The sequence below is a fragment of the Rousettus aegyptiacus genome, unplaced genomic scaffold, assembly GCF_014176215.1.
Source record: "Rousettus aegyptiacus isolate mRouAeg1 unplaced genomic scaffold, mRouAeg1.p scaffold_m13_p_8, whole genome shotgun sequence".
NCBI lineage: Eukaryota > Metazoa > Chordata > Mammalia > Chiroptera > Pteropodidae > Rousettus > Rousettus aegyptiacus.
Genome location: NW_023416311.1, coordinates 55,110,676 through 56,188,321, shown reverse-complemented (window position 1 = coordinate 56,188,321; position 1,077,646 = coordinate 55,110,676). Strand labels below are relative to the sequence as shown.

Here is a 1,077,646-nt window from a genome sequence, read left to right as displayed (position 1 = left end):
TGTGGTTCTTAGCTTTGACATTGAGATCTGCACGGCCACCAGAGATAATTATTTCAACCTTCAGGCCATCAGGCGTTCATTTTTGATCATGGATATGTAAGAGATGTTTTCTGCTTTCTAAGTCTTCCAAGTGGATATCAATAGAAGGGTAAAATAAGGAAAAGCAGTAAGCATTTGAAAAGAACTTGAACATTCTGCATTAGAGAAATGTGAATGGATCTATCGATTTTTATAAATATTTCAGTTAACCTAATAGCTGTTTACAAGTATTTTAATTGTCCAAATTTTATATTGGAATTAATTACGTCACTAGTACTCCATAAAAGTGTTTAAATATTTATACTAAATTTCATATTTTGCATATTTTAATGGAAATACAAAGATATTTGTAGTACAAATCTATTTAAAAAGAATAACTTTTAAAGTAAAATATGTATATCATACCAAAATGTGCTTTTATGCAAAACTGCAATCAGGAGCACACATCATTCATTAAAATATCTATTTAGTGACAAATCACTGAACAAAATAGTGTGTTGAATCTATAAAATATAGATGGATTACATTTCTCTCCCTATAAAATATGAAGGAAACACTAGTTCCCACAAAATCTGATGCAAAGATTAAACCACTCTGTTAAAACTAAATAACAATAAAAATTAAAATATGTAAATCGCTCTTAATTTTAATAGGATATAGCTTATTTAAAATTTTTAATAAATAATGAATAAATAGTATGGTTTTATATACATAATTGATACCAAGAAGAAAACCATAAAAGATCACAAAAAATAAGCAAATACAAATAGGATTCATCAATATCTCTCAATATTTTTTTGTGAAAGAAAAATGTTTAAAATATTTAAAGAATATGCCATATTATCAATACTATTCAATAAGAAATCTATGCCTAAGAAATTTACTTAAGTAGATGACCAGAGAAGACATAATTATAGTTACCCTAAAAATAAAAGACTGTCTTCGAATAAAGAAATACATTGTAATAACTCTCAAAATAGAAACAGAGAAGACACTACCATGTTAGCTGTATGCCAACAGTCTAATAATCATAATAATTTCAGAATAAGGTAACTCATTTTAAGAGAAAAGGAAATAAAATGTTAATAGTATTTCAATGAGTTTAAATTTTAACATTTATTCCAAATGTAAAGTCTCAACTGTTCTGGGTTCCCAATGCAAAATAAGTGAGCTCAACAGGTAATATCTTAGCAGGTTTCTGCAACTACTGTGACATATGCTTACTTTTTTCCACCTTAAATTGAACACTATAGTAAGTGATGAAACAGCTAACATCTTCCTCATGAAGTATAAACTTTCATATTCTACAGAATGCTAATTAAATAAAATTTCAAGAAGTGGTTAGAGCATCAGATCTTCGGTCTTCTATAACATGCATTACACTTTAAAGTCTTTTTCATCTTATTTCAAGTCCATAACACATATATGTTGGCATGTAAATGGTAGAATCATTTAGCGTGAAAAATTAAGCCATATCACTGGTGAAATCACTTTATTTTCTCCCAAATACCAATGGGCAGAAGTGTCCCTAATACTCTGAATCAAAAACAATAAAAGAAAAAGGTCTTGTCTTTATTAAACGCAAACTGTTCCTTTATGTTTGTGTGTGTGTGTGTGTGTGTGTATGTGATAAAGAGCCTCCCCAAAGGAAGCTCTTTCTTCTCAACATAAAGTACTTATTAATAAAAGTTATTTTGTTTGTATTAAAGTGTATTTCCTTAAGCTATTTATAGGTAAGATTCTGGTGTTTCTGAAGTGGAGGCATAACAAGACAAAATTTACAGAGTATAGCTTTTATTAGAGCAAAGGACTAAAATCAAAACAATTTATAGGAAGCCTGTGGTAGAAAATACAATTGTAGTTCTGATTTTCCTACTTTCTCTCTCTCTCTCTCTCTCTCTGTGTGTGTGTGTGTGTGTGTGTGTGTGTATAAAAGAAATGATATCCCCAATAATTTAGAAAAAGTGTCAAAAAGACTATAAAGAATCATTTGTCAAAGTACTTTTATTCTAAACAATTTATAATTGAAAATGCTATAGTTTAAAATTATAAAAATCCAAAGGATGGCAAACCAGGATAGAGGAAAATGAGAGTAATTACATATTATAATGGAATATTAGCTTCAAATTTTAGTCAAAAAGGTCACTAATTTTGTAGAGTACCTTTACTGAGGTACCACCAGATTCTCATGCCAAAAAGTATTTGGGGTAGAGACATATTCTTCCATGTTTCAGATTTGCTTACTGCCACTGAGAATTCAAAAATCTTAATTATAGAGTCAGAAAAAAGAAATATAGCCAAAATGTATATGGTATATTTTTGACTTAAGAAAGGTTCAATGGACACCAGGGATATTTACAATATCCATCCTTTTAAACTTGAGATTGTGAGAATGATATTTTTTCTCCATTCCTTAATCTTTTGCTGTACCATATTTCCAGATTAAAGTTAACCTGCAAGTCCAGAGTCATTCTAGAAGCCAGCGATTTTGGTATAATGCTGTGGAATCCATGTCTTCCAATGATGAATACCCATCTTGCCCTCTGGCCCCCGACAATTTCTTTTATCCTCAGAATAAGACAAATACTGGTATGTTCAAAATGAGACATATAATGGTTTGTTATTATCTGAATATATTCTTGTAGGTACTTCTTGTTTCTGTTATCATTTTTTATGCATCTTTATGATCCTTGTGGATTTTCTATCTTTTTTTTGTTTGTTTGCAGAGGTTATTTATTATAAATTTCTCAGAGTCAGGCCTTAAATAGCACTGTTTCCCTTACCTGTAGCATGGGCGACATACATTTATGGTATTCACCTATTCCTCATATGCACCTTCCTTTCCATATCCTCTTCTGTTTTATGTATCTTCCTTTTATTCCCTTTCATGCTCTCTTTTTTAGGGATCTACCTTATTCTTAGCTAATGGCAGCTCTTATTAGTGATAAACCTCCTTGGTAGGATGCAGAATGAAAAGGACCACTGATCTATGTACGGCAAGTAATAAAGCCCTGAATAAACCAATGCCTAAGGAAAAGATTCTCATTCGGTCATCTTCGAGTCAAAAAGGGAATGTACCTCAAGCACTTTCAACCACGCACATGCGCGTGCACGCGCGCACAGACACACACACGCAAATACTAGAAGCAACTGTATAGAAAGTCTAATATGTGGCTCAAGAATGAAAAATTATCAATAATAATAGCTAACACTTATTGAGTGCTTGCTGTAGGACAAGAACATTAAGCACTTTACATTCATTATCTCACTTAGCTGTTTCTAAAACTCTGCATGTGAAGCTATTGCTGGTATCCTTAGCTTATAGTTAACACAGCAAGTAAGTGGTACAACTGGGATCAGAATCCATTCTGACACTAGAGCTCACACTGTTAACCAATATGATATACTATATAATTGTTATTACTTTTAGCTTGTTATAAATGATTCTTATTTTTAATTATGATGATCTTTTGCTGCTTTTGAATTCTCAGGTGACAAACAAGATTTTCTATAGCATACATAGAATGATGGCACTTTCAGCATTTGTTCTGTAATGACCGTATGTCACCCCTAGGGGTCAGATATATTTTAAAAGGTGAAATGAGAATTATTTGGCATTCAATAGCTAAAAGAGTAATTCATATAGAAACAATAAATATTATTTATCTACAAATTCTGTCACATTGCTAAAATTGTCGGCCTAGCGCAAGTATAGATGCACGAAGTGTTTCAGGTGTTCTTTATCAAGGCTTCCAAGAAGACCCCTCAAATAAGAAAGACTCTTCTCCATAAAAGTTCTTTTTTGCTTTTGGTGATAAAACTCCCCTCTATATTCATGGGATAACAAAGCAGAAATCATTTAGGCTTCTGCAAAAAAATATTTTGCCTATTTTGTCTTAGTTTTCCTAGGCTGAATCTGCTGTTTCAGGCAGAACAAGTTCTTTTGCCATTGGTTTGCAATTAAAGAAAGAGGCAAAGGTGAAGAATATAAGTTGGGGGACAGAAGGTAAGAGGGCCCTGATCAACTTAAGAGATTTCTATAAAGTTACTTGAGATAACAGAATTATATATATATAAAATATATATATATATAAGTTTATATATATATATTTTTTTTTTCAGTTGAACTGTGATTACACAAACTGAAGTGAGTCCACATCACTGTGTGATTAGGATAGTTTGATTACATTATTGTTATTATGAGGTTTAATAGATAAGGTCAGTTAAATATCACATAGACTTAGCCAGTATTGATAGTTTTAATTTAAATGACAAGAGGATAATTCTTAACTTGTCCTTATTGGTGCCTTGAGGTACTTGAAAATAACAAAACTATTTTGGAAAAAAAGAGTAATTATTAGCATATTTTTCTATATTCAACAAATACTGTTTAGATATACTAATTGGCTCTAATAGAAAGAAGCCATTCAAGTGAGAACAGGAGTATTGACAAAAGCATAATGTCATTACTTTAATGAACGCTAGACAGTTGATGATATATATTTAGTGATTTTAAAAAAAACGATATGAATATCTCTTCATGGGATCCATAAATCAATTACTCAAGTAGTTCCTGATTAGCTACTAGGTGTGGGGCATTGTACTAAGCTTGAAAATCATATAATAAGAATTATTTTTCCAAAGAGTATTATTTTGAAAAAATGCTAGTCTGTCTTTTTTATTTGAACACAGCACTTTGCTCAGATAACATTCAATATAGTCATATGGAACAAATAAAAAGTAAATGATAAACTCCAAATTTAAAGATTAAAATGTAATATATACTCCCAAGGTAATATAAGTTAAATGACTAGTGGTTTTGAAGGTTACATCACTAATCGTGGTAAAATTAGGAGTGAAATAACTTTAAGTATTTTTTAATGAATACAAAGTTTATCAGCCCCAAGATTAAAATAAATTAGTGAAAACTGAGAAGAGAAATTGAGAAATAGTATATAAAATTAAGTTACGTCTTTAATAGTTGGTTTTAACTGTGAAACTCTGGGGCTTGGTGTCTTACTTTAGGAACAAATGTCACAATGGCAATGGAAGAATTAATCACATGACTGAAACTGCTCAGTACCCAAATGGTTTGAGAACTACTCTTGGCTTATCTCATATTCCACAATTTCTGGCATTTTCTCTGGATTAACTTCTATCTTCAAACTATAACTTTAGTAGCTCTGATTGCTTCCCTATTCCTCCACTAATCTTACGAAAGAGAAGTAGGCCATGCTCATTGAGAGGTAAAGGCATAATGACTGCTAGCTAAACTTTTAGAAATCTGCAGCCACATTTGAAAATACAGTTATTATTCCCTTTTGTTTAAGTTCTGAGTTTGTATTAATTGGAAATAAATTTTTTTTTAAATAGTATACGATCAAAAAGAAGAGATCTTGGAAACCTGAGATAATTGCAAAAATGAGTCTACTAGTAGAAAATGAGATAAGACAAAATATCCAACTTCTTAGAGGAAACCTGAGAATGCTTACATAGAGTAGAGGAGTGTGCATTTAGATAGCAAAATCAGTACGTGGCTGAAAATACGGTACCCCATGAAAATTAATACATGACCTAATAAAGCTAATAAACTCTACTAACAATCATTCTCTGGTTGTTAAGATGCCATCTATTACTATAAAGAAATATTGCATACTCATAAATTTCACTAGACTACCTCAAAAACTTTGGAAGATGCTTATAAAAAGTTTTAAATGGAGACAATTGTAGAGACGTTCAAAGGCACTATGAATAGAAACTTCTGAGTCCCTTTATTACATGTTTGAGCATAAATATGTAAAATATAAAAAATTAAGAGACAGTCAATGCACTGAGTTGTAAGATGAGTATGATAGGTTATCTGCAATTCTAACATTTGACATATAATCATGGATTAGCTTACAATGTCAGGTACATTTCTGAGAGCTGCATTTGCTTAATAGTTTTCAGAGAGCAGGAACTTTGAAAGTAAGAACAAGATTGAGATGGACATAAGAAAGGTGACAGTTCTTGAAAGTTAAATGATATTTGGAATAACAAAATATATGGAAATTTAACAAGATTAGTTAAGAGTGTTTTAACTTTTAATTTGTTAGCAACCTAAAACATACTTGTAAAAGCAGCTAATTTAGAATTATTTCATAGGAAAGAAAGAATGGCAATCTGCTGAACTTCAAGTGTATTAGATAGTAGATAAAATAGTAAATAAAAGCCACACATATATTATCATAACGACATATATTAGGAATTCAGAAATGCTAATTTTTTGGTTTATGGATATTACTAATTAATAAAAATGAATCTAAATAATCAAAATATTCCTATAAACCATATACATAATTACTATGATAAAAAAAGGCTACTCTAAATGTTATCTATTATTTTAATCCAAATAAAGTCAAACTAGTAACACCTGCCTAATTAAAAACTTTGCCTTTGTGAAGAAATATTTTAGTTATATACTTGTTATTTATCTGGGAATTAGAACAAAAATAATAATGAATAGTAAGTATGTAGATAATTTGTTCTACTCTATAAAGGGTAAATAAAGCATCCAGGGCTTGAGATAGGGTACAAAGAACGTTTCCATGGTTACATGCTTTCCCATATCAAATTAGAGCAGAATTTGTGTACAAGAGGTTTGTTGACAGCCTACATAGGCCATAAAAAGAATAGAAGGCTAGGAGTTTGAAATCTAAATATACTCTGCAAAGTCTGTTGAGAGAAAGTTGGGTGAAGAAAGCAGCATCAGGAGAGTAGCAGATTAGTTAAGAGTATCAGATGCCATTTTGTAAAAAGATCATTTTTCTTTCAACGCAGCTCGTGAAAGTCTCTTCAAATGTACAGTTAGTTACTCCTTTCTTCATTTCCATAAAGATACCTCAATCTGGTGTCCACCCAAGCTATTAAGAGCCATTATTTGGCATGCTGCTAGAAGCATCAGCTTCACCACCTGCCCAGTCTTGCAGATGTCACTCCACCATATTCGGTTTCAAACGTGGGGCCTTCAAAAGGACAGTTAAAGGGCTATGCCACACAAGTGCTGGCCAAGCAAGAGCTTTGTTGTACACCTGCCCCTATTATTCTTAAGGACCATTTAGTAAGAGTGAATTCTCTTTTTAGTACATGTTGGGAATTCCAGTTGGGCTAAACAGCATGTTATAAATTATAACATGGTTGGACGTATGGTTAAAGCACTACTCAGCAATTCTGCCATAGAGGGGTATTTTCACATATTTAAATTTTTCTTTATAACCAGCAAAAGTAGCTGGACATTGAATAATTTCCTATTTTATGAACTAGTCCCAAAAGAGTTGGGATATTTTACTTGTGTCTCCTGTATTTTTACTATATACAATTGGGGTGGAATATTTTTATAGGATTACTAAAGAAAACTTTTCTACTAAAACTGCTAAAATTACCCAAGATTCTCTTTTTAATATAACCACATAATATGGTCTTTAAAAATATTTAAAATACTTTAACAGTTTATAAGAACCAAAGTCATATACACATAAAAAACACATACACATACAGAATACCAGATAACATGTACTTTCAAAAGCAGAACTTGCTCAAATTAGCCAATTTCTCTTTTATGTATTCTTAAGTAAATATGGTGGCAATAACATTTCAGTTACTGGTTTTCTGCTGAAAGTTATACAGAAAGAATGAGAAGTCATTATGGTGTAGGGTATAAATGATTCAAAGGCGCATAATGTACAAATGAACAAATCGACTATTGACCATTAAACTGAAAATTCTGTACATCTGTGTATGTAAAGTCCAACCCACATAGCAGATTTTTAAAAGCAATGACTTGGTATGAGTTGTAACCTAAATTAGTACAACAGTTGATATGGTTGGTCCAATGCTTTCACCTTGACAAAGTGAAAGCAAAAAACAGTGAAGAACACTTAACCACTACCTTTGTCAAGCACAGTTCAGTTTTATAAGCTGTTGCTTTGTCCTGGTTGGCTGTTTTATGAGTGTTTCTAGATTGGATGGTTGAAAATTTGGGAACTAAAGGCAGAGATATTCTAACTTGTGGTAGAGAATAAAGTTTTTGTAAGGAAGGAAAGAAAAATCATGTAGGTGACAGCAGGAATACTGCACCACTGTGTAGACTAAAGGAAATAGCAGTTGCCACACATCATATTCATTCACATAAGGACTAATGGCTAATGATGACTGGTATGGTGTAGGTTATATCTTTGCATGAGGCACTAGGTAAGTAATAACTTATCTCCAAATACTCAAAAATTATTGCCTGAATGGGGAACAGATTATATCTATTTTTTAGTAAACATTTTTTATTGAAGTATGTAAGTATAGTTGGCATAGAATCTTATATTGGTTGTATTAGTTTCAGAAGTACGATATAGATATTCGATGTTTTTATACCTTACAATGTAATCACTACACTAATTCTAGTAATCACATGTCACTGTGCAAACTTATCACAATATTATTCACATAATCTCCTTCCTCTTTTCACACATTTCCCCAACCCCTCGCTTCTGGTAACCATCCCTTAGATCTCTGTTTCTATGAGTCTGTTTTTATTTGGTCTGTTTATAGATTTTACATATAAGTTAAACCATACAGTATTTGTCTTTCTCTGCCTGAATTCTTTCACTTAGCATTATACCCTCTAGATCCATCCATGTGGTTGCAAATGGGAAGATTTCATTCTTTTTTATCACTGTGTAATATTCCATTGTACGGCCCCCCACCCCCATGTTCTTTAGCCATTCATCTACCAATGGACACCCAGTTTGCTTCCATTATCTTAGCTATTGTAAATAATGTTGCAATGAACACAGGAGTGCATATATCTTTTTAAATTAGTGTCTTCATTTTTTTTGGATAAATACCCAGAAATTGAATTGCTATATCTTTCAATTAACAGTAGTTGTCCATACCAGATATCTCTTAAGGAGACCTGACTGGATTGGGGAAAAGCTTCCCCTTCTGTCCTAGTAAAAGGTTAAAGGTGTGATGTTCTCTATTGTGGAATGCAGTATTCATATTTTGTGTAATGTTTTAGATTTATTCCCTCCTAGTCATGTGGAAAACATAGTAGGGTTAAGAAATGGCCTAAAACTTATAAACTTTTAACACTTGAAAATGAGACTGCTTAAATAAAATCCTATCTGTTTATGTATAACTAGAAGCCTTAGATTATTTTTCTTGATTACGCCTTAAAAAATGCACATATAACTGAATAATTTTGGTGTATACATGAAACTAATATAATATTGTATATTGTACGTTAGCTATATATATAAAATAAAAATATTTTAAAAATACACAGATCATATGTATAGTGGACACATTTACAAATGCATTCTGCACTGCAGACATTTACAGAAATATTTAATTGACCAAGAAAAACCTATCCTAGCCTCCAAATTTATCTTTCTCCCAATCCCATTTAGAATGGGAGACCTGAAGTCACAAAATATAACAATTTTGTTTTAACCACATTCTAAAAAGTAAAGTTCAAAAATCTCTGAATGTCAAAAGGACAAACCTCATTTATGTGTGCAAATTACTATATCCCTGACAAAAGTTTTCAATGGAGTCAAAGACTTGATTAAGCGAGGCATGGGTTAGAACATAGGCTAAAATACACCAGGTAAGATAATAAAGAACTTAAAAAGACAAATCACTATTTGTCTCCTTAATTCTCACTCCACACTTAACTTCACGCTAGCTTGCACTTTTGTTCTGAAGTCTTTACCCAAACCCTGCCCCACTGACGGTCTCTGTCCAAACTCTATGTTCAAAATGTTCAAGTATTACATGATGGCTTAAATCGAACATTTAATTTGGGGTGAGAAGACATGGAGACTACAGTAGAAAGCCTCTTTACTCTTCAACTTTGTAAAGTTAAATATATTAGTGGCACTATAATTTAAGACAGATGTGGAAAATTTAGACAGGAATCAGAAGACAGTCATGAAAAATTACTTAAGAATTGACAAAGGGGACTGCTAAGCAGTTAAATAAATTGTTATGATTCCCAGCCCCCATTCATTCGAGCATAGTAGTGTGATTTATAGACACAAATTGGCAAATATCTATAATATTTCTTACATGCAAAGTCAGTTTCTTGTAATAAAAATTGGAAAAGTGGAAGATGACAATGTTAAAATCAGTAAGAATAAAGTGATTTCAGAAAATCTAAATATAATTTAAATGAAATGTCTTCAGGGTATATATATGTATGGTACCTAAATTTTAAAAGTAAGCCTACTTTAGTTAGCTGGACTATCAAATTAAGAATAATTAGATAAATCAAATATACTAATAATATTGAGCTCTTGCAGAGGTAGTTGTCTCTGTTTGCATAAAAGGGATACTCTTCTATTTCTATTCCTTCTTAACTCAGGTATTAAGTTACATTTTACATTTCAATCTCTTGGTCTAGTATCTAAAAATTAATACCACTACTTCTTTAAGATATCTTTTAAGTTACCCAAATTCCTTCTAGATTTCAATAGAATTACTGGTTATGCTCTACAAAGGTAAAATCTTCTGCAGATACCCTAAAAGTCTACATATTGATATACTTATTTTACCGATAAACTTTGGAATAAAAGAATATGGTACTTTTTAAAATGTTAAAGTTTTGCCAAATGCTGTATCCCTTGATGCTACCTGAGTCACTTGCATTAAAAAGGCCTTTTATAACACTGTTTATGATATTATCTATATTAAAAGAAATTAAACAGCCAACACAGGAATGGGCTGAAAAGGCAAGTCTTTTCTGTTTTATACTTCATGCTTTCCTCATTAAAGGACAGTTAGATATATATGTTCGTTACTAGAACCGAGAAAACACAGATTATAAAATCATAACTAAAACCAAATATTCAACTTGCCTTTCTACAAAAATTTTGCATGTCTGTTTCTTCTCTCATATTTTTGAACCACTAAATCATCAATAATTTTTTTTAATTATCAACATAAAGAGGAGACTATGAAATGGCTGAAAGAACATGAAGATTTGGTTTCTACTTTTGTCTTGGCCTTTTTTTATATACATATCTTTGTTAAAAATTAAATTTATTGAGGTGACATTGGTTAATAATTATATGTTTCAAGTATACAATTCAATAACACATCATCTGTATATTGCATTATTTGTTCACCACTCAAAGCCAAATCTCCTCTCCATCACCATATATTTGACTTCCTTTACCCTTATCTACCTCCTCATATCACCCTGAAAACACCCGATCTCGTCATCTTGGACTTTCACTAGAGATGATATTTTGGGTATATCCCTTAAAACACATTAGAAATGAGATAACTGAAAAGATAACCTAGTACCTTACTTTCTGCTAAGACTCAGCAAAATTTGCTAAATGAGGAAACAAAGCATTTTTAGTAAGCCAGGACTCTGAATACACACTAGGTATTTTCGGCAGGCAAGAGAAGGAGCCCTATGATTGCTATACCTATCCCTGCAAATACTTATGCTAAGCATTTTCTCCTGGCTGCCCTTGTTAACCATTAGTAAATACTGACATCCTATTACAAAAGATTTTATGCACTCACTATCTCTCTATTATATACAGGCACATGTGAATGCACAAGCACACACATGTGCAAGCACATCTCAGTGTAACCCCAAAGTCAAGTATGGTTTGGAACGCTACTGTGTGTATTGAAGGCAGAGAATCTGACCCTGTTGGTTGATTCTGGGAGTCAGCCAGAGAGTCAGAATGGTCCTCTGTAAGTTTCCCTGCTATGAAAGCACTCCTAATAAGAGATACTTCAGTGAATGATTAATTTTAATTCTGTAACGCATAATGTTTTATAAGCATAGAAATAAGATTCAAGAAACCTACACACTTAAAAATAAAGCCTTCAGGATAAATGAAGAAAAATTACATCATTTCAATCAATTATGCCCAAGGATTCTTATTTTTAGATGATAATGTTTATTTTCAGAGCACCATCCCCAAATATAATTCCCAAACTCTTTCAACTGTAGTAGTATAATGCCTTAAAAGACCATTATTTTTTTTCTAGACTATGGCATCTACTACACTGACAATGACATTTGGGATTTTTCGTTCACAAAGATGAAGTTTAGACTCTCACAATTTCAAAACTATGAAAGTGAATTATTTAATATTCTCTAGATAAAATAGACTGTTATTTACACCAGAATATTATTTGTAGTTTGAACATGTCTGGTCATTGTGAAAGTCAAAATTGTGTTAAATTGTTTTTAAGAAAAAAATTCCCTTTTCACCTTAAAGTAACATTAAAACCTGCTGATTGTGTTGGGGAAAGAAAGATTCAGTTTACATTTTCTTTTAATAATATAAGATTTTTTTTCAAATGCAGTGCTTAGGAAGAAATGTGTATCTTGTTAATTTTAAATGTGCACTGTAATATACTGTTTTAACATTTTATTTAAAATCTAAGTAAAATATTCTAAACACTTCTTTGATAGGATAAACTATAGAAAAATAGCAAAATTGAAAATATTGAAAAAAGGAAAAAAAGTTGACAGGTATTAATTTATCTTATTGGTAGACTGTCAATATTCTGTAAATACTATGTTTTGCCATCATCATATATTTGACATACTAGTTAAAATTCATCATTCATATTTACATGAACCAAATTTTAAAACTTATGTAGATTCTAGAAGAATCGTGTGTGCACAGTAAGCATTCAATAAATGTTCTGATGACTATAAATTAATGACTATAAATTAATGAGGAGATTAAGGATACTATCTAGATAGGGTACTTAGCCCAATTATGTTATTTTCAAAGTCATTTTCCAAATAAGACACAATAAACTAACGAAAAATTAGTAAATGACTTCAAATTATATTTTAAATGACACATATAAAATAGGTTGGTTCTATAAAAGGCATAAGAAATAAGCATTATTTCAAGAAAATTAAACATATTTGATAACCTAATGTCATTTGACAGGATAAGGTCATAATATAAAAGAATTTTGTACTTTACTGACCCTTGAAGTAAGTAAATTAAACCATTTTTCTAAGTATACTACTTGGAGTATAGTACTTGGAGGTATTTTCTAAAAAATACTAATACTATTTTTTTAACCTTATTAGATTTTATACTGTTAGAATTTATTGATGAAATTTTTTTAAAGTCAATTTTACAAGCAGTTCTAAAAGGGTTATTTCCTATTGAACATTAATAAGGTGAGGGCATATTACCTAATAAATCCCAATTTTAGATAGAGATTATTAAATCAAAAGTAGGAGATTTCTAATGAATGTGAGGTGTTATCTCACTTAAAAGAATCATCTTCAGACCTTATAGGGTTATTGTTCTAAAAAGTCAAATTCATTCCCATTTTTAAAATTTAAGAGCTACTGCATCAAAAATGAGAAAAAAAATTTTTTGGAGCTTATCTTCTAAGAATGCTATTTGAGCAAAACAAGTCATAAACTTCAAATTTAAGAATTTGAAATTTTATTCTGAAAAAGTGATAAAACAAAAGCCTTTTGAAAGATTTTATAGATAACTACTGATAGAGAAATTTCATATAACAAATGTTCTCCAAATTTTCAAACATTTTAATTATATAACACAACAATTGAATATTGTGAAAAATCATTAATGATATAGCACAGGAAATAATTTGCTATGAAAAATACTTAATGGGCATGCTGGTATGTTTCCTTTCCTAAGTGCCACTACAGTGAAGGATACCAGGTTGTGATTTCAAAAGATAAATAATGTGAAAGAAAGAGAGCATATAAAAGTTAACTTTTACATTAATAGCTGTATTAAATAAAGTTGGATTAAGATGTATTTTACATATATTTTTATACTTTTTTATTATGAATTATTTTTATATTATGAACAAACCAGAATTAACAAAGGTAAAAATGAATAATCATGAAAATAAAAAACATAAGTTCTTGAAGCCTCTAAAAAACAGTATTATATCTAAAGACTATTAAAATAATGTTTACTAAGATCAAGTTCTTGTGCTCCATCACAAATAAACCCTTTTACTTCCTTATGACCACCTCTGCCCCCTGCTGCCCATAAATTAGTTATCATCTAATCTAATATTTTAAAATAGACTGGTTAAGTAAAAACTATAGGAGGCGGAACACACACACAAATTTACTATTTACAAGAGTCTAAAATGAACCTAACATTAATATTTTCATCTTTTTCTATAGAATGAGAACAGTTGAAAATATAACAGGATCACTCTAATCAAATTAAAATGTAAAATCAAGAACAAAAACCAAGGTAATTCTTTTCTTACTGTGTAGTATATAACTATATATGGAACTTTTTTTTAGTCTTAAAAAAAAGCACTTAATATTTTTGCAGATGAAGATAATTATCTATGATTAACAAAATGACTAATTCCTAGCTATATAAATTTAACGTGATAAAAAAACTGTTCTAAAGAGAACAAGTATTAACTATATGAATTACAGAAAATCTGACTTATTTTTAAATATATTTAAAATTTTGTAACAACACTGACATAGCTGTTAGCAAATAGTTACATTTATTCTATAATTCACAATATATATCATTGATTTCATTCATTTAGTAAATATTTATCTCCAATGAGACTGAATGACAAAACAAAACAGTTTTACAGAAGATACACAGAGCAAAATCAAGCTGACGTAGACATGCTTATTACTTAAAAAGTTATTCTTTATTATCTATTCTGTGTTAAAGTATATTTCTGAGGGTAGTAATTATATAAGGATGTAATTCTTTATAAGCCTTCAAAAATGCAACTTGTACAAAATATGATAAAGGCCAAAATGTTAAAGAAAGTATATATGAATGCTTTTTAAAAGCTCAATAATATATGTTGTTTACAGTATGGTTCTAAAAATGTTTAAAAAATTACTTCAAAACCAATTAAGATGCTTTAAAATTAAACAGAAAGAGTATTTTCCTGAGTATATCACCTTAGTTAAAAATAAACATTCTTTTCCAGATTGTTTTAAAAGAGCAAAAAAATAAATAAAAATAAAAATAAAAAAAGAAAGAAAAAAAGAAAAAGCCACAAATGTTTTAATAACAAAGGATCTTAACAATACATCTTTAAGATCTTAACAATCCTACTTTAGTTTTTCACTAAACGTATCTGACCTGATCAGAAACAGAACATTATAAATACTGCTCAGATATAATGTAGTTGGTATTGTGACATATAAGCATCACAAAAGCTCTTCTTTTAATCAAGCAATCACAATCGTCAGAGCATATGCAAAGAATGAGACCTAAAATACAAGTTAACATTTTAAACTACAGGGAAAAAACGTATTATTTCATATGCTATGCACTCAAGAAGACATTTCTATTGCAATTTTCTTACTTCTATTGTGACAGGGGAAAAATTCTAATAGCTTCAGAATCACATGTATTCAGCTTTTTTTTTTTTAAAATCTATAAAACATAAAAACAGTTTAATGTTCATTTCCTACAAGAATTCACAGTCAGAAGACAGTCATCAAAATTTACTACATGTGAGATAAGTTATACTGACTGAGTCCTCTAGCTTCACATTTCCCTTGCATCTGCTTGTTTAACATTACTGTATATTGGAAGAGTGCATTTCTTTTTGTTATAGTGTTCTGTTTTACACCATTTAGAGCAATATTAAGTTCTCTGTAGGAATACAGAGAACTTTCCAATGCAGTCTGATAAGATTCAGAGTAGAATTTGCATTATGGAAATAAAGAATCTAGAAGCAATAATAAATTTTAGATCTTTTATAACTAATTTGAAGATAAAAAGACTCAGCATACTGTAAATTTCAATTTGACCTTCAGCTCTTCCTTTGTAGTAATATATCTGAATACATTGTTATAGGATTTCTTTAATCCATAGGCTTGAGATATTTGTATATATGTTATTGTGGTAACCTCATAGAATTAAGAAACTTAACTAGAAAAGATCTTCACAGAAGACTTCTTTGGAAGTCTTAAAGAACTACACTACATAGAATTACTGAATTAAGCAAAAAGATCATCCAAATGCTTACTGCATTCTGTAACATTTATGTCTATAAAACAGGCAAAACAGGTTGGCATAAGGAAAAGATTCACCTTTCTACAGTATGTGTTGTTTACTACGTCAGTCACACCACACACACACACACACACACACACACACACAATTTCACAGAACTCGCACGCTTAACAACAGAGTTTTAATCGGTATCTGAGATCTGAGTTATTGTATGTTACACTTCTCTTTCTTTGATCTTCCTCAGTACTCAGCTCACTGTTAACTGTCCTGGGTGGTCTCCCATCAGGGCTTAGTGACGGGTATCCCTCTCTATTGGCTGCATTCTAGGGATTCCTATCAGCTGTATTCTTACTTGCGTGTGACAACTTTATTAGCTCACTCAGATTGTGCTTCACACCATCTCCATAGCACATACACCCTTTCTCAAATAATCACGCTTTTGTAGTTGACTTAGAACAAATAATTATATGAACACTTCAGCTGTTATACTCAATAATAAAGTCGAAATGAAGAGAAATTTCACATTATGTATAAGTCAAAGCTTGGTTTTCATGTTCAGACTAAAAAAAATCAATTCCAGATTGATTTTTGTGTATATATCGTTATTGTCAGAGGATTAATTGATGAATTTTTCATTTGATGAGTCAGGTGAAATAAGCTCTGAGGCACTTAGTGAGCAGAATTCTAATTTACTCTGGTTCTTCAGGCTTTGCAATAAACTCATCAATTTTGATATTTTATCTTAATTTACTTGTATCCAAAATGTTCAAAATGAGGTTCCAAAGCAAAATAAAAGGTATTTAGTACTGTGAATATTTTTGAGCTCACATATTATATGATTAATGTAATGTGAATGTGAAAACAGATTTAAACCCTTTGAAGATATTAAACCTTTATCTGGCTCCATCTGTCCACTTTGACTTTTTATTACACTGTGATCTGAATCTCACTATATAGTTTGTTTCTGTCTATCTACTTATCTAAAAAAGTTCTGCATGGCAAATAAAATAACATTGCAAATATACTATATCTATAACCTACAAATGTGATACTAGTTTCATGAAGTTATGTTTTTATGAAACATAAAAATTATGGAAATGTAATTTGGGTTCTGAAAAAGACATATTGCCATGATAAGCAAAAATGCTAAAAATTCTAAATAAAATATTTCCAAAGAAAAATTAAACGTGTCTTATTGATCAAACACATTTTTCTAAAAAAATTAATTTAGAATTTCATCATATGCTTTCAAGTGTTTCCTAAAAATAAAGAGTAAAAAAGGATTATTTATACTTCTTAAACACAAACATAATATTTTACAAGGTAGCTGTGTTTTACAAAGGTAACCTGCCACACCTGTAAGATCTTTTATGCATGAATTTTTCATGTAAAGCAAGATAGTTTTAAAAAGAAAGCCTGAGTAAACACGCTAGCTTCGAATATGTATTCAAACTGGCATAAACAAGTATATCAAAGTTCTTTGAAAGATAACTTTCCTCTCCCTCTGGAATTTTCATTTGTACTATTTTTCTAATATTGTCTTTTCACCTTTATGATTTTGCCCGTATTTTCCTTTTTTGCTTTCAATTTTTTCTGATTCTAAGGCCTTGCCCTGTCTGAGGCTGGTGAAAGCTGATGAGGTTGACTGCTCTGATTCTCCACACTTCATCTTCCTAAAAAAAAAAAAAAGTCCTATATGTAGAACATCTATAGTCAAAAGGGCCAGCACAGCCTCCTTCTGAGTTTAAATTAATCAACAGGATTTTTGTTGGCCAGGAATAAAGTCAGTTATAATGCTCTTCGTCTCCCAGTGCTGTGAACTGTCTTCACAGAACTATCAGCATCAAGGATAGAGAGCAAGGGGTCATGTTCAACTAAGACTAATATAACCTCCTACTTCTCTGTTCTTGCAAGCTTCTCCTATTCTACCTCTATGACCTTGTCACTTTCCTTCATTACTTTGTCCTCCTCAGATACTAGAGCCAATAATGACAGCATCTGCACAGGAGAATAGCCTGAGTATGAGCCGAATGAAACTGATTCCAAGTAAGTTTTACTGACCTATTACCTACCTCTTTAGAAATGAATAAAAGAGAATGGATTATTTGAGCACTAATCTTGTGCCAGGTTCAGAAGTGTCTCTCAAAAGTCAGACTCATATAAGCTATAGCATGAAGACACGATAAAATTTCCAAACAACACAACTTTTCTATTTACCCCAAGTAATTTTATTTTGGTTAATTCATACAGTAATCTAAAATTTATGGTAGCCAGTTCAATATTAACTTCTATACTAAAGCCTAATATAAAAGAGAAATATTCCTTAAAATTATTACAGTGAATAAGCTATCATAACATTGAATGATATTACCCCCACTAAATGAGTACAAAACTAGTTAAATTAATAAGACACTAGAAAGTAGCTTGGTTTCAGAGTGTGGAACAAACACCAAACTACACCCTCAAGATCAGTCTGCATAAAATATCCTATTCTCTCTAAGCAAGAATACTCCTCCAGAAGATTCCCATTACAAGGCTGTCAATCTCACTACTTTAGACTACTCTTCCTCGTTGAGAGAGTAAGTAAAGGAAGCTAAAGTAGATAAAGTAGAATCTTATAGATGAGCTGCCTCTTACAAGCTGTCATAAAAGGTTTAACTAATGGTCAAGAAGGGTTTGGGAATCTGTGGATTTTACTTGTTAGTACCACTTAAATTTCTGTTACCATGGCTAACATAGAGCTATGTGAACTACCCAAGAAAATAAGGTTGTGGACGTGAATAGACAGACTGGAAATTAGATACTGAAGTTGCCCTTAAATCATAGTAATAATGATGCAAAGAAAATATTTTTAAGGTTTAACAACGCTGAAAGCATTACTAGGAATTTATATTTCTTATTAAGTTGTATGCAGTTGTACTCTGAAATACAACATTCAAAAGTTACCACCTCATTCAAAATAAATTGTTTTTGTGTTTGATTAAATAGTGAAAGTGAATATTGACTAAACTTGAAATTACTTGATTTGAAAATACATTTGAATGAACTGAGTAGAGTACTTAAATTATTAAATAATTAGAATAAGATACAATATATTATTGGAAATATGAAAGATAAATAACAAATCATAGTTCTTTTTATCTCTGTAATACTAATCGATTTATACCCAGATCATGAATGAAATGAATTTTGTAATTTCTACCTAAAGTGATTCAGATACAAACTCATTCATACAGGTGGCATTCTGAATAACTGAGGGTTAACCTTTTAACTCTACAATTTCATTTTAACTTGTGAAAATCTTTCTAAAATGTGAAACTTCCCTTAGTAAGTGAGATAATCTAACCCTATCTCAATGACTAGGGTCATCATTACTGAACATTAAATAATTAAACCATTATTTCTATGCTATAAATGTGAATGGCATGTGATACTGGATTAAGTATGGTGGACATCAAGGGCATCTTATGAAATTTGTTTTCTTGATATTCACTTCTTTCCCATAAGAGTAGAAAGTAGAAATGAAAGGAAGACTTCCTATAACATGACATGATTACTATTTTTATTTAATTATTTACTGAATTAGCAGCTCTCTCTTCAGATGGTCTCTTGCCTTCAATATCACTGTCTTTCATACTTTATCAATGACCATGAGCTTTCCAGATGCATTCAAAAGCACCCTTCATTTGTACTGGAAAACCAAGCAATCCTTCTCTTCAAGGTCCTGTTTACCTTCATAAGGTAATACTGCCATCTTGTGGACCTAAAAATATTCCTGGTAAAGAATATCAAAGGTAAGTTGCATTTTCCTAACTACAGGCATAAATAGGTATTACTTCTGAGTATAATGCAGTGTGGGATACTTAAGTATACCAGATAACCTAGATTTTTCTCTACACTGAACAAAGTCTTTTACATCATCATATAATTAATCTATTCATGATCAAATTCTTGGTTGAGCCAGGTAATCACAAAGATATATAGTCTAGTGGCTCCCAAACACAAGTTCGCAAAGCTCTGAAGAAGTTTTCATGGATATTAAGGGTCACAAAGAAATGAGAAAAATAATAATGTAATGATTTTCACATAAACCTATGAAATCTAAACATCTGAGAACTACTAATGTAAGCAATGAATTAGGTCCTGAAATCTTTATGATTTTATTACCTTTCTACTCTATCCCCTTAAACTCTCAATTAGTATGTACATACTAGGTTTGTCAAGTGGGGATTTTAAAGGAGAATGAAGATGATAATGAGGAAAGATGCTTCACAATGGGCTGCAGAATCATAATAGGATTTTATATTAGAAACATCCTAGAAGAGAGATGAGGAAGCCAGTATGATGAGAAAGAGGTCTACCATTGCCGGGTTATTTTTTGATACTCGCTTATAATACACGAGTCTCTTTGACAGTGTTCTCAATATATGCGGTGTTCCCAAGTACAGGAAGTGATGCTGGATATTTTATATACCACAGAGAAGTTTAAGTGTAAGTGTTACTGTAGGTAGTGTCACATACTATTAAAAATAATTTAATTCACTCTTACAAGTAAGAGTGTTAGAAATTATTATATGGATACTTTTCTTCTATCATTGTGAATTCTGAGAAAGTGTGATAGTATGTATGCATATAAGCATGAAAAACAGAAGCTAACTGTCAACCAGAAGATTTTTATCAGGGCAATGACTGAGATATAGAAACTAAGAATTACTATTTAACGCATTTTGGCATTTTATTTTATGCCAAATAAAAATCAAAGCTGCTGTCATCAAGTATACATTTACATTTAAAGAAAGTATAAAATGTATATTATGATGTATTAAAACGGTGACTAATATATTGTATTATCTATGTTCTAAGTTTTATAAGGGAATTTAAGTAGTATTTTCAACTGATGGTACTTATGCTTTAAAAAGAATATGACCTATTTCAAGGGTAGTGTGAAGCAAAAGTAGGAACACATTAGGTTAGCATTAAAAGTCATACTTTGTTCCATCAGTTTGCAATTTCAAGAGTCTGTCTGTTTTGGCTTCTTCTTGCTCTGAGCGTCAGACAGCTACAAATTATTAGTTTTTTCCCAGAGCACCCTACCTGCTATACTTTCCTGACCTCAGAAACAGCAAGCTGGAGGAAATATTCCACACAATGCATGTCTTGTATGGACTCAAAACTCTAAGCAGATCCTGAAGCAAAATTAATTCAAGGAATTCCATTACTATTTAAAATATTCAAGGCAAAGGTCTTGCAAGATATATATCGGTAGTAACAAGGACAAGTAGTAGCTATAAATAAAATTTTACAAAAAGAAAGTATGGACTGTTAAAACAAAAGAAAGGTAAAATCATAATCATTTGGACTACTCCATTTGTAGCTTAAGTGGAAACAGAATTAGAATTTACAAACGTATCCTTTTCCTTCTTGGGATCAACATTCAGGAAGTTCATTCTATTCATTCTTTCTCTTGAAATATTTACTGAATGCAGACTACTGGCCATGCATAGAGTTACTGGCGAGGGATAACTGATAAGCAAATATAGCCCTTGTCTTCATAGCAGAGAGAAAGACAAACAGATAATTTTAGCTGCGAAAACTGCACCACAGGAGAAATAAATATGTCAAAACAACATATAACTGGGATTAACTTAGGGAGCAGTGGAAGGAGGATGGGAAGATTTCCCTACAAAACTGATATGTAAACTGGGACCTTAAGTTTGGCCAGACTAAAGCACATAGAGATAGAGAGTAGAATGAAAAAGGCTGAGAATCACATAATTAGTGCACATAAGAGCAATGGAAAGCAATAGAAGAGTTTAAGATGGGAAGTGACATATCAAATATGTGTGTTCAAAGATCATTCTGGGCTGCTAAGTGGAGTTGCACTGAAAAGGAATGAGAGTCATTATACGACAAAGGTAGTTAGTAGTCCATGTAAGAGTAGCTGGGAGCTTTAATTGTGGTGTGATAGTAAAAATAGAAAGAAGATTAATTCAAGATACATTTAAGAAAGAAGTACAAGTGACAAAATTTGGTGACTGATTACATGTGGGAATAAGGAAATACAAGATGCCTAGGTTTTTGACATGGGCTGTGATGGAAATGTTGGTATCATTTACAGAGACAGAGAACATAGGGGAACAAGTTTGTAAGGGAGGGAGCAAAGAGCAATGTGTTGAACTCTGGGTCATATCAGTATAAAGACGCCAATGAGAGATCCAAGGAGTGATGTTGGCACTTGGATACATGGGTCAGAAGAATGGTTTGGGGTAGGGATTCGCATTTGGGAGCTTTAAATGAATCGACAGTAATTGAAGTCATGAAGTGGAAGACACTACCTAGAGAGAGAATGTGAGGTCAAAACAGGGTCTACAGCAAAATGTCAAAAATGTCCAATATTTAAAAAGCATACATAAAAGAAGCTAACAAAAGCGACTGAAGGATTAGCCAAAGTGACAATATGCTGTGAAGAATACCTTGTTGAAGGTTTTCTGGTGCCGTGTCCAAATATGTTTCATATGCTAAGGAAATGTCATTAGACACACTTCAGCATCAAAGAAACAATGAGCTTATCTATTTCTGAACTGTTATTTTGAATGGCTATAACAACGTGCTTAAGTTTGAAGTCAGCTCTATTATTATGAGTAACACACATTATCTCTTTTAATCTTCATTAATCACAACAAAATTATGACAAAGGTATTCATATCATCTCCATTTCCTAATATACTTCAGACAAGTTACATAACCTCCTCTCGGGCACAGTATTTAGTGTCAGCATTTGATTTTAGGCTTGTCCAACTCTAAATTTTACCCCTACTGACTTCTCCCATAATAATATTGCATGACATTCCTACAGCACATTATAGTTTGGCATATATCATCTCATTTAATCCTCTGAATAACTCTGTGAAGGGGCATTATCCTAATTTTAGAAATGAGAAAATGGATTCAGAAAGGTCAAGTTACTTATCACAATTCACATAGTTAGTAGGACATAAAGAGAAATGGGAAGCCAGATCATTTCACTTCAAGTACGATGCTTTTTCTAGTACTGCAGTGACTATTTTCTACAAAGACAAACAAATAAAAAAAAAACCCACTCCATGTTTTCTTGTTTCACTTACTCATTCACCAAATTTCAGTGATTGTGTATACTATGTATCATCACTGCAAAAAAAAAAAAAGTATCCTCATTGTTTTCAACATTAAAAAAAAAAAAATGATTCTTTCATCATCTCTTTTCTTATTTCATTTCCCTCCAGCAGCCCTAACTAAAACATGGCTGTTTCCCAAAGACTCAGCTCTCTGATGTCCTCCTTCTATATTCTCTCCTTAGGCACATTTATGGTTTTAACTTGTCCCTGTTTTTTAATGATTTCCAGTCAAGCTGGTTCCAACTTCACACCTGAGTACTACTTCCTTATGCTTAAATACTTATAATCTCCTTTTTAGATCCCTTTTCTCAAACCAAATCAATCAACGACTAAACTTATCAATGTATACCAAAACAATCATCTGCCTTTCCAATTTTTGTCACTGATAAAGCCAGTGTCCTGCTCTGTACCAAACTTCCAATGTAAAAAAATGTTAGAGTTGCAGGAAGGAAGCACAGTAGTAGGGGGAAATTGTGTGTACGTGTGAGAGTGGTGTCCATTTATCAGATGTGTGACACTGAGCAAGTTGTTTGACGTTATAGGATGAGGGGGTTAGACTAGATATTAAATTTCTTCCAAATTTAAAATTCTATGTTCTTTAGTTCTACTGCTTCTGATATGCAGTCACTAAGTACTAAAATGTTTTTGCTTTGCCACCTTCTCTGGATTCTTTCCTGATTCTCTAACACAGTGATTCTTAACTTTAGCTGTAAATTGCCATCACCTGGGGTGTTTGAACTACAGTTGACCCTTGAATCCTTGAGTCCTTCCCAGAGCACTTTAATTTCCATTAGGTGCCCTAAATTGCTGGAATTATAAACAGTGAGATAAATAAATATATCTGTCCTTTTTTCCTCCTTATTACTTGAAAGCAAGTGGGGGTGAGTAAAAAATCTTGCCTGTTTTAAATGCGATTTCTTTTTTTAGAAAGCCAAATTAAAGTTTCATTTAAATTTCTTTACTTAGGAAGCTTTTTGTCTAGACAAAAAGGAACAAGGCCTAAATAGATATATTCACAAATTGATGGTGAGCTTCTCAGAACATCTACATCTCCAAATATACATTTGCTTTTTTTTTCTTATTAAGATTTTCTGGAAGAAAAAAAAATGTAAATGTATATGACATGAACTATATTAAATCAAATAAAAGTTTAAAATTTCACAGGATTCTCTACTGTTTTTATTTAAAAAAATAAATAAACTACTATTATATAGTCTCCTTGAAGGGTTGTGCCTAGATCACTTTTGGATGCCAGATCTGGCACACTGTTTGCATAAATAGAGCAACCATAAAGACTAAGCACTGCCTCACTGCTAGTATGTCTTAAATGATTTACATGTATTATTTTACTTAACTTCATAATGAACCTGAGAGCTGGTACTAATGCTAGTACCAGCTTTAAATGAGGAAACTGAACTTCAGCAAGTTTGAGTAATTAAAAGTAAAAAAAATACATAGATCATAATCTATACACATATGAATATATACATTAAAATCTATATAACTTTAGGAAAAAAGTTGGAAGGATATCCATCAAATTGTTACTCAAGATTACCTCTGGCATGGGATAGGAATGGGAGCAGATTTCATTTCTTATTTTTTTAATTGCAAGGGACTGTAGATACACACACACATACACACACACACACACGTGTGTGTGTTTATTTTACCTTTAGAGTTTTTCAGCAATGTTATGAATATTTTAAAAAAAGGAAATAAAGAACATGGTCACTGTGAACGTATATATAGACATCCTTTAAGTGAAACATGAGTGTTAATGAAGTTTATTATATGCAATATGTATCCATAAGGAAACATACAAGAGCTTATGTACCAATGTTAGTAAAAGGGAGAGAAAAAAAAAAAGCGGAAAGTTTTGAACAATGAAAGGCCATCCAATTTGTGTTTTCTTAGGAAGTTTATTCATATAGGAATAGGTATGACTATTTGAAGGCACAGAAAGTAGATAGAATATTATTTGGATGGACTGAGTGTGAGGTGAGGTCTTCACAGACCCTTAATTACTCTACTTATAGGTACACAATAAAATTTTAACATGTTTTCATAGATCAAATCAAAAAATACTAACAAATCGTTGGTGGGGGGGGGATGAAAAAACAAACACAGGGGCATGAAGAACGGGAGGGAAGAAACAAAAAAAAAGGTTAAGTAAATGGCCCCATTTTACCCAAAAACTTACTGATAAATCCAAGATTTGATGCCCAAGTTCTATAACTATTAAATGCCACTGCCTTCTCGGACTCCCTTAGGAAATGTATACTTACTAGGTAACCAGAGAAATGAATGTGAATCTTCCAGTGAAGTTTGGTATGTGGGTTATTTAGACTGCTTGGAGAGAACTGCAGAGAAAGTGCCAATTTGTAATCCATTGAAAAAGCTTCTAATATCATCAAGAGAGTTGAGGAATCTCATAACCCACCAGTTGGTTTATTTGCCAATACATATATTCCCAACAATTGTTTTCAGGAAGACAGAAGAAGATACTGAGGAAGAAAACCAAGAGATAAGGAAATAATAGGTAAGAGTAAGTATACCCATAAAACACTGAAGTGTTAAAAGTCTTGTTTTGTGGCTCTACCCAGAGGGTTTATCTTGGGGGTGGGGAGGAGGAGGGTTGCAGGGAAGAAACATGTAACTCATAAACAGGTTGGGCACGCAACATTGTGAAAGTATTAAATCATAGGGACTTCTAAGATGACCTCTGCTTTTCACCAGCACACTGTAGCTCACTGAAAGGAATCGTGTCACCTTCACACATGCACAGTCTATTCCATGCCTTCAAGGAGTGTACAATGAATGTAGACATTGAGTGCTGTCAAGTGTAAAAGACTGAATGTTTCTCCTGAATGTTTACCACTAGATGAGGATGATCAATCTTACATTAGTATAACTGAAAGAATTTCCAAGGTGTTCAAAAAGTATAGCTATTTAAAGAAAAAAATGCTTAGAAGCTTAATTCTTAATGCTTAAATCCCATTTCCCCCACGGAATGATTAATTTTAGACTGCTATAAATTATGATTAATTCTATTTGTACCTATTAGTTATAAGAATGATGACTAAAAGATATTGGATCACAGAAAATACATGTTAAGATTGTGATATAATTGCCACTTCTTCCTTAATAAGTCATATACACACAGTACTGTACTAGACTGTGATGGTAAAAAAAACTGTCTTTAAAGACCCTAGAGAATGAAAAATTTTCAATTTTATTTAAAGAATCCAAGTTGAAGTTGTAGTAAACGGTATATGTCAAAACGAACCATTATATTGGGTGGACAATGCCTAGTACATGAGTCTTAAACACAATGTGTTGACACTCCCCATGACATGCTAAGACATATTAGTTTAGGGTTCCTAGGTTCAGACAGATGAAGTGGCTACCCTAAGTCACACAGCTAGTTAAGGGGTACGTGTGACATAACAAAGATAACTACAAAATCTGTGATACTCCTCCCATTGAGATGTGTGGTCTTAGACCCCTCTTCTTGAATCTGGGCTGACCTATGACTCCTTTGTCCAACAGAGTATGATGAAAGCAGAACTATACCAGTTCCAGGCCTAACTTTTAAGAGGACTGGCAGTTTCTACATCTTTCCTACGTGAGCCCTCACATATGAAGTCTGACTACCAGAGGTTGCTATGCCACAAGTTATTAAAATACCAGTATTATAAAGTACCAATGTCCTAACTATTAAACTATTTCACACTTAAAGCATGTCTAACTTTCATGACAGTCCAGCAGAAAGAAAAGCTCCATGAAAGCTGAGATTTTGGTCTATTAACTAATATATCCCCATTATCTAAAACAGTGCTTCATATATACATCTGATATGTTCAATAAATATGTCAAGTGAATGAATAAGTATTCTACAAATAAGTATTAGAAAAGAGGCTCAATCTATCCTTTACCACTTAAGATGATAAATATTATCTCCAATGTAGTTAGTGGAAAAGTAATCTCAAGTTAAGACAAAGTAAATTTTGAAGAGCCCTAATCTTGTTTCACTAATGAAGGGGCTTTCACTATTAAAGAGCAGCTTTTCTGATTTCCCAAGTATTATATTGGGTGGACAATGCCTAGTACAAAATGACTTTTGTCTTTTCTATTATAGAATCGGTTTTATGATTATCTGAGTGAAGACATCAATATTCTCAAAAAGCGCAGCTTATACTATTAAGTTTCAGATCATAGCACAAAAATATAGAGTGCCATACATTGAAGATATCTTCCACTTGCCATGCCTGAATAGTCCATGGAGACAATGTTTTTCCAGCTTCACATAAGCAATTTCCAATGCTTAAGTATCATTTTAATACGCCTTATACACTAGCAAATATGGCATATTTTAACTTCCATTCTGAAGAAAATAAAGAGTGTTTTCTTTTGCTCTCATTCTTGTGCATTTATCTAGGTGATTCATGTAGCAAAACCCTCTTCTGCAAAAATTCACTGTGGATTGATGGTTCACTCCAGATGGGCTGTGGTGGATGTGATAAAATGCAAATGTGAGTTTCTTCGATGCTAATTCGTCAAGGAAGTCAATCCTAAGGCAGGATGTGTGGACCAAAAGAGGATATTAACAACATGTACTTTGAATGAAGATGTTTTTTAAGTACTAACAAGCTTTTGGTGCAGGTGAACTCTATTAGCTCAGGTGAGCATGTGACAGGCAAGGGGAGAAACTGTACAAGAGAATAAATGTAAAAGGTAAGATGTGAAGATAACGGTGAGGTTGAGGTGAGAACAAACTTATATCAAGGGATCTGAGCAAAACAACATAAGCAAAAGTAGAGGAAGAAAATAATGCAGGAGATTCAGCTATGTTGGAAAGTAGATCATTGAAAGGAAAAGGCTCGTCCTACAACAAGAGAGCCTGAAAAAGAATCTACTTCTCAAAAAAAAAAAAAAAAAAAAGAATTCAGCATGTGTTGGCAGCAAGTAAAAGTATATGGAGGTAGAAAAGTGAAAGAGATAGAAAAGAGAGAGTAAGAAATGAATATGTTCCTAAAGCATATTTTAAAATTTGTATTTTTAAAGCATCCCTAGTGAATTAGGAGAACTTGGAAAAGGGTGGCAGGGGAGTCAGCTTTGGAGTGATATCTGGATTTTAGACCTCAGGTCCACTGTTAGGGGGCACTCTTAGCCCTCACTCACTGGTCTCCACATGGATTAATAATTCTTGCCTTGCTCCTCCCTCTAGCTCATTCTTCCCTGGTGTATAGGTGGTGACCTATGTGACTGGTGAACTTCTGTTTGTGAGCTTCTTCCCACCTGGACAGCAAGTTGTTCACAGAAAGCCACATCATCACTGCTGCTCAGTGCCATAGGTTTCACGTGGCAAGGCCTGCAGGTAAGTCTGCAGAATTCAGGGAAGAAATATCAGCTAACCCATTTGGCTAGTAGATCTAATCTATACCCAACCTATTACTTATCAGTTATAAAAAGATGATACATTGATCTCTATCATCTGACTCTTTTGTTTTCTCAATGGGTTCTAAATTTGGGTGGAGAAAAGAAAGCTCCATCCCAATTTCAGAGGTGTTAAAATATAAAGAAAACATGCATCTTAGACTTGACCAAACACAGTAATATGATACCTTAGTATTACGATTTGCTAATTTTTGTGAATGTATATATAGACATAAGAAAGAGAGAAGAGGGAGAGAAAAGAGAAAGAAAAAACAGAGAGGGTGATAGATTATTAATATTCAACTATCAATTATCCAAATAAGAGCTTATCTACAAAAATACTTAAATTTTAAGTAGATATAGAGGCTCTACTTGGGTTTCAATTCTAAAATTGACATTACCAAACTCTTTATTTTTTTCCTAATGGAATACAACATTTAGTCCAGCAGGAACTGGAAGATTTATCCACTCAGGCTTAGGGACTAGGGTAATACGTTTTATAAACACTCTTGATTATTTTTCTATAACTCTGGAAGAACTGCTGAGATTGGTTTTTTGCATCAATCTCATTGTAATGCTATTTATCCAAAATATGAAATGGGAAAAATAAAATAATTGTTTAAGGAGGAAGAACAGAGGTGATTTTAGAGTTCGATTTTCACACTGAGACTTAATGAACTAATGAGTTTGATTGAAGTGTTTGTTATGAGTCTCCTGAATGTCTGATGGACCCACATTAACTTTAAATTCAAATTCACCCATAGGCAAATATAAATGAGATTTAGATGTTTATTCCTACTATTTACTCTCACCTTCCTTAAAATATGGTGGCCTAAGAATTTTCCCAATAACAAGATATTGGATCTTACACTATTTCTGTGTAAAGTACTTTTCTTCAAAGCACAATGCATATTACAAATAAAATATAGTGATACGAACACAAGTATTATGGGTTTCTTTATTATCTAAATATGGTCAAAGAGATCTAAATGAACAGATCATAACAGATTTTTTAAAACATATTTTTCAAACTTTTAGAAGATAAGTTAATTAAATGTTAATCTACTCTGCAATTGATAAATGGACATATAGGACACAATAACTACATATTTAGAATAGTATTTTATAAAACTTCCTAGTATAGATAAGGTAGCTTTGTTTTAATAAAAATTGCAGTACCAACAAAAAATATTGATGGGATACATGAAAAAATACCAAGGCATGTACTATGTTAGAGAAAAAATAATACTCTTATTCCACTCTCCTCATACCTATTTTCTGTGTTGAAACAGGCAGTTTATAAACTCCTCAATGTAGAACAAAGTCAACTGGTAGTCCTTAAATTCTATTAAAAAAAAAATTTGTTTGGTAGTAGCTTTTTTGCATCACTCTCCAAATTAAAAAACAAATAAGTGGAGAAATGCTTAATTGTAATGGATTCCTACATTAAAATTAATACTTTTCTACCATTAGATACAGATTCAGAATTGTTTCTAATAATGCTACAACTCCCAAACACTGTAAAATAATTTTGTTCTTTTCATATCAATGCATTTTCATTTTCACTAGAACTAATTACCTTTAAATAAATGATTCAGAGATGTCAAAAGCGACTCTCAGGGAATGTTTCAAGAGGTCCCAGTTTCCTGAATTATAGTCTAGAACATCTGCTTAGCAATCTGGCAAGTAGTATGAAGCCAAAACAGAGCATCTCATATATAGTAGTTGTATCTGACCTCAAGTATGTGACAGCTGGCTATTTGCCTATAACCTTTATACTGTAAAAATATAAAATTCTGTATGCAAGAGAGACTAGTAAAAACAAGAGTGCCAACACCAGAAGTATAGAGTGTAAAAGGAAAACAAGTTGCTTTAGGAAAGTAGAATTGTTGGCTTCTTCATGCCAAAGGAATTAAAAAATACTGTTAAAAGAACTTAGAAAGGAAATTTAAAGCAACTAAAAACTTGATTTTTTTCTTACAGCCCAGAAAAACAAAACTAAACAAATGTAAAAAGTAAAACCTGTTATAAAACTGGAGAAAATAAAATTAAAACTTATATTGGACTGTCCCATAAATGAAGTGCTTAAGATACAAATAGAGAAGCATTCTAGGATAGAATCGAAAAGAAATGAGTTTATCAACTACATAAGTACAAATTAATTCTCTTCAAAATGGAAGACAAAAGTTATAAGCCACTTGACATATACTCTTAAACCAGGCATAAACATATCAGCTGGAGGGTGTCCATAAGTGGACTGGTGAGTGTTGCAAGTAAACAATATCACACTGTTAAAGACACCAGTAGTCTCAACCCGATCTTCCCTAATCAGCAGCGTTATGACACTTAATTGACCAGACAGGATATGACACTCAGGTTCATTCCAGTCTAGATTCAAATTGATCTTGAGATTTTTAACTAGTTCCAGATTTAGAGGTCTAGAAACATATTAATATTTTATGAGATCTAATCTTATATGAGATCATGGCTGACCCCTAATTATTAATAACATATATATATATCTTATACATCCTCTTAATGAAAAGGGAATTTTCATGAAATTCAAAATTATTTCAAAGGTGATTGTAAATATACTTAATAATATGTAGATTTTATGAGAGCCTGTATTGGATAGTTGAAATAAGGATAATGGAAATAATTGATAAGATATGAAACATATGAAGGTTATACCTGAGGCAATGGTGGAAGCCTTATACAACAATGTCCTACTTATCAAGCAGTCAGATTGCAGTACCCTCAATCATCCAATACTGCTGAAGCCAGAAAAGAATATCCAGTGATGTTTACACTAATCTTCAAGTCTTGGATGTGAAAGGTATACCAGTAGGTAAAAACTACTCTTACTGAAATCGTACCTCAAACAATTAAAGAATGACTTACCTGTGAGAAGAATATTAATAAATCACAAAAGGCAGAGATTAGAAAGGTAGTTTTCAGAGAGAAGGAAAAGCAAGAGCAGAGGTAACATAATAAGTACACAGAATAAATGTTGGCAAACACATACACAATATCAATGGCTACTTCATTATATTTTCATTTGAAATATGATGCTCCTTAAATAATATTTATTTATAATTCCTTAAATTAAATTAGTACGTCTGTTGAGTAATAAAAAATGAATTGACTTTATTTCAGTATATTTGCCATGCTTAAACATGGTGTACTAAAGGCACGTCTAGAAGTAATGAAAGGCAAATTCAAATTATTGCTCTAACAATATGAAAGCAAGTTGAAAACTCATTTTTTAAGCCCTCAAACATTTTAAATCCTTCTAATTGAAATCTCTTTTATAACATTTCTAAATGGGTATTTCCCTTCTTAAGAAAAAATTTTCCCCATTAAAACTCTTCTAAATGGGTATTTAAAACATTTCTAAATGGGTATTTCCCTTCTTAAGAAAAAATTTTCCCCATTAAAACTCTGTGATCGCTAGAATACATGGTGAGAGATAATGGAGTCCAATGAAAAACCTGAAAAGCTTTATAAAACTTTTTACAAAATTAGCTTTACTTTCCCTCTTCTTGAAATCTAAAGTAAAGGAGCAAAGCTCAGGTAAGAGATAAGAATAACTCAAGAAAATAAAACTGTCCTATCATCAACAAATATATTTTATTCTCAGAAAACATATAGATGTAGTTATTAATAGTTATTTATCGATGATAAAAAGATTTATAAATGATAATAAATTAATCTTATATGGCAGTAATAAAAAAAAAGTATACTTGTTGAGTATGACCACTGCCCAATGGTAAAATATGATCACTGTATATTGCATGCTATAAAACAAAGATTGCCACTTTGGACCATAATTATATTTTCCTTTCTTTTAATCTCCTTCATAATCATAATTCTGCTTTTAGAGAAGAAGTTAAAATACCTAGTATTGATTATATTTTGATCAAAACTACATAGAACAAATGTTCAGCAATTATTTTATTTGCTCTTAATCCCAAACGTCAATTCAGGAATAGTCTTAGTAACTCAATTCATTAAACAAACAAACAAACAAACAAATAAAGATTTAATATAAGGCACAGTGAATTTAAATTAGTGGTAAAAGGTAAATTAGTAATTTTCCATATAATTATGAGTCCTTTTTCTAGTCTCTGCCTATGAGGATTTCTTTAAATTCTTTTCATATGTAAGTAGTTCTTAAATATATGATTTTAGTACTTGTAGTTTTTACCTCCTGGTGTTAACTTTTACCATTTAAGACTTGAAGCATGAGATACCAGTGTAACATAATTAGATATAATTTTCTGGATAAGCAAAGACTCAGAAACTGAAATCAAGGTTGAGAATTTCTACAAAGGATAGCCTAAAAATAAATTCATTTCATTTTCAAAAATCATGTCTATATTTCTAAATAACTCATGACAGCAAATCTTGAATGACTTCATGAATCTGTAGCTTTACAAAAATCAACAAATTGCTCTATTTTTCAATCTGTGTTTTCTTCACATGGCTAAAATGAATGAGGTTCTCAGGAAGCAAAAGCGTTTATTTCATCTGAGTTAAACTACATTGCCAAGACAAAATCAACTACACCTTCCGAAACAGGATACTAAACTAAGAAATTACTTTACTAATGCTGGTATTATACGCAATAAGATATTAAGCTAAGGAAGTACCTTTACTAATACTAACGAATGAATAACTTTCCTACCGAAGCTTCTAGGATCATCACAGCATCTTTGTCAAATATATGTCACTCAATGAATAAAGGGTTTAGGTCAAGTTTTCTCTAATTTTTTATAAAAATTCTTTTTGTTTTTATAACCGCATATAAAAAAGATTTCCATACTCATTATTCAAATTGGAGACTTATAAATATAAAATCTGGCTTTTATATACTTTAAAACTGTAACAAAGGCATCTAAGTATGCTTTATTTTATAAATGGAGAAAAAGATGCCTAACTAGTTAAATAACTTTTCTAAGGTATAGAGCAAATTAGTAAGAAAAGTAAGCCAAAGCTAAATTACAATTTATTTCCCGACACCATTTCAGAACAAGCAATAGGAGACATCAGAAGGATGGCAAAAATGAACAAAAGGACTAAAGCTACTCTTTTTAAATAACTTACATCAAAAAAAAAAAAACAAAACAAATGCAATGAGAAATAGCAAATAAGATAATCCTTATCCCAATAGGAATGTATGTATTCCTTCTTACAGACAGGTTATTGCCTGCTTCCTAACTCCCGCTTTACAGTTCACTCACTACTCTTCTTCCCAACTTCCTTTTTCTCCCCAATCCTCAGGGCTGACCTTCCAACGATCTAACTTATGCCTTTCTAATTCTATATAACCAGAGGATATCTTTTGGACTTACTAAATACTGTCTACTCCATACCAAGTCTTCTAATTCAAAGTCTCCTCCTACAAGGCATTTACTTATATATATCCAGACATGGGTGAGCCTATTTATTGCCTGAAATTTTTGAACTGAGACATATATATTGAATGCTAAGCTGCTGAAGATGTTTATGTGCCAGGTGCTTCATTAGTTATGCATTTTCAATTAGTAGCAATACTTTAGAGTAACAACCTCCTCTCTCCATTCCCCAAGAAGTAAATGGTCTCTTAATGAATACATTAATACAAAAGAATTTAGTATTGACAAGATCTCTGTAATATATCTTTTGCAAAAAAAACCCATTTGTTTTTGTAATTAAAATTTTTAACACTAGAAGAAAAATAAAAGGGTAGATTAAATATTTTTGAGAAATAAAACCATTTTTCCCTATATTTTGATTTCTTAAAGTGGGACATACTTGTCAGAAGAAAAATTATAAAAATAGAAATAAAGAATCAATTTAAAACCTAGGAAGACTAATTCAGATTAGTCTAGTATACTGCCTTTGTTTAAAAAAATGAGGAAAACTTATTTTCATTAAAAAATATATATCTTCCCTAAACTTTCTTTAATGCAAATTTCAAAAGTTAAATGTAGCAGTTAGTGCTTTGGGAGAGAAAAGCATGAAAATATTGTAGAATATTTTAAATACTGAAGTGAACATATTAAATATCCATATATATTATTTCTTTCTATAGCATTATAAAATGGTAGTAGAGATATTTTACCCAACCAAATACAGTGTTTTTTCAGTCTCAGTGTAGGTTTTATAAGACCATGTCAATTGCAGTTCATAATTTTTTCCGTAATTACCTAATGAACTCCTTGCTTAGTGGCCTTTCAACAAATATATTTAGAGAAAAGAATATATGAAAGTAATGCAAGTTAAATCACAGTATAAATTAATGTACATATTAGGATATATTTTAATGTTATAATTAGTTATGCTTTTTATTGTAATTTTATAAAATGGGACTTAGAATCATCACTAAATTAATTCTACAAATCATCTGCATGACCAAGCATACCTATCATTGCAACAGAGTCATATGATGGAGAGTCGGAAAGTGGTGTCACAGGCATTATGACAAACAAATGACTTGGGACAAGTATGGTGGCATATGCACCTCGAAAACAACATGTCTAAAATTAGATTATCAATTTCCTCAATGTTAAAAATTCACTCCTCTTCAGTACTCAACTCAGTTAATGATAATACCATCACTTCTATTACACAAATCAGAAACCCAAGTGTTATATTTGATTCTTTCACTTTCCACATGAAATCAATCGGCATAATATCTCTTGTACCTCTCCAGTTCTACACATGCCCACTGGTTTCTCAGTTCAGTCTACCATTTTTGCTTACATGCATATTTCAGCAGTATCTTACTGGTCACCCACAGAATCTGTTCTTCAGGCTGTGCCAGAATTATCTTTCTAAAACACAAATTTGCCCTTGTCATTTCCTTATTTAGAAACCACTGATTGTTGTTCCATAACCCTTAAGATAATTTATAAATACATAAGAGAACCTATCAGGCCCTGATGATCATGATCTCTGTAGCCTTAGTCTTATACTCTCCCTCTGACACCAAACTGTACATTCACGTTTTATTTAATTAATCCCTCTATCTGGAATACCTTTTCCCACCTCCAAGTGCCTCCTCACACTTGAGGATTTTCTGTAAATATCACCTGCTCGGAGAAGCATTGAAAGATGGCATTAAGAGGTAACTTCAATGTGCTCACCTATGGTGCCCTGTGCTTATAGTTTTGGGTATATATCACACTGTACTGATTTGCCTATCTCCCTCATTAAACCACAATGCCTTGAGGGCAGGTACTATGTTTTCTTTATGAATGTACCTCCCTAAACTTAGATGCTTGGCCTTCAATAAATACTTGATGGATATATTAAGAGATGGATAAAAGGGTGGATTTCACAGAGTAAGAAGGTTAGAACAAAATTTTTGCCATTAAGAACTCTTGAGTTTACAAAAAAAAAAAATTCAGAAAGTTTATGTTTCTACTTTCTAGGTGCAATTTACTCCTGGAGAATGAAATAACAACCCTATCTACAACCTCCAAGGTCATGCTAAAGCCAACTTAATCCCATGTCTGCAGGGCCCTAGAATAGCTGATAATATGGATCCAGATAAATCATTGCCAATACAATTAGATACACAGAAGAGACTTGTCCTATTGTTACAGAAATAGGATATAGAGTGGCAGGATTTGCAGAATAAAAGGAACAAACTAAGCCACAACAAAACAAAAAACTAATTACCATCCCATCTCTACGTTTATCATTATTAATATTAATTAAATACTTATCACTTGACAGCCATTATAATAAGAACTTGTATACATTATGTTTGTATTTAAAAACAGAGGAACTGAAATCACACACTATTATTTTTAATAGATCTAACAAAAAGAATGGTGCTTGCCAATAAGCCATCACCTTTCTCTCTTTCATTAATGAAAATTAATTTATCCTTCCATCCATATAAAGTTTTAAAAATCAGCCTTAGGCACAGTGGTAAGTGGTTTTCATACATTTTGTCATTTAATTTTCAGAATAACCTTCTGAGTTTATATTATTATTATGATCATTTTACAGATTAGAAAACCAACAGATTAGAAAACCAAGACTAAACAGTCGAAAACACTTGACCAAATCACACAACTATTAAGTCACTAAAACTTGTGACTAGAAATGTTGAAAAGGAGAATAGTTTAGGAAAGCCAAGACTGGTAACTAGGAATGTTTGGCCCCAAAGCCTATGTTTTTATATACTAAACTGCACTGCCAGACAATGATGAAAATGAATGGCCCCTGTCCTAAATGAGCTCACAGGTTAGCTGGAAACAAGCACATCATAAAATATGACAAAATAAGATGGCTATTATAATTCAAGTTGTTATAAGGTGCAGTGTGGTGCATATTTCTAAACAAAGTATTAGGATATAGTAATTAGCTGTAGTATTTAGGAGGTGTAACTGTACTATTCCCAAACATGAAGAAAGTAACAAATTTGAGTTGTAGAAACTCAAGATGAGACAATGGTGTGGCTTTCTTCTAAATGCTCCTTTAAAATAATTCTAATGTTAAAATTATTTATCATAAAACAATTCAAATGTATTTAAATATAAGGAAAAAAAGGCCTATGTAAGGGGCAATATTAGAATTAATGAGAGTTCTCAGGGATTAAAAAGAAAAAAGGAATTAAGACTACATATACAAACAACTATTTATTATTATATAATTTCTTTTTGAAAGCAATCTTAACTCTCACTACTTATGGTATTTATACAGATTTGTGCATCATGAAGCATACAATATACCAAGTTAACACCATTTATGTCAATTTTTCTCTCATAAAATTGTTTCTGTAGTACGCTGCAACAAAATGCTTAAGCAAAATGATTCATCTGAAAAATAACAATAAAATTTCTTAATAGACAAATTCTAATAGCTAAATCTCCTCTCTTGCTAAATGAACTAATTTATTTAATTTAGTCATCAAAAAATATAAACACTATACTAGTTTTTCATTTTCAAGATTAAATTTTGTAATTTATTTACACCAAAATAATAAAAAGAGGAGCCTTAAGAAATCACTGAGTCAGTATTTTTAATTGTTTACAGTACTGACTATCTCAAAATACCACCTTTTTTAAAAACTGATTCATAGCTTTAAACTTGTAAATGTATTGTTGTAAATGCTTCCTACGCAACCCAATTTTTTCTTTAAAGTAGACACTGCAAATTGCCTTGGATGGGCGACAATGGAAAAGCAACACTATTTATTAATTTTGTATAAGTTATCCTCCACCCCTGAGATTCCTTGGAGCTGAAGAGTATGTCTGAATTTCACCATACAGCGCCACAGGCAGAAAGTGAGAGAAACTAAATAAATGCATCCTGAAGGGATAAAAAATGCCTGCAGCAGCAAATGACCTACTACATACCTCTGTATATAGGCTTTGATGTTCTAATTTGTTAATTTCTGGGGAAAAAAGACAATTACTAATAGTATAAGTTTGTTCTGAAAGAATTATTTAATTTTAAGTTTTTGATGGCAAACACACTGTTCAAAAGGGCAAGACATTTTCAAACCATTATAATGCTAAGTAAATGTGCATGAAAAGGTTAATGAAAAGACATTTTCTTACTATCAGAAAATATAAACTAAGCAGTACATTAAACTTCCCTTAAGAAAATTTTTAAAAAATTTAAAAAGAGTCTTGGCATTTGTTTCTCTGGATAAATAGTCTCTTAAATATGTTTACAAGCAATTTATTTTAAGAAAGATAATTTTATTCAAATATGCAGTTCATGATATGAATAAGCAAGTACTCCTTTCCCAACAGAATTGACAAGTCTTTCAAATAATGGCTTTTTTAAAAAAAATCAACACTACTGGATTAGCAATTTGGAATTTTAACATACGCAGATATTTGTAAGTGTGTTTTTGTATATGATATAAATGTAAATATGTTTTAAAACATATCTATTTTAATAAATTGATCCTTATTAAAATGACTTATTATTTATCATCCCATGTTCAAGGTGCACCATATCAGAAATACACATATAACTTCAAATCCTAAAATGTATCCTTAATTTTTAACCAAGTTTCTAATCTCTACATGTAACCATAAAGATAACAATTTAATAGAATTGTTTTAAGTACACATAAAGATAACAACTTAATAAAATTCTTTTACAAGCTTCCGTCACACCATTAAGTATGAGAAAACTGTAAAAATTATTTAAAAAGTAATGGTCTTCTTTATCAAAAGAAAAAGCAAAGTTGAATTGCTTGCTTAACAGTATTTTCCCTAATTTTAAAAATAAGTTTCTTTGGGAGACACATTATTTAACATTCTCAATGTGCTACTCAGAAATAAAAGTCTGAAGAAGAGCTTCTTACAAATGTTAATTTTCTCCAGTGATGTTAAGAGAATATTTAATTCTGTAGTTTTGATTTATAAAATAATGAATTGTGAAATAACTTATTTTCATTCAGAATTTAAATTATAGCATGTGTGTTCATTATAATTTAAACTAGGTAAAATACAGTAGTTTGCTATGCCATTTCTATATGGCATTCCTAACTTAAATTGGCTTAAACTTTATGATCTTATTAAAGCATTTGAATGACCTTGAAACGATATTAGTATTTTTAAAATTGCATAATGTATACCTAATACAATACTACTTAGTCACTTAAACTAATGTGCAAGAACAATACTTTCATAAACAAATTGCCTTGTGTTCTTTTCAGTAAACATTATTACTTGTGTTTTTTATTTTTTTATGAATAATACTTAGTCTTCTTCCACAGACTTCAAGCTTTACAAGGCATAATCATCCCTGTACTGTATCCATTTCATAAAAAAAGGTATCTTTTCCTTTTCAATAAGGATTATAAACACAAAGCAACAATATAGACCTTAACATTTTTCACATCTGAATACATATTTGAGTATGGGGTAACTGATTATATTTATATTTGAAGTAAACTAATAAGAGTTTATTTATTTTAAATAGGAAAGTATGCCAAGGTACTCCATCTAATTCTTAAAACATGTCACTACAAATTTTTAGTAGTAATTATTTTATGTCCATAAAAACAAAAGATTATGCATTCTATTTTAAAAAGAGTTAAAATACTTGCCTGTTACTATTCAAAATTACTGTTGAAATTCAGTCTTAATTTAAGGAAGTTTTATTGCAAATAAAAAAAATAAGTAATTAATAGATATGTCTTTTTCATATTAAATCTTTAACTCACAAGTAGACATTAATTAGAATTTCTAATATCACATATTGAAATAGGCAATTTATCTAAGAAATAATATGTTATGTCCTTTTTTTTTTTTAACATCATGTAAACAGTTGAATAAAATCATCACCAAATAACATCGGAAACATGAAATACTACTGCACAACCCCCCCTGGAAACGAATATTATTTATATTTACATAGTTTAGTAACTGTGTAAATATAATGCATTTATGTAACTCTTGGTCACTTAAACTAATGTGCAAAGCCATACTTTCATAAACAAATTGCCTACCTTCCCTAATTTACTGTCTCAATGATTTCAAGTAAAAGTTTATACCATTTCCTACTATTAAAGGCTGACACTCTCCACTTTAGTTCTTCTCGAATTAAAGTAACTTAAGGGGATAAATTGATAAATACTGGGAGTAATTAAGTTTTCAAAATTATGTTCAAGATAAAAGTATAAAGAAATCAAATGTACAATAAAAAATGCAAAGCTCAGCTATCTTTAATCTTTTCTTGTTAAATAGCGTACTTAAGAATTGTCAACTAATTATTCTGTTTTATTGATGACAATTTTCTCTAGGGAAGTCATTTTAAAAGTTTAACCTCAGAGCAGGTCATGGGTTCTCCAATCTCTAAAAGTGGCCAGAGCATTGATTATAACTGCAGGAGGTATTACCTTCTACCCAGAGAATCTCACCCTGCAGAATCTCACACTCTCTCACTCCCCAAACAGCTTTGATTCAGCAATTCAAACTGCTTCAGCTGATATTAAAGGAAGGACCACAGAAAAGGGATCAGCAGTTAAAACGAAATAAAAAGAGTAAGGGGGAATAGAGATCGTGGATATATCAGCACAAAGCTCAACGAGTAAAGCAGATTTGACAAACACAGTAACTCAAAAAAGAACAACATAACAGAAATTAAACAAGATTTTTATGTTTGCTTTCTATGCATTTAAACTCATCTCAACCTCCATTGAAATTCTGATCATACACAAACCCCAAGGCTTTTGGCATACTTTCAAAATACTTTCAAAATCCACACCCTCTCTTTCTCTAAGTCTCCAGAGTCACTTCTTAGGTAGGCAAAAAAGAAAAAATAATAATAATAAAAGAAGAAGAAGAAATACATGTAATTGAGAAATACAAAGACCAAATTATAGCCAATACTTTTCCATGTAAAAATGGTGCCTAATTGTTTTAAAATCCAGTATTTTTTCCCTTGCACTTACTGAAAAGGCCTATCTCTACTTTAAAAGTTATTTTAAGTCAGATACATATATATATATATATATACACACATATATATATGCATATATATATATGCAGAGAAATAGATATTAGATATAAGAGGTCTGGTAATATTTTTCTTGGAATGATATCAGGATATCAAAGTGTTCTATGCTGTTTATAGCTAGCTCTCCACATGACTACAGAGGTATATACTTAATTAGTTAATTAGTTCAAGTACTAGAGAACAATCTAGATGCAAACAGCTATCAGAATGGCTTAATCACATGTATCTCAGAAACAGTGACCAAAATTCCAGAAGGTAACTGGATTTTCAAAACTGAATGTAGTTTCCCCCCCCCCCCAATTCAGTCCTGACAGGGCCAGAAGTTAATGATATATCTGCCATTGATACAATGAGCAGACCTGTCTTCTGTCAAGAGTTGAAATCATAAAGGAATAAGCTGTCGTTAACAGCCTCTCTCCAAACACTAGAGCTGTCATTTCATTATTTTCTTTTGCTGGCTTGGGGGCTGGTGTGGCCTTGTATATATTGTCAGTTTTGTAGTGTGCTAAGCTTTTAACCTTTTTCAGAATTCTTGACTTGAACAATCTTTTATGAAGTCTATAATGTACCAGCTTATATTTTTTTATTAATTTATAGTTTCTCATTGTTAACAAGATAAAGAAACAACCATCTCAATGGGAAAATATATTTATAAGCAACAAAAAAACAAATGATCCAATCAAAAAATGGGCAGAGGACCTGAACAGACACTTTTCCCAAGAAGACATACAAATGGCCAACAAATATATGAAAAGATGCTATTAGGGAAATGCAAATCAAAACCACAATGAGATATCATCTCACGCCTGTTAGAATAGCTATAGTCAACAGGACAAGTAATAACAAATGTTGGAGAGGATGTGGAGAAAAAGGAACCCTCATACACTACTAGTGGGACTGCAAATTGGTATAGCCACTATGAAAAGCATATGGAGGTTCCTCAAAAAACTAATAATTGATCTACCATATAATCTAGCAATCCCTCTATTGGGTAATTGCCCTAAAGACTTTAAAACCCATATCCAAAAAGATATTTGCACACTGGTGTTCATAGACGCATTATTCACAGAGGCCAGGACACGGAAACAACTGAAGTGTCCTATGATAGATGACTGGCTAAAGAAACCGTGGTACATATATACAATGGAATATTACTCAGCCATAAGAAGAGATGAAATACTTTCACTTGCAACGACATGGCTGGGCCTAGAGATATCAAGCTAAGTGAAATAAGCCAGACTGAAAAAGTAGAAAATCACATCATATCACTTATATGTGGGATATAAACCTAAAAGCAACAAGCAAACAGGACAAACAGAGACTCATGGACATGGACTATAGACTAGTGGTTACTAGTGAAGTGGAGGAGGACGGGGTAGGTAGATGGGGTAAATGGGGTCAAATATATGGGGGTAGAGGAAGGGTGAAGTGGGTAAAGGGGATCAAATATAATAGCTAAAGAAAACTGGACTTTGGGTAGTAATCACACAATAGATTATATAGATGTCAAATTATAATGTACATCTGAAAATTATATAATCGTATTAACTAATGTTACTCCAATAAACTTAATAAAAATAAATTACGGTTTATCTCAAAGTTGACTTCTAAAATTTTAAATTAGTGCTCTTGGTTTTAACTTATAGTTTAGTAGTCCATATTTCAAATAGGAAAAAATTAGCGTTTATTTAAAAAAAGTGTGAAACATAAATTTTAGTGATCTAAATTCTGCTAGTCTTTAATAGGTAAAATCAATAATTATTTAAAGTTGCTTGCATTTTTATAATCAAACATTTAAACTCTTTTAGAAATGGTTAAGTGAATAACTACAATATTACTATAGTGTATTTCAGAAATATTCTTAAATTTTTTTAAAATTAAAATGGTGAAAGTAGCATCTATTCCAAGAAAAACAAAATAGAGAGAAAATAAAGACAAAAATTGATTGGATAGAAAAGTCGACAATGAAAAGTAGAAGAAACCTATCTTGCATGAACTTCTAGAAATAATATATATCCATGTAAGTATGCAGTTGTATGTGTATGCATATATAAGTGACAAACGATGCCATTGTTTTTTCATCTGATAACTCAGACATCATTCCATATGACCGAACACAAATATATACACACATAACTGGTCCTTCTTAATAACTACATGATCTTCCATTACATAAATATTCCTTTACTTGCTCAAAGAGTCCCCTACTGGTAAATACTTAGGTAGTTAAAAGTTTTTGTATTATTACTAACTGCTGCGATGAGCATCCTTATATGTATACTTTGTGTACTGCTATAAAGTAAATTCCTTCAAATAGAATTTAAGGTCAAAGTTTAATGTGCATATTTAATTTTTAAAGATATAACTGCCATCTAAAAAGATTGCTTCAATTTATATTTCCATCAATATCTGAACTTGGTATTATCATACAGTTTATTACCAATTTATCTGCCAATCTTGCATGTTGAAAACAGTACCTTATTTTAATAAGTGTTGCTTTAATTCCACAAACATTTTGAATGACTATTTTAAAAAGTATGAAAGCCTCCGTCATTTGAATAAATGTATATTTAAAATGTCCAAGCAATTTTTATGTGAGGTCCCGGAGACCTTAAACATGTATCTCCTGCCAAACTATATTCATTTACACTATGTAAATATTAAATAATTTTTCATAAGCTACTAGATGGCTTTGCTACTGTTAAAAATAAAAACTACACTCTATATTGATATAGTACTTATTACTATCTACTAGCCATCAATAACCCATGACAATCCTCTTAAAATTTTCACGTCACCAACTTTGTCAAATAATTGTGTTGAAATAGCAAGATTTTGCAGTATTTAGTTGGAAGACCTTGAATTGAAGGCTGTAGTTAACAAAGTATTACTAAAAAATGATTGCTCAAATTACTAAAAAAAAAAAAAAAATCATACTCTATTTTAGATAACCAGCTATAATGGCTCCAGGTATATTTGTAGGAAAAAATTCCTAATACTGTAATCAATTAGCTTTACTAATGTGTCTGTCAAAAAGGGGGAAATATCATTATATAAGTTTCAGGTGTACGACTTCATGATACATCAACTATATATTCGTTACCGTAATAAATTTAATTAAAAAAAAAATAGGGAAAACTCCAAAATGGAGTAAAAAGGAATCCTAAAGTCAACAGCCAGAATAGAAAAGTTAAGCTACAGCTTATTAAAAGGGAAACAAATGATTTAAAAACTAAAAATCTCTAAATCAACTCTTTCGAAGTATACAATTCATGTACGAGTCAAGCAACAGTTTATGTAGCCTTTAATTTAGTTCCCTTATAAACATAATGATATCTGAAAAAAAATCCTAAAATATTCTAGTGTGATAAATATTGCTACATAAGGATGTCAACTCCTGAGGTTTACAAAAAGGATTTTGCTATATCGAAAATTTGTGTTGTTTTTTAAAAAATATGTACTGCAAACTGTCATAGGGACAACCAGATAAAAATATATAATTAAAATGCTACACTGAATTCTTTAGATTACTGCTGTTCTTTCCAAAAATCACATTAAAATATTAATTAAAAAAATATGGTGGTATTAACCCTTCAGGACAAAATAAATGGGAGGGGAGAAAACAGAGGATACAGATGTCATTAATTTTTTGGAAGACTGTAAGCTGATGTAACAGACTTGGTATTAAAGTAGAAATTCAAACTTAAGTGCCCCTGGAGTACAATAATGACTAAATACCAGCCAACTCATCTACAGAAATTCAAGAAAATTCAGACATTGGGGTTCCAGTTATCTTAGAAAATAGGGGTAGCCCTGAGGCGAAAAACAGAGGAACTAGCTGTAAGTTCACATAAGTTACAGTTACCTCATCTCCTTCAAAACTAACAAACCCAAAATCCAAAAACTAAAAACCAAAAAACAGGTCACAACCTTACATTGTGTCACCAGCTCTGAAAGACATTAGAGGTTTTTCCTTTAGAGGAACACACCCAGAAAAAGACTAGAAAGACATCAGACCAAAAAGGAGAAGAAAGAGACATGAAGCTCACATCAGGTGTACTATGTAGAAGTCTACAAAGTGAATAAAAGGGTTCCATACCAAAATATTATAGAAGAACCTGAAAATTTCTATAAAAGGGCTAAAAAGGAGGTAACTTCCAAAAACTAGAGCAAAAACAGATGGAAAAGAAAGTATAGAAAACTAGATAGATAATACTATGTAGAGGCTCAATCCAGTACTTCAAAACCACATGATGATAATTCTAGAAAAAGGAAGATTAAAATGATCAAGAAACAACACAAAATTTTTATCTCAGAATTGAGGATTATGAGTGTAGAGTACAGATCAAAAGAAATCACCAAGTGCCCAACACTGATTAAAAAAAAAAAAACCCACCTAAACATAGGAAATTTTGTTAAAAACAATATGATTTATTTCTTAACACCAGTGAGAAGGAAAAGACATTCCCTAGAAGAGAACAAAAGGATTCAAAATCAGAATGGTACTGGACTTTTCAATTAAGCCACTGGAAGCTAGATGACAATGGAAACAAAGCCTTCAATTTCAGAATGAAGATGATTTTTGACATGGAATTCTATGTCTAGTTTAATCATTAAAATAAAGTGAACAAGTAGAATAAAAGCACTTTTTAGAAATATCAGGTTTTAAAATTTTATCTTGCATTTACTCTTTGATGGCTCCAGCAAAATGATGGAATATATCCAAAAGCAGGGGTCCTTAGATGCAGAAAATAGGAGGTCAAACATAAGAGAAAATCTAAGGGAAGTTCCAGGATGAGAGACAGGTAACAGGCTTAGCAAGTGACCAGCCAAGACTGGAACAAAATACTATAGAGTGCCAAAGGGGAGTTTTCCGGAAGAACATGAAACTGTACGATTATCTGATAAATCTGACCATTTGAAAAATTACTGAGAGGCCAATTAAGATCTGAATAAACAATGATAAAAGATAATAGAAAAAAAAAATCTAAGAACTTACTCATTCCATAAAAACAAAACTTGTAGCAAAAATGAAAAGCAACCACAGTACCTACTTGACCGAGCCATAAGCGATATGAAAGTAGTATCAATATTATAAAGCTTGATTGATATTTAATCCAAAACTGAAAGTGATTGATAAATCAAAAGACATTATAATTTTAAATATGGATATAGAGAATACAAGTAATATTAAAAGTATTAAGAGTGATTATATCTAGGGAACAGAACAAGTAAGGAAGGATTAAGAAAAGATAATCCTTATTCTGATATATGCCTTTTGATTTTACTTGACTAATTTTTCTCAGTTTTTCTGTGCTACATTCTGTATGCTGTATTCCTTAACACTAGCTTTCAACTTACTAATTCTCTCTTCAACTATGTCTGATAGCTGTATAACCTGATTCTTCTTTGTGATGAACCTTTTCTTCATAAAATTTTTTGTTTCTGACTATAAATTCACCTTCATTAGTGATTTACCTTGGGTTGTAAAGTGCTTTTATTGGTAGTTTTATGTTTGCTCCCACCTGGTGCCCCAGGAGTTCCATCAGTACAGAACCCATTTTTACATGAATTCATGTTGCTTAAGATTCCCATACTAAGCAAATTCAAACTGCAAATCCAAACCCACCTTTGGGTTAGGGTGTGTGGCTTCTATTTCCCAAGGGAGACTGTTTATTTACCTCCACCTGGCACCTCTGTCAAACCTCCTCCTTTCACCTCTGGGCCATGAACAGATCCTGCCCCTCCCCTCACCCCCTTCCCCCCTCCAAGAACTAAAAGGGCAGAAACTTCCAGGGCCTTACCTATATCAAAAGGCCTCAGCTTTATCTCCTGCCGCTTAGGCTCAAAGCTGTAATGTAGACCCTGTGTAGCCTACGGCTTATATTTCATAAGCTATCCCGTTCAAGTTGCCACACCACTCAGGGACTTATTGTGGTTTGAAGTTCTCTCTTATAGCCTGTCATTTAAAAATTTCTATCTTTTGAACATAATGAGGCATTTAATGCTTTAGTTGTTGCAATGTTTTATCCCTTATTTTTATGTGTATTTAGTGGGAGAAAGAAGTGAATGTTAATTAGCCCAGTCCACCATGTTATAGAATCCAAACTGTATAAATTAGATTGATAAAAATAACATTAATTTTTACAACCTAGATATAATATTGTAAAAATTATACTCAAAACAAGTAATATGGAATTAGGCAATTCTGTTGAATAATCCAGCTATGAGAAATTAGAAAAAATGTAGGCTCATTAATCGGACTTCTCAAAAAATTATTATAATTAGTCATTTTAAGTCATGTTGGATAGAAATTGCTTATATAGTATTTTGAAAGTATTCTTCATTATTTAAACTTCTACTTTCACTGATTTTATTATAAAACATTTTCTAGAACTTCTCACTCTCTGTTTTACTAATAAGCATACCTGCCTTCAAGATCTACCTTATCCATTATACCTACAGCCTGAGAAGTACAAATAAACCCTCAACTAGTCTAAAGAGTGTTACCTACATTCGTGGTCCTAGTGTAGTGCCCAAATTAGTAGCATAAACATCACCCGGGATATTTTCAGAAATGGAAATTCTCAGGCCCCAATCAGATCTTAATCAAAATCTGTAACTGAGATATGGTAATTTGTATTTCAAGTCTTCCAGATGATTCTGATCCAGAGTAAAATTTGACTTTATAGACCAACGGCTCCCAAATTGCTCTCCCTAAAACTTTTTGGCAGTACATCTCCATCAGTCAAAGCAGAAGAGGAAAGAATCAGTGAGGTGGCCAGGGTACAAAATTTAAGGAGGAACTCACTCTCAGGGTCCTACAAGTACTGCATAACCCTGAGAGTGATGGACTCCTTAAATTTGGCACCATTCATCCACCCCTGTAATTATAATTAAGTGACTTAATTTATGTGTCACCTACTTCCCTTGATCATTTTATAGAGACCAACTGAGATGCCTAAAAAGATAAATATGGGAAATGATCAAAGCAGAAACAAGTATGAGCAACTCTCAAACTGTAAAATCAGACACTGCATAATTTGTACTTGGCTATATGCTATACCATTTCTTACTCTAAGCAATATATTATGCAGTGAAGATTGTTAAATACTCAAAATATTAGCTATGGCAACCTCAGAAGAACTGTGGAAATTTATCTGATACGTACTATTCTCCAACGTAAAATTTTCATACTTTTTTTTTTATAATATAATTCTTTAGTATCTAAAATACAAAGATTAGAGTACCTGCAATTTTCAAATGGTGACCTATGGAGCCCCAGGGCTCAGGGAATAAATCTCAGAAGCTATTGAGGAGGTGGTTCCAATACCCACCCCAAATTCAACCAAAGCGGCTCCACAGATCTAAACATATATCATTTTTACAAAAACAGTCCACTTAGAGGCAGGGCTCTACTGTTTAAAAAAAAAAAGTTATAATCTTACGATGATATAAATCCAATTTTAGGACTTTTAATCTTATACTAAAAATATGAAAGAAATATAGCAGAAATGTTTATTTACAATACTGTGTAGAGATGATACTGTCTGACCTGAAAAATATCAGAATTTACTTCAGTTTTCATGTGAAAATTGACAGACCATGAAAAACATAGTAGTGGCTCCCAGCCTTTTGTAAACTATGGAAACCTTTCTTTAAATACAAATAGAGCTAATCTGATTAAAAAGTAAGGATGAGACAGCTTCTTTCTAACTATTAGTCTTCCTAAAATACCATCCTTCTTCAAACCATCCCTGCGCCTACAATGCAAATACAGAGCGGCCCTTGAAGAACTATCAGAGAAACACTACAAAATGGTAAAACCAAAGTAAGAAAATGACTTTATCTGGACTAAAAGGAAATATCTGTTTTAAATGTTCATCATGTAAAAAGTTACCACAATAAAGGTCATATTCGGTCGTAATAAAATAAAGAGAATGAAGTATATAAACTAAAAATTTCAAAGTACACAGCATGGTAACAACTAAATACGCTAAACACTAATGTATTCAGAAATCAGTTGCTTCCCTCTGTCCCCCCTCTGTCCCCCTACCACAAGGAATCATGAGTGAGAAAAGCAGAAAAAAAGTCAAGGCAATAAAATGTTATCACCAAAACACTATTCCTACTTTAAAGAACAAGATAACTAACTATTCTAATGTTACTTACAAACTTCCTCTCTCCTGTTTGGGCTATTAGGATAGTCTAAAGATGTTTGGTATGGCTTCCCATATATTCTTTTACCTCAAAAAACCTTATACGACAATATAATATTCAAGAATGGAAAAGGCTTAATTGATCTAGTAGCATGGACGATATAATTACATAAAGTATTTCACCAATCACTCAAAGGTAAAACATCTGATTTTCTTTACTAAATTATATTTTAAATATTCATTGTGATCACATTTCACATATAATTTTAAAATACACTCACGGGATCTATCCTAACCACAAACTGTGTCAAAAAGTTCATTTCACTATTGATATTCTGAAATATGAAACCATTTAAATAGTATTTATGTGAGTTATTTAAATCTAAACCTCAATTTATTTTAAGTTCTACTTAAAAAACCCACACTATTAAAGTTTATAACCAATCAAAAGTAATGCCTTTGTGTTCTTTGCATATCCGTGAAAACTGAAAACACAATTAACCTAAGAAATTCTATTTGCACTATTTTAAGGGTCTCAAAATCTATTAACAAAAATATTCTTTAGGAGTTTGGGTTGACCTTAATACAGTTAACCCTTGAACAACAGGCATATTTGAACTGTATGAGTCCACTTATACATGGATTTTTTTTAAAAAAAACATACAGTACTGTAGAGTATCTTTAGCTTATGATCTTCTTAATGACATTTTCTTTTCTCTGGCTTACTTGTAAGAATACAGTATATAAAACATATAAAAATGTGTTAATAAACCGATTATGTTATAGGTAAGGTTCTGGTCAACAGCAGACTAATAGTAGTTAATGTTTTTGGGAGCCAAAAGTTACATGTGGATTTTTGACTATGTGGGGCTCAGTACTTGTAACCCCTGCATTGTTTAAAGGCTAATTCTTTTAACATTCCAGAGTTAGCAGAATAGGGAACATATTACCTTTGATCACTGAGACCATCAGTGTATTAAAGAATTCCTTTCCAATTTCAATTACAAAAATGTAATAATATAGCTCTTATAAAGTATACATGAATTCATATATTCTTGAATACCATTACAATATTATGTTATACAAGATGCCACTTTATTTTTTTTTCTGAAGAAAAATTCTACTCACATGTGAAAGAAACCCACAGTTTGCAAAATTTGGCTATATGCTACAGAACTTGAGGATAAGACAGTAAAAATAAAAGTAGCCAAAACATGTAGATATAAAATGCTGAGTTACAAAAACAATTTCACTATTATAGGAAAGAAAACCTTGAAGACAATTTTAAAAAGACAATTTCTAAAAAGCTGGAATTCGAATAAGAATAAACTAATTCAGTATTATTGCAATTTATCATTTTGTATGAATATGTCTTAGGCTTAAGACATTTTATTTCTGCCTCTCAAATTTTTTAAAGAAAGAACAAAAAAAATTACTCTTCTGTTAAAGAATTAGAGATTAATTTAAAGATGTAAACTTCCTTTAGTTCCTAACTTCAATAAATTAGCTAGGGAAAGATTTACAAGAATTACAATATATTTTCCAGAAGCATTTCAATAATATTTATATAATAGTTTAAGTGCTATTTCATGTAATAATCACAAAATTTTAGAATCAAAAATATTCATTTCAAAGACATTATCTAAATTTTTGTACACTTAAGAAAATCATTTTGTTTTTTGTTGTAACTGCAAAATAATGCAGAATAAACTTTCATTACAAATAAATAATAACGATTTAAAGATAAGATCATGTTTAGGATATACTTTTGTAGAGACATCTCAAAATAATTTATCACACATAATGAAACAGCTATAAAATGTCAAAAATGAAATAAAGGAAATTGCACTTACATCCATAGCTCTCTTAATAAATGGTATCTGTGTGCCACTGTCCAGGTCTTCATTTATAATAAGCCTTCTAGCCCACTGACCTGCCCTGACAACACCACTACCATGAATTAAAACCATCAGTTTCTGTGGATTTGTCAAAGCATCCTCACTCATAAAGATAAAACTCTTTGGTTCACTCTCAGTGGCATCTACCTGTAATTAAAAAAAAAATTATAATAATAAATAAATGTTTTCTTATCAGGCATATACATAAATGAGAAAACAACTAATGGTTACTATAAATTATAAAATGGCTATAACAGAATTATAGAATTAAAAAAACTTTAAAATAAATTTAAAACATTCATTAGAGATTAACAATTACATGTATATTGGATAAGCAAAAAAAAATGACAGTAATTTAAATATAAATATATAAAAAGGAATATTAGAAGCATATGTCTCCCTATAATTATTGTTGTATATTTAGTATTATAGTATCTTATATATAAGAATAATTAATGTTTTAAATGATTCCTATTGTCTAGATACTATGCACAATATTTTTTAAACATTATCTCAATTAATCACAATCTTATTAGGTGGCACTATTATTATACTCCTTTATAGATAAAGAAATTGAGACCTAGAGAGTTTAAATAACCTTTCCAAGGTCACACAGCTATTAAGTTTATAATTCTATAAAGGAAGTATATTGCACCTAAAATACAAAACAGAAGAACCTTACTGGAGGATATGCCTATTGGAAAATCATATACTATTAAGCTTTTAAAACGTGGGAGAGAGAACCACTTAAAAATTTAAACACCTACTATTTTATGTAAATGGACTTTAAAATTTCATTCAGAGTATGAACATAAGATTATATAACAATTATTTTAAGAAGAAATATTATTTTTGTACTCTGATAGCCTTATTTTATGTACTGGTTAACTATAGTTTGAAAAGCAAATATTTCTATTCATCTTGATTGTACTTAATATTTAGGTTTAAGCTAGGTGAAGGATGGTTTAGATATGAAAGACTCAAAAGACCTTTAGGAAGGGATAATTATCCAACTTTTTATTACATTTGGCATGGCACCCACTGAGTGGTATTTAGCATCAACAGTGGCAAAGAACTAGGAATGGAAGCATTTGTACAGCCATGTCAGAGACAGAAGCTAAAGTCTTCATGGCCTGTAAAAGAGACGTCCTCTAACAGAGAGGGTCAGTCCACATGCCGTGGTTCTTCACTTCCTCAATAGTATATTCATACAATTATCAAAATAAAAAATACACAAAAACTCTGGATACCAAAAAATGCCCTGGATTCTAAATATTCCGAGTCACTACTCCTGGGAAGAGGAAAAAATTAAAATTCCTCTACTTCTAAAACAATCAGATTGGTGTCAGTAATAGATACTTAACCATTTGTGTAGACAGAGCACAGGGGACAATTATTTTAGCACAAATAACATGGCCAAAGGACTTAAGAAACAAACACCACCTTCTCAGTGAAGTCTCCCTAATCACTCCATTTAAATACCTCCCCAAAAATTCCTTATTCTCGTTCTCTGTTTTATTTTCCTCCACATCACGTCACAATCTAACATACTGTATGCTTTACTTTATATATTTGTTTGTAGATCTGTTTATTAACCATCTGTTCCTCCACTAGAAGGTCTGGTTAGGAAGACATGAACTTTTTGTATCTAGCTACATTCTCAATGCCTAAAAGAGACTGATACATTGTAGCTAGGCACTCTGTAAATAAAAAAAATAACAAACGTTTGGAATAAAAGAATTTATCAAGTATCACCAGTGAATTCCCTTAAATAAAAGGCATTTAACTAAATAATGCCTCCCTTAATTGGTTATAATATTTGTCTAGTTCGGAAAGCATATATATACTCAATATTAAACTAATGTATGATTATAAAGAATTTTAAAAGAACTGCACAATGCTAAGAATTATAATGAAGTAACTCTATCTTTATCATTAGTAATTAAGAATGCAGGAAGAGAGATATAAAGTGTAACAAAATCACATTAGCTTCAAATGCATGAGATGTCCAGAGTAAACAAATCACAATGATGACAGTGGGTACAACTGAAGTCACAAGGAAGAGAAGTGGATGAGAGATGGAAAACCAAATCTACATAATTCCCTTTTACCTAAGAACATTATATGAAAATAGAGGAATCACTCTGTTAAAGTGGCTTAAAAAAAAAAATATTGCAATAAAAAAAAGAAAAAAATTACAAAGCAAAGATGTCAGTATATAATAAAAAAGGCCACAGAGATTTTTAGTCATTAATTTACCAAAGAAGCACAAATGAAAGGGCGTCTCAAAGTCAGTGAAGCCTTAATGGAACCTGGCATGGCTATGGAAATGCACATCTGTTTACCTTAATGTAAAAACTTGTAGCTCTAGACTTTCCAGCAGAGGCTCCTGTTACTAAGGAACTCAAGTCAATTTTTTAAGCAATGGAATGTTGGTATTTGAAGTTTCACAGTAATCACTTTAAAAATAGAAGAGTACTTATTTTCATAAGGTAAAACTGTGTTTTTTATATTATAATGTTGTTCAAAGTTTTTTAAAGCGCTACAAACTAACATAGCCATGAATAAATGAAGTTTTACTTGAACATCCAGAAAAGTTGATTTAAAAAATATAAGAACATAAGAAAATTTAAAAAAAAAAAAAAGCGCAACGAAACTGATCAATGTAACAGTAATAATGATTAAGGAGTGAGAGTAATATTTGAACTGGTTATTAGCTAATATTTATTTTAATTTAACACAGAACTCTGATTTTGAAGCTGGTTACTATAACTTTTTATAAACTCAGTGCTAATTTTCAATAGTAAAATATCTATATAAATAAAGTAAATTTTCATTAACTTAAGTTTGAAAACAGCTGTTCCAAGGCCATTTATCCTCAAATAATAGTAATCCATTAAGTAGAGCTTTCATTAAAGAATACATACAATATAGGCCACTCCAGTGTACCACATGACTTTACTGACAAATCAACTTCAAAGACCAACTGGTCAGGGAAACTCCACCAAACAATTTTTAGCAGTTAACAATTTCTTTGGAGATGCTCATGAACCCACCAATTGTGATGTATATTTAAAAATGATTGAATAAACTGAAAGAAAATTTGTAGTAAAGTTATTAGTTCATGTATCTAGTATTTTCTACAAGTGTGACATACTACAATTAAGAATATTTTGTACCTATACATGTGAAATGGTGAGTAAACATGAGACATGATCAAGATCTTTATTATTAAATCACAGCCTTCCATAAAGTGCTATTATTTAAAAAAGAAACAAGTTTTTCTTTCCTTATTAAATAGATCAGCTATAAAACTAAACCTTAGCTCATCATAAGAAAACAACATTTGGTGGTATTCCTTTAGTAAAAAGAACTGTACCAAAAAAAAAAACAACAAAATAAACAAACAAGCAAGCAAACAAATAAACAAACAAACAAAAAAAAACACTCTCAATGCTGGCATCTACTGGGATCAAAAAGACCTCAAGAGAAAACTATAAGTTATAAAAGAAAAATTTCACAACTACATGAAATAGGTGATGATAATTTAAGGAGAGATTAATTTTCTAAAAGAAAAACTTTTTGTTTCTTTTTAGTTTACACAATCAGGGAATCTTTATTAAGCAAAATGCACATAACACTTATTATAGGTGTCACATAATGTAAAACCTTTATGCATATTAGCTTTATAGTCTAAACTTAAGAGGAAAATAATCAGATCAAAAAAACGAAGTCCTTCTAAATCTAATCTCAGGCTTTCTTTAGAAAGAATGTTAGTAAAACTTAATTATATAACACAATCTTTATGGCCCATTATCTTGTGATTTGTTCTGGAAATCTAGGGAATGGAAATGAGTTTAAAAGTTCCATGAAACTAGAAGTGTTATAGACTTAAAAAATTCAAAATTAATTGTGTTGTAACAATGAATTAATCTAGGGCTTTTTAAATTTCATTCTTCAAAAACTTGGAAAGAAGTAAAATTAACAAATGAGGAAGACTGGAGAAAGTGACAAAATTCTACATTGACTTTCCAGAAGACCAATTCCAGTAAACAGTTTTAGTAGAGTAATACACTAGACTTAAAATGAAAACAAAAACAAACAGTTTGAATCCCAAAAGGTCTTGTATATTCACACTCAAAAAGATTCTAAAATCTTGGTTTTCACGTATTTCTAAAGAAAGGAAGTTTCCAAATAAACAAAGGTTGGCCTAACTATTATATAGAATCATGTTTTATTCACTAGTACGTCACAAGCCCTTGGAGCAGTGCTTGGCACACTTAAATAAATATTTGTCGAATGAATGAATGAATAAATCATTAATAATGTGACCTGCACCTCAGAATATCTATACAAAATTAACATAAAATAGATTTCTTTTTTTAAAAATTGAACTATGGAATTAATGTTAGGATGAGTGGTATAAAGAAATCCTCAAACCCTACAATTCATAGTAAAGTAACGTACAATTTTAAAATCTGATGTAAAATTTCATGTAAACAAAATGATCTATATGTAAAGTTTTGTGCCTTAAATAAATAACTTACTAAGCCTTTCAGATTCATATATATCATAAAATCAGAGAGCTATCAGAGACAGAAAGATCATATAATCTAGTCTCACCATCACTCACATATAAGATTTCTATTTCTGCATTTGAAAGCCTAAATTTCATGTTTTACTTTAAAAACTAAAAAGCTTTTTTTTGAGAATTTGAGTCTGAGAACAAATTTCAAACTCTTTCCCTCTGAAATGGCAACATCTGCAAAATTTAAAAAACGTGTTCTGCCAAAATGGGAGGGAGCAGCGTTATAAAACAGGAAACACAGGCAATGACTCTCAGAATGTTTAGAGGAAATAACACAGAAATAAAACATATAATAGAAAAATCAAGAAATAAAGAGACAATGAATGTCTAATGCAACAAAAAGTTCATTTGTTTACTTCAAATAAATAAGTAAAAATCAACTATACCAATGAAATGAGAAAGAGTAGAGAAAAGGGTAGTCCTTTTAATTGTGTTATCATTTTTAAAAAAGACTGGAAATTAGTCTTTCTTTTCTTTACACTAGAGAGTATTACTTTTAAGAACTCTTGTGCACACAGTAAGATTAGATATTCTGACAGGCATTTAATATTATCTTTATCAATATCAAAATACTAGGACCTTAACATTAAAACTTATCACAGTTAACCTAAAACAAAAGTTTTCTTTGAAAATATTTTATTGAGAAACATAAACATTAAAAAAATTTATACTTACTGGAATAGAGATTTTTTTCAAATTACAATCCTTTTCCAGGAGTTCGTAAACATATTTTGTGATAATCTAGGTAGGAAAGAAATAACACATTAAGATCCAGTGTTATCCATTATCAAAATTCACATAAATTATTATAACTTATTGCTGTAAATTAGTATCTCTTTATCTTGGGATTTTTTAAGCTAAATTAAGGGACTCTTTACTTATAATGGTTTACTTCCTGTTACTGTGTGAATAACCACATGCCTTAATACTAAGGATTAGGACAAGTTAATAAAACTCAAAAACAAGGTCTTTTAATTTTTCAAAGCGATACTCTGTAAGCATATTTTCCTTTTTCAGTATTTTTAGAATTTGTTTCCCCTATAATTTCACTATAGATATTATATGCAATGGAGTACTTTCATGACTCTGAATTCTAACACCTCTTCTGTATTCACTAAATAAAGGAGGAAAAAGTCAGAGGTATTCTTAACAAAAAAGGAAAACTGGTCCAGCAAAGTCAGGCACCAGTTAGTATTAGTTTGTGGTAGGCAGAAACATGACTCCCCAAAGATGTCCACATCCTAACTCCTGGAATCTGTTAATATTACATGGTAAAGGGACTTTGCAGATATGATTAATGTTAAGAATCTGAGATGGGGAGATTATCCTGGAATATGGGTGGGCCCAAGATAATTACATAAATCCTTAAAAGTGGAAGATTATGGAAGAACAATGTGTCAGAAAGGTGCAAAGTGAGAAGGTCTTGACTGGCCGATGCTAGTTTTGAAGGTGGAAGAAAGAGAACCAAGGATCTGAGGAAAAAGGCCTGATTCGGGGCCTGGAGCACAGAAAATGCAAGGTAAATATGAAAAAAAATTTTTTTGTATGCCAAAAAATAAGAAAATACTAAAAGAGTGATGAATAAATGTTAAAAGAACATAAAACTAAATCTGGGACAGTTTAAGCATCAAAATAATAACTTCAATGGATTATAATCAATAAAATTCATTAAAATAAGAATCCAAGAGTCCATAATGACATAAATTAAGTAAAAATGAAAGAGGAAAGGAAGTTCTTTCTTATATCAGAATGCCAGCTAATGAATATAGAAGAAATGATGGAGTTAGAAAATCATCAATAGAAGCTAAAATTAATAGGTGGGAGTTTCCTAAAGAACATAGTCTCAAGTATCTTCCCTGAAATTACTGATTAACTACAAAGAGAGAAGTTGAGGATCATTCAACAACTGTCCTATGCTCCTCAAAAAATGTGAATGTCAAGAAATGTGAATGAAAGAAAGACTAGGGAATAATGGTTCCAGACTAAAGGAGAATAAAGAGACATGACAACTAAATGTAACATATGAAACCTGAATTTAATCCTGGACCTGAGGAATATCAGCTATTAAGTACATTACATGACAATCAGCAAAATTTAAACATGGCTTGTAGACTGGTAATAGTCAATATAAAATTTCATGATTCTGAATTGTACTGTAGTTATGAAGAGAATGATCTTAGGAAATATATACCAATGTATCAGTGGTAAAAGAGCATAATGTTCTAATTTTACCTTCGAATGGTTTAGGGAAAAATTATATCAGTAATGTATATGATTCCTTGTAATTATGCAACATTCAGTGTAAAATTATATACATTTTATAAAGTTATTTTAAAATTTCCCATACTGTACATATTCTTAGTTCAGGTGGTATTGACACTGTGTTTATTTCCACAGTATATTAATGGAAATGTAGCAGATAACAAACAACATGTGGTTTAATTAAAACATTAATTTCTTTAAATGTTACAAGAAGACCACAGCTATTCTTGGGGATAATTTTCATCCATTACTGCTTGTCAAAACCAAAGACTCACTGGAATGAGTTCTGTATAGTTTGCCATGTTTGTGCCTACGTTCGTCCTCCACCTAAAATTCTTTTAACTTCCCCCATTTTTCTCCAATTTCTCAAAAATCAATTCAAATGCTATTTCCTATCTGAAGTTTTCATTGATCCTGCCAATGACTTTGTGCCTTTCTTATGACACTTAGCATTCCACCATGATGACCTCACATTCTCATTTGCCTACTGAACCTACATCCTACTTTATTGTAGCATCAACCACATTGTAGATGAACAATACATGAATGATGAATGAAAAAGAATTGGTAGCATTTGTGAACATATGGTATTTCAGTTTATAAAAAACTATAAATAATACATTTAAAAATATTCAAAATAAATTTTTGTATTGAAAATAAATTCACAAGTTTAAACATGAAACAACATAACACAATATACAACGAGAAGTCTTACTCCCACCGCTGTCCTCCACTGTGTGGCCCTTCACTCTTCTCCGTATTGGTAATCTTACTATTTAGTTTCTTACACACCCTTCCAGTGTTTCTTAGGGCTGATATAAGCAAATAAAAATCTATTATTTCTCTCTTTCTTAAAAAAGACAGTATACTCCACATGCTGTTGTTGCACAATGTATTTTTATCATCAGATTCTCTTTCTTATAACAGACTAAATATACTGTTACCTTATCATCTTAAAATTGATACTGATGATCTACTGTCATAGTAACAAAGAGCTCTTTATTCTTTTTTATTAGTCATAGCATTCCACTGTGTGGATGTACCATAGTTTAATAAATTTTAAAAAATATTTAATGTTCTCCAAAAATATTCACTAAGAAAAACATATATAACCTTAAGCACTGTTTATTAAATCCTATGTAAATTAAATTTATGCAAAATTATTACCATGGGACTTAGAATCATGTAAAATAAAGATTCACCCTGTAAGTTAGCTAATTATTTAAAAAAGAATAAGACATTTCCCTCTGAATGTCCCATTTATCAAAATTCTACATTCTGTCCTAGTTCCCTCCAAGAAGGGATGGAGGAAGGGTAGGTAGGAGAGGAGGGTGAGACAGATGAAGGGAGGAACACAGGGAAAGACAGAAGAAAAAAATATAAAATTTCTTAATAATTAAGGTTTAATATTATTCAATGTCGGTTTGGCTAAGCCTAAAAGGGGTCCTCTAGCATCTTACATAAAGAAACTGTGCTGTGAATGGCAATGAGTTGTCTAATTAGAACCAAAGAAGATTTACACTGGGTGTATGTCCTCTTAAGTCAGAACTACAACTTAAATTTTACTGAAATCTTCTCCATCTCATCCCTATTTTTCTCCTTAAAACCTTTTATACTTCAGTCATAGTGGGAACATTATAACCTTTTAAAGTCTTTTGAAGTAAGTGCTTTTTCAGCGTATCTTTGAAATAAAATTCATTTCTCCAACTTTCCATTAGCATTCCCTGGAGTGCTAGTCTATATCCCCAGCTGTCCTTCATTTATATAAGTTTCAGATCACTTGCTCTCACATTTTCCTTTTACCTACTTTAAAGAAGAGTCCTTATTTTAAGCCATCCTTTATTCCCAATAACCAGATTCTTAAACAGCTTAAGAGAGATACAAGACTGTAAATGTATCCAACTAACTACAGATATCTCCTCGTACTGACTTCACAGGCACCTCAAATTCAATATGTTCCAACTGGATTAATCTACATATGTCCAAACTTATTTCTCCTCCAGTGTGTTTTCATCTGCTCCATAAACGGCACTATGGTCAACCAAATTTCTCAAGCCACAAGCCTAAATGTCATGATTCCTCTTACATATGTCCTTTACAATCAATCAAGTCCCTCAAGCTAATATTGGAAATCTCCACATCTCTCTATTTCCACTATCACCATTCTAGTCCATTCTAATCTATCAACAGGTATTATTTCTTCTTTGGATTGCTTCTGTAGCCTCCTTCTGCTATATCTGTGGCAGATCTTCCTTTGGATCAGTATCTCCTGATGGCAGACATATACTCCTCTAAAAATACAAATCTAATAGCTTCCCAGTGCTATAAGGCCTCAATCCTTAAATTCAGCAAGGCCTTACCAGATCTGGCCTCTGCCTACTTCTCAAATTTCATCCCATACCACTCTTTCTTCATTATCTGTATTGTGCAGCCATACTGACTTTCCTTTAAATTTTCACATGTATCAGGATCTTTTTCATCTCAGAGCCTTTGCAAATGATCTTGCATTGCCTGGAATGCTCATCTCATTCTTTACTTATCCACTCTTAACATCTTCTTTGCCTGGCATCCAGCCTATCCTCAAGACATAGTTAAGAATTCTGTATTCCTCCTTGCTGACACTTGGATTACTAATGTCTTTCCCAAGGTCTATCTTTGCTGCTAGAATTTAAGCTTTTGGAAGAGAAGCAACTATATATCTATTTGTCTTGGGCTGACTGTCTAAGGCCTAATTCATGTAATGGCAACAAAATTTTTTTAAAATAAACAACAGTAATAATAAGAGCAAACAGAATAGCACTCATACTGACATAAGTCCCTTTAATAAATCTTTAATTTTTGTAATAACCCTATAAAGTAGGAAACCAAAGCATTTGAAAGGTTAGATGATCCACCCATGGTCACACAGCTAAATAAGCCACAGAGTCTGAATTCAAACCTAGGCAATCCCCCTCCCTGGGAGTCCAGAATATATTTTCTGAACTCATGTGATATATTCATTTTCCACGTTACGAAGTCCATAAATAAAAATGTCAAAGGAGAGAGGAATGTAAAACTGAAATTAAAGGGTTATTATTAATCTAATACCAGCAGGCAAGAACAGAAACAAAAGAGAATGTTCAAGGTAGGTAAAGTAAAGAGTCATTTTAATTGCTTAAGCTAGGCTTTTTTTTTTTTTTTTTTTTTTAATTTTTTAGGCGAGGGAACCCTTGGTTGACCTCACAGATTGCAAGAACCTTGTCAGTTTATAAGCCCTTATTTTTTACTTTTTATGCCTGCAGCACCTGGTCTTCCTAGATGGTCTCCCAAGTACTAACCAAGCCTGACCCTGCTTAGCTTCTGAGATCAGATGAGATTGGGCTTATTTAGGGTAGCATGGCCAAAGACTAAACTAGGCATTCTTAATTTGCTCATAGTGATGAAGTCAATAGACTGTTCTTAGAATGTTTTTTTTAAAAAAAAAACATTAATAAAATATATAAGATTACAAAGGAAACCAATTACACTGGAGTCAAGTTGTCCAATATTTTTTAAAAACCAAATATGTGATATATCGTAATGTGTGCCCTTCCTTATTAATGTATTTTAGGTATATCCAGAACTATTATATCATATAAAAACATCACTGATTTCTACCTGTGACAAAGTCAAAAGACTACTAATGCTACTATTTTTTATGCCTACATTTATAATTAAAAGAGATTCAGGTTATCAGTTAGTAAAAATAAAGATGTAATTATTATCCCATTGGGGTTCACAGACCCTGTACCTAAATCCTATGCCCCTGGATTAAGAAATACCAGGCCTAAGCAGCATCACCTGGAACCTGCAGAGCCTTTCTATATCCTGCCCTGGCCCAAAAGAAAAAAACAGTCTGACCAGGATCTTTTCTAAGATGTACACTATAAAAAGCACTACTTTGATTAATTTCCTGGCTATATAAATTTATATGACTTTAGTTTTAATATTGGGTATACACAGATAATTTGGAATGAAACACTAGAGTCCAATTTTTCATGTTTATAATATCAATATCTGTGTTTCAAAACCAAGAAGAATGAAGATCCCATGATTACTGAACTCCGGCACTCATCACAACACCATCACTGTGTTGGACATCTGAGTAAAGAATTTCACTAATTTTTCATGATCTTTTCCTCTTCTCACTCTGTTAAAGTAAACATTTATAAAAATTATCTCAAAGGCAAACACATGTTTGAATGACTCTGTATTGAATTTTATTAACATACTCAAGGAAACACATTATAGTGCACACATCTAAGGTAGACAAATACGAGAAAATAAAAGGTTTAATAATAGATATTAGTAAATGAGAAAAAGAAACAAGCTATAAATTAGACATCATACATGCAAATATTAAATTTCCTATAAATGATTTACTCTAAGGAAAAACACTTACATAGAGAGTGAGTACACTGATAAACTCTAGCCTTTGCTATGCCATCTGAATTTGTGAAACAGATAATATCAACGACTGTATTACAGATTAACACTTTGTCTCTATCTTCTTTCAAATCAAGGTAAGGACTATTACCTACAGTGATGGCAGGAAAAAAAGATGCTATATTCGTCACTCTCTTTTTACCTTTCCACATGGAGAGTTTTATCAATTTAACAAGAAAGTCTTTCTTGAGCTAGAAAAGAAGACAATTTTATTGAACATAATAGTGTGGATTCTACTGGGAAGCACTACTATGATTGGCTATCTTATTAAGTCAAGAATTACTCTTTCATAGCCACTCCCACTGAGGGAGAGGAAGAGAAGTTTCCTCCAATTCTCTTGTTTCCACTACATTATAAGCAAAAAAAAAAAAAAAAAAAGAAAAAAAGAAAGAAAAAAAAGAAACGAATTGTTGTATTTTTAGCTTCCAGCTATCCAGAGTGGAATTACAGTCATGCACTGCTTAATGATGGGGATATGTTCTGAGAAATGTATCATTAGGTGATTTCATTGTTATGTGAAAATCATAGAGTATACTTACATACACAAACCTAAGTGGTATAGCTTACTACATACCTAGGCTACATGATATAGCCTGCTGCTCTTAGGCTGTAAGCCTGTACAACATGCTACTGTACACAACCACACAAGATTAAATCAAGAACAAGAAAAAAAGGTGTAATCAAGAGACAAGGTAAACACGAGAAGTGTGAGGCTGCTGCTGGCATAACATAGCATGTTTTACAGTACATTTTTTTCAATAACTCAAAAGAGTACACTCAACACTAATGATAATAAGTATAGTGTAGTAAATACATAAATCAGTAACATAGTTATTTGTCATTGTTATCAAGTATTATGTACTGTATACAATTGTATGTGCTATACTTTCGTATGGCGGGCAGTGCAGTAGGTTTGTTTACACCACCATCACCATGAACACAAGAGCAATGTGTTCTGCTATGAGCTTATGGACAGAGAAGACATTACTAGATGATAGGAATTTTCAGCCTCATTGTAACCTTATAGGACCATTGTCATATATGCAATCTATTGCTGACCAAAATGTTGTTTTGTGGCACATGACTATACTAGTATTTAGATTTGCCTTCTTCCTATAAACAAATAGACAATGTATAAAATATATTAAACTGTTTTCAGAGAGTAGAAAAAAGATAATATAGATCTGTGATCCTTAAGAGAAGTAACAAAGAAAATGAACTCCATAATCACCTGGGCTTTCTACCTACAGGCAATTTCTGGACTGTGGCCATGGAGGAGGAACCCAAGCAGAAACCAGTGGCCTCAATGAGTTGAGGAGAAAGAGACTGGTGTTCAGGAAAACGGAGGCAACTGGCAATTGCGGGGCACAATACCAAAGATAAGGGAGTTATGCGGAAAAAGAGCTCTGTGAATTCTACTTAGGAGTTCCTTTAAAAGTCTTTAATTAAGTTGTATGTTCAGGAAGAAACTTTCCAGAGGCAAGACTAAGAAAACTACTGAGACAAAAAAAAGAAAAAGAAAAAAAATACCGGAAGGTTTAAAGGTGAACAATTCCAAGAGCTTATACAGGGTTCAGAGATATTCAAGCTCAAATCAGTCAGAAAGGCTTCACTGAATAATCAGAGTATTCAACCCCTGACAAAAATCATGCCTCCGAAAAGAGGTAAACTATTCCTAAAACAATAGCTACTATCTAGATCTATCTTAGCAAAGCTTTAAAACAAATCACAAATCTACAAATGATCAAGCTGTTCCACAGTAAACTTAACTGCTGCCAAAACAAGTTCATCATTGTTTAAAGGGAGGCAATGATATTCAGACACTCACCAATATAATATTTGTAATGTCCACTATCCAGTACAAATTACTATAGACATTCATACAAACAGGAAAATGTGATCCATAATGAGAAATCGTGAGTAAAAACAGATGTAGAAATGATAGAGATAAAACTAGGAGATAAGTGCATTAAGCCAACTATTATAAAAATGTTCAAGGATATAAAGGAAAATATAAATACAATAAAAGAAACGAATTTAAAACAACCCAAAATGGAACTACTCAGAACTGAAAAACACAATATCTGAAATAAGAAATTCAGTGGATAGGTTTAATATCAGATTAAACACTGCAGAAGAATAGATCAGAGAAAGGGAAGATAAAGCAACAAAAGCTATCCGAAATGAAAGAGAAAAAAATTGAAAAAATGAACAGTGCCTCAGTGACCTGTGTGACAATGACATACATGTACAGGAAGTGAGGAGGGGAAGAAAAATATTTGAAAAAATGATAGATAATTTCTAGATTTGAAAAACTATAAATCCACATGTCCAAGAAGCTCAATAAAGAAGATAAATATGAAAAGAAGAAACTCAAAGTACATTCATAATCAAATGGCAGGAAACCAGTGACAAAGAGAAAGTCTCAAAAGCAGCCAGAGGAAACAACATATGCACAGAATGGATCAAAGAAAAAAAAAATACCACTAATTTATCATGAAAAATACTACAAACCAGAAAAAATGAGGAAACATCTTTAAAGTAATCCAAGAAAAAAAAAAAAATATCCCATACCTGAAATTCTACATACACTGAAAATATCCATCAAAAAATGAAGGTAAAACAAAGACCTTTCCAGACAAACAAAAGCCAAAAAAAATTAATTGTTAACAGACTGGTACTAGAAATATTATGCAGTGTTCTTTATGCTAAAGTAAATTATTCCAGATGGAAATCCTGGTTTAGGGAGAAATGGAACTACAATGTTATAAGGCTTTAATGTTGTATGTGAAATGGCATAATTTTACTGAAGATAAACTGTGATAAGTTTAAGATGCATATTGTAAACCTGATAGCAACCATCAGTAAAAAGTAAAACAAAAAGGTCTAGTTAATAAGCCCAAAGAGGATGTAAATTGTATTACTAACAAATATACAATATATTCAGTTAGATTTATTACTTTTAGCTAACGTTTTTCTTATGAGTGAATGGATAAACTTCTATGGAAGACTGTAATACACACTGTTTGCTTGTTTCTTTTTGCACAAACATTAATTATAAGGTTCTCCATGTACAAAAATTAAATTAAAGGACCTCAGAATACAGGCATTATAGAAATTCAATAAACACTATTATGCCAAAAAACAGAATAGTTTCCTTAGATAAAATAGATGTTTACAACTTAAAGGATGATTTTTATCAAGCCAATCTGACAATATCAAAAGAAAGGGAATCACCAAATTTTAAATTAAGATTCAGAGCTATAAATCTTTTTCCGGTATATGAGACTATAACGATTCATTTCTAAAACGACTTAAGGCATTTAAAAAATGGATTTCATTCTAGAAAACACCTAACCGGAGAAAAATTGTTTCTACTTCTACTATCCATATAAAAACAAAAACACCTTTCCAAAGGTCCCCACACAATTTCGAAAGGTAAACTCTAAAGACATGTATATATTAGAGTTTAATGAATATGTGCTAGAGATTAGTTGTCATTAAAGTACGAAACTTCTTAAACTGAAAAAATATCTTACTATCTTGCCTTGATGAAAGCAAGCAAACAAAAAAATTACCTTAAATATATAATACACAACTTCAGTGATATCTGAAAGCTATTCTATTATATAAAATATTTTGCTTTGGCGAGCCTCACCAGCTGGTAGCGTTTGCCCAGAGAGACAGCTGTTTTTCAGTTTCCTTATCTCAGCACGTTTCCAACTGTCAGTTCTAACTTATGCAATCCCACAGTGACAGAATACTTTAAGAAAAATGGCTCATTAACTGTAAATCTACGAAGTCCACTCTCTTCAGTGAATTCAAATTAAATCCACAGACTTGCCAGCTCATAACAGAATTCCCCACACATTTTTTGTTGTTGTTCTTTTGCATAGCAGACTTAAAGTAAAATATTCACGCCATCTACTATAAAATCTTTTGCTCAATCCTATAAATGCAATGACATAAAAATGTTAGTGGAAGTCTATCTTCAAAAAGTATGAATTACAAAGCTATTTTAATAAGAACTTCCAAATTCTTTCACAATGCAAGTGGCTTGCCATTTTGCAGAGAGACTAGTTTTGATAACAAAGTTCAAATTTAAAATGTACGATAAGTTCTTAGAAAATTCCCAGTAAGAATTTAAGAAGAGAATGACCATACAGGCCTATCTATATTAATCAGATGAGATAATGCATATTTTAAAAGCTTTAAAAAAAGAAAACCAGTTTTTAAGTATATTTTTACTACTGATACTAGTAAATCACCTTTATAAATTATTTCAAAAGGATTAAAGCAAAATAATAAGCATGGGCCACCTGAGGCAGGGTGCATATTGAATATATGTACACCAAGAGTGCATCGCTGGGTGATAATCACAGTAGTTCAAGAAATTGGAAACCTTGTACATTGCTGGTGGGAATGTAAAATAGTACAGCTACTATGGAAAAACTGTATGAAGGTTCCTAAAAAAGTTAAAAATAGAATTACCATATAAGCCTGCAGCCCTATCCTGGGTACATATCCAAAAGAACGAAAATTCGGATCTCAAAGAGATACCTGCACACCCATATTCAGTGTAGCATTACCACAATAGCCAAGACATGGAAAGAACCCAAATGTCCATCACTGGATAAATAGCTAAAGAAAATGTGGTACATACATACGATGGAATATTACTAAGCCTTTAAAAGGAGGAAATTCTGCCATATGTAACAACATGTATGAAAATGGAGGATATTATACTAAGTGAAATAAGCCAGTCACAAAAGGAGAAATACTGATGATTCTATTTATATGAAGTATCTAGAACAGTGAAACTCAGAGAAACAGAGTAAAATGGTAGTTGTCAGGGGCTGGGGGAGGGGGAAATGGGAAGTTGCTATTCAATGGGTACATAGTTTCGGTTATGTAAGATAAATTTAGTTCTAGAGATCTGCTAAACAACATAGTGCCTATGGTTAATGATACTGTATTGTGCACTTAAAAGTTTTTCAAAAGGGGAGATAGCGCCATAGTGTAGTGGTTAGCACGTCTGCTTTACCTGCATGAAGGTCCTGGGTTTGTGCCCCAGGTGGAGCCACGAGGAAAGGGTAACATCCATAGGTCAGGGGTGGAAATGGAAAAAAAAGTTTGTCAAGAGGGTAGAGATCATGTTAAGTGTGTGTATATGTATGTGTGTATATATATAATTTCATAGCCCTGTCCCATATCATTACAAACATGAAAGATTTGTTGGGACTAAAAGAAACTTCTGGAGAAGTTGGGTATGTAGTGATTTGAAGACAATGTCACAGAAGCTATGGTCCCTTCTTCATTTTCTTCCAAATGCTTTTTCCCAAATAGATACATAGTGCTTTAAGAATTATTAAATATGTGGAGAATAAGTCTATTCTCTGCCAATTACAAGGATATTTTTTGACTAAGACTGTTAGCCAACATCACTTTTGACACTATTCAGAAACTATCACTAATTCGAAAAGATGTGAAAGTTTAAATCTAGTAACATATTACCTATATCCTTATATCTATATCTACCTACCTAAATGTACATATACAAACATGCATACATGAATATACTGTCTAGGTATTAAATAAGTTTCTGTCCTCAGAAACAATAAATGAACAACGGTTTCCCCACAGATATACACTATTTTTAAAATGACATAGTAAATATAGACAGATATCTTTATAAAAAAAGTAGAACAATGAGCAGCAACCTTTTTAAACTTAGAAGAAGTGCATTGTTTACGGACTAAAGCTTGTATGAAAATGAAGACAGCTAGAATGTTTAACTGGTTCTAAAATTTATGGGATTGCTTTGTGCTACTGAGGTGCCTCAAATAAATTCTCACTAGTTCAAAAATCCAAGTCAGAATTCTTGCACTGGTCCCTATAATGTCTCAAATAAAGATCATTCTGCATTCAGAGATCTACTTCAACTGTTCTATAAGCATTGACTTCCAATGTTATATATATTATGACCTTAAAAAGAAAATGTTTTCCTAAAATTAACTTTTTCTGTTTAACCTCTCTTTTTTATTCAAGCAAATGATGCCTTGAAAAGGTTCCTCACTTACAAACACGTAAATTTGTTATTATTTTTAAAGAAATAGTTATACTCTGAGATATTTAGTAATATCCTGTTTGAAAGCACACAAAATATTCATAACCCTCTACATAAAACCTTCTATCCTGATTATGGCGATAAATATAGCATTACTCAATGTGAAGCCTAATTCTTGCTCTCTGTCAGATAGTTTACTCAATCGACAAATGTTTCTTGAGAAGCTGCTATGTGCCAGTCATTGATCCAGGCACTGGGGGAATAAAGAATAAGACAGGTATCTACTCTCAGAAAAGATAAGAAAAAGTAAACAAATAAATAGGATAACTATTACTTCACAAACTATACAATTCCTGACTTATTCTTTCATTTCTAGTTTCTGTGTGCTAGGTAGACTGCCAGATGTTTTCACTTCCCAGCTGAGAATATGCTATCTTTTTCTTTAATATCGCTACCAAATAGATATTACTAAACAGAAGTTGTTTGAGCAACTTGTTGTCAGGGTTCAAAACATGTCTAGCTCACCAAAATTAGGATTTAGCAAACAATTTTTTTATCTGATACACTGGTTGTGTCCTTTAGTTGATTTTAACATTGGCATAGCATGAAGACAATTGTTCCAGGAGCTAAGTACAGATGAACCCTGAATATGTTTTTTAAGAACCTCAGTATAGCTTCAACTAGTTATTTGGTATTCAACAAGATATTTTAGTACTCTAAGCAAAGATAAAAAGTATGCACAATCTTTTCACATAATATAATCTACATATTTCTTAGCAATCAAAACCCACATTTAATCCTAGGTTTGGAAAACCTAATGCCTGTAAATGTTTTCACAAACTGGTCTTCCTTCCTTCAAGTTACAGCTGCTCTATCTTCTAGAAAAAGTTACTCCTGTAAAAGTAGTTCAATATCCTTGAAATATATGATTTTCTAATTCAAAATTTGAGACCCTCATGCAGTCAGTTAACCTCTGCCTAAGGCTATTTCACTTGTAAAAATGAACAAACATAACTCTCTTCTCTGGAAAATATTTTAAAATCAACTTATATTGTCAATGACTTAAAATAGTTTTTGTTGAGGTATTCCATAAAATTTTGAATAGTGTTATTTGACCTCAAATACTCACTCTGAATAAATTAAGTTCCATAATTGTTTCTAAAATCAATATCACATTACGAAATAATCAGAATCCCTCTGTTCCGTTCAAACAGTTCACAAACACCCAAAAAGAGATACCCAGTGGTATATGTGTCTATACACATACAACACATATGAATATGGATGTGTGTGGATGCATAAGTGCATCCCCAAAGGAAAAAGTTCAAGGAACAATTTGTGCAGTCTCTTCTTTAAAAATCAGAAAAAAAAAAAAAAGAATCCACAAAACTGACAAATTCATGAAGAGGAATAAAATAAAGAGTGTAATGAGAAGTCCCATCTGCCTATGACATAATAGCCAAGCATGAGTTTTTAGAATCTTTTCCCTTTAACTAATTTAACAAAATGTTCTTAAAACCTAGAGAGTATTGAGATAGGGATGTGATGGCGGCAGGGGAGGGGGTATCAATTAGCATATATTTTGGAAGTCAAATATAGTTTATCTTTATTGGTAATAGTAGAATTTACCCTAATTTTCATTTCTAATATTTCTAAAATCCTAATCAATGTTGAGGAAAGGAAGAAATAAATAAAAAGATATATGAACTTAGAACAAATCCATCCTTCTTCTGGCTCATGTAAGATATATTTGTAAAATATTTGCATGTAAAAACAAACTGCATATATTGCAAACTACATTTCATGCAAAATATACTTTGCATTAAATACCTACCTGAAAAGATTTTTCTTCCAGAGCACAGAAAGATAAAGATTTAGTACAAAAGGACATTGGCTCAGAACAACATACCAGATGAACATAAAAGGTTAATTTTAATAATCAAATTCATAATTCATCTAATCTAGGAAATGCCAAGAAGAGTTTAAAGAGATATTCCATTTAACATGAACTAATGCACCAACTGTCAGTAACAGTGAAGATGACTAAATGATTCTGAAATACAATATGCTTGTGTTTAATGACATCAATAGACATGTAGGAAATTTACAATAGATTATTTGCCCAGTTACTGTAATGCTTGTAAAACCATTACTAGGCTACAAATTCTAGTCTACTTTTAGAACTGCTCATGATCCAAGAAAAGAAAAAAAAAAAATAACATAAAACATATTATTCTTTTCTTAGACAGGTAGATTTCAGTGAAAATACAATTTTAAGAATGTTATGCTTTTGTTTCTGGCACAGAAAAACATCTCTAAGCATTATTCATATTATTTCTCTCCCCTAAAGTTAACATACTTTAATGCCATATGGGCACAAATTTACTTCTGTTCATTTAAACTTGCAATTAAACTTTATAACATAGAAAACTGCTAAAGTAAAATAATCCCATTCCACTGAAAGGCTTTTTTTTTTTTTTTTTTTTTCTAAAATAACATGGGTGATGTGCCAAATGGCTGGGGTGGTAGCTCATTATACCTTCAGAAAGAATCCAAGTTTTAGGCTTATCTTGCATTCTCACACGTAGCAGCAAACCTTGGAGTGCTATCAAGGGTTAGAAAGGGCAGATCAAATGTTTGAATTGAGTGAATCCATTCACAGGGCATTGGTTGTTTACTAATCTAATGAGCAATGGAGTAGTAATCTATTGATCAATGCATTTTATTGTAACTTTATTAAATAACAGAGTCCCTTATATCAAAAATATTCAAACCATTTCACAGAAAGAAGCCCTTGTGCTGCCCAGAAAATGTTCCTATTTTCTTTTATCTATGTCAACTCTTTTAAAACCATGAAATTCCATTTTGTGACTAAACTGAAAGAAATTACTTGTAAAATTCTGATGTATAAGGGAATCGGAAAGCTAATATACTTTAAAAGAAGTAAGCACCCAGACCTGGTCCAGCATATCATTAATCCTAAATATATGTTCATAAAGTGGGTACACAAGAAGATAAGGAATCCCCAATTATAGTAGGAAGTCCAAAGAAAGATTTCTAAGGAATCAGGCAGAAATGGGGGTGGGAGAAGCAGACCTGGACATATAAAATAACATTCTCCACTGTTTCTTTAGTATCAACAATGGTAAATTTTTTACTCCATACTTGTTTGAATACTGTTTTTATGGCACTTAAATTATTTTATGTTAATAACTGTACACAAATTCCAGCTGCCGGCACCATGACAAATAAGCCAAAAAAATAGATCGAATTCAAAAGCAAAAATAAATACTTCTTTTTCAAATTGAAATGTGGTCATTAATTCAATTACATTAATCAACTTGATATAAAGCGTCCACAAAAAATCTATAGCTAACATTATATTTAATGGTAAAAGACTAACTTCTTTCTTCCTAAGACTGGGAACAAAGCAAAGATTTGCGCTTTCAACATCTTATTAAACTCAGTACTGAAAGTTTTGGCTGGTGCAATAACACAAGATAGGAAATTAAAGATACACAAATCGGAAAGGTAGAAATAAAACTGTCCCTATTTGCTGACAACATGTTTGTTTACAAAGAAAATCCCGAAGAATCTAGCAAGAAAAAGTAAAATTCTAGTACAAATAAGTGAGTGCAGCAAGGAACACAAGATACAAGATAAACTTACAAAAATCAATCGTGCTTATATGTATAGCATATGAAAATACAAATGCTAAAATAAAATATATTGTACCATTTACAACCACTCAAACAAATGAAATACTCAGGTGTAAAATTAACAAAATGTGTACAAAACTTGTATGCTGAAAAGTATAAAAAACTGATGAAAGAAATCAAAAATATAAAGAAAGGCAAGACATACTGTGATCATGTAAGACTCAATATAATAAAGATGTTGATTTTCCACCAATTGGTAAGTAGGTAAATGCGATTTCTACTTAAGTCCAAGCAAGATTTTTTTTAGATAGAGACAAGATTATTTGTAAATATATATGAAGAGGTAAATGAACTAGAGCAGATAAAATAACTTTGAAAAAGAAAAATAAAGTGGGAATGATCAGTTTACCCAATTTCAAGGTTTATATAGCTACAGCATCCAAATAATGTGGTACTGGCAGAATGACAGACATACAGATCAATGCAACAGAATAGAAAACTCAAAAGTAGACATACAGATATATGTCGATGTAAATTTTGAGAAAGGTGCAAAAGTAGTTCAATAGAAGAACGATAGTCTTTTCAACAAATGGTGTTGGAGTAACTGAATATCTCTAGGCAAAAAAAATGAACCTCAACCTAAGTCTCACACCTTATACAAAACTTAATTCAAAATCTGAAGTGTAAAACTATAAAATTTTTAGAAAAAAAAAAAACCATGGAAGAAAATACTCAGGATGTAGGACTAGGCAGAGTCCTTAGATTTTACATCAAAAACATGATTCATAAAAAGAAAAAAAAAAAAAGATAAGCTAGACCTGTTGAAAGGATGAAAAGACAAGCTATGGGGCTGAGACTATCCAATTAATTCTCATCATTCATGGAAGTTATGTTCTATAATTTGTCCATGAATAGTGAATTAGGTAAAATTAAAATACAGATTCCTGCAAGCCTTTGGTAACAACATTATCATCAACAGATTAATATATAAACTTGTTTTATGTGTTTCTGTTTATAGTCACGTTACTTACATATTGATTCATTACCAATGAACTCATGCCCAATAGCACTATAACTCATGCCTGCACAAAGCCCACCGAACACAGGTATTTTCTCTATAAGGCATATCACAGCACAAAAATACAAAAAAAAAAAAAACAACAAAAAAAAACATGTCACAAATAATTTGTGAAATGGACACTTGTTTACATTACAAAAGTTAAAACAAAAAGGCAGAGTATCATCTTGTTTAACCCCAGCTGGAAATGTGCATGTTGGGTGACTTAAAATTTTCGCCACTCTGTGCATGTCTTAATGTAGTTCTTAATTAATTATCTTCTGGTATATGATCTATGTATAAAGGTAGTACCGATTCCAACTTCAATTAACCAATTTAGCTCACAATGTGCTCTTCCTGCTGCTAGTATTAAGAATAAAACTAAATATATAATTCATTTCTTGGCACTTTTTAAAAGGTCTTTTGATAACATTTTAGCAATATGTAATTTTCTGTACAAGTTCAGAGAATAAACTCATTTTAACAAGGTTGTGAAAACTTGCATGTTGAGAATAAACTAATTTGATTTCTAGAAAGAAATGTCAGGATCACGTATTGACTATTATGCACCCACAATTAATTTGTCTTTAGAAATTCTTAATCCCAAGAAACATGACTCTTTCAGAGAATATTGGCAAATACTTATGTTCACATTCAAAAAGTTTGTCTATCCTCAAATTATCTAGAATATTAATAAAGAATACTATTTTGATAGAGGTTGCATTAAATCTATAGATTGTTTTGGGTAGTAGGACATTTTAACAGTTAATTCTTCCCAGTCATGAGAATAGTACATGCTTCCATTTTTTTATATCTTTTTCAACTTCTTTCTTCAGTGTCTTATGATTTTCAGAGTACAGGTCTTTCATCTCCGTGGTTAAGTTTATTCTAGGTTTTTTTTTTTTTAATGCAGTTGTAAATGGAATTATTTTCTTAATTTCTCTTTATGATAGTTCGCTTTGATATATAAAAATGCAATCAATTTGGCAAGGATGAGGAGAAAAGAGAACACTTGTGCATTGGTAGGGTTGTAAATTGCTGCAGCCACTATGGAAAAGTTTGGAGGTTCCTCAAAAAATTAAAATTAGAACTACTTCATGATGCAGCAATTCCAGTTCTACTTATCGGAAGACATCCAAAACACTAATTCTAAAAAATATATGCACTCCTATATTCATTGCATCATTATTTACAATAGCCAAGATATGGAAGCAACCTAAGGGCCCATCAACAAACAATTGGATAAAGAAGATGTGGTACATATATACAATAGAAAATTACTCATCCATAAAAAAGAATGAAATCTTATTATTTGCAACAACCTGAATGGACCTAGAGGGCATCATGCTAAGTGAAATAAGTCAGACAGAGAAAGACAAATACCATAAGATTTCACTTACATGTGCAATCTAAAGAACAAAATAAACAAATAAAACGGAAACCGAGTCATAGATACAGAGAACAAACTGATGGTTGCCAGATGGGAGTGGGCGTTGGGGAGCTAGGTGAAAAAGGTGAAGGGATTAAAAAGTACAAATTGGTAGTTACAAAATAGTCACCGGGATGTAAAGTACAGAATAGAGAACATAGTCAATAATATAGTAATAATTAAGTATAGTGCCAGGTGAGTACTAGATTTATTAGGGGATCACTTTATAAATTATATACGTGTCTAATCAGTATGCTGTATGTCTGAAAGTAAAATAATATTGAGTGTCAACTGTATTTGAAAAATAAAATATAAAATAAAAAAACAAAAAGGAAATTATTTAGAATAAAGCATTTATATAGAAAACAATGTAATATCAACAAGTATAGTTCAAAAGGAGCATCCTTAAAAAAAAAACCCAGCTTGCACCTGCTTTCAATAAATGGACCAATATGTTGATAATCTACTATCACTGTCATTATTTCTTTTCTATGTTGCTACTCAGAATTCCATAATTCCTAAGAAGTATGGATAACAAGACCCTGAGAACCCAAAATTCAAACTATTTCACTCTGATCTAAACCTCTAATATAAACTTTTAAAAGGAGCTAATCATTATATATTCAATAACCCTGATGCATAATAAAACCAATTAATACAAAATCATTCCACAAATCACCTCCCTTGATCTAGCTAAAATGCAATATTTAAAAAAAGATTTTAAGAAAATCAAGACAAATAAGCAAACATTCCATAGCTTATTTATATTAAAAAAAAATTAATACATTATTTTCTCATATTGAAACTAAAGCCATGTTAAAGAAAGGATTAAAATTGACATTAACATAACTGCAATTTCTTCAGTGTCACCTTACAAATGTTTGGTAAAATTCACCGCTGATTCCATCTGAGTCTATAGTTTACATTGAGAAAGGATTTTGAACAATTTCTGAGTGAAATAAAACAAGAATAGTTTAATAAAAATAGTAAAAATAACCTATTTAGGTTATCTATTTCTTTAGTGAGATTTTACAGTTAGTTTTTCAAGGACTTTGTCTATTTCATCTAAGTTGTTGAATTTATTGGTATAAAGTTATTCATAATGTTCCCTTAATATCCTTTAAACGTCTATACAATATGCAGTAATGTCCCCATTCTTTTACGGCTAAAATTTTCAATTTCTGTCTTACGGCTTACGGTTTATCAAATTTCCTGATATCATTAAAGAATAAGCTTTTTATTTCATTGACTTTTTTCTTTATTGTCTTTCTGTTTTTTATTTAATTCTTTTCTGCTCTTTAATATTTCTTTCTTCAACTTACTTCAGATTTAATTTGCTCTTCTTTATGTAGTAGTTTCTTAAAGTAGAAGTTTAGGTCACCAGTCTTAAACCTTTGTACTTTTCTAATAATATATATCTAATGCTATAAATGTTCCTGTAAGCACTGTCTTAGCTGCACCCCACTAGTATGCTGTATTTCCATTTTCAATAAACTAAATATATTTTCTAAGTCTCCTGGTAATATCTTTTTTGACTCATGGGTTATTCAGAATTGTACTGTTTAGTCTTAAACAATAAAATTGGAATTATTCAGAGAGCTCTCTGTCAGTGAAAACATGTTGTGCATGATCAGAGAATTTTTTCTGACTTGAATCCTTTTAAGTTTGTTGACATTTGCATTATGGTAAGAATATGGTCTATTTTGGTAAATGTTCTGAGTGCACTTGAAAATAAGGTGTGGTCTTAGGTTGTTGAATAAAATGTTAAAAATATCAATTCAATGTTAGGTAACAGTTTTGTTCAAATTTCTATATCCTGATTTTTCATCTACTTTTCTATGAATTATTGAGGATGCTCAAATCTTACCTATAAATGAATTTATTTACTTCTTTCAGTTCTACTAGTTTGTGCTCTGCGTATTTTGAATGTCTGTTATTAGGTGGGTAAACATTTAAGATCTTGATATCCTCTTAGTGAATTAATCCATTTATCATGATTAAATTACTTTTTTAGCCCTAGTAATATTCCTTGCTCTGGAATAACTTGTCTTATATGAATATAGTTTTTCAGCTTCCATTTGATTAGTGCTACCATATCATTTTTCCATGCTTCTATTTTTATGCCTTGTGTCTTTATATTTAAAGTGGGTTTTTACAGAGAACATACAGATATGCCTTTCTTTTATATCCAGTATAATAATCTCTGCCTTTTTAGAGCATTTACATTTAAAATGATTGTCGATACTTTTTAAAGATTCTTGCTACTTCTTTCATGTCTTCCTTGTTCCATTTTTGCGCTTTTCCAGATTTCTTTCATAACTGATTTTTAATGTTATTTCATTTATCTCCTCTATTAGTTTATTAGCTGAACCTCATTATGTTCTATTTTTATGAAGCAGGTCCAAAGATTACTATATATATTTTTGATGTATCAGAGTCTACATATTATACTGCTTCCCTATAGTAGGAGAAATTTATAATACTTCCATGTCTCCTTTCCTAGCCTTTCTACTATTGTCATATATTTTATTTGCATATATGCTTTAAATTCTACAATGCATTATGATTATTTTTGTTTAAAGTCAATTATCTTTTGTCATCAGCTTTATTAAAATATAATTCCAAACCACAAAATTTATCCTTTAAACTGTACAATTCAATGGTTCTTAGTATATTCAAAGAATTGTGAAACCATCACTACTATCTAAGTTTAGAACATTTCTATCTTCCCTCTAAAAGAAACAACTACTCATCAGCAGTTACTGCGTACTCTCCCATACACCTAATGCTTGCCAATGACTAATCTACTATAAGTTTCTATATATTTGCCTGGTCTGGAGATTTCATACATTGGAATTCATTCAGAATATGGTTTCTTTCACTTGCATAATGTTCTCAAGGTTCGAACATATTCTAGAAGTATCTGTACTTTATTATTTTTTATTGCCAAATAATATTTCATTGTATGCCACACTTAATTTACCCATTTATCAGTTGATCGATATTTGAGTAGTTTCCACTTTTTGGCTATTCTGAATAAGATTGCTATAATCATTTGTAAGCAAATTTTTGTATGAACATATGTTTTCAACTCTGATATACACTTAGGCCTAGAATTACTGGGTCACTGAGTAACTCTATAGTCATATGGTTTAACATATCGAGGAACTGCTGAACTATTTTTCAAGGTGGCTTCACCATTTTACAACACATGAGAGATTTGATTTCTCTGACATGCTCAGCAACATTTATCTTTCTGTTTTATCATAACCATGTCAGTTGGTATTAAGTGAGATCTGGTGGTTTTCAAATACATTTTCCTAATGATCAATGATGTTGAACAACTTTTCACGTGCTTACTATTTGTATACCTTCTATTCAGAAATGTTTATTCAATCTCTTGCCCATTTTAATTGTATCAATCATATTTTTAAAAGATTTTTTTTATACAAAAAAAAACATATTTACCCATATATTTAACACTTTCCATACTCATCATTCTTTTGTGTAGGTCTGAATTTCCATTTGGCATCATTTTTCCTTTTGCCAGAGGACTTCTTTAATACTACATAAATAATTGTCTAATAGTGATGCTATTTATTTGTTTGTTTATTTGTTTATTTATTTTTGCTTTTATATGCCTGAAAAATTATTTATTTTGTCTTCCGTTTCAAACAATATTTTTGCTAGTCATAAAAATCAGGGTTGACGTCTTTCTTTTGGAACTTCAAAGTTATCGCTCTACTATCTTCTGCCCTGTATTGTTTCTGATGAGAAGCCTGCTTTCATTTGTATTTTTATTCCTCTAAATATAAGGTGTCTTTTCCCTCAGCCTGCTTTTAAGAATTTCTCTTTATCACTAGCTCTTAGCAATTTTATTATGTTGTGCCTCTGTGTGATTTTCTTCCTATTTTCTCTTCACTGTACTGTTTAGGTCAGAGTTCATAATTTTTATCACATTTGGAAAATTTTCAGTCATTATTTCTTCCAGTATTTTTTCAGTCACTCATCTCCTCTCCAATTACAAACACATAAGTCCCCCTGATATTGTCCCATAGCTCTGTTCATTTTTTCTGTCATTTTTTTTTTTGGTTTTTTATTTCATTTTGGGTAGTTTCCATTGCTATGCTTTAAGTTCACTTATCTTTATGCAGTATCACATCTCCTAATAATCCCATCCAATGTATTTTTCAAATGAGATATTATTCATGTCATCTCTAAAAGCTCAGTTTGAATCTTTACATTATCGTCTATTTCCCTGTCAAGCTCACTTATTTCTCTATCTTCTTGAACTATGCAGTATATAATAGCCATTATAATGTTTTTGTCTACTAATTCTAGCCTATGTATCATTGTGGATTTGTTTCTACTGATTCATTTATTTCCTGGTTACAGGTCATATCTTCTTATTTTTGTGCATGCCTGGTAATTGTGACTGAATGTCAAACACTGTGAAATTTTGTTGGTTACTAGATTTTAATGTATTCCTTGAAATATTCTGAGGCTTTATTCTGGGATTGTGGGACACAGTTATTACTTTAATACAGTTTGGTCCTTATGAGAACGTTCTTAAGCTTTATTGAAGTGATTCCTGAATAGCCTTTAGTCTAGAGTTAATTTGATTCCAGTACTAACACAATACTCTTTATGGAATACACAATATACTGTGTTAGGAGATCATTTCATTCTGGCTGGTGGAAACATAAAACTATTTCCTAGCCTAAGGAAAGCTTCAGAGATTATTCTGCCTGTTCCTTTTTAGTGGTTTGTTCCCTGTTTTTCGATTATTAAAACGTGCATTTTAGTAAATTTAGTAGGTTATTCACATGAAGGCACTGATCAATGCTCAGCCAAAAACTCAAGATAAGTGTACTATAGAGTTCCAATACATTTTCTCTTTTTCCTCATGAGTAGCAATCTCCTCTCTGGTTTACTGTCCCACAAATTTGAGCAAATCCTAGCCAGGTTGGCCTAACAAACCCTGAACATTGTCTTACAAACTCAGTGATACTTCAAACTATGGTTGGGTATCCTCTCCCTGTGCTATAGCCTGGAGCCTCTCCACAGGCATTGAGCTGCTGTACGATGTCTTAAAATTATTTTTTCATTATTTTCTCTGGCTTTTTATTTACTTAAGGCAAAGAAAAAATTCATGTCCTGTTAGTCCATATTTTGGCTTGGAGTGGATGTCCTATATACTTCTATGAATATAACTATTCATTCACTTACTAATCTTCTGTTATAGAACCAAGGCCTTTTCTTTGTGTATTATACTAGTGCCTGGAATTCTGGAATGATTCTCTTTCTTATACATGTCATTATGCACCATTCTTGATTTCTAGTTTAGTTTCTTTAAAGTGGATTGAGCACATTTAAAATGTTTAAGAACTCTTGCAGAGAATCTGTTTCTTTCTGGTTTAGTTTTGGAAGGTTGTATATTCTAAAAATGTATCAATTTCTTCTAGATTGTCACAAAGTAGAAAGCGAAGAATTCTTTGGATTTAAACTCTACACACTTGCATGTCTACACACACACACACACACAATATCTTAGTTATTAAAATCATATCTAATTTGACAGTAACTTATTTCAGTACCTGCCTTTATCCTATCTTTCCAAATTATTCAATTTTGTTTTCATAAAAATAACAATTATTTTTTGTTTTTATTGGTTTACAAAATTATAATAAGAAGCAAAACAAAAATAAATAAGTTTGAGAATAAATTCAGCTTGAGGAAAGAGGCATAGACTACTAGAGAGTGCTCTATGTGAATCAGTTAGTTAATAAGCTAGTAAGAAACCAGTTAGTTAGAAGTTTATTAACAGAGCTTCTACTATACAGTCAAGTTGTATCAGATAACAATATCTAAGGACTATAGGCTTTTATTAACTACTTTAGAGAACAATCTGTTCATCAAAAAGAGTCTCTCTCATAAAATGGCAATTACTTAGAAGAGCAAAGAACTCAAAAAGGAGAGTGTGCCAGAGTCCCACCACCTTTCTCAATATGTAAAAATAAAAAAAAAATTAAAAAGGGAATTTTGAAGAAGACAAAGGATACAATTTGTGTGACAGAAAGAAGAGCAGATCCCGTGAAAGAAACCGCACAGACAATGTCTCAAGACAACAATAAACAATGTTCGCAGTATGGCAAACAGACTAACAGCAGAGGGCGTATCAATGTAGGCATTTGTATCAATAAATCAATTATTTCCAAATCAGAAAATGCAGCGTATTATCTGTATAACTTTAAAATAACAAATCAGCTGGTTTTCTTAGAGGACCCTTAAAAATCAGAATCTTAAATCAAAGTATAGATGCTATAATCCCTAAATTATCCTTTAATAAACTATAAACTAATTTGCTAAAATTACTTTGAAGAGAAAAAGAGTGATGACCTTCCTAAATGCTCAACTTAATTCATAGAGAGTATTTACTATGTTCTAAAAACTGATTTAGAGCATTATGAGAAATGGTTTGACCTAAATATTTTTATAAATATAATCTAACTATTAAAATAAAAATTGTGTATTATATTCTCATAATACATCTAAGATACTTAGAAATTCCTCCCAAATATACTGTTGGATCGAACTTTCCCGTACGATATTGTAAAGCAGTATGAAAGAACTATGAATATAGAATCTAATAATAACACACTAAATGTTCTTAGGCAAGTCATTTATCTTGTTCTTGTTCTATTTAGTCCTATCTAAAATCTGTACAGGAAACTCTAAAAGCCATGCAGCATAGGTTAAATTCTGAATATAAAATAAATGAAGTATGATCAGTTCATCAGAATGTCACAAGAGAAAGCGGTACTTCCCTAAGGCTACAGGTAATTATTTTTTGAATATGGTACCTTCGGAGTTCACAAATTTGAGTGTTTCTAAGGCTGTTCCATTGCCCATTCAGTGTTTAAGCAGAGAATCTTTTCCGAATCTTCAGTTTAAACTTTTCTTCCCTTAGCTTCAGGCAACTGCTGCCTTCCCACAATCTTCACAGAATAAAATTATTCCCTTCTTTCATTTAGAGTGTTACCTTGAAGGGATCTATAAACATGATTAAGTTCTCTGGAGTCTTCTCTATTCCAGTCTATATAAACGTAGGAACACATTATACCTTACTTTTCAGTTTCACAATCTTTGGATTTCACGGATAATTTTCTCTGTTAGATTTGTACACCCTGTGCAGACTTTAAAAAAGTAGATTTATTACTACTGTAATGCCAAACCCTAGCATCTTACACAACAAATATACATCTCAAGTCACAACAGAAAAAAAGTCCTTAAAATCCCATAACAATACTGAAAAAAATTTTTATCATATTGTCATTTCATTCAATAGTCAATCAAAAAATACTGAGTGCTGGTCCTGTGTTGGGCACCAGAAATAATGTTGTAAACAAAATGAACAGAGATTCTGACCTCATTTAGCTTACAGTTTTGAAAGAAGCATGTAAGAGAGTTAGACATTAAACCGAAGACAAAACAAATTGAGTTATGACAGTAAATGTCGCAATCTCTGAGAATCTAACCTAATCCTGCATCAAAAAAAGTCTTAGTAGTAGTAATACTTAAGTTATTACCTGATGACAAATAGCAGCTAAACAGATGAGGAGGAAGAAGTGTTTCATGCAAAGGAGAGGTCATATCAAGGCTGTGAGAAAATAAATTTCAAATAACTCGCAAAGTTCATAAATGGCTTGAGCATAGAGTATGACAGAGAAAAATAAAAGCTACAAAGGTCAGCTTTGCCATATAGGCTATATGAAGTAGGCTGAACTTATCCTAAAGTCATTGAGAAATGGATGATACAAATAAAACGGTGCTGTTCTAGAACACTAAAGTGAAGCCTACTAGTGAACAAGCCCCACTGATATATGAGGAGCTCCTTCAAGTTTTCTATCATAATTTTCTTCTTTTTCTCCAATATTTAATTGTGAAACTTTTCAAATATACAGAAAGTTGTAAAATAGTACAATAAACACTGTTACATCTTCCACCTTGCTGTATTTCACATACATCACCTACGAATAAGGATATTTTCCTACATACCCATAATATCATTATCAAACCTTAAAAAATTAAGAATTCCTCCTCAACTGTTCATAAAAAGTGTAGGGTTTTTGTTATATTATTTTTTGAACCATAATCCCACCAATATCCACGCACTGAATTTGATGCTATGTCTCCTTGCCTATTTTCATATATGACAGTCTCCCCTGCCTCTAATACATAGATCTTTTTAACATTTTAATGTCATTCACTTTTGATAAGACCAGGTCAATTGTCTTTCACATGTCCCCTAATCTGGATTCATTTAATTATGTCCTTTTGGTTTCATCTACTTTTTCCTCTATTCCTTGTATTTTGTGAAAATTGGAAGATACATGTAAAGGTCTGAATAGAGTCAGATTCAACATATATAACTATATTCAGTTAATGCTGTGTACTTCAAATTACATCACATCAGAAGACACATGATGTCAGGTTGTTCTACTACTACTGATACTAACTTTGTTTACTTAGATATAAGTGCTGACAGCTACATCTCTTATTTAAGGTACATATTTTCCCCTTTATGATTACAAAAAAAAAAAAATATGTGAGTTAACACTTTGGTACTATATAAATATATTGTGCAAATATTCCCAAATCCTTTCACTTAATACAATTAGCATCCTTTGATGATCCTCATCTAAATTATTTCATGAAGTGGTTATTAGTTTTCTATTACTAATGTAACGAATTACCACAAACTTAATAGCTTTAAGCAATACACTTTAGCATCTCACAATTTCGGGATTACTGAGTTGGTTCCACTGTTTTCTCTGCCTCAAGTTTTACAAGGCCAAAATTAAGATGTCAGCAGACTGGACTTTTATCAGGAGACTCTGGAAAGAGTCCACTTCCAAGTTCATTCAGAGTGTTGGAAAAATCCAGTCCATTGAGGTTGTAGGACTGAGATCCACATTTCCTTGCTGGCTATTAGTCCAGGGACGCCCTTAGCTCCCTCAGGCCTCTCTCTGGTTCCTGAATGTGGGCCCTGTATCTCAAGAGCCAGTAATGGTGTGTTGAATCCTCCTGCCTGGAATCTTTGGCTTTCCTCCTGCTGTATCTCTCTTCCTCTTTTGGGGAATCTCTGTGACTGATTCCTCAGCCTTTCTCTTTTGCTTTTAATGGTTCATGTAATGGCATTGGTCCGCCCACATAATCCAGGATAATCCAGGATAATCCCTATTTTAAGGTCAGTTGATTAGTAAACTTAATTACATCTGCAAAATCCCTTCACAAGGTCACCCAAATTAGCATTTAATTTAACAAGCAGGAAATGGGAATCTTGGGACATATTTAGAATTATGCCCACTACAGGTGGCAAAAAGGTGATTGTTAAAATTCTATCAAATTTTTACTTATACTAGCCAGTATACTTTAGCAAAGAGCATTCCTTCCTCACCAGCAAATGAATTATAGTTTCTCATAAAAAGGCTGGCTATTCATTCTTTTCCTTTGATTACCAATTTTCAGATAATTTTTCATCTGATGATGTCAACTAATATTTTCAAAATATTATGAAATCATGTCTTTTTATTTAATGTTTTATAATCACTAGAACCCTAAATCTGTTATCTCAATTTTGGCTAAAAGAAGCCCTTCCAAGTTGGTTCCTCTGTCTTTTTCATACATTTCCATTAGATTGTTTGCTTTCTATCAAAACATGATAAACTAGGCTCATCTTATATTTTCCTAGTCCCAGATCTGGAATTGGTTTTTTTCTCCAAAGAGCTGGCTCCTTTTACTAGGCAATGCACTTAGGAATCAAGATCCTACCAGTAAGTGTACTCATTGCTACTAGAGAATTACTATTTCCAGGCCTTTCCATTGGTAGGAAATGTATTTTTAAAACCTAACACCATTTGTAACAACATAGAGGGATCTTGACTAATCATGTTAAGTAAAATAAGTCAAAATAAAAAATTTGAGAATCATATGATTTCTCACATATGTGGGATATAAAACTGAAAGCAACAGACGAACAAGACGAACAAAGGAAAATTCATAGATAGAGACAACAGTTTAGTGGTTACCAGAGGGAAAGTGGGTACGAAGGGAAGTAGATAACGGTAAATAGGGTCAAATATATGGTGATGGAAGAATATTTGACTTAGGATGGTGACTACACAATGCAATATACACATGATGTATTACTGAATTGTACATTTGAAACCTTTATCATTTTGTTGACCAATGTGACCCCAATAAATCTAATTAAAAAATGAGTTTGTAATAATATTCCAAAATTTATGTCACTCTACAGGGGTTTTCCTATTTTGATGTTAAATTTTGTATCTCTTTTTCCTACTCCTGAATATTATAGTTTACAATTATATTTACTTTTTTAATATTTAATATTATAAAATAGTATCAAAATTATACTAATATCACTATTTACAATAAAACCACTGAGTTAATTTTAACATTTCATTAGCCATTCTTCTTATGTTTAGGAGAAATCCAGCAAAGACAGTAAAAAGTACTAAATCCAAAAAACATCTGAAATAATTCTTTTTTCCATTTGGTTTTGTTACAAACTAGATATATGTTTAGGCTCATGAACTTCAGCTTCTTTTCAGTTTATGTATGCTTTCCCTGCCTCACATATTAAAATATATATATATGGTTTAAAAATCAAAACTAAACAAAAAAGTATTAGAGATTTCTCGATGTCATCCCTTCATCTCATTTCTCTACACACCCAAAGATAAACATTAGTTTTGAGCTTATCTTTCCAATTTTTTCCAAAAAATGAACAAACAGCAAATATATATATTTCTTTCCCCTTTCTCACACAAAAGGGAAAACGCATCTATAATTTTGTAAGTATTGGCAATTTTCCCTCTAAAGGGATTATACTATTTAACATTCCCACCAGCAACATATGAGAGGTTCTCTCTCTCTACAGCTTCATCTACTAAGTATGCTGTCAAGTTTATAGATTTTTGTCAACCTGACAGGTGAGAAATGTTATTTCAGAACAGTCTTCATTAACATGTCTCTTATTATGAGTGAGGTTTAAACATTTTTTTCTATGTTTAAAGACTATTTGCATTTTTTCCCTGACTGCTTATTCATGTCTATTGCCCATTGGTGGGTTTTGTTTTTGTTTTTGTTGTTTTTATTTTGCCTTTTTCTTTTCAAAGTTTTAGAAGAGCTAGTAGTCTTTGGCAGCATCCTTGCTATCTAATATGACAAAATATTCCAGGCTCATGTCATTCGTTTCTTGTCACAGACTGGAATCCAACATTTCTCTAAAGAATTCAGGTTGCTTCAACAGGAAGTAGTGTTTCAAAACCACAATCATTCATACTGGGTTGGTATTTCAAAACTATAATCAGTGCTATTGGATTGAAAGGTCTAATTTCATTTTTTCTTTTTTGCATTTGGATCTCTGACCAATTTGGAGTTCATTCTGATGTACATACATTGTGATGTATAGTCAAATTTTATATTATGCATTATTATCTACCCATTATTTAAAGTCCCTTTTCCTCCAATGATTTATGATTACAGATAACATAAACTATATTTCCATGTGTATTTGAACTTTTAACGTGTTTCTGAACTTTGTATTCTGTTCGATTGGTCTGTGTGTCTATTTGTATGTCGATGTCATATTGATTTTAAGAGGCTTACGGTTTTTCTCGTTTGGGTTTTCTCATTATTTCAATGACTATTTCTTCAATTCTAAGATTTCTAATGACTAATACTATTCTGGATACGGTACCTCACTTGTAGGAATGGATACTAGAGAAAGATGGAAGGCAAGGAGAATGCTGACCAACTCTGTGCCAATGGTCATTTCTTTTTGTTTCCACCATAAAAAGGTAAATTTCATGATAGTAGTGATAAACAGACAAAAAGACAGAAATACTATGAATTAAACTTTCATAGTATTAATAATAAAGGTAAATTATAAAACTTCAACAGTGCCATTCTATTTTCATTCCATGCTTTTAACATTTTCTTGGCACATTAAAGAATATAAAATACCACATGTATACATCTTACTTATTCCTCACAACAGTACAGGTAATTTTATCCATATTTCATACTAGAGGATCAGAAAAGTCTCTCTCTCTCAAGTCACACAAACAGTGCCTGAGCCAGAACTAGATCCAGATCTCCTGATGGCCAGCCCTTTGTTTCTGTCACAATATAAGATGTGTGAATCTCACATAACATGAAGATATTACATACAAATAATCATATTATATTTAAATATTTGAATATTAAAACAAACATGATTTATATTATTGTTCCTTACTTTAACTTGCTCCTATTTCAAATACCTGAATATAGCCACTGGGAAAAAACTTCAAGACATCACTGGCCTATATTTTTTAATAAATCTCACCCTTTAAAATATAATGCTTTCAGTAATTTTCTATTTTACAAGACATATTACTGATCCAGATTCCTCATCAAGGTCCAGGGAAAAAATTATGCCCTTAATTCTTTTTTTGTTAAGTGTGGTTCTATCCATGAAGAGTGAAGCTTGTAAGACTACCTAATCACTGCTATTCTCTTATTAAGCACATTGAAAATTTATTAATTCTTAAAGAGATAATCAAGGTAAATATTTAAGGAAATGCTAAGACCCAAATCAGGCAAGAAAATCAAATCTCTCTTTCATTAGAATTTCTGTTCGATTATAAAATTTCCATTTAATAGTAATTCAGTATTGACATGAAAGAGTTGAGAAAATTTTATAAGTTACATGCTAAAATTTTACCATTCTATCACTATGTAACATTGGCGGCAACCTACACAGCTAGAGGGTTAATATACCCGAGAGGGAGCGACGGAAGGATGGAGAAAAACACAGAAACAGGATATACAAAAGCCGGGGCCAGGTGGGACACTGCACTCTGCTCAGATACAGTGACCCTGAGGCAAGCTCAGCATGTTTATTACATACTCTTGAAGGTCAAGGAGGGGGTGGGAATTTCCTTCTCAGGACCTGAAACTTGCTGGCAACAATAATTTTCCAAGGCCTGTCTGTACTGGGTTATCTATGTTAAACTACAAGCAGCTGTCTGTTCACTGTTTTGCTTCTCTTTCCTTGGCAGATTATAACACAGTCAAGCATGGTTTTGCCAATGTTTCGGCCATGGGTCAAGCTCAGATCTGGCTCTCTACATAACATAATAGCTTTTCTAGTCTTTCTTACTTAGTCTACTAGAAACATTATTCCCTAGCATTTGATTCATATAAATATATGACTTCTATTTTGAAAATTACCCTTTCATACCATTTTCCCACCCTCTTAATGGAGTCTTATTCTTCCAATAAGAGAGATACTTCTTTCTAAATTTAGAGAAATTATACAAACTTATTAAAGGCTGTACGTTTTTATCAAGCTATATGTAGAGCGTATACACACACACACATACTAGCAAAAACAGTTGTTGGACTATAAAGACATAACAGTGAAAGTAAAGAATATTCTTTTGTGTAGTTATGACACTGCATTCTAAAAACAAACTGACATCTCAGTTTATTTTACTTACACAATAAGTTTAATTTACATAGAAATGATAGATAATTTCAGGAGCAAGTCTTAAAAACAATTTCTGCTGAATGACTGCTGTAATAATCTCCTTAAGAGAGAAATAAACATAAACTAAAACAAGAGTTGTAAAACAGATATAGTAGCTCTCAGCTGAAGACAAAACTCAATATTTAGTAGGAAAACACTATAAAAATAGAAAGGGTTTTGTTTTAAATTGCTGGCTACCATCAAAATCTGTTCTCTTAAAATTTCAATCCTAAACCATTTATTAAGGCAGATGCCCAGGCAATATACTAAAATATGCACTATCTTCGGAATTCTGCCCTATCCACCAAAGAAGAGGTGGTTTTTCAGTGCTTTAATGTCCAGGGCATAGTGATATGCTTTCCACAGTTTCTCATTTAATAGAACTAGAGATCTTATTAGTAATACAAAGTACTAAATTATTTGCAAGAGTTAAATACAAAGGTTTATTTGTTTTCTAGGAACTGTGAACACTTACGTAAGAAGTTACATTTTCTTAGTTATAGTGACATAAATCAGAGTTTGACTATGAAGGTTAAAAATTTTCCAATAGAATGTGCCACAAATATATTTTTAACAAGCAAATTTAATCAGCAAAGCTTTAATAGTCTAAAATTTGTAAAACTTAAAAAGGATTTAGAATAAAACAATAAAATTTTTTTAGCTTTAGTAACTGGATAATAATCACTAACACATCGTTTTCCTTTCTTCCAATAAAAAATTACATGTCTTTATATATAAATTCCTAACATTAAGAAATTCCCTAAAATTCATGAATCCAGAATTTATACTAAACAATGTATATATTTGTATGACACTCATTTATTATTCAACAAATATCATGAGGACACAGAAAGTTTCCTCAAATTTCTCAAAGACATGAATTAAAAAAAAATATTATGAGTTAAGTACCTTAAGAAAAATAAACCAAACTCACACCTTTAGTTTACTTAACATCATTTTCTTTTTTTTATTCCATTTACTTATTTTTTCCTTACTTTAATATATTTACTTTCTCATTATATTTACTGAGATGACATTGGTTAATAAAATTATATAGGTTTCGAGTGTACAACTCAATAATATGTCATATGCATATTACATTATGTGTTCATGATACCAAGTTAAATTTCCTTCCATTACCATATATTTTTAATTTAATTTTTAATCTTACTAATTGGTATTCATCTTTAAATCACCTTAAACCATTTTTGGAAGAAAACAGGATAGGAGGGAAAGATAACAGGAATAAAGGAAATTGAGAACAGAGGAAGATTGTAGCAGAGGAGATGAGGGAAGGCTTCCTAAAGGAGGAGACGTCTGAGCCAAAACCTGAAGGCAGGTAGAGGCAGTGGTATCATGAATGGGAAGAAAGGATATTTCAAAGAGAGAAAAGAGTGTAGAAGTACAATGTGTGAATGAAAAATAGTAAGTTGGTTAAATCTAACTTGAAACTTGAAGGCATAGCTCAGACATAGAAATTAGGAATATAAAAAGACAGGTCCACATACGCATTAAATCCCACTATAATGAACCATAAACAAATTCAACACAGTGAAAATTGTATCATTATCATATATAAACAGAACGTATACATCTCACTCCTAAAATTTAGGAAATGAAATTCAATTAATAATTAACCTTCAGCAGTGAAATTAGCAATGAAAACAAGTATTTTAAAAAAGACATGAGATTTAAGAGGGTATACAACAAATGCTATAACAACTCGACTTTCCTCTCCAACCCTTGGGTCTTCTGTTCTGCTAAGTTTTATGCTAGAAAAGTAAGTTTACTATTGATCAATATGCTGGGAGAATAAAACGAATTGGTATTTGAAACTCAGGGATCCATTGATCTAAATTTGAAAAAACACTGAATCGAAAGTTAAATCCTGAGATTTTGTGTGATCACTTGGGGCCAATGGGATAATGAATACAAATGTGAATGCAGGCACAAAAGGTGGGAACCTTGATAATGCAAAATATTTTCTCTATATATATAAAATCATGAAAGTGAAAATTCAAAATATTTTGATTATCATGGACTATGGTCCACCAAAAATAAATCTGTGACCCTCCCTTATATCCAGAAACTAGGTAGGAGATCCCAGGGGAAAAGTGTCACCCATACATGGGATTATCGAATAAGAAACACTAGATTTTTATATAGATGTTGGAGGATACAGATTGAGAGTGAAAAAGATGCAGATGCCAAAAAGAATAAGGTATATTTGGAGAACACCTATCCAAGCTAACAAGCGTACATGGCTTATGGAAAATAGTAAATATAAGCCTCATTAAAACAAACAAACAAATAATGCCATATAGTATGGATATTCTATAATTAAAATATTACCAGTGTGCAGCATGTAATTACTGAATTCAAGTAGAAATGGGTGAACTTTTTTTTATGTGCAGAAATTTTCAGTGCATTAAATATACTTAAGTTACAAATGCTGCAAAACGACGTCAAGAAATGTGATGGGTCTAAGATTTTACCCTGCTTATAAGCTAACAAGTTAGCCTGCTACATTTTCATGAATGCTGCCAGAAGACACTAAACTCCTGGGTCAGAGCCAAAAAACTTTAGCATTACTCAGTATAGCGGGCAGCATGAACTTCATGTTTTCATCTGTTCCTCTTGACCTTCAAATCCCAAATGGGCAAAGTGGACAGGCCAAGGATAGAGAGTGAGCAGAGTGACACTGTTTTACAGCTGAAGAACCTCAGACTTACAAAACACAATCTTATAAGGGAGTTGCTAGCAAACCTGTCCACTTTTTCCCACCAGTGCAGGAAGGGAAGAGTGTTATTTTTAGCACCTTGGACAGCAAGCATATCTGCCCTTTGCCCTGAAGGAAGACACAATCTCTGTCTTCCAAAGTGGTTTTCTATGCAAAAATCCTAGAAAAGATAGTCCGGAAAAAAAGCTTTCAATAGCTTTGCTCAGAGATATGCAAAAACTCAAAAAAATTATGAAGACTTGTCTCACAGCAAACACAAACTGTTTCATATATTCTTTATGCTATTGTTTAACCAAGTAATCCATTTTAATTATTTCACTAAAGGGCCAAAAAGGCACAGAGAAATGTCAGAGGTTCCTTAGAAAGGTAAAATAGCTGTCAGGTTATCACACTAAACAAATGTATCCATATACACTTTACTAAAAATACTTAACAGGACACAGAATGAGTAAAACTTCAGGCTTTAACAAAATATTCACCTGAATGACATATGACATTTTCAAAGGCTCCTACCAGTGGTATCATGTGAAATATCCAATGATTACAAAGCCTAATACTTTATCAAGTCAAAGGTAAATGAGTTATACCCAATTTGTTAGCCAAATATCAATTTTCTTCATTTAAATATGAACCTTCAAAATTTTATTAAGAAATAATAAGTATACAAAGTGATGATTCGATCTACATATCAATGTAGAATGATAATCAAAATCAATATAATTAACATATTCATCTCACAAAGTTAACAAGGGTAAATTTTTTTTTTTTTTTTTAAGATAAACACCTAAAAGAATACTTATTCTTCATGGCACGGCAGACGAGTCATTCTCTTGAAACATTAAAAAAAGTTTAATTAAAATTTGCATAAATTTGTTTTACAATGACTCACTACAAAATATTAAGGCATGGGAAAAATATGTTTGTTTAACGACATAAACTTTTAAATTGAAATATATTTCTAAAATAACCATTAAAAATAAACCAAAAAAAAGCGAAATCTTTTTAAAACACCTTTTGTAGAAAGAGTGCATGAACTGCTTCAACTTCAAAACTTCTATTTGGATCATTTAAAATTGGAACAGGCAAGGCTGAAGTTGTATATATATGACCATACCTCTCCTAGGGCTTCGTATCTTTTCTGGTTCCATCTGTGCAAGTCTTCCCGGTAGTTAAAAACAAATGGCTCCCCAGTTTTTATGTGTCTTAACTGTCCCTCTAGAAGATAAACAAACAATATTGCTATGGTTCAGAGTATATTACATAATAATATGGAAAGTACAACTAATAATATCTGATAAAAATTTAAAAGAACTTTCTCTAAAGAGTTTCATTTTTTTAATAATTTTTTCTTCAAATATCAGTATGATTCATGTACAAATACTATAAAAGAATGACCCCAAGTACTAAAACGCTATGCTTTTCGATCTTCATTTTGTAACCTAAAGTAAATGAACAGTAATTGAGACTACAATATATAAGGATGTTTGCTAGCCACAGCCAGGAACATGATCCCAGTTCTTAAGCATAGAGGCTACCCGAGGAATAAAAGCATAAGTATTAAAAAGTTAAGCAACTTTTCAGGAAGTTAAACAAGAATGAAGTTAGTCAACAATCTAAATACTGCCACAGGCAATTCATGTAGACAATAAAGTCTAAAATGAGTTTTGAAAAATGAAGGATCCCTAGAGGCTAGAACAGGTTCAAAAGGTTTCAGTGAGATTTCTCAAGTAGGCCTTGAAATATGGGTAGAATTTGAAACAGAAATTAGAGAGAGGCAGTCAGCTAACGCAGGCTTGGAATCTCAAGTCAGATTCACTTAATTCAGAGATTTTACTGTTAAGAACTTTACTAATAATCTCAAGAGTGCAAGTAATCCAGAGGCACAGATAAAACATGGGGAGGCCTGGGACAACCCAGGAATTTCTTCCCAGGTCCCTTCCTTCCATTGGATGGCACTCTCTGTTCCAGAGTAGGTGAGGTCTCATTTAATTCTGATAATTAAAATATAAAGAAATTTAAAAAACCAAATATTACTACTCATATATATTTTGGCATAAGACATGCTTTTAAAAAAGCGTGAAAATTAATATTAGAAAAGAGATCAAAGTTTCTAATATCTACTATTTAACTTCATTTAATATTCTAGTATAACTGATATTGTAAAGGGATATCCACTAACAGTGATGACAGATTACCAAATTAATTGATGTAGAACAACAAATAGGAAGCTACAACTCAAACACTATCTAGCCTGTAACAACATTACCCTTCAAGTACAACAGTGCGTTCTTAATCCAATGAATCATAATTCATTGTTCCAGAAACATTCTGGCAGTCTATGGTATGTTCTTCCAAATGCCAAGTGCAAATTTTATTTTATTCAGAACTTAATTAATAAATTTTAAAATAAAGATGTTGTCTGAAAAAAATCATAGAAAATTAAGTATTGTCCTTTAAAATAGCCACAAATAATCACTGCCAGTCATTTCATTTTAAATAACATGTGAAACAGTAGCATATTTCTATATAATTTAATTGAGAATTCCAACTGGGTACCAGGGAGTTGAAAGCTCAAGGCTGAAATACATAAGCTGAATCTAATGCATGTCCATTGGTTTCAATGACTTGACAACTATGGCGAATAATGTGGTTCTTCTAATTAAGTGAAGAATTTCACCATGAAAGGATAAGACATTATTTCTCAAAATAAAAGTAACAATTAATATCTGACCTATGATTCTATTAGCATCGTTAAATACTTATTGCACATAGTATAAACCACTTACTTTCATTAAAAGCATATTCAAATCCTTCCAGGGTATCAGGAAAATCAAGAGGTGGTTCATCTTTTTTCATTAGTTCATCTAAATCTATCCTTGATAATAAATCTAAAAAAAAAAAAAAAAAAGAAGAAACTTACTTATATTAATTTTCAGTTAATAAAGATTATATTTTAAGTTATTTTAAGTATTCTTTTGTTCTACTAAATAACTTTCTGTGTTGTCTGATATTACTATTAAACTTTTAAGTTCTCAGAGTGCTATATTATAATGAAGTACATCGACATAGCATAAGCACTTTCGAAATAATAATTCTCAAAATAATCACAACTCAGATAGTGTGGACCACTACAGTAATTTATTAACTTCTTCCTTTCAAAATATATAGCTATTAATTTATAGTTTATTAATTTCCTATAGTTTTAAAAGTTTCAAATATGACTTTTAAAAGGTCACTAAATTTTACATATAAATGAAACTATTGTTTATGGATAAAGAAACGTAAATCTAAATAGTGGCAATAAAGCATATTATTCCATTTTTAGGGGGAAATCACAATACTAAAATAAAACATGCTAACTAAAGAAAACTGGTTAACACAAGCAGTTTTTATCTTCATATCATTTTATTCTATATGATCGAAAACATTGTCAACAGGTTTTTTAAATAAACATTTTATTTTGGAATCATTTTGATTTACAGAAAAGGTGTAACAATACAGATAATGTCTGTATAACCTGTACCCAGATTCTCCTATCATTACCATCTTATGTTACCATGGCATATTTGTCAAAATGAAACCAATGTTAGTACATTACTACTACCTAAGCCTAGATAATATTCATCAGCTTTTCTATTAATGTCCATTTTCTGTCCCAGGATTCCATTCAGGATACCACACTGTATATAGTTAGCATGTCTCCTCAGTCTTTTTTTTTTTTTTACGGTTTTCAGTCTTTGCTTCTTTTCCATGATCATGACTGTTTTGAGGAGTATCAATGATGTATTTTGTAGAATGACCCTCAGTTTAAATTTGACATTTTTTTCTTGCGATTACACTAGGGTTACAAGTTTTTTCAAAGAATACCACAGAAGTAAACTGCCCTTTTCATCATATCATATCAAGGGGAACATGATATCCACAGGACATCACTGGGGATGTTAACCTTCATCAGTTGGTGAGATAGTGTTTGCCATTCTTCGTCACGATGAAATTACTATTTTTTCTTTTCCATAATCTATTCCTTGGAAGTGACTAAGTCTAGCCCACACTCAAAAAGGGCAGGCTGGATTCATGCTCTATCTCCTAGAGTAGAAAACATCTACAAATATTATTTGTAATTCTTTTGTATGGAAAACTGCATAAATTTACACATTTATGCAATCACTTATTTATATCAGTATGGACTCATGGATATTTATTGTATATTTTGGGTTACAATCCAATTCTACATCATTTACTTTATTCCTAAAATTGTTACAATGTTGGCCATCGTAAGCTCTTTTCAGCTGGCTTTTGTATCCCTTTGAGGTGCTCTCATCTATTTGCTTTTGAGCATTTCTTTAGAACTTTCTCCTACAAGAAACTTGAGGCTTATCTTGTATTTTCCCTGCCCCAGCCCTAGAATCAGTCTGTCAGCAATCATTTAATGATATCTTTTGGCTCATATTATGGGATGAGGCAAAAATTCTTGCTATATGCTATCATAGAGCCATACTGAAACTCAGAAAAATAAAAAGATAAACTTCGAATTTGTTTAGTTCCAAAAAGATGTATTTTTTAAAAAAGTTTAAGTTTTGAGATTTTTCATTCTAACTCAAGTTCCTGAAGAGAAAAAGCTCCTAGGATATGTAATAAAGCAAACCAGTTCATTTTCTACAAAAGAAATCTCAGAAGTAACACTTTATTTCTGTCTCTCACAGAGATATAACAAATCCATCTGTATGGTTCATCAAAATCTGTTAGAGAAAAAGTAAGCCTATCTACTACTTCCAGTGTCTAGTCTCTCCCTATAAGACACAAAAATAAGCCATCAAAAAACTTATTTAAAAAATCAGTGTTTGGTACTCTTCAAACCGCTCTCAAATAAACCTCGACTAGCACAAAATGTATATCATCTTCAACATGCAACATTAAAAGTTTGCAAATTCTCTAGTAAAATGGAAATATCAGATAATATACACACTGGGCTAGAAAAGGGGGATACATGCTGACAAATTTCTAATTCATTAGAAAAGTTCTACATAGCATGCAAATCTTTACAAAACAGAGTAAAATAAATTTTTTAATATCAAAAATTGGCTTGGCGTGGCTAGAAGATTCTCACTTTGCTTCTTCCAATGGATTGAGGTTCTGGGGCAAAATTGGATTCCTTTACTTCACAGTCATCGTCCATAGTTCAAAACTTAGAAACTTTTATACAGACGCATAGAAACCATCCAATATATAAACAGATGTATTATGCCTAATAGTCATTTTCTCTATCAGCTCAGATCATAAAATGCCACCTAATATATCTGTATGTCATTTTAAAGATTTCACATACTTTACCTCATCACAACCCTGTAAAATAGTACCATGTATTATCATCTTCACTCTCTTTCAGACAAGGGAGATGAGCTCGAAGAGGTAAAATGGCTTGCCCTTAAATTGTACCTTAATGGTGAAGTGCAATTAGTAAAATAATGTATTTCCCAATACCTAACTCGGTGCTCTTTCAAAATTACCATACTTATTCTATGTGTCATATCAACCCTAAAATATTCTGCCCCTTCTGTTCATTACCTTATAAAGAATAAACAGTTATGAATACAGAAATATGCTTTTGCTTTGATCAAAATGTTATTTTGAATGATAAGATGAACAATAAATAGGCGTTCCTCAAACTTCTGTCAACTAGAAAAGCAGACATATTTTTTTATTTCATTAGCATCAAGAAAACATGTGGAAAGGAATTGTCAGAATATTTTTCTGCTTTGTAAAAGGAAAGCAATACTGTACAGCTGCACTTTACACAGAGACTGGGTTCCAAAGCAACTGAATAAAGGTAAAAATCTAGTATAATAAAATATTTCCATTGAAAATCCCTTAAATCACCTATAAAATACAGTACAATTAAACCCACATAACCTACACTAGAATTCTAAACTTCAAATAAGCATATACAATAACTAGATAGAAACACTACTTGATACCCCAAATAACTGAAAATAGAGACCCAAACATGTATTTACATACCCATGTTCACAGAGGTATTATTCACAATAGCTGAAAGATGGAAACAACCCAAGAATGGTGTGGTGGGTAATTTTATGTGTCTATTTGACTGAGTCATGGGGTGTCCACATATTTGCTTAAACATTATCCTGGGGTGTGTCTGTGAAGATGTTTCTGGACGAGATTAACATTTGAATCTATAGACTGAACAAAACAGATTGCCTCATCTCCTCCCCAGCCTGCCTCCCAATATGGATGAACCTCATCTGATCCACTGAAGGCCTGAATAGAACAAAAATTTATACAAACAGAAATCCAGCGAACATGTGTGGGACTAGATATTAAGGATGTAAGATAATGGTGGAAGAAACAATCAGGTCATATTTATTGATAAAGTCTCACTAAGTAGAACTTCTGTATTGATTGATAAGCTTGGGGAGTTAGAAAGAGCTCTAACAGTTTGGCTGGCTGAAACAGACTAAAAGGTGGCCCACAGTGAGTGACTTTGCTTTGGCTTAATGTAAAGGAAGGGATTCAAAGGTTTACGAAGATAGGAATGTTATAGTGGATTTGTCACTGAAGACCTACTTACTCACAATGGGGGAGTCCAGAAGACATTCCTTTGCCCACTACTATGAGAAATACATTTGTGAGAACCATAACATCTATGAAGAGCTTTATGTGGATCTTCTCTTATGCTAAACCTTATAGAGAAAATTAAAGTCATAGAATTAAGAAACCTAAATGCAATGCGAGTCACTGGATCCTGGGATGGAGCAGCCAAGTGGCAGCGGTCACCCAACTGGCAAATGCAGTGTGGGCACGGTTACTGTAATGGACAGTAGAGTCAAACCAGTAACCAGAAGAGTCTGACTTGCACAGACCAATGGCACTGGCTATTTAAACATAATGTTTCTAGAAGTGAGTTAGGAGGCTTACTAAATTCTTACTTGATATGTATAAGCAGAAAAGTTCTAGGTTGAATGAACAAAAGTCTAACCTGAATCATAAAAACAGAGTCACAGCCAATTCTCAGATTTAAGCCAGGGTACACAATCAGAGCCTCTTTGGAGAAGAGGAGAACAAGTCCCCATAAGGAATGATCCAGGTACACTGCCAAGAATTATACTATTAATCTTTCTCCTATCTTTCCCCCAAAGGGACCTATGGTCTTTTACCAGGGTAACTGCACTGGGAAAAAAGAAATTATCAGACCTTTCATGGATTTGTGGACACTGGCTCTGAAATGACAGATAGGAGACCCAAAAGGTCACGGTGGTTCACCAGAGTAGAGGCGTTTTAGCTCAGATCTATCTTACAGTAGTCCCTGAAACCCACTCTGTGGTTATTTCTCCAGTTCCAGAATACATAATTAGAATAGATACTGCAGAAACTGGCAGAATCCCCACATTGGTGTCCTGACCTATGGAATGAGGGCTATTGCAGGAAAGGCCAAGTGAAAATCCCTAGAACTGCCTCTACCTAAGAAAATGGTAAAACAAAAGAAATACAGCATTACCGGATGGACTGCAGGGATTAATGCCACCATCAAAGAATTGAAAGTTACAGGAATGGTGATTCCCATCACATCTCCATTCAATTCACCTATCTGGCCTGTCCAGAAGACAGATGGAACTTGGAGAACGACAATGGATTATCATCAAGCTTAACCAAATGCAGCTGCTATACCAGACATAGTTTCATTGCTTGAGCAAATTAATACATCCCCTGGTACCTGGTATATAGCTATTGATCTGGCAAAGGCCTTTTTCTCCATCACTGTCAATAAAACCAACTAGAAGCAGTTTGCTTTCAGCTGGCAAGGCCAGCAATATACCTTCACTGTCCTATCTCAGCAATATATTGACTCACCAGTCCTAAGTCATAATTTAGTCCACCTGATCTTGATCACCTTTCCCTTCAACACGGTATCATTCTAGTCCATTATATTGATGACATTATACTGATTAAACCGAGTAAGCAAGGTATAACAACTACTCTAGAAATATTGGTAAGATATTTGTGCATCAGAGGATAGAAAATAAATCTGACCAAAATCAAGGGCTTTCTACTCCACTGTAATTGCCAGGGGTCCAATGATGTGGGTTATGTCAAGATATCTCTTCTAATGCAAAGACTAAATTGTTGCAACTGGCCTTTGGATGTTGGAGGCAATGAAGTCCCCATTTGAGTGTGTTACTCTAGCCCATTTACCTGAAATGCGACTACTTTTGTATGGTACCAGAATAAGAAAGGCTCTGCAGCTGTGCAAGCTGCTCCCGCAGCTTGGGCCATATGATCCATCAGATCCACTGGTGTCAGTGGTAGATAGGGATGCTGTCTGGAATCTTATGCAGGCCCCTATAGGTGACTCACAGGATAGGCCCTTAGGATTTTATAGCAAAGCCCTGCCACCCACTGCAGATAACTACTCTCCTTTTAAGAAACAGCTTTTAGTCTGCTACTGGGACTCAGCAAAGACTCAATGCTTAATCACGGGCTACCAAGTTACCACGTAATCTTAGCTGCCCATCATGACTGGGTGTTATTTGACCTACTAAGTCACAAAGTTGGGTGTGTACAACAGTACTCCATCATCAAACAGAAGTGGTTTATATGTGATCAGGACAGAGCAGGCCCTGAAGGCAAAAGTAAGTTACATGAAGAAGTAGCTCAAATGCCTATGGTCTCCACTTCTATTACACCACCTTCTATCTATTGGCACACACTTAAGGGCTCATGGGGAGTTCCTACCATCAAATGACAGAGGAAGAGAAAACTTGGGTCTGGTTTATAGATGGTTCTGCATGATATTCAAGCAGTACCCAAAAGTGGACAGCTGAAGCACTATAGTCCCTTTCTGGGACATCTCTGACAGACAGCAGTGAAGAGAAATCCCTTCCAGCAAGCAGAACTGAGAGCAGTGCACCTGGCTCTTTAGTTTGTTTGGAAAGAGATTGGGCCAGACGTGTGATTATACAATGATTCATGGCTGTGGTCAATGGTTTAGCTGGACAGTCAGGGCCCAGGAAAGAACATGATTGGAAAACTGGTGACAAGAAAATTTGGAAAAGAGGTATTTGAACAGACATCTCTGAATAGACAAAAAAAGTGAAGATATTTGTGTCTTAAGTGAATGTTCAATAAAAGGTGACCTCAAGAGAGGAAGATTTTAATATTAAGTGGAGAGGATGACCCATTCTATGAAAACCAGTCAGACTCTTTCCCCTGCCACCTGTCAGGGGCAATATTCACAAGTCTAGAAATTAAGAGGTAAACATAGAAGTGGTACCACTTACTATGACTGCTAGCAAACAAGAAAAGAGTGTCCGCTCTCACTGTTCTTACTCAACATAGTATTGGAAGGCCTAGCCAGCATGAAAAAACAAGAAAGAAAATAAAAGTCATATAGATTGGAAAGAAATAAATAAAACTGTCTAATTTGCAAATCACACAATAGTCTACATAGAAAATCCCAAGGAATCTATCAAAACAACTCCTAGAACTAATAAGTAACATCAGCATAAGATATAATAAAACTTGATTGTATTCCCGTAAATTATCAGTAAACATGTGGCAATTGAATTTAAAAATTCAATACAACTTACATCACTCTAAAAAATTAAAACAAGTATAAATCTAATAACAAGTATACAAGGCTTATATACTGAAGATTACAAAGTACTGTGAGGGAAACAAAAGATCGAAATAAATGAGAGACACATGCTATATTGGAAGGCTCGATATAGCAAAGAGGTCCAGTCTCACATACGTCTATAGGTTTAAATGTAGTTCTTAATCAAAATCTAAGTAAAATTTTTTTGCAGATATAAACTACTTTACTCTAAAATTTACATGAAAAGGCAAAGGACCTAGAATAGATAAACAATTTTTTTAAAAAATGAAGTAGAAAGAATCATTCTATTCAATTTTAAGACTTACTATACGGTATGGTAATCAAGAGAGTATGGTATTGGAGAAGAGACAGATACAGATCCATGGAATAAAAAAGAGCCACAAAACAAGCCCACCTGAATATGCCCACTTAATTTTTGATAAAGGCGAAGAAGTAATTCAATGGTGAAAAGACAGTTTTTCACAAATGGTGCTAGAACAACTGGGCATCAATAGACAAAAATAAATAAATAATAAACCTTGACCTAAGTCTCATACCTTATAAAAAAAATTAATTCAAAATGCATGATTATTTTAAATATAAAATCTAAAACTATAAAACTTTTAAAAGAAAACAGGAAAAAATATTCATGAACTAGGGCTAGGCAAAGAGTTCCTAGACATTATACCAAAAACATAATCTATAAAAGAAAAAATTGATAAACAGGACTGTCTTAGATATAAAGTTTTATTCAGTTTGCCAGTTTGTTCTAAAATATACTTTCCTATGCATTTACATTTTATTTTCTAATATTTCCAATTCAACTCCTTCATTAATCATTCCAAGTTCACATGTACTAAGTCTTCTTATTCATACTGTACTAATGAAGAAAAAGTTTCAGTTAAGCCACTGGTTCATGGTAAGTGGAAAAACCTGAGTTTGAATCCAAACAGTTCTACCTTTAGACCCTATCCATACTCTTTTAATGTCACCTCCAAAATCCAGAAAATCAATCTGAACTCTTATATACTGTTTGTGGAAGTGTAAAATGTAATGGGAGACCAAATTTTCACATTATCAAGTAAGGTTAAAGATACACAAAATCTATCTAGGAGAAAACTCTAAATCTATTTAGATAAAAACTCACAGACATTCCTGTCCTCTCTCCTAAATTAACCATTTTTTCTGAGTGTATTGGTCATTCCCAGCAGCACACAAAATGCAGTAAAACCTTCCATAGTGTTGTCTACAGCTGTCTCCAATTCTCTTCCCATTCTCTGCTCACATTTTCCAAGATGGCTTTCATTTTGAGCAATTCACTGAAACAGCTCTTTGTGAAGATCAAAACTGACCTCTTCACCTTCAAACTCAAAAGTAAATTCTCAGAACCTACAGTGTTAGTTTTACCATTAAATATAAGGACTTAAATAAGAAAAGCATTAAGAATTCTTACAGCCGCAAAATTACATGATTCTATGATTCATGTACTGAGTACAGACTGCATCTCAGACGAGATAGTTATCGTGAGGGATACAAATAATTACAAGTAGATTAAATGCTATTCTTATTTTAAATTGGAAACTAATGGCAGGTCACCTAAAAAGTCCCATTCCTATACCTAACAAAGGTTAGGCACAATGAAAATATCCTGAAAAAGCAAATTAAGTGTGTACCTTTCAGTGCTGTGGTCTTTTCTTTTTCATCTGGACCTCCCTGCTGGATTTGTGCCATGTTTATCCAAATTGGCAACAAAATTAAAGAGCTCAAGAAAACAGACATCAATCTTCAGAAGACAGTCTAAAATGAATGAAAGCAATAAATTAAGCTCTACTCAGTCCTACCTACTCCATGGAGCACTTCTTTGATTCTTCCAGTTGGGATTAATCTCTATCTTGATTTCCCACTGCACTTTGTTGCCTATACTACAGTACTTATCAAAGCCTGCCTTGCATTATAGTTACTTATGTGTTTTGTCTGGGTCAGCTAATAGATTACAAGCCCCAGGATAGAGGTATTAAGTTTTTCCATCTTTATATCTCACATGTCACCAAACAGAACACCTTCTAGTACATACAGGTACCTAATGTTGCTGAATTGAATTTAGCTAAACCTACTATTGAGGTTTAGTTATCATCTAATTAAAAAAAATATATCTCCAGGTAGTTTCAAAACTTTAAATTCCTTTTTAAACTGTAAATATGTGACATTTACAAGGTCAGAATGTCTTTTCCTGGACCATGCACAATCAGAGAAAATACATAAATACATAAAATAGCTATAAATTACATCTAATATAATTCAAAATACAACTTTAAGTGAAAAAATTAACCCTTTTAAATATGAAATTATGTCACAGTCAATGTCGGGAAACCATACTCTACAAATGGTACTCCAGTAAACAGTAATAACATAAAATTATTTATGATTTATTAAAATCTAATTCTGCATTTAAATTACAAATAGATGGTTTTCCCCAAGGTGTCCATGAACAGTAAAAAAAACAAAAAACAAAAACAAACAAAAAACCTTCACTATGCCTTAAAAATTAAAAGAAAAAAATACACTAAATACAATGGAAAAACATTAATTTAGTCAATCCATAATTGTTAATGAAATTATATACAGACTAAATTCATGACAAGAATAAAATAAGATCGACTATTCCTCTGATTAAGAGATCCAAGTGACTCGCTACCCACAAGCAAACATCAATTTCCATTCAGAGGTACATTTTATAATTATCTTTAAAAACTAAGGCATTTTCACAGAGTGTAGCAGAAAGTACTGAAAGTAATTTTTTTAAACTATAAATGTTCCAAATGGTCTTAAATTAATGCTGCCCTATCTGTCGGTGGAGTGGTGTAAAAGGAAGGACACTCTGGCTCTACCATTAACTAGCCATGTGTCCTTGACACATTACCTAACTTCTCTGTGCCTCATTTTCTACATTTGTAAAATGGAAATGATAAATTAAACTGCCTTCATAGTGTTATAGTACGGTAAAGGTAAAACATTAAGTACAGTGCCTGATGCATAATTAAGTGCTCAACATATCCTGGCTTATATTTTCTAATTGTTGTAAATGTGTCCCAGCTTCACCACTTAAAATAGCTCTGGGCCAGAGAAAAGATCATTTAATATCCAAAATCTTCTGTTTCCTCATTTATAAAATGTAGCTCAGATACTTGTGGTTGAGAATTAATATTATAGAAGGTGTGTATAGCTGATCATTGCTATCATTAGCAATAATATTGCTTCTCAATGGTGTGAGGTTCCATAAAAGTAATAACTAGAATATAAGACAATTTTTGACTGGGAAAGCATTTTCACTTAACATGCAAGTAATTGTTATTTTTCTTATGTGAATAGATAACTTAAAATGCTATAAATTCTACATAAATAAAATGTGTCTATATTCCTTCAAGAGACATATCTTGTTCTACAGAGTAGGCAATGTGTAAGATGCTAGAGTACAAGGGTGAGTCAAACAGACATGGTCATGACCTGAGTGGGGGCTTACTCTAAAGCTGCCAAATCAAAGTGCCAAAGAGCCACAAATAAAATATGTAATACCTAGACTGATAATTATAATACTGTTATAAAAAAAAAAGTATTTGTAACAGCTGTTTATTTACATTTAGGAATTTATCTGTGAAGTCCCACAAGTTTGTGCACAGTTTCACCAACAACTTTTACACCATCCTGTAGCAGAAATTAAAGAAAAATGTTCATAATGAAAGATTCCATCTTTGCTAGCAATTCTACAACTAATTAACTAGCAACATGGGACTTCTTGCATTTTCTACTCTATCCCTCTGAAAATTCAGTATTTATTCTAAACATAAACTGTTCAGTTATTTTTCATTGGTACCAAACTGTCTGAGTTCTAAACAGAACAACTTATACAATTATTTCATTGTGACTTTTAATGAAAGTGAAATTATAAAATATTTTTGGCATGAGTTATTTTCAAGATTTATATTCTAAAGTTCTGGGGATCTAATGCACAGTGTGATGATTACAATTAACAACACAATATCATATACTTGAAAGTTGTTATGAGAGCAGACCTTAGAGGTTCTCACCACACACACACACAGTAACTATGTGAGGTGATAGATGTGTTAACTAACCTTATTATGGTAATCATTTTGCAATACATCAGATCAGCATATTGTACACCTTAAACTTACATAATGCTATATGTCAATTATATCATGACAAGGCTTTTTAAAAGATCTAAGTACCCTACCATGTTTAATAACAGATTCTCTTTTTCGACTCTGATCTCCATGAGGACTGGTAGCATATCTGTTCACAGCACAACCTCTGGCATATTTGGAGCTCAATGGATATTTGTCAAATTTACAAATAAATGAGTAAAAGAGGAGAAAAGATCCACATTTTAAAGAATTATTTTCAAGATTCCTAATATTAAATATCAATTAATAATCATATTCTTATTCCATATGAGATAGCCTAAATATACGTGTTGCAATTCACTGAAGTGATAATATATAAGTTAGGAGACTGCTAATTACTATCTGAAACCCTAAACCTTATTAGCAGCAGATGCAAAGCAGGTAAACATGAAGCAAAAGCCATTTGTCTGCTGCTCTCTTTTCATTGTTAGATTTTTACCCTTTTGAGTTATTTTCCATGGCTGTGGCACAGCTGGTAAAACTAAATCAGAAAATTACAAATCCTCAATTTAGTTTTCCTAATGAGAATTCAGAGTTATAACCTGCATGACCACAGATAAACACTACTGAAAATGCAGCCAGCAAGCCGTTTGATATATTTGATATATATTAATATGTGCACTCCACATAGTTTATTGAGTATTATCTGATGGAGGTTAGGTTATAGGGAATAAAGTGGTGGAAGGTTTTTACTGATATGAATTGGGACACAGTTGACATGTTGTATACTTCATGATAACCACTGCTGTTTAAATATGGTTTCTTAGAAATGGTTACAGTATAAACTAGATTCAAAACATCTCAGTTTGCGATTTCATTCTGTGAACTACACAAAGCAATTATCATATCTTCTTCCCTATGATTCCAACAGAGAATCCACTATGTACAAATAAAGCTGTAAATAACTTGTCATGTGTAATCTTCATCCAGTCAGCATTTCAAAACATGAAAAGTAGAATATTTCTTAGCTTCTGTTTGCTCAAAATATGGCCTGAGCACTTCTAAAATGTACAGAAAGATACACAGAAGCCTTAGTTTTCCATGTCTATTTGCTTTTAGGCAGGTATTAAATGAGAACTAGATATAGATCATTTTTGCAACAGAAGGCCTTTCCACCACCACATTCTAAATGATGAATGTACGAAATATATCACAAGACAAGTAAAATTGGGTTAACTCCCTGAAATCCTTGGAGCTCATTTGATCCTAAAGAACCTAGGCTCACTAGGTCAGGCTCTGCAAATCCACCTCACAATAGTCTACTTACAGTTGAAAGTGCAACATATGACGTACCAGAGATTCGTGAGGAACCAAAAGACCCACCTAAATTACAGTTAAAATATCATGTTACTCAAAAGTTCCTCAGCAGCAAAGGTTAGTTAATAATAATGCTGGACAGATTATAGTTCTGACACTATGGTGCAAAAACTGTACGGTTGAAAGAGAGACAGAGAGACAGAGACAGAGACAGAGACAGAGACAGAGACAGAGAGAGTGTGTATGTGTGTGTCTGTCTGTACCCAGACATATGGACATTGGGGAAGAGGCTGAAGCATGAGGGAATCAAGCTGGAGCACACATGGAAGACAAAGCCCAGGGAAAAATGGGCTCTTGATGCATAGAAAATGGTAGCTTCTATAGAGAATGTAATCTGTGTTTGGATCAAGGTTTAGCTCAGAGTAGGAATATTTAGTTCCAATCTATGCCTATCTAAAATAATTCCTTAGTTTCCCAAGCAACATGATATTGTAAGTTTGAAATGAAAAATCCAGGTTTTTTGTGTTTTTTGTTTGTTTGTTTGTTTTTTATCTCAGTTCTATCACCTAGAAGCTGAATTACTTTGAGAATGTCACAACTTCTCTAGCCTAAGTAATGGGAACAACAATAAAGAGCATTTCCTTTTCACAGGGCAAGTATAAAGGTTACATGAAAGAGTGTACATAAAAACTTTTTGCAAACTATAAATTCTTTTGTAAATATTTGTAATCCACCTAAAATCAAAACTAATTGTGTTCTAATTAATTTGTGCTCAAGCTCCAAGAAGGATATTCTAATCAGTACAGTTTACAAGAATGAAAAATGACATTCATCATTTGCATGAATTCTATGAATAAATAATTAAACTCCACAACAAATACCTACCGAGCTGACTTGGGTCTCCAAGCCTACATTGAGGATAATCATAATGAAACTTAATTTTTTGAAATAATCTGTTTGTATTCTTGTCCAATTTTATTAAAATATGTGTCTGGAAAAGGTTAAGAATGTCCAAAAAACAACACTGTTCTAACTACCTCCTAAATGCACGTGTTGGCCACAAAATCATCAAGTCCTTTCAAATCCATTATCTTATTAGGTTATCACCACAACTGGCAGGGGTAGGCAGAATTGACATATCTGCATTTTAAAGAGATGAGGCATCCTGGACTCTGAGAAGCTAAGTATCCTGGTCAAGACAACCCAGGGTCTGGTTAAGACAACAAAGGGTCTTCTGACCCTTTGTTATGAGCTCCTTCTCCTCTATCATCCTGTTAGAGCCAAACTATTCAACTTCAATTAGAAAAACAATTCCAGTTTCTTTATTCTACAGAAGATTTTCACTCTCATGAACTAATTTATGTTATCAGGAAGTATGACAATTTGGAGTTTGAGCAAGTTTGTGGTAGTTAACTTCATTATATATATATATATATATATATATATATATATATGAAGGCTATCAACCAGAATGTCTCAGTTTATCTGGTTTGCTATTCTGAATTCTTATTGATAAAAACAGAATATGTCAAACAAGCAGTAGCCTCTATTTTATGGATTAAATATAAATGTCATATAAGCTACTTAAGACACTCTTAATTCTATGGTAAGCAAGCAATAAAACATAATTTATATTATAAACGTGCATAAGTCCAGGTCAAACTGAATAAATAGAAACTACCTTCATAAGATTTCAAAGTAGTTAATATTTTGAAATAGTAGTATAGCGTATTCGCAAAGCCTGCATCAAATTTCTCATTTCATAAATATGTGTACTAGTAACTCTGCTAAGCTTTGTGAACTCAAGGTCCCACCTAAATTTTAAAATATAAATATAATATGCGTGTGGTAGACACTAACGTGAACTCTCCAGATGCTCTTTCAAGGGGAACTTGCTGCTCAGCTGTAGGCAGTGCAATCAGCAAACAGTCTCCAGCTGTTCACCACATCAGAGTCAGCCACAGATGCAGAGTTGCCTCACTCTAGGTCATGCCTTTCCCAAGCTGACCCTCACAAGCTGACTCAGCCAAGTGGAAATATGAAGGCCCAACCATTTGGGCATAATGCAGGCCAACTGTGACAGGTAATATTTACTCCAGAGGTTTTGTCAGGCCTAAATTAAATTCAACTTCTACCTCTGACCAATCCTGTTGTCCCCCTTCTTCTTACAAGTGATGATCTCTAATAAACGTCTTGTACTCCAAGTTTGACTCAGCAACCGCTTCTGAAAAATCTAAGCTGTAACAATGTACTTTTCTAAATGTTTTAGAAAAAAACTTTGATGTTAAAAGACATAGTGTATCCATAATATATAAAGAACTCTAACAACTCAACAATAAAAAGACAAATGACCTAATTTTAAAAATGGACAATGAATATGAATAACATTTCGCCAAAGAAGTTACACAAATGACCAGAAAACAATGACCAAAAAGCACAAAAAAGATATGTTCAACACCATTAGTCACTAGGAAAAAGCAAATCAAAAACACAGTAAGATACCACTTAATACACAATAGCATGGCTATAAACAAGAAAGACAATAACAAGTGTTAGTGAGAATGTGAAGAAATTGGAATCCTCATACATTGTTAGTAGGAATGTAAACTGGTACAGCCAGTTTAGCATAGTCTGGCAGTTCTTCAAAATGTAAAACATAGATTTCCATGTGACCCAGCATTCTACTTCTAGGTATACACACAAGAGAAATAAAAACACATGTCCACACCAAAACTGATACACAAATGTTTACAGAATCAGTATCATAATTGCCAAAAAGTAGAAACAACTGAAATGTCTATCAAGAATCAAGTGAAGACAGATTAAGCAAAATGTAGTAATCCATAGAACAGAATATTATTCAATATAGAAAAGGAATGATATCGATACATGCTACAACATGAATGACCTTGAAAGTATTGTGCTAAATGAAAGAAACCAGTTACAAAAGATCACATGTTGTGCAATCCCATTTATATGAAATGTCCAGAATAGGCAGATGCACAAAAACAGAAAGTAGATTGATGTTTTGGGGAGTTGGTAGAAGGGTAGGGGAACAAAGAGTGCCTGCTAATGGAACATGGTTTCTTTCTGAGGTGGTGATTCCAACAGTCTTAAAGAGATACATCTGCACATCGCAGCAGTGTCCCTCTGTGTATTAAATGGCTCTGTCTCCCCATCTCTTCTCTATAGATATAACGCTAAAGGTCAAGGCACAGTCTCAAAAGGGAAATTTGACCAACTCGCACTTCTCTTTTCCTTCCATGAAAGAGGTGTGATAAGCGGACTTCAGGTAGACTCATTTAAAGAATTTCTCTCTTCAAATGTCCTTACCATCCCTCCCACTAGAGCCAGGCTGACAATCATCTAGGCCTACTATATCTAGACATTACAGGCAAACACATTATTTCCTAGGTATAAAAGGTAACATTATATATAAAGTTTTTGTAAATCACAGTGCTCAACTCTAGCTTGTTCCAGTTCTGTGATTTGGGGGCTCTCTGCCAACGGTAATTTGTCTCCCAGGCCTCTCATTATCCCTTGCATACATCTCTCAGTAAGAATCAGAAGCAGATTTGCTTTGGTCATGATTTAATCTCTTGGCCACATACCACCTAATAGCACCCCAATTTTACCCAATTTCTACCGGGACTTAAATTTGTAATAATTCTTTATTATCAATGTTTTGATTATTATTGCAACTGATCTCACACATTGTACTTACTTCAAAGTGAGAAACATACCATTTGCTATGAAAAAAACTGAAGAAAAACTTGAGCATACAATCAAGCAATTTACTTTTAGACCCAATAAGCTAGATTAATAACACCAGCAATAAAGTTTAATGGCAAAGTAAAGCTCTGTGGAGACCACAACTGTACTGCAAATAAAGTATTTAAATACCACTCATCCAAAGCCTACTGACAGTCCATATTGTTTATTAAAGGGGAAAATCTCTGTGAAGATTCACTTTACCTAACTGTGTTAATAACTGGGAATGTTAAGTTCCTTCACAATAGCTTTTTTTTTCTTTTTTGGCTTCTATAATTTCCCAATTCCTTATGAAGAGATAGTACTTTCTAGAATTTGTACCATATTTCAACAATACCCACATCCTGGGGCCAACAGGAGATGAATTCAGAAAGGTTTGAAGAGGCTCTGTATTGCTATGATACTACAAATATCTGATCTTAAAAAAGAGAATTAAGAATTTGAAACTTAAAGTCACCTTTTTAAACTACCATATTAGTTACTTTATTTACTTTATTAGACAACAATACATACAATTCATACCTTGCCTAAATTAACAAAATATCTGTGGCAGCAAAATTCTCTTATTCCAAAAACAAAGAACTTTGAACCCTCCTGGCTTATACAAAATATTTTTCCCCCACAAAGGCCACCCATCACTCAGCCACACTATTAATTACAGGAAATTAACTCTGTGGCACTGAAGTTGTCAAAAGGGCACTTTCTGAGACATTAAGCCATTTGTGTCATCAGACCTATGCATAAACACAATATGCCAAATGGTTCTCATTACTATTGTCTATATAAGCACAAGGTGATAGAATCCCTTTCTATGACCTATTTTAAACCTATAAGCAGAATAGAATAAAATGTTACTAAGACAAGTCAAGAATTTTACAACTAGACTTTACTTCCAATGTCACAGCAAAGTCCCCTGAGGGAATCTGTCTGTTGAGAATAACTAAACTTGAAAAGTACATTACAAAATATTAGAAGATCTACAAATGTCACTCACTAAATTAACTTAAAGGAAAAGGGGGGGAGGGAATAGTAACTTTGATATCTGTAAAAAAGTATTTGATAAAATTCAACATTCTTTTTTGGAAGAGAAGTCATAGCAAACTAAAAGGAACATCCTTAACATGATAGAGGGGTTCAAAACAAACCAAAGAAAACTTATAGTAAAATTACTCTTTTTGATAATTTATTAAAAAGATTCTTTTTAAAATTAGGTAGCAGAGAAAAATGCCCATCATCACTTTACTAATATCACTTCTCGTTAAAGTTTTCTGGTGGGCCTAGCCAGTATAATAGGATAGAAAAATAAATAAAATGTATAAGGATTGAAAATAGGAAAAGTTATTATTGGCCGAAGATATGACTGCCTAAAACAACAACAAAACCAAAAAGAATAAAAAACACCAAGATTTTCTAGAATCAAAAAGCAAGAAAAATCTCTACATTATTAGGAATAAAAAGAGAATTTAGCAAGATGGCTAAAGTGATTTATATACAAAAATAAAGCGTATTTATAAATACCAGCAACAATCAGTTATAAAGCAGTTTTTTTTTAAATGACATACTTATAATAGCAAAAAGTAAAACCTACATAGTAAGACTAAATCTAACAAAAGGTATTTTAAACCTATAAGAAGAATACAATAAAATGTTACTGAGACACTAAAGATGCCTGAAAAACATAAAGAGATACGCCATATTTATGGATAGAAAGATTCAATACTGTGAGGATATTAATTTTCCTTTAACTGAGAAATAGATTCGATATAAGTCCACTCAAATGCACTGGAGCTTTTCACGGAATTTGTAAAACTATTTTAAAACATACTATGGAAGAAGAATGGGCAAGAATGGCACTCCCAAAGAATAATAATATGATAGGAAGACTTGCCTTATTGGGTATGACGGTAATAAAGATAGTATGTCATTAGAACTGTAATAAACAAACTGACCAATAGAATGGAATGAAACTCCAAAACAGATTCCTGTAACAGGTTCATATGACACAGATGACAATGACATAAAACTTGGGAAAGAATGGACTTTTCAATAATTAGGACAACTGATTACTACATAATAAAAAAATAAAATTAGATACCTACCTCACTCCATACATTGGCATTACATGATGGTAACAATGGGATGGACTAAAGGCAGAAATGCAAAAATCAAAACTTTAAACTTTTTAAGGGAAAATCTAGGAGACTACAGTTTTTACGTTGTATCAGTGAATATAACCATAATAAGATACTTTATACTCACCGGACTAGAAAACAATTAAGTATCACAATACCAAAAGTTAAAAAGAATGGAGTATAACGGGGATTCTAATTTATATTGCTGATCAAAATATAAATGAGTACAACCACTTTGGAAAAATTGGTATGAGATTTCCAAGTTAAACATTCTCATAATCTTCAATCCAACAATCTACAACCTGATCTACAACCTGGTCTTGTACATGTACAAATGAAGACAGGTGTGAAAACGTTTACAAAATGTTTATATCACCAAAAAAGACAGTTTACTAATTATTTATAGCTACATAAGAAGTTACCTCAAAATGTAGTTGCCAAAAACAATAAACACTTATAATCTCCCAGTTTCTGTCAATCAGAAATTTGGGTGCAGCTTAGCTGGGAAGTTCTGGCTCAGGTTCATGAGGTTACAATCAAGATATTTTGGCAAGGTTTGCAATTATCTGAAGGCTTAATAGGGGCTAGGGATGGTTCACTTACATGGATGAATTGTAATGTTGTTGCTAGAAACCTCAGTATTTCCCCACAAGGGCTTCTTCACAGGTCTGCTTGAGTGTCACCCTGACATGGCTTATGGGTTTCCCAAGAGAGATAGAGCCCAGAGAACAAGGGGGAAACTGTACCATCAATTTCTAGATATTCTATTGGCAGAGGGTAACCCTATTCGATGTAGAAGGGGCCTACACAAAGGATTGAATATCAAGAAGCAAAGATCACTGGGGGCCATCACAACTAGAAATGGCTATTCTCTAATTGTAGGAGGGCAGATATACTGTAGTATATTAATAGAGATGAATAGTAGTGACAGTGAAAATGAATGAATCAGAACTACACTCAAAGACTGAAAGAATTTTCCCAAACAATATTGAATGAATAACTAAGTCTCAGAAGACTATAGTATGATACGTTTAAATAGAGCTTAAAAACAAACCAAAAGAAAACAAGTTATTGGTATCACAATTTAGGTGATAAAACTACAAGAAAAATCAAGAGAAAAACATAAATTCAGAATAGTGGTTGCCCCTGTGAAGGTGGAAGAACCAAGAGATGGGGAGAAACACACAGGTTAATGCAAGTTATTGACAGTGTTTTGAGTCTTGGATTAAGTGGTGAATTTACACTTGTTCATTATATTCTTATGGCTTATAACAGGCATAGAGCAGTCACTTTAAACTGGTATATAATGTACACATTATCACAACTGGCCCTTGTTGCATATATTGGTGCATATATTTTTTATTTATGAACAACATATTTTTAAATAAATAATTTAAAAACATTAAAAGAAAAAGAATATTGTAATTTTAATGGCATTGCCTTTTATAAGTTGTTCTTTGGGGCATTTTTCTCTATACATAATGTTGAGAGTCCAGTCAGAAATTTGCAGGTTCTGCTGGTGAATAAATCCTATCAGAGAAAGTATAAGAAAAAAGATAAACGGGTATTGAGTAAATTTCAGAGCAGTTATATGTCAATAAAATATAGTATCACTAAAACTCGATTCTTTGACTATTTTGAAATGGAACTATTATTTTGAATAAAATTTATCTCCTTAGAAGCTTTTGTACCAGCTATTCAAGAAGACTATGTTTTTTTTAACCAGTATTAAAAATAATAATATCCCACAACTTTATACTAAAATATTTTTAAATGCAACTATTCATTTCTCAAAATGACAACTGTCATTTATGTTTTTGTTCTTTACTTGGTATACTGCTACTAGAAAATATAACAAGTAAATTCTGTCTTTAAACATATACAAGCGATGAATATTTTCAAATGCTGGCATAAGGGACAGTTATAACCAACTTGAAAAAAAAAGATGAGAACTTAGAATTAAATTCAGAATAATTTGCCCCCTTGGCTACCAAAGGATGGGATCATCTAGTCACAAAAGAATATTTCCCCCAGAGGATCATCTGCCAGTCTTTCTACATGACACAAAAATGGGCTTTATTCTGAGAAAAAAAAAAATAGTAACCCCCTATTTTTAAAAAATAAGGTGAAAAAGAAAAATGCTGTAACAGCAGCCACTGGAGGGAGGACTTGTTGTTAGAATGAGAATAAAACAAGCATAAAACCTTTTATCTGGTGCTTTGTCTGAACATACATTTTGTTAAACTCATTCTATTTGTTTAAATGACAAATGCTGAAAATACTGCTTTTCTGCATGAGAGTTAAACTTCCTTTCACGGAAAAACAGATGTTGATTCAACCATCCTTTATTGGTACACAAATTAGCAGTAAGAAAATTATAAAGCTGCCTGGACTATCAAAAATTAGCACCTATGCTTAGTTTGAGTATGTATTTAAAGGCCTATACTTGATTTTAAATAAGGCTATATTTGTTCACTTAACATATTATCCACAAATTTTGCTATAAGACCTCAGGGACTACTCAGTCCCTAAAATCTGACTATAAATAAATTGGCAGAGTTTTGTAAACTCGTGGCATTGTTCTTCATGTGGTTGATGGGTTTTGTTTGATTTCTAATGAAAACATTTATGTATTTTAATATTTGTTAATGTAAACCTGTTTTACACACACACACACGCACGCACGCACACACATACACACACACCCCAAAACAAAAACAAGTAAGAATCCCAAAGTAAGCTGCAAGCTGCAAGCCTCCAGTGTTGGCCTTTTACAGATCACTAAGTACAGAGATACTATATAAAGCAAATTTAAATAAAGGTTCAAACCATAAAATTATAGATTAGAAGGGCATAAAAGTGAGCTCTTTCACAATTCCAGTTTCTATATTAATAGTAGTCATACATTAAACAACAGGTACCAGGCTTGTGTAAAGTCCTGAAACATTTCCAAAAGTAACATCCCTTTCATTTTAAAATGATTCCTTACACAATCAATATTTTGGAGATGACTTCTTAAACTCAAGAATCCTACTGTGATTTAGTCAGTGAGCCAACAAAACTGTCAGTCAGTTTTGAATAAGAACCATTCATAAGAAAAAGCAAGAAATGAAGGGCAGAGTAAACTCAAATAAATTTAGTGGAAGAGCATAGAAATTCATCTGACAAGGTATTCTACTGAATAGGAACACCTAAACAAAGAAGATAAATTTCAAAAATAAATCAGTAACAGTAAATATGGAAAGAATATAATTCAGACATTTATGCCAAAAGAAAAAATTAACAGCTATCAATTAAAATGATATACTATATCAAAGATGTTTTTAAAATACTGTAAGTTTATATTTTAAATGTACATGGAAAATCACTATTTTAGGACTTCTCTAGTACAATTTTTATGAAATACTGGTCATTAATTTATTTTTAAATTTTAGACCTACCTAATATCCATATGCCTTTAAAAATAAATACATATACAGTAATTGGAAAAATGCTAAATATATTCATTTATCAATAATAAAGCAAAACTAAAATTTTATAATTATAGAATATAAAGAATAGGAAAACAAAAAAAACCTCACCCAAATATTCTGTAGAAATTCAAAACAAGTCTTAGGCAGTAAGCCATTTTAATAAATAACCAACAGCTCAATAATTTTGTAGGTGAATATATGTGTTATACATCAAAGCTGAAATTAACTACAACAGGCATAAATAACTCTCTCTGAAATTTTTTGCTACAGTTCCTATCACATCAAAATATTTAGAGGAAAAAAAGGTGGTTATATTTTGAGAGAAGTACATTTCAGGATTATAGAAAGGCTCTCTAAAGAAAAAAACTTTTTTTTTATTTTTAGAGTAATCTTAACTTGAAATGTATTTACTTCACTTTGCTAAGAGTTTACTTTTTCCATGTCTTTCATAATAAAATTCACTGGTAAGTTAAAAAATGAAGCTGAAACTTTAAGACATGAAACATTTTTCATTCAATAATTACTATGCCTGGAATATTTTCTTCAAATAATGTGCTCTAAGTACCTCACAGAATTTAGCTCTTTGTATTTTGTATTATGGTCAACTGCACACACACAGCATCACCTCTCACAGGACAAGGGCTGTGCCTTGCTGATTTTGACATCTCTAACATACTATAGGCTTATAAATGTTGACTTAAATAGGGCTTGTTAATCATAAGAGAAAAAAATTTGTGCTTCATTAAAATCAAAACCATTTGTTCTTCAAAAAAATAAAAACATTAAGAAAATGAAAAAGAAACCACAGACTGGGAAAAGATATTTGGAAGACATATATCAAAAAAATAAAAAATCTTACATGCAGATTATATAAAGAACTCTTACAATTCAATAAGACAACCCAATTAAAAAGTAGGCAAACATTTTCATAAATTTATGAAATTTATATAAAATAAATAGTTTAGAAGTTACTTCTAAAAAAGTCATACAAATGATCAATGAGAAATTGCATAAGAAAACATTTGGAGGTGATAGAAGCATCCATTATCTTAATTGTGATAAGATAGCTTCATGCACGTTGGCTAAAATTTATCAAATTGTATACTTTAAATATGTATAGCTTATTGTACTTCATTTATACTGTAATAATAACGGGTAAAAGTGAAGAAACTTGAAAACATTTTTAAATGGTATTAGTATAATTGATTCTATTTTCCTAAAATCTTTACATATTATGGTAGTATTCAATCCATGTGGGTAGAAAAAAATGAGAACTATATAAATTACGTGAGAAGGGATTATTTTATTACATTTCAGCCAAACCTTTATTTCAAGAGAGATTAGCAAATACATATAAATATAGAATATATAAATAAAGATTAATCTAAGTATTTAGCTTTATATGTTATTGTAATTGCTATTAAGGAATTATTAACACTATAAACCAGAAAAATAGCTCTAAGTATTAAAACTTCAAGTAGACACATATTCTTAATACATTAGAAATAATTAACTTCTAATCCTACCACTCTAATCAATTGAGTAATATTTACATACATGAAGAAATCAAAAAAGAAACTTAAGCTGATCTTTAGCAAATACCTAACAATTTCTATAGATTAAGAGGGTTTGGGAGTAGATACAGGCATGTAATATTTCACAAAGACTAAAAAGCTCTAACACTAATGTCCTTTATTAAATCAGCAGAACCAATCTACAGTTTCCTGCTATTCTTTCATTCATTTGCTTAATAAAAATTCTTAAGTGTCTCAAACATTTCAGGTTCTGTGTTTGACAGAATAGATACCAAAAAGCAGTAAAGCATAAGGCTAAAACTGACTTGACCAGAATGCCTGTGCTTAAATTTTACTCAGACTTGTATTCTGTGCATTACCTAGGGCAAGTTACTTAACATTCAGCTCTGCATAGAAGGTTAACTTAGCAGGCTTGGAGTGCAAGCTTGGGGTGTTTAAACCCTCTACACTCTGAAGAAAGGACTGGCCCTTGACAGGTTTTTGAGAAATAACCTATAAGCTCTTGGAATATCAAGCCTCATTAGAGTATCTCTGCATACGCAGGGCTTGGGCCATGCCTCACAATTTATACTAACCACATAAATTATGGTGACTGCCCATTTTTGTTCACCTGGATCCTGGGGCATTCAGTACCAGTTTAATTTCTGTGAGGGCTGACGATTGAGTAGTTAAGGTCAGTTATGTGGCCACTCCATGACTACAAGACTGACGTCCAATAAAACCCTGCACACCAAGGCCCAGGGGAGCTCCTCGTCAGTAACATTTTCCCCTCGTTGTCATACATTGCTGTGGGAGAATTAAACACTCTCTGGAGGACTCTACTGAGGAAGAACAACTGGAAACTAGTGCCTTGGCTCTCCTGGACTCCTCCCTATGCGCTTGTTGACTTTTCTGATTTTAATCTGTATTCTTTTACTGTAGTAAACTGTAACAGCTTTCCTGAGTTCTGAGTCCCTCCAGCAAGTCAAGCCTGATGTTTCCACATCTGAAAAACACATTTAATATTAGTACCTACTTAAAGAATACCGAGGGAGATCAAATGAATTAATGCATGTTAACTGCTTAGAATTTATTTGCTGCTTCCCCTGCTGTAACAAAAAAGAGTAGTCCTAAAGCTAAATAGTTTGTTCTAGTGAGACAAAATATTAACCAGTTAAATTCTAAGTGCTAAAAAAATTACATATAATGCATTAGAATAACAAAAAGCATAATTTCCTTCCTTCCTTCCTTCCTTCCTTCCTTCCTTCCTTCCTTCCTTCCTTCCTTCCTTCCTTCCTTCCTTCCAACACTCTTATCTCCATTTAGGTCTCTCATCATTTCTTATTTTTTAACTAGACTGTTGGAGTATCTTTGTAACAATATTATCCTTGCATGACTTCCTGACCACCGCCATTGCTTGATGCAACTTTATATCCTGTCACCCCGATTCCTTACTCTTAAAATCCATTATTCCCCTGATTTCTGTAGATATAAACTGGCAAAACTCATCCAGTTCTTTTGGTACGTATCACACCTCTTTGTTGTTTAAAATTTTTATCTCACCCTGTGGGGCCTTTTTAAACTAGAACCGTTCCAGGTATAGAAGCAATGGAAGGCAGTCAGAATAAGACAAGAGGAAGATGAGCAGTCCATTGTATGAAACTACTCAGGGGGAGCCATTATAGGGTTTTGGGGTCAACGGAGACAGAATTCCTGAGAAGGAGTAGAAAGATTGCTTCTACTGGCAAAGGAAGTTCAACAGAATTGAGAAATACAAGGTTCCTAGCTTTAGCAGAGTCTGCCCATGTGTACCCATTCCAACTATCAAGGTCCCAATCTTTCCTTCAAGGTTGCAAATTCAAATTGTGCTAAAATTTAGTCACCTACATGATTTGTCTTACAGAAACTTTAGTACTGCAACTGTAGGAGATAAGAGTTTCTTTCAGAGCAGCCATAGATACAAATTTTGGTGCTCAAAAGTGGAGTGCTGCCATGCCAAAAACCTAAAATTCGAGAGTAGCTTTGGAACCAGGCATGGGTCTCTGAGAAGAGTGTTAAAGAAATTCTAAGATACCCTGAAGAACCTGTTAATAGAAGCCCAATGATCTTTGATAAGGCTGTGGTTAAGAGCTTGCAAATAAACAAAGTAAATGTTACTGGAAACTTGAGGAAGGAGGATCCTTGTCATGTAGTGGCAGAAACTTTAGCAACACTGTTCCATAGCGTTACATAGAAAGTAGAAAATGTACCTAATGAAGTGGCTGATCTCATTGAGGAGATTTCCAACTAGAGTGTTGAATGTGCCACCTGGTTCTTTTGCTGCTTATAGTAAAATGTGAGAAGCAAGAGATAAAATAATGAGAGGACTGTTAAACAAATAGAAGCCAAGACTTACTCTACAAAAGATACCATAAAGAGAATGAAAAGGCAAGCCACAGACTATTTGTAAAAGAGAGATCTGATAAAGGTATCATATCCAAAATATACAAGGAATTCTTAAAAGCGCAGTAGAAAGAAAACAACCCAACTGAAAAATGGGCCAAAGACCTGAACAGACACTTCACCAAAGATATACAGATGGAAAATTAGCTTATAAAAAGATGTTCAACATCATATGTCATTAGAAAATTGCAAATTAAAACAATGAGATATCACTATACACCTATTACAATGGCCAAATTCTAAACTTCAACATCAAATGTTTGTTAGGATGTGGAGCAAGAGGAACTCTCATTCATTGGTGATAACAATGCAAAATGGTACAACTAAGTTGGAAGACAATTTGGCAGTTTCTTACAAAATATAGTCTCACTATATAATCCAAGAATCACACTCCTTGGTACTTAGCCCAGTGAGTTGAAACCTTGCAAAATCCTAAACACAGATGTTTATAGTAGCTTTAGTAATTATTGTCAAACTTAGAAACGACCAAGATGTCCTTCAGTAGGCAAATGAACAAATCAACTGTGGTATATCCACACAATGGAATGTTATTCAGCACTAAAAAAAGAAAAGAAAAAAAAAAAGAGCTTTCAAGCCATGAAAAGACAGGGAGGGGCCTTAAATGCATATTGCTAAGTGAAGGAAGCTAATCTGAAAAGGCTAAATACTATATGATTATATGATTCCAACTATATGATATTCTGGGAAAGGCAAAACTATGGAGACTGTAAGTCAGTGGTTGTACGGGTTTGGGGTGGGGGGTGGAAAGAAGGGATGAAAAGGCAATGAAACCGTTTCAGGGCAGTGAAAGTGTTCTGTACAATTATTTGACGGTGGATAATGCCATTATAAATTCGTACAAACCCACAGAATGTACAACACAAAGACAGAACCCTAACATAAACTATGGACTAAGTGAAAATTATTTGTCAGTGTAGGTTAATCAAGTATAACAAATGTACCACTGTGATGCAGGATGCTGATAGTCAGGGAGGCTGTGCACATTTGAGGGCAGGGAGGATATGGAAAATATCTGAACACTCCACTCAATTTTTCTCTAAATCTAGAACTGTTCTAAAAAATAAAGTATATTAAAAAAAAAAATTCTCTCAAGATGAATAATACTAAAATTAAGACATGTCTTCCGAACAAAGATCAAATCCTGGGCCCTTCTGGGAAAATATGGTTCAAAGATGAAGCTGAGGGTGTAACTGAAAAATCTTTTGTTAAAACGTCAACAATACTAAAAGTGGTGCCTTAAAGTGTGAGTCAGTTAGATGAAAGGCCCTCTAAGCAGAGTAGAGTGTGTATTATTGATCCTCTCAAACAATAAAGTTCTAGGAAGCATGAGGGCATTGTCCTTCAGTCTTCTTAGCTGAAGTATACAAGGATTTAATTCAAAGAAATTTGTAGGTGTGCCTTTTGTCTAAAGAATGTATCTCAATAGAATTCACAGAACATCCACCAAGATTTATGTAAGATTAATGCATCTTTTTAGTTAAATTTAAAAGATTTAATATATTTTAAATCAACCTTTGAACCTCTAAGTTCTAATAGCAAGAAGTAGTCTGAGAAAACTACTCACCTACAAACATCTTTCATGAAAAAATAAAGTTGTAAAACCAAGAGCACAGAAGGCAAAGCTGAGAACCATGAATATTCCCAGGCTTGAGACTGCATCAAAAAACTTCCAATATTTATCCATCTGGATCTCCGAATTGCTATAAATCAGTGAAATCTTTGTGTATCTCCTATGCCTGTCCTACCACAGTATGTGGGGTGCTGGGGGACAGGAGATGCAGGTAGAAAGGAACTGTATTCAAGAAGCTGTGCTTAAGGAACTACACCCAAGGAAAGCCATCTCCACCTAGACCTGACTTAAACGATGAGATTCTGGGCTTTGAGGTGATCTAGTGACAGAATGAGACATCTGAAGGCCTGGGGAAACAGTAGGTGTACTCTGCACATGGGAAGGACATAAACCATTGGGGACTGTGGCAAGTAGCTTCCCAGTTGCTATTATTCATGTAGTCTCCTCCCACCATGTACTGGAGTTGATCTGTATGACCAGTACCAAACAGAAGTGTTACTATCACACCTCTGAGATGATATTATAAGAGACTGTGTCTTCCATCTTGGGTGCCTTCTTACGGTATCAGATCAGTGCTCTTCTAGGGAAATCATGTGAGCAGACCTAAGGAGAGACCTATGTGATAAGTGAAGCTTCTTGCCAACCACATGAGTGAACTTGGAAGTGGATCCTCCAGACCCAAACTACAGATGACAGCAACTCTGGCTGACATCGTAACTACAACCTCATGAGAAATTCCAAAGCAGAACCACCCAGCTAAGCTGCTCCTAAATTCCTGACCCTAAGAGACTGTGTGAGATAATTACTATTTTTCATTTTAAGATGCTAAATTTTGGAATAATTTGTTACATAACAATAAATATATTTTTTTATTAAATTTACTGGGGTGACATTGGTTAATAAAATTATATACGTTTCAAGTATACAGTTCAATAATATGTCATATGTGTATCATATTGTGTTCACCAACCAAAGTTAAATTTCCTTTTGTCACCACATATTTGACCCTCTTTACTTTTATCTATCTCTCCTCCTCTCCCCTTTTTATTCCTTTTTAAGTTCCCAGATTCATTCATTCTCATCATTACTAAATTGCTTACTGATACTCCAAATCAACAATAATTTATTTTCTATGTGAGGAAAGAGCTTCATTTGGATTTACCAAAACAAGAATGCTTTCTTTTACTATCTTTGGATTTACAAAATAGTGGAAAATTAGCTTACATAACTCAATATTTTCAATATTACGGGTTGATCTGGCTGACAGTCTTTCTTCATTGAGAGAGTTAGATTACATTTTTAATTAGAACACTTAAAAACACAAACACATATGCTTGTTTGGATAAAAATAATTATACATGTTACTTATTGAGGAAAATATTCAGAATAAATAAGCTTATTTTAAATAAACTGTTTTCAATGATAAAGCTGAAATGTCTAGTTTCTTAAAAGTACTTATAATAGTCCTAATGTGATAAAAATTTCAACATTACAATCACACAGTTTCAAAATAATAAAATATTACCTATAAATAATAATATTCTAATCCTAATTACCTGTCACATACATTATAGCAAAACTGATTTATCATATTAGTGTCCTCGAAAAAAGGAGAAAAAAACCATTCAAGAATAGAAAACAGATTTAAAATGCTTCAATGCTAGAAGAAAGAGGTACAAAGTAATTTCCAATGGAACCAACTTTGACAGATCCTGGAACCAAACCTAGAACTATCCTGTTTAAAGTTTAGGCCAGAATCAACCTACAGGAAAGACCCTACCACTATCTTGAAAGTTGCTTCAGGGAGGTCACTGGAGCACAAAGGGATAAAAAAAAAAAAAAAAATCAAATTTACAGCATAGAAGACTAGTTGTAGTGCGAGTCTACATTGAAAGCCATATTCAGATGACTGTAGGAATCTAGAAAAATAAAAAGTGAACAGTATAGCCACAGAAAGGCAAAGATAAACAGTGTCCATGTTAAAGTTTGTATAATGCAAGAATCAATTCAAATGTCTACAGGAACCAGAAAGTTAACAGTAAATGCGGGGAGTGAGGCCCTCTAAGTCAAGCTTACACTGTATGAGTGTGAAGACTGCAACAAACTGGAAAACAAATGGCTCACTCGAAGGGAATTGCTATTTCCCTCACTGTTGCTACACAGAATGAAGGCCCAGTGTCCTGGAACTTCTTATTTTTCGGGAAAACAAAAACCTGGATTTTTGCTTAAGTTAGCTGAAAACTAATTTTAAAATATTAAAAACTGGGCAGGCCCATTCAGCCTGGAAGTCTCCAATTTGCGAACTCTCCTCTGTGCAGTATTTCAAAGGATATATTTATCTAGTATTCCCCCACACAGTTCAGCAATGTACAGGGCAAAAAGATATACACCAGTAATAAAAATAAAACTACAGTGATTTCATAGAATAATAATTCCTCAGAAAGTGGAATTAGTTCAAAAGTACTTTCCAAAACTAAGCCTACATGATTACTCCAATTTTTGGAACAGTCAAACCATGACTCTACTTTATGGGCACAGGTAATTGAGACTTCTTCAAACTAGCTGGCATTTTAAAAAATAATATAATTTCAAAATATGGTAATAATATTTCTCGCTGCTCTCAGGTCTTTACCATATATATCCATGTGCCTAAACAAGTTTCATTTACAAATCATGATATACCTCCCTAAGCCTTATCTACATTGTTCCTGACATATCATTACTATCTATAACTAATTCTAATGTCAATGCTTATAATTGTAGTCCTTGCAAACACATAATTCCAAGTCTTATTTTTGAGTCATTATTCTATTCCACATTTTTTGACACCTTACTGGTAAATTTCTAAAAATGTTATACCATTTCAATATTCATAAGTAAAACCTAAATCGATGTTTATAATGCAAATATTACACTTAGTTTCTCAAAACTTGGAAGGTCTAATACTCTATCCTAGATTTTTTACCCTCATATTTACTTTAAAAATGCCCACCAAAACGTTTTCACCATACCTAGAAAACAGTAGAAATACACACAAACACACACACACAAATTGTGGATAGATACATATCTATTAATTGTATTTGAGTTCTATTAAATTCTCCTTTGCTTTTTATATCTAATTGAAGCCTCTCTATTCATTGTCAAAGTCCTTGAAACACCTAACTGTAGCAGGTTAAGTTCCTAATAAACTCAGGGTAAATGTATTTGTTAACGTTTTAAATGACTTTTAAAAATAGTTCTTTAAAAGAAATTCATGATAAATCTTATTAGAATACAAATTTCCTCAACTGAACTATTTTCGAAATATAAGGGAAAAATTATATTGGATGTTCTTAAAGCATAACACAATGTATTATTTTTCTATTATCTTTCATTCCATTTTCCTTCTTCCTTCCTACTTTCATCTGCCTTCTTTTTTCTCAGTCACTTTAAATGGCATGTAATCTAAAGTTCTCCATTAAGGCCTTTCTTCTTTCATATTTCTGAACAATTTCAAATGATTCAGCTTTAAAGTGGGTCCATGGAAACCAAGTTCATCAAACTCTAAACATTACTGGAGCAAAAGCAATCCAATCATTAAGAAAAATAACAGATCAGCCACTACCTGGTATATTAGTTTGTTCAGGCTGTCATAACAAAATACCAGAGTCTAGGTGGCTTAAATCGCAGAAATTTATTTTATCACAGTTCTGAAGGCTAGAAATCCCAGATCAAGGTCTGGCAGGGTTAATTTCTGCTAAGAACTCCCTTCCTGACTTATAGACAGCCACCTTGTTACTATGTCTTCACAGGTGAAGAAAGCAATCCAGGGAGATCTCTGGTGTCTCCTCTTATAAGGGCACCAATCCTATCAGATCAGGATTCCACCCTATAATTTCATTTAACCTAAATTATTTTCTTGGGGGTTGGGGCTTCAACATATGAATTTTAGAGGAACATAATTCAGTCCATAGCAATCAGAAGGAAAACATTAGGGGACTTTACCATGTTTAAGGACATTTGTGTCATAATATTCTTGACACTTTTCCAATATCCTCTAATCTTAGAAGATAGGTTACTTCAATACCATCAGTTCATGCGGCCCTGCTTTCAAATGCTAATGCCATTTCTGTCCCTCATCAGAGAAAAGAAGAAGCAGAGAAATGAAACGTGAAAGTTTTGCACAACTACAGAGTTAGAGGGCACAGTCCACCCAAAACACTTCTAATACCAATTGCAAGTTCAGAGGATTCCCAAAGCCCCCTCAGGTTAAATAATTCACTAGAATTATTATTAATTATTATTATTATCATCAAAGACTCAAAGAACTCACTTAAAACTGTTATACTCACAGTTACAGTTTATTAAGGGAAAGGATAAAGATTAACATCAGGGAAGAGAAGTAGCACATAGGTCAGAGTTCAGGGGAATACTAAACTGGAGCTCTGATGTTCTCTCTCTGTGGAGTTATGGACATGTTACTCTGTTGGTATCTATGTGTAACAATATGCACAGAGTATTGCCAACTAGGAAAGCTAACAGGAGACACGGTGTTAAGGGTTTTATTGGGTCTACTCCTCTACATGCTTGATATGTTTCCAGGTCACTTACACCACATGACCCAAAGTCCCCATAAGACTATGTAGGAATGGCAAGCTCCCATCCAAAATCACATTGTTAGGCTATGTGACCCAAGGACCCCAGGCAAACAAAGATACTAGAAATCATCACTCCCAGAAGCTGAAGAAAAAGGCCAACCTCTTTGAGCAAGGTTAAATTTTTACTACACAGGAGACAAGAGAAACCATTCGGTATTTCCTATTGCCCAGGGAGGCGAGTCTGTGCTACTCACTAAACTATACAAACCTTTCCTCACATCTCATGTTCCTCCCCAACCCCCAATGACTTGCCTCCTATCTTCATCTTTCAACTCCATCTCTCACTACAATCAAAAATATCTGTTCTGTAACTACGAGTTCCTTTTTATTTTTATAAACATAAAACTACAAAGAGCTATTTCTTCTGTCTAGAATGCCTTTCCATTCTACTTTTAAGTGACTTACCCTCAAGTTCTCAACTTAGGTATCATTTTCTCCAGAAAGGCTTTTAATAACCCCAGGCAAGGCACTGTGCCTCTCTCAAAGCATCCCATACATACTTCTGTCATAATAATACAAGCATTTTGCTAAGGTCTTACCTTTATAATGGACACACCAACCAGCATGTAAGATCCTGAAGTGTGGGGGAGGAGAGTCCAGACTGTCTTATGATAGGTAACCAGCTTTTAGTGAGTCAAACAACTGAGAACCTAACAAACTCTTCCCCTAGTTTACTTTCCTCATCTTTCAGTTAATCTAGATCTTGGGCCTTTCCCTGTTGCTTTATCCTCCTCTTCCCCATCTCTTTTGAGATCAGAGCCTTAACCCTTTCCGGCTAGTGAAGGGAGAAAAGATATTCTCCCATCTTGAACCTATTCCTGGATATGAGCATTTAAGAGAAAAACTCCAACTGCACTAGAGGATGTTAAACTAAATGGATCAAGATGATTAATTTCTAAACTACTAAAGTTAGTACCAGAACCATTTACACAGTATAGACAAAAATGAAGTTGTGCAGAAGAATGGGATAAGTCAAATCAAGACAGCATCTCACCTATCAATTAATCAAACTTTTCGAATTTTTAAAATGCCTCACCTTGAGTTATAATCTTGGTCACAATTCTAACTTGTTCCATGTTCTAAACAAGACACAAAACTAAGTTATGTTTCATACATGAAAAGAGCATCACTCAGATTCCTTCATTACATTGGATACTAATTTTGAGTTGTTTTTTAAATAGAGCTCATATTTCTGTTGGGCCACATATTGTATCTTCCAAGTTTCTTTCTTATACCAGATCACATATGATGGCAATATGATTAGCAGGCAATAAGAATACTAGCCACATCTCACAGTCCTTGGCAGTTACACTGTTCGGTACTAGTTGTGACCATTCCTATAGTAAGCTATTAAAGGACCTTACAAGGGCCAAATCCACAATCTTAGTTTTATTAGCGCCTCTCTAACTTTAGAGCAAATCAACCATCATACATTATCACCCGAGACTATGATTAAACTAAATATCCAATCTGCTATAAAGAAATAGAACATAAAATAAATGCTTTGCTTCAATTATCTGTCTTCAGTGATATTTAAAAGATCTGTATTATCTATATTGCAAAAATGAACTATTCTCAAAAAAGGAAACAATACAACAATACACTATCAGAGAAAGCACCAAGCATTGCTGTTCCTAACCTGTCTTTAACATAGCTGTGAAACTCTGAGCAATCAGCCATCTGACAACTCATCTGTAGCAAATTAATCAGTTTTAATTTGCCAAAGAGTGATAAGCAAAATTGTGGTACAATTTTTCATTCATTAAATTAAAGCAATCAACTTAAATGAGCTTTATAACTGAAATAGTTAGCTAAATGTAGTACCCCAAGAATATTTAATAGACAATGACAGTGTACAAAACACTCAACAGTAAAAAAAAAAAAAAAAAAAAAAAAAAGGTGTTACCTTTAATTATTGGGCCATTAGCCATTGTGGATTAAAAAAATTCCTTTCCTCATTAAACAGATAATCTTAAAAAAAAATTTTAACAATGCTGAACAATGTTAAATTATACAATTACTCACTGAATTACTCAATTAAACCTCATTATTCTTTGGATGGAAATTAAGTGATACGTGATCTGAAAAACTTAGTTTATTCCTGTAGGACTGTACACACACTCTTTCCAAACACTAACTGTTGAACTAGATGGACCGATATATATTACTTGATGTAAAATAGATCTTACTGAATTACTCGAGGCCAAGTGGCTGACTTCAGAACCACATGCTAAGATGTAGTTGGTAATTTTCACTCTCTCACTCTATCTCCAGCCCCATTCCAATCTGTACTTTCTGTCGTTTTGTTTCTGGGCCCCTCTCCTCTGTTGTCATTTCTGATGCTTATCATCCACTAGTTACTGACGTTCTTTGCCATTCTCCATCTAGCCACATTCAAATGCTATACTGCTATACAAAACTTTTTCTGTTTCTTAATCATTTTTGCCTCTTCTGATTTGGGCCACCATTTACAAAATGTACTTATAGAACTTTCGATTGTTTTTTTTAAGTACACACAGTTAAGAGTTTTGTTTTTTTTTTTTCTTTCCTCCTTTCTTTGGGAAAAGGCCTTCTCCCTCAAACTCAGATAATTCCCCTGAAACTGGTGACTCTGGCCTTCTGGCTATCATAAGGATCACTGAAGCTTGGCGTTCTTCTTGCTCCACTGTAGGCAGAAATTGCAAGGCCCTTAGAGTCCAAGAGGGGAGGGAACCTTTAACTCAAGGGGTTTTTTCCTTTAAGAAATACATTAACCAAACCTGTTTCCCTTTACTCAATAGACAAATCAATAATAGAAACATAACTAGATATATGATTTAAATGCCATTTGTATCTTGTTTTTTTTCCTTGTCTAGGGACAGAGGCACCATTTCAGCGAGATAACCAAGACTCTGTTCTGAGAGAGAGAGGGAAAGAGCTCCATGAAACCCCAGTCGGCAGAGACTATGATCCTTCTCAGCAGGAAGCAGATGAAGGAGAGACTTCCCATCCCTTATCATCCATACTAATAAGAAGGGGTTCATAGCTCTTAAGAAAGGGTCCACCTGCAAACCTCTGAGGTCATCCTATTCTAGAAAGAGTTTGCCCCAGTGCACCCATAATTAAGAAAGCCAAAAGGCGTTTGGGGGCTAGAAAGTAACTCATACAAAGAAACAAGCAGAAAATTTAATACAAGTTTAAGCCAGACACTCACACTTGCACAATGAAAAGCATAACGACCTTCAATTCACCTGCACCTCATTATACCATCTTAATATAATGTATATGCCCGGAAGTTCATTAATATCATTATAATAGACTGAATTATGGGAATGAATGTGCTTAGAAAGCAAACGATGAGTCAGTCACTGGGTCCTGTCAATCTCAGCTGTCCATCAGAAAGCTCACTCCTATAAGAAAAGTATCCACCCACAGCAAATAGAAATAAAAGCCCCAAAGGCTTTGTTACTGGGCCTTTTGAGCCACCCTTCTCTTGCTCAGGCCTACTTTCACGTCTGGAAGTGTATTGCTGCTTTACTTTCTTGCAATAAAGCTATTCTTTTTGCTGTACTTCGGTGTCTTGCTCAATTGTTTGTTTGACATCAAGAACCCAGACAACGCATCGAGAGGGGAACCTCACTCTCCAGTAACACCTCCTATACTCGTTTCACGGCCTTTTGCTAGCCTAAAACACCTGTCCCCCATCTACTCTCTCATTTCACTCAAATCTCTACTCAAATGTCCCCTTATCAGAGAGGCTAAGTTTGACTATCCCATCTAAAACAGCATCCTCCATCATTTTCTCTCCTCTTAATGAGATTTATTTTTCTTCATAACTCTTACCACTACTTGATATATATTTACTTGTTAATTTTCTTTCTCCACCCACTACACTATAAACTTCAAAGGCACAAGGACGTTGATGGTCACTATTGTATTTCCAGCCCCTAGAACACTACCTGGCACACTGAAGGTGGCCAATAAACATCTGTTAAATGAATGAATAAACGGATGTTCACAGCCTCACATCATATTTCCCTCGTGGCTTTGGTATCATTTTTCCACCCTCCAGCCTTGTAGCAGCCACTGTCTCAAAGCCATCCAGAGCATCCCTGGTTTTGGCTTCACTGGTTAAGTGGAAGAAACACTGGTTTAAAAGTCAGAAGCCTGGAACCAACACTGACAGTACTATCTTAAGAACTTGAGTGTTCTCTGACTCAGTTTCTAAACATGGTAAAGGAACCCTGTATCTGTCCCTCACAGTGCTAGATAAAGAAAAAGGATAAAGAATTTACCTCCGACACTGCTTTAAGACAAAAAGATACCATGTACTGCATAACAAACATCATATTACACATATTTTGTTAAAAATTACAAGGCACTTTTCAGTCTGAAAACTACAGAATTTTCCCTTTACATATTTTCAGAGGATTTGGGGAAATGGACAAATACAACGAAACTGGCTGTCAATCAATATAGCCAAAAAATAAGTAACCAGTTACTTGACCCAACAGCTATACATTCTGGAGCACTAGAAGAATATGTAAAAGAATATGTTAAATCTCTGAATGTGGGAGAGAAAAGACTGTTTCCAAAATATACCTAATTTTATTTCAAAGTCAAAAGTATTCGACAAGAATTCATGCCAGTGATAAATGTCCCATCTGCGCCCATGCACGTAACAACTTTTGAAAGCACTTTATAACTGCACTTTAACCTTCTGTATGCAGTAAGTGACTCTTGGGAAAACTGTGGCAGTTGATAACTTTTGTAGAAAAAAAATCTTTAGCCAGAGAACCACAATACTTCCCTCCTACTCTAAGAGTAGGAGGGCCCATTACTCTAGATCTCTAGGGCTCCCAGAATCCCATGGACCAGGTGAAAGAAAAGTCATCCAGGGAACACACGTGTCCTGACCCGCCACAGAAGTGGTAATGGCAGGTGGAACCTACTCATCAGCGAGGTCCAAGACACAGGGCAAAGGTGTCCGCAGGAAACTAGCCTAGTGCCCGGCAGCTTCTGGCCCTGGAGCCAGCGTTCCCTTCCCGGCATGGCCCAGGCCAGACCCCTACTCTGATTTCGTCCCAGGCCTGCCCCGGGAGCTCACATCCCCGCCAACGCAGGTCCTACCTGAGCTCTTCCCCCAGCTACAGGGCTGCGGGGTGAGGCGGGAGGAGGCGTGGCCTTCCAGCTCTTCAATCGAACTCCCTCGTGCGGTTGTTAATGACTTTCTCTCTCGGGATCCGCGCCCCGAACAAGTTCTAGTGCACTTCCGGGGTCTGCCAGAGACTGAAACGTCATTGCGCGCGCGACGGCGACGACTCCGGAAATACGCGAGGCGTGGTCGCTGGCGTGGTTCCTGGCGCTAGGTGGGCTGGGAGAGAGTCCTGCAGGAGGTTAGGAGTTGTGTTCTTTCCCAGCGGACTCTGCTCTTTCTTCCTTTAACCCTTTCTTCTGAAGCGAGGGACACCCCTTCCTAGGGCCACCTTGAAGCCTCGTCCTCCAGGCGGAATTTAAACAATTACGGGAGTGTCCATGCGCCTGATTGCCCACTCTCCCACCGTGGTTTACCCTGCATTCCCCAGTTCGTTCAACTCCAGAAAAGCGAGGAGGTGGGAAAGTCGAGTTAGAAGATGAAAGTTACCTCTAAATTATGATTCCGGTAAAGTAGGAAGTTAAGGATAGGCTCCCTGATCCTACTCGCTTTTCCTATCTGCTGAATACAGGCACACCTCGGACACATTAAGGGGTGGGTTCCAGACTATCACAATAAAGTGAGTCCTAATCTTTTTGGTGGCTAAGGATTTTGCCTTCAATTTCTAAAAAAAAAAAAAAAAAAAAAAAAAAAAATGCAACGTCTGTGAAGCACGATAAAGCAATGTGCAGTAAAATGGGGGTATGCATGTTCTAATAGGATAGATTAGAAGCAGCCGTGGAAACCTAGCGTCCCATCGCTATCAGGGATTTGCTTCTAAACTCAGCCTTTATGGCAAAAAGCCCTGATAATAAAAATGACTCACGAAAATACCCTAAGTGGCCCACGAACTACAAAATACTTGATGTTGAGCATTAAACTCTAGATCTTTATTTCTTATACAAACTTGAATTTGAGATCTCTTAGCTATTTTAAATGTTAAAATGAAACGAGATTTGTGTATAGATATCTGGGCGTTTAAATAATCCTAGTGAATCCAAGGGGCAACTTAGTCTTCGTCTTACTTGACTGTTCAGCAACATTTGACACTATTAAGCACATCCTCTTTCTTGAAATTTGAAATATCCTCATTTGATTTTTGTGAAATCGCAGTGCTCTTTTGATTCTCTTTTGCTGGATTCTTCCTTATTCCTAAATGTTAGTGCGCCCCAGATCTCTTCCCCTCTTTTTTCAACCTCATCCTCCAGATGATCTTATCGAGTCCCTTCCCTGTCTTTAAAATGACATCACTATGCTGATGGCTTCCAATATCCATATCCAGTCCCAACTTCTTTGATTTTAGTACTCACACTTCTAACTTCTTATTCAAAATATCTACTAGGATATCTAACATACATTTAAAACTATCCTTTTCTACCTCCAATCCTATTTTGTTGCACAGCTTTCCCTCTCAGTAAACGGCGCAGTGGTTCTTAACAATTGTTGTGGTCATCCTTTGATCCCTCTACCTCTCACATTCCACATCCAATCTCAGCAGAACCTGTTGGTTGTCTTTTCAAAAGGTATCCAAATTCTCACCACCTGTACGGTTACAACTCTAGTCCTCACTGGATGCTGTAATTGTCTTTTAATTATTCTACATGCTTCTATTCGTGTCTACCTCTAGTCTTGTCTCCAACTGACAGCTGTAGAAATCCTTTTAAAATGCAAACCCGAATTTATTACTTTCCTATTCAAAACCTTTAAGAGCTTTCATACTCAAATAGAATAAAATCCAAAATTGTTTTCATAAGTCCACAACATTTTACATGATGTTGCCCCTGGCCACCCCATGCCTCTACTGAGAAAGAGGGTAGTAAGAGATTTGGGGTGGGGGATGGGGAGCAGGGAAAACTTGTCCAATAACCTTGGAGTTTGGGAAAGGTGATTGCTAACTGTCTTGCCTGGAAATACTAAAAGGCAGAACACTGACTAGGGGTCCCTGTGATGATGGAGTAAAGAGAGAAAAACTGTCAAGTTTTGTGAACAGCTAGTAGACATGTTGGCACGTGGCTGGGTGTATTAGTTCTCTATGGCTGCCATGGGAAGTATAATGAGTCCTCACTTACCATCATCAGTAGAATCTTGGAAACTGTAACTTTAAACAAAACGATGTGAAATGAAACCAGTTTTACCATAGGCTAATTGATAGAAATAAGAATTAAGTTCCTGTAGCATATTTCTTGTCACAAAACATCACCAAATTTCTAAAGACTTCTAATATGAAATTTTGAAATAATGTGAGCTGTACATACATTTAAGAAAGGTTAATAAAAATAAGTAAGATAATTATTTTCCAAACTGCTCAGTGTGACAGGTGGCCAATGGGCCTATCCTGGCAGCTCAAGAAACAAGGTGGGAACCAACCCTGGACAGGACAGCATTCCATCGCAGGGCTCACACATACACCTACAGCCACCATGCAACCACCATAGGTTAAATGGAGACACCATTTAATGTGCACATCTTTGGGACATGGGAAGACACTGAGTACCCAGAGAAAACCCATGAAAGCATGGAGAGAATGTACGAACTTCATATAGACAATGGCTCCTGCCAGGAATCTTATCTTTTTTCTCATCAACTTTATAACGAAATGATGTGAAACAAATTTATGTTATTCAAAGATCTGCTATACCTCAAGCTAGGTGACTACAACAGAAATTTATTGTCTTGCAGTTCTGGAGGTTAGAAGTCTAAGACCAAGATGCAGGCAGGGTTAGGACATAGAGAAGAAAAAGTGAACCTTAAATTAAAATCAGTGTGGGACATAGAGAAGAAAAAGTGACCCAGCTCTATTTGTGGGTCAGCACTATGCTGGGAAAGAAGATAACTTTACAGTGATTTAGAGGATTCCAACCCAACATGTGAAAAGTTTGAAACTTGGAAATTGGTCCCTCCCATCGTCACAATAAGAAAAAAGTCAAACAAACTGAAAACATCTCTTCCTAGATCTCTCAGAGAATTGAGGCCACAGGGAAAACTGCTTTCCCTCTAAACTGTAGAGACAGGTGGATAAAGAGATGCACAGCTTAATGGGAGTACAAGCCAGCAGTGGGAGCCAGTATGGGTAGGAACACTTTAACACTGTAATTAATGAATTACTGGAAGCTCAGTGTGGACTACCTTGAGCGTTAAAAACTCATGGACTAGCTTGAGCGTTAAAAACTCCAAATGGCCCTAATTGTGGGGGTGGAGGGCAGGCTATTGCGAATTTTGCCTACAGGAGCCCTACCAGGTTGTTACCATGAAGATTGGAGAAAAATGCTTTTTGGCAGCAGAGAAGAAAAGTGACCTTCATGAAATATGTCCAGAGCTCTCTGCTTTCCTTAACAAATCCTGTCTTTAAGGGAAACTATTTTTCCAGAGCTAACCAGCTAGGGATTAACCAATCTAGAGGAATGGAAATATTCAACTCTAGCCTTCAAAGTAGAGAAAAAGTGGATAACATGCAGGAACAGAAGGTACTGTGAGCAGAGAGATGAAAATGCTAAGAAAGAATTTTTTAAAATTATAAATCAAAAACACTAATAAATTAAAAGTATAAATAGACTGAACATAACCAAGGAAAGAATCTAGGTTGAGGTTTCAATAGAAATCTCCAAACCTGGAATGCAGAGAGAAAGGAATGAAAAAGACAGAATAGACTATCCAAAAACTGTGGGGAAAATACACAAGGTGTAACATATGTATAATAGGAATACCAGATGGAGGAAAAAAAGAGAAAGGAACCAAGGAACTATTTGAAGTAATAATAAATATTTTCAAAATTAAGGACGCGCAAACCCACAGATCCAGAAGCTTAGAGAATTTCAAACAGGATAAACACAAAAAAAAACCACCTGGGTATATATATTCAAACAGTAGAAAATCAAAGACAAAATTTTGAAAGAAGCCAGAGGTGAAAAACAAACAAACAAAATATATTTGCAAGCAATGCTTTCAATAAGGGCCTAATATCCAAAAGATACAAAGAACTCATGTGACTCAATAACAACCAAAAAATGATCCAATCAAAAAAATGGGCAGAGGACCTGAACAGCCACTTATCCCTAGAGGATATACAAATGGCCAAAAAATATGTGAAAAGGTGCTCAACATCGTTAGCTATTAGGGGAATGCAGCTCAAAACCACAATGAGATACCATCTCACGCGTAGTAGAATAGCTATAATCGACAGAACTAGTAATGACAAATGTAGAGGATACGGGAAAAAGGAACCCTCATACACTGCTGGTGGGTCTGCAAATTGGTACAGCCACTATGAAAAACAGTATGGAGTTTCCTCAAAAAACTAAGAATTGATCTACCATATGATCCAGCAATACCTCTACTGGGTATTTACCCCAAAGACTTGACAACCCATATCTGAAAAGATATTTGCATGCCAATGTCCATAGCAGTATTATTCACAGTGGCCAGGGCATGGAAGCAACCAAAGTGTTCTATGATAGATGATTAGCTAAAGAAACCATGGCACATATATACAATGGAATATTACTCAGCCATAAGAAGAGATGAAATACTGCCATTTGCGACAACATGAATGGATCTCAAGATAATCATGCTAAGTAAAATAAGCCAGAGAGAAAAAGTAGAAAATCGCATGATATCACTAATATGTGGGATATAAATGTAAAAGCAACTGATGAACAGAACAAACAAAAAGAGACTCAAAAACATGGACAATGGACTAGTAGTGGTTACCAGAGGGTAGGAAGTGGAGGAGGAGGGGAGAAGTAGATGGGGTAAAGAGGGTCAAATATAGGGGAGTAGAGGTAGGGCAAAGTGGGTAAATGGGATCAAATATATGGTAGCTGAAGGAAACTAGATTTTGAGTGGTAATTACACAGTAGAATATACAGATGCCAAATGATAATGTACACCTGAAAATTATAATTGTATTAACCAATGTTACCCCAATAAACTTAATTGTTTAAAAAAAAGAAAGAATAACGAACAAAAACAGTCTCACCTACAGAGAAAAAGAAAAAGTATTATTCTGGACTTCTCTTCAGAAACTATTCAAGAAGAGAGTGGAATGAAATATTTAAAGTGTGTTGACAGAGAAAAACCAACCTACAATTCTGTATACAGTAAAATTATTTTTCAAAAAAAAATTTCAGACAAACAAAAATTGAGGGAAATTGTCATTGGTGGACCTGCCTTTTAAAAACCATTATATGTTTTTCGAAGAGATGGAAACAATGTAGGTTAGAAACTTGAACCTACATAAAGAAAGAGTTTTAGAGAAGTCCTAAGTGAAGGTAAAATAAAAGTTTTTATTTTTCTTATTTGATCTGACAGATAACACTTCAAAATAATAATATCAACTTTTTTGTGTGATTACACCTTATAGATAAATAAAGTGAAAGACAGCAGTGTTACAAGAGACGAGAGGGAAGAAATGCTCTGTACTTCCACTACCCATGCAATAGTGTGGTGTTATTTGAAAGTACACTTAAATAAGATGTAAATATATTTTGCAAACTCTAGGGCAGACACTTTAAAAAGTTTTTTTATAGAGTCTAATTGATAAGTTCAGAGGGGAGAGAAAATAGAATTATAAAATGTTCAATTAAAATCAGAGAAGACAGAAAAGATTTGAAGATGGAAACAGGGGCAATGAATAGAAAATATTTAAATTGATTTAGATCATATTGGACTTTTAAATAAGTAAATATGAAACATTCTAAAATATGCTAATATGAAAGCCATAATAATACATGCCAGCCACTTGAGCCAGGAATAGGGAAAAATATCTGACAAAGCAGATTTGGATTATAGTAGTAGGGAAAAATTAAGTTTTCTACTTGTTAACCTCTCCCCCAACCCAGTGCTGCATATTCAATATCGAAGTTACATCCAAGTATCTATAAATTAGAGACAATTTAAAACATGTCAAATAATTATGTAAAAATCATATTTTCAAGGTTGTTATGATACTTCCTCATTGGAATATTAGGACTGTGTAATTCTTTAATCTCTTGGTACTTTTATTAATATTCTTTTCCTCTTTATATTGCAAATCGGAGCTTCTCTACTCCTGTTTCTCCACAATTACTTTTATAAGCACAAAATTTCCTCTTCTTCCTTATTCTAATCCTCTTATACACTGATACATCTGTTGCAGGCAACCTGATTATTCCAGAATATTCTCAGAAACAGTCTACTTCCTAATATTCACTGAAACTTAATATATGGGATATTGAATATGGCCAATGAATTTTTAAGATGCATTCCCACATCCTTATAATGAACCCTCCCTCTTACACACACACACACACACACACACACACACACACACACACACACACTACATTGCTGTCATCTTAGCAGTTAGCGTACAACTATGTGATAAGTCTTATGCATTCTCCTAGCTAATTTCTGAATGTAAAGGTGGTCTTGAAGATTCCTCCAACATAGTTACACATCCTCAAAAAAAGACAAACAATGGAAACTGACCCCAAGATGTTTCAGTGTTGGAATCCTAAGATAGGACTTTAAAGAGCTATTAAAACTATGCTCAATGACATAAAGAAAAGTATACTCATACTAATGAAAATACAGAAAATCTCAGCAGACATAAAGACTAGTTTTTTTTTTTTTTTAAAAAAAAGAGATTTCTATTACAGAAAAATAAAATATAATTTGAGATGTCCACCAAGGGCTTAACAGCAGAATGGGGATTGTGAGGAAGAAGAGAATTGGTGAACTTGGAGATAGACAAATATAAAAATGTCATAAATATGCACAACACAGTCAGGCTGCTTAGAACCAATAATAAAGAAAAAATCTTTAAAGCAGCCAGAAACTATGGAGGCCAAAAAGAGTAGATCATCTTTAAAGTGTTAAAAGAAAAAAATCAGTCAATACGGAATTTTGTCTTCTGTGAAATATCCTACAAGAATGGTGAAATAAACATTTTCATGTAATAAAAATAACAGTTTATCACTGTACTATAAGAAATGCTAATGAAGAGCAATAAAACCAGATGGAAATTCAGATCTTCAGGAAAAAAAGAGCACCAGAAATAGAAAATATCTCAGTAAAAATAAAAGATTATTTTTTCCTCTTAACTTTGTTAAAATACATATAACTGTACAACAAAATTAAAACATTTTCTGGTGAGATTTATTATGTGTCGATGGAACACAATGAAAGGTTTATTATAAAGGGCAGTCTGGGATAAGTAGTAAGTGGACCTACACATTCTATAGAAAGTTATGGATAGATGCTTTAATACCTAGAGCAACCACTGAAAAATGCAAATAGGTATAGCTTAAAAGCCAATAATTAAAATGTATGACTATTCATAGCAGTTTTATTCATAATAGCCTCAAACTGTAAACAGATGTCTATCAGATAGGGGTATAGATAAACAGATTTTGGTATATTCATGTAATAGAATGATATAAAGCAAAGTATACTGAATGAAAATACAAGAAATTTCAGCAGACATAAAAACTAGTTAAAAAAAAAAACAAATGAAAATCCTATTACAGAAAAATAAAATGCTGAAAACTGTAAATATCTACTCAGAAGTAGAAAGGAACAAGCCATAAATACAAAAACAACATGAATAAAACTTAAAACACTTGGCCTCACACAAACAAAGAGCATACTATGTAATTTCATTTATGCGAAGTTCTAGAAAGGCAAAAGTAATCTTTGATGGCAAAACTAGAGCAAAAACACCAAGGATGAAGTGTGCCTGGAAAATTCAGAGTTACAAGGAGACCAGGGTAGTGTGAGGGGAGAAAGCAAGGAAGAGTTGTCAAAGAGGTTATCATAGGGGAATGAGGGATGGGCAAAATAAGGTGACCAGATCTTGTAGGCCAGTGTTAAGACTTTTTACTCTGAATGAAAAGGGAAGTCACTGGGGGACTTTGAATAGAGGAAAGACATGATCTGATTTTTAAAGGATCATTATGGCTGCTCTAAGAAATGACTTAAGGGGTCAGTGTAGAAGTAGGTAGACAATTTGGGAGGCTATTGCATTCATCTAGATGAACAATAGTGGTGGCTTAGATGTATAAAGAACTTAGAATAATGCCTGTACTCAGTAAGTTTTAGCTCTTAATATTATTTAAATTTTAGATGACCAAGATAGTTTTTAGTCACTGAATTTTTTTAATGTTTAGATACCATATTTTTAATTTTCAAGAAACATTTTTTTTATTTTATGGTTGTTTGCTTTTCACAGTAGAATGCTATTTTATGTCTGTTATAGGATCACAAAGTTATCTTTTCTTCTGTTTTCTGAACCACCTCTCTTCTTCTAAGGTTGGTTATTCTGTTTATTATGATCTTTTCCTTAATTTTCTTGGTTTTCTGTAAATGTCTGGTGATCCCTGGTTTTCTGTTCATATTTTTGTAAAATGGGTTATGTTGATTAGTACAGAGGTAACTAGAATGTTTTTCTTTCCAATATTTTTAGCATGAAAATTTACAAGCATACAGAAGTTAAAAGAATAGTACAGTGGACACATGTATCCCTACCGCCTGGATTTAGCTATTAACATTTTACTATACTTGCTTTATCATATAACTATCTGTCCATCTTCTATCGATCTATCGATTTATCTTCTTTAAAGTGCATTTCAAAGTAAACCATGGCATTGGTTTTTACTGTAGTATAAGTGAGGTATATTTTCTAAACAGGAGGAAAGAATGAGGCTCTGAGATAGTAGATAGGGCTTTTCAGTAGTCACATTTCCTTAAGGATATAGGAGTGGAAAATAGGTGAGCTAAAGTCTCCCACGGCTATCAGAAGAAGGGCTTCATTCTTGTGGAGGAGAATTTCCTTGCTGGCCTGACCTCCCCGCCACCCCCATCCCTCAGCCAGTTTTACAACTTTCAGATGGTCTGTGTAACCTCAGGCTTTGCTAGGTGATATTTTTCTCCCGCATCATGTATTTGTTAAGAAGCAACTGATTAGAAAACCCAAGTTACAGCTGTTTCAACAAGATAGAAGTTTATTTCTCATATGTATAAATGCAGGCACTCCAGGACAATTTTTATGGCTTCCAATCTACCATTTTGTGGTCTGTGAGGCTCAGTATGTATCATCTACATCTGGCCAAAGTGGCAGCTCCAGCTATTATGCTCACATTCCGGCCAGGAGGAAGAGGAAAAATGTCCTATAAGAATTTCCCAGAATTTTTTCACACTGTTTTTGTTTACATCTTACTGATTGGTGTTTAGACATAGAGTCATACATAACTACCATGCTACTAAGTACCAGGAGATTTGATCTTGCTTTTTCCAGATGACCATGTGCTTTATAAAAACGAAAGGGAGAATGGATGTTGTTGTACAACTAGCAGTCTTTGCTTTAGGCCTCCATACCTACATTATTTCCAGGAAGACATTTTCCAGTCAGATTACTCATTCTTTAGGGAGCCATTCTCTCAGCATGTTAGCCTGGGGCAAAAGATTCCAGCCACACTATCTGTGCCCAAGGTAGTTGTATCTGTTCAGTTGGCTCTGTTGCATCAGAAGCATCCCTTAGTGAAAAAAGTGCTGTAGAATCACTTTAGGGATTTTATAAGAAAACATATACCATGTCTAAACAACTTTCTTAATTTTTTTATCTGTTTTGTGTTTGGAGTTTGCTAGAGTAAGAATTCATCTGAAGAAAGTGTTACTCTGTGAAAGTTTGAAAGCTATTGTTAGTATTATCTGCAGATAGTAAGTTGGACTACACAAAAAAATCCACTTTCCTTTTATGGAACCACTGCTTCATGAGCAGGGTGCAAGTGATCCAGGCTCCAGTATTTTCAGCGCACCACACCTAAAATAGAGTCTCCATTATATGAATTGGGGTCTGAGGAAAAGGGGCGCGCACGTCTCTTGCCAGGGCCTTAGCCTCAGCAAAGCTGGATGAAAAATGTTGAAATTTTCTTCCCCTGACTAAGAAAGTTCTTAGACTGGGAGCTTGGGGTAGAGGGAATGCTGTGTTCTAGGTGCAACCCTCAGGAGCGGAGTCTGCCTCCCTGCTTGCAGGGAGGGAGGATGGGAGGCAATTTGGTTCAAATACCACATATTCTAGCCTTTCTTACCAAATTTTCATGGGTTTTTCTGGAATAGATGTCCCTTGAATCGCTGTTTGCCTTTTGTGCTCAAAGGCTTTAATTCATTCGTTTTTAACTGTTCAATTGGGGAGCAGGTCAGTAGAGCTTCTCACGCTGTCATGCCAGGGGTGCAGCTTTGGACATCTTGAGTCTCTTTTCATTTCTGGTCTGTTTATTTTACTTTTGAGCCCCACTCTGGTTTTATGCTTTTTATTTATTATGTTTCATCTATTAGTACTACATTGTTGGATTGGAGGTGATGTGTTAAAGCCTGGACTTTGCTATGCATCTTTTTTTAATTTATGTATAATTGACGTATAGCATCACATTAGTTTCAAGTATACAACTTAATGATTTGATATTTGTAAATATTTTGACATGATCACCACAATAACTCTGGTTAACATATTTCAGTATATATTGTTACAAATTTTTTTCTTGAAATGAGAACTTTTAAGATTTGCTCTCTTAGCAACTTTCAAATATGCGATATAGTATTATTAACTATAGTCACCATGTTGTACATTATATCCCCAGACTTATTGTATAACGGGGAGTTTGTACATTTTGACTGCCATCACCCATTTTGCCAACCTCCCCTCCTCCCGTAGATGTGTGAGTTTATTTCCACACCTATAATATTTCATTGATCTATGTGCCTGTTTTTTATGCCAATATCATAATGTTTTGATTACTATAGCTTTATAATATAGTGTGAAATTAGGGAATGTGAGACCTCCAGCTTTGTACTTCTTTCGTAAGGTTGCTTTGGTTATGCAAAATCTTTTGTGGTTCCATACAAATTTTTCTTATTTCTTATTTTCTTATTTTTCTTATTCTTATTTTTGTGAAAAAATACCATAGGACATTTGATAGGTTTTTTGATTGAACCTGTAGATTGCTTTGGGTAGTAAGGACATTTTAACAATATTATTCTAATTAATGAGCGGAAACTATCTTTCCATTTCTTTGTGTCTTCTTCAGTTTCTTTTATTAATATCTTATAGTTTTCAGTGTGTGGGTCCTTTCACCTAATTGGTTAAATTTATTTCTAGGTATTTTATTCTTTTTGATGCAATCGTAAATAGGATTGTTTTCCTAATATCTCTTTCCGGTAGTTCATTATTAGTGTATAGAAACACAACAGACTTTTGTATATTGATTTTGTATCCTGCAACTTTACTAAGGTGATAGTTCTGACAGGTTTTTGGGTTCCATCTTTAGAGTTTTCTATATAAAATATCATGTTATCTGAAAATAGTGACAGTTTTACTTCTTCTTTTCCAATTTGGATGATTTTTTTTCCTTGCAATTACTCTGGCTAGGACTTCGAATACTCTGTTGAATAAAAGTGGCAGGAGTGTGCATCCTTGGCTCGTTCCTGATCTAGAGGAAAAGCTTTCACCATTGAATCTGGCGTTAGCTGTGGGCTTGTCATATATTGTTCTTATTATGTTTCCTTTGTACCACTTTATTGAGAATTTTTATCAGAAATAGATGATAAATTTTGCTGAATGCTTTTTTGCATCTACGGTGATTATGTGATTTTTATCCTTCGTGTTGTCAAGGTAGATATATCACATTGTTTGATTTGCACTTGTTAAACCATGCTTGCATCCCTGGAATAAATCCCACTCGATAATGGTGTATGATCCTTTCAATGTACTGTTAAATTCAGGTGCTAAGATTTTGTTGAGGATTTTTGCATCTGTGTTCATCAGGGGTATTGGCTTGTAGTTTTCGTTTCTTGTGGCATCCTTGTCTGGTTTTAGTATCAGAGTAATGCTGGCCCCATAAAATGAGTTTGGAAGTATTCTCTCCTCTTCTATTTTTGGAAGAGTTGGAGAAGGATTGGCATTAATTTTTCTTTGAATGTTTGATAGAATTCACCAGTGAAACCATCTGGTCCTAGATGTTTGTTTGTTGGTAAGTTTTTGATTATTAATTCAATCTCCTTACTAGTAACTGATCTGTTCAGATTTTCTATTTCTTCATGAATCAGTCTTAGAAGTTTATATGTTTCTAATAATTTATCTATTTCTTGTAGGTTGTCCTATTTGTTGGCATATAATTATTCATAGTAATCGTTCAAAGAAAATAATAGATGGCACCCACAAGGCTTTGTCCCCAAGAGTATTCCAGCACACCTCTAAATTTGTGTTGTTAGATGCCTGCCCCTCAGACCAGTGCCTCAAATTAGCAAATGAGCCTCTTTCACATAAAGTGTGGGCAATCCAATCCTAAGTGCATGAGCCCTTTAAGAGCCATTTTTTAGACCACTGTAGCCTTGTGGGTCAGTTGGACATGAGTGCCATTGATCTGTAGAGCTACTGGTTTGGGGGGATCATCTCTCAGGCATAGATCTTAAAAGTCAGGGTACCTGATGTAGGATAAACCTTTCACTCTTTGGGGAGACTCTCTGGGTTTTAAGTTCCCTCATTGCGGGTCCTTGTTCAGGGGTTAGTGATTACGGCAAGATTGTGTCTCAGGTTCTCCTACTCACTTCATTGTAGTTTTTTCTCATTTGCCTAACATGTAGTCATCACTCAGGTAGTTTTCAGGTTTTTTTTTTTTTTTCAGAGGAAATTTTTCCACATGTAGCTATAGATTTGATGTGTTCGTGGGAGGAGGTTAGGGTCAGGATCTTTCTATATTGCCATCTTGAATTGGAACCTCACTTGCATCTTTACTTAAAATTTGAGTCAGCTTTTTCACATCTCTACAACTCATTTTCTTATTATCTCAAATGCGGCTCTCAATAGTGATCTCAATAATGGCTTAGAGAAGATTAAATTGTCTACTTACAGAGATTCTGGCTCAGAATCTAGCTTATCACAGCTGATTGATAAATAGCAACAAATACTCTCAGCTTGTCTCATTCCTAGTCCAGCTCTATTTCCACTTCTCTACTGGTTCCCCCCATATAGGATATTTCAGTGCCTAGATTCCAACTTGTGGTGGGCAGACTCCAGAGTGGCTCCCAACATCTTTACATCTTGGCATTCACACTATTGCGTGATTCCTTTCCTCAAGCTTGGGTGGGATGAGTGACTTGCTTTTAACCACTAGAATTTAATAAAGGTGATGAAATGTGCATGAGTAAATGCATGTGATTATGTTACATATGATTGTAATCTTGATCTTGCAAGGGAGACCTCTCTTACTGACTTTGAGGAAGAGACTACTTGTGGTGGGCAGACTCCAGAGTGGCTCCCAACATCTTTACATCTTGGCATTCACACTATTGCGTGATTCCTTTCCTCAAGCTTGGGTGGGATGAGTGACTTGCTTTTAACCACTAGAATTTAATAAAGGTGATGAAATGTGCATGAGTAAATGCATGTGATTATGTTACATATGATTGTAATCTTGATCTTGCAAGGGAGACCTCTCTTACTGACTTTGAGGAAGAGACTATTATGTTGGGAAGACTCAGATGGCAGGAAACCAAGGCCCTATGTTTTATAGCCTGCAGAGTTATGAATGTTATCAACAACGATGTGTGCTTAGGAGATCCTTCCCCACTTGAACCTTAGATGAGATCACAGCTTGACTGACATCTTCATCGCAATCTTGCAAGACCCCAAGCAGAAAATCCAGGTAAACCATGCCTGGACACTTGACACACAGAGACCATGAGATAATAAATGTATGTTGTTTTAAGTTGCCAGGTTCTGATAATGTTGTTATGCAGTAATAAGTAACTATTATGCATCTTTACTCATGCAAATAATTCTTATAATATTTTGAGGGGAAAAAGGTTTTACAAGTTTCTGGGTTCTTTAAATTCTAGAGAAACAGAAGTTTACTGCTTTGCTGATGGTGCTGTTGAGAACATTTCTCAAAGGCAAAGCAGATAGTTTTTTTTATCATTGTGTGAAATAATAGCTTGTGTTGAATATACTGGTCTCATAGTTACCTATTAAAATTTAAGAGCTTTCAGGCATCATGTTAGGAATATTTATCTGGAAATTCCAACTACAGCAGTGTTTCTAATTGTGGTAAAAAACAAATAAACATGTAACATAAAATCTACCATTTTAACCATTTTCTAGTGTACAGTTCAGTGATGTTAGGTATAGTCACATTGTTGTGGAACAGATCTTCAGAACTTCTTCATCTTGTAAAAATGAAACACTATACTCATTAAATTACTCTTTTCCCCTCCCTGTCACCCCAAGTAACCTCCATTCTACTTTCTGTTTCTATGAATTTGACTATGTTAGATACCTCATATAAGTAGAGTCATACACTATTTGTCTTTTTCGTTGACTGTTTTATTTCACTATCATAATGTCCTCAAAGTTTATCTATGTTGTAGCATGTGACAGGACTTTCTTCCTTTTTAAGGCTGAATACAGCTTTTTAATATTTTGTCAATGAAATATTTCAAGTATAACAAAAATCATTTTAAAAAAGATTTTTTTGTAGTTAGAAATACTAATTACAAACTACTTGAAGCTCTCTTTGACTCATATTTTGTGAACTGGGATAATAAGACATTTCAAGTAAGCACATATTGGTAAAATAAACAGGTGATTTATTTTTCCCATTTCTTGGTTGGTAGTTCTGTAACAGTGTTTGGTAAAGGTAATACAAATGTAAAACATATGAAATACACATTACCATCTATCTTAGTAAGAATTAATTCACACCGTTTCCACATAGTACCTGCTAAACCAATAATAAAATATATTCTTCTTTATAATTACATAAAAATACAGTTAAACACAACGTTGAGGAATATAATATTTTATAGAAAGATAATATATTTGTAGTAAGCATATAGAGTTATAAAGTGTTCATTCCTGGTGTTAATGTATACAAATGCAAAATAATTATAAGGAAACTGTTTTGAATTATCACTTTTTATACTTTAAGAAACAGCAAGTATAAAGTCAAAATGATCTTATAATCAATGACTAGTCATTTAATATTCGCAATTATAAATTTTATTGCACTTATTGCTACAGTAATTTCACTGAGCAAGTATAGAAAAGAATTCACATGACAACTCTTATCTCTTTTCTACTTTCCTCTCCTTCCAACTCACCCCATCAACCCTTTACTATACTTCTTTCAGAATGGAGTCATAGAAAAATTTTTTCTAGCGGAACTAAATCACTTCTCAGGATTACTATAAAAATATATAGATTCGATAAAAAAATAGTGTTAAAAGATGACCTTTAGTTATATTAGAAGACAAAAGAACCCAAATGTGAAATACTATAACTTTATAAATGATTTCATTTAATTTATTGGATCTATTTATTTTTGTTTTGACTATTTTAGTGTCTATTCTAATGAAACATAGTTATGCAGATTTAATACATAAATTATCACTAAGCTGAAGGAATAAAGTCAACTGTTGCTTTATGTGGATTGTTATAGTAACTTTTTATGGGTAAGATTAGATGGAAAGTCCAATTCTCATAAAAGTTTCTTATAATTTTTAAATGGTCTACATTGAATTTTTAGAATTATTTCAACCATGTCTTAAAACGTTTGGCTCATTATTATACTAGCCAACTAAAGTACATTCTTTAAAAATAAAATTTAAATTATCTGGCAGGCAGCTGGTTAATAGCCATTTATGTGTTTTTATGTAAAGAAATAATACAAGAGATTTCCAAGGTGGCCTCTGCATTTTAAACTTTCACTCTTTGAAAAATACTTAAATATCTTCTTTGGAAATCATATAGTCTAGGCATATTTTATAAAAATGGAATATGGAAACATGGAAAATCTGAGAACATCAGAAATCATGATATTCAGTGTCATATGCTCTAAAATAGTTCATGATATAAGGCATTGCCCAGATGTCCTATAGATTGCTCAACAGTCTGAATATCTTTGCCATCATCTGTTAATGACAGCCATTCAAATGGCTGTGTTAATTAACTGCTGAGTAGATGACTAACTTTTTAGTAGGTATTTGGGGAGACTATTGTTATAGAGGGAGACTTCACTTTATATTTTAAGGCCTTTAAAGTCTATAATCTGATATCGGTGCTGTTAAGAAGGCTATAGTAAATATAACTTCACTTGGCAGAGAGGGTACTAGAACACGTCTCATTTCCTTAGTGTGTATATCAATGTAATTGAAATAAGAGAAGTAACAGAAACTATAGATAATGAGCTGTAGAGCAGAGATTACTGGAGTGAGTTTTGAATATAATTTTGTGAGAAAGATGGTCTCTGGTTGGGGAAAATGGCAAGCATGTGGGTTGAGCTAAGAGGATGGCAGGCAGTTGCTTGAACATGGAGCCATTGGAGATATAGAATCTGAAAGCATATGATTAGAAATATGAGACCGATGTTTAAAAAACCATTATATGCATAGATATAAGTAAAGTTATACTTCAGGAAAGTGCTTTTTGTAGCTATGGTTAAGATAAATTGGATGAGGAAGAGGCTATGATAATGGAGGATGGTACAATGAAAGTCAATTAAGACCTGGACTTGGGCTACAGCTACAAAATTAGACTGAAATTTTCAGGTGACCCTTAGGGCAATATGTGACTCCACTCAACATCCAGATGTTGTATTTAAAATCCTTAGGGAAAAGATTTCAAACATTTTGCCTGTTGTCATAGATACTTCAGGACTGAAAGAGGAAAAATAATTCAAAGGGAACACGAGATGGCAGCAGTTATATCACATAAAGAGAAAGACTGAGGAAAGAAAAACATTTGAAATTATTTTTAAAATAAAAAAAAATGTAGCACTTTATTCTTTATGTTCTTTATTCCTTTTCGGTTCAGAGATTAGTCATTGGTTTCATGCTTCACAGCACATCTGAGGTTCATCTTGACTGTAGTAAAAATCCTATTCCATTATATGTGATTATTTCCTAAAATAAAACTGTAGCTGTTTTCTGAAGATTAATCTTCCTCTGTGTTATCTGAGGCAGAAGAGTTCTGGATGTTGCAAATTCGTTTTAAATGTTCCAACATTGCTTTTTCTTCCTCTTCTAGTCTTTCATCCTTCCTCATTTCCCACCTAAAAGAAAAATCACATCTTAGTATTTTTGTAACTTCTAAACCACAGTCAACACTTATTCAGGGTTTGAGTATGTGTATTCGCTGGTTTGTTGAGGCGTCTGTTTCTCTTTATTTATTCTTTACTGACTGCCTCTTGGGCAACACAATTCATTGGCACTGCTTCTGCAGAGTGGGCCAGGGGAATGGGAGAGAAAAGCAGTCAAACCAGCTCTACTCCAGGGTACAGTTTTAAAGTATCGTTTTAAATGAGGTTTCTGGATTTTGAATTTTAAAATATGGCTTACCAGGATATACATGCATATAAGTAAAATCTAGAATTAGCAATTAATAAGCAAGTGTTTTTCACAGCATTTCCCCCTCACTAATCAACCTATCAGTGACTTTAAATTGCAGAGAAGTTTGTCAGCAAGACTTTAATAACAACAGAAATATCAAGCTAAATTGGATAAACTTTAAAGGCGGGTCAGGTCTATTCCTAGAAATAAGATCAGATTTGAAATAATCAAGTTAAATCACCCAAGAAAAGCAGCAAATTGTTAACAAGGTCCCATAGAGAATATGCTTAGAGAAGGAAAGGAGAGAGACAGAGAGAAAAGAGATAAAGGAAAAAGAAAGAAATTAAAGACTTTCTAATTCTGTATGGTCGGGAGACATAGAATAAGATGCTAAAAATATGGAACTATTATGTATATAATCTTGCAAAGTAAATATCGTGGTAATCCAGGTACCCAAGATTAATCCTTTCTTCCCATCTTTCCTCTCCGCCTCCTCTCTCATGTCACCTCCCCAGGACTATTCAGGGCATCCTTAACCCAGGAAACCAACAAAGAATTATCTACACATATTTCCTTTCTCTTTTCCTCCTATTTCTACCAACCCCTAAGCCATCCACCACGATATGTTGCCACAAAAGGATTTCAAAACCAATGTTGATACATCCTAAGAGACCCTCTGCTATAAGGTCTTCAAGGGGGTAGGATTTTTTTTTTAAATTAAATTATTGGGGTGATATTGTTAATGACATATATGACTTTCAAGTGTACAATTCCATAATACATCATCAATATATGGCATTGTATGCTCACATCATTTGTATATTGTATTGTATGCTCACCACCCTCTGTTACCATATATTTGACCGCCTTAACCTTCTTCATCCTCCTCTAACTTCCCTTCCCTTCTGGTAACCTTCATATTATTGTCTCCATCTATGAGTTTGTTTGTTTTGTTAATTTGTTGCTGTTTTATATCCCATATATGAGTGAAATCATATGGTTTTTGTCCTTTTCCATACAACTTATTTTGCTTAGCTGATAGTGTCAAGATCTATCCATGCTGTGGCAAATGACAGTATTTCATCCTTTCTTATGGCTGAGTAGTATTCCATTATATATATGTACCATATCTTCTTTATCTAGTCACCCATTGAAGGACACTTAGGTTGTTTCCATGTTCAAGCTGTCGTGAATAATGCTGCAGTGAACATAGAGGTACATATATCTTTACAAAAGAAAAAAGTTCCTAAATTTTTAGGCAGGTACCTAGAAGAGGGAATACTGGGTCATATGGTAGCTGTATTCTTTATTTTTTAAGAAACCTCCATACTGTTTTTCATAGTGGCTATATCAGTTTACATTCCCATCAGCAGTGTATAAGGGTTCCTTTTTCTTCACATTCACTCCAACACTTGTTATTTCTTGTCTTATTGATAATAGCTATTCTAACAAGTGTGAGGTGGTATCTCATTGTGATTTTGATTTGCATTTTCCTTACAACTAGGAAAGTTGAGCATCTTTTCTTATATCTATTGGCCATTTGTACATCTTTTTGGGAAAGGTGTCTCTTTGGGTCCTCCGCCCATTTTTTAATTGGATTTTTTATTGTTATTATTATTGAGTTGTACGAGTTCTTTCCATATTTTGGATATTAGCCTCTTATCAGAGTTATCATTTGTAAACATCTTCTGCCATTTGGTTGGTGGCCTTTTTGTTCTACTGTGCAGAAACTTTTCAGTTTGATGGATTCCCATTCACTTATTTTACTTTTACTTCCTTTGCCTGTGGGCTCATGTTCCCAAAAGCCACTCTGAGACCAAGGTCCTTAAGTTTACTACCTGTTTTATTCTATGTGTTTTATTGATTCAGGTCTTATATTCAAGTCCTTAATCCATTCTGAGTTAATTTTTGCTTATGGTGTCAAATAGTATTCGAGTTTCATTCTTTTGCATGTAGCTTTCCAGTTTTCCCAACATCATTTATTGAAGAGGCTTTCCTTTCTCCGTTGAATATTTTTGGCTCCTATATCGAAAATTTGGCTCCTTTGTCCATGTACATGTGGGTTTATTTCTTGGCTCTCAGTTCTGTTTCATTGGTCTCTCTGTGTGTTTTTCTGCCAACACCATCCTGTTTTGATTATTGTAGCTTTGTAGTATAATCTGAAGTCGGGGAGTATGATATCTCTTGTTTTGTTGTTGTTGTTGTTTTCCTCAGGAGTCTTTTATCATTCAATACAAAATTAAGGATTTTTTGTTGTATTTCTTTGAAAAATGCCATTGGGATTTTCATAGAGATTGCATTAAATCTGTATATTGCCTTAGATAATATGGCCATTTTAACTATGTTGATTTTCCAATTCCTGAACATGCTATGTCTTTCCAGTTCTTTGTGTCTCCTTCAATTTCTTTCAACAATGTCTTGTAGTTTTCAGCGTATAGGTCCTTTACTTCCTTTGTTAAATTTATTCCTAGGTATTTTATTCTTTTTGTTGCAATTGCAAATGGAATTGTTTTCTTCATTTCTCTTTCTGATATTTTGTTGTTAGTATATAAAAACACAACAGGTTTTTGTACATTGATTTTGTATCCTGTAAATTTGCTCTATTTATTACTTCTAATAGTTTTTTGGTAGTCTTTAGGGTTTTTATATATACAATCAGGAAAGAGATAGGATTTTTAACACAAAAAAGCAGCTGTTCAATCAATGAATGTCTTCCAGAAACCCCCTATTGTATTATATTTAAACTACTGGGCAACAAACAGCCTGTCATACATTGGGAAAGCATATCGAGTTTGGGGTGAGATTGTTCTGGTTTTGTTTGGTAAAGAGAGAGCATGGGCATTGCATTTCTATAAAAACCTCCTAGTAGGTTCCCACATAGGTTTCCTTGTTGGAGGGTTGGTTCAATTTGCCCTTGCCAGCCCTGAGAGGAAGAGAAAAGAAGGAAGGGGGATTATCTGAGAGATCAGACCTGAGTTTAACTTACATTACTTCTTCATTCTCTGCCTGGGATTCTCCTCATCTCCTAGCACCAACATTGGCTGAATCTAAAAACTACTGTTTCTAGCTGTCTCAGTTTCTCCATATGTTCCCATATAGTCAGAGTTAGGTTATTTGTATATAGGCTTTAATAACAACTTGACGGGTAGATATTTTTTATCGCTGCCCTGTTCAAAGCCATGTTTTAAGGGGTAATACTCCTAAAATTCCATATTTGGGGATTTAAAATTAAACTCACAATGTTACCTAATACTGCTTTCATGGAATTTTAAAGATGAAGAACTATCCCTACTCATTTTATAAAAGTGAATTTGGGCATCATTAATTTGCATGCTAAGTTGAACTTCCAAGCATGAAAATAAATAATGAAAAATACTTATATCTCACCATGTATTAGGCATTGTTTCAAAGACCTGACATATCACTCTTTAAATCACTACAAAATGTTATTCCCATTCTACAGCAGAATAAACTGAGGTGCAGAAATATTAATGTCACTTACCCAAGTACCTTTGGATTGAAGTAAGTTAGTCAGACTCTGGAGCTAGGCTTGTAAATACAACCAAATGGTTTAAAATCATTTTATGAGTATCATTAATTACAGTTAAAAATAGTTTAAATATTTTATTTCCTGGAAAACATTGCCTGACTTGGGCTAGATATTTAAAAGAAGAAGTTTATAAAGTTCATATAAATACTTTTAAAGAAACCTAAACCTGAAAAATTGGGTTTGCTTTTTTTCCCTCCCATGTAAAGGTGTTAATATTGTGTAGTGAGTAAATGCATTATTTTATGAATGTCAACAAAATATGTAATACACATGTAAATATTTTGATCATTGTCTCTACTTGTGAAAATTGAAAACACAAGCTCTCTGCTTCATTTAAAAAAACCTGTATAATTAATGTAATTTAAATAAATTGTATGCATAATTGAATCTAAGATAAGGATTTTTGAAGCTTCATGACATTTATAGGAACTTTATAGTGTAATTATGCTGTTAGTAATTAATGACATTAGGCAAAGTTATTTACCTACCACAAAATTCCTGTATTTGCTGTGTGCTTATTAACAGAAATTATTTCATAATAGAATAAGAAATTATGACAAAGATAGGAGAAACTAACTCTTAGAACTATGTTTTCCCTAGTATTTTACTTTTAGAGATTAGAAGCATTAAGGATTTGAAATGTATGTTTATCATGAGCATTGTTATAGTTCACATCTGTAAGTCCTTAAAGAGAAGTTTATCTCTAATTCCATTGTAGTTTTAGGCTTTGTTAACCCAGTTCATAAACAATGCTATCAAAAAAGTATTGGAAGAGAAAACAATCTGTTAAACACAACTGATTGGGCAATCTGGTTAAAATGTCTATCCCTAGTTTCTTCTATATATTTAAAATCTGTAGTGGAAGCATATCCCTAAGAAACCAGAGAATGTTAGAACCAGCATATTGCAGTTCTCCCTAAATCAGGTTTTTGAAGTGCTTATATTTTTGCTTTTCCTGATATTGGTAGCCTGCTCTCTTTCACTATTGCTAATTTCCCCACATGCCTACTCTGGAAAAAGAACTGACCCCCACTCCTGCTAGTAGCAGTGAATATGCTGTGTCTTAGACAGAGATGAGCAAGAAAATCCCATGAGATCCCACTGATCTGTACTATATATAGTCTTAAATTTCTTCTGGAATGTGTTCCATCTGTATGGCTCCTAGGTGGGTAGATGTGGGAGCTTGGCCTATCCTTGATTAGGGAGTTCCTTTTCCTATCCAAACACAACAGGGGAGCCTAAAACCTTGGCTGAAGTATTCTAACAGAACCACCAGTCACAACCTTGCTCACTAGCACTAAGATTGATGTGGATGTTCTCAGCCTTGGTGTCTTCCTGGATTTACAAACATTCAGAACTGGACCAGGGGTATCTGTCTGCTCTTCTGTATGTTCTATGACTTTTAGGTAACATATTCTTTGAATTTTAGGTGATTTTATGGGGCTCTTACATGTTCCAGACCATGGCTAAGAACTTTCTATTTCTGCTTACTTCAATGAACAGTGGTGGATTTGGGATCTCTAAAATGAAACCTGGAGGGGTACAGAATAAAAACATAGATCAGTGAGTAATAATTCTCATGATCAGTTTGATGAAATGTTTTATTTGGGGGTGCTTTGTAGATAGCTGTGTGTCAGAACCAACTAGGAGAGCCATGCTTGGGGAGTGTTTGAGCGTAAGGCATATCGTTAGTAGTGTGGGTCCAGACTGTCACTAAAGCAAGTCCTGGGAGCAGGAAAAAGCAAACAACAGCAGACAGAGGAGTGGGTCCAGCATCTAGAGTGTGAGAAGTTTTCTGAGACATTTACTATGCCTTCTGCTAAGAGGAAAACATCTAAAATCTCGGAACCTAATACTATCCTGAATGAGAGCATAGGCTCTGGAATTGCTTTGCCTTTGGATTGAATCATCTTGGGCAAGTTTCTTAATCTCTCTGTGCTTCAGGGTTCTCACATAAAATGGAATCCAAACTGTTTGGTAGGAACACAGCTATGATCATTTATATATTGCCCATGACTGATTTCCCTCTATAATGTCAGAGTTTAGTATTTGTCACTGAGACCCACTCAGACTGAATTTACTGTTTGTACTTTTACAGAGAATGTTTGCTAAATGCTTTTCTATAATGGTGGTTCTTAATTGGGGAGACACTGCCTCCCTATGGGGAACTATAGAGAGCGTTTTTTGTTAACATCCAGAGAGTGCTTCTGGGACCATGGAAAAAAGATGGTAAACATCTTTAATATGCAGCGGTGCCAAACAATAAAGAGCTGTCTTTCCAAAATGTTAATAGCATCCCTGCTGAGAAACATGTCCTCTAGAATCTCCAAGATAATGTTGTTGAAGCATCCCTGTCTAGTAATTGAAATGGTTTTAGTGTTTCCCTGCTTAGAATATGGTTTGCTGAAGAGTGGAAGTTTAGAAGTCAGGTGCTAGATTTGAATTCCTTATAAATCGAGTGGCAATGGGCAAGCCAGATAAACTGTGCCTCAGTTTCCTTATCAATAAAATGGGAATAATATCAGTGTCTCCTTCATAGAATTGCCATCAGGATGAAATGACTAAGTACAACTAAAATATAAAATAGTGCATGGTTCACAACACTAAATGAGCAATAACTTATTATCATGATTAGTTGGCATATTGGTTAAAGTTACAAATAGCAGAAATCCTGATTGTGGTCGATTAAACCAATAGGGAGTTATTTTTAATCCAGAGGTGAGTGATTGTTGGCATGGATTAAACCAAACAACAGCAGGGCCGATGTCTGGTTCTCTTGTCTTTTACCTCATGGTTCCAAGATGGTCATTGAAACTTCAGCATCACATCTTTGTTTTGAGGAAGGAAAAAAGGAAAGTGTACATCAGCTGCACCTGTCTGGAAAATCAAACCTTTCCCATATTCCTGGCAGCAGATGCTGGAACCATACTGTCTAGGTTTGAATCCTGACTCTGCCTTTTAGTGGCTATGTGATATTAGGCAAGTTTCTCAACCTCTCTGTGCCTCCGTTTTCTCATGTAGAAAATAGGAGATGCTAACGGTATATATCTAATGCATTTTTATAAAGAGTAGGTGAGCTATGAATTCATAAACTATTGCTAAATATTTTATGAGACTCTACTTGTACAAGTGCCTTCCCCAGAGCTCCTACCTTGATAGTTCTTTTCCTTCCCTGTACCTTTCACACTGTTTTATCTGATAAATTGTCTTTCTTATAAATCTGTGGGTAAAAGAAGCTGTTAAATATTATGGTGGTTTCACTCAATGTTCAGTTATACATTTCTGTGATCATGCTGTCATTCCCTCTTTTCTTTCTTTTGTTCCATGCTAGTTCATTCTGTTCGGCCTAGCATGGCCAAGGCTATTTTTATTATTATTATTATTATCTCTTTGTTGTATTTTTCAAATACAGTCTATAATGATGGCATTCGATCATATTATTGGCATTTCTCCTGAAACACCAATAAAACACTTGGTTATAAAAATGTAATGAAATAAGCCTCCTGATTTAATGTTATTATTAAACATTTACACAGGACTTTATATTTACAAAGTGCTTTACAATTATTTATTAGTTAATTGTACTGTTAAACAACATTAACCATCTGGCCAAATTAATGATTTCAAATTATCCTGCCAGTTGGTATCTGAGGAGTGAAAAGTGAAGTCATATTGAATTTTATTCTCCTCAAACAAACCTTTTTGTCCTCTCATCTGCACAACAGTGTAGACTGGCTTCTAGGGAGATTCGAATCAGAAGGAGAAAGGATGTCTCTGTTCTCTTCTTCCTATTGCCTTATAAATGTGGGCTTTCCTTAGGATTCATTCAGTCCTGGACCATCTTCTCTTCTCCCTAGGTAAGCCTCACATTTATTCCCAAATATTCAGCTGTTGTCTCTCCATCTGTAAGTCATCTGTCTCCCAAACTGATTTGATATCTTTAAACTTCGTTTTTCCCTCAGGCTTTCGAAATGCAACTTATTGATGGCTATTTTTACTTCCACTCCAATTATATTCATCATTCATATGTATGTTTTACATACGTATTTTTTAATTATTCAAATTAACCATTACACCCACATTCAATAATGCAGGGTCTGAACCTTAAGTAGTTTACACTTCCACTTCTAGTCTTGTCCCTAGTCAGTCACCAGTTAAGGGACATCTTATTCTGTCATCAGTTTCACAGTCATCCTTCTGCCATCAGTCCACAGTTCAGGTGTTGTGAAATTTTGATTTGCAATAAGAAATATATATTTGGTCCTCTTCCCAGTTTCTAGCACAGAGCTCCTAAAACCCTTGGAATTTCCTTTGATGAGAGCTATAAAGGTTTCTTTTGTTATGTTAATGAAGCGACTTTTGGAAAGCTCTTCAGTTTGGGGGCTGGTTGCCAGTGGAGCCAACCATGTGGGACTTTCAGTCCCACCAACCTCCTGGGAAAAGAGAGGGACTAGATATAGAGTTTAGTCACCACTTGCCAATGATTTAACCAATCATTCCTGTGTCATAAAGCCTCCATAAAAACCAAAAAGGATAAGGTTCAAAGAGTTGCAGGATTGGTGAACACATGGAGCTTTGGAGAGAATGGTGTGTTGGGAGAGACCATGGAAGCTCTGCACCCTTTCCCCGTACCTTGTCCTGTGCATCTCTTCTATCTGGCTGTTCCTGAGTTATATATCCTTTTGTAATAAGTTGGAAACTTAGTAAATAAAATGTTTCTCTGAGTTCTATGAGCTGCTCTAGCAAATTAATTTCGACTTCTCATTGGCATCTAAAGTAGGTGGGGCAGGGGCAGTGGAGGGCAGTTTTGGAGGACTGAGCCCTTAACCTGTGGAATTTGATATCGCCTCCAGGTAGACAGTTGCAGAATTGAGTTGAATTGTAAGATATCTAGCTGGTGTCAGAGGACTGCTTGGAGGTGTGGGAAAAAGATCTTCCACATAGTGGAGTTGCATACAAAATCATAGGTGCTCATGATTTTATTGCCTGAATAATACAGTCTTCTCTAGATATTCAGAGCTCAAGCCTCACACCACTACTACACCAAACCCACAATGACTGCTCTGCCTATAGAGTTTAAAGTCTTAAAGTTCTAGCTTGGTAGTGGTGCTGGTTAGCTGTCACTATCTTTCTTCAGGAAGAAAATTATTTTCCTTATTGTCTTTTGTCTTATATTTGCCCACATTTGCACGTCTGTTTTTGCTATTCTCATCTGATATGCCTTTCCATGTACCCTCAAATCTGCTCATTCTTCAGATGCAATCTATAGTCTATTTCATCCAGGAAGCCCTTCTCAATTACCTAACCCTAATGTGATTGTCCTTCCTCTTTTGAGTCGTTTGGTTCCCAATGTCAACATTATTTTGGTCAATTAGCCACGTAGAATTTGTTACATCTCTTTTATGACTTTCTTGGGCTGTTATTTTATGATTATACTTTTTTTTTTTTTGTTCACATGTAGTATCTTTTCACCATATTTGGAGTTCCTTGAGGAAGACTTTACCGTATCTATAGCTTTTATTCCAGATATTTTATTTCAAGAAACATATTCCAAAAGACTAGTGCTCTGCATGCTACACTCTGTATACTGTTAAGCCTTCACAAGATATCCGTTGATTGGTATGCCTTAGAAGTTTAGATGTTACTATGTTATTTTTTGGTGAATTGAAGAATAACCTTTATCCACCAGTATCACAATGGATGGTAGTTGGTGTGTCAAATAGGTCTTGTTATTTGGAAGAATGGTAAAAATTAGGTTCTTAGGGCCTTAAAATTGGTCTCCTTATCTTACTTTCTACATTATTAGTTGATTCTTAAGTTCTTAAATTGAATGATTATACCAAAAGACCACGACTTCCTGTAAGTTCATTCATGTACTAACTATCCCCACATTCTTTTTAAGAGATGGTGATATAAGAAAAACAAGATGTTAGTACCTTCACTTTATTTGGCATCAGATTAGAGTTTTTGACCAATGTAAAAACATTCTAAAACAAGCCTTGGTTTAGCAAAGTACTTTATATAGGTTGTAATCTACACTGGAGTAAGATCTTTTGTAGGCTACCAACTATTTAAACATTTAATTTCTGAAAATGTGGCACCATGATTGATCTGAATAACCTTTTCCTTACTCTTGACTTTTTGTACCACTTACAGAGAAGTATGTAACTTCATCCATTGGTCTCTTTTGGATCTCTGGTTGTTGATTGCCTTGCTTTTCTTGTTAGAAGTTCCTAAAAAGCATATGCTAGGATTGTAATAAAGGGCCTCTATCATTTTAGTTCTCATGAAGTTATTACAGTTAATTCTTAGAAATTATACAGGCCAATAAAGCTCTTTTAGTCATTAGTAAAATATAATCATTCATTTTTCCTTCTGGTTTAATGTTATTATCTGAGAATAACTAAATATTTAGGTTCTTGATTTTTAAAGAATGAGAATATATAACACTAACTAAGCAAACTCAAATCTCTGTGTTATGAGCTAGTAATCCATAAGACTATATACCAGTTTTATACACGATATCTAACATTATACCAGTTCTTAAGATATGATGTTGTAGGTGTAGAAGAAATAGAAGACTGGCCCGAATTAGCAAAAACTGGGAAACTGTCTCAATGAATGGTATCGGTAGGAAATTAATTGTAGTGGACCCCTACTTGTAAGTTACTTGTTATATTGGGCTTTTAGTACATGTAGTTTATATTTTAAAATATCTGCCTTGTTTATTTTTTTCATATCTATCACAATTAGCCACATTTTAGAAAAATTTTGCTGCATATGATTAATTAGCCCATTCATCCAGCAAACATTTATTGAGAGCCTGCTAACTTCAAAACACTGTGCTAGGTAATGTAGAAGTGGGAGGAGCCAGATATGGTCGTGTCCTCGGGGAACTTATTCAGACCAAGAGAGTTCAACATATGGGCTGGACTGAATAATTATTCTTAATATATAATCCCATAAAAATTTTTTAGAAATATTTTATTAGAGGTATGAAATGTCAGTGGTAAATAAGGCATGAGTGTCATTTCCTTAGGCTTTATTTTAATAATTGTTTGTGAGAAAGGCATAATTCAGGCAATTCCTTCCTTGATTTATAATGTAATCTGAGGCAGTTTTAAAGAATAATTCATGTTTTTCCTCACTCATTGGAAAAGTAGCAACATTAAAGACAGAAAGCAACCTGATTTTTTTTGAGTAGTAAAGTCATTATCAAATTCTGTGGTAAAATTGGAAACTACAGAATTTGATGTTCTTGTTCAAAGACAATTTCTATAGGAAGCTGATGATGAATAGTACTTAGTCCCAAAGGATAGACTTTAGGGAGGGGATAGACATAAGGCTATTCTATATTTCAGAATAACTTAATGGGTATTGCAATTCATGCATAGTTATGGAAAATCTATTATAACCCAGAAAATCAACTTTGAATGTAAACCACTTTGAATATAAATGGCATTATTTTTTAGTAGCTCTTTTTATCTATGTAAACCATAGGATTAGAGAGTCTCTTCCTTTGGAGACAGGCTTTACAATACTATACTTAATATCTATTAAGTATAGTGACCTACCCACTTTCTGATATGTTCTCCAGATGATGTAAATCCATAACCATTTTTGCCTAATGTTTTAAAAGCTAAGTTTTAAGAATATATATAGTTCCACACCATCTCTTTAAGCATACATTTACTGGAGATGGAGAAAGCCATGTTATTCTCTTCATGTAACCTAGATAATTTATTATTGCTTAGCTTTATCTTCTCTAAAATAGAATAGTTTAAAATTTCCTTGCAGACTAACTCTTAACATTTTAAAAGTTTTACTTTTCTCTGAACTTTGTATCGAATCTCTAAGGTAGTTAATTATTAGTGTCCTACATGGGAATTACAAGGCTTTCTTTCATTTTCAGTAGGGACATTTGGAAATGAATGGATACCAAAAATCTCACTTTGATAAAGGAGCAAAGGGAGCTTTACAAACTTATTTCTAACTTAATCCATCGAAAAAAAAAAGGTCAAAAACAGTTAAGAATATCATTGATTTGTACTGCTTATTTTCATATTTAAAGATGTAGATTTTATTTTTAAAATTTTATTTTAAAGGTTTCCATGAAATATAGAGGACCTTCAATTTTTATAGAATACTGTAAATAGCAGTCACATCTTTGCCCTTGGAAGTTATACAACATAGACTTTTCTTAAAATAAGCAAAGTGACTTATTCCGAGTTCCCACAAATTATTTTCACCTAATTTAACATTTTAACATCCAGAAAATAATTTTTTTTATTTTATTAAAATAGATCACTGTTAATATAGTATATACCACTAAGAACCACTGGAACCCAATGTTATATGTATCTAGCATATAATACATAGAAATAGAGTAGGCATAAATATATAGAAATATATACTTAAAATACAGAGAAATAAGTACAGCATGTCTATGAAAATCTATACTCGAGACTATTAAATATCAATACTTGCCATAATCAATTAGCAGCTTGGTTGCTTGCTTCAGCCAAGAATGTGTTGTATGATTATAACTATCTATATACGCAGTTTATCCAGCTCTTTCTGCAGGAATTCAAATGAATGTTCTTTTGTAAGGTAGTGGATTTCTTTTGCTACTACTAATACAGTAAAAGGAATGTTTTCAAGCCCAGGAACAAGCAGCAAAACCCTTAATTTGAATTTATAGCCTTCAGAGACAATCTACACCACAACTTAACTGTCCCAACCAATTTATTTTAATTAATATGATTTGCTCTATAGATTTAAGTGGAGAGTTATATACCAACAAATGGGACAACTAAGAATGCTAACAGTAACATTTTAAATAGTTATGGCTTAGGGAAAACACAAACAGAAGCATAGCCATCAGTAGTAATGGGAACTGAACTTTTCCGTTACTAGTAAATCATCTCTATCTCCATAGAGAATACATTTCTACCAGTGTTTTTTTTTTTTAAATCACAAGTTTAGATAGAAGGCCAAGGTCATGCTATTTGGCCAACACTTAGTGCTGATGTAGAAGAAATGTCCTTTGCTAATAGAAGCATCAGGATTACTATATATTGGCAGAACCACATGGCTGATTTTTCTCAGGGTAATGTGTAATTTAGTGAATCAAAAAAAAGGTCTTTTTTTCTTGCTAAATTTGGTATACCTAGAAATGTTCATGGACTGTGATCTATAGACACTTGGTGCCTATTCCATTTATTAAGCTTATATTAAAAGATACTTAAGCTGTGTCAAACAATACTATTCTTGTTCTAAAAATGAAAATAAAAAAGCCTCTTTTCATTAAGAGGGAAAGAATTGTGTATTTACAACTCTAAAATTTCCAAAAATTGAGTGTATTTTTACTAGCCTGTGTAAAGCTGATGCCAACACAGGAATCGCAGTTTGTTTTGGCAACACAGGTTGGCACGAGGCTAACCACTGCACAACCACGTCTGTGGATAGCAATCTGAGTGAAAGCACCATTTCAAAACCGGCTAAAGAGCCTGTTTGTAATCTCTGTTACTAATAGCAACATTGTATTTAGAAAAGGGTTTGAAATTTAGACCTGGCTCATATTTTGTTTCAAATTGGCTAAGAATTTAGAAAGATTAAACCGTTCTGGGATCCAGGAAATGCGAGCCCTACATGGTTAATGGTGCCATTACTCTTCACTGAGTTGCTGCCTATGTATTCATATTCATACAGGTTCCAAAGCTCTTTTCTTTTATTCATTCAGTAACCAAAGTATTTACAGAATGCCTACTATGTGCTGGCACTGTGGAGGTTTGGAATATATAATAACAATAGCTAATACTTATTTAGCAACTTCCATGTGCCAGGCACTGCTGTTAAGTACTTTCCATATGTTAGTTCATTTAGCCTTCATAGCAACTTTATGAGATGGGTTAACTAACTAACTATTATTATTGCTACAAGCCATGAGTTACTCAAGATCACAACTGGTCATTGGTGGACCAGGACTCTAACCCAAGCAGCTGGCTCCAGAGTTAGATGCTCTTATCTGCTGTAGGTGGATCGACTGCAACCTATTGCTCTCTGGGTCTCTTTCTGTCTCTGTGTTTCCTGTAAGTGAAACGTTAGCTGCTCTCATGGAACTCACAGTTTAATAGCACTTTGTATCCACTCAGAATATACATCAGAAAGTTAATTAATGGGAAAACAGGAAAACAAAACAGTCTCTTTGCACCCTATGTGCCAGGCCAGAATTGTATCTGATTTGAGTATGTTTCAGACCCACCCTAGTTGTAATGCCATCGCTTTCACAGTGGTGGCAGATTAGGAGCCTTGCGAAATAATTGACATTGCCTCAGCTCCTGGGAGAGGACAGAACCGCTCCCTGACTTTCTTTCTTCACCCTAGGAGAACTAGTAAGTGCTGCTTTCTCTAACTTTATGCTAGCATCAAGGAGGTCGAGTACTATGATAAATAATATCTTTACCCTTGTAGAACTTACATTCAAATGGAGATCAAAGTTATTTCAAGAAAATATTTCATCTCCTGGCCCTTCAGTAAGTTCTGGTGCCCTCTTCAATAGCTACACAAAGTGTGGGGTACATCATGTGCCAGATTTGGTTACTCCTTCCAAGATTCTTGGCTCGATCTCTTCTTGCTGTTTCAGCTTAGGATATTTAACCTGAAATCACCACTACAATGTGGGGGTCCCATAGATGAATTTGAAGTTTTAATAACTTGTCACTTTAACTTTTCAGAGTAGCTCTCTATACATTTTAAAAAATACGTCAACCAGTGTGAGTCCAAGCTTTGGCAAAATGCATGAAAGTAACGCTGAGTCTAAGATAAATTGAACCTCTAAGCACATTTTGCTTGCATTTCTTCCTTGTTTCTAATTTAATAAATGTTTCCCAGAATAGAGTTTGCAAATCAAAGTAAATATATATATATAAAATGCTTACTTATTCCCTTTTGGGTTCTGTGTCAATTGTGTACATTTCATAAATATAAACATAAGATGTATTTGCTAAGGAATTATATTTGTTGATGTGGCAGCCTTATGGCTTAAAGTATAAAAAATTCATACCTTGTCAATTATGAATTGCATTTCCCCCATTTGTATAGAATGTGGAACTTGTTTGAGTACTAGCTAAAAATGTACGTGATACTACTTCAGATGTATTGCTTAAAAAAATAATAAAAAACTCGTCCTGCCTTAAGAAGTCAAACAACATCTAAAAACTATAATCCTTTTAAATAAAAAAATCTGTCCTTTACTCAATTGTTCAGCTTTCTTCTTACTACATCCATTTACCAATCCTATCAGTCCTATCAGTCATTTCTTTCGATATATCTTTTAGTCTGATGAGTGCCATAATAAGAATGCAGCATGAATACCCTTTAATACTTTTTATTATTATTTTTTCCAAATTTAAACATCTTCCTTGCTAAGCAGAATTTATGTACTGACTAATTCCCACAGCTATCACCCTGGATGCCCTCTTCCTATTTCATTACTATTTGGTGGATGAACACATCATTCGAATGGTATTTATCTTGACAGATAGTGAAAAAAAAGTCGCCCCAAAAAGCTATGCTGTGTTTCTAGCTCTTGTTTATGAGGCATCTTCTAGCAAGCACTCTCAATGCAGAGTTGCATGCACTAAATGGGGCCCTACTCCGATCATTGGTATTTTCCCTGAGTAAAATCCTATATTACTGTCAATTTAATTAGAAACTGGCCCTTTGCTCTATCTTACTAATTATCTCACCCATTATCTCTCACACCCTAAAATCATATCATTCTCCAAAGAATAAGTTATTTCTTAAAACATCCTTGTCTCATTGCTCCCAGATAATTGTCTATGACCCTTTTCCCTCTTCAACTGCTTTTTAACATCTCTCACCACAGCTTAAGGTATCTGATAATGCTTTATGTTTACACTTACTACACCACACTATTGCCACATACATAAAACTCTGACTACATTTCCAGAGCTTTTTGGAGGCAGAGTAAACCAAATACTGTGTTACCTCTTTCTATGACTGTCAGGTGAATAAGCCAATACAAGTGCCTACTATCTTGAGAGAAGGCATCACTACTTCGGGAAGTCTTCTTTCCCACCTTCACAGTCCCAAGCACTGCCCTTTACTCCTGTATTCTGAGTGTATCTCCCTAATTTAGAGTTTAAGTTCGAATATATCAGTGGACTAACATTAAAAGTAACTTCCAAAAGGAGTCCATTTATTAAGTTAAATAACTTCCTTCTATATTTAACTATACAAATTAAAGGTTGGATTACTGTTTTTTTTTTGTTTTGTTTTGTTTTGTTTTGTTTTAGGGAAATAGGAATATTACAAAAATAAACACTGACATTGGGGTATTTCATAAACAAAATCCTTCCAATTTTTTTCTATCTTGCCTAGCTATCCTATTTATCATAACCTATGAATTTGGACAAAATGTAGCAAGTCTAATTCAGTTATAGGCAGTTAACATTCAAAAGTTATCCTCACTGCTGTCCAAATATTTGTGATGAGTTCTTGCTATGTATTATAATTCTGATTTCCATATCAAATTTATTGAATTTTCTTTACTGTTAAAAATCCATCACTGATCTGGCAATATGTGATAGAGCCAATAATGTCTATTAATGTTTAATATATCTAACTTTGTTGTAAATTCAGTTATAAAAAAACAAGGTCTTTGCCAGCCCTTTCATTTATAGGCAATAGAGTATATTCAAGAGGATCTTACCTAACATTTCAAAATTATCATTAAAAAAGTGTAAAAAGACTATATCATGGGCCAGTTTTTCTTTAACATTAGCCAAAAGATGAACTCTGCCCAAAGAATACTTTGGGAATATAGTACATTAATGATCCAATGGAATAAACACTCAGCCATCAAAAAACACTGAGTTTGAAAAATTGCTTTTTCTTAACCTAACTCTGTATAAACAATATAATGAGATTCATTAATGCTGAGATATGCTGCATCTCTAGTTTCATTTTCACAAAACTTCTACACATTTCCATAGAATCTGGATTAGTTCTCTCGCTAAATAACTATGACATTACCATTATTAGTGTTCATAGGAAATCCCTACTTAAAAGCACAACAGGGAAATTACTACACAGCATCCCCAGCCCCAGGAAACACAGAAACACAAATAAATACCCATAGATAATAAAACATTGGAAAATGATAAGAATAATCAAGAAAATGCTTTATCTTAAGCTGTGGTTCAGCTATTCAGCCAACTTTAAGCAATGTTATTATTCCATTGATTTTAAAATGTAGGAAAATATTTGCAATCAAATATCATGATGAAAAATGTCAAACTAATTAGAAAATGAAACTAAAATATCAAGAAGTAAAATACTGTGTGTGTCATTAACCTTAAATTCCATATTACATAGGAGCAGAAAAGATGCTAGATAAAAGGCTCAGTTTGCAGAGTGAAATATTTCACTTTAACCTATTCCTAAATACTGTGGGTTTCTTTTCTGGGTTTTTCTATCTTCAGTAACTAGAATTCTGTTCCCATTCATTTGATACTAACCTAGCATTGCCTGTAGGGCCTGAAAATTAAACTAATGAAATATAATCAACCCCTTCATAGAAAAGAGGCATTTCTAAAATCCCTGAAACTCCCCTCAATTTTTAAATTCTTGTGTTGTTTAGTGGAATTTATTAATATGAGAGAGGGAAAGTGAAGAGAGATAGTAATGCAGGACTCTGGGTACCTAGATATCAAATCATGAGCTGTGATGATGTTTGTGACCAAATGGGTGGTTATTTTATGCTAGGCAATGGTAATTAACTAGTCTAGACTCCTTTTAAACACTACTAAGCTACTTAATGACTGTGTCTTAGAAGCTATACAAACTTCATAAACATAATTGAACAAGATATAGGTATATAAAAGTAAATACTTTTATAGTGCCTACTATGAGTCAGGTAATATCTTAGGCAAAGGGGATAATACATTGAATATGAAAATTATTGCCCCTTCTCTTATGGAGCTTTTATCTGTGGTGAACAAATTTTGGATAAGTAATCTAATTGAACAAATTAATTAATGGCAGTGTTGCAAAAATCAATATTCGAGTCTTTTATACTTCAGTAATTATTATAATTTTCTACATATGGATCCTGCATATTTTGGTTAGGGTTATTGCTAGAAATTTTATGATGTGCATGTTGGTATTATTGGGAGAATTTTTTCTACTATCTTTTCTGGTATTGGTATATTGATATTTTTCTTGTATTTCATAGCCTTACTGATTTCCGTTAAAGAGAATTTTATGTGGCATTTTTGGGTTTTCTAAGAAATACTATCTGCAATTACCAACCATTTTTCCATTTTCTGCTCCAGCAGTTAGTCCATTATTTCTGATTTGTGTCTTACTGCACTAGCAGAAATTCTAAAATAATGTTTGAATTTCATCCACTCTTGATTTTAATAAGAGTTCTGGTTTTATAATTAATAGTAGATGATGTGATCCTCTCTTTTTAGATATACTTTTTTTTTTATTAGAAGGAAGTATTTTTCCTTCATTTTTTTTCCTTAAGACTGTGTTTGGAATCGGTTTGGGTTTTTTTTTTTTTTTTCAAGTTCTTAAGATTTCTCAGTTGGCTAAAGTATGACTCTCCCCACCCCAAGAAGGGTATGTGGTGCTATAATCTTTAAATTTTTGAAAAACTGAGAATTCTGCTGCTGTCACATAAACAACATCCAGGAGGGCATGTAATTCTTAGGTTACAAGTTTTCTCCTTAAAATGCCATAGACAGGTGAGAAGGCAAAATTTAACAGCCACTTTGGGAAGTGTTTTGGCAGTTTATTAAAAAATAAAACATACATCTACCATATAACTCAACCATCCCACTCCTAGGTGTCTATCCAAGAGAAATGGAAATTTACATTTACACATAATCTCGTAAAAAAAAAAAAAAGTTTATGGCAGCTTTATTCACAATGGCCCAAATTTTAAACAACCCAGATGTCCAAAACCATTCCATACTTTGGAATACCATTCATTCACAAGAAGGAACAAACTTTTGGTTCACACACAACTTGGGTGAATTTTAAATGCATTTTCCTAACTAAAAGAAGACAGAATCAAGTTGCTAAATATTGTGTGATTCCATTTTATGTGACATTCTTCAAAAAGATAAGTGGCTGTCAGTGGTTAGGAATAGGAGGAGAGATTATTGATAAAGGGGTAACTCTTGTGTGGGGGGATGATGAAATTGTTCTGTAGGGAACTATAGTGGTGTACTCATGACTCTTTGCACTTGTCAAAACACACAGAACTGTATACCACAGAGAGTGAATTTTATTGCACGAAAACAACAAAATCAACTAGGTTGTCAGGGAGAAAGATGGAATGTAGACTGTGATAAGGGAATCTATATTACAAATAAATTATATAACCACTGAAGGGGTGAGGGAGAAAGGAGCTAAGAAACTCTGGAAAGCCATATTTTGACTGAATACTTTAAGACTAAAGACAAAAACAGCTGTTTACTAACATTGTTCTCCAGTTGGTAATTTGTTCCTCACAGAGGTATGGATTAGAAAATCTAAAATGACTTTTTCGGATTTTAAATTTTTTTTAGATTTTAAAGGTATTGTGGATGTTTTTAAAGATATTTTGATTTATGTTTATATACTAGAGTTGAATTAACAAATAAATTTAGAAAATGAGAGTCAAGTTTCTTACTATCAGAAAGAAGTTACAAATAAGGGAGAAGATTAGAACTCTGTGGTGTTGGATTAAAATTGGAGATACAAGTACAAACTTTTAAAAATATATATACATGTAAATGATACAGAAATAAATTCTGATATATGTATATACATGAGCTAGTATCCATACATGTATTTCCTAGCTCTGTCTAATAAGAGAGACTAGAAAGAACTCCCGTAGTACTAAGCATAGCCATTACCCAAATCTCGGTTTCTAAATTCCATTCTCAAATAAAACAGGATTCCTTGTAGAAATAGCTGTGTTTTCTAGGGAAAACACAATATAAGCCTGCAGCATCAGAAAGAAAGGAGGTTAAAAAAAGAGAGAGATGGGAGAGTAACAAAGGAGCATAGGAGCCAGCCTGAAAAATGTTTCCAGTTGCAAAACTGAAACAGCATGGGTGACAAAATAAATAAATAGCATTGGATTATAACCAAATAATAAACATATATAAATCCATACTAATATAAATAAATAACTGAATAAATAAGAGAGAAATGACAGCTTTTCCTAAAATAACAAGTCCAATTAATAAATATGAAGGAATGAGGCAAATGGGAGTCATTAAAATACAAAAATAATTGCCACAAAATGGATGCTAAAATTAGTGGGTGAAAGTTAATGCAAAAAAAAGTATATTTGCATAAGATCAAAGCACTCCCCCAAAATATTTAGTAATAATAAAGTAATAATAAATATTTAGTAACAACGGTAGAGAATCCTAATACCAGCTTAACCTACTGACCAAGAGTAACATCACCAGTCATAGAACATACTGATATTATTTAATCCCTCATATGACATACTAAGAAGGGCACATTTCCTCTATGGCTTTCTTCCTGATAATGCATAGCCTTAATCTAATCATGAGAAATCATCAGACAAACCCAAATTGAGGCACGGTCTACAAAATAACTGACCAGTACCCTTTAAAAGTGTCAATGAAAGACAAAGATTCAGGAACTGCCAAAGATTGGAGGAGACTAAGGATACATGGCAACTAAATGTAATATGGGATCCTGAAACAACTAAAGGACATTAGTAGAAAAACTAGTAAAATCTGGAAAAGTTCTGTACTTTGGTTAATAGTAGTGTTCCAAGGTTAATTTCTTAGTTTTGATAAATGTTCTTTGGTATGTAAGATGGTATACATAAAGGGAATCTGAATGAAAGGTATACGAAAAATCTATGTACTATTTTTGCTGCTTCTTTAAGTCAGAAAAAGTTGATGCTAAAAGAAATGTAGATGCGCCATCATCTAGTGGCACTGAATGCTTCAGAGAAGTTTAAGGCCAGCCTAATTTTTGTCCCTTTTTAAGTAACCTGACTTATTTATTTTTCCTGCCTGGATGCTTTAAATCTATTTTCCTTTTTTTTGTGTGTGAAATTAACTAGGCCTTATATATTGTTAATTTTATTTCCTTTAGTACCAATAAAAATTTTTCCCCCAAATCTTATCTATTTTTATTTTTACTTTGACTTCTTGTTTTTTTGCCATACAAGTTGTAACCTAAGGCTGTCTACAATTTATTCATAGAGTCTATGCCTAACATCCTATTGAAGATATCACAGTGCATTCTAACATTTTTGTTTGTTCCCCATATTAAGCATTCTGTGGTATTTTTTTTTCAGAGTGATTTTCATTTTTCCTTAAGCTGAAGCATATTTCACAAGCACTATTTGGGTTCTTTGGATCATCATTCATCTTCAAGGTAGGAGAGCTCTATGTGGACCACTTCCATCATCTTGTGATTCGTGGAAAACTATGCACAACAGATTTATGATTGATTATGGAGTTAGGAGTTTTTATCAAGTTTAGTGTTTTTATAGTTATTTTTTTGGGTGGTTAGAAGAGGTTTTATTAAGGGCTGTTAGGTAGAGTGTATTTTAAATCGCAAGCTTCTATCCAAAATGTCTACATTTTTGAATTAATAATTTTAGCAGTATCTCCCAAAATATTTCTAGTGAGGAGGACTATTTGCATTGTGAGCATTATATCTAGAATTCCTATACTCCAAAATCAGAAGAAAAAAATGTGAAGCAATAGTTTATATTTCACAGGAAAATTAAAGCAAGAGATTTGGTATTTCTCCACAAAAAGGATTATGAAGTTAGTGGCCTGGAAACCAGTGAAACTGATTACAAAATGAATATTTAAAAGCCCCTCTGATTTAATGGGCTCTTCTATTTCCTTTATTCTTTACAAAGGCAAAGAGTCCTCAGTAAATATTGTTTTAAGGATTATCAGGCTTCATTTTTCAAATTTATCCAAAGGCCATAATTTAAACCATAATATTGGCTTTACAAATGTAAACAGTGATTGAACCTCTTTCCTTTGGCTAATAGGAATGCCAATGAAATTAGAGTCAATTAAATAATTGCTTTCTTAACCTAATGCATTACTGCTGTAAGACATGTCGTGGCACATCCAGCCAAGAGGATAGCTAGGAGAGAACAAAACTACATCATTATAAAGAGAATGCAAACCAATGCATTGTAAAATTTGATCCAATGAGAAGAGTAAAACATTTATTGCAATTTTCATGCATCGGTTTTGTACTTTATACTTTAGCCTTGACTAAAGATGGAAAAATCCTAAGAGATTTTAAAGGTTTTCATTTGATTTAGGCAATACTTAGTGTGGGACAAACTGTATCTCCAGGTTGGGCTTAACTTGACTTCTGTCATCCCTCTGCCTTCTGGACACCAGCTGTAGGAAACTGCAGCCTGAAGTCTAATTGCATCTCTTTAATGGTGACTCATCACTGTTGACAGAATGTTTAAACTTCTTATCAATATATATGAACCCCTTTGTGATTTGGTTCCTGCTCACATATCTATCCAGTCTCATCTTCTATCATACATCTTCCCCTTCAGGAAGACCATCAGGTCTCCCTGCAGACTCTGCTGCCTCATATTCACCCTTCTTGGTACATAACAGAGAATGGCTAATTAATCCCTGTGACTTATTGCTCTTTCAGGATAAAAGTTAAAATATTCCTTTGTTGGCCAAGTTTTCTCTATCAACCTCCAGTCTCCTCTGCTCTCCCCGGGGAGATTATCCCAATTTTTTCTTTATGCTAATACGGGGTATGTGATTTTACTTCTGATGTCACATGCATTGATAGATTATATGCAATTATTTTTTTAAACTTCTGAATCCCCTCTCATGTTTTTCTTTCCTTTTTTAAGGGAAGGAATGAATTTATTATCTCGATAATTTCAGAACATGGTGAAATACCTGGTAGTATAGCTCAACAAATATTTGGGGAATGAATAGGCAGGTAGCATACTGGTATCTCTAACGAGGTGTAGAACAGGTTCGCAGTAGTCACAGCCTTACTTGTAGCTCACCTCCCTGCTGCTCTGCCTCAAGTGTGCTTTTGGACCCGGGCACAGAGGAGCAAAGAGGAGAGTATTTTGTTTTGTTTGTTTCTGACCTAGGTTCAGGCTACACCAAAAGTATAGCCAAGCTGGCTCTTTGGGAAAGCTGTTATGGATATTAAGGATGGAAAGGACGAAGAGAGGAAGCAGGGAGCAAGGAAGGATTACTATGCATTGGGTTCTGTGTTATCTTTTCCATACATATTACTTAAATTAATCACAAAACAATAGCAGGTACACAAATAACATTGTTTCATTTTAACGTTGATGAAATGCTGTAGGAACTTGACCGTTGTTTATATCAATTGGTTATGTTATACATTGTTTTGCATAGTCACAGAACCTAATGACATTAACTGAGGACTTAACTGTATTCATAGTAAATATTGTTATATCTATTTTTATAGTTAAGGAAACTGGGCTCTTTATATAATTTGTACCAGGCCACACAGCTGGCCAGTGGACAAGCTAGAATTTAAATTTGGATCGGCTCTTTCAAAACTCAGTGTTCTAATTAGAATATGGAAGTTAAAGAACTTTTAGTTCTACAAAACTATAATGACCCATTTCGTGTGTATCCTAAACTTGATGCAACTTTGTTTTTCAACTTTAAACAATAGGATTCAGAAAATTTGCCTATTATATTTAGCATTCTTAGCTTTATTTAGTAGTCATTCATCTATTGAGCATTTTTGGACATTTATTTAAGGGCCAAGCACCAAGCTATACATGTGGAATGCAAGCATACCTAAGACACAGTCCCAATAAATATTTTTTTTGTCATTTTCTTAGAAGCATTCTCATTCTGGAAAGCCAAACTACTTGCCATGTCAGTTACGGTTTCTCTACTTTCTCTGTTGCCTTTGAACAAATTAACCACTCACACGAACATATACCTCATATTCCGTATATTAGAATATTCCGTATCTGTTTTCTGTTCTTAGTTTAAAAGGAAGGCTCAAGCTGTATCTTTTCTTTTTAATTTCCATTCCCCCATCCCATTCCCTTTGGCAACCATCAGTTTGTTCTCTATATCTTTGGGTCTATTTCTATTTTATTTTACTTATTCATTTATTTTGTGTTTTTAGATTCTACATAAAAGTGAGATCATATGGTATTTGTCTTTCTCCATCTGGCTTACTTCATTTAGCATAATACTCTCTAGGTCCATCCATGTTGTTGCAAGTGGTAAGATTTCATTATTTTTATTGCTTAATAATATTTCAGTGTGTGTGTGTGTGCATGTGTGTGTGTGTGTGTGTGTGTGTGTGAGACATTTTCTTTATCCATTCACCTATTGATGGACACCTAGGTTGTTTCCATATCTTGGTTATGTCTAGTAGTGTTGCAATGAACACAGGGGTATATATATAATTTCAAATTAGCGTTTTTGTCTTCTTTGGATGAATATCCAGAAGTGAAATTGCTGGATCATATGGCAGTTCTGTTTCTTCTTTTTTGAGGAATCTCCATACTGTTTTACAGTGCTGCACTCATTAATTTACATTCCCACCAAAAGTGTAAGAGGTTCCCTTTTCTCCATATTCTCACCAGTAGTTATTATTTGTTGATATATTGATGATAGCCATTCTGACAGGCGTGACATGATAGCTCATTATGATTTTCATTTCCTTGATGATTAGTGATGTTGAACATATTTTCATATGTCTATTGGCCATCTGTATGTCTTCTTGGGAGAAAAGTCTATTTAGGTCTCCAGCCTCATTTTTTAGATTGTTTGGTTTTTTGTGTTAAATTGTATGACTTCATTATGTATTTTGGATAGTAATCCCTTATCACATTTATCATTTACAAATATCTTCTCGCATTCAATAGGCTGTCTTTTAGTTTTGTTGATGGCCCCCTTTACTGTGCAAAAACTTTTTAATCTGATGTAGCCTTATTTGTTTTTCTTTTGTTTCCCTTGCTTGAGATATTTCCTAAAAGATACTGCTAAGAGCAATATCAGAGTTTACTGCTGGTGTCTCCTTCTAGGAGTTTTACGGTTTCAGGTCTAACATTTAAGTCTTTAATCCATTTTGAGTTTATTTTTCTATGTGGTGTAAAAAGTGGTCCAATTTCCACTAATTTCCATTTTTTTTTCATGTATCTGTCTAGTTTTGCCAACACCACTTATTGAAGAGACTGTCCTTACTCCACTGTATATCCTTGTTTCCTTTGTTGTAAATTAATTGACCTTAAAGCAATGATTTATTTCTGGGCTTCCTAATATTTTGTTGAGAATTTTTGCATCTATATACATCAAGGATATTGGCCTGTAATCTCTTCTCTTCTCTTTCTTTCTTTCTTTTGTTCTTTCTTTTCTTTCCTTCCTTCCTTCCTTCCTTCCTTCCTTCCTTCCTTCCTTCCTTCCTTCCTTCCTTCCTTCCTTCCTTCCTTCCTTCCTTTCTTTCTGTAGTAGCTTTATCTGGTTTTAATATCAGGGTAATGCTGGCTTCATAAAATGAGTTTGAAAATGTTCTTTCCTCTTCAAGTGTAAATCTTCTTTGAATGTTCGGGAAAATTCACCTGTGAAGCCATCTGGTCCTGGTCTTTTATTTCTGAGATTTATTATTATTATTATTATTATTATTATTATTGATTTGATTTCAATGAGAGTAATTGGCCTGTTTATATTTTATATTTCAGTCTTGGAGGGTTATATACTTCTAGAAATTTAGCCATTTCTTTTATTTGGCAAATTTGTTGCCACAAAATTGTTCGTAGTATTCTTAATGATTCTTTGTATTTCTGTGATGTCAGTTGTAAGCTTTCCTTTTTCATTTATGATTTTATTCAGGTTCTCTTTTTCTTGATGAGTTTGGCTAAAGGTTTGTTTATTTTATTTATTTTTTCAAAGTACCATCTCAGTTTTATTGATCTTTGCTATTGTTTTTTTTTTAAATTTCTATTTCATTTATTTCTCCTCTGATATTAACTATTTCTTTCCATTTACTTTTGGTTTTGTTTGTTCTTATTTTTTTAGTTCCTTTAGGTGTAAAATAAGATCGTTTATTTGGGATTTTTCTTGTTTCTTGAGATGGGTCTATATAGCTATATATTCTGGCCTTTAAGAATTGGTTTTGCTGCATCTCATTAATTTTGAAAAGTCACGTTTTCATTTTCATTATTTCAGAATAGTTTTTAATTTCTTATTTGATTTCCTCTTTGATCCATTGGTTGTTTAGTAGCATGTTGTTTAGGCTCTACATATTTGTGTTTTTTCCAGTGTTCTTCCTGTAGCTGATTTCTAGTTTCATGCCATTGTGGTCAGAAGAGATGCTTGATATGATTTCAGTCTTTTTGAATTTAAGGCTGTGTGTGTGTGTGTGTGTGTGTGTGTGTGTGTGGCCTATTATATGTTATATATCCTGGAAGAGGTTCCATGTGCATTTGAAAAAATTTATCCTGCAGTTTTTTGGTGAAATGTTCTGTAAATGTCTATCAAGTTAATCTGGTCTAATGTGACATTTAAGGCCATTATTTCCTTATTAATTTTCTGTCTGGATTATCTATCCACTGATGTGAGTGGGGTATCAAAATCTCCCACTATTATTATATTATTGTAGATTTCTCCCATCAGGTCCATTAATAATTGGTCTCTCTATATAGGTGCTCCTATGTAGAGTGCATAGATATTTACGATTATTATATTACGATTATTATATCCTCTTCTTGGACTGACCTCTTTATAATTATGTAATGTCCTTCTTTGTCTTTCTTTACATTTTTTGTTTTAAGATCTATTTTGTCTGAGATAAGTGTTGTTACTTCAGCTTTATTTTTGCCTTTATTTGCATGGAATAATTTTTTCCGTCCTTTCCCATTTAGTCTGTGTCTTACAATTTGAATTTAGCCTTTTGTAAGCAATATATAGATGGCTTATGTTCTTTAATCCATTCAGCCATTCTGTGTCTTTTTATTGGAGCATTTAATACATTTACATTTAAAGTAATTATTAATAAGTATCTACTTATTGCTATTTCGTTAGTTGTTTTGAGATTGTGTTCATAGTTGCCCTCTGTTCTTTCTTCTCCTGAGCTCTTCCCTTGTGGCTTACTGTTTTTCTTTAGTGTTTTCTTTACCTTACCTTCTCTTTGTTCTTTGTATATCTCTTGTAGGTTTTTGGTTTATGGTTACCCTGAGGTTTATGTATATCATTGATTATCTATAGTAGTCTGTTTTAAGGTAATAGACGTTTTAGTTTGAATATATTGTAAAAGGACTACAGTTTTACTCTTCCCCCTATGTTTTGTTATTGATGCCACATTTTTATATATTTTTTTTTTGTGTATCTCCTTATTGAGTTGAGTTTGATATTTTTTCCTTTTAATCTTTATAGTAGCTTTTTAAATGTCTTATTTTCTGTATTTATTGAATATTTGGCTTTACCTGTGAGGTTTTTTCCTTTCTCATATTTGTTTATTTCTGGTTATGGCCTTTCCTTCTCTACCTAAAGAGGACCCTTTAACATTTTTTGTAAGGCCAGTTTAATGGTGATGAGTCCTTTAGTTTTTCCTTGTCCAGGAACTCTATCTCTGCTCCAATTCTGAATGGTAACTTTGCTGGATAAATTATTCTAGGTTGTAGGTTTCTTTCAGCATCTTAAAGATGTTCTGCCACTGTCTTCTGGCCTGTAAAATTGTTGATGAGAAATTAGCTGATAGCCTTATAGGATTTCTTTTGCATGTAACTCCTTTTTCCGTGCTTCCTTTAACCTCCTTTAGCTTTTGCCATTTTAACTACAATATGTCTTGGTGAGTCTCTTTGAGTTCATCTTGTTTGAAACTCTGTGTACCATCTGGACCTGGATGACTGTTTCTCTTCCCAGGTTTTCAGCTATTATTTCTTTAAATTGCTTTGTCTCTTTCTTCTCTTTCTGGAATCCCCATAATGCAAATGTTTGAGTGCTCGATGTTATCCCAGAGATCCCTTAAATTATTCTCATTTTTTAAAATTCTTTTTTCTTTCTGATTGGCTGATTTCTACCAGTATGTTTTCCAGGCCACTCATCCATTCTTCTGGTTTAGCTAATCTACTCTTGATTCCTTCTAATGTGTTTTTCATTATTGTATTCTTTAGATAGCTTGGTTTTTTCTTATACTTTCTCTTTGTTGGTGTTTTCCCTAAGTTTCTCTTTTCCACTCTCAGGTTTAGTGAGTATCTTTATGCTTGGTTCTTTGAATTCTTTATCAGACAAATTATTTCCTTTTCTTTAGGATTTTTTTTTCCCTTGGGGATTTGTTGTTGTTGTTGTTCCATCATTTGAGAGATATTCTTCTATCTTTTTATTTTGTTTGACTTATCTTTTATTTTTTTACATGGATTAGACAAAATAGTTGTCTCTTCATCTTGTAAGAGTGGTCTTATGTCAAAGCAGGCTCTGTGTAGACTGCATATACACAGGTAGTAGGCCGGTAGTAGCCAAATGGGTCCCTAAGGCACCTGGGGCACTAGTCTGCTATGCTGGAGCAGCTCCAGGTGGGGAGGCCAGGTGCATGTGATAATGCTCTGTTGATCTTCTCAGCTTTCTTTGCTCAGGCTGAAATGGGCTCAGGTGATGAGTCCAGGAACATACTGTAGAAACCTGGCCAGCAGATCAGAACACCTAGAAAGAGCCTCCACCTACCCTGTGGAAGGAGATGGGGACATGACAATGGCACTCACCAACCTCTCCTACCTCAGAGAATTCCTGCAGCTCCTGCAGCTCTCCAGTCTTCTCCATACAGTCTCTCTCTTGTCTGCTGTATTGAAAGTGGTCCTGTGTAGAAGAACCCTCTGTGTAGGCTCTCTGTGCCAGTCATTTTCAGAAGGCATTGGAGCAAAGCAGGTCCTTAGGATACCTGGGGCACTAGTCTGCCAGGGCAGGAGCAGCTCTCTGGCAGAGCGGGTGGGGTGACACCCCATTGTTCCTGCTGGCTCCCTTCGTTTGCAGGCAAAAGTTTCCAGGCAGAGTAGCTGCGAATGCACTGCAGTGATCTTGCAGGTAGGCCAAAGCTCCAGATAGAGGCCCCCCCCACCCCCTTAGTCCTATCAAAGTGGGGGTGGAGCATGTGAACAGTGGTGGTCACTCCTCCGTCCCAGAGAATCCACACAGCTCCAGGAGGGCTCCCTCAGATTCCCAGACTTTTCTATCAGGTCCTTTTCTCTTGTTTGTCATTAGAAGCTGTTCATGCAGCACTGGGTTGTCTCAGAGGAATAATTGCTACTATCTACATGTATATTTGATTTTGCTCATGGGAGGAGGCTAGGTCAGTGTCCTCCAATGCCACTGCCATCTTGGACCTCTTTCCAATTCTCTATATATGCAAATATTTAAGAAATTTATTCACAAATTTTGTACTATTATATAAATTAAATTAGAGTAAAATTAATATTTTAAATTACTTATGTACATATATAGATGTACGTACATATGCATACAGTGTTTAGAAAGCATTAGACTTCAAATGCACAGGTGAGAGGAAACTTAAAACTTTGGTATCTATTTAAATCATCATTTTATCTTAAGTTTATACCTTCTGTACTTTGTCTTTAAAGGGTCCACAACTCAGATTTAAGTGATTTCCCAAATAAAAAACTGGCAGCTGGGTGTATCACTTATCTATTGTGTCTTAAGCTGCCCCCAAAACTTAGTGAATTAAAACAATACAATTTTATTTCTCACAGTTCTCTAGGAAGCTCTTCTGCTTGCCCTGCCTAGACTCATTCATGAGGCTGCTGTGAAGCTGGCAATCATCCGGGCAGGCGAGGCCTCTCCATCCACCTGATGGGTCTTGTATGCCAGACTTCTTCACCATATGATAGTTTTGGTGTTCCAAGAGGGCAGCCCTACTGCGCAGCTATTTATCAGTGTTTTACCCTCATCATATTTACTTATGTCTGTTGACCAAAGCAAGTCATGTGGTCGAGCCCAGAGTCAGTGTGGGATCCTCAGAGTTGTGATTTATTGGCAGGCTATTACTCTTAACAGTCTACTACACTGAGTGTCATTATAGCGTACTTAAAATTATATCTCATATACATTTATGGCTGAGGATATGCTCTAATTAGCTACACAAAGCCTTGAGGATTCTGAAAATTTATTGATGAGTAAATATCAACAGAATATAAAGTTGGGTTTAGAAATATATGTGTAGATTTAAGTGCTGCTCTGAATTTACAAGGAAACCACATATTAAACATTTCTCTTCTGTTGATTCCATATACCTTTAGATGCCCACCATGGGTTCTACCCACAGATACTGGATCAGATACCAAGGCCATTCCTTTATTTCAATTTTTTTTTTTTTTTTCAAATTCTAAGTCTCCGGAAGGACCTCTCCAGTACCCTGGTCTTATCTCGGCAATATTACTCAACAAGCTCTTCACTCACCACTGTGAGCTTGCCAATTCATAGATATGGAGCGTATGTTCTAGGCAAGAATAGACAGGTCAGAATCCATATAAATTCCTAATGCCATTTCTATTATGATTCTTAAAAGTAGAGCTTCCAAAGCATCTTTTTAAGGTATTGGCATAGAAAAGGTCATAGGAATTAAATTAGAAAATATGAGCCTTAGTCCTCTCATTCATCAAGTCAATTAATCACTGTATCTTAATTTTCTAATCTAGACAATGAAAATAATAGTAGCTACTGTATAACATTAGTTTGTGGATTAAATGATAAAATTAAATGAAGGGCTGCACAGCACTAGACAAATGTATTACAGGTCAATAATCCTTTACCTGAAACCATCAAGGTCATTTTTAGAATTCAGACTTTTTTAGTTTTCAGAAAGGTAATATAATGCATATTCTGTTTATCAAGTAACATTCCGAACAGAGTCCAGGGCAGTACCCTATAACCAAACACAATATATCTGGGATAAATCAAGACCATAAACTTATAAAGACTTTCGGCTTAAAAGCGTTTTGTATTTCGGAATTGCAGATAAGGGATGTGGGTCTCTATTTCATTTGCATGTAAGTTTAGTCCATTTTTAATTTTTTAAAAAATGCTACATAGCCTTTATAAGGACTGACTTTATATAGTATAGTATAGATAATTCCTGCTTTTGGTTTTATGGTTTTCTTTCCTTACTGGTGTCTCAATGACAATATTTATTGACCTTCGTAAAGTAGAGAATACTATTTACATTTAGAAGAAAAGAGGTAAGAGTAGATTTTCAGGACAAATGACAGTGATGTTGATATAAGCAAGGAATGCATGACAACATATAAGTTAGTCTGTAAGTGTTTAATTGATTATTTACAGGGTAAAAAGTAAGTTAAAAAATGTATGTGAAAAGTACATTGTAAAATTAGGAATACCATATACTATGTGCCCTGCACTGAATGTGACAATATGGGGAAACAGATTCAGTATAAGATCTAATCTCTGCCCTCAGGGACTGCATAATTCAGCATGGAGATAGAGCTAACATTTAAAAATGAAGGGATATTGAGAGCAAGGCGTTCTCCATTCCTAGAAATTGATAAAGGGCAGAGGGCAGTATGGACAGCAGCTGCCAGAAGAGCTTTTACAAAGGAAGTGGTACTTAAAGGTGCCGTCAGTTGGGATAGAGAAAAGATGGTTGAACAATAACGTCATGTTAAGCAAAGACATGGGGATAAGAACATATGTTCCAGAGGCAGAGCAGGACCAGTGTACACACAGCAAAAAATGACTCTGAAGTCATGAAGTACAGGCATTTGTGGAGGTATTTAAGAGTCTAGCAGGAGTAGTTTGGACTTGATGGGTCACACAATAGGAAATCACTGCAAATTCTTTAGCTGAGGAATTAAATCCAGAATTGGTATAAGTTTAGTACCAGTAAAATAGAAAAGTGAATCAGAATTGGGAGACACTGGAAACAAGGAGGCTGTTGAAATAATCCATGCAGACATGTAATAAGGGTAAGACTGGGGGGTGGGATGGGGTGGAGAGTTGTTGGATAGAAAGAAGGAAAAGTAACTTTGAAAAATCTGGTTAGAGGGCATGAAGACATGCAGCAAGGAAAACTGGCATTTTTCTTTTTTAGCCAGGCCAGATTCAGATTGGCAAACCTGTTGCTGGACTTAGGGACAGATAGTAGAAAGAGGAATCCACTGAGAGGAAAGAGAAAAAGATGAAAAACAAAGAAAATTGAGAACAGGGAGGTGTTTTTAAAAAAGCAAATTACAGGACCTAAACTTCCTCATACTTTACACTGATAATTTTGTCAGTAATATTAATGTTCAGAAATGATGGTGACTCCCAAGTCACCACAACATTCTCAGTCATCAAAGGAAACAAATCAGTCACAATGTATACACTAGGAAAATAAGACAGAACACTGTCATAACATATGTTACAAAGACTTTTCACCAAGTATTCAAAGAAAAGTCTGAAGAGTTACCCAGGGTTAACATGTTATTCAGAAAATGCAATTACTTAAAACATACCATTCCGAAGCGTGCAGGAGAAAGAGGTCTAAACCCCAGAATGGGAAGAGACTTTGAGGCATTGCTTTTAATTTGCAAGCATTCAGACCTTTCTAATTGATGAAATTTCACATTAATTGTCAGAAAGTTCTCCCTTATAAAATACTGATCTCTCATTAATTCATATCCATTATTAAAAATAACACTCTGAAACTGCTCAAAACGAGACCTGGTAAGTGATTTTGCATAGATGCAGAGTTGGTCAATGCTATTGAGAGCAAAGAGGCAAGAGAAAACTTTTTAGATGAGGTAACTCTTCAGTATCTTGATTGTGAAGGTACATTCAATTTAATTGTATAAAATTACCAAATTCATTAAAATGTATATTTAAAATTTCAAAATAAAGACTATCTCTCATGGTAGGTAAGAATCCCTTAAATATTTGAAAACACATCTTTTCATAATTAACCCTATTTATGTATTTGGATATTTAAGATGTAAATACTTAATCCAATATGTTCTAGTCAACTTCCTCAGCATAGAATAGCTAGAATTTTTTTCTTTTTAAAGAAAATAATTACTCAAAAACTTAAACATAATAAATAGGAAGCAAAATATAAAATAAGCAGATAATTCAATAGTTATTTAGATAACATCTCTTAGACCTCATCATTCATTTGAAAAGATAATCTTCAATAGATTGATTCTGCTTAGTTCCACAAATGCTCAGTTTTAGTCCTACAAATGCTCAGTTTTCTCTGTAGTAATATAGCATTAATTCATAAAATATGTGTTTGAGTTAAGAGACACTTCATGAGAGTGAATGGAAGCCAAAAAGAAGCAGTAAATTGGGCATTTGCATAACCATATTGGAAAGGTACCATTTTGGTTAATACAGTAACTTGCATTCTCTAGATGTTTTTTTTCTATGACATTTTTCTGTAATTAATATTAGTAGTTTCATATCAGGTTGATTAAAATGGCCACCAAAGTGGTTGAGTTTGGGTAAAAGCATTTAAAAAATGTACATAGACAGGCAGACAATAATATACTTCGCAATTGCCCTAATAATTATAAAAGCGCATCACATTGCCCTACCAATGCAGCATGATTTATAATCTCATTTAGTTGCATGTTTCCTATGAATCACCATCATCTACATTATCAGGGTTCTTAGGTGGAATTATTAGTCTAAAAACAAAGAAAAACACAAAAATATCACAGAATAACGCCTGTCTAATTATATCTTTTGGCACTAAAACCAAGGATATATTGAGCACTTTCTTAAAAGAGCAGTGTTTTGATCATCAAGGAGACTGGATGACTTTTAAAACTTTTAGCCAGTTTTAGGCTATCTTTGGCTTATTCTATAAAAAGAAAAGATCTAAATAGTTTTAAAAAACTTACATCCAGACCTTTTGACTAAACAATATTAGTAATCCTGTAGTTAAAAAAAAATAATAATACTAATCTTTAAAAATGAAAGGATATAGTACAGATTGAGACCTATGAATTATACCATTTGAATTCTTGGAATACTCCAGATGTAAAGTTTTTCTTTTTAAAAATGCCTTTTATAGAAGTATTATTTATATACAGTAAAATTCATGAATATTAAGTGAATAGTTTTAACAAATTTTGCTGATTTCAAAGAACTGAATTAAAATGATTTAACCTCCACAGTCAAGATACAAAAGAGTTTCCTCGCTCTCAAGTTTTCTCATGACTTATTGCTCTCAATAACATTTTCCAAATCTGGTTCTACACATCTACTTGATGTCATGTGTTTCTTCTACAATTTCATATTATTGGAATCACATACTACTGACTCTTTTGTTTTTAATTCTTTTACTTAACATGTTTTTGAGATTCATTTTGTGTTTTTTAATTATTAAGATTTTGTTCCTTTTTATTGCTGAGTAGTGTTTCATAGTAGGGATATACCACAGTTTGTTTATCCACTCAACAGTTGATGGATATTTGGGTGGCTTCTCTTTTTGGCTGTTTTGAAAATTGCTGTTATGAACATTTGCAACTATATCTTTGTAGGGACAAGTGTTTTTACTTCACTTGGGTAAAATACCTAAAAGTGAAATATCTGGGTTATGTGATGAATACATCTTTAACTTTATGAAGTACTGTCAGATTTTTTTCCAAAGCGGCTATACCATTTTTCATTTCTACCAGCAACGGAAGTTCCAGTTACTTTACATCTACACCTATTATTGTTAGTCCTATTAATTTTAACTATTCTAGGAGGTATGTTTTAGTATCTCACTATGGTTGTAATGTACATTTCCCTGATAACTACTGATGTTAAATATCTTTACCTATATTTATTGGTCATGTGTATATCATCTTTTGTGAAATGCTGTTTAAATCTTTCTTCCATTTCAAAAAACAGAACTGTTGGTCTTTTTCTTATTGAGTTGTAAGAGTTCTTTATATATCTTGGATTCAAGCTTTTTGTAAGAAATGTTTTGTGAAAATTTCCTTCTAGACTTTGCGTGACTTTTTATTTTCTTAACTACATCTTTTGGAAGGACAAAAGTTTTTAACCTTGAATGAGAGTCCATTTTAACTTTATTTCTTCTTTTATATTTTGTAATTATTATGTCCGGCTTCAAAAAGTTTTGCCTAACCTAGTGTCACAAAGATTTTTTCTCCTGTATTTTCTTCATAAGTTTAGTAGTATAAATTCTTATATTTAAGCCTAAGATTCATTTTGCATTAATCTTTGTGGTAGGTATAAAGTATTAATTAATCAAGCTATTATATTTCCCCATACAGATAGATAACTAGTTGTTCTAGTACTGTTTATTGAAGACGATTTTCTTCATTGAATTACTTTGGTATCTTTCTCAAAAGTAAATTGACCATGAAACTGTGGGTTAATTGCTAGACGATTATGATTTATTTCCATACATGCCTATTCTTATGCTAATTTTACACAGTCTTGATTTGTAGCTTTATAGTAAGTTTCCAAATTAGGTAAAATAACTCCTTCAGCATTCTCCTCCATTTTCAAAATTGTTCTGGCTATTCTGGACCCTTTAATTTTTAGTATAAATTTAAATCATGTTGTCAGTTTCTTCAAAGAATCATGTTTAAATTTGATTGGGATTGCATGGAATTTATAGATCAATTTGGGTAAAAATATCATCATAAAAATACTGAATCCTCAGTCCATGAACATAGTATCTCTTGTCAAGTATTTAGTTCTTTGCTTTCCCTTACTTTTCTTTTTTTTGCAGTGTTTTATAGTTTAAGTGTGTAGGTTTTGCAAATCTGTTAAATTTATTTCTGAGTATTTTTTATCCTTTCTTAAATGAAGCTTTAAAAAAACTTTCATTGTCAATTGTTGCTAATATATAGAAATGCCAGTTTTTATTTTGATTTTGTATCCTGAAATTTTCCTAAATTTATTCATAATTAATTTAATAGCTATTTTGTGGATTCCTGAGGGTTTTCTATTTTATCATCATGCAAATAAGGATAGCTTTTCCTCTCCTTTCCTCATTTGCATACCTTTTATTTTGCTTGTCTTATTGCAATGGATAGAACTTTCAGAAAATGTTAAATAAAAAACATCTTTGCCTTATTCCTGATCTTTGAGCATGATGTTAGCTCTAGGTAACATGTCCTAATATTACTTAATATGCCATTTTTTTCCTAGTCAGCAGAAAAAATATCAAATGCTAGTTTTCTTATTTAGTATAGATAGGAGTGAGATCTATGCAGAGGGGAGAAAGTAATGTTTTCCTTTCTTTTCTAATTTGAATTTTTTCATGTTTATCTTTGAAAGTACTCATTTCTGGTTGTCTTAACAATACATTTAAAAGTTGATGATTCAATATTGCATTTCATTTTTTAAAAATTTCAAATGATTTGTTTAACATCACATTTTTTTTTCTATAGAAAAAGAGCTGTCTTCAGGTAACTTGTTTGTACCTGATTATGTAGGAAAATCGAATCTCCAGCTGAAAATTTTAGCAGTAATTCAGTCTCCTTTAAAGTCAAAACAAAAATATCCTTGTGATTAAATTTAACTGTGGCATTGGGATACTACCTGATGCTTTTGATTCCATGAAAGTTGAATTTCATTCTAGAGAGAAAACATTTGGGTGATTAGGGGCAGGACTAAGCACCAATCCCCACAAAAACTGAATATAAAGTGAAACGATTCATCATGCAAAAAATAGCCTCCATAAAAATACAATTTCCTGAAAGGTAAATTATAAAAGTATAGATTTACCCAATCATTTTAAATACCATAATTATACAGGCTGCTCATCAAAAGACTTTTGAGACTCATTAAAATCATAAAACGATTCTAATTAAATCCATATTTAAATTAAGTTTCCAGAACTAACCTACATGGTACTTTAAATCAAACAAAAAAAGTTGTATAAAAGGTCCAATTATTGTAAGTTTTTGTAAGAATTAAAGCCTAATTACTCTTTGATTCAATTGCCCCCAAATGTAATCATCAATGGTTCTATTCAAAAGAATTAGCCTTCTGTACCCCAGATGCCAGTGGAGGGCCACAGCTCATCTTTGACACCAGCAAACCTATTCATCTGAAATCAGCATGACTGGAAACTTTATCTCCCCCCACACTGGGGATCCAAGCGGCCAGACCAAAAAAATGCGTATTTTAGAGGTAAATGTCTCATTGTCTGAAGAGGTCTCTATAGGATTAAATGGATCATGTTCATCAACAGATTTAGAAAATTCATCCTCAGAACAGGTTTTATAAACAGTGGTCATTTCGAAGTTTCCCAAGTTGATGGGGAAAAGATGCACAAAATTTGCAGCTCTAGAGAACTAGGCCTTCTAGAGGGACAGCACTAAGGCATTTACTTTTAACTCTGTGTAACTCTTCTTTATTAGTTAGCTACTTGAAATATTTTTTATTTTTGTTAGCCCAACTTCCCACAGGGAAGAAAATAAAAAAGCTCTATGACATTGCTGCCCCTTGTGTGTTCTCCGAAACTAATTAACCCTATGAAGCTATTAGGGCAGCATCACTTTTTTCTATGACATCACACTAGGTGAAGGTCACTTCTATAATATTCTTGGTTTCATTCATGTGGTACATTCTCCACAACATATAATTTATTGTAATTTCCCCAGTGCCCTGATAGCCAAATGATTAGTTATTATAATACATAACAAGTTCAGACATATCACATATGATTTATAGCCTCTATTGCTGATAATCTAATTTTCTTTGATGGTAAAAAGAAATTTACTATTTATGTTTCATAGATTGTTATTGTGAGGAAATGACTAGTTGAAGTATCTTTGTATGGACACTTGCTAATTGTACAACATCTGGAAGCTGAAGCATTCAAATGATTGGGATATATAGGCAGTTCTTTATCCAGTTCATGAGAACTTTTTCTGAACTACCCTTATGCGTGCTGGTGGCAGAATGTTTGTCCAGTGACAAGTTAAATTAGGCCGGGGCTACTGCCATCTATCCCACAGATGTCAGTATAAGAAATGGTGGTTCTGGGCAGATGGAGCTGAGATCAGGATCCAACTACAGTAAAATTTTTTCCCCACAGGAATGCTGTCTCTGACTTGGAAAACCCCAACTCTTTGTCATAAAACCTGTTTCCAGAGTTTTTAGATGTGGAATTGGCTTACCTGCATGCATATGCTTTTAGAGAAGGGATCTTAAATTCCTATAATAAAATTCCCTTCTGCCTCTCCTCATTACTATATTATCTTTATTTTTATTGTACTTAAATTATATTATATGAGTGCTAAGTTCAGGTGGTTATATTAAAATTGGTTTATATTCTAAAGCTCCATCCTCCCAGTTGATTTGAGGGGTTCATCTGAAGGGTGAGGTTAACACACACAGTCACCACAGAAAAGGACAGGTCTCAGAAAGGAAATCTAATCAGGCTTAGGTAGGTAAGAGAAGGGGTGGTCCATTCATCCTGCTCCTGACTGTGCAGAGGTAAAGACAAGAAAGGAGCTTCCAGGACCCAGAGGATGAGCCTCTTTGTCTGTATCAGGTATAAAATGGGATGGTACCTGTAACTTAGTGATCAGAATGCTGTATTGGTAAGCCACAGGGCAAATAATAATGACTATAAGTTATTTAGTACTTACTAAGAACTTGGTATGTGTTGACTCTTTCAATCTCCCAATTATGGAGTAGTAAATATTATACCCACATTTTATAGCTGAAGAACTAAGATTCAGTGAGGTTAGGTAATTTGTCCAAAGTCACATCTAGGAAATGGTAGAGCTGGGATTTGAGCCTTGCAGTCTGGCTCTAGTATTTGCACTCTACCATCGTGCACACTACTCTTTCAATTCTTTGTATTCTATGCTTATTTAATAGCAAATATTATATCAGACTTAAAATACTTATATCAGGCACTCATCTAAAAGCTCTACATATGTAGTCATGCACCACATAACAACATTTCAATCAGTGATGGTCCACTTATACAACAGTGGTCCCATAAGGTTATAAAGGAGCTGAAAAATCCCTATCACTAGTGACACTAGTGACACTAGCCATCATAATGTCCTAGTGCAAAGCACGCTCATGTGTTTGTGGTGATGCTGGTATACACAAACCCACAGCACTGCCAGAATGTTTGGTCAAGATGGGAGGGGTAGGTTAACTCTGAGTTCACCTCTTCCCACAACCACATCAAAACAACAACTTAATTATGGAAAAGTCATCATTGAGAACCACCTGAAGACTAGCTGAACAGATGTCCTACAACTAACAGTTTACAGAGGCCATGTCAAGATTAGTAGGAGGGGTAGAAACACGAAACAGCAGATTCCATACTCACAGTGTGCCAATTAAGAATTCAAGGGATATCTCAGCTGCAGAGGTCCCCTGAGGAGGTTGGGGTTCCAGCCACATACCAGGCTCCCCAGCCCAGAGCTCCAGTGACAGGGAGAGGAGTCCACATAATATCTTACTATGAAAACCAGTGGGGATTATGTTCAAGAAAGACAAAGGGCTACAGGAGTCCAAGACACACTCAGTTAAAGGGCCCACACAAAGACTGCCTCACTCTAAGCTCCTGCACAGGGGAAGCTGTTCAAAAAGCAACAGAGATATATGTGGAGGAACTAAATTGACTACTTTTAGGACAAGGCTTGCAAGGGCGGGGCTCAGGGCAACTCTGTCTGAGGATGAAAATTCTGATAAACACCATTATTCTTGTGTAGATCCCTTCTTCTACCTAGTCAGCCAGCACAAGTGGGTGCCAAATCTGCTCGCCATTAACCTGGCTAACACCATTGGCCCCACCCTGGTGATTCTCTGAGACTTCACCCCACCTAGTTTGCTTACCTAGCCAGAGCCTCTTCCAGTGGCTCACCCACACAAACAGCCTGCAGACTTTACATAAAACCTCTCAAAGGTCCACAAAACCCAGACAAATAGGTACCGGCCTCGGTATGAGTTCTAGCTCTTGCTAAGTGGCCCTAAGCCCAGCACAAGTATCGACCAGTCTCAGCTTGTATCATAACCTTCACTAGGTGGCTCAAGCCAGGCATAATTGGTGGCCAGTCTTGGCCTGATATGTAGCCTCAACTAAGAGGCCATAAGCGTGGGACAGGTGGGGGTTGGCCTCAGCTCTTATTGTGCTGCCCACTAGAAAGTCTCAAACCTAGCAGTCACCCTTGGTTAACAGCATTTTCTCTCCCAAGCACCTCCAAGTACAGAACAAGCAGCTACCAATGACAGGTCACTTTGTAGTACCTACCAAGTGGCTCCAAGCCTGACACAAGTACTAGTTAACCTTGACCTGTAATAGAGCCACTCCCAAATGCTTCTTGACACAGTGAGCTGGCTACAGACCACACCAGATCAACACCCAACCAACCCCACAAACAACACACCCAAAGTAAGCTAAAGCGACTCCCATTCTGTGGAGTCAGCCCCACACAACAGCTTTCCACTATAGTCATGACCAGCCCTCATAGCCAGTCAACCTGAGAGTAAAACCCACCAACACCAGGAAGACACACACAACCCACACCACTGGACCCCACGGTACACCTTCTACATAAGGACACTATGTCAAGATCTAAAGATATAGCAGATATACTTAAAACATAAAAATACACACAAGGAATCCACTCCGCCAAAATGAGAAGACAAAAAAAAAAAAAAAAACAAAAAAAAAAAACAATTACCCCAATTGAAGAACAGGACAAACTCTAGAAAAAGAACTAAACAAAACGGAGGCAAGCAATCTACCAGATACAGATTTTAAAACACTAGTTATAAGGCTGTTCAACGAACATAGGGGAAGAGTAGATGAACTCAGGAAGCACTTTGACAAAGAGAAACCATAAAAAATGTGATAGAAAACATAAGGAACAATTGAGAAATAAAGGATCTACTAGAGGGAATTAACAGCAGATTAATTGAAGCAGAGGATTGAATTAGCTATCTGGAAGACCAGGTAGTAGAAGAACAAAAACAAAAAAGAATCAAAAAATGGGGGTAGTTTAAGGGACCTCTGGGATAACATCAAACATACCAATATTTGTATCATAGATGTACCAGAAGAAGAGTGAGATCAAGGGACTGAAAATTTATTTGAAGAAATAATGACTGTAAACTTCCTTAACCTGGTGAAGGAACTAGACATCCAAGTCCAGGAAATGATGAAGCCAAAGAGGCCCACATCAAGACACATCGTTATTAAAATGCCAAAGTGTAAAGACAGAGAGAATATTAAAAGTAGCAAGAGAAAAGTAGTTAGTTATATACAAGGGAGTTCTCATAAGATTAACAACTGACTTCTCAGCAGAAACTTTCAGGCCAGAATGGAACGGCACAAAATAGTCAAAGTGATTACACCAAGATTACTCTATGCAGCAAGGTTATCATTTAGAATTGAAGGAGAGAGAGTTTCCCAGACAAGAAAAAGCTAAAGGAATTTATTTCCACTAAACCAATTTATAAGAAATGCTAAATATAAGTATAAAAAAAGAACAAAAATAAAAAGAAAATATAGGAAAGAAAAAAATTCTTGCTGGCAAAGACACTTGTAAAAACAGTGGATCGACCAACTGTAAAGCTAGTACAAAAGTTAAGAGAGAAAAGTAGGAAGATCATGTCTCATTACAATAATAAATTAAGTGATACACACAAAAATAATAAAAAATAATGACAAAAACAAACATGGAAGGGGTGAGTAAAGATTGTAGTTATTTTAGAATGTGTTTGAACTTAAGTGACCATCAATTTAAAATAGACTGCTATAAACATAGCTTGGTATATAAGAAATACATGGTAACAACAAACCAAAAATCTATAAGAGATTTACAAGAAACGAATAGAAAGTTTCCTAACATAAATACAGAAAGTTATCAACATACAAGAGAGTAAAGGAATAAGAAAGAAACAGAGAACTACAAAAATAATCAGAAAACAATAAAATGACAATAACTACATAGCTATCAGTAATTACTTTAAATGTAAATGGACTAAATGTTGCAATCAAAAGACATAGTGTGACTGTATAAAAAACCCGTACATATACTGCCTACGATAGACTCACTTCAGATTGAAAGACACACAGATGGAAAGCAAAGGGATAGAAAAAAAGATATTTCATGCAAATGGAAACAAAAAGAAAAGCTGGGTAGTACTTATATCAGACAAAATACATTTTATATCAGACAAAATACATTTTATAACAAAGGCTGTAACAAGAGACAAATAAGGGTTTTTCAGAATGTAAAGCGATCAGTTCAGCATGAGGATATAACTCTTAACAACACGTAGATGCCTAACATGCATAAAGAAAATATTGATGAACATAAAGGGAGAGACTGATAATAATACAATTATAGTAGGGGACTTTAACACCCCACTGACATCAATAGATAGATCATCCAGGCAGAAAATCAAGGAAACATTGACTTTATGTGACACATAGAACCGGATGAACTTAGTTGATAATTATTAGAACATTTCACCCAAAAGCACCAGAATATACATTCTTTCCAAGTTCATAGAGAACATTTTTCCAGGATAGACCACATGTTAGGCCACAGACCAAGTTCAGAACATTTAAGAATACTGAAATCATATCAAGCATCTTCTCTGATCACAATGGTATGAAACCAGAAATATATTACAAGAAAAAAACTGAAAACAAACAAACACATGGAGGCTAAATAACATGCAACAGTGAATAGGTTAACAAGCTCAGGAAGAGATAAAAAGTTGCTTTGAGACAAATAAAAATAAAACCCCAATGACTCAAAATCTATGAGTCAAAACGAAAGCAGTTCTAAAAGGGGAATTTATAGCAATACAGGCCTATCTCAAGAAACAAGGAAAATCTCAAATGAACAATTTAACCATATACCTAAAGGAACTAGAAAAAGAACAAAGTCCATAGTTAGTAGAAGGAAAGAAAAAATTAAGATCAGAGCAGAAATAAATGAAATAGAATCTAAAAAAGAAAATAGAAAAGATCAATGAAACCAAGAACTGGTTCTTTGAAAAGATAAAAAAAAAAAAAAAAAAAAAAAAGATAAATCCTCAGAAATGAAAGAGAAGTGATAACTGATACCACAGAAATACAAAGGATGATAAGAAAATTCTATGAACAACTATATGCCAACAAATTGAACAACCCAAAAGAAATGGACAAATTTCTAGAAATGTACAATCTTCCAAGGCTGAATCAGGAAGAAATAGAAAATCCGAATAGACCAGGAACTACTAATAAAACTGAATCAGGAATCAAAACATTCCCAACAAAATCTTGGACCAGATGCTTCACAGGTGAATTTTTCCAAACATTCAAAGAAGAATTAACACCTATCCTTCTCAAACTATACCAAAAAATTGAAGAGGAGCGAAGGCTCCCAAATTCATTTTAAAAGTCCAGCATTACTCTGATTCCAAAATCAGACAAAAACCCTACAAGAAAAAAAAAATTAGGCCAATATTCCTGATGAACTTAGATGTAAAAATCCTCAACAAAATTTTAGCAATCTGAATTCAACAATACATTAAAAAAATCATACACTGTGATTAAGTGAGATTTATTTCTGGGATGCAGGGTTGGTTCAATATCTGCAAATCAGTTAATGTGATACACCACATAAAAAAATGAACAAAAAATCATATGACCATATCAACAGAAATAGAAAAAGCATTTCACAAGATCCAGTACTCATTTACGATAAAAGCTCTAGTAAAGTTGAGATGAAACATACCTCAACTTAATAAATGCCATATAGTACAAACCCACCATTAACACACTCAATGGGGAAAACAGGAAAACATTTTCCTTAAGATCAGGAACAAGAAAAAGATGCCTACTATCACCACTTCTAGTCAACATATTGTTTGTCCTAGCCACAGCAATCAGAAAAAAAGAAAGAAAGAAATGCGTCCAGATTAGAAAGGGAGAGGTAAAACTCACTATTTGCAGATGACATACATATTTAGAAGCTGAAAGATTACATAAAAATAAACGTACACACAAAACCTTACGACTAATAAATGAATTCAGTAAAGCAGGACATAAATTTCAGAATTCAGTCATATTTTCATATACCAATAATAAACTATCAGAATTTAAGAAAACAATCTCATTTACCATCACATCGAAAATAATAAAACACCTAGAAATAAATTTAACCAAGGAGGTAAAAAGCTTGTACTGAGAAAACTATAAATTGGAAAAAGAAACTGAAGATTAAATAGAAGCATATATCATGCTCATGCATAGGAAGAATTAATATTCTTTAAATGTCCATATGACCCAAAGCAATCTATAGATTCAACGAAATGCCTATCAAAATACCAATGGCATTTTTCACAGTATGAGAATAAATAATTCTAAAATTTATATGGAACCACAACAAACCCTGAATAGTCAAAGCAATCTTGAGAGAGAAGAACAAAATTGGAGGTATCACACTACCTGATAATCAAACTTTACTACAAAGCTATAGTAATCCCAACAGCATGGTACTGGCATAAAAACAGACACATTTATCATTAGAACAAAACAGAGAATCCAGAATTAATCTATGCCTATATGGTCATTTAACAAAGGAATCTATGCCTATATGGTCTATAACAAAGGAAGCAAGAACATACAATGAGTTACAGACAGTCTATTTAATACATGGTGTTGGGAAAACTAGACAAATGCATGCAAAAAAATAAATAATAAAACTAGACCACTTTCTTACACCATAGACAAGAATAAACTCAAAATAGACTATAGATTTAAATATAAGACCTGGAACCATAAAGCTCCTAGAAAAAAATGTAAGCGGTAACCTTTGACATTACTCTCAGCAATGTTTTGGGCTTTTTATTTTTCGGATATGTCTCCTCAGGCAAAGGAAACAAAACCAAATGGGACTATATCAAACTAAAAAGTTTTACACAGCAAAAATTTTCATTGTCCATTGTTGCTAATATATAGAACTGCTAGTGGCTGCAGCATTTACCCTGAGATAACTTGCAGATTACAATCCTAACCTTACCGCCAAAGTTTGCCACAAAATATTTTGCTTTTATTATTATTTTCACATCACTCTAGTATATTGATCATCTTTGGAAACAAATGACATCATTCTACTTATAGCATTCTGTTTTTAGTAGTGGTATTTCCATTTACAAAATATAGTAATTCTCAATAGCTGAAAATGTCAAATCCTAGAAAATGTAGCATTCCCACGCATGATGTTAATTTAATATCATTCTCAAACAGTTGTTAGCCAAAGATTCACTTGATGAATCCGATTTATGTATACATTTCTGTTACATTAGGATTAGAGACAAGTTCTGTTTAGAAATAACTCCAAGAACAGTTTTTATATTTTCACATTGAAAACCAGTCAGATTTGCTTCAGCCTCAAAAATCATGTTTATGCAAAATTAAATTAAAGCTGGCAGCAAGCTGCACTTTTTTTTCTCTAAATGGGAAATGGGTTAAAATCACAATGAGAAATCACCTCACACCTGTCAGAATGGTTATTGTCAATGAATCAACAAACAAGTGCTGGTGAGGATGCAGAGAAAAGGGAACCCTTGTGCATTGAAGGTGGGATTGTATATTGGTGTAGCCACTGTGGAAAACAGCATGGAGGTTCCTAAGAAAATTAAAAATAGAATTAGCATAGGACCCAGCAATTCCACTTCTGGATATTTATCTGAAGAAACTTAATCATCTGCACAAGAGATCACAAAGGAAAGGCAAAACCATTAGAGGCAGGACAGCTGGGCAGTGTGTCTCCCCAGACAAAGGTTCTCCTTCCAGGGCTCACTATGGATATGCTTTCATTCTTCCAAGAGAAGCAGCAGCTGCTCATAGCAAGTCTACTCTCCCTATTCTCCCCAGGCTTCTCAGCGCCCTCTTTTGCTGAAGTCCATTCTTTTATTAGACTCCACACCACAAACTTAGCTTTTCTCCTAATACTCTGACCACCCTAATACTCTGACAGCCCCTCTTGGTGTGATTGAACTTCTGCTTTCCACCCTATTAGTGGATAATATCCCTGACAAATTCAGTCTTGAAAGGTTGGTACACTTCTCTCTCATTAAGAGCTCACTGCGTTTAACTATAACAATGAGGCCAATGACCTCCAAATCTGTAGCCTCTTCAGAATGTCTGACCCCCATCTCCAGCTATATGGGGTATATTCTCAGCCAAGCATCCTGTTACCTCAAATCCTAGGAATACAAAACGAAGTGAATTGTCTGTCTTCAAACCAGGCCCCCGTCATCCTCTCCTGCCACTGCCAGACCACAGCAGGATAACTGGAGCTGACTGGCTTCACCTCCTGCCTTGCCATCACTCACTTATGTCTCTGTTTCTACTCTTGTTTTACCTAGCAAGTTTTCACGGTCTCACTCCCTGCTACATGAATGTTTGTGTCCCCACAAAATTCATATGTTGAAACTTAATCCTCCCACATGATGGTATTTGGAGGTAGGAACTATGGGAGCTGCTTAGGTCATAAGGCAGAGCCCTCATAAACAGGATTAATGCCTTATAAAAGAGACCCCAGTGAAACTCCCTTGTCCCTTCCACTGTGTAAGGGCACAACCAAAAGACAGCTGTCGGTGAACCGGGAAACGAGTTTACACCAGATTCCAAATCTTCTGGTGCTGTGATCTTGGACTTCTCAGCCTCCAGAACTGTGAGAAATAAATTATTGTTGTTTATTAGCCACACAGTTTGTGCTATTGTGTTACAGCAGCCCAAATGGACTAAGTAAGACATTCTCTTACTCCTCCCCATATTTCTAAACCCTTATTAAATTTTTACAAAATCTTCTCTGATTACTTCAGCTCTCGGTGACTGGTGACTCTTTCATATTTAATGTCTAAATCACAAAATATAACATTTAATCAATTCTATCTTGTATTTTTGTTTGTTTGTTTGTTTTTGCCATATTTTCATCTTTGTCCTAAGCTAATCTTAAGCTGGTATATATTATAGGTCAGGCACTGAGGTACTGCCCGTACATCATTCTATCAAATCCTCATGATAACTCAATTGGGTCTCATTGTATTCTCCAGATTAGAGATTAAAATGCTGAAATTCAGAGAGATGAAATGACTTACTTAAAGTCATGGAGCAAATAACAGAGGTAAAATTCATGCCCATTCTGTCTGAGTACAAATCAATGATTTTTCCATAATTTGTTGACTGAATCCAATTTTTTTCAACTAATTTTCTCAATTTCTGAGTTTGGTTTCTTTTTCTTATGACAGAATTTGGGTTTTAATCTGAAGCATATATGTAACTATTACCTTAAATCCTATTCCAAACAAGATAAGGCATAAATAAACACATAAATGTGGCATCAATTATTTCTATTAAAAATTCAATAAATTTTAATATAGTTTTGAATCGATGATTTCTACTATCAATGTAGAATGCAAAAGCAATTACAAAAATTTAAAAAATTAATTTCATCCAATTTGAAGTATTTGAGTATCAACAATAAAAGCACATATATGCTATAGTTACATGATACAGTTACGTAAAATTAATTTGAAAGTCAAAGTATTATTTATAGAACCTCAGAGAAATTTAGTTACCAGTCATAGTCATCAATTCATAGCTCTCTTCAAGCCTTTTCTTCTTCAATGGAATGTGGCTGCATTACTATCTACTGGTTTTACTGATGGATAAATAAAGTAACAGTGTTAAATGCTGTTGGAAGTCTGCCTACAGCTCCTCAGGGCCCCCTACCACTCCTGTGCCTCAGAGACCCCTGCTACTCCTATGCATCTGCATCTTTGTAGGAGAGCTGCTTGCAGGCTGCTGGAATCTACTCTTCCAGTGTGCAACAGTCCAAATAAAACAGAATCAGCAGTCAAATTCATGACCACTGGCCTGTGAACTGGATGAAGTTATACCTCTCATTCGGCTGTTTACCAAACTAAACCAGCTCACAAGGAAAACAAATCCCCACCTCAGTACAGCTATTATTCCCTATTCCTATTCCTTGTCTTTCTGTTCCCTTTTATAGAAACTCCTTCGTTTATTCTTCTCTGCTATATTCCCCACTTACAAAGCACACTTGATCACTTCCTCAGAGCTGCTATTTCCCCAGAAATGTAAAATTTAAACATATTTAGCAAGACCTTAAGTGATTAATTTCTTTGAATTTGTTTAGAGATAGTTTTCTTCATTAAACCGTAGCAGCATCTACATAAAAAGTATTTTGTGGAAGCATGCTGGATAAACCATAAAAAGTGGAATTGTTTTGCTTGAAATGGAGAGAACAGACGCTTGAGGCTCTGAGGTGACTCACAGAGTCTTTGGCCATACAAAAGACAGGAAGCAAAGCAGCAGCTATCAGGGGAGGTCCCTGTCTCTAATAGAATGCAGTATGGCCTCAGTGGCTGTAGCCTCATTCTTAGCATGGCCAGGAGTGGGCTAGCATCTACATAGCTGCTGAATACTGAAAAGCTACTGTTTGTTGCATCTCTTGTAACTAAATATGGCTGTAAGGATTGTAGAAATAGGGAGAGATGGAGGGATGGAAAAAGAGAAACATCACAAGACTAATAGGTGGAGGATTAGCTGTCATGGCCTGCTATGCTACATTTAAGATACATGAACACAGGCAGAGGGAGGACACTGTTTACTGATTACATGTGCTGGGCTTAAGAAATGAGCATTATGTGTTTAAGAGAGAAATTATGCCAGCAGTTTGGAGTAGGTGGTGACCTCTGCCAATGTCAGGGATCTGGCTAGAGACAGGAGAAACAAGCTATTAAGATATGTAATGCAATGCTTTTTTTTTTTTTTTTTTTTTTTTTTTTTGCTTCTGGCTGCAGAGGCTTCTGCATCAGGAAACAACAAAGCAAATGCCAAGGATTGGGGAAAGGAGTGTGGGTTCCCAAATAAACTTGTAAATATGGTGAGAGTTGGTGCCAGTGCTCTGGCCAACCATAACTGTCAACTAAGTTATGATTTTCCCTGAAGCACTGCTGCCAATTTCATTGCAGTTTTTGTTTGTGAACTCAGTAAAATTAACCAATATGGAACAATGCTTCAGGTGAACCTGACTAGCCACAAGTGGCCCTGGTTATGGTAAACTCCTGACTAGCTGGATCTGTTGCTCTTGATTGTTCTGTCTCAGAGCCTTTTGTTTGGAGACGGCAGTCTTCAATTCAGAGCACCATGAGTGACATTTTGGTATCATTGATAAAATACTGGTACCACTGTTCTCTTTTCTTAGAACTGTCCCCATGTCTGTCCTCAGGTGAACAATGTCCCTAGTTTTAACAATGGCATCCACGTATTCACCTATCGAGACATGTAAAGGGTTCATTATTCCTAATGGAAGTAAAAAAACTTAGAGAAATAAAGCATTGCCTGTCATTTTTGTGATCAACAGTTGGAACAGAGTACATAAATGCTTCAGTTTACAGAAATAGCGAGACCTTCCTGAACCCTCTCAGTGATTAATTAGAAAGCCTGTCTTACAGATATTTCTCTCAGGTGTAGTAACCTTGTAGCCCTTACCATTAAGAACTAATAAATAAATGCTTGGTTAAGCATAAACAGAGTGATAGACAGTGAAAGAGTGATGATCTTGGTTTTTATGCAATATGCTCACTATGTCATTTTACCTTGGAGGACAAAATAATATACTAAACTAAAAGTTGTAAAAGCAAATATAGTGAGCAATTTGTTATTATCCACTTAAAAAGTTTTAATAGTCCTCACTGTGAATAATTATCTCTGTAATTATATCATGATTAAATTTAATAAATAAAAACTTGTGATTTTAAGAAAGCATTATGAATCTGCAATTAAATTGAAGCCATATACTGGATAAAGACATCAAGAAAGTGACCTATCATATGTTTAAATTTACACATAAGAAAAACAAGTAAACTAAATTATAAGTTAAATGGCAGCTTGACGATTTAGCAGATCCTTAAGTATTTGATTTGTGCAAATATTGTAAGTTACCCATCATATTAAATACAGCTTCTCATCTCTTTCTCACATATTTTATGCTAACAAACCTAGGTAACTGCTGATTCCTTCCATCATCCTATCTTTTAAAATAAATTTTAAGAAATAATATGTCAAGCTGGAAGCTTTGACAATTATGAAATGATATCATAATCTTAAAAATTTTAGCTTCTATCATGAAAATTATACGAAATAAATTTAAACCCATTGCAATTGTGTAATCAGAATCCCACAAACCTGAAAGTATATTCAGACTGAAAAAAAAAATAGATCAAACTGGCTGATTATAAACAAAACATTTAGATAAATAGCTAATCTGTGAACGACTTAACTGTTTCATCTTATAAGGATCTTTAGAGTATTTTACAAAGTATAGGCTACAATATGTGAGTTAAGTCATTCACTTATGTTATTAGGGCCATGTGGGTTATGGAAATATGACAAATTTATACTTCTTTGATAACTGCCAATTCAATCAAAGATTTCTTTTAAACCAAAATCGTGACTTGAGACATACACTAAAATATATTCTTAAGGTATAATAAAGAGTTTGGATAGACATTTTTCCTTTCAAGCCCACATTAATGTAGCTTACCAAAGATGTTGCTTCATACTTTGAATAATTCCCAAATTTAAAAAAATTACCAATTTATTTGGATAAGAGAGCCATACATTATGTGTGGAACAGGGAATAAGAGAACTATCTAAAAGTATCACAGTTTGATTCTTTGCACATCCTTTTTCTGTTACACAAAGTTAGCATGGAACTCAAATGAATGCAAAAAAAAAACAAAAACAAAAACAAAAAAAAACAAAAACAAACTTAAAGACCCTCAAGCTAAACTGTAAGCTTTTCATGGAAAAATAACTTTTAGTTTCCTTTGTAATTCCTCTGATTAACATTGTGCTACTGTGAACACACTACCTACGCTGACTGAATGGTTTTTACCTTTTTTTTTTTTTTTTAGGAAGAAATGAAAAGAATGCACATACAGACAACATCAGAAAGATACTCCAGTTTTCTGAGTATTTAATTCACATCTACTTTTCTGGATATTTAAAAAACTGTTCACTCATAAAATTATTTATGTGCTCTTGTCTACAGAGGGCAGGAAATAATCACTCAAAATCCCATTATCTAGAAATAACTTCAATATTTGGTGTACATCTTTATAGTCATCTATGCCCATACAAAGACAAAGAGAAATATTTTTTAATGGGACAATTCTGTACATGGTAGCTTCAATAAAAAATAACAAATCCAAGACAAAAAAAGTGTAGAGAAAGAGAAAATTGTTGGAGTCTCCAAAAATGTTTCTTCACTGAGTTGTTAGAATTTCTTAAACATTTCTTTAAATTTAGGAACAATATATCCTGAAAGAACTATAGGTAGCTAAAGTCGGTACTTAAAACAGCTGATTGTAAAAGATGTGCTAACACATCAATGGTTCCTCCTAACATTCCCATTTTTTTCCATCCTTCAATAGTTCATGTGTGTGCACATGCGTGTATATAACTGTTTTTCACTCTCAATATTTATAATACTTAACCAGATAACAAGATTTCCATGACTGTTTCATCTTAGGCATTTTTACATAGTGTTTTATTTTGATCTGTTTCTTGCTAATAATCATCATGATGGGTGCTATAATCCCTAAATTCTCACCTGCTTGAGAATATTGTCTTTATCTTTGAAAGATAACTTGTCTTTGGATGAAATTCATAGTTTCATGCCCTGCAAACATTATAGCTATGGTGCTATGTTTTCTGACATTAAGTGCTGCTTTGAAGAATTTTAAGACATACCTGATTTTCCCCCTTTGACAGGTCTTACTTTCTCAGTTAGGATGCCTATATAATTTTATCCTTAAAGACCAGAAATTGTATTAGCATATGTTTTGGTGTTGGTTATTTTGTATTCAGTTTATGTCAAATATAAGGGGCACTTACAATAATATAGATCAAATCTTTCCTCAGGAAAGTTTACTTATATATTAGATTTTTTTTTTTTTGTCCCATTTGCTCTGCTGTTTTTTTTTTTTTAGAAACAATAATTTTATGATTGTTAAATAGTTTTTGTCTGCCTTATCATCTTCTCTTTAATAATTTTTACATTATTCTTTTTTCTTAATTTGATTTGTGAGATTTATTCTTCATGTTTTTATTTCTCAATTTTGACCTCCATGACTTTGGTTTCATGAGTACATATTCTAATTTTTATTGCCTTTATGGGGCTTTCATGTCTATAATGATTGCTAGTTTTTCCTTCATTTCTTTCCTGAGTTTTCCAGCTCAACTTTAATCTATTATTTCATTATATCACTTTTCTGAATTCTCTTTTGACGGTTTTTTTTTTTCAAGAGCTCATGTTGTCTACAATTTCACTGAGACTCTAGAGAATTTTTTAAAAGACTTCCTGTGTTCTCTGTGACATTCTTCTTCAGATGTATATTCTTCATCTGACTTTTCATTATGTTTCCCCCTTTTTTTCCGCTCAGGTTTTATGCATAGGTCATTGTTGGTTTCTTTCTGCTCCTAGAGCAGGCAAGATACCCTCTGAAGGACAAGCTGTCTTTTGTTTGTTTGTTTATTAGATCTGTGGCTTCTTCAAAGAACTTTCCCTGAAATAGTTTTACTCTTATTATCTTCTTCGAGAGTTCCTCTAATTCTCCTATCATGAATATCATGAAGTTAATGTTACGAACCTTTCATCTAATGCCCTAATATTTCTCACACATCAAAGCTTTTCCGAAACTCATACCATGGGCTGGCTGATTCGCATCTCTTTCTCTTTGTCAGTGCTTATCTGTCACATTCCTTCAGGCCCCTCTATACAGTCTCATCACTGTTTGTCAGCCATTTGTGGACTAACCTTTCACTCTTCCTTTCCCCAAGTGATATGTGCTGTTTGTGAAAATACATTTAAGGAATGGAATGGAGGAATTAGCAGAGGATCAAATTGGATCTATTTTAGAAAATACCACATTACTGTCGTTCTTTGGATGGAGAAGTGGAGGGCATATTTCAAAGGTAATATCCTTTTTAGTTATTTATTTTTAAATGATTTTATGTTTTTATGTCAGGGATTTTTGTGTTCCTTTTACTCTCCAATTCAGAAATTGAATCGGCAATGTTCTTTTCTCCTAATTAGGTTTTAGTTATATCTAGGGGCTCCCTAGGTGCTCATGGACAAGAACTCTAATATATATAAAAATGCAATATCACTCTCTGTTCTATTTTAATTATCAACTGAGTTGAAGCCAGACCCAATGAGATGACTATTAAACTGCGAGAGAAACTTTCTGAAATATGTGGTTTCAAGAAGTACTTTATACAGTAGTCCTAAAACACAACCCAAGGTGTCAGAAAGAGGTAATCTTACACATCACCTTCTCTTTTAAAGAATACTTTCCCAGACCTTCAGAACTTTTCCAAGCAGCTCTGCCCTGGCCCTCATCTGCCCTAATTATCTTTGGCACCTCAACTCCTGCTCTTCATCTAGAGTGTCTGTAATTGAAGACTGAGGCTGATAAAGGGCTATTCTTATGACTAGAGCAGATTTGGTTCACATTGGCTTGAATTATTCTATTTTTTCAAGTATTATATTCTCAAGTATCCTGCAAACATTCTTTCCCTGCGATTCTGTGGTGCCCTAAACACACAGCAATATCAAAGTAAAAAGGAGTTTTAAAAAGAATTACAACATAGGATGAGGGGATATACTGTTTTTAAGAATGACAGAACATAGCATTTGTCCATTTCTCTTTCTAATCTTTCTTATAGAATGTAGGGAGGCTCAAAGTAAAATACATCTTTGGCTTATAATCAGGCTGAACTTATTCCTTAGGTCATGGAAGTCCAAACCATGGCTCCTATGTTGTCTGTTTTATTATGGTCTATATTAGTCTTAAATCAAATTAGATATAATCAATTGTAGACATTGACTTTTAGTTAATCATTGTACAAAGCTATTAAATATTTAAGGCCATATAGTTCTCGGTTTTTTTAAATGAATATATAAAATATAAAACATATGGTTTATAGTATTATACTATAATGTAATTCATTTCACAGCATAATTAATATACTTTATGTATCTGTTTTAGCTAAGGACTTACAATGTTAGCAAGTATTCTTTCAAGGAAAATATTAAAACTAATTTAGAAAATCTGAAGCATAATAACATTTCATAGACAAACTGCAGTTAAGTAAAACAAACAAAATAACAGGCCTCATGTATTTTGGCTTACAGGGAAACCCACTCCAAGATTCTGATGAGATTTCTGAACACACAAAGAGAACATATATATTGGGAATGACTTAAAGGTATAAAGCTTGGATTTGAAATAACATCTGTTTTTTTAACAGTTTAGTTCTATAGATATCTACTGTATATAAATAAAGCACAGGGCAATGAATTCGGTGGTACGAAGTATACACAGCCATACAAGACATGACCCTCAAAGAGTGAACAAGATACTAACCAGGAGATAAAGCATGTGTATAGGTAACTGCAACAGAAGGCAGAAGGTGGTGACGCTATGAAAGGTATGAAAATGACTAGAATAGCTAAGAGGCAAGAATATTCTCATTTAGCTGGGAGAAATGGAAAAGGCTTCATGTAGGAGGGGGAGTTTGGGTCGACTCTCAGAGGATGGGAAAGATGGGCCTGAGGCATATGAAGGGCATAACATGATCTAAAGCATGGAAATGTGAAAATAAAAATGTTTATGAACAAATGGAGCACAGCATGTCCAGTGGGGGGGGGGGGAGGGAGATGTGTTAGCAGTGGAAAGAAGCAAGTGTTTGTACTTGAAAATGGGCTGAGGCTTATTCATATAAGAATAAGTGGTTTTCCAATTTCACTGCACAATTTTAAAATCACCCTGGGTATCCTGTTTAAATTCCAATTCCTAGGCCTATCACAGATTTTTCTGGAGGTCTGAGGTGGGTATGTACATCACATTTTCACTGAGTACTCTAGACCATTCTGATGTGTGTAGTCTGTAGACCGCACTTTGAGAAACAGCCATGAGAAGCGTGCAAAGCACTTCTTCATGATTTAGACTATATTTTTTGGTAATAGAACCTCTGCGAGCTTTTTTAAGCAATGAAAATTTGGTTAGCTTCAGAAACTCAGGTTTCGAAGTGTTTATGGCACTAAATACTTTTTCTAATATGAAAAACAGGTAATGAGCTCTTAAAAGAATATTGATAAATTCTCTCTCTCTCTCTCTCTCACTCACACACACACACACACACACACACACACACACACACTCCACACCTCCAGATGCGAGACATCTCTCTTCTACCAAAAAAAAAAAAAAAAAAAATGTTCAGAAAATAAGCTGTGCTATCCTAAGAATTCTGCAGAGTTTGAAGTGTCTATATTCAGAAGCAGCATGAGACATCAAATGCGCTGCACATCAGTAGGTTTGGGTAGAAAAGAAATTTAAATAAGAGATGAACTTTGCTGTGGAGAGGTAAGGATGACTTATATGCAATCTGACCTGTCAGTATTAAGTTGAAAGAGGGTATGCACATGCTTATATAAATCTTCATGCTGCTTTACTAATTAACATTTGTAAAAATCTTTGAAAAATTTTCCACAGGGGTAATACCCCTGTTTATCCCTTTATATTGCATTTTTCTACTAAGCTTTTTTTAGTGGTGGCTAGAATCCTGCAGTAGGAATCATCTTCTTGATTTTTTTTTTTTTTGACAGCATTGGCACATTTTTATCCTTTTGGTGTTTTTAAATTTCGGATTCTGCATTTTGACAGCTCAACCCTGTTGATTAATGCCTTGTAGGAACCCCTATATGGCCTGCCTGTTAGTGGTCTAATTTTGTGCTGGAATGCCTGGGCTGGTATGTTGAACCGATTCACCACCCAGGTGGCTACATTTGGACTAAATGAGCTGTGAAGGGTTTCATCTTTGCCCATCACAGCCTTCCTTAGCAGAGCCCCACAGTATGCAGCCACTGCTTCGACATGATTTGTCACAACCCATCAATAGAAAATAAATTATTGCCATTCTCACTTGTCAATGGGCTTGTCTTCACTTCAGCTGGCCTAATGATTAGAAGCTCAAAGGGAACATTTCCCATCTTTGTGGAGCATGATCATGACCAAATGCACTGCTCTCCTATGCATCCTGGCCAGTAAAAACACTTAGGGAAAGCAAATTAATTGGCTGTTTTGCGCCAGTGATTAGAACATTACACTTGAAGTCTGCGGAAACTGATATTAGGCAAGCAAGATTAGGTTGGTTCTGACTTTTATTTGCTTAGTGCAACATGATTAGCAACTGCTTCATTCAAGGTTAGTGCACTTGCTGCTGCAGAAGAAAATCTTCATAACATAATGATGCTGTATACCTTTAAGCTGATAAGCACGTTTCAGGCAGAAATCAAAAATCTCTTCGGGAAGGAAGCAAATGAGGAGATGTAACAGAACTCATCAAATGGCTTTAGAGTCATTCTTATGTCTGGCACTTCTGAAAATTATATTCCTAGGAAACCCACTCTGCAAGCTATATTTGCAGAATGTAGAGATGATAATTATGTCAGTTCAGGAGACAAAAAATAAAAGAACCCAAGGAGCAACATGAAGTAGAAGGTGACACCTTTCAATGAACTAAAGAAAAATGAGCTTGCTTGAAAAGAAACAGAAAACTCTTTTTACAAACTACAGAAAGAGCAATAAAAGCAAAAGATACAATGGCAGGGAATCAAGTTAGACCTCATAATTAAATTCAGAGATGCAGGAGATCAAAGAGGAAGTTGTATTAAAAAATTAGGTCTAGGGTGTGGATTTGAGTTTCCTTGTTAACAGTTTTGCCTGCAGTATAATGACAAGGGGCTTTATCTAACAGAATAATAAACAAAGATGTAGTGTATAAGTAAAAGAATGCCTGACACTTTAATTATTTTGGATATGATAGTGATTTATATTTGGGCCATGTCTCCAAAACGAAACAATTTTTATTACTGCCCTATCTTGTCTACCACCACCCAGGAATAAAAGAGAAAAAAATACCTGTCAATACAGATCGAAACCTGAGCTTCTAACTAACATTCTCTCCAGCCTTATGTAATTTTTTCCCCATCTCATTGTCCATTCTTTAGCCCTGAGAAGGATGCCCCAAGAGTACCACTAAATCTTCAAACAACGTCCAGTTTTGAACAAATCTTGGTGTAGTTTCATGTTCATTTAATTTAGCTCAGGTTTCACCTCTGCGCAGCAAGAGACACCTGCAATTTAAAGAACACTAAGACAGCTCTGCTTGGTACCAATTATTCGAATGCATAGGAGTTTTTACCCATGTCATTGACATTTTGGTGCACCAAATTCTTGATAGTTTCTTCCTCTTTTAACAGCATGAGTTACTACTGTGTCCTAGTGTTTGGAGACATAATATTCTTGGGCTCCCAAGTCAACTCTTGTCTTCTGGATTAAGCTTGCCTGTCATTATGGCAAACTCCTTCTTCCACATGGTTAGTGGTCCTTGTAGAAAACCTTGTCTGCTCAAGGCCTTATTTCTCTCCATTCTGTATTGTATTTTCAGCTTCCTCTATTAAGGCACACTGGATCTTTTATCTCTATCTTATTCTAGTCTTGGACTATTAATCTGCCTCTGTATATTTTGTCTGCTATTTTAGGATCTACTTGCAACTCATTCTTCCTTTTCTTGCATTTTGCCTCTCTCTCTCTCTGTCTCTCTCTGTCTCTCTGTCTCTCTCTGTCTCTCTCTCTCTCTCTTTTAAGTTTAAAAACACTGTGCCCTACTGGATCTCATCCACTCACATTTGATCCCAGTGAACATTCTTCATCTTTCCTAACTCCTGGATCATCATATTTCCTACAAAGCATATCCATAACTATCTTCTGGGATGTGACTACATCTTTTATACACACACACGCATGTGCACACACATACATAAATAAAAATTACTGTCTTTTTAGACATTATGTGTCTATACCTGAATAAACAGACTGACAGATGACCTGCTCTCTGTAAACCAATACAAGATCTTTAACTCTGCATTTGCAAGCCAATGGCTGACTTGATCTATGTTATCTATTCAGTGATTGCTGTCAATACTATGAATATTCTTGTGATTTCAATGCATAATTGTGATATTTAATATTTGGTAGATAGCAAGGATTTGTACTACACACATTTGTTCCCCATGGATTTGTGGCTGAAAGAAATTTTTAAACGCAAAGTAGTCTTGTGTTTCTCAAACTTTTCCCAATCAAATAAGCAAAAAGATTGAAATCTTAAAAGTGAAAATGAACAATCTTTCCTCTTGAGCACCTGTTTATATATTGTTTATAATTAGAATTATGAAAAGTATGCAGTGTCAAGATGGGAAAATACTGTCTTACAAAACATCTGCATCAAGGCTTTACAATATATAGGTCTACAATGAAGAGACAATTTTATCAAGAAAAGTATAAAGGGTCTGAGATTTTACACTGTTTACAAGCTAACAAGATAGCTTGCCACAGTTTCATAAATGCTGGCAAAAGATGCAAAGCCCTTCGGAATGAAGCAAAGATCTCAGTTACTTAAAGTACCTTGGGCAGCATCAGCTTCAAATTCACATTGGCTACCCTTCCCCTCAAGTCACATAATGCAGTGCAGAGTGGCTCAGGTAAATGCTGCACACACAGTGGGCTTGTGTCACAGCTGAAGAACCTAAAATTTAGGAAACCCAATAATATAAGGGGGCTGCTAGCAAACCTACTCAACCTTGGCCCCTGAGGGAGCCATTATCTTTATTATCCTGGTAAAGAAACAAATCTGCTCTCTGCCCTGAGGGAGTCACTATCTCAATCATCCAAGTCTGTTTGCTATGCAAACATCCTTGAAATGCAAACATCCTTGAAAAGATAGTCTGGGACAAAACTTATCACTAGATAGCACAGAAAACTGCCACCTCAATAAACTTTTAAATATCATTAATTATTTAGAGTATTTCTATAGTCCAGGTTGCTCTGTAAAGTATATTATGTATATTATGTCATTTAATTCTATCAACAGCTTTATGAAACAGGTGCTATTATTCCCATTTCATAAAAAGGAAATTGAGGTACTCCGAGTAACTTGACCAAAGAAGATTACCACATATTGTTAGGTAGCTAGTCAGACACAAGCGACAGGGGGAACGGAGGACTAAGGGTCCAGCCTAGAGACCACTCAACACCCCAATGCTAGTACAATTCTGGGTACATACATGTGGACTAGGCAAAGATTTATACAGCATCCAAGTATCAATCAAAATGACCTCACTTGCCAATCACCAAGGAATGCCTTTGGAACTAACCATCACACCCCGATATAATGCAGACATTCACACTTCTGGATCCTTTTTGTGCCCTTTAATGGCCTTTTTCTGTGGCCTTTTGTGGCTCTTGTGGCCCTTTTTTTAACCGCTTGTTGTTGTGGTTGTTATTACAGCGCTCTCTTGTAGCTCTCATCACTGAAAATCATGTGTCTCCTTGGGGCATGCTTTGTCTTTCTAAAATATACTTTTTAAATTTTTAGGTGAGGCAACCTTTGGTTGATCTCACAGATTGCAAGGACCTTGTCAGCTACAATTCCTTATTATTATTTTTTATTTTTTATGCCTACAGCACCTGGTCTTCTGAGGTGGTCTCCCATCCACGTACTAACCAGGTCCGACCCTGCTTAGCTTCCAAGATCAGAAAGGATCAGACTTGTTCAGGGTAGCACGGCCATTGACTAAAATATACTTTCAACAAATATTTTCTAAATCTCGCAGATCTGTAATTTTTCACTGTGTCAGTGACGAAGAACCAAGGAAAAATGCTAACTACACTTCTGCGCTGTCATCATCCCTCCCTCCCCCCCTCCCCCGCCAACCCTGCCCTTGGGGAGACACTGAACTCCTATGAGCCCCAACGGTAACAATATGACTCCAATTTCTGCTGCTCAGTATGCTGTATAGATGATATTAAAATTCTCAAGTAGAAATCAAACTAGCCAAAACCAAATTCTGATGCATGCATTTTAGGAAGAAGGTATAAAATGTCCTTCCTGATAAGTTATTGGAGCAAATCTAGACTTGACAAATTATAATCAATATTAATCCCATGCGCTTGTACATTCTTTTATAACTGACTATAGGGTTTTACAGATTTTTTTCATTTATTCAAAAATTATCGATTGTCTACTCTAGGCGAAGCACAATGCTTGGTTCTAGTGAACAGACACAATGTTATTGCCTTCATTGAGCTTAAAGTCTAGTCATGGAGCCATATTAAACAAATAATACACAATTACTTGTTCAATTACAGTTGTGCACGCTTGACCTGGGTAAGCTCATTCATTTCCCTCAGATTCAGCTGCCATTTATATGCTGATGACTCCCCAGATCTATAATTCTGCCTTCTGTTTGTGAGCATTACACACACACACACACACATACACACACACACACACGCACACACTTTTTTATTTTAGCTGAAGTTTTACTAGGCATCTCCAGTGTTTCTCCCACAAAGAAAAAAACTTTTTCTCAGTGAATGACAGCACCATTTATCCAGTGGCCAAAAGAGACATTTGGGCATCATGATTTTCTTTTCTCTTTTGTCTGGTAAACCACCAAGTCCTCTTTCATCTACTAAATATCCTTTGAATCAATCCTTTCTGCTGCTAACTTAACTGAGACCACCATTACCTCTAAAATCACTGCAATAGTGACTTGCAAATTGGTATTGCAGTCTCCTATCTTGCCCACCCCCTCTAATCCCATCTCCACTTTTCAGCTAGAATCAACTCTACAAAGCAAATCTGGTTAAGTCCTTTCCCTATCTAAATAATTATTCTCCCATAGTCCTCAGAATAAATATAAGTTCTCTGTATTGCACACAAAAGTACTTTATGTTGGGGACCCAGATTTATCTTTTACTTTCTTAATCCTTCAACTCTGCTTTCCAGCCACAAACTTGTTCATGTATGTGAAAGTACAATGTTCTTTTTCACCTTGAGTGGTACAAGTGGTGTTTTCTAGTTTGGAATCTTATTTTGCTTCTCTGCCTTCACTTTCCTTCCCCTCCCTCCAACTTTGCCTCACCAACTCATATCCTTCTAACTCTAAAATATTCTTACTGTGAAGTCGGTGCTATTGCTCCTAATCTGGATTGAGTTTCTTTCCTCCGTGATTTAGGCAGCATCTGTACCTCTCTGATTACGGCATTTACCGCTGGACTGTGACTGCCTTCCTGTTTCTCTACACACATACTACTTTAAATTCCTGGAGGAACAGCAACTGTGTCTGTTGCTTACCATTCTATACAAAGTGCCAAAGTACCTAGCACATATCACATTCTCAATGAATATTTTTTAATGAATGAATGAGTTTATGCATAAATGAGTGAATGAGTAAACTGTCTCCTGCAGTTTTCCCTGCAGCTGATGTGATGCATGGAAAAGAGGGGCTCTAAAAAGGTTAGATCTTTCCCTCTCTTATGAAGTAATTGAGGATATGTCCAAAAAGAAATAGGAATTAACCATTAAAAAAACAAACAAACAAGATAGCAAAAAAGAAACCCTTCAAAATAGACTGTTTTTCGCTAAGCGAACCTATGCTATAAGAGAAGTTCATTTTAATTTTAGACTTGTCTCCTTTCAACATCTTTTCCTGATTAGCATCACTTTTCCCCTCCTCCAGTCTCTTCCCCTAATTAGAGACCCAGTGCTCCTGCTGAGCTTAGCTGCCCAGAGCCCTCTACTCCTTGACCCCAGGGCTTGCACTCTGAGCAATTCCCCTGGTCCTGGGCCATCTTTACTCTTGGCTTAATCAAATCATATTTCTTCCTACTCTACTTTGCAAACATAACACTGGGTGATGTCCTGATGGCTCCTAGAGACCTAAGGAATTATTTTAGTATTCTAGAAGTAAAAATGCCTCAGTTCAATTGGAAGATAACAGTAAATACTTAAGCAGCTATGACAAGTTACTGAGCTTTAGGACACCCTTCAAATAATCTCTAGTCAAGCCTTTTTCCTGTATTTATGGGAGAGCCTAGCCTGAGTTTTGACAAAGAAAAATCATCAAAACATTTTGAATTATATGCATGAAATATAATATATGATCAAGAGGAAGCTAACCTAAAACAAAAAGTTAAAGGGACATTAACTCACTTTCCTTTTTCTATTGAGGAATTCATTAATAAAATACAACTGGCAAACAATTTCAAAGAATAAGAGGAAAGAAGTGAAGTCTTCATAAAGCCAACTTTTCAAGTTGCAGAAAGGATTAAGTGGCAAATATTCAGAGAATCAGAAAGCACGATGGAATGACCGTGAAAAAAATGAAAAAGGATCAAAAATGGCAGTCAAGAAGAAATATTGGCAAAGTGCAAATCTGAATTTATTACAAAAGGAGAACAGAAGCTAATGAAAGTAATAAGAACGCGGACCTAGTGCACATGAAGCGGAAACGTTCAGCCAGCAGGTACATTTTACACGGGCCAGAGGAGAGACCAGCGCCAGCGGCATAGCAGGGCGAAGGAAACACCACTGATTAGGGGCTGGAGAAGAGGGGTCCCTAAGGCAACAGAGAACAAAGAAGATTTGACCTTGGACTTAGTGTGGGGATTGTGAGGAGTCAAAAAATTTTTAAATTGGTAAGCTGAAATACTGACAAAGACTGTAGAGATATGATTTTATATGGAGCTTAAATAGGAGTTAAAATGGAAAGAAAAATATAGGAATTAAAGTCCTTTCTATTTTTATTATTGCTAATCTCATTTGCCTAAATAATCTATTTGCTTTCTGTATTTCTTCCCGTTTTCCCTGATCAAGCTTCCTGAAAGCCATTTGATTTTGTCATTCTAGTTATTGCTTTATTGGTTATTTTTTCTGCCTTATCTCCCATTTTTTTATTGCCTTGACTTCTTTCCTTCTCTGCAAGCTTCTTGAAAAGAGTGGACCTCACTGTTGAATGTTTTTTCTTGTGGTCACTTAATTTACCTGGCCCAGTTCAGTGAACACTTTTTTTTTTTTTTTTTAAGATTTTGGATGGACTTTATTTTTTAAATTAATTAATTAATTAATTAATTAATTTTAACTAGTTTCCAGTATACAGTACATTGGTTAGACATCTATATAGTTCATAAAAATGATCCCCTGCAATTGCTCCCTCCCTCCCCTGGCCCTCCATCAAGTCAACATATTAATGCTAACTGCATTCCCTGTGCTGTGCTCCCCATCGCCATGACCATCTATCAATAACGAATTCATACTTCTTTAACCCTTCGCCCCATTCTCCCAGCCTCCCAAGCCCCCTCCACTTTTTACTCCTAATCTAATCTCTGGCAATTGAACCGATAATTGCTTATTCTTTCAGGAAGCTCTGTCCTCCCTGCTTCTTGCTTCCTCATCTCTCTTGGTTGTCCTCCTCCCTATCTGATCAATCCTTGGCCTCTTCCTTTGTTTGACCTTCTTATCACTTCTTGTCAAGTAAAGCCCTAGGCATCCCTGAGGACTCTCACAATCCAGACCTACCTGATGAGCTCCAAATCCATATTTGCAACTCTAGATTCTTCCATCAAGATGAATTCCTGGGACTTCAGATTCAATGACCAAACTAGCATTCGTTATCTTACTGCTTCCTCCTAAACCCATACTGGGTTCCTCTATTGTGATTTTGGTGTATTTAGGGAAGACATGTCTGTTGTCCGGTCCCAAAGAGTCTCTCCCAGCGTATTTTGTTTAGGTAATCCAGCACCCCCATCACTTTAACATTATTCCTTCAGTTTGGAATTACGGATTAGCGGGTTCATTTTACCCTAAATAGGTACTTGTTCTCTCTAATCGTAGGAACAGAGGTAAGAATGTAGTAAAAGCAATGTTTAAGCAAGATCACTCTGTAAATAAATTGAAGGGATTTACACCTGAATCTGGAAATTTGGTCTGAGAGCCTGTGGTGAAAGTATCAGCAGTGGGAATAGAAGAAGGAAGAGCATTTGTAGAAGACCTGAGAGAAGTGCTGGTGGGAGCCACATCCATTTAGCTGGAGTAAAAGATAAAGTGTAGTTGCTGCCATTTAGGCTTTTATACTTGGCTTTTAACACAGGTCTGGAGGAATAAAGTGCTTCGTTTGTGATAACAAACAAAGAGGTAAAAGGCAGTGACTGCCTGGTGGTAAAGGACCCAGGGCCAGGCCTGCCAGGCTCCCATTACGCGAGAGGTCTCAGTCTGTCCTGAGCAGATTAGCACAAACACCATTGGGCTGTACTGGAGACGCCAGCCATTTTCCTCCATCTCTGTACTTCCCCTTCATAGAAAAGATTCGCAGTTTTCTCTAAGAACCTCCTGTGCAAGGGTATTAGGCAGACAGCTACAAAGGAACAGAAATAGCTTGCTGATTTTTTTTACACATTTCTAATTCTGTACTATTGCCCTTTCTTTGGTGATAGTTTAGGGAAACTGCAAAGTACAGAAACAAATTAGATTAAAATCTATATTTTAATCCTCCAGTTGCCAAATTTCTATGAATCTATGTTAATTAAATAACTCAAATCAGACCCTCATTTACACATTTACTCCTTAATTATTATGATTATCTTCAGTTTAAAATTCTGCATCAACTGGAAATGAATCCCATAAAACAAAATATTATGACATATTAATGTTGACATAAGAGGAAAATATGAACAATTTAAAGGATTTTTTCCCTCTTTTACTGTACATACATGTAGGAGGGTTGAATATGAGGGATTTATTCTAACATTTCAGAGTTCAAATATCTAGATAACTGAAGGAAACTGTTTAAACTCAAATTATTCACATCTTTTAATTTTCCACTTTACTTGGTAAGTATTTATACAGTTTTAAATGACTTACGTATCATTTTTTATTACCTCAAAATTGAAATAGATAGCATAATCAAAGAACTTAGCAAGAGTAAAGGGCTTCATTTTCAGAATGTGAAAATGCACATTCTCAGTTGTATTCGATGTCACTTCTTTTGCAGATACTAGCTTCCATTATAGGTGAGCAGAGCTCCACAAATGAGGAGTCATAAAGGCTGAGCTCTCACGGAGATCCACAGTTGCCACAAAACCAAGCAGTGGATGAAACCCTGATGTCCCATGTACTTACTCTGGATCATCGTGTGTTGAATTAGTGGCCCACTGAACAGCATATTTAGTTAGATACACCATACTATAGATAAACCTATATTTTAAAATGACATTTTAAATTTACTTTCTTAAAACTTTTGCAAAGATAGAGAATTATTAGAGCAGGGTAGAAAAGACAGAACTATGGTCTAGGAACAATATCTCTGTTCTTCATATATTCAGATATCAGTGTTATTTTTTAAAGAAGGAGGGTGGCGGGGGGGGGGGGGACAGAACTCTATTATGGTGATTTAGGTGCCAGTCTTGAGAACATAAGAATATATATGGGACTACATGCACATGATATTTAGGAGATTGTATGAATTCTAATCAGAGTCACAGAGCAATAGAAAGTGAGAATTCTATAAACATTGTTGGGCTCTTTTATAGCTCTCAGATATTTTGCCCAACAATATACAGTCATGGGGCTCACTGAGTCAAGGTAAAAAACTACAGAGAACATTGAATATATGTAATGTTTGAGTACAAAATCGTCGCTTGGTATAACAATATAACATAACGTAAATATCCATGTATTTTGAGAACAGAACACCATTAGTAATGAGAGTCTTTAGGTGAAGGGTGTGGGCCTGCAATAGAAGTTACAGCATTATATTCCCATCTGAGCACCACAGCAAAAAAAAACAAATAAACATGCAAAAAACCAAATAAACATACAAAAACCAAAAAGACTGGAGCACTAATGACTCTCTTTTAGAAACTACTCAAATGAATGCTCTGGAATCCTGAACTATCAAGAGTTTCCCAAATTCAAGTGCTTTTTCACACCTTTTGCTTTTGTTTATGCTTTTCTTCCTGTTTCTTGAACATCTTTACATCTCTCTCTCTCTCGCTCTCTTTTTTTTTTTTTTTTTTTTTTTACCTAACTCTTCCTCATCCACCTAGACAAGTTCTGACCATCTTGCTTTTGGAAACCCCTGTCTGACTCCACAGGCTGGGGTAGGGGCTCCTCTCTAACTGACAGCATTCTATGCATATTTGTAATAATAATACATGAAAGGATTTGCCCCACTATAAGTGATCTGAGGGCAAAGAGAATGCGTACCTTTTCATCTTTTATTCCATTGCTTTGGCACAGCACTTGATACTTAGTGAACATTTAAGAAAAGGCTATCAAACCAAACCAAACTGCAGAATCAAACATTCCAAAAGAGATCTGAAGAAATGGGAAATTGCCAACATACCACAGAATTGATCCTGTGGTCCGATTAAATTGGAGTGCTTTGTCCAAGAATTTACCCCATATTTCTCCCCTCTGAGCTCTAATTTATGTTCCTTCCTCCCCATTGCATACTTCTCAACCTCACCTGCTAAAACTTACCCAGGCTTCAGGGTCTCCAATAAATTACCTGTCGCAGTGAATTTATTTCTTATTTTCTAACTGGATATTACTTCTGTGACCTTAACCCATAGATTTTGTTGTTGTTGTTCACTTTATTCAGCTTTGGGTTCTTATTTATACAGTATGTATATCCTCTCCATTTTGTACTTTTGCACTGGTGATCACTAAGTTTTATAGAGATTAAGTACTCTATAATGTAGTTCTTTAATTGAATGTAGTTAACCTAAGATGAAAACATTTTTTGATAATGATATATCTATCAGAAATAGATTATAAATATTACCATGCTAAGATCATGAGCTATAAAGGAAAAATGTTTTCTTTTAAAAAATAATCTATGTGAATAGGTTACAAAAATATATCCCGTATTCACAGTATTTAAATATAGTAAATTTATATAAGAAGAGACAATTAATTAAACCAATTTCTATAAATCTGGATTCAGATTCTATTAATTAAGAATTTATATTTACACATGAATATTCATAGTGGCTTTATTTGTAATAGTCAAAATCTGGAAGCAATCCGAAGTCCGTCAACAGATGAATGGATAAACAATACGTAAAAAAAGCAATAAAAATTAACATGTTGTGGGGGTGGAGGGAGATAGACAGAGTAAAGGGGGTCAAATATGTGGTGACAGAAAGAAATCTAACTATGGGAGGTGAACACATAGTGTAAATACATATATGCCTTACTGTTAAAGTATACAGCTGAAACTTATTGGATTTCATTAACTAATGTCATCATAAAAAAAGAAAATAAAAAATAAGAAAAAAGAAAAAATGAACATGTTATTGATACATGCAACAACATGGATGAATAAGAAAATAATCGTGCTGACTGAAAGCCCGACAAAGAGTATGGACTGTATGATTCCATTTATATAACACTCTAGGAAATGCAAACTAACCTCTAGTGACCAAAAGCTAATCTGTGGTTGCTTGGGAGTCAGGGAGGGGTGGGCGGGAGACATTACCTAGGGGCATGTAGAAATTTGGGGGGAAAATGAAAATGCCCACTATATTGATTTTACAGATGGTTTAAAGGGTATAACATGTGAAAACTTATTAATTTGTACACTTTAAACAACTTAGTTTATTGTCAATTATATCACGATAAAGTTTTTAAAAAATTCCTCTAAAAATAATTTGTGATAAATAATTTGATCTCATAGTTTTATACATTTTCTGTATATGGTGAGCCAATTTAAAGAGGATAAACTTCACTGAAAGTCTTAGGCCCATTTTAATATGAGAATGAAAACTATTACTATTCACCTATTTTAAATATTAAAGCAGACTCTTCTACCTGACAAAAATATTTCATGCATTAGTATGAACTACAATTTAGACTCCTCACTGTTAATCCATGTGTGAATTTTTACATGCTCCATCAAATTTGATTGTTTCATTCTTTTTCCCTGCCTTCCCAGAGAATTAAGTGTTGGGTTTCAATGCCATTGGGGGAGGTTGCTAATAATGCTTATTCTTCCACAGAGTGCCAAGTGTGACCCTGAGGGTCCTACACTTTTAGCCCCAGGGGCGGAGCCTGCCAGGCTTTCAGAAAGAGTTCGAGTTTAGAGTGGCTTCTACACTTAGTGACCAGGACCAGGAATCTGCCTATTTCTTTGGCCTCCCCTAGAAGTTGTAAAAAAAAAAAAAAAAAAAAAAAAAAGACATTCCCATCCAATCTACATAATGTTTATTGACTATAAGTAAATGGTGATATTTCTATGTCCTTGCAGATGTGCTAAAAGTCTCACCAAACCATGCCTATAAGGATTATTTCCATAAAATCAGACATGGCCAATGTGTGTGTGTATTAGGGCCCTCAGCTATGTCTGAGATAAGAGGCCTTTGGTCAAGGCAGATGCAAGATATGCTCTCTTGAACCAGAGTCCCGAAGAGGCCAAATGAGGGAACATTCAGAGAGAAGGAGGTTCCTAAAACATCTGAGAGTGAGGCCCAGTGGACAAGGAAAGTGGAAACGTAGCCTCTGCTCATTCTTCAGCCATGAGTCAGTCCATTCTATCACCAAAAGATTGAGCTCAGATCCTTGGCTGCCTGAGCTTTTAAGATTTCAAGGTCATGAAAAATCTAAGTAGTCCCCAAGAATGAGGCATCCATCTTATTCTTTGTTTCCTCCTATCACTGAAGGGACAACTACACAGTCTCCTTTCTCTCTCCTCTTCCCCATAGAACCTTGTCTTCTTTTTAGAAAACCCACTTTTCCCACTCAAAAAGAATAAATGTAAGGGTTGGAAAGTTAGGATGTATGTGGCTTGCTAAGTATTTTATCAAGATTCATTTTTCTCACCCATGCTTTTGCCTTCCAGTTCCAGGCAAAACTAAACTGTGTAATTCTCTTTGATGATCTTCATTTCCATCTAGTAAGCTATCATCAGTTTTTCTCTCAAGACACCCCTGCCCCTCGGCTATACGAGACTACTTGTAATAAAACATGTTAGGGTTGAAACAAATGTTAAAGGTCACCTATTACAACCACTAAACAGATCCTCCTGAAATCCTAGTCAAATAAGGACAACTGACCTATACTGTAAAGCTCGTTGATTTAATTAATCATATAAAATACTCCATGCCAATAACCAATGAGAGAAGATCGAAGGAGATTCTTGGGCCTTTCTCTTTTCTCCCAGGGAACCAACATGTATTCTAATGGTGAGTCACTGAAGATAATGCTTCATTCAATACTTTAGGTAAGAAGGAAAGAAGATAAAAGAGGATGGTATAAAGACAGGATGGAGGGGTGCTGAGATTTCTTTGAGAAGGTGGGACTGGTATTTTGCCCTGTGCATAAGCCTTGACCTCACTTATCAAGAAAAACAACTTTCCAGATGGTGGCAAGAGAGTGATATGGGAAAAAGCCAAGATTTAAATAACAAAAAATATTATTTAAATTGGAACCTAACCTGCAAAATCACAATAAAATGTGTCAAGGGACCACTTGTGACCAGTGATTGGAATGCCACTAGATATTTCTTTGCAAAGATGCACTCTTGCATAATTAGCTCTCAATAATCATAAAACATGCTGTGATGCAATAAGCCATCATTTTACTTATTTTCCTTTATGATGTTCATATGAAAAAAAGTTGTGGTTTTTCAACTATGAATATACCAGATACTCTTCTTTTCTAACTAACAGTGTCACTATGTTTTTATAGTAAAAATCAATTATATTAAAACTACATTTTGACCAAATAATACTATATCTTTTTGTTACTGTTGCTGCTTTTAACTTTGAAAAGTTAATTTCACATTACATTTTCACCATGTTACAACCCTGGTATATTAGTGGTGTTAATAATAAAGAAACAGGTAAAGAGGCATTATGACACTTGTTCAAGTCAGAGAGTTAGTCAGGAACCCCTAGTTACCTCTGGTGCTATCTCTGGTGCACACGTCTCCTGGGGCACTCATCTCTGCTCTCTTTAGCTCAAAAGTGTACTTTAAGTGGACTACACCCTCTATGCCCTTTTGTGAGCTCTCATTTAGGTTCTGCTGATGGTCTGTACAGAAATTGATTGAAAATGGAATCTATCTTACTTTTTCATCAGTTTTCCACATGTCCTGTCTCTACAAACTCTTCTCTGAAGACAAGAACCATAAATGCAACTCTGTCATGTCAATCATTTGAGAAACATTTTTCAAGTGAATTGAATATGTTAAACCCCACAAACAGTTTTATAAGCATTCTTGCAATGTAGGAATATGCTGAGTCTATCTAAGGTTTTCTTCTGATCCAGAAAGTGTTATGAAAAGAACAAATTAAACTATATTTTATATTTTAGGAAGCACTAAAGATGTCTTCTTTAATTGTTATACTAACGATTGTCTTACCAATGACATATGCTTGCTAATAAATTTTGTCTTGCAGAAATATGAATGTTTTCTAATGGAAGCGTTTAAGATGTCTTAGTTGAAGACTGATTCAAAGAAAAACCCTATTTTAGATTCATTTAAACATCTATCATTTTCCCAATAGTGTAACTATCTTTTGCATTAAAAAAAAGCTTATGTCCAATCTATAATTATTTTCTGCTAATTAGAGTAATTCACAGTTAATTATTCAAAATGATTCCTCTTCAAAATAAAATCCATTTCTTGTCATGACATTTTAAAAAAGATACGAATAAATATTATCAGAATACAAATTTCTGTCAGAAGAGAACATTTTTATTATTTTCTTTAAATAGCATTAAAATCTTTACCAGTAAAGGCCCCAGGGTTCCCTACTTCAATTAATGTGGACTAGAGAAGGGCAACTGAACCATGAAGTGATGACTACCTTACTAAAGATCAGTTATATTAACTATATAGAAGTAATTTACTATATTCCTAAAGAAGAAAGTGCAGAGCTATAAGACCTAACAATGGACAAGGGCAAACAGTAAACATGTTAGCTTGGGACCTTGGGGTCCAAAGATGGACTTGAAGATGTATGCCTCTTTGTGGACTCTCATTGGGGTCCTGCTGATGACTACTTCTCCCTTTTCTGGGATTGTCCTAGACCTGCTCCATCCCTTCAAGAGACAGTTTCTTTCCCCTATCACCTCTTAGGGATGCCCTGGACCTTCCTCTGTCTCTAAGTTAGGATCACACTTTGCCTACGTTCTACCCCTTTAGCCCACTCTGACCTACTCTCCATTTTGTTCTACTCTGATTATTGCGTGGGACCTAACTGTCTTTCTAAGAGGGTCAAGTTCTCCTCTGTCTAAATTTTTATTAGGCAATAGCCTTAATATACATATGTTATACATAGTCAAATTTCCTACATACATTTTGGTACCTTAAGTGTACAACAAAGCTCTAAGTTGTATCATAACTTACTAAATCAAGAGAGTTGAACACAGAGGAGAGCAAACTGCTTCCACTTTGGCCAGGACTGATTATCATCTTGTTTATCTACACTAAAACTTTTCAATTTAGTTTGCTTCCCCACCGCCACCAGTGGGAATATAACTTAACTTTTATAATAAAAATTAATTTTAAAAAAGTTTTTCTCAAACATCCAGATTTTCTTTTTTCTTTCTTTTCTTCCTTTCTTCCTTTCCTTTCTTCCTTCCCTCCCTCTTTCCTTCCTTCCTTCTTTCCTTCCTTTTTTCCTTCTTTCCTTCCTCCCTCCCTTCCGATGCTCACAGTTACTTTACTTCTTCAACATACAGAAGTCATAACAATAATCTGTGCTATCTGTGGCTCAGTAGGGCCTTGAGGCATATATTTGTACAGAATGAAATTGTTCCATGTAGGCTCATTTCTCATCTAAATGCCAGAATAAGTTTACACAGGAAGCATAGTGGTGTGTCTTTAAACACCTGTCACCATAAATGCAGAACTCCCTTTTTGTGTTTGCACATGTGATTCCATATCTTCTATATTTGGGAGACAGTATGAAAGACTACATACTATTTATTAGGAGAGCCATTTTTTTAAAAAAAAGCAAATGAAATAATTTTTTAAAACTTGGCTTTCAGTAATCCACTAGGTACACAAGAAAGCAGAAAGGCTGAAGGTAATAGAATTTTATTTTATCTAACTATCTGGAAAATGTTTTACAATACAACTCTTTGAAAATGGTTGCTGATTTTTGGTTTGTATTTTTCGTTTATCTTATGTTGACCTATCTGAATAGATGTTCAAAGATCTCAAGAATTATCATTACATTATTTAAATAAAATATTACAGACCAGGTAAATATTCAATTACAGATTACTCATATATGTGGGACATCCATTCCATGAAATATTTGTAGCCAATTAACATGATAATGTAGATCATTAACTCTCAGACAGGGGGTACGATAACACTCATTTATCTAGTTGGAAATGGGAAGAGTTACAGCTAACATACTGGGAACTGTAACTGAAAAACTATTTTATCTGTAGTACAGCCTGATTGTCAAAATTTGAGCACATCTTTTAAATTTTATACAAGTGACCATGAGAGTTGCTTCAAGGGAACAATATAGAGAACTATCATGACAAGAATACTTATTGAGTAACAAAGAATAAAGACAAAGGGAAATGTGCTGGGCCCCCAACTCATGGCAAGCTACATAGAATTGCAGGGATTGACTTAAGAAGGTACATTATTAGACAAATGGTCAAAGAAACTTACCATGAGGACTAATGTTAGTGAGTTTGAATTGTCTGCTTTGAAAACAGAGACTTGTCTAACTTGATTATGTTGTGGCTCTGTTTCACATACACCTTTTTAAGGCCATATTTTCTTTCTCAAGTGTAATTCCAGTTGTGGGGGATAGAATTTGTTTTCTTTTCTTCCTTTGTTACTTTAAGGAAATTAAGGTCAGCTGATGTATTTTTACTTTCCACATTTCAATATAAGCAGAACAATTCCCATTGAGGGTTCTTGTGGAACTTCATTTAAGTTATGTTTTAATAAAGTCTTATTTGTATTGACTTCTGGGGTGGCATGGCACTCCCTAACTGATAAACTATTTGGGTTTACTCTTTTATGGAGAGATTTTAATTTAACATGATAGATTCAACCGTTGTTTTTCAGGTTTTATATGCATGCCTGGAAGCCATTTAATAACTTGCAATAACAAACAAAATGAATGTGACTTTTAGGGTAGACACTCTTGTAATTGATATTTTTTACCAACTCAGGGTGTTTATTTATTTTGCCAAAAAATAAAGTGCATTCTTTCCATCCCTAGGGAATAGAGAGTAATGGAATTGCAATTTAATAAAAAGTTGTGAGAGATACCATAGTTGCAGTGAAAAAAATTCACACAGATATGTTTCTTGCTTTAGACCTGATTCTCGCATAACTCACAGAAAGTAAAAGGTTTTTTTTCTTAAATTCATTTGCTTTTCTGTGTAAAGTAGTTAGTGAACAAGGTGTGATGGAATATTTTAAAATATATTAACAGGTAATAGATAAAGTTTGTATGGACTAAACTCCTACATAGGAAATTCTATTATTTTAACTTTCAAAATTGCATATTTTTGATACTGAAGAATGGGATTTGGGACACAGGAGTGATGTTGATAAATTACAAAATTCTGCCTAAGGCTACAGTAGAGGCAAGAACAAGGAATGTAAGAATAGGGAATCTACAAATTAGCATGTTATGATTATTTTCTTTCCTAGCATTTAAAGAACAGCTTTGAAAAGATTCAACGTCTTCAGCAGATTAACTTATTTCTACTGTATTTAAGTAGCATATACTATAACCCAAATCGACATGGTTCCTTGAGAAATATTGAAACAACTCATGTATAGTGATAAAGCATTACTGAACAGTATTTTTGGATGATAAACAGTAATAGAAATTTGAGATTGAAATGGCCTTTTCAAGGGAGCAGGTCACACCTATGAAAACACAAGATAGATCTTTTTTTTTTTTTAAGTTTGTCTCTCATTCCTTGATATTGAGCTTCTTCAAGTGTTTGTGCATTAGTCACTTTGACATGTCAAGGATCTCTAATTTTTATGATGATGTCAGCTTGCTGCTAACCTTTTTTGAAAAACCTATTTTACAAAAAGTCTCTACATTACTTTCCCAAGAATGAATATAATTTTTTACAATAGTTATAGAGCTGACGAAATATTAAATGGGTTATGGGAGGAGGGGTTGAGGCAGAGGTAAGGTAGTGAAGAGAAGTAGAGGAATGAGGATTTCAGTAATTGGCTGCAGTGATAATACTTTGTCTCAGCTCTCAAGAAACGAAAATAATAGGTACTATTTGTTAAGCTGTGCTAAAATTTGAAGAAATAAAATCATTGTGTCTCAGTTTCTTCATCTGGATTTAAGGCCAATGTCTATCTCACAGATTATTGTGATGATAAAATTATATGCTACATACAAAGCTATTCTAAGTTAAAGTATACAAAATCCATAGTTGTAAATTCATAAATTGAGTCTTGCACAAGTATTTAAGCTGTAGATGTATTTCCAACATGATGGACACACTGAAAAAAAATGCTATAACAAACAAAAGAAGTCAAGGTTGAAAGAAACACTGCCTAATATGATGCCATCTACATTGTGGAAGACCGAAAGTCTCATACATTGCAAACCTCAAGTCAAAGATGTGCTGTTGATTTATCACCAGCTGTGTTACCACACTCATTTACATTTTTTATTGCAAATATTATTTTAAGTATTTCTAAATTCAAGTCTAAATGGTCAAATAATGGCAACAGACTTACAAATAGTAGCTAATGCAGTTACTAATATAGTCACTCGTTGAATGAATAGTTTGAGGGTTTTTTTTTTTTCTGATCTCATTTATGTTAACTACTTTCATTGTAGGAAAGTTTTCAGTATGCTTGTAAACTTTTCCTGTTTGTTTACAGTACTAAAATAAACTTCCTGAGTTATTCTTTTTCTCTCTTATGTCCACTTACAAATGTTGCATGATAAATACTCCAGAAAGAGTCTGATATCGATATTGGGTTTAATGCTAGGGTTTTATTCCTTCTCGTTTCCCAGTTTAAATATCTTCAAGTTCTCTTAGATTGTAGCCTTTCTGTCCACATATTTATGCTCATCAAGTCCTATCAATATTTCCTTTTTATTTTTTGACTCTTCTAGTTTATTGCTGATTTCATCAGATTTTATCCAATAATCTTCTGTACAAACTTTTTAAACTCAGTTCCAGGATACTGCAACAAGCCAACAAGTTGACTCCAGCAAATATTTTTTGACTTGGGGCAGGGCGATTCGTGGTATGGGTAGTTTTCTTTCCTCAGAGAAGACCTTTCGGTGGGGACATTTGGCCTAAGACCTGAATGATGAAAAGGGATCAGCTATTTGATAGTTAGGGGACATGTGTTCCAGGGAAAGGGGAGCAGGAGAAAAGGCTGTAGAGCCAGACTGGTGTGTCTGAGGAGAAGAAAGCCAGCAAAGACAACATGGGGAGTGAGAAGAGATAAAAGCAGGTGGGTGGGAAACCAGATCACACAGAGCCACGTAGGAGTTGGCAGTTTTTCCAAGTGTGCTGAAAAGTCATCTAGGGATTTTAAACAAGGAGAGTGACAGGACATGATTTACTTTTAAGTGGTCACTCTGGTTGCTGATGGATGGATGGATGGCGTGGAGAATGGGGAACCCTCAAGAACACTTTAGGGTGTTCTTATCTTCCTCTGAACTCCCTGGAATTTTCTCACTTACTTAGCTTTTAAGTATACACAATCTCATATTATTCTACTTTAGGTGTGTGGCACACAATTTTACTGAATGCTCTTTGATGGACTCCACATCTAGGCCTCTGTATCTTGACTCCTTTGTGCTCTCCACAGCATTAGCAAAATGCTTTGCACCTAACAGGTACACATTAGGGAGTACAGTAATTGTTGTGGAGCTTTATTAGGTAAATTATCCTTCCTAGCAAAACAGAATAAACTTGAGACCTCCAGAGGTGAATGTCCCAAGTAGGAGGTGGCCCTGTAGATTAGCTCATCCTAACAATCGTGAGCAGTTTGAAGATACGGTCTTTGAGTTCTTTATGTGCGCTGAACCTCATTCTATTCTGACGTCTAATAGAGTTGATCAGCATGGTGAGAGCTTACCAAAAGTTTGTTGAAAATCATCAAAGGCTACACTTAAGATTTTCCCATTTTATTATACACAGATTTACCCCCCAAAGAAAAAGAGAACAGTAAACAAAATTTGCACTCTAACCGATGACATACATGCTGTAGTATTTAGGGAGAAGTATACTGATGGCTGCAACTGACTTTGAAATGCATCAAAAATAAGAGGGACTGATGGATGGGTAGAAAGATGGATAGACGGATAGATGTGAAAAGGCAAGAATAGCAGAACAGAGTCAAAGTAATGGGTATATAGGTATTTGTTGTTAAATTATTTAAACCTTTCTGTACATTTGAAATATAAAAATAAAATGGTAAAAAGTTGAAAAAAAAACCCGAAAATATGCTGAAAGGTTAGTTGAAAGGGATAACTGAAAAAAATCATATTAAAATGAAGTTTATAGTCATTGTACTTTCAGTTTCATGTATATGAGCTTTCAGGAAATCTGATTGTTACATACAATACAGATTTAGTCTATTAATTAATGACTTTGAAAAAGAACCCAGGAAGTACTGTAATCAATTCAACTTCCTATTGGCTTCATATGTTAAGAGTATGGATTGCATTCACCTCTGTATTCTACATATTGGCCATGTCTCTGCCAAAGTTTTCTATAGAATTCAGAAAATAAGATGAAAACATTAAATCATTATCAAAATTTAATATTTTGTGATGCTTAATGATAACTGATCAAAATAAATACATATTACTTATAGGGTAGTATATCCTTGCCTTAGCGTTTCATCATAATAGCAAAAAGTACAATCAATAGAAAATAGTAACAATCTCTCCCTGATACACACTTTTCTCTCTCCCTCTCCCCTCTTTTCTCCCCCTTTCTCTCACTTCCTGCTTCCCTATCTCTCTCTCTCTCTTTTTTTTTTTTTCCTGATGAAGAGTACCTGCATAGCTTAGGTAAGCATGGCATTTAAATAGGACAGGGAATGACTGACATTAGTGCAAGATTAAAATTCAATAACTAGATTTGTCTTTTTAGTATGAAATCTCTAAGAACCTGAAGCACTATTGAGCTACTGTATGGTATAAATAAAGATGAACAATTTTTCTCAATTTGCACAACTTTTGGTTTCTTCCTTTCTCATCATTTAAGTTCTAGACGGTTTATTTTAATGTATTGCTTTTACGAATGATTTAAATGGAAAAAAATTGTTCTTTAATTTTTCTTTTAAAACAACAGAATGCACATTCTCACATTAACACTTTTTACCCTTGGAAACATGAATGGAATGCCTAAGCAAAAGGTACTTTTAACTTTCAGTTTGTATTTCTGACAATCGAGATTTTTGAAGACGACTTGGAATGACAGCACAAACGTATTCCTGCTTCAGCTGGACAAACCTGTGCAAAATCTTCGAAGCCAGTGGAAGCTTTAAATTTTTAAAAGGTCTGCCCAGGTGTCAATAAATATGAGAAATGGGCTTAGAGTTGTATGCGAATGAATAGGTTGCATGCATTTTAAGGCAGTCTTACAGAAACACATTGAGAGATCTGGCATTCTTAAAATCGAGCATATGTCACATCAACATTTCCAGTACAAAGTATTTTGTTACTGTTTCTGCAATCTCAATAGCCCCATGCAAAGGTACATCATTGAACCAGAGCATATGGAAGTGGCTATTCTGTTATGCTGAGCTACTGCCTTACCTTTTTCTACACATTTGCCAATAGAAGTTTCTGCTCTGGAAATTATATAGTAGCAAAGAAAGAAGTAAATACATGAGGTGGATTCCATTTCTCAGAACATATCAATATGAACCAGTGCTGCTGTTTCCTGAGACTGCCGAATCAATACAACACATATGCACCTACGCTTTACGAAAGTAGTCACTGTTTAAATTGCCCTTTATATTTACAATTACTTAATTACTTTATTTTGCCAAAAATAAAGGTCATTAAAATCATCTTGAAGCTTGACTTAAATTTCAGAAGTATCCTGCAAGTTGTACCGCCTTTAACTATGTTCCATTTAACACATTTAATAGATGTAAAAGCTCACAAGTGATGATATAAAGGATAATTTACGCTTGCAATGCATTTTTGTCCAATTAATAGATTGCCTGTGTGTTGCATATTTTGCATGACAAAAGAGCAGAATATTAAACTGCCATTCATAATGAAAATGCACTTTGCAAATTAAAAGTGCCGAAACAGAAATTTTTCACCCTGTTTAGGAAATAAACAGTCCTTAACCAATTAAACTGCATTGTAATAATTCTATGATTTATTGCAAGTTGTTTAACTTTCAAAACTCGGCTAACCCATATTAAGGTCACAATCCATCATGTCTTGCTTGGAAAGCCAGCAAATAATGGCTGTTGTATTAGCTGCTTTTGATGATAGTATGAAAGAAGTATTAGCACTTGTCAACAAAACTGCTTACAACATAACATTAGCATGCATGGGCTGCTGTACCTATTTATTATTCTGGCAGCTTCACACATATTGTTACAAGCTTATAAAACATTTTGTCGGGTGGAAACCGAATGTACACTGTTTGGTTTTCTGATAGACTGGCAGCATAAATGTCTGGGCTGACTTAGTTTAGTTTAAGTGTAAATAGAGACACAAATTCTTCAACCTGTTCTCTTATTGATACTGAAAAGTGCTGAATTATTCAGCATCCAACTCTTCTGTTTGTGTCTATCACAGTTATCAATTACCCATCAGTCTTCTTGTCAAAACAGAATGGATTAATCTGGCTGAAAATAAGACAAATAAATGGATACTATAACAGGGGTGCAGGGTTGCCAGACTGTCAAAGGGAAATCCAGGCAGTGACATTTGCCGTCAAAAATGGGGATATCTGGCTTAAGTGAGCAAATGATTCCCCTTTGTGAGCCAAGAATGCACTTAGCTCACCGTAAGTAAATTAATCTGCCTTCGTTGACTGCTAATGCATTAGCACCGAAGTAATAGTTCAATTGCTGAAATTCCTTCATGTTTAAATAATTTTGGTCATCGTTATTGTTTCTCACAGGAAATGCAGATACATTCAGATACTTTATCTTGGTAAAGAGAGGGTTGCCTGGTAAATAAATGGACCCACTTAACAATGAAGTTATTGCTGATAGTTTCGTGCCACTCCACAGCTCTCAGCTGATGTGATGCTAAGTAGCTCTGCACAGATGGCTGGTGGAACCCATCCAACATCTGCAGCGTCCATCCTTGTTTTCTTTCCCAAACATTTTATTTGGAAATCTTGTTTGGCAAACTTCCTGAGACTCTGCCTAGCTGTTCAAAGTACATATTTCCAATCTATCTCATTTGGCCCTTCTAGAAAGAAAGAGCCAGCAAAGTGCCTTCTTACTTGGCACAAAATTTGCAGCCACAGACTGAAGTGAGATTTAGGTTCCTGGCCAAAAATTTACAAGAATGTTATCTAAGATGCTTCCATACTGGACTGTTTTACACAGTCATCATTAACATCTGAAGCCTTCACATCATGACAGGATCAAAGCTCCCCAGTGTGTATCTGCTGATAGCTTAACTTTGCCAAAGTTCCCTCTTGTTCTTATCTTCCTAGGCATTTGTGTCCTAACTATTGTGGATGTGGTTCTTATTTAGACTGTGAGATGGTGAGTTATTAAAGGAGAGCTACCTGCCAGAATATGCCTCCAGCCACCTGATGATGAATGAACAGATTACTTTTGATGAGTCATCATCTTTCTTCTTCCAGTAGTTCGTGTAAAGAATTTTAAGAATTTAAAAACCAGAAACAAAAACCTTCCTATATTTGAGGAGTTCAAAAGAGGTCACACTAATAATTAAATTCCAGGTACAACTTCTACAATTCTCCTAAAGACTTTGACAGACTGGAAATTTCGGTCTCACATTCCCAGAACATTACCTTAAATTTCTCCTCAATGTAAATCAATTTCCCAGAAGTTCAACATTTAAAGGAAATGCTCTAATTGGCCTGGTCACAATTCTGCTAAATCTCATTTGCTTGGTATATAATCCCAAAACTATGGAAGGCGGCTACTTAAAATGTGCAAACACTGAAACTTCTCTTGAAATGAAGCAGTATTTTTGTTACCAATTTGTTTTACTTTGTCTCTCTTGACCTCTTTTATTATAAATAACCTATTTATATGGAAAGGTAGCATTGTACAAAATTCTATATGGCCTAAGTGTTTTCAAAGTTTTAATTTTTTTTGCTAAAATTAATTCTTTGTAGTACTAGCAACTAAGTTAATTGATAGGTGTGTATAATGACTTTATTTCCAAATTCCAGATGCCAGCTCCCATTCTGTGAGGAATATTTCGAAATATATGCCTTCCAAGTCTAAACATTCTTTCCCACTGGTTCCCTTAGTTGCTGTAGGTCTGCTTTTGCAATGTCTCTTCTGTTATTCCCCGCTCAGTTACGACTATCACCCTGCTTTTGCCATCCCTGCCGATTCATTCTTACATTCTTGCATGTACCTATTCATTCATACAGCAATTCTCTGAGTGCCTAACATGAGTGGTCTCTCTGCTTTGCAGTCTTTCCTCCCACTTTAGTCTTCTGTCGTCAGCCTGAAATGCCTTCCACCATCCTACGCATCCCTTAAATATCAGTTCAAATGCAACCTCTTTGTACATTTTTCTGATTCCCTTACTCACATGTGATTTCTTACTTTTTTCAAGTCTCTTGAGCATTTTCCAATTTCCCTTATCACAACACGATAGAAATCTTATCTCTGCCATTTACTCACTATGTGACTGTGGGCAATTTATAGAACCAACTGAAGCCTCAGTTTCTCCTCAAAAATTGAGAGTATTATTACCACATAGGGTGTGAGGTTAAATGAGATAATACATGTAAAAAACTTGGAGCAATGTTTGTGAACATTCAAGTTCTTACTTGTTATATTCGTGTATGTGGCAGAAACTTATGTCTGTTGTAACATTTGTGTGTTGATAAATAACAATTGTTTGGTGTTTCTCAGGAGCTTTGAACTAGATTTACCTACTTGTCCCAGGTGGTGGGCCAGGGTGTCAAATTCTGGGCTAAACAATCTGGAGCCACATTGCCTGTCTTCATATCTTGGCCCTTGCTATTTACTAAGTCAGTTTTGTTTTTTCTTAATGGAAGGTCAAGCAGTTAAAAATTTCTATAGCTCATAGATAGATGTTAAGATTAGCTTAAAGTAAAATACTTAGATTGGCTGGCCCATAGCAAGGCCTTTCTATAAACATAGCTTGTCATTATACTAGAAGGGTTATAAAATGCTGCTTGATCTAACTCTAGTTGGTAAAAATGGACCATTGAAATGAATGTATAATTTCCTGAATTATCACATCCTCCTAAAAGGCCTTCCTGAATAACACTTCACACAGTCTCAGTATATCTTGTATCTTCCAGACTGACTAAAACTGCCAGATGATGCTTTCCATTACATCACTCCCCAGACAGAGGGCGGTCCAGATTCCCCATCTACTGGAACTTCAGACATCTCCTTCCAGCTTCCAGAGTGCTTCATATTCAATCCCCTGCCCCAAGTGTTACCTTGTTTTCTCCTCAAATGTACCATTTATCCTCTAATACTTTAGTTACTGTCCTCTTAGGTCCATAAACTCTCAGAGATTTTTAAAGAGGCCACACTCTTTCTGGCCTTGAATCTTCCCTTTCTTGCCCTGCATATCTAGAAACATCCTTCCTATCTGCATCTATCTTTCTAAGTTTAAGTAACTGGACTCTGCCACAAACTTTCTGACCAACCTAGTCCTGAAAGATATCTCTACCATCTAAGTGGCTGATGCATTGAGATTTTTTTACCATACAATTCGGCTATTACAAATTGTCTTGTAGCGTTTACTATTTGTTTGTTTGCCTCTTGAGAGATAGTTCACTATCTATTTGGCTTCCTAGCTCTTCCTCTCTTTTTTTTTTTTGTGGCTAATCCACAAAGCTCTCTGGATAATCTTCCTGGTCTGTAGTGGTGACAATGCCAGTTGTCCCCCAACTGTCGTTGCTATGAGCCAAGAGTTTTTCATGCACCAGGAAGGATTTTCATTTTTTCTAAACTGTATTTTTGCTACTTCTTAGAATAAATCACATCTTTATTCCATAGTCAGCCTTACCTGATTAAGGCAGTACTATGCTGAGTGAAAGAAGAATAGACTTTTGAAGTGTAAGAGTTTGGGGTTTGAATATTGGCTTTGCCACTTACTAACTATATTATCTTGGACAAGTCACTTTTCTGAGCCTTGGTTTTGTTCAGTATAAAAATACTAACACCTAGCTACCAGAACAGATGTGAGTATTATAAGTAACATAAAGAGAGTAAACTTTAGATACTTCACCCCTCCAAATAATACTGTGAAAATAATCAAGAAAACGTAATTTAAAATGGAGTCGAGAAGCCCCAAAGAAGTAATATCCCATACATGTACCATTTATTGTAGCGCACATAACCAACAGGAAGAAGGAATTTCATCTGCTTTTGAGAAAACAGAGGCAGATCCCTGCCTGCCCTGGCAACTATGCACTAACCACCGCTTGCAGCCAGCGAGAAACCGCTGCAGCCTCAAATTCATGTTCTCCATTGACCTTTCATCCAAAACAACCTTCCCCAATTTTGTTCTAAAACCTAATAAAAGCAAACCCCTCTCCTTTGTTCTTTGGATTTGCCTATGGTTTCGCCATTGCTTGCTTGTCCCAAATTGCAATTCTCTGCTATGGCCCAATAAACCCATTTTGCTTATTGCTATAAAATAACTGGCTGCTCTAAGATCAACAATATGAAACCATATTAATATAATAGCCTATCCTTCGTAGTCGCACTGACGCAATCTTGATAACTCTGTCTCTATATTTATGTTTGTGTTGGGAACTCATGCACCCATTTAACATTCCTCATATATAATTAATTCTTTAAGAGTAGTATACATACTAATCTCACTATTGGTAAACTTAACTAAGTGCTTTGTCATGAAATCTGTAGAAGCCAAAACATACTGACATTGGAAATTATCTTTCACATGAAACACTGGCCTCTCTTCTTCCTTTCATTTAAGAAAATAGAAGGCCAAAGGCTAAAAAGTCCCTGGGTTAAGGATAAAATGTAGAGGTTTGGAACAACTATGTGCTTGGCTTGCCTCCTACTTTTTGAATTCTAAAAATGTATTCCAAGATAGTGAGGCAGTGTTTTGCAAGATATCTAATGAAAATTTCTTCTAGAGCAGTCACAATTATCATGCCAAAATAAGTCTCATACAGAAATTATCTCCAAATTTTTAAGAAATCCCTCAGCAAACACTTGTTCTGGTTTGATGTATCCAGACTTGTTTTGAAAAATGAGTGGTCTAAAACTTAAGCAGAATTTCTGAGTAGAGAAATCACAATAAAATATAGAATTCCTAGGTTTAAAAAGGAAGCCAATTTGAACCTACATTTTGTTTTATTTTTTGAGGACAGTCTAAATTGTTCGACCTTGGCTCTCCATTGACGACTTGTTTCTAGCTATGAATATTTTCATCCTTCCGGGGAGACAATCTAACCTTCTGAGTCAGAGTTAGCATGCCAGGGTTAAACAACCTCTGTGGGCGGGATACGAAGACAGAGGAAATTGAAAACTATATGACTAACATATGACTGAAATGACAGTACCACATATGATGGTGAAGACAATTTCTACCTTTATGGATTTGTTTTTGAGTACAAAAGAGATTTTAGGAAACCACAATTAATACTATTGACTTTTTGAAGAAGGAGAGACAAAGAATATTTTACTCCTATGTCTTTAAACTCTTATTAGAAGGCTGTTGAGAAGTCCTGACTCAGTAACTTTCCAAGTTAACTAGTCCTTTAAAAAGGTTTCAACGTGACCTCAACTCTGAATGACAGATTCATAATCGGTCTTCCATTTGGAAAGCCAAGCTTTACAGAAACTCAGTGAATAATGTCACAATAATGGTATTTCAGTTCAACAACGAGATTTCCTCCCACACACATAAAACCAGACCCTGGGAACAATTTTCAGGAGTATTTTATTGTTTTGATGGGACAATAAAATATGAGGTTATCATAATAACAGTGAGATACCTTTTCTCCTTCTGGCAGGAACAAGTACAGCAAAATCTTTTCCTAAGTGACAAAGTGGACAAGACCTTCTCTCTGTTCTGTGTACAAAGTGTCTACTTAGAAGTGGGATTCCCAGAGCAACAGTTTCTACCACATGTTGTGAAAGAGATTAAAAGTATATCTTTTATCACAGAGTACTAGTGCTGACAAGCTTATGATATACAGCAAACCAAGACTCTTCCTCTGCACCTTCTCCTCAGCCCTCTAATTTACCACGCCTAGTTTGGGGGTTGAAAGGCTGGGGCAGGTGGGATGCATATAGTAAATAAGCAAATAAAAATCCATAGGATTTCTCTTAAAGATAAAAACTGTTCAATATTTATTACTTTTACAGTAATTGTCCCCTTCATTCATAAACTATTCTAGTAGAACTTTGCCATTATAATGATCACTCTACTATAACACATATGTATAGCAGATGTTAGTTATCTCATATAATCCAGAAACATGTTCTGTGAGTGAAGTATTAATGTTTTTATATCTGAACAAAACTGAGGCACAGAGAGGTTAAGTGACATGTCCAAGGTCATACAGTTAGCATGTGGTAAAACCGAGATTTGTACCTACTGTCCATGCTCCTTCCACGCAATGTCATGCTGCTTCAATTAGGTAAGGCTGGCTATAGAAGAAAGATGTCATTTATTCCAAGAAGGGACAGAAATACAGTTTGAATGGAAGGTGGAAGGAATTCGATCATTTCTTTGTTTTTATTTCTACTTTACTCTTATACCTCTTTATTTTCCTCAATCCTTCATTTTCCTCATGTTTTTCCCGATTGAATAAATAAGAAGATTGGTTCTAGAGGTAGGAAATGGTGGCAAATGTGTGCAGTTTCCTACTTAGTAGAATATGGGGAAAGCTCCTGAATTTCCCCTGACACACGAAAAATACCTCCCATTCACCTGCCATAGCCACTGAAATTCCCACTATTAGTCAGTCACTCCTTTGGATTAAATGTACTTTGTCTCCAAAAGCTGTCTTTTAACATGGAGGTTTATCACATTATCTACAACTTTTTCTAAATCTTATGAGCCCAATGTAATCAATCACAGACCACACAACTGTTGGTGGGTAATAAAGCAGCATGAAAGGTTTAAACAGGCCTTTTGTAGCTAGAGAGTAGAACAGTTCTTAGAGTAAAGGAAAACCGAAAGTAGATCACAGGAAGAGGCAATAGTGCTCTGTGCAAAGTAATCTTGAAGTACATCTGTCTTTTATTTAGTGCTGCATGAACCTAGAGGAAAATGAGACCTGGGCAGGCTTTTAAAAGGTTTATTTCAGCTTAGGCATCAGGAAGCCTTCCCTGACTTCTCAAAAACCAAATTGCAAATCTCTGCTCTAAGCACTTGTAAATACTTGTACTCCCTTAACATAGCACATCTTCTTTTGCTATCTTGTCTGCCTGATTCTATCACTAGACCATAAGTTCCTTGAGAGCATTCCTCTCTCACTTCTTTTCTTCCTACCTTTCTTCATTCAAGAAATACTTCTAGTGTGTAAATTTCAGAAGAAAACATATAGATTATAATATCCAAGTGGCTGGAATTTATTTCACTTTTAATTTGGAGGCCCTCTATAGCTCAAGTGTAAGAAAAAATCAAACACATGCTTCTACCTCAGCATTCTGGAATTAAGTAGACACCTTTCAGTATAAGGCCATGGACAGTTACTGGAAAAATGCAAAGGGGAATAATGAGTATATTTAAAAAATATTTTTGAGGTAAGACTAAAACTTCTTAGAAATTTTTCATATTTGTTAGGTTACTAAGAAAGTACTTCATAGTCCTGACTCGAAAACTGTGTAGATAGGTTCAAAATGTTCAAAGTGTAGAAGATTTTGGGAAACCAAAGAAAGCAATAAAATGCAGAAATGGAAAATGGAAGCAGAAGAACCATAAGCTAATGGATTCTAGTGTATTGCTAAATACAAAAGAGTGCCAGGTAAGAAGCAACTCAACCAATGGTTGCCAGGTGGGCAGGGGGTTGAGGATTGAGTGAAAAGGGTGAAGGGATTAAGAAGGACAAATTTGAAGTTAAAAAATACAGAATATAGTCAATAATATTGTATTAATTGTATGATGACAGGTGGGTACTACCCTTATCAAGAGATCAGCTTGTAAGTTATATAAATCTTTAACCAGTATGCTGTACACTCAAAACTAATATAAATTGAATGTCAACTGTGATTTAAAAATTTTTAAAAAGCAACTCAACAGTGATTATTAAGAGCCAATAACCATTCCAAGAGAAAAGTTAAGAAGCAAACAACCAAAGTGTCTCACAGATAAGACTTTTTTTTTCTTTTTGAGGTTCTGTCAGCTCATTATCTCACTTGAATTGTAAAATGCCCTCTTTGTCCTCATCAGAGAAATCCTGTTATGACACAAACCCCTGATGGCCAGATTCTCTCACAGGACTACATAATGTCATTGTACTTACTGACCATTGGGTAAATCATCATGGCCATCAACAGATAGAATAGATTTGCCTTGAGGAAAGCTCATCAGTGAATAACAGTGTAAACCAAAGCCCTGTAACCCCTTGCGATTCTGAACTATATTTGGACTTAGGCTACTCATAAGTTATTTCTGGCAACTCATCACCATCTATAAAGCAAAATATAGTAGAAAGTGAGTGTCAAGGCATAGACTCCATTAGTGGCAGAGCAGGGAGTTACTGAATGGCAGAAACGCCTTGCTGCATGGTAGATTCACCTCGAAGAAGCAGACCCGACAGCGCTGCTCAGGGTGGTGCGCCAATGAGCAGCCCTGAGCTAGTTGTCTTTCCCTCTTTTAATTCAACAGTGCAGGGGTTACACAGATGCTTGCCAGATTTTCATTTTACTTCCTTAAATAAACCTGCAATTTCAATCTGCGATGAACTATTGAAATTGCTAATTTCTAAGTCTAAAATATGATTGAATATTGAGCATTGGATATGGTTCGACCTGTTTGTTAAACCGTCATGCAGATTTGGTACTACAATTTAACTATGGGAAGAAAACAGAAATTCAAATGTGAACACTAAATGCCTAATTTTTTTTTCCCCCAATGAAGCCCTATTGGGTTAAAAGAGAAGGCAAGTTCCTTTTAGCTGCAATTAGTATTTGTGGAATAGCTAATCACATAGTGCTATGAAGTATACACAATACACAGAAGAGACCAACATTACCCTTGAGGAATTTATCATCTGTACGTGAAGATTTGGCTAAATATAGAACAAAAATAGTATTTCCATTTTCTACACAGCGGACAAAAATGTCTGCATTGTAAAGCGCAACCGATTTTTCATAAACTATATTGATGCCAGCACCACACATACTCAGAAATATCATTACTGACCTTACTTTTAATCCACACCTGCCCCACTCTAAGACACACACACACACACACACACACACACACCCCCATTCTAACTATATAAGATTTTAGATTTCTTTCCAGGACTGTCTACATAATTTACAGGAACAATGAGAGATCCCTTGTTAAAAAATGATTAAGAATTCTAACATGGTGACAGGACAGCATTAAATTGGGGCCCTTCTAAGCATGGAATCCTTTGTAACCACCCAGCTTGCATTCCCAGGAAGCCAAGCTTGCTTTTTTTCTGTTTCTCGTAGATGCCAAGCTCATTCCCACCCTAGGGCTTTGGCACCTACTATTCTCTCTTCTTGGAATGCTTTCTCAGGGCTGAGGTCTCAGTAAAAATGCTTCCCCCTTAGAAAGGCTTTCCTCGACAACCCTGTCTAAAGAAGTCTCTCTTTTTGGGTCACTTTTGGAACACTATTTTGCTTTCTTTCCAACACTTTGCTCTATTATTTTCTTGCTAATTTATTTACTAACTTATTTGTTTCATTTTTCTCCACTGGGATGTAAACTCCACAACAGAAGTGACTTTCTCTCGTTCACTTCCCCTTGTTTGCATGGCTCCTTAAACATACACTTGGTACATAGTAGATGTCCATAAATATGTTCTGATGAATAAGTGAACAAACTAGATTATTTACAAAATATTTCAAATTTATAAAATACTTTCACTGGCCTTCAAGTTTTTATGTGTTCCAACAGACTCAGCTAACACACATATGCATCCCAACACAGGAATGAACCAAGGAATGAAATTCAAAACTTCCTCCAATGATATAGATTAAAAATGGAACTCCCATTCAGTTTTGATTGCTAAGTGGTTTATCTTTAGAAATCATACTGCAATCTAAAGGACAACCAGCTTTTAGAGTTAATTCTGCTAAGAATCTCGTAACTTTAAAAACTTTAAGTAAAATGAAAAGTAGGCATGTATTTAAAATATTGACAGAAAACATCTCACAACTAAGAGAAATAACCCAGACAGAAAAAGTTAAAAATCACACAATATCACTTATGTGGGATATAAGCCTAAAAGGAAGAAATGAACAGGACAAACAAATAGAGACTCATGGACCTGGACTATAGACTAGTGGTTACCAGAAGGTAGAGAGTGGGAAGGGAGGAAGTTGACGGGGTAAAGGGGGTCAAATATGTGGTGACAAAAAGAAATCTCACTTTGGGAGGTACACACACACACACACACATGCGCACACACACACTGTTAAAAAGTATACAGATGAAATATATTGGATTTTGTTAACCAATGTCATCATAAAAAGTAAATTAATTTATAAAAATAATTTCTAAGCAAATATGGTTATTTTTTTTTTTATTGCAACTGCACCTATGGCCGGTAAGAAAATATAATTATTAAGACACTATTAAATGCTTTATTAGAAAACTGAATGCAGCCATATTTTCTTTCACAGAGCTAATATTCACTTTTAGAGTAGTTAAATAGAAAAAAATCAAAATAATTATAAAAGGTCACAAAAACTAGAACTTTAATTCCTTGCAGGAATTGCTATCATGAAAATATCTTTAGCTGAACTAACCTGAAGCTCATGTTAGATTACAAAGCCTTCTGTAACATACTTATTTAATTCTATCTTTTAAATTTAAGAGTTAAAGATAATGGTCCCCTGAGTCTCAACTTTGCTTTCCATGGTTCAATTGGTCCTGACTAGAGACTTGGTACTGCATGCAAATCATCTTTTTTGGTGGTTTCATAGTTTCCAGCTACAACTAGAAATTAACAAAACAACTTATAAGCACTGACTGTTGAAGACATTTCTACATATCCAATGAGATATGCAATGCAGGCTAAATAGGAGAGCATTTGCAATTTAAAATATAATTTTCCATAATGAAAATATAAAGCAGTCGTTCTGTTTTATTCAGCATGGCAGGTTAGGAATCCCCGTGAAGCTACATTGAAGCAAAGAGTAGATTAATAATTTAATTTGGTTCAGAACTATGCAGTGGGGGCACCACAACCTTTTATTCTGTAGCCAGCCGCTGACCCTAATATGGATGAACCAATTAGACATCTCTATTTAATTGTTGGGTGACCCATCTAAAACTCACTAGGAATTTTCATTTTAAACAACACTCAACAGTCAGAAAGAATCCTAGTTATCCCCCTGGTGGAGGTGGTTGATTTGATAGAAGCACACAAAGGAGTTCAGCAAATGAGGGGAGTGGGGGGGACTGCAAGATCATTTTAGACTGTTCTGTAAAAGAACGTCTTAATATAATGAGGCTTTTTTTAGTCTCCCTTGGCAGAGCATCAGCCCTTTCAGATAACCCCACACAAAGCAAATACCATTCGTCTGAAGTTACATTTGCTCCTTGTTATCACAACTTATGCCACTTAATTCATTATTCAACGAATTCACTTTCTTGTTTATTAGATGCAAGGTAGCCGCTATCCCTAAAGGCCATGTATGCAAAAGACTGCTTGTAATCCTGTCACTTCAAACCTCTCTAGGCTCTTACATTGCTTCAGGAATTAGGAGAAAAGCAGCAAACAATTTAGATTTATTCCTGATGATATTAAATCTGTACATGATGAAAGAAATAAGAAAGAAATGCTAACCTGAAATTTGTTGATTTGGAAAGTGGCTTTAGAAGCTCTTTACATGTAAAAGTTACTACATTCACTTGCTTCCCATAACAAACACCTTGAATTATTCTTCCCACATTAAAGAGGAATAAATTAAATGCATTTGTTTTTTTGTACAGGTTGCCTGTAAAATAAGGTAATATATATCTCATTGCTGCATTTCAAAGATGCAGGCCATCTTACCAGTTCACATGCTGAAAATAGATATTTGACATACTTTAAAATTTGATATCTGATGTTTCAAGGCTTTTGGGCGCCATTCTTTAAGTATATTTCATGTTGGATTAAAAAATGTATTGAAACTGGTTTTTAATATTTTGAATATTTTTGATTGTCAATAACAAGATGTGATAAATATATTCTGAATAATATAAGACAATACAACTATTTGAACTCATCACAGAATATAATCTAATGGTCAGAGATATTTCAATTTGGTAATCTTATGCTATTAAAATCATTAAAATGTAAATGAATTACTGAATTAAACAACTTTCACTGCACTCTTAGCACAATTAATATTGTATAAAATTATCTGCATAATTATACACAGTATGTTTACACAAAACATCCAGGAAAAAGCCACAAATCAGAGGCTGAGTGTAAAATATTTTAAGCTGTGTGCTGAAGACTTCTAAATATGGAAATTTAAATGGTTGTTTTAGTATTGGTGCTTTCTGTAACTGCAGACTGTTCTAAATTTCATGGTTTACTTATTTAAATGCTAAATAACTCTATACTTATTTTTTAAGTTTTCATAAATATATATAAATATATATGAAATATAGCTAGACAATGTATTTTAAACCTATGTGCATCATTCACAAACTAAGAGGCGTTTATTTTCTTCTATTAATTTACATTATGAGCTAACTATTTGAGATTCAACATTAGTTCATCAACAAATGCCACAGAGAATATTTTAATGCAGCGTAGCGTATACACATATGCCTACGACAAAAGACTTGACGTCTCTAGGAAATAGGAACCACTTACAGGGAACCTCATTTTGTGAATAGAGTTGTGACTAATAAAATAATGTGTCCAGAATTACCTGTAACTATTCTAAGGAAGGAAATACACTTGAAAACTCACATATCTAGTAACCGTATATTATTGTAATTATTGCCATTCTTCCAAAGCATTACTCATATTAATATAGGGATGCACAAATTGATTCACTGGAATAATTAACCTTTACTGTAGCATAACTACCTTAGGTACAGATTAATGTTTTCTATTCAGCTTAAGACATAAACCTACCAGAGAAGTCACGTTCATTAAATATACTGCAAAAATCAATTGTTTCCTTCCCCTCTGAGGAATTAATATCAACGATGAAGTTGTACAGTATTTTTAAAAGCTTATATTCATCTGTCTATGCCAGTTAAACAAAAACAGCAAAATAGAGCAAAATTAAATTAACAGAGTGCTAATAAAATACAACTTTTCTGTTGATATCTTAGATATATAACTTTATTCATTATTGTACAACTCTTGGTTTTTCTACATGTGGGAGATTTAAAAAGTCACCCAGTGATTTTTATAGTGCAACCGTATGCTAGATAAAGATATTTAAGCTGTCAGTATAAACTGCTTCTGTTTTCATTTTGCATTTAATTTCAATGCCAGACTCAAGGCATAAATTTTTCATCACCTGCAATGCTATGAATAAAAGATTAAAAAAAGAACTGAGAAGAAATTCTAACACATGCAGTGTATGCAGCACATTGTGCAGACACAGTATTCATAACTAGATGTTTAATTTCCATCTTTTTTTTTTTTTTTGACGTCAAGAACATTATTATTTGAGTTAATACATCATGGAGCTAATTTCCAGTATTTTTGCTTTGCAGAATTCAAGTTTATTTAGTTTGGGCCAAATAGGCCATTCATTCCACTTGAACCTGAAGTATATACCCTAAGATTTACATACTACTTTGTTAGCACTGCAGGATTCTATTATTCTCGTATTTCTAGAAAGGGAATATTTCAACATCATGTATTTTTTTGTGTCTTATTCCATGAAATAGCACGTACATTAACCTTGTCTGAAAGTTCAAAGAACTAAGAATTACAGAAATGGTCCTACCTAATCTCAGTTCCTCATTAAGGCTTGCTTCATGTTCTCAGCCGAAAGATATAATCAATCCCAAGAGGTGAAGTTATGAGCTCAGGATTCAGGCATTTTTTATTTAGTACTTAGGACTGTTTTCTGTAGCACAATGCAAGTTCATTGTTACTTTATTAGTCTCCAAAGGACATACAGATCAGAACAATTTCTAATTCTCACCAATAGACTCTAAGTGAGCAGGAGATGTACAAGAGCCCTCCCTAATTATCAGGAGGAACTTGAGATTATTAGCCTTGTCATCCTAAAACTTCACTTTCTCAGAGCAGTCAAGAGCCTGCTGAGGACTCTGGGCCTGTCTGGGGGCAGAAAGAATTAGTCTCTTGAATATTAGTGACATCTAATAATGTCTAGCTTATTGTCTTTGGCTCTAATTACTCAAAATAATTTTTGTGGTCGTTGAAATTAAATCTAGGGAAAGCTTTGGGGAAAAAAAAATAAATAAACCAAACCATGTTCAGATACATTATTAGCAATGTGGTATACAATTATCTCAGTTCGTTAGCTGATAGTGCTAATGAGACCAAGGCCATTGGTTCATTTCTGGGAAGGGGCCAGTGTGGGGTGGGGGGAGGTGGGGAAAATTAGCATTTCTTTGTTCCATGGTCACAGATGAATATCTCATCTTGTCCATCAGTCTTAGTGGTATTGGTCACCAAAATAACCAGATGTGAGAATAGGAATGGATCAGTGCAAAACCATCCCTCCAACTAGGCCCTCGAGGGCATCAGTATCATCTTTTATGAACATCATACAAAAATTAGTATTTTCATTATAAAATATTATTTTGACTTATTGTTTATGACTGTAAAGCAAGTACTTTATATCTTCAAAACATTTAATGGGCTTTAATTAGCTAGACTTCAGAACATCTCTATGATATTGGCAAGTTTAATTAAGCTTACTTTATAGATGACAAATCTCAAAACTGAGAGGTTAAGTCACTTGTCTGAGGTTATATAAAATGTCAGGGGCATTTCTCAGATTAGAATCCCTGTCTTCTGTATCTCATTCCATCATGGTACCCATGAGACTGTTCTGCCTCTGTGGAAACAGCCTGAAGCCACAGTGATATGTCACCATATTATCACATTATTTTTCATTATGCTAGAATACAATTTTAGTGAAAAGACATGGTGAGTCAAGGAGTACAGATGTATCTCCCTTTAAGCAACAGAAATATATGTAAATTTGGATTTGTTAGTAGATAAATTAGAGGGTATCATGTATCACATAGTCTGTGCTACCTCATATTGTTATTAATCACTTTTTTCATGCCCTAACTTCCCAACTAGACAGTAAGCACAGAGACCAAACCATCTTTTATATCTCTTTGAATCCGCAGTCGGTATAATAAATATTTATTCATTACAATGGAGTTTGATTGGAGGGTGACAGGGGAATATAAGATTTCATCTGCTATGGGAATGGCAAAATAGGGGACGAGATAAGCTTCGTGATGGTGGGCAGAAATGGATTTTTCCTACTGAGCCTCTATAATCATAACAATTCTAGTTTGATGTGTTATATGTAAAAACTTCATTAGAACACCTAACACATATCCTGGATACCAAGCATGAAGAGGAACTAGAGAGATAACACACTTAAGGAAAATTCTTGCCAAAAGTAGAATGCTTAAACAGCAGGATAGAAGAGGCAGCTTGAGGTAGCTATGCTATGGAAGGTAGAGATTTCACTGTACAACCTAATAGCACCCTGTCCATGGGAAGCGGTGGTGTGAGAAAAATAGTTGCTCAGTATTGTAGAAGAGGAAAATCACATGATGGTGGGGTTGGAGTGGGGTGGAGAAGTAGAGATATTTTACAAAGTACATATAATTTTATAGAGTTATTATTTATAAGATGTTTTTAATTTTTACTTTTCTCATGCCCGAATCAATCTTATTTAGGATAACATTGATTTACCTAGAACATTTCAGAAATATGGCAGTTTTGCGAAAGTATGTCTAAAGATTTTCTCCCTTGAATCACTGACTTGGATTTGATTCTCTTAATAGAGGATCAAGTCAAGAACTCTTGGGGCTGTTTTGTAAAATGAGAAACTGTTTTGGAAATAGGTCTTAACACCTTTGTGATCCATAAAGGAAATGGCAGACTCAGCAGTAAACTCAAGGTATAATGTGTATGCTCCCCCAGACATGAGCCAATTCAAGTCTTCGATTTCAATAGCCATCTCCTTCCTGTTTCCTGTTCGTGTAGCTCTACCATCAAATCTCTGGGTACTGGGATCCTAAAATGAACAGTCTCCTAAAGTTTATGGACTTGTCTTAACAATAACTTCTATAGTGGTTAGGGAAAATCACTCTTTTATTCTTGCATATAAATATTCTGCATAAACTATTAGACAGTGTAAATTCATTGCTCAACTTTGTTAAAAACTAGAAAAAATTTAAATCATTTACTGCTTATTCTCAGGTGAAATATAGTGCTTACTTTCTTGCTACACAAATTTACAGTATAGTTAGTTACATGGTCAATACAGTTCAATTTGCATCTTCTGGTTTTTAAAATATTAATGAATTAGTGCTTTACACTATTTGAGCTTTGCCTTCTTTAATGTACTGGGCACCGGAATTTTAGGTACAGTTTCTTCCTATCAGATTTGTGTTTATTAACCTAGGAGGCTTCCAGGGTTCATGAACATCCTGAAAGCATAAACAAATTTTGAAGGTATATGCATATGTTGCATGTTTCCAGGCAGAGAGCTTTTCTTAGAACTTCAAAGAATTCCTGTTTCAAAAAAAGGGTATGAGCCACTACTCTAGACCTTTAGCTTGTGTTCATTTCTAAGAAGTTAATATTCATCTCTCTATAATAAAAGATCTCACTATATATACATTTTAATTGTTCAATTTAATTGCCTTATGAATTAGTGGGATACTCGAATAAATGAAAAATGCTATGTTTTGTTTTTACAAAGGAAAAAAAAAGAAAGGGACACATGACAACTAAAAGAATTACATTAATTATAAAATTTTTATATTGAGCATTGGGAGAGATTAACGGGGGCGGTTAAAGAAACATTTTTCCTTGAGATATTTGAGATAAAAATAAATCCTCTTTCTAAGAGACATTAGTGTAGTTCTTCCTAAGAAGTAGTGTGCTAGACTAGAAATCTTGGGGTCTTTTCCAGGTTTACTATCTTTTCACTATGTGCTTCTGGGAGATGTAAAATAACTATTTTTGTTCATTGTCAATCAAACACATCACTTCAGACACACGCTATACTTAACTAACCCGTCTTTAAAAAAGGAAACCTATTTTGAACCAAAATACCCCAATCACACACAAACACAGACAGAGGATGAAATGATAGAGAAGTGGGTTCTGTTTAGATTTGTGCCATCAGCTCACTGAGTTCAAAAGCAAGTTAATCTTGCCCAAACCCTTGAGAGGTTTTTTCCTCCCTCCCAATTGCCTTAAATACAAAAACTCAAATGTTTCTCACACATCAAAGCTGATTGAAAAATTACAGATTCTTAATCCCTATCCCAGGTCTATGCAAATAGAATTACTCAGGAAGGGGCCTGGGAATCTATAGTGTAACAAGTGATCCAGGTGACTCTTATAATCATGCAAATTCAGGACATCCAGAAGTATGTGATATTCTTAGTTCTTTAAGATTTTTGGATATTGGCTAGTTTATATGTGTTTCTTTCCTTCTAAAGATCTTCAATATATTATATAACTTCCTCAAATTAATTTCACCTGGAGACTGAAAGAACACGTTTTCAATCACGAATTAATTGTTGAGTATGCAACACAGCATTCAAGGCGTTAATTCAAAATTCCATCACCAAAAAATGTAAAGGAATGGGAACATGTGTATACTATTTTTTTTAAAAGCAGCTTTCTATATCATCCTTTAAAAATTGGTACTGATGTCAAAAGGCATTGATAGCACAGGGTCAACATTTTTTTTCAGTCACGCTGTTGGGGGAACATCAATTTAATATGCCCTTCTGGACAATTGGTTCTATTCAGATCTCACACACAAAAAAAGGTTTTAATTAAAAAAAAAAAAAAAAAAAAAAAGAAGGGCACAGTATTGATGGAAAATTGTAAAAGTATTTATGAGGGTTTTTTTTTTTTTTTTGATTAACAAAATTGAGATCCCAAACACCTCCCGTTTCCAATCATGTTTATATTAACTTGGGTTTATTTTTTTTTTTGCCCAGCTTGCAAGTGTCAGGTGACTCTTATACTTAGTTCTATGGAGGCATTTGCTTATTTAATAATTCAATTACATTTGCTCACTTGGAGAATTAGATCCATGAGCAAAAATCATTGTTAACAATGGACATTTTTGCTCTGGGTTCTGTTTTTGCCCAGTAACATTATAGTATATTTAAAATAATCTAAGCTTACATATGAAGGAGGAAAAGCAAAGATAATGACACATGTACTGACCAATACCAATGTTTCCCAATCAATATTATGTGATTTTAGGTTTAGATCATTAAATAGTGATTGCAACTAAGCTACAAAACAATAGTAATAATTGGAGAAGTAACCTAATAGTGAGAAGATAATTTTCTTAGGTTTCTACAAGGCAATGCCCAGGCGTACTAATATATTCTTAGATTTTTCTTTATGCTGAATATACTACTAAATGGTTGTTATTGCATAACAGTGGACCACTTTATTATAAAAATAAGATTATGCAGCCATTTTGGTGTAATCTCTTACTACTCAATTGATAGCTCCATGCTGGCTGGTGTCCAACATAGTCCATTTCATTATTTAAGGTAAAATGATAAATTGTTAATGTATATTCAACTGCCTTTTTGTTGTTGTTAGAGTACAGAGATTTACTTTTCCTATTTGGTTGACTCCAGTGAGCTAAGTGATTTTCATTTGGGGTATATGGGAACATTTTTAAAAGAGAATTCCTGCAGATTTAGAATTGGTACTTGGAATTTCTTCCAAATTTTTTGTGCCAACTTATTTAAATTACTAAGATTAAACTAGCTTTTGATCTCCGATCATCATTTTATCTATGGCAGAGAAGCTAGCTCTACTATTTCTTCACAATAATTTTGTCATGCCTTCAAGATTCATACTTTTAGTGACTCTATAGTGATCATCTTCTCAAGTAATTATTTGTAAGCCTGTAGGCAACTTATTAGTAAGGTGAAGCATAGAGTGCCCTCAGTAAGAATGTAAAATCATTCATGAAACACATAGTTTATTTTGTAATACTACCATTAAACAATCACCTAAGTTTCAGGGTAACTTAAAATGTTTTCCAGTGCTTTCTACGTTGATCTCTAACAGTCTTCTCATCTATGACATATTAGCAAACTAATGACTCGATATTTTAAACTGCTGAACATGACTTCTTTGAAGTTTCTATTATACCTTTAATTATTTTTTTAACACATTTTTTTGGGGGTAGTTTACTTAAGTAATCCCTAAACCTTGGGAAAGGTTAAATTAAGAATAAAGTTTCATGTCAGTTTCATTTTTTAAAAAATATTTTTCTGGTGCCTTTCTACTATGGCAATCTAATTTATATTATCTTTAAACTATATCATATAAATATATTATCATGCATAATTATTCTAAGCAGTAGCATTACTATTGTATTTATATTTATAATTATTTATTTCAAGTCACTCAGCATGCTATTGAGCCATGTAGATACCCTAATTCGTTCTTGTGACTTATAATTAAAGAAGTTCAATATAAAGTATTTTGAAATTTATAAAAATTATTTTTATGTTACATGCATGTCCATAGATAAAAAAAAAACTCAAAGATTTTCTTCCTTTTATAATATATTATAATATGGTTACAAGTGCATTGAAATTCATCTTGTTAGAATGGTAGTAATATATCCCACCAGGACTACTGTTCCTAGTAGCAATTTAAAATAATTATTGTGAGACTTGATGCTAGACATCAGGTTTGCAATAGAATTACAATGAGGGAAGTGTATTAGAGACAAAACATTGCTGGAAGAAAACTTCATAATGGCGCAATTTGGAACTAAGCCTCAATTTTACAGTAATAGATTCTCTTTATGATGGCACAAAGGAGTGAATGCACTTAGCAAATTTAAATCTATTATTAGTCACACTTCGTGGATTGCAGTGCAAAAAGGAGAAAAGAAATTAGCTTTTTAAGTATGTTCTTATATAAAACAGGTTCTAGTAAGAATAGTCTTATATAAAATCTCCTTGTTACAGTTCAGAAGCACTGTCAGTCTTTATAACAGCAGGGAGCTGTCCAGGTTTAAAAGTCTTTCCAAAATAGTTCTGGAGGTCTCTAATTTCAAATTATAAGTTTCTGAAGTCAAAACACATTCAACATCAGGACGTTTCTTATTTACAGAAATACCATGTAGAGTAAGAAAGACAGAGTTAATTTGGTCTCTGCTGCTTACTGTGATCTCTCTCCTTGAATGAAGAGGTATTTGTAGTTCACACTGGTACTATTTCTGCCTTTAATGTAATTTCAATTGCAGTCAGAATTCCACAGCATTTTAAGCCTGTATGATTTAGCACTCATCTCTGTAAAAGGAGTTTCAATCGGCAATTTTGCGAAGGAAACCAACGGCAAGAATTAGGTAGGTATTTTTACTATAAAATCGAAAACACTGAAAATCCAAGCTTGCATTTCCAAGTTAAGTAAAATGTTATCTTTTGTTTTAATTTTGTTCCGTTTTTCCTCTCATCTTAAAATAATACTGAAAATATTTGATAATAGCACAATTTAGTTGTAAAATGACATATAACACTTTCATAATATTACTGACTGAATATATAGGAATGAAGCTGTAATCTTTAAGAATTATTAAAGAAAATTCTTATCTGAGATGTTTCACGTGAAGTATTTACCTGTGAAAAGAAGTGGAACTACCCAGTGGTATTGGAAAAGATTAACTATACATACAAATTAACATTGGTAGATTGATGGGATAAGAAAGCAAGGGCAGAGAATGGTCATCTGTAAAATAAAGTTCCATACAGCCTAAACAGGACAAGAATGTAAAAAAATAGTCCAAGGGAATTACTTTAAAAAAAGCATTTTCTCATAAATTTTCATATTTACTGTTCTTACTAACACTTAATATTGCTTTCCTGTGATTTTGTTTTGCTTTTGTAGCTGTCTATAGCTTCCTTTGTTTAACAATTTGAGTACACTTTTATCCTGCTGGGCTCCTGTTAGTAGTTTAAACATAGGCGCAGCTCTGCCAACATTAAATTAATCTCTAAAATATATACTCTCCTTCGCTTCAAAGACATCGCCCTTTTCTGGTTTTTCTCCCACTTCTCAGTTTTCAGTATGAAGCTGTATCTCAGCACTGGATATTGTCTCTCCCTCTACATACTGAGTGGTCTCCTGCATTTCCGTGGCTTTGGTTGGCATCCAGGTGCTGATGACTCAAACCTACCTTTATACTGAGCTCCAGAGCCATATTACTCTCTACATACTGAGTATCTACCTCAGGCATTCTGTGGGCATCTCTGCCTCAATGTGCCCAAAACTGAGTTTGGCAGCTTCTGTCCCTGAAACCAAATATATTTTTTTCCAGGCAGTTCTCCACTCAATTGCCGGATGTGGAAACCTGTGTATCATCCCTGAAACACCTCTCTCCCCTCTCCCATGTCCAACCAATCTTCAGCTTCAGATGCTTTTACCTCCTGTTTCACAAGTGTGTTCATTTCTATCTATCCTCACTGCCACAGTCCTAATTTAGGGCACCACCATTTCTCTATAGAATTACCCTATCGTTAAGTCTCCCTATTGGTTTTATCTCACTCTGATTCAATCCGTTCTCTGAGTTACAGAAGAAAGATCCTTCCAAACTATTTTTCAAAAATGGTAAAGGAAAAGATTGATAAATATGATAATTAATTTTTAAAAAACTCAGAAAAAATACTCAAATAAAATCAAACGATAAATCATAAACTCGGAAAAATAGTTGCAATATATAGAGCAAAGAGTTAATGTAGCTAATCAGTAACTCCTCTTATAAATCAGTATCTAAAAGAAATATAAGCAAATGACATAATCAATATGCATAAAAATAAATAGATTTTAAGAAAAGATGCATAACTTCACTAATTGTAAAGGAAATGCGAGTTAAAGTTAAATATAATTTTTGGCTTATCGGATTGAGAAAATATTTTTAAGTTGAACATGTGGGGGAAAATAAGCCCTATCATATACTATCGATGAATATATAAATTAGCATAACTTCTTTGGAGGGAAATTTGTAATATCTATTAAAATTTAAACATTTTTATTTATTAAAAATTTAAATAATAATTCCATTTAATCTGACATTTCTACTCCTAGGAACATAACCTTCAGAAGTGTTAGTATATCTAAGAAAAAGGAGTATTAGCATATTTACACAAAGATTAACAAGGCTGCCTACTATAGCAGTTTTTATAATAAATTAATATGGAAGATAATGTAAATATTCATCAATTGGGTCTGAATAAGTAACTTATAAAAACCCATATTCTGGACTATTAGGCTGTAGTTAAAAAGAATCGGATAGCTCTTCATGAGCTCATATGAGAAAATCTCCATGTTATATTGTCAAGTAGAATAAGATACAGACCAATTTATACAATATGCTCTCATGTGTGTGAAAATGATACATATGTATATATACATATATGCATACACATGTATATGCATAGATAGAAATTCTCTGAAAAACTACATATGCAATTTTCAACGATTGCCTTTGGGGAGCCCTTTTATACTGGTACCTGTGATAGTTTTTCAATAATTAAAAACAGCGAGGTGTAAAAATTACAAATACTGTCACGCCATTCTCACTTTAAAAAAAAATCAATGGCATCTAATTACTGTTAGAATAACATTCAAGTTCCTTAACAAAGCTTATATGACATTTAAGATTGGGCCTCAGCCTCATAGTGACCCTTTCTCCTATCACTACCTCTGGTCACAACGAACATCTCCAGTTCCTCAAATGTACTTGGGACGGTTCTTTCTACACCATTCACTTTTCCCCAGCTAACTCTTCACGCTTCAGCCTGAAGGTCTCTTTGGCCAGGAGGGTTTCTTTGATCTTCATATCTCTATTTTTAGCACTTATCACACTTAATGTTTACCTGTTATGTTTTTCCCACTACTACACCACAGCTCCATGAGGGTGGGTACCAGGCCTCTCCTGCTCACAGTTAAAACCCCAGTGATTAACATAATGCCTGCTCTTTGAATAAATCTATGTATAATTTAAGAATTGTTAAGTAGGTACGAATTGGTCAGTCTTTAGTAATTTGGGGAGTAAAAGAGAAAAAAGTGAGCTAAAAGTAGGTATTTGGGGATGCAAAAACACACAAAGGCTCAGAATGATTACAAGCATATAAATAGCAGAGGAAGATCAAAAACTGATGGAGGGGGCGGGGAAAGGTGTGGAGTATGGGAATGAACAGTGCGGGAAGGGATAAATAAGGGTAGATTTCTTGGTAAATGTGTGGCTTTAACTTGATCTTAGATGAAGTACAATTGAGAAATAGGGGTGAAGGGCTTTCTAAGTGAGGGCAAGAATGTAAGCACAAGAAGAGGGGGACTGTGGGGATGACGCATTCTCTAGCAGAGGTGCTTTGTTTCTGCCCAAAGAGAGACAGTTCTCCCTGCTCCCTGCGGCTTGGTAAGGGCTCCACCTCGGAGCTAATCTAGAGTGACGGTGTTCTCCAGAAATAGACACTGGAAAACATACTGGAGGACATTCCCAGTGGCCCTGCAATGCCTTGGGATAAAAAAAGTTATTGCCTAAACCTGTCCAACTTTCAGGAAAATTTTCTTGAACTCTAGCTCACTAGTTGCTTCAGAAGTTTTGAAAGAAATATTAAAAGCAAATATCCAATTAGAGAAAATAGCATAGGAGGATCCATTGGTCTTTTTCATCCAGCTGCAGTAACACTAATAGCATCAGGCTCATTTTTTCCCTTCAATTCCAGTTCCCAAGTCCTCAAAGATTTTTTTCCACCAAATGGTTTGTCATATCTGCTTTTTTTTTTTTTTTTTTTACCTCAGCTCCACTACTGCCACTACTGCCTGAATGTAGGGCTTCATAACTTTTCTGGATAGCCTGACTTTTAATTTCTTCTTTTGCATGTGAGGTCCATTTTCTCCTCACTTCTGCCACAATGATTCCTGTGCTTGGCATTCTCTTCCCACTCCACGTTTTCTCAATCAGTGATTATTTGCCCCCATTTCTTCAACAATCGCCAGTACACTAATGACTCCCAAATGTATGTTTTAGTCCTGACCTTCCTCCTGTTTCCAACAGGAAACTCAAGACATCCCCAAACAATCTTCTTCTCTTTCCTCTAAGACCTTTTTCTCCAATATGTCTTATCTTGTTAATGCCATTACCTTTCTATGAGCGGATCAAGCTATAAGCATGGAATATTTTTTCCCCCCACAATCACTTATTTTACTAATTCTTCCTCCAAAGGTTTCTCAAATTGTTTGCTCTCTTTTCATGCTTGCTACACTATAGGGACTCCCGTCCTCAGTATCTCTCTCTGGCTTAGTCTTTGAACTGTTTTCCAGGTCTGCAGCATGTCCACCTCCTGAGCATCCTCTGATCTGCCAGGATGACCTCGTGAGAAGTCTCTGATCGCTCACCCAAGTACAGAGTATAGAGATTACTGCTCCCTGAATCCAGTTGACATTCTCAGTCTTACTTCCAACCACACTTCCAACGTTTACTACCTTCTCACCATATAGAATCACTTTCTGTTTTTAAACAGTGCCAAGTTTTTTCCACATCCCTGTGCTTTTCTTTGATAATGCAATTTCCTCAGTCCTGGACATGTATCCCCTGTTTCTTGTTGCCCAACTCCTATAACTCCTATTCAATCTCACAAGTCATCTCTTACATGCAATTTTTCCTCTTTGCCCTCAAGCTGAATTGATTGCTCATCTACATTCTGATAGCACATTAAAGACACATATAACGTTGTGTCATGACCAGCTATTTAGAATCATCACTACTTTGTGACCGAAGCACAATGCTGGTTCATTAGCTAGACTGAATCCCATGGCTAATTATGAGTTTGGATTCCTCCAGTGACTAGCACAGTGTTTGATACCTGATAATCACTTAATATGTGTGTGTGAAATAAATGAATGGATTATGTACTATGACATTAATTTCCTACATAAAAGTTAACTTTGTCAGATTGGCAATCAAAAAACTCTCAAGTTGTCCATTACCCTCCTGCTCAAAAAAAAAAAAAAAATCATTTATTCATCACTTTCCGAGCCTCAGAAACAGGACTCTGTGCCGTATGTTGGTCATAAATATCCTTTATTTGCATTTATATTCGGAAATTTTGCTTCACTATATCCCCTAGTTGAAAAGGGTTGTACCTCTTCCACATGTATGAAGTTCCTAAGTACATGTCTCTCTTAGAATGAGAAACTCCCTAAAATGATCTGCATTTCATGCTGGTTGTGTACTAGTTTGAATTTTCCTAGATGCACACTATGTGTATGACATGATTCATTTTACACACACACACACACACACACACACACACACACACACACACGTATATTTTACTCTATGTGTTGAACCATATGAAATTGCCTATATTTAAGGTTTTTGACCTACAAAAATGGCAATTTCATGTAGTTCAACTTAAGTATATACTCTGAAGTCAGGTTACTACATCATAAAGTGATTTTGATTTTTTCCTTGGGCACAATTCTATGCAGACAGTAGGCCAGGGGTTTTCAAAGTGAGGTCTGTGGAACCTTATGGGTTCAAAGATCCTTTCAAGGTCCATGAAATCAAAACAATTTTCATAATAATACTAAAATAGTATTTGTCTTTTTCATTTTGTTGAAATTTGCACCGATGGTACAAAAACAATGATGAGTAATGTCTCCGATGGCTTCATACAAATCAATGCTGCAGCACTAAACTCTTCTAGTATTCACCATATTCTTCGTTGCCATGCACTTTTATTAAAAAACAAAACAAAAAAAAAGCCCTGACAGTAAAAATAATCAATTTTATTAAGTCTTGACCCTTGAGTATATGTCTACTTAATATTCTGTGATGAAATAGGAATTGCACATAAAGCACTTCCATGGTGTACCAGAACACAATGGTTGTCTAGAGGAAGCACTTATGTACTTGCGAGCAGAACTAGCCACTTTTGTTATAAACCATTTTTACCTGAAAGAGAAATTGACAGGTATCTGGAAAACATTTCCTCGAAAATGAATAAAATGAGACAGTCATTTCAAGGAAAGCAACTGAGAGTATTTGCTGCCAATGATAACATTTAAACATTCAAGCTAAATCAGATTTTTGGAAAACTTGTATCTGCCACCATAAACTTTACAGCTTCCTAATATTTAATGATTTTTCTGATGAGATCAGAGGTAATATTAACAATTTAATTCTTCAATGTTGTATAAAGGAATGTATCAACATATGAAAATCTACATAACTCAATGAACCAATATTTTCCAAATGAACCACACCTGAAGTCACTAAACATTATATGGTAAAAGATCCACTTAAAGTGCAAAATATGGTTTCAGATTCCACATTGCAAATAATCTTTAAAAAGCCACTGTTGAGTTTTGGTATAGTATTAAAAAAAATCTACAATTATCTGAAGTGATAATAAAAATATTCCTACATATCTGTGTGAAGCCAGGTTTTTTTTTTCCATATACTTAAAACAAAGCAACGATTAAAACAGATTCAGTACAGAAGCAGATATAAGAATCCAGCTGTATTAAGCCAGATATTAAAGAGATTAGCACAAATGTAAAGTATTCTACTCATCGCTAATATTTTTGGTTTTAGAAAATATATTTTTCATAAAATGTGATTTATGTTAATATGTAATCGGTTTGTTATTTTCAAGTGAACTAACCCTTTAAAAACATGTTTTAATTTTTAATATCATAGATATTAATAGAAATAATCCACATAAACAGAAGCTCTTTAGGGTCCTCAATAATTTTTAAGAATGTAGAAGGATCCGAGACCAAACATTTTTTTCTTTTTCAAATACACTTGACATTCCATATTATTTTATATCAGTGTCAGTTGTACAACATAGTCATTAGACACTTATGCAATTTACAAAGTGATCCCCTCGATCAGTCTACTACTCACCTGGAACTATACATAGTTATTACAATATTATTGACTATATTCCCTATGCTCTACTTTATATCCCTTGAGACTATTTTGTAACTACCAATTTGTACTTCTTAATCCCTTCACCTTTTTCACCCAGCTCCCAACCCCTTTTCCTTCTGGCCATCACCAGTTTGATCTCCGTATCTATGATCCGAGACCCAAAATCTGAGAACCGCTGTAGTAGATGCTCAGTAAATGCCTGGTGAGTTAGTGAATCAATGAAGCAATACAAAAGAAACAAGGAAGGTTGTGATTTTATAAGCTTAGTTATAAGGTTAGGAGGTCACTTTTGTGGACTGCCTCAAATACTTGACTGTTACCATACCAATGAGGATTAAATCCTACTCAGTTTCAGAAAGGAATGAGGTGTTTCATAGGAGACAAGTCAGCTGAAGCTCAGTTTTAAATGGAAGCAGAATTAATTATTCTTTAAAAATTCCTAATAGAGTAAATGCTTTCCTCACCTTGCACTGGTTCCAAATACCAGGCAAGATTTTTAAGAACTACTTTTGGACGTCCCTTAAATTGCTTTAGAAAATGTGAGTTATGAATACTACTACACGGTATGTTTCCTGGGAGGCTGGATCACCAACCACACAATACTGGAAAGTGGCCAGTCTACTAGCATTGGAGCTGTGCTGTCACAACACAACTTCTCTAGGCGGGACGGGTGTGGGAAATGGATGGCAGAGGAATACTCAAGCAGCTGCCGCACCGTGAAGTAAAGTGGGGCAACTACAAGGGGAGGGGGCAGGCACAACACTTCAAAGGAGCACTGAATTACAATGTCAAAAACATGTGGCCAAGTTGTTGACTGCCGAGAACCCACAGCAGTGACAGACTGGTCTGCTATGCCACAAATAGAAAGAGGGTGGCTCTTTTTGAGCAAAGGCATTGGGCCAAAAGAGACTAAGAGGCAAATAGCAGCTGCAGCCCATATCAAAGGAGAATCTTTATAATATATTCTATGAGAAAAGAATTGTTGGTCATTCTCTGCTTATCTATTCAGCCACGCCTGCACAGACAGACATCCATCGGGCCCAATTTTGAAAAATGAAGCACTCTGATGAATAAATGGAACACAGTTTCTCAGTAAGCATCTTTTTTCTGAATTTCCTTCACACTTTATTTATGCCTCTTATGGCATAAATTATTGTCAGCCTGGCATTCTAGTTATACTGGTGCACACTTGCTTCTTCCAAATCTTGTGCAAACTTATTCGAGACTACTCATTTACCCCTCAAAGTACACTGTACACTACCATGTATGTAGTATAGGTGCTCAATAAATACTTGTTGCCTAAAAGAAGTCTAAAATTGGGGGGGAAAAAGCTTCAATGATTTTGCAAAACTGTCAAAAACTTGCCATCATATCTTTATTCGTCTATTGGTTCATCCAGCAAATATTTATCAAGCCCCTCTCACATGCAAAGTAATAGGCTAAATGATGATTATGTTAAGATGAAATAGACATGAATACTTTTCTCAAAGACTCCATAGTTCAGTCTCTTTACTGAGTGATAAAGACATCCTGCAAACAATACATTTTGTTTTTTTCTTTTTCACCACATCTGTATCATCGATATCACTATGTCTATGGAAAATAGAGTTAGAGAAAAAAGCAGGATCAAATTCACAAAAGATATAAACAAAGAGGAAAAAAAATGTTAAGCTTACTGTAACTCCAAGGATGAACAGGATGTTGTCCATATAAAATAGGTGTAGTGGGTACAGATTAGAAAAAAAATGTGCCAGAAAAACACAGTGTGCCCATTTATTGAGCCAATTTGAATTCATAGCTGAGAAAAAGCTTACTTTGGAATTTACAAGAACACACAATCTTCATGTTTCATATAAGGAATATAAAGAATAATTTCCAGGTGGTAAGATTAGTTAACATTGGCATATATAACAGAATAGGATTGTGGAGCTTCCTTTTCAGTTTTGTTTTTTTTTAAAATTTTTAATATAACATCGATTGTCAATATGAGATGACTGAACTATCTCTCCCACCCTTAGAAATTATTGGATGCCCCTTCAGGGCCCTTTTTGTCATATGAATGTCAGTGAAAAAGAATGTAACAGGGTTTTTAAGCAAAAATACATCAGTTTAATCAGTTTTACCACAAAGTCAAAAGATTATTGACATTGTCATATAATCACCTGAATTTACATTTATTCTTTCAACAAAATAATTAGTGTGTGCACATTGTTCCAGGCATTGAGCTAGTTAATATATCACTAGATGAAGCAAGGTCACTGCCTTTAAGGAGTTCACAAAATATGGAATGTCATACAAGTGATTCCAACATTATATGACAGTTATAACAAGGTTGGTCAGGTATGGTTCTTTTGTATACTAGAGTAGGAATGCCCAACTCAAACCAGCTTTATAAAACTTCATTAGCTAAGATAACAGAGCAGTAACAGAACTTCGAAAAATACCAGGGGACCATTTTCTTTATTTCAGTTTAGCTTCCCTTGGGTTAGCTCCATTTTCAGAAATTCCTCCATTGCAAAAGAAGAGAGCTCATGGGTTGCATGCTTTGATATATGACAAGAGAAATGAAAGCCTTAGAATACAATTTTATTGACCCTGATTCAGCTGGTATGGATCCTGTGTCCATATCTTAACTAATCACAGAGGCTGGGGAAGTGTCAAATGCATTGATTGACTCAATCTTCAGCACACTCACCTTTACCTGAGGCACACAGGGTTGAGAGGAATGATTTCCCAAAGCAGAGGCCGGGTACTACTATCTCAAAAAGAAGGAAATGATGCTAGACAGCTAAAACAGCACATGTCCACTAACCAGGAATACACATGCTTGACAATACATTCAAAAAATAGTCTTTGAGTACATTGTAAAGATAGATATGCACTGGCCTAAGCATTTTTCAAGAGTAAAAAGACATTGACAAGAACCTTCTAATCTAGAAAGGGGAATAGAAAGATATACAGATAAAACATGCACACACACACAAAAACCTAAAAATAAAAAAAACTCCTCTTTACTTTGGAGAGTTGTTAGAATAGAGTTTATTTTCTATTGAGGAAGGATAGGATCGACCTACCTGCCCTAATACATTCTTATCATAACCATCAAAAATAATAGTGTTTCTTTACTTTGGAATGACCTCTAAATATTCTATATTACCTTGTTCTTAAAAATATAACTTCACAAAACTACGCCTACCTTAAACTCAGGACCTAGCACACAATTGGCACTCAAAAACTCTTGGCTGAATGAATGAATAAATGTCTGAATGAATAAATACTACAGCAAGATGTTAATGAGTAATAGATGAGATTCCTGTGGTCATGTAATGTCAATTTAAAAGACATCACTAAACCTTGACTACAAGTTGTTTCTCTATAGGTTCATATGGATCCACCCTGCTCCCTCAGGTAGCCCTCCGGGGCTCATCAGTAGCATCATTTGCACAGCTCACATTGTGTGTAATGAATTTCAACCTGGCATCCACCACACCTTCAGTCTTTCAGCATAAAACAAAGTGCAGCTTCCCCCACAGAGCATCCTGATTAAACAAATTAACTATGGCACTGCCTGCAAACACACACACTAGAGTGCAGGAAATGAACAGATACAATGGCCAAGTCTGTATTTAATTTTAATTAAATTTCATTCTGTAGCTCAATTAATCCACATCTCCAAATGTCAGCAGGACTTAGGCAAATGGAATGACATCTGCTGCACCACACAGGACTATAAAACCTTCACTGCATGCTAGGTCTCTGGAAGCGCACCAGGAAAAATGAAATATCTTTATTAAGTGTGTAGTAATGTATAGAAGTCTAACTCAGAGTCTAATGAAAGAACATAAACTGGGAAAGAAAATTAGACTAAGAATGTGAGTGGTTACGGGCATGGCAAATATTGCTCAATATCCTGCCTTGTGTTATTTATTGTTTTAAAGTTGCTTTTGGCTTTATAGCTATTTCCTTTAATATTTACCTAGTGGGTTTCCCAATTGTCCAGGTTGGTTTTCTTTTCTTTTTTAATTTTTTTTAAAATAGACACAGATTTATTTCCTGAGAAAAGGAAATTGATGGAGTAGAGGCGATCTTTCTACATAGACTATGAAAAGACCACTTTTGCTATGCAAGGCCATTTGTTACAGAAAGCCAGAGGTGGAGCTGGAGTGTGGGGTTTGACAAATCTAGATGAAAATTTTTGTTCTGCCACTTATAATATCAGTTTAGAAAGTCAAAGAAAACTCTGGACATTATTAAGTAGTGACACTCTTCTCAGCCTGACAATGACTAGCTTAGGGAAATGTCTGTTTAATATTTTTAGAGAATATCATTGTGATCATTATTTTAGGTCATAAGAAATAGATCAATCTTATCAAACCAGATTTGTTTAGCATTAAGTGCCAGATATCACGCTTCACCTGAAATCACAATGATGTGACAAATTTCTACCAAAGAGAGATGCCCAAATATTTAGGTGAGCTCTGGAGGGATGCAGAAAGCCTGGGGGTGGGTGCTTGTCTTCTCTGAAATGGTCCTGAAGGATGAATGACATTTGAGCAAATAAATAGCAGGGGGAAAAAAGAAGAGGGAACAGCATGTAAAAGTAAGGGTGGGGAAAGTAGTTTGTTCTTTAGTTTGGGAAAAGATTCAAAAACTACAGAGAAAGCAAAGTAGGAGATGAAATCAGAAAGGTACTCTAAGGTGAGGTTAGCTGATATTGCATGTACTATGAAGAACTCAGGATCTGATTGTATAGAAAATGGGAAATCTCTGAGGGCGTTGGGCAAGGGAACAATAGATCTGTGTTTGGAACTGCAGTGTGCAATGTGAAGTGGAAGGTGAAGGGTAGCAGAAGATGCCACCCCAAATATGCCACATTAGCATCAGGACTATGTTGAGCTGAAGACAGCTGAAAAACTACAGGTACGAGGTCACTCTGACCTTCCAATTTCTTCCTAGAAGTAGGAGATTAAAATCCCACTTGAAAGATGTCCTCTCTATACCAGGAGGAAAGAAACATTCTTACCACCAAAAATGGGGAGTTCAAGAGAGATCTGTACAGACTTTGTTAAAATAACCCTTATTTTTCGTCTCCCCATATATTTAGTTACTATTCCACAATTACTACTCTCTGTTCACCTAGTACATAAACACTAGGTCTAGTCACTTCTCTGGGTCTTCATTTCCCCATTGAGCCTCCTATTACATGTAAAAATCTGTGTGATTTTCTTCTGTTAATTTATTGTATGTCGATTTAATTCTCAGGCCCCGCTGGAGACTCTAAGAGGTTAAAGAGTATGTTTTGCCTCTCCTACATGGTCAAGCTGTTAGAATTATGGAAAACATCTAAAAGGGATTCCTGGCTTCTACTAAATCTGTCCACATGTGAGAACTCATGCACAGTAGGAGAGAGGATATTTAGCTCTTATTTACATGTCTGAGGAGGGGCGAAACAGAATGGGGTGAAGAATGGTGATGGCTCATACAGACTAAGAAAAGTCTTCTAGATTACCAGCATATTAGGTAGATGGATTGCTACTGTCACAAAAAAATGGAAAGAGGGAAGAATTGTAGGGCCTGTTGTCAAAGGGTCTTACAGCTAGACATTGACATTCTCTGCTTAGAAGTTAAAAAATCAGGCTTTTCCCTACTCTTACTTTCTATGAAATGGAAATTCTTTTCCTAAGCATACTCTTGGCTTTTGTTTATTCACTCTGAGCAGGTGGACGTAAAGTTGCTTAACCTACTGGTAAATTTGGAAATAACTAAGCAGACCATGTCCATCTCCACCCATCCTCCTTCTGTGATCTGCCTGACTACGTGGTTAGGTATCTAATTGTGGGGTTAGATCCTCATTCTCCATCCTGGTCTGTTTCAGAGCAAAGCTGAGATCTTTGGCCTCATCTGATGCTCTGTTTTTTTTCTCAATTGTTTATGACCCATGTGGAAAGAGGAATACTGTTTATAGGGGACACTTCAGATATCCCAACATCAAGGAAATATATTATTTGGCTTTTATTCTGGTATTTGGGAACATTCCAGATCTAAGAGGAACCCTGTGAAGGATCAGCCACATTATTTATTTAAAGGCCTCAACAAAGAAGACACATAAAACTTGGTAAATGTAACCAAAGGAGATAAACATTGGGTTAATAAAGGGCTGAACGTACAGAAAATCCAGGTTTCTTTTCATTCAAGAAAGAAAACAGCGCCGAAAGCAAGACTTTCTTCTCTTCTGTAATGGCTGTGGTTCAGTAAGAGAGCATTACCTGCTGACTTTGAAATTTAGAATATCAGAAATGTTGATTTGTTACCTTAGAATACTAGGTATTACATAGCATACCATACCAAGGTTTATTAAACATGGGCCAAGTAGGGTTTTGTGGGTTGGTTTGAGAGCCTCTAATTTATTGTAACATTATTACAATAATATTATGTTGTCTTTAAAAAAAAAAAAAAGGCATCTTAACTTTTAACAACTTGAAAAAAAAAATTCTCAAACGACTTATTTGTAAATTGGAGACTTACTGGAATGATACAAGAACATATATAAGCAGAAATAGCAAGATTTCAATTTATAGAGAAAAGAAAAAAAACTATCAGTAGAGTATTCTTATTTAAAACATTAATTCAATGTTAAAGACTAAGGGAGCCTATGTAAACTAATAATATATAAAAAAAATGCTTTCACTCTATGTGAATGAATATTTTGGATAAAGCCTCTTTGTATTTTGCCATACTTTGTGTATCTCTCATACTTTCTTTTTTTCTTTCTCATAAGTAAGTCTGCCTTTATAATTTTTTAAATTCTTTATATGCCTATCTAAAATTTTAACTCTTCTAATTTTACATTTTGATTTAAATTATGTGCTTTAGGAGACATCAAGTTTGTCTATCAAAATAGAAGGTCGACTAAACCAGAGAACTAAACTTCAAAATGTTAATTAATAAAAACTTACAGATAACAGAATTAGGAATTCTGATTCTGACGAATTCATCAAGCAAAAAATTCTTGTTCTGCTATGCCACAATATTGAATTTTAAAATCAGTATATAAAGATATGGCACTGAAATTGTGCTTCAAACTATCTTACTGAATGGACATGTACTTCCTAGCATATTAATGAATTTGAAACAGGAATCAATAATGTACCAGTAATTTAATCCAGGTTAAAGTTGGCTTTACTCCTGTCAAAAAGACAATGAGACATAGTCTTATTATGGTAGTCCAAATATGTAAAAGTAAAGAATTGAAGTTTTAAAAAAACTTTCCTTGAGTTAATGAGTTAAATTGCATTTAACAATCAATCTTAATGTAATATAAAAATAAGTACATTAAAACACTTCTGGTTGTATTGAATTATTTTATATACAAAATTAGGTATGAAAAATTGGAATGTAGAAACACTAACCTAAACTGCTGAATGTTTACTATATATTCCAAGGACCTGGAAAAAATGACATCTAACCATGAAGTTATATGATTCTATCATGGATGATTAAAAAAAAAAAATAAGTTGTATCTATAGCCATGTTACCCTAAACAAGCCTGATCCTGTCTAATCTTGGAAGCTAAGCAGAGTTGGGCCTGGTTAGTACTTGGATGGGAGACCACCTCGAAGACCAGGTGCTGTAGGTGTAAAAAAATAAATAACTAAATAAATAAAAGAAAATAAGGGATTGCAAACTGACATGGTCCTTGCAATCTGTGAGGTCAACTAAGGGTTGCCTCACCTGAAAAAGTAAATAAATAATAAAATTAAAAAAATAGATTGATTCCATTTAGCTTGTTTAGTTAAGCTTTTTCTTGAAGTCAGAGACCCTGAGTTTAGAGCACTATCAATGTTTCTTGTAGTACTGAAAGTTCAGGAATTTAGGCCACTCACATTCATGATACTTTCTTGGTGAAAATAATTTCTGTGTTGAATGATCTTGAATGATTACTACTTCTTAAATCAGATTTTGATAATAAATAAAATTAAAAATGTACCTTTTTAGATACTGAAAGTTAGGTTCACACAGTTAAAAGACAATTCAATTTTTCCTTCAATTACTTGAATAATTTCCTCAATTTTCAATTTTGTTCCCACGCATGTGGGCCTCTGAATGGTAAGTCACTACATAAATTATACATTTCCCTATCTCTTACTTAGTTCTTCTCTAAGATGGGAACCAAATGGTCACATAATGTAAATTATCTATTTCATTTCTTTATTTTCATCAAAATAAAATATAAAATACTGTCCTGCCAGAACTGTATACATGAGCCCAAGCCACTTAAAGGGCAGATTTGATAAATCACTTATATTGCAAGTAATTAATAATCATAAAGTATGAATTAGCAATGGGCTCTAAGAAAATTTTACCAAATTATCTAGATACTCATATAGTCTTAAATACTATTTATACATTATATGGGCCATAATATCAAAGTAAGCTGCTCAGGAAATATCAAGAGATTATTATAAATTATAAAAATCTCAAAATAAGATCTGCAAAGATGAGTGAGAAAAAGCAAAATTTAGAGAGGTTTGAAACTCCTCTTCTTGGTCTTGATTTTGCCCTTCTACCAGAGACTCATTGCTAAACAATCCATTCAAACCCAAAGGATGGTGTAAGGATGAGCGTGGCACAATATATACAACACCACGGAAGGGGTATGGTTTATATGGAGTATTGTAGGGTACCTAAACTCAGTTGGCTCACTGGCTTAGGTGAGATGCATCTGAAAGCAAGAGGAAGATTAACCAGGAAAAAGGAATGGGCAAATATGTATTGGGCAGAAAGGAAAACATGAATGAAGATTCAGGGAACAGAACACACCAAACAGTATCCATATAAGAAACTCAGTCTGCACAGCCATGTTTTGTGACAGGATTAGTTTTATATTTTAGAAAGTTCATGCTGGCAGAGGATTGGAAGGTGGATTTAAGAATACAACTGAAGTTTGGAAAACCAGCTGGGGGCATTTTTTCTACTGGATTCCTAGTGAGGGATGATTAATGCCTAGTGATTATAAAATAAAGAACATTAAACAACATGCTTGATATATCCAGAATCAAATCCCAGCTTTCTCCACTCCCAGTCCAGAACTCGCTCCATTACACCAGAAACACAGTTTTCTATCTTGTAGTAAAAGTGAAATATATTTGTCGTGTGTTCTATTAACTACATGTAAATCCATGAAGGATAAATATTTGGGGATGACCACATTACTGAGCTCTGGGAGCTCAGCTGCAAATTTTTTACATGGAGCAATTCAATATTCATTTATCATGGGTATTTGGAGCTGACATACTCATCTTTTGATAAAGAGATGTACCATTTTAGGGGGGAGGAAATTTCCAACCAGCACTCTAGATGTTAGCAGATGTTTGGAATCCGTTTGAATGTGAGCTTCTTGTTTCCACAATAAAGGGCGAGGGCCTTCTCCCGGTGTAATTTCTTTTTACATAACATCTCAGTGTTGCTACTCATGATGCACAAATAGCTGCTCCATCATATCCCCCTGCTGCTGGTTCCACTGTAACGTTTCAGGTAATGAGTTAAGGGCACACTTGAGTTCTTTATGTGCCAAGATGAGAAAAATTAATTTTCAATGCTAAAAAGATGAGACTGCTAGTGCAGCCGGTCACTAACCACCACCAGCTGCTCCATAGATCTGGACTTTGGAAAAGGGAACCTATTTCAAAATCAATAGCATAACTCCAGGACACGAGAAACCAAGCTGCATCAGTGTTTCGAGCAAGAAGATATTGTCCAAATAATACAGAATAGTTGTATAATTTGATAAAAGTATTGACAATTCAGTTTGAATTTCTCAAAAAAATTCAATTGGAATGTTCAGAAGCACAGCTAACACTTTACTTCTAAATACCTCAATATATGGAGAAAATAATAAATGACAAAACTACTGTAGTAGATTAATAAATGGACAAAGTATGCATGCTGTTTTTCTGGTGGAGGCAGGGGAGAATGTGATATCTTAACTACATACAATCTTTCTGAATTCTAATAGGAAGTAAAGTGATTTTACAGACACACACGAGCACACACAAACACAGACACACACACACACACCATACTGAGAAGCATTTTATTGTACTTAGTGTCATTTAAAATACAGAAAAATGATTTAAAAAAAAACGACATGAATAAACAGTGCAAAAAATAATGCCTTAAATCATATTATCTCCCCCTCTGAACCACATGGATCTAGAACAATGGTTCTCAACTTAGGCTACACACTAAAATCACCTGGGAAGCTTTTAAAACAGACAGTGCCTGAGGCCCCATTCTGGACAAAGAAGTCAGAAGCTCAACCTCAGCACTATTGACATTTTGGGCTGGATGATTCTTAGTTGTGGGGGCTTCCCTGTGAGTTGTAGGTAGGATATTTAGCAGTATTCCTGTCTTCTATCAATTACATGCGAGCAGTAATCCCTTCTCTCCTAGTTGTGTCAACCCTACATATCTCTTAACACTGACGATTGCACCCTAGAGGGGAAGGGGGATTAGCTCTGATTGAGAACCACTGTTTTAGGGGGCAAATCTCCCATTTTCCCTCCTCTGACTCTCAGTACCTGCTTTATGGTATATCTCTCTGTGGTCTCCATATTTTACTATTTTGCTTTCCTCAAAACTTCTGGCCCTTACCTCATTCCATGTTCTCCCTCTACCTTCAAAATTTGACATAAGTATTCCACCAAGAAGTCTTCTCCAATGATCCCACCCATCCTGACCTCTTCTGCCATCCTAACATGTCTGCCACCAGAATGTTAGCAGGATGCTTCACAAATACTCTTATCTCTTCTGGTAGAGGATGTTCTCAATTAGACCATAATCCCACTGAAGAAATGAAAAAAACTGTCCTTTGCTTATTTTAGAATCATAGAATTTTTTAAAAGATGATTTTAAAATATCACCTATTGTACTCTTCACTCCACCAGGTAATATATAACAGTATCAGATACAACTTAATACAATATTAGATGTCCCAATTAAATCTCAGCTGATTTTTTTTTTTGAGGGATTCAAACTGACTTTAAAATTTATATGGAAGAATATAGTCACATACTGCTAAGTACACCTCAAATAAGAACACGCTCTGCCAGATATTGTCATACAATAAAGTCATAATAATAAAAATCATATTGAGTTGGAATAAAAACAATCTAATGAATGGCACAGAACAGAGAACTCAGAGACAGACCTGTGAATATATGCAAATTTAATAAATGAGTAAAGTAGTACCAGAAAACAATTTAAGCACAGGAAAGGGAATGATCAATTAGGATATCTTGTATAGCTAATGCTCTTGGCATAAAATATTGAAATTCACAGTTACTATTTTCTCATACAATTTAGATAGTTAATTTTTGTTTTGTTAGTTTCATCCTCAAGACTAGGTTATTATTTAGTTGGCTGCTTAATAAAATGCAACCTGCCTCTTTATTGTAAGATATGTTGGTAGGAATGACAAGTGACAGAAATAATTTTGAATTTAATTTTTGAATGTGTAGAAAGCCAATTTAAAGGCAAATAATTGCCTGTTTAAAGGAAAAGAAAACCATAGGAATATCTTCAAATGAAAACATAAAAAGTACAAAGTAGAAAAAAAAGACACGAGGTATAAAAATTCTGGGGGTGGAGAGAGGGTGTATAAAATGAAGAAGAAAGCACCTAAAATAGAAGTTAAGGAGAGCCATAAAATAAAATGATTCTCAAGAAAGTAGAAGAATGCAATAATTACCTTCACAGGATCGAAGCATCAAGGAAATAATGTAAACATTCAAGACTAAAAGACAGGAGTAGGAAGGAAACCTAAATTCAGAAACTTTATCTTTTAAATCTGAGTTGAATGGTTACTACATTTAAAAAATCTTTCATTACACCTTGGATGAGTAATAATAATACTGCTCTTGATTTATTAAACATCTTTATGCCAGTGGTTCGAAAGTACTCTGAAAATATCTTGTGATAGGTATTATTTCCTTTTAACAGATGGAGAAATTGAGGTTATGTAGAGCTTAAGTGACTTGTTCATTGTCACAATTAATCAATGGTAATGCTGAAAATGGAATTTAAAGTCTCTGCTATCTAGTGTAGGAACTGTTTTCCGTCTCATGTTAAATGATCCATAATTAACTTACTATAGGAATAAAGTAGATTCTTAAAGAATAATTATGAAAGTCATGCTTCGGTTAAGATTCATGCTCATTTTATATCACTAATAAAAAGCATTAAAAAGTACCCAAATCCTTAAACATTTTTAGAAAAACTTAACTTGCTATTTAAATAAGACCAATTGTAGTCATGGTAAAATTTCAGTGGTAATCAGCAAACTCAGAGACGGTTTTGACTGAAACATTTTTAATATATTTGTTATTCCCTAATAATTTGCCTAGGTGTCTTCTAAATGAGTTCTTAGCAATTCCAATTTGTATTTTAAAAACAATTACTTCCAAAGTAAAAAATAACCTCAAGTACAGTTTATAACTTTTCAAGCTTAACACATCTTTCTGATGTACTAAACATTCATAAGAAGAGAACAGTTATCAGTTAAACACAAACATGATTACTGAACAACTAAATTGGCACCACAGGAATAATATACTGATTTTCTAAGTGTTTATTGATGGAATCTAGTGTTGATATATTTTTAAGTGAGGAATCCATGCAGTTATTCAATTACATACTGACTACAAATAACTGATCCTTTATTGATTGCAGTCTATTGATACGTAGTTATTCATATGGATCTGACATAAACAGAAAACAGTGACATTTAAAACTACCCTCCCAAACAAACTTATAACATAGAATTTATACAAAATTATATATTTGGGCTCAATTCCCTAACTATGGTATACGAATGTGACATAGATTACCAGTCACTTTTCCATTAGATATTTTTCCTTCTTAAATCTTTCATGTTCTCAAATTTTCTATAGTTTCCCAATATCTAATGATAACTGATTTGTATTTAATAAAGGAGTCACCTTGACAGAATTATGTTCTGAAATTATAGGAAGAGGCTGGCATTCTTGAGAGAGTCTGCAGACATCCTTGCCAATGTCATTCCACTGTGAATTGGTCCAGATAATACTTAATTATACCTTAACATGCCATGTAAGAAAGCTGCCACCAAACAGAATCCTTCCATTCTAACTACCACAGCACGCTGTCTTAGCCTGGACCATTGTCTTGCAGACAATGTATTAGCTTAACTCTTTTAGACATGACATATTTAGTGCTGTTTCTATATCAAAAAATTTCATCAGTGCCCTTTCTCTCCTAATTTATACTGAATGTTTATTAAATAAGTAAAAACTTGCAGCTTATTTCAATTCTGTCCACAGTCTGGATTTAACACAACCTTCTAGGACTAATATACATAGTCAAGTTGTGCTATTTTGTTATTATGTAAATACCCGCCCCCCTTTCTTTTTTACCTTTGTTTGGAAAGCTGTCTGCCAATAATAGCATGTAAACTGGTCAACCTTCTCCGTGTAGCATTCCTTGATCAACTCATTCATCTCCCTATCTCTCCTATCTCCTTTGCCCTATTCTCCTTTAATTTTGTAGAAACACTGCATGACTTTGACTAAATGTATCATTTCGGTATGGCTATTTGTGTGCAGGTCTCAGTTTCTTTTACTGGAATGTGCATGTCCTGAAGGCAGGTCTCTAACCTGCACACATGCTGGTGTTTCACACTCCATGGGTGCTCAGTATAAGTTTGTTAAATGAAGGAATACAGAAGAACAAAAAGAAGAATTACATAAAAAGAGGAATTACATGGTCAGATTGGTAAAGTAAACAAAATCAAAATGTGTACATGTAATTTACATGAACTTATAGCTCAGTCTGGGTATTGAAATAATTATTTACTTCTCCAAAGAGAAGATCATTTTAGAATACAAACATATCTAAAGTTGGAATTTTTGTCTATTTTGTTCACTAATACATACCAAGCACTTAAAGCAAGGTCAGGCATACGGTGGCTTTTAATAAGTATTTGTTGAATGAACAAATAAATATCAAAAACAGTTATTTTAAAACATGTTTTGGCTTTTTATATATTCTTTAGATTTTTACTCATCCTCAATTTTCTAACATTCCAGTTAAAGAAATCCAATCCAATCTCATTTTCTTAAATATACCAGACAATGTCTCTATTAAAGATATTAAGAAATACACAAAACTACCCATATTGAACATCAGTTTTGTGTACTGAAATACTTTATTACAAAGATAGAGGTCATTGAACTTTCCTGAGCAGATAATATGGTTTCAGGTTATCACTGATGAAGAAATAGTTTCTATATTCTAACCTTGAGAATGAATTTAAACAGAGTTCGTCAGGTTTAAACTTCTCTAGCTCTTACCCAAGTATAACTGAGCTGAGAAAGTTATGAAGACTGACGAGTCCATTAGGTAATGACTAGTCATGCCAGAGTTGATGGTATCACTTTTGATCCCACTCCTCAGAGCTCTCAGATAAAGCAACCTTATAATCATAGCCTGAGCCTTCTTAAACACAGCACAAAGAGTGAAGACCAGAGAAAGAAAATCAGAAGCTGGGGCTGAGGGGGGGGGGGGGGGGGGAGTTGTCTATCCTGCTAGTTCTGAACGAAACTTTTCAAATCAAAAAACTGCAGAGGTCACATACAAGCCAACACCAGAGCAAACCCACAGCAATTCAGAAAGCAAAGATGAAAACTATAATCAAATTCTGCTACCTGAGCAGTACATTGCCTAATGCACTGATAACAAAACAGAAACCCCTAATCAAAAAGTCAGCATGTTGTTCAGGACAAGGGTAGATCAAGTGTAGTGTCAACGTGGCTACAAAGTCAAACCAAGCGAAATGTTGAGTGCCGACAGCATCTGTTTCTTATCTTTCATTCTGATTAGCTGAGTGGACAGTGTGGCATATCAAGACTCATGAAGAGTATATGTATATGTGCGTGTGCATATGTATGTGTGTGTATTTAACTATTTGTTATTTGAAATTCAGCTCAGTTAAAATCTTCAGTAAGCTTCACTAATTTCCAACCCCACTTCCGATAGATCCTTGCTCCTTGAAAATTGATACCTGCATACAGTGACCAAATACCATTAATGATTAAGATCCATTTGTGTGTTAATGTCTCCCTTTAGACTGTAGACTCTGAGATCAGAATGCATCCTATTCATCTCATAGTACTAGCCATGCAGTGGATGCTTCTCTAAACACAGAGGGAATAATAGATTTTGACTTAGTGCTTGGTTGAAATCCTAGTTCCATCCATGGAGGCCTGTGGCCTGGTGCTATGCCAGTATTCAGGAAAATTATCCTTCAACTCTTTGTCTTGCTTCTCCTCTAAGGTCATTCTCGGCTCTGACCCCAACAGCCTATAAGCCAGTACTACATGTCCCTGTGCTCGCCTCCCATCCAGAGTTCCAGGCTTTCATTTGTCTGGAATAGGAGCTGGCACAGGCTCCAATTTAACTAACCTTGTATGCCCTAGAAAATAATTTATTTTCTCTGAGCCTCAGTTTCCTTGTATGTTAAATGAGAATAAGAATACCTATATCTTAAATGGTTGTCATGAAGACAAAATGAAATAACGTATATAAAGCCTCTGCCACCAGTGCCTGGCACATAGCTGGCACTAAATAAATGGTAGCTATTATTAAACCACTTTTACCAATATCGTATCCAGCTACAAATATATATGGATCAGTATTCACATGACTCTTAGCTAAAATCGTGACACACACCAGTATTTGCAGATACATCCAAACAAAGGTCTGCAATTTTATCTTGAAATATAAAAGGCAATTGGCATTTTACTAAATCTTTAAAAGCAAGCAAACATTCTTTCCTGAAGCTGACATGCCAGATTTTATACCTTCACTAATTATCATTTTATGAATAAAAATGCACAACTAATTCAGCTGCTTTATCTTTCTTCTGTTTGGAAAACAAGTATTATTCTGAGGCACTGAGATATATGCTCAACAGCTTATTTGTCAAATCAGAATTTTTTTAAAATTTACTATATATTCATACAAGAGTCCTCTATATTATTCATGTTAAAATTTCAAGTGCCTGAGAAATGATGAACTGATATAAGTCTTTTTCCTCTCAAAAATATATTTAGAAGACAAAGAAAATTATTATATTAAGGAAACTTCATTCTGAACGTCTTAATAAAAGAATTTGTGAAATATCAGTTTCCCACTCATTGAATTTCTGGAAATGTATGCTAAATTTCAACATTTAGTAGTCATCACTACATTATGAATTTTAGAAATTGTCTCACTAGTGGCGCTGGGCTGTGTCATGAGGCCAAAGGGCAACTTAGCCTGTCATTGTGCTCCTGAAGTTACTACTCCAGGAATCTGCCAGACACCTCTGAGATGTTTCTGCTCTTGGGGGCACTCGAACAACACGGAGCCTTCTGGAAAGGGTCCCAGTGACTCACAGGTTCAAATTCATCAACCTTAACTAAGATCACAAAGAGGAAGTTTTAAAGAACACAGCCATGTCTATTCCTTCAGCTCCCTTGTAAAGGTTGGCTTCTGGAAAAAGTGGCTAAAGGTCCTTGGGTTAGCCCAACTCTGACTTCACCCAAAGTTTCTAAGAGGTACCTAAAACGATGGAAATCAAGAGTGCTCTAGCTGGAAGTAAGAATAAGGCAGTGAGCTCATAGATAGGTGAGTTTACAACATTCCTCTAAGAAGCCCTTGTCAACCATCTCAAGATGAAACATCAGCTCAGACTTTTTTCTCTTCATCTCTGATTTGCATTAATTTCCTAATAATAGGTAAAAGTGTTTAAAATGGGATTAGGGCTGTTCTTAAGAAAAAATATAAAATAAAAATTCTTATAAATTTCAAATAGAGATTTAGGTAGACTCACAAAATGGCTATAATAAAAGGATCAAGGCTAAAGAATATAGAAAATAGAAAATTTTGAGTTGGAGAACTTAGGGGTCAATTTAGCTGATCTGAAGAGAGAAAGTCATTAATCTATAGAGCTCTAACTGTAAGTCTTCTTAATGCACACCTATTTGGGTGGAAATTTAGCACAAACCTTTAGCACAACGCTTTCCTATTTTCCCTTTGGTTTTATCTGTCCATAAACAAACACACAGCCATTTGAAATGTTAAAAAAGCTTAAATTCTGTAGCAGCTTTTGTAAAAATAATGAAAACTTTTGTAAAAACAGCTTTAAACACCCTGTTTGCCAAGTCCAATAATGTGCCAATTTGTGAAAGCTGCTACAGGTTTTGTGCTTGTCAAGAGTTGTAGAACCTGGACTGCTCTGACAGTCACCAGAGATTATTTAAATATATAAGACTAATTACAATTCTATCAGCCACTTCTTAAAATTGTGTTAAGACCTGTGAATTAAAGGCCTACTGCCCCAAGCTTGAGCTGCATTTGGCAGTGGACCACATTTCTTGTGATGGGCCTCAGTGCATGGGTGTAATGCAGACCAGCCTCCCTTTTTTGACCAAATGATACTAGGAAACTTCTGTTGTTGACGAAATTTAAGGCCTTTGTCCTTGTCCTTCTATCTTTTTCTGTACCTTTTTAGGTAATAGGACATTTGAAAAGGTCATTGGCCGAGAACAGGAGTGCTCTCTGCAGAGTCATTTGCTACAACTTTCAGATGTTTTCAGTTGCTTGCTAAAAACAATACTATAGAAGACAGAAGTGTTTTCGTTATTTCTTAGACAGCTCTAAAAATATAAACACGGTTTCAGGGGAAGATAAGAGGAATGACCATTGTATGAAAGAAAGGAAAAATGACTGTCTTTTAAAATTTAGTGGAGGCCCTAACATATATAAATGGATGAATAAAATAACTGATGCAATATAGGTATTTGTTGAAAAATATTCAAAAGGATGGTCATTTTATATTCATTATTAGTCCATGCAGCCTTGGACAGTGAGACAAAAGACACTGTCTAATTTGACTTCATCATTTTCCCGATTAAAAATAAAAACAACAAAACATAATTTAAATCAATGGCATACCAAGGGAAGGGAGACAGGAGAAGTTTACCTCAAGATCAGGCAGTAAGAGGGTGCATTTCTATTAGAGAATTTTAAAACAGCAATAACATCCATAAAAAGTTAGCCTGCTTTTCACTATCACCATTTACTCACAATTCTAAACAATATCTGTAATAAAATATTCCTCCCCACAGGAGAAGTTTTATTAGTCTAAGTTCCAAACAACTGTTGTTGTAGTTACGGTTGAATTTTAATACTACATATGCAAGCTACGAATTAGTACATTTTTATTATTTATCCTTAATAAACATTTTATTCAACATGGAAATTAATTCAGAGAACTTAATGCTATATGGTCAGCTCAGACACATGGAAACTCAGCTGCTTGTGGTCACTGCAACACTATGTTCAAGAGTGAGATTGTAACCACTCCAAATTGTTCAATCTGGCTTCAAGTGCAGTTGGTGCCTCCAACTCCTGTGTTATGACATATTGCTGTGTTTAAACAGTAGATTTGAAATAACCTATGATAGCACAGTGAGATAAAGGCAAAAAAAGTCTAACTTGAGTTACTACAATCTCTTCCTTTATATGACTGCTTGGAGTTTTTGTGTTGAAAATTTTAAAATGTGAATGTTTTTATTGTTTTTAAAAAATATATCAATGTAATTAAGAAGTGTTATTTTTTCTTTTTTCTTGCAGAAATATTTATTTTATTATTTATAATTTTTATTGGCATGACTAAATGCTCAAGGTTCAATCATCTGAAATTTTGAAAAAAAAATTTCACTATATATGGATGTTTACCTCCAGATATCATCATCATCATCACTGTTATTATTCGTTTCACTTTATGACTGTTCCTGAAAATAGTTTTGTTGTCTAGAATGAGGGTGTTAAGAATGATCTCCTCCAGGTGTCAAATGTGCTCAGTATGCCACTGACTTAAGTAGGAACTTTATGCAATTTACTGATGTCATTAGTTTCTTCTTTCTTCCATAGTGCAGTTATGATAAAAATGCACAATTTAGAAGACTGGTGGAAATTGCTGATCTCTTCAAGTTACTGTCAGCTCAGAGGAAGCCACGATTAAGAATGCCTGGAATTTTGAAGGCAATGCTTATTTGAATGGAATTTAAGCACTCTTCATTTGGAAACTGAAAGAACTCAGTTGAACTGCCATAGGGAACTTTTGTATTTTATTTTTGAGGGTCCAGGTTAATTGTTGGATTCACTTTATTCCTCTTATTCTGTTTCCCTTCCTTTTTTGCATCTCATTTATGTAGATTTCTGTCGCTTGTGCATTACAAGGAAGTTAGGAGGGTTCTGAAATTACACAGATGCCAAAATCAGATTCTTCTGAGTATTTTAGTTTTTGAACTGATGATTTGCCTCTTTCCAGAAAATATCAGCAGTGAGATTTCTTTGAATATGTTCATCTTATATTTGAGCAGCTGGAGAATCAGCTGGCAAGGTAGTTAGTTGTGAAGATATAAAAATGTGTTACCACAGAGAAATATTTGGTATGACCCAAGCTTTCCTTTTTTATTGGCTGCAGGGTATGTAATAGGGTAAGATAACCCCCACATCACAATATCTGGGTGAGTCATAAGCAGGTAATCAGTTGTATAAACTCACTACTTTCTCTCAGCATATTGTACAATCACCTATAAAGCAAAAGGCTTTATTTTGTTTATTTTCATTCAAAGAGCACTTCCCTTTTTTCCTACTTAATTGATCAAATTCCATACAAGCTAAACTATACCATGTCCTAAGGATTGGGCACAGGCTAGGTAATTATGGACTCATTCTTATATTTAATGTGGATACATGTAAATCCTTTTTGTTTCAGGTTTATATATAATATTACTCAAATTCACATCTATTAAATTGTTAATGTTTATTCTACTCTCCCTCCTAATTTGGAATTTCTACTGTGAATTTTATTCTAACACTTAAAAGATTAATACTGAGGGCAGAGATATGGTGCTAACAATAATTATTAAAGTTTAAATGGCTTTGGGGAGCTAAAAGAAGTGAGTTTAGCTTTGAAATGTATTAAAATGAGGAAAAAAGTGTCAGCATTCACAAGGTCCTTAACTAGCATCATTAACTATTTCAGCTTGTGGTGGTAAAAATTACCAAATGTTTGTATCTGTTTCTCATTTGGAAAATGAAGGTACATATTGGAATAAAACTAACTTTGACTTTTTTATGAACAACCAACCTAGACAAAATTATTAAAAAACAGACAATTGGGGGCAAATTCATACACACACACACACACACACACACACACATATAATTTCCCCGACACTACTTGATATATTTTCCAAATGAGTAACTGTATTATTAAAAATTTAGGTGATAAAATTGGTATCATGATATGGCACATATAATAACTCACCAAATAAGATATTTTAACAGTTTACATATATTAAGAGATCATGAGGCTATGTAATATATATACTTCAAAAATATTATGTAGTAAAATAAAAGACGCCACACATAAAATTATATAATCTCTATTTTCTTCCCTAAAGATTAAATTTTAATTCCTTTGTAAAGGTGTATATACTTAATGCTGTTGGCTTAAATCATATTCAAATGATAAGATTTACTCATTTTTATATGATATGGCATTTCCTAAGAAATGAGAAATAGCTCCCAAGCTATACCTATCTTTAAGTTGTAATTTGATCGTAGTCAATTGTCCTATTACTAATACATTGTTATTTAAATTACATTAAATTAGCATACATTAAGTTATTTAAATTAAATATATTCAATATCAACGTTTAAGAAAATTAAATATTTGGTGTTTGTAGAGTTGTTAAAATGAGATGGTAATTAATATATCTCAGTTAAATTTCAAAGGCAATGAACATACATACTTTGCTGCTAGAGATATACCACACCACAACGGAAAGCAGTAATAATTTCTCAATCATATTAAATTTTATACAACACTTTTTAAAATATGTAAAGAATAGCAAGATCTGCTTGCATTTGTCTTTATAAAAAAAATGAGGCTCAAAGAGCATAACTTAACTAAATTATGACTATGTTTTTTTGCTGAATGTTCTTCCAAGACTTTTCTGTTATAGGTGGGCAAGAAAACAATTGATAGGTAGCCCATTCTAGGGTAAAGGAGGAAGGTAAATAGAAGAGGGCAGGGGAATAAAGAGGGTGAAGCATCAATGTTCCCTACTTCGATGGATTGCATCCATGAACTCAGCTACCATGGAGTGAGCTGAAACTTATTGGTCTTCTATATGAATAGGTTTTTACTTTTCCTAGAGCATTAATGGTGGGTGATAGAAAATAAACAGGAAACATGACTCGGCTAGACCTCATACTGAATTACAGAGTTTTTCTGACCCTCTTTATTACCAACAGTTTTGCACAGCTTATGCCACTTTTGAACCTCTCCCTTAGGAATCTGAGATTGAGTTAATGCTACATCCTGCTGAATTTCTGATAGGTAGAGAAGAGAATTTATGGATAAGAAGAAAAATAATATAAATTCTATACAGATATCGGTGGTAACTGTTCATACTCAGTTTCATCTGTAGTTTCACAGCCTCCAAGTTAGCAGCAGATAGACAGTTAACAGTTTTTCCAAACCAAACAATGCAATGTTGATTAATTAGTTAGCAAGGAATAAGTATGAGAATTCTGAACTATTCTCAAATCTAATACATATAGTGTATTTATTATTTATACCCACAGACCAAAACTATGTATTCATCTAACAATGCTGAATACCTAGAACTACAGAAGATACACAGTGTGAACTTATGGCTTGTACCCTTGAGGAGCTTACAGTCTAGTTGACGAGATAAGACTTGTAAATGCGTGGTAAAATGGAAAGTATTACATAATCGAGAATACAGTTGTGAGGCTAAGTGATTAAAGTATTCAGAGTATGGAGTGATTTCTTCTGGCAGAAGTTACCAAGATACAGTTCAAGAATGAAGGGGACATGTGAGTGGATGTTAAAGAGTGTTTAGCTTAATGTGTGCAAAAATGACAAGGATTTTAGTGAAATAACTAAAAAAAAAAATCAAATATAACGAAAACACATTATGACCAAATTATGCTGCTACATCTAATAGGTTTTCACAAGGAAAGCCTAATATAAAACAGGTTTTGATTCTATCTCCCCTAAAATGAGCTAGTTTCCTTTTAGATCTTAATTTTTAGAATACTTCCCAAACTTTGTAACATGAATGACATTTGCGAGCCATAACTCTGAACACTATATTTCACAGAATGCGTTTGTAAGGCATAAAGATGATTGTTCATTTCGTCTTATTAGTAGCTTCCCCGGCCTCAATAGCAGCGCTCATCTGGCGCCCATTCACGCTGAAGTCATGCAGATTGGAGTTGACTCTCAATTACACCAAGTCCTTCTCCAAAGATGACAGTCCAAATACAGTAGAGATAAAATACATCAAGGTTTAAAATAGGCCCGTTCAGCCCCAGTGCCGCTTCATCATGAAATGATATAATTCTCTGATGCCTCTGCCTAGCCTAACATATGTTCTATTCACAGCCCGCGTCACTCTTCATTTGTAATTATTTCCCTTTTTTTTTTCCCTACCCCATCTTGTAATACTTTGCTTGGTTGAAGACAAATACTGAGAGGCAAAGAGTATTATCATATGATGACCTGTTCCAGGGTGTTAAACCCCTGTCAAGGTTTGATTTTAACATGGGGTGTCGATGACAGTACATCAATTCAGGCATCATGTCCTGAATTAGACTATATTAATTATCACTTGAGTGCAATATGCATGAAAATGCTGTTTCATTGACTAAAAGGATCTGACTGAATAAAAATCTATTTCTCATCTGGTTGCTTATGGATAAAGACGTTTTTTTCACTTTCCTTGGATTGTTCTTTATTAAATATGATTTTTATATGATTATATGAATAAATTGTCTTACCCAACAACAGAACTGGATAGTTTTAAACAAAGAAAATTTAATGGGTTGTCTACTCTTGGCAAGTCTCTAACAATATATTTACAGTTAATAATTTAGGCAGATTATTTATAATAATACTGCCAAAAAAGTTCTTATTTTCAGCATTTATGAGAAAAAGATATTTTCAAATTGTTGCCTCCTTCATTTAAAAGAAATGAAAATTATAACTTACAATTATTTTAAGGCGATGAAAGAGCAACAAGCTCCATCAGGTAACAACTACATTTAAAAGTAAAACTGACATTACTCTTAACTTCTGAAAAGAAGACATTCATACAAAGAATTTCTGTGAAAGACAAAAGTTAAAATTACTAAGTTCAATTACCACACAATTGCATATATACATATCTGCTAAGAAGACAACTTGATAACAAAAAAGAAAAAAAATTGAAGCCTAACTTTTACTGGTGCGAAAGCTCTAGGTACTTAATTTCTATTTAGTTTTCACAGAAATATCATGTTGGGCTTAAAATAGGTGTTTTCTAAATATTCTCAAATTAAAATGTATCTTAAAACTTTTCCCAATTGTATCTCAAAACTAACTATAAGCCTTAATTTAAAATATGAAATTAGAAATTTTAAACCCAAATTTCAGCAAAAAAATTTTTTTACTAAAACATATATTTAGTCAGTGAAACCAGTTTATATGTTAGAAATTATTTTTAATTACAATGAAAAAGAAACCATCCTGCCCTTAAAAAGTAAACTGAAATGTTTCTAGCATTGAAACCAACATTTATTAGTAAATATGATTCTATAATTTTCCCCAAAATGGCCTTTCCAGTAAAAATTTCTCAAAAGGGTGAGTTTAAATTTTGGAATGAGAAAATTTTTAAGTTTGAAATATATATTTGTTTCATTATAAAGAAGAGTTGGGGTTCTATAACGCAGAATGTACAAATTTAACTTGGCAAATTAAAGGAGTCATCACAATTAAAACCAGTCACTTCCATTGTCCTTCCCAGTAGATCTCACACTTCTAACATAGTTATTAAAAGCATTAAGTGGGTGGTTGAAGAAAGGGTGGACAGCTGTGGTGATCTGTCCCTGGCAAGGCTCCCCTCCACTCCTACCTAACTTGTCAGTGGTAAAACGGGACAAGAGTTCCCAAGGGGTGCCACGCACTCGAGTCACCAGGTTGAGGCCTGGCCACAAAGAGTTTCAGTAGAAAAGCTATATCCTAGTATCATGATTTTAGAAAGTGACTGATTTCTCACCATATTCTTTGAATGATAATGACTGAATACGGCAATCAAAATTAGATCATATGCAGAAAACAGGGCTTAGATGATACACATCTGTTTGGCCTAGGAGATATTCAATAAACTTTATCTTTGCTTCAAGTTATGAATTTTTAAGTTTATATAAAAATCTATTGTGTGGGAAAAAAAAAACCTGGCTATATTAATGGAGCAAATATTTGGTATGGTAGATAATGAATACTGAGATAAAAATTATAAAAGTTATAATACATTCCCAACTGGCTGTGCTACTTATGAGTTACATGAAACTAAGATAAGGCATTTCTCTGAAACTAGAAAAAAATAATGCCTATCTCCCTGTAGCATGAATGGGATCACGCTGACAATAGCAGTAAGACATCATGTAAGTGTAGAGTAGTATTGCTCCTGTTTTTAGTCTGGTAAGAAAGGGAATAATAGAAGGGGTGACCCATGTCAACTGAGGAAGAGTAACACTGTTAGATGCTGACCTGGTTGACAAATGTTTCTAATAAAAATGTTCATAGATATGAAGACTTGCTGGATCTCATTTAGCTGTATTATTATTATTCCCTCCCTACGCCACACTTTGTTTTCCTTTTTCTCTCTCTTTGCTTTCTGATTAGTCAGATAGTGACTAAAGTGAGCCATTCAAGGACCTCTCTACAACAGTGAACATGTACACACAGACATATATGACTGGCCTCAAAGGAATTTTCCAATTTTAAAATAACTATATTTGAATACGAAATTATCCAGTTTAAAAATGAAAACATTTGAGAACTAAAAATACTCCATTCACCCTTTGCTATCATATTCTGAATTCCAGTAATTGCCAAAGGATGGCCCATAAAATAAAAGCAATAAAAACAAAAATGCATGTGCTATTCTACAATTAGTAATGCAATTTCCTTTATTCACAAAATCCAAACCTCCACGAACCATAGAATAACAGACTAAATTACCTGTTAACATCTCATACCATCAACAAGTTTTTAAAACATACATTAAATTAAAGGCTAAGTTTAAATGACATGCCCTGACTTTTTACTCCTCCAACATATATTTCAATTTAAATTTATGGAGGCAGAAAATATCACAATTACTGTGTTCGACAATAGAAAAGTAGAATTTAAGTTTTCATGTCACTTCTTTTACTTTAAATCACCCAAATTTTGCCTGTACTCATGCATATTAATTAAATGACCTAAGTTTCCTGATTCATGTACACAGGCCAAAAGGTTTACAGTTAACTTATAAAACAAAAACTTTCCCTCCCTCCCTCCTTTCCTCACTCTTACTGGCATAAGAGCTCGCTCTCTGTCTCTCTCTCTCTCTCTCTCTCTCTCTCTCTCTCTCTCTCTCACACACACACACACACACACACACTCACACACACACACCCCTTTCTTTAGGGCTATTAAAAGCAAAAATGAATGAAAAAATACTCTCCCCAAAATCTTCATTGTCTGCTAGTGAAAATGGCCCATCATATGACTATGATACCATCAGAATGCAGTGTTTCACAATCACCACAATGTAGGATTGACATATGACATTTATAAAATGTCAGCACCCCTCCCCCAATTTTTACAGCCTATTTCTCAGTAGGGTTTCACAATGTAAAATGAACTAAAGGCAACAGTGTGCTCATTAGCTGTGCCACTTCTGATACATTACGTCGATTGACAATGAACCACTGTGATATCAAAGTGCAGGTGTAAAAAATAATAAGGCAACTGCTTGTGTAACAAAATCTTACTAACTGAGAATGTGTAATAAGTATGCGAGGAGGCAATTTTTTATTCATTGAAAATGTGGCATGGTACATCAAACATAGAAACCAAGAAAGAGTTTTGACATGCCAAACTCAATTAAAATTTGTTTTCATGACTATCAACAGGGAGACTCAGTAACTTATTTGTGAATGTAAAAGGTGATTATACAAGTACCAATAGAAAGATCCAAAGATATTAAGGGATTCAGACAGTGCCAGAAGGAAAGCTAACATCTAACTCTGCGATCATTTTTAATTTTAATAAGTGATAGAGAACATGACATAATGGAAATTATTTTAGTGCATTTAAAACCTGAGTTAGGCATCTCTTGCCTAAGAATATACACAGTACTTACTACCTCTCCATGCCCCACCTTTTCAACGGCACCAAAATTTTAACGATTAAAAAAATCTCTGAAGGGTAAAGTTTAAAATAATTAATAAAGCAAAACAGTGATAACAATTTAAATAAGGTCATTTAGAGATAAAAAGGAGAAATATGAGATCAATTGAAAGTTTATTTCCTAGAAAATTAATTACACCACTAATTCCCAAAATCAAGAATATGTTTACATTTTATTGCCTTTGAGAATCATTCAGACCAATAAATATACCATCATAACTATGAAATCCTGAACTCAGAAGATGATAAATACATTGAAAAAGTGTTTGTTTAGTTTTCATATGCCCTCGTCATTTAAGAATTGACAAAATGATTTAGTGTAATGGGAAATTCAAGAACAGTATTAAAAAGTTATGGAAGTATAACATCCATATTTTTTTCACATGAGGGAAATGTCCCATTAGAACTTTTGATGAATGTGAAGTATTTTACTTTCGCAGCATGTTAAGAACCATGCCCAGATGGGTAGGTTTACTATTAAATTCTACCACGGTACTCACTAAGCCCTCAGTTAAACTTGGTAATAAAGTTGCTCGAATAAACTCTTTCCTTCTCAGGAATCTTTAATGGATCATTTTGGGAAAATTGAGATATTAAAGGAAAATTATCAAGATGTCAGAATACATCATATACCTGGTTTTGAAACTTTCATGTGTATCCAAATCATCTACAGAGCTAGTTACAAATATAGACACACAGGTTTCATTCCCAGGCATTCGGATTAGGTGCCTCATGAGCTGGGCTTGGGTGCCTGAATCTGTATCTATCTCTATAGGTCATTCTAACACCAACACTTGCTACCCATTCTTCAAGATACCAATAAAGAATTTAATATGACATCTTGTGACTCACACCCTCTCAGGTCAATTTTCTAAAAACTTCTAGGTAGTCTACATTCCCTCATTTACCCCTGATAATCTTTAAGCCAATTCTTCCTTCTTTTCATAAAATAAAAGGTAAATGTAGGAGGGCTATGGGTTAAGAATATGAAGAAAAATATAAAAGGTACTCCATTTAGAATATTGTGTGTGTGTATGTGTGTGTGTGTGTATTTATGTCTATATATTTTTTAAGCAAAAATAAGGTTTATTAAAGTACATTTCAGGAGAGAAATGGGCTATGCCACAAATAGTCATAGCGCCACATATAGAAGAATACTGTATATTTTTAACATCTTAGTTCTTTCCTTATGCCTGACAGTGTGCTACTTCTCCTCACTTTAGTCTTGGCTTCTGATCATTGTCCCTTCCCCAACCTGCCTCATCAGTCCAATATCTGATGTTCCTTCAACTGCTGTGGTTTTATAACTCAAATTTCGAAATCATTTTCTCTGTGACTGTGCCTCAAAGCCCAAGGAATCAAAGGAATATTTCTTCCTGTAGATTATAAGTCCCACTATGACCTGGTTCTAATCTATCTTTCCAGCCTACTTTCCTTTTCTTCGACCCAAATGGTTTTCTCCTTGTCTCCCCAAATGCCAAAAACCTTTCCGCCTTTGGAACTTTGCTGACTTCATTTGTTTTATGCCAACTATCATCTTTATAAATCTTTGCTCGTCTAAACCAGATGTCATCCTCCAAATTCCAGCTCAAGTTACACTTCTTTCTGGATTAGACTGTATTCCAGAACAAAATGAGAGGTTGCCTTCCTCTGGATCCTCACAGAATCTTCTGCCATTTATCACTAATACACAATATATTTTTATTACCTTAAATTTTTCTTTCTGCCACGTATATTGGAAGCAGGACCTCCTCCTTCCATCTTTTTAATTTCCTTCCATGCTTTTTAAAAATCACACTTTCAGTAATATTTATTAATTGGTTTTACAGAGTCACATTTTTAGTAAGATACTAAGAATCAAATTACTGTTGGTAGACTAAAAGAGCTACAGGATCAAAAAACATCAGTCTTTTTGGTGGTAGAGTGAATGAGAATTTTAGAGGGCTTTTCTACACTAAATCTTTCAGCATCACTGCAACACAAACAAATTCAGGTGTTACTCAAAGTAAAATAAAATGAAATTCAACAAACATTTATTGAGTGTTTCTGCTAAGGGCAGGATACTCTGACCTCGGGTACAAGAAGCAGTCACTCCCTGACCCCTCTGAACTTGATGCAGTACTTTATATCTATCACACTTGGACATTCTTCTCTACTCTAAAACTAATTTAAATTAGAATTTAAGCACTTGTGGGAGAGTAAATGATTAGATGCAGCCTCTTTTCTCAAGGAGTTTTGAATCTAGCATTGGTTTAAAAGATCAAGTAGCCACTCAGTTTGCTAGACCGAAAGTAAAGGGAAGTTAGTAAAAGTCTAGAAAGAAATGAAATTTATTATGATAATATTTAAAGCATAATGGTATATGTATTCATGCAGAGAAATGTAAACATAAATGTAAGACCCCCTAGATTTCTAACTATAAAGCACAAATTTCCCTGCTGAATAGAAAGAGTGCTTGCATTTTAAGATGGGATTATTTTTTTATTTGTTCAGTCAATAAATATCAGAATGGGTACCTGCATTCATTCACTCATTCGACATGTGAGAGCTGGCTCTGTGCCAAGGGTTTCCTTCCATTTGGCCTGAGATAGATTCAGGTGCTCGAGCATAAGAGACCTTTTGGCCACTGTTCTTTTTGGTGGGATGTGGTTAAATGAAAATCTTTTCTATTCAGGCTCTTCTTCTGCCCTCAGAGAGAGAAACCTTTGACATAGACCAGGCCACTGAAATCGTTTTTAAAGACAACATGCACCATATTACCAAATCTCCAAATGAAAGCCTGGATCTGGCTACTTCCGTTCTCAGCCACAACTCAATGCTCTCTCCATTCTCCCTGCCCTGGTCATGTTCTTGCATTATTCACACCTAGTACAGTCTCATCCACTGTGTTATAGGCTCCTTTTTGGTATAAACAAAAATACTTGATGTTGTATCATCCTCAGGAATCAGCACAGTGCTCTGTCTCAAGATATTCAATAAACTCTAGTTACGTTGCTGAAAAATTTAATTGAAATTTAATTGAAAACATGGTTCTAAATGAGGTTGTTTTGGCAATGATAACGTGGGATATAAAGATGCATAAGACATAGTTCTGCTCTCAAGGAATTTCTATTTTAGCTGAGGAGATAAAACACGTTCTAACCTAACTGTAATAGAAAGTATGAAGTGATAAGGGTCACAGAAGTGGTGCAAAGGAAGTGCTATGAGAGTTCAGAGGAGGAAGAGATTACTTCCAGCTGTTCAGTGTCCAATGTTCTGCTCAGGGCAGTGAGGGTTATAGGATAAAAGAGACAGTGTTGGCTGCAACTGGATATACAAGTCGCTGGTGTGATGGAACACATAAACAGTTTCCGGTTAAATAAAAACCCCAAGATACACATATCAGCTCCCAAATGAGTGGGACACTCAGTGCTATGTGGTCTGCGAGAGAGAGAGAGAGAGAGAGAGGTAGCCATGGTGCAAGAGTGTTTGGGAAAGGCTTCACAGAGACACTTGGCTTTGAACCTTCAACAGTGGACAGAATGACTAGCTTAAAAAAGGGAGTTTTGAGACATAGGAAATAACGCTGGCAACATCTCAGAAAGGAAGTTGAAAAAAAAGGAGATGCCATGCAGTTGCTTCTCTTTATAAAAATCAACCATCTGGAGCCTGAGGTTGACTGGAGCTCATCAGTTCTCCTCAATGAATCCTAAACAAGGAGAGACAAGGAGAATGGATGGTGCCTCTCAAGGTATAAACAGCAGAGAAGGTTTGAGTTGCTTGCTCTGTTAGTAGACAAATAGCCCTGGATGTCTTTAGGCTTTAACTAGGGAATGTGATGGTGTGCTTTCTGTTCCCTCGATCCTGCCACCTCTTATGAATGTGTTAGAGCCATCTTCTCATATTTTAACTCACTTTTGACCTCTGACCCTTGTGCTAGATAATTGACATATTGTGTTAAACATTTATGACACTGAATACAAGAATCCATTTCATGAAAGATTAAAAAGCACTATAAAATAATTGAGGAAAAACGAGCTATGTATACTAAGGTACTATGCATCAGAAAACCTTCAAGGTATTCCTATTTCATCTTCAGAAAAAATAGACATGTATTTTTTTCTTTGTAAAAACTTTATGCTTTGCTTGTTATAGCTCCTAGATGATGAATCTTTACATTTTCAGACACTTCTCCTCTATCTATCTCAGGTTCCTATTTTGAATAACTTCAAAATGTAGGCAAAATGGGTTTCCCCCACCTTAGTTTTATGTTTTGACATTGCAATATTTGTGAAAACCAGAGTTCTTATTGAATTCAATAAATTTATTTTTAAAGCAATACATTTTCATTCATAGTAAAATCAGGTGTCATTTTTATCTTGAGGGGATATAAAAACATAAAAGTAACATGGCGGGAAAACTGTAGAACATGGTCAGCTATTTATCATACCACAATAAATGGTGAAAATAAAATTACTACAGAAGTAATTTTGCTTATCACCAAGGTATAAGTATTAATTAGGGTAAAGTTATCCCAAGAAATGATATAATAAAAAATATCCAACAAATTATTGAATAAGAAATGTACACAGACTCTATTCTAGAATTCTGTTATAACAATTTGGAAAGATTTTCAAAATCCATTATATGTAATATATAATGAAAGCTTCTACTTTCGTTTTGAAAAGCTTCTTGTCATTTGCTTATTTCATCAGAAAAATCAGACAACCATAAGATTTTTATAATGGGTTCCTTAATTGCACTTAATATGACTAACTATACATGGAAGACACATAACATCCATGTATTTATATCAAAATATCATGAATGTTGTGCTGCATATTAAAAGCATGCAGTATCCACTTTTGTTTTGTAAAATTGTAGAGAATTTGTAAATAGCAAGGGTGACCTCCAGTGTGCAATAGGTTTATGCCATTGCATTTTTTCATATCAGAAAATGTGCATTGGTCTACTCCAGGTCCCTAAGAGTGCTAAAGATAAGGAAAAAGAGAATTTTCTGCATTAAAATGAGTTTGTAAGTTCAAAGCAATTTCTTTGTTTTGTTTTTTGGCTTTTTTTTTTTCTTGAAGCTTATGGTGTTGCTTAGAACCTGAAAAAGGCAAAACCATGGGAAAATACTCCATGACTAATAAAATTTTTCTTATATATGATCTGATTAGGACTTACATTCATTAAAGCTTCGAAGAATAAGCTGAATTTATATTTTTGAAATGAAAATTCCAAAAGGACATTCTTTAAATACGACACACTGCCTTGCAACTAGTGACACTACCTGACATAATTTCTATACACTGCTACTGACACTTACACCAAATAACAAACTAACACCACCTAAAATCAAACTTAAAAAGCTTTTTAGAAAGTCTTCAAGATCAAAAGCTTTTCACTGTAGATAAAAATTTTTTTGAAAAGTTAATGGCTTGCCACATTGTATAATATAATTTCTATTTGTCTCTAATCTCAACACAATAAAAACTATTCACATGAAAAGAAAAAGCATGATGCTTTCCTTACAAGCCAATCCAATAACACTCACTTCATCTTTTACACTGCAGATAATACAAATCATCCAAATCTAGGAAATTTTTCTTTGCAGATTTTATTTTCATTTCTTTACTTGGCAACCAACCTAAACTTTGGGGAAATGAGGTTTCTTTTCAAAGGATTTTGTTAGTAAAACATCAAGTCCTGCCTTAGCTAACCAGACCACACAAAAGATCTAATTATATGGGTGCCCACCAGAGTGCCTGCCTGTCAGAGTCAGTGTCACTCAAGCTCTGTCACTCTTTCCATTAGGCCTATCTGCTTTCAAAGGTCTAGGCCGTGGACGTTAAAAATTTGCTCCAGGCTGACTCTTGGCATAAAAGGTATAAGGCTGAGAATGAATTGTTTTTTATGAATATTCATAACAATCAGTGTGAACTTTTTAAGTTCCTAGACAGAGAAAAGTGTGCATAACTGCATATGATCTGGTTTATGTAATTTGTAATATACATGGTATGTGTATCAAATGTTTATTACTAATAGAATTATTTAAAATGATCACATTGGTGATATATGCTCTAATTTTAATAAACCATGAAATTCCCAAGTATGGCATAATCTAAGGAACGATAATTATTCCTTTGGACTTGTTATGATCTCTCATGTCAAGAGTCTCTGCACTACCTGCTAAGAAATGCCTGAGCAGGCCCTGACATGATGGACCCTAATGGTTCCCAAGGAGCCATTATCGTCTATTGTGTCAATATTTTGCGTGCTAAAGAGGATCCACAGAAGAGTTCTAAACCAGGACTTTGCATATCAGACAGTAATGATGACTCAATCTATTATGTCAATAATATGGTATAAAAAAGTCATTCTCTTGAATGTACACAATTACAGTCATGTTTTGTCAATGATCTGCTCAGAATATTCTTTGAGTACTCTCAGTGATAGAATCTTTCAAATCTTACTAGGGTAAGTTTAAGTGTGGCAAACTAATATTATAAAAAGGTTTGCATCAAAAATTAAATTTACCAGAGCAAATTATTTTCACTCCCTCTTAAGGCAAATTAGATTCTCCAGGGTCTCCCAAACCATTTTAGATAACTTTTTAAATAAAGAAGATACCTTTTATTTTTCTTCCTGAAGGAAACGAATCAAAATTATCATGCAGCTTTGACCTTAATTCACACCAATATATGTAGGTACCCCGAGGGGCTCAGTACTGACAATATGTAAGTACTCACCACATGCTCAAATCGAAGGAAGAAAAATTAAGGTCATATATTGGATTCTATGTTTATTTTTGGAGATATCATAAATGATGATTTTGCCTTTCAAAAAATGATTTGTTAAAATGTGTTAGGGTTCTACTTTATTTGAAACATCAGTTATGCAATGTTGTTTATATCTTTAAATGCAAAGAATTATTAAGCGAAGATGTTTAAGACAGCCAAGGTTATAAAATAATATGTAGGCAAGAAAAAGCATGATAAAATATTAAGTAGTAGTCCAATCTAACTTTCTTCAAAGGTACATTTTAAAAACAGGAAAAAAGAATAACTTTTAAGGCTTAATATTAAGAAATTGACTTCTCATCCAAGTTATTTGTTTAAAACCTGCACTGGCAAAATGCCAGTTATATTCATGTATCAAGTTTAAGATCAAAAATTAAAAAAAAATAGTACCTTACATTTAAAATAGGAATTCTAATGTCTCCTTTTGTAAATATATACAAATGGGTTAAGTATCACAAAAAAGTGGATACAGTGCTTTTTTGTGTGTATTGATTTTTAAGAAATAGTTTCTCAAATGTGTCAGACATGCCTAGATTTTTGAGTAAGAGAATTAAAAAAAAAAAAAATCTTGGCTCTGTTCTTATAAAGCAATGTTTTGGCAAAGTCGGCAAGTTCCTTAAATGAAGATCTTTTTTTCCTCCCTTCTGGGTATCAGGAGACCATTTTAATTCACTCAGCAGCTAAATTCTCAAAGGGACTGGTGTATATGGTAACATAGGAGCCAATATCCTAGCTATCAGTTTTCATACAGCCTAGCTGGACCTTTACATTACGGCTGCCCCACATTTATTGTTCTTTCATTGCATCTGTCAGCATTCCCTGACAGCGTATTATGGAGCACATGGCTACAAAGTCAGTATCAATCAGTCTACGATCATGCAGATATAAGTAGCAGACTATTGATAATGGGCCTTAAATCAGATCATCATGGTTTAAGCATAAGATTCTTAAGAGGCAGCAATCTCACAGGAACTCCTACTTGCCTGTACCTCTCACAAACCCTACAAACCAGTTTCTGCACATACCACCTACAACTTCTTTGAGGAAAAAAAAAAGGATCTATTAAACACAAATACACCATAACACATATCTCCGTGTAAAATGAAGCATTAAAGCAAAGGTGGCAATTAATACAACCTTTACAGTCTCTCTTTTTTAAATGTGCAGAAGTAATAGAGAATATCTCTCCTTATACTAATGAACTCAGTCCACCACGTCCCACATACACCTCTCATTGACAACAGCAGTTTTGTTGTGCTTTGGAAATGTCTTACTTCAAAAGCATTTCAACTTGATGTGGCCATTTAACAAGTGAGAGAATTCATAGAGTTTAGAGGTATGCTACACTAAACTCAAAGCAGCATGTTAAAAACAAAGGCATCTAATTTTTCTCAGACATAAATAATAAAACAAAACAGGAGTTGCATGCAAATTTAGTAACATAAAATTTAAGGTGATAAACAGAATGGAGGCTGGCTTCTTGTTTAGTATTCCTTAGTTATCACCATAATTGCTGCATGTCTGTCATCACTAGCAAAAGAAAAAAGTGTCTTTCTCAGCTGCTCCCCTGCTTGTTTTGTTCGCTGTATTCTTGTAAAGTGGGAGAAAATAAGTGTCATTTAATGAATAGTGCTATTCTTTGTCTGACAGCTTCATATCTGTTAGGTGTAGGAGGCCTAGTACTTTCTTTTTCTGATAATGTTTTTGACAGTGTGCTAAATTCCTCCCCCCAAAGGCCAGCGTGTATATTCTGCTAAAAGGGGCTTCATCTATCCTGAATGGGTGCCCTCTTTTAACCCCCTTCAGCTTCTGTTCCTACATTAATTGAGCTGATCAGATTGAGCATATGAATTTGTCTTTGATGTATTCGTATGTTTAGTTGACGTTGCTCTCTCTCTCATTGGCAGCGGACAGAGCTCTCAGACAAATAGGACTGTTGCCATGGTAACAGGCAATAGCTAGGGATCTCTTGAAAAATATTTTTATTTCAAAATTCAAACTGGAAAATTCTCACTGGATATGGTTCTCAGTTCTAAACGTGTCATATCTAATGATGAATGCAATTAGGAATCCCACCAGTGTTTTAAATAATAAATTAGTCTAATTTTCTAGGCCTGGCATGATGACATACAAATACTAAAAAGGCGTCTTCTTTTTTAAAATCCATGACAAAGGACTTATTAATGACTTTTGTTCTTAGGATTTCAAATTAAAATGGATGGTAGGCTAATGATAGTGCTTTCTATCTGCTAAAACCAGAGGCCTAGAGGTAAACTTATTATTATTTTTTTAAGAAAACACTTCAAGCTGCTCTGATATTTGGTTATTTCATTAAAAAAAAAAAGCAGGTGTAGAAATCCTTCTATAAATGTTGAAAGCTCTAGCAGTTGGTAAATCTCAGTGGATAAAAAATGCCCATAGCCATTTTTAATTACTGAGCATGAAAAAAAGGGATGGATGGTAAACATAAGTTTTATAGATCACTATCATGTTGCAATGAAGTTTTCAAATTATTACTATTTTATTTGATATGTGAGGAAAATAGAAATAAATATTCAATATATAGTACAAATCATAATTATTTTAAAACTTAATTTATTCATGAATATACAATTCCAGTTATATTAATTATTGTTTTTCTTGATGTGGGGCTCAGAGAACCATGAAAATCACTGTACAGTTGGACAGTTTCAAGAATATGTATAATCACATTATAAAGAAGGTTATTAAAAAAACAAATTTTTCTATTCCTTAAACTATTTTAAGCATTTTTCAGTTATTGGCATCTGTTATTCACTGTCATAGGGCAAAATGAAGATTTTAACTTTTTTATATTAACTGATTGGCAATGGTACTACTTTCTTTACTTTTGAGTTAAAATAGTCAATATAATAAAATCAAGCGAATCCATGTGTATTTTGGGTTTGGCTGAGTAAATCAATCTTACTCAAACTTTAGAATGTCAGCACACAAAATAACCAACAGAGATTAAATTAAATCCAAATGGTAATGAGTGTCTAAAGTACGTGAATATTCTCATGTTAAATATGGCTTTACATCTGTACATGTAAAAAAGTTTGTTTAAAGCAAAAGAGAAAAAAAGCTAAACCTATATTGGTAGTTACTAAGTTCTTATTTTTTCATCATTATTACTCTTTGTACAATAATTTTGTTACTATAGTTGAAATAAGGTAGGACTATTATGATTTTTATTCTAGGTTATGTTACTAAACCATCTGAAATACTAATTTATCCCTCAAAAATTGAAGTGTAATCTTTTCTAGAACATCCAAAAAAAAAAAAACCAACAAAAAAAAACCACCTTGTTATATGAAAAACTGCAGGGGACTAGCAAAGAACATCTATGGTAAGTGAACATTTCTTCTCTTAACTATATTTCTGGTCTATTTCATCAAAAAATCCACAGACAAGACGGTAAATCCAAATTGACTTCAGAGTTCACATGGATATCTGTGGCCTCCTGAAGCTCTTCTGGAAGGTGAGTACATACCTGGGAGATCGAGGCATACCCCTCACCCCCCACCTGGCTTTCCTGAGGGATAGTCACCCTATTCACAAAGAAACGGTTAACTCTGATAAAGGGGATATATTGTTCTTCCTCAATAAGACTTAAGTTGTTTTCCTACATTGGGGACATATATCTTCTTTGTCATTTTTTCGGAATGACTAACGACAAAGTTAAAATTTTCTTTTATTGTTTTTTTTTAAGTTCAAGGTAATTAATTCTTAATACACAAAAGCCAAAAAATATCTTGCAAGTGTCCCTTCATCCCCAAAGCTAACCAACCTTAAGAGAACCACCACCTTAAAATCAATAATTGGTTATACATTCTTTCAGACCTCTTTGTACTGAAACCATTTTGAAAGCATCTCATTTCATTTACCTGCTACCTATGACCCATCATAATAATTGATATGAGAAAGGAAAGAGAGTGGAAAAGTTTTTCTATTTTTTCCTATGTCAAAATTAGATGGTAAGACGTGCAAAGTAATACTATCTCACCTTTCAGTCATCTACAGCTACAACCCTGGAGCAGGCAGTTCCTTCCCCAACACTCAACAACCCTCTCATACTGGAAGTCACAATCCTCCATATTCTCCAGACTCTGGAAACCACTTCGTTGATGTGACTAACAATCCAGAAGTGATAGTGCATACTCCTCACTGGAGTCTCTTATTGTCATGTTGGATCGTAAAATAAAAGCCTGCCTTAAGTGTTTAAAACATTTTGAAAAAACAAAGCACGATGATGTCAATTTCCTCTCTTGTATGGCACTGCACAGATCTATTCAAAATACAGAGTGGCCCATAGTCAATGGGCCATATTTGTCCAGCAAGCCAAAATAAAAGCTAAGCATGCTGTTACTGAAACCTATGCTGCATCCCCTAACTCCAGGGATATAAATTAAAGACAATTTACCTCAGAAAATGCAAGGCAGCACAGGGCAGTGAAAAAAGACCTAGATTTGAAACCAGAATGACAGAGTCAGACATTTCTCACTAGCACCCAGACCTTAAGTGACCTTCCTGAGTGATTATATCTTCAGCTATAAAATAGGGATCGTAATATCAGCCTTCTTCCAAGGGTTATTATGCAACAAAAATAAGATAACACATACGAATGTGCTTTAAAATACATATAGATTGTACTTACACCCTATATTCTCTATATTTTAAAAATTAGAATCAAGCATATCGATTTTGCCATGGAAGTTACATTTCTCCATAAAATCTTCAAATTTTACTTATCATAATTATAACTAATTTAGTTTTATAATGTCACATTAAAATACAAATTAATTTTTAAAACATTATTTTACTATGAAAATGGTTTGTTCAGAAAACATTTAACTTATAAAATGTCTGATTCCTTATGCCATTTTTTTGGCAATAAAATATGTTTTTGAATTAATTTAGAAAGAGAAATTAGAACGAGACGGTCAAAGGCAACAATTAAATGTTTTATGATTCAGCACTTTATAATTAAATAAAAGAGCCATCTATAAGAATTTATTTTGATATAAATTTCTAGTTTTAATATTTCACAAAATGATTATTTAAATCATTAGATTTATCATTAGTACTTACCATAGAGATTAATAACCAAACATAGAAAAGAATTTCCTATAGAAAATACACATCTGCCCTTGCTGGTGACCCCAGGTTCTTCCGCCAATTATCAGAGAGTCAGAAAGGGTGAGTGTCACAATGGGCTGAACTCTGAGAGTATAGAAAGCAGATGCCAATTTATGTACTTTTGGAGGAAAAACCAAACTCAAATGATCAGGAACAGGAATAAAGAATCATGGCAATGATTACATATGCTATTTTCTGGTACATAATAAAGGATTAATAATTATTAGCCAAAATAACATTAAATAGAAGAACTAAGCAAGCTGGAATTTGTGGGACATGAGAGGAGGTTGATGAATTAGGATAGGACCAGGAATGTTGGCATTGTGGCAGCAGCGGTAGGTGGGGGAATGCTTTTAGGGAACCTAAGAAGAATAAGAAACAGACAAAGTAATATGGAACTCAAAGGAAATATTGGAGTTGCAGTTATTGTGGCTGTGATCGTAGTTCAGAGAGTGTTGATAAGTCATGATAGAACTGATTAGGATCATCTTGACTGAAATCTTTAAGAGGAATGTTTCCTTCTTGGGAGTACCCCTTCTTGTCCTCGCAAAAACTGTCCAGGTTTGGCCCTAAATTGACCCAAGGGCAAAATGAGAAGCACCATGAGGAACCAAGGGGTAAGGGAGATACATTTTTGTAGATGGCAGTGCCAGAGTTGGTATTGGGGGAAAAGGGAAACAAGTCCAAGTGCAGTGATTGAAAAGGAGATGGAGGGATACTCAAAGCCATGAGCTGTTTGTAAACATTTGTGATCTAAGTGAGAAAAGTGAGAAAGACTCAAGGGAGATTGATCTCTCTCCTTCTGTGAGATCCTCACTTGGTTCTTAGGACACCACATCCTCCTAGTTTCTCCCTACTCTACTGACCATTCTTTTTCAGCAACCTAACTGGATCTTCCTCCTCCCAACTTCTCAATGTTAGAGTGCACAGGGCCTCAGATCTCAATCAAGATGGTCCTAATCGGTTCCATCATGGCTTATCAAAACTCTCTGAACAACGATCAGGGCCACAATAACTCGAACTTCAGTCTCTCATTTGAGTTTCATATTACTGTGTCTATTGCCTACTCCTCTGAGATTTCTTAAAGCCATCTCTAGTGTAATATATACAAAACAGAATTCTTGACTTTTCCCCTCAAACACAATCCTCTCCCATGTTTCCTCATTTCAATAAATCATATCCTCATTCACACAGTTGTGGCGGCCAGTAGCCTGGGAGATATCCTTGATTCATTTCTCTCACATCTCACGCTCAATCCATCCACAATCCTTCAAGTTCTATTTTTCATATGGTTTAACTCAGTATCTTCAAAATAGCTGCCAAAGTCCAAGCACTTCTTACCACTTCCATCAACCTAATTCTATGTGGGACCATTTTTGCAGCATTCTTATTTTTCTCTCCCATTCTTTTCACTCTTATAGTCTATTCTTCTCATAGCGATCAGAACAATGTTATAAAGGTATAAGTCACATTATGTTGCTTCAAGCTCAATACCCTCCAAAGACTTCTTATCACTCAAAATCAATGCCTTGCTATGCAATCTGGCCTCTGGTTATCTCTTTGCCCTCCTCTACTTTTTCTTTCCCCTCAATCACTCATTTAGCGCCAGTCATAATGGTCTTCTTGTTCTTTCTGGACCATGTGGAGCTTGTTCCTGTCTCTGAACAGACTGGGATATGCTGTTCTTTCTGCTTAATGGGCTCTTTCCCAGAAATATTCATAGCTTGCACCCTCAAGTCACAGAAATATCACTTTTTCTTAGATTCCTTCCCTGGCTACCATAACTGTACCTAAAGAGTCACCTATCCTCCATAGTTTTCTGTGCTTTACTTTAATTCATGGCCTTTATTACTACCTGGCATTATGTTACATATGCATCAGTTTACTGTCCCCTCTATAATTTGAATATAAGCTTTATAAAGGTAAGGATTTTGCTCTCTACTCTCTCACCTCCAGCCTAAAATAGTCCTGACGCAGTAGGTACTCAGTATATATATATGTTAATTGCTTATTTTGACACCATAAATCTTTTGTTTTACAATGGAAAAGCATTAATCATTCATATTGACACATAAAAATCATCTTTTACAGAAGAAAAAATTTTATGTTATATGGCTTTTAATTCATCTTTCAGAATATGATTTGCATGATTATTTTTCTTATAGTCTCTTTCAGAACCAGTTGAATTTTTCAAAAGCAGCTAAGACCTTTAAAAGTAAGTACTTTCTAAATTATACGCTAGTAGAAGGAAAAATGAAAAGGCTGACAAATTCTTTACTCTTATATTTATAAAATGTGTTCCGAGATTTAAGAAGTAATTATGTAACTCTTCCTACAGAAATTTTGTTAAATAATTTACTATTTGACAGTTTGTGTCACAGTTTTTCACACTATATCTGGAGTTATGAATGAAACTATAAATGGCCTATGACTATGATCTAAAGCAGAAGTTCCAAGAGTAGGGTAAAGCAGAAATCTTGAGGGTAAAAGTTTATATTAATGGGTTAAGTACCATAAAGTTATTGACTATCTAGGAGAAGTATTTTAAATAATTTCCAAAATCCTTCAAGAGTTACAAAAGTGAGCACTGCATTTTGTTCTTTATACCATGAACTCAAAGTCAGTGGCATGAACACTACTAACAAAAGAACTATGAAGAGTGCTGACTTTGTGCCAGGTACTATTTTAAGTCTTTTATTTGATAAACTCATGTAATCCTTGTAACAACCTTACAAAGTAGCTCCCTTATACAGATGAAAACACTGAGTCATTGAAAGATTGGCTGTTCAAGGTCATATCAGAAGGCTGCAGAACTAAGATTTGAACCTAAGCAATCTGGCTCCAGAGTATATAAACTTAACCTCCACGTAGTTACACTACATGCTCTTTGTTCCATAATTCTGCCAGCAAAATGTATTTCAGCTAGAGGTTTCTATATGTAATGTTAAATGTGTATAATCCCTAGTAAAGTAATATTTTATAATAAAAAATTTAGTTAAAATGATTGTAACACAAAATTTCATTATTAAATTTATTTCTAAAATTCCAAAAACAAACAAACAAACAAACAAACAAACAAACCTATGGACATCTTACCAAAACACAGATATTATTGTAAATTGGATTTTTCATAATTTGGACAGGTCAAAAATCATGCAAAAAATTTCAATGGGCATGGTGATAAAGAATCCTACTTTTAGGGACTAGGAGACTACCATTTTATTGACTTTCCCCCCTGTTTTCTAACAACTTTGAGATCATTCTCATTGAATAGTAGAAACCAGAGAGAAAAAAATATATTTCAGGCTTTAAAACTTTTTTAAAAAACAGAATACATACATACTAAGCCACAAGAGGCACAGACTTCTTAAACCATCTACCTTTAATATCTTAAATTTCTATGTCACTGGTGTGTTCTCCTGTTTAAGACGATAACATAAAAAGACCAAAAAGTAATAGTTTGCAATAATGTAAAGAGTGCCCAAACTACCAAAAACTAATCAAGGTTACCCATATATAAACTATATATATTAAATATATAAGCTAATAATTTAAAAATCACCATAAACTTCCTATATGTTAGACTGTCCAACACTCTGCATTTTATGGGCATGCTTTGCACTCCAGCTGTAGCAGTAAAATTACTAAAACTGTAATTCTCTTAATATTTAAATAATATATTAAAATTTAATTTTCAGCACCTGGAAGAATCTGTTTGTGTGCCAGCAAATGAGGTAGCTGGGCCTGGAGCTCCTATACATATGGGACTCAAAAACAACCTATCACAAATAATTACTAAGCTAGAGCAGCTGTAGTCACCACAGTAGTCATTTAAAAATCAGGTCAAAGTTGCCTGAATTCTTTTCCATTTTCAAGATACTGTGTGCATAAATTTTGTGACATTTATCTTTTTATATTTTCTGCATTTTGTAAATTATTTATTTTTTACTGGTAATTGTATATTGGGGTCCAACGAGCAGCAAGGGCATCTCGTGAATTTTTTTTTTTTTTAAGTTGGGCTTGTTAAAAGAAATTAAGCTCTTGATTTCTCAGGTTCTTTAACTGGCTGATATGAATGTGCATATCCAAAAGCATATGTATTTGTTAAATCTGTTTACGGGAAGGATTATATATTCAGTAGATAAACAAACAAAAATATACTTGATAAAATATATTTATTGCTGTATGTATACGGCTTTCTACACACATTGCATGTGTATTAAAATGGGCCTAAATATAACTACATGTACACATCATTAATAAGATGTTCTTCAATGTATTCCCTTCACATTTTTCAAATCATGATGCCATCTGGTCCATGTATAAAATAAAATTTTAAGTTCTCATTTGTTAAATTTGAAAAAATTACTGGAGGAGAAGACTAGTCATTTAAAAATTCTAAACATTTTATATTTTAGACTTCCATTCTCACCTAAGAAATAATACCATTTTAAAGAATGTCTTCTGTAGCTACAATTTCTAAATTCACTACCCTATCTGGAATTAGATGGATGTTATATCTCTTCTCTTCCATCTTTCAGCATTCCTAATGTGCTTACTGAGAAACAAAAACTCGGGAGAGATTGGGACATCTTAGGTTTTTTCCATCACTTTAGTGAGATTCACATTGCTTTATCTCAAAGCTATAGATAAAAAAGAAAAATCATTTGGAAAGTGTATTTAGTAAAAGGATGGCAATGGTAATAAATTCCTTTCAAATAGAAATTTTAATTGCTTTGAGTTAGTTTTAGATTTCTAATCTGATTCTTGAATATGGAAAAAGGTCTAAGTGTCTGTTTTTGTAAAGCATCGAATGACATCCTACACCTGATATTTCAAAAAGAAAATTAAGATTTTTTTTTGTTGTTGTTGGAGGAAAAGATGAGGATTAGGGGATAGGAAAAAATGTACCAAGAATTTATACACTATTACCTTCAATCATTTTGATGCAAGTCATTCATACCACCACGATGCTAACAAGACATCCAATTTACTAAACAATGAATACTGAAAATACATTTAAAAGGTACAAATGACTGTCCAAAGAATGACACTGAAAAATATTAAGTAACAGCTCTACCTCAAGATAAGCCTCACCATTAAAGAGTTTTAATGAAGAGAGCCTTCAAAGGCTAAATCAGGAGGCATTGATTAGATTGCCTCTAACTTTGTGTTTTGACACCTTCGTCTTTCGTGGCATTATATTGTCTCTGTGCATCTTACAAAGGAAGCATTTTACTAGGCCCACACAAGAACAGGAGACAGCAATGCTTATAAAAGAGACTGTCAAGGGTGTGAGCCAAAATGGGTCTCATTTGGATTTCAAGTGAAGAAAACTCCTAATGCATTTCATTACAATGTATGCGAACCTCTGAAAAGAAGGATGGATTGGGATTCTCATCCCTATTAATTTATTGAAATGGATTCAGTTTTTTTCTTATATATCAAGAGAGACCATGTGTTTCAAGCAAGGTAACAATATTATACTCCCAATAACCAAATATGCTATGATTCAGTATGCCCTTCTGTGAGATAAAGAGGATGCAATTTTCCTGATAATTGGGATTTGAGTTTAAAAATAAATCCTACGATAGCATGGCAACAAATAAATATTCTTTGTTACTATCAGTTTTAAAGATATGATCAAGCTGCTGTACAACACAGGGATTGATTCAGTCTTTGTTACCAGCGCAGGCTTTTTACCATTTGAAATCCTATTTTTTTCCGTTGCTACTGTCATTCACATGTTGACTTTTTATTTCATTGAAGAATTGTATGCATGATGTAATTAGGATAACACCAATGAAAGTCATATTTTCTTAAAAGATAGTGAAAATAGAATGAGACAAAGTCAGAGCATTTTAAGTACTATATTGTAGTCAGTCTCAGTCTCTCTCTCTCTCTCTCTCTCTCTCTCTATATATATATATATATATATATATATATATATATATATACCCTTTACTTCATTGAGAATGGTCTAGTCATCAAGGCACCTATTATGTAATTCAGGGTTAAAAAAAGGAGTACCTATATTTGGCTGATTTGCCAACTTTATTAGAGGGATATCCACCATGCAAAAAATTTCAATTCTTAGCCATAGAGAAATGCCATAATGCCATGATCTAATGCTCTTAGACATTCTAAAAATTTCATAAATCCACAGGATTACAAATATAAGACATATGCTCTCACTGCTCTTTAACACCATTAACATTTAGAGATGACTGATTATGTTATACCAATAACATTCAGTGAATTCAAAGCTGATCTATTTTTTATGTAAATCATACAACCTGCTAGTCAAATTAAAGGTTAAATATACATAAAGTCTTAGAATAAAATAGAGATAATCTTTCACATAGAACATGGACCCATGATATACATACTCAGATGTAATAGGAACCATGGATTCACAGGTTGCTTACTAATTAAATCCAGAAAAACAGCATGAAAATGTCCTCCTTATGTTGTTATACATTTTATTCCAAATGGGAATAATATATCCACAGCTAAGTAGAATTACAAAATATAGCTAGAAAACACAATTGGAAATAAATGTACAAACTTGGAAAGAACCCTCTATAAACAAATTCATATTGATCATTTAAATTTTCCCACAGATATCACTATAAAATAGGTACAGTAACAAGAGTACATGTAAACCAAATAATCAGATGTATACATACATGTTGATATGTGTGTATGAATATATTCTTTAAGCAACAGAAAACTACATACAGAAATTCTAATAGAAAATCTCAATTAACTTTATTACATGATCATATTTATAAGAAAGTTTATGCATCTCCCTGTGGTATATACCATAGAGGAATTTTTTATAAATTGTAATTAAATTAGAATGATGCATGTTTCTTATTTTTATCTTGACAGTTCTTGTATTCTCAAGCAGAGCCCATTACACACAAATATACAGCAGGTTACTTGTTGAATAATGTATTTCAAGTATGTGAAATTACGGGGGAGTTGCCTAAGATCTCTACCTGTGAATACATATTTTGGCCTTAATTTTCTTCACTGCATTTTTTCATTGGAATATATTTCATAATCTACTTACAAAGCAGTTAATGTCAGATTTTTTCAAAACATAACAAAGGTAATAATACCATCTTTATGATACAAACTTTAGAACATTCTGAATAAAACTGACAAGTATAAAATTTGTTCCATAAAATAGGTGATATACTTATGTTAATTCACCTTTTTAAAGATATTATGTGTTGCTCTGTTTTTTTGACAAGGCTTCCATTCATACTAGAGACATGTTGAAAAACACTATATTTTTTCTCAATAAGGAAAATCACTTTACCCACTATCATGCTTGTTCTGTCTCAATAAAAAATCAATCATCAAATGCTTGCTTCCAAGTTTTACTTGTTAAACTGCCAATTTATGCATACAGTTTGGCTCAGCAGAATTTCACTCAGCATCATTTCTTTCATTGTAATTTTGTACATCTCATAAAATGTCAAACTTATAGGGTAGGAGAAGTTACAAAAGTTTATATGTGCTTTTAAGCATTTAATGTTTATAGCTAAAATATAATGGTAGGATGTAGTTCCAAACCATCATTTTTAAAGAAAAAGGAAAACTATATCTTTCTGTGATTTTTCAAAGTAATAAAGGCCCGATTGATCCCACTGACTAAGGCAATTGAATCGGTTGTCTAAATGGTAGTAACGTCAATGTCAGATATGTGGTTATCTTTTCATCTGGGCCCATTCTTGAATGTAAAAATCGGATGTTTGAAGGACATTTCACTGACCTGTTATGGCCTCTACGACTCTCAAACACAATACTAGTATTCCTTATATAAGTGCCACATTTTGGATAAAAACCGTTTCATCAATGATGCCTTTGCGACATCTGGCGGTCCTTAGGATATATAAAATTACTTTTTGTTTTTCCAAATCTATTGGTACTTGAAATTCCAGTCCAAAAGCCTTTGATACCCCCTAGCGGGGGCACAAAAGCACTCTGGCCTGTAAGCTAGGACGTGGACTACCATGAATCCATATGGTGCAAAAGGTCACAAATCTTGAGATGTGGTGACATCATGACAATAAGACACTCTCTAGACAGAAGCTAACCCATTTTGAATATAAAAAGGACCCTGATCACATGTTCCCACACATTTAAAACTATAGAGAAAAAAGGAATATGCTAAGTGCTCTATGCAGAAGCTGAACACTGTCTTTGAGGGTACCTATAGTTCTCACACTTAGGAAATGCTACCCAGAGATTTCCAGCTAGACTCCTGAAAATGATCTAAGAGTCCAGGATTTTTATAAGTTGATGTTCAGCAAATGTTAATAAGCGGGCTAGCTAAATGTTAATAGCGAAGTGTCTGAATCACAGGGTGCGTATTTTGAAGCAATCTTCGACTCCTTTTAAAATTATTAATCTAGCTGTACTAAAACGTGTTGTACATGTTTCTACCTGTATTTATATTTCCAGCAAAGCATAGAAGTTGAATATTACTTTATGCAAAAGAAAAAACTACCCTTTGGATTTTTATTCTTGTTCTATAAGCAATTTAGTATGAGAAAAGGAGAAATAAAAACTCATTTCCATCTCTCCACCACACTCTCTACAGGTATATTTGTTGTCCACATTGAGAAATCATGACTTTGTTAATCCTTTGCTCAGTAAAACAGAATTATATGTACTATAAAGTTGGTTTTTCATTTGTTCTGAGTCTTGGTGAAATAGTACACTTGACAGTAATAAGATCAAATTCAAATGTTTTGATTACCCATTTTCAATCTTCTAAGATATTTGTCTGAAAATTTATATAATTTTGGATATTAACTAATATTTTCAAAAGTTTTTCCAGCGAAAAGAACTCATGTCTTTCATATTTTGTTTTATAATCAATATTTAATATGTATCTCATTTCTGATTTTTCCAAGTGATTAAAAGTTATAGGCAATCACCGTAATAGTGAATTCACTTATAATACAGTGTTAGGCTCTATTGTATTATGCACACATTATTAAGTTGCATTTCATAGATATTTTTGTTTCATAACTGAATCGATTTATTTTAATTTGTAAAGAACATATAAAAACTATCCCTATAGAAATGAGTTTGAATTTACATGCAATTGCAAAAAAATTCAGATACATAAAAATTTCTCAGGGGTCTTCCCTTAGTTACATATTACACTTAGGGTGGCAATATGTTCTTTTGATAGTATTTATAGATTGAAATTTGAAATGGTTATAGATATTTATCTTTTAAAATTATTCCGCATTCTCCACTTTAACAATACAGAATCACACAGAATAAATAGAAATTGATAATGCATTCTCTTGTCATTGTTTAAAAGGATCTTGTTTAATTAAAAAGTGTATAATATAAAAAAATGCAACCATGCATTATTTTTAAAAGGTAATATGATCTATTATCACCATATTACTTTCAAATATTTTAGATTACAGCAGATGGTTTGATAAATAATAAAGTAAAACTATAGTGAGATACAGTGAGTAAAATAACAGCATTTAATCGAATACCATTCTTTGCCCCCAAATGTACTTTGTATAATAAAACATTACACTGGAAGCTAGAAAAATGACCACAGACATACCTTTACAATAATATGACTTAAATATTTTCAAATGTTAAAGCAATAATTTTTATCAAGGGTAATGGCAAATATACAATCCTATTTATAATTAAATATTAAACTAGCAAAATATGTTTCAAATATGACCACATATAGATATGAAGAAGTCATAATTCTGAAGTAAATTTTATTGTTTTCTTGAGTCCATCTTTTAGAAATAGATTTGTAGGATGTTATGGAAACATTTTACTATGCAACTTCCAAGGGCCACAACAGTAATATCAGAATAAATTCTGCCCTCAACTCTCAATGCAAAGAAATGAAAGTTTTGCCACATTATCTAAATATTTATTATTTTGATTTTTGGAAGGCCATGTTGGAATAGTAAACAGGAGAATAGACACAGAAAGATTAAGAAAAGTGAGAAAATAAAATTCAAATAAAGATAAAAGATGTTAGATATGAAAGGCATTGAAGGAGATCCAACATAAGCATAACTGGTATCCCTAAAGAAAAGATTTACACAAATGGAATGAAGAAAATATCCAAAGATATAATTTAAGAAAACTTAACAGAAATAAATTAAGATTTAAATATATAGATTGAAAGAACACATTTCCTTTGGAAAACTGATGCACAATGATAGACACCAAGAAATATGCTGATGAGAGATCTGATTTTCAAAGATGTAGAAAATTATTTTGCTTTTCAAGTAAAAATATCAAGTTGCTGAAGTAAGAAAACATATGCTGGTTCCAAAGCTATGCACAGAAACAATGATGCTGGGACTATAAATTCTTCTGAGAAACAAAGAATTATCCCATAAGAATATACTCAATCAATCTATCATTCGAGAATAAAGGGAACAGACAAAAATGTTAAGTATGCAATATTCAAGACAGATAACTATCATGATACCATCTTGAATAAACCGGTAAAGACTGAACTTCAGTTGAGAGATACATAATAATCTATAGGAAAAGATGGCAATGAGAATTGAATCCATTCAAATATACAACTAAAATTAAAATAACGATCACAATTATGGTTAAAAAACAATGTGAATGTGAAAACCAACACAATTGGTAAATAATATAAGTAAAATATTCTTGATAATAATTGAGGGAAAATGTTGAACTTATAGTGGGCACATTAATTTCTTTATCTTCTATATGGGAGGTCAAAAGGTATCCTTTAATTAATTACAAGCATATTTAAAGGTATAATTGTAAATAATAAAAGAATCAAGATAAATAACACATTCAATTAGTAGGCAGGTTAGAGAGGAAAGGTGGGAGAAAGTTGTAGATACTAATTTTGTCATCGTTCATTGTAGGGGGGAGTAAATAGATGATAATAAAGAAATGTGATTAAATATGTTATTCGAAATTATAGTTATAAAGAGCAGTTATTAGAACTACTTGTAGGGAGAAGCTGAGAGTCTGGAGGACTTGGAACAGGGCCTTACTTTTCACTATTCATCTATTTGTGACTTGATTTTTACATTACAGCTATGGTTTCACTTATGCAAGATAAATACTTTTTAAAAGTATATCCTCAATATGAGCCTTAATAACAAAACACAAAACTGATCATGTTGGTTCCCCCACCCATGTTTATTCACTAAAACATTCTTCATTTAAGGTTCTAAAAATTTTAAGGACTTCATGACTTATAGTAATTTTTGTCTATGACCTCACACTTTCGGCTCTTCTCAGTTCCTTAAAAGGTCTGCGCTTCCTCTTGCTACCAGGCCTTACCTCTGCTATATAATGATTTTCTATGTTGTGACTCAAATAGCATAAAATATAGTTAGTTCTACTATTAAACATTCAAGGCCTTGAAAAGTTTCTGAAATATATTAGGCACACAAATATTTATTGCATTAATGAAATTAAGTAGCATTAAGGAAATCATCACATCATAATGAGATTATTTTGAAAGCTGAAATTAACCAAGTGAGACTCTGTCAAATGCCACCTTTATATTAGCAACTGATCGGGTGATTTGTCAACAGTGTCCATATTATTTTAAAATGTAGCGTTCTGGGTCTGGTGAAGATAAAGTAAGTCCACTGCTTACTGTGCAACAGTGTCGGGTAAATTTCTGCTAGCTCAAATATTTCTTGCTACTCCACCCATGAGCACTGCTAGAAATGAAGAACTGCATTGCAGTAGAGACTTAAGGTCTGAGAGAAGTCAAAATCTATAGGACACAGCTAAAGCAGTGCTTAGATGGAAATTTATAACATTAAATTCTTGTGGTTAAAAAGGACAGTAACCAATAATCTAAGCTTCCACCATAAGAAATTAGAGAAAAAGCACACTAAAGGGAAAGAAAGAAAACAGTAGAAACACAAAATGGAAAACCAGAAATAATAGAAAAAGTGAAATCAAAAGTTGGATCTTTAAAAAGATCAATAAAATTGATCAACTTCTACTGACTCCAGAAAGAGAGAGGGAATGAGGAAGGGAGGGAGGGAGAGAGAGAAAGTGCGTTGTGCATGTGGGAGAATTTACTACCATCAGAAATGAAAATGAAAATATCATTGCAGATTCTACAATCATTAAACAGATAATACAGGACTACAACAAATGACTCTATGCATATCAATTTGACCTTTTAGGTAAAATGGACCAAGTCCTTGAAACATAACCACAATTCATTTAAGAAGAAATAGATAACAGGAATAGATATATATCTTAGGGAAAATAAATTCATAGTTATAAATCTTCCAGAAAGAAAAGTCTAGGCCCAGATAGTTTCACTAGTGAATTGTACCAAACATTTAAGGAAGAAATAATACCAATTCTATGCAATCTCTTCCAGAAACTTGAAGAAGAAATACTTCAGAACTTGCTCTATGAGGCCTACATTACCTGAATACTAACCAAAGACATTATAAGAAAACAACAGAATAGGATCTTTGATGAACACAGACAGAAAAATCCTTAAAAAAATATTAACAAATATTAACACTGAATCAAGTGATACATAGAAAAAATAATACATCACTAACAAATAGAGAATATCCCAGAAATACAAGTGAGGCTCAATATTTGAAAATCAATCAGTATAATTCATTATATTAACAAGGTAAAAAAAAAATCTCCACATGATCACATCAACATATGAAGGGAAAGAATGTGACAAAACATATGAAGGGAAAGAATGTGTAAAACAGAAATAGGGGGAACTTTCTTAACCTGTTAAAAGGCATCTACCAAAAAACTACCATTTAACAATTGCTTAATGGTGAAAGACTGAATGCTTTCTTTCTAACAAAGGAATAATGAAAGATGTCTGCTATCTCTACTTCTATTGATCATGTTATTGGAAGTCATAGCTGAAACAATAAGGCAAATTGAAGAAATAAATTTAAAATATTGTAAAGGAAGAAATGACACAGTCTCTATTTGTAGGTGACCTGATTGTCTGTATAAAATACATCACATATTTCACCAATAGAAGTCCATAATGGTTATGCTAAATACTGGCCACATTTCAGAAAACAAATTTCCTATTGCTGTTCCCAGAATGAAATATGAAAAGTAAAATAAAAACTTCACAACCTACCTTTTTAAAATCCAGCTTTTTAAATCATGTGTAACTATTATAGATGTTTGATGAGTATTAATATATCTGGTTGTACAATTTTCCCTCATTACTACTCCATATGAATTTAGAATCAGTTGTTAGGTTCTCCACTTCTTTGTTCCCCCACATTCTGTAGGGGTATGGGTAGAAACTGTATTAAAACTGAAATACGTTTGGAAAAATAACATTTATGATATTCCATTTTCCTATTTAGAAGCATGTTACATTTCTCCATTTATTCGTCTTCTTTTAAATATTTCAGTAAAATTTTACAGTTTTCTTAATATAGATTCTGCAGTTTCTCATGGAACTCATTCTAATGTAGATTATTTTATGATTTTTATTGCTATCGTCATTGCTATTTTTCATGTTTTAAGTTTATTGCAACTATGTGGGGAGACTATTAATCTCATACATTTACTTTAAAACTAGCTTTATAATTAATCTCAATTCTAACGGTTTCTCAGATTAATTTTATATGAAAAATATATCAAAAAATAATTACTTTATTTCTTCTCCCCAAATTATACTTATATATTTTTTCTTACCACGGCAGTTAGGACATAAAGAACAGTGTTAAATAATAGTTGATATCAAGCCATGTATCCTATTCCCATTTTGATAAGGTTGTCTCTCATATTGTGATGATGATGATGATGATGATGATAATCAAGTTAAAAAAAAAAGCCTTCCTTCAGTTGTAACAAAACATTTTCATTAGGAATTGTGTTAGATATTATTGAATATGACTTACTAAATTATCACATGGCTTTTTTACTTAACCCTGTCATGTTGCCACCATATTTTAAATAATCCTTACCGTCCTGGTATAAATCTAACTTAGTTATATTGCATTATACCCTTGTGTCCTACTGAACTTGATTTGCTCATGTTTTACTTAGTATATTCTCATTTCTAGTTATTATTGATAGTTCCCATTTTTCTGTAAACCTATCTTCACTAGCCTTAGTTTCAAAGTTAAATAGGTTCGGTAAAATAATTGAGTTTCTTTCTCTAGTCTCAAAAAAAAAAAAAATAGGTCAGATAGCATAAGAATTATTTTTTGAAGATTTAGGTCCACTTGTATGATAAAAGGTAATATTTAATATTTTCAAAGGCTTAGATATTCTTTTCAGGTTCATACGTAGTTTTAGTAAATGTTGGTGATTTGACTTGTTTTCTTTTTAGAAAAGTGTCCAATATATCAAACATTTGTATTATTCAAAAGTGAATTTCCAATTTTTAAATCTCTTCATTTACTGTCCTCCTATTTATATTCATTCTGTTTTCTCAGATTTAGTATTCTTCCTTTTTATCAACATAATTTGTTGACATATTCATCATTTATCCCTCAAAGTATTATCAGAAACAACAGAGGCCAGAATAAAGGGAAATGACATATTCAAAGCACTAAAAGAAGAAAACCATCAACCAAGAATTCTGTATAAGCCAAAACTATCCTTCAAAAATAAATGCAAAGTAAAGCCATTTCCAGATATATAATTTATTGCTGGCACACTGCTTTATTGGAAACATTAAGGAAGTCCTGTTCTGCTACCAAATTGCATTACCATGCTAAAGGAGATTCAATATATTCCCTTAATTTCTTTTTTTAAATTAATTAAAATTTTTTTATATTTCAATTAAAGTTGACATTCAATAATATTTTATATAGTTTCAGGTGTATAGCATAGTGGTGAGACATTTATATACTTTATGAAGTGATCCCCTTGATCAGTCTAGTACCCACCAGGCACTATATATAGTTATTACAATATTATTGACTATATTCCCTATTCTGTACTTCACATATTCATGACTATTTTGTAACTACCAATTTGTACTTCATAAACATGCCCTCAATTTCATAAGGCTTATGTTTGAACACAAAAACCTTTTAGTTCTGAAAATACTCTATTCTTTTTCCTACTTTAGAGTCTGTATTTATCTAATCTTTGGCACTGAAAAGTACTATCCTGGTTTTCCTTGATATTGTAAATAAAATGTTTGATTGAATTAACTTATGATACATTCTTAGCTTATACTGCAATGGTTATTTTAGCTGAATTATTTATACAAAATTATTACAGAAACATTTTGGTCCATATATGAAAATTAATACAAACATGAATTTTATTAGTTAATAAGGCCATTTATATGTATTTCATATTTTCACAACACAAGGTACCTGAGTATACTTTGCTTACATTAATTTAAATCCATGGAAATGGAAGAAAATAAAACAGTCTGAATGATTAAGTTATTAAAACTAATGCAGTACTATTGCAAGAAATTATAAAACATTAATTATTCTGACAGTATGTAAAAGAGTTCATGATGAATATATGCCATTGATCTTTAGTTACTCTAAAAGGTATATAGAGCTACACTTTCCTAACTTGTAGTATCAATTATAAGTATTAGTTAAGTTCCTTAAGTTTGTGTAGTGGGAAAAGTAAAATGCAGCAAAAGTTTTTATTTTGCAAAATACAAATGGTATAATTATTCACTGGTGCACTGTATAGCCTAAAACAGGGAAAGACTTGAGGTTTATTAATAAAGTACAGAAGAAAAATACAGTCTGCTTATAATAAAATAGAAAATATTACTTTAATCGTTAAAGAGAAATAATAAGCTCATAGAAAATATCTGGAAAAAATGTTTCTGTTCATATACTATGTAAACATAGTTTAGAAACTGTGTGAAGAAGCTCCATATTTCTTTATATTAAATGTAGAGTTTTGTTTAAAATCCCTATGTAAAAGGATCATAAGAAAATACTATAAAAAGGTATATGGCACCAAATTGGACAACTTAAAAGAAATGGATAAATTCTGAGAATCATAAAACCTTCTTACACTGAATCATGAAATAATGGAAAATCAGAATTGACTGATCACTAGTACGAAAATTGAAACAGCAATCAAAACCTCCTAAAAACAAAAGTCCAGGCCTAGATGGCTTTACTGGTGGATTCTACCAAACATTCAAAGATTTAATACCTATTCTCAAACTATACCAAAAAATTTAAGAGAAGGCCAACATTACCCTGATAACAAAACTAGACAAGGACAACACATAGAGAAAAAAGAAATTATAGGCCAATATCTCTGATGAACAGAGATATAATAATCCTCAACAAAATATTAGCAAACTCAATACAACAATACATTAAAAGGATCATAAACCATGATCAAATGAGGTTTATTTCAGAAGTGCAAAGATGGTTGAAGATCCACAAATCAGTCAACATGATACACCACATTAACGAAATTAAGGATAAAAAGTATATGATTATCTCAATATATGTAGAAAAACATTTGACGAGATTCAATATCCATTTATGTTAAAAAAAATCTTTTGATAAAATGGATATATAGGGAAAGCACCTCAACATAATAAAGGCCATACATGATAAATCCATCATATTCAATGGTAAAAAACACAAAGCTTTTCCTCCAAGCACAAGACCAGAATGACCATTTTCACATAGTATTGGAAGTCTAGCCAGAGCAATTGGGCAAGAAAAAAGAAATAAAAGGCATCCAAATTGAAAAAGAAAAAAATAAAAATGTAATCATTTGTGAATTACATAATTTTATATATAGAAATCCTTAAAAATTCTACCAAAAAACTAGTAGAAATAATAAACGAATGTAGTAAAGTTGCAGAGTATAAAATCATTATGCAAAATTTGTTGAGTTTCTATGCATTAACAAGGAACTAACAGAAAAAGAAATGAAGAAAACAATAGCAGTTACAATTTCAACAAAAGAATAAAATACCTAGTTATAAACTTAGCAAAGCAGATAACAAAAAATCTATGTGATAAAACCGTAAGACATTGCTGAAAAAAAACTGAAAAAGACACAAAGAAAGGGAAAGATAACCTGTGTTCACAGATTGGCTGAATCAACATAGTGAAAATGGCCATATTATCTAAAGCAATCTACAGATTCAATGCAATTCCTATAGAAATTCCAACTATATTTTTCATAGAAATAGAACAAAAACATCCTCAACTTTGTATAAAACCACAAAAGATCCTGAATAAGTAAAGTAATTCTAAGGAAAAAAAAGAACAAAGCCTCAGGAAGGTGTTGCATTCCCTGATTTCAAACTATATAGAAAGTGATAGTAATCAGAACAGAATGGTACTGGCAGAAAAACAGACACTCAGACTAATGGAACAGAATTTGGAGCCCAGAAATAAACTCACACATACATAGCTCCTTTGTCATAAATCAGTTGTCCACGAACATACAACAGAGAAAACAAAGTCTTTTCAATAAATGGAGTTGGTAAAACTGGACAGCCAAATGCAAAAGAATGAAATTAGACTGCTATATTATACCATACACAAAAAACAACTCAAAATGGATTAAAGACTTGAATGTAAGAGCTGAAGCCATAAAACACATGGAAAAAAAGCATAGGTGCTAAGCTTCTGGACAAGGGTCTTAGGAAAGCTTTTGTGGATTTGATTACAACAGCACAGGAAACAAAAACAAAAATAAACACATAGGACTGCATCAAACTACTGAGCTTCTACACAGCAAAGGAAACTGTCAACAAAACTTAAGGGCAGCAAACCAAATGAGAGAGAAATTTGCAAATGATATTTCCAATAAGGGCTTAATATTCAAAGTATATAAAGAACTCATACAGTTTAACGACAAAACCCAAATAATCCAATTTTTAAATGGGCAGAGGATCTTAACAGACATTTTTTTCCAAGGAAGACATATAGATGGCCAACAGGCACATGATAAGATGTTTGACATCATTGATTACCAGGGAAATGTAAATCAAAACCACAATGATATATTTCAGACCTGTTAAAATGGCTATTATTTAAAAGACAAGAATAACAAGTGTTGAAAAGGCTGTGTCTAAAAGGGAACCCTTATAGACTGTTGATGGGATTGTAAATTGGTGCAATCACTATGGGAAACAGTACTGAGGTTCCTCAAAAAATTAAGAATAGAACTACCAAAGTCCTCTGTACCACTGTCCAGACCTGCCTATTCTCTGCTTCCCTGGACCTTTAGACTTGTCTTGGTCTATTCGAAGACCAGGAAGTTGATAAATTGGGAGGCCAGCTGCTAAGAGATGGTAGTTCAGGTAGTTCAGGTAGGACAGTCACCAAGAATGGCAGAGCATGATGATGGATTATTTAATGTTTTTAAAGTTAAAAAAATGAAACTGCAGTGAGAAAAAAACATATGGATCATTTGGTGCTATGTATTAACTTCCATTTGTATAAAAAGTAAAAATACAAGTTACTATAGGAGTTGTAGAATAGATCTGGGAATGTCAGACTTACTAAAAGCCATTACATATATTTTACTGAATTTCATTGGAATGTTCCCCATCCCTTTCCCAAATATAAATTACATATTTATTTGAAAGCTTATTGTCATTTTGTTGCAAGACTCCCGACAAAATCACACATTAAACTTGTTTTAGTTGACTTGTTTAGTGATGTACCAATTTTAAAGAAAATCGACTAAAACAAAATAAAAATTGTGATTCCTTAGAAATAAAAAACACACACAAACAAAAGGCAAAGCAGTTAACTTGGAGTAGAGATTTTCTTTCAGTTAAAAGAAGTAGTTTACATAGTTCTTCCATTAAAACACATGTACAGACATTTCTTTATCAGTGAAACCTTTCTGAGTGATACAACTCATGCTAATACACATGATAAAAAGTGGATTTTCACTATTGAAAAAGCATTGACACAGACAAATTCCATCCTCCATCCTTTCATGTAGTACAAGAAAATAGATTTTTTTAAATAAAGAAGAGTAAATAAGCATTAAGAAAAATAAAACAAGAAATAAAGACACTAATATGAATTTTTATGAAATAAAAGAATGCCAAATTCGATTATTTTTCAAGAAATTTGAATTTTATGAAATAAGCAATATTTCATAGAAGGTTTGCACAAATTTTAACATTTCATTTCGTCTTAAAGACACAAGAGTTGGAATTTTGCTGTTAAAATGTTTATGGATGGGTCTAGTTTGACAATTCAGCCTGTCGGATGTGACTTTCACAGTCTGTTGGCAGTTTGTAGGCAAGCCATCACACCTGTGACTCTGGTTGATTAATGAGTCTTTCAGCTCATTGCTACCATCTGAAGGAGGCTGTGGCCTTTCTGAGCTTCACTGGTTTATTCGCCTTAAACTGCAGTCCTGCTGAGGTGTCTTCCATAAGAAAATCACACCTGGTTAAAGCTAATGAAAACCTCAATATGTCATTTTCTAGACAAGTCAGAAAGCATGTAAAACTAGACAAAAGATGTATTCAAGTAACACCAATGTAGTTTTGCCATAACCTGCCAATCCAAAGAGCAACACAGAAAAAAGCTTTTCTCAATGACATATTTCAGTGTCAGCTTTCGGAGTGATAATTCGGAATTCTCTACGCTATAGGAGGGTTTCTACAACCAGCTCTTTGCTATACACAATATCTATTTTCACCAAAACTAGGAAGATTCAAGTTCATGACAAGATATGCACTTAGCTTTTATTATCTATAAATTATTATCTATATAATTATCTATAATTATCTATAAATCCAACTGGGAAACTTTTAAGCCTTGTTTCAAATTCTTCACTTTCAGTTGGTCCTCGTGAAGTGTGTCTGTATTCTTATAACTTTTTCTTAAGGGTAAGGTAGCACTGCAATTGTTTCCCCCAATTTTACTCCATCAACTGAAAAGCGTTTTAAAACAAAAACACTTAATTTCCTCTCTATCCTCTTAAAGAGTGAACTAGAGGAGAAGGAGGGCGGGGGAGGAGAAAAGGCAGGAGGGGAAGGAGAGAGAATAAACTGAAAGAAGAAATCCAGAGGCCTACTGTTTAAATAGTCGAGAATAGAACAAAATAGTGAGAAATGAAGGAAACATGGAAGACAGCAAGGAACCTTTCCTCTTCAGGGCTTCATACTATAGCTTCATTTTTGGAGCACTGCAAATTTTCCAAATATCCACAATATTTAAATAAATACTAAAATTCATTTTAAAGGTGAATATCTGCTATTCCTTATTTTGGATTTTGGACCCACATTCCCTTCCAGTGGCTACATACACAGTACAAGGTTTAGCTATCTTTAAGTGGCAGAGGATTTACAACACTCTCAATATTATCAATAAATGAGCATAAAGCCCCAAAGTTTCCCTTCCAGCAATTATCATTTTCTGACCGATATTAACAAAATGTTTGTTATCACTGTACACATAATCAGTAAACAGTCCTCTGAATCGGAAAAGCATATGTGCATGACTTTCTGGTGCAGTTGTTCACATCTCTGCTACCATGTTTGGTTTCATCTAAAAAACCGAAATTGACTAAAGAATGAATACTATTTCTATACATTTTACCCAGGTTATAAAAAGAAATATTTTCCTTTACCATAAAATAACCTTAAAATAATTATTTAAACCATACAATCATTTTTATTTTTCCAATTTCTTATCTAATACCTATGCTTAGAATTATGGAATGAATAATATTTAGTAATCTACTAATCTTAATTTGTAGTTCTGTGATTTTTATTTTTAAGCATTGATTTTGGCTGATAAAAACATTGATCCCTTCAAACTTAACCATGTCAACATGACTTTTTAAGCATTTGCAAAGTATATGATCATTTCAGCAAAATTTCAAATTGTTATGTCAATTATTTCAATCCTGGCTGCCAAGTTAAATTGCATGAAAACTTTTTTAAAGTACCAATTACTGTGTTCCACAAGCGGATTGTTATTTAATTGGACATTTGAAAGTCTGGGCATTGGTATTGTTTTATTTTACACTCTTCCTAAATAATTCTAATGTGCATCCAAGATTATGTGCCACTGGTCTATATATTTGATTTTCATATTTATTTTGGTGACCTAAAAGAACAACAAACTTAATCATACCAGAGAAAAGAGTTCTCAAATAAAGTTAGAAAATGAAAACATCAGTGTTTGAGATTCTTAGGTCTTGGTTTATAAGAATATAAGCTGGACCACCATGAGACAGAAACCTTGGGCTTGGGTCATTGATCAGCTACCTACTAGCTGTCTGAATTCAGTAAGTCCCTCAAGACAAATGCTTTCTAAACTATACAGTGAGAAAACTAAGATTTCTTCTAGCTTTTAAAACATGTTCTTAAAGTCCAAGACTGCAGAATGCTGTTCTTAAATGCTAATCAGAATACTTATTTGATTCTATATACTAAAAGTAGGATTTAGGTGAGGGTGAGCAAATATGCACCACTTAAGCCATCATTCTCCTCTTCTATCTGTGGCAGACATTGCTAATAGATCACAGCACTTCTGAAATAAAAATACACTCCTGGAGTTTGCACTCAAGATAAAACTATTTTCTATTTGGGAATTAAGTGCAGTAAGTAGCTGTGGGAGGAATTCAGGACATGCCACCCCAAAATACACCCCTTTTTATAGTGATTATTTTGAGCTGAAGGCACTTTAAAAACAGCAAATTCATGGAGAAACTTTCTCTGAACTCCTCTTATCTGCCTTAAGACAGATTCTCCAAAAGGAGCTCAACTGCTACATAAATGCCCTCCCGGGTAATTTCATCAACCAGGGTAGTTTCATCACTGGAAACTAGAAATCCACACCACACCCAGACGAACTGTGTCACAAACTATCACACCTCCCATCTATTCTTTTAAAAGCCCATTCATCTTCCTAAAAACAATTTTCTATCCCCTAAGAGCTATATCCCTCCTCCCCTTGCCCTATAAAGATGGTATATAGGCTCTTGAATCTCGCTATTTTCAGGGTATTCAATTTTTTTTCCTACTTACCAAATAATTTTTTTTTTTTGTCATAACCTAGTGTATGTCAACTCACCTTAAGAGAAATAATGGCCAGATCTGCTTAAAGATGTATTTTTTTACTATAAATTATTAAAGTAGAAATCTAGTTTTGCATAAGTTTCTTGTGAATTTAGTTAGTATGAGTCGATATTGTTCTATGAAACTAAACTGCCAGACTTTCAAAGTTTAAGACCAGATCACAGCCTTAGGGTAGAAATACCAACAAAATCATGTCCTTACCAAGAGATCTGCTGGTTCTCTAGCAGTGAGGAATACAATGAAGAAAATAATTACAAATACAATTGAAGTAACACATATGATTTTTAGATAAAATACTTTCTCATATAAGCCAAAAAAAAGGAAGCTTTAAAAAAGTGCCAAAACTTTTCCATTTTTACAGGGTTCCCCCTCCATATCTAAATATAATAATTTACATAAACATTGTAATGATATAATTAGGATGAGAGTCAATGTTCTATGAGGGCAGGCCCCTATCTTAGCCTGTCCTAGATACCATCTCTCATGATAAATCTTGTACCAAAAGACAGCCTAGTCACACCATCTGCTGCCTCCAGGGAGATAAGTTGCACATTTCAAAGTATGGCAACATTCCACTATAGCATAATGAAGAAAACGAAAAACATATTAGCAAACTGAACACTTTGGGGAAATTTCATTTTCAGATTTTGTGCTGTTTTGCTTTTAAAGAAGTAAAATTATTAAATAAAATGTGTGAGAGGAAGCAAATATTCTCCCTTGTAGCAAAATTATGAATGCTTTTACTTTGTGAAAAATAACATTATTTCCAATGAATGCATTGAAATCACACATATAATCCACATTCTCAGAGTTGTTAGAAACAAGCTTCTATAGTTAACATGTATGTACTTTAGCTGAAATCAAATTTCAGTCCTAAAATTCCTGTTAGATTATTTGCTAAATGAGGAAAATGAATATTTAATTTGGATAAAGCTCCACTCTCTTCTCCAGAAACCCCCTGGGGTCTATACATTTAGTTGGAGGCCATCTATGACCAGCCAATTCAGAGTAACAAACATGAACTTGCTGACTTGGAGGCACTCCTATCACTCTTGGGCATTCCCACCACTGTCATGTAACTCTCACCATTCAGAAAGAAAGTAAAGAACAGACTATGCAGCTCCAGAACAAGCTGCAAGTACACTGAAAGATTAAGAGCAAGACAAATTCAGTGCACCTGTTATACTTTACCAAGGCCAGTACTACACTAGCACATCTTGTCTGAAGAGCCATCAATCATGCACCAAGAGTATCCTTATGAAGGAACATTCCATCTGAGCCATATAAGTAAAAGACAACTAGAATTTTAGTGACAGACTATAAGGCCATTTGATCTATGAATTACACAGATCCTGCAATTGCTTACACATGCCTGAAAACCTTCAGGGTCAGATGAGGCCAATGATTCAAAAGGAGGAATCTATAACCCTTTCAATATTCTCCAGGTATGTAACTAAATAGAACAATTGTCCCCTTCTCCTCCCACCACTCCTCACTCAATTCAGCATCTGACTTTGTCCTAAGCAGCCTAACATTCATTCACAGGGCCTGTTGCAAATAGAACTGATTTAAAAGTGAAAAATGCAGTGAAGAGACCATTGCTCTAGAAAAAATAACCTGGATGCCACAACTATTCCTTTCATGTTGTGTTATTCTCTGTGTCACACCCTCTGCCTAAACTATTTGTCACCTAGGCTACCTGGTTGACTCAAGTTCAACCATTAACATACAGTCCAAGCAAGTATTCCCATCTCCTGGGTATGTTTCCTGACCATCCCTGCACTCACTCGGAGTTAGCTCTCCCTCCTCTGTGATCTTCCGCAGTACTTCTATGGCAACTTGTACGAACCTCTAGTATAGATATAACCACTTATTTTTTTAGTCCGTCTCCTCTACTAGATTCTGAGTCCTTGACAATAGGGGCTATGTCTGGCTCATTTCTTTATAGCTGTGCCTCGTGAATGTTTGATGAATGGATGGATGAATGAACAGTCACAGATCCATCTATTTACTCAAAATTTTGCTGGACTGAATAATGGGATGGAAGTATTCTTATAACCAACATTGTATTTTGTGGGTTATATAATACCCACAAAATACAATGCTTTTATATCCTCGCAAATGTATTCTCTATATAATAAAATAACAAGTCTGGATTTTCTTTTACACAAAATGATCTATTTCCAGGCAGTCCTAACTATCTTTAAGTCTTGTACAAATCTGATTTGCTGAAATGGACAAGCAGATGTTCATGACCGGCTTTCGCCCCAGTCAGATGAACAAATATGGCAAAGACATAATTCTGATGAAAAGAGCCTAAGTGAAATAAGTTAGACAGAAAAAGCTGAAAATTATATGATTTCACTTATAGGTGGGATATAAATCTGAAAGTGATAAATGAACAAGACAAACAAAGACTAAGGGACATGGACAAGAGTTTAGTGGTTACCAGAGGAAAGTGGGGGTGGGGAGGTAGATAAGGGTAAAGAGGGTCAAATATGTGCTGAATAAAAGAAATTTAACACTGGATGGTGAACACACAATGCAATTTACAGAGGACATATTATAGAATTGTATACATGAAACCTATATGATTCTATTAATCAACATCAGCCCAATATATTTAATTAAAAAAAGAGCTTTCTGGGTAAGTGAGACAGGTAAATAACAAAATTTTAATCAGGTTTTTGACTCCTTTCCAAAGATAGATTAATTATTTTATCCTAAGAGTCTATTAATGGGTATTAATTCATTAGCCTGAAATTATTAATTATTTGACAATAAGAGATCCAACAGCTTCCAGGTCAATCACTAAATCTTATATTTCTTTGTGACTTTAGAAAACTTTCATTTCATAGAAAACTAGATTATTCTACTTTTACCTGTTATTTTTCTAAATCACAATGTTTATCCTGGTAATTTTTTCTTTTAAAATTCTATTAAGAATAACGACTTAAGACTCAAAGAATATTTTAATGTTTAAATGAGAAAGAAAAGGACAGATTTGTTACCTCAGGCGGGTGGAATTATAAGGTATATGGTGAGGCAGAGCAAGAGATTAGTAATTTTTACTTTACACAATGTTCATACTGTTTAACTTCTAATAAGCTATATGTAATTAAAATAGTTTAATAAAGTTTTTAAAAATGAATTAACAAAGTCTCTTTCTCTTGGTGATCATTTCCATACTTCAGAAAGATCTAAAGGCAAATGAAGGTCATTCGGAAATAGTAAATTTAAATTGGGAGCCAAAAAGCATGACCTGCACAGCCCTAGGCTTTCACCACTGTGCTTTATAGGGCAAGTATCAAGCAAGAAGAGACTGAGATACCTGCTATTCTGATGCTGATCATTTATCTGGGGAGACAGGTGACAAAAAACACATTAGTGAATGTCACAAGGTAACATATGCTGAACATTAACATGTATAACAGTCTATAAATGCCCTGAGAACTTGGAAAATGGGAGATTTTTGAGAGATATGATACTGGGGAGGGGCTTGATGGCAGACTTGGTTTTGGAAAAGCAGACTTGGAGGATGACAGTCAAGGAAAGCAGAGGAGGTAAACCTGGGCAAAGGTGTAGCGCTCATTAACCAGATATCAGGAAGTGCTCAATTTCCAGACTCATTCTCCATCTCTAGTTGTATCATTTTTCTCATCTGGAGCTTCCACTCTATCAGTAATCTGAGATGAACTTTAGGCCTGGTCAGAAAATGAGAAGGAATATCTGTCTCTGAGGGCAGATGCCCAGATCAAGTTTCATCATAGATGCTGGTGCCTTCTACTCAGACCCCATATCTAGAGTAACTCAAAATCCAAAGCTGAACACAGGACTTGGTGCACCACAGAATTTGCATATTTATTGACTGAATGTCAATATCTGCCCTCCTGGTCTCACCTTTCCCACCCTGAGCTCATGAATAAACAGACATTAGCTTCCTGAATTCACCTTCTACTCTGAACTCAGACAATATTCACATGGCGAGCACCTAGTAGAGTGCTCTAAACATCTCTTTTTCCTGCTTTTTTCTCCTTGGTCCTCCTTTCCCCCATTTTGCAATTATCTGGCTGTGCCTTACTATTTTGTCCATGGCCCCATGTTTACCATTATTATTACTCTAAAAAGCAGGACCAAATACAAGGTAAGAACATATATAGTTTGTGTCTTACATATATAATATTTATAGAGCATTTCCTATGTTCCAGACCTTGTGCTAAATATTTGCCAAGAGTTAACCTTTTTGATCTGCTCCCTCAAACAAAATAGAAAAAAAAGAAGAAAAAAAGAGAAAAAAAAGGTGCCATCATTTCTTACACAGGTAGAGAAAAAGGAGGCTTAAATAAAGTGGTAGAGAAAGATTTTGAATCAAGGCTGGTTATACTCCAGAGTGGGCAAAGGGAGTGTAGGCCCCATATCAAAGAAAGCATTTGGTGAATGGGAGGACCACAAAAAGGAGGCCTTGAAATTGGGGCTTGGTTTAGGTTTGGTTCAGTAGACAATGTAGAGCCATTGTTAGTTTTAAAGAGGTAGAGTGGCAGAAAAAAAAGTGATTTTTACAAATCTCTATATTTCACTCTAGCTTTTATTTCTTTGACTACTTGGTAATTTGTAAAACAAGTTTGTTTGTGTCCTTTTATGTTTCCCTTTTATTCATCAGCATTGAGAAGTAATCTATGCATTCATGGCAGTGTAATATGGAAACACTAAACAAAGTAAAAATCTGGAAGTAATAGAGAGGCTAGCTAAATTGTGCTGAATTTGGTATAACGCCATCATTAAAAATAAAAATTACACCTTTACATGGATGAATGACAAAAATAGTTTTGTGAAATATGAAGAGCTCAAAATTGTAAATATAGATTCCTCCCTTCTGTCTGTGCTAAAGGAGGTATGTGTCATGTACGTGTAAACAGAATGAGAAGTGAAGAGCTGGATCAGGATGGTGAGATTCAATTATCAACAAGTATTCTATCTTTTAAATGTTAGTGTATTTTCGATTGATTTTAATAATAAAAGAAAAATTTAAAAAGAAAAACACATCAATCCAGCAGAGATAAATGAATCAGAAGTTAAGGTTAGAGTAAGCAGGGTACCTAAGCATCAGCGGACGAGGACACTGAATTTCGTGAGTGGAAGCATTGGGGGAATAAAAAGCAACGTGAGAAATGTTGAGAAGGGAAACTCGAGCGCATGTGCATTTGGTGCCTAACATGATGTAAATGAACAGAAATGGAAACTTTGCAAAGTAATTCATGGTTTCCAGGCTAAGGCTAGAAAAATGTTAGCACCATGAATAGAAATTTCATTATTCTAAAGAGGAGGTAGCTTTCTGATGAAGATAATTATGATATTAGGACTTCATATGAGATGAGAGTTATTACATTAAAATATTATTACAGTGAAAAATCCAAGTGTATGTGATCTGGAGTCTTATTAAACAATTAGAACTGAAGCTACAGATGACTCGAGGGCATAGACAGAGAGTCATATTGGTGGGCCTAATCCATTCTGATGATATGCATTATTTAGCTAACATAGTATTTTTAAAAATAGAATTTGGATGTTTTTACCTAACTATGCATTCACCTTTCCTATTACATTACACCTTGCCTTCACATACTTATTTGCCCAGCCCCAGAAGGTATTTGATTTTGATATGTGTGATAATCCCTTAAAGCTGTGGAAGTGAATGGGTCAGTTACAGAATGAGGGGTAGGGAGGATGTAGAGAGTGTGAAAATGGAGTACTAAGTCAAAAGAAGTCTCTTGCTATATCTGAGGAAAAAATAAATCAGAACATCTGTCTTTAATAGGAATTCCAGAAAGACTATAATGCAACCAGGGGTGGGGACAGAGGAAATAATCCATATTAAAAGGAAAAAATTTTCCAAATCTGAAGAAAATCCAATATTGAAGAGGCTTACTCAGTACCCCAAAACCAAAGACTCACTCACGCATAGACACAATCTCATTTCAGAATGATCAGGAGGAAAAAAGTTATTTTAAAAAAGCATCCAAGGAGATGATATAGGGGAAAAGAAACTGTCTGGCATTAGATTTCTCAAAGGTGGCATAAAACACAGAGATATAGTTCTTTACAAAGTTAAACATAAATGTACTATACAACCCAGCATTCTCACCCCGAGTTACACTCTCAAGGTACATAAAAGTGAGAATATAAGAAAGTACTATAGGTATCTGAACTAATTTCATATACAACATATCACAATAGTAGTATAATAATAAAAATGTTAATATATAAATAATATTATTAATTGTTCAAATTTGTTATATTTAATTATATTTAATAGACATTTAAATTTCTCTTTTAACTAAGTCATAGTACGAATATCTTCAAAGAGGTCATTTCATCTCTTTACACTGATATAGTAACATAAACTAAGGTACTCAATGATGACCAATAAGCCTGAAAGCAGTCAATTGTCTTTTCATCTTCAGCCAAATAGAACCAATGGGCCTATGACAGCTACTCCTGGCAGAATCTATGCTAAAACTTTCTGTAGAAAAACATCACAAATACTTTGGGGTCCAAACAGAATCTGACAGGAGTAAAGACTTAAAGAATAGTTATTGAAAAAAGAATGTACTCCATACAAGCAAATTTTTAATAGCTTTTGATCCATTGCAAGAACCCCAAAGTGCCAGTATGTGAATGTATAATTAGGAAGGAGAAAATTCATTACAAAGTAAATTTTGGTTCAACTTGACAAGCAAAAAATTTTTCCATAGCTGCTTTTGAGAAAATTATTATACCTTCCTTTCATCAAAATGTTGCCAATTCTGCATTTCTGTCAATAGCATTTAACATATTTATTTAGGTTGTCTGATTTCTACCACACTAAAGTAATAGAGACCTTTATTTAAATCATATCCCTGTTAAGTTACATAATATAGACACATAAAATCTCTCCATATCTAAGAGAATCACTCTGCTTCCCCACTATGGCAGCCATGGAAATGCACCCCTCACATCTCCTGCTGCAGTTAGCGTGGTTATTAATGGCTCTAGCTATCATTCCTTTGCATTTACCATCATATTTGTGCTCAGACCATGCTTCTGCTAAGCTGATCTCAGCCAGTGTCTAACCATGGTGGAGGTACTAGCGCCCAGTCCTGCAGGACATGAGAGTTCTCTAGTCACTAGAGTCTAGTATGTGACTTTAGCTTAAGGAGTCCCCACTGGCCTTATCAAAATTTTCTTAGATCTTCCCTGCTATCTGAGACTCTTCCTACCCAATCCTCCTTCCCCTTCTTCTATCACAGGTACAGACAGATCAGTAACTTGGTCTGAAGGTTTCCTTCTTTACTCCTCCTTCTTTATATGCAGTTTCTCCCCCTTCTTTGTATGCAGTTTCTCCTCCAGAAACCTTTTGTAACTCTAATCCCATCTTGGCATGATTTAGAGGATTTAAACCAACACATGCACTCTGAGGAAAGAACAAGCATGACATTTCTCTACCTAAAGAATACCTGGGCCACAATGTCTTCAAAAGGAATCATACCTAACTTTTACGCAAATTAGGAATAGCTTTAGCTGAGCTGCCAAGCTTCCTTGGGAATGCCTTTTACATCTGTGATATAGATTCTCTTCCTCAGTCTCTAGCCTAGTCTCTAACCTGGCCTTCCTTCTTTTTAGTCCCTCTACCCCAGCTGCTATTAATGTCCTAAGGTAGCTCTCTGTTCTTGTCACTTCTTTGTACTTAAAGGCTTTGGCAACTCCCTCAAGTCTAGTAGTTAAAATCCAAACTTCTTAGCCCGCAGGCCCTCCACAACTTAAAAAGTCAACTTACCTCTCAAGTTTCAATTAGAAAAAAGCTCTCTTTTTCCAAGGCTAGAGACAAGGACTGGAGATGATAGAAACAAAACAGAGGATTAGGAAGGAAAGTTGGAAGAGTTATATTAGATGCCTTTATTATCCTGATAAAGTAGCTGGTGGTAAGCCAGTCGCTGAGAGATATTTAGAGAGTTAAAGAGGGGAGATAGTCTTGTGACAATCAAAGTGAAAATTCAAATTAAAAATTTTGTGGAGTAGCACTCAAGGACAATTTGACTTATATGACATTCTCTAGTAAATAGTGACTTTATTCTAAATAAATGCTCCAAAATATTTGTTGAATAAATAAAGTAAGCAAAGTTCTGGAGAAGCAGCAAAGAGAACGGTTAAGAACACGGACGTGAGCCAGAATTTGAGCACTATATTGACTTAGAGTTCTGTGGCTCTGTGCCTTAGTTTCTTCATCAGGAAAAAGATGGTAATATGGCACTTACTATTTAAGGTTATTGTAAGGATTTGCAGTTAAATACGCATATTAATCCACTTAAATTATACCAAGTGCTTTCTATGTTTGCTATCTTCATTACCAATATTTTTACAGTGAATATACTCGTAATTTAAAAAAAAAGTGTACTGAAAGGTACAAACATCCAGTTATAAGATGATGATCTAATGTATAGCATGGTGATTATAATTAATAATACTGTATTTTATACAGATAACTCTCAACTTATGATGGGGTTACTTCCCGATAAACCCATTGTAAGTCAAAAATGCATTTAATACATCTAACCTATGGAGCATCATAGCTCAGCCTAGGCTACCTTAAGTGTGCTCAGACCACTTAACATTAGCCTACATACAGTTTGAAACATTATCTAACACGATGAGAGTTAGTAACCTGCAAAGTATTGGTTGTTTACTCTCATGATTTTGAGGCAGACTGGGAGTTACAGTTCACTGATGCCCCACATCACAAGAGAATACTGTATCACATACTGCTCCCCCAGCAAAAGATGAAAATTCAAAATTTAAAGTACAATTTCTACTAAATGCGTATTACTTTTGCACCACTGTAAAGTCAAAAAATCTGAACAGAATCATTGTAAGTCAGGGACCATCTATGCTTGAAAGTTGCTAAGATAGTAAATCTTAAACACTCTCACCCCAGAAAAGAAATGGTAAATATGTGATGCGATGGAGATATTATCACTACAGTGGTAATCATTTTGCAATACATGTGTATCAAATCGACCTTCATAAAACTTAACTTACACAATATGTCAGTTACACCTCAATAAAGTGGGGGGAAAAACTTGACCGGGAATATGGTGTAGCAGATGAAGCACCAGATATAGTCAGAAGTCTTCATTTTGACTTCCAAATATCATTTAAGATCTGTGATCTTGAAGCACATCATTTAATGTTTTACAAGCTCTTTGACCTCTCATTACACAGCTATAGTGAGGGTCAAAGGAAAAAGATTTGTGTAAAAGTACTTAGTACACCATAAAAGCCGTCGTATACCAGTTGCCAGTCAGGAAACAATACATGTGTATGGGTTTGTTTGGTTCACGTATCAAAGCCCTAACCCATGGGAATTCTGAGGATCAGAGTGTTAAACGTTTATATCCTAAATACATGTTAGATGATGTGCCAAAAAAAAAAAAAAACAAAAACCCACACAATAAAAACCATGCTGCTTTAGGGTTTAAGGATGGGTGGGAATCCTGCTCCTGTTCGAGAAGATAGTGATGGTAGGTAGAGGATCACTGAGTTTGACGCCATTTGGTGGAGGTGGGAAAAAGGGTTTTCTAAGGAGCTAGAGCATGCAAAATATTTTTTGAATGCCTTGGCATATGTAATGTATGTAATGGCTCAGAGCTTTCCCCATTTCTTAAACCCACCACTCCATAACCAGGTAGCCTGCTGCTACATCAGGAATTTACTGCTATGGGCAACTATAAACATTGTGCTAATGGCAACAGCGCTTGGAAACAGCCATTGAAGAGCTCAGTGTGTGCAGTTACAGGCCAGTGACAATATTTTCTACTCTCCACACACCACAGGGCACACACACTATAATCGGATATAGTATAAAGGTACTTTAATAATAATTATTATTATTAAAAGCAAACAATCAACTCCACGAATCAACGGCTCTTTTAAAACATGTTTTCTAATCTCTGTTTCAGATGTATGGTTATTGTCCATCTGGAAAGGCCCCAAAGTGATAGCCAGAAATCTGCCACCACCACCCCTTCTGCTGTTCCTGCCATCATATTTAATTGTGTTTGCTCAACTCAAAGCCAAACTCATATGCAGTATATTTAGATGGTTAAAATAGCATTGCATTCCACTGTATTCATAGATTATTTTCAACACTGCAATTTTTGGGAATTAGTCTGGAATAAATAAGGTAAAGAGAAAAGAAGCAACATAAATTTGTTACAGTGAAAAAAAAAAAACTATCAAAATGGCAATCTGGAGATTCGCCATGAATGAAACAATATAAATACAGAGTGTTCCTTTTGGTGCACTCTCCTGCAAATGCAATCACCGTCTCATTCGCCAGGTCTGGATTTATTTTAAAGTGGATGAGAAAGAAAGCAAGAAACTAATAGTAAGAAACTATGAAAAGTACCTTTGTAATTTCAAAAGATCAATGCACAATCTTATACAACATTAAAGGTAAAAGTGTAGAACTGATATCTTTGTTTATTTTCTGAACCTCTAAGGAGGCTTTTTTTCCACAATGGCAAACTTTCTAAGCTGAAAAACATATATCATTAAAATACATTCAGAATCTCTTTTCTGAGATCTCAGCTACTGAATATTTCCTCAAAAAGCTTGAAAAATCACAAATTTACAAAGGCTTGGTTGGATACTTTTGTCAGCTAACTCCACCTTAAATTTTTCAACTCGCATTTTTAATTTTACTTAACAAATACTAACCCTGTCACCCAAATGTCAAAGGAGTTCTGACTCTGGAGTAAATAATAGACTGTGTTGCTGAAGAGGTAATGGCTTGAATTGGATAGATGAATTAAAAATAAAGACTAATGTTCTGTGCTTTTAATCTGAGCCAAATTTTACATAATAATAAAAACAGATATTTTAAACATACATAGCTTAATTAACCTGATTTTCATCCAAATTTGGAAAATGAATAGAATGAATATGTATGTGGATAATTTTTTACTTGAGATTTCCAGAGTGTACTTCTGGTACCTACATGACTATTGATCATTTAGAGAATCACATTTATCTTTTTCTTAAGCTTGGTTAACAAAATCAAATAAATTTCACATATATTAACAGTAAGTTGTATATAAATTGCATTGTGTGTTCCCCACCCAGGGTTAGATTTCCTTCTGTCACCAGATATTTAACTCCTTTTGCCTCTATCTCCCCCTGAAAATTACATTTAGAGAATGGGCACTGTGTGCTCATCTGTCAGGAGCTTTTTCTCTGCATTCCTTTTTCCTCATTTGTTTATTGATTAACTCAACAAATTTTACTCAGAGCCTATTATATGCCCAAGAGTTGTTCTAAGTACTGAAGACAGAATAATAACCTGGGCAAGGTGCTATTTTTGTGGAGTTTATAATCTACCCTGAAGGGGCAGGATTTGGAGACAATAAGCAAACAGAAACTAAGATCTCAGATAGTGATAACTCAATTAAGAAAGCACAGTAGAGTAAAATGCTAGAGTGACTTGGAGGGTAACTTTAGATGAATGATAAGGAAAGGACTTTCTGAGGAGGTAACGTGTGCCCCAGATGGACAAGATGTCACCAGTCATATGAAGAGCAGAAGGAACTACAATCACAAAGACCAAAAATGGGAAAGAACTTGGAGAATCCAAAGAGTAGAAAGAAGGCAATGAACTTACAATATCATGAATTGGAGGGAAATGTTTTGAGGTGAAGCCTGATAGTGAGAAGAGGGCACATCTCTTCCAAGGATTCAGGCAGTCACTTCAAGATTTGTTCTGCTTTTGGAGTCAGCACAGAACCAGCTTGTGGAACAAAGGTCAATATTTTCTCAGATACAGATATTGTTGGCATCAGGAATCTTCTGTTCAAGTGCTCGTCTCTTGAGTCTGTCTCCTGGGTGGTTCACCTGGCCTTTAGATCATCTCCTTGCTGATTTTCTCACTGTCTTCCAGATCTGTGGGGGCTGCTGCCTGATGTCTGACCTGATTCTTATTTTGACCCTCATTATTGGTTTAGGCCTGGAGTCTACATAACCTTGGAATAGGTAAGTAACCTCAGGTGTAACCTGACTGCTCCATTCCCCACCTCGAACTTCCTACTAACTTTGACCTTTACTGCTCCTTACCTGACCAGATACTAAAGTTGCTATATGCTTGCTAGAGCTACTACTTCTCTAAGTATGTATTGTATTTTCGACTTTCAAAAATACTTCAATATACTTTAATACTCCTGACTGTGTCAATAGTCTCCATAAAGTAGATATATAATTATCTTTATTTCATTTTAAAAGTGAGAAAATCTAAAGTCAAATAGTTCAGATAACTTTCCTACAGCAAGCTCACAAGACTGGCCCGAGAACCCAGGAATCCTGCTTTCTCATCTCCAATCTGTTTAGGGGTTGAGGAAAATCTGGTTTACTCCAGAAACTGGGGTCTTGAGAGAGTAAGTCCACAGATGGCTTGCTTATTATATTGAATTTGAAGACCAGACACAAAGGAATTTATGAAATAGAAAGGATTCCCTTCTCAACTCCTTTCATTTTTGCATATTCAAGTTTACTTTTCTTCATAATCTTATGTCCTCAGAAAACATTTGCAGCCCCATATGAACACTAGACCATAATGCAGAGATTAGCATATATTACCAATTAAAGAGAGAAAAAAGAGAACGAGTTGTTTAATTGCCCAGTATGTTCCATTGAGCTGCTGGGTTTTCTTCTTTAGCTCTGCCCACCCCCAAAGGTCACAGTTGTATGTAAGAAATTATCATTTTGCAGATATAGGATGGCACATAAAACTCTCATTCTAAAAGTTCAATGTTCTGTGGTCTCATTTTCAAATAGGCATTATCAGATAACCATGTTGTCAAAAATTCAATGTGCTATTTTTAAAAAATCACCATTTTCAGATAAGTCCAAACAAAAGTCTCTAAGAGAAAAATCCAGAAACAACTTTCTTAATAGTTCAATATTAATCGAGCCTCATAAATATTATCATGAAAATAAATGGGAAAGTGCTAAAAGAAATGAAAAACTCTCAGGTGTCTTTCATCCTTCTAAAGCAGATCAGTTATGTTCCTTGTAGCTTGTGGTATGTGGTTGTTTGGAGTTGGATGCTTTTCATATCATTCTTTAAAAATCTAAGGCTCTTATTAAGATGAGATCCTAGCTGTTTCTATTAAAATTTCATGACCTTTTTCCAAGAGAACTGTTACTTCTGACTAAATTTGTGGGAGTTTTTTCCCCACTCACTCCTGAACATAGTATCTCAGGAAAACAGACTTTAATAGCTATTGACCTAATTAAAGTGTATTTAAAATTGTTAAACAAAAATAACAATATGTAATTTTGGTGAAAACACAAATTCACTTCAAAGTCAATAATATTCAGAGCAAACACATTAAGTTTTAAAGGATGTACCCCAGAGTACCATTTGGTGGACTGAAAACAGCAATTCACAGATGAAAAAAACTTCGTAACACACGATACAGTTAATCTACATAAACCCCAAACTTTCTATATAGCAAGAAACAAATGACTTACCTTTCCTAGTTTACTTTCATATATACATTTAATATTTATATAAACATGTAACCAAGGGTTCAACATGAAACCTGGTCTCTCCTCCACAATCCCCACCTCCTACCTCTCCAAGCAACTTTGGTACAGGACAGGAGCACCTCTAAGATGCATTCTAGGCTTCTGCCTGCCACGTAGTAAGTTTGCTGGGAGAAGGCACTACCCTTGATGGGGAAGCTTCTGAATTATTCAGTTTTATCCATGATGGTTGGGTGAACTTCATTTGGGGGTAAAATATTAGAAATACCATTATAACTACACATCTAAGCTACAGTTATTATTAGCAATAAAGCTGCCTTTTTTTTTTTTTTTAACATTTGCCTGGGAAATACTGGAATCTCTCTCAAGATATTTTCCTATGTGCCTCCAGATTTCTCAACGATAATTTGAAAATTCTACTATACCATTATCATTATTGTCTTTCAGAAAAAATGATACTTAATATTTTTTCAAAAAGATATAGAAATACATTCTACATCACAAAGATTATACAGAAGATATTTTTCATACATAAATATAAGCAATAGATATTTGAACAATAAAAGGAGCTCACACATATATCTTATGTGAAAATATCATATGTAATAGAGAAATCCAATTCACACTTTTCACTGGAGACTTTAAAGGTATTTAAAAAATGTTAATTGATCCAAAATATAAATAAAATATTTATATTTTTGTGCAAAATAAACTACATGTGTAGATGCCTAGTCTGAAATCATATTATTTTATTGGGATATCCTGGGGTATATGTGTATGTGTGTCTATGTGTGTGTAAACTAATATGCAACTAAGGCTATAGCAAAACGGTGCCAAAAAACTGGCTGAAAAAGAAAAAATTCAGTCATAACAGTTTTACTTATATGTTTCCACTGATTGGACTAGTTGATTTGGCTTGGCATTTTGTACGCATTCATTAAACTGTTGTAAACAAAGGCATAGTATTATAATGACTCAAGTCAATAACTTTTGGTGTATACAATATTAAACTATTATATACTGAAAGTCAAAATATTTAAAATTCAGAATAAAATCAACTAATTTCATTTCAGAAAAAAAATGTACTCTTTTGCAAATGCTTACTATGTAAAGACAGCATTTATAAAGTATACTTTATATAATTTCAGATATATACCTATATATATCCTATATATAAAGGATATGTAAATCCTTTTCCCCCAATCCAATTCTCCAAATATTCAATCTTACCTGTTTTTGAGCAGCACACTGAAGGTCATTTTATCCAGTCCCAGATAATTTGGCAGCAAGTTTGACCAATTCCAGTTCCATTTTGTGATGGCTGACTGTTGATAAATGAGAAGATGCTATTGTTAGTTATTAATCAGAGTTAATATGATCAGTAAATTAAAGCTCCAGCTGTGATAGACTAACTAAGAAGGAGGGGGGTCCAGAATAAGGACTTAGACAGATAACATCAATCATGTCCACAGAAGAAGGTTTTTATTCCAATAAGACAGCAATTAATTTATAAATCCATTTGGGGATGTAGTCATTATTTATAAAAATATAAATCAATTTCTTGAGTTGTTATTCCTCCAAGTACTAATGGTATTTGCCCAACAAGTTTCTCTGAGAGGACAACTTTTTGAAAAGTAAAGCAAAATAATTGGCAACTTAAAATAAATTTAAATTTACCATTACATACCTGATCTTTTTCATATATCACTATATAGTTTGTTAGCGCCCAAAAGTTTGATTTAAAAAAAAAAAACTTGGATGTGCTACAACTCAAATTATAACACATTGCTTAAATAGACTGTGATATTAATGTTATCTTTTTGGTCAAGAAAATGCTGTAAAGAGGAAATTATAAGAACTTGTGAATGTAAATAACAAATGATTCTTTTTTTCTCATTTAATTGATAATTTCATAATAGTAAGGGAAAAATTACTGTAAAAGGTAATTTCATATTTCAGCACTGAATAAAATAAGCCATTTATTTAAATGAAGTGAAGATAATTTAACAGCTACAATGATTATTTATGGTTTGGAGCAAACCAAGTTGTAACTTGGGAAAGTAGCCCATAAACTCAAACTTATACAATATATTTGATTGTAAAGTATTATAGATGCTTATACTCCTTAAACTAAATAGTTTTGATAATAAGAGTCCAGGCTGATGTTTAAAATCCAGCAAGAACTATGCCCTGTCACCTGCTGATTAATGGAGCACCACAATCCTGTCATAGAGCAGGAGAATTCTGCCCCGGGTTGTCAGCATTTGAAGGTCTTATTCTACTACAGTATTGATGAATGTAGACCTGGGCTGTAACAGGCATGGTAAAAATATTATCTGCATCCCGAATTAGGCCACTGTTTTAATTCTTATTTTCATCAGAGCTCTAGGTCAAGCAATCCTTCTCTTCTGCCCTGTTAGATCAAATAGTCTGTCAAGAGGCTTCTCAGAAAAGCTATCAAAAGAATGAAAAAAGCAAAAGCCACTTTAGATTTCTAATACTTTGGCATAAAGATGATGTTTTTAATATAACTACTGAAACATTCGGCTTAAACAATGGCATAATCTGACATTTAAAAATGTGTGGCGTTTATCACATTGACTTTATTCTAACCATCCTGACTTTAAGATCATTAGCAACTTTATTTTAAATGCAGATACTGTGTTTAGGGTTATAAAGAAGCGAATTTACCTTTTGCCATTTAAAATAGAAGCACAATGCTCTATTTACAATTAATTTTAAACTATTTTATAATTTACCTGATAATTTGATACATTCCTAAAGATTCCAAGATGTTTTGTGAGTGTGAGTATTAGGGGATAGGGGTGGGAAGTGAGGGGGAGACTGTTACAAAATGCCTGGATTTTCAGGCCTTCTGCAGACACAGCCAAACAGATGTTCCCTCTGCCCACAGTAAACTGACCTGGCCAGAAGCTAAATTTTACACACTAAACATATGAATCAGTTTGATAAATAGAAAGATGGTAAAATAACTTCTTGAAAGTCAGTTTGTCCAGACCATGCAAATAAATACAAGGTTTCTTGCTTTCTGGCAAAAATGTTTATAAGTAATTATTCAAATACAAACCAATTTTTTTTTTACTAGTGTAAAGAAACCACACAATTAAAATTAAATTTACCATTACATACCTGATCTAGCATGTTTTCACTAAACGCCCTGTACACATGAAAAGGGTTAAAGGCAGAAGGCTGATCCTCCACACTCTTCAAGGTTGTTTTTAAAGGTCGGGTGGGTAATGGCTTTTCCTCGGAACTATTCATGGAAAACAGCTGTTCTTTTAAATACTCCTTAAAGGGAAAAAAAATATTACAAGTCGTTGTGGTGGGAAACATATATTCTTTTCAAAAATAAACTGATCAATATCCAAATCTACTCTTTCAGCACATATGCTAGATTACAGTGTATTACTTGCCTCCAGACAGAATGCATTTTCAGAAGAAACAAAGCAGAGTACCAATCAGCTTTGCAATAAACCCATCAAAAACAGTTTCACCTAATATATAGAATAGATTAGAAAAGCATTTAACAAGTTCTCACATAAGGAATGTATGCTCGATATATCAGAATCTTTTTAACAGTCATTGTTTTGTCATTGGTTCTTGTGTTAACATGTCTGGTTACCAAAACTTAATTCAGGTGCACGATTACTCACAGTACAAGACCGCTTATTCATTTATTAAGTGTACGTGCTACCTACTCCATTCTCAGCAGCAGAGCACTAAGGACTCTGATATTTTATTACAAGCAGCCTCACTCTATGTAGAATTAATTATAATGCAAGCCCCTAAACTATTTCCATGCTGTGGCCTGAAAAATATCAAGGTACAATAAGAGCTCAAAATATGGAATTCTAATCCCCCAACTGCCAGTAATAGGCTAGGCAAAAAAGTCAACCTACTCATTATACTTCATTTTCCATACAAAAGTAAATAAGGTGAATAATCTTAATCTATTTTATAGGACTCTTTCTGGAAAACGACAAACAAAAATGACTAAAAGTTTTTCACTAACTATCATATCAAATGCTTATTGTTAATAAGCAAGTCACTTAATAAATAAAATAATATAAATGTTCTCCTAATTTTTAACATGTCACTATATAATTTTTTTCTTCAGGGTTAGGATTAAGACTAAGTTCACAAAATTGGAGCCAAAAAGAACTTCAGAAGTTTTCTAGAAAACCCTTGTTAACTCTAAATCTGAAGTGCAGATCAGCCTAATCAGCCTCACCTGGGAGCTTGTTAGACAGAACCTCAGATCCGACAAATTCAGAATCTTAGTGTTAAGATTTCCTAGGAGATTAGTAGACATATGAAAGTTTGGGAAACTTTAGCTCACATCATGTCCAATGGTTGGCTCTGAAAGGTCAGGGGACAAGCCTGAGGTCACTCAGGGATGAGGGTTAGAGTTGGGGAAGAAGCCACAAGTCCGGTTCGGATAACTGTGCTTTTTACCCCTGTGCCTCTATAACTTCATGAATAGAGAATGCCCACTGTATTTACTGTGAAAGGAAAATTTCAGATCCCAAAACCTTAAAATTCTAAAGAAACCACTACTTAACAATGACATTGATTTCTTAAGCTTGCTCATTGTAGATCACATCTCTTTTTAAAAATCAATTCTGTAGTATCTGACACACACACACACACAGGTTCTTAATATTAGATAATGACAAAACTGTCAGACAACAATTGTATTTCTAGATTTAGATTTCTTAAAAGAAATAAAATTTTTTCTATTACAATTTCTGAAAGTAAAATTTTAAAAAGGAATAAAATGGTCTCCTTTCATTAGAAAAACTGCTTTGTTTTGGCTAATAAGCTTTCTCACTGATTTCCTTTCACCTGACCATATTTGGGCTGTTTTCATTTCCACAATTCAAAATAGAGAAAGTGCTCTGTTGGTAGCTGTGAATACAGTGGTGTTTTCTTCTTCGTTAATTTCTCTGACCCCCTCTGCTATATCGACACCTGTCATTACCTCTTCTTAAAAGTCTCAGATTTTCTGTTACATTGTTTTAACCAGATTTACTGCTAATCTGGTATATTTCTTTAAAAAAAATGTACTTTTTGAAAATCCTTGTGCAGTTACATCAAAGCTTATTTCTCTACCCATTGTTTCCCTACTTCTCTCCACTGAAGAGCTCCACCGGTCTCATGACTTCAACTACCATACTCATTGAAGACCACCAAATTTATAGCCTCCCTCATCTGTGCTCAGGGCCAGGATCTTCGATGACTAATAATGGCTTTTACACTCATTCATCTTACCTTTATCTCAAAGATAAACATTTTAAAACTCATTTTCTCTCATAACTTTGCTCTCTCTCGATGGCACACTCATTCTTCCCCTCACCCAGGCCTATACCTATAAATGATTCTGTTTTTATAATACCTTTGCAAATACTTAGTAGCATACCTGAACATGCCAAAGACTCATAAGGCTGCTCATAAAATGAAAACACATCACAATGCGAATTCACCTACAATATAAGAATACCTCGCAGTATAAAAGCAACCACAAGTATTATACTAGTCACTTAATGATCTTTGCATTATTTGGGTTTACTGCCTGCATTGTTTTAGTAGTCACAAGGCAACTTTACTACTTACTTTGGTTCTAGTCTTACATTTTTCCTCTTACCTTTGGGTACTGTGTCTCACTGAGCACAAGAGACAAACCGAGTACTTAGCTCAACATCCCATCTGATAGACATTGCCATAACAGTAAGTATGTTCGGTTGTAATGAAATCATACCTCTGAACTTAATTGATCAAAATGTGGTGGTGCCCCAGAAAGGAATCTTACTGCATTAGATCTCAAAATATACGTGTTCAGAACAATGGCCTCAGAGTTCCATGAGTTCCACAAGGAGAAAATAGCCTTTGGATCTCCTTGAATATCCAACTTAATTTCTGTCGATTTTGCTTATTGGTGATTATTGACCTTTTCTGTTATGGAGCTTGTAAAAAGGAGACTAGTCTGTCAGAATGGCAATCTATACTAGCCATTGCTGTCTCAAAACTACAGTAATGCCATTTTACTATGGATCTGAGTGAACCCTACTGCTACATCTGTTTTTCAGTAATCACCAGTTATTTTGGCCAATTTGGTGGCCAGGTGGACACACCAATAAAGACTTTCACAGTGGAGGTCTTTCAGTTAGTCAAGGCCAGGAACTGGAGTTTCCCAGTTCCCCAAACAAGCTTTAAGGAATCATTAGCAAGAATGAATAGGTTGTTTTACTTTATAACAATTACATACTGAGCTCTAGTCCCTGAGGTGATCCTTCTCAGGTGATCATTGAATACACTATTGTTACATCACCTGTTTATTGACTAGTTGATTAGCTCTCAGAAAGCTAGGTAGCAAGATTTACTTAGAGTAACTTTCAGGTAGGTAATAACAGGAAGAACATTTATATTACTCAGCTGTAAAATGTTGTGATGGAATTTAATTCACTACTTGAAAATTTACGATTTTGGGGGATAAAACACTACATCTTCACATCATTCATGTTATACAATTTTTACTATTCCAAAAAACACATTCATGTGTTTGTAAATAAAACCATAATTTTATTCACATTAGATATCATATTCTAATTCAGATACATATGCTCAAATTAAAAACCTAATTACTGAGCAAACTTGTATTAATTTAAGTAGATAACAGAGTCTTGCTCTTTACATTTTTGCTAAAACAGCCAGAAACAGGCAAGGTCAGAGGCTTAACCCAGCTGAGAGGTGGACAAGCATGACAGTGGTTCTCACCAGTGTCTGTGCATTAATGCATTTTTCTTGGGTTAAGCTATTTGCTCTCTAAAATGGTTCAATATTCTTCTGAAGTTTTCTCATTATGTAAGAAATTTCCAACTTTACCAACACAAATATGATGTCTATAGAAGAGAAACAGCTCTCTTTAGAAAATTCTTCATTTCACAAACACTAGATTTTAACATCAGCTTAACAGTCACAAATGCACAATTCAAAACTATACCTCTAGTCTATAGGATTCAGAGCTGAACTGAGTTTATGAGCCGTGTTATTGTTTAAACCGTATAAATAAAACTTACATTCTTTCGGTGAAGCTTCTGCTGTACAAATGCAGAACAGCCGGGGCTGAATAGATTCTATTAATAATGTAATATTGAGTTTGGTATTGACTTTAAGAAGTATTATCACCTTCTTGACTAACCCTTAGCTGCCAGCAGACGCTGCCTCAGGCCAGTACACACCTAATTGCTCGGTAAAAAGGCCGTTTCCCTACCTCATTGAGCCGCATGATGTGATAAATTTGCCTCAGGTACTCGCTGCCACCTGGTTTGTGGCAGATATCCAGGACCATCATGTTTATTTTCTGCTCAGTCAGTTCAAGAGCAATATCTCCTTCTTCTAAGGCTGTGCTTTTCTCTATTGCCATAAATGTACTAAATACAAAGAAAGCATATACATATCAGTGATGAAGAATTGTAAAGATGGAAAATAAGCAAAGAGATTGTGGAGAGTAGATGTAAGTCTCATATTCAAAGCACCCATAAAGACTTTGCTCAAATAGGTAAGCCTTCCCAAACCGCTGCTGCTCGTATAAACAGTTCCTTAGAACTAAGCATCTGAAAGCATTTTAAAAAAATGAATCATTTCTTTTAAAACATTTCTTTATTGCATTTATACTCCTATCTATAAAACATTTTCCCATTACTACAATTGTTGAAATTGCTATAATCATGGGATGAAAACAAAACATTTCTTTCTTAAGAACATGTAAAAAATAATTTGTATTTTCTCTTTGAGGATAAAAAGTATCTTTAATGCCAGAAATAGCTTTGGTATTCTCTCTTTTGTAGATTCCTCTTTACACCTGTCTTAGAACACATTAAAGACTAATTAAAGTGTCAAAAGGGGGAGCATGTTATGCTAAATATAGGCTGGGTGTTTCCTGGCAGTGTGCTTACCACTGGGTATTTTAAATTGGCCTTTTGACACTTGTTGCCTTTTAAAAATATTTTCCTGTTTCTTCTCGTTACAGATACTTAGCAAAAGTCACTATTATTCTTCTGGGAAAAAGGTCTATTATCACTACACCAGGAATGTGCAACTTATATTTGTGAAACATTTCTTTTCTAAGAACTCACATGCTCATTGATTTTAAACATTATTTACATAGTAATAGTGGATGGCATATTTTTTAAATTCCTAAACTATACCAGTACAAAATAAATTGTGATATTCAACTTACATCATATATATTCCACACTAATTTTCTAATTGCAATTGATCATGTTAGGCTTTGCAATCTAAGAAAACCAAGAAAAAGCATGTTTCTCCACTGTGTCCCAGATAGATGAAATTTACTGTGGTGTAATCAGCTATATACTGCAATTCATTACTAAGATTTTGCCATGATTATAAAATTAGTTCTGCTAAGAGTCAGTGCCGCTGACCTGAAGACTGAACCAAATGATACCCAGCTGCTGGGCATTAACTTTTATATTGCTTCCACATGTAGCTTCAAACACCCTTCTTTTAAAAAAATAAAATTAAAACTTTATGATCATATAAGCTGGCTAAAAAAATAAAGCAAATCCTACTTTTAGAGATTTTTATTAACTAGAATAAATCTTTAAACAAACAATCAAAAAGACCTTGTTTCAATAAAAGAAGTTTGTAAATATCTTGAAGCTGCATATAGGCTGAAAGCAAAATTTCTTGTCAGGATTTGTAGAGGCTGACATTGTAAAAGTTGAGACTCTCTGACAAAGGAGTGCCTCAGTGTCAGCCCCCGAATTGTATCCTTTCCTGTCCATCACTGTGCAGGTGAAGCAAATGATTGGATTCAGTCAATGCTATGATTAATGAGTTCCTCTCTGGATTTGGGACTGCCTATCAATCATGTCATTAGGGAGAATGTGCCCTGAAAGAGGCAGACCTTAGCCAAGGAATAACTGCATTAATCTTAATCTGTATATGCACCCAGCCAGCCAAGTCAGGGTCACCATGATGAAAAACAATAATCTTCAACTCGACAAATTACTTTGCAAAGACAGACATTTCTTTACTTTTTAGGCTGTGTGTTCTCTAGAATCTAAGTTGACTGTTTACAGCTTGAGTGTTACTACAAAGTGAAGGTTATTTTAATGAATAGTAATGCTTTCAGGCAGTATGCAAGACAAGCAAGCTTACAGCTGCCACCTTTCCACTGCAGTTATTTTTACAATTTCCATAGAATCAAAGTTAAATCTGGATGCAAGTGAAAGAAATCTAGCTAAATGATATTGTATAGCTCCAAGATAATCTTCATGGAAAATTAAGATTTCATTTATCTTAACAGAAGCAGCATTTAGTTTAAATGCTTACATTCTCATAGTTAAAAAAACATATAGATGGTAAAGCCAAGGCAACTCTCCACCTATACATAGACATTCTGGTTTTAAATATATTTTCTTTATGGTATGGTATAGGTCTATGAAATAAATGATTATTTATTTATGAGAAATATGTAAAGGTGGAAGTTTACTTGTATATCAAACACCCAACTTGAAATCAAAGTCAATAATGTTATTACAGCACTCAAATCCTGGAAGAAATTATATCTAAAGTGAGTTTATAAGTCAAATTTAACTCTTTCTAATAAATAGAATAAATAACTTTAATTTGCATTTTCATGAGAAATTAAGACATAGCATTGTGCTAATTACATAACTACATACTATATATTCAGAATCTTTGAGGGTTGTAAAACATTTTTAAAAATCGGCAATTCTCCATTTTGGATGCATATTGCAGCAGATTGCTAATCAACCAAATATTAGCTGGGCAACTCCATTCATAGGAGATACTAGATGTGTTGGTGCTGTTTATAAAACAACAACAACAACTTAAACTAAAATTGACTCTTAAGGAAACAATTTTACTTATGGATTCCTATATAGAGTCCTAGATGTATGGCTGAGACATACTTTAAACTGATCTTATTGCAAAAGGGGCTCCCAAATCAGCCGTACCGTAAATCTAACTGTGTAACTATAGTCAGTTCCGCTATTTTTACTCTTCTTCTTTTCTCTCCCTTTTATAACCACTGGCATGGATAATGACAATCTGGCCTTAATCTTTTAGTCATTGGATTAGAGCCTGTAAATTGGTATCGAATGTAAATGTGAAGATTAAGAGAGTCACTGTCACTGCTACTAAGCTTTTGCCTGACTGTTATTGTTATTCCAACCTGTAGGACATCCCAGAAGTAAATGTCTAGAAATCAGTATGACAAGACCACAAAAATCATAATTGCTGGCATCTCCTCGTTTGGACTAACATAAAGTCTTACATATCAATATAAATCAGTAAAGAGTATTTGTTCTAACACTAACCAGTGAATTCAATGTATTTTAATAGTTTATAAATAACAAATGCTTACTAGTTCTAGGTTTGATGCTAATAACTATGAATGTTATTCAATTTTTCAAAACAACTCTATCGGGTTGGTGTCATCCCTGCAAATGAGGCTTTGAGAGATTTGAGACAACTTGCACAAGATGGCCCACTTATAAGGGATTTGTATTTGCCCATCTGATTCCAAAGCCTGAGCTTTATTACAACCTACCTGTACTAGGAAAATTAACAACCTGTAGTCATTTCAGGCAGACAGTTATAATAGTATCTGCTAGCAACGTGAGTATATTTTAAAAGAATGGGGTCAATGTGTGTGAGTGGTAAAAAAAAAAAAAAAAAAAAAAGGCCCCGGTTTGGTGATCTGTAGACCATATGAACCATAATTCCTTTATCCATATTATGCAACTCTATACTGAAGACTAATTTTAAGACAGGAGGACTCTATGTACATATTTAAATTCATCAGGGACTCTTAAAAATCTCTGCAATACCACAAATCACTTAGCTCTTGGTGACAAAGCTATGAGAAGGCTGACATTTTCATAAAGAAACAGCTGGGTGTGTTTATAGCTCAAGTGTGATATGCCCCAGTTGCCCTCTGGGATTCTTACATTACCAGATGAAAAATGTGTACCTTTTTGACAATCAGGTACACAGAAAGCAATAAAAAGCCTTTTATATCCATTAATTCCTTCTTAATTTAATCTCCATGCCCAATCCATTTACGGAATGCTCCAGGCTATCCACTAGATAGATACCTGTTTGCACACTGAAAAGGAGTGAAACCAAATTCTCCTGGGTTTAACTACTACCCTTTTAATCAGAAACCTTAAGATGGTGACAAAACAAGTATAATGTTCCAGTGTATCAATGGGGTTCAAATTTTAATAAGACAAGGAATGTCTAACAATCCAGTTTTTAATGGAATATTTATCTTTTTTTCGATAATCATCAAAGTTCCCATGAAGTTACCAAAATGACCATTGCTGGCTATCTCACAGATTTTGCTGTTGTTGTTTATTGGAGATGTTGTTATTGTGAATGTATTTGATGAAATTTAGTGAAAGAAAAACTACTTTACCATTCAGTGCTCAATTTCCTTGCTTTCAGTAATTGGCATTCAATCCAGTTGGGTTTTTGCTGTTCAATGCTCTGTATGACCTTTTGGGTCATTTGATTAGGGCTACTTGTCTGCTCTCCCATGATGCTTTCCAAACACTCACAGATTAAACCAAGTTTCTCTTTACTCCATCTGTCAAGGGAGGCACCTGTTAAAAGTTCCACAGTGTTTCCATCCTCAAATATCCGACATATAATTACAATCAAGTTCCAGACAAGCAGGCTAGCTTTCTTCAAGTCAACAAAGTTTTTTGACATTTTCTTCTCAGACAGAGAAAAGAAGTATTTAATTGGGGGAGGCAAACATGCAATCACCGTAGGTAACTTGCTGATTACAATAGATACTGCCTGAGCAGCAAGCCTTGTGAAGCCTGGGGGGGGAAAAGAGAAAGAAAAGGTATGATTAATATTAGCATTTATGTTCCATTGCTGTGTTGAGTGTTGTATGGGGATGTCTAATTTTTGTGGAGAAAACTGTCGAGAAGAGTAAGTGCTTGACATATTCCTACAGAACTCTGCTGGGGTCCCCTGCAGCACTGCCTAAAATTTCCCAAATGTTGAGTTTATTTTTTTCTCCCATGAATGAAGATTAGCAAATTTAGAATTATTATTTATATTTTTATCTATTAAGACTGCAGGTTTAAAGAGCCCAGATGTCTTCAACTAATAAATGCAAAGACACTGCTGCTGGACCTCTTTGTGGCCTTTACTTCCACAAGCCTTTCTTCTGCTCCTTTGGAATCTATGTCAGAATCATCACTGCTTGTGTCATAACTTTTAGTTCTTAGCCCAAATGTCATCTCCTCATAAAACCTTCCCTCACCATCCCATCTAAAGCAGTTTCTTTACACTTTTCCTATTCCTGCCCAAGTCCCTCCCTGTCATTAGGCCCTATTTTGTTGCTCTTATTATAGCATTTATCATCACCTGATAATCTTCTCCTCTGTTTGTTCATTCTCTGTCACCCTCCACTAGACTGTAAGCTCCACGAAGCCATTGCTGTATCCCAGCACTTAGTACCTCATATGTAATAGTCATTCAATAAATATTTGTTGAATAAATGAGTCCACCTACTGCTTCATGGGTACCTCTATTTGTCTTCTTCACTTCTCTGTATTCCATGCTAATTTCACTTCCTCCTAACACTTTTTCAAGGTTGATATTTGCTAAGAAGTCCTTGGCCTATTGACCAATGATTCTATACACTGTCCTTTGCTAGGTGTTATTTCTCTGCACAATTTACTAATACCCTCTGTCTAAATCAGGGTTCCTCAATTTTGGAACTAATAACATTTTGGGCTGGATACTTCTTTGTTGTGAGGAGCTGTCCTGAGCATTATTGGATGTTTTAGCAGGATCTCTGGCCTACACCCACTAGATGCCAGTAACATCATCCTCAGTTGTGACAACCAAGCACTGCCAAATGTGTCCCAGGGGCAAAATCTTCTCTGGTTGAGAATCATTTTCTAGATGATTCAGGAATCCTCAGTCTTGGTCTTTCTCCAGGATAGCAATCCAGGCCTTTTTCCAGGGTACAACTTCAGCTCCCTGGTCAGTATTCCATTCTTCTGCCCTGGTCATCATTAATTCACTATAACTAAAACCAAATTCATTGTTTTCCTCAAAATATGGCTTGGCCCTCCTTTTAGGGTGTAAATATCTCTACATTCTCACATGGAATGCCCTCTCTCCTCCTAGGTCATCCATATTCTTCAACTCTTATTTCAAAGTCTTGTCCTCCTATGGATTTATTCGAACATATTATTCATATGACTATTTTGGTAAGTAGAGCCATAATGTGCCATATTGTATCATCTTTTGTATTATCATCGATTATTGTTTATGTTATATTGTTATTTATGTCTTCATGAGTTATCCTTACAAGTAGACTGAAAGCTCCTTGAGAGCATGGAGAAAAATCTCGTTGCTTCTTAAGTATCCCACATGCCAGACACAGTGTTTTAATCCACTTTGTATGTAAATGAATTTGAAACTTGGAACTAAGTGAGAAATCAAAAGATCATAGCTTTGAGTTCTTCAATAAAATATTCCTTACTCTTGTTACTTAACAAAAATTATGAAACAATGTGAAAGATTTTTCAAGGCATTTGTGACATTTAAAGAAGTCATTCTGCTTTTAAAAAGTACAAAGCTCTCAGAAAACATGCCTAGTCTAGTGACTCCTCAGATATTCATGACAACTTAAGAATCATTTTAAAAATTAACTAGAGTAGTCTTTATAAGTTTGTAAATTGGGTCCAACATATATTTGAATGATCTCATAAGAGTACTGTATTAAATGAAATAATAAACGTGAAAGCATTTAGTTTGGTACTTGGTAAAAAATAGTTCCTCAATGAATATTTTCCTTTTATTCAAATTAATATGCTTAGATGAGGCTTAAAATATAGATAAAACAAATTAAGAGACTCCTTTGTGACCGCAATTCTATGTGTTCTGCAATTATTTGAAATATTTTATACTTCTTTATGTGTCTGGTTCTCAAACACTCTATTCATGTGTTTGTCTTAAAAAATTATTACTTATATAACATTTATCCTAGAGAGGGTTTAACCGCAGATATCAAGTAAACATTTGACAATCAAAGTAGATATCAGGTATAGATAACCAATTCTCTTCACACCTGCACTTCTGATATTTTATAAAATCTGAGGACTTCAAGTACAAGATCCCCAACTACTTCATTAAAGCATAAGGCAAATTCCAATCAGAACTTTTAGGCTGATGATAAATTAATAAACCCATTCTACTAATCACAGGGGCTCTGAGTCTAAGATGATGTTAACAACACTCCGGGGATGTATATTTTAAGAATGCCACACATTTATTTTTCTGTCTTTATTGAAATAAGCTGACTTCTAGCTACACTATATATATATGTAATATATTGTAAGAGCCATCCCAATTTCAAAGCTGATAAAGTGTGAAAAAATGTGTTTTAGAATAAATGCAATGTGATATGTATATTTATATATTTATTATTTCTTCCTTCCTATGCATGAACTCCTGGCTATAATAATATATTTTGTGAATTATAAAACATGCAAAAGGGAAATTTATAATGAATGAAGACAAAATAATGTCTTAAAATTTATTTAAAATTGTGTTTATTAATTATATAAAATGTTAATAATAATTTATCGAGTAAGCATAATGTGATTTAACATGCTTCGTCATTTTTTAAAATCTGGGCTTAACACTTTGCAAACAGTAATTCTAAGTTCAGTTTGTTTGAATACTTGGTTTCAATGGCTGTCATAAGGTAAAAGCCACTAAATGAACATACATAGATCCACACATGAATCAGTTCTTGAATCAGTATATGAATAAGTTCTTGAATCAGTTCTTGAATCAGTATGTGAATAAGTTCCTGTGAAATCATGGCACTTGTTTTTCAGTCTTGCCACCAAATGGGCAAAGGCTATTGATGATAATAATTCTTCATCATTTGTGATGTCAATTAGTTATTCTTGAAAAATATTTTGTTTTTGTATTTTTAAGAAAAATGTTCAAGAATCACTTAAACTCTTCTTTGGAATATTTTAAATTATGTCAAAAAATTCTATTTCTAAGTTTTTAAGTGTGAGGCTATGATATTTTTATAGGTGGTACTGGCTTTTATAAAAGTAATCTTTCTATTTTTTGTAAAATAAACTATCTTAATGACTTCCTACAGCACTTTGTGTATTTTTGCCTTCAATTTCTTCCTCAACAATATGCATGTCAATGATGCCATGAATACATTTTCCTTGTGGTGCTATCTCTATTTCCTCTCCAGAATCCAGTTTCAGTTAAAGCAATTACTCCAAAGTTTTCCCATAAAACATTCTTTTTACTTAAAAAGTAATTTACTGTTAAAAAAAATACTCTCTAGTATATCTTTCACTTAATTGTTGTCAAAGAAACAAAACAACTAGTTCTTTGTATATTTGCATTTTGAATAAGGGAGCTAATACCTAAACTGAGCTGTATTAGTCAGAAACATCTGAACTTTAATTCAACTCTTTTACAATCCCCTACATTGTATAATTTATTGTAATATTTATTTCTTTAAATCTTCTGTGTTTTCTATGGAACAGTCTTTGCTGACAAAGAAATAAAGAAATGCATTTTAGTTTGTTACCATAGTGTTTTCCATGTTTTGTCATTTTCATTGTGTCAGGAAGAACAAATGTTCCCTTAACTGGAAACATGTAAAGAATTCTCAAAAAAAACCTGTTAGAATTCTCAAAATCAAGTTAGAATTCTCCAAAATAACATTTATTGGTCTTTTGATAAATTTTGCAAAGTATTAGATTAAATATGCTTGACTTAAAGCATTGCTAGAAACGATTAGAGAAGTTTGTCTTCATGTTTTAAAAGTTTGGTTTTGAAATTTTTTACTAATCAAAATTACTTCAAGCTATCTTTAGCTAATATCTCAGGGCATGACACTCATTTAAGAAAGGTTAATATTTAACGATAATATGTGGGAAGCCGTATTTCAAATGGTTTTACCACACATTTTCTTTTTTTCTTTTTCTCCCCCAAATCTGGTCAGATTATTTTGTTTTTCCTTATAATATGTCTGAGAAAGAGCTCATGTTAGGAATACAAAATGTGAACTCTTTCACTTTGTCACTGTTCTCCCTTGCATTCTCGGTATTAGTTTTAAACTGCAGTTGACCTGTTGATTTATAGGAATATATTAAAGCCACTTGTGTTCTTTATGAGAATTAATTTTGTTAAAAGTAGATTCTGAAATACAAAGGACAACCTTAATTCATTATTTTATACTGAAAGCTAATGAAGATGTGAGGTTACCCTGTCCACCCCCAACAATATTGTTTCCAACATACAACTGGCTCACTCACAGACCAATGGCAATCTTCATATGAAACTTTAGTAAAGTTTAATTTCTTTCTTTCTTCACAAACCCAAGAATTGTCTTGTACATCCCCTGAGGTGTTTGTACGCATTTGACAATAGTTATACCTAGTCTTCTAGCACTAAGAAGAGATATTTTATTTACAGGTTCCCTCTGGTCTCAACCCCGGTGCCTGGTAGGTAGTAGTAATTCACCTAGTAAATATCTGTTGAATGAGTAAGTAACTTAATGTCTGGCATGTAAATATTATCTTTCTTAAATACTATAGTAAAAATAAAGTTGGAGCACTGTCACTCTAAAAGAGGGAAGGAATGAAGAACTATGGTAATTCTATTGTCATAGCTACCTGGAATGCCCAAAATGCTTCATGAAATCACTTTACCACCTTCTTTCATATATTTATGTGATTTTGCAACCCCCTTCATGGCTGTCTATCAAAGAAATATTGTACTTAGTGATAATTTTATGAAGAATATTATTTAGTAAGGAAAACTGCAAGATCTTATATTTACAAAGTAAGCATTTTTTTTTTTTTTTGGAATTGGAGGCTCTTTGAAATGTAATGGAAGAATTCCAAAATGCTTTTAGAAAGTAAAATTGTTCATGGGTAGAATGACTTGAAAGCCACAAGCAAAACAGTGCTACTCATATGACATGATATATTAACTATAGATCATCCCTCCTGAATTGCTCAAAATCTATGAAACATCTAAAAGCTAGAATGAAAGAGAGATGGGAACAACTCAGACAAGGAAGAACTTAAGCAGTGAAAAGCTGACATTTCCAATTTCAATTAAATGGCTTTACTAGATTCAAAGGAAGTTTAATAGGGCTTGAACAAAATTAAAACATTACTATGAAAGGTCACAGATAGAAAATTGATTTGAGTTTGTAATATAAGGTCACTGGATAAGAGTCACATTATTTAGGATCATCATGAAGAAGTATGAAAGAAAGTCTAGTCCCTTCAGTTAACTTTAGTGGGTTTAGCCGGAATATTTTACTGTTGACAATTTCCTTAGAGTTAGTGAAAAAATATTCTTCTTTAAAGATGAATACAAAAGGGAAAAGTTTATTATAAAAATTTTAACTATTTATGATATAGACAGATACATAGTATATATTCAAAGGAATCTTGTGAATTTCTCAGAAAGTAGAAACATCTAGATAGGAAGAAATCATTTAAGAAGAAACTTGATTAATAAAATAAATAATGTAGATAACCGATAGTTCTTAAATACACTTGGTAGACACACTGAATAAGAACAATGCACTGAATTCAGGACCACAGGTATTTGGGGGGAAAATACCGTGTCTGGAAAACACATAGTTACTAAATAGGGTGCTATTTTTGACCTGAAAGCTACACATATAGGTGTGTCAACAAGAGAAGAGAAAGTAATAATTGATGGTTGCAGGGGAAAACTTCAAGGAAAGAATAATTAAACTGAATATCATGCAATCTTCTTGAGAGTATGAATTTTAGATTACTCAACAGATTTAGAGGAAATCAGTCAAAATCATGTGACTAATCTGTAAATACTAACATGAACACAGAATGTCACAGAAAATTCTCAATTGATAACTAAATAAAAAGACCATTTGAGTAATTTTTATTTCTAGATTATTTGATCATACGACTCTCAGGAAAATTACAGGTCTCAAATATACATGGTAACAATAAGACTAATATAGTTTACAAATATTATCACTTTTAGAATTTTATTTGATCTCATACCCTAGAAAATTGCTTCTTCAGGGATATGTTCTTACAGAAAAATAAATATACCTTTGCTTGATTCTTTCTTTTTGGTTTCTTTTGGAATATAATTCCATTCTTTTGGAATGCTCTGAAGCAAATATTCAGGAACACTGTGCTTGTTTAGGTTTGTCTCATAGTTTCTCCCAGAATTCATCACAGATATTATCTCCTGTACAATGTCCTTGACAGCGTCGGTCAGTGCCAGTCTCAAGCATCGGATGAACTCTAGCTCAGACTCTATACATGTTGAGACTTTAAAATCAGACAGTATATTACAGTTAGCAGAATCTCATAATATTTGTGCCTTGTTCAATTGAGAATTCAGTTTCTCAGTGATCTAGTTTAAAGCTATAAGAAAAGAGAGCTGCTCTTAACCTAGAAATCATACAATTAATAAACAGTTCATAAATGTTTGAAAAAAAGTTTCTTGGTAATAAAATTAAAATAATAGTGAATAATAGTGAATAACAGTATTTTTTGATAGCTTCAAACTCTACTGGTAGGAATATAAATTGTGTGAGCTTCTTAGATGACAATTTGGCAATAATATCAAAGACTTTCACATTTTACTTACCTGTTACTTACCTGTTAATCCACTTATTCTTTCTCTAGGACTTTATCCTAAGAAATTAATTATGGTTATATAAAAGATGTAAAAAATTGAAATAATTTAAATATCCAGTAATTGGGGAATTGTTTAATTATCCAAGGTATATCTATTTACACGGTAAAGCTATATATTGTTTAGTATAAAAATAAAAGTAGGTTAGAGTACGGCATGCTATTTTCATTTAAAAATACATATCTACATACACATATAAAAGAAACAAAAGATATACTCTACAAGGTCAATGGTAATTTTCCTCATCCTTTACTTCTTCTTTTACTTTTTCTTCCTTCCCTCCCTCTCTCCCTTCACCCTTTTCTTCTTTCTTTCTTTCTTTCTTTCTTTCTTTCTTTCTTTCTTTCTTTCTTTCTTTCTTTCTTTCTTTCTTTCTTTCTTTCTTTCTTTCTCTCTTTCTCTCTCTCTCTCTCTCTCTCTTCTCTCTCTCTCTCTCTCTTTCTTTCTGCCATCCTGACTTCTTACTGATTTACATGTTACCACCATGAATATATATTATTCGTGTGATAAATGCAATAAATTTAAAAAATACAACTGGAAAGGCCTGGGACTATCACTTGAATTAATATAGTAAGGTACCTATAAGCTTTTTTCTCTCTCAAATTTTGAGGTGATATTTTTCGAATAACTCAAACCATTATTAAAAAGACCATGGTGAAAAGGATCTTGCTAATATCAAATATTGAGAGTTTAATTTTTCACATGGCGTAGTCATCACATAAGTTGTTGCTCTTTATGGGATGGGTGAAAGACATAGCTGTCTGTCTTTTCAATGATGTTTTAAAACTTTAATTCAGTGAAACACATAAAGAGCCCTTCTTCTTGTAGCAATAATTAATAATCATTTTGGTTCAATGCTTTGGAGTCATGGGTTAAAATCATCTCATGTATCTAAAAGTTCTAGACAGCCAGAAATCCCTCTATTTCTATTAGCTAAAAAGAGATGTTTATTCACTTTAAAATAAAAACAAAGTATTGAAAATGACAGAGAAAATAATAGATCTATCTCAAAGAATTATTTAAAACTTATATGAATTAATTTGTGTTATTAAATAACTGGTATGTAGTAACTGCTCCATATATATTTGCTATTTTTATCTAAGGTAAGTTTTCTATAAAAACTACCATTTTACAGTGTAGGGCTGCCCAGTAGTCTCTTGATACAGGGTTCCGAAACATCTCGAGCACTAAATACTATATGGAGAATTAGCCAATAGCCACGGGTACCTATGCGGGAGTTAAGATACAGATAAATAAAACAAGAAATGGGAGAGGAGGGAATAGAGAAAAGACAGTAAGTGGCAAGGCCTTCTCATTTCTAACTCTGCAAATAAAGAGCTTGGAACTATCACTCTGTCCTAACAACAAACACAAGGCTGAACAGATTTTTAAAAAATCAACAACTCTTCTTGGATCTGCAAGAGAGGTGAAGACACAGGCAAATTGAAGGGACAGACAGGCAAATTACATGGAGTCATGGCTTAGTGGAGCAAAGACTCACAAGCAGAAACTACCATGGGAAGCAGTGTCAAGGTGGAAAAATATGAACTGTAATTGATAAATTACTGGAGGCTCAGTGCAAACAAGTCTGAGAGTTCAAACTCCAGAAGGAACCCTGTCATGAGGGAGTTGCCATACTTTTGTGAGTTTTACCTCCAGGAACTCAACAAGTTTCCCACAATAAATATCAGAAAAAAATCCCCTAGTGCTTCCAGCAAGGGGAGGGGAAAAGAATCATTCTGAAATAAGCCAGAGCTCTGTTTTATTAAGGCCTGCCTATAGGAGAAACTATTAAAACAAAGCCTAACCCACTGTGGTTATTGGAGCCTAACTGTCCTGGGTGAAGGGCAATACCCAGCTCCAGTCCACTCTAGCCATTCTCTCCTACCTAAGTGGGGGTGGGGGGAGGGCAGAGACTGAAAGACGTTTGTGAAGTACACCATCCAGAGGCACAGGCTCACATAATCATAAGACTGCAGATAGTTTCCCTCCCCCACATCTCTAAAGGTCTGTTTTGAGCAATTCTCTTGATACAGTACATCATGTCCAGCTTTCAAGAAAAAAGTATAAGACTTACTAAAAAGCAAAAAACACAATTTAAAAAGACAGAGAAAGCATCAAAAACAGATATAGCAAAGCTGTAAGAATTATTGGACCTGGAATTTGAAATAGCTATGATTAATATGCTAAATGGTCGAATGGATAAAATAGACAGTGTGCAAGAATAAATCGATAAGTCCTAGGAAAGAATGCAAAAGAAATACTACAGATCAAAAGTACTGTAATATGGGCTTATTAGTAAACTGATACGGCTGAGAAAAGAATCTCTGAGCTTGAGCAGATGCAAACCTTCAAAAATAAAAAGCAAAGAAAACAAAGAAAACAAACAAAAAACAGACCAGCGTATCCAAGGACTGTGAGACGACTACAAAAAAATATAATATATACATAATAGGAATATAGGAGAAGAGAGAGAGAAAAAAAAAAACAGGATAAATATTTAAGACAATAATGACTGAGAATTTCCCCCAAATTAATGTCAAATACAAACCACAGAATCAGGAAGTACTGAGAATACCAAGCAGGATAAATACTTTAAAAAACTATACCTAGGAATATTATTTTCAAACTATAGACAATCAAAGATTAAAAAAAAAATAGTTCTGAAAGAAGCCATAGAAAAAATTACACTTTGCCTTTAGAGGAACAAAGGTAAGAATTGCATCCGACTTCTCAGCAGCCATGTGCGTAAGAAGAGAGTGAAGTGAAATATTTAAAATGTTGAGAGAAAAAATACCCCACTAGCATAGACTTATATACTCTAAAAAATGATCCTTTAAAAGTAAAGGAGAAATAAGGACTCTCTCAGACAAACAAAAATTGAGGGGATTTATTGCCAGTAGACTTGCTTTGTAAGAAATGTTTAAAGAAGTTCATTAAAGAGAAAATAACATAGGTCAGAAATTCAGATCTACATAAAAGTAAGGAAGAGCACTGAAGAAAGAATAAGTGAAGGTAAAATGAAAACTTTTATTTTTCTTATTTGTAATTGATCTACCAGATGTTTGTTTAAAATAATATCAATAATGTATTCATTGTGTATATATATATATATATCTTACATATATGTACATGTACATACTTATGTATGTTTATATATAAGTGAAATGAGCGAAAGTAATGATATAAGGAATGGGGGAAAATTAGGATTATTTTGTTATTGTAAGGTATTCACAACACCTGTGAAGTGTTGTAGTGTTATTATAAAGTGGACTTGGATGAGTTTCAAACTCTCTATACATGTTGCAAACTCGAGAAATCACTTAAAAAAGTAAAAAAAGAAGTATAATTGACTTGCTTAGAAAACAGAGAAAATGGAATCATATAAAATATGCAATTAAAGCCAACTATGGCAGAAGATTGGAAGTCAAAAATAAGAATAAACAACAAGGGCAACAAATAGAAAACAATAACAAATATAGTTGATTAATACAACTATATCAATCATCACTTTGAATGTCAATGGGCTAAAATAACCAAGGAAAAGACAGAGATTGATAAGAATGGACCAAAGACAAGATTCAACTATATGTTGTCTACAATAAACCCAATTTAAAGACACATATAGATTAAAAGTAAATGGATGGAGAAAAGCATATCACACTAACACAAATCAAAAGAAAGCAGGAGTAGTTATATTAATTTCAGACAAAGCAGACTTCAAAGCAAGGAAAGTTATCAGGGAAAAAGGAAGGTATTATATAATGATAAATGAGGTCATTTCTCCAAGAGGACATAACAATTGTTAATGTGTATGTGCCAAATATCCGAGTATCAGACTATGTGAGGCAAAAACTGAGAGAACTGCAAGGAAAAATAGATGAATCTACTAACATAGTTGGAGACTTTAGCAGCCCTCTATCAGAGAGAGCTCTAACAAGTAGAAAGTCAATAAGGACATAGTAAAATTCAACAACACTATCAATCAACTGGATATAATCGACATCTAGAAACTTTTTCATCCAACAATACCAGAATACATATTCTTCCTAAGCTCACATTTAACATTCACTAAGATAGATCACATTCTGGGCCATAAAGCACGCTTAAATTGAAAAGAATGAAAATCACACAATGTCTGCTCTGAGTACAAAGGAACTACACTAGAAATCAATAATAGAAATATAATTGGAAAAATCCCGAAACATTGATATTGAAAATATATGATATACCTTTAGATAACACATAGGTAAAAGTAGAAATCACAAGAGAAATTTAAAAATATTTTGAACTAAATGAAAATGAAAATACAACTTATCAAAAGTTGTGGGATGCAGCAAAAGCAGTGCTTAGAGGGAAATGTATAGCATTGAATGTATACACTAGGAAAAAAGAAAGACCTAGAATCAACAGTCTAAGTTTCTACCTCAGGAAACTAGAAAAATGAGAACAAATTAAATCCAAACTAAGTAGAAGAAAAAATGTAGTAAGAATTAGAGCAGAAATCAATGAAACTGAAAACAAGAAATCAATAGGAAAAATCAACAAAACTAAAAGCTGGTTTTTCTAAAAGATCAATAAAATCAATAAGCCTTTAGCCAGACTGACTAAGAAAGAGAGAGTGAGGATACGGACTACTAATATCAGAAATGAAAGAGGGACCATCACTACTGATCCCTGGACATTAAAAGATTAAAGGAATATTATAAACAACTCTATGACCAACAATTAGATATCCTAGATGACATGGACCAATTTCATGAAAGACACAATCTGTCAAAATGTACAAAATAGTAATTAGATATTTATATAACTTACAAAGTGATCACTCTGATAAATCTAGTATCCACCTGACACCTAATATAGCTACTATAATATTATTGACTATATTCCTCATGTTATACTTCACATCCTCATATTTTGTAACTACTAATTTGTACTTCTTAATTCCTTCCCCTTTTTCACCCATCCCCCAAAGCTCTCTCCCATTTGGTAACCATCAAAATGTTCTCTGTATCTATGAGTTTGTTTCTGTTTTGTTTGCTTGTTTATTTTGTTCTTTAGATTCCACATGGCAGTGAAATTATATGGCATTTTTCTTTCTCTGTCTGACTTACTCCAGTCAGCCCAATACCCTCTAGGCCCATCATCCAAGTCGTTGCAGATGGCAAGATTTCATTTTTCATATATCTGAATAATATTCCATCATTTATATGTACCACCTCTTTATCCATTCATCCATTGATGGACATCAAGATTGCCTCCATATTTTGGCTATTGCAAATAATGCTTCAGTAAATATATGAATTCATATGTCCCTTTGAAGTAGTGTTTTGAGTTTCCTTGAAAAAATACCCAGAAGTGGGATTACTGAGTCATTCTTTGTCTCTTGTTATAGCCTTTGTTTTAAAGCCTCTTTTGTCTTATATAAGTATTGCTGCCCCAACCTTTTTTGTAATTCCATTTTCATGAAATATCTTTTTCCATCCCGTTACTTTCAGTCTGTGTGTCTACTAATCTGAAGTGAATCTCTTGCAGGCAGTATAGGTAAGGTCTTGTTTTCTTTTTCATTCAGCCATCCTATCTTTTGATGGGAAGATTTAATCCATTTACATTTAAAGTAATTATTGATAAATATGTAGTTATTGGCATTTATTATTCATGTTTTTGAACTTTATTGTTTTTCTTCCTTCTCCTTCTCCTTCTCCTCCTCCTCCTCCTATAATATTATTCATGTTTTTGAACTTTATTGTTTTTCTTCCTCCTCCTCCTCCTCCTCCTCCTCCTCCTCCTCCTCCTCCTCCTCCTCCTCCTCCTCCTCCTCTTCCTTCTTCTTCTTATCCCTTTAACATTTCTTGGAATACTGGTTTGATGTTGATGAACTCTAGCTTTTTCTTGTCTGGGAAGCTCTTTAATGGTTCTTTTATTTTAAATGATAGCTTTGCTGGGTAGAGTAATCTTGGCTGTACATCCTTGCTTTTCATCACTTTGAATATTTTGTGCCTACCTCTTCTGGCCTGCATAGTTTCTGTTGAGAAATCAGCTGACAGTTTTCTGGTACCCCTATGATGTGAATATTGGTATGCTTGATGTTGTCGCAGAGACTCCTTAAACTGTCCTCATTTTTTGGATTCTTTTTTTCTTGTTGCTGTTGTGATTTGGTGTTTTCTGCTATATTATCTTCTAAATTGCTGATCTGATCCTCTGCTTCATCTAATCTACTATTGATTCTCTCTAATGTTGTCTTTCATTTCTGACTGGTTCTTTTTTATGTTTTCTATCTCCATTTTATGCTTTCAATTTCTTTGTTAAAGTTCTCACTGAGTTCATCTACTTTTCCCCTAATTCACTGAGCATCCTTATAATTAATATTTTGAACTTTGTATCTAGCAGACTGTCTCCATTTTGCTTATTTTTTTTTCTGGAGCTTTGTTCTGTTCTTACATTTGAGACATGTTTTTTTTTTTTGTCTCCCCATTTTGGCTGCCTCCTTGTGTTTGTTTCTATGTATTAGGTAGAGTGGCTATGTCTCCTGGTCTTAGTAGAGTGGCCTTATATAGTAGGTTTCCTGTGGGGCATAGTGGTGCAGACTCCCTGGTCACCTGAGCTGAGCGTTCTGGGTGCGTTCTTTATATGAATTTTGTGTGCCCTCTTGTTGTTGTTGAGCCATGGTTGCCATTTGCACATCAACTGGAGAGACCGAGCCACAGGATAATTGCTGTGAGGACTGGCCAGTGAGTTTAGTAGAGGAGCTGTTGTGCAGGGGTTGACCCTATAGAGCAGAATTCACTTTAGCAGGGCTCTGCTGCCTGCTCTGTCTGCCCTTTGAATTTGTCATCCTAAGGTGCGGCCCCAGTTGGTGCTCCGGCTCAGTCCCAAGGTGGCCAACAGGCTTGTCTGCCCTGGGGCCTCCTGAGAGAGGCCTAGCCACAGACCAACTTTAGCTGCAGCCTGTGCCTCGCCTGGGGACACCTAGTATGAGCCACCAAAAGCCCCGCAGATGGCTGCCACCCGTGAGAGAGTTGGAGGTACCTTAAGCGGCCAAGCTGCAAATTGAGGCCAGCTGCTGCTAGTGCCAAGCCTTAGGGCTGTTCAGCAAGAGATACAGGGTATGCTGAGGTCAGAGGCTGCTTGTCTGGGTTTTGTTAACCTTTGAGAGAGTTTTGAAAAGTTCGCAGCATGAGCCAAGACAGGCTGTTTATATGGAAAAGCCACTAGAAGCGGCTTGGTGGGCCTGTAAGTTGGATGGGGTGGAGTCTCAAGGAATCACCAGGGTGAAGTGACCAGTGTTAGCCAGGTTAATGGAGACTCAGATATGATAGCTGTCTGTGTCTGCACTCCAGGAGGGGAGAGGGTTCAACAAAGAAATAATGGATTCTGCCAGCACTTCTGTCTGGGAGAAAGCTGCCCCATCCAGCCCTCGCCCTGAAGCCAGCCTACTGAGTTCCTCTGCATATGTCCTTGGCACCCTTCAAGCTGCTGCCCCTGCTCTGGGGCTCAGAGTGTGTGAGCCCATCAGTGGGTCAGTTCATATGTGGGCCCTCTAAGAGGAATGCCTGGGACTCCAGCCACCATCTGTCTCAGTTAGCCACAATCTCTGTTGGTTTTCACAGCCAGAAGTTTTGGGGACTTCTCTTTCTGGCACTGAAACCCTTGGTTAAGCAGCCCGGTGTGGGAAATGGAAACACTCACTCTTCTGGGGGAACCTCCACAGTCAAGATATCACTTCCAATTTTTAAACCAATTTTTAGCCTGTTTTGCATCTCTACAAAACCTAACAGTCTCAGGGAGGCTTCTTCTCTATGTCCTTAGTTATAGCTAGACTTCAGGGAATACACAATAATAAATGGTTCTGTAGTTCAGCTGTACTTTCGATGTGATTGCGAGATGTGACAAGCACAGCATTTATCTACTCTGCCATCTTGACTGGAAAGATATACCAACTCTTTTAAATCTCTTTCAGAACATAGAGGGGGACTACTTTCTAACTCATTCTAATGCCAGCATTACCTAAATATCAAAACAAGAAAAAGACATTACAAGAAAAGAAAACTAAACTATTGACTAATATGTCTCATTTACATAGATTTAAAAATCCAAATCAAAATATTAGAAAATTGAATCCAAAAATGTATAAAAAAATTATATATCATAACCAAGTGAGATTTATCCAAGATATGCAAGGCTGGTTCAACATTAGAAAATCCACAAGTAACAATATTATTAGTGAAAACAAAATCTTTAAAGGATGAAAACAACATCTACGCACTCAACAACATAATATCCATAACCTCTCGCATCCAATAAAAAATTACTAGGTGCAATTCAAAAAACAGTGCTCTACTCTATACTCAAAGGGAAAAAATCAGTCAATAGAAACATACTCCAAAATGACAGTGATGATGAAATTAGCAAACAAAGATTTAAAACAGACTTCATATACATGCACAAAGATTTAACCATGAGAGAAAGGTATAAAATATCAAAAGGAACTAAACGGAATTGCTACAGGTTAAACATATAAGAAATAGGAATCACTGGATGGCCTTAACAGCAGTTTAGAACTGCAGAGAAAAAAAAAAAAAATCACTGAACTTGAAGATACAATACAAAGTATCCAAACCAAAGCACAAAAAGAAAAAAGGCTAAAAACCAAAAACAAACAACAACAAAAAATCAAAAAAGAATACAGCTTCAGTGACATGTGGAAAGCACCAAAAGGTTTAGTATACATGTAATGAGAGTCCTAGAAAAAGTGGTGCAAGGAGGGATAAAAAGTAAAATATCCCAAGAAAAATGGCTGAAATGTTTCTAAATATGATAAAAACTAAAGATCTCCAGATACAAAAATTTCCACAAACACTAAGCAGAGTAAATACAATGGAAACCAAAACAAAGCAAAACACGATCAAATTGTTGGAAAGTAATGATAAAGACAAAAATCTTAGTATCAATCACAGAAGACAAATTACATAAAACTAGACACTTTAATAACTGATATATCATCAAAAACAATGCAAGCCAAAAGATAATAGAATGACATCTTTAAAGTACTGAATGAAAAAGGGAAAAAAACCCAAAACATAGAATTAATACAGAATTCTATATTAATGAAAAATATTTCAAATATAAAGTCAAAGTACTTTTTCATGAAATGAAAGCTAAAATAACTTGATGGCAGAAGATTTATAATATAAGAAATGTTAAGAGAATTTCTTTAGGTAGAGGAAAATAATACCTTTTAGAAACTCAGATCTACAGAAATAAGGTATCAGAAATGGTAAATATAAAGATAAATATAAAACTTTCTTCTCCTTTTTAATTTCTATAAACTATAATTAATTGACTAAAATAAAAATAAAATAATAAACTGTGGGGTTTATAATAGTAGAAATAAAATGCATGATAATACTAGCACAAAAGATAGAAGGTAATAAATCAAAAAGTACCATGGTAAGATTCATATTTTAGATGTAAATTGGTATACTATTATTAAAAGGTAAACTGATGAGTTAAAGATATATATTGTAAATCCTGGAGCAACTATTAACACAGATAAATAGAGAAAGAAAGAGGTATATCTAATAATCTATTTTAAAAGATAAAATGTAATATTGAAAAATACTGAGTTAACTCAAAGGAAGGCCAAAATAGAGGAAAAAGGAACCAAGTTTAGATAGGACAAGCAGAAAGCAAATAGTGTAGACATGAAGTTCCAACTATCAGAACTAGATATAGTCCACAAATAGATACATACATTTGATTAAATGGTCGTTTAATTTCTGACAAAGGCATCAAAGTAATTCAACTGGTAAAGGATAATGATTTCTAAAAATGGTGCTGGAAAAATTATACATTTGTATGAAAAAATATAAATTTCAAATATAAAGGAAAAGTACTTTTTTATGTAATCAAAAGCTAAAATAACACTTACCTTACTCATAGTATACAAAAAGAAAAAATCAACTTGGAATTAATCATAGAACTAAGTGCAAAAACTAAAACTATAAAATTTCCAAAAGAAAATGTAGGAGAAATATTGGCACTCTTTAGATAAGCAAATAGTTCTTAGGACAAAAAAAGACACTACTACAAAAAAAAAAAAAATGGATAAGTTGGACTCATTGAAATTATAAACTTCTTATCAAAAACCTTGTTAAGAAAACGTAAAAGTAACATACAGACTGGGAGAAAAATTTTATTAATACACATATCTACATGTAATTGTATCAAGAATATATAAAGAACTCCACAATTCAGTAAAACAAATAATCCAATTAAAAAAGAAAGAAAAGTTTTTGAATAGGTATTTTACAAAAGAATTTTTTTCAAATAACCATTAAGAATAATGCTGGAAAAATTATACATTTGTATAAAAATGTGTTTCAGAAAAATATAATTATCAGGGAAATGTAAATTAAAATCAGAATGAAATAATAGTACATACCCCTTAGAATGACTAAAATCAAGAAAAGAATTCCAAGTGTTCATGAGGGCCTGCAACAACCAAAACTCATACACTACTGGCGAGGATGTAAAAACACACGATTACTTTGAAAACTAGTTTCGTAGTTTCTTATAAAGTTAACTCATGAGATGTGTTAAAGACATTTATCTCTCTTAATAGAAAAAGAATGTCAAGGGATAGAGTGACTGAAGAATAATCAAAGGAATTTATGCTTTGATATTTTCAATTGCCTGGCTAAAGATTGCTTGACCTACTTTGAGGATACAGACCTGCAATGATTGATTGCTACCAAAACTATTTCTTAAAGAATGTATTGGCCTTTGAAATGCCCACAGAAGGGAAGGGAATTAAGAAGTGCAAATTGGTAGTTACCAAATAGTCATGGGGATCTAAGGTACAGATAGGGAATTCAGTCAATAACATTGAAATTACTATGTATGGTGTCAGATGGGTACTAGACTTATTGGGGTGAACACTTTGTAAGTTATATAAATATCTAATTGTACAACTATATTGTACAGTTGAAACTAATATGATATGTCAACTGTAATTGAAAAGTAAAAAAATATTTTAAAAAAAGGATAAAAGAAATGCCCACATGAAGTCCTCATCTTAATTATTTTTTGTATCTCTCTTTTTAAAATGGATTTCATTCTAATTTTTTCCTGCTAGCTTATGTTCATTCAAAGGATGTATGAAATTAGATTATATATTTCATTATTAAATTCATATGTTCATAAAAGAAATGTTTTAAAATATTTAGTCTGATAGAAAAAATAAAGAGAAATAATACAGAAGGTCTGGTTTCTAGTTCTGATTCTGCAACTCAATCAGTGGACAATCTTAGGTAATTCTCTTAAAGTCTCTGACCCTGGTTCACTCAGCAATAGGACTAATTGGGAGCAAGTAGCAGTTTTGCTCTCTCATGCCAATTCCTGAAGGAACTAGGAACTAGGTCATTTTTAGTACACTTTTGCGCTGAGTATCCAAATGGTTCAAGAACTTAAGAGTTGAAGGATAAATAATGGTTGAAATATGTGAGTCACCAATGCTTTATAATCTTTCAAGAGAATTCAGCTCTTACTTTATCAGAAACAACTAAAAGCAGGAGTGGGTGAAGTTTTTCTTCCAGTTCAGTAACATCTACATCAGAAGTAATTCAGTTTCATTACCTAGATAACCACTTCTCTTTTGGTTAAAAAGAAAGCAGTGAGTGAATGCATGAAAATTGAAAGACAAAACTTTAAAAGGAGCTAATTATTATAGAATCTTTAAGTGATAGATCCAGATTTTTGAAATCATGACATAAAGTTATCTATTGCTATTTTGCAGAGATAATGACCAAGAGAAAATGTAATATAATGGCTTTAAACTAGCTAAAAAGATACTCAGGTAATATCTAGTGAATAGTCAAAAGAATGAAAACATGATTATGAGCCAATTAGATTTTTTTATATGGATCCTAGGAAATATTTTATGAAAATGTCAATTTCAAAACAGTGTATGAGAAAAGTTATAGGTTGAAGCCAAATGTAAGTGATATAAATGGTTAGTGGATTAACAGGACAACCTCTAAGTTTTCGTCCTTTGTTTTTCCAGATATTAAGTAGAGATTTAAAGACAGAATATTAAGAATAAAACAATGTGAGAATCCTTACACCTGGCCCTGAAGGTGGGCCACCCATAAACATTTCTTATTCAGATACGTACCCTGCTCTGTCTTTAACATTTGTTCTAGTTACAGGCCAAAAATACAAAACAAATGAGATAACATATTGTCCTCAAAGGAATGATAGGATGCCTTGTAGAGAGAGGCACCATGGTCATCATAATAAATGCCTTTTATGTTTAAAATAAATGGACTAGTAATTTTGTCCATCAGTTCATTGAGTATATGTACCCAAGAATAGAGAAGTATTTTTTCACTTCTTATTAATATCTAATATGCTCAATAGCAAAATATAATCTCTGGTAAATATTAAATGATAGAACACTTCCTTAATAATAATAATAAAAGAAAATCTACACTACACAATTTTCCTTTTCAATCTCCACCTTACCTTGTCTTAAGTGTACTAAACTTTTATAGGAACTAATAGCTAATGACTCCTAAAAGAAGCCTTTATACTGAAAAAAAAAGTGTAGGATAAACTTTTACAAACAATAAACTCAGCAAAACTTATACCAATACTTTTTAAAAACCTTTAAAAATAAATGTAGGTATGTTTAAAATGTTTCCTTTACAAATAGTAAATTTCTCATACCTGGAATGTTACGTAAAAAGTCCCACAATTGTTGTTCTTCCATGTAGCTCACAAAAACATTTCCAAATGTTTGTGGAGAAAAAGTGCAATAGTATAATACTTTAAAGATGGCTTCCATCAAGCTGGATACTTGGTTCAGATTATTTTCTGTATCAGAACACTGTTCTTGAAAAGTGTGTTCTTAAAAAGAATAAAAACGATTTAGTAAGATAGGTATCAGTGAGTATTATTAAATTCTTATCACTTATGCTAGTATAATGCTGTAAGAATATATTTGATTACTATTTACTTAGTATTAAATTCTTATCACTCACCCTAGAATAATGCTGTAAAAATGCATTTAATTCATATTTGCAAAGTAAGAGAAATGCCACATCCTTTCAGATCAATGGCCCATCTAACCTTCAGTGTTGTTTCTGATACACTCATGGATACGTGTAAAAGAAAAAATTGTGAGAAGGACCATGTGACGTCACTTCAAAGGGCAATGATAGTTTCTCCTAATGTAAGAATTATGTTTTCTCTTAAAGAAAAATTTTTAATTCTTTTTTCTATTTAAAAGTAATACACATTCATTCTGGAAATTATTTTAAAAATCCGTCTAAGAAAACAAAATTGTACCAAATCCTACTAATAAGTGATATTCATTATATTTTATTCATATTATTTATAAGCATAGATAAATGAATATATATATATGTATAACTTGAATGCCAAATAGAATTATTCTATATATACTCATTTGTTATCTAACATCTACTTAAATCAAGTTGAATCTGCATCTCTCTTTGGGATTTGTGTTCCGTATTTATTAAATGGATCATCAATTATGTTCTGAAGTTCAAAACATGAATTTCATAAAAATTCTTTTATAGTGTTATTAAAATTATGCCACCAATTCTACAAATAAATTTATACATATTTTTCAAACCCCTAGGCCCTATAACTTCAGAATTAAGAGGTTTATCATTTTTTCAATAAAACTGTTTTAGGAATTCCCAGAAAGATATAGCCATTTTAATTGCCCTTTTTGGCCCTCCTCTGGCTCCATTATGACTTCCTCAAAGATGAGAAATCGGCAGTTCCTACATTGTTGTATCTCTAGGTTGGACTGGAAAAGTGAAATAATAATTTCTGCTTTGTTTAGATTATCAGTATGATATGCCTAGTCTCATAAAGTGTAAAAATGTTTTTTAAACTAAAGATAAAAATTGACTCATACCTTATCTTAAATACCTTGAACAAATGCAATCTGGATAATTTTGAAATGAGCATATTTATTTTTCTTGCTCATTTAGAAGCTCATTACTTTGTATCCTCTTGACAATTTTATTTTTTGTCATTTGATTTTCATGATCAAGAACTTAATGTTATTGTCAAACGAAGAACTAGCATCATAGACTTTATGTAGAGGAAATTTATTGTTTTTGCCTTCCTAACATCCATTCTCTCTCTTTTAAACAAGTTAGTTTTCCTTCAGCAAGCTATCACTGCTTCCATCCCCCAACCTGCATGCGTGGACAACTCCCGTCCCCCAAACTCCCCCACCTCCCACCACAAACTCTGTTTATTTGGTTGGAAAAAGTTGGCTCCATCGCCTAGGATGGGCACATGGCCAAAACCTGGCCCATCAGAGCATGACACCCCCTAAGCTACCTATCAACAGTGATTAGCTCAGGGATACGCAGGTAACCAATGAGAATCTTCCTCAGAATTTTTGCCTGAATTATTGCCAAGTGGTGTTCAGGTAGGCTTATACCGGCAAGGCCCAGAGGGAAGCTGGATCTCTGGCACAAGTCCTTAGATTCATCAAAGATTTCAAGCCGCACCTGCCTGCTGCTTGTTAAGTCAATCCTTTCACATCTCCTCCACATGGAGGTCTAGCCCTCTCCTTTTCCTTTCCTTCTGCTCCTGGACCAGACATTTTTGTATTTAATAAAAAGTCCTCCGGATATGTCTTTATGGGATTGTCAGAGGTTAAGGAATAAAAATTAGTGAGTTCTAGATCTACCTAAAGTTTCCATTGTTCGAACAATCATTATCCTCACCTCCCTCAATCAATAATTTTACCCAAGAGATATTATCCCACCAGATCAACATCTCGCCCAGGCCTGGGCTCTCTTATTGCCCTCCCCTTAATATGACTCACACTACTGTTTCTCCCCACTCCTCTTTCTAAAAGTGAAGGAGGGACTCTTCTCAATGGTGAGTTTGGAGGTGGCGAAGGAGGGGGGTGGTCTAGGCATGGTTGGCTAGGCTTAGAAGGCCCACTTGGCTGCTGCTCTGTCACTGCAAGGGACATCTAGGGTGGTTGGAGGGATGGAGGGATGAGCTTAATTCTAGAAAGCAGTGTTGGTATGCCACATATTTAAAGCCATATTCTCTGATGCAGGTTTTATCAATAATAAAGCTGCTATTTTGAATTCCATCTGCCTTCTCCTTTATCTATCAAATGGTTTGTATATTATATAAACAAATATAATATTTGGAAACAGATCGTCTTTTCGATAACACTGAAGAGCTCTTTTCACTGTAGTTATTATTTCAAATTTCTTTTGAGAACTGAACTTGTTAGCGCTTGAAAGGAAGGGTGGCCTTAGGTGAAGAACTTGACCACCTACCCACCGGGAGGCTGTGTTTACTGCCACCAAAGATTTAAACACGCACGGCACACTAGCACTTTCCAAGACTGCTTAATTTTTACTTTCTACTAGAATGTTGTTAATGACAAGCTCCTGCTGAGTCACTAAAATGGATTTGGCAGCAATGTTGTGGAAGAGAGTGCCATGAGCTTAGAGATGCTGAATTAAACAGGCACTAATGAGCATCCCTAACCAAAGGGAAGAGACAGAAAGACTCACTTTAGGCTTAGGTATGAGATAGAAAGTGCAAGAATAGAAAGCGTAGCATATAAAACAAGGACTCAAAAAACCTGGAACACAAAACCAATAAATTAATACCTGGAGAAAAGTGGGTGGAGTATCACACAAAAATTGCTTTAGGGAAGCACTAAATGTGAATGTCACAGCCTAGTTCACTATGAAAATTAACAAAATAAACCTGACTTGAAAATTAGTTTTAAAATCTTGCAGTTTGTTGTATAAAAGGCTAACAATAGATATAAAGGCCTGCCAATTAAATATGACTTGATTATTACTTTCCTTTCCTTAAACTATTCTTATTTGGGCAAATTTTGAAATTTTAAAAAGGAAGTTTCTTATAATGAGTCTTAAAGACACACACAAAAAATCATTCTTTTCTGGGATGTTTTTTCCCGGGAGTTATTTTCTTGCTTTATTTTCTAAAACACTTGTGTAGAAACTGAAGTTCAGCACTTATAATGTATTCTATGTTGTTTTCCTCAGAACCCAAATAAACACTAAATATCAGATTTCTCTTTTGAATACGCACAGTCTCAAATTTAGGACTGTGATTACAGTGAGACGTAAGACAGGTCTTTATTGAATATCCACAGTAGTACAAGCTAAGTTTTTTACGTACATTTTTGTATTTTTCTTGATCCTCATAAAAACTCTATGAGGTGGATTGATCGCTATTTTTTAAAAATAAATAAAGAAACTAAGTCTTTAAGAGGCTGGCATAATAAATAAAGTAGAAAAATAGTCTATAAATTATCAAGAAAATAACATCAATAGAGATTTAATTAATAGGAATTAATTGGATGATTGATTCCAATTCCCTGAAAACTGATAGTCTTCACATGGTATATACAGAATTCTGTATGTTTAAAAATTATTTTGTATTATTTACATATTTATAAATGCAGATATGCAAACTTCTTTGAAACAATTTTTGCTGTATCTACTAGGGTTTTTCCCTATCTTTTCATAAGGTAAGATTTTCAAAGTACATTTCATGGGACATTATGGGTAGCACTTATGTTCTGGAAATGCTGGCTTTGGCAACATTAAACACTTTTGTTTTCTGCAGGATTTCTCACGGCCTTTAATTATTCATGACCCCTGTGACTCTTCAAGAATGGATTTTTATCATATAGCATATAGTGTTTCTATAGTATTTTTGACCACGAAACCCTTTGCTAGTATTGCAACCAGCAAGATTACTATTCCATAAAATTGGATCTGGGATTCACAGCTCTAATGTTTGCAAATAGATTCTTAAATTAACTTCAAGCCCTTTAGATTTGCATATAAAAGTGAGCAATTCTATAGGATAAGAAAGCAAGACAGGAACATGAAGGGCTATTATGCACAAGGAGATTGTCAACTGGAAAAGAAATGATTGCTAATCAGATTGCAAAAGTTAGACTTAATAGTTTTAATTCAACTGAATTATTTGTAGAGCAATAAGGGATTTTGCTTTAGCAGTAAGGCACTGGCAAGAAAAACAAAGCACAACCAAAACGGGTCTTTAAAAACTGACTCCTAAGCCCACAGATTTCTACCAAATTCTGATTATCTGATTAAGAAACTTAACTTACAGGAAGGTAAGTAAATGAACAAATGTTTGTTGAGTGAATGAATAAAAAGTCCTCTAGCATCTGTGACAATGGTGACTTAGCTTCTTTTTGAAAATTTTCAGTGGTGGAATAACAACTATTATTCAAGGTAGCCAGTTCCTCTGCTGAAGAGTTCAAGTAACCAAACTGTTTTGCATTTAAAAATATATATGAAACACTTATCAGAAAGGACTACAGAAATCTAAGTTAGACTCTCTAGTGGATAAAGAAAAGCATGGAGTTGTAAATGACTTCCCCAGTCATCAATAGGAATAAGAAGTCAGGTTTTCTGACTGACAGCCAAAATCCATCTCCTTCTAACTCATTTCTGAGGATTTCCACTTGCTGAATTGGATGGCCTATTTTATTTTATTTTATTTTTTTACATGAAGTCTTAAAATATTTGAAGATAGCTATCTTGCCTTTTCTAATCTTCCCCCACCCCCGGTCATAGTTAGACATACCTAATTTATTTAAGCAAGGTATGGCCTGGTTTCTCCTTAAGATCTTTGTCATTTTTCTCTGTGTTGATTCTTAAATGGGCAACATCCCTTTATATACACTGTGCCAAGAAAAGACAATGATAATATAGATAATGTCTGATGACCACTAAGCATGGGTAGACTAATTGGTTTAAATTCTGTAGCTGGCAGTCCTAAGGAGTAAGAGGTTAAGTTTTGAGCTGTGCTCCCCGACAAGGGCAAAGTCCTTAGATCTCTGTGTAACACGGAACTGAGTTAAAGTTATTTCACAGGGAAATTACATGTATAGGCAGTAGTGGAATTACATCTGCGTAGTGGAATGTCTACTCAGGCCTTGGAAGAGCAGTTAAAACTACCATGCTAGGGTTATGTGACGGTCTCCTCTCCAAATGACCAAATTGCAGAAGAATGATAAAGCCACCTTGGGGCTTGGGTGCTGCACAATATTCTAGATCAAGCGTTGGCAACTATAGCCTAGGAGACAAATCTAGCCCGTTGCCTGTTTTTTTTTTTCCCTTATGGCCCAGAAGCTAAGAATGTTTTTATATTTTTAAATGGTTGGAAAAAAATCAGAAATAGAATTTGTTGAAAGACATGTAAAAACCATATGAATTTAAATTTTAGTCTCCATAAATAAAGTTCCATTAGAATATAGCTGATGGGGTTCAGGACATTTTACCACCAAATACGGCACCTTGGCACATTTATTATTATAAACTAAAGAAGTTTGAGAATACAGCGAAAGCAGGAAGGTTACTCTGACCTTCATCAAACCCCTCCTTTTCTGAAAGAGGTTATAAAACCCTCAAGAGAGAAAAGTAGGAGGAAAAGAGAAAAGGAGTATCCTTTTATCTGAAGTCAAAGGGACGCGGAGCAGAATCCTAACAAACAGGCCTTGCTAATCTTCCCCCATTTTGCTACACTTAACTCTTACTCCTTGACCTACCATATTTCTCCACAACTGTCCATTCTTCATTAAACCTAGCATAAAAATACTCAGGTTGAACTGTTTCTTTGGGTCTTCATTTACTTATGAGATGTAATTCCACTACTGCCTATAGATGTAGTTGTGACATAAAACATGTATCAAATCAATTTGTATGCTTTTCTCCTATTACTTTGTCTTTGTCGGTTTGATTTTTAAACCCAGCCAGGGACCATAAGAGGGTCCAGAAAAACTTTTTCCTTCCCTGCACAGCCATGATCATCTGTGGCTGCTTTCATATTACAATGGTAGAGTTTAGTAGTTGGGATAAAGACTGTATGGTCTACGAAGCCTAAAATGTTTACTCTCTGGCCGTCTATAGGAAAAGTTTGCTGGCACTTAGTCTAAATTATTGGAAGAAAGTGTACATATATTCCAAATATATAATACGATATAAGGACATCTTCCATTTACTCCAAATCACTCACGAGTATATGTAGGTGTCAGCAGTTCAGAGCAGCCTTTAATTACCATCCAATTTTTCAATCCCTATCATTCACTCTGAGAAAAAGCACTTTGTGGTACTTATTAGCAGTTGAACTTATATAATTTTTATATTGTTTTACTTTATAAAGTCTGTTCTTCCACTTTTCTCCAGCAAGTAATCCCCGAGAATATGAAGGCAATGTGGTATGTCATGTTTACCAGTGCATCTCCAGGTAAGAGCAATGCCTTATACCTAGCAATGCTCATTATATTAGCTGACTAGGGAATGTATTTATAAAATCAAGTAACAAAACATTTTTAGAAATTAATTAATTCAAGAGAAATTAATTAATTTGAGAGAATATTATTTTTTAGTTCTAAGAAGAATATTTCCACAAAGTATGTTTTCTTTTTAGAATTCATTTAAAAACAATAGATATACTTCCAGAATAATGGTTCTTTCAGCAAGGACCACTTAAACAGCAAGGGAGCAATTTACCCAATTTCTCTGTATCAAAGTTTCCTCATTTGCAAAATGGTCCTAATAATCCAAGGGTAATAAATTAACTAATACATTCAAACACTTTGAGTTGTTGATAAAAATATGCTACATAAATTCACAATAATAGTATCACTTGTGATATAATGCCCACTCATTTTACATGTTAACACTAGAAGCACATTAACTACTAAAGAAAAAACATTTTCCTATAGTTATATTAGACATATTATAGGTGCCATGAAGAGATAGAATATGAAATACTTCAGCCACTGTCAAACCAGATTAGATCTGATTCTGTGTAGCTGGAACATCATAGCAAAATCCAAACTACCAATCTCCCAACTGGAAATATTTATTTGGCCCAGTTTTCATCTTCACATGCATGACAGCTGCTAGGGCATCGCCTTCTCAGGCACACAGGTGTCAAAGGGGGAAAATATATCTCGTAGGAGACACTTAAATTTATGCTTAGGCAGAGGGGGAGAATTGATAAAAAGCAGAGGGAGAGACCACTGCATAGAGCACCCAAGAAGAGTGAATACAGAAGAAAAATATGTCATGCATATTTTTCCAAGCATTCGGTATAAAAGAAGGAAAGAAACTAATGTAAATTAAGTACCTCTTAAGTTTACTTTGTTAAACCTCTAAATGAACACATAAGGTCATATTAATACTCCATTTGGAAATGAGGAAACAAGTTCAGAGAGATTACAAAGCTAATGAATGAAACAGAACTGCTGCCATAGAAAGTTAATTGGCCTCTACTCATTCATTCGACAAATACTTTTTAAGCATGTTGTATGTGCTCAGTACCAGTTTAAAAAGTGTCGAGAACCAGGCCAAGCAATGGGGATACAATGGTGACCTGTCCCTGCCCTCCTGGAATTTGCAGTGGCTGAGACAGACATCGGCTACACAATTATGTCAATTAATCTTTCACTTAAAATTGTGGCAAGTGTTACAAAAGGAATTACAGTGGGATCTTATGAGACCATCAAAGATGACTTCCTAGGAAGTAATATTTAAGCTAAAAGATGACTAACAGTTGCCAGGAAATGGAAGTGAAGAAGATTCTAGGTACGAAAAACAGTATTTCAAAGGTTCTATAGGTGAAAAGAACTTGGCACATATATGGGACAACTGAAAGGTCACTGGTGTTGGAGCAACTGCTTTTTTCCTTAAGACACTTATGCACAAATATGGTTCTACTGTTCCCAATAGGAACAGGGTACAAATCCAGCAAAGAAGAAAAGATTGAACAAGTCAGAGTGCAGATGTCATCACTAGCAAAAGCATCCTCTGATACCAATGTTAGATGCACTAAAGGTACCACAAGGGAGCATATTTTAATTTTGGCCATCACCTTTAAGACACTTTGTCATACTTACAAAACAAAACAACACACACACATCACTGTATAACAAAATACCAAGCTTTTGTGACTCCAAAGATCAGGAAAATATTAACCATAAAATAGGGGAATTCGAATTGATTTTTTCATTTTAAGTCAACCACTGCTCGGTAGAGGTGGCAGCCCTTTAGCTAGAATTTTCTGCTGATTTGTTTCTTGATTAACTTTAGGCACTTTGTTATGTGGATAAAAGTACAAAATGTACTATCAAAATTATTCATTAGAGAGGCTCCAGATAGCTCCCATGAACTGTGCAACCTGGCTTGGATGTTGTGTAGTGTGGTAGGTGAATGCAGTCTCTGGAAGCCAGTCACATCTTGCTTTGCCACTTAAGAAGATGTTACTTGGACAAGTGAGTTAATTTTTATGTGTCTCAGTTTCCTCACCTATAAAATGGAGATGATAATGGTACCTCCATATAAAGCTGTTATAAGGATTCAGTGAGTGAATACATTTAAAGCCCTTAGAAACAATGTCTGGAACCCATTAAATATTATGCATTTGCTAGTTTGTTGTTATTATATTACAACTGCAAATTAAAAGGAGCTAAGTAGTTTCACTGGAAATCAATGTTGGGGTAATGGGCAAAGGAAAGAATGTTAGTCACACTTCATCCTAATGTCACCAGCAGGAAAAGGCCACCTGCTAACAATTGGAAAATTGCCAAATATTTGTTCCTTTGCTACCACATGTAAGAAACTGCTTCGTCCATGTGGCCTCAGTGAGATAATTATAAAAACAATTGCCCTGGGATTTTAAAGTCAGTAATCCAAAATAGTGTCTTACAATTTTAAAATCTGTAAACATCTGTAGCGCTTTTTTCCCCCTCAAATTTAAGATGGCCTAACTTAAAAATAAAACCAACAAACATTACCTTCTCATGCCAACTGAACTGTATCCAAAGAATGTTATAAACCACCTACCAGGTGAAATCAGTTTATTTTAATCAAATTTTAGAAGTGTAATTGATCCTTCGAACTATTGCATATTTTTATACAGGTGGAATTATTATACATGGCAAAAACATGATTCTACTTCCTAGAAGATATAGCCTATGAAGCCTAAATTATAAATTAAAATTTTACAGTTCATTTGTTTAATTTTGCAATTTTCTCATCCTCAGTGAAATTGAATCTCATGTTACAAGATAGTCCTACCATATATACTCTGCTGATTCTTTTAAAATAAATAGAAATTCTGATAAATCATTTTCATATAGCAAAACCAAAAGCTACAGGCATCACTCTCAATATAAGATAACCCTATATGTTTTAATCTTTATAGTATATGACTGTCTATCAAAAAAATTCTGTACCTAACAGAATTTAATAACTGCTCATTAAATGAAGAGAACTTTGTTTTAAAATATGTGTAATAAAATATGTACTTAAAATCATGAGCCAATTTAACACAAAATTAAATTTTTTCAATTAGACCAAAAAATACACTATTTATTTAAAAAAAAAATGCTTCCATAAAAAGGCTGATAATTATGTTGCTTGAAATACCTAATTCAGCATAGTTTACTGTAAAGTTTTGCTTTCCTAAAAATATAATCAAACTTCTAAATTACCAAATGGTGTTTTGAAATACTCTGAGAGTTCTAAACAAATGAAAAGGAAATCTCTGCAAAAAAAAACATTACAAATTTATTTTTGTTACATAATAGCTTTCATCTTAGTCTGGTTAGTAAGATTCCATGAATATATTGTTTCTGACTTAAAGTGATAAAATTCTACTGGAGATTAATAAATCAGTCAATCAATTGATTCGTAATTGTGTCATTTCATCCTTATAATATTTAAAGTAGCCAATAAATCAATACAAGACAATGCCAGAGTGTCTATATAACTCTGATCAAACCCCTAACGGTCTTTGGGGGAAAAAATGATGGGTATTTGAGCAGATTAGGTAAATACACTTGTGCAGCCCATAAGAACCAAACTGAAGGTGATACAATATGGTAACTTTTATAACTGCAAATACTTTGTAGATACTAGAGTGAATCTAATACTTTTGATAAGTAAACATGGGTTGTATTTGTAAGAGAACATGGTTAAATATTCACAACTACAATTGTTCTTTCTCCACTTAGTGGCTATATCGGTATAGGCAAAAGGCTGATCTCAATTGATTTTCTAGACTAGTCTATAATCCTATCAATAAGAGACAATTTCTCTTCTGGGACCATGTTTGTGAGTTTCAATAGTCATGTTAAGGTAACACAGCTTGCTTGTTTGTAAGTTATATAAGCACTCTTCACAATCTACTGAAATTTCTAGTATGTTTCCAGTGCAGCCCCTCTCTGTCTACATCTTTCAGTTTTGGATATCTAACTGTGTTCCTATAATTTTTGTAGGCATTTCAAAACCCAGATATTGATACATTTCTATATTTCTATATAATGGTAGTTATGATGGAAGAGTGTTATATAAAAATATTGTTTTCCCTCATTCAGAGTCCCTGAAAAAAATTCTTTCCAATAGGTTTATAAAGCAATTCAATATTTTACCTGCTGCGAACCCCACTAACTGTTGATATGATGCAGTTGATTTACATTCCTCTGCCAACATTCAATTGGGAAAAAAAATTCATTCAACTCAAACAATGACTGGGTTTTTTGAGGACAGTCTCATAATTACAAATACTCACTTGAGCTCTTTAGCAAGACTCTCAGTAAAAAACCATCATGATGCAGTAGGGTTTCCAGAAGCAGGTTCCAATTACAACCTGGCTGGGATAACAGCAGTTTCAATTGACCCTCGGTTGTCAGTCGTCCAGCTGATGGAGTCCTTTCAAAATGTAAGATAAAGATGGAATAATGAAGTTAATTTATCTATGAAATTAATAGCCTTAAAGTACAGATGTAATGCTAACTCCTTTAAATGTCAATTCCTTCAAGATTACTCTGAAAATGCTTTCACGCTTGCTTACTTTAGGGTTGCTCAGGGAAGGAATTACATTTAATCTTAACTAGCTAAAAGCAAATTAACATTTGGTAGCCTGCCAATCTTCAAACTGATACAAAATAACCATGCCTATATTTCACAGAACTATGTTTTAGTGTCATAGAACAAATAAAAATCATTTATGCATTTATTTGGAATACATTTATTTGGAATACATTTATTTGTTCTTTCACCAACTATATGACTACCTACTGTGTGTTACTAACTCCTTTCAGCATTCATAGAAAGAAGTTACAATGGGTTTTGGCTACTTTTAAATTTGTCATATACTATGATTGCTGATAAAACTAAAGGAATTCAAAGGTTCTGTCAAGGGTCAACTGCAATCTAATTATTTAATACATAAAGCTTTAAATCAACATGCAATTATCAGAACTACTCTAACAGTCACACAGCTACCTACTTGGTAATCATTTCATCAAAGAGAGATAATTCCAAGGCAAATAAGCTTTTCCTTGGGAAATTAACATGTGTTGAACACAAAATGGAAATCAGGTCCCTGACATCACCACTTTCATTTACTAATGAATCAGCAGGAGATAAGAAAGTAAAGTAGAAAGCAAAAACAGATAACATAATTTACTTTTTCCTTCTAAAATCTTAAAGTTTAGCTTGGCTAAAGGTCATAATATCTGAAATCAGCTTACAACCACCACAACAAAAAAGGCAGGAAATAATCAAACTCAATCTGGTTGCTGCCATAAGGATTGTGGGAATAAGGTGGCATTGGGAAAGAAAGGTATGATTGAGCAATATAAATACGTGAATGAGAGGACCATAAACTTCAGAGTGGAGAAAAGCAGAACAAAGGATATTGCTGAAAGAAACGATGTGCGGGATCATTTCCAGATAAAATTTACAGAGTAGTGAACCATCCAGATATAACAGAGTCTAGTAGACCAGTGGTTTTCAAAGCCTGGGCCCTGGGCCAGCAACATCAGTGTCACCTGCGAACTTATTAAAAATGCAAATTCCCAAGCCTCATCCCATTAGAAATTTTGGAGATGGGCCCTAGAAATCTGTGCTTTAACAAGCCCCTCCAAGAGATACTGATGCACTCTAAGGTTTGAGAACCACTGTGGTAGGCAGTGTTTCCTGGCGCATAGATAGTAAGGATAGACCTAGTCAGCCTCGTCTTTCCTGCCTCTGCGCCTTTATGCCCATTCAGGTCTAACTCGGCTGCCACCCCTGCAATGAACTCTTCATAATCCTTTACTTATCTTAATCCTACCCATCCTTGAATCAGCAGCAACGATATCACTTTCTTTGTGAAGTCTCCACTAAACATTTCGCTCCATCGTGGTTTATCTCACTCTGAATTAACACACTTATGGCAAAATATACACATTTAAGCACTTTATTATTTTTTCAGATAAAGCGTTATCTTTCTACTCAGATGCAAGCTTCATGACATCACAAAAACTTGTTTTAACCCCCAAAGCTCCTACCAGTGAACTAAACACATTTAAGCACTCTGTAAATGTTAGCTGATTGAATCATATGCCCTTAAATGGGTAGGCAAACTCTTACCAAAAAAAAAAAAGGTGAAGGAGATGCTTTGCCAACAGGCTGGTTTAAGCAAAAGTGAGAGGATGCAAAGATATAAAATGAAGAAGTTTCAAAGCACCTCCTCCTTGGCTTGGCATTTGGAACATCTCACAACTTTATAATACACAAAATTCCTCAGCCTGCATCTGAACTTTGGATCAACTCAGGCTTCCCATGTGAGACTCTGATAAACATGACTCGAAACAGAGAAACTCCTTGGGCAATTGCTGGGGCCTGTGTTAGCTAGGGAAACTCCTGCCCTGGGTGGGTGGTGGAGAGAGGAGCAGCTAGCTATTTTACTTAACGCTCATGCAGAAGAGTCAAGTCCACTAGTTCAGGCGTTCTGAATTACCTTGGGCATTTCCAAATTGGTCCGGCTCTTGCAGTAGTTCCAGACATGATATCAAGAGAAGAATCCACTAGGTGAGCCCCTCAAACTGAAATGCTGAAGCAAATCCTCATGATGGCAGTCCCTATTTCTCTCCTAAACTCCAAGTGCTAACTTCTGGGAACTTGCTTGGGTTCAGTAGATGGAAAGTAGCTAATTGGTGGTAAGTGGTATAGTAAAATTGACTTAATTTTTGAATACTTCCTAGATTTTACTTGAGTCGTGTGCTGATGTAGGGATACATTTAATGAACTGAACAATCCAGTTTGAGGGGGGGATTAAAAAAGGGGGATCTTTGATAGATAGTCTAAAGAAGGGGACAGGAGCCAGATCATGGAGGGCCTCATTAACCATGGTGACGATTTGGGGCCCATTGATGAGTTTAAGGCAGATGAGTTTCCCGATCTGACAATAGGGTGGAGAATAGATCAGAGGGGGTTAACGATTTGCTCAGCCTTTTAGACATGTAATAAAACAAAATAATTTTAGTGTAATTTCATACCACTGTATCTGAATACCTGGTTATAAATAAAACCTCTCATTTACCAGATGGGAAGCTGTTTGTTGAAATGTACCTCAATTCTGGGATCTTTCAACTTATCACAAATTTTGAAATGTACAGTAGAATGACTCACTATGAGGAAAAATAAAATATTACAAACATTCCTCAATCACTAAGCTCTGAGTAATAAATGCATTGAGGAGTCTGTGTTGGGCATATGGAGAAGCATATGTTCCCTCATCCTTTGAGCTGGTAGAGCTGTGAAAGTGAGATTAGCCTCACAAAAAATGACAGAAAGGGAAATTTTATATATATTTTTATATATATGTATCAAATATGTACATGTTGAATTCCACTATGATACAAAGAAGAGAAGAAAAATGTATAAAACCACTGGAATGTATAAATCTTGTACTGAGAGACAGGATGAATTTATGCTTGGATTATACTAGGTTATATTCTAATAAGTACTATATTTCTGGATATAAATTGGCCTAAAGAATTTTTCAAATCCAGATCGTAAGGAGAGATACAATAATGAGACTCAATCATTATTGGTTTATGAAACTAACAAATTACCAGGCAAAAATATTAGCTGTATTCAGATGTTTACTTTATAAAAATTCATTAAGTACTTCAGTTGTAATTTCTGCAATTTAAAAATATGTATTTATACTATAATAGAAAGTTTAAAAAAATCTTGATTCTATTAGTGCATGCCAGCTTGAGTTTCCACTGCAACATGAGCAACCTTATGGCTCAGACCACATGACCATGGGAGTCATTGATCCCAACATACACATGTCATGCAGAAGCTGCCAGACTCATGGAAGACTGGAATGAACTCTAGACTGCACAGCTTGGAGATGACAATCTGTGGCAATAGGGTACTGTCCTTCAAGATTTAATATTCACTTTGAACCAACAGCCATTATATAATACTATGTCCCCAACAGATAAACTACATGGATCTGGGAACCAACAGGTAAAAGTAGAATGAACCCCTCTCCCCAGTACTCTCGATGATCCATTTGGGGGAATTTGTGTTTTCTATCCTGGTAATCTCCACAGGCATTGTGAGAATGGTGGTCCTGGTTTCCGTGGTAATCCTCTACCAGGGAATGGTTAAGAATCTTACTAAACTTAAGTTATTGCTGCAGTCTGGTTATTTTTCACTTGCTATGCCAGCAGTCTATCAGGCAAAGAAAGGAGTTACTCTACTGGTAAGGGAAATTAACTCTCATTGCCATGAGAAGCTAGAGTTGCTACTACATAGGAGTGGTAGAGAAGAATATATAACTCAAGAGATTCACCAGTGCATCTCCCTTTTGCTCTAATGACTTGTAATCACCATAAATATGCAAGTGAAATAACCACACACTAGTAAGTGAACGATAGTCAGGGGTTCAACCTCTCAGGAATAAAGGGCTCAGAGACTCCACTTGGCAACAACAGAGATCACTATTTTGACCCCTGAGGGTGAGAGGAAGCTGGAATAAGTAGGAGAATATAATAAGGAATATCACTTGCAGACTCTGAAATAATTATATCAGGAGATACTCTAGTTTGTCCCACTAACTCTAATGTAATAAAATGTTTTTTCCTAAAGAAATTCTGACCAACTATTACCTAGAAGAATCAAGGATAGGTCTCAGAGCACTTACCATGGGAAACGGGTGGATTTCCATTGTGCAAAGAGTAGACCAAAGCACATGCTGTCAATGTCCCCACATTCTCTTGCCCTTACCACTCAGCTGGTACTGGCTTGACTAAGAACCTGCATTTCTCTACTTTCCAGCAAGAAAGCCTGAAAATGCCAGTGAATTAACACCTTTAGTGCAGCCCTCAATCAATAACTGATGGAGACTGCTGTATAAATACCTTAGCATCCTTGCTCCTTTGGTGGGATAACATTGAAATGTGAATTTCGCAATGGCTCCAAGAATTTCCCCAGAACATTTAAGTTCTGGTTACTCCTTGGTAGTTGGCTTGATGACACTAATTTTTATTTGCCCTCTTCCTTTGTCTCACTTACTCATTCCCCTTTCTATTTTTTCTTCCATTTAGAAAATGAACTACTGTCTCTTGAGTCCTTGTCTCAAGGTCTTCTTCTTGGAGAAATCCAAAATAAGACATGAATGGAGACATTTAGTATTCATTTCATTTAATCCTTGTTTCGGAATTATTGAGAAACTCATCCAAGTTCATTTAGCTAAGAAATGTGGGTGCTGGACCTTGAACCCAGGTCTCTCTGAATTTAAAATCCATGTTCATTCTGCTACTCCACGTTTCTGTCCACGTAACCTGGTTGTTATTTTGTGGATAAGTTCTACTTTCCAGCATTGAGGCTGTTGGGCTCTATTTAATCTCCTGATTGAGGACATCATGGTTTTGACCCAAAATCGAGATTTTGGTCTCAAGGTTGATTCCCAAATTGGAGCATGTTATTCAAGATATCTAGGGACTGAGTTCCACCAGATGGTTCCTGTCAAGGATTATTGGCCCAAATTTATACCAGAGACCATAAGTTATAAAATTCAGAGAACAAAGGCAAAGGCATAACTAAAGAGGAACTGAGCGTAAAAGTCCTAAAGTGGGAAAATGAAAGCAGAGGGGAAGCCCCAATATTAGTATACTTCTCTTCGCTTTCCAAAACTGATTTTTCAAAATCTTTCTAGGAAAATAAGCACAGACAAATCTTTAAATCAATTTTGTCATCTTCCTTTAAGAAGATGACTTTAGTACCTGAGAAAAACGTTGTGTGTGGCGGGGGGGGAGGGGCGGGGAACCAAAATATTTTCTCTATCACTTTAACCTAAAGGGTGTAAAATTTATATAGTTATAGCATTGAAAATGTTTGCATATATTTTAATCTCTATAATGGGTATAGCCAAGTCTCTTTGATCTTTATAATTAAAGATGATCGAAAAAACAGAAATTAGCAGGGTTCACCTAAATGTTTGTATATAGTATTTTCCTTGATTTTTAATAACTTTGTTCAATAAGGTAAGTTGACATTCTTAAAGAGTCTCATTGTTTCAAGGCTGGTTGTATTTACACTGATGCACAACTTAGAGGGCAGGCATTCAACCTATGAGAACTTCTATTATTTCCTGATTTTAGCAAATTAAACTTTTTCACTTGAAATGACCTTATTTCCTCAGAATCGCCCAAAGATATTAGTACCTAAAAGTCATAACCCTACCGCCACACTTTAATATTACACAAGTTAGCATATCCCATTTCTAAAAATCTATAAAAGTCTTATTTTAATTTTTAAAATAATATTACATTTTAGCCATAAGTTTGAGACTCTTTCTGAAGTGCTAATCTAGCACCTGACTCCTTGAGACACTGGGCACTATCCAATTACTTGGCCACTTTTTATGAGGAGCTGAAGTTATCTCTCTGGAGCTTTTAACTATTACTGGTCCCTGTCTACCAGATAATTAATATCCTATTACATGGAATTGAAGAAAATTCTCCCCTAGCATCATATTTCTAATAAGCACAGAGATCCAATGAGGAAATAGTTCAATATTCTCTATACTTTATCTTATATGTAGTAGGTACTTTTAACATGTTTAGCTAATTGATAAAATCTGCAACTTTCTAAAACATGTAGCTCTTTAGTAACACAACAATAGTGAATGATTGTTTAGTATCTATGTGATGAGTGCCATGTAGGCACATTAATTCATTTAATCTTCACGATTGCCATGAGAGTATCTCAGAAGTTAAGAAATGAAAATGTTTCAAGATGGAAGAAGTAGACAATGATATTGCATGCTGTTTTCAAGTAGATCAATATCAATATAAATAGTTTCATATAGTACAGGGAAATTGAAGATCACATAGATCGACTTACTTCTCAAAACTACAAAAATATATAAGTCTACAAACCATGTCTCCCTAATATAAAAACTTATAGTTGTCTTCTATAATCTCATTACTGGTTCCATTGCCATGTTATTATTTATTTAAAGCCTTTAAAACATAATAGAAAATGAGAGATATTCATAGATATAAACCGTAGGATATCTAGGTACATCAAGTACCTAGTTCATTTGACATTTTCATTTAATAATTGCTCCATAGGCACATGACTTTCTGAAAATCTTATCAAAGATCCCGCTGCTTGTCCATCCACGCTCCAGAATAGCCACTTAAGAGCTTTGGTGTTAAAAAGCTCTCATTACTTCTCCCCTGGCTATTGGCTCCATGTCAAAGCTTCGCACCTCATCAGAATACAAGCTCTCTAAGCTCTTTTTCTCAGTCCTGTGGAACAGCTGTCAGCAGCAGCTGGGAGACCAAAGCCCTTTTTTCGTTCTCCTCCCCAGATGTTTTCTCTTCAGGATACTAGAGGCCACCTCCTCAATAAGACCATGCTTCCCATTACTGAGTGTTACCACTCAGAACAAATTATGAAAACAATACAGGAAAAGCAAAAGATGTTGTTAGAAAATATAATAATAATAAGTGGCCTAGTCTTTGGGGTTAAATGAAAAGCTTTCCTACATAAGTCACATTGGAGTTGAGAAAGGATGATAAGTTGGCATCAACTAGGTGATTTCAGGAAAATGGAAAAGCATGGGCAAAGATCCTGTAGCAGAAAGAAACATGGCAAAGCAAGACAATGTAAACAGGCTAATAGGTGAAGAGCTGAATCACAGGGTACTGCAGTATCAGAAGAGGTTGCAGAGATAGGTAATCCACATCTATGTAGGTCTTATAGGCCATGCTAAAAATGTTTTCTGTATATATTTAAGGACAAAGGGGAAATTCATGGAAGGTTTTTAAGCCATACATGTGAAATAATAAAACTTAGTTTGGGGTTTGAGAAATATCTGGTTGCAGTTTGGAGAATATTGGAAATGGTAGTCAACATATACACAGGAAGAAAAAGAGATTATTGAAGAAGTCAGAAGAGAGTTGATGGTTTGGACTAAGGCAAAGATTGTACCACGTGATAGCAAATATTATGGGTTAAAATTAATGAGACTCGGTAATGGATTAGATATAGTAGAAAAGAAAGAGGGAGGTATTGCCTCTTAGGTCTATGGCTTAGAAGCACCATTAGCCAATTGCATGGAGGTACCACTATCCAAAATAGGAAATAACAGAAGAGGATTAGTTTGGAAGGAAATATCCCAAGTATACTTTTGCTCATGTTGAGTTTGAGGTGTCTTCATGATCCACGTGTAAACCTCAAGTATTCATGTATGGTTGTCACCCATAGATATACTTATGGGTCTGTAGTCCCAGGAGAGGTTAAAATTAGAGATACGAATTTGGGTCCACATGAATACATGATGCTGTAGGCATGTATGACTTCACCTGGAAAAAGGTTCTATGATAGAACTCTAAGGATGTTCAATTTTTAATGGCCAGTTCAAAGCAGATGAACCTGCAAAGAAGACAGAGAAACAGAAATAGGAAAAGAAGAAGGAAATTGGGAGAATATCTCAAGAAGAAAACAATAGTGTGTCTTCAGGTGGAGAAAGTGGACAATGGTATTTTATGCTATTGTTAGGTAGGTTGTGAAAGTTGTATTCCTCACCAGTATGTAACTATTTGAGGAAAGAGACTTAATCTCAAACTTCACTGTCTGACTTTTCTCTCAACATTAACACCTAGCACAATGCCCTACTTGAATAAAAAAATTTAAATGCATTTATTGAATAAATAGACAAACATAAGGTGAACTAAATGAAAGACTCACATAGCACATAACATAATGAAGCCAAAGGTAGCTTAATATATATAAGAAAGGTATATAAATTTAAAACAAGGTTGCATTTAGTAAAAGCATAATAGAAACAAAAGTATAGTAGAAAGAAATATCTATAGCTCGGAATGGACTATCCACAAATCAAAACACCATGTTGTCATCATAAAAGAAAATGAGCAGTGTAGAATGAATGGACTGTTTACTCACATTGATTATACTACTTGATTTCGGTATGCAGTTATGATCTACTTAGCTAAGGAAGACCTAAAAATATTTGGAAAATTTTAAAAATATACAAGAAAATGAAGATTTTGAAAATAATAAGCATTATAACACAGTACAGTATAACTAAGATAGTATTCTTTCCTGAAAATTTATATAAAAGTACAGTATGGTGTCACAGTATTAACTTTGTGATTAATATATTCTCCAAATGCCTTAGTTTAATTTAATATGACATTAATTACTTTTTCTAAATCAACTCACATCATTAGCCTATACTACTGCTAGGAACAGTACATTTTACTTATTATTTTGAAAATACTTTTACTTTCCCTAAAGCAAACTCTTTTAAACTCTGTTCTAGGGGTTCTAGGAAAACATGAAAAATTCTGTTTTTACCAATTTGTAAACTTCATAGTTTTCTCTAGTAATCCTATAGACAAATTTATGATCCATATAACTGTTTATGCATTTGTAACTCTTATTTTAAGTTATAATTTAATATCTTCCTTGCTCTGTTTTTTCCTTCTCACCTACTTTTAAGTTATTATCTTAATACATTTAATACTATTAAAAGCTGACTGAAATCCTTTCTGAAATAATGCACAGGTATAAACAAATGAGCAAGTAGATGAATAAATTATTAAGATCCTCTGTAATATTAAGCATTTTGGTCACATGTCCTCTAAGTTTCCTCTTTTCAAAAATGAAAACTCTAAAATATTTTTAGTGTGTCATCATCTGACCCATGTATTTTCCGGAACAGTTTATTTTAGTTGCTAAAGTGAGAAATGGAGTTTTGAAAGATAAGTTGGGAGGTAAAAGACATACAGAAACAGTTGATATATGTGAGATAAATGGAGGGAAAAGTGGAGATTTTAAAGGTCATGTGATGATGGTCTAGGAATTCCCATTTCAATGTTGGACAAATGCAAGTCAATAACTTGAGTTATTTTGAAATTACTTTTATTGCTGTCCTATCTTCCTTTGACTATACCACTGCTCTGAACATGTCAAATCATCAGTCACACAGATCACATCTCTGTAAGCAGATTATATGGACCCGTTGGAGAATAACTGTCAGAAAGTATTGCACTCAGTGTCGGGGAGGCTTATACTGTACCTGGTATGGAGAATTTAGAAAGGCAAAGGAGAGAACCAAAAGCATCCTGGGAGAGAAAACTATATAACTAAAAGGACTGAAGTTGATAATAAGCAATAAATAAAAGTTAAAGGTATAAAATAATTGTGTCTTAAAAACAAGTGAGAAGACCGAGAGCTGAAGCAGAGAAGACTGTTGGGTGCTCCAGGAAATAAGCCAGGATAGACAGTGTTGGTGAATCAGAAGCTACTATGAGTTCTTGAGCAGAAGACTGATGTAATGAAAACAGTAATTTAAACATGATAAATAATAGTAAGACAGACTAAGTTTGTTATAATGAGTTGGAAAGAAAGAATGGTTCTAAGAGAACTTTGGAGGAAGAGGCAAATGAACATCACCACACTAAGAACATGCAAAGCAGCAGCTCATCATGGAAATCATTCTTAAGTTTCTTCCCTGGATGTGTTTAAGAATAAGAGAAAAGTAATCAGGAATGGAAAACAAGAGAAGAGTGGTAGGAAGGATCAATCAAAGACATCATTTTGGGTTTCCAGTAATACAGTGGGTCATTTAAGAAACAGGAAGCTGGACATACAATATTGGGGTAAAGGCAATATGATGAGCTAGAGATGCAGAGGTAGAAATATCTGTATGGAGGTAATAGGGTAAGTCATGTGAACAAAAGAGCAATAAAAAAATGGGGTTCTTTTTCCTTTTTTAAAAGTTTTTCTCTTAGTAAGATTAAATTGTTTTTATTATACGAAATTTGGAAAATATAGAGAACCACACAGATAAAAACAAAAATACTTTGCAATCCTACCAAAGATAAAAACTATAAACTCTCTGGTATATATCCTTTTAATATTTGTTTTCTATAGATACGTTTTTAATTCTATTTGTATAATAATATGGCTCAATACTTCTCAACTGTATCCCATGTCCCAATAAACATTCAGCCTTTGGAAAACAAGGGTTCTCTTATCCTGCAAGTTTGGGGAATCGGCATACTAGATTCCTCCCTTGGAGATAAACGTTATACATTAGTATATCAGAAGCCTCATTATTTTGAACCATAAAAATGACTTTATATAATGGATAACTGATGATTTATATTTTTTACACACATTTGTTAACATCACCCTGAACTGCTTTCCCCTTGAAAGATAGACGTATAGTTGTCAGAAGCTTGAACTTCAAAAGGTGCCAACCCTTGATTCAAGTCTGCCTCCCAGCTTTGTTCTCTTCTTATTACTTATTCTCCACGAAAGAAAAAGTTTAAAAGAGATAATGTACATGAAGCACTTGTTATGTTTGATACGCAGTTATCACTCTAAAAACTGGGCCAACTTTGATGATGTCATAATTACTAACCTGCAGTTTCCTCTTAACTATAAATCCCAATTATTTGTCTTTAATATTTTTAAAAATCAGCCCTTTTAATGACTCCACACTAGTCTATTGTATGGCTATCATATAATCGATTTGTCTAATTCTATACTGTGGAACATTTATTCCCATTTTTTTCTTTCACAAATAATGCTTCAGTAAGCATCATTTCACATAAAATTTGCCAACAGTTCTAAGTAATTTCTTATATTTGATCCCTGGATATGGAATTTCTAGATAAAGGGGCATAAATATTTTTAAGGTTTTTCCAATATGGGTTGACTGGTCACCTCATGTTTTAATTTTTGTGTTAGGATAATAGTGGAGACTGGTTGCTACACAGAAGCAGAAAGAAAGAAAAGTTTAATACATTTATAATTTCTTTAGGTACAGAAGAGTTAACTATAAGAAGTAGTTGTTTGAAAGATAAACCCATTTCCATGATGACTTCCCAGGCCTCTAGCTGGGCTGAATGGAACAAGCTTGGAGGTGAAAGTCTTATAGAGTGATATCTAAAGGGGCATAACTCCAATGGTTATAGATTAAGATAAAAGCAGGTAATACGAATAGATTAAAGCAAATGTGAAAATAACGTGGCAAACAAATATGTTCAGAAGTTTGGAACTCGTCAAAATGACCTGGATTGTTTGCCTACCTGACCCTATGAAAGATCCAGTTGTTCCACATTTTCTACTACATCACTAAAGGTATAAGTTAATAGAATAATTAATTATAAGGCCTGTGTCTTGGGTTCTTGAGCTAAAAAAGATAATATTCTTTACTTACCTGTGTATCATAAAAGTTGAAGTTATTTTTATAAGATGCATTTACCTCCATGGATAAATTTTTTTTAAACTTTAAAAAGAATTATAGAATTATGGATAATATAACATTCACAGGTTCTCACCTGAGTATAGAAGGATAAAAATGTGATATGCAAGAAAGCCAATGTAATGGTTGCTTGAAAAATGGTTTTAAGGAATCTAAAGCAGAATCATCCACGCCATGCTGAAAAGTCCTAAGGAAATAAAAAATAATTATTTCAGAATATATAGAAAACATTAAGAGACTTTTTATTTTTACTTAATACTCAAAGGTAATGATTGTTCACAAAATTGTATTGTGCTACAATGGACAATACACCCACTTCAACCACTTGAAATTTATGTCAGAAAGTGACTCAGAAGCCTCTATATAATAATCCTTACACTTGGAAAGGTATGATAATAACATTTTCACTTAATCAAAAAAACTCTCACATCATAAAATTTTTCAAAAATAAATGTATAAAGAATAGTAAAATGAATACCACTTGTCTCTCTCCTCAAGCTGTATCTAAGAAATGTCAACCTTTTGTAATAATTGCTTTATTATGTAAAAATATTTAGCATAAATTTACCTCTTTTTACTTTTTAAAGTTATTTATAAATACCGAAAAATTAAGGAGATTTATAATTAATTTTGTATGCTCCTAAAGGCCTACCAAAAGTTTATAAAAGAGAATTTAACCGTAAAATACATGACTATGATTTCAAAATTAGAATAATTTGGCCAGAATATCTGATGTACGATGATCTTTGGAGAAGTGACTATAGCATTTTTCTAGATTGGCCCAAACTCAACAATAAATCTTAAGGTAATAGGAAAGGAATTGTTGCATTAAATCTTTAGTAGATAGCTTGGTTAATAAAGATTTTATAATAACAGAACACTGTGTTTGCCTATATGGAGTTAAGAGTGACCACTGGGAACGTTTTAGAAATGGAATTGTTTGAAGTGGTACAATTTACATAAAGTACAGAAGCAATAGCAACTTTTAGATAATATGTAGAATAGAATTCCATTCTGAAAGCCCATCCCTGTCTTTCATTTCACATCCTGCTTTTTGTGTCCTCGCATTTTCTAAATTTGACCAGTTTCTCCCATTTGTCTTCCTAAGTAGAACACTTTTTAATTAAATATGCTTAGATATTTTTCAGACTTTTACTATGTCATCTCCTCTTTGAAAGCCATTTTTTCTCATTAAATTTCAGAATAGAATAAAATTCCTTAAATAGTCTTCAAAATCAGGCTGTCATATACATTCCATGTATTCCACTGTATGAACTAGAGAGTTAGGCAGAAGCAAGTTCAGGATACCAGGATATACTTTCCTAAAGAGAGTTTGGACTTTGTACCAGCCACGAGAAATCATTGAAGAATTTATAGCATGGGAGCGATACCAGCAATTTTACATTTTAGAAAAATCACTTGAGCATAGTGATGAGAATAGCCTGAAAAGGATCAAGACTGGAGGAAGAGAAATAATAAAGGTGATAATGTGGTAGACTGGGCAGGGGAGGACAAGGTCCTATGTAAGATGCAGAGGAAACAGTGAATAGGAAACAACTGCAAAAAAAATTAAATTAAAAGAGTTAACAAATTCATCTCCTAATGACATGTGGTTGGAAATAGCATGAGCAGGAAGGCAGAAAAAAGAGTTAAGGGAAAAGAAGAAACCTAAGATGACTTGCAAGGATTTTCCTTAGTTTTAGATATGTTGTGGGAGATGCAGATAGTTGAAATACATCCAGAGAGATACCTCAAACATAAATTTGGATTTATTAATCTAGCATATACAAGAGACACCTGAATTGAAGATATTGATATGGAAGTCATTAGCATAAGGGTAAGGTCATGGGAATGTGTAAATTCACCCAAAGAAAGAGTGTAAAATGAAAAGATGGTCAAGGGCAGAACTCTGGAACACATCAATATTTAAAGGGTGAGGTGAGAAAAAGCACTCAAAACCAAGAAGAAATAATCAGAGAAGTAGGCTAAGAGCCAGGAGCAATGGTTAATAACATCAAAAGCTACAGAAATAGTAAGAAAATGGAAAGGCAAAAATTAGAGTCAGCAATTGGGTATGCATTGATAACCTGGCCCATGTTGTTTGTTTAGTATGATGAGGGCAGGTACAGTGTGTTGAGTGAATAGTAGGTGTAAAATAAAAGTGGAGACAATGAGCACAGACTGTGTTAGGAGAGAAAAACAGTGGTAAAGAAAGACCAAAATTTGTAATACAAGAGAGGCCTTGGGGAAAGAACCAGAAGATAGACTATTAAAAGACTAAGGTGGCAGGGTTGGACATAAATGTGGTCAAGAGCTCAAACCAAAAGGTTTGCTTTGATTAGGAAAAGAAATACATTGATTGCCTACAAAATTATGAGGAGGTGAGTAGGGACCTGAATAATTATTAAGAATGGGAATGAGAAGTTAAAGCGCATTTATAATATTCCGGGTTTTCTCAGAAAAGTACAGGGGCAAGGCTATCTGCTAACCAATAGTAGGATAGGGCAAAATGGAGGATTTGGCCGAAACAGAGAGGAAGGAAAAAGGGAGATACCCAGAGACTGGACAGAGTGGGATTTTCAAAAGGTATAAAAGGATAGCTGAGTGATTTCCACCAGGAGTGTTCCACAGGCTGTGGGGGAGGAAGGCGGGGGGGGGGGGGAGCGGGGGGGGTGGGGAGAATGAACAGAGGAGGAACATGCAGTAGCAAGGGAGCTAGGAAGATGAGGGTTCTGGTGTAATATGAGAAGAAATGCAGCAAGGGGTTTGGAAACAAAGGCAATTTCAAAGGAAGTGACAGACTAGGGGAAAAGGATGGGACAAGAGATAGGGGGCTTGAGAGAGCAGGAGGAACTGGAGACCATAGGATTATAGCCTCTGCCTCCTTTTCTCCCCACTTCTCTGAGTCCTTTGTATAAATCCCCATTTGTCCAGTTATCTGGAAGCCACCTTATTTTTCCAAGAATAAATGCCTTATCAAGAATGCTCTCTCTGTCATGTTCAGCTAGTCACCGTAGATTATTTACAGGCAGTGCGTGGGTACATGCAGGAGCTCTAGAGCTGGACAGCTTGGGTTTGTAACTTGGTTGTGTTTTTTATTAGATGTATAATGTTGTTTTGCAATATATTTAGCTTCAGTTTTCTCTATTGTAAAATGGAGTTAACACCTAATAATAATCACCTCACAGGGTCAGTGTGATGATTGACATACATGTATAAAGGATTTAGCAAAGTGCCTTATATATAATAAGGGCTCAACATATATAAGGTATTATAAGTATGATAACAATAGTAGTAAATATTCCTTAAGAAGGTCTATGACCATTTCAAACTGACATGGAATTCCCAAGAGTCTGAATGGTTGCCTAGTTACAGTTTTATCCTCAAGATTAGAAAAATAATGGAGAATCTAATAATAATAGAATGGTTATTTGGTGCCAAAATTTCTTAGACTGAGAACCATTGGCAATATAATACTTCCCAGAACATTTCTCTTACCTAACCTCTTTTACTCCACTGATGATTTCTTAGTCATACTGGTAATAGGAAGGTTATTTGGCTATAAGAAATGTTATGGCAGATGTTTATGGTCTCATAGGGGGTGGGATCTGTATGAGCATTTAATTCCACAGCAAGATCTGAAATTAGTTTCATTATTCTGGAGAGTATAACAGGGTGAAAATTGGCCCACAAGCCTCAATAGGGGAATGAAATGATGAGCTGGATATTAGATAACCTCTAATGATGTTTTGATATACAGTTAACAAAAAGGATCCTCTAAATAATTCATAATAGAGAGCAAAATACAATCGTATGAGCTACAGAATTATATTTTCTACCAGACACAATAGATTTTTGATATAGCAAATTTAAATACTCCTTTAAAAGTAAGTAACTGTCTATAGGTTGAAGCAAAATACATTTACTCCCATTCCCAAATTAACAGATTGTAAAGATAGCTTTGCTCATGGGGGAAAAATGAATCTGGAGAAATTCCTCCCTCCAATGTCAACTAAACCAAGCTCCTCTCCCCTCACTAACATCACTGCCTCTGGTCTCACCACACCATACCATTTGAGGACTCTATCCCAGATTCCATCTCTTTTGGTTCTCTGATTTACAATTATGTTACCTCTTCCTTTTTGCATTGAGAAATCTGATTGAGTTCTTGGGATTATATAGCCAGCTGCTAGAATGAAATAACTCCAACAGACATAAAAAGTGAGAACATATGATAAGCTAAAGAGTTAGCTGGGGTTTATGCTTCTTTTGTGCCACTCCGCTTTTCACTGCCCTCCCAGGAGAACTGAGCCTCATAATGTGAAACTAATAGAATAAACCTCCAACATGGAATCAAGGCAGCCCAAGGATATAAGTTCCAAGAGGGCAGAAGGGTCAAGTCAGACGTCTTCTATCACCTGTGCCTACCACACTACCTGAGCCATTGAAGGTGTTCAATAAATAAAAATACCAAGAAAAGCACACAACTTCAGAAGAAGTAGAACTAGTTTGAAACTGAAATATTGAGACAGTGTGGGAATATATGAGGTAACCAAGGACACGTGAGCCTTTCTGATTGACCTAAAATCACAGACAACTAATTATAAATATGTAGAGATCACCAAATTCAATCTACTTCATTTTAGACATAATACTAAGTTATTGCTTTGCTTTCATAAAACACTTAAGAAGTTGCCTAATGTCATTAAGTGAGAGAAATCAAGGTAAGACACTTGGAATGAAATATAGTTTTCCTGCCCCACTGATGAAAATAGCTCTTCAAGTTTAGAACATGATGATATTAAGTTATAGAATGACTGGCACAATGCTTGGTTTTATAGTAGGTACATAGTAAATACTGATTAAAAAAAGAATGACTAGAAAGTATTGTCTGATACTTCTAAGTGGAAAGGAGGATAAATTTTGGGGCCATCTGTGAAGAGCAATCTTGGATCGTACACAACCAAGGGGTAGGTTGAAAATACAACATATGGTGAACAGATAGAACAAGACCTGATCCCTGAGTATAGAACGAGAACCATCTAGTCAAAGAGTCAGGGCACAGGCCTTCTAAAATGTTAATCACTAAGTTTTACCAGTGCTTTACCTTATTAGTATCACAGATAAAGCTGTTTGATTTTAGGTTTTTCTTTTCTTAAATAAAAATTTCCCCTTAAAAATAATGTTAGCAACCAAAGTGTCCTATGATAAATCATTGGCTAAAGAAGTTGTGGTACATATATACAATGGAATATTATTCAGCCATAAGAGGAGATGAAATACTGCCATTTGTGACAATATGAATGGAACTTGAGATAATAATGCTAAGCGAAATAAGCCAGATGGAAAAAGTTGAAAATCACATGATATCACTTATACGTGGGATATAAACCTAAAAGCAACATATGAACAGGACAAACAAACAGAGTCTCATGGACATGGACAATAGACTAGTGGTCATCAGAGGGTAGAGGAGGGAGATGGGATAAAAGGGGTCAAATATGTGATGACATTAAAGAATTAAAAATAAATAAATTTTTAAAAAATAAAGAAATTTTATCTCATGCCAGGAAAAAAAAATATAATAATGTTAAGAGGGAAGGGGAACAAACAGAGTCATTAAATCTAAACAAAATGCTAAGTGAAGAAACTTCACTTTCTGAATCATTTTACGTTCTTCCAGACACCTTTTTTTTACATTTTAAATATTTTTATTAATTGCATTCAGTCTTTATTTTAACAGCTTTATTGAGATATATAATTCACCACAAAACTTATCCATTTTAAGTGTACAATTAAATGGTTCTTGTTTTATTCACAGAATTGTGTAACTTTCGTCTTTATCTAATTTTAGAACATTACTATTAGCATCAAAAGAAATCCTGTAGCCATTTTTAGCACATACTACCCACTCTCCCTTTCTCTCAGCCCCTGGTAACCACTAATCTAGTTTCTTTCTCTATGAATTTGCCTACTCTGTACATGTCTAGCAAATGGAATCATATAATTTGTGTGCTCTTAAGTCTAGCTTTTTTCATAATATTTTTGAAGTTCATTCCTATTGCAGCGTCTACCAGTATTCCATTCCTTTCTATTGTTGAATAATATTCTACTGTAAGATATGTTACATTTTGTTTATCCTTTCATCAGTTGATGGACCTTGGGTTTTTTTCTACCTTGTGCTATTAGGAAAAGTGTTGCTATGAACATTTGTGTACAAATCTTTGTGTAGATATATGTTTTAATTTTTTTTTGGTGTAAGCGTAAAATTGCTAGGTCATATGACCATATGTTCAACATTTTATATATACATACTCTAATCTTAACATTTTGAAAAACTACCTGTTTTTCAAAGTTTGCCAGATATTTTTGAAGCATAAAAAACAAAGTTTTAGTCCAATATGTTCTGTGTTGTGATAGAGAGTGAAATGTTTTTTTTTTTTTTTAATAAATAAATGAACAGGCAGGGAAGATCGTAACTTTAAAAGATCTAGTTTGAAAAAATCATTAGTTTGAAACCAAACTTTAGACTTAACATTGAAATAACTTGGAATTTAGTGTGATTCAAAAGCCATGTTAATGACACAAAATGAACCCCAAGATAGATCTATTGTCCTTGGTTTAGTGATCGACATTCTGACCTATTTCTGATGATTTCAGCCTCTGCCTGGCATGTTGGCACTTATACAGAAATTTATTCTTCCATATTATTAAATGTTATAACATTGGGGACATCAACTTTTAAAAATTTTGAAAAAGCTTCCACTTTTAGGAGTTTTTATATGATATATTAAAACATTTTTAATTTTAACATTAAAAATTTTACCAGGCTTTCCTAAATTATTGAGGACAGATCTTTCATCCTGCTCATTGTCGTATCCCTTGTGCTTAATCTTTGTACTTAATCATATGGGGCAAAGGAGGCAAAAACATTTATTGACTTGAAACTCAATTTAATTTAACTAAAATTCCAAGAACTAATTTTTAATTTGCTAAAAAAAACTAAACTAAACTAAAACTAACATTCCATGCAAGAAAAATGCAATATATGAAACCACTGTCTGGGTGAATGTGTGAATGTGCATTGACTACACTTCTGAATGTGCAGTTTAACTGCCTTTATGAAAGAACTACAAGTGAGACTCACTTTGGAAAATACATGGTGAATATTTTATGTTTCTGCAGGTCTCTTTCCCTAGAGAGCAAACCTAAAGTACTCCTTTTACAACAGTCTAAAAGAAATCTACAAAAGAGAGTTAAAAAAGAACACATATTTTTGCAAACAGGTTTCATTCTTCTGAAAAGATTTTAAAATCATGTATTCCTACCCTGGGATTCAGTGGTCCTATGCAAAGCTCAGAAAGCAACATACATTCAGTTTATCTGTCAGAACTACTTGGAATAAAGGCAGTCACTATCTAAAAAGGCATATCACATAGTGACAAATGGCAGGTATAGTTTATAAAAAATTCAACACTTTCAACATCTGATTGTTATTTTTTACCAGCTCCTCAAAGCATACAGTTTAATTTTTTAATGTGAGACAGAGATACAGTTTTTTCTAAAATACGAATAATATGACAGCTTCATATCTTGTCTATGAAAAGAAGCTAAATAAGTCAATAGGGTTCTTGCAATGCATGTACATTTTCCCCTAGTTAGTGAGAACATGCTGCCCTGTAGATTTCTTTGCCAAGACAAAGCAAAATATATTTCAAAGATTAGATTTCCATTTCAGAAAAACAATCATAAAATTTAAATCAACATGAATGCATAAAATTTGTGAAAATTTTTATGAACTGAGAAATATTAAAAAAGAATTAAAGTACATGTAGATTTTTCGCTCATGCTTCAAAACAATGTAGCTGTTTTATATTAAGAAAAACCAGAGGCAGTGCTTCATGTAAAATGTTCTATAATCCAGGCTGAAATTAGCAATTTAAATTTGTCGAATGAGGTTGCAGTGCAATATCTAATGCACAAATCACAGAGATTCGAGTACTTCCATAGTTGTTAAAAAAAATGTATCGAAAGGCCACAGGTTAACACTAATGAATGTATGTTACATTATTATTATTAAAATATTCAATCTGTGATAATAATTTATTTGTTTTACAAACGCATTGCAGGGTTAAAACTTTTCTATTCATCTGTGACAAACCATGAAATTCAATATTGCTCACCATGACCAATCCATGAAATTTGTCAACTTTGTTCCTGATTTTCACAGGGCCTTCCTCTTAGATGAAATGACCCATCGAACTAAGAGCATAGCAATTTTTTCATCTATGGTAAATCAGTTTAGTTTATTAGGACTTAGTATGGGCTTCAGACCCTGAGCTTTTTATGATCATAAACCATTATGAATAATCTCGAACTTCTGGCAATTTTTTTGTTTCTCTCCCTTCTGAAAGAATTCTCCATTTCTAAAATTAGTTTTCAAGGTAGGGTGACAGAAGGAATAATATGTAAACAATGCGTTGGTTAAAAATCAAAGAGTAGTTGAAAATTATAGGACAATTGGAACCACGGTTGTTAATTACTCTTAGAGTGTCTAACACAAAAGCCTCAAAATTTACTGAAAATCAAGATTTTTATGTTGTACTTACCAGAATATTAAGAAAAGAATACTTAACCTAATTTATCATAAGAAATAGAAATACTGCATGTCTAACTTTCACTATCTAAGAAATAAAAATATGCAATTATCTAGTTTTTAAGATAAAGTGACTATTTGGAGCAGATTTAAACAAATTACATTAATATTTTATTAGAAGACCTACTGCAACCTTTTCTATATTACAAATTTGAATTAAATAAACCAGAAATAAGCCAGAAAACTAGTTCAAAATTTTTAATATTTCAAAATCTTACTTATTTAGCTAAGTAAAATATGTCAAAATTTAAAAAATGCTATTCCTATTTTCACTTGCCATCACTAGCTCAGACACTAAAGTTTAATACTAAAAAGGTGAATCTATGGTAGATTAACTGACAATATAAAACTATTAGGTCTCTTCTAGATTTGGACATATTTTAGAATTTTTTTTTATTAGAGCAAATCACTTTACATAAAATTAAAAACAAAAATATTTTTTAAAAAAGCAAAATGCCATTAGATACGATTTTATTTTTCATAGAATTTCAAGATATGGCTGAAATAACAATGCAATTAATATAATTTGACCATTTAAAGAATTCAAATAGTGAAGCTCAAAATGACCCTGATTGTATTGGAGACTTATCAACTGAATAGGATTGACCGATAGAGATATGACACAGTATTAGGACTAAATTGCTTTGAGAATGAAGAAAGCCCTATTGGTTAGTGTTAGTTTTGTAAAATGGCCCAATTCACAAAATCAATGCAGTCCAAAAATTTTCTACTTACTATTTTAAAGAATTCAATAAATAATATGAAAATAACTTGGTTAAATCATATTATTTTCTATATTATAATAGCTAAAAAGAAAGTATATTTGATACTTACTGATATAATTCAGTTAATGGTGAAGTCAAAATGACTAATGTTGTAAACAGATTATTACAATGGGTATGAATTTTAAAAATTTTGTCATCTATATACTCATGAGGATTTAAAAGTTTCTTTACAGATGTGCAAACTGACCATAACATGTTCTCAGTGCATATTAAAATTGTTGTGACATCAAGTCTGTTGGAAAGAAAAAGAAGAAAATTTTTAAACAAAATTGTTTTTCTGCTTGATATATACTCTATCATCTATATCTCTTGTATTAAACATAGGTAAGAATAGAAATATTTGGTTAGATACCAGAGCTTCACAGATCAAAGAAAGAGAGCATCAAAGACAGGGTTTCAGTTTCCAGGTGTAAATGACACATAATACCATTATCTTCATGGGTAGTGAGGTCTACAATAGTGAAGTGTTTTAGGAATACTTTTTAAAAAATATATTTATTTTGCGTTATCAGAATAGTATTTAAGAGGTTCAAGTAATTTTCCTTGAAATTATATTCTGCAAAAGAAAAGCCAGATTAAAAGAAAATGTGCTATTATTCACATATATTGATAAGTAACAATTTGATGGCAGAACAATTTTCCTCATCCAAGTATGAGCTGTCAAAAGAAAGTTGCAAGGCTGGGTCACGTGTTCTCCCAGCAAGTGAGAGATGAGAAAAAATGACACCAGAAGTACTAATGTAGAAACATATAATTTCAGAAGTTTTCAATATTAAATACATTTTTGGAAAATATACCATATTATTTACCTTATTTATAAATATATTTACCTGCTTCTAGCTTTATTGAGTTTTAATAGGGATCCAAAGATCTGTTTAAAGATTATTTTGGTATATGACATTTTACGGACCTCAGTTAATTCTCTTCTTTTTTCTTTTAAATTCAGTTTTAAAAAATAGAAGATGGAAATTTTGAAGTGATAAGAAGAAAAATAAGTTAAAGAATCTTTTAAAATAATATTATGGCTTCAAATTTATTATATGTACAATAAATTTATACATACATTAATAATATATAACACTATATATCATATATATGGTTTTGGTGATTTGACATTTAGAGGCTACTGGAATACTAAAAACATTAAGAATCACCTTTAGGAAGGTTTGATTGTAGTTTGCATCTACTTACTCTAACTGCTAATTAAAAAATTACAAATTCAAGATATATGTATATACATACATACACACAAACACATACACACCTGCATAATCTGATTTCCATACTAATACTGGTTTAGGTTTAATATTCAAATATTTTACTTAGAGAAACTAGAAGAAATAACTCTAGCTTTGCATGTCATTTTTATGTGACTACCCAGAAAATAAAAAACAAAAGTCTCTACAGTACAATTATTTAATTAAATATAATACCTATTTCATGAGCTAATTCTAAATCTGATTTCACAAACATCTCATAATGACTTGCCACCTCATAGTCAAAAGTGATTTGTACTATATAAGGAAAAGAATGAGGTATTCTTTGATATAAAAATGGAATTTTCCATCTATTCTTAAGAGTTCAATTTTTAAAAAAATAAATATTTGGCCAGTAATTCAAAACAACCTGTGCAAAATACTATATTTATGAAACACGGTAGCAGGACCTAAATGCCCTTCAAATACAACAAGCATGCTTTATAAGAACACATTCAGGGAATGATTCCTACTGCCAAAGAAAAACAAAACAAAACACGAAAGAGGCCTCAGGTCTGTAGGTTCCTTCTAAAATGTATCTATATATATTTAAAAGACAGACCGTAATCACATTAGTCAGAATATTTATTAAAAAAAAAAAAAAAGTCTTCTCGTCATAGAGACCATTGTTATCAGGTAAGCATGTTTTTGTAATATTCATTGTCTAGATAATTTATGGAATTGGTTTATAATTTGGTTTTTAATTTTATACTCAGGAATTGTTGCTCATCATTTTCTGTGATTTCACATTTTGTTAAACTGGCTTTTAGTAATACATAATGAAAAGAAAGAAATAAAGAAAAAGAGGAAAGAAGTAATTAGAATATATTAAGGAGAAAAACGATTAGACAAAGGAGTTTCCTTAATGAAGATTAACTACAATATTTAAAGGCTTTAAAAAAAACTGAAAAACTAAAATCATCTGGTTGCTTTAAAAAAAAACTGAAAAACTAAAATCATCTGGTTGCTTAGAATCTCAAAGCCAAATTGACTGCTCTATCACAACAATGCTTTTTTCCTCCATTTTGGGACTTCAATTTTCTCTTTATCTATCTATCTATCTATCTATCTATCTATCTATCTATCTATCTATCTATCTATGTGTGTATGTGTGTGTATATATATATATATATATCCTAGATTGCAATATATCTTGAATCATTTTTTAGAAACAAGTGGGTTCTATATGCAATTTTAAGAAGAGAAAAGCATAGTTATTTGATTCAAGTTCCACATTTCCACTTAAATATCTTAAGAAAACTGAATATGATTTCCTTTCAAATGTTAGACACATATTAAATATACAAGAAGTTATGTCATGAGATTCATAATTACATTCTTCTTTATACCAAATGGTAAAAAAGTTTTCTTGAAAAGCAATGGTTTTTACATAGATTACCTTATCTGTGGAGTTCTCTTATAAGTTGGATGAGCCCGAGCATATCTGGAGGCCAGTAGACCCAAAGATTTCTCCAGAACTTCTGCTAAAATCTCCTGGGCTAATTTAGGGGGCAGAATGGTCCAGAGATCATGATGAAGAGCCCAAAAGAAATAATGCCACATCTGGAGTGAGAAGGAGCATCTTTCCCCCTGGCAAAATTACCACACATTAAACAATAGAACCAATTCTTCCAAAATGTCAAAAGTTTGCTTCCTGTGAACCCAATTAGTTCAGGCTGAAAGGAAATAGCTGGAGAGTTTGACACACTAGATGACCAAGAAAGATTTTTGACAAGATGTAAAACATCCTTACTGACAAAGGAACATACATTTTATTTCAACTACAAGACTAGATATTCCAATGCAAATCCAGACCGCAAGCGTTTAACCTAGCATATCTTTGATTCACCTACTCCTGGTCTACATTTTAAAATTTACTTTACACAATCAGCTTTATAGCGGCTAAACAAGTCATGCTAGTTTAAGATAGTGGGCTGCTTCTTCTAAAATTAAATTTTAATTATTTAAATTATTATATTTTTCTGAGACTATTAGCATCATTGAGATAATTTTGCAAATATTCAGATTTCACATTACAATGAGAATGATAAGAAAAAAATTAACTTACATACTGTATACTTATCAACATGTGTGAAACCAAGGGGGATAGGTAACTGTTGAAGATTATTACATTAAACTATTTTATCGATGGAGTTTTAATAACAACACTACAAACAGATAATACAATAGTCTGATTTAACAAGATTTTGTAAAACCTAGGCAGATGCTATCATTATTTCTTATTATTTTCACTGCGCTTCATACTTCCAAGGAGCCAGATTTTCATTCCCTTCCTTCCCCTTATAGACCTCTTCCTGTGTGCCAAATTTTCCCTGACCACAGACAGAGACTCGACAATGGCCAAGGCCAAGGGGAACAGGCAGAAATGAGAAGGTAGCCTCAAGTGATTTACAAGCATTAATTAGTTAACATGCTCACAGGGAGGTATGCTAGTAATTTGACCTCATTTTCTTCAAACCAGATTAAAAGATTATCTGAAATAGGAAGAGTAGAATGCATTCTTCAAACATTATCCTGATTATATAACTATATCAAAAGTTAAACTAGTAAAACTTCCCATTTTATTTCTACATAATCCTTGTTGACTTAAAATGTCTGCTTTGCCCACTATGTATTTTACTCAAACAAATATCATCTAAATAAAAATCTGTTCTCTTATACCGAAAGTGAATACTTTCTTATGCATATGCTCCTATTCATGTTTTCTTTGTGTATAATTCTTCTAGTGATTTCTTTGATCACTAAAATCTTTTTTAGTTACCATTTAATGATAATTTTAGTTATCTATTGGCTTTCAAATGGAGTTTATAAGTGAGTAGAATTGTATCCTTGGGTGGGAAACTTGGGCATCAAATTTCAAAGAGTCAGATGCAATCTGGAGGGGACTTTGACCACCTGCTTCTGACTTTCTGACTATATGTATCAAAACTATTTAAGAAAAAAAATTACAAAATTAATGAGGAAGTAGCAAAATAATAATTCCTTATACTTTCTTTATTGTGTTATGCAATAAAGAATACTTTTAAAAATTTCCTAAAGTAAGAAAGGAGTTTTAAAGCTCAATTTTCTTATACTTTTGGTGTTGTATTTTAATTAAAGCAAAGCTCACTCAGCTGATGTAATGACTAGTATGAATAATTTACACTAACTTTTCCCATGGCAATGGATAGGTGTTTATAATAACATGGTCAACATAATTTCTCATAGTTTTTAAAATATTTTTTAAAAATTCCTTGCAATAAAGAGAAAATAAAAATAATTTTAGGCACACAGATTCCTAAAAGTGAAAAACATTATTTTTAAGACTTTTTAAAATATAAATTTCAAGTTTATATTCCAAACTGGTCATCATTCTCATGATTCTCTTCAAAATGTGTGTAACTTCAATGTATGTAAGGGTTTTCATTAAACTAAATGTGATTCATTTATTTTTCTGACCTGTTTCTCTATTTCTTATCATTTCAAAAGTCCTCTGATAGTAAACATCTGTTATTTTCGTAGACTCACTATAATGTAAACAGATGTGAGTTTTTATTTAGATTATACATCAGGAAACAAGCAGCTGGGTTTTATTATATAGCCACTCAATATTATCTTTGAACAGACAATTCTTTATTCTTTGACTGTTGGAAAACACAAGTTGCTAAAATTGAGCAGATGTCAACTGTACTAAATGCTTAATTTTAAACATGTAATCTGAACACCCACTGTGCCATCCGACCAGCACCTCATCAGAGATACCAAAATCTTCAACTCTCTCAACCTGACAGTTCAGAAAGTGGAAATAATGTACCTAGGGCTCACTTGATATCACAAAACATGAACAAATGTTGCTCCACATCTTGTAAATTTGTTCACTCCTTCTTTACTATACACTGCCCATGGCAATAGGTTCCCCTGAGATCTCTATCCTGCCGTTTGCCTTCAGTCAGGCAGATTTCATCTCCTTTCCTCTCAAAACGGCCCTGCTAAAAAACTAGTCCTGTTTTACAAGTCAGTTGGAATAATGGGGAGAGGAGAAGAAAGGGGTTCAGTGAACAGGATAAAACCCTGTCAGGTACTCCAGTTGTCAAAACATAAAATCTGTGCTATTTTTAGAAGGTTCTTATTTTTGGTAAATAGAAAAGCAGTATCACTTTATTTTTCTGAGCATAAATAACAACCACTAACTCTGCAATTAAATTGTAACTACTGACCATGTAAGTATATGGAAGCTACAGTACCATGTAATCACAGGGTAACTATCTTGTTATTTCTGTCTTTGAAGCTAAAGCGTTGTCATAAGATCTAAGAACCACATGTTACATAGTAATTTGGTTTTTTTTCTTGTTTTTTTTTTTTTAAATCTTGATAACTTCAATAACAGGTTCTCAATGCATCTACTTATTATTTATACTGTACAACTCTTCTAGCTACCAATTTGCATAAGAGGAAACATAAAACCTCTATGTTGGACATATAATCAGATGATACCTGTTTTTCAATGAAAACATCATATAGAATTGCTCATTAGTATACTGACACATTGAAATAGTTTGAAACATGAGATGGATTCATTTTCAACCTCTCTGTTTACCTCAAGGCAAATAAGGAAGCTATGATGCTGCCAAGAGAGGGGAAGCCCAATACTTTCATTCTTATCTCAGGCTACCAGCTGTACTATACCACTTTCTCATTTTCATTCTGCTCACTGCTGTTTGAAGTATGTCAGGTTTGGAAAATTCTATATGGATGCTCTTGCAAAAAGAAAAACTATCTGGGAAGGGCCTCTAAAGGAGAGATGAAATGGCCTTAGAATAAGTGGAAAATCCTTTTAAAGAGGTTCTTATTAGCTACTCTTCTCTGGTGTAGCAACATTTATTCGATTACTAACTCTGCCACAAACAGAGCCACAGGAACCTTCAGTGTCAGGGAGGTGACAAGAGTGAATTGGTTGAATAAAATTCCAGTCTATTTTTCTCAATACTCCATAGTGATTAGGACAACCAAGAAAAACAAAAACCATAGCCTTCAATCTAAAGGAAAGGGTAGATGAGACTAATGAAGTTAGATTTGACTGACGAATTTTTTTAAAACCCTGATTATCTCTTATTAAGATATAAATGTTTCACCCTGCCCTGAAAGCGACTTCGAGGAATTTTAAATATTGTAGTTTATGTATTAATCGATGGGATTTAGAGGAAGGGAAAATAATGAAGCCTGATGATGAATAATTTTAACTAACTCTGGGTTTGGTTGCATTGGTAATCATTAGGCTTTAATTCAGTAGAAATTTGGGATTTCAAAACACAGGCTAAATGAAAATAAGTAAGCTATAAATGATCAGATGGTTCCTAAAGCACACTCATAAGAAAATACAATGACAAGGAAAATAAATAAGTGTAAAGAATAAAGCAGCTTAATAAAAAATATTTATCAAACATAGATTGAAATACATAACAAGAAAAAAAAGTGCAAGAATACCTATAATTGATCCCTTTGGAAAAAATACAAGGTTATAGCATTTTGGCATTGTTATCTCTTAGAATTTTCATTTCATCCCATTATATTTCAACTTATCATATAGCACTGAAACACTGCAGCGCAAATTAAGTTATTTTTACTTTTAAGCAGAAGGAGAGTTCTGATGTCTAATTATTTCAGGTTTTTAAAAACAGTGTTTTTCCTAAGTACAAATTCAATATTTTAAAAATATTATCCTAACAGCCTTCGTGTGTTAGTAATGCCAAGCTCATGTTTCTAATTAGCCAGAAAGCAGGTAGGCAGTAAAACATATTTGTGTAAAAAGAAGGGATAGTAAACTTAACTTCACACCTCATAAAAAGCTTTGTAGTCATCCCAGTGATGGCTCTCAGCATCCTGTAAAATGCTTGTAGCACAAACTCTGACGCAGTAGTCCGTAACCTGAAACTGTAGAGTGTTGATGAATTCCTGATATCGTTGGACAGGCACCAGGAATATGGGTCTGTTCAGAGGGAATGATCAAAGGGACAGAGATTTAAGGCCTGTGCAGTAGGAGGTAACAATCTCCAGTACTACAAATGGTTTTGATTATTAGATATCAATCATTCATTTCCTCCTAATGCTTAAGTCTGCATTCACATTCACTTTCCAAAAAAAAAAAAAAAAAAAAAAAGCTGGTCTTTGTTTTGCAAGTCCTTTGAAAATGTACATCTGCTGTTCCACAAATATGCACTTCAACTTGAGACAAACTGCATTGTCAATATATCATTCAAAAATAAAAGTATTCTTTGTAAGCCTATTATTAGAGATCAGTGCATTATTTAGGCATTAGGTTATTGTTGTTATAGAGAACACATGCATTTGTCAGAACCAACTTTTATAAAGCTATCACACCTCTCACAAATATACTCTTTTTATTTTAAAAATTGTAATTTTGTATATGTCAATTATCTCCTAAACTGTTTTAAAATATTCAACAGAAATAAAGTGATTTCTGGCACATTTTGTTTATAAATTTAACTATGAATCACAACATCTGACTGCTTATGAGAATTAAAGAAATGTCACAGTTATATCCTACATCAAGCCAAATTTATATTACTTTATCTTTAGCTATTTATGTTATGTTTTCTCTCATAACTAAGGAACCTCAAAGGCTGAATAAGTAATATAGAATAGATTCTTGGGTTCACACTGGACTGCCGGGTTCACATGTTCCCTTTGCAAGGGGCCACACTATCTTCTAGAGAGCACAATAGGGTAGTCAGAAAGACCATGTGATAATATCTGTGGTCATTTTAATTTTATGTACAGAAAACATAGAATCACTTTAGACTACTAATACATGAGAATTAACACTGACGAATGCTTCCTTCTTAAATGTTAAGGGTAGTTTATTAATAAATCAATGTTCTAAAATATGTTTACATTAGTCAACAGAATAGACTGAAATGCATTTTTTTTTCTATGTTATCTCCTAACTTCTTGTAGGCTTAGAAACAAAAGAGAGAAGTGCCTATTTCACAACTGTGTTATACAAGGGACAAAAAAGAGTTTATTTTTCCTTTTCAGTGTAGTCAATACAAAGTATCTCACATGGAAAGGGTTCGTTTGGTTATGTCATAACAGCATTCATAAAATTGTTGCTCCAGATTAGAATATGAAAAATGCATGGGTCTTTTGAGTGAGCCATTAGAAAAAAATATCTTTCTTACTATTTATGTTTCTGATTTAATATATCCCATGTTTCACCTTTTTGACATTTCCTAGTCAAGACAAATGAAAATATTTCACCATGTTAATTATTATTTTCTCTTTCTTAAACATTACCATCAAAATTTCACTCCTGTGATACACAAAGAGTACATGTTACTATACACATGGACATCAATTTAATTTAAATGACACTCACTTCTTAGTATTTTCTTTCATCAAATTATCATATTGAGTAAAATGCTGGAAGACACACACTGCCGTGGAGAGCAGTATGTGCAAGTTTTTCAGGGGTGCTTTGGAAGGAACCTCCTTGCCTCTCTCTTGCAGTCTCTCCAGGACAGCTGTTGCCACTTTATAACAGGCCTCCACAAAGTTTGCTCTAATTTCCTGAAAAGAATCATCTCTGCATGCCAGAGCCAGTGGAAGCATTGTGTCAAGTTTTTCCATGATGTCAGAACAAAACTAGGGAGAAATAAATGTAGCACCAAGTTATTTGTACTCTGACAGCACCATGTAATTTATGTACAGGGGAGTCAAATTCCTAAATAATGAATTTGGCATCAAACATAAATATGATGATATAACTTTATAGTAATCAATTTCTCAGTCGTAGAAAGCTAAGTGTTTTATGTCAAATAAGGAAATACCGAAATGATGCTTCTCTATATATAACTTTCAAACTTTATGCTTACCAGACATTATGAAAAATTCAAAAAATAGCTTTGCATGACAATACTTTTATTTGTAGTTAAATACGTATCCTTGATATTAACATGATTGCATTATTTTTAAATTTATTTTAATTTTCTTTTACTAAATTTTTCAGAAAAGATTTTTTAATTAATCACATGTAAATAAGGTCATGTCAGTTTAAATTAATCTAGAAGCATCAAAAACAACCTCCTGTAGCATCTTTTTATTGGCGAGGAGTCAGCAACTTTTAGAAGTAATGCCTGTCTACTTCTTAAGGGAAGGCAAAACTTGCCTCTACTTAGATTAGCCAAACGTGTTGTCTGGGTAATGTTCTGGAGCCTCAGCATGGCAATCTTTAAGAACTCTTTTAAAATCATTTCAGTCATGGGTTGCTGAATTCATTGTGGACTTAATACCGGGTAACCGTATTGATCTATTTGCATAATTACCTATTATTTTCTCAGTGTATTCTGTGACTCTCAAAGCACATATCAATATGTAAGACTGATGCTAATGAAACAGAATGTTCTTTAAGGCATAAAAACAGATTTAAAAGTTGCCTAAACCAATAAAACACAGTAACTCTAAATTTCTCTCGAAGTCATTCAAAGGTATAACCCAAACAAGTCGTAGACATATGGAAAACAAGATGGCAACAAGTCTAAGTTCTTTTTGTTAGTAATGGCCCACAATACCAGAGAAGAAAACTGGTATTGGGTCAATTACCAAGTGTTTGCCAAGAGACGCCACCATTTTTCTACAAGTTCCCTTTCAATGGCTTATATATTAAAAAAATAAAAATAAATAAAAAAAAAAGCAAAGCCTCATTATGCCAGTCTACCGTTTTGAAAGGATTTGGTACTTGCCTTTGCAATTTTCTTTGGTCGGTCCTCCTCAGGAACCACACGGCTATCTTGCCAAACTTGTTGGACATTTACAAGGTTCATAGCATAGGTCACAGCTGAAGACCTTTCGTTCTGTTCCTGCTGGAGAATTTTTAGGGAAAAATCTTCAATTGCTGTTGTTATACAATGTGCCATGGGAAGAGATATTTCTTTAAATGCACTTCTCCAGCCAAAATCTAGGAAAGTAGCCTGAAATATAAATTTATATGGCATTATATTAATTTTAACTCACCAACAAGTATTTCTATTGTTATAGATATAAAATTATTGCTTTCATTCAGCATGTCGAATATAGGTATTTTTTGATAAGCTGTAAAAGCCATTCTTACAACCTGAAATATATTACCCAGTGAATAAAGCAATATACAAAAACATGTACATTCTTTAACACACAGTAATATCCTGACATTTCATTTTAATTCATCAGTGAATTTAATCAAAAATTTTTTCAAAATTTAATCTCTTAAATATAGTTCAATAAAACCATCTTATGAGAGCCGAAAGTTATACTTACTATTTATCACATCAAGCAAACTTTAAATTCAATATATTTAATAAAGTCTAAATTAGATTTTATAGTCTTTTTTAGAGTTTATTGTTAACAAGTATTGCAGCATGACAGCATTTAATATTCAACCTTTTATTTCTTTTTCACTCTCAGAAATCCAGATAAGCCAAAAAATAGTAATAAATATATTTCTCAGAGAAAATACATCACTGCACCTTCCTGGATCTTTACTTTAGAATTTTATTTAGTTTCTCCACTCTTAGAGTGGTAAGTGGCACTACTTTTGTTCCAGGAAATGAAAAATTAAAATTATCTGAATTACTCTGTGTGGGGGGAATGGGAAGTTTGGGGTGGAGGCTGGTGTTATTTTCTTTTATTCTTTTGGTCTTTGTCTCACATGGCAATATATTTATGAATGTATATTTTCCCCAAGTCCTCTTATGTTCTCTGGTACTAAAAACATCATGGGTAGTAGGCTGAACCTGTGCTTAGAATTAAACTTTCCCTGTTTTTATATAATCTTGTTTACAGTAATAATTTACCTACCGCAACTTCAGAAGACTCCAGGCTCAATATCTCTGGCTAAATTACTTATTTTTATGGATCCTAGGTTTTTTGTCAGAAAAATAAAAGAGCTGAATTGGTTGATTTCTATGGTAACTTTTAGTCTAAAATTACTGAGATTATGATCATTAACTTCATTTTCTTGTACAAACATCCCACTCAGCATTAATTTTATGCTTTGTGTATATACTGTATAAAGTAATAAAGGTGATTCTTCTAGAAAATCTATGATTCCATGATTCATTCTATAATAAAAAAAGTGGCTCTCGTTCTCATTATGCATATAATTAAGTTGTAATTGAACTTTCTAAAATTTCTTTGGACTTTTAATATCATGGGGCTGGAAAACACATCTCTCATCTTATTTTTGCATAAAATTATTCAATATTTGAATCTACTCAGCTCATATAATCTCCTTCCTTATAAGTGAAACTTTAAAAGTGCCATGGACATAGTCCCAGACTATAATAGTATTTCTTTGAGACATATTTATGACAGAAATGTAAAAAGGAAACCACCTCCACAAAAATTAAAAAATAACAATAAAACTCTAGTTTTTATTTCCCCACCAGGGCATATCTATTCATTAAAATTATTCATTCATTCATTCATCCATACACCCAACGAAATACATCCTGGTAAAAATCGCCTGATGTGTGTTTGTCCGTGTGTGTGTGTGCGCGCGCGCGCATGTGTGCAATGATAATTACCTTGGCCCATGGTAATTTATATGTAATTATCTTGTTCCATCTGATATCTTGTTCCATTTTCTTTTCCAAATATAAAAATCAAGCGCATAAATAGCTGTTCTTAAAAAAGACAACTAAAATCTTTACTACTGCAATGTTCTCCTAGAAGTCTATTTGTTTTCATGAAATATTGTTTGTTTCCTTCTACTCTTTCCATATGATGTGAAATATTCCAGTTAGAATAAAGAACATTTACTAGTTGATCAAAGAAGAAAGAGGAAACAATGTGGCTTTCTGTTCTGTGCACAAAGTAAATACCTGTTGAATCCCTTCTTTCATCACTTAATGCTAATTTCTTTATACCTACTCTGATTTTTGGTTAAAGTATAATGTATAACTTTTCATTTTCCTGATTATTTTCTTTGCTTTCTAAGTCGAAACTGTTAAAATTCTGTGTTCTTTTGCTTTTTGAAATGTTTGCCTATTATATCAGTCAAGATCCATTCAGAAAACAGAAATCACTCTAGGTATTTCAAAAGAAAAAATTTTAACTGTAGGTTACCAAGGTGATAAAATTTTGAGGAGCCAAACATGGGTTATGAAGTAAAGATAGCTATTAATATAGCAGGAAGCCACTACCATTCCTGGGGCTGGAGGAACAAAGCAAGGGGACTATCTATGGAAGTCTAGTTACTGGGGCCACCAGTCAAAGTTGAAGGTAAGGCGGACCTGCCAGGTTGAACTGAAACCATGGAGGGAGGACTGTGAGGTTGGAACAGGGCCTACAGAAGAGTTAAAGGAGTTATGGATACAGAGAGAGGAGAAGAAATACTCTGGTTTTCTCCAACATCTATCCTCTAGGTCTTCCCTCAGTGCTTTTCATTGGCCAAACCTTCCCAGAATCCAGAAAGCAAGGAAGCCTGGAAGGGAAAGAGTGGTAATGGATCTGAGAACAAATAGTTACATGGTATATACACTAAAATAAGAAGCCAGTTCAAACTATTCTTTCTTTTTCCTTTCCTTTTTAATATCCATTTTTACCCCTCTCCACAAAATTCAATTTTTGTCAAAGCTTATAAGTCAATTTTCAATCGAGAATTATGTTTGTGTGTGTCAAATGGCAAAACTCAAAACATTTTGATTCGTAATGGATTCACATACATATGATGATGATATTAAATATGAATAAAGAAATACCACCCTTTAATTCATCACTTACCTCTTTTACTGGTAGCAATTGCTCTGAAGGATTACTGATTTCATTTCCTTTGGATTTCTCCCTTACAGCTTCTGTATTGGATGTATCCAAAATTCCTATGTGATAGAAAAGGAAACAAACACACAAATGTACATTAAGAAAAAGAAACCATACTAGGTGAAATTAATAAACTCAGGTTAAAATTCATTATATACAAAATCTCTATCTATAGTATATATATACATATCAGAATCCAGAGAATATAGTCAACAAAATGTAGGGTGATGTCACCATTACAATGATGACAGTATCAAAATATACAGAGTCCTTTTCCATTCAAACATAAAACTTAATAAAATTTATGTGCTATTTATTTCATATTTGAAGTACATACATATATAATCTGTAAAATATAGATCCATTTGTCATTAACACATTTTCATGTTGATAGTGTAGGATAAGTTAAGAGTGCAAAGGAAATATTAATTTCCTTGTTCACGTAAAAGGTTAAGTTCTAAAGTGTTGCATTTAAAAACAGTTGGTGTTCTTTAGCACTTTAATACTTTTTTTGAAACAAGAAAGAACAAAAGTACATGGATAAACATCAGCATTTTAGAAAAAATTACACTCAAAGTATATCAATCATTCATTGGAAAACCACAAACACTGGGATAGATGAGAAATAATTTGTAGCTCCAAAAATGGAAATATTTTCTTAACTTTTAGTTTTTAGAATTAAGGAACTCTTCTCCCTAGGGAAAAAAAATAAACCTACAAAAACATAATAAATAAATATGTCAAAAAGAAATCTTTCCACTTTTTCATTAAGGTTCTATTAATTATATTTTAATTTGATATGAACGAGTTATCATTTGTTTCTTGCTTAGACTTGATACATGATGATGAATTATAACTATTATGTAATTTTTAAAAAGTTTAAGAATCTTAAGAGTCAGTTTCTCCTTATGTCCTGGGCAAACAAATTTCAAAATCTGAGTCAAGCTTCTGATCAATATAGTCATCTAGAAGATGTATGCTTTTTTTGTTTTTTGTTTTTTTCTAAATATTTGGTTCTGTGAGCTTAATCATGAGTGATTTCTAAGTAATGCAGTTCACAGACACATTCCCTAGAGAGGAAAATATTCTATTTGATAGAGATAACAACATCCTTTTGGGAAATTTTATCAGAGTTTATCTCTTCTAGGGAAAAGTTTTCTTCATCTTTTCTTAATAATTTAGGATTTGTGAATACTTTTGAGAACCTAAATAACGTGACAGAACACTCCAACCGTATAGTCCATGTAAATGTTCACACACACACACACACACACACGCACTCACACACACTACTGAGGGTTACCAGGCCCTCTTGTAAATTGCATTCATGAACCTCAAGGGACCACAGACTGCAGTTTAGGAATCCTGCTTCATTTCTCAACACACATCACAACATAAAGAAGGTTTTAGATCAATGTTATACATTTAACCTAAAATGCTTTCTCTATGGCATGCATTTTATTATGTCTTTTTAAGAAGATGGTATTATAAATAAGAATCAATTCTAACATTTAAATAAAATCCAGATTAATAAAAGATTTTTAAATAAAAAAAGAAAACTATAAGGCTACTAAAAAATATGAAATATTTTTTCAAAAGCTCTGTGTAGAGAAGACTTTTCAGGACACTAAGTGCAGAAGCCGTAAAACAATTCTGCATAACAAAATATCATTAGCAGTCAAAATAGATATGATAAACTGACTTTGCACTTTCAAAATGTCCACACTTTTTAAAAAAGTTAATAGACTTTAGACTTTAGAGTAGTTTTAGGTTTACAGCAAAATTGAGCAGATAGTACTGAGTTTCTATAAATTCTCTCTCCCCCTGTCCTCAGTTTCTCCTATTGTTAACATCTTGCATTGGTGTGGTATATTTGTTACAACTGATGAAACATTATTGATAGATTATTATTAACTAAAGTGCATAATTTACATTAGGGTTCATTCTTTGTGTTGTGCAGTTCAATGGGTTATGCCAAATGCATAATGTCATATATCTACATTTAGTGTACCATACAGAATAATTTCACTGCTCTAAAAATCCCTCTTTTGCCCTTTCTCTTCCCTTAACAACCACTGGTCCTTAAACTGTCTCTACATTTTTGCTTTTTCCAGAATGTCATATAGTTGGACTCATATAGTAATTAGCCTTTTCAGATTGGCTTTTTTCACTCAGCAATACGCATTTAAAATCCTTCCATGCTTTTTTGTGGATTGATATCTCATTTATTTTTATCACTGAATAATATTCCATTGTATTGCTGTACCACAGTTTATCAATTTACCTAGGGAAGAACATCTTAGTTGCTTCTGGGTTTTGGCAATTACAAATAAAGCTGCTATAAGCATTTGCGTGCAGGTTTTTTTGTGGACATAAGGCTGCAATTCATTTGCACAAATACCTAGGAGCACAATTACTGGATCATACAAGACAACATTTAGCTTTATAATATATAACCAAATTGTCTTCCAAAAAGGCTATTCTATTTTACATTCCTATCAGCAATGAATGAGAGTTCCTGTTGCTTTAACTCCTTGCCAGAAACTGGTGTTGTGTTTCAAATTTTGGCCATTTTCATTGGTGTGTAGTGCTATCTTCTTGTTTTAATTTGCATTTCCCAGATGACATATGATGTTCAGCATCTTTTCATATGCTTATTTGCCATCTGTGTATCTTCTTTGGTGAGGTGTCTGTTCAGATCCTTTGCTCATTTTTTAATTGAGTTTTTTGTTTTCTTATTGAATTTTAAGAGTTCTTTGTATATTTTGGATACAAGTCTTTTATCAAATATATGTTTTGCAAATATTTTTCTCAGTCTGTCCCTAGTCTTTTCATTCTTTTAACGACCATACCTTTTTACTTGGCAATTCCATTTTAGAAATTTACCACCCAGTTATACATGTGCACATATAAGACATAGGTCAAGGAAATGTGCCATATCATTGTTTGTGGTAGCAAATGAACATGAAAAAAGGATCCTCAATGTCCATCAATGAGTACTGGTCAAATTCACTAATGGAAAACTATTCAGCTGTTAGAAAGAATGAAGTGTTTCCACATAACTGTTAATAAAAAAGAACTTCTGTATAGTACATCAATATTTTGTGTTATTTTAATAGGGGGATATATATGGAAGTAGTTGTCTCTGGAATGGGAAAAAAATATAATTTCACCATATACTCTTTGTCTTATTTAAACAATTTACCGTATGCATGAACTCAAAGAAATTTTTAAGAAAAAAAATAATAAATATCAAGTTTATGACATAAATGGGGGAACGCTTATATTCTTTATTATTATTATTTTTATTTTTTAATTACAGTTGATATTTAATATTATTTTACATTAGTTTCATGTGTACACCATAGCAGTTAGACACTTGCATAATTTATAAAGTGATCCCCAAATTAATCTAGTACCTGCCTTCACTAATGGTGAAGAGATCAACAAGTACACATTGGTAGTTACAAAATAGTCATGGGGATGTAAAGTACAGCATAAGGGATACGGTCAATAATATTGGAACACTTGGATTCTTACTTTACTCTTCTACAGATAGCTCAAAAATTCCTCTAATTTAAAAGTTATTTACTCAGGAAAAATAACATTAGCTCGAAGTATAAACTTTGCAGATCTATTTCTGGAAATAACTATATGCCATTGTGAAGCTACAATTTAAGACTTATGAAAAAAGTTTAATTATCTTATATTTATCATTTCACTCCCAACTACAAATGTTTATTCATTCAAAGTAATGTGCTTTGATATTTATACAAACCATCTGCTTATTTTCATTATCAGTAAATAAAAAGTTAGGCTTCCCAAGACTTCTCTGGCTGGTGAGCAATTCTATAGTAATATAGAAAATGAATTATCAAGCAATTATGATAGCCTTTATAATATGATCTTCCCCTCAAATTAAAAAGACTTTTTAAAAACTTAATCCTATATAGAGAAGCAAAAGGGATCATTTTTGGGTAAAATTAGTAACAATGAATGTAAAATAGTAACATATCTCTTGATTTTAACAAATTGTGGAATTTTTATATTTGCTTGGGATTCAAAGTGATCAATTTCAAAATTCGACATTGTCAAACTTTATGAGCTCTGTGAACATTTGACAAATTATTTCACCTATTTAAAATATATTGAAAATTCTTTTTTTTCCCAGTAGTAAGACATTTACTAGAGCAAGCAGAAAGGAATGCACATCTTAAAGAAACCTTCACAAAGTCACAAAATTCAAAGTATGCATATTTATTTTATAAACAAGATAGAAGATAAATCATCAAAATCATTTCAGCAAAAGATTTTTCTACCATTGTGCCCAGCATTGTCTAAAGAAGGTAGCCCATTCTGGGCTCATCACTCCAAAATATAGGTTATTTGCATGCAATCAATACTGGTTTCCTTAAGAGCATGCCCAGATTAAGGACCTCAGTAGAGTGCAGAGGGTCACAGGAATGCTAGCTGCTGAACAGCCTCCCCCTACAGAGTTTGCTGTGGTTCATTTTACGCTTCTGGTTAGTTTCTACACTGTCACTTTTTTTTTTTTTTTTTTTTTTTTTCATAGAGAGTAGAGGTTGGCAGTACTTCCCTGTGACATTCACTTTCACACCCAAATTGGTCTTCATGGGCTCCCATTGTGTGCACTACAAAGCAACTTGCCTTGTTGGCAGCTCTAAGTGGGGAACTACAAGTCTTTCTTTTCTTCACTGTTCTTTTCTGGCTCACAAGCAACCTCCCACCAAAAGCTGAATCTGTAGAAGAGACTACATCCAAGAGATAATACTATGAAAAAGTATGAAGAGAAGCCCAGGTGGCCACCTTGCAAATTTCCAATGTGGAAGCCTTCGACCTCTCTGCCCAAGAAACAGCTAAAGTCCTAGTGTAATGAGCTTTACAAACCCTAGGAGCCTCTTTACCTTAACTACATACGCCTCCCTAATACAGTCCCTTAACCATCTAGCTAAGGAACTCTTAGAAGCCATTTGACCCCTCTTAAGACCCCCTAAGAGTACAAACATTCTTTCAGAAGATCTGAAATCTTTGATTCTTCTGAGACAAACCCTAAGTGTTCTTCTTACATCCAATTGAAGCAGCCATTGCTCTTTGTCGATTGCTGGGGCTAAAGGAAAATGAAGGCCAAGAAGCCTCCTGGTTTAGATAAATCTCAGATGCCACCTTTGGAAAATTTGAGGAACTGCCCAAAGAACAACTTTATTCTGAAGGATTATTACAAGTGCCCCATAAATCAAACCTGAGGCCACTCCATAAGATATAATTACCTAAAAGAAATACACTAAGGTAACATAATAGTTAAATAATGTCCTATCATTTTCTAAAATGACCAAAATAAAAACCATCAAATCATGACCAAAAAGAAAAAAAAAAACAAATAAATATAATAGCTAAATACCTTTTCTGTCTCAAAAAATATTTCTTGGGTCTCTATAAAATCTGTTGCATCACATTCAAATTACTAAGACTAACTCAACAACATAGTAGGAAACATCAAAGTAAAAAGTGGTTAATCATCTTTATATCTTCTCTATGTGATGTTAAGCACCTGGATATTTTTAAAACATCTGGACAATGAAAAAAAAAAAAAAACCTCACCTTTCATCACATTGTTTTGGTTACATAGACATAGCAGGCCAAGATCTTTATTAGCAAAATATGCTCCAATCAAAAGAAATACACAGGAAATCGAATGATGACTTTTTTCTTTATTCTCTCCCATACAAGATTTCTAAGCAAAAGATTAACTATCAGGATAATTTAAGATACATTTGGTTTCTTTAATCATCCGTTTCGAGGAATCTTTGCCCTCCTGATTTAATAAACCAAGGCTTTTGGTAAGAATTGATTAACTTGGCTAACTGAATAAAACATTTAAGACTTTTCTTGAAAATTATACTCAATATCATCTTTCCAGGGACCATTTGCATAAAGTTATGTCAGATTAAATCAACCTTGGCTTTGTTATAAAAAAAAAAATTACACATTTCAACAATAAAGAAAACATATATCACAAGGAAATGTTCCAGTACTTAGACATTTCTTATACCTGTCCTTTAAAATTCCTTTCATACTATGTTTGATAATCCCTAAATATGTTTCTCTACTACACTATTATTAATGTGATATTGAAGTTGCTTTTATCTTCCATGCTGCTTATGTGACAAATTTGGGGTAAGACAATATATTATGGCATAATTAAATATTTTCTCTGTTGATTTTATTCAATAATAGTAACTATTGCTCTCAAATAGACAGCATTTGCAAGTCTCAACATTGCTTGATCTTAGCCTACCAAAGTCAAACCAGCTTTTTCTTTTTCTCTTTTTTTCTGAAATCACTATGTCAAAACTTTGCTTCAATTTTTGGCCATTTCAGTTTTATATCTTTACCATACCTCTCTAAAAGAATTCAAATTTTGAATTTATGTTGCCCTTAGAAGGAATGAAATTCTCAGAAATGACCTAATTTCTGTAGGGCCTGGCCTAGGACCAATGCAAGATGAGTGAATGGGTAGAGCTTTAGATTTGTTGGGTTCACTCTGTTTCTTGATCCACAGCTCAGGAAAGATCTGCTAGAGATGTAGATGAGGGATGCCAGACTTTAGCCAAGAATAATGGATGAGTGCTCACACCAAGTGTCAACTGCTCGAGGAACCAACATGTCAATCAAAAATTAGAGTGTCGTATTTCTCTATTTGGATCTCTTTGACTCAGCCTGCTCTGTCTAAAAAACCATTTAGTACTTATTTTATCTCCTAATTAATCTACTTTTTCATTCTCTTTTAATTTTCATATTTTATGTCTCATATTTTAATTATTTTCTCATTGGCTTTTGTCAGCTTCAGAAATCTATGTCCCATCTCCAATTTTCTTCAAATTATCTCCAAATTTGGAAAAAGTATCTACATTATTTACCTTATAACGTAATAGTGCTACTTAAACTTAACCTGAAACATGGACGGGCAGTAAGCTATGCTTAACATAAAACAAACTCCATCCAATCCTATAACTTTTCTACAGTTTTTACCCAAAGTAAGCAAATATAAAAGTAAATATATTAAATGAAATGTAATTCCTTACTAAAAAAATAAGGTTTTGAAATTTTCTGATTGTTAATCATTTGCTTGCCTAACTTTGTTTTACAAATGCAGCCTCTATCTATATTTATTCTCCTTAAAATGATATATGGTATCACATAAAAGAGAACTTTGTATAGTTCATTCTGATATAGATGCAAATCTTTATCAGAATAGATATGAACACAGAGTACATATCTTAACTATTATGGCTTTGAATTCTACTTTTAATTTTAGAAACGTTATTCCAACACACATGGCATGATTTTCTTCAAGGGGATTTTAAGACTAAACTTAAAACAATATATGATATAATTATATTTACTATTGGAATAAAAAGTATTAATTGTTTATGATATGCTAGATATTCTTTTAAATACTTTATACACCATAAATTATTTAATTCTCACACTGCTACATAACATATTGGAATCTAAAGCATCGAATTGTAAAAGAAAACAAAGAGGAAATTAGTTTGCTCCTATACTATTCTTGTGAAAGTGAGAAAACTGAGGTCTAAGGAAACTAAATATTTTGTTCAAGGTCATCTAGCTGCTAGTAGCAGAAAAGGAGCTACTGGATGATCCAGTCTGCTCGTTCTTTTCATAGGCCAGGCTGTATTTCTTTGAATTAAAAAAAAAATTTGATCTGATTTTAGCTAAAGACCATTATCCAGAATTGACTTATGAAGTATTATCAGCTCAAGTTATGCAATTTGCCATGTATAAAGGATAAAATGTAATTCTACGGTTTAATAGAATTTTCTTTAATTCTTAATGTTTCTTTCATACTTTGTTTATTTAAAGAATTCTATCACGCATTTTTCTTTTTTCAAGTAATAGTATATATTCAGTGGCAGAAAGCAAAAACAGAGAGGATGACAGATTTACAAATTTAAACAAAAGAGCATGTTACCTGAAGTATTCCTGGGTATCCTAAGTGATAAAACCATCTCTTCTAACAAGTCTCGAACATTTTTTTCCAGTTCCAGAAAGGATTTTGTGAGCTGTGATAAGAATTTGAGTTCATCTAAGGAGAGGAAAAAGTTTCTTCCTTTTTGTGGGCATTCAGGAGTAACTGTGAAGAGAGAAGATCAACACTATTGTACATTGTATTTGTTTTCTCAGTATATTCTAGAACGATCCATGTGGTTCCACAAACCATCAAAACTAACAAGATCCTTATTGAAAAACCTAGTTTGTTCTCTAAGAAATACATATAAAGTCTCCTAGGAGAGTCTTTTCTTTTGGAAAGCTAAAATTGAGTATTCTGTTTGAGGCAAATATGACCAGTAATTACTTTGATTCTCAGAGCTAAAAACAGGAATGTAATTTGTTGTTGTAAAATCACTTCTTATACCATTTTAGTTTTTTAAAAATCTGGCACAACTTTAATCACAAGGAAACATTGGACAAACCCAGATTGATGGACATCCTACAAAATAGCTGGTCTATACTCTCCAAAAGTATTGTGTCCAGAAACATAAAGACCAGGAAATGTTCTAGTCAAAAGGAATCTAAAAAGACATAACAATTGAAATCAACATATGATTAGTATTTTTATTTTACTATAAAGGACGTCATTGGAGGTAATTAGATGATACCTAAGTTAAGTCTACAATTTGATACTTTTATTACATGATTGTTAATTTTCAGATTTAGATAACTATACTGTGGTTATGAAAAAGAATGTCCTTGTTTTTAAGAAATACACATTGAAGTATATAAAGGTAAGTGTTTGTAACTTATTCTCAGTTGCGGGGAAAAAACAGTTTTGAGAGAGAGAGAGTGTAAATTTGGACATGTAGTAAAATATTAACATTTGGAGAATCTGGATATTTTTTGTAAGTCTGAAATTAAAATACAAATTTTAAAAAAGACTAGATAAAGGATATAACTCTTCTAGACCTTAGAAATGTTGCTACTATATCATTAAAAACAAGCAAATTAACTTAGTTGTTAAATCTAGACTATATAATCCATAAAAGCATGTTTAAAAATAACTTCTGTTTAAATAATTGTGGTATCTATTGCTTTCTTAAGAACACTACAACTCAAAATAAACAAAAGTTGATTATTTTCTTTTATTGGTCAAGTCACACTACCATTTTAATATGATAGAAAAATATCTTAAGCTATTTTAAGAGTGTGGAGGATAATAACAGCCTCGCCAAATGGAACTTTTGACCTAGTTTTCAAGGATTTAAAGAATCCTTCCTTTATTATTGCCACATATTTAAGAACTGTTTTGAGGTTTAATTACAAATTGAATTTAGTTTATTTTCTAAACTTTTATAAAGTAAGCACAAAGTTCCTTCAGAGAGAAAAAATTAAGAGTGCTACTTAGAAATGATGTACTCTGTGCTGATTCCATGTTTAAAAAGGTTACCTTCATCATATGGATTTAGAAGAACAGTTCCAGTAATGCAACTATTTATCCACCTTAAACTTTAAAATGTTTACATCATACTTGTAATTGTATGATACAGTCTTTCACTGAGAACCAAAATTGTCATGGTATCTTTGTAGATACTATGAGACCTGTCGACCAACTTAAACTGTGGATTTTAGTCCTAGTCTTAAAGCGTAAAGAAAAGGTTTAAAAAAAAAAAAAAAAAAAACTATGAGATACCTACCAAAACTCTAAATTGATGTTAGCCCCAAATACATTAAAGTCCATCTCTATATACAGCCCTACTCATAGCTACCATTTTTCTGCAGTCATACCAGAGAATATAAACACATACAACCAACACATATAACCAAGGTTTTGCCTTAAAATTATAACAAAAGTGAAAAGAGAATAAATATATTATGATTCATGTAGCCAATGCTTGATTCTCACTGGGCCTATATAAGTTCTGCTTATGTAGATTGAGGGATTGGTTTAATCTTCTAAATCTTAAAGATGTTGCTTTTAGAGGTAAATGTTTATAAGTCAAGGACTTTAAGGATCTGTCCTAATTCTTGAATAATTTGACTGGAAATTAAACATATTTAACAAAGCTTTGTGTAGCTCAGGTATAAATTATAAATATTGTGAATGTTTATAAAGTAAGCAAAAATGTTCTCCCTCCCAAAAAAGAAAAATCTTTGAGTCAAAACATTATAATCTAACAGTGCTACTTGTTCAAAATTATGTAGATTCTGAAGATTCTATATGGAGAGGTTTTAACCTACATGACCTGGATTTAGAAGGATCTTGTATTTCAGAAACTTAACTATTGAAAGATAAATCTATTTCAATTCAATGCATCTTTATAACTTAATAATTAAAGAGGATGGAATAGTATGTATGACCTAAATCTCATCATTTTTATCCCAAAGAAGCAATGATTATGGTAGAGGTCCATTAATTAGTAGTCCTTATTTCCTATTATTATTAGCTCAGTGTTCTCCCATGGGGTATTGTGAGGGTTCTTAATTTATGGTGAAAATAATTCTGCAATAAATTCATTTTGTAAAAGTTCAATTAAAGCAAAATAAAACACAAAGGACACAATAGCACAGTATCTCACAGGACTAGTGTTCTAATCATCACAACTTAGCTTATGATTTCTATTTAGCTAAGCGTATCTATTTTTCTGTTCTTTAGACTTCACTGTTAAACAGCTTAGGAGAGAGATTCTCTCAGCAGAAATCACCTTCACTAAATCACTCTCTTTTCCTTCTCTCAAGATTCTGTTTACTGCTCTCCTCAGTCACTTCTCCAGAAAACCTTATCTGGATACAATCAATCCAGAGGTTCTGCCTCGCCCTCTAAACTAATCTGGTCTTTATTTATTTGTTGTTTTTTTGTTTGTTTTTATCAGTATGGAACTGTTTTGCTTCAAGAAATTTTGGATCTACATGTTTAACACAGGCAACTATATTTAGCTGGCCACCGATCATTGATAAAAATTATCTGAAATGATGGTTGTTGCTTTATATAGGATAAGCTCTATAATACTTAGAAAATACAGATTTCTCCTAAATCCTAATAATAGTATAAAGAAAAAAATAAATTTCCATTTTAGAGCAAGACTTTTAATTTATCATCAACTAATAATGAATAAGTCCATGTATAGTTAGGATTTTTTCCTCTCTATATAATTTTAATAAAAACTTTTCTAAAACATAACAAAATTCTCTGCTTTCCTATTATTTAGAGTAACACAATTTAAATTTTTTTTCATAACTGTGTTATGATAAAAATTACTTATATCTATGCTATACTCAGGGACTAATGTCTGCCCATCTGTTAAAGGGCATTTCTCAGGTTGATAATCATCTGAGAAGAGTTCTATAATGAAATAGGTTTAGGAATGACTATTTACTAAATAATCCTTAAAGTGATTCACAATGCAAATTAGCATATTAAACTCTATTTACTTCCATAATAATGTAAAATGTTTAAAAATTTAATGTTTCTCAAACTTTTTGACCAATGAATACATTTACCAATACATCTATTAACATCTGGGATTTTTTCAAAAACAAATGTTAAGAGGACACTGCTCTGGATTATACTTTAAAAATTTCACCAGGAAAAAAATATGCACAGATATTTATAGAACTAGTGTCCTAAAGTAAAAAAACTAAAAACTTTTTCTCTATAGATGTATATATCCATAGAGATAGATAAAGAGAGGAAAGGAGAGAGAGAGAGAAGAATTTAGATTTATTATATAGAGAATATAAACTCAAAAAATATAATGTAAACTATAGACTATACACTTAGATGTGTTTTTCACCTAGTTATTGGTAGTTAAAATGTCAACTCCATTCTCTTGTAGCAAAATTAAGGACACTGAAAATAAATCTCGGAGGATATTTGGGCTCCTCGCATTTGATCCACATAAGGCAGCATTTGGAATAATTATCAAAGTCCAGCTAAATCAGACAAACCATAAAAATACGGTAGTGGTTGAAAGCACACATATTATTTTTCAAAACCATTAGCAACAAAATTCTTGTTAATAATAGCATTAAGATACAGGAGAAAGTGAGAAGCTAGAAAATCAGATAATCTGAAGCTGGTGGATCAGTATAATAGGATAAAAGGTGCACATTTTCATTTTCCCAAGAAAAATGAACACTAACCACCCTATTATTGACTGTAAATGGATCTATTTTCAGCAAGGAGGTATTCTTGGTGCCACCAGACAAGTGATGTAAAAAAGAGGGTGACACACAAAAGCTATTGAAAGTCTCATTATTCCAGATGAAATTCATGACATAATCCAAATGAAATATATTTGTTCCAGTAAGGAAAACTTTTTAACAGTATTACAAAAAGAAGTCAGCAGGGACTGCATAGGAACAAACAATAAGCAGCACTTTTGCCAGTACCCAAGTCACTTCCTGAGAGCAGGTGCGACTTTGAAAAACACTGTGGTATTGCAGCAGCCTAAAGGAGCACCATGCCTCCTTAAGCTCCTGCTTCCATGGAGCCACATAGCAGGGGTACGAACAGAATGCGAACACCACGTCCCCAGTTTATAAAGAACCTTCTTTGTCATGTAAGTCTAATAATTAGCTGGAAAATCATGAAGGGCCTGCAAGCATTGTTTTTTGTTTGTTTGTTTGTTTGTTTTTGTCCCAGACACCAAGAAGAAACTGCAGCTGTTTCTCTTTTCTCCAGCACTATTTTTATAACTTATTTTTAAATTTATATGATTAGGAAAGCATTTGAGGTAAAACTAAGACAAGAAATATTTCCACTTTATTTTTCAAAACTAAATTTTTTATTTATCTCTTTTGAAGAAGGTTCCATATGTACCACCCAAAATAGGGTAAAACTTTAAAATAAACTGAGTAAATGAATGAGTGAGTAAATAAATGATTAAAGGAATGAAATGATTATCTTTGAAGGTGAGTGAAAATGCAACCCAATACATGTTGAATATGTGGAAATTTAGATATCCCACCGATAAGTATTAGGACCCTTCTTCTATTTGGTGAGAGAATGGAGAAGGAATTATAGGGAAAGCTGAACCTCATAAATATTAATAAATCTGAATTGGAAATCAGAAAATATTTAACTCTTGGAAGCTGGGAGTTGCACTCTTCTGTTCCTCTCTAGCTTTCCCTACTTTTGTTTTTCCCTATGTTTTATTATGTGGCATACTGCTATTTGAGAAGTACAAGAGGTGGTAGAGTGGCTAATTTGTGGAATTACAACCCAGATGGCCTGGGTTCAAATTCTGACACTGCTCCTTACTGGCCATGTGACTTCGGACAATTACTACTTAGTCTCTCTATGCTTCAACAGTGCACGATGTTTAACTGAGTTGAAATATTAGAGCAGTAACTGAGAAGTAGCAGGTGCTCTATAAATGTTAGATGTTATTACCATTTCCTCCAAGAAGCCTGCCCTCAGACCCTAGGTCAGCTTAGTCTCCTACTCTCTAGGAGCTTTCCCATCTTACCCTATGCATACCTTCATTTTAGCTCTTACTATGTCTCATCGTAATTGTTAGTTTCGGAGATGTCTCCAGAAACTTTAATCTCCTGAAATGCAGAGATCATTTTTTTCCCAGTTATTGCATTTTCACTATTTATCATAGTGCCTACATGAACAAATAACTCACAAAGTGAAAGCGAGTGTCAGAGACAAAACCAGCTATTTTTAACTCATTTTCTTTGGGCTTTTCTCTCTTCTATGAACATGCTTCTTTAGTAACATACTGATATTAAATGGGTTTAACAGTCATTATTTTATGTCAGATTGAACAGGGGATATTTGGGGAGAAATAACTGTAAATATCATATCAGAGATATGTTTCACTATAAACTACTTTAAATATTACTGTTATTTAATGAACACCGTCTCTAAGTTTAAACATTCATGAAATTGAATTATAGACCCACTCCAAGAACTTCCACTGCTTCTTTGCTGACGACCCTTCAAAACATTGGTTTTGTTTGTGTATGGTCATTACCTTTTTTATAATATAAGCCAGGCATGCATGTTCATAAAAACAATTTTTGCATACAGTTTTAGGAGGTTCCCAGATCCTTTGAGGCCTTGGGTTCTACCGATTACCTGGTTAAGGCCTTCTGCCTCAGTCTGTCTGACTTAATGAGAAGTAGGCCCCATAGGGCTCCCTCCCACTAAGGAGACATATAGCTTCTAGAAATTTCTGTCTCCCTTTTCAAGAATAGGTCCAGTCTAGCTTCTACTTCATAACATCCTTACCAATCTTCCCATGTGATAAAATAAAAGGTCTCAAAACACAGACAACTCACTTTTTTGCTTACTATGACATAGTCCCTGCATAAGGTGAGGGGATAAACTGAGGAACAACCAATTTTCCACCCTTTCAGGAACTTAGACAAACACATAGATTAGTGCTAAGTGACAGTGCTTTGGCAGTGGTATTCGACAACCAAAATATTCCATTAGAAAAGATTGAATCGTTAATACACACATATGCATTTTCTATAACTTCTTTCTCTGAATGTTCTTGGCCAAGACAATTGTTATACTTAATTTTGCAGCCATTCACAGGATTGGCAATAGTGATCTAAAGACAGGTAGACATATGGACAGAGGGAACCATGTGTTTGAAATAAATCTTCAAAACCCACCCAAAGCCCCCAAATGACAGGAAGGTTTGCCTTTCCTCTTGGAGGGGCCCTCATAGCAAATACTGCCTTGCTTCACATACCAAGAGAAACTTAACTGGCTGAAAAGAGTGGTGATAGAGTCACCTTGAAGCTATTCTTCTGGGTCAATGAGAAAAACTGAAAAGAAACTGCTTCTATTATTACCCTCTTATAATTCCCAGGCCAACACTGGCTCCACTGGAAGTTACCTAAACGTACTGCTAAACGATAACAAAATTCTCCCACACTCCATTCCATCTTCTCTGGCAAAAGCTGTTAGTATTACATTAACAAAGAATTGGACTTCTCGCTCATTTGCCAAGGGTATCATGCTCATATCCCTCTCCTAGTTTCTGTCATTCTTTCCTCTCCCTCCTCCTCCTCCTCCTCTTCCACCTCCTCTCTCCTTTTTTTTTTTTTTTTTTTTTTTTTTTTAACTGAGAACATGAGAGAGTATCTGACTCCTGATGTGGCCACTGCTAGTTGAAGATGCTAATCAAAGAATGATTTACTTTTGAATTCAGTCAAAATTGAGAACTGTACACAGGGCCAATTTCTGAATATTTCCTCAAATGACTTTTCTCTTGTTTTATGCTAGCTTAACTTCCAGTTATAAATACTTAGAAATGCTGACCCTTTCAGGGAACACCTTAATAAAAAGACATTTACAGTGTAATGAAATGGGGTTTAAATTCTAAGTAATATATGCTAATGGCACATTATTAATGAAATATCTTCCTAATATTCGTTTCTTGGTCTCCAATTTTGCTAGAGTTCAGTTAATTATATCTATCATATATGTTACTTTCTATTATCATGACTAAAAATTAACCTATAGAAAAAACTTAAACTAAGTTAACAATCATTTTAACTAGGTTGCAGTTGAGAAAGGATATTTCATTTTTTAAAAGAATACACCATGACTGAGATGTTACATTATCAGCTCTTACTATAACATGTTAAAATTAATTTTAAAAATTTAGCACTGGAATAAAAATGCCATCATCATAAAGATGGATTTAAGTTAAGATACCTGCTGGCTGTGCTTCCTAATATATTTTCTAATTGAATCATAACCTTTCAAAAGCGATCGAACATTTTTCCTCTTTTATACTAAAAAATAAAGAACAAGCTTCTCTTTATACTTTTTTTTTTATCAGGTAGGCAAATTATAATACCTATGAATATATGTTAAAATTAATGTGAAAAGTGATAGCCATGGTGATAATAGCAATCTCTTGTACCCACCTAGGAAGTTATACTCATGAAGCTCATTATTCTAACAGAGTAGGGAAGCCATTTGTCGGGTGTGATGGCACCTCATAGAGTAAATTTTATAGTTAATTTTACCTTGTTAACTGCCTTCCTCACCTAAGAAATAGTTAACCATAAAGGCAAAATCGTATTTCCTTCAAGCTTCAAATATGACGTTGTAGCACCTTGGTGGAAGATATTGTCTTAAAAGGCCTATGAACTACAAAAAGCATCTTTAAGTGGGTTTCACTTGCTAATTCAACAGAGATTTGCTTTATGCCTATAATGCACCAGGCGCCATGTGACATACACCATGTTCAGAGTGAGATCTGAAGGCAGGATGGGGTTAACTAACAAGGGCCTCACCGCATACCAGTCACCATACCAGTCACCATCAGGTAGTGTGGCCATCTCTCTTTAACCATTTAAGTTCAGGCAAGAAGAAAGATATTAGTTTTAATATATAAGAATAATTCAGAGCTAAGAAAAGTCTGTGGATAAAAAAGTACTTGAAAATAACGGGAGTTGATAGTCATCCTATTTTGATACAAATGGCTGATACTGGACTCTGTTGTTCTGTTATGGTTTGTTTCATGGGAACTAATATATTTTTAACTGAAAAAAAAAAAAGAAAATAAATGAAAAATTAAGCAACTGGACCTAAGTTGCTTTTTTGAGTACATAAACAAATTTTAGACTTAGTTGAAGTTTATATTACAATAAAAATACACAAAACTTTGTTCAATAAAGAAATACTTTAAAATTTACTTTTACCGCATGTTATTGGTGGCTGGAAGAAAGAAGAAAGGAAGGGAGAGAGAAAGAGAGAAAAGTAGTGAGAGGCTGGAGGGAGGTGGTCCCTTTAGACAGAGTTTGGCACATATAGTTTGTGGGACACATCTAGCCCACAGCCTGTCTTGGTATGGTCTGTGAGCTAAACTAGCTTTTCTCTTTGTAAATGGATGCGGAAAAAATCAGAAGAATATTTCATGACATGTGAAAATTAAGTCTGAATTAAGTTTGAAACTTGAATTTCAAGTGTCAGGGTCCACAAATAAAGTTTCATTGCAACGCAACTGGTTTGTTTGCATATTGTCTATGGCTCATTTGTGACACAACAGCAGAGTTGACTAGTAGAGATAGTGACTGTTAAAGGATAAATATTAGCTATTTATCCTTTCAGAGAAGGGGATATGTCTATTCTAGAAGAACAGGAAGAATGCAAAAGTAAGAAAGTCACAGATAAGTTGATACACAAGGGAGAAATCTTGTTTAAAAGGAGGAGGAGGAAGAAAGACAAAATGGAGATAAGAGTATTAATAGCTACCACGTACTGAACACATATTATATGGTAAAAACTTTATATATGTAATTTCTAATTGTCACTGAAACCATAATGAGGAACCTGAGGCTCAGAGAAGGTAAGTTACTTATCCGTAAGGGACAAAGTGAATCTACTCTTGAGAAAAATTGCAGTAACACCAGTTATAACTGAAGAACAAAGTATGAGGGTCAGGAGGCAATTTTTATGAACAGTTTGAATCCGTAAAGCTATATTGGATTAATACGGACAATTTTTGGCCATCAAGAAGAGCCAATGTTTTATTCAGCCAGAACTAAGAATCAAGTTTTATTTGTATCTTTCTTTCATACAAGTTCTGTTAATAATAGAAAAAATACTTATGTAACGCTTACTAAGTCCCAGGTACTGCTGTAAACATTTCCCATATATTTACACTAATCTTCTAAACTCTGAGGAAAGCACCAATATTAGCATTTACCTGCAAGGGATGAAGTGGTTAAATAAATTGCTCAAGGTCACAAAACTCATGAGCAGCTTTTCAGTTGTAGTATATTGGTATCAAAATATAGTAGGAATCAGAATTACCTGGACAGTTTTCAACACACAGATTGCCAGGCTACCCCCTTAAGTTTCTAATTCAGAGAGTCTAGGGTGCAGCCTGATGAGAGTTTAGATTTGTAGCAGGTTCCAGGTGATGCTGCTGACGCTGATTAGGAAATCACATTTAAGCTATCCTGTTCCCCATTTTTAAGGCTTCGCTATACTATAAACTCTCATCAAAATTTAAGATGGGGGAGGATGGGCAAACACCCTTCTTGGTGATTTCCTCACATCCTTCTCCCCATTCAGGTAAGTTTACACATCACTGGGTAAGTTCTGTTTCTGTAACACTTCTTTGGAGTTAGTTTACTGCTCACAAACTTTAACTGTAATCATGTATAATTTAAACATCAAAGACTGGTTTTCAAGACTCTTTGTGCTAGGTATCACATCAGTCAGTCAGTCGTCCACTATCTGACCTTAGTTTTCTGCCCAGTGCTACTTTCCCCTTCCTGGTAACAAGCTGATCCCCTGGCCAATCAGAGGGTTTCCTTGAGACTTTTTAAAGAGAGGTACTGGGGAAGCTGTTAAGATGTGCTCAGAAAGCCATGTTCCCTATTGAGTGGAGAAGCTGGGTGAGAATAAAGTCATTACATTACGGAGAAAAAAAGAAAACAGATAATGAAATACAGCTTGAAAGCTAAGTTTGAGTTGCTCAAGTCTTCAGATAGCCTCCAGATTCTGTCCTCAGAGGTTTAATTGTTTAGCTCTTTCTTCTCCTGTGTGAACTACCACATTCTTCTTTAATAAACATCCCTCCCTTTTTTGCATAAGAGGCAGAGATGAAGAATGGAAGAACGATGTCACTTGCAATCTGAGTCCTGGCTAATGCTTTCATCAATAACATATAGATCAGCTCCTACGTGCCACTCCGAGATCTCTTCACTGTCTCCAACAGCAATCTCAAACGCAGTCGGTGCTGTCTGAACTGCAGGTAAAGCTCTTTCCTTTTCCTTCTGCCCATATAAGGTCCTTTAGGCCAAACTCAAGTCCAAATCCTTCATTAAGTTTTTCTAGTCTTTTCTTCCTTACCTCCCTTCGTTGAATTCCTAATATACTTGAAGTCTTACACAAATTACTTGATAATTTAATATGGTATTATATACTTTTTTCCTTTCACATTGTTTTGTGGGTTTTTCATTCTTAGATTTGAAAACACTTGAAGACACAAAATTGATTTCAAATTTCATAAAACATTGCTTGGAGAAAAATAGTTTTTCTCAAAAGAAATATAATTAGTCGCCACAGAGTTGAGCTGTGGCGGGGGGTGGGGGGGTGGCGCGGGGTGGTGAGGGTGGGTGGTAGAGAGTAGGACTAAGCTACAGAATTAGACATCTTGTTGCAACTCTTAGGGTTGAGTGATGAGATGGGAGCAGCCAGAAGTCCTGAGAAGCAAGGCCTGGGTTTTCTTTCTGTTGTGCCTTCTAAATGAATTCTCCATTCTGTATATATCCCCTACTTTGTATTACAGGAAAGCACCAGGAAGTGAACCCTGCTTTTCATCTCTTCCTGCTTTCTCCTATTCCAGATTCTGCCCATTCTGCAAACAACACATTTTCAATTCATCTTGATAACCCTGGACAGAAGTCAGTCTGAGGGGACCCCCTACCTTCTGGAATCACTTTCTCAGCACTCTGCAACTGCTTGTTTGTATAACTCCCGGCAGTTTTTCATACATTCATTTTATTTCTCAATCTAGATCGGAAGCAAGGGTCTTATAATTTTCGGAATTCCCATTTATCTTTGCACAATATTTTTTAAATAGTAGGGGCTCAACTAATAAGTGAATTAGTTGGTGACTATGTTATACTTCCAGATACTGATTTATTGTAAGAAAATAATTCAGTTAAAAAAATATTTATTGAACTCCTGTCATGTTTTAGGCAGTGAATTGGGTGCTGGGGAAAATAAATAATACTTGCCCTTGAGGTGCTTAGAGTCCATATGGGGAGACAGACCCCTAATTAGATATTTTAATAGAATATGCTAAAAGCTTTGAGGAAGGCATATGGAGGTACTGCGGGAGCATGGATTAGGGGCTCTAGCTCAGAGAAAACTTCCTGGAAGAAATGACACATGAGCTGTCATAAAGGATCAATGGGAATTAGGCAAAGAAGGGGAGGAATAGAGTAAGGAGATCGGAGACAGCACAGCATGAACAGGGGTTTCTGTCAGTTTCGTGTTACTAGAGAGTGAAAAATATGAGGTGGGGAGAGGCATGAGATAAGGCTGAAGGAGGCAGGTGCCAGGTGAAGGAGGGCTTGGTTTCTAATATTAAGTAAGCTCAGGCTTTATGGTGACAGTGATGAGGAGTCACTGAAGAGGGCAGTGGCGTATGCTTGGCAGATGTTTTAGAATAAGGGTAAGGAATACGATTTTAAAACAAAACCATTTTAACAGTCCAAATGAGAGGTGATAATGACCTAAAATGGGCCTTGATTTCAAGAATGGAGAGGAGGAGAAAGACTTGTAAACATTTAGGTGGTAATGCAAAATAAAGAATCTTAGTGAATATTTTGATGATTAGTAAGGAAGACAGATGAGAACAAGTCATAGTTTCTGCTTGAGGGATTAGTAGTGGCATTAACTTGGACCGAATGGGATCAGGGATCAGGGAAATAATGAATAGTCCATGCTGTATTTGAAGTGCCTGTAGAACATCCATCTGAGGGACCAAAAGAGCAGGTACTTAGCTCTAGAAGCATGAAGCACCAGGGTGAGGTCCATGCTGGAGCTAAATCAGGCAGTCATTCACACATAGTGAGTCAGAGTAATGAGGATAAACAAAGGGGATCTCCAGATAAAACTATTATTTTAATTTAATCATATTTCATGATTATTATTTTAAATTGAAAAAAGTTAATATAGCACTTTCAGGGAACATTATATGAAGCATTATTTTTGTGATTCCTAGAAAGTTGCTGTCCTAATTTTTTTTTCAATTACAGTTGACATTCAATATTATATTAGTTTCAGGTGTACGGCATACTGGTTAGACATTTATATAATTTACAAAGTGTTTCCCTTCAATTAGTCTAGTTCCCACCTGACACAATATAGTTATTAAAATATTATTGACTATATTCCCTAAGCAGTACTTTACAACCCCATGACTATTTTGTAACTGCCAATTTGTACTTCTTAATCCCTTCACCTTTTCAGCCAGCCCTCAACCCTGCCCCCTATCGCAGCCAGCAACCATCAGTTTGTTTTCTCTGTGAGTCTGTTTCCGTTTTATTTGTTCATTTATTTTGTTCTTTAGATTTCACATGTGAGACATTATATAAAGTCATTTTAAAGATAAAGTATTCAATGAGAAATTGATTTAAAAATAACAAATATGCAGCCCTTTGTCATATAGCAGTGTGTAGGAACACATTAATATATGATGGCAAGTCACCTTGTCAGTTTAACGTTATATATGTATACGTATTTGTGTATATATGTATATGTTTTAAACAATGATATAACCAAGTGTTTAGTTTGTGCCAGACACTATGTACAATATCTATATTAATACTTAGACACTATGAGGTAGGTTTTATGATCATTTCCATCTTATAAACGAATGACACTCATAGAAGACAAGCAACCTGTCCAAGGCCACACAGCTGCCAAGTGGCAAAGCTGGAACGCAAAGCCAAGTCTGTCTGGCTCTAGAGCTCCTATTAACTACAAGGCATTGAGCATTGAGTTCTTCTCCCTCACCTCATCTCTTTGCCCACCCCACCCCCTTTTATTTGCAGCAGTGAGAAGATACTGACAAGAAAGCAATAGCTTTGATAATCCAGAAGGAGGCAGGCGAGCACAGTAACTTTAATACTTAAAAAAATCATAATGAATTGATGTCTAAATGAATACATGCTTCAATCTACATAGTCATGCTTCTAAACATTTGTATTTAAAACCCAATAAGTACATTGGTTTTAGAGGACAATTTGAATATACATATCGAATTTTAAATTAACTTCCACCTTGGCCCAGGAATATCACTTCTAGGAATAAAACTTTCATATGAGCATACAAAGAAAAGAAACTGAAAATCCTTATATCCATCAACAGGAGTTAGTTAATTAAATAATTAAATAATGATATAATCATACAGCATAATAGCTTGCAGCCTGTAAAAAGAATAATGAAGACTGTTTTGTACATATTGATACAAGAGGTCTATAATACAGTAAGTTTTAAAAAATTGCAGAGAAATTGTAGACTATAAATATAGAGTACATGCACATGCTTAAATACAGACGGGTACATGCCAAACTGTTAACAGGAATTAATTTAGGATTAAGGGTAGACAGGGTGAAAGAGATCTAACACTTTTTACTTTATACACCTAAAATATGTATATGCATACAAACACATTTATGTATATATCTGTATTTACATAACGGTGGACATGTAGTGCTTTTGGGAAGAAAAAAATAAGATTTTTCTAATCCAGTGTCAACAATCTGATAAGATCAATTTAAATTTAGCTATATGCAAATAAATTATGCTACATCTATATTACAGAATATCATGGCACTGCCGAAAAGAATGTCAGACCAGATTGCACTGACATGGGAGGAGGTCATGAAATATTAATGAAAAAATCACATTGCAGAACAATATGTCTAGTTTGATCTCATTTTAAAAAATACAGATTTATATATTAATTCTTATATGTGCATAAAAATTCTAGAATATTCAACAGTGTAAACAAGAGTAGTGATTCTGGGGATTGGGAATAGAGGATAGAAAATGCGAGGACTTGACTTTCTTTTTAATATATATGATGTTTTAATTTTTATAATAAAATTTATTACTCTGATAATTTTTTAAGTAATAAAATCATTCCTAACAGATCTAGCAGTGGATCACTCTATTTTCATTTTATTTCAGATCTTAAATATTTGATATAAAATCTACAAATGTGTCCTAGAAGATTTCAGATTCATAAGGTTTATGAAATATATAATTTAGCATAACTTTACATGTCTAATGATGCACTAAAGACTGTACAAAAAGTAAAAATGCTTTAATATATTTTTAAAATCTCAGTATTTTGTCTTACCATTCCCAATGCAAATCTGGCCCTCTTTGCATAATCTCTTAAATGATAAACGAGTTTCCCATAACATTTTCCTGAACAGCCTAAACAATCTCGATTTCATCATTTCTTTCCCCATGTTAATATGAGGAAACATATTCAAGGCTTTCATTTTCACAAATTTATATTATCTCCGAAACAAACAAAAACAAACCAGGGCTGTAGAAATGCTCCTGGTGTTCCTTTTGGAAGTGGAACCTCTTCCTCTCTCATAGCCATGGAACTCGGTTTTCTTCTTTAACTGGGAAGGCCCCTAGTGAGACCCCACTGCCCTACAAATCAAGAGGCATGCCCTAACTTTAAGATCGTTAATAGGGATGTCTCATTTTTGCCCTAGCCCTTCCCATGGCACTCATTCTCCATCATCTGACAATCTCATTCTTGCTTCTAAGCTCTTGCTCACGCCTCAAGCATTCTCATTTTCCTTCTTGGTTGTCTTTAGAGAAACTCATTTAAGAATCTCTCTGATTTCTCCTAAGGGCTCAGGAAGAAACTCCTGCCATTTGAGAAGCAAACATGGGTATCTTTCTAATAAGGAAGAATCCACTTTGCTTTTCCCAACCTTTGGCATCTTCCAAGGAGCTAGATGTCTCAGAGCCACACTTCTTCACTGTAAGTCCAAAGTGGCAGGGCCCTGTGAGGGCATGCTGTGGTAGATACCATATGCTTCCAGCCTGCATACTAAGAATTATGATCATAAACATGTACCTAAAATACAGAAGGAAATTAAGGGAGATGGAGCCTCAACTAGATCAGTTAGCAAATTCCTCAAATTCTAATAAATGATATAAAGAGAATATCATCAAACTCTTAAGATATCTTAAATAAGGTATTATTGATAAGCTCATTTTTCTCCAAGGTTTTTGGTTGCAAGTAACAGAAAAGAAGTAAATTTGAGCAATAAATGGGAATTTTGTATTAGGCTAAGTGTTGCCCTGTGGTCTCTGTCTTGAATGGGTAAAGGGACAATGGATAACAAACTGGAGTGAACGTTTTGAAGTCCCTCTCTTTATTCTTCAGCTGAATTTGCTTTCACTTTACCAAGAGGCCTGGAAAGCAGCTATTTACAGTTGTTCAGAGAGCCAAGATTTCCAGTTTGCCAAAGTGAGACTTATAGGCTTGGAATTCATTTGGAGACTAGAAGGCTAGATGTGATAAATTGGGGAAGCAGCTGTGACCCTTTGTTTTTATCACAAAGTGGCATGAGTGATTCTGAAGTGATATTAGATGAACAATACTATTTTTGTGAGTGATTCAAGAAGAAGGCCAGATTTTATCTGCGTGTATAAATTCTAACCATTGAAAAAAATACAAATCTGTTCTTTCCCTGAAAAATCACAAAACTATATTAACAGAGGCTGCCTTTTAAGAATTCTCTTATATTTATTATGAGTCAAAGTTAACATTTAGAAATATGTCCACATGATATTAAAAAGTTAATCTTAATACTCAACTATTTCATGAATATACCAACTTAAAGTATCCTACAAGCTAATTTTCAATATCAAATCTAGTTTATGGCTTAATAACTAACTAATCACGAAATATATCACATCACCAATGAAGATTAGATGCCTCAAACTGTGAAAACATAAATAACTAAGTGATTTTTATGTGATGACTATGAAAGCTAATTACATGCAAATTCTTTTAAAATTGGTATAAAGGGGCTACATCTATGTTTTTTCAAAGATATATCTTAAAAAAAAAACATGGAAACAAAACTATGAATAGAGACTTCAAGATTTTAAGGAAAAGGTTTAATTAAAGATAAACACATAGCATGTAAATAATCATGCATAGGATAAATTCTAAATTAATTTAGCAGAAAATTCAAATTTTATTACAAGTTAATATTTCAATACAGAAACTTTGCTATGGATTTGAGTAACCTCATGACATTTAATATTACTTTGAGGGATTTGAAAAATACAATTAGTTATCAGCAATCAATTTGTTGACTCTATTGTCCCCAGATAGCATTTGCCACCCATGGGAAAATACTGCTTACTCTCTACTACTGCATACTTTATAACCTGCTAATTAGCACTTAATTTTCCCTTTGCTTAGGGGAACAAAAATTATTGCCTTCACCTAATCCAATAAAGGGCTACCTTTAACAATCAATTTTTTAAAATTAGCTAATGATCCATAAACAACACCCCTTGAGTGCCTTACAAACTCTGCCAGGTCCTAAGAACCACTACAATTTTTCGAGTTCTACTAGAGATAGCTACTTTTAATGTTACCATACACGAAAGACAGTCTGATTATTTTAGGAACTATACAATTTTGAACATTTTGACCTTTGGTATGAAAATTTCAATCATAATAACAGTTTTAGGCTTGTATATTAAAAGAGTAGCATGTGATTTAAACTATTTAAATGATTTAATATTAAATAATATTAGTGTAGTATGTTTATCTTTAATTAGACCTTTTCCTTTAAGGTCTTGAAGTCTCTATTCATACTTTTATAAACAGAATTCATGAGATGACAAGAGATATTAATTTCTATCAAGTAGATTTTCAAGAGGTAAAGTACGAACAGTGAAGGTTAAACTCTTTCACTTTTATATTCTTTAAATTTGTAGAGAGATATTTGGTAACATGAGACCATTTTTCTTGGTAAAGAAAGATAATAAGAGGTGAAAGCTGACTTCTAAATTTTGTCTGGTTTTCAATGGCAGATTCTAATCTGGAGACAACTTTTTAATTGAAATATATTTATATTTATAGATCAGAGCATGGAATAGTGTTAAATATTTCATTTTTATTGAATCACGTAAATGTCATAATAGAATGGATTAATAAAGTAGTTTATCTTAGGACAGAACATACACTTACAAAAGGCAAGTCTTCTCTAGTTTCTAAACCTAAAAACATGCTGTACTCCATTCAAATAAGAGACTGAAGTACGAGTTTAAGAAATTTGGATTATTCAGATGATGATGAAAACACCAAAACCCAGATATTTTAAGTTATAACAATGAATTTACAAGGTACATGTAACTTGTGGTTGTATGTATGTTACCATGAATTAATGTCATACACAATAACAGAATGCCAAAAAAATGAATAACGTGCACAATCAAGAAAATGAAGGCAAAGCACTTTCTAATCTCAAGAGAAGTAAGATATTATCCAAATTCCTAATCCTTATTTCTAAATAAATATATTTAATAAAAGATATAACAAACTATCAAAAAATATTGGCCAAAATAATTTAGATAAGTCAAACAGCAAAACGAATGTCACTAAAGTTGAAAATTCATACCACTTAGAAGTATAAAATAAAAAGAATGTAAATTTTAACTAAGTGACCAAAATTTTATTTGTGGTTTTTAGTAATCCAATGAAAGATTCAAAGTCATATGTTCAGCAAAATTAATGGAAAAGCTCAAGGTTTAATGCTTATTATCTAAGTAAAAACAGAAGGAAACAAAATAGGTTTGGGTTAGATGAGATATAAAGTAGTTTATTAAAAAACAAGGCAACTTAGCAACTGTGTATGGGGAAATTTTAAGGAGTAAATTTTCTAAGTAGTACATGGGGAGATGCATGCATAAATCCCATTAGCAGTAATGTGATTCTCTGATTTTGGTGATATTCACTTTTAAGTGATGCCATAACTACTGTAACAATCCTGCATTTATAGCAGTATTCATCTACTAGGGTCCCTGAAGTCAGTAAACTTAAAAGTAGAGTTATTCTTTCTTTTACATTTACTAATGATATATTTAGTTTTATAAGCACTAGTCACAGATAGATCCTTTTTTATGTCTCACTGTGGTGTGTAATTTTTTTTTAATAACTGTATGTTTAAAATAATTAGTACTGCTGGATATAATCACTAATTTCCTAAAACTGCAAAAGGCAACTTAATATTTCTGCATAGCAGCTGTAATATACAATATTGCACAGAACTAAATTATTACAAACAGTGCCAGCAGTTTTCTATACACAGTACTTAAGATAATTATAAAAAATCATCTTCATTACTGCTTGCTAGCATTTTTTTTAACAGTTTAATTTGGATAGGTTACAAAATACATTCAAATCACACAGATATAATTACTGTAAACGTAAGAAGCTATAAAATGTTCCCAACCAAATCCCTTTGACCCTGTTAATGTCTGTTCCTTGTTAATCTAAGGCAAACATTGTTTGTAGTGTGCATTTGTTTAGAATATAAAAAAAAAGGAGGGGGGGGTGGTAAGGAAATCCCTTAACAGTTGTTATTGATTCCACCATTTACCGACTGAGAGTTAAGTGCTGTTTACAAAACAGAACAGATGCAGATGCTGACAAAAAAGGTAAACAATTGTTGCATGGCTTCCTGCCAGATCCTGAACCGATATATTAAACTCCAAGTGAAGCACATTTCCCCTATGGATTGCACTTATTGCCACTTCATTTCCTATGTGCTCTGTCTCTCTATTGCCATGCCTGGCACTAAGCTATTTCCAGTTCTTTGCTGACCCCTGAGGCCTAGTGCTACCACACACAGCCATTAGAGAAGGGAATTGCATGTGTCTGACACGGCCTGAAACCAATTATTTGATATTTTCTTCAGAATGATGCCTAACTCTGTTGGGAATGAGCAATCATGAAATAATTTACCTCCTGATTTAATTTTTTCCTGCACAAATTAGTTGTAGACTGAGCTGGCTATACACAGATGCCTGTGACATAGCTCTGTCTTATCAAGATGATACTTGAAATGAAGCAGGGGGTTCTGAACTGAATAGGTTGGGGAATCCTGCTTTAAAGAGGCATTGACGAGTTTATCAGATATACTGATCACATGTACTCTGTTGATTGAAAGGGACAGAACCCTAAAGAACTATCAGGACAGCAAAGAAAACCACAAGGATGTAAAGCTTATCAGTGTGTTAAATGTTTTTAAACATCTGTTTGATTTCTGGTTTCCTCTCTGTGTTCCAGAAACCTTGGCATGTGGTCAAAATGTAACGAAAAGTAAAAAACAAACTCAGTGACCTTCACCAAATTTAGTATTTAGTAATTCTGTTTTTATATATAGTTATAAATGTTAAGAAAGTATGTATTTTTTGTAACTCAAATCCCTACAAGTGCTTTATATTTTGTTGTCTGTATGTCACAGAAATAAAGCAAAGCACAAAATTATCACTCATCAATAAACATAGAAAGCTTGTATAAATTTGCATATGTTTAATCCAAATAATGAGATATAAAGGCCAAATGCACAAGCTCAATAAAGACGACACGAATCTCTTAAGAGGGACTCACTGAACATAAAGCTTCAACAAAATCTGTGCAGTAATATCTTGTCTATAAAGTCGAGCAAGGATTATTTTCATTTTTACATACTGATTCCACATTAGACCTTAGCTATTAAATCTTAAAGGGGCTGCGATTGCTGCATCTTCCAACCTCTCTGCAGGGTCCAGTGTCCACTAATTAGACCCATGTACCAATAACTGTGAACTTTATGGCTTTTGTAACCATGACTAGGAAAAATGATTTTAAAAATGTCCATTAAAAGTACACCTTCTCTAAACAGCTGAAGGATCAGTTTTATTGTGCTACAAAAAAAAAAAAAACATTAAAAATGATAATTATAATTGATTTCAGTACAGTTTGGAAAAAAGATATAAAAAGGCACTATAAAACAGTTCTATAATATAACTTTTTCTGACAACAATCATCATAAAATTTGGAGGCATTTCTCTTCTTTTCAGTATAGATTATGGTGTCTACTCAAGTAATTACTATAATAATTAGCACTGTTATTTTTTAATAATGGAAATGTTAATACTGAATTTTAAAATTAATTTCTATCCTTGAAAGACAAAATAATACCAGTTATTATAAAATCAGCTCAGTATATCATGTTACAGAAACCTAAAATATAAATAATTCAAATTGATTAGTCTTTTATATTTTACCACCATCACAATTATAAACCCTTATTAGATTCTCATCTCTCACTAGCACTTACCTACCTACTAACTTAATGCTTCCTACTGTTCCATTATGGAAGAAATTAAACTAGTAATAGGGTAAACTACACTTACCTAAATAATAGAGAAAGGCTTTATGTGTTTAGTCAGTGTATTAAGTTGCAAAAACAAACACTGATAAGTTTTCCTTTAGATTGAGGCAATATACTGTACTTCATTTTAAATAATTTTTCATTTCCTTACATGTGCAATTTTAGATCTCCATTCGGATAGCCCAACAATCAAAGTTCTTATGAATGTTTGGTAAGATTAAAAGCAAATTAAATATATGTATAAACACAAAGGAATAGAAAAGTAATTTTAAGAATGACAGAGACGAAAAGATTTCTGACTGGAAATTCATGATAACTTTTAAACATTTTACCATAAACTAAGGATTATTTTCTATTTCCACAGGTGGGGGATTGACTGATCTAACTGTCAGTTTCCGTATAAATCCCTGTGCAGAGAGATCAGTCCATACTTAGAAAATGCTACTTCAGATAAAGAATCTTAACAGTCCCAGGTGTAAAAGACAGATTTCCCCTAAGTTCAAAAATAATAGGTGAAGATGTTAAATGACAACTACTTTGAGGCAGAAGATACGTTTTATACCAAATATTTGACTTCACAGATGTAATACTGATGGTTAAAGATTTTCATACTTATATATAAATAATGACAATGAAAAAGTTATATCATAATGTACATTTTCCTTGTTGATTTTCATAACAAAGAATGTTGTATTGCAGGATCAACCATTAAAATTCTCAGTCTCCAATTAAAAAGATTCCATTTTTAAAGGACTCTTACCAATGTTTGCTTGCTTATTATACTTTTCTTCTTGAACATTTATGAAAAAAATATATTGGATACTAGTAACTGATTAATAGTATAACAACCAGAAGTCATATATTACATTTACTGAAAACCTGAGAAAAATTGTTAATCAAACAATACTCAACATTATAATAGTCCACTGGAAAATGACCATATGTTAAACAATAATTTAGGGATTCATGAGCTGTGAACATAAAAACCTGAAATGTTTTTATAGAAAACAACAAAACTAAAAATTCAATTTATTATTATGTTCATAAATTATGATATAGAATAACAATTTTAACAGGGGAAAGCAGAATTCAGGAAAGTTTTAGGAAGGTTCTATACTGACTTAGTAACTCTATAGAGAATATTAATTTCTGACTTGCAACAACCTCAGGTATATTACTTATTCATATTCTATGTTCAATATAGAAGTGTTGCAAAATAAATCCATTCACTTTCAGAATAATTTTATTCTAAACTTTTCAATGATGTTTTACAATTATTTTCATTCTGTTCTTAGCATATTACTTATATTTTTAATTAGACAATTTTTTCCAAGCAAAAAAAAAAAATATTTTAAAATCAGTATTTCAATATTCTTTTTTTTTTGTTTCTCAGTTTTAAAAATGTTGAATGAAAAATAAGGTATGTAACTCTCAAATTGACCTATGACTCTTCATGAGAAACCAAAACAACAGTGAATTATTTTTATCTACCATCCTTAGTATTTGTATGCCATAATTAGAGAATGTAGCAAGTGAAATATTCTTTCTACCCTTAGGAAAAATACACAGGTGTTCCAAGAAGGAAAGAAGTTGATAATTGAGTATAATTTAGCATTTACTAATTGTTGCTGTATGGAAGCAAAAAATTACTAAAATTAAAGCATCCACTTTCTTGCTTATGAAATACATTTTTTTTTGTTGCCCTACTGTCTTTAGAACAAAGATTCAGGGGCCTTATAACATTTAATGGTTAATAAATGGGTCCATTCAGCAGAAAACATGTTTTAGGTAAATAAAGATATTTGTGCATATGCATAATACTACCTATGGACTAAAACATATAAGAAACACTCTCCTCTCATACACATACATACACATTCAGTCATTTTTCTCATAGTTTTTAATCAAATAAATAATTTTCACATATGATACAATCTTTAGTAGGAAGAACTTAAAATAAAAACACCATCAATGTAATGGCTGTGTGTAGAGCTAGAGGGAAGATAGGGTAATCAGGGAGATCATTTCATAAACTATATAAATGTCTAACCAATATACTATATATTCAAAACTAATAAAAAAGAGAGATTTATAGCAAAGACTATGCTCATAAAAAAATAAAATAAAAAGTAAAATAAAAACACCATCAATTCCTTAGGGGAAAAACATACTAACGGCACATTGTTTATCTTCTTATGAGGTATTGTGGTACAGTGGGAAGATACTTATAATCTTAATTCTGTCTCAAAATTGATTTATTAACCAGCCAAAATGCTTTAGTTTTTTTCACCCATAAAACAAGAACTGGAATTGCTGTACTACCTAATTTCAGAGTGATGATATAGCAAAGTCAAATGAAAAAAACCAAAATGCAGAAGCATCCTGCAAACATAATGGTGTTATTAACCATAAAAAGCAAATCAAACTTGAAAATAATTGCTTAAACTATTTCAGTAACTTAGTTACTTTTAGCTTAACGCTAACAAAAAGCTTAAATGTAAGCAACTTACTTGCATTTCTAGGAATAAAAATAAGAATCTACATCTAGATACTTTTTAAAATATAAAGTCAAAAATTAATATTATTATTTTTCTTTTTAAATATTAATATATAAAGCTTGTATTTTTTTCTTTCCTATCTTTTCCAAACAGAAAATCCAGTGATGTAGCTTTGCACTCTACTACTAGTATAGTTCCTTCGAAAATTCAAGTTTGTTTAATTTTATATACAGAGAAATGTGTGTGCGTGTTACAATTCCAGAAAATCCAACACAAAAATCAGGATCTGGGACTAATATGGGAATTATTCTTCAAATTATAAAAGGATTCTTTCTTCATAGTAAATTCATTTTGGAAAAGACAGAAAATCAAAGTAGTTAAGAGAATAGGCTTGGTCACAATTCAGAAATAAATGTGAATATTAACAGAGGTACTTCTTAGCAGTACCTTTATTTGTCCAACCTCAGTTTCTGTATCTAGAAAATAGGTATAATATCCAACTTTTCAGAGATGTTGTAAAATCAAATGGTATATCAGTACATAAAGTAGCATGGTGAATAAAAAGCACCTAAAAACCAGTATCTATTATATAAATGACTTTACATATTTGTAAAGAGATAATCAGGAAAAAGGAAGATGATCGATGGGAAAATACTAATGAAAATTAATGCCGAATTCATGATCTAAGTAGGCATCCTTTGCAAAATAGACACTTTAAGTATTTCCTACAAAATAAACCCGAAGCTATTTGTGCCTTATCAAAACTCAAGAATCAGAATGGCTGAGAATGGCCTTTAACACAGAAAACACTATCTTAAGTGGCATTAAGAATTGTCTTATTCTGCTTTCTATATAAAGGATGAAATAAAAATGAAGAGTTCCAATTTTTACCCTTACCGTGATGGCTCACCTTGTGCATTTCTAATATGAGGAGACTGGCAGTACAAAAAGGAATCAGATTGAATGGAGAAAAACCCCTTGCTCTGAAAAAAGGGAAGACAAGTCCCCTTCTCTCTGCTAATGGCATGGCCATCCTAGCATACTCTAAGACAAATCTCAAGACGGCGCTGAACATGCCATGTACCAGAACTGGCAGGAGGAAAGGCTACAACATCAATTATGCCAAAACCCAAATCATCACTTTTGACATTCTTAACATGCAGGAAAACAAAACTAAAATTATTTACAAACATTTAACATGTATAACTGTTTCATCATAATATGGTTTATGAAATTCTTACCCACAGACTCTTAGGACAAGATCAGTCTTCATGCTTTATAGGCCTAATTCTGAGACTTTTATTTTGTACTTCAACAAGGATTTGTATGGATCCAGAGATGCTTTCTGAGAAAAAGTATTGTCCATGCCTACTGTCTACAGCTTTGCAGAAGTGAGCTAGTTCTTCCCCAGGCCAAAACATAAGTGATTATTAAATCCCTGCCTGGTTTGTTTTAAATACATGCCAAATAAAGAACTACAGAATTCTTCTCAGTCAACAACACAGAATAATAATTGCATTTTCAGTTCTTGCCTGTGATCTTAATTTTCAATTCTGTGATTAAAAATACTTCTGTAAAAAAAATAAATAAATAAACATTGAAACTAAAAATAAAATAAAACAAAAATACTTGGTTTTGGTATCAAAGGGGAAATCCAGAAAAGAATTACTAGGAATAGCTTCAGATGTAAGCTGAGAGACTCCACTTCCTGTTTTTACTTAATCACCTACCTCCCTCCTCACCCTACCATTCATAAAACATAAAACTACAGGAGGTGGGCAGTTTTGATACTGTTATTTTCAAGTTTCACTTGGGGAAGAAAAATCACACAGATGAAGAGCTAAAGGAGGCTTTAGTAACTGCTACTATAGCATTCAAAGCCACATGCTTAGCCAGTTAATACATCTGTACTGTCAGTAGAGAAAATAAAAGTGGCAGTTTCCAATGACAAATTGTAGGCATCAAATCTGGTTGTGGAATGATTTCAAAGTCACTTACAAAGTCAGAAAAAGTTTAGAAGTTAAAAGATCCTTATATATTACCTACTAGAACACTTTTACCTTATTAGAAAAATTCAAAGAGGTTAAATGACTTATCTAAGATTACAAAATAAGGAAGTGAGAGGTTTAGGAACAGAACTCTTGACTCTCAATTAGGTACACTTTTCACTTTCTGCAACTAATTATAAAAAATAAATGTACCAGTATTTCACTTAAAAATAACAATTATGAAAAAGCAGTGGGGAAGGGGTAGAGTTAATCAACAATTAGTGTTTTCAACAATGGAACAGCAAAAAATCAATACTGTTTCAGGGTTTTTTGCATATTGTTATTTAAAAATGTGACATCTGAATAAAGATATTACTTTCTCTCACGAATTGTTTCCACATTTACTGTTTTGTACTAATTGAAATTCTAGCTTCTACTAGTAACGAGCATACTGTTCATTAGTGATCTAAAGGAGATCTTTACTTCTGTCTCAGGAGCGCAACAGAGTGAAGATATGTGGTATCTTTCTAGAAAGTTTGGTCTCTTCCTTAACAATACTCATACAAATGCTTCTTTTTGCATGCATCTTGCATGCTGGCTTCAATATATTTCACCTTTCCTGGAGATCATCACTAAGGTAGTCAGAGCTACTTGAGGAGTAGGAGAAAGAGACAGGGTAACTTCTGACAGGCTTACTTTCCAATTGTGATCTGCCTTCGTAGTCAAGTATTCTAACTTTACTTTGGCTTAAGAGCTTTCTTTACCCTTAAAGATCTTCTCATTCCCAGAGGGATTCTGTTCCCTTTTACTCCAGACTTCCTTAAACAAAATAGCAAGGGACTGTGAAAGGGAAGGAGCTTTAGAGGCCACTTGGTTTCAACCCCTCATCCACTGCAGATTTTTAGACCTTCCAAATATTCAAAGGCATGTATCATATTCTCTTAAATCTTTATCTTTCAAGCTAACAATAACCTCACACAAAAAAAAAAAAGTTAGAATAAGATAAAAAGGGGACCAATAAACTTATCCTACGACTGAAATCCCCTAATTGCATCATTTCATGTTAAAATAAAGAAGATTTATTTAACTAAAATGTCCTACACATAAACAATACTTCCTTTTTCAAGCATTGAGAAATGTAACAACTTTTTTAAATCTAAAGAAAATATATTTTTAAAAGTCAAAGTAATTTGATCACTTAACCACTCCAAATATAGACATAGAAAAATGTTCCACTATAAGAAGGCACTATTTTCCTGAAGCATAAATGACACTTGGAGATGTGTAAATATGGATCTGACTTCTTAGACAATGAAAAATCAGGTTATAATCAAAATGCTAAATGCAAATTTATAGCCTTTTGAAAGCTGTTTATTTTGACTTTAAAGCCTTATAAACTAAAATTAAAAAATAAAATATTGCAGTATACATCTTTATAAAATAAATGATAATTTTCCTCAAAGAATTATTAGAGAAACAGGAATAAAGATTAACAAAATCAGAGTTAGTGAGAAAGTTTTGGTTCTTAAATAATTCTTGAAACTGTTAAAGTAACTATAAAAATAACATCGCTCTCTAGGATCACTCCAAATCACAGAGATTCTATAATATTTATATTAACATTTCATCATTCTTTTTGAATAATAAAATATACAAGCCCTTTAGTTCTAAACATCTTGTAATATTAAAATAGCACACACTCTCAAAGAAATAAAATATTTAAAATCATATGAATACAAAAGAGAAAAAAGGTTACCATGTAATTCCAAGATATATAACTTAAAGGATAAAGTTATATATAAATAAAATTAGGTGTTTGGTTGGTATTTTACCACAGGAAAATGGTTAGAGAGATTGCCACCATTATTTTAAATACATGTACAGAAGAGCCTGAATCAACACAGCTACGTGGCTGCAGGTGAAACTCAGTCCGCAGGTAAAAACCATCACCAGAAAGGCCAGCTAATTAAATAAAATAAAATAGCATAAAAACTGCCTCTAGACAATAAGTTAATAAGCACAAGCAAATCATAAGTCACTTATGAATCACTGTCAATAAAAAAGAAAGGCAAAAACATTGAATGGAGTAGAACAGAAATGTTAATATCAAATGTTAATATCAAAGAAAACCTGAAAGGGCTTAGAAAATAACTTTTCATGCTAATTATCATAGTGCCTTGCACAATTTTTGCCATGGCATTTAGCAGCATGTCAAGATAATTTATCAAACAACTGCAAACAGAAATCTCCTTTCCATGGATTATCAGTTGTGTGATAATATTTACCTTTATGAGCCTCATTTTCCTTATATTTTAAAATTTAAATAATATGAAGGGTTGTTCATAAGATTAAATTAACTCACATGTAAAGCCTTACATACAAAAAATAACAAGTAGTAATTGTTATTTTTGATGTTCAAGTAATACTCTCTCCATATATATTATAAATATAAGTATAAATGTACATATGTGTAGATAGATAATTTATAAATAATTAAGTGAAGAACAATAAATTCTCAATTTACTAGAAAAATCAGAGGCAATTAAAGAATCAGTAGGTCCAAATTACCTCATTGAGAACATGGTAGATATACACTTAAACAGACAGGACATTAGGTCTTTAAGACAAGTATACAAACACTTTCAAACAATCGAAGAGGAGGAAACACTGCCAAACTCCTTTTAAGAGGCCAGCATTACCCTGATAACAGAGCTAGATATAGCTGTTACATGAAAAGGAAACTACAGAACAACATCCCTGATGAACACAGATGCAAAAATTCTCAACAAAATAGTAGCAAACTGACTTCGACTACACATTAAAGGGAGTGTACACCATGACCAAGCTGGATTTATCCCTGGGATGCAAAGATGATTCAACATACGCAAATCAATAAATGTGATATGCCACAATAATAGAATGAAAGATAAAAATCATATGATCATCTCTATAGATGAAGAAAAAGCATTTGACAAAATTCAACATTCTTTCATGATAAAAACTCTCGACAAAATGAAGATAGAAGAAATATACCTCAACATAATTAAGACCATATATGCCAAGATATAGAAGCAAACTAAGTGTTCATCTGTAGATGAATGGATAAAAAAGATGTGTGAGATAGACACATACATACACAGGAATATTATTCAGTCATGAGAAGGAAACCCTGCCAATTGCAATAACATGGATGAAACTTGAAGGCATTGTGGTAAGTGAAATAAGTCAGATGGAAAGACTGTATAATATCATTTACATGTGAAATCTAAAAAAAACCTAAACTCGTAGTAGCAGAGTATTATGGTGATTAACAGGGTGGGGAATATGGAAAAAGAAGAGATGCTGGTTAAGTCGTATAAACTTCCAATTAAAAAATGAATAAATTCTGGGAGTCAAATGTACAGCATTGTGATTATAGTTGGCAATAATATATACTTAAAAGTTGTTGAAGGAGTAAATCTTAAATGTTTTCACAACTAAAAAGTACTGCTAATTATGTGATGTGATAGAGATATTAGCTAATGCTAGAGCGGTAATCATTTCCCAATATATGTGTATCAAATCAACACAATGTACATCTTAAATTTACACAATGTTAGATGTTAATTATATCTCAGTTACAAAAAGACAAGCATACATATAAGGCCTGGTTAAGATATATCAATAGATCACAAAAACGGAATTATAAACAAAAACTTTCAAATTTGCATTGCGTAGTCTTCAAATGAGAAAGCTGTAGCATAGTTTAGAGAAAAGTAAAACACTACACTAAAGTAGAATTATCACACAGAGGATTCAGAGCAGTGTTTTGGAATGAGCTATTTCCATCATGTTCTTTTAGGTAGGAGAGTGCTATCACAGAGTAAGGGCTCAGGAGTCAGGCCCGACTCTGAATCCTGGCTTTTACTCTGTCATCTTGCATAAATTTCTTAATATCTTTATGCCTTAGTTTCCTCAGTGTGCGATACAGGTAATAAATACTGGTACCTATCTTGTTGAGTGGATTAGATGAGAAAATGAAGGATTAAATGAGATAATGCATATCAATGTCTGACTCAATAAAGTTAGCTCTTGTTGCTTCAGGCATGTCTTTTCCACAGTTTTGGGCAAAATACAGAAGACTTGGTGAGCATAAAGATATAGATGTATACTAAAAGAGAGTATAATATGTAACGCATTCAAGCTAATCTATATTTTATTCAAATAGGATTATAAATTAATAAATAATTAATAACAATTAATAATTATATTAACAATACTTATTAATAATTTATTTGCATCATTGATGAATATGAATTTATTATTATTATTATTATTTATTATAATTGTTTTGCCCATCCTGAAATGTATTTCCTTAATAAATAAAATTTTGTCATTAGGTCAAATATGAGTAGAAAATAATGTTAATCAATTTGGAGTTATGTAGCAGTCCTCATATAGCATTAGCAGTAATTATTTAGTTTTCTTTCCTTTACCTCGAACATGGTCTGCTAACTGACTTGCTCATGGTAGGTGCTCAATAAAGCTGAACTGAATTGATTTTCAGGTAGCCCACCCAAACAATACTGTTTGAAATTACTTTTACAAGTGACAAGCATTTAATTCTATACTTTCAGAAAAGGTCCAACAGCATAATAGTGATAACATGGATCTTGAAGACTTAAAGACTCTGTACAACACAATCCAGGGGAAGTTAATCTAAGCTTCTTTCTTTATGAAATTAAGATAATAAGGAATGTGATGTACTTAGCCCAGTGCCTGTCATATGGAAGGTATTCATTTAGCAAGTGATTTCTATCGAAGTTCAGATAAAGAAGCTTGAGAAAGAACAGTGCACCTGGACTTGGGAAATGCTTCAAATTTTGGTGTTAAAGCCGACACGCATAGTTTTCTCTCACGAATGGGAAAACACCTCAATATCAGCCCTAAAGACTCCATAGCAACTTACACATATTTTCAACCATATGGATCCTTTCTTCTAAATTATATTTAGCACATATAAAACTTTCATATTGAAAACACTTTATAAGTAAGCAGGAGATTTTTTAGAGGATATAAAAATTATAGAAAATAAGCACACTCATGTAATGCATTTAAAATTTATGTATTAACAATTAAAATGAAAATCTTTTTGCTTTGAGCAAAATTGTAATGTTCCTAAATTAACCTACTTTGTGTTCTGCCATAACCTAAAATTGGCTGATGTAGCTCTGTTCTTTGATGTGATACAGCTTCTGGAGGAAAATAAAAATTTTAAGAGAAAACATTAAATTATTTGAAAATTCATATATCAGAGTAATTTGATATTCTGGCATTTTATTAAGAAAGGTAACTAAAAATATAGTGAGCTATGGAAACTTTTATAAAATGATCATAAATTCAAAGATAGCAATTCACCAAAGGATAATTTTCAAATACTTAAAAAATAACTTTTAAATCTACTTGGAAATATACCTGAGTTTAATGTAAAAGCATGACTAATCATAAGTTTCAAGATAATTATATTTTTTTACCTTGATTTTTCTCCACTGGTGGGAAATTAAAATGATGACAAGAAATTGTTTATTATATCACAATAGTTTCTTTCCTTGTTCCTTTATCTTTCAAATAAAATTAGGGATTTTTAAATCATCTTTTATTTGTATATATTCTCATAGAAATAATATTAGAGGAACTTTTAAATCAGCTATAGTTAAAATGCTATATTTCTAACTAATCGTAATATAGAATTTTATAATTAATATTTTGTAATAGCTCTTTGGAAGTGTTTGACTAAAATATTATATTTTTAAACTCCTAATTTTAGGTAATGGAAATTACAACAAATTTTCAACAATTCTTTTCAGCTTTGAAAGATACAAAGTGTTAAAAATTATACTTTTCTAATTTATATATATATATAAATATAGCTGAATACATATGTGTGTTTATATGTATATGTATATACACACATACAGTTTCACCAAATAATTTATGCAATCAAAAAAAACAAACTCCTATTGGCAATATTTTTGATTTACATTTCCATCATCTTTAATAATTTAAATAACTGGAAAGAAAACACTTCTATTCCTAACAGAAAAAGGAATTCATAAGAGAAATTGTGTACTGTAAAATTTTACATTTATTTTCAAGTTTGTAATTAGGTTTAACCAAATAGAGAAATGTTAGAAAATTAAAGATCAAAAGGTTTAAAGTTAAACTGAACAAATTTTAAAAATCACTAACCCAAAGCATGCACTGCTCCTCTATGCCTGCTGGAGCTCTTGCTTGTTTTAATCACTCGGACAGCACTTTCTTTGAACAGCAGCTCACAAAAATTTGCAAGAAATTTTGCCATTTCTTCTGTAACAGTATCCAGGTAAGTTTCTTTAATGAATTTCACTGCTGAGGATGGAGGTAAAATTTCATGCAGTGTGTTAAAATCCTCTTTTATCATTGAGTCTAACTTAAGCATTGCACTTTGGTATTCATGAAACAGTATGTCTAAATTTGATTCTTTGCTATAAGAAGGAAAGCAGTTCTGCAGAAGTTTAGCCAACAGTTTATTCTGTATATTTTGATACTTGATTATAACTTCTGATTCTGAATAAAGAAACAAGAGTTGTTGTATGCACTGATTTTTCAACAAAATTTTTTGCTGTGAATTGTTTATTTCATTATGGCTTTGTAATTTGCTCACTAAGAAGCGTCGCAGATATAGTCTTATATCATCCCATATAGTCTTCACGTCCATGGAGGAATGATCTTCGACAGAATGAAGAGAAGTCCTCAAGAGAAAATGGAAAGATGTTCCACTTAGAGTTGATGGAAATGAAATGCAGCTCTGGCAGGAGAGGTCCCAAAGTAAATCCAATATCATTTCTTCTTGATTTTGTTCATTCTTCAACAAATCTTGCTAATAAAAGTAAATTATAATGTTAGGAATGTGATTAACTATAAGAGAAACAGGAAAAAATGATTTCTATAGTCATATACAACTTCATAATAATTCATTTCAAATTAGAATCAATACTCTGATGCTCTTCATGATTTATTTTGCATTTGAAATTTAATCAATTCAGACATTTTAGAATGTAAGCTTTATGATCTGTTAAATTTTGCAAAGCCCTGGTGAACTATATTTTCAATCAGATTTCTAGACATAGTTTTTAGCCTTCATTCTTACCTACCTCGATTAACCTAGGCTGTATAAAAACTGCAGCTTAAAAATCTGTAGTAAAATGTCAATTAAAATGCATTCCTAAGACAGATAAATTCAAGATAATATCCTAATTAATTCCTGGTAGATAATTTTTATGTTTGAATGAGTATACCTATTATTATAGAAGCCTAAATGAACATACAGAATGGAGACCTTTAAATATAGTACATGCGTAAGGGTTACTAATAGCTGCCATCCTAAGAAATAAAATTTAATGCATTTAAAGACTAACTTTCATTTAAATTCCTTTTTGAGAGTCATGTTAAGAAAGATTTTACTTTGGAAATTAATCAGAATATTTCGGTTTTCTCCAAAGAAATAACTGACTCAAAATGGGGAAAAAAAAACTCTCTGAATCATTTCCTAAATGATGATATGAAATTATTTCTTTATACTTTCCATGCTGACAGAAAACAATGAGAAGTATAATCATCAACAGTAAACACACAAAAAATTTCTTTCTTTTTGGACTTTGAATTTTACATGCACACCTTAGTGACTTTCCCAATTATGTCTATTTCAGCTAATACTAAAACTGGTTTATGTTCTCTCAGTAGTAGCAAGCTGATTATAAGAAAAAGAAGCAAGTTTCAAATGGTATAAAATCAGGCTGAAATTTTTTACTGATAGAGATATCACAGGTATTAATGTGTGATTCAGAATTATGAACAACTCCTAGACAAATTCCAGAAATCTTTCAGTCACTCTAAGTCTTGCAATGTCTGATTTAATGTTTTACCTGCAATAAATAACATTCAAAATCTACATATTTTATTATATAAAAACACTTTTTCATATAGTCTGGCTTTATTTATAATGAAAACGCTGTGACATATTTAAAAACCCAATTTACAGATAAGGATGCTAAAGTACGGCATTTAACTTACTTTCCAAACGTTACATACAATAAAGCATAGAACACAGGATAGATCCCTGGCTTCATTCTTCTGGTCCTTATTCAATCTACTATACTCTAGAAAGTCACAAGGTACATTGACCTTTCTGAAGCTTCCCTCTTTTCTCCCTGTATTTCTTTTTTTTTTTTTTTTTTTTTTTTTTACTTCTGGAAAGAAAATGTCCTTAGAGTCCAGAATATCAGTATTATAGTAAATTCTATAAAGCAAATGAGACATATTAGTGCCTCAACCTTCGTTTTTTTTTTTTTTGTCAATGACTGTAAATATTTGATCAAGCAAAGTATAATAGTTTACAGAAGTTTAAAATATGTGTCTAGTATGATTGCTTAAATTTTGAATATAACCAGGATAACTGCTATACTGAGGACCTCATTTTCTTATTTAAACAGCTAGATAATTAATAAATAGAAAATTTTCGACGGAAAAAAATAGATGTATGAAAAATACTGTCAGGGTTGATAATTTAAGCATGTAAAAACTTGATAATAAGGTCATTTTAATCTGGATCTGTTTTAATAATGTGTTTTTTTCCTCAAAATAACATGATCAATGATGTAAAAAAACCTAGATCTCAAACAAGCCTATCATTCTAATGACTCTGAGCAAAACTAAGGCGGCCTTTGCCCTGCAGTGAATAGAGAATGACTTATGTGTGACAGATTAAAAGATAATTAAAAGCTTTTGCTTTTAATTAAATGAGAGAGCATATTATTACATCAATATTAATGAAATTTAATACACATGACTCTTAATAGAAATTAAAGGAATAACTATATCCATATTTATTCTTCAAGGCTCCACCTTCAAGAGATAATGGGTTAGAGGATTTTCTTGAAAGAATAAGGCTTTAGGGCATATAGTCTTCCTTTCTCTTCCTTTTATTACTTTGTAAACATTAAAGAGACATCTGCAATAATAACGGCCCAAAACTATTTTCATGTGATTCTGTCATCCTAAGCCATCTACAACCTCAAGATATTTTCCACATCTGCCTTAGTCAATGTTTGATGTTTAGACAAAAATGGTGCCCCTTTTTCTACTAAATTAAATCAAAACCATAGCCACAGAAATACTCCTTTCTAACGCTTGTGCTCTTTCTCTAGAAATCTGTTTTTGCAAGCTAACCACCTTTGTAGAAATGGAAGTAATAAAATAATTGTTCTTATTAAAATCAGTATCAAAGAATGACCAATGTAATAATTATTCATTAATTGACAGTGGTTTCATGTAAATTGTTGCCTTGATCGAAAAGAACTGGACATGCCTGCAGGTTGGGGATGAAAGGAATGATAGACAAGGCTACTTAAATAGATACAATCGATGGTGATTTTATTGTTCTTAATAATGAGAAGAGAGAAAATGAATAGTTGTGAAGGGACACGAAATGTAATAAAAATAAACCTTTCTGGTAGACAGTTGTGGTACATATCAATACAATTTGTGGTGTACATCATATCACAAATCACTCAGGAATTATGTTTAATCTCCATTTATATCATGCTTCATTTTATTGATAAACATCAGAGAAAAAAATAAAAACAAATAGCTCACTAGATTCCATTGGGGATATGAAAACAAAACAAAACATACACCACCGCCCCTAGATATGGTAGACAAATATGATCACTAAAATAAATATTTACATATAGAAATTGAATGATTTTTTTTTTACCAGTGTTTTGAGAAATTTTATCAAATCTCCATGGGGAATAGAAGGTGACTTGGATGAATTGTAATTATAATTATTTAGCCATTCAAAACAGTCAGTTGTTGTTTGCAGCTGCACATCTGGACATTGTTTGTTAGCTTCAGACTGTATTTCTTTAATGCAATGTTCTATGCTATAAAAAAGAAAGAAAATTATTTTGGTAGGAAGTTGGTAATAGCTCCATCACATAGTATCACAGGCCCTGCAACGTTTATATGTGGTACTAGGTTGAATACAATTTAGAAAATTTTAAAACATTCGTATGATATGAAAATGATAACAAAGAGACTATATATTTTTATTTATAATTGAAACCAAAAGCTCAAATTTTCTGGAAGTTTCATTTCAAATGAAATAGAGGAAATATAAGGTATCTAGCTGCTCAGATATAAATTAGTTATTTTACGTTAAAATAAATATCAAGCAAAGATGCAATGAAATAATGTTCCTCTTGGATAGGCAGTGGATGGAAGGCAAAGATAAAATACTCTTGATGACTGAAGACCAGAAATGCATATTATCTACCAATAGGTAAGTGACTATATAAAATTATGGAAAACTTTAATCAGTGGAATATTAAGAAGTCACAATGTAGATACAAAGAGCTTATAATTTTAGAAGTTGTAAAAGATATGTCCTGTATATACACTGTTACTATAGCTAAGTATCTTTTCCTGCCATGAAACTCCACTCCAAAAACAAAAACATATTAAAAATTGCATATAAAAAAAGACTGGAAGGAAATGAAAAAAATGTTACTAGCAATTATCTTTGAGTGATAAAATTTGGTGATTTATATTTTTCTGTATTTTCTCAATTTTGGAAGACATAAAACTCTTTATTTACAATAAACATAGGAATGAAGAAGTGAGAAAACTCGCCAAATTGAATATTCCAACATATATCTGTTTTTAAAATTTCATTTAAAATAGCCTTAGCTCTGATATTAAAGATATACTATGTCTGTGCATTGATAATTATAAATCTTTGTGGGGTAAACTGGTGACCTTAAGCAGAATGTCATCTGTGCAGCCACATGGATATGACATATTACTACCACCTGATGGCAGCATATCTAAACTGCAAGAAAGCTTATAAACATGAAAATTCATTTGAAGTGAATCCCCTCACCCAAAATTCACAACTTTGCATTTGTCTCTTAACAGTATTAAGAAAGATCTATTACTAAAAATGTTACTAATGTTTTGAAAATATCATTGCTATTAATTAATTATAGATTCTCAGTGATAGAACCAGGTAGGCTTTGGACACCAAGCTCTGGTTATTAAATTGATGTCAATATGAGAGCCTATTCAAAATTTATCAGGTGTGTGTTGCCTATAAAATATACACTGTACAACTTTAAGGAAGGCTTTTCAGGAGACTTCTGAGCACAACTGAATTCAATCTGAATTACCTTGAAACAAATACATTCCGAGATCCAAAGAGCCTTTTCATGAAAACAAAGAATTTACAAGAAAAATAATACCTCCTTTGGCCACAGGCCATCCAATTTCCTGATGAGAGAGTCCTATTTAGGAATGTCAGTTCTAAAATTGGCATATATTTTCTTAAATTAAGTAAGCACTTCTATGGACTGAGAAACGTGATGCCCTAAGCATACACCTTGACTCTAGGGACCCTTTATCAAAGGTTTTTATTATAGCATCCTCATGTGTCTCATTCAATGAAATCTAATAGATTACAGCAGTGTGAATTGGAAAGGCTCAGTGGTTAGTCTACCTAAATCTGTTTCAATCAGGACTCAGCTTTTAGTCTAATCTCTAACATCTGAATCTGGGTTGAGGCCAATAACTACAATTTATAAAGAGGGTAAAGCCTTCAGAGGTCTAGATATTTTAGTAATCTGTCTAAACACTGATAAAGGGATTGAGTAGTTATATTTCAGAGGACCTCCCTCATTGATAGAAACTTAAGACAGTTGAGCTAGTTTTTAAAATCATGTTGTCACAAATTTTAAAATGTCAGAACTCATTATATGCACCTGATTTTGTTTTTAGTTGGCTAAATATCTTGTCATTCTGCCACTCACCACTGTCTATACATTTTGCTCTAAAGATGAAATTGAAGTCTAGAGATTTATTATTATATTATATAATAATATAATTATGATTATTATATAAGAGAAACATTTTCAAAATTTAAGATGAATGTCACTTTGGTATGTAATCTGACAATTTATCTTCCTTAATTGAGGTCAGATTTAAATTAAAAATTAATTTTCAACATGTAAAAGGTAACATATTATTCTTGTATATGTTAATAATATAAAAGTCACTTATTGAATAAAGGCATATTTAATAAATGCTAACTGAATGGTGAATATGTGTTAGAGACTGTGATGTAGAGATCCAAACATGAAAAAGCCATGGTCCCATACCTAAAGGAACTCTGTTGAGTGAGAGAGATAGACATGTGAAAAAATAACTATACTATAGTAAGACTTGATCATAGGTGTGTATAATGTGCTAAGCGAGTGCATAGGAGGGAGTCACTAAATGTGCCTGTGGAAAGTGTAGAAAGGCTTTCCTTTGTAAAAGATTATATATAAGGGTATTGATGCATTAAGAAAATTAATGGAATCTTTGTACTTAGAATTCCCTGGCACCTGGTCCCTGAGAATTCAGTGCCGATTGTGTAATCTAACTGCAAGGTCACTTTAGAACTATATTTCTTTGGGAAATAATAAAAAACATAAATTTATTTTTATGGTCACAACTACATTTATGCTCATATGTATATGTGTATGTATATATGCACTATCATACTTCCAAAAGATTGAGATGCCCTACAATTAAACAGACATCATTAAAAAAACAATAGCACAAGAGCCTATTATGGACTGGTGTAGCTAAGGATAGGAAGAGCCACAAAATAGTTAAAGGGAAATTAGAGCTACGTTCCACTGGCTAATATTATGAAAACTTTTTTGGTGTAAAGGTTGTGGAAAACATACATGTGTGCTTTCATAGGTGGCTGGAATTTTTGTTTTTATTTTTTAAATCAAGGTAGCAGTGTCATGGCAGAGATTAAAAACTATTTCTAAAGATTAGTTTAAAGACCATGGTATGGAAAATTTAAACATTAAAAACATTTTTTATAAGTTTTACATTTTGATGCTCTTGTTTATACTTCTTACCCACAACATAAATTCAGTCTAAGCAAAAGGCTTTTTCAATTCTATCTCATGTTAAAAAGCACAAAGAAATAGTTGTGCGGTAAATAGAGTTTTCTGGGTTTTAGTTAAGTCTAGCTTATCTAACTAGATTACTAAAATTCTTTGGAATCAACAAGTAATTAATAGAGAAGGCTGTGTATAAAAACAAGTGTGTAATTAAACTATAAGTTGTGGAATAAAAATTCATTTTCCTGAGACAAAGATATTTCTGAATATTATTTTTTTAAAGATTGAGAAAAGAATTCATAAAACTATTTCAATGGCTAAAAAGTACAGTAAGAAATTAAACATTTATGCTGAACTGTTTTCAATTTCAGAGAGGTTTTGGCTATTACAAAATGTTTTAACTATACTTTCCACGACACCAAATCCTGTTAACACCATCTCCTTAAACATTTTTCAAATATATCCTCTTCTTCCATTCCTATCCTGAAAATTGTACTCAGATTCTAATCTCTCATCTGGACTATATTAAGAGCCTCCCAAGATTCTATTGTTAACCTTCTTTCCTTTTATTCAGAGTTATCCTATAAGGAACGTATTATGAAAGAAACTTCAGAGTTAGGACCTTTTGTAATTTGCTGCTTTATACCGCCAATCCTTACCACTCAAGTTTAGAGAGGCTTTTAAATAATCCAGATTGTTTTAAGAAGGTTCAGAACCAGTGTATGGCTAGACCAACCTACAAAATCTAAAGCACTTTAAAAAGAGTCAACCAGTTGCAAAATACACCCAAAACTTCCAGTCAGTGGCAGAGTAGCCTTGGCAGTACTAGGTGAGCCAAGACATTGTTAGATTTCTTCTTCTCCCTCTTAAATTTACATTTGGCTTGAGATTACTTTTCATAGACTGTACTTCTGGGAGCTAAATAGATGTGACACAGGGTTACGTTAAAGATATAAATAGAAATGTTCTTTAACTACACTAGTGGTTTGACAATGAATTTAACCTATAAGCAACCATATTCAGGCCTCGCCTAGTAGAAAATGGGTAAAAGAACTAACATTTATTGAGCCTTAATTATGCTAGGAACTGATAGGCATTTGAAGTACACAAATTTCATTTAATCTGCCTAATGTTTTGTGAGGCAAGCATTATTATTCTGAGGGTAGAGTAACTCAAGTAAGGACGCAGAGTTTTGAATCTGCTTACAATTAACTTCTCAAAACATCATTTTGCCTCCTGGTGGTCTAGGGGACAATTTTTTATTGTCTTATTGTCTATTTGGTCTTATGCTTAGTTGGTCAAGAATACAGGAATCAAAAACACATAAACACTTAAAATTTGTGTATTACTTGAAATAATCTCTTAATAATCATCTAATGGAGTTCCTGATCCCACATTTTACCCTACTCATCTTTCATCTTCCTAAAGCAGACAGAAGCCTAAGGGAAGCATTGAGGGCACATAGTGTAGGAATACTGAAGGCCAGGATCCTGTCTGCCTGGGAGGCATTTTTAATTCTGAGGAGGACAAGAGTCCTGAAAAGGACCCAGACAGAAGTAACTAGAAAGTGGTTGTGTAGGTTTTATTCTGGGTTCAAGGGTAGTTGAGGAAACTTCAGGTTTCTTTCCATTTGGCTTGGTCTTGTTCAGTAGGATAGGAGAAGAGGTAGGGATTCTGTCAAATGGAGTACAGAATAACAGAGAAATGCAAAAGAGGAGTACAAGCACAGGAAATTAAGAAAGGAGCAAATATTCATTTATATCCTCTTATTATTAAATAAGTGCCAAAATACTGCCAAAAATAATAATACACAATACAGTCTTTGAAATGACTAATTTTCATTTTATACAATTTGCTTTGGTCATAAAATATACTAGTGTGTGTGTGTGTGTGTGTGTGTGTGTGTGTGTGTGTGTCCACTGGGAGATTAGTGGTTCTGCCATGACAAATTCAAAGTTGTTAGCTTATAATTTCTTTTGGTTACTTCTTTTATAACTTTAGGGCATCATGTGGAAAACCCTAAAGAAAACATTTAAATATAAATTTAAAAAATTTAAGCATTATGTGAGAAATAAGTATAATCCATGGAATATGTATCTACCAAGAATAAGCAGGGTTAAATTTAGAGAAAGCGTGTATTCAACATCTGTCATAACATAAAGTTAATGCTACCCCCTACCCTTTCCCTACAACAGATCTCCTGGATTCAGACAGATGATATTATCCATGGTAGCACTTCTTGTTTATTCTTTATGTTAATTTTTTTTTATAAAGTAGTAATCTTGCACCACTACCAGAAAAACTGATGTCCTATGAGGTACACACATAGATTGTCTAAAATTAGAAATCAGAAAGGTAAAATAAACTCTTAATGATATAATTATATCTATCTAACTAAACATTAAGAGGTGAAAAATCATCCTATGTCACATTATGAGTTCAAAGGAACTTCTATATCCCTATATTTTGTTAAACTAATAATAGGTTCCAGTCCGTTTAAAAAATATTTCAGTGCCATGTGTGGTTTTCAGTTACTGAACTGAGTCTGTGGGTACAACATTCATATAGAACTATCTCAAGTGACCATTGATCTTTACAAGGGATAAAGTAAGGGAGTATGTACTGTATGCTACATTTAGAATCAAGTTATTTACCCTCTTGTTCCCAATTTTGATATGTGTTAAAAATAAATGATTCACTCTCACCGATTTCCACTGTCAGACCTAAGAGACACCTAGCTCTGACAGAAAAGGAAATGAGGATGTAAAAATGAGAGAAGGACAGCCTTTCTTGAAGGATGGGTTAAGGTTCAGTGACCTCTGGGCACTCTGGTCCAATCAGGGGAATCACTGCTCCATTCTTAGAATCACTGCTTTGGGGAAGCAAAAGACCCTATGGCTCATAAAACCTGATGATATTAAGAAGAGGGGAGAAATTCACACTTAGAATTCAAGGTCACTGCTAGAAATACAACTTTAAAAATTTAAGAGTAAGGGAAAATACCATATTTAAAAATGAATTACTCATGTTTTTTTCTTTTAAAAGTATTGGGAAAACTCATATCATACAGATGTTCATTACTTATTCAATGTACACCATCGAGAGATAAATGGAACTGTTCGAATACAAAAATGCCAAAGGTAATTCAACTACTGCAGTGTAAGTGTGGCATAACTGATTTGTCATGACATACAATTTTCTAAAAGCCATTCTGTTAGAAGGCAATAAATGAGTGCATAAATGATTTACACTCTTCTGAGCTATGGTTATTATTCAGTATTTTATTTTTAAAAATATATACTATTATGTTTATTCTCTAGAGTATAATAAAAACATAATTGAATTTGATGAAAAATAGACTTGATTCTAAATGTAGCATACAGTACATACTCCCTTACTTTATCCCTTGTAAAGATCAATGGTCACTTGAGATAGTTCTGTTCTAGGTTTGATTTAATATATGGGCAATAAAATATTTTTAATTTAAAAATTATATCCTTACATTCCATGTCATATTTTCTTTTTAATACTAACATCTGAGTTTTAACCTAAACAACAATATATAAATGCAAAATACAATATTTTAATCACTGTTTTACTTCTAAAAATAATTTCTTACTGACCAGGTAGCAGGAAACTAACTATAGATGGTTTAGCAAATAAAAATAAAAGCATCAGAGTTCAGTGACTTGTTTTGTTTTGATGAAACCTAAATGCTATAATAAAGACAGTTTCCTTTAAAAAAAATATTAAAAATTTGTTTTAACATAACCTTGTCTGGAAATTACAAAAATAACATAACCTAGTTAAACCAATACTATTTTCATTTATATTTCCTTTGGGTTAGAAACTTTGTCATGTAATAATACATAAAATAAATATATAAATTACATAAAATTATATAAATAACATAATTACACTGAAGTTTAATACAGTTACTATATATTCATACGTAATATAAATTATAATATATACTCTATAGTATGGTTAAGTCATACATATGCTATTTAAAAAATACACATATAAAACATGACATGAAATATAAGGATATAATTTTTAAATTAAAAAATATAAATATATGGTAAGGGCAAATACAAATACAAATTAAAAATAAGAGGCTTAATTTTCCCTTTTAAATAAGGGAAAAGATTTCTGTCCATTCCTTTTCTTAAAACTTTTACCTTAGAAACTTGTAACTGTAAGTACATCTCTTTGAAATGTATCCCTTGGAAAATTAGATAGGCCTTTTTGTCAGCTTTCTCAGCCAGGACTATCTTTCTCAAGAATCTGGGAGTCATCTATGCCAAATGCAAACACCTATCACTCAGTTCCTGAGGAAGACTAGGAGCCTAACTTCAGTGGGTGCCCCTTTCCAATTTGCAGAACTAGTTGTCAAAAAAATATGAGAAATTCATTTCTCTTAGCTAACACAGCTGTTCTTTAAACCGTGACAAAGTTAGGATGAACTATGCGTAGAAAAAAATAAAAGTGCTGTCAAATCTTCTATTTGAGGACCATTAATATTGTTTGTCTTGACAACATGTACGGAATGGATTGTACCTACTATATAAAGGGGTGAGATTCCTCTCTGTTTGTGCAGTATCTTTGCAGATTGCCTGTAATGGGCATGACATTCTGGTTTTAATACTTGTTGAATAATAAATCCTTTGTGGAGAGGATTTCTGGGATGGGAGAAGATTTTGTTAATTATAATTCCCATCAATATGCTATCTTCTGAATTTAAGTTTTCTATGCCCATTTTTATGATGATGAAAATTAATTGTATTCTCACATAAAACATGAGGGAAAAAACCATAGGAACATTTCACTTGCTTAGTTCAGTTCTTTCACAATTCAATACAACTATCCCTTAAATTTTAAAAAAGGAAATACTATGTCATTCTACAATAGAAATTTTTACTGTTTTGCATTTTTGTAACCCAAATGGAGTATGTTATTAGAATCTTTCACCAAAAAGATTAAAATAAGTGAACTGACTCAAGGGTCCACAGATACATATGAAGACAAAGTCTTTTCTATCACAGAACATGTGTTAGTGGAAGACTAACAGTCTCTTTCCCCAGTATACGGTAACACTAACTTTCGTAGTAAGTGATGAAGACTAATATAACAGCAATTCTCTATGAATTCCTTAGCCTTCCAAATAAGAGGAGACTTAAAATGACAAACATTTATAAAAATAATCTATTTTTCATGTTCTATTTTCAACAACTCAAACAATGGTGACTTCATACTATCATTTTAATACCTATTTCAAAATTTTAATTTCTGTGCTTATCCATCTAATAAGAATGTTTAATTCTAAACATATTAATGAAAATCCAGGCTATCAATATTGGCAAACTCTACGAAATCATTAATAGAAATGCAATAGACTTTATTTGAAGGTAATGCGTATATTTTCTAGTTTTATTTAAAGTACTAATCAGATAAGGAAAATATGTTAAATTTTAGGGGAAGGGTCTAATCAATTTTTTTCAGCAAAGTTAATTACAATTAAAAATAAAAATTATCTAGGAGTAAAGTTTGTGTAAATAAAGCATGAAACCAACTTGTTTTAAATAAGTACAATATTTACCTTGTAGCATTTTGTTCTATCTTTTCATCAATGTCACTGAAGATCTGCTTAAACTCCAAGTCTCCAGGAAATGAATTTAACAAACAATGTAGGTCAAAGGAATTATGGGAATATTCATCTCCCCAATCCATTCTGAGGAACAAGAATAGAAAACATGTCAGTTATCTCAAAATGAAGAAAAACACCCAGCTCAAGTCGTGAGACTAAACCGAAAACAATAATTCTCATTTTTAGGCAAAAAGAAATATAGTAGGAAGAGAACTAGGGTATTATTAATCTAGGTAGAGTGTTTTGTTATTTAAACTTCATGAGGTGTGACCTAATTTTCACACTCTTCTATGGTTTGAAAGATGAACAAAACAGCACCCCTCAGAGAGTACTTAAATATCCTGCTGCTTCTCACTGTAACCGAGAGCGCAAAAGAACTAACAAAGCCTCACAGACCACTGTGAACAAAGGTGGCTGCAAAAAGAACTTAACACCTTCCTTCCAGTCTTGTCTACCTCAAGATTTTTAAAGTCTCATCCCCAGTCCCTATTTATATACAAAAAAGGCAAAAACTTCTCCTCTAGCACCCCTGTTAACCTAAGTATTGATAAGTAAAACTTAAATATGCTACTTCTTATAGAGATATATGCATTTTCCCACTACCAAAGCTTCAATCACTCATTCATTCATTACATATATATTTATCAAATGTTCGATAGGTAACAGGTACTGCTATAGAAGCAGGGAATATAGTTGCAACAAATCAAAGTCCCTGCGCTTATAGAGTTTTTATTCTCTTGAGGAAGGTAGATTTTAAAAACAATTAAACAGATACATTTTATAGAAGATCACATGGTGAGAAGTGCTATGAGAACAAGTAAATCAAGACAATGGGAGAGAGAAAGATTGATGGAGCTAATGCAGAGCGTGAATTATTTTATTTAGGGATGCTATTTTTGGACATGAAATAGTGCTTATAAAGTATTTTGATGATTGATGGTATAAATGAATGAGAAATTTAAACATTAAATTAAAACAAATATACATGAAATAAATATTAACAAAAAAGGCTTAGGTAAATGTGGTTTTAGTTCAGATAAATCTAAAATACTTGAAAACTGTCTAAAAGTGCTGCATAGGCTACAATACTAATGGATTTCTTCATCTTTAATTATTTAATTATTAATTAAGTCAGCTAATTTATTATCCTATAATTAAATAACTAAAAATTTCTCATAAGTCCTATCGGAAAGTCAAAGAATTAGTCTTGGGATAAAGCTTTTACTTGTCTTCATAGATACTATTTTAAAAAGAAAAGACTCAACTAAAATGTTTTAATGTAAAAGTCTACAGCATCACAAAGTATGCCATTTATAAACTCAATTAATTCCAAATACAGTATAAGAACTATAGTTTAGAATGAGTCACCCCAAGATATGACTTTGTAACGTACAGATTGTTTTGAGCTAAAGGCAACCATGACCCTGCTGACTCAAGAAAAACTTCTGCCCGCCCTGCTCCCGCTTTAACTACCTAAAAGAATTTGAATTATGGGTCTTGCCCATAATAAGAGATTATCAGAGGTAACCTGTTTTGACCTATCTATATGGCAGGGCAAACTACTAATTACTGAACATCTGCTCTTCTTTCATCTGCAGTGACCTTCTTCTCTGAAGTCCTAAGGTGATCCTTAGCTCAGAATATCATGTATACTTCATTTTCCCATTTTGTCTTTGAACCTCTCACGTATGTGGAGTTCCCATGTGTACACAGGCATTAAGTTTGGTTACTTTCACTTGTTAATCTGTCTCATGTGGATTTAATTATTAGATCAGCTGAAAGGACCTTGAGGGTAGAGGAAAGTTTCTGCTCCCCCCAACAACATGAATATAACATTTTAAAGTAACAGAATCCTAATAGATTTGGATTCATTGCTTTCAAAATATTTTCCAATAAAGTATAATTTCTCATTTGAAAACAAGTATCTGCCTATAATGTGCCATAACAAATAATAACCTGAAATCAGGCTAAAAAACAAAACAAACAAATTATAAGCTAAATGGTAGAAAACTCAATGTCCTTCAAAATTATATTTCTTTAGGACACCAAAACCTCAATATTTCCATGAAACTAATAAGTCTGATATCTTTATATCTCCTTAGCATCTCAAGTAGTTACAGCTCTTATCAGAAAAGCCACTCCTAAATCCAATGGAGTGTAATTCATTATGATCACTAATAATGAATTTATATATTTGCATACTTTTAAATCATTTTGGGTAGTTCGACTCTTCAGATGAGCTTATTAAAAAATTGTTGCAAAAAAAGAAAATTTCAGTTTTGTAATAAAAAGATTTTATTGGCTGAGTGTTCTTGTAGAGAACTCAAACTTAGTAAATATTTTGTAGCAAGTTTCTCTGTATAAAACAAATTATATATCAATACTCTGTATAGAGTTGTCCCAATCTGTCAATACTATAAAGCCTCATTAATTCAGATAACATATATTTAAAATTTAAGAAAATATATATATTTTCTTAATATCAAATGTAATATCAAAACAGAAATGATTTGTTGTATATCTTGTATGCACAAGATACTTTATATATATCATCTTCCTTGTCATAATAACTCTAGAATATAGTTACTGTCCTTATTTATAGGGGAGGAAACTTGAGTCCAGAGATTAACTAACATGTCCATGTGACATAGATAACCAGTGCTATGGGCAGGGTTTGAACCAAGGTCTATTTGGTTCTAAAACTTGAGGATGCTCCTATCTTGAGAAATGAATCATTTACTGCATAAAGAACAGTTTTGTAGAAATGACATTAACCAAAATGTTAAAATGGTTATCCTAAGATATTTAGACTGTGGTTGATTTTTATTGTCTTTTTTATAGTTAGCATTTTCCTGTTCTTGAAATAAGTATTATCAATTTGCATATAATTGGGAAAATATTTTTAAAAGACATGACCCTTGCTCACAGGGGGCTTATCTTTTATTTTACATTTTCCATTTGTTGTCATTTGAAACATCTTCCCACTTTAACACTTCTCTCGTTAGTCATATTTATCATTTGTTTCAAAATCTATTCAAAACTTATATAATTCCTAAATATCTCATATAACTATGACCATTTCACCAAACTTGTTATATTATTTTGTGACTTTGTATTATTTTGATATTCAATGAATGTATTATTGCCATCATTGAAATAATTTCTGAAGTAAAATAATAATTGACTGCAATATGTTGAGCATTCAGCTGGGGCTAGTGACCATGATTTTGAAGGCTTCCCAATTGACATGGTTGTGTGATTTTCTCTATCAAACTTCAGTAGAGACATTAATCAATAAATACAAAGAATGTATTAAAGGAATGTCACTTAATAACAATGATAGGGTACCAGAAAGATGATGGTTCAGAGTTTTCATGTGACTGGCATAAATCTGTGATGCTTCCATAGCTCTGGTAAGGTTCTAAGGCGATGAAAAGTAAGAGAAACAAGAGTCACATTTTAGCTAAAGAGGCAGCAAGTTTAAGATGCTGTGTAAGAGAGAGAGAGAGAAAAAAAAAAAAGAAACCTGATGGGCAAAATAGAATAAGATGAGAAAATTAACCCGAGTGAATACTGATGCACAGGACCAGCACAAGAAATGAATAAAGGAGAGTAATACACTGTGGTAAGTGATGCTAAAGTTTGGATTTAGAAGTTCTCTCATTAGACTGACAGTGATCCCTGTTGGACTGTGGTGAGAAAGAAGCATGCACAGAATGGGCAAGAACATAGGCACTGATCCACGCATTTCCATACATGCACTCCATGGGCCCACAACGACACTGCTGGTGGGCATCGTGAAGGAGCAGAGAGAGAGACTGGACGGTCTCTCCTCACAAGAAGCGAAGTCAGGAAAAAGAATAAGGCCATGAAAAAGGGAGCCAGTAGAAAGATAGCTACCATTCTCTAAGTAAAAGATAACTATGACCTCAATAACAGAAAAGTAAATTACTGAGGTATCAATGTAGTTTGGCAAATACTTCAATGGTATTTTAGAAAGGCAGAAGTAACTTTAAAAATTTTATGGGAAAAGAGGAGAGGCTGTAAAGTCGTGGGTCAGGATATATCTTTACAGTCTCTCTATGTTCCTGTACTTCCAACTATTAAATTGTCATCAGAAAGATAATAATAATTTGATGTAATGAATGAAGTTTCTTACTGTAACCCATGAAAATAAAAAATGAGAGCTATAACTTTTTAAAGTACAGTAACTTTGTTTTTGAAATTTCCATTCCACCATATTGTTTGTAAATGTTCTTTTCTCCTGTAATGTTTCTGATTACTTTTTTGTATAAGATTAAAAACACAGTGCTTAATATTTCAAACACATATTAACAAGCAATCTAATATTAATTACTGCCCTTAAAAATGAGTTAAGTTTGAAGAATTATATCTAAGCCAAACATCTGTAGATCATGTTTCAGCTATAGGCAAATTATAACAGTTGAGTTATAAATTCCTAAGAACAGTAACTACAATGAAATATGAACATATTATAAGTACTGCCAGAAAACATTATAATAAAGCAATAAAAATAGCATACTTTGTGATCAAAAGAAAGTCCACAAAAATTTTGGAATTGCTCTTGTCCTTTAACATATTTTAACCTGATACTTTTCTATACTAGAATCTCTTCTTTTTAATATAAACACATATAATGGTTATAGTCCTCATTTTATATTTTTTCTGTTTCTGTGGACTTAATGTATTTACCAGCTCTGGCTCATCTGAAGTATAAATGTTCAATATCACTGTTTAAAATAAACACTGTTAATGAGTATAGTAAGGAAGTGAGGTGCTCTGATTAATTAAAAATAAATATAGTTCTATATATAACTGAAAATGTTTCAAAATGTTTCATTACAATAAAACACATTTAACTCTAAACATCATTGAACCAAGAATCAATAGATTTGAGTCCTGATCCTGGTTCTACTAATGTCTGTGTAAACTGGGATAAGTTACTCAATCTCTCAAGAGGGATGGAACTCAAGTTGCTCATTTATAAAATGAGGTGAATGGATTTATTAGGCTCTGAGGTTCATTCTAGCTATAAACTTGTATTCTATAAAGAATGATGGAGAAGTACACATTTCTAACCCTCACCCTCAACTAACTCTTCCAATGGACTATTTTGTTCATTAATATCATCATTTTTTCTGTATTTTAGACTCTCAGAGCCATTTTAATTCTTCTCTTTTCCCTTCCTCAAGACTACTATAGGAAAAGCTAAAGTAGAATCTATAGCTTATCAAGAAATTATATGTGAAAAGAAGAAATGTGAAGCATCAATATATTCTTTTGCGGTAATAGGTAGATGCCCTGTACTGATGTTCTACCTTCTACCCCCCAGCTCCTGAAAATGTTCTAAGAAGCAACTAGCCCATGTTTCTGGGCTACTCTGTCTTGGCACACTCTTCACTCAACAAAAGATGTCTGAGACCAACTGACTTTGGACATTATTGTCTCCACAAGAAAAAAGGCAACATCAGGGAATACCTTCACAGGCATCATGTATCTTCACTTATTATTCTTTGTATTCTTTATATTATTTGTATTATTCTTTGTAATGCTGGTTTGGTTTAAGTTGCTGGTCTGGTAAAAAGGCAAAATAAAAATAAACTTTGACCAGGTCATCATTCTTAAATCTGTCCTGGCTCATTTTTGCTTTCCTTCCATATCTAGTCACAAAGTGTCTTACTATATGGTTCACAAAGTCCTGCCAACACTGTATAGTTCAAAATTTAACTTTTACTAAACCTTGAAAATTTTATGCATTTCAGTGAACTCATTCATTGAGACATAATTTAAAGGTATGATGACTAAATAATATTAATGATAATAACAGCCAACTCTTATGTAGCATTTATATGGGCCATACATTGTTCTAAGTAATATATATATAAATGAATTTATATATATATAAATTCATTTAATTCTTAACCTAATGCTATGGGATAGGTACTATGATAATCTCCATACTAAAGATGTGGAGACTGAGGCACAGACAGGTTCATAATTTACCCATAATCACTTACTTAGAAAGTGGCAAAGCGGGGATCCAGACTCCTTCAAAGGCTGTCCTTAATCACAGTGCTATATATAAACCACCTCTCTGTATGGACATGTACTTAAAAATTATTTTACCTCTTATGTGGATTGATTTGTTTATAGTCAAATATATTGGGCAGCTTTCCCTAGGGCCATTATAAATTTCCTTCATTATGAAACCTATATAATTTCCAAATTTTTTTCCTTCTTTAAAAGGCTAGGTCTTCCTCTGTGATATTTCAGAGTTGTCAGAAATTTACTTATTTTCAACAATTACTGGAAGGTAAAATTTTAATGTTTTAGCCTCCCACAAAGACTGAGAAATAAGTGAAGTGGATTTCAATTTGTTGATAGTCATTTAAAATAACTTATGCATTAAAGTCTTACATTAGGAAATAAAAAACTTGCTATCTTATTCAATTTATTTTCTCAATTCTCATCTATATATTACATTTCCCCCACAGATTGCTGTACTTTCTACAAGTAATTGTGCAAGTTCTGATTATTATAATTATATGGGCTAGAATATTAATATACAGCCAGTAAGTACTTATATTAGCATACTATAGCTATTAAAATTTCCTTTAATAAAATATAGACTATTTCATTGTAACTCTATTAATAATTTACATATGTGTATGCATGAGGTATAAATTGACAGGATCAGTCAGAATACTCTACTGTAGCTTGACAAGCAAACGGAATTGTCATATGCTTTACTCACCAAATCTGACATTGCTTTATTTTTCAAAGCACTTCTCTTTCTAGAAAATATATTCATTTTAATAACTCTTTATAATCTTCAATATGAAATCTTAGCATTCTCTTGCTTTAGTATAACAGTAAAACCAAGATAATGTGAAAACAAATTTTAATTTCAGCAGTTTTTATAACTTAGCATGTACACATTTCACAGGATTTAAGTCATAAAATTATCATATATTCCGAGATTAGATCTAAATATCACAAATCATGAGGTTAATCATTAACTAATTAATTTTAAAGTATAGTAAAGCCTTATTAATTTGGAGAATAGTACATCAGCATAAGTAGAAAGTTTAAGTTATGGAGCACTTTTTAAAAGACAATTGTATTATGCATTAAGTGGGAATAACAAACATAGCCTATGAGATAACAATTACATTTTAGAGAACTCTCTTTTAATAATTAGATAAGAGTGTTTTTAACCTAGCACATACTTTGTATATAAATGGATATTTCTAAAAGGGTTAGGGTTCTAAAAGTATGTTCCAAGGATTTAAGAATTTCTTCTAAAATGTTGTTACTAGTATTAATAGCTAGTAATGTTAATGGGATACTGTTCTCTTAAATTGTAGTAATATTACTAACTTAAAATTAATTTGATGAATAAAACTCTCCATTTAAATACCCTTTTATGACTTTCAAGGCTTTGCTCCATCAATTATCATTGACTCATGCTACAGTATCAATATCCCTTTCAGCTGACTATAAACAAGCAAGTTTCTTGCTTTTTAGAAACCAACAAACCCTCCCTAGGGCCCTCTTTCTTTCATAGCCCAACATCTCAAAATAGCAGTCCATATTTCCAAACCTTATATTCTCATCTCTTATTCACTTCTCAATCCAGAGCAATCTGGTTTCTGCCTCTAGCCTTATACTGAAACTGACAAAATATTTTTCAGTTCCTATCATACTTAATCTCCGGACTATTTGGTTCCGATAGCTACTCCTTCCTTGAAGTTGATATCTCTTTTGCCAATCTTTCTAAGTGTATGGCTTCCCAGTTCTCTTCTTACACATTTATTCACAGGTTCCGGGCATGAGGGCCCACTGTAGGTAGCTGGCCAGCTCACATTTCTTTTTAGTATTTTATTTTTTATTTTTTTAAATCTGAGATATAATATATGGATATACAATGTGGTCTATTTCTGTGCTAGAGGACCCAGCTTTCCTGGTCATAACTAATTGATCCAGGGGTTAGACATTTGACATAAGTTGAAACATCAGATGTATACTAAATGAACCCTAAAATTTAGAATGAAGGCCGGGAAGGAGACTCACTGGTGGTAAACCGGTCAAGTTAATTCCAGCCTTCTGAGAGAAAGTGCACAATTTTTTCTTGGCTGAGACCTCTGTTATTGCCCAGTTCTTGTCCTTCTTTGGCTGATTCCTCACAGAGTTCTCTTTTGGTTCTGTGACATACACACAATGAATCATCTCCCTGCTTTACTGCTCAACTGTCACTTTTTGGTACTTTTTTGCTTAAATTAACCATAGTAGTTTTTATTAAACTAATAAACGTCTTGATTGCCTCCTCCCTCATTTCTGCCATTAAATAGTTGGTATTCACCACAGGAATCTCTCTAGACCTGCTTCTCATTTTAAATACTCTCCTTGAGCATTCTTTATTCAAAATTACTGATTGCTTTTACGTAAGTTTACTGTAGTATATTTATTGTTTTTTTCTAAAGTGTTTTAACTTAAAAATTTTTAATTTTCATTCATTGTATTTTTCTCCTCAGACTTCCAAAAAATCTCTTCTTATTGGTTCTCATTTTACAGCCTTCCCAAATTTTCTTTCCCCTTGCTTGACTTGGAAAGGGACATACAGACATGTTTCTTCCCCTTCTCTTCCTATCCATTTCATGTTGGAATTTTTGGTCCTCTTCTTATTCTACATGCTTTTCATTGACCAACTTTATTCACCTATTATCTCGATGCTAAAAATTCGAAGTCTGTATCTCTAACCTTATTTTTTCTTCCAAAGCTCCCATACATATTTCCAAGCATTTATTAGATAATTCCATTTTGGTAATTCAAAGGTCCTTTAAACTCAACATGTCCAAAATTTAATTCAAAATCTTTCCCTTAAACTGGCTTCTCTTCCAATATTATAGAGTCACCACTTACCCATCTCCCTCTCCCTTGCCCTAATATCTTGGTATCAGGTATCAGCAAACTATGGTCCAGTCTGTTTTTCCTATGGCCCGAAAGCTAAGAATGGTTTTTACATCTCTAAATAGTTGTAAAAATAAAACAAACAAAAAAGAATATGCTACAATGGCCATATGTGGTCCATAAATCCTGAGATATTTACTATCTGGTCCTTAACAGAAAAAGTTGGCTGACCTGTTTTAAATGTTCAACAATTTTTTTGACCCTTTCTTTCCCAAATATCTTAAAAATGGTCACCAAATGTTCTCAAATTTGACTTCTTCCTCTATCACCGGTATCCCCAAACTGATGTTATTTCTTGCTGGAAAAAAAAAAAAAAAAAGGAAAAACCTCCTATCTGGCCTCCAAGACTCACACTTTGTGGTATAATAGGAAATACGTATTTGGTTTTTGCCTCCATCATCTTCCCCTTCCCCTTATTTAGTCCTACTAATTTCTTCCATTTGGCCATTCTTGAGTTGTATCCTTTTCTAATAACACTGTAATCAGAAGTATAGTACCTTCCTGAGTCCTCTGAGTCACTATAATAAATTATTGAACCTGAGGTGGGGGTTTTCAGGACCCTCATATTTGTAGTCAGGCAGGCAGAAGTGAGCATCCCCAGAGACCCTACTTGTGCCTCACATCTTAACTTGTGGGGTCTGTGCTAACTCCAAGTAGTTGGTGGTAAAACTGAGTGGAATTGAATTGTAGGATACCCAGTTGGTATCTACCTTGCATATTGTCATTAGACTTTTTATTTTACAAACCAAATCATTTCACTACCCTGCTTAAATACCACTGAAGGTTTTCCACAATGCACAGGACTACTCCGGGCTCTTTACCTTGTTATAAAATAAATTAATATTTAATTATGTTTTTCTAATATAACTATCTTTGACTGATATCTTGAAATAGCTTTCTAGCTATAACTCCCTCTAATAAGAATGTTTTTAGTAGAAAATCATATTTATGAAAGTCATTTACTTCATCAATGTATATAATACTACTTTTAGACTACATAACTATAATAACGTAATTTGTATATCATCTTTAAACAGAAAAAAGTTACCTATAATTGTGGCTTAAACCATTTTTTAGTGCCTTTTAACAACTTAAACCATTTTTTTTTTAAATTGTGAAACGGTAAGAAAATATATCTGCGGTGAAAAATCAGGATTTAACATTTAAGCTATTTAAATGTTACACGTTAAAATTCTTTCTAGTTTCCATCTACCAAAAAAAAAAAAAAAAGGGAAAGAAAAGAAAATTAGGTAAAAATAATCTTTAAGAATTCCTCTAATTTTAAAATTCTATTATTTTAATTATGTGATCTATTTCTTAAATATTTAATCTTCTGTTATATTACCTTTGCAGTATACTTTTTAATTCTATAGTTCATTAGGAGGATAATGTGTTGTTGGTTAAAGCAAATTCATTAAATGACTTGAAAAAAATCTATTTAAAAAGCAATCAGTGAAAGTAAATATTGGATTTCTTCATGTTAAATTTAAAAATCCATCACTATACTTGCTTTTTACTTTATTTGCTGCTTAACATATCTCAACAGTGAATCTATCATATCAACATAGTCATCATGATCCAAGCTGCAAATAATAGAGAGTGTCAGTGTCAATTTTGCTTTCTCACACTTGCTTCCCTTCACTTCATCTGATTTTAATAATCCCTGTCAAACCACAAACAGTCCAAATTACCTTCACGACACAGAAGCTTTCAAGGAGCAGACAGAATCTCAACTTTCATTTAGCAACTACAAAAGAAAGCTGTCCAGCTGGACAAATATTATTTCCACACTTGACAATCTCTACAGTTGAGTATGCATTTTAATTTTAACTAAACCTGCCAGGAGTTTGATATGAGCTTCTTGTTTTGTGTAGATTGACTCACAGGATTATCAGACCAATGACTGTAATTGTGATGAAAGAACCCGACATTTTTACACTAAAGATAAATCATATGCCAAAGCTGAGGGATCAAAATGAATATATAAGAGATAAAGGGGAGGCAACGATTGCAGGAGTAAAAACTACTTAAATTAGGTGCTTAATTACTAAATAATGTCTAAAGATACAAAATACATCTTGATGTAATTTTGAAAAGTAGCAGTTAATAAGTAGGAATAAAATGTAAAAAAGTTAAAATTTTATACAAAAATAACATTAAAAAATGATACTAAGAATGAAATCTAGAGATTTTTTGAGTGTTTTGGATTGACTTGATTTCATAGTCAAATTTCAAAAACAGTCCTATGTATCAAATTATAATAAAATTAATGTTCTTGACAAGATATTAAAAAGCCCACTCTATACTAATTAATGTGTCCTTGTACACACAATGTGAAGCTCCAAAAAAGAGTAAAAATAACAATGATAATAAGTTTGTAGAGCAGTATTAGAATAGAAGTTACAGAGTAAAACTATATTAAAGACTATTATATTTTTGCAGTTTGATTTATTGAACTTAAGTCTAAAGTTTCAAATAGTAAAATATTTCTGGGAACATTTCCTAAGTTAGGCTGAATTCCTCCTACGGTTATCAGAACTTCACAATATCAAGTTCATTGCATAGTTATTAGAACCTCGCAACTGCCAAATAAGTCTTCCCTCCAATTGACTACACTTAACACTAGTCTTTGACTCTTCCTTCTCCAAAGGCCAATACATTGGCTATTCAAGTACAGTTTCTCTTTCAACTCTATTTTGGATACCACAGCTCAGTTTGGTTTATTGGCTCCTTTTGTTTATCTTACACTGGCTCTTCTGACTGCACAATTCCATCCACAGTCATGTCTTCCACTACAATCAGTGTGTGGGAGCTCCTGTTGTAACTATTCAAGTCCATATTGGATAATCCCTAAGATGTCCCACAGACATGTTAAACGCAGCATGCCCCTAAACAATCTTCTTCTCTCTGAAACTTCTTTCTTCTCTTGAGGTCCCTACAATAGCTAACAACACCACTATTAACCTAGATACTCAAGTCAGAAATCTGGGAGTCTTCCCCCATATTCCAACATTACATCAACCTTATAGCCAACTGATCAGTCTTAACTCATATCTCTCTTTTCCAAGCATCTCTTTCTATTGCTCCTGTGCAGGTTCAAACTCCATCACCTGGATTAGTGCAGCAGTTTCCTAAACTCCTTCTAACTCATTCTCTATTCTATCACCAGAATGATCTTTGTAAAAGAGAGAGGAATCAGTGTTCATGAAAATATTTAAAGTCTAAGTGACCAGGAGGAGAAAAGTCATCCTCTTAAAAGAGAGAAAAATCAAAAGGAGGAGTTAATTTGTAGGGGAAAATGGAGTTTTTAGAAATAATAAATTTGAAGTATAATTATTACAGTTCCATGTAAATATAAAGCAATAATTTGGATGAGAAGAAATAGAATTTTGGAAGGAAACTGAATTTTATGTATGTATACATATATGAAAGGATCATGTAATATATTATCCAAACCATGATACTTTTTTAGAGTAAAAAAGGTACTGAATATAATTAAGATTACATAATTTTAAAAATGTGTATATACTAACCAATTAAGTGGCTTAATTATATCTGGGGACCTATGGAAAAATTGTATTTAAAAAATGTTTTAAAAAATAGTATCCCTTCAAAAAAATTTTTGTATCTGTGCTCATAAAAGTAAAAAAAAAAATTATTAAATATTAAAAATATATAAACATGATTCCTGACGTATTTTCATATACTTAAAGCAATTTCTTAGTTATAGCTATCTCTCATGAATATTTTTCTGATGAATGTATTTTTTTATATTATTGTATTATTTTTATATTTTTCCAAGTTACATTTCAGAATTAGCAAATTTTAAATTGTTGATACTTTCAACTGACTATTTTATATACGCTTCCTTAGGTACTAAGCTACCTGGTAAGTTTATTAAGTGCAGAACAAATTTTTCTAGTGGAGAATATCCAATTTTAATTTTTAATAATGAAATACATAAATATTTTAGCCTAAATATTTTTACACATAGTTTGTTCTTGCCTCCTTGTAGAGTGCCTTTTTTGACCAATAATTTAAAAAAATTCATCAAATATTCATAATTATTTTCACTGTTTTGCGAAATGTGGATACCGCATAATGTAGGCGTTTCCAATTTAACATCATTCTGTACTTCAATAAAAATGTATTCAATTAAAATGATGAGCTCCATGAAAAGATTTTCCCTATAAGTCTAGATATTTCAAAACACAGTTACGAAATTTCACAATTAAATCCTGCATGGCATTTGAGTTATCATCATTTAATTTGTTCAGTTCCTCCTTTGATTTCAGGGGGATACATTTCAAGGTCTTCCTATTTGCGAGTTTTGTTTTCAATAACTAAAATTCCTTAATAGCTTCACATAAACTGAATAATTTTGCCTTCTATTTGTTAAATGCTTGATCAAAGATTTCTAATAAATTCTGAAAAAACTGCAACCAAAATTGAAAAGACATTTTTACAAGAGTATTTAATACCACGGTAGGACACTTAAATCAACTTACACAGTAATTCTTCAAAGTCTCAAACATTTCTAAAATCCAAAGATAAAATGTATATGTATACTACCATGTTTAAATTATTTTTGTTTTCTTCAGCATCAGTCTAATAACAAAAATCTACAGGCTGGTTGTCTTGTAAATGCACAAACACGTCTATACTTTTTGACAACTATATCTTCTATTAGACTGGTATATTTTGCAGATTTTGGATGCAGTTAGGAAGTACTATGTGTATCATAATATATTCTAAGAATATCTATCCATAGGTTCTACATTTATTTAAAAAATCTTTATGATTTTATGTTCCACCACAACATATTTTTAATATCACCAAGACCAAATAATTTTATCACGTTGTAGTTTATAATTCAATTTATAATACTATTCACAAAAATGTCAAGTATTTTGCCTTTTACAGAATGAATTTCTAAATGTTTTACTTTGAGTCCATGAATTAGACCCAGAACTTGAACCATTAGTGGTATTAACTAATTTTTTAAAATTAGAAATATCCAATAATACTGATGTAAAACTAGCATCATTTAACTATTGATTAAATTCTTTTAATGGAGCCAATATATTAATAGCTATCGTTTCACCTTTCTTACATGCACAAGAAAACTTAAAACTATAAGTGAGAGAGATTAATTGAGAGAGATTACTTTACTTAAATGAAAAATAATGTTTCACAGAGTGGTACACAAATGTACCTTCTGCAGCTAAGCACTAAAATGTAGTATTTGCAGCCATGGTCTTAAAATAAGGCTATCAAACAGATATTGATCTACTTCAGCAGACTGATGTCTTCTTATTTTCATGTGATCAGTGATGTCATTACAGTCCCCATAGTGTGAGTTACACATTAATCCTTTTCAGCAAGTCACAAGATATTCAGTACTAACTTAAATGTGCACTGTTGTGGGTGTGTTTTTAATATTGTCACCAAAAGGGTTATTACAAAATAAAAATGTGTTACCCAACAATAAAATAAATAGGTATTTGTAGATTTATATTACATGGTACATGATAAAACCCTTGCAGCAATAGAGTTCGGACCATATTCACTTTGTGCATAGCAAGATTAAATAAAGGCTGAAAAACATTGTGCAATCCATGGGCCAGGGCGTGTGTCCGCCATAACTGGCTGGCACATCAAGTAGCCAGCAGAGATGGCAGCATCAAATACTTCTGCCAGCACCATTACTCAAAAGATGAAAAAGCTGGCTGTACTGCTCATGGCAGAGTGCATTTACTTTACCAGGAAGCACCCTTCATGCTGCCCTTGAAAAATATACGTTAACTTATAGTATTACGTCTGGAAAGGCTCTGGAAAAAAAATGGGCTGTTGCCAGTTTACCCATATGTTAAAGTGAGAATTCTGTTCACTACACTGGTATCTCACATATGAGATTGTGTCAGAATGTAGAAATACAAAGTGTAGGTCTACCTAAACCTAACCTAGTTTATTTACATGGAACTATTAAATAATACTTCATTCAAAAATGAAAAATCTGAGACATGCTAAACCAGATGAAATGCTAGAACAAAAGGCATTAAATAAGACTATCCTAGGCAAACTGTATACATGATGTGATATCAGTATGATGTGCTATTTTAAATAACAATATAACATATAAAATGGAACTTAAGTACATATAAAAATGATAATAACCCTGTATGGCATGGCATAAAAGATTTCCAGAAAACAGTATTATTTCTTTTAAAAAAGTTGTAGAACTATGAATACAGCATGATAGAGTATAATGATACTTTCAAAACAAACAGAAAAAACTATTCCAAAAAATCAGGAAGGATACTCAGCAAACTATTAACGATGCTAATCTGTAGGTAATAGAACTAAAAAGGGACAGGGGAAAGATAATTTTTGTTCTTTAAATCTTCTATTTTTGTTTGAACTTATAATGAGCATGTCTTACTTTTGACACATGAGAAGCAAAAACAAATAAATACAAATATGTTACAAAACATTAGCTAATTTAGTATCAAATGAGTGGTGCAAGTAAAAAAGGATCTAGAATCCTGCAGTGGGAAGTTCCATATGGGCAGAGGGAGGTCAAGCCACCAAGAAAAAGGAAGATAGAGGCATTCCTAGAGGTGAGAGTCCAGTGATTTTCCAAAACCCGTAGCCTCACAGGACTCACAGTTGGAGACATTTAATTGCTCACTATATACAAGTTCAAACATTCTCCCATTCTGGGAGTGATCCAAAAACTAGTGAAGGGAGGACATAAGAAGCCTCAGCCAGACAGTAACTTGAGAAGTGAATAATGAGATCATATCTTGCTTATTTCCCTCCTATTCCACAGCCTGAGCTCTTACTAACGTGTGTATTACCAATGTATAATTAGGTCCCCATCTTGAAGTTTCTTTGTAAGTACTGCGATCCCTCTCCTAACCCACAGCCACAGTTACCTGCTCCAGATTTATGAACTACCACCAACAGGGGAACTTGGTAGTTAAAATGATGAGACCTCTCTAGAGCATATATAGGACTGTTTGGGGGAGCCAAAGCAGACAATTCGTAAATGAAAATAGTGAAAGATAAAATGAAAGAGGTATGCTATAGCCAGCTAGGTACACAAAGGCTTCTTTTTTTTTCTCCAGGAGGAAAATATCTGGACTTTATCCTGCACAAAACAGGGAGTCACAGGTTTTTAACTAAGGCAGTACATGACTACTATTTTATAAATATTTATCAAACAGGGTGTTACAATGGTTTGTTGTGGGGTGAGAAAATAGAGGTAGGAAGATCAATAAAGAGGGTAGTGAATTAATCTAGTTGAAAGTGATGATGAATAGGAAGAGGATAGAGCCATAACAAAAGGAAAGATAGCTTTTGAAATGACTTTCCAGGGTATAAATTGATGGCTTGGGGTTACTGACTGAGGCAGGAAATTATAGTTAAAAGAAAATCAAGCAGGTGTCCGTCCTAGGCATCAACAGGCTTGGGCTTTAGACCCAAGTCATCAGAAAAACCAAACAGGACAATGTAGAAATTATAAAATCATGTTAGGAGGCAGAAAATCATGTGGATATGTCATAGAAATTAGTAAAGGGTAAAAGCCAGGGTATGGCTCTTCCTGGACAACAAAAATCGGTACAGGAAAGACCAATTATGATAGCAGTGGCTAAGAAAAAGAGGTGAGCATCATACAAAGGAGGGCATGCTTGTTGTCAAAGGCTCAGTCTTGCTGAAGGCTTAATCTTGCTGAAGGTAGCCAAAGATAACATATAGGGCATGTCCTTGCTAGCCTCCAAGAAGCTAGCTAAGGAGTGAGTAACTGCTAAGGTTGCCCACAAGATTTTCTGCTGGTTAGGTCCCAAAGACAGGCAAGGGTAGAGAGATGAGGCTATAGGAAAGTTTATGTAGTAAGGGCTAAGTTATTACAAAGGAAATTCTGAAACTTTAATATGGATAACAGACTGATAGCTTATGAATAGATTTTAAAAACTTAGGAGGAAAATAATGATAAGATGGCATGGTGAATTCAGTTCTAGACATGATTCTGAGTGAATTACGTGAATGAAAATGTCCAGAATAGAGATGGAGGAGGTTATATGAGGAAAATGCTTGAGAAAACATAGTGCTCATAACGTCACACCGAAGTTCAGAAGAGCAAGATTCAGTATCTTTCAAATTTTTTGGACTACCACACATGGGTTAAAAAAAAATGCACTACAATGTAATGTGTACATGTGCACATGCAAATCTTAAACAAAAGTGTCATGAAACATTACTTACTCTAATATCTGCTTTGATAGTTTCTGTTCAATTCCTTTCTACCTACACCACTCTTTCCTTCTCCTACTCCTCCTTTTTTTTTTTTTTTTTTTTTTTTTAATGCACAGCCTCCAAAGTGATTTCAGCACCTACACTTTGGCTGAGTTTGATTACAAAAAAACTTTTGTGACCATTCTGTAGAATCATCTGCAAAGATATGACTGAGAAATCCAGAGATGTTTTTTGAGAAAGGATAAAAAAGAGAAAAAAAACCCCAGAAAATTAAAGATTAGCATGAGGAACACTAACAAAAGGTAGAAGAAAAGCCAAAAGATAAATTGGAGTAAAATAATGGAAAAAACAAGTATCAAAGAAGATAATGCTACAAAAAGGAATGGGTAGCCAATAAAAGCTTTTCTTCAATTAATGTCTTTGCTTCCACTGCAGTGTTTCTTAAAGTGTAGCCCATGACTAATTTAAGCAGAATTACCTCAGACACTTGTTAAAAATTCAAATACCTGGGCCTTACCCCAGGCCTAGTGAATTGAACTCTCTGGATGTAGGTCCTGAGATTGGCAATTTAAGAGTTTCCCAGGGCATTCTTTATACCAAGTATTTCTATGTCAGTGCCTTTTACAAATCGGTTTTAACAGGGTACTTTCCAGGAACACATCTCACTTCACACATTAGGTGAATTCTTGAAAAGTTGTTAAGTGAGTACCTGCCCACCAAACCATTATTGTCCTAAAGACTACCATGATTAATTTCAGAATTCTGTTCACCTGGAAGGAAACAAGCAAATTTCTTGAAATATTTGGGCTTTAAACATTCTTTATCTTCTCAGTTTTTTTTTTTTTTTGTATTGGTTATGCAAATGTTGGTCAACCAAGCTTACAATCATTATCTTCATTTGGTTTAAAAACACATACATTTAAGAATTCAACATGCTGTTAACACACTTTAGTTTGATTTTGAACTGATTTCATTGGACTTAACAGGTTATGTACCACAATTAATTAAGTTGCATTTAACAGAACTCACAGGCAGAAAGCGCCACAGGAGACACTTCAGAAAATATAAAAACTGAAGTGTAGACTTTAACAGCAAAGACATGCTTTTATGTGGTGAGCTCTACTAACAAATATATTTGTCAATTTATTATCAATTGATAACCAAGAAGTATAAGATGTGAATCTATTGTATGCTAAGATGGCAATTATAGCAAACAGCTGTAGTAGCTAACCTTTATTCACTTACCTCATATCGGGCCCTGTTCTAAATCCTTTACATGTATTAAGTCATTCCATCTTCACAACAATCCTGTGAAGTATCATTTTAAACCTCAGTTCTCAGAAAGTGAAGCTGAGGTATAGAAAGCTGTATAAGTTTCCTGAGGACCCACAACTAGACGCAGAAACTGAGATTCGAATCCAGGAAGCCTGTCTCTACAGTCTGTGCTCAAAGGCAGTGTGCTGCACTGGGATTCTAAAAAAGTCTCAAGGCGAAGTAGTTAGCTGCCATTGTAGAGAGAAAGACTGGCTCTTTATAATCTGGAACTTTTTTCTGTTCTTTATACAATTGATTTCAAGATAACTTGGGTCTATTTTGGATCCCGGCTCATGTTTAGTTATTAGATCTCATTATAAGGTAGTTTATACACGATAGAAATACTCAAAATAGCATAAAGATGGGATTTCAGTATCACATTACACATAAAAACAGAAATCTGTTTTATAAGATACTTAATTCTGTTTCAAAGGGCAGAATAGCATAGTGGTTTAGAGCTGTGCTTCTCAAACTTCAAGGAACAAATAACATGGCTATCTTGGTATAAATGCAGATCTTCAGTAGATTTGGGTGAGCCTTGAAATTCTAATTTCCCAGGTAATACTGATATTGCTGGTCTGGGGGTCACATTCAGAGTAGCAAGGGCTTAGAGTGCGAGCTCTGGAGTGTCACAACGTGCGTCTGAATCCCAGCTCTATTATTTACTAGTTTTGTAACGTTCTCTTCATGCGCCTCTACTGCAGCTATAAAATAGTGAGATCATCAAAGGGTTGTTATGAGTATTACATGAGATAATCCATGAATAGTACTTAGAACAATTGCTGGCATATAGAAAGCACTCAATACATATTATCTTTTAATATTACAGAAAACTATTAAAAGCATATATTGTATCCCATTAAAAAGCCATTTATAGAATTGACTGATGTAGCAGAAACACTAAATAAAATTTCATCATTATTTTCCAGTCACTAGAACATCACTGCACATTGAAGGACATTAAATACATAAGTTAGATCCACTATTCAGCTTTATTAAATACATAAATCTGAAACTGCTCTAAATGAATTTGCATGAAGCTGCCTTCGCCTGTACTATTTAAAGAGAATATTTTGTTTCTCTGCCAGAAAACTTTTTTATATTGCAGGTATACACTGAGTTCCGATTCATTTATTTTAATAATTTCCTCTGAATTTGGAAACAGACATTTTTGTTAAAATTTCATTCTTATCAAACAGAAATCAGAACTAGTATTAGTATGAACAATAATCATGATTTAAAAAATGTATTCAAACAAGGGCATGAGTAGAGTTAAAATGAGTTTGGAGAATTTAGCCAAAACCTTAACAGACAACAGTGTACATTTTCAAACCACTACACAATGCAGCATAATTACCTCTTATTGTTGAAGACTGTGGCTTAGAAAGAATATTATTTGTTAGAATTGTGACGATTTAATAATGATGTGATATGGGAGGGTCCAGTGGGTAGGAAAAGTTAAGTTAGGGCAAAATGAAGATAAAATTTCATAGCATTATCCCAAATGAAAACTATCGGAAATTTCTCAAATTCAACACTGCTTGAAAAAGAAAGAGAAGGAATGGAATAGAGTACACTGGACAAGAAAGATTAATGTTTGCTCAGTCATTATGAAAAAACAAGGAAGAATAAAACCTGGTGCTCAGTCTAGGAGGAGATGAGAGCTATAAAATGTTTTGGTCAGTATTCTTTATGAGTCAGCAAGAAAAGATCAATGAGCAATTTGCTTCTCTTTTCATCTTTTATTTCTCTAACATAGGTGGGATGGATACTAATGTTTCTTTTTCTAAATTAAAACTAAATTCAGTATAGACAATGCAGACCTGCCTTGTGAGATCATGACAGATAAGAATCAAGGAGAAGGGAGGAATTTGGGTAAGTAGATTATTCTTTCCCTCCTCTCTCCCCGTTTTTCTTTCCCCACAGAATGCTCCTTGCTGTTCCTTTAATGTCTGGTGCCGTACTAGAAATTTCTCAAACACCAGTAATAAGTGTTACCTTAAAAAGCAAGATTCTATTTTTAAATATCTGCATATTTAAATATCTGCTTTATAAAAAGGACTGCCATATGAAAGTTTTTAGTCAAAAAAATATCAATTGTGGGAATTATGGTTCTTAACATTTGTAGAAGGTGATAACCAACATGATCAAATGATTAGTATTAGTGGTACAGGAAGAATAGAGTGTGAATAGGATTATATCAACATCATGTCTTATTATTTGGATTTATATTGGTCTGAATCAAGTTCCAATAAACAGAAATTTACTGAAATGCCTGAGTTAACTTTCTCCACTTACACACCAGGTATTAGCTATCTCTCGAAATCAGAGAAGAAATTCCACTTCAGTGTGACCTATTTATGCCTCTTAGACTTATCATATGCATTATTTAATGACCCTGAACCAAAGGAAATGTAGAAACCTATTTGAAAAGCTGACATTAAGGTTGTGACACCAACCAAAACAACAAGAAAATTTAAAGTTAAACTGACACACAATCCCCAAATCAGCCTGTTATGCTAATTTAAAAATCAGTTACTATGTGAAATAGTGATGGCATGTCAGCCTCTGCTTTGAAACTCTTGAATTTTGTCATTTGGTGTTTGTGTCACAACCTTAAAATTATTTAAATATACTTTTTAATATCTATTATTTAAAAAATATCTTTGAATTGAAGATACTTCTAAAGCTTTGAAGAAGCCAACCTCAAAGCACTGCATTCCTAGTGTGCCACTTTTATTAGAAGTGGTGCATAAAACATTTGCTGTTGACAAATCTAATTCATTAAAAGGTGAGATGGATGCATTTTAAAATAACTGGCTGGCATCATTATCTGCAATGCCTTTTATAAATTATTCCTGTTTTCCCTTTTGACTGAACTTGTCACAGTTCCCTTTCAGAGTCTGAGTGTTATACCTTCTAGTCAATGCTTTCAACATGTTTAGACAAGTCATAAGTTAAACAAGCAGTGGTATTTTATTTTCTAGAAATGAGAAAGCGTAGCAGAAATACTTACAGATTATTTCATTCAATTTGCTGATTTTTAACTAAAAACAAGCAACGTCAGTTAGTGGTGGTTTCATCTCACACAAAGGATTTAAAAATAAAACTATACTGTTTTGAGTAGGAAAAAGAAATTTCAAAGAAAGAAACATAAAGAGAGATGCTGGCAGCCCTGCTGCACTGTTGTGCAGACTTAGTTTAAAATTGAATTGTGCTTCCCCTGACATAGGAGATCAGGTACATCATAAGGCTGACAGATGGCTGGCACACTAACTTCCTAAAGGAAAATGCAAACTGTATTTCTCTTAGAGGCCAAAGGAATAGAATTATAGAAGCCTTCAAGGAAACTGAGTAGGCAGAGTACAAATTATTTAAAATATGAAGAAAAACATTTCTTACCTTGTTTTGTTTAGGAAGACTAGAAGACTGAGCTGGTCTTGTAATCCTAAGGAGGTGGAAAATTATTTCCTTCCAATTTGTCAGTAAAAGAGTTGCCCTTTCTTTAGTAGCTTCAGCAGTTTTTCTTTCCCAAAATACACAAACACACCTATAAAATAATTAGATACAACTTTATCATTGCCGCAATGAAGGGGGCATAGTCACAATATTAGTTATCTACATAGGTAGTGACAGTACTATCATTAGGTTATGACATATGGGCTTGAGCCAAGAGATGCTGGAAATACAAAAAGGCTAAGGATAGAGTACCTAAGAAATGCTTATTAACAAGATGATCCATGTCTTACAAGCACATGGGTAACAGAGGCACCTAGGAAAATGCATACTCAAAAAATTCCTTTTATTTTTATTGATTTTTCAAATGTTTCTAAAGAAGTGTAGATGATAGAGAGTAAGAGATGGCTGCACGTTATACAACAAGCAATACCTTTCAATATAATTACCTTTCCTGTTTAGTTACCAGTTGCCCCATAAGTTTATTAAAACCATCTTTTCCCCACTCTTTCGAGTTATCTTGTTAAGACAGATTCTGACTCAGTTGATCTGTATTTCTCAGAGATTCTGTATTTCTAACAAGCTCCCAGGTAATGCCACCAATGTTGTCAGTCCATGGAATACAATTTCACTAGTAAGGTTCTACTAGTCTGTCTGTCTTACCTTGTACCAGAATACACTGTTGTCATTCTTGGCTATTAGCCCTTTGTCTTTCCACATAATTTTTGAATCTTTTGTCAAGGATCCTCCCCTCCCCACCAAAACAGACAAAAATTTGATTGAGATTGCACTGATCAAATTGAGCATCTGCAAAACGTTAAGTTTTCCAAGCCATGTGTATTGTATATCATTCCACTTATTGATGTCTTATTGTCACACAGGAATGCTTTATTATTGTTTACATGGGAGTTTTGCACATCTCTTGTTATGTTATATATATTCTTAGGCACTTCATATTTTGAATGTTTGTTTAAATAATATCTCTTTGTAAAATCTATCTTTTTCATTTTTTGTTTATATATGTTAGCATTTGTATAATTTTTGTAAAATTATGTTTTTATCCAGGATATTTGCTAAACTCTTCTTTTTCTGTAGTTTTATATCATGTATAAATAATGAGTTTTACTCCTTCATTGCAAAATTTAGTTTTTTTTATCTTGCTTACTAAAAGAAAAAAAATGTGCTCTTTAATAGAAAAGACATTTTTGTTCTCTATAATCAGCCAAACTGATCTCATGTTTAGGCCTAGGTTGAGTGGAAAACTGAGATGAAGAAAGTTCAAAATATTTCTTTTGGTATTTAAGATTGTCCTCAAACGTATGGCCTTTCTCTGATGTCTGATATACAAGTGCTTAAATATTACTAATTTCCATTATTCCAAGCTCACTTCCAATAGATATTTCATCAGAAACAGACAAAAACTCTCATGAAAAACTTGGCCTCTCTGGGAACTGAATTTGAACACAAGAGGGAACAGAGGAATTATGACCAGAGTAATGGTTCAGTTCCATCTAAGAACTAAGGTGGAAATGCCAACTCTAGGAAGCCATTACAGAGATACAACTACCACCTACATTTCATAACTGAAATCACATGATTTCTTTGAAAACCCATAAATAACTGAAATTACTTTCATGATGACAATGTCAGCCTGTTCTAAGGCTAATTATCCTTCTTGATAGCTGTCACTCAATCAGCTTGATGAAGAAAAAATTAACATTTATTGTTTCACAAACTGTCAATGTTGTTCACATTGGTTACCCGGGGAAAGGTAAATATGCATGATGGTGGGATGGAGGAAAGGGTAAAGAAAGAGAAGGAGGCAGTAATTAAAACAAGAACCATCGTAATAATAAAAATGCGACAAATTGTTTCTCTAAAATGTGTTCGTAATCCACTATAAACAATAGCTATGAAGAAGTATAGCAATATAGAAAATGCTTAAATGGACAAGTGAAAACAGGACCCATGATAGCATGTACATATTACACTGCAACCCTTTAAAAAAACATGCACAAAACTTTTGATTAGGAAGATCAGTGTGTATTTTTCTCCATTTTCTTCCAGAGATCTCCTTAAAAAGATAAGAAAGGTGTATGTTAGAGGTGGGCAGAGAGGATGTAGAGTCCTCTCTACAAATTTGTACAAGGTAAGACAGATGAATGAGTGTTCACAGAAGAAATTAAGTGGGAAGCCAAATTCTAGAATGTGTGCAGAGAGCACTGCAACCAAAGGAATGACCTGATATCCCTGGCAGAAGTACGGATTAAGAAGTGAAGCTAAAATACGTGATCAATTGAAGATTTGTCCAAGAAACACTGAATCTCCCCCTCCTATCATTTTGTACAGGCAACTACTTTTTAATTTTGTCCATAGTTAAATACCTGATCATGAGTAAGAAAGGAAAAAAAAGTATATGGGAGAAGTGTTGTGTTTGAGGAAATGAATTAACTGTCTAGAAATCTAGGAAACATAGTATGGATAAGGGTGCCCGAAAGAGAAGTCTGCCTCATTCTGGCCTTAAACTGACTTTCAGCATATTCCTGTTTTCCACCTCTTCACTCTAAAGCCTATGCCAGTCAAATCAGTGCCATCTCACCAATATATATTCCAGGCAGCCTTTTTATTTTCTCTTTCCTAATATGCATTCATAGCCAAGGGGAAAAAAATACATATATATATTTACATATATATATTATTTTTTTTTCATATTTGAGACCAATGTAAAACAAAAGTTTGTCCCAAAGAAATCAGAGATAAATGAATTAATAGAACATGTAAATTTTCCATCATCCTAAGAGAGTAAAGAAAAAAAGTATACATAACACAAAACCAGAAGCAGGACTTCCAGTTATGGTTGAATGTGATCATCATATAAAAAACAAACTAAAAAGATAGACAAAAACAAACTAAAAAGATAGACAAAAGTGACAAATAAAACTATTTCAGTACTTTAAAAACCGACCAAAGGAATATAACAATTTGAGAAACATTCACATTTGAAAAATTGCTAATATTTTGGTAAGAATTTAAGACCCCGTGGCATTCTGGCCTGGAGCTATTTCATTATAATCAACCACACTTCAGTCAGGACAGAGTTTCTTCCAGTGTGAGGACAAGCATAGGATCTTGAAATATCTTTGCTGTGGTCAAAGGGGTGCACTTGAGTTTGAGTGGTAGGTGATGTTCAAGCCCAAGTGTTTCAGTGGAACTGATGAGACAATTTTAGAAGTGGGCAAGCAGGGAGAGCCAAGCTCTGTTAATTCAAAGTCATGGTCATGGTTGGGGCAAGCATATTCTTGGCTGAGGCACAGTATGCGCAATAGAGACTGGAGAGGAATAAACTAGCTACACATTCCTGAGTGAACACATGAACAGAGGAAATGTGAAAGAACCCAACGGAAACCAAAAGCTAGGACACAACTGAAAACTGTAAACTTTAAATGGATTCCTCTGTTGAGACAGAGATCCATGAAGAGATCAGAGACAAGTTATTAATTTGTACAACCATTGGCTTATCATTTAAGCTACACTAAGAGGCCAGCCATAGGAAGCCAAATGTAAAACTCGAAATGAAAATCTTAAAACAAAACAAACAAACAAAGATACATTAGTGGCCACCCATCACAGAGGAGATTGTTGTCACAAATTAAGTTTAGGCAAATGTTTAAACAAAGAAACCAGCAAATAAGCAAAGCAACAATAACAATATTTAGGGATTAAAATATCAGAATCCAGAGCTGATCTAAATATACAATATAAAATGTCCAGTTTCCAACAAGCAATTATGAAGCATGCAATGAAATAGGAAAAAAGCCATCAAGAGGAACCTTCTGGGTGTCCCTAGATGTTTGATTTAAACATAGACTTCAAAGCAGCTACTACAAATATGTTCAAAGAACTCAAAATGACCATATTTAAAAAATAAAAGGAAAGTAAGACAACAAATAAAAAAGACATTCTCAATAAGAAAACAAAATTTTTTTAAAAGAACAAAATGGAAATTTTGGAGTTGGAAAGTACAATGTAAGAAAAGACAATTCACTAGAAAGACTTGACAGCAGATTCAAAATGACCTGAAAAGGAATTGGAGAATTAAAGATAGTTAATATAAATTACCCAATCTGAAAGAACAGAGAGAAAAAAGGGATTTTTAAAAAATAAGCAAAGACTCAGGGACATTTGGGACAATCAGAAACATCAAAAAACATGTAATAGCTTCAGCAAAGGAGTAGGGACAAATAAAGGGATAGGAAAAAATATATGAAAAAATGAGGGACAAAATCTTACCAAATGAAATGAAAAATATTAATCTACTCATCAAAGAAGTTTAATGGACAAATATAAAGAGATCACTATCTAGACATAACATAAGCGAACTATTAAAGGACAAAGACCAAGAAACTAAAACTATCAAGAGAACGCTAACTCAAAACATATAGGTAAGCATCAATGAAACCATGGAGGCCAGAAATCGGTGGAATTAGAAATTCAAAGTGCTGAAAGAAAAAAACTGTCCACCAAATACTCTATATCAAGAATAGCTATCCTTTAAATTGAAGGCAAAATAAAGTCATCCTTTTAAAACAGAAGACAAAATAAAAATTAAGAATTTGTTGCTAGCAGACCTATCTTAAAAGAAAGAGTAAAAGAAATCCTTCAGGCTGAAAGAAAATGACACCAGATGGCAATAACACGGTAAATATTTGAGTTAATATGAAAGGCTGTAAAATATTATCTCATTTATTTTCATTGCATTTTTTTAAAAGACATAGATTGCATAAAGCAATAACTATAAAGATGTATTGTTTAGTTTATAACATGTAGAGATTTAATACATATGGCAATATCACAGAAAGGGAGAAAGAAATAGAACAACATTAGAACAAAGTTTTTATATTTTATCAAAACTAAGTTGGTATTATCTGGACGGTATTAAATTGATTGTGTTAAACTAAGATATAGAATGTATTCCCTACAGCAAAACTCAGAAAATAACTTTTAAAATGTAAAGTTACACTAGAAATTTAAATGTGCACATACCAAAAATATTTATTTAATACAAAAGAAGGCAGCCAAGGCAAAAGAAAGGAAAAAAAGACAGGAGTCATATAAAAACAAAGCATAATGGAAAATGTGAACCTAACCAGATCTATAAGTACATTAAATGTAAATGGTCTAAACATCTCAATCAAAAACAGGAAATGTCAGACTAGACTTAAAAAAAGCAAGATGTAACTATGTGTCATCAATAAGAGACATATTTTACATTCAAATACAAAAAATAAATTAAAAGTAAAAGATGGCAAAGGTAAGCCATGAAAACAGTAACTATAATAGAGCTGTGGTTACAGCACCGGTATTAGACAAAACAGGCTTTAAATAAAATTTCAAAAGGGAAAATACATCATAAAAATATAATACTTATAAATGTATACACATCTAAAACAACCAACCAAAATCAGTGGAAAAACACTGAAAGAACTGAAAGAAGAAATAGACAATTTATTATAGATATTTCAAAATTTTATTGCCAATAATTGACAGAATTAAACAGAAAATCTATAAGAGAATAGAAGATTTGAATACTGTCAACCTAGTCAACCTAATTAACACATATAGAATACTCCACTCAATGATGGCAGAATACACATTTTTCTCAACTGCCAAAATTTTTTTCCAAAATAGAACATGTGCCACATCATAAAACAAGCCTTAATAAACTAAAAATGAATGAGATAAAACAACATTCTTCAAGTACAACAGACTTAACTTAGAAATCAATAGCAGAAAGAAATTTTGGAAAACCCCCAATATATGGAAGTTAAAGAACACAGAGTAAGTCAAAAAAGAAATTACAAGGGATATTAGAAAATATTTTTTTTCCTGAATAATAGCGAAAACATAATACATTACATTTAATGGGATATACAAAAGGCAGTGATTAGAAGGAAATCTATATTTCTACCTATATCAGAAAAGAAGAAAGTTTACAAATAAAAAACTTAAGATTTGATCTTAGGACTATAAAAAGAAGAGCAAACCACATTCAATGCAAGAACAGCAACACAAAAGATTACTGCAGAAATAAATGAAATACAAAAGAAAAAAATAGAAAAAATAAAAAGTTTTTCAAAAAAGTCAACAAAATTGAAAACCTTTAGCTAGACTGATTAAGAAAAAAGAAAAATCACACAGATCACCAAAATAATACATGAAAAAGCTGTCACTATTGACCACACAAGTCAAAAAGATTATAAAACAACACAATGAACAACTTTATGCCAACAAAGTAGACATACAAATGAAATGGGCACATTCTTTAGAAAGACAAAATAAACTGATGTAAGATGAAATGTGAAAAAGGAATAGACCTAAAACAAGAAATTATATTAGTAATTCAAAATCTTCCCACAAAGAAAAGTCCCAAGGGCTTCACTGGTCAATTTTATGAAATAAAAAAATACAATAATTTTAACATTTCACAGACTTTCAGAAAACAGAGGAAAGAAATCTTCCTAACTCATTCTATGATGACAGTATTACCCTGATAACAAAGCCAAACAAACACATCACAAGAACATAAACTGCAAGCTAAATGCCTATATTTAAAAAGGTAGTTCTAAAATCAAGTAGCCTAACCTTCAACCTTCAGAAACTAAAAACAAAGAGCAAGCTAAACAAAAAGAAGCAAACACTAAAGATTAGATTGGGAATAAAAAGAGAACAGAAAAACAATAGATAAAATAATGAAACTAAAATTTATTCTTTGAAATATGAACAAAATTGACAGACTTTTAGTTTGAGTGACGAGAGAGAGAGAGAGAAAGAGAGAAGACAAACTACTAAAATTAGTAATGAAAGAGGGGACATTATTACTGACCTTACAGAAATAAAGAGATTATGAGGGGTCACTATAAACAACAATAAACATCAAATCGAACCTAGATAAATAGACAAATTTCTAGAAAGACAAAGTACTGAAATGACTGAGATTTAAAAAAAGTATGAGTAGACCTATAACTAGTAGGAAAATTGAATTAATAAGTCAAAATTTTCCCACAAAGAAAAGGCCATGGCCAGATGGCTTCATTGGTGAATTCTCCAAATATTTAAAGAATTAACACTAATCCTTCACAAATTCTTCCAGAAAACAGAAGACAAGAAAATACCTTCCAACTCACTCTCTGAGGTCAGTATTACTCTGATACCAAAACGAGACAAAAACATTACTATAAACCAATATTCCTTAAGAATAGAGAGGCAAAAATACTCAAAATATTAGCAAATTGAATCTAGCAACAAATAAAAAGAATTGCACACCATGACTAAGTGAGATTTATCCCAGGAATGTAAGGTTGAATCAACACAAGAAAATGAATCAGTGTAATATACCTTATTAGTAGAATAAAGGACAAAAACTACATGATGGTCTAAGAGAAGAATGTGTCAAAATCCAACACCTTTCATGATAAAAACACTCTACAAACTAGGAATAGAAGGGAATTCATCAATCTGATAAAGGACATCTACAGAAAACCCATAGCTGACTTCATCCTTAATGGTGAAAGACTGCAAGATTTGCCATTAAGATCAGGAACAACACAAGAATGTCCATTTTAACAACTACTATTCAACATTGTACTGGAAATTTGAGCCAGGGCAGTCAGGCAAGAAAACTAAATAAAAGACATCCATATTGGAAAGGGAGAAGTAAAACTATCTATTTATAAATGACATGATCTTGCATGTAGAAAATCCTAAGGAATTCTAAAACGAACAAACGAAAAACCCCCAAACTATTAATGAAACTGAATTAGATCGAAATAAATAAGACATCCATGTTTACGGATTGAAAAATTTAATATTGTTAAAGTAGCAATACTTTTCAAATTATTCTATAGATACAAGGTAATCCCTATCAAAATCCCAGCTGCCTATTTTGCAGAAATTAACAAACTGATCTTAAAATTCATCTAGGAAGGCAGAGAACCCAGAATAGTCAAAAAATCTTGAAAAAGAAGAACAAAGTCAGAGATTCCACATTTCCCATTTTTCAGAACTACAGTAATGAATATTGTGTGAAAGGACAGGTATAAGAATAGAACATGAAATCAAAGAATAGAACTGAGTCCAGAAATAAACCCATATTATATCCAACTTATTTTTGATGAAGGTTTCAAGAAAATTCAATAGGGGAAGATTAGCCTTTTCAAGAAATGTTGCTGAGACAACTAGATAGCAACATAAAAAGAATGAATCAGAATCCTCATCAAAAGATATTTAAAAATTAACTTAAAATTGATCAAAGATCTAAATATAAGTGCTAAAATATATAAAATTCTTAGAAGAAATCATAAGTGTAAATCTTCTTGACCTTAGATTAGGCACTGGTTTCTTAAGTAAAATACTGAAGGCAGAATCAACAAAAGAAAAAATATAGATAAATTGGACTTCATCAAAATTAAAATAAATTGTGCTTAAAAGGACACCATCAATAACTTAAAAACGAAAACGAAAACAACCTATAGAATAGGAAAATATATTTGCAAATCAAATATCTGATAAGGGGATAGTATCCTAGAATCTTTTAAGAACAATTACAGCACAACGATAAAATGATATACAATTCAATTCAAAAATGGCAAACGATTTAAATAGATATTTCTCCAAAGAAGATATAAAAATGGCCAATAAGTACATGAAATGATATTGAGTATCACTGGTTAGTAAATAAATGCAAATTGAGACACGAGATAAAATTTCATAGCTCACCAGAATGGCTATAAAAAAATATAAACAATAACAAGTACTAGAGAGGATATAGAGAAATTGAAACCTCATACACTGCTAAGTGGGAATGTAAAGGTCTCTCCCCTCACCCTGTCAGTGGGGATATTTCCTTAAAAGCACTTTGTATTTTATACTTATTTTTGTGATATCTCCCACTAAACTGAAAGCACATGAAGACAAGAATTAGGTCTCTTTTCCCTCCCCAAGGCATATCAAGCAGGTCACTTGTCATTCTATGTTATCGGCAATCATTGATTTACTTACCTCTCCCAAGAGTAGACTATAATCTTAAAACAGGGACTGTGCCTTCTCTATTTCTGCATCCCAGTACCTAACCTACTGGGTGACACAGAGGAAGTACAAAGGAAAAGTTAAATAAGAGATCCTAAAGTGTGGTACACGGATCCCTGATGGAGCCTTGAAATTCTTTCAGGGCATTCTCAAGGTCAAAACTATTTTTCTTAATGATATGCCATTTCAGTAGGATGATGTTTGTACTAATAGTGCAAAGCAATGATGCTGTAGCACAAAGTGCAGTCTCCAACCCATATTAGTTGGATTAGTTTTCTATTATTGCTGCAATAAATTGAGACAAATTTATTGTCATAAAACCACACAAATGTATTGTCTTACAGTTTCTTGGGTTATAAGTCTGAAACATATCTCACTAAGCTAAAAACAATGATTGGTAGGGCTGCATTCCTTTCTGGAGGCCCTGAGGAGAATCCAGTTTCCTTGCATTTTCTAGCTTTTAGAGGCTGCTCTCATTCCTTGGCTTCTGGCCCACCTCCCCCATATTCTAGTTAGCTAGCTATGTGGGCTAGCTATCTGGCCCACTTCCCCCATTTTCTAGCTAGCTAGCTATGAAAAGGTCATTAAAATACTCCTTTCTTTTCCTTTTCACATTGCATCACTCTGAATTCCTCTTCTGCTTCCTTTATTTACTTTTGAGAACCACTGTGATTACATTAGACCCATCTGGATAATTCAGGATAATCTCACTATTTTAAAGTAAATTGATTAGCATCTTCAATTACATTTGGGCATATAATATAATATATTCACAGGTTCAGGGATTAGGATGTAAGCTTATTTGGGGGGCCATTTTCCTGCTTACCACATATTTTTTTCTTTTACCACCACACAGTTGGAAGTAAAATGCCAGTTTCATTTAATAATGTCTTTGATGAGGCTGTAAAAATTAGAAATTATATTAAATCGACTTTTGAGGAAAGTAAGAGTTTTCTTAAAAATCAAACAAATTAGACTGTCATTTCACAGCAAACATTAGACATCATTTGTTACCAATGATAAAATAGAGATTTCAAAGCAAAATAAAAATTTTGGAAAATTTCATATGCTGTTAGATGTTTTAAGATTTTAAGATTTCCTGATAAAACTGCTGGTGATACTAACAAATGTGATTTTTTGATATTGTATAATGAATGAAATGTATTAAGATTTGAAAGATCAGTATACCTAAGTGAATCGAATATTTTCCATATGGCCAATGCATTATGTACCAAATCATGCTCTTATAAAGATTTATTCGAAGTTCAAGATAGACCAAATTCATTGATATGTTTTTAGAGTCTACATTGCAGTTAAACCTTTAGAAACTATTACTTGTTAAACTCTGGTGAAAAGGCCATTAAAATACTCCTTTCTTTTCCAACATGTTTGTATGAGCTTGGATTTTGTTCACTTCCTTCAACCAAAATAATAAACCATGACAGATTGAATGCAGAAATGGAGGTAATAATTCAGCTCTCTTCTATTAAGCCAGACATTAAAGAAATTGCAAAAATCTAAAACGATGCCACTCTTCCAATACAACTTATGTTTTGGAAAAATATATAGTTTTTTTAAAAAATGTTATTTATGTTGCCACATAATGGCTTTATTATTGAATTAAATATTTTTAAAGTCAATTTTTATTTATAACATAATAAATATAAATAGATATAATTACAAACATAAAAACTCAGTAATTTTTAACAGTGTAAGAGACTCCTGAAACTAAACATTTGAGACCTGCTGAATTAGATAAATAGGAAACCCCCAGAAAGATCATGATCAGGTAAAGTTAATCAAAAGAATGAGCACAGGTAGCCTCAGTAATACCAGGGTACAGAAAGCAACACAAAAACAGAGCCTAGAAAAAGGGCATCATTTACAAATAGCCCACTCCCAAACTTTTCCCAATTAAATCTCTGAATAGCAGAGCACAGAGCTCACCATTGCTAAATTGCCCATAGGCATTTTTGAGGTCAGCTATGAACATATGCTAGAAAAGGAAAGAATGATATATTTTTAAAAATCAAAAAGGAGTAAATTATGTGATTATACACAAAACTTGCATTTTTAAAATGAAAACTGTTTGGTGAGCTAAAATCTAAAAAAGCAAGAAAATGGGTAAAGAATGTCATGACAAAGAAGCACAAAATAACATTTACTGGTATTAGTAATGCACTTTAAAAAGAGCTCTCAGACTTAAATCAGGTAAACTCCAGACTTAAACTGTTGCATTAGTTAGCTGTGTTCCCCAAAGGAGAAATGGACAGTAAAATTCAGGAGGTGTGGCATGGATGCTGACTGCTAGAAATCACCTTCCTAACAATGGCCAGAGTCAGGAAAGTGCCCTTTTCAGTAAATCTTAGCAATAAATAAACGAACAAATAAATAAATAACGAAAGTGAAAGAAAAGGACTATCATATTACCAACTGAAAAACAGAGTAATTATGTGCTCTCAGTGGAGCAAACAAGAAGCCTTTTCCTGGAAGCATGATACAGAAGAAAGCTCTAAATATAGATTCTTAAGACCTAGCTTCTGGTTCAAGTCACATGTTTCCTCAGTTATCTGGGCAAGTTAAATCACCTTGTTAGCACTCATTTCCTCACATAAGATAAACAAAGTTCATCTAAATCTCTTGCTTTAAAAATTAACTGAGTCACAGTAACACATTTTATTTCCCAGTCGTGAAGCCACACATATCTTAAACAAAATGCAAGCTATTAAGTTACCAAATTGATAGGCTATGACCTGCCATTTGGAAAACAGATTGCTCATTAAAAACAATCAAAGGGAGACTGAGGCCCCGACCTTCGAAACTATAACATCCTGATCTTTCTAACCACAGAGGTATTTTTGGTAAGAAGGTAAATGGAAATTCAAGTTCAGGCTAATATTCAAACTAGTGATACTAACATTACTCAGCTGTTTAAGATTATAATATTTATTGGCTATTTGTGTTTACATAATATCAAACAATCAGTTGCTTAGCTACTGCTTGCATTTTTCAATTGTTATTTGGAAGAGAACTTCTGATTCCTTAACAGTTCTCTGGCTAACAAAAATGTATTATAAAACGTAAGAAGTTGTTAGTCTAAGAACATGTGCCTCAAATGATAAGGTCAATTGGCAGCAGGGACTAACTATACTTAAGGAAAGTGGGGACAGGCAGTAAAATTCAACAGCTGAAACTTAAAATCGCTTATAAAAACTTAATTATTTTTACTAATAGGTAACATTATATTGAATACTCAGGTGACATGGGATTTCTCTAACAGATGACTTTGCCTCAAGGATTCTCCATGAGCTGGCTGAAGAAACAATCTGAGATTCTACTTACCCAGTCTCCTTCCATGTCTCCTTCAGATTGTTGAGACCTGCATTGAAGCCTAAAGGCACTTCCCTCCCACTCTTGTTCCCTCTCTTTTGTCCTTCACAGGCAGTTTCCCCCCCAAATCTCTTCATATCTAACCCTATCTTGGTATCTGCTTCTCTGGGAATTTGAGCCAATAAAGTGCTTACAAGTCTGGCCACCATATTAAACTCCGTGCATCATCATTTCATTTAATCTTCACAAAAGCCCTATGAAGACATTATTACTATTCCTATGTTACAAAGAAAGAAAGAATAGAAAAGTAACTTGCCCAGTGTTAACACAACTAGTGACAGAGCTGGGATTTGAACTCAGGTCTGCTTGACTTCACAGATGGAGCTGCAGACCTGATTTTAAAGCAATTCGACATTATTAAACAATAACAACAGAGACTAGACAGATCTCTAATAAAAATTTTCTGATGCCTTTGTGTGCTTCCACATATTATCACATTTAATCCTAATAAATCCATAAAGTTGCTATTATCATTTTATAGACAAAGGAATTGGAGCTCAAAGAATTCAAGAAACTTCTTCAAGATCAAATAAGTTCATGAGTTTGAGCTCACGCTCAGCTGTTTTACATTATATACCTTTGGATAATTATTCAAAATGACAATTCTTTTTCCCCTTAATTTTAGATAATCTCCATGAAAACTTTATTCAACAAAAAATTCCCCAAATGATTTAAACAGCTATACTTTTTTATCCTCTTTATGGGGGCATGTGTATACATATATATATTAGCTGTTTATAATATTTCCAGAGCCACCTCTCTCCTTGTCTACTTGTATTTTAAACAAAATTAACAGGAAAATAGCAGGACCACTGTTCAAAAACTTGTCTCCAATAACATTTCAGCAATTGAGGCTGGGAGGCAGTATTCTTTTCCTAATTCCTGAGGCTTTTTAATATAATTGTGCTGGTTTTTGCCTTTTGTCTCCTCATTCAACTATAATCTTTGAGTTCACCACTCAAAAACTTACCTTAACCAGAGTCACCTGAGGAAGTGAGTCAGCAATCTGCAGACTCATCACTTCTAATGACCAAAGTCTGGTTGTTTCCTAGCCTTTAAAAGGACACAGCCTAGCAGTAGTCTCTATTATGACTGGTAAAGACGGATGATGAGCAGCGTGGAAATAACTCGACAGCATTCAAATGCTGGAAAAGGTATGGTATTTTGTTTTGTTTTCTGTAAAGAAGGCATCACAGAGGGTCATGGAGCAGAAAGGGGAGGTCTTGGGGGACCCTAGCATAGGAAGGGAAGGCAGATCCAGGTCTGATTCCACCTTGGGGGGGAGGAGGTATCCTGGAGTTACTCTCCTGGCTGGGGAGAGCCTACAGGTCCTCTACTCAATCCACCTAGTGACTTTGGATAGGGAAGCAGGTAGTTGCTTAGAGTCACAGACATCAAAAAGCGGCAAGAACCAGGGAGGATACCACAAGGTTAGGGGGGGAAGGAGGAGCAACAAGATCTCACAGCTTGAGAGATTCAGGAGTACCTGGCTGCCATCACAGGTGGGTCCCAGCACCCAGCCCCCACCCACTTGGACAACGTACTTTTGGACCAGTCCCAATGTGAGTCCCTGTCTCCTCAGGGTGGAGGTCCAGAAACAGGATGGCTAGATAACTCCTCAGAACCCCCTTCCCCTTCTGGGCCAGACTGAGACATCACAACCATTCCAGTTACCTCTTTACTAGGAAGGAAAGGGGTGAGCCCTAGCCAGGAGGGCACCCCGCTCACGTGGACAGTGATGAGCTGGGGCTGGAGTGAGATAATGGGCAATTTTTCATTTTCTTTTTGGCTTATTTATATATTCGCATATTTCTGTAACAAACGAGTATTTCTGCAACAAAGAAATCAAATGCCAACCCCACCTTCTACCCCATCCTGGTTATCCATACAAGTCATTGCTTATTGTGAAAAGCCTAACATCTATTACAGTACCATACTGTTATCTAGAGCTTGCCCTGAATTCAGTTTTTTTTTGTTTTGTTTTGTTTTACCTTTTTTAGCCTTCACCCATCCTACATATTAAAAGTGAAGTAGTCCCTATTTTGTTTTCTGATACCTTTGCATCCTCCTATGGAATATTCTTCCCTTTTGTCCTGCTGCCAAAATCCTCACCATCCTTTAAGGCCCAAACTCAGCATTATCTTCTTCATGAATTCCTTTCTCATCTGTCATTTGGAAGGAAAATTTCTGTTTCCATTATGTTTTGTCTTCATGTAAATTGTCCATCATATAAGAACTATTTGTGTATATAACTTTATCTTTCCTAGTAGACTATAAGTGAAAACGTTTGTCACCTTTGGCTAATTTCCGAAGCATTTTTATATCTACCAACTTTCTTTTATCTCAACAAGATTAGGGAGAAAAGAACCAATATTTATTTAGTGGCAACTGTGTGTCAGGCAGTGTGTTCGAGGCTTTATTTATATATATATATATATATATATATATCTCTATATCATTTCACTTAACCCTCACAGCAGTTTCATGGATTCATTTTACATATGAAAACATAAGCTCAGAAGGTTCATTGACTTACTAGGGTCATAAACTGGCAAAAGGCATGGACGAGTTCTTTTTAAATTTTGGTCTTGTTATTTCCATTACAAAAACATGCACACCTGCCAATGTGGCAGATACCAATAAATACATGTAAAACTCCACTCATGGTTTTCTAGCACACTAGAACTGCTATATTCAGATAATACTTGGGAGTCAACTAAAGTCAGAATTAAAGAACTAAAATGGACCTGATAGATGATCTAATCCAATCCCTTTATGTTATAGATGAGAGAAAAATACGATCTTCATAGAAATCCAGCGCACCTAGTAGTAAATTAGAGCCAGAATTAAAACTCAACCAGAGACAGTATAGCAAAGTGGTTAAGACTGTGGTCTTTGGAGTAAGCATTGGTTCAAATCGCAGCTCTGATACTTAACGACTATGTGTAACCTATGTTGATTAACAAATCTTATTTTTGCTTTATTTTTTTTCATTTTTAAAAGAATAATTATACCCACAGTGCTGTGAGGATTAAATGTAACATCGCATAGCAGAGATTAAGCAACAATATCTGGTATTCTCTCATAGCTCATCTCATCTCATCATCCAATCTTCACAAGATACCACATTGCCTTTTATGGAAGACTATGGAGTAGGCAGGCATTGGATTTCAAGGTCAAAATGAGTAATGATAAGTAGGTATGAATTTATGCGGTAAGTCCCTTTTAATTTTTTTATTTTTAACAGTAAAGCATATATATGTTTGCACAGTGTGTTCATCTCCCATAGTTAGATTTCTTTCTGTCATCACATATTTAAGCTCTTTTACCCCATCTACTTCCCCTCCACCCTCTGGAAACCACTAGTTTATTGTCCATGTCCATCAGTAAGTCCCTTTTTAAAATCTACATGTACAAATACTTTTCTGTAGACAAAAAAAAAATCTTTAAAAGAAATTGTTAATTTCATAGATGTTTACTGAGTTGCTACTTTTACTTCAAGCAAAGTGCTAGAGGCTGGGTATAATAAGATTGTGAACAAAGCCAACATAATCTCAGCCTTCATAAGCACTGAAATTTGGTTGAAAACAATTTCACTGAGATCTACCTATGGAATATGCTAAGCAAGCATCTTTCATATAGTTAAGTCAATACAGTGTAATAAAGTACACATTAGAATTTACTAGTTAAAAAACCAAAAAAGAATTTGAGACTAGTTGTACATATATAAATGTATCTTTCGATAAAACAAGATATTCTTTAGAATTAGAATTAAGTTCTGTCACTTCCGGTACTGGACATTTCAACCAGATTTTAGTGAATTCCCTGACAATTAGAATATTTCTATTCCTCTACATTAGAATGTTGGAATGGGTAGGTTTAAGCATATTCACTTAAAATGTGTGATAATTACCATCTGTCTGAGGGTTAGATGAGTAGAAGACAACAGTTTTGTCAATAACCACTAAATATTAATTTCTCACGGGGCATTACAAAGTTCAATTTTATCAACATATGCTCATGCACTCTTTTCCTTTTTCTATGCATACACACACAAAAATACGTGTATAAATGTGTGTGAAAAGCTGCTTAAAGAGATAGCTGATACTCTGGACTTAAGAGAGTTACTAATATACTGATGATCTTTAGATTGCTTGTAGTTGTTTGAGATAGGATGAGAAAATGTTCCTTAATCCTTAACACATTAACATAAGAAATTAATCCCTTAATTCCTTAACACAAGTATGTGACAAATATCTAAACAATTTTACCTGAGAGTGAAAGGATTATTATGAGAAGTATAGACCACAGTTAAAAAAAAAAAAAAAAAAAAAAAGCCAAAGTGTAGAGTCTGGTAGACTGGGTTCAAATCTCAATTGCCATTTAATTGTATAATTTGTAGGAATGTCTTTGAATTTCAGTCACAATATCTTTGAGTCTCAATATAAAATCTTTGCAAAATAGGGATACTATGATTTTTCTTGTAGAACTGTAATAAGTTTGAATAAAATAATGAATTTAAAGTTCCTGGCAGACAATAGCTATTTGCGGTTAGTATAAGTGATCGGCTATATTAATTCGAAAGGAGATATTACAAATCAAGAGAAATGATTTTAAAAAAATCACTACCTGTCTAAAAACTAGTTGCTATATAGAAACATATAACCTCCCTTAAATTATTATAACGCTTTCAACTGGAGAAATAAAGGAAAAACACAAGATTCAATAAAAATGGTAAAAAGAGGACTCAATGAGATTTTAAAAGTTGGTTGAATTATTAATCAAACTTAAATTGTCTACAGCCATGCTACCTTGAACAAGCCCAAGCCCAATCTTGTCTGATCTCAGAAGCTAAGCAGGGTTGGGCCTGGTTAGTACTTGGTTGGGAGACCACCTAGGAAGACCAGGTGCTGTAGGTGTGGAAAAATAAAAAAATAAGGGACTGTAAACTAACTGACAAGGAAGGTCCTTGCAATATGTGAGGTCAACCAAGTTTTGCCTCACCTAAAATAAATAAATAAATAAATTTTAAAAAGACTATAAAATCATTGTGCTGTCCTAAACATGGTGCATTACTCTCAAAAAGTAACAAGGTACTTGCTGATGCATCAGGGGCCTTGAAACGAACATACTACATTTTTCTTTATGGTACAGTTATCCCTAGAAATCTTTGGAACTGGCTGTTTTGAAGAAAAATCAGCTGCCTTTTCTGGTAAAGAGGGTGATTATTTAAATATTTAGTGGTGAGTGAAAACTACCTGAAAAAACTTTATTACTCAAGAAAGAAGTCACCAAGGTTCACTACATCATGTTTTTTAAATCTTCAGCTAAATGAGCACCTTGCCTCATATTATCCTTTCTTGGAAACAATTTCTCTTTAAAGCTTTTCTAGCTACCTCAGACATCCAAACAAAATTCTCCTGAGTCTTTCATTATCCAGGAAGCCTGCAGTAGTGAGCCAGCACTTCTTTCTAAAGGCACACCTACTTCTTGATGACTGGTGTTTTCCAAAGGTAAAATGCGTTTTAGATCTAAAGCCCACTCTTGTTCTCATATCCTTAGCACAATGCCAGGAAAACAAAGACTGTACCCAATTCAAACTGTTGCGGGAATGTTGAATTATAAATCGGGTAGGACCCCACTTCCAAAATGTTTGCTTCCCAGGCACTGCAACCCAGGGCAATGGTAACAGTACTCAAGAAGAGGATGGCTAAAGCAGTTCTCGAAAATCGAGGATGACCAAAACCTGGCAACAGGAGAGTAAGGACACTCTAATTATTGGTAGAGACTCAAAACTAAACCGAGTCACGGTACCCGATGTCTTAGACCTTGCCCCAGGGGCACTTGGGGCCCAAGGTCAATTTCCAAGTTGGAGGTAGACAATGCGAGTGGAGAAGGTAAGCTGGATTCCAAGGCCTTCTCTAGCAGCACAGTGGTTCAAGCGCCACAAGGCAGGATGGGGACTCCTGGTTCGGCCCTCTCCCGCCCACTTCTTGGTTCAGTCAAGATGAACAGAGTACCGGCCGGCTGGAAATACCCAGGCCCAGGAGGCAACTCAGAAAAATCACTTACCAGTCTCCCACCTCCACCTTCCAGCGCTGATCTAATAGCACCCTGCCCTCCAGCCAGAATCCAGCCAGGAACCCTCTCAGACCTCCCTGACGACGGCTAGGGAGCGTCAGTAACAACCACCCGGAAATGATAGAATAGTTTCCGGGGCTACAGAGCGCGCGGCGGGAAATTATTTCCCAGAGCCCGGATTAGTGAGGCAGCGAGTGCTGCAGCGGCAGTCGTCCAGTTTGTCACCACCACTACCGCCTGAAGGAAGCAGCCCAGACATTTCAGCCGGGAAGGTAAAGGGCCTCAGCTCGGAGGACACAGTGTACCTTGACTGTGGGGATGTTTCCTCAGTGCCTCCGAAGTTTCTTGCCGCTCCCGGCTGTGAGGCTGGGAAAGGGCTGGGGTGAGCGGCGGTGGGGGTGCCTGCCTCTCGCGCTTTCCGCAGCCGCTGTTCCTTCCCACTCTCACCCGACTCGTTGCGAAGTGCCTGCGTTGTTGGGCTGCAGTTGCAGGCTCAGCTCCGCCTTGCCGCGGCTGGACGGGCACTGAGCCCCTCCCTGCAGTGCTGGGCTGAGCCTTTTCTCTGCTTCGCCTCCTGTTTGCGCAGCTCCATAGCTCGGTCCCCTGCCAGGAATGTGCTAGGCCACCCGCGTCTCTCGTTTCCATAGAACCGACTGGGACGCTTCTCCCTGAATCTCAGATTTCTTGGCTGCTTTCCATAACTTTGCGTCACTGCAGGTGGCTGGGATCCCCCAGGCCCACCTTATGACAAGGAAAATTGTCATTCTTCCTATGAGAATTTTTAAACGTATCAGATAGTGATGATCTTATCTATGCAGGCCTTTCAGTGTAACACACACACACAGACACAAACACACCTTTTCCTTAAGGGTGGGGAGATTGTGTTTCTGGAGATTTTAAATTTAACTACTTGAAGGCTGGGAAGAAGACTTAGTGGATATCCTGAGATTTCTTATACCCCCAAGCCTCTGATTAAATATTGACCAGCCTCAGGTAATCCATTGCAGGAATTTGACCCAGAAATTAGATGGAGCTTGATTTCGGAAGTCCCAAGGGGTTTTGTTTTGTTTTGACAGTGACTATCTTGTACCAACAAAAGAAAAAAATTGTTTCTGTTGAGACATTAGGAATGAAAGTTCAAACAGTATTTATAGTATACGTGTGGCAGACACTGGCTTCTGAACTTTGATTTATGTTATTACGTTATGCCTCAATTCCTAGAAGTATCTTTTGATGTGCAAGATGTTCCTGTCTTAGGGACATTTCGACCAACCTATATTGCAGGTGTTCAGTACACAAGTTGATAGTATGGGGTGGATTTTTGTAAGGGAGTTAATTTCATAATGTCTAAGTTAACTAAGTATTAATTTAAAAAGTAGGAAGTTAAAATACTTGAATGTGTAAATGTTTATTGTAGTCTTCAATAATGCAAATAAGCCTTTTAGACCTGTTTTCTAAATCCAGATTTTCTTTTGCTATCTACTTAAGTTTAGTTATGATCATATATTTTCTTCCTTCTCTAAATCATGTGAGTCTGAAAAGGTGGTCAAATATGGTTACTTTTCATAATCAAAATTCAAAACTCTAATATTTCATAATAGGTATCCACAGTTTCTACCAATATCTAAAGACATTGGTTTTTAGTAAACTTATATAGTAAGGCTTTATTAATTCAACAGTATTTTCTTGCTTATTCCAAGGTAGTGTTTTCACTATTTAAAGGAAACATTCTTAAAAACAATTCCATATAGGCTCTGAATAATAAAACCTAACGATAATGAAGAACCCTCTTTCTCAAAAATATAACTAAAATGAAATATTAACTGTTATTATAATTGACTCTCCTTAAATATGGTTATGGGAAATATGTGCTATAAATGTACTATGTACTGTTTCTTACCTTCTAAGGACATCTTACTGCTTAAAAGTAAAATGTCCCTAAAACTATTAAGTTCATGTAGTGTTTATATTAAAATTATTTGAAATAAAATACAACATTATTTTTGATGAAAAGCCCATATAAAGTATTCTAGTGATTAATACCAAGCTCATTTTGAGAGGAAAATAATACTGTTTCATAAGAAAAAAATGACACTCTTTAGATTGTTTTTAGAAGTGCTTTGAAATTTTAGACAATGTTATTCTGATACTGTAATGTTTAAATCAGTGATATTGCTGATCTAAAGTGTTTCTACCTTCTAGTAGATCTTGTTTCATGCATTATATTTTTCTCCTGCACAGACCGAAAGTAGATTGCTTTGTAAAATTGTGGTTAAAAGTATTAGACTAAATTCTGATAAGTCAAAATAGAATTGTAGAAAAGTGTGTTTTTTTGTTTTTGTTTTTTTGCAGAAACAGACTTAGATCTTAGAATCTTGGTTTCACCATTTGCTAAGCTGTGTACCTTTGAGCTAGTTTCTTATCAGATTCTCTAGTCTTCATCTGTATATGAAAGGTAAACAGCACTTGTATTGTTGAGAAAGAAATACATGAAGTGTATAGACCACAGTAGGTACTCAGTTAAAATGAAATCAGCTTGTTCAACTTTAGACCTTATGTTCCTACTAAGTAATACAAACTTCCTAGAATACTAAAGCACGTTTGACTTTTCATCCCCCATGGCTAACCAGTACAAACTATCCATTTTTTTTCCCCTGAACATCATACCTCTTGTCTATATTCCCTAAAAGTCCCTTTATCCCTGTAACTAGCATCTCCAGTTCAGCCTGTTTCTTGGACAATACTGGATAGATTGAACATTTCTATAAATCCTATTAGCCTCTCATTTCTTCCTTACCACAGTCACTTTGCTGTTACTTTCCAGTTCCTCCCTCTAATGCCAAATTTACTATAAGAGACTTATCATGACTGCTTCTTTCCCGAATAATGCCATTGAAGTAAGAACATCCCTTAAGTCTTGTCACTGGAGACCTCAGTCAAATATTCATTTATATATGTACATACACACATCTCATATCTTTGAGGGTTGGGGCAGGAAACAGACTCTACATCTTAAAAAAAAAAAAAAAAAAAAAATTCCAAAGGCTAACTGAATGAAATTAAGCCAAAGGCGGCCTAATTTGGCTCCTAAGCACAGAGGGTACAGAATTCCTTAATTCTACTTGATTTTATGGTGTACAGAGCCAAATAGTATTTGACTCACACAGTATGAGTACTGTGATTTGTGTCCACCTTTTGATTAAAACAGGGATCTAGCACTTTGACTCTTTAGTTTTAGCACTTACTTACTTTCCCAATTAAATTCTTTAGATAATATAAATCATGAAAATCTTTCAAACTTGAATTCAAACCAACAGTGTTGGTTGTATTCAAGGCTTGGTATATTTTTTTTTTAGAAGGAGATTTAAAAGTGATTTGCCCTATATTAAAAGTTTAAAATCTAAATAGTTCACATGAATAACAAACACAAGAAACCACTAGTTTGCCTTAAAACTTCAGGCCCTTAAAATCATGGAGAATATTTAGTGACATGGAAGAATTATCACAATATAATTTTACATAAAAACTAATACAGAACTACATAATATCTAAATTTTGTGATATATTTTCATACATATGCAAAAAACCTTCAAATCAGACCCATTCTCCTTTCCCTAAATGTTAGTAGTGTTATGACAGGGTGAAGGCATTAGAGATGATTTTAATTTTTCTATATATTTTGTAGTATTTTTTGAATTTTCTATAATGTGTTAATTAAAAGACAAATCAGTAAAAGCTATTTTGGGGGAAGCTTTTAGTTCTTAAATGCCAATAGATAAATTGAACTTTTTAAGAAATCCGTTAGTTAAAGCATGTAGCTTATAAGACGCATTATATTCTTAAAGTTCTAAAATACTATATGGCTGGTCATAAAAGAAATTGTAATATAGAATAGGAAAGGTTTCTCCTTATTTTCCTACATAGTCCTCTTTAAACATCCTTTTAAGCCCCTCTCGGTTCCCGCATTTTCCTTTTTAACCCAGCTGTTATAACCCTGCTCTTTCACCCCACACTCCTGAACCGTACTTTTGTATTTATATTCCTGCCTCTACTTTTTTCTGAGTTCTATTTTCAACATATTCTGGTTATGTGTCACTTTCTTTAAGTGTGTTATAGTGAAGTGTCGTTATAAAGAATTCATAGGACCTAAAAAGCTAGTGCATAATATTCTTAATTATGATGAGTGCTATAGGTTTATTTGCATTTCAAACTGGCACCAACTCAAAGGAATTTCAGGCATCAGGGATTGGCCCATGTGGGAGATATTTTGGGAAAGTCCACACCACAGAACCAGTTGCTTGCTCTGCATAAATGCCAGCTTTCTTCACAATCATTATCTCCTTAATTGTATTATATGGTTCAAGGTAAGTAACTAGATTTTTAAAAAATTAATACAGAAATTTTAAAAATTACTGCAAAAGCATTTTCTTGTAGCTAAGAATCTAGTATACAACTTTTAATTTTTTGACAGTAAATAAAAACACTTAATTGTTAAATGTTCTTTTTGTTCCCCCTTTTGTTGTGTTAGGGTAGTATCTTCTGTGTGAATGTTTGAAGGGCCACCACCTAAAAGTTCTAGAAACATCTACAATTTCACTAGAAATACCACTGGTGTAATTAATTACATTGCAGTATATTTACTTGTGTTAGAAGACTTCTATCAGTTAGCTCTTGGTCATTTATACTCCAGAACCTATCACCTACACAAAACTTGACCCTACTTGTAAGGACTTTGAATTGTTTGAGTCATCGATAGGTATTACACCTGTTTTGTATAGTGCTTCTTTGAGTTCATTGACATATCAGGTTATTGTTTTATTTCCTTAATCCTGCAGAGTCATAGGAAGAACCATGAAACCACTAATTTTATCAATATGAATAAACTTATCCATATATCTGTATGTCTGTGTCTATTCCCATGTATATAGATATGTTTTCCTATGGAACTTTAATGATTTATATCTGCAATCTAGGCTATTTGTGATATGAAGTATTAAAAGGTAGTGTTAAATGTAAACACTGTGGCTTCGAGGAGATCATTTTATTACAGGAAGCCATTAGATTAGGTTAATGAAATTTGTTCTTTAAAAATCTGTGCTGCTTATCGTTTGTCATCACTGGGATTCAAAATTCTGTGAAAGTTTATCAAATAGTCCAGTTTGTCTGGTAGACTGAGTAAATATTGTAGATTCTGATTTGTTTTTAACATTTATATTTGCATATCGTTTGAATCAGGATGTCATGTTTTTTCACCTGTATTTCTTCCCTTTCCTCTTTGCTTAATTTCAGTTTTATGTTTCATTGTGTTTCAAAGGAAAGAAATTGCTTTATAAAATCTTTGTTGATTTCTACTTTTAAGCACAGTTAGTGGACTCTGACAGAAAAGGTGTTAAATATACAAAGTGGGTATTTTATTCCGTTCTAAAAACAATATGATTTAAGGTGAAAACTTTGTATTATATACTGACTCCAAAGTCCAAATCACTTAATTTATGCATTGAACCAAAATATGTTAAAACATCACCCTTTAAAGATAAACATTCAAATTGTAAAATAGCTATTATTGAACATAGTATAATAGATTTTTTTTCTTACAGTTCTGTATAAGCATGTTTAATTCTCAGGAAGTAGAAGGGTAGAATTTAAAGGGTGGTCTTTAAAATTTTTTGAGTGATGTCATTACAGTGATTTTTGTCATTGCTTTCTGTATATTCTGATTAACACAAGTTTCTCTATATCAGTAATTTAGAGTAGCTGGATAGGCAAGATTTTAGGTTTTTAAAGCTAAAGCCCTTTATTGGCAACATTTCTTGAAATAGACTACTAAATAGCTTTTGCAATTCTTAAATACATAAATAAAATGCAAATAGTATGTAAAAGTGACTTTCAAGAATACCTGAAAGTCAGAAATATGAAAATACTCTTTTCCACTAGAATACCAAGATGATTTTCACAGATATGTTGAATTTCACTTGTCTAGTATTTCTAAAAGGACCTATCATTTTCTAAAGGAGATTTGCATAAATAATCTATTTAAATCCCTAGCGTTAATGAAAGCAGCATTTCTCCATAGTTATGGTCATATGCCTTATAACCCACATGTGGTTTTATTATATGTGTTAATATATGTTCTGTGCCTGACTAAGATCATTATTATCTCTAGAAACAGAGCATAGTCTTTGTAAAGTTTTTATATATTACCAGTCTATATTAATGGGTCTTATCACTCAAGGGCTATGTTATGGTTAAAAAAATTAGATGATTAATATAATGAAGGGTCCCTTACACAAGAAGCTACTTATATTTTATTTACTGATGATAATATTTTAGACACCAAGCTCTACTATGTACACTTTATAATTTTGTATCGACCAGATCTTTGTAACTTAAAAATTTTTTTTGTTTTGTCGAAAAGCTTTATTCTTAAAGACACTTTTATATTCTGTATGTTGAATTTTAGGATATTGGAGGGTTAATACATTACATCCCTTTTCCTCTTTTGGAACCAGTAGAGCTAAATAAAAGTCAAACACATTGAGGTCAAAATATCAGCCTTTTTACTAAATAAAAATTATTTCAGAGGAGGTGGCAGTGATGTGCAACTGCAGTGTGCTTCTTAGTACATAACCTCTGAGTATTTTACCCACCCAGGCAGTCAGTGCAGGCTACTACTGGCAGCTCCTTAGGCCATGTCAGAAAGCAAATATGCAGATATGCTGAGCAAAACATATCCAGTTAGTTCTCTCAAGTAGCCTCTCCTCCCAAAGCCAGGGAGTGATGAAAGTTAGAGAAAAACCTTAACTATTATTAACCTAACTGAAGGTTTTCCTCTTAGAAACTTTAAGCAAGGGAAATGAAAATTCACTTTAACCTTTAGTAATGTTTTAATTGTTTAGAGCTAGAAATTCTTTTAAGTTTTATCCTAAAAGCCCTCGCCACCTTTATATAAATGCCTACATAGATGTGGTTCATATATAGTTAATATAAATACATATTTAGTCTGAAAATAGAACCTCTATAAAGAACATTTTATTACTTCACCACTTGTCTGTTTCTAGTCCTGGGTTCAGTTATAATTTTTGAGGTTTACTTTTAATTATCTTGAAAGGAACCGAATGCTATTGCTCTGCCTATGACATTAGTTAAATACGATCCAGAGCTGTGGTGATAAAATTGTTGGAGAAATAGGAAATTACCCTGATTTTCTAGTCCCTACTTTCCTCACCCATAATGAGGAACTGCATTTCCTCCAAGATACTATCTAGTTATAAAGTTTTAACTTCATGTAAACAAAAAATTGCATTCTAATTGGAAATGCTGTGAGATTTTCCGTTCTTGCTTAATAAATGTGCCACCTCAATTACCACGTGTTTTGTGAACTACATTTAAATATGGATTAAGGTCCCTATCAAAATTTGAAAACTATGATTTTTTTCAGTGTACTTTAGGAGATGAAATTAACACACACACACACACACACACACACACACACACACATCAGGAATGTAGATTGGGAATAGTGTCCAGGTTCATTATATGTATCTACCAAATTATTTGGTATAAATGCTTTTGGAGCATGAGTTTCTCCAGTGGCATACATAGTCTTCAATATCTGTCATAGACTTTAAAAATCAATATAAAATCTGATTTTTGTTGTCCACAAGTATACTTATTTCACAAGATCTTAGCAAAAACAGTACTTGTAAGATGAAGCTAATATTATTGGTCTAACATTTAAGTACTTGTCCTTTTCTGAAGAATTATATTCATCAGTGTATTTTAGTGGAAAGTAATGCAAACTCTATGTGTTCAAAACAGAAAAAAAAAACTCACTTTATTTAAAGTCACATTTTGAGAAGATAACTTTTAAAACTAATTTCTATTACACATAAGTGATTTTAATATTGGCATTTATAATCAATCTTACATGTTTAATTCAATGTATGTTTAATGGTTTTAGTTTTTAGCACTCATAAATAAGAAAAATAATGTCAACTCTGTGAATAATCTAACGTTATCTTCTTTATGTATGTTAGATGGAAGATGGTGCCCCAAAGCATATCATCCAGATGACAGGATTTAAAATGGAAGAAAAGGAAGCTCTAGGCAAATTGCTTTTAAAACTAGATTGCACTTTTATTAAGAGTGAGGTGAGTACAGGAACTTAATAATTAAAGTGTCGAAGATACAGAAAAATATCTAAAATTGAAATACTGTCCTAAAAATGTTAACATGCTCTTGCAATTATAAGGATAAAAAGAATGTGTTATAAAGGCTGTCTTACCTTATAACATTTTTATGTGGATTTTTCCTTCCAGAAATACAAAAATTGTACACATCTTATAGCTGACCGCCTATGTAAGAGTGAAAAATTTTTAGCAGCTTGTGCAGCAGGTAAGGTAACTAACTGCCTTCCCTCCACCTTTGAAAAAAATGTCTTCATGTTAAAGATAAAGAACCTTAGTCCCCGGTAAGATAGTATGTTTATATGGCAAACATAAATGTGTTTTTTTCCTGAAATTTTTCTGAAAATACTTATATTTAATATAATACTTTTTGCCTCATTTTTCCGAGTAAAACTTTATAACACGTGAGAAATGTATTGAATAGGCAGAGATATTTACTTCAAATGTTTTCATGTAAGTGCTTCATATAAGAAAATATTTTAATGAAAAGATTTGGAACAAAATGCCAAAAAGAAGCTATTGAAGCCTCAGCTGTTGTCAGTCAAGTTTCTTTCCTTTGATCTATCATTGGAAATAGTTAACATTTTTATCCTCTCTCTGCTCCTTCCCCTCCCCTCCATGCTGTCAAGCAATGATCATCCTATTTTTTTTCCTCTAAGATTTTAAACTTGATAAACCCAAATTAGTACTTTATATCCTCCTGTCTCCCTTTGTCACAATTGATATTCCTTTTATGGTTTTCTGTACTATATCATTAGTCCCCTAGTTGAAAAACAAATTTTATTTAACTCAGGTGAACTTACCATTTTTTAGAGTAATTTACAAGAAAGACACCTGGATTCATTGTTACCTACATGATTGAAAACATATGTCATCCTTGCTGTTTAAAAAGATCACTGATAATGAAACTACAGATACTGAAGTTTTTAAATGCCATGAAAAATTCTCTAATTCAATACATTTGTTTTACAAAGTATAACAACGATGTAGCGTTATTGAAAAAGTTTTTAGCATGAGTAAGAATATAAATCTAACTCAAAATAGTGACCAGCAATAGTAGTTATAATTTAAGTAATAGTACATTTTACTAAGCCTTACATCAATATTTTATTTACTAACAATTAGAATTATCACAGGAAAGATCATATACATCGTTTAGTGATATAGGCCTGTCACTATCAAAAGATTGGGGAAAACATAGCATAGTTCAAAGATAATGTTCATAATGTCGTTTGAGTTTCATGTTGAGAAAGGTTAATTTTTCAATTATAGTTGACATACAATAGTTATTATTTTCAGGTGTACAACATAGCGATTAGGCATTTATACATCTGATGAAGTGGTCACCCCAATAAATCTAGTACCCATCAGGCACCAGACATAGTTATTACTATATTATTTACTGTATTCCCTATTCTGTATTTGTTACATCTCTGTTTTGTTTTGTAACTACCAATTTGTACTTCTCAACCCTTTTCACTTTTTTGGCCCATCCCTCTAAACCCCCTTGCATCTGGTGACTGTTAGTTTTCAGTTTTATTTGTTAGATTCCACATATAAGTGAACTCAAATGGTAATTGTCTTTCTCTGACTTATTTCACTTAGCATAACAACCTCTAAGTATACCCACAGTGTTGCAAATGGCAAGATTCATTCCTTTTTATGGCTGTGTAATATTCCATTGTCTACATGTATCACATTTTCTTTATTCGTTTGTCTGTCGATAGGTTGCTTCCTTGGCTTCTTGGCTATTATCAATAACTTTGCTTTGAACATAGGGATGCATATGTCTTTTTGAATTAGTATTTTGGATAAATACCCAGAGTTAGAATTGCTGGGCGATACGGTAGTTCTATTTTTAATTTTTTGAGGAACCTCCACATTGTTTTCCATAGTGGCTGTACCACCTTACAGTCCCACCAGCAAGGCATGAGGGTTGCCTTTTCTCCATGTCCTTGACAACACTTGTTTTTTTATTTATTAATGATAGCATTCTGACAGGTGTGAGATGATAATCTCCTTGTAGTTTCTCTGATGATTAATGATGTTGAGCATCTTTAATTGGTATGTTATCTATCCGCATATCTTCTTTAGTGAAATGTCTGTTCAGGTCCTTTGCCCATTTTTTAGCTGGATTGTTTGATATTGTATGAACACTTTATATTTTTTGGATATTAACTCCTTAGCAGATATGTTGTTTGCAAATATCTTCTCTCATTTAGTAGGTCGTTTTCGTTTTGTTGATAGTTTTAAGTGTAGTGCAAAAACTTTTTAGTTTGATATAATACCATTTGTTTATTTTTGCTTTTGCTTAAAAAAATTTTAAGACCAATATCAGACTTTTTTGTCTATCTTCTAGGAGTTATGGTTTCAGGTCTTACATGTAAGTCTTTAATCCATTTTGAGTATATTTTTACATATGGCGTAAGAAAGTGGCCTAATTTCATTTTTTTTTTTTTTTTGCATGTATCTCTCCGCTTTTCCCAGTGCCATCTATTGAAGAGACTTTTTATTTCATTCTATATTCTTGACTCCTTTTTCATAGATTGACTATATAGGCATGGTTTTATTTCTGGAATCTCTATTCTGTTCCATTGATCTATGTGTCTGTTTTTATGCCAGTACCATGCTATTTTTACTCTAAGCTTACTCTAAGCTTGTAGTATAGTTTGAAATCAGATAGTGTGATACCTCAGTTTTTTTCTCCTTAGAATTTTTTGGCTATTCAGAGTCTTTTGTGATTCCATATAAGTTTCAGAATTATTTGATTTAGTTCTATGAAAAATGCCATTGGTATTTTGATTAGGATTATATTGAATCTATAGATTGCTTTTGGTACTATGAACATTTTAACAATGTTAATTCTCCTATGCATGAGTATGGTATATCCTTCCATTTATTTGTCTTCAATTTTGAGAAAGGTTAAATTTTATTTGATATTTGGTCTTTACTGTTTACCACTTTTCAGAACAAATTTTTTTGTGTGTGACTGATAGTTTATTTGCTTTTTAGGAAAGTGGGTACTAACTAAGGACTACATAATTCACAGTGCCAAAAGTGGCAGATGGCTTGATGAAACAACTTATGAATGGGGATATAAAATTGAAAAAGATTCCCATTATTCACCTCAAATGCAATCTGCACCTAAAAGATGGCGTGAAGAACTGAAACGCACTGGTGCTCCAGGAGCCTTCCACAGATGGAAAGTTGTCCTCCTTGTTAGAGCTGATAAGCGAAGTGATTCTCTTGTAAGGTAAGATAGGTCTTATAAAAGTGAAAGCAGTTAATGAGAGAACAATTTTGCTTTGGTTGAGTACCTTTTGGTATTTCTTTGTAATTATTAGTTTAGTTCAAATGACCCATGGTGGTTTACTCTTAACTCCTAATTAAGCCAGTCACACATTTAACTGTATGTGTCTCATGGAACAAAATATATTTTATATTGTTGATTTAAATTATTCTTGTGGTCTTTATTTTACTTTCCATGATACTTCTTTTGGCCAAGTTGAGCAAAACAATATTTTTTATTTATTTATTTTTTTTAAGTTTTAAAGCACTTTTAGATTGTTGCAAGTGCAATATTACATTATCACAACATTTTTTTTCTGGGTTTATATATTATATAGTGCAATCTTCATGGTTTATATATTTCTGTCATGATTTCATTTTTTCTTTCATATTTTTAAAAGGCTTCTTATTGAGTAAACTTATTCTAAGATCACTATTACCTTTTTGGGGGGAGAGGTACAGGGTTTTTTAGTCACCTTTATTGAATTGTAATTTATAAACAGTAAAATGCATGCGTTTTAAGTATACATTTTGATGAGTTTGGACAAATTTATACACTCATGCTATCCCCACTACAATCAAGATCTGTAAGATTTACATTATTTTACAATGTTCTCCTATGTCTTTGTACATTTACTATCAAACCAATACTAGACAACCACTAATTGTTACTGTAGCTTAGATTTGTTATTTTGACTTAGAGGTTCATATAAATGGGATTATACTGTATATAATCCTTTGATTTTTGAGATTCAACTACCTTGGGTGTATCCACAATTTATTTTTGTTGCTTAGTAGTATTTCGGTGTATAGATATATCACAATGTTATTTATTTACTCATTGATATGCATTTTTTTTTTTTCCTGATATGAGTAAATCTGCTGTTGTACCTTTTTACATCGCACTAACAATATATGAGAGTTCCAATTGCTTTGTAGTTACTTGGCACTATTGTTGAAAATCAGTTGACCATATTTGTGTGGTCTGTTCATGGACTTCTTATTCTGTTTCAGTGACATCTACTGAGACTAACAACACAGTTCTAATTATTGTAGCTTTATAATGAATCTTGAAGTCAGGTAGTATGAATCCTTCAGCTTTGTCTTTTTCAAATTGTTTTGGTGATTCTGGATCCTTTATATTTCCACATACATTTTAGAATTAGCTGGTCAATTTCTACAGAAAAGCACATGGGGATTTTAATTGGGACTGTATTAAACCTATAGGTCAAGTTGGGGAGAACTGCAATCTTAACAGTATTGGGTTGTCCTATCAACAGACTGACTATCTCTCTAAATCTTCTTTAATTTGTCCTTAATGTTTTATAGTTTTATCATATAAATCTTGCACATATTGTTAAATTTAATCTTAAGTACTTAATGTTTGGGGATGCTATTATAAATGGATTGCGCTGAAAGTTCTATCTGCATCTGTTGAAATAATTTGCTTTTCTCTATTGTTCTGTTAATATGGTAAATTATTCTGATCAACTCTTATATGTTAAACCAACTTGTAGTCTTGAGGTAAACTCTACTTCATCATACTGTATTATCCATTTTTAATAATTGTTAATTCTTTTTGCAAAAATTGTTAATCTTCGTGACCTCAACCTGATAAATGACTATGACAAAATGTAAAGTTAATAATTGGGAACAAGACAAGGATGATTACTCTGTCCATTTCTATTCAGCATTTTACTAGAGAAATTAGCCAGTGCAATAAGGCAAAAAAAAAAAAAAAATAAGAGGCATAGAATTGGAAAGAAAAAAATTGATTGTTTTTATTTCTGAAGGCCCTGGTCATGTACTAAGTAATTTATGAAAAAAAAGCTATTGAACTAATTAGTGAATTGAGCAAGATCACAGGATAACAAGTCACTATGAAAAATTGTGTTTTTATATGCTAGTGATGAATAATTGGAAATTGGAATTTACAAAGCAATATAACCTTTCGTTTTTTAGCACTTTAATTGTGTCTAAATGTGTATTTTTTATTATTGTTTATTATTTTTTATCATTTTTTATTGTTTATTATTTCAATAGTATTTTATATAGTTTCAGGTGTACAACATAGTGGTTAGACATTTATATAATTTATGAAATGATCCCACTGATAAATCTAGTACCCACCTGGCACTATATGTGGTCATTACCATATTATTGACTATATTCTCTATGCTGTACTTTAAATCTCTGTGACTATTTTGTAACCACCAATTTGTACTTCTTAATTCATCTTTTCACCTACTCCCCTCCTATCTGGTAATTATCATTTCTTTGTATCCATGAATCTGTTTTTTTTTCATTTATTTTGTTTTTTAGATTCCACATATTAGTGAGGTCATATGGTATTTGTCTTTGACTTATTTCAGTTAGCATAATACCTTTTAGGCCCATCAGTGTTGTCACAAATAGTAAGATTTCATTTTGTATGGCTGAGTAAATATTCCATTGTATATATACCACCTCTTCCTTATCTGTCCACCCATTGATGAACACAGGTTGCCCCCATACCTTGGCTCTTATAAATAATGCTGCATTGAACGTATGGGTACACATGTCCCTTTGAACTCGTGTTTTGGGTTTCTTCATATAAATACCCATTGTAGGATTACTGGGTCTTTCTTTGTCTCTTGTGATAGCCTTCGTTTTAAAGTCTATTTTATCTGATATGACAAAATAGGTTTTTTTCTGGTTGTTTTCATTTTCTTACAACATCTTTTTTCATCCCTTTACTTTCAGTCTGTGTGTGTCTTTCGATCTGAAGTGAACCTCTTGTAGGCAAAATATGTTAGGATGTTATTTTCTTATCCATTCAGCCTCCCTATGTCTTTTGATTGGAGCATTTAACCCATTTACATTTTAAGTAATTGTTAATATGTAGATTTTTCTATCTTATTATTGATATTTTTCATTTTTATTTTTTCTTCTTAAGTCCGTTTAACATTTCTTGTAATAGTGGCTTGGTGGTGATGAACTCCTTTAGCTTTTTCTTGTCTGGGAAACTTCCTACCTGTCCTTTGATTCTAAATGATAGCTTTGCTGAGTAGAATAATCTTGGTTGTAGGTCCTTGCTTTTCATCACTTTGAATATTTAGTGCCAATCCCTTCTGGCCTGTAAAGTTTCTGTTGAGAAATCAGCTGACAGTCTTCTGGTATCCTGTGATGCAAATGTTGGTATGCTTGATGTCACAGAGGCCCCTTAAACTGACCTCACTTTTGGATTCATTTTTTTCTTGCTGCTGTTATGATTTGGTGTTTTCTGCTATATTATCTTCTAAATCGCTAATTTGATCCTCTGCTTCATCTAATCTGCTAAATCCCTCTAATGTAGTCTTCATTTCAGACTGGTTCTTTTTTGTTTTCTATCTTTATTTTTATGCTTTTTATCTGTTTAAGTTCTCACTGAGTTCATCCACTCTTCCCTTAATTCACTGAACAGTCTTATAACCAGTGTTTTGAACTCTGCATCTGATAGATTGCTTGTTTCCATTTCATTTGGTTATTTTTCTGTAGCTTCATTCTGTTCTTTCATTTGAGACATGTTTCTTTGGCTGCTTCCCTATTTGTTTCTGTGCATTAAACAAGGCTGCTATGTCTCCCAGTGTTTGCAGAATGGCCTATATAATTAGTGTCCTGAAGGTCCTAGTGGCACAATCTTCCTGGTCACCTGAGCCAGGTGCTCCAGGTGTGTCCCTTGTATGGGTTGTGTGTCCCCTCCTGTTGTAGTTGAGCCTTGGTTGCCGTTTGCACATCAGTGGGAGGGATTAACCCATAGGATGATTAGTTGTGAGGAATGACCAGTGAGTACAGTGGAGTTGCTGTTGTGCAGGGGCTGACCCTACAATGCAGGATTCACTTTAGCAGGGCTCTGGTGCTTGCCCTGTCTACCTCTTGGATGTGTCATCCTCAGGTGGCCCCAGGTGGTGCTCTGGCTCAGTCAGAAGGTGGCCACCAGGCTTCCCTGCCCTGGGCCCTCCTGGGAGGGGCCCAGCCACAGGCCAACAATCTTTGCCCAGTCTGGGGCCACCTGGTATGAACCACCAAGAAACCTGCAGATGGCCACCATCTGCACTGGGCTTGGAGGTGCCTTGAGAGGCCAAGCCACAAACCAAGGCCAGCACCGCTAGTGCTGGCCTTGTGGCTGTTCAGCAAGAAGTATGGGGCAAGCCAAGGCCAGATGTTGTTTGTTTGGGTTTTGTCTACCTTTGAGAGATTTTAGGAAGTCCACAGCATGAGCCAAGACAGGTCATTTGTATGGAAAAGCCACTGGATGCAGCTGGTGGACCTGTAAGTTGGGTGAGGTCTCAGGAAATCACCAGGGTAGGGTGACCAGTGTTAGCCAAGCTGATGGAGACTCAGATATAGCGGCTGCCTTTGTATGCACTCCTGGAATGGAGAGAGCTCAACAAAGAAATAATGGATTCCACCAGTACTTCTGTATGGGAGAAAGCTGCCCCTCCAGCCCTCACCCTGAAGCCGGACAATTCATTTCTTCCCCATATGTCTCTGGCACCCTTGAAGCTGCTGCCTCAACTCTGGAGCTCAGAGCAAGTGAGTCCCTTGGTGCTTAAGTTTGTGTGTGGGCTCTCTACAAGGAATGTCTGGGACTCCAGCCACTGCCTGTCTCACTCAGCTGTAATCTCTGCTGGTTTTCACAGCCATAAGTTGTATGGACTTCTGGCACTGGAACACTGGGCTGGAGAGCCCACTCTTGAGCTGTGACCCCTCGCTTTTCCTCAGGAGCCTCTGCAGCCGAGATATTTCTCCCAATTCTCAACCGAAAAACACAGGTGTGGGAGCAGCCTGTTTTGTGTCTCCACCCCTCCCTCTTACCAGTCTCGAAGTGTCCTCTATTGTGTGTCCCCTGTTGTAGGACTTCTGTTCAGCTGGACATCAGGTGACTCCCAATGATGGTTATTCTGTAGTTTAGTTGTAATTTTGATGTGTTTTTGAGAGTAGTCAAGTACAACATTTACTTGCTCTCTGCCATCTTGACTGGAAACCCCATTATTTGTTTATAATCTATATTTATGTTATTTGGTTGGGGTTCTCTGAGCTTATGAACATGTAGGGTTTTTTTGGTCTTATTAATTATGGAAAATTCTTAATCATTATCTTCTATTAAGATTTTTTATTTAAGTATAGTTGGTATACAATACTATATTGGCTATATTAGTTTCAAGTGTACAATATAGTGATTCAACATTTTTATGCCTTACAATGTGATCACCCCATTAATTATAGTAATTGCCTATCTATCATTGTGCAAACTTTTCACAATATTATTGACTATATTACCCTGCCCCTTTTCACCCATTTCTGTACCACCTGCCTTCTGGTAACCATCCCTTTTCTCTGTTTTTGAGTCAGTTTTTGTTGCTTTTTGTTTTTTTAGATTCCACATATAAGTAAACCATATATTTCCTTTCTCTGCCAGACTTATTTCAGTTACTAAAATACCCTCTAGATCCATCTGTGCTGTTGCAAATGGCAAGATTTCATTCTTTTCTGTTGCTATGTAATATTCCATTGGGGTGTGTTTGTGTGTAGCATGTGTGCGTGTGCATGCACATGCACGCGTGCACAAATACATGTAACCATCTGCTGATGGACACCTAAGTTTCTTCTCTATCTTTTAGCCATTATCTTTTAAATATTTATTCTTTTTCTTTTGGACTTCCATCCTTATACATTAGGTCATGTGATTCTGTCCAGTTTTTGCATGCTTTGTTCGATTTTTCTTTTTTCACCTTTTTTTTTCATTTTTGTATCTCAATTGGATAATATCATTTGGCCTATCATCAAGTATAATGATTCATTCCTCAGTTGTGCGCAGTATGTTGATAAGCCTGTCAAAGAACTTCTTTGATATAATATCTTTTATTTCTACATTTCCACTGTACTTTGCCAAATTCTCCATCTCTTAAAGCAGATTGTCCACCTTTTCTTTATATCTTTTAACACGTCAGTCAGTTATTTTAAAGTCACTTTCTGATCATTTCAACATCTGGATCATCAATCTGTGCTATTTATTTCATTATCTTTTGACAATGATTTGTGTATTTTTCTTTTTGTATATGCCTGTATTTTTTTTATATGCATAGATAATCACATATGGAAGAACAATAGAGGCTGAGGTGAATATCATTTATATCCAAAAATGGGCCTACCTGTTTTGTAAGTCAGCTGGTATGGGTTGCCAGGTTAATCTCATCAGTTATTGAGCTTGGTTTGGGTTTTCTTGTTCTTTTTTTCTTTTTTCTTTTCAAATTAATTATTATGGTGACATTAATGAAATCCAGTAAGTTTCAGGTATGCAATTCAACAGCAGGGAATATATATATATATATATTTATATATATGGTATGTTCACCGCCCATAGTTAGATTTTTTTTCTGTCATGATGTATTTGACCCCTTTTACCTCATCTACCTCTCTTATACCCTCCGGTAACCACTAGTCTATTGTCCATATCCATGAGTCTCTGTTTGTCCTCTGTTTGTTGCTTTTAGGTTTATATCCCTCATATAAGTGATATCATGTGATTTTCAACTTTCTGTCGGGCTTATTTAGCTTAACATGATTATCTCAAGGTTCATCCATATTGTCACAATGGCAGTGTTTCATCTCTTCTTATGACTGAGTAATATTCCATTGTATATATGTACCACAGCTTCTTTATCCAGTCATCTGTTGTAGGACACTTCAGTTGCTTCCATGTCCTGGCCACTGTGAATAATGCTGCTATGAACATATACCTTTTTGGATATGGGTTTTTAAGTCTTTGGAGTAAATACCCAGTAGAGGGATTCCTGGATCATATGGTAGATCAATTCTTAGTTTTTTGAGGAACCTCCACACTGTTTTATGTAGAGGCTGTACCAATTTGCAGTCCCATCAGCAGTGTATGAGGGTTCCTTTTTCTCTGCATCCTCTCCAGCACTTGCTATTATTTATCCTGTTAATAACAGCTATTCTAACAGGTGTGAGATGGTATCTCATTGTGGTTTTGATTTACATTTCCCTAATAGCTAGTGATGATGATCATCTTTTCATATGTTTGTTGGACATTTGTATGTCACCTTGGTAGAAGTGTCTGTTCAGGTCCTCTACCCATTTTTTGATTGGATTGTTTGTTTTTTTGTTATTGAGTTGTATGAGTTCTTTGTATATTTTTAGATATTAGGCCCTTATCAGAGGCATTGCTTGCAAATATATTTTCCCATTCAAATGGTTGTCTCTTTACCTTGTTGATGCTTTCTTTTACAAAGGCTTTTTAGTTTGATGTAGTCTCATTCATTTATTTTAGCTTTTACTTCCCCTGCCTTTGAGGTCAAATTCATAAAATCCTCTTTAAGTCCAAGATTTATAAGTTTAGTTTCTATATTCTCTTCTATGCAATTTATTTGTTTCCGGTCTTATATTCAGGTCCTTAATCCGTTTTGAGTTAATTTTGGTGCATGGTGATAGCCAACAATCTAGTTTTATTCTTTTGCAGATGGCTTTCCTGTTTTCCCAGCACCAATTATTGAAGAGGCTTTTCTTGCCCCATGTATGTTTTTGGCTCTTTTGCCAAAAATTTATTTGCCCATATAAACATGGATTTACTTCTGGACTCTTGATTCTGTTCCACTGGAGGGGGAGGGGTGTGTGTGTGTGTGTGTCTGCCTGCTAATACCATGCCATTTTGATTATTGTCCCTTTGTAATATAATTTGAAGTTGGGCAGAGTGATACCTCCAGCCTCGTTCTTTATTCTCTGGATGGCTTTGGTGATTTGGGGTCTTTTGTGCTTTCATATGAATCTGACGAATTTTTGTTCTATTTCTTTAAAAAATGCCAATAGGATTTTGATGGGGATTGCATTAAATCTGTGTAATGCTTTAGGTAATAAGATCATTTTAACTATGTTGATTCTTCTAAACAAGAACATGGCTATCTTTTCATTTCTTTATATCTTCTTCAATTTCTTTTAAAAGGGTCTTATAGTTTTCATTATATAGGTCCTTCACATGTTTTATTAGAATCATTCCTAAGTATTTTATAAGTATTCTTTCTGTTGCAATTGGAAAAGAAATTATGTTTTCCACTTTTTCTTACTGTTCATTATTAGACTATAGGAATGCTATAGATTTTTGAGCATTATTTTTGTATCCCAAAACTTTACTGTATTTTTTTTTTTTTTTTTTTTTGTATCTTGTAGTGTTTTTGTGGAGTCTTTATGGTTTTCTGTATAGAGAATTATGTCATCCCCAAATAGAGACAGTTTGACTTCTTCATTTGCTTCTTGGATGCCTTTTATATATATCTCTTGCCTGATTGCACTTGCTAAGACCTCCAATTTTATATTGGATAACAGTGGTGATAGTGGATAGCCTTGCCTTTTTCCTGATCTTAGAGGAAAGATTTTTAGTGTTTCACGATTAAGTATAATGTTGGCTGAGGGTTTGTTGTATATGGACTTTATTATGTTAAAGTACTTTCCTTCTATACCATTTTGTTAAGTGTTTTGATCATAAATGGATACCATATCTTATCAAAGGTTTATGTGGTGATGTTACATTAATCGATTTGTTTGTTGAACCATCCCTGTGACCGTGGGATGAAGCCCACGTGATCATAGTGTATAATCTTTTTAATATGTTGCTATATTCAGTTTGCTGGTATCTTATTTAGGATTTTTTTTGCTTCTGTGTTCATGAGAGATATTGATCTGTAGTTTTTTTGTGTGTTATCTTTACCAGGTTTTGGTATCAGGGTAATATTGGCCTCATAAACTGAGTTGGAAAGTATTACCTCTTTGATTTTTTTGGAAGAGTTTGAGGAGAATAGTTATTATATTTTCTTTGAATGTTTGGTCGAATTCACTGGTGAAGCCATTTGGTCCTGGACTTGTGCTTTTTGGTAGGTTTTTGATGCTTGTTTCAATTTCCATACCGCTGATCGATCTATTTGGATTTTCCACTTCTTAATTCAGTCTAGGAAGGTTGTACCTTTCGAAGTACCTGTCCATTTCTTCTGGGTTATTTAATTTGTTATATACTTTTTCATAGTATTATTGTATGGTCCTTTATATTTCTCGGGTTTCTGTCATAATTTCTCCTCTTTCATCCCTGATTTTTGTTTGTGTCCTTTCTCTTTTTTCTTCAGTGATTCTCACCAAGGGTTTTCAATTTTCTTAACCTTCTCTTTGTTGCATTTATTTTATTTTATTGTTTTGTTGTTTGTTTTTAATTTCATTTATTTCTGCTCTGATTTTGATGATTCCTTTCCTTCTGCTGCTTTTAGATTTCATTCGTTCTTCCTTTTCTAGTTTTTTAAGATGAAGCATTAGGTTGTTCATTTGGGCTCATTCTTGTTTCTGGAGATAGGCCTATACAGATATGAACTTTGCTTTTGCGACCACTTCTGCTGTGTTGCAAAAGTTTTGATAAGTTGTACTATCATTATCAGTCATTTCTATGTATCTCTTGATCTCTTTTTATTTCTTCTCTGACCCAGGCATTCTTTAGCTGCATGTTGTTTCATCTCCGTGTACTTGTGGTTCTTTCCGCTTTCTTTTTACAGTTGATCTCCAACTTCAAAGCATTATGAACAGAGCATATGATTGGTATGATTTTAACCCTCATATTTATTGAGGCTATCTCTGTGTCCTAATATGTGGTTAATCCTTGAGAATATTTCATGTACACTAGAGAAGGATGTATAAGCAGCTGTTTTATGATGAAACGCTGTAAATGTCGATTATGTCCAGTTGTTGTAAAGTGTCATTTAAGGATGTTAATTCCCTGTTGACTTTCTGTTTGAATGATCTGTCCATATCTGACAGTAGGGTATTTAGGTACCCTACTATGATAGTGTTTTGGTCTGTTTCTCCCATTAGGTCTGTTAGGGAGCATAAATATTAAGTTTCATGCCTTCTTGGTGTATGACTCCCTTTATCATTATGAAGTGTCCCTTGGTATCTTTCTTTACCTTTTTATTTTGAAGTCCATTTTGTCCGATATTAGTACCGCTACTCCTGCTTTTCTCGGAATTGGTTTGGGTTTTATTAATGCTAGAGTCACCTTCAGTGCATCATTTTAATTTACTCTAGCAAAGAGCTATTGTTTTTTTCCATTTACTGTTGAACCTGTGGTATTGGCATGTTTTTAATTAGTTTTCTTGCTTCATCCTCAACTTTTGGTAGTTTCTTCATACTCTCTTCCTCTCTTGCTTGTTACTCATTTCTAGGGTGAGAGAGTGTTTATTCAATTTGGCTGGATAAGCTCTGTCTTAAGTGTTCTTGTTTTCTTGGACTTTGGGGTTGGGATTTTCTCAATGTTTATGTCTCAGTCCTCCATGGCAGCCAAATTCTGCCTTCTGTCTGTGGGCAGGTTCTTGGGTAAGAAAGTATCTCCATCCACTCCCCTGTGCTTTATATTGCTGCAAGATTCTAAGTCCAAGTGGCATTCTTGCTGCTGTGTCCCCTCCCTGTCCCGCCCCCCCTCCCCCCAGTCAGATGGCTTTTGCTTCAATTCCTCAACCAGAAACTGGATTTCTGGGGGGAGGACTGCACAGCAGGTTTTCTTACCCCTCCCCAGAAGTAGATGGGTTTTACTTCTATTCCTCCAACAGAAGCAGTGCACCTTTCCAGGGTTATGAAGGTAGAAGACTTACCTTACCCAAATGACTTAAGGCTTTTGCTTCTAATGAGAAGGATCCAGGGAAATAGGCCTGGATTTATATCTTTTTCTTGGTGGCAGCCAATTCCCACTGGCCCACTGTGTTCCTTTTATTACATTCTTCTACTCCTTTTCATGCATACCTATAGAGGTCTGTGGCAAAGAGGCTGCAAGTGAGAATGTGCTTCCCTTGTGTCAGGAACTTTCAATTATACTTTTAATTAAAGTGTTGGCCTTAAATTTATTAAAATTTTACCTGATTCTTACCTGCTTTTATGACAGCCACTTCTCTCTGGTGCCTTGGCAATATCTCTTCACAAAGGGGCTTATTACTCTTTGGAAATTTAATTTCTTTGTTGGCTTGTTACTTCAGTTCTCTGATGGGTCCATGAAAAATTATGCTTTTTGTAGATTTTGTTTTTTTCTTATTGTTAGACGGTAACTGTTTTTTTGTAACTTTCTAAATCCTAAGTGAAAGCAGAGCTTTCATGCAACTTTTGTATGTGTTTTATCTGTTTGTGTGTCTTCCGAGCTAAATGTAAAGTGTATTTCTTAATATCAGAGTTAAACTTTTTCAAAAACTAAGTTTTTAGAGGAAAGTTGACAACTACCTTTTTTTTTTCTTTTTTTTTTTTTTTACAGTCCAGAATGATTTCCTTGGAGGTATGTTGCCTTCTGAAGTAGCTATTTCCTTAGACTTCTTACATTATGTTTTCTTTTTTCTTTTGGCTTACTGGGCCTACTTTTTCTAAGGGAACAAATTTAATATGTTTTTATTCTTAAAAGCCTTTCCCATACCAAATGTACAAGTAGAAAGAATAGTCTGATTTCTTAAACGTCTGCTTTGAACAACTCATAATTTAAGAAATGACTATAATAGTTATTCTCCATGACACTCAAGTAATCCAAAAGAATTAACTTCTTTCAGAAAGTTCCACTCCTACTCCTAGGAAGTAACTGATACAGATAATTTGACTGAATATATTTATTTAAAAAAAATAAAAATCTTTTTATACTATTTGCATTTTTATTTAGAGTTTTGGAGGCTGGAAAAGCAAATGTTATTTTACCAAAAAGTTCACTAAGCGGAATAACTCATGTGATTGCCAGTAATGCAAGAATCAAGGCTGAGCAAGAAAAAGATAACTTCAAGGCTCCATTTTATCCAATTCAGTATCTAGGAGATTTTCTTTTAGAGGTAAGTAAAATAAATAGTACACATTTAAAATTCTTTACTTTATAAAATATCGATATAGTGAAATATAATAAAATTAAATTAGTTTCTGAATTTTGAGACTATGATTGGAAATAATTTAAATAACATTTTTAAGGCTATCGCTCTCAATTTAAGCGTTTGAGTATACTTTTGATAAATCTGAAAGAAGCTTATTAAATTTAAAATTTGTCTTGTTTTGAGTTTCTACTCTTGTTTTCAATGCTTCAGTAATGTTTACACAAAATAATTTTAAGCAGTTTAATGTCAGTATAAATAAAATAGCAGTGGACTATAGTATGATGAGAATTTTGGGTTTGTTTTACCATTTGGAAAAGAGGGAGCTGTTTCTAAGGATTAGAAATGTATTCTTCTTCTTTTGCCTCTCTCTTCCCACTTGGTCCAATACCACAAATCTTTAAGTTGTTTAAATGGGAACAACCCTAGAAGAATTTTTCAAAAGGGTCACTCAAGGTAGAAAAGAAACCTCACTATGTCTAAAAGCTGAACCTTTATCTTTTAAGAAAAACTGGCTCTTCAGCATTTCGTATCTCAATAGATACCATAACCTTTTATCTAATAATTTATGTTAGCGATAACCCTTGAAACCTTTGTTTCTGGTATTCCCCACATCTTGTCAATTACCAAGTCCTGTCGATTTTGTTTCAGATACCTCTTGAGTCAAACTGCTTTTCTCCCTATACTAACATTATATTGAATTCATCCTCTTACCCCTGTGTTCCTGGAGTAGATTCCTAATTAGTCTTCCTGTTACTTTACCTTTTTACTATTGCTAATAATTTCCTAATTACTCTTTTTCTTTCTTTATTCCATGCTACTTCATTTAGAAGGAGCAGCCAAAATGTTCTTCCTAAAACAATTCTGATACTGTCACTCTCCTACTTAAAACCCTGCAATGGCTTCTTATTGCCCACAGGATAAAGTTCTAAACTTCTAACAGGGCTTTAAGTTCCCACAGGATTCCTGCCTTTTCAACTGTATCTTTTTTCTATGCCCACTATACTCTAACAAAACTGTTTCCCCCCAGTTTCTAAAATAGGCTAAGCTACTTCCCACCTCAATGTATTCTCAAAAGTTATATTCTCTGCCTTCCATGGTTCTTCTTACTACCCTCTCACTCCCTTGCTTGGCTGTCTTCCTCTCATCATTCGGGTTCTGGTGATAGTGTTGTCTCTTTAAGGAAGCCTCTTGATCTCATTAAGTCCACCTAATGTGTTCTTATGGCTTTATTTTGCTTTATAGTACTTGCCATAATTGTAATTAATTAATTGGCTGATTACTTGGTTAATGTCTGTTTCCCTATCTCAATCAAAAGTATTGTATCATCAAGGATGAAGTCTCTTTTCCATAGCTATATCCAAATCACGTTGCCTAAAGCCTGGCACATGTGTTCTCATTTTGTGTTAATTAATGGAATACTCCAAGGTCTTTCATAATTTCTCTAAGAATAGATGCAATATATTATTCTATAATTACTGAATATCAGAACTGTAGATTGGAAATTTGACTTTAGTTCAAGGAATGGATCTGCTTGAACTATAGATAATCTCATTACTCTTGACAGTGATTAGGCTAGGCATAGACACCAATTTTGATCTATGAGACATGAAAAGAGGTATATATAAGAGTTTCTGGGAAGTTTATTCTTCATTGTGAAAAGAGAGCTACTGGGAAGCCTGGCTCTTGCTAGATGTGAAAATGGAAGAATGTAACCTAACTTCCCACTAACAACCATTCTTTGGCTATGAAAAGTATAGCCTTAGGATGAAACCACCTTTGTAAACAGAAAAGTATAGAGGCACTATCTGAACCCTTGTTGAGATACTTGAGTTGCTTGACTAACCAACCCTAAAACCTGTTTTAGTGCTAGACCACATTGCCATTATGTGTTGTTTAAGATAGAATTGTTTTTTTATGACTTGCAGCCAAAAGCATTTTGATTTACCTATCTGAACAGTTTATAGGCAGAATTAACTGTCAACACAAGAAAAGCCATTCTTAACTACACAGATTAAAGTGCTTTTTCCATGGAAAGAAATAAAGTGTAAGATAGAGTATGCTTTATCTACAGTGTTTTTTGCAGTAATCTGACAACATTCAGATTCACCTGCTGAAATACTAGAGGGTAGCAATAGTATATCAACTAAAAATAGCAGATAATCTTTATATTTGTTTTTAGAATACACTGTTTTATAAGTTCTGGCTTAGGCAGCTAGATGTTTATAAACATTTATTCCAAATAAGAAAGGCATTTTGTGATCACTTCTGAAGAGAAATCAGACAGTTAACTTCACTTTAATATTTTGCTCTTTTGCTGTACCAGGCAGTATGCTATGTACTAGGGAAAATGAGTAAGACAACATGTCAAATTTCAAATTGCTTACTATTTAATGGTGGAAACAGAATGTGGAAACTATTAATTACAGGTTAGTGTGTATTGTGCATTGGTAAAACTATGTGCAAGGAATAGGAATGCAAAGGAACAAATGATTAACATGTCTCATTTGTTTTGCCCAAGGAAGACTTCACAAAAAGGAAAGGATACTTAGTATAATACTTAGATTTTTTTCAACTATCTGCTTAAGAAAGAAAATAAAATGAACCACACATAAGTCTTAGAGGCATGTAGTGGGAATAACAAAAAATATACACTTTGAGCCAGATCAGTAAATTTGTGACCCATATTTATAATTGCTAGTTCCATAGGGAAGTTATTTACCCTGTGACTAGATTTATTTCTTCGTATTTAGAAGCTAGTATTTGCTTTTGTTTTTTCATGAGAATCATTACAACTATAACTTTGGACTAATATTTGATGAGTGATTACTATGTGCCAGGCACTATGCTAAGTATTTTCAATGCGTAATCTTATTTTAAATCTCATGTTTCAGAGTGGGGTGTATAATGGCCTCCTTTTACGGTGGCAAAATTAGTACAATAACATTAAATAATTTGCCCATGATTCCACAGCTGTGTCAGATCAAACATTAAGGCCATGCGCTCAATAAATTTTAAGGCTTCTCTCTTCAGATCTCTCTTTCCTGCTTTCATTTTGAGTATTACTAGGTTTCCTTGATTTTCATCTGGTTACTTTCTAGGTAAAAATACTTGATGCTGTAAAAACAGTACCATAGTAGTTAATCATAGGATATGAGGTATCATTTAAGAATTATGGCATAAATACTAGTTAAGAACCTGTGGGACACTCAAAAGAATCTTATTCTTTGACTTCTCTGGCTCTCCATCCAGCTTCATGAATTCATTCAAGTCATGTGGCAATGCCATGGCAAATCAAGGAATAAGACCTGGAGACCAGTACATAGGTATACATAGTCTAAGACATCTGAATTAGAAGCCAGGCTAACAGTCATTGCCACACTGTGCTGCCCGACTTCTAGATAACAGAATGATTTACTGAATAAGTAGACTTTTGGTCATCTGTTCGGGATTTAGTATTATACTATATAAACTAGACTAGACATGGCTCTCCTTTCCTAGATCACATAGGAGACAAATCTCTGACACAGTATACTGAAAGTACCTAGTTGACATTAAAGAAATATAAAGTAAGGAATAAGAAATGAATATAGATAAATAAAATAATTCCTATATATTTCATAGGAACAACTGATTGGAGAGTGTATTGGTGGCTTGGAGAAAATTGTATGTTTGTTTGTTTAGCTGTATAGAATATAGGTTATTTACAAAATCTTCCAAATGTCATGCTCCATTTATCAGGTTATGACTTTTAATTGGTTAACTTACATGAAGTACTCATACCATGCATTCTAATTCACTGATCATTTTATAGTATCAGAAATAGATGCGTGGGTAAATATATTTAGGATTAGAAAACATGTTCTTGCGTAATCACTAATGATAATGGTATGTTTTTTTTTGCATAGTCTGCGTAGCTAGAATTTATGAGGTTAAATTTTAGACATTTTAGACATTATTTTAGACATTTCTTGACAATTTGGAGCTGAGGATTTAGCCTCCTCTTATCAACCCATATGAAATTTAAAGCCGGAAACTCATTTTATCCCCCTTCAAGTTGTCCTTAACAGAAACTGTTATTTGTACATTTAGAGTAATTCTTTCTTTGGTGCCAGGAAAAGGAAGGAAGAAATGTCTTCATTTTTCTTAGTTTTCAATTTTACTTTTCTGAGTAATGAAAAAATTCAGCAAGCTGCTTTCAGGGATTATTCTCTGGCTGCAGGAATGCAGCGTGCTGAAAGGCTCTCATATTTACTTGTGAAGCTTAGTATAAGAGAAAGGAAACCAAAGATCACACCGTAGGCCTTACCACATTTTCACTTTTATCATAATTTTTCCATAGGACAGCGATTCTTCAGTCTCTTTATATAATGGTAGTGAATCTCTGAATACCCTTTCATAAGTATGTTTTGAGAAATGTCATGAACTCCTTTTTATTCCCAACTCTTTATCCTACTTAACTTCTAGAATTACACACACACACACACACTTTTAAAATTATTGGTGGGTGATTTATGAATCAGCTTGGATTTCTTGGCAAAAGAAGTATGTGTTTGAAATAGAGTTAGCGGAAGCTAATTTTATTGCCATTCAAATAAAATAAGAGCTGTGAATTCAGCTATTACTCAGCCTCTTTTCCTAAGTGTAGCGTACTTGAAATGGAAGTTTTATCAGTAAAAGACTGAAAAATAACCTGAGAAGTAATCTATCTATAAACTGAAAATTTTTTATCTAGATTGTAAATTTAACTTGGACAAGGGCTGGACTAAATAATTTTGTTCATGTTTATTCATAAAAAGGAATAATCCTAGACCACCAAGACATTAACTTTTCTTGAAATACCACAGAAATCACTATTATTCAGGACCTTTGTTGTAATGATTTTTCCCTTGAAAGAATATGACAGTGTATAGCAACCTTTGATTTGGGAAAGTGCACTTTACCTATTTGTTTGACTACTAAAGTTCTGCAATTATAGATAGTTAAATACCATAATAAGTACATTATATTAAAATTATACTTAATTGATTGCCCAAACCATTTATACACACATACAGAAAGAAATTCAGAATGATGAAGACTCCCAAACCAATTCTGTTTGGACAAAGTATAGTAATCAAGAAAAAAACAGAGATTTCAGGAAAAATATGGCATTTCTTGAAATGAAAGATGCCTTCAGAGAGACCACAAGTAGAACTCAGGTAAGGCTTTATAGGCTAAAAAATGCACATTTCTATTTCATACAGAATTGTTTGATAGGTAATGTATGCTTGTGATGACATGAATTTCGGAATCAGAGCTAGTGTTCAAACCCAGCTCTATTTTATTGTCAATGATTTGAAAATAGTAGGATATGGCCCTGTGTCTCTGTTTTGAGACTCTTATTGAAATAATGTATATAGGAATATAGAAACACACAGTTCCAAATATATACTATATCCTCAACACATGGTAATTAAAATTCTTCTGTATCTTTAATATAATGTATGTTTTATAAAGAGTTCTTATCTGTCAGCAATATGTATATTCATAATTCATGGTCTAAATTCAAGTATTTTACTGCATAGAACAAAATTTTTAAACTGACACAGATGATTTATTTTGACTAAATATGGAAAACAAACAGGAAAGATGTTGAGCAATGAAAAATACCTTAAGAAAGTATATGTTGTGGCTCCCAAGTAAAATTTTTCAAATAGCAGCAGCAACCAAAAGAAAGAATTGTCTTACCCTGGAAAAGGTAATGTTCAGTTATGTTTGTTTCATAATGTGTTTTATAAAGCAGACTCTTTAGTTGATTTACCAAATCATTAGCCTAGTAATTATTAATTGGTCTAAACTAAAATATTTTTAAATACAATTAGAAATTAAAAATTGTTTTTACTGCACCTGTCAACAATTTTACAAAGAATTTGAAGAACAATTTGGAACTTCTTAACTGAACACTATCTTAAGAAATTATATATGCAGAGGTTAGATAAAACTTTTCAAGAGCTTAAAGTATTTTTGCAGTTTTTCCTGGCTTTTCCCAAAGTACAATTGATTTTTATGTGTCTTATAAGACTACTTTCTATAATTATGTGTACATAGTCTTAATAAGAGGCTTTTTAAATTGATATGTCTGTTGAAATAGGCATTGTAGACCACAGTATAATATTTTTTTAATTCAGCAAGAAATAATGGAGTTATTAAATTTAGTTTTATTTAACATAAAAAATAAAAAGATTTCATGAAAGATATAGAAATAAAAATAGATTTGTATACATCTTGAGTTCTTTTTAGAAATTCAGAAATTTAGAATTTCAGCTAGAAATTTCTATTTTTTAAAATAAGTTTCTTAGTATAATGAATAAATAATATGGCTTGTGATAGTTTTTTTTCTGTTTAATATTAGACCTATGTCCTATAAAAAGATTTTATGTAATATAACTACAAAACTCTTTACTATATTTAATCACATTATGTATGTTTTATAAAACCTGCCTCCCTGAATGGGTTTTTCTGTTATGACTTGAATTGGTTGTGTTTAGGCTGTGGTTAATCCACAGACTAATTAAAATATTTTTACAAACATGCAGAAAAAAATGCAAAATTTTGATGAAGATGTTAATGTTACTTCTATTTTCACTGAACACCACAAAAAAGAAAAATTCAGAGATTCCAGTAAAGATTTGAAATTTATTAAAATGAGAAATGCCTTAGGAAGGCACACATATGGAAATCAGGTAAGATTTTCAAATTAAAAATAATTTATATTTTATAGCTCTACTAAATTTACCAAGTATGTCACTTATGAAATGGTTATTTAATTATATGTATGAAAGTATTATAAAGCATTCGTATACAATATTTTTAAAGAATTTTAAAAAACGAGTGTTATATACTCACCACTTAGGTTAAGAAATAGAGCATTCTCATTTTTTTAAAACTCCCTGAGTGTTATTTTCAAACTACATTCCTTTTTCTTCTTCCTAAGGTAACCTCAGTCTTAACATTTACTTTAATTATTTTCTTGTTTTTTTGTTACAATTTTACCTGCAATGTAAGTATCTATTATAATGCGTGTCCTTAAGAGCAGTGATCACCAACCTTTTTGACACTAGGGACTGGTGCTTCTATGAGAATCTAATGCTTGGTTGTCTGAGGTGGAGCTGAGGCAGTGATGCTAGACTAGCGCTGGGGAGCAACTGCAAATACAGATGAAGCTTCACTCACCTCCTGCTGTGCAGCCTCGTTCCTAACAGTCCATGGACTGGAACTGGTACTGGTCCACGGCCTGGGGGACGCCTGCTTAATAGTGTATCCCTGTAGTTCTACCTATTAATGAACTTTTGTAATTCATGGTATTATAGTCTTCTGTGACTTGCTTTTTTTTTCTGGTGTATATAATGTTCCATTGTTTCATGATTATATATTTCTTTATGTTGGTTTATGTTTGGTTGATTTTTGCAGTTATGAACATTTCTGCCATGAACAGTGTGAACATGTTCATACATTACTCTTGGTGCACATGTTCAGGAGTTTCTCTGGCTCAGGATATATTCCTAGGAGTGGAATTACTGCCATAAGGATTGTGCATGTTCAGTTGTACTAAGTAATACCAAACTGATTTCCAAAATATTTACTAATGTATTTATACCCCCCTCCAATAGTGAATGAGATTTCCTGTTACATATAACTATTTTTTTAATTTTTAAATACAGTTGACATTTAATATATTAGTTTCATGTATACAGCTAGTGATTAGACATTTATATAACTTAGGAAGTGATCATCTCCATTAGTCTAGTACCCTATTTTTAGACTCTATTTTCTTCTGATCTTTATTATTTCCTTCTGCTCACTTGGGACTTAGATCTTTTTCTAGCTACTTTAGGTTTTAAGGATTTATTGTTTGAAATTTTTCTTGTTTCTTGAGGTAGACCTGTATTGCCATGAATTTCTCTCTTAGAACTACCTTGGCTGTGTCCCATAGATTTGGGGTCATTTCGTTTTCATTTTCATTTGTTTCAAATTATCTTTGGATTTCTTCTTTGACCTTCTCCTTAAACTATGCATCGTTTAGTAGCATGTTATTTAACCTCCATATGTTTGTGTATTTTTCAGTTTTCTTCTTGTAATTGATATCTAGTTATGACCATTGTGATCAAAGAAGATGCTTGATGTGATTTTAATCTTCCCAAATTTATTGAGACTTGTTTAATGGCATAACATGTCATCTCTCCTGGAAAATGTTCCTTCCATGTGCGCTTGAAAAGAATGTATATTCTGCTGCTTTGAGGTGAAATGTTTTAACAATTTTAATTAAATCCATATGATCTAATGTGTCATTTAAGGCTCCTGTTTCCTTGTTCATTTTATGTCTGGATGATCTATTCATTGGTGTCAGTGGGGTATTTAAATATCCTACTATTACTATATTATTGTCGATCTCTCGCTTTATATTCATCAATATTTGCTTTATATATTTAGGTGCTCCTACATTGGATGTGTAAATGTTTACAAGGGTTTTATCCTCTTCTTGGATTGATTCCTTTATCATTATGAAATGTCCTTTTTTTTTGTCTCTTGTTATAGTCTTTTTTTTTAGTTTATTTTGTCTGATATTAATATTGGTACCCCAGTTTTTTTCATTTCCATTTGCATGAAATATCTTTGTCATCCCTTTAATTTCAGTCAGTGTGTGTCTTTTGATCTAAAGTGGGTTTCTTGTAGGCAACATATGTAAGGGGTCTTGCTTTTTTATCCATTCAGCCACCCTATGTCTTTTGATTAGAGCATTAGTCCATTTACATTTCAAGTAGTTTTTGGTGGGTATGTCGTTATTTCCATTTTCTTATTCACATTTTTGATCTTATTATTTTTTTGTTCTCTTTCTTAAAGAAATCCCTTTAACATTTCTTATAATACTGGTTTGGTGTTGATGAATCCTTTTAGCTTTTTTCTTGTCTGAGAAGCTCTTTATCTGCCCTTCGATTCTAAATGATAACTTTGTTGGATAGAGTAATCTTGGTTGCTCCTTGCTTTTTATCACTTTGAATATTTTGTCAGTCCTTCCTGACTTGTAAAATTTCTGTTGAAAAATCAGCTGACAGTCTTATAGAAGCTCCCTTGTGGGTAACTAATTTCTTTTCTCTTGCTGATTTTAAGATTCTCTTTGTTTTTAACCTTTGACATTTTATTTGTGATGTGTATTTGATGAGGGCCTCTTTGGTTTCATCTTGGTTAGAACTGCACTTTCTGGGCTTGTGTGTCTATTTCCTTTGTCAGGTTAGGGAAGTTTTCCATCATTTTTCAAAAAGCTTTTCAATTTATTGTGCTCTCTCTTCTCTTTCCAGTACTCCAGAGGTCTCTTAAACTATCCTCATTTTTTAAAAAAATTCTTTATTTTTGCTATTTCGATTGGCTGTTTTTCATTATATTTGTCTTCCAAATCTCTGATTAAGTCCTCTGCTTCATTTACTGTGCTTCTGATAGTATCTAATCTGCTCTTCATTTCTGACTTTCTTTTTTATGGTTTCTCTCTCCTTGTGTAAGTTCTGAGTTCATCTTTCTTCCCCTAAATTCATTGAACATTCTTAAAACCAGTGTGTTGAAGTCTGTATGTGGTATATTACTTGTGTCTGTTTCATTTAGTTCTTATTCTGGATTTTTATCCTGTTCTTTGATTTGGGACATGTTTTTTTGTTTGTTTGTTTGTTTTCTATCTTCTCATATTTGCTGCCCCCGTGTTTGTTTCTTTGTATTAGGTAGATCTCTGTCTCCCATTGTTGGCAGGGTAACCTTACGTAGTAGATGTCCTATGGGGCCCAGTAGCACAATCTCTCTGGTTACCTGAGCCAGGTACTCTATGGGTTGTGTGTGTTCTCTTGTTGCAGTTGAGCTTTGATTGTTGTTGGCACACGGATGAGTGGGATTGACCCTCAGGCTGACTGACTGAATATTGGTGGTGACTACAGCAGATGAGTTGTCATGTCGGGCTTATCCTATAGAGTGGGATTTGCTTTAGTGGAGTTCTGGTGCCCACTGAGTCCAGCCTTCAGATATGTCATTTGTGGTACTAATCGAGTGGTATTCTGATGTGGTCTGAGGCCAGCCACCAGGTGTGTTGGTTCTGGGGCCTCTTTAGAGGAACTCTGATGCAGGCCAAGATTAGCTGCTGCCTGTGCCCAGCCTAGGGCCACCTGGTAGGAGCTACAAAGTGATCTGCAGTTTGTTGCCACCTAACAGGGCTTAGAGGGGCTGAGGAGAGGCTATGCTTTGAACAAAGGTCACATGCCACTAGTGCTTATCTTGGGGCCACATAGCAAGAGGTACTGGGTATGCCAAGGGCAGCTGCTGCTTATTTGGGATTTGTGGACCTTTGGGAGATTTTAGTAAAGGCTGCAGCATGGACCAAGTCTGGCTGTTTTGTGATGAACAGCTCCTGAAAGAGATTCAGCCTGGGTAGGAGTTGTGTGAGGTTGTGTCTACAGGAATCAACAGGGTGGGGTGAGTGGTGGTAGCCAGGTTGATACTCACTTTTGGTGCCCACCTGTGCCTGCATACTGGGTAGGTGGAGGGTTCAACAAAACAACAAAGGTGCCTGCTACCACTTCTGTTTTGGAGAGAGCTGCTGCTCTCTCCCTTGTCCTAAAGCCAGATAGATAGCAGAGTTCCTCCCTATGTCCATGGCGCTTTTTGAGCTGCTGTTCCTTCCCCAGAGCTTAGGGTGAGTGTTTGTAAGCAAAAGAGCCTGTGCTTGGCCCCTTTAAGAGGTCACCTGGGTCTCCAGTAGCCTTCTGTTTAACTTAGATGGAATCTCTTCTGATTTTCTCAACCAGATTGTTACACTGGTATTCTTGGCTGAGGAGCCCCATGTGGGGCTGAGCCCCTCACTTCTTAGGGAGGACTTCTGCAGCTGAGATATCCTTCCCATTTCTTAACCACCACACGTGGATGTGGGACCAATGTCCGTTCCTCCTACCAATGTTGTCATTGCTGCTTCTTTGTATCCTTAGTTCTAGAGAGTTCTGTTCAGCTAGTTCTGAGATGGTTTTCAGGGGTGGTTATTCTATAATTTAGTAGTAATATTTTATGTGGTCATGGGAGGAGGTGAGCACAGCATTTTCCTACATTGCCTTTTGACAGGGAGTCTGTTCATTTTTTAATTGTGTTATAAGTCAGACTTTTTCTGAATTTATCTTGATTTTATAACATAATTCATGTCGAGATTTGTTTGTGCTCTAAATTCATGTAGAAGGAAATTAAGAAAAAGGATGACGAGATTCAAAGGAGTTGTACTTTGAGGAAAAAATGCAAAAAAGAAAGAGAATCCAGGAAGGATGTCAGACATGACAGAATTAAAAGCACTTTAAGAGAGCACACATATAGAGATCAGGTAAAACTAAGATAAACAATTTTTATTTTTTCTGACTCTTCCCTAATATGATCTAGACAGATATAATCTGATTTTTATGATTGCTTGCTATGTTAAATATAACCTGCACATCTTCTGAAAAATACCTTCTTCAGTTGATCTGGTATGATAGTCATAATTAATGTTATGATTGACTTTCATTCACAATGAAAATATTTTTACATGTGTAGACAAAGAAATTTGAGTTAATAACCAGGATAGTCAAATATTTTGTTTTGCCTGAATGTAACAAAAAAGAAAAAGGAAAAAAAGGTTTTGAAAAGAGGCTAAAATTCTCAAAATGAAAACCATCTTAAGACTACATGTGATGTAATTGGATAACTCATTCTAATCTGAATTTTAGTTTTTATCTTTCTTGGTACAATACAGACCATTTTTATAAGGTAGTTTGTCTTTTAAATGGAGTCTTGAATTAACTTTTCCAAAATGTAACCTTATCTTACAATTTAAATCACAGTATCTTTATATACATATATTCAGGAGGATCTTTCAAAAAGTGATATGGCTAAAGAAATAGTGGGTCATATTTTGTGTGAACATGACAACAAAGAAAAATAGAGATTCTAGGAAAGATTTGGAATGGGCTAAAATGAAAAGTACCCTAAGATAGTATATATGTAAATATCAGGTAAAACTTTCCAAATTTATGTGGTTTTTTTTGTTACATAACGTTTATGATTATAAGGATTGTTGCTATGCTTATCACTGTATGAATGTGTTCTTGCATTATATTGTTCATTGTGCTATTTATCATTTTTGTTGATACTATCTCTAGTACACTATCTAAAGTACTTTTATGTGTGTGCAGAAAGAAATGAAGAATTCTGTTTTTGCCGATCATGCCAAAGAATTAAAAAACAAGGATATCAGGACAGATGTGGATATTTTTGAAATAAAGAATGCCTTAAGGAAGCACATATATAGAGCTCAGGTAGAGCTTGACGTACTAAAGATCTTATTTCTAATTCTTAAGTATAGCCAAAACATAATAATAGTAATAATAATGAATCATGTTTAATATGTCTTAAAATAATTAGTTCACTAATTTGTTATGAGCAGTAAAGTATTTGAGCATTTAATAAATATCTTGAATTCTCTATTTATACCTCCATCATGTTACAGATAAATTATGTGTTTACAGATTTTTGTAACTTGTTTCTGGGTGCTTGCTAGCCTGCTAATGGAAAATGAGGGCTGGAGGATCCCTTTTTCTGATGTCCTGGCTCAGCCTCAGGCTTAGGCAGACCTCAAGGCCGTGGGCTTTAGAGAAGGGCTCTTTCTAGCTTTCTACATTCTATGTGGAAGCCAAAGCTATATTATTGTTTGTTTTAATTTGTATTTGTTCTATTAGCAAATTCAAGCAAATTTTATATCTTCACTTGCTGTTTGTGTATTTCTTCCTCTGCCAATTGATTATTTATATTCTTTTTCTATTTTTCCATTAAGTTGTTTTATATCATTGCTTCGGAATCTTTTTATATAATCAGAATATTATCTCTGTTGCACATATTTTTCTACAATATGTTAAACGAATATATAATTATATGTATTTTAAAACAATAGAGGAAGATTTTACATGTTAGGAAACATGACTGCATATTTTTCTCATATGGACTCTTGTACAAAGTGTTCTCCCATTTATATTTCTATATTAAAACACTAAGGACAGTGAACCTTTTCAGGTCTTCAAAATGAATATGACTTTACCTTTAATTTATTTTAATTTAGAAGGAGAAAATAGAGAACGTTCGTACTCGTGAGATTGCCATTACCTTAAAATGTTGGAACTTCATAGTTTAAGCAAGTATGAGTGTCAGATCCGTTTTAGCTATTAATGTCTTCCTGAATCTGTTTTGTAAGTTTGGCCAGGGTTTTAAGCTTTGCAAACTGAAATGTATTTTTTTTAACCTAGAAATGTTTAATTTTAATTATATGTTTGCTGTTTCGTAGGCTATCAGATATAGCTGCATTAGAATAGAGAAACAACCAGTATACAATGTTGAGGTAAGGAGCTTGGAGAAGGGTGGTGACAGGGCTAAAAAAGAGGCTTTGAGTTTTATTTTTAGTTGTTTTGATTAAAAGGAATATGTTGTTTACACAACAGAGTTTTCTATCAGATTTTAAATGTTTCTCTAATTATAAATAAAAAAGAAAAATAATATCCTGTTGGAGCTCCCCCCTAAAAAAAAATCCTGTACTGTAGTAAGTCTAATAAATTCTTATTAATCTTCATAAGAATTTAAAACTTACCTTGTGCTCAAGGAAAAAGTTTTGTATCCCTGTTCTTACATTATATAGCTTTTATAAGTACTACTTCTAGATGAACTTTTCAATATAATATTTACAAAAGTACATTATTTCCTTTATATAATTATTTATTCCTTTAAAATTGATTGTTTTATTTCATATAGTCTTTTAGAGTATTTTTGATCCGTCACTAGTCAAGGTAGTTACTTTTATTGTTAAAAACATTTTGAACAAGGGAAATGTATTTCATGAAACTCTTGAGAGTTATATTAACATGCATCCTCAGTGATTTTATGATATTATAGCAATTGTCACTTTTCGCACATATTGGTGGTGCTTGACGACATCTTGGAGTATAAATAGACATAGTTTGCTTATAAGTTTTAAAGAAAAATAAGAAATTTTGCATCTAAAGAATTCTCTGTAGTTGTAGTTCTGACTGAGGTTTCCTCATTATCAGCCAGACTTTGCAAATGCCTCTTAAAGTGTTTTTCCTAGAGGTAGTATTTCCCCTCAATATTTAAGGCAACAGAGAATAATAAATAAAACAATAGTGTATTTTTTTCAGTGTCTTGTAGTTGTTAAACATCTATGTAAATCAATCTTTTTGAACCACATAACAATCCTGTAAAGTTGTGAGGTCAGGAATTATCTACATTTTATAGATGAGGAAATTAAGCCTCCTTGGTAATTCAAGATTTGATCCCAGAATTTTATCCATATCTTCTTTGAGTCATCGAATCTCTCTTTTCTTAGGTTAAAAGTACTGAATTTCCTAGAAGTGTATTAAATTTAATTGAAAGCCTCATAGAAGGACAGTTTTTTAAAGAAGCAATTGAAGAACTTTCCTCTTTGCAAGCACATTATATCCCTCCTGTATGCCTTCTTCATGCTCTTCTAGAGAACATTCTGCAAGTAAGAGCAGTCTTTCAAAGAACATTAAAATATGAACTTTTAAAATATGTTTACAGTTTATTTTCTCTTTTTAGTACTTTTCCCCTCATTTTAATAGGAAATGCCTACCTATTACCATTTCTTTTCTGTCTTATTTACTAGGTACCACTCTAAGTGCTTTTAACTTATTATTTTCTCAGAATTTCCATGATAATCTCTTGGGAAAAATTTATCTCTTTTTTTTCCCATGGCAGTGAATTATACAACATGAAAATTAGACTACGATGATCTAGAATGCTATTTGGTAAATTAGTTCTTTAGAACATTGATAATAATCATTTTTATTTATAGTGTAGATAGATAACATATTCTTCAAACTGTGAAAACCAATAGGAACAGTTAGCTTTTTAAAAGTAGTTTGCTAATCATATTCTTTATCAAGGTGCCAATTTGAAGAAATAACAGGTTTAAGTCATGTCAGACTAATGTTGGTAATAAAAATGTAGCATGAAAAGTTTCTTACCTTTAGTTCTTTCAGGTGTCATTTGGGAACTTAATCTCACTATAATGAAAAGTAAAATGGACATTTCCTATAAGTTAGTCCCAAAAGTTAGGAGTATCTAATGTATGAATAAGTACTTATAGTGTGCTTCTTTCCATTGTTATTTTTAATTAGCTAAATATGATACTTCCATCTTAATCTCTTCTGTCAAAACACATATTTGACAAGAAAGTTAAGCTGGAGTTGTTATAATTTTAGACTGAATTCACTGGTAAAACTACTTTGAGCTACAATGTTTTGTTTTTTTGTTTATTTTTAAATAATAGGATAACATAGATACGTTTTCTGGTCGATACTTTCATATATTGTCAGCTCTTCTTCACCTACATCCTCCTTGGAAGTCCCCAGCCATGTCAAGATATTACTTAGAGTTGTTTCAGTGTCCATCTTGTATGAAAGGAACATGGTCTCTAATAGAAGTGCTTATCAGGTAAGTGATTTCACACATAAGGATGCTGAATTTAATCTAGTAGTTATTGTGCTGTTATGTTTTTCAGATACTGATGAAAGAAGTCCATGTCTTTTTATCAAAGGCCAAGTCTAATTGGTAATTTTTGTCGATCAGATTATTTAAAAAATAAATGTTTAATAAATACATGAAATTGGATTCACAGTAAAGCCAAATTGCTGTTTTTTTCTATTTTTGAACAAAGCATTGAATTTTCATATTATGGGTATCATCAAACTTTGATCATCAAAAGTATAAAAATCTGTAACTATATAATACCTATTTTAGTGTGTCTGTTACATTTCTTCAGCTAGAAATTTGAATTTTGAAATTGAACTTAATGTTTTCTAACTATGTCATCTCTTTCTTGCCTCTGCATATGCTGTCATCTGCCTAGATGCTTCCTTTGTTTTCCAAATGTAACTTTCTCTGGAAATCCTTCCTATTTCTCCTTTCTCCTCAACAGAACTGATCATTTCCCCCTTTCTTTTCTAATAGCTCTGTGCACCTAATAGCCCTCCCTTGTCTGGAAAGTACTTTCTTTTTATCCAACTATTCAGTTTTAAGCAGTCTATAGTAGAGAGAGAAAGAATACTTGACTAGCCAGGCAAAGGCTAAACCTTTGGTTATAAATTTGAGACCATAAAGATTCACCTACCATTTTAGTTGTGATATATTTGAAGTGAACTAATCAGCTAGCTAGCATGCATTTATTTATTCTTTCAACAAATGTTCGAGTACTTACTGGGAGTCAGGCACTATGCTGCATTTCAGAGGTAAGATTAAAAAAAAAGTTTCTGCACTTTTGAAGGTGACTGAAGTGTAAACACAATTCTAACACAACAGTTCTAGCCCAGCATAGGTATAGGATATAGATATATAGTTTATGTAGCAGGCATCCTAATTTTCTCATCTGCTTCTTCCTTCACTATCATCGATCTTTGTTTAAAAGCATTCATTGTTTCTTATGTAAACTATTGCAATACCTGCTTTCTTGATCTTGATTTTACTTTTTCTCCTTTATCTTCCAAAGTACCTTAGTATGCTCTTTCCAAAGTGATCTTGTCATTTTCTAAAGTCCTTCATTAATTCACACCTAACCTGTAGAAGACAGTTTAAATTCTTAGCAAAACATGTAAGACCATTCATGATTTAGCCTCTCTACATCTCCATTCTCATCTTCATCATTTTCCCACATGTACCCAATGACTGAACTATTTTCTGTTTCCTGTGCCTTTGCTCTTATGTCTCTACCTAAATGTACCTTCCTTCCGGCCACCCTAAAAATCTCTCTCCAACTCCTACTATTGCTTTAAATGCAATTCAGATACTACCTAATTCTTGCCTTTAATCTACTCAATCAGCCTTTGACTTTCTTAAGAGTAGATAGTTGAAAACATGTTTATCTTTGTGCTTAATATAATGCCTGGGGTATAGTAAGTGCTTAACAAATGTTTGGATGAATTAATTGAAGCTCTGGGAAATGGAATTTGGACCTCTAAAAAGGGGATTTTTTTTAAATATCTAGATTTTGTTTCAAAATAATTGGGTTTATTGGTGATTAAAGGGGAAGCACTAGAAAAGTGATAGGAATATAGATGAGCTGGGTGATATTTGTTTACTTTTGAATATATTTGAAATGTTTCATGATATACATTTTTTAAAAAAGGAAAAGGTTATGCTATCCATCTTTGGCAGTTTTCAGATAAACTGAATAACTATTGGCATGGAGGATCTTCTGGAACAGATTTGAGGGTTAATTGTTTAATAGTTATTAAGGACCTTCCTAACCTAAGAATGTGGTATTCAAAAAGAAGATGGGAAAGGTAGAGACTTACAGAAAGTAACAAGTATATTGTTAATGTAATTGGTAATAAAGTTGGGAGAAAATTGTAAGAGATCTTAACTGCCTAGACTCCCTCTCAGCTCTAGAATTCTGAGTTAATCTTATGTTCTCTTTTAAAAAAATGCTGTAGAACCGTGTCGTCCAACTCAGTAGCCACTAGTCCATGTGACTATTTAAATTTCATTACAAATTAAATAAAAATTCAAGTCCTCAGTTTGCACAAGCCACATTTCAATAGAACATACCAGTCATCACAGAAAGTTCTATTTTGCAGGACTACCGTAAAGATGCAATGAAAATAAGTACCGAACTTTTAAAACTCTAAAAAGTAGCCCTAAAGGAACTTCATTTCTCTAAACAATGAAAAAAATTATCCTGAATAAAAGAATGGTTATGGAGAGCATTACAAATGGAGGGGAGAGCTGGTCATATGAGTCAAAATGGTTTAATAAAATTCGTTGTTTTATTATTCTTTACCAGTAATATAAAGAGTACAGAGAATACCAGATAGTTGTTAAATATTATAATCACTGAAAAATAGAGAGATTAGATCTGTATTATTAAAAATTCAATATCATAAGATATTTGACATGGTTTAATTTTTAAAGGAAGAAAATAATAAAATTATATTTTGTCGAAGCAAATTTCATTAACATTCTAGTAATACTCTAAAAACATACTTTGTCCACAAATTCCTCAATACATTGTTTGCATTTTTGTTGGGTTCATGTTTTTCAGGTCTTGCCTTTTCAATGAAAGTTTTTGTCACCAAATTTCAGAAAATATTACTGGCTCAAAGATGCTCCACCTGACACTGCTCAAATTTTTCTTTAATTTAATTGAAAGTGAAGTGCGACATCTGAGTCAAAAGTAAGTTTTAATTGCAAAAAAAGCACCACGATTTTTCTATATTTATATTGTTTTATGTACTGTTTTTCTAATCATTTATATACATATTTTTTTTAATTACCTAGTTTTCTGGTTTAAAATAGATTTATTTAAAAAACATTTCCAGACATAGTCCTTCAGTGACAGTAAATGTTTATATAATTTCTATGTTTCTTAGTTCACATTTTTTTATTTTTCACTAACTTAGGCATTCGGATCGGTAACAGTATTTTTATTTTTCATGATTTATATATTTTTAAATTCTTTAATCATTGAATGCTTAAGTAAAAAGCTACACTAGATTTTAACACTGAATCTGATATTCATGATAAGTTTATGTACTCCAACTTGAAGTTAGTGTACTGTCTTGTTGGTGATTATATTGAACTCAAGACATTTTTAATACTTTGTTTTTTATGTATTATGACCTGTCTATATTCAGAAATTGCTAGAATTTGTTTTATGACAAGATATGTCTAACAACTGTAGTGGGCAATTAGGCATAAAGATATGTTTTTTGTTCATATTTCCATTAGGTTGTATGACTGGTCAGATTCTCAGAGTCTGAAAATAACAGGAAAGGCAATTCTCCTTGAAATCTTCTGGTCAGGAAATGAAACTTCTGGGCTTTTGACCAAACCAGTAAATATGCTTTTGGAGTGGACTGTATATTCTCACAAGGAAAAATGCAAGTCTGATGATGTAAGTAGGATTAATCTACAAATGAATAATAATTGCCTGTGAAAAAAGTACATCTTTGAATTATGTATCTTTTTTCTTTATTCTTTGAATACTTGAGAAAAATTCAAATAAACCCAAATATATCATTGTTTTCTATTTAGTTTATCTGGTTTTAAGGTTATTCTTCGCCATTTCACTTTTGGATGTGGTAGCTGGGGACAGTTTGATCTTTACTGATAGGAAATTCATAGTTGCTTATTCTAGATTTTCTACTTTTGTACATTTCTATTCTTAAGGAACCTGTGATTTCATACAGTTATTTTGTATACTAATAAAAAGTCCTACTTGTTTTTAAAACCACTTTTCTGAATGATGGGAGTTAATTTTCTGAACTATTTCTTTATAAGTAGATTTGGCCTGTCATTAGAAAGTTAACATAACCTATCTGAAGGGTTGTTGAGAAGGTTGAATCAGTAAAATATGTAAAGTGAATAGCAACATACTGTGCCTCAATTTGGGTGAAAATGGGTATTAGTTACCTTTCTGTTTTTCAAAATAATCTGCCTTTGAGTCTTTATTGTCTAATTTTTTTGCATTACATCATTAATTTTGGCTCATATTTTTAAATTCTTTCCTTTTACTTTCTCTTCTACCCAGTGTTCAAATATTTTTCTTTTTAATCTTGATTTCTAATACATACACTTAATATAAATGCCTTTTGAGTGTAACTTGAGATCCATTCCACAGATTTTGATACTTTAACCTAGGCTATTTTTATTATTTTATTTAAAGTGGGTTTTTTTTCAATAAGGAATTCCCCTTTGATCCAAGAAGTATTTTAAAAATACTTCTTGTTTTAAAACTTCTAAATAGATGGATTTTATTATCGGTAATGAATTTTATTTGTGCTTTTGTTGTTAATTTCTAATAGTGAATTTTGGTTACAGAGTGAGCCCTGTGTGATTTCTGAAATTAACTGATTTTTTCTTTTTGACTCCTTATAAGATTAGGAGCCAAAATGTGTTTTCTTTGTTGTGTGGTTTTTGTTTGTTTGTTTGTTTGTTTTTTACAGTGTTCTCTTTCACTTATTAGCTCAAACTTAATAACTGTTTTAATCAGCACTTCTGAGTCTACTTTGTGGATTTGTTCATTTATTTTTAGTTTTTATAACAGTTTCTGCTTTGTATATTATGAATCCATCTTATTTATGACTAATAAACCATCATAATTGTCAGGTAATATTTTCTTCAGAAATAGTAAACATAGTAGTTAAGGTGGAACCCACTGGTGTCAAACACCATAAAGACTGTTGTATTTTAAGATTAAGGAAGATTCTTATGTACTTTCTCTTCTAATATTTCCTCTGATCCATTCTCTTTTTATATTTTAATTAAATTTATATTACACCTCTTTTTATCTTCTGTGTTTTTTACCCACTCATCTATATTTTTAAATTTTTTCTACACTTGGTACATTCTGGATAATATCTTTTCATCCAATTTTTAGTTAACTAGTCACTTTTCAGATGCATCTAATATGTTGTTAAAACTTGACAATCGTACTTTGAATTTTTGTATTTTTCTGGTTTAGACTTTACTTCCAAATTACTATGCCATGTTTTTATGGCTTCTAGTATCCTACAAAATTTTCAAGCTTTTATTTTGCCTTTGAACATGGAAATAATCATTATTTTATAATCTATGTCTGGTTATTCCATTTTTGAAATCTTTGTGGATTATTTCTAATTGTGTTTCTGCTGTTTGCTTCTCTTATATCTTTAGTCTCTTTCAAACTATTGTTGACTGTGCCCAAACTTGCATTTGAACAATTATTTGTAGAAATAATTTGTGACAAAGACACAGAATATTTTCTTCCAGAGAGAATTTCTGTTTGCTTCTGCCAGGATTTTGGGTGTAACTACCAGTCAAGGACTATCCTAATCCAATGTCTAGATTTGAAGGTTCCCATATAGTCCAAGTGATGTACAGGGCTACAAATACATGTCTTTTGCTTTTAATTCACTCTTACTCTGAGGGTAAAACCCTTCAAGGTCTAAGCGTTTTAGTTATGACTTTTATACTCCTTTTTCCCTTAGGCTCCAAAAACCACACTTTTTTTTTTTCCCCCAGGTCTCTCTGAGGTCAGCAAAGGATCCTTATAGCAAAGTCAGCTGGCCTCGAGTGGCCTCACTTGGCTTTTACCTTCTCTTAGATCTTGGCTTAGAAAGTCCTCATAACTTTCCAGGAGATGTTTTACATATTGTAGTCAACATTTTTAGTTTTTTGTTTTGTTTTGTTTTGTTTCCTATAATACCATTAATCTGAATTTCCTAGGCCTCCATTGTCAGAAACAGAGACCTTTATTGATTTTTAAATATTCTATTTAGGGGGACAACTGAGGCATGCTTAAAAAAATTCTTTTGAGTCCCTTAATATTTTTAAATTGGCATTTGAAAAGGAAGATTGTTTCTGGGTGTAGCTAGACTTCTTTGTGATTAGGTAATTCTATTACGTGGCAATAACCAGTAAAGTAGCCATTTTCTTATACATGTATCTGAGTTAAAAAGAAATAAGATTAAACAAATGCGTATAAATCTAAAATATTCAACGGGAATAGAACAAGCTATACTTCATTGCCAGTTGAGTATAATACTTCTAGCTAAAACTGATAACATCGTTATTAATTACCATCTGCCTTTTTATGTGCTTTTTAGACAATAGAATCATTAAGGATAGAACATATTTCCTCATTTTCAAACATTTCTTTTTTATCTATTATTATATAAATGAAATGGCTCATTTAAGCTGAAAACAATAATAAAACTTATGTTTTCACAATTTTACTGTCACCAAAAGACTATCACAGATAAGAATTTACTCAGGAAATACTGATGTAAATAATAACAGATTTACACATATTTAACTTGAAGATTTTTGTTCAAATTTATACATTCATCATATTTGTGAAGCAATCTTAAATAAATTATAGCATCAGTTGTAACATGAAAGCTGGTTTTAAACTTTGCAAATTAATATTTTAATGTTTGAATTGTTTAAATTCATATAAACTGTTTTTTTGTTGTTGTTACCTTATCTTTTAGAATTCATTTTTGTACTTAATTAAATCTTTTTGGCACTTTCCAATTTCAAGAATTCCATGCATGTTCACAGACATCATTTTCTGTACTGTAAACCATTTGTTTCTTGATTTGCTGAGTTGAAGCATTCAATTTAAGTCATTAGCTAAACAGAAGTCCTCAGTTTATGCTAATATTGTTTTGTCATAGTGTCAATCAGCAAGTATTGCAGAATGACACAATGGCAGTGAATTTCATTGTCATTAATCTGAGAAAGCTTTGGGCTTTCCTTGGCAAAGAGCAGAGGTGTGGGCTGTGTCAAGGTGATGGAGGAGGTACAAATTTTACTAAGCTTGGTGATTAGTCCTACTTCTCTTTGTGATGTCCTTAAGTGCTATTTAAGGATAACCCTACAATTATAGGTAGAAACAGAACCTAGTTTGTATTTAAAGATAAGAAAATTGAAGCTAAAGAATTTAAGTAACTTATTCAAGGTTTCACAGCTTGTTAGGGCAAAGCCTTGATTAGAGCACAAGCGCCCACTACTACAACATATTTTCTCTGGTTTAAAACAGGAAGAGGCACAGTATGTGCATTATGTTTGCATCTTTCTGACAGAGATACTAGAGGAAGAGTTTGTCATCTATTGCAATGGGGTATACAGAAAGCCCTGTTTAGTGTTACCGGAACAAAAAGGGGATCTGTCTGCCTGTATGCATCTAAACCAAAGAAGAGATGTGTGCAGGTTTTACAGGAAACAGAGTAAGGCTTATTTACAGAGTTGGGAGTCTTGGAAACAACCTGGCTCCTGGATGGCTCAGGAGTATAGATTATATAGGGAAAAGTCAGTCATGGAAACTAAGAGAGTGGGGTCGTGGGTGCTACTGATTAGACAGTTAGAGGGGAATGAGGTAACTGAGCATTTTGTCTGGTTCTGGAATCAGCCATGGTGCCATCGCATCTTGTCCTGTGGCCTGGTGGGGTTGTTCTGCCTCCAGGGGCCTAGGGCTGAAACACATCTAAAGGCAAGATGTTATCCTTAGTCTAAAATTTAACAGAAGCTTATTATCCTCATGGTTATAGACCTGAGGCTTAGTTTATCTTATGTCCTATTGCTTAATGATTAAAGGAGCAGGCATACAGAGGTGGAAGGTAAGAGTGGATAAAAGCAAATGAGTCACAATGCCATTACCTGCGCAGAATCAGCTTGAATCAGAGAGAAAAAAATAAAAAACTGTATTAAAGAAATGAAATGTCTATGCAGTTACCCTGAGAGTCAGAGGGTCACGATTCTAGTTTGCATTACATCATGTACTGGTTAATTTTTGGAAGATGGCCAAGTTTATAAACTGGAGATTACTTTTACTGACAGATAATAGGGAGCTATATTGACTCAAGTACTTGACACCATTAGATAAAGTTATCTCATAAGTTTGTTATAAGCTATCCATATATGTCCTGGAAATTTTGTTTTACTAACTGTTTTATCATATAGAGATAAATGTAAATAGATGGTGGGAGGAAGGAAGAGGGAAAGAAGTAAAAGAAGAGATTTGAGAGAGGGAATTAGTTTTCCAGGGTTCTTAAAAATACCTTTTAGCATTAGCATACTCTGTTATTTTAAAGAGCTGTTTCACTTCTACAAGTATTCAAATTAAATACTGATAGAAATCATATATTTTAATATTTTTCCATCTTAATGTTAGGTTTTCAAACATGAACTAGCTTACTTATTGACTGGAATTCTTGGAGCAGCAATAGATTATTGGATCTTCCTTGGTCTTAAGATGGGTAGAAATGTGATGCGACACATGTCTGATGACTTAGGAAATTATGTTTCCCTTTCATGTGATGGTAAGTGTGTCTATGTTATGTTTTTCTTAGACCCATTGTGGAAATTAATTTTAAGTTACTTTTAGACACAGTCTGTAAACTTTAACATATGTTCATATCAAACTTTCCTTAAAAGCTTATACATACACGCACACATGTGGGCACACATACACATACATAGATATAGACAATATAAAGAGGAATGTAAAAATTACCCATAATGAATGCTCTCACACAGATAACCACTTTTTAATATATTTCTTTCTAGTATTTATAAACATTTTTACATATTTGAGCTCATACTATACATGTAATATTGTGTTCTTATTTTTCTCTAAATGTTACATGCGTCTACAAACACATCATTTATTCAGAAATATTATTTTGATGATTTTATGAAAATTGAAATTATATTGTACTACAGAAAATAGTACCTGAAAATAAATTATTATATATTTTTAAATTGTTTACCTTAATTTTGCAACTAAAACAAAATTAAACTATCTTAAACATTTAAGCAGACAAATTTAAAACCAGTTTATTCTCTTTTTATTGGAGAGATATATTTGCTCTTATGTATGGTGTTTTGAATCTCACATGGTAAAAATTATTTTCAGTATCATTAATGCTTCTAATTATTTAAGTTGAGTAGAAAACATTCGTGTGTCTCTAATATCTGTGCTATATAAACAGTTCCTAGGTTTCTTCCTGCATGAATACCTAACAGTTTTAATAAATGAAATTCATTGAATCAAAATACTTATTATGTTATAAAGTCACTTGCATTAACTTGGGTTATATCACTGGTTAAAACATTTTCCGTTTGCATTTTAATTTTTCTTTGTACAACATGAAAAGCTGCTCTTATTTTCCATTGAGTCTGGTGATCTAACAGATGAGCATGAGTGAAGCAAATAGAAGTAATTTGTATGTATAAATTTCTCACTCTTCCTCTTTCCCCATTAATCTGCTTTCATTTTAAAGTTTCCTTTAAAATAAGTTGGGGAAGGAATATTATTTAAGCAATGTGATGACAAAACTCATTTTTACATGCTCATCTGATGAAAGAGGTTCTACTTAACTCTTTTGAGTCTCCAAAGTGAGGGAGGCTTCCATAAGACCTTTTTTCATTCCTACATTTCAAAGCCAGTTTGGGGAACTATGAATCTTTTTCTCTCTTTTTCCCTCCCTCCTTCCCTTTTTTCCTTCCTCCTTACAATCACAGATTCCTAAAACTGAGTTAGTTTTATGTGGCCCTCAAATATAAAAGATGAGTTTTATAAATCTAAACATATTTTACACTGCCAAATAGGTATTCTGTTTTGTTATACATGTGTTTCAGTGCATCTTGGTTTTATATAAAAGAAAAAGTTCATGAATATGCTGTCAATCACTTTAATACTTTGAAAAGAGAATCTAGAATAGGAATCCAGGTTATAACTGGTTTCAGGATTTATTCGATGATACCCTCTGCAAAGAGAGGTCTCTTTTTATACTACTGAAGTTAGATTTATATCTAAAGCATTTTATCTCTTTTCTTTTTCTCTTTCTTTTTCATTGTACTGAGGGGTGATTACTGTTCTTTTTGTGGAATAGCTGTCCTTTGTTGCATGACTTTTTAACATTTCTTAGCTCAAATTCAATCTTCTTTCAGAACCTTTATCATTTCTTTCCCACCATTTCTACTAGGTAGTGGTTTCTCTTTTTTCTTTTTTCTTTTCTTTTTTTTTTTTTTCGTTTTAGAAACAGCAGAATTCTGGTGTTATTTGCTAGCATGAGAACTAAACATTCAGCTAAAAAGATTCCTGTTTTCATTCTATAATGGAAATCTCTTTGAGTTGGGGACTCAGAACAGAATTAGGAGTGGCTTTTGAGACTATTGATATAGTTATATGTGTTTCTAGTGTGTATTGGATTCCTTTAGGAGGATATAACAGTTTAACCAAAAGAATGAAATAATGAGCCTTGTATTTACAGGATTCTACTATATGTTGTCCATCAGCTTTAGTGCTTTCTTTACTCAGATTCTGAATTTCTCTTCACTTTAAAGCACGGAACTATTATCTACTGTTTTTCCCATTTTTCACATGATAAGTTTAAACTCAACAAGTCTGAGCCTGTGACTGACTTAAGCTAAAATAGACTTGAACATTACTATGATAATCCTGTCAACAAACTGATTATTTTGCTCTTGAGGGTTTGTTTGGTCATTATAAATCTAGGTGAGATTTGAACTGTATCCCTGTTTGAAAGTGTGTTTAAAACAGCCTTTCCTTACCCTTCTCAAAACACACCCACAATTGGTTCTTTAGGCTTCCATTTAGGCTATAATAAGAAGTTTTAAAATTTTACCATGAATCTCTAAAAATAGTTGAAATTAATATCTTCCCAAATTTTTGTTGTTAATTTTGATTTTAATCCTTTGTTGAGAGAGAAATCAAGTTAACAATTTACTCATAAGAGAGCAGTAGCTTTTCTACGGTTAACATACAAAATTAAAGCATTTATTATGGAGTTGGTAGAATACTGCACTTACCCCTACAAGTGAACTAAATGTTCTAATGTCCCTTTTGTCAGTGTTTTGATGTTTTAGTGAAAAACTACTTCTTTTTTTCCTGAAAATATTCCCTCCTTTAAAAATAAAATTTCTTTTATTATTCTTCAGCTCATTTACTATTTTTTGCTATTCCTAAGTCATTAGTAAAGATGTTATAATTTGACTGTTACATAACAGCTGAAAATATTGGTCTGTCTTTCTCATTTATGGTAAACTGAATGTTTTTGTTTTTTCCTAGTTCAGAAGTATAAAATTCATAACATGAAGCTACTCATATTCAGGTCTATTGCATTAGTTTTAGTTTAGTAAAATTGTTATTGTTTTGTAGAAAATTAAGGCAGAAGATATTTTAGTAGATAAGTAAAATGCTTTCTTCTTTGCATTAGATCTCATGTCCATCAGTCCCACATCAAGCATTCGTAATTTCTAAACACTTTGAACAGAAAGTTTTCTGTATCTTTTTCTAAATTTTAAGATCACGTGATCTGAATTGTCTTTTTTATGCCTAGTCGAAACTCCTGATATATTGGCTTAAACTAGGGACTGGCAATTTTTTTTTTGTTAAGTACCAGAAATATCTGTGGCTTTACAGGCTCTATAGTCTCTGTCCCAGCTACTGAACTCTGCAGTTGTAAGAAAGCAGCAATATACACAATACATAAGTGAACATAATATCTGTGTTCCCTGTGTTCCGGTAAAACTCTATTCATAAAAATAGGCAGCAAGACAAAGTTTGCCAATATAACTTATTTCGTTGAGAGGAAAACACGTCATCAGAATCTACTATAATATTTTTCACATATTTAGATAACTTTAGTAAAATTTCATTGCCTTTGTCAGGCTATGTCATTTTCTTTTCTTGATAGTTTTTCCAAACCTTTTTTTTTTTTTTTCATTTCTGTTCTAATCCCTCTTCATGCTTAGGACATCTTCCATAAATTACATTTTTATGATTATCTCAGTCAAAATGTTTCTATTGCCTTCAGTATTCAACAAATCCGTATTGGTCTTCTACTAGTCATTGAGCTGAGCACTTCATATGCAATGGAAGAGGGAAACAAAACATGGTCCGTGCCTTTTGGGAGCTTTCAGTGGGAGAGCAGACTGTAATTAACATGTAAATACATTATTTAAAAATGCTAAGTGCTCTAAAGAAAAACTAAGTGTTGAAATGGGTGAACTTACTTTAGTTGGGTGGTCATGGAAAACAGAACCTGAAAGATAGATTAGTAGGAGTTTGGCAGAGTCAGAGAATCATGTCCCAGTCAGAAGAACCATTTATGAAAACTCTGAAATAGGAAGGACCTGGCCTGTTTGAGATCTTCTGGTGGCTTGACTGATGGTAAGCATCAAGGACAAGAGTGGCCAGAATAAAGCCAAAGAAGGGGAAGCAGAGTTTGCTTAGGAACTTCTAAGTCTTGATCAGGAATTAGAAGCCATTTTAACAAGGGAGTGACATGATCTGACTAATTTTTTCAAAAGATTGTCCTGGCTTGGCTCTTTAGTTAATGCTACCTGCTTGTCTTTCATTCTTTCATTTATCAAATACTAATGTTTATTTTGTGCAAGTTAGTTACATACAAGCTATGAGGGCTACAAAAATGACTCTGCCCTTAAAGATCTTACAACCCAGGCACGGACTCAGTTTCTTATGTTCTCTTGTTCATCTGTTATCATTTCCTTTGCATGTATTACCTGCTAATATGTGGATCCATTATGCCTTTTATGTCCTATTTCTTTAAACCTATCAAATGCTTTTTCGAATTGAATAATTCCATTTGGAAGTTTCAATGTGAGATAATCTCTTTTGAACCATATAGTCTAAGTTATTTCCACTTTCTTTTTGTATCTGCTTAGAGTTAATGTGTTAAGAGATTTGTTAGTTACAGTGAACTCTGTGATGACATGCTTTTTAAAATGTATATGACTAGAGATTTAATGTTCAAAATCTTTTATTGACCATCCATCAGTTTACTGCTTGTACAGTTTCAGATAATACTAACAGCTTAGAAGGGTGTAAATAGTCAGTTACTAATAAAAGGTTATTAGTAACTTCATTCTCATTTTCAATTCTTAAAAATTGTACCTCTGTCGAGGCCATTTTGGAAAGGGTTATTTAAATACAACAGTCATTTATGGGATTAGGTGGGATCTACTGACATCTGACTGGAGCCATTTGCCCATAAGGCAGTCTAGTCTTCCACAAGGCACCAACCTCAGGTCTCTTTAATCAAAGCAGAGTTTCTTTCTTAGCCTGGGCACTGTTTATGTTTTGGGTCTGATAATCCTTTGTTATGGGGGTCTGTCCTGTGAACTGTGACGTATAGGATGTTTAGTAGTATCTCTGGCCTTTGCCCACTAGATGTCAATAGCACTTCCCTCCAAAGTTGTGACAACCAAAAATTACCAGATGCTCCCCAGGTTAACCCCTGCCTCCCTTAGCCCAGTGTTCCTCCACACACCCCCGACCCCCAATTAAAAATCAAAACAGTCAAATCAAACAGTCAAGGATTGCAAGGACACTAGAGCCCCAGCTTTTTGGGAAGGCATCTGAGTAAGACAGAACTTCATTGGGTGTCTACAGTCTCTTCAGCCTAAAGGAACTTAGCCCCTGATAGGGGAAGTAAAAGTTTTATACTTTATATTGGTATTAAGTTTATCATTCTGTCCAATTTTTTAAATTACAGTATGGCTTGCATCATATTTCTATTGGGCAACAGCATTTTATTTTATTTAAAAAAATTTTTTAGAGTTAACATTTAATAGCATATTAGTTTCAGGTATACAGCATAATTGTTAGACATGTACATAACTTATGAAGTGATCCCCCCCCCATTCAGTCTCGTACCCACCTGACATCATGCATAGTTATAATACTATTGACTGTATCTCTGTGCTGTACTTACATCCTTATTACTGTTTTGTCACTGCCAATTTTTACTTTTTAATCCTTCACCTTTTTTACCCAACTATCAACCATCAGTTTGATCTCTATATCTACGAGTTTTGTTTTGTTTGTTCATTTATTTTGGTTTTTTTTTTTTTTTTTTTTTTTGGATTCCACAGGTAAGTGAAATCATACAATATTTGTCTTTCTTGGTCTGCCTTACTTCACCTAGCGTAATACCCTCCAGGTTCATCCATGTTGTCACAAATGGTAAGATTTCACTCTTTTTTTAATGGCTAATATTCCATTATATGTATATGTGTATATACATACCACATCTTCTTTATCCAGTCGTCTATCTATGGATACTTAGGTTGCTTTCATATGTTGGTTATTGTAAACAATGCTGCAATGAACACAGGGTATGTATATCTTTTTGAATTAGTGTTTTGGGTTTCCTCAGATAAATACCCAGAAATGAGATTGCTAGGTCATACAGTAGTTCTATGTTTAATTTTTTGAGGAACCGCTATACTGTTTTCCATAGTGGCTGCACCAGTTTGCAATCCTACCAATAGTGCATAAGGGTTGCCTTTTCCCTACATTCGTGCCAACACTTAACTACTTTTTGATTTATTGATGATAGCCAATTTGATAGGTGTGAGGTGATATTTCACTGATGATTAGTGATGTTGAGTATTTTTTTTATATGTCTTTTGGCCTTCTGTATATCCTGGTTGGAGAAATGTCTATTCAGGTCCTCTGCCCTTTTTTAAAACAGATGGGTGGTGGTGGTGGTGGTGGTGGTGGTGGTGGTGGTGGTGGTGGTGGTGGTGGTGGTGGTTGTTTTTGGTGTTAAGTCATATGAATTCTTTATACATTTTGAATATTAACCCCTTATTGGATATATCATTGGCAAATATCTCATCCCATTTGGCGAGTTGTCTTTGTGTTTTATTGGTTACTTAGATGTAGTCCCATTTGGGTTTTTTTTTTTTTGTTTTATTTTTTCATTTGTTTCCCTTGTCCAAGAAAACAGATCCAAGAAAATATTGAGAGTAGTGTCAAAGAGTTTTAAAGCCTTTGTTTTCTTTTAGGAGTTTTATGGTTTGGAGTCTTACATTTAAATCTTTAATCTTTTTTGAGTTTATTCTTCTATATGGTATAAGAAAGTAGTCTAGTTTTATTGTCTTTTTTGGTTTTTTTGGCATGCATTTGGCCAGTTTTCCCAACCCTATTTTTAAAGAGACTGTCTTTACCCCCCATTATATTATTGGCTCCTTTGTCATAGATTAATTGATCATATAGGCGTGGGCTGATTTCTGAGTTCTCTATTCTGTTCTATTGATCTATGCTTCTGTTTTTATGTCAGTTTTGATCGATATATCCTTGTAGTTTGATATCAGGTAGCATAATACCTCCAAGTTTGTACTTCTTTCTCAAGATCGCCTTGGCTTTTAGGGTCCTTTGTGGTTCCATATATATTTTAGATTATTTGTTTTCTGTGAGAAATATCATTGGTATTTTGATGGAGATTGCATCAAATCTTTAAATTGCTTTGAGTGGTATGGATTTTTAAATGATGTTCATTTTTTCCTATCCTCAAACATAGTATAGCCATCCATTTATTTTTATCTTCATTTTTTTTCCCCCAGTGTCTTATAGTTTTATAAATACAGGTCTTTTATTGCCTTGATTAAATTTATTCCTAGATATATTTTTGCTTTTTCATGAGATGGTAAATGGGTGTGTTTTCTTAATTTCTCTGTTTGTTATTGGTATATGAAAATGAGACTGATTTCTGAATATTAATTTTGTGTCCTACTTTACCAAATTCATTTATTCGTTTTAATATTTTTTTAGTGGAATCTTTGGAGTTCTCTATAGTATGTCATCCACAAATAAGGACAGTTTTACCTCTACCTTTCCAATTTGGATGCCTTTTCTTTTTTTTGTCTGATTGCTGTAGCTAGGACTAATAATACTATGTTGAACAGAAGTGGTTACAGTGGGCATCCTTGCCTTGTTCCATGTGCAGGCCCTTTAAGAGGATGCCTGGGTCTACAACAGCTCTCTGTCTTACCTTGGCTGGAACCTCTCAATCCTTAGCGGGGAGCTCTGCAACTGAAATAGCCTTCCTGATTCTTTTCCACACATGAGTGTGGGACCAGCCTGGTTTATGACTCCATCTTTCCTAGTAGTCTCCACATGGCTTATTTATATTCTAAGAGTTATCTTCAGCTAGTCTTCAGGTGGTTCTCAAGGGTAGTTCTGTAATTTATTTGTAATTTTGACGTCGTGGGAGGAAGCAAGCACAGTGTTTACCTAACCCTCCATCTTGACCAGAACCTCAAGTCTGTTTGGCCATTATAACCAATTTTTAAAATATATTTTAACCTATTATGTTTATTGTGCTAATTTTCTTGACTTTTTCTAATTCTTATTCTTCCAGTATTTGTCATTAATCTGCCTTATTGTATAATATCATAACATTTTTATCTTTTTTGTTTTGTTTAATTCTAGCTCTTTTAGTATCCTATTGGTTTGTCTTTTTTATTCTTTATCATTCCACGGTATTATTTATTCTCTTACTTATGCACAGAGTATTATTAGAGAATTCATAACTTTAGCTACATTAAATGGGAAGTAGTCATTCCACTCCTTCACCATTTTCAATTCATTTTATGTCGATGCATTTCCATGTTATTGCAGAAATTGAGGATTTGGTAAAGAAGAGATTTGAGGCTCTTGGGGTTTTTTGTTGTTTATTTTGTTGTTTACTCACGCTATAGTAGAGTGGGTGTAAACTTCTAAAGAAATCCTTATACATTCTCTTGTCTTACATTTTCTTTTTTCTTTACCTTTACTTACCTGCAGTGTTAGGATTCTTGAGTATTGTCAGGGGAAGGAGTCTTGTTTATTCCTGTCAGCTTAAGTCTAATCACTACAAATTTAATACACATGTGCCCATTTAAAGTGCTGGTTTTCCAAAGGTGCAACTCTATTATGGGAAGAGATCTTAAACAGTAAGTGGAAAGTGTAATGATAAAATCCCATGTCTGCCTACATATTCATATACCATCAGTCTATACCTGTGTATATATATAATTTCAATACTTTTATTGAAAATAATAATAAAAAGTAGTGATTGTTTCAAATATGAGAACACTGCCATAAAACAATTTCTTTTCAAAGGCAAGGAAAAGAATATTATCTGTTTTTTTGTGGTTTAAAATTATGTGGGTGAATTTTATTGGTGTAGGAATCATTTTCATGATTAAAATCTATAGAGGAAAAGTCTAAAGAAAAATTTTATAAGGTGTAGCAGTAACTATATTTATTTCTCTCACTTTCTACAGATTTTTCTTTACAGGAATTAGAGATTTTCATTTGTTCCTTTTCCTCCTCCTGGCTTCAACTGTTTGTTGCAGAGGCAGTCTTTAAAAAGTTGTGTTTACAGAGTTCTATCAGTATTTCTTCTGAACCACTCTCTCTTCAGAAAATGGTAAGCACCACTCTATTCTAGTTCTTTTAATTTCTAAGAAGTGAGTTCATAAATTCAGTTTTAAGGTATTCTTTGTTACTTCTAATAATTAGAGCATATTAATCATAAATCTTTCAAATCTGTATAAAAGCATGTATATTTTTAACTAAAAAAATGGAGTAATTAGTGAATAGAAATTTCGATTACTTAAAAGTAATTAAGGATTGATAACAGAAAAATAATACAAGAATCTTTGTTTCCTAACCACTTTCCGCAGTACATAAGATTATTATTTTGGAAAGACCTAGATCCAAAAAAATTTTACATAGTATTTAATGGTATTTAAAAAGCAAAATTGCAAATGATGTTAAACATTAATCCCTTTTATTCTATTTGTACAAACATATAAGCTGCATTTGATCCAGAATTTTCCAGTTTTATCTTAGCTATCTTTATCATTAATATCTACTATCTCCAGCAGTTTCTTCAACAACTGGGAAATATGCTTGTTAATTGGTCAAATTGAACAAATACTGTTTTTGCAACAATCCTTTAATGACTTTTGCACTTCTTATTCTGTTTATTCTAGACTTGTTTCTGTTTAAGCCAGGCATTACTGAAGTGAAAGTGACAAAATACCAGTTGTACATAAACCATAAATATTTAAAATATGCAAATGACTTATAACAAGCTGGGCATAAGACTAATCAAAAGAACCTTCCTAAATGAGCATCACAATTGAATTTTAAAAAATTACTTCAAGAAGCCATTTTTCTTCTCGTGTACATCATATTGACTTAATGACATGGAACTAGCAGCTTTCTAAATATTTAAGCGTGTTTAAATTAAATTAGATAGAGTGGCCACTAAAGTGTTAAAACCAAGAAAATATAACCAAATTTAATGGTGAAATGAATTAACTTTTTATATAGCTTTCCAAGTGTTTGTAGTTGAGAAAGCATAATAATTTTTTCCAACAGGTATATTCCTATTTGCCAGCTTTGGGTAAAACTGGTGTGCTTGGGACTGGAAAGATGCAGATACCAAAGAAAATAGGACAACGGCCTTGCCTTGAATCTCAGAGGGCTTTGCTAATGCTGAATGGTGCTAAACAGAAACAAGTTGAGGGGCTGCAAGAGTTACCGTAAGTGATACTTAATATACCAACTCTGCTTTGTTTCAGAGTATAGTTTTTTATGACACATTTTTTTTAACTTTATGGTTATCTGTGATGTTTTCAGAATTGTACTAATTAGCAGAAAACTCAGTTTTAGAACTTTAAGTACGCATAATCAACATCACTTTCTTTGATTCAAGGTACATTGCTTTCTTTCTGTTAATATGAAGTGCTTTCCAAAAAAAATAATGTTCATCAAATTCCTGTTCCACACACTTTTTGCCCTGTGATTTAAATTACTACTTGAATATAATAAAGATAGATTTCAGAATGCATGGTCATGTGAAATACTCTGAATTCCTATAATAGCTTCCCCAAAATGAGAAACCTCCCTCTAAAAGTATGTTGTATAAAATTTAGAAAACCTAGGAAGAAGACAATAAGATAAGATATAAAAATAAGAATGAGGAACCAGGGGCCTGTGTTTTGACATTAGCATTTTGCTTTATTCTCTCCGTCAAATATAGTTTACTTGATTTTTTTCTCTATCTGACATTCCAAATTCATAAACTTTTCAGTGGGCAGTTTGGGGCACAAAGTTAATAAAATGAAATGAACTGAAATTAGTTTCTGTATAGATAAAGTAAAAAAAAAAAAAAAGCAGTAAAGATTTGAATGAATAAGGGGGTTTGAATTAAAATGGATCCAGATTTGTCTAAAATACTCATTTAATGTATAATGTCATGTCCTTGTGAAAAACAAACTTCCATTATTTATTTTTCAGAGAACTTAACCTTGCTAAACGTTCCTCATCATTAAAAAGACTGAAAAAGAAGTCTGAAGGAGAATTATCATGTTCCAAAGAGAATTGCCCCTCTTTAGTTACAAAGATGAATTTCCACAAGACTAATTTAAAAGGTATTCCAAGTATCTAAATTAATTTATGCTAGGAACTTTTTCATGATTCTACCCAATATTTGCAGGTTTTACACATTGGTCTTGAAGAATACTTGAACTTAAATATTGGACTAGGTCCAGGAAGTACCTTCCTGGATAGCATATTATTTTTCAAACTGTCATTTATACAAAGAAAGTGACTGTGATTCCCTGTATAATAGAGTGTTCCTTCCCTTCTTTTCTCTCCGCCTGCCTCTCCAGATACTAAACATAGTACATAACTCCTATCAAGCTCTTTCCAGATTTACCCGCCTTACTTTTCTATTCCACCTAAACCTGTGCTGCTTAGTGTGTCTTTGTATTTGAAAGTATAATTCAGTCTTCATCTCTTTCAGTCCTAGACATTTTGTGAACAAAGAATGAGGAGTAGACTATGTTACATAGCTGTGTTAAGCATATGGACTCTTTTCTTCCAGGCATTGAGCCCAGACTATGAAATGTATTTGGCTTTTGGTTCTAACTATACTGGAACCTAAGTACCCAAAAGATGGAGTAACAAGAATAATGTTGTATTAATTCACTCCGGTATCCCTTTTACTTAGGCTCCTTTTAACTCACAAATATAAGTTACCTTTTGAGAGTCTATACTTGGCAAATGTGAATTACTGAGTCTCTTGTTTATGAGCTATAGCTTGTTTTTAATATAAAATTATCATTATGATACCAGTGGAAACAGTAACAGTGAAGCTCTTATAACCTTTCTACATGATTTAAGTTCATAATTGCATATCACAAATTCAAAATAACTGCCCATTTGGCTCAGAATATGAAAAATGTATTAAATGAGAGCTCAGATACTAAATTTACAAAACAATGTCTTTTTTCTTTGTTTATTGTATCAGAAGGTAAAATGAATAAGAATGACTTTAGTCTGAACAGCAGAAGGAACTGGGAGGGAGGAAGAGAATTGAAAAATAGTAGAGGAAAACTTCAAAGGGTTTTCAATGAATGTAAAAGAAATGTTTTGGTAGAAATTACAGAGATAATCTGTAAAACACAACGCTGAAAAAAATGTGCTTAGTATTTTATAGCAAGAAAGAATTTGATTCTGTGTTTGATTTGTTTTCTAAACAATCACTTTTAAGTTTTTTTAAAATTCACCTTACTTCAAAGTATCACATCTTATTAACTTTGATTATAACAGAGATAGACATGGACAATTTTAGCCAGCAGGCATTAATTGCATCCCTCCTAGAAAAAACTTTGCCATTCTATTTGTCACCCTTGTTCAGCTTTAAATGGTACTAGGATTTGTGTGTGTGTGTGTGTGTGTGTGTGTGTGTGTGTGTTTATATTAAGATTCCCCCATTTCTCCTTCTCTGTGCTGCTGTAGCCAAGCCAGACAGCTTATTGAGAAGCAGCAAACCATCTGTTAATGGATTTGAAGTTCTGAATTATACTTGAGTGTGTAGAGGCACTCGTGCTTAGCCAGAAACATTCATTTGAATTAAGCTATAAATGCTGTGTAAAAAAGAGCCATACATTTAACGTAGGTTCATGAATAAATTTAAGAGAGTGCAGTTGCACTCTAAACTTTTATTGCTACAAAACCCAGTATTTTTGGTGTTCTCTGATCATTTGGGGGTTTTATAGCAGGGTTGAAGCTTTAAACCTTGAACTAGGGGGAGACAATGCCTGTGTTAAACCTTTTGCAGTAGAATTTCATTGCTGAATTGCTGATAGAATAGAAGCTCTATGGATTGGTGGAGTTCCCTCCTTTTTTTTTTTTTTTTTTTTTTTAACACAAGAGATGTTTAAACCAGTCAAAAGGAAAACTCAATATAATTTTCTGGCATGGGGCCAGATCTCCTAGTTCATGCCCTTTGATTATTTTCTTTAGTTGATATCTTGTCTTCTCTGGAATAATCTATTAATATTTTATGGCAGGAGAAACAGCCCTCCATAGAGCTTGCATAAATAACCAAGTGGAGAAATTGATTCTTCTTCTCTCTTTGCCAGGAATAGACATCAATGTTAAAGGTAAGTTCTAAATATTTGTGGTCTAATCCAATGTATTAATATTTGTATTATTAAATAGTTAAATGTCTACATTAAGAAAAACCACTTAAGTATATTTACCTAATGTATCTTTAGAATATTATCAGTCACAAAACCAAGAAATTCATCATATATTGATTTATAGCTAATAGTACAGAAACATTTTAGTGTTCATATTTTGATCAGATCCCAACATCAGTTTTTTTTAAGTTGTTTTATTTTTCTTACAATTATAAATATGATTATGTCCTAGGCATTTTTATCAAAGCATTCTATTTGTATATGAAGCACCTAGAAAGTCACACTGATAAAGGAAGTATAATATCAATACTTCACTACCGAAAGTCCTACTTTTGCTGATTTAAAACTTGTCTTGATTTCTAATTTAGACAATGCTGGCTGGACGCCTTTGCATGAAGCCTGTAACTATGGCAACACAGTGTGTGTCCAGGAAATTTTGCAACGTTGTCCAGAGGTAGATCTGCTCACTCAAGTGGACGGGGTGACTCCTTTGCATGATGCACTGTCAAACGGACATGTAGAAATTGGCAAGCTGCTACTCCAGCATGGGGGTGAGTACATTTATGCTAAATGGGTTTTGATAAATTATCCAGTTTTTTGATGACTCCCTCAGAGGTAGATAACATTTTATATATTCAAGATCTATAAGGAGAGATGCTTTTATTTTATATTAATGAATAAGTAAAGATAAAAAGTCTTTTAGAACATAAACACCTTTCATTTAGAAGAGAGAAATTCTTTTCATAATTTGTATATATTTAGTTTTGTATTATTAAGCCTATTTAGGTTCGTATATATGAGAACTTATTTTGAATTGAGTGTGTGGGTTTTAAATATCAGTCCTTAAAGTGTGTAATGTCTTCATAGAAAACCCATTTTTGAAAGCTTATTAATAAATGGATATAAATGTTCAGTTGTGATTACTTGGATTTTTCATTCTTGTTTCATTCCCTATATATAATGCTAACTCGATTAATCTTTTTTTATGAGTCATTTCTTTATAGACTATAAAAAAAAGAGTGTCTTAGACAGTCTTTTCTTCATTACATTTTGCAGTCAATTAAGTTAAAGTAGGAGGATTTTCAAATGATAACTGTTGTGCAGGGGTTTTGTGATAGGGAGGTAACTTGATATTCACCTACTGCTTTTTCTGCTCATTTTTTTATCTGCTTTTAGAACTCCACCCTTTTCAGTGACATTCTTCATATTTTTGAACTGAATAATAATTTTTACATCAAAATATTAAAAACTGATTTGTGTTTTTTTAAAAGAAAAAAGGAAAACATGAATAGGTTATAATGCAGAAGTAAAGATTTATATAAATTTTCTGTTTTGTATACCAATTTTAACTTGAAATATAAAATGATTTTCTCCCATAATTAAGCTGTTTGATTCTGCATGAAAATAAAAGGCATATTTTCTTTACATGTCTTTTTACTATGTATATATATATTCTCTCTAAGAAAGGCTGTGGAGCATGGTAGTTTAAGATATTTATAGTCTTCTCCTGCCCCCTAAAGGCCTTAGTGTGTCTGTTTTACTGATACCATTTCACGATCAATATATTTTTGTTTTCCATTTTTTTGTATTACATGTTTGCTGAAACATAATGTTCTAAACGTTTTATTTTCCCATTTAACCATGTAGCTGACCTTCCAAGCCAATATTTGGCTTTGCTTCAAATAGTGTAAGTAATATAAAAGCCAATATTATATTAAGTCTAGCTCTTCAGAAGAGACTGGCATACCATCCAATGTGAATTTTTCTAGGGTCCTTGGTGAAGGTGAGTCTCTTGTCAGAAGAGAAGAAATCTACTTGTACTTATATTTATAAGGATCCTTTAGCAATCATATAGGCTTATCTTTGCCTTAGTTGTATTCTGGGTTTAGACCTATCAAATGGTTTGATGCCATCATTTTAGTAACTATATTAGCTCTTCATTGTGAGTCACCGAATCTTGAGAGCAATAATTTTAAGAATTTGTTTCTAAAACTTTTACTTTTGGTAACTTGTATCTGTAATTTTGTTGTATTTTTTAGCAGGAGTAACTTAGAGCATATTTTTTTTTTTTTGAAATAACACATGAAAAGAAAACTAATGTTGATTTAGAATTCTTTTTTTTGTAAATCATGCATGAATCAGTGGTTGATCTTTTATATTAAATAATTTTATATCTAGATCACTGCATAAGTCGAATTAGGTTCATCATTAAGAGTTTTAGCAGCTGTAGTTTATTCTCTCTAACAATGTGATATATGTTGTATGGTAGGACCTTTTGATTATGTCTGTTAGTACTAAAACCTTTATATTTTTGATAACATTTTTATGGCAAAGTGCATAAATAACTATAGGACTCAACTGACATAGTTGATACTTTGCTGTGTGACCATATCATGAGTTATTGTTTTGCTTCTCCATCCTTTACTACCTAGAGGATAAACTCTATCTTCATAGTTTTTAAGTAGATGGTTTAACTGCAATAGATGGATAAAATCTTGAGTTTGACCCAGAAAAGTTAACATTTTATTTTTTCATAAATCAGTTACTTGTACTAAAATTTGAACACAGGCAAGGGTAAGTGAAAAATGTGTTCTACATTCGTGCAAGTTTTTGCAGTCTTTGCACAGCTACAATCGCCTATCATCAATGGAAAGGGACACTGCTTTTTCCTCTTGGTGATATAGGATACCTTTAAGACTCTTATACAGAATTTAAGATGAATATATTTCATTCTTCTGGGAACACTAATTCTTATTTCAAGATGACAATTTATATAAAGTTTCATAAAAGTTTTTTTCATCTATAATCATGTTGGACTATAAGGCATGCACTTTTATGCAACTCATTATTAGGCAGTTGACTAGAATTTAAGTTTTTTAAATGCACCTTTATTAGGCAGTCAGTATGTATAGCCAATTAATTATGTCAACATGAATTAGTACAAAATATTATTGTAAACAGAGCCCTGAATGTTTTAAGGAAAAAAAATAAAACCACTGTTAAGCTGCCAAATTGTAAAAATGTTTTACTCTTAACATTTTGCATTCTCTTTTTCACAGGCCCAGTGCTTTTACAGCAGAGGAACTCTAAGGGGGAATTGCCCTTAGATTATGTGTTATCATCTCAAATCAAGGAAGAACTATTTGCTATTACAAAAATAGAAGATACAGTGGAGAACTTTCATGCGCAAGCAGAGAAACAATTTTACCACCAGCAGCTTGAATTCGGCTCATTTTTACTTAGTAGGATGTTGCTGAATTTTTGTTCAATTTTTGATTTATCTTCAGAGTTCCTCTTAGCTTTCAAAGGGTTAACTCATCTAAATGAACTGCTTATGGCTTGTAAAAATTATAAGGAAACCACCAGTGTTCATAGTGACTGGTTATTGGATCTTTATGCCAGAAATATTAAGACATTGCTGAAGCTTCCAAATATTCTTAAGGAACTGCCTGAGAATTTAAAGGTGTCTCCTGGAGTACACACTGAGGCCTTATTGGTGACATTGGAAATGATGTGTCGGTCAGTTGCCGAGTTTTCATGATGATGCCAAAAAATATGAGCCAGCCCTCTAAACATGCTCAACTTACTTTGTCATAAGGGTTTTATAGCTTATTAACAAATATTGATTTGGTTTATTGACAGAATTTGAAGTCTTGCTTAAAGCACTTAACTTCTGCAAAACTATAATACTGGTTCTTCATTTTCCAGTATAGAATTTAACTCGAAAGTAAAAAAATAGTTTTGTTTGGTATACAAGGCTTTCTTTAATCTTTATAATTACTTTTTGTTCTGAAAGTGATTATTATTTATCTATTTATATTGTATATGTAAAAATTTTTAATTTAAAATTTTTTTTCAAATTGAAATGTAATGTCCTCTATTTTAGGTCTTCTAGGTCTTAGAATCATGGCAAGCATATTCATGCAAATGTGCACCTTATACACATGAAGCTCCCTGTTTCTTTGTAGGCTGTTGGACTAAACTTCTCATTTCAGTTTTGTGTTTCTAAAAATAAACATTTCTAAAATTTACAGTAATATTCTTTTGGTTTTTAAATGCATTGAATGTGCAGTTTGACGATATGATCTCTTGATTTATTTTAGCAGTCCATGTACAAAGTGTGTTTCTATTCTATAACCAATATTCTGTAGGTGAAAACATTCCTCATAATAAGTTGTATTAAATATTAAGATTACAAGTAACAACTAAGTAATAGATTTGAGATTATCTAAAATCTTAATGTTCAGCATGAATTTACAGAGCAGTAGTGTTTCAGTTTTCAGTTTTTTTCCTAATAGCAATTTATAGTAAAACTAAAAGGGTGTGGATAATAACCACTTTTGAAATTGGAGTTGCTTCACTAGTGGGAATAAGTTACATTGCGATACAGCTGGAAAAGAAAACTTCCATTTAGCCTTTATGTAACTAAAGTGATGATCTCACAGTGATTAATCTGCTAAAGAAGCACACTTTAGTTTTATCTTGGAAATAATCTTTTAACAAGATACAGATGCTGAGTGTTTTATTACTAGATTTATAATCTAAACTGAAAACTGCCTTATTAGTATATCAGCTCTAAATAAAAATTAAGAGTTTTAGTTCGTATTTTTTTTATATCAGTAATTTTTTACACGCACTGCAAAAAAAAATATTAGTTGTTTCTAGTTAACTCTCAAATACAACATCATACAAATCCTTTTTAAGCTTAATCTGCCAAAGTATCAGAGAAAACCTGATGAAAGGAGACTATCTACTCTTAGAGTAAAGTGTTTTCTCAGATGATGAATAGAACAGTTTTATTCCAAAGAGTAGCTAGCCACTTTACTTCATTGTGAAGGCATCTGGAATAATGCTTGCTTAGTAAACTAATATAAATTTGAAAAAACAGACTTTGACATCAGACAGCATGTTTTCAAGTCCTTGTCTAATTTTTATTAACGAAATTGCAGTGCAGGTTTTCTTACCTGTCAAATGGAAAAAGCACTGGGTATCTGTCGTAACACTAATAAATGTTATTTCCTTTTTAGTTAACTCCTCTTTTTAGTTATAATGAATCATTTAAGTAAAAAGCAAAATAGTAATTCTTAAATTGATAATAATTATAAGTTAATGAAATAATGAACATCACAAATTGGGGTTTTTTTGCATTGCTAAGAAAAAATTTTTAAATTCGATCTTCATAAGAAAAAGTCATTTAGTTGCAATTAATATTTATATTTTAAAACTGTTCTATATGCCAACTTCTACAACCCGTGATAAATGAGATATTAAACACTTAAATGCCACTGAGGTCTATGCCTTTAGGAAGGTATCATTGCAATTTTGCCCTTCAATACAACTTGGCAAACATAAGTTACTGTGTTCTGTGGCCTAGTTAACAATACCAGTAAATTTAAACCTGCAATGAGAAACTTTATTTTCAGTATCATTTCTATTATTTTAGAAAACGTTGCCTCAAATCTATCGAAGAGGAAAAGGAAGTAGAAACTTTAATAAAATAAAATTCGAGTCTTTTTGAATCCTTTCCTTTTAGTAGTAGATGTCTCAAAGTTTCAGCAGCTGAGTAATTCTATTTATTATACTCTGCTAGATTTCATACTATAGTTCAATGGAATTGTTTTTTTTTTAATGCCCATAAAAGCCCTTATTACAGTGTAAATAAAACTTGCTGTTAAAATTCTGCATAAACCCCACAAATATCTGGAATATAAAAAATTTAGAATGTTTACTGGCAGCTCCGTAGGAAGGGTCTCTGAGTTTTCTAGCTTATTCTTCATTTCCCTACAGAGAATAAAGTGGTTGAAGTATACACATTTTCTGTCATTTCATTAACTCCAAGATGACCAGACAAACATTTATCCTCATAAAAGTCAAATATGAGGTTAATCAATGTTTTGATATTCGTTTCTTGAACAGTTATTATGTACCAGGTTGTATGCTTGATGGACTGACTACAATAAAAGGAGAAGAGCTTACAGTCTAGGAAGGTAAACCAGCCTTAAATATTGTTGGTTTTATTGTTTTCTGTATAGGCTATTGAAAAATTAATTTCAGTTTTGTGTGTTGCTAGAATTTACAGTAATAATTGATGCTCTTTTAGTTTTTAAATGTGAATATTACAAAGTTATGTTTAATCCTTTGATCAGTATGATTTTAGCAATTTTATTTTAGAGCAAATAGAATATGAGGTGTGCTTTTGCATATTAGTGAACTAGTACTCATTCCTAGGTAAACACAAATGCATTAATGCTAGGATACTTTATATAAATGCCAGGAAATGTTTGTCTTCTGTTTGTGCTGTTATGGAAAGTTAAATGAATGCCTCCACGTTAAAAAAACTTATTGGTGTAATGTAAAATCCATATGCCTTTACATACCTTTCCAGGTAAAGGGTGAACTTGATGAGAGCTTGTCACTGTTGGTCCTTAATCAGTAGTCAGAGTTGTCTTTGAATGACATAAGGCATTCTTTACCTCGGTCATTTATCATGTATCTTCCACACCAGTCTCGCCTCCTCTGATGTGGAGCTTGCAGAATTCAGAATAACTGTTTTTATAACAAATGTGATTTGAATTAGAAAGGTCAGTGATGGCATTATTAAAATAGGCTCTGCCTGTTAATGTCAGAACTGGATACATGCAATGGTTAACTTTCTTAAATCAAATCGTATTTTCAGAAAATTCACCTTGTAGGTTAAGAATTATGGTGGGAGGATATACTTTGGTGGTTATTTGTTTTGATATAGAATTAAAGATTATTAGACTATAAATTAGAAAAGGCTGAGGTATTGTGTTTTATTTGGTTCCGCGCATACATCATTCAAGGTACTACAAAAGTAGTTTCTTACTAAAAGAAGACCTTTTCAGAGGAAACAAATATAAGATATTTTTTATGTCATTGATCATTAGATGTTTTAAAAAAGTTTTCCTTCTTAATGCTAATCTTCAAGAGCATTCAAAATATATTTAATCATGCTTCCAAGTTTATGAAAGCACCAAGCAACAAAGATGCATAAATATCTTTGTTTCTTGAGACATGTGAATTTGTGAATTATTAAAGGGTGGAAAACATTCTATTAAATTATTGGAAAAAGAAGTTTGTTAACATTTACAAATTATAAATCCAAATGCTTAGCTTTTTATCACAGAGGAATCTGCTGTTTAGGAGTACTTTTGTGTTATAAGCAAAATTATATTTTGTATATTTGAATTTAGTAGGGTTTTTTTTTTTTTAGTATAGGTATGTAGTTTTGGTTATAAATACACTTATACTATTTTAAAGAAAAATCTTTCAATATAACCCTTAGTGTTAGATACTTGTGATTTTCTTATATAATGCTTTCTTTGTACTATTGAATACACACACACACGCACACACACACACACTTTCATTTTTAAAACAAATATAATGATTTTTTTCTGGTTTTTTAAACTACTTGTTGAATTAGAATCAAAGTATTATGTCAGCAAGTAAACAGTAGTTAGTTATAATAACAATATTCCTAATAAGTATATAATATTCATATGTGTAACATGTAATATTGCCCTTAACAAACCTAGATCAGAAAAATAAAATTTCCTTATTTAAACACATCTATAAATAGCTGTTTCCTATTAGAATTGAAACTTTTTTTTTTTTTTAATCATGGCCCCAAATTTTTTAAGGTTGTTGAATCCGTACTTGGTAAATGTAATTCCCTTCCTTCAAAAGTATCTAAATTGCATTAAGTGAATTTTAATGCATGATGGGTATTAAAAGTTGATGGAGAATGTCTAACTTCTTTGGAGCCTAAGATTTAGTTCTATCAAAGAATGGGAATTTTTGTTTGGGGGTTTTTTTGTTTGTTTGTTTTTAATGTGCTTAGTACTTCCAGTAGGTAAATTGCACTGAACTGAAGATCTGGAATCTGGCTATGAATTTACACCTATTATACTATCATTTATGTCAATAGTAGCTGAACTAAAATTTTTAGTGATTTTCTATTCTGTCCTCAAATGAAGTAGTCATGTTGAAAAAAAAATCATTAATCTTAAAGTGGTGATGGATAAAAAAGAACTTAGTTTGTTTTCAATACTTCTCAACTTAAAGGTTAGGTCAGCAATGGTTTATGTCATGACACTGATAAATCTTTCTAGTGACCAGAATGGTTTGATTTATAATAGTTTTTTTTTGTTTTTGTTTTAAGACTTATATATCTTAGGTATCTGACTTCACCCTAAAGAGATATTTTTCTATTTTACATTGTTTCTCTTTAGCAATTTACAGAGCAATGAGTAAATTCTGGGAAAACTGAAATATGCATTTTAAAGAGCTTTCCATGAAAACTTAAAAGCAGAATTGTAAAGATGAAAACTGGGCAAAGAGATAAGGAGGGGAAATGGGTAGAAATTATTCTGGCTTAAAGGAATTGAAAGGATAAATATTTCTAGCTGCTGTTTAATATATTAATTGAGAAGTTAGGGAAGGTATAACATCAGACAAAAGGCATATAGACAGATCTCCTAATCTCAGGAATAAACTGTTTTTGAAAATTTTGAATAATGGCCAGTAAATCAAGGATCAAGATAATTGTTTTGCTGGAGGGTATTTCGTTGAAACTCAATAAAAAAGAATAATAAAAATATCAGTTTTAATATTATCAGAAATAGGCCATATTGATTAGTAATTTTCAACCTTTTCCTCAAAGTTAGGATAATCTTTTTTGTTATTATTTTAATTTCACCTCCCATAGTTAGATTTCTTTCTGTTACCACATTTGACCCCTTTTACCCCATCTACCTCCTCTCTCCCCACTACCCTCTGGTAACCATTAGTCTGTTGTCCATGTCCATGAGTCTCCGTTTGTCCTGTTTGTTTGTTGCTTTTAGGTTTATGTCCCACATATAAGTGATGTCATGTGGTTTTCAACTTTCTGTCTGGCTTATTTTGCTTGGCTTGATTATCTTGAGGTCTATCCATGTTGTTGCAAATGGCAGTATTTCATCTTTTCTTATAGCTGAGTAATATTCCATTGTATATATATATATATATGTGCCACAGCTTCTTTAGCCAAGCATCTATCGTAGGACACTTAGGTTGCTTCCATGTCTTGGCCACTGAATAATGCTGCTATGAACATCGGTGTGCAAAAATCTTTTCAGATATGGGTTTTTAAGTCTTTTGGGTAAATGCCCAGTAGAGGATTGCTGGATCATATGGTAGATCAATTCTTAGTTTTTTGAGGAACCTATATAATGTTTTACAGAGTGGCTATACCAATTGGCAGTCCCACCAGCAGTGTGTGAGGGTTCCTTTTTTCTCTGCATCCTCTTCAACATTTGTTATACTTGCCCTGTTGATTATAGCTATTCTAACTGGTGTGAGATGGTATCTCATTGTGGTTTTGATTTGCATTTCATCTTTTCATATGTTTTTTGGCCATTTGTATGTCTTCTTGGGAGAAGTGTCTGTTCAGGTCGTCTACCCATTTTTTGATTGGATTGTTTGGTTTTTTTTGTTGTTATTGAGTTGTTTGAGTTCTTTGTATAATTTGGATATTAAGCCCTTATCGGAGGCATTGCTTGCAAATATATTTTTCCATTCAGATGATTGTCTCTTTACCTTGTTAACAGTTTCTTTTACTATGCAGAAGCTTTTTAGTTTGATGTAGTCCCATTCATTTATTTTTGTTTTTACTTCCCTTGCCATTGAGGTCAAATTCATAAAATCCTCTAAGTCCAAGGTTCGTGAATTTAGTTCTTATGTTTTCTTCTTTGTAATTTATTATTTCAGGTCTTATATTCAGGTCCTTAATCCATTTTTAGTTAATTTTGTTGTGTTACGATAAACAATAGTCTAGTTTCATTCTTTTGCAGGTGGCTTTCCAGTCTTTCCAGCACCATTTATTGAAGAGGCTTTCCTTTCTCCATTGTATGCTTTTGGCTTTTTTGTCCAAAATTATTTGCCCATATAAACATGGGTTTACTTCTGGACTCTCAATTCTGTTCCACTGGTCTGTGTGTGTTTTTCTGTCAATACCATGCTGTTCAGATTACTGTAACTTTGTACTATAATTTGAAGTTGGGCACAGTGATGCCTCCAGCCTCATTCTTTTTTCTCAGGATGGCCTCGGCAATTTGGCGTCTTTTGAAGGTTAGGCAAATCTAGATTTCTCATTTTCCCATGATTTCAGTTCTTTTACTCTTCTTTTCAAAATACTTTTAAGGTCATACTCAATTATGATAATGGACTTAAGGGGAGTTTGAAAGCCATTTATAAAGAGTGGCTTAACTGGTTCCCTCAGTGCCATTTTTATTGACTTAATGTAGTTCTTTAGAAAAATAACTAAAGTAAAATTTTCTCTAAAATTACATAGGAGAAAGAATTGTAAGCAAATACATTGCTAATAGTGATTGTATTTGTGATATAATTTTGAATATTTTCACTTCTCCAAGTTTATATGTAATGTGATTTATATTTGTTTATAATACCAGTAGCCAAATTATTTTTTAAAAGTAATACTCCTGATAAGCATCTGTCTTGAAATTTTCTAAAGTCTTATTTAAACTGGTATCTCCTGGATTTTTTTAAATACAAATTTAAATATAATTTTTTATATTAAATATTTTTAAAATTATTAAAAATGTTTTAAAATATGCCTATTTTTCAAGGTAGGGTAAAAGTAAACAAAGTTTCAACTAATGCAGATCTCAAATAATACAGTATATACCCGTCCTTTTGAGAGCGAATCTGGCTTACCAACTCATTGATATCCTTCAGTCAATTAAGCCCCTTCTAAGTACTGCCTCTCCATATGGAGTGGGGTCATTACTTTAGTGAATTCTTAAATTGCTAAAGGTTAAACTTCATGCAGATACCTTGTGTAGAAGTATTCACAGAACCTGAAAATTACTTGTTCTCTGGTGTTTTTTTTTTTTTTTTTTTTTTTTTTTTGTATTCAACACCAAAAAACTGAGAAACTAAAATGTTCCTTAAATGCTTTTGGGAGCAATTTTTCTTCTATCATCATAGATATGGGAAAAAAATCACTTTTTAATGTAGATCTTATTATTTACAATATTAATGCAAATACAAGCAACAGCCATCTATTGAGAGAAATTCGAGTCAAGGTCCGTTAACACTGTTCTCCAGATCATGTTATTTTGCACCTCTTCTGTGAAGGCCAGGAAAATGGCTTCTTGTAGTGTCCTGTTTTAAGTAGTATGATTCAAAACACAATGTTTTAACAATTTTTTTTATATAAATACGTTGCATACCTACATCACAACTAAAGTATGCTGGAGAGTATCATTTCAATATGTTTTGGGGAGAAAATTTCTCATCTGCCTGTCAGGCTTGTGTCACAGTCATGGGAGGCCATGGGAGATCACGTAAGTACATGTGTGTTCTTTGTGTTTTCATCATAGTGCCACATGAATGGATCTTGTGTACCTGGTACCCCAACCCACAGAGTTAGTGTGCCTGATTCTTGGTTTTCAAGTGCTGAACGTTTTGTGATACCCCATCCAAAAAAAGTTTTTTCTGTTATATCTAAAACTGCATTTTATTTCATACAGGGAAATTCAAACAATAATGTTCAGCAGCTTTAAGTAAATGGAATACCACATTGATCTGTTTTAAAACTATTCCAAATATTCATATTATGTTGGCTTTCCCAGGTGTGTTCCCATGTGCTTCAAAAAAAATCTGCTATGGTTTGCTAGATTTCTGTGTTAATGGAATCTGAAATTTGTAAGTGTTTCAGGAAAAGAGAAGTAGTAGGTATGCCATTGTGTAAAGTTTAATCAAAACTTAAGCTAACTACCTCCTTTATACAACGAAGGCAACAAATCACAAACGTTAGTCCCTCTCTGTGTAATCGAAAATAGACACTTAAATCTTCATCAGATTTTTCTAAAAGTTGATTAGTTCTTAACACCAATAAATTATTTTCAAGTTACATTTTGACTCACAATTATAATTACTGCTGTATAACGGAAGAATATTTTGTGAAAAATAATGGAGTTTCTAGTTCTCCGAATAGCTTTATTAAAAGATCTCTGAAGTTGGGACAAATATCGGCATTTTTTTCCCCTCATCTTTATTCTGTGGTCCAGCTATCTCTACAGTTTCTCTTGACTATTATTGCAGGTGTGTCTCCAGTAATCCAGAGACAATTAAGTGGTTGGGGCCAGGTATGAACTTTATGCAGTTAATATTTCCCTTAAACTTGTTACCAATTGAACTCCGGAAAAATTAAATGCCTCAAGTTGACTCATGTCATTTTGAAGCTTGTCTTTGACCAGAAAATGGAACTGAGCCTCTGTTATCATCTTGCCTCGCTAGCAGCAGCAGCAGCAGCAGCAGCAGCAGCAACAACCCCACTCAGCCAGGTCTCAAGATCTCTTCAGATGCATTCCTTCCGAGAAAATAAGAGAGGGTCTGCAGGTTTGCTCATTAACTCAGGTTGGTCACTCCTTTTCTCTTTGGAAGGAATATTGAAAAATCTACAGCAATTTTATTTTGCTACAAACAAAAAAATTTGGCAAATTACTTTCATAACTATATGTCTTAATACAGAGCTTTCAAATTAATAGAGTAATACTGTTAATTGACTAGAGCAGTGCCATTTGGTTACCTTTTTAAAAACAGAGCCTCATAATTTTTCAGTGACATTTGGAAAGACAACCGTAATGTAAATTTAAAAACCTATCTACAAAACTTGCTTGCACATAGAATACATTTTTGTTAGTTTAGAATGTGAAGGAAGATTCAAATAAATTAAAACTCATTTGAGACCAATTACATATTTGATGATGATTTTTTATTTGGTTTGCACTTAAATCCCCTTGGAAAGGCACAGATAAATTTTAGCAAACCTTTCACAGTGTCATTCTTATAGCATGTAACCACTTTGGGCATTTAATGGTCAATTGCATGATATTCTTACATAATGGGAGACTTTCCCATTATGAGATTCAGCTGTAGTAATATGTGAATGCCACTGTACAAATGTAGAAACTGAGGTGTAAGAGGTAACCAAAAAGTTTTTTTTTTTTTCTTTCAGTGAGTTACACAAGTCATCCTGGGAAAGAGAATTATAATTGAAAGGAACAACACTATTGTAAGTATTCATTACATTATTTTTTATGTGGTTTTAATTCATACTTGACTGAGCAATTAGAAAGGCTGATTCTAGATACTCTAATCAAACAAATTAATAGGTATCTGTACACACACACACACACACATACATACATACATGCTTACACTTGACATTTAAAGTCTCCGAATTTAAATATGCTTTAATTTAATACCTGAGGCTTTTGCGAGAAGTATAATGGTGCCTGTCTTGTATTTCTAGAGCATCAACTGGTGTGTGTGTGTGTGTGTGTGTGTGTGTGTGTGTATAGTGTATGTATGTATATATTGTTTTCTTTTTAATGCTAAGTACAAAACTCAAAAATAAACATTTTGGTACATTTAACAAAGGTATAAACTGAAACTAAAGCCTCTGAATATGACTTGATAATACAAGAGCGTTAGGGTCATTTGGATATTGAGATCAAAATGAGGGAGTTGGGGAGTTAATATAGTCCCTGGATAAGAGAGTTTATTATTGAATATTTACTTTTAAATATAGGATAAAATTCTGTAAAAGATACTTTCAGAAATATGTCAATTAAATTTTGCTCTCCCTATACTTTGGTTCCAGATTTGATTTTAATATACTATCATTGGTTTGACTGTTGCCTATGACAGGATAAGTCATATAGTAGTTACTCAAGAAGTATACTACAACACAAAGGCATTTAAAGAATCATTTGATTTTCCTTGTGCATGGAATGCTTCAAAAATAATTTGGAATCCCAACAGAATCTATCAGTTTGAGTCTGTGGAACAGTACCAAAATGAACAAGAAGTAGTAAGTTCTTTTTATAGATGAAAAAATTTTAAAATATGCATTTCTTATGAATTATCATAGTTTAGAATATGAATGACCTTCAATGAATTTACTAAGTTACTGAGGAATATATTTAGCAGTTCATGTGAGTACTGTATTTAGCAGTCCAAATAGGTATTAGACTTCCAGCCTTTTAAGTAAAGTATTTTGAAATACTTACATGGCAAATCTCTCAAAACTAAAGTTAAATAGATTTGTAAACCCCTCACATAGCAGAAAGAAATAGTTAAAATTCTATTAGCCTCTCGTTTTCATCCTTTGAATATAGTTGTTTCTTAAAAGCAATGAAGAGTCCTCTGAATATCACTTTCATGTCTCAGGATAGTTCTTACTCCTCTATCAACCTCATTGGACGGTCATCCCTCTTAAGGTATTTTTCTACCACAGTCAAAAGGTTTCAGGGAAAGCCTTGTTTGTCCAAACCAAGCATGAGTTTCTTTAAGAGAAGTGTCATTAATAAGATTATACACACAATCATCCATTACTCCTCTCTCAACCACTAAAAAAAGAAAAAGAGTGCTGATTATACTTAGAAAAGGGTTTTGTTTTTTTTTTTTTGTATTTAATGCAGTGAATGTATAGTCAACATTACCATCGAACTAAACATCTGAAATTTCATAGAACAAAACAGAAATAAGTCATCTGTTAATGGTTACTATCTATTAGGTACATGAGGTTGTAGAATATCAGGCTTGTAGACATTTGAGTAGACACTCAACGTGGAACATAAATCTCACACAAGATGTAATCAGAAGTTATTTCAAGCAAATTATCCTATCAAACTTTCTGTAGTTACATTGACTTCATGGAATGTTACATATTAGCAAGAAACAGTGATGGTATGTGTATATAAGCATGTCATTACAAACATGATGCACTAAATAGAGCATATTGAGGTCAAAGCCTTTCTGTAGAAAGGGAATTTAATTGACATTCTTTCAACCATAGTGTATAAACAGATCAAAATAGTTCTAGCATAAGAAATAGTATTTAACAACATAGCTTTAAAATAAAAATACTTTAAAAATCAGCTTTGATGAGATTAGATTTATTTTAAAGAGTCTAGAGTGAAATATATATTTCTTGCTTCTGGTTTTTCTACATTTTCCAGCATAACCCCCACCTTCACTCTATCCCAGTATATTATTAATAAAATAGTGCAAAACATTGTAACAATTTCAACCAAGCTTAATCCCCAACCAGGTCTAGGGAAGTGTAAGACATTCTCACCAAATTATTTCTCTTTCCAGAGGTATACTCCCTTGATATAACAGGGAGTTAGGTACAAAAACTACCATAAATCTTGAGAATGCAATTTTTAAGTATAGATGATTCTATAGTAAGTAGTGAAATATTTTTAAAGGCAAACTCCCTTTCCCCATAAGCAGTTTATTTTACAAAATAAATTTTCATGCATTCATATTAATTATCAAGAATGATTATTTCTATAAATGAATGTAATGAAACACTGACATATCACTTAGCACATTGCATTCTCCTCTACATTAAAATTCACATTAATAACAAAAATCATAGTAGGCGTTAAAGCATTTCAGTAACTTAATAAGAAAGCAGATACTTTTCTCTGTGAGAACATTTGAGTATTAAATATTTTTAGATTCACAGAGGTGTAATCTGACACCAAAAGCAATGTGGATTTAGTTTGCTAGTATGTTTGACTACTGAAATTTTTGCTAATTTGCTCATTTGGTACAAATTAAAATAGTGGTAGGTATAAAAATTCAGATAGGCAATCATTTATAAACCTGGCAGTATTTATGTGTAATTCTGTAGAGATTTAAAGGTTTTAGATGGAATGATAGAAGGTCTGAAAGTTTTCTTTGTAGAGTGTAGAAGAAGATCATTTTGAGGGGTGAATGTACTTTTACTAATTAGCTGAAAATCAACCTAGTCATACCTAAATTATTTGCTCAGGAATAAACGTTGGGCTCTAAAGTCAGAATTTAGGTTAAATTGAAATGCACCTGTTCCATTATTCATGTTTTGGGACTCCCCCTCCCTTTTGAAATGTATAAAACATAGAAAATTGTAATGGTTACTTTCAGATAAAAAAGTCACATTAAAAAAAAAAAAAACTAAACTCAAATGGACATTTACATTTTACATAGATTTAATCAGAGCACAGCTAAGCGCTTAATCTGATCTGCCCCTTCCACTTGTAATTAGAGAAGTTTGTATTTCCCAGTGTTAACCATTCTTACATATGTTGTTCCAATGTGTTATATTATTAGCCACAACTAATAAGGCTTTCACGCAGCAATAACTAAACCTTTATCAAATTGATTCTGTAAATGGAAGTATATTTTCAAAGACAAATGTTCTTATACACTATTTACAAATTCTCTCCATCACGATAAAAAGGCAAAATAAATAAAAAAGCAGAAAGAAAGGAAACACTGCTGAGGCTTGAAGGCTTTTTCTTTTATCTTCCCAAACAGATGCCGGTCTTCTCAGTGCTGGGAGCTAGCTAGCCAAGATTGTTTTTCTTCCTTTTACATGGGCTATGAGAGGGATCTGGTTTCAGTTCTTGGTATTGCACCTGTTTAAACAGAGTTCAGAGAAAGACTGGTCAGGTGGCTGCTTTCTGGCAAAGGAAGGAAAAGCAAAGACTGCTTAAGGGGGAAAAAGTGCTCACTCTAGAAGCTGTATGAGATCTGCATCCTAGCTGCAGAGAACAATAGAATGATACAGCAAGAGTCTAAAGGGAAATCCTGCCAGAAACTACATGAGAGCTCTGATGTGAACTCTGGTAACAGACTGGGGTCTTCACTGCCCGTAAGACATTACGCTGAAAACCAAACCATCTCCATTTATTCTGAAGATACAGATAACAGTTCTTTGCAATTTATTGTTTTTATAATATAGGCTTAATCTCCATCCACCCCACTCATGTCTGATACCAATCAAAAACTCAACTGAAACAAAGGAAAAAGATACCACTGTAACCCACCTTCAAGATTTTGATAAAAACATTTCTCATTTTACATTGAAAATAGTTGATTAATGGCATTCATTAACATCAAAGGATTTCAAAAGATTGATATGTACCCCAGTCTTCATTCCCCCCACCACTGACCTCCAAAATATGCATCTTTAAAACTCAATTTGTGCAAATTATGCAAAGTTTTTCCTCTCTCAAATGTGCACTGGCAAACTTTGCTCTCATCATTTAATATTTCCTATTTCCTCCCTTCAGGTAATGGTGACTCTTCAGACTCCAGTGGAACCTTCCTGGGAGGAGGATTATCCCTGACAGTTCTGGCAGGTTCTTTTTGAAACACCCCCGTCATGCTCCATTCTTATCTATAAGTTCTTCTTGGTTAGCACCCCAAGTGGGCTAAATTTCTGAGTGGCAAAATCTGCTACAGGCTTTATAAATTTTACCTGTCTCTTCTAAAACCTTTGAAATTAAAAGACTATAAAAGTTAAAAACCAATGCTACTCTAAAATAGTAGTAGTAATAATATCTACATACCACTTGTATATCTGAAGGGACTCTGGAAAGGAAGTCAAGTAGTTCGTTGTTATCGATTGCATAGGGACACCGTAGTTTTTTTGTAAATTTATTGATGCCTGAAAAATAGATCAAACATTATTGTAATCCCCAAAGTTTGGAATTATAGAAACATTTCTGGCAAAAGTATTGAAATAATTTGAAAATCTAGCTTGAGCCCCTTTAGCCTTGACTGAATCAGTAAACCCAGTTTCCTCCTCTGTCTTACTTCCTGTCCTCGTTCCTTCTTTAGTCCCCTTCCTCTCTCCTTCCCAACTCAATGGCTGATTTCTTTTTCTCTGTTACTTTAGTGGCTTCCTTCGCAGAAAAAAAGACTATCTGGGAAACAAAAAGCACATAGCAAGAATGAGCAAATGACCCTATCTTGCTTTCCCCTTCAGTGTTACAGTAATTAGAAGCTTTGCTTTAGTGTTCCATCTGTGTTGAAATTTGCCTTAAAAACAAACCCAATCCAAAATGTAAGGAGACAAGAAGTCTGATTTACTGGTTTTCTCCTCTTCAAAAGATATATATATTTTTTTAGTTGTGTGTGGTATGTGGGGGTATTACTATTTTGCAAACTGAATGTTTAAAAAAAAAGTGACTTTGATTTTATTTTTTAAAGACCTAAAATAAAGGATTTACCACCAGCTTAAAAAAAAAACTTTGAAGATGGCAATATAAAAGGATCCTAAACCTATCTCCTCCTTTGAACAGACCACATCTACAACTGTTTATGGAACCATTTTCTCTGAAAACACCCGAGAACCTGGCTAAGTGATGACTGCACATCAGGCAAGTAAGAGAAGGCCCACACCAAAGCAGGTAGGAGAGGCCAAGACCCAGTGTCGCAACAAAGCCTAGCCCCAGTGCGGAAACCAGTCTGGAGGGAACTCCAAATCCTGAGCTCCCTGAGGAGCAAAGGATTTGAAGCCTACATCAGGCACCCCCAACTTTTAAGACTTGCACTTGAGTGATGAGCCCACAAAACATCTTTTTTGTTTTGTTGAGAAATAATTGGCATACTTCACTATATAACTTAAGGTGTACACCATAGTTTGATTTACATATATTGTGAAGTGATTACTACCATAGTTAACATCTGTCATCTCGCATTGAAGCAAAAAGGAAATAAAAACTTTTTTTGTGATCAGAACACTTAGGATCTGTTCTCAACTTTACTGTGTGACAGACAGCAGTGTTAACTAGTCATCATGTTGTATATCATATCCCTGGTACTTACTTTGTAACTGATGTTTGTGTGTACCACTACCTTCCTCTGATAGTCACAAATATCTATTTTTTGTTTGGTGTTTTTTTTTTTTTTTTAATACATTTGATACACATTATATTAGTTTCAGGTGTACAACATAGTGATTAGACATTCATGTAACTTCAGAAGTGAGCACCCCGATGAGTCTTGGATCCATCTGGCACCATACATAGTTATGACAAGATTATTGACTCTATTCCTTAAGCTATACTTTATGGCCCTGTAACTTTATAACTGCTAGTTAGTGCTTCATCCCTTCACCTTTTCACCCATCTGGCAATATTCAGTTTGTTCTCTATCTTGAGTTTGTTTCTGTTGTTTATTTTGGTTTTTAGATTGCACATATAATTTACTTCATTTAGTATAATAACCCTCCATGTTGTCACAAATGGCCAGATTTTATTGTTTTATGGCTGAGTAATATTCTGTTGTATATATGTACCACAGCTTCTCTTTTGTCTACTGACATTCAGGTGGGTACCGTATCTTGGCTATTATAATACCTCAGTGAACATTTCTTTCCAAATTAGTATTTTGGATTTCTTTGGATAAATACCCAGAAATGGAATTGTTGGATCATATGGTAGTTCTATTTTTAATTTTTTGAGGAACCTCCATACTGTTTTCCATAGTGGCTGCACCAATTTGCAACCCCACTAACTGTGCATGAGGCTTGCCTTTTCTCCATATCCTCACCAATGCTTGTGGTTTATTGATAGCCATTCTGACAGGGGTGATCTGATATCTCCTTGTGGTTTTCATTTGCATTTCTCTGATGAATAGTGACCTTGAATGTCTTCATATCTCTACTGGCTGTATGTCCTCTTTGGAGAAATGTCTATTCAGGTCCTCTGCCCATTTAATCATTTTTTTTTTTTTTTTTGGCGTTCAGTTATAATAGTTCCTTATATATTTTGAATATAACCCCTTGAGTATGTTGTTTTTGTTTTGTTGGTGGTTTCCTTTTCAGTACAAAAACTCATTTGATGTAGTCCCATTTGTTTATTTTTTTTCGCTTGTTTACCTTGTCTGAGGAGACATATCCAAAAAAGTAAGAGTGATGACAGTTTACTGCTTACATCTCCAGCAACCATCCGTCTCACCTAGCTGCAATCTCTGCTGGTTTCCACAGCCAGATGTTATGAGCAGTCCTTCCAGGCACTGATACCCCAGGCCGGGGAGCCAGGTATGGGGCTTGGACCCCTCCCTCCTCAGAGAAGACCTCCTCAGGTGAGATATACCTCCTGATTCTTAATCACCATACTGTGAGTGTGTGACCTACCCATTCTACATGTCCACCCATCCTACCAGTCTCATTGTAGCTTCTTTATGTCCTTAGTTATAGGATATTGTTCTGTTCAGCCAATCTTTAGGTTGTTCTCAGTGATGGTTGTTCTATAATTTGGATGTAGTCATAGGAGGAGGAGTACAGGTTTACTAACTCTGACATCTTAACCAGAAGTCCTTTTTGTTCTTTTTTAGATATAAGTGAGCTCATACAAGTATTTGTCTTTCTGACTTATTTCACTTAGCAAAATGCCTTCAGGGTCCATCCGTATTCTCACAGATGGGAGGACTTCCTCATTTTGTATGGCTGAAAAATATTCCAGTGTGTGTATATGCATACACACACATATATATATCCATTAATAGGTTGTTTCCATTTTTTGGTTATTATAAATGATGCTGTTGAACATGGGAGTGGGCAGATATTTTTTCAAGTTAGTGCGTTCATGATTGATAGTTCCCTTTTTAATTTTTTGAAGAACTTCCATACTGTTTTCCATAGTGGCGCTACCAATTTACAATCCACCAAAAGTGTACTTTTCTCCACATTTATACTAGCATTTGTTTATTTCTTGTCATTGTGTAAAGTGATATCTCACTCTGGTTTTAATTTGCATCTCTCTCATGACTAGTGTTGTTGAATGCCTTTTCGTGTACCTGTGGCCATTTGTATATCTCTTTCAGAAAAATATCTATTCAGGTTTTTTCCTATTGAGTTGGATGAGTTGGATACTAACCCCTTATCAGATTTATGGTGTGCAAATATTTCTTCCTATTCCACAAGTTGTCTTTTCACTCTGTTGATGGTTTCTTTTGCTGTGCAAAAGCTTCTGAGTTTGATATAGTTCTGTTTTTTATTGTTGCTTGTGCTGTAGGTGTGAGTCCAAATCATTACCAGGACCCATGTCAATGAACTTTTTTCCTGTTCTCTTCTAGAAGTTTCATGGTTTCCAGTCTTAGATTTAAATCTAAATCATTTTGAGTTATTTTTTTGTGAGTGACATAAGATAGCGATCAAGTTTCATTCTCCTACCTATGACCATCCAATTTTCCCAGCACCATTTCCTGAAGAGACTGTATTTTCCCCATTAAGTATTTTTGGCTCCCTTGTCAAATATTAGTTCACCATATATGTTTGGGTTTATTTCTGGACTCTCAAAATTGGTCTATTTTTCTGAAAATACTTACCTTGAAAACCAATAGGACACACATTCACGAGACCCACAAGACTATAGCAATCTGAGAAATAGTTCTTAAAGGGCTCATGTACTTGTACTCACCTGTCCCAGGGCCCAGCACAGAAGCAGCCTATCGAAGGACACCCATACTTTGTGTGGAAGAGGCTCATTTGCTTGTCTTGGAACATAGTCCTAAGAGACAGGCATTTGATTTGGCACACAGTCAGGGGTCTGCTGGGATGATCTCCAGGGATGGGCTTTGACCTATCTGCCTGGTTCCAGCTGGCAGCACCATTTTTTCTTTCCCAGCAGTCACCATCTCTGTGCTGTCCCTGTGCCTTGCTCCAGCCAGTTGGCACCATCATCATGCTGTCCCTGTGCCATACTCCAGAGCACCATATCTTCCCAAAGGGAGCTATTATACAAATCTGGTGCCCTGGTTTTACGTCTAGATTTATTTCTTTAAAGTAGTTCAAGACAGTGATGTAGGAAGAGCCTGAATTTACCTTCTATAGCTACACATGGAACAATTTCTGCTAAAAAAAGATCTGAAAACTAGCTGAGCAATTCCTTCACATTAGGCAAATGCAAAAAAAAAGCCATAGCGAAGTAGGTAGGAGAGGCTGAGATGCATTCTAGCCATAAACCCTACTCCTGGCATGGTGACCCACAACTGGGAGGAAACAAACCAAGAGCGTCTTCCTGAGGGGCAAAGAGTTCATACCCCATATTAGGCACCCCAACTTTTAAGACTTGCACCTGACAGACAAGCCCCAAAATATCTGTCTTTGAAAACTAACTGGGTTTGGGCCGACAAGAACCTAGGCCATAAGTACTGAGAGAAGCCTCTTAAAGGATTCAGGCAGACTCACCCATCCCAGGGCAGTACACAGAAACAACTGTTTGAAAAGTACAGAGATTTTATGTGGAAGATTCATTTGCTAATCCCAAAGCCCTGAATAAACAATCGGGAAAGGATAGTCTCTTCAATAAATGGTGAAAAAAACTGGACAGCCACATGCAAAAGAATGAAACTAGATCACTATCCTACACCAAATGTGTAAAGCAACTGCAGATGGATTATAGACTTGACTTTAAGACCTGAAACCATAAAACTCTTAGAAAATATAGGTGGTTAAGCTCCTTGACACCAAAAGCAAAAATAAACAGGTTGGGCTACATCAAATTAAAATGTGTCTGTCTGCACAACGAAGGAAACCATAAACAAAATGAAAAGGCAACCTACTAAATGGGAGAAGATACTTACAAACCATGTATCTTATTAGGGGTTAACATCCAAAATATATAAAGAACTCAAACAACTCGATAGCAGTAAAACAGACAATCCCATTAAAAATAGAAGATCTGAACAGACATTTTTACAAAAAAAGATACAGATGGCTAACAGGTACATAAAAATATGCTCATTACTAATCAGGGAAATGCAGATCAAAACTATAATGACATATCACCTCACAACTGTTAGAATGGCTGTTACAAAAAAGACGAGAAAAGTTGGCAAGGATGTGAAAAAAGGAATCTTCATGCACTGTTCAGTGGGAATGTAAATTTGTACAGCCACTATGAAAAATAGCATGGTGGGTCCTCAAAAAATTAAAAATGGAACTACCATATCAAGCAATTTCACTTCTGGGTATTTATCTGAAGAAAACACTAAGTTGAAAAGATATGTGCATCCCTATGTTCCTTCAGCATTATTTATAATAGCCAAGACTTGGAAACCAAAGTGTCCACCACTGGATGAATGGATAAAGAAAATGTGAGATATACACACACACACACACACACACACACACATATATATATGTAGACTTGCGTCTACATGTTTGTCCTTGACAGTATTGTCTTAAGTCAAAAAACCAAATATGGTATGATCTTATTTATACATGGAATTAAAAAAAAAAAAAGATATAGAGAACAGATTGGTGGTTACCAGAGGAGGGGGTTAAGTGGTAGATGAAGGAGGTCAAAAGGTACACATTTCTAGTTACGGGGATATAATGAACAGCATGGTGACTATTGTTAATAGTACTGTATATAGTAGTACTGCTAAAAGAGTAAATCTTAAAAGTTCTATCATAAAATAAAAATGTTTCCATCTCTGGCATTGAGATTTTTAGAAACCAATTTTCCTTTTAAATTACAAGAAATTTACATTTAATGCTCGCAAAAGATGTTGCCGTGATTGACTTACTTGGATCACTTCTTAGATTAGAACAGCCAAGAACCGTTAGAGATGAGCAATATCTACCCATATTACATTATTCAACAGTTAATCTTCTGTACTACCTGAAGAGCAAATATGGATAAGGGGCAAATGCAGGTGAAATTGGAGCCATTATGCAACAATTTAATGAGACAGAAATGTCAAAATATTGTATAAAACTAGAAGTATCTATTCTACATATTCTGTTGTATAATTTAGAATTACAATGGGATAAGTCTATTAAATGTATATTGCACTTAAATGACCAAGTAGATACATATAAAACAATATAACAGCTTTATAGGAAATCAACAGACTGGTAAAAACTGGGTCATAAACTACAGCATCTTGGCTCTTCTTCAGAGAGTTCAGCAGAAAATTTTCTTCTGCAATCATGATTTTGGTTTCTGTGTTCTTGGGTGAAACCCATCTTGTAATTCCGGTTAATATTTCATTAGTCGCCTACCACTAAAGGAACACAGTTCTTGTTTTATTTTATTGGATGAAACAAGAGGTCTGAACACGTTCTCTAAAATTTATAGTTAAGACAGCTAGCTAGTAAGGCTACCGCAGGTGACATAGCTAGATGTCCACCATGGGATCCAGTTTCTCAGAACCAGGGGAAATTAAATCAGGTTTACCTCCTATCATAACTGAAAGGGCAGGTCTGCGCCTAGGTAGGTTAGAGGTAATAAACAGTCACACCTAATGCCTTACCCTAATTCCTTCAATAAAACAGCATCTGTTTTAAATATCAGAGGAAGTAAAAAAAAAAGTAAGGGCTTGAACATACAATAGAGACACAAACATGAATGCCCTTCCCTAGTACAGTGAAAGTACTGTCTTGGTTGAAACTGTTTCCTTAAACTATAGAAATAAAGAAAGGAAAAAATAATCACTATTCCCCCCATTCTCTCTCCCTAAGATGTAAAGGTAATGACAGTGAGGGTAAGAGGTCTCACGATATGACATGATAGGCCAAAAAGAATAGGGAGATAGGAATTTTAAAACTAGAGGCTTGAAGACATCAACCCTTTTCATTTTGTTCCAGCATATTTCTTTAAATGCCTTAAAAAGAGAATAGGATGTTTTGTTCTCTTTGCTTTAGTGTAAGTACATGTTTTCTGGAATTAAGACCCATTTTGGTTCTTTGCATTTTGTATGGGTTTCACTATCTTAGGTGTATGCAAGCCAGATGCAAGTAGAGACTTCTACCTCTACCCATAGATATACATATATATATATATGTGTGTGTATAGATATATTATACATTTAATTTTGAGATATATATAAAAAACAAAATATCGATATATATAATTAATGTCACAGTTTTATATGTAATTGCAGAGACTGAGAATTAAATTTTCTAAACCAAGAATTTTGTCAGATAAGGGAGGGAAAAAAACAGAACTATGAAGAATGTTGAAACTACCACCTAAATAGAGTCTAGGTACTTGGGAACTGTTGGCATGCAGCATAAGTGCATTAACTATTAAGACTTGAAAATATCACCTTTAAAGAGGGTTTTTGCAGAAGCATTCTTATTTCATACACATAAAGCAGGTTTCTTGTTCCTAAGCAGCCTGTCAATGCCAAGGATTCTTTTCCTGCATCCTAAAGGTGACCTCTTTTACAGGCAGCCATATATAGTACCTGTTTACAGACACTTCCACAAGATAAAGCACCACAGCACAAAAGCATATTGTCTTAAATGCACCATGTAGATTGAAATGCCTCTGTTTACATATAAGTAGTGAAAATAAATCAGAGTGATATCTAGACGAAGCTACACTTTGATATATGAAGAATCTGTACAACTATGTTTATAGTATGATGGAGCCTATGGTGCCAGATAAGAAAAATGCATTTTGCAGGTAAACCTAAATCTTTATACTGTTGCGATTTTTAACCGACCTGTCTCCTTTCATCATGGAGTAGCTTCATGACCATAAATATAGGGAACTACTGACAGTATTACTCATCCCTAAAAAATAGTTTGATTTTAGCAGCTAAGACAGTTTTAAAAAAGGCTTTACTTACCCCAGACAAGGACAATGTATCTCAATGGAATGAAGTACAGGATGACTGTGAACATACAGAGGGCTACAATCGCCAGCCAGCTTAAGAATGGGACGGTCCAGTTGAAAGTACTAAATGAGAAATGAACACATCAGCAATCAGCATTTCTTATAAGTTAGGCCCCAAGACACTTCAGGAAAATATGAAATTGTACATGATGTAGATAAATGTTAGTGTTTTTTTTTTTTTTTAACTTCCTGGTAATGAACATTATGTTCACTTGGGGTAACATTTGTCCAAGGCAGTTTTTCATCCACTAAAGAATGATTATTAAGATGTTTTCTTTCCTATACTGTGCCTCCGCATAGCACAGAAATTATTCCTTAGTTTTGTGGCATATGGCTTGCTTTTTATGTCTCTCTAGGTCAAATGTTCCCTAAAAATGTTTTTTGGGTTTTTTGTTTTGTTTTAGTAAAACAGCCAAAGTTGGATCCATCTGGTTGTCTTGTTTTCAGTAATTCTTAGGGTCTAGCTCTTCTGTCTTTGTCTTTATCCTCCCATAGCCAGAGTGAGCATCCTATATAGCTGTTGCCAGGTAAAGGATCATGAATTCCCTCCCTCGCTGACACCTGTGCTTCCTCTGCTTCTGCCCACTTATGGAGAGAACAGAAGGCTGAGGGTCTGCTTGCTTTCCTGTGGCTTAGCTCAGAGCCATCCATCACACCATTCCATGTATGAGGGCACTGGCTGTTAGAAATCCCTTCTGGGCAGCCTCTCTGAAGGGTTCCCTGTGTTCTTTCTCTTCTTGGAAGGATAAATGTCAAAGAATCCTTACCAGTGTAGCTAATGTCAGGGGGGAAGATTGCCCTTTTCTATTTCTACAATGCATTATAGAACTAAATCTAGAATATTGATCGCCACCTGTCCCCGCAAAGAGACACAATTCAAGAAAGTTCTGGAATGATTGATTATTTAGCAACAATGTGTGCTAATTATAGAGGCTTTCACTTGTACTTAAAGATGTCTTCTGAATCTGCTTTCTGGATAAAATTTATCCCATGTAACCTCAGGGGAATCTCTCTTTTTCAGTTTTCAAAAAATTGTTGTGCAGAAAAGATGGCTCCTACAAGACTAGATCCTATGCCATGTTCCTCCTATACCTCAGCCTGTACTTATATCTATATCTCTGTCTTTACCTATGGAAAATTCTATAAAATGCAGTTTTTCCCAACAGTGGTCCACAACCAGGATCTGGTAATATCCTTCAACGGGACATAATGTTTTCCAGCCAGGCACCTGTTCTGAGGTCTCCTACCACCAAGAGTTACAAAGACACCTCTTCCCCTCAGGCATCACTAGCCTGACCTCAGAGCTGACCTGGGATCTTCTGGTATAAATCAGCTGCTTCTATCAGGTAGCAACACCCAGTGTACTTCAGAAAAAGGACAACACTCAGTAGGGAAATGCCTCATTTAGGACTTTACCCTGTGCTTCAGTGAATAGGGAGGGTGTGGAGAAGAGGGGAACATCCTTAGAGATGGAAAAAACATGGAGAAGAAAAAGTGGGAATAAATTTTCAGAAGTCTGAGACTGAATGTTGCTTACAGGCTTACTTGGGAGAAAGTGAAAATGCAGCATCTATGCATATGTGGAAATATATTAAAGTTCATTATCTCTTGAAACAAGAAAAGCACTGGATGACTGACTTACACCTTTAGATTAAGTAATTTACCCCTTTCAAATTCTATGCTCAAGGGTCTACATCTACAGAACACTTTTGTTTATGAAAATTAAACAATAGATATATGAAACTAGAAAAATGTAGGCTTTTCTGGATGTATAATGCACCTTCTTGAATAGACCATTTAGCAATCAATATGTAGGCCAATTTTTTCATAGTACTACAGGATCTTAGTGTGTGTGTGTGTGTGTATATATATATATATATATAGATTTTACTGATAATTGTAAATCACCTTATTGTTTTTATAATTAAAGTTGTTGAAAAAATGTATTAGTGAATAAAATTATTTGAAGTAAAACAAGTAATAAAATTAAGAATGTAAGTTTCTTAATTTTACATTAGATCTCAACAAAGTTATATTTCCTTATTTTAGAAAATTAAGGAATGGGAATTCTTTTTTAAAAGATTATAAAAGTGCTGTGCATTTTTAAATGATAGCATTAGTTTATTTCATCTATAATTATGATCTCAGCTATTTAAATACACAAATTTGAAAGAACATTTTTACAGGATGCTATATATGATTTTTTAAAATTTTAGAGTACTTGATGAAACTATAACTTAACCAATAATAAAATATAGGGTGTCTTGATTACCTGAAAATCTAATTTTGCTTGGTTTATATCTTTCTATCACAATTTCATGTTCTGTTAAAGAACAAAGTCTTTCACTGTGAAAATGTGCTAAAATTTAGGACGGTGTTATTTCTTCAAAGCTACAAGTATGACTTCTTTCCAACCAATATGTTCTAAATTTCAGGAAGGAAATTGACAGAACTTTCGTAAAACCAAAGTCTGGCAGAAACAAAGTAAACAATGATGAAACCAAGCAATAGATCACCCAGAAGGAGTGTCCCCTGCCAAAAGAATGTGGCATTTCACCCTCTGAGAAACAAATGGACACTGTCCCACAGACAGCCAGAACTCACGTATCAGCATCACTTACTTCTTTATCCTTTCACCAAAGGAAGCCACTTCATCTAGGATGTTCTGGACACTGATGCATACCTCCTGGATGGCATAGATTTTATTTATAAATCCCTTTTTTTCACTGTCCTAAAATATAATAAAGAGATGTTCTGTAAGAGTAATGGTATTTTTCAGTGCTTGAATTCTTTGAATTGTCCTTCTTATACTTTTAAACTTAAATAAACTTCATGTCTGCATATATATTTATATATGTGTATATTTGTATAAACATAAATATAAATGGATACATGGAGCCCATGAGAATTTCAAGATATGAAGGGAGGTGGATGAGGAAGAGTAGCAGCATCATGGTCCTGTGCTAGTACAAAGGTGGTTGCAAAGCATGAGACTCATGAACAAACATTTCGGCCAAAGGGAGGGAGCTGTAAAGGTCACGTCTCGGAAGACCAAATTCAGAATCTCCACTGACCCTGGAGTCACCATGACTTGCTACTAAGCAGACCCAGGTTTTTGACAATACCACCCCCACAATGTTTGGTCTTGGCTCCAGATATTTCGACAGCAGAGAATGCTGGGCACATGAGAAGACCTGTGAGCAATGACAACTGCAAAAAAAAAACGACAAGGTCAACTGAAATCCATTAAGTAGACACTCCCTGGATATTACCTTAGATAGATGAGAAACACATTAAGCCTTGTCCCCCTCTTTAGAATAATAGTCACAGACTTCATAATATAGTCACATATGCTATATTAGCATTGAAACTAAACATTTTCCCCCCTCTTTGTACTTAATTTTTCATTTTAAAACTTGTCCTGGATTTAAGCAAAGCTGGTGTGCTCCAGGAACAGGTGGATGGGGATTGAGCATAAAGCACCCAGAGAGTGGTGTGAACCTGGGGAAGTGTGCACATTTTGTAATTTTAGACCCAGAGGAAGAAACAGTGGTGGCCTTTCACGATTGAAAATTCTGCTTAGTAGCCTGGCATCACAGGCACTTGCCTAGGCTGTTTGGTGGAGACCATCCAATCCTGATTCCATGACTCCATTCCTCCATGCCAGCTTGAATGTCTATGGAAATGTAGATCCAATTTCATTACTTTAACTTCTTTTGAACACTTGCGTACTGTGCCAGAACACTTGAGACCTCATGTGGCAGTCAGTGCTTGCTGAAAGCAGCCAGGAAGCTAGAATAATAATGTCGTCATGTTGCACATTTACATACTGACTTCCATTTCAGAAGAGTCTAAAGCACTCTGCACTGTGAACACTTGGCTAAGACTGGCATACTGCCACCTTAGAAACCAAGGGCAAGTGAATGACAGGTGTGTGTGCAGCCTCCAAAGACAAAAGGGTACAAGTGGCACTGAGGACGTACATGGAGACCAGTTTTATAATATGATTTTTCAGGTACCAGTTACTTAGAGCCTTCATTTTACATTTAATTCCCATGGGAGATACCTTGCTTATACCAAAATGGACTGCAGACAACGAGGTAGATGAGATGCATAAGGCTCAAAGTGTAAGGAAAATTGTATACTCTTTGGAGTCCCCACTATCTTCAAAACTTGTCCTCACTTATTACAGACATGGATGCAATTTTTTGTCTCTTTTCCCTCCCCAGTAATTAAACAAAATGCATTCATTTCATCTAAGTACTTTTGCACTTCAGAATAAAATGGATTACCAGTGGCTCCCTTTAGTTCCTCTTATAATTACAAAGTTAGTCAACTAATCATCTCCATGGCCTTCAATGTTCTCTCTTAAGCACCAGCTAAGTTCTTTTATGTCTATTAGGCCAAATGTCCTTATAAATATTTTTCAACATACAGAATAAATCAAGCTGGAGTTGAAGCATGCTGGTTGCTCATTGAGAATAATGTCTTACTAGTTTGAAATTATGTGAAAAAAATTTCTTCATAGTAACAATGAAATATGTAACATACTTAGGCATAACCTTAACAGGAAATGCACAGAATATAAGCAAAGAAAATACATATATTGCGTTTCTGTATTGGGACACTGAATATTAAAAAAATGGTTTTTTTTTTAGTTAAATGTATAGGTTTAATGCATTTCAAGCAAATTTTAATGTGTCTGGAATGGAGTGAAATGGGGAGAATTTGTTAAAGTGATTTTAAAATTTGGAAGAATAAATGAGTGTAACCAAGAAATTTTTGTAATAGAGAAATAACAAGAAGGCATTTATCGTCCCAGACATTTAAGTCATTAAAATAGGAAAGATGAGCATTTAAAGAGAGATTGGTGTATGATAAACTGCCATCATAAATAAGGAAGTATTATGTGTTAACTATTTGAGGAAAATTATGTTAAATTCTGCCTTCATATAATCTCAGATCTATTTGAGATAGCCCAAATCTACCTCAGCATCTACCTCAAAGAGATAGCCCCAAATATGTTCTAGATTGAAAAGCAAGAAACTAAAAGAGGATTATAAAAGCAAGAAAATATAGCATTGTCATTTACTGACCTTGGAATAGGAAAGAACTTTCTAAACATACAAGCAGTAAAGGAAATCACAAAAGAAAATAATAGCAAAAGTTACATAAAATTAAAAACATGTTAAAAGTACTAAATTTAAAAGGCTAAGTGGGAAACAATTAGTAATAAGACAAATCAAGAGATGGGATTTCCAATATATTCAATAAGCATTTGAAAAAATACATATTGCAGTTTGATTTATAATAACAAAAAGAAAAAATATCACTAACATGGTACAATTTGTAGACTTATGAAATCACAAAATATTAAAGAGAACATTTAAAGAAAACAAAAATGCTTATGATCTAATAGAAATTTAGAATGCAAGAAGTAAATGTGATAGAATAGAAGCTTAACTTTTGAAATTAGGTTGGAAAAAAGGTGAAGAGGATATTTCAAAATATTAAAGGTAATGGAAGTTTATCTTCATACTTGTAATATTCAAATTCTTTGCAATTAATATGTTTTAATTTACTTTTATAATCAGATTCTCCGATATCATTAAAGGAACATGGGTAGAAGAAATAAATGAATTAGTACTCATTGATCATGTTTTACATGTTTTTTTCTTAATGCATTTTTTGTATTATTATACCTAGCTTAAATTCTTTTTAGAAGGAAGTAGAATATAGACACTCATTGAGCATTACAAAGTGCTTTTCACATAGCACATTTAATCCACACAACTGTCTTATGATATATTTTTCTTCACTCTACAGCAGAAGAAACAGGCTCAGAGAAAAGTGACAAAGCTTAGGTTAGGATTATAACTGGCCAATCTGTTCCCTCTGTAATATACCATGTGACTTTTCCATTCTACTCTGAAGGCTCAGACTGAAAAACATTTAGAAACATTGTAGACACCGTGATCAGCAAGAAAATGAAATCTGAAAATTTCATTCAAAAGTAGGAAGTGAAAGATGTGTTAGAAACCACCAGATTTAATTTCAATAATGCAGTATGCAAATATTAAATAAAGGACTTTATAAATAAGATATGTTTCTTAAGGCATCTACAAAGACTGTTTTTAGTAGATACATTAAAATCTAAGTGCTGATGTATGATTATTGGCTAAAGAGTTTTAAAGATACACTCAGTCTTAAATTTCTTTGTTTTTTCCTGCACTGCCATCCCATCTTTCACCCCTAACACCTATCCACCAAAAAACAAAATAAGATGGTCTGTAATGTTGGCAAACTTTTGAAAAGCAAATGCTTTGGGATAAAATTTTTATTTTGAAATCTCTTTCATCAAATTCTATATTCCTCCACTGTGGTCTCCAACCAATGAAGTAATTACTCTTTATATATAGTATATGACCCAAAACTGCAATGGGTAATGGAATTGCTCTGTGTTGCATTCATATATTTCATACTTTTTTCACTAATGTTCAATACTTTATTAGTAGAGAATAAATTGGTACATTTCTTTTATTGTCGTTTTTGCTTTCCTTTATAAACCAGCAAGGATAAAAGAAATATCAATCATCCAAAGCCTTGGTAGCGACACTGATTTTTTTTTTTTAATGCATTATTAAAGGTTTTTTTTGTTGAAGATGTAAGAAAAAAAAATTAGCCATAAAAGAGCTATAACTATAAATCTGAGAACATGTGAGATTTATAATGTACAACTTTTTCTAATGATTCTATATAATTTTTAAAAATCTTGTTATATTTTAACTAGTCCATAAAACATCAATAACTGCAAACGTGAAGTACAGTGATTTTTTTATATTCACCTATTTTACTATCACTTGTCACAGCAGAAAGTTAACTAGATTTTTTCCAAAGAAGTATCTACTTCCTCGCTTTGAGATAGATATTTAGAGAATCTAAAGGCCTAGCAATCAATAGGAGAACCTTACATATTTAAAGAGTCCTATTTATTGACTTGCACACCAAAATGACAAGTGCCCCCATTACTTGATTCAGTTTGAATGGAAACAAGAAGCCAGTGCGATAGGTGTCAGAATGTGTATTATGGAATCGAGCTCCTCATGCATCCAGTGCATCCTGCCACAGTCTTGAATACTATTAGATACCGGGCTATTGACTATAGCTCTTCTGTGAGTAAATATAGCCTCACATAGCACAAAGTGTACAATTGTGTTTGGAATATGTTTATATTTCAAGTGATTTATTTTTCATGCTAACGATAGTCTTGGTGCACAAGTTAGTTCACTCGGTAAAATGCCCTGCAAAACAGACTTCCTCTCAGATCTATACTTCTAACCTATGGAAAATATATTCACTAAAAGGTATAAATTGAATAATGTCTCACAAAGTGATAAAATGTTTTCTCTGTGCTGATATGTCTTCTTTTTCAGATATAGAAAACTGTGTTTCAGCCTGAAATCTAGAATACTGAAATTCTCACAGAGAGCAGTTCAGCAATTCACAGAAACCCTTGGCTACTGAGTCTTATCTCAGTGTTTTACTCAGTTCTTAATATAAAATCTTACCCAGGTTACTTGGTGCCTTGGCTCTTTTCCCGATATCAGCCTTAAAAACAGGAACTCTCCAATGAGACATTAAGGGATTCTAAGATATATTTCAGATTAGAGGACAGATGGACACCATTCAAAACTATATTTTTCTCTTAAAAAAATGAAACAGTTCTCAACATCTACATTTCAGAGTTATAAAGAGGACTAAAATAAGACGTAGAGCTCTTAGTGCAAATGCCTGGTATAAATAAACTGTATAATTATCACTATTAGTAGTAGCAATAAAACTGGATAATAATTAAAATGACTATTTTTCTTTATATTAAAAACAAAATTTTGAAATATTAGAATTCTCAAATATATGAAACCTTTCATGCACGTTTAGTTTTGCTCCAGATGACACAGTGTTAACTTGTCAGATTCCATTTTAGAAAATGATGGCTGATTCTTTATAATGTTAAATTGAAAAGATCTTGTCCCCCCTTCTGCTGATTCTGCACATTTTGTGCAGAACGAGCATTTACCTGGTCTTAATTTTTTGTTTCCTCCATTGCAAGGTAGCCCTATGCTTTTTATTTTCATTTTCTTCAATGCAATTTTTAATCTCACTTAGTTGTGCCTTGCCTTTGTTAGTTAAATGTTATACATTTTGCATGTAATTTTAAAGGTGATTGTAAAGTAACAAAAATTTCAAGAGAGAAATGCCCCCTGGGCTAGGCAATGTAAGCAATAAGGATTTTTAAAATGGCAAGGCCTGGCACTAGAAAGGGTTATGCTGAAAGCCAGGAAAGAATGGAAGAAAGGGAGGGAAGAGTTAGATAATAGAAAAGCAGAAGAAAGAGAAAGAGAGAAGGAGCCTGAGAGAATGGAAAGAGAGAAGGGAGAGGGAAGGGGTGAGGTAGGGGTGGGGGAGAAAATTTGCAGAAGAGACACTCAGGGATTGAAGGAGGATGAAGAGACACAGAGTTTGGGCAAAGAAGGAGATTATCTTTGGATCAGAAACAAAAATGACATAAAGCCGAGGCAAAAACAAAACTTGTTAACTAAGCTTGTTAACATCTAATTAAGGAAAAATAATTGTTATTTATAAAAGGCTGTACATGAAATATTTCATTTTTGTTAAATATAAATGTAAATAAACCTTATGGAAAGCATCGTGGGGTGAGGATACACCTGTTGCAGGGGTGGGGAGTTCCCTGGAACCAAATTTCTTGCTACTCAAACCCCCATGTCAGGTAGGCCCAAAGTGACTTGCAAGTCTCCCTCTTCCTAATGATTTAAGAAAACTCCTTTTAACTGTCCTGCTATAACTTGAAAGCTCTTAAAAGATTAGGACTATATATCAATATTGAAACTTTTGACTTAATCTTGCCAGCAGGCAGGAAGTGCTTTTTCCAGAGAGTGGCTTTATAGATTATCCCAGCTCAGCTTTGGTCCCTAGAGAATTTCTGCTTGTGGAAGGACTCTCAAGCAAAAGGGCCCGTAGGCCTGGCTCTGGGCTAACCTTGATAGAAGCCACAGCAGAAGCTTTGAGGCTGCTCTTTCCAAATAACCAAGAAGGAAAATAAGTGACAAAGGATACTTTCACCCAGGACAATACAAAGGTTGAGATAGGAATTTGTATGCCTCAAGGGGTTTTTTGGTGACATCAAAATAAAGAGACTGTGAAAAGATTCTGAAAATGTGAATGCACACTCAGGATTAAGGTGGCCTCAGATAAATCCACCTTATCCTGTCCTTAGACCTCATTTTAAAATAAAGAAAAAGGTTAACTAAGGTGTGTCCTAAAATCCCTCCTGGTTACCAGTTAGCCATTTTTTAGAGAAGATAACAAAGGATGTGGAATAGTCTCTGTCCCTCAGAGCCATCTGAAAGCTGGGGGGTGGGGGATGGGATTTCTCCTGCTCTTTCTATGGGTTCCATAGTTGAAGCTTGAGTGATAATAGAGAACACAAGCACCCAGCTTGTTTCTGCATCCCAATAGCAGATGCTAGCTTTTCTTTATCCCGACTTCTAATAAACAAGTTGTGTGTATGTGTTTTTAAAAACTTCTTCTGAAAAATCATTAATTTCATTTTCAGATGTGTTTTTTAATACGGTTGGAGTTCAAATGCAGTTCTAAGAGGGCAGCTGAGAATTTAGAGAGAGCTATGAGCACTCTATTATTCTAGATAACCCCAATATTATTTATAAAGATGACTAAATTTTTAACTGGCTCTATTACTAAGTATGGTTCCAATTCCGCCTCCATTATTTCCTTAGCTATGTGATTTTGAGCAATTTACTTATCTTCGTCTGTGAAATGGGAATGATAATGGAATTAAATGAGATTAATTCATTTAAAGCATTTATCACAAATGTCTGGAACATAGAAGTGCTATTAGTCATTAACAATCTGAAGAGAGGGAAAAAGGAAATACTATAAAATTTTTAAATGCTAAATTTTATTAAAGATGACAGAATTTCCCCTTATTTATGGCATACTCAGGAATATTATTTTATGTTTGCATAACTTCTTTGTCATCTAATACCATCTTAGATTATCTGATGTGTCATTTTACATGATCATTACGATAGTCACACGAGAGGGGCAGGTATCATTATTATTCTTATTCCCTACATGAGGAAACCGAATACCAGTTGCCTAATATCCCAGTTCAAACTTCTACCCTAGTCTAGGCTCTGTCTTTGTAGGTGCCTCCAAACACATCTGTTGTTATCTAAGATATGGGATTTGAAAAATGTGCAGAAAGTTCCTCTTGATAGTATTCCCCACTGGAAGTTACACATTTTCCAGAGGCCAATGCCAGTCACACTCATGTAAGGCACATAGCTTTTCCTTCTGCGGTTTTAGAACGGCAGCGCCTATGCAGGTAAAACTTCCCATTAGAACCAGCAATTTGTTCTTCGACAAGCCTTGTGGCTGAGACAGGGCCAGAATTTATTATTTAACCTTAAACAGCACAAGCTTTGTTGCGAATCTACTCACTAGTACAGTTTTAACTTAAAAAAAAAAAAAAAAAAAAGATTCCTTTTATTTGAAGACAAAAAGGCATATATATGAAGGTGTGGAACCCACAAAGATTTTTTTTGTTGAAGAGATTTGTTATTAAAATAATCATTTACCCATTTACCTCTGTATAGGACTTTATGGTTTATACAGCATTTTTCACTTATCTTCCCACTTGGATTGTAAGGGCAGGTGGCTTCCCTATTTTACAGATAAGGATACTAAGATTTGGAGAAGTTAAGATCTCATTAAGAGTTAACAAGAGTTCCTGGGACTTTAACCAACATCTCATGACTGAAACTGGGCTCCTTTCAGGTCACTGTCAAAAGCCGTCAAGTCACATATGGTATCTCTTCACTACATTGTTTTAGATATTTAAACTTGGCTCTTCCCAAAAAACTAATCTTGAGTTATAATCAAATTGTGTGAGAAAAGAATCATATTAGTATTACGAAAACAATGCTCTTTGTGACATTTCCAAAATCAAGTAAGGATTACTTTGTGAAATCCGGAGGCTATTTTTCTTTACAAATATTTTACAAGACAAACTTGTACCTTTCTAAAAAAGCACATCTGTTGTAAATTACTCCCTTACAGAGAGAGAATCACCATCCTTTCTTTCCATCTGAGCTTAAAAGAGATTTGTTGACATATTCTAAGGCCGGCATAGACAAAACAGCACAGGAAAGAGGAGGCGGTCAGCAGGACCAGGACTCTGCTCTGCTTAAACTAATTCCACATGCCCCATGAACCATTAGCTGTTTTTTATTTCCTGCTCTAAAGATCTGTAGTGAAAATAATCTGGGATAGGGAAAAGCTGCACTTATTTCTTTTTCTCCAACAAGATGCTGTGTTAGCAAACAGAACATATGAGGCACCTTCAGCAAACCAGGGTCTTTAATAATCCATTTTTCAAACACTACTGGTATTTCCTTTCCAAACAAAGATAGACTGTGACTGGAATCAATTTCATCATTTGTACGGTTACAATTGCCAAGTTTCTGGAAATAATCGCCATTTAAATACTGGATAATATTTTTTACATGAAACCAACAACAGTTTTATTACTATTTAATATCCATGATTTGTTTGTTTGCTGTAAGTTTTCAATGTTCTGAGAGCAAGATGTTTAGGAATAGAGAAAATTCTGAAGACGAGATCAGGGAAAAGGCATGTCAAAGTTGTGTTAACGGCCTGACCTGAATCAACCAAATAAGAGGAATTAGCAGTAGGAAAAAAAAAACAATTTGCTCTACCATTTTGAGCTTTCCTCCCTCTGTTTCCCTATAGACTGCCTAACATACCATCAACTACCATTTTCAGACCTTGGCATAATGTAGAAAATCAAGGGCAAGACTGAGAACTCAAGTGTCTACGTTAAGATAATAGGGTTCGCCAATGAAATTAAAACAAAGATGATGTTGGAACAAATGAAGGGCCCAGCAAATCTGAAGATAACTGCACCATCTTTCTCTATTGACGCCACATGGAGTGCATACCTGGATAACAACTTCGTGCTCCGTGGGATGCTGCTGATATATGGGGTGGGCCTATTCCCTAAACCCCTTCCTTACTTCAGACTAAATCATACTTAAACGGGCTTAGTCTGATGTCAACCTGGAAGAAAATGCAAAGGCCCACCTTACGGAGCTGACAGCAATACTGTTATTTACTTAGCCATGTGGATCACAGTCTGTCTTTCAGCTTGAGGCGTGGAGGAAGGGAGTGGGAAAGGGCGATAAAAACTTGGGAACCAATTTGAAAATGTATCTCAAATTGGAGATGGCCGTTGGTTTAATAGGATAAAATGAGTGCTTCAGAAATAGCTGGTTTATACTTTTGCACTTAAATTTCTGCGTTTAAAATAAAGTAGGATGGGCATAAATTGAGACTATGATGCTCTTTGTGGGCTGGCCCTAATCAAGCAGATGGATGTTGTGGGCCTGAATCCTGCTGAATGTTTTACAGCTGTGTGATGTTGTATGAGTTACTTAACCTCTCAGATACTCAGTTTCCCCATCAATAAGATGGAGATAATGTCTACCTGACAGTGTTGATGTGGGAACAGAATGAAGTATGTATATAAAGCAACTGGCACATTAGTAGACATTAAATAAATGTTTCCTTCTCCCACTAATTGTTTCTTTCCTTAAAGGGTAACATTCTCCCTTGATGCTTAATTTCTCTTATTTTCCTTTCTTTTTCCTGGAGTTTGTATTGAGAGGCCTGATTATCATTCACTTCATTCACATCACCTCCCCCATTTGAGCAGTATTCTGTTTAGCCCAATCTCAGTCCATTCTTTTTATTAATTTATTCAATAAATATTTATTGAATGCCAACTACATATCAAACTATTCAAGGCTCTGGGAATCAAGTGATGAACAAGACAGCACCAAACAAACATAAGTAAACAAAGAAGAAAAACAGCAGAAGAAAGGAGCACAATGAAGAGACTCGAAACTGGTGCATATGCTGGAGAGTGACCCAGCGGTCGGGAAAGGGCAGCTCTGAGGATGAACTGCATCTTTGGAAGCAGCTTTATTCAGAAAAATAGAATCTACTCTGTGTCTTTCAAATAAACGACTTTTAACGCAGTGAAGTGCTGACACTGGTGATGGAAGAACTGAGAATCAAACGGAGAGACGTTAGCAGCGCAGGAAGTCTCTACCAGAGGGAGAGGGTGTTTCTGGGGCCCAGATGCTAGACACAAACCAACTGCGGCAGAAACCAGAGCCATGGACAGGGCTGCGTAGCAGTATTTGTGATTATGGAGGAGGGGCTATCTCTGTCTGGTGGGGAGCTGAACCACAGAGGAGACCCAGCACCTAGTTACTGTTGGAAGGTGAGAGGTGCATGGGGAAAGGGAAGAAGAAAGGGGAGGGCAAAGAGGTGAGGAGGTAGTGAGGGGAGGGGAGGGGAGGGAAGAGAGAGATAGAGAGAGAGAGAGAGAGAGAGAGAGAGAGAGAGAGATTGAGAGAGAGATTGAGAGAGAGAGAGAGAGAGAGAGAGAGAGAGAGATTGACTGATTAATGGATTGAGATTCTCCTGTTTTATCCCTTCTTCCCTCCTTCCAGCATCTTCCATTGGTTAAATCCCCTGGAGCTGGGAAATGTGTTTTGCAGAAAGGTGGTGGTGGTGGAAGTGGTGTGTGTGTAGAGCAACCTGTAAGCAAAAGGCAATAACCAACCAGAACAAGATCTGAATGACCAGAAGGAGCTAATGAGAAAAGATCAGGGGAACCAGTCAGTATAGGTGGTACGAATAACTGAAAGAAACCGACTTAACTTGCTTGCGGAAACAAAGGATACCGAGGACACTGTAGTCAGGTGAAGGGGAGCGTGGCATAGGAAGATGTCAGAAGTAGTGCCACAGAGGGCCTTGTAAACCAGAATAAGGTAGGGAGGTTTTATTATAAATTTGATGGGGATCCATTGGAGTATTTTGACCAAGGGAATAACAGGATCTAATTGACGTTTTTAAAAGACAGTTTAGGAAACATGCATTGTAGAGGGAAAATAAGGTAGGAAATTATTGTTGTAATTTACAAAGGGATGATATCTGAGCCCAGGGTGGACACATTCAGAATGTTTAAGACATGAGAATACATTGTATCGATGAGAGAAAATGAGATATCAAGGAACTGCCAACATTTTTGGCTTGAGGAACTGGGTAAATGAGGTGGCTTTGCTGAGCTAGAGAAGACTAGAGTTAAGAGCTGTATTTGAGCCGTGAAAGTGCATGAGATGCCTGGTGATATCCTAGAAGTGATATCAATAGGTGGATGAATATAGGAGTCAGGGCTGAAGATACAGATGTGCAAGTTCTTGGCATTTAGAAGGCCCTTAAAATTACATAAATGGAGTCACTCAGGGAAATAATAGACAGAAAGGGCCCAGAACAAAGTCCCAAGGCACAGCAAAACTTAGCTGTTGAGCAGATGAGGAACCAGCAAAAGAGACCAAAAAAGCCTGAAGTATAAAAAAAAAAAAAAAATAGAAAGAGGTTAAAAAAAAAAAAAGAACTTCAAGGAGGAGGGAAGGGTCAGCTCTCTGAAACTGCTGTCAGGTCAGGAAGTGCCAATGGATTTGGCAAATGGAATTTACTGACGAGCAATTTCAATTCAGTTGCAGGGATAGAAGCTTTCGATAGATTAAGTAGAGAATGTGAGTGAAAAATGGACAGACACTGTAGACATCTCTCTAGGAAAGTTTTGCTGTAAAAGGTTCCTAAAAATAGGGAGGGGGCCGAAGAGTTTACATGTGGGTTGAAAGAGGGGACTGTTTTTTTTTTTTTTTTAAAAAAAAAAGGAAAATACAGCCTGACTACTCAAATTACGATCTGCATTTTAACAAGCTTCCCCGGTGATTTGTATGCATGGTAATGTTTGAGAAGGGCTATACTAGGGTGCAGTTACTTGCACTTGGAATGATCCAGTATAGAGGAGGTGATATGCAGGAGCAATGTGTCTAGGAAGGGACGGGACAGAGCCCACATGGAGAGGAAAATCAGGGACCCCTCTTTCCCTGTGACCAGACGAAAGGTAAGAGAGTGGTACAAATGAAGTTGGTCTTCGATTTGGCAGAAGAGAGATGTGAGGTTGTGAGAGCTCCTAATTGCTTCTGTTTTCTCAACGATGAAGGAGGCAAAATCACTAGCTGAGAGTGAGCTGGAGCAGCACTGGGTGGAGGAGGTTGGTGAAGACAGCGGCAGGTGTGAAACTATCCTTTCACTGGCAAATACATTGCCCTTCTTCGGTCTGTGTCACAGGGCCTGTGGGCTGATTCATATCAGCTCTGCACTGTCCTTCTTGCTATTGATTTTGCCTTTCAGTTTCTTTCACTGCCTTAATAAAATTAGGAATTTTATCCATCTTGCCTAGCTAGTCATTTATTTAAACCCCTTTTATAAAGCTTAAAAGGATGTTATATCCTGTACAGTTAAAATGTCCAAGCCATTGTTCTGTTCAAAAACCATGATTTGTTCCCATAAGGGAAACAAACACACACCAACAAATTCTTCTTTTGGATTAAAACCCTCTCCAGGCCCTGCCCAGCAGAACCAAAGCCATCCAGCCTGCACCGGAGACAAAATCAGGCACCTGAGAACAAGAACATATGGCTCTATTATTGTTTCTCACTAATTCCTGCTTTTTATATTTGGCTCTTCTGATTTCTAAGGAGACCAAAGACAGTTCTTGGCTACGTAACTGGAAAACAATCTAGAATGTGGCCAGGTAACAGGTAATTTAGGTTTGTTTCATTCTGCTGGCATGGTGGCAGAAAATCAGTCTCTAAAATATGTGAACAGCCCCATCAGATTGACGCTGTCTATCAGAGAATTATTTGCTGCTGCTGCAAGGGAGCTTTGTTGTCTTGTGGATCCATGTGCATCTGACCGGTCATACTAAATGAAAAAAAAAAATGTTACCACTGTCCCATCACTGCTCTGGTTTTAGTAGTGTTATTCTCATCTAGGCTCTTTAAGAAAAACATCCTCAAGTCTATATTCCAAGTGGACTTTTTACCCCAGTCATGTTTGTGCTGGAGATTCCAGCATCAAATAAGAATGAAGAATTATTTTTGTATAGCTGGAAAGAACTGGTGACAGAGAAAGCCTTACACACAGGTGATGACCCAGAGGCAAGTTCAAAAGCCATCTCATGTAGGAGGAGCTCACTGGGCATCTTACAAAAGTGCCCCTGTCAGCTGTCTATAAGTTGCACTACTCTCATCCTATGACACCCATTCTTCCCCGCTAACCCCTCCCTCGCTTCTCACATGTTTCAGAAGGGAATTAGAAATAGATATTCATCCCCGTTAGAGACCCTCTGCAATAAAATCATAAACACTGAGTTTGGGATCACAGTTAATGTTAGCAACTCTAGCCAAAGGAACACACACACACGGTCTGTCTCTGTCTCTCTCAAACTTGACAAAAATAAAATCAAGTACCAATATTTAAAACATTAAGAAAACCTCCAATAATAAGGAACTGGGAACAATAAGAAGGAACTACAAGAGGGAGTGATCTTACTTCCAATTCTTTTCTTTGAGTATACATTCCAGAAAGACAAAGAATCATTTAAAAAATATTATTTAAAATGAAAACATTTTCTTGTAGAGCTTAATAAATCACTACATATTTAGATTAACTTAAGATCATTCTGAGTCTAATGTGATAAATTAATACTGAATTTGTAAAGCATTTTGCCTACTGCTTGGTATATAGTAAGTTCTCAAAAATGTTAGCATTTTAACATTATTACTGTTATTTTTGTTACTACCATAGAGTGTTGGAAGATAGATTATAATAAATATTGACTTTTCCTACCTGATTTTTTATGTTTCTATGCTATCAGATATACAAACATTTAAATGCCTCTGTTGATGAATGCACCCTGGTTGTAAGCATGAAAATTACAACAATCTGCTCTTCTTCAAACACACTGTGCAGAGTTGATAGAAATTATTTTTAACCTTCTGGTTTGTGTGACTTTTTGGCACGTCTACCAGTATTATGAATTAGATATTTTATCTGAGCCAAACTGCTGCTATGCAGAAATACAAATAGAAGTATCATTCCCCAGACAGATAGCTGGGAGAAACAAAGACAGCACTATAAATTGACATTTACAAAAAAGAATTATTATTATTTATTTTATTAGTGTAATTGCCAATATTTCTCTTATACTTTCTGCAATCTTATTTTTCTAATTCTGGGAATCATCTAAATACTTTAGTAAATGGGCATTTATTTATTCCTATTAACCTAGCAGAGATGGTGGGCAATATCAATTAAAAATGTAAAATGAGTAATGCCAGGTAGCAATGCAAGGTCATTTTATGAAAGAGCCACCTGATGACCAATATCCTGGGAGTTTCATCAGCCCTGGGGACTAAACCGTCCTCAGTGACTGCAATAAAAAACATGGCTTAAAAAATATTAAGAGGCACTATTATCATATTACACAAATGATTCACTGATGAGCGATGTTTAACACTGCTGATTGCTAAGATTTTTTTTCTGCCAGTATATAATGTTCATCCATCTAAAGGTTTATATAGTTCTCCTTAGTACCTTATTAGCTTGTGTAAGAAATATAATCAACATTTTAATTGCTTAAAGAAATCAGTCAAATCATCCAAGTATGGTTTATAGAATTGTTTTTATATTAAAATTTTATACTTCTAACATTTAAATTTAAAGTTGAATTTTGCATAGTTACTTGTAATTTTATCTATTCCAAAAATGACACATTTGATCATTCTCATCTACTTTATTATTTATATAAACTCGCTGTGTCAGAAAGTGTTAAAAATTATTTGGAACACACATTAGAGAATCATTTTGTGCAATGAGTATTTAAAAAATATTTTAATGCAATTAAAGTCAGAGAGCAAGGAGGGGCAGAGAATTTTTCCATTAAAAGTCCTGCTTTATCTTATTTGCGGGAATTATATGAGTGATGAGGAATTTCTCAGGGCTAGAAGGTGGACATCAAAAGGTTTGTGGCTTTAGGCAAACATCCAAAACCCATACTAATGTAATAAGTTCTCCCGTGTCCTCAGGCACAGCAATACGATCGATAGAAGATTTCCATCTTCTTTCCTCAGAACAAAATTCTAGAGGTCACAGAGAGGCTCTGTGTGCATTTTGTACCAGCGCTCCTAGGTGCTAACCCTATGGACTTAGGATGGTCACAGCTCCTTGACAATACTCCCTCCCCACATCAATGAAATGGGGTGATCTGTATCTTAAAGGAACATTAGTAGGATTAAATAAAATGTTTGATTTAAAGAAAACAAACAAACTAGTCCCTTCCCTATGTCTAAACCAACTTTTAGGTTTTTATTCACACCCAGGACACAGTGATGGATGTGTCTTCTATATGTCTGGTACTGGGCTAAACTCTTTGCTTACATTTGAAATGTTCTCTGTGAGCAACTCAGCAAAGACCATCCTATTAGCCTCATCTTAGAGATGGAGAAATATAATTTTAGAAAGATCACAGAGTATATAAGTGGCTGTGTAGGTAACAGAACCTAGATCTGTAATCAAAAAGAGGGGAAAAAAACAAGAGATCAGGTCTCATGTTACAGAAAATATCTTAATGTATATATAATTCTGTTCAATCAAATATCTCCATTTCTAGTGCTGTGATCCCTCCTAAGTGCAGAGTGATATTGTAATTAGCATTCAAATTATCCCCTCATGTACCTCCAATACTCACTAAATGTACCAGCTGCCACTTACATACCACCACTACTACCCTTTCCAGAATTTCTGTAAGTGCTGCTGATCAAATGCAAACACTCACTAGGACTCATTAAAATAGCTGTTCGTTCCTCTATAGACAGACATGGCAAGAAAAATATTAATTCTTTTAGGACACAGTCTCATAACACTTATTGTAGTGCTTCCCAATCATAAAAATAGCACGTGTTGATTGTGGAAAACTTTTAACCAAGTATTTGGAAAATAAAAACAATCATAAAAAGTAAAAATGTCTAGTAAACACTGTTAACATTTTAGAGTATATCCTTCCAGTCTCTTCTCTATTTTTAAATTTTTCTATAATTATTAACAATGTGATTGTCATGGGTCAAGCATTGTGCCAGGTGCTGTAGGCTCAATGAGCAAGACAGGCTTGATCTGAATCCCCGACATTGAACATATAAATTTGTTGCACTTTTCAAAAATGTGTAGTACGAACACATATGTATATATTTCTTGCTTTTAACTTGCAAATGCTGAACATTTTATTGCTTCATCTATCATTATAAATAATGCTGCAAAGAACATCTTCGTACATAAGTCTTTGGTATATCTTTTATAATATTCTCAAGCTGAAGTCCTAGAATTTGAAATGCAGGATTGAAGGATATACATGTTTTAAAAGCTTATAAAATTAAAAAAAAATAAGGTATTTAAAAGTAGATAATATGTATTTCAACAAGTATGGAGAAAACTCCCTTTTACTCCCTGGCCTCCAGCTGATTTGTTCCCCTCCCTGGAAGCAATGTCATCAATTTCTTATAACTCCTTCCAGAGATTATTCTATGCATAGTAAAGTAAATATATATACTACTCATGAGTGTATTATTTTTCTTTTCTTAAGGCACAAATAGTAGCATATTATAAACATTTCCATGCCTTTTTTCCTACTTAATTAGATAAGATAGATAGTTCCATATCAATGCTAAAAAAGCTTCCGCATTCTTACAGCTGCATAATAGTCCATTGTATTGATCTACTGTAATTTATTTAATCAGTTTTCCCTTAATGAGCATTTAGGTTCTTTACCGACATTTTGCTATTACAAAAATGTAGATGCAAAGAATACCTTGTGTAAATGATCATTTCATGCATGTGTCATTGTATCTGTAGGATAAACTTCTGGAAGTGGAATGGTTTGGCCATAGGATTTGTGCTTTGTAATTTTGATACCTACTGCTGAATTGCCTTCCAAAAGAGATTGTACAATTTCCACTCCCACCGGGTAGACATAGATGTGCCCAATTCCTTGCCAGAAAGTGTCAGTGACATACCTCTTCTCTTCCATGTGTCTTCGAGAATAGTTGGAGATCCAGACTAGTTGCTGTGGTGGCTCTATAATGTCAGTTTTTATACTTTTAACCAAGTATTTGCCTATATTATGTTTTAAATTAAATGACACCCATATTGATTTTCATGATTATTGAGTATATAATATATTTTAGACAAGGGGATCATTTTGCTCTGTCTATGGAAATGGCCGAACAAATTGAAGATTTTACAGTATAGAAAGGTCATGAAAAATTTCCAAATTATTTAAAGATTAAGTAGGATTTTTCTTGTTAAATGCCAATTTGCACCAAAATTGCTACACTGAAAGAGATTTTAAACTATGTATACCTAACTTATCCCACCTGACCTTCAGCTTCTTTATCTATAAATTATCATTGATAATATACTTATTAGAAATATTAAATGACATATACTAAGTACTCCACAGATAGCTATCACTACTACTCGTAATACTGCTGTGGAAGCACAGTCCCAAATCCAAATATTCCATGCCACTGTGAGATGGGTTCCTCCCATATTTATATAAATAAAAGCAATATAAACATAGGTTAACCCTGGCAATTTAGCATAACCAAATCTTGTTGAGTTAGCATAGAAAGATTAATACCAAAGTGCAAGGCCTCTTAAATACACACACGCACACACAAGGATTTTTTTAAATGAAAGACTGCAAGAAACGATGCCTGGAAATCTTTACATAAACTTCTTCTGAGTCATTTTCAGAAGGTAATAGAGGTAACCTCTGACTGCCTGATTGGCAAAAACATACTATGTAGGTGTACCTGATTTACTGAGATCAGGTAGAACGAACACTGCAGTATTTTTTGACTAGAAGAAAAAGTTCATTAATTCATTGAGGGTCTACTCTGTGCTCTGCAACATACCGGACCCTGGGATAGAACACTAAGCACAATAGACATGCACCCTGCCTTCCTGATACTTACAGGCAGATAAAATATCATGAGGGAGACAGTGTAAGTAAGATACACTTTTACTGAGCTTCCTGGTAGCAGCAGAAGCACTGCCAGATAAGGGTATTATCTCACATATTATGCCAACAGCTAAGTAGAAAAAAATAGGCTCTAACCTAGAATAGTTAGTTCAGATATTAGACTGTAGCATGATTTCCAAATGTCTACACATCCAAATAGTTTGATGTTATCTATTACCCAAGGTATTTGTCACTATTTGAATACTAAGTATGAAAGTTTCCTGAATGAGCACTGAATAAGAAAAATTAAAATGAGGAATCCTGTAGGTGTGTCACTTAGACTGCTCCCATTTTGTACACAGGTTCTTATATGTTCACAATAACTACCTCTGAGTAATATTTCAGTTTCTTTAATAACTAGTTACATAAGTTATAAAGTTATATTTCACTAACGGAAAATCTAACTTGATTTAATTAGAATTTGAATTCTCAAAAAGATAAACCCCTTGCACCAGAAGAGAAGCAGAGGGCTAATCTAAAGCCACGAATAATGCATGTTCACCACCTAGTGGCACTTTTAGCAAACTGCAGGTACACTACACTTAAAACAGTACTGTATTAGGCTTTTTATAATTAAAACAATCTCATAGAAACAGAGACTAAAGGGTTGGTTACCAGAAGGAGGGGGGTGGAGGATGGCTAAAAGGGGGCAGGGGAATATAAGTAAAAAATATGGTGATAAGTTTGCACAGTTGACAGATGATCGCTAGAATTTGTGGGGTGATCACATTGTAAGGCATAAAAATGTAGAATCATGATATTGTACACCTGAAACTACTATAACCAATGTTTTATACCAACTATACTTAAAGAAAAAATAAATAAAAAACAGTGCTATATTCTGTTAATTTAACTCATGTATCACATTGGAAACTACGAATAACTCCAATTTTCTAGATAACTTATGATGTTTTAGCCCTTAGCAATCTAGTAGAATAACCTCTCTTTTTAGTCCTTCTCAATTTCCATTATGCTATAGACCAGACCACCCTCACCTTGTCTTGGCATTACGGTCCTAGCCTCCTGACTGGATTCTCCAACTCTTCTTAAACACTGCCATTCATATCACTGCTCTGTTGCAGAAATATGAAATAAATTCCTTTGCAGCACATCTAACAGAAGCACTTGGGCCCCATGCAAAGTGCCTGATGCTGAACTTGCTCAGCAAGCTGAATTCTAGCAAGAAGTTCAAGTGTGACCACTCTGTGAGCATATATCACGCCTCCCAGCCTGTCCTGTACTAAACTCTGACCTGAAACCTCCTCATCCCTCTCTCCACCTGGGGAATTCATACTCATTCTTCAAGACTTAGCTCAAAGCCCATTGCCTTCAAGAAACCTTCCTTGACGACTTTAGCCCATTCATCTCTCCCCGTGATGAATTCAAAGAACGATGATTGTCTGCAGCCTGAGATTTCCCCTTGATTTGCTTTTGCTGTCCTCTTATTAGTGCCCATTATGTCTGCTGATGCAGGACACACCTTGGCAGTGGTTTTTCTTGTTTTTAAATACCCTCTTCTCCACTGCACCCAGGTCAGTCAGTGAGGAATACAAAGCTCAATAAATACTGGAGAGTTGTGTACACCAATCTTTAACAGCATTTCATTATTCTGATCATCAGTCTACAGATGACTCCCAGGTGTAGCTTCTGATCACCCTGTCATCTTTTGCTAGTTAAAAACATGTGTCTTTTCAACAGCAGCAGTAGCTTCATGTCAATATATCTGCATATTCAGTGAGGTTGAGAACTGGCATGATGTCTCCTAGTACTTTAGGCTAAGAGAACAGTTCTTCTTTGATTACCAGGGTATTTAATGTGAAAATTAGGGTTAATATTGGCAAGAATGTCTCATTTATTCATTTCACTTTGTTTTCGTGGGCCAGTTGTAAGTGATTTATGAATTCCTTTCAAAGGTCACTATCCATCTTTAAAATACATCAATCTTAAGTAGCAACCTTCCACTTTGAAGAAAAACTTACTGTTTCGCAAACACGTTAGACAAGAATATGGTTTGATCAATAGGACATAGGCTTCGTGAAATCTACGTTTACTCATGTGACATCACCTAAGGCAGCCAGCACATTTCTGGTTCTGATGAAAACTACTGCAACAACACTTAATGGATCTAGGAGAACACTTTGTTCTTAATTAATTTATCCTGGAATAACAAAAAGTATTAAACTTCACCACATGTGCCCTCAGTGGCATGGTATTCTAATAGGAAAACTTGCTGGTGTTGGTCTTAACATATGGATAATCTAGGGAGTACAAAGCCAGCCTACTGGCATCTCTAACCTCCATTTTAACCCTCTAGGTATAAGCATATGACAGAATCTTAACATTCTTTAATTTGAAATAAGGCTTAAGACAGTTTTAAATACATTTTTATAAGGCTCAAATCTCTTCATCACATGAAGTGCTAGAGCAATTGCTTGCCAGACACAATATTTTCTTGAATCATACACATATTGAAAATATATGTACATATACATTACAAAAATAAAATTCATGTTGACTTATCATTCCTAAAATAACTTTCTCTACTCATATCCATTTATCTCTAGACAAACAGTCATTGAAAATATGATTTGCCAAGGATTTGAATTTGTGTATCTACAGGCTGCATATTCTTACAATAAAAGTAGAAAAATCTACTTACATGCCTTCAGTTATCTTTGTTGAATTTGATTTTTTGGAGATAAATAACCGAACTCTCAATGTAAGCCTGACACTGGTAATGAATATGTTTCAGATGGCAACATGAAAACATACTACTGCTGCAATTAAATGCAAATGTTTTGAGTGCATGCAGTATTAGAGTCGAGTTGAAGCCACTGAATGAAGAAATTCAGAAGTTAAGGGGTTCAAAAGGAATAATTTAAACCTGCTGATTCAGGTTTTCCCAGTGAACAAGCTGCCCCTTGGGAGTAAATCTGGTGTGAATGTTAGTGATAGAAACGGTCTGGATTTCATAATTTTAATATGGATAAAGTCATCATTCCTGATACAATAGCAATTTTTATGCAAAGTACATAGGGCTTCATTCTGAGAAAGGCCCTACCTCTAGTTAGTCAGTCGGGCCATATTTCCTCGGTACCCACTGTGTGCAGAGTGTCATAAACTGGGTGGGGATTTGAAGGTATACTGGACTTTCATGCCTTTAAGGAGCTGAACAATCCCTATATGAAAATGCCTTTAAATACTTGAGAAGCCAAAGTCCATTAATTCTGGGGGAGTGATTGTCAGATAGGTAGGATTAATCAAGGAAGACTTCCTGGAGAACATGAGGACATAGGATGCAGAAACACATGAATTATTATATGAGGATGAGAAATCAATGTGCTGAATTGAAGCCAATTATCCACATCCAAGATGACTGAGGTTAGAGGATGCTGATGGGGAAGTTGCCAAGAGCCTCAGTGACCAAGGCCGCCTGCTCAGCCACCTTGGTCCCACCTCCTTCCTTCCTGAAGTGTGAAATGTTCACTATTGGCATCCAGTCTATGCATAATATGAGAGAATCCTGATAAGTAAATTAATTTAATATACGAAACTTATAATTTCAAGTATTTTACAGAAAATACTTGGTTTCTAGAGATACTCTCATATAGTGACGCTTGTAAATCAAAATCTTAAAAGAGGGAGTAATGATGATTTGTCACAACAGAAGTATAAAAATGTAACCCCAGATTATGCATTTCTAATTGTACTTTCCTTCCTAAACCAAAGTATGAGAGAAAACATTAAGAAACATTGATTTCTAACATTCAAATATTTATATCTGCTTTTAGTAGATTAAGTGGCTTGACTTTTCTTGTATTAATAATTATGAAAGCAGCTATGCTCACCACTATACTACCAACACTGTACTAATAATTATGGTGTTAAATTCAAGATGGAGTCTGATACAAAAGCAATCTTGGATGATAAAAGGGAAATAATGCAAGCGCAGGACTCAGACCTGATAGCTGCTTTGGGAAGCTGCTAATGGTACTGCGTGCATCATTGAAAATTGACTTGAACTTGTGTCTAGCTTCCTCTCAGATGCTTCAGTAATAGTTGAATAATAGCAACCCATGTCATCAAGTTAGGAACTTCCTCTGGTGAGACACTAGCACCTTCTGGATGGGGAATATCTGCAAAGCAGCCTATGAGAGTAGAATGTTGAAATAGCAAAGGGGCAAATGCTCTGTGACTTTGCAGGAGGTTCTTAACCTCTCTAAACACATTTCCTCATATGTAAGATCTGGATTAATAGTAATACCTATTTCTTATGATTGTTATAGGATTGAATGTAATGACCTAATTAAAATGTGTATTCCAGTGGTTGGCCCACAGTAATATTTGAAAAATGTTAGCACTTACTTTTAGAATGTTTAAATGACATAACGTAAGCTGCATAGTTTAAGGTAAAACCTTGCGTGTCATTAAGGCAATAAAATATCAGGGTGAAACTTCTGGAAAGTGAAAAACTGTAAGAAGAAATTACTTTAACACTTCTGCTATAGCCCAACAGAAGAAAATAAAAGAAAGTGCACCTTATCTTTACTAGTTTTAAGTATTTCTACTGGTTTTTAATTGCTTGGTGATACTAAGAAAATGGAGTACCATGGCTGCCATTTGTTTCAGTCAATGAAGTTAGAGTTGAGCCAGGAACGGTGGCTGCTGACAGTCAAATCAAACACACAAGCCCTCCATGGGGTCTTCTGGCATGCCTCCAAAGAGTGGTAAAGAGAAGCACTGGCTAATGAACCTAATTACTGCCTGTTAAAATCACTTCAAAAGAAGAAAGATTCAGCAACTTCTGAAGCCTCGTGGTTTTGCCAAGAACTGGACAAAATATCTCTTTGGTGTTTAAGAATTTAATGTTAAATTTTTAACTGGAGGAAATATAAAGAAAAATGCAATATTAAACTACCAATACCATTGATTAACCTGAAGTAGTGCCTATGTTCCTTCATGCTAGACCAGACATCGCCAACCCCCAGGCTGTGGACCAGTATCAGTCCCTGTCCTGTTAGGAACTGGATTGCACGGCAGGAGGAGAGTGGCAGGCAAGTGAGTGAAGCTTCAACTGTTTTTGCAAACTTCCCCTACCCACCAAGTGCTACCATCTCTGACTCACCTCCACCTCAGATGATCAAGCATTAGATTCTCACAGGGGCATTGGTCCTTGGTGCCAAAAAGGCTGGGAACTGTTGCCTTAGACTAAGGAAATGTCAATTTAGATAATCTTTTTTACCTTTTGTGCATGTACTTCAGGTAATAATTCAGTCAGCGAAAACATATTGAACACCTATTATCTACCAGGCTGAATGCTGAGTGTGAGTGATACAAAGATGATAACAGTTCTTGTCTGTAAGAGAACAGGCTAGTAAACGAATCTTTACGATTCCACCTAATCAAGTCTATATTAGAAGCAGAGAAAGGTGGGGAGATGGCTAACTGGTGGAAGAAAGACCTCACAAGAAAAGCGAAATGATTTTATTATTTACCAATGAGGATAATCAGGAACAAACATATAATAAAAATCTAATGACAATATCAATGTAATCCAATGTAAAAAAAAATCTGGGGAATTATTCACTAGGTTGTCACTCCTACAATTTTTCTGCAAATGGTTCTAAGTCAGAATTGACTATACTAAAACTAGCCAAAAGCAGTATTTGGAGAAGTATTAAATGTTGGGCTGAGGAGCAATCCTGCAAACTTACTTATATTCAGTTCAATAAAAGGATAATTGATAGTCTATGATACTCCAAGCATTGGTTTCATGCAAACAGCAGAGAAGATAGAAATAAAGGAGAAAGTCTGCAACCTCAGAAAAGTGAAATGAGATAAGGAAGAACTGGAAAAATGCTTTACAACAAGTGCCAACAAGTTGCTATCGGGGACACAAACTAAAACGTCTGCATAGGCCAGGCTGAGTGAGAGTACAAGCGCCATGGAGAGGGGCATGCATCCATGAGACAGCTCTCCTGGATCATGGCCATGTGGGAACCCAGACCCACTGTTGCCAGAATGTCCCCTTTTTCAAGAGAAGCTCAAAATCCAAATTTTTCTGTGAGATCTCCTGGTTTTTGAAGATCATTTCAGCCTCTGTGCTTCCAAAACGCACAGGAACAATTATGGTGGATGATGAGATAATGGAGGACAAGGGCTTTTTAGCAATGAATTGAAATCCTGCCCTGTGCTGTTCAAACTTGACCAACTCCTTAAAATGGCTCTGAATTCAGCTTTACAATCTTTAAACTGGGGATAAACGAATCTTCCCCATAGGATTTTTGTGAGAAGAAAATGTAAGATAGCATATAGTAAGCTCCCTGCAAATGACAGATATATATTTTCAGAAATCTTTCATGAATGAAGAGGGTTGAGAGCTGATTCACAAGTGATAGGTGGGATTTGGCCTAGCAGAGATGCCCTGGACGGCTTTCCAGGCATTCTCAGGAGAAGGAGCAAAGACTTGGAGACTGGAAAGAGGCAAAAGATCCTGTCTTGGAAAAGGAATGTTACCTGGTGTGGTTGGAGCAAAGAGTACATGATGGAGTACGGACAGAATGAATATCAGACTGTTGGACTGTGACCCAAGCTCTGGAGCTCCTCGAATGCCGGCTAAGGGAGGGCTGGACTTTATGTCACAGGAAATGAGAAAACAATAAGGTTTTTGAGCAAAGAGTCAAAATCAGACCAGAGTTCTTCTTTGTGATGCATCATCCCACAAATATTTACTGAGGGCACTGTATTTGGTCCTGGGGATGCCACGGTGACCAAGGCAAACCATCAAGGTCCCTGCTTCATGGAATTTATGTGCTAGAGAGGTTAGAGGAAGCAAATGAGTGTTGGACTGCAACAGCTTAGGAGACTAGTTGGTAGGTCATTGTTAGTTCCGGCAAGAGGTAACAAAGGCCTGTTTTAAGGCAGTGGTAGTGAAATGATCAAGGAGAGGAGCTGTGAGATGGTAGGAGAGAGAAGCAACATAAGTTGTTGGCAAAACTCAGGTTACTGAGCTGGGGTGACAGAACAATTATGATACATTAACAGAAACCAGGAAGGCAGAAACGATGAGTTGACTTTATCCTTGCAGAGTTTAGATAAACTCTGTTAATGGCCCCACTATTGCAGCATCTTAGTCACGAGATTATTGCTTAAACAGTTGGATTTTCTTACCAAACAGTAATTCTTAATTGGATTACATCCAGAGATTTGATACCAAGACTAAACCTATGTTTGGCTCATTTCCCAAAATACAGTATCAAAGGCAAAGCCTGAACACAAAGCATTTCCTGCCAGATAATCATTTGCTTGTAAGATAGTGAAAAATAAGAAGAAAAACTCCAGAGTATTCTTGTGATATACTCCCAACTGCATAGGATAAAAAATGTTCTCCAGCTGTGGCTTATAATTGTGGATTTCTTTCTGCATAAAACCAAGTGTAGATGTGAGGATTTGTTTAATGATCACCTTTCTGTTCAGGATCAGTATGTCCAGCTGAACTAAACTTTCCCCAAATGGTTGTTATAATGTTCTAGATAGGGATTCCATAGCTTTGCCAGAGCTGAGAACATGCTCTTTGGTTCGAGATACAAAGTAGGATAAAGGAGTTGACCTGGCTTTCTTACCCTTTTCTTACAGAGTGGCCATTTCTTTCCATTTTTTTTTTTTTCCTGAGGGAATGGGGAGGAAGCATGTATAATATATGTAAAAATAAAATGGATCCTCCTGAAGTCATTTTCACTTTGTCTCATTTTTTTTTTCTTTTTTCTTTTCAGAGGTTCGGGATAGAGGGAAGTTAGACTGATATGAAAGATAGAGGCAGAGCAGAAAGGGACATTCTATTCTCCATCTGAGTATCTTCAACAAAATCATCAGATATTCTTGAAGAGTGAAATTAGGGCAAAATCATTATATTCTAATATCTAGCACAGTGACTGACACATAGTAGGCACTTAAGATACTTTAAGTAAATGTGTTGAAATATTTGTAGAAGAAAAATATTTATAGAAATGAATAAACAGCAGAGTCGACTTTACACAATGAATCTTCTACTGAACAGCTGCGAGTAACAGAATATTCAACCAATAGTAGTTTAAGTAATACAGTTAATTTTCCTCATACAATAGGAAGTACAGAAGTTGGTGGTCACTGTTGATTTAGATGTTCAAAGACATCATTAAAGCCCCAAGAACTACCTTTCCATTCCTTCATGCTTTTGTTTACTGTCTCACGGTGGTAGGATGGTTGCCACAACCCTAGGCATTATATCTACATTCAAGACTAAATAAAAAGAGGAAGGATGAAGCCAGCAATATCTGTCCTTTTTAACAAGAAAGTAAAAAGCTTTTCTAGAAACTCCTAGAAAACATCCTTTTCCAGCTCTCTGGTCAGAACTATATGAGATGGTTTTTGGTCGCTGTTATGAAACCTTAGAAAATGAGTATTTAGCCAGATTCTTTGTCATCATGTATAAAATCAGTCTATCAGCAAGGAAAAAGGGGAAAATCGAAATTGGATAGTCAATTAATAGTGTCTGTCACACTTTTAGAGTCCTTCTTGCTTCCTACCCCTCCTAATACTCAAATTACAGCCCTATATTAACTTGTCACTTATTTCCCCGATTGAAGGTAAAATCCACATTTTACACATTTTCCCTTATCTTTTACACAGTAGGCCCTCAATAAATGTTGCTGAATAAACTGAAAAAATTGTTTTTTGAAGTAAAATGATGCTTTTTAAGTAGCTATAAAAAGAAAAAAAAAGCTCATAAATCCATTTTTACATTTGTACATTAGTTACTACTACTCCATTTTAAATATATTAGGTAAAGTAGGCTTAAGTGAAGTTCCAGAAGGAGATATAAGAAAAAATGTAAACAACAAATATAAAACATTCTTATAATCATAACAATGATGCAGATAAAACTGAAATTCATCTCTATAAAATGAAGTTAATTTACTATTTCTTTTTCCTATGATACATTCTGTACCATATAGATACATAAATTATTCTAGAAATACTAATTCTTTCAGGTTCAAAAATCTGTAGTGGATCTCAAAGCACTTTAAAAAAACTTTACACATTTCTTGCTCCAGTGCTCAAAACTCTACAATCTGACTCCAACCAATCTTTGTAGCTCTGTCACTCACAAATCTATCAGAATATTTTCCTCCAGCCAAATTCTTCTACTTGCTGCCCCTCAATGTCTCTTGGGTATCTTACTTCTCTCAACCTTGAATACCCTGGACTCCTCTCTTGACTTGTCTGAATCTGACTTAGCCTTCAAAGGTTGGCTCAAGTATCAAGTTGATAATTAGATAATGTGAGCTTCCAGCATTCTTTGCTCTGGAAATACAGTTTGCCTATGGAATAGGCAAATCTTCCTTCACTGGGTTTTGTAAGAGTCACATGTGTAAACTGCCGTCCTCGCTTTTCCATGCAATATCTTACTCAGCAGAGCACTGCAGCAGCAACTGTGTCTTCTATAATGGGATTGCTAGAATTCCGATAGTGGTTATACTCACCATTTAGTTAACAATTATATAATTTTATATTAGCTAACATTTACTGCATGTGAACTGTATAAAGAACTATCATTTGATGCGCATAATCTCATGAGGAAGAATTTTTATTCCCATTTTGTAGATGAGGAAACAGAGGAATTATATCTTAAATCGCTCTAATCCAGGAGTCAGTAAATTTTTTCTGTAAAGGGCCAGATGGTAAATAGTTTTGGCTTTAAAGGACATACAGTCTCTGCTGGAACTACTCAACTCTGCCATTATAGTAGGAAAGCAGTCATGGACACTAACAAATGGATGTAGTTTTCCAATAAAACTTGATTTACAGAAACAGGCAGTGGGCTGGATTTGGCCCATGGACTGTAATTTGCTGACCTCTGCTCTTGCCCACATAATCCATTTTATATATTAGGCCAAAAAAGGAAAAGCTACTTGCTCCAGAGTGCACCAAAGGCAGATCTGGAATCCGGGTCTTCTGATTAGTTGTTTAGTGGCCTTTAATACTAACCAAATATGGATAATTACTCCAGAATAAATTAAGCTTTTGAAGCTCTAAGACAGATCTGGTACTATTGACAAATCAGATCATTTTGATCCAGGTAATTAGATTCACAGATGTGCATTTTATTCTATCTTCTGGATCTTCCTAAGGTAAATAGACTTATAAACTCAGTTTCCTTGTTTATCTTGCATGGGAAAACAGTTCCCAGACCAGACAAACATGTGTCACAACTGCATGTATAGTTAGGACTTAGTGCATTTAAAAAAAACAGGCTTTGGTGGTTTGGGAACGACTGAAACATTGTTAGGACAGTAGTCCCTTGACAACATTCCTTGGAATGGTGCTGAATACACCTGGCTCCATGCCAACTTTCTAACTTTGCCTCCTATTTTACCAGGGACATTCTGACCTGGTTAGAGGGGTAAGTATATCCTCTGTGGTAACAGCACAAAACCCGTGATTGCTTGTCCTCCTTGGCCCCATGCTCTAAAAAATTTAGTTCTGCATTATCGATTCAAATCTTTGACAGAAAGTAAAGTTTCCATGGGGCAAGCTGTTATTCTGTGACCTTTGTTCCTTCTATTAGTAGCCTTGGAATGCCATGGAAAATGGTTAACATTCTCTTGCATAGCTACTTCTTGAGCACTGTTATCAGCACTCTGAGTTTCTCAATCATTGTCTTAAGAATCTGTGATGATAACAAAAGCCTTCAAGTAGAATTTCTTGGAGCCAGAAGTCCTGTCACACCAAGCTTTCTGTTGGGCCTTAAAACTAAGCAGAAAGTGAGAGAGGTAGATTGTACCTAATATACTGTATTCTTCTGGATGAAAACAAAACATTGTTACCATGACTGTTGGCAGTGGACTAACCATTCATAGACAAGCCTGCACATTCGGGAACACTTAACACAATCTGAATTCTGGGAGATGAGCTGACTCTAGAAGATCAAGAAATAGTTATCCTTCATGCCTCTGCTATAATTGTGGCACCACAGCATTCTTGTCCTTGATTTATGTCATGACCTGGGGTCATGTTTTGATTCTGAACATCCATAGCTTATTAGGTTGTGCACATTATATTTAAATACTTCAACCAATCTTGAAAGAAGTTCAGAATCCTCACCAGCCCATACAATTTTTGCTAGTCCAATCAATCTATTATTAAGAAGACTAAAGAATTTTTTTTTCTTTGAGTAGACAGAAGTATTTGCTGTGGATGACTAGGCATCAAATATAATATTTTATCAAAGCAGTGGGCAAAAAGCTAGTTCTTCCCAATTTCAAAATCTATAATAGTGTTTTAAAGTAAATAAGAAAATTGTAAGTGATCTCCTGCTAGGGATACCATTTGTGAAGCCTTGAGCCAAGAGCTGTAAATATATTTTATTGCTGCTATGAAGTAAGTACTATTACTACATCCATTAGACGCACGAGGAAACTGAGACTATAGAGAGGTTAGGCAATTTACTCAAGCTAGTAAATGATGGAGCTGGAACCTAAATTGAGGAATTCTGACTCCAGAGCCTGAACAAACCATTACTCTGACCTGTAAAATCACCTGGTAAAATCTATATCCTTCAGTGGAAACTTGATGAATGAGATAGAGAGCAAATAGCATATTCCAGTTTCTATGTTCCCTAGATCACTGCTGACATAGTATAGAGTATATCCTACCTTGCGCTACTGTCCATGCCTGGGCGGTCACAGAGAGAGGTACCAACCACAGGAACCTAACCTAAAATAGCAGTTCCTAACACTGCTATTTTCAAACAGTGACCAAAGTCTGTACCTTGCTTTTGTAATGTTATTAAAGTGAAGGGGGAAGCATTAAGTTCTTAATGTCTCAAATAACATATTTCTGCGTAGACCAAACTTGTTTTTTTTATAGCCATTCTCTCCTTTCATTATTTTAGAACTCCTAGACGCACGTAGTAATCAGAGGCTATGTACAAATATTCTGGTTCTCTCTTTTTGGGCCTGTGTTAAGATCTTACTTGTTCAGCTTCTAGAAGTGACTTGCTTTGGCCAATGAAAGGTGAGCAGAAATGGACTGTGTTGCTTCCCGGAGGAAACCTTAAAAGCCAGTGCATGCTTTAACATGTTTCTCCGTTTGACTTGGTAACCGACAATATTCCAAATAGCAGCTGCTCTGTCAGCCTAGGGACCAAGGTCAGGATGGCAGCACAGGTATGGGGCAAAACCCCCTGCTCACCTCTGATGAACACATAGTATAAGCAGAAATACTATGTGGTTCTGAGCCCCCAAGATTTGGTGTCATTACTGCAGCAAAACCCAGCTTACCCTGATTGGTCTGCTCTTACAAAAAGTCCTGATGCCTAATTCAAAGCAGCGACATAGAGAAAGTGGTAGAGAAAGGTGATTAGGCTTCTGGTTGTTGTGAAAGCCATCAAGTCTAACAGGAAATATCCAGGTGTTTCCAAAAGGTCTGTTAGTAGCAGCACAGAAAGAAATAGTCCTTGTCATCCAGGACTAGAGTCTAGTCAGGATTTCTCTGGCAGAAGTGTGGAATTTCCAGCTCCTGCAACTGGCTCAAATCATCAGGAGCACGCGAGGGGCCCCAGATCTTTCCCATATGTCCTTAGACATGAGCAAGCGGACCCTGAAAGCGATGTGGAGTTTTTAGTGAAAAACTGGCCAGGCTGAGGAAACCACTTAGAAGCATACTATTTTAACTTTCCTGACAGATATGATCAGTCAGTAGAGCAACCAAGGGCTTTTCTCTCTCCTTTTCTCTTTCAGTAATAATCAAAAAGAGTGATGCTCTGAGTTAGGGGTTTAAACAGAAAGAAATTGAAATCCATGACAGTGATGACTTAATAATATTGCAAATTATAGTTTTTAGTTCAGGTAATTTAGCATACCAAATCACAGTTTAATTTCCTTCTACAGAGCCCAGGAATGCGACATAGCATATGGGAGAAGGGGCAAGGTAGGGTGGAGGGAGGGGTAAAGACAAGAGTAAAGAAAAAAAAATTTAAGGTCCTTCAAATGCAGGTGCCCTTGAAAGACTAATAAAAATGACCTGGAGAACATAAACAACAGTTAATATGTGTGAGGTCTACAGCCCTGATCTTTGAGAGGCAAAGGGTCCTTGCTTCCTTTTGTTCAGGTGCATGCTTCTCCTGCCTGGTGGAATGTGAGGATCAAGACCCAGAAGGAATGCATAAAGAGTGCGGAGCTCTGACAGCTGTGAAAGAAAAGAATGACTTTGAGAGTGTCAGCAAAACGGAGCCTCTGTTGAATGGCATGTGTCCTTGATTGTGCACAGCATAATGCCGCATGAAGGAATGGAGAGTGGTGGAGCTGAATCACTTAATGATTTGCCTTTTGTTCTAGGATCAACCTTCTAGAAATAACCACTATTCAATCTGTATTTACGACTCACTTTGCAAAATATTCAAAATAGCTTCCTCAGGTATGTCAATTAATTCATCTGGCTGAAAGCAGTGTCTGTGTGTTTGGCTAGAGAATTGGGGAAGAATTCTTTTGACTGAATTTCATCCAAAATGACCACCTGAGTTCCAGTTATGACAAAGCAGTGAGGATGAGTCCTCCAAACTAGCCCAGGAAATACCAGTTTTTCAAGCCTGTCAGTGTTACCCAGCCAGACTGCAGCTGATCGGCTTGACTGAATGTTTACCAGAGAACCTTGGAGTAGTTAGGTCCATTTGCATGTACCTGAGTTCAGAGGTTAGGGGTCAAAAAGTTAGGCTAAGTTTGCAGGCACTTGAAACTAAAGTTCTCACTCTGATGTAACTTTGAATCGCCTAGTTAAAAAAATTCCTGGGTCCTACCCCATCCTTAACTAAATCAGAATTTCTTTGGGATGGGGCTAGAAATCTATGTTTTAACATGGTTCCTAGATTACTTTGATGGAACCTAGGGTCTTTTTATTTTCTATGTAAGCATGAGGCCAACATTTTTATTATTATTATTTTATGTAAACCTCTTCAAATTTAGCTGAGTAGAAAGAAACATAACCCCTCACAGACCTAAAAATCACAAAATACAAAAACACCCAAAGAAACAAAACTGAATCTAAAAAACTCATACAAGTAGAGAGAACTTATCCTTTATCATCCAGACCGAGACACTTCAGAAAGTGAAATTCGGCGCTATCAGTAGTTACAGTAGGGTAACAGGCATAAACAGAACTCTACTAGGCAAACCAGGACTTGTGGTCACCAGAGTTCTAAGACTAATCTAGGCAGAAAAGTTGATTAGGATTTAGGCCACCAACCTAACAAGTCTCAACACTTATCAATGACTGCAAATATTTTAATAGGAAATATTTTTATTTCCTATTAAGGTTTATAAGCTCTAAACCCAGAGGATCCCATTTAGAGGCTCATACTGGCTTGGGCAAACCAGGGTAAACTCTCAGGTCCTAATTACCCTGATTAGGAAGAGTCTAGTAGAAACCTTGACCTCACGGTGGAAGAGCACATACAGTAGTGACATTGATCTACATCGACGTCAGAAGTCAGTCTCGTGAAATGTAAAGAACTGGTCCTCGGAGGCAGAGAAGATGATAAGGAAACTGGGTATTATTCTACTCTTTATATTCACCTTACAGTTTCTAAGAAACACCTTTTCCCCAAATTTTAATCTTATTCTCATGTAGTTTGCACAAAACCACCTAACAATTATTGTCACATGGATTTCCTACTGCTTTCTTCCTGGGAAACAATTGCAATATTCTTATAGGACAAAGGAAGAATAAGTTGTTCATTTTCATTACTCAGTGTATGCAAAGTAAGCAGTGTGTAAAGGCTGTTTTAGAAGTGCAAAAGAGCTAAACGGGAAAGCATGTATTTCTAGGAAATCCCATTTATTTCCTTGGTTTTAATAATGACTGTGGTATATAGTTGCTTTTGCAAATAATTACAATGATCTTATTGCATATTTACTTTCTGATATTACTTCCATTTTTAAAATAAGCTCAAAATATAGTGTTTATTTAATTATGCATCTCTTAGCAAACAGCATTCTACTCTGTTATGAGTAAACTCCCCAATACTGGAAACTCCTTAAAATATGAAGAACAAAGAAAATGTATATACAGAAGAATCTGGATCTTCATAAAATAAATTCTCTCCTAGAAATTATATGTAAGGTACACTATGCCTCTTCTCTGTGTAGTTGCCAGCACATGGAATAGAAGGAAAGCAGAATTGGTGTGCTGACCCCAAGAAAAAAGCAGTATCTGAGGAAACATTGAAATAATTACTAAATATGTGTATAAAAGAGGCATGTTACAGTTACAGGGGAAGAGGAAGAGAGAAATCGTTCTTAGATGATTATAAAATATATCTTATTTACCTGAGAGAGTTAAAGTGCATTGGCTATGCTTTTTAAAAACTGGTCTTAATTACCCTTGAGACCAGAGTTCCATATGAGGTAAATATGTTTTTAGATAGTTTTCTAAAATATGTATAATTTACTCAAGGAAAAAAGGACTGTGTCCTCTGGAGCCAATTGAGTCTCACAGGTAAATACAAATTTAAGTAGATTCCTAAGAAGTATATTTTGTACAGTGGCTGATGGAGTGGAATGTCTATGAAGAAGCTGGGAAGGTCTGTCAGTTAAGTACATAATAAAAATGTATTGGAAAAATACATCATTTTCTCAGTGGATTATAATTGGCAATGCATAGTAAAAAGTCTTATTTTCAGAAATGTATCCTGCATCCTCAGAGTTTCAAATCTCAATAACTGCGTTATTTTTAAAACTCAAAATGCTAAGCAATATTAGTGAGAGTGACAGGAGAACCACATGGTAGATGTCATTCTATAATTTACGACTCTCTTTGACATCTTTTTTTTCCTTCTTCTTTTAAAGCAGACTCCATCTAAAGCCATAGGTGAAAAGTTAAAGAAGATGGAGAACAAAATTCAACCTTCCTTACTAAATAGTTTGATTGCTGCTTTCGGAAGTGTCAAAGTACATTTAACTTTAAAATATATCTTTTATTATCCAGGAAGAATTTTCTATTACAAACAAAAGAAAAAAGAAAAAAGAAAAAAAAAGAAAAGAAAAAAATTTTAAGTGCCTAGAGTAACACAATTATCATGTTCTTCCATTTACACCTTCTTTTGGTGGGTGAGCCTTCCCCATCCCACTAATTAAGAGGCTTCCTCCTCCCAACTCTTCATTTTTCCCACTCACCCATTCAATCTTAGTTTCACTTGTCTCCTTCCCTTATACGGACTTTATTGTACTCGTTGTTATGGACTTTATTATACCTGTCATTACGTTCTTTCTGTATTATCCTGTTTCTGTACAAATCATTCTGGGCTGTTGAGCTGCGAACTGTTCTGCGTTGGTTGCTACGTATTCCTGTTATGTCACGTAGCCCCAGCCTTCACAGCTACTTGAAAATCTGTTCATTCATCTTGTGTGGACTATCACCCTCCACCTAAGAACTCTTGCAATCCTCCCTTTCTCCAGAGCTTTTCATTCTAACTTTCAACTCACATCAGGTGACCATTTCTTCTATTTTCCTAAGAGAAATGAGGCCACATGTGCTTCCTCATCACCTACCCTTTCTCCCAGAATCACCCCATGGAACTTCATCCCTTCCCTTGTGCTCTTCTTCCCACCTATCCCTATCTCTTCTGAGACCTTGATCGTCCACTCTTCTAGCTCTGGAATTCCGCCTTCCCCACTGGTTCCTTCTAAAAGACTGTGAGTTCTCTATTACTAAAACAAACTCGACGTTCTTGCCAACTCCATAAGTTCCTGTCCTTTCTCCTCTTACACTTTCAGAGCCAAACATTCTGAAGGGCAGTTCCTACAAGCTGCCTTTGATTTGCCCTCTGCTTTCTGCTCTCATGCCTCTAGAGAAACTATTAGCACCAAGATTATGTTTTTCTCTGTTCTCATCTTCTGTGAGCATTTGCCATATTTAATTCTAGTGACAGTTCTCAAAACTATTGGTTCCCATGACAGGGACCCTTCTGATTCTCCTCCTACCACTCTGATAATTCCTTCTTAGCCATATGCTCTGTTCTTCATCCTCTCCGGTCCCTTAAATAGAGATATTCTCCACAGAACTGTCCTTGGCCCTCTCCCCTTCGCTCTCGACAGCCTGTTTCAGTAATTACTTTTATCTCTAATAAGTGCTTCTCAAATTTAAGTCTCTGACCATAACCTCTTCTTTGAATTCCAGATTTCTATTTCTGGTATCTGCTTAAATACCCAATTTGATGGCCTGGTGACATTTCAAACTCAATATGTTAGAAACAGAAGTAATTTTCTTCCCTTCTAAAATCTATTCCTACTCAGACCTTCTGTTCCATTTAATAACATGACAATCTTCCTGGGAACTCATGCCTAATAATGCTGCTGCTGCTGATAACAATAATGATAATACTACGACTAATATAATACTTATGAAATTCTTACTATATCATAGACAGTGTTCTAAGATTTACACATATTTATTCACTTAATCCTCATAACAATCCTGTGAGGCAGACATTATTATTAACCCCCTTCTTACCGATTAGGAAACTGAGGGATAGAGGTGAAGTATTTTGCCCAAGGTCACACAGTAGCCTGGTTTCAAGGCTCATACTCTTAACCATCATGCTATCCTGCCTGATAGTGTTAAAGCTGAGAGTGGCTGAAAGGTCATTCGAGGTATGGGGAACTTGAATTTGGGGGGTGGTTATGAAAATGGAAAGGAGATTGATTTATAGGGACGCACTGGAGCTCTGTAACAACAGGAACTACACTCAATTCTGTGTCATCTATAGCACCACTGGCAGTAACTGGATCTCAGAGAGCAGAAAGTTCCTTTTTCTGTCAGAATGGCAAAGGTAGGTGCAGTTATGATTTTTCCTGGGAGGTACAGATATTAGAGAGGAGATCAGAAATATACTGGCAAAATGAAGATGATTTGACAGTAACTTTTCTTTTGATAAATATTTAACCAAATACTATATTTTACCGTTGTTCATAATGTGTATTGTAATATTCAATTCTGGTATTAGAATTTACATTTTTATGGAGACAAGACACAGTAAAATTAAATAAGGTCACGAGTTAATAACATGTAAATGTCATAAAACAATGTGGCATAGTGGTTTAAATCACGGGCTTTCGAATCTAGATAAAACTGGGTTCTAATCTCAGCCTTTCTTTGTGACCTTGGACAAGTCACTTAGCCTAGAAAAATGAGAATCTCGTTTTTCTCATCTGCAAAATGTGGATGATAGTACCAACTTAATAGAGTTGTCATGAAGAAGAAGTGAGATGGTGCATCTGAAGTGCTCAACACAATGCCTGGCACATAATCCCACAAAAAAATTGAAAGTGGAAAAGTGATAAATGTCAGCTGACAACAAATGCATCATTATAGGTTCAGAAGTAGAGCTCACTACAGGCTGGGGTTTGGGTGAAGAGTAGATCCCAGTTAGATCTTAAAGGATGGACAGGTCTTGAAAAAGCAGAAAGGGCATTTCATGTAGATAGCAAGAGAGAGAATATCAAGAGAACTTAAGAGGAAAGTAAAAAGAAAGGAATGTTCCAACGGCAAAATCAATAGAATTTTTACTACAGATTAGGAAGAGGGAGAACCAACAAGGATTGAGTCTTCATGAGCAAAATAATTGTGCTACTTGTAGATATGCATGAGCTAGGGAAGATAGCTATTTTTAGAGAAAGAATGCAAGTTCAGATCGAAAATACTGAGTTTGAGATTATGACTAGACAATTTTTAATGTCCAAGAGGGTGGAAAGAGACAACAGCATTTGGACAAAAGGCATAACCAGAGATTTTTAGCTCTTTGAAAAGAATTAGGTCTTATCTTTTTATCCCTCAGAGCACCTAGCATTGTGCTTTGAATATTCCAAGTATGTAATACATTGTTGTATGGATGAATGAATAAATGAATGAAAATAAAGATTTTGGAGCTATCTTTACTGAAGTTATAGTTAAAATTGTGGGCATAGATTAGTTCTCTAAGAAAGACCAAAATTGGGAGATACACCCAAACGATGAAGACAACGATGAAAATTGAAGTGTTCAAGTAAAACAACATGAGATGGAAGGCAATATTAAATGGTGGTCAAGAGAGTACTGGGATAAATGCACTGAAAGCATGGAAGACCAAGTGAGGCTACTGATGTCTTCAAGGAGCAAGTTTAGTAAAGTATTATAGATGGAAGTCACAAAGGAGAGAATTAAGATTGAACAAAAGTGGAACATAAATGGAGGCCACAGATGTAAACATGACTGAGAATGATGGGGAATGAAGGAAAGAAAACTCACTAGATTCTTCAGTATATGAGACACAAAATAGATACACAAATGTCACAGGTATGCTAATATTATTAAGTACATGCATGCATGAACATGTGAACAAATGAATGAAGTGAATCATTCATAAGAATACAATAAAAATACCACATTTTGATTTCTTTTTACTTAATCAGAAAACTTCCATCTTCATTTCTGTGCTGTGCATATCTAAATAGGTGCACTAGGTGCACACATTTCTATAGGTGACAAAGTTAGTTAACTCTCCTAAGATAAAAAATGAGCTCTAACAAATTACTCTTTTAGCTGTTGTTATGGGTAAAAACCCACACAGAAAGTTATATCATTACAATTTAGACTGTGGGAAGGGGAATATTTATGAATAAATACAAGGAATTTTCATTTTCATAGTGATTGTTTTAGTATAAGCTACAACCCCTCTAAGTGGGTGGCTCCAAGTGGCTCCCATCTGGATAGTTTCTTTTATTAAAACTAATTGTTTTGTGTGTTTGGAAAATGTATAATTTTATCAGCATGGAGAAAAGTCTGCACAATATCATTAAAATATGAAAAGCAAACCTGACTTATGGAAATAAAGAACACCTGAAATCAATAAGCATCTATTTACTTTTCCTCATATAATGAGAAACAGAGATCAAAAAATATTTTAGGTATGGGTGGGCTTTTTTTTTTTTTAAATGCTAAGAAATTCATGCTGAGTGGAAAAAACCCATGCTTGGTACATTCAGCTTATAGTACATTTCAAGGTGAATTACTAAATCCTCAAAACCTGACCTTCTAATGAAGGCACTGATGCAATCACAGAGTTGGTGAAGAAAACCACAAAGATATAAAAATGCATGGATATATGACCAACTAGGGACAAATTTTGATGAAATGATCACCGGATCTCTACAGACAAGGCATATCTATCAAACATGCCTACGATAAACTTTGATTCCATTAATTCCCTAAGAAAAGACATCAGGTAGAGTTCTGATACTAGGTGGGTAAACACTAAGAAATTCTGATTTTACAATATCTTTTATATAAAAACCTGAACACGACCCAACCAGATGCAAAAGTGAGTTTCCACTGGGAATGGTACTTACTTTTTTTACTACTGGTATTGTTATTTAAACGTTTAATGTAGAAAAAACTAAAGGCCAAAAAAGAACATGCCTGCACTTAATTTCAAGTGACAGCTAATATAGTGCATTAAAGGTGTAATGCTATACACATGGTAGTTATATATAAATAGTAACATTAAAAGGGGTTACAACATCCCTAAGACATCTAAGTCTAAAACACTTAAAAAGCACATTTGCAGTACAATGTATCTTAAATTATTTTAATTGGTTTCAAGAAGACTTCAGATTAGTGATGGGCTTTGACTTTTTCTGATTATAGAAGAGGAAATACAGATGAATGCTTTTTAGGCAGCCTGATATCATTCCCAGGTAGACTACCACATAACCTGTGTTACTTAAATAACAAATGTTATTTTCACATAAGTGGTTTATGTAAATTTTGTTTTCCTAAAGTTGTTAGTTCTCTTAATAAATATAGCTAATGCATTCATTATCCGGGAACTTTTTCAAAGAGGAAGGGGTGGAGGGCCGGCAGAGTGACAGAACTTGAATACTTAGCAACCATGTTACTGTTGAGGGTTTTCTTTTTTATAGTATGAAAAGTAATCCAGTTATATTCTTTAGCTCGATTACTTACAAATAACTTATCTGAAGACAAAATCAAGTAAATCTGTCACTTGTGGAAGTTCATTTTTCCATGTGTTATCTAGAGATAAGCCAGCCTGTACTATTAGATTTCCACTGACATAATTGTGCATGAATTCTAATCTGATTTGGTATTACATGGTGCAAAAGGTGACACATTTTCTCTAATATACCCCATTAGAAAGGAAAGAAATTGCCAAAGTATGAAATCTGAGGACCTTGATTCAGAAACCATGTGACTTTGAGGTCAGCTCAATGGAAAAAAAGAGCTTGTTTAACTACCCCAGGCACTGAAGGTTGTGACAGCAAATATAATACCTACGGTAGTTACTCTGCTGGATAATCAATAAAATCTTAACATTATCAGACTGTAACAGCTGTATATTTGTTTATCATATTGCCTTGAATGTCTCCAAAATATTCAGAGAATGTAGATGCTGTCTGTCCCCATTCCCAACTCACTGCTGATCAAAATAATCACATAAGATATCAGAACCAAGAAATAGCATTTATGTGCATAATATGCTAAATATTGATTTTTAACATCTACAGATGTTGGCTCACTATGGCAGAAAAACATTAGCTCTAAGGATCCCGGAAAATACTCTTGACCGAGATGCTTACAATTCCCACTAAAAAATTTTTAGAGATATTAAATCCTATGAGAAATGTCCTCGAACAAATTAGTAAAATACCATTTGTGAAGTGTTGGCAATTTCAAATTACATTTTCCAAAAGGTAGGAACTCATATTTTAAGAAGGAACTGTTCTGCAATATTCTTTCCTCACTTGACTTTTTATTTTTGGTAGCAAGTAAGTAAAGTTTGAATTCCAGAACACAGGAGAGAGGCATTTTTGTCCTCACTCATTGGTGGAGGACAATAGATGTCCATTACAATTTAAGTAGGAATTTAAAAAAGATTCTTTACAAATCCTTCTTACCCCTCGACTAGCATCAAGAGAGAGCTTAGCTAGAAGGTGAAATCTTTGGACTATCTATGAGCAAAGCAAAAGAGGAGAGATTTAGGTGGCCTTTTGAGATTTCAGCAAAGAAGTAGAGAAAGATAATTCATTCAGTCCTTTGTTGTCTCTCATCTTGTAAATTAAAAACAAAAAATAAAAATATATATCATGAAACTTGGTTATACCAGGCAATTTGAAAGTGCTATGTTTAATTTTTGAGATAACCTAATTTAGCACTATGTGCTGATAAACCTCAGACACAGAGAGAATCTCCTGGTAGGCAATAGGCTCCATATTCCTTAACGCTACAGGACATCCATTACAGAAGCTTTTGCTCTTTTGAAATTGTGGCTGATTTAATTTTCCAAAGATAGCCATACAACATCTCCCATCCTTTAGATTTTTATACAACATGAACTTGACACTCCTGATTAAGAGGTAGAATTAAATTTGTCCTCTCTTTGAATCTAGGCTCGCCTTAATGACTTGCTTGACTAATAGAATATGACAGAACTGATATTTTGGAACTTCTACAGCTAGGTCATAAAAAGCCTTGCAGCTTCTACTTGGGTCTCTTGAAACACTCGCTTTTGAATTCTCCCTCTCAGAAACAAACTGCCACATTATGAGAAGCCAGCAACAACCTCTAGTCATCAGATGGAGCCATCTTGAATGTCCAGCCTACTCACACCTTTACATGACCACAGTTCCAGATTTCTGGTTAGCACCACACGAGAGATTCAGGCAAGAATGCCGAGGTGAGCCCAGTCAACCCACTGAGTGAGGAAAGAATGATAAATTATTGCTTTAGGTCACAGATTTTTTATGTGAGTGTGGGGTAGAAGACTGATATGCCAAAAATTGTGGGCTTTAGAGAGAGACAGACTAGAGTTTGGAATTTGGTTGTTTCACTTTTGTGACTTTTAGTGTTATCTCCTGTCTCAGAGGTGTCATTCTTTTCATCTAAAAAATAGTGCTAATAGTGGCTGCTTCTCAACTGACTTGTGTTCCTCCAGTATATTTTCCTAATGATTCGTAGCTCAAAACCAGAATAAGCATGGTTATTATATACTTTTTGCTCTGAACCAACTTTTGCAGGAATAAAAAGTATTTTGCCTCCTTTTACATGGACTTTTCTTGCTTCCATGTCGGTCTACGTTTACTCATTGAAAACACAATGAAAGGGTGAAAGGCACAGCATACGAACCAATTGTCACCATTTTTCCAAATGCTCTCCCAAGACCTAGTGTCAAGGGAAAAAGGGCTGGGCAGTCATATAGGACACTTTCTCTGTCTATACTGACCAAAATGGCCTATGGTTATGTAAAATTGCATTCGAAGTGGCCTCATTGTCATCTCTAGGTCGATCAACAGGCTTTGCTATAAAGACATGGAAGAAAAACTAACTAGAGATTTTTTTTTTCTGACCTCATCTTCTTCACCATCGGACAAGTTACCTAATTCCTAGACTTAGCTTCTTCTCTATTAGATAACTTGTTTTTAGGCTCAACTACTTCTCTATTTTAGTCACATTATCTGGTTTCTAATATTAGCTACTTCCCTATCAGCCAAGTTAACCTTCCTGATACTGAGCCACGGAAATGGTGTTTGATGAGCCAATACAAAGTTATTATGAACATTAAATAAGGTAGAGAAGGGAAAAGTACTTTGAAACATGTGAAGTCCTATACAAATACCAAGATATCTCAGGTAGGCATCTCACAGTCAACCACGACCCTAAATTTTCTCTTACTGTATTCAATATAATTTTTTTCAACAATATTAATACATTACCTATTAAATACATCTTTCAGATTTGTTTCTTTCTATTGCTATTATTACCATTTAAGTGCAAGATGCCATTACTCCTTGCTGGGGCTACTGTGGCACCTCCTAGCACACTTTCCTATTTTAAATTTCATTTCCTTCTTACACTATCCATCCTCTCCCCTATTGCCAAATTTTTCCTCTCAAAGAACAAATTTTATTATGATAAATCCCCACTTTAAGACTCCTTTGATTCATTGTTGCTTGGAGAATATAATCCAAATTCCTTAGACGATGAATAAAGCCTTCGCTATCTTTAATTCACCCTTCTATCGTCATTTTCCTCCCATTCCACTCCTGTAGTTTATACTCCTATTATATCATATACTCCTTGTCTTTACATACTATACTTCCTCTTATATTCTCATTCATGTTTGAAGACCCAAACTAAATGCCATTTCCTCTGTGCAACATTTGAGGACAATTCTATGAAGATAGTCATCCTGTTTTTCCCATCCAAACTCTGTCCATAATTTTATTATATTTTCTCACTGTATTATAATTATTAGTTTACCTAACCAAGGGTCCCATCAGACAGTGACTACTGACAGGCTCATACTGTGTCATATTTATCTTTGTCTACCCAGTGACTTGTCCCTCAATTGATGTTTATGGGGAGAGGTATCATTTTTCAATTAGAGAAACATAATAGCAAACTAATTCTACTTATAACTTTGATTGGGTTTCAAGAGGTGGGGGTAGGTCAGTGAAATTAGAAAGAAAGAAATATATTTAAAATCTCTCCTGAGACTTTGATAAATAAAAAAATCATGCTTATATTAAGATGATGATTCACACAGAGTGATATGCTGTATCATCTATCAGCCTAGACTAAGTTATGTTGCAGTAATAAAGACCTCAAAATCACAGAGGCCTATAAAAACACAGGTATGTTTTTTGCTCACACTACATTTCCATATGGGTTAGCTCCATGTTATCTTTATTTCAGAATTTAGGCTGAAGGAGGACCTCCCATGTGGATGTTTCCAGCTGTATTTCAGAAGGAAAAGAGATGGCAGAGCCAAGGTTGGCTCTTGAACCTTCTGCTAGGAAGGGGCACGGGTTAGCCAAAGTGAGTTACATGGCTCAGCCTGAGCTCAGTAGGCAGGGAAGGATAGTTTGAACAGAAGGCAATCTGCCAAAGACACTATTGAAGGTAAACAGATATATGACATTGTCACTACCATGTTAAGACCTCTAGAACAGTTGTTTCCTCTCAATAGGCGTCTAAGCAAACACCCCACTAACATGATTACAGCCAGCTGTGATTTCTTTGAGTCTAGCTTAAGTTGGAAAATTTCAAAGAAAAAAAATACTGTAAAGTTTTCACATCTATTGATTTTATATTAATTATAGAGTGTGATGGAATACAAAAAGTACAGTCTTGTTTTGTGGATAGGTTCTGGCCGATGGAAGCATAGAACCAATGCAATTGAGGGAATAGCTATGGTTGCCTATTCTGAAAATATATTAGGCATGGTGGATTTTTTAAAAAATACAAAAACATCTTGATTTTTAAAGACTGAGACTTTACCTGGCTTTGGATTTGTCCTAAGGTGAGGAAAAAACTTGCATTAAAACACTTTTTAAGTTCATCATATCACCAAGAAAAATAACCCATATGTCCATAGAAATACTTTGGTGAAGCCACGTGTTTTTTTAAAGTTGTGTTCTTATCAAATGATATCAACACTACAAGAAATTCTGACATTTCTTTAAGATTTCCCTTTTGCATGTAACCTAATGAAAATAGATACCTCTATTTGCATAGCCAACTCCTGTTGGCAAATTATTATTATCAAGGAAGAATTCCTACTTCGTGAACTCTTTGTAGAATCTGCAGAGTCAATGTCTTAACATGGTGAAGAATTTCTTTGCCAAATAAACTTTCAGGCAGATTAAAAATCTTGGCACTCTGGGCTCAGATGGAGCATCTGTGACGCTTGGCAACACATCTGGTTCAACTGCTTTGGTGAAGAAACATGCTCCTCATCTCAGCATACAGTGGTGTCAGCCGGTGTCAACGACTCTGCCAGCGATCCTGAAAAAATTGTGTCTATTTCTATGAATGTTGTCAACCTTCTGAGAGCCAGGGCTGACATGTTGCTATTTCAAGAGGTTTCGTCAAGAAATGGGAGGGAATATGAGAGAAAGTTCACTGCTGCAATACAGAAGTTAACTAGATTTCCAGAGGACCTGTCTTGAAACATTTGGTTGATCTTTAAATGAAAGTTCTGCATTTTTGAAGCAAAAGAAATCCAGTTGTTAGAATAACCCAAAAGGAGAAAGTCCACTCATAGTTTGCTATACTTGATTGATATTCTTGCGAGATTATCTAGGTAAATCTTTCCATTTAAATTCTTTTATCTCCACTGATATTCTGAAGGGCATGTCGGAGACAGACATCTACCTAAACAATTCAAGGCTGGATAAGTGCTTCTGTAAATGAAGGTGTGACAAAGCTTGCCAATTTGTTTACAGATAGAAATCCAAAGACAGATGGAATCATTAGATATAACACTTTGATAGCTAATTCTTCCTCCAATGACCTTAATGTGGAACGATGAATATTTCATCCCTTTATTTTTTTTTTAAATGAAGCACTAATAATGCAGACTTTTCAAAAGATGACCTCATTGATACAATATGAATTTAACAAGAATTCTGGAGAACTCCAGGAATCCCACTATGCCCAATCTGCATCTCGAAAAGCCACAGCAGCTCTCATTTTGTCTTTTACCATTTTCTTTTGCCAAGTCAGTGTTTTAAACCCTTACTGCCATGAAGCTAAAAAGTCGTAGTCAAACAGATGTCAAAAATAACAAGCCTTTTGCTGTGTCAAAAACCACTCCATAATTTCAATATCAAAGCCAAACATCAGCCTTCTTGTAGAGGCTTACTTTTGAGATGAATTAAACTTGATTTTTACTTGCAAAATTTGCATTTATCTCAGGTGTTTGAGGAAAACAAGCATTAATGTCAAGAGGAAGGTGGTGAGAGCAATAGATATGACTTTATCCAGATACTTTGTAGTCTCTGTAAAATAATTCAATCTCCATTACCAAAAATAGTATAAAAAAGTTTTTTTGTATATATGTGTTTATGTGTATTCTTCTGGGGAGAAAGTCTACAGCTTTCTTCAGATTCTTAAAGTGTCTGCAACCTATATAAGGTTAATACCCTGTGTCCTGGTGCTTTGTAGAGTGAAACATTTTAAGGACTGAAACAAATGTTGTGAGGAAGTGAAATTCTTCTGGTGAAAATGATCCTAACCATGTCTTGGTGCTCCACTGCCAATTAATAAAACAAGCTGCTAAATAGGAAAGGAACCAGCTGTCCTAGAGATGGGCACTAACCCACTCTCATTTTTGAACGCGCTTTCCTGAAATAAAAACTGAGGCAATTTGGATAAAAACAATTGATTTGTTTTTAGTTTACATGATGAGTGAAGAATCTGTAGCCATATTTATGTAAAAAAGTAGGACTAATAAGAAAAAAATTAGGAGCTCAGAGGTAGTGCTTTAAAATACAGTATTTTCTTAAGGAGTATAGCAAATGCAATTGAAAGCATCTGTATTAGTTCCTATTGCTGCTGTAATGAATTACCATAAACTTAGGAGTTTAAAAGACACAAATTTATTATTGCACAGTTCTGCAGTTCAGAAATTTGAAATGGGTCTCACTAGGCTAAAATCAAGATGTGGGCATGGCTGCATTTCCTTTTGGAGACTACTCACATTTCTTGGCTTGAGGCCCTCCACCTTCACCAAAGACAATATGACAGGTCATCACCCCCTCACCTACCCCCAGTTTGTGTTTTAAGAATGCTAATGCTTGGGCCTTGACCACATACTAGGCAGTGGGTACTGTACAGCCATTGCTTCTGATTTCTGGGTCTTCAAGTTCTCCTTGTGCTTGTTGAACCTGTTATGCAGGGCATGTACTTTCTTGGGTCACAGATACTGGGGCTTGTAGAACTTCCTGGGGTTCTCTGAGTCTGTTTAATGACCATGAGAACAAGGGCAATGGACTTGCGGACAGTTCAGATCTTGGAGAGTTTACGCCCTGTGACTCCTGTTATTTGGTGACATACTTCTGGGGAGACCCTCACCTTCTGGTCATCTGGAGTTTTCAGAAGTTCTTTCTTGCCCTGAAGGTCTTGGAGTATAGGTTTTGGTCATAGTTGTGCAAGCAGCCACCAGCTGGCACATACTCTGATGGCCTCTTCCACTTTTAAGGATATTTGTTTTATCGAGACCAGACAATCCAGGATAATCTTCCTACTGTGAGGTCAGCTCATTAGCCATCTTCATCCCATCTGCTACCTCAATGGTTCTTTGCCAGGTAGTGTTCACAGGTTTCAGGGATTAGGGCGAAAACATCTTTAAGGGGCTATTATTCTGCCTATCACATGCCCCTTAGTCAGTTTAGTGGGAAAGGGCTGAAAGTGCAGGGGAACCGTGAGAAGTGGAAATCAGAATTAAACAGTCCCTGGCTGGGATGGAGAGTATGTTCCCTGATTATGCTACCAAAACACTTAAAAATCATGCCTGAGGTAATTTGCATCTGTACTTTGATTTTTTCCTCCCTGGAAAACCTAGTCTTAAGGAAGGGTAAAGATACCGAGCTTGGAAACCCTGAGTGTTAGCTCTGGCCCTGCCACTAACCTTTGACAATTCGTTTAAGTTGGCTGGACAAGTTTCCTCATTTTAAAATTAGGAGTGGCATGGAGAGGCTGGGCTGGGATACATTAAATGTCAGAGGCTGCTCAGAGGAAGGTGGATATCCCAAGATCTCCGTGAGTTCTACTGGTCTGACAAGAGAGTCCTGGGAGAGAATCAACTGGGTGCCTGTTATGCAAGAGGGCCCTAATCCCAGACTTCTGCTAAGGAATCTGTCACACCACCTGTCAATCAAATCCCAATCCTCCAAGAAACCTACCCTGATGCACCGGTAAGAATCACAGTGCTGTGAGCCTCTTCCTGGGACCCAGGTGTGGTGGATGGACTCTGGCCCAAGGACTGTGCAGCGGCAGCACTAGTGGAGGTCAGAATGCGGGTGTGAACTGAGCAGGTGCAGGCAGAACGCCTACTGCCCTCCAGGAGGCAGAAGGCCATGGGGCAGCAAAGGCAGCCTTCTGACACCTCTGTTAGGTATCCTCCAGGGTTAATGTTGCTGTGATTCTAGAGTAAGTAGAGAATGTTTCTACTGTCTTGAGGTAACTGGGCTATCAGCTCAGAGGGTCTAAGCACCAACACAGGTCCCTAAAAGGAAGAATAGACCTGTTCCCATTTTTTGCCAATTTTATTCTTATTTGCACTTTTCCCCAGAAGGAGATAACATGGGAAAGAGCCCACTGGGTGGAATGCATGTCCAAGCACCCCCTTTCCCAGAGCAGAATTAGGTAATAAGCAAGTAGAACAAACTGTACTATGACTTTAAAATATACCTTAGATTATACCTTTGGTATGAGACATTTCCTATAATCTTTGAAAGGACATTGTTAAGCAGTCAGGCTTTCCTAATTTGTTTATTGTAGAATAGGTATGTCACAGCCTAGCAATATATACATACAAGGAACACAAAGACTGTTCCACCTTTGTTCTAGAACACAGGTGGGTCTATATGGCTGTAGAAAGCGAAATTATGAGATGACTGCCAAGAGTCCCATCTCCTAGTGTATATGTCCTGTATAATCCACTTCCCTTGTGTGTGAGGGGATTTAGGAATATTACAGGATAGTCATTCCCATGACTAAGTTATGTTACATGGCACAGCTGATTTTAAAAAAGGGAGATAATCTTTGGTGGGCCTGACCTAATCAGGTGAGCCCTCAAAAAGGACTACGCTCTTCTGAAGTGAGAGAGAGATTTGATACAAGGGGGATTTCTCCATTGATGGATATAAAGATAAAGGGGGCCATGGAAAGTGGCTGCTAAGAATGGAAAGCCAACAAGAAAACAAGGGCTTCAGTCTTCTAACTACAAGGAACAGAATTCTACCAACAAACTGAATGGGTTTGGAAGTGGATTCTAGAGGCAGAGCCTCTAAATGAGAATTCAGCTTGACTGATATCATGAGTATGAGACTCTGAGCAGAAAACTCAGTTGAACCATACCTGGACTTCTGGCCTACGGAACTGAGAGCTAATAAATGTGCATTGTGTTAAGCCTCTAAGTTTGTGGCAATTTGTGATGCAACAATAGAAAACTGATGAACTGATACAATGATATTTTAGTTAAACGTGAGTTAGGCTATTTTTAAAGAAATATTTTTCTTGTCTCCTATGTCCCTAGCTTTCTCCAAAGCTTTGATCTATTTCCCCACCATGCAGTTATTTCACTGACTATAACTAGCAAATGCCATATTCTCAGATTAAATCTTCTTTCACATCACATTATCTTCTCTCATATTAGAGTTATCTCTTTTTTTCTCCTTCACAGTTGATTTGAGATGCAGAGACGTATGCATTTTGGGTATATACTGGCTTAAGGCGGGAGAATCAAACTCGAAAACACAGATTTCAAGCATTAAAGCAATCTGCGTATTTTGAAGTAGCTCAGATATGTTTTATTTGCTACATCTAGTGAGTAACCTTGGCTTATGCCAAGGTTAAGAAAATTGAAGAAAATGGAGAAGCAATGTAAGCATAAATGGCTGGATATTTTAATACATTGTACCAATAAACATTACTAGAATACCATGCATTTGAATCCATGCTTTTCCTGAGGAAAACCTGCATTCTATCTTCTGCTTCCTGATATTGCAGCTGGATTTTATTACAAGAGTAGGACACATCATGGGAAGCATGCCTAAACTTTTTAAGCTAAAAACGAAAACTGATCTTTATTAATTATATGTCTAGGTTATGCAGATTGACCACTATATTACATATATATAACACAGTGAAAAACGTTATCGCTGGGCTTGTTGATAGCTCCATGTAAGTAATTTAGCTCTAAGCCTTATTAGCACAAAGGAAGGATTGGTATCAGGTAAAAAAATCAGATCAAACTGTGACTTTGCGGTTGATGGCTGAAAAGTGCTCTACAACAAAGGGAACTGAGAATGCAGTGTCTTTTTAACATTTAATTCAGGAAAAATTTTATCTCTAGCACAGCTTAATGTAGTACTACTACATCATTCAGATAAACAAAAATAAGAAAGTCAGTGATTCATAACTAAGAATCACCATTTAAAAATCAATTCTCTACCTTTGTGAAAACCATAGAATTGGATTAAGAGACAAGCCACCGAATTTTAGATTTAAGCAAATGTCAACAATGGATTCTGGAATGAAGGATAAGTCTAAGGATTCTAAACCCTGACCTGAATAATAGTTAGTTGTTGTAGTAAAAAAAGAGAACACACACACACACACACACACACAGACACACACACTCAAAAAACCCTAATTTGCAAAACTTCAAGATCTGGGGGTCCAAGTAAATCATGACTTAGCTTTTACCAACTTTAACCAAAGTCTTCCCAGGTTCTAAAGTCGGCACTCAAGAAAAGCTATTAGAAAAATATTATATTAAATAATTATAATCTATGTCTTCATCTTCTTATACCATTCATATAATTATGTTGAGGGAAAACACCCCAAGTTTAAATGAAATAAACGACTTTAGTTTATGCCCACACGGACCTTGTCAAGTAGCCAATGACTTGGCCTTTCATTGTGAGTGACTAATATCAATGCTGGCTCTAAAGAAAGACACTTTTCATAATCACCCAACAATCTGCTAAGTGAAAACATATGGATAGGCTTAGGCAAAACCTGCCGGGGTCTTTGCTGAATGGAAAACAGGTGCTTTCATTCTGTGCCACGTAATACCCCATTTACCCCCAAGTCCAAAGGTTATAGGACTAATAGCTGCCTTGTGGTAATCAGGGAAAGCCAAGACACTAGCCCTGGTGAAACATCTGGGACATATTTTACATACTTGCAACATATGCTTCAGGTTCAATTAAAGTGAGGCTTTGGCACATTTATTAATCTTTTTTACTTTTATCCTATAAGAGGACCTACTGACCTGACCCCACTATTATATCATATGAGAAAACAGAGAAATAATGAGAGCTAGAGGGTCAGTACCTGCTAGTATGGCAAAAAACACATTTGTTTTCTCATGAAATTCCATTATGCATGACTCTGTACGCAAACTTTAAATAGAGTAACCAATGATTTTTTTTTAAGTAGGAAATTACCCTTCTGCTATTCGGACACACTGATAGCCTAGGCTTACAACATTTACCACTGTGAAAGTCAGTCAGAGATAGAAGCTGGTAAACAGAAACTTGAAGGATCCTTTCGTAGTTCCATTTCTCATAGTAAAAAGTTCATATTTCAAAATGTTCACTCTAAGATTCTTCCCTCTATTATGCAAGTCTGTAAAGTCTATTTTAAATTATTAAATTTGAGATTTTCTTTTGTTCAGATATGATTTTTATGCTATCAATTGCATTATGAGTAAAGAAGAAAAACGTATATCACTCAGATTAAGGCTGGATTTATGAAAACCAGCTCACAACCTTTTCATGTGGAAAACACAGTTTGTTGGTATCCCATGCAGAAGTACACAGTTGAATTCACACAGTAATTCAAGCACTCCCTTTCAATTAACTTTGGTAACTAGATCTGAAAATGTGTTAGAAAGGGGGTGTCAGTTTCGGATAACCAAACGCTAGATTACAAAGATTCCACTCCAGAGATTTGGTGTTGTTTCCACCATGGCATGTGCTACTTGTCATTTACGTTTTGGTGACTGGTTAAACAGGTGTGCTGTTGGTTTCCCACTTTTAACATTCTATTTAAAAAACGACCATAAATTGGAGATTACTGGTATACAGTATCAACAAGCTGGCTAAAAAAACACAGGATGACTTCGGGTAGGGGCACTGAAGTCATAGAAGTATTAGACTTCACCAAGGGTTTCCACTTAACATTTCTGGGGAAACGCCCGCTGCCGGAATGGATCTTTATGGTGACTTTAATAATAAAGCAGCAACAAGAAAGGGAAAATGGCTATAAATGGATGGCAGTTCAGTGTTTATCAGCAGAGAAATGATGATTCAGAGCTGGCATGTCGAGTTAAAGTACAAGCTCTCTACAGCTCTACAACTGACCTTAACAATAAATCATATCATTTGTTGCCAGAAGTGTATGCTCATGTTATTTAACATTAAAAACAAACATGTATGTGTTTCTGCAGGAAAGAGATTTTGTTAGTTTATGTTTGATCATGTTGCTAATAACTAAATGATGTATGGAAGAAAAATTTCACATAAAAGCTCTATCTGTTCAAAGTGTGTGAAATAGCATTAGAAGAAAGTATGCCTGTGTGTGTGTGTGTGTGTGTGTGTGTGTTTCTGTGTTTCTGTTTTCCTTTTAGCACTGAATATTAGAAAAAATATCATTTGGGAGGTTCACTAATCACTGTGAATTTTTTTTTTTTTTGACATTTGCAATGCTTGCTTTCAGTACACAAATTCTTATACTGGAATATAACTGTACATCTCTACTGAAATCAAAGGTCAAGGGCATAAACTAAGATACACTGTTTTTCTCCTTTCTTCAAAAAATTTCACTGCTTTACTATAACAGAATTCAGATAAATTACGGTGAAGGTCAAAATCTGGTTTCACATGCCGAACAATGTAGAAATAATGAATGACAGTCTCTCTCTCCCCTCCCAATCTGATCCTAGGACGTAGATTTTACATCTAGAAATGCCCAAGGATGATGATAAACCAGCGTCACTAGCCTCCTTGCCATAGAAAGCTGTTCTTCCCATCCCAGCAGCTGCTGCAGTAGTGCAAGGTCATTCTAATTCCTCCCTCCAGTTGTCTCCTCTCCCCAGGGGACAACCCGTCTGAGAAACTAGCTGTTATTTACTGTGGTCAACGTCCCCAAGCCAACCAGCAATTGAAAATCAAGCCTCCCTGAACAGACTTCTTTGACCTAGGAGACACAGGGCCATTCCAAGTCAAGTCTAGGCAAAGAGCAGTGAGCATGGGGATTATTTAAATGCCCTCTAGAGCCCTCTGCACACGTGTTCTTTTGCTGAGCAATTCTTTGAAAATTACAGATGACAACATCCATGTTCAACTCATGCAGCCTGCTATTTTTTCTCTTCTCTCTCCCCCCAAAGTGTAGCTCGATTTGTAATACTCAAAATAGGACAAATTTTTGCCCTTCAGAAACAGTTGTCACTGTCGTTATCTTCACGAGAGCTATCAAGTTCCAGACAAGCTGAATTATTTTTTTGTTCCTGGCAGAAAAATATTTGACCCAGCTCTGGACAAAAGCGAAGAGGATTTATAGCCCTCTCTCCCTCTTTGCAACATGCAGTGGCATTGTTAGGATGATAAACAGCACTGTCCAATTTTCTGGACTCAAACACTTCAACTCCTTTTTTAACTGTCTATGAAAACAGTGTCATGTCTACATTTCCCCATCCCCAGGTACCCAAGTGCTGGGAAAGATAATTACCTTGTCATCTTTGTCATCTTCTTCTTCCTCGTCCTCTAGCATGTCCTCCACTACCTGCAGACAGAAACAGAAGTCGTTTTCATGCTCTTAAAGGAGACAATTTTGTTCTGTCATTTTGAACCTTTTGGAAATGAAAACTTTATTAACATTTGAAACAGATGCACTGAGAGAGACTATTTGATCTAGCGATAGCGATAAAGAAAATGCTATGCCTTTAATTGATTAAAACCAGGGAACTGAATCTCAGTCAGGGAAACCCTATTTGTGTGAAATATTCTGTGACAACCTAAAAGAATTTGAAATATGCATAAGGTAAACGAACATTAATTTGAGGGATGCTTTAAATCAGAAAATTTCTTTTTTATCTTTTCTGCTGTCTATATCAACAAGGCACTTTAAATTTGGAGCTAGATAACTAAGCAGAAAACAGCTCTGTTCTTTCTAATTTACTTATCACTAAACTCTACAGTAAAGAACTCTGTCTATTCATTGATTCATGCTGGTGGTCTATGGCATCAAACTAAGAATATCGTTCATAGCTCCAATTTTAATTCTTACTTACATCAACTCTTAACTATCTCTGTATTACTTTTTGATTTTGTAGATTACTTGAAGGACTGATTTTAATTCTCTGTGATTTCACACAAAAATTACGCTATGAGAATAGACTTTATTGAAAGAAAATTAGAAATGCATTCAATAATCAAACGTGTATAATATATAGGTGGATATGCATGCATGTATTTTTTAATGGCTCCTAGTTTATCTGCTTTAGCAGAATGAAAGTCATTTTGGATTTGCCAAATAAATTCCCCTTGCCTCAATCAATATATAACTCCAGCCATCATGAATAGAACTTCACCCTGTTTCAGGTGTTGATTATGGTTTTATATACCTACACACACACACAGTAAAAAAAAACTTCATGAAAACTAAAATTTTTTTAAATTAGGGGTGTTATATTTCAGGTAACTGCCAACTTATAATTCTATTTATGTCATTTGATATAATGTCTAATTTTTGTGGTTTTTGTACTTTTTTTTTTAAATCCAGCCTGCATCTGTATCTCTGAACAAACTAAAAACAACAACAACAACAACAACAACCATGGTTATCAAATACTTTTAAAGCCTTTCTCCCAGAGTGCATAACTTTAGAAGACAACGAGCCTTTCTTTCATGTGGCTTTACAATACAGACTAAAATATGCTTAATGAGTGAAAACAATAACTAAGACTGTATTATGCAAAGAGTTACATAAATTGATAGAACATGTCATGACTCTCAGCTATTCTAACTTTTCTCAAATATTCTAAGAGCATTAGCTGATTTAAAAGAATAGCCCAAACACAAACCCCCAGTTCTCATGAACTGATATATGAACAAAAGCAGCTGACAACCTGTAGGATTGTTCCTAATTTAATGTTATACTTGAAATCTTGTATTATTTGGTAGAATTTGTGGTCTTTCATTTGGACATTCAGCATTTCAAAAGAACCACAGTAGCACAGTGTGCTGTTTCCAATATCTGGTGAGAGTTTACACTTATCTTGGGAACATATAAAGCAATTCAGCTTCAGCCAGAAAGAATCCTTGCCTGTCTATAACTATATTCAACAATGCCATAAGCATCTACTATTACCCCCTTGTCTAAGGAACATGGTGCTAAGTACTGCAGGAATACAAAAGGAATAACAGAGATGATTCATCTATACTCGTGTAAGCCCCCAAGAGGCTTATGATCCAGTAGAATTTAAATGGGAACCCTCAGATAATTTTTCATATTGAGTTTTAATTTTCTGAAATGTTGAAGTATTCACATCCTAAGTATAGAGACAAAAACAGTAACAATGTATAATTGAGGTGCTATATGCCAGTCTATTCCAAATTGGGCTATTTGTGATAGAGGTTTGAACAGGAAAAGTGACTACAATATTTCAGTATTGTGTTGCATCAAAAGAATTCACCTAACACAAGTAACTGATCTAGAACTCAAACCCAGACTGTAGGATATCAAATAGTAAGTTTAAACCTCTACCCATTTAAAAAAAAAAAAAAAGGTTAAAAAATTCACCTAACCCTCATAAGATTTTTAAAAAATGGTTATAATTTTGTATTGTAATAAAATGATATTTAAAATTTTAGATTTTGATAAAGGATTTTTATGATTGGTCATTGTCTATTTTAATTTTTAAATAAAAATTATATACATTTAAGGTATACAAAATGATAATTTGATATACATTAGATTAATTTTTGCTAAAATTGCCCATGCAAAGTCATTTATCAAACACAAAGAAAATGAAATGAATACTATACTTTTACTCCAACAACATTTTTGCTAGTTGTTATTAAGAATGTATTATATGTCTCCCCTCTTCAGTACTTATTATTATACTACAGGTGCTAGGAAGGCAGAATGGTGTCGAATTGTGCCTCGCAGATTGCAAATACATGGTGGGTATCCGAGAAATATTTATTGATAAAGTGAATAGACGAATGCATCATCTATTTTTCATATCCTTATACACACTTTTTGGTAAAGTGCTTATCATGTATCTCACAGAACTAAATTAGCTCACCTGTAAAAACTTATAACTGATAAATGATGCAGATTAATAAAATCAAATATTCAAATATTTGTCAGGAAATAGAAGCCATAAATATTTAACCCTTATTTTAAAATTAGAGATCACCACTATCTTCAAGTTGATTTTCAAAAATTCAAAATATTATTGAACCATAAAATATATCAATAGCTTAATTTACACATTTTAGAAATCAGTTATGGATCTTATGTTCAAGAGTGACTAAAAGACGTCTACAGAATCAGGCTCTTCATTTGTGAAACCCAAACTGTTCTTACCCTTTGCAAGCGGGTAATTGGCTATGCACAATTGCTCCACAAATGTGCGGCCAGACCACCCAATACAACTATTTGCTTTTACATTTGGCAGAAAAGTGTTGTGTTAGCGAGAGGCCTTTGTGTTGTGTTTTAGTACTCTAGTGAGGGCTTTCCCCTCCTCCAGTGCCTTTTTAATGTTACATCATAAACATCTACAAGTGAGGATTTATAATACGGATGGTTTCCTACGGATGCATTTAAGCTGCTATCCCACTATTACATTTTGCTCAGGTGACGCTGAAGGTGGATGGGAAAATGGAGATAATAACAGCACCTATTCCATATGTTGATTAAGGATCCAATGAGATAATGTTTTCAAAGTGCTCAGCACAATTCCTGTATGGAAGTAAATACTCAAAAGTGTTAACTATTAATAAAAATGACTTCAATTTAACAATATTTTAAACATCAAATTTTGGAAATTAAACTATATATTTTTTTCTGGGCAAAATATTCAGTGTTCTTAATGACAAACAAAATTCCAATTCCCATTTCACAGACATTAAGAAACACATAGAGGGGTACAAGTTGAGGCGTGGATAAAGATTCCCAATTAAAATGATAATGCTTTCACAACTAATTTTCAGGCTTTAATGGTCCAATAAAATAGATGGCTTTGAAGGCAAGTGTCTCAGAAGCTGGGCTGTGTTCTAAGATGTGAGCCCTGGCCAAATGCAATGAATGTAGAAACTGCACACTGAGCTTTTAAAAACAAACTGTATATATCACTGAAGTGCATTTAGTGACTGCACAAAATCACAACCTTTCCCGGAGAACTCAAATAACACCTACTCTTTAGAAAGAGAGTGCTGGAATTTAACACTTAACTAAGGAAAAAAAATAAAGGAGTCCGAATGTCAAATTCCAGCTCTTTCCTCTTCAAATAAAACCAAAGAAGGTCTACTTAGTTTTGTTTTCAAATATACAAAGTCCAGCAGTCCAAACGTTTGTTAGCAATAATTTAATAACAATACAAATATATAGTATCTTCTTGAATAAGAAAAAATGCATGTATTAGAAAACATACATTTTTACAATTTTTTTTTTCTCGAAGGGGCGTATCTTAGATCAGCTCTAGAATTCTCTTTCCAAATTATGCTTTCTGATACCTTGCTTGAAAGCAAGTAGTATTAATCAAACAAAGGAAGGGCACTAGGGAAATCAGAAAGATGTAATGCAAGCAGTTAAAAGTGACATGACCTTCTGTAATGTCGCTCGTCACAGACTTATATGCCACACACTGGAGGAAGGTCTTGAAAGAAACTGATTCTTGGTACTATTCCTTGAATGTAATACTAATAAAGATGACATTTTAAAAAACACATGTAGACAGCCCCAATGCAGCATGCCAGCTACATTACCACCAAAGAATAAGCAGTTAACATTATTTTTAAAAGCATAATATTTCTTCTTTGCTATTCCATATTTGCTGAACATTTGTCATTCACATTTAAAAATCTATTTTCAAAATAGAGCAAAATTACATCTGTAGAATCTATGTATTTTATATTGTTGTATAGCTTTTTAAATATGACTTAATTAAAATTCAATACAACTAAATGCTTATGATTTGCAAGGAAATAAAATTTTACCTGGCTGAAAATGATAATAATGTTATTGGTAATCTGAATAAAAATATGACAACATGCTTATAATTATTCCACCAGACAAAGATGTGTAAGTTAGAGGAGCAAGAGGATGCAGAAAAGGAAGACCAAGAGAGTGAAAGGATGAGAAAAAGTGAATCCAGGTAAACTTCATTATTAAAATTATCGTGACAGTGGATACTACTTACAGCTTTTTAATACCATTTCAGAGTGCATGTTTTAAAACTAAAGTGACAAAAGGGGGTTAAAAGTTCCATGAATAATTCTTAAAACACTTCATATTATGATTTTCCCAGGGATAAAGTATTCCATTAATTTGCATCCATTTAAACAAAAAGGAACCATTTATGCTACCCTCGTATGAAGTCCCACAAAGCCAAAACCCCTCTGGAGCCAATGCTGATGCAAACCAGCATCTTTCATGTTTACTTTTTTCCTCAGAAATAACCTTTGAATTAAGTAGATGTTTTGCTATATTCAGAATGAATAGTTGCACAATTCAAATTACTTTACTCAAACAGTTTTTTAAAAAGGACACATTTAAATTAAAGAAGAAATCACTGCTGTCCAGATGTGCAACTGTGATGTTAAAAAATTAAAGAAAACTGTCACAAAAGAAAGAAGTTTCATATTTAATTTCATACTCATAGACCATCCAGGTGCTATCTGGATATACAATAAACTAAATGTCTATTTGCATCCTAGAGATATAGAAGACTTTGGGAACAGTAGTATTCTCCAACATGGCCTGGAGTTCCTTTATACCATTTTGTGTATGCATAAACCAAGTAGAACATGCATTTGTGTGCCACTGGATTTATTACATGTGTAAGTATCTTATGAAATTTTTGAAAGCCTAAGAATTTTAAAGATGCATATAATCACTCAGATTATTTCAGATCACTTAGAAGCACTAGACATCAGGCTGAAGACTTTTGTGGTCAATAAGATCATTATAAGTGAACTTGTGCTGTCATTTTCACAACAGACTCCTGCCTCTCACATGATTTTTGAGACAATAACTTTTGCAAAATGAATGGCACAATTAAACTACACATAATTTACTTCACATCTGAAAAAATAATAAGACCTATAAACAGGTCTGGGATGTACTGTTTCTTCTAGTCAATCTCAAAAACAACTGCACGTATGATGGCTGCTTAGTCTGATTCACACTATTAAGGATTTGACCTTGGAGTATTTCAGCTACAGTAGTCATCAAGATAACTGAACCACTAGATGTAATAATAATTAGTGTGATAGACTTGCCAGTGAGGCTGAATATATTGAGATACAAAAGACGGCAGACTAAAAAGAAAAGCATTATTACTTACTGCTAAAAGACTTCCTGATTTTTACAGAGACACTCAAATACAATTATTTCTTCTTACAGAATGCATTTCCTTGGCTCATTCTGGGAAGTGCCATGTTGTAATTTAGTCTGATTCTTAATAGGAAATGTGGCTTTAATGTGGCTATCAGATGACTTTTGATGCATGCCACTGATTACATACAGCCTGTATTCTGCATCAACAACAGCACTCTTATTTGCAGTATAATATGCTTTGCTGTAAGGTGCAAGGACAGTAAATTTACTTTACTGGCCAAGAGCATATAACCTTTTATTTTTTTAACTGTCAGCTTAATATGCAGAAAAAACCCTTCCATTAAGGAAGGCTAAATATAATATAAATTCTATAATCAGTATAAGCATCTTAAATAAATTTTCTTCTCATAGTTCCTTCTTAGTATTCTTAAATGTTCATTCTTATACTTACACAAAGCACTGTGCACAGAATTCTTGCGTTTATTTGAACTATGTCTCCATCTAAAGGCTTCACAATGTACTGTAATTTTGCTTGCAGGAAAAATTCTAATCTTGGGTGTCTTTAGGATATTGTATATTAATTTGATTCAGTAGGGAAAAATAGGTCAACTATTAACCTATAATATGCTTTTTAAATAATAATACTTTCTCGAAGCTATGTTATTTGTCAGGTTAAAAAGGAGTATACGAAGGGCCAAAAAAATGAATTGCTTAATGTGCTTTGCAAATGAAAAGATAACTATTAGACTTAAAACTACTGTTTTATAAAAATGAATATTTTCAAAGCAAAACATTTTTGTCCATTAATAATCAGTTTTTAAATTTAAAAAATTATGTACTTTAGCCTTTCGATATAAATCCAAATTTCCATTCCAGAGCCACAAATTTGCAACAAGAAAGGCATAATTTTAAATGTTTCAAATTTTAAAAACAAACTAATAAATTTTTTCTTTTTATGTATCTAATAGAGAGTCCACATTATCTATTTAAAACATTTTCTGCAAAGCAAGGAGTTGCTCTGACCTCTGTGAGAGAGCTATGTCCTCCAATCTTCTCAGAAATGTACTTTGATCTATCTCTATCAGATATGTTTGGGAGATTGAAGCCACAATAGGCAAGAAGTTCTTTTTTCAGGTAAATGTAGACTTCATCACATGTAATATAGGAAAATGCCACCCTTTTAGAATATTAGGGATCTTTAAAGAATAGAATTTAAAAACAAAAAAATATATATCATTTATCTTAGAGATTAATGTTAGCAAACTTTTGGAGCACACTGCTCTGGTTAGGTTTGATTCACTTTTTACAAAAATTCGCAGCTACTGTCTATTCAAAGCAATATATTGGTAGTAGTGGAGGGAGTGAGGAGAATAGGTGGACGTTTGAAGAGAAAAATATTCTGATGGTAATTTGATTTTTTAATTTTCTTTTTCTTGTGCCTTGAATATTTTGAGGCCTAAGAACAGGGTCAGAAAAATCTAACTTTAAAAAGGAGCATGTATTAAATGCCAAAAAAAAAATCTTATAGTTAGAAAACTTCAAGTTTTTTTTCATTATATCCCTTTTCTATAAATAATAATGAGAAAAATACTTTTTATCTTTTTTTATAAAGAATAATCACCTCACAAAAGACAGCCTTTATGGGTTCAGACCTACATTTGAATTGGAAAGAATGTCTGTGGTGAATGGTGAATTGTAGCATAAAAGCCTGAATGAAAAAAGAATGTTCACGAAACCTCACACAGAATCTCCGTAACCATTTTATCATGAGCCTCCCACAATGTAACACAAGAGCTCTATATTCTAGGAAAAGCTGGCCTGGTTCACTTATCATTTCGGCTTTATGTAGTATACTGGGCGATTGCTAAATTAGTGCATAATGCATTTATAATATTTATAGTACCAACATTTAGTTAAATAACCTTTATGTAAGATTTATGTTGACTTTTTTTTTATTTCTCATTTAATGGCAAATTATGAAGAGCATGTTTCATAAAGATAATTCTCCATTTAAATTCATCAGTCCATTAAATATTAAAATTATGTTTCTGATGCAATTGAGAACAAATTTGTCCAGCTTCAGTGATTATTTGCACTCATAAAAATTAGGCTTGATTAATAAAATTTAAATGCTTGATTAAGTTGACATTTTCATGTTCTATTCTGATTTATTAAAATTAGTCCCTGTGCCCAGGCCTGGTAGGCTTGTGTAGGTTTACCTTTTTCCTTCTCTTAGTCGACATCCAGAGTGAGGCTGTTAAGTATTTTGCTTTTGGATTCAGTGATGGTTTTAGAGAAGTGCCCTGTTCTTTGCTCACAGTGCCACCAGCCTTTGTCTTCACGCATTGTGCATGGTGGAGATTGTATAATAGCAATCAAGAAAAGTATTTCTTTCAAGTATCTATGGATATAATCTGTCAAATGGCATATATATATATATATATATATATATATATATATATACACACACATATGGTATCTGTGTAAAATTCACTTTACCAACAAGATTTAATCTGCAGAGGATTGCTTAAATATCTAAATCTTATTTCTTAAAATAAAAATATAGTTTTTATTTTTGTGAGATTTCCATATACATAGCAGGGGGATTATAGACATATGAAAATTTTCTGTGGCAACGCTGTTTTTTTGGTCTATGATTGCAAAACCAAGAATGACTAATGGCTTTAAAAAAACATCCTCTTCAATAGCCCTTACAAGGGAACAACTCTTTAAGAAAGGTAGTGACAAATAATGTTTAAATTCCTATTATACCTACACTGGCTTGTTCCGTTTGATATAGGGTCAGGTGCTTAATTGTCGTTTACTGAGTACTCACTATATGCTAACACAGTATGTTAATTGTCTCTTTAATCCTCACAAGACCTCAACAAGGTAGGTATTATCACCATTTTAACTGGTGAGAAAACTGAGGCTTAGAGGAATGAATAAATGTGTATAGCTAACAAATGAAAGGTCAAGAATTTAATCCCAGATCTTTCTAATTTCAAAGTTTGGGCTCTTAACCTCTATCTACCAACTGGAAAGGAGTAGTGGTACCAATTCTTTTAAAGATTTTTTTTTTTTTTTTTTTTTTTGCTGTTGCCCATGTGAGTATAACTCATTTGGAAACTTTGTTTAGGTGAATTTCTCTCATTTAAGTGTGCTACCAGAATATTGGTTATTTTTAAAATAAGTAATATATGATATTTTCTTTTTCTTCAATGATGAAATAAATATTCAATAACAAATGACAGAATATGTTATGTAAGTTTGGTTACCTACATGTATGATTGCAGTGCTATATACAGGATGGAGGAAGGCTTTAAAGTTACATGCTCTTGATAAATCTATCTCATGCAACACTAAAAATAATAATATACAATTCTCAGAATTATTGGACTCCTAATAATAGTTCTAATTTATAAACATTTTCCATGAGCAGATAAAGATATATCATTTGGTTTCCACTTTTACTTTTTTAACCAAGCTCTTGCCATTTCTCATCACCTTTCTGAATAAGGACAATAAGTCTCCACAAATATTGTATGAAACCCTCTGCCAACATTACCCACCATACAGGGTATGAAGATCAGGATTAGTTATGCAAACTAATCATGGGGTCATGAGTTGCTTCTGTTGGCCCTACATCCTACCTCCCTCACCACAGTTTCGAAGTTTGGCTACCTTCTAACAGGGGAGTACAAAATCATTCAGGAAAAACAAACAGGACATCATGAGAAATAGGTAGGATGAGACCTCCACCTTGGGAACTGAGACTAAAACTATGGGTATCCTTTTTTCTCCTCTCCTAAATCTCACACTTCAGTTCCAGAGATGACAAAAATGTGGGGCAGATCTTTTGAAGAACAGAGATAAAAACATTTGGTTGACACATGGGTAAATGCTTGGGTCAGATGCTTTGGAGAACCATCCAGATGGTGAATTCTTTCAATCCATGCAAGACTTTGAGGAGAGTTTAGGAAGTTGATTTTCCAATGAGTGCCTGGGGCTCTAAGGGTCAACTGGTGCTCAAATAAGAGAAAATTAGCCGTTTATGGTGGCAAGATCTTAAGGCTTCCTTCAAAGGTTCCCAGACAATTCACTGGGTGGAAAAGGAATGGATTTCAGGGCAGAACGCCTCTAAATGAATGAAGAGCACCTCTTTATCTTGTTACATTCTCATATGGATCTTTGGAGAATCTGAGCAAGGTGGGAAGGATTCACGAAGATGGTGGCGGGGGTGGGGGCTAAAATATAAGATTGACCATAAGCACCCTCTATGACAGCTACCACTGGCTTTACTTTCTAAGTCTCTTTCCTGAGTTCTAAAAGATATAAAGCAAGAAGTTTATGTTCCAGTGAGGAGAATCTTTAGCAAATTGACTTTTAAAAATAGAAGTGTTTGTCTTTACATCTTTCTCTATATGAACTGACACGTCACGTACAGGTAACACTCATCTACTACCATTCTACAATTTTTTCTTTTCAATTTAAAGTTTAGTTGCAATATGAGAATAAAGTAAAAGAACAGCTGACAAACTGAAGAAATATTAAAGGCAAACGTGGAGTTACTGAGTGAAAGGGAGAGACTGCAGAATGGAATAAGAGCTTTGGCCACAGATAGACCCCTTTTCTTTGTATACACAGCACGGAAATATACTTCTGAGATGATCTAAATGTCTTTTGGCTGCACAATTTACACATTATATACAGACCTCTATCACTTCACCTATTCTAGTCATGTATTTGATTCAGTTATTTCCTTTACTATAACACAAACTGTCATGGGTAAGGACTAGGTTTTAACCATCTTTAAACAAAAGCTAGCACAGTGCCTATTAATGTTTAATAAGGTTTTGTTGAATGGAAATCATTATGCATAAAAATTAGACCATTTTTGATTTGGAGTTAGTGGACTAAACTATTCACTCATTCAAACATTTTTTGAGCAACTATCATCCTGCTATATTTGAGATATCTTACTCTGTGCTGGAATTAGTCACACAAATAGAGCAACCTTGGGCAGGCGAGGAAGACCTACAGTGAGCTGATTATTAAAATACAGTAAGGGGAATATGGAAACTCAGAGGGGTGGGCTCAGGTAACCTCTTAGAGTATGTGTTGGTAGGGCTGGGCTGCTGGTCGGGGTTGAGAGTGGGACAGAAATGAAGGATGGCTCTCCAGAGGAAAGGATAAAGATAACTGGTGGTTACCCAGGCAGAGATGGACAAAATCTTAAAACCTTAATGGGTGGCAGATTAGTATTAACTACCAAAAATATTCAAAATGAATATATTCTGGCCCAGAGGTTCTCTTTTGAGGACTTTGCCAAAGGTCATTACCAGAGACCTGCTCAAAGCTTTGTTTTAGGATTTTATTTACAGCATTATTTGAGGTGGCAAAAACGTTTGAAACAAACATTTCTAAAATGAGTGTTTCATTAAGAAAAAAATATTCATATGGCGAAAACTATGTAGTCATTAAAAATCATGTGGTGTTCCAGTAATATGAGAGATACTTCAGATATGCGGAATATATATGCTATTATATATATGTTATTCTATATATATATAACATTTAATGTTATTAAATTTTTATGAAAACCAAAATATGTATGACAAGCAAGAAATATACATTACATTCATAAATAAAATTTTAAAGAAAAGAGTATATGGAATAGAGAGCGCACTATTTGGGAAACTACAAATATATGTACTCTGCACTCAATGCTCCCCTCTTCCCAAGGCAGAAGGTCCTTTCTTCACCCCCTCCTTTGCAGTAGGCAAACACCTGCTCATAGAAGTGAAGAGGGGCCCCTAAAAATTCATACTGAAGACTGAGGAGGTACCCCAAAATAGCCAGACCCTTGCAAGCCGATGTATGTGTGTCTTTGCCAGGCCCTGGCACCTGCAGAATCCCTGTGTCTCTGCTAAACCTCAATCCCTTCAACATGCAGCTCCCGTGACAAGGACTTCAAGTGCTACAGCCACCTGTCATGGGATGGGGCTACATATAGTGCAAAAGCCAGCCAGCTGCACTATCTATCTCTGGTGCCTACACGGCTTCCACGGAGCTGGCACAGCTTGTGTGCCTCCACTAAGTTCAAGACCCGGGCTACACTGCTCTTCCCTACACTACCATATCTGTCCCACTCAGCACCACTGCCTCTTCAGAGGTTACTGCCTTATTGTAGGCCTCAGTATCCCCATCTATATAAAGACAGAAGCACCCTTCTTCCTTACTTCCTACTATGTTAATGTGGACCAAGCCATTGCCTTCCCGGAGCCTGTGGAATGTGTGCATTAAGGAAAGGTATAAAACACCTGCCTGAGGGCCAGGAGAAACTGGTTTCTGGTCCCACTGTGCTGTGTGAACCTTTGCACGTGGCATAACTTAAGTCTTGGTTTCATCCTCATCCAAGTGGTGAATGGTTGCTTTCGAGTGAAAGGGATGACAAAAGAGCATGCGCACAGCCAGGTTCATTTCTGCAGCTCCTCTCATCTGCCCACTACCCTCACGTTTGCTCATTAAATATTCCACACTCAAAAACAAAAAAATAAGGCACGCACACAAACAGGGAAGATAAAGCTGAAGCTATGGTTTGGCTGGGGTCCGCTCATGTGGAATCTTCTCTGCCATGCTTAAAATGTTGTGGAAAGACCAAAGTAGCAGAGGGAGACAGTTCGAATTTTATTTTAGAACTATCACCTTCCTATATGTCTTGAGGTAAAAATGCAAGGTGCAATTTGGGGTAAAGTTGCTAGAAAATATACAGGTCATCCAGTTAAATTGGAATCTCAGATAAATAATAAATATTGCTTTAGTATAAATATCTCCCATTGTTTATCTGAAATTCTGATTTAACCGGGCATCTATATTTTTATTTGCTAAAAATAGGGTTACAGGCAACCCTATTTTGGGGACAAATTCCAGTGGCTTCAGGGGCTGCAGTTTGAGGGAATTCTGCAAAGTAGAAGGCCTGGTCATCTACTGAGAGGGAAGGGATGGTAGAATGATGGTGGTTGTTGAGTAGGAGGGCATCTGAGAAGAGAGGAAAAAATGTGAAAAGCCTGTTGGTCTGTGTCCAGAGACTGATGAGGTGATGGTCATTGGTGTGTGGGGAGACCCATCTGTGGCACAACTAAGCAGTTGGCGAACAGCTTTGACAGGGGTCATAGGGGATGAACTTTTCTACTGACTTCTGATTGGCTGTTGGTTTCTATTTTTTTTTATGCTAGTGATCATGTTTAGAAAACTAAAGGTCTGCTTCTTTTCATGGTCCATCTTTTTTTTTTTTGCAAGCTGGTGACCTTCTGAAAAAAATTGAGAAAATTTCTGTTGAAATAGCAGGAAAGAGAAAAGAGTGATCATCCATTTTTAGATGTGTTTACAGATCGTATGACTCAGTGCTGCTTCTGTTAAGAGCAAGTATGTGGTCTTTTTTGGTACTGAGATGCAAACAGGAGGCTGTGGTCTATGTCACTTTCCGTTAAGGATAAAGCTGGGATGGAAGTACAGAGGGTCTGACTATACATCCAAAGTGCTTTGCATATGTGGTCCTTTCCTCTCAGCTCAGATCCTGTTAGAAATATCACACTTATTTAATAGTTCACCTATTCAAATATTCCACATGGACTTCTTTGGAATAAGAATGCTAGCTGAGAAAATAATAATGTTTGATTTACAAGAACTCAGGTCAAACAATCAGATGTTTCTTTGATGGCTCGTATTTGGTGGACCATCGCAAACTAATTAACAGCACTTACGGCAGCAAAGAATTCTTGGGGTGACATAAGCAGCATGGCAGCCGAGAGGACTTCTTAGTCTCTCATCTTAAAGTTATAACAAATTGGACAAGTACAATGCAATGATGGGTTCCCTGCTCAACAGACAAACACATCTGAGAGGTCCACACATTGAGATATCTGAAGGTGAATGTATCAGAGCAAGCAGGAAAGAGAGGATGGGGGAAGGAGAGAGGCAGGAGCTGCAGATACTGTTTGGCACTCACAGTGGCCCCACTGACCTAGCAGCAGTGGAAGGTCAGATTACAGCACTAACTTGGCAGGTTGCAAAGGGGCTGAAGCAACAATTCAGCCTGAGTGGCTGGAACACATTGCACCAGAGCCAAGCGATGGGGCCAGAGAGGTAGTTCAAAAGTGTCAGCCATCACCAAGAAGAAACAAAGCCATAGACTCACAAATCCACCCCCCACCCTCCCATACCTCACCTGGCTCAGCAGACATGGTAGTAGAGATGTCAGATTATAGCCCTCACTCAACAGGTCATGAAAGGGCAGAAGCAACACTCCAACCTCAGTGGTCATTACATACTATAGCTAAGCCCAGTGGGAAAAAACGTTGCAGACATGTGAACCCATCCTCTTCCACCCACTCTGTCCCCATCTGTCTTCAGGGAACCCAGCAGAGGCAGTTAGGACATCTCAGATAGTACAGCACAGCTGGTGGTTTCTGGTTGCAGGAAAGCAGTGCCAGGAACTCACAGGCCCAGAGTACCATCACAGGACATGTTCCTACCACAGGGGCAGTGTCCTGAGACTAAGGTGACCCAGTCGCAGAGGGGATGCCCACCTCCTCAGAGAGTATAGGGCATATTCAATGGCCAAGGCAACACGATCCTACTGAGATCCTGGAAGTCCCAGCAGTGCAGGTAAGAGAAAACAAAAAAATTCACTATAGCACCATCTCCTAGAAAACAAAAGACCTCTTCTTATCAACCTCATAAGTCGTTAAAACAACAACGACGAAAAACAGTACTTAAAAAAAATTTCAATCCCTCAGATGCCCAGGCAGAAAACTAAACCATCTAATGTCATGAATAACCAAGGTAACAAGGTATCTCAGAAAGAAAACAAAAAGTCTCCAGAAAAAAAACTCAAAGATGTGGAAGACTATGATTTAAATGACAGAATTTAAGATTGCACTTCTGAAAAGATTCAATGAGATTCAAGAAAACTAAGAAAGGCAGTTCAATGAGCTCAGGAATAAAATTAACAAACAAAACGAGTACTTTCCCAAAGAGATTGAAACTATTAAAAAAAAAAAAAAGAAATTCTGGAGCTAAAGAACTCAATAAATGAGATAAAGAATGAGTTAAAAAGCTTTGAAAATAGAATAGACAAGATGGAGGAAAGAATTAGTCATCTTGAGGGTAGAAATCCAGAAATGACTCAGATGGGAGAGAACTGAGAGTTAAAAAAAAAAATGAAAGAAGTCTACAAGTACTATCTGACCTCATTAGAAATAGCAATATAAGAATAATGAATATAACAGAAAAAGAAAAGTGGAAGAAGGGAACAGGGAGCCTATTCATACAACTAATCAATAAAAACTTCCCAAACCTAGGGAAAGAGGTAGACCCTTGAAACCAAGAAGCTAACAGAACCTAGTTATCTCAATGCAAAAGACCTCTTTAACACATATTAAAACTGTAAAAAAATTAAAGAAAAAGAGAAATTTTCAAAGGAAAAAAAGATTATAACTTATCAAGAAAACCCCATTAGATTATCATCAGATTTTTTCAGTAGAAATCATACAATCTAGGAAAGAATAGAATTGAGAGAAATCACCAGTCAAGATTAATATAGCCAGCAAAGTTATCCTTTATATATGAAGGACAAATAAAGGCTTTTCTAAGCAAATAAAAGGTGAGAGAATTTGCCACCAAACGACCTGCATTATAATAAATGTTGAAAGGAGCTTTTTTACCTTAAACAAAAAGACAAAAGGATACAAAACTATAAGATGCCAGAGAGACAGTAGCAGGAAACTGCAACTCTATTTCGGTATAGGATATTAAACACTTAATCATAAAGGTTAAAGGAGGTAAAAACAAAGAAAGACTATACCTTCTGCAACAGGAAAACGAATGCATAGGATTAAAAGGGATAATTTGAGATGACAAAAACATAAAAGGGGAGGGGAAAAGGACTCAACTAGCACAGGTGAGTGGAGATAAGCTGCAATCAGAAGAAAAAGGACTATTGTATGTGTGAATTTTTTTTTTTTTTGCACAAACCTAATGGTAACCACAAAATAAAAATCTATAATGAAGACATATAAAATTAAAAAAAAAAGAAAAAAGAAACAGAAAAAAAATTATAGACCACCACCAAACTAAAATAGCACACAGAAACACAAGAGAAAGGAAACAATGGAGATACAGAAAAACCAGAAAACAAATGAAAAAATGTCAGTAGTAAGTTCTCCTATATCAATAATCACCCTAATTGTAAATGTACTGAACTCGCCAATTAAAAAGTACGGAGTAGCATGATGAGTTAAAAAACAAGACACAACTATATGTTGCCCATCTCAGCTAAAAGACAAACTCAGATTGAAGGAGTGGAACATAACACTCTAAGCAAATGGCATCCAGAGAAAAGTGGGTATAGTTTTGCTTATATCGGACAAAATATATGTCAAGATTAAAATGGTAACAAAAGACAAGATGTACTTTTTATAATGATAAAGGGGAAAATTAATCAAGAAAACATAACACTTATCAATAATATGCACCCGACCTGGGGATACCAAATATATAAAATAATTACTAGGAGACCTAAAGGGAGAAACTGACAAATACAATTATAGTAGGGGACTTAAATACCCCCATTAACAGAGACTAGCCAGATAGAAAGTCAACAAGGAAATATAGGCTTTAAATGATACACTACATTACTAAATGAGTATAATCAGTATTTACAGAACTTCATATGCCCAAACAATAGATTATATATTGTTCTCAAATGCACACGAAATAGTCTCAAGGACAAAACTAGTCTCAGTAAATATGACTATAATAATACCAAACATTATCTGACAATAATGGAATGAAACCTGAAGTCTACTACAAGAGCACTGAAAAAGCCACAGATATGTGGAAATTAAACAGTGGGCTATTGAATAACTATTGGGTCAGGTAGAAATAAAAGATCAAAAAATACATAGAGACAAATGAAAATGACATATCAAAATTTGGGGAAGGCAGCAAAAGTGGTAAGATGGAATTTTATAGCATTATAGGCCTATCTCAAGAATCAAATAAAATCAGAAATGAAAGAGCAGTTACAATGGACACCTCAGAAATACAAAGAACTCTATAAGAATACTATAAAAGGCTATATATGAAATTTGATAACCTGGAAGAAATGGACAAATTCTTAGAAACATATAATTTTCTTAGACTGAACCAGGAAACACTGGAAAATATAAATAGACTGATCAACAGTAAGGAAATTAAAAGATCAATAAAAACCTCCCAAAAAACTAAAGTCCATGACCTGATGGCTTCACTGGTGAATTCTATCAAAGAGTTAACACTTACCTTAAATTCTCCAAAAAAAATTGAAGAAGAAATACTTCTTAACTCGTTTTATGAAGCCAACATTATTCTGATACCAAAACCAAGCAAGGACAACACAAAAAAGGAAAATTACAGGCTAGTATTTATGATGAACATAGATGCAAATATCCTCAACAAAATACTAACAAATTGAATACAACAATACATTAAAAGATAATACATCATGATCCAGTAAGGTTTATTCCAAAGATGCAAAAATGGTTCAACATACACAAATCAATTAACATAATATACACATTAACAAAAGATAAAAATTATATGATCCTAAAAATAGATTCAGGAAAAGCATTTGACAAAATACATCCACTTGTAATTAATTAAAACACTTAATAACATAGGTATAGAAGAAAATTACTTCAAAATAATAAAGGCCATACATGACAAAGCCGCAGCTAATATAATACTCCATGGTGAAAAACTTTTCCTTTAAGATCAAGAACAAAACCAGGATGGCCACTCTTGCCACTGTTATTCAACATAATATTGGAAGTCCTAGTCAGAGCAATCAAGCAAGAGAAAGGAATAAAAGGTATCTAATTGGGAATGAAGAAGTAAAACCGTCACTATTTGCAAATAATATTCCATATTTAGAAAACCCTAAAGACTCCACTGAAACACAATTAGAAACAATAAACAAATACAGTAAAACTGCAGGATATAAAATCAATGTACAAAAATCTGTTGCATTCCCATATACTAGCAATAAAATATTGGGGAGAAAGTGAAGAAAACAATCCATTTGCAGTTGTAACAAAAAAGGATAAAATACCTAGGAATAAACTTAACATAGGAAATGAAGGATCTATACACTGAAAACTACAAGACATTTTTGAAAGAAACTGAATATGGCACAAAGAAAAGATACTTCATGCTCATGATTGGAAGAATTAACATAATTATAATGACTATATTACCTAAAGCAATATACAGATTTAATGCAATCAACATTAAAATCCCAATAGCATGTTTCAAAAAAAGAAGAAGAAGAAAAAAATCCCCAAATTTGTATGGAACCACAAAAGACCCTGAATAGCTGACACAATCCTGAGGAAAAAAGAACAAAGCCAGAGGTATTATACTCCCTGACTTCAAATTATACTACAAAGCTACAGTAATCAAAACAGTATTGCATTGACTGAAAACCAGACACACAGACCAATGGAACACAACTGAGAACCTAGAAATAAACCCAAACAAATATGGATAACTAATTTTCAACAAAGGCGCCAAAGACATAAAATGGAGAAAGAAAAGTCTCTTCAACAAATGATACTGGGAAAATTGGAAAGCCACATGTGAAAGAATGCAAGTAGACTGTCATCTGATACCATAAACAAAAATTAACAAGATGGATTGAAAATTTGAATATAAGATTTCAAACAATAAAATTCATAGAAGAGAACATAGGCTTTAAACTTATGAACCTTATTCTCAGAGAGGTCTTTGACCCCAAATGCAAGGGAAGTAAAAGCAAAAATAAATGGGACTACATCGAACTGAAAAAACCTGCACAGCAACAGAAACCATCAAAAAAGACATACAAATGGCCAACAGACATATTAGGGAAATACAAATCAAAATCACAAAGAGATAACCACCTCACACCTATTAGAATGGCTATCACCAACAGGACAAGTAATAACAAGTTTTGGAGAGGTTGTGGGAAAAAGAAACCCTCATACATTGCTGACATGTTCATTGGTACAGGCACTATGGTAAACAGCATGAAGGTTACTAAAAAAATAATGGAATTACTATATGACTCAGCAATTTCTCTTCTGAATATTTACCCCCAAAATCTGAAACCATTTATTCATAAAGATATTTACACCCTGATATTCACTGCAGCATTATTCATGGTGGCCAAGACATGGAAACAACCAAAGTATCCTTCGATAGATGATCAGATAAAGAAGATGTGGTACATATATACAATGGAATATTACTCAACCACAATAAAAGATGAAATACTGCTATCTGCAACAAAATGGATGGATCCTGAGATTATCATGCTAAGTGAAATAAGTCAGGAAAAGATAAGAACCATAAGATTTCACTTATATGTGGGATATAAATCTGAAAGCAACAAAGACAACAAACAGAAACTCATGGACACGGACAACAGTTTAGTGGGTACCAGAGAGAATGGGGGAGAGGGAAGTAGATAAGGGTAAAGGGGGTTAAATATATGGTGGTGAAGGAAATTTAACTTTTGGTGGTGAACACACAATGCAATATACAGATGATATACTATGGAATTGTAACCTATGTAATTTTATTAACCAACGTCACTGCAATAAATTTAATTAAAAAAAAAAAACAGACAAAAAGGCAACAAACCAAATGGGAAAAGATATTTGCAAACAATACCTCTGATAAGGGGCTAACAGCCAAAATATAGAAAGACTCATAAAACTCAACAACAAAAAATCCCAAACAATCCAATTAAAAAATGGATAGAGGACCTGAACAGACACTTTTCTCAAGAAGATATACAGATAGCCAACAGATATATGGAAAGATGCTCAACATCACTAGCTATTAGAGAAATGCAAATTAAAACCAAAATGAGATACTATTTAACACCTGTTAGAATGGCTACTATCAATAAGACAATAACAAGTGTTGAAGATGTGGAAAAAAGGGAACACTCGTACATTGCTGTTGGAAGTGTAAATTGGTGCAGGCTCTTTGGAAAACAGTATAGGAGTCCCTCACAAAATTAGGAATAGAGCTACCATATGACCCAGCAATTCCTCTTTGGTATCAACCTGAAAAATTTGAAAACACTTATTTGTAAAGATATATGTACTTCTATGTTCACTGCAGCATTATTTACAGTAGGCGAGACATAGAAACAATTTAAGCGTCCTTCTATAGATGAATGGATAAAGAAGATGTAGTCATGTATACAATGGAACACTATTCAGTCATTAAAAAATAACGAAATACTGCCATTTACAATAATATGGATAGATCTTGAGAATATCATGATAACTGAAATAAGCCTGATGGAAAAGAAGAAGAACTATATGATTTCATTCATGTGATATATAAAACAGAAAACAATGAACAAGTAAAATATACAAACTCATATCACAGCCAACAGTATGGTGGCTATTAGAGGGGAAAGGGGAAGGATGAAGAGGGTAAAGGGGGTTAAATATATGCTAACAGAAGGAGACTAGATTCTGGGTGGTGTGCACACAATGCAATATATAGACATTGTACTACAGAATTGTACACTTGCAACTTATATAATGTTATTAACCAATGTTACTCCAATAAATTTAATTAGGTTTTTTGGTTTTTGTTTGATCGTGTTTTTTTTTTTTTTTTTTAAGGAAAAAGCAAATTCTCTCCTTACAAGCTTTATTTCTAGAGATAAGTGCTCTGGGCCTAACTGGAACAGACCGAACAAGAAACAATATTCAAAATGGGAAAAGAAGCATTGAGGGCTTTGTCATTTGAGGGAGCTAACAAAACATTTCAGTATTTACTAAAGCATTTTGCAAGCAGACTTTGGCTCAACTTGTGTCATAGTTAGATCCTGAGTCAGAGAATGATATCATTGATCTACCTTGCTCTTCAGTCTTTTAACACCTCCATTGATTAGGCAACTGAGATTGTAATGTGGGAAGAATACCATTACAATAAAAAGAAATGTTTATTTCAAGTGTAATTAAAAAATACTGAAGAATTTCTGTATGTCAAATATGTTCAAAGATTTTCTTTAATTATGTGAAGGATTTTCAGCTTTAATTTATTATTCCCATGCTCACCTGGGTGCATAGGTTGTCCTCCAGGTGATAAATGTTTCTGAAATTAATGGGGCCACCTAGGGTCAAAAAGGTGCACAGCACTAATTCTTGAGAGATCATTGGGTACCCCATGAGAAGGAACTTGAGGCCATGAGGTATCACACGTAAGGACCTGGACACTTAGAGAGTGATCCCTTAGGAAAGGCATGCCCAAGAATGTACCATGGAAACAGCCTGGGGTTTTAAAACAGGGCAGAACTGGCTTCACATCACACTTACTCTATGGAGTTCATTATTCATCCTCCTTGATTTTGAATTTCCTCATTTTACAAATAAGGATAAAGCCATTTAGAAGAATTTACTTGATATACTTATTATAAAGAAAAGAGATGTCTCTAAAAGGCTTAGCAGAATACCTGATACATAGAAATGGCTTAATAAATACCTGCTCCATTTCCCCAAATGAGAGGTGAGGAGGATATTGGGGGTGGGGGGGGGGGAAAGAGTAGGGAAAATAAGTGTTTTCTATCGATCTGCTTGCTTAATGGTAGAGTTAGTGCCACTGGCTTTTCTGTAACTGAAGGGAGAAACTTGCTCTAAAGGTACCCAGGGAGACCTGGGAGGTACCAAAATATAGCCCCAAAAGGGACTGGGACTGACTGGTGTTAAGACATACAGTACAAACTTCAGACAGATTGACAGATTCTAATACCCACTCTGCCACTCCCTGCATGTCCTGTTTCCGCAGTAATTATGATACTTCTCTTAGGGAGTGGAATATACCCAGGTTTGGTTGGTCAATCCATTTCTTTCATTCTCTGAGAGCTAGTTCTCTTCTGTCAAGGAAGGGCTCTTTTAGCCATGTTTATTCCACATAAGTATGTTCCCTTGCTTGTCACAGAGGAAGAGATCGGGGGTCATTTAACAGTGTGTTCAGCTCGTTAAAGGCTGCAAAACTTACTCAGCAAGGATTACATCTCATTTTTATCATTAAACTAAAGCAGGCACCATCGCGGGGAAAAGATAGGGGGTTTCAGCTTCTGTAATCTTAAGTCTCCAAGAAATAAAAGTCTCCTTAATAAACAACAAACACACAAAGAAATCTTTGCCTATTGCAGTATTAATTTCAACTACCAACCATTATGTTGAAGATGGAATTTTTACCCATCTATGCACTTTTCAACTTTCACAGTATTTTTCTTTTCTCTTTTAATTTCTTATATAATGGAAATATTTTCTTTTCTCTCTTTGCTATACAAACCTGCAAGTCATTTTGATTTATATTTTTAAAACAATTTTCATCCTAAATGAATTTTCTCAGCTGAATATACAGATTTTTTTGTGACAGAATATTCATTTGTATTCTCTTCGCTCTCTCTCTACACACACACACACCCTACCCATCCACCCACAAATTTTTATGATTTGGAATTAGCCAACAGTATGGTTAATGCACTTCGGTCATTCCCTAAAGTTTTTATAGATGCTTTAAAAATTCTGCATTGTTTTTTGGGTACCAATAAAAACTTAGGGCAAAATACTATCCTTCTGGGGCTATGTACTGTACAGAGTCACTTAGGCACAGCATGTCAATTCTTATGAACACTTTCCTTAATTTACATACACATGTATGAATGTTTGAATATATACATATGTATGTATATGTACATACACATATGTGTTTGTGTATATATGTGTGTGTATGTATGTATACACAAACACACATACACACACACACACACACACACATATATATGAAATCTATAACCAGCAAGGTATAATCCAAGTTTCTTTTCAAAAAGAGCAATCAGTTCAAATGCACAGCAGGGTATGGCAGAAAACACATAATTAGACAAATTGGATTTAAGAGTTACATAAGGTCTCAACTGAACCAGTGAATGAGAAGCTGAATAAAACGTCGTGACTGCTGCTCTGGTGCCTCAAAAGAACAGAATATGTGGATATGTGTGTTTTGGGCAAATACAAGGCAATTCCTGGGAGATATGGAGTGTAGCTGGCATTCCATGAACGTTAGACTATACAATGTTTCACAGTGGGCTGTGCTGGGGAGTGGCAAGTACAAAAAGGGGGATCTTGTTAGAGATGTGCCTAAAAGATTTGGCAAATACTATTTCGGAGTTATATTTTTTTTGGGGGGGGGGAAAGAAAGTAGTAAAATTCACATAATATGTAACCCTTCAAATTTATAAAAATTCTGAGAGAATTTTAAGTTCAAGGGGATATATCAGATAGTATTATTTCCCCTCTAGAAGTGGATCTTTCCAGCCAAGACAGGTATATTCTGGAGAAGGTAACGAACGAAGTCTATAGTTTCAGAATTTTTCATTAAGAATACTCAAACCAATGACTAAATGTTGAAGTTAACCCCCTTATAGGATTAGAAAGCTGAAACTAAAGTACCACTTTTTCCTATTTGCAAATAGTCTTATCTACAAATTTGTCTCAAGGCAACTGAATGAGAAGTAGATATTCTTCTCTCTTGACAACTTTCCTGAAATAAATGGGACAAAAAAGCAATTGTCTGAGAGAGTCCTATTTTCTTAAAACATCCTGGATTAATTGACAAAAGTACCTATGAGTCCCCATGACACCAATACTTATGGCATTTGGGGCTTGTTTCTCAGTGTTCAATTTAAAAATATATCCATAAAATCCTTGCCAATAATAATAACTTCTTGTCTGTTGATACTGCCTAACCATTAAAACCTCTATTAGCAATCTCATGTTTGGTTTTTTAAACTTTCTAAAAAAAATGTTTTGAACACCTCTAATTTGCAAAACACATGTTAGAGAGAGTGGCAAGTACAAAGATGGGCACAGTCCCCCCGCTCTGTCAAATTTATAATCTACTGAGACAGACAGGTATACTGTTTGCAACTCTGTTATGTACTTGGTAGCTGTGCATTGGGAATTTTATTTTGATGATGATAAAGAAAATTATTTCGAAGAAGTATATTTTGCTTGTTTATCAAAGTGTATTTTTATTGTGTTATTTAAAAGGGAAATGTCTTTAATAGCACAGGTATGCCTATGTACCCATTATGATGCTAACTATAAAGTATTACATAATACCATTAAGCTGGTGATCAAATAACTGTTTCTTGCATTATTATGGTCACAGCAGTTGGCAAAAAGTCTTGATTATAAATCAAAGTGAAAAAAAATCTATGTAATCTGATGAAGATATATAGCTACCAAATAGCTTCTCATGTTTGACGAATCTTTAAATTCTTGTCCACAGCTATCTATCGAGTTACCAAATTACAAATGTTCTATTTAGAGAAGACACCCCCACCCCTTACCATTTATTTATATATGAGAAAGCTTTGTGGCTAATGGCATAGCCACTGAGATAATCTAAGGGGAATGAAAGTTGGCAGGAGAACAACTAATGTGATTGTAATGTAGCTTGTTTCTGTTTCTCAGTTCAACACTCTTTGAGAGAGAAAAGGTGGTCTCACACATCCTAAAGACTTTCAAAAATGCCAGACAGGAACGTGGGTTTAGTAAACTTTTCCCTATGTTAAATGAAACCTCTTTGTCCTTGAGCGGGTACCCTAATACACCCCTGACACAGAGAAGGATATCTGCTGTTGTTTGGTGAATCTTCATTGGATTAAGATACCGTAAGTCCTTTTCCAGGCCAATAACCATTGTCAATACTTCCTATGTTCCAATGACAGACCAGAGACATTTTTCAATTAAAATACATTTCGTTTGGTCTGATCATTGATAACTGTATGACAGTATGTCTTCATCTAGGATTCAGTAAGACAGAAAAATGAATAAGAAGAATAAAAGAAATAATCATTTGGAACAATCCATTTATAATGAAAAATCATAGCTCATATTTTGGTGTGCTCCCAATGTTAGTTCCTACCAAGATGAGTAATGTTAAAAATAGTGAATACTTTCTATTATGTTAGGACCAAAGTGGTATTAGTTTTGAACTGATAAAACTTTCCTCCAAACTTAAGTCTTTATGGACAGAATTTCTGGTTTGTAAAAACAAATTCAATGTTGATCTTGTCAGATGGACTAGGAATAAGAACAAAAACATAGACAAATAAGAAACTAGAGACTTACTGTATCACGTTGCCTGTTATCTTTCCCTGATATTATCAAGAAGTAGTTCCATGTCAATAGTAACAACAAAACGAGTGGTATCATGTAGAGCTCAAAGTTCCAGACAACAAAGAGAAAGAGCTGGAGGAGAGAGAAGATAGAAACAAAAGATGAGTCAATTCAAAATTTTATTAAATGGACTATCTTAAACATACAACTAAATGCTTCAGAACAAAAAGATTTATCTTGAAAACAAAGCCTTGAGAACTTGTTATGCATTTTTCTAAAAGCACATTTGACCCCTGGAAAGTCACAGTTAAGATTTTTACTTTATTTAATTTCTATGAGGGAAAAACTGACATTACATTGTCAACGAGGCAATTTTAATTTTTCTCCTTCAGTGAAATTAATGTTAGGTTCTATAAAATAAAGTAAAAAAAAAAAAAAAGACAGCAAAATGAGCTTCACTACATTGTCAGCCTATTTGCCTTAATGATAAAGAATAAATCACTATTTAATATCAGGGACTTTTGAAAAATCTCACTTGCATAACACAATGTAACAAACATAATAGGCAGATGCAAACACCAATTCTGTACCGGAAAGCCTCAAAATTTTCACATTATGAATAAAAGCACTGCTATCTACAAGTATAAAAAAGGGCTGGCTTAACATGCACCATTACCATAGAAATTAAACAGCTAAACGATGTTTTTAAATTGTAAGACAAATACTGGATTAAGAACTCACCTAAACTGGCAGAAGCAGCCATTCTAAGAGCATCTGCATTGTAAAATAATTAGCATTGGATATAAAGTGTGATTCATCTGCATTTCCCACCACTCTAATAATCCTGGACAGATCCTCTAAATTCTCCGGGTCTGTGGCAGCTGCTGCCAAATTAAGGTAATGTTAAGTCAGCTGGTATTTCAGAGCCTGATTCTACTCCTGATGCTAGCCAGTCCTTATAACCCTTTGGCACTGACATATCTTTTCAGTTTCTCCCTCTGTAAAATGGACTGTGAGAAATAACTGAAACATTTGAAGGATTTAACACATGGCTTAGAACCCCGTAAGTGCTTCAAAAATAATGTGTAAGTGATATCAGTACCTTATAAAACTTAGAAAGTTGACTAATTATCGACCAAAGTCCTCATTTAATTTGTGTTTTAATACTGAAAACTAGAAAGTCATCTGCCTACTAATACTATATAAATTTGATGGCTTAGAAGAGTTAGGGGTTTTACTCTAAGAACACTTATGTCAGGCCTAGCAACACAGGCCGTTTGCAGTCTTCTTAAAAAACCTCAGCCAAGTGTACAGCCTATTCAGATGGCAGAGAAAATGAAACTGCAGAGTGCTGAAGAGGCCCCTGGCCTGAGGGCCAGAAGACAGTTACTCTGCCTCAGTGTTTTCATTTCTAAACAGAGGTCTATAGACCTAATCACCTCTAACATACCTTCTCTAATACTTAAAGTAACTACATGATGCTACTGTAACATTAGGATTTTTTAAAATGTGGCATTAAATTTTGAAAATCGCATATTTTATGGAATTTGTTGATATTCATAACCCAGATGGACACCAAAACCCGTAAATAATGGTTTAGTAACCCAAGAAATGAATTTTTGACAGCATTACCTAGTAACTATGATGCAAGTTCCTGAATAAGAAAAATCTCAGATATGTCAATGCATGAAACATGAGCTGTACCTTTTCTTTCATCATAAGAGTAGAAAGATTTCCAGAAAAATATTTTCCTTTAATTTTTTGAAATTCACACACTACATACATATATATACACACATATATCTATATATGTATATATATAGATATATGTATATATAATACAAATTATAATTGATGGCTATTTAGTCTATTAAAATGTTTTTAAAACATAATTCTTTACTCAGTAAGTGATTTAAAGCAAATCTGACAGACATCAACACATGTAAAAGGGAAATTTCTTTTTGGCTAAAATCCATACTAATCCTTTACACATTTATTTGTAAAATTTAGGTAGTCACCGTTTTATCCTCAGAGCCTAGAACAGTGCTTGAGGCATAACGGCTGTTCAATAAATATATATTTGCTAAATGATGGAATAAGTGGACACTGGGTTCCAAAGTCTAGAAGTCTTAATTATTTGTATTAGTAAATGTACTATAGAGCTGCTGTATAAAACCAACTGACTTCAGGAAAATGTATTCAGAGTTATAACCTGGGATGCTATTAATAAATTTCTCTGAAGCACATAAGGTAGAAGTACCTTTGCACTACTAGAAAGATTCTCTATTTTGGCTATGCAGTAATGAACTGTCTTGTGTATTATGGTCTAATTACAGTGTTTTCTCTTGGACCTTCCTATATGGTTGTCTTTTCTGAGGACATTCACTTGACTCGGTGTGTTCTGGCCTCATGGATGGCTCTCAGATGATCGCATTGTAAAATATCATCAATTACAATCATCTTTAACCTATTGAGCAAATATACAAGGTGTGGTTTCTGGCATTCTTCATGGTGGACATCTCACCACACAAAAATCAATACATCAGGTACTTTCTTAAAATGCAGCAAACAGAACAGACACGCTTCCCAGGAATATCTTTGGTTTTTTATATGCCCTCACAACATGAGCACCAGAACACAGAATAAAGAATCATATAGAAGACAAAGGAAGAAACTACATTAGGTTCATGGGTCCTGGCAGGGAAAAAATGGTCTCTTTCCCTATTGCATGTGCTCTAAGAATATAATTTTTGGGTAACTAAGCAAGGAGCCTCTGATGTTGAAAACGTCTTTTTAAAAAATGTACTCTGAAAATTATGACATTAAACAAAAATAAATAGAAAAATAAATAGAAAGCTATACTTTGCTCATGGATTAGAAGGATTAATATTGTTAAAATGTCCTAATTACTTAATGTAATACAGATTCAATGCAATCCCTATTAAAACACTAATGTCATTTTTCTCAGAATTAGAATAACTAATCATTAAATTTATACAGACCCACAAAAGACCCCTAATAGCCAAAAAAACCTTAAGAAAGAACAAAGTGGGAGGTGTCATGCTCCCTGTTAACAAACTAAACTACAAAGCTACAATAATCAAAAAAATATGGTATTGCATCAAAGCATACATAGACCAACAGAATAAAGAATCCAGAAATAAATCTTTGCTTATATGGTCAATTAATCTATGACAAGGAGGTAAGGATATACAATGGGGTAAAGACAGCCTCTTCAATAAGTGGTGTTAGTAAAACTGGAGAGATACATGTGAAAAAATGAAATTGGACCACTTTCGTATACCATATATGAAAATAAACTAAATGGATTAAAGATTTAAATGTTAGACCTGAAATTATAAAATTCCTAGATGAAAACATAGGCAGTAAATTCTTTGACATCGTTCTTAGCACTATTTTTTTTCAATATCTCCTCGAGCAAGGGAAACAAGAAAAAAATAGGACTACATCAAAAGAAAAAAATTTTAAACAGTGAAGGAAACCAACAAAATGAACAGACAACCTACTGAATGGGAGAAGATATTCACCTATGATACATCCAATAAGGGGTTAACATCCATATCTATAAAGAACGCAAACTTAACACCAAAAAACAATCTAATCAAAAAATGGGCAGAGGACCTGAATAAACATTTTTTCCAAGAGTACATACAATGGACAACAGACATGTGAAAAGATGTTCAACATCACTAATGAAGGAAATGCAAATTAAAACTACAATGAGATATCACTTCACACCATCAAATCAACAAACAAGTGTTGGGAAGGAAGTGAAGACAAGGGAACTCTTGTAAACTGTTCGTGAGATTGTAAATTAGTGCAGCTAGTATGGAAAACAGTATGGAGATTCCTCAAAAATTAAAAATAGAGCTGCCATATGGTCCAGGAAGTCTACTTCTGACTATTTATCTGCAGAAAACAAAAACACTAATTTGAAAAGTTACATGCACCCCTATATTCATTTGCGGAATACTAGCAGTAGCCAATAGATGAATGGAAAAAGATGATGTGTACACACACACACAATGAATTATTCAGCAATAAAAAAGAATGAAATCTTGTCATTTGCAATGACATAAATGGACCTAGAGGGTATCATTCTAAGTGAAGTAAATCAGAAAGAGAAAGACAAATACCACATGATCTCATGTCCATGTGGAATCTAATAAATACAAAAACCAAAATAAATGAATACACAAAATAGAAACAGACCTATAGAGGATAAGCAGATAGTTGCCAAAGGGGAGGTGATGGGGGAATGGGAATAAAAAAAGCAAAAATTATACAAAAGATTTTTGAGTAAACTCTAAATAAAAATGCATTTTTTATGACCATTGAAATGAAGATTCCAAAAGTTAAAAAAAAATGAGCATAAACATAGGTTAACAATAAAATGTATTTATTGAACTCGTACTACGTGCTATGTAAGACTGGATGTTCAAAATTAAGATAAGGCATGGTCTCTGGACTCAGATTATTAAGAATCACTAAGAAAAAGGCAATCATTCACTAGGGAATTAGTGATGATTCTAATACTTTTTTAGAGGGTGAGGATCTTCTAATGAAGTGAGCTGTTAAAGGAATAAAAGCATCTTTTAGCTCATTCTCTCCACACTGAGTTTCTCTTCTCCTTGGGGCCTATCTTCATTAAGATCGAGTCTCTCCTCTTTCCCACAAAAAGTAAAGATAACTCTTAAGGCTGGGTCTTCAGTGCCTCACTAGAGCAGCAGGAGGAAGGCAGCAGCTCAGAGAAACCCCAGCAAGGCCAAGGGCACACAGGCTCTTTCGTTGTTCATAACCACACTTTTTCATAGGTTTGGGGAAAAAGAGATATAATAAATGAGAAAAAATTTTTTAAAAAAATCAAAAAGTCACTGACGCATCCACAGAATATAAATATGAACCACAAAGTGCCTAGCATCTATCCTGACCCCATAGTTCCAGAACCCTTTTTTTTGCCTGTGCGGAACATGGAAAGAGGACTTGACAGTTCTACAATTTCTTAATGTTAAATTAGGTAATGTGGACTCTTGTACATTTACACGGTATTTAGTAGCTTTTGTCTCCATCGTTATGCCATTTTTTCCCTATTTTTCTTCTTTCTCTCTACCACAATCTCTCTGCCTTTCCCCCTCTCCCCCGACCCCATCGTACTTTTAATAAGGAAACTTGGACTACATACGTTTTACTTTAATGGAATCCATGCCCCAATTCCAAACAAAACAACTAGCCCTACATTTATTATATTTGGTCATTAGAGACTAAAACTGTTCCAAAATTTTGGTGGTTTTCCTATTCAAATTACTAATTTATAATCAGAATTCTATAGCAGAAAACCTTTATGATAATCAAATGGTATTAAGTATACATTACCTCCTTCATTAGAAAAATATTGGGTTTTACCCACTACACTAGATGTCAGAAGCTCCTTGCCAATCTGTCTTGAACTGTCAGCCATGGGATCCCTCAAGGAGCTATTGCAGTGTGGTACAGTGAGAAGAACATAGGTGTTTGAATCAGGCCCAAGTCTGCATTCAAGCTCTCTAGTCACTAGCTATGTGGCCCCGGGAAAGTTACTAGATTTCTTTGCCATCTGAGAAGTGGAAATTACAGTACTTACTCTGTAGATTTGAGATGAAATTAGCCTAGTGTCTGGCTGATGCTCAATGAGCAGTAGGTGTTATTGCAGAAATATACTGGCTCATACTACATATAATATTTTAGGCCTTTTTTGCAACTTATCACTTTTGCTATATCTCCCTAGAATCCATAGATAATGGTTGTTTCAAGTATAAGAGCTATGTTAAAGAAGCCATGTCAATTATAGGACGAAAAGATCAAATGAATGGCAGTTGCAGTATTTTTATATTTAGCTCATGGGGATTACATGTAGTAAAGACCCCTTTTGTTCATGTCTCCCAGGATCCATGTCTTTTGTAATACCCTCCTACAGTAACACGGGGATTAGACATATGGCTTGTTTTGCCCAAGGGAAGAGACTTAAAAAGTACTTGCTCATTGGTGCTTGCCCTATGCAATCTTAGAATCCTGAGTCACCCAGTCAACAAGCCTAGGCTAGTGTGCTGTATGACAATGTGGCACAGTTGCCCCCATCACCCTGCTGAAAGCTAGACAGTATCTAGAGGCAAAGCTCCCTAACTGACCAGAAGCTGACTCAAGATACATGAGTGACTCCCACTGAGAACAGAAGAAATACCCAGCTGAGCTTGGTCTAAATTGTTAACTAGACGAATTATCACTAAATAAACAGTAGTTACTTTAAGCTACTAATTATGGAATGGTTTGTTATACAGTGAAAGCTGGTATATATTCTCTCTCCAAAGAGACAATGTGGTATGGACCAGAAGAATAAAGAAATGGTTTTAATTTCATCTCTGTGATTATCACAGGACCTTGGACGAGTCAGTTATTCTCTTATTTTAGTCTATTATCTATGAAATGGAGATGGTAATTCCTGCTTATTTTACAAGTTGGTTGTGGGAAACAAGTGACAAAATATATGTAAAATTTTTTATAACAAAATATTATATAAGTGCAAAAATGATCAATTTAAAGCTTTTCACATTAAAATTGTTTCTGAAAAAATTACATAGACTAAATAAACTAATATAACAGGATAAGTGACTATAAGTGAGCAGTTATAGAGGATGGGTGGTACTCCTTAGAGGGATTTGTATGTGGTGGGGGAAGGAAGGATTTGTTGAAAGGAAGTCATAAGTTAAACAGAGGTATTACAGTTAAAATCATTAATAATTGAAACAATAAAATTCAGATATTTACAGAAACTGTATGACATTAGCATGCAATAGAGATTTTGTGAACTCTGAAGCTGAAACAATTAGGTTTTAAATGTTAACAATTTTTAACAACCTCATGCCCTTAGATATAAAATAATCTTCTTCTGAACTGAGTTTTATAAATGTCAAGTCCTGTCCATAATTTTTTTCACTTTTAAATCCACATACCTTTTATCTAAATTAATGTTACCTTACCTTGCCTATAATATTAGCATCAACATCAAAAAATCCTTTAGTATCTAGTTGGGTCAGCTAGGCTTTAAGAGCAAAATCTACAATTTAGTCATAAGTATTCACAATGGCTTTTTTGAAAATCTATATATAATTTATTGAAAGGTAAATAACATAGTTTGTCCTAACAAATATCTCATATCATATCATATAGAATGAACTTTAGGAAAAAAGTCCTGAGAGGCAGGCTAGAAAGGCAGAGACTATTATCTTAATTTTACAAATGAGGAAACCAAGGCTCCAGAGTTTCAGAATTCTCTAAGGACACCCTCTACTGAATGGCAGTGTGCTTTTCCCACAATGCTCCACTGCCTCTCAGGTGAAGGATTTATAGTGAATGTCGATGCCCTGAAGGTAACAATTATTTAGCGACTGATTATTCATTTTATAGATTTCTGCATCTCTATTTCTTCTCCGTCCTCTTGTTATGGGATAACTACTTTTGCATTAGTGGAAAGAAGTGGAATACCACTTCCTAAGTGTTCTGGTAAAGGTTTGGTATGGCAAAGAGGTCAAAAACTAATGGTCAAAATGAGGTTTGTGGAGCCAATTTCATTTTTCCTTTTTCTCAATATCTTGCATGGCTCTGAATAATCAAAAGTTGGCTATTCACAAGGTTTCTATTAAGTGAAGTTTCCTTCTGTCCAAAATGTTTAGAAAAGGTTAGCAAGGTTTCTGTAAAGTCAAAGATTGGAAAATGAATGAGCCAATTACATTTTTACAGAACAAAAAAAAAAAAAAAAAGCTTTTTTCACATAAAGATTAAACAAACAAAAAACCCTTTCCTGTTCAAAAGCTAAGTGATGGTGGGTTAAGGCTTTCACTCATATTTAAACAAGGCAAATTATATAAAGTAGAGTGAATGATTCAAAATATTAAGATTTTGTAACAACACCATTTCTTGGTGGGTACAAGACAGGCATGATTGTTATTTCTTTGAGTCTGAGGTTTTAAGAGTTCCAGGCAGGACTGGGCCATTCACATTATCCCATCAATTGATGCTCTCATTGAAGTACAGTGGAAGATGCATGCATTCAATGATCATTCAGTGCGACACATGACAGGATCCCTGGGGGAGCGCACTTCAAAAAAATCATTTAAGTTGGAATATTGAATATCCTATTCTTTTGCAAACTACAGTATATTTTAAAAAGAAATCTCATCCAAAATGATTAACACTTCCTACTGTTCAGGAAAAAAGCCTGCCCTTTCAGACTAACAGCTGTGGATCATTAGCTCTCCAGTGATGAGATGTGTTTGATGAGTATTTTTCTTTCTAATTAAGAGATGAGATTCTCTATTTGACTGTCTCTTCAGAAAGGAGTGAAGAAAAAATTCTCTGCCTACATGGAAAGGCCATCTCTCACAAAACAATTAATTATTTCACGGCCCTTTTAGAAAATCCTTTTCTTAATTTCAATTCCTTTTTTCCTTAAACTTTAACACATTTACACCCAGGCCTTCAAAACATTAACCCATTTTTAACTCCAACTTTCACTCTGATATTTTCCTGTTTGTTTCGTCATTCAACAATGTCTATTTCAGATAAAATAATGAGAAAATTTATCAAAAATACATATATGCATACCCTAACAGAAAGCATTTGGTATAAGAATATTCTCTGATGTTAATAAATATACAGTATTTGCCTTTTGTGGAGCTAGGTAATGTTTTTAAAAAATGAAAACTTAAAGGTGACTATCAATATATAAAAACTGGTTATGTTTTTTTAATTAATCCTTAAAAGGAAACCATTTTCACCTTTACCAATAAGACTGGCCTTAAAGAACGTAGGGAGTTTAGTAGGACCTAAAATATATGGCTTTTCTTTCTGACAAGGCCATCATCAAAGGCTGTAAAATTCCTGAATTCAAAACATGATTAAAGAGAATAGTAAGCAAATGAAAACAATCAATCAACCCCTTCAATGGCTTCCTTAAATATTTCTTGGCACAAGGAAGAAAGGAAGGAAGGGAAGAGTGTCAACTTTCAAATATTTGAAGACAGTGCTGATGCTTCTCTCCCTTTAAGAAATATAAAAATATGGAAGGATGCTTTCGGTTGTCCTAATGCCTGGTGTGAGAGAGGATAGGTGCTGGCATTGAGTGAGTGGGGCCCCACTCACATTCTGAAAATTTTCTTGCCGACATGCTAATGGCATTCCTCTTTGAGAAACATTGCCAATTTCTCACAGACAGAATACTCTACAATGAACTTAGAAGAAACTATATGTATAAATAGAAACATATAGCTAAGAAGGGTGGGTGTATTGCCTAGATGACATAAATGATCACTCAAGGATTTAGGGTAAGACAGCAGTAGAAGCAATTGCGCTCGCTCATAAGCATTTGCACTAGAGTCTCTTTTTCCAACTACTACCATTTAATACTACTTAAAGATATGCTTGAAGAACTGGAGGTGAATCTGATGCTCATTTACTCCCCTTTGGTTTAAGTCAGGCTACACGCATCATCAGTCTTCAGAACTTCATCTTCTGGGAAGAGGGTAATTTTGGTCTGATTTAAATAGTCAGATGGCATCATCACCAATTCTAAGGTCTTTATTTATAGTTAGATCCACTATACCACCTCCATTCAACAGGAGAGAGAAGATAGGCAAGAAAAAAAAAAGTTTGGCATCACAATAGCCTTCTCAAGATGGTTTTAAAGTATGACACGTTGCTTTCTTGAAAAGAGGCTTTGCTTTGTTTGGACGATTTTCTAAAATAAACAGTAGCCAGGGAATTGCTGACGACCTTAGATCCACTGGATCACTCATTTTGCTGCTTCCTGTGGTCATGCCACCAATGATACAGGGAGCCTTATCATGCTCATATACAGTGGTTTCTCTCCCCTCTCTCAATTAGAATGAGAACTGACATGAACCCCTCTGCTCTTTTCTTTTTGAGTAGTTTCAACCAGATCTCAAATTGACAAAACTTTTGTTGTGTTTGGGCGGATGCGTGCGTGCGTGTGTGTGTGTGTGTGGGGGGTTACATGTTAAGAGAAAAAAATCAAAGTGCACTCTCTACCAAATGATCCTTTATATTAATCAGGCAAAATGTGTCAAGAGAACCATCTACCTCAGTTATGTTGACAAATGAGGATATGGTTAGGAGTAGAAAAAAATGAGAAATTGGTTGATTTCAAAGGCACAATTCTGAAACAAAGGCATACACTATAACTTAGTTCATTTATTTACCGATAGTGTTGAAAAATTATTTAGTCAGATTTACTTAGACTATGTATTAATACACATTAGGAAGTTCCAATTCTTTACGGTGTAAAATTGTACCCTGGGCTTTTGAAGTTGCTATTTGAAACTGCAAGTCCACAATCTTAGTATATCTATGCCTTTTTAAAAGCATAGCTTGACTCTATGTATTCAAGAATCAAGTGGGACAACTAGATAGGACCCCTTCGAAGATGTCTTAAATACAACCCATGGAAATACCTGCTGAAGAATCTCCATAACAAAATGGACCAAAACAACCTCAGAGATGGCGCTATCACTAATCATAAAATAATGTGCAGTCCTTTCCTTCATGGAGATATTATGTCAATAGAACCTACCAATCAGAAGGCTTGGGGAGATATTTATTTAGATGTTTTCTTTTTCTTTTTTGTCTTACAAGTGGTACTGATACTCTGTGTCATTTTTATCAGTCAGAGATGAAAGGCTCTGACTTTGCTTTGAGAACACTGACAACTCTAAAATGCAAAGCCCAGAGTAAGCCCAACTGGAGCATCACATCAACCGCACATGAATAACTGATAAGAAATCCCTGTAATGTTGTGAGTTTAATGTTAGGCAAAGTTTGGATGCAGAAAGAAAGTGACAAATGCTTATTGACACATACAGAATACCGATTCATTCTCTGAGGTCCCTTTCATTAGAAATTAGTACTTTACCTAGAAGTCCGGATTGCCTACCATGGTACCAGTTATGTTTTTCATTTTAATAGCTTCACAGAAGTTCTACATTCAAAATCAGGCTGCATGCAAAGACACTCTTGCAGATTACAGATCAACACATATTGTTTTAAATGACTAAAGATGAACAATTAAGTGGAATTGGTGAATTGGAGGTTGCTGGTATCAAGGAATGAGCACTCTATACTTAAACATCAAAGAAACACGTAAGAACATTAAGGCTATTAAGCTCATTGAAACTTGTCTTTCTCTAGTATCCCATTTCTCCAGTATCTAGCTGGTGCTAGAAGGACCCATAACTATCACACTAATATAGGTAAAGAACATTCCATGCTTAATGATTTTCTAAGTAAAAAATGAGTGTGTTAACATTGGTTCTCAATTTGTTTTTGTTTTTCTTTCACTTATGCAAAACTCCAGTGCCAGTGAAAAGGACATCTTTTTTTCTTTGCTATTCCAGTCATTACGTAATGTTCCGATATCCCTTCCTGTCTTCTAAGTTCTCAAACTATTGTTAACAAAAATGTCAGAGTAAATGTAATATTTTATTTAAGAATACTGTCATGCAAATACACCATCTCTATAAATTTTCTAGGACTTTAGAAGTGTTGCAAAGATTTGTTAAAGCTTATTAAAGAGTTATCTTTTAAATGTTTAAAGAAATGAATCTGTTACCGTTACTATTTTTGAAGTAGATTCTTGATCAGCTTCCCTCTATGTGTGTGTTAATGCTGTATCTAGACACACATATCTGATACCAATGTTTGCTGATGTACAAAATATAAAACTTTCGCTAAGCTTGAAATCTGGCTTTAAAACTATCTCTATCGTGAACAGGTACAATATTTAGGGCAACAGCTGGCACTTCAGTTACTCATGGGGGGAAAACTCCCTCTGTTCTATATATTGTGCCAGAAAATAGGATACCCAGCTATCAAACAAGCCAAACACATGTTAGTTAAGTCTGTGATACAAGTTATTTCAAAAATTAGTCTAGTAGGCTTTATATTCCCTATTCTATCTCACTGAATAGGAACATCTTTCAAAAAGCAAATGATCAATTATGGTGGCTGTTATTTTATATAGCAGCTGATATATAGAGGGCTGCACTCTGCCAAGTTTTGGGGGTGTTTAGTACCATTCTGATTCATTTCCACTCAAATCATCTCAGGTTTATTCAACTTATCATGAATATCTTTCCTGGACTACTGATTTCTGAATCTTTCTTTTTGATCCTTCATGATATAACCTAGCAGTTACTGCTGGTTATTCTTTGTCCAGATTTGATATCTTCATTTCAATCTTAAAATCGCAGAGCCAAAGTCAGAGAACATGTTTTTAAATTTTCACACTCATAAATAGATTTAAGACCTAATAATATCACATATTTCAGCTATCTTACCAGTTTCTGAAACTTCATCTCCCATTCTGTCTTATAATTTTCTAATTTTCTCCTTCACTGGTCTCATTCCCCCCAATCCCTCTGTTCTGGAAAAACCTCAAGAGTTATGTTTAGCAGCTCTAGCTATGTCTGAAGATTTCTCTTTGCAATTCAAATAATCATCTTAGGCTGATTTTAACAGCCTCCTTTACTCCATTCCATCTTTTACCCTTGCTGTGTAATGTTTACTGATGAATGTCTTTCTCTCATTTCTTAACAGCTCTAAGTGGTCTAGTTACTGCACGGGGACGCCTAGAGGTTTGAACACTAAGTATACATTTTTCTTGGCTATTTTCCACACCTCTAAACAGTCTAAAATGCAACAGGGCTTGTGTTTCAATGGTAACAGAAGTTACCAGAGAACATTAGTTTAGACAGCAAGCAAGCCGAACTCCAACTGTTCAAACAGCCTGACTTTTACAGTAAAAGGAAAGGCCCTGGGCCAAGACCACTGAGATGAACAGGTATTTTTAGTTCACTTGTAGGCCAGCTCTAATGTAATTCTGAAATGTTTTCTTCAAACCAAACTCAACTTTTTCAAGGCTGTCCAAATCTGTTTTCTTTTATAGCAAGTACAAATTCTTGGAGCAAGGGAAGCATGCGTATCATTTGCAATGCTGCTGCATGTCTATGGTGTTGATGCCCAATGGCTCAAATTAGTCCGCAAAACAGATGAGTGCATTGTAATTAGCTCTTGTCAAACTGTTAGAAATACAAAAAACCATTTCCACTGTAATAAAAATTACGAAAGAGAAAAATCTCTCATATCATTTTCAGCCAAAACAGTTCCTGAAATGTCTGGTAGTTTAGGATTCCAGAGTTCTAAAAGAAGGCCATTTCATTTTCAGAAAAGCTTTCATTGCATTGACATGGAGATGCTGAGATATATTATCTTTCAGGCATTTTTGTTGTTATATTTCATTGCCTGTAAAACCTCATTTCTAAAAATGACCTGTCAGGAGTGGGCATATTTTGTTCGGCCACACGGTACTGATGTATGATTCTCAATACTAAACGCTTCTTGGAGTATTTTTTAAACTGAAATTTTCTAAACTTTTCCTATCAGTGTGTTAGGATTATCAGTTTTCCTGAATAACTAAATATTGCATTCTGTTCAAACAAAAAGACATTAAGGAGGCAGAATCACAGGTCCAGATGAGATAACTTTGATGTTAAACTCTCATGAGATAATCGTCAGTTTCTTGTTGACAATTTACTTGGATATTCATTGTTGGGATATTTAAATTATTCACAACCTTCAGAAGGGTTCTGGCACTCTCTGAAATATAATGTTCTCTCAAAGAAAAATATGGGCTATTAATAGGGGGTTATTTCAAGTAAACTTAAATACTAATTGAAAGGCAGTACGGTTTGAGATTAGGTCTGATGTATCAAAAAATACCCCTGTCTACTTGCCATCACAGCTTTCCCAAAGATATTTTCAGGTGGACTTGTGGAAATAAGGATGGTATAAATGTATCTTTATAAGTAATAAAACTACCATACACAAAAGTTAATACAGAATTGATTATAGAGCTAAAACTACAAAACTTCTAGAAGAAAACATAGGAGTAAACATCTGTGGCTTTGTGCTAGGCAAAGAATTGATAGATCTAACACCATGGCATGATCTAAATATGTGTTTAAAAATTAGACTTCACTGAAGTCAAAAACTTTTGTGCTTCAAAAGACACAATTAAGAAAGCACAAAGACAAGCCACAAACTGGGAGAAAATAATTGCAAATCATATATGTATCTGATAAAGGACTGGTAGACAGAGTAAAAAAAGAACACTTAAAACTTAATAATTTAAAGAGAAAACTTTGTTAAAAAATGGGCAACAGATTTGAATAGATATTTCACCAAAGAAAACATATGAATGGCTAATAAGCACACGTACTAGGATGGCTAAAATTAAGGTAGAAAGTACTAAATGGTGAAGATATAGAGAAACTGCAACTCTCATACATTGTTGCTGAGGATGTAAAATGGTGGGGTCACTTTGGAGAACAGTTTGGGAGTTTCATAAAAAGGTAAACCAATGAAGTTAATATATCAACCAACAATCCACTCTGATCTACCGAAGAAAAATGAAAACATATGTCCACATAAAGACTTGTACATAAATGCTCAGTTATAGCAGCATCATTCATGATACTCCCAAAATGTATACAATCTGATTGTTTATTAAATGGTGAATGGACAATCAAAATGTACTTTATCCACACAATGGATTACTACAGCAATAAAAAGACACTATTGACACATTCTATGTCACAGACTCAGAAACATTATACTAAATGAAAAATCAGATGTAGAAGACTATATTTGCAAGATTCCATTTATGTGAAATGTCCAGAAAAGGTAAATCACTATTGATAGACAACACTAGTGCTTGCTAAAGCCTTGAGGTGAGAACAAGAGTGACTAACTGGCACAAGGGATCTTTTTGAGTCGATGGTCATACAACTCTATAAATTTACTAACAATTAGTAAATTACACACTTAAAATGGATGACTCTTATGGTATATAAATTGTATTTCAATAAAGTTTTTTTTTTTTAAAATAAAAAGTGATAATTTCTGTGGCTGTAAATGCCAATCTGAAGAACTGATTGAACCTAGGCAGAGGCAACAAGGGATCATGGATCTTGGATGTATCTTGCCAACACTCAAAATATTTTAAAATGTTAGTTGATGATACCACCTACATAATGATTCTCAGGACAATTGCGGTTCCTTTGAGCTCACAGAAGTTCCACAAATGCTGTTAAGAAATAGCTAAAGCAAAGATCACCATCAATCATTGCTCATTATAATTAGAAAAGCAAAGCCCCAGAAGCAGGTGATGAAAATAAAATGGTCATAAAATGCTACCACCCTAAGGTGAGACTATTATGCAATTAGTTCTAAACCCCTATTAAAATATCAATTTTGAAAAAGAAAATGTGAATTCCTTACCCTCTGAATAAGAAAAGGCTGAAAGAATGCAAAAAAAAAAAAAAAATGCTAAAAGTCAGTCAGAGAAGGTATAGAAAAAAATAGAAAAGGAAGAAAGGGTCGCTTAGAGCAACAGGCTAAAAGAAAAAAGTCAAACAAAGCAAAGCAGAACAAATCTTAGCACAGGAAAATGAAAATGAGGATAGAGCATACAAGGTCATCTTACCTGCCCAGAAGAAAGTACTACTGGATAAATATGACACTGTTTCTTTACTTTAGAATCATGCTGGGAAGCTCTTTTAATTTGAGCCTAGAGTCTTCGATTTTCATTTGAATTCCTCAGTGATCTCTATTACCCAGTTACCTAGAATACCACCTATCAGGAAGTGAAACCTCTCACCCTGACTTCTGTCCACAAAATTAGCCGGAAAACGTTAGGAGGGACTTGTTTTATTTTTCTGGTCAGCAACAGTTAGCAGTTCCCTTTGGTTGGTTGGGTTTGCTTTTCTCAAGATATTACATCAAGAAAATAGAAATAAAAACTGCTAATACAGCAGGAAGAGTGAAATAAATCTGAAAGCCACTTCCAACTGTTTTTATTCAAGCACTTCGAAAACTCTAGGATAACCCTGTGCTCCCTATACTGCTGCGTACATGTCTTATTTCTTTTCCACAATAGAGCATAATACATGTGTTTGTAAGTTAACTCAATTATATCAAGCCAGGAGAAGCAGGTCGGCCCCGGCTGATTTCCCATTGTTTCTACAGTCATTTCTCTATCAATTGCTGCAATCTAAACTCCTTGTTCTGCTGTCAGTGTCACAGAGCTATCCTATCTCTCAGGGCGACAGGTGTGGCTTTGTCCTCCAAGTGCATGGCACTGGGCAGAATCCAACTCACCTTTGAGAAGCTCTCTGTTGTGGCAACATTACTATTTTCATTTACGCCATTGCCTTTCAGACATGTTTGACCACACTTCTGTCCAGAAGTGTTCATCACGTTTCTCACTCTAATAGAGACATCAACTCAGTGGCAACTCTGGATTCAGTGTTTAGTAGTGTAACAAAGAGGGAGTGATATGTTCCCTCTTTTCCAGTTCTAGCTTGCTCTTGAGGAGGCAGGGAGAGGTATATGACTTCTAAATATCAACTAGAAAAGAGAACCTCATTGCAAATTACAGCAAAAGTAAATGGATTGGGGTTGATGTCAAAGAGAGGGCAATATACTCCCTAAAAAACATGTACCAAATCATCTATCATGAAAATCTCTAGATTGTCACTACAGCTTTATTTCCCTCTTCTTTATTCCTAGTCTATGCAAAATTAAGAATAACGGGCATATAGACAGAGGCAGAGCCTAAAAAGGGAACACTGTGAAAAGGTAAAAATCATAAGACCTGAAAAACATGTTCTAAGATTTCTCCTATAAAACAACTAGATCCTTTTTTTTTCTGTTGAGAAACTTTATGTATGAGAGCCTTAAATCAGCTGAAATATTTTACCGTTCAGGGAGAACAGGTTATGTGCAAATACATTTTCCAAGTGTATGCATAGGGATATAACATGAGATGTGTACATAGAAGTTTATATTTATATCATATCTATATCTATCTATACTTTATCCTGCAAGAAGTATGTACTCATAAATGTTAAGTGATTATTTATAGGCCCCTCTCCCTCAATTGTAGAATGGAAATATCAATTCAATTATAATGTAAAAGTTCATTAAATGCTGTTAATGATAGTTTATCTCACTTCTAAGGAAATAATTTTACACAAGATTAATATAGTACTGTTAATGTAGTTAAGGAATTTTATTATTCCTTAATAGAAATTGAAAATGAAGTCTGCTTTAAATAATTTTAATTAAAATTATTCCCATGGAGGAGTAATTATATCTAAGCATTTCTATGCCCCAAGGGACCATTTAACTTTTTTCACCTTTACAATTTTTAATTATTTTTATTCCCATACATCAGATAGGAAAGTTGAGTTTAGGGTGAAGAAAGTATTTTGTACTACATTTATTAACCACAATTTTAAATTTTTACTTCACATCTTATTTCCAGAAATAAGGTAGTAAAATTTGACAAGGATTTAAACAATTTTTGTAGCCTCTCTTGCAGATCCTAAATATTGTTTTTAAAACTCGTTAAATGTAAAAGAATATCTTTGTATTATGTGATTTAAAGGCACCGTTTTATTAATCTGTTTTAAGAACTCCCTCTGTTCCCCCCCCCCATCATTTAAAGATCTATTTAAAAGACTGTTAAAGATAAACGGAATGATCTTGATAACTGGTACTGAAAACCTGTAGCACAGAAAACCTATACCTTGCTGAAAACCTCTTATCTTCTCACATGTTTAAGACTCACCCAGTGCCTTGGCACAGATGAAATGTTACTGGCCTACCATACATAAGTACTTAAAATTTGCAACATTATAACCTTTCAATTCCACCATCTTTTTGACAATTGCAAGGGTCTTAGTCCCCTGATGCACTGGGTACTTAAAAAAAGTGTTTTATTTTGGTTGTTGCTTTTGTTTCTTTTGCTATACTTCAACCACGATTCTAGGTAAGTTCTAGTTGTATAAGTCTGACTTGATCTGCTTCATAAGAAAGTTAGCGCGGGAAGGGAGCATGAAAGAGTACTATGTCCCATCAAAAATTAATCAGTTTATTACTTACATGTGTTAGTTTCTAGTCTCATAATTTTGGTTCAAATATATAATGATTATTGCCTTTATTAGGACTGATGGTCAATCTGCCATCAATCTATAGTTGACATCTCGTTTCTTTACTCAGCACCCTGAGTTTCCTTGTAGAAACCCTCTACCACTCTCAGTTGATGGTTTCTGATGGAACTGATCCCACTTCTGGCTGCAGAGGGATGGGCATTTGACCTAGCCCTGGTCAATGAGAATACCACCTGTTCCTGGTCACAGTTATTGGTTCAAAGATGGACCAATCAGAACAAGTCTGGGTCTTTGGGCCTATTAAAAGAGAATATTTTTTTCCTGACCAAAAGCTATATGAATACAAGCCTACAGGTGCTAATTGCCACTTAGCGGAATCTTGCCTAAGATCAATGCTAACACACCAAAAACTAAGCCAAGAAATGACCTTGCCCCCGTAAAAATTGAGTTCTGATTGAGTCATTTGAACCCCTAGAGCCACACATGCCTGAAAAAAAAGTATCATTTGGCCTTCCACACATACACATAAAAAAGAAGGTAAAAAAGACAATTCAAACATTTCAATATAATTTGTGTATTTTTGAAAAATTTAGGATTCATCTACTTCTGGCCTCCACCAGACTCAATAAGAATCTCTGGCAGTGGAGCCCTAGAATCTATTTGTAATTATTCTCTCAGTGTTTCTTATGATTAGTTACTATAGGGAACTATTATGGGCATTCATCAAAGGTTCTCACTCTTTTTCCAACACCATCAGTAGGCTAAATGAAATTCACATCATGTCCCAGAGAGAGAACAGATCATAAAGAACACTGAAGGCCACAGGTATTCTCTTCCTGGTAGCTGTAATGTCGCCACCCCTTTTCTCCTCCAATCTAGAAAGAGAAGAAACTACAATATGTGGGAGAGACTTTAATGATGGGAGGTCACCTTTCTTCTTTTTAATAGCCTCTTGGTAAATTAAAAGAGTCTCTAACCCCTCTGTGTCCTGGGGCTTACTTTCCTGGTACTTGTTTGATTAGGACTGGTAAGAAAAGTAAGATAAAATTCAATTTTTTTCATTGTCTTAGAAAATTTAGGTAAGCTGTATAGAAGAGACTGAGTTTGTCTGTTCTTAGAATGCAGGACAAGGGATTATTTTGGGGACACAGTCACCTGAGGTATAAGTGGAGTGAGACCTCAATTGACTGGCTGGGTTTCTTTCCCCCATTTTATAGCAATAGAGATTACCCCAAATTTACCCTCCTGTGTTTTCTGATTAAAACGGTTGTTTAGAAAGGTTGAGATAAACAAAATCTTCAGAGAACATTTCCTACTTTTGGATCTGCTAAGGGTGGGGTGGTTTCCAAATCCTGTAGATTTGTTCATCTATATCAACTAATTGTAGGCAATAGGCCCAGAGTGAACAGCTCATTAAAAACGGGTGGCTTATTCTCCAAAATCAAACACTTTGTCTTTTTTATATTAGACACTTTGGGCTAATTTCCTCATAATAATCTGCAAGTCAACCTTCTCAGGCCAAGATTTTTTCTAAGGAGCAGGCAGATGCTAGACACAGCATTCTGCTGCCGACAACTGTAACTTTTAGAGAACTGGCCACAAATGATATGCTTTCAGATGATTCATTCTAGGACTTTTCAAAATGGACAGAAACTCACTAAAAACAAGGGGACCTGCATCAGGTCTTCTGGATCTTCAAAAATTAATGATCCTATAGAAACTGTCCCTTTGTGTCACCTTGAGTTGGGTTTTATGAGCAAGTTGTCTTGATGGATAGGAATTTCTACTGAGATGAAATAGGATGTGTCCTATCCTCCTTCACACTAGCCCACACTTTCATTTCTACCTTAAAGACATCTCTTGACTGAGAAGAGAAGAAAAGCATTTCCTAAGGTGCTGATTTTATGACTTTATTGTCACAAAATTGGTGTGAACTTAAAAACAAATAGACTTTTTAATTAGCATTAAAAATGGCATTAAGATTAATCATCCTAAAACCTAAAAATTTTTGGAGGATGCTCTCTAACACTTAACTCACTTATAACTAACCCTCTGAACAGGATTTTATCACTTAAGGGTAGCAAGTTTAGATGAAGGATTCAGAGGAAGTTCTAAGGTTAGCTTTTCTATGAGTGCTCAAATGGGGCCTTCCTTATGCCCATGGCAGTGGGAATTTCATAACACTAACATTTTGCAGGCTAAAATAATCAGTCATGCTCTTTGGCATAGAATTTTGAGGTTTGAGAGAAAAATCTTGTACCATTCTCTCAGCCCATGTCCATGTGGAGGCGAGGTGGCATTTTACAGACGTATGTTTTGGTTTGGCTTCTCAACTTTTAAAAGAGTTGTCAACTATATTCCCATCTCAGCTGAGGCTTAAAGCATGGTCTGTCCCTAATTGGCAACGGAATATTTGCACTCCAAGTACTTGTCAAAAGAGGATAACGCTGAATGTTGCTGCCCAGTGCCTATCAAAAATCAGTCATGAGAAATTGTATTTATGGAAGGTTGCCTGAAGGACATACATTCTCTTTTAGATCTTCTTGATTTTATTTTGGATTTGGCCAAACCATTTGAGAGTAACATACTGAAAACCCATGGCTATGCCATCTCAAAATAATAGTAATAATCTTTAAAATAATCATGCAAAGTAGGGGTTAATATCCCTGTTTTGCGGGTGAGGAAACAGTCCTACCACCATCAAATTACTTGCTGAAGACCACCCAGCAAGTGAAGAGCAGAGTCACAATTCAAACCAAAGGTTATCTGGCTCCAAATGTCATGCCCTATATACAGAGCTAGGGGTGCTTTTACTGAATTACATTTTTGTGTTGCAGCAGCTTCCACTGAGGAAAATTAGAAGAAAGAATTCTAGGAAATACAGCATTGTTTTAACTGGAGATTTGGTTCACATTGTACAATGTCAACTTTATGGAGGCTCTTGAATAAGAATTTTTGAGGTCTTATTCAAGTACAAGAGTACTTTTGAATACCAGAAACGGCTGGGCTTTCACTGAGCAACTAATAGGTTTAATATATAAATATTAAAAAGATTGTGAATCATGTACCTGATAGTGTTTGTCTTCATTTACTTTCCGAGAAGCCCAGATCCCAAGGATCCTGTCTAGTATTGGAGCTGTGCATTTTATGTGGCACCTTCCCCACTAGCATCATCTTATTTATCCTCCCAGTCTCTGGCCATCAGTATGATTCCTTTACTTACACTTTAACTTGTTATACTGCATGTATTTTTTGTAATGCGCTTCCATTATTTTTCTGGAATGAGACAGGATATAACTCAACTAATAAAACTCAACTAAGAGGTCTGCATTCATTAGGCATTTAGTTTTACGAGCTAAGTGGCACCATGTTATATTTATTTTTTAGGAGAGGCAACCCTTGGTTGACCTCACTGATTGAAAGTGCTTTGTCAGCTTACAACCCCTTATTTTTTATGCCTATATCACTTGGTCTTCCTAGGTGGTCTCCCATCCAAGTACTAACCAGGCCTGACCCTGCTTAGCTTCCGACATCTTCCGACATCAGCCGGGATCGGGCTTGTTCAGGGTGGCATGGCTGTAGCAATATTTTCTTTTTAAATCCTTACAGTAACTGAATTAGGTTATATTATTAGCTCCATTTTACAGATGAGGAAAATGAAGCTCAGGGAGGTTAAGTTAAATGCCCAAGTTCACACAGCAGAACCAGATTTCTGGCTGACTTCAGAATCTGAACTTCCAACCACTACGCAAATGCCTATTCAGCTCCATATCTTGGTCAGTTAATAAGACATGGGCACAATAGAATGGAAATAAAGTGGGAAGAAAAAAAAGATGGCAAGAAGATACCCTAACAAAAAGAAAATGAGTAAAAATAGATGAAAGAAAAGGTAAAGGAATAAAAGGTAACAGATAAAAGAAAACACAGGACAGGAATGGAATATGTGCACAATTCTGCCTCAGAAGTGTACAATTGTCTGAACTCTAGGATGACTTTTTTCTTAATGTTTTAGCCCTTAATATTATCGACATTCAAACACCAACTCTTCACTATAAACTTCTGTACTGCTTCTTGTCTGAACCACTCTTTTGCACAAGTACATGCTACTTTCTGTCACTATCCTGTTTTGTGTTTCTGCTCTCAACCTAAGTAGAGTCTATCACTTGATGGAAAACGATCTTCATAGCTTTTGATCTAGTAGAGGCAGCATTCACGAGGTTTCATTATGTTAATTTCTAGGAAGGAAATTTCACTCCAAATAAATTCTTCTCTGTTACCATCCACAGAAACAAACAAAACTAAATCCAAAATCCTTTGTTTTTCTGACCCTAGGCCAAGAAAATATCACTTTTTAGTGTCCTTCAAAAGCCAGGGACATGAAAAGTACATATAAAAAAAAAGTCACTCTCATGATGTACAGCTATTTACATGAGCTATTACACGTGAGAATAAATTATTCCTGGAATTTAAATTTATAGTTAACTTTCCCCAAAACTTTAAAAGTGGACTTTGCTGTATTAGTAAACAGCTTCCCTTCTTTTAAGATTTTTTCAAATAAGGGTTTGTTCCCATGAAATTTTAAAGGATCTGCTATGGATAAAGGAATGCTATGGGTTTTAAAAGTCCACATTAGAATCAGCTAGGTGTCTAAATTTACCAGCTAGAAATATCTTTAAGATTTAGTATCTGTCACACTGATACTCTTTGAGAGAATTAGGCTATATAATTGCTGATTTCTGTAGTCTTATTTGGATTTGAGATTCCAAGTGAGAATTTGAGATTTTTCTAGATCGAATCCAGTTTTTGATTAAGTTGGTTACTCGTGGAGTAAATACAGGTTTGAGGGTGAACATCTCGTGTGTTTGCACATGGAAGCACTACCTTGTGGCCACACTCTTGGCTTCTTTTCTTCTCTATATGGGAGAAATTTCTATACACAGACAAAATGGCTCATTAAGTTACACTGGCTCTTCCCTAACTGAGAGGAACTATAGAATGGTGAAGCAAGCAGGTTTAGCCCCAAATCCACCACCCATGAAGTAGGCCACTCTGGGTAAACTATGGCACAACCAATCATGCAAGATCGCTTTGAAGATAATGTGTGTGAACATGCTCTGTTAATGGTAAAACATTAACAAATTAAAGATAATTAGATCCAGATTTAGGTCCATATCTAGATAGAATTATAAGTCTCTGGATTTTCATTCTGCTGCTGCCAATTAGCTAACATTTATTAAGTGCTGTTAGATTACACAGGAAGACACAGTGACACAGACTTCTCTAAAGTGCAGACTACTGAAGTGCAGCGTCACGTTAAGAATTCAGCACCAATATTAGTCAAACAGGACTGCCAGACTTAAGACTGAGAATTATGTTTTAAATAGGAATGCCAAAGAAAATTCTAGACTACTATATAAGTTAATATAGCTCAGAGTTGATGACATTAAGTCAAGGATATCCCTGAACAGTGTAAAATGGACCTACCTATTACGTTCCAATTCATTCAATTTTCCATCACTAGGTATCCACAAAAGGCTACAGACGAATGCTCTATACTTTCAACTAATAACAAAGTATAAAGAATTCATTTTGTCTCTTGTAACAAAGAATTTTCGCAAGACCCTTGCTTAGTTTTTAAATTCCTAAACCTAATATCAGAAATCTTTGAATGTCCTTTAAGAATCCACTGAAAATTTTCTTCTCGTAGCTAACAGACAGCTGACATTTTAGCCAATGAGTCTGATGTTCCAATTTGTCTATCGGATCCATTTTTAGGACTCAAAAGTGCTTAAATAAGAACCCTTTGTGTAATGTGATTAACCTAAGCTTTAATAAGCTTTCTTTTTAATACTCTTTACAAATTAAACACAAGATATTTAAGAGTGTAAATGTCCACAAGGATTTCATGGGATAAACATACATTTTCTGGTGATGAATATATAGGTATTTACTTCTTTCAAATAAGAGAAATGAGAATTTATTAATACCAATAATATTCAGGCTACAGAGCAGAGAAAAAGGAAAGTTCTAAGGAAAAAATACCTCCATGGAAAATTTTACTGATCAAATAGCAACCTAGAACCGTTTCTTTAATGAACCTGCTGATATTTGATTAGGGTATTAAAAGATTTCTAAAAACTAGGGCAATCCCAAGGGTTCTGCGGTTTCTCTGATATTCTTAATTAATTCCACTTTGAGTTCATTATTCAACAACTGTTTTGGGATAATAAAAGGTCTGCATCTCTTTACACAAATGTTTGGGAGTTATTTTATAGTGTAGTTTCTTCTTGCATAAGCTATTTATTCTAAATTAGAATAGAAGATACTGCTTATTACCGCACCAAAGGAGTGAGAAAAGTTATCTGGTTCTACCCCTACTTTCTTCCATGTAGGAAAATGAAGTTTGCAAATTATCACCAATACCATCACCAAGAAAACAGACCCCTTTCCTCCCCAGCTTCATTTCTACCTAAGGTTTTTGTTTTTGTTTTTGTTTTTTTTTGCTGGGTAAATATGCCAGTGATTTCTCTGATTGACAGCTTAAACATTTAGATCTCCCTCTCTAAACCGCTTTTAAAAAGTGTACTTGGCTTGAGTCTTAGTTTCGAACTATCCTCTGACTTTTCCCCTCAATCATTTTTGACACAGGTTCTCTTCTCTTGCTTTAGGCCATCTGCGCGCACGCACACACGCACACACACACACATCTCCCCTTCAGAGTGACTTCATGAGAAGTGGTCTGATTCTGAACACCACCTTAAATTTCAGCTGCCCTGTTGGCTCCTGTACTAAGTCTGAATTTTTCGTGGGCCCTTGTAGTGCAATTTTTGACACATCATTAAGTTCCCTCTTTATTGGGAGCCTAAGGGCATATTCAGGCTGTGAAGAGCTGGCCTAAATAACGGTTAAAACACGTGTCATGAGCTGCAAGGGGCTTGTTTGCCAGCAGGGCAAACAGTTCACTACAGCTCAAGCAATCCCTTACAACAGGGTGGGTAGAGATAATGAGATAACCACACAAGACAAGTGAGTTGTTCATCTTTGTCATCAGGCATCCAAGAACACAGTTATCTCAGTAGGATGGTGCACCCTGGAGAGTTATATTTTTCAGAAGGTAAAGAAAAACAGTCCAAGAAAACACATCCAAAAAATAAAAGCAAAAAAGGATTTCTGAAGAATTTTTTAAAGCAAAATTTCAGCTGTATTAAAACTTATTGAATCAGGCCAGCAAGTTCTGAGTGCCTTTTTTATGTTTTATTTTAATTGTATGCAGATTTATTCTAATGTTATGATGCTAATCAACCTGTGTAGCTGTAATAAAATAAAGGCAATGCCAACACTTCATCAACTAATCACACTGCTTCTTTCATCCCAGACATTGTATCCTCCCTACACAACACCAAAGTACTATAAAAATTATTTATACAAATAAACTATTATCTAAAGACTGAAAAGGCATAATAAATTATGTGTAATATGGCCCAATTATGTGGTAATTTCTTTGTTTTAATTATTTGCATAGTTTTAATGAAGAGGTTGCTAGAAGGTAGAACCATTTTTACATTTAATGGAAAAAAACAAATTTGTTTTAAAGAATGAAAACAAAGATAATTAGCTCTTAAATTAGAGGCATACTAATATATGCATGTTCCTAAATTATTACCAGTATTATTACTTTGTTTGTGCTATCAAAACTTTTCTCTGGAGCTCTGATGTTGGCTATTCAAGTTATTTTTCCCATTTCTGTTAGATGTATTAATATCTTGTTCATCAAGTGCCAAAATAAAGGTTAAAAAAGTTCCCTAGTTTATCTACAGAAGAAAAATTGGGGTGGGTGATGACAACTATGATCTTTCAAGATGCAATTTACAAATGCATAATAACTTAAGAAAGTGAGAAAAAAAATAGATTTATCAAGAAAAGAGAGAACTATCCTAAATTCAACACAGCAAATCAGCAAATTTCTTCAGGGAAAGACATCAAATTTGAAAGGCATCAATACTTTTCTGCTGTCACCAAACTGTTATTTATGCTCATGTGCCAGCTGGATTTGTGTATGTGCGTGCATAATCTCTTTCTCACCACTGATGTCATCATTAAAGCTGTGCAAGAATGTGATTTTCGCTTTGCACGATCTTCAGGGGAGACTTGGACATTATGGTGAAAGTTTGTGACAAGTTTGTAAAGTAAGAAATGCTGGCTTTAAGGTGGCGACATTTCACCACCGCAAAATAGAAAAAGCATCCTTAACTGGGTTTTATTTTGCCTGTCCAGCCCACATTGAAGAAACCACATAGAGCAACTGCAGAGAAAGTTAACTACTCTCTTTTAGTGGAGGGAAGAAAGACGTTTACTATTACCCACTTAACACTCCCCAGAACTAGTTGGACTTTCTGAATTTTTAAGAATATTCTAGAATTCAAGATTTTTTTTTTTAACAATACACAGAAAGATACTAACCACCAGACAACTGTTTCTCAAGGCTGAAACTAATACTGCTTTTTATTGCTGTAAGCCTTATTTATGAGGTTTAGGAAGGCTTCGAGATACTATGACTCTTAGAAACTTGTTTATGAAATTTCAAAGCTACGATGAATTAATTTTCAGACTAGGTGGCAATAATCAGGAACAAAGACATCATTTGGCAGTCCAAAAGCAGCTGATTCTAGAGTTGGAGATCATAGTTTGTAGAGGTGACAACTGTACAGTCTGGAAGGTAGAGCCTATGAAAGGGGTCCCTCCCCTATCATTAACATGGCTTCACTCAATACTCATTTTTTTACTGACCTGACAGATCCTTAATCCAGGGAACATGCTCTTCTCTTTCAGTGATTTTCAGCTTTTCCAGAAACAATCTAACTGAAATAACATGTACCCCAAAAAAGACTTCAATAGGACACCTAGTAACTGGATTACATGACGATGTAAAGTTGTTGCTCATTATCTTTTACTTGGCAGTTACACATGGATAGGTTTGAGGGGCTGGGTGCTGGGAAAGGGATTTTGAGGGAAGGTGAACTGACTACCTTCTGTCTCTTTTGGGAGTGGCTCAGTGAATAGACCTCTTACATTTTCTTAGTCTTGCAGAACCCTACGAGGTAGTTATGAGTTTTCCCATTCTAACAAAGGTGCTAACTGAAGGTTAACTCGTCCAAGGTGAAAAGCCTAACAGAAACTAGTGGGGTACAACAGCCTGGATGTGAAACCTGGCTCTGCCTCACTAACTCTGTGGGTGCCTGATCCATCCATCACAGGTACCCACTAAAGAAGTTGCTTCTGCCTGTGCTGTGATCCACAGGATTTTTCATAATTTGCATCTAGGTTGTCTTACTTCAAAGCTCTTGTTCTTTCTTCAACATAGTTCTTCAAACTGGATTATGGAAAGAGACGAATGAAAGGACAAACACATTCTATGTCTGCATTTACCATTGAGAGGTGCCAATGGTATACAAAGTGCTAACCAGTTCTCAAGGGCTTACTATCCTGCTGGGGAGAAAAAAAAACACGTGCATAGGAGCGCTTCAATACATAAAACATGATATTGTGTTGTTAGGCGGCAGAATGAACAGTAAAGACAGAAAGCACTTTAGGAGTTAAGGGGTTTTCATTACTACATTTCTTCACCTTCTCTAGTCTCCTGTGCTTTTCTGGTTACCATGGAGGCTGGAATAAACTCAGATTCTTTATAAAGACACTCAGGGTTGAGACTTAATGCTGGAAGGTTTACACTATGAAATTCCCTTTCCCTAGTGATTTTATGATTTCACGGTCTAAGCCTTTGTCTTTGGAATAAATTTAAAAGACCCTCCTGATTGCTCATGGTTTTGTTCTAAGTGGCACCTTAGTTTCTTGTATAAATTGGAGCTGATAAAATTTGTAATTTCCTATGTATAACATTTTGCTTCTCTTAGACAAAAGGACAAGATAAGCAAGGTAATTATTGGATTCTGCTCTGCAGTTTAAAAATCATAGTCTTAAAAATTATGGGGCCATTTGCATCCCAGGAAGCAAAGAGGTTTTGACTGAGAATATACTCTGCTGTATACAGGACGATCAGTAACGCCAATCTTAGAGTTTTTCCCCTAAACACAAAATCTTACTAAAAACCTGATTTTTACTCTTTCCAGGAAGATTCTATGGTTTTGACAGAAGTAAAAATGAGTCACACTGTCCCTGGAGGAGCAGCAGAGCATGGTACTTCAGAACAAAGCTGGGAGCTAGACTGTTTGGGTATGGGATCCACTACTTAGCAGCTCTCAGTCCCTGAGCAAATTACTTCATTTCTGTCCCCAGTCACTTCATCTGTATGTAAAGTAAGGATAACAGGAGTAACTATCATAAGAGATTGCTACGAGGGTAAAACGAGTTACTGCTTATAAACTTATAAAGTCCTTAGAACAAAGCCTGGCACAGAGTAAGCACAATTTACGTGCAGGTTAAGTGATTTGAGAGAGTTGAGCTTGCTTGTACATTTCTGGAGAGATAAAACAGTAAATATCTGAAATGTGAAGCTCTGGGATTTGAGGGTGGTGATTGAGGCACTGGTTAATTGATTAGTCATCTCTTACTGTAGGATGAGTCTTTATAAGAGCCCCCAAATCAGATTACTCCTTATGCTCAAGTAAGGGTAAAGAATTCATCTGTATATTTAACATTATACTTGCAAGGAGTAAGACAGATATCTCAAGGCACAGCTCTTGGATATTTAAACATTCCTTTACATACCACTATTTGATTTAAGGCAGTGATTTGTTAACTGGGTCAACTATAACACATATCCCTTCCTTTTTTTGGAAATACACCTGTTTCTAGGATTTGATTTGGCTCTTAATTCAAACAAACCTCCAAGTGCTCTGAAACAAAATCAACCTAAAATTATACACTTATCTAGAGTTACATTTAGGCCATATGGTTTAAGTTGTCCAAATGTCACAGAAGCAACAGCAGCAGCCATCATCATACTTTACACTTATCCAGCATCTTTCCTGCCAGAATATTACATGTTATAAAAGTTTCATTAAGACAGAGGTGTTAACCTTAATTCTAAAAGGACAGTCACTTAACTGCTGTGTTTTGGTTTAGCTCTGTTTCAGAGTGAATTGCTACATAAGAGTTTCTCAAAGTCCTTTTTAGTTTCGTGTTGGTATTCCTATAACTGATAATATCTAAACTGTGAACTCCTATGATATGGAAAAGAGATGGGAGGCATTTAGGATCAACACCTTTTTCTTAGGTCTCTGAGAAGACTCAATTATTAGACTCACTGTATTAGAGTCAGAACAATAACTAGGATGTCATTTCTAGAAACTCCTGTAAAATGCATTGGAAAAATCTGGGCCGTGAGGACATCAAAGTGTATCACCTTAAGTCTTTACTCTTCAGAACTTGAAATTCTTTATCAGATGACCAGACCTACTCCTTAGCACTCAGCACAGGACAGATATATAGGAATGTGCTCCATAAATATATCTTGAGTGGACAAATAAATGCATTAGATGCATAGTCAACCTGTTTGTAACAACCAAAGAATTTTTACAGTATATATTTGGAGTACATGTGATGAATTTAGGTAGTCGATGAGATGATGTCGGACAAGGAAGATGATCATTAGATGGGGAGGGGCAGGTGTGGACAGATTGGACCGAAGGGAACCTAAGAGCTGTTAATGTTAAATTCTCCTAAGTGTTACAGCATGACTCAAGGCAAAAGTCCATCATTTTTCCTAGGATTAGCTCAATGGTATTGATTGTCTCTAGAATTGTCTAGGCTGGAATGCTGTAAGGATATATGCTTGCCTGCTCATTAACCAACTTAACCAATCAACCAACTGATCAGCCAAGCCATATGCTGAGTGCTAGAATACAGAAATGAATACTTTTCTCAGATGCCATCCTTGTAGTCAGTAAATCCACAGTAAAAGGCAAGAGCTCAAAATTCAATCTTTTGAAACATGTCACAGATTTTACCCAGTACAGGTACTTGGCCATCAACCCCCAAGTTGTAGTCACTGCATAAAAATCCAGAAATTTTTAGAATCAGTTGTAACCATGCCTTTGGGTAAATATCCCACTACTCCCAGATTCTGCTTTAGCTGCTAATCCAGAACAGGACATTAAAGAGATGATGGACAATGAGGAGGGAACGCAAACAGTATTAAATAAGAAAACAGGACAAAATTGAGAGGACATTAAGGCAATATGTAGTATTTTCCCTGTAGTTAAGTTTTCACCTGGAATAGTAAAAAAAAAGTCTCCAGGGTCTACATGACAGTTTGCTGAGGTTAGGCAGTGAGTGATAAGTCTAAGCAATAAAGGAAACTTTTGTTAATTGGTAGAAATTTTTTAAAATATATAAAGAAAATACTCCAGAATAGATTGGCTAAGTCATATTCATTTAAAAATAAGAGACTTCAAAAATAAATGTCTTGCCCGACATGGTCCCTCTCAGACTGGGCCAGCACAGGCCCCTTTAGAATGGGTGGATGTTCACTCTGCACTACTGATGGGGCATCTGGAAAGCACTGAGATGCAAACCCAAATAAAGAGTTTAAAGCCCGGCTCTAGCACTTTCTAACTATGATCTCAGACAAATTTGTCTTTCAGAGCTCCGCTTTCCTCTTCCATGAAATGCTAAAATAACAGCATCTTCCTTAAAAGATTATAAAGATCACATGATGACATTTGCACTCTGCCAGGCATTTAATATACACTCAATATTTATTCTCCCTAATTGAAAGAAACCAATTCGCACATATAATTCTAGGACTTTCTATGCCCTCAATTCAATAATTATGTCCTCTGGTAATAATTAGAGATCTAGAGTAATGACCTCAGGCTAAGCACTAGAAATGACTGCATCTAACTGCCACAGGGGATACAAAGCCAAGTCCTTTGAACAAAATTTGAATACCCATAAATGACTCCCATATGCTAAAACTGGGTTGGGTTCAAAGTGACACCCATCTTAAACTCAAATCATGTAGCTAGGGAAAATCTCCCTTTCCTCAACTCTCAGGGGGATTCTTGGAGCCATCGAAGTAAGTCTGATAGTGGAAAAAACAATAAGGAGAGAATGTAAACAGTGTTAAGAAAGCAGGACAAAATTGAGAGAAGCTTAGGATAGAAACAGATGACAAACAGCATCCTTTTCCTTCCTCTCGCTTTCTCTAGTTGCAACATTAGAAACCTGGGATGATGAGTGCGAGACAAGTTTTGCTTGGATCTTCCAAGAGATAAGCTTATAATATAAACAGATTTTGACCCTACTAGGGCCACGTGACTGGGGCTCTTACCTCTTAGGCCACTCTAGATTTCTTAGGGCTCTCATCCTTTCCCGGCAACCCCTTTGTTTTTTACTTCATATTTCAGGTTGGGAGACGGAAACACCTGGACTGATCAAGGCTTACTAGCCATGCACTATTATGCAAATGATTTAAACTCACAGGACTCTGCTTCCACTTCTGAAATAGGAGTAGCACTATCACAGGATTCAAGTACTCTTGTAAGAGCAAAATAGTCTAATATCTGCAATGTAATCTAGATAGTAACACCTCCTAATTTCTAGAAAGGTGGTATTACCATCTGAAAAGTAGGTAGCTAGATTTGTTTTGAAGTATTTGAATATTAAACAAGCTGTTTTTACTGAACATCTATGTTCATTTGAGGTGGCTTTGGGGCGGGGTGGCAGGGTGTGGGGGTTGTTGATTGAGTACCACTCTTAGGTTTGGCCACTTCAGATAAAATATCTAAGTACTTGGCACAGAGTAAGTGCCCAATATGGGAAACATCTTTGACATTAAAGTGCTACAGGAGACAGAAAAGCATAGAGCTGGCTGTCTGGTGTGCATCCTGGGTTTAAAGGAGAGAAGTATATGGGTCCTTCCCTCGTCCCTCTAGGATTGCCAGCCCCATTCATTAGAGAATGGAGAAAGGCTTTCAAGGACACATCCCTGGAGTAGAAATTTTGACCCAAAAATAATGGCATTGCAAAGAAAGTACTTGATAGATTGGCAACCTCAGATACAGTGGTGGCAAAAGGTAATTTAAGTCCCAAATCTATAGTCAATCACAAAGATTGGCACTTAGATTAGAAAAGCTCTTAGGACATAACTTTTTTCCATGAAAATAGCTGGAAAGAAAAGCCCATTTTCTATGCTATTGCTGCTCACCATTTCATAGTGGCACAACTCCCACCCCAAATGTTGTGGAACTGTATTCAGCATAGATTTGTTTTTCAGCTTTTCTACCCTATCCATTTTCCAGCAGCTGATTAGTCTCCCTGGGATGTAGACACATCTCTGATCAAGAGCTGCTTGGCTCTTGCCCGTTCTCACACATGCATCCCAATATCCACATTACGTATAATAGACATTCTTATATGTACATATATAAACATTGGTATGCATATATGTTCCCAATACTATGTTCAAAGACACATTCCAAATGGATGCATATATGCACTCATATACATATAGAAATCCAACTGGATTCCCAGAGGGAAATGTGGAACACATTGTTAAAATGTCTGTCATCCATGTAAGAGAAACAGAAATGAGCCGGGCATTAAATTTGCATACAGCCCCAAGCACAGAGGTTCCTGTATGTGTACTGTTCTCCTGTTCTTGATGATGGGCATATCTGACAGAAAGATTCTGTCAGGATTAGCTCAGGAAAAACACCCCCAAGGAGATAATTTGAAGACATACTGAGAATTTGCCTCAGTACATGAAAATAAACATGAAATCCTCAGCACTCTCTGCACATTGAGAAGTTCCCACCAACACTCGCTGCACACCGGGGGATAATCTACTGGAGCTAATTAACACACAGTCATACACAGCGCTGTTAGAAGTGGTTGCCACTTAGGATTGATTTAGTTGCTGCAGTGCTTAAAAGAGACTTGAGAAGGTTTTTGTGTAAATGTGTGAGGAAAGGAAAGGAAATAGAAGTGTAAAAACAGCTGCAAAACTAAATGGTGCTAAGGCCTTTCCCTGCCCCCCCATCCCTCCCCCCACCCCGAAGACATTCAGGAAAGTTATTGAGAAACCATTAGCACTCCAGTAAAGAAAGCTTTTTACTTGATTTTATGTTACACACACATTGCAGAGTCTATAGATTGTGGCTATGAAAAAGGGTGTTTTACTTCATAAGCAAACAAGCTCATTAAATGCTGACATATGGATTGTGTCATCTTAAAAAACAATTTTTTCTATGTCTACTTCTTGCTTTATTTTAACTTTCTGATTTATGTAAAATTTCAGCAGTTATTAAGTAGTAATAGGTCATGGAAAAAAATCGAGTAAAGGGTCACAAACAATTTCTTTTTATTAAACTTTGATATCATAAGGATAGAACAAATCTAACTTAAAAATGTTCTTCCTCAAAGTGAATGTTACAGATGCTATCTTATGAATAAACTATCTCTAATAATCACAATAGTAAAATATCACAACTGAGTAAATAAAGAGCCTTTAGCAACCTGTTTTTTATTACTGAAACATGATGGAAATAATATAGAACAGACCATTAGTGTGAACTCCATTATTGCAGGGTTTGTGAAAATTTAGAGAGTTGCAATTGATTTTTTTTTTTTTTTTGCCATGATAAAAGGGTTTACTAAAGAAACTTATAATAACGTAAAAAGGATTTCAGGGGATAGAGTGTTTATTTTGGATTGGAGAATCTAACTTTTTGTTTTTAGTTATCCCATTTGTATCCAAAATAGCTAGAAATCATTCTTGATTCAGGATAATTCTATTTGGCTGTATTTTGCTGTCCATTAGTTGAGACACTATTAAGAATAATAAAACCCATGTGAACAAAATTCTGTGAAATGTATTTTTCCATCAGGTTAGATAAGCGTACAAAATAAAATACAACAAAAATTAGCTAACATTGAGTAGCTTCTATGTACAAAGCCCTCTACCACATCCTGAGTCGAATAGAAAAACAAATGCAACCTTGCTCTATTCTCTGTAGGCTCCAACCCAGGAGGGCAGACACATTTGCAAAGAATTAGAGAACGGCAAACAGGTTCATCTTGAGAATCAGCTGTAAATAACTGGTGGTGGTGACTTGGAGTGTTTTTGTTGAGATATGATATCTACGTGTGCTCAATTTATAATGTCTGCCAAGAGAAAGGGCATCAGAAGTAGTAAAATATAGGCAATGTCACTACCAACTCTGGCCTAGAAGACTGGATGTCAGGGTAACATGTAACCACACGTAAGAAATAAGGTTAGAATGGTTACTTTCTAAATCTCTCAAAAAACAACAAATTGTTAACAATGGTTTTGGGACCATTGATTGTGCTTCCTTGTATGAATTTTAGAGTGGTTTATATAGAAAATAAAAGCATAAACAAATTGTTCAATTCTAAAGTTGAAGATACAAAAGCTTACGAAGTGTCACGTAAATGCAAGTGAGAAATTACTTTGAACTGGACGCAATACTATGCAGGTCCTGGGAATTTGCCATTTGGGACCAGCGTATCTGAATGAGGCAAACCAGCTGCTTGCTTACTAGGTAAAGAGAAAGGTTGTGTTTTAGCAAAAATAAAGATTTTTTTTTGCTATGTCTCCAAATGTTAAAAAAGATTAGCTAGAAGCAGGTGCTTTGTCTACTCTAAATAGAATAGATACCAAGTACCAAAAAGGACTATGAAAGATCACCCTCTTCCTACATTTCGCCTGTCTGCTTCTTGGATGTTCCCCCATTAACAGTGTCACAAAGTGACGTTAGGAACTGACACAGCTTTCATCCTCCAGTCTTTATAAGTTAAAGAGATAAGGGGAAAAAAAATTAATATTTCAAGAAATCTGTGGACCTTTCATTTTTATTCATTCCACTGATTTACTTTTATGGCTGCACTCATCTGCTCCAAGAGCATCCAAACGCTACGGATGCCACTTCGAGAGGCTACTTTTCCTTCTGAGTCTAAGGTGTAGAGATACACGGAGAGAGAAAGATAGATAAGTGTCAGGATGTCAGTCTCAATGAAATCCTGGCAACTCCCCAAGTCCAGTTGTAGGAACATTTTTCTGAACCTCCTTCACTCACAAATTTTACTTTATATTAATGTTAAAAAAAAAAAAATGACTCTTTACCGTGTCGTTCCCCTTCTCCCACGACAATTTCTGGTTGCTTTCTTCAGTCTTTTAAAACTCTGCCTCCTCTCCTCTTGGTTTTAGTTCGTCCTTCTCCAACGTATTATATATCCTTTTGTGAAGGATCCCATGGGTTTTCAATCCTGATTTCACATTAGAATAACCTGAGAGCAGTTGGATTTTACTCATTGTACGTGAGCCCTATCCAAGACCAGTTAAATTGGAATCACTTAAGGGCAGAAACCGGTGTGTGTATTCTTCTAATGCATCCCAGGTAATTCTAATGAGTATCCAGTAGAGTGTATTGTAGTAGACCAGTGGTTCTCAAAATGTGGTCCCTACATCATGAGCATCACCTGTAAACTTGTTAAAAATGCAAATATTCGAGCTTTACCTCCACAATACTACATCAGAAACCTTGAGATTGGAGACTAGATTCATTTTTAAGAGCCTTCCAAGTGATTCTGAAACATGCTAAACGTTGAAAAACAATGTGCTAGATCACTGACATTTGTATTGTCTACATTAAGACCTTTTGTAAGGCTTTATTTAAAGTGTGAGCCCCAACCAGCAGCATCAGGATCACCTAAGAGCACCACTTTTGGCCTACTGAGGTTTTGAATCTGGTTTTTAACAAGATCTCCAGGTGACATCTATATAGATCAAAGGTTAAGAAGCACTGTTCTAAGAACTTATTCAAAGTTTCACGCATTCTGCCAAGGAGTTGGCTGCTATGATTTTATTTATAAATGTAATAATAATCATTCCTCAAGAATGGGACCCTTTATTCTTTAGTTATTAAAAGAGAAACAAAGTTTTCTTTTCCAATGTGGTGACAAGTCTAAGTAAGCCTTTTTCTATATACTTCTGTTTTTATTCTAGATGTATTTTCACATCTTTTGAGAAAATGAAGAAATGAAAGATCGAAATTCCTTGTTTTTCTTAGTTCTGAGATGTATCCATTTTATTTCCTTGGAAATAGGATCTCTGAGGTTCGGCAGAGAAAGTTGGTTTCTTTGCTCTGCAACCTCTCCCACACTCAAGAAGGGATCTCTGGTGACAAAATAAAAATCTTTATTGACCATATTAAGAGGCAGCGATGTGTGGATTTATATGTATAATGGGGATGGATAAATTAGAGAGAGAAATGTCATTCCCATCAAGTCACGTTCATCACCCTTTGAGGTCAGCCATGGTGTGAGGATGCCCCAGACTTCTCTATAACAGAGAGAGCTCTGTTGCTTCTTGTGATTATTCTAAAACTATGAGAACCAGCGTAATGGCAATAGCTCACAAACCCACCTGCTTAAGCACCTGTTTTTCCATTCTTCTATTTTCATCTGCAACTTCAGCTTCATTTAGCTCAGATAAGAACTGATCCCTTGAAATTGAAGGTCCTTCACCTGTTTGGTATCCTAGCTTAAGCCCTGATTTGGGAGGGGTAGTGAGCAAGTGGAGAGAAGGCAAGTCAGAGGATCTACATTTTTAGTTAATGGAAAGAACATTTTCAGAGTTGAAAAGAGCACACTAAAAAATAATGATTTAAAATTATGCCTGAAGCTGATTAAAATCAACAGGCAAATCAACTACACTTAATACAGGATTATGTCATTGAATCATATATCCAGAAAGTCTTAGAAGAATAAAGGTTTCAAAATCAAATGTGTAACGTTAAAAAATGAAAAAGCCTCCCTACCACATTAAAGTTAGTTTTCTCATTCAGTTTCACCAGTAGGTTCAAAACTTCTTCATCACTTAAGTTACTTCTTTCTGAGCATTCCTCCTGCCTTCCCCCCGGCCCTAGACCTGGGGGTTACCCTGTGAGAAAATGACTTCTCTATCTGATCACTTAAGATGTGAATATTTGTTGTGAGCCAGCTGCAGCTCTAATAACCACTGATCCATGGAATCAAAGGCTACTCCTCACAAACAATAAGCTCTTCTTGTTCCTGAAACTGCACTCTGTAACCTTTGCAAGTATTAGAAAAAGTGGGCATGACAGGTCCAAAATGCAATCACAGCCATAAGTTTCTTATGATTGGATTAATTTCAAACTTTACAAAAATAAGTAGTTGAAGTTTTACCAACAAAGGTGATAACTAATGATATATAATTTCTAGTACTACAGGGCAATTTTTGCCCAATAAGATGTATTGCCAATTTGGTTAACAGTGGAAACTTAAAATGCTGACAGTTTAAATTAAAATACGTTGGCATAGTGGTGACGATGAAAGGTTAGTTTCTTTTCCATTTAAATCTTTTAAATCTAATATTCCATATTTAAAAACACAATCATTCAGAAACAATTTGTTCTAAGGATCCCTGAAATACACCAAGCTTCATTTTCTAAAATCCAATGAGTTCCTTGGTAGCAAAGGAATATAAATGAGGATGAGGGTTTATAATTTTTTACACCACAAAAACGTCATGGAATTAGACATTCACAAGTATGAAATATTAACTTAAAAGTAAAATACATTGATGAGATTTCAGTGTAATTAAAATCCATTCTACTCCTCAACAAGCTGTTACTTTAATAAAATATAAATGTTTTCACAGTCAGGTCCCAACCAACTTGGATTCCTAATCTAAAATAGGGCCTGGACACTTAGTGGGTGCAGCCAATGCAAGGAAAGAATGAAAGTAGATCAAAATTGGACATGTATCCCTGTTAACAAAAGAGAATTACCTTTCTAAAATAAATCGAAAGCTATACTTTTAAATATTCTTCAATATTTTGAGTTTAAAAACATAATATACTATTTTCAACCCACAAATTAGAAATAAAAGTAACTTTTGGTAAGAAACACATGCTCTGCAACTGTGAATTAGTACACCGTTATCAATGATTCCAATAAAACAGCTGAGAAGATAAAAGAAAATGATCTTTGCCCTTTAAAGAATATATATGCAATGGCACTTTGTAGTATTTAAAAATAACAAAACAATAATCATGCTTTTTTTGGCTTTTAACTGTTCTTAGAAATAAGATTAAGTAGGTCTAAACTTGTAAAGTTTCTCAATTGCTTACAGCAATTGCTTCATTGCATGTGAGAGTATCTGACTTCAGAAGCACTTTCTTGTAACCTTTGCTCATATGTACTAAAATATTATTCTACATTTCAGAAGACTTGTGGATTTCTCTTTTATCTGAAGGGTTGTACGAGAAACAAAACATGATTTTTCAGACATGAGGCTTTAAGATTTTTAAGATTCCAGGTTATGCACCCAACCATTTGGCTGTTTCCCACCCACATGGGGTCACAATAGAAAGTAAAATCACCTCTGAACAATTCCATGAACTTCAAGACCAAAAAACTGCATAAATAATTTGTAGGCCACAGACCATCATCAAAGTCTGGAATTTATGCAAATAACACTGCTTATATTTAATAGATTTGTAATGCTGTAAGCTTTTCCAGTCTAAATAAATGAGTAAACGAAGAGCTTTTTATGGTGCAAGATTGCTACCTACAGGCCAAACTGCAGAATGACATATAAGACAATTGGGAAGGAAGGGAAAAAGAGGTAAACAATTTTTTATAATGGCTTGTAAGTTATTTGCTGACAAGTAGATAAGGCCAGGAGCATGTAAGATTGCATAGTAAACTCTGGGCTATGTATTGATAGTTGTCGTTTTAAAATACTACAATCCAATTTGAGAATTTTCCATTATTTTTCACTTTTTTCTTTTGAGTGTGCTGTTAACTTCTGAAAAATGTAAATTGCTTTTCTGTTGGGGAAAAGTTCTCTTTTAATAATGTATTCTAATATTGTAGAATGTACACTGATTCTATACAAAGATTATATGTAGAATTTATATTAATAATTTTGATGATTTTTGGTAGAACAATTACAAAATCTGTAATTAGTTTCCATGGTTTGAATAAATCTGGTCAGGGGGAGCGGACTGTTTATATTACGTATACCATGACTCTACATAGGCTCTAAATATTTCCAATATTTAGAGTAATTTAAAGATTGTATATATTTTAAACTGTATATCTTTGTTAAGAAAATATCAAATACTTTAGTTATAAACCTCAGATAATAGTTCATCTTACCATACAGCAATCTTATTTTTACTTGAAAAGTATGAAATTCATGCTGATTTCTCAGTAATTTATAGAGCCGCCCAAATTTTTTGAAATACAAAGAGTGATTTTAAAAATGCAGATCTTTAAAATGATAAAGCAAATTATTAGAAATGCATTTTCCCCCCTCAACTATAAAGAAATTCCAACTCTGCAGAGAGGATTCAAAACTGAATAATATATTATGGTTAAAACACATCAACAATCTGTCACACCATATGCACAAATAAACATATCCCACTATCACTGCACATGCCATTAGGCAATGAAACATCTGAAAAGGTAGAGCAAATTCTTTCTCATTCTGTTATAGACCCTAAATAACATTGTCAACATTTTCTAAGATATGCATAGAGTTATCATTCTTTAACACTGCTATTTATATAGTTCAAACATTTTGCTTGCCCATCTGATGATGATGATGTTCCACACATATTTAATTTTAAACAGAATTTAGAACATATTTAGGTTGAGTAAGGAAAGAATACTATACTTTATAAATGGATATTGATTTTGAATAATAAAATCTTATTTGCAATGTATCATTGAACCATTTAGACATAATCTTAGGTGAGATTCAATTATGTAAAGAGTTCAAATATAACAAAATCATCAAGGTAAAGGCATTGCACTAGTAATATGCTAGCTTATTCTGATTTATAGCCAACTGTAGATTATTTAGCATTTTCTCCCAACTTAAAGTATGAATTTTAAACAATAAATATCATAGAATCTATAAATTTAAAAATGGAAGTGGTAAAGGCATTAACTTGCAGGTGTTTTTTCCCCCTACTGTTAGAGTCTCCTGAAGAGCAAATGTTTTCTGTATGGTGCTTAATTGTATATAATCATAATATAATAGGTAATGATTAAATGCTCTCCTTTAATTTAAATTTAAATTTTATTTTATTTAAGTAGATAATCTCTTTTAGAAATAGTATTCTATAATTAAATTGTTCAGGAGATATTTTAATAAAGATTGAGGATGAACCATCTAATTTCTAAAAGCAGATTCACAATAAATTTTCTGTGAAATTAATATTTAATTCATCTAACAATATTCTTCCTCTTAGATAGTTCTCAGTAGATTGGGTTGTTACCTGCCAACTGATTTATACTTTGTCAGTCAGTATAATTGTGAACAGAGTCAGTGAAAGTATTCAGAATGTGTGAGAGAATTATTAAAAGGCAAGAAAAAGTTTTTAATATTGCTCTGTTGGGCAAAATATATTTTAAAGGTCTTATTATTACTTACCCGGGGCAAATAAATTCATATGTAGTCCTAATTCTACCATAACATAATTATAAACCACAATAAACAGTAAGACTTTCTCTATTTGCATTTAAGAACGTTTAAGAGACAAAATATAAAGCTGAATAGTAAAGATTATATCATGGTTGCTGGATACTTCTCCTAAGGCTATCTATGAAGATCACTTAAAATTATTGATCATAAAAAATAGTGTCATTATTCTATGGCATAACTGTAATGCTCATAGGAAGGTAGCCTACTGCATTTGTATATTGTTTAATCTGGATGGTTTATAGGAAAAATTACCCATGTTATTTTTTCTTAGCTCCTAAAACTGTAGTTAACATTGTTTTATTTGTGTATTTTCATATTCTCATGGTAAACATGAATGAATTCTAAATCTAAATTCACATTATCAATATGAATTGTAAACCCATCAGGTCTCTTTCTAGCAAGGGATGTTACTTTTATCTTTGTTACGTTCTCTACAAAACTTACTGGGAACATACTTTCAGAAAACGCCAGCCAATAAAGTACACTAAAATAATTTTCTTTATAAAAGCACAGTGATCTTTGGCATCATTCACTATTTTCAAAGCCATAAAAGAACAGATAACAAATATATGACCCACGAATTATCAATTATGAAAAATAATCTGGTTCAGAAAGCTGCACTAATGTAAAAAGATGAATCACTTGTCACAAACCAATAAAGGCTATTGTTTGTGAATCCAATATTTGATTTTATCATTTATGTTGGGCAACTTAAAATGATTTTTAAACCACATTAGTTTTTGAAAAAAAATTGTTATAAAGGTGAACACAAGGGTTGGGGGGAGAAGAAACCAGATGTGTAATCTGTCATCTTCGAAACAATTTATATTCTTACATTGAGTCCCGCCTACAAATCTAAGCTGCAAAGACCTAGTCAGCAATGGTGGATGCATGAGAAAGGACCCTACCATGTTCCAGAGAACAGACAGTAGCGAGAATGTTAGCATGACTTTGATTCTCTTTCCTTTTGATGTGCCATTCCGATAGCTGAACATTTGCAGCTATTATGCTTCATTATGCAGGGAAGTTCAATTCTTGTTTTTTCCTTTTTTAAGCTAATGTAGTTTGTTACACTTTTTATGAGGGTACCTATTTTTGCTTATTTTGTATTACACAGAAAAGAGCATGTTGAGGCTACCAAGCTCAGAAAACCTTTATGACCAATTATCTTCTAGATTGTTTCATAGAACAAAGAGGTACTATTCACACCAATGAAGAAGAGCATCTGTGTGAGCGACGAGGGCCAGAAATTTCCTACGTGGTATTATCTGGGGGCTATATTCATGTTCTTCCTGCTCTCTGATATCCCAATTACAGCCTTTTATACCTGCTTGTGAAAAAGGGCACGGATGACAAGTAAAATCAGAAATATTTTGTCCACAAGGCCAATGATCAAATGTGTATGTTATCTAGGGATGGCCCCATCTCGCCCCTAGATAACAGATTTGACCATCGGATAATATAGGGCACAGGTGAATTTCAGTGGCATGAAATATGGCAGACACAGGCAAAGGGCAGCAGGGACCACGATGAACATGATGGGGAACAGCCCTGGGATGACGATGTGCCCAGATGGGTATCTGGTTGGGGAGACTGGAAGCTAGTGAAAGAAGAGGTGGGTTTAAAGGTAGAAAGATACTCACATCCTAGGGACATTATTGCACAATGGGCTTTTACCATAGAAGACTTCTGTCTTCTTTTCTCAGTAAAGAAACACTAGAAATCCTGAAATAAACAGAAAAAGGGAGAGCCCAAGGGTCTACTTATCTATGCCAAAGCACAGCAAGAAAAATTAAGTATTAAACCCTGGATCAACCTCTAACAGCTTGTTTGAGGTGTGGGTCATGAATTTTGCTTGAAGTGGGGCTCATGAATGTTCTTGGATATATTCCTACTTGGACTCTAAAAAGAGGTGAAAATGAGGTGGGGGATGAACATAATTGAGTAACTATTCAATTATGGCAACTGCTAGCTAATGAAGACCTATTACAACAAAGTTTTTAATATAAAATGTGCTAATTGACTAGGTTAGAGCTCAGAACAAGCATATGGCTAAGATGTTTGATTACCTAGTCTGGTTCCATGTCAGTGATCCACTATCACATGGTAAAAAATAAGTGTTTCTATGACAACTACTGAGCTTGCTGACTAAGGAGTGGGTGACCAACTTGAGGGATGAGTTTCTCCAAATAATATATGATCCATTAATCCCTGCACTGTGTGACCTGGAAGCTCATCAGCTGATGCATGCTTTTTCTTGTCCCTGACTCAAAATGTTCATCTTGCTCTCAGCCTTGGCAAAACTTGAATCAGACTCATAGGCGAAGAATATTGCATAGGATTTTTTTTTTAATTGGAAAGGGCATATAAACCTATGAATCTAACCTTATAAAAACAAAACAAGTCAACACATTCCAACCAGCTCTGAGTCTAACATTCAACCTTATGTAGAATGATCATAATAATTTCTGAAGTTTCTGGATAGGGCCAGCCTCTAAGTCAAAGAGAACTTGTATAGCAACTTTTAGGAGATGAGTATTTCATCATCTTCAATTTTAGACAAAAACTTTCTTTTCCAATGTCATTCTAAACTAAAAATTCAAAACAGGTGTTTGATGCTAAGGCTGTAACCAAAATATTCCCCTTTATAACCTGCAACTCTGATAAGACTTCCCTCGGAAATATAATGGTTACATAGCCCTTGTATGGCTTTAACAAACCCCTATTTTCTTCTTTCTGCACCATACAATGTGCAGTCTATTTGCACCCATTCAGGACTAAATTACAGATAAAGTTACTGCAAATTTGTTTTCTCAAAAAAGCAGTCAGCCCTAATATCCCTCGAGTAATAAAAGCCTTGTCTTTCATTCAGAACTAGAACTGGCATAATTTTCTCTAAGAAACAAACTCTACTTCCTGCGACAATGGACCTGTTCTTAAAATTCTGAATGGGATACAGCTCAATTTGCAGGTGTTCAGGTATAAAGGTAAAAGGGCATTTGACCCCCCAACTGGCAATTGTTGCTGTGGTAGGTAACTTCAGTCTCCTAGTTATATCATTCTATTAGATAAGCTGCCAGAGTTTTCAGCTCTGAATTACAGAGGTAGGCTCAAGTGAATCAATAATTTATACAGATATATCTCATTCATTCTGATGGTATAAAGATACATACTAACAGCCTGCTGCAGCCACGGAACAAAGCCAGAGAGACATTATTTAAAAAGAAAGAGAGAAAAAGGAACCCATTTATCTATGTGAGCAAAAACATTACGTAATAATGACCTAATGGCTTATTAATTTTATTTTTTAACTGTTTTAGCAAATACGGTGGTGAGATAAATAAGCTCTTTACGAATCTCAATTAGGTTGCTCTGATGAATGTTAAGCTAAGATTTAAAACTTTCAGCTTGATTTTAAAATAGAATATTTTACATAGCAATGTAATACAAATCATATGAAAAGATTCCTGCATCTAAGAAGTTTACATTGACTAGCTTACTAAATCTCTCAAACATTTTATTACCTAATTTCAGTATAAAATTACCTTCTAAAAGATGAGAATCAAATACATTTAGGGACTGTATACTAAGAGTATTGTTAATATAGCTTTATGCTATTAATCATTACCTGGGGAAAATTACATAGGGTTTTATTCACTAATACTATGACACTTTTATTAACTCATAATCTCTGTGCTAACAGTGGTGCCTCAAACAAGTTATAATTAAGAGGTAGCAAGTATTAAAAATGCCTTCTTCAAAATTCTTCAATCATGTTAAAGGGAATCCTTTAACACATGAGTTCCTCTAAAGGAAAGTAGTACCAAAAACAGTGTGGTTACAGTGTATATTAATAATTAATAGCCTAGATGGCTTAAATAATACTTCTGTAAGTTCCTGTTGTCTTGTCCTTAAGGATAAAGGAAATCGTGATTTAAAAACATGATAAAAAATATATCCTAGCAATTTTAATTATAAACTATGACTGTTTCTTGACAGATCTGGAAATTCATTTGAGGATAAGATGTATTAGAAGTTGGTCCTTTGTCCAGTTTACCTCTTTCAGACTTCTGTCTGGCTTGGACACATGAACCAATAGCATTCAGACTTGGTATAGGAAGACTGTGTGCAACGTTCATTAGGGCAATAGATCTAATGAGAAAGAGGATAGCAATTAGAGGTAATACTTAGGTACCATATTTTCCTCCACATGGAGAAATTATATTTTCCCTTCTTTTCCAAGAAAATCTCTTGGGAAATAGGGCAGGTGATAAAAGTCTGAAAGAAAATAAAAGTACATGTAGGAGAAAAAAAGAATAAGAGCAAGGAGAGAGAGAGAGTCTAACAAACGCTGTGGTCTCTATCTAAAGTCCTTAGGTCTTTTTTTATGCAATACTCTGGAGCTGCCTGCTATAACCAGTTAACATTTCTGGCCAAGTAAATATTACTAGTTTCTTAAAAGTAGAGAGAGGAAGGAGAAATAATGGAGTGCCCCATTTCTTACAGTCAAAAGGGAGAGGAGAGAAATGTTCCCACACTGATCTCATTAAGATGACGAGAATAATGAGTGTGAATCTTATGTATGAATCTCATAGTAGATAGAGGAGAGCATAAATGTATCCCACATTTTCCCTTTTATGACACCTGATATACTACATTTATTCTCAGCTTCATCTGATACTACTGTTGGGGGTTTCCGTTACAATATTACAGCTTTAACTTCGAGTTTTGCCGCCGAAGTCACCTGAGTCAGTCATTCAACACAGTTTTATTGAGTGTGCATGAAAACGGGGAAGATCTGTTAATGGCAACTGAAATGCATCTCAAGCAGAACAGCCTGAATTTATTTCCTGTCACTGGTTCTAGTAATGGATTAAAAATACTGACAAATAGCATTTTTCAGTTTACAATCTATTTTATTTCCTAGTTTCTTAAACTTAGGTTAAACATTCCAATCAATTAGAAATAGACCCAGGTATTATTAACTATGTCTCCACTATATATTTGGAGGAAGAATCATGCATTTTCAGCAAACACTGATGGGATACTTTTTCTTGTGATTTATCTCTCTTTCTTAGGTCAAACATAGAATATTTTTAAATAATAATTTTAAGCTAAATCACTTTTCAAGGTTGATATAAATTTGGAAAAGACCACACAACTCTCAGAAACAAAAACCTGTGTTATGATCACAGACATCATTCAAGCCTAAATGGTCCACAGGCTCTCATGCTTAAGGACTTCAAAGCATTTCATACAGATAATTTAACTTAGCTTTCTTCACTTCAGTAACTCCAATCGAAATAAACTGGTGCATCACTTTTATAGTAAACTACGCCTCACATAATCTATGTAATGAAGTGGACAACACCCTACAAATTCTACCAGTATCTCAAAATATGCTGAACTTAGTATTTTTTCAGTACTTCCACCATTTTGTAAAGGGATATACTATTCTATTATATTGCTTAATTGTATGCTAGAAAAATTTTGATCTATATGATTTTAAAAGAAATTTAGAATGAGAGCAATACAATGAAGGTGGATCACCAGCTTTTCTAAATAATACAGAATACATACACTTTTTTCCTTGGCATTTATTTAGTCTAATGGAAATTTAGGCCATGTGCAAGTTCATCTAGCTACCATTAAATCAATATGGATCAATATAGATGGTTTAAACTGTTTAAGCGACTCTGAAAATATATGTTTGAAACCTGGGAAATATATTCTTAATGAGTCTACATTTACTTTGGGGAATAAGTAATTTATACTACTTAGAGGCCAAATGACATTTCTTTACTTGTCTAAAGCATACCTCCCTTAAATACACAGTGAACTCTTTTAAGAGTTCTTTATACCATACACATATCTCTGCACAGTGTTTTGGGGAGCTATAGTGTGATATGACCTCAACTAATAGCACAGTTCATCAAAATAGAAGATATGCACATTACTTAAACTGCAGGAATAATACTAAGCCAAGTGAGCGCAGATTTAATATTTCAAGTAGGTGATTCCAGCCCTCCCACATTCCTTAAAAGGAAATATCAAGGATCAGGTTCCAATTGTACGTTCTGAAAACTTTACAGAACAATATCGGACACTTAGGTTCTCCTAATTAAGGACAACTTGACTTATAAACTTCAGGATTTAGAGATCGATGTCTTCCTGTTTCTCTGTTTCTTTCTCTCTGCCCTTCTTATCTTCTCAATGCTGCTCTCTTCGAAGCATCCATTACCAGCAAGTGGGGGAGATGAAGAGCTGGTATCTCGGTAAGTCTACTGTTAGCACTTTAATTCCCTCTACTGTAAAATGATCCCTAAGTTCCCTTCCAGCTGTAGCATTTTGTGACTTTATCTGTACCCTTTGGAGTCCACACAACCTCCACCTTTGCATGCCCCATGCCTTTGCCATTAGGGAGATGATCTATCCTGAAGTTGAGGTTGGAATAGATGTGTTCCTTGCATCCTCAGCAGTCAGTCATGATTCCTCTGAATCTACTTCCCACACATAACGTTTCTCTTCTACAGCTAGTATTCTATGAAAGTCTTGACAGGCTTTGTGAGTGGTTTTACGTCATTACCTATGACATTGCTACTACGGGGAAATGTGTTCCAAGGTCAAAGCAATGGTCTTACAAAACAGGTTTTTACATTTTGTTTAAAGGTTGGGAGCCTATATGAAAAAGGTTTAGTTTTAACTACACATAAACTGAGACTTAGGAGTTAGAAATAAAACTGTGGTAAAAGGCACATATTCTGACAAACTAGTAGACCACAGGTTTAAAGTTCTCTTTTATAAATACCAGCTTCCTGGTTGAAGGATGCAATAGGCTCTTGCAATAGAAGAACCAAACTCCATTTAAAATAATTTAAAAGAAACCATATAAGTTTTCAGTACTGCTGCCTAACTAGAAAAAGTGAACTCAGCAATCTGAACTTCTATATTTATGAATTAATTTTCTCTGAGTAGCAGCCATCACTTTATTAATATCACTTCAAAAATATAACACCTCTTTTATACAACCTCACTATACTAATTTGTAGATAATTAATGGACTCCTTTAAACCTTGGTAATCTTTTAAATTAAATCCAAAAGATTTCTCTATTGACTAGGGGAAATAATATTTAATACACTAACATTTTATGACAAAACAGTATGCTATGTTCTTGCTTCAAACATGTAAGCATTGACTAAAGTCTGCTTGGCAGGAACTATGTAGAATGCTAACTATGGAAAATATAGCAGAATTACTTGTATATAGCTAAGTGGGATATAAAACATCATTTATTTATGTAGTAGTGATAAATTACAATAGCAGAAGTTTTTTGATTCCTGTGAGAAACTGGGGGACTTGCCATGCAGAACAGCCAGTAGAACATGTATCTCACTGTTTCAAGTGACTTTCCTATTCCACGACCTTTTTTTTCCCTGCCCTTCCAATGAAGATCTAATAGATAATTGAGCTTAATGAAGTATGCTTTTATACCTCTGACATAATGATATTCATTTAAGAATATAAAGATTATCTATTAGTCATAAATATAGTGCAAAGTATGGACAAAACCCATCAAACCCTCATAATGAGAGAGGTTATATTACTTAGGCCAGAATTAATGCTCACCCCACTTCTCCATTTCAGTGAAGCACAACAATGTACCCTTAGAATTGTTGTAGAGAAGAAAATTCTTATATGAATTTTCATATGGGGAAGATTCAATTCTTCTATCTCTACAAAGTCAAACAAAATTTTCTTTTAATTGGACTCCAATTTAATTGGAGTTAATAGTTTTGTATAGAGATTACAAATTCTCATTCTCTAGACTATCTACTGGGATAATTTGCACTGTAAGTAAACTATAGAAACTCAAAACTAGACTCTAACACCAAGAGCATGAAAGTAAACGTAGTTAAACTCACATTAAACTTCATATAAAGCATGCATTCTCAACAGGAGCTATATGGCACCTAAGGGAGCAAAATCTGGTTCTTTAAGCAAAAAGTGAAAAGCAAAAAAAAAAACAAAAAAAAACTACATATCACAATGATTTGTGGCCCTCCGAAACTCAGTACTCCCTGACAAAATTATATTGCTTAGTATTTAATATCACTCATAAAATTAAATTTTTCTCCTTAGGGAGTGAATATGAACATGAGAGTTGAGAAACATTGTCTAACCAATGTACTGTATACTTGAAACTAATAAAATGAATTTAAAAAAAGAAAGAAAGAAAAAAAAGACAAGTTTTATCCTGAAATTTTTTATTCTATACTTAAAATCAGGGCTGACTTTCATTTTTATCCAAATATCTGTTTACACTTTGATATAATTTCCATCTTTTCTAGCTTCTTAGCTTTTCTCTAATTTTCTCTTCATTACTTTCCTTTGAGCCAGTAGCTGATGACTGGTGTGAACACGAGTAAATGGTCACTCTTTCATCTTTACTCTGTTACTGATCTTTAATGTTACCACTTGCTGAGTGTTGGACCTCTGTCATCACAGCAAAGTAGAAGATGCAATGCAGAGTCATAATGCACAGACCGAATGTGGCAAGACTGACTATTGTGTCTGTATTCAATTCTGACTATCATGTTAAAACGTAGTAAAATGGCAAACAAAGGGTAATGAAAAACAGAAACAACCTCCTTAACAGCATTTCAGGTTAGCTTCTCACTGGGTAAATTAACTGGGTAATACATTCATAATTCTAAAGTATATCTTCATAACTGGCCAAATAGAAAAAAAGGACAACAGAAAGCATGCTACTCCTATTTCTTAATATTTAAACATTTTTCTTTGCAGAACACTTTATGTAATATTTTGCAATGGAATATGGCTTGCTTTTTTGTTCAGAATTCATGTTCCTAACAATTTAAATTAAAGCTGGAAGGTAAAAACTTCATCAGAAGACAAGAACACTGGTTTAGGAATCTGGAAACAGAGAGTGGGACACCTCTGATTTCATTATTTTATAATTTTTTATCTTCAATCAACTCTGTTGAAAAATCTGGACGAGGTAACCTAGTTTTTAAGGGTCTCATGAAGGTTTTGAGGTTAAAACCACCTGGTAAGTAATGCAAAGAGGCTGCTTGAGGTGAAACGGGACAGCAGCCATACAGCAAGAAGGGGACTACTCCGAAGCCTTGCTTTTCCCCCACCCCACCCCAACTTTCACTGCACATACCATTACGAGTCATGGAAAGGCTAACTCCTGTATTCAATATGGTACCGTAATACTTTTGCTAATATTTGTGGTTTATGTTTAATTGTAATATAGCACAACAGCACTACATCTGAGAAACAGTGAAATAATTTTATTCTCCCCAAATCACTCACAGAAGAAAATGTCCCCACATTAAAGTATCTTACTAGTTCCTGTTTTAGAAGACAAAGGAGGGAGAGTGGCGATTATAGAACACGTGATATGCTATAAGAATTAAATTCTTCTTATTATAAATAGAAAACAAAATTTAATAGGAATAAGCTTTTCTGAGAGTAGTAGACTCTGTGGCTTATGTGATTATCTCCCTCCAAAGACCAGGAGACCCTTTTGCTGACATCTATGACATCTATTAAAATAAACAAACAAAAAAAAGGGCATTGGCAGAATTTAAGGAGAACTAAGCACTGATTTGAGAAAATGCTGTGCTTGTGTATGTATCAGCTATAAAAACAAAACAAAAAGACTATACATTTATATAGACCTACAAACTGAACTACAGCATCCCTCCTCGAGAAGAAGTAGAAACATCTAGTCCAAATGTTTTATTCAATTAATATCTGATTTGCTACCTTTCCTAAGATTCGGGGTTGATTTCAGCTAATTGTGATCAATTCTAAAACTCAATTCACTTCTAAATTGTGGTCTTTAATGCAATTGTAAGGATTTATATGCAATGCTTTATGAAAGGCACCAGTTAAGAAAACCTAATTTTTCATAGATCAATGTTTGAAAAAATTCTTCTTCCTTGGAATTCAGATAAATTTGGGGGAAAATGTATATTTTGAGTATCAACTTGAAGCAGCAGTATGTCCATATGAATTGAGCATACATCTATTTACTGAAAAGAAAATTGTAGCACTACAATCATCTATGTATCAATAATCTTTGACTCTGTAAAATGAATTTGAGGCAACTTTGGAGGTATAGACTTTCTAAATCAATGAAATTCCATACAGGCTTTCTTCTTTCCTAGCGTATTTACAAAGGAAAATTTTAATGCACTTTTAATATTTGTATAAGTTAAATTGAAAGTATTGTTTGGTAAACTTAGTAAATGTTTATGTCAGAGGAAAGCATAAATGAAGGAGGATGGGCAGAAGGGTTTTGAAGTTTAGATTTATATAACTTTAGAAAAAATCAAGAACATAGGGGCAGGACCATCAGTTATGTCATTTTGCTTTATACTTGTTTCTTTGATTTTGGGGAGTCCTTCTGTTTTGCTGTTGTGGGGGAAGTAACAAAAATTACCTCGGAAACATTTCCAATTTTTCGGCTCACACTAAAATGAAATTGTAGCAACAACAACAAAAAGCTTCAATAAAAATCATTTAAAAATTGCCATGGACTCGAAGCATAATTTGTTGGTATGGTATTACTGCTATCTCTGAAATTTTTAAAAGAGAAATTTCTGTTGGAAACTTAAAGTTACATTCCATATGTGGTACAAGCACCCTATATTGTTCAGTAATATGAATGCAAAGACTTGAACTATAAGTGAAGTAGACATGCTTTTGTTTTCGCATTGATATTTCTCCTTACGCAATGTTCCCTTTTCATTCCTTGAACACGAAGGCCACTTACAATGTCCTTATTGTTTATAATAACTTTTAGAAAAACCTATATGCTGTTTTGTAGCAGCAGGCTTTCTACCCAGGAAGTACTTGATAAGGTATCCTCCGGAGCCTATTGTCTTCAGATCATTGTCTACCCCATCGCCTCTGCAAGTTCAGTTCCGCCTCTCTTGCTTGTGTTTCCTCCATTTTTTAAAAAATCATTTGGCTACACAGAGCTGCCTCATGTCATTCTTTGCATACATCATCTCTGTTTTTCTCTTCTCTTGCATAATGCCCAGCTTTTCTGAGAGTAGCTGTTGTCCCGAGTGTGATCCTTTACTAAAATGGGGACTGAATGAAGGTGGAGCACAAATTATCTGAAAGCAAAGAAAAACCAGCCGTTTGAAAGGACCCAGAAAGGAACAAGTAATGAACCAGAGTGGCTTCGATGAATTGCTGTAGAGGGAATTCTCAGTTTTGACAGACACAAAAGGAACACATGGATACCAAGGAAAACCTAAGGAGAGAATCTCAGTTGAAAGTCTGCCTCATAGGCTGGTCAGGACAGAGGGTTGAAGCCGGGAGCCCTTCCGATATGAACAAAAACAAATGTATTTTTTGAGTAACGGTTAAACATTTAAACATGCCATTTTGGAACACAAGGTACTTTTGAGGAGTCGACATCCCTTCATAATTCATGTTCATTGTTCCTCTAAGTAAAATATGTGTCTCCCTGTAGTTATTCTGTTAGGAATTGTACTTTAAAGGCAAAAGAACATTTTTGATAATGCACATCTTAAACTTTTCATTAAACTACCAAATTTAAATTCTACCTTTTTGTGCACTCTGACATTTTTGTCTGGCATTTTCATTAATTTTGCGACATACATAAATGTAGCTGAAATGTTAACTGATCAATACTTTGTCTCTCTCATGTAGCACTAGCACTCCGTTCCCTAAGGACCACACAGCAGAACAGAAATTAAATGTGTAAAATATCAAATGTTAATGTTAAACACAGCAGCACTTACTGTATAACGACAGAAAAGGCTAAAACAATTCCAAATGGACAGATGGTACCACAAATTATCTACAATCACATTTAAAGATTAAAGTTTGTCCTGTAAAATAATTCTTTGATGCACACTGAAGTGTGTCCTTTTACTGATAGCTCAGTTGTCCAATTATTTTTGTGCTCATTACAGTGAGAAATGACAGTACTGAAAAGAAAGAAAGACTGTGCACTCTTTTTTCCCCCATGTTGCACCCACTGACATCCACGAGAACACAAATGTCTGGTCAAGAGCCTGATGAAAATTAGGCCCAATTTATGAGACATTTCCACATCTACAATAGATGATTCCAAAAGACAAGCAATGCCTTCTGCAGCACATACGTCTGTTCGCTCTCAGGCATACAATATTCATAGTAAAATTTAAAAACCTAATTCACAGCATATGAAAACAAGGACATTCCCAGGAATATGTTTGCTTATATTTTATCCATCACCATCCAGGCTGATTTCAGCTTCTAATATCGTCAGCCAGCTTTGAATCTTCCCTGCAGCACACAGGTAATAGTGCTAAAGAAGCCAGAGCAGCCCTAACCCTGCATTTCTTGTTCTTTCCATTTTAACTGACATTGGGACAAAAAGATATTATCATTTTTTTTGTTTTTCATTTTGATTTCACCATTCTGCATTTATTTTTGGATAGTAAATTAGAAAAGAAGTAAAACAGAACAGAAAAAGGGCACTTAAAACATTATAAAGTTTACTGATCTGGGCCTAAAACCAAGCCACATAATGGTACAAATGCACATGCTCCATGAGGCAGCTGCATTTATGAAAAAGTGGGCCAAGTGTAACCAATATCATAATAATAGACCCATGATCCATCAACGGGGGATGATGGGAACAATATGCTTGTAACAATGGGGTGCTACTCATATTCTTCTCCTAATGGAAAGTTCTTTTCAATAAACTGGCCTAAAAAGGCTCTGGTTATGCAATGAGATCTTTAAAACACTTCATTTTTAAATGCCCACACCATTTAATATTTACAAGATAAATAAAAACCTTACAACAGTTTTTTTTTCCTGAATTGTTATGATATTAAGATTACAGGGTACATATTTAAAAGCTCTTTTAGAAAGGAAATAATATTTGCTGTGTGGCTTCAGCCAAGATGCTTAACTTTCTGTGGCTTTGTTTTTTTTTTCTTTATATATTGGAAAATAATAGTATCACCTCATAATAATGTCATTGGGAATATTAAATTCATTAATGCATGAAAAGCACTTTCATGCATTAGTGCCTGAAAAACACTTCCTTGGCAAACAAATGCTTAATATATATTAGTTGTTGTTATTATTAAATAGTTTTGTATCAGAATTTAATCTGAGGTTTAAATAGATGATTGATAGAAGATTATGAAATAATTTAGAATGAAAATGGAAGGTCTAAGGAAAATTGCTACAACAGCATTAATCTATGTCTATCATCATTTAATAACTAGGTTTATTAGAGCAAACCCTTATTTATCTGGCATCATTAGTTTCTCCACATTAAAAAATTTCAAATTGATTGACTGGTTCATTTATTGGTCTATTGATTAGATAGCCATTTATATAGGGAGCCTACTAAGTGCCAGATACTCTGTAGGTAATACTGGAATACAAGTGAAAAAGGTAGGGTTTGCATCCTCATGGAACTCTCAGTTCAGGTCTAGGTAAGGAAGTTTGGCTTTGTCATTCAGTTTCATCATGTTTAATAGAATGTAATTTGGTACTTTTTTTTTTTTTCACCGAAACAGTTAATTATTGTTTCTTCTCAAAAGTACTCTTAATGTATGTTTACATATTAGTTTGTGGCCACTATTTTTCACTATCAGCGTCTCCCTTTTCATTTCTTTATTGTAACCTCCCTCCCTTTTCTGCAAGCATTTTGCATTCAGGTTGTTTCACAGGACTGACTCTGACAGAAGCTGACCATCAGCTAAGGGAGATATTACATGTCTTACCCAGTGAACTTTGACTCTCTTATAGTGAAGTCACTCAAATATTATCATATGCATGTACCTACGTTTCTCAGAATTTCGGTGCCTGTTTTTTGTTTTGTTTTGTTTAGTTTTGTTTTTTAATTAGAAGGAAACTTTGAACAAAGTCTACCATCTTGAGTTCACTTTACATGAATGACATCTAGAAGCCAGATGAACTTTATAAAGACTTTATAAAGATTAAAAATGAATGTTCCTGAACAAATGACATAATTATATAGATTTCTCTCTTCAAATTTCACAAACGGCTGTGGGAGATGACTTTGGAAGGAATGATTCAAAGACAGCAGCATTACCTTTTTGGTAGAATATTACTGTGTCTGTCATAAGGCCCCATGGAACTTGGAAGTAATGGAATAAAATAGACAAAGAAACTCAAAATCATTTTTTCCTCATTAACATCAAAGTGCCTTTATGATAGTAAAAAATCATAATAAAGTTTGCTTAACAGTACCCCAATGTATTTATTATGTGAAAGAACTAAATAAAAGAATATTAAAAGAAACAGTTTTTCTTTTCTAAAACTTAATGATGATGACAATCTCTTTCTTTAAGGAGATAACAGCATGTCTACGGGAAGCAGGCTGCCTAACTTTCTGGTAACTTACAACACAAAGGGACATACACATTCTTTGTTCCATGTGCTCAAACATTAATGAAAGTCCCATACAAGGCATGAGAGGAGGACAGAGCTCAAAGTACTAAACAGATGTGCATATACTCATTTGAATAGTAATACTAAAATGTTGATTTGCTCCTGTAATTAGGCCCGTTTTGTAAGCCCCCCAAATAAAGCCACCTTCTACAAAAAAGCATAAGGCAATCATATTCTAACAAATATGACAATAAAATAAAGGATTTCGAAAGAAGGATTCCACTTAAACTTCAAACTGAAATCCTGAATAAGCAAAAATAGTGTGAAAGCAGAAAATTTCAGCTGAAGCTCAGAGGAAAGTATTATTTCGGATTTTCTAGCTTTGCAAGTTGGTCTCCTCAGCAGTTTTTAAATAACCAAAGTAAAAAGGTGCACGATGAACATTGTCAGAGGACTATTTGAATCTATCAAATTCTCACTTGTGCCTTTTTAAAAAACTGGAAATCTCAGAAATAATAAAATGGCTCTTAAATAGGTCACATCCACTTCCTATTGATTCACATATTAAACTATTACCAACTAGCATTCTACTGCCAATGATTTTCATATTTTGAAAACTGTATAGGATGAATAAAATTAAAATAAGGATGGTCAAGATTATTAATTTTTTTAACACTAAGGACTTTTCTTGGCTCTGCTACTGGGATTTGGGATTATGCAATATACAAAATTTTACTTTATAACTGTCACTTGAGAAAATTATACATTGGCGAAGATGTCTTGCATTCCGGAAGTCTGGTAGGGTGGGGGGCGGATGTATTCTTAGACTCAGACCTTGAACAATCCATCAGGTTCCTGCCCACGGCAAATCTGTCCAGTCAAGTCTTAAAATAGGAGTTTTAAAATGGCCACATCAACATAACTGTTACTATAGCCACAGAAACATGCAGCTATGATTACTGAATTTAATGAATAACAATGTAAGTAATACAGTATGATCATACCACAAAGGCAGCAAGGCTCCTTGGGGGCGAGTCCCAATCAAAGCAACTGTTAACGTAGTATGCAGCATTTACGAGCACCATGACACAACGCTTAGTCCTGATAAAGTTTCTTAGTAGCAGCTGAAAGGAAAATAAAATATTATTAGAATTTGCAGGACTAAAAGCCATCAGATATGCTACAAAATTCTTCAAGCTTAGCGTGATTTTAAAAGGATTCAGAAAGTTAATAAAGTTGTAAGAATATACCAACAGCAATTTGGTTCACAAGTTAAAGGGAAAGAAGTATCTCTGGAGAAACTGGATTATAAGAGCAATTTCTTAGCTAAATATATTTTCTTAAATAACATTATCAGGTAGGTTGGGCTTTGTTCAAAAAAAAAAAAATTTTTCCAAAGGATTAAAAACTTTTTGTTCTACCTACATATTATGAACCTTAAATATATTTTTTTAACTCTTAAATATTATTGAGGTTTTAAAATGCTTTAATTTCAAGGTATTTTAAAGTGAAATGGATAATTTAGAATGTTTTTAGAAAAACCTGTCAAGTATTGCTTTATTATAGAAAACATTCTTTCTCATCATTTTATTAGGATTCTCCCTTTCTATCACTTTTCTCATTCTCTATTTCTCTTTCCAACAATAAATTTAACCTACATTTTCTCGTTATGGTAACCAAATACTTTACAAAATTTTTTACTAAAACTTGCATATGATAATTGATATAATTTAAAGTCTAAAACTAAAGCATGAATACAACTATAAAAACAGCACATATACTAGATGATGGTTCGAAAACTTACCTACAGCTATGTAATAATTAAAATAATAAATCTGCAGGTAAATATTCTGTTACTTCCAAATATACTTCAATACTGATCTGATATTTTAAAAAATTAGCTATGTAAAGTTTACTAAGGTTATATGAAAAAAATACATATGTGTAAATATAGACACAAGTACATGTATACCAGTTTAAATAAGTTGTTAAAACTGAAATTCCTTTCAGGAAAAGTTAAGAGTCTCCCTATATGTTTTCTTTCTTGACCCCTGATCACTCCCTTTAAGAACTCCTTTGATTACTTTTTCTTTAATTGTGGGAAAATGTGATCTGTATTTCTATTTAGATATTGCATTTGTAACTCACATACTATCTTTAAACAACCAAAGATCCCACTGTTTATAGTGAATTGATTGGATTAAAAATAAAAATCTTTTTCGTCTTCTAATAGCACAGAAAATTTTTAAATATTTTAGCATACACACATAAGTTCTGTAAACTTAATAATCATAACAAATACATTTCATTTTAGCTGTGTTAGAAGTAAACATTTTAAAAGGAGTAACTTAGTACTCTTAACAATTTAAACCTAATTTAAAACTACAAGTCTAATTACAAGATATCAAGCCTAATTTAAAATTCCTTCATGACAAAAATCAGAGTTTCTGATTTTCTATTTCCTTAGCTAAAAACGCCGATAAAAGTTCACTTCTCAAAGATCATCGTCAAAATCTAATTAAGGTTTCCCTTAAAAGATGGAGCCCCCTCTCTTGTGGATTAGAGGGAAGAGCTTTATGCTGGGCTCGCTTTACACACACCTGCATCATACCTGTGGGTGGTCTGGACATATATTTGAACCTCAGGTTTTGGTGTTCTCATTTACACATTCCATGGCAATCAAATTGTATTTTATGTTCAAATGATCACTCTTTGGCTAATGCATGAATACATATCCATTCTATGCAGCCTCTACAGTATCCCCTTTCTTTTCTGACCACCCCCATCCAATTTAATAGTTTGGTATTGTCCTTGTTTGATCATTTAAGGAAAGGAAGGGAAGAGAGAAAAAGAAAGAAAAAAAAAGAAAAAGCCATTTTACACAAGTAGACCCCCCTCTACGCCTCGAAAGTTTATTTGAATTTACGTAGATGTTTTACAGATAGAATCAGGTCTTCCCAGAGGGAGTAATCTTTCCTTGCTTTTTTACCTGTTTAGAGAGTCTGTTTTCCTCTTCAATGTACTTCTGTTCTTTGGGTATTAAGGTTCGTAAGCTGGCTTTCACCTATACATCAACATATGTGTCTGTTATGGATTAATATATTACAAATGTTTACAAGTTTTTCACGCAGTTCAATTTGCAATAATTTCTAAAGTTTCAAAGTCCTGGCTGCTGTGCTCATAAAATATAAATGTATACAGTTGCACATGCATGCGCTTCCATTTCTTAAGCAGGCAGACAGCGGCCGGAGCACAGCCGCAGCGGCAGCCGCCAACTATAACAGAAAGTGTGGGTGTGCCAGGCAGTGGCAGAAGCGTATTCTCCAGGATACATCAAGGTTTAGAGAAAATGAGGAATGACAGAAATTCTCTACAAATCAGGAACAAAAGCTTTCATGAAACTGAACTCTTTAGCAGTACAAAAAAGCCAAAGTTAAGACTTACAGCATTAAAAATCACATCTATTTCAAGATAGATGACCCCCTTTGTTGGCCCTGTCAGCTGCTTGTTTTTCAAGACGTAGGCTTTCTGTTCACCATTTTGAATCTGCGGGAAAAGGACATGACAGCCGTCTGTCTCGCGGTCTCCACTGAATACACTCCCTCAGTGACCTTTGACCCCCAGCTGCTGAAACTGACAGAGAACCCAAAACAACTGTGGCAATTCTGACAAGTACCTGTTCATTACCAGGATCAAGTCTGTCAGGAAAAATTAACTATCATGGGATTCAACATGGCCGTGAATTGAGTATGTTAAAATTTTTAGTGTTCTTATTACAGACCTTGGTTGAGAAATGACAGATATAGAGCTGAGGGTTTTTTTTCCTTTGAGCAAAAGCAACACAGAGCAGTGTGTCAGGTGAATAAAACTTACAGACAGTAATGGTATAGCAACTTTGCCCAGAAAGTCAGCACTTCGATCTCGATCTTCATCATAAACTGTCACTTCAAGAACTGAATGGATATCTTTAATGTTGCTGCATAATAAACATACGTAAGGAAAAAAAAAAGACTTCATCAGTGGGGAACAAGAACAAAAATGTTTTTGAAAATTTAGATAGCTCCACTGATTTTGTGTGTAAGAGTTTTTATGTATGCTATTTGCATATACACATATACAAGGTAGCTTCGTATCTGACAGTATTTCCCACAGTTCACCTTAGTAGACTACAGTGATGGTTCCATAACTGGAACTTTAAATGCTTTCATAATTTCAAGTTGTAATATTTTAATCAAATATAATTTTCCGTCTGGATGGGCACAGAAGTTATTGTAAAAAAAAAAAAAAAAAACACCAAAGTGGCACTGATGTTTTTAGACTTTTCCTTCTTCTTATTATCATAATAATTCCTATCTTCCTATTACCCCAAATAAAACATCGGGTTTGATATCAGCAAGAGCCACATTATATTTAATATATTTTTTCTTTTTTATTATAATAAGACATCTCCTGTTTGCTTATAGCTCCCATGAAAACATTAACTTATTCTTTCTGGTTTTTAGTAAAAATTAACTAAAATGGAAAACAGAATAGAGAAAATGTAACATTGATAGCTACTGTACCACCTTAGGATTTAGGAATTAAGTAGTGTTCCATTATGTTCCTAAGACAACATATGTTAATAAACAACTGTGCAAGCTCTTCATATTTTTGTTTCTGGAAAAATAAACCCCAATTGTTGAAAGGATTTATTCTTTGATCAAACTGTTTACCAAGAAAACATGAATTAAGAGGAGACAAAAAAATGAATATATCCATTACTGAAAGGCTGCATCCACATGTGAGAAGAGGATTTATCAAGGCACAATCAATTAATGGCTTTGATAATAATCAAACCTATTCATTCAATTATGCATTCCAGAGAAAAACACTCTCCACAACCTTCTTAGGAGTGCAAGTCTCCTGACCAAGCTTTCATCTCTTATAAAAATGTGGAATTCCTTAAAGATAAATTGGTCAGATAATTAAACCTGATTAGTTACTGGCTCTTAAGTAGAGACATTATAAGAAATTAATGAGGAATTTAGCAGTTTTCATACATACACACAAAAAAAACATGTTAGAAAACTTTTAAGAATCACTTCTGTTTGGAGTTTTCCTTTGTTCAGAATTCATTACTAAAGCCTAGTTTAAAAAAATAAAGACGAACTCAGTAGATACCACAGTGTAGCATCAGCAGCTTTTACAGTGTATGATCAAAATAGTTTACAAACTTTTTAAAACAAAAGGAAAATTAACTCACAAAGTATTTTGGTAACTAGGACAATACTTATATTCTTATTGTGCTAAAATGCAACAAACCCAAACTAAAGCATCTGCCGAATTCGAGACCGAATTGTTTGCTGATTTGAGCAATGGAACAAATAGAGCTTTGTCCTCCTTGGTATCAATGCAGTTGTGGAGAATTTCAATAGAAAGTATAAAAGGAAGAAGCAGTATGGCAATTCAGTTAATAGGAGCAAAATCCTTAGAGAAATCATAAAGAAAGCACAATTAAAAAAAAAAATCTATGAAAACAACAAAAAGGCATACACTTTCCCCAGGTTTTCACTATCAGGAAGGTAATGCAATTATGATATTCATTGTTGCTAGCAAAGGCAGCCCAAATGCATTGAGCTGTTAATCAGTTAAGATTAAATGGACACACAAAATCTCAAAAATAATATCATTTAGCAGCACCATTTTTGAAATGAGCTGAATGTAATTACTACTTACAATGTGAAGACTTTGTTCCAGTCAGGATTGAGATTTTTGTAGACAGTATGTGTTAGCAGCCTATCATTGTTCAGTTCAACTACACAAAATGGGTCACTTTTACCTACAAGAGATTTGGGGGGAACATTTTTAGTTTATAGCATGCACAGCTTAGAGTGTCATGAGTATGATCACATCTTGTTTCTAAAAAGTTTTATAAAAAGTAAAAAGTGAAGTACAATTTAAAAAATACAGAAAACGGCATCAAAATAGACTTAGCTGTAACTGGATGATGTTAATAATCATTGTGATTCACTAAAATTTAGAACCACAAAAAAGCAAAAAAAGCAAATTATACAGCTGGTATTTCCATTTCCATTTTTTTCCACAAAAATAATAATATAACTGCCAATTATGAAGAAAAATGTGTTGCATGTCCATTCTTAAATCAGTTTTTATTTAATTCTATAATAACCATTTGAAAGGTTCAGCCTCTTTTATGCATATATTTTCCAACCCATCTGACTCACTAGTAACTTGTAACAGAAATTTTTAAACAAGTTGATTTGGGGAAAACTGCTATATTGCAGAATTACATTTTAATCTGACTTAAGATTCTCTTCTGAAATATCTAAGGCATCACAAAAAGGTAAATCAGACTCTCTGAGGCAGAAAAAATTCTTCCATTTGAAACAACGTCAACAACCAATCTGCATGTTAAAGAGTAGTATTTTTTTGTGTGTGTCCACTGAGAGTAAAGGATTGGAAGTTATCCGTTTACAGCGACTGCGTTCTGTGACAGTCAAATCTCATCCTTTCAGCAATTATATTTTGTGATGTCCTCAATATTTTGTAATGTCATGTCCTATATTATAAGAACCCATAAAGTCAGAGGCTCTATGGGGGCATCATTAATGATATTAGTGCAGCATGTAATTTGTTTGATACCTTATACAAATGACAATGAAATCAATATTTAGACAAAGCTGTCCAGAGGTCATATCTTTTAAACTACAATATTGATTTAGACTAGATAAGAGGTTAATGTGCATATTATTAACTTTAATGATAAAGAATAATTGTTTTAAATGCATTGTGAATTGTAGTCACAGTAGTTTACACTTCTGTGAAAGCTTAAATATCATTGAAGATTTTCAATTAAATTTTAATAGGAAGGAATTCATTAGCTATCAGTGACAGATAATCTATGTATTCCAACACAGCAGTGTATTTACTTTCCATACTATAATTCTTAAAATAAGCTGTACAAATTTTGACTCACCTTTAATTTAATTTATTAATTTCATCTTTAAAAAGAGATTTAATATGTGCGTGTTAGTGCAGTGGCCTCAGATACCCTACAATAATTACATCATTTAACATTATAGTAGTCTTCTCAATTTTTGGTCTTGGGGAATAATTTTCAATAAAGAATAGAGGATAGTATGTCTTTGAGGTCTGGTGAAAATTTTACCTATGGCTTAGGATTTGTGTTATCTTTCTTCCCCAACCTTCATACCCCTGGCTCTACCTGCTATCGTCCTCACAACTCACACACACCATGGAAGAGAGTATTCAAAAAAAAATTATTTTGTTCATTAAAACACATGGTAATATATTTTATTCACCACATCAATGAATTAATTTTTCTCCCATTGAATTCATACACAAGCATTGAAAGTTGATTCACACAGGTTTCAAAACCTTATTTTTTCTTATGGCTCATATTATCTCTCACCTATTGTTGAGCTGAGTGCCGTGGTATGGATGAAAGAACACAGGACATTAACTACAGCCTTGAACAGTTTATAAAAGTGTTGGAGAAATAAAACATATCGACTGTAGTGATGAGAGAAAAAATTAAAGCCATATTTATGACAGAATTCCATGTCCAAAAAGTAACTACTCCGCTTTCACTTTAGACAGAACTTTAGATTAAATGATTGATTACCTTGGGAAACATTTACTTAAAAGACAAGTGTAATTCTCACACTCTTCCTGGAACCTCCTTTTAATTTTATTCTTACTGTCATACATGTACATTCGTGTTAATCTTAATTTGGAAAAAAAAAAAAAAGGAAGACTACATAAAGATACCACTTTTTGGCATTTTTGTTCCCACATTTTCATTTCCTTTACTTCTATTACTATTCTATTTTGATTGACTTGACTTTACTTGCCCTCAAGTGATCAACAATGTGTAATAGATTCAGTCAAAATTGTACCACCTCTCCAATAGCAAAACACAAGAACTAAATCTAGAGACCAATATCTATGAGGTTGTGCGAGGGGGAATGTACTTTCAACTTCTATAAGCAGTAAATGAAAATCTTTACTTGATTTTTTTTTTTTTTACAGAATTATATTAAGTTATATAAGAAGTTTCCAATAATTTTAACTAGCTCAATGGGAAGTCTCTTAAATCACCATCTTTTTTGTTACTATATCTTTATTTGCTGACAACGAAAGATCTGGAGTCAGTGATTGGCCAAAAGATCTTAAAGAAAATCTGTTCTCAATGTTTAACAATTTCTATATCTTGTTAAGAAACTAATACATTTATCAAACTCTATGCTCATGACACAGTGGCGACTCAGAATTTCTTAGGTGATCATTTCTCAAGACTGGGGAAAACCAACATCAGCCATCTATCATCACATTACTTACTTTTGCAGTCACTCTTTTCTATTGGAATAAAGATGTTAAAGCATCAGAGACCAAAATAACAGTTTGGGCACATTTCTCAGTCATTTTACTATTCTAAATTCCAGTGGTATACCATCATTTAAAAAAAATATTGTTCTATCTGCACTTAATTTGTAATTTGAAATAGGTAAGCAAAATAATTTTTAAGAGACCACATTATTAGACACTGTGTGGAATGTAATGGCACTTACATTTTTTTAAAAAGAGTCTTTGCCTGAGATAGACCAAACTCCTACTTAACATGGCTATAATTTATTCTGATTTTTCCCAATCTAAAAACTATTATTCTTAATGTGTTTACAGTCATAATAAAGACTGAACTGTAGTAAATGACATGAACCAATCCTTGAAAATTCTGTCATTTTACACTTCTCTGAAACTTTATTCTCAAGTTTAACACCTTTGATATCTTCCCAGAGCCTGTAAGTTAAAATCTACACTGTATTGCATGGAATATAGTCTTTCAGCCTCGTCTCCAATCTCAAGACCTCTTAAGCCCCTTACTTGAGCTACACCACACCTTTCGAATCCTCAATATTTGAGTTACTTCAAGAGCGCTGAAGTTCAAAGTGAGAGGCCAGTGGTCTGTGGGATAAAGGCCAAAACTTCAGAGGCTGAGCAAGCTGAGAATGAACTCTTACTCCATGATGCTAGGCCTGGTCGCTTATGTAAAAAATAGTGACTGTAATGGCCCCCTGCAGAGATAACAGTATATAACTAGCAGAATGTCTGGCACAGTAGCAGGGCATCAATAAATACTAACTTTAAGTAATATATTTTCAAGCAGAAATATTTAAAACATTGTATTTGCTCTAGAGCATAAAAATAACAGCAAACAATTCACATCTTGAGTTAAATTTCCTAGTCGAAAAAGTGAACATTTATAAAATATTTTATTTAAAAAATTGGCAAATAAATGGCAATTACAAACATTTACTGAGTTTTTACTGAAAGCCCAACATTGGGTTTTATGTTCATTTGCTTGAAAATTTTATGACTACTCTACTACCCCATTTTACAGATGAGGAAACTGAGGTAAGAGATTATATAACTCGCCAGATCACACACTTTATAAGTAATGGAGCTGGTATTCAAACCCAGGCTTATCTGACCTTTAGAGCTTTTGCTCTGCCGCTATGGTCCATGCTCCCTTCAATAAAATATATTTAAATGCAAGCCACTAGGCAAGGCTTTTTCCAATAACTATGTCATATCTTAGTAGTTAGTGAGTCACACACAAGAAGAACTAGCTAACATTTTGACTGTAGATTCATTCATTCAACAAATGTTTATTACTTATCATATACCAGGCAGTATTCTATGTGTTGGGGAGATGTAAGGGCATAAAACAAACAAAAAAACTCAACCCTGAATTCTTGGAATTTACATTGAGGAAGAAAACAGATAATAAAGAACACTTTCTATTATTTCAGAATGTGGTGCTAGGGAAAAAATAAAAAAAGGTAAAAGTGATGAGGAATGCTAGTATGTATACACGCTTTTTAAAAGGGCTGCCAGAGAAGTTCTCATTAACAAAGTGACATTTGGGCAGAGGAGTGAGCCTTGGGTTACCTGGAGGAATAGATCATGGAAAGGTCAGAGAAATGAGTGTGTCTGGTGTTTCTCAGAATATCCTGGAAGCCAGATATGGGAGGAACGGATTGTGGCAGAGAAAGCATTAGATGACATAGAGAGGTACAGGGAGGGTGGTAGGGCTCTGTAGGATTTGCCTTTCACCTTAAATGGGAGGGGAAGCTTTTGGAGGGATCTGGGCTGACATGTGACAATCCAATGAGTGCTTTTTAAAGAACAGGTGGAGCGAAGGCAATAGAAGAATTAGGCAGAAAAGTTATCAGGCCATTGCAGTAATCCAGGTGTTATAAAGTAGTTAGAGTCTGGATATATGTTGAAGGTAAAATCAACAGGATTTGAAGATGTTAATATCGAACAATCTATTATGCCGGATATTATCTGGAGATTAAAAAAAAATTCATTAAGTTTAGCCAAGCCTGTCTTTTTTCCCAAGATCAAGAAGCATTCCACATAGTGTACAGATTGGATATCTAAAATCTGGCATAGAGGAAATTTTAGGTAAGGAAAGAGCAGGCAATTTTACATTTAACTTATAGTCATTTTATCCTCCTAAAAAGTTATCTTTTTACAGGTATCACTAATGAATGCCAAGATCAGGTCATTACACACTGTGTTATATTTGACTAATTTAGAAACTATCCTTCTGCCAATGCATGATTCAAGGGCAATTAAAAATTAACAGCAATTTCAATCAAAATAACAGTAGATGTACAATATCAAATACTATAAACTTACTACTAAAAAGCATACACTTTAGTTTTATTTTAAAGAAGTGGCTACACACAGTTAATGTGCTTATCGGGTTTGCTAAGTGATGCTTTAAATGACTGGCTTTTCAGTCCCTAAATTTTGCAGCCCTGATTATGTGCCACTTAAACAAATGCAAACAATCACAGAAATACCAATGATGGACTTAACCATTAATTATCTCCTTAATTATCCCTTCCTTTCATCCTTTTATCATTCCAGTTAGATCCTGTGCTATGCTGCTTTGCTTGCTGATAGTATCTGAGGAGTGAATTTGACTACAGCATGGAGTGTTGATGTCTATGAAGTGCACTATTCACTGCAAAGCTTTACAGAGTGATGCAATGCTGACCCCTATACGCTTTTACTCAGTAGTATAGATGGAAGTGCAAAGAATAAAGGCAGCATCCAAAATTGAAGTGTTTTTTGTTTCTGATAATTTGGAGCCATTTAAAGAGCCTAAATGTATGGGAACAGATGACATAATCTCTCATCTCTCTTTCACTCATTCTTATAAGACTAAAGCAGACCTGTGAGTACCAACTGGTTCTTCCTTAACAACCACCTTTTTGCCCAAAAAGTGTCTATCCATGTCCTTCTCAGGAAACTGAGTATTTTGGTTTGGATGCAAGATAAGAATTGCAGCGGTGCTGGGTGAGGACAAGGCCAGTGGGGTCAACCACATTAAGCGCCATGACAGCTAGAAGAGAGTCTCCCCCTTGCTGGGGAAACATGGTAATTTTCCATGTTGATAATTTTCTGGAAAGAAATAGGAATGCCTTCTGAAGCATTAATTACTTATTGAGTGTCTGCTCTTCTCACCCCAGAATTATAAGTACGATTAAGACATAGTCCAGCTCTCAAGGCATGCACAATTTAGTGGGCATGATACATGTAAATACACTATTATAATGCAGGGTTGTAATCACTGTAATAAAGGTAAGTGAAGGGTTTAATAGGAGCAATGAGAAGGAAGTATATCATGCTCTAATACTAGAACAGGAAGGGAAAAAGGAAGGGAAGACTTTTCTCCAGTGGAGATGACCCTGGTGATCTGTGGTGATTACACATCTCTATTGCCAGCAATTTTAGAAGTGAAGGACAATTAAACAAAAAGAAGACTAGCAATTAATGACCAGAAATAGGTAGCTTAAATCTATTTGTGTATCCTTTTAATAGGGTCTCTATAACACAAAAATCTACAAAATACTTAAAAATATTATGTGATAACTGATGCATTTATACATAAGCTAGCTAAATACTAAGGACCTTTTTATTTTTCCTATAGATTCTTATAGGGGAAAAAATCTCCCAAGGGAATTAAAATTAGAAAGAGACTCTTTAACTCATAAAACTACATCTATAACAGATTTTAAAGCATATACTCCACTACTTAAATTCTTTTCATGTTGAAAAGCCATTCCTACAACAATAAAAACAAACATCAGAATTGTCTCCAATGGGCATCTTTCCTGACAATCTTCAAAACAGCACTGAGGATTAAATGGGGTGCACGAACTGGCTAATTCTCGCTCACTCTTTAGCCCTTGATCTTCGAGGTCACAACACTGACATATTTATAAAGAACTGTGGGAAAGTCTCTTCCACCCCTGGCTGCTTGCTACCTGTTTGGTGGGCAAGTGAACGACTTCAGTTTGTGCAAACTACTGGTTTTAGCATTAAAGTCACTCAAAGATACTGAATGATATTCTTGCTCCCAGAATAGAAAGTTAATCCTGATCCATCAGTGGTGGGCTTTGTCCAGGGTCACTTTGTGGCTGACAAGTAGCACAGTCTGCTGGATGTGATGTGTTATAAAAATGTACGTGTCAGGGGGGGACCCAGTGACCACCTCTTTGTTGCCATGTCTCTATAAACACAGAAGGCTTTCAATAGCATGGAAAGCAATTCATACCCCATTGGGGGCCTTTTATTTTGGGCCTACCTTGCACAAATTAAACCCTCTGGTTTAATTTCCTCAGTTGCCACAGTTTGAAATGGCTATACTTTAATCTTTTTAAAAAACTATAATCAAGGTTGCCATCTGTCCTTCCTACAAACTGAAATTTCAATCATAACATATAACAATGTTATAGTTGAAGGAAATCCATAGGGTCCACCAGCACAAAAAACAATGTATGTCAGAGACATCTTCCAATCTTCCCCTTATCACTATAACGGGGGCTTTGACCTTAGACTTTTTCACTGACTGACCTAAACATATTTTAAATGTCTGATTGGTAGAATTACATTAACTGACATTCTTCACTAGGTTCCCACTGGATCTGATTCAGAGACTGAATAATAATAATAGGACTTCTCTTTTCTCATTAAGTCACAAAGCAGGTTTCAGGAAAATTGACCCCCTAGAGCTGTAGCTCTTGGCTCAGTAGATCTAATATGTCTTTTTCATGTTGATTTTGCAATTTCATCCTTACTATAATGAAATAAAATAAAACCAATATATGATTTTAAAATTTAACATAATGCCTTGTTGCTATTATAAAGGAAGACTAAATAAAAAGTTGTTTATAATAAAAAACATATGTTGATTTATTAAACAAATATTTATTGAGTGTCTATTATGTGCCAGGCCATATGAATGGAAAAAGAAAGGCCTCAATTTCTTGAAGCTTATTTACAGTAGGGAGGGAAGAGAAAGAGAATAAATATTAGATATAAATAATAAGTAGATTATATTGTATGTTAGAGAGTGATACGTGCTAATAAGAAACAGAAAAAAATAGAGCAGGATAAGGGGTTCGAAGAGTGTGAAGGAGGGGCACAGTTTATAAATTTAATTTAAGTTGTTGGAGTAGGCCTTAATTAAAAAGTGAGGTCTGAGCACAGAACTAAAGGAAATGAAGGAGTAGTCAAATGCATATCTGAAGAAAAGTGTGCTAGGCAGAGGGAAGAGCTAGACCGAAGCCTGGTGTGCTCAGGGCCCCTGATAATGGGGCCCAGGGAGCGATGGGAGGGACAGGAGAACGTGCCAGAGAAGTAATGGGGAACACGCCCACGAACTGCCTTGGAGGAAATCCTAAAAGTCTTTGGTGTTTAGTGTGTAAAATGGCAGCCATTTGCAATGTTTAAGTAATATGTATTTCAGGAAGCAAACTAGGCTCAGACAATTATGAAACAGAATTTAAAACTATATCAGTTTCCATATTTAGTCATGTAAGACATGGGACACTTTTCATGATTTGAGACTAACGCTTTGTAGGACATTTAGCATCCCCAATCCCCTCCCATTAAAAGCAGTAGGACTCCCCAATCATTGTGGTAATTAAATTTCCCCACAAATCTCTAAAATGCATAATGAGGCAATACTGCCCTTCTCCAACTGAGAATCACTGCTCTACAGTAACAGTTCTTAATTATTTTGGTCTTAGGAACACTTAAAAACTATTGAGAATCTCAAAAGGCTTTTGTTTGGGTTATATCTATCAAAATTTATTATTTTAGAAATTAAAAATGAGAATATGTAAAACTATTAATTATTCATTCAAAAATAATAAATTCATGACATGTTAACATCAAAACAATTATATATTATGTAGCCTTCAAAAAATTCCATTGTACACTTATGAAAGAATAAGAGTGAAAGAAAGCAAATACCAACTTAGTATTATTATAAAAGTAGTTGTGACTTCAGAGAAACTCGAAAGGGTCTTGGGGATCTCCAGAGGCTCCTGGGCCACACTTTAAGAACCATGACAAAGAGCAATGAAAATAAAGCTTAATGTAAATGTGAGTTTATTTCTCCTGGGATCTAGAACTAAATGCAAAAGAATATTTACAGTATTGTGTGTAATTAGATGTATTCTTGAGTTCTGGTATTGAACCATCTTGGTATATGCTCGGAAACTTGAAATTTATGACAGAAGAATGAGAAATAAAATGAAACAGATAAAAAACTAGAAAAGGAAGAAAAGCTTTTAAGAGTCTAGATAAAAATGTTTAAATATTTTCAATTAATATTTAATATAGAAATGATATGCAACTGATTTGTTACAAGATTAGGGGCACAGAAGTTGTTTGGTCTCAAATGAGTTTAACAACATATTATAAGCTCCTTTGTTTTTGCAAGGTCTCATAGATAGATACGTTAGGACTTATAGTAAATATATATATAATTAGATGCTTCATAGAAAAGCATGAGGTTTCTGACCATCTTCCCTGTAAGTGAACTAGCTGAAGAGATCTTTTGCAGTGGAATAAATTCTTTAGATTTAAAAAATTAAGTACTGCATCAAGTGATTAAACCATTTTTATATTTCTAGGCCATAAAACTGAAAATTACTATCTGTCAAGACTTTGTCTTTAGAATGATACCTTTGCCTCTTTTTTTCTCTTCTACAAAATATCTACTCATTCAGGAGTCTGTTATTCATCCTGGCATCTACTGCAAGATCTCTGATTCTGAGGCTGGAAGAGAAGCCTTTTAAGGTCAAATTCAAAAGCTCATCTAGGGCTTAAATCTCTCTGAAACCAAGTGGTCAGACAGGCTAGGCTTCAACAGCTCCAGTGATGGGAAAACCACCACCTCCACAGAAATATTCTCATCAGTTTTTTGGCAATTATAATTTTTGAGAAATGCTTCTCTACATTGTGCACAAAACTATGTCTCTATAGCTTTTATCTATTTTATGACTTGCCCACTGCAGTAATTTTTAAGTTTAAATGAATTAAAGGGTATAAAGTAGGGGCACAGAATCTGCCCCTTAGAGAGTTATCTCATTAATGTTTGTTACCTGCTCTCTTGTACTAGATAGAGTGGATGGTTTGCTGAGCACCTATTCTGACTCCCTTCTAGGGTTTCTTCCTGAACTAGAGAGGCCACAAAGGTCAAAGTGACATTTGTACACTTTCTTGCAGCTGGGTTTGCAGCTTTAATTTATGTTGTACCAGTCAGATATACTTGCCTAAGATTTGACATTAGGACTCAGTTAACTGAGAGTGTGTGGAGTCTATTTTGCTGCTGTAGACTGCAAGCAGGAATAGCATAAGCAATTGTCACAGTGTCTTCCCAACATCCTGATATGGACAAGTTACTTAACCTCTCCACACCTCAGTTTTCTAATTTGTAAAGTGGGGATAACAGGATTAGGTCGTTGGGAGATTAATCGCAATAATGCTTTTAACAAGCCTGGGTAGTGTCTGTCATGTGATAAGGATTCGATAACTGTTAGTTATCGTCTTCATTATCATCATCATCATCATCATCATCATTATCATCATCATTTTCCTTGAGCTATTTTTTATTGACTTGATTTTAAACAACAGATATCACGATTGAGAAATTATTCTGGTTAGTTTGTCAATGTCCTTCTTCAAAGCATAGCTTCCAAAACTGAATTCATACCCCTGTGTGTCTGCTAAGTCCAGAAGAAAATATTATTCTCAACACTTCTCTTTTATTCAATGTTACAAAACTGATATATGCATAATTCACTCTCATGAAGTTTAAACTCAATTCAAACTCTAAAATTTTTTCTATAATACCTACTGTTAAAGCAAGACATTATTGTTTTGTACCAAGGTAGGGCTTTGATTTATATTTTTCCATGCTTATCTTGTTTAACTTAGCTTTTTTACTTCAGTCTTAACTAAGCCTATCATACAATTTATACATGCACATACAAATACGCAACACATGTATGTATTTTATATACATGTAGATTGGTCTCAGAGAAAATGAATTAACTATTTCTCTTAGCAAGTTTGATAAGGAAGCAGGCAGTTATCTCCTTAAAGTCATTGGTAAATAGGTTGAACAGGTTAGACCAAGGACAGGTACCTGTATTCCTCTACTTGGCATCCCCATCGAAATCAATCTTTTAATATAATCATTCTTTGGGCTTGACCATTTAGTCATTTATGTGTTTAACTACATTATCATGTAACCGAAATATTCCTGAAGTAAGATTTTTTTTCAGATCCTCTCCGCAGCATTTCTCAAATCCATCATTCTGGTAGACACCTTGTTTATTTATACAACTACGTTATAAAGCAACAAAATATAAGTAATAATTTAATTTTAAAAAATGATTATAGCATCTGAAAGCATTTCTTAAAGCACTGAATGAAATCCTGGATCTAGCCCTCCAAGCCAAATCAGCAATTCTCTATTTCTTTACTCAAAGGATCATTTTGTAATCTTAGTTCCACAGAACTCAATTAATTATTTTACAGTATTTCTCTTCTCCTCATTTCCCATTGATAGTGGGACCACCACTTTCTCAGCCCATAGTCCTTCACCTCTAGAGCATATCAAACCCAATTATTAATCTCTTTTGTCATCCCACCTATTCTTCCAGAGCAGTATCTTCTAACCATGTGACCTGCATATGAATCACACATGATTTCTGTAATTCCCTGTTAAACACTAGTTCAGACTCAGGCCTCACCAGTCTTTGTGTTAAATTATCATTTTAATTCTCCTTTTCACAAATATTTGATATCAACCATTTAGTTTTAGAAGAATACTTTTACATTTCTATAATTAGAATATGATTTTTTTTAAATGCAATTACTGAAAAGAAGCAAATTTCATATGTCTGTGAGATACGGTGATATAAAAGATGAAAATCAATTATTTGCTTTCTTTCTGTGTGATGCCTTTGTTTAGTCATTTTTAAGAAAGAGATTTATATAGTATTAAACCATTTAACATGTATGTATATAATATTGTTTTCTAAATTAGGTATATTATAATGATAAGAATGTCAAGTATTGGATATTTTTGATGCATTATAAATTACAGGAAATTATTTCTCAAAGTATACTATCTGCTTAATAGTCTTCAATAAGCTTAATTTATTAAAAAGCAAATAGGGATAATGTTAGGTTATATAATGAAAATAAGCATACTTTGGACATTTTTCAATGTATTTGTGTTAAGACAGGTGTTTTGCTTTGAGCAAGATAATTTTAAGATTTTAAAATAGTAAAGTTAAAAAATTAAGTGACATCCACACATAACCTGTTTTATTTGGTAAATGATTTTAGCTTTGATAAGTTACAAATATGAAAGATGTCCACTACATTTTATATAATACTTTCAATGGACCTATGTAGAGTTCATAGGATACACATTTTCTCTTGTTCCAACACAGTTTTTAAATAATGGTTATAAAATCGAAGGTTGTGGTTATCAGACATAATCAATGTTATTGAATGTGATGGTGGCAACTCAAGGCACAAGCTATTAAAAATTCAAATTCCTACAATTCTACAAAAAAAGCAACATAGCTACTTCTTCCAGTAGACCTATTGTGTTCTAAGGGCCACTCAGGCAATAATTGCACATATCTTATGCAATTTGTTTGAGAAACTCACAAAAAGTTATCTTTCTAAAGGACGATATCTTGTATATGTTACGTATATTTACTTGGCTTTTCTCCAACTGCATATAAAACTTTCAAAGAACAGACTCACCTTTTTTCTATACAGCTACCTTTTCATTTTCTTTCTCTGAATAGACTCATAATATTCAGGGAAAATACCAAGAATAATAAATCCAAATCTCTGTATAAAATATACTTTCATGATACACTCAAGCTGGAAATCACAGGAACCAATAAAAATGCAGGCAGCCTACTGATAATGAGGTCAGAAATACAAATAAATTTACTTTTAATGAAGACTGGAGGCATAGTAATCAAAGTGTTAAAATTCATTTCATGCATATCTCATTTGCTTCTTAGCTGATATTTACCACGCAACTCTGTGAGAAAGTAGAGGCCTAAGATGCTCCAGATAAATGGCTCAATTAATTGTACAGAGGTAGACCTCTTTGAGCTGAGCCAGAGCTGTGAGCTCTTTATTAAAAGCACTATTCTGTAGCCCATAACCTTGTTCCTTGACTCCTCTCTGGTTTCCAATTTAAACAAGTCCCCATGCGGCCTGCTCTAAAGGGCTTTGTCTCCCTGTCATTGTTAAGAGAGCTGAGGCATCCTGGAAGTGTGAAATCAGACCTCATGAGTTGAACGGTTCCCCAGGGAACGCCGGACTGCATAGAAGGTCAAAGTCATGGGCCGGACCATCTAAAAGTGTCTGATCGCCGGTCTGTGACACAGCAAGTGGAGGGGGGAGGCTAGACTGAGAGGACTGAAATTGAACACATCTTAATTAAAGCCCACAGACAGCAAAACAAAATGTTTTCTAGGCAGCCTGTCAAATGCAGCTTAAATTTAGCTCTGCTAATGAATCTGAACTACTAACTGTTATTTCTTAAGATAATAAGAGTCTCAAGGAAGCTGATAAAAAAAAAAAAAACCTGCAGCATGCCTTTTTCTGCTGTTTTGTTACTTAAATATTTTCCAACAATAAAGACAGTTTTCCTAAAGGAAAACATGGGGAAAACCTCTGCAAATAAAGGGGTAGTAAACATCTCTCTTAATAACAAGCAGGTTTCTAGACTATGGGACTGGTGAGTCACAAATCTATATGCAGAGCCTAGCTTTAGAAAAGGATATACTCATTTAAATGGACTATTTTGGTGAGAGATTATGTTAATTGCAAAGTTCCCCTGTCTTCCTTTTTCTCTCCCTCTTTTGTTTCCTGAGATGATGTATCAATTTGAGATACCAATCCACCTGGGGTGCAGAAGTTTCACATTAGTGTAACTTTTAACACAGTGAAAAAGGTAGGGCATCTTTTGAAAGAGTTTCAAGTGCTCCCATATCACTGTTTCAGAAACTGAGTGGCTGGTATCTCTGGGGAGCCTGTGACCTCTTCCTTGGGAGCTCAAAAATAAATAAATAAATAAATAAATATAAAAAATAACTCTGGAAAATGTAGGGGAGGGTCTAACCAGAAGAACTCTTTTCTCTTCTCTTAGAACTTGAAAAAACCAATACGCCAGGTCTAAGTACTCTGCAAAAAAAGCCTCACTCAGTACGGAAGACTTTAAATGTTCTGCTGAAGCAGAAATTTGGCCCTGTCTAAGGAAAAGAATAATTAGAAGCTAGGGAAGACAAATCTCAACATGAACTGTTTCTTACCACCAAAAAAATTTAAAAAAAATAAACATTTGCCTCCATTGTTCTTTCTCTTCTCACAATCTATCCAGTTTTAAGAAGCACTTGGTTTAGTGTTAGAGAGAATCTTCCCCAGTGAACACAGGGCCAGATAGTCTCTAGATTTTGCTTTGATGGCATAGAGACATTAACCTTTTCACTGCTTAGTTGAAAGGTAAGTAAGTTGTACTGCACAGTATTTTTCAGTTAATCAAGCTTTTTCCCTCGTGAAGAATTTAGCTGGCCAATTTTGAAAACCAGAGTGCCAGTTTCTCAGGCTGTGAAAGGCTCCCCACAATTTGACTGAAATTTCAATCCACTCTTGTGCTTTGCTCAATGCATGTGTATGTGTGGGAGTTGTAAATTGAGGCCTTAACCACCAGAGTTAATCTCTTTTTAAAATCTGTATTAACCTTAATGATTTGAAGTGCACTGTCCAACACTGGGCTATTGAAACTGAAGAAAAAACTACCCTCAACTATCAACAGTTTATTAGGGGCTTAACTGAAGTGACCTACTGTAGTAGTGTTCAGCTGAACAAGCCTATAGGCTTTTTGTGGAAAGGGAAAGAATTGAGGGTTTCATTAAAAAGTAATTTGTGCTTTATACTCACTCATTCAAAGAGAGTCTCAATTGCTCTTTATTCACACAGAGTTAATACAGTATCACAATGTTTCTCAATGAATGTGTTGTAACAAAAGAAAAATTTTACATTTTGAAAGGAAAAAATTCTTTGTAACAGCAGTAAGATTGATGGTTACTTAAAAGATTACAGAACCTCTTTTTCCTGTGTTCATGTTTAAATGATGAAATACTATAATTTAAAATCATTTGCTTAAACTATGAAAATTTAACTCTATATTCTGATCATTAAAAAAATGTTAAAAAATAGAGCAAAGTTGGTTAAAAAATAAGTTTGTTTTCATAGGCTTGTTTAGAAAAAAGCATTCTGAAGCCAACCAAGCATCTTATAGTATCATTTATACCAAGTGGGAAAATATTCTTCACTTAACACAGAGAGTTATCAGTGATTTAAAGTCTCCCCCTCTCCACCCACAATACTTCTAAATGGATGCTAATTTGAAGATTGAGGACAGCATCATTGACTCAATTACCTTTCCCCCGCCAAATTGTTCCTGAATATCTTGTAGAGTCGATTATGATTATCCCTAAAATGTACAACATATTTTAAAAGTATTTCTTTGAACAGGAGATAAAGTATACAAAGAGCTTATTTGTGCCCCAAATTTAATGATAAAGACCAGGAAGGGTCACTATACATATAAATATTTATTTTTTTCAGAAGTAAAGATTATTTAAAAACTTGGTAGAATATTCAGATTTTACTGACTTAAATATATACTCATCAGTTTCTGCCACTATCACAAATGTCGTGAAGACCACAAAAGGTCCAAGAGTGAGCAAGGCCAAAGAGTGAATTATCCTCTTGCCCCTGAATAGTTAGTTCAACATCTCTCTTGATCATTTCAGAGCATATTAGATTATAAGGTCAGTGTGGAATGAAGAATCATTAGATTTATATCCCTAAAACTAGAAGGAAAGAATGGAGAGTCTGCTATTTCGTATTCCCTGAACTAAAGTTCATTTCATCAGATCAAAATTACATATCATTGAATCCCTACGGAAAAGGCTATTGTTATTCATGTTAATTTACATATTAAGAAATTACAACCATTGGAAAGAAATATATCTGCTTTCTTCAGCTTTAAAAGAACATGTACTTTAACTTCCACAGTGGCATATAAACCAACTAGGTTAACATAGTTTGCATATTCATGCAGTTTTAAAAGTAATGACAGCTTCCCTCCAAGAAATAAACATAACATTCAACTTGTGTAATGGACAGGTATCCAAGCTTTTGAAGTAAATAGGACTTGAATTTTTCTATAAGAAATAATTGTGCCTACTATAAAAGTCCAGTGATAATTCTGAGCACTTAGGTATGCCGTATTTTAGGTTTTTGTCCCTTTCTTTGGACGTTTTCAGCCCAACACTGGGCACTCCCTTCCCTTTTAGGAAATCTTGAAGAAAAGTGGAGGTGTCTCCCAAGAGTGAATGTCACTGCCGTGAGTTCTTTAATCTACCTGCTGCTAGGAATCACAGGCTAGGTGTAGCCTCTGTACTGTAAAATTGATACTATTCCAGATCTCAAGTTAATGTCCAAAGTGAACAACAATGAAGAGTAGTTAATCATTGTTGTTTAGGTTCTAATAATAAATGCAGCATAATAATAATAAATTTTTGTGTCCAGATTAATCTGATTATAACCACACCAGAAATAAAAAAGAAAATGAAAAATAAACTTAACATTCACTAATTGTTTAGTACAAGGAGCCAAGTCAGCATATAGCCTGAAAGATTACAAACTACCTTCTCTCCCACTATCTTCAGGTATACCTATTTTGAAAGAATACTTGATATTTATTATCTTCTTGGTTATAAATGAGTTGATAATTACCTCCTTAAAGAAACCATCAAGTCTCAATATTCATTTTTGTCACACGATAAATAGTCACTTGATACTATGCAAATATTAAAATTTTAAAAATACTGCTACTTTGGAGCAGTCATCTGCTATTTTGATTTTAAGGCATGTGACCTTTTAATTTGGTTTGGACTGGATAAATTTAAAAAGGGTACCAGTGGTCAAGAAATGGATTTGCAAGCCTTTATATGAGGAAAAGTACATTTGTTCCCTTCAAATAAGTCAGTTAACTTTGTAGGGTCAACTTGCTAAGCACTCATAATGATAAGCACATTTCCACAAATAATATGTGGACACTTTCTTTTAGAAACAGTGCAATTTGCATAAATTGGTCAAGTCAGTCCTGTAATGGATCTTGAGATGGGCAATTTAAGAAATGGTAAAAAAAAAAAATCCCCCGAATCCAATGGAATTAAACAATAAATGAATGGTCGGATAGTTACAAATTTAAAATAATGATTTAATTCTGGAAATTGATGAAATAATTACCATTAGTCAATTAATTAACATGTTATAGAAACAACGATACCCAAATCAAAAAGCTTAAAGAGGTAAGACTAATTTTGGCATTTTTACAGGCCCATTTCTTGGTTTAAAAAATTCAGAACAATGTGCATGTTTAATTTGGATCTAAAATTATCTTTGGGATGTGCTAAGGAATTTTAAAATCTAAGGAATTGGATCAGCAACCCAAATGCCAAGAGTTCATACCAAGTATTTGAGTATTGTGCATCTAAACTTTACAGTGAACTATACAACAGATTTCATACATGTTTGAAGTATAAGTGTTGAAGCTATGATACCATCTGAGAGCAACTGATTCCATTTAAGAGTAGATATGGCATTACTCCAAAATGCCCAAATGACAAAACCAGAAAGAAAAATTCCTATTATGTTGACTGAACCTTGGAGAAGGCAACAATTCAAAAATTATTTTATTTTTTATTATTTATTTTTAATCTAGTACCCATCTTTTTTTTAAAGCAGAAATATTATAAAAATTGGATAATTGGCAAATCTCTGTAAGATCAACCATGAAACTTATATTTATATAATTTACTTACCTGTGACGTCGGCAGCCATTAATCCTTCTGCTCTGATTACTTTCACCTGGAGAAATCCTACATCTTTCAGGTTGTGAAATATCCGCAATGGGCTCTAAAAGACACAAACATCAGTATTAGAAAAGAAAGGTCCTAAAGGGTCTTAATGAGTGTGCTGAAAAACACTAAGTTTTATGGTTGATCTCAGGATGCTGTTTAAGTGATTCAAAGGATATTTGTGTTTCTTCAATACAGATTATCCTTCCACCATCATGAATGTGTACACACACACAATTTATATAGATAATCGTTGCTATGTAAATAGATTTTTTTTGAAAGAATAAAAAATACCACAACATTTCTTTCTCATAAATAATTATCAGTAGGTAGTGAATAGAATGTGTCTGCTTTTTTCCTTCAATCGCCTTTACAAAGCACTGCAAGAAAGCTTTCATTTATATGATGGTTTGGAGACTCATGATTCTTAACAGTAAAACGTAAGTTGTTGGTTGCTTAATACTTCAGACTTTAGGAAAGTCAACATTAATTATTTTTTTCTACTATTTTCTCTTGATGAGCATTGGACATTGCATGTGCTAGATAAAGGTTACATTACTAAAAGACTATTTTCTATATTTAAAATACTTATGTAGTTCTAGAAATCTTTTAGATAAAAGACATAACATCTTCTAAAATAAATCGAATTGATCATTACAAATAAATTCAAAAGTGATGAGTAATTTTTCCTAAATCTATAATTTTATTTACCATTGTAGTATGTATAGTAGTAGAAGTAGAGAAATTTTGCAAAAAAAAAAAAAAATTAAATCCAAATGCTAAAACCTGTTTAATTTTATAAATTGATAATGGTAGCATTTTAATGGTGCAGTAGTGGAAGGAATTAAAAGAGAGATACCAATACAATAATTCAAAGCTCCAATTAATGAGTGCAAATACTTACAGCATAAAATGAACCTATAGAACTTTATGCATTTTTAAATTTATAAATCATAGCATTTTTCTTATGACAAGATCAGCATTTCTATTCAGTAAATCAAAAGTACTTCTTTATCATAATCTGTAAAATGCTTTAATACCATGGAGCATAACATGCTTCTGCATAATAAAGTTATCTATTAAAATATTATTAAAGAACATCCCCATCCTTGTATTATTAAGCATGTGAGAATACTGAGGAGCAAAAGCTTACAGCGATATTAACTTTATCAGTCCCAGAAGACTAGTCATTGTTTACACTAAAGCTATGACCTTGGTATATTGAGAGGAAGAAATGCAGATATATGTGTAATCTCATAACCTAACTTAAAAAAAAAAGTGTTTAGCACAAGGATTAGCTCTTAATCTTTTATTGTTTTTAAACAGTTGTTTTATCACCAAAAATCTGTTGAAACTATCCAGATGATAGCATTCAGTAAAAATGCACTTCTCTCTCCATTTAAATTCCTGTAAATTAAGGGTTTAACAGCGGGAACTTCAGACAGCAGTATTAGAATTCAGAGGTTTGTAGGCATGTTGACTCCCTAATGATCAGGTGTGGGAAGCTTCATGTCGCAGAGCTTACTGAGTGCTATAATCCAGGTAGGTCTTCTATTCTAATGACAGAGAGGAGTTTTCTGAAAAGGTTTCTGTCTTTTAATTTTCAAGAGCAATATAGACCAAGTTTCATTGTGGCAAAGACAAATATCATCAGTCCTCATATCTGAGAATCATTTCATACTGCTAACCTCACTGCACAGAAATACAGCTTCCAGTGCTTCCGCCCTGGTGTTCTGCTTCCCATTTGGAGGGGTAATTATTGTTTGAAGGTTTCATTTCCTTGAATCAGCTGACACTCAGTCATTTATTGTGAACTTCAACTGTTTAGGCCAGTGATACATCAATTATAAGAATTCCAAAAAAGCAAGAAACTTCTATCAGTTAAAAGATATATAACTTTAAGTAATTCTTCATCAAGAGGTATTCCCACCTTGTTATTTATGGTTATTTTAGAAGGCTTCAAAACCTGGGTGGCTTCTGAAGCCAGAAATTTCCATAGCAGAGGAATCTATGATTTGCTGTGAATCCTTTCAGCCCTCAATAGATAGGAAAAGATTGAAATGCTCTGGAGAGGAGTCCTCTTTATTTTTTTTAATGAAAGGCTGTATAATATATTTTCTCTATGGCTGCAGCAGCTGTCAGGGAGAGCATCTCAGTTCAGCTCTATTACAGGAGAGGCAATACCCCATCCGATGGCACCGAGATGCTCTGAGGGGCCAGAGCTGATTGACAGCTTGTCACCATGACGTCTTATTCCATCTCTGTTATGGAGAAAATTAATGTCACACCACCAGCCTTATGACTCGCTGTCATCTTAGAACCGCTCACCTTTTATCAATGCTCTAAATAACATTTCAAGCCCATCGTCTCACGGTGGACAATCCGGTCAAGGGACATTAAATCAGATGACTGTGAAATGTCATAATAAAAATGGAATGCTAACAACTTCTTCTCTAAACTAGCTCCTCTGGTTTTTAAACTGTGACAAGGGGGAGCCGGGGTTCAGCATACCCGTTCTGAAAAGGTCATACAATCGCTCTTGGTCTACTACCCATTACTACCCGCCCCCTATTGACCTTCCCTGCTTTCCTCCCCCCAATAGAAGAAAAAAAAAGAAAAATGGAATTAGCCATCTTTTCAGAATGTGGTGATCAAATAATAGCTCACACAGTAATGTCTGTTTAATTTGTGGGCTTCAATGCTTCGGAATGAACAGCTGAACGGCAGCAATGGAGAGCCTTTTCAGGCCTCTTTCCATGGGAGCAGGGCAATTCATTCACTTTCCTCACCAAATTCTTAAGTTTAACTTAAACTTTAAAAAATACTCATGTTCTCACAGGAAAACATATATAAATAATTTTCCAAATAACCTCCTTTATGTGTTCCTGCAAAACAAGTGAGATTTCAGACATGATACAGCAATTATTTCATAATCTATATACTAAAAAATAAATACACTGAAGTCTTAAAATGTAGGTCTTTGTCCTTGTATTGCTACGAGTAATTATAACACATGAGCAATATTGTCTACAGTAGCTTCTTAGCAGGTTTGTCTGTAGAGGGAGATACAGGCCTATACTTAAAATTCAGGGCTAATAAAAAAGTATACTTAAGTATGGTTCACTTTTTAATATATTGAGCAAAATATAATCTGAGAATTAACTGGGACATCCACATAATATTTTACATTTTATTGAAATAATAACTAATATCGTGAAAAAAGGTATGGAAAGAAATACTCAAATTCTAAATGAAAACGGCTAAGGAAAGGAAGCTCATCCAGAAAAAAGAAAAAAAGAATCAATAATGGTTGGATTACTTCTAATTACCTAGCCTGCAGTATCATTCTAACATATGGGATAGTATAAAATATTAATCCATGAAATACAGTATATTACCAAGAGTAATTTTTATATTAATACACTTATTAATTCCTTTAAATTGTTCTAATTCATGAGGCTCATTTCTGGTAACAGAGACTATGTTTTGGTAGGTACCAAAATGTGAAATCATTTTCATAATTGCACTTATGTATTAGAAGATGCCACACAATACCTTAGGCTTTTAGGTAGCTTAAAAATATATACTATTTAGCCTTGCTAAGTCACCTCTATTAAACTGTTTATGATAACACCATTGGTGGATGAGTTGTACAAGCATTAGCAGACAGCTGATTCAGTGGAGATAGCCAGAATAAATTTGCTGAAGCGCACATCCTGCTAATCTGTTTGAAGAATAGTGTAGAGCATTAGTACCAGCACTTCATGTTATCTGTGCAGCCTGATAAGGTACATCTTTATTAAATTCGGTTATTGAAAGGATGTCAGTCAGCAAATAGGAATATTTTAAAATCTAAAAAAAAAAAAAAAATTAAGCAGTTCTTTGTTACTCAGAGCTTGGTTTCATAGCTGAGTGTCTAGAGGAGCCTTCTAAACACCTGGCAGCATCGTACAATACAAGCTTTGTGATTTTAAGTGGGAGCGCTTTTTCCCCAGCTTCACGGGTACTGAGGCATTCACTTTTTCCGAGCCACTATTGAGAGAGAATGGTGGAGTAAGAGCTCCCCTCTCTGTTGGTTCAAGAAAACTACATGGTGGGAAATGCATAGTGTGAGGATGCTGGGAAAGAGGTAGATTTGTTTGTGAATATTTTGGTTTGGCAAAAATTGAGAAGGGTACTTATTTTAATGACTCACTATTCCACTCCATCACTCTACATTTGATCAAAATGTAAGGAAAGTTCCTTTTAATTGTATTTCACAATCAATTTAAAAAGAATTAGGGAATAAAGTGAGGCTTTTTTAAACAGTCAAAAATAAAAATTGTTTCTGCGAATACGCTCTGGTTACCAAGCTACTAGTGAATGTAAGTGTCGTTAACTCCATTTCGAACTTAAAAAGACAAAGAAATATGAACTGCAATTACAAAGAGTCAGTGAATTAATTTTAAAGCAATGTTGTGTAAACTTGACTTTTTTTCATGGAAAATTTTCATGCATGATAATTTTGTTGCACGATAAAATCACTGAGGAGAATCTAGAACGTGCTGTGGCTGGAAGAGGCTCTAAAGGAAACCAGGTGTCTAGACATCAGTGGGTAAGGCAAGCGCATCAGAAAAGATATGCATGGCATTTGCATTTGCATTTGCCCAGCTTTCTGCTTCTACTGATTGATCTGTCAGACAGCTTTTCAGATGTACTTCTGTCACTCCAGGTAAATTATTTACAACCTCATCTAGTCACACATGACCCTGAGGGGGGGAGGGTTACATACGTACATATCTCTTTAATATTTCCTCCCGTTCTTTCTGGTCCTCCAGGGAGTTGACGGAGAGGTCAGAGATACTGACTGTGGCCGAAGCTGTCAGGGTGACCAGAAGCACCAGGTGTCCCTCACCCTCTTCCAGCTGCAATTCCAACTTGTGTGTCTGTTCCCTACTGAGGGCTGACAGGTCAACCTGGCACCTAGAAACAAATGTTTTGAATTAGCAAGTGGCTTTTCTTTTCTTTCTTTCTTTCTTTCTTTCTTTTTTTTTTTTTTTTTTTTTTTTTTTTTTTTTTTTTTTATTTTTTTTTTTTTTTTTTTTTTTTTTTTGCCACATCAAACAGTAGAAGTACAGGCTGCTCAGAGCTATGAAAAGTAAATCAACAAAAATATTATTTGGACCACTGGAAGAATACATCTTTCATTTCAGCTGATTTTCTTCCCAAAATTCAGACCCTGATTATTTTGGTGTCGAATTGCTTATTTCCTGTAAAATGCAAAAAAAGTGCTTCAATCTGATTCAATAACTAACCCATTGCTACCCATAAATCTGCAGGGACTTCCAATTCCCCTAAATCAGTGGTGTGCTTATAGAGACTACTGTGAGCTGTCTAGAGAGGCAAACTATTGAGAGTCTGAATTTTTGTGTCACTTTTAAACCAATGGCTGTTTTTTCTTCATTCATAAATGTTACTAAGCAGTGAATAGAATATGTACTCTGGTGATGCCATAACTTTTCATTTTTAAAACCATGCCTCTTTATTCACAGAACATCCATAAATTTAAATAAAAAACAAATCCTCTGAAAACATTATAGCTCAATTGTTACATACCAGACTTGTGCTGAGAGGTTTCATAACGTGGCAGCCCATGCTTGACATGCCACTCTTCAGAGCTAAACACCTGGCAAACTCTTTTCATAAAAAATGTCAATAGACTTAGAAGAAAAAGATACTATGGTAACCACAAGGCCAATAAACTGAAAGTAAGGGGGCAGATATGAATAAAGGCATTTAAAACAGGAAACAGGCGAATTACAAGAACAAATGTGGTAACATACCGTAAACAGGGTGGTCAGCTATCAGGATCAGATTAAATTTTTGTTCCTTCTTCACTCTACTTATTGTTTATTGTTTTGCTTTTAAATTAAACTCCTATGAAAAGGGCCTGAAAGCTAATAGTTGGGCTCTAACATCTCTGTAGTGTGAGTGATTTTATGAATTGAACCAAAGTCTGACATTTACCTTTTCTTTTTACCTTTCAAAAGTGGCATGAGAGATGGCTAGGACTAAAAACAATTGGGAGGAAGAGGAATATAGATGCAAGAAATTAAAAAGAAATGCCCTGGTCAATGACAGAAAAATGTGTGCCTGCTAAATGCTAACTGTTGAGTAGGAAATGATAGTTTGTGTCCAGTCTGGAAAACATCATCTTAAAATTAAAATGTATATCAAATAGCTTCATTGTTTCTGTGAACATAACATCTAAGTACTTTCATGCTGCCTCCTTAAACTCTAAAGAATAAAAAACAGTATCGAATGCCTTATCTAATATTCTAATTTTAATTGGAATTAAGTTCTTGCCAACAACCCCGGGACAAACTGAGGGTTAAAAAATGCAATGATGAAAAACAACCAATCAAATGCATTCTCTAATATAAAAGAAAAACATCAATATGATTTTTTACAGCTCTTTCCAGCAACTGACACAGTGTCTACCTTGTAGTTTGTTGACTTGAATGAATCTCTGGGTTACATTGGGAGTACGATACTAGAAAATTAAATAGAGATTACTATTCAGATAGTACTTTTGGTTGGGTAAACTTGGGACCAAGAGGGTCTTTCACTTACTTCTATCATGCATTTCCTAGTCCTGTCTGTCCTTGCCTTGTTCTTTTGCATGACACTGTATCACTTTTAAAACACCGAAACTCATCAACACCTTCTGAGGATTTCCTTTTATGTTTATTACCATTTCACATGGATCATATAGATGCTGGGCTACTCCTCATGCATATTAGAGTCATTGCATTTAATGCTTTAGAGTTGAGGAAGGTGTTCAAAAGATGATCAGGTCCAGACATTGCAAACTGGCAACTTTTAGATCAAATCTGGCCCATTAATTTGTTGATTTTCCTTGTAGTGTTAAAAAAAAAAAAAAGTTCTGAATTTAAATAATTTTAAAGACAGTGCAGATGTCTCCTGACTTAGTTACTGCCCCCAATACAGTCTATTACTTACTGCTGGCCTATTTCACTTAATTCTCTACCTGGTTCCAATAGTCATAAGGATATCTGTGCTAGATGCCTGCCCTCAAGGCACCTCAGAATATTGACAGAGAAAGATAACTTCAGGTTATTTCAATGAGAATAGGCAAAAATTAGCCAAGCAAAGTTAGGTAGATACATCATCTCAGGCAGAGGGGTTGCCTTGTCCAAACACAAAGAAACAGTTGAACCCTAGCGTGGGTGGTAAAAGTATTACAAGCTGTCTGGAATGACTTAAGCAGTAACTGTGAGTCAGCAAGTGACACAGAAGCTGATGGTAGGTTGTGGAGGGCGCTGTTGCCTCATTAAAGATATTTCATAGGTGGTGGGGAGCCAGGGGACAGGCACTATCAGATATGTGTTTTAGGCATTTGTGTAAGGGGGTTGAATTTTATTAATGATTTTTGCCTTAGCCCTAGGAAACAGAGCTTGAGGCAATGAATAAGTGTTGATGCTTTACTGGGAGGTATAATCCCAGGCACTGAGAATGAGAGAGAAAGAATCTGAGGCAGGGAACACTAGGAAATGATGCCAGGTAATAGGTTACCATGCTGGCCACCGTTTCCTGTGTCTCAGTGACACAGCTGATTGCTCAGCAGGTGCACCTGGAATGTTGTTGGTCCTCTGAAAGTATTAAAGTACGTATGAACGAGGAGGTGGAGGTTCACAGGAGCCAGAATTTACCCATGGGAACAGTGACAGAGCAAAACTAGCATGTAATGTGCTCGCTCCACCACTTCTATATTATCTCCCTAGAAAATGGGTTTGATTTCTTTCCAACACTCATTTCACTCACTCACTCATTCATTCATTAACAATTAATTAAGTACCTTATGTGTCAGGTCTCTGCTAGATTTAGGGGATTCAGCACTTTCTAAGCTTTTGTTTTTCATATTCTTATTTTCAGAACTACCACAGACTCAGTGTGTTTTAATTTTATTACTGCATATGCCTTGCTAGTTCAATATTGGAAAATTCAAAAACTTACTATCTATACTGAACCCAACTCACCAATCAATCGATCAATCAATCGGAGAATCAAAACAAACTTAAAACTGAAGATTCCAGAGCTACTGTAATCTGTAATCATAAAAGGGAAATTGAGGCTCAAAGAAATTAAGTGATGCCAAGAACTCAAACCACATTTCCTGACTTCTGTATCAAAGCTTGAATTTCTTTTTAAAAACTATATGTATTTATTTAGGCACATGAAAGAAATATGTCACATTTTTTGGTGACATTTCCCCCCAAGAGTTCAAGGAGAAAAACTTCAGAGTTTCTATCAGTTTTTTCTCCCCTGCCTTTCCATCTGCCATGCCTGAAACCATGACCAATAATATTCCTATCAAGTATTCTGAAGTATTCTGAAGGGTCAGTAGGAGCTGCCTGACATGAAGGGGTTGACAGTGGCCCTCTTACTTGCTGACTTGCTTTCCCTGAATTGCAATTCATATATGTCCCATTAAGTGGATTTACGGATTATCTAATCTAGTTTTCACTGAACTAATGCTCACAAAATGGACAACTGGCTTTAAAAGATCCAAGTAAAGAATTGTGGATTAAAGAGAATGCTAACTGAACAAGAACAAGTAAACAGAATGATAAACAAGAATACGTAGAGCAGATACATCTACTCTTAGTTGAGCTCTGTGTCAGCCACATCTGATTTATACACCAATAGTGCTACAATCAGATCTAGCAAGAATTCAGCCAAAACACTTCAAAATTATTAAGAAAAAATATTTGCAAGAGAAATTTACATCTACACTCTTTAACAATGAAGTTCTAAGTGTATGTTGTATCTTAAAGTATTAGCTAATGATATTATGAAGCCACCATATTAGCAAGACATTTAAAAATGAAACCTTCAGAATAGAAACACAAGCCTTTATAGAATTTCTTTGGTGGGAGTAATTTGTAAAAACATATTTTACATAATCTTGACCAAATTTAACAACTATGAAGTTTTTTGAGATTTCTTAGTATACGGAAACTAGTTTGCATTAGTAAAACTAATGACACATTATATATTATATAATATTATATTATAAATCAATATAATACCTAATTCCCTGGAATTTTACATTATAAAGAATTCAATATGTAACCACTAAAGTGCTTTCAAGTTTCATGATTATGCAGGTTTTTAACATCATCCCTGATGCTACAAAATGCTAATGTTGTTATTACCTTCCTGTTTTCAGAAGTTGTCACTATTCAATTGTCTTTGGGGAACTGCTTTATTAGGACATACTTCTGTAAACTTGTGATACTTTCATTCATTGACTCAAAGATAAAGTAATATACACACAGTGGTACATGGAAACTGTCTTTCAAACTTTGCTCATTGTGTAAGAAATACTGCAGTTAAGCATAAACTTTCTGAGAAAATCTTCAGAAGAAAAAATAGTAACACACGGAAGAAAATGAAACAAAATCTTAATATACTTGGCTTAAGTTGAATTTTTGAAGAATCAATTATACACTTCATTCTTAAAAATTGTCTATCTTCCTAATGAAATAAAAAAAGGTAAAATATAATGATTTCATTAAAAAGCTCTCCTCAGTGTAGAATTTTCTGATGAACTATCTTTGTGCTTTCAAATTAATAATGCAGCAGGATTGCTCCTGCCCTTATTTACAGAGGAAGTAAAAGAATCATTGTAGCATTTGTGTCACAAATATGAAACTCTGCACATTGGAATCTTTTGAAAGTCAAATGCTCAAATGCATTAACCTTCAACCTTCGGACAACATTAGTTTGGTTAATATCCAATATCGAAGGCTGTTTTCCTCATTCACCGCAGTACATCCGAACTCACGTATATGTGTACCTACACATTCCGTTCTCCATTCTTTGCATTCTCTTTCTCTCAGTGTTAAGTTCAGAGGTATAGATTTATTTTTATGGCTGTAGAATTTGAAAGCTTTTGTTCTTCATCCGCAATTTGCCCGTTTGGGTTAAGTTTTTCTTATCACATGTCATTAATAAAAATTTTGTTGACATAGAGCTCTCTACTCAAGCTTACATCTGTAGCACTTTGTTGTCAAGGGCAGTGTTGGCCCTGATAACAATGGAACAAATAAAGTCAGTAGCAACTCACCAGCCTAAAATATATGTACCCCAAATCAATGCCACTTTACAGATAAACAAGCATTTTGCACACTAATAAATAATGCTATAAATCTTGCTATATTGGATTGCAAATAACTCCAACTGAATAAAATTGCTTGACACGGGATTTACTTATTCTGCACGTTCATAAAAACAACTTGTTCTCTGACAGCACTCATTCTTGGCAATTTACCGCAGCTGTCAGCAGCCAATTTGTTCAGATTACAGCTCTGCATAAAAGTGTAACAATCATGAGGATTTATTAGCTGATTATCGTAAAGGTGGCAGTCCGTCTTGCCTGCCAAAATGCAGGTGATCAGAAAGTTAAATAATTACATGCAGATTAACATTATTTCACCTGTACTTGAAATCTGTAGTTCAATGACAGGTAAAATGTGTTCAAACTTGCAGCATGGTGCACACTACCTAAGTTTATTGACTACTCAGCATTTTATTGAGCACTTAATGGCTTTGGAACAGAACACACTGAATATCAGACCGAGGTGCAAGGAGCATGGACTTGAGTCAGGAGTCCTGGATATGAGCCCCAGATCAATCACCCCAGTTTCATACTAGCTAAGCAACCTCTAAACCTCTTGTCTCACCTTTTGCATCTATAAAATTGGTAGTTGAACCTCCTTTGTTATCCCCTAACGTTGAACTAATAGATACAATAGTGTCCTTTAAGTTACAAAGAATTATTATTTGTGGTAAATTTATTTTTGTGTTAAATTTAAGAACCAGATGGCATTAACTTCCTAGATATCACAATGATGAAAAAGTTGTGATATAAGTATCTTGATAAATGTATAGGCTATTTTTTCAAATACAATAATTTTTTTAAGCATAAAGATTACTCAGTCACGTTTACTCTCTAACTCATTAATCCTCCCCTTTTGAATTATACACAAATATTTTTCCTCAGTTACACTGAAACTTTGTATCTTCCACTAAGGCATGTTGTTTTAATTGCCTTTGCATCAATGCCTGGTGTCAAATTTGGAGAAGAAAGAACCATAATTTCCAGGATTAAATTAAGCTTTGGGTATTTAAATTAAACAACAGAAAATATTTATTGAGCACCTCTTACATACCAAACACTTTTCTAGGCACTGAGGATGCCACAGAGAATAAAACACTCAAAAATCCTCATGGAACAAAACCCACATGGAGCTTACATCCTAGTGATGGGAAATAAATGATAATGTAAGTAAGTGAAATGTACCATATGTCATATGGTGATTATTTCGATGGAGAAAAAGCAAGAGAAAGGGAAAGAAATGTCGAGGAAAGGGGGTTTTACTCAGATTAATATGGGAAACGATTGAAGAGTTTTAAGCAGAGGAGTTAAATTACTTTATTAAAGTTATGTGGAAGGAAGAATAGGAGGCCTTTGCTATTGTCCACGTGAAAGCTAATGCCAGCTTCTACCAGCATCATAATGATGGAGAGATGAGAGATTGAATTCTGAATATATTTTGAAGGAAAAGTTAGCAGTTTGCTGATGGATTTGCTGAGAGCGAGAGAAAGAAAGGAATCAAAAATGACTCTAAGATTTTTGACGTTAGCAACAAACAAGGGAGATCCTGAAGGGAGAGCAGATTTGGGGGACTGGGGTGAAGGTTTGGCTTTGGACCTGCTAAACTGGAGAAGCCTATTAAACACTGAAGTGGAGCTATCACGTAGGCAGTTGGATGTGAAAATCTAGAGTTCAGAGAAGAGTTACGGAGTGGAGCTGTACGTTTGTCATTGTTGATCTTACATGGTATGAAAAGCACAACAGTGAGTATAGAACAATGGGAGCAAGTATAGACAGAGAAGATGCAGAAGGACTAAGTTCCAAGGCCCCCCAGAACTAAAACAGAAGGGAGAGGAGGAAAATTCTGCAGAGGAGACCAAGAGAGTATGTGCAGTGAGACAAGAGGAAAACAGCATCTAGAGTCCTGGAAACAAAGTGAAAAAACATATTTTAAGGGAAGGAAGTCCAATCACTGGATCAGCCAAGTCCAGCACTACTGCTGGGTCAGTTAAGAGGAAGGTTGAAAACTGCCCATTGGATTTCATAACTTGTTAGTCACAGGAGACCCTGACAAGAGCAGTTTTGTGGAACATAGTAGGCAAAGCCTGACTTTTTGGGTTCAAAATGGGAGTGAGTAATGTTCAGTGTTAAAATAGTTTTCACAGTACTGACGCTCTAGATTTGCAAGTGGCTCTTTCAGCCATAGCCAATCTTTTCTTTGTAATAAAAATAAAAGCCCCATTATCGAGTAGACATTTAAAAAATTTATTTTAACAATAATTATATGTGACCAAAACTGAAAAATAAAGTAGACAATAACAAAATTATAACACAATAAACTAGTCTATGTAGATAATCTTATTTTTGCAAGTGTTCTCAAATTTGGGACTGAATTTAGACATTGTCCTTTAAAAAAGTTATTAGGCAATAAAGGGACAGTACTACCCTCCATGGCCAACTTTAAATTTACTCATTGGCCACTAACCAACTCCTAGTTAATACAGATATATCTTAATTATTCCCACCACAAAATAAATAATTATGTAATGTGATATAGGTGGTAACTATAGCTATAATGGCAACCATTTTACAATATGTAAATGTGTCAAATCAAGATGTTGTACACCTTAAATTTACACATGCTATATGTTGAATATATTTCAATAAAAAATAAATAAAAGTTAATATAGATATAAAATGTTGCAATGATAGTTTGCAAAAGAAGACAGAAGACCACAATAATAGTTTTATTCCTGTTACCTTATCTTAAAACTCAAATTTGATTGGGAAATAAATCAATTCTCTTCTAAACTATTCTAGGAACCACGAATTCTATTATAATCTGCATTATTTCCACTGTAAGCATACAACCTTCACTCAAACACAAGCAATTTTACTTGTCTGCCACTTAGATATAATAATATGTTGTTTTTCAGTATCAGAATGTGTTTAAAGCACAATTTAAGAAGCATAACGTCACATACCTAGAGTTTCTGGTACTATCTGGACACTAAACAGATTTGAAGTGATGATTTACCACAGTCATTTCCTTTCTCTGCAACTGATATCTCTGTTAAATTAGCACAGTGTACGACAAGTTTCCATTGCCCATTTTTGATTATCTCAAAATTCAACAATAGCTCCCTTTACTATTTACTGTAAAGTGGTTTAAACTGATACTTGAATGTTGTCCTAGGAGTAATTGTATCTACATCTGGTCTCTTATTTTTTTTCTTTTTAATTTTTATTTTTAAATTAGGGTTAACATTCAATATTATTTTATATTAGTTTCAGGCATACAGAATAGTGATTAAGTGTTTATACAATTTACGAAGTGATCCTCCCAATTAGTCTAGTACTCACCTGGAACTATACATAGTTAGTACAATATTATTGACTATATTCCCTATGCTCTACTTTATATCTCGTAACTATTTTGTAACTACTAATTTGTACATGTTAATCTTTCACCTTTTTCACCCAGCCCCCAATGCCCCCTCCCATCTGGCAATCGCTAGTTTATTCTCTGTATCTATGAGATTGTTTTCATTTTTTTTGTTCATTTTGTTTCTTAGATTCCACATATAAGTGAAACCATGTGGTATCTTCCTTTTGACGTCCTCGAAAAATTAAAAATAGAACTACCTTATTACCCAGGAATTCCACTTACGGGTATTTATCCAAAGAAAACCAAAATACTAATTTAAAAGATATATGCATCCCTATGTTCACTGCAGCGCTATTTACAACAGGCAAGATATGGAAACAACCTAAGTGCCCATCAACAGATGACTAGATAAAGAAGTTGTGGTACATACATACAATGGAATATTACTCAACCATCAAAAAAGAAATCTTACTATGTGAAACAACACAGATGGACCCAGAGGGTATTATGCTAGGTAAAATAAATCTGTGCTCTTATTTACTTTAAAATTTTTTGGCTCAAATTATGTTTGGCATATGACCAAATATGGTTTTATTAATGTTTTTATTATATTTAGAAAAAATATGTAACTGGAAATAAAAGTAAATCATTCCAAATGAATGTGAGTTTTAAAGACTTCTATCATTCTTTAACAGTATAGTATTTGGAATCACTGCCCAAGCCAGTTTTAATCTAACCAAGATGCTGAGAAGCGGAGCACACAGTCGTGTCCATCAGAGCATGAGTGTGATGGAGCCCAGGGCTCCTTGATTCCCCTTGCTGGGGTCTTCTGCATAACAGCCACGAGCACAAAGAACTCGTCCAACGATCCAGGCAAAGCCCAAACCAGAAACTGTATGTGGATGGTAAACATCTCCAACAGTTAGAAAGAAGGGAGGATACACTTCAAGTAGATTTTACTAGTTTTTATAAAAGGATCTAACTCAGGAATGGCCAGATGGAAGAGACGCAGAGGGCAAGGTGTGTGGGAATGGGCGTGGAGCTTCCGCGCCATCTCAGGGTGCGCCACTCTCTCAGCACTTCCACATGTTCGCCAGCCCAGAGGCTCCAAAAAGGAATTTCTTTTTTTCTCCAAACTTTATAAGACTATCTCAGCACCTTCTGTTACCTAGAGCAATCTCTATGATCTTCAGATCAGCCATTTGTCACTGTTTTCTCAAAATTTGCCAAAATATGGATAAACTCATAGAAACAAGGTAAAGTAAGATAAGCAGGCCCACCTCTCTGCCAACCATTTCTGTAATATAATTAGACATTTCCCTGAAGAACGCACATTATCAATCAAGCAAAAGGGAAATCCAATACCAAATGGGCTAAGAAATGTTCCTAATTCCCAAATTTGGAATTCAGTTCACAGAAAGAAAATAAAATACATATAAGGATATCTGTCATTATGGGAAAAAACAGAAAAAGGGATAAGAAGGACTTTATGTAATAAGGACCCAGAAGTATAGAAAACCAGTACATCTTACCAATTACTTCATTATTTTACCAATATAAGAAAGTTTGAATATAAAGTAATGAGACTGAGGTAGTGAGTTACACATGATAGTCATTCTGATTATCTTTTGGTCACCAAATATACCTAATGTTGCTATAAATTATAAAAATGAATTAATTATTCAAGGAAGAGCTAGACAGTACCTACTTGAAAGAGCTCGTAGCCTATTGAGGGAAACAGAAACATAGACATATAATTATAATACAACGTATGCAGTGTGTTAACAGATGTACACTGCTACTCAAATTGGTGGTGGATCAATCCAAAGAGAATGAGATGAATTTTTTTAAAAAAAACTTCAAAAATCATGTTACTACAGGAAAAAAATACTCATTGAAGGCTTTTTCTTTTAAAGGGATTGAAATGTAACACACTATTAGGTTACAGTGGTGTTTTTCCCATTTCACTTTATAAGCAAAATATTAAAGGTTAGCAGAAGCTAATCTTTGACCTCTCACATTATAATCCTACGAATAAAATCATTATTTAAAACATATATCAGAATAACAAAAAATCAAAGAGATAAATATATTGGATTGGATTCCTGTTCTTGTTTTTCTAGCATAAAATTCCCTTTATTGGTATGTATGGATTTATTCATGCTGTATGTTTAAAGACTTGGAATCACATGAACTATGACGAAGAAATAATTTTCTGAACTAACAAATTCTTTTGCACAGCATGCTTTTTTCAGTATTGGCAGGTTTCAATGTTTTGCTACAAAGACATGTATATAACTATCAAAAAATATAAAAACAGGCTTTAAAGTAAGAAAACAATTCATATAATCAAGCAGTCATTCAAAATAACTGTCTTTGTGGGGGAATGTCACGTTAGCCTCAGAACAGTCCTCTCTTCACTGTGTTATCAGATTAACAGAGCTCTGCCTCACTTGATTCTTCTTTCACTAAAACTTGTGAACTCTACTGATTTATGAACTCCTATGAGATTATAAAGATTCTTTACCTTGTGGAGAGTTGTAGAAAACAATGTATTTTACAGCCACGATATGCTTTATGAAAAGTAATGTTATCTCAGATCACTTTACAGACTATGAATATGCTCTTTGTTCCTTTAAGCATCTTATATCAAGTGAGATTCCTCTTTCTCAACTCCCATAACTTTTACGCACAATGTTTCTGACATCTGGAGAAAATTTCTGGATATCAAATTTGGATAGTCTTTCCATCAACTGGTCAAAACTGCCACCTACTGGTCAGTCTTCAAATCTATTTTTCACTTCACTCAAGTTTGGCCTTATCATGATAAGATCTCTTTCTTCAAAAACAATAAAGATCACTTATAATAACCAAACTTTAAGCAAAATTTTTTTTAACAAAATTCCCTCTCTAGGTGAACCAAAAATACCAAATTTTACAAACCTTCCAATAAAATCATCCCTTTTCCCAGCATCTTTGTCCCATGCAGTGATATCAATGATTCCGCCTCTTTCTTCATAGAGATGAAAATCAAATTGTTCCCTCCATTGAGGATTCAAAGTTTTGGGCATAATCTGGAAAACCAAAAAGTCATTACTGTCTCATAAAAAACAATCTTAAAAAAATGTTAACTTCAGATATTAAATCAAACTTTAGGTACTGTCTAGGAAAGCATGTAGTGAGATTTGAACAAATGCTTCCAGAAATTATGAAAACGAACCATTAGATCTCTAGTATCTTTATTGCACTTTATCTGAAAGAACTCTAAAGGATTTGTCCTGAAAACCAAAGTTACCCCCTTATCATCCTGAATAACAACTGAAAGATATCAATCATATACAAAAAGCAAATCATCTATAAGTGAAATAGCTCACTCAGATACTAGCATTTATTTTACATAACCAGTTAATAATTCATAGTCTGTCATCTCATAACAAAGAAAGATGAGGATTCCCAGAGTTTCATTTTTTTACTTACTTCCTCACACATGGGAATTGGGAGCTAAATACGTGGAAATAAAACAGACAAAGTTCTGTGGGAGCAGGAGAAAAAAACAAGTAACTTCGGGGTGATCGAGTAAATTTTCACCTTAGAATTATAGCATTGATGTATCGTCCTTATTTTATGTATGGAGAAACCAAGATCTAGAGTTTAAGTGACCCACCCAAGGCCATTATGTTTTAGTATCTAGACTCCAACACAAGTCTTTGATTAGAGCTTCAATTCTCTTTCCCCAAAACAATATGTCAAAAATGTTTGTGAATTAGTATGAATGTGTATATGTATGTAATCTTAAAATTACATATACAAGAAATATATCTTAACAGAAGGAAATTCTGTAACTTCAAGTTTTCAGGTATGACATGATAGAATCAATGAATAAAGCTATCCATATTGATGTGCTTTAAAATTCTGTTCACCATTGGGTTAAACAACATTCATATTTGTTTCCCTATTCTTTCTTTTCAACAGGAGGGCATGCAGTGGCCTTTTCTCTGTTTAATAGATGAAAGACAGATCTTTAGATGTAAAGACTTTGAAAGCAATGAAGTATGTTATGTGCAAAGGTAATGCAAATGAATCACAATTTTTAAAGTTCATAATCTGAAATTAATCAGCAATAGATCATGGAGAGAAAGAGCAAAGAGAGACACGTGTCCATAGTTGGGTTTCATATTTCATACCTAAAGAGCAGAACTATAAAAATAAGTAATGTTTTAAGGCTACCAGAACATGGAAATGATGTTAATTGATAAAGGACAAGAAAGAAGTGGTCATAGGTACCTATTTTTGGAATTGGCAGTTGCTCTAAAATGTTATTAAGACCATGCAGAAAAAAAGATAGCACTGGATGGATGCTATGATAATTTAAATGGCTCATAATTAGGCTCAGATGAACTCCTACAATATTTTGGAGAGTGGTCTGTCTTACTTATTTGGCCATAAAGAGTCTAATTTTTCAGTTTTCTTTTTTTTAGGATTGTCTTTCCTGCATGATTTCCTTCAGTTCAGAAATGATGCTTTCCCCCTCCATGTGGGCACTCACTAAGTTAACCAACCAGCCTGCTAACAGTTCTAAGTACCTGCTAAAGGAATCAGCTCTGTGATATTTTTGGTTCCTGATGAAAACTTCCTGGGCCAGAAGGAGCCTAAGCAGGCTGTTTATCAAAAATTCATGAAAATAATGATGTCAAGGCCAAGACATTCTGATCAGAGTAGAATGTGGTTTTTAATACGACATGGATATGATCAACTTTCCCAAGCTGTCTATGAATACCAGCCGTATGAGTTGACCATTATAGAGGTTGAATTGGGATACACACACATAGTACATGTGCCCCAAATATAACTGACTACTATAACATTTGCTAATTATCATTATTTCTATCAATAATATGGTAATGATTATTTAATATTATTACTACTAATATAATTGTTATTGAACGATATACTTATTACTACTGCTGCTGCTGTTCTTCCTTCTGCTCCTATCATTATCGAGTATTTATTATGGGCAAGGCAGTATTCTAAGCCCTTTGCATGCATAACATATTCATTCAATCTTTTCAATAATTTTATTAGGTAAGCATTAATTTAATTCTCATTTTTACAGATGGGAGAATTGGGGCATGGAGAGATGAAGTAACTTGCCCCATGGCACACTGCTAGTAGTGGCAACAGAAATTTGGACCTTTCTTTTCTAAATAAGAATTAAACCAACTTGCGATTTCTACTGGTGCAAGTCAGTTTGAAGAAAATGGTTTAGAGTAATGTATACAGATTTTTATGGCATATAAAATAATGCTATTTGTAGTACTGATACTAGTATTAGTTGTACTAATAATAGTAACCAACACTCTATGAATGTTTTATTTGCCAGGCATCAACTTAGGTTTATTCTAATCTTTTTTTTTTTTTTTGAAAGACAGTTACTACTATTATTCCTGTGTTATAGATGAAGAAATTGAGACATAGAGAAGTTAAGCAGTTACCCAAGGTCATATAGCACATAAAGTAAGAGATGCAATACCAATTGTTGCTCTTCTTTGCTGTCATAATGTTCAAAAGAAGTTTTGTTGAAGATACTCAGGGACATGGACTATAGACTAGTGGTTATTAGAGGGTAGAAAGTGGGGAATGAGGGGGGAGGCAAACAGGGTAAAGGAGGTGACATATGGGGGGTAGGGGAAGGGTGAAGTGGGTAAAGGGGACATCAAATATATGGTAGCTGAAGGAAACTGGACTTTGGGTGGTAAACACACAATAGAATATACAGATGTCAAATTATAATGTACACCTGAAAATTACATAATCGTATTAACCAATGTTACCCCAATAAACTTTATGTTTAAAAAGTTAAAAGAAAGAAGATCTGTTGAGCCTTTTAAAAACTATCTAGCATTCCTATCTTCCAAATCATGTCTATTAACCTACAGATGTCTTCCAAATACTGACAAGAACACAAAAGAAGTATAGTCACCTTGCTCTTGTACTTCTGATGCCCAAGCCGGAACTTCACATAGGGGTCACTCAACCCATTTGAATCCATTGCCTTGAGGTCTCGTCCTTCAATCAATGTAATACTGACTATTCCGCGCCAAAGATGTGATTTTCTGTGTACGTCTGACAGACGCAAACTTTGAGTCTGAAACTTTGGGCAAAGGAAAATAGAGTTAGCTTAATGTTTTAAACCAGAATACTTCACTTGGCATAGCCCTTTCCTTATTATAATGTTTCAAAAGTAAAAAATAGACAGTTACAATTTTAAAATAAAAATAATTTATGGATTATCATTTATTAATCGAAATTATTAATAGATATCAAATTATCATCTTATGATAAATTTAAGGTTTTTGTGTAAAAGGGAGGAGTGCTCAAAATAAAGTCTAATTTTTCAACTCTTAAAATTACAAGATGTAGATACCTCAAGAATATAAGAGAACATTTGCATATGCCTGGGTCAAAATTAGAATAAATATTATGAATATCAAAGCCCTCATCCACACTATGATATTTAATTTTTAATTACTTATGGATCTTTGAAATAAATGTTTTCATGTTACAAATAATTATTATAGGTGGTTTTTAATTGCAAGATTAGTTGCAAGTTCTATTCAGGCAATTCAAAAATATCATTATTGCTGTATTATTAAAAGATAACTGAGTTTCAGCTCACTAAAGAACTATTTAGGTACCACAGAACAGAAAACAAAATCAATATGTCCATCTGAAATGTCTTGCTTATGTTTGAAACTTGCATCGCAAATTTTATAAATTACACATGTGATTTATTATGAAAGGTATGTTTCTGGATTCTTCATTCTAGTATTTAAACATTTTCTTAAATAATTTTTATTATGGTCAATTCTAAGTCACAATATTCAAGTCAGTGAATCAAATCAGAAATTTCAAAAATTAGCAAGTCTACTAAAAATGGCCATGTAATCTGCTTGAACTAAATAGCACATAAAACAAGCCAAAGAAAGTAGCAAAAATGTTAAAAATCTTACAATCTGGATTCAGAACCAGGCAGTACTATAAAAATTGCTGTTTCAGATTGTCGAGCACATTTTCTTCACTTATAGTCATTTCATGAAAAAATTCAACATTTCTCTCAACCTTAAATTACTCCACTTCTAAAGTATGGATTAGCTCTATTTTTGGCCTCATTCCATATATATTAATGTTATAAAGTTATAGCTTATTTTGTATAATTCCCTTTCCCACTTCGATTTCCTACCTGTTTTCCATACCATAGTAATGTCATAACCATTTTTTCTGTCGTCATCAAAATTCATGCATTTCAGGGTGCATTTATTAGGAAAATGAAACTACATTCTTCAAAAGATAACGCTTTTAATATTTGAAGATTTCAATGAATACCTCTCTCATTACATCACATATTTCCCTGCCTTGGTGATCAACAAATTTTGAACAATATTGCTTGGTGGCTCTGCCTTTTTAATATTAATGCAGGACTTAAGGATACACACTCACCTCTCTGAGGGCCAAGGGCAGTGTTCTGTGCTCTGAAGTCCAACAGAAGTTTCATGGAGCACCTGTTAGTTTCACAGGACTCCATGGCCCACTTCAAACCACAGCCCCTCTGTTCCCATCTGTTTTACATATTGGGTTTCCACCTTGTGTTTTCTTTAAATCAAGGATTTCTTATATTATAATAATTGTTTAGAATTCATTGTACCAAGTGATCTTTAAGGGTTTTTTTTTCAGTTCTAAGATTTCACACTACTTATAATTATATATATAATGCAGCAATAGATTGCAGTTCGTTCTCTCTCTCTCTCTCTCTCATCTATCTATCTATCTAACCACTTCTGCTACTGCTGAGACTGCCTCTAACAGAAGACTCTAGAGAATCATGTTTTAAACTTTGAGTTTGAAATTTTTGTTAAGAAATATAATTGGCAAAGAAAGAAAAAAAATTGGGAGGACAGTTAATAAATAATTAGCGAAGACTGAGGAGTTAATAACTACCCATTTATGCAGAGCTTTAGAACTTAAAAGTATGTATGTGTATATTATATCGTTTGGTTTCTACTAAAACCCTATGAATTAGAAAGGCAAGGACTGCAATTTCTATTTTACTGATGAGAAATTTGAGGCTCAGAATAGTTGGGCTAATAAATGGCAAGTGTGTGACTAGAATCCAGAATTTCTATCCTTTATTCCTGGCTTCTCCCAATAATGTTCTTTAGGGCAGGGACTCTCTCCTAGGTTTAAAAGTAATCATTTACATAAAATGTTGCTAAAGGGTACTCTCTAGTTAAGTGAGCTGATTATATCTGAAATGACATTCTAAGCTAGATTTTCCTCCATGGTTAATACATGAAATCACTACCTACTTTTCTGTTACACAAGCACATGTATTCGTACTTACAATATTTCAGCTTGCTAATGGATATATTTAATGACATTTTCTATGCACTCTAGAAGCAGAGTCATATACAGCACTCAGTCAAATAATAGTAAGGTGCAAACTAGGTTACACAGTGTCTTCTGTCAGCTGCTGTTAGGTTCTTGAATGCGACCATGTCTGAAACCCTTATTTGCTTGCTCCTCTTCTCATTTTTCACATGAGAACAAGAACTTGACTTACAGGTGGGAAAGACAAAAAATGCTTTCCGTGGGATTCTTCATGATTTCGCAAAAAAAAAAAAAAAAAAAATGAACTTTACTTACTGTCATTAGCTGTTACAAAATGCATTTCCATAACTCAAAAGAACATATCCAAAATGACTTAATTTGCTAACAGGGAGGAGGAAGAAGTTTCTACACAAAATCAGGGCTAATGAATGTGGGAATTAAGGTGATCGACACAAAAGGTTTAAAGTAAAAAGGGGAGCTTCAAAGAAATACTAGTCAGATATCGATTTTTTAAAACTTTTCCTTCCTCAATATTTCTTTCTGTTAAAACAGCACTCTTCTAAAAACAAAGGAACTCCATTAATTTAGCATTGATTTAATTAACTGTATAGTCATGAAACAGTTAAATATTTAGTCTGAGTGTGAAATATAGGAACTTGAAATAAATTATAAGGTAAAGAGGGGAAGGGTTAACTTAAGCTACCATAGTAGTAAAGATAGAGGTTTAACATAAGCATCCACTTGCATCTTTCTAGCATTTTCTAACCATGTGACTTGCGCATGTATTCTTATATATGGTTTCTCAGACTTTACTCCAGGGCTCCAAGTGTACTAAGAACACTAATCTGTCTCTGTGTATGTGTGTGTGTGTGGGGGGGTGGTGGTGGTGGTGGTGGTTAGGAGTGTCTGTGTGTTGAAGGGTCTGCATAGAAAAAAGAAATATTCTGTAAATAAAGATTGATCCTGCTTAAAATAGTCAATTATTACTTTTACTTATGTTTTAAATCAAAGTTTTGGGGAGCTCATTGAAGAGGTGGTGACGCAATCAAAAAATAAATAAATAAATAAGAATGAAAAGCTTTGAAAACCACTAGCTTTAATGCCCTCCACAGTACCTTCTCAATCACTTGCTTCACTGTTTAAAGTTTCCTTCCTCTGTATAGCAAAATTCTCAAAGGCTATCCACAGACCAATGGCATCACTGTCACTTGGGAACTTGTTAGAAATTCAAATTCTTTAGCCCCATCTCAGCAAAATCCAAAACTCTAGGGGTAGGGCCCAGCACTTCAGTTTAACCAGCCCTCACTCAAAGTGGTTCTGATGCACACTCAAGTGTGAGAACCCTTGCTTTAAAAGTTCTAAGGTGAATGCACTTTGGCCTTCTCCTATGTTCTAATAGCTATCATCAGTTACTATAATTATAACATTATTCACTTTCTGGCATGGATACAATATATGCTAATGAAGTCCTCCATTAGTTCTGCCTCTAAATTTATTGATTAGGGAAGCATATTTGCCTGGATATTTGGAGCATTTAGAGAAAGAAGCAGGGACCTACTGAAAAATTTTGCAAAGTTTATTATTTCTTTCCTTTGTTAATGTTAGTTTTTCTCATAGAATGTATCTAAATAATACATATTAACTGAAATATCGATCGACCAACCAAAAACTACTTATTGAGCACCTAAAGGGCAAGCAGTGTTAAACAAATCCAAGATTTTCCTCACTAAAATTAACATATTACAGCTGGTACTTAGTTAACTAAGGTAATGAGTTCGAATATGTCTTTGTTGAAATAGAATTCTATTTGAGGAGAAAAAAAGGTTGAAAGAAGCAAAGAATGAAAAAGAAAATCGACCTAGCTTCAGTGCAAAGAACCCAGTCTGCAAAAGGAGAAAATCATCTTAAACCTTTCAAGCAGTAGTTCCCCAGTCTTAGTGGGCAGTTGGTAGACATCACCGGCCTGACCCTCCTGGGCGTGACCCAGTTGCTGGAGCAGAGCTGTGTGTGTATTTCCAACACATGCCCCATGTGATTCTCACGCACACCAGTTTGAGATCCTCTCTCTTAAGGAATATTCGTCCAAGTTCAAATTTAATAAAGAATATCAAGATACCAATAAAAATATAAATGTATGCAAAAATAAATTTATATTTAGTGACATAAATTTCAAAGCCTGAGGCAATTAGTCAATGATATTTATCTTTAGTAAGATTTTAAAATTAGTGAGCTGGCATTTTAAAGAGAATATTAGTTTATATGTATTATTCCTTGACAAGGAATTCAAGATTTCAATTCCTTTTCATATGTATAAAAGAAGTTAGGCTAGGGGATGGGTTTTCAGAGCAGTAAGTCAGCCATGAGAGTTTCACAGCTCATGCAAGCTCAGAAAAAATAAACTGAATGGTTGAACTTACTTGTGCATTTTGGAAATAAGCACTCTGAAGCTCTGCTCTGCAGAAGCCCAGGACAGGAAAGGCAGGCCTGCTGCACGTCTGGATGGAAACGAACGATCAGACATGTACGGGAAAGTTCCCTCCCACTATCAACACCTCATTTCAACCAGAGTTTAGCAATATTCTTCGAAACAAATTGTTTGAAGAAAATATGTATTTGCTTCTTAAGTCACTGTCAGAAAACGTCTTCCTGAACAATGAAGATAAATGCCAATGCAACGATATAGTTTACAGCCACTGTTTTCTTTAGGAGCATAAAGCTGTAGTGGTCAAGAAAATAAAGGACAAAGATTATATGGTGATGAATCCTGCTTGAGTGGTTTCAGGTTTTTGTTGATAGATATAGCAGGGGGAAAAAAAAAGAAACACAGCAAGAGAAATCATGGAAAGAATCATTTTCCTATTTTCCCACGCCTTCTGCTTCTAAAATTTTTGGTGACTGTTTCCCATGTCAAAAAAGTGATAAAGCTCCAGAAGAATAAATGTTATATGGACAGAAAATTACTACGATCATGTTAACTACATCCCACATATGAATATTTTGTAATGATTAAAGAGATATCTCTAAAGTAACAGAAATTTTGCCGCCATAACACTTGTTGCCTTTGCTACTATAAAAAGCAACCCTAAGGTCTTTTGATTAATACAACCAAGAGCAGCAAGGGACAGACTAAGATACAGCTGAACAAGAAACTGGAAAGAAATTATCATGGTGGAGCTAAAAGTTTGTATTAAATGACTTCTAGAGCGGCTAGACAAAATTTCCTAATAACAGTATGATGAGATGTGAGTCATCAGTTTTAATAACAATAGGATTAGATTAGGCCAGTGTGAAAGATAGATTAGATCACACAGAAAGAAATGAACATTTATTGAACAGCTATTATGTGCTGGAGTTTTTGTACCACAGTGTTTTTCAAAACAACTATTTTTTTTAAGGTAAAGAAACTGAGGCACAGAGAAGATAAATACCCTGCTGAAAGCCTAACACTAGAGACTGAGAGGCTAAAATTTGAATCTGAGGTTGCTGGTACCTAGCTGATAATTTTTCCCATTGTGTCTAATTTTTTAGCCTAAGAAGTTCATAATACAAAAAAAAATTAATTTGTACAGAATTTGTTGAAGCATTTTCATTCCAAGTCTCCCAGCTCAGTTCTGTGACCATACTAGGCACTGGATAAATTGTTTTTAGAATGAATAAAAAAGTCTTTGCTATGTAGATTCCAAGCCATATTATTCCAAGATTTTCTGAACGTGCTTTCACAGCCCAGAGTAGATGAACTGTATTCTTGGCTATTGATTATTGAGAAAGGCTAATCAGGGGCTTAGAGGAATTAAAAGTTGGCAAGTGGTAATAACTAGCATATATTTTTCATTAAAGCATTTGAGCATTAACTGTACGCTAGAAGAAATTATGGTCTAATATCTATTAACAAGGTGGTGAATTTGTAGAATTTTGCATATAAATTGAGAACATTTCTATATTACAATTCTACTCAATAAAGCTTATTAATTCAATTTCTTGGATCACTAATAACAGGAGATATTCTATTATTCTAGATTTGGATTTAAAAAAACAGATCAAAAATTTTAAAAATATATCTAGATTAAACACTTGTCTAAAGAAACACTCAGTCATCCAATCTCCTGATATGTGCAAATAATCCCTGGCTTTTGTTATTTGGATTTTATTACCTGTATACAACTTGATCCTTCCAAATGAGATCTAGACACTATAAAGCTGTAAAGAAAGACATTGCTTGTGTCTTGACAATAGGTGTGTGTAGAGTCAGCCCTTCTATTTTTAGAACAGAGCTGCACATGCTTTTATTTAATCAAATGATTCATGAGACACTACAAAGAAGAGATAATGACAGCCTTGAATGACTGTTTTGTGTGGCAAAGCCTGGAGCATGGAGTAATTATTAGCTCAATCCCAGGCACAGGCATGTTCTATCTTTTCCTTTTCCTGCTGAGTTTATTCCAGTGAATTGCACCTGGATGATGAAGTCCAAGTAGATTTGTTCTACAGCCATCCACCTTCTCAAAGCACGATTGCCTTTACAGAAAACCCTCTCAGTGCTTTGTGCAGCCTCGTCTGAAGTGTATCATCTAATAATAAAGCTTTGATCCCTTTTTTCTTAGAAGATGATTCACTGGCACTATAATCTTTAGAGAAATTTTCCTGGTTTTTAGCCTTAAACTCTTTCCTGTTTCTATTGCTTCTTGACACAACTTACGGTATCAGGAAGGTATATATATATTCACTTAAGATGTTTTAACTGCCCTCCCTAAACTTAATTGTGGTCAAATAAAAGTTTTTAAGCTTTCACTATATTTGTTCGGAATATATACTAATAAAAAAAATATCATATATGTTGTAATCTTTTTGGTCTGCTAAAGTAATTTAAGTTTTTACCAATAATGTGGTAAAGAAATAATGGGGTCTGGGGTTGATTTACAGAGACTTTTTTTTTTGAGACATTCAATTAAAAGTTATAAATATATTTTTCTGAGGCTTCTCCTTGGTCTGCAGGGTCTTCCTTCAACCACACTTTTGTTCGATCCTATCATCCTATCATAAGATGGTGCTCTGACATAACTCCAAATTCCCCTACATTCTATGTACTACTGTTTGCCCATTTCATATTATGATCCATTTCTCCATTTTTTGTATGGGGTAACTTGGCATAGCCCAGCCTTCTCCATTTAAACAATACTAAAATTTCTCTTTACTTCATCACAATGTTCTCATAAGATGCTTTATTTAATTAACTCTTTCAGAATCTAAATGTCTAGTTAATGGAGATAACTAGGAAGAAACTTAAATGAACTAGATATTTAAAAGAACTATACTAACTTACCATCTTTTAATGGGAAGTTAAAAGTCTTTAGTGAAATTCTGATGTGTAATCCCACTGGCTTCAAACAATTTTTATTACTTTCATAAGTAACATGATAATTGTCATACCTATTGCTTAATGTTTTGTGTCCTAAGATATTTCGATGAATTATAATTGTTATGCTTTTGGAAAATTACAATATCCCTGTATCACTTCAGTCTTTTCTTTCTATTATTTTGCTCTCAAGAAAATTAAGAAAGTAGTACTGGCATTCACTAAGTTCTCACCAGGATTCGGTTCTACTCAGCATAACTTAATTGCTATCTCCTGGACATATATATTGGTCCTTATAAAAAAGTAGATAAAATTTTCTTTCAATTCACAACTTGTTTAACTCACAAAGCATATATACACTCTTCATGTAAGGTTTTATCTGAGTTATTTAGGTTATCTGCTATCTGAAAATGTCTATGGGAAACCTTTCATAAACATCTCTAAAAGTTCATCAGAATACAAATATTACTTGGGCAAAGAGCAATGAGGTCAGTTATCAGAGTGACCTTTGATGAATATGAAAAATCATACTCATTCAAAACAGACTTGGTCACTGTTTTGGTAAAATGGGACCTCAAACATAGCAACATCACAGCCATTCATCCATCAGTGACTTAAAGAGCCATAGAGGAGAAGGGTCACTTAATGTAAGAAAAATATGAAAGGGTGTCAATAAAGACAAAATAAGGGGCAGCTCTATTTATACATCACATCTCTATTCATCATCAATCCAAAAAGGAACTCTGCTGCTTTAAGACATCACCAAAACATTTATTTCTATGACATTCAGAGAGAAAAAATATTGGTCTTGCTCACATCATCCAGGTACGTCAAGGCAATTGATTCTCTGGGCCTTAGTTTCCTTGTTAATAAAATAAATGACTTCTAAAGGTTCTGCCTTTATGACACAATTTGTTTGTCACTCAACATATGCTCAGAAAAAAAGACAGTAGACCGATTTACCTCAGATACAAAAAAAAAAAAAAAAAAAAAAAAAGCTATCTTTCAAGTCTGTATATTTGTTATTTGAAAATAAGATAGTTGAAGTGATTGGGAAAGATTAATAAAGAATACTTAAGGATAAACATAACCAAATGAAAGTACTGATAAGTGGAAGACTAATTTGGACGTCACAAAGTGGACAGAAGATGTTGAAAGACTCATTTGAAAGGGAAATCCCTAAAAAGTATTACTTAAGGAGTTGGTCCTGGTGGCAAATAAAGTAAGGATTTTTAAAAGAATTTTATATTTCCTTCAAAACCATGTAAGCATCTCAAGCATTTCATTTTTTCAAAGATATATGCATAATAATGTGAAATGAGATGTCAAAGAGAAGTCATTTTGGTCACTTACAGTTGAGAGGGTCAATGACTAAGAAACTTTTCATTCTCTGTAGTTTTTAAAATATCACCTATTTATTATCAGGAAAAGAGGTCTTTGCAGAAAGGATCTGATAATTGTTAAATAATGACTTTTTTTTCTATGTCTGACTGACTAAGATACTCAAACATGTATTAATTTGTTTCTCTACCATTTCTTAAATTAAAGCATTTAGAGGTTTTCATTGACGTATTTTTAATATGTCATCGAAGGTGTCAAGTTTAACTATGCCCTTCAGACTAAGAGTTGAAAATGCTCTCTAGTTTAAACTAACAATATCTTTGCCAAAAAAAAAGTCTTGTTAAAAATTGCTTCATTCAACCAGTAACGTGTTTTATAGTTCATTTAAATTATTCTAAGTGATTAAAATAGAATCTTTATTAAAAAAGATGTTACTAAAAAACAATAAGCCATCAAGTAACAGAAGATATGCTAATGAGACATCATCACATAGTCTATATTATATTATTCAAAGGATGAACTCTTCTTAAAACAAATCTACACTGTTATTTTTTAGAATATAAATTGCAACCTGTATATCTTTATATTATCACAATGGTTATTTCTTATAAAATTAAAGTGATTTATTGAAAGCATATGTTTATTAGTATCACATTCATTGATACTCATTTTTTCTATGTTAAAACACACATACACAACACACACAATGTAGTGTAAAATAATTTCTGTTCACCATCAGAAGTAATTATTTCATTATTTTTTCCCATTTTTTGTTTGACCCCACAAAATTTATTCACAAAATACATATACATCTTCTCTTCTAAGCTCATCAAACTTTCTTGTTGAATAATTTAATGTCAGAATAAATTATCGATGATAAGCTTCTTCTAAAGAGTAAAATATTGATATAACTCAAAGTATTACCATTTCTCTGTCAAAATGCATTTTGTCACACAAGTAAAACTCTTTGACCAGGATAATTATCCAGTTGCACAAGTTTAGTGAGACATTGATCCCTCTCTTCTTAAAATAACATTTTTCCATAACAGCTTAATGTGGGGCAGAATTTACAATATGCATGATGGAAACTGTGCTGATAGAAAAACCAGAATTAGTGTTTTAAATATTGTCAATCCCAGAAGAGCAGATATGATGGAATCATAACTATCTATTGGTTAACGTATCATTTAAACATAGCACATATTTTATACATTCTTGTTTTTCAAAGGTAAACTTGGTGTATTTTTTTTCTTGCTTGTTATTTGATGGTAACACAGTTCCTCCTAATGATATGTAAATCGGTCCTGAACAAAAATTACAATTTCCCTGTCGTCACGTTGGCTATTTATCCCTTATATTTCTTATTTTCAATAGTAAATACAACCCCATGTTATGTGAGTGTCACGAATAATATTTTCATTGAAAAAATCCATTATTGGCATGATGATGAAAATGACAAGCAGATATTTAAGTAATGAGAAATTCTATGAGCTGATTTGCTTGTTTGCAGGGGAGATGTGCATATTTTAACATAACAATGCCAGTTTAGCTTTCTCCCCCTCCATGATTATAATCACTTCTGAAAAAATACAAGGAAAGTTAGAAAAATTCCATACTGGAGAAAATATCTAACAACATTATCTGACTATATATAAGTCTTTGTCAGATTTAACAACTACTATTGTTGCTCAAAGACAAGGTGCATATCAAAGTCCTGATATAAAAAAGCAAAAAACCTCATTCCCATAAATCAAGAACCCAAAGAAAAAAATGACCTATTTATTAGAAAAGTTCACCTTTGACTTTGAGCACAGTTATAGCAAATTTAAAATACCTGTAATTAAATGTAATGCAAATGAATTATATCCTCTTTCCAAAAATAAAAGAGGAAAAATCCTTACTCACATATGAATCTTTAAGGGGAAGAGTGAAATAATTAGAAAAGGGATGCATTTCCACAAAACAGTAACATAGTAAATAATAACAAAACTATATAGTAAAGTCACTTATCTCTTAGTTTTTCAGAAAGCACAATTTACAGTAGTCTCCCCTTATCCTTGGGGAAGATAAGTTCTAAGCCCCCAGAGGATGCTGGAAATCATAAATAGTACCAAACTCTATGTTTTTCCTCATACACACATACTTATGATAAAGCTTAATTTATAAATTAGGTACAGTAAGAGATTAATAATAACAATAAAATAGAACAATTATAAAATATTATAATAAAAGTTATTTGAATGTAACCTCTCTCTCTCCTCTCCTTCCCTCTTCCTCTCCCCCCTCCCCATTCCTGTTCTGCTCCCCATCTCCCATCCCTTCCCTCTCTCCTTCTGTCTCTCTGTCTCTCTGTCTCGCTCCCAACCTCTCTCTCCCTCTGTGATATCTGATCTGATAACCTGATAACCAACATGGCTACTAAGTGAATAACAGGCCGGAGCCTATATATAGCATGGAGGTGCTGGACAAAGGGGCGATTCAAATCCCAGGCAGGATGGAGTGAGACGATTCAAGAAGTCATCAGGCTACTCAGAATGGTACGCAATTTAAAATTTATAAACTGTTTACTTATGGAATTTTCTATTTAATATTTTCCAACTGTGATTAAACACAGGTAACTGAAACTGTGGAAAGTGAAACCACAGATAAGGGGAGACTATTGTACTTGTACATCATCCTTTTTCCTTTCATCCCTGGAGAAACAAATTGTGGGAGCCATTTCAGTGTGTCAAGGATGGCAGAATAGATGGTAACTGAAATGTCAAACTTTCCTTAGATTTTGAATTTAACATTCTGCTCTTGTAACATGAATATGGACAAATATAGCAGATGTTTTAGGGGACAGTGAAAATGGTAATGAATTATCAAGTGTTTAATATGTTCTCATAGAAGAAAACAAATGAATGGACTAATTTTCCTTTACTCAGCATTCACTATCCCACTGAATGTTATAAAATTCAAAATCCCTTAGGCTAAAACCTCACAAGCCATAATCCCATACACACTAAAAATAATCTGCCAAGCAGCCCAATGAGTGCAGAGTTAGATACAGGAAGTTTTGTATCTTTAATGGCAAACTAGAAAAATGTACCAGTCTGAATGTACTAATAGATTAATAATAAATGAAAGCTCAAAGAACTTTAGATATAAAAGTAGTGGAGAATAGATGTTTCTTGCTAATTATTTTTGTAGACCAAAGGAAAAGCAGTGAATTTATGTTTCCTTAACTTATCATCGAAATTAAATTTAAATATAAATTAAATAAATTATTTAAAGCATCTTTATATTTATTCTTTCTTTTATACCACAATAAAATGGATCATTTGCACTAATTAATACTAAATAGTATATAATATTCTGCTCTAGCATTACATCTTAACTACATTCAGAAGAGAAAATATTGTTACATTTTAATGAATTATAATGTTTTCGTTAAGATATATCATAATATAGAATGATTGAGGAAAGCCAAATAACATGAATTTTTAAAACTATATACTTTTAATATAACACTAATATTGAAGCACAATTACAAAGAAAAAGTGTAATACACATATGAACAGTGCAAACATTTAAGACTTTTTGAAACTTTACTTTGGTCAGTAAAAAAACACAGTGAACACTAATTCAGGAGTATTCAGCAACTTTTTAAAAATGTTTTGGAGTTTATTAAAATGAAAAAGTGATTTTTAATACGGCCCTGACCTTTTTGTAAACCAAATTAATTTTTGTTCATTAATTCTACAAGAATTAGGAAGAAAATGTATAGTAATAAAAACTTGTTAAAGCAAATTAAGACATTATCATAAATACAAAACATCTCAATATGAGTACTTTTTTAATTCACAATAAAAATGACAAAATTAAAGAATGAGATTCAATTAGAATGGAAGAAAAAAGATTGTCATGTTCCAGGGTCTAAAAAAATTAGTCACTATTAAAAAGGAATATTGACTTTTAAAATAGAAATTTGAGCAAACAAGATTTTGCAGATAAAATTCCTTTGACTTATTTTAAGAAGTGTTCATATAAAAATCAATTTCATCCTGATATTTATTTGTATCCAAGAGTGGTTCCACCACTGAACAAATTAGAAGCTTAGTTTATATCTTAAATATTTTACAAATTTTAAAAGCCAGGGCTCAATAAGTTACAGGAACTATAAACTCGTCTCATTTCCAAGAGCTGTTTATTTCTTGAAGTGAGAAGAGGCAATGTTGGAAAACTGTTCTCATTATACACTTCAAAGATATAGCAATACAGGGATTTTTGAGGTTAGGAAAACTTAGACTCAATTTTCAGTGAACAGAAACAGAAAATTACATGGATCTTCTGTCTCTCTGGAGTTGTCCCTGTCCTTGTCTCATCATGTTATTCCTGATTCAGAGCAAAGATATTTTCTAGACCCTGTGGTACAGATAACAGAAATCAGATGCTGAGAATGATGCTGAGAAGTGACCAGAGATTAGCAAGAGGATGATTTGGGTGCAACTGATCAGTGTGATTTCTACTTACTAAAAAAGCATCACATGGTTTGCTTAAAGTGTATGGGAAAAAATAAATAACAATTGAAGAGTGATGAAATCCTGTGGTATAGTTTGAAGAGGTATGAGAGAAATTTGGGAAAGTAGCCGATTGATAGTTCTCAACAAGAAAAGCTGAAAGATCACATGCTAAGAATTACCTTACTTGATCTTTTCCAACTCTTCCTCATTAGCATTGTCTGTAAATGAAATAAAGCATTTTCATTATCTTATCACTCAAGTACAGAATAGGGCAGCCAATTGGTTTCTAGAGGGAGCTTAACATTTAAACAGCAAACATTTCTAGCAACAACTATACAAGACAAAAATTGTTTTTCACAAATGCACAGCTAGAAGAAGCACCTTTAACATTCAAGCAGTCTTTCTGGTGAGAGTTCATTTGTTTTATTCTTTTGTACAAAAAAAAAATGGAATGGTATATTTTAAACAGAATGGACAATATAAAATATCTTAATTATTGACTGGAAAAAAACACATCGAGTCTCATGACTGGTGACTGTTCCTTTTTGATGGAGGTTGAGGATGTACCATGATTTTACCAGGTATATAATAATTTTTCTCTTCAAACACATTCTAAGTGTGTTGCTTTAATGGAATCTTAGAATTGTCTCTGCTTACAGTTAATCATTAATTACCTCAGAATCTGCAAATGCTTTAAATGGAGAAAAAATGCTGTATTTGTGATGGCTATTAGCAGATCTTCTTGCTAAATGTTTAGCCATAACATAGCCTTTAAAACAGTTTGTTTGTTTGTTTGTTTTATGTCATAGTAAGAGGTATTATGGCTGCAAATTACAATTAAGATTATGGAGACTTGTGATGAGTGCCCAAGATCATTGCAAAAAGTTAATGATAAAAATCCAAAGATTTATTTCCTTTCCAGTTTTAAAAACTTCTTAATGAAAACTGATATTAACTTTCTGATTAACCGCTTGACCCTCTCTTAGCTTTATAATTATCTTTAAGACAGATGAAGGGAATAATAGGGAATATTTGGAACTAAGAATATAGCTTGTAGACGTGCTTGGCATACTTGTATACAAAAGAAGTGCACTGGTGCCTTGAAGAACTATATCACCTTCAGCAGAATTCACTATGAAGTAGGGCCATTTCCAGAACCACTTATAACTTACAAAAAATACAAAAAATATCTTAATATAAGATTAAGTCACATAGAAGACAACCTTTGGCCTACACCAAGACAAGGAAATTATGCAGAAGTTCTAGAGTAGAAAATGAGAAAATCATAAAATTGTCAAAAGTAAGGGTACATTCCTCTTTTCTGTAGTCATTTTACAGTTTACGTTTTCCCTAAATACACTCTGTGTTAAATGTTGACCAAAATGTGGAACAATAATAGATTTACAAAGTTAGAATAATTGCTTTTTTTCCCCCCAGATGGAGCCAGGAAGTTGCAAAGCATTGTTATGGAATACTATTATAGAAACATTTTATATGTTTTCTAAGTACTAATATCCAGTTCATTTTAAAGCAACAAAACCCACCACTGGGTTGCGGAGATGGACATGTAGTGAATATGTAATAAATGTTTGTTGTTTAAGTTAAATAAGTTATTGTCATCAGCATCATCATCATCACCACCACCACCATTTTCCCTATCATCACTAAAACGCAATTGGAAGCCAAATATTTCTGTGGTATGCCATATACACAAAAATGCTCCATAAAAGTGTCAGAAAATAAATGTTCAACTCTCAGAAAGAGAGTTTTAATAGACTAAGAGTGACTAACAATGTTTTGAGTCAAATCAACTAAATAAATCAAAGAGTAAAATCTCTTAAATCGTGGTCATTTACCATCATCATCTAGGATCTAAGAACCCTAGAAAATTCCATATCTGTAAGATATGTTATAGCATAGAAAAGAGGCTAAGAACATGAGGAAGAGCTGAATCTAGGGCAATATCACTCAACATTATGCAGATTCATTACTGCTAAACTGCATCTCCTGTCTCAGAAACACTGCATATAATTAGCCTTTGATATGTAAAGAAAACTATAGGGTTGGCATTTTTCCTGGCTCTCAAAATTGGCTTTCCAAACTGGCTGTCTGGTATTATTTTTCAGATTGGGACACTGATACAAACAAGTCAGTATTTTCCTTAAATCTAAATATGAAAGATTTGGCCATTTGGGAAACCAATTCATTATTTTCCTCATTCAGTGTCTTCAGTTCTATTATTATTAGATCCAGTAATTCTCAAAGCGACCCTAGATTTTATAACAAAATTTGGGCTTCTCGAGTCAAAACAAGCAGCTAAACAATGGCTTTAAGTATCCCACTCCCTACTCGTGCTTTCTTTTCAGATGGTTAGGTTAAGGTATATTCAATAAAACTGAAAAGAGTAGAAAAGAATTTAACGGACATACTATTCATACTGTTGCTTTTGTCATGAGACATGTTAGAGAAGAAAGATTGGGGAATGTTAAAGATAGGAGGTGAAGCAAATTATAGAAAAATAAGATTTATTATTTGCTCTATAATTTAACTTCAGCTGAGAAACATATGAATTTGTTTTTGAAAGTGTCATTATCTAATATTATTATAGTAAAATTCAAATCCTTCATCAGCAGCTCAACTTTCTTGGAAGTCAATAAAAAATAAGTAAAATAAAATATGGCCTTGATAGAGCTGCAAAACTGATATTTTTAAAAGATCGTATAACTCAATCCATTTTTTGCTTTTATCTGTCATTGTAGTAATTTTTAAGGCAATCACATGGCTACTATGAATATTAAAAATCGCAGAATGGATAGACATTATAGTACATATATATTATAAAGCATATGTATATATATTTTACAGGTGAATTATTTTTCAAATGTTAGTTACAGAATAATTCAGAAAAATTTCAAAAATAAACCAACATGGAAAAACATTTTTTTTAATTCACTAAAGACCAACTAGGGTTAACTCATATGTTTCTTAGAGTTTTCTATTTTTCAGCTTTAGCCAAGCAATTTGTAGTTTCTAGGTAATCTAAGAGAGTGAGTAACACAAATTAACTCACTTTTATTTCACAAATTCTCCAATGAAGAAAGTTGTGGATTGAACTCTGCTAGAAAAAGAGCCAGAAAGAACTCAAACACACTATCAGACTAAAATACCACATACAGGACACACATATATGCACCACACACTTTTGCAGTTTCAGAAACAGAACATGCATTCAAAACAGAAATGACAGTTATGTCATGCGACTCATCAGCATGCCCCCCATGAAGATTTTGGCTTCTTGTACACACAATGCTGACACTTAAAAAATAAAGGAATATATATATAATCTGTTCACATCTAGAATTTTTTAAAAGACTCAATCATGAACTAAGTGGAAAAGATTTTAATATAAGCAACTATGAAATACTTTGGCTATTACTCATACTATACTCTTAAATTGCTATAATTAGACACTGCATGTTTTAGAGGCTTAAGGAGATTCAGTAGGCTGATAGGTTTTTCAACTCATTTTTCAGTATTACTGATTTCCAGAACTGGCAATCCACACAAGTAGAAATTACCCCAACTGCATTATTCATGGAATATGTTTTCAGTATTAACAGTGTATAAAACCCACAATATAACTGATTTGGAAATCCCAGCACTTTGTGATGTTAAGTCCTCTGTATTTCCAGTTATTCATTTCTTCCTACTTCTAATAGCACTTTCTTAATATTAATGCCTTATTTCCTATTTTATTATTAGGATTTATTTGTTAATGGCTCTTGAAACTCATATTGCATTCTCCATTTTGACATATAGAAAATATTTAGCAAACTTTTATAAACACAGATAAGAATAAACATGTGATTTTTAAATTAAAGTTTTGTCTCAAAAGCTTAAATAGATTATTTCTTAGCTAATAATCAAAGAGAACAGAATTATAATTTTGCTGTGTGAGAGTCAATGGAAAATCATCCTCTATTTCTTCCCTATACACCATTCAGGATATTAAAAGGAATTGTGAAGTATTTAGTAACCGATTTCCTTGTTTGCTGCATTTTGAGCTGGAATTTCTTGAGATTTGTTTGTGGATAATTTGTAAAAATTCAGCATGTCATTTTTACTGCAGCAATATTTTATGTATTTCAGGCATAGAAAAAATTAATTTGAAGATAAACTGATATCTCATTGTTTTTAACCAAGAAACTTCAAATGTATTCTAGAGAAATATATTTAGCTAACACTAGACATGTTACAAAATGAAGAAAATACGGTGACCTGCTTCTACTTCATTGTCATCATTAGAAATCTTGAGATGAGTAATAGACTAATTTTAAGCACATTATTATTAAGATATTAATTTTAAGAACTTAAAAGGAAAATTGGACTATTATTTAATATTGTTTGTGACAACCTCAGGGATTTAAATATTGAAGGAAAAAAACTTAAAATACCTTTCCCTGTACCTTCGAAGCATCCCATCAAATCTTAATAGATATTTGTCTACAACCCACCAAATAACCACTAGGTACAGAAAGCTGGACTAGGTTTTGAGAGGTCATTGTATGAAAGGTAATCAGAAGCAATAATGTATATGTGCAGTATTTTTAACCAGGAGTGACAGGAAAGTATAGTACAAGCATATTTGGGGTAGGACATGCGTCACTGAAGAAGCTTAGACCTGAGAGAGGTGAACTTAGCAGGAGTTTGCATGGCTGGGACAGAGGCTACAAGTAAGGGAACACATGTTGCTCACTGGAGAGCCTTAAAGTCTCTCATCAAGACGTTTCCATTTAACTAGAGGTTACCGAACACTTAGAAAAAAATCAAGAGGAAGTTATAGGACCTATCACAATGCTTAGTAGATGATCAATGTGTTTTTTTAAACAGATGCCTACAAATGGTCCTTGTTTGGAGTTTTTAAATCTTATAACTAGTATTGTTTAACAGTTTTAGAGATTTTAATAAAATAGCTATAAAACTGTTACATAGACCAAAACAAGCGAAGAGGGGGAAAAAGCAAGTTTATACGCTTTGTTAAAAATTTTCATAGTGTAAAGCATATGCTTAGAAACCTGTCTCCAAATCTAAGATACCAGACTAGCTAGGATACTTGGGAACTTCCTACCAGGGATATTTTATCCTTCCTTCCCACCCCTTGACCCAGCTCCCTTCTTTATAACCGACCCCATGATCCTGGTTATTGGTTATTGACCGCATCCACAAAGAGGAGCCAGTATAGACACACTGATCAACCTCCTCTCTATTCCTCAGATATGGTTGAGGTCAGGTGAATTCACCAGCTAGAGGCTGACTGGTACAGGCTGCAAGTGTTGTGTCTTTTTTGAGGCACTGAGCCCTGGCTAAGCCACGTGCTTCTCTGATGCAGAGAGAAGACAGGTGAGAGTCTGCATTAGTATGAGAGGGAAAAAGACATCGTTTTTCAGTTGCCAAAGAATAAATCCAGGGCTATTTGGTACTCTGAAGAAGAAGGGCATGAAATAAGGCAGTAAATGAAAAATACTTGTTAGTAAATGATTTCCTTCAAAAACCAAAGGGTTTCAAGTCAAGAAAACGGCATACGAATTACAGGAAGAACTCTGTATTAAGGGTGAATGTAGCTGGAGAAATACGATAAAGAGAAAGGAAAAATAAGAAAAGGAGATGAATATTACCAGATTTTTAATGTATAACTGTTTCATATAACCCATGCATTTTCTTCCCTATTCATATTTGATAAATCACTGATGATCAACAACCAGGTGTTATTTTTAAATGATTTTTTTTTAAATTAGAAAGATATTGTGCCAAAATAATAAGTTTGAGCAGCTATGGAGATTGAAGGATTTTTACAAAAATTGTTGAAGAAAAAACTGTGTTGAGAGCTACTTTGCCTGTGCTGACATATACCTCTGTGAAATTTAGAACAACTTAGTAGCTCCATCATAAGACCACTTGATACTAATTTGATCCCTGAACCCCTCAGTTTGATTGAGTACTTAATAAATATCCCTGTAATGTAAAAATTCAGTACACCCTCCATCATCAAATCATCCAAATAACTACAGCTGCCGTATCGTTCCAACCTCTAGTAATATTGCCAGTAAACATGGTTTGAGAATACACAAGACCTCAAACACTTAGGTATTTTTGTTTATGAAGTGCCACCCTTCATTAAAATAACAAAGACTCCCAAAGCAAAAATATTCCACCACCAAGTTTTGTAGATTTTTCTTCCTATGGGCAAACCTGATGATTTCTCTCCATTTCTATCTCTGACAGTTCTAATCTAAATTTCTACCATCTTCCACTTGGACACTTGGATTTTTGTAATAGCCTCCTAATTGATTTCCAAGAATTCATCCTAACTCTTTCCTCTATTTTCTACAATGTAGATGTAGCTACAGAGAGCTATTTTCAAAAAACAAATGTGATTATGCCACTTCCTATTTATAGACTTACACTAGCTCTCCACTGCTCTTTGGGGGGAGATCACAAACCTTAACGTGGCCAATGATCCCTTCTCAGTATGGGCATCTCCTTTCCACTCTGTCATCATGCACAATGATCTCCCACACTCATTTGCTTTCACCTTGTCTAGTTTTAGCATTTTTTAAATTCCTGAAATGCAACCTTTTTTCTCTAGCTACAGGGTCTTTGAATATACTGTTTACTCTGCTTGAAATACTTCCCCTCCTCCTGTTTTTTTGCCATATTGTCATATTTACACTTCAGATCCCAGCTCCCATTTGACTTCCTTAGATAATCCCTGTCCCCTTGACTAGGACAAATTCTCTTATATTTGCTCTTATAGCAATATTTATCCCTCACATCGCTTAAAACAGTTGTCATTATACATTTCCTTCAGTAATTACTTGATTCTCGAGTTCTCCACTGGATATAAGTTCTATTATATCCTAAGGGTCTAGCACAGGATCTGGCATACAGTAGGTTCTTGTTGAATACCAGGATTATTTAAATAAAGCAACAAACAAACATTTATAATTAATTCCTATATATATTAGGCAGCTAGAATATACTTCTTGGCTTCTGCTTCATGAAATCATGTATTCTGAACTGGTGACTTTTGAAATGATGGGCTTTCATTATTAAATATTCTCTGTAAAAAAAAAAAATGTCCTCACCCATCCTTCTGTCTGAACACATGGGCCTGTGCATATATGCATAGATATATATACGTTCTTCCATCGTGCTAAGTTCTCACAGTAGGTATTACTTGGTAGTATTTGTTGAAAAAGAGAAATTTCTTCCTCACTGAAGTTATAGATACTTAAGTCATACTTAAATATTATATATGGATATATGTGCTCATTGTTTAACTTTTTAAAAGATTGAACAGGGTGAAATTTTCAATGAGTTTAAAACTCTTTCAACTTTGAAAATGAAATTCATTATTTTTATCTACAGTCTAGAGAAAAATGTCAGTAAGACATTTTCAGCAGACAATATGCACCAACTTTAATCATGCATGATTTTAAGACACATTGCTGAAATCAAGTATCTGAGCTTGCCTAAAAAATTAAGTCTAGTCCTAAAATGTGTTACAATCAGAACTAGTGAGAGTAGCTCCCAGTACAAGAAAGCACATTGAATCTAACAAATAGTCTCTGGTAAATTGTAGCAGAAAGTGCACTGGCTAGCATACCGATGTGGGTCAAACCTGATATTTTTAAATATCCCTTCAACGGTAATGGGCTCCTCTGTATCCTTGTCAGTTTCTCATAGCAGCATGGTGTGCAAGAAAGTACAGACAGCCAGTGCTGGAAAATGGGTAACATCGATATGGCAGCCCATCAAAAAGATGAAAATTACTCACTCATTCAGCAAACAAATACCAGAAAGCAGAAACTCTGTTATAATTTCACCTCATTTTCTTTGTTATGGTACACCTGACAATATAGTCAAAATAGTAAGATCTGGATCCCTCAATGTAGAATTCCAGATACTCAATTCACTAATAAATGTATTCCCTGAATGAATACCACTATTTGTCCTCAATATAACATGTGAAATCAGGAAATAAAATTATAATAAAATGCAAATGTGTCCCTTATTTACAACAAGAGGTTCTGATCTGGAGCATAGACAGGAACTTTGAGTTCAAAAGATACAATACAGAGGAACTAGTGATACCCAGGATATTCACGGAAACAAAGAACAGGGAAGATTTTCATATGCTGCTTCTCTTATTATTACCTCTGGGTTCAGAAAAGGCTTATGACATTCAAACAATGTTTGAATGAACAGCTGAGAGCAAGTTTAAGAGCAAGAAAGCAGTCCTGTGGGAGGGAGGGAGGGACTTACCACATCCCTGTGTTCTCCTTCCTTAGGGGTAAGGACAACTGAGAGCAAAATGACTCCAAGATCATGGTCAGGATAATGGGGATCTTTCAGTGTTAAAGTCACATCCATGGACCTGTAATATAAAATACTAAGATTTTAAACAGTCATTCAATGAATAAGCCAAAAAAATATTTTATATCAACAATTTTGTCTTCCTTTTCCTGTCACATCTTTTTGTTATTAAAGTATCATCTATGCATTAAGTTATCCAATAAGTTGTGGGCCAAGTGGGTATATACTTGAATGGATTCACTGGATAGGTTTCAGTCCTTCGTGAAGTTCTAGAAAGACCATGGGGTTGCTGGAAAGGCCAAGAAACTACAACAGTATTGATAAACCTATAAGTAATTCCCTTCTAAATACATAGAAAACAATTCCAACTATTTTCTACAAATTTGAGTCCAATAACAAAACAGGGTCACTTATTGACCCCTATCTTCCTTTTACTTCACCAAGATTTTTAAAATCAGGAGTATGATATAGAATAAACAAATGAGTGAGAAAAGAGGATATAAAATATAATTTCCCTGACATACATTATAGACATACTTTAAAAACAATGTATAATCATTTAAACGAAATTTTGATTTTTAAAACAATGCTTCTAGTTTTGGGTTGTTAAACCCATGCCTGAACAGTTTTTAGATTCAGAAACACAAGGAAATCAATCCTTAGAAAAGCTGATCAATACTTAGAAGGCTTTAGAATTAGGTAAGTATCTCCAAGACATTATGAATTAGTCAATATTACCCATTAGAAAATAAGCAAAATACACTTTCAACTGACAATGCATAGGTGCTATCTTATTTCCATATTTTAATGAATATTAAACAAATAGGAGTTCATGCCTATAATAAACCTAAGGGACTATGAAAACTTCGGCACCAAACTTGAATATTGAAATTTTGGCAAATTAGGTATGCTCCCTTGGTTTGTTCATTCACTTGCTCATTCATTTCATTCACAAAACATGTATTAAGGATATATTAAATGCCACACTGTGCTAGATTCTGGGTAAAAAATCAGAGGTCAAGACAAAAGATAAGATCCTGGTCTTCACTGAGCTAAACTTTTAGTAAATGATACCCTCAGAATCTAGTACTAGGAAGAGGCTTTTGTGGAGGAAAACTGGTCCAAGTAAGAATTTTTGATTCTGGCTACATATCAGAATTAACTGGGAAGCTTTAAAAAAGTGCATATTCCTGAATTACAGCCATCATGACTCTGGTTCTACAGATCAATCAGGGTGGAGCCTAGAAATCTATGTATTTATAAAGTTTCCCAAATGATTTTCTCATACAACCAGGATTGAGAACCTAGGTACTTTTTAAAACTAAGGTATTATAATACTAGGAAACTTTTATATGATGCTTAATTTGTCAAGTCATGGAATGATGTTATGAAGAATATGAAGTTTTCTGATGTCAGGGGCTTTAATTAAAATATAAGTAATCTGTTTGATAATTTATGTGTTATAATAATTATGATACAAATTGTTCCAATATTATTTTAGTTACAATTAGTCATTATGGTTGGATACTAAAAACTTGTTCCTTTTGTTTTAACAAATACATGTTAAGCATTATAGTGTATGTTTGTGTGTGATTTTTCTTGTAATGGTTAATAGGAAAAGTAATAGGAAAAACTTCATTATATTTTTATAATGATTACATGATAAAGATTTAAGAATATTTGCAATTGTTTTATGCCTACTTATTTTCTTTCAAAGGGATACTTTAATGGGTTACACCGTAGCATAAATATTTACATTGTTACTATTATTATAATGTAATATTATAAGATAATTCTATATTAATATAATATAAAATGTTATGTTAAAATATAATATTGTTATAATATTACATTAATATATGATATAATATAATATTATTATATTTCTACATCCAGAGACTACTGATTTATACATGGAATATAATGGCATACACAGATATGTGATGTTAAAAACTGGTATGTGATTTTAAAAAGCAGTTTTGAGGGAAGGGAATGATTAGCTAAATATATAAAATAAGTAATGTGACAAAATCAACATCAAATGATTTTTGTTATCTTTTTATTTTCTTAATCATCATATATATTTTTAATTTAAAATTATTTTTTCACAATGATTTATCTTTAATAGAAAAGATAAATTTATACTCCGATAATTTGCATATCATTATACAGATGTCTACAGAGAAAATAATGTGGTCTTTATAGAAAAACAGCACAGTCCATTCTGGTTGGAGTTCATTTTTTATAATAATGGACTACATATAATCCCATATAAGACACTTCCTTCAACTGTAGTGAGATGGGGAGTCGGCTATCACCTGTATTCTACCCTTAGGTCAACCCTGTGCTACACTTTAGGTTGCAATGAAGAACACATAGGAAGTACAGAAAAGGCTCCTCTTTTGGCCAGTTTGAAGCAAAAATGACCATTGGAAGACCAATAAGCTGACACTGTGCTCACACTTACCTGACTATAAGACATAGGGGGTTCTGCTATTTATATTTCTCTACTCATCTACATTTACAGAAATATAGAGTAGTGATCTGGCCCACTACTTTGCTTTCTTGCTTTCCATTATTCCTGCCACATGATAAAGCGTGATCACCTAATGCAGACAGGAATTCCTTCTCCTCAAACCGTCAGAGACTTCACAGCTACCTTTGTGACCCATTCCAGCACTGCTTGATCCTTTTTAAATCAATTTTTTTCTTCTATAGTATTGATCTCCTGTAGCATTAGCTCCCATGTAGTAATGCCTTTTTTAAAATGTAAGCCCCTAACTAGGTCCAAGGAATGATTGATATTAGTAAAATAATATAATTTTATAGCTAGTCAAGCAATAGTAAACTAAAGTAACTGAACAAGCACAACCAATCTGCCTCCACTTCAGGGGGCTCCTTGGTAACCTGGGATTACTGGTGATGGCAAAATTAGACTTTACTTGGCTCAAGTTTTAAGAGAGTTGTTTTAAAAGCAAAGTACACATGTTGTTATTCCCTATATTGTGGCCTGATGCTTAAATTAATAATTATGATCAACAGGCATAATTTTTCTTTATGCCCTACTATAACTGTATTAGCAAGGAATGTGAGATAAGGAATGTGTCTTTTAGCTCTAGATTCCTAGTGCTTAGCACTGTGCTGAGGGACAAAGTAGGCACCCAAGAATTTTTCTGTTAAATAGGTGTTGTCAAATGAGATAGTCAGGGAAGATGCTATTATTGCCATTGAGAAGATGAGAAAGATGTACTTGAGAAAGCCTGGCTAGCATGAAAGCTCATGACCACACATGACTGAACAGTGACTAGAACTCAGATCTGCTGGCACTTTCTATTACACTGGCCCAGCTTTATAACAAGGTGTAATGATATTATAATAGTTCAAAAGTTACCTGTTTAACTCCAATTGTGTGAGATCCAGAAAGGCTGAGCCCATAAAGTCATCCTGTAGTCCAAAATCATAGTCAAACACCTAAGAAGTCCAAAAGACAATATTATTATAAATAATGCCAAAATTAGTTTTATATGAAAATGTTGATTATAAAATATAATCATTCCAAAACAACGAAATTTCTGAACACAAGCTTAGAATAGTTTCCCCATATCATAGAAAGGGTATCAACATTCCAAGAAGGCAAAGTGAGTTGGTATAAAACTTCAACAACTGTTACAGGTGATGAGAAAATGATTCCAATTTCTTCACACTTCTCAGGTCACTGAAGACAAATTCTATGATATAGGACAATGTAATTTAAACACACAAATAAGTGAAAATGGAGATATTGTGATAAAAGCACTTTGTAAAGTTATATAAGTTTAAGTTTTTATTGTCGCAAACTATGATTTGGAAATAATGTAACAACAGCAAAACAAAGAAGAAGAAAAGAAACGAGAGAAGGCTTTTCTTCCTTCTGTCAAAACAACTTATCCAGTATCTTCTCTGTGCCCTTCATCATTCTTATTCATACTACAGTGAATAAGATAGGCGATGTCTCTGACCTTTTGGACTCTACATTTAGGCTCTGAGACAGTCAGTAAATACCCAGATAGATACATACAGTTTGGTGATGAGAGCAATGGAGACAAAAGTGTAAGAGGAGCTGCTATTTTGGATAGGGAGTCCAGGAAGCCCTCTCAGAGGAAGTGTGTTTGGATAGAGACCCCGAAGATCAGAAGGATTGAGCCATGTTAGTACAGAAAGAGCACTCCACGTGGAGGAAATGGCAAGCAATTAACATGTTCAAGGATCACCAATAAGCCAGTGTGGTTGAAGCAGATTGAAAAAGATGGAGAGTGGAAGGAGGTTGGAGAGAGAGCTCAGAACCAGATCAGTTAGAGACATTTCTAAAATACTCTAAGTAAAGAGGAGTTGGCTAACTTCCATCCACTTATTAATTTTCTTACTCATTAATTCCCTCAGCCATATTAAGGACTTATCATATGCCAGACAACGTGCTAGGAATTGAGTAAACAGTGATGAGCAAAACTGACACTGTCTATGTGTATAGCAGAGTGAAGCAGTACACAGGTGATTTGTAATTACACATTTTTATAAACATTGTAAAGAAAAGAACCGTGTCTGAAAAGAACAGCAATGGATACCAGGAAAGCATCTAAGATAGAAAAAAACTGCTACTAGAGGAAGCTTAGAACTGTGTTTTGAGACCTTTTTAAATAGAAAACCTTTGTATTGTAAACTTCAGTAAATTATCATAAACGGAAAAGTGTGCTCTTGGACAAGCCAGACCATTAGACTCTTCAGGATGTGAGAATCCACTAGGCTGAAAGAATCCATAGCCCAGAACTCTTGTGCCCAATTCCTGGCAAAACAGGTACAAAGCTTGAAGCAGAGAGAACAGTATGTACAGCAGCCTTGAATCAGTCACTGTTTTTTCTCCAGTACAGGTATACTTTAAACAAACTTAATATGTAAAAAAAAAAAATCAATGTTAAAACAAAAGATAAATATTTTGCATTACAAAGGGATTCTTAACTTTGAAGAGCCACAAGGGGATTTATTTAAGTAATAAGTTCCCCTAATGCCTTTTAAATTATTCAATTTACAGTCATTTGATTTACATACAACCTTTCAGGAGTACATTTGTTGTAGAAAGTGTAGCACTCCTGCAATAAATATTCTCCTTGATCAACTACACCTCTGAGCTTCAGTCATCTATCTGCTCAGTGGCATATCATATGGATATACTGCATATGTTATGCAACTGACACTTTGGTGTTTGCAAGCAACTGCAGTCGTGTATTTTACAAAATTTACCCCAAAAATTGGAGAAATTTCTCTTGTGTATTTCCTCTAATTGTATCACCCTAACACTTAAAATCTTGGAAGTGACGTATAATCAGTGAGAATACCTGGGATATAGCCATACATGTGAAGTAGAGAGCTGTGAACCCAGTGAAGTGATTAGTGTAGACAACTCAAATGGGTAATTAAACATTTGAACTCTCTTTACTCTTATGGCAAGCGTTTCCTACTGTCCTAAAGCAAGATATCTGCTTTAGTTTCAATTTCTATTAATCAGCAAAGACATAAACATCGGAAAGAATGGAAACATCAGAACCTGTTCATTAATGATATTATTAGCTGTGCTATTTGATTTAAGCTCTATAAACTATTTGTCAGAGGGAACATTGCTCTAGGTGGAGGTTCAGAAATATAATGCAAAGAAAAGAGATAAAAAGGAAAAGGTTCCCCCACTGCAACAAGCACAGTTAACGTTGATTGATGTTTATTCAGTGCTTACTATGTTAACCACAGTGTTAAGTACGTTACATAGATATTTAAATTTAATTCTTACACAGCTCAGTGAAAAAGGTATTGTTTCCATTTTTCGGATAAGGAACCTGAAGCTTAAAAAGTTTATGTACCAGATTGAAAGAGGTCATATCCAAACCTTATACTAGATTTCAGAACCTTAACATATATAACTTGAACGTCCACTCTGAGTGAAACCCAGGAATTTAAATGTGAATAATTAAGTGGTATCCTTGCTTTTATGAACATTCCACCCCATTGAGTTGAAAATATTACCTAAGGTTAGGTAGAAGTGGCTTAAGGCTCAGTAACACCTCTTCATCTTCAAATGAGTTTAGAAAAACAAACTTTTTATTCTAATCAATGAATTTATTTAGCATCTTGATTCAATTGTCTATCAAGGAAAACTGCCTTAGGGAGTACATCAGTTAAGTGCTTTTGAATACAAGTAACAGAAAATTCCACTCACATTGCCTTCGACACAAATAGGAATTTGTTAGTTCAAATGACTGAAATATTTTTAGGTAATTATGACTTCAGGAGAATTTTTATTTCGCAGGTCAAGTGATTTATATATGCTTATTCGTTCATTTCTTTGAAAAATAGTTGGGAACAGCTACAAATGCGCCAAGTACTATTCCAGGCACTGGAAATACAACAGTTAACAAAACAAAGTCTTTCACTTCTTGGGGCTTACATAGGAGGAGGCATGCAGACAATTAAAAAAAAAAATGCAGTGATAAGTAAAGGTTGTGGTAAGTGCCACAAAGAAAAATAACTCAGGATACGGGAATGATGGGAACTGCTATTTATGAGGGTGGCATTTGAATTAAGCGATGAGGCGTAATGGAAATAGGAAGTGGAATGGTATTCAGATCATATAATGTGACTCAAGATACAGGATTCTACTCAGAAAATACATCCATGACTCATTTTCATACCCAGGCAGCTTCAAAATAACCATTTTACTATAGATGAATAATTAAACTCTAAATCGTAGAATTGACATTATAAAACAAAGGAACAAAACAAAACCTAACTGTGGCCATGCAATTAGTCCCCTTTAGTGGAAAATAGAAGCTATGTTGATTAATTGCTGAGTGGACATGACAATCTTAATCTCTCTGAGTTTCATTTACTTACAAAAAGGAGATGAGAATAGTTATTTGTAGGGTTATTGTGCAGATTACATGAGACGAAATAGCTCTGGCACTTGGCACAGTGCTCAATAAATGGTGGCTATTATTACAATGAAGATGTAACTGCAGATTTGATCTTCCCAATACTCAATAATCTCATATATTCTTTGCTGATAATCCAAAAGCAAGTACAGTTATACTTTTTTGTTTCCTTGTTTGTTTTCCTATTGATTTGGGGGGGGAGGGTGTCTAAAATAGTTGAGATTCTCGATTAAAGCATTTAGGAAGTATTTTTGAACCATGCAAGAAAAATATCTATGATAATACTAACATCTTTTACCTCTGCAATCATTTTGTTTGGGTGCTCTATGGTTTATGGCTGTACACATATTTCCATTCCAACTATTCAGGTGTTTCCTATGAAATGTCTAGAAAAGAGACTCTCTACCCATGCAGTGCATCAGAATAAACTACTATGTTTTGAAAATACAGAATCGTGGACTCTACCTCAGAGGTCATGAATTAGAATCTTTAGGGGAGAGACTTGGATATTTAGCTTCTTTAAAACTTTCTGAATAATCCTGATGTACAGACAGGGTTGAGGACCATTGCTATAGGACATTCTTTTAGGGCCCTTAAATCCTACTGAGGCAGAACAAAACTGTGGTCCTTAATTTGAACTGCGCTTAAAGTACTTTTTAAATTTAACTCTTAAGCTTGGATATATATGAGTCATTTAAGGAGCTATCAGTTGTGTTAAAATGACAGTCTTAGAGAGCAATATGGCCTCTAATCAAAGTGTTTTCCTAATTATCAAAATTTTTCTATTATTTAGAAGAGCATTTCAATTTAATACCCAGATTTCTAGCTCATGATTAGGCCAAACAAGCAACAATTTACACAAACGTTTCCTCTTTATGTTACTTCTATTTCTTCCACTGTAACTCTGGGTGTTCATATGTACGTTGGATAACAGTGTCAGTGAAATGACAATGGAGAATTTGAATTCGATTCAGTGGTAATGGACGCTGAATTTATCTTATTATTTAAGATGTGTGCCAGAGTATCCCTGAGGATACAGAACAGGCTCAGTGGCTCATGTCTTAGAAGTACTGCATTTTAACTCCCCACTTCTACTGCTACCTTTTTATAAATATTTTTTCAAGCCCATTCCTCCAGACTTGTTTTCATCTCCTGCTCTTACTGTGAAGTCATTCAGAATTGAGGGAATATTCTCTGTCCATTAAAATTATAAGCTACATGACTTTCAAGCTATTTGGAAAGTATATTCTTATCTATTTTGTATAGATTATTTAATGTGATTCTATAAACTCAGCTCAGAACTAAATTTTGTTTACCCTGGTAACCTTTACATTGATAGAACTCAGATAACAGGGTACATTTGGACTTTTACCTTTGACTAAAAATGGGAAGGTAGACACTTAACATTTCTTACCCATATATTTCATGGATATATTTTCATATTAACTGTTACTACAGAATTGGTTAGGCCCTAAGAAATCTTTTGGGCAAGACTCACCTTCCATAATGGAGGATGTGGGCATCATATTAAATTCAATCACACAGAGTTGTGTAGAAACAATGAAATTAATGCAATTTTCATGAAATTCTAGTAAAAAAAATATAATTTTCACCAGTGTATTTTAAGTCTTTGTGTATCTAAGTTTAGGCAAAAAGTAGATAATACAAAAAAATTTAAAAGACTAAGCTAAAAGTTAGAGATTTTTTCACAAAAGAAGCTCCATGCAATTAATAGAACTAAAAACCAAATTTAAAAAAATCAAAGCATAAAAAGTATAAAGAAGTATGTAAAATAAAAGATTGTCATTTTGTATTTATACTAATATTTGAGAGGTCAGTGCAATTTATATTTAACTTAGTAATTTTTCTTATGTAAAAATGTAAAAAAGTGGCATATCTTTATAATTCCCCATGTAACTTCTGTATGGTAGAAGTGAAGTTGTGGCTACTTATGTTGTACCCTGAAAACTCACCATGGTACACAAACGAACGAAGACGACCCTGGTTTCTCCCTCCTAGCTTCTTCGCTCATATTGTGCCACTGGCCAAGCCTTTGGCCTGCATGCAGTGTCGCTCTCTCCAGAAGTGTATATGTATGTATATTCTTGCTTTCTCAAACCAAAATTTTTTCCCATCATTTTTTTTTTTTTGCGTACTTCAGATTTTTGTTTGCCATTGAACCTATTGAGATATTCCTTTTGAAACATGTATTTTGATATCTGGATTTTTATATAGATGAATACTCATTCTTAAACACAAGCAAATAGCAAAAGAATGCAACCAATATCTACTGTAATTTTGGAGTGTTCCCTGGCAACCCTTTTAAAGACTGGGGATCCACATGGTTCTGTCACAGAGTAATACTCCATCAAAGAAACAGATCCACAGCAAAAGTAAATAAAAGTAAATCCTTTTCCTTCCCCGATTTTCATCTTAAGGGACATTAAATGGAACCCAAATGGCCCAGTGCTGTCTGTATCATCACCTGCTTTCCTCTTCTGACTGCAGCTGCCCTAACTTACGTTTTCTAAACCTCCACAGAAATAAAATTTCCTTTACATCTCTCTCTCTTTTCTTTTTAATTCTTTGTCTTATCTCAGCTTTTTTATGGAAGTTTTTTCTTTTTTCTCATGTAGATATTTCTTGCTCTCTAAAGGTGAGAAGCAGGGGAGAAACATCTCTGACCCTGAAGGTCTTCCCTTTGGTTAAAGGAAGGCTGGCTATGAATACTCTCACATTAATCACTCTTATGCCATCACATATTATATATTAAAAGACAGTTATTTAATTTATTTCCTTTAGCCAGAGTCCACTTGAGACTATTTCTTATATAAAAATGGGTCTATTCTCCCGATAATAAATTCCAGAAATTTATCAACTACATTTTAAGGAAATTCTCTTTTCACTGGTCTTATAAACTGTCAAGCTATGATTTTAATAAAATCTTGACGATTTTATTTATTTATTTATTTATTTATTTATTTATTTGCTTTCTGTAGAGAAGAGAAACAGCTGGAAGCAATACTGATGAAGAGTTGAGGGGATGCTCAAGATTACTAAAAAAGTGATGATATGAGATCTTGGGCTCATATGCCAGTTGTGACAAAGTTAGAGATAAAGATGGCTGTGTGATGTTGTGGTAAAAGTAGAAAAAGCTTTAGTCACTGAATGGGTTAGTCAGAACTTAGGAGCCAAAAAGAAAATACACACCTAGAGATATGAATTAAAGGGAAGTCAGGTATGAAAATAAAACAAGAAATTAGGGTTGTAATCCTTTCCTTAAGTTCTTCTTGTTCTTTAAGAAGCTCCATCAAATGAAAGGAAAGACTTTTGTCGTCTTTGATAGAATAATAGAAACAGGAATGTTTCTCCCCTTATTATCTCTACCCTGCCTGTCTTTCAAGTAAAGCATTTTGTTTGCAATCAGGACTGGTAGATCCTTTGATATAATTCTTAAACAGAAAGGCTGGGTTCTGTATAAGCTTTCCTTCTTGATATATAATATGAAGACTTGTTTTTATATGATCTCAAAGTACACTAAATCAGGTGACTGCACAGAGCAGGAGAAAATGGACTTCATAATCCTCATTAATGACTAGAAACTGGACTGTTTTGAAGACAGACACTCCGACCAGCTCCTCGACTCCATCTCGTTTTTATCACATCATCAACAGGTTAGAATTGTGCACAGCAGAATACATCTCTGGTGAAAAAATCTCATCAGACAGACGTGATAAAAAAAAAAAACATTAAATAGAGATTTTTGTCAGATTGTATTAGAGAAAAACAAAGAAATGGCTCACCTTTACATACAATGGCTCTCTAAGATGATCAATAAGAATGCAAGCTTTCTCCTCCCACACAGGATTGAGGTTCTTGTATATTATTTTACTTCTAAAAACTTCTTTTCCTCCAATTTTAAACTTCACGTATGGATCACTTGTCCCTGTTAAAGAGATACAGATTGACTTGTGTTAATCATACCCTTCTATGGAAGCAAGAAAATGGCTCATTTTTACACTAGAGTTTCAAGGAATAAAAGTTAATCAAACCTTATCACATGGGAAAATAAGGGTTAAGTGATTTTTTTTCTAAATTTTTCTTTAAAGTGACAGTAAATCATCATCATCATCATCATCATCCTATAATTAATACTGTTATCTTGTGCTGGTATTTAAAAAACTCTATTGCATGCTGCATGTGTAGATTTAATTCATGGTCAACTGTAAAAAGACTGATTCATGATCTTGTCTCATTTAACTATTTTTAAACATATATGCTGCTAAAATTTTATACTAATTTTATACTAGTCTAATGGGCTTAGGAAAATGTGTGTCTCAAATTTGGCTTCAATTTCATCCTCTGTTGCTCAGAAGTTTCCATTTTAGAATGTTAGGAAGGGATGGAGGTCTCAGAGGAGGCCATCAGGAGGGAGAGAACAATTGTTTACTAAACAATCTGGAACTCTGTATCATCCCTTAACATCTCCAGAGCTCTCAAACATGATAAAGAAAATCGGAGCTGTCAAGTAAATTGTCCATGGACACACAGCTAGTAAGAGATGGTATTAGGATTCCAGCCAAAGCTGTTTGATGCTCATGCCTGTGCTTTTTCTACTCTACTTGCAAGAGGGAAGGGCCTTTATATACTTAGCTATGTTATATCATTTCTCATTTTGACTGATGAATAATACCAATCTTGATCTCAAACTTCATCAATGAGTTTATGCTGTTATTAAGAATTCCTAGAAAAGGTGTATCAGTGACATCCCCAAGCAAATCATTCCAATGTGACAATCTTCATCCTCAGGAAATAATTATTCATATAAGGCCCAACTCCCTTATAATAAAATGTTATTTAATTTTTCTGTTTTGTGTAAACTGGAGCTATAGTCGATAACTAGGGTGTATGTGATTTAAAGAAAAATATGAATGGGGCTCTGAAAACTGTAAAGTACCATACGAATGTTACATATTACAATTATAACGATCTTTTTAAACTCATTATCTATATCCCTCCTCAATACTCCATTCACCTCAATGACACATAAATATCTATGCTAACCATAGGATTGCCTTATAAGATTTTTTTTTAATTTAATAACTTGGGGACTCTCTGAAAACTCTCTATATTCCCCCAAATACCTTGTTTTTTGTTTGCCTAGACATGGGTATAATAATAAAAAAAAATCAAATTTTCCATTGTGAAACTCCCATTTGGACAGTTTAATTTTATCATAATGGTACAAACTTTAAAATTATTTTATAAATGTAAATGCGGGCTACTACATGGTTGCCTGCTACAATGCATTTTTTATTGGACTTAATGCAACCAAAATGTTTAATAATTAAAATGGCTATTTTTAACACAGTGGTTCCCAACTAGGGCTGAGGACCCTGGGAACGAAGAGTGTTACAGCACATATATTGAAGGATATTAAAATCCATGTACTCATTTCTTTTTTCCTAGTCATGACCTAGATCAAACTACGGTCTTTGATTTTTGAAAATCATCTATACAACTACTACCGTCTGCTAAAATATAATAAGCTCTATAATATCAGAGCCCTTTGGATCACTGTTTTTTAAATCTTCACCATTTAGTACAGAAACAGATATATTGTTTGTCCTCAATAAACATTTGGTGACTGATTAAAGGATACAATGGCTTAACGATGAGGGTGGTAGACCTCTCTTCCTGCTGACTTTTGTCACCTGTACTTGGATATCTAATAGATGTCCCAGTATTAACATATCCGAAACTTAAGCCCTGATCCTCTCCCCTGCTAACCCTGCTTCTCCTACAGACTTTGTCAGGTTAGTAATGGCTCCATTATTGGACATCTGATCAAGCAAGATACCTGGAAATTACTCTTAATACCTCCTTCTTCTCCATGTTGTGCATCCAGAACACTACAGAGTATGATTAATTCTCCTCCAAAATACACCTTGGATTTATATTCTCTGTATCGCTCTACTTGAGTCACCATAATGTCTCTGCTGTCCTACTACAACAATAGCTGTCTACTTGGATACTCTTCATCTTCTGTGTCCCTCTTCATTAATTCTTCATACAGCAGTCGGCTTGGCTATTTATTTATTTATTTATTTATTTATTTATTTATTTATTTATATTTTTATTGAATTTATTGGGGTGATGTTGGTTAGTAAGATTATATAAGTTTCAGGTGTACAATTTTATAATACATCATCTGTATATTGCACTATGTGCTCACCACTCAAAATTTAGTTTCCTTCTGTCACCATATATTTGACCCCCTCCCTGTACTCTCTTCGGCCTCCCCACCACCACCTTTTCGTCTGGTAACCAGCATACCGTTGTCTGTTTCAATGAGTTTTTGTTTGTTTATTTGTTGCGTTCTGTTTTATCTCCTACAGATGAATGAAATCATATGGTTGTCCATTTTCCAGGCTGACCTCTTAAAAAAGCATATTCAATCTTCCCCCTTTTTTGCTTAACGCTTCTCAATAGCTTTCAACTATGCCTACAACAAATCCAAAATATATAACATGGTTTATAGGACTTGTCATTTCTCCAACTTAAATTTTGGCCCCTTACTATGTTCCAGCTCTCTTTATACCGAGTTATTTTCTGCTTCCGGTCTTTGCATCTTCTAGCTAGCCTCTCTGCTTGAAAAGCCTCCTCTTATCTTCTCTTGCCTGGCTGACACTTTATTGTCCTCCAGATCTTAGTTTAACCAATTTCCCATTTGCCCTGAGAATTCTCACTGGCAGCGCTTGCAGCTGCAGCATTTACCCTGAGATAATTTACGGATTTCCCCCTAACTTTGCCATGGAATATCTTGCTTTCATTATTTTTGCCTGGCTCTAGTATAGCAATAATCTTTGGAAACAAATGACATAATTCTATTTATAGCATTCTGTTCTTAGTAGTGGCATTTCCGTTTACAAAATATAGTAATTCTCAATTGCTAAAAATGTCAAATCCTAGAAAACGTAACATTCCCACACGTGATGTTAAATTCATGCTGGCAGTGAGCTGCACTTTTTCCCTCCCCCAAATGGGAAAAAGGTTAAATACAATTTGCTGAGGGATGCCTTTCTCAACCTTTGGTCGGAATTAGGGCTCCTTGTTATATTATTATCTTGCTATTTGCTTTGCAGGACTCATCATTATGTTACCTATAGATTAGTTTGTATATCTACCTGTTCGTTGGGTGAATTTTCCCACTCACTATGACTCCCATTAGGGCAAGGCTCTGTCCCAGTGCACAGCACTGTATCTGGGGCAGAGTAGGTGCTCAATAAATATTTGTTAAATGAATGAGTAAATGAATGACTGTGAATTCACAGTGTATGGAGTACTATTAAATACATCCTCATAACTCTTTGAAGTTGGTGAAAGCATATGTTATCAACCTCCATATACTGCAGGTGAGAAACAACCTGAGATTCAATGTGACTTGCTCCAAATCACAAGTAAGCTAGATAGCAACAACATGGAAGGCAAATTTAGACTTTCAGACTCAAAATGTAATGTTCTTTCTAATCAGCTTTTTCAAGAAACCTGGACACACCTACATTTTCCTTCTTTTGCTCTAAAACACCATTGTAGAATTATTACATAAAGATGCTGAAAAATCATTCAGATACTATAAATAATACTTATATTGACACATAACATATTCTGTCCTATAAAAATTCTCACACTTATTTGCTCAATTACCCTGTGTCTCTGAGTCTACAACTGTCTCTGGTCTACAGATGAGAGAACTCAGAAAGGTTAAGTGGCTTGTCCAGGCCAGCATAGAACTCAGATCTGGAGACGAGTCCGGTTAGTGTTTTTTTTGGCACATCACGAAACAGTCACCATTTTAGGGTGTAACAATCCTCTATTTCTTTGGTTATCAAAAAGTGTGAATAACTCTTTTACATGAAAAATGAATTCAAAAAATATGGCCTTGTGTTTCTAAATAGTCACTGATATTATCTCAGTCTTCAGTATGGTTATTATGTAAAAAGATTGACATAACTTTTAGTAATTTAACACAGAAAGATATACACTCAAAAGTCAATTTTTTTGAGAGGCATTCTGTTTCTTGCGCCTTCTCAGAAACATTTCTTCAACCACTGTATAGCTTAACCATCAAATCCCCTTATAGTTTGGTAGAAATGGTTCCTAGAATCCTGCTGGCTGGTCTGCTAGGTTTTGATGGGAGAACTTAAATTACAAAACGGAACTTAGATCACCCTAGTTAACATTTATTGAACACTTTTTATAACGGATATACCGTACCACCTAACAAGCGTATGCATGAGTTCTGGTGTCATCTTGAGTTGGCAGCTGAAGAAACTATAGCATGGAATAAGGTAAGTAAATTCCCCCAAAGTCATACGATTAGGATCCTAACACTTGAACTTAATTGCTACACTAGGCCACCTTCAAGAAGAACATTTTTCAGGCTCTGTGTCATATCCATGATGTCAGTTGAGGCTGTAAATAAATAATACGGCCTGAATAAATAATAATCCAGCTAAAGAGGGTAGGCCTAAGGGTTAAGTGAGAGATTAGAGACAGATTTTTGAGTCTGCGACAGGCACAAAGATCTCAGGGATTAGTATGAGAGAGTGAGGCTGTTTTTAGGGACTCTGAAAAGACATTATGATAGCAAAATATTTTATAAACATGTTGCTTTGGCCACAGGGTTACCAGGACTGGAGACATTAAATATGTTTGCAAATTTTACAGTTATAAGAATAGGAAAAACAGATGCATGTACACACTCATGGTGAGCCAGTCATCTGGCTTTCCTCACTTTGTTTTGAATTTACTATATTTCCGTCTTTGCAAACATTCCTTAGAGTCCTCTGGGTGCTTTTATTAAAATTTAATAATTTTTTCAAGCTTCTTCCTAATTGTTCTCAAGTTCTTAATTTAGGGAAACTTTAATGACTTAGAGTCCTTAACAGATCAAGACCTTCAGCTTGTGATTCCAACTTAGGGAACTGAAAACATTGTTTTAATTTAGCATCAGTAAAAGATTTATACCTAATTCTCTAATCTATGTTTGATAGTGCTTTTCCAATCTTATTTCATCAAATTATTATCTAGCGATATTAATATGTATTATTTGTTTTTCGAAAAAGAAGTTCTGTGGTCAAGTATATTTAGAAAATTCTGATGTAGAATCAAATTAAATAGATCCATTTTCTATAGCCTTTAAATAAGGGAATGACTCTCCCAAGAAAAAGATATAACATGCAGCATTTACCAGGCTTCTTTGACAGTGGGGCCTATTTTTCTTGAGTACATATTTCAAGACTAATAATCCCTGATCTTTTTATGGGAAATGCTACCTTATTACATTTTATATTTGAGAAATTTTCATGTTTTTAAAGGTTCTTTTATTATAATAGACTTTCCAGTGAAATCAAGGAATTATATTATAATAACACCCCCAATAAGTTCAAGCCACTAACAGGTTGTTAATTTTTAATACATATATTATACAAAAAAGATTTGTTCGTTGGTTCAGAAAACAAAAAAAAATAAATCCATGAGCCTTTGCTTTTTCGTTGCAACATTGAATTCAACCACAAGATGGCACTAACACTTATAGAATTATTTCACGGCCTGTGTTTTGGCTATTCAAAGATATCTCTATTTGGATAAAAATTATAAACATAAGATATAAGTATCCAGAGACAAGCAGGAAATGATTTATTTTGTCCAGGCACTATTTTAAAAGCACATTACAATCAGAAATGATAATTGGTAGAAACTTTAACTCAGGCAATTAAGGAAATTTTGTTTAAATGATTTAAGTGTATGCCAGAAGTAATGAGGACTTATAAAATATTGTGAAAAAGAAACCTCTGTGGCACAAAATTACTGACTCATTTTAAAGAAAAAGAAGCCAAATCATAATTTTCTCCTTGATTCACTATTGATGTAATAATTTATAATAAAGGATTTATCAATTATTCTTTACATAGAAGTATTAAGACATATAGATATATACAAACAAATGATGTTAAGATTTTAATTTTAGTCTTAATATATAATGTATAAGTATATTAAATAAAATGTTTATCATACTGAAAAAAAGATATCTATCATATACATGTGGTGCTCAGGCATTTTCTTGTGTTTAGCTGTTATTAGCTGGACTATGACCCTCATTAAAATTTTTTTTCTGGCAATAATGAAATGAAAATAGGCAAACAAATATGGGAGAAAAAATTAATAAATGAAATCCAGATTTATTTATATCATATTCAAGATCAAACTTTCAACATTTATTTTATCAGACAACATTAACTTCAGAATTTATCTTTAAAAATTATTAATTATATTATTTTATAATTGTTAATTCTATGCTTCAAAATTCTGATGTATTCTAGACAAAGAGACTATCAATTGTTTATTTCTGTACCCTAAGATCGAATGGTTTAAAGAAGAATTAGATGGTGTGTACAATGTTTTTTCATGTAGTAAAGGATTACATGTCCACGTCATGAAACACATATAGAATTTTTTTTTTTGAGTCAGGACACTGATGAGCATTTCAATATTTTATGTGATTCTTTAGTCTTTAATATAATTTAAATCCAAAATAGAACTAAACTTTGAATAGGTTTCCTTTTGTGCAGCAGTAAATATAGCAAACACAAGATGGCAGCATTTCCTCCCTTAGAATTGCATTAAAGATATTTAAAATGTAAATAGCCGTCTAATACTGAATCTCTTGGTTTTCATTCTCAGAACAAATTAGACTCCTGGTTAACAACTTTAAATCAATCTTATTCAAACCTGGTATGCAATGAAACAAAAATAGCTACTCCTATTTCAGAGCCCTATAATTATTCACTAATGGAAATCCTAATCAGAAACAATGACACATTGAAACTCAGTCTCTATCAGAAGGAGAAGAAAGAAGGAGAAAGAGAAGGATGGTGAATAGAAGTTTATGTGAACAAACTCCCTCCCTCTTTGTGAGTGCCCCCACTTTCTCTGTTTTTGCTTTAACTTTGGCCTAACCTCCCTGGCCAACATACACAGGCCTTGGAGTTGATGGTTAGCTGTGTTCTGTAAGCCTACACAATGTGATCATAAAAATGCCTGTCAGTAGTGCCCAGAAAGGCGTAACGACTGAGATAAATATCACGCTGGTGTTGGCATCGGTGCTAAGCAATTATCCACCACTAGACAGGCAGGAGGTATGGTTCCCTGCTCTTCCTGCATTCTCTGCCCCTTTGCCTCATCAATCATTAGTAGTCCGGCCATTCTATAAAACGTTTACTGTAACAGCTGTCTAGCAGCAGAGAATAACCTGTGCAGAACTGCCAAGGTCATCTGGCTACTCTGACCGGATGTCCTTGTAAGTAAATTTCCCTATAACGAATTCCATTATATTCTATGGAGTTGCCTGCTTTGTTTTTGGTCTTAAGACACCCTAAAGGTTTGGTGGTCACTATATCTCCACTCCACACTCAGACAAAGGAGAAGGAAGGAAAGAAGAAAAAAAATAAGACAACAAAAGAAAAAAGAGAAGAGAACATAAATATTAAGTGAAGTCAGTTAAACAGAATTCAAATTTAAGCTGCATCTTCCTGGAGGTATCCAGTTTTTCTACAAACATCAAACTACCTTTATTGACCAAATGCAACAGAGAAGGTAACTTTGTATAATGATATCCCTCACACTTAAAAGAGAGCTATAAAAACAGTGATGTTCGAAGCATACTTAGAGCAACAATTGTCTTAACATATATATTAAATTTTACTAAGACTTTAAAAATCTCCAAAACAGATTGTATAGTTATGTGATAAAATCATTTCTTAGCTCTCCCATTCCTTCCTCATTTTTTGTTAGAGTTGTAATGCCCTACATTTGAAATATTACATATGCTAAGTAACTAACTATATTAAAATTCAAAAGCAAGAGGTTTATAATTGCATGTGGCTTAATGTAATAAAAGTAAATTAAGACTTTTTTCCATAATGAGGAATATGAGTATTCCAGTGATTTTTAAATTTCTGGGTAATGACATTACCATTATACAGCATGTAGATTAATTAAAAGTAATACTGTGATAAAATGCAGAATAGAACTAAACTAATTTCTTTCTTTGAGGACTAGAAGACACTTCCAGACACAAGAGAAAGAGAAGGTATAACTGACAGGCATAGATTATTGATTTTTATGAGTAATTTTTTGGCTTTTTTCTCAGAAATGTAGAGTTCAGGATATGCAAAAGTTTATGGATGTTGCATTTGAGATAAGTATAACTAATTCAAGTTCCTTTTCATATGAGACATAAATTGTATCTACATGAAATTTCTTGATAACTTCTGGAAGTTCAGGTAAAGTAAAATATGAAAGGATGTTGCTTGCATTTTTTTCACACTGATTTAGACAACTACTGCTTTGATTTTTAATATAAATTATATGTTAATCTATGACATAAGAGCAACCGCAATAGAGAAGAATGTCCTAGATGTTGTTTTTTCCATTGGGCTTTATTACCATTGCCTCCAAGAACTCGCTCTCTGACCAGCAATCAATGCATTGACTGTAGATATGATACATATTTTATCATTAAAAAAATGTTTTTTTTAACTCATAGAGAAACAATTTTGCCTGGAATTCTGAAATATGTTACCACATTCATAAGGCCATTCTAACCAAAAAATAAAAATCAAATATAAAAATTTTAAAACATTTTAAAAAGTACTTTAACTTTCCTATTTTTTAAAAAAAATAAGAATATTAAAAAATTATACCATAAAGTATCTATATGCTAACCAACCTTTGCCCACTGGCTATCCCAATACTTCTCTGAAATCGTTTCCTTGAGTGTCACCAGTAACTTTTAATCACCAATTTCAATGGCCTTTTCTTAAATGTTCAGCCTGAGATTTCTCACTCTGGACTGAATATGAGAGAAAATGTATCTTTTTAAAAATTAGCTTACAACTTTCCAAACACCCTTTCCTTCTAGGAAAGTATGAGGGCTTTTTTTGTTTGTTTTTTTGGGTTTGTTTTGTTTTGTTTTTATTGGAATAATTTATTTGACTTCATACAGTCAATCAATCTTGTTTCATAAGACTTAGGTAGTATGAACCAGCTTTTCCCACAGCCTGACCATTCCTGGATACTGGAGTTCTCATTTAGAGAATTAGAAAATAAAATCCAGTAAAGAAAAAAAAATAAGTCAAAGTGGGAAGGAACTAACTTTCTTGAATACTTACTATACGCTTGGGGCTTTTAACATGATATTTCATTTAGGTATAATTATAGGCCTGTGAAGTGGATTAAACCAGCACATGGCAGGTATCCAATAAATATTTGTTGAAAAAAATGAATAAACTAATATTCTTAGTACTTTATAGATGAGCTAGTTCAGAGAGGTCAGGCTGCTTGACCTGGTTACATGGCTAGGAACTGGCAGCTCCAGAATCCATTATATGGTTTATTTGATTCCAGATTCCAAATTTACTCTACTACCATGAAGCCCAAACAATGTAAGCTTTTCCAACCAATTGACCTGTCCCATCTATCTCAAACTATTATTTTTGAGCTCATCCCTCCCATAAGGTGATCCCTTAATTCTGAACCACAGAGCAGAAGTTAGGCAAACACAATGAATGTAATTAGGAAAATGATTTATGTATTTAGTGTCTCCTGCCTCTATCAGACAGAAAATCTTATGAGGACTTCTTTGCAGAAAACTTTTAGGCATATGAATAAGTATTCAGCTTAGAAAAGCTAATATATTACTAGTAATATATTACCATTACTATATTAATGTTATATATATATGTTATATATATATAATGTTACATATATAATATATGTTATTTATATGTCAACGAATACTTATTGATTCTTTGAGTACTAGCTTTGTGGGAACTTCTGGATTTTCTGTCTGCAAAAAATTAAAATGTTCAGTGGTACTCCATAAAAAATCGAATTAAATAGTACAAAATTGTTTAATATACTTTGGAAAGAGATAAAGGTTCATGATCACTCCATCCACAGTAGTGGTGGTTTGGTGCTATACAGGGTAGTGGTGAAGAGTTTAACCTTCAAATTAGAAAGCCTGGGTTCTAACCTCAGCTTCAGCACTAACTAGCTATGTGAATTGAGACAAGTCACTTAAAACAGATGAAAATGGAGATGATCACAGAACCTCATTAAGGTCACTGTAAAGATTTAATCACATTATACATACAAAGTACTTAGTACAGTTCCTAGCACACACTAAACATTCAATAACAATTAGCAACTATTGTTACTCTTCATCTTATTCAACATGAAGACACAGTAATATTACATCACAATTTGAAAGCTTGAATCATAATTAAACTGAAATTAAAAACTACACATATATCAAAATGAGTATCAAATTTCTGATTTCCCATGTTGAATAATTCATGTCAGTTGCAACAACATTTACCATTAGTTACTTTCTTTAATCATTTAAGATTATATGAATATATAGTAGAAAAATAATTATTATTTTCAGATTTCTCCTTTCTATTTATGTAGACATAGAAATTCTATTAGATTTGTTAAATCAAGAAAAAATGGCTTATAAATAATTATAAACATTGCATAAATAAACATAAGAAAACATCATAAAATATACATTAAAATAACTGGAATCCACAGAACACACCCACTAAGAAAAAGTTATTACAACCCTAAAACAAACAAAATCTTCTTCTTCAATCATAACTATAAGAACAATGAAAATAATATTATGACTCTTGTTGATTGATTACTATCACTAACTGAAATAATTTTAAGACAATTATGTTACAATATGACTAAAGTGAATCACAAATGCACAGTAATTGGATAATACATTCCTTAGCACATTCACATATTCAATTTGTGAGAAAAAATAAAAGTAATAGTCTTCTATTTGTCTCCCTACTTCTCATCTTCCCCATTCCTATTCATTTTCCAAAATCTTATTTTTTCTGACACAGAATCTGATGTTATTCCCTTTCTCCAAATTCTTCATTGCTTTCTCACTAACTTCAGAAGAAAGTGCAAATTCTTGAGTATGTCATACAAATTTTTGTCTGCTAATTTTTTAGATTCATCTTTTACCAGACTTCTAATCTATGGAACAAATATAGCACCTCAAATTCACAGCTTCTCTTCAATGCCTATGCACCTCTGCGGCCCTTTCTGTCTGCTCTGACCATCCACCACCACCCTCAGTCCTCTTTCAGTACTAAACTCAAGACTTGTTGCTGCTTGGAAAGCTTTCTGGTCCATTCCATGGACATTTACTAGGTCCTTCTCTTATGCTTACAAACATCCTCTGCAATAGCATTTGCCACCCTGAGGCACTATTGTTCATTTCTGATCCCTGGTGTTTGGCACAACCTTTGGATTATCATACGTGATCAGGGAATGTTGGTTGACTGAAAACACTCATGTATAACTGAATGGATGAGTGCCTGTATCATCTCAAAATAACAGCAGAAACTAATAAAGCAACCAGTACTTAAGTCCACACCCTTTATTTTCCACTCTTCTTTCTACACTCTTATTCAGTATGATTCTGACTCTCATTGGAATTTTATTTCTGAATACTAGATCTGAAATATGTAGAAAGTTAATATCACAAAAGCACTGTGCTGTCAATTCTACAACAGCAAGCATTTTGCCACTAACACTTTCCTAAACTATGGTAATTGACATTCACTGTAATTCCTCAAAATGGTCAATCTGCCCTAGTTTTACAAAATGCTTTTAGACAATCTCATTTTAGTAGCCATCTGTTTAGCATGTTTACTTAATTGATTGATTTGGATTTATGAGGAATAATCAACCAGAAAGCATACCAGAATAAATGCGAATCAATAGGCTTGTGATACTCATTATTATGTCATATATCTAATACATATATTAAACATACAGTAAACATGGTCATATTTTTGCACAAAATGTTTAGAAGGAAGGTTATTTTAACATGTACAAAGAAATTATGGCCAAAACTGCTACCCTTCACTGACATCTGTGTTTTCTTCTTCAAACGCAAGTAGTTAAACTGTATTTCAAGACCTTTTACTTAGATGTGGCCATGTGGCTGAGGACTGTGTTCTGGCCAATGAATCGTGAGCAGAAATTGTATTCCACTTGCATCACTTCTTTCAGTATACAATCCTCAGTCCTTGTCCCCAACCCTGAGAAGCTAGGGCCTGAAGTCTGAAGTCCCAAAATGCAACGGAAGCCCTACCACTATTATACAGTACGAAGTGATGAAGAAATAAACATTTTGTTAAACCACTGAGATTGAGTATTTATCTTTTACAGGTCTTAATACCATTTATCTCAACTGATACAAATATTGATTCCAAGAATATCTGTTGCTATTTAAAAAGTTGCTAAGATATGTGACACTGATGTAACGGCTGGGTCTTGGACAGCAAGGTAACGCTGGGAGTCCAGGGCATCTTGTTAGGTCACAGGGAATACTCGGTAAAACTGTCCCTGTGATGACCTGAAAGGCAGAGCACCCACTGCTGAGCTTAAGTTTTAAGGAATATGGTTGGAAAGGTATATATTTTCTAATATTGGTTGCCTTTAGTAAGTAATTATAAGAAAAAGATGAATTCAGGTGAAATAGGCTAATTTACAAGTAGAAATGAAAGGAATTGGAAGAGCTGTTTTTAGACCCCAAATAGTATAAAAACAAGATTGAAAAAGCCTTTGAATGACAAGATATAATTTAAACAGCTGAGAGGCAAAGGTCCAGAACTTCCTCCCTTCCTCCCCTCCACTCCCCCCCCCCCCCAGCATGATGGTCTTAAACTAGTTTCCATTATGTTGAAAAGGAGGAACAAAGAAACAGATCATGTTTGAGGAATATGTCTATGAAAGAACATTGGGTGTGGTTATTGCCACATGGATGCCTACTTAGTTTTTGAGAGAAGGAACTTAGCTAGTTGAGACCACTGATCTTGCACCAGCAGGAAGCAGGAACGATGTGAAAGCTATACAAACCCCAAGGAAAGGAGGCTCCTTCACATCCATTTCAGATATGGCTATAGAGGATAACATATAAGAAAGAACTTCTCAGATGGTGGAGCCAGTCGCCACAGAGAAAAAATGGACAAAGGGATTCTCCCCAAATAGTAGAGTTCTTTTCTGATTAAGGAATTTCTCTTTGTTCCAGATAAGTGGCCTTCATGAAGCCTATCCATGGGGATTTCAGAATTGCTATGGACAAGTAACTGCTATAAGTCTCCTATGATTTCTTTGTGGTCATTATATGCTGGATGTGTATGGCAAAGCAGCAGGGAGATTCATAGTTCACTGGGCAACAAGCAACCACATGTGGACCTGATAAAGGAATTCCTCTATTCAGAAATCCTAGACTTGGAGCTGGGTACAGTGGCCATGTGGGACTTTAGCCTGTTTTCTTTGGGAAAGGGTGAATGTCTTCTATGTTCAGAAGAAAGAGAGACCAGATATTTGGTGACAAGAAAGGTAAACTACAGTCAAGACAGCTATTGCTCAGAATATCCACATTTTCTTCTTTTCTGGCACACAGCTGACCTATAACTCTCAGCCTCCTTTAAAATTAGGAGTGGCCATGTAGCTGCATTCTGGTCAACTGACTTCAAGCCCAGAAGATGATTATGTCAATTCTAAGCCTGGACTATGAAAAACCTCCCAGGTGTGACTCTTACTCTTCTTCCCACATCCACAGGTAGAAGAGAAGAGACAGAACTAAAAGAGATGTAGTAACACTAGATGAGAAAAAAAAATTGGGTTGATTAATAACTGTGTGGAGCAGACTGAGGCCCCGCCCTCCATCACTGACCCATATTGGACTAAGATGTAAGATTCAATTATGTTAAATCATTGACATGGCATTTATCTTTTTAGAGTTATTTACCTTAACAAATACAAAAAATTAGCCAAATCATACTATGATTACATTGTTTGATAAGAACAATGTAGAAACAAGATCTTTATTGACATTAAGTTTTTAAAAATACTTTTCAAATCAATTTGCAATATATCTCAAGTGACTGATAGTTTACTCTTTATACATAGTATTAAAAATATAATTTTAAGGATTTATAATAGTTGTATTTTACCTTAGCATTTTATTTAGTGACATGTAAAATGATATTCACACTATCCCACACCACTCCTTCCTATACTCCCTCCTTCTCTCCCGTCCTCCCCTACCCTCCCCTGCCAGGTTAGGTCCTGCCTATTCTTCTCCCTGCTGGGTAGGGCTGCGGGGAGCCAGACAGACAAGTGCACAGGAGAATGGACAAAAAGTCCAACTCTCGGACGGCCATGCCATGCCATGTAGGGCCCTAAGCCAGTGATCTAGGTCTGACCAGGAGGGCTGGAGCCACACTTGGAATTTTATTTGGCTTCTATCTTGAAATACAGGCCCTAAAAATGCCAACTTGTTTGAACGTAGAAGATAACTTGGATAAATGATAAAATTTAAAGAAAACATTTTGGTTTTCTTATTGTCCACTTGGCATAGGCCTCTGGAATAATATTCACCATAGTTTTAGATGACCTTCCAAACTTAGATGACAGCTCTACTTCCTTGTATTCATCAACAGTGGAAGACTGAGAGATGGATTTTGAGTACAGACTAGAAGATGATGACACAAAATCGATAGTATTTTGGAAGATTTCATAATTTCTGTGGCCTTCAGAAAAAAAAAAAGAAATGACAAAGATTTTGAATGGAAATTGGACACAATATTGGAGAATATGACCAATTTGTTACACATGGAATCCAGCAAGCTAAAGGTACGGAAGGTGGAGACCTGGAACAGCATGCAGTTGACATTCAACATCCCCCAGGGGAACAGTGGAGTGACTATGGATCCTGGCTCAGAGCAACAACCAGCAGCTTCGGGGTCTGGGGATTCTCTCCATTCAGACCGAAGGTGTTATCAACATGGCTTTGGCTGAGAACCAAAGCCAAGATGTGAGAATGAATGGACCCATGGGAGCTGAAAATTCAGTTAGGATGATGGCGGGACTTCTGTGACAGGTGGTTCAGGATTAATAAGAATGACCAGCTCTGGCACTGTTATGATATACCCCAGGGTGGAAATGTACCAGCTTCCATGACGGCGCCAGGCCCCAACTCAGAGCAGTAGTCCAGAATGCCTTGCCCTGCTTCTCAGTCAGATGCAATGGAACCACTCTTCTCTAGCTCCCTATACAGCAGCAAAGTCATCCCTCAGAATCTTTAGTTCTCCCACGCCACCCAATGCAGGCTGTCCCTGTCAATAGGCAAAAGAACTCAGATAATTTTCCCCAGCTTCAGCAGCTGCATCAACAGCAGCAGCAACAAGAGTTGCAGGTAAGACTCTCACAGTAATATCAGCAGCAGCAGCAGCCATGAGAAACTCGACCCCAGCTTACTGCCCCAATTCAGATGCCTATTCTTTCAGGCTGGAACCAGCTGCCTTCTAAAGTCCTCCAGCCTTCTCCAGCCCAGGGTTCTCTGGGCACAGTGATTGCAAACCAAGGGTAGAAGAAGGCTCCCTTGCCTGCCCCAGTGCAACAGCAACTCCAGCCAAGACCATCCTTAGTCACAGTACAGACAACTTTCCACCCTCCCCCTCTAAATCAGCAAGCTTCACAAGTCCATAGAAACTTTCTCAGATGAGTAACCCAGGCCAGTTCACAGCTCCTCAGATGACTAGCTTGTTGGGAGGGCATTCCAGTGTCCCAACCCCTGCTGCAGCGGCCCCACTCATCAAGTCTCCTGCTTCCTCACTCTCCTCCTTCCAGCAGAGATATCCTGCATTCTCCCCAACAGTTAATCAAACAGCAGCATGTGGGCCCAAAGCCACCTCAAAATAACCCACTTCCTCAAGGATATCAGTAGCCTGTCAGCTCTCTGGGTTGGAATTCCAAGGTTCAACATGGAATGTACCACCTAACTTCATAGTGATGCAGTAGCAACCACTAAACCAGGGCCCACAAAGTTTACATCCAGGCCTAGGAATCAGGTGCCTTAGACTACTACACCACACTTGGGAATTCAGGACCTCCTCAGCTGTAAGCAAATCAAAATGTCCAACATATGGGAGGCCAAGGAGCTGGTCCTCCTCAAAACCAGATGTGGGTGTCCCACAGGCCACAAATGTCCCACAGGCCACCATATATGATGCAGGGCGGCCTCATGAGAATTCGTGGTAACACAAACAACCAGCAGGCTGGTAGTTCTGGAGTTTCTTGGGTGAACATGTGCAAAATGCAAGGCCACTCTCAGCAGGACCCACCATCTCAGCTGATGAGCAAGCACCAGCGGATTGTATCCTCCCAGGGTCAGAAGGTCCATCAACTAGTAAACTTGAACCCTCAGAACCCTAAGATCCTTTTCAGTGCCCCACTCATGCCACGGGGCCAGATGATGGTGAACCCTCAGGGCCAAATTCTTGGTTCCTTTTCCCAAAAGATTACCCCACCAAAACAGATGTTTCCCCACCAGGACTCACAAATAATGGTCCACATAATCAGAAAATGGGGCCTCAGGGGCAAGGTTTACTCCAGAAGAACCCAATGATAGAATAGATCATGACCCATCAGGTACAAGGGAATAAGTAACAGTCTAACACTCAGAACCAATCAAATGCTGTGCTGGAACCAGCACAGACAATGAGGGGACCAACTCTAAACATGAAAAGAAATGTGGTACAGTTTATGGCACAGATATCAGGGCAAATACTGCCTCAGCAAGGGCCTGTGAACGATAGTCCTTCTCAGGTTATAGGGATTCAGAAGCAGGTCGTGTGGCCACCAGGGCCCAGCCCACACATAGCCCAGCAGCATGGTGATTCTACTTCTACAGCAAATAATGATGTCAGCTTATCTCAAATGATGCCTGGTGTTAGCATGTCACAGACCAACATGGCCTCCCCTTCCCCCACATTCAGGCCATGCAGAGAAACTGCTTTGGGCAACCACTTCTCAGGCCATAGGATGTCTTTCAATGCACCTTTCAGTGGAGCACCCAATGGAAATCAGATGATCTGTGGTCAGAATCCAGATTTCCTGGTCAATAAGTATGTTATAATAACAAGCCCATTGTTGGTTAACTTATTGCATAGTGACATCTCTGCAGGCCATTTGGGGGTAAGTAATAAGCAAAATAACAGCCACACAAATAAACCAAAGAAGACTGAAAAATATTCAGCAAGATCTAGATACCCCAGATACTTGCCCAGCTGGTTTAGAAGAGGCCGATCAGCAGCCACTGCCTGGAAACAAGGAATCAGACAACTCAGGCCCTAAATCTCCAGAAGTTTCAGTCCCTTCACAGAGTTTAGTCCTGAAGGCCACTCCAGCCATGGCCCTGCAGGGGTCTGTTGCAGACCAGAACTGAGACAAATGCTGCTAGAGCCTCTGGACAAAGCAGTAAGCCCAAAGAGATAATTGAAAAGTCCAAAACCCCAGGAAAAAGAATCTGCTGAATTGAGCTAACTGTGGCTTCTGGAAGTATGGAAAAAGGACAGCAGAAGCCTCCAGCTTACTAAAGACATTACCAATGTGATGCAATCCAAGCAAAGAAAATCCAAGTAAACAAGCTGGATGGCAACTTGATACTTGGAAAGGTATGTGAATTTCACAAGAAGCAATTTTGAGCTATGACTTTTAAAAATCTACTTCTGTACAGCTAGTCATTTTAATAATGTGGCCCTTTCCCCAGTTCTTGCAACCCGTTTCATGAAGTGCAAAGGGGAAAGCAGAGTTGTTGAACCCTTTTGGCGTTAATGAAGTTCATGGTCTCTGAAATGTTGCCACGTGTTGAGAGGAGCTAATGTGATGATGTTATTAGTTTTCACATTTCCTAAGTGGCCTAGAGTACAGGGCGAGCATTGTTAGATCTTTTAATGATAGACTGTGCTGTGGAAGTGGCACGTGAATAACAGTAGTACGGGCAAAAGGAGCCTTCTCATTTGGAAATGTTGTAAATAATTTCATTCTATAGTGTTTTGGATGTATCTCTTGTAGAAATGGACCAGTGAATGTACAATATCTACAATGTGAAATGCTGAATATGTTAATACATGTCATCGTCCTAGAAAATAAAATAAAATGATATTCAGATAAATTTTATATCGATTATTTTTTAGTTGTTTCAACTTATAACAAAATGAAAAAGTCATATTATGCATATCATTCATCTTCCCATTCAGCAATGTTTTCCCTTCAAAACACAGTGATGATCGGATAGTCTCATAGAAGCATAAAGTCTTAGAATTGGAAGAGACCATGTCTAGTCTTCCACTGAATACAGGAATCCCATCTACAAAAGTGACAGATGACAGGCGGTCATGTAGATGGAATGTAGAGGCAGTTCACATACTTCCAACTCAGCACCTCAAAATTGAATTCTGTATTTGTTGAACACATATGGCGCGTGATGTAGTAGTTTATATTGGACAAGTCTGTTATAAAATGTCCGTCATAGGGTTAATCTGCCTTCTATGGATCGTTAGGGCTATAAGAAAATAGGCAGTTCCTGTTTCACAGACACCACTCCCAAGCATGTGTAGTCCTTAATATAGTTAATCACTGGCCCAATTATATACCTGAGGTCATTAAAAGAAAGATGCAATAAGCTGATCTTCTTGCCCATTGTTTTTCAATGAGAGAATTTTTTAAAGTATATGCTTCCACAATTAAAAAGATTTTTTTCTTTTCAAAATACAAGTTTCAAGGGCATGATTATAATTACCTCTATTAATTAAAGGCTTTTCTTCCTTCAATTATCATATTATTTGATATAATCAATGGTTATATAAGTTTTATAAGCAAGTAAAATAGATAAGCAAAGCAAAATGTTAACACCTACAACGTAACTAAAATACTTGAGGAACAATGAAAAAAACCTTCACCCCTCATGCTAAAAACGGTTAATAAGTGTTTAATGTGACAAGTGACTTCAAAACTTGCAATTATCCTGCTAAAGCATGCCGTCACTGCGAGAGGCAAAGACAGCATACAGGATAGTAGTAGGTGTTGTGAGTCCTTGCTCCTATCTTCAACACAGCATTCCCTTCAACTCTGTCAGGATGTGGAAAAGCCCATGGCCCGTGTTGGTAAGTTTAAGAAAAACTGTAGAACCAAACTAAGCACTACACCTCTCAATGACCATCTTTCTTGCCTTCTGCCTTTCTGCCAAGCTTGCTACTTCTCCATTTCCATTTTCATTAACACTGTTACTTTTTAAAGTAAGGCAGGGCTTTTTCTTAATACAAGATTTGTGCTAGGTTACAGACAATGAATTCTTCAGCTGGTACACTTTTCCTTTTCTGAAATACATTCTTGCATTCAACAATATGTACTGGATGTCTATTATGTGCTAGGAACTGACGATTCGGAAGGACATAAAACAAAGTCCCTACTCCCAAGGAGCTTTCATTTTAGTGAAGGAAACAGGCAAGGAGCTTATATAAAGTAGTGGGTAATATGCCATGTGGTGGTAGGCACATGAAGGAACCTAAAGCCATAGGTAAAGGGATCGTGGTCAGAGCGGCCTGCTATTTTAGATAGGGTGTGGAGGTAAAGCTTCATCTGCAAGGAGACATTTGAAGAGACCTGAAACAAATTTCAGGCAGAGGAAACAAATGCAGAGACGTTGAAGCATTCTAGTATGGATGGAGTGAGTGAGGAAGAAAGGGAGCGGTAGGAGATGAGGTCGGAGCAAGGTGGGATAATAGATCACATGGGAGTCTACAGACCCTTAGTAAGAACTTGGAATTTTTCTTCAAGTGAATTAAAAATAGAAGAGCAAATGAATAGATAAAAATATTTTAAGGTTGCCTTATCTGATGTCAAATCGTCAGTCTTTGATTAGGGAATATACCAGCACCTGAAACAAAGAATGTACTGAAAAGCCAATTATAAAAGGGCAAGTATATTGTTTTCTTAAATTATTCAAAGTAATTTCTAAATTTAAGACTAGCTGATCTGAAATACTTTGACAAAGCCAACCTAAAAGTTAATAATGCACATAAAAAGAAAGTGAATTTTTACACTTCTCACCTTTATACATATATTACATCCTTTAAAATTTAGATTTATAAGCTATAGATAACACAATATAATTAAATATAAACTATTTTAGAATCTGTTATGATTACTATTGATTAAATATCATCTTATCTTAATATGAGTATAATAACATTAAATGAGATTTGGCACCTAACATTCATTAGTAAAAATATTCCATTTAAAGCAATGAGAATTTATTAAATATTGATGGCTTACCCAGCACATAATAACATGGCCATTATTGGGAGCTGGTGGTAAATGTCTTCCCTACTGTGGCAGGCAAAATTCTAAAATGCACTCTTAAGATTTCTTGTTTCAGTCCCTGGACTGTGAATATTATGAGATATCATGTCTGTGATTATGCTACTTACATGACAAAAGGGATTTTGCAGATGTAATTAAGGTTACTATTAGGCTGACTCTGAGTTCATCAAAAGGAGATTGTCAGGGTGGACCTAACCTAATCAAATTTCCTCTAAAAGCACAGGTTTTTCTACATGGTAGCAGAAAGGATAGTCAGACTTAAAACATGAGAATGATTTGACATGCTATTTTATTCCTGGCTTGAAAATGAAGGGCTTCACATGGAAAGAAACTGAGACTGGCCTCTAGGAGCTGAAAGAAACCCCTGGTAGGCAGACAGGAAGAATACAGGGACTTCAGGCCCACAGCTGCAAGCAATTCTGCCAATACTAAGAATGAACTGACAAGAGGATCCTCAACTCCAGATACCTTGATTTCAGCCCTGGGAGACTGAGCAGAGAACGCAGTTATGCCATGCCCAGACTGCTGACCTACAGCACCTGTGAACTGTTAAATGGGTATTGTTTAAAGCTGCTAATCTCCTGAAAATTAGTTACAAAGCAATAGAAAACAAATAACTCTACCTTGAAGAACATATTTATGGTGTAGTTGGAGATATAAAAAGAAGCTAGCAGGAAACTTAGGTGAACCTAATAAAAGACTTTCTTATAAAGGGCAGTGGTCTGTTAGCTAGGAGGGCAGCTGTCTAAGCTGCCAAAACAAAGAGGTAAAAAAATAAACAGATAAAACTAATGAGAAATTCATTCCCTTCTTCCAAAGCTGTAGAGGGTGAGGCAACCTCAGTTAATAAAAGACTTTCCACACTCCATGTGTGCCTTCTGACCCTTAGTCCAGGACAGCTATCCTTTATTATTATTTTTTTAACTTTAGTTAGATAAAATTGATATGCAGCATTATAAGGACTGTACCAGATTTCAGCAATTTTGTCCTCCTAGCTTAGTGATATGTTTATTTTTATATTTCAATTTGTCTATTTTCTATAAAGTTGTTTCATTATAAATTTATTAAAGCAATTTCTTCCTAAGATAAATCTACTTTTCATGGATACTAAGTGCTCTGAAGGTTTATATTAATATTTATTCTTGAGATAGCGATATATCTTTTAAAATTACCTTTATGTTAACAGATATAAAGGTTTTTGTTTTGTTTTTTGGTCTGAGCTGATTTACAAGTATTTACAGAATAGCAGTGTATCTTTTCTGAGTTATTTTAACCTTCCCTCACACCCTCATTTCCATTTAGAAATGTGACAATTGATTTTTACTTCATTCAAATGATTGCTACCTAGAGAATTAATGAATATATTTTTCAAATGCTAATCTTTTAGTGAAATGAAAGTGCTCTTTAGCTATTCTGCTCATTGCATGTCATAAAAATAATTTTTGGAAGTAGATTTTTTAAAACAACTTGGCATCTGATAATTCCATATGTTAATGTATTTGGTTCTCCAGCTTCTAGGCTTACTAAGGGAAATTATTTAACATTTGATTAAGTCCAATGGTGCAGTGTTTTTAAGGAGTATTTTCCAGAAAAATTGAAACAACCTGGGCAATCTAAAAGGAAAAAGAATGAAGGCCTCTTTTCTCTATTTCTTTAATTTAGACCCTGTATTAGTTTTCTATTACAGTGTGACAAATTAACATAAACACAAGTAGCTTAAAACAATACACATTTTTTTATCTCAAGGTTTCTTGGGCCATGCTTGGTTTCACTGGCAGCTCTGTTCAGGGTCTCACAAGTTTGCAATCGAGGTGCCAGCTGGGCTCAGTTCTCATCTGGACCTTGGGATCTATTCCTAAGCTCATTCAGGTTGTTTGAGGAATTCAAACGGCTGTAAGATAGAAGCCTGTAGCTTCTAGAAGCCATTCCTCTCCATTTTCAGTTCACGACATGGCTGTTTGCTTCTTTAAGACCAGAAAGAGGATTTTTCTATCTTGAAAGCACCAGTTCCTTAAAGGACTCATCTGATTAGGTAAGCCCCACAAAAAAATCATTCCCCTTTTAACTCAAAGCCAATTGATTAGAGATATTCACTACATGTGCAAGCATCCCTATACTTCTGCTCTAAGACATAATATAACAAAATCATAGGAGTGACAACCCATCCTATTCACAGATTCCACCAATACTAAATAAAGGAGAGAGATTGAAACAAGGGCATGGATCATTAGTTGTCAATTTAGAATTCTGCCTATACCACACGTCCTATTTTATTTAACCAATTTCTTACATCCTATTTTCCAGACCTCACCACAAGCTCTTCAAGTAGAAGCCCAAGACACATATAAAACTACCAACTCTGAGGCCCTCCTTGGCATGGCCGAGTCTCTCTCCCCAGGGACTTCCCACATTACTTTTCCTACCATTTCTCCTACAGTTGTGCTGGAATTCTTAAATGTAGTGTCTGTAATGTTGTCTTCACAGGCTGTAAACCAGATTCAACCATCTACCCAAAAGCATAAGACCTAATTACATCAAAAGCATAAAAGAAATAGCCTCAAAAATGCATCACGAATCTGAAATCTATAAAGCGATAGCATATGTATCATTAAGCACATTCCTTATTTTCTCGTAAAAAGTTAAAATATAATCTTGTTCAGTTTTCTCTATTACTGATACTTTACATTAATGTATTTCAAGAGCAATAAATATCCATTTAAGATGTTTTGTCCTTTCACCCTATTGATTTTTTGGTACATGTGACAGAATAAAAGGAGAAACCTAGCGACTTCCTCTGACATCTATTATTCATAACAGTAAAGAGTATTTTTGCTTCTCAACATTATTGAATCAGAATAGTGAAACCAAAATCAGTAAAAATGAACTTCGAATAATTTTAAATACTGAGATACTAATTGTTTCCTATAGTTTCCTATTCTTAAAAGACAAAAACTTCAAAGCTGAATGCTAGACCCATAGAATACCTCATACTTTAAAATATCTAATATATTAAAAATGCAAAAAAGAAAAAAAGTCTTGTAGCTCCCATTTAGAAATATTCACTAATTTCATCAACATTTTAATTTCATGATGATAATATTACTGTTGTTGAGGACAAAGGTAGATGATCAGAAGACTAACTCTGTGCCCTATTGTAAAAAGTCATGTGTAGAATCTCATTTAAGCTCTAGAACAAGCCTATAAGACCAATGCACTTGTCATCCCCATTTTACAAATGCGGCTTAGCTTAGCTATTCAGTGACGTGCTTCTGGTCTCTCTGATGCCCAGCCTATGCTTATGCTGTAACACATGCAGTTGGTGTCCAGTTCCTAGCTGCACTCTGTTTCCCTAAACACCATGGCTATATCAAGCCCTTGGAACTTTCTGTGGTTACAGGAGCACGCATGGCCCACACATAGGACAGGCCACAGGTGCCACACCTTTGGGAGCAGGCCTTAGCAAATGGCAAAAGGGAATTGCTAAATAAATAACCTATCTTTTTGGTTCCTCACTGGGACTTGTTGGGGGCATTCTACACCATGTCTCAGAGTACCCAGAAGTAACTTACTTCTTTGCTCACTCTGTACCGACCCCCTTCCCTTCCCTGTCTCACCTCACCCTTATCTTTACTTTCTGGGATTATCTACCAAAGAAACTCAAATCCCTATCTCAGTCTAAAAAACATGGTCTTTTCTTCTATGGCAGACTGCTAATAAGATACAATTTTTAAAAAATTGACTGAAGTTTGAGAATTTTTAAATTTGAACACACTTTTTGGGAAAGCAATTCGTTTTCATTATTCTTATAATTTATACCTACAGATTTTTTTTTTAACAGAGAAAAAAACAAAGCTTTGTCCATTCTTTTCTATATTTAACCAGGAATTATTCTCCAATAACATCTTTTAATAGGTAATACATTCTCAAAACAAAAAGCTTTATATACAATTTTATAGTTATTGTCTCTAAGTACATTTTGGTACAAACTGTAATCCTTTAAATTTCTGAACAATTCAGCAGTCTACATTTTTTAAAGGTTTGTGAATAACAAATTGGTCATTCTTCAACTATGAAGAAAATTTTATTTCTGACCATACCGTAGAACATCTACCTGTATTCATATTGAACAAACTCCATGCTTAACAGAAAAGTAACACAAATAAATAGCTGGGGTATAATAAATGATAAACTACATGCCATAATGATAGAGAGTTTTCTTTTCCCCAGAACCATTTTCTTTTCACATTCTAAGGTTGACAGGCTTAGAACCATGAAATTACGTTTCAAATAATTGTAAAGATCTAGGATGCTTCTCTTTGCTCAAGAGAGGATCTGCTTACATTAGAAAGATAAGCTCTTTTTCTCTCTCTCAAGAATGGAGGACACCATGCAATATACATATGCCTTACTGTTGAATTGTACACCTGAAACTGGATTTCATTAACCAATGTAACCATAATAAAAAAAATTGATAAAAACAAAATTAAAATTTAAAAATGCAAAAAATAAATAAATAAAAGAACAAAGGAGGGGCTGCTGTGAAGCAGGTCCCATAGAAGCTACAAATTGCATTGCATAATTTGAGGATTCCTCTCCTTAAGTACAGACCTCCGGTATGTACAGCTGACATTTGCTCTCATTGCATCTCCCCAAAGGGAGATAGTGGGGCATGGAAAACCAACTCTCAGTAAAAATGTCAGATCTTTGATTTAGAAAACTTGTGTTTACAATTAGGGTAAAATAAATATATACAGATATTAAAACATCAATAAAATGTCCTTAAGAGTAAATCTTTAAATTGGCCTATGAGGGGGCTTTCCATTTGCAAAAAAAAAAAAAAAAAAAAAAAAAAAAAAAAAAATTGCAATAAATTTCTAATACATACTGATAACTAAATTGATGAAAATATTTTATTTCTATAATTCTTGGAGGATCCACACAGACAGCCTGCTTCATACTGTAAAAAAATATATATATATAAAGAGCCACCTCAAAATGGAGTTGGAGCTGTTATCCATAGGAACCGCCTTACCCATCTTCCTCCTCAAACCTTTGGAATGTTAAAACTGGGAAAAATCACCTATGGATTGCGCCTAAACCAGCACTGTACTTCAAACAACTGCTTGCAAAGCCAACAGGAAAGTAGACATTATAACTAGAGAACTGAAAATTAGAGACTTCCTTTAGAATTAGCATCACTATGTTACGTTATCTGCATCTATAGAAATCTCTTTTATTCATGTAATCATTCCCCTTCCCTTTCTCATAAATACCTTTTGCCTTCACCTCCTCATGGGAACACTAGTTGAGTTTGTGCCTGAATTAGTGCTTCTAGAATTGCTATTCTTTTGGATCTTAAGTGAACACTCGTTACTTCTCACTCTTGACTTTTATTTTTAAGTTAAATAAGAACATCAAAATCAAGCAGACATCAGCCTCTAGATCAAGGAACAATACAAGAACAAACAATCAAGATTATTTGCGTTTCCCTAACCTTGTCCTTTAAGAGCAGCTATGACCAACAAACTACTAGACTTGGGACAATTTGAACTCAAGTTCAGAGCTCTCTCATGTCAAAGTCGAATGCCATCTGAAAGGACTCTTGTTCTGTGGTTTTAGGGCACCTTGCCTTCTAATGTTAGGCCTAGGAGAAGTGAAATGGGCCTGAGGGCCTGAGTGAAACTGGAGGGAGTTTGGTGTCTAGAAGACATCGGGGAGCCTCGGATAGCTTCACAGAGAATGTTTTAGAACTGAAGAGTGTTGTGGTCTCAGTTCGTAATTGAGATGGTCCATGTGACTGTCTGCTGTGTCACTGAAGAGTGATCAAAACTCCTAGAGAAAAAAAGCCTAGGGTGAATAAATAATCATCACAGAAGTCCTGTGGTTTGCCCTAGGAGGATTTTTTTTGCATATGGTTTTATGACTATAATTTCATTTGCTTATTAGCTAAAATTATATATAGCAATTGGTGGGGGTGATTTTCTGATTTGTCTATGACTGTGATTATTTGTGTGTATGTGTGATGTGAATGTGGCTAGTGAGATTCTTTAGACATTTACATCCTCAGTTCTCAAACTTTACCATATATCAGAATTACCTAGACACTTTCTTAAAACATGGATTGATGAGCCCACACCAAGAGTTTATGATTCAGTAGGTCGGGGATGGAGCTCAAGAATTTGCAAGTTCCAAAGTCATTCTGATGCTACTGGTCTGGGGACCAAACTGAGAATCATTGCGCTATATCTACATCTACCCATTTTTTTAAGAGCATCTTTAAAAATTATGAATGACTGCTCATGTTACAAGAACATATGTTAAACAAGTATACATTGAAAATAGAAGAAAAAAAAGAATCTCTGCTAATCTCAGAAGTTGAAAGAGACATGGATACTTTTCCTACAGAGAGTGAACCGAAGATACAGCTCTAATTTTAAAAAGAACAAACTATTTAGCAAGATAATTTTACCACCTGAGGCAAAAGAGCTATCCCTAAACCATGTTAAGACAGAATTTTTTTTTTTTTTTTTTTTTTGCAAGGCACATTTGGCTACCTCTAGAGGGAAATCAACCAACCAGACTATATAGTCTCTAACTTAATAGAGCTCATATTGGTCTTGAGATTGATAACTGCACATAAATTTAGATTAAGGAGTCTCAAAACTCCCTTCTCTCACATAAATAGGAAAAAAATTGCTCAAAGGGAATGGTAGTTTTATTTAATAGGTGTCTTGGTTACCAAGATAAAGCAAAGAACAGAAGATATGCTAATAGCCCGCCTTTAAGAAAACATTTTATCTTAAGACTTTAACCCAAGAGTTAAGGATCGTCAGTATTACCTGGTAAATAAATGTTGAGTAACTGTAAAAAATTTTTCAAATTGACGTTAAGTACTTTTAACACTACTGATCACAGTAAATACTTAAATAACTTAAATTATTTCATATACACATGTGTATATTTAATATACATACATAATGAGGTAATTTAAAACTATCTTTTACAAATAATCAGACCAGATGTTGCCAGGGGACAGAAGTATAGAGAGAATGAACTACAAAGGATCATGAGGGAATTTTTTGAGTTGATGGAAATGTTTTATATTTTGATTTAGGTGGTAGTCATGACTGTATATGTCTGTCAAACTTATTAAACTGTAGTTTTACTGTGTGTAAATAAAACCTCAATAAACTTAAGTTGAAAAAAATTTTTAATTAAAGTATTTTTAAAGAAGCTTGTTTATCATAGAGGGCTGGTAGTTCAGAAAGAAAAATTGTCATTGCATATGGAGTCTGTTCTCGACACAAGATAGTAAAAAATTTATTTGGTTTCTGCATAGATGGAAAAAAGTTTTACCTCACTCAAACCAAACACACATTTTTAAAAGTGTCTGCTTTTATACTGTTTTTAAGTACTTTGTGACCATGGTGAGTTATTTTTTTTTTTTAAATAAACAGAGTAAAAAGGGCTCACCATGTCTAGACAGCCTAAAATCACTATACTATTTGATGTTTTACCTTTGTTATGGTTGCTATAAAGTAAGTGTTACTTTGGTTAATAACATAGGCAAGGTTGTAGCTACTTGTCCTTGAGCACCTGTGTGCTAGTCTTGAAATTTTTTTATTTTGTCATCCTGAGTAAATTCCTGACTGACTGTGCTAAGGGACTTAGAAGTTGGAATTTCCAGAACCATTTTGGTCCAAAGACAGATGATTTTGTAAAAGCAGACTACTAACTCAAGTTAGCATGAAAAAAGGACCTTATGAAAGAGACAACTTTGATTGTAGTTATTTATTTTAGAGTACTGTTGGTATTATTTTAAATGGTTTATTATATGATAAGCACATGATAAAATCCCTTTAGTCCCTTCTGCTCCTTCTCTAACCCCAAACTTAGAAGATGCAATTAGTGCTAATTATAATGAATTCTCTATCTTAAAATAATCTTAATCAATGGGCCTACAAGCTTACACAGGTTTGGCTATATCAAACAGTTGTACCAAAACTGCGAAACCATTCCTAACTGCTGTACTATGCCAACTGACCTTTCAAAATGTATAGAAAAAGTAATTTTGTATATTTCATATGATCTAATTTCAGGGAACATGAATTTGGCAGTTCTGCACAGGTTATTCTCTGCTGCTAGACAGCTGTTACAGTAAACGTTTTATAGAATGGCCGGACTACTAATGATTGATGAGGCAAAGGGGCAGAGAATGCAGGAAGAGCAGGGAACCATACCTCCTGCCTGTCTAGTGGTGGATAATTGCTTAGCACCGATGCTAACACCAGCGCGACATTTATCTCAGTCGTTACGCCTTTCTGGGCACTACTGACAGGCATTTTTATGATCACATTGTGTAGGCTTACAGAACACAGCTAACCATCAACTCCAAGGCCTGTGTATGTTGGCCAGGGAGGTTAGGCCAAAGTTAAAGCAAAAACAGAGAAAGTGGGGGCACTCACAAAGAGGGAGGGAGTTTGTTCACATAAACTTCTATTCACCGTCCTTCCTCTTTCTTCTTCCTATGAGCATAATATATCCAAATCCAGGAGCACACAAAATTCTCCTTATGCTTACACAAAGAAGAAGCGTATCTTTTAAGATGTCTAAATATGGAAAATCACGAATACAAGCTAATTAACATCAGGTGAATTTAAGGACAACATCTAATAAATGGAACTCAGACATGAACTTCTAAGTAGTTAAGCTTAAAACCATCCTTTGTTAGCAGAGATGCTGAATTAAATTATACTTATTCTAAAATGAGTTCATCTATAATCAAATCGTATCTCTAAAAAGCCACCACTGGAAAAATCTAAAAGAAAATAATATGTATTGTTTGACCTTGTCTATAAACTGCTGGGACGGTGTCAGATATTGTACACAGTGACTTTCCTGGGTCCTTTTACTTTTTATCGCAATGTAGCTACTTGAAAAGGTTCCATAAAAATTTGTCCTTTTTCCCATCTAAATATAATTAAGCAAGCAAATCTGTAACCATAAGAGAAGAAATAGCACACTTAAATATCATTTAATTAGGTGTGCTATGGCTGCATTTCATACGTGGAAACATTGTCTCTTCAGAACTAACTGGTATAGCACCTGCTCTATGGCTTAAGGAGTACCAGATTTACATTTGCTAAAGAATGGCTCGTCTGAGTAAACCTCGGGAGTTTTGAGGATAAACCTCCATGTATATAGTGCAGCCTGGTGAAGAGCCACTGCACTCTTTGCTTCCGGCTCAGAAAAAAGTGTAAAGATTAGTATAAAAATCTTTCTATGAAAATGGTGCAGTCTTGGAGCCTTTTACAAAATTTCTGGATAGAAGTTAATTTTTAGAGTTTAGAAATTATATAATGTCTACTTAAATTAAGGGAATCTTTGTGTGTCAATGAGTGATGTTTTTACGTCTATTAAAATAAAGACATAAAAATATAACATATTTTATATATAATATATTCACACACATAAATTATAGATAAGCTTCTGCAGAATGATATATATGTATATATTATATATACTTATATAGAAAGCTTAAGATCATACATTAGCAGCTTCAGACTATGAGAAATAGTTATCATTAAAACTGAATCACTATGATTTTAAAAAGTTTTTTTTTTCTCCTAATGGTATGAAACTGCTAAAAAGGAATAACATTAACAAGTATACATAAATAATTGTGTCTGTATTGGGTAAAACAAACCTCTATCTGATTTCACCATCTGTAAGAAATGCAAAAAAGAATTGACTGGCTACACCTTCAATCCAGGATTTTAGCATAAAAGTGCAACATGACAGACCTTTTCTTGAGCAAAACAGCTCTTTAAAGGCTGTGTAAACTTAAAGGAGGGGCTGCCAAGAAGAGTAGCTCAAACCTGCTCTGAAACAAACCTTTCTCTGATGATGTAAGTTGCATTCTCCTTCTGGGAAAAAAAGGGAACATTCATAATGTTTAATTTTCTGATCAACTTTAATAGAATAAAGATTTTTTTCTTCTAGGAAGTATCAGTATATACTATGTCTCTGAAACTGGGACCCTTTTGAGAATGAAATGGAGCACTATTAATTATGCCAGTCACTAGGTAAAACAAAAAAACAAAATCAAAAACAAAAACAGAACTACCTCTAGGCAAACCAGGATATATGGCCGTCCTGCCATAGAGGAAACTCCCAGAGGTCAAAACCAAAGGGACCCTAAACACCGAACAGTGAGAGAAAGTACTAGGATGGCAGCTGCTCTTAAGGCCAATCCTGTTTAGATTAGAGGAAAGAAGCATAAATGTTAAATATCATGCCTGATGCTTAATATGCACTAGAAATATTACCATGCCTTACCCACTCAGAGAATAACTAAGAGCTTTCATAAATTGTATTCTAATGACAGAATTGTTGCCAGGCTCTCCAACTTGAAAGGGGCTTTGTTTATACTTATAATACAGAATATGTCTGAGTTTTATCAAGCTGGATTTATTTTTGAAAATAAATAAATAAATAAAGGTTTCCAATTCATTTTCTCAGATCTGGCTGTTTTATAATTGATATGATTTCTCAAGTACTGAGGTGTTATTAAACCGTAAGAAAAGTGAAGCTTGTCAGGGGGGTAACCTTCTAAATCTTTTCTCGGGCCCTGGGTTTCTATAATTCTTACTCCAAACTGAAAACATTGTTCTCAAAACACTTGGAAACTTTCCTTTAGCACTTACACATCAGATTCACAGAGTTGACAGCAGGAGTCTTAGAGTGACTGACTGAAATTCTTTAATTTTACTCAACACACGGATTTTTAACAGTTATAAATAGACTCCATCTCCATCCTATTGTCCTATATGCATATCGATTATGTGTATATAAATTCACAAATCTAAAGTGATCCAATACTAACTACACAATCATATGCTGAAATATGTTATTCATAGGTGGGTCTAAGATCATTTTTAATCAGTCCCAAACTTAACCCAGGTCGTTTCCTCTGTTTAAATTTCTCTATCTATCCAAAAGAAGCTTCATAAATGCTACATGAGTAAGTCAAATAGTGAAGCTAGATGGGAGTTTGCATTTTAAACACTTTGAGATATTCTTCACTCTGAAAAGTAATATTTTTCTCTCATTTTCTTAAGAATGTGACCCTCTCATTTACCTTAAAACATTCCTATTTTTGGCAGAGACATCTATAGAGAATAAAGTACTCCTTTAAGAAGGACCCTTGCACATACACAGTACCATCCAGACTCAAAATTGTAGAACAAAATTGTGCACACCTTGTCCTCAGCTCAGATAATTGACATTATATTTTGCCAGAGTTTGCCTGATGTTTTCTCATGGTTACTTTTACTTTATGCATTATGACACAAATCCCACAAAAATGATGTGCCTTTCTCAGTATACCATGCCAGGAGATCCATAATGTCTGTCTCATTATTGCTGACGTTAACTTTGATCACTTGCTACAGGTGGTGTCTTCCTTTTTCCTACTGTTTTTATTTTCTCTTTTGTGATTCATATGTATCTTGTTGGGAAATTATTTGAAATGATGCAAATATCCAGTTTCTCATCATAATTTTACACCCACAGATTTAGCATCAATTGATGATTTTTACCTGCGACAATTATCACTGTGTTGTTTGTTAAAAGGTAATTTTCTATTTCTAGTTTCCGTTCTATATTTGTTCATTGGAATTCTACAATAAGGAAAAGCTGTGACTTCTCCCATGCTTGTTAATTATTCAATTATTACTCATTTATATTATTCTGTGGGTTATAATCTATTATTGACGTTATTTATTTTATTTATTTTATAATCTGTTATTGACGTTATTTATTTTATTGCTGAAGTTGTTCCAGTTTGGGTCATTAGGAGATCTTTTAAGTTAGTTCCTATGTCATTTTGATATTCTGTCGTCAATGTTTGAGTACATCCTCACTTTTGGGAACTGCAACATGTTCCAGGCTCATCTTTGTATTCTGCTGCCCTGGATCTGCAATCAACCATTTCTCCAGGAGCCCTGCTTTTATACAGCAAAATGGCGGCTGTTGTTCCCACTGCTATCCAGTCCTTTCCTCACAGGAGCCCTGCTTATTGGGGAAATTAAATTTAGAACCCAAGATCTGGGCCCAAGGTGTGTTGATTACTACTCTGTGATTACACCTTTGTGATTCCTTCTAGGCCCTCTCAGCGCAGATTTAGGAAACACACATACACACATACACACACATCTGTCCATTTCAATTGTTAACTATCTATTAAAAACTGTTAGTTCATATTGATACCTCTTAAACACCATGGTTCATTCTGCTTCTGCTGTTGTATATTTGTAACTTCTTTCTCTAACAGTAAAAACCTGGCTCTCATTATCTACACATTAAGTAGTTTCAGAATTGATACTCATGCTGTAGAATACATTACTTATGTATAGTTATTTTTGTCTTGAGTTTTATAATGTATAATCCAAATACCATTTTACATAATCACTTCATTAAATTGTTTTATTCCCCATCTCCCTGAGGTGTGGATATAATTATATTCCACTTTGGGTTCCACCTCTCCCGCATCCTGGTTGATATTTGTTTGTTTGTTTGTTTCTTTCTTTCTTTCTTTCTTTCTTTCTTTCTTCATTCATTCATTCATAACAGGGTTGAAATATTGTCACAGGCAAAGAGTTATAATTATACAAGGTTTGCTCAGAGAATTGCCACTTCCTCCTCCCTCTTTACATTCTCATGAAGATGTACCTTGGTTTATTTAGCCACCTTTCCTATTTATAGGTATTCTATAATTATAAACAATGATGCAATAAATAATATGCATATGTATTTACTATTGTTGGGAAGGAAAACTATGACTAAAAGTTTGATCTCCCAATGTATTATTCAATTCTGTTTTATTTTATTTTTTCAATCCTGTTTTAGATCAAATGATTTAATATAATTGAATTAAGAGTGTTCTATAAACTATAAATGTAATACAAACATAGCAAAATAAAACTATTTTGTTAATAGCATTATTTTCTCTCTCTAATTGTAACTTCTTTTGAGACAAGCAGTTCAATTCAATAAACATTTGTCCTCAGTTACTAAATCCAATGGTTAATTTTGAAAATTTTCCCCATGTGTTTAAATTCTAACATTTCCAATCACACTTTCACTTACTAAGAATGTTTTGAAATCTATTCATTTTTACTTAAAAACTAAATCCACTGTTTGTATAGTTTCTAGTCTTAAAAAGGCATATTAAATTATTTTTCTATTTTATTCTCATAAAGACAGAAGATAAAAAATTACAAACTATAGTCTTAATTCAGTTCTTTCCAGTCCCTATGTATGGATGTCAATAGGGTAGGAGGAGAAAAACGAAGTTCATGTAATGCCAGGTGCACTTACCAGGTTCTCTGACAATGAGCTAGAAGCTTGGGGACTCTCTTTCCTAGTGGGAGGAGTTATACCAAATTCAGTTTCCTCTGGAGTTGTGGGACTTCAGGGCCCTCAGTTTTCCACATTCTGAATAGCAGATATTTTGAAACGTACAAAGGATGCTATATGGTCTGTTTAGGGTCTGCATCTGGTCCTGCCTCTAACCTGGGTTCAAAGACTCCCTACAGTAGCCCAGGCTAGTTCATCAGGAAATTGCCGTGGGATCTAGATCCCAGGAACTATAAAGAGTATTTGCCTTGTCTTTTCCTTCATTATGGCCTACAAAAACCTGTTTAATCTATCATGAGACTACTGTCAGGTCCAACTAAGCCTCACAAAACCACTTATTGAAATCTCCAAAGTTTTGGTAAGATACTAGTTCTGGTTCTGCAATTTTAGCAGATTCAACTAAGTAAATCAATGCAAAAAAAAAAAAAAAAAAAAAAAAAGAATGTCAGGTCTGCCAACAGGTGACTTCTGATATGGCTTCGAATATGTGCCTCACCTACTTAACTGATTGTGTCACTAACTATATATAATGCAGGCTCCAATTTGTCAGCAGATTAGTAGAGACTTTAAATTGAATTGGGCTAGTTCAGAGCTTTTGAACTTGTATCATAACCTCTTCCTCCATGGTCACAGGAATCAGATAATGTTTTGAACCAAATTGTTGAACCCAACCTTCTAAAAATTATATTATAGTAATTTCTTTAACTTAACCATAAGAAAAACAAATTTTGACAGAAACACACAGAATCTACTTCCAAGTGAGTTGTTCTTATGATCTTACCTCCGCGATCTCGGGCAGCTAAACTTTGACCCCTTCTTAATGTAATATCCAATTGGTACATTCCGGGATCAGCCAAAGGGACATCTGCATTACTGGTTCCAGAAGTATTTATTTTCTGGAAAACAAGAAATATACAAAATACTAAATTTATTATCTCTCTTCTATTTCTTCCAATGGGAGCCCATATACGGCTTAACACAAACTATAAGAATTAGTCAATAAAATAAATCATCTTGTAAATTCAGACGTCATAATCACCTGGTTCTCTAAAAGTTTTGAAATTCATAAAATTCTTTAGACTCAAAATAAAAACATGGTGATATAGGAATTCCTATTTTAACTCAGAAATAACAAATGTAATATAAAAAAACATTTCCCATCGATAGCCCCAGATAGTTCAACTGAGAAATGCTAACATAGTGCCTGAAGTAAAAATACAATCAATGATGAATAAATAATAAAGCTATGCAAGAGCCATTGATTTTCACATAACTCAATTGAAAATTAAAATGATTATTTAGGTGACTTTGTTGACTCCTTTATCTGAGCAAAAGGATTACATATTTTTATTTCAGCCCCAACATAAAATATGATATAATTATACAGAAATCAATTCACATAACATTTTGACAGTATTTGCAAGAAATGTATTGGCAGTGGGATTAAATTTCTAATCCTGCTTTCTATGGAATAAAAGTGCACAAGCTACGTCTAGAACTTACTTAAAATCTTTTTAAGACTACCTCTACAGAATATCTTTAGCAGTAATATACCTCTTAATTTACTAGGCATTGAGTTACAAATGCACTTGAAGAGAAATAACTATATTAAAACAACACAAAAGAAACATAATAAAAATTGCACAGGTCATAGTTTCTACTTTCTGCCATTTAAATATATCAGGAACATTTACTTCACATGTTTGAGATAATTTAATTTTTTTATAGTTGTTTTTTACAATTCAAAAAGAAATGTTCTTTTGCTTTGGAATAGTGTGCCTGGATAAGGTAAAATATTATACACTAGTCCGGCTCTTTTAGTTCTATAATATACATGAAATAAAACTATAAGGCAACATTTTTTGAGGTTTAAAGACCAAGGTAAGAAGCTTTCCTATAGGAACAATTATCATTTAAAATAAGGAGCAGCATGACTCTGACTGGTAACCCAAAATTATCACTTCTCCTTTGGTAATAACAATAAAAAAAAATTCACTTCTTCTCATGATGTTCCTGTTTCCATGTATGATAGCATCATCTTCTTAATTGCTCAGGCTAGAAATTGATAAGCTAGGCTTGATTTCTTCACTTCCCTTCTTTCCATATCCAAATAGTTGTCAAATCTCATCTATTCCATTTCTATATTGCATTTCCAAATTACCTTTTAACTCCTATTACCACTAATTTGGATCAGACTTCAAACAACAGAAGAATGAAAAGAAAAATGATTGCCTTGATCTTACCTCAAACATCCGGTTGCCCTACTTTCTTGGGGTTAACAAGTCTAACAATTTAGGATACATCCTTCTATACTTTTGAAGGTATTATACAACCAAATACACATACATAATAGTTTATTTTTTGTGGTTGAGTTTTCAGTTTTTGGTTTTTGTTAACAAGAGAGTATTATATTTTGTCTATTACTTCACAACTTATTTAACTTAAGAAAAATATCATGGGCACTTTTCTAACCAACACATACAGATTTATGCAGTTTTTTAGAGGTACATCATTTTCTACAGTGTGGGAATACCATAATTTCTTCAATCACTTTCCTGCGGATGAACATATGAGTTGGTTTCAGAATTTGCCGCTGCAAGGACTTATACTTTTATTTCTTAAAACATGATTTTTTCCACAAAAGGTTAAATAGTTCACACTCCTATTGAGAGTTACAAAAGTGCTTAGTTTCCACATCCTGGCCAGAATAGGACTTACTAATTTTGAAGTTGGAAGGCAAAAAACGTTATCTCTCTTTAATATACATTTCCAAATCTATGATAAGATACCTCAAAACTAGTGTAAATGGCAAGAGAGTTAATAGCTGCTCCTGAGCCACACAGGAGATACCAACCAGGGAAAAGAGAAAGACAACCACGACCACGGTCTTCTAAACAACTTTCCAAAAACAGTTTATATGCAGGTCTAACTAATAAGCGATATTTAAATTCAAATCCAGCAAACATTTAAGTTCTCAGTATGTTCCAAGCCTTTCGTCAAGCTCTTTTGTATAATCATTTTAAAATGAACAAATCCATTTATAAATATTAAATTTAGATGGATTTAATACTTTATAAACAATGGAATAAAATCTATAGAAAAGGAGAAATCTTCTACCTACCCTACATCCCCCTTTAGTGTTCTGATAAGTATCTTAAAGGCAGAAAAGTTTGAATGCTCAGATAGCTGTGTTTTTTTATCCTCATTGCTCTTTTTAGTGCTCTTGAAGTTTAGAATGAATAATTTATAGAGTACTTGATTTTATATTTAGAAATATACTATACGGGCAGGGTAAGGAATTTTCAAAGGTAATTTTAACTATCTTAGATTTTTTTGCTTTAGCTGTTTTATAATTTAATACTTTGTTAAGGTAGAACTTCACTGGATTTACATTTATTGGCTTTTTAAAACCTGAATAATATTCCTGTGTGTGTGTCTGTATGTATCACATTTTTTTGTCCGTTCATCCAATGACAGGCATTTAGGTTGTTTCCGTATTTTGGCTATTGTGAATAATACTATCAATGAACATAAGAGTGCAGATATCTCTCCAAGATACTGATTTCATATACTTAGGATACATGCCGGCTTCTCCCTCTTGTTATCCATGTCTTCCTACCTACTCTTCAAGGGTGACTTCATCAGCACTTTATATCTTTCTTGTCTATTATCACATTCTATCATATATGTTATATTTGCCATTCTAGACTGTAAACTTTTAAAATCAGGAATAGAGTGTTTAAGGATCAAATTGAACATAAATTGTGATAGAGGCTTGGAGGACAGAAAAATATCTGTAAGGGCACATGACCTAGCTGAATAGATACACACATGGGGATCTACAACAAAGTTGGCTACTCCATGGGAAGTTTGTTCACTCTTTCTTCTCCTGTGCCCAGTATGGTATCTAATCTGCTTTAGCACCTTTCTTTCATGAGGCACCTAAGTATAACCTTAGAATTCTTGTCAATACAGTGCTCTAGGCTGCCATTACCAATCGATCAAAATTGGCACTTAAAATGAAACTCTGTCCACTCAACTGTTATAATTAAAGGCAGACTGTGATATAAGGGAGTTATTAAGTCCTTAAGAGAGTTGGAAAGACCAGTTATTATGGGAGAAAAATCTGAGGTAGCCTCACAGAAATGCCAATGGAGTAGGGTATGAAAATATGGGTAGGACTTTGACAAGTGAGGATTTGAAATAAGGGAGAATGGGAAAATCTATGTGAGTCCAATGGTGAGTATTCACCAGAGGGTGCATTGCTGGAATGTGTGAGAAATAAGGGGGAAAGGATGATTGATGTACAGTGGTGCCAGTTCAGCCTGTGGGCATCGGGAAGCCATCACTGGCTTTTGAAGAGAGAAATAATATAACCAGACCTAATTTAATAAACATTTATTGCCTATCTTTCATCTTTCCTGTTCTAGACTAAGTGCTTAGATTACTAAGTGCTTAGAGATGAAAAAACTAGGCATTCTCTCTCTGCAGAATGGAAGAGAATAGAGAAATTCTGTAGATATAGAAATTATTTTAAAGGTTTATAAAAGTCCAGTTTAAGTCACAAGGATCTCATCTGGTCAGTGGTAATGGAAATAAAAGATGAATTTGAGAGATATTGAGGAGATTCAATCAGCTGAATTTGTCAACTGATAAAATGTGGGAGATATGGGAAATGGATGGATGAGTCACTCAGAAGTTTGAACTGAGCTCCTGGGAGAATAGTAATGTAAATAGTAGAAAGCAGACATGAGAGGAGGGGCAAGTTCCAGGCCACCACTGAGTCAAGTTCCAAGGATATCCCCAACTCTATAAAAGGAGAAAGTAAAGAACTTAAGTAGACCTAGAGAGATATCTTTCCTCAGCCCCACTGAAATGGTTTCAATAAGAAAACTGGTAGGCCAATTATGGAGCAGTACTAGAAATTCAATTTTTTTTATTGTAAAGTATCTTTTTATAAATGTTTATTAAGTTCCCAAATGTAAAGATGAGTTAGGAAAGATGTATCTGAAGTGCCAGGCACACATGTAGCTCTAATACAAACTTTATCATTTAATTAATTTATTTATATATTTTTAAAAGATTTTTATTAAAATGTAGCTAACATACAATATTGTAGTAGTTTCAGGTACATACCATAGTTATTCGAAATGTATATACCTAAAGAAATGATCACCATGATAAGTCCAGTGACCACGTGACACCATACAATACTATCACAATATTATTGACTATGCTGCACACTTCATCCCCATTACTTCAAACTTTATCATTTTAAATCTTTCATTTTTTCAAATTTGACATTTAATGACTATTCTTAGAACTTCAGATAGACCCTTCCTTTCCTTAAATAGTATGCCCCATGCTTAGATGTGCTGCTATTTTTTTTTGAACCATTTTATTGAGATAAGATTGATTTGTAAAAAGGTGCATATACTTAATGTATATAACTCAATGAGTTTGAGGATAGGTATATGCTTGTGAAATCATCACCACAGTCAAGGCCACAAATGCCACAAACATATTGAACACTTCCTAAAGTTTCCTCTGGCCCCCTTTGTTATCATTATTGTCATTTTTGTGTGTGTGGTAGGAACACTTAACATGAGGTCTACCCTCTTAGAAAATCTTAAGTATATAATACAGCATTGTTAGCTATGGGCACTATGTTGTGTAGTAGATCTCCAGAACTAATTCATCCTGCATAAGTGAAACTCTGTACCATTACTTCTCTGTTTTCCCTTTCCTCAGCCTCTGGCAACCACCATTCCACTCTCTGGTTCTATGAGTTTGACTATTTTAAATTCTACATATAAATGAGGTGATATAAGTATTTGTCTTACTGTGTTTGGTTTATTTCACTTAACATAATTTCCTCCAGTCCACCCATGTTGTTACAAATGACAGATTTCCTTCTTTTTTAAGATTGAATAATATTTTATTGTATGTATATACCAAATTTTCTTTATCCATTCATCTATCAATAGACATCTAGGTTGTTTCCATATTGGAGTTATTGTAATTAATGTTGCAGTGAACATGGGAATACGGGTATCTCTTTCAGATCCTGATTTAAATTCCTTTGTGTAAATACTCAGAGTGGAATTGCTGGATTATGTGGGACCACAAAACACCCCAAATAACCAAAGCAATCCTGAAAAAGAAGAACAAAGCTGGAGGCATCACACTTCTTAATTTCGAAATTTACTACAAAGCTATAGCAATCAAAATAGTATGGCATTGGCATAAAAACAGACACATAACCCAATGGAATAAAGAACCCAGAAATAAACACATGCATGTATGGTCAACTAATCTTCTCTAAGGACACCAAGAATACAAAATGGGAAAAGTCTCTTTATTTAAGCCTATTTATTAAAGCCTCTTTAATAAATAGCACTACTAAAACTGAATACCCATAGACAAAAAAAGGGAATTTGCCCCTTATATTATATCATATACAAAAATCAACTCAAAATGGATTAAATACAAATTAAAGACCTGAAATCATAAAACTAGAAAAAAAAAACATAGGGAAAAAGATCCTCAACATTGATCTTGGTAATGAATATTTGGATGTGACACTAAAAGCACAGGTAACTAAAGCAGAAATTGACTTAAGTGTGGCTACATCAAATAAAAATGCTTCTGCACAGCAGAGGAAACAATCAACAAAATGGAAAGACAATCTACAAAATGGGAGAAACTATTTGTAAACACTATGCGAGATAAGGGGTTAATATCCAAAGTATATAAGGAATTCATATAATTGAATAGCCAAAAAACAAACAAACAAACAAAAACCCAACAACTCCAAACAAACATTAAAAATGGGCAAAGGACCTGAAGAGATCTTTCTACAAAGAAGACATACAATGGTCAATAGGTATATCAATGAGTACTCAGCATCACTAATCATCAAGGAAATGCAAATCAAATCTACAATGAGATATGAACTTATGCCTATTAGGATGGATAGCATTAAAAAATAAAAGGTAAATGGCTAGTGAGGATATGGAAAAGGGATAATCCTTGTATATTTTAGGTGGAAACGTGAAAAAAAAAAAAAAAAAAGCTCAAACTTTAAATTCAAAGTTCTCGACACAGAGGATTAGGAAGGTTTCTACGACAACAAAGTTTTGGGCCTGCTAAAGCAAAAAAGCAGATGTAATGTTTAAAGTTGTAAATTATAACATAAGTGAAATCATAGCCTTAATAAGTCACCTATGGGAAAGTCAGAAAAAAACTGTAGAAGAGACAGAGTCTGAGAATTTTAAGGGAAGCATTTGGAAGAATTATCATAACCAGAGTACCCACATCTACTCCACTAAGCCATCATTTTTGAAGTAGCCCGTCCTCTACTGTGTTTCCTCGAACTGCAGTAGTTACCATGCGTGATGTTTACTTTCCTCATGGCTAACCCTTCTTTTCCAGCCTTGAGGGCTTTGGCTAGGCACCAGGAACTCTGGGGGTGGGACCTAGGTATCAGTAATTTTATTTATAGCTCCTAGGTAATTCCAATATGCAGCCTAGTTTGACCCATTGTGCTAATTATAAAAGCAGGTCTTTGAGAAATCTTATCCACAAAGAATTTCCATACTTTTCTTATTTATACCACAAAATACCTAGGGAATATATGTGGAAATCAATATGAGGGTCCTTGTGACATAGAGCTCTGATGCTTAGGAAACGTTTTTACCTAAGTGAAGAAAGCTTCCACCAGAATATATAATGGTGCTGATGAATTCAAACTTGAGATTTCCTCCTGGCCCTTTTGAGATTTTCATTATAGGCAAAGTAGGGTTGCCTTTGTACCTAGGGTGGTTGATCTTATTATCAATAGGAAGTAGAGTTAGTGTAGCAGTGCACAGGGAGGAAGAAGTATATCTGCATTCTAGAAGATTTTCTTGGATGCTCCTAGTGTCGTCATGCCCTGTTGATTGATTATAGATTGGTTAAATTACTCCATATGTGTTTCATACAGTCAGGCCATGTTCAGTGCAGGTCTAACTTTGCCTATCAATAAAATTCACTTCAATTTAAAACTTCATAAAACCTGTTATATTTTCAACTTCTAAAATTTAACAACCTTGTCAAAGATATCAAGAGGTATCATTGAGGGTTTCTACTTAATCATTACCAGTTTCTTAGTCATCTCTCCTAGTTTCTATGACATTGAAAATACTTGCACAGTGAAATCTCCATCAAATGGAAATCAAAGGTTTTTAAAATCTAATTTTCAAAAATAGAACTCAAAAGCCAGAGATATTCAAAGTTCGACAAAGCCCAGAGATCTACCTGTCAACAGGAACATCATGATTAGTTAGAGGTCGACTGACTAAATGACTTTAAAAACTGAAACCACACAGAATGGTGAAAATCCATGGCAACTAATGGGCATACCTGCCTAGGTATGCCAGTCATAGTGACAGACCAATACACAGTCCCACTTGAAAGACGGCTTATACTTGATTCTATGTAAACTTAATTTTCTTGCTCCTATTCAGAACTGATTGGACTGGAGCTGCATATCTAAAATAAGGGCAGACAAGGAATAGGCCAGTTGGTGACAGATTTTTATTTAGCAAAAGTGTTATTAGGCAAAGGTTTACAAAAAATTAAATATGGCTGCTAAAGCCAAAGGGTCACAATAGAGAGACTGATGAGTCCATCATGGCTCACGTATAATCCCAAACAGAGAAATAGGGGCTGTAATTAAGCAGAAGTATGGGGTAGAAAAAAATACATATGGTAGAGGGTGAAGTGTGATTTTGTAGCAGGACATAGAGACAGACCAACTAACCAAAGCAGAATATGACAATGGCTGGGCAGGAAAGTGAAGATGTATGAACTCCCACTGTTGAAAGCCTGGAGTAACTTTGGGCCCTGAAGAGCTAGGTGCTCCAGACTCTGCGATCTTGGATGTCTATGTAATTCCCATCACCTTCTTACCTCCTTTGAACTTATATGAGACAGCTGGAAGGCGTCCTTGGCTCTTAGAATAGAGCAAGAAACTAAAAGAACAACAAGAACAAACAAAAGAAGCCTAAAAACAAGAAAGCAGACAGGTAACTCAGGAAACCCATTAGCAGTTGGTAGACAATGATATGGGAGAAAGTGAGCCACACAACGAGGCTGCAGACAGATAGAAACTGCCCCATGCCTTCGACTTCTTCCTCCGCGGTACTGTGCAATTATTTCTGATAGTCACAGATGCCCCTGTGGTGCCAGCTCACTGCAGCTACAAAGTGAGGAAAGCTTTGTGTTTTTATGATTATTTTCAGCAAGAACTGGGAAAACAGCTTATGGTTAGGGTACTTGTATAATTTATCATTAAAACTGGAATACTCTGGAGAGGGAAAGACAGTACCATTAATAATTACGTAGCATAAACGGACATAAACAAAACTATCTCAGGTTAACTGGGATGCATAGTAATAATACTTAATAAGTAAGCTTTCAGTTAACCAGAAAGATAAACTAAGCAGAAAAGACTTATCCACTCTGGTCGTATCAAAGCTTTACTATAGCTTGTTTTGGAACCAAACTACAACCCTGGGTTTAATTCTGGGATTTTGATTTTGCAATAGCTCAAACCAAACACAATGGACCTATAAATTCTCAGGCCCACTAAATGGCAATATTTAACTGCTGCTGGAAGAAGTACAAAATTTAGTACTTTCAGAGTGTCTTTTCTGGGACTCCCACAACACAAATTACTCACCCTTGGTTTGTCCGCTAAATTGACTGTTTTGTGCAGCATCACTTCATTACTGCCGGTAACCTTTCCACCTACACATACAGTATATAAAATATCCCAAGCCAAAGGAAAGCAAATAAAATTCTCTTTTCTCAGTCCTTATGTACATGGATCATTCCCTTTTGGAATTAGACCCTGTAACCAGCCTTTGCGTTACAAGAGGCAAATTCCGATGATGAAAGGGTAGGCGTGATACCAACTAACTTTGGCCCGAATTACTTATCTCCTCTGCTGGGGTAATAGATACCTTACAAAGGGCTCTTTTGATTATGAGATGAAATTTGTAAAAGTGCTTTGTAAATGTAGGAAATTATTTAAATGTTAAGTAGTTATTTGGGGGGCAGGTGATGAGGAGAACTGTTATATATAAGGAATCAAAACACAAAGACCTGCAAACAGGCCTAGTTGTACTATTAAATTGCTCTGAGAAAGAAGAAAACTTTAAGCTCTAAGGGCTTCCTTTTCCTCTTCTTTAAAAGCACAGGATTGTCATAATTAAATGAAATAATGTAATTTAAAATGTTTTATAAAGAGTCAAGTAATTTACAAATGCACAGTAGGTTTCTCCTGCTATTTTTCAAATACCGCTGGAGTGTTCACTGATAGTTAATCAGAATTAGAAAGTAAATCATGCTAGGGCTGATGTTTCTGCTTTTAGTACTTAATGACTGTTATTCTTGCTATTTTATCAAAATAATATTTGTCAGAACTGAGAGAATTATAAGATTCTGTTTGTATTAACTTTTCTGACCTTTTGTCTTTTGGTGAGTTCCCAAGCAAGCTCTTTCTTCCCCAAAGAAAACCAAACCACATTAAAAAGTATAAAACTACCAGCAAAAAAAGAAACCTAACATCGAGAAGAAAAGACTTGTCAGAAAAAGACATGTACCATCTTTGCAAAACCTGGTAGAATAAGCTAAGAGTTTTTGGGGAACAAAATAAATAACATAGTATTGGATTATAACTCAAACTATAAAATAAATATTCATGATTCCATACTGATACAAATTGGATTTGAATAGATAATTAAACAAATAGAAAAACAAATGAGGGGAGAACAGACAAGTCTAGGCTACAGAAGAACTCAAAGTAGATAGTTCATGGAGATACTGCTCATCAAGGAAGTTGAGCAAACTCCCCACCTCTTAAAGTGGAGGCTGTACATACTGACTTCCTTCCAAAGAGGACAGTATGGAGGAACCTGACCAAAACTACCTTAACCAGGTGATTAAGGTTAAAATCAATGCTGGTCATGCAGACAGTGTTCCCTTGACAGTTTGTAATGAAAATGGCACTTTCCTTCTGTGGTCTCCCTTCCAAAACACATAACTTCTGCCTAACCATGAGAAAAACATCAGAAAAACCCAAATTAAAGGACATTTTATAAAATATCTGCCAAGTACTACTCAAAACTGTCAAGGTCATCAAAAACAAGGAAAGTCTGAAAATCTGTTATATCCGTCAGAAGCCTAAGGAGACATGAAAACTAAATGAAATGTGGTATCTTGATGACATTCTGGAACAACCAAAAGGACCTTAAATGAACATTAAAGATCTGAATAAAATATGTACTTCAGTTAATATTAATATATCAATAGTGGTTCATTAGTTGTGACAAATTTACCATACTGATGTAAGATGTTAACTACAGGGAAAATTTGGTGTGGAGTATATGGAAGTTCTCTGTCCTATTTTCACACTTTTCTATAAATCTAAAGGTGCTCTACAATGAAAATTTTAATTTTGAAAAGTTTATGTACAGCTAATTTTTTTGAGTAAATAATCTAGCGTTTGGTAGGGGGAAACTATTTTAATTTGGTCTCTGTTTAGCAAGTATAATGACATACTTCATAGAAGGCATGTTAGTGATAAATTAACCCATCTCACCATCCCGTTCCCATCCCCCATTTCACACTGAGGGTGATGTATTTAAGAGATATAGTTACACATTAATAATGTTTACTAAAAAATAATTTGCTAGTACTGCTGCTGTAAACATTTTAACTGCAGGTAATTTAGAATGATTATTGCAATAACCACATACTAAGCTGTAAGTCACAAGACTTCTTCCTCCTCCACAAAACTAACTTTATTACCTCAGGCAAATAACTGACCCTCTTTGACCCTCAATTCCACATGTGCAGAAAGAGGAGGTAGATCTATATTACTACCAAATTTTCTTTGTTTTTTTTTTAAAAGAGAAAATTCTATTCAGATTTTTTTTTTGCTTTAATTCTGGCTACATCACTCAGTAGTTTAAGTTCCCACCTTAAAAAATGGGGATAAAAACAGTACCAACCTGATACAGTTCTTGTGAAGATTAAGTAAAATAACATATTTGAAACACTTAGTATCCTATGTTAAATGTGTAATATTTTGATCCTGTCTTTGTACTCTTACAATGACAGTCTAATTGTAGGTAAGAACATAAACTAGATGATGTAAGAGATTGGTTAGTGTCTAGTTGACTTTAAGGCGCACTCACAAAGGAAGTGCTTTAAAGAAGCTGTAGGAAGTCACTTGTCAGGAATATATATACTGAGATTTCTCTATTTGCACAGATCCTCAGAATCCCTTACCTATAAATTGAAATGCTCTCACCTGAGTGCAATATTGTAAGCAAAGTGTGACACTCACAATTATTCTTTCTTACAGTGAGCAAGAAGGCTGTGGGCTGAGGCATAAATAATAAAAAAAGAAATCAAAAATACATTTCTATTTCATTTTGACATATGCTTTTACACTTCTTGAGATTTAGAATTTTAAAATGTCACACCACATGAGGAGGGTTAATTATGTTTACTCAGAACACAAGTTCATCATAGAGAAAGGTATTTTATAAGGGTTTTCCATACATAAATAAAATCTTTGGATTAATACACATAAAAGCAGGATCTGTTATGGATATTTTTTAGACCCTAGAAATTATCAAGAGTTGACTGTAGTAGCCAAGTGAATATAATAAAAATAAATGCTTGACTTAAATCATTTAATTAACTGATACTCTTAAAGTGTTCCAAAGAGATTGCTAGAACAGCTTAAATATTCTCAGCACCACTTGCAAACAAGAGATTTTCTAAGCTGTCAAAAGACTTGAGTGCTATCATATGAGTAAATAACAGGTGTCACTTCTAATTTTTTAAAACGTTCTCATAGTTTAGTAGTGAATTGACAATCTAAAATGGTCAAATGTTTCCACTAATGGTTATTTATCACAGAAAAGCTTTGACTTATTACAAGAACACAAACTATTCTTCTTGGCAAGCAAATTCTTTGCTCTTTTCTCCTTAAAATTACTCGACTTCTAATAGCAATTTTAAGAAGTTTCTGAGAGGCCAAGTGTCCCCTGAGCCCACCCAGGGACACAGATACTTTCTGTCTGGGCAGTAGAGAGTCTTCTCTGTGGTGCCTGGATAACAGTGATGGAAATGGTGACATGTACTGATTATCTTGCAAGCAGGTGTTTCTACCTTTCCCCTTCCTGACAGCCCTCAATTTCCTCTTGATAATCAGTGTAGTTGTGGGAAACCAACTTGCCCCTCAGCTCAAAGGTGGAAAATGTCAAAGATTAGACCAATCCAAACCCCTGACCACAATTGTTGGTTTAGGTTTAGAAATGTTAACTCAGCTCTTCCAACCAGGGAGACTTGGTTGAGAATGCTGGAGCAAATGGGATCAATCATTCCTCCTGGAGGAGAATGGGGAAACATGTAGCCTGCTGTGGGAGTCACTGGTAGCCATCTTGTGTTCATAAAGCAAATAAATTGGGATAAAGTTAACACAGGGAAGAGATAGAAATACATTAGATTCTTGTGACTTTTTTGACCCACTTACTTCATTTTTTTCAGTTATATGGGTCAATAAATTCTCTTTATGATTTTCGTCAGTTTGAGTTGTGTTTTTTGTTACTTGCGATCAATAGCATCTTCTACTAATGAAATAGCTAACGCTATTGGAGCACAAACATCATCTCATTTATTTTGCACAAAACCTAAGAAATAATTACTCTTATCCTGAGAATTAGAGAGGTTGAGTAACTTTCTTCAGCTAGGAAGTAGCTGAAGTAAGATGCAAACTATTCTAATACTAAGAGCCCATGCTCTTAACCACTATGGTAACATCTTCCCCTCAGAAAAAAAGAAAAGAGAATCAGAAAGTTAGACATCTAAACTACATGGCATTCCTAACTTCTCAAACCCTCATAACATAATTTTCCTTAGTTAGAAGTGGACATCAAAAGTGAAGGTTGGTCATGGTTAGGAAAAAAAGTACTTTAAGTTTCAAGTATTACTGAATCACAGATTCAGAATCTTTCTCATGGAAAAGATGTTCTCTCTGCCTGCTATTACTTTAAGTAATTTGTAACACATTTTTAGGGCTCCTAATCAAATACCTTTGGTGGAACTTACTAAACTAATAGCTGGATACTATGTCAGAATAAAATCCTTATTCAGTGTATATAAAAATCAAGAGTTTATAATTAGAAAAGAGAATACAAACATACATATTGCCTTTATATCTGCTTATGTCGTATATAAATAACATATAACTTTCTCCATCAAAAAGGTGCAGAAAAACATTTTCCCTATTGAAGGAGAATATATAATTGTACAATTACTTTTTTATTCCAAAGAGTAAAGTCTAGTCCTTCATTTTACAGAAAAAAATGTTGTTCATTTTGTTTATTGAGGCTCTTTTACATATTCACAGCTTCAGCTGAATCTGTTCCATTTTTCTTAGTTGCTTTTCAAGAGCTCTCCAGCTATGAGCTCAACATCTTACTTTCTGTAGAAGTTCTACTTCAAACTGCAAAAGACTGAAGATCTGAGATCTTATCCTGGGTTCTGAATCTCACTGCCTCATTAACTGAGATATTAAATCAGTTGTTTCATTATTGGTTCAGTGCAGTTCTTAAAGAAGCTCCCAGTTATTGATAATTGGCATACCCACAAACACTTTCACAGCCAGTGGCCTGTTTTCCAGTGCCAGCCAGGAAGGGTGTGCTTATACAACTAAAATCAAATAGGTATTATACCTATTTACTGGGCCAATAAATGCATTAAATCATGGTAAGTATCAGGTACACACTGTACTAAGGGTGTAAACATTTGGCAACTCAAATTGCTCCATATGAAACTGCCAGGACTGAGCAACAAACAAATATATGTGATATCACATTACCAGAAAACAGTGGGAGATCCAGAAATATGCTGTCTACTTGGTGTCATGGATTATAGATGGTGATAGGCAAGCAAAAAAAAAAAAATCGGTTAAAAATAATAGCCTGAAATACCATCCTCTTGTTAGAGACCAACCAAAGCTTATACATGTGGTTGGGAGCACTACATGCAGAATTCCCAATAATGTCTATCTCAGGGTGTTGTTTCTTGAAAACATATACTGACTGCAAACTCTAAACAGTAACAAAAGTAAGGGTGAAAAGTAAATTCTTCCATCTCCCATCCAAAATGCAGTGCTCCTCCACAATGGTAACTACCATTAACAATTTCTTGAGTATCTTCCAGAACTATTGGCACATGCCTTTTTAAAAATTTTACATATATAGAAATTAATATATTGTGTGCACTGTTATATACTTTACATTTTTGTCAAGTACCATCTTGACAATCTTGTTTGTTTTGTTTTGCTTGCTTTCTTTGGTGCTGAAACCTGGGATGGAACAACCAGGGACTTGATGATCTTTTGCTGTCAGCCCATTCAGCATTCAGATCTATCTCATCCTTTCTAACAGACCCTTAGGATCCTATTCAATATATATACCATAATTTATTTAATCAGTTTTTTGTTGATGAACACTAGTTCTCCCCTCTTTTTATACTATTACAAACAATGCTAAAGAATTTCATCTTATGCAGATTGTGGTGCACACTTTTGTATCTAATGGGTAAATTCCCAGTAATAGAACCTCTAGATCAAAGGATAGTCTTTTTAACTTTGAGAGATCTTGTCAAATCACCTATCCTCCAAAAATATCCCACCCATTTACATTTCCACTAAGAGTGATTGAGAGTTTCCCACATATCTACATCAAAAATAGATGTTATCAGATATTTCCAATAAGCCAATCTTCTACAGAGGGTTGTCTTTAAAGATGTTAACACTATTTAACACTTTCTAATACTACCAATGCTCTCAGCAAGGCATCTTCTTTCTTGAAACGTGTGTGTTCCCTTTCACTTCTCTAACTTGACTCCCAACCCCCTGAACATATCATTCCACTCAGCCTTTTTCCTTCTTTTCTTCTTCTGCAGTTGTGGAGAAGAGGAAAAAACTGAATGTGAAAATGCTGTAAATGTGGGGCAAAGAGTCATGAGCACTCATACCTTCAATGCTGTCCAATCATCAAATTTTCAAATGTTTGCCACTCTGCTAGAGAAAACAGGCACCTCCTTGTTTTGTTCTGCATCCTTTAATAACTGATGAGATCATCTTTCATGTCTACTAGCCATTTATATTTATTTTTTGTGAACTTCCTGTGCCTATCCTTGACTCATTTTTATGTTGAGCTCTTTTTTGATTGGTTAGTTATGTGCTCTTTGTACATTAAGAAAATTAGTAAGGGCTGCATTCTACAGGACACGGCTTGTGTGAATGGAGGCAGGAACCAGGAAGTCCAATTTAGAGTGATTCTGACAAAGTATTCTCACCAATTCCAGCTCTGTCTGCTAAACATTGTATGCTTTGGGCTTCCAACAGAATGTCATCTTGCCAGAAGCCATTTGCTAGATTTTTCCTGTGCAGTGCAAAAGAATTTAGTGTTCTTAGGAGAAAAATGTGGTAGAAAAGTATGGATTTCCTATCTTTCTCTGCACATAGGTGGGATGATCTTGTGTCCTACAGAGAAGTCAGTACCAGTCCAAGGATTTTGTTGTTATCAGTGGTGTGAGGCCATATCATGGAGTGAGGTTCTGGGAAGACCTGCTCAGAAATCAGGTCCAGGTGAGCAAGAAGAGACTCTAGGGAGAGAAGAATAGAAGCAGTGGAATGAATTCCTTTCCACTTGTAGAATTCAGCTGGTGTTCTGCTTCGTGCAGCCACAAAAAATGCAGGATAGGTGGCCTGGCCATCTCCGCCTTTCTAGTAGGCAGCAGAGGAAATGTAATTCTGCTTGGGAGAACAGAGAACACTGGTCTTCTTTCTCTAAATGTTGGTGTGCTCCAGGGTGCGATCTTCAGCCTTCACATTATCTTTACATTCTGTTCCTGGGTGGGTTTGCCAAATCCCAAGGCTTTAGGTAATACCTGTGCCCTGGGGCTTAGACTAGCCTGAGTTTCAGGCCCACAGAGCCAACCACTTATTTGACATTTCTACTTGGAAGCCTCATAAGCAGCTCAAATGTAACACATCCACACTCTTCTCTTGAGTATTCCACATTGACCTGCCCCTATCCTTCAATTCAGCAAAGCATCCACCACCCTTTCAGTCGCACACCACCACCTTTTTCTCTCCTTTCCCTTCAACCTTCTCATCGGACCCATCAGCAAGTCCTGTTAAGTACAATTCCACATGTCTTAACTCTGTCTTCTTCTCCATATCCATCACCACTCCCCTAAGTCAACACCCATCACCTCGAACCAGATTAGCCCAGTTGCCACTTAATGATGTTCCTCCAATCTCTCATGCTGCTCTACAATTTAGTCTCCTAAAGCAGCTAAAGTGATGATCAAACATAAAAATGATCATATTACTCTTCTGCCTAAAGCTTTTCAGTGTTATACAAGCTGTTACTTTTGCTTGTAATTTTCTTCCCCAGGCTATTTACTTGACTAGCTCCTTCTCATTCTGGAGGTCTCATACTGGAGGTCTTTCCCTGACCATCCACTGTAAAAGTTCTCCATCTGTTATTATTTACCACAGTAATCTGTTGTTTCCTTTCTATAATTCATCATATTTGGAAATATTTTACTGGTGAGCTGACTCATTTTTATGGAGTTTATATCTGTGTGGTATGCCCTCATAACTCCTGCTTTTAGTGCAGTGCTTAACACAAAGGTAGTCAATAAACATTTGCTAACTGAATGAATGAAAAATGTCCTAGATTCAGTGAAAGTTAGATGGCTAGCACTCAGAAAGAGGATAAAAAGGGAATATAATATAAAATAAAAAAAGGGAGCAAAAACCTCGGGATTTGGCAAAGCGTCTCAGGATTTAGTGAAGTAAGGTTTGAGTCATGTGTCAACCAGCATCATCAGTGAAAGGGGCCTGTGGTCAGTGTTTGTGTGTGAGCCAAATGGGATTCAAAGGCTATAGTCATCTCATCAATGGGTATGGAATTTTTATTTAATATGCAAACACATACTTAACATCTGACACATGCTTACATGGTAATTTCTGATATTCAAAGTTCTCAGAATAACTTCATGGTAAGAGTGCTCATTCTGTATTATAGAAACAGTATAATATAGTGGTTAAGAACACAACTTTATGGCCTCAGTGCTTGAGTTGAAATTCTGGGTCTAATATTTTCTAGCTATGAGACCTTGGGCAAAAGGTTTAACCACTTTACACCTCAGTTTTCCTTTGAAAAATAGGTCATGCCTCATTGGGTTGTGAGAATTTGATGTGTTAATAATTGTAAAGGGCTTATAACAGTGTTAGAAACATAGAAACACTATAGAAATGTTAGTTATTAGTGCTATATTTCCAGAAATGTTAGGAAAGGTTATGTTTGTAGAGGATAAAGTCTGAGAACATGTCTCTCAGCAATACAGCATTCCATGGATTCAACCATGTGAAGCAATTCATGAAAATTTGCACGGATAGAGATGCTGTAATTTCATTGCTATTATTACCTTGAAAAGAATTCATTTGAAAGGCTAATTAGCCATGCATGCAATTCTTTAGAAGATGCATAGAAACCTTGACAAAGCTAAATGGAATGTGAAATATATATCAGCTCTACCATCAAATTTCTTAATTTGACTGACCCTCAATACCTCTGGAGATAAAGCTCTTAGAAATAAAGGTACCTATTATGTTAACTTTTATCTTGGATGTTACTTCATTAAGTTAATCGTTTCCCTATTGATCAACTTGATTCTTCATTTTTCTCAACCCTCAGGAAGAAATGCTAAAATATTCAAGGACTAAAAAAATAAATGAATTAGGAGCACTAGTAAAAATAACACCTCACCACTTTCACCTTAAAACATCAAGTTATGAGTGTTTTAAAGAAAAATCAGGTGCTCGTCAGACAGGTTCACATCCTCAGAGAAGCCTTCCTGACCATCCTTATCCTAACAACCTCTTTCCCTGATTCCTTGTCTCCCTGCAGGTAGTTACTCACTACTCTGTGCTATGTCTAGACCCACCTTGGTTAGTGTCTCACTGTATTTTTAACTCTTGACCACATTAAACTATTTACCTTGCTGGATTCTAAATTCCTAGATACCAGAGCCAGGACCAACTCATCCTCTCAGGTCTCCTGATGAGGGTTTATGAAGTTGACTTGAAGTTCATGAAAGACTATATTCATGTTTAATATTTGACAATAATGCAGTTTTTCAAATGTCTTTCTGCTGAAAGTTACGCTCTTTGAGAGCAGTGATTTTTATCTATTTGGTTCACTCTAGCATGTGTGTAGAACAGTGTCCGACATGGTGGGATTCAACATATATGAAAGAAGTAAATAGAAGAGACACCTATAACCTAAAGTGCTATTTATGGTTCCTGTATTAGAATAAGCCTGAGAATTAACCAGAAGTAGCAACTACTGTATGGAAGTAGATGATCAGACCATTCATTTTTCCTGTGTACTAGTCTCCATTTCACTTTGTATATCACCTATGAATATGCATAAAGTCACACTCTGAGATGTATAAATTATGAGAATTCAAATTTATAAAGTGTGCCATTTAATACTCCTGTAATGGCTTAATTTCCACAGTGCTTAGTTTATTTACAGTTTCAAAGACTGGATTTCCAAAGCCTTAAAAGTAAGCACCAGGCTAGAACCAAGCTGCCATTACACTGTTTTTGAAGTTTTATAAGTGGCACAAGCTGCATGAAATTCTCCTTGCTGAAAATTCAGGATTTGCTTGTTGACAACAGAGATTAACTTGTGCAACCAACTTCAGAGATATTTTGATTCTTCAGAAAAGATGCCTAATGTGGCTGCAAAGTGACTCCTGAGACTGTACCACTGTGGCCTCTGTGACATCTCTTCTTCCTAGTGCCTCACATAGCCTAGTTAAAGGGTCCATGGGGCACTTCATGGGCACCACAGCACAGACTCACAATGCTCCCAATGAATGTCATGGACAATTTATCCTTTTAAGTCAAGTCTTAGGAGGAGCTTTGGTTTCCTCAGCTCCTAAATGGTAGCATATGGTGTGTCATGACTGGCAGATCACTACTGAATATTATGTCATTGCATTAATAAAAATGAGGAACTTTGGTATCATTGCCCTTTTAATAAAAACTAGTACAGGCATACCTTGTTTTATTGTGCTTTGCTTCATTGATATTGCATTTTTTACAAATCCAAGGCAAGACCCTCCAGGAGCAAAAAAGATTATGACTTGCTTTATCGTGATACACACCTTATTGCAGTGGTCTAGAACTGAACCCACAATATCTCTGAGGCATGCCTATAGTTCTTTTTGTCTCAATCATAATTTAATGCGAGCTTTAAAGAATAGAGAAAATAAAAGTCCATCACCACCACTACGTTCCCCCGTTTCCCTATGAAAACATTGTACCTTCTATGAAATTAACAATGATGTCATTTTAGTAGTCTGGCATCAAGTCTAGGTATTCTTATCACTATTTCTAAGGAATATGAATTCTAAATATCAAATAGCCTGCCTATTCTCTCTTCCTCTTTATCCAAACCCCTCTCTTCTGTCCATCCATCCATCCATTCATCCATCCATTAAGGAATGTATACACAGTTTGACATGGCTCCTACCCATAAGAGAACTCATAAATTTGATGTTGCACATAATGGAATAAGATATTAAGTGGGAAAGTTATTAAATCAGATATATATTCAAAGGAAGCTTTCTGATAACGACTACATTTAAAATACATTAAGTACAGGAAGCTTATCATACTTGTACTTAAATAACACAAATCTACTAACATAACTGCAACATAATTGCTCTTCCTCTCTTTCTAACACTTCAAAGGAATTAAATTTGTTGCTTTAGAAAAATAGATTATCTAGGAGCCAAAATATGAGTAATTTTCTGATGTACTTTTAATCTTTGTCTGCCATTAGTTGTAATTGCTGTCATAAACTAAAGATGGCAAACTATAACATATGGCTTACATAAAATTTTTTACAAAAAGAACATTATTTTGACTGGTTTAATATTTACTAGAATTTATACCCTAAGGCGGGGAAAAAGACATAGATCATTATAATGACAAATCTTTTGTCACTGGGATTAATTTCATAAAGAATTTATGTCCATTGTTATGCTGAGAATACCAAATAAGCATAATAAATGTGGTTACAGAATCTAGTCAAAATGTCACTTCTCTACCCTGAAGGAAGATGAAAAGCTACTAAAATAGATAAATTGTTGTCACAAGTAAGAGTTCACCATTGCCCAAAGCACATATTAATTTCTCACTTACTAAGCAACTAAGGTGATGCCAAAGAAATACTCAGAAATAAGATATCCAAGTACTAGATTTCCTAGTATGAAGGCTTCAAGCACATGGGTGTTCCATGGCTGCTCATTGATTGACTAGAAGACCTAACTCAGTGTCCTTAGTTGAGAAAAGTGTTCATTATAACAAGTTACAGTCACTAATAGAGTTCTGCAATTTGATTCATTATCAGTAAAGGGCAGATTTGAAGAAAGGATGAGAGTGGCAAAGGATCAAAGCTACCATCTTCCTCTTTCAAGAGAAGAAAGAGGAAGTCAAATTTTAAAGCAACATAAGAGCTCTTGATACACGGTTGCTTGAGTGTACTTCCAAAGAACTTCATCCTAGTATTAATTGGAAAAGGGATATGTATAGTCAGGAAGTTGCACTAATGGAAAATCTGTGTGCCGGGGCCAACTGAACTCTAAAAGGCATTATAGGCAAAGCTTCCCAAGTTTTGACATTAGCTGTTGTGTTCTCATCTCTAATTTCTTTAACAGCATCATCTTTAATTAAAGGATGATGCATCTGAATCCTCAGAGTCTTACTTTTCTCACCAAACTCAAGTGTGAGGAGCTCACAATGTCGAATCTAAACATTATCTCATTTCTTGGCAAAACAAACAAACAAAAAATGCCAGCAAGGCACTTCTGGGTATAGCATTTCCCATTAAGTTTCATAACATTTGGCTCCTTGAGAACAACACTCTCATTCAAGGAAAACAACCCAAGTTGGGTGCCGAAACTCTTTTGAGGAGGTTTGAATTACTGCCCACTAATAAAAGCAAAGTTTGTTGAAGCAGAGACCTAGAAGAAAAAAATCAAAATTTGGACTATCATAAAGTCTAAAAATTATTCTGAAATAGTTTTTAAAAATGAAATAATACCAAATAAGGAAAAGAAAGGATAAAATTTCATCCAGAGATACAGAAACTAAAAAGGCTAAAATGCAGAATAGTAGTTATGAAAGAACTAAACTCCCAGGAAAGTGGCTGTCTATTCAATATTTAAATAGCTTCCCTGGTAGAAAAAAATTATTACTTCACTTATCAACACGCTATCTGGTTTTCAACAATTGATAGTAATCTAACGATGATGTCCTTTATTATGTACGAATATGTTATTTTCAAATTTATAAAACAACATTGTGTTGCCACCTGATAGAACAAAAGAACACACACAAAAAACAAACCTCCCTTTACCTATCCTACCCAGAAATGGACAAAGTAGCTTAACCATGAAGGTTAAAAAAGCTCCCTTATCACCCTATCTTCTCTTAAGCCACATGGATAAAAATCCAATGAAATACAGTATAAAAATGAACATTCGAGCTCAAAATAAACATTTTGAAAACATCTTCACTGTTAACTCTTAGGCCCTCAAGGAGATGGAACAGAGGCAGGGTCCTGACTGAGCCTCTCTACCCCTCAAGAACTGTTAGGGAGTCACCTTATGCCACCAAAGAAACATCTGGGAGATGTGTTCCATAGCACTAGGGTTAAATTCTCCTTTAATAGCTCAAGAAGACAGAAGCAATATGCTATTGAGGCGGGTGCAGAGTTAGAAAAAACAATAGAGGATGACCAGCTAAATTGGAATTTCAGATAAATAATAAGTCTAGTATAAGCATGTCCTGTGCTATATTTGGGAAATATTTATGCTAAAATGAATATTTGTTATTTATCTGAAATTCTAATTTAATTGGGATTCCTATATTTTGTCAGCCAATTGTATCACCTGGAGTTGGGTGGATCCCTAATCCTATATGACTGGTGTACTTATGAAAAAAGGGAATCTGGACATAGAGACACATACACACGGAGAAGGCCATGAGAAGATTGGAGTTATACTGCCAAAAAGCAAAGGAACTACCAGAACCTAGGAGAGAAGCCTCAACAGATCCTTCCCTAGTTTCTTAGAAGGAGCATAGTTCTGCTGAAACCTTGATCTCGGACTTCTAGCCGCCAAACTCTGAGACAATAAATTTATGTTTTTTAAACCACTCAGTTTGTACTATGTTAGCACTGCCCTAGGAAAGTAATATGTGCACCAAATCAGCATTCTATTGTCTTCCTTTTTTTTCTTCTCTCTCTCTGTCTTTATCTCTCACTGTCTCTCTCTCTTCTTTTTTCTTTCTTTTCTTTCTTTCTCTTTCCCTCTCTCCATCTCTCTCTCTCTTTTTCACTCCAGTTATAGCAATTGGACTTGGGCTAATTGCTTTGGCTACAGCACGTCTTGTTTCCCAGTCTTATCCAAATCCGTCCCAGGCCTAAGGCTCTGCACCTACTTGTACTCCAGATCCTCAAAGATTGGGATCCTGTAGACTCTCCGGTCATTAAGGAATGACAGACAAGCTCATAAATCTAAATACCCATAATGAATCACAAGTGGTCACCCAATCCTGTGACAGCGATTCTATCTATTGCCAAGATGACTTCCCACTGCTTAGCTTGGGACCTCCCTGACAGCATTCCTTTGATCACCAGGACTTTCTCCTTAGGTTACGAGAAATGTGACATCTTCAGCCTTCTGTCTATAAGGGTTGATCTATGAGCTCTTGGTCTCAGCCATCTCCTATCCTCGACCAAATGGTTTTAAAGAGAAATATGATAAAATATATATTTGAGAAATATTGTCTCTACACATTATCAAAAGAGTACAAATTAAAAGATAAAGAAACAAATTGCAAGAAAGTAAGCTAAGATCAATGCATTTGTGCATAATACTGAATAAGTTTTGTTTGAAATTTCCAGAAAGTAAGTAGGTTATTTTCTGTTAGTCCTATAAAGTTTTGAACTAAGATTTTCCATTTCTAGGTAAACCTTAATATTGAGCTAGATTTTCACAGGTACTTCTCAAAATGCGGTCCACACACCTTCATCAGTATGTTACCATGGCAGTGTCTTGAGTTCCACCACCGAGGCACTGAATCATTCAGTCTATTGGGGATGGCACCCAGGGACTGGCCCAGTGAGATTTTTATGTATATTAGAATTTCAGATTGGAAATGCTTTTACATGTCTTGGTAGTTAGCTAAAATGTCAAACATTCTCCCAACACTCCTTTTCTACATGTTTACAAATAGATTCTTGGTTTCCAGTTCCCAATCTAATAGCTACAATTTTAAGATCCAATGCTACATTCCTAAAGCCTTTGGCGAGCCCTCTGTTTCTAGTTGCAGCGAGGGGAGTAAAGGGGCCCTAGGCTGAAGGGCTGTGTCCCTGGTGGGTGGTGGTGTTCAGGAATTAAATGAGTAATGAACAAAGGAAGCATTATTCAACATGTTTGCATAGGGGCCTCAGGGTAAACATATGATCCTGGACTATAGGAGTTCTAATGTGGTTTCTAAACACAAAATTTTATTAAATAGGTAGTTGACAATTGAACCCAAATTTTAGTACTAAAAGAAAATCCTGGGGTTTTCACTTAATTCTGACTATGCAACAGTTAAATTAAAAGAAACAATTTAATCTCTACAGGGAAAAGCATTTGACAGTTTTCTTTACCTCAGAAAGTTACCCCAGCAAGTAAAATGTGACAAAGAAATACAATACTAAACTAATTCTCTTTTTTAAAAAATAATAGATCTATTTTAGAAACAAAACAATATATTTGTTAATGTTCCATACTCTTACGTGTAAATCAAAAAAATAAAAACAATGCTTTGGAGAAACACAAACCAAAATTTGAAGTGACAGAATTCTTTTCAGATATTTACAAGGACATATGAAGCATTAGCTATTTTTATGGGCTTAAATAAGCAAATATCCTCCCACTTTAAGTAAGAATGAGAAGCAGCACAGACCCTGTAAAATCACGCACTCCAAGTAGACATCAATTCAAGGTATAATTGTGCCTATGAACGTGCTATTCACATATGAATATAAAACTATGACTAAACACAGGTCATGAGCTTCGCGGTTTTGGGGGGGTGGGTAGCAGTGAAGAGTGTGAGCTCTGCCATCCATAGGCTCTAATTTCCACTTCTCCAACCTTAATGTGCAGAGAAAGTACCTGGAATCTTCGCCAAAATGCAGACTAGGATTCTGTGGTCTGGAAAGAGGCCTGGGCTCCCAGTACATTTACAGACCACACTTTGAGAAGCAAGACTCTAACCTCTGTTCTTTGTGTTGGAAAGAAGAAGAGAGGAGAAACTAAGGAAACACTAAAAGAAAAGCAACATTTATTGAATACCTACAATGTGCCAAGCAGACAGTGATGGACTTTGATTCACAAATCACAACACAAACCCTTCTGACTGATATTGTGCCCAAGTGTGGCCTCCACAATTCAAAAGACAGGAGAAGTCTGGGAGCCAGTCAACCATTCACAAATTGTTTGAACGTGAAATGCAGAACCTTGAAAGGAAGATAGAAGGAATGTATTATGTAATAATAAGATTGAACTTAAAATTAAAAAAGATATTAGCAAGCTGACAAAAATCAATTGTCTTCTATATCCATGATTAAATGTTCCAAACTTGCCCTGTCATAAGAATCATGTGGTCAGGCTCCACAATGACCTGCTGAATCAGCCCAGGTTGGTTTTGATCTTTCTTCTAGTCTATGAGTTCAGAAAATACTGGGTTTTTATTTTGTTTTGCTTTTAGACATTTTGAATATTTAGAGTTTAAACCGATCTTATTCTGCTCTAATATTTTCAAAGAACAAGACATGATAGAATAGAGTAGATGAGAAGAGTAAAGCTCCCACAGTTCCAGGCACCTGTCCAAGGTTACCCAGTTAGTTTTAGTGAATTCAGGATGGGTTTCCACGTCTCTAGAGACCAAATTCAATTCATCATAACTATAAAACTAAATAAAAGCATTTTAAAAGAGAGAACAGTAATCAGAAAGACTCTTCTTGAGAATTTATTGAAGAATAAATCATGCTTCAAGTGAGCAACAATTGTTCTGTGTAGAAGAGACAGAATTAGATCCCGTGGGAGACATAAAAGTGAACAAAACAATACTCTCTCCAATTCTTAACTTAGATATGAGGACCAGGTATAACCCGTTTGACAAATGTGATCAATAATCTTGTACCCACAATGGAACCCTCCAGTGTTTACTCCTCCCCACTTACAGAACAATTTGGCTCAAACTAACTTTTGGTGTGATATGCTTTATCACAGCAGAAGCCCCTCTACCCTTTAAGGCGTCAACTGTCAAATGCCCACTGTATGGAAGACAATTATTGGGTATTAATGGGAACAAATAAGAAGAGACAAAGACCCTCAGAGAGCTGGCAGATAGAAGGGAAAAACATAAATCTACAGTGTATTTTTATTACCATCTATTTGATACATACTCTGGACCTATGATATTTATTTCTTTTGGTACATTTTCATAGGCTGTTCAATACTGATAAAGCAACCCATAGGTGTTCAATGGGATCCTTTTGTGTTGGCTTGAAAAATTAAGTTTTCCAATGGGCTCTTTCCTATGCTGTAGATATTCGTATTGACTGGATTCTGCCTTTTTTGTAGTTCTTCTTCTGGACTAATCAAGATTATTTTCAGTACTTATTTTTCATAACATATATACAGGCATTTATTGATTCGTTTGCACATTCAAATGCATAAAAGTTTTTGACAACTCTGGAAGTATTGAAGATCAAGGGAAATAGCTGATAGTACTATTAATAATCAGCATTTACTGCATATTTACTATGTGCCATGAATTTTCTAAGTATTTTACAAATACTGATTGATTTAATCTTTATAAAAAGAGACTGAGACAAGAAGAGCTTAGGCAACGTGCCCAAGTTTACATAACCAGTAAATTAGCACTTAAACCTAGATAATTTGACTAAAAGTACATCTTAGAGGCAGTATTAATCTTCAAGCCTTTTTGTGGAATCTTAAGAAGCAATGTGGTGTGATAGAAAAGGCACTGGCTTTGGAGTTTGACAGATGTAGGTTTAATCTTAAATCTACCTCATACTAGTTGTATTACTTTGGGTAAGTTACTTAAAATCACTAGGCCTCAGTTTCCTCAGTTGTTAAACAGGATCAATAACATCCATTAGGCAAGGTTTGAGAGATAATTAGAAGCAATGTACAAAAAGAAAACTAGGATGATGCCTGGCTTATAGGCAATGAATAAGCAATAGCTATTATGACTGTCTTAATAAAAATTAATATTTTGACTTGAATTAAGTTTAGCATGGTACATATCAACTTTCATTGCAATATAAATTATGTAAGATAAAAATGACGATAAATGTCTATGTGAACATTTGTATATAATGAATAATATGTAAGGCATAGTATATATTTGTCATTGATTAAAAATATAAAAGTCAATGTTACCTAACAAAAGAGTAGAAGTAGATAATCCATGACTTGGAATATTATATGAAGTTGTAAATGTAATGATTTCTTTGTTGGCTTCATTTTCCACATATTTATGTTCTAGCTAGAGGAAATTATTAGCTAAAGTGGATTATTAATACATTCACTTGATGAATGCTTATACTCATTAATGATTGTTTAAAAATTCTTTCATTGAGGCATATCTTGTTAAAATAAAACTTTTTAAAGAAAAAAGTGTGGGTAGAAACATGTTTAAGAAAAATGTAGTAGGGAAAATAAGATTATGGTAGTTAAGCTATCAGTGATTTTGTAGTTATAACTCATGGGTTTCTTACCTAATATTTTCATGTATATAATCTAGGTAAAATGTGTGTTATCAAAATGACACTTTAAAATATGAAAAATGGATATAATAATTTTCCTATTTAAGTAATTTATCAAGGACTAAGTCATAATGTAGGTATAATTTTTTCTTGGCATTGAAGCTATTTATTCCTTAACAGTGAGTGGGCTGGGCAGAAATTGGTCTTTCACTCTCTAAGTTTCTCTGGTTAGTGTACGTCTACATTGTTCATGACACATTGGCCTCACCTGGGATTCCAACTCTAGCATTGGGGTCTATGTTTGTATCTTGCTTCATGGTAATAACAGATATTTCTCCAAAGAGGAAATACAGATGGCCAATAGACATATGAAAAGATGCTCAAAGTCATTAATCATCAGAGAAATGCAAATTAAAACCACAATGAGAAATCACCTGACATCTGTCAGAATGGCTATCATCAATAAATTAACCAAGTGTTGGTGAGGATGTGGGGAAAAGCGAACCCTCATACATTATTGGTGGAATTGCTAATTGGTACAGCTGCTATAGAAAACAGTCTAGAGGTTTCTCAAAAAATTAAAAATGGATCTACCTTTTGAACCAGCGATTACACTTCTGGGTATTTATCCAAAGAAAACCAAAACAATAATTCATAAAGATCTATGCACCCCAATATTCACGGCAGCACAATTTACAATAGCCAAAATATAGAAGCAACCTAAATGCCCATCAACAGATGATTGGATAAAATTGTGGTTCATATATACAATGGAATATTACTCAGCCATTAAGAAAATGAAATCCTACCATTTGCAATGACCTAGAGGTCATTATGGTGAGTGAAATAAGTCAGAGAAAGATAAATATATGATTTCACTTATATGTGGAATCTAAGGAACAAAAATGAATCAAAACCAGACTTACAATTATAGAGGACAATCTGGTGACGGACAGAAGGGGGTTGGGGGCTGGGAGAAACGGGAGAAGGGTTAAAAAAGTACAAATTAGTAGTTGATAGATGGTCATGGGGATGGAGAACACAGTATAGGGAATGCAGTTAGCGTTAATATATTGGCTAGGTGGAGAGTCATAGGGGAGAAGGAGCAATTAGGAGGATCATTTCATAAACTATGTAAATATCTAACCAATGTACTGTGTACTTGAAACTAAGTAAATAATTAAATTTTTAAAAATACTTATTTATATAGAAATTGAGATTGTCTCTCAGAGGATAACTCTGAATTATCAAACCTCTTGATAATTTGTGATAGAAATAGTCCCAAATTATAAATACTCCCAAACTTCATCTTGGTATATATTTTTAGGTGTCTCTTAAAGTCTTCCCTCCACACTACCAATTTTTTTTGAGAACAGTCATTGCAGTGACAAGTGGAGCTCTGTGAGCTCTATCTATTTTATAGTGTTTTCTTTATTTTCAACCTCTGGTAGGACACTGATGAGCAGCAAAATGTCAAAATGGAAGACGAATGAGAAACTAAGAACAGAGATAAACATCCTCTGAATAACAACATTTATTCTCCATCTCCACTGCATAGGACTTATTCCAATGACTAGAGGCTTGTTTATAATAAAAGAACAACTTTATTTCTATCAACTGAGATTGTTTTAATTACATTACCAAAAAAAAAGGCTCCCCAAGATAAATCAGTGTTCAGATTGAAATCATTTTTAACACAGAAATTTTATAGCCTTAAGTTCGCTATTCATATTCTAATAAAGTAGCTGAGGCTTCAGCTCTTTTCTCTTATTCTGTTTATGCTCTTCTAAATAATTTTATATATAAATTTTTTATGGTTAATTCTTAGAAAAAAGTGTAATGTTATTTATTACAATGTTAAAAGAAAAATCCACCTACATTCAAGTAGACATACAGAAATAATTCCAATATGCACTGCAAATGATGGTGATTGTCAGGACAATGTTATTATTTCTTGCTCAATTTTCAAAACAAGTTTCCCTAACATCCATAGAGAAATGAGCTCTCCTACAGATGAAGAAAGATGTGTGTATGGATGATCCCACAGAATATAACTGCACTGAAAAAGCTGACCTGCCCATCCTCAAACAGCAGAGCTCAGAGATCTTTCAACTTTCATTTCTGTTTCTGTTTCCACTTCATTGTACTCTCTCTCTGTATCCTGTGAAATTTGTTTCTATTACAGTAAATTCATCAGTGGTACTGATGCAGCCCTTCATTCTTTTAAAGAAAGTTTAACTAAGCTGCAGGATTCTTACCTTGTCTAAATCAAAAGGTTATACATTAGCACAGAAATTAATTCCAGAGAAACCTTACTTTTGGAGATAGGACACAAGAAACACTTATTTGATCTGTACTTTTTAGGAGAAGATAAAAAAGAATTTCGATGCAGAGTAGTCACTCATGATCACTTTATTTTTTAATCATAAAATGTTTACCCCTACAATCCTCTAAAGTATGACCCACAAAAAGTTGTTATCTCAGCCTAATTATGTGGCAAATAACTCCACGGCTAACCTACCCTACCTATTCCCATTTTCTAATAGGACACACAAAGATGGAGGTGCTAGGAAGACTGTGATAGAAATATCAGGGCAGATCAAATCATATACAAATCTGTCTTAGCGTCTAAAGGGATGTATAGCTCATATTCAAACACTTGTCTTAAGGTCTAATTATTAGAAAATTATAGGATCCCATAAACCATTTATTCATGCATACACTCTACATACTATAGAGTCAACCAATAACCCACTACGGAGTTGATTGTGAAGTAAAAATGATGTCATTTTATGTAAGAAGAGCTGCAACTGACAAACACAATCAATTAAAAATGACACTAATAATAGGCTGACACTAATACTCAATTCGGAAATCCATCTTGAAAGATATAGGAAAACATTTGAAAATTTTAATATCTATTCATTTTTTTTTCATTATCGCAAGCCAGTGATAGAAGAGAACTCTCTTATACGATAAAAGTAATTAAGAAATATCATTGTACTTTATAGTAAAATATTAAATCTTTCCCTATGAGATCAAGAAAAAGGATGCCCACTATCATCAATTCAACATTTTTCTAGAGGCTCTGACCAGAATGAAATATAAAATACATGATTTAGACAATAAATAAAATTGATATTATTCATAAACTTTCTAATTTATATATTGATTGTATCTATTGTCTCTATAAAAATTCAAAAAGATTTATAAATAATATATTAAAATTGGTAACTTGCTGAAAAATGGTTATAAAAAAATGAACAAAGGTACATTTACTATTAACCTATAAAGTATATTTACATGTATTTTCAAATATTTTAAACACGTGTTTTGTGAGAATGAACTTTAAACAATTTCTTAACCTCAATTTAAAAATTAATCATTAATCATCGAATTAATTTAATCTTTCAATAATTTCTTTTTTGATAGGGAAAAGAAGCAATTATTCTATTAAATTTTTTATTGCTTCATTCAAATCAAATTGAAATGAATTACATATGCACCAAGACTAGAAAATTAACTGAGCCACTTTTGACTGTAAGTTTCTCAAAGACAGAGATAAGGTCTTGGGCAGGTTCCCCCTAAGAAATTTCCAAAAAGAACCATGGATTTAATTCACAGCAAAAAGAGAGCAAGTGAGAGAATATAGTGATACAAGACGAAAAAATTTTTAATTGATTTACTTTCCCAGAATAATAAATGTAAGATTTGGCCATAATTATTTTTAAAAAGGAAATGAAAACAAAACATAACAAAACACAAGAGGGTCTAGTCTAGCATGTTAACAGCCTCAGCGGCAGATGGCAGTCGCACAGGCCCTTGCAGCTTTATGGGTTAATTTTCTACAGTGTGTAGCACTCTATGGACACTTGGTAAATGGTAAATATTTCAACTCGTCAGCTGCCTGATGGCCCGGGATCTGTTTTCTATTTAGTTCACTTCCATTTCCTTTGCTTTTCCCAGCAGTTTTCTTGGTGTCAGTTTGCATTACTACAGTTTTCACAACTAGGTCAAAAAATAAAGCTTCTATGTATGCCTAGTTAAACACCAAGCTAAAACACTTTGGCAGGCATTTCTATTTAGATATTTATGTTTACTTGTATTTAGTCTCTCCTCTCCAGTCTTACAATACAGGGTCTGCAAAAAGAGTTGTAAAAATTTTACACATCTGCACACCAGAACATGATTTAATATCAATAGTAGCATTGAATAGCTAAACGTAAATTAGACTTAGAAGACTGTGAGAGATCAGCAGGTAACTTTTATTTTCTTTTTTTTTTTCCTTAGAGAAACTGAAACAACAGAACAGTCTGTGCTACATACGTAATTAAAACAGATGTTCTCAATCTTAATTTCCATAGCTAATTCTGACAGCCAAAGAAATGTGCTTGTCTTTGGTAGTCACCGATTTTCTCTCAAATGTCTATTATTTTCCTCATCGCCCACTATGATTGCTCAGAAAGGAGCGATGTAATAGTATTAATGCCATAGCGAAAGCTGTGTCATATTATCGGTAGGTCAGTGAATGGTAACAGGTACTACAGAAATTGACCATAAAATTATTTTACAGTCTGCATACCATATGCATTTTTATACACGCCTAACTTTGCAAATGACAGTTTTCACTGGCTCTGTGGGGTCTTCCATGACAGAAGCCAAGCTAGTTATATTCAACAATAAAGGAAAAGCTAACAAAGACCTTCCCTTGGTCGACCCGGCCTTTGAAAGCATTGGCTTTCTTTTTTTAAAAAACAGGTTAACGTATAGAGAAATATGCTACATTTTGAAGATATAGGCCAGGTGACTTCTCCACAAGGGCAGAATCTGCTATGCTTGTCTATGTATGTGTCTGAACATAGGAAGCACGTACAAGGACAGCAGAGGCACTCTCTCCTAAAGCATGCTCTTCTCGATGCTCCTTGTCCTTTAGCTCTTCTGCACTACGGGAACTTCAGACAGAAAAACAAGACTGTCCCTTCCTGTCAGTGGTCCCAGCGCCCTTAAAACCACAAACTTCAGAAACCACAAAGAGAAGAAAACTGCCTTCCTGTTCTCTGTGGTGGGGTTTGTTGTTTTCGCACCCATGCCAACGCATTCTCTGACTGGCACCTCAATTCTCTTACCGACATACTGACATAAGATCCAAGAAAGGCCCACTAGGCTGTAGTCACAAGCTGTTTTGCTTCTGATACCCTGAATCCCAGCATTGCTTCTCGCCCTGGGTGGGGAACAGGTGCTGGAGCAATACTGCTAGAAGTGAGCCTACTTTCTGCTGCTGGTAGCACCCCCAGTCATCTGATGACTCTTGACAGTAAGGCCTGCTCCATCTCCTCTAGTATCCTTGTTATCTGTTAGCCAGGACTCCAATGCTACAGTATAGATTGGGGAAAACCTTTAGGGAGTTCCAAATCTCCAAGCATGCACAATAATTCTGGTTCCTTCATAACTACTCTTGGTTGGATCCTCTGACAACTAATTCAAACCCAGTCCATTTCTACCCCACCCAAGATAATGGTGTCATTTTCCGCAGAGAAGCCCAGCATGGTCTGATCTTAATATAAGCACTGCTACCATCTCCTCTGCCTTGGGAGGTGACCTGTACTGCCATGCCCAGGAAGCAACATCCTGAGACCTCACCAGTTACCCACGAAGCTTTGGCTATGTTCAAGGCTGGGTCATCAAAAGCAGGCTGGCTGGGGGAGAGAGGACTAGCAGAATTCATGCGGCATTAGTTCCACACCCCCAGGAGTGAAAGTAGAAGTAGGAACCACAAAGTGTAAGGCGCAAATAAAGATCATTCTTAATTATGAACTGCACTAGAGGGATGTGACCTGGTTAGGGCGGTTTGTGGGGTACAGGGGGAACAGGCTGACATCTCCATTGGGGACACAGATGGCAAGTCTTGATTCAAGATAAGTTCTGTGGGGGTGGGGTTCCAGGAAATGAACCTATTCCCAAAGAGAGGAGGCAGAGAACCCAAGCAAGCTGAATAGACTGGAACAAGGTGAAAAGGAGGGGAAGGTTGCTTATCTCTGCAGAGAAATATTTAATAAAGCAGATATATGCAGAAATTCATACACAGAGCATATTCATTGAAGGCTAACCAGAAAGGCTGTGGGCCAGGTGGGTCCACAGCTAACCTGAGGCTTACCTACACGTGACCAATTCCAGAGCTGAAGCAGCACTTGCAGCCCACCAGCCGGTCTCTAAAGCACTACCTGGCTCCATATTCATAGACTAGGATCTGAATCTCCTGGATACTATGCTGAGTGCTCTACATACATTTTCTCTAATCCTCACAAACTTTCCAACAAAGGGGAAATCCCGCATTAACTCTACACATCTCTCTCTAGTCTCAAGTTAAAAGTCACTTTCTTAGAGCAGACTGCCCTGAGCCCATAATCTAAATTAACTTCCCCTATTATACTCTGTACCAACTTCTACTTTATCTAATGCCACTCAGTATAGCTTATAATTTGATATTCATAAGATTAAAGCTCTTCGTTAGCATATATTGTGTTCATTTTATCTGCTAAATGTGTCCTCAAAGTATCTGGCACAAAGGCTTTCAAAAGCTACGTTTGTACCCTTGAGTGCATGGAGAGGAACGCACTGAAGCAACCAATGAATTGCATATGAGTTACAGAGGCCCATGGAGATTCAAAATTTCATTCTATGGGATCATGGCCACTGCACAGACCAATGTATCTAAAAATCAGAATGACATCCATGAGCACATAAATGAGTCTATCTTCAATAGAGTTTAACATTGATGAGACTTTTATTAAAATCTGGCAATCCTACAAGAGGTGGTTTTATATTTTACTTCTCTGCTGAGCTCCCAAGAAAACAGAATGAGTAGAAATATGTACATGTTAAAGTCCATCAATTTGTGCTCTTTTCCAGCATTTCCATATAAAAAAAAAAAACTGCTAGAAAAATTATAATAGGTCCATGAGAAAAATAAGTCTTCCTTTAGGGTAAGTTTAACTGATACACAGGTTTCTTAACTATTGGACTTCTAAGACTCTAATATGAGACTATTCATTACAATTCGTGTGTGTGTGTGTGTGTGTGTGTGTGTGTGTGTGTGTGTGTGTTGTGGTTGGGGTCAGTTGGTTTATTGATGCTAAGCATATTTGGCTTTGGTTCCGGTGGCACCAATAGATCCCACTCCCCTCCCCTCTCTAGACTAGTTTGACTAGTTGTTCTTGTGGTCCAGTAAAACCAATATTAAGAAACATTCTCAGTTCTGCAGAATATTAAATCCTATTATGCTAACCCTTGTTTGATAAACTCTGAACAAAACAAATTACATAAGGCTGAGGAAATATAAACAAGAGCTTGTAAATAAGATTCTAATCAATTACTCAACTGCCAAATTTATCCTGCATAGTACAGACTGTTTCGATTTTCACCCAAGACTGTCTCACATGAATTGATTGCTCCACAGACCACTAGACTATTGTGCTTGAATTACAGTAACGTGAAAAGGCTTGGACCATGATCAGGTGGAAATACGGGAAGAATGAGGGGCCCACAGTGTATTCCACATCCAACATATGCTAACTACTTACAAAGAAGATATTTTTATGATCATTTTAGGAGAAGAAAACTGAGGTCTAGAGATATCAAAAAATGTTCTCAAAATCATATAATATTCAGTGGGCTCTAAATTTAAACCCAGGTCTTCTAGCTCCAAATCTGGACTCCATTCATCACCTGTTTTCATGGGATGTAATGAGAGACTCTCAAGCCTGTGCCACCAAACCTTTCTGCTCCTTGTTATGTAGCTTATTACGTTACTCCATGGTTACATCTCAGTTCCCAGAACCCTCTTTCACCAACACAGCTACCCTGCACAGCTGAGCCATCCTACTTTTCAGGGAGTACATCAAGCTCCACCTAAGGGGTCCTCTTAATTCTCTTTTAGCCTTGGGCAGAGGAGGGGTCAAGCCTACATCATGACACTTGCCAAAGCTTTTCTCCTTGACTGTTCAGCAGAATAGCAGCTTCCTTACTTGATTAGTTTTCTCTTCAGTCTCTGCTGCTGAGGCTTGGTTGGGAGAGGACTAGGGACACCTATCATCAAGCATTTTATGATTATTTTCCTCCACTTCCCAATCCCACCTTTTCAGCCTGAGTATGGAGTAGGGAAGTGGTTGATGACAGCCCTGATTATATTCACAGTGCACGGTATCCTTCATTCACCTATGTCTTTCCAAATGATTACTTCCATACTTCAAGTACCCTCTTAGTTCTAGGACGGCTTCATCAACAGACCAGGACTTCTCTGGTTCTTTTCAACAAGGAGGTGCTCAGTGGCACCAAAGCTGAGCCTGCAAAGTTGTGGGAGATGACAGAGCTATGAGGTGGAAGCATATCAGATGCACCACAAGGTACTGAAATTGTAGACAGAAAGGGAAGAGCAAGGAATGAACAGGAGCTTAGGTGCATCCTTTTTAGTGTTTAATCAACATCATCAAGCCAGAAAGCCAGATGCTCTTTCTCACTCACACCTGTGTTTGGTAAGCCACCAAATATTATGGATTGGATTTGGACTACACCTGTGGCACCCAGCCTCTTCCCACTTCCACATCATTGCCTTTAGTTGCCTTTCACTCAGGCAGGTGTAAGAGCCTCCAAATGGGTGTCCCCGTCTTTGGGATCATTCCTCTCAAACCTTCCTCCTCCAAGCCTTCAAAATTCCAACTACAACATCCCCCTCCTTGAAACCCTTTCTTGGTGCCCCAAGTTTTCTCAGCTTATCGAGTGTACATTAGAATCAGCTGAGTACCTTTCTGAAAATGTACATTCTTGAGCTGTACCTTAACCTAATGAATCAGAATCTCTGGGCATAGGGCCTGAAAAAGATTCCTAGTGAATCCGATGCAACATCCAGTTGAAGAATCACTGCCCTTTAAGGTGAAGGCCAAGCTCCTTAGCAGAGCAGTGAAAGACTTTCATGAGCTGACCTGGGCCAACCTGCCTCATCAGCCATTCTCCTCTTTCCCCCTTAGATTCCAAAGATACTGTTATTTTTTCAACCAGCCTCCTGAACTGTTATGATGTCATTCCTCTGCTCTTGAGCTTTTTTTTATTCACTCGGAGAATGCTGATACACCCTTCTAGATTCAGCTTAAGGAGTATTTATGTGAAATTTTCTCTACCTTCCACTTCAGGGCTGAGGTTCCTTTGTTTCGTGATCAAACCTGCACTGAGTTACCTTTGTTTTGTGGTCAAACCAGTTCAGAGAACTAGGGTCTTAGGTGGTTCTAACAATGTTAAATGAGATGAAAATCTCAAAGTCAAAATTATCCTTACACTCAGTATTGAGCTCACATTATAAGAGGCTTCTAGGGACAAAGACCTGGCCGGAACAGCACATTCACATATCTGAACCCACTCTCTTTCTGGGACAGTCACCGAGGGGAATGTTTAACCTGTGCTTCCCAAGTGTGTTTCATGATGTGAATGGGTAATATTTTGAAAATGGGTTTGCTCAGGAATTACTGAGTTAAAGAATATTAAACAAACCCCTCTTTAAAGTGTTTGCCTTTTGCCTTCGATGTGAATATTCAAAAGGAGAATCCAATATGCCACGTTTCCCAAAGTTATTTGATTATGGAATATTGTTTTCATAGGACTAATATTCCAAAGAGTATTCTGGAAAACATCTGCCTTTCTCAACCCCCACTGCAATTGCAAATAAGAAGCCACATGAGACACAATCTTTGATGGTTCTTATTTCAAAAAGAATGGGGGGAGGGGGCAGACCACATTACCTGGCACTGTCTACAAATGGGCCATGTACTAATGGGAGCTTCCACCTGGAGAGATACAGACTCCTTCACCTTGAGTGCCATTGCTGGGGTGTGGCCACCCACCTCCTGAAGGAGACACCGAGAGAGGCAAAGGGGCTGAGAACTTCCAGTGCATTACAACTTTGATGACAAAGTATAGGTATTAGAGTAAAGCATTGTTTAGTAATGATTTCCATTTATTTTGTTAAATGATTCAAATAGATGTATATGTTGATTACTAATACAATAATATGCATTTATGGAGTTTTCTATCAATTTGACGTATACATTTATTTTGAGAATTTGGCAAGTTGGAGGGGGTAGAAAATTATGACTAGTCTTAAATGTGCATAAATGGTAAAATGTGAACTCTCTGTAATTACAAGTGCATCTTCAGTGCCAGGTGAACAGACCAAAGGTAAACCTTCAGGTATTAGGAAAAGCTTCTAAGCAGAATCTGTGGTTAAAATATGCCCTTCCAAAAAATATGGTTAAAAAAATGTTTAGTGGCCAAAACAAAATTAGGCCAAACTTAATTTGATTTATGCTGTACATGATTAACATTTTAATAAGAAGTGAAAATCCAGTGCACCATTAAAATACTAAATTCAGATAATGCTCTCACTGACTGATATAGTAAAAAAGATTGTGGAGTTGCATGTTAGGAACCTCATGTCTGGCTGGGCTCTGTCAGGAACTAGGTATATATAACCTTGGAAAAGTCATTTAATTTTCCTGTGACAGAATATTTTTCATTTGCAAAATGAGAGAGTTGAACTAATTGATCTTTAAGAAATCTTTTAATTCCAAAATTTTGTGAATATAAATTACATGCTCCTTAGGAAAAAAAAAAGAAATGATGGAAATTTTACAGCTGGTACGATACTTCAAATGAATTTAACTTACTGAACTACACTTTTTAAATAAAAATAATATTTAGTTATTAGTTAATGTCTTAATTTTTGTTTAAAAAACTTCGACTAAAATAGTAAAATATAATACTCTTTCATGGAAACATATGAAAATAATAGACACAGTGAAGAAGAGGTCAGGATGTAACACAAAAAGTACTTTATTACAGCAAATACAGTTTTCAGACCTTAGTTTATTTCTGAAAACAATATATTAGTGCCTGATACATAAAAATCACCCAAATGAGGACTCTGCTCTTTGGTGTAAAGTACTGGTCATGTAGGATTCGAAAACACTACTATTTTTCAAATAGATTTGTTTCCATTGTCTAAAACTTCCATATATTTTGAGCCTATTTAGTTGTGTTGATTAAGTATTTTTGCAGAAATGTTTTCTGTTTTTCATCCCTTAGAAAACTTGAAACAATAAACACCTTAATACCTTATCTTGAAAGTGTATAAGTTGTCATACTCATCAATATCAGTGGCTTTCTGGTAGTAATCTCGATATCTTTGGGATTGCAATGTGCTTTTCAAAAACTTTTGAATATCAATATATGTGTGAACTATCAATTATTTAAAACAAGTAATAAAGCTACAAAGTCTTCTTATGTCTGGTGTATTAATGATTTTTTTGTAGCTATTTACATATTTAGAGTACATTTGCTATGGGGAATTCTAACTATTTATCTATCTATCTATCTATCTATCTATCTATCTATCATCTATCTATCTATCGATCGATCTATTGCATGAATATTTCTCAAGTTCCAGGTATGGCTTAGCAAAAGTTTTCGACCACTTTGGCTAAACTTAGAGGTAACTGTTCCAGAACTGATTTCAAGATTCATGGTGACCACTGTTTTGAAAATGAAAAAAAAATTAAAAATATAAAAGGATCCTATCTTAAAATAATTCTTTGTCTTTAGGAAATGTGAGAGGGGCTAGAGGATGAATCGTTTTGTGGGATGCTGAAGCCAAGGCCTAGAGTATATGATGTAGAATTCAGGTCTGGTGTTAGGGAGATGCTTTCCACCAATTGCTGACTTGGATCATGCCATTTCTAAGACAGAAAAATCATCGCTGATAAAAGTCAGCCACAGGAATCAAATAATGCAGGGAACCTGTACACCAAGGAATGAAACATTCTCGAATAGTGAACATATGCCATTGTATTTAGGACCAGGGAAAATAAAATGCATCCAATAATTTTGTGCTGATTGGAACTTTTTTTTTTCTTTTCCTGTGTTTTGTTTTTAATGATTGCTTGGGTCAAGACCAAATGTTTAATTTTCCCAATAGAGTTGTTTCCATTGTCTAAAGCTGGATATATTGTGTGTCTGTTTGAGTGTTCTTACAGGAAAGTTTTCTCTGTATCCACCCCCTTTACACCCGGAAAAGTTGAAACAATAACCACATTAATACCCTCTCAAAATCTGTAGCATTTCCTAATCTAAGCCTTTAGTCACTAGTCATGAGGACATTTTGGAAACCATCCTCACAATTGACAGATTATGTCAAATACATTTTCGTTCTCAGACTCCTTAGTTTGAACTCTCTAGTGAAATTTTGTGGAAAAAAAAAGTTTCTGTTCAAAGATCGAAAAACAATTTTTTTGTATACAAGCATTTTAAAATGATTTTTAGAAATACCTTTCTTTCCTTTGATACTCTGCCTCAAGTGTTTCTTCTGCATTTTCATTTTTTTCACAGTAAATTCTAAAATAGTTAAACTTTGACAATTCCCATTAATTTAGGCATTCAAATTATTTTGACCTTTTAATTTTATTAGCCAATGTCTCTCTGCATGCATATAATGTATATAAATTATATATGTATATATCTGCATACATGTAGCTTTTGACTCTGGGGAGTAAAACAATTATTGTTCCTATGTGTGTTAAAGAAACTCTAATATGAAATAGTGGGAAAGGCTCGTGGCAAAAAAAATGACTTACATTTATGTCAGCTCTACACTAAATACCTTCAGATGATAGAGTATAAGATAAATTGAAGTAAACTCTTTTACACCTCATATGTCATTCCCTTGTGCCCACATGCTCAATGAGTGACAGGCTGGTCCCAATACAGTCTCGGGTACATGAGCCATGACTCAAAGCAGATCTGGATATGCCCTAATTCATCCCTACCATCCATCCATCCATCCATCCAACCATCCACCCACCCACTCACCCACCCACATATTCAGACAACTTCCAGGAAGCCAAACTGAGGATCTACTATGTATTAGGGACTCTAGCACTTATGGTACATAACATTGGGAAGCAAGTTCTTGTTTGCAAGGCCTGAGGAAACATGAAGGTTTAAAAACTACTCATGAATTTCAAGCATAATTCATGGGGTCTATAGAGAAATCAGATCAAAAATGGACCTAGTCACATAATGGACTTACCTCCTTCTACTATTCTTCAATTTGCTCTTTCTCCAAATAATGATTGTCACCAGGACATGTTTAGAGCATGTACAGAGAAAGGAAGTCATGACATTACTCTTCCCTCAAAATACAAACATTCTCACAAGCTTTCCAGGGACTGTTGACTAAATACATATGGAAAGTTGTTTCAGGAAGAAAAAAAAAATATTTTCACATCACCAAAAATTATGATCACCTAGGAGAACATTTAGTTATATCTGCTCATTCCAGACACATTTTGCATTATTATTAGTCTCATCTTACATGAATTCTCAAATAACTTCAGCTTATTTCCAGTTCATAAAAGCCTTGGTTTCACTAAAAATGAGAATTTTAAAGTCATCAAAATGATTAAATATAGTAGCATTAAAAAGATTTCTTTTTCTGTCTGTAGCACTTCATAGCAGTCATTTCTTATTACTGGGATCATGGGATTCTACCAAGCAGCAGCATAGAACGTAGTTAAAAACCTTGGCTCTGAAGCCTCACTGACTAGGTTCAAGTCTGGTCATTTACTGCCATTTGTGTCATATCCGGGATAAGTCACTTAATCTCTCATTATTTCAGTTTCTGTTATAAAAGAGGAATAATAATAATAGCTCTCAAATCTCAAGATGGTTTTAAGAAATAGTTCATAAAAAGTTATTATATAGCCAGACTGAAATATTAATTATTATTGTGATTTTCATCTTGGAGAGAAACACTTACAGAGAGATTTTGAACTTGATTTGTTATATTTGGGTGTGCTATAAATTGCCATGAATAAATATTACTAATGCCATCCCGCTAGTAAAATGACTCAAGGGAGACCAAGTGACTAATTTGAGTATCGCTAGACAAAATTAAAACCCAACAAACCATCTTCAAAGCTTTCTTATTTGGGCTTCTCTCAAAGGGATGCTCAATACAAACCTATAACAATGGCACATCTATGGACACTTCAACTGAGTTCAAAGTGCTTCACCCACCTTGATGTTTACAGGATTATTACCCAATATTTACCAAGAACCTATGGGATGTGGGACTGTAGTCTGGCATTAAAGTACTTTCTCAACTTTAGAGATAGGAAAACAAAATCAGAAGAAAACGAGAGCTTCACTGTCACCACCGAAACCACAGGAGGGGTCAAAATTACAAAGATATTGATTCTCCCCACCACACTCCTACAGCCCAGGGCTCTGTCCCTTAGACTATACACTTTCCCCATTGAATTTATATTTAGCAAAGTTTTTAAAAACCTTTACCTATTTATTGCATCTGTTTTCCTTTATCTCTTAGTGGTTACATAGCAGATTCATATAGTAACTGGAATCGAAGTAAATAAACTTTATTATAAAGCAGGGCTAGGATTTGCTCATAAGACAGCATGATGAAAAGTTCTACTTATTTAATGAAGATATAAGCTGGAGCACAGGATATGAAAATACCATATACCTTTCATAAGAGTGATATTTTTAATTAAAAGAAATGATCATGTTTTAAATTCTTAGGAGTAAGAAATAACCCTTATTAATACCATCGACTCACAAACAAAAAGGATATTTTAATTAATCTGCTTTCTAACCTTAGTGTTAAGAGGTTTAAAAGAAAAACATTTTTATAAATCTATTGCATTCATTAGTATAATAGGATATATCTCGTTAACATCTATAATTATGAAAAGTTATCTTGCTCCCATCTCATCTCCCTGAAAAGAGTAATGTTCCATAAATATAAAATATCCAGATCAATTCTAAAAGAAATGGTTAGAAGTTCATTGGTTGTTTAAATTTTCCTACTCTCTTTTCAAGTGTAAGCTTTTGGAGAATCCCTTTTTACTAATCACTTTCAACAAACATATCAAAACAATCTACTCTACTACTTACAATTTTAAAAGCTACAAAATCTACCCCTATCCATTATGCATGTTTACTTTTATAACTTAATTCCCCAAAGTAAGGGCTTGGACGCTTCTACTGTGGCAATAGCTAAGAGATTACAAAAATCAGGCAGTCTAGTTTGATGATAATCATTCCATAAAACCATGTTCCATTAAACTAGATCCAACAGAGACTCTTCAGCTCACAAACCTGTAGAAAAGACAATACGTCTTCTATGAAACATTCTCCAAGGATATAGCTTCCTTTAAGAATGTTCATCAATATCTGAAAAATATTATTTATTTTTTTAAAAACTCTTAACAGTAGGACTCAAGGAACAGCTAGTCTTCTAATCAATTTTTAGCTAAGTGGGCAGACAGAAAGACCCAGACTTAGGTCTTGGCTCAGATGCTAGCTCAGCGGGGCTAGCCATCTTTTTTAACCTTTCTGGACCTTACTTCCCTTTATAAAATGAGGAGCTTTGAGATGACATCTAAGTTCTCCCTAATATATATCATTTTGTATATCTTATTTTGTGTTAGTGATGTTTATAAGCTCTGTGGAGTTCAAAAGCACTTTCGACCAAACTCTCATTTGATCCTCGTAACTGGTTTTCAGAGGTAGATAGGAGAGTTTTCACTACTATTATTTTTCCCAGTAAGTGTGCTGCTTTTGATATCCAGCACAACTCACTAGAGACAGTAGGATCTAAAGCACCATCGGGAAAGATTTCATTTTCAGGAGTCATAACAATTACTATATTAAATATTTCTTCCTATTCTGTAGTTCCTCATCATTAAACTTTCAAAGCCTTAGTTAAAAGAAAAATATTTTTTTAAAAAAATGTCATGCTATGAGCTTCTGCTAATGTAGTCTCTAAGTACATTAAGAAGGAAATTATCTTTATTTTAGGTTGAAAATGAAATTAATTATCATTTGATAAATATCTTCTGAATGAGAATGAGTTTCCTTGAGTTATTAGAAATTTTAAAACAGCACTGGGACTTAGGTAAAATTGAGCTTTTCGTTTTAGAGCTTATCTTCACAAAATATTTTTCTGTAAGTTGGAAATTAACAGGTAATAGTTTACAAAGAGAAGAAAGTAGAGACCCTCATTACTAAAAAAATATTCTGAACTCGTTGTGGAATCCTCAGTATCTCTAATGTCTTGTCAGCTCCTTTACTTCAGGAAGAAACAAAAACAATTCCTTAAAAATATGTCTAACACTTTACGGTTAATAAAATATAACAAGAGATGTGATATTATCTCATCTTTGCAACAACCCTGTAAGGTAGGTAAGGTTGTCCCAACCAAATTCCCAAATATTCTTCATCTCAGAGGTCAAGGAATTTCCTGAAAAACTGAGATGCTCAGATTATCCAAAAGACTCATTTTTGCCATTAAACCTAAGCTCATTCAGATTTCTTTCCTCATCAAAACTATTATGAAAGGTGAGAGCAATATTACACTATTTGTATTTGCTCCCTTTCCTTCTCTCTTCCTTCCTTTACCACGCCTCTTCTAGAAGTACAAAGAAGCAGAAACAGCCAAAAGATAGGGAAAACAGAAAGGGAGGAAGAGAAACAAGATGTCTCAATAATCTAAATCAGGTATCTGGCTATACAATGTCATAAATAATTAAATCCATAGTCAAAACAGAGCATAGTATAAAAAGTTGACTTTACAACACTTTTTTTAGTCTGAGTTGTCATTCATAACAACAGTGCATATGGCCATTATAACTCATAGCTAAGGATCTGAAATAATGCAAAGCGCAATGAGATGTGTTTCTGTCTTGATGTAGATATATTCTATTTTTTTTTATGGACATTTAATAATTCACATATAAGAAAAAATTCTCAAGCAGAATACTTTACTAACCAGAATTGCTTCCTTCCTCTCTGGTAAAAAAATGTGGAGTTTGATACATATCTAGCATTGGGATATCTATTTATAACATCTGACATTCTAATCTTTTAAAATATGTCTTTTCACTATGCAACGTCCCAAAGGCTCACGGAGTACTAAGTCATTTTCTTAATTTTTTTTCCAATTTGGAACATTGTCTTCAAATATATCTGGAAGTTAAATTACTTTTAACTTACCCTTCAAAGAAGAAGAAAACTACATGCTTTCCTTCAGTTCATTAACCTTTCTACTTTTGCAAAAACATGAGTTATGAATATACATCTAATGAAAAATAATTTCACATTGTAGTTTGAATCTAGGAATTTAGTAATGGGCATAATTTTGAATAGAAAGAAACAATCTCCAAGAATAATAATGGGTCAATTAAAAAAAAGAGAAATGATTCTAAAGCCAACTGTCATTAAACATACAAACACCCTTCAATTCATTAATAAATTTACAGCTGGAGATCTCAAAATCAAATTACCTTTTCTACCTCAAAAGAATTCAAAGGAATTAAACATAAGTGTCCAAAGTTATGTGAAACCACACATCGCCTTTACCTCTGATTTGATGTTATTTCCTTAATCAATAAAATACCAAGACAGCATTCTGTCTTTCATACCAGCTACTTGGCAGCAAGCATAAAGAATTTGAAAAACAAACCTCCCATTCACTTCTCTCTCCACAGATTTCTCTCTCCATACAACTTATATATGAGTGTCTCCAACAGCCACTGAGGAATTGGTCTTCTGATAAACTCATACACATTTTTAAAACAAGCATATCAATCAGTTCATAACCATGGTGGCCTTTCACTTAAACAAACAGTGAAGTATGACTTTCACTACTTTTCAACTTTCAACTTTCTAATAATTAGTAAGTCCACTTTGTATGTCAAAAGAGAAATACAGTTGTTGAGCTATGGTTATTTAGAATAAAATTCAAGCATAATCATATGAATTTTAAGCATATTTTACCTTTAACCAAGATCATACAGTAGCAAAGAGAATAAAAATAAGATCCTAGTACTACCTAATCCTTAAAAATAAAACCAAAAATATATATATAAAACTGCTATATTTCCACATCAGGCACATATTTTTCATGAAAAACTATCATAAAAAAATCACTCTATTAAATTAAGTATCTCACAAATGGATTATACTGTAAATTTAAAATTACTTGCATTAGAATCTCAATCACTACCTTCAACACCCTGTGAGAAGGCATTTTCTGAGGCATAATCACAAATGAAAACTGCTACATTAATTCAAGGCTGCCACAGTACAATGAGTAAACCAAAATATGGAACTTACCTTATTATAAATAAGTGGCAAACTACAGGTACTTTTCAGCTTGCAGCTATCTAGCATAGTTGATTAGAAAGAAGCAAAACATCTTTCACCCCAAAGAACTACATATTCAGGTTTTCCTTACTGAATCTGGGTGAGGGAAGCCGTCCACCTCCAAGGAACAGTAACAGCCTCCTCCCAGAGAGCACTTGCTGCTCTGAACTGCAGCGACTTAGAATGAAAGTCAGAAGAACCCGTGATGTTTAAATACCATTGCTTCACATTCACAGGATATGACTCAACTCTCTCTCAGACCAGTAGGGGTAGAGTTTCTCCTCGCAAAACAGTTAGATTAGATAACAAACATCACGTTTAGGGTCCTAAAATGTTTACAAACTAAAACTTAAAATTTTCACCTGTTAAACATGAATTTTTAGTAATTAACCTCTTCCCTGTGCAACAAGCTGCAAAAAGAAATGAGAATAACATGGCACAAAGAACAACTATTCTGCTGGTTCTCTGCAGTGAACTAATTTAACGTTATTAATGATGTGTGAACGTACCAGTATCTCCCTAACAGTGGCATAAAAAAGAAAAAAAGGCACCCTAAAGTCATTAACACTCCCATCAGTACAAAAACAATTTGTAGAATAAAATTCTGTTTTCACATGCAAGAAACGGTAATTCTACACAACACAATAGCATCTCCTTCTAAGTAGAGAAATGAAGTAGATTTTCGTGGTTTGCTGTCACTGTTTCACACAGAAATCCTGTCCCACGCTGTCATTATCTTGTGTTGCTCACTCTGCCACCTCTCCAACTCCAAGTCCTCCTTCCTCTGTTTTGTGAACGTTTCTGAAGGAATGTGACTAATGACACAACTCCTCCAGGAAAGTGGCAATTTGCTGTGCTTTCGCCACTACCCGCTGCCTTTTAATTCTGAGCTTTATTAAGCTTGATAACACATTGAATTATTATATTTGGACACATCAGTCAATAAATATGATAGACGTAGACCCTTGGAGGAAAATCTACTACCTAAATTGAGTTGCCAACACCATCAATAAGAACAAAAAGATTTTAAAAATGTCAGTAATAGCAGATAGTAAAAAACCATCTAGGCTAGGACTGTTCAATGTGAGCCACATATGAAATTTTAAACATTTTAGTGGCCACATTAAGAAAGTAAAAAGAAACATTTAAAATCAGTTTTAATGTTTACTACAATATACCTAAAATAGTAAAATTTCAACATGTAATAAATATAAAATTGTTGATTAAATATTTTATAATTTTTGTACTAGCCTTGGAGATCTGATGTGTATTTTGCATATATAGCACATGTTACTTTGAACTAGCTAAATTTAACCGCTCAACAGCTGTATATGACTAGCAGCTACCATACTGGACAGCATAAATCTAAAGTTTGAGGTTCAATCTTAGTCCTCAGGTTTCAGTTCAGAAGTTCTCTCTTCAGAAAGGTCTCACCTCCCTGAAGTGATTGATATTGCCCAACCACTTTCTATCTCCTGATCCTTTCTATTTCCAACACAGTGCATTATAGCCTGGAATTTTCTCCTTTACTCATTTGTTTATTCATAATATGTAACAAACCTGAAGGCAGAGATCTTGGTACAGTCAATATTTTATCCCCAGCCCCTGGTGCAGTGGTCAGTATATAACAGTGTTTAATAAACATCGTTCAATCAATCAATCAATCAATAAAATACAGAATTTGTGGAATGGTTTGGCAAATGATCATATTTTTAGCAATTATATTAACACTTTTCTACATTGAAAAATGATCTCTTTTCTATTATTTTTCATAATCTTAAATCTATAGCATACTTTATTTTCATGTACAATATTGTATAAAAGCAATATGCTTGTTTCATTTACTCTAGCAAAAATTTAGAAAGATACTTATAAAACTATTTTTTATGACATAAATCTAGATATCACAAGGATGTCTATTTATCTCCTACTCACAAAACCATAAAATATTATCTATAAGGTGTTTGTAGAGGACATCGAATTATTTGCCTGACTAGCATGTGTGCCTCTGTCTTCTGGTGTCATTATTCCGATTTTTATATAGCGAATCACCCACTCTTTCCTCCTTCTCAAACTATGTGGCTTGAACCATGAGGAGCTGACCCCAGAAGTGGGCATGTGGCCCTTGCTTGATCAATCAGTGTACACTACCCACAGAGCTATAATGATAGGGTCAAGAACGGCAACCCAAACTGGTTCAGTGAGAGCCAAACCCTCCACTTCTGCTGATATTGGGGGAAAGGTTGGTAAGTTTGTAGAATATAAGTCTGGAACTGCTGGTTGACATACTTGCTACCACATGAAGTAAGGTTGAAAATAAGGCCAACCAAAAGAAAAACAAAGTCAGAGATATGAAAGGCAGGTAGGTTGTGGACCACGGTAGTTCCTAGCTCTGGTCATACACTGTCATATCTGTCCTCTTCATAATGATGGGTGTACTAGAATGTTCGCCACACAATTTTTTGTAATAGTGAAAAACTGGAAACTTTGCAATAGGCTAGGAACAGTAGAAAGTTAAATAATGGGTTCACCATACTAGGGAATGTTATGCAGCTATTAAAAAGAACCAGGCTATCTAGATGCAAAAGCTCCCTTAACAAAACTTCCTTATTTAAATGGAAATAACATGTTGCAGAAAAACACATTATCCCAGTTATGGGTTCATGGACTTTTATATGCAAATTCATAGAAAAGGACCTGGATGACTGCACACCAATGGCAGACCAGCGGTTATTTCTGGGAAAGACATCTGAAAAGAGAGTGGTGAGGGACAAATTTTGCTCAGTTTATTACCTATTGCATAAATCTTATAAAATTAAAATGAATTCATGTATCCTTTAGGTAATTTGAAAGGAACATGTTATTCTTTAAAATAACAATTTGATTTTTATATCTCCATATTATACTACATTATTCCCACTCTAAATGGATTTTTTAATTATTTTTTAAAACAGACATAAAAGTGCTCTTCTCTGCCCCACTGTCTCCATTCTTTACCAGTCCACATTTATGTATTCTCTGATTTTTCAGTCTGGTTAAAGAATATGCCAAGATAAACACAAACAGTACAGAAAGAGACAGAAACAGACAGCAAACCACATTCAAATCTCCAATGTACCTTCTAACACTGGTCAAGGGCTTTGATTTATTTTTCCTCTTGGCCTCTGGAAAGCTCTTTTATTGACTTTAGTAAAATGCAGCTTGTATTTATTCAACTGTCAAAATTAACAGCTAGATGTTTACAATAATATGGCTTAATCTAGTTAGTCTTGAATCACAGTAAACTTGCTTATTACAATTCACTGAAAAACATCTAGTCTCTGAATTGGGCGTAACTGCTTTTCTAATTAACATAAAATCTAAACTTTTTGTTGCTTTTTGGCTTGTTTTAGTCCTCAAAAATCTTCATCTTTTCTTAGATATGTGCATACCACTTATGCTTTTGTATTCCCCTAGATTTCTACAGTTTTACCTCTTTAATATTACATTACTAAAGATGCATAAATTCTGAGGCAGGAGTTGAGTTCTTTGGACTTTCAGTATAGCTAACCAGAATTTGAATTGATACACTGCTAACAAACTGATGAATTTGTCAAGCAGTGAGTACTGCTCTATTTTATTCTCAAAACCCACTTATCCTAATAACTTAAACCTCCCACAGTCTGTTGACTTTCTCTTTTCATTCTCCTTGCCTCCACTTAAAATTTTAACATGCCAAATTTGCTTCAGCTTTTCTGGAAGAAATAAAAGATCATAGACACAATTGAAACACCCAGATGCTCCTTCTATTCTCTCCAAAGGTAAATATTCTCCAGGGTTAACTTTTATCATTCTCATACATCTTTTTATGCTTCTGTAAAATATCTGTGTATCCATAATAAGATACTGATGCATGCTTTATGCTTTATAAAATGGCACATAGTATTTAGAGCTTTTAATTAATTTTTGCTTTACATTATTTTCTTGGGATTTACATGTAGTTTTGCAGTTTATTCTTTTTAATTGCTATATAGCATTCTACTTCATGTATCTTCTCTCCTGTTGGTGGACATTTAGGTTGTTTTTAATCTATTGCTACAATTAAACTACTCTAATTCTTGTACATGTGCAAGAATTTCTTTAAAGATATACACCTAGGAATGGAATTATAAGATTATAGGATACGCATAGCTTCACCTTTACTAGATACTGCCATACCACATCCCAACATAGGCTAATTTATAATTTAACTGGCAATGTGTGAGAGGTGTTGTCACACTAGAGTCTTGCAAACAATCTCCATAATACTGACATTCCAGACTCTAACATTTTTGCCATTGTGTATGACTGGTATAGAATCTTAATGTTTTTATTTGGTTTCCTTGATTACATCGAAGCTGAGTGTCTTATATTATTATTATTATTGGTCTTTTTCCTATTGGAGTTGTTTGTCTTTCCCTTACTTATTTTTTGAAGGTCTTTGTACGTCACACTTCAGTATGTGATTTGTTCCATTGCTTGTAATGTCTTTTGCTCTTTGCTTATTGTTTTAAAATTTATGGTTTGTTTTTAATTAAAAGTTTATTTTTTTGAGTATCTGTATTTCTTTAGTTAAAAATATGGTGAAAATTAAGTGGTCCTTACTCATTATTTCTAAAGCATTCTCAACATTAATGTCTATTAATTTGCATATCTAAAGGGGAACTGAGAAGGATTCCTATTTCCAATGAAGAGTTCAGTTCATCATTTATTGAGTACCTGCTATGTGCCCTCTACTGTGTCAGAGGGTATAAACATGAAACAGCCCATAGAATCAAGAACTATACAGTTTAACTGAGGAATAAAACTTGTAAGCAGATGACGACGATGATGATAAAATGCAGAAGTAACCATGTGCCAGAAATTGTGCGCATGCAGTATTTAAGTTCACAGTTGTTTAAATAAGTTGGAGTAAATGCTATTGTAAGAGATACATACAGGGTGTTACTGAAGCACAAAGAGACTATGTTATCACCTTGCACCATAAGATCATTCAAAATATAAAGTAGTGAAATTTGAGGTAGTATGAACTTATGAGATTAGTAAGACCTACAACTGACATTTCTATTTTCTCGAGCATATCTATTTTTCCAAGTAAATCACTCATAAATTAATCCTAATTTATTTAGAAGATTAATAAGAATTAAATGTCAGATTATTCATTTCAAAAAAAAAAAAATGCTGCCGTGGGAAACAAATTCATTTTTACAATCGGTGATCCAATTACGTAATGACATTGTCTCCATTCATTAAACACAAAGTTTTTTTTAAAAGCCAGTAGTTCTTAAGAATCATAACAAATGGTACCTCTTCCTATATTGAATTATTAATAATTTAGAACAGTGAAGTTAAAAATAAGCTCATTCCTTTAAAAAATTCTGTGGTAAAACATTTGTAAATAAAGCATCCAAATTCATCTGTTTTTTAAAATACACTGTTTCTCTCAGTGCAGGTAATAACTATAGCCTTTTAAAAAGTGTAGAATATGGGAGCATTTAATATTCTTCACCCAGGAGGAAGAAAAGACTTGGGCTAGAAACAGAAAGGGGTGCCAAGCAGCATTACATATTTCCTAAGGAAAAATTAAGGGTATCCCATTTCCTTGAAGCTATGAGCTTTACACTTCAGTCCTCATATCATTGTAACCCTCTAGGATTTAAAAAGTAAAATGTTTTCAATACTTGAGGGTGACAGTGAAATGAATCTGGAAATGAGAAAATAAGACTGCCATCTGAGAGCTAAAATTTGAAATAAAAATACAGCACATACAGAGAAATGAAGGCAACTTCAATTGTCAGAACAGAGCAAACTGAAATGTCTAGAGGCACACACATTACCAGGAGGTAACGCTGATCAGTGTAAAGGACTGGTGGGGCACATGGGGAACTGAATGAAGTTCAGGACTCAAGCCTCATCTAAACAGGATGGCCTCTCACCTCCAGAGGACTGACCTAATGTGGGAAAGGCTCAGGAAGGCTTGATCTCTGAACTTTTCAAGAGAGGCTAGAGATCAGGTTCGTTATATACATACTCCTGATTCAAATCTTAGCTTCTGTACAGTATAAGAAATAAGCAAAAGTTTTCGAAGGCCATATTTGCCCCAGGAACAGTAGCTAGTCTTGGATCCTGAGACTGAATTAGCACTCTCTCTGGCATGGCAATAAGCTGATTGAACATCCTGACACCACAGAAAGAAAGACATCGGTTAGATAAGGAAGTAAGTACAAAGCCATCTCAGAAGCAAGCACAGGCAGTGGGCATTCAAACGCTGACAGAAAGTGCTCTGGGATGGTGGCGTGTCTGCCTTTTAATTGTGCATCCTCCTCTTATTCTGTTAAACCCATGAGTCTGAGAACAAACTGCCCTTCTCAGTCCAAGCTCACCAAGCTGCTTCCTGATTAGAATCTGGTATCTAGTCGGCATGAATTCAGGAAGAACTTTTGGAAACTTGAGGGACTTGAGGAGCGACTCAGGGGCTTGATTCATTATAAATTTATAAAGTGGCAGCCTGGTTGGAGGTGCAGCCTGCCTACAGGCACGAAATGGGCTCGGTGGGAACCCGAGCTGCCAGGCCGCAGCAGTTTCACTGCTCGCTCTAAATGGAAACACTGGCATTCTGATCCTGTACATTAGTTGTATGAGCTCTGTTAATAGGGGCCCAGCTCTGGGGGACAGACAGGCTCCGGAACTGCTAACAAGTGTTGTTTCTGGGTCCACATGGCTTTGGGCCAGACCCTAACACAACTTCACCCTGCAATGCCTCTTGAAAACTTAGGTGATTTATCTTAAAGCCTCCCTTACCTTTACTCTGCCCCCATGGCCATCCCTTTTAAAACATCCCTACGTGGTTCTCTGGAGGTGCAAAAAGTGACCTAGAGGTATGAAGTGGAGAATCAAAAATAAAACTCATAGAACAGAGAAAGAAAGCTCAAAAAAATGTATATTTATAATCACTGGTGCTAGGAAGTAGAAACTATGCTATGTGCTTGTAATAGACCATCTCATTTAATTCTCAGAAACTCTGTGAAGCTCGTACTACTTTTGGCAATTATTCTCTTTTACAAAGGAAACTTAGGCTTAAGGAGGTTAAGTTGACCACATTTACCTAGCTAACAAGTAGTGAAGCTGGGATTAGAACCTGAACCCTCCAACACTGTACTACGTCACCTGTATACGGTATTTCACTTTTTTAAAACGCCAAATATCTATGATGCACTTAATATGCCAGGCTCTGTTCTAAATACCTTACCTACATTAACTAATTTCTTCCTCATAATAACCCTATGACAAGTGCGCTAAAATTCTGATAAGGGACCTAAGGCAAAGAGAAGTTAATTAACTTGCCTAAGATTATGCAGCTGGTAGTGGCATAACCAGGATGCAGACTCAGGTGGTTTGGCTCCAGCGTCCCTGTTCCCTGCATCTGTGCTACTCTCACAATGTTCCCTAGGAGGAACTGATGAAGATTGAATTTTCAGTACTAATTTCAGTACTATTGTAAGTAGAATTTTTCAAGAGAATGGATAGAAACACAAGGGAAAGAAATCTCTTATGTCATACCATTCCTCTTGATTATATACCAGTTAGAGAAATTGCCACCCTTCTGTATTTGAGGAATGCAGAGGAAGTAATAACCATAAACTACTACAAGCCTGGCTATATCCAAGAAGGGTGACAAATTTAAGTCTACATTTTTTTTTCTTCACTTTCTACTGTAGAGAATGAAAGGAATGAATACCTTTTATTTCCAAATTTGTAAATCCTAAGAGGTAATGATGGGGGTTTTTGAGAAATCTAAGATAAGGCAAATATTCCAGAATTTAATTTGGAGGTCATTTTCTCTTAAAAACGAAGTAAGTTTAATTTCAGAATAAAAGCATATTGAACATAAAGAAATCGATGTGGCTACCTTCCACTTTAAGCCAAACTTTCTGTTAAACTCAAAATGGAATGTTCAGATCGATAAATTGCCGACTTTTATTAAGAATAATACTTTGGAATTGATTTGGTAAAAATAACACCTTCTGACTCATATTGTAAATGTGAAAACTTTTCTACTTAAGTAGTGAGAAAAGGGCTTCAAATGGTTCCTATAACACTTAATCCAACTTAGACATTTTCAGCGAGGTAACTCTATCCTGAATTCAGAAAATCTCTTTAGTCTTGGATCTATTCTGTTCCCCTACATTCTCTGCAGTTTGATTTAGTGCAAAAACTCTTTCAGGAAACCACCATCCTTGGAGACTGAGCATGCTATTGAACCAGCTCATAAGGTGCCACTGAACAAAAAGGGACCATACCTATAATCCTTTTTTGCTTCCAGCCCTCTGTTCTGTAAAACAGTCCAACCAATTTGCTTAACACAATTTATATAGTCTAGTCATCAAAACATAGCTTACTCTCCCTGGCAATACTGTTTCCTGGTCTTATACCTCATAGAATTCTCAGTACAGCCCACAAAGTATTTAAGAGAATTGTTCTGGAATAGGAATCACCAATTTAGACTAAAAGAAATAGGACAGCACAAAATGAAAGTGGACTTTATATAGACACCTTACTGACACTCTGTGGATAGTAAACAGGCCTCGCAGGATATTTAGTTGCAAATGCTGCCTTTTTTTTTTTTCTTTTTTTCTTTTTCCTTTTTCTTTTAATTAATTTATTTTATTTATTTATTTTTTGAAAATAAGGGCTGACCCAGAAGGCAGAACCAAGAGCCTAGAAGATACAATCAGCAGCTGAAAGAACAATTTCCAGACGTAGGACCACACCCTAATGAAGAAACTGATAGGATGAGCCTGGCTGGATTTCATGCTTGTTATGTGACAGTGATTGCTGTGTGTCTCCTGCTTTTCAGCCCCTGTCACTTTACATGAATATGTCTGTAGCTGTTTACCCATGCCTGCCTTACCACTGAAAGCTGGATACTGTGGGGGTGGGGGAAATGGGGAGATGTTGGTCACAGTTTCAGGTATACAAAATAAGTAAGTCCTGGGGATCTAATGTGTAGCATGGTGACTATAATTAATACTATGTTGTATACTTGAAATCTGCTAAGAGTGTAAATGTTCTCATCACACACAAAAAAGGATAACTATGTGAAGTGATAGATATGCTAATAGCTTGATCGTGGCAATCATTTCACAAGGTATACATATATCAAAACATCATTTTATACATCATTTATATATAATTTCTCTTTGTCAATTATACCTCAGTAGAGGTGGGGGAAGAACGGAAAGTTGGGTGGGGGGATAGCTTGTCTCCTCAGTTCAGAATTCCTCAGATTTAGCAGCTGTAACCAAAGAACTGCACTTACGGTGCTTAATCTTCACCTGGATAAAATACCAGACTTCGAGTGGATGTTTAGATATAAGGGTCTTGGGGGAAAAGATGAATACATTTTGCATGTGAGATAGATGTGAGTTATAGCTAGCTGCATGGTAGGTTATTGAAGATTATATTTTCCATAAAGGACCACACACGAAAAAATCCTTCCCACTCCATATGCTCTTCTATGTGACTTTGACATTCCACCCATCAATAGGTGATGAAAAGTTCCTTCTTCTTGGATCTGGAGAGGACTGTGACTATTGCAGAAGTGATGTGTGACATTTGAGAGTTGGTCATAAAAGTTGGTACAGCGTCCATCTGGTTTTCTTAAGGGCTTGCTCTGATCATCCAGTCACCATACCCAAGGAAGCTCAACCAGCCCATGGAGAGGCTCATAAGGAGAAAAAACCAGGCTAACAGCTGCAGCTGAGCTTCCTGGCAATGGCCAGTACCAAGTTTCTGGTGTTTGAATAAGTCTTAAAAGTGGATCCTCTAGATCCCAGCTGAGTTATGTAGCATGGAGCAGAGATAATCTGTCCTTGCCACGCCCTGCCAAGACTGCATATTGATGAACGAAATAAATAGTTGATATATCTTAATCCACTAAGCTCTAGGGTAGCATATTATGCAGCAACAAGTACCTTCTTATTCCCTCCTTTGGCTGTTGTCTTCTCTCTGCATTCCCCATGACTTTTATAAAACATAAAGCTGATCAAGTCATGTCTCAAACTTTTCTATTTTTTTTTCCATTTGGATCTCTGCCATCAAACTGTAATCACCTTGAGGTCATAAATGATTTCTTAGCATTATAGTACCATTAAAAACCTACTGAATAAATCAATTATCAAAGTATTTCATTCCTGGAACTTTAACGGGATCTATAATGGAGTCTTGACTCATAACATGTAAATTCTATGAAATTGAATTACCAAATTAACAATACTGTTGATTTTCCTTAAATGAATCTAAAGTAAACATTTTTAAAGAATTAATTCACTTGCCAATGTTAAAATAGTCTGTACTTATAACTTGAGAGACAATCTTGATGAAAACACCTTATGACTAAAAAAATACAGTGGGAAAAATTTCCACACATTTCTTCATAAGCAGTTGATAAACTTTTGCCTAACCTTAATAAACTGACTTTAACACTGAACTATAAGTACAACCATAACTCTCCTTTATTATATAAAAGCACAGCATTGTAAGCATTTATCAATATCCAAGTATAAATTTTGTTATTATCATTTCTGAGAATGTCTAATTTTTCTGTTAGCACAAGGTATTATATCTTTTATCCTAAATATTCCTTTATTTCATCTGTAATGCACAACCACTCTGAAATTCTACCTGAAACAAATTCTTGGTATTTGTACTTTTTGCCTTGTTTTGTTTTGTTTCTTAGTGATTGCTTCTGTCCAAAGCAGATTACTTTCCCTTTTATTATTTATGTTAGATTTTTTATGAAACCTATTTCCTCCAGGAGTTTTAGGTCTGTGTGTATGTGTTTTGTTTGTTTGTTTTAATGAACATCTCCCAAGCTTTGCAGTAGCAAAGAACAACAAAGTTAGAAGGAAAAGATCAGAGTGAAGAGCAAGGTCAAAAGTGAATATGGTTCGATTTATTTGTAGACAATGAGAACTCAGGAAATTGTGAAATTAACTACATCCGAATCAAATTCCACTTTATAGTGTTACTCTAGGGGGAAAAAAGGTGTTTGGCTCTCTCCTTTTTAAGCTAACTTCAGGATTCCTGGTTCCAGGTATTCTGCTTCTGTAAGTCTCTTACATTTGTGTCAAGTATAAGAAATTAAGTAGCAGTCCCTTGTCTCCGTACATTATGCTGGATTTGGGCAAGGCTAAGTGGAAAAGCAACCTGAAGTTGATGACTCTATTTGACTTTTGCTATATTTAAACTCATTGAAGAAATTAACTGATATGTCACATTGGGAGGAGGGTTGTGACCGTGGATTTGAAATAAAGTGGGAGGTGAAGAGACTTCTGTGGGTTCCTTGCCCTGAGGGACGACAAGACCTCTTAGGGGAATGCTGGTATGTCCCATTTATGAAAGTGGAACCTTAGACACTCTGAATGCGGACTCAGAGTTAGAACTAAGCTGATTTAAAGACAGTGAAGTAATGTGATATTTATCACACATTGATTTTGTGGGCAGAGACTCATTCAAAAGTGCCACATCGTCAGCCAAACAAACTTATAAAAGCACATGCCAGTGTGCCACACCAGAGTGTTCAGTATTTGCATTGTGGAGATTGTGACTTCTTAAAAGATCTGAGAGAGACAAAAAAGGGCAAAGTATCTCAACAGCTCTTTAAAGAGGGTATTAAATACTCTGTTATAGTTAGTGGACAAAACACCAAAGAACTTTCTCATTCTCAGTCAGCTAAAAAGGAAATTCTTAATTGCTTGCTCAATTTGATAGTTTTAAGTTTACAATAAAAATAAACCTCTTACAACCAATATAGCTTCAGTTGGTAATGACAGAGGAACTTCCAAGAGGAGTGATTATAGGCTACTCGGCTTCTGCTTTGCTGTGAGACTTAAAGCAGTGAAGGAGAACAAAGAAAAAGAATGCATGTAAAGCAAGAATGGAAAAAGCAAAGATTTGCCTCAAAATCTGCTTGAGAAAATAGGCCTGCTTTAAAGAGCTTCCATAAATGGTTGAAGTTCTCATTCTTGCAGTATGCTAAAGCACAGTAGCTTTGCACATCTTACAGAGCTAAGTGAAATAAATGAGAGCAGAACTTCAAGAACAAAAGCTAAACACCATAAAAGGCCTGAAATACCTTTTCTTAGAATGAGCAAGATTTTAATTATGAAGTCTTTTTATGAATATTGAGAAGAGCAGAGAATCAGTTGAATTTTTAAAATAGTTCCCCAACCCATCAATGAATATATTATTCTAAAATACATATCATATGCAATATTATTCTAAATAACTCTAATGGGAGCCCCTGCTACATAATTTTATGATTCCACGATGTTTTTGGTTTTTTTTTTCATTGTGTTTAAATGCATTATGTATTATAATTGTGGTAGGTTAGGGGGCTTCTACCATGACAGTGAATTATTATTTGTAATCTTTTCCCCTCAGATTATAATGGTAATCAATATTTTACATATTAGGAAAATACTAAAAACGTAGCTTAAAAATTGTCTACAACATCAACTCTTACAAGTAACTAATTTTAACAAATTTATGTCCTCAGCAAATATTTATTGAATATCTGCTTTGTGCCAGGCTCTTGTCTTAGACTAAAAATACAGCAAAATTTCCGTGCATCTAATGAGAAGAGCCAGAAAATAAACCTATGATCAAATAAATAATACTAAACACTAAAAAAAGTAATATGAAGAAAATAAAATAAGTTAATGTAATAGTGAGTGGCTGATGAGAAGAGAGAATGAAGAGCTTGAGCAAGCAAAGGAAGGTTGGCCACTTTGGCAAGGTAACCCTTGAGCGAGAGCCAATTGGTGAGAAGGAAGCAGTTGTGGCGAGACCCAGGAAAGGTTATTTTGGTAGCACAGGCCAGCACAAGCAAAGGCTCTAGAAAAGAAATGATCTTCTTGTGTGGAAGAAATGGGTGAAGGCCTGTTTGGCCACAATGTAGTGAGAGATGGGTGGAGTCAAAGGAGAGGGGCTGGATGGAGGCCTAATAGTATGCGGTCTTAGAAACAGTGAAAAGAAATTTGGATTTTATTTTGGTGATATCCATGATGGGAATCACATGATCTCTTGTAGGAAGAACACTCTCACTGTTGTATGCATGTTAGATCACAGGAGACAAAAGGGTGAATGTGAGTGCACCTGTCAGGATATTGTTGCAGGAATCCAGGTGGCTTGGATGAAAATGTGTTAAGATTCAGGATGTATTTTCAGTGAAGGTGATATGAATTGCTAATAGGACAGATCAGAAAGTAAAGGGAAAAAAAGGATTACAGATGATTTTTAGGTTTTTAGTCTAAGCAATTGAGTGCTTAGTGGTTTTATCTGCAGAGTGCAGAATTTCATAAATAAAGGTCCTTTTATCACACAGTAAGATACATTATCAAAACTGTACCCATTTTGTTAGCTTCTAAGAAACTCAGAGACAAAATTAGTGTTAAATTATATTTATCGGTAACTGAGATTTCTGACATATTTTTATTGATCCACTTAAATAATTTCTGGTCTTTTTTCATCATTTATTTAGGGTCGTATTTTATAAGTAATACTAGGTTTACTGTTTTTTTTTTTTAACAGGTTAAGGTTATTATAAATAAAAGTATGATCCCAACTGAGGACACATCCCAGATTCTGAGACTGAACAATACTTATTCTTATTGGTCACTTTTATTTCTTCTTTTGTTATGGCTGACTTGGGTCCTTTGCCTATTTTTAAATGTGTGTGTGCATGTGTGTTTTCTCACTAATCTAAAAGCATGATTTCACTCATATGTGAGATATAAAGCTGAAAGCAACAAATGAACAGGACAGACAGAAACTCATAGACACAGACAACAGTTTAGTGGTTACCCAAGGGAAAAGGGGAAAGGGGAGGCAGATGAGGATAAAGGGGGGGGAGGGTCAAATATATGGTGATGGAAGATTTGCCTTTGAGTGAACACACAATGCAATACACAGATGATGTATTATTGAGCTGTACACTTGGAACATATAATTTTATTAACCAATACCATCCCAATAAATATAATTTAAAAACACACACTTTAAAAAAAAATACTAAGAATATTAACCCTCGATCTGTATGCAATCTTGATTTGTCATTTGGCTTTCTATTTTGTTTGTGGTGTTTTCTTATACATGAATATACTTCATTTTCACACAAATTTATCAATATGTTCCCTCATGATTTCTTGTCATAACGGCATGCCAGTTAAATACTCAGTTTTTGCGCTCATCTTTCCAACCTATTTCAGACTAAATTGATCATTCACTAAATGGGGTTTATTATGGGCTCGGTCTTAAGGACAAAGTATGCTTTTGTTACATAACTGCATTATTTCTGACATTTCCACTTTTGAGTGTTCTGTCTCCCAAGATTTTCACTGCCAACTTACTTGACAGGTCATAACACCTAGCACAACTAGTAATGTTGTTATTTCATCACTGCATATCTCAGAAATGAAATTATCAAATCAGTTCAAAACATCAAGTCAATTCATTATAGGTAAGAGCAAAACAAACCCAACCAAGCAATGAAAAAGAGCAAGAACTAAATTTGAATAAAGATAGAAATAAACTAAACTAACAGGTTGCCAAATAGATCACAAACCCACATACAGCAAACATTTATTCCAAGTATTCCCACCAAAAGAGACAAGAGATTCCTAAACGAATGACTGACTCCCAGTCTAAAGCAGGGAAAGCAGAAGATGAATTTGGGACATGTTATGCCAAAAAGTGACAACACACTCAAAGATGAATAGGTCATGCCATAAGAATAAAAGGTCCAATAAAAGATCTCCAAACTATGAGTCCATAACAGTATGAGAGGGAGAGGGAGAGGAGAAAAATCTTCTTTCTGGTTTATGGTCCAGCATATAAGAAGCTTGGAAGTCATTATGTCATCACACTAAGTAAAAAGCTGAACAAACTAAAAAATCTCTGACTCTTCTTAATCTGGCAGAGAAATGTGGTTACAGGGCAAACCACTGCTTTGAAACTTAGAGGTAAACAGGCAGATACAGAGAATGACAGCCTAATGGAGCAAAAAATAAAAAAAAATCCACCAGCAGAAACCTCTATGGAACCAGTGCCAAACAAGATAAACCTAAACTGTAATTGACACATTGTTGGAGGCTCAGTGTGAATGTCTTGGAGTTAAAAACTCAAGGGAAGCCCAGTCTAGCCAGCCTCAGCTGACTCAACAGCTAACTGCAGATTCATGAGTGAGTCAAGCCAGAACCAGAAGAAAAGCCCAACTCAGCCCAGCTCAGCCCAACCAAAATGCCAACTTGTAGAATTATGAGCTAAGTAAATGGCTATTGTCTTAAGCCACAAAGTTTAGGGGTGATTTACTATGCAGCAAAAGCTAACTGATACACTACCATCCTTAGTGACTACCATAATATCAGACATTTAGAAGACATATATCATAAGTTGGATAAACGTATTATTGAATAAATTAATCTAATATAATGCCCATGGTATGCCAGTGGTGTGCTAAGTACTAAGATACAAAGAGAACAGGCCTGGTCTGTCATCAAAAAGCTTTCAGGCTAGAGGAGACAAATAATTAGATGATATTTGTACAAGCTATAGCAGCAATTCATGACAGTGCTACACTAAGGGTAATGTGGGAGATGTCCAGGACTCAGATTAGGAGTAGCAGTTAGAGGAAGCTCTGTAAGGAGGTGATTCATTAACTAAATGTTAAAAAATTAGCACAAGTAACTAGCTGAAATAGTGGGGGTTGTGTGGGTGTGTGTGTACTGTACAAACAGAGAAAGGTGAAGAAAGCTATAAACTAAACTGCTCAGGAAACTAGGACTGGAGTAGGAGGGGAAGATGGTTACTGTCCATGGTCACTCTGTTATCAGCTATCTGGACCTAGCAAATTATTTCAGCTAAGTGTTCATTTCCTCATCAGCAAAATAGGGTATGAATTGTACTTGGCACTGAGAGTTGTTTTGAACAATGAATAAAATAATCTATGTAAAGTACTAGCACAGTGCCAGCATATAATATGTACTTACTAAAGAATGTCTATTTTTTTTTTTGTCTTGTTGCCATAAGCACATATTCCTTTGGATTTAAAGGTATTTCAACAAAGTAGAAAAATAAATCCTATACAAAGAGATCATTGAATGCTACAAATATATATGTAAGCCTTGGAAAAAAAGCAAATGTTTTATCTCAATTTTTAAATTACATGTTTCTATAATAAATCAAATAAATAAAAGTGGGGAACAGGTTTTCCAGAAAGAACAGACAGCAAATATAAAGACAGGGCAATGTGAAACTATATGGCATATATGTGAGACTGCTAATAATATGACCAAAACATGATGTTCAAGGAATGGGGTTCTGAGAGATGAGGCAAAGAAAACAACAAGAGCTAGGTCATAAAGGACATCATATATAAAGCAGAATTTGGAGTTTATTTCAAAGGCAATGAGGAGCCATTGCTACATTTTATTTGGAATTATGTATGTAGCAGTCTTAGAAAACCATCAAAATATACACTTACTATTTAAGTAAGAGTGAGAAGAGGCCATTTTATATATTTAAGTTTTGGGTGCTTTCTATATAGATCAGCACTTCTCCAGCATAAGGGATTCCAAGTATTAAGACCCTCTACTCTATGAGGGTTTCCAGGTCAGTAGATGAGACAGCCTTGGAAGCAAAGTGCCACTGTGATAGAGAAATATATCAAGTTCTATCAATATAATAGGTTGGAAGTGCTAATTCTGGGAGATGAGGAGGTGCAGGGATATTGAGGACATCGCTTTAAGAACTAAGATTTGAGTGGTGTACTAAATGAAATATGACCCCAGTCTCTGTGCATTCTGTGATCTCTAATTTCCCTATATACCAAGCCTTCTTATAACGCTGTCCATCATATCAGAGTACCATGTCTATTCCTGCATCTGATGCTTGTGATTACCGACATGAATGCCTTAGATACCAATTATAAAAGGAAGAATTATTAATAATATATAACCTGGGCCCAATAGAATTAAATTATAAACATTTCATATTTAGATTTTCCCCATTCCCTAATTCCAGAAGTGAAAGTTAGTATTTTGTTGCTCAGGGAACCCAAACTTACAATAGCTCTCTAAATTCAATTAATTAATCAATCACACAATTTACCAAAAATCTGAATTGATCATTTTGAACCTATGGCTCTCAAGTTCATCAAATTGAGATTTTGTTCAATGTCAGATGGGACATTAAAAGCTATGTTATGATTTATCCTATGAAATTTGAATGTTTGGAAAAACAGAAATCCACAGTGAAAACTTAAGCTAAATCCAATATGAAAAACCTAGAATAGCTTTGTTATCATATGAACTACCATATTCAGTTTAGCAAGTGTGACCACTGGCCACTCCAATGCCCAGGCACAAGCAGCCACCGTGTACGGTGGCGCACAGTGACCCTTCTTACCAGAAACCCTCTAGAGTGTATCCATATTTTTAAGTTTTATATTTATGTTCAGTTTGTGTTCATCTACACCACAATGTGCACTTTTATTATGTTAGGTGTTTTAAATTTAGCTGCTATACTAACATCTACCGCAAGAGCAAGTATACACTAAAGAATAGCTACTATGGGTTTTCTTTTTTCTTTTCTTTTCTTTTTCTTTAAGAATTAGCTTTAGATTTATTTTTTCCCATGCATATATTTCTTTATTTTTATTGTTATTTTTTTAAGGTGACATTGGTTCACAAAAGCCAGTAAGTTTCAGGTATACGATTTAACAGTAAGGCATATATATATTACACTGAGTGTTCACCTCCCATAGTTACATTTCTTTCTGTCACCACATATTTGACCCTTTTATACCATGGGTTTTCTTATAACACAAGAAAAAATTCTCAGCAGTTATCAAATATCTGACTAGGTTGGGAAAGTGAAGTCATTATCTTCAATATCTAGTGACCCTTCCTTGCTTTCATAAAGTATCTCTCATCAACTGCACATTTAAATAGGCAGTGCTATAAATGAGATGAATATAAAATAATGTTCCTTTGGATAAATAAAATCCCCTAAGCTCCTCCTTACCATGATCTATTATGAAAAAAAAAATTCTACATATTCATGTGCCCCATTAAAGGCTACTTCAAGCGGTGCTAAAAAGTTTCCTAAAAATAGACCTGTAACACTTCATTCCAGTATGTTGCATACAGTCTGTGTCATTCTCATACTAAAGATATTCTCAGTGACTGAGAGCAACTTTAGCAGCAATTGGCCAGTTAGTAATTATGGAACTAGGGTTTGAACCCAGGCAGTTCAGTTCCAGTCTTTGCTCTTAACTACCACTTTCTATCAAGAAATCATAAAATAATACTTAATACATGTTAGCTATTATTATTTTTGTTTGACTTGAGATAAATATATACATACACACACATCTATAATATATTATATAATATAAATGTGATAATTTCAGAAAATCAATATAATGAAAAAACTAAACAAAGAAGTAAGAAAAAATTAAAACATTACTAGTAAATTAGGAAATGAAAAGAAAGTAAAAGGTATAGGCTACATTTCTGCTATGTGTTTTCTTTGGTCTACTATAACCATTTATTTTGTTTTGGTGAATAGTTCTGACCCATGATGACTGGAAAAATAATACAAAAGGGATAGTGCGGAATCAGATCTTCCACAAAGAAATAAAAGAAGAATATCATGTTGGATACTAAGATGAAATTTTGTGGAGGCTCAAGTAACCTTTTAGGAAATCTAGGAAACAAAATAATAGCAACAACTACTACTATTAAGCAATGGTGAGACTACTTATTTCTTAGAAGGCATACCCAGCGCTACACATTTCACACTCATATCCTCGTGTAGGTTTGATACACCCATGTGCGAATGTAAATGATAATATGAAGACTCACCTTTTAAATTTTATAGGAAAGGTTCTGTGTAAAATAGAAGATTCTTACCTAGTATTTGAATTAATTTGCTGAAAAAAAAAATATTTCCCAGTGTATTGGGACTTTAATGTGAATATAAATATTAATAACATTAATTTTTAGATAAAAATATAAGACTATTTATTTGGTTATAACTGTATATTCCATCACAGTTAGTGAAAGCTTATTTATATTCAAGTAGCAATTGATATGAAATTCTTTAAAGGTGAATTAATCTTTTCTAATAAATTAAAATATTCATAACATGAAATAAGAGTAGTATACTGATATATGAATTTGCCCAACATCTCAATATAATGAAAACAAGTTTATTTGACTCTTCATTAAAATCTTATTACATTCTGTTAGAGCAGAACCTTACTTTCCAATATTCTTAACTAGTATGATTTTTCCAGACATTCACAAAAAACACCATGTGAATCCAAGTTACTAAGAAGTAATATCTCAAGAGTAATAGAGGGCCTCAGAGAACTGTATTTGCAAACCAAGGGAGAAAGAGGAAGGTATGTTGTTAGATTCTGAAGAGTTTTTGATATGACTCTATACCAAGTTGCAGTTTCACCTTGGCCTGACCTCATGAATCTATGACAGTACCTTATAAGGAGATTCCAGCACAGTGATAACTCAGAAATGTACTTTCTCACAGAACTTGGGGTCATTAGTAGGGCCTCATTTGTCTGTCATGTCTTGGGTAGTTCTGAAATTAGTTTTCATGTGAGCACTTGTAACTCAAAGGACATTTTTTAAAGCATCCTAGGAAATTTTGCGAAGGCCCGTAGGAACTTGGGGCAGGGTACAAAAAAGATGTGTCTCCTCTCTACACTGCAGAGACCTTCTTGAGAATAATGGGACATGCAGAGAGCTTCTGCCACCAGGGTTGAGCCCTGGGAACACTACAAAAAGGGACGTCCAGGAATTGTCCCTTATGAGAGAGAGCTACCATCAGGAATAGCAGGGAAGAATGTCAGGCTAAACAAAAACATGTCCTAGGATGTATCCATTCCAGCATGATTCATCTTTAAGAGAAAAATAATTCAGTCTACAATGGGCATAATATCCAAGACACATATGATGATTAAGCTTTTAATATTCTCTATGCTGAGGAGGAAGAATACATTTTCCCCATCACATCTTACAGTTTTAGGGGCACAGAAACTCCAAGTGGAGGCTTAAATCTATTACTGAGTCCTTAAAAACACCACATCTACCAGGAGCATATAGCCCACTGGAAGGAGGTTAATCTAGTTTCAAACTTACAGTATATTTGCATTTGTGATCTTATTGCCAAGGGTTACCATTCTTAATTTTTAACATTTCCCTGGGGTGGTGATCACCTGAAGTCATCTTCCAGGGAACCAACACAGCCCATTCTTAGAACACACGATTTCAGTGAAGCTGACTATGGGTAGGCTGTCCCTGACCCAGGTCTGGCCAGAATACAGTATTCTGCGCAAAGTAATAGGTTCAGGGATCATAAGGCCACCTAAGGCAGGCCACTGAGACTCAGAAGATCAGACAAGGCCTTGTGCTTAAGCTGTCTGCAGAGACACTTCTGAGCAGGCTAGCTGTCAGGGCAACATAACTCTGAAGCTGTGGAAGGTCCCCTTTGCCTCCATTTGCAGGGACCTGCCATACAGAGGACAGAAAAATCCAGGTCAGATAAAGAATGGGAGAAACACGGTGTTTTGATGACATTGGGGAGATCCTTGGATCCTGTCAAGTCTGAAGCCTCATGTATCCCTGGACATCTCAGATCCCTGAGCCAATAAATTCTTGTCTTGTTCAGTCGGGTTTGAGCTGGCTTTTCTAACACTTGAAAGTCAGAGAGTCATGACTTACCTTACCCATATTTCTATTTGCCTCAATACAACAAACATTGACAGGGGACCTACTGAGGGTCAGGCCCTGTGCTAGGTACTAGGACTACACATATGAGTGAAGCATAGATGCTGATCTCACTAGAGCCCTATGCTTGGCAGGAAACCTAAGATTTAGAAGTTCTCTACAGGGTAGGAGGCCATGTGCTGTTTTGAAAGCTGCATGCTGTTTTGAAAGCACAGATCATAGATGTCTATACTAACCCTACCTCACTGGACCAGAACAGTCATTTTGAAGGGCAAAAAAAAAAAAAAAAAGAATACACTCAGTTAGTAAGCATACTTTTAAAAACATAAAACTGGTAGTATATTTTTACAGACTAATAGTAAAAGAATAAAATTATTGAGAAACTATTCTATGAGAACATTTGTCATCTAAAAATAGTATTCTAAAACACAATAGTAAGTTAAAAAAAAAAAAAAAAAGAAGGCTGGACCAAAAATAACAACATAGCATCTATGGCCATGCCACCCTGAACGTGCCCAATCTTGTCTGAACTTAGAAGTTAAGCAGGGTTGGGCCTGGTTAGTACTTGGATGGGAGACCATGACCACCTAGGGTTACCAGTGCTGTAGGCATTAAAAAAAAGAAAAGAAAAAGAAAAAGAAGCTCATACTAAATTTAGTTGAGTGTTATAATGGAGATAAAACAAATAAACCCAGAGGGAGCATGAAACATGGACACACAATAATTTAGCTCATTTCATTTTGTATTTCAAATAATTTACTTTGACAGCATTAATCAATACTCATTTTCAAACCAAAAATGCATGAAGAAAGGGATTATCTTCCCAAATGGACATTTACTTAGTTCATATAATGCATCAGGTACTCTGAAAAACACAGTATCGAGACAGTTCAAGATATCTACTTTTAATGAAGAGTAGCATTTCTTCCTAAGAACATAGCAATGCCCTTTATAAAAGTAGATGAGCCTATCAAGCTGAGTCAAGAAAGAGATCTTTTCCAAAGATCTCATATTAATATCATTTATTACAAAAGTTTTTTAAGAAAGACGTAATAAAAAAAATAAGAATTAGCATATAAATTTTACAGAAATAAATCTAGTAGGAATACAAAGGTTGTTGTGTACAGGAAACCTTAAGTAAAACTAAGAAGTAAGGTTTGCCTGTAGCCATAACTTTTCTGAGCTCTCAGTTTTGCTATAACATTCTTCAGGTGGCATATGCCCCTCACAGCCATTAATCTGGCAAGTTCTCTAAATTCTAAAGGTATTTCTCTCCTTTTGTCCAAGTATTGACCATTCATTCAAAATTCTTAAGCAGAAAAGAATGATATGCTAGTAGGTATCCTGAAAAGTCAATTTCTTCAGGTAAGATAAGGCCAGGAAAACTTCAATCAGTTTTCAGTCTATTTAGTCTCATCATTTGGAGGTAACAAATGGTTAAACCATATGGGAATTCTGGGGTTCACTTTCCAATAACATGGTTAAGTCAAGGCAAAAGAATTAGCCAAACCAATCTGAGTGTGCACCACAGTTAAGAAAGATAAGACATGTGTGCTCTGCATTCTTCTTTATTTCCATACACTGGGGTTTATTTTCCTTTCTTCAGTCTCCTAGTAACAATTTCTTTAAAGACTGAACCTTACCTGAGCTGCCCTAAGAAAAGAGATTATTTTACTGTCTCCTCAAGTGCTTTTCATTCCAGGTACAGTTATAGGAGTGGCGAGCCTGACTCTGGACCCCACGAGGAGGACCAGATGAACTGAAAACCTTTGCTAAAACTCAGGGAAACTCTCTCCTGCCAGGTCCCAGGCTTTGAAAAACCTTATTAACTGGCACAAAGAAACCTCATAAAATAATCCAAAGCAAGGTGTTAATGATTAATAGCTAGTTTAATGTGTTATGGCTCAAACAGAAGCCAGGAATATATTTTAAAAGAGCAAAGCAAAGGGGATGGAATATTAGATTGGAATCTCAAAGACCTCGGCAGCTTGTAAAGTTTGTAGACCAATAAGGTATTCCAGTAGCCTTTAAATCAAATCAATTTCATAACAATAATTCCACTGATCATAAATGAAAGCTGGCCTTGATAACAACTGGCAAATCACCTATATCCAGATAGCTTTCCCTTTTGCACCATCTGATACTATTTCTTATGTGTTATAACAGCCACCAATACAGGCAATAAGGTCCTTCACACTTAGTGAATGCTAATAAATATTTGTGAAGGGGTCTTAGCATGGGCTGAAAGAAATCCAAAATAATCAGCACAGCCTTGAAAGGATGAAAATTCACAAAAATATTCTTAGATAGAAACAGTAAGTAGCGACCTATTGTTTGGTATCTACTATAAGAAAGATGATACTTTAAAAAATTAAAATAATATGGCATTCGAAAGAATTACAAAAGAATTCAATAGAAGTAAAATTGTTTTCATTGTAAAACCAGTCGATGCCTGACATATGAGGATTACCTGACAAGGACATGTTTAGTCTATTTACAAGTTTAGCAACTGTGAACTAATCAACATACAACCTGAGGTCAATGGCATTTTTCCTTCAGGAAGCTCAGTTGCCTTCATAGATTACCCAGAATTCAGGGATGTAATTCAGCACATTCAGTCTCGACCACTTAGGTTTCCCCTAACACAAACAAAGAAACAAACACACCTATTTCCCAATATAAGAGGATGTACTCTTTAGGCAAAAGCAAGAAAGTAAAGCATAGTATCGATGGAAAATTAAGAATGATAAAATGTAGAGTCAATTTACAATGCTAAGAGGCACAATAAAATTCTAAAAGCCCCCCAAAGTGGCCAATAATTATAAAATCATTATCAAATTCACTTATTTTTAAATATCTTTTTCTCTGAACACAAATTCTCAAAAGATAAGGACCTTTTTTGCTCACTAGATGAAGTGCTTTATATGCTAGCCATATTCTCTTTGCTCTTAACTCTCCCTTCAGGCTATTCCTGATATAGTGAACACTTTATAATATGACTTCTGTCCCTTTAAATTTCAAAGTCTTCAAACTACAGATTGAAAAAAAATTTTAGTACAGAAAGTCAGAGCTGGATCATCAGGTTCAAGTTTAATCTTACAATTGAAGATGGCAAGAACTTGCCTAGAGTCAACTAGAGGCAGAAAATAAGATCAGAAGACAAATCTACTAACCTGAATGAGGGAGTGATTTCTTACACATCTACCTTATGTCTCTGAACCCAACAGTTCTTAGTCATTATATTCTGTTGTAGGTTAATACCTTTGTCAGAAGACAATTTCCCTATATCAATACATCGTCAACTCAAATGTTTGCAGACAAGCAAAACAAGTCATAGGTACTTTTGCATAAATTCCAATTTCCTTTTAGAAGGAATATGCAAAATTAAAAAAAAAAAAAACAGTTGGTAGCTCTACTGGGTTCACAGAATCACCCAACATAGACTACACGCCTATAACAAGTACATCACTAACTTGTGTGTTGTAGACAGATGAGTGTTTATTACCATGATATCCTAGCTATCTCTCTCAAGGAATTCTTATGAACACTCAGCTAGTGGGCATGAAATTTTTTCTCCAAAGAAACACAATTTTTCAAAACAAATTACCACTGAGCTTTTCACAACATCTTTTCTAATCTGATGTGATAAACTTTCACTGTGCAGAGACAACTTACTAACAAAATTTGTGGAATCCCTGCCATAATATTGATACTGTGAACTCAGCGAAATTAATCATTCTCACCTTGTTCTTTGTGTGTTTTACTGGAAAGGAGCTGCCCAGCCAGTTACATTTTCCAACAATCCTTGAACCTAGATGGGGTCATATCTTACCAATGGCATGTAAGCGCAAAAAGACATGTGTCACTAACCAAAGTGAATAAAAGAAGGTTGTGTCTTTTCTATCACCTTTATCTTTCTCTTTCTGCCTGAACACAGAGGAATCTAAGACCCCCAGCAAATAGCACAGTCCAAATTTAGAAGGAATCTGAATTCTAGGAAAGCTCAGAAACACACATGTGAGATACTATGTGAGAAATAATCTATTGTGTTAAGCCACTGAAAGTTTTGAGTCTATTTTTTATAGCTACTAGCAGATCCGTAAGTGACACACTGACCTTACTAGATACATCCATGGGCAAAGCAGCTATCTAGATGTTAGTAGATGCTGATAAACGTGACACATTTGATGTCACATATTGAATTATTGAATGTCTCCTCTGTCGAGTTTGCTCCCAAGATCTCAGTTACTAAGCTAAACTAAGTTCAGCTGAAATTCGGAAGTTCTTATTGTCAAGCTGAACATTTTTTATTCTATAAGTTTTTATTATATCACTATGGTGGGTGATAAGATTTGCTGTGATGGCACCTGATCTCAGATATCTGCTGTCAAAATGTCTCTTTTAGTTTCTTGGGAATTTTCCTAGGGAATCTTTATCTTGAGATCTCAGTGAAACAACCCATCTTCCCCAGCAGTATGCTCCATAGGAGAGGGCATATTATTGTTTAAGGGGGTGGGGGTAGGAAGGAAGCATAAATTTATGTTGCTAATGTGCAAGATTCTTTTGGAGACACTTCACAATCTGCATTAATAAGGTACTAAATCACATCCAGATGTCAAGATTCTGACTAAAATTAAAGTTGTGCCTCCTTTTTAATTAAAAAAAAAAATACATAAGGTATAAATCTCCTATGGCCAATAAATCTTCGTTCAATGATGACTTAAATTCTAGTGGAAATGTTTATTGTCTTTTTTGCACCTGTTTTTATAGTAATTAGAGATGGCGATGCCTTCTTCAAAGAAAAGAAGAATAGAGGAGCTAGTTGTTGATTCCTGACTAAACTGGGAAATGTGACCGTGAAGGTACATTCCCTTCAGTGACATGCTCAAGGACAAAGGCTTGAAATAAATGGGAAGTACAGAATTCCACAAAGTTTCTATCAGAGCTGTGGCAGATGAGATGATCAAGTTTGAGGTCCTTTGCTTTACATGAAACCAAAAATCTATTTTCAGCTTAATTTATAGTTCATAATCTCAGATGTTGCTCACATAGCTCACTCTCTCAAACCATTAAGTAATTTCACCCCTTTTAACTTTATATCATATTCATCAAAGAACAAGGTGAGATTCTCCAGAAAGCTTTGATGTAGACAGAACTTTTTACTTAAAATTATACATACAAAAAATACCATTATCTTGGAAAAGGGTCTATTTCAACTAAGTTGAATATGAAAAGTCAGTGAAATGGTTTTTCCAATAATTGAGACCAAATAACTAATTTCCTATGTTAGTTTTTAATCAGTTTTTCAGGAATACTTTCTTCACGAAGTTCTCCTTATCTTTCTCTGATGGATGTCACGTTTTTCTCTTTATTGATGGACTTTTCAGGGCACTATTTACCCCTTTAATTTTTTTTCTAGCTATTTGTACATTGATTATATATATTAATAGATCTAAGCTCTGAGAAAGCATCACATTTGATGTAATCTTGGTCTTTCTTGTACTTCAGTACCTTGTGTAGTGCTAGGCCAAATGTTTTAAAAGAAATACACACACTGTAGAACACTATTAACTGGACTTGCATCTGTAATGTCTTATGGAAAAAAATCTATCCACATATTAATACAGGTGAGGATATCATTTCTGTATGTTGCATAACAAGGTAGCTACAGTGCAGGTTCTGCTAGGCACTTCCCTAGTAACTAAACTCCTCTGAATAATGCCAGAGAGTAGTTCTCAAGTTAATATCAGTGGAACTATAACTAGAATAAATGCCCAAACACTACCATTTTAAAAATACATAGATTTAATTGCCTCATTAAACATTGTGCTAAAACTATTCCACAGATTTTCTTCATTTACATCATTAGGTGACATTCGAAAATAAGGATATATTTTTAAAATATTAATTATATACATTACACTGTAGCCTAATGTCTAAAAATAATTAATGATTGGGGGTAAACTTTAAAATATTTTTATTTTTTATTTAGAGGTCTAAATAGAGAACTAGCAACTCCTCCCTCATTTATTTTATCTTTGTCATTTTTTTCCAAGAAATAATGAAAGGTCAAAATATATTTCATCTAATCTAAGACAGTTATTTATTTATTGTGACATTAAGAAATGAAAACTGCCAACTAAATGTATGATTATAAAAAACAATTATAAGAAACATTTTAATTTCTAAAATGTTAAAATATGAAATAAAATGTTCATCTTAAAATCAATAAAATGATATACTTAGCAGAGAACATGTAAGATGCAATAAGCATGTTATGGTGATATAAGAATGAAAGCAATACTTATTAAGAGTTAAATTTTTTTATGATGTCTACTTATTGTCCTCAATATCATTACCTATATACAGTATATGTACTTTTAAAAGTATGAAGTATATTCAAATTTTTAGTAATTTACACTGACTGTTTTTTAGCATAACCTTAAAGTTCAAGAGTATAGTATTGTAAATCCCCAGAAACTGGTAACCCTGATTCCTCCAGAGAAAACTAGCTAATAAAATACAGTATAAAAAAGAGAATTTTAACTGTCATTTAATGTCTTTTGAGAAAAGTGCCAGGTATTAACTATGCAAATTAAAATATCAAACTAAAATAGCCTCTCTTAGTTAAAAAATTGAGGAAATAAAATATAATATGTAAAAAGTTTAATTTTCCTAATCCACTGGTTAAGGGGGAAAAAAAAAACTATAAGCAAGATTCATGAGCTTAGACTCATTGCAAGCTTTACCCAAAGTTTAGATGTCACTGAGGATCCATTAAGTGCAATTCATAAGAGAAAATACTTTTCCTTAAGAGATGACATCCATCCTGAAATTTGCACCAAAAACACCCACCTCTTTGCATGTGAAATGTTTGTTGCCCATTTTCAGTGTAGATATCATTGGACTTCTTCAGGAGAGGCAGAATTTACCAGTCAGAACAAAATTAGACTTTGCCCTGTCCTTTATCTATCCAGCAGTTACCTACTGTGGTACAGTTTAGTAGTACAGTTTAGGATTCCAGATAAATAAAGATCTAAGAAGAATGTTTACTTTTGAGTTTTCGGAGAACTGTCTCTAGCTGACTAGCATTATCTGCTTCAGAAAGTTTTCAAATGTGAACCCTAGGTGGGGGTGGTGGATAAAGATGAGTGAACTGACAGATTTGTGTGGGAAAGCACACACTATCTGTCATATTATCTTTATAAAATGGGAAAAGGCACTTTATAAAATGGGAAAATCTGATGCAAAATGTATGGATTAAACAAAAGATTCAAAAACAATGCTTTAAAACATTCCTGCTACCTTAAAAGCTACTCTCAGCTTTTGATTTCTGATCCCTTCCTAACATTTCACTGTGATGCTGTGGCCAAGTATATATTTTCAAAGTATCTGCAGCACGTAGCTGGCTGAAACACGTCCGACAGAAAAACGGTTCCTGTGTTATGTCCACTAACTCTTACCAGAATACTTCCATAGGCTTTCAGCACCTATCCAAAAATTGACCATAAGAATCCAAAAAACTCCAAAGAGAATGTGGTTCAACTTTCACTAGATATAGTTATGCATTTTCCATGGCCTTTTTGTCATTAAAACTTGAAAGACTTGTAGGATATTTGCAGGAGTGTGTTCAAGGGAGGAATCAATACTTTTGTCTTGGCCAATGTTAAGTTTGAGATGCCTAACAGAAATCAAAGTAAAAAGCAGGGTAGGCCATTGACTCCGTGAGTCTGGAGCTCATGGGAGAAGACCAGCCTAGAGATGTGCATGTGAGAGGAAGCAGAGTAGAGTTGGTATCCTGAGCTATGAGACCAGGATACAAGTAGAGAAGAAGACTGAGGACAGAGCTCTACGGAACTACGACCTTTGAAAGGCCGATGGAGGAGGAGGAACCAGCAAATGAGACACAACGAGATTAGGCAAGAAAGCAAGAAATTAAAACTAATTAGTTAATTAAAATAAAATTTAAAACTCTATATGCTTCATAGGGCCTAGATAGAGTTCATGCAGGATACTGTCAAACATGTTAAGTGCTGCTGGGATGCAAATAGGGTATTATAAAGAATAGTGTTGTGGTTTAGAGGAGAAATCCTGAACCAGACTGTATTAGGTTCAAATCCTGGCTCTACCATTTATCCACAGTAAGACTTTTGTCAAGTTATTTAACCTCCTAGTGTTTTCATTTATAAAATGAGTGCTGTAATGGTATCTACCTTATACAGGTGGTTGTAAGAATTAAATGAGTTAATATAGATTAAGTAATTAGAATAGTGCCTGATACATAAGTAAGCATTATAGAGGTAGTGGTGGTGTTTGTTGTTGTTGTTGTTGTTTGTTGTTGTTACCTTTGGCTTTGGCAAGATGTTGACCTTGGTAGAAGCCATTTTAGTGGAGTAGTAAGAATAAAAACCTACTTTACTGGGTTGAGATGATGTGAGGTGAAGAGAAGCATAAAACATGAAGAAACCCTTTAAGGTGTGAAGGAAATGGAGGAGTAGCTGGCAAAAGACATGAGTTAAAAAAAAGAGAATTTTTGCTCACTTAATTGTAAATGGGTGGCATTAATACATGTTTAAATGTCAACTGGGAACTATCCAGTAAAAAGGGGAAAAAAAATTCAGAAGCAGGGGAGAAAAGGGATCATTGCAAGAGTCAACCAAGTCTTTGAGCGGTGGTTGAAACTCAGGGCCTAAATGGCAGCAGGGATATAGCTGCCATCATGAGAGGACAGTCAGCCAAGGGTGCAGGTCAGTAGATTTTGGTAGTGGGAAGAAAAAATACAGCTTGTCTAAGAATATTTATTTTCTCTGTAAGTATTTAGAGAAATGATCAACTGGGAGAGGTTTACGGAGATTTGAGAAGAAAGAATGAAAACACTAAGAGGAGGTGACTTTATTAGAGAAGAGAAATAGGCTTGTCTGGCAGTTATTGGGTGTCTATTTCAAATTTGTGGTCATAAATTTGTAGCAAGTCCGGTCAGCAATATTCCAAAATATCCTTTCAAAAGCAATTCCTGTGCTTTATATGAATAAAATATATAACTTATTTTCTTCTGTATTCTCTACATTAGTTCTATTTTAATATAATTTGTTTAAAAACTACTATTTAAGCTATATGTTTACTTGAGAATCTATTTCTTTACTACATAGGGATCTATACAATGCATATCAACACTTTATTATTTAATTAGAACATCTATTTTCATACTGAAAATAAAATTTTCTAAGATGATTATTTTTGAAATAAATTAACATTAGCGCCATATCCACTCTGAGAATATATTTCAGTACAACAGTGACTGGATGTCTGTTAGACATGCCGAAATGCAGTACTTGCTTGTTTGAATCTGAGAAAGACTCCAGATGACATTCTGATATGTTTTCCCTTTAAAATGACACCTACAGTATTTGCAATCTTTGCTTCCTTCAACACTATCATTTGTGACACATATGCTGAAAGTAGAGTATCACCCTGGTCTTTACAAAAAGCAACAGCATAATTCCTATGTTTGTTGAACATACACACTATATTATTTACCACAAATGTATGATCCTGCTCTCCTGGATTTTATGATGACTAAACTACTCAGTCAAATTATTCAATATATCTAAATATCTTTAAGAGATCTCAAAGATACTTATCTTCAAAGAAATTTATCCTAAAAGATATTTACCCCAATCTTTTCCTTCTTTTCTTACATTATCTCATCACTTTCATCTGCTACACATCTTTTTATTTTGTTTTGTTAGAATTTAAAAGTGCTTTTTTTTATCTGTATGTAAAGAATATCACTTCACATAGAACAGGTTATAGTTAAAGCATATTTCTTTGAATATCCTTCAGTAGTGCTCAACAATAAAGAATTAGAGTGCATTCCATACATAAAAATTAACTCAAAATGGATCAAAGATCTAAATATAAGACCTGAAACTATAAAATACATAGCAGAAAACAAAGGACTTTGATCTCAGAGAGGATTATATGAATTTGACCTCAAAGGCAAAGGAAATAAAAGCAAAAATACATGAATGGGACTACATCAAACTAAAAAGTTTATGTATAGCAAAAGAAACCATCAACGAAACAACAAAAACAACAATAACAAAGTGAACGAGAAGATATTTGCAAACAATATCTCTGATAAGGGGCTAATATTGAAAATATATAAAGAACTCATATGTCTCAACAACAAAGCAAACAATCAAATTAAAAAATGGGCAGAGGACCTGAACAGAGATACTTCTCCCAAGAGGACATACAAATGGCCAACAGATATACGAAAAGATCCTCAACTTCATTAGCTATATGAGAAATGCAAATCAAAACCACAATGAGATACCACTTTGTACCTGTTAGAATGGCTAACATCAATAAGACAAGAAATAACAACTGTTGAAAAGGATATGGAGAAAAGGGAACCCTCATATTCTTCTGGTGGGAATGTAAGTCAGGACAGCCACTATGGAAAACAGTATGGAGGTTCCTCAGGAAGTTAGAAAAAGAATTACCAGATGACCCCGCAATCCCTCTTTTAGGCATCTACCCCCAAAAGTTGAAAACATTTATTTGTAAAGATATATGTATGCCTATGTTCACTGCTGTATTATTTATAGTTGCCATGAGATGGAAACAACCTAAATGTCCTTCCATGGATGACTGGAGAAAGAAGATGTGGTACGTATATACAGTGAAATACTACTCAGCCATGAGAAAATATGAAACATTGCCCTTTGTGACAACATGGATAAATTGCAAGAGCATCATGCTAAGTAAAATAAGTCAGATAAAAACAGAAAAGAATCATATGATTTCACTCATATGTTGGATATGAAAAAGAAAGAAAAACAAACAAAACAAATAAAAAACCTCATAGACACAGACAACAGTATGGTGGTTATCAGAGGGGAAGGAGAGTGGGGAAGGATGAAGAGGGTAAAGGGGGTCAATGTATAATGATGGAAGGAGATGAGACTTTGGGTACTAAGCACACAATACAATATACAGATGATGTATTACAGAACTGTACACTTGAGACATACCTTATTAATGAATATCACCCCAATAAATTTAATAAAAAAGTGGAGTGCTTTGGGAGAGGAATAATGTCTATGAATTATTAGAAAATTAGTCCAATATATGATTTCTTCAAATTGTTTGTACCTCCAAATCAAATTGCTTCTTTAATTGGTGGTTGTTATTTTTTAGGATGTTCAAATGACTCAACTATTACTATGGACTGAATTGAATCCTACCAAAATTCATATGTTCAAGCAATAAGCTTCAATGTGATGATATTTGGAAACAGTCTTTAGGGAGGTTATTAGTGGTAAATGAGGTGATAAGGATGGGGCCATAACCCAAGGAGATTGATGTCCTTAAATCAGAGCATGTTCCCTTTTCCTCTCCCTCTCCATCTGTCTCTCTTTTCTCCCTCTCTCCCTCCCCCTCCCCCCTCTCTCTCCCCCCATCCCCCACCACAGCCCTCTCTCTCTCTCCATTCACAGATGAAAGACCATGTGAGAACACAATAAGAAGGCAAGAAGGCAACTACTTGCAAGCCAGGAAGAGGGCTCTTACCAGAAACTGAATGTTCTGGCATCTTGATCTTGGACTTTGGGTCTCCTGAACTGTGAGAAAACAAATTTATGTTGTTTAAGCCTCTCGGTCTATGGCATTTTGTTATGGCAGCCCCAGCAGATTAATACAAGTATATTTATTTAATTCTAGGTAGGTCAATTGTCTGGTTTGAGTTTTGATGGAACAATTTAAAATATATAACCTGTTATATTGAGGACAGAACAATAATATGATCATAACCTAAACCCCTGCTATTAGGTAACAAACCTCAGGTGCCACCTGAGTCCCAATGCCTTCACCCTGATGACCCCTCCATCTGAAATTTGATAGCCCCAAATTTTTTTACCTGACTCTCTCCTTGTCTTTTAGGTAATAGGTAGCAGTAGAAACGTTGTCAATTCAGCAAGGCTTTCTCTGGCCATCTAAGTTTCCTCACCACCACTCAAAAATATTATGAAATGAGATTGTCTTTTTTTACTCCAAACACTCATCACTATTTGAATGTTTTTCATTTATTTCCTTATTGTGTTTTTCTCAATAAAATGTAAACTCCATACAGACAGGAAATCTGTGTTATTGGCTGCCATATCCTCAGGGTTTGAAAAAGTACTTGAGCATATAGGTGCTCAATCCATACTCAATGAATAAATAAACAAACGAAACAATATGCCTAAACTATACTTGCCTTGAAATCAGTGTTCACAACTTATCAGGTCTAGAAAATCTGATTCAATTCAACCATTTTACACTGCTCTAACCCATGCATACCAAGTATCTAATTACCTAACAAAATATTCTTCAATTACTCTCCAGATTACTCCCAAACTGCAAATATTCTTCCATTCTTTATCTTTAAAGTCAAATCAAATGTCTTAAACCACAGGATAGAAATAACCCAGACTGGGCCTAGAACCAGTTGGATGTGTAAGATTTAAGTCCAACGGTGGAAGCATGATGCTTGAGGGGAACCAGGGCAACGAGGTGCTGCTGAAACCTAAAATGGCAGGCAGGGGATGAAGCAAGTCAAGGCTGGAGAGGTGCGCGGTGGGCACAAAGAAATACTGGGGTCTCCAATATTTCTGTAAGGAAAAGTCTTTTTTTTCCCCAGAAACTTTCGGGTAACTGGGAGAATGGGCTGCTGACAGTACATCCGTAAGGAAAGCACGAGTGCTTTGCTTCCACTGTAAAGAGACTTTGACTTGGTATAAGAAAATGGAATTAAAGGTTAAGAATAATTCACTCAATAAATTATTATCTTTAAGTTTGTCTAAGGAAAATTCCAGGGTTTTTTTTTATTATGTTTTCTTTTAATCAAAATTATTCTTCCAACATTCAGAAACTGGGGAATTCATTCTAAATTCAACCTGGTCTGGCAGACTGCTCACGGCCAAAGTTGGCGACAGTTATGTCCCTTGGCCATACTGAAATGCTCTTGTGCTTTTGAGGGGTAACAGAGGAAAAAATAGAGTTGCTTTTCCAGATTTTGATATTGTCAAAGGGTTGCCTCTGAAAACAAGGAAGGAAGCCCTTCTTTTCTCACACTACTTCAGATCTTACACGTTAACTCTCAGATCTAAGACACTGCAAAGAGGATCAAGAATGACTGGGTGAGGTCAACCATGTGAGAGACAGAATTATTAATAAAGCCAAGCTGAGCTCCAGAAAACATGAGTTAAGGGGCTGGGTTTGATTCAATAGACCTAGTTCTATTGGTGTGGCTAAGTTTCAATGACAAGCACTTTTCCCTTACTCTCTTGGTCATAAAATTTTGAGAGTTACTAGTATAACCCCAGAGTTAAGACTAATTAGTAGCCAAGGTTGTGATCATTAAATGGATCAAGGCAAATAGGGTCAGGCTTGTTAATGATAAAGAGAAATTTTTTAAGTAAACTCATTATTTACTATGGCTTATGTCTCATTTTTGATTTTATAGCATTAGGTGCATAGGTCTGGGTACATTCCTAAACCCCCTACTCTGCTCTACTTTTTTAGTAGTTACTAATTCTAACATATGATACAATTTACACATTTAATTTCACTTACTTTTTTATCTGTCTACAGTACACTAAAATGAAAATTCCCCTAGAGCAAGGATCTCTGACTGTTTTATTCTTTGTTTACTCCAAGCACATAAAAAAAAGCTGTTCCTATAGTACACAGTTAATAAAGATTCACTGAGGAAATGAATGAGTCAAGTATATGAGTTTCATTAAATGAAGTAAATTGATTTTTTAAACATGCATTCCAGAATTCATAATTACATAAGTATGTTGTCTCTTGAAATAGTCATATTATGGTGCTCCATCCTTATTAGAGTTATGCTGTTACTCAAAAATTATTTAGAATTTTTTGATCTGTAGATTAATAGCTACATAAGAAATCAGTCTTGTTACCTTATATTTTATTTTTCAATATAATTATTTTTCAGTGCAATTATCTATTTTCTTTTTCAAACTTTGTTCCAAATGATTTTTAGTTCTTTCCCCAAGTCAAATGCAACCTGAAAGAGCAAAGATTTGTGATGGTTCCACAGAGAATTAACAGCAACAGAAATCTTTCATTGCACAATCACCAGAATTGAAGAAAGAGAATCCCAGTAACAAATATTCTACAATGTCATTAGTATCAGTACAGACTGTAATATAACATCTTGGGCAGGACACATAACTCTTGCTTCTCAAGAAACATTTGGATAATCACATTTGACAGTGTGTTTGTTCTTTTATACCTGTGTTTTTCCATCTTTTGCTGACTTAATTAAATTTTTAAATTAAGTACTGATCTAGGTAAGACATTAAGTACAATAAGAAGTCAAGGCATGAAAAATTAGCAAAGTGACATATCTCTATAAGGTATTTCCTGGGGCTATGTTTTGCAAACAACTTTTTTTCCAATCCAGAAGTATTACATGCTCAATAAAGAAAACGTGGAAGACACATAGAAGAACAGAAAAGTGTTTTGATGGAATTTCCCCGTGTGCAGGAAATGAATATGAGGAAGGCATGGTGAGCACAGCTTCACCGCAACCTGAACTGTCTCTCTCTACTAATTAGGCATACTCTCCTGCCGACAGATCTGACTGCTCCCTCTGTGGCTCTGCGACCTCAGAACCTTTGTCAATGGCTCTTTTCTCTGCCATATATGTTGTCCCCAACCATTCCTTCCCATCTAATGGCACTGCCTCACCAAGCAGACCCTAGCTCTCACATTGCTTCCTCAAGGGAGTCTTCTGTCACTTCCAGGTATGTAAAGTCCCTTCTATTTTGGCTTGGTAGCACTGATCACAGTGATGGTAAAATATTGGGTGACTATTTGATTCAAATCTGTCTCCACAGTTATTTAAGTAATGCGAGGGTAGAGGCCATGGCTATTTCACTCACCATAGTCCTTCCAATGCTTCCTGCGAGGCCTAGGACAAGTAGGTGCTCAATAAATACATTCATCTATTCTGCACATACTTTTTGAGCAATGAATGCCTAGCAGAAACCAGGTGAGATGCTGGGAAAACCAGAGATGAATATTTCTCAATTCTGACCAAGCTCTTTGACTTATATAGAAATCATCACACCTGGTTACCTGGTCTAAGGGAGTCCTGAGCTGATATAAGATTTGATCATATGTATTAAGCATTTTTCAAAAGATAATAAGGAATGAACATTAGAATAACATTTTTGTAACTTTTGCAAAATAACAGTAAAAAATCTATCATCTATGATTAAGGTCCATGTCATTAATTTTTCCCATGGAAGAAAAATGGTTTGTTCTTCAAATAAATTTGTGTGCTTCCTATTACTCTGCGTCTGTGTGTTTTAAACTACAAAATGCTTCAAATCTATTCTGTAAATAGGTAATACTATAAATAATAAGTAAATATTAATTAGACATTACTTTTCCAATGTCAAGGTTTTAATTCTTTTAGTAAGTTTATCCTTTTTGAAGATCTAGTTTTCACAATATCTTAATTAAAAGCATTTGAACATTTAATCCAGCCCCAATTCTGATATATGTATATATGTGTATGTGTTACAGGTGAGATAACACATAAAAGAGTAGCATATAGAACATCAGTTTTGCGTAACAAGCCTCTCTAACTTAGTGGTTTAAAACAACAATCGCCATACTAGCTCAACATTCAGTGGGTTGGCAATTTGGACTGGGTTTAGCTAGGCAATTCTTTGGTTAGAATCACTCATGCAGCTGCAATCAAATAGATTTTCAGTTGGGAATGGATGGTCCAAAAAGACCTCACTCATATATATTGGTGCTGGCTGTTAGCTGGGCTACAGGTCTGCAGTAGGCTTGTCAGAGCTTCTTAAGACACACAGCACCTGGACTCCAAAAGCAGCAACGAGAAACAGCCCCAATGCCCAAGTGCTTTTCAAGGCTCTGCTTCCAACACTTTGCTAATATCCTATTGGTCAAAGCAAAGCACATGGTCAAGCTCAAAGTCAGAACAGTATATTGATATAGGGAGGCATGATTAACTGAAGGCTACCACTGTAAAAATTTACTATAGAATATAATAAATGAATTAAAATACTCTTTCTTCTTAGTTTTCAAAATACCACTGCAGTTCCTGTCTTTGACTAAATAGTATGTTATGTCTGGATAGCGATTGGTTTATTACAGTCTATATGTTACAATTCTTTTCTAGGATCTTGATTAACTTGTGCCTAATAGCAAAATAAATATCTTTTTTTATGAGAAAAAAGGTCAGATAGACCCAGACACTGAGGTTTGTGAAAATCAATATTTCATTAGATGAAGCATAGTTCCAGTACCAATGCAGAGAAATAAAACCAAAGAAAAATTTAGGTTTGCAGAACAAATATGGAGACAGTTTCTGTAACTATGGGAAAATATAGTGAATAATAATACATATTTTTAACTTTTCAGTCAGGGACCGGAAATACCAAAAGATCACAAAGAAAGAAAAACATACATTATGGTGTTAAACTGAGGATATTAAGCATAATTATGATTTATCATTTATAATCTGAGTTCAAAAAGCCCTGTGAAATAAACAAGTTCTCAAGTCAAATGAAATATCATTAGGTTTAGTGAACATTATAGTATTCTGGTTCAATAAACTGAAAAAAAAATATAGCCTGGTTTACTTTTCAAACCAGTTCACTAAGCATTTTACATTTCAGAAAATAACAAACATATTGAGTCAGTCTCTAGCATTCACTTGGAAGTTTGCAGTTAGGGTTCAATGTCATTGGAGTAGGTTTTAAAAATCTGTCTCTAAACTATTTTGTTATCCTTATCTCCTATACCACATAAAGCTCCTACCCTCCAAGTACATTAAGACACTTGACTCTTTCACACGTAAATATCTTTCATTTTTTGGAAGAATATTTAATGCCATGACAAAATGTTCATCATATAGTATTAACTTAAAAATAAATTTAAGATATCCAGTATGATATAAAATTTTGAATCCATATATATTTAAATATATACACATCCAAAGACTAGATTAATAAGCCATCAAAATGTTATGGGTGATTTTAATTTTCTCTCTCATATCAGAATCTCTAACAGAAGGTTCTCTATCACAGCAACTTCCAAATTATTTTTATAATAAAAATATTCTTGAAACTAACTATTTGGTTTGGTGGAAAATGGGAACAGCTACCTGCAACTATTTCATATTTGAGTAAGTTACCTCTTTTAGGAATATTCTGCATTTGATATGATTGTGAATAAAGTCTGTCAAAGGTATTTAATTAATACAATCATGAATTTTTACAGCTGGATAATAGCACTAGAAGTTTCTGGTCCAATTTCATCCATAGATAAGGAAATGATCCACAAAGGGACTGCCTTTCTTGACCAAAAAAGCACATATCATGAGAGGCACCTCTGTTGGAATTCATGGAAAGTTGCCTATATTAGTCATCTATTGTTACCACAACTTAGTTGCTTAAATCAACACACATTTATCATCTCACAGTTTCTATGATCAGGAATCTGGGCACGGCTTGCCTGCCTGAACCCTCTGCTTCAGAGTCTCATTAGGCTCCAGTCAAGGAGACTAAGGGTTGGGTCTCATTTGAAGACTTATTCAGGGAAAGATCCACCTTCAATTTCATTTGATCTTTGGCAGGACTTAGTTACTTCTGGGATGCTGGATGGACTAAGGGCCTCACTTTCTAGCTGACTATTGGCTGGAGTCTGCTTTCTTTTTTTTTGTCATGTGGGCCTCTCCAGCATAGCATCTTGCTTCATCAAAGCCAGCAAGAGAGGAAGTCAACCATCAAGATAGAAGCCATAATCTTGCCTGCTGTAACCTAATCATTGAAATGACATCTCACCACCTTTGATATATTATATTAGATAGATAGAAGTCACTACACCAGACTGCAATCAAGGGAGAGGATTAAACAAGGGTGTGGATACCAGGAGATAGGTGGGGAACATCGAGGGCATTTTAAAGTCTGTCTACAACATTGGCTTTCTAAGACTCTTATAAAACTGTGGGCAGATACCATATTCATGAGTAACACACCTATGATGAAAGAGTTTAGGCCAAAATTTTACATTTGTATCTGTGCATAATCAGTGCTTAGTATATAGTAAATGCTCAATATGTGTTCGCTTGTTCAATTTTTTATCCACTTAAATTTTTATCTTGTGCTAACTAGGTGTTGGGATCACACATACACATTTTGATAATGATGATGCTTTGATATCTCTTCCCTCTCTTTTCAATTTCACCCATTCTTTTTCCTTCTGAAGACCCAAAGAAATGTCATCTCCTATATGAATCCCCTAAGCAGAGATAACTGCTCACTTACTTCTGAAGGTCTTACATTCAGAGAGCTGTTTGTCCTTTGTCTTACCAATAGTTGCTGTTGGGCTCGTTCCCACTTGGCCTGCTTCCTTGAATGATGGTTCTGTCCACTCAAAAAAAGTTCATGTTGGATACACTGGGTTCGTGACATGGTGTCAGTTCAAGCTATCTGCTCAACTGAAGACAGGAGGATGACTTGAGATGAGGCAGCAGAGCAGAGGGAAGATAGAAAATGGGAAGTTTATGAATGGGAAGGAAAGTGAGAGGAAGAAAGTTTGGGAGAAAAAAAAATCAAGGAGGAGAAAGTGAGTAAGAAAGGAAGTCTGGGAAGAAGGAAGTCAGGGAAAAGAAGTGAGGAAGAGAAGCTGTACTACATTGCAAAAAGTTTACAATGTGCCCAGCTCTAGATTTTACAGAATTTATCTTTTTTATGTTTACAATAAGCTCATAAGGTAAATACTATCGGTACCCTTATGGTATGAAGAGTAAGGCACAGAGATATTGAGTACTTCCTTCAAAATCCCAGTTAAGAAGAGGCAGGGAAAGAGAATTACCAAAGGTTTAGACACCCTGATGCAGAGCAATAGCCATTAAACTTTCCTGACTGACATTAATCTGCCCTCACATCAACAAACAGTAACTCCAGACTCTTGCCTGGATGTGTCTTCTGATCAATTTCATCAAGACCATTTTAAGAGAAATTGTACTTCGCAAAGATTAATTGTGAACTACATCCCTATTCATCAAGATAGCATAGATTTCAAACCTCAATCAACACAAACAATTACTAAGCTATTTGACTTACTCATTCTCAGTTTGCATCAGAAATTCTCTAAATTCCTTCAGTGTGATGCCCCAAGCCTATCTCCAGAGATGTTATAAACAGCAGCCTTGTGAAACCTAATGCAGCCTTTGTTGCTGGCTTGTTGCTTATGATCTTTCTCCCTGCTAGCAGAGGCAGAGAGCACTGCACAGGGGAGCTATAGCCTGGTGATGAAGAAAGAAGAAGGCTCTGCAGTTATTCAAGCCCTAACCCAACTGTTGCTATGTGACGTGTAATGTTTATTGGAGTCTATAAGCCTTGGTTTTGTCGTCAATAGCATGAGAGTCCCTAGCTCATAGAGTTGTTGTAAATATTATGTAAGACAAAGGCTTGTAAAACATTTAGAATCATGCCTAGCATATGGAAATTGCTCAATAAATGTCATCATCAAGCAGTATCTCCCAATACAAAAGTTCCACACAATTTCTATAAGATGTGCATCCTAGGAAAGGCTTTGTCTCTCCTGAAGAATTGACATACACACTGAGTTTCTTTTTTCTTTTTTCTTTTTAGCTTTGGTCACTACTAAGATCAGAACCAAAATTTCACCTCAGCCTTAGCAGCTTTGTGGAATTCTGTTGTTTGTTGATCTCTCATCTAACATTGCTTTCCATTCCATTTCCTTCATCCTGACTATTCATATCGGCATACACATTATTGTAAGCTGCTTAAAATTCGTGAGATAAAGTAGAAACAATGACCAAATGAATAATTTTGCTTGTTTACATGTATCCAGCCACTGGGAAATACCATTCCCCAGTGGGGATGTGTTAGTTCCTCCAAAATTGACTTAATGATCTGTATCCAACATGTTCTTAGAAAATATTCACTGAATGTTCATTGAATTATAGGGAATACAATACTTAATGAAAGTCCTACCGAAAACATTATAATTCCTGTTCTAGACAATCATGCAAGTTTAAATATTTTCAAAGTACTTCAAATTTATTTTTCAATGAAGAGTGTTTCTTCCCCAGTTTTTGGTTTTCACAATAATTTTAATACCCTTTTCTCATTCTCCCAGGAGAATTCCTATGCTGTGTTGGTTAGTGAATTTGCCATGATTATATATCAAGATGCATTCATAGACTATCCTATCATGCCCCTTCAGAATGATAAGTTTTCGGAGCTGGATAGAAATGTAGAGAGCCAGGTGTGTCACTTTCTAGATAAGAAAACAAGGGTCAGAAAATTATATATTAAGATAGCGGCAGCAGCGCTGAATACAAACATGGGCTCTCTGATCCCCATCCACGTTCTTCTCACTATACTCACCTATAATTTTCTAAAAGAGCAAGAATCATGACAGAACACGAAATTACTTACACATACCAAGAGAGAATCATCCATTCTTTCAGTTCAAGTTTCCTTTCTAAATCTATAGCATATATACGACAAACTATTTAAATGAAAATTCTGTAGGATTGGTGTGTTGGTGTGGCAGGGCCTTAGGAAAAGAGCTCCTAACAAAAGGAATAGTCAACCTTCTCACCTCTCAGCTCACAAAACAAACGTCACCTCCTCATAGAAGCTTGCTCTGACAATCCTGATATAGCACTTACCCCACCAGCTACTCCCTATCATATCGCCCTTTAGAGTCCTTATCACAATGTACAATTATCTTCTTTATTTTTCTTTTTTTGTTTTTGTTATTTTTTATTTTTTGTTTTGTGCTGGTGTTTGTTTTTTTTGTTTGTTTCTTTGTTTTTGACTGGCATTAACTCCAGAGTGTAAAATGTAGCCTTGTGCATTAGTTGGATGGGCAATTTATAACCAGTACCTGTAACATATATGGACAAAGTAGTATATGCTACAGTATGTTGTATATACAAAATTAAGTAATGCATTTTAACTAGTATCTTCTATCTGGACAATCCATTATCAGCTATTTTCAATTAGAGATCCTTTTCTGAAGTGTTGAGTTTGTCAGCATCTTCATTTAAATTTATTCAATGTGTGCATATATATATATATATATATAAAGAATTATTTACAGTGCTATCGCAAAACTAGTTAAAACTTTAGAGCTTGTTTAAAATTTTTAAAATGTTTTTTCAATATTCATATTAGTTTAGTATCAATTAAGAAAAATAACCAAGATTGAACACATCTACCATAAAATACAGATCTTCGTTATCGAAGCCCAAAATACAAATGCCAAAAATAGAAGAATTAATGCATGTATGCTAAGAGCCAAAAACATGTGTTGCTCAAAACAAACAAAAATTAGAACTAAATTATATTATTCTTAATGTCTTTGTTATCTTGGAAGCTTTATGAGAATATACCGAACATGAAGGAAAAGGGTTAGCAATTTACAGATATTTGCATGGTGTTCTTTCTGGCAAATGCAAATTTCTTAAGGAAATAAAAAGATCTAAAAATTGCAGCATGTCAAATGAAAATGAGTACAGGTGAGAGCAAGATTTGCCTATTGCAGTATCTTTGCCTCTCACTCCGAGAGCAAGAGAGCTTCTTTTTACATTTTTCTTTTTTTTCCAAAACTATTTTAGTCAACAGGATTTTAAAGAAGTCTCAAAATTGACCTTATTAAAATATAAAAAAGTTAATAAAAAAGATATTTTGAGCCTGATACTAGATAAGAAGAATTCTTGTTACTCAGAGAAAAACAACAGTTTCTAGACCAAATGTTTCTATTTGTAGCTACTTATCCGGGAACAGGGGCCTAAAGCTAAAAAACTACAAATTCACAAAAGCTGTCTCCTTATGAGCAACATCAAGTGGTATTAGCCTCATTCCCCACTAAACTGCGAGCTCCCTAAGAGTAAAAATGGCACACAACCTGACACACAGCAGGGTTTAATGAATGGTTGAATAATAACTGAATAAGAGAATGGTAATCGACATTTACATCTATAAGCTTTGTTTTTAAAAAAAAAAAAAATGAAAAGATGATCCAGAGAAGAATAAACAAATTTTTTTAAATGGCAAAATTTAATGTTTAAAGGCACCTTTACTGTCATCTTGTCCCAGCCCCTCTTCAATGCAACGCCCTCATCAAGAGCTAAATCGGCTTTCACTTCAGCCTGATCGGCTTCCTTCCTCCCACCCTCACGCTTCCAGATGCAGCTATAACTTGGAATTTGAAAAAAGAATCTCATTTTTTGAGAGAATAGAAAGGCTTTTGCTTTCAGGACAGTAATCATACTCCTCATAAAAATGATATTTGCCACACAAATGTGTTTTGGTGATCTGTTCAGTTGACTTCAGTCCGATTTGCCAAAGTGCCAGCTACTGTTCATGTCCTTGTCTGCCACCTGGAGCTTTGCCACACAATATGGAAGGTGTTCTAGGCCAATTAGTAACAGCAAAAAGAGAAATGAACACTATTGGTTCTCTACACTACAAAATAAACTTGAGAAGACAAAAGGAATCATTTACCAACTTATTTTATGTAGAAACTTTGAAGACGGACTACTATTTGGAAGATTTGAAATGGGTAAAATCGTTTTCTTTTTTGCAGCACTCTTAAAAACGGCTGTCACAATAAACCTTTGCTATTATTTTGCTTTAAGAACAATTCAATGAGAATGTACTAGAAAAGACTGTACATCCCTCCCATTCTTTCCAACAGTTTCAGAATGAAGGTGTTTTTCAAAAGAGCAGCAAAAGACAAACCCTAGGGGCTCGGTTTGTCTACCCTCATCAAGACCATCGTCCACTCCCCTTCGCTTCAGGGCAGAGTGGTTTACCCAGGCTCTTTCTCTCTCCCTTAAAACCTTAAAGATGGGATTGTACTGAGTTGAAAATTTTCTCATTGCAACTTACTCAGGCTTGCTGAGATACTTAAATTTTGGCATTTTAATAAAATCTCATTAGTTTGGTTCCTACAGATTTGAAATTCATTATTGGAAATTTAACCTTTGCTTTAATAATGGGCATTTTAAATGGACTTAACCAAGTGTCAAAAGATGCCAATGGGAATATGCTGATTACTCAGGAGAACAGTTTTTTTAAAAAAATACTTTAAAAACCCACAAGTACCTAGAGTCAGTATGCAAATTAAATCAAGGATATCTATTTTCATTGATAACACTCCCTTGGTCTGGCACTTATTCACAGGGTTGTGGGACTGTCCAGATCCTGGCTCTGTTTAGATCACTGCTATTAGTGTGCAAGGACCTGAGAGTTTTCGTTTGTTTTTTTGTTCATTTTTCAAAGGGAAGTCCCAGATGTCTGGATTGTGTTTTACTCCTTTTTACCATCTGATACCTAATTTCCAAAAAAGAGTGTCTTCATGTGCCAGGTAACCATTGTTTCTGCTCATCCTCATTGTTTTGATTTCTTTTCTCTTTCCTTTCCCCTCTCCTCCCCTACTCGCTCTTCTCTTCTGTCTCTCATACCAGTGCTGGTTTTCATATAGGAATATGCCTTTTATTTAGACAATAATATTGAGTAGAGCATGTTAGAAACTTTGTAAGATGTCTGCTAAATTTTTTTTTCTTTAGAAAAAGACTTTGAAAAACTACCTGAATAAGCACATACAAACTTAGTACCCATTTTCAATAATAATGACTACGGTCATCTATTACATGCTTTAAAAATGGTTTTATAGAAGAGCTACTATGAATTAAAGGAAATAAAACTTCATCCCTTTTCAAATATATTCAAATTTTCTATCTTCACCATTGACTCAGATTGATTTGCCATTAGAATTTTCCCCATGTTTTGTTATTAGATAATTGTCTAAAGCCTCTACCTCAGGTCTCATGAAGGCTGTACACAGAGTTAATGTCAGTCATTAGAAATTTTAAAACAGACTTCAGTTTGGTCATTGTCTCCAGAAAAACACCGTGTCATTCTCATAGTTGCCAAGTCTCCAGTTAACAAGAATCCTGGCTTATCACGTGTCCCTATTGTTCGTACTAATTTGAACTGCCTGCCAAGAAATAAAGCTAACGGGAAAAATAATAACTTTTTACAACTAGAACTTGTGCTTATCATTTGGAATCAAACATGGATTTCTACATAAGGAGTAAACCTCCAGAATGCTTGGAAATTTCATCCAGTTTAGGCCCTATGTCATATTTCCTTGCAGGCATATGCGATCAAAGTCTTTAGTTCCCAGAAAACCAAAAAAAGTCTCTCTCTTTTTTTTTGTCCATTATTAGTCACCATGGGTAAAAAAAAGAAAATAAATATATAATATAAACAGGGACTGTGGACAAGAGCATAGTCATAAAAAATTGTTAATTTTATTTGTTTAATGAAAAAACAAAAGCCTGTTTCTGAGTCACAATTCAGAGCCTAATAATGAGAAGAGCTTATTGGGCCCTGGCCAGTGATTGCTCTGACCTTTCACCTTTGGTTCAGTGTGTTTAACAGGAAACCTAACATAAAATAATATTTAAAAGGATAAGATGAGCAATGGTATGGTAAGAGATAGTATCCATGCAGATTAAAGTCATGGAATGACTCAAACCAGTGAAGAAGCTACTGCTTTACATAGTAGACAGATGTGGAAGAGAAATATAAACTATATATATTACTGTGCGAATATAAGATATTATATTTCCTAATGACGAGAAAATTGAAATTTTAATAGGAGCGAGAGAGAGCCAATGCCAAAAAATTCCAAAATTGTAGGTTAGAAAGAAGCATCCTCCTTATCTTGCTATAGATGATCATCATAGGCATTCTCTGCTTTCATATACCCATCTACCTGTATACTCTGTTTCATCTCTGGCAGAAGAAGACAGAGATCAAGGATGTAGCTCACTGGCTCTTTATTGAATTATTCATGTGAACTTTATAGGTTCCATCCTCACCTATAAGCTCATAGGTTTTAACAAAAACTTTTCCCTTTTTATAGGCCTCAAATATGCCAAATTCTCTACAGAGATCACATTTTGCTATAAAGTTGTCCAATACACTGTTCTAAATAAATAAAAGTTCCAAGAAATAAACCTCAACACCTCAGATAACAAAAGGAATACTTTTATTTTTAAACACTTTTGATGAAAGCTTTCTAAAATGTATCCCCTCTCCATATTTGTTTTTAGTATATAACCTAATGATGATAATTCAAACTTTTATTGATGACTATAATGCTATCAGCACCTTTATTTTATTAGTTAATATATCAATATTTCTGCCTTCTAATTTCTTTCTCTTTTCTCTTGACATTGAACTATAACTTTTGCTCTCATGGAGTCAGCCTCTAGCAGAACAATTCTCCTTATAAACAGCTGGTTCTGATGAGTTTTGGAAAAAGAGATAATTACATTTTATAATGTGCATCCTAAGTAATAATTAATGGGTTATATGTGAAGCCTAGAAGTAAAAACTTTGACTTTAGCTGAGGGGTCTTCTTATTAAATCTTATCTAACTATTTTTAGACTAAAACAAAGACTTAAAGTTAACAAAAACAACATAATCCAGTTTATGAATAAACTGAATATCTTTCTGCTAGGAAATATGGTTCTAATATAATTTTCTAATACCACAAAAGTAACAGAATTCAAATTATTTAGCATTTCTTCTAAGAAAGTAAAAAGAACACTCAAATTCAACTGAATTTTTTCTCTAAAAATAAAGCCATGGGAATAATATACTTTTAAATATAGTGTTATTGGATTAACCTTTTTATCACGTGATAGCTTCTGAAAGGGGCATTATTTTATAGCTCCACCAAAGAGACAGATTTATTTAATCATTTCATATAGCCCACTACTGACACCATCTTGGACTCTCTGCAATGCTGTTTCTCCACCTTGACCAGTTTCCCCACTAACCTGCCTTCTCCTCTGACTTGACTATTGAGATTAGGAGATCTCACCATTTGCCACTTGCTTAACTTTCAAGAAAAATCCTTCTCTACACTCGTAAGCAATGGTCTCTTACCTCGCATTTCCTCCCTGTTCTAGCCTTTGACTCAGTGCCTCCAACCAGAGGGCAGCACCCCCAGAGTAGACCCTGACCTCTTCCTCTTCCCTCTTTCTTTCTCTTTCTTTCTTTCTCTCTTTCTTTCTCTCTTTCTTTCCTTCTTTCCTTCTCTCTCTCTCTCTCTCTCTCACACACACACACACATACACACACACACACACACACAACATCCCAAAGGTTCCCTCCAAAAACAACCAGCAGTTTTCAAATGCCAACATTTGTTTAGGTCTTTACTGTTGAATATCCTAGGTTATAGCCAAAGATAACACAATGCCATTTATCTTTTCTTTAAACTAAACATGAAAAAAAAAATGCTTCGATTATGAATTCATTTAACACCAGTTTTTAAAATCTAAAATCATTTAATATAGTCAAAACAATAACTAAAGAAAAACTGAACTAAAGCCTAAAAACACTGTCACTTGTTCTTCACCATCCTAGTAAGACTCAGTGAGGATTCAGAAATGAGTAATGATTTAGATTTATTCCTAATTTAAATCTGATCCAAACACCAGCATCATTTCAATTTCTATTCCACTATTTTTGCATCTTCAAATTAGGCATGTAATGGAAATAAGCTTGGGCAGGAAGCCTAAGGATCAGGAGACTGAAAACCAAACCCAGAGAAATGTATTCAATGAGTAGGGTTCAAGATCTCTCTCTTACATTCTGGGCCTTAACACTAAAGCTAATTTTTGTTGGAGGTTCATTACAGGATATATGGACAAAATCTAGGATAGTTCCCCATTTAGAAACTAGAGAATGTTACCAAATATGGGGAAAAATATTAACTCTATAAGCGATTAATTTGGATCCAGAATGTGAATCTAGATCTATTTAGCTAAACTAATGAAAGTTATAGTTACATTCTATTCCTTTGTTTTGTTCTTTTGACACGTACTCCTGCAGGACAGGATAGCAGGGGAAAGATATCTTTTGGCTTCATTCTTTATATATATTCCTGTGTTTGCATGGAGTTTGCAAAGGGGGAAAAAATGTTATGTTAATTAATCAGATACAGGAAAAATGTCCACATATTCTTTGTGGGTGGTTGGTTCAGCTGCCTAATACACCTGCTAAGGACACTAAGGACATTAACTAGGTCCCAAATAGCCTTTCCTTTCCAGACAGAATATATGCTCCTCTGTTTCCGAAAAGTTATCTCATAAAGAGGAGATGGACACACATCCTTATGGATATGGTCTTATAACTCTGTCAAGACCATTCCTTGACCAAAAATATGCTATGATAGTAATCACTGTATTCATACAAGATGATCGATTAACCTAAACTGAATCCTGCCAGTTCAACTAACCAGCTCAGCAAGCCAAACACAGTAATCTGTGCCCAGAACAGTAGGTACTGACATCAGGTGTGACAAAGGAAGAGAATGAAATGAAAGAAAATGCATCCCAAACACGAATGTTTGCACAGAAGTTTAAAAAGCTCAGAGTAATGGCAATGGATAAAGTTTCAAAGTCAGGAAAAATATGTCTCTAAATATGCTTTGTGGTTCTCTGAAGAGTGATCCAGAGGTAGTGAGCCAAAATGCTTTTCCATGAAGAGAAAATGGAGCTCTCAGTTGCCAGGAAAGCCTGCAGGATTCTGAAGCCTCATTAGGAGCACTTTTTTATTTTTAAAAGGATGTTTTTCTCCCAGAAAAGAGAATGAGTAATTGGAATTTTTGAATTATCAGTGTTCATTTTTCTACATCAAAGATTTTTATTGTACTTCTAAAATTTAAGAAACTATATTTTTATCTCTCTTCTCTGAAATCATGCCTGAAAGAAATGCTAATTAATTTTTAATGATGAAAGAAATATTCCTTTTTGATAAAAGACATTTGCCATTTTATCCACTTACAATCTGGCATCATAACAATGACGTTGCCAACAGAAAACCTCTGAGTTGTTGGTGTTCGTGGTGTTGCTGTTTTGGCTGTATTGATGTATTTGTGCTTATCCAGTCACACTGTGTCACTCAGCTACCAACAGATATTAAACACATGGTGTCGACCCTCAAAGGTGAACAAGGTGCATTTGCAGAGCTTAGGTGTTTCCTACTAACAGCTATTACTCAAGCTTCTTTCTATGAAACCAAAGAATTAGAACTCCTAATGAAAATTAGAGCACCTCGAATATTGGAAAATTAACTTTAACTATGATGTACTTCATAATAGAAAGAAGCTCAGAGGGCTTAGGGTAGTACATTCGACAGGGGAGTACACTCATGCAGCAAAATGAAATTTTTATACCAACAGAAATCTGAGGCCAGGAAACCATCCTCAATATTGGACCACATTTCTACTAGATGTTAATTCTCTTGGTATTTGTTTCTACGATTGTGAAATAATGAAATAGAATTAAATGAACTGTAAGTCCCATTTCAGCTATAAAATTTTAACATCCAACATAATGAACAAGACAGCTGCCACCACATTTACATACTAATTACTTACTTATGTAAATTCTTACATACTAAGAATTTTTTTGCTTATATAAATTAACTTTCTCAAAATGAATTTAGACAGGGTCCTAACTAAAAACCAAAAGACTAGGAATCTGTGTAATCATGGCAAACAACTTATTCGATCCTATAACTAAAATTTTGTGGATATTGCCCAAAATTCCTACATGGAGTGATTTATAAAGTGAATGAAATAATATGGAATACTATTGAAAATTAGAGGACCTAGAATATCAAAGAAATTAACTTTAACTATGATGTATCTTTCATAACAATGTTTTTTTTAAAGAAATGTGTGATTATGGTGGATAAATTTTGTAATAATTTTATCTTTCCCATGATTTATTAGGGTGAAATCTTGAAGGATATTCTAATTAGAGAAGTTTTCTTTTTCAGTTGATATGTGGTGGACACATTTTAAGACGGCTCCCAAGACTCCTGCCCACAGTGTTCACACCAATAAAATCCCTCCCTGGGAATGTGGGGGACCTGTGAATATGACAGAATAGGCTTTCTCTTGCTTAGGTTCTACTATCTGACAAAAGTGATGGAACAGTCATTCCCTTGCTTACATTACATTACACGAGCCTTCTGGAGGGAGTTTTCTCCAGCTGGCTTTAAAGACCTAAGCTGCCATATTCTGAGATCACCACATGTCTGGGCTCTAAATTGGCCCCTAGGAGCTAAGAGCAACCCCTGGCCAACAGCAGTCAAGAGAATGGGAACCTCAGTTCTATAGCCACAAGGAACTCAATTTTGCCAGTAACCTCATTGGACCTAGAAAAGTACCCACAGCTCCAGATGACAACAACAACAGTGTGGCCGACATCTTGATACAGCCTGGTGAAATTCTGAACAGAGGACCCTGAGAAGAGGTGGCTTTACTCTAGACCTATGGAAACTGAGATAATAGATTCATGTGGTTTTAAGTTGCTAACTTGATGATAATTTATTACATAGTAAAAGAAAACTAATGACCAACACTTGACTATCTGTGCTACATTTCAGAGCCAACAAATACCTCATAAGTGCATGACCTGAACAGTGAAGTGAATTAGAGATATTCTGAATTAAATGCCCAAACCACTTTGGAAAGTGGGTTTAATTTTTGTGGGTTTTAATTATACTACATATGCATTACACACTAGTGTAAATAACATTTCAGTTTAAGCAACAATCACCATTCTCTACCTACCCTAACTCAAACCAGTCTTGATCAAATACACTAATTCTTTAGCATGTTATGTTCTATAGTATTTTTTTTAACTCTCAAATGCTTTTACACAGCCACCCTAATGATGGTTCTGAAGATAAAGAATAAAGAGAAGTAGAATAAATGACTAATCGAAAGTAGAATACTTTCCTAATGAGATTTACAACTTGAAAAATCTGAGTTTCTGTCAAATTTTGTATATCATAAATGTTTTTACATCTTCCTATAGTTAACTAAAATAGCTGTACAAAAATATAGAAGTTTTTATATCCATGTCATTGATAAACTAAAGCACAAACCAATTTAAAAAACTAAATATTTCAGCATACTGATTTGACAATAAAATGAAATTTTCCCAATATCTGATCTACTAGTGAAATTTTATTAATGCATATTTTCTCTTGCATTCATAGCTGGCCTTTTATTAATTCACATTTTCTTATGCTGTCTGGCTTCCCAGAGTAGCCATGCTCGCTGGGAAGTGGGATTTGAGGAGTAACTAAAAGCTTAACCCTAAATCTCTCACATCATCTTAATAAGGTAACTGGTATTGCTAGAATTAAGATTTACTCTGTGCCCATAGAATTTTTTGAAGTATGTATATGAGAATCTAAATAAGCAAGAATAAATACAAATATAAATAAATGAGAGTTTTACTTTCTAGGTTTAGAATTGTCTTAAGAAAGCCTATGGAATCCAAATACACTAGAAAAGTAGGTGTTAGGTTACATTAACCAACTAGCTACTTTCTCTCTTTTGATAGGAGATACTGCCATAAAGGCCCTGGAGAACTAAGGGGCGGGATAAAGGCACTAAACCCTAGGATGCCCTACAGATAAATTGAATAATTTACTTCATGGATTTACCTGTACTGACTCTAGGTAAAGATACAATATTAAAAGTTAGTTTTCTAGTTTATATTATTCTATCAAAGGAGTTCATTTGTCTACATAGAAAACTGAGGAGCAGAAAACTTCAGTAATTTCCCCATGGTCAATAGGATGGGGCTAGAGGAGGCAAGAGATTTTCATTTAACCTATTTTTCAGATCAAAAAATTGATCTGAAATGTTGAATTTAAATTTTGAATTGATCTGAAATTAATCAAGGGATTTTTCCTAGTGTTTTTAGTGATATATTTAGTTGTTCAGTTTGGTTGTTACTAAATGAATCATTTAAAATACCAGAAAAGAAGTTTGAGATTTCTAGTTATAGATAAGTAGACAATGCATAAAGCTACACACAATCATATCCTGTTTTAGTGATTCATTTTTGGAATCAAAATATTATTATTAAAACAGGGATCAGTAAACTGTGGTTCATATCTGATTCAGCCAGCTGTGTATTTTTGTGAATAAAATTTTACAGACATACAGCCACATCCCTTCTTTTATGTATTGTTTTTGGCTATAATGACAACCTTGAGTAGTCATGACAGAGACTACATGGTCTACAAAGCCTAAGATACTTACTTTCTGAACTTTTACAGAAAACATTTGCCAATTCCTGTTCTAGTTCATCAAAAATCAGTATTTAGTCTAAGCTAATATCTACTATATGTGCAACATCTAGAAGAAATTAAACATGGCCCTAATTAAAGTAAGTCCTTGGTTAAGTAAATAAATGGAATTGACATTAATGTACACAACCAAAATTTTATATATTGACTGTGCTGATTCCACAAACACAGATACATACATATAAATTGTGACATCTTGCTCTTTTTTGTTAGCATTCCTAAAATAGTAAACATGTTCATTGATATTTCTGGCCATTATATATCTCTTATTTGTTATGAACCTCATCTTGAGATTTTAGTCATAAACATTTTTTGATGGATTTCACTTCTCCATAGAACTTTGTGTAATATAACTGTATAAAAGTTTTACAACCTTCTATGTACAAATTAATTTTAGAACCTGGTGAAGATGGAAAACAAAGTGAAAATGTAAATGAAAAAGGCTGTGATAGCTTTTGAAATTATAGTATGTTTTGTAATAAATATTAAATCTAGTATGTTCTAAGGACATATTGTTAAAAATCCAGAAAAAAAAAATAACCTCAAGGAATAGCAAATCTATTCCCAGAACTTTCCGAAAGGCATATAATTTAAACAGCCTATATAATTTTAGATGAAATTTAAAACAAGTGGTTAAAACTTAAATATACCTTATTTCTTTCTTTATGGTACAGAATTTTTGAGTGTTTGGTGAGTACTTATCCATATCCTTGAGAAAATTATTTTTGAAAAACTGATTTTTTCTATAAACAACCATCTCAGTTTACTACCATGTGGAGTAGAATGATAGCATGTCTAGAGAAGAATTCAAGTCTGAATACCTGATTTCTATTACAAGTTGTCAACTTTATAAAATAATGTCTGTCCATCTAGTAAAAGCAATCCAAATTATACTATCATGTCTCAAGTTGACTTCAAATCTCAGTTACTGAAAGTTGAAGTAACATATCTGACACTTGCAGTATTTGAGAGATTCAAGGGACTATGTTAAGTTTCTCTAGCTTTTCTGAGCTCTTACCTTTCATTCATTCATTCATATATCCAAACATCACACACTTTCTGATGACCAACTACGTGTCAGGTACATTAGCTATTCTATCACTATGTATGCCAGATCACCAGAAATAAAATACTATATTGTATTTCCAACAAGCATTTGTTAAATGCCATGTATACTTTATGTACTTTGCTAAGTTCCAAGGATAATGAGACAACTAGGGGTCCTAAAATGTAGTTATACACCAGCTATACCTAGGGATTTCATAAATATAAAAAAGCTCAGTTTTTATTCGGATCCAGTAGATCAGAACTTCTGAGGCTAAGACCCATAACTTTGAATTTTTACAAGTTGCACTAAAGATTCTTTGGCACATTGAATTTTGAGTGTCATTTGTCTCAAAGATGCACCAGATAGTATGGAAATAAAGAAAGCATTGTGAATAAAATGGAAATACAAGGGAGGAATCATCAAATTCTGCCCACAGAGGTCAGAGAGAGCTTCTCTGAAGAGAAAGCCTTGAAGCTGAGTCAACATATGAGAAATTCACCAAGCAGATAAACAGGCAGTGGTAACCCATTATGTAAAAGAGGTAATCTAGTGGAAATAAATGAAGACATGAGGATGGCATGGTATGTTTGGAGAATTGCAAATAACTAGGTATGGATGGGAAGCATGCACGGGAAAGACCAGGAGAAGTTGGAAAGGTAGGCATAAGAAGCTAGACCATTAAGGACCTTAAATGCACTGCTAGAAATTTTTATTCTATCTTGTGGGCCATAGGGAGCTACTGAAGTTATAATCAATAAAGTGACATAATTAGACAAACTGCAAATAGTAAGGGAGAACCAGATGGAAACAGTGAGATACATTATGCTGGGTAAGGAAATAATGAGAACTGTAACTAAAATAGTGGTGTTAGAGAGAAAAAGGAAGGGCATATAAAACAGATTTCTGAGTAGTTATGACATGTACAGGTAATAAAATAGGTTGTAAAGAGGTGTATGTAGATTTACGCCTACTTATCTATATTTATTCCGATATAAACAGAATTTAATTTCTTTAAAAGACTTCTTTTATTTATCAGAATTAAATTATATTTTTGAAAAGGAAATTTAACAATTACTTGACAGAATTTTTCAACACTTCTTTGTTAGCCTATAATGATAGGGGAAAAAAAGCCACAGAGAGGGATAGACTGTTAAATGAAAACAAAGCAACATGACTTCCTGTTTCAGATTATTTATGGGCAAAGAGGGAAACAGTCAAGCTACAACACATATGGCTAAATCTATAGACTGTATTATGTCAACGAGATTTTATTAATCTATTTTTAAATATCATTCCAAAAAGACTCATTACATTGCTATGAGACATTTTAGCTAAAATATTAATGGAATGCCATCATCCAATGTGAAACCGAAAGCTGCACAAACATTGTTTTGGTGGCAAAGAAAATTTTGGATTACTTTCATTTCTCCCAGCTTCAATAATAGCCGACTTCATTCTGTAGCAACGAGATTCCATGTTGCTATTGCCATTAATCTGTCAAGTACAAACATTACTTAACTTTGGGCTTTTCCCTGAGGCTTTACATATAAACCTGACAGCATCATTTGGCACCAATTTTCTGGCTCTAACCAGCAAAGGCACAATATTGGCAGGAAAAAAATGTGTTTTTGTGAATAGTCTAAGTCACATCTAAAAAATGGCCTAAATTGGAAAGCAATATTAGAATTATCAATCTTACTCTCTGAACAAGTCATATGGTCCAGACCTTCAGAATTTTAACTTTATTGACTGTCAAAATACATTTTAGAGTTTTAAAAAATTACACATCAAAATTTGGGGGGTTTTTTGTATATTAATCTATTGAAAGTACATTCTTCCAATTACTATTTTACTGAAAATATCTTAATTTTGAATTTATATTTAAGGATTTAAACATTTAATATATAGAAGCAGAAAGTCAGAAAAGCCCAAGTTTATGACCCAATCAAAGATCAATAACAACTGAATGAACATGGCTTCAGCTGCCAAGGTGATAGATATACAGAGACCTTTAGGGTTAGACAATGTTTAAGTGTTCTGTAGTCCCAATATACATATCACATACTGATATTTCTGGGTTGGCATTAGCTAAACATTAAAAACCCATCCCTTGTTATGAAAGTATTCTAAATGTTCTTTTGGTTCATTCTGGCTGAGAAAATCCCTTTGCTGTTTCAAATGAAAGGAAAAAAAAACATATTGATCTATAAGACATTAACATTATATAGAGAATAGTAGCACTGTTTTAAAAGATGTTGAGTAATAGTGAATATTCAGTTGTGTAAAAACTATGTAAATGTACTTAAACTTTTATGATTTGATTCTCTTCTTGGAGAAATATTTTATATATAGGAAGTTATACTTTTGTTTTCAAAGAAATTGAATGGAAATATTGTTCTCTTAATAAGGAAATAGAATTTGGTCTCTTTTCTCAGTTTGCATCCTCTATAGAAACTTCTCTGTAGAAGAGAGAAATAAACATAAGAGAAAGCATATGACTGGGATTTGTAGCAGTAATTATCTGTGCAGTCTTAGGGAACAGTCATAACTTTGCTGGATCTCAGTTCTCTCTATAAAAAGGGTTAATTAAATAATAGTAAAAAAAAATCACCAATTTTCTCTTAATTTGAATCTATCACATTAATTATCTCATGGTTTTATTGTAAAGGTATTTTTCTTATAGCTCTAGTTTATGTTAAAGGGTTTTAATTAAAATACTGTAAAGTTAATCAACTTCTATTTTCTCTAATTAGTAATTCTGAAATTATTTGTATTTATAATTTTTTACTTCTGCATCTGAGTTTATATATTCTATTTTCCATGACTTCAGAGCCAGGCAGAAAAGAAACAAGCCCTGGTAGACAGTGATGATGTACCTGAGCTCTGAATAATTTTCTTTGAAAATACATGAGGTTTTTTTATTTTTTTGCCATCAAAAGAGTGTGAAATTAAAATGGCAGAATCATGTCTCCATTAAAAATTATCCACTTGTGTAAAATATTTAACTCAGTTTTAATTTTTTTTTTTTTTATCATGTCCTTTCTTACCCATTTTCAGGACAAGTTTCTAAGCAGCCTTAGCAAATTCTCATTTTAGATTATCTGCAACAGTAAATGTCTTGGAATTTTACACTCTGCAATTCACCATAAAAGGCAGAATTAAAGGAAACCTCTGTTCAGAAACAAATCTCTCCTAAAATAAAATGCTTTATACAACAAATTATGTAAAGACAATTAAGTCACCAACTCTTTAATATGCTAACTCATAATTTTAGGGTTATCAGATAAAATACAGGATGCCCAGTTAAATTTGGATTTCAGATGAACAATGAGTAAGTTTTAGTATAATTATGCATGAGATATTTGGAACATACTTATACTAAAATTTATTTTTATAATAAAGATTAATATATTAGAATTTATTTGCTGTTTGTAAAATTCAAATTTAACTATATTTTTATTTGCTAAATCTGGCATCTCTTTTTAATTTCTATCTGTAAAAGGAATTAATAAGGGTATTGATAGCTGCAGAACATAAACTGCTAATGGCCTAATTCAACCGATGTCTGTTTCTCACTTTCTAATGTGAATGATCCCAGTTGGTAGACGGCTTTTCTCTAGGGTCATTCAAGGACCAACCACCTCCCATTTTGTGACTCTGCTATCTCAAGGATATTAAAGGGAGTCCCCTGCACCCAGCTGACAAAAGGAGGAAGAAGGATGGATAAGGAACACGCACTTCTTAACTGCCGTGACCTAAAAGGGACAGAATTTCCAATCACAAGTCATTGGTGAAAGTACTCATATGCCCCCATCTAAATTAAACAGAGGTATGAAATTTAATCCCATGCTGGGCAGAGATTTTCCAGAGACTCTACATAATGAAAAAGAGAGATGACATTTGGTAAAAAGTTAGTCATCCATGCTTCAGCTTGGAACCAGAGAAAATAAACACAATAATCGCCTTTTACCATTTCACTTTGTACTTCGGAGAGATAAAACACTGAACATATTTGGGACCATCCCTTTTTGCGTTTGTGATACACAATAGGTGATATTTAATGAACAGTAGAAATGAAGTTGACCTAGTTGATGGTTTTGTGGAAAGTTGTTTTTCCTGACATGGTTTTATGTGAGATTGTCTTTCCTGATACTGAAAAATTGATTATGTATCTATACCAATCTATGTTACAGATAATGAGAATCAAGATAATAGATGTGATTTGCTCTGACGAATTCAAAAGCCATTCACACATAAAATCAAATCACATGCTACAACTCGGAGGATCTAGTTGTCTCCTGCAAAGACCACTAGCAACCAAATTTTTCCATTACTCTGGCAGCCCTGAAGACCACTTGAAACTCAATCACAAGGATCCACCACAACCTACGTGTCCTGACCTGTGAGTCTCCATGTTTCCAACTCTGAGAGGGACTCAGCTCTTTATCTGCTTATTCATGCTTGGTCTGAAGTGCTTTTGTACTTTCTAATTCTGTCTGGCTGCTTCCTGTTTCTTTGTCCATCTTGGATCTCTACCCATTGCCTCTGACCTTCCAAATTAGTCCAGAATTTTGCATTTGACCCACTTTCAGGACTTATAATGACCCTAGTAACACCCCTTTCCTTATAACTGGGCTTCTAGTCAAAGTTTCTATAACCCCAGTTACCATTTCACTTGCGAGCTTCCATCCCTATGGGCACCGATACTAAATCTATGGTCACTAATGGACAGCTGCATTCCCCAAATTAGCTCTTTATGACAGCATTCTCCTGACATATCTGAAACCATAGAAAGTTACTTCTTGCTCTCTAGATCACTAAGAATTAGTTCCGGCCCTGCCTGGAAGTAAAAATTGCTCAGACTGCTCAAGACCTGGCTTTCCACATGTTTTCCCCCAAGGAGAACATAAAATCAGTGTGTTTACTTTTCTCTGTGCCGCTCAAAGGAATTTTTCATTTTTCTTCTTTCCTAAGAGCTTTAAATGCTTCAAACAGGTGGCCTGCTCTACATTTTAACTCTTTCCATGAAAACATTACTCCCAAACACCGAACTCATTCAACTTGAAATAACCATCTCAAAAGTTCTCTTTGAAAAAAAGTCCTCACTGATAGCAATGTAATCAAAATGCAGGTAAGTGTGATTTTCATGAAAACACTTAAAAGTTAGATACTTGCAGCATTCCACTGTTCCTTAGCTAGGTTCTTACCTCTCCTGTAAAAAGTAGCTCATAATTCATGTTACTTTTAAGACTCCTTCCTACATTGGTAGCTTCGCCAAGGATTCCGCTCTACTTAACCATCAAAGTGCTAGAAAGCATGCATTAATTACCACATTCTTCATCATTAAATATTTATTTGGTTGCTTATATGACATCTGGCACTACACAAAGCACTGTAGAGATTTGCCAAGATGTGAATTTTTCCTTTCGTTAGTAGTGCCTGGTCTATAATATATGCGCAAAACATTTTTGCTGAATTAATACGAAAGTGAATAAAGAGAAGTATGGGATCTCTATGCTTCTATATGCCACTATCTGGTTTTAAGGCCAATGACACCATTGCTTACGAGTAGAGGTAGTATTACCATAGAGGAAATCATAAGTTCGAATGGCTCTGAGAGACCACAATAAACACCCTCAGAACCTAAACTTGGAACCCAAGGCAGACCACCCATGATATCCCACAATGGCATATAGATTATTTTGAATTAAAATTACTTAAGAAAATGTGCATGCAAGAAGAAACCTGACCTCTTTATTCCCCTAAAAGCAGAAGATAAATCTTCCATGTGATACATGCCCTCCCTGCTCCTGAGGGCTGAAAGAGAACCTTACCACGAGAGTGGAAAAAACTGTCCCAAATCGAAAAAGCCTTATAAACAAACCCTGTAACTCTGTTCACTAATTTACTATGCCAACCCAAACCTGCTTAGATTCCTTTCTAATGAGCACTAACTTTCTTTGCCCAGTCAATTTTTCACAATTTATTGTTTCTTTGCTAAAAAGTATAAAAGGTTACTGATTTGGTCATTTTGGGGGCCCATTTTATGACTTAGGGGAATTGGTTTCAGGGCTGTCAAAGACACAAAAATCTGCAGATGTTGAAGTGCCTTATATAAAATGATGTAGTATTTGCATATGACCTATATTTGCAGAGAGGCTACAGCATGGTATGCCTACACATCACTTCATTTGCATGAATTCATTGTAATGCTTGACTGGTAGCAAATTCAAGTTTTGCTTTTAGAAAATTTCTGGACCAAATATCTTGCATCTACAGTTGGTTAAATCTTCAGATGCAGAACCTATGCATATGGAAGGCTGACTGTATATAATCATTGAACAGGAATATGTTCCCACTTCATTTATACACAGTAATTTGCATGAATTGTAATACTGTATAATAAAAATTTTTTTCATCTCTTTTAGGAAAAGAAATGGTGTTTGAGGTATTTTGTTTATATAATTTGTTAATCCTAATTTACTTAGAATAAAAGTTGTTACATACTTATGTACTATGCAAAACAAAAACTGACAACGGGGCCATAAGTGATTTCAACCAATTAGAACTCAGCAATTCCCTGAACAGCAAGAGAATAATTAGGTAGAGTTGTCACCTGATGCCTGTATTCAAAATAAAAGAATTAAATGGCATTTCAATGGCCATCAATTACAATAGGAAGTGACAGATTAATATTTAGTCATTAAAATTAAAATATCATCAAATGTCCTTACTACCTAAAGCAATATTCAGATTCAGTGCAATTCATATTAAAATACGAATGGAATTCTTTTCAGTATTAGAACAGTTAATTCTAAAATTTATATGAAACCACAAAAGACTCCAGGTAACCAAATAAATCTTGAGAAAGAATAAAGTAGGAGGTATCATGTTCCCTGATATCAAACTATACTACAAAGCTACAATAACCAAAACAATATGGTATTGTCATAAAACTAGATACATAGATCAGTGGAATAGAATGGATACCCCAGATATGAATTCCCACTTATATGGTCAATTAATCTATGAGGAGGCAAGGATATGCAATGGGATAAAGACAGTCTCTTCAATAAGCAGTGCTGGCAAAAGTGGACAGATACATGCCAAAAAAAAATGAAGTTGCACCACTTTCTTACACCACATTAAAAATGAATTAAACTCAAAATGTATTAAAGAGTTAAATTTCAGGCCTGAAACCATAAAAATTCTAAAAGAAAATACAAGTAGTAAACTTTTTGACATTGCTCTTAGCAATATCTTTCTGGATATGTCTCCTTGGGGAAAGGAAACAAAAGAAGAAATAAAAAAAAAATTGAACTACATCAAACTAAAAAGTTTTTGCACAGCAAAAGGAATTATCAACAAAATGAAAAGACAGCCTACTGAATGGAAGACGATGTTTGCAAATGATACATCTACTAAGGAGTTAATATCTAAAATATATATGGAACTCATACAATACCAAAAAACCCCAAACAATCCAACTAAAAAATACAGAGGACTAAACAGACATTTCTCCATAGAAGACATGCAGATGGCTAACAGACATGTGAAAAGATACTCAACATCTTAATCACCAGGTAAATGCTAAACTACAATGAAATATCACCTTGCACTTGTAAGAATGGCTTAGTGTTGACAAGGTTGTGGAGAAAAGGGAACCCTCATACAGTATTAGTGGGATTGTAAATTAGCATAGCCTCTAAGTAAAACAGTATGGAAATTCCTCAAAAAATTAAAAGCAGAGAGATTCCATATTATCCAGCAATTCCACTTCTGGGTATTTACCTGAAGAAAACAAAAACTCTAATTTGTAAAGGTATATGTACCCTTATGTTCAGTGCAGCATTATTAGTAACAGCTAGGATATGAAAATAATCTAGATGTCCATCACTAGATGAATGGATAAAGAAGATGAGTTATATAAATACAATGGAATATATCATTGAACTATAGAAAGAATGAAATCTTGCCATTGTGACAATAATGGATGGATCTAAAGGGTATCATACTCAGAGAAATAAATCAGGCAGAGAAAAATAAATACCATGCGATTTCACTTATAGTGGAATCAAAAAGAAAACAAAATATATGAATAAACAAAACAAAACAGAAGCAGAGCCATAGATGTAGAAAATAAGCTTATGATTACCAAAGGGGAGGAGGGAGGGAGTGGGTGAATAAAAAAATTTCAGGATAATTTGTATAGTATGTTCTCATTTGTGCAAAAAGAAAATTATATTAAAAATAATAGTAAAATAAAACATTATCATAGCCAGGAAAAAAATATTTATGAGAGAGTGGAACAAAGGCAGAAAATTTGCATCCTAGGACTAACGGGAGTAACTGCAAAAGACCTGTCTCAAGTATAACCATCATCCAGAGCTTCAGTATTTACAGAATAAAACTTAAATTGTTTATTTACCTGCACAAGGCATACTACAGTCTTATTACAACAATAACGTTCAATCTCAGTTTTACTTTCTCCCCTCTTTTGCTTCCTGGCCACATGACTGACCTACAGAGCAATTTACCAAACTATGAACTCATCATAAACACAGGCAAAATATCTAATTAGCATTTTAGTACTTAACTACTCAATACTAACAGACATAAGGTCAACAGACATTCAGGGAAAGCCACCAACATGAAAGAAACACAAATAAACAAACTGCAAAAGAAATTCAGAGTACATAAAGACCATGCAGAGGATAAAAGAATACTTTTTAAAAAATTAATTTCCTTAGAGAAAGCTAAAAACAAGACACTATACTAAAATAAGGAAACACTCAGAGAATAAGAAGGAGCAACTGGGAATTAAAAATTTAAAAACTGAAACTAAAAATAAATCAGTAAAAGATTTAGAAGGTAAAATCATGGAAATCTTTCAGAAAATAGAACGAAGTAGATGAACAGATGGAGTGCAGGAAAAGTAAATTAAGAAAATTAAAGGCCCAATTGAGAAGGCTCAATATCTGACTGGCTGGATGAGAACAGTGTTTCTTTCACTGCTGTAACCTCTAGCACAGAATCACAATCCCTGGCACAGAGAAGGTACTAATTATAGCTATTCAACAAATAACTGTATTTGTTGAACGAATAAATGAATGTCTCAAAGAGAACAGAGAAATACTGATGGGCACAAAAGAAGAAGAAAACAAAACATTTTCCAATAAAGAAGACTATGCATCATATGAAACAGTCCACCGAATATCCAAGACAACTATTTAAAAAAAAAAAAAAAACTCACTACACTCACTACAGTGCTCATTATCATGATATTCCAGAATCAAGAGTAAAGTAAAGCTCCTAACCCAAAGGCAAAATCAGGTCAATTACAAAAAATTTTAGAAATCAAAATGGCTTACACTTCTCAAAGAAATATTAGAAGCTAGAAGTCAAAAGAATAATGCCTTCAATAATTTCTTAGCCCAGAAAGATTAACCAAATGGTAGGGTAAAAACATTTTTTGTATGTGAAAGTAACAAACAAGTTTTGTTTCAAATATTTTTTTTCGGAAAACTTCTGGACGATATGTTTTTCCAAAACAAACAGATAAAGCATAAAGGAGATTCACATGGACTCCATGAAACAGGATCCAACATAAGAGATGCAATAGGAATTCCAAGATGAAAGCAAGAGGAGTCCCTGGATGACAATGCTTCAGCAAGCTTAAAGAGCAAGTAGTCCAGATGGAAGTACAGAACATGCAGTAGGAATGTCTCCAAAAAAGATTGCGAGAACAAGAGTTGACAAGTTTGGAAAATTATAGTTATCGGAGAGTGTGGAAAGAACTAGTATTGATTCAGGAAAACAAGTTATACATGAAAGGAAATTAATTTTGGTTCACCCATGAAATATATTTACATAGTCATAAAATGAAAGATATTGTGATGCATTTAATGAAAATTCAATCAGAGTATATTGGGAGAATGTCTGCAGGGGATAAGAGCTAAAATCTTCGGATTAGCACTAGAGGAAGGAGTGAAGCCGTGGTATATGCTAAGATAGGGAAAGCTCTACAGCTTTTAATTCTTAGCTTTGATCATGGTTTGACCTTCAAACTTATGTAAATTGATTACTTTTATTATAATGTTTAAAGCTAAGAAACATATATATCATAACATACTATGATGTAATTAACAAACAGGCAACTAATTTTTAAAAATCATATTTAATCATTGAATCTGGTATCTACTGGATTTAGAAATTAGAAGCTTCACTAAATTTAGTCAAAAATGGCTTAGCACAGCAATTTCGAAGTAGCTGTCTGTTTCCAAAGACAGCCATCTAAAAAAGTACCAATGTGATAAGCAACAACAACACAAACCATGTCAAAATTTGTCACAGTACAGCGACTAACATTGTTCTATCTGGAGCCATGCTGCCTGCATTTGAACCTTGGTTCCATCACTTACTAACAATGTGGCCTCAGGCAAGTGACTTCAGAACATTTACTAAGTTTATGTACACATTTTATTTGGTCATTATAAAGCCATTTGTATTTTCTCCCCCCACAGTATTAGTCATTCCATGCATTTACCTTCACCTTTTCCATTCTGTTTTCTTGTCTTCCTTACTTCATCATTTATTATATTATTAGCACAAATGTTAAATTTTTGGTAAACAAGGAGAAAATGGTCATGTTTAAGTCAAGATCCATGCTTAAGTAAATAAACATAAGAAAATATTATTTCAATCAGTAATAAATAAGTTAATATCATTGGAGAAAAGAATACTAGAAAATACTTGTTCTTTAGACATGAGGGGGAAAAACAGAATTAAACTCATGCTATCCTTTACACCAATTTTTTAAAGTTAAAAATTTTAAGTGAAAATTATCCTATGAGATTACAATTCCGTGATCAATGTTGAACACAAGCACTTGGTACCTCTCTGCTCAATGTCATCCTGAACTGACTTGCTTCATTACTGTCAGGCAAGTTTTAAACTAAGAGGAATAGCTGTGAACACTTGCTGCCCTTGAGCAGAGGAGACAAGCAGGAAACAGCACAACAAGCTTTAAACCAACCTCCTGTTTTTAGATCCAGTTTGTTTTCATTCCTTGTGGCTGATTAGTACCTGTTCAACAAATATTGGTACCCCTCAACTCTATTGCTTCACGAAGCTGTATTTTCAGTTGTAGAGAAAACAGAAGAATATTTTGAATTAGGGGTATGTGGAAAAAACTAGAATGATCTCCAAAGCAAAATTTTCCTCCTACCGTGCACCCTCCTCCCCCAAAAAAGACTCCAGTATCATATAAAAATCCATTTTCAAATCAAATATTAAAGCACTCTACACAGATTAATAGAACAAAATCGAGAGTCCAGAAATAAACCCCTGTACGTATGGGCAGATAAATTTTGACAAAGGAGCCAAAAACATACAATGGAAAAAAGGAAAGCTTCTTCAATAAATGGTGCTGGGAAAATTGGAAAGCCACATGTAAAAAAATGAAACTAGACTGCTCTCTGACACCATACACAAAAATTAACTCAAAATAAATCAAAGACCTTAATATAAAATCTGAAACAATAAAAGAGGATTTTATCAATTTGACTCAAAGACAAGGGAAGTAAAAGCAAAAATAAATGAATGGTGCTGTATCAAACTAAAAAGCTTCCCCAGGAAAAGAAACTATCAACAAGACACAGAGGTATCCATCCAAGTGGGAGAAAGTATTTTCAAACAAAGCCTCCAATAATGGCCTAATATCCAAAATATACAAAGAACTCATACAACTAGACAATAAAAAAAAAATAAACAATCCAATTAAAAAATAGGCAAAGGACCTGAATAGAGACTTCTCCCAAGAAGACAAATAAATAGCCAACATATATATGAAAAGATTCTCAACTTCACTAGCTATTAGAGAAATGTAAATAAAAACCGTAATGAGATACGACCTCGCACCTGTTAGAATGGCTATCATCACTAGGACAAGTAATAACAAGTGTCGAAGAGGTTGTGGAGGAAAGAAACCCTCATCTACTCGTGGAAATGTAAACTGGTACAGCCAGCCACTATGGAAAACAGTATGGAGTTTCCTCAAAAAACTAAGAATAGAATTATCATATGACTCAGCAATCTCTCTTCTGGGTATTTACCCCAAAATACTTGAAAATATTTATCTGCAAAGATACACACACACTAATGTTTATTGCAGCCTTATTCATGGTGGCCAAGACATGGAAACAATAAAAAAGATGTGGTACATATACACAATGAAATACTACTCTGCCTTAAGATGAAATATTGCCATTTGCAACAACATGGATGGATCTTGAGATTATCATGCTAAGTGATATGTCAGACAGAAAAAGTTGAGAACCACATGATTTCACTCATATGTGAGATATAAAATTGAAAGCAATAAACAAACATGACAAACAAACAGAGACTCATGAACACAGACAGTGGTCTACTGGCTACCAGAGGGGAGGGAGAAGGTAGATTGGAGTAAATATTTGATGACAGAAGGAAATTTAACTTTAGGTGATGAACACACAAGGCAAAGTACATATGACGTATTTTTGAGTTGTACACTTGAAACCCATTTGATTTTAGTAACCAATGTCATCCCAATAGTTTTAATAAAAAATCTGGAAATGGATTAATATCGAAAATAAAAATAAATGAAGCATTCTAAAAGATGACTTTCAGTAAAGACTGCTAGAAACTGCTTCTCCCTAGGTCCAGGTTTTTAGTACAATTCCATTTCAAGTGTAAGGGGAAATGTCTTCCTGCAGTCACATTTCCTCTGCATAAACAAGGTGTCAGGACAGCCGTCAGAGATCCGCCCACTCCTCCCTCCAGGGTATTGCTGGCCTCCACCAGCAACAATCCTATCCACTACACAGTAGGCCCAGCAATTTTAGTTCGCCCCAAGAGAAACAAAAAATAAAAGCTCTTCTCAAAAATAAAGTGAAACAAAACAGGAGAAAGTGCCATTGATATTGCCCTTTTGTCTCCCAAGAGTGCTACCAAGGCATCAGGACACAACGGGCAAACACAGGCTAAGGAGTCAAGAATCTCAGTTCTAACACTAAAATCTGATTTTACTTTTCTGTCTACATTTATTCTCTGTAATGTAGTGGCAATTACTATTTATACACATTATTGCATCCTGAAAAAATCAAATGAGATAATTGATGTGAAAGGACTCAGAAATTATCTTGTTCAATTGCTCTATACATCTATACATTGTTGATCCCAAATTTGTACCTCTAGCCCCCATCTCTTCCCTAGGTTCTAAATAGTTAATAATAGGCATTTCAACTTACTATGTCTAAAAGAGAACTTTATATCCTCAGTTGCCCTGGTCAAAAACTTATGAATGATCTTTAATTTCTATCTTTTCCTCATAGCCCACACCCAATCCAGTAACAAATGTGCTTGGTTCTGTCGTCAGGATATATCCTGGGGCTGACCTCTTCTCCCATCTCCATTGTTAAAACTATGATCCAAACTATAATTTTCTCTCACCTGAACTGCTGCAAAAGCCTGTCAATTTGTTTCCTTGCTTCCACTATATCTGCCCCATGGTCAATTTTTAGCTTAGCAGCCAGAATTATCTAAGAATGCAAATAAAATTATATTACTCCTCTGCATAAAGGCTTTGGTGGTTTTGCATCTTACAGCATGTAAAATTAAAACCCCTTATTATGGCCCACAAGGTCTTATATGATCTGTGCTCTGCATACCTCTTCAACTTATCTTCTCATCGCTCTGCCTCTCACTCACTCTAGTTGCATGGGCTAACATTCTGTTCTTCAAACACTCCAAGCTCATTCCTGTCTTTGGGGTTTTGCCTTTGCTATTCCTTCCAAATGATACTTTCCCCCAATCTTAGCAATGCTTCATTTCTTCACTTCATTCAGGTCTCTGATCAAAAGTTAGCTCCTCAAAAGGACTTCCATAATTACATAAAAGAGCACTTCCCTCTCCCAATCAATATCCCCATTCCCTCTCTATTTTACTTTATATCCAGTATCACACATCTTGACATTGTATTATAGACACACATACACACACACAGAGGCAGTCCTCACTTTGCACACTTCTTATATGCATGGGGTTCAGTTACCATGGTTTAGTTAAAAACACCGGCCCCTCAACAACATAGCTCAAATTTGTTACCATGATAGGTTAACTGTAAGTAATTGTATAGAGTCCAAACTTTGCTGTCAGACCTTCAGTCTACAAATTGCTAAGTAAAAATCAGATGTGCATCATGATTGGTAACTATATCTTTTTAAGTCTGTTAGTGACTGGTCAGTGTGTATCTGTTATTCAGTTCATTCACAGACAGCAAAGCATGAACTTTTGATGACTCCTTGTCTCCCATTGGTAAACTCAGGTGACATTTTACAAAAATAAATAATTGAAAGAGAGAATTGGTCAACAAAGATGAAACTATATTAAAGAAACAAAAAGTGATAATTGGATCAAATGCAAATGAACTTATAGAAGAAATATCTGACTGGTATGTTCACACTGCCACCATTCAAGAAAATCTAGATATGCAGCTGGGAAGAACTAAATGACTTACAGCTATCAACATATATGAGAAAAACAGCTATGATAGAAAGGGTGAAGATGTCTCAGAAGTCATCCTTGCCAAAAACATCACCTTAAAGGCACTCTCAGAGATAGTTTATGACACTGAAGACACAAAGAATAAAACGTTGGAATCTGATCCAAACTTAGAAAGGAGTATGACAATTTATCAAGATATAAGAAGATGCTCACTCTGTATCACTGGTTACATAATGAGAAGAAGACAATCACTCTTCAAAATACTTTTAATACATTTCTGCAGGAAATAAAACACTAACTCTAAATGTTACTAATGCTTGCAAGGTTGTAGGATATAAGATCAACTACAATAATTTATCACATTTTTAACAATGAATCTGCAAAAACTGAAATTAAAACCATAACACTATTTAGAATCACTTCAAAGGAAATTAAATTCTGAAATGTAAAATAAAACATGCATAAGATCTTATACTAAAAATTGCAAAATGGCAATGAAATAAAACAAAGATGTAAATAAACGGAAAGACGTACCATATTCATGGATTGAAAAATTCAATATACTAAAGACGTTACTTAACTTTCTCCAAATTGATGTGTAAGTTTAATATACTTACCATAAAAACTCTATCTTTGTAGACATAGACGAGCTTACTCTAAAATTTATATGGGAAGATACAGGCCCTAGAAAAGCTAAAATAATCTTGATAAAGAAGAAAAAAGTAGGAAGAAAAAATCACTACCTGATAATAAGGCTTACTATTTAGCTACAATAATCAAGTGAGTGTTGTGTTGGTGGCGAAAAAGACAATAGATCAATGGCAGAGAATAAAGAACCCAGAAGTAGCTAACTGAGTTTGACGAAGATGCAAATCAAATTTAATGGAAGTATTGCCATCTCAAAAAAAAAAAAAAATTAACCTTGACCTGAGGTTATACAAACATTTATTCAAAATGGATCACAGTCTTAAATAAAAAATATAAAGCCTTCAGGAAAAAAAAAATTAGAAAAAAAAATTGAAGAAAATCTTTGAGATCTAGAGAAAAGCAAATAGTTCTTAGACTTGACAGCAAAAACACAATCCATAAAAGGAAAAATTGATAAAATGTGCTTATCCAAAATTAGAAGCTTTATTGAAGTGAACACTTTACAAACACACACACACACACACACACACACACACACACACGAGGAACATTATTCAGCTGTAAAAAAGAAATCCTGCCTCTTACGACAACATGGATGGATCTTGAGGGCTTTAGGCTAAGAGAAATAAGTCACAGAAAGACAAATAATGTATGATCTCACTTACATGTGGCATCTAAAAACATTAAACTCATAGAAAGTAGAATGGTAGTTGCCAGGGACTGAGGGGTAGGGGAAATAGGGAGGTGCTGGTCACAGGGTTATAAGATGAATAAGTCCTGGGGATCCAATGTACATCATGGTAACTATAGTTAACAAAATTGCATTATATACTTGAAAACTGCCATGAGAGTAGAGCTTTAATCTTCTCACCATGGTAATTATGTGAGGTAAAGGATGTGTTGAATTAACTTAGTGTGGTAACATTTTGCAATATATTTGTGAATCAAATCATGACATTACACCTTAAGTTTATGCAATGTTATAAGTCAATTATATCTCAATAAAGCTGGGGGAGGGGAAGAAAGCCAAGAAATCAGTGAGAGATCAAGTCCCTTTTCTGTCACAATTCTCTGTACCATCAAGGGTATAAGGGAATGGAAATATGAAAGGCTACACTTCAGTGAAGATACTGTTCAAGATGCCTTATAATTTGCACTGGTTATAACTTGCATTTTTCCACATATTTTTAGTGTTATGTTTAATGTGTAAATAAACAAACATAGTTCAGGAACACTTAACTTATGCCCTCCCATGACTGTGCACTTTTGATTATTATTTTCAGAGAATCAGAAACTAGACGGGGAGACTGAATGACATGGAAAATATTGATTAGTGATTTCAATATCCTTACTTGGCCAGAGAGACATATAGGAAGAGATTGAAATATATTCCAGAGAAAAGTCAGCGTAGAAGAGTAAGCTATAGCCTTTAATTAATGGCCTTCGACTGCCTCAGTTTTGCTGTGTTTTCAAAGCAACAGCATGTGTTTCTAACACAACACTCCAACAGCACACTACAGCTTGAAAGGAAAATCTGGTAAAGATACAAACAGCTCTCTATCATTTATGTCTTCTGGAATTGCCATTGAATTCTGATGCCCAAATATTTGGAATCTCTAACTAGCCTGTAGATAAGTCAATTCTAAGAGACCGCATTATCGTCTTAAGTTTTTTAAAGAAAGAAATTAAGACATGAGGAAAAGTTGTCTCAGATGCTGAATATAGAGACAGTATTCAATTATTCTGTATTCGGTTACCTAATTTAGAGAATCAATTCTTCACTCTCAAAAGAAATATACCAATCTCTTTATGTATTTTTTTCTGCTAAATCTCTTCTTTTTTGATAGTTATTCTCTACAGATAATGACTTTAATCTCCTCCCACGCAAACATACTGTTAACTTCCAATATAGCACCAGGACAGAGTCCAGCTATTAAAACATAAAATATATGCTACTTTACTAGTGTCTGCTTCCTTGCTGTAGAAACAAGGATAATAATTATTCCTTCCCTATTTTCCTGACAAGGCTGTTTGGAGGATCAAATTTATAAATGCACCTAAAATGCAAACCATGTTTCATGTATTATTAAACCAATGTTATTTGATGTATATTTAAGAAGAAACTGAACAGAAAAGATAGATTTATGGATACAATAAAGTTTGAGAATTAACTTTGTTTTGACAGCAGAAGAAACCAAAAATAAATATTACGCCATGGGACTAAAATTCCGAAGTCTACAGAATTTCAATAGAGTTGAAAACTACCTCATATATTTGGTTTATGGAGTATGATAATGGCGTGAAACCAGTGTCAGTCAAACATAAAGAAGAGTCTTGTACAGTTAAATAACTCACCGCTAGTTCATGAATCTTGCAACTTTATTACAAGTTGATTTGAAGATCAAAGTGTGCCAAATAGAAATAAATACAAATTGTTAATTAAATGTTCTCTATTCTTTCCATTTTACTTTTCATAATAGAAACATAAAATCTACTCATCGTGATATGTTAAAATGTAGCAGGAAATAGTATTTAAATATCTGCATGAGTTTACATTAAAAAATATCTGTGTTTAGACTAAAACTTAATATAATTTTTAAAAAAGATTTCTAAATGTCCCTAGGTTGCAAATGGAAAATTTAATAATGCTAATGAAAATACAACACTATATGTCAATCTATTTTTACAGTACTTTCTATCACATGTAAAACTGAAAAAAAAAAAGGCTATTAATCTAAGAAGCCATCTGCCAGTCTTCATTTCACCTGAAGAAGAAACTTGTTTTTATTTTCTACCACTACATCCTTTTCTGTTTCATTTTTTTTCGAACACTTCTAGGAAGGTAAAAATGAGTATATTGGTTTCCTTGAAAATAATTTCTTTACTACTCTTTTTCAAGTGGTCAATAGTATGTCGGTAATAAATGCATTTCAACAAACAAGTATGTTTCCTGAACTGATTCTCAACCCTGTTACAAGTTCATCATTATAGTTGAGCCATCTATTTACCTTCCCTTTCTACTGCGCAAAAAAAAATTTCCTGAGCTAAGATTGTAAAGGGACTTGTACTTTGGAAATCAAAGTGCAAGTAGCTATAGTGAAGATACAGATCTTCATTCTTTAGACAGGTTCCAAACTTTAAAATCAATTTTTATTTTTATTCCAATTTTATTCCTTCCAATTGTTGAGACAGCTAGTTACTATGCAACAAGTCAGAATCCTAACTATACAGCCAATATTCTAAAAATTATATATACTCAAAACTTTCACTTTTTTCCTATGGTGAAATTTTCTCTATCACCCTGCTGCTACCAAAACTATGGGCACAGAAGGTATATACACAGGGAATTAAAAATTTGACTTTTTTTCCTTTATAATACTGAGAATATATAATTCAGTCTATTTCCAATTTTTCTCTGGCTTCCAGAAAGTTGGAAGTCAGATCAGCTTCTCATTTCACAACTATATTAGCCTCTTTTTGAAAAAATTTGCTTTTTTTTCTTTCCCAAGTTCTAGAGTACTGTCTAGTAAAAATTCATTACTTTTATTTTGAATATTATAGATTGTAATCTTTTTCGAATCTCTTTTAAGGAACTGGCAAGATAAATTGAAAGTACATGCATATGTATACATATGATAACATCAAGAGGATGTTTTAATTTTAGTAAAAATTAATGGAAGTTGACAAATACTTTTACATGTCTTAAACATTTAAAACCACATTCCATAAAACAGATTTCCTTTTTGCTCATATATTTGGCATTTTCAGGCCTTCTGGGAAGCCTTTAGTTTAAAGAATATCAGAAGATTTAAGAGCACAATGGTTGTTTGTGTCAATATTGAAGCCGAGATTTATAAAGGCCTATTATGGTTCCAGTGACATTTCCTTTCTATTTTTCCATGTCAGCAGGAACACCTTGAGGGAATGGATTGCTATTTGCTGGTGAGATCTTCTGACAGTGAACATAGGCTAGGTGAGAAACTAGAACTTGAAACTAAAAAACGAAGTATCAAATAAAAAGCATGTAATATTTCACCTGGTGTCTAAGTGGATTCACCTTGAGTTTGCTTTTCCTCCAAACTGTACAAAGTTGTATCTTAATAAATGTTAGAGGGCAACAAAATAATGCTCCACTAAACTCGATATTTTAAATATCATGTTAAGCATGTTTAAAGTTTACTAAATATCTAAAGATATTTACAATCACATAATCATTGGTCAATGAATTAGAGGTAAACATTTCATGCACTTTTTATCATCTTCGAGGCTTTTCTGACTATGTGAATCTAACTGTAGTTGCCTTATTTTTACCAGAAAATAGCTTTTAAGGCTATTTATTAATATAGTTTCATTTGCATAAAAATTTTCTGTTTGCCAAAGATTTTCATTCACAGATGACTTTACTAAAGCCTCACTATTCTTTAAGAATGGATTATATTTACACAAAAAGTATTGAATAAAGTTAACAAATAGACCAAATGTGCAGAGTTAAATCAAGCTAATAACGACTATAAAATTTAGTTATTTTGAAGGCTTTGCAAACCCAAGACACTTCATGAGTTATATAAATGTCTAATCACTGTCTTATACACCTGAAACTAATGTATTGTATGACAACTGTAATTGGAAAATAAAAAATATATATCTTTAAAAAAATACCTTATTTTATATGGGTATTTAGAGAGATATAGTCACTATCCAGCACCTTAGTTTTCAACAAATATTATGGGGATAACAATGACTCTGATGGCACCTACATAAAGAAAAAAACCCCTATATTCAGGGTTGTATCTAAATCTGTACCCTCTAAGAGGAAAAAGCAACCAAAACAGTCTGTTCCACATTTGGGCTGGGGACCAAGGCAGAAAAGAACATGGATGGCAAGGAGAGGAACCTTCCAAACACGGTGCCCATAGACACAGAGACCTGGCAATGGGGGTGGTCACTGTTCAAATGAGGCCATAGGGATGGAAGGGAAAAGGTAAGACTCTAAGGCTTTAAAACTGAGGCCAGAGACCTTGGCAATAAAAAATTACTGGAAAGCTTTCGGAGAAGTTTCAAAACAGAAAGACAGGTTAGTTAATTTGGCACCAGCAGCAGGAGGAATACGAGGTAGGATCTAGCCAAGCCTCTGAGATCTTAAATCCTGAGACTGAGAGATGGCAGGCAGCCAAAGTGCAGGGGGTAGCACTGAGCGAGTCTTTATTCACAGCACATCCTAGAATATACTTCAGAGATTCAAAATGACCCACGGCACAGAAGAGGTTCTTGCTTTCGTTGTCTGCAGGAATGATTTGGGGCACAGAAGCTTCACAGAATCTCGAGTTTTGCCCCAGAGGCAGCTTGAGCGGAGGTGACAATTTCAATACATATTATCTCCTTTCCTTTTATTACCACCCACAGAAGCTCAGAGAGAATGTGAAAATAAAAATTCACTCTTCAAAAAGAGTGAGATAAAATTTCACATTTATTTCTAAAAGAAGAGAGGGAAAGAGAAGAAGAAACTATTGTGATTGAAGAGAAAATAAAAAGCAGAAGGTGCTCAGCAGTAGTGGGGGCTGGGGGTAGTACAGGAAAAGGAGCTCCCTAGGCAATAAAATCACAAAAAGGGGCTCTGTTGGTGACCCATATTTTTCCAGAAGGAAAGAGTTATAAAAGAATTATATACAGTACAAAAGATATAGGTTTGGATTCAAATGCCAAATCAATAGAACACGGGCATTCTCTGAAATAAACAACACGAATAAGAGTGGGCATAAAACAACTGAGAGGTAAAGAACTCCTAGACTGAGATTTCTAATGTAGCAGTATAGCTCTTGATAGGAAGAATAAATATTTTATACGTATAGACGTTAGAGTGATATATGAGTTAATTCCCAAAGGGGGATTAAAGATCTGGGAAGATGACAATGCTAGCCATGAGACTGCATTCAGAAAATGTTCCTTTCTATGTGACTCCTCACGTTTTTGAAATCTCTACACTGGGCAGAATAGGAGACCACTGAACTTAGCATGATGGTTCGTTCCTGGATATTTTCATCACTATTATGATTAAGTGCTGGGCCCTTTGCCAAATTTTTAAGCACTTGATTAAACATAAATCCTGGAAAACTGACCATAGTTTATATTGAGCTCCCTCAATCTGTGCTGAATAAATGAAGAGATATCTAATACAGCTTATTAGATAAAAACAAAAGTAACACATCTATTTCTTACATTGGAAAATAAGAGAGACTGGGAAATTTGGGTTACATTTTTATAGGTAATAATTTACCTCTCTTTTGCATAAAAGTTTTTCTTACTTCTTCTTAAACTATATATTTCAATGACAACAGCAACTATCATTTTACTGCTGATATCATGCCAAGTATGCAGGTATTAAGTTAATCATTCCCAAACAATCTTTTAAGATAGTTAGCACCAATTTACAGCCAAGAAAATTGAGGCATAGGTGTCTTAAGAATATACAGAGCAGGAAAGTAGCAGAATAGAAGTTAGAACAGATCTGTCTGAGGCCCATGTCTTTAACCACTAGGCTCCTAAGCTCAGTGCTGCCAGTTGGGAATATAACAATGAATAAGCCATGGTTCTGTCTTCAAGGAGTCCAGTGGGTGGTGAAGAAAGAGAGGACAAAGAATAGATACAGATGCAAGAGTATAAAAGAGTTCTATAAGAATATGTAGGCTTAGCACTAATAGCCTGAGTATGGAGATTGAGGGCAGGGATGTCTGCCCTGGACTGTAGAATGAGGAGCGGGGTAGGGAAAGGCGGTGGGGAGCTGGAGGTGGAAAGTACCCAGCCAAGAGATGAGCCAATTACCATCTGATTGAAGTCATTCTAAACATCACTGGCTTAAAGCACTGGATGGAATCACCAATGAGGAAGATTCCAGTTTTAATGATCACTTTTCCAAAACAACCCAAGGCCCCCATTATTCTTAAGCTATATTCAGTTTTATTAAGCTTGCTTTTTAGTCCATTAATTTTTTTAAAATTAAGAATATCAAACCAGAAACTTCAATAAAGACACCCAGATTAAAGCTTTACTTCAAATATATTGCTTTCCTTTCTTCTCTCTTATCTACAGAGCTATAGTTTATTACTGAGGAAATTAAACTGAGCAGGAACAGGTTGTTTTTAACAAAGTCCACTTTTAGGATTTAATACTTTGTAATATTGATGATTAGATCTACCCAAATTAATTTAGCAGTTTTCAGGTATCTAACAAAACATAAAAGGCATATAACCAATGAGAGCAATCTGACTACTCAGTGGTTACCCTAGAGAAATCCCCACGTGGGGGCATGATGAAGTACATAACAGGAGGTTCAATGCAGTGTTGTTGTAAGAACAAAAGCTGGAAGTTGTAAAAACAAAAGCTGGAAGCAATAAGTGATCAGGCAACAGTAAATCAGGATCCTATGTAACAATGAAAAACAATGAGGTCAATATAGATAGACTGATACAGTAAGATCTCCAAGACACGTTAATGAAAAAATCAAGTTGCAGAACATGTATAGTAAAACATCTATTATGTAGAAACATCATACACTCATACCCAGTCACATATGTACTTACGTAAGGTTCTCTCTCTCTATCCATTACATGCACATACACACACGCATATATACATTTTTAATGCATAGAGATTGAGATTGAGGGAACTATTCAAAGGAGACTTTATCTGTCCCCACATAGTTACTTTATTGCTATAAAAATAATGAACTTCTATATTACTTGTATAATTAAAAAGTTTATAAATTTTATATAAAGTAAAAAGCAAAACATACTTTCAACTTATCATAATCTACTGCATTCCATTTTAAACTACCTATTAAAAGTTAATTAGCCTGTAATTTTCAGAATTCCCCCCCCCTTTCAAAAGGACTTGTTTTGAATTTTATTTCTAAAGGAGAGAGAGTAAGAGAGAGAAAGAGAGAGAGAGAGAGAGAAGAAATTATTGTGATAGAAGACAAGAGAAAATAAAAAAGCAGAAGATGCTCAGCAGTAGGGGAGGAAAATACACTTATATCCCTCCTACCCTATGTTATGAGAGCTTCCATGATAATTAACTGGACTAATAAGTAAATAATAGTATGTTAAAAGAATCTGATTACACAGACTCCTTTTAAAAAGATTTCACTATCAATCCTACAGTTTTCAAACATGAGTAAGGATGTTTACCATTCAAGAATAAGATGGTTGGAATGTGGCTACACTAATTTTATAGTCTTTTAAAAAGATATCGGTAGTGCCTCTCCTTTTTGACGTAATCTCATCCCTCCAATAGGGATATATGTCAATTATTCAGATATATTTCTGTCTTTGTTAGGTGTAAATGATAGCAAGAAAGAAAAAATCAAATTTTCTAAGAAAAGAAAATTTACTGGAAGGACAGTGAAGATTTTCATGGAAGGAAAGGCGAAGTCAAGCGAAACCTCTGGAAACTGGAAACTTTGATGTCTTTGAAATGATGCCTTTCCATTTGCTTCTCCCTGCCCTCTTTCTCCATGCAAAAGAGCTTCTTCTGCTTATTCCTGGTTTATGGTCTCCCCTCCCCCACTCCCCATCACTTGCATCTGCTTGTCAGTGACCCCGTTTCCACATGGCCTGGTTTTGTTCCTGAGAGTTAAATTATTAAGACTCTCTGAAAACTTTAGCTCAAATCTTAAAGAGAAAACCTATTTGGCTCAAATCATCTGCTATGAATGAGCTTCCTCTGACTCAGGTGGTCTAGGAAAAAAAAAATATGTCTGGAGGAACCAACACAGCAGCTTAAACTAACCCTTCAACAGGAGCAACAGGCCACCCCGAAGAGTGGTGGTTAGTGATGGAGCAATTCATTTTAATTTGATCTTGTAAATCTATGCATACTTTTTATGTTCTAGGAAGGTGATAAAATGTAAATTACCCTAAAAAATTAGAAAATTCAAGGTAGCCTCCAAGGAGATGAGCTATAGAAATGGAGAATGCATATTAAATAGCTACTGATGGAGGTTACATTTAGAGATCAGTTTCTTTCTGAGATCTCAAGGATTAGAGCTTCCCTTGAACTATACTTTGGGTTGCTTCATGCTTCACCATAATGCTATATAACAATCACATCTGAGTATGTGATATAGCTCTCTCCATCCATTCTACTTTTAAGAAATAGCTATGTAAGATTTTCCAAACGTCTCAGCTCAAGCAAGTCTAATCTCCTAATTGTCTCTTTGCCCATAACCATAATCACATTTAGATGTACAATCATCATTTACATCTTGGAGCATGTATCCTTTATTTCCTTCTGCTTATAATTGCTACCCCATTTTCTTCTCCAAATTATAGCTAAATTTCAAAACCTATCCTCAAGTCTCACCTCCTCCATAAGACCCTCTCTGATCAATCTAATTAACTACTTTCTAATTTCTCATTCGTTAAATATGGTATCAATGGAAATACAGAAATATAAATAGATTGAGAATTATGTGAAGTAACAGTAATGATGAACATAGGTGATACATTGATTTCCTACCTTTTCCTTCTTCCTTGCTAAGAGAATGTCAGTTTGGAGAGTGGGAGATAGATATGTTCTCATCTAGAAAGCAATCACCAGCTGTTCTGGCAGAGAGAGGATGCCATTTGATATAATTCTTGCCAATGAGATGTAAGTACATTGGGTAGTTTCTCAAAAAAGAAGTAAACTCATGCTAACTTCACATGAGCCCTTTTACTTTGGGCTCATTTTTTTTCTGCCTGAAATTTGGATTTGATGCTGGAGATGGAGCAGCTATCTTTTAACCACAAGAAAAACACAGATAAAAGGGCAAGAGATTTGCAAGACCTGAACTCAAATCCTTGAGCCAGCAACCACTACATCCCAATTTCTAGTTAGGTGACAAAAATAAAACCTAAAATATTTGGGCCACTGTTTTTTGGCGGGTGGTTTCTATTATGTAGAGATTATAATTCCTGACTGATTCGTGGCTCCTCCTATTTACACTCCTGCTGGAATAAAGCAAGCCAAAGTAAGCACAAACTACCTGGATTTTCTCCTAAATTAGTAGTGCTATTTTGAATGTTCTTCTGTTTTCAGAGTTATTTCATTAGGGAGTTAAGAAAGGACAACTCGAATGCTAGTTAGCTTTTCAACCATCTTAACCTCAGACATTCTCTTAAATAGGGTTTCTATCTCGGAATTCAAAGTCACAGCTCAGGAGTTGTCATATTTGCCCTTCCAGGAATATGAGATATTATAACAAAAAAAAAAATGGAAAACAAGTCTTCGAGTCCAATGCAATGGAACGGAGTCTTTGGCTGGAAAAAGAATTAAAATTGCTTCGGATTTCACTTATTTCTCACATTCTTCTCCTCACAAGTGATGATTTTTCAGGGACAACTGAGGGATATTTTGAAAAACGTAAATGGAGAATGACAGAGCTAAACTAATCTGCTGTTGATTTGTGGCCAAGGCCTCTGCTAAAGTCTGACCCCACAGCACGTTCAGGTATGTTAGCCAGCTGCATTCCATTAACAACTACCATCCAACACCCTGAATTTAAATTCTTACCTGCTTGCAATATATATTTTTAATAAAGAAGAGATAATATACCGAGAAGTCCTCAACACCTTAACTAACATTAGCCTGCGCACAGTTTTATTACCTAAAGAATTAAAAAAATAGCACACACAAAAACCTTTACACCACCTGAAGGGATACAATTTTAGAACAGTTCAGTATTTTCTAAATGTTTACAAACACAAATTTGTAGCTCTCGATTTGATAAACCAAGAGTTTATCTTCTTTGATTTACATAGAAAGAAATCACTAAAAAATTAACTCTTCGATTTTTGGCATTTGTTGTAAACATTTTTTCATGGTACTTTAAGGAAACCTATGATAAATGGAGATTGCTTTTCCAATGAAGATAAATATAGACTGAACGCTAAATAAACATAGTCACGCCCTTGTAAAGGCCCTTGTGTCGCTGTCCTTCCTATTCACAGATGTCTCTCTAAGGGCGTGTGGCACAGCTGGAGACACTGCTCTGTTGCCAGGAATTCTTGCTATGATATGCCTACAGGAAGCCTGGACTTCAAGGAAGCAGGGCTGGGAAAGTTTTTCCCTGCCTTTCCAGAGAATTGCTAAGAAACAACTCTATCCTGTAAGTTGTCCTTTTTCCACGGCTACCCATAGGCAAGAATATTTTCTGGGCATTATTCCTCTAGTACCGTATTCTATTGGCATTTCTCTAGCTCAGAAAAGAGTAAGGCTCCCAAGCCCGACACATACCTGCTGGGATGGCCCCACAGAAACGTCTTGATGAGTGTCTCCTAAGGCGTTCAGAGGAAATGCCACCAGATGTCAAAGCCCCCTCCTCTATCACCACATTCTCAGAAGCAGCCATTTACAAGAGACAAAGGTCACACACACCAAGAATTGAGAGGGCAGAATTATATAAATTCTTATTATGAACACACTGTCATACCAAAAAGATAAATTGCAGAGTTGCATTACACTGATGGATAATCTGGCAGCAAACAAACATATACTTGTCTTTTCAATCTAAACTGTGCAACTGTTCCCCACTGTCTTGCATGCCACATTTTTCAAAGATCATCTCCAAATTACTATCATTAGTAACGTACAAGAGTGCAGCCTTGTACAGTATCATCTCTCCTGAAGCTATTGCTGGAAGAAAAAGATGAAATAAAAGCAGAGGAAATCAACTCTTTTTCAGTTTACATTTTTATTGACTATCCCAGGGATACATGACTCTAGCAGATACATATGGTTTTACAGCCCTAGTGGAATCTACAATTGAAGAGATACACAGTAAAGCTTTCCAAAAGCAACAACATAGATTCACTTTCAAATAAGACCACAGATGTATGATCACTGATGCCATTACAAACATTAAAAAATACTCATTACTCATGCAATCTAGCACATTCATATTTCCTAGTATTGTTTTCAAATATCCCTAGCATACACTGTAAATAGCTCTTCTTTCCTGGAATTTGTCATTGACATTACTTTTTAAATTTCTTCGTGGGTTTGCTTTCACCAGAGTTTTCAAGATTTCTGTTCCTCTAGAGGATGTCAAAATTTATCATATCCAAATTTAGAAGGCGAATAGAACAGGTATATCCCTTTCTCAAAGCACTTTATATAATTACACTAAGAATCTGTCAGAATGGAATTAGCAGTTTTACATTCTAACTAGAGACAACTCTTTATATTTGTTTCAATAAAGATGAGGGGTGGCTATTAGCACAGTTGGTCTTGCTTCCCCTCTGGCAAATATAAAATTCGTCCATATCTTTGTTATTAACTTCTCGTGATATCAGATAACTTACACTGTGATTGATTATTTCTTTGAGGATCATGGAGACTTAACTGGGGAGTTCACTGATACTGACTGCAAAAAAATTCCAAGGCCTGGTAATAACACTAGAGGCAAGATTTTACATGAAAACCTAGACAAGCACTAACATACTGGATAATATTAGTAAAATAAACATCTTTTGTATTGACCAGCTTCAGTGAAGTGGTTTTACCAGGCAATGTTTAGTTTATTTGCTGTGACCTGATTGTAGGGTTGAGGCACCAGAGCACATGTTGAAATTAAAGTCCAACTTGCTACCAAATAGTAGCACAAATGGAAAGAATAACAAGGACACTGGACTTTCTAAAATTAGATGTGCCTCCTGGCTTTCTCATTCCTCTGATCTTTCGGGAATGGAAGAAAATACATAAGAAACTTGAAATATTTAAATTTGCTAGAAGTCTGGAGAACTTTTACCTATGGACAAGATTAAGGTGCATTCAAAGGCTGAGTCTTAGACAAAGGGACTAGAGCTTGATGTCAGAAGAAAACAAGGACCCTAAAGAATTTCAAGGCCCCACAGTAAGTTGCACTGGACTGGGGTAGCAAAATCCTAGAGAAAAGTAGGACTGGATGCATGATAGAACATGTCGAAAAGAAAGATTCATGTTTGATGGTTAGTCCCTGGGGCAGGGATCTATGTGTTTTGTTCAACACTGCATATCCCGTTTAGGGCACATAAGTTAAACGTATGAATGAACTAATGAATTCGCTAGGCCATTGGATCTATGTTTTTTGTTTCTTTAATGCAATATTCTAAAAGTATGGTCCAGAATATCATTTTAGGTAGTAGTGGCACATTAAAAACTCTAAATCGGGGATTGGCAGAGTTTTCCCTTTTCAATTTTCTAATATCAAGGAGAAAAATCTGTTTGGTGCTAGAGGTCTTTACATCTCTCCATTCTTGTTTTAACGGAAGAAAGCTGTTAGTTATTAGGCACTAAGCCTCCAGTAACACCATTTAGCTAGAACTGTATACTTTAGTTTTCATTGTATTTATTTTTATAGTTACCACCTATTTTAGGAAAGGAAACTGAGTTTTCTGATTTACGGTAGTAGTATAAAATTTCCTTTTAATTTACTTAAGTCACAAAATTGAATTGATTTAAAAGAAAAAAATTAGGTGGATAATAAAGGTCATGTGTGTATATATGGTAAAATCACATGATGATACTCAAATGAATTAAACTTGGAGACTCTATTCTAATTGCTTTGGACCTTACATGGGGCCTTAGGTCTCACTGCTGTTTTAACAATAGAGACGTAATGTCAGCTTTGGATGGCCCTCACAGAGCCTGCTATCAGTGTACTGGATAAGCTATAGGTCTAGAAGCCATTGTCTCCCCCAGCACACACAGCAGTCTGAGTCAAATGTCCATCAAACAAATCTACTTGTATTCTTCAGCTTCCAGGTGAGCCACTAAATGCAAATACAAAAACTCCACTTTCCAAAATCTGCCATAAATTTCCTAGTATTATTGAGATAGATGCCTGTAGCCGTCCCACATATTTATTCATTTGACTCCCACTGTTAAGTTAATTTATAAATAAACTAAGCCAATTAATTAAGGACCTGAAGAAGTAAGAGAAAACATAATTTAGAAGTCAAGTATCGTCTAGAAACCCTGTTAAGCACCACATGACTTTTTGGATGATCATAACTTTAATACCATAATAAGCAACTGATAGATCTCAAACTAAATTCGGCAACAGCCTGCATTATCTAAATTGGGAGATAAAGTTCCTTAACTAATTTGCAAAGGTGGTATGAGTTGCTAACAGATGACATTTCATTTCTGACATTCAAAACTAGGAATAAAAAAAAAGGTCTAAATCAGGGCTGTTTCTTTATACAGCTGTTAATGGCCTATACCATTGGATAGTCAATAAAAATACTAATCAACTACAGAAGAGATTAATCGTTTTTTTGTGTTTAACCAAGTACAACCTGATTACTACTATATAACACTACTAAAAAAATAAATAATAAAATATACCCATTCAGTAACCAAAATGGATTCTCATTTTCCCCATTTTTACAAAGGACTGCTTGGTCTGCAAGTCTCTAGAAGCACGTATAAATGTTGAAACTACCATAATGTAAAAGACAATATGGTGAATTTTTCAACCTCCTTAATAATTCATTTTACCTGATTCTTTTGTTTCTCCCTCTTCCTCTAACTTTATTAGCTTTTTGCCACTTCACAATAATTAAGCTTTAGATGTTGGGGCCAAACAGTAACTGGAAAAAAAAGTAAAACTCATTCATCAATCTCATCTAATCACTCTCCCCTCTCATGTCATACAACCACCAGAAGCTACTGGAACAATTTCCTTAACAGCTCAGAGCAACAAGAATACCTAATAACGGACATGCTTAAACTCTAGAATCACTTAAATATTTCTTTCTATTTAAAATAAGTCATAATAATGTTGCAATGCTCTTAAAAGTTTTTTACCTCACATGGGCACCATTGTTTAATACAATAATTTTATAAATATATTTTGAGTTTCCTGGAAAAGTGACATGTAAATAAAGCATTATTACCATAACATCTCCCTTAATGATCTAGAAGAGGCAGTAAATAGCAAGCTGATGGATTCACAGATGGTACTAAATCGAGAAGTGTTGCAAACATCAGTAAAGGCAGGAAAAATTATGCAAAAAAAAAAATCTTAAATGCTTTAAATAAAAGCAAAACATTTTTAACTCTATGGAAGAAGAAAATGACATTTTTTTACCTAAATTATACTGTCCAGCATAGATGCTATGACCAGCATGTAAAAACATGCCAGCCAGAATCATTTTTAACTCATCAAAATCAACTACCATGTCAACATGCTTCAAAGGGGGACTGACAGTCACACACACATAAAACATGTAATAACTAGGAGGGGAAACTATGATTTCATTAGAAAGTACCAATGAGAAGTTCAGATTTGTATTTTATAACTTTGGAATACAAACTTCCATTTAGGAAGCTTATTTCAAGTAAACTTACCTCATCCAAAGCATTTTTATAAGCCTAATTTTGTCTCCCATTTAGGCAGAGCCATCTGTGTGGGCAGATTTCACATATGAACCAAAACAGAAATAATGTGTCAGGAGAAATGGGCTCGGGGCTGCAGGTAGCTTCGAGTTTGTCCTCGACTTCCCATGGTGACTAATAACGTACATCTGAGACATTTCTGTGGTTGAGATACTGTCTGTAATAGTGGTAACAGAACACAGTAGACACCGACCGACTTCACCATGACCACCACCACCACACTTCCATCTTCTATGCTCCACCCTGTGCCTTTTGGAAAACTTAGACACATTTTTAATAACAAAACATGTTAATACCAAAATGTATTTATCGCCCCCCCCCTTGGCTCTCAATACAATTGTTGTTTGTTTCTTTTGTTCAGGTGACAGACAACAGTTGCTAAATATAAGGTCTCGATAAACTTGGTATAGGTTCTCTTTTTCGGAAGCCAGGCCCATTCATCTGTTCTACCCAACTGAGTTTTATGATCAATGAGGTCTGACACATGAGATCTTAACTTTAAACAGGCTTACAATGTTGCTGTTGGTGCAAGAACATATCATTAAACTTTATTATCCAAGGAATTTATTAATAAAGAAAATCATTTTTCAAGTGATCAAAAAGAAAATAATTTGATGGACCTGTCAGAGCTAACTTTAGCAACCCTGGACCCTGGTTCTAAATTCAGTAGTTGAAAATAAGTTGATCAAACAAAATAGTTTCTTTCCAAAAAAGGAGACTGGAGGTCATCAAGCCAGGTATGGTCTGGTGTGCCAAAACGGCAGGCACCTAAGTCTGGTCTACTTTATTGCGTTGCCATCTTCAGCACGTAGCTTCCACCTCACAGTCCAAGAGGGCCGCCTGCATTTTAACTGCCATGTCCAAACTGCAGCCCATTGGCCAGGACTTGGTCACACAGCTGTGTCCAGATATAAGCCAACTGGAAAATAAGGTCTTTATCCCAAGCATCCATGTGCCAGGGGTGCTCATGTGTCTCTTACCGAATAAGAAAGAGAGAATTGATTCTGGAGGACAACTAGTTTCAATTAAAAATCATATTTCGATATTCAAAGCTTGATAATTTTAAAAATTCTTTTAACATTAGTCCTTGGTTAATAAAATAAGCATTGATTCTCACCTCTTTATTCAGCACAGTTTCTCTGAGCTTGGTGTCTGAATAAAATCTCCTATTTTTTCTCAACTTTAAGAATTCTGCTTTACGGTTTTATAGTTCATCGTACCACAGGCATTTCTTTATTTAGACTATCACAAAATTCAAGGAAAACGAAAAAGTTAAAAAAGTAATAAAAAGGTAAAACTTTAAGCTTTTCTTTTTTCTACTAAGGCTTTTACTTTTTTAAAAAGTAGAATTTTAGGACCAGTTAAAATAATCATTTTAGTAAGGACCATTTTAAATATTTTAGTCACAAGTTTTATGTATATGTCTTCATATTTTAACAGTATATGATATACATTTGTTGTGCTTTTTTATATAGCAATCACATTACATGAACGACTATTCATTTAACTGCCCTTGTAGGGGGATGAACCTGCTATTTTATGTGTAATAAGTGGCTCACTGTTGGTTATAATTGTTAGCCAGGAACATTAGTAAGTGTAGTAGTTATTATTTAATTGTTAATGATAATTCTGCAAGTCTTTCTCAATGTATTTCTAAAAACTGAAAAAATTACTATGATAATATAAAGTCTAAATTTAGAAAAATTAACTAAATAGGGGACATGAGTGAAAGGAATATCAAATACTGCAACACTCCAAAGTTAACTTGAGCCTAAATCTAAAATTCACTTAAGTCTCTAGACCATGATCTATACTTGGCCTAAAAACCACATACCTGTGTGTTTTTAAAGATCATGGCAAACAATTTTAACCAGCTAGAATTGAAACATTTTCCTGTTTTTTTACGCTTTCATAGTAAATAATGAGGCCATTTGAAAACATTTCTAAGAAATATATCTAAATAGCAGAAAATCATGTATAAACTTTGGGAAATAAAGTACAAAAAGAGGAAACTCTGATCTTTAGCAATATGGAGAATGCAATGGTTCTGTTGAAGTAAGGGTCAGCTACTATAAAGAGCACATTATGAAATCTTATTCTCCAATCACAGTGGGCTGCAGAAAAACCAAGTAACTACAGGACTGAAGGGAGGTGAGCCATTCCTGCCTAAATGTACAGTAGCTCCTCACGCCCCTCAGAGAAGGGAATTAGTCTTCTCGAAATCTTCCTGATAATACCAAAAGAACTTCCAAATTCCTTCTTGCCTTATCAACATCTATGGGATATTTAGACTGAGCAAATAAAGCAAAGCACTCTGAAGCATCCAAAGAATCAGCCCCCAGCCCAATTTCTCTGCATTTAAACAACTGTCTCAAAACACATCTGAGGGAGTCAATGACCCTCAATCAGCACAATTTTGGGTGCAAAGATTGATCTAAATAAAGGCATAAGCCTTATTCTGTCTCTGAGAAAGGAGAAGAATAAAATAAATGCATTTTTTTCCTTAACCTTTTATCCAGAGTTACTATTTCTCATGTCTAAGAGTATGTCCCCTTTACACCAAAAAGCAATATCTGTGTTTATACAACAATTAATTAAATGGTAAACAAATTCCAAACAACGCAGAACAACACATCATTGTGGTTTTCACTGCTCAGAGGAATAAAATTCGTTAACATCTATCAATTATGCTAATTCATTCTCTCTCTCCCCCCCACACACACACACACACACACACACACACACACACACACACACACACTGTTACAGACATGCACAAGAATACTTCCAAATACTCCTGACTCCTTCACAGCTCAATAACACTAAAAAGCCTTATGAACATATGGCTCTAAGAGAGAAAATTCTGTATCTTCACATCCCAACCTAAATTCAGGATCTAAAGCATTTCCCTGCTTCCTACGTGATATAAACTAGCAAACGCTGCAGGCTTTTACTTCAATTTTAAGAAGGAAGGGTTCAACACTTATATAAGTCTTCAGATCCGACTACAGTTCAAATCCTAATACATACTGTGTGACTTCTGGCTCTCATCCTCCAAGAAAGGGGAAATGCTAAGGAAAGGTAAACCAATGTAGTTATTGCTATAAATATTAGCAGTCTGTCCTTGCCTCAGAAAGCTTGTGTTTACCTTCAGGATAATATAAATAAATATAGATATTTAAAATCCATAAGTGACATAATTACATATTCTACAAATACTAAAACATAATGAGTGACTACTGTAAATGACAATCCCAATCAAAATTGACTACTTATAAGAAATGGACAAATTTCTTGAAAGACAAATTACTAAAACTGTTTCAAGAAGAAATAGATAACTGGAATAGCTCTATAGTTAGTAAATAAATTGAATTTGCCAAAAACTTTCACACAGAAAAACCTCAAGTTGCAGACAGCTTCACTGGTTAAATTCTAACAAACATTAAAGAAGAAATAATTTGAATTCTACATAAACTCCTCCAAAAAAGTTGAGGGGGAAATACCCCCCAACTAAGTCTAGATATTTCCAGTATTTTTTTGATATCAAACCAAAGACATTACAAGCAAATAAAATTACAAACAATATGTCTTATGAGCATAGATGTACAAGTTTAAAGCAAAAATTTAGCATATCGAATCTAACAATATAAAAAAAAGCAATATATAAAGTGATATTTTCCCAGGAATGCAAAGTGATTTAACATTTTTAAAGAGTAACCAATGTAATTAACTATGCTAACAAACTCATAAAGAAAACCCATATGATAATTTTAATAGGTGCAAAAGAGGCATCTGACAAATATTCAACATTCCTATAAAAATTTTCACCAAAGAAAGAAAAGAAACTCTTCAACTTAATAAAAATAATTTTTAAAAACTTACAGCTAACATCATAAACTAAGATCAAGAATAAGACAACAATGTTCATTTTCATTACTTTTATTTAATATATTGCTGGGAGTTCAAGCCAGTGTAATAAGGAAAGAAAAATTGTCTTTATTCTATGTAGAAAATCCAATGAATCTACAAAAAAGCTACTAGATCTAATTTACAAGTTTATTAAGGTCAGGGCACAACATCAATATACAAAATCTATTGTAATCCTTATATACTATCAACAAACAAGAGAAAATTAAAATTTAAAAATAAGACTATAAATAGCTTCAAAAAACATAAAATATTTAGGTGTAAATCTGATAGAAGATGAGCAAGACCTAAATACAGAAAGCTGTAAAACACTACTGAGAAAAATTAAAAATCTGAATTATTAGAGATATACTGTGCTCATATGTTGGAAGACAGTGTTGTTAAAAAGTCAGTTCTCCCTAAATTGATTTAGAAATTCAATACAACCCAATCAAGATCGTAGCAAGAATTTTTTTGTAGAAACTAACAAAATGAACCTAAAATTCATATCAAAATGCAACGGACCTAGAATAGCCAAAACAACTTGGAAAAAAGAATTTAAAAATTATAACACTAACACTATCTGATTTCAAGACTTACCATAAATCTATAGTACTCAAGACAGTATAGCATTGTTATAAAAATACAGAAATAGATCAATAGAAATAGAAAGTCCAAAAAAAGACCCACACTTACAAGAAAAACTAATATCCCAGGTAGAAAAATAATATAGTGAAAAAAGCATAATCTTTCAATAAATAGCACTGCAACAAATTGATATCCATATGAAAAACAACGAATTTGAATCTATGTCTTGTGCAATATACAAAAATTAATTAGAAATAGGTCATAAGCCTCAATGTAGAACCTAAAACTATAAGACTTCTAGAAGAAAGAATTCAATAAAATCTTTGTAAACTTGGTCAAGCAGAGACTTCTTAGGTGCAACCACAAAGATATAATACATAAAAATTTTTTAATTGATAAATTGGACTTCATCAAGATTAAAACTTCCAATCTTCGAAAAACATTTTTCAAAGAATGAAAAGACAAACTTTTCACTTGAGGAAAATATTTGCAAATCATATATCTGATCAAAGACTTGAATCTAGAATATATCAAGAACCCTCAAAGTTCAATAACTATTTAATCTGATAAAAAAAAAAAAAGTGGCCAAAAGATTTGAACAGACACTTCACCAGAAAAGATGTATAGATAGCACATAAGCATATATAAAGATCCTCAACAACCTTAATCTTTAAAGAAATGCAAATTAAAAACACAAGATACCATTATGTACCTATTAGAGTGGCTGAAATTTAAAAGACTGATCATATCAACTATTGATGAGGATGTGGAGAAACCAGAACTCTCAAACACTGCTCGTGGGAATGTAAAATGTTAAAACCACTTTGGAAAACAGTTTGACAATTTCTTAAAAAGTTAAATCTACCCTTAATATATTATCCAGTCATTCTACTTCCAAGTATTTAACAAAGAGAAGTGAAAGCATATTTCTGTACAAAGATGTGTACCTGAATGTTCACAGTAGCTTTATTTATAATAGGTAAATCTGAACATAACCCAAATGACAATGAACAAATAAATAAAAGTTGTTGTATATTTATATACTAGAAAATTTTCCATTAAAATAAATAAATGATTGATAATGCAACATGGATGAATCTCAAACAATCATGCTCAGTGAAAGAAGCTAGAACAATATAAGCAAAAAAGTAAAAAAAAAAAAAAAAAAAAAAGGAAAAGTTGCAGTCAAGAAGAGGGGAAACAGCTATTAGGTAAAATTCCAGAGTGTTTACTATGAAGTCAAACACTTCTATCACACACTCTTTGTTTATTTGCTGCATATTCTGATAAGAAGATAAATAAGTTGGTCAGTTTTTTAACAATACCTTTCACCCCTGGGGAAAAAAGGTAAAAACAGAACATGATTCCTCATTGCTGTAAAGTAGTCCAGGGTCTAACCTAGTGGGTCTATTTGGCTGACCCACTTTTACAATCTCCAGACCTTGGAAATGCAACTGATGATTTGTCACTTATAATGTAGCAGCAATTTGACTAAAAATTGGATCAATGCATTAACTTTGTTTGTATACATTTTTGCCTCCCTTTCTAAGACATCTAATTTCAAGAGGTTTGACTTAATCTATAAGGACAGCTGCAGCCATGCTTCAGTGAGAACTCAGTTTGTGAACTGCATCAGAATCTTATGAAGAATGTGTTAAAGATGCAGATGTATGGGTCCCACTCTAGAAATACTGTGGTAGGCAGAATTCTAAGGTATTCTGCATGATAGCCATCACCTAATGTTGCTCCCATAATTATGTTACAGGGCAAAAGGGATTTTGTACACATAATTAAGATTATGACTCAGTTAACTTTAAGAAATTATCCAGGTGGGCTTCACTTAATTATCTGAGCCCTTTAAAAGCAGAGTTTCTCTGGCTAGTTGCAGAAGGAGAAGTCAGAGTGATTCAAATATGAGACGAATTTGACATGAGGGAGGTTTCTGCTGCTGTGATGGAGGAAACCATGTGACAAGGACCCAAGAGCAGCCTTTAGGGGCTGAGAAGGATCCTTAGTCAACAGCTATGTGGCAAGACAAAGGGGGCCTCAGTCCTACAACCACAAGGAAGTAAATTCTACCAACAACTGGAGGGAGCTTGGAAGCAAATTGTTACCTAGAGCCTTTAGCTAAGAGCCCAGCCCAGTTGACATCTTCATTTCAACCTTTTGCGACCCTAAGTAGAGAATCCAATTAAACCCACCCAAACTACTTCTGACTACAGAACTGCAAAGTAATAAATAGGCATTGTTTTATGCTGCTAAGTATAACTTATTATGTATAATTTGGTAATTTGTTATGCGGCAATAAAAAACAAATATATCTTCTGAATCAACATCTCTGGAAAGTATGCCTAGAATGTACATGTTTAAAAAGCTCCTAATTTTTATAAACAGTTAAGGCCAATTGAACTAGAAGCAAATAATCACAGAAATGAATTAGATTATACTTTAGAACTTGTCTCTCAAACCTTAAGAGGCCATACCTATTTACAACAATTTGAATGCAGTTCATATTTAAATCCTTGTTGATAACATTTCTCCTTAGCAACATGACAAAGGAAACTCTGAAGGTCACTTAGTCCATTCCCCGGCCTCCAAGCAAGGCTGATTTATGTTGTAGTAAAAATCCATCCATTCCATTTTCCAAAAATCTTTAGTAAATAAATATGCTCACCCCCAATAAGATCCAATGTACAATACCACTTTCTTGTCTGCACATTCTTTGTTTAAAGACATTCTAAATTATTTTTAATGTCATTTAAATAAACAACTCTTTTCAGATCTTGAAAAAAACAGTTAAACTAGCCATCTTCCTTCTATGTTACATCCTTTATTTCCTATGAGGTCCCCTGAGTAAGAATGTGCCCATTCCTAGGAGATCAATTATGACTATATATAGCTTCTGCTGATAATTGGATAAAAGGTGGGCATGCAAACTATTTCTGACCAAAAGACCTTAAATAAAGCCTGCTGGATGATCATGGAAAGGATTTTCCTCCTTGGTGAAAAGGGAGATGCATAAAGACATTCTCCACTTGTTCCCTGCTAAAAATCAATCAATCAATCTCTTTCTCTCTCTCTCTCTCTCTCTCTCTCACACACACACACACACACACACACACACACACACGCGTGCGCGTGCATATACAGATGCCAAAACATGGTGATCACATCAAAATCCTTTGCCCAACCTATGCTCTGAATCGGCCTCAGAGAGGGTGAACCACATGTGCATATAATGCATCCAGAAACAGAAGATAATCAGAACTTCTGAAATCATCCTGTGACCATGAAAAAAAGACTTCACTGACATCCTAATGGATCCAGAAGGAAAATAAGAAGATCACCTCAGTCTTGGAGACACTGCTGAGCTGCCAAACTGACCCTGGAACCTCAAAACTCCCCATTAAGTGAGATTTATGAGGGGCTTCATACTGAAGCCACTTTTTGTTAGGTGTTCTGATTCTTTCTCGTAACCTCGCAGTCTAAGCCACTTTTGTATCAGCCAACATCCCTAGAAAGTACGTAGGAATGCTGAGTATGTACTAATTATCTAGAGTCCCTCTTTTTTGACCTGATTCTTGAACCAGTAATCCCCCAATCCTCTAAGATCAGCAAGGTGGCACTCTGCCAGGTGACACATTCATACACAGTCTAGAAGAGATGGTGGCTGCTATTTCGCCACCCCTTAACCTTTTCCCAGAACCATCAGGCACTATTACTAAGCCACGACTGAACTTCCCCAAAAACACTTGCTGAAGGTAACTTCAAAATAGGCTGATAGGGACACAGCAAGTTGCAGAAAGCTTGGACTCCACCCAGAAGAAAATCACTGGTAGGATGGAGTGCAAACCCTTGAGTGAAGGAACTGCTTCGGTTCTTGTAGGCATGATGGAGGTAAGGAGCTCAACAGCTACGTCCCTTGTCGGCTGTCCTCTGCCTACCCAGGGAGCTTCTTTGACAAGAAGGTGTAGCTGCAATCTCATAGCAAGGAAACCAAGTTTCCAAGGAAGAAAGATATTCATTGCACTTTATTTTCTTGGCAAATTGCAGTGAATACAAAAGCAGAAAAATCAAAATGTTAAGTACATAGTAAATATTCACTTTATTTCATAAATAAAACGTAATGTGAAAATTTTTAACTATACTTGGTATTTCCTTTAGAAAATTAACATTTTCCTGGTCTCGGCCTCTTCTCTTGATTTACTCTGTGAAACATTTAGGAGGATTTATAGAGATTAAAAGGAAGGTGGACAGTGAAAGGCAGCGTCAAGCCCACTGGCAAATGGCAAACGGCCTAAGAAAGTGGCATTTACCACGGCGACACTGCCATAATCCAGAACCTTGTTCTCAACTCTGCCAGCTGAGAACCTGATTCTTCTGGCACACCACCCTTGCAGATGCTGAGCTACTGTCATAAGCCTGACACCTGAATCTGAATACTCATATTGATATGACCAGTATATTCTCTGCAATAGGCAAACATATGAAAGGTCAAGTCATAAACCACATGCAGCTGAATAAGGATGAAACCAAAACAAGGAGAATTCATTGATGATTCACAATTTTAGAGGTATAAGCATTCTTCACCGTGGTGGGGAAGTCACAAGAAATAAAGTTTCCTGTCAGCCTTCTTAAGTGGTTTTTGGCCAGGCCCCTCTGAAGTTTATTTCTCAGATTCTCTTCTCTATGTAGGATTCAGTCTGAGTAATTGACTCCCTTCTAATTGGCATATTATTTATCTTTAAATGTGTTAATTCTCCAATTAATTTATAGTTAAGTTTTACCAAATCTGGGAGGACCGTTCTGATATTTCCACTTCTTAGCTTTATGTTGACTTTATATTTTTACCTGGGGGCCAACACTGTCTCCAAGTTTTTGCATAATGCCTCACTGTTACCCCCTGGATGCCTCCTAAACATCACAAAAAATTATGCACATGCCAAACTGATGTAGCACTCATGTCATAATTCCTTCACTTAATTCATGCTGCAGCACCAGCCTCAGAGAAGTTGCACCACACGTGCATATAACACACACAGGAAAGGAACCACAATCACAATCTTTGTAAGAGAGCATGCAACAAGGAATCTTGCAACCGTCCATGACCACTATTTCCCTGACACTCACCCCTGTATCCTTTCCAATTAGTTCTTAAAAATTAGTCCCCTTGCCACCCCAACTATGTTAGTCATATAATTCCTGAACTATTGCTGACCTCTCAGTCCTCCCTACCCCATCTCTCCTCCATACTGCCATCAGCATACACAGGCAAGCACACCGCAAATGCACATGCACATGCTGAACGTCTTGCTTGGTATAATCTCAGTTCCCTTGTATTCTCTGGGAGAAAGATTAGTGCAGCCTATTTTATTTCAGTCTACATGCAGCAATGACAAGAATTTTCATTGTTTAGGGCATTTACAAAAGCTTTTTGGCTGTGATGACACAAGCACTTGGGGATCTAAATGTACATTCCTGCCACCGACAAAACAAAACAAAACAAAAAAAAAACAGGTTTCCTCAAAAGAGGGAGAAAAAAATTTTGTCTCAAAGTCTCATTGTTATACAAACATAAAATCTGGGTTTCTAAAAGGAACTTTAAAAAGGCCATTGAGCCCTCCAGTGGCAAAATTACGAAAATGTTATGATGTACATCCAAGCACATTCCATTTTCAGGAAATATCTCTTTCGGGTCATGCCCATAACCGAAAAGTCCTCTGAAATTTATTTACTGTGTTTTGAGGTTTATTTATTTTCACAGCTGCAGGTTTCAATAAAGAGTTTAATTAAAAGCGTTGTCACAAGACATATCTGGTGAGTCTAATTCTAGGATTGAATTATAAAACCTGTGAAAATCACACATAAGATACAAACAGTAATCACTCCTAGAGATCTCTAATCAAAGACTGAATGTCTTCATTCAGAGACTATCTGGCTTGGGTTAAAGATGTTCAATAAATTTGCCAATTATTTTCCCTCGCCATAGACATTTTCCTACACTTAGTTACATAGACTCTTGGGTACATATTTACAATTCCCTTCTTTGCTCTTCTAATTTTAAAGGACTAAGGAGATAAAGGCAAAGAGTACCTGCTCTCAGTGGTTGGTCAAGAGAGATGACCTCTCCTATGAGGTTCCTGACATTTGAATATACCACCCTATCTCTCTCACTGCAGTCACCAAAAGCTCAGTTTATTGAATATTTTGGTCACAGGTTTAGAGTCTTTTTTCCACTTCATTATTTCATCCATTCGATCACATATTTACTCATTCACAAGTCATCCAGCAAGTATTTATTAGATGTCATAAGTTTCTGTCCTCATGAAGTATAGATTTTTCAAGGAGTGAAGACTTCAAGGGGTGTTGACTCATTTAATCATATATTTACAATTAAACTACAAGAAGGAAAATAGCTAGGAGCCTTGAGAATATGTAACAGTGAGAACCTATTGTAGTCTGAGAGATGGTCATGGAAGACCTCTTTTTTGAAAAAGCAGTGTTTAAAAAGAGATCTGAAAGACAGGAGAAGTTAGTTAGGCAAGGGGAAAGGCATTTCATAAGATCCGCATCTGTAAAAGTCCTGCGGTGGGATGGGGGCACATACGCTATGGGCCCAGGTTCCAGCAGGAGATAAAGCCAGAATCTCTCCAGGAATTCCAGACCATCAGCCTCCTTTGGTCTTTGCTTACACTGTTGTCTATACCCCTAGTCTATTCCCAACCTAACAGCCATAGCGATTCTTTTAATCTAAGTCACATCCTGTTATTACTTTGTTAAAAATCTTCCAACACTTGGCATGTCATACAGAGGAATAGTCAAAAGTGTTCACAAAATCTATAAAGCCCTCTCTAATCTGGCCCCATGTTAGCTCTATGATCTCTCCTCCTTCCACTCCCCACCTCACTCTCCCACCCCAGCCACTAAGGCCTCCTCCATCCTCCTAGTTCACCCCAGATATACACCGAAGTCAGAGCCTTTGCCCTGGCTGTTCCCTCTGGCCTGCACATTTGGCCAAAGCTGACGCTGAAGTCAATTTCCCCATAACACGATGAATTTATGGACTGTGAGAATAATAGACATGTTAATTTCTGTTAGAATAATTATAGTTTCATGTAAAACTTATTTTATATTTTTTTATCAACCCTAACAGTCACTATACTGCTCCTACAGTTAACATGCCACAACTGCTTTACTAAACTGATGCTATGCTCACTTTCAATAGAAATTGGTTGAGATTTTGAGGTACATCACTTTTTCTACCCTTTCTTTCACACTTTGTATTTTATTTATTATGTCTAACTAAAAAAGATTTCTCATAGATGCTATTATACATTGTGTAATTTTTCTTCCTCAAAAATTTTTGAGTCCTAAAGTTTCTACAAAATTTGAATTCTATAGATTATGACTCATCTATATTCTTCTTCCATGCATTGTTATGTACATTTTTATAATATACATGTAAATTTTATAGTTTTATAAACATTTATTTGTTGAAAATAATGTTCTTCATAAAGTTATCTAGTTAATGCAACATCTCAGTCTTTGTGTTATTTGTCCATCTAATCCTCTATTTATTTAATTATTCGGAATTCAAAAACATTTAACATAAAAAGCACATAAGGCTATTATCAATTAAGGTTAAATGTACAATACTCACTCATGTTTAAAAGTTAACCTTCAGACATTAACCTTAAATTGAATTCCATACCTTGCATATATAAGAGATGTTGTATAGGTTCAACATGACGTTAACAAGTTCAGGGATGAAATGTTAAGATGGGTATTTGCTCTTGTGCTATCCAAAGGCTGAGACCTGATAGCAGGTCCAGGCTAGAGACCTTCATTAGCTGCATATACCTAAGCAGATTCAAACTTGGTCATACACATTGAGGTCTTAGCAGCAGACCATTTGGGGTTTAATCAAAACAACCATCTACCTTAGTTAGGAATCATTCTCAACGTTCTTTTAATATCTACATTTCTTTTCATACTTATAGCATATATTCTAACCAATTAAATCCTAGTATTTCCTTTTTTGCTGTCCATTAACATACATACACATTATTTTCATATTAATTAATTAAGAGCACATATTAGAAAACATCCTAGTAGGATATTTTAGACTATAAATATTAGTTATCATATTTTATTCTCAACCAACCATATATTCCAATATTTTTCTCTTTTTTTGACATTTCATTCTTCAATACAGATTCTGGATGAGTTTTCACAAATCCAAGGAGATGCTACCTATGGTGTAATACTACACACTTTTAAATGGTCAAAATATTTAACAGTTGTAAAAAAATCAAAATGGTTATATGTATTTCAATGAATTGTAAAAGTTTAAAGAATATTTTCACAATCACACCTCAAGGGAGAATTTAAATTTTTTCATACCATCTTTCAGTTTTTAATTTATCTATTTTTACTAAACTTTATTTAAAGTACATACTATATATAAGGTGCTGCTCAAGGCACTGTCATAAATTAAGAAAAACAAATTAATTAGCCAGATATCTACTACATATTACTACCCATATTTAGTAAGCTCTATTCCATGTGGCAATTGTGCCTAAAAATGTTCACATCAGTCTTTCTAAACAAGTAAAGCTCATTCTCATGTCTCAATATGGTAACTGCTTTGCAAGACCATGTGATATTTGCAACTCATCTTCTCACAGTCTCCAAAATAAGGACAATGCCATTATTTTTAGAATATTAAGGAGACTGCAAAGGAAGATAACTTTACAACCCACTTCCTCATTTCTTTATGCCACAGCAGGCTGAAAAACACGTAGAATGAGAGATTTCTGTGAATCTATAACAGTCAGAAATCTTAAAAATAGATTTGGGTGATCTGACATATGAGGCCTACACTACACCTAGGGCATCACTCTACTCAAATTTGCACAATCCCAATCACTATTTTAAAGGGAAAAAAGCATCTCAAAGAATACACGATTCTTGCATTAGGCCATCAGCAATTTCATAACATTGATACTTCTTTTTGATTTACCCAAAGTTCCTCATAACACAGAGCCCTCACCAACTTCTGAAGTTACTGTCCCCCAATTTAAATTCCTTAGAAAATTAAAATCCTTCAGATTTTAGCAGCTGTAAAACTCCATTTGCACCGGCATTATAGTCTATTTCTACCTAGCAGCAACATTCACGGAACACCTACATGCTATTGTATAGAAATGAGTCATTTCCTCTTCTGGAGGAGATTTAAAGCACAACTCTGCAAAGCAAAATAGTCTGAAGAGTGAAAAAGTTACATACTTGCCAAAAAAGGAAATACTGAACCATAGTCTCTCACTGGGTAAAAATAGATAGAAAAAAATAAAAACATATATCAAGTACAGAGTTTAATGAACATCAATAATGTTATGAATCAAAATGCCTATTGGAAGGTTTAGTAAGAAAAAAAAGTTCTCAGAAAAATGTGTAATATTTCATTCTGATGAAAATAGCCTTTATTCATTTAAAACACAACTCTAATAACCCTAATAGTAGCAGGTGAATGGAAGAACAAATTAAAGCATATCTGTACAATGGAGATACTCAGCAATAAAGAGGAACAAACTATTAATATCTGCAACAACATAAATAAATCTCAAAATCATTAGGCTAAGAAAATCTAGGCTCCCTAAAATATATATACTATATAATCTCACGTAAAATTCTAGAAAATGCAAACTAAATCCACAATGACATCCATTAGATCAATGCTGGCCCACAGAAGGGAATGGAGGGAGGGAGGGATTAAAAAGTGTCACAAGAAAACTTTCTGGGTCCATGGAAATGTTTGTTTTGTTTTGTTTTGTTTTGTTTTTTTAATCTAGATTGCAATGAAGATATTGCAGGTATATACGTATTTCAAAACTCATCAAATTGTACACATTTAACATGTGAAATTTGTGTGACAATTATTCTGCAATAAAGCTGCCTTTAAAAAATAAAGCACCTACTCATAAAATGCCATTCCCCCAAAGAAATCATTAACGTTACTGTCAAAATTAAAACTTTCAGGGGTGCTGATTCAATATGGCGACATAAGAAGATCCTGAACTCACCTCCTCCAAGACACACACCAAATCTACAACTACATAGGGAAAAATTTCCTCGGGGTATGGGGGAAACAACTAAAAATTGGCTAAGTGACTCCCACACATCAGGCAGATGAGAGAAGGCCCAGAATGAATAGGTTAGGTGAGGCTGGGACACAATATGGCCATAAATTATGAGAACAAGGGAAATTACTTTGTTAGACATTTACCTCTTGATGATGTAGTAATGAAGAACCATGAAAATAACGGATAAATTAAGTTCATAGAAAATACCCAGTGGTAAAAGAAAGATAAGACTGGTTTAAACGGAAAAAGAAAGGAGCAACTATAAAAGGGGGCTAGAGGGAGAGAGGCTGTTTTCAAGCCCAGAGCAACTGGTGGCATACATCTGTGGACCAGAAAAGATGGGAACTATGAAGTGAGTCCAGGATTAGGTTTTACCGGGGCATCACTTTACATATTTTTAGTCGTTTAATCCCCATAATAATCCTAGTAACAGTAGTAGTAAATAACACTATTATCTACAATTAACAGATTAGGAATGAGAGGTGCAAAAATATTCAGAAACTTGCCCCAAATCACATATCTAGTAAATATTGGGGAATATAATTAAAAGACAAAATTTTCCCAACATAGAAAACCTCTCCACAAAGTTAGAAGAGAAAGAAGTTTCATTATTGAATAAGCATCAAATCAGAATGTGATGTGCATCAGAGGTAATTCACTCAGAGGTTGCAAAGACAGAAAGAAATCTCACCCTTTTTATAGCCAAGCAGATACAGCCTATTAAATACGTGTTTGCAACACAAACAATAACTAGGCCTCAAGTAAGATCTGATGCACTGTTTGTCATGCATGTTCATCTTAAATTCACCTGGTAATCAGGGTGATCATCCATGTTAGCTAACTGGCTTTATCCAAAGGAAAAAATAAATATCTCAGCCTTTATGACAGAAGGTAGTTTCAGGGCCTCGTACAAACCTATATGTTAGGCGCCTTTCCTCCCATAGAAACTGAGAGATAGGGGTGCTATCTTCCTTGATGATTACATGTCAAAGAGGTGGTTCCTAAGGCCTTTGAGAAAGTCATTCCTGGGTCTTAAAGCTGTTAAGAGCCTAATAATAGTGTTTTAAAAGTTTTACTCACATTTCAAAAAGACAGAGAAATAACTTACAATGACAAGTTTTCTAAAGTAAATGCTCTATGAAAAGGAAAGAGGTAGAAGTCCCTCCCCTTATTTTTAAGGAGAATTAAACCTCTAATTTTTCATTTGTATTTTCCCTTACATAAATAGCAAACTGGGATCTGAACCTACATGGTTTGGGTCTAGTATCTGCACTTTTACAATTCTATTTCTTAGGAGCTCCATTTCTATATATATATACATGTATACACATATACACACACATTTCTAATCCTCACTTTTTTCTGCCTTTAGTTGACAAAACATAGATGTGAGAATGGAGCTAAAAATCATAACTACTAGACTCCATACTAGCAATAGCACAGATTTAATTCCCAAAGATAAAACAGTGTAGCAAATACAGCTAAAACTATGAATAAATTGGCAACCTGCCCATCTAATGATACATTAATCTGGTAGAACAGAGGAATAAGGTCATTTATGTACATTCCACATGACTATATTTAAAAACAGTTCTTTACCATGTAGCAGTTCTGACTAACACGTAGATCATTCATTTAAGGAAAAAAATACCCAAGAGGTCAAAGAGTTTAAAAAAATAAATAAAACTATCTCATGACCCAGCAATTCTACCTCTGGGTATTTATCTGAAGAAACTCAAAATACTAATTCGAAAAGATATATGTACCCCTATGTTTGTTGCAGTGCTATTCACAACAGCTAAGATATGGAAGCAACCTTAATGCCCATCAACAGACAACTGAATAAAGGAGAAGCAGTACATATATACAATGGAATATTACTCAGCCATAAAAAAGAACAAAATTTACCATTTGGGACAACGTGAATGGTAATACCTAGAGGGTATTATGCTAAATAAAATAAGTCAAACTGAGAAAGACAAATACCACATGATCTCACTTATATATGGAATCTAAAGACTAAAATAAACAAACACACAAAACAAAATCAGATTCATAGATATAGAGAACAAACTGATGGCTGTCAGATGGTTAGGGGGGCTGGGTGAAAAGGTGAAAGAATTAGAAATACGAATTAGTCAAGGAGATGTAAAGTACAGTATAGGGAATATAGTCAATAATATTGTAATAACTGGATAGTGCCATGTGGGTACTAGACTAATCAGAGATCATCTTGTAAATTATATAGATGTCTAATCATTATTCCATACACCTGAAACTAATATAAAATAATATTAATAATATTGACTGTCAAGAGTAATCGAAAATAAATTTTTTACAAATACTTAGTACATTTGAAAAATTATATCAGTAGCTAGTACAATAAATATGGCAGATTATAAGGTAACTAGTAGAATATACAAAAGACCAAGATGAGAGTGAGAACACAAAAGAGAAATTTTTTTAAATTCCACGTATATAAAAAACTTTATTTCTAAGCTATCCTTTATTATTTTTATTTACGCTACAAGAATTTTTATCAGCATACTGTACAAGATAATTGCCAGGGAATGGGACAAGAATTTTCCTGTTATAATCCTAGGAGTTCCTCTGACCACAATAAGTTTAATAACTACATTCAAAACAACAAAAAAGGACAAAGCATAACATGTACTAGCTCAAATTTAACAGAAAAGTTACCAAGATGCAATGAAACAATGTACTGCAAACACAGATGTTGTATGAAGTATCCTCCTATATTAACCTTCCATAACAAACCTCTGTCTTTGCCTTTTCCCAATGAAAATACATAAAAAGAGTTACTAAAGAAAGAAACAAACTGACACATCCTTTTATAGCCACAGGACACATCAGTCAATTAAAATCAAGGTATATAAGCACTAAGAAAATAATTAATATGTAAATCTAAACTAAATCATACAAAGACAAGACTATTAAAGGTTCTAAAAGAAAACATTTCAATTCATTGTGTATGGAACATTGTGGAGGGGACAAGGTGGGAAGGGTTGAGGAAATTGTAAAGTTGCATAATCCAATATCCTAAGGGCAGACAGTCAATTGTTCAGCTTTCAGTTTCTATGATCGCTCAATATACTTGCAGTCTGGGCTACAAAATACCTATTATCATATTAACTTCTTATTGAACTAGCAAAATAATCTGAGGTTGTTTAATTCAAGTCAGATAATTTTACTGCTGCTGCTAAAAATTCAGTCAATAAAAATGTCAGTGATAGTCTTTCAAACCATACACTACTAAAGTATTTCATTCATAATAGACCAAAAGAGCTTCAAATAATTCCCTTCCCTGTTGAATTCCTAAAAATCAACTTTATATTCAAGATTCTAAATTTTCCACTGATAATATTCTTTTATAAGCTACCTATAAAGTCAATTAGAGATGATGATAATATTGCTAACATTTGTTGTGGGTTTAGTATGTGCCAAGCACTATCTTAAGTACTTTACATGCATTTAATCCTCAAAACAACCCCGTGAGATAATTAGTATAATTATCCCAATTTCTAGATGAGGACATGAAGGAACGGAGTTGTTAAATAACTTACCTAATGTCACACGGCTAGTAAATGGTGGAGCCAGAATTCTACCTATGAAAACTGACTCCAGAGCTTACATTTTAACCACAAGCTTAATTGTTAATCAAGCATTGTGTCCTTTCTGATCATCTACAAATAATGCCTTTCATATTTAATCTCAAATAAAATTAACATTGACTTTTCTATATCAGTTATTATGCTGAGTCATGCGGGGCTATAATGAAATGTAGACTATGTCAAGATGCTTAAAATATAATGAGAAAAGACAAAGTAATAACTTAAATTAACATCTTAATTCATTAAAGTTAAAAGGTTAAACTTTAAGACAAATACATTTCAAAAACCACTGTATATATTATGAAGTTAACTATCTATATAGGTGCCATAGAAATTTAGAAGCAGGTCAGAGAACTGCGCTCCATGAGGTCAACTCCAGTCTGACACTTCCACTCACCAGCACTGTGATTTATCTCTAAGTCAGTTAGCTTCTGGGAACATTGTTATACTAATTTAACACTTCAAAATTACATTGATATCGACTTTTTCCAAATGTTGTATTTCAACTCATTAATGTATAATAAAATCACTAAAATGGGTCGAAACCAGCAACTTTATAAAAAAAGGAATGGAATAGAATGGAAAATATCAGAAATTATCATAATAAATTTCTTGAATTTTAAAGTATATTTGTATTCATGGGTATGTGTACAGAAAGTTATATAAAATGTATTTCTTAATATGGGCATAGTCATTCATGAAAGTGTGAAAGCCAGTGTTATATTTCAAATTGATAGGGGTTACTGGACACTACATGACTTAGAAGTTCTCATTCCTACGCAGATCTTTCCAAATAGGAACAAATAGCTTTCTCTACCTGTTAACTCGAGAGGCAACCATGTCTTAACAATAGTATTTTTACTCCCAGTGCTCGCACAGTTTCTGCCATAGAACTAGCCTTTGATAAGTGATGGCGAGTGGAATGCATAAATGGAAACAGAAAAATTTTAGGTAATTAGAATTTACCATAATTCTAAGGAATTAATAGAATTTTGAAAATTTAGGGAAAAGAACAGTGGACATTTTTAGAATCCATTCTTTCATTTCTTGGCCATATGCTAAGGCTGAGAAGGAAAGAGAACAAAAACTTTCTGCTCAGAGGAGGAGGTGAGTAAACTGAATGACACTGCAAAGCCAAGATGGTCCCCCCAGTACACTGATCCCATCCTAGCTCTGTGAATTACGGGAAGGTTACAGGTTCTAGAGCCTGAGGCTGGAAGGATGTGCTGAGGACACTGAAAATAGCCGATGTTAATCCTTTCTTTAGAAAGGATAAAATTAAAGGGTTGTGATTCATGTTTCCTATTTTAAACAAGAGTACAGAGAACAAAGGTTAGACATTTCCTAAAAAGCAGAGGGTCAGAGAACCAGGATTTAAAGACTCAAGCTAATATCCTTAGCATCTAAATTTATCCTGCCTTTAAGGATTAGGACCCAGAACTTCTCAACCATTCTTCCAGAGAAATCAGTGAGTCATCGCCCTCCCTAAGCAATCTGTATATCCCAGCACTGCTCGGGCAGAAGTTCGGTCACAAACCAGCACAAAGGAAGGCAGCTCATCTGTAGCTCAGGGACCTGGTGCCTCATCAGAAGCCTCAGATGCTTCTAAAGGGCTAAACATGGTACTTCATGGAGCTCTTGGTCAAAATCCACAGTCTTGCCATGCGGCACGTAAATGGGCAAAATCCTAGTTTAAATCATCTTATGTCTTTCTTCCTTTGTTTTATTAATTTATTTTTTCATATTTCAAGAAGAAAAAGAAGGGAAGAAGGAAGAAGGAAGGGAGAGGAGAAGGGAGGGAGAGGAGAAGGGAGGGAGGGAAGGAGGGAAGGAAGGAGGGAAGGAGGAAAGGAAAGAAGGAAGGAAGGAAGGAAGGAAGGAAGGAAGGAAGGAAGGAAGGAAGGAAGGAAGGAAGGAAGGAAGATAAATGTGTATTTCTTTCCTGACAGGTATTAGTAAAGTCTACTGAAATGGCCCAGGGAGAGAGCAAAAATTTTATCCTCTCCACCCAGAGCAGAACATGGCACAATATCTGTTCTGGTCCAGGACCTGTCTGTCAATGGAGCTATTCCTTGCACTCCTCTTACTCATCTCAGACTCCTGATGGCTGTCTGTCAGCTGGCATCTGACTGAGTTCAGCCAGTGGGAGGGGAGCTAGAAGGGAGAAACCAGAGTATTTCTTCTCTCACTTTTATGCCTCTGGAGGATGCTCTAGCCAGGGTGGTATGTCTCCCATAGCTCCATTCCTCCATCACCTATAATTCCAATGTGGAACCTTCTTCACTAGCTGACCCCAACCATTGGGCTCCAATCACCTCCAACCTTTGTCCACCCAGCCTAAGGGTAATAGTGACTGCCTGCTCTTGCCAAACTACAGCTTGCCTCCTGATTCCCCATTTGGCTTCCTGGCTTCTCCACCATCTGTGTAGCCAATTCTCCCTTTGCTTTGAATACTCAGAATGGTTTGTGCTTTCCTTACAATGGGTCCTGCCTGATACAACTCTTTAGAAATAGGGCTAAAAGGAGAGAGAGAAAAAAAGGAAACCTGTACACCATTAACTATGATTGTAATAAGGTAATTTCTTTAGTAAAATAAATAACTTCTTTAAAAACGGTCTTTTTCACCCTTCTTCCACTAGTCAAACAACAGTCAGTGTGGCCTGCAGCCTGATAAACATACCATTATGATTATGCAAAATTATCTAAGTGGTACATAATCTTTTTTCCTAATTTAGTAGTCATACATAAATTTTAATGTGTTAAAGCTCTAGCTTTGCCATATTACAGGTATTCTATGTGAAAGTTAGGCCACTGATTTTGGGAAATAGCTGGAATGGCATTAGCTAAGGAAGATGCATAAGGCCTGAACCTCAAATTCTTTCTCACGGGTACAAAAAGTTAACTTTTTTATTTCCTATCCCTCATTATTGCTTAGTCAAATTTAACATGACCTGGGAAAGAAACAAATTGAACAGAGAAAAAAAAAATGCACTCAAAAGGAAAGTTTAGAATTGACTAATTTATAATGTCAAAACCTTGGGGAGTGTTATGTTTATTTATTCATTCATTTCAGTATTCAGTGAGTTCCTCTTATGAGCCAGGTACTATCTGACACACTGTGAATACAACAGTGAGTACAGATCCATACTTTTGTGGAGGAAAAGTAGAAAAGAGATGCAATCAAATAATCTCACTATTACAACATTTGCTATTAAGAAGAGTACAACAAAGCAGAGAACGTAAAAAAGAGAACAAAACTAGGGATCTGACCGAATCTGGAAGACTGGGAATGGCTTCCCCAGGATGAGCTGATAGCCAGCAAGTGAGCAGACATTAACTCAATGTTCCTGAGCAAAAAGAAAAGAGAAAAAGAAAAAAGACACACACACACACACACACACACACACACACAGAGCGTGGCAGGGAAGGTTCTGACGAATAAAAAGCTTTAAATTAAGAACAGTGTGGGCTAGTCGGAGGGGTCAAGAAAAAGTTAAGATGACATGGTGAAGCAGGGCCCAAAACTATGCAGGATTTTTCAGGCTATACTTACGTTGACTTTATATCAGGACATCCTTCACTTTATCTTTTAACTTTAATAGCATTGTTTTATTCCATTGTATTTTGTTTTATAATTAAGTTCGATTCTTGACATGACATTTTTTTACTTAGGGTAATGAAAAAGGTTTTTCATAAATGTATCTAAAGTTTTAAAAATCCATTTGGAAAAAGCTATTAAATAAATATTGCACAAGTGGTAGGTAAATATGGCAGAAAACTTGAATTTGTGAAGTGTAAGAAACCCTGACATAAATAAAACTGTTCTTGAATAATTTCAGTAACAGTAAGGACACTTCATAATTTTGTGGTTGCTAGAAAATTTCTATCATTACATTAACTGTCCTCAAATTCTCCTCAAAACAGATGTTGATAACAGCTTCTGGCTCAACTCCTGGTGTCTACAATAAGAATTTGTGGGACAGAGAAGCATAATAATTATGAGTAATATTAACAAAATCTACCTCATTTTACTTTTAAAAAATAATGTTAATGTTAAAAACACTCTTTTTTTCTAATTGCAAGGTATATGATTCATGATCTAGAACTTGAGGGGTGAATTATAAACAAAAATCACACAACATTTTGATAAGTGAACTGCTGACATTTAGCATTTTTTCATTTTCTCTGAACTTATATCTTTTATATGCACACAATTCATATCACTTTTTAACAAATTTTGTGTTTTTAAAATTTCAGATTATAATAAACACTGTTCTAGGCTATTAAAAATGTTCCCCAATAGTAATAAGTACATCTAGTTCTCAGCTCTTAGTTTCTAATATCAGTTTCAAGTAAAAGGAACTAGGGATTCTTAGAGAAATGGCTATTTCTAGGACTAGGACAGAAAACATACAAGATGAGACTAGAGTTTCTTACAGCAAGAAAGTAAGTAAGTGCTCAAGCAAACTCACACACACAATGATGAGAGTATGTCAAAGGGACACAGGGGTCAAACGACAGAGCCCCCAGGTGCCCAAGCTGGAACAACCAGAGCAAAAAAGTAAATTAGTACTGAGTTATAACCCAAAGTATGTAAGTGTCCATGAGTCCACACTGATATAAATAAGTGACTGCACAAATAATGTGGGAGAGCAGACAAATCTCCCATGATTAATTTCTAATAATATATGGAAAAGACTCCATCCTCAAAGAAGTGGAACATAACTTCCCACTCCTTAAGTGAAAGTTGTACATAATGACATCCTTCCACAGAGTACATTGCATGTGGTGGGGAAAGGATAACTTTATAGAGGAGAAGCCTGAGAAACAGTACCTCAGTCAAGTGGTCAAGGTGAACATGAACCATGATAAATCATGTTATAGTATGTACCCTTGATATAATGCAAATGGCACTTTATCTCTGTGTTCTTTCTCCCCAAAACCCATTACCCCAGTCTAATCCAGAGAAAAACATCAAACAAATCCCAACTGAGAAACATTCTACAAAACATCTAGCCAGTACTCCTCAAACCTACAAAATCATCAAAATTAGGCAAAGTCTGAGAAACTGCCATAGCCAATAGGAGCTTAAAGAGATATGACAAAATGTAATTTGATGTCCTGAATGGGATCTCTGGTCAGAAAACTGACATTAGGTAAAAACTAAGGTAATCTGAATAAAGTATAAACTTTAAGTTAATAATGTACCTATGCCAATTCATCAATTGAAACAAATGTACCATGTTTATGTAAGATGTTAATAATTGAGGAAATTGGGTGCTGAATTCATGAGAACTCTGTACTACATGTGCAAATTTTCTGTATATCTAAAACTGTTCTAAAAATAAAGTTTATTTAAAAATGCATACCAAGAAAAATGTTTGAAAACATTTTCAATTACTACATAATAACCCAGTTTTTAATAATTATTTAAGCATTTTCTTATTGTTGAAATTTTGAGCCACTGCAAATTTTGCACTGTTAAAATCTGAGCCATTGCAAATTTTTCATTGCAAAATAACATTGATGAACATATATGTTTGGTTCATACCTTTGATGATGCTCTAACAACAGATTCCTAGTTCATTCTACCTTTTTAAAAAGTCAAAAGAACACTTACCAACAGTAGTTCTAACTGCAACAATAACCAAAAGCATTGGAAGTCCCATTAGACTGTGCAACTTAACTGAAGTTTCATTCCTCTAAACAGTAAGGAAAATACCCAGAATTTGTATTCACCTACCAGACTTATTTACTTATTTATGTATCCATTCAATAAACCTCTGAGTAGCTGTTATGCACTAGGCAAATATACTATTAGGAAAATCATTTTAAGCCTTTTAAGACCTTATACTCTGATACATGCTACAGGACTACTTTATAGAATTCTTATATCTGACAGCGAAAGACCAATTCCAGATCCTTGCAATGATGACATAGTATATGAATAGTGTTAGGCAATTTTATACAAATTTTTGGAGCACCTGAATCTCCAGGCCACAGTGTGATTTTTGTAGCTAACAAAGATTCCTGCTACATGAGCAGTTGGTGATTTTTAAGAACACTTATTTAAAATACTAAGTTTTTAAATCTATAATTAATGATTTTTTGGTAGTATTTTCAATCTGCTTTTCACTGCCCTCTGGTGCCCCCTAACGCCCATCTCCTCTGGCACTTCTATGAATTCTTCATCCTCCCATGTTATTTTAAGCCTGGGTGTGACCGCCAACAAAACTTCCCTTGATTGTCTTCATGTGTCACCAAGCTCTTCAAAACTGTTGACATTGTTTCCATGACATCCAATCATTTCTTCCTAAAATGCAGAGATTACTTCAAGAAATTCAACAATGATGTCTTTCAGTCTGAGTTCCTTGGAAATGTCCTCTGCGATAGACAGCTGCATGTAGATGATTTAGGGGGTGAAGTGGGTGCCTCAGGACACACATCTGTAAGGAAGCGAGGGGGACAAGACTAGACACAGGGAGAAATTGACCTACAACATAATTCCATCAGTGGTGTGCATGATCCTACAGTGAGCCCTGGAGCTGGGACTATAGAGGTGACCCAAATTGAGCCAAAAGGGCTCGATTTTAAATCCCTTCCTCAAGCATCATTGTCTCCTAGCATCCCCTTGGAGTGTGACAGCCGTGTAGAGGAAGTTTTCTGGTCCAAGGGCAAGTCCCAGTGAGAGACACTATGTGAAACATTATGGTCTATCACCCAAACAGCTGGAGGATAGCCAAATCACCAGACAGGCGGATCTGGTGAAGTAGCCAAGTTCACACTACAAGTCTGTCCTCTGTTAGACTTTGCCTGCTCATTGACTCTCACAGTGGATCTTGCATTATGAAGATCAAGTTCTTAAAAATTAAATCTATAATTAATACACTTTTTAATCAAAGAGACTTCTGAGAGCACATAGTTCACTTCAGATGTGAAACGGTTAAGGAAAGTATGTACTCCTACAGGCAACTTCACCATAGTGCCTAGATAGACATTCTGTAAATACCTTTAAAAGACACCGAAAGCATCATTATTCTTAAGCATTACACGCATGTTTAGGAAGTAACAGGAAACAACACATGAAAACTGAAACAAATAATGTAAAAGGATCAGCAATTAAACAAAGATGCCTAAATCAGTTCCTAGCACAAAAATTTGGAGGGCCCTGTAGATGGCTGTGCTTAGAAAGATTAGAAATCACATTAGAAGATTTATATTTGAGAAACAGATTATTTAACCTTAAAAATAAAATCTCAGTAGATGTAATTGTAACAATGTGGGATAGTCTCGGGAGAATAAAACGTCTCTAATTCAAAAAGTTATGATTTTGTGAACAAAAGTTTGTATTCAACTTTTTTATGTTCAGTTCACCTGTTTTTTTCGGACTTTATGTAATTGTCTGGGTCTGGCAATTTCAAGCACATTACCTAAATCCTTTCTTTAAAAACAGAGTTTTGGATTTAAAAGTTTACTATTGTTCAGATATCAAGAAATTAATAAAAAGATGTTAAATATTTTTTTAAATGTATGGCTAATCAGCATCTTAAGATATTTTTTAAATAAAATGGCCACACTATTCAACACCAGAAAATGAAAAGATAAAGTTCATTTATGTCATACCATATCATTTGTCCCTAATTATTCACCTAGTACTTTATTTTTTTCTTTATTTGAGGATAGTGCTGCGAGGAAGTGGAGCTCAGTACATAGGAGGCCAGTTTGGGAATGGATCATTTTGAGGACAGAAGGCTAGAATGCTCGGGGAGGCTTTCTACAGGAGATGATGCCTGTACTGACGCTCCAAAAGATTGGGAGAATTTACCAGAATGTGTGCACTCCTGCAGAGGGAACTATGGGAAACTGAGAAACTTGTCTTCAAGGTGGAAGGCAAAAGTGATGCTATTAAACTTCCAGGAGGTTAGGAAAGATGTCTGGGGGTGAACCAAAGAAGACTCGTGGGGACTAAGTGGAAGGAAGGGAGTGTGATCAAATGGCCCGGAGGGATATTGAAGTGAAATGCCTATGGATGTGCATGTCAACAAAGTACAACTTCTGGGGCCTGGAAGGACAATCTGGGGGGATGACGAGCCGGTGAGGGTCCACCCAAGCACTTTTGCACATGTGTATGTTTATGTGTGTACATAGAAACATAAGTATTCATACGTTTAAGGCAATGTAACCTATTCTGCATCAAGTTGGGAGGGAAAATATGGGGTGATATTAGTAGTCGTTACTTGTATTTGAATGCTCCTGCTGGAAATCCCACTCTTCCCCTGTATCTTGCAGTGGTCTTCTGAATTATTTCTGGGAGGTTCTAAGGGATTTCTCAGATGAACTCAGTAACTACTGTTTTCTTTACTTTCCAAACTGCAGCCTTATAATGACATTCACTCTGGAGGCCTCCACACCTTTGCACGTGCCTCACTTTCACTGCCAGGGCTCACCTTTGAAGTTTTTTCTTTAGGTCACTGTTGTGAGTGCTACAGCTGCCATGCACTTGTGTCCTTCCTGGTCCCCAAGAGACTTTCTCAAGATACAGAAGCACAGCTGTGCTCTTTGGAGCCTGAGGACACCAAGGCCAGGCTGGACTTCCTGTAAAGCTTGGATTCTCTGCCTTCTTTGGCTTATACTTTAAGGTACAAACAGCCCTGCTTTAGGTCTTATGCAGCAACGGTTTCTAGAGCTCTTTATTGCAAATGGTTGTGGTAGATGGGCTTGAAATATGGCTGCCCTCAATTCCTTCCCTTCCTGTAAGCACCTGCTGCCCCTCACATCAAGAGGTGAAATCTAATCCTCTACCCATTGAATCTGGACTGGGATTAGTGACTTAGTTTACCAACAGGATGCATCCCAAAGGATGATCTAGGACTTCTGAGACTAGGTTATAAGAAGGTTTGCCATCGCTACTTGGGTATCTTGGAATGCTCGTCCTTGGGCCACTTCCTCTCAGAATCCAGCCACCACATAATAATAATCATTATAGTGGCTATGGCCATGCCCACCCTGAACAAGCCCAATCCTGTCTGATTTCGGAAGGTAAGCAGGGTCAGGCCTGGTTAGTACTTGGATGGGAGACTACCTAGGAAGACCAGGTGCTGTAGGCGTAAAAATAAAAAATAAAGGATTATAAGATGACAAGGTCCTTGTGATCTGTGATGTCAACCAAGGGTTGCCTCACCTAAAAAAAAATTAAATTAAAAAAAAATCATTATAGAGAGTCCCCATATAGGTGCTCCAGTTGACAGCCACATCTGAAGGGACAGTCAGTACCAACTGCCAGCCATGGATATACAGACAGTTGAGCCTTCAGACGACTCAAACCAAACTGCTATTTCACTGTGACCACATAAGAGACCCTGAGTGAGAACTGCCCTGCTGAGCCCAGTTAGCTCACAGAACCATAAATGAAATTGATAAATTTCTTTTTAGAGCTATTAAATTTTGAGATAATTTGTTACACAGTAACAGATCATTTTCACAGTTAAATCTCCTCTCTCTCAGTGTAGATATGTTCTGAACCCCCCACAGACTGAGTGACAGGCATCCCTGTCTTCCTCAGAGTAGCCTCACCTTGCCTGTGTATGAGGCTCTGTCTGCCTGGCCTCCTTCCTCTTGATGACTTCTTTCCCAAGATAATTCCACTGGATTCATCCCATCATTCCACCTGCCATTTTCAGAAATGTCTCAGTTCCAAAAGTAATTGCTTATGCTCCAGCTAGGACCTCCATGTACACAAAATAAGTTTACTGGATATACGATTATGTGTTTATTAAATTCTTTTTTGGCTTACAAGTCTTGTCAAATTTTCTTACGTCATTAAAATTCTATACAATTAATATTTCATCATTTGAATTTATACTCTCATCTCTTATTTTTGGAGAATTGTCCCCCACACACCATTTTTTTTTTCAAATTGTAAAAAAGCTGAGATGAATATCTTTCTCCCTAAATCTTTACTCAAGTTCTTATCTTAAGGAAATAATCAAGTATTCAGCAAAGGGTATGATATTTTTAAAAAGACCCTTGATGTACGTCAAATCACTTTTCAGAAAGATTGTACCAAGTTACTCACCACCAATCTATTTGATAGGCAGAAATGAGAACAATAATGATTGATAATAATAATATGAGGATAATCTCATGATTTAAATTTGCAGAATTCTCTGATTCTTGGTGATATCGAGTAAAAGATGTTTTTCACATCTTTTGCCGCAATTGTTCTTATTCTTTAGCCATTATTAATTACCTACTATGTGTCAAGAAACCAACCTGACACCAGGAAGTGAGAAATTTGGTATAAAACCCTGAGAATGGACCACATGGCTTGAGGAACAGTCTCCTAGTACTTTAAAAATTAAATTTTCTTTAATCAATAGAAAAGTCATATATTGATTATTCCATTTTATTTTACAATTGTGGGGTCTATACTATGTAAAAGGTATATATCAAGTGAAAGAAATAACTAAAAGTGAGGCCCTCCACTCTAAGATGTGGTAAAAAGAAATTTGCAAGTGTAGGAAGGCTAATCATTATGAAAATATTATCTGTAATGTACAGGCAGCCCCTGGCTTCCTGAACTGGTGAGGTTCCAGAAGTTCATTAGAAAGCTGTCTGTCAGATTCATTTGCCCACAGAAGCGATGTCATAAATGGAGGCTGGTTTCCAGATGAGACCACTTAATTCAGTCCTAGCAGTTCTAGCTCAATTTCTGGGAGCAAGAAGTTATGAGGAACAGGAGGACAACGTGGCAGTTTCCCATCCCCTTGCTAGATCCAGAGCCATTCTATGGCAAAGTCCTGGATCAAAGAAAGTCTTTAGTTAGCAATCTCTCTTCCCATGCCCTTCCATTCACAGCGCCACTATGTTCCAGTCTTAGCTCCCTCCCCTTCACTATACCATCTGCCCAGGTCCAGGTCACTGCCACGAATTCTACTCTACGAATTGAGCTAATTCACTTCCATCCCACCCACTCCACCCCCTATTCAAATTTTACAGTTTTCTATACAGGAATTAGGAGGAAAGAATAAAATTGAATTAATTCATAGCTAAGTGTGAATGATTATCCTTTTAGACTCCAAAAGACACTGGTGTAACTTTTAAAGAAAATACTTTTTAAGCCAAATGTCGACATTAACAGGCTATTTACAGTGATGGGCCATGGAAGGAATGGGAGAATAATGAATATGTATTGAGCACTTATCACAGGCCAGGAACTCACACTGCTTCACTGGACCCTCTGCCTATCACTGTCAGGTAGGTATGTTATTCCCCCAGTCTTACAGAAGAGAAATGTGAGGTCTGCAGAGGTTACTGAGCTCTGGAAGACAGTTTGCCTAGGCCATACTTCTTTTGCACTATTTCTTCTCTCCCTTTGTACTGAAACCACAAATCCTCTAGAGGCAACATTTTTTTTTTTCCTCAGAGTGTGATGGCAAGGACAATAAGAGAAAGTGAGGCAGTGATGTGTGAATACCACTAAAGCATATTTGTAGAAATGAAACTCCTTCTAAGTAAGTTATGGATCAAGGCCTGCTTGTATTTTAGGCTCCAAGAAAGAATAGAGAGAATGATACCTTAACTTCTTCAGTGTATGTATCCCTTGAGCATCAGTATCTCCCTAAAGTATGTTTTACAGTTTATTTTCCAACATTTTAGGACTCAATAAATGAGATAAGCTTTGGATTAACTCAGGTGCTAGCATTTTTACCACAGCTGATTTTAAAACTAGTACTCTGTTCTAGCACTAGTACTAGTACTTAGTACTCTGGCTTTACAAATAATATAACCTATTCAAGAAAAAAGGCATTTAACAATCTAGTTGGCATACTTTTTTATTCTATACTCTATGCTTATTTTATATTAAAAACACAAGAAAAAAATCAGTCTCCTTCTGCAGGGCTGGAGTGAGCACTGTGTCCCAGGACAGCAGCTCAGTCCAGCAGCTCACAGATAGATTTTCTGAATGGCTGATCATTCATCTTCTCAACTGCTGATTTTGGACCAAACCCAAAGTGGACACTGGAGACTTCTGCCTGCCAACTGTAATCTGATTTGCTTTTAAGGACCTGCCTCCTTCCCACCTTCAATCCACACTGTTTAGGTTAGATGCCCCTCACTGCTGGATCCAAGGATACACACATGACCTAGCCAAACACCTCATTCCTTGGCCACAGCGGTAGGAGCAGGGATTCAAATCATTCCATTGAGACTCGCTCCCAGGAACTGCAAGGGGGATGTATGCTGAGAGTTGCTGGGTCAGCCATGTAGACAGAGCCTACCTGAGAGAAAAGATGCCCAAAGCCAAGCAATTCTGAGGGAAAGAAAGAGGGGAAGGGCAGAAACAGAGAAATGTCACAAGGAAAAATTCCTGAATAAGACATCCCTGATGCCGGAGCTCCACCTCTCTCACTACACATCTCTATTCCTACTCACCTCTCCTCAAGTTACGATGATAGGCACTAGTGTGTGCCTCTTCTCCTCTCAAACCTAGACCGACTGGTAAGACCCATGGTGTCAACCCTGGAAGCACGTCATCTCCTTGTTCCTGGTACACCAAGCATCAGTTCTCCAATAAGCACTGACATTCCACTGCCAGCTTCACTCATCTTTCTTCTCAGCCACTTCCCCAAGGAGAGAATCAGGCTTCCAGGCAAGGAGCTCTGAGTTAGGCCTGTGGTTGGTTTGTTTATTTTAAGGAGTTAGTGTGTGTCCATTTTTCAAGGCCCAGTACATATAGCACAGATCCATATTCCTCTGAATTATCTACCTCCAAGGTTTGAGAACTGCCTTCTCACTTGAACAAAGCTCTTCCTTCAATAGCTTCAGACTATGGGCCTCCACATTTCCTAGCATGTTTATCTCTAAAAGATGGCCATAGAATCATTGAAAGGAAATGAGTAGAGAGATCCAAAAGGACAAAAGTCTATTCACACTACTGCTGGAACAAACCAGGCCAAATATTCTAACAGCTGTTACAGTAAGGTACCTAACCCTATGTATTTATCTCCTGAGAACAAGAATCCCCTTGGTTGTATTTACTTAACAGTACATCAGTACAGTTCTCTAGTACAGAATCTTACTCCTCAGTGGGTCAGTCCCAAAGAAGAGTCTATATATAAGAACTAATAAGAAGGGAACAGAAATCAACTCCCAGGAAATAGAGTCCAATATTAACAGAAAACAAATTAGGGTTCCAACTGTATGCTGGTCTCCTCAGTAAACATTGCAGGCCACAACTATTTTTTATTTCTGGGCTCATCTGTACTTCTTTCTAAGAGGCTAGTCTATAGCTCTTTCCCGACGTGACCATGTACTCTGCAAGGTTCTTAGATAAAAAAATACATAAGATCACAGCTATAAACTCAGAGGCTCAAGATTTTATTTTTTCTAGTACTAAGATGAGGTCATCCTATTTCATGAGAACTATCATTTTTCAAGGGTTCTCGAGTCCACGAGTTGGAAGTCATGGATTTACTTTATTGAAGGTGAATGAACAATATTGGTTTTGCATATATTTGTGTTTCTTTATGAGGAGGATGCCACAACTTTCAGTAGTTTCTGAAAAGGGTCTATGATCCCCAAACAGAATGAGAATAAATGTTAAATTTCTTTGCTCTTTGACTAGTATATCATTTACTTGGTTATGACTCCCACGAAATGCTACATAAATTTTAAAAAAAGAAGAGAGAGACCACATCATATTTTTCCACTATAGCAGATAGAGAATATATAAGTTCTTGATACTCAAAGACTTGGGCATGGCTTATTCATTGAGTTTTTATGAAATGTTATTTTCTTTGTTAATGATTATGTCAACAAATAATATAGACTTTTAAATGTACTCCACCTTACAGAGTCCCTTTCCAAAGGTTTTTTTTCCCCCCCCCTAACCTAACTTCAGGAACGAAATTGGAAACTCATGAAAATTACGTTTTCCATAATTTACAGCTGTAACATTTAGATCATTGAGCTTTATCTCATTTCATCTCCACCTAGGCTCTGAAATATGCTGTGACAATCTTTCCCTTGAGTCCTGACAATGGGAGATTAGACTGCCTTTCCTGCCTCCATTTACCTTCCAACAATGTTCAGTAAAAAAAGCAATAGGAAGAATGAAATGGCATGTTTTTCCAGAGGGAAAGATATTTTTATTCAGAAGATATTGCTAATTCTTACATTTTAAAAATACCATTATCTTAGAAGAGAATGGTAGCCCCCGCGTACTTCTCTATCTCTTTACAAAACAACTCGATGAATGAAAAGTGGTTCCACACATAGCAAAGAAAAGCTATTCCCAGAGTCATGAACTTTCCTGAAAATGGTCAAGCATCTGAGCTCTCAAGACTGCTTCAGAAGTCTAAAATCTCCCCACAGCCCACAAGGTGTGTATAACCTGTTCTCTGCCAAACCATTCCAGACCCATCCCCCATCATTTGCCCTCTTATTAAAATTCCAGCTGCCCAGGCAATTCTTCTCTAAGTGCCTTCTGCTGTGGTTTCCTCTGCTCAGAACTATCTGTCACATCCCTTACTTCCTCTCCTTCCCCCAAATATGGTCCACTCCTATTCCTTCTTTTATTTCACTCTAAATTTCACTTCTTTGGGAATGCCTTCCCTATCCCTCCCCTTTCTTCAAGATTAGGTTGGCATCTCTTACAATTCATTCCTATAGTTCTCTGTACTCCTCTGAATCAGTTATTACACTTGTAACTAATAGTGATTTGTGTATTTTTAAACCTTTAATAGAAGTTTCTTCTACCAGATCAGAAATTAGTCTTTTTTATCAAGATATCAATAAGATACCATGTCTACCCCAGGGTAAATATTTAATAAATACGTGAGGAAGGGAAAGAGAAAGGAATCATTGGTATTGTAATACAAGGAGATCTTCTAGGTATACATATATATCTGGGGCTGTTTCATTATATAAAATATTTTAACCAAATCTTCTCCCCATTCCAAGCCATCTGTGAAAGAGCTGTATGGGAGTACTCATGAGCAGACGTAGCAGCTCCTCAGTATAGAGGAAAGCCAGGTAACATGGCAGTTAGACTCATGAGTTTCAGAGCCAGCCACTTGGTGCAAAACCCTAGCTCTGCCATTTACTGGCTGTGTGACCCTGAGGAATTCCCTCGCCCTTTCCAAGCCTCCATTGATTTATGCATTAAATGAGGCAAAGAATTCTTGCTCCTTTAAAGTTGTCTCAAAGATTAAATGAAGTAATGACTAGGAAGCACTTAAGACAGTGGCTGTCACAAGACTAAGAATTTAGTGCTCTTAGTATTATTACCAAGGTGCTTTAGAAGTTGTACCAAATTCAGAAGATGTTATCTTATATTTGCATTTTCCATGTTAAAGGGGTATATTCGCAAACAACTAAATGCTCAGAAAACAATTTGTTTTCCTGTCCAGAGATCTTAACAGCTAGACTAATTGCAGAATGTACAGCTTTATTTTTCATATAGATTTAACATGATTGGAAGTCAAGGTCTATGTATAGAACTGACAAGAAGAATGATCTTAAGAAGTATTCACATATAAGCTCTCAGAACTGAACTCCCAAATAAACAAATTCACCCACTCCCATTCCCTATATCTTTCTGGATACCTTCTCCAACTAATAATGGCATATTTCTCCAGCTGTCTCTAGAAGTACAATGGTGACACTCAGACCCATTAGCAAGGCTGATATTGAAGAAATGCCAGACTCAACCGCAAACCACTGTTTTGAGTATCAGTCACGTACCTGGTACCAGTGCACTGATGTGGTGGCCTTGCTAACTGATGGAGCAGTGGGTACCATAGAAATTATGGCCCAGGAAGAAAGCAGATGTCTGTTACCCAAGTTCTGCCACTTACTATGAAGGGAACCAGGACTACAGACAAGTTACTTAGTCTTCCTAAGAAGTACCCAGACAAAAAATACAACAAACAATACCTCTCTGTCAAAACTGCTATGAGGTTTAAGTGAGATAATGTACATAATCTATAATGTTTATGGGAGATGTGTATAAAGAATACTTAACCAATAGATTTATTTTGTTTCTTTTCCCTAATGCCATGTCTTTCATGGAACAAGAAAATAGTATTGGCAGAAATGAAACAAGGCTGTAGAATATAGAAAACACATAATTATAGGATCCTGTAACTTATAACATGTTCCTAATAACAATATCAGTAACAGAAATACTGATGATTATTTAGTGGAATACTCGGTAATTAAAAATTTTTTTTAAGTAGGACTGACATTTAAATGTTGCTAACTATATTTTTATCTAGCAATCAAAGAGAGCTTAGAGAGCTGACCCCTAGTAAGAAGTGGTAGAACCAGGATTATATCTGACACTATCCTGTTTTTATTAACTTTACTTGTATATGAGATAACCTTCAAAAAAAAAAGAAAGATGAGAAGGAAATGGAACAGCCAAAGAAGAACTATAATATCATTACTGAGATGGGGAGGAAGGTAAGGCTTTCAAACTTCATTCCAAATTTCCATCTGGAGTTCTAGCTTCCTAAACTGGGCTTCACAGGCACCACCTACTTCAGACAGCCTTCCTTTTTAGTGTGTAAGGGCCAAATGACCTGGGTCCAAATTATACTGACATGTCACTTTGGATAAGTCACTTAATCTCCTGTATTTCAGTTTATTCATCTAGAAAATGCAAAAGGTAATAAACCTGATTCAGAAAGTATAGTAAAAAACTGAGTTAATACATACATCAATATGTAATAAATGTTCTGTATGTGTAGCTACTGTTAATGCTAGTTATAAGATGCCATTTTAAAATGGCATCAAGGTAAAGCCCCACGTGCTGGCTGGCCTCAAGTAGGAGATGAGAGGATACAATTGAGCAAAGAGAACACAGCTCTAGGTGGGCTGGAAGGATCACAATTAGTGTGTCCTAGCTCATATAACACAACTTTGGAAGATAGAATGTGTAGTGTAATTTGAAAAAAATCTTTTCAAAGGCAGGGTAGTAAAGGTCAAGCCCTACCACAATAGATACCACTATGAAGAAGTTCATGGATACTTATGCAAAACTAGTTCATACAATCAATTTCTGGCATCAAATACAAACAAAATTTGTGTAGCTGCTTGAAACTCACATTAGACTTATGTTCCTAGAAAGGAAAAAAAAAAGTAGATTTTAAAATATGTGGGATATAAACCTAAAAGCGACAAATGAACAAGACAAACAGAGACTCATGGACATGGACAATAGACCAGTGGTTATCAGAGGGTAGGGGGTGGGGGGAGGGGGAAGGTAGACAGGATAAAGTGGGTCAAACATGTGGTGACAGAAAGAATCTAACTATGGGAGGTGAACACACAGTGTAACTATATATAGGCCTTACTGTTAAAGTGTACAGCTGAAACTTATTGGATTTCGTTAACCAATATCACCATAAAAAAATAAATAAAATATGAAATGGGCACTTATAAATACACCACTAGGATACAATCCAGATATAATTAAGAGGATAAATAATGTAATAAAACAGTGTAAGGAAATTTTTTCAAAAAGAGCCATTAAGAATCATTAACAACATTAACAGAAAATGGCACATTGTTTAACAGCCAATACAAAGGCTCTGTTATCCCAGATCTATTTGTTCCTAATTTGGTTATTTTCCCACTTTTTTTCTGAGCTTTCTGTGACTATGAGAATATATCTTTATTATCCTAAAGGTATCACCTTTTCTCTAATTAAAATGTGAGCTATATCAATAAAGAAGCTTACCAAAATGCCTCCCCATTTTTCATCTGCAAGAATCACTCTGTGATGGTAAAACCAGGCCAGGCTTCAAAATACTAATGATAGATATTAGTTATTGTGACATCTAGGTTTCAAAAGGTTAAGGGAATAATTCAATGACCTCTCTTCCATGGTGGCTGTAAATAAAATGAATACTTACAGAAGAATGGTTATTCTACCGAAGAAAGACATTCCTTATACATTAGTTTAAATTTAAAGCAAGATTATTCACTCCCTTTGTGGAATACACCCCATTGTAAACCACAACAGCTGTCTTCTAATTGTTTTTTGGTTTTCTCTTTGGCTAAGCTGATTAGTGTGTGTGTGTGTGTGTGTGTGTGTGTGTGTGTGTGTGTGTGTACAGCATATGCCAAGGCAACACAAAATGTCAAAATGTCATAGAAGCCAATTATATAAAATTCAATGTGAAAAAAATATGAAACCTCTAATAAAAGAAATTCCTGACCTTCGTTTTTTATTTTCCCCACCCATGTTCCCAAAAAGAAAAGTGAAATGGCTAAAAAGCAGGTAGCAAAAAGGCAGAAAATGATGAGCCAAGACCCAAATAACATACCACCTGGTATGTTACAGATCGCCCTGCCACAGAGTTAAGTAAACTGTGGTTGATCATTCAAGGTACATCAAGATCATCTCATGGTAAGTTCCATTTATTTCTTCCTCATATTCTGGCATTTCAGAGAAAATGAAAATGTCAGGTAGAGGGAAATAGCTATAAGAACACTTTACAAAGCTCCATCTTCTCTGAAAAGAGGCAGAGGGCATGGGACCTGGCAAACTGCAAAATGCAGGTATCCCTCCCCTCTCTGCCTGTTCCCCTAAGTCTCACTCAGCTGATCTCCACAGACCAGGCTAGGAAGTCACAAAAGCACCTGCTTGGGTTAGAGTAAATGGACGCAGCCTGGGAGCCCAAAAGGAAAAGAGAGGGACTCAGGGGTGATGACCGAAATGGTTAAGTAAATGTTTTTTTGTTTGTTTGTTTGTTTTTAACTTGACACTGTTGAGTTGAGTTGAATTGTCATATATATAAGGCCAGAAAGAATCAGGTGAGGTCCAAGTCTCAGCTGGACCTCAGCCCTGTCCCTCACCATCAGCTTTCTTTTAAAAATAGAGGGACATAAAAAAAGAAGGGGAAGGTGCGGCCATGTCTGCTCTCAGCCATGAGTCAGGTGGGCCAAGCCAATTCGCGGTGTTCTGAGCTCTAAGGAGGATGAGGTTTGGCAACAGCTCTGTAGAGACATGAAATTTGTCTGAAATCTATTCCAAACTCAAAAGATATTTTGGAAAACACTCAGACTTCTAGTATGGTGTGGTGAAAATCCTATTCAAAGGCAACTATACAAAGGCTGAATTTTTCTTTTATCGAAACTATTTTACATTTCAATAAAAGAACAGGAGTCAAATATGGCTTAAGGGCATAGCGAGAATACAGTTTCTATTTTGAGAGAATATTTGCAATTTTCAAAAAAAACTGATCATTCCATCAGAAAAAGAATGCGTATTTAACACATTTGAAATACAATGCCTGAAGAATAAAATCCGTGGACTCTTTCAACAGAGCCCATGGATTCCAAACCCTTTCATTATAACTATTTCTCCAAATACATAGCCACTCTAACATCGGGCAACATGAGAGTCTATGTTATAGGGATATGTAGGAGGTTTTCTTGTTTTACCTGATTTTTTTAATGCACAAACATATTTTGCCCTTTCTTTTGCTCCATTAACACTCATTACTTTCAATGCCTAAAGAACCCAAAATAACTATAAAGAATACGAGCTTTTATAATAAATAGGTGACAATCTGGCACTCGGGAGCCTGGCACCCTCAACCATTCTGCATAATGTAAGTTTAAAACTCAACCTTCTCTCTCCCTCCCCCCAAAAAACACTCTTCAATAAAAACATTTCTGACCAGAACGCAGAAAAATCAAGACATAAATAAAAGGGAAAATGTACTTTAATTCCTTCCACTTTCTATTTCCCTAAAGATTCAGGCACATCTTTGTCTTTCAAATATTTCCATCTTTTCAACCCCAAGGTCAGGTCACTGCCCAACTTCAAGCTCTCAGTGGGACTGTTGTGGCCATGCATATGCTGCCAACCTGACCCTTCTAAGGCTCTCTTGACCCTTTCGCTACTGCTCAAATGCCTCTGCAGGTCCCTATGGCTATCCTAGAAACACCCTTCAGTTCAGCACGCCTTCATCTGCACCTTTATTTCCCACTATCTCCCCTTCCCACATCCTAAGCCTGTCCCACTACTGACTCCCCATTCCCTGAATACACAGAGCACTTATTCACCTCTGTACCTATGTCCGTATTTTTCCCCCACCCCCTGTATCCAAATCCTAAACACACTTCGAAACAAGGCAGAGGTGGAAACACCCTCAGATTGCTGCCAAATCTATCACTTTACAATGAAGTTTGAACACCTGCTCTAAATCGGTCTGTCTAATAAAATTGTGAGCCACATACATTATTTAAAATTTTCTAGTAGCCATATTTTTTAATGAAAAGAAACAAATGAAATTAACTTTAATAACATATTTTATTGAATCTATTATATCTAAGATATTATTTCAACATCCAAACAATATAAAAAAATAGTCATGAGATATTTTACTTTCTTTTGTGTGTGTCTCTGTGTGTGTGCACTAAGGCTTTGAAATCCAGTGTGCATTTTACCCTTATGGCACAATTTTTAGTGCTCGATAGTTACATGTGGCTAGTGGCTGCTTTATGGGGTCAGCACACCTTCAGATGCTTAATGGTAAGTTAGAAAAATTGTCTTGCAAGCAGAGAGACATAGACATAGACAGAGAGAGAGAGAGAGAGTATGTGTGTGTGTGTGTGTGTTAGTTCACACCCTTGGCACTCAAGAGACAGCAATGGACCAGGCTAGTGAGACCAGGATTCTTGATCAAGATTGGGATTTTAATCTATTGCAAGGAAATGGGTCTGAGGAAAAGTGGCAGTGAGGCAGGCAAGAAAGTATCTCGAGCTAAGATTCAAGCAGTGTTTAAGACTCAGAAACCATAAGTAAGACTATGACAATAGGTATCTGGAATTTAGATGTGGAGGTGCAATGTCAGAGGCCAGACAAGGAGACTTGGCTGCAAAAATGAACACCTAGAGTCAGAGACCAGCCCTAAGAAACGCATCCCTGAGCCAGAGAGCTCTTGAGCTCTTAAAAAGAAACACTCCTCATCCTCCACAGGAGGGCAATATGGCAGCCATTTGGTAGGCATCATGTCTCCTGTTCACGCCCACAGACATGAACCGGCATTAAAGAACAAGCTGAGAAAAGCCAAGTCATCAGCTGGGAGAAGAGGGGAATGTCAAATACATCTGCCAGGCTTAAAAGGACCCAGAAACAAGAAGCATTAACAGCATTGCACAACCGTAAAGTGATTTTGAAACTTTGCCAGAAAACTCATCTCTGAACAGCTCTAGCCCATCCATTCATCCCACCGTTCATTCAGCAACCGTTTATTGAGTGGTCTTCCCTGAACCAGTTTACAATGCCAATTAAATAGGTCGATTGTACTGAGGCTTGCCAAATCCTATGCTAGCAGTGCTGGTGTAGGTGGCTCAGGCTTAAGCAAATATGGTGAGACTGCTAACACTGAAGGGGCCTCTTTGAAGAGAATGCATGAGTTTAGAAGGAGCCATTGATTCTGAAATACCTAGAGGTCCATTCGCCCACCATGTAGTATAATTTTCCAGATTGACTAGGACCCAAGAAAATGGGCAATGGGCTGGTATAAAATATCTCGAAAGAGACTTCACAAGAAAATTGTTCTCTCAGGAAAGCAGGTATGCAGGGCTTTTAAATCTCATTATATTGCAGGTACAGTTTGTTGCATTGCTTACATTCAGACTAATGTTAAATACAAATATTTGGAGTCAGGGAAATCATGGCCTGAAAGTCTGCTGGAAAAAAAATTTCTGATAAGAAATTGGCATGAACTAGAGGAGAAAATATGTTTGCATAAAACCTTGAATTGTTGAGGGATAGTAATCACTTTACACACTTGATTTATAAAAAGCAATTTATAAAAAGCAAAGAAAAAAATGGCACATAAAGTTAATCATGCGGTGGGGCAGGGAGAATAGGTGATATTTTTACTGGTACCCACAAATCAAAATTCACAAACAAAGACTGCATAGATTATTTGGCAAGTAAAAAAAAAAAAAAAAAATGACTGGAGAAAGGGTGCCTGACACCTTTCAATAATTAACTTTATAGCAAAATAAACTTGTCATGAATACGTATGCTTTACAGAGTTATTTTATGAAAGCAAGCAAGTTCATCTAAAGCAAGTTCTAGGATAATATACATTTCATTCACATTAAAGAAAGCCCCAAAAAGCCAGTATTCAAAAAATGAGCCTCAGTTATCAAGAAAAGGTTTTATTTAGTTAGCATGCTTGGCTTTTTGAGGCAGAGAAACACATAATTTTTGTTAAGTTTTCCAAATAAAGGTAAAAAATTTCAAATTTCAAAAAATTAATGTTTGTTTATCTAAATCAGATGTCTGCTATAATACTGTAAAGAACTATGAATTAACAACTAAAAAATAGATAACCCTAACTTCTAAATCTTAAGATTTTGTCAATTTTCACAATGTTATCTAGACATACTATTTACTATTTGTCAGTCTAGAGTTGGAAAACGTTTGATAATTCTTGAGCAAAGAAACCACCTACACGTTTCTTTGAGGTACCAAAAATATATCACAGCATCTAATTTTGTGAAATCATCCCTTATTTCTAAATAATGGGGCAAAAAGGGGGAAATATTGTCCTATTTTCGTTATAAATCAATCCATTAATCCCATTTTATCCCTTTGAGCATCCAATCACTTTTCCATGACAATGTGCACACACTTGCCAAAAGTAATATGTTTTTTTTTTTTCAACCTTGAATTAAATGAAAAGGACCAGCAAAGCTCCTGTTACCCTATTTTCCAACCACCCATTTATTTGTAATGGTGGCAGTGGCAAAGCCTTACTATACTGTTCAATAATAATAACAACACAGCAATTGCTAGTGTTTACTGAACTATGTTTCAAGCCAATCTCATGTAACATCTACATTATAACACTTCTATTTATGCAAGAGTCATAGCTCTACTCAAATCTGCCAGATAAACCGGAGAGTAACTAAAGGTTTTAGGGAAATAATTCGACTTCAAAGTAAACCTTTCACTCTGTTTACTTTCTTTTTCTGGAATAAACTGATGGTCCTGGGATTTTTTAAGAATGTTATTGCACATCAAACTTTACTTCATACTCTGTTCCAAAATGTCCTAAGATCAAATCATTCACACTCCCCACCCCCTTACTTTGAAAGGCTACTAATGTCACTTTTAGAGGCCTCTTTTTGTGATTATATTTTTTTTAGTGGTTTTAGTCATTTACATTAGGAATTATATTCTTTTAATTTGTGCCTTCCCCAATATTATGTTCTTTGAAGTAATAGTAAAGACAATTTTAACAAAATGAATTTGAAAGAACAATAAAAGTTTAACATTCGTAAACACTACAAGCTTTTTGTTACAACCTAAAAAAACGCAACATATTCATTCCTCACTCTTAATCTTAAAATACTAACTTTCTGATTCTAGCAAAGTATAATTTTAGTAACTCATCAAGACAGAATGCATAAAATTGGCATGTTTTTGATATGCACACAAATTGAGAAAGCATCTTTCCCAACTGTGCTGCAGAAAATGAAATGCATCTGGTGTGACAATATGGCCTGACACGTGAATTAGCATCAGTGGAAAGAAAGGAGCTTTTTATTTTTTTTTAAGCAGAATAATCTAAATAATGCACGTTATTTAATGTGCGAAGCATTTTCAAATGTGTAACAATACGTTTCAAAGGTAAATTTGGCTGAAGACAACATAATAGCAAGAGGGCTAGCAGGGCATGGGAGGTAGTCTGTTCAGTGTTAATCATTATACATCAGTAACTTCCAAATCTTTTTCGCCAGCAACCCAAACTGGTTTTTGGCTTTCGTTTAACATCTCTACCCAATGTCAGAGTATGTGCACATATGTTGTTGGGGCCTCATGCTGGGCTGGGGGTACGAGGGGTGGGGAGTGTGTTGCAGAATATGGCTAATGCCAGAATCAAGCAAAGAATGAGAAAAATTGAACCATTTGCTTTGTTTTTGCAATGAATTTTCTTTTCTTCCTTGAAAGAAAGTTCTTTTTAACCAGGCAAACTAAAGACATATTTAATGCTTTTACTGTCTGTTCTTTGATGTGTTCCCATCTGTTCTTGTGAACTGTGAATAAAACTGAAATCTGCATGTGCAACACACTTCCTCCCCAAGCCCAAGCACCTTCAGAAACGAGATGCTGGGAAAGCTCTCTTGAGATATGTAGGAAGCTTAGAAAGACACAGGAGAGCTGAGCCTCAACATCTTAGCGAGTTCTCTTTCAGTTCCAGATTCCAACCCCATTTCTTCCCCTTCCCCATTCAGAGAGGTGAGTGGGTTCCTTTGAGTTGGGCAGGGAAGTCTTTAGAGGACTGAGGAACCCTCTCCTGTGCATTGGTGAGAGGGTGCTGCTGACAGCTGGACTTGTGACTCACAATAGAGAAAACTGTCCTCTCCCCAGGGAAGAAGGCTCCATGAGTAGGAGAATTTAGGAACCACCAATGGTGTTCTTCCTGAGACTGTGTCAGGCACTGGACGAGCCCCTCAGAACTTAATGTTCTGCCTACACCCTACCTTTCACCTATTCTTTGAATAATATTTTCACTTTTTTATTCCTCCTATGTCTTCTCTGAAATGCTGACTCTTTATAATGAAAAGCTTTAGAACTAAAGATGGTATGTCATTTGTAAATATAATATAACTGATATGCAACAATGCATCAGAAAACAAAGAAAAAAATTAATGTAACTAATCCATCACAGAACTGATTCTAGGGATGGAAGAAAAAACTCCAGAATGTATGTAAATTTGCAAGTATTAATCAATAGGACTGAAGTCAACTCAGAAAAATAACAAGTTCTAAAAGTTGTCAAAGGCAACTGTAGTAATGGAAAAGATTCTGGAGAATGATTTGAGTATAAAACCTCTCTCTGTCATTTATTAGCCATGTGGCCATGGAAAAGTTATTTAATTTGTTTGAGGGCTGATTTCATAATCCATAAAGATGGCAATAAGAACTTCTATCATGTAGGACTGCTATGAGGATTAAATCAGGTAGGGCAACAAAGTACTCAGCATATGGTGAAGACGCACAATAATGTTATTTAGTATCTTCTCCAAAATAAGTTTGGGTCTTTTGAATACAAAATTCATATTTACAAAGCAGCATTTAAAAAAAACGGATGGTATCTGAAAACTTTTTGGTAAAAATGTACCTAAAGATCAATTCAGAATTCTCTGCTTTTGCTTTGAAAATATCTTGCTCCAGTAAACTGCAAAATAATTTAGTAGGCTAATATTTGCAGTAATATGATACTATATTCCAAAATAATTCAATTATTTGTTGTTGTTGCTGTTTTTCTCTTTTTTATAAAACTTATTGGTATAACATTAATAAAATTATATGGGTTTCAAGTGTATAATTCTATAACACATCATCTGTATATTGCATTGCGTGTTCACCACCCAAAGTCAAATCCCCTTTACCCTTATCTACCTTCCCTGCTCCCATTACCTCTGGTATCCACTAAGCTATTGTCTGTGTCTGAGTTTGTGTTTCATTTGTCTTGTTCATTTGTTCTTCCTGATCTCAAAAGTTCATAAAAATAAATGTGAACAGTGTCCCAACTCTAAAATTCTTATACATTAGGATATGTACACACTCAAAAATAAATACTTTTTAAATGCATAGTATTCCTCTATATTGCATTTAAAACATCCTTTTAAAATGACTTTGTACCTTAGTTTTGGAACCAGAAACATCTTTCAAGATGAAAAGAAAGGTAAGTTTATTTAGGCCTTTTGTCAACAATATCTCTACCTACTCTTCTGAGAATAACTAAAACCTTTTTCTCGAACATCAGTAACATCGGGTCACTGAAAGCAATTGTGTTTATTAAATAATAAAACATTTGTATTCTGCTTTATTTTCTGCAACTATTCTATTAAATTAGCTAATAAACAATAAATATTTTCAATTGAAGACATATCTCTCCCCATATTACACCCTTTGAAACATGACATTATGCTTTTTGTCACTCAACTTTTAAGCTAATTTGAGTTTTAATGTGTATGTCATTAATCCAAAATAATTCAAAGTAATGAGAGTTTAAATAAACTAAGAAAGAGTTCCTAAACTAAAAAGAGTTCCTTAGGTCCCTGGCAGAATGGAACTTTCAAAATATTTGCTAGCATTAACACCATTTGATAAGTATTAACGAAAAGAGAGTCTTGCCTCTACAAAACCCAGGGAGTGAAAGCAGCCATTCAGTGGACAGCCTTATGGATCCTATAGGTACATTTTTATTTGACTCCTGCCTGAACAAACTCACCTGACCAAAGGGTCAATATATGTATAAAGCAGCACAGTTGAAACAACTGCTTCAGATGACTATTAAATCTTAGAAAAAGCTATAGGAACACATCTGACTAATTCAGATGAGACACTCAGGCTGCCCACTCGTTGGGCAGCAATCCACCTGCAGTAGGAAGTTTTAAGACGACAGTGAGGGAAAATAAACAGACTTCTGCTTTAAGGGTTTCCCCAAGACATGATTTCAGGTTTGCCTTTAAGACACCTCCCTGCATTTCTATTCCTGCAAACCATTTGATTCAAAAGCTGGTCCTTCTACACTATCTGTTATGCATGGTTGAACTCTTTTTTTAAGTTGTTGGTTTTCTTTTTCTTTTGACAAGGTGTGACATAGCTGGAGAGTCCTAGGAGACCTCCAAAAAGTACCCACTTTATGTCTAACTTTATTTTTCTCCTATTTGGCTACCATTAACATTTCCACTTTCATTGGCAACTCATAAAGCTACCCAAACGGCTTCTGCCAGTAGGTGTTATTTCTGTTAAAAGTAAAGTCAGGGTGCAAGACAGTATGCTGTCTTTACTCAGCAGGAGAGGGATGTTTTCTTCCCATTGTTTGATTTACTTAATAGCACTTGCGTACTCTTGTAACTCTGGGATCGTGGTCACCCGAAGCTGGAGGCGTGGTCCCACGCACCTAGTCTCCAGCCGCGCGCACCAGTCACTCACCCGGCTGCTGCCCTGCTCCTCGCCCTTCTCAGCGCTCCGTGGCTCCGCAGGGCTCCGAGCTGGCTCTGCGGGAGGCGGCGGCGGCTCCAGCAGCTGCTCCAGGCAGGCAGTGCCGGGTAGGGAAGAACTCTTCTGATGGCACAAGTGCGCTGCAGGGCCCCGACGCCGTGCACCCTCATCTTTGGCGCGGTCCCCCCTCGGGGGTGGCTGGGGCGAGGAAGACAAGGAGGATGAGGCAGAGGACGAAGAGGGAGCTGAGTCTGGGGAGCGTCCGCCAGGAGGCGTCACTCCGCCTGCTCCCGGGGCCGCTGCCGGCCCCTTTCCAGCGGGGAGCAGATGCTCGCGGATCCGGCGGCGCAGCGTTGACCCCTGCTCGGCTCTGCCGGGGCCCCCAGGCTCCAGAGGCTCCGGCGAGGAGCAGCACAGGTTGGGCTGGGAGGAGGAGAAGACGCGGTCCAGCACTTGCTTCCGTTTCTTGAAGCCGCTCCACCTGCTGCCCGCGCCACCTACGCCCGCCAGTGCGTCCCGTCTGCCCCCCGGGGGTGGCGGGGACGGCGACGGGGTGTCCGCAGTGCGGCGCTCCGGGACCCCCGCGCGCCCGCCACCGCCCTTACCCTTGCCCACCCCCAACTGCAAGTTCTTCCAGAGCCGGGCCTGAAAAGAGGAGGACGGTGCCGCAGGCTCGGGCGAGCCCGCCGAGGCAGCCCGGGGCTCCATCCTCCACCCCCTGCTCCTCCTCTTCCCTCCTCCTCCTTCTCCACCGCCCTCTCTGGCTGCGCCTCCTCCTGGAGCCCCACGGCGGCGGCGGCGGGCGCAGCAGCAGAAGCCGGGAGTCCCCAGCGGCTTCAGGCCAGGGCGGGGGAGAGACACCGCAGCCCCGGCTCTCTGGCCGCAGGACTCCGGCGCCGCCTCTTCCTCCTTCACCTGCCGGGGTGGGTTGGCGCTGTCACCGAATCCCGGCCGCCGCGTCTGCAAAGTTTCTGGCTCCGCGCTCCGCGGCTGCGGTCCACCGTAGTCCCCCAGGCCGCGCCCTGCCTCCCTCTCCTCGCTGGTTCCGAGCTTGGAGCCACGGGCACCCAGGCGTGCGCGTCCAGCTGCGCAGGGGACCGCACCCGCGCCCTACAGGCGGCACCTGTCAGCGGCCGGCGTTGCTGCCTCCAAACTGAGCGCGCGCGACTCACACAACAGAGAGGACCAGGCTGAAGACACCCGCGACCAGCAGCCCCGTGGGAGCGCCCCAGGACCAGCCTCCAGCTCCCGGGTGGGAGGCCGGGCAAGGGAGAGCCGGGCAGAGCTGGGTAGGAACCAGAGCCAGTCCGTTCCCTAGGATCCGGCCAGTTTCCCACACAGCTCGCTCTTGGCCCGCCAGCGTGTCCGCCAGCGACCGTCTAGGTCCAATGAACTGAACTAAGAGTGTAGATTATGTGCCTACGCTGGGTCCTGTAGAGCCGAGTGTCCACACGGAAATGAATCCGATTGAGTTCTGGAGCTGAACACCGCCACCCCCGCTCTGTTGAGCGCCCAGGGTCCAAGACGAGAGTTTGATTTCTTCTGTCTTGACTTCATCCCCGTACACGCCTCCTCGCTCTTTATTTGTATGTGTACTGGTAGTTTCTCTTACGATCAGGGTCTAGAGGTTTCTGGAGTCTGGCAATAAGGCCAGCCCTAAAGTTTCAGGGAGTTTAAGAAGGTCGAAGATGTGGAGGATGCGCATGTACCGACCCCACTCCAAATGCAGAGAATCTTTTTTCTTTTCACTCTAGTGTATTTTCCTTTGGTTATTTCATTTGCATAATTGCAAGGCACATAGGAGGGCTTGTGCTCATTCAGACTTGACTTCTTTTGAAATCTACAGATCCAAGGTCTTCTGATTCTAATAGAGCTGCTTGGAAAGCAGTGTCCCTTCTCTCCTCCACCGCCTTCTGCACCCCTAAATATGGAAAACGTGCAAGAGTTCCCCGTGCTTTGGCACGACGCTGATTCCAGTCTTGTCTAGTTAGCAGTATGCCCCCCCAATTGTTAATAATCTAATTTATCTAACCTTTATAGCAAATACTTAAATATTTATTGAGCACCTACTATGTACCAGGCACTGTGATAGGTTCTGGGATGCAGCTGTGAACAAAGGAGATAGGGGAGAGTCAGACAATAAATACAATTTCTGACACTGAAAATCCATGAAGACAATAAAACGTTACCATAAGAGAGTGGCTACGGAGGTAGGGCTGCCAGATAAATTGCAGGATATCCAACTAAATTTGCATTTCAAATAAACAATGAGTATTTTTTTTTTTAGTATATGTACATCAAATATTGCATGAGACACACTAAAATACTCTGTTGTCTATCTGAAATTCAAATTTAACTAGGTATTTGGTATTTTTATTTATGAACTCTGGCAACCCAAAAGGAAGGGTTTGGGGGAGTTGGTTTGTTGTTGTTATTTTGGGTTTTTGGTTTTTTTGTTTGTTTTTACATGATGTGTACAGGGAGAGTCTCTCTGAGAACTTAGCTCAGTGCCTGAAGCTTTTCCATAGGAGACAAGCTGAAAGTACCATGACCACACACACAAAAAAATTACCTCAATATAGGGCTACTCTAATAACCACCTCCCCACCTCAATCCCCCCCCAAAAAAAAACTACAATACTAAGAAGTGTTCTCTTAGCATAGGAAACATTTTATTACTAGTTTTTCTAGGACATGGTAAACAGAAGTACAGAGAAGATAAGAAATATAGGATTACTATAGAGAATTAAGAAGAAATGACCATTACTTCTTCTAGAACTTTGTAAATATGTCAGGATTGTCATATTTATATGGTATGGGCCGATGGGGATAACTCTACACAATTCAACCTTTATTTACGTCTCAAAATGATGCGCTTCATTGGCTTTTGTACCTTAATATTTTCATTTTTCTCTTTATCTAATTTTGTGTTGAACTTACTAACTCAGATTTCAGGTTCTGAAATCTATGATCCAAGATAACACCTATCCATCAATGTGAATTCATTTGCACAAATTGAAAGAGCATCTGTAACTTTTCCTAAATATCTAAAGTGGATTATAAAATGAGAGGGTGTCTACAAGTTGTGCATTATATAAAGTTGTACTAGATATGGTCAAATGTCTTATATTTAAGAGAAGATACTTATAAAAACTCTACAACTCAAGGGGAAAGTGAATGGTACAACCTGATCACTGAGGGAATACAGAATCACTTCTGGCCTGACAATAAAGGATTTTTTGTTGGATGCATCATCTGAGCTAAGGTCTATTGCAGGTGACGAAATACACTACGAGGGTAGATTACCACCTGCAAAGGAAAGCAAAATTCATAGCACTTAGCAAGGCTTCGATAAATGTTAGCTATTCTTTTTATTACGATTTACTATCCATCTTAAATATTGACAGACCATCTATCATTTGAATGATTATGAAATTAATATATGCATCGCATACTGAAACATAGTAAGTTGGGGAGTTGCTGGATAATGTAATATCTTAGCAGAAACCGAAGGAAGTGGAGGAAACCAAGTAGTGAATTTAAAGGAAACTTTTTCCAAGAGGAGGGAACGTTAAATGCAAAGAGGCCAAAGCAGAAACTTACTAAGCTTGAGGAAAGGCAAGAAATACAAAGTAACTAGAACAGAGAGGAAGAAGGAATGAGAAGAGAAGATATTGCAGAGATGGCTAAGGGCCAGATCCCTTAGGACTCTGTAGCCAACAAAGGACAGGAATTGGGTGGGATGGGAAGCCTCTAGGGGGTTTTAAGTTCATAATCCAACTTGTATTTTTCAAGATTCAACATATAAGCCTCTATGTTGGCAATAAAGTAGAAAAAGGGAATGGGTGAGAACAGTTTAGATAGGAGAATATTACCACAATATGTAAGGAACAATGGTGGCTTTGACTGAGGTGATAGGTGAGAAGGGATGAAAGTGGTTAAATTCTAGATACATGATATTTTGAAGATAGAACTGACAGGACTAGCCTTAGTTACGATGTGGGGTACTCAGGCACTGTGATAAATGGTTTGCATCATTTAACATATGTAATTCTTATAACGACCTCATTGTATAGATGAAAGAACCAAGTCTGAGGCATATTAAGTGATCTCATAAGGTCGCTCCTTGTGTAATTGGTAGCTCCCAGGTCTACAGCATTCCAAGTGACACAGCTACTTTAATTTTAAAACATATGCATAAATAAACAGAATAAAATAATTGAAAGAGGCGTCAAAAGATGTCCTGATCTGTGACCTTGGCTTAGATGAGCAGCAAGACTGTCTTAGACAGAACCACGACTTACACTTCATGAGACCAAGGACATAACTGCAAACACAAAACAGCGTTTCTGGGACTGAGTTAAAGTGCCAGCTAAATGGCACTTAAGGAGCCCTCCTGCCAGTGGAGCCCTGGCTACTGTCCCAGCTCCCAGCACTGAGCCAGATGCCTTCAGGCCCTCAGCTCCTCTCTCAGTCTCTGAAATGGGGATGATAACATCTATTGGCCTGATCCACCTCACTGAGATCCAATTAAAAGTCAAATGTGGGCAGCATTTTTGATGGGTTAAGCCTATCCAAAGGAGAGACACTGTCATCACTCCATAACCGAAAACAAGACAATCTACCGGACGGACTTGTTCCAGCTCACATAGGAAGACCCTGCCTGTGTGGAGAGAAGCATTTTGGACCTTACAAAACTAGGAGCTCAGTCATCATTTCCACATGTTGAGATGGCTCCTGATGTACCGTCAACACCAAGATTAAAAACTGTTCAGGGATAAACTAGTTTTTGTCTTTTTCTTCCTTGAAATTTTTTTCAACCGTTCTCAAATGCAGTTTAATGTCTAAGTATCTTCAGAGGAGCTATTTCTGTTTGTTCTATTTAACTTGAGCCACTTCCTATATTCTCCTTAACCAGAGTGCTAAAAATGTTCTAGAATTCCAGACCAAGAAGTGCTCTGAAATGTCTGTGAGGCTTGCATTAGAGAAAGGGGGGCTTGAAGATGTAGTCACATTAAAAATTTTTAAATCACTTGTCCACGTAAAAGAAGAGGAGGCATTAATTGGTAATTTGGAGGAAGGAGAAGCTTCTCCCTGCCCAGCCCTCATGCCAATTCTGATCTGCACAAGGTCAGAAAACATGGGTGTTTGCCTGTGTTGTTGCACCTAAGTGCTCTGTAACCATAGGCAGCCCTTGGAGCCTCAGATTTTCATTAGCAACATGAAAAAATAGCTAGTTCCTCTCTCAGGTCCTTTTTAACTTAAAAATTATGTAAGTTTCTGAAATGGTTCTCCAATGTGGGAATTAATTCATCTCCTCATTCCTGGTCTGATCTCTCACTTTCAGTGGCAGATACAAAGGCAGGTACTACGAGATGGGCATGTAAATGATTCCCCTTGAATATGTACCATATCGCAGAAGCTGTTCCAGCCCTAACTTTATTTTCAGGTCTCAGCACTTCAGTGCAGGTATGTGATCTCTCTACCTGAACCACAACCCCCACCCCAAGTGCCTGGAACAGCACTCAATCAATGAGTTCTGCAGTCCGTGGGTATATATTTCTAGCTCCCTCATGCCCTGAGAGGGGGTCTGCTGTAATAACACAGAGGCAGAGATTCAATATTTTTCCCAATTCCAGTGCCCTCAGTGCTGGTTGGTTTGATAACATGTCCTTTCTCAGCTTTCTTTCCTTCCTGTCTCACATGACCCCTTCTCCTCAGGCTGGTCCCTGCACCTCACAAATGAACTGCTTGCCTTGAATCCTATCACTAAATAAGCTTCTGGGAGAACCCAAGTTAAAACACATTATAATGGACATTTTGATTTCTAGTTTGACTAGTCTATGAGAATAAAAGTACTATTCTCCAGCAAGATTCTTTTGGGTCACACAATTCTTTTAGGGGGACTATAAAGACAAAATTTATCGCAGAACCTATTATCTATCCCCTGAAAGTAAGACCCTGTGACAACCAGCCTATTCATCTATGACTTACTTCCTTGATATAGTCCACTGACTCCCCCAGAACAGACAATAGGTGGCCCCCTCAGCATTCAGTATACCCTAAAATATTAGTCCCAACTGATCATAGTCATTCTATCCCTTTTATCAGACCTATAATCAACCCTGGAGACAAGGTTACATTACTTGGGACTGGATTGAACCGCGATTAACACGTAAACCTTGAACATGTTCAAGAATTCTAAAGGTAATCACCAAGACCTGGTAGGACATTTTTTTCTATCTTGTTGCTCCATCACACATGTCTACCATTCCCAAAGTCACTGCATGCTCCAAGTTCATCAGTGAAGCATAAGCCATTACAGCCACCTTCTAGCCAGTCAGCAAACAGGAGGAAAGAATAAGCTCAGTATGCCCTCTTCCTTTAAAGTTACTTCCCAACTCTTTCTGTATCCCAGGGATTAGAACCCAGGTACATGGCCATGCCTAGCCATAAACTCTTTATTCTGGGCAGTCATGTATCCAGCTAAAAATCTGGGTCTTGTTATTGAGGAAGAAGGGGAAGGTGGATATTGGGAGACAATAAGCAGACTCTGACACAGTAGTCACGTGAAAGACTTCTTCACTCATACAGAAGTGACACAAATGACCTCTTTCCTCAATCTGCATGTTTTGGTGTTTGGTACAATGCCTGGAACTGCTGCAGCCATCTCCTTATAAGTCTGAGGAAGAAGTGAACACCAGGGTTGGCAGAAGAGAGAGATGGAAACAACCTCAGTTCTTGATGTCATTGTGCTACAGAATCAACCAGAGGCCTTCCTTAACTCTGTCCCCACTATCATGTAGTTATCTATCTATTAACCATTAATTAGAAAATCGACTTAGCTAGGTTTTTAGCCAGTTTTAGCTGGCTTTTATATTGATTTTTTCTATTGCTGTCATAACAAATTGTCATACATTTAACTGCTTACAACAACACACATTTATTATTTCCCATCATCTGTGGTCAAAAGTCTGGGCATAGCCTGGCCTAATTGGTTCGTCTATTTCAGGTCTCACAAGACAGAAATCAAAACATTGGCAAGGCTGAGATCCTTTCTGGAGGCTCTGGAGCAGAATCTGCTTCAAGCTCATTCAGATCGTTAGCCAAATTAAGTTCTGTGCCCTTGTGGGACTGAAATTCCTGCTTCCTTGCTGGTCATCTACAGGAATGGGAGGCAGGGAGTCATACCTAGCTTCTAGAGCCTGCTTGCATTTCTTGGCTCGTGGCCCTCTTCCACATCTTCAAAGCCAACAATGGCAAATCAAGTCCTCACACTTAAAATCTCTCAGACCTCCTCCTCTGCCTCGGCTGTCTTACTGACTCTTCTGTCTTCTTCTACTTTTAATCACTCATATGATCACATGGGGCCCACCTGGATAATTCAAGGTAATGTCCCTATATTAAAGTCAATTAATTAGAAAATGTAATTATATCTACAAAGTACCTCCACACCTGTACCTATACTAGCTTTTGATTGAATTATGAGGGAACAGAAATCTTGGGAGGGACATCTTTAGAATTCTGCTTACTACAAGTTTCCTAGAGCTCAAAGCATCTTACTTGACACATTCTCATTGTGGATCACAGAAGAAGGGATATATCTCCCCAGACTGCCTCATTCACAGTGATAGACATAGAGGAACTGGCTTGGTGTTACAAAGTAATAGAACTAAGACAGAGCAATAGCAATTAATTAATAGTAAGAGCACAAAGAGACTGGCCAAACAGGGCAGACCTTTCCCCTTTCTGTGTTATTTTGAATCTGGCCATTTTGCTAATTAGAATCATACTACTCCCCTATTTTTTCCTAACATGACGTTTTCCAGGTTGCAATCAGTTTTTGGTTTATTTCAAATCCAATCCCCTAATTTGTACATTTTTTTTTTCTGAAGGAGCTAGAATGGTTATTTAAGAAATATACATTATTGATTACAAACCAGTGCCTGAAAATGTAGCTACTTTTCTGGCAAGCCCTGTTTAAAAACATCTGCCTAGAAAATACGTGAGCAAGAATTAGTTAGAAGTAACTCTTGAAGAGTTTTATTCTAAGATGAACTTCTTTCAGAATCCCATAGGGTAAATAGAAAAATGAAAGGAAAGATGATGTAGTTAAATGTATATAAACATCTTAGCAAAATAAAGGACAATGTCTTTTATGAAGAAAACTACCTTCAGTGAAACAATATTGGCTAAAATAGGTTTCTCAGACCCCAATTTGTAGCCTATTAGTCCACCTCCCAGATTCTTAATCTGGACTCCTGCCATCATCCATATTTAAACCTCTAAATTTGGCCATGTAATTATGTATATAGTACAGGTATTCTTTTCCCCCTTTGAGAGAACACCTAAGAAACCAAGATATGAGGGTGTATGGCCCAGGCCTTATATAAAGACAAAGGTGGGACCAGTGAGGTAATTACAGGTATCTTTTCGGAGAACTTAGGTTTGAGTCTTCCTTCTTCCTTTCTCCCCACCACACCCAGTGTTTGTAGATTTATTTTGCATTCAATTCTACAATTCAGTAGACTGGATCTAACCACAATCTAACTACTCCAAGATCAAGGATAGTTTATGTCTGTCAGGATACATCAGACAAATACAAAGACATCAGGTCTGGCATTGCACAGCCTTGGCTCAGGTTGGACAGCAGTGCCCTGGAACTCTGGGTTAAGAAACTAAGTTAAGGCAGAAAAATTGCTGCCATAAACAAACAAAATGGCGCTCATCATTTATGGGTGGCTATCATCTTTAAATAGAACCCCTGAACATTAATGAGATTGGATATAGGGACCTGGAGGAACAGTTTCACATTGCAAATAGCAACCATATTGGGATCAAAAATAAATCCTGCTAACTTTTGTGCTGATGTGTAGAAAAATATAGCTCCTTTGTGTTTTTTGCACTAATTTGGTTTTCCATAAAAGTAATACCACTCATCCAGGGATTAGTGGAGAAAAATAACAAAATATCCAACCCAATTTTATCATCAAGATTGAATCATTTCGACAGTCCCTTTAGAAAATGCCTGTAGTCTTCTTGGGACAACATGTTTGTCTCAGGTAGCCTCCACCTCCCTTGTTATTATTCCTAAGTAGGTCTCTGGATAAACGGGAATAGAATATGACCTTTACATTTTCATGAAAGCAGGAAACAGTTGGGCTCTGAAGGCAGTGTCATCTGCGTTTTCTACTCTGAGGGAGATGTCCCTTGTGACCTGGTGTGCCTACCTGCACAAGCAAATCTGCGCTCACATGATCCGGTCTCTCCAGCTCTAATCTGAGCCCAGAGACACTCCCAAATGATTCATCCTCTCCTTGGCTCCCACTTGTGGGGTCCTTGACATCTATGAGCCATTTCCCTTATCCAGCCTGAACCCAACTGCACATGCTAAGCCTCTGCTGCGAGGCCACATAGGCCCACTGGCTCTCTCAACTCAATACTGCAACACTAGGAATGAGATAAGCTCTGAAAAGCTGGGCTTCTTCCTCCCAGCTATACACTGCCAACTAGCTTTTGTTAATGTAACTACAACCTAAACTGGTTGCAACAGCTGTGTATTCAAAATAGCTGGAGCTCTTGCTCTTTAATCTCGAGAGAGAGAGAGAGGAGCGCGAGAGCGAGGAAGCGAGAGGAGCGAGGCCAAAAAAGAAAACGCCCCAAGGATCCCTCTCCCTCTCCCTCTCTCCCTCCCTGTCTCCCTCCTTCTCTCCCTCTCTCCCTCTCTTCTTCTCTCCCTCTCTCCCTCTCTCTCCCCCTACCCCTGTTTCCCCAGCTTTCTTCCCATTCCCTTGCATTGTCCTCTAGTATGTAAACAGACTGTGTTTACCAGTCATGGTTACAGCAGGAAATAGAAGCCATATTCAAATAAGAAAACTTTGATGTAAATTTAATAAATTTAATTATTTTCAAAGAGATGGCAAGGTTTAGAGCTGTGGCTCTCAGAATGTGGACCAGAGATTGAGATCCTTTTAAACCAAAGCTGTTTTCCCAATAATTCTAAGATGTCATGTGCTTTTTCCGCTCTCAGTCTCTCAAAAGTATAGAGTTTTCCAGAAGGCTCCATAACATGTACAATTTATAACAAAGGACATCGTGAACAAAGTAAAGGCAGAAAACAAAATGAAGGGAAATATTTGCAAAATATATAAGAGGCAGAGATTAAAATGCAAAAATTATAAAGAACTCATCAAATTGATAAGAAAAAGACAAACAATAGAAAAATAAGCAACAGATATAAACAGAAAATTCACAAAAGAGAAATATCCCCAAGAAAATGGAAAAATGAAAATTTAAACCCCACTAAGATACAGTTATTAAATTTTTTATTATAGAGATTAGTAAATATAAATTGTCTGAGTGTAAGCTTTGGTATGGGTGTGAGAAATGGATATCATGGTCATTACCAATGGCAGTGTGAATTGTTACAGCCATTTAAGAGGTCAATTTGGTAATATTCATTTATATTTAAATGAATATAATACATGACTCTAGCATTCTACTGTAGGCATCTTCCTACTGCCACCCCAAATCTCTGCACATGGAGATATGTACAAGGAGATGTATTAAAGCATTGTTATAAATAGCAATAATGGTTAGAAATAGCCCCCCAAAAATCTATATGAATGCCTTTCAATACGGGAATGATTATATAAGCTGCGATTTATCCATGATGCTATGAAATTCTGTGCAGCAAACAAAAGGATAGATCAATAGGTTCATATAAGAAAGATCACCAAAATATTGCTAAATCAAAAAGAATAAGTTGTAAATTGATATTTACCTTATGATAGCATATTTACATTTATAAACAAATTCACAAATAGAAATCAATAGTCCATTTAAAAACTAATAAACCACAACATGTTTAGATTCATCTCCACAGTGGAATAATAGTTTGATATTAGGGAATTTATTAAAATCGTATGCCCTATTCATTAGTCAAATGAGATCAAATAATACTTAGAAGACATATAACAAAATTCAAAATCCTTTCCTAATTTAAAAATCTTAGTAAAAGAGATAGATAATGCCTTAATGTGACATAATGTATGCATAAACCCCAAAGTCAACAATGTACTTCACGAAAAAGCAATGAAAGAGGCGGCAATCCTGTATAAGTCAAGAACAAGGCAAGAGTTCCAAGTAAGGCACAGCTGCTCAACAGTCCCGCAAAAGTGAGCCAATGCATTTCAAAAAGAAAACGAAATAATGTGCAAATATTGGAAAGAATGAGGCAAATTTTTCATCATTTACAAATTATATGATTGTATACTTGAAAAACTGAAGGAAAAAAACACAAATATAATGTAAAAAGTAAGTTACAAAATTAATCTAAAACATTAAGTTTTTCTTTTTATAAAAATAAATTAGAAGATAAAATAGAAAAAAATAATATTGTTGGAAAAAAAATAACCAAAAAATAAAAACCAAGTGAACAAAATAAAGTAACCCCAGGAGCTGCATGAGGAAAGCTTCAAAATTCTATTGTGGGACATGAAAAGAAGAGTTGAATAAATTTAAAACACCTGGGTCCCAAGGCGATTCACTATTGAATAGCAATCATTTCTACTTCAATGAATCCATAAGGTCAATATGATCCAAATCACAATGGCAAGAATTTCGTCTGGAAGATTAAACATGTTATAAGAGTTAAAGAGGGGAAAATGAGTCCCTTCAGAAATTAAAATTTATTATAAAGCTCCCTTAATTTTAAAATTATAACACTGATTTAGGAACAGACACAACCAATCAATGTTCAGAATAAAGTGTAAAAATAAACCAAAGTACCTACAGGTACTTAATTTTTTATAAGGGTGATACTGGAAAACAAATAGTAAAAAATAAAATATTTAGTAGAGATAAGCAGTGAATCTTATGATGAAAAACAGAACAGATGGATTCCTACCTCATTCCTTTTGTCAAAGTAGATTTCATCTAGCTCAACTATTAATTCAATTCTAAAATAATTAATATCATAGCAAATCAAATTGAGTAGATTAACAGAATATCTGAGTGTATCTAACATCATTCTATAAATGCAGACTTTTGTCTGTTTTGTTCACTAATGTATGATGTCTGACACACAACAGTTGTACAATAAATATTTGATGAATGGATGAATCATTGACAAAAATAATAATAAAAACTACAGGAGAAAATATGAATAATGTTTTTAAAATCTTTGAATTAGGAAGGTCTTTCTCATTATAATAGGAAATCCAGAAACCACTAGGGATGGGGGAAGATTGATAAGCCTGATCAATGAAGATTAAACTTCTCCACTTCACAAAAATGCTCATGTATGAAAAACACATGAGAGGCGAAAGACAAACCTTTTTAACATTCAAAAAGAATCCACTAATCAATACTAAAATACCAACAACCCAATTAAAAATTAGCAAAAATTAGTGAACAGAGAATCAGCTATACATGGATAAATGAGTATAGATGGTCAACAATTTCAATAGTACAAATTTTTTTAAGACATCATATTTATTTTCTAACCTATAATATTGGAAAAGATAAATGAAATGAATTTAATATAGGATACAATCAATAGTAATATCAACTATATATTGATACAGGACATAATGGAGTGGGCATTAGGTAGCTCGTCATTAGAAGACCTGTGTTGGAATTCAGCTTTATCCCTTACTTACTCTCAATAATTTACCAACCCCATATTTACTGAGATACTAGTAGCTATGTACTAACTACTAGAATTCTAGCAACTAGTGAAACAGGACAGAGCTTTTTGTTATGGAGTCAACAATCCCATTTGCTAGTTGCATCACTTAACCCAGGTGACCCCAATTCCTAGGCCGTGGACCAGTACCAGTCTGTGGCCTGTTAGGAATTGGGCCACACAGCAGGAGGTGAGTGGCAGGTGAGAAAGCAAAGCTTCATCTGTATTGGCAGCTGCTCCCCAGCCCTAGCATCACTGCCTCAGCTCCATCTCAGTTCATTAGGCATTCAGTTCTCATAAGAGCACTGGTCCCTGGGGACTGCTGTTTTGACCTATCTGGACTGCAGTTTCCCCATTGTTAAAATGGGAGTGGCAATGCCCAACTCAGATTATTGTGAAAATTAGATGAGTTAATGCATGTGAAAGTACCTAGCTAGTGCCTGGAACATAAAAAGCACTTAGGAAACATTTGCTGAATGTGAAGTATGTATAGTTACAGATAATTTCACTAGCCTGGGTTTTTAGTGAAACTAGAAAGGCATCAAAAGTAACTTTGTTTGGAAAATAAATGATAGACACTGTCTTACTCACCTCAGGATGCTATAACAAAATATCATAGACTGGGTAGGTTCAACAACAGACATTTATTTCTCATAGTTCAGAAGCCTGGAAAGTCCAAGATCAAGGTGTCAGCAGATTCTGTTACTGTCAAGAGCTCCCTTCTTGGCTTGCAGATGGCCACCTTCTGGCTGTGTCCTCACATGGCGGGGTAGGGGGAGCGGAGAGTGTGTGAGTGTGAGCCAGCTCTGCTCTCTTCCTCTTTTTGTAAGGACACTAATCCCATTATGAGGGTCTCACCCCAAAGACCTCATTTTAACCTAATTTCCTTGCAAAGGCCTACCCCCAAATACCATCACAGTGGCGGGTGAGGTTATAACATATGGATTTGGGGAAGGACACAAACAGATACCAATACTTATATATTCATTACATAAGAAGACATTGCTTTCCCCTGAGAATCAGCCAAGACAGGTAAATATTATTTTATTTTAGTGAATTGTCAGTGATCCTGGGAACAAATGATAGTTTTGGTACATCGAACTGGCAAATATCATCACAAAAAAAGCTCTTGGGATGTGTTTGGATTGGCTAGTTATTGCCAGGCTCACATCCTGGAATTCCCAGCCTGAATTTATAAATGAAAGATGACAGAATTGGTATTATATAATTTTGGTTCAAATATTGACTAAGCTGACTTTTGTTTTTATGTATTTATTTTAAATCTATTTTAACAATCTTTGTTTACAATACTGTGCAAATGATTTTGAAGCAACTATTTTTCATGCTTGACTAAATTAAGTTTGTAGTGAAAAGAGATTAGATTAATTAGAGTTAAATGGGAAGTAAGGATAATACTTATGTTGAACCCACTGATAACAGAAATAATTGCCTTTTTTTTTTTTTTTTACCAATATAACTTTTATGTGTTATAACTGAAAAGGCATTTTGGTTTGGAAATCACTTGGTCAACTTGAATTAGAGGTGACTCTGCTTTTTTACTACAGTAGACATGGTGAAGGAGAATTGCATTTCTTTCAGCCAAAGCACATTTTTTTGTGGTTTTGGATTATTCTTGTGATTTATTCTCTCTAGTAGTAAAGTGAACAAATGAGAAGATTGAGTGACATGAGTACCTTTTAAGAAAATAACTACAAACTTAAAAATGCAATAAAAGAACCCAATAAATGAATTCAGCATACACATAACAAGCACTTCCAAAGTACAGAGACTGTCCTAGGTGCTAAGTAGATACCAAGATGAGTCATGCCTGATCTTTGCCCTTGCTGAGCACATATTCTGGAAAAGGAGCTATGACACATGCATAATTAACTATTAAATAATGAAGAATGATTAATGTTAAGAGAAATAAAAGTTGCTTGACGTACCAATAGAGGAGAGAGAATTTTTGGTTGGCAGACAGCATGGGTAATGTGGGTCAAGAAGTTTCTGCAACCAATGTGACATTTGAGCTAAGTTTTAAAAAACTGATAAGATTTTGTTTGACAAGTGGGGATGAGGAGCAGGATTGTGAAATAGAGGGAAGAGCATAAGTAAAAGCACAGTGGTAGAAAAGTACAATCATGCATAAGAATCAGCAAATGGTCTAGTTTGCCCAGCTTCCTTTGCCAATAATATTGGATGTGGGGGAAGCTATATATTACATAGGATCAGGATATCACTATGCATTATTTATACAGTATATTGGACTTTATTCTAAGTGATAGAGAGTCACCAAAGAAAATTTTAGGCATACAAGTGACATGGTTAGAATTGTGCTTTAGAGAGATTACACTTAATGAACAAGGGCAAAACTAAAAGCTGGGAGAACAGTTATGGATTGCAATAGCAAGAAGATAAACAATAAGGGCTTTAGAGCCTTTGTCTAAAGCTGTGGCAAAATGGAAGAGATTTTTTGAAACCCAAGGGCAAGTGGCACATAGGAGGAAAAGTAATACATATTTTTATTTTATTCTAGATGCTTTATATATGAACCTTTGTAATTCCCACAAAAAAAAAAAAAAAATCCTAGGAGGTAATATTATCCACCTTAACTGAAGTTGAGAGAGATTAAATAACTTGCTAACTATGTGTGTCTGATTTGAAAGTGCATATTTTTTCTACTATACCTTTCTGCCTTCTTGAGTAAAATTGCTAGTGGATTAATGTGGGAGAACAAGACAGAGAAATGAGTAAAAGATGGCTCTGGCTTTGACTGTGAGTGATTGAAAGGATGAGGTATCACCAATAAAAATAAAATATTCTAGAGCAAGAACAGGTTTTGGAGGAGGATAGTCTGACACACTTTAAATTTAAATCAATTCAAAAGTATCGTTGACATTCATTGTACCTGATTTCTACTGCTCCACTATCTCGTTTACTCACTCAGATGAGCATTTCCTCCCTGCTATTCCACTAAAACTCCTCTGGTGAAGGTCACGAATGACCACTTCATTGTTAAATCCAATGGCCAATTCTCTACTCTCATCTTAAAGTATCAGCAGCATTTGAACCAACTATGCTCTCTCTCCTCTTTGATAATGTTTTGGGGTTTTGTTGTTGTTGTTGTTGTTTGCCTTTTTGCTCTCTAGGACTTGTGTTCTCTTGCTTTTCCTCCTATGTCACAAATAAACGTCTTAGTCTTCTTTGCTGATTTTTCCTCTTCTCCCCAAACTTGTAATGTTGGAGTGTCCCAGGGTTCAGTCCTCAGTCCTTTTGTCTCTTCCATCCATGCTCATCCTCTTGGTAATCTCATCCAGAGTCCTGGCTTTAAATATCATCTATGTGTCACCAATGGTCACATTTATATTTCCATCCCAATCTCACTCTTGAATCCCAGACTCCTATAATCCAGCATCTTTTCCAACATCTCCATTTGAACATCAAAAAGATATCTCAAATTTAATGTGTCCAAATTTGATCTCCTGATCTTCCCTATCAAACCTGTTCTACCTGCAGCCTTCCCAATCTCATCTGATGGCAACTCCATCCTTCTAGTTACATCAGGAAATTCTAATGGCTCAATCTTCAAAATATATCCACAAGCTGCCCACCACTTTTCAATTCTACTTCTACCATTCTGGTTTAAGCTGCTACTTTCACGTGCTGCTCAGATTCCTACAATAGCTTTATAGTTGGTTTCTCAGTGCTGCCCTTACCACCCTATAGCTTAATCTCAGCACAGTAGCCAGAATGATCCTTTAACCATGTAAAATAAACTATGCTATTCCTCTCCTCAAAACTCTCCAATAGCTTTCCATTTCACTAGGGATAAAAGCCAAAGTCCTTATAAAGCCTGACAAGACCCTACACAATATGATTTCTAATTTTCTCTCTGGCCTTCCCTCCTACCACTATTCCTTGAATAAACCTAACACACTTGTGCCTTAAGATCTTTGGCATTGCTATTTCTCTGCCTAAAATACATTTCTCCTGGATCTCTGAAGGTGAAGGTCCTTATATTCTATAAGACTTTTACAAGTATTCTCTTCTCAGGAAGGACAACCCTATAGAAAAAGTGCAACCATCACTCCCATTGCCACTTCTGCTAACTCCGTTTTTTAGTCCCTTTATCCTGTTCTCTCTTCTCTCTTCTTTTTCATAGTACTTCTCACATATGATCTAATTTTTTATATTTTTTACATTTATGGTTTCTTATCTGTCTTCTGCCACTGAAAGTAAGGTAACTTAGGGTAACTTTGTTTTATTCACTGATGCATCTCAAGAGGCTAGAACATTCCATGGTATTTAGTAGGCAGTCAATAAATATCCACTCAATAAATGAGATGTTTAGCAAACAAAAGTTTAATTCAAGAAATATTTAGTGAATATATAGTATGTTCAAGATTCTGAGTAGACCTGGAGCTCAGGAAAAATGTTATATATAGTTGAAAGTCATCAGAATAATTTTTATAGCCGAAATTGTGGAAATGTATGTATTACCAAGGGGAAATTCATGAAGGCAAAGGAAAGCAACTACAGATGATTTTTGAGTGTAGGCGGGAAAAAGAAACACCAGCAAGGATGAAAGCTCAGAATCGTGAGCGTGAGCAACCACTTCACAGAAAGATGTTTTTAGGAAGAAAGGGGGTGTTTAACTGTGTCAAGTACTGCAAAGAGTAAAGGAGGAAAAAAAAACACACACTGGTATCTGGATTTGGTAAGACTATATTTCAAAAGTTACTATGACCTTAAAAAGAACAGCTATTAAAGCAATTATTCATAAGAAGTTATATGATGTCCAGTTATTAGATTGTGGAATCAAGAAAAGATTTTGGTTGCTACACTCGTGAGAAAGCCAAACCTATATAAGAAACACTTTATAGCATGAGCAATGTTTATTAAATATTAAGTAATTCAAAAATTTAGAATATTTATACTTCATTGCTACTCTTCATTTGTTGGTTACTTGAGCATAGTAAAAGTAGATAACAAACAGCATTTGAACTTGAAAAACCTGACTTTGTGTCTGGATTTGGCCACTTTCTAGCTTATGACTTTGGCACTGCACTTCGACCCTGAGTTGAACCTGGGTCTTCAGGTCAACTATGGCTTGACCAGGATATTAGGAGTTACAGATACCCACTGTCACATTTGTAAAATAAAAATGTCAATATTTACCTTATTTATGTCATTTATTCTTTTAGGGATCTATTGAGTTGCTTTATAAAAGTGCTTTGCAAACTTTAAAGTACTATGTATTTGTGAGAAAATATCTACAGATTCTTTGTATTTAAGACTCTGGGAACAGTGGTCTCAACCTTCAGTGTGCATAAGAATCACCTGGGGAGCTCAATCAAATTGCATGTTCCAGAGTCTCCTCCCCAGAAATTCCCAGTGACCTCAGAGGGGACTAGGAATCTATATATGGAACAAGTCCCAAAGTGATTCTGTCGCACACAGTCTACATGTTACATGGCAGACAGCGGCAAGACTCGAACTATGGAGGAGGTTTAAGAAAGATGGATAGAAAGGGGGGGTAGAAAAAAGGTGGGCCCATCTTCATCCCTGTCAATGGAGGCCTGGAAGTATGGGAAAGGGTGGGCTTATTCTGAGTCCCTGGGATTCCCTCTTGACCAGCACTGGAAATGGGTGGTCTTTTTCTCCACACAGTCAAGAAAGCTCTAGAAGCTCATTTTCTAACTGCAAGAGTTTGGTTAGAGAATGGACAGTTAATACCACTGATCATTTTATAGGTTCAAAATCAGAATAGATACTTGAACATTGATGAAAAAAATTAATATAATGGGATACAGAATAGTTTTACATCAAAATGTTAGCCTCTCCCAGTCCTTGATGCCAAAATTACTTTGAAAATGGGTGATCAGTATGGAAACAAGCACTTATTCTTCCCTACTGGGCACAAAGTTCATCTCTCTCCCAGGTCTTCCTCTGGCCATATCTCAGTCTTTTGCTTCATAGGTGCCTGACACTTCAGTTCAAAAGGAGCTAGCCATCCTTGTCCTTCACTGATTTCACACCTTGACCTGGCAATAACTGCTGCTTTCACCTACAAAAATTCCCTGTCATTAAGGAATATCATGTTTTTAAGTGTAGGACAGTACTTTTCCCACAATTAATCTAGAACCATGTTATAGTTCTACTTAACAACACAAAAACAAGGTTAATGATTGTTAAAATAAAAACAATTACTTAAACATACCCATGTGGAGTTAAAAATTAAGTTCACACTCCTTTGCACTGAAATATTACTGAATGAAAAAAAAAAGTCCCAATAATTTTTAACTCCTTTGAAAACCATCCTGATTTATTTACCATAAATCATCCGAATTTTTGAAATTAATTTCAAGGTAGACAAATAAGTGTATGTTTTTCTCAAACGTATATAAATTCCACAAATTTTCACTTTAAGACCTTCAAGTTTTGCAGTTTAGGCTTTTATGTATCTGGTAGTTTTCCCTTGAGAAATAATTTCAAGAGTTTTATTGTATTATTATTCTTCACTTTCTGCCATACTATTATACCACTTCATGTCCATGTTTTATAATTGGAAACAGAAACTTTTCTATCTAAAGGAGCACGTACAGCATTTTCTTTTGCTAAAAATCTTTATGTGGTGACTCTACTTTTTAGAACATCATGAAAACATGTTCGAGTATATAAAATAAAATTAAACATGACAGGTAATACTTTTAATAGTGATAATCATCATTCTTTTCCCCTAACCTTTGTACCACAGTTGTGCTTTACCATGGACTGGTGGGAGATGGTTAAAAACACGATGATATGTGAACCAATGAAATACAGCATTTTCATTAAAATCACAAATCTGTAAGCTATGCTAATATTGTAAATGAAAATATGTATACAAAATGGTGTTTATTTTAAAATAACCAAAATATAATGTACATGCTGTTTAAATTTATTAGTTTAGAGTCTGCTTTCTTCAAAAAATATTTGGTCACTTTGAAGGATATGTAACATATAACATAATATAAATTAGAAGAAATTTGAAGAGTAAAAGAAAACAAAAAATAATTGTGGAAAACATTTACATCTAAGCTGACAAAGATCAGAAGTTAATTTAATGAAATAAAGTGTTATGCTCCTTGAGTTGTTTTTTCTGCAAATCAAGTGCATAATAAAATATTTTTCACCCACAGTTCATAGAAAATCCCCCAAATAGCTTCATAAAGGAAGTTGACTGAGACGGACCATGTGTTCTGAGCTCATAAGCCTAGTATTTCTGGGGTACATCATTTGAACATTAGAATACTAATGACATTCTTGTAAGCATAATCCTTTGGGTTCTGGTCCCTTCCTATGGAATGTAAATTCCATCAATCTAATCAACGAACATGAGAACCCAACACATATAAGACGTTATTTCCATCTTCCCTTCCATTTAAAAAAAAAAATTCCTGTAATAATGATCAGTGTCTGCTTCACACTTTGGGGATAATTATCCCCTCTTTGCTGAAACAAGCCTTTCCTGATTCTAACAAAGCACAGCACATTTAGAAGTAAATTACGATTGCCTCAGCAAATCACATTAAGTGCTAAATTTATCTGAATAATCTAAAACAACTAACGGGAAATAAATGTTTCTTAGCTCTTAAGAACTAGGATTCTCCATACCTCAGCAAAGTATTTTTTTCCCAATGAAAGTGTTCTAGAGAAGTGAGATTAAAATATATATCACTACAATCTTGGCATGTATTCCATACTAATTGCATTTTAGTCAAATTAAGTATAAAAAGAAAATGACTTAAAGCTTCTGATATATTTAACTGTCTACAAGATGACTAAGTTCTCCCTTAGGTTTGTTTCTTGCCTTTGATAAATTATTGTCATTTTCCTTTAAGGAAGCCAGTTTGACTTCTGGCAGGCCTGAGGAGAGGACAAAGGCCTGTGAGATAGTTCAGCATCTTCCATGTAAGTCTTCTGACACCAGGGAAGTAACAAAGAAAGGAGAGCAGCAGTGGCTGAGGGTCCACACAAGGACTTCAGAGAGCAAACCTAACAGAAAAGAGAGAATGGGCAGGGATGGCCCAGTTCAGCCAGAGGTCAACTGGCCTTGGGTGAAGTGATCCAATTGGCCAGATGATATAACCCTTAACCAGGGTCCATTGCAATTCCTTTCTGAATCACAAATACCTCAGGAGAATGACTCCAATGACACCAGTCTCGGGCATCTCCCTGAATACCAGCATGTTGACCATTTATATATAGTTCAGTTCCCTGGACTTTTTCAATTGTAGACTATCCCCCTTTTTCCCTCTTTGTTCCCTTGTCTTTATTGTTTTTTGTTTTTTCTCCCTGACATCATGATTAACACCCATCCTTTCCATGAAATTTTAAATAGTTGGTCTCCACTACTCTTAATGTAAAAATTGCTTGTGAGAGATCTGTAGTTTAATTTCTAGCCTCTGTCTTAAAGATCAGGTTGAATTCATTATTATTGCTCCAAAGTTTACAATTTGAAAATTCTGTTAGACTTTAAGCTCTAAGAGTCAGGGATCACGTCCATTTTGTTCACCATATATAGACATCACTTAGCAGAGTGCTGCTAGAATATGGTGGCTCAACATTTAGATTGTTGAATCAGGCTGCCTGGTTCAAATACTAAGTTTACCACTATGAGCTATATAATCTTTGGATGAGTTAATAAACTTCTCCAGGGGTCAGTTTTTTCATGAACAAAATTGGGATAAGAAGGATAATAGTATCTATCTCAAAGAACTGTTAGAAAGACTGACAAATAATTTGTAAAAGCATGTATCATACGTAATATAGCCTGTGACGAATATATAATAAATGTTTAATAAATATAAATACACATTATATGTTGACTATTGACTAAGTATTTAACAGCGTTTGAATCAGGCTACTTGGTCCTTTTTTCTGTTGCAGATAAACTAGGTCGATATTGCAAATAAACCTCAAATTGTACTCATTGATTTATAACATTTCTAAATTTGCATTATGTTGGATTTTGTACATATAGTTCACTTCTCTATTCATTTATCTTTATTAAACTGAAGAAAACAAAATACTGATACAAGCTACTCTTTCATGGTTACTATTTTGGTATTTTTTATGGTTTCCTAGTACATGATGTATCAGGAAGATAAAGTTTAAACTCATGACATTGATTCATGAGTTCTTTACTTTGAGTTTCTTTCTATTTCTTTGGGACTATTTTAAGTATTAATTTATGAAAAATGTCTTTCTCTTCTGAATAAAATTGAATTTACATTTTGAATTGTTTTTAAGCAAAAAAATATTACATATTAAGGGTTTCTCTTTTTCTCCTATCCCTACCCCCCTCCACTTTTTTAAATATACCTCTGTGAGAAACTACCCTGTAAGTAGTGAGCAGAGGCCTTGGAGAGAGAGCTTCATCCTATGTACCAATTTTTAAATTGTTTTCTGAATTGCTTCAATATTTGTTGCAACAAAAACTAATCTTCACGATATTTCTCTAGATTTAAAAACCTAAAAGATTCTCATAGCAAAAATAACAAATGTTTATATTATTGCCAAAAAACTAAATACTAAGGCATTCTTTGTTCTATTTTTCACTATCTTTCCAGTTATTATTATTCTTCCATTGTTATAGTCTTCTCTACCTCACATTTTAAATACAGAACTTAAAGAAACTGGGGTTAAATTTAAATAAACTCTTATTTTTAATCTTTTGGAAAAACAGATGATAGGAACAGTAGGGACTCTCAGAATCAAGCCTACATTAAAATGCAGTCATGTCCTGTTTGGACACCACAGTCCTAGAAGGATGCTCGTTCTCCCTTGCTCTCTCCAGTGTTGGGCATATAAATATGAACCTTCCTGGGTTCTGGTTTTTGCTTGTTTTTGTTTCCTAGGTAAGAAGAGGTTGAATAAGCAAGCTCCAAGTTTCCTTGCAGATACAAAATTTGTCTTCAATTGAACACATGCTAAAAAATACAGTTGTCATATTGCTGTAGCACTTATAAGAAATAGCATGGATTAATACAATGAAATATGCTTTAACCAGTCCTCTTCCTTTTGGAAAAGAAATGTACTTCCTTGAAATAAACATTCTTTCCCTCTGTATTAGATAATTATTTAAATATATTTGTTAAATTATTGATATTTTAAAACTTAATTATGAGCATTTGATAACACTTTTTATCCATTAGTGAGAATTAGAATTTTATAATATATTAAATTTAAAACCAGTATGTTATTTTCTCATAAAACAAAATAGAAAATTTTGTTATGCAAAACACTGCACACTGAAACGTTTTTGTCATCATCCTAGCTCATGTTTTTCTCTTTCCTATTAATGCAGAGCGATGCCCTTGTATTGTCTATTATTACCTGTGGGAAAGAGAAATGTCCAAAGGGACAGCTCACTCAAGGAATAGTTGCCCCCCCCCCCGCTCCCCAGACACAGGAGAGGTGGGAAAAGGTGAGAAAAAAAGCTATTTGGTATCACTACCCCAAGTACCAAACCATCCTGTTCTTTCCTGACTGTGAAATGGGCAGTCTCCCTTTTTACCCGAAATATGAGAAAGTTGCTCATTCATTTCAAAAAAGCATTTGACTAAACTGAGATTCCTTTTATTATAAAGGGAGATGTAAAATGTGCATAATAAACATTCTATTCACTTGAACATGAAAGTCTTCCAGACCACCGGGTGTGTGTGTTCTGTTTAAATAGCAGCAGGGTTTTTTATCCGTGAGATTCTATAAAATGGTGTTTCCACTTTTATCATTCCCAAAAGAGGCTTCGGAAAAGTATTCTCAAATCTTCACCCATTAAAGCATTCCCACAGTCTCTACTGTTAACATCTCACTCCTCATTTCAAAGTCTTAACCAGAATTGAGGTAACCATGAAATTTTCCCCACCCCCAACCTTGAGTACCCAAGTAAGAATAAAGAGAGGAAATTGGGAAATCATGTCAGGAAACCTGGGTCCTCATCTTAATTCTTGAAACAACCATCTGTGTGGTCATCAGGAAGTCATTTAAATTCTCTGTGCCTCAACTTCCACATCTGCAAAATGAGAGAATTGAACTTGATCCTCTCTAAGTGCTACCTCTCTAGCTATAAAAATCCATAGAGTTAAAAGAATTTTTAACAGCCAATTCAGTGAAACAAGTTCATTCACAAATTCATTTAAGTCAATCCCTGGTTTTGACACTAGGAAGAATTTATCTAATCAGGTTGGTTGTGGGGGGTAGTAAGAGTATGGGGAGACCTAAGAGAAAAGGAAGAATTCAGTGATTGTATTTACTTGCAAGAAAGTGTGTTTATACTGGGACCTGGAACTAATTGAGATGGGCAAGATGCACTGATTATTGATCCTTCTTTATTACTGACAGTAGGTTTGAGTATTGAACACTGTGAAGGTCAGATCCCATCACTGACCCTATTATAGCTTATGTAGGTTAGAAGATTAGGCTCAAAACTTCAGCCTGGAAGGCTCCAACCTTGTGGCCCCTGCTTCTGCATCATTTCCTGAGCCTTACCACTATTGAGCTCACTGAATGGTATCTACAAGTTATTTCAATAACTTAATAGAGTTCCCCACTTCAAACCCAAACATCCCAAGGTGAGATTGTATTGTTTTTTCCTTGGCACATATGAATTTATAGACCTTATTCAGATAACATTATGATGAAGAGAAGAAAGCAGTACTGTACCATCAGGGGTTAAAAACTGAGTAACCAAGAGGGTGGAATGCAAAGGCAAGCTGGCCCAGAACACAGATTTTCCCCTGGGAACAAACCTGCATGGGTACCATAGTGGTCTTTGGTTACTACTCTGCAAAGGATAAGAATAGCCTAAAACCTGTCTCGAAGAATGGTAAAGAAAATTTAACCAAAGATAATTTGTGATATGTCTGGCCAAAAAAATAGAGAAGCTAAAATCTCATTATCTATTATCACAGGGTGAGGGGAAGGAATTTACCAAATAACTCAACTCTCACTTAAATTCCAATACATCAGTTGGTTTTAATAATTTTGAGTGTAATCTTTCTAAGCCTGTTAATAATAGGATGACCATATATTTCATCAACCAAATGGGGACACTTTCAAGAGTAAAAAGGAATATTATTTCTAACATGCCTGGACAACTTGTCTAAACCAGTACTATCCCAGAAAATCCAGATGTATGGTATCCATGTTCTTGGGCAGGATATTCTATATAAAAAAAACTTTTCCACTATGATCCAGTCATGAACATTAATTTCACTCTACTGAAATGCAGTTATGGATCTGGATTTAGTGTTCTCTACCACTATACCAGTGGACCTCATACTGTAGTGGGCATTGGAATCACTGGAGGGCTTGTGAGATTGCTGAGCCTCACCCTCAGAGTTTTTGATTCAGTAGGTCTGGGGTGTGGCCTGTGTATAGATATTTCTACTTTCCAATTGATCCCGACGCTGCTGGTTTAGGAACCACACTTTGAGAAGGACACACTATACTTAGTGGAGATCTCAGGCAGCAGTGCCTTTCTTCATTCTTGTATCCGCATTTTGAAGTCATACAGCATCCAGTCTCAACTGCCCCTCTCCCCACTTTTTTGGTAGGCTATCAGTATATCTGTTCCTAACAATCTTAGTTTTCTAATTCTTTTAATTCCTTCTAAGGGGCTTCTTCTAATTTCCTATTGAGTAGGAAAATAAACATGCAAACTTATTAGAACTCTCTTTAAAATAAGTACATAAACAGGCTTATTCTTCATTTCTTCATTTGATCTACATATATTTGCATTTTCCTCTGGGCTGTCAGTCAGAGGCCTGAGTTGTACCTATCTTGACTACTCGCATACCTTGCTTGCTTTATTTTCTATCTCCCAACTGGCTTTCAAAGAAGTATTTTTCCATATAAATGTGGGAGAAGGGAAAACTTATCATCACTTGGAGAACATGTAATTTAAAAGATGTCTATTAAATTTTTCAAAGAGTTAGATGACATTGCTATAAGGATGTTGCTACATACCATTTCTTTGGAGAGAGAATAACATTCACTTTTTACAAAGATATTTTTGGTAAAAATCTTTAAAAAGATGACCCTAATTCATAATGTCCAACCCGTATTTGTCAAAACTCTTCTCTTATGAAATTATTACCCAATCAATACTGTCAGCAAGTCACCCCCATCCTGTTGGTCCATCTACCACATATTGCACAGTGTCAATTAATATTTCATTGAGACATAGGGATTCTGCTAGATACAAAATGGAACAAATTCAGCTTTAAGGTAGCTCTTTCTCATAAATAGTAAATCCGCTTTTGGCAAATAAATCTTCTGAGAACTTTGTGGCTTTTAAGCCATGATTATTTCTTATTTCATTGCCCTCCAACAGAAATTCCTTGACACTAAGAAGTTGTTCTAATAAAAATCGACTTTGGAGCAGCTTGTAGAAGAGCAAGAACTCTCACAAGTTGAGAGAGGAAAGAGAGTCCCCAGTGTTGGGTCCGCTCCAGCCTGGAATTTCAAGACAGAGTAGGAGACTGCATGAATGAATCACCTGGCCTTCGTCCTGTACTAGTGCTGTCAGCACAGTGCAGGGCAGTGAGCAACCAGGAAGGAACCCAGTTTTGGGGTCAGGCAAAACTAGCCTCAAGATACTTGATACACACTAATGTGATCAAAAAGCTCCAAGACGTGTACTTTCTGAGATTACCCCTTCTCTTACTATTTAAATAAAATGACTGATACTCTGAGAGAGGTCCAGAACCTCCCCAATATTTCTGAAGATTTTAGGAGGAAGGAACTCATGTTTTCATTCCTCCTTGTTCTAAATTCTTGCCTAAAGTTTGATTCTCAATTCCCACTCAGATCTTTTCTCCTGAACAGCTCTCCTTTCTTTTTCTCACTTAGCCCTAAACATTGGCCACACGACCAAAGTGTTATCAACACAAGACTCTTTAAGTGTAACAAGGTTTCACTAAGGTTTGATTGCAACCAAGAATAATCCAACACAGTGCAAAAAAAACAGCTTTGAATTCAGTGCAGATCTCATTGTCCTTAAAAATGCTTTGCATCTCCAATTAGATGGTCCTTTTCTTCCTCAGGTTCTGACTTACCGCTGGGTGCCTGGCCACACTTGGTCACCACGCACTCTGCTTTTTCTCATCATGCCTCTGTCTTCCAGAAATCCTTATCTCCTCTCCAGTCACTAGTGCATAATCTAAAATTTTGGGGTACTTTATTATGCACAGCCATTCAGTTTCTCAAATTTCATCTTAGATTGGTTGTTGGTTCTTTCCTATAACCAAAAACAAGCTCTCTTTCCCTGAAATGAATTATATTGCTATCTTGGAATGTCAATGTAATGACTATAGTCATCTTTTTGAATAGCATTTTTTTCTGTTCCACAACAGTAGTCATATGAAAGTGTGCAAGCCAATTAATTTTCCTGACCCTCCATTTACTCGCCTACTTCATTTGGTTGTTATGAAGATTACGTGTAAAAATCCAGCCTAACACTTGCCAAACAGTAGCTGTTAATATTATTAATCATAAGGAATTCCCATTGGAAAGGGTAATTAATAACAGCACCACTTGAGTAGTGACAGCCCACACCCCCTGCCAGTGGCTGGACATGCCAGGCTGAAGCGGAGGGTACCACACTATGGCGCAAGAGACTACGTTTCCTGATCCCCTGGATGCCACATTTTCTGGCAAATATGTATATAGTTAAAAATATTAGGCAAATCATCACATCCAAGAGCTAAAAATATCACCACCTCCTCCCAATAGCAAGGGATGGTGTTCTGTCTTGCTTATGTTGTTTATTTCTTTCTCTTCGAGAGGAGAACTGAGCTGGACAGAGGCCCAGCTATGTGCTACACGCTTCTGCACTCCACTGCCTGCCATCACATATCTGCTCTGAGAATAAACTGCAGTCACAGTTTCACAAGGATTTTAATTTACCAATGAAACAAAAGTCGGACTACAGATAATCTGAAAATCATTTCAACTGACAGATGAGCTAATGTCAGTTAATGTCAATTAAGGCAAATGCCAGAAGGTGGATTTGAATCAGGTCTCATCAGTCTGTTCTTTGTTCCCACGTAATACTCATATCAAAGTGACCCAAGGATTTCTCTGTGCAGAGATGTCACTCTCTCCCTCTTGCTCCTCTCTTCTTCTCTCCTTCCCCCTCCCCCCTCCTTATCTCACTCTCTCTCTCTTTTTCATATCTTTTTTATACCTTCCAGAATGATTCCTACTCTTATACACCTTCCCCTGAATCATAACTCAAGCACTCACTTAAAAGGGAGGTGGCCTAAATACTTTCGGATTGGTGGTACATGTCCTGGGCACCAGCTGTGTGCCAGACTTTCTGCTGTGTGCTTTACATACATAATCACTTACAGGCATAATCTTATTTTCCAAGAACACAGTGAGATAGATAATATGCCCATTTTAAAGGCATAAAATTGATACTCAGGGAAGGTAAGGTACTTGCGCATGGTCCAGGTCTGTCAGATGGCAAGTCTTATGTTTTTTTGCCACAACGTCCTCCCCATGTGAGAACACCAATGTACATCAGCTCAAAGGAGATTTCTACTTAGACTCAAAGAATCCTATGGTTCTTAGAGTGGAACCGCTCACAGTCTATAGTATTTCCAAATAACATTCATCTCTACCAAACTGGAGATAGTGCCACACTCCTGTGGGATGCAGGAACAGTTCCCCATTTTTGGCTAATCTGATCAATTATACGGTGTTATTTGGTAATGCATGAGCAGTTAATATGCTTAGAGCCCTAGAAACCATCTCCACAGTGGAGTAATCATTTCAGCCTTTGTTCTTTCCAGTTCAGCCTACGTTGTGGTGCCCTTTACTCTTTTAATTCCCAACTCCCATTATGGCATTTCTTTTCTGAAAAACTACTTTTCACCCTCTGAAGGGAGCTCTGCTTAGCATTCAAGGGTCTGTACAATCTAGACCCAATGTGATGTTTCAGCTTTTTCTTCCACAGACCTCACACCCTTCGGTTGAGTGAAACCACTCAAGGTGCTGCTCACATGACCTGAGCCTTTGCTCTGTAATTTACAATGCCTTAGTTCTCGGTGGACAGGAGAGTAAAATTTATCTGCAAATAAAAATAACATAAATTTACCACAGTGAGGTACCACTTTATACCTACTCGCATGGCTATAGTTAAAAAGGTAGAAAATAACAAATATTTACTAGGATATAAACTGGGAATGTAAAATGGGATAGCCACTGTGGAAACAGTTTGGTGGTTTCTCAAATGGTTAAACATAGAGCTACCATATGATTTGGAAATTTCAGTCCTAAATATATATATACAAAATAACTGAAAAAAAGGTACTTGAATAGACATCTGTATACCAGTGGTCATAGCAGCATTACTCACAATAGCCAAAAGGTGGAAACAACCAAAGGTCCATCAACAGATGAGTGGATAAACTGAATGTGGTATATATACACAATGGAACATTATTCAGACATAAGAATTAAATTTTTATATATGCTACGACATGGATAGACTTTGAAAATATTACTTATTGAAGACAGACACAAAAGGCTGTATGTTTTATGACTTAATTTATATGAAATATTCATAATAGACAAATCCATAGAGACAGATAGCAGATTGGTGGTTGCCAGGAGCTGGGGTGAAGGGTGACTCCCTAATGGGGATCGAGTTTCCTTTTGATATGATGAAAATGTATGGAACTAGACAGTGCTCGTGGTTGTGCTGTACTAAATGTACACTGTAAATGTACAAATGGCCACTGAATTGTATACTTTAAAATGGTTAAAATGATAAATTAAGTGTTATGTGTATTTTATCAATAAAAAATTTTAAAGTCTACAGAAATGACTTATAAAAACTGATGTTTTTTCAGTAACTCATTTATTCAAGGATGCTTGCCTTGAGGAGAAATGGACTTCAAGCCTAATGTCATTAATGTTTGTTTAAAATTGATTTTAAGTACCCTTAACTCATGTCGAAGTGAAAGAACTGAGTCCTTTTTGTTATTAAAGTTCTAGGCATAATAATTGACATAGTATGTGGTTAATATGGGTAGTATTAATATTTTGAGAAATTTATCAAATTGGTCAAGTTGTACTAGATTCAAGTCAATTTAATTGACAAATATCCAGTATTTCAAAATTTTTATACCTGTATTCCTAAGAAGCTCCATGAGAGTGAATCTGGAGCCAGTCTTACCACTAATAGTTGCATTTCAGACATTTATCCATTGCCACCAATTACCTGTTAATCTTTTAATCAGTAGTAATGAATTACGAATACTTTGCAATCTATGCCAACCCAAGGGAAGGACAGTCTTGGTAAATTCTCTTTTCAGTAACTGGCAAACAACTATAAAAATTATTTGGCATAACAAATTCAACATGACAGTTAGTCTCTATAAAAAATGGATTTTTCTTTACAAACAACTTGGGACAAATATAATCAAAGAGAAAATATGCATTCCTCCCATCATTTAGGGCAATGTTCTGCATAAAATTTGCAGAAATTACAGCTTCAGACATTGAATAAAAAACATATTATTCCTGGAGTCATTACGGACAATCAGTTGGAACAGAGAAGCCAGGAAAAACATTGTACAATTTAATGCTTGGCACTCTTTCACTTTTGCTCTTAGGGTCATTGCCTTTGAACACCAATTCTAAGTCTAGGACCTTTCAAAGTTATTTACTCAAATATTTTTATCTGAAGACCTGGTGCTAGTCAAGATAGAGCATATATTGCACAGCAGAAATAGCAGTGACCTTTGAAGCTAGAAGATTCAGATTAAAATCCCTCTTTGCTTCTTTCTAGCTGGAGAAATGAGTCCCCTTGACCTTGGTCCTGCATGTTCCCCATTTGTAAACTAAAAATGATAAAATAATCGGTCCTATCTGCTGCACAAGGTTATTCTAAAGATTAAAATGAGATGGTGAGTATGAAAGTAAATTATAAGAGGCAGTGTTGAAAATAGAGATGACGATGATGACAGTGTTGATGAAGAAGGCGACATCACAGCCCCTGAGCTCATGGAAATGATAGTCTATTAGGACACCTACTAAGGGGCACAGCTTCTGCTCATCCTGTCCTCACTTATGGTTGAGAAGTTTTACTTCTCAAAAAAACAAAAGGTAACTTACTGAAGAAAAAGTAGGGTAAAGTTTACCATGTGACTAGTAATTAACAAAGAATTAAAACACAAAAGATGAAATATTTATATACATTCCCATTTCATTCTAGCTGATTCTACTAAAAATATATCTTCCGTTCTTTCAGTTAATAATAATCTGAACTTCCTCTCTATTATTCAGAATAATTTTTACATGTACCACCTACATAAAAAATTTTACAAAAGCTGAAGTTCGAAAATAAAAACATTAATCTTATGTATTTTTTGATGTTACAACCCATCCACTGTAGGTTTGAAATTCTACCATTAGAATTTAATACATAGTATTGTCTTGCTTGAAGGCAATAAAATTATGCGGTCCCTTTCTCTTTATAGAAATTGATTCTAAAGCAATATTTGTGGATGTTTATAAGGATTTAGCTATAAAACTTGCAACACGCTGTTGCAATATCAGAAAACTGGAAATATTTGGCAGGTGAGGGGTCATATGACTATGGTGTTTCTGGGATCTGAGAGAATTGTTCTTTTCTTTACACACGTCTTTGTTACCTACAATAAACATCTATTGATTTTATCATAATACAAAATAAATTAATAGTAATTTTGATTACTATTAATGAATTTAACAAATGCATTTATTTCATTCCTTCCTGAAATCCCACTAAAATGACAGTAAAGGGACTATTTTAAGGCATAAACCTAAAGAACAAAGAATAAAAAAAGAGATGACAATAGCCACAAACTTTGGAAAGCTGGAAAGCATATGGATCATTGATAAACTTAGACTAAAGGAAGCTGAATCCTAAATAGGAAGTGGAGAAAGCCAAAAAATAACCAGATTTACATTACAGAATCTCCCAAAGGCTCAGAAATTAATAGCACTGACACCTCTGGAAGAGACGAAGGGGACCCTAACAGAAAGACTGCCTGAAAGTCTGCTTAAGAAATAAGGGCTCCTGGTCCTTTTCCACCTCCCACCCTATACAGGACAGCTTCACTTCCTCTCATATGCCAGGAGAAGGCAAAACAGAACCCACTCAGCAAATGGAAAGTGACCAGACCCCAATGATGTGGAGAAAGAAGAGGTCCTGAAGACATGGACACTAGACTCTAAGCTCCATAAGGGCACAGAGTGCTACCAGTGTTGACAAAAATTTGTATCACCTGTGCCTAGAAAAATTTCTGACATTTCGAAGGCACTTGGTGAATATTTGAGCCCAAGAAACGGTATTATCCCTAGGCTTTACAATCACATGGACCAATAAATTTCTTTGTATGGCTAAGCCATTTGGAGTCAGGTTTCAGTCATTTCCAACTAAGGTCATAACTGATATCACTCTGCTAAATCAATCTGCCATTCCTAAAAATTCCTCACCCCCCTCCCCCAAAAAATATTCCTTAGCTACTCCTTTCCTAGAAAAGCCTGTGCTCATAAAGTCACACAATATCCACCTGCCCTTGTAATAGATGAAGTAAGTCAAAGTACAGTCGTCTGTGACTTGAATTAGAAATCATAGCTCTTTATTAGCTGGTCATTACTTACAACTAATCCAACCATTAGCTCTCTTTATACTCTCTTCCTTTATGGTTATTGAATCAACTTTCTGGGGAGATGGTTAGAAAGAAATAACTCACCAGGCAAGATGAACAGAAAGTTGATCTTATTCTAAAATTATTGCCAACAATAGGTAAAGGAGTAGAGACCATGTTTAGATCCCTAGCTCGGCATAGACAAAAGGCTGGAGAGTTCTTAAGAGCCAGATAAAGGATCATAGGACACCTGTGTTTGTTCATTGGCCTTACCCAAATGAAAAGTAAATGATCTCATATCTTCATGACAGGATGTAATCTTATAAGGAGCTGAGAAAGTTAGGCTCCTACACTTCTACAGACATTGGCAGAAAAGGGCTCTATGGGTCTTCACTGATTACATTACAGTGGGAAGGCTCCCAGGTCCTCGAGAAAGATATTCCTGTGTTATAAAACTGGCAAGAGTCTTTTTAAGAGATTTCCTTCTCAAAGGGGCAGAGAAGGGATTTACGATGACCAGGTTTCTAAAGTAAATGCTCTAGGAAAAGGTAGATCAGCGGCCTAGAGTCAGGAAAAAGTCTAACATTTAGTCAAGCTGGAGGAAACTTCAAGGCCACTTTGGTCAAGATCTATGGGAAAACAGCAGCAATTGATTTTTTACAATTTATGAAACATCTGTCAAAGTTTTCCAGTTTTGCTGGATTTCCTAAGAAGAATAAAAATAAAAATCTTAATTTTATTTATTCAGAAAAAAAGTTCTGAAGAGAGTTAACCTCATGTCTAGTAAAAGAACTTATGTTCCCCTGTCTGATGCCTATTAGTCCTCTTGGACACAGTGAAAACTGTCCTGAGTATATAACCCCTTATCCACATGATCTCCCACAGAAATTACCCATGAGTTCAAACACTGGTTGCTATGCAACCTGGACGCAACAATTTTGGGGTGTTTGGAAAGTGTCTGTAATAAAAATCAAATAAAGCTCTTTTACTGCAACCATTTAGAAACTCCCTCAGTAGGAGAAGAAGAGGGAGGCTAATGAAATGTAAAAGCCATATCAAAGAGGAAATAGAATTAAAAAGTTGTAGGAAAATCTCACTCTTCTCCCTAGCTATGAAGCCCCTCCTGGTTTTCCTTCCCTCCCTATCAGACCCCTTGATCAATCAACTCGATGTTATCTTCCAGCTTCCTAAAGTGACTTACCTCCTTGTCCTTGTACCTTAATCCTATCCTAGGAATCCCTAAACTTGTATTAATTCAACAATTTACTTTCTCTACCATTACTGTTGCAAAGTCGAATACTATTGGAGAAATCTCAGAACGTTTATCTGCTAGCAGTATTACATATGTAAAGTTCCTGTAGATATAACAATGCCCTCCACAAAGGTGTTCATATCCCAACCCCCAGAATCTGAGAGTATGTGATCTTATATAGCAAAATAAACTTTGCACATGTGATTAAGTTAAGGTTCTTAAAATTGGGAGCTTATCCTGAATTATCCAAGTGGTCCCAAGGGTCAAAGTCAAAAGGAAAGATGTAACAACAGAAGAAGAGAGATGGAGTGATGTGCTTTGAAGGCGAAAGACGGGGCCATGAGCCAAATAATGCAGTTGTTTACTTGTAGCTGGAAAAGGCAAGAAGAAAATTCTCTCCTAGATCCTCTAGAGGAAACACAGCTCTGCCAATACCTTGTTCCTGATCTTGTAAGATTAATTTCAGATTTCTGACCTCCAGCACTTTAAGATAATAAATATGTGGCTCTTCCAGTTGGCTGCCAAAGATGGCAGAGAGTTAGGTCCTACTACTGAATGACTGATGCCATCTCTTGGCCATTTAGTGGCCACGATGATCAAGCAGGTACTGCTGGGCCAGAAGGTAGTGGTGATGTGCTACATGGGCATCAACATTTCTGGCAATTTCTACAAAAGCAGGGTCGGAGCAATCAAAGTGGGCCACCCCACAAGACAAAGTGAGGCCAGGCTGCCCTGGACTACCTCAGGGTATATGATGGGATCCTGTCACACTATGACAGGAAAAAGCAGGTGGTGCTTCCTACTGCCCTCAAAGTTGACTTAAAGTACCAGGCAGTAACACCCACCCTAGAGAAGAAGGGTAAGATCCATTACTGCAAGGAAAAACAGCTCATGAGGTTATGGAAACAGACCAAAAAGAACACGGAGAAGAAAAATGACAAATACACAGAGGTCCTCAAGACTCATGAACTTCTGGACTGTGCCCAGGAGTTCACTTGGTTTGACATGCCCTTCCACAGTAAAGTAGAAAAAATAAAGATGGGTACATGCCATGAAATCATAGCAGAGTTATGGAGAGAACAAATCAGAAAGGAGAAATGCACTGTACAGGCTGGGTCAGAGTGCTAGGAAAGCCCACAGGGAAAGGATTCAGCCCAGCCAAACCAGAAAGTACAGTCAGGTCCTCTACAACTCAGTTGTGCATAATTTCTCTTGCTCAGGTGAACAAACAGGACACACTCACAGCAGACCACAGGTGCCCCAGGCTTTCCATTCAGTTGTGAGGGCTCCATCCCTCCACTTAATGGACTACACAGAAAATAGTAAATGCTTAGATACCTACAATAAACCAACATTCCTAAGTAACTGAAGTAACCTTACCAATTATCTCAAATGATTTTTTTTCTTAAGATACATTCACTTTGAACCACATATAACAAAAAATCTGCAAACCAGGTTTTCCAAAATGAAAAAAGCTAATGTTTCTGCTCACCATTAGTAGGGTGAAATTGTTCAGAGCATGATCTTTGGAATAAGACTGCATAGTATTCAGAATTGTGCTTTCTCCCCCACCCCCAAAATCCATTTCTTAATGCCAGAAACTGAAGATATTCTCTTACATGGCAAAGAAATATTAAAGTTGCAGATGAAATTAAGATTGCTCACCAGCTGACCTTAAAAGAGGGAGATCATCCTGGCTTACACAGGTGAGCAATGTTATCGCAAGGTGCCTTAAAAGTATCCTAGGGAGGCAGAAGAAGAGGTGTGAGTGATGCAGTATGAGAAGGACTCAACTTGCCTTTACCAGCTTTTGAATTTGGAAGGAGGGGACCAGGAGTCAAAAAATGCAGGACAGACTCTAAACGCTGGAAACGGCAAGGAAACAGATTCTCCCTAGACACTCCATAAAAGAATGCATGAACCTTGATCTTAGTTCAGTGAGACCTTTGTCAGATGTGTGAAACACAAATAATAAATCTGTGTTAAGCTGCTAAATTTGTGACAATTTGTTATGGTAGCAATAGAAAACTACATGGTTCAAATTTTGACTATCATTTTGCTTGAGAACATTACTTTTCTATTTCTGTTTATCTGTAAAATGAAATTAAGAATACTATTGACTTGAAGATGGAATACAATATGCATATAATATTTAGAATAATTCCAGACACACAGTAAATGCTCAATAACTGTTAAATGTTGCTATTGTTATTTTATTGTTGTTTTGTATTTACCTTCCTCTTTGATATTTATCATGAGATTTTACCTGAGAGCCATACTTTCAATATATGTTTTTCCTGTATCCATTTAAACAGCACAAGAAAAATTCTTGCTAAATGTTTAATAGCATTGAAGTCCTGAAGTGCCTGGAGTACCTTCTTAGGATGTTTTGTTTTTAGCTTTGAACATCTAACTCATCTTGCTTGTATCTAACTTGCTAGAATAGGCTGCACTACATCATTTGAAAAAAGAACTTTCTTACTTCTTGAAGACTTAATTATAGTGCCGCTGATTGGTGAGTTTGCATTTTAAACCAAGACCTTGAAATAAACACAGTCATTTCAGTTCTTGTTACAACTGGCTGAAAGTGCATTTTCTGATTAGCTTGTCGGCTGAGTGCACCATGACAATAGGGTAAAATTAGCCACACTTGCCAATGACCTAATACTCATTACATTAGATTTTGGCCATTTCTAAGCTTTTTTTTTCCCCCAAATATATCATGTTTGATATACTTGGTGTGTTTACAGTGCGTCCAGACATTTTATGTGAAAAATATAAAAAGTGTTTTCAGTATATGGTTAATTTAAATAATTTGTATGTTCACAAAGTTTTGTTAGACACATAAAAATAAAGTTAATTTATTTTTAATACATTCTAGAGTCCTCTAAGAGATCCCAATCCTAAGCAACATTTATCTTCATGGCTACAAAGTGTAAAGAGTTGGTCTTGCATTAGTCCAACCCTCGTACCCTTCACGATTAATAATAATAGAAATATCTTTTATTGTGATTGACAGCAATATACATTTGAAAGTATAAAAGAGCACTGTTTAGAAAAGAGGACTTGCTGATGCACCACATCTTCGCTAGTTTCAGTGGCTGGTGAAAGAGTAGACTGAGCTTCCTTGTTTGCCATTCGCTCATTCATTTATTCATTCTTTTAATAAATGTTCATTAGGCTTATATAATTAATGTCCCATGAATTATAAAACTCTCTCAAAACTAAATCATGTATCATTTAAGAATATACACACATGTGGTCTGATTTTAAAACTCACAAAATTCAGAATAGCGCTTCCTCTAGGAGAGGTAGAGAGATAGAATGAGCGAGAAATGTGCAGGGAACCATGATGGTGTGGGTGCTGCTGGACGTCTGGGTTTGGTGGTAGGTCCTCAGACGTTGGTTCTATTGCTACGTTTCATAACATACATATAGTTTATGATGTTCTCTTCATGTGCCCAATATTCATTTTAAAAATGATCGACCAATTTATGCCTTAAGTAGCTTATAGGCTTGTATGGTCTCCAGAACTTGACTATTTCTTATATGTTGCACTGTAAACATAGCCTCTCACCCCTCAATTTTTAGGATTCTATCACCTCTTTTTTTTGGAGGGGAGACTATTGGCCTAATTGTTAAAAATCCTTGATTAAAGAGTATTATGAACTTACATGCAATTACTTATCCTGATTCAAAGGCCTGAGAATAATCACTGTCTCATAAGAAGGGCTATGAGTATACTTGCTTGTTTCCTATTTCCTGCTACTGGAACTCAAGGTAGGGTCAGCTACAGGCACAACTCATGTCTAATACAGTGCAAAATAGTTAAAAGGCATGTTTCCAGAACCAGTTCTACTACTAACTCTTTGTGTGACCTTATGCAAGTAACCAAATATTCTGTATTTTATTTTTAAACTTATCAATGTCAAAAGGCTTACATATATACCCTCTCTCCATGGGCCTATAAAATATAATTACAAATAGGAAAGCCTTTTGGAAGCTTAAGTATGCTATGCTGAAGTTGAGTACTATTCTAGGTATTCTTGTTATAAGCATAGGAATCTAATGAGCACTGGTAAAGGAATTTGTGCTTATAATTCAACACAAATAACAAGGTACAAGAGCACAGTGTAGCAGAACACAGGTAGATTTATTGCCAGATACATCTGGGTTGACACCTTGGCTCTGTTTGTTATTACCCGTGTCATCTTTGTCAAATAAGTTTGTTAAGGTATGATAGTAAATCCTACTATCCTCTGCTGATGGGAACGGAAACTGGTTCAACAGCTGAGCAGAGATATGTGGCAACAGCTCTCACATAAAATAGCCATGAGAATGAGCAATTGCACGTCAAGAAATGTATCACGTAGCTCACACAACTATGAAATAACACTGTATGTATGGCTGTTCACTGTGGGGTTATAATTATGTAGGTCTAGAAATAACCTAAGTACATGAAAATAATGAACTGGTTCAAAAAATTCACATCCGTACAACAGAAAATTATAAAGCTATAAAAACATGAAGTTCTTTATAGAACAAATCATATAGTATTTTCTTTAAGATAACTTATTCAGTTATTTTGTACCAAAAGTACAAAAAAATAAATATTCCACCATTTGTGTGCTTTTTAAAGGAAAGATATTAGTTTTAATGTGCATGAAATATTTCTGTAAGGACACACGAGATCAAATCTCTTTGGTGATCTTTGAGGAGGGAAACTGGGAGACTGGAGGACAGAGGTGACAGGGAGACTCCTTTTGTACCTTTCAAATTTTGAACTATTAAGAGATATCACCTATTTGATAAAGAATGAATGGATAGATGGATGGATAAATGGATCATGATATCTGGCATAAAATAAGTGTTCAAAAACCCTTAGCTTTGATAACTCCTTCCTGCCTAAATTATTTTAAAATTAAATGTACACATTTTAATCCTTTACTAATTTCTCCCAATTTCAAATATTCAGTTTCCCAGTTTAAATAAACAGTAAACCTGCCAATTTTTTAAAAATACATATTTCCCTATGGCATCGATTGCAGAACATGGAATAGAATTCTGTGTCTTTCAGCAGATTTTGATTCTTTAAAGAGGGGGTGGGAGCCATTTCAAACCCAAAGTGAACTCAAGAGCATTAGAAATGAGAGAAAGCTCGAGATACCTCTGTACCTCCCCAAAAGCGACAAGGTGAACTCTGCCTGCAAAGCCCAAGCTGCATCATCCTTTGAATTTAGCTCCTCTCCCACCTGACCTTTACGGCCACCTTTGAACAGCAGAAAGAAACTCCCAGATTGAGGAGCCAATAAGCAAAATAATATTCCAGGAAACAGAAGAGACGAATGATGCTACAAATTCAATAATCTAAGTAGTTGGGAGGATAAAGAGAATAATGTGATTTCATTATATTTCCAACCTTTATTCCAATTTTTCTATAAGATTAAAGCAATCTCCCTTTACCCGTTTCCTGAACCACTTTAGAGGCTTTTGGATTCCTAAGATACTGGAATAGGTATGAACCCATTTGGAATTTTCTATTTCAAATCTTAGATTACCTGCTCCCTTAGTACTTTCCATCTTTATGGGTGTTGGTTCTTTTTTAAAAAAAGTAGATTCAGATAGCAATGTCTTTTTTTCCCCTCCTTTTGACTCCATTTACTATTCTGTAATGCCCTTTCTGCTTGATAAATATGTAATCATGAAATATGTGTGTGTGTGTGTGTGTGTGTGTGTGTGTAAAAATAACATGGGCAATGAAAAAGTAATAACCCAAGACAAGGATGTTGAAGGTGAAGCAGTGCAGTCCTGCCATAAGAGTCACACGCATGGGGAGAAGAGTGGGTGCTGTGGGCCCACGGCAGGAGGAAGCTATTATGGTCTTATGGAAAGGGGCTCGAAAGGTTTTGTGAAAGAAGAGGCACTGTCAGGTGCTAAAGGATTTGGATCATGAAATGAAGAGGTGAGGACATCCCAGGTGGGAGAAACAGTGTAAGCAAAGGGATGGAGAATGAAAAACCGAATCCACATTTGACCAGAAGCTGTCGACATGAAACAATATTTCCCCAAGTATGAACTATGTGACATCGAAAATACTAAATGATGTTGGTCGATGTGAGAAAAATCGTTTCATATTTTAATAGCCGAAATCCACACATGGAAAGAGAAACCAAACTTACTGAAACAAGCAGAAGTAAGAAATCCCATGCACTGGTGCCTGCCTTCTGAATTCAGCACTATATCTAGTAACTCTGGTCCCTCAGGAGGTCCCCAGAGTCCTCAGCACCTGTGTGGATTCAGGGACCACGGGAATTCTGATGGAGTGCAACAATAAAAGAATCTCAGGACTAGAACAGCCATTGTACCTTATTTCCCCTATTACTGGAGGCCCCATACCACCTCCCCCCATTGCACTTTCCCTGGAAGGGAGGACAGGTGGTGGCTGTCATCCAGACTGAAGACATGAAGCCATAAAGGTGCAGATAGGTTAAGCTATATGCCAAAGAATGCAAGATACTAAATTTATTTCAATTTTAAAAGTGAATTGTCTTGGGGGGGGGGGGGAACTATAAGTAATAATTTATAATTGCAAGTAGTTCACACTTACGGCAAAAGTCATGAATGTTGTATTAGTTGTCTAGGGCAGACTGAGTAAGGATATTAAAGATACCATCTAAAATCACAAAGAAAGGACATTTTAACATCAAAAATGTAGAAAACATACAGTCTTTAGATACAGGAGCGGTCCTTCAGATTGAAAAGCTAGTTCTCTGAAAAACTGGTTACCTTGAACCTGAATTTTCTCATTTCACCGTGAATAAGTGAAGATATTATAGACAGTCATTGGTCCATGAACCAATATTGAACCTCTGGGACAGGTAACTCTTCATTTGATCAGTACTCAAGTGACAGGCTGAATTCACCTTCTCTAATAAAGTCATCAGGCAGCAGCCTCTCTCCGTCTCATGGCTGTGCCATCCTCTGTGTTGCTTCGTTTCTAGCAGGCTCCGTCTTCATGGAGGGCTTCATTTCTTCAGGCTAACATGAGCATAGCTTCGGGTCCAGGAGGAAGAATAGCCTTCTTCCTGTTGCTCCTTGAAAAGTCCCAGGATCAGTTCTGATTGCATCGGTTTAGGTCAGGTACTCATTCCAACTAAACAATGCAGCCAACAGGAGAAGATATGCTATGTGGCCAGACCTGGGTCACAACCAAGGCTGGTTCCCCAAAGAAAATAAGTGTGTTCTGTCACCCAAAGAATGAATGAGCTCCCTGAGGCCAAAACAGCAGATACCCACTGCAATTTCCAATGCCCCTCCAGTTCTGAAATCCTGTATATGACTGGGGCAAGCTGACCTGAAGAAGTTTAGAGCATATCATAGTAGCTTATGTTATTCCTTACAGTTAGGTGCCATAATGCTGCAGAAGACCTGAAACAAGGATTCTGCCCAGTTTTGAGTGGGATTTAAAACAAAGCATGGGAGAAGAATCGATTTGCAATGAAGTACTTGGAACATCAAAGGGAAAAGGAATAATTATTAAGTGGGCAACGTATTTCAAAGAAAATGTGTTGTTATCTATAAAAAGATAGATGTAGATGCCAAATTCTTGGGCTTAACCAGGCTTATTAGTATAATGTGAGCTTTGTTTTTTTTTTTTTTTCCTTAGGAGCATAAAAACAAATGAGATAAATTTGGGATAGTTAAAAATTCATTTTCTCATCTACAGCCATGCCACCCTGAACATGCCCAATCCCATCTGATCTCGGTAGCTAAGCAGCATCAGGTCTGGTTAGTACTTGGATGAGAGACCACCTAGGAAGATCAGGTGCTATAGGTGTTAAAACACACACACACACACACACACACACAACTCAGTTTCGCCATCTATCATAATATTTTTCTGTTATTTGTATTATTCCATCTGTGAGAAGAGATTCAAAATAAAGACATACAGCACTTAGTATTATCGAGGTCACACAATTATTTTCTCTCCTGAAATTTATTGCTCTCCTTCCTTCTTAACTTGGTGATTCTTAATATAATTAAATGTGCTTTGTCTTCACCCAAATTAGTGCAAACTTTTAGGTTTTCAATTTAAGTCCTAAAGAATTTAGTATCTCTCCTAATCCTTTGAAAGACCTATGCCATCATTTTGGTTTCTTTGATTATAATTATGACAGGATGCTATATATTTTCCTATTTCTAACAATCTAGACTGATCTCATAAAATGTAACCAAGTATATATCTTCCAGAAATAATTAAACAATGAAGATTTTTCAAACCTAGTTCAGAAAAAAACTGAAGTATTTCTCTTTATTTCCTGGGGTTTTTTTTTTTTTCAGACTATTTTTCTTTTCATCTCTGCTATCATAATTCAGTCAAGAGCCCTTCGGTATAATTTCTCAACATAGTAATAAATTTGTTTCTGTTTTTTCTGCCCATGCTTTTTTCTCTCAGACAAACATGAAAGCCAACTTTTGTCTTTATTGCTTCAAGGGTATCTCTGCCCAGAATCACTATGTAGCGCTGTACTTTCATTTTTTCCCTCAAAAAGAAAAAAAAAACTATAGTCCTACACATCTACTTGCTATTTCTAATATACCAAAGCATATGGATCAAACTCTATTTTGGAAATATTCAAAATTATTAAGATGATGATCGAACATAAAGATAAAATTTGGAGTTTTTCCTAAAGAGATTTGACATTTTTAAAGCATTGTCAAATAGCAAGGGATAGTCAATCATTCATTCTTTTAACAAATAATTACTGATTCTCTCAATGTGCCATTCACTATCCAGCACTAAACCAAACATTAGATCCTGCCTCCACAGAGATTCTATTCAAGAGAAGGAAGGAGGAAATAAGCACATAAATGACAATAGTAAAATGTCTTGTTGTGAGAAACAAACTGAGTAAAGAGGTAGAGTGACTGATGGCAAATACGGAAGTCCTCTCTGAGGACATAACATCTGAGCTGAGACAGGGAATGAGAAAAACACAACCATACTATGGAGCTGGACAAACTTCCCGGCAGAAGGAATACATGTGCAAAAGCCTAGAGACTGGAAAGGGTTCGAAGTCAGGGACCAGTGCGCTAGAACATTATTTTTACTTGTCTCCATAACCACTGTGAAACCAAATTGAGATGTTATTTTTTATATTTAATGCACCATTTTAACTTCCTGAAAAGAAATTTACTCCTTAACTTTAATGATGACTTATTTTTCTTATGCAGCAAAGCAGTTCTAAATTCTCTGAGTCTGTCTTTAACATTAAAGAAGCCCTTTGTGAGTAAAAGTTTTTAAAGCTTCAGCTACCGCTCCAGAGTCTAGAAAGGGTTAATACACGTCCCAAAACATCCAATTTACTGCCAAGAAATCCTGTATACCTTGCGACAATCTGGCTGGGTATTTCTTGCCATCTGGTATTTAAAACAAAACCCATTGTGTCGAACTGGCCAGTATTTTTAAAACATAATACAACCGATCTAGATTTTAAACATATATATCCTTTTAACTAGGCTGTGCTAATCTTTGCCTTTCAATGCCCTGGTTTGAATGACATTTCAAACTATCTAACAAAATGTCATATAAAAAAGACTGAAGGATCAGGGCTTGATTGTCTCTTTTGAGCTCAGCAGGATCTTAGCGTCTGTTCCATCTGCTTCCTGTAAGCTCTGGGTCAATCAGAAATCAGCCAGTCTAATGAGGACAAAATGCTGCCTGCTGCCCCAGCTCTGCTCCAGTTCTGTGGCAACGTAGAGAAGAGGCTTCTTGGGCCAGGAATGAGGTAATCTTTGAGAGGATGGACTTCGACATCAGGAAGACAAGCAGAAATCCTAGGCTGCCTCTTAGTGGCATGAAGACCTCAGTCCCTAGGTAACGTAACTGATCTCCACACATTCACTTTTAGCAACTGAAGATAATAATCTTTTATTTGATTTGCTGTGAGATGAAGTGCAAGAATGTGTATAAAGTGTACGGCACATACTAGGTGTTCAACAATAACAGGTATCATTTTTGTTAATTTCAATAAAAAATTTCACTTTCAGATGAATACAGAAACACCTGCTAAGCCATTCCCCATCCTCATAGAGATACAGCAGAAGTTGAGGGTGCACAAGTCTATCAACCCACCAAGGCTATCTCATACCAGTTCAAACACTATATCTATCCTGCTCCCTTTATCTAAGGCTAGGGACCTCGGGAGGACCATTGGCCTAGTGGCCCTCACTGATGAGGGTCCTCAGATTTAGACATGTTAGATTAATACTTTGCAAGGTGATTCCAACATGTCCTTCTTACTGTCCTGTGTCTTCTCTCCAAAGGTCTCCTGGATTTCCAGATAGGAGAAAATAACAGCTGGTAGCAACTTCCCTTCACTCACCCATTCTAAGATATCTATGTTAAAAACCTGTCTCCTGGATATCTGGGGATCTCAAAGTTTGAGAGAAATAAAAAAAAAAAAAATAGTTGATTCTTCCACAATAAAAAGGTCTAGAATGTTCTACCCTACATAGAGTGGAAAACACTTGACACAAATGATTTTACATACTCATCACTTGATGGAGCAATTTGCTATTTGTAACTTAGCAAAAACCAACTATCTTGTAAATAACTTGATTTCTTTAAATCAAAATAAGCTCTGTTAAAAGGCCATATTTCCCATAAAGAAAAAGTGCAGGACTTGAAATATTACAGCAAGAACCTAGAGAACATCTCCAGACAATTCGAAGATCCCTCTGTTTGGTGTTGGCGCCTCCCTGGACCACTGATAATGAGCCTCTGAAGGCTGGGATCCCAGCCGTGGCCCCAGGGGCCACAGATCCCGCCACCTCTATCTGGAGATGAGAACATCAACAGGAAGCCTAGAGTCAGTGGCTGTATTCCAATCACATGATGGGTTATCTAGAAAGCCCTCTCCAGGAGAACCTCTCAAGGAAGTGGTCCCTAGGCCACTGGAAACACTTGTGTTTATGGCAATAGCAATGGCAAAGAGTCCATTCCCACACTGTCAGAGTTTCTGCCTCCTTCTGACCTTATCTCCTGCCACTCTGCTCCCTGCTCAGCCTTCCTGGCCTCCTTTCAATTCTTCTCACACAAACTGTTCTTCCTTGCCTTAAGTCTGAGAACATGGTGGTTTTGGTTTTTTTCCTAATTGGAATCTTTCCCCAGAACAAGCCACATATTTGCAACACCCAGTGCAAATATAAAATGCAGACATTCTTGTTGAAAACTTGTTAAGACTTTAAAGATGGAGACAGCAGAACTTTACACCAAACTCAGGTCTCATACCCACAAAAGCCAGCCCTGATTTTTCTTCTGTTCTTCATACGCCCAGGTCATCATTTCTAGTTGTTCTTTTAGTTGCTTTTTAATTTTCTTTATAAAATTCATCACAATTTTAAATATAATTATTAGCTTGTCGGGGGTGGGGGGGTGGAGGGATGTCTATCTCCCCATTCAACTCCATTTTAGAGTAAGCCTGTAAGGGCAGAGGCTATGCCTCGCCTTAGCCATGGCTGATTCCCTAGTACTTAGAAATGTGTCTGGAACATGTAGACACTTAATAAAAAATGTTGCATGAAGGGATTAATTTGTCTCTCTGCTTTCAGCTTGAAGTCACTTTTAGTACTGAAATCTTCAGTGCATGAAAGAGTAATCGGTGCTCGGTTTGAGTCAGTGTGATGATATTCTCTCATCATCTGAGAAACTGCCTCTTGTTTCCCAGATATGGCTTGCTTTCTAGAATCATTTCATTCCTTTTATGATTTTTTTTCTACCCAAACTTTCATATTTTTCTCATATGATGGAAACATCCTAGTCACTGTGAGGTATATTTAGAAAAGAAGGAGTTGGGTATCATGATGTCTCAGTAGGAAAAGTGAATGAGGAGTTATTCTGACACCAGTAAAGCATAGTATATTGCCATACAATCCCAGCACTAACCATCCAAAGTTAGCAGAGACTTCACAGGTGAAAGAGCACCATCCCCAACAGGATTGCCCCCTCTTCAGACACCAGCCACAGTCAGAGGCCCCAAACCAGCCACATTTCTGACTAAGTAGCTACATACTTGCATTCTCTGGGATGAGCAGGACAGGCCTCCCAAGCAGGTTTGAAATGTCTTAAGAGAGCAAAAAAAGGAGACTGCCCTAGGTTTTTACTGTCCGGGGGGTAGGGACAGGGTTAGGGCTTGCATGTTTGCGAAAGGGCTCATGTGATTTGAATCTCGCATAAGTGCCAAAAGAGGGAACACCAGGCTTTCTTATCAGCTTGTCCAGATGTGAGGTACAATGGGAAGAAGGCGAGGTGAGGCTTAAAAGCTGTCAGCAATCAAACATCGGACTGAAAAAAGATTGGATAAAGTTGTGGTGCACATATACAGTAGAATGTTATTCAGCCATAAAATAAAAAAATGAAATTTTACCATTTGCAATGACATAAATGGACTTAGGGGGTCCATTTATGTTAAGTGAAGTAAGTCAGAGAAAGACAAATACTACATAATTTCACTTATACGTGGAATTTACAGAACAAAATAAATGAACAAAATGCAGACAGACTCATAGATACAGAGAACAAACTGGTGATTCCCAGAAGCTTAGTGGGGCTGAGTGAAAAGGTGAAGGGATTAAGAAGTACAAATTAGTAGTTACACAATAGTCACAAAGATGTAAAGCACAGCGTAGGGAATATAGTCAATAATGTTGTAGTAACTATGTATAGTGCCAGGGAATTATTAGACTAATCAGAGGGATCACTTCATAAGTTTCATAAATGTCTAATCACTATGCTGGATACCTGAAACTAATATAAAATAATAATGAATGTCAACTCTAATGGAAAAATTAAAATTAAAAAATATATGGAGTCAGATCCCTCATTACACAACGTAATGTAGACAGAATATACCATGATCGCTCATGTACTCATTACATAGCTTCAAAATTTATCATATAATTTTTTCTTTCTTCTAAAATTCTTCCCCTTCCCCACTCCCACCAGATTATTTTGAGGTAAATCTTAAACAGCAGATTATTTTGTTTATAAATTTTTCACTATGTTTCTAAAATAGACTTTCCTTTTAAAACATGACTACAATTTCATAGGATCTAAAACAATTTAACAATAATTTATTATTATAATTCATTCTGTATTCATATTTCCATATTTGGCCTATAAGTATTCATTTTTTAAGGGTTTTTTTTTTGCTAGAATTTGGATCCAAGAAACATAATTATAGTTTGTTAGTATGACTTCCATGTCTCTAATAATTTACAGGTTCTTAATAGATCTAATTATATTTTCCTTGCAGTTGTATTGCTGGAAAAACCAAGTTGTTTGTCTTATGGAGATTCCCATAATCTGACGCGTTTCATCCGTGGTGCTGTGCACTTCTCCTGTCTGCCTTTTCTCATGGGATGTTAGGAACAAATGATAGGTGGTTCATAGATCTATTAATTCATTGTGCAAGGATGATTTCCTAATTCCGTCATTCTTTATTGATTAGCGAAAATACTTTTATAAGGAAGAACTTCTCTTTATCAACCATTTGATTACTCTGAGGTATAGCTTTTAAAAGAAAATTACAATAAATGTTCGATCCTTTCCCTGTATCTATCATTATTGTTAATGAGTTGGTGCCCTTGTGTCCTCGAAAGTCAATCTCTGAGTTTATTAGAGGGTTTTTTTTATAAGTACAGTTTTAAACTCATGGATTCAAATATATTTAATTTTATTTTTCTTATGATCAGATTTTCCAACCTTAAACCAATGAGAATCAGTTCATCTTGGGTCTTGAGCTCATTTGGCATGATCCTGGTAATCCCGAAGAGCATTCTTCTCATTTGTTGTGCCAAGGCTAGTCTTGAATGTTTCCTTGAATGAGACATCTCTCCAAAATGCCCTTGTGCTTTTAATAAGAAAATGGTACTTAGAGATTACAATCTGAAAGCAAAAATATTCATTGCTATTGAGTTGGTTGTAGAACTGTTTTATGGCAGGGGATTTTTTTAAATTATTTTCATTCTTATTTCAGATCAATTTGTTAAATTCTAACTCCTGCTTTTATTAATTTTAGTTTTACAGTATCTTAATGTCCTGTTAATGGTTACTAGAGATTATAACATTAGCTTCAACTTATTAAAGTCTAACATTAAAAAAAAAAGCATTTTATCTTCTTCCAGATAATGCAAGGACCTTAGAACAATTTGATCCCATTCATCTCCTTTCTCAATTCACGTCCTTTTCTTGTATTACATAATTTAAAAGTACATATATTTTACTTATATTTTTATTATTGTTTCACATTGTCAATGCTTATTTAGACTTAACCTCTTTCATGCTCATCATTTCTTTCCGCATCTCTATACTTTCATCCGGGACCTTTTTCTACCTGAATAACACCATTTCCTTCAGTGACAATCTTCTGACGATGAATTGTCAGTTTTTTATTTGTCTGAAAGTCTTTATTTCATCTTCATTTTCTCTAGGTTAGAAATTTATTTTCTTTTTGTAATTTGCAAAATACTATCCACTGTATTCTGTAGTCTATTGTTTTTCTAATTTATGTCTTTTTACTCTATTATTTAAAATATTTTTATTTTCATCATTTCTTCTCAGCGTTTTTACCATGATACCTCTAGGTGATTTTCTTTGTATTTAAATTATTTGAGGTGTAATGCTTCTCAAATCTATGGCTTGACATCATTTATCAGTTCTGGAAAAATCTTCAGCCATTACCTCTTCAAATATTCTTCTGCCTCATTTTTTTTCTCCTTCTTCTAGAACTTCAACAAAAGATATATTTCTTTTTTATATCTTATTTATGTCTTTCACTCTTTTCAGTATTTCTAACATTTTATTTATTTGTGCTTCATTGTAGATATTTTCTTCTGACCTACCACTCTGTTCATTAATTCTTCCTTCAGTGGTATCTGATCTTCTGTTAAGTCCAACATTTGAGCCATTAATTTTAGGTATTGTATTTCTCATTTATTTTCATTTTTAGTTCTTTGCAAAAGTTCTTGATCTTGTCTTTTATTTCCTTAGTCAAATTGAGTGCCAGATATTATAAATTAAAAATAACAGATGTAACTTGAGCCTTATAATGTCATTATCTTTCTCCAAAGAGAATTTTCCTTTACTTCTGGGAGGTACCATGAACACTGAAATTCTGGATTTGCTTGATACAATATGAGATTGAAATCATTTGAAGTTGGGCTTTAGTACCTGAGAGTACTGGCCTAATTTCTACATACCCTTACCTGGGCAGTGGATGAATCTATAGGATGCCAACCCAATTCCTATGGAATTGTTAGGGACTTCTTTCTTTCCATGTCTTCCCTCTAGCCACGTGAGTCTGTTGAATTATTCGTTCAGCTTGTCGGGTTCTCAACCAACTTTTTTTTTTTATTTTGCTGGTATCCCTGTTGGAAAAGCAGCCTAAAATTCTGAGCTCATCTCTCTAGGTTTATCTATTCTGGATCTTAGTCCTATAATTCTTTGCAGCCTTGGTAGCTCTTTGATGCCTTCGGAGAGATTATTTTCATATTTTGCCTAACCACTTTTGTTGTTCTTAATGGGAATGTTAGTCCAAATTACCCATTCTTCCTTTATTAGAAGCCTTTGGCTTCTAATATGCTTTAAGATCACTGGCATATTTAGGGCAAAAGTTAACGAAAGCTATTCTCTCTGTGAACTAAAAAACTGTTCAAAAGTTTTAAATCTGAAAAACTAGTAGCACATGAAATTATTTTAGGTGATAAACTTTTTTATTTTGATAGTTATGTATTGATTTTTATAATTACTTTTTCTTTATGGAAAGTTAAAAAATGAGTTGATTTAAAGAAACACATTCATGAGGTAAAAGGTGGTGCTTTAATGTGGTAAAAACTATTGACATCTTTCACAAATAATTTCAGTTTGAAAAACTGATCATGGGCAATTAGAGAAGTGAGAGAGAGATTCCTTTCCTAACTTTATTGGAAACATAAATTAATTATTCATTTTGTGTCCTAACTTTAAGCCAGTTTGCATATTCGAACTATCTGGAATAAGCATATCTGCCAGTCATAGATTCACTTCTCCAAGACAAATAGTGAATATTTTTCATAAGAAATGTATACTTTAGGAATAGCTATTTATTTAAATATGTTAATTCATAGAAATATCTTACAAGGATAATTGTGACTGATTCTTTCTTGAAAAGATAAATATCACTGATCCATCTTAAGATGTCTACTAAAATGATGCAAACTCTTTCAAATGATCCTCCTTCCCAAGGGAAGACATGAGCAAAGATGGGCAGACTGGAGAGAACAAGCTCTACAGGGGCTTTAGAAATGTTTTCTATTAATTTCATTTGGAAGGATCCCAGTTCCCTTTTTTTAATTGCACTTTGAGTTCTCTTCCCAACTTTCAGACTGTACAAACTTTGCTTGATTAATGTGACTTTATTTATATATATATATATTTATGTTTACATATGTATATAGTATACACACAGGTGCGCGCGCACACACACACACATATATTTATATATACGCACACATATATATTGTTTTTGAGATCCAATGTCTCTCTGGAAAAATCGCCTCTCTCTCGTCCTTCATGTGCTTCTAGTTGGACTATCAATCATTGTGCCCTGCTGCTTCTGGTAGGTCAGGCACAGACTGGGTGTTAGTTTCCCATTGCTGCTACAACAAACTACCACAAACTTAGTGACTCAAACAATACAATTGTTTTCTCCAGCAGTGCCTGGAGGTGAGAAATACTAAAATCAAGGTGCCACAAGGCTGTATTTCTTCTGAAGACTGCAGGGGAGAATCCACTCCATTGCTTTTTCTAGCTTCTAGAAATTATCTGAACTTGAAACTATATCTCCATCTTTAAAGCCAAAAGCACGGCCTCTTCCAATCTTGCTCTCTCTCTGACCTTGGCTTCCATCGTCATTATCGCCTTCTCTCTTACAAAGAAACTTGTGGCTATATTGGACTTGTCAAAATAATCCAGAATAATCTCATTTCAAAATCCTTAACTTAATCGCATCTGCAAAATCCCTTTTACTTTTTATGATAACATATTCATGGACTGCAGGGATTCAATCTATTATACTGGGTCAGTCTGAGTACCTGTAGCCCTAGCCGCAGAGATTTTTCAAGAATGAGAGTATAGCCCCATCAAGAGATAACTAGGGAATTTTCTAAAGTTGATATACAGATGTTGAGAAATTTAATCTCTTTCTACCAGTGTTGTTTATCTAAAACACTGTGAATGGCCATCTTGCCTGACACAGAAAGAGACAGAAGCAAACTCAAGTCAGTTTGGAATAATCAGAAGCAAGGAATGGATAGCTGTGTGGAACAGAATTAAAAGACCAGATTCCTAGTAATATCCTTAAAGGTGTCTACTCTGGTAGATTCTGAAATAGTGTCTCCATCTACAAACATCTCAGTATCATAGATCAATTCATTCTCCTTTTGATTTGAATTGAGTTTTTTCCTAATTAACAAAACTGTTTATCTGTTAACTAATCTCTAATCTCTAAATCACATGCCAGGTTATTATATTACCCTGGCTTAAATGATTCAAATCATCAATAGGAAAGGACTTATTTTGTACTCATGCATTTTGTGATCAGAATTTCTGCTTCTTTTCTTTACATGAGAAAAAAAGGAAAAGAAAAATCTACTTGTGGTATCTTCCAATGAGAATATAACAGTATCTTTTCTCCTTATGCCTAAGTTCTCTTCAGAGACTGACTTCTTTTCCAATCACCTTTGTGTTTTTAGCCTTTCCCCCTCCCCCACTGAATGACTAATTTAATTATCTAGTAACACTGATTTCTGCAAACTAACTTGAGATACTAGCTACAAGGAGCCTCAGTGATCTCCTAAAAATACTGTATTCTTTGTAGAAAACAAAACTTGGAACAAAATGTAAACATGGATTTTTTTAAAAAGATATCTATATTGTTTTCATAATAAGTGTAATATTTTTTCCTCCATTTAGACATTTTCTTCACAGAACAGCTTGCTCCATGGGTCAGTTATCAACTACACAGGTCTATGAAGTTCTCTCTACCCAACACACACACACACACCCCACACTCACATACTCACACACTCTCTTTCTCTTTCTCTCACACACACGCATACATACACAACTTTAAATTGTCAGCATTTTGTATTCTTAATTATGTTTCTAATTCAGTATTACTTTCCACTTGTGATTTTTCAGGGTTATTGTGTAATAAGCCCCACACATCTACTTCGGACTTTTAAAACAACATGGGACTGCCAGGCGGTCTAGTTCTGGCTTTCTGTGATGACCCTGGGAACCACTAGCCCAAACAACTGTTAGTCACTGCTACCAGTGATTTTGGCTATATTCCCTGCACGTTTGCTGTTAGTTGACAACATTTGTATCTGACTTCTGCTAAAATTAACTTCACTTGGAATATAGTCTTTCTGTTTCATCAGTATAATTACTGGTCCTAGAGTGCCTTTCGAAAGCTGTTGTTTATAATGATTCATGTGGCAGAAAATATACAACTTGGTTCTTGAGAGCCAAGCAATGACAATTCAATCCTGTGGCAGAAGACATGCAAAAAGAAACAGAATAAAAATCCAATGGTATAGATTTCTTCCTCTTTTAAGTGAATTCTTTTTTAACAAAGGAAACACTCATATGCAAACAGACACACTAACAAATACAAGCCTGCACTTTAAAACATTTCTTATTCTGAAAATCACTGAACAAGTATTTGGTAGCTTGTCTCGGTCAGGTTAATTACAAACTGGGTAAAGCATATGCAAGATCAAAGTGAAGGACAACTTCAGATATTATTTCAGGAGTAACGACAAGGCCCTGGTGCTTCTCCAAATGCTTTCTCTGTACCGGTAAACTGAAATATCACCGATAATGCTTCATTCCTTTAGTTCAAGGTTTGGATGTGGTTAAATTGTGAATAGCCCCCAGAGAAGGTTAACACTCAAACTTGACCTTCTTCTGTATGGAGGACAGATGAGTTCTTCCCAGCATCAAGTTTAGCTTGCAGGAGTTCTCAACTCTGCCTGCAAATTCAAATCACTTAGGAAGCTTCTACAAAACACAACTGAAAGGGCTCTACTTTACAATCTAGTCAGAAACTCTGGGTTGGAGACTGGAAACCAGTATTTTTTTAAGTTAAAATAGGCCATGTGACTTCTAATATGGGGCTATTTGATTATGAGGCTAGAGGGCTTATGTATGAAGAAGAAATGAAGATGGGGCCAGACATACAGTGTGAGGGTAGAATGTGTGCACAGAAAAAACTCAGTCCAGGAAGAAATATAAAAGAGCTCTAGAACTGAGAAGGCTGTACATATATGAAGGAGATCTCTTTCACACTCAAAACAACCAATCCACCCCAAACTTGTGTACATGCCCTCTAGGTCTCTCTGACTGGTGAGTCCTCTTTTTGGCAGGGTGGGAAGATGTCACCCAAGCCTTGCCACTTAGAGTAGTGTATTCCTCTGAAACAGTGGCTGGTTTGGGGTAGTCCAAATTGGTCAATCAGAACCAATAACCTTCAGATCCAGAACTTTGGAATAGAAGCTCTCTTTCCACTGGGATTGCTAAACTAATAAGATGAAAATCTAGAGCTGCCAGTGGCCATCTGACCATACTGAGGAGAGGGGCTGCCTGAGAATAAAGCCAACAGAGAAAGCAGAACCAGGACTGAGAGAGCCACTCCTAATGGCATCCTGTGACCACTGGAGCTTGCCTAGCACAACATGTAGATTGGACAGTGCTCAGAGCAAATCAATTCTTTTCCCAGAGTCATTTTTAAGCTGAATTATCTCTAAATGACAACAAAAATATTTCTGAATAATAGACAAGTGTTGAGGCCAAAATGAGTCAATGAAATTCCCTGGGTTTCGGGGTCAGATCTGTTAATTCCCCTACCCTTGGAGTAGACTTGGTTAAATTAACAGAGGTAAAAATTACTATCAGCTCTAAAAAAGAAATTAAGATTCTCATAGGGTTTCGGAGTTAATATGTTAGACTCCTGATTTTAGTTGTAAATAAATATTACAAAGAAGAGTTACATCTTTAACTATGTTCCTAATTTTAAGAAAATCTACACAATCCTTTTTTTTGCTAATTGAGTTAATTGAGCTAGATTAATGGTATCATCAGTTAATTATCAGCAACATTCAACCTCTTATGGTAAATCAATCTCCCATGAAAAACATAATTTACAATGTTAGGTGAAAAGACATAGCTTTCTGCAATAAACATTCCAATAAATTGGGTTTCTTTATATAAATAGTTTAGTTTGGAATTTATAAGTCAATAATTCTTGAAACTACTTAAATCAGTATCTCAATATTTTTGGAAAGTTGAATGCCCTTTATAGCAAACAGAGAGAAATATTTAATTTTATAATGAAAAAATATAAAATAAGTTTACATTTATCTTAAAGTTTACAGTAAATATTCCAAAAATATTTCTCACTGTCCCTTAATCCACCTAAGAAGTAATGACTAATTTAAGTCTTGTCTTCTCAAATCTCATGTTTCAAGGTATTTCTCATTCTTTCCTGGTTCTTTATAAACAATTTCTAGTTGGAACTGAAAATCCATCAAATTCAGTTATACTTTTTTAACCAAAATTGATTTATATAGAATAGGCTTACAATTTTCTGATTTTACAGGTCTGTACTCAAAATGCCCCAATCTTGTGTTTTCTCTGCAAAGCAAGTAAGATGTAAGATGAGGTTTTAGAGATAAGAACCCACAAGCATAGAGGAATGAGCTTAGGACCAAAACAGAAGAGTCAAAAAAAGTTCCAGGCACAAAGCTAAAACATAACATGTGGGTGCCCCAGGTCAAACTAATCATCTGGCCCCCACTCTTCTAATTGATACTCCTTAAATTTGTTGCAGATTTAGCGATGTGTGAACTGCCAACAAGAGGTTTTTGTTTATCAGTTGCTTGGTCTGAAGCTGTGATTGTTGTTTTAATATCCATTTGAGGGCATGGCTTTATTCAGCAAGAGTGGGACCAACTAATGTTTTGGTCATTGTGTAAGACGTCTCATATGGAGATCTGGTGCCATAATTCTGATTCATTTCAACTGTACCTTAACATACGTGACCAGACTGACCCTCTTTCTCGTCCTATCTTTGGCCCATCACTCCTGATTTGGAGCAGGCCATTGCTTAGATTGAATCCTAGTACTGAGGTGGCTGCTGTCCTCAGGTGGTGACTTACCTCAAAAGGATGTTTTCTCTGGGATTTCACTCCCTGAGGTAAGTGTACTCTGCCACTAACTCAAAGGGGTCTCACAGAGCTCTGCCTCAAGGTCACTTTCACTCCCTCTCATCCTGACATGTGCCTTTTATCCCATCTCACAGATTCAATCAGACCACAACAGGTAGTCAGCTCATCTCTCACTCTGCGTATTTCCTAATTTGGAGTCAGAAACCAGTCTACTCTTTCCTCAAAACTTAAGGGGACACATATCAAGTTCTCCAAGTGACCTCATTGAAGCTGGGAAGCCCCTTCCTCTTCCTGCAGGGGAAGTATGTACGTACATGTACACACACACACACGCACGCACACACACACACGCACGCACGCACACACACACACACACTTTTACCTTTAGCTCTTCAAGGAAATTCTCCTTACAAATTCTCCTTGATCCCCAAAAATTGATCCCTTTTTATTCTTGAGGTATTTGAAATGTGTTAGAATCATTTTACTGATTTTTGAATATTACCTTGGAAATTTCTAGAGGATGCTCAGTCCCACAATTCTTAATTTTATCTGATATCTCTCACTGGAGGGTTTTGCTAAACCTTTCATTCTAATTTTCTATTCCCAGCAAGGACTAATATAGCTATAGGATCAATAAAACCCCATAAAGGCATCCAGATAAAAAGTTAAAAGATTCTTTACCAATAACACTTAGAACAACAACACTTCATCATGTCTCACCTGGAAAACTATCAGATCCTGACCACTTTGTGCTCTGTTTCTCATCCCTGAGTCTACATGCCTCTTGGAGGAAAGCTTGACAAGTAGCATTGCCTTGACTCATTCTAAAGACATAAGCACCTTGGCTGCCTGAAGGAGTTCCCTTCTTGATCCACCTGTAAGGATGTCAGATTCCCTCCCCACAGAGTGCTGCTCCACATACCGCAGACTAAGAGGGCATGCAGGTTAAGCTCAGAAGGATTTCCAGAGTCAAACCGCTATATAAATAAGTACAAGTCACTTTTCTGCTCTGGGGGTTGATAACTTGAGTCTATGCATTTTTATGTTTGTTTCTCCTAAGTAACAGGACAGATAATTTCATGTTGACATTAGACAAGGTGTGGGATCTTCTAAACACTTAGAGGGGAAGTATATTCTTTATTTTGGAATTGAAATTATAAAAATGATAATCATTTTTTTTAAATCATCAGTACTGATTAAGATAAAGAACAGCATTTTAAAAGTCATTTGAATCCCACTATCTAAACTATCCATCACTAGGAACAGGTAAACAATAAATACTTTTCTATACATAATATACAAATATAAGCATAGATACTTTAAAGAGCTAAATAAATGGAGAGAAATATTCTTTCTTTAAAAAAAAAAAAAAGTAAAATCTAGGTAGCATCAAATACCTCCAAGCTTATTCCTAAGTACCAAGTACTTTACCCACCATTTTATTTGTAGAAATATTGGGGTTCTGTTTTGTCTCTAAGGAGAAAACAAAACAAAACAAGAATCCTCTTTAGAGATTGCTGGGAAGAAGTCAGGTGAGAAATCCACAGTGGATTCCTGAAACGTCTGCAAGAGCACGAGCAGACACTGCAGCGGACAGACTGTGAGAAACTGCATGCTGAGAGTGCCTGGACCCTGGAGGAGGTCTGTTGGTGTGTTCGTCTGAAGAAGAAAAAAGTATGAAGGTTTTTGATCTTTCATACTTTGACTACGTTTGAATATGGTCTCGTAAAATTACTTATACTAAAGATAAAATTTTGTCTGTGAATATCTATGGCTGTTTTGATCAGAAAACATTAGCCAGATGCTCTATTAGGCTCTAGAGGTACAGAAATGAATACAAGACCAGCTGTGTACTCAAGATATTTCCAGCTCCATGGAGAAAGCTGTACTGCATTGAACAATGACAGTAAGAAATCATAAGTTAAATTCACTTACAGAGACTATTAGAACAAAAGAGAAAAAGCAGCAGCTTAGCTGAGACATTTTAGGCAGACAGAGTAGTGTGTGCAGAGGATATGGGAAGTGACAAGACATGATTTATTTCTGGAATGGGAATAGCTCGACAGGCATCCTGTCTGGTTTGATAACTCTGATGTCCACACCTATAGACTACCACCAATTTCCTAAGTTGGGTAACAAGAAAGGGAAATGTCTGTGAGGGTTTACCCAGGTACCAATCAAGTAACCGTGACATCCTGAGACCATTCTGATTAAATGGGCACCACAAGAAAATCTATCTTACTGTCTAATTCATCAGTCAATGAAGCTGCATGCCTGCCATGTGCAGTACACTCTATCAACTGAAACGACACATTCTCCCCTCCCTGTCCCACCCTCTAGACCCAAGCCTCTCATTATTCTCTTCATTTGTCCCAACCTAGAGCATCCAGAGGAATAATGTTTTCAAATAAGCTTAATTTAAAATAAAAAAAAGGAATATATCCTTGAGTAATCTTCAGAACATTTTTCTAAAAATTTTGGAAAGAGAGAGAAAAAAGAGAGAGAGATCTAAAACACTTGCAGATATTGAAATGTCCTCTCCTAACCAGGATATTTTCTTTAGGGAGGTTTCTTCCAGACCACCAGCATTGGCTGCAACTTGTTAGAAACACAATTTCTCCAGCCCCAGCCCCAGCCCCGCCCCACTGAATTAGAAACTCATGGTTGCGGGCCAGCAGTCTGTATTCTAACAAGTCTCCAGGCAATTCTGATGCAGGTTCAAGTTCGAGAGCCATTTTCCCAGAGTGGTAAGTATGGGCCTGGAAAAGCCTGCAAACCCACAGATACTCTCATACAAGACTGCCATTTGTGTTACCAAAATGTTTGTTTTCCGTAAATGTATTCTTTGAGATCAATGCACAAGCCCCTTAAAGTGGCCATAACTTACTCAGGGAAGTCACAATCGCAGACTCACCAGAGAGGTGCCACAGGGGTCATCTGCCTCCCCTAACCCTCTTCTTTTATTAATGAGAAGACTGAGGCCCAGAGAGGCCAGGGAACTTGTCCGAGGTCACAGCTGATCAGCAGAGGTCAGGTCTAATCTCCAGACACCTTGATGCAAAATTCAAGGTCTGCACCACAAATATTAACATAATTGCATAAGTAAATTCAGTTCCTCTAGCAAACACTAGGGATTCAAAGAAATGGACCATAGTGAAAATACTTCTTTCATTTCTTAAGTTTTTTTTTCTTATTAGGAAAGTAATGTATGTTCATTATAAGAAATTTGGAATTAATGCATAAAGAAGACACAAATCAACTATAATTATAACGAGAGATAAGTGCTTTAACATTATATGTGTGTGTATGTATAAACATGTTTAGAGAGAGAACTTGTGTAGAATCTATATGTGTATATAGAATTTATATATAGAGAGATTATATAATGCATACAATTTATGTCTTTTTTTCACTTAATATTTCTTTAGTAAACAAAATTACCATTTTAATGACTGATTCGTATTTCATTGAAATCTATCTTTAAAATTTTATTACTCATATTTAAGTTGTTTTCAATGTTTTTCTCTAATAAATAGGAAAGAGGGTAAGATTTGCAGTTTCAGTAAGATATAGGAAAGGCGCATTATATTAGCAGGCCAGCATGGAGTACCAAAGAAGGAACCCTTGGCATCTGGAGAACTGAAAGACTGAACCCCTATGTAGATATTAAATTGGAAGAAGGAATCTCCAAGAAAAACTGACCATTCACAATTTTTCTTGGGCATGGTCCTGTGTGTGAATATGGCAATGCTAGAAAGAGCACGTGGGTTCATCCGAGGCCAACATATCTCCCCACCTCTCTATGTCTCATAACGGTTAGAGAGAAACTGCTTTTCTGAAATACTTCAGTCAAGTAATAACAAGCCTCTTCAGTGTTTCGTTTATCTTGGAAAGGACAAGTCAATCAAAACAAATTTTCAGAATTCTTGAAAGATAATACACCTTTGTTTCTAAGTATTCTTTACCAATGCCTGTTGTATCCTCTCCTCTGAATAAAGCCCCCTCTTTTTCTTTTTTACTCAGTGCAAAAAAAAAAAAAAAAAAAAGTTCTCAAATAATGATAGATGACCTGTGTGTATCATATAAAAATGAGTATATTGATTCTGATATAAAAGGCTACGTTTAGGCTGCTCAGCTAAAAAACATTCTCTATTTATAAAATATATATAAAGTAATTTTCCCATGTTTTGCCCTTTCAACAGGTAGTGCCTGGGTAGGAACTACATTTGTATTTTACTAATTCAACCATTTACCTAAATAGCAATCTTTTTTTCTAATGGGCTCTTACTCAACATGATAATATTCATATTTAATTCCAACTAATTTTTAGAAAGAATTTTAATACTTGTTTCAAGTAATAGTTTTTTTTTTTTTAATATTGAAATGTTATTCTGGTCTTCAAATGACTTTAATTTTCTAATTTTCTTTTCTCTTGTCTCGTTTACAGCATATCTAAAAGACTGATCTCTTTAGATTTTGGATTCTAAATATCTGTTCACAGAGAAGATTCACAAAGATTCAATCATGAAGAGTGCCAATGAAATACAATACTTCTTTCTCAAAGTCCAGGTATTCCAATGTCAAACTTGAGTTTTAATAGAGTGACCACTCTCTTGAGCAGTTGGTGCTGATGCTGGTCTTATACCTCTGGTTGGGGGAGGTGGTTCCATTGTGGAAGTCCATCGATGAAGAGGGCATTGACCTACAAAGGAACTTCTAGGAAATTCCTTTCTGAGCTTTTCACTAGGATTATTCTTAGGAACAAACTTTCTAAGGCAGTATTTCTGAAAGTATGTTCTAAGACCCACTATTTCCCTGGAATGATAATAATTTTTTATCAATGTAAAATAAAATAAATTTAGGTGGTTATAAACTTTTGAAAATAAAGCAAAACAGTTCAACATGCTAAAGTACCTGCTCAAGAGGGAGCTAAAGGAAATAGTATTTTCTAAACTTATTTGATTATAAACTCTTATTTCAAATAAAAACAATTAAATGTGACAATAAAGTTTTGGAAGTCACCAAGGCAGCTTCAAATGTAAATTGTATCTTCCTCTATGTCCTGCTCCACTCCCAGTTACCCCTGCTCCACTATTACCTGTACCACTCTTACTGATGATGCTCTAGATTCTTTTACCCTTAGCTGTGTATCCTTCCTGTATTTACATCTGTAGGTGCTCGCCCTGCATTAGAAAGCTTTTTCATTAGTGAACGAGTGCAATCGTTTTATTCTGGTTCCTGTAAAAGAACATGTAGCTGTTCCTAATATGTTCTATGGCATTAGTGCATCTCCTTATACATTTTCCCCAGGTGCCCTTCCCATGTGCACACATATTTTGAGTTGAAATCAGAATTTTTTCTGATTTGATTGTATCTTCCATATTTATTTTCAAATAGTGATGGCTTCTTCCGACCGGAACTACAAAATGTGTTTTGCTTCCTGTCAGGAGAAAGAGTGAAGTTGAGTGAACAGCCAGCTTTTTGCCATAGCAGAGGTGAGGGTAGAAGAAACCTACTTTATAGCCAGGTCTCTACTACTACCCCCTACAACTCATATTTCTAATCTCTATATCTCTGTCCCCTGAACCAGAATGCAGACCTGCTGGCTCCCTGATAACTAAGTATGGTCTGAAACCTCAATAGTAACAGTTTTGTCTTTCTTCTCTGGACCAAGGGATCCTGGAATCCAAAATAAAATTGGAGAAAAGAAAATCTCATATGTGAACCACACTTTTCCAATTTACTCCCATTGTTTCTCCTTTAATCTGCCCTGGCTAGTAATCCTGCATCCAAGGGAGCACTACTTCCTGCAAGGTCCCTAACCACCAGCCCTGCATCAAATCACAGGACTCTAGGGTGACCAACCACTGAGGAGTTTCCCCAAGACTTGGGACTTTCAGTATAAAAGCAGGGAAAGCCCGAGACAAACTGCAATTGGTCACTCCATTCTCAAACAAACCATCTTTGACAGCGGTCTTTCCTAGTAAAAGTTCAAAGTTAGGATAGCAGAACGTTTTTACAAGATTCTTGTCTCCAAGGAGCCAGTAACCACTGGAACCAGGCCAAGACCACGGCTCAGTGTGGAATCTGGCTCCTTCCCCACCTCCCCTTCAGCACCTCCCCACTCTTCCCTGAAGCCTTCTCTTTTCATCCCTTCAAGTCTTGGTCACAGAATGTCCCACCTTAGTTTATCATTTCTTTATCATGTCTTATTCACGTGTCATTTTAATTAGGAGAGTCAGCTAGAGATTTTATCTCCCTAGAATCTGCAGAATCAGCACAGTCAGATGTCCCCTGGGGTGGTCTGGCACATCCATCTCCTTTCAGCAACATGGATGGTCTTTCTAGCTAGCTAAGTGTTATTTGTGACCAGCTGTATGGCTGACTCACAGTTCCCTAAATCCACCTTTTCACATTTACAGAGAGAGAAATACGTATCTATGTTCTATTGACATATGCATACTGAATAGAAAACATTGAATGGCACATGTGTGTCAACTTCTCCCTATCTGTTTATTTCTGTCTTATAACAAGTCTCTCGGACTACAAGCAGTAAAGAGACACACTGCAAGAGCTTGATTGCAATGTGACAAGTCACGATTCTTCAGTAAACAAAAGAATCTTAAAGGTTAATGAAAGTTGCTGCAGTGAAAATGAATCTGGGCTCAGATTCCCAGGAAAGCTCTTCCTGTTTGGAGGTGAAAATGTCAAAGGGATAAGAAAAGTGGGAGATATAAAGATGTGTGTGTGTGTGGTGTGTGTGTGTGCGCGTGTGTGTGTATTCTGAAACTCATTTGTGAGGATGTGCAATATGCACTTTCAGCCATATATATGACTATTTCAAGTTTTCTAATGCTCAAATTGTCTGTAATTAAATTGCTGTACTTGAAATGATAAGGTTTTGCCTATTTTCTCAACTTAATAATGCTGTGGTTACTTGGAACATTTTCATTCGGGAAGCTTTAAAAACCTGAATTATTACAAAAGGTACAGGAAAAAGTGGTTAAGTTTGCACTTTGGGGAAATTATTCCACATCTCTTAAACACCACAGGTCCATAAGCAACTATAAATAGTTCTGAAATAAATTTGTTTTTGCAAAGAGAGAATTTATGTTTATCCCAGGCAAAATTTATCATGCTTTACCAGTACATGCGGGGAAAAATCTATGAATATATAAAAATAAATTTGAAGTTGAGACCTAAACACATTGCCAAGATGAGGTAAATTTTTTATACTTTCTAATGTCCAACTAATGATTCATAAAAACTATTTAAGACATTAGAAACTATTCCACATCAAATAATTCAATGTCTGTCTCACAAATAAAATACTACTAAGACAGTGAGCTGCTTTATACCTTTGACTTGCTTATTCAAAGTTTTTATAAATTAATATGGCATTTATTTATTTGTATACCTAATATCTAAAGAGTATGATCTACATATATAGTAATAATACTTTTTATTATATCAATTAGGATGTTTCTGTTGCAAATAATAGACAGTCCTATTCCAACAGATTTATATAATAAAGGGATTGTTTATTTCATAAACTTGAAAGTAGGGAAGTTTTCAGAAGTTATTAGATTTAGTGCTCAGTGAAGTTACCCAGATCTAATGTTGTTTTCATTGTCTGTTCTGCCTTTCATGGTTTTGTTTTATCATAAGACCAGAGTCATTACCCTGCAAAGGTTTGCTTTTTATCAGAAACTGGATTGTCTGAAACCCTCAGGGCTTACTTCTTCATTATCCTCTCTTGTATGCAGCTCCTACATCTGTGCTCAAATCTCTGTTCCACCAATGTAGAGCAGTTTCCAAAAACAAACAAAATACCATTCTCCCCAAGCATTTAATAAATTGAGAAACAAAGACTTGCAGTCAAGAGTGGGGTCACCTCAAGCCCTACTTGGTCCACACCTCAATGTTCTCTCCTCAATCTTTCACATACATCCCAGCCATTCTCCTCCTTCTCAGGAGCAAACTAGTCCTCACCAGCTTCCTGTAGAGTGGCTTTCACTCTTCCTTCAGGAGCCAGGGCACTAGCAGACACACTCCCCTGTGAATAATGGAGGCATTTTCCTTTAAAAAGTGGTCGGCTCCATCTTAAAGCATACACACCACACCCAACCAGATAGGGAAGGTCCCCCTGCAGGGACTGAGGCCTAGAGAGGGATGATATCATCTCCCGATCCTCCCACCAAGTGTGGCAGTGGGTTCCAGGTCCACTACAAAGTGCTGCTTGGAGAAATGGTAAAGAAGAAGTCTTACTGGATATTTGGATGACTTTCTACAGTCTTTGTCATTTACTCAGTACCATTATTATATATTTTAAGTGTTATGACATTAAATATTCTTTACTCTCTTTCTCTCAATTTGGGTACATTGAAAAACTGCATTGTTGCATAGTTTTATTAAACATACACTTTTATTGTTATTTATTAATTACTTAAACATACTAGGCTAAAAAAAATAAATAATTCTCCAGTGGAATTCCCAAAAACCTTGTTGAGGAGATTTTAAAATAAATAAGTAGATACATATGTACCAGACATCCATATATAAATCCATTCTTCTGATGTTCTTCACAATAGTTGGTCTTTTCTCATAAGTAATTTCAATGTCCTTCAATTTTATTATTAAAAGTATTATTTAGACAAGCTTTTTAAAAAGAATTGACAAAAAAAGTTAGCAAAAATTTCAATCCAATACCATAAGCTATTCCAGATTCTACACAATAAATTTGAATCAGTCAAATTTTACTCATTATTTACATAACTTTACTTATTCAGTGTTAAACACCCAACATTAGATTACATTTTCATTGTTTCTCAAAATGGGCACTTTAAAACTGAATTTGCAAATATTAAGAATTATGAAACATGGTTTCAAGGTTGAGACAGGGGTGACTAGAGTCATCCAATAGTCTGCTTTCCCATGCTGGTCACACCCACCTTACAACTCCCATCCAAGCTCCCTATCAGACACGCTCACTATCATCTTCTTCCATCACCTTCTGCATTTCCCAGCCCCAGCCAATCTCTTCCCCAGTGAACATTGCTCCTTAGTTTTGGCTGAAGGCAGACCAATTGTACCCTCTTTGGGACTTAGCAACAACGAATAAAGAGTGCGCATGAACCCCATCTCTGTTACTTTTAACATGAACTGGGATGAAAGGCAGGTCTCTCTGACAACATACAAATTCAAGAACAATGTCTAACATAAGGCCAAATACTGGGGATAGGGGAAATGATCTGCTGTGCCCCTTTCATAGTCTAAACTGTTTCTAATAAAGAGTACTTTAGAGTAAGATACATTATGAAGCCATTCCTTGAAAAATAGTTTAGTCATCACCATGATTAAAGTAAACAATAGAATAAAAAGCATAATTAAGTTGAGCTCAAAACTGCCTTACGAGAGACTGTAACAAGCAGTTGGAGAGATGCTTGGCACAGAAATGGTTGTTTTATTAACTAATACCTATTTTTCTGCCAACTTATGTTCGACACAGGAATGAAGGAGAGAGAAAGAAGACAGAGAGGAATATTGAAACAAAGAACTGAACTCTGTCTCCATGACACCAAATCAAGAACTGCCTCCTTCAACATCTTTTGTCGCCACTTGGGAGATGCTTGTAGAAGAGAAAAGAGCTAAGCGGCTTCTGCAGACCAGTGAGAATGCCACATAAGCAGCTCTGAAGACATTCCCTTGAATGATGCACTATCGCCTACAGAGCTTCTTCATCACTTTTGTGTCCCTAAATTAACCCATAGAATAAATCATCTGAAATACACAGGTGGGTCACAGATAGGGGAGGGGTGAGGACTGTAGTGACAAACGACAATGTCTTAAAACCAAATTCTAAAACCCAGAGTTTAAATGAACTGAAATGCTTTTGTGTTATAAGCTTTATTTGGGTATAGTTCGCCTATGATAAAATGTACCTATTTTAAGCATGTAGTTCAATAGGGTTTGACTAATGCTATACACCTATGTAATCACCATCATGGCCCAGGTACAGAATTCTTCTATCACTACAGAAAACTCTCCTTTGCCCTTCCCTGCAAATGCATACAGAAAAGTATTTTTTATTTTTTAAGTCCTAGAACATTTGAACATTTTTAAATTGAGGTAGCATAAAAAAGAATCTGCTCCCTTGCCAGAAACAACATTTAGATCTTCAATTCTTAACACAAAACCAGATAACACTTCTCTATGTATAGTTTTAGCACAGACTAGCTACTAATAAGAAGCTGTCACCACAGAGCTTTCAAACTTGGCTAACATTTGAAGTGTAACATTTACCCAAATTCCAAGGGGGAAAGGGGTGTTTAAATCTACTTGACATATTTGTGAAGTTATAAAGTTCTACTGAGGTTACACGGTAGGTAGTTAACATGGGTGAGAGGTTTGAGGGAAGGAGAAAGTGAAATATAAAGAAAAAATACTTCAGTTAAAAATGGATATCACATTTATGCATGTATGTAAAATTATATATGTATACATGTGAACATTTAATTTAAAATATAAAAAGCAATTACAGAGACACCTTAATGTTTTAGTGAATGCCCTTCAAAACACTTCTTGTTTTATGTCTCATCGAATAATTTTCTTTTTCAAAAATAAAAATAAAAACAAACTAAAATCTAAAACAGATTATTGACTGATAGAAATCGATTAGATTTGGAATGAAAAGTGCTTTCTCAGCCTGAAGCCGAACATTCTATTCCCAAAGTGCTTCACTGCCTGATTCTCCATGAATCAATAATAGATCAGATGAGAACTTTCCCTGCTGCTACTTTCTAAGAGGTGCAGAGCATTGGGCAAGTCAGGAACCCAGCCAGAATTCCAGATCCTCAACCCCATGTCCATCCCTTTCAGGTGCAGTCAGCAAAAGCATCCTGGAATTAGCAGACCCTTTCAGTCTGCTCACTTCAGAACAGTCTGCAGCTAGGAAATTCTTGCGATTTCTAGTATAATTTCTTAATGAAATGTAAAAACTGCTTCACCCCATTAGAAAATGAAAATATGGCTCAAGGTTAATTAAAAAAATGACACTTGTAATATCTGGTAAAAAATATGTATAATCACACAACAAAGGAAGAACTGTCTTTTACTTAGTCACTTTTCAAAATATAAAAATGATTCATACTTGATAAAATAATTCACAAAACTATGGTAAACTATAAGAAGAAAGCTTTGATAAAATTCCTTTTGGAATGTTTCTTATTTGAAATCAAACTGTATGTAACAGTTTGCATCCCAATTTTCCACTTAATATTATAACCTATACATTTTATATATAATAATTATTAATAAACATTATTTTTAATGGTTGTCATAATTAAGTTATACAAAATAATACTCAGCATTTCCCTAATGTTGAACAATTAAGACAAATAACTATTTCTTTGGTCATTTTAACACTATGGGGAACATGTTTGTACGTCTTTTTCTGTATTGTGGCATATTTCACCAGAATATATTTCAATATATGCAATTTCTGCACTTGGATATAAAAATTATATGGCTCTTGTTACATATTTTCAATCGCTTTTCAAAAAAATAATTTTTAATGCAATTTGGAAATGTATATCAAGATTCTCATAAATATTCCTACCTTTTATTCCATTATTTCCTTAGGAAACAATCAGAGATGCATAAAATGATTTTGTGTACAATGTTATTACACTATTATTTTTATTCCCAAAAAAAAAAAAAAAAAAATTGGCCACAATCTAAATGTCCAAAAATGAAAGAGCAATTAAATAGTATGGTAGCCAGAGAATATAATTTATACAACCATTAAAATTCTATTTTCAAAAAAATACATAACTGGTGAAAGGCCAAAATATAGCATATCATTAAGTCTAAAGAAAAAGATCTGAGTATTGAATTGTATGCATATTATTTCATATATATAAATATATAATGCTCATAGCAAAAAGGCTAAAAACACATTGAAATGTGTGTAATTATTTCAACAATATTTTCAGAGAGGATGATTACAAGTGTTCCTTCCTGTATACTTTGGTATATTTATATATTCAGGATATTAATCCTTTATGGTATTTCAATATCACATTTACGCATTTATGTAAAATTATACATGTGTATAAATAGAAATCAAATATAATATTTAAAACAAAAATAATTACAGAGATACCCCAATTTTTACAAAATATTATTTCAGTTTACTTTTTGTGACTTTATTTTGTTTTGGATGGAGAAATCTATCAGTTTACATGGAAACTTTTCCACGTTACAAAAATAAAATCGCCATGCAAGGAGTTCCTGTAACAAAGTGCCATGAAATGCTTCAGCAATAAAGTGGTATTAGAAGCCCAAGTTTCTAAGTAGTTTAAATAGGTTATACAATGGCAATTTTAGACACAAGGGAAAAAATTCCAAGGGTTTTTCAAGAACTAAAGATTTTTATCATACTTTTATATAATTGACCAAGTGGCTTAAGGTTTCAAAAACAGTTCCTTCACAAGGAAGTAGTAACAGAATTCATACATTTGCTTGTGTTTACATTTCACCAGCCTCTTTGGGGTCTTTGTTCTAACATATAAGCACAGCCACAGGGACTCAAGAACTCCATAAATGCACTTAGCCACTCAGCTCTCCATTGCCTGCAGGATAAATTCCAAACTCCCTAGTATATCTACAAAAAGATACAAGACTCGCTGATGTCTGGCCTCCACTCGCCTGTGCAACCTCATCTCTGATTATCAACCTTCCGTCTTCCTGCTACTCTGCCCTATTTGCCATGGGGATAGGCATTCACTGAGTGAAAATGTACTCCATCCATTCTATGTGGGGGTAATTCCTACAGGGCCACATGACTCCCCACAAGTGTTACCTCTTCCAAGAAGTCTTCCTCCTTTCCTCCTCCCCTGCAGGCTGCTACTCACCCTTCCTCTGGACTGCCACAGCATTTTTGCTTTCCTCTATAATTGCACTCACACTTCATCTTGAATGGCTGTGTACTTATACTAATTCCTCTTTAGAATGTCAGAGAAGGCAGAGGTTTTTTCCTGTTTTGTTCATTGCTATATGCTCAGTATCTAAAAAGTGCTTAAAAAATACTCAGTAATTGTTTGAATGCTTGTCTGATGGACTAAGAATAAATGAGTGAATGAATGAATAATTAAATGAATTCAGCAAAGAACTTGAGTATCTAAGACAAAGTGTCTGGCAGTGGGGAGAAGAAATGCCAAAAGAAGAAGGGGCAGAAAAGGTATACGGGGACTTCAAATATAAGCAGCTTGGTAAGGTGGAAAGAGCATAGGTTCTAGTCAGACACATGGCTGTATGACTTTGGGAAAGTTCCTCAACCTGTACCTGTAAAACGAAATACTACACTTATTCGGTTGTTGTGAGAATTAACTAAACTATAAATATGTAAATATACACACAGTGCTTTGCGCATAGTAGGTATTCAGTAAATGTTTGACTTTTGTTCTATCCCCTTATGTTACAGTTTGGTCTAGTTATTTTCATAACTATGAAGAGCTGATCACAAGTTCTAGGAAAAATTTACTGGAAAAATTATTTTACTTTAATTTTATCTTTTTAATAAAAGATAAACCATGCTAGAAGGGCAAAGGGAAGATGCCCAAAGTCTTAGAAGGTTAGACATGACCATAAGGAGAATCAGGTAGCACATGCTGGATCCACGGGCCCCAAAGAGGGATATTCAGGGGCAGGCTCCGCACAGAACAAAATCTCATATATTTTAATGGTGGGACATAAGGCTATTCCCAGAGCAAGGAAAAACCTCTCTTATGGATTTCATTGCCCTTTCTATTGATGAGACAAACACATACGATATTAAATTCTGTCCTAAAGCCATTTGACTAAATGTCTGGAGGTCTAGGGCCAAAAATACATTCATTGATTTTGGGATTAGAACCTATTTATGCACTTCCCAAAGATATTTCTGTTCACCTTGAAGCACTTGGCTGTATGGCTGAGGACACTGGCTCCTTGAGATCATGAGAGCAGCAAGTGTAATGGTTGCCCACCGGCCTGTGCCTGGCGAGCTGACACTCTCAGGGATGTCAAATTGAGGATTTTTTAGAGCAGAATGCTGGACTCAAAAGGCTCACTCAAGACCTCCCTGGCAGAGTAAGAGAGTTTTGGAAAGAAATGAGGGAAATAGTCCTGGGACTGGAGCAACTAGAATAAATATTCTTGCTGCCAGCAGCATAAACGTTCTGTAAATTAATTTAATGACAAGCACAAGTTTTATTGCCTCCACAAAAATTCACAGCTCCAATGTTTGGTAGCAATACAATAAATGAGCATTTGAATTGTCATTGTCTTTGAATTATTAGCTTACCTACCTTTGTATTCTTTCATCAGCCATGTGGGTTTTTGTCAGGTTTTTTAGTTCTATTTTATTTGTTTTGGACTCTGTTTGCACATGTGACTATGTGTGACAGACTGTATACAAAGGTGAATTCACTTTCCCAGAGTGTATTTTTCCTTTGGGATTTTATTTCATTGTAAATTATCAACATTACTATATTTTAAAGTATTGTACTACTTAATTTAGTTAGTCAACGTATTTGGCTGATATTAACTAAAGCCAGATAAAGCACAGTGGGAATGAGAGGCAGGAAACACAGCTAAGGGAGGTGGGAATTCACCACAGCAGCTTGACTACAATCAGGTGTCTGGGGAGAAGCTGTTTTTTCAGAGGTGGAAGAAATAGAAGTGGTAACTGGGAACCAGAGAATGGAAACAAAGAGCCTTGCTGACACGTGCTTGGAGGAGGAGTGGCCAGGTATAAACACAGGACAGGAATAACAGCAAATTGCTAGTTGGCACCTGAGGGGAGACTGCCTAGTAGGGTATGCTTTGGCTTTGGGAGAGGTGCAGATGGTAATTAGGACCTGAGGAAGTTGTTTTGAAAGGAGAAAGCTCCTGCAGCTCTGCTACAGTATGGGAAAATTCACATAGATACAGAATCTAAGACACTGAGAGTGATAAATGAATGGCAAGTGGGTAGACGGAGAAATGACTGTTTCTAGGAATGAATTAGCAATTTTAGGAACACCAAAGAGGCTTCTAACCAAAATTATGTTCTCTGTAGGCCTTCAGAGATATTGCCTTTAGAAATTCTTTCCTTGGAGTTGTTCAGTGTGTGGTCCTTGGGTCTCTGGATCAAAATGAGCTTGTTTAGAAACCCATGAGGGTGAAGCCTAAGAATCTACAGTTGAAGAAGCTCTCCAGGTAAGTTTTATGCACACTAATGTTCGAAATGCCTGGTCGAGGGCATTGCCCCTTGTCAGGTGTAAAGTCCATACTGACTTTATCAGATCCTTTCTTATAGACTGCTGGCTAAAAGCCAGACAGGAAGAGAATAGGACAAGAACTATTCGGTGGTAGAGAAAGAGGACTTTCCTCTCTCCAGGTTTCAGGGGAGGGGCTTCGGCAGTAAGAGCCTCTGGCAGTGTCCTTAGGGCTGTCATGGGGGTAAGAAGAGTCAAATCACCATGAGCACCCCTTACACCTTAGGGACTACCAGTCTGTGCATTTTCAAGATTTCAAGTGAAATGCTAGCTCCTTCACAATTAGTGCCACATTCAATTTGTGCCACATTCAAACCCCGGAAAGAAGCCACCTATACTTCTGAATTTCCCCGTAGAACTGTCTACATACCTTTATGGACTTCATTCATTCATTCATTAACAAATATTTATTGAGCACTTACCATGTGCCAGATATTGTTCTAAGAACTGGAGCAGAAGAGTGAACAAAAGAGACAAAAATGTCTGCCATATAGAGCTCAGATTCTATACGGAAAATATTTAGTAAGAAAAGTAAATGCATATTAGATAGATAAATGTCAAGAGAAAAATAGAGTAGGAAATAGTCATGAGAGAAGTGTGTGTGTATAAGAAGAAACTATAGTTTTAGATAGCCAGGGAAGCCTCTTTGAGAAAGTGACATTTCAATAAAGAACAGAAGGAAGTAAGGGAGTAAGCAGAGGGAATGTCCAGGGAAAGTGAATTTAAGCAGAGGCAGCAGTAAGATCAAAGGTGCTGAGACCAAGGCCTGCCAGTATGTTCACGGAGTGCCAAAGTGGCTTTTGTGGCTAAGAAGAGTAGGCAGTGGAAAGAGACATAAGAGGTGAGGTCAGATGGCTATGGGCAGACTGCATCACAAAGGCCTCCGAAAGCTTTTGTAGATTTTTGAAAGATTTCATCCTTTATAAGATGGAACTATTGAAGGATTTTGAGCTGATGAGTTTCATGGTCACTATTAAGTTTGACGACATCAATGGCTATTTTGTTGAGAATAATTGATGAGGGGACAAGTTCGATAGAAGAAACACTGGTTTTCAAAAGCTATTACAATAATCCAAGGGAAAAATAGTGGTAGCTTAGATCAGTGTGGAAGCAAAGAGGACGATAAGAAGTAACCCAGGCTGGATATATTTTGAAGGTTTGGCAGAGTATGAGAGAGCAAGAGGTGAGTGAAGAATTCCAAGGTTTGGGGCCTGAGCAGCTGGAAAAATTCTCTTGTAATTTACTACGATAGCAAAGGCTGTATGGGAAACAGCTTTTGGGGGCAGGAGATTTGAGGGACCATAAACTTACAGCCATTAGATTACATGAGATCATCAATGTAGTGAGTATAGAAGTCCAAGAACTGAGCTCTGGCACACTTCAACACTCAGAAGTAGAATGACCAGCTGTGCTGGTTTGCCCAGGGCTGAGAGTTCCTAGGACACAGGACTTCTGAGAAAGCTCCAAGCAAACTGAGATGATTGACCATCTGCTCAGCGGTAAAGGAGATGAATGAGAAGCCCACGCAAAGTAATTGCAGAGCCATGGGAGACATGTTGCCCTGGGAGCCAATGAAAGAATAAGTTTCAAGCAGAAGACAGCTCTCAGCTCTGTCAAATGCCACTGATGGGGCAAGGAAGATGTGGACTAAGAATGGGCCACTGGATTTAGAAACAGAGAAGGCAAAGGCGACCTTGACAAGAGGAGTTTTAGCAGAAGAAGGAAGGGACAGAAAGTCTGATTTTACTTTTTTTTTAATTTTATTTATTTATTTATTGTTTGTTTGTTTAGTTTTATAGTGATATAAGACTATCTTAGTTTGTCCAGGCTCCTATAACAAAATACCATAGACTGTGTCACTTAAACAGCAGAAATTTATTTCTCACAATTCTGGAGACCGGAAAGTCCAAGATCGAGGTTCCAATAGATTCGGACCCAAGTGAAAGTCCTCTTCCTGGCTTATGGATGACTGTCCTCACACTCTCTTTAATGCATGTGTGTGTATAGGGGAGGGAGAGGGGGAGAGGAAAAGGGAAGTAGAGGGGAGAGACAGAACTACTGACTTTGCTTTCTCTTCTTATAAGGACATCAATCCTATCATATTAAGACAATACTCTTAAGACCTCACTTAAACTGAATTACCTCCTAAAGATCTTATCTCTAAATACAGTCACATTGGGGGTTAGGGCTTCAACATATAGGTTTGGAGAAGGTACACAATTTAGACCATAGCAAAGAGAGAAATTGGAAATAACAAAATATAAACAACACTTCAATCGAAAGAAGGTTATTTGCTTTAAAGTGGAAGGGGAAAAAAGTATGTTTGTATGGCGATGGGAATAATCTAGTAAAGAGGCTTCCCTCTTTACTAGTCTTTGGGTAAGAGGGAGTAGGATCTAAGGACAACTGGGATGGACCTGAACGAGGAGCAAAGATGGTTTATCTGCTGAAACAGGAGAGAAGGCCGAATTTGTGAACACAAATACCGTTGGGTCTGTAGTGGGTGGGCTTATCAAAATTTCCTGATTACTCTATTTTGTTGGTAAATAGAAAGAAAAAGTCATCACCTGAAAGAGAATGAGAGAGACGCTGATGGCAGTTTGAAGTCAGGAAAAGGTAGGAGAGTCATCTAGGAGAATAGAAGAATGATAGACTAAGGGAATGAAATGTAATTGCAAGGGAGCTGTAAGGACCCACTTAGCACTGAGCACCCTTTTAGAATGGAAGTCCAACACATACACCTTAGCAGAATTTAGTATGATGTATCCCAGGAGGGAATGTCCACAAGGGATGATCGGAAGACTTGGGGTCTGGTCGGATTTTCACCATATACTCACATGAGTCACTTATCTTCTGTGAAGCTCCTTGGATTTTTATCTAAGATCAGGATATTCACATCTGCACTGCCTTCCTCAGAAGAATCATAAGGTGGAACATGAAAGATATTTCCTAAAATGTCAAATGCTAAACACACCAAGCTTACTAGGAGACTAGAGCAGGTAAAATTAGAACAGCGTACACACACACACACAAGGTGTGAGGTCCCATGGGATCCCCAGGTCCAAATGAGGTCTTTCCAGAAAGGATGGCCTAAGGCTATTTGGGACAACAGATAGAAGGTGATGTAAAAGCAAAAGAGAAAGAAAAGGGAGTTGAGGAGGGAGTTGAGGAGGACACTCTGCCAACAACTACTGGCTGCTGTGGCCCAGGGCTGGCATCGTGCAGCTGAGAACATAGCACTCCCTCCAGACACCCAGGGTGGGGGCTGCCACTGGCCCATATGCACTCTTCGTGTGGTTTGTAAATGGGTGCCCCTTCCTCAAGAACCTCTACTCCCACTTGTCAGAAAACTGTCCAGATGCACCTACTTCCTTAGAATATTTTATTAATATATGCCTAGAAAATTGTTTTAACAAATACAAAAATCTACAGTGTTATTGTGTGAATTGTGCCCCCTAGAGTTGTGTAGTATACAACAGCACATGACAGTTCTGTCTTGGCTGACTCCAGCAATAGCCAACCCCCTCCACCGAACGCCACCTTATAAAGAATCCTTTATTCCTATATTTAAAATATCAGTATATAATATGTTTAAGTTTTTGAGATTGAATTTGAACACTATTGGTTTTTGTGACTTAGGCCTAGATTAGACATCATTACATTACAAAATCATTAACTTAGAGGAATGATTTTACATGCACATTTGGGAAGGCGGAAATTCATGATACATATATATCATGTGCACTATTCTATTAAAAATTAAGCAGTTAAGACTTATTTTAATTCAGGTCCCCCCATTTTTTTTTTTTTTAGCTAAATCATAGGAATTAGAGCTGAATTTAAGGGAAACAAGTATCTCAAAACATTGGTTAGAAAGGTCAAATGCAGTTTTCTTTTCTCACACAGACCCTGTATCTCTTTCTTGGATAACTGCAACCTTATGAAATAATCACTAATAATAGATACAGCTTAGTGGATTGCCTCGCTGGCACTCTGCTGAGCACTTTAAGTGTATGTAATCCTCTCGACCAACTCCTGAGGTCACTATTACTAGTTCACTTTACAGATGAGAAAACTGAGATTTGAAGAGGTAAGGTAATTTAGCCCAAAGTAAATACCAGTAAGGTTGAGGAGTCAAGATTCTAACCCATTCTCCCGGGGTTGATAGCCACTTGTCCTCTGTGACTGGTGTGTCAGTCTCCTTTGGCACTTGATAAAATGATGGTTAGGGTG

At 34.5% G+C, this 1,077,646-nt stretch overlaps 4 protein-coding genes, 1 long non-coding RNA gene and 5 pseudogenes across 19 annotated transcripts in view; 6 read left to right on the top strand and 4 right to left on the bottom strand.

Moving 5' to 3' along the window:
* FAM172A (family with sequence similarity 172 member A) overlaps positions 1-130,976 on the bottom strand; it is a 352,017-nt gene extending 221,041 nt beyond the window's left edge. The window contains exons 1-6 of one of the 2 annotated variants that reach the window (XM_036225594.1): positions 130,808-130,976; positions 102,350-102,473; positions 93,850-93,951; positions 92,178-92,278; positions 56,458-56,523; positions 51,150-51,341 (exon numbers count right to left, since the gene is read on the bottom strand). In XM_036225594.1, the coding sequence (XP_036081487.1) occupies positions 51,150-51,341; positions 56,458-56,523; positions 92,178-92,278; positions 93,850-93,951; positions 102,350-102,455 (567 nt within the window). In that variant the 5' untranslated portion in view covers positions 102,456-102,473; positions 130,808-130,976. The remainder of the gene's footprint in view (positions 1-51,149; positions 51,342-56,457; positions 56,524-92,177; positions 92,279-93,849; positions 93,952-102,349; positions 102,474-130,807) is intronic. The other variant, XM_016164963.2, reaches the window with a different exon arrangement.
* Positions 130,977-145,470: 14,494 nt separating this feature from the next.
* KIAA0825 (KIAA0825 ortholog) lies at positions 145,471-497,759 on the bottom strand. Of its 2 annotated transcripts, XM_036226108.1 has the most exons (22): positions 497,258-497,759; positions 478,344-478,491; positions 456,330-456,461; positions 447,550-447,718; positions 443,985-444,654; positions 442,928-442,990; positions 412,308-412,469; positions 404,258-404,352; positions 401,239-401,466; positions 399,876-400,141; positions 398,315-398,465; positions 393,879-394,069; positions 391,273-391,455; positions 381,859-381,969; positions 369,756-369,895; positions 358,818-358,997; positions 345,491-345,715; positions 338,776-339,184; positions 334,576-334,735; positions 330,435-330,593; positions 328,515-328,609; positions 145,471-147,949 (listed from the first exon to the last, which is right to left on the bottom strand). In XM_036226108.1, the coding sequence occupies exons 3-22, from the start codon at positions 456,458-456,460 to the stop codon at positions 147,832-147,834; spliced, it is 3,906 nt and encodes a 1,301-aa protein (XP_036082001.1). In that variant the 5' UTR covers position 456,461; positions 478,344-478,491; positions 497,258-497,759; the 3' UTR covers positions 145,471-147,831. The 2 variants fall into 2 exon arrangements, with proteins under 2 accessions (XP_036082001.1, XP_036082002.1); XM_036226109.1 differs by lacking the exons at positions 442,928-442,990; positions 497,258-497,759 and adding an exon at positions 496,944-497,071.
* Positions 207,429-207,547, bottom strand: LOC118606985 (annotated as a pseudogene).
* On the top strand, positions 491,935-561,271 carry SLF1 (SMC5-SMC6 complex localization factor 1). 7 transcript variants are annotated; one of them, XM_016133044.2, is made up of 22 exons: positions 491,935-492,025; positions 493,960-494,070; positions 504,989-505,102; positions 505,271-505,346; positions 508,151-508,391; positions 520,128-520,290; positions 525,381-525,524; positions 526,902-527,048; positions 531,563-531,703; positions 532,551-532,673; positions 533,693-533,746; positions 534,746-534,904; positions 535,712-535,875; positions 538,478-538,609; positions 539,164-539,329; positions 544,091-544,238; positions 553,021-553,166; positions 554,126-554,289; positions 555,047-555,180; positions 557,107-557,199; positions 557,607-557,789; positions 560,298-561,271. In XM_016133044.2, exons 3-22 carry the CDS (start codon positions 504,989-504,991, stop codon positions 560,777-560,779), a joined length of 3,174 nt encoding a protein of 1,057 aa, XP_015988530.1. In that variant the 5' UTR covers positions 491,935-492,025; positions 493,960-494,070; the 3' UTR covers positions 560,780-561,271. The 7 variants fall into 7 exon arrangements, with proteins under 7 accessions (XP_015988530.1, XP_015988528.1, XP_036082005.1 ...); XM_016133042.2 differs by having other exon boundaries at positions 493,960-494,085; XM_016133043.2 differs by lacking the exons at positions 491,935-492,025; positions 493,960-494,070 and adding an exon at positions 497,109-497,224.
* Positions 495,666-495,790, top strand: LOC118607648 (annotated as a pseudogene).
* Positions 561,272-567,255: 5,984 nt separating the features above from the next.
* Positions 567,256-577,661, top strand: LOC107504067. Of its 2 annotated transcripts, XR_004952597.1 has the most exons (4): positions 567,256-569,682; positions 570,284-570,340; positions 574,398-575,519; positions 577,055-577,661. It is a non-coding gene; the product is annotated as an uncharacterized LOC107504067 (long non-coding RNA). The 2 variants fall into 2 exon arrangements; XR_004952596.1 differs by lacking the exon at positions 567,256-569,682 and having other exon boundaries at positions 570,242-570,340.
* On the bottom strand, positions 571,821-1,003,931 carry MCTP1 (multiple C2 and transmembrane domain containing 1). 6 transcript variants are annotated; one of them, XM_036226011.1, is made up of 22 exons: positions 1,003,200-1,003,931; positions 828,654-828,768; positions 793,930-794,072; positions 786,565-786,644; positions 783,123-783,234; positions 774,977-775,015; positions 766,016-766,093; positions 761,194-761,364; positions 758,157-758,287; positions 746,439-746,625; positions 741,628-741,721; positions 724,010-724,112; positions 722,168-722,270; positions 721,739-721,840; positions 721,284-721,358; positions 719,299-719,418; positions 663,291-663,410; positions 638,200-638,253; positions 585,368-585,477; positions 582,700-582,809; positions 574,677-574,774; positions 571,821-573,740 (listed from the first exon to the last, which is right to left on the bottom strand). In XM_036226011.1, the coding sequence occupies exons 1-22, from the start codon at positions 1,003,914-1,003,916 to the stop codon at positions 573,669-573,671; spliced, it is 2,934 nt and encodes a 977-aa protein (XP_036081904.1). In that variant the 5' UTR covers positions 1,003,917-1,003,931; the 3' UTR covers positions 571,821-573,668. The 6 variants fall into 6 exon arrangements, with proteins under 6 accessions (XP_036081904.1, XP_015988520.2, XP_036081906.1 ...); XM_016133034.2 differs by lacking the exon at positions 1,003,200-1,003,931 and adding an exon at positions 874,126-874,355; XM_036226013.1 differs by lacking the exon at positions 721,739-721,840.
* Positions 985,198-985,317, top strand: LOC118607003 (annotated as a pseudogene).
* A 33,437-nt stretch (positions 1,003,932-1,037,368) lies between the features above and the next one.
* On the top strand, positions 1,037,369-1,037,969 carry LOC118606903 (annotated as a pseudogene).
* Positions 1,037,970-1,044,559: 6,590 nt separating this feature from the next.
* LOC118607029 lies at positions 1,044,560-1,044,678 on the top strand (annotated as a pseudogene).
* Positions 1,044,679-1,077,646: the final 32,968 nt, after the last annotated feature.

Excerpts from the sequence above, each read along its gene's own strand:
- KIAA0825 (XM_036226108.1), bottom strand. The coding sequence starts at position 456,460 with ATGGATTGGGGAGATGAATATTCCCATAATTCCTTTGACCTACATTGT. Across the intron at positions 404,353-412,307 it reads GATACCCAGGAATACTTCAG|GAATTTTGGATACATCCAAT; the intron begins GTAACATGCTCT and ends TCTATCACATAG. Across the intron at positions 358,998-369,755 it reads AGTCTTGCTAAAGAGCTCAA|AACACACTTTTCAAGAACAG; the intron begins GTGAGTATTTGT and ends ATTCTTTTTAAG.
- MCTP1 (XM_036226011.1), bottom strand. The coding sequence starts at position 1,003,916 with ATGGAGCCCCGGGCTGCCTCGGCGGGCTCGCCCGAGCCTGCGGCACCG. Across the intron at positions 828,769-1,003,199 it reads AGGAGCAGGGCAGCAGCCGG|AAAATAAATACTTCTGGAAC; the intron begins GTGAGTGACTGG and ends CTTGTTTTCCAG. Across the intron at positions 783,235-786,564 it reads ACACAATTGGAGTTAAACAG|GTCCATGGATGTGACTTTAA; the intron begins GTAACTTTTGAA and ends TTTATATTACAG.
- SLF1 (XM_016133044.2), top strand. The coding sequence starts at position 504,989 with ATGGAAGATGGTGCCCCAAAGCATATCATCCAGATGACAGGATTTAAA. Across the intron at positions 534,905-535,711 it reads TTCTAGAGAACATTCTGCAA|GATAACATAGATACGTTTTC; the intron begins GTAAGAGCAGTC and ends TTTAAATAATAG. Across the intron at positions 557,790-560,297 it reads GCTGCTACTCCAGCATGGGG|GCCCAGTGCTTTTACAGCAG; the intron begins GTGAGTACATTT and ends TCTTTTTCACAG.